The 879,713-nt window shown below is 44.0% G+C and overlaps 5 protein-coding genes and 5 long non-coding RNA genes across 21 annotated transcripts; 7 read left to right on the forward strand and 3 right to left on the reverse strand.

Annotated features, from left to right (window-relative positions):
- The first annotated feature begins 28,623 nt into the window (after positions 1-28,623).
- Positions 28,624-31,070, forward strand: FOXE3 (forkhead box E3). The gene has a single exon (XM_062623261.1). It carries the CDS (start codon positions 29,386-29,388, stop codon positions 30,532-30,534), a length of 1,149 nt encoding a protein of 382 aa, XP_062479245.1. The 5' UTR covers positions 28,624-29,385; the 3' UTR covers positions 30,535-31,070.
- A 14,868-nt stretch (positions 31,071-45,938) lies between these two features.
- Positions 45,939-48,705, forward strand: FOXD2 (forkhead box D2). Its single transcript, XM_062623045.1, is given in 3 exon segments — positions 45,939-47,033; positions 47,036-47,079; positions 47,081-48,705. Coding segments are annotated over 3 exon segments (1,347 nt in total). The 5' UTR covers positions 45,939-46,231; the 3' UTR covers positions 47,582-48,705.
- A 27,534-nt stretch (positions 48,706-76,239) lies between these two features.
- On the forward strand, positions 76,240-309,698 carry LOC134165872 (uncharacterized). 6 transcript variants are annotated; one of them, XR_009965667.1, is made up of 7 exons: positions 76,240-76,313; positions 77,795-77,991; positions 78,927-79,112; positions 109,885-109,966; positions 304,574-304,707; positions 307,858-307,950; positions 308,666-309,698. It is a non-coding gene; the product is annotated as an uncharacterized LOC134165872 (long non-coding RNA). The 6 variants fall into 6 exon arrangements; XR_009965669.1 differs by lacking the exons at positions 304,574-304,707; positions 307,858-307,950; positions 308,666-309,698 and adding an exon at positions 166,792-166,907; XR_009965666.1 differs by lacking the exons at positions 304,574-304,707; positions 307,858-307,950; positions 308,666-309,698 and adding an exon at positions 123,649-124,615.
- On the reverse strand, positions 301,532-592,258 carry TRABD2B (TraB domain containing 2B). 3 transcript variants are annotated; one of them, XM_062623046.1, is made up of 7 exons: positions 591,931-592,255; positions 590,949-591,509; positions 433,510-433,656; positions 418,034-418,208; positions 349,511-349,601; positions 322,915-323,184; positions 301,532-302,586 (listed from the first exon to the last, which is right to left on the reverse strand). In XM_062623046.1, exons 1-7 carry the CDS (start codon positions 592,036-592,038, stop codon positions 302,364-302,366), a joined length of 1,575 nt encoding a protein of 524 aa, XP_062479030.1. In that variant the 5' UTR covers positions 592,039-592,255; the 3' UTR covers positions 301,532-302,363. The 3 variants fall into 3 exon arrangements, with proteins under 3 accessions (XP_062479030.1, XP_062479031.1, XP_062479032.1); XM_062623047.1 differs by lacking the exon at positions 301,532-302,586 and adding an exon at positions 304,518-305,012 and having other exon boundaries at positions 591,931-592,258; XM_062623048.1 differs by lacking the exon at positions 301,532-302,586 and adding an exon at positions 305,806-305,948 and having other exon boundaries at positions 591,931-592,257.
- On the forward strand, positions 513,780-523,408 carry LOC134165869 (uncharacterized). Its single transcript, XR_009965665.1, has 2 exons — positions 513,780-514,127; positions 522,559-523,408. It is a non-coding gene; the product is annotated as an uncharacterized LOC134165869 (long non-coding RNA).
- Positions 592,259-611,915: 19,657 nt separating the features above from the next.
- Positions 611,916-674,728, forward strand: LOC134165982 (uncharacterized). The gene is made up of 3 exons (XR_009965719.1): positions 611,916-612,003; positions 640,217-640,304; positions 674,110-674,728. It is a non-coding gene; the product is annotated as an uncharacterized LOC134165982 (long non-coding RNA).
- A 48,511-nt stretch (positions 674,729-723,239) lies between these two features.
- LOC134165990 (uncharacterized) lies at positions 723,240-725,765 on the forward strand. The gene is made up of 3 exons (XR_009965723.1): positions 723,240-723,360; positions 724,024-724,164; positions 724,630-725,765. It is a non-coding gene; the product is annotated as an uncharacterized LOC134165990 (long non-coding RNA).
- Positions 725,766-770,556: 44,791 nt separating this feature from the next.
- Positions 770,557-796,147, forward strand: SLC5A9 (solute carrier family 5 member 9). Its single transcript, XM_062623201.1, has 15 exons — positions 770,557-770,725; positions 772,497-772,694; positions 774,015-774,086; positions 776,471-776,575; positions 778,410-778,574; positions 781,227-781,332; positions 781,901-781,981; positions 782,735-782,940; positions 783,692-783,827; positions 784,687-784,794; positions 784,975-785,125; positions 786,334-786,502; positions 787,048-787,263; positions 793,295-793,442; positions 795,376-796,147. Exons 2-15 carry the CDS (start codon positions 772,566-772,568, stop codon positions 795,579-795,581), a joined length of 1,998 nt encoding a protein of 665 aa, XP_062479185.1. The 5' UTR covers positions 770,557-770,725; positions 772,497-772,565; the 3' UTR covers positions 795,582-796,147.
- Positions 789,885-790,981, reverse strand: LOC134165981 (uncharacterized). Its single transcript, XR_009965718.1, has 2 exons — positions 790,619-790,981; positions 789,885-790,377 (listed from the first exon to the last, which is right to left on the reverse strand). It is a non-coding gene; the product is annotated as an uncharacterized LOC134165981 (long non-coding RNA).
- A 7,573-nt stretch (positions 796,148-803,720) lies between the features above and the next one.
- Positions 803,721-858,042, reverse strand: SPATA6 (spermatogenesis associated 6). 5 transcript variants are annotated; one of them, XM_062623220.1, is made up of 14 exons: positions 857,880-858,042; positions 851,922-852,059; positions 850,361-850,409; positions 849,450-849,491; positions 847,998-848,119; positions 843,412-843,492; positions 839,900-840,178; positions 838,154-838,241; positions 836,646-836,686; positions 834,735-834,910; positions 818,313-818,412; positions 814,527-814,615; positions 809,611-809,824; positions 803,721-805,315 (listed from the first exon to the last, which is right to left on the reverse strand). In XM_062623220.1, exons 1-13 carry the CDS (start codon positions 857,925-857,927, stop codon positions 809,644-809,646), a joined length of 1,434 nt encoding a protein of 477 aa, XP_062479204.1. In that variant the 5' UTR covers positions 857,928-858,042; the 3' UTR covers positions 803,721-805,315; positions 809,611-809,643. The 5 variants fall into 5 exon arrangements, 4 of the variants coding, with proteins under 4 accessions (XP_062479204.1, XP_062479203.1, XP_062479202.1 ...); XM_062623219.1 differs by having other exon boundaries at positions 803,721-804,362; positions 809,620-809,824; positions 847,998-848,122; XM_062623218.1 differs by having other exon boundaries at positions 847,998-848,122.
- Between the last annotated feature and the right edge of the window lie 21,671 nt (positions 858,043-879,713).

Raw genomic sequence — 879,713 nt, forward strand, 5'->3', positions numbered from 1 at the left:
CTCCAGTTTCTTTTGGCTATGATGGAAATGATTAGTGCCTTTGTTTCAGGGGAAGGACTGGCACAATCTCAAGCTGCTGCCCCACCTCATATTCCACATACATGAACTTCTGTGAGGGAGATGCTCTCTGAGAGCTGTAGCGGTTTCCTTACTTCCATTTTCCTTTCCAGGCCATGCATCTTGCATGGGCAAGATTTCCCAAGGTATCGTAGCATCTCCCTGTTCCAAGAAGGGAGATGGTAGCTGGATCTTGGGAGAAGCCCTTGGGCACACCAGGCAACAATGGCATCAAACATCCTGGATGCATTTTTCAAATGAAAGTATAATCCGGAGCCACATTTTTGTTGGATAATCAAAATGTCCGTGGAAAATAGGAACAGGGATAGTTTTACCATGTTCTTTCTAATTTAAAATTTTCTGCGGAAAGAAAGTGCATTTGACCACTTCCTTGTGACAGAGAGCTCAGGATTGTAAGTGCTGTTCCTGAAGCAAGCATTGCATTTGGATTACCATGTGTGACTTCTTGTGGAGCTTCCCTGGGCTCTTGGATGCTGTTCTTGCCAGCGAGAGCAGATTGCTTCCAGCAATAAACATCCCACAAAATTATGTATGTTCTTTAAGAAAAGTACCAGGATTTTCTGCTAATTGCAAAAATACATAATGGATGCCTCCAGCATCTGTTATTTATTCTCTAACCAGCTTTCATCCAAAAGTAACCTTTAAACAAACATTAACATTGGGTAGGGTAACGGTTCCAATGTGTCACACACGTCTACACCCTCCAGTTTAATTATGTTTGAAACTCGTGCTTACAGTTGACTTGAAGTGAGAGGGTGAAGTTGTTTATATCTCTGGCTGGGAGACGTTCACGACCTGACAGAGACGATGCTCAGTGCCAGAGCTAAAAGCGTGTCTTGGGCGTTTAGACGGGCTCTTCTTGGAAGCCGAAGCCCTGCAGGGCGAGGGTTTGCGCACACGTCAATTGCTTCCATCTACCACAAGGAGGGGTGCAAGGCTCGCAGAGAAGAGGGTGCCGCTTGGAAATGCCATTCATAGGCTGCACGCTAGTTCCCACACATTGAAAAACCTCGTTTTTACTTTAAAAGTCTGCATTTTTTTTTTAATGGTGTAACTTAAAAAAATAAAATTCCTCTTAAAGAAAAAGATATTTTGGGACTTTTTTTTTTCTTGCACTAATATCTGCTGTATTGGCGACTTGGCAACATAGTGCTTTTTTGTCAGTTTATTTAATTGCATCTAATGAGAACAACTAGATGGAGCCAACTGACTTACTATTGTGGCTGTTCTGTGCCACTACAGTCATGATGGGTTTGTCAGTCCCATCCTGGACCAACTAGGCAACTGAGATTGGCTTGGGTGAAAACTTTCCATTAGCAAAAGACTCACATACCTGGCACCACAGCAGAGAAGCATTCCATCTCAGAGCGCCTCAGAAGTGAGATCTGTCCTGTGCTAGCAGAGGGAGCACTAAAAGCAAAGCTGCTGGGAAAAGATGAGGGGTAAACACCCGATTCCCTTCCACAGGAATTTTAGAGGGAAACCACTGTAGCTACACAGTCAAAACCTATATTGCTTTGTCTGTTGATTGACGGTCTCTGACAAAATCTCCTAATTGCCCTACCATCCTATTATTCCTTCCAAAGGACTCTGATGGAAAAGTATGGACTTAGTTTACTCCTTCAGCCACAGCTGCGCAGATACTATCTGGACATCCTTCAGCAATGACAGCCCCATGCTTCCCAAGATGACTTCGTAGTAGGGGAATGGGAAGAAGCAGGAGGGGGTTGGCATCCCACCTCCAATCCCATGGTTGGAGAAATAGCCTTTGCTTGCAAAGAGCAGCTACTCATATTTGACCCAGCTAGACCCTAACTCAGTGCTGTTAACAGGACAAGGTGCCTTGGGAAGGACAGACTTAGGAGTATTCACCACATCAGTTCAATGAATCAAGAGTCATTTACCCCCAGAGTTATTCTAGGTGTTTAGGTCAGGGTGTTAAACGAGTTCTGTTGTCCAAAGTATTGAGAGGAGGTATTTCTTCAGGGAAATTCATCAGTGCAGTATTTTAGGGCACCCATAGAGAAGTGCTCAAAGAACAAGTTAACACAGTTGTGGGCAGAGCCTAAGAACCAAAAGCAGTTTGGGAGTCTGGACCTCTGTGAAGGATGTGGCATCTCTCAGCCGTCACGTCCAACCTGCTAATGTCCATCTCCGCTGCAGAATAAAAGAGTGGATAATTATGCTTCACATAATGTGTGTTTTTAAAAGTTAAGAAGTTCGGTTAATTAAAATGATAAAGCACAAGTGACCTTAATAAGAAGAATAATAATAAAAAGTGATAACCTTAATTTGGAAAATTAGTGAAAAAATTACTCTTCCATTAACTGACACTGTGATGGGGATTACTCTGGAGAAGGGAGATTTTGAGTCCCTTTGGGAGAGCAGGTAGATTTCTACTGTCTGAGGAGGCAGAGGGTCACCACAGTAGCTAATGACAGGAGGCATATGAAGAGCTTTAATTAGTTTGGTTGTTATTCTTCCATCACAAGCCATTCATTAACTCCTGCCTTATCTATGCTTCTGTCCCCAATCTGAACTGCACAGTCCCATGAAAACATGAGCTCTGGGGGGGAAAAGATAAATTTGGGGAGATCAGACCCCCCCCCCCCCAAACAGCCAAGGGGATGCTGAAGGTCACAGAAATGGGTGAGGTCCTTGGCAAACACCTACATGTGACAGTCCTTACTACAGACACAGAGTAACCCTCATGTGCTACTCATTGGTCTGATTAAGGAACCCAGCCCAGGCAGGTAAGAACAGGCACTTGTTAACTGGGCTTTTTCTGGTCCCCAGAAGCTGGTGCAGAATTGCTGATGGGAGTCCAGGCTGGGAAGCACTGGTCCTGCAGCCCCTGCTTTAGGATCCAGGGAAGGGACAGAGGTGAGAGTTTGGGGTGTAGTTATTATGGCAAAGCGAGGCTGTTTCCTTGGACTGTCTGAGAGGGACTGGGTGACTGGAAGTTGATGGAGGTGTTTTTGAGCAGTGCCAAGCACGTGTGGCTGAGTAATTTTCTTGTATTTCATCTGGTGTCACTGAGGAGAGCTGAATAAAAAACCTTGGGATACCTTGGGGGGAGGTCTCCATCAGGAACAGGTCTTTCCTGTGCTGCTGATACCTTTCACCATCAGCAATTGCCCAAAGCTTCCAAGCTGCCAAGGAGTTTGGTGTTACTAGGGGGGATTTTGGTACTCCAGAGCCTGTGTGACTCGAAAGCCTGATAGACACTCGGGGAGCTTTATCTGAAGCTTGTACTTTCTCCCTTCTGATTTCCCTTTCTTTGGTCTGTTTGTTTCTGTCCCAAAACCACAAAGAGGTGGGAAGTTGCTTTTACTTCTTAGAGCAGACTCGGATTTCTAGATCATCTCTTGGAATTTTATTTAAAGGAAAATAAAAAATCCTACCCAACACACTCTAACTCCCATACTGTGAGCCTTGAAGTGCTGCTAGCTCCACTCACTGTGTAGTACTGGGAAAACTTCCCATGCTGCTTGTGTACTGCAGACTTAAACTGGGAAATGAGGAAAGGATGAGAGGTGAAAGAGAAATGCTGACGGTTAAATGAGTTGTGTACACCCGTAGCACATCAGTGAGCCTCACTTGCTGGAGGAGCTGCCCTGGTTTGTCAGGCTGGGGGCAAGTTCTGCCTGCAGATCTGTATGTGTGATGCTGAGGAGCTGGGGTACTTGGTCTGGTTGTAAGTCAAAGCAAGCTCTAAGCAATGGGCAAGTGAGCTTTACAAGTAAACCCTGTTCCGTCCTCTGCAGGTGATGGAGGTGAGACAGAAAGCCCACCACCCCATATTGTCCCCTGCCCTTACAGCCCTTCTGTCTCATGCAGGTGATGTCATTATGGCTTTTTTTTTTTTTTGCTTAAAAAAGGTGTTTTTAACACCTGAGAGACATGATAAAAATGAGAACACTTTGCCACGGTGCTGAGCTGCTGCTGTGGACCTACTGGCTCCCTACCCTGCTGCTGCAGACCCTCTGTTCCCCAGCAAACTTGCAGTCCTGGGCTTGATCCTTTGTTCTTTTAAGCCTGCAATGGTGTGCGTGATGGAGACATGGGACCCCTGTCTAGGCTTTGCATACCCCATCTCCCCACACCTGGGCACTGGTAATCGCCAAACCCTGCTGCTTTAGGGGTGATGCTACCAGCATCTCATGAGGTCCCTGGGGGTGAAGCCACCATCAGCAGAGTGAAAAAGCCTTTCTGGAGGTAAAGAAAGCCCCAAGCTGTCCTATTATTTTAAAGAAGCTGCATTCCACGTGTGACCTCGGGGTTCGTGTTGATGGGTACCTGCCGCAAGGGTTTAGTCTGATTCCAAATCCCCTCTCCCTCTGCCTTTCTCCCCTGAAATGGGAGCTGTCATCATGCTGCTCAATCTTTCAAGTCAGCCTGAATGCCAATTGTCCCTCTCCTTCAGTAAAAATGAAGTCTCTGGGGCACTGCATGAGGCCATTGCTCTGTTTTAAGCTGTGCTTTCACTTGCTCTTTAGTGTTTGCCAGGTCTCCTCTGCCTTGTGACTTGAGTGAAGGTGAATTCCCAACGATAGGTTTGTTTTGGTGAAAGTGGGGGAGATAGCAGGGTCTGCAGGGCTGCGAATAGAGCTGCTGTTGAGGCTGCCTCTTGTTGAGCAACAGGAGCTATAGGCATCTAGGATGGCTGCAGGTCCCCCTTGCTCTGTGGGTGAAAGGAGCCCCTGATGGTTTCTCCTTACCTCCTGGGTAAGAACACAGCTGTGAGCTGGATGAGGCAGAAACCGGGCTCTTGATGCTTTCTATCAGAAAACATACCCATGAAACTGCTTGAAATACCCTTTGGAAGTAATACAAACCCACCAGCAGCTGCCAGGAAGCTGCTGGGGATGAACAGCAGTGGGACGCTCACTGCTGAGCCCTGGCTGAAGAGCATTGTACTGATCCAGTGGGGAGACTTGTATCTCAGATGTGGCATAATGCCTCTTCCAGGGATGAAATAGGCTCTCGCAACAGATACCTTTCCTGCTAACCTGTAGTCTTCTCCCTTTTTGGTCCCAGATCACGGTCTGCTTGATGGGAATGTCTTTAAGTCAGGTAAAGAGAAGGCAAACAGGAAGGGCATGGTGGAAGGGGAAGTTTCAGGGTGACCTGATGGTCACCCTGAAACTTCCTGATGACCATGGGGATATGAATCGCTAGAGCGTGCATGAAATGAATGGCTCCAGCAATGACAGCAGTGAACACAAGGAGGGGAAAACAGTCTGGCTCCAGGACAATACCTGGTGACTTGTGTAAAGGAAGAGCCCTGGCACCAACCAATGTGTGAGGCTGATGAGAAGTGATCTGGGCAGGTCAGTCAGAAAATCAGGTTTGCTGGCCCGGGGAGGACATAATCGCCCTGGCCTGATGTTATCTGGGAGGCTGCATGTAGAGGAGGAGGCAGTGAAATGGGAAGGCAAGCAGGAGCCTCTGGCTCAAAGTGAAGCCCTGGGGTCCTAAGGAGGGGTGGTGCCTGGTGGGAGAGGGGATGTGCTTTGCTGGTGCTGGAATGGGATGCAAGGGGTCAGAGGAGAGCTGGCATGAGGCTGAGTGCTGGTTTGGCTGAGTCTCGATGTGCTGATTAGGCATTATCTATGTCGTTTGCGACACTGGGTGTAACGATTTTCAGACTTATTTCTAAGCCTATTGTTTTAGTGGGGTTGGTACTTGAGTTTCCCTCTCCAAGAATGAAATTTCAGCAAAATCTTTAGTTTTTAAGAAAAGTGTCAGGTTTTATCCATAGGAGCACCTTTGACACTAGAGATTAACATGACGTGGATCCTACCTGGGCAAGGGTATCATTGCTATGTGATGGTCCCAAATCCCACAAGATTCCAAAATGTGTGTCTCTGGGAGTTATGCATCCAGCTCCTGATGAGCTGAGCTGAAGTGGCTTTCCCAAAAGTCCCGGGGCATGAAAGATAGAGGACCCAAAATCTCACAGCCACTGTTAGACTACCAAAGCACCTTGTCTCCCTCTTTAGTTTACATTAACAGGCAACACACTCATAGTACCTATAAGCATAAACCATTGTTTGTAATCATTGGTTTAGCACTGAAATTGGTGTATTTCTAGGATAATCACAAAAATGCACTGGTTTATTAATGTTTTCAATGACATTCTTATTTTTGGATGGCAACGTCCTGAATAGAAGGGACCTGCTGAATAAACAGCCATTGCCTTTCCTTGTGAAGAGATTATGTTTTGTTGAGCTTGCAGAAATGACTTCTACTGCCATGTGTTGCCCTTTAAAAGCAAGAGAATAATAAATAAGCAAGAAAAAGCATCTTGGTTAGATACAGTGCCTATTTGGAAGGAAAATCCAGGTTTGGTGTTGTGTGTGTCGTTCAATTTGTTTTGTATTAATTTGATCTCCAGTTTTTTTCAGTGTAGCCTGATTAGTTCCACATGTTTTCCCCCAAGGTTTTGGACAGTAAAACTGCTTGTCTGAGTCATCAACTAGATAAATAATTGGCAACTTCAAGGGCCCATCTCTTAAATCATCTCACAGTTGCTTGTGGCCCTGACAGAGCTTGGTTGCTTGTGCGTTTGAGTCAGCTGTAAAGTCTAATCTGGGCTTTCAATGGCCCCGGGAGACCTACAAACTGCTGATTACGGAGCCTCACGTTGGCTTGTTTTGGCATATCTGCTGGAAGAATGCAGCGAGCTGCTGGGGAACGTGTGGTTGGGGCTGGTATTTATAGCTGGGCTGGAGGAGCCTTCCTGAAATGGGCACCCCAGGGTGCACACCTGGAAGCTGTGCAACCCCTCCTGCAAGGAGCTGGCATGGTCGCATGTGTGGAGGCGGTGGGGCTTGTCCTTCCTGGTGGGTTTCCTGAGCCCAGGGCTCCGGAGGTGCTGACTCTGATGTAGGGGGATGCCATGCTCACCTCTGTGATTTAACATCCTGAAATGGGCCATCCAAGCATTCTTTATCTTCTCCAAATGTAGGTATTGGTCCCAGCTCCAGGTGACCTAAATATAATCCCCACTTTTGGGTCCTGCAGAGTAGTCCATGTGTTGGGAAATGAGAAGCACAGCACAAGGGCTGCATGAGTGCAGCCCCCTCTTTGCCAGGGTCCATCTGGGTATGAGTATCAGGAGATTTAAGATGGATATTTACCTGTTTCTTCATATGTGGTGGTTGTCTGGTTTCTGAGAGAGATATGAGTCACCCTACTTGAATAAGGGAGATTTTGGACTTAAGCTTTGCTGTCCCAGTGGCTTACTTCTGGCTTGGCTTAGGTTTTAGGGGTGCCACTTGGGTCTTGTGGAAATCTGATCCAAAGTGTAACCCCACCATGGCTGAAGTGGTACTGCTGTCCTGGGAATGTAAGAGGAGCTGAATTGGATGCTCCCTTGCCTGGATATGCTTGGTTTTGGGTTTGTTTGGGTTTTTTTGGGAAGTGGAAAGGGTGGAGGGGGTATGATTGCAGTTTAAAACGTAAAAAAGTGCCAAAAACAGGATGAGAGACAGCTCAGCGGCGACCTCTGAGCTTAAGGAAAAATAATGTAAATGTGGAACAGACCCATCATCTTCAGAGCTGGCTCCAGGCTTCTCAGCAGGAGAGGCACAGCTCCTGCTGGATTGGAAAAATAAAGCAGCCCAAATGTCTCTTGTGAGAGGTCCTGGCCCCTTGGCTTGTATCAGGCGTGTTTGGAGCAAGCCTGGTGCCTTGGGAAGGATGCCACTAAGCCTCAATGAGGTCTCTGGGGGTGGTGGGTATGAGGGAAGCAGAGCCCTCCCCTCTTTCAGATGGCGTTAAGGGTGGGTGAAGTTGAAGGTGAATGAATGGATTATGCTATGCTGGAAAAAAATGGTCACATTAACAGGCTGCAGTGTGTGACAGAGACATCTGCAAGTGTTAACTCAGTGAGCTGGTTTAAAGCTGAGCAAATCGGTGTGCTCGTGTGTACGTGTCCCTATCACGATTTGAGCTACCTTGGCTTCTGTGGTGGCAATTCTGGATACGGGCATCTGAAGCCTGCTCAAGTCCTAGTTTGTGACTGGTGCCAGCGTGGACACCAGCTTGGCTGGGGAGGTGACAGAGCTTGTGGTGATGCTAAGCAGGAGCCCTAGTGTAACCTTCCTGTTTAATGCATACGTTATCCCAACTAATACAATGATGAGAAACTTGATGGGCACCTTCCTGCAGGGACTAACCCCTGCTCTGCAACAGTCTGCCTTTGGTTGTCTCCATGCTTCCTCTGCTTCCCCAGGGACAGAACTGTGCAGCTGGGTGCTTTATTTTGGTAGGCATTGCTCACATTTTTCTTGACAAGATTTTCGTACACTAAGAATGGTTTCCAACAAGAGCACGCTGTGTGTCCATGTACAGCATGTACCATGGGGTGTTAGCACAGGGCTGGGAGGGGAGCTTCATCCCAGTCCCAGGAGCTCAACAGCCATTCTGTGTAAGCTGAGCCAGTCCTTTTGCTGAGGGGTATTTCCCATGCAAAGGGTGAATGAATTTCTCTGTCCAGCCAACTCGGAGGCAGCCATCAAATCTCTTCCCTAACCATCCTCTCTTACTTACTATAGGCTTTCTTCCCTCTTCCTGTCCTTTTAACATTAGGATCTGGGTTGAAGTCTAGCTTTTGCAGAGAACAGCTCTCTCCCCCACACCTGCTCCAGCCCCTTCTCCTCCTCATCTTGATTGTGGTGCTAGAGGATCCCTCCATGTGCACTGACCATTTGGTGGTGGAGAAGGGTAAAAGGAAGCAGGGGACTGGGACAAGCATTTTGGCAGTCAGTGCAGCAAGCCAACTCGAATTACACATTAACATTTGTCGGTTGTCGGTGTCTTAAGTATTTTGTACCATTATAAGATTTTTAGGAGCCCCGATGCAGATTTTATGTATTTTTTTGTTGAGATTTGTGTTTTCTTGTAGACAGAAACCTCACCCAGCAATTCACTGCTTGCATTTCTGCCTTCTTTTTTTTAAACATAAAGTGGAAACAAGCGTCTGAAATCATTCTTCTCATTCTGACAAGCAACATCTGTAAAACCTTAACGCTGGAAGGAGGCAGGAACCAAGAGATTTATAACCCCCCGCTGAAATATTGGAACGACCTTATTTCCCGGCAATTAGCTTTGCTCAAAACATTTTTGTTTCCTATTAGAAGCAATCTACTAACATTTACATTGACGTGTTTAATAGTTGTTGGTCATCTCTGAATTCGAGCAGGCAAGGCAGGAGGAGAGGGGAGGAACATCTTTTGCAAACTGTAAGAGCATGTGTGTTGTGTTTGTTGATAGTGGTGAAAACATCCATCAAGCTATGGTCCAGAAGGGGGAATGGCATCTATTGGGAAAAGGAAGGGAACTGGTGTTTGGCCAAAGTTTCTCTATCACTGTAATATACCAGGACTAGCTCCAGTGCTTTTGTTGGAGAGTGGATCTTGATTCAGCCGAAACTCATGAAGAGTGGAAAGGGGAGAAGATGGAGCAGCACCTACACGTAAGCTGCTTTAGGGCTGAGTAAGGGCTCTGATGATCAAGTGATGATGAGTTAGGCAAAAGAGTGGGTATTTGGGGGATTCATTCTCCTTCTCCAGTGGCTGCAGCTATCTCCAGCAGTGCAAGGAGCTGGTGGCAGCAGCTCATGAGACCTCTTTGGGGCAGTCTTGGGAGAGTTTCTCACAGCCCTCATCAAGAAGTGGATTGTTTGTGAAGTGGCTGGAGTTTTGGTCTATTTGTTGGGCTTTTGGTTTTCTCTTAGGATCTTGAGAGTATGATGTAATGGGATGAAACTGAGAATCAGATATTTTAGCCTGTGTTGCAACGTGAGGAAAGCCTAATGTCTGAATGTATGATAGCCTGGGTTGGAAGCGGCAATGAATGTTGCGACAGTATTGTCTCATAGGAGCAGGAGAAAGAAATGCCTATTTTCTCTTTGGCTTTGAGATCAGGAAATGTTGTATCTAGATAAGGTCCTGAGTGGATCTGAAAAAGATTAATGGTTTAATTGTTGAAAAAGGGCTGTTCTAAGATTGTTGAAACCAAGTAGAACTTGAAACAAAGTTGAACTTGAAATATTGGGGATGTTTCAGCACAGTGTCTTGTTTCTTTGTTTTCAAATTGTTAACATGCCTTCAAAGTTGAAAGAACAAAATGATGATTTTGGATATTGTCAGCTGGCTGTGGGATGTCCTCATGATGGACATAATGGAGGAGAAGCTTCCAGAGGAAATGCTGTAGCCCTGCAGGTGATAGATGGTGAGCATCCATAACATGCTACAGTCTGCTTGCTTTGTGGAGGTCTCTTTCAACATGAGATATTACTTTAGAAGTTTGCTGCAGGATGGGCAGCTGATGGTGTTGACTGAATTTTGGTGAAGTCGCAGATTTGGGCTGAAAATGAGCTTTTCCTGGCCAAACTGCTCTTCCAGCTATGCCACAGTTCCCAATCCCTTATGCTGTGCAGGTGTAACTGTTTTATAGGGCTGAGCAGTTAGCTGGATAACCAAGTGGTCCGGGTTAAAATTAATCCCTGCTGGAGGTGTGGCAGTGACCTGTCGCATGTAGCCTAGCATCAAGGATGTCAATCTCTTAACCTAGTTTTGCCTTGTGAGCCAAGGCTTTATATAGTTAACATGAATACTCATCCATTCATATGATCTCTCCCCATAAACCATCCTGGTGTCTGAGATGCTTTCCTCGGTCATGTGTGCACTGAAATAGCAGCTAACTAGCAAAACCTAGAGATACAGTGCCGGGTCTTTTGACAAGCTTGGAGAGTGAAGATGCTTACCCCAAAGAGGCAATCGTTACCTGTCCTCTCTACTGCCCTGGGGATGCTGACTGGGTTCTTGGTGGGGTTTTAGGCACCTCTGCTGTATCTGCTTAGCAGCAGGGTGAAGGATGGTATGTTCCTTTGAGGCGTCACAACAAACTCCACATAGTCCTTTAGCCTCCACAGGTAGCTGGAAATGACAACACAAGCTGAGGACTGGGACAGCAAGCTCCCACTGGTGTGTGGAGGCACCAGGGGCTGAGATGAATGTGCCTCTCCTGCTCTTTGCCCCAAGCTCACGGCATCACCTGCTGCAGAGGGAGGGTGCTGCTGTCAGTCGTCAGCCTGTCTCACTCCAGGCATTCCTGGCACAAGTCTCTTCAGGTTTGCCTCTTTGTGCGCAGTCTGGTAATTCCTCCTCCAAGGAGCTTGTTTGCCTTTTCTTTATCCTTCTGAGGGACTGGGGCAGGTCCCTGCTCCCCATCCTTCCCTCCTCAGACACAGGCTGAAAAGTTCCCTTCCTCTTCAGTTGCAGGCAGGCTCCCTGGCACATGCCTTGGGCTGCCCTGGCCAGCCCCCTGCACCAGCAGGAACACTACATCCAAGCACAGGCAGGAGCAGCACTGTGGCTGAGCGCCAAAGAAAAGGAGGAAGACGACTGCTTAAGGATGATGTTGGTTCACACGAAAGGGATAAACTGGCCATTGATAGACTTATGCTGCTTTTAGGCTCACACACTTCACTTTTAGCAGCCGAAGTGAAGCGTGGGGGCCAGTTAACATAGGAGCTGGCGGGAGGGCAAAAACTCAAGTAAGTTTTATGGTGGAAGTTGGTGCATTTCTGAAAGGGATTAACTGCCCTAAGAGGCCCTTTAATATATCTCTCCCTGTGTACTTATTTCCACAGTATCCACCCCAAACAGACTACATCCACCCTTAAACTGTTGTGGTTAGAGAAGCACTGTAAAGGCATTTTTCTTGAGGACAACATCTGTACGTTCCCTTTCATTGCCCAGACTGTGAATGTTATCCCTGTGATGTGCTGCTGTTATTGCAAGGGCAATAGAAGGACCAAGCCAAGGCTGGACTGGACTCTGTAGGGTTGTTTAGTTTGGTCCTTGCTCCCAAGTATCATCTGGTTGCAAGTGATGTGCATATAGGAGGAAGGAAGCAGAGAGGCAAACAAGTCCCAATGCTTAAATAGCTGGTGGGTTTTGGGGAAGACGATGCATTCATTTCACATGTGGAACCAAGGATCCATCTTTTGCAAACCTATTTTGCCCACAGCTAGCCCAGGACAGCTTCCACATGGCCCCCTTGAGATGGAGGGTGGACAAAGAGGCTTTTCAGCGGTGGATTATTCTGGGGGAGATATCGCAATTCAAGTGCATATTTTAACAGAGGGATGTTGCTTTCTGCTTTTGGGAGTTCTTTTGTGGCAGAAGCTGTCACACAGTGTGTGGGAACATCCCTTTTCTCTTTTCTTGAAGGGCAGGTTTCTTTTCACTTCCCAGCTGCAGGCAAGCTCAGTGCACAGGTTTATTCAGGGCCAGGGATGTGTGTGTGCACGTGTTTGTTTTACCTGGTTTTGAAAGAACAATGTTGTGGCGGCCGACAGCTAATCCTGAATTTGGGATACCTGACATTGTAATGAGAAAGCAAACCTTCCTGCACTTAAAATGAGTGACAGGCCAGGTTTGGCCCCAGCAACCTTCAGAACTGGTTTGACCTTGCAGCCAAGACCTCCTGGGCTGACTGACAGCTTTTTACAGCCGCATTAGAGCTGAGCTGACCTTGTTTATCTGGGGATTCACCTGGGAGACAGCAGATATGTCCAGGGATATTAAGTCTCAAGCTGAAAATGTTTGCTCAGGTATTAGGGGGAGAGTTAATTTAGACTGAATACCTCCTATGTGGCACCAGCCACTGCTCCAAGGGACAATGAGCCCCTTGGCTGATGACAGTTGGTTTAGACTTCCTTTAGAAACTGGAGTCTCCTTTGAGTGGAGCTCTGCAAAGTCCTTCAACTTGCTCTGAGTTTCCATTCACATGTAATGTTTTGGGGGGTTGGGTAAGAATAGAGCCTGGCTGAAGGGGCAGGTTGGTGTCCCTGCAGAGGGTTCTTGCTGCTGGCACCAGGAGGAATGTGTTGGACTGGATGGAATCACTTATAAAATGAGACACAGATGAGCTGACGTCTGCCCCAAGCAGTGGTGTGGCTGGTGTCCCCTTTCTCTGATACCCATCAAGCCCTTCATTCCCAGGTTGTGCTTCCCCTGCTGCAGTAACTCGGGAGAAGGCTAGGGAATAGCAGCTTTTCTTCTTCCCTTGTGTGGGTTCAGAACAAGAGGGCCAAGCCCCCGAGCTGCCCTCCTCCTGCACAGTGAGGATGGGCAAAGAAGGGCACCCAGCAGCCAGTGCTCTACCCCTATCCACACAACCAGGAGCTTCCAAAGGGTGCTGTCTGAAGCCTGATCCTTTCTGATGTCTCCCAGGGAATGAATTCATTTCAGCAGAACCATTTCATCTACAACCTCTGATTTACACCAGCATACGCGTGCTCTAGGCAGGTAGTGAAACTCTCCTACAGCTGCTCTGGGCTCCAGAGGAGACAATTCTGGATGCAGTAGTAAACCTTGGGATTACTACCATTTTTACCCTCTTTTTGGGCTGCCAGATAACAGCTCCCAATGTGTGTATGACTGCACGGGTGGTCCTGGCTGTATCCCATCACCAGGGAGGACCAAGTATTGCTGTTCTCTAGCATCAGGCAGGCGCCTTTGCTGCTGGTCTTCCCAAGGTTTTTCTCAGCTGCTTTTTGTGTTGAATTGTTACCAATCCCTCCCTTTCCAGATTCCTCCAAAACACCTCTTTTCACACCCTGGGACCGTCTTCACTCCGGAAAAATCATGGGCTGGGATCCTACATGTGGATGTCTGGTCTCTGCTGGATGGAGCTGGGCTCACGGAAGAGAGGAAGTGGGTGGCTTGATGGAAATCTGGAGCTGGTTCTTAGTAACAACATGTATGTCCGTGCTGTGGCACCTCTCGCAGATGGAAGCGCTTCCCTGATGTTGAAGGAAAGGTTTTATTTAGCTAATTCCTTCCCTTTCTATGCTGGTATTCCCTGGAATCGCACCCTTCATTTCCTTTTCTGCTCAGGTTTTGCCACTGTCCTCCCTCTCCCCTTGCATGTGCCTGTTTGGAAGTGTTGGGGTAATTGTTTGCTCTGTATTGTTCACTTTCACCTTGATACTGGGCTTTAGGGCCCCAGCCAAGGCGAGGTGTTAAAATGCTCTGGTCAGTGTGGGAGAGACAACCCTGTTAGGATCCTCACAGGAGCAGGAGAAGCTGAAATCTCCATGGGGGAAAGCCTGGAAGCAGCTTTCTCTGCGGTCTGTGGAGGCAATGGCAAGGTGCTTTTCTTTGATTGTCTCATACTTTCACTGGAATTTTGAGACCTGATGGGACAATTTGAAATCACTCACTACAGAGTTGACTTCATTCAAGTACCACATGTTGTACTTCAGGATGAAGTTAGCTGCTGCTCTGCAAAGGGGCAACCAGCAGGCAGATGCTGGTTGGATCTCCTGCCTGGGGTGCAGGATGAGAGCTGGGTTCCTTTCCCGTGCATTGCTTTGTCTGGCTCAGGGTCTCAGGTCTCCAGGGAGCCTCTCCTGGGACACCCAAAGACCCTCTCCTGAGGTCTCCAATGCCACCATGGTTACAGGCACTGCCCAAATGAAGGAGGGAGGAAGGAACAGATGGAAACTCCCAGGGAGGAGGAGGAGGTGGTGCTGCATCCCATAACTGCAGAAGCAGCAAAAAGCTCATTGGGTTACACAAGTGCCCCAAATCCTGAATGTCTATTTTTTTCCTAACCCACTGTTTTGCCTTCCTCTGCATCAAGATTTGGCAGGTCTCTAAAGGCAGTAAATTCCCGAGGGCAGGAAAAGCCCTCTGCAGCAGCTCAGGAAAGATGCCCATGCTAACTGATGTTCCTACACCTTCCTCCTGGGAGCTGGTGGGGAAACCTAAGCTGAAAGTGCCCTCTGGATGTGTGGATCATCCACATAGCATGAGCACCACTGTGGGTCCCTCCTGAGCTGGTTCACCTTCAGTAATGAGAACAGCAAAGAGGGGAAGCATTAAAGCAGTTTAGCCTGGAGGGCTGGAAATGTGGTTGCTGCAGCGTGAAGCCTGCCTGTGCAGGGGGAGGATGGGATCCTGTTGCTGAGCTATTTATTTAAGAAACAAAATATTATCATTTCAGGCGTTGGCAGCGTGGGGTGTATCAGCCATTGTATCAAAGATGTGGTTTTAATGCACTTTCCTCCGCTTAAACACTATTTGCCTTCTCCTTCAGGCAATTGAATTTAAGAAAACTCTGGTTGCCCAGGTTTTGTTCAGCAAATTGGCCCCTCTGCACACAATTCCCAGGAGGAGCCAGCTCTGCAGAAACTCTGGGAGCTGTCACTTCAGTGCATGGCTGGGATGGGCTGAATGGATTACCCAGCTCTGCATCGTCTGCTCTTTTATCTGTCTCAAAGCAATGGGAAGCCAGGAATAACCCCCCCGGGGTTCCTCTGAGCCCGGCAGATTCTGGAGCCTGGAGTCAGATGACTGTTATTGTAGCTAAAGGTGTTTAACCCCAATTGATTTTGACAAGCCCTATTAGCAGATCCCCCAATTACTTATCGGGTTTTGAGAGAACGTTGTCAATTTAAGACTGGATGCTCCAACCTGAGTGTTGCTGACAGGATGCAACAGGTACAAAGCTGCTTCTGCAGGAGTCGATAGGAAAAACTCCCCATTAATCTTCAGAGCCAAATTCTGACCCTTCCCCAGGCCCCAGCAGCTCTCAAGGGCATCAGAGGCAACCATGGAGAACAGCAGGCTGGAATGTGATGTATGAAGCCTCCTACCCTGCAAAGCACCAAGCATCCTCAGAACTGCTTCAGCTCGGGTTTAAAGACCAGGTGATTTGTTTGCAGTGTAACTGTCTCAATCCTGACCCTGGGGAATGACACAGGAGCCATAGGACCTGGTGCAAAGCGTAGGAGAATCCCCAGAAATCTGCCCAGAACAGGCTGAAGGTTGCTCCTGCTCCGCTTCAAAACTGATCTGGATCCTGACTGATAGAGAAGGGAGCGGAGCCAAGGGCATCTGGTACTAGTGGGAGATTGCTGTCCATCTTTGCATGCCCAAAACCAGTGTTTATCCCACAGGGTTGAACTTAGAGCCCTAAAGCCTGGCAGGCTGGAGCCGCTGCTGGGCAAGCAAATAAACTACATGGGGACTTGTGTCCCCAAGAAATATTGAGTGATGAGCTCTCTGAGGCTCATATCCCAAAGGCAGTTGAGCTCATTTGGACTTGAATGGGAGTTACGTGCTTTGAGTAATCTCAGAGGGTCTGGGTTCAACAACATTGCTGATACTTCTTTTTAATTAATTCTTTTTATAATGCGGCAACTGGGAAATAAAAGCATCATCTAAAGAAGAAAATCACTCCATTAGTCTAATATTTTAATGAAGTGCTGTGCTATACTGCGGTCAGATGTAGGTGTTCTTAGGAGGCAGGCAGCAGCTTGCTTGTCACCCATCCCAGCACAGAGAAATGTGTCCATTACACGTGCAAATACAGTTTAGCCTGAAAATTGCTTTCAGGCAGCAAAACAAACAGCCTCTTGGAAGCCCTGCAAGTTTCACACTTGCTTTTGCATCTTGGTTCCTTAGGGAAAGGAGTCACCCGCTTGGGGGAAACAAACAGCCAGCATCGCCTGCTTGGCTGGGGGCTCATGTGGGTTTTACTCCAGCCCAGCAAGCGCCTGGAGCTGCTCTGAGGCTATGCCAAGTCCTCTGGGAGGTTTTGTAACAAACACCTTGTAAAATGCAAGTATTTGAGTAGTAGCGTTCAGGAGCAATGTGCCACGCTGAGCAGCAACTGCTCAGGGTGTTTGCTATCTTGTTTGAAACTTAAGGATGCGCCAGAGACAAAAGCATTGAATACCCGTTCACAACCAATGCACTCATCCCTCAGTTAATGGTCAGGTTTATGAGCCATTTGTTTTAAAAAAAGCAGCGACCCTAGTTAATGAGCAGCCTATTTATTGTTTCTTAATCATTTGACAGCAGTTCATAACTGTGTCTTGTTTTCTATTATGGGCACAATAGCATTAAGTGTGCTCATTCCCCGTGTACTATCTCTGAAATTAATTTTCACTTTGAAAACCGCTCATATTCTTCCAAACACAGGATTATATTTAAATGGAAAAGTAGTTCTTTCAGATGATTGTTTTCAAAAGAACCCATTCCTTGCCCTGTTTTGGGTTATTAAAGCTTTTTTTGGGTTTATTGCAGGCATTTTTAGCTCCAGGAAGTTGGGCAATGGAGGAGGCTGCGATAAGTGTTGGAAAGTGCTTTGGGGAGACTTTGGGGATCAATATCGTGTGTAATCTTGGTCAAGTCACTGAACGCCTAATGGTAAGGAGACCCTTTATGTTTGTTTTGGGGGGATTATTAATTATCTGACAATGTCTCTCTGGTGTCTCTGCCTTTCTGTGGGGTTTCAATAAAGTCTTAAAGAGCTTTGAGCCTGCCTGAAGGGACTGGACAGTTTCATCTCCAGGTGAACCTCCATACTGGAGCTCCAGTACAGGAGGTATCATGCCCAGACCTGCTCATTTTGCATCATGCTTTTCACCTGGAGATACCAAACCATGGAGGTGCTTGCATCCCTCCAATGGTACAGAAGTTACCCCTCCTTCAAGTGCTTGCCTGACCTCAGGTCTCTTGATTTAGAGCTGTGAGAGAAGCCTACACCCACTGCCAACCAAGCAGCAGGGAGTTGAGGCAGCAGCATAGCCTGGGACTGCTTATGGGGTGCTCAGTAACACCCCATCAACTTATCAGGGGCTCAGCACCAGCTTGAATTGGGCCATTAAAGTGATCTGCAAAGTTTAAGTGTTCTTTCTTCTCCCACCAACTACAATATTCAGGGGAATGCTGATATAGAAGAGAGAACTCCTGGCGATGGATGGGGTAGGAACAAATTACTTTCCCACTAGGGAAAGGTCATCTGTGAAATTTCATGGACAGTCCCCCCCTGTTCACTAAACACCCCCTTCCTCTGGCTGCCTTTTTTTATGTTATTTTATTATTATTATGTTTTTGTGTGTGTAATTGCGTGTCAGACCAAGTGCACTCAGAATGTGAGCAGGGTCTGATACAAGGAGGGTGAAATGAGATAATCCATGTTTTCATCATCCATAGGCCTCTCTTTTCACGGGCCGTGGGCCGTACTTTATTAGGCTGAGCAGCTCTGGGCCTGCAAGAAAGAGGAGCCCTTTCTCATCCCGATGAGAATAGTGCTGTGAATGGATTCCAAGTGTTTACTCAGCATTTGTCTCGTGGTTTATCAAAGGAATGAGGAGGAGGTGCCGACAGACCTTTTGTCCCGCTGATGTGTTATGACAATGTTCCATGAATATGCAGAATGGCAGAAGGGATTAGAGCCAGTACAATTCCCCTCCGGCACTTTTTTTTTTCCCCCTTTTTTTTTTTCTTTTTTCTATTTTTTCTCTTTTGCCTGGGATGTTCAGGGCTTTAAGAGTGACCTGCTCACAGTCAGGGCACTAAACATCAGATTTCCCTGCAGATAGGGGTGTAAAAATCCCACACTTGTCCAAAGCTGTTAACATCTGACTTGAAGGTTGGGCTGCCTTAGTCACTAGCTGCTCTTTATGAAATTTTGGCTGGCAGGAACTGCCTGGCTGAATGCTTTGTGTTTGGGGAAATGTGGAGATATTGGGGCATAGTTAAAACTTGAGTCAATCAGTGACACGTGAAGCCCGGGCCAGTGACGATGTGACTGCTGCTCTCCGGTCTGCTGCTGGTGGTGTAGGCTGGCAGTGGTACCTCACTGTGTTTTTAATGTTGCTTCCCACAGTCCCGATCCAAGAGTTTGGGTGTGATTCAGTAAATGGTGCTGACATCAGGCACGGATGCTCTTCATGCTCTGTGTGCCATTTTGGATGGGCAGGTTAATGAGTTAACCCTTGCAATACACCTCTGAGGCAGGTGATGAATGTTGCCTCCGTTTTCAGTGTGGGGAGACTCCAGCAAGATGGTGTAAATCCAACCTTTCCTCTTGTGTTTCTTGACCCTTCTTCTCCAAGTAAGTCTGCTGAACAACGGTCAGCAGCTGTCAGCCTATTATTAAGGCTGGTGATGTGTTTCTCATATGTATTTGAGCAAAGATGTCCCATCTGAAAAATGACCCTCTGTTGGTTTCCTACATCTCAAAAACCTTTTCTGTCCTGGTCTCCTAATGGTGTGTGTGGGAGCTCTCCAGATACATGAGGGGAATGATGACTTTGTGCTCTGGTTGGGTCTCATCCTGGGAAGGAGGGTGTTGGGATGTTCTCAGCACTGGTCTGATTCTGCTCCCATCCAGATGTAAGCACTGCTGAGAACTGTTAAATCCACCCCCAATCTCCCACACCTCATCCAGAAAGGTGAAACTGGCCTGTTCCAGCCTTGCTGCATATGGTTAAACTGGTTTCCAGCATGTCCTGCCTTTCTGTTTGGGATTTTGGTTGCTCTGTGGAGGATCGGGAGGACATTTGGCCTGGATCAAATGAGATCCAGACACAGCCTGGATATGGGATATATGGGACATAGCCTGCTCTCATCAAGCTCATGGGAATCACCCTGACTGTGATGACCCCCTCTGATGGGACATCCTGGGAAAGCAGCTGTGAGAGGGGGGAAATTGCCATCAGCTCCTCCTTTGCAGGGACATTTGTGCAGCAATGCTCTGAAGGTGACCAAGGATATCAGGTTGCATGGAGCTGCTCTACTTCTGTCCCCATGGCATATGTGGCATGCAGGGCTCTGTTCTGGATCCTGTGTAGAGCATCCCATGGCAGACTTAGCCTGGGGTAACCATTGCCATTGGTTTTCCCCAGAGTGGGGGTGTCCCTCACAAGCATCAGCCTGAACAAGGTTTGTGAACCCCTCTGGGGCATCAAGTCTCTGTTTGCAGAACATGGTACTTGCTGAGTGTGGGGTTGCCAAGTTCATAACCTGAGCGTATGTATGGGGAATGGTGAAGGAAGAGGCAGAGCCTGCTCGCATGTCCTGGCCCTGGCCCTGCAGGGGTACCGCCTACCATTGTGACATGCTTATTCTGCTTGCTGAACTCCCTCTCTGCCCACCCGGGTACACAAGCAGTAATTAGGTTAATGAATTTTAATACAGTTATCCCAAGCCTAGCTCTTGTCTGGTGGCTCCATCAGAGCAGTTGGCAATGGCTCCTGCTGACAGAGGGTGTGTGCTGTGATTTGCTCTCTGGGGACATTCTGGGTTGGTCTTGCCTTTGGTGGAGAAGTGACTTCCTAACTCCAGAGACCAAGGGCTGGTGCTGACATCCTCTCTGTGGGGTTTGCTGAGCACTGGGATGTGTTCCTGGCAGCTGATGATGGGGGACCTGAAGCACTTTGGGCTTGGTGCTCAGGCCAGCCAAATTCTTGAGGCTGGCTTAAAAAGAAAAAGCCTTTTCCCCCGTCTACCTGCTTTCATCACGATCAGCAGTGCTGGATGTTTCTTTGCCCTCTGGTGATGTGCACAGTTTTAACATTGTCCTTTGCAACCGGGACTCCTCAGCTGTGGTGTAAGGAAAAACAAAACAATTCAATGGGAATAAATTCCTCCCACCCTGAGGAACCTGTGATGAAAACACAAGGGTTGGCAGCCCTGGGAAGGAGGCCAACCTCGGTCCCACGGGACGCTTGCAGCACAGACACCTGGCTGTTGAAAAGGCCTTCCGCCCTCCTTTGCTCATCTTTTATCCGCTGGGATTTTGTTGATGCTGGAGGCTGCATCTGCCCCCTTTTTCCTTAGGACTTGTTTACAACCAGATAATTCAGTAGTGGAAGCTGCTGACTCTCTGGTGGGTGCTGGGATGCTGCTGGCTGCTCGCTGGGGCTCCTCTTAACCCCTTCAGCCCTGTGGTTAAGTACGTATCTCTGTGTTGATGTGCCCTTCGCCTGGGACTCGAGGCAGTTCTTTTGGCTTCCGCTCTGCCTGAACATGTTTGTGCATCTTAGGATTGCTTTTTGTTGCTGTTGTCTTTTCTTTTCTTAAAACTTTATGGCAGGATGCAAATGCCAGTTCCCATTGGTTTGGATGGGAGCTGGGTTCCTAAATTGCTCTTACAAACCTTGCCCAGACAATTAATACCAGAAAAATTATGACCAGATCCTGACTTTTTTCTTTTTAGCCCCTCTCCCAGGCTTGCTACAGGTTTCCTGGGTGTTTCCCCCCTTGTGTGGTGGGGGACAAGCTGCCCATTTTTGGTCTTTTGTGTCTGAAGATATGCTATGCCTACTAAGAGAGATACAAGGCAGGAACATTTGTGTAAATCTTGTGCCCTCCAAGTTTGGTGGAAAGAAAATGGGTAATATTCAACCATCTGAGCATCTTCCAAAGAGTAGTATGTAATGCAATAAACTGACCAAGAAAATGGAAGGAGGCACTTGATGCTCAGTGTTGCTTTCTGACTTCTTCAGGAAGCAAAATCTGTATCAGGCCTGCCACTCTTATGTCCTGAAGATCTTCAACTCGTGTTTTCTAGTGAAGGATTTAATGCCATTTTGAAGAGGTTTTCTTCCCATAGCACTGGGGGACACCACCTCCCTCCCAGCCTGGCTCCCATCATGAAGCTCTGCTGAAGATCATTCAGTGTTTCTTCTGCAAGAGCAAAATATCCTCTTGGTCATTCCTGGGAGAGAAAACCCTCCCTTCCTTGGTGTCTTGGGTGTCAGCAGACCTGCCATGCAAGATGGCCTTCTTGCTACTGAGCCCTCTCCTTTCAAGTCCATCAGATGGAGCAGGTGGATGAAAAGTTGAGACAAATACTGATGTTCTGCCTGCAATGGAAAAAGAAGGGTCTTGTGCTCTTTTACCACAGGTTTTTCTTCCAGGAAACTCCATCATAGTCTGTTACTCACCCATTGCTGTTCAAAAGCTAAGTTCTGAAGGTTTAGAGGAAACTTAATGTAGTTAAGCTGTTAGCTCCATCCTATAGAGTCATGGTAAAAAATGTATTTAACACAAACAAAAACTAAATGCATGCGATATATACAGTGGAACTAAACGAACAAGATGTATGGGGAAAAGCTTTCAGAGATGCTGATTAGATGCATCTGCAAAGTCAACATGAATGAGATTCTTGGTTCCATCAGAGAGTATTCAGACTGTGGCCCTGATTATGCCACTGGCTTGCTGCTGTACTCCAGATGAGTCTTTTATGCTCTACTTGCTATCCCTGTTTGGAAATGGGCAAAATAATTTCTGACCTTTCCCCAAGAATATACTGTATTGGATCTTTTTAAAGAAGGGTGTTTGAGGTTGACATCGTGTGGTCTCCAGTCCATGCTCGTGGGCCTCCCTTGAGCCTGAGATGTAGTGCAAGCTGAGCTCTCTTCCACGCTCAGCTGGTAAGGGAGGTCAGTGTCCTGGTTTGCACTTATCCTTTTGGGTACCCAGGATCCAAGCCAGGTTTCGAGTCTAAAGCCATCTCCATCAGTGACCTGTGTCATAGTGCCTGGGTGAGGACCATGAGCAGGGCAGGACAGCCCTGTGAGCTGGCAAAAAGCCAACAGAAAGAGATGTGAGAGAGGCTTGGAGCCTCAGGAGAGAAACCAGAGTCCACTGCTTGGAGGGCTGGGAGGAATGAGTGCCGCTTTTGAGTGAACCAATCTCCTTAGGTCATAGATCTGTCCCAGATATGCTGGTGACTGGCATTAACTGTTTCTCATTCAGAAACAATTCGACAAAACCCACATCCTGAATAGCTAGGGTGCAGCTGGGATACCACTGCGGAAAGAGAAGTGATATGGTATGATCCTCCAGAACAGTTGCTCCAGAGCAAGCAGTGATGGATAAACCACAAATACTATCCCCAGGCACTTGGCTGTGGCAGATGCTGCCCAGGACCTGGATGCTGGTGCCAGCTGCCTACTTGCATCAAACACTCCTCTGATATGGAGTTTCCTATCTCAGCTGGAGGACCCCAGTGGCCACAGCTACTTCACAAATGGCAGATGGAAATGAATTGGCTAGATCTCTGTGGACCCCCAGGATAAAGAAATGTCTGGGATGATTTCCCCAGCCCAAAGTAGCACCAGGAAGGGATGGTTTGGCTGGGAGGAATGTGAGACAAACACTGTGATTCATATTTGTCCAGTCTGATTTGAGTCTGAATCATTTCTCTTGCCTTCTCACGAGGAAATGATATGATGAACCCTGGCCTGTCATGGATGGAGAACTTTTTCCTGCACCACATGCTCTTTGAAGTCATATCATGAAATGCAATTGATCATTTGTGGAGTGATCTCAAAGGCAGATGAGGTCTTCACAACCTTAGCTAAGTTGTCTCCCCTCCAGAAAGACAGCTTCTCCACCAGCATAGACATGTGGCGAGATGTCCCTTTTTGAGGTAGAAGGGCTAGGCAGTGGCTAGGCCACCATCTCTATGTGCCTTGCTCCTGAGCTTGCTGCTTCTCTCACCAGGCTTTAGGATGCCCAGCAGCGGTGCTGTGCTTGACTACCCGGCCTCCATCCATCTGGACCCACCAGCTCATGGGGTGCCCTGTACCTCCTGCTGGGGTTCGTGCTCCCCCTGCACTACCAGGAGGGGATTGCCAGAGATGCCTGCCTAGGCTGGGGGGATTAAAGAGCCTTTGTTTCAAAAGCATTTTAAGCAGTGAGGAAAAAAACAACCTGCCAGCCCGGCTGCAGGCAGATCAGGCTGAAGGTAGGAGACACAGGGAAATTTTCCATGACAGAGGTGTGCTCCTGGCCTAAGGGGAGGGAAAAAGGCTATTATGGTTGGAGTGAATTAAATTACTGCTGGCAGGAGCATTAAACAGAAGAAAAAGAGAGTGGGTAGCGAGCTAGGAAAGTGGGATTTTAACTGTCTGCCTGGCTTGCAGCTTGTTGGTCTGGGAGTTGTAAAAGAGTAGCAAATGGACCAGGAAAAGGGGAAATCCTCGTCTGGGAGCCTTGCTGTTCAGTTTCTGGCACTTGGACATCAGCTCCTTGATTTCATTGAAAACCACAAGCCTCTGGGGGTTTGGGGGCTAGCTGGAGCTGTGGTGTAGACAGGGTCTGTGTGGCAGAAATGCCTCTCTCTTGGCAGTATGGGCAGGGATTCCCGATGTGGAAGGCTCAGGTTAACCTGGTATAGAGTCAGGGAGAGGGAAATTGTGTGGAGTGCAGGAAACAGTCCTACTGCAGTGCTCATGTCCAGGCTGAGTTTTCCTACCTGTTCCTGTCCTGTTCTTATGAACCTCAGATTTGCAGCAGCTTTCAGCAGGATCAATAGGTCAGGTTGTCCCATGGACCTTGCTGCCAGTTTATATGGTGAAAGCATCAAAGTCTTCTGAGGAGAAGCCATGAATGAGTCTGGTAGAACAACCATGCAGGGCACCGAGCTTTAACCACCTGCCTCACGTCCTCCGAACAAAAACCTGGGAAACCTGGTCAGTGTGCATCAGCGTTTTGTTGGGGGAGTTTAAGGAGGATCTTTAAGCAGAGTTGGAGGCAGCTGGAAAGCAGAAGACAGGTTTATTGTGAAGATGTGGTCTTGCAAGGGTTGTCCTCGGTACTTGTGTGTGATGGTTTCTTCCATTTCCTCTGTGTGATGTGTAGCCTGAATCCTTCCAGGGTAGAAGGATGGTCAGAAGACACTCAAGACTGTCCCCTGCTCAGAGCAGTTTGTTGGCTGGCCAGGTGCACTGTGAGGGGTTTTTGGACCCCTGTTGTGGCTGTATTACAATGACATAACAGTGTCTTTGGGTTTCTAGGCTATTTAGTATTACCTTATAAAAATAGATATTTAAATGTTCTTTACTAACCCCATGCATGACCCACACTTCTCAGTGTATTGAAACCACTGGGTAGGACAGCTGAGCCAGCAGGGAGAGGGACCAGCTCAGCCTGGCTCTTGTGCTTTCTTTTAGGCTTGGGTTTTGGCCATGAGTTATGGACCTAGGGCAGGAATTTGGAGGTATTTTTGTTCCAGGAAAAGGGAAAATTAAATAATTATTCACGCTAAATATTGAGGTTTGTTTTGAACAAAAATAGCACCAAAGTTTATAGAGGCCAAGTCTCCAAAACTCCAAACCAAATTTTGCTCCTGAATCATGGCTTTCAGTAGCTCAAGTCCCTTAGAATTATCTTTTTATTTCCCTTCAAGCTTAACCAAATAAATATTTCTATTAAGAATATTATTTTTGGACAACAGAAAGAAAGGGTTGATTTTGCTCCCATGCCCTTTATTTCCACGGGAATAAAAGAAAACTTTACAGGGGGGGGAGAAAATCTGGACTGATTGTAGTGGGGGGGGATGACCCAACCAAACCCTTGCCTGCAAAGGTGAAGAGTAGTTTGCAAGATTTTCTGCAGGAATTTTTCCCTCATGTTCCCCAGTTTGGTATATGCTTTACCTATACTTTTCATGAGGAACTGATTTTACCTAGACCTTGCTGCACAATCGCCTACAAAGCCATTACTGACTCCAAGAATTAATTTTCAGGAATAATTTATTTGGTTTGATTATCCACTTCCTGCACCTTGAAGAAGTGCAATAGCTCAGGGAAGGGTGTTTAATTGTGGCTCCTTTGACCCCAGGTGTCATTGCCTGGTGTCCTGGGCTGGTTTTCGTATGGCTGTTGATCCTGTACCCAAGCACCATGGTGCCTCAGCTCCTGCATGTGTGCTAGCTGTGGTTACAAGCACAGAGTTGTCAGAGTCTACTGCTTCTGTTCTCCACCACATGTTCCTCCTCACGTGAGGAAATTCTCCCAGGATAAAAGGATTTCCTCCCCTGCAAGTGTTGTTGCCTCATCTTAAGGTACTGAGCTCTTATGTGAGTGACTCAATTCACCTTCTGGTGGTGAAGCTAAGTAGTTGTGATGGGAGGGTCTCTCAAGCTTCTTCTGACGGTCTCCACCTGGGACTTTGGAGCATGGAAGGGTTCAGACAGAGATGTGCTGATGGTGGGAATGAGTCCAACTGTTGCTATTTCAGGGCAGCAGTATACATACAGCATTTGGATGTCCCACATGTTTGGTTGTTAGTTGGGGTGTTTCAGGGTCACGCTAAGAGCACCATCAACAGGTCATCTATCATTGAGATATCCCTCAGAGGCCAGTGCTGGCTGGAGGATGCTCTGAACTGCTCAGTGGGACAGTCCTTGGGTGAGGAACCAGGACTCCCACCCCCTGTTCTTCCTTGCACATCCCAGAGGTGGCTGAGATACTGCTTCATGACTAAAGGGAGGGCTTTGCAAACAAGGATGCTCCAAATGCAACTCTGCCCAGTGTAGATACCTAGGCTACTGTTTCACCCAAGACAGGGCAAAAACACTGGTGTCTGAGCATGGCCTCGTTAAAGAATGTGAACATCCCACCAAGTTATCTTCATATTGCATGCAGTTCAATAGAAATATTTTCTAAACCATGTGGTTGCAAAGAGCAGCTTGGAAATGTGAGCTGGGTACCACTGGTGTACCCTGCTTGGGTGCATGGAGTGCTTGGAACAGCAGCTCTCTGAGGGTGCACAGCCCCTATTCCTCTGCAGTGAAGCAAGTTCACTCGTGCTGTAAAGTGATATTTCTAAAGGAGGGTGCAGCTCTACTGCAAATGGTTTGGGGGCTGAAGGTAAAAAAGCAGTGAAAATCATTCTGCATACTCTGTTAGGATGAACTGATTCAGAAGGCAGCAGATGCTGGCAAGACTTACACATACTTAGTATATGTGATTTATTTCTTCCTTGTCACCTCATTTTAAAGAGAGATCCAGATTGCATTTGTTTGGTAGCCGTCTTTATTATAGTCTTCTTTTTATAAAAGATCTGGGCCAGAAAAAGCACCCTGAGTGAGAAAACATATGTGGGAATCTGAGTCTGTCTGGTTTGGCTTTCCTTATTTGATGGTAAAACACAGTTTGTTTCCTGCCTGCCTCCGTCCCACTGTTTTATCCGCCTGTCAAAACTAGTTTGACATCTGGGTCCTAACCCGGTGAAGTTGAGAGTGATTTGAATGGTCCCATCAGCTTTAAAGTAACTACTCACCAGCTGGAGTCTCAGCCAGCCCGAGATGGGGCCTGGGCTTCTCCCACTGCGTATAAAATGACATAAGATCAGGGCCTTGGACTGTAAACACTTCACACAGTTGGGTCTTCATACTCCGTTGTCCAGCTGAGATGTCTTTGTGCTAGATGTGATCTCAGGTGCAGGCAGCTCTAGACCCAGCCATACTGTTGGGTTTTCATTTCCAACTCTTTTTCTAATGTTTAGACTAATAAAAAAAGGAGAAAGTGAGCGATAAGCAAGGGTTGTTTCATTTGACTGAATGAAAACAGCCGTTCCTCTTTCATACCCCATAACCCTTTTCCCTCCCCAACCCATTCTTGCAAGATCAGAATACATTAAAGTCCTTGTATTGACATGAAAATCTCACCAGCCACTGTCTGCAGAGCTGAAAGTTTCCATCTCCCCTTGAGGGGGGAATTTTCTTCATGCATCCCGGAGTGATCTTTAGTGACTCCCTTCTTGGGCATCTGTGCTGCTGCCCTCTGTAGTGAGTGGGAAAAGTCAGGTCCCCTGACTGAAACTAACTGGCCACATTCAGATACTTGCTCAATTTCTGTGTGAACTATGAATCCATTTCTCCCCTCAGCTTTCCCAAGGTGAAGAAATGGTCCCTGCTATGCCCTTGATATGCTTTTCTCCCTGAAGATTTGTGTCTCTAAGGCTTTGGTTCATCTTTTCTCACCTGCTCTCTGCCCTCCAATCAGTGCCTGCTCTCCCGTTGTTATCCTCACTTAGCAGAAGGGAATCTGAAGCAGTTTACTCCAACAGCAGACCAGGACTGGACCCAGCATGGCTTTGTTAGACCCACGATTCCCTGCCTGAGCCCTGGGGAATGGAAGAAGAGCCGCAAATATCAGCAGGCAAAATAAAGCAAGAACAAAACCACACGCAGACACAAACAGGAATGAGCGATGGTGGGAAACAACCTGGTTGGTGAATTCAAAACCACTAGGACATGCTTAAACAGCTGAAGAATCTTTTCCAAAAGGCTGGCTTGGTTTTTGGTTTAAAAAGGAAGGGAGGAGATGATACAACCTGGTGGGATCACCTCCTCACTCCAGTGAAAAAAGGCTTTTATCCCGCTCTGCTATTGGAAGTACTTTCAACCAAATTACAGGGGTAAAAGCTGTGATTTTTACTCCATATGGACGGATCTGCTACTGCATTAATGGTATAGACATTTCCATCTGTGCTTGCAGGACGCAGACACGTAGTTACATACAAAGTTGTGAGCTGGCTATGGAAGTCCCCCTGGCTGGTCCAGCCCACCCTCATGCGGTGGCTCCCCTACCTGCTCCAGGCCGGGCTGTCCATGGATGGACATCTGTCTCAGAGGTGATGCCATGCGCGGCAGCAATGGGTGAGGATGGTGTGAAAGCCCAAGGACTGTTTTGGTGCCAGTAAAGCAGCCAGCAGCACTCCAGTTCTGGTATTGGCTTATATTGTGGATGGGAGGCTGTGAGTCTGCCAGCCAGCTCTGGGATGTGGGATGAGATCCAAACAGGTTTTCCCTGAAACCCAGCAGGGCTTTCTGAGGCCGGTGTCTTCCTTCAGCTTCAGCCATGGGTTCAGCCCCTCTGCAGTGATAGAGAAATTCCTATTTCTGTCTGACCCTCAAATGCCACTTTCCTTGCTCAACCTGCAGGAGGTACTTGAGGGCACCCCCAAGCTCTGCGGACCATTCCTTTCTCCTAAGGGAAAAGAAAAACCAAACCAACCAACCTTTTCTCAGTCTTTCCTTACCTAAGAGGTCTCACCAGGCTGCGAAGTAACTAAACTGAGGGGCTTGGTTTTGGAGAGAAACCCCCGGCTGGGCCGGCCTCTGAGCGCTTCTCGCATGGTAAGAAAGACAACGAAATCCAAGCGGTGGGGAGATCCCGGCGGTGGGTTACCTGCTGTGCTGCTGGGGGCTGCCTGCCGCACCAGTCTCGCCCCGGTCTGGCTGTGGGGACTCGCTTTGTTCAGTTTTTCCCCTGGGAGGAAACACCCGTTAAAAATAAAGTAAAAGATGGCCCGGGAGCGGAGCCGGCAGCAGCGCTGGCACCCGGGAACCTCAGGGAGGGACCGCTCGGGGGCATGGCTGCGAGGTAGAGCCTTATGGAGAGGCTGGGGGATTTAGCCATGGGATTCAGGACCCCTCCCCAGGGGCCTCCTCCTCCCGCCGAGGAGAGGGGCCGGGGCGGGCCGGGCACAACACACCCCTCTGGGGGGGGCGGCCGCCCTATATATTGCCAAGCTGCTCAGGACGGACCTCCCTACCACCGGGAGCTGCCGCGGCGCCTGCCCCCCTCCCCGTCCCCTCCCTTTTCCCCCTTCCCTTCCCCTGGGGGGGGGCTTTTTCTCCCGCAGCCCCCCCGTCCTCCTCCGAGGAGGAAGGCGAGGGCCGTATATGAACGCGGCCGGCTTCCCCTGCCTCAGAGGCATGTGCACGCTGCCGGCGCCCAGCCCCGCCGCTGCGGCCAGCCCCGGCTCCCCCGGGCCGCCCCGGGGGTCTCCGTCGGTGAAGCCGGAGCCGCGGGGCGTTGGGAGCAGCCCTCCGCCGCCGCCCCCCGAGGAGCCGCCGCCTCCCGCCGGTGGCCGCCGCAGGAAGCGGCCGGTGCAGCGGGGCAAACCCCCCTACTCCTACATCGCCCTCATCGCCATGGCCATCGCCAACGCCGCCGAGAGGAAGCTCACCTTAGGGGGCATCTACAAGTTCATCACCGAGCGCTTCCCCTTCTACCGGGAAAACCCCAAGAAGTGGCAGAACAGCATCCGCCACAACCTCACCCTCAATGACTGCTTCGTCAAGATCCCCCGGGAGCCCGGCCACCCCGGTAAGGGCAACTACTGGACGCTGGACCCGGCCGCAGAGGACATGTTCGACAACGGGAGCTTCCTGCGCCGGAGGAAGCGCTTCAAGCGCACCGACATCACCACCTACCCCGGCTACATGCAAAACTCCAGTGCCTTCACACCCCCACCCGCCGGCCGCCCTGCAGCACCAGCAGCCCCCTACCCCAACACCCTCTGCTCGCCTGGCTATGGCCCCCAGCTCTCCAGCACTGTCTTCCACCCCTACGCTGCCGGAGCAGCACCTCCAGCACAGCATCCCAGAATGTTCAGCATCGACAGCCTCATCAGCGGGCAGCAGGCCCTGCAGCCCTCGCCGCCATCTGACCTGGGCCACCCATCACTGGGCTTGCCCGGGGCTGAGCTGGCTCCTACCTGCTCCACCAGCAGCTCCGAGCCTCCCTGCTTCCAGGCGCAGCCTGTCAGTCCCAGCTTGTTGGGCCGGGCTGGCCCTAACACCTTGGCTTACCCCTATGCTGCCTCACCCCCACATCTGCCCGTGGCACAGGGCAGCTACTCACCAGGCAGCCCGCAGCTCTATGGGGCTCCCAACAGACTGTCCCTGCCAGCCATGAGGCCCCCAGCCTGTGCTGAACATAGCGAGCAGCTCCTGGGGCTCTCTGCATCGTCCCTTGGCCAATTCAGCTCCAGCAACTCCTACATGAGGCAGCCCAATTTCCCCGCCAGCCTGGAGCGGTACATGTGATGGGGTCAGGGGAGGCTTGGATGGGTGTCCCAAAGCTCCCATAGGCAACTCTGGACATATGGACTTCTCCTTGCCATGGGGATTGGCTGGGGTGGGGTTGGAGGTCCTCAGGTTCTGGCTGTGTGCAGACACACACTTATGGGGTGACCTAACTCATCTCTTTCTCAGCCTATGTTTAGCTGAAGGAAAGGTGATCTATTTTCCTACCCCATCCTCTCTCGGAAAAGACGTTCTCCGGCTTTGTTTGCCAGGCAGGTCTCCCCATGCCCAGGGGGTGTCCATTCCCCACCGCCCAACCCCAGGGATACTGTCTGCAGCAGGGCACCTCGGGACAACTCTGGAGCAAGGAGGAGCACACCCAGGAGGTGGGTGCACGGTGTAACTGCAGGAACTGTCTCACAAATGGGCTTTCTTCCCTGGGTTCCTCCTGTATAGCTGGAATGAAAGTTACTAAAAAGACAAAAAACAACCACTAAACCAATTCACTGGATTTTAAATGAATATTTAAGATGTTTATATTTTTGTTTCCCTGTAGGAAAAAAAAAAAACAACACTGCTTCTTTTTGCTATTTTAACAAATAACTTCTACTGTTAGAAAAGACTTTATTAAAATAAAGCTTTTCCTTCCAACATGACCAGTGCGGCTGTTCCTCTGGCTCCGGCTGGACCTTGGAGAGCGGCAATGTTCAACCTTGTAACTGGTGGCAGACAGACTCATGCTGTTGTTGTAACACTTTATATGTCCTACATGGATAGCGATACTATTTTATTATGGGTTATTAAAAAGCGAACGGTAACTGACCACTGCTGAGCCATGCAAAGGCTGAAATAAGCTCCCCATCACCTGCAAGGCTCGCAAGCACAGCTCTTACTGGACTTGATGGTTTCCATTTGCATAGCAAGGAATGCATCTTCCCTTCAAGGAATCCCTTGCAGGTGAAATTCTGGTTTAGCACATCACATTAGGAGATTGCAGCTTTCCTTCCTGGCCACAAAATCAATTAGATTTCCAACCTGTTCAGTGGCCAGGCTGACGCTCTGTATTTACAGCACTGCCTGCCAGACTGTCTCGCCAGGTTTTGAAGGCAGAATTCACCATCCCTGGATTTAGCTTTTTCAAATTTAAACATCCTCTGGGTAAAAATGACAACTAGGAATTCTTTCTCATTTTTCAAAGGTGTTCTCTGAAGCGGAGGAGTTTGTGGTCTTTATTGCATCTTCCTCCTGCTTAAGGAGGAGCTGGACAACAGTTGAGCTTTGGGGCAAACTGCGCACCTCATTCCCTGTCTGCTGGTCATGACTGAAAGCAGGATGTACAGGCGGGTACCCAAGGAGTCAGCTTTACCCACAGCTTGGAAGCTTACGGTTTTCCATTCTTTTTTCCTATGTGGTCAGTAGAAACTGAGAGTGTTTGAGGCTAGTATGAGTGGGAAGGGAAGAAAATGCTTTTTTTCCTCTTTGCTTTCTTAAAATAGGGGCTTCATCTGTCTCTAAAACACTGATGTAGCCCTGGTCTGCTGCTTTCAGCTGAGCAATGGGCTCTGGGTCTCCTCTCTGGTCCTTCCAGCTTCACCTCAGCTTTCACACTGTTTCCAGTAGTAGCTTCTGTGCTTTTCCCTTTGTGACAGCCCTGCTTGGAATGGGTGTTGGGAAAAAACTTATCCTTTCAAATACTTTGGGTCTTTACAGAAGACATCCATAGAGATCTATGTAGTAAAAGTTTACCGCGTGCCATTCCTATCTGTAGCATACTGTCTGTATAGATGTTGGGGGGATGCTGAAATAGTCACTTGCAAGGTCAGTAGAAAGGACACTTGTCATAGCTCACATTCGTTTCCAGGACCTGATCCTGCAATGTTTTGCAAACTTAAGCACTTCTAAAGCCTTGTCTAAGTATCCAGGCAGTCAGAGCCAGACATACTCCCAAACCTCTGGGTTCGCCAGCTTCTCTTCAGCATCAGTGAGTGTTGGGCTGGGACTCTGATGGGTTTGCACCACAAGCAGGATGTTGCTGAGGTAGGAGAGAATCAAGCACTGGCATAAAAGGAAACCAATGTTGGTGGAAGGGGTGTGCAGGAGATGCTGCTGTTCTGCTGGGGTGAGATGCACTGTGAAGAGGCTGCTGAGCCGGGACATCTCAGACCAGGCTGAGCCTGCCCCAGTCACCCTGGAGCCTTGCTGGAGCAGGAAGCCGATGTCAGAAATGGCTTTCCAAGCTTCTGGCATCTCTGGGTGTTAAGTGCTAGTGGAGCCATGGGGATCAGGGTGCCTAAAGGGCTGGGCTGTGGCTTGCTCCTGTCCCTCACCCACCTGCGTCCTCTTGGCACAGGGCTCTCTGGAGAGCAGCACCCAGCTTCAGATGGGGAGGTTCTGCAGGAGACTTATTCCATACCCCAGTGCCTATGCAAGAGAGATCTCTTCAGCCAAGGGAGCTCTTGCATGAAGCAGGAGTCACTGCAGTGGACTGGATCCCTGGAAACCTGGTTTGGAGAGAGTGGATGAACATATCCTGGTGTGTCACAAACACTGGTGTGCAGTGTTGGGTTTGCATATCTCCCCAGAGCCCTATATCTCTCTTTCAGACAGCCTCAGCCCAAAGCCCCATGTGAGCAACAATAAACCACCCTCACCATGGCCTTATGCTGCCAAACAAGGTGGAAAGCACAGGGAATAGACCCCTTTTCTTCTTTTTCTTGTAGATATTAATCCTCACACGCACAAACCTCTGGCAACTTGTATTGTGATTGTCATTAAACTAATGCCTTAAGAGTGTCTTCTTGGTTAACTTAATGTATCCCAGCCAGGCTTTTAAGCTTTCATTTCAAAGCTTTGTTTACAGGTAGGGTGAATCTAGCAAATGAGTAGGATTAAAGTGTCATGTAAAGCATGAGCCTTGCTGGGACAGAGTAGTTTTAAGCTTTGTAAAGTTTATACCTGAACCCTCCATGTGTTTTAGCTTCTTTTCAATGTCCCTGTTTAGTGAATAAGAGGGATTTGAATGAAACGGGAGTAATTATCACCCAGATTTCAGTTGCGAAGCCAAGTCTCCTTTGAAATCCTCCCCTCTTTACCTGGGGAGTTTAGGGAGTAATGACAGTCCTAGTTCTCTCGATCTTACACAAAAGCCAAAAGCAAAATTTTCTTTACTCTCAGAGATTGTGGAATGAACATCACCCTTCAGAATGATGGCAAGGGGTCCCCTGGACATCCCGTGGTGGGGAGAGCCCCAACTTAGAATCATAGAATAGTTACGGTTGGAAAGGACCTTAAGATCATCCAGTTCCAACCCCTTGCCATGGGCAGGGACACCTCACACTAAACCATGTCACCCAAGGCTCTGTCCAACCTGGCCTTGAACACTACCAGGGATGGAGCAGTCACAACTTCCCTGGGCAACCCATTCCAGTGCCTCACCACCCTTACAGTAAAGGGCTTCTTCCTTATATCCAATCTAAACTTCCCCTGTTTAAGTTTTAACCTGTTACCCCTTGTCCTATCACTACAGTCCCTAATGAAGAGTCCCTCCCCAGCATCTCTATAGCCCCCCTTCAGATACTGCAAGGCTGCTATGAGGTCTCCCCACAGCCTTCCCTTCTCCAGGCTGAACAGCCCCAACTTCCTCAGCCTGTCTTCATACGGGAGGTGCTCCAGTCCCCTGATCATCCTTGTGGCCCTCCTCTGGACTTGTTCCAACAGTTCCATGTCCTTTTTATGTTGAGGGCACCAGAACCATACTATCGTATACCAGTACACAATACTCCAACTTGAGCCCATGAGATGCAGAAGCAGGGGTTGAAATAGATCCTGAACGCTGAAGAGATTTGGGTGGTGATCTGGGCTATTGCCAAGACAGTCTGACTACTCAGGGAAGATCAGGCTGAATTCAGATCTCTCAGCCTGCACATTCAGAAACAAATAACCAAAATGAGCTGCCACTTGGAAAAAGACTCCTCTTTTCCTCTGGGAAATACTGACTGTCCAGGGAGGACCAGCCAAGCTGCCACGTCTGTCTGCACATGACAGTGTTCTGTATGTCTCATGCTTGTACCACCTTTCTGCTGCTTCCCCACAGGTTAAAACAAACCGTAAGAAAGAGCCAATATTCCCAAGCCGTAAGTAGTATTTTCCATCCTGTTGCAAGCAAACACAGCATTAACTGGAGTTTTAGTCGAAACACATTTCCTGAAGAACTTGTCAGTCCCTCTGGTAGTGTTTGATTTTGCCTGGATGTTGGGAGCTGCCCACTAGCAGTCCCAGTGTTGGGAATTTTATACCATAAGTAGCTTCTATTCTATGCAATGCTTTACCCTTTGCAAATATGTGGCTTGAAGCCAGTCAGTGGTGTTTGTTTGAGGTCGAGATTGAGGCAGTGAAGTCAGGTGGTGATGGGGAGATGGGCAGTGGGTGCAGTGGAACTGGGTGAGATTTGCTTTCATAAACTAGCAGACAGGCATTAGCACTGCCCAAGCTCTGAGGTACATATCGGGCTGTAAGGGCTCTGTCCCCACCTCTGCCACACTATATTTGGGTCGTTTACATGTGGGTCCTTCATACTCGGGCAGGAGGTGGTGATGTTTGAACAGGGCCAGAGCAGCCCTGTGCTGGGAGAGGAATGAGAGGGCTCGATGGCCCGAGGGGGCACAGGCACCGTGCTCAGGCCAATACTGACCTCCAGTGGAAAGCCTTGGGAAGCCGCTCCAGCCCCCGCCATGGGCCCAGGCCCCCGGGGTGGATCTTAGTACGTACCGGCAGCATCGCGGCTTTTGAGGTCTGCTTGGAGGCAGGATATCGTGGAGGCTTGGGGTATGGTCAGGGTGAGGGTCTTTATTAAACACGGTGGGATGGTACAGCCTCCAGACTGGGGAATCCCTAAACCACCAATTCCTGACTCTGTGAAGGTTTCAGAAAGGAAGGATTTCTCTGGCTATACCTTCTTCTACCTTCTCCCTAAGCACCCACTGCGGGCTGTCACTGGAGACAGGATACAGGGCTGGGTGATTCTGGCTGTCCCCATGCAGTTATTCTCCCTAGAGTGAAAAATGTGGAAACAGGTGGAAGCACAGCAAGAATCTGAGCCTTTAATTCCTAGTGGGATGAGGGGACGGTAATGAAGGAGCACTTGTCTGCAGCTGCCAGCCTCATTGGCAGCCTGACTTTGTGTTTGAAACGTGCTGTGTATATGAATGGCAGAGCTGAGGGCTGGCCTGACTCTTACAGCACCCAAGAAGCAGGGCTGTGGTCAGGCATCAAAGTGGCAGAGCCTGAGCATTGGCTAAGTAACACCTACAAGGTCTTGGGAGAGCATCCAAGGTCCATGCATTTGCACTGGGAATGCTGGAATGGTTACACTGCAACAGTTGGTTTTATGCATGTATTGAACAAACTGTGCCATCCCAACACTAACAACCAGGCCTGCCTTGTAGCACCTTGGAGTGCTGCATGGAGGAGAGGTGTTACGTACGCACTTGGGAAAAGTCCATTTTCCACTTGCATCAGCTCTGCTGAGTCAAAAGAAGCAGTACAACATCTGCAAAGGATGGGCCCAGCTGTGTCAGGCATTTTGGGTGCTTTCCATCCGCACCACAGACATCTCAGTTCTAAATCTCCTTCTGCTAACCAGGTGTTAGAAACCAAACTGAGCTTGTAGATCCATCTCAGGAGGCTTCAAGTGGCTTAACCTGGCTGGAGAGAATGGATCCCAAAAAGCATAAAATTGTCCAAGCGCACTGTCTCTGGCCATCCTGGCTCTTTGCTCAGAGCAGGCCATGGGTTTCAGCAGAGGAATTAATCCACCAATGTAGGTCAGGTCTTGGTTATATCCTTTTCAGATGTTCCCTGATCGAAAGACAAGAGGCAGTTGCGTTAAGGAGACTGTGCTACACCACAAGATTTTCAGGTTCGAAAAGACGCCTACCTGGAGCTGTAACTCCTTAGAGCATGCCATCCAGCACTTGTCCATGAAAGCCTTTACCGTCAAGAAATATCAACTTTTGCATCCCAAAGACACAGTTAGGGAACGTTTTCCTGCCAGACCCCAAACACCTCCCAACACATCTACCCATTCCCTACATTGTCCAGCAATGGCAAAACCAGCCACCTGGCCAAGATGCTCCTTCAGGTCACCATGCAAGCGATGGAAGTATATCGTTTTGCCTCTTGCACTGTAGCCAGCACCCACGAGGTGGCAGCCAGGTGACACCCTGTCCAAGACCCCATAGCCCACCCTCGGCTCTCCTGCCCAGACCCCACCAGCCGCAGACCCCCTCCAAGCAACATTTACTCCTGGCTGGTTACTTATTGTTAGGTTTTCCGCAGTGTTGGTTTAAGCTCGTACCCGTCTTTCCCTGGCTCAAAGCCCTTTCTTTCCAGGCTGTCTGCTGCTTGGATTCTCCCCAAGCTGATGCTCACCCTCTAAGTATAAATGCAATACAAAGTAGTTTCAGAATAGCATGCAATAGTGGCTAATTATTTGGAACAATTATACATAACAAAGACAGAGCCAAGCAGCAAGAGGGCTTAATTGTCTGGCCAAGCATGAAATAGCACAGGATTATCACTAACAGGGGGAGGGGAGGCAACAGAGGAGAATTGCCCCACAGAATAGGCAAGAATCCAGGCTGCTCGGGAAGGCAAAGTTTATTGAAGAACTTGAAAATTCCCCTTTGAAGCATCTTCTGAGATGCCAGAGAAGACATGAAAAGGATAATGACCCAGAATATGGGCTTAAGGGACAAATCCCCACGCTGACAGACTCCAGGCCTACAGATGCTTAAGGACATGCTTAAATTTTAAGCACATGAATAGTCCCCTTTGACGGCTCACGTGCTTAGAGTTAAGCTCAGGCATAAGTGTTTGTAGGATCAGAGCCCAGATTTTTATTACAACTAGGCTCTTCTTGGTAATGACAGGAAATAAGAGACCTATAAAGTGGAGAAGCTCCTAAGGCAATGCTGCAAATCTCTTTGCAGCATTGGCAGCAAGCGGCTGTGATGAGCCATGGGGACATCCATGTCTTCCCTCCCTGCCATGGAGCAGGGGGAACAAAAACTGTGTGGGTGGTGAGAGCAAGAAATGAGTCAGGAATTGGGCCTGAGAGCCCATAAGTGTGGCGTAGAAGGTGACAAGGGTGCAGAATGGAAACAGGCTCATTATTAAAAGCAAAAAGGTGCTGCAGGTGTTGCTGGGGTTCAGCCTCTCTTAGGGGCCTCAGAGAGAAGCATCTTGGGGAGCTTCTGAAATGGTGGCAAAAGCAGAAACAATTTTCATTGTAAAAAAGGAGAGAAAATATTGAAAAATCCTCCATTACATGAGCAAATCAATGCAACTGCAGCTCCTCTCCAAACAGCCTTTGCTTAAGCACGCACCTGCTTTTGCTGCAGAATAAAGTTTCTGTCATGTGGGATCTTCCATGCTCCTTCTCCATCTCTGAAGGGTTTTTATTTGCAAGCATTCCCATTTTTACAAGAGAGCTCCCTGCTGGGCAGTAGTACTTGTCCCCCTGCTTGGACCTAGATCACTGTTTTTCAATTATCTTTAGGGCTGGAAGGATTTGTTTTTATTAGTGAGACAACAGCTTTGTGTTGGTGACTGCAGCTGTGCTATTCACTGGTGGTGGTAGAAATAGTGGGAGGTGGGAGGTATGGATGGTGTGGGCTTCAGTGGGCTGCCTCTGACCACAGGAGGGTATGAGGACTATGGTGTCCCGGACCTACAACCATGCCTGAAGGCTTGGATGGGGATGCCCATGACAGCAACAGTGTAAGAGAGCAGTCCAACCTGGGAAGGTAGGCATGAAGGAGATTTTTCCTTAGGAAAAATGAGTGGACACATGGATCTGCCCCATAGGAGGCTAGACCCCCATTGCCACTGCAGAGCCCCAGGACTCTGCAGGGCTGTGCTCCACAGAGTGGGAGCTGCTGGTTGAGGAGATGACGCTGTCACTGTTTCCCTTAATGCACCAGGGCCATCACCTATCTCAGGCATTGGCACCCATAGGTCCAGGACTGCTGCTAGCAGCCACTGGAGGGCATTATATAGTATATACAGCCATATCCTTATGTGCAGCCTCCTTACCTTTCTCAGAGGCAGACATGGCAAAGAACATGTGCTTTGGAAACACTCATATTCCCTTCTCCTTCTTTACATCCAAACGCCCATACCAGGAGGGCTGGACTGCTGATATCACCTATGGAGAAGGGACAGGTCAGCGTGTCCCAGTGTGGGCTGGCATGGCTTCCAAGTGCTTGGGACCTTCACAAGCCACCCCGATGCCTTGGTGCATCGTCAGCCCACTGCAGCGTGCCTGTGCGGCAGCCAGCAACAGCAGCGCACGGATGGAGGATTTTCCCTGGAGCCAGAGGTTAATTATGCTTTATTGGATAATTTTCAGCCGCCATTCCTGGCAATAAAGGGGATTTCCTCTAGATGGCACGCTTATCTCTGCGCTGGGAGGGAAGCCCACCAGCCTGCTTCCCCCACAGGACCCCAGCGATGTATTTTCGGGGAGCAGGTAACTTACAACCTCGTATAACACAATTTTAAGGCTCAATAGCTAAACTGTGCAGAAGCCTGGAAAATAGGAATAAGAAAAGAGGCATTTTGTAATGAGTGTTTGTGAGATGCAATTGGCTAGGTGATGCTGAGTATCTTCTCCTGCAGAAATCAGGTCTCTCCCAGTAATGTAAAGCAAGATGTGAAACATCAGCCTTTCCTTCAGCAGCCCTCAGTATTGTTTGTTCCATCCGAGTGACGCAGCTTCCCCTTCCAAGCAAGATTAAGCACAGGCTCACCTGCAGTAAGTGAAAGAAGAGGAGTTGTGTGTACACATGCAGCCTCAACACCCCCAGAGTGGCCAGATTAACCTTAATCTGTGTGCTGACAGGCTTTCCCTCTCTTGCTTCTGTGCAGCTCAGGGCAACTGTTTCTTCTGATGGTTTGTAGAAAGGGGCAGGAGAAGTTGACACCTGTCTGGAGAGGCTGGGGATGGGTTTCTTGTTGTGCTCCTTTTCCCTAGTGTGCACTGCAAAGCACCTATTTTATAGAGGTGGAGAACTGTCCCTTGCAGCCACACTGATGCTGCCACGAAGGCAGCCTGGACTGTGCCAGGGCTCTATGTCCAAGGGGCAAAGCAGGGATTAGATCCCTGTCCTGGAGCTGAAGAAAGGAGCTGCTGGGGTGTGGAAGTGTGGAAACCAAGCTGTGGGGTGAAGCTGTGACCCAGTGGCAATACAGTGGAGGAACTGGCATCACCAATGAAGCCAAGAGTCACCCTCCTGTGCAGATTCAGCTCCAGAATATGGCACTGATGCCTTATCTGATATTGTTCCTACCTGTCTGTCCTTCATTAGATAAAATGATAGAGTGAAGGGGTTTGATTCTGCCTCTGCTCTGCATGGGTGAGATACTTCACCTGCCCCCCTCGCACTTCAGGTTGCCTCTGTTTATTCAGCTCCTTCCCAAGATGGGAACAGAGAAAAGGAGCACTGTGATACATTCCTGTGCAGACTTATTTGAGGTCAAGAGTCAAAATATATCTAGGAACCTCTTTGCAAGGCAGATCTGTACGTATCAGCATGTATGTGCAGGGCTGATTTTTATAAGGATACAGCAGATTCACGCCAACCTGATCTCCAGCTGGAGATTGCTGCATACATCCAGATGCAAATACTCCTATCCCCAGCCATTTACTACATGCAGGAAAAGAATATAAAGGAGTCAAATCCTCAAAAGACTGGAAATTGTCTCAATGGAGTTCTATTCTGTTAATTTTCCACCTTCTCTGTAATTTATGTCTTTGAAAGCCCTTTCTCCTGTAGTCTGTATTTCTCCTATACTGCTCCCTGGCCCCCAAGCTGCGGGTGCTCAGGTGGTGTTTCTGGCAGAAGTGGACTTCTGCAAACTCAGTGGGTGAGCTGGGCATTCGGGCTGCTCAGCTGTCAAGTGCAGAGAACTCAGCAGCAGGGATTTCCCGGGCACGTTTGGCATGATCAGATGCTCACATGGAAAACTTGGACTCTGAAAGTTCATCACGAGTTTCTACACCCTTGTGAATCTGGCCATTTACTTGGGTTCTTGCACTGGTGCCCACACTTTTGGAAAATCTGATTCCCTCAGACAACTATCTCCCACCATCCCCCAAGGAAATCCTCTCTTTTAATTTCAGGGATTTAAGAGAGAAAGAAGTGACTTAGCAGGCTTGTTTTCACAGGGGTATTTTTTCCTTGTGTGGTAGGCACAGTTACCAGGCTGTTCTAAACACGTTGCCATGTGCCAGAGCATAATTGCCTTCCACAAGCATCAGCCTTTGGCTAATGTGTTTTTTATGGCAAGCAGGAGAGCTGGCTTTGGTGAGTCTCAAAAGTGCACCTGGTGGTTTATGGCTTGAAATCACTGTGTTCCCCTCACACGTGTAAGTGTGTGTATCCATCTCTTTTCATGTCACATGAAAAAAAAAGCTTATACCAAGCCAGAGTTAATCATTTGAGTATTATGCTGAGTATGAGCTTGCTGGGCTTCAAATCCATGTAGGATGGGATCAGTTACGAATGGAAAGCAGCAAATACAGATTTTAAATGAAGCAAGCTCAAACCCAAGGTCCTAAAGTCAGATCACAGCACTGAAATAAATGGATGTGTATAGGAGGAGAGGAGTTTGCCGCTCATCTGAAGAGCAGGAAAAACACAGGTACTTGCTCTCCAGAGCTTCATGGGGCTCAGCCATGCACATGGGGTGTCTGGGAAAAGACTCCCTTGAAATCCAGGCCTTTTTCTGGGGTGGGTTTTGAGACACCTGCATTGAAAATCCAGGTCAACCAAACCGAGCTGTCCAAAATCTGAGCGCTGCAGGGATGAATATAAGCACTTGGCTCCAGTGGTTTCCAGACAGGGAATTTCATACACCTGGCGCTATCTAGCACCATCTTTCCCAGTAACCTCCCTGTGCTGGGAGCTCTTGGTGTGCAGACTGCAAACTGATCTTTGCAAGTTGGAAGCTGGTGGCACGGGGCTGGAAAACAGGTTGAACTGCAGGGAGCACTGAAGGTCTAAGCCTTGGATATGGAAAGAAGAGAAATAATATCAAAGGAAATCACATAAGTGGAAAAAGAGCCCCCTGGGGCAGCCCAGGCAGCAGCAGGTCTGTCTTGTTCATGTTTTCAGAGAAGTTAGAGGTCAGCCAAGCTTGATAACGAGGTAATACAGAAAATCCATCACTGAGCCTTGGGGGACTTGTAGATGCGGTTCTCATCAGAATAAACGAATTTAGATGCTGCTCAGCAGAGGAAGCAAGAACGATTATGTATCACAAAACCAACAGATCATTTGGAAGCATCTGGGAGCAACGCCGGCTGGGCTGGAGCTAACCCCCCCGCATTGCCCAAGGCAAGGCTCGGAAACACCTCAGGGCCCGATGCTGGCCTTCCCCGAGCTTTGCCCCCGGTAAAGCCCAGCGACGGGTATGCTTCGGCCACGACCAGATGCATTAGACGGGGACATGGCCAGTGCCAGGGCGGGAGCAGCGATCGCACCTCGTCGTGCTCCGGAGTCGGTGTCCTGCCCTCCCTTCCACCATCACCCCGGCAATAACGGTCTCTGCGGACAGGCAGGGAGCAAGCTTTTCCCTGTGGATAAAGAATTGTGCCTGATCGTTGCGGCCGTTCTGCAGGTTGCAGGGGCTCCGAGTCGCTCCCACGTTGCTCCCAAGGAGCGGGAGCACAGGGACACTGGGGGATTCACCTGCTGTGGGCCGTCCAAACGCCGGTCCTACACGCCTGGATCAAACCCCTCATTAAGACAGGCGGGATAGACAGACAAAGTCAATTTAAAGGAGAGGGGGAAACAATCCTGATCGGCTGATGGCCTTTTATTTACGGCTTGTTTTTTTTCCCCCTACTTTTCAAACTTTTTGGAGACTCTCGGCACCCCGCCAGCTCTCAGCCCCACGCACGTTTGATACCGCAATTTAAAGTGAAATGTAAAGCAGGATCGTGTTAAAACGGGAGATGGAAAGCCAGGCTGTCTGTAATGAAACCCTTCAGAGAGGAAAGCATTAAAAATCTGCCTAAGGAAAAACGCTTCCCTCCCTGCCCTGGGCAATCCTTTCGGGCAGATCGATCGAGTTTCTTTTTCGGGACATCGCATCATTTCTCACACTGGCATACACACCCGTGATTTAAAACTCACCCCTCGCTCCGTGTGCGGGTGCACGGCCGGGAGTGCGTGTGTGTGTGTGAGTACGTGTCTGAGATCCGACCATCTGGTTTGCTTCAGCCCAAGGTTTCCCTTTTCTAAATCATTTCGGAATGGGTGTATTTTAGGTCCTTTTTCTCGTTTTGATTTGTTTCTACAGCCGCTCTTGAGCGGCAGAGCTCCGGATAACACCGCCTCGGAGAACGGGAGCCGCTCGCAGATGGAGGGACCGGACTCATTCCCTGTCGTTTCTTTTTGGATTGTTCCCGACTTTAACGGGGGCGATATTTTGCCTTGAAACAGGCAGGAATCCTGTTGATGGTGGCTGATCGGGACATACTATTTCTCGAGCTGCGGTGGCTTTGGATGCGCGATGCTGCGAGGCAGAGGGCGGGGGGGGAAGGTCCACGGGGGAGTGGGACAAGGCACCGACCGCACCCCATCAGTAGCTGCCTCGAATCGACCCCTTTCTCCCTCCTCCCCCCACCATTTTCGGGCTCATCGAGATCCCAATGCCCATGAATACAGCGGCAAACACACACAATCCCAAACCCTCAGTTGCCGGGGGCTCCCCCCGCGGGCTGCCCGGTGCTGCATTGCAGGCAGGGGGGGAGCAGGCAGCCGGGGCAGGGCAGGGTGGGGGAATCATACCCTAGGAGGCAGGGCAGGCACCTACATCTGTTTCACTTCGAGCAGTGAAGGACCAACCTCTAGGCAGAACGACAGAGAGGCAGCCGCCCTGCCCCCAGGGCGCGGAGGGGCTGCGGGGCATCCCCTAGGCGTTTGCTACCCTCCTGCCCTTCCCCTTCGCCGCCCTGCAGAGGCACAAGGCGCAGCTCCCGGCGGTTCCTCGCTGCCACGAAATGCACCAAGTGGAAATTCAATCGCCCCGTTGTGTGTGTGGTCGAAATCTCTGGCAGCTGCTTCGGAATTTTTTATGACACTTTCGTTTATGTAGGGGAGGCATAACTATTATTTTACTTAATAAAAATGGAAAGCGGTGCGGGTCTTTTCCCTCCGCGCTCTCTTCCGTTTGTTCTTCCCATCGCCCCTTCCGCGGGGCTGATGAACGGAGAGTTTCAAATGAAGTCGGTAGGAAAGATGCGGCGTCTCCGAAGCACTTATCTGTGTTTGCTTATTATATTTATATATATAAGAAAAATATATAAGAAATATACATAAATGCAAATATATATAGCTGAATACATATAGACACACATATGAGTGGGAGATGTATGTGCATGTGTTGCAAAAGTAGGTTATCAGCATCAGAAGAGTATAAAAGTGAAAGAGCTTAGGAAAGCTCCACCGGCCCTGCCACACGCCTGCAGGACAGAATTCCCACCTTCCCGAAAGATTCTCAGTCCCGTTATTCATCTATTCCCCCCCCTTCGGTAGAGAAATCCTCCCCGATTACAGCTTTGGTGGTGAGGGCAGAGGATGCGACTGGGACCGCGCAGAGGCTCTGAAATAGCTGCTTCAACGGGAGATGTGCTGGAGAAGCTCCGGCCGCTCCTGCCCGCTCCTCGGGGTCCCCCCGAGCTTGGCGAGCCTGTGGACCGAGTCGTTAGGGCTTGAGTAATTGTGACCGGCATTTGGAAGCGGGGCCGCGCAGCTGTTTGGCCCGGCTCCCCGGTATTAGTGCTGGAGATTTTATCACCAAATGCTCGCACCTGTTAACGGCAGCGACTGGCAATTCATCACCGCAGATTCTCACACTGCTGAACGCGGCCCTGGAGGGGCAGATCTGCCCCTGGCACTCACTTGGAGGAAGCCATCGCCTTCCTCCTTCCTCAGGCATCCTTCTTGGGGAAGGGGCTATGTGTTTGCTGAGCCTCAAAGGGAGGGGGAAACCCAAACGTACGAGCGTGGTTCTGTGTATCCGAGGCAGCGACAGTGACAACCGGCTGCCACAGACACCCCATGTGGTGTGGGGTGGGCGGCTGCAGCAGTGGCCGTGTCCCTCGCCTAGCACCGGCGTGGCCACCTCGGCCTTGCCTTGGGAAGGGGCGGCCGCAGGCGGGCAGCGGAGCTCCGCCACCAGCGGGGACGCTGCTGAGGCTCCGGGGGACCTGGGGTGGCTCTGGTCACAGGGAAATTCTCCCGCTTCGGCTGCATCCAGCGGCACAGCGGGTGCCCGCTGCCCGCCACCTCCCTCCCAGCCACCGGGGGATGCTGCACCTCAGGGGGAGCGATGGCAGGAGAGCGGCAGGCAGGAGATCCCGAGGCCGGGGCAGATTCCCCGTCCTTGGGGCCTGGCCGAGCTGCGGGTGGGCCACCTCAGAAAGTGGTACCCAGCCGAGCCAGCCCTGTCCAGGGATGCGGGACGCGGATGCCATCCCAGCACTCGCGGACACGCACAGCTTTAGCTATGCTTTATTCGTGAGGGGAGAGAGGCTTGGCCACGCGTTGCTCCCCGCACCTGCCAGGCGGCAGCATCCCTCCAGCGGGTGCGGGCCCGTGGGAGCCCTGGGGGAAGGCAAGTCTCCAGGATAGGTGCTCCGGACTCAGTGACATGTCGGTGACGTGAGCGGGTGGAGAAGGGGAGCAGGGATCCCCAAATTCACACGACCCCTCAAGGGTACCGAGGGGTAGGCCCTGGCGGATTGAGGGTCTCCCGCCCCGGGGTGGGCAGCCCTCAGGCGGGAAGGGGCCCTCCGCAGGCCCTGGGCGGAGGAAGGCGGCCGCCCCATCCCGCAGGAACGGGTTCTGCGAGCCTCCAGCCGCGGAGGGCGCTCGGGACAGGGAGGGGAAAGCTTTATCCAGCGCCGACCCCCTTGCAGCTGCAGCCGGCTCCAGGCGTAGCCGGAGCATCCGAAAGCCGGCGGAGCAGGCAGCGCCTTTCCTCGAAAGCATCCCTGCCCCGACGGGGGCCGCGCTCCCCGGGGATCCGGGTCGGGCCGGGCAGCCCCTCACCGGGACCCGCGGGGGCTGCGGCGGGCGCCACGTGATGCCGGGGCGGCCGTATAAAGGCCTGGGGAGCGCTGGCAGGAGGCGCAGAGTGGGAGCGTTTCCATCGGGTCCCAGCTCGGGAGGGGTGGGGAGGGGGGAGCCGCCTTCCCAACTTCTGCCCTCCCCCCTCCCTCTTCCCCCGCCCCTCCCTCCCTCTTTCCCTCCTTCCCCCTCCCTCCCTTCAGCCCAGCCAAGCAGCCGCCGCAACCCCGATTTTTTTTCCCCTTTTCCTTTCTTTTCCCCCCCCTTTTTCTCTCTTTATTATTATCATTTTACTATAATTTATTACCGCTCCTTCCAAGCTCCCTGCCCTGCCTCCGGGCGCCCCGTCCCTCCCCCCGCCCCGCGCCCCTTCGCTGCCCCTCCCTCCGTAGCCACCACCCCGCAGCCCGGCCGCGGCCCCGCCAGCAGCGGCGCGGCGAGCGGGGCGCGGAGCGGAGGCGCCGGGGCGCGGAGTCCCAGCGGCGGCCGCAGCCCTCCGGCACGGCCCCGGGCCCATCCCGGGAGCCGCCGCTAGGTGGGGGGGGGAGCCCGGCCCCGGCCGCCCCGGCCGCACAACAATGACTTTGGGCAGCAGCGGCGGCGGCGGCTGCGGGATCATGTCCGAGCGCTCCCCGGAGGAAGAGCCGCTCTCCGAGGTGGAGGACGCGGATATCGACGTGGTGGGCCCGCCCCAGGATGGGGGCAAGTACAGCGAGGACGAGGAGGAGGAGGACGAGGAGGAGGACGAGGACGAGGAGGACGGCGGCGATCCGCTGGGGCTCGCGCTGCCGCGGAGTGGGGCCGCCAAGGCGCGCATGGGGGGGTCCCCGGAGCGACTTTCCCCCGCCGGCGGCTCGGAGCCGGCGTGTGCCCGCGGCGCCGCGCCCGGGGAGAAGGCGCCCGCGGGCGGCGGCGGCGGTGGCGGAGGCGCGGGGGGAAAGAACCCGCTGGTGAAGCCGCCCTACTCGTACATCGCCCTCATCACCATGGCCATCCTGCAGAGCCCCAAGAAGCGGCTGACGCTGAGCGAGATCTGCGAGTTCATCAGCGGGCGCTTCCCCTACTACCGGGAGAAGTTCCCCGCCTGGCAGAACAGCATCCGCCACAACCTCTCCCTCAACGACTGCTTCGTCAAGATCCCCCGGGAGCCCGGCAACCCGGGCAAGGGCAACTACTGGACGCTGGACCCTGAGTCCGCCGACATGTTCGACAACGGGAGCTTCCTGCGCCGGAGGAAGCGCTTCAAGCGGCAGCAGCAGCTGCACCCGCCGCACCCCGAGCTGCTGCTGCGGGCCGGGGCCGCCGACCCTGCCGCCTTCCTGCCCAGCTTCGCCTACGGACCCTACGGCTACAACTACGGCCTGCAGCTCCAGGGCTATCCCCACCACCATCACCACCACCCCGGCGGCGGAGCCGGGGGCACCGCGGGCGCCTTCCCCTTCCCGGCGCCGCACTGCCCGTTACCGGCTCCGCCGCCTCCCGCCGCCGCCTCCGTCTTCTCCGCCGCCTCGGGGCTGCCCTCCTTCCTGGGCGGCGAGCTGAACTGCAGGAAGTCCTTCTACCACCCCCAGCTGAGCCCCACCGCCCTGCCCGCTGCCCTCCTCCAGACCCTGAAGCCGGACCCCACGCCCGCCGGTGGCGGTGGCAGCGGCGGCGGCACCGGCACCAACCACCCGTCCCGGCCCTCTTTTTCCATAGACAACATCATCGGGGGGGCCGTGCCCCCACCGCCCAGCACCAACCCCAGCGCCGCTCCCGCCGCGCCCTACCCGGCCGGCCAGGCTGGCCCCCCGGCGCAGGTCCTGGCCGTGCTCAGCCCCGCCTTGGCCCCTGCACAACCCCAGGTCAGCCTGGCACACGAGCCGCTCCTGCAGCCGGCCCAGAACTTCTCCAGTAAAATCACAACCCTGAGCAGCTGTCATTTTTAAAGTGTGCTGGGGACGGGGGGGACCGGGGAGGGGGCGAGAGTCGCGAAGCAAAAGGCCCCTTCCCAGCTCTCCCCCCTCCTCCGAAACTGGCTCCCTTTCCCTCTCCCCTTCTCCCCCATCTCCTCCTGTTGTGTTTTAAAGGTAGGAAATATTTCCTTTTTTTTTTTTTTTTTTTTAAATTTTTACTTTATTTCCAGGCTCTGCGGCATCCAAATCTATTTGTGTCTATTTGCTCGGGGAAAAAAAAAAAAAATCATTAAATAACTCGGGAGGGCGGGAGAAGGGAAAGAACAACACGGTTTGGTCCCGCAAGCGCCAAAGCGTATTTATAAAGTGGCCGTAACCTAAGCTGGGACCTGGGCTGGCTGAACACGCAACGTCTTGCGGGGGGGGGGGTGTGTGAAGCGGGGGGGGAATGTTAAGAAAGAAACGGTCTTAGGGTCGGAAATGTTTCCTTTGAGAGGTGCGGTTTTCCGAGGGGTCCCCTAAATCGCCTGGCAAAGCGCCCCGGGGAGTTGCAGACGCTCCCCGTAGCAGCGAGCCCTTTTTCGTCCCTGCAAGTCTCTCTCCCGGGCGGTTTTTGCCATGTGTTTCCGTGTCTCCCCTGCTCTCAAAGAAAATGTTTTAATGGTTCGATCTTATTTTTAGTTTCTTTGAAGCTTCGGGTTTGGTTTGAAAAGGCACTGTTTAGGGTTTCTTTATTTTTAAGAAGAAAAGTCAGTGAAACTCAGGACTGCGGTTTATTTTTGTTTTCCTTTTTTTTTTTATTTCCTTTTTTTCCCCCATTTTTTTTTTTCCAGTGAGGCATTCAAATGCACGTTTTAAAGAAAGTCCGATCCGTTTGATAAGTTCCCATCCTATTCTTTTTTTGACCCCAGTTTTCCCACCCCTTCCGTGCGTGGGTTTTTTGGTGTACTGGTAATTATTTGTATATAGATTATTCGGGAGCTAATGAGCGGAGTCCAGTTAACTCTTCACTGGTTGTGCATCCGTCATATCTATTTTATTGAGAGAATCTGTGAATAATTTGATGTGGAAAAGGCAACAGAATTTTGTCCACCGTTGGTGTAAATTAATAAATGTTTGTGACCTGGTTAAAAAAAATGATATTAATAATCCCAAAAGTTCTTTGCGATGTCCTTTGTCACGCTGAGAGCCCAGAGCCCCGCTCGGGCCTCGGGGAAGCGAGTGGCTCCCACCCTGGGGTTGGCGACACTCGCCCGGCCGCTGAGTTTCTGTGCCCGAAGCCGACGGCGCCGAGCGCTCCCCTCTGCTGCCGGGCGCGCAGCTTGCGCGGGGTGCTCCGCGCTACCTCCCTCCCTCTGCCTCTCCCGGCCGGGCCGGAGAGGGGGTCCCCACTTTGGCCGACAAGGGGAAGGACCCCTGCATATTTTTATTTTTTCTTCATTATGTTTTTTATCTACTTGCTTTTTGGTGTGTTCCCCCCCCCCCCGAAAATGCCTGTTTCTAGGGAGAGGGAGGTGGGGGTAGGGAGAAAGTTTCTCCTATCCCCCCTATCTCCTTTTATTTTGTTTGGAAAAGTTGACACATGAGAAAATCAGTTGGAGGGTTTCCCCCCCGCACACACGTCCCCCTTGGGCCTGCAGCATTTGAATGACCGAATGAAACTTGATCTCCGCCTAAATTTTGCAACAACTTACAAAGTAAATAAACATCTTTAAGCGCTCCCTTCTCCAAACTTCTCCCCCCCCCTTACCCATTTATTTATTTCAGGGACCAAACGTGGCTCTTTGGTTTGTTTGTTGGCAGGGACCCTGATCTAAAGAATCGAGGCCTTTCTCCCTGTGCAGCTGAAGGAGAAAAAGGAAAAGACAAAAAAGCAAGAGCTGAGACGTACGAGGCAGGGAGCGGGGGCCGGTCCCCGGGCGAGCGGGGCTTTGTGCGGGGCCCGCCGGGGCTCAGGCAGGAGCCGGGCGATGTGCGCCGATGGGGAGGGGGGTGTCGGCTTTTCTTTTCTCTGCCCCCCTTCCCCTTTCTTCTCCCCCCCTCCTCTGCCCCTGTCTGTGCCACCGCGAACCTCCGTGCAGTTTGTTGATGTTGTTCCTGAACGTGCCGCCTCCCCGCAGCGAGCGGTCTCACATCTCGCCTTCACACACATTTGCTTTTGAAAAGCGATCTTCGTGTCCGGCACTTGGTTGTCTCCCTTTCATGTCCAGCTCCTACAAAAGGGGCTACAAGACTCGACATGGGAGAAAAGAGGAGGCCAATGAATCTATTTTCCAGATTGCCAAGCACATGGTTGGAAATTGAAGGGGCTTTTGTAGCATTTCCCCTTCCTCCCTCCCTCCCGGCTCCTTTTCTTTTGCTTGTGTGCAAATTGTTCAATTGCTCTGGCAGGGGTGTTCCTGACAAGCTCATTACTAGAAGGTGCCAGACCCCTCCTCTCTCTCTCCCCCGAAGTCTTTGATGAAGTTAAAATGCGCTGATAACCGCTCTCGGGGCTATCTTTGTTCAGCCTTCTTTAATAACCGAGCATGCTTTGAGGAGAAGGGATCCGAAGGAAGAAAGCGATGTGCAGCGAGGCTGGGTGGTGGTTGTGGTGTGTCTGGAAGGGGGTGTGTGTGTATTTTAATATAAAGTAGCTATTTTTAATATTTTGGGGGCTTGTTTGTTTGCGAAGTGCGGGAGGAAAATCAGCCAAAGGGGCCAGGAGCGGATAAGAAACAGCAGCCGGTGTCCCTGCAGCCCCCGCTGGTGCAGGAGGTTCTCCAAGTTGGTGGTCCCAGGGTTTGGAGGGATGGAGGGGGGTCCTCTCTGCAGGGAAGCGGTGTTTCCCCAGAGAGACCCCTTTCTCCCCCCTCTCAAGGGAGGAGGCTCAGGGGGTTCTGTCACTGGGACACTTTCCTCCGACTCCATTCCCCTTCTTTTGCCTTGAGGAGTCATTGCGGGGTTTTAAGCCGCGGGCACCGGCCGGGATTGAAGTTGAGCTGACTTGGGAGCGGGGAAATTTTGCCTCGTTATCCAGGAGCCCTGGGTACCCCCCGGAGGACGGGCCGGAGCTGCGGGCTCGTCTCTCTGGGGCCTGCGGGGGCTGCGAACTCCTGCAGCGTTGGGTTTTGGGGTTAGTTTCTTTGGGGGGGGGAAGATCCCGAGAAGGCTCTAACTCTAGATTTTCCCCATCCCCTAAATTTCCCCCAGGCAGTCGAGCTCTTCCCTTGCCCCGGTCAAACTCACGCCGCCTGCAAATATCCGCGTCGCTCGGGGAACGGGGAGGGGGGACCATCGGGGACCCTCCGAGAACCAGCTCCCCATGGCCGCCGGTACTGGGGGCAGCAGGGAAGGACCCAGGGGGTTCCAACAGGGCCAGGAACCCCTAGTAGGGCTCAGCTCGGGGGGTTGAGGTGAAACCTCGCCTCGGCGAGGCAGGACGGATAATGGCTCCTAATTACGGGGCTGGCTGGCTCCGCAGCCCCGATCTTCACGGGACATTATTTTTAAGCGTTCAGCGAGGATCATTTTTCACGCCTCGCTGCCTAAAGGAGGGTTTTATTTATTTATTGGAGGGGAGGCGGGGAGGACACCGGCAATAACGGAGCACTGAAAGGAAAATAATTAGCTGTTGCAGTCGCTGCTTGGGAGTCCCTGGCCAAAAAGGCGACTCTGCATTTCTCTTCCCCCTCGTCCGCAGGCGAATTCTCCTGGTTCTCGGAGTTGCTGTCGGTGGTTGTTTTGCCGGTATTAAAGCCTCCCCCCGGCCGGCGGTGACCCCGCTCCCGCCGCGGGGCCCGATCCTTTGCTGTCGGTTTGGGCTGTTTTCCCTTCTCCTTTTTGCGCCGGGGCTCGGCGGCTGTTTGCGAGCGGGGCTGGGGGATGCAGGTTTCCTCTCCTTGCTCCGGCTTTGGTCAGGCAGCTGCGAAGCTGGGTTTTATTTATTTATGTTTTAAATGTGCTCCCACTCCTCTCCTTTCCATATGTCAAATGAACGGGTTGTAACAAAACCGCGTATTTACTCCGCGGCGGTTTTCCGTGTAAGCGCAGCCGGGGAGAAGCGGAAAACAGGGGGTTCTCCACGGGTTTATCGGAGCAGGATAAACCAATCCTGCCTCGGAATATCCCCGTCGGGACCTCAGAGGGGATGTGGGTTAATTTCTTTCTCTGCTTTCGCTTAACTAAACCCGCTTTAAGCAGAGCGGGTACCAAGGAAGGAAGCGAATGGCCCTTCTCTCGCCGGCCGGGCTGCAGGGTGCGGAACCCCGGCCCGCTCGGCCTCGCCTCCTGCCTCCTCCCCTGGCACCTTCTGCTTTCCATTACTGCCGATTTGGAGAATTAGGAAAGGTCAAGATCTTATTCTTTTCTCCGGTAGCTTTTTGGTTTTCTCTTTCTAGTTCCTCGCAGCCCCGAACAAAAATAAATCAACCTGGATTATAGAAACCCCCTTAAGACAGCGAAAGCATCTTTCCCAATAGCTCGGTCCTTCCTTCGGCATTGCTCTGGCCCTTCCTTGTGACTGCGCAGAAACTCCCCTCTTCACGGTAGATTTAGGATTTAATAATAACGCCCAAGTCTCCCTGTGCCCCAGTGCCCGACCTGAAAACATTTTTCTGCCTCCTAACTTTGGAAAATAGCTGCCTTCCAGCATCTTCTTTCTCTTCCTATCTCCCTTTCGTTTCTTTCCTTTCCCGGCACAGAAAGTAGAGGAAAAAAAAAAGGAATCCCATTTTCCGATCTGGAGAGGGCGGGAGGAGCTGTCGCAGCCGACTCAGCAGCAGGAAAATTGCCTTGGAAATTAAGTTGGTACTTTTGAAATCCTCCTCGAGATGTTCGCGGTAGGTCAGGGCACTGCTCTCGTCCCTTCGTTTGTCTGTTGGCCGAGGAGAGGGCCCGGTGCTCCGCGCTCTATCCTCGCCTCCCGGGCCACGGCTCATCTTTCCTTCCTCCTCTTCTTCATCGCCTTTTCTTTCTCGTCCGCTCTTCCTAATTTCTTTATTTTTTCCCCCGTCTTTTCTTATTCTCCCTCTCTTCTTTCTTCTTTCTTTCTTCACTTCTTTCCTTCTTTCTTGCTCTCTCTCTCATTCTCTTTCCTTCTCTCCATTTTCCCGTCTTTCTTCTATTCAATTTACCTGTTTCTTTTCCCTTTTCGCCCTCTTTTCTTCCTTCTTTTTATCTCTTCTTCTCTCTCCCCTCCCCTCTTTAGCTCTCTCCATTTAGCGTTTCCTCTCTTTCTACCTCTTTCTTTCTTTTTATCCCTTTTCCCCTTCTTTTAATCTCTCTCTCCTCTTATTATTTTCAAATAATTCTCTCGCTCCCTCTTTTCCTTCCCCTTCTCTCTCTCTCTCCCCCCCCCCCCCTTCCCGCTTTCCCTTCTCCTCTCTTGCTCTTCTTAGCTTTCTCTCTCTTCCCCTCTTCCTTCTTTCCTTCCTGTTTCTCTCCCTGTCTCTCCAGTCTCACCCGCTTCATCTTGGGTTCATCGAGGGCCACTTTCCCGTTCTCTCCAGGAATTTTCCAGCCCTGTCCACCCGGGGGAATCTCAAGCCCGACCGCAGCGGGGGGTCCCCCCCTCCTCCTTTGATCCTGGACCCCCCCCGCTGTCCATGCGGGAAGCGCCGTTGGCATTTAATTGTTTTATTAAGTAAGATTCAAGTTGGCAGCCCAAGCCCGTGGCAGCAACAGGTGACGCTGCGATCTGGGACAGGCATAAAACCCCAAACACTCGCGGCAAGTTCTGATCGCGCGTTTCCAGCCCTTCATCATTCAAACGCTGATGGTCTCGGGTGAACGGTACCAGGGCTTTCCAGCCCCGACGGGCAGTCGGTACCGGCATCCCAGAGGCCTTTCCCAGAGGTGGGCAGGAGGGATGCCCCGCTTCTTAACCGCCCTGGCTGCTGGGATCCGGATAAATCAGATATATGGGTATGGAGTGAACTATAGTCATTCATCTCCCCGTGTGCCAAGGCAGGTCTCGCAAACCGGAATGAGAAACTGCAAGGGAGATCGATTATCTCCCCGGTGAGAGGTCGGGTGTCATGAGTTTGTGTGGCTGTTCCTACAGGGAAGGTTTCATGTCGGTGCCTCGGGATCGTTCTAATTACCGGTTTGGTGATGTTTCCCCCCCTCTTCCTCCCGATCCTTTCGGAGTATCGAGGCTCGGGCTCCATGTCGCAGAGTGGCAAGGAAACACTTTTCGGTGCTGTCCTTGGCCGTTTCGATCAGATTTCGATCTCCGCGCTATAACTCGCCTTTTAAATTTAATTACAGCCCTCTTTCGTTAGCACCGGGCTTTTGAAATGAGTTTAATCAACACCCGCGATTCCTTTCATTCTCGCGCAAATTCCCAGATCCTCCACTTTTCGCTGACGATGGAGGCGAGCGGAGAGTCCTCGGAAAATCCGTGTAACCTGAAGGAGCCCCCATTCCTCTCCCTCCCCTCTTCCAAATCACTTCTCAGCAGTGAGAGCCACCAGCGGGCACACGATCGCTTTTAATTCCAGCTGGACTCCCTCTAAAATCCGTGGGAATTTTCCCCTCCACATGGAGGACATTCTCTGGGGTGCCCCCCATGGTCCTCCTCCATCAGCCCTGCTCAGAGGAGGGACACTCACACAGAGGACAAGACCAAGGTGTAGGAAACCTTGCAGCGGGGTTGGAGGGGAGCCGTGTTCGGGGCACCCCCGGCCCCCCGCAGGGCCGGAGGAGCCGCCGCTGTCGCTTTAAATTTAAACAAAGTAAGTGGAGAAGGAAGAACTTTCCCCGTATCAGGACGGGGCCCAAAAATGCCAGGGTCCATGGACGGACCCCCTGGCCTCGGACCCTGGTCCCCACCCGCTGCAGGTCCTGCGGGGTGCTTGGGGCGAGGGGGATGTGAAGCGGCCGGCGGGGCAGAGCTGCACCCCCGCCCCAGTCCCGCCTGCAGCGCTCCTCTGATCTCCACTTCCCAGGAGACAAACGTGGCCGCAAAATAGAAGCAACAAAAGAAGCGGGCAGGGCTCTTCTGGGACCCGCGGCCGGGAGGGAGACCCCCTCCGAGGGGTATAGCGCCGAGCACCCACGGCCAGCTCTGGAGGGTGAGGGGATCTGGGGGGCAACCCCTTCCCTAGGCCAGCAGGGTCTCTCAGTGATGCTCTCCTGTATCCCCCAGACGTGCCTTCCCACCGCTCCCTCCCTTCCCCCCCCCCCCCCCCCCGAGATTTTAACGGGGTTATTTTTGAAATCCCCCCACTTTGTTTTTTTTTTTCTTTCTTCCCCCCCCCCCCCCCATTTTCTCTCTGCTATTTAATGACTTCACTTGCAAAAACCGAGGCCGCTGCCACCTAACGCGGATCCCGGCACTGAAATCCACGTCTCCTGTGTGACTTACAGCCCAAATCCCAGTCCCATGACCTTTCTCTTCCCCCCTCCCGCCCCGGGTTCCCCACCCTCGGTCATGTGGGACACGAGTAAATTTATCCACCGTAGTGGAAAGGCCTCCCTTCTGAAGTGTCTCGGGGGAAGCCCAACACATTTCACATGGAAGATGATTTATTTTCCCCACCTTTTTCTCTCTCTTTCGTTCTTCTTTTAATTCTATTTTAATTTCATTTCCTCCTCTGCCCCACAACGCTCCCATCTCCTCTCGGGCATGCTCCTACACTGTGTATCTCTTTCAACAAGCCTCTACCAAGAGGATCACTTCAGAGGGACGTTTCTGACGGCTCTTGAGCTCAGGAGATCATCGAAAAGGGCATATTTGGCCTCCCGGCAGCGGAGAAGAGCTGAGCCCTGGCTGCTTCCCGTAACCCTGCAGCTTTCCCCCCCTCCACGGAACTGCGAAGGGTCCCAGAGCCCCAAGGACACGGAGTTGCTGCTGGTGGCTGAGACCTGCCCTGCGGAAGGGGAGAACCCCCCCCACCCGGCCGCAACTCCGTCTCTCCCGCGGCTCCGACCGGTCCTTCCCCCCCATCCCTGCCCCTCTCCCCGCTCCAGCTCATCGGGGTAAACCGCATCCCTGGGTCTCCGCGGGGAACTGCGGGGGGTGAAACAGCCCACCCCGGCTGTGTGTGTGTGTGTCCAGCCCAAGTGCGTTTTCCAGTTGCAGCCGGAGACGGGGAACCCTCGGCCAGTCTGCAGGGGGGTGCTCATGTCCTCCCTCCCCATCTCTGCTGGGAGGTGCGTGGCATTAGGAATAAGGTACCGCCCTCCTTGGGGCAGCACGGCAGCTACAGAGATTATGTGCAAGGGAGGCAGCTCCGGAGGGTCGTGAGCCCCTCAGGGAGGTTGGGGCCAAGCGGTGCTCCCCCATCCCCTCTGTCCCTGTCCCAGCGCTCCTCAGCTCCTTCCCCACCCTTGATGGGCGCTGCGAGCTGGGAGCCTGGAGCCATTCAGGGGCGCTTGTGGGATGCTTGGCGTGGACGGCCCGGAGCAGGAGCCGATGCCGCCTGCTCCGCCGTCGGGGCCGGCAGGAGGAAGCCGCTCCTCCGCCTCAAACAGCGTGTGAACCGGCTACGGGCGGCTCCGGTTCAGGTCCCGCCGAATTCCCCCACCCCTCCTTTTATGTTTTTCCTTTTTTCTCTTTATTTTTGGCGCTGCAACCGTTGGGCCGTTCTGGGCTTTATCCCATCCACAGGCAGGTGTCGGGCACAGTCTGGTGGAGGATATGACACCCCGGCTCTGAGCTGAGCTGTCTGGTCTTTTCCCCTCCGTCCTTGCCCGGCAAACCCCTGCCTCAAGGGCTCCCGCGGAAAACGCCATAAAAATGGCGAGAAATTGATGGAAACGACTCGTTTCTCGGACCCTCTTTGACATCGGGAGAGGTATTGGGAAAGCGTCACTGAAGTCCCGAAAAGCCGGATTTCAGGCGCTGCTTTCAGCTGCGAAAGTCGGGCAGTACATTCTCCCATATGGAAAATACACGTATTGGAGCCCCCCGCCCGATCCAGTTGATATTACGATCGATATTCCCAGAAATTTCCTTTTGCTTTTGCACATTATTCCCTGGTCGCGCTTTTTTTTTCTTAGGTGACAGAACAGAAGGGAAACATTCATGGAGAGGGAGGGTGCCTTGGGATAATAGGAATCATGGGTCCTTTTTCAAAAATGAAAATACCACATATTTTTTTTCACCCCAGATTTCAAGAGGAAAAATAAAATTGTGGGAAAACAGCAGCGCCGATGGGGGAAAAAAAACATAAAATAAAGGCAAACCAATCGGAATCCAACGTTTTCTCGAAAAGCGAGTAACTTAAAGTGGATTTCCAGCGCAGGGCCGAGCCAAGGGAGCAGATCCCACCACCCAAAATGCAGGTGCCTCTGCAGGGGCTCCTTATAACCCACCGGTTTGTACCATTTTCGCAGCTCCCGACGAGCACTCGGGCAGGGATGGACCCTTGCTCATTCCCCCTCCCAAATCCTGGTTATAGGCGCCCTTTCCCTCCTGGCCGCTTCCCGCGGGAGAGTTTAAATATACCAACCTCCCCCCAAACACTGTATTTGGGTATCGGTGTTATTTCCAGGGCTGCCCCAACGGGAAAGGTGCGGGATTTTTACCGCGGTTCTGCCGGTTTTCAAGGAGGCAGAAGCACGGGGGGGACGACGACGACGACGACGGCTGCCTCCTCTATTTTAATGTCATTATAGTTGCCGTGGCAACCCATTGGATCACTCCTCCTGGAATGAACCTTGTGACAATGGTTGGTTTGAGAGAAATCGGTAAATGTGCAACCGAGGGACACAGCTACATTACCGCGAACAACAGCGGGGGTTTAACATGTGACCCTTCCAATTACACTGATGATACCTCGGTGCAGCTGCCTCCGCCGCGCTGCCAAGATGTGGCTGTTTCGGGGGGTGTGTGTGTGTGTGTGTGTTTCGGGGTATAGCTTGATGGGGATGGGGCCACAGCCCCCCATGACTCTTCCCTCCCGATGAGCATTAAGAGGGGAATAGCATCTCTGCACCGGGATTGGGAATGTGGTCCCAATCCTTCCAAAAGAGAAACAGAAAAAAGGAAGGAAAGCTGCTCCTGGGAACGTGGAGGGAGCTGAACATGCGGAGGAGCTGGTGAATAATTACGTGCCTGGGGGGGGGGAGAAGGGACCCCCCCACCGCTGGGCACACAGTACCGGGGCACATCTGTAGCACGGCTGTAGGGAGGAATGAGCAGAATCCCCCCCCAAAACCCCACATAGTTTGAAGCCTTAAAATATGGTTCAGAGAATTACAAGTAATCAGAGCTGCGGGGGTCAGCAGTGCAAACTTTTTAAGACTAATGTTTATTTAGAAAAGTGAGTGGTGTCTGCGTTGCTTTTCTTGTGCCCCGGCACAAAAGTCCTAATGGCTTTTGCAGACTTTCCATCACAAACTCCTGCGCAGGGAGCGGGGACCACCGCCGAAAACAACCCTCTGTCAAAGGGAGCATCGGCACAGGGTTTTAAACGACCCCCCTCTTCTTTCCGTGAATCGGTGACAGTATTTTCGGCACCCCCTCCCCAGTTTTGCCCCGCTTTCTCGTGTATTTGATGTAACCAGAACCCTCGATAACGCTGGGAAGGAGAAATCGAGGAATGGGGACGGGGATTCCCCCCCCCCCCCCCCCCCCCGTTTAGTCCCAGTCCTCAAAGCAACGCGGGGGTTCAGCCGAGCTGGAAACCTCGTTAGGAGGAACCCGGGGGCAGAGGCAGGAACCGATCAGGCAGGCTGGCTGCTTGCTTTCGGGGAGGGGTCGCTGGCAAATCCATTCATTCCCCCGTGTCCCGTCCCCCCCCCGTTAGTTTTGGGGGTCTCTGTTGATCCCGCCCCCAAATTCTCATTCTCATCCTGGAGATCAAACGTGATCACCAGGTGGGATTTGACCTGCCCTTGGCGAGACTCAAGTCTCCGTCTCAGGATGCTACTTTTGTTCCTAGAAGGAATAAAACCAAGAACGCCCCAAAACCTCACTTGCTTTTTGGGGCAATCGCTGCTCAACTTTAAACAAGAGGAGAACCCAAGGGAAACACAGACCTGGGATCCCGTTGGAAACCGGTGGCACCAGCCCTAAGTGCCTCGCAGCGTGCCTGGGAGAACTCAGCTGTGCTTCATTCCTTCCTGCATCACCCTCCTGCCCTTGGCAGGTGGCAGGAGCAAGGAAGGGGCTCAGCTCCTTTTCCAACTAAGCACAGCAATAGCAGCCTAGATGTGGACCACAACCAGCAGCAAATCACACCTCCTTCCCAGGGTGCTGGCAGATTTGAGTGTGCCATGGCAGAGGGACAGGGTTAGCCTGGGTTAGTCAGGGTTAGCTTGTCCGCATCCTACCATGCGTCCCAGAGGATCCTTCTCAGAAAAGCATCCAGTAGGAAAGGGCTGGGTGATGGAGCCATAGGGAGTGGAGACCTGGAGGGAGCTCCATCTCTGGGCTTGGGCTATGAGGGTAGTGAGCTGCCCCCATGTTTTGGGTCCCTAGTGGCGATGGACTGGAAACCCCTTGGTGTGGCTCAGAGCTGGGGTCTGATGCCATTGTCCCCTCTCCCATCATTAGGGTTCACAGCTCACCATCAGGGGGCCTGGGAGGCTCTGCAGCGGGACAGTGCTCTCAGAAGTGGGATGTGAGGAGAGAAACACAGTGGGGGAGAGGAAAGGAGGAGAAGGAGGAAAGAAAGAAGCTGGATCCTGCTCCCTTTCCAGCCAAGTGACTGTCTTGTCCCACTCCCAGAAAGCCAAGCTCAGTTTAACCCCTTCTTTGGTCTGAAGGGGAAAAAAGATAACTCAAACCTGAGAAGGCTGAACCAAGCAATGGAAGCTGAAGGTGCCTCTGGGAACACAGGCATACCTGAGGCCTGACCCTGCCTTCCCCATGCCACATCAAGCTCAGATGCTCAGCTCCCTCAGGACCGGTTAAACAGAGGATGCAGCCAGTGCTCAGAGGCTGAGCAAGGACTTTGGTATTTATAAACTGCTGAAAAGTGCCTGACACTTGAGGGGAGATCTTCGCTCCCTCAAGGGCTTTTGTTTGAAGGGCTTGACTCTGCCTTCCAAGAAGTTGATAAGACCTTCTGGCTCCCATTATCTCCCTGAGGACTCTGCGTCACCCTTCTCACCATGTGCTGAAGGACACAGATCACATCGCTGTAATTGCTTGGGAAATGATGGGAGAGAGCACAATAACATCAGACCCCAGGGAAGGACCTGGCACCTCTCTTTAGGGTTTAGCCTCCTGGTGCAAAGCTGGGCTGTGGGACAGGGCCGGGTGGCACCAGTCCCTTGCTGTTCTGCGTCCTTCCATCCCTTTTACAATGCACAAATGCTGGGAATGTTGTTCAGCCCCAAATTGGGAACATTCGGGCTGAAATCTTTTGAATGCATTGAGGGTGGGGAGAGGAACATGGAAAGGGGAAAAAGCCTTGATGGCATAAAACTTATTTGTCTGGATCCTGTCCCTTTGTGGCTGTCATTTGTCACTGTACCAGGGAGATGCTGCAAACCGTGTGCAGCCGAGCCTCAGACATGCAAGAAGCATTCCCACATCAAGTGTCGTGACATTGCTGCCACCATAGCTTGCATCCCAATTTAAATCAAAGCTGCCTGGCAGGGAAAGGGTGGGAATCTCAACCAGCTCCTCCTGAATCTGTGTCATTTGACAGCATGGATGACATGGGTGACAGCGCAGGTGCTGATGGGTATCCCAGGGAGGCCAGGGGCCAGTGAAGCAAAGCCCCTCTTTCTCATGAGGGCTGGGGCCAGCCTGATGCTCCAGCAAGGTTTGTATCTGCCTCCACGATGTCAGCAGCACACAAAGGCAGGGGAGAGGTGAACCCCTCTGTTAATACACGTGTTTTAAATAACTGGTATTTTTATTTCTCCCCTTCGGTGCGGTGGGCTTGGCACACATCGTTGTTTGCACAATTATCCTGCCTGTACGTTCTGCTGCCCAAGTAAGGAGAAAAAGATCCCGTGCGTGATCTGGAGGTGTGCTCTGCTGGTTCTGACATACAAATATTAATCAAGAAACGATAAAGAGAGAAAAAAAAGCCCTCCTACCCTTGAACCCCTTCAGATCCCTTTATTGTCCTGGCAGTTGTTGCACTTGGACTGGCTTTTTGCTTTCTCTTTCCAGAGTGGCTGGCTCCAGCAACAGTCCCCAGATTCCTCAGCTATGTCCTACTGAGGGAAAACATTTATTGAAGTTTTCAGATTATTAGGGAAATACATATTTCTGCTTCTTCTCCAAGCTCCACCGACATCTTTTCTAAGCCAGCCCTGTGTGTCAGCATGGGGGCAGGAGAGGCATCCTCTCGCAGCTGGTGCCTCCCGCATGAACTTTGAGTACCCAGAAATGCCATGGAGGAGGATTCCTACCACTGCCACGTGCTTCAGTAGTGGGCAGTAGCAGTGAGTATGAGTGTGGTTTATTTTCCTCCATAAAGCTCACTCACACCTCTGCAGAAACAGAGGGTATGGACACACACATGCATCTCCTCAGATAACCACGTTTCACATTACCTTTGCTGAGGCAGTGTGGGAGGAAGCAGAGAGGTGAGGGCTCTCAAAAGAGAGGAGGTCAGAGAAGGAGGAAAGGAATGGCGTGAATCTGCCCTCACCTTGTTGGCACACATGCCTGTGACTGACCTGCAGGTATGCACGTGGGGTTGGGCCATGTGCTTGACTGGAGCATTCTTCATCGTTCCTCCCTTGTGATCATCGCCTGTAAACATCATACATGCCCAGCACTCACCTCCTGCCTCTCAGCACCCCGAACCAGGGCCAGGGTGCTCAGCACTCTTGCCAGCAAGGGATGAAGTGTTCTAAACCAGCAGCAGGATGCTTGCCCCAGTGTGTGTACTGCAGGCTCTGCTCCACGTGTGTGCTTGTGTGCAGGCACACGTGTGCAGGTGTGTATGTGTGTGTATGTGAGCATGTCTCCCTTGGCAGCACAATGGAAGAGCAAAGTGTAAAATGCTCCCGCTGTGGCTTCGTGGATGAATTGTCTACAAAGGGCTCTTCAAGCTGAACACACACCGCAAAGGCGCATGGCACTTCTCTGGGTGAACAATGGCTGGGGCTGAGAGATAGTGCTGCTGAAAAGCATCCCAACACTGCCTGTCAAGGGAAAGGGGCTTGTGTCTTACCCCTGAAACAGCATTTATAAATGAATTCCTGGGATCACTGTGGGATCAGGGGCACAGGAAAGAAGAGGAAAGGGAGGACAGGGATGAAATGCCCAGGCTCCATGTCTGTGGGATGGATGAAGTGCTTGCAGCAATAAGCAGATCTACAAGTGACACTGGTCCCTTTCCAGTTTCCACTGGCTGGGACCAGGGGAAGAAGGCACAGAGAGGTGTCCAGTTAAAGAACCCGGCAGCCTGTTTCACATGAAGAAGAGGAAATACCTTTCCCCAGGGCACCCCATAAAACTCCCTCTGCTATGGCTCTCACTCTGCTGGCAGCTTCTCAGATGGTAAGTGCTCAGTTTTGGATGTGGCCTTTAGCTTCAGATGTCCTTGAAGCTTCAGCTGCCAGAGATTGGCAGGGTGCAGCAGGGAGAGGATTGTTCTGTGCTCCTGCTTTCTGATATTTCTTTTAAGCGTTCATCTCCAGCCACTGCTGGAGAGGAGGTTATTGGAGCTTTGGATGAAATCCCACAAATTTTCATGGAAGCAGAACAGCAGGAAGGCAAACAGGAAAGAAGAGGAGTAATATACTATTCTCAGGGGCACTTGTTGCATTTCTCTGTTTGCTTTGCTATGTTGTTTCCTTTTCCTCCAGCCACATAGTGCAGGATTATGGCAAATGAATTAAGGGATTAAATCATAAGGGAGAATTAGGATCCTGGTGATTCTGAAGCAGAAACCCAGATGGATTTACTGAGCTCTAGATAATGCAAAAGCATCTTGGGTAGTGCTGTGGATGTTGGTCACAACATAATTTATGTTGGAAGGAACCTCTGAGGGTCTCTGGTCCAATTGCCCTCAAAGCAGAACCATGCTAAATCAGCTTGCCCAGGGCTCTGTCCAGCCAAGTTTTGATTGCCTCCAAGGACAGAGATTCCACCACCTCTCTATTCCACTGTGTTTAACCATCCTCATGATGAATTTTTCCCCTAATATCACAGCTTTCTCTCCTGTTTGTGTTCATTGCCTCTCCTATCATTGTGCACCTTGGGTGGATGTCCAGATGCATCAGGGACCTACTCAGGCTCTGTTGTGCCTGTCTTGTAAGCCAGATTGTTGGGCACAAGCTTCTGAGATAGTTCCATCTTAGACAGCAGGTTCTGGGCCTCCCTTGGACTCTCCTAATGGGAGCTCTGTGGGAGTTCTCACCTCTCCATACTGCATCAGTACTGTGTTGAATGTGTCACACCCATTCAACAGGGTGAGGATTTGCTATTGCTATGATTAAGACACCCCAAAGAGCACCCAAAGACCGCTCCCACAACCCATTTCTAGGGTTGTTCTGGAGATGGGTCTGGGGGAAAAGGACATACAGTGGCCTTGTTCTGCTGCATCCACCCGTGGAATCAAAGGCACCAATAAAAACGATCACCTGCCCACCTTCATTGCTGGCAACTGAGCCAAGCAGTTCCTTCTCCCCAGTGCCCTGAGCACTCCTCCACGCTGTCTGGGGTCACATAGCATGAGGCCATGCTGAGCCACAGCTTTTGGTGACAAGCTCACAGACAGGTGGACCTCTTCCTGTACATATGGGCAGCTGGGAACTGTCTCTGTGAAGGAGCTGTGACATGTTTAGCTGCACCTTGGAAAACAGAAAAGAAGGGAAAGGAAGGGAAACAAATGGAAGGGGAGCGGAGAAGAGAGGAGAGAAAGGGAAAGGGAACAGAAGGGAAGAGAGGAAGGGAAGGGAAATGAAATGGAGAGGAGAAGAGAGGAGAGAAGAGGAAAGGAGAAGAGAAAGGAGAGGAACAAAAAGAAAAGGAGTGAAAAGGAAAGAAAATGAAAATAAAAGAAATAAAAGAGAAGAAAATAAAAGAAAAAAGAAAAAAGAAAAGAAGAAAAGAAAAAAGAAAAAAGAAAAGAAAAGAAAAGAAAAGAAAAGAAAAGAAAAAAGAAAAGAAAAAAGAAAAGAAAAGAAAAGAAAAGAAAAGAAAAGAAAAGAAAAGAAAAGAAAAGAAAAGAAAAGAAAAGAAAAGAAAAGAAAAGAAAAGAAAAGAAAAGAAAAAGAAAAGTTGTCTGCAACATCCTGGCCTGTTTCTGCCACTAGGAATGGATGTGAGGGCTCGTTCAGGGAGAAGGCAGGCTGGCCCTGTGCAGTGAGGAAGGGAGAGGCAGAAGTCATGAAACAGGGCTCTGTTTGGCCCCAAATTTGATTTGCATGGTTAAAACTTGTTGATCCCATAGAAGGTTCTTCTGGCTGGGAGCTGAACTTGATTCCACAGCCAAGCTTTTTCCTTTTCCAGAGTGTTCAGCATAAATCAGACTTTCATAGCTGCCTTTGAGTGGAAGGAGCAAGAAATCTCGTTTTGTCTCCTGTCCAGGAGCTCTGGGAGAAAGGAGCTGTCAGGAACCAGCCCAGATCCTCTGATGTGTGCTCCATGCATCCTTGCTGCTTGGCTCTGCATTCCCCCATCTGATGTAACGGCCCCATCAGCTCCTGTGCCCTACCTTTCCCAGCTGAGATCCCAACAGGCTGCTGACATCCAAGTCAAGCTGTGCCCCAAGTGAGGGACACTCTAACACCTTTTAAGACCTTATGCTCTCCCCTGCCTCTCACCCAAGCCATTAAGTGGGTTCTAGCACAGATCCGGATATGGCGTGGTGTGCTGCTCTGAAGACTTGCACCCTGCTGGTGCTCTTTTTGACTCCAGGGAAGCCACCCTTCCATCTCCTTTCCTAGCTCTCTTGTCACTGCTCTCACTTGGAATTATTCTCCTAATATCTAGGTAGAATTTCCCTTGCTGTGCCTTGTGTCCATGGACTCCCATGCACCCCCAGGCAGAGTGCAGCTCTCTTTTCCCTATAACCACCTGTTATCCTTCTCCTGTGGCTGAGCAAGCCCAGCGCCCTCCACATCTTCTGTTTTGGCTAAGTACTGCTAATTTTCCTTGTACTGCTTCATAAGCATTTGAAGGAGATGGGTAAGTTCCCACAAACACTACATGGGGCACCTACACTCAAGCATCTCTTGGCAGGTAGGGAGTACTTTGGTGGAGATGGCTGTAGAAATCCTGTCAGCACCTGCATTGGAACCAAGCAAAGGACTCAGCTCCATTGCTGATCCTGTTAAAATAGAGGTTTAAAGCCTCTCTACTGGAGCCATTCCATGCTAGTGAGATCCATACAGTCTATTAAAATTAGGGATCTTATTATGGGCTATATAAAAAAGGTAAAGAGGAAATTAGAACCCTATGAAGTGTTTCATGCGTGCAGATGGTAAGGGCATCTGAGGCCAAGAAAGTCTCTACAAGAGGCTTATTCCAAATAGAGCTGCTAATTCTGCAGGGTTTCCCAGATGAAGGACTATGTTTTCTGCACAACTCACCCCTGCTGACCAGCCACACTGTCCTTGGGATGGAGAAACAGACCCTAAATACGTGTCGTGCTCTGTCCTGGTCTCATCTGGAATAGAGTTAATTTTCTTCTTAGCAGCTGGTACTGTGCTGTGTTTTGGATCTAGCATGAGAGTAATGCTGATAACACACTGATGTTTTAGTTGTTGCTAAGTAGTGCTTACCCTAAGTGAAGGACTTGCCAGTTTCCCATGCGCTGCAGGTGAGGAGTGGCACAAGAAGCTGGGAGGGAGCAGAGACAGGACAGCTGGCCCAAACTATCCAAAGGGGTATTCCATACCATACAGCAGCATGCTCAGTGTAGAAACTGGGGGGAGTTGGCTGGAAGGGGCCAGTTGCTGCTTGGGGACAGGCTGGAAATCAATCAGTGTGTGGTGGGCAGATATACTGCGCATCACTTGCTTTTCTTGGGTTTTATTCCTCTCACTCTTTTTGTTATATCCCTTTTCATTATTATTAATAATGTTTATATTGTTATTACTACTATTATTATTATTTTAATAATTAAACTGTTCTTATCTTCCTCTCAACCCACCAGGATGTGTGTGGAGTGAGTGAGCAGTGCATGGTACTTTGTTATTGGATGGGTTAAACTGTAACATGGTCTCAGGAGCAAGGTCTCCTCTTCTCCAAGCACCAAATTCAGCCTTCAAACGCACCTTTAAGTCATACTCAGGTCTATTCCAAGCCCAAAGGATCTGTGTTTGCCTCCCCTAGCTTAGTTGAGGACCAGTGAGACATTCTCTATCCATCAGCGTAGATGAGATGTTTGAGTCTATTGAGTAGCACCAGAAGCACTGAAAGCCAGTCAAAACTGGGAATTTAGCTGGCCAGCAGGGGCACCAGCCCACTGCTCTGCCCTTGTTTCAAGACAGCAGAAAACAGGGACCTCAAATATGGGATAGTCTTTGGGTCTGTAGCAGAACCAGAGACTTTAGGAGACTGCAGATCCATTTGTTTGCCAGGAAAACCTGCTGGAATGTTTTTCCCTTTCCCCTCCCATCCCCACCTGCTGTGTGTGGTGGTGCCAGAGTCAAGGAGGGTCCCAGAGCTGCTCTCTGAACCTGTTGCTGCAGGACCCCTTGCCCACCCCCTTGTGTCCTACCAGAGCCCCAAAGGGAATGCAGAGTCCCTGGAAAATGATCCCTACTTATACAGAAGTCTAATTCCTCTCTATACAGAAGTATAATTCCTCTCTAGAGCTGTCCCTCTGTGCAGTTTTTAGCCTGAAGCACAGTGAAGCTAGGTGACATGACCAAGGTTGTGTAGGCAACCTGTGGCAGAGCAAGCACGGCAGCTCGGCAGCGCTGTGAGCCCTCATCCCTGCTGCTTGTCACCACTGCTTGGTAGCAGAGCCCTGGCTGCCTCCTCCCTGCCCGCCCAGGCAGCCAGCCTGCTCCTTTCTCCTTCAGACTCTTAAAATAAGACTTGCAAAGGCTGGAGCGTGGTTTCGATTTCATTAATAAATCCCTGCTTGCACTTGAAGCTGCTGTGCCTTTTAAAACATTATCCGTGGCTCTGATTACACTCCTGATGAAAGCAGGCATGGCCCTATTAGTTTTCGCTGCAAACAGCACTGCCACCTCCTGCTATCCTTTATGCACTCAGTGTAACCCAAGTTCCACAGGAAGGGAAAGGGGCAAGAAAAGGTGTCTTGTAAAGGCAGTGTCTGTCTCCACCTTCACTTCAGACTGAGGACATTACACTTCAAATACCCCTCTAGAAACAGCTTGGATTAGTCCATACCAATTTTTTAAGCTATTTTCTTAATTGCTACCAACAATTAACTCCTGTTGTGCAGCTCCAACCCAATGCCTCTGCCCCTCCAGCCCCTGCAAGGGGCTGAACCAGTTGTAATGGGCAGGGAAAAGGGGAATGGGAGATGTTGAAGCAGCGATGGGCAATAGGTGCTCTGCAGCAGTATCTCCTCTTCACAGCTCAAAGAGGAGGTGGATTTTTGTGCCTACAGCCAACCAGTGGCAACACACCACTGGCAACAGGTCATTCATTCAGATATGCAGTTGCGTAAACTGAGGCATGAGGGAGTTAATGTTCTCTAGTGGGAGAGGATGGGGGGAGAAAGGAACCTCTGTTACAAAGCTGCCAAGGCAAGCTTTTCAAACTCCTTCTGCTTTGTTCTCCCCTTAGGCAATGCTCTGAGAGCTTTTTGGGAATGAGTTTGCAGTGAAAACAGGGAGTCTGTGCTCAAACAGGCCTGCAGGTACCAACATGGAGGCGTGGGACTGTGGCATCGAGGAAAGGAAATAGATATAGGGGAATAGAGGAATAGAGGAACAGAGGAAAAGAGAAATAAAGACTAGAGAAGAGGAGAGGAAAGGAAAAGGAAAAGGAAAGGTAATGAGAAAGGGGAAAAGGAAAGGAAAGAGAAAGGAAAAAGGAAAAGGAAGGAAAAAAGGGAAAGGGAAAGTAAAAGGAAAAAAGCAAAGGAAGGAAAAAAGGGAAAGGGAAAGAGAGGTAGAAAGAGGACAGTAAGAATTAGAAAAAAAGAAGGATAAAAAGAGAAAGAAGGTGAGAATGAGGAGGAAAGAGTGAAGAAGACAAAGAAGACCCTTTTGTGGCTCCTGGAGCAGCTGGGTGCTGGAGGGCCATGCTCCTCTTGTCCCGTGCTGCATCACACACCACCATCTGTGTTCGGGCACATTCCCTCCCCTGCAGAAGGGCTAGCTGCCCTGCCCACACCAAAACTGAGCCTGGCAGCAGCCGGAGGGGCCAGGCAGGATGGGCAAGTGCTGGCTGGGCTTGGCTGCTGCCCGGGAGAGGGTGGCAGGTGAGCAGGGCACAGTCATCACTACAACAGATGGGACAGGCATGACATTACATGGCAGAGCTATTATTTACTGAGTGCTCGTGTTTGTCATGGCTGAAGATGATATCTTATTAAGGAGTCATGACACTGGGTTATTTTCTGAAGCCTAGGGGCCAAGAAGACTAATGAACAAGGATAGCTCTAGGAATAGATGGAGGGCAGTGCTGTTTTCAGCTGACTAATGTTTTACTGACCCGACCTCTGGTTGATTTCCAGGCTGTGGCACATCTCCCTTTTGCGTATAGGGATGGACGTTCCATGCCATGGCCTGATTATGCTGGCTCAGGTGGAAGTGGCTGTCTTGAGGGACCCTGCTGCAAGGGAGGAAACTCTGAATTGTGTCACCATAAAGCTCTCACCTAATAAGCATGGGCAGCCAAGCACTGGTACTCCTGCAAACAAGTCTGTGTGGCAGGCACTGGCTTTTGTCGTTTACCCTAATCCCACCTTGCAGGGGGTTTGGAGGAGGGCTCTCAGGCTGCATATGCAATAGCTGGGGGTGACCCTGCTGTTAGTGTGTCACCCCTGTGTGATGCTTGTCAGGAGAGCTAGACCAAAAGCAGGGCTGCCTGGCCCATTTTGTCCCCCCCCCCCCTTCTGCCTTCCTCAACACCTTCTCTGCAAGCCTTCACCTGAAACAAGAGCCTTCTCCCTGCAGCTCCCATATGTTGGCTTCTTATCGCTGACCAGTTCTGTCAGCGTGGACGCTTGACTAATGTTCCCTTGTAAAATGTTGTGTTAAGCACATTCCAGCCTCTGACATTGAATACTTGGGCTGGGGCAGCTCTCGCCCTCCGGCGGACAGAGCGCTGAGACAGCCCCAGCCACACGCCTGATGTTGCCATAGCCAAAACATTTGCTCTTTTCTGCCCCATCTTCCCTGCTCTCCCTCCGGCACAGGCAGCACTGGGGGAAGCGAGGAGGCAGCGGGCAGGACCACGGCTATCTGGCAGATGAACTAATAATTACCCCGGCCTCCCCTGCATTCCTCTGTGCTAACAGCTCAGCTTATTTTGTTTTCGTCCACAAATATTGACTCGCTGGGTTCTTTTCACCTCGTGCCTATTAAAAAGGCATTGCTCATGGTATTGTTATTGAATTTGCTCTGCAGCTGTGAGAAGCATCCAGCGGCTTCAAGGAATTCATCGCTAGCACAGGCCCTGAGGGCTGTGTGCCCTCGATACCCTCTGAAACTGCTTTGCCTGCTGCTGTCCTAGGGATAGGACCCAGGGCTGACGCAGCAAGGATGTTACCCAGCCAGAGTGGTGCTGGGGATGCGGCTGCAGAGCTGTGGACTGCTCCTGGGTATGCTGCTTTGCTGCTCTGTGCCTCAGTTTCCCTCTTCAGCCTTGCTATTTCTGACCATTTTTGTAATGCAAATGAACAAAAAGACGTTTGATTTAACAGTGTGACTTTGTGCTGCTGCATTTTGTCCCTCTGTGCTCAGTTCAGCTTGAAAACGTGGGATTTGTTTCCAAATGCCTTAACCTGGGGCGATAACCAGAAAAACAACCTCCTTCATTTCACACTGAGTTGTATTATCTGGGTCATTACCGAGCGTGACAGCAACACTCACACAGACCCAGCCCTGAGAGTCTGGGATTGTGGCTGTGGCAGGGGGGCTGATGCTTCTCCCCCATGCAGAGGGGGGGTTGCCATCTCTCCTGCTTTCCTGGCAGTGTTCAGGGCAGGGGCAGCGGGACAGCAGCCTGCTCGTGAGGAAATCCCCTGTTTCGGCAGCTGTGCTCAGCTTTGGCATCTCTCCCAGAACAAAAATGACTGGCACCACATTCCCGGAGACTCCCCTCTGTCCCCAGCCACCTCTCCAGGGGAAATCCCAGGGATGCTGGCTCTTTGTCAGTGGATCTTACCTGATTCCCAAAAGCCAAGACAGAATGGGAATAGAGAATTGGGACAGGTGAGAAAGGCTGCAGCAGTGTCAGTGGGCATCCAGGGATAGGTCCTCACTGAAACCTTTCCCTGTCCACTGCGAAGTGTCCTGATGACCTCGTCTCCATTGGAGGTCTGACAGATGCCCATTCCTGGGGGTGGACTTGGGGTGGGCAGCCTTGGGATCCTCTGTACACACATCTCCTACATCATCTGGGGAAGGGAAGGAGCCAAGGCAGCAGCTCACCGGGGTGATGTCTGCACACATAACCAATGACAGGACTGCCTCTTCTCCTCCCAGCTGGTCTGGGGACCACAGAGCAGCAAATCTGAAGAACCACAGAATCATGAAATCATAGAATCAATTAAGTGGGAAAAGACCTTTAAGACCATCAAGTCCTACATTTACCCCAGGGCTACCACGTCTACCACTAAACTACGTCAAGGGCCTCATGGACTTTCCATGCTGGTCTTATGGACCAACCCTTTCCATCCTCTGGCTCAACTTCTTCACCCCTCTAACCTCCTTCCAGATGCCTTTTTAACCTCCCTCAGCATGAAAAGAACCAGCAGGTGAAATCCCAGCTCATCAACCCTGCCTAGACCCCAGCAACAGCCACCAGCCAAGCAAGGTGGCTGCTTTTGTCACTGACAGCAGGCAGAGCTGTGACCCCCTTGGTGGAGGGATGCTCTTTTGAAGGGAGGGATGGGCCATGTGTGGGCTGCCAAGGGCTGCCTGCCTCGTGCCTGATGGGGCCGTACATGTTGTTGTCTCCTACTCAAACATCCTGCTCATGGGGCTGCTGCCCTGGGGACGCCCGTAGATCCTTGCATGGGAACAGCAAAACATGGCAAGAGGTGTTTAACCCTGCAGAGACACCCAGGAGCACCACTAAGGCTTGGGACATGGCAGCAATCTTAGCAGGGGAAGAGGTCCATGTAGAGAGGGTATATTGAGGATGGCTGCAAAGTCATGGGGGCAGATGTGATCCCAAACTCCCTGTGCTGAGCAGGTTGTCTCTCACCTCGTGACCAGCCTGCAAAATATAACTCTGCTGCCTCCTCCTCGCAACGCCTGTTCAAGGAAGGCAAATGTCAGCGTTGCCGTGCCTGAGTGTTTATTTTGGCAACGACCAGAGGCTTGGCTAGTGGGCACGAGGAGCGGTATGCGGTGAGGAGGATTAGCCACCCCTAGCAGCTCCTGCCATACCCCACCGAGGATGCAGGGTGCGCTTTTCTCCTGGCTTCAGGCTTCACCACATCAGGTCTATTGTAAATAATGACTGGCTGCAGGGTGGGCATCATACCAGGCCCTGGCAGCAGCCAAAACCTGGAGGAGAATGGGACCTGCCTATGGGTACCACTGAACCCCAGTGTGACGCATCAGGGCACTGGTCTCAGCTAATGCCCAGGGTCATTCCAGGCATAGCAGCCCCATGTCCCTGCCGCGGGGGAAGGAAGAAAATGATTGCTGAGGAGTGTCCTGTTCTCCTGACCTTTGCTCTCCAAATATTTAGGATCCCACAGTTCATAGTCACAGGCCTTGTTGGGCTTCAGCGTGATGCCGTTTGCCTCCTGTCTCAGCTGTCCTCAGTAATTCATCTCTGGCTTGCTGAGCTGGGGTTGGGGAAGAGAGACACCTCACTTGGAGTATTGTGTGCAGTTCTGGTGTCCTCAGCATAAAAAGGACATGGAGCTGTTGGAGCAAGCCCAGAGGAGGCCACGAGGATGATCAGGGGACTGGAGCACCTCCTGTATGAAGACAGGCTGGGAAAGTTGGGGCTGTTCAGCCTGGAGAAGAGAAGGCTGCGTGGAGACCTCATAGCAGCCTTTCAGTATCTGAATGGGGGCTATAGGAATGCTGGGGAGGGACTCTTCATTAGAGTCTGTGGTAACAGGACAAGGGGTAATGGGTTAAAACTTAAATGGGGGAAATTTAGATTTGATGTAAGGAAGAAGTTCTTTACTATAGAGGTGGTGAGGCACTGGAATGGGTTGCCCAAAGAAGTGGTGAATGCTCCACCCCTGGTGGTGTTCATGGCCAGGTTGGACAGAGCCTTGGGTTACATGGTTTAGTGTGAGGTGTCCCTGCCCATAGCAGGGGGGTTGGAACTGGATGATCTTAAGGTCCTTTCCAACCTTAACTATTCTATGATACTATGATTCTAAGACACGCTTTCACCACCAGGTTCCTGTGGGGTGAATGCAGGTATCGAAGCACCTTACCAAGCCCCATCTGACCCCTGTTATCTGCCACCCCCTATCTTGTCACAGGTCCATGGTCACCAGGGATGGAGGGGAGCACCCATGGGAATCCCCTGTCCCTGTCTCTGCTCAATCCTTGCTCTCTGGTCTGCACGCATTGCCATCATGGTGGTGACCAAAGAGAGCCCAACCAGGCATGGTCAGTGACCAAACCTGGCAAAGAGCTGGACCTTGCAGTAGGGAAGGTGCTGGAGAGTGTGTCTGGGGGGGGTCAATGTAATAAGCAGGATGATAAGACTGGGGTATACATGAGCCACTGGTAAGCCAAGAGAAGCAATCCCAAACTCAATATAGCCTTGTGGTTTTTGGCCAAGGGCCTGGGCTGGTGGCCATATGAACTCGTACTGCATATGCTCTAATTCCCAGTCTGTGCACATGGCCTTGTGCAATATCTGAGGGGCCTGAGCTTGCTGTTAGGAGGTGGGATAAATTAAGAAGGATGCTCTTATCTCCTGGAGTAGCTGTGGATATACAACCCCTGCTTCTTGACTTCCTAGATGTGTCTCTGCCCTGAAGCTTCTTGGAAGAGATGCCTGGCTGGAGAGGTCTGGACAGAGGCTGGGATCTTTGGAAGAGACCCCAGGAGGAAGAACCTCATTTGGACCTCTTGGTGAAGGAGGAAGAGCGCTCAGGTGTCAGGTCTTTGGGGCATGGCACTGGCTGTCATTGAGACATTACTGAGCACTAGTGACCTGAGGGTGCAAAGGAAGAAGAGCCCAGGAGGAGGGTGCTGAAAACAGGAGTGAGACCTTGAAAGGGTCAGTAGTGGCTGTTGGAGTATCTCTGCTCTGACTGTAGGTACAGCTTGTGATATATGCTAAAATCCCATGGTTAGCCATGCTTTTACTCATTTTGGTTGAACATCCACTGCTTCCCCAGAGGAATTTCCCATCCACACCTGACCCAATGAAAGAAGAATAAGGATTACTTTAATGAAGACACCACATAAGAGTAAATCCTTTAAATAAGACAGAGCCAGAGGGGATGTGTCTATCAGGGACCATTAAGCCAGAAGCCCTGGATGGACCCTGCCATTCCAAAGTCCCTTTGGTGCTAGTTGCCAGGGGCTGAAGAGGGTAAAACCCCCAAACCACAGCAAGGTTTGATGATGAGCTAAAATTTATGATTTTTCACCATAAACAAATTATTTTATCTTTTACCCTCTTTCAAAAGAAACTTAATGAAACTGGTTTAGCACTAATTACGTTTTCACATTTTCTTAGGAAATTAGACCTGATTTTTCACTATGTTCTTTGAAATCCTGATAGCAATTCTTTTATTGGCCTGACACTACATTTTCTTACCAAAAGCCATATTTCGGTGGTTTCCAAAACCAATAATTTCAATAGAAAGCACTAATGAAAAATCATAGAAAAGGTGCAAGTTTCAAAGCATATGAAATGTGTAAAAAAATGTATGTGTTTATTTTTATTTTTTCTCCTCATATGGATTTATTTCCATGTCCAACCAAATTTTGATCATCTAATAATGATGTTTTCTTGAGAGGAAAGAAACCCCAAGCTGACCACAGCAACACAGCTTAGAGTTTTAGCTGATGCAAATCCGCCCATCTCCAGAGGGGCTACACTCTATGTAGCACAGAGGGATTATTTAGCTGTGTGTGTTTATGTAGCGTCTTCACACCCCTCCATTTGCTCCTGAAACCAGTAGCAGCACTCCTGCCCAAACCAACAGGGCTGCAATTGTATGGCGAAGAGCAAAAAACCCTGTGGAGATAGAGAGAATATCATAAGCAAATAAAAAATGGAAGTTGAAAGGTGAGGTTTGCGGAGAGGAAGTGACTCATGGGTTGGGAATGAGGGATGGGGTCTTGGGGAGCCTCAGCAGCTCGAGCTTCAGTGACCCCCGACTGTGAGGAGTCATGGGGAGGACAGAGGAGAGGCCAAGCATGGAGCAATGAAATGAACAGTTGGGTCCAGGGAGAGCTATGAAACCCTGGAAGACAAGCTCATGGCGGTCATGCAGAAAGGGGAGGAATATCCAGCCTTTCCAGGATATTGTCTCTGCTGTTTATTCTTCCTTGGCTTTGATCGGGGGCTGTGTGAGACATGACAAGGCAGAGACCTGAGGGAAACCAGTAAAGCTGGAGCATCTACAGCAATGGTTTAAAGCTGTGCTCAAGCTCCTGACTCCACATCTGCTGTGCTGTATGGGGAAAGGGCAGCAGTATTTCCCCAGCCACTGTAGCATAAAGGAATGTGGTAGTATATCTTAAATAGTTTGGATATCCTTGAATGAACCCCCCGACCTCCTCCTGCAAAAGCCACCAGAACCCAGCCAAGCCATCAAGTGTCTGCAACCAGTGTGTTTTGGGGAAGGATGCATGGATGACACAGCAGTGCACAAGTATTGCATCAGGACATGCAAGTGTGGGGGTGAGGCAGGGACCCGGTCCTCTTCCCACCACCCTCCAGTAAATCTGTGTCTGTGTGTAGAGACGCTTGGTGTATTGCATCTGGTTGTAAAAAAAGCTATTTGGACGCTGGCTGTGCCTTAGCAAATGGTGCCTGAAATAACACAAAGAAGACCTCAAGCCTGTAAAGTGGGGAGGCTTGTGAGCTGGAGAGCTTCTTGCCAAGGTGCTGCAGTGGCCGCTTGAAAAGAAGCTGTGCGCTCACTTCTCCACCTGCCCTAACCCCATATCCCGCTGTCTGCACCCTTCTCTCCTGCCCTACATGGGTTAATGCTCCCAGGGCATGTTCACAGCTCTGAGATCAGGCAGAGGGCGAGTGCCCACAGACATCCTTGGTCTCCCCTGACTTTGGTCTCCCCTGACTTTGGCAACACTGAGCTGTTCTTGGCTTCATTAGAGCCTGATTTGCATGGTATGGAAATAATTGGCTCTCAATAACTTAGTCTGGGCATGGTTTTCAGAGGTACGCAGTGCTTGCAAGGGAGTTGTGGAGCAAAGTGTTTTTTTCTACTGTTATAGGGGAAGGACAACACATATATATATATATATAAGTAGTAGACACCTGCTTTTGCAGGCAAAGTTTTTTATTTCACCTCATTGTAATGAAAACAGATTTTAGCTTTAGCACCACTTAGTGTCATTTAATTTCTGAACATCCCAGATACACCTTCGTCATTCATGGTTTGGCTGGAGTATTTCTATCGGCAAAGCAAGCTGGAGATGCTGCTTTCTCAGGAGAATGCAGCATTACCTGGAAACCCTGTTGGTGCCTGTGCTGCCTTGTACCAGGACACAAGAAAGATTTAATTCAAGGTCTGTTCCCCAGGGTTATGCAGCCTCAAGGAGGTAGAGCTGAAGAAGACCCCATTGATCTCTTGGTCCTTCTACCTTCATATGCGATCATTGTTTCTGAGGGCTGAAGAGGCAGAGCTCTGTTACTGGGAACATGAACTTATTTGGTGAGCTGTTGCTGCATGGAGATGCTCTATATCCCAGTTTCTAGCACAGACCCTGAAAAGCACAGTTTTTAATGATCCTTTCTAGGTGGAAAGCCCCAGCAATACCACACAGAGCCTACCAAAGCCCTGGCAGGGCTCCTGCCTCCATGGAGCAGTTTCCATGTTAGCATCCAGAAGGCTTATGGCCAACCTAGTTTAAACGCAGCATGTGGCAGAGCTCAGCTCAGTGGAGACGAGAGTCAATCAAGGTATGTTTGATGCTTCCCATCTCTTCTGATCAATCTTCAGCACACATGAACTAAAATTAAGCTTTTGAACTGTAACAGGGGAATTTCTCTCCTACTTTCATAGGCCAGCACTTGGATGAGGCTCAGCAACAGTTTTAGTGTGGATTCTACTGGGCATAATACTGGAGACTTTAATTGCAGGAGTTGGCTTGGAGTCCTCTATTTCTTGAACGCTATTGAGACAAACATCCTGGCCAAGGAATCAGTGCAGGCACCCTCTAACTTTGAGGCAGTAACATGGGCCAACTATTGCTGTGAAGCGCTGAACAACGTGCCGGCATCCAGCCTGGCTTTGCCTTTAATACGCATAAGGCAGTACATGACATTGGTGTGGGCCATGCACTTGAAGAAGAACACTTAAAGAGCCCAAACCCTACAGAGCAGTGCCGCTCTAGAGCCAGGGCAGGGATGCTCCTGATGCTGTCCATCATACATTGGTGACCACCTTCTGTGTATGTTTTAGCCCCATCTCTTCATAACAAACCCCTCCCTGTCCTGACAAGCTCCACCCAATGACACCTCTCCTATAAATCACCCTCCAGTTGGAGCAGGCTTTTCTCTACAGTTGAAGGTGCTGAGCATGGGGAGAGGATGGAAGAGTGTGCCTTGCTTGGAGAGGAAGAATAGGAAAGCTAGGTTAGTGGCCAGCTCTCTGCGAGTATTTCGTCTGCTTGTCCTCCAATTAGGCCAGCAATATCATTCTGCTGTTAGAAAATAATCTCTGTGACATTCACCAGCGATGGATTTGTTGGTTGTAAAGTTAAAGAGGCTTTGGGCTTAGGGAGCCTGACCTTGGATCTAGCTCTTCTGAGCTTGTGAGTGCAGGCTGGTGTTTTAGCTGGGAAGCAGAAACTTTTGAGCTAGTAAGTAACAATAAACAAGCTTAATGTTGGTTTGTTATGCATCTCTTAGAAGAGGTTTAAATGTGGAGCCCTGTTTTTGTAGAGAGAGACAGGTTAATACTGAGTAAAGGAAGCTGGTTGAATGCTTTTTTAATGTTATTTTGGAAAACCTGGAGTTTTTTTTGTGGGAGAGAAAAATGTTTCACTCACTTTCAGAAGCTATTTTTAATGGTTTGCTTTTTTTTTTAAGCATGAGCTGAATTTTTGGTGAATAACTGCTATTTCCTCTTTTGCCTTACTAAAATGGTAGGTGAAAGATAAAGGAGGTTGGAGAGGGGAAAAAAAATGTAAAAGGATTAGCCCCTCTCCCATAGTCTTTTTGATAAAAGTATTTGCAAAATACCTTTTAAAGAGTAAACATTGCTCCTTCTTGAAGTTTATGGGATGCAAACAGTGGTATTGTGGAAGAATGCGCCTTTCACTTTTTAAAACAAAGCTTAGCAAAATATCTGTAATACGACTGGAGGGTCTTAAACTGCGTTTACCTGCATGCTCAGAAGTCTTTCCATTGCATTCTAGAACCTCAGAAATATAGGGTTTTCTTTTTCTTCCTTTTTTTTTTCCCCCCAAACCTGTCTGTGCTGTATGTCAATGATGAAATAATTGCAGTCTGGATAAAGCTTTTTAGTGCTGAGCATGAAAAAATAAGCAATGGGAATGGAGCTACTCTGTTTCTCCCCTTGGAGGAGGAAGACTCTTGTGCCCCAGTTGCCATAGTGTCAGTCAGAACTGATTTGCAAATGAAGGGGCTGGAACTCCAGCATGAGCCTATTGCTGCTCCAGGAGTTCATCCCCTAATTTTCTCTGTTCTTTTGTCTACTTTCTTGCTCAGGGGTATGGCCAGGTGCCAGCAATGTGACAGCAAGGGGTGAGCACTGCCAGCAGATCCATTTTGGGCTTCGCTATGGGTATCCCCAGTGAAAAGTGTTAGCTAATAAAGTCTGCCTGGAGTGTCAGCCTCCATCTCCAGGAGGAGACTTCAGCTGGGATGTCATTTGAGAAAGGGAAGAACCTGCCCTGTATTATTCTACTTCTCTACAAGGTGATTTTAGCTGCAGCTTTTAAGCCTCTATTTCCATGGCAGTCCATGTTCCACGTATCCACCAGGGCTTGCTTTACAAAGATGCTGGTCACAAGCATCATTGAATGGTTGGGGTCTCTGGGGAGAAGGTCTTGGGCAGCTAGTGATGGGTCTCTGGTTTGTCTTCTGCCCAGATTCCCTGGGGTGTTGGCAGTTGGGATCAGTGATCAACAGGACAGCAGTGCCTAGCTGTAACCCAGCACCTGGATTGCAAGGTAAAGACACAGGGACACCTTTTATTCCAAAGGAAGAGAAGAAGCTCCACCAGCTATGCCAGGCAGCCAGCTTGATGTCTTGCCCTTGTGTGTCTCCATCCATCATGGGCTCAGAGGTGAGAAGTATTTACTGTACTTGGAGAGATAAATCTAAAGGTGAAGCTGATTGTTGTCATATATTTATTGCTATTGCTCTGTTGTACCCATGTGGAGCTTTATCCTCTTCATATCTTTCCTCAGTTCTCCTGTGGTGCTTTAAGAATTCATTCTGGCTAAGTTCTTTGCAGTGCTGTTGAAGGCAGCTTTGGTTGATGTACAGGGCTCTTCCTCTAGGTTTGAGGACTGAGATGTAACATGGATGGGGTTACTTTTATTTATATTGTCAAAGGGAAGGTTAAAAAGTTGTTTTGATATATGTTTTGTGTTAAAATGAAAATTTTTTTTCTATTCAAATGAAACATTATTGGAATGTGGATTTTTTGCTGCAAAGAAATGTTTGTTTTATTACATTGTGTGAACCTTTAGAAACAGTGTTTGGAGTCTCCTGAGGATAAAGGACTGGATGTATTTGTGTTGCCTGCTAAATTGTCTCATGTAGTAGTGCAGGCTGGTAGGATAGGAGAAGGTCACCTGCATTGAGATTTCATAGTGGGCAAACTTAGTGAGAAATATATGTGACTCTGTGATTTGCTTGTAAAGAGTCTGGAGTGGCAGTAGTACTGTGTAACTGTGTGAAACTGCTTTTGAGGTCTGATTTTTGTTTTGCTTATCCAGCCATATTATTTTAGGACAGATGTGGTGGTTTGCTACAGGTGCTACTGGGGTGGTGGATGAGTGGTGAAGGAGATCGGGTGTAGGCGGGGGTGTAATCAAACACTAATTCAGCAAACCAGGCCTTTTGGCTCTGTGAAACCATGTTGAAAATACTTATTTTCCTCTTGGGAAAGGATGTGTTTGCAACATCTGGGATTTCTGGGAATTCCCCCTTCTGGATGGGCTTAGGCACAAGTAGAGCAGGAGCTGTGCTCATCTAATGTGCCTGTCCATGCAGCATTAGCAGGAGACTTCACTGGGTAATCCTTGCATCTGGCACAAAGTCCTGGGGCTGAGCAGTGTCTAATGGCACAGGAAGAAAACCAGATTCAAACTGAAGCTACTAAATGATGGGGAATGCATCTTGTTAACTTCATGCTCTGATGAGGTTTCCTAGCATGTTCTCACTCAGCTGTTTGCCCAGGTTTGCGGGCATTGGGCATCTTGTTTGGTAAGGAATGGAGATGTCAGTGGGACTCAAGCAGGCCTTGAAGAAATCTGGGGATGGTTTCATTCCCACACCCCTTCTGGGTGATTTGCCTCTCTGACTGTGACAGCCTGGTTCAGCTTTAGATCCAGTTTTGGATGGTTTTGGGCCTTATTTAAGCCTGTGTAATATTTTATTCTACATATAAAATTATTCTTCATGTGTAAACATGTTTTATATTAGTACAGAGACACCAATCCTAACAAATCCCTTTTTCTTTAGCAATTAAAATACAGATTACAATCCTCACTGCTTGGGTGAAAAACTTTCTGCAGATAATTCTTGACCCTGCTTATGTGTTGATATCTGTTACCCATCTTTGTCACAATCAAAGACCTTCACTACAACAGCTGAAACCAGATTGTCAAAAATGTTAAGAGTGGTATGTTTGACCTGGTGTTAATTATATGTGTCAGTGATATTTAAGTGGTAGAGATGGGGAGATGTGTCAAAGATTGAGTTTTGCTGGGCAAAGATTCAGTAGCAAAACAGGACGTGGCTTTTATAAAGAGAATCCAGTCTCTGGCAACATCAGCTCCAGATCCTGGAAGCCAGAGCCCACAAATATGGGCACTACTCAAGCTTGCTTTGATGCAGGAAGGCAGCATTAGATCAGGTATTATAGGGGTAGTGAGGGCCACTGGTCACCAATCTGGTGTACTTGGCTTTGCAGCAGAAGAGCTGAGATCATGCCTTTTACTTGGGCAGGATGTCTTCTGTTGGGAATGAGAGCAGCTGCATCACAATCTCTTGACCAGGTCTCTGACATGTGAGCTCTGGATTGTATCCTGGTAATATGCAGCTTAAGTGGCAAGGCAGTTTTTGACCCATTTCCTGAAATGTAAGAAAATTCTGCTTTAATGAAGGAAAACAAGATTTTTCTGAGCAAAGAATCCAATGAAACCTGTGTTGCAATCTTCACTTTTCATATGTTTTTGTCCAAAATGGCTTCTCATTTCTCTGATCTAGTGCTTCTCTGGGCAGCAGCAGGCACAAGATTCATCCAGTTCTCAGCTGTTTGTGGTGTTTAGGTGGTTTACTTCCATGTTCATAGAGTAGTTTAACTGCCTTTGTTTCCTTTGCATTGAGAGACACAAGTGAGGCTTCCTTTATTTTACTCTTTTGTTTCTGCCCCTTCCTCAGCCAATTCACAGCAGTTTTGGTTTAAGCTCTGTAAAGACTGGCCAAGGGGCAGAAAAATTGGAAGAATGGGTTCAACATTTTTAGGAGAATGGAGAAATCAACACCATCATTGCATCAGTGTCTTTACAGTTAGCTCATGTTAAGAGAACAAAGTTAAGTATTGACATCTCAAAGAAGCTATGACTTTGTTAGTATTTAGGTTGCCATCACCAGGAGAAAATGTACTAATTCATATCCTTGGTGTGGGTGAACAAAAATAGTACCTGGATACCAGACCTGTATTCGAAGTAGGATTAGTGAGGAGTAAGCTGCAAAGAGAAATCATGTAATCTTAGTCTTTGGTCTTAAAACAAGAAGGAATGTTGTCTTAGATGTCCTGTTCAGTTGGAAATTACTGGGCTCAATGCAGGAGTAACTGGGTTAAGTTCTGTTCTAGATCTTTACTTTGGAGGGTCTTGCCTGCCCTGTCATGTCTCCAAGATGCAGCACACAAACCAGAAGACTTTACAGTAACTTCTCATGTGGGGCATGTTCCTGAAGTGGCTGATCTAATAATCTGCATGTGTTAGCAACCCAAAAAACAGACTTCAGGGAAATAACAGGGCTGTGCCTGTCTGGAAGAAGTGAATTTGTAGTTGCTGGGACCAGTACTGATTTATGTATGAGGGTCTCTTCCTGCTGGAGTAATGGCAGGTTTGAAACCAAGCTGGGTTAGAAGTCAGCTGCGATGAGTGTTTCCTTCTTGGGTTTCCTTTTAGATTACTTGTCTCAGATTTTGCCTCATTCTGTAGGCTCTTCACATCTGATTTTGTAAGTCAATAATGAAGCTTGCAAGAAAAGGCGTATCAGGAGAAGGACCAGGCTGTACAACCCTATTTCTTGCATTATTTCTAACTCTCCTGTGGTCCTCTGGCAATTGTTGGTCAACAGATAGACTTTGTAGCTGCTCCAGTGTCAAAGCTTGCTTATAGGTTGAGCTGGACCTTTCATTAAGCACACCATTGGTTTCAGTGAGGTAGGTGTTTACCCCATATTTCCTCTGCACACTAGATATAGCTTAAAGTTCTCCTAGCTGCCTTGTGACCACAAATTCCTCCAAAAAAATGGAACAGGACACCTTTCTGGCTGCCTGGAAACCTTGCTGAGATTTTCTGTAGAAGGGGGAACAATACAACCTCAACAGAGAAGTCAATTATAGCAATGGAAACTTCTTCTTTAAGACTTTGATGTGAGGCTGGTATTGCTTTTCACGAGGACAGAAGTGTCAGAAATGCCACTTTTAATGAAAAATGTTTTAATGGCAAATACTTTCCACAATGTAATGGTTATTCTTGGGTTTGTCTGGTGACTGTTGAACCTCTGTATTTCTTTGCAGAGTTATATGTAATATGGTTTGGCTCTGCCTTTTCACTCTTGCTCAAGCGCAGTCCTGGTCTAGGTAGGGAAGTCAGGGGAACTGAATATGATAATGTATTTTGTCTGTTACTTGTATTGAAGTTCTGTATGAAGTAAGATAGTTCTGAACCTTGGACTAATGGATATTTACTTCTGCTACCCTGATGCCTGTAAAATCATAGGCCTTATTCTAATATCTATCTTAAACTCCATCCAGCTTGAACTATTCCTGATCAATCTGGGTTTAAACATGTGAGAATTCTCCTAAGAACTGATCCTATAGGCTGATTATTAGGGAAGGACTGCTCTGGATGTCAGTGGTAAGTATCATCTCACACAGATACAATCCTAAAGCAGGTATCTGGCAGCAATTGTCTCTGTAATGACAGTTTTTTGAGGATGAGGAGACAGAAATTTTTATATAGCTGAGATTTCTCCATCTGTTCTTATCCTGTTCCATCTCTGGACAGTCTGAACTGTGCTTTAGCTTCTGTGGTGCCAAACTTGCTAAGCTCCCCCTCTTCTCTGGAAATCTCCACAACTAAGACAGTGCTATTGACATCTCTATGACTAAGGACAGCTTATGCTCACTGGGAAGGTGTGAAGCAAGTGGCCAGGCTGGGTTATGGCATCGGATTGCCACTGGCACTAATAAAAGGACTGGTAATCTAGTCATGTTTTTGACTACTGAAGCAATTTCTATGGCCTTAATGATACGGAGTGGAGGAGGGGATGGGAATGGAGTAGGGATTGGCCACAAATAAATTCACCTGTAAACCTGTGAAATAAAAGAAGCCATGAGCTTTGTAGGTCACTATGATCTTTTCTTTGGATCTCATGGAGTGGTACAGTCAGCATCTGGATACTGTGGCCAGAGCTGACACAACTCCTCCGGCACCATGCTGTGCCCTGGCAGAGACCTGCATTTACTATACCAGAGGTAATAACAAGTGGGGCTCTGCCATCTGATGCCATCATGGCCATGAGTACAAGTGGGCTACAAGGGGATTAGATATAGCCACAAATGACAAGCTCATCCATGGCTGTTGATCATGGAAATCTTTGCCTCATAGGAAATTGTTCAGAGAGAGGCTCTGTACTTGAGTGGACCTTTGCTCTTAAGTGCTGGGGCACCTGAAGTCTGGATCCTGCTACCGCACTGAGGCAGCTCCATTTTGGCAAAGCTGAGACCTCATCCTATATGTGGATAGCTAAATTTCTCGTGTCTGCATCTCCTGAAGATCCAGTAGATGTGTTTCAGGTGTGTCTAAGACCATTCTAATAGCATTGAGTTCAGCACTGAGTATGGTCTCTCAAGGAGGTTGAGCTGTTCTCTTCCAAGCATGTTCAAATGTGTGCGAGAGACTTGAGGTTTTGGTGGCCTAAGGCTTCTACTTCCAATGCTACTTTTCCATGTTATCTAGCCACTCTTGGATGCAAAATAAAACTTTAGAACCGGCGTTCAGCACTCTTCAGATCAAAGACCAAACCTGGTCCCTGCTTGCTTTTCTCTTTTGGACCATCTAAGTTGATTGTGGTAACATGGTTGAAGGGAATCCCTTCATCTCTGGAGGGTGTGGATGAAGAGTACAGGCTACAATATCTTCTGGGTTTGTTGCTTTCCAGGTGAGGGTGCTTGTCACCAAGTTCAAGATCCTTGGGATGCTTCCCTTTCTGCTGAGCCTTGGAAGGAAGAAGTTGAATATCTGTGTGCAAAGAATTATGTTAAGTACCTACCACAGGAACAAATTTCTGGTGAATCCCAGTTTCTGAAGCCCTAGTGGAGGCCTGTTGTGACAGAAGCCTCTGCTTACTGCCTGAAAAGTAACACTCAGCAACATGAGTTATGGAGCCTTTTCTAGCACCCATAAATCTTGGAAGAGAATCAGTCTTCAACCATGTACCCATTCAGGCTAATATCACTTCTTGCAGCTGGAATTAATCATGTCATTAGGCAAACAACAGGGGTTCATTAGGACCAAAGGTGACTTTAATTTAATTGAAATATAACTTGGCAAGTAAAGAGGTGATCCAGTTCACAACACCTAATGGGAGGTCTGGGTTATATATGGAAAAGTTAATGGCCGTAAAAATATCCAAACAACATATTTGTGCACGTGTTCCAGTAAAAGTCCGAGCCAGCTACTTTTTAATGGTTTGGGTTTTCAAATGTATATATTAATGTTCTTAAAATAAGAGTAAGTCTATATGCACACACAGCATAGAAATATGAGGTGGGTGGGGGTGTGAGGGAGGGGAACCTCATGGTCAGGACAGCATCAGTGGAAGCCACTGTTCTCCTTGTGCTGGAGAAGGCCACTGAACTCCTTTGTTCCCCAAAGCATGTGTCTGTGTAATGGCTGTTACAGTCTTGCCCTTAGCGGTTGAGGAATAAAGGTTCTTACCTGCTTCTTGTGGTATTATGGGTAATGGTGCTATACAAATGTACCTGAAAAGGATGTTTTTGGTTTTTGGCAGTTTCATGTATTTGGATTTCAGACAGCTAAATGACCATGTGAAATAAATGAAAAGCCTTCTAATAATGATATTGGCGTTCCCTTGTGAATGACCACCCACAGCCCCCCAAATCATATTCAAATACTAATTAAATTGGGCAGCCTGTAAATCAGTGCAGCAACACAGCCCTTTTAACCTCCCCTCTCTCCTGCAGAACAGGCACTCCCATTTCTGCATAAACACTGCCTTGTAAATGGACTCCTACATAAAATATTATTTATATTTTAGTAGGTAAATATATGACAGTATGCACACATCGGTGGGCTGTGACATCATAGGACCAGCCTGCAGAGTATGTAGCTTTATACCTATTTTATTCCCTAGGCTGTTTTTCATGGAGAAGGGGCCATCTACATGGGCATGCGATGTGTATATCCAGTGTTGAATGTGAATCTGTACTTTGAAGCAGACTGTTGGAAATAAAACTGCAAATCCACTTTATTTTTCCATCCCCTTAATTCCTTGTGCATCCTGGTGAAAGGGCTCATGGTGGAACATCATAGAATCATAGAATAGTTAGAGTTGGAAAGGACCTTAAGATCATCAAGTTCCAACCCCCCTGCCATGGGCAGGGACACCTCACACTAAACCATGTCACCCAAGGCCTCGTCCAACCTGGCCTTGAACACTGCCAGGGGTGGAGCATTCACAACCTCCCTGGGCAACCCATTCCAGTGCCTCAGCACCCTCACAGTAAAGAACTTCCTCCTTATATCCAATCTAAACTTCCCCTGTTTAAGTTTTAACCCGTTACCCCTTGTCCTATCACTACAGTCCCTAATGAAGAGTCCCTCTCCAGCATCCCTATAGCCCCCCTTCAGATACTGGAAGGCTGCTATGAGGTCTCCCCGCAGCCTTCTCTTCTCCAGGCTGAACAGCCCCAACTTTCTCAGCCTGTCTTCATACGGGAGGTGCTCCAGTCTCCTGATCATCCTCGTGGCCCTCCTCTGGACTTGTTCCAACAGTTCCATGTCCTTTTTATGTTGAGGACACCAGAACTGCACACAATACTCCAGGTGAGGTCTCACAAGAGCAGAGTAGAGGGGCAGGATCACCTCCTTCGACCTGCTGGTCATGCTCCTTTGATGCAGCCCAGGATACAGTTGGCTTTCTGGACTGCAAGCGCACACTGCAGCCAGCTCATGTTCATTTTCTCATCAACCAACACCCCCAAGTCCTTCTCCGCAGGGCTGCTCTGAATCTCTTCTCTGCCCAACCTGTAGCTGTGCCTGGGATTGCTCCAACCCAGGTGTAGGACCTTGCACTTGGCATGGTTAAACTTCATGAGTTGGCATCAGCCCACCTCACAAGCGTGTCAAGGTCCCTCTGGATGGCATTCCTTCCCTCCAGCATTATCAACCGAACCACACAGCTTGGTGTCATTGGCAAACTTGCTGAGGGAGCACTCAGTCTCACTGTCCATGTCACTGACACAGATGTTGAACAAGACCGGTCCCAACACTGATCCCTGAGGGACACCACTCGTTACTGGTCTCCAGCCGGACATTGAGCCATTGACCACAACTCTTTGTGTGTGGCCATCCAGCCAGTTCTTTATCCGCCGAGTGGTCCATCCATCAAATTGATGTCTCTCCAATTTAGAGACAAGGATGTTGTGTGGGACAGTGTCGAACGCTTTGCACAAGTCCAGGTAGATGACATCATCTTGAAATTGATTTCACAGGGAATTGGTCAGTGCCTGTAGCGTGATGTTTGTGAAAGCTTGAGTGCTTGATACTTCAGTGCTCAGATTGAGAGAGTAGGGGAAAGTAAAGAGCCTTGAGTAACAACAAATTATGAGTGAATAATGAAAGAACATTTATGTATTGAAAGTAAAGAAAATGGTGAGGAGGGCAGGGTGAAAAAAAGCAAGGTAGATTTCAAGTAAAGAAAAGGTTCATGTCGGAGACTCAGGAGGTCTTTTCTGAATGGCTTGCTTGGTGTTACCACTTTGTACAGGTCACTTGGGATGTTTCTGTGCTGAAAGAGAGACTTGTATGAGGCTCTTGGCGAGCACACTAGTGGGTGCCGGATAGGAATGTATCTCCTGAGACTGACATATGGTTTTGCTTAGACAGTGCCTCTTGGGGTTTGCTCTGTCTTTGTGGCCTGTGTGCCTGTTTCTCGTTTCAGCAGTTTCTCTGATGGTTTTATCTCTATGTCCTTTGGGTTTTGGACCACTGGAAAGAAGACATTATTTTCACCAACTGACTTAAGCCTTCAGCAGGGCTCACCTTGTAGTCAAGCTGGCTTTAAGCATTTCCTTTTTAGTAAAGCAGCTGTTTCGGAAGCTTGGTGAAACCCACAGCTTGGGAGGAGAAAAACTATAATGAGAGAGAGTGGCAAATGACAAACTGCTGCCGCAAACAAGGATGGTGGACTTCCAAGGCACAAGGGGAGGAGTGTGATTGAATGTTAATAGTGAACCCTTTTCATTAGCTCTACAGCAAATGAGAGATAAGAGCAGAAATGATTGCCAGTCTCTGGTTTCAGCACAGAAATATGACTGCCAGACACTACCTCCCTGTGTTGGAGATGTCTCCAAAGGGATCTCCCCAAAAGGGGGAGCTTTTAGCCCACCATATGGCATGTCCCCCACTGGCAGTCCTGTTTCACTGTGTTGGAGACCCTGTTGGACAGAAGGGATGCGTTGCACCTTGCAGTTACCCCTGAAACACAGCTGTCCTCTCTGTTATGTGGGGAAGTGAGGTGTGAAAGTAGCCACACTTCACCAAGGAAACCATGGCTTGAATTGTTTCTTATCAGAGCTTTCCCACCCCTAAGATGTGGAAAATCCCCCCCCCCCCCCCGAGGAGGTCCCTTGCCTTCTGTTTCTGCAGGGGAAGAGCAGCACAGGGAGGTGAAATGATTTTTTAGAGGTCCCTGTTGGGGCTTGCAGCAGATCCCACACTGACAGCTCTTCCCACTCCTCCTCCTCCTGACATCTGCTAATATCCCTGTCTGTATGGTGCTTCAAAAGGCCAGAATGCCAGAAGATGTGTTTGTTTTTAGCTGGTAATGGCATATTTGACCTTCCCCAGCACTTCTGGCACCTGGTGTCTTGACTAGTTTTGCATGTGTGATCCTGCATCTGCAAAGCCACCTTAAAGACTTGGCTTTAGATAGCTGTCAATCACTGCCTGGGAGCAGGGTGTTGTCACATATACTAGCCTCCTGCTGCCTATGCCAGCTCTGGCCCTTGTACCCCTCTGCTGGCTGATGCTCAGCATAACCCACCTTTGCAGCATGCTGACCCTATACTAAGGCCTTGTTGTATGGCAAAGGGGTGCAAGTAGAATAGCTGACCTGTGCAAAACCTCTGTGGTGGATATATCTAAGCACTGAGGTGGCCTGATGTTGGCTTGGTGCCCTTCAGGTTGGCCAAGAAGCCAGGCAGAATGGAATTGAAGCCAGCTGATCCTTTTTAGAAACTTCCTTGAAGAAATCTAGGCTGGGCTCAGCCCTATTCCCCTCCACCAGAGTTCCTTGGTGCCTTGCATGAAAGCATGGCTCTCTGCTGCCATTACTCTGATTCCCTGAAGCCTCCTGGGCTAAACTGCTGTGGCTTTTCCTGCTTTGTTGGGAACAGGAGGCTGTGAGAGGCACCACAGCCACAGGCAGGGATAGGGTGGGCAGTGGTTTGAACATGATGCTGGGATGACAAATGTACCCTGACTTCTCCATCCCTTCATCCTCAGCTTTCTCGCAAGTGATGGTGGTTGCTAACTTGCTATTGTCCAAACCTGGGGGCTTTCTGGGGATACTTAAGGGTATCGAGCTCAAGCTTAAGCTCTTACATGCTGGGGGCTGAACATGTCTCTCCTAACCCTTCTCTTGCTCCCTGGTGTAGACTTGCTAGTCAATGTGCAAAGCCAGCGGTGCAGGCGAAACACAAGGAGTTGATGGGGCTCAGTATACTCTTGTGAGCTTCTGTGCAAAGAAGCATTTGTCAGAAGGTAAATTAAGTAAACTAGCTCCTAATTAGTCTACACAAAGGATCTAATGCTATAAATGTGGAGTGAGCACTATAAATCCAGCCTGTAGCTCACTGCACAGTAATTTCCCTGCATAGACAAGCCTCAAGTCACAATTCATTATGGCTCTGCTACATAGACCCTCCGACATTGTGCCTCCCCTTTACTGAGGGCAGATTGTCAAGCTGTGACCCTGCCTTAGTTAATTAACCTTCAAATGGGATTTATTTTCCCTTAGTTACTTGTGCGTGCACACATTTGGTAATAATGACTGTCCGCTTCCCTCGCATTTGCTAAAAGGGGAGTAAGTCATTTGTTAGTATTTTACCAGGGGTAAAAAAATAAAATGAAATAAAAAGCAGGCCTCAACTTTCATGGAAAATTGATAGCTTTATGCCAGAAAGAGACAGTTCCATCAGCGCCACTTCTTCAGCTGTCTGCAAATATTCGAAACCCTGAGATATTTAATGTTTTTCAGATGGCGATAAATCTGCAATAGCGTGTCTTTGCTCGAGCTTAGTGAGAGATGAAGTGAGATAGGAGAAAACGCATGAGCCGCTATGGGAGAGGTATTGCTGCTGGTCACACTTCTGCTGATGTCCGGACAGGTTTTCAGGACCTTGCATGCACCAGCTGGCTTCTCTTCGCCAGGGAGAAGCGAGCTTCCAGTTCATTTCCCATCCAGTTGTGAGCTAAATGTTTGCTTTTTCTTTTTGCCTTCTCCCCTCCCTTTATATTATTTTTGCAATCTGACATTAAAAATATGAACCTACAGCTGGGGAAGGAGAAATGTCACTGGCTGAAAGCAATTCTATCTTGCATCTGGCAAGCCTGAGACCTCGCTCGGGGTTTGTTTGTTTAACCTTTTGTTTGCTGTGCAGAACCTCTGTGGCAAGTTGCAGAATGTGGTTTGGTTGCAGATGTGTTGGTGTTTTTCAGGAGGAAATAATAGCATCTCCATGTGTTTTGCTTGCAGCATTGCCTCTGCCTAGGGTAAGCTTTGGATATCTTTCCCTGTTACTCTGATGCACCTGATGTACCCTGGGGTTGGTCCATAGGGAGACGGGTGGTCTGGAGGGAAGGCTGTGGGATCAGCAGGGACCTTGAGGGCAGGTATGCTGGGCAGGAATGACGGCTCATCTGCACCATATGCATCACCTGGACAAGGACGAGTGGGAGCAGGAGGAGTTTCTGGTTGGCTTTCCCGGTGCTGGGGCTGTGGATGTCTCACAAGCAGAGCAGCAAGCTGACAAGCTGTGGTAATATGGGACAGGTGGTGTGAATGCAAGGTGCAGATGCTTAACTGAGTGGATTGCCATCATCCTACTGAAATATGTCTGCAGCATAGCCTGATAGCACTGGAACAGGAGGAGGCCTGAATGTTTTCTGATTTATTTTCATTTTGGAAGTATGGAGTAGAATGATTATTGCAGAAAGTGCTGTTTTAATCAAATCAAAGAGCAGTCTGGTTCTCTGAACACCAAGTGAAGAGGTGGTGGGTGATGTCAGTGTGGTTGTGTGGCTGTAAAACCCTTGCATGGAATGACAGAGGGATGAGGCTGTATCTCGGTTTGGGTTTCTTGCTTTCAGCCTGCCATGGCTAAATCAAATCCCCCTACCGCAGCTGCGATTCACTGATGGTTTTTGTCCAAGTGTCTGTTCATGAAGTTTTAAAGAGACAGAAACACCTCAGCAATTTGATTTTGGCAAACAGCTGTGAGCCAAGCGTGGAACAACAACAAAAAAAATCCCTGTAAAAATCGGGGAAAATGCCTGCGAATTTCCACACATTTCACAGAGGCGGTGTGGTCTCCAAGGCAGCAGGGTGGTCTGGATGCCTTAGCACTGGCGTAGAAAACAGGCACTCCTGTGCTTGAATGCCAGCTCTGCCACTGATGTGCCATTGAGCCTTGGCGCAGGCACTTGACCTTTCCATGTCTCGGTGGTTCTTCTTTTCCCTTTCCCCTTATTTTACTTAAACATGAGAATTGGTGGCCCCAAACCTGGGTGATGGCCAGCCTGGGCTTGGCACGGCCAGGGAAGGTGGGGCAAAGGTGGCTATGTTCCCAGGTTTCAAGGGCGGCCAGGGACTGGAGATGTTCCAGGAATAAAAAGTGTCTTTGACCTTGATGGAGGCCCTGATCCCGTAGCACAAGCTGTTATTGCTTAGCTGCCTCCCACCTCCCCTCTATTCTCAAGTACCCTGGAGAAGTGAAGATGTTTTTCCAGGAGTTCGGGATGTCAAATGGGACTTTATTAGCACCCGGGCAGTCTGGTTTTGGCAAAGCCCATGCAGTCTCCACACCCTGCTTTTACATATTCATGCTTATCCAAAATGTTCTCTTCTGGGCTGGGCTTTCCCAGGCTTCATCTCTGGTCTCTGAGCTTGTGGACTGGGGGAGGGGAGGGAAACCCTTTTGAAAGAGGGAAATTTGGGCAGAGCTGCAACAGCTAAAATGGCCAAATGCTGCCCTTAAAGATGTGGTGAAGAGGGAAGAGTTGTGGGGAGGTGCAGGGGCTTGTTGGGCTGTGAGTTTGGGGATAGGGATGGGAAAGGGACCCAGACATCCTGGCTGCCTCCTCTCCTGGGTAGCTGCCCTCCCCTGCCTGTCCTCTTACTGACCATCCTGATCCCTATGCTGTTGAATGAATGGAAAAGCTCCAATAGGAATTGATTCAGGCCTTAAATTTTGAGTGCTCTGAGGATGTCCAGAGCCTGCTGCCAAGATCAGTGAAGCTTGTAAAATGTTAAATTTAGTTACTGTCACTTTTTTATCTTCTGGCATTTCAAGAACAGGCTTAGGAGTTTAGGTGAAATGAACAGGGAGGAATAAGAATAATTGGTAGAGCAGGTGTGCCAAAGCTGAGGATATTCTCCAGCTGCCACTTGCTTTGATAAGCTTAATATTTGCTTCTCCTGTTCATTGTCTTGCTGGTGACCACGGATACAATCTGCAGGCTGCTAGCTGAGAGGGACCTTCTGTGCTTATCCTGTTTCAGCCTGTGAGCATCCCTGAGCAGAGAGCTGCTGAGCTCCTGAACCTGTGATTTCCCAGGGCTATTCTGGTCCTGCTCACCAGGTTGTAAGTGTGCTACCATCCCCTGTGCAACCTCCAGGTACTTCCTTACACCTCAGCAGGCTTTTCTCTGAGGAAGATTGTGCTAAGCATCTCTGTGAGAGGCAGTTGTAAATTGGAGCCCCTGCAGGGGAGCTCAAGCTTGCATCCAGAGTTGTCTTGGTGAAACAGGACCTAAGGGATGCGATATGCTCTCTGTCTTTCTCTCTTCTCCTGGGTTTACAGCCATTAATAACTACTGTAGAGCAAACAGGATGCCTAATGTTGTCAAGTTAACACTGTTCTTTTGACTGAGACCATCTGAAGTGGAAGCACTGGTATCATTTAAGGCTTCAGCCCTTTTTTTCTTGTATGGGTTTTATTCTAGACTTAAGCTGAATAACAAGGAGAGAAAATTAACAGGGACCTAGCCACAAGTCAGGCTTCTTTACTGCAGTGCTAGCTCCTGCCAGGTCTCTGCTAAATGTGAATAACTGGAGCTACCTAGAAGAATAGTCAATGAATGCTCCATGTAGTTCTTTTGGAAGCAAATACTATTTTCTTTCTTAGATCCACACAGGTATTGTTGTTTGTTCTGCATAATTGACTTAAGATGATACACAATTAATTCATCTTAATGTTAAGAAAGTGTTCTTAAGGTAACTATGGAAAGCTCTTGCTTGTTGGATTCGAAGTATAAGCTGCATGATTTGAATTTTAATAATCATTCTTGCTCAGCAAAAATGCCTTTCTCTGAGGAATCCAGCCTTGTGTTCCAACTAATGCACTTACTCCTGGCAATTGATGTTTTCTTGTAGCTGGCAGTTCTAGGGTAGTCAAGCAAAAAGCAGTAGTGAAGTATTCCTTTACTTGATGCTGTTTTCACAGGCTATCATACAATGCTTTTACTGGCATTTTATGATATATTATCAAAAGCAATGGGAATAGAAATATTTCTGCCCAGGGCTGAAATTATTCTAATATGTTTTGTAGTGTTGTCCATACTTTTTCTGTAATTCCTTTGCATCCAGATCCAGCAAAGCACTTAAACAAAGCACTACAAGAATTTTTTGACAATCCATTTCCCTCCTTCTATTCCCCTAACCCCTGTTTGGAAATCGCAGTTTTAGTAAAAAGAAAAATAAAAAAAAATTAAAATTTAAAGGAAACTTCCTGTGTTCCCTGTGATTCCTGTGAGGAATGACTCCTCCCAGCAGCTCTTTGGTTGAGACATGAAAATGGGACATAGTGGTGGCTACAGACTTTGCTGTAAGAGGTACAGGGTTTGGTCCAAAGGATCCTATACCACTGGGAGCAGAGCAGTCAGAAGGCTGTCCAGTGGGTAGGACTGGGGGAATCTGGCTCTTGCAAACCTTGTTTTGGGCTGTTCAGGTTTTCCTGAAGACCTCAGAAGTGGGTTGGGTGAGGTTATAATGCCAAGTCCTCTGCCCTTGTATGGGGTGTAAAAGGTGATGCTCCAGGTGTGCTTTGATAAGCATTGGGTTCTCCTCACACACAGCTATGGTGCCACCTTGGCTTTCTCAGCAGTGGTCCTGCTGCTCTTCACCATGGGATGCTCTACAGTGCCTATAGGCCAGTCCCTGAGACTTCCACGGGGCTAGGACCTGCTTGTTGGCCCCTTTGAAGAGCAGTCAAGGGCTGATGTGTCTTTCTTCCTGTAGCCTTGCTGCTCTACACTCTTTGTTGCAGAAAGAAATTCCAAAAGACAAAAAGCATTCTTGAGATGAGGAAATGACCAGAGCTTCAGCTCTTCTGCATAAGCACGTGTTTAGTTTTCATTCCTGGGAGTGCTCCTCCTGGGACCCACTGCTTTGGGGTCCAATTCACATCACCTTTTGCAGCAGTCTTTAATTCAATCAGTAGGTGTTTGCACCTCATCTTCACCATGCTTGAAACTGGTCGGTAAAAAATGTATTTGTGTACTTGTAGCACCTCTCATTTCCCTTGGGTATAGGGGAAACTCTGCTATCAGTCTGCTAGGCCCTTTGCCCATTTTTGCCTGATGTTAGTTGTTGAGCTACAGGAGCTCCCTTCCTACACAAGAGTCATCAAGTGCCAATGCTATGGGAAAATGGGTTGGGATGGGAAATACATGGGTTTGATTCTGGCTTTTAAATGAGTGACTGAGCCTGGTAGCACTGCTGAAGGACCAGGAGCCTTGTGCTGGAGAGCCAAAGACACAACTTCTACCTGAAAGCCTGTCCCACAGTGCTGGACAGCCTCTTCACTACCTCATGGAGCTGCAGTGATGTTTCCTTTGTTATAAATGAACTCCTTGGCTTCTTGCGCACATCCAAGTGAAGCAGAGGCAGGGCCATGCATATATTTTGACAAGTTTAATTAACATACCATAACTTCTTAAGTGCTATGACAATGTTCTGTGATCATAGGTCTTGAGAGACACGTTTAATGCTTTGGAGCAAACTAGTTTCTGGCCTGAAGTGTAAACTCAGAGGAGTCACACCATTGATGGATTTGGCCCCATGAGTTCAGCGGCTCCAGCAGGCTGTTTGCTAGAGTCAAGCTCTGGCAAATGATTGACTCTGAGCTCAGTTGGAAAAGCTTGTGAAATGAAATCACAGTGCTTTGCCCATTAGGCTTGGGATGAAAAGCGAGCCTTAGAGCTGCCAGTGGTTCATATTTCATGTGCAGAGATTTACTTGTATTAGTTAAGATTGCGATGAGTTTGAGAAAGAAAGAGAGAGAGACAATTTGTAAGCCAACGCAGAAATAATACTTCCCTGTAGTAAGTGTATAATGAGAACTGTTGCTTTTATTGGATTGAATAAGTTTAGATTGTTTAAGATAAACAGGTTCTGAATTGTGAACTGTATCACTGATAACTGACCTCCTATGTTATTTTTACATCACTTCTTATGTGTTAACATCCTGAGTTTGCTTCTGAGACTTTCTTTCCTATTCCTCTGCTCTTTTCCTTTCACACCTCTTTCCTTAATCTTTCCGGCTCTGGCTTTGGAAGCCTATTGGCTTTTAAAGACCATCTAATATTTGTCATAGACAGCATATGCTTTGCTGTCTCTAGATATAATTACAGTATACGCAAGCAAATCTGAGCTTTAATCAGAAAGCAATGTAACATCAAAGAGCCTTATAGAGATTTGCCCATGCTGTGGTTTGCGGCACCTACACTGGTCACTTTAGAAGTATCTTTCATTGCTTGTGTTTTCATGGTAGCTCAGGTCTCTTGCCAGTTAGATCCTGTAGAAAGAGCAAATTCATGTGCAATGCTGAGTCTGGCACAAGGACCTCACCGCAGTTGCATACCACAGTCCTGCCTATTTACTGACAGATTTCCCTGTAACTTGAAAGCTTTGGCTTTCAGATTCAGTGGTTGAGGTCAAGAATTTAGTTAAACTCTGAAGAAGGCTGCCCATCTTCTGGGTATGGAATCACTGCCCTTCCAGAGCAAGTGAGCTTTCTCACAGGAAGCAAGGGAGGATATTTCAGCTGATTTCATGTTCCTTGGCTTTGGGTCTTGCTTCCTCTTTGGTTTAGGATTCTTTTTTCCCATGCTCTGCATTTGGAGACTTCCAGAGCAAGCTACTGATCCTGCCAGTTTCTTTGGGAAACTGCCGATGTCTCAAAGCAGTGAAACAGATGCTGGGCTTGGGCAGGTGATTTAGGGTCCATTGCCCAAGACATCAGGGGCTGGGGACCTGATTGTTTAAATGGGAAGAGGAGCTATCTACTTTCTGAACATCTTCTAATGCTCCCCACAGAGCACCTTTTAGTACTGTTCACTCTTAACAGCTCTGGAAATGGTAATGCAGTATGGTTTACTATTTACCTATGCTTCCAGTGGACTTGGGAACAGATAAGAACAGGAAAAGCCTAATGAACAGGTCAGCCCTGCTCTATCACCCTTTCTATGTAGTTATGATCTGTCTTCCCCAGCTCACTGTATGTAAGCAGAAATGGCTAAGGAATGCCAAAGGCAATAAACAAATGTGGTGATCCAGAGGTTATATGGAATTTTAGAATAAGAGATAGATGTATTTATATCTACATAATGTATGTTCTTATTTTGAATTTCACTGGTGCTTTTGTTGTGTGTGGAAGAATTAATCTATATTTATAATGAATGTACTTGTGGTAGACACATACATGGAGCATTAAAAGACCAGATTTAATTTACAGCAGATACCAAACTGGTTCTTTAGAAAAAGATATACTGAAACTGTTGAAAGTCTGTTGGAGGCTTTCTGACAGAAATCTGGGATTTCAACCAAAGGGATTCTGTTTCCTGGGTAATTTCTGCTTTTCATCAGATTGTGATCATATAGTGTAGCTCTCCACAGACCTCCATTGTTCACCTACACTGGTCAAGCATGGAATATTTTTTGCCCCAATACTTTTTGCCAGAATGTCTGTTTATAGGTAAAGGAAAGGAAAGTTGATTATTTTTGCCACCTCTCCCTTTTCTCCATTTGTGTGTGTACAGCTTCTATAACACATCTTGTTAGGCTAGGGTGTCTCAAGGCAGGCTCATTCCTATGCTGAATAACCACATCAAGTGTGAGGAACACAGTAGTGTCCCTCTCGCATGTAACTCTAGGCCTCTCCAAGGCTTTTGGGAGCAGTTAAGAAGCAATCAGCTGTTGGATAAAGAGGCCAGGAAACATGGGAATAAAACTGGCTTTAATAGAGGTTGGAGGGGCAAAGACATGTACTGCCAGACCTGTTTCGCTGCGCTGCCTTGTGCCTGCTGTCAGCATGCACATCTGCACAGTGTGTACTGTGATGTTGTGTGGGGATAAGGCATCAGGTTCCTGCCACCTGCCTTCAACATAGTCCAGGTGGTAGGAGGCAGCAAGATGCCAGGCTTGATTTCAGCATTGTGGGATCATGGGGTGGCAGCAGGAAGCACTGTGCTGCTGACTGCTCATGTCCTGGGAGCACAGGAACAAGGAGTGTTGCCAGCCAGCAAGCTGCTGCTGATGGGTGAGGACAGCGGAGCTGCTGTCCTCAGACATGAGGGACCAGGGTGTTACAAGACAGAGACTGTGATCACTTGTGTTTGGGTCACACTTCTTAGGTCTGGGTGGCTCCTGAGCAGTTTGCATCCCATTGCTGGAGTTGCAGGTGCTTCCTGGGATGTGGGGAATATCCTTTGCTCAATCTGAATCTGGAGGTAGGATGGGCCCCTGAAGACATCCCTGGGGTGTTTTAGGTTTAGCTCCTCACTAGGAATATTTCATTCACATGTACTGCAGGCTATCTTCAGGAAAAGGCAGGAGTTTGTGGTGCAGGTTGCTCCAAACCCAGAGATGTTGCCTTTGCCCCTTGCTTTACAAATGTTTTTTTCACTTGTTCTGTTGTGACTGCTGAGCTGCCTCTATTTAAAGACTAAAATGAGGGAGATAAAATGTTCATAATTTTAATTAAAACAAAGTTTGTTTTATTTCATTAGCTAGCTGTGTTATTTCAGGGCTTGACAGTAAAGTTATATGTTACCCTGTGGGTACTTCTAATTGTGTTACAGGGTTTCTTGTTCGCCCTGTCCAAAACAGTTCAACTCCTGTGCTGAGCTCTATTCTCCTGTAGGCTGGAATCAGCACAGCTAATGAAAAACACTCCAGTAATAACAGGGGGCTCTCAAGGGCTCCAGATAATTGGGGAAAGGTACTATTAACTCTACTGGAAGGCAAGCCAGCAGAGCTTTAAGAGCCTACTGCTAAAGATACCAAGAAATACAGCCTTTGGAGGTAAGATAAGAATGTGGGAAGTGGTCAAAGTAAATCAACAGAACTGGGGAAAAGACCCAATAAATGTCAATGTAGGGACATGTCAGACCAAGGCAGCCCCAGGCATATGAGGTAAGGTCTTCTTCTGCCGCTCTGTCTAGAGAGGTGTATTCCCAGTGGTGCAGCTTGTCAGAGACCAGTGGGAAAATGTCATGCTCCAGGTGGGAACCTGGGACTGTTAATTTTCTAGGTGCAGGAATAGTTACTTCTCTATCCTGGGTCTATGTGGACCATTCCTGGACACATGGTCCCTCTGCCTCTGGCAGGATCAACACAATACACTTTGAAAAGAGAGATAGAAACCCAAAAGAAAGCTGCTGGGGGTCATGCTCCCTGCGCACAAAGTCTTCTCCCATTCGTTAGGAGTTACAGATTTGCTCAAATCCCCAGCTGTAAATCCTGGTATCTTGTGCAGCATGAGCCCAGGGTGGCTGTAAAATGCTTTTGCAGGGGAACCTGAATAGAGAATTACAGCGATTTAGAGGTGTTTTATCTGCTGTTCCTGGTATAACTGCAACTGCTGCTGCTGAAGTTTTGGTGTCTGGAATTTATTTGCTCCAGCAGAGAGGGTGCAAAGGGAGAGGTGTGACAGTTTAATTCTTCTCTTGTGTTGCTTGCATGGCTTTAATGTTTTCAAGAAAATATTTAATAGGCATTTAAGGCAAAATGAATCATGTGGAATGGAAAGGTGTTTTGAGGATAGTGGTGAAGCAGAATGGAGAACACTTAGATTCAGTTCCCTACTTTAACCCAGAGATCAGGCCTGCAGAAGGTAGAGAGGTGCCTGATTTCCAGTTATCCAGCTAAGTACCTCTGGCTGAACAGGTTCAACTTCTTTATGCCTCTTTTTCTCACCTATTGTGAGGTGTTATCTTAAGCTTGGGTATTATGTAAGCTGTTTTGCTAATTTTCCTCAGAGTTTCTCTTGTTGGTTGCATTATAGGCTTACATCATTTTGTAAAAATATGAACTTCTAATTTGTTTCATCCAGTGCTTGGGTTTCCAACAGGATTGTACTGTGCTTAACCTTCAGTATGTTATTGTTTTAGTAGTTTTGTCCAATATGAATAACACCTTATACCATAACATCCTCGGTGGATGTGGAAAGACGTTGTAGAAAGAACTGAAAAGGGTTCCAGGAAAGTCAAGCTGTACTGCTTGTTTGATTTCTGTTTAGCCTCTTAGAGTAGCCAGAGTAGGGGGAATAAAAACATTGCAAAGGATACATTGCTGGATAAAAGTTATTCTGTTTCCAAGTCCTGTCAACATTAATAACTCGCATCTCTTCAACAGTGCTCTGAGCTGTCAATAAGAAACAGGAATGAACCAAGATAAAACCGATCTGTCAGAAAGCAGATTGCATCGGAAAGATAATAGAATCAAATTAATTTATGGTGCGGAGTTTTCACAACAGACAACAAAGCGATGCTGGAAACCACAGTCCAATGTAATCCCTTTGAAGAAACATTGTACTTATTACAGCTGTGATAATTACAAATGTTTGGTTTAAAAAGCTGTGTTGCAGTCGGGGGGGGGGGGGGGGCGGGGAGAAAACCCTGGGCTATTTATGGCATCCAGTTTTTAAAGATGGGAGCTAAAGAAAATAAGCCTGTAGACATATGAGCTGAGGCTTAGTATTTCCATCTTCATTTAAGAAGGGGTGGTTAGAAAATAGACCTGTCAGCCTGAAGACAGCTTGTACGTGTCAACAGTTTGCTGGGCTCGTGAAAGTTTTGGTTCCTGTTTAAGATGGAATAGTCAAAATAACCTATTCCCATTGATAAGGAGTTCTGATTCAATAGTGCCAGGAAGTTTAACCCTGTCACTCTCCTCAAGGTTAAAGTGCATTAAAACAAATCCTTCCATTTGCAATGTCCATTTTGATTTGGAATAGCATGATTTCAAACTCTATTTGGTCTGGAATGCTTCACTTAAAACTGGAAAGTGAAACCTTACATTTGGACAAGATGCTTCTAGTTTTCCTGAAGTAGCTTTCCTTCCCAGAATTTGATGGTTTCTCTTGTTTGGAGAATGGGAGGAGGAAGAGACTCCCTGAATTTAAAAAAAAAAAAATCCTGGAAAGAACTTCTTATAATGCAAAATTAGGATTATACCTGTACTCCTAGTTTGGTTTTCCTATTAGATAATGCACACGAAGCTTCAAATCTCTCATGGTTTAAGATCTCCCTTTATTACTCCCTGTGATCCTGCTTTTCCTTTCCCAGTCTGTGACCCTGGATAGGGCACAGCCATAGGGCACACTTTGGAGTGGGGACAAGTTGGTGCTGCCCAGTATGACTGGGGGGAGAGGGGGAGGTGGGGTCTATGCCTCTCGCTTTTGTTAGTCCTGGTCTCACCTTCATAAACCTGACCTAAGAATGATCTATGTTATGTGGGTTGCAGAATGAACTTGGTAATATAGTCCTTTTCTCATCCCTGAACCAAAGCAAGTGAACAACTACATCAGGCTGGATGTGCCCTGTGTCTCTGCACATGTCCTGCATTACCCTATCCGGCAGAGGGTAAATATCCCCTTTGTATCTGGGGCCACCGAGTGCTCCAACAGCCCCATGGCCCTATTGGCTTTGAATCCTGTGAGATGCCAACACTGCCTCCTGCAAAAGGGAAGGGGTTGGTTGTTGTTCAGAGTTGTGGCAAGGGCTGTTTCCACCTCTGCATACCTGGAGACAGGTACAAAGAAGGCAGGAGGAGGGCTGTGTGAGGATAGGCAGCAGGCTGTGGGAGTGGGTGCTGTTTTGCCTCTGGTATCATGCCCCAAAGGAGCCTGAACCCATGGTTTAGGGAGTAGAAGGATGGAGGCCTGAAGCTGTCTTTCCCATGCCAGGAATTGTGTGTGTGTGGCTGTCTGAAGCCCTGATGGCTGTTTTGGAGTGGGTGCTGTGTGTGGGAGAGACACTGCTTCTTTCCCTTCCTCCACTGTCTTTCATGACCCCCAAAGGAACCTGTGCTCCAGCTGAATTAAACTTCCTCCAGTGGCTCCAGATGTCCCTGTCTCTCTTCACCACATCATCCCCTTTTTGCTGGAAGCTTCTGCCTTCGGTGCTGCTGGATGTGGAAACCTGTGGCTGCAATCAAACTGAGGGGGTGGGAACATCCAGCAGAGAAATTGGAAGGGATAAAGGCTCCCACCATCTGTCCTCCCTCTTCCTAGTCCCCTGTGTTACTTACATATCAAAACAAACAACCTGAATCTAAACTATGTGTGTTTTAAAGGGATGAATCCTTCAGGTCCTTTTTGCTGTCAGGGCTGCCTGTGCCTGCCAGCCCTGTGTGTGGGCATCGCTCGCAATGTGCTTAGCACTGACTCCCCCCCCCGGCTTAATGACAAGTTCTCACTTTGTTTGTTGTTGTTTGTTTTGTTTTGTTTTTTCCCCTTCCAGCCAAGCTGACATTTAATTCTGCTTCGGCCAGTTAAATATAACCCCGAAACCTGTGGGTGAGAAAATGTGGCTCTCTGTCACGCTCATTTCAGAGGAGCCAATTAGCAATGGTGATCCTTGGGACTTGGCAGCCTCTTCCCAGGCACCCGGCAGCCCTGGCCCTGCCTCTGCCTGTCATTCTCAGGATAACTGTGCTAGGAAATGGTCTTGTGGTTTACTAAGAAAAGCAAAACAAACAAACTGCCTCTCTCCAGCTCCCGCCTTTGCAGCCCAACAACCTGTGGGCATAACTGATTTGCGAGATTTGCAGTCAGGATGTGGCTTTGTTGCAGGTGAAGCTGGTGAAGAGCCTGCTCCTCTCTGGCTCTGTGCCCAGTGCACCCCCCAAGACCAGCAACTTTCCACATCTAAACATACCCAGTGTGGAGGCACTGGTGGGACACAGCTACCTCTTCAACCTCACCCTTTCGTTTAGCACCTCTGTTCCCCTTTCCTACTGCAGTGCTGGTACCACTCTTATTCCCACTTCCAGCCTGTGGTTTCCCCTCTGGAAGTGGGAGGCTGGCTGACCCAGCTGTGAGCTCACTGGAATGCCTCCTGTCCCTGAGACCAGCTTGAAGGCTGCATGCTGGAAACCACTAGGTGCAAAGGTATCATCCACCGCGCTGGGTCAGTCCTTGGTGTGCCTAACCCACTACTGTACCTGTGGCTAGGTGTGCTTGCTGATGACTGGGAAAAAATGAGATGAACGATGCTTCCATTGACACATGTTAAGGGAGTGCTGGGGTGGAGGCTCTATTCTCTTTGGGCTAGTGGTGGGTCTGGCACTGAATTTGTCTTGTCCTTTGTTCTTTTTTCTTATATTGGGAAACCCCTCATCCATGAAAGGCTTCTTGGTCTCCTCAAAGCCCTGGCAAAGGCTTCTACTGTTAATGTCTATTTGTAATCTCCTCCCTGATCTCTTCAGCAGTGATGCCCTTCTTGCAGTGGTGTGAGACATACTTGTTAATTTTGTTCTCTGGAGTCCTATTCAGTTTTTCCTCTGTGTGGAAAACATCAGAATCTGTTTCAGTGCAAAGGTACCTTACAGAGTCTGCAGGTGACGTGCTCCAACAATGCAGCAAACTCAGGCTAGTTTAAGACATTTATGGTTGGTTTATGCAGATCCCATCTGTCTCTGAGCCAGGGCTTCTACTTCCCAGAAATGCTCCTTCCTGTCTCCCTTGTGTCTTTAGTACCTGCATTTTTATTTGCCATGGGGCTCCTCATTCTGGCTTGGCTTCTGTTCCTCTCTCCCTTGTGCTAAACTGGTGTGATGCAAAGTGGTCCTCTAGAAGAACACCTATGTTGTCCAGTAGATATTGGTGAATGGGACCAGCTGGGACTGCCATCAACCCTCTGACTTGTGTGCAGTTAGCTCCTGGTGGGAGTAAGCCTCAATGATTGTAGAGCAGGCAACACAGCAAATCCAGCAAATAAATGGACATGATATTAATGAAAGAACAGGGGTGACTCCCTGTCTGCTGGAGCAGGAATCTGGGATTAACTCTATGCTAGTCTCTGGAGGTTAGTTGCTGTCTGTTATCACCTCTTATCTGCCAGTCCCATGTGCTGACATGTAGTGTCTGTTGTAACATTTGTACCTCTTTAGAGAGTGGTGCTGCCTGAATTCACCTGCGGGTGCAGGAGATGGAGATGCTGCCCAAAACCACCATGGCCATATGCTGCTTGGTGTGGACATACATGTGGGCGTACCCATGGGCACATTGGTATGGGGATGAAGTGATGGTTTTGTGAAGGCTGTGTGACCTTATCTCTAGTTATTAGATCACTTCTGGTGAATGGCCCAGCTTTGGTTTGCTCACTCAAAATCAAGCATGATAGATATTTGCGTGGTGCTCAGACATCATTGTCACTTCTGTATTTTACATCTGGCTGTAGCTTATTTTAAAACCATTTGAGGCAAAATAGCTCCTCAAAACAATGTTTCCTCTTAATGTTGAGACCTATTTTCCTTATGCTCCTTTGATTTTTATCTCCTCCACATTTTCTGTACATTGCCCTAACAAGTCGTAGAGGCTGGACAGCATCCATATCACATCAATACTAAATTTCATTATATACAAACATCAATCTGGCTCTGGGCTGCCTTTTTAAACTGTCATCCAACCTGGCAGTGTTCAGTTTCTGTTTAGGTCTGACCGTGAAAAAGCATTGGTTCAAAGCTTGTTCCCCATAATGTTCAGATCAAAACAGTTCCTCTGTGTGTTTATTATAAAAATATATTTTCACCAGCTCTTGGGAGCATTGACATTTTCATCAAGGCAATTTTCTATGGCCCCAATCCATCACAACACACGAGCTGTTCCATTGGTTCCAGTATGACTACTCATTGCTTAAAGTAAATTGTTTGCTTAAAAGCTTGTTGGATCAGGGCCTATAAGCGAGAAAAGATTGCTGATTAGAAAGTGCATTTGTTCCTGTTGTGGGAATTGATGGCAAATTAAGGACATTAGGAGGATTCCAAGATTAATGCCTCTGTATTTGGGGAAAGAAATATTTTAATACTTACACATTATCAAGAGACCCTATAATAAACAGAGCTTATGCAAATGGGACACTAAAGACCAAATACCAGACATTAATGGGGTTCAATGAGAGTAAACTGAAGGCAGAATTAGTTTCCAGAAGAACTAAATGGCTATTTTCATGCTTATGAACTTAACATACTTTCAACTCCACCTTAATGAAAGACACACTCAGTTCACTGTTAAAAGAGGCACTTAAAAGGTATTAGAGGCATAAGTCCAGCTGTTACAAACTCCAATAAATTTGGATTAGGTCTCCACTGTTTGAGTTGCGTGTGTGGGTGCCTGACCTCAAAGCGAGTTGTTGGTTTTTTTAACGTATTGATATATAGCATTACATCAGGTTAATTACATGTAGTTGTATTTCATGTCGTCTCGGCACAAACTCTCATGCATCATGGCATGGCAATGGAGAATAGGGCATCGGGAGCCTCTTGGAGGGCTGGGGCATGTTGGCCTCTGCCCCACCACCCAGCCCTCCCTGGAGATGAATGCTTTAAGCAGGGGCGGCTCTTCGGGTTTACAGTACACAGTCGGCTCTGTGCCTTTGCTTCTCCACCCCAACCCATCCCATTTTTTCATTCCCCGGAGTGAATTCTCATCCTTCACCTCGCTTTATAACAAAGCATATTTTTAAACATTTATTTTGGTGTGTTGGAGCAAAACGCCCAGTGTTGTAGGGCAGAATTAAGAGCCTGAATTGATGGGGCTTTGGTTTAAATTTTGTCTCTCTGATTGTGGAAAATATTTGGTCTGTGTGCTGTTTTGATAGGAATTCCTGGCCACCCGTGGAAGGGATCACACATGGGCAGGGCACGTCCAGATTTACAGCTGCATCTGGGTAGATGGGTCTAGATAACAGCAAATCTTTTGCTCTGAAGGCACTGCAGCCGCTACGACAAAAGAGATGGCTTAAAATTGCATTTCCATTTAAAGTAACGGCAAGCGCTGAGGCCAGCCCAGCCATGTGAGGGAAACATAAAGCTCTGTGATAGGGAGCAAAGGAGGAGAGGGGAAAAAATCTGGGTAGCAAGTAACTAAAATAGATGAAGTGGAACAGTTGGAAATCTCAACTTGAGTGACAAGGGAGAAGAGATCCAAAGTCAGCATCAGATGACTCCGGTCTCACGTCCCATCCCTCTTTCCTCCCCCTCCTCCTTCACCACCGTTGCTGCCGCTTTCCCAGCGAAAGGCAAGAGAAAACCAGAACGTCTTTTCCAGACTGGGGGCTGAGCGGCCTCACTTGTTGACACAGCAATAATTTTTAATGAGAAAGCTTTAGTATTTGTGTGGGAGAAGTTAGCGTTGTGTACACAGATGCCTCTCCGGCCACTGCGCTGTGGTCCAGGCTCGGCCGCGTCCCCCTCCGGCACGGCCCGCGGGGTCCCAAAGCAGATTCCTTTCAGGCAAAGGGAAACATTTAGGCTTGCTCACCTTTGAACTGCATGCGATGGTGTTTACCTTGGCAAGACAAAGTGGCAGTTTTACAGATATTAAAAACAGTCCTGAGGGGAATCTGGAGGCCTTCCTATATTTTAATCACCCAATTTACCCAGCCCGAGGAGTTGGCTGGAGGGAAAATGTGTGGCAGAGCATGTTTTGGTTTGTTTGGTTTTGTGTTTTATTTATTCTTACTATTATTTTTAAGGGGATTTAACAGAAAATAGCCCAGTGCTAAAACAAGCAGGGAGAAAAAGAATGTACGTTTTATTTTTGATGTCCTGCCCTCTGTAAAGAAAAATACAAAAATAGTAGGAATTTTCATATTAATCCATAGCACCTCCACGCTCCATATGGTTTCTTTTTCGGCACTTCCTGCTGGGCTGTGCTCTACCTCAGCTAACCCCGCTCCCCTCGCCCTCCCTGGGTGCGTTCCTCTTCTAATTTGATTTCTACCCATCAGGAAGGATGGGTGCAAACGGGTTTTGCTGATATCTTGAGGCAAGACCTCCCCTCCCTGCCAGCACTCCCTCTGGTGTGCACGATTAAACGGAAAGCTAGGTTTTTGTGGGGGAAGAGATTCAAAGTCGTGAGTGATGCCCAAAGTTATGCTGAGGTCAGGACCTTGCTTATTGATTTTCTAACGCAGCAGAGCCATGTACAAAAGGAAGAGACCTCCTCGCCTCCCTCTGATCCAAGATACTCCTTGAGCTTGTGGAAAGAAAAAGAAATCTGGCTGCAAGCAGTCAAGCTTCAACCAGGCTGTCAGATGGCTCTCTGCAGGAACACAATCCATGTTGATTTTACAGAGAAGGTTGTTATCCACATTTCACCACTGATTTATTGTTTTTTAACCAGCTCCTTATGCTAGACTTTTCTTTTTCTATTAAAAAAAGAAAGGGTCCTTTTGCACTTTGCTTGCTGAGAGACTCACTGATGGTGGGATGGTGGCAGAGGTGCCCTGCTCCTGCTGGGCTAGGGAGGAGCAGGGCCAAGCACTACCATCCTCCAGCTCCTGCCACCAGCCACCTGCGATGCTTTTCTTAATGCTTGTCAGGATTTATGAAGGCCACGGCTAAAGCCCGATAACACACTCATGCGTTCACTTTGCCCATGGGCCGCAGTGGGGCAACCCAGCTTTGAGAGCACCGAAACCTCTTCAGTCACTTCAAGAGTAAGATGGGTATGTTGGAGACAGGTCTGATGAAGCCCTGCAGAATTAAAACAGCCATACATGTCCCCTCTCTTCCAGCTGCAGAATTCATTAGGCGAGCTTGATTGGCCTTTGTTAAACAAAGATGGGATAAGGTTTCATACTTTTTCTGTGGGAGTCGAGCTAAAGTTTCAGGCTGATGATTTAGTCAGGTGTAAGCATGAAGTTTCCAATTTAGAGAAATAAATCTAAAGTGATTTTATTATCCTCTGTTTTACCCTGACACCCTGCTTCACCCCGACTCCCTGTCAGAGCACGCATGATGTGTTTATACAGGCTGCACCGTAATCGACTGGCAGGCAGTATAACATGAGACACAAAATGCATCTTCCACCTAACACTGCCTTTGGTATCTTCTATATTTCATCATCTTCCAGTTTCTTTGCTGGCAACTCTTCCTTTCTCAGAATCTCTCATATTCTGCCTGGTGGGAATGTGTATCCTGGCCCTGTAGAAACTGCTATTGGTGTGCTGAGACACTGATTTTCAGCTCCTGTTGTGCACTGCAGCTCTGTTTTACTTCATTCCATGCATCTTCCAGGGAGATCCTTGGATCAGACTAGGCATCCTTTGGCTGGAGTCATTTTAACAATTTTGTGTGCCTAAAACACCTACAAAACTTTATTTTGTGGGAATTGGCAAAATTTTAAATGCTTTAAATAGAAAAAAAATCTTATTTCGTAGTTTCTGCTTCAGGAATTAATATACAAAAACTGTATGTTAAGATTTTGACAATAGACTCATAAAATTATTATGTGATAAAATTGGCTGAAAATACCTGTTTTTCTAAACTTAAAGAGAAAACAATATGAAAGTACAGATAACAACACTGGGGGGAAGGAAGCGAGCTGCTTTGGCCAGGTTTTCAGATTCCATTGACTAGAAGTCTGAGCAATTTAGTTATTAGTTAGAACATAAGGACACAAAATGCAATAGGTCAAATTCATTTCTTCATCTCGGATATATCCCTGTTGACTTCAGCGAAGTTTCTTTAATGATGAATTTGTCCCACTGGCTCAAAGATAAAAAGAGAAGTTATTTTTGTTTAATATTTCAACAAGGGGAAGAGGTTAGTGAGGGAATTTGGTTTGCAGAAGTTGTGTTTTTCCATGAAGTTTAACAAGGGCAGCCACCATCTAGCCAGCCCTCTTGTATATTTGTCTTCTTGAGGGCTGAATGTTTTCTCTATAGACCGTCCCAAACCCTTTTTTGCCAGATGCAACCTCCAAAGGACGCTCACAGCCATGGTTGGTTTGTGTTCCTGCAAGCAGTGATGGGAGCTGCCCTCATTCAGGTGCCTGCTGATTTGGTTTCTTTTGAGGGTAGGCTTTTGGAGGTAGAGCTCTGTGCACTGTGTCTCTGCTGTCCCTGAGTGCCACCTGGTGCTCTCAGTAGCATGCCTACCCCTGTTCACATCTTTGTTATGCTTTTCTTGGGTGAGCCTCTTGCTGTTGGCCTCATGTTTGCCTTGGTGTGTGGTTTTGCCCAATGTGGTATCCCTTGCTTTCCCAGGCTTTCTTCCACTTCCATTAGGCCCTTCTGGATGATGGCAGAACAATGGGAGGTCAGGATCCCACAAAACCTGGAGAAGCTTTCTGAGACCTTGTGAGGCAAAAGTCAGCTCCATCTGCACTGTTTCCTCTTATATCTAGACTATGTGGAAGAGTGGGATTCAGCATTCCCAGTGTAAGCCATACCAGGGGTCAGAATGTGTGATGTGCAGCTGGCTGGGGAGGCTTAGTTTTCATGTGGAATCAAACTCTGGGTGAACTTGGTGTTGTGGGAATCCTCCATATGTGTTCCCTGGCATGGATAACCTGTGCTGTTTGGTTGTTCAGTTGTTGTCAGATGTCTGCACAGATGTTCTGCATGGCCTGGTTTTATGGGTGTTGTGCAGGTATGCATGGAGGGTTGTTTCACCATCTTATTCTTGCTTCAGAGCAAATGGCCTCTTGCCCAGGTAAGAAGCTGAAAGCTTCACTGGTTGCTTTCCATCCTGGAGTTCAAGGCATCTGGCAGGTTTCTGTAAGCCTTGGCTAAAAGCAGCCTTTCTGCTACGGGGAGTATTGCTTTTAAACCCAGGAGAAAGAAGTTTTGATGAAAGAAGAGGAAACATTTCCCGTGCTCTTCTCATCCTTGTATTCCTGGGTGCTTTCCAGAGTAATTCAAAACTATTGCAACTGGACAAACGGAGGCACCAAGCAGTTCAGTGTGTGGTTTGGCAAACTCCTCTTTATCTAGGGTAGCTTTTAGGGAGATTCCAGCTTTCTCAGAGGAAGAAGAGCCTTAAAATAGCTTTTTTTTTCTTTTTCCTGGAAAAGAACTGCCATGTTTTGAGATGCTAAACTGACTGTGGTTAGTGATACAGAGGTGTGCCTTTATACCCCTGTTGGCCTGATGTCCCCAGTGATGGGTATCATGATGTACTGTCTATGGCTACCTGCAAGAAGGCCCTCAGTGGTAAGGGAACTGGGAGAAACTGGAAGAAAGTGTTAATCAGCCTAATGGGAGAACAGCCCTTGGTCTCGGCTGCCTTTTCCCATACCACGTGGAAATCTGGAGCTAGGATGAGGGTCCCCATACATAGGGCTGGGATGTGCACAGGCACTGGTCCTGAGTGTGAGGTTTGGGAACCGTTCCTGGACGCTCTATTTGTAGGGACCCAGTCACTGTCTCTGCCCAAGTCATAAGTCTTCTGGGACAGAGACAGTAAGAAAGACTAGACAAAATTAATGTGGGGGATTGAATGAAAAGTTAGTCTAAAAACTTGACATACCCACACAGCTGTGAGGAGCAGGGCCGAGGCAGGAGTTGGCAGCATCTCCCTAGCATTAACCAAGTGCCATTGCCCTTAGCATCTCCTGGTATCCCACTTCCTCCTGGTTTACCCAGTAGCCCGTGTGCCAGCATGTCCCTGCTGCCACTCAAGTGGACAAGCATCGGCCTCGGAGATCACATGTGAACTTCTTGTGAGGTACAGATGTTGCAGAGTCAAAGCTTGGCCACCCTTGGTCTAGGAGGGACTTGGGTTTCCAGTGCCCTGGAGAAGCAGGAAGTGCAGGAGACATGGATATCATGAGAAAAGAATCAATAGTCCCTCCTTGGCCTGACCAAATATTGATTTTGCTGTTCGGTTCGTATCATTTTTCACCGCCTTGCTGGCCCTCGGGGTGGGAGCTCCCTCTTGTAGACCCCTCAGGGGTGCTTTGGAGAGGGAGGGAGGCAGAGAGACTGGACCTCTCATTGGGCAGCGTGAGGACAAGGATCAGTCACTTGCTAACCTGACCCTGGCCAAGGGGGATGGCAGTGGTAGGGTGGGGTGGGGGGGTCTTGGCTATCCAGTCCTCCCCAAAGCCGTCCTGTTAGCTAATACTGTTGAGAGCTTGTATTGGACAAGGTTTGCTGTCTTGTGTTCCCTGTCAGTGCCCTCCCCCGTGCTGTGATTCTACTTTAAGATTTGATATAAAATCCAGGGAATGCAAAAGATCTTCCTGGCTTTTGTCGGTTTTGGAGTGCGCACTTAATTTTTGGATCCAATCGTTAATAAATGCAGCGATCGGCAACCACAGTTCAGCCTTCCCCAGCAATTCCTGCTACCACAGCTTTGCAGGAGCGCTGCCATCCAAACATTCACAAATTTATGATTTTCGACTCAAAATTGTATCTGCTGCTGCTGGAGGTAAAAGTATTAATATATAAATAAAGGCTAATTCTGTCCTGGTTGTTTTTCTTCATGAGGTCACCAGTCCCTGAGGAATGATAAGCAAAACAGCAGAGTGCCTCACAAGAAATAGGAAAAAAATCATCTCTCATGGCATGAAAAAGAAAGATGTTTGGAATGTTTTTAAAGGATGTTCTCTAGCTTTCTTTGGTTGTAGTTTCTACCACATATACCATGTTTTTACTGGGATTGAAAAGGATGGTGCTTTCTACACGACACTGTTGCTAGAAGCTAGACTTGCTGGGAATTACGTGGCCAGTTCATTTTTACTTTGTGTAGCTGATTTATATATTGATATAGTGATGCAAAACCACTTTGAATCCCCATTAAACAATAATTTTCAGCAATTCTGTGGTCTCAAGGCAATACTGACATGCTGTCTTCACAAATCTTTGGCTTAATTATAAGTTATGCTACCTGATGGGAAAATACTCTTTAAAACAGGAAGAAATAGTGTATGGGGTTTTTCTTCCAGGCAATTTTGGGCAGTGTTTCTCAGCCTATGTAAACCAAAGGGCTAACCAGCCTTATAAAAACCCCAACAAACCACAACACCAGTAAGTATCAAAGAATTGCATGTTTGCGTGACATGACCCACCTATTGCAATGAAAAATCGGGTTAATCTTTAAATGCCTACTTGTACTTTGCACATCTGGATGTATCAGTCTTTTCTTACCAACGTTGCAAGTTAAGACAAAATGATTTGCTTGGAATGGTGTGGTGCTGGAACAGATAACCAGGAAAGATGCTAGGATCACCACAGCTAGGGGCTCGCAAGACTCAGCTAGTGGCTGACCTGCTCTGATGTTTGCAATAACCTTGCTGCAAGGGGGAGCTTGAGCTAGGCAATCTCCAAGCACCTTGCTTCTATGGTTTTTTGCATCTTTGCAAGTGAGGCATCTTCTGGTGCCTTGTGGGCTACAGGAATGGCTGTGTTGACCTGAAGCAGGTGCGGTCTGACATGCCACTTCAGGGACACTGGAGCTTCCCATGCAGAAGACTGGAAGTCATGAGCTTGCAGGCAAAGGTGTTTTTCTGTCTGATCCTGTGATTCAGGGCTAAAAGCCTGAATTTTCCCAATGTAGGTGTTTAAAGGTGGCATCTTAGTTGGAATAGCTTGGGTAAAGAGTAAAGAAAAAGCCCTCCAGAAAGCAGCTCAGTCCTCCAAAATTAGCTTCACCTAGACAATGGTAATCTTGAGCTGTTCTTGGGCACTGTCTCTCTGGCCATAGCTTAGAAAGCATCTACAATGGTTGTCACTGTATTTCATGGGAAATTGGAGTTTGAGTCCTGGCCCTGGATTGATTTTGCCATTCCTGTTTTGCTTGTAGACAGGCAGAGTAAGCAATGAAGTCCTAACCTACACTGCCTTTGGTGGCATGATGCTCATGACCAGGCATGGGGACAGCAGAACTGCCCCAAATCCTATGATATGACTGTATTTACCTGCCTGGGCTTTTAACCCAGTGCAGATAGAACCCATATTTCAGGATAATCCTCAACATCATAAATTTACCTGTGCAGATGGGACCCAAAGGGAATATTAGAACAATGAAGGGAAAAAGCAAGAAAGAAAAATGTACCTATTAGGCAATCTGAACCTTTGTGCAGCCTTCATTAGTACCAGCAGGGTTATAGTTACTTTTAATCATTCAGCTAACTGTACTAGCAAAAACTTTCAACTGTCAGCCATTTAAATTGGAAAGGTCTTTAAAACATTTATTATTACTGTAAATCACTCCATTTAAGGTCAAAGCAGAAGCATTTGTTGGATTCGAGCAAGATCCCAAGTTGTTTTCTTACCTGGAGGTTGAGTCCTGGTGGAAAGGTCTGTGTTTCTAATTTTGCTGTGCTATTTTGTTACTATGAGATGATGGGAACACCATTATGCTGAGCTATTTTCTGTTTTTTAATTGGTCGCTCATACACAGGTCTGGCTGGAGTTGAAAATCTCAGGGAAAAAGCCATTAACACCTGCATGTTTGACCTGCAGTTTATAAATCAGAACATATGTTTTCATATTTCTAACCCCTCAAAAACAGAAAAACGTGTTAGTGGATATTTGCAGCAAACTCAGATGTACATTGTCTTTCCAGTGTCAGCAGACCAGAGTGTCAAAAGGTATAAATCATTGCAATTACACAGATTTTTGCCTGAGGTCTGGCCTTGATGAATGTCTCTCCTAACCAAGATATTATTGGGGATGTGGAACATGCACATTACTTAACCTGCTGTATTAAGGTTGCAAAGTGCCACTCTTGCTCTCTTTGTGTAGGGCATCTAATAGTCTTGGTGGATTTCTTCATGTTGTTTGTGTGATGACCATCATCTTAGATGGTTTATTTAGCTTCCTATTGTGGAAAACACTTAAGCACATACTTGCAGCCTGTTGCAATCGCTGTTGAAACCAGCAAGACTGACTGTTGCACTTGCGGTTTATCCCAGTTTAGCTGATCATTAACAAAGTCTGTGTGGAGTGGCTTATACCGATGAAACAGTGCAAGTGTGGTGGTAAGAATGCTCTCTTCTCTTTCAGTCCCAAAGCAGACCTATCTAAGCATTGCTTTGAGCTGCCTAATTCATCCTGTCTTTCCCACTTTGATGAGCACACCTTCAGCAAATACAGTATCTGCACTACTTTTATACTCTATCAGCATTATCCTGTTGCTCACCTGGCATGGTAGGAAACCCAAACCTCCGTACAGGTTTTTGGTCTTAACATTTGTGTTTTGCTTTGCGATGACACAAGGAAAATGTAGTTGGAAGGCTGGCTGGATTTGAAAAACCACGGCAGCTACTGCTGCAATCTGGATCAGAGCTTGTGAATTGAGCTGAGTGTTTGAATGTGGTATCTTGAGATCTCACTGACTTCCACAGAAGAAAGATCAGGGCTAGTTACATCCCTGAGCTGAAAACTTTCATCTGCAAGCCAATATAAATTTGTTCTATATCCCAGTTTTGGTTGTGTATTTAGGCTGTACGTTAAAACCAAACCAAACAAAAAAACCCAACCCAAAATAAACACAAAACCACAAAAAAAAGAAACCCCCAAACAATCAAAAAAAACCCAAACCCAACACAAAACCCAAACCCAAAAGAGGGATCAGTGGGCTGTCATTAAAAAATGCATGTGAAAGAAATTAATGAATCTCTGTGGGTATATTCCATCTTTAAAATCTCTTACTCTTCCGGCCCTGTCATTTTAGGTAACAAAGATGTAACCATTTTCTGAGGGTAATGATTTAAGTAGAAGAAAGAAGGAGAAACTTTGGGTAGTTTTTGTTTTTCTTTTTTCTAGAGTAATGGCACTTATTTGGAAATCATTTTAAAGGTTACCATACCCTTTAAGACCAAAAGTTCTAACTTGAGTCAATGTACTTAGCTAAAAATCCCTGTAGAGATTCAAGTTTCTTGCTCGAGCTGCCTGGAGTGGCGAGTTCAGGCCTTTGCAGTGATTGTCAGCTAGGAGAACATTAATGGAGTATTAGAAAAATGAAGTCCCTGACCCCTCCTCCCTTCTGGCTGGTTGTTTCTACATGGTGGGAAGGAAAACATTTTCCCCGTCAGCCATTTACTGTGCAACAGGGGGAAACTGTCAGTTTGCTATGAGCAAACCCCTGCAAGATAAGTCAAAATGATTTACCCTGTAAATAAAGTGGGCTGTTTTCTTTACTTGGAAGAATTGCCCATGTGGCGAGACTTCCTATGGGAGGGGATGTGGTTGGCCCTTCACATTTATCCACTGTGTTTGTCTTTTTTGAAAAAGAAACATTGGAAAGATTAACAAGTCTGTCACAGAAGGAACTGATATATCAAAGCTGCGGAGACAAAGCAGACCATTCATTCCTTACGTCTCTGAAATCTCACTTCCAGTGCAAACCAGGTCTTCCCATTTAGGTCTAGATGAAAGGAGGGATTTCCCTCTTCCTCCTTCCAGCCAGAGTACTGGGGACTTTTATATGTATGTGTGTACATATACATAAAAATGTGTGTCCATATACTCACTCTATATGTTACAATTGGAGCCCTCCTAAGCTGGTGAGTTATTTGCCACTGGGGGAGAGGCCATGGGGGTGCAAGAAGATGGGAGCGATCTGAGCATAGTACTAGACACAAGGAATGGCGCTCCCATGGACACCCCCGGAGATTTAGGATGAGTCTCTCTGCATTTAAATTTTATCTCCTCATTGTAAAGCTGGAGGAAGCTTTGGTGTGGTGTTTTTGGTGGGTGTGGGTTTTTGTTCCTTTGTTGTGGTGTGTTTTGGGTATTTTTTTAATCTAATCATGGGAGGGCTTGGGGTAAAGAAGGGAGAAGATAGAGAGACTGCTGTAGGGGGGACTGGATGCCTTGAGATCCCTTCCAGCTGTGTGGCTGTGACTTAGTGATTGCTAAGGCTTCCATCCATGCAGAAAATCCTGTAGAGAAGTATGCATATGCATAGTATGTCTGGCAGGTACTGGCTATACAGGATTTATGGTGCACAAAACGTGTGCACATAGATCATATTGATGAGCACATATGCACTGGAGAAGAAATAAATCTTATCTCCTCAGGCTGAAGGATATTCTGAAATTTCTAATGTGCTATTTGGTCTGAGCTGCCATTTCTAGGGACAACCCAGAGATGCAGCAGCCCCAGCTTGCAGTCATTGCTTGGTAGACAGCGATGTTTTCTAGTCACATGTTTCACTTAGGTCTTTTAATTTTTCTGCTATAGCTGGTCATCTATGTGTAGAACTGTAGAATCATAGAATGGTTTGGGTTGCAAAGGATCTTAGGATCATCTAATTCCAAGCCCCTTGCCATGAGCAGGGATGCCTCACACTAGACCAAGCCCCATCCAAACTAGTCTTGAACACTGCCAGGTATGGAACATTCACCACTTCTTTGGGCAACCCATTCCAGTGCCTCACCACCCTCACAGTAAAGAACTTCTTTATAGAATCATAGAATAGTTTGGGTTGGAAAGGACCTTAAGATCATCCAGTTCCAACCCCCTTGCCATGGGCAGGGACATCTCATATTAAACCATGTCACCCAAAGCCTTGTCCAACCTGGGCTTGAACACCACTGGGGATGGAGCATTCACAACCTCCCTGGGCAACCCATTCCAGTGCCTCAACACCCTAACAGGAAAGAATTTCCTCCTTATATCCAATCTAAACTTCCCCTGTTTAAGTTTAACCCGTTACCCCTTGTCCTGTCACTACAGTCCCTAATGAAGAGTCCCTCCCCAACATCCCTATAGGCCCCCTTCAGATACTGGAAGGCTGCTATGAGGTCTCCATGCAGCCTTCTCTTCTCCAGGCTGAACAGCCCCAACTTCCTCAGAAGAGAAATTTAGAGACAAGGATGTCGTGTGGGACAGTGTCGAACGCTTTACACAAGTCCAGGTAGATGACATCAACTGCTCTACCCCTGTCCATCAGTTCTGTAGCCCCATCATAGAAGGCCACCAAATTGGTCAGGCAGGATTTCCCCTTAGTGAAGCCATGCTGGCTGTCACCAAGCACCTTGTTGATTTTCATGTGCCTTAGCATGCCTTCCAGGAGACCCTGCTCCAAGATTTTGCCAGGCACAGAGGTGAGACTGACTGCTCTGTAATTCCCCGGGTCATCCATTTTCCCCTTCTTGAAAATGGGGTTATATTTCCCTTTTTCCAGTCTTCGGGAACTTCACCTGACTGCCATGATCTATCAAATATGATGGCCAGTGGCTTAGCAACTTCATTCGCCAGCTCCTTCAGGACCTGTGGATGAATTTCATCAGGTCCCATGGACTTGTGCACGTTCAGGTTTTTAAGATGGTCTTGAACCAGATCCTCTCCTACAGTGGGCCCAATGTCTTCATTCTCACAGTCCCTGCATCTGCCTTCCAAGACTTGGGTGGTGCGGTCAGAACTTTGCCAGTGAAGACCGAGGCAAAGAAGTCATTCAGAACCTCAGCCTTCTCCAAATCCTGTGTAGCCAGTTCTCCCAGAGCTTCCTGAGGGGGCCTACGTTCTCTGCTTTTTATTTGCTACGTACCTGTAGAATCTCTTCCTGTTATCCTCAATATCCCTAGCCATGTTTAATTCTAACTGGGCCTTGGCTTTCCTAACCTGGTCCCTAGCTTCCCGGACAACATCCCTGTACTCTTCACATGCCACCTGTCCTTGCTTCCACATTTTATAAGCCTTTTTTTTCATTTGAATTTTCCTCAGCAGCTCCTTATCCATCCAAGGAGGTCTCCTGGCCCTCCTGCTGCACTTCCTTCTGGTTGGGATGCAACACTCCTGCGCTTGCAGCAGGTGATCCTTGAATATCAACCAAGAGTCTTGGGCCCCCCTGCCCTCTAGGCCTGTATCCCATGGAACCTTACTAAGCAGGTTCCTGAAGAGGCCAAAGTCTGCTCTCTTGAAGTCCAGGGCAGTGAGCTTGCTGCACGCTCTTCTCACTGTCCTGAGGATCTCAAATTCGACCATCTCGTGATCGCTGCATCCAAGGCTGCCCTGGAGCATCACATTTCCAACAAGCCCTTCCCTGTTGGTGAGCACGAGGTCAAGCATGGCACCTCTCCTTGTTGGCTCCTCTATTACTGAAATATATGTGTGTGTTCTTCCTTCTAAGGCAGAGAAACACGTAGTGCATTGTTGCTCCCGGTGCTAGAAATGCTGTTTTAAACCTTCAGGAGCATAAACAGCTGGTGTTCAGATAAGGATCCCAGCATTTAAAAAAAATACTATTTAAAACTGCCATTTGTGACATGCCATGTGCTTCATGGCATATTCAGCAGAGAGGCAGGAAGATGTGTGCAGCATGCTTTCCAGGGTGTCACTTCTGAAGCACTTCACATGGAGGAAAAGCCCTTTTGAGAAGAGGTCCTGCCTCCCTAGATGTGCTGGACTGCATCTGGAAAGCAAAGGCTTGCCTGAGACTCCTTGTCCCATTGGCCTGCGGATATTCAGCCACCTGCCACTACACCCTTGTTTATGCCTCAGGCAGGGCAATGCAGGTGTGTGTCCCAGGCTGTGGAGGTGTTTCCTTGCTGGCTGTTGCTGCTGGAGAAGCATGTTATCTGAGCAGGCACAGTGGTATGCTGTATAGGCACTGACATCCCTCTGTACTGGTGGAGTAGGAATGTCTTCCTTGCTTTCACAGGTGGCCAAGATCATGTGTTCTCAGCTGGTAGCATGCCAGCAAAGGGCTGAAGGGCATCCCTTGGGTGAGCATTGTGCGTATTTCAGCAGTGAAACCTGCTGCTCTGCTCCTGCCCATCATGTGTGTGCCCAGTGTGTGCTGGTGATGGAGGGTGGGAGCAGCAAGCCCAGCTGGCATCCTGCTTTCCTTTCCTTCCACAAGTCATTTACCAGAGGGAAGCAGCCCTCCTAGTGCTGTTACTTGAAAGATTTAGGAGTTGTCTCTTGTTTTTAGTTTCTCCTTCCCTGTATGTGTCTATCGCAAGGACCCTTGGAAAGAAGGGGTGCAAATAAGCGTATAATTCACTCAGCTGGCAAGAAAGTTCAGTGCCCAAATTGGAGCAGCAGTGTGAGGGGCAGTGAGGTGGTTAAAGGTATTTTCTTGAATGAAGAGGATTGAAAGTTTAAATCCTTGCTGTAGAAGAAGCAGGTTCTGCTTTTCTTGCATCCCAGGGGATTTGTGGTCTTGAGGTTCCCTCTTCTCTTTCCTTTCTTTTTCTCATGTAAAGATTTTGGGGTTAGTCTGGTATAGGGCACAACTTACTCAATGCTGTGTCAAACTAGACCTATATTTATTGCACTACAGTCAGTGCAAACTTCAGTGACAAGCTTTTTATATGACCTTGGGCTATATTCTTACCTGAATAAGTGGAAAGTGTTTCTCTTCTGAACACCTGGGTTGTATTTTGTATAAAATATATACATTCTGGAGAAAACAGTAACTATGGCCATGAACTCCTGAGCTCAAGTTTCTTCAAATATCCACCACTTCCCTAAAGTGTAAAAAAATAAAAAAGCCCAGAAAATGCTGAAGCTTCCCTGTACAAACGACAATAAAATACGATTGCCAGGCACAATTCCATCAAGTTTTACAACAATTGCTTTTGAGCAGTTAAGTATGCTGTGCTTTAGTCAAGGATCTTGTGCTTTTGTACACAAGCCTCATGTTTGGTGACATTGAACCTTCGTATGCAGATACCAATTATTCAAAAAGGGGGGGGGGGGGGAGGAAGGAAAACTCGGGAAAGCTATTTTACATTTGTACTGAGGATTGTTCCCTTTAATCTGCAATCAGAACAAAGACTCAGTTTTTATTACGGTCCTCTTGGAGGCTGCTAGCTACAGTGTGAACCCCTCTGGGGTTAAAGTGTAGAAAAATTGGGAGATGCTTGTGGTTTTGATGGAGAAGTGGAAGATTCCAGTGAGAGAAAGGTTGGTGCCTCTGCTGGAGAGAAACAGGAGGCAGTGTTAAGTGAAAGATGTTAGCTCATTTACAATCACTTTAGTTCAATTTACTCTCTGAGGTCACAGTCCTGCAGAGTTCTGTGCAGGCTTTATGCTTTCACATATTAATAGTTTCATTGAAGCCCTTAGCTTAACCAAGTCATTATCTATCAAGAGCAAGCCACAGGCAGAGTGATGGAGGTGATGCTATTGTTAGCCAGGTGTACATAATACATACCCTGCTTGCGCTGCCTAGAGCCATGGCTGAATATCGTGGTTTTCATTTGGAAGTACCTGTTTTCTTCCTCAGCTTTTTCACTAGATTTCTTGTATTTCCCTCCAAATTCAGCTTTTTGGAGTTTGCCTGTGGGAACAAGCTTCTGGGAAAGGCGACACTGGGATCACCATCCCTGGAAGCGTTCAACAGCTGTGCAGATGAGGCCTGCAGTGATACAGTTTAGTGGTGGTTTTGGTCCTGCAGGGGTAATGGTTGGACTTGATCTTAAAGGTCTTTTCCAACCTAGTTGATGTTCTGTGATTCTATGACACAGTTACTCAACGACAGTTGTTGTTTTGGCCAGACGCATCTGCTGGTGAGTCGGGAGAAAGGACACAACTGGTTTTTCATTTCTGGGTTTGCTTTGAATTTTCTGGCTCTGGGAAGTTTTTTCTCAAGGAATAAGACAATGAGAAGTCATTGATGGATGTTATTCCTGTCTAGAGGCAGCTGAGTTTTGTGTTACTCATCAGGGTGAGAGGGCACAGTATCATTGCACCTTCTTATGAAGCCTAGCGGTGTGGTGGAGAGAGGAGAACAGTCACTTTCCAGGTCGTGCTGCTCTTGCTATTATTTTTCTTACCGTGCCTCAGTTTCCCTTGATAATACCTTTACACATACTTTTCCTATCTGATGCTCAGGGTATGATGGTGTTGTTACTTAACCCCCCATTTTATGGTGCTGTTTCATGTACCATGTTTCAGAGAGGTCGCGAACTAGGGGTGGATGCTTGTTAATGAGCAGCGGTGTGTTGCAAGAAGGGGTTAAAACAAGCCAGGAAAAAGAATTGCCTCCTTTGTAACCTTTGTTTCAGAATCTTGACAACCCAAGGATGTTTGCTTTTCTCCCTGAAGGTTAAGTTGTCCTAACAGGTGCTAATTTTGTGTTTTCTTATGGAGATCTGTCCATATTAGAAGCAACTGTTAGCAAACAAAAAAGCCAATTAGAGTGCAAGGGTATTCTTCCTCCTCCTTGTCTCCATGTAGTCTAGCTATCTCTCAGTCACCTTAAGCCACAGACTTACCCTTTCAAACCTTGAGAATCAGTAGACTTGTGCCTTCTTTGGGAGAAATACCATCCTTTTAATGTCATGGGAAAAATACTGTCATGGGCAAGTAGATGATCCATGCTAACTGGGGTTTGTCATCAGCTTTGGCAATCTGTGTAACAGGGTTTGAGATTAATGGAGCCAAAGACTTTAAGCAAATATTGTTGGCGTGTACTTAAACTGTCAAGAGAGCAAGAAAAAGACTTGCACTGCAGCCACTAAATAAAGATTTGCATTCACCAAACACAGTGAACCTTTTATTAGCGATTATTTGCAGCTCACTACCTTCCAAAAAGGAAACAACTTGGTGTAACTTATTGTCAAGGGTTTATTTGCAGTCTGGGGCTTCCTCCCTCCACTCTCTTCCTCTCTATTTTGAAGGTTTAATTTGAGCAGGAATTAAGCTCTGCCATCTTCATTTCTTTCAGAACACTATGGGCCAAATGTTTGTGTCATAAATAGCTTCATTTGATTTCAAAGCGATTGAAGTCATTGGCCAAACTCGTACAGGCTGTTTAAACAATAAAATCCCCCCAAACCAACACACCCCCCAACAAACAAAACCCTTCACCAAAATACCCCAAATGCAAATAATGGCTGTTAATTATTACAATATGTTAACACAAGGTCCAAAATGTTTTCTTCTATGCAACCGACTATCTAGTTTGTGAGATGTAATAAACCAGAACAGCACATCAATTATAATATTTTATGATTATTTTATACTCCTGGCAAAATACATGCGCTGTTATCTCAAACCTTATTAAAGCTCAGCTGATTAGAGGTTGAAGTTTTTACATAAGTTATTGATGTTGCTTCTTTTATTCAAACATTTTCATAACAAGCTAGCTAGGAAAATATTTTTCTTGGCCACACTTTAAGATGAGAGACTTATGTTGTAGGTAAGAGTATGCAACTGCTTATTTGGATTAAGAGCGCTGAACAAACAGCTCTGTGCATCTGTCTTTGGAGCAGCTGTGTAGCACAACACATTTACATCTTCAAAAATGAGACTGATCTCTTGTGCTCAGAAGATGGGTTATTTAAGAATAACCTGTATAGATTACTTGTGACTACTAGGCTCCTTTTGGTCATTCAGTGGCTGCCCAGCTCTCTAGCTCCCCTTTCATAGAGTATTGATACATCTATTGCTTTAAAATCCAATAATGCTGGTCTTTTCCTGAAGAATTAAATGTTTCTGCCTGGTTTAAAAGGGAATTGTTTCTTTGTTTGTATAGTGGTGCAGGAAGGAGATGCATTCATGCATATTTATTGTTTAAATGCAGCAATGAATTTAAGTCAGTCAGATCCAGAGCAGCATGATGAAACTTCAGGGGTGAGATAAGAATCACATAAAAACATAGGGATTGTGACTTATTCCTCCTCCAGGCATCTCTTCTGTTCCTCTCCTCTGGCTCCCTCAGCAGCCTGGTGAGGCATCTGCATCTTAAGCAGGACAATACTGCAGGTAGCTGAGACAACTCATGCTGTGGTCTGAAAGACCAGAGTAGTCCAGGCACACCATTTCAGAGCTCTCAGTATATGTGAGACGAGTCCCATCTCCACCTGTGCACCTTGTATCACTGCAGGTTGGTTTATCTGCTTTTCTGCACGTCTCTGCATCTTGTACTGCTGCCTCCTTGTTCCCCTTACCTAGATGGGCATTTAGCCTACCTTATAGGTGATGGAGAAATGGGTGCTCAGAAATGCCCTGCAGCTTTCCTAAGGTGTTTCAAGCAGCTTGTGACAAAAGGGAACTGGACCCAGGTCTCCTGAACCATCTGGACCACCCTCAGGAGTGCTTGGGTAGTTGGCATCACAGAGGAAAACATAAGAAAACTATTGGAAAACCTCAGTGATTGGAGAGGTACAAGAGCTGGCATGAAGGCTGTGCAGGGAAAGATGCCCTTCATGTGAACAGCATTTAGAAAACTCTGTGTGCCCAAAGCTTGTTTTCTTTAGCTTTTTCAGCTGATCCAGGAAAAGATTATTGTCTAGAAACCTTGTTCCTCTATTTTTGGACCATCATAGCTGCAGCAACACTTGGAGAAAGTACACACTGGAAAATTCTTTTTGGGTCAGTATGTACATTTCTGCTTCTACCTTTGAATGGTTCTCCAGATTCTGGGAAGGAAGTCTAGAGGCAGTTTATTGCAGAAACGCCACTTAATTTTCCTTTGCCCTTTTGACATAGAAAATGCATATCTGATGGTGGTTATTTGTTTTCACTTGCCATGTGCTAAGAAAGTTTATACATTGCAAGTATTACCAATCTAAACAACGCAGGCTAACTGGTATCCTTGTAAAAACAAAACAACATGGTTGTTTGAAGGATTGTCATGTGTTCTGGAGTGGAAATGTTTAAATGTCAAAAAGATTCAGTGTCAGTGATTGAACTTTCATCCGTCTTCTGAGTTTATAGCTGCAGGAACCCCTTCATCTCTGTGCCATCTTCAAGCATGACTTCATGCAAAGAATTGGATTCTGCATATTTAAAGGTTTGGGGTGTTTTTTAAATAGACAAATGGTCTTTGTATAGAGGCATTAATGATCCCGGTCACATGTGTAGTGGTCTGTGCTTGACAAAGTGATGGGGATATCTGAAAAGTGTTTCTTAACACTTCAAAGGGAAGGCAAGACAGCAAAAGTGAAATAAGATGAATGGCTCTTGGGAACAGTCTCCTCCAACTTGTGATGTGCCGTGTATTGAACATGTCCTTGTTAGCTTAGTGCTGTGGAGTTACCACGTGTCAGCTTCTCCCCAGTAACATGCTTAACAGCTAATAGATCTGCTGTCAGTATCTTGATGGTGCACAGATTAATTCTGTAGTAGTCTAAGACGTTGACTATACCAATACATTATCTCTGCAGCTCTACTGAGTCTTTAATGTGGTGTAACACCCTGCTTATGGCTGTAATAACACTGAAATGAGTGTTCCTGTTGACATGGACTGTTGTCAGGCAGAAGCAGAGGTAGCTGTATTGCAGTGAGGTGTCACAAAGGTGACCAGTGACAGAGGCATGTTTTCAGTTGAGCTGTGCCCTAAACTTGTGTTATCTGCTGGGCATGAAAAAAGCATCTGAGCATAAATACTAGGTCATTTTGCTCCCCTCTGTGTCACTGGCCGCAGAAATCAGTATGCACAAATCCCATTAGCCAGAGGTTGAATCCTTACCATAGGAAAAAAGAGTTTCCTTACCCCAAGAGAAGCATCCTGGGTATGTTGAGCCCCTTGGAAACCCTGGGCAGTTAAGGTCCAATGCCATGAGCAAGCATAGCCCTGTTGTGCACGCACAATGTATTTGGAGATTTTGGTGTAATAGGCAACATTTATGGACTAGGCTTTCCTGAATATATGGCTTCCTAACCAGAGAAGTCCAAACAGTGCAGAAAACCCCATGCAACTGTATGAAGGCTTGGGCAACAGTGATGTCTCTGCAGCTAGTGCTCTGCTGGATTCTTTTCCTTTCTTATGGGATTTTCCTCTTCTCTGCGGAAGATGGCCATGATTATAGTCTTGCTGCCATCTTCCATAAGCTTTCTCCTAAGGAAGGAAGACCAGAAGCACAGAAATGTTTGGAAAATGTCTGAAGGTGCAACTGGATGTTTGGATTTTGTAAAAGGGTGGCTGGAATTGGAAAAATGGTTTATGCGAGTTTAACTTCCAGGAAAAGATGCTTCTGAGTGACTTGAGTCCTGACTGATGCAATTCAGGCAGTGAAATAAAGGATTCTGGTCTTGAACACTGACCAGAGCTCCTGGAGGACTCAAGCTCAGGTGCTGAACTCAGTTTTAAGAGCTCTAGACACCTTTGTGTGTGCTTATCAGCTTTTTCTGAAGCTCTTTTTGAGCTCAAGGCTGTGTGAAGCTACCTTTGAAAATGTCATCTGTAATGGCTGGGTTCAGGGAACCCCTCTGACAGTGCCTTTCTGTTTGTCAGTACATCAGCATCTGCAGAAAGGAGTGATCCAGGGTGGCAGGGGAGTGGGGGGAGAAGGCTGTGGTGATTCCCAGCAGAAGCTCACATCACATAAGCTATTTCCTTTCCGGCCCATCTCAGGACGCTCCTTGTTGACATACGTGTTTCCATTTACATTGCAGTATGTTTGCCAGAGGGCAATTGCTCCTTTAACCCGAACCCTTCTCTTTATGCCTTCTCTGTTTGCTCATTTTAACCCTGTTCCCTTTATCACTGCCCATCCCTCCCCTTCTCTCTCCTCTACCTCTGATTCCTATTTCCTAATCTGCCTTGTTTTTTTCACCCTCCTGGGTTTTTTTTGGTTTCAGTCTCCTCTCTCCCTCTGAATTTGCCACCATCTGTCCTTTCCATCTTGACTGGTTTCTTCCATATTTTACCCTTGTCCTTTCTTTTGTTCTTTTTATTTTGCTTACACTGATCTAAAGGTCATCCTCACATGGCAAAAGGTGCCCTTTTGGGGGTTGCATCTCTGATTTCATTTTCATATTTGAGGTCCCAGGAGCCTTGAATCTCCTTCTCCTTTTTTCCACAGCAGTTGAATGCCCTGCAAGACTGCCTGGAGACAGCAGGTAGCCTTCATCCAGGGATGTATTCACACCAATATACCATGGCTGAATTTGGTGGAGCTAAGCCAGTCACACCAGCTGAGGACCTAGTTAAGGGCTAACCTACTTCCACTGTTCAAAGAAGTGCTTTGCAACATTTTTCTGTATTATCTATATCTTTTGAGTTTGATTTTCAGCACTTCCCGTTTTCAATTACTTTGACATAGCTTGGAGCCAGACTCATACACCGATGCCTTCTGTATCACCCCTTTACCCCAAAGGAGATTTGGTATCATTTGCCTTTTCACTGCTAGACACATTTCAAAGGTTTATTCACATCAATGAGTTCTAGAGAATCATGTTTTTAAAGAGGTGGGAAATGTCTGTGTTCCCATGACTCCAGGATCTGAGGACTGGTGGAAAAGTTCCTCTTACCGCTGTGCAGAGAAGTCATCCTAGTGTAAGAATCACACCTCATGGGTTATGGCTGCAGAGGTCAAAGTCATCGTCCATTTTGGAAGGTGGGGTTTTAGATTGTGTGTGCCCTGGGTTTGCACTTTGGACCCCAATGTGCTTGTTGTTGTACCAAGGTTATGTAAAGCCCAAGTAAAAATAATTTGAGCCATGGCATACAAGCTTGCTCTGCCTTAATAAGGAGAACACCACCATTCACTCCTCACACTTTGAAATTAAAGTTGTAATGTCATAAAAAGGTATTTTTATTGTTTTCAGAGGACATAAAAGCCCTTGGTGCAAAGTCAGAAGGGTATTTTGATGAATAAGGTCAAAGTCTGGTGTACATAAAGCTATCATTGTACAGCGTTATAGGTTGTACTGAGTGTCAGCAAGTTACCAGAAGCCCTGATCCTGTCAACACTAGTATGTGTGCATGAGTTTACCCTTGTAAATACCCTCATTGAAATACAGCTGTAGTAAAGTTATGCTCAAACTTAAGTGTTGGAAGAATCAACATCTTTCTTAATGAAATGGTAAGGAATCAACATTTCAAAACTGCAAATTGGACCCAAAGATCAAAACTGTGGATTTTCCAATGAAACTTCATTTTCAAAACTGTGAAAGCTTTTGTTTTAGAGAGTTTGAAGCATTTTATTTGATGCTTATGTTTGGGTTTGTATAATATCCAATATTCTTTTAAAATAACATTGTAACTGTAAATCCCCAAAACATAAGGACAGTACAGAAATGCATACTCTCAATTTTTCCCCCTTTTGGTAAAATTTTCATGTAAATCACTAAGCCTCCAGAGAAAGATTCAGCTTTGACACAAGTGTCTTTTTCAACACTTTTATGATGAGCTCTAATATTAAAGTTAGGTAGAAATCTCTTCCTGACAAAGAACTGAAATAGCAAAATTTTTGAACACTTCCTTAGAGGAGCTAAAATTATTTTCTTTAAATACTTTAAAAACTGCTTTCTGTATTTTGCTAAAAGCAAAGCAACATGAAACTTGAGGTTTGGAGGGTGCAGAATCTCTCTGTAGCTATTCTGGTATCATTTCAAAAGGTATTTTGAAATAAAAACCAAACAGAAAGTAAAATTCTGCGAAAGAGGAGGCAATTCAGTCATGAGAAAATACTGTTTGATGGGGGGGGAGGGGGGGAAGTGCACTTAATCACCCAAATTTCAGGAAGGACCAATATTTGGGCCTTTGAATGTGTAAGACCCCAACATTGGTTTTAGCTAGTGGAGGGTGAGTTGTGTTTCTTTGTACATCTGTTGCACTGCGGTGGCTGGTCCTCTTCTTGCCCGATGCTGTGCAGCTCCATTCCCCCTGGCAGTTACAATTATTGCAGCCCTCTAAATATGCAGCAGTATTTAACTTCAGGCACCCCACCACAGCCCAGTTTTTCAGCCAAAAAAGGATGCCCCAGAGCAAAGATCTGAAAGCACCGAGAGGTGCGGCAGGAGGAGGAAGTCAAAGGGAGTGGATGAAACAGAGGTTGGCAGCCCTGCTCTTTGCCAGCCCCATCTCAGCTTGTTTGAAGCTGAATAATGGTTCTGAAGGGTGGAATAAAGCTTGTTGAGATAAATATGACTTTTATTTCCTCCACATGAGGAAAGGCACACTGACTTGCAGTCAATGGTGTGACTCACTGTGACAGAAAAAACCCACCAAGCCACAGCGTGTTTGCTCGTGCGATGGCTGTGTTGCTGCCCTCCTCCATCCCTTCCCTATTTTGCTCCTGAGCCCACGTGGCAGACATTAAGCTGATCTATTCTTAAACTGTTTCTGGTTTCTTTTTGGTACCAACCGCAGGGAAACGGCATCACACAAGAAAAGGCGGTATGGTATGTGGCTCTGACAGCCATGCCCAGGCTGGTCGCTCCGAAGTCTGGTGCAGAATGTGGGAGCAACCTCATCCACAAGTTTTCTCTGCTCCTCCCAAAGTGGGTGTCTGTATTTGTCCCTGGGTGGAAAAGAAAGAGACAAACCCCTAAAAAATAAGAGGAAAGAAAAAGAAAGGATCAAAGTGTTAATTATGAAACATCTTGTGGTGCCAGGTGGAAATGAAAGTGGAGTGATCAGTGAAATAACTGATGGGGATGGAACTGAAGTGCATTTTCCAGCAGCTCATTAGAATAATGAGGAACCCACAAAGGACATGGGAGATGCAAATAAGCTTTGTTGCTCTGTCATTATTTTTAGGAGCAATGTGGTACCACTGAGCACTTGGTTAATAGCAGATAATTGCCTGGCTTTACTCTTGTTTTTTTTTCTCTTCTCCCTCCCCCCCTTCCTTGAAAGGTTTTATGGGATGTGGACTTAGTAATGTTGTGGCAAAGTGTCATTTCCTGTTTTATTGGAATGACTCAAGTCTGCTCATTGTGGTGGAGGTCAGGAGCACGTTTATGAAGTTTGCACTGTGGTTAATCAGTAGGAGAGTAGAAGTTTCTCTGTTTCTTCTTTTCTGGGGGTTGGATGGAGCAAACTCTCCATAAATTTGCCTGGACCACATTGCTCTTGAGCTTGATCCTGAAATCATGTCCTTGAATCAGCCTATAGATCTTCCCAAGACTTCCTACATGCAAGTGCTGCTATGCTCAGCCTCTAGAAGGGTTGCAAATCTGTTTTCTTGAAGCTTGTTGAAGCCCTAAGATTTTGAACTAGAGAAGGGTCTGGGCTACCCTTTTTCTTGTTATTCCTCCTTTGCCCAGGCCCATTGAATGACTTTTAGCAAAAGCTTTTCTGCCTGTGGCCGGTTTCCCTTCCTGCTCAGGCTGCACTGAAAGCTGTCCCTGGACAGCCTCGGGTGTAAGGACCTTCTTCCTGTTGGTTGTGTTCTGATTGCTCATGCCCAATGCAGAGGCAGCAGTTGGGCAAACACAGATCCAGAGTAGGGCAAGTGGAAAGGAGAACTGCTTTTATGACTGATGATAATGCAATAAACCAAATAAAGTTGCTGTTTCTGACTAATTTAGGTCACTGTTTCAATAAACCCTCCCTATTATAATATTAGTTGATATAATTCATTTTTATTTTATTTTTTATTATTTTAAGGCCAGCTTTTGACTTTATTTTATGGCCTTGGTTTAACTGCCTGACTTTCTGGGTCTGCAGAGAGACTCCTAGCTGTCATCAAGAGCTCCCAGTTGTTCATGGGTTTGCACTTGTTGACCTATGTGAGGCTCAGGGACTGTATTTTCAAGGAGCTGTAGTCACAGTCAGGTGGCAAGCTCACCCCTAAGCCCATCATGCCCTTTTTGAACTGACACAGCCATGGTGAAGAACTCCATGAACAGATATGCATGGCCGCTGCGTAGACCTGTTAACAGTGATGTAGAGAGGAAAATATTCAGCAGCACAGCCAATTAGAGCATGAAGCCACTTGGAAAAGAACTAAAAATGCTGGAATTTGGTGGACATGAACAGGGGAAAATAGCAGAAGAATCAAGGCTCATTAGATGAGAAACTTTAACTTTTTTGGCTGTATTTCAAGAAACTTGTGTGCAGGGAAGCTGAGGCAGATTGTTTTAAGCTCTTTGACTTGATCTAGACCTGTATAAGTTAAAGCTGAAACTGAAAAAACCCCACAAATATCCTTGTAGTTCAATGCCCTGCTTCTTTGAGTAAAATTTGAAGTACAGGTAAACAAAAAGCCTCTGGAAATAAAGTTGTTCAAATCTGATCTGGGCTACACTCATGGAAAATCCAAAATATAGTGATGAAATGTGTTAATGCCTATCAAAAGAGTATTAGTGATTCGGTCTTTCTAATAGAAGACATCAAGTGGAAGAGGAAGTAAGCACCCAGTTTAACTTGATGCCTGTCTATGTGGTTTAAGAATTTATAGCCATAATATGGGACAGCAAAATGTGTAAATTAAGAGCAGGAGTTAATCCTTTATTTCCACCTGCTATGTAGTCAAATGGTGTTGGACAAAGCAGTTGTTTCACCTCAGTCCATGGGGTCAGAGATGTGGACACTGCATGTTTCAATGGGTAGTTGTGATGGGATATCCAACCTTCTGTTAGGCTTTCTCATACTCTTCAGAGAAGAGGCTGCAGGCAATGAAGATATCAGGACAACTGATGAGTCTGAGACTGCAGGTCTGAGAAGCAACAGATAGAGGTCACATGAAGGGCTGCAAATAGGGAGAGTGGTGTTGGAAATGCAAGGAGATACTTGGACCAGCAGAAGGGCAACGAAGATGTTGCTACCATGGCTGTGTTCAGAATCCTCTGAGATAAGCTGTTGGTGGAGCAGAGACAGTGATTGCCTGCTGCAACCCTACAGCTTGCTTCAACCTTTTATGCAGTATTTGGTTTATAGAAGCACTTAAGTGGCCAGATGTGAGGGTATAAGCAGCAGTGAGGGGGATGTTGATGTAGTCTCTTCTTGATCTGTTTCTAATGAATGCTCAACCATTTAGTCTCATTTTCTTAGCTGTATATTGTGAATGTGGGTTAAATAAATCAGTAACCAGTCAGCAAAGATGTCCAGAGGAAGCTTAAAAAACAAAAAAGCAACTCATGTTCAAGTCATGTTAAGAATGGGATGAAACCATCAAAAGGAAGGAAATTAAAATTGAAAGCAATCTTAACTCATGCAATTAGAGATGGGAGGGGACCTGGAAATATAATATGTCTGAAAGTGACCTCAAGGTGATAGCGCACAGCAGATGAAAACCAAGTTCTTAATACAGTGCCAAAGGCAGGGAACAAAATAGCTGTTTAAGACCTCCCATCACTGAGCTTAGAGTGGCAGTCTTCTGTACATGTGAGTACAAGCACATGTACAGAACGTGACATCTTGGTGCTGTACAAAGATACCAACAAGTCAGGTTTTAGAGAGCAGAGGATTGTGTTTAAAAAGCTCAAAGGGCTGAGCCGTGGGCAAAGCAGAGAGGCAGCGCTCAATGAAGAGAATTGAACGCTATTGAAGGACTATTACTGCTCTTGAAAAACATTGGATGAATTAAGAAAAGGAAGAAAAGGAATCATTAAAGGTGAATTTGGTGCAGGTTTAAGGGATGAAACTCCTATGGATGAAGCTATATGAAAAGATGAAGAGAAATCTTTTGGAGCAGGGAACAGCATAAGCACTAGATGAATTTGAACCAGGAAATAGTGCCAAAACCACTGGAGGCACTATGTGAGGCTTAAACTTGCATCAAGGGTCTAATTTGGGTGCTTCTCTCTGGTCATTGTGTACAATAGACCAGAAATGAGATGCCAGGCTTTGGGGAAACTCCAGATCACTTCCAGATTTGGGTGTGAGTGTTACAATTCTTGGATTATCTCTCTTTTTGAAAACAAGGAAAGTTTGCATGGAGTGACAATGGGGATGCTATGATGGCAGATGGGCACCAGAGTGGGAGCATTGGCATGGGAATTAAACACAGACTATGGACTATGTGCAATATGCTCTGACTACCCAGTTTATGGTAGGTGGTCCAGGTTTCTTCACTCTCCCAGCCATAGCTGAGTCTCCCAGAAAAAAGAAAGAAAGGGATTGTTTGTGCCTTTAACAACTGAGCCGCCCTTGGTTGTACATGAGGGAGAGCATGCAGTTTAAATTACCGGGGGGGGGGGGGGGCAAAGTGGTTCACAATCTTATCCTGGTTTTCAAACCCACCAAAGAATCTGAGAGCCTTGAAAAGCCTCCAGCACTACGAGGTTTGCCTATCCCAACTTTGTCTCATTATTTTCCTTTCCCTGCACCTCTGTGCGTCTGGAGCCCAGCTGAGAATGGAATGAGCAGTGCTGAAAGACTGTGAGAAAGACGATTTGTGTGGTAAACCCAGCACAGCCAGAAGCAGGAAGTACCAGATTTATCATGGGAAATCCTCTTGTTGTTAGATGTTTCTAGCCTACTTCTCCAGGCTTATGATATCTCGATGCCGTGTGTAGGCCCTGGTTCAACAGGGATGCTCAGCATTTGCCTGACCATGAAGTTAATTAGCACTGTGTTACATCAGGGATATGTCACTGTGCCAGACAATCCCCACTGACTCAGCTCCTTGAAAATGGCCCATGTCTCCTGGGACAGGCTATAGAGGGAGTTTAAGTTACTCAAGGTGGGGCTGGATTCCTTGTGTCATCCTTTGGAAATGCCTATTCCAGTCCCGCTCTAGTTATACGTTCATGTGGCTTTGTCTGCTTCTTGAGGAGCAGGTCCTCTGCCTGCTGTCTTTGTGGCAGCTCTGCAGTCAGCCATACCCTCCCTGAACCTGGTCCTCACTTCTCCCATCACATCCAGACTTGGGAGCCAATTTTCTTGCAGTCCTCATGCAGGTGATAGCGTAGGATCAATAGTGCCTTCAGGTACAGTGCCATGCCATGAATGGTATCTCTGTGTGCCCATTTTCTCTGCTGTTGTGGAGAAAGAGAGCCCAGCCCTTCATCCGCATCTTCTGCTCTGGCTGCCCTTGGACTTGGAGATTGACTTGAAGCCCTTAGGAACTTCCTTTCTGTGCAGCCCCTGGCAACAGGGAGTTGCACAGCTTTACTACACATTGTGTGAAAAATATTTGTCTGCTTTCTCTTCTGTTTCATGCTGGCTCTCTTTGACAATTAGTAAGTAGGATGAAATGGTTTGATCATTCCCTATGTGTCTTCTCTATGATACTCAGGATTTATGCACCTTTCATACCTTTGTGGCATCTCTCCCACTGTAGCCCGCCCATCTTTGTACTTCAGGGTACCTTCCTTTCTCTGGAGGAGCCTCCATTACTGCTGCAGTGGTCTGAGTTGTATGCAAATCAGCACTAATCAGGAAGAATAAGCCAACCAACAGCTAGGACATAGCAGGGTGACATGAATGATTTGTAATTATTTTCTCCTGAAACCACTTGACATTTGCCATTACTTGAAGTCTGTTTGCTGTGCTTGAATCAGGCAGAAACATATATCCCGTTGAACATAATGGGGGTCATTCCAGTAAGCAAAACTGTATGTACTGTTGATGGCTACAGTATAATTTTATTGATTTAAAGTGTTTTAAGTAAAGGCATGATTTCAAGCCTGGAGATAAAGGTGGCTCGTTGGTGTAATTGCACAGTAATCTTGTTCAGTGCCCCAAATAACACTGTCTCCTAATTTACGAACACTGTGTACATCAAGTGATTAGGGGTCTGAGATGATGAGGCTGCAGTATGGAGGGCATGAATGAGTGGGAGGAGATGACAGAGTCCTAGGCAGAGGCACTTCATGCAGGCAGGAAGCTCCATTTTGCACTTAGCTGGTGTTCTGCTTGTGTCCCCCGCATGTCACAGGGTATCAGAGGTCAGAAGAGAGGACTATAAGGTATACAGCTTGGATGCGAGTCTCTGGGGAGGTTTCACAAAAATTCTGGGAGTATCCAGAACTGGAGTTTTTGAGTCAGGCTTATTTCCAGGCCCTTCTGTTTATAATGCAGCAGTCTGTTTTAATTGTGGATGATGCGTATCTCCATTGTAACTGCCCTTCATAACAAAATAAAACCAAACGGAGGTACAAAGTTGTTGAAAACTTTAAGCTAGTGCCTAGGTTTCTTAAGCTTTGATGATTGTCTGTTTAAATTAAGAACTTTTGCAGCATTGCTTCTCAAACAATGCCTGGAGCTTCAGGGAAAGGATGTGCTGTCTTTTGGGAGCCAAGCAACTCGTCACACTTGCCTTAGGACTCTGATGGCTATAAGAAGCCAACTCTGGGAGAGAAGCTGAAGTTCTCATAGAAGCAGAGAAGTACTGAAGGGCAGGATTGCAGTCTTATTGAAGCCTTGTTAGGCCAAGAAATTTCCAACCACACGAGCTGAGTGTAAGCACAGCAAGTGAGGATGCTGAACAGGAGTAAGCTGGCCTGTGACCCTGACTTCCCATACTGCCGTGCTTTGCTTTGATGCTATAATGACTATAAAACCCTCCAAAAAAAAAAAAACCAGTGAGTAGTAATAGATTACAGCAGAATGCATGCAATCTTCCTTATAATTTTAACAAGTTAATATGTGCCTAGCACATCCCAGTGGGATGCCAGTGACTTCCATGAAATTTCACTGGGAATGAGCTGGGTACCTCTGGTCAGAGGGCAGCCTCAGGCTGTAGCAAACTTTTGCTCCCTCTGTGATTATTTTATTTAGATACATATATGTATGTATGTATATATAGTCATTTAAGGCTATGACTGTTGTATTGACTGTCACTTTTAACTGGCTTTGAAAGAAAGCAGGAGCTTTGCTGTCTAGCAACTGAGCTATGGAAGCCTTGCTGAGATTGAATCTTCTAGGCTGGCTTGAGAGAATACTCAGGGACTGATTATCATTATTTGTTAAACTTTCACACTACAGGTTGGGGGATCTTGAAGGCTCTGTTCTGGACTCATTGCTCCATAAGTCTTTCCTTACCACCTGGGATGACTGAAGGAGAACATACCTATTAATTCTGAAGGTATCTCTGAAGATCTGCTGAGGCCAGGTTTAAGATATAAGTGAGTTTGGCAAAGTATGATCCAAGAGGAGAATTTTTGGTAAAGAGCAGGGCAAGGTTTGGTATGAGAAAATCAGCTGTGAGAATACAAGAGACTGTAGGCAGCAGCTCTGCAGAAAAACTGGAATCAAGTGTCAAGCACAAGCTTAAGTTTGAGTCAGCTAAAGTGTGATGATGAGGGGGAAATAACCTGGTGGGATGTGCAAGTGTCATATGAGGTACATGAAGAGGTCCTTCGTTTGAGTTGTGTGCAGTGAAGACCTTTGAAGATGGTCCTGACTTACACCATTGGTTGGAGGTCAAGACCATAGGGCTTGTGTGGAAGGGTTGAAGGTTATTCAGTTTAGGGAGTTAAAAAAGTGAGACGTGATACAAGCATTCCAATATGTTAAGGTTGCTGTAGTGGCAAGAAATAACCTGTTGTTTACTTCCATTTGGGCTCAGACAGAGGATCATGGATTTAAGTGCAATCAGGGGAAACTAGTGGAATAGTTTATCAGGTTTTGATTGGTCATGTTACATCTGTGTGTGTATATATATAATATATATAGAGGATCCTTCTGGCTTCTGGGGTAGGAGGTTTCAAGGTATCTCTTTGTAAAGTCTGATTGTTACATGTTACATCATGGGTAAGGAAGCAAGGATCCTCTCTCTGCCAAGGGACTGGGAGGTAGGTGGTGGGATGGCTTTTGCCAGATTTCTAATGCCCAGTTTTCAGAGCTGAAAAGTGAAGCAGAACTGCAAGGTCTCACTAGCTGGTGATTTATACATAGATATCAGAGAGTTGGCTGAATGGGGAGGTCTTGTGCTCTATTACTAACTCAGCACCATATTGCAGAGCATTTCTTGGCATCAAGCGCAGGCAGAATATGCATCTATTTGTCTATAAATAACTGAGATGATACCATCTGAGATGATAGCTGATTGCATGTGCCACCCATGTGAAAGAAGGATGGCATGCCTTGGTGGGATTTGCCCCGCCATGGGATCAGAGCCCCACTTTACCAGTTGATTTAGGCCACAGGGCCATAATTTTCTCCTAATAACATCTTTGCTATGGATGACTAGGACCACTGCAGCCTTCTTCTTCTTGCTTCCTATGACAGTGATGAGGCTGTAAAAGCAAGCAATCCCTTCTTAGGGATTCGATTTTGTAACGTTTTGGTTTTAGAAGATTTTTGGAATCTGACTAGCCAGAAATAGAACGAGAAGCCTTTAGAATGGCATTCAGGGCATGTGAAAATGTCCATCAATTCCTCTCCACTTGGGTGTGTGCTTCAAGGGAAAAGATGGCTGTGGTAAAAGCACAATCAGTTACGAGGGCTTAATTGCCTTTGAAATGACCATGATCTTTTCATTACCATAGCAGAACGTGCTTTGGACTCCACAGTGGCCAGTGTTTAGATTGAGGCAGACCACAGGAGGAAAAGAGCATGACCCTGCTGCTCAGTTCCCCACGCTCCTGTCTAAAAACAGATAGGCAATAAAAAGGAAAAAGAACTTTTCCACGTATTCTGGTCCTCAGAGCTGTACAAGCTGCATCTAGCTGCAGGCTGTGGTGTTTGGGGTCCTGTGCTATTCATTTTGTGGAGCAGGGGACATGCATTTCTCCTCTCATCCATTCAGTCTGCAGGCTGCTCACTGGCTGGTCTCCATTCTCAGAGAATTTTCTTGGGCACATCTTCAAGAACAGGAAGCTCTTCAGCCTACTTCAGGCAGAGGCAGAACCAAAGCAAAGTCTTCACATGAAACATATGAGGTTGGAAAAGTCCCTCTGCAGATCATCTAGCCCAATGCCTTGCTCAGAGCAAAGTAAAGCAGAGCAGGTTACTCAAGAAAAATCAGTACTGAGCTCAGTAAACTAGAGCTCGTTGCCCAGCTGAGTGTTGGGTATCTCTAGCAATGGAGACTGCAATCTTTCTGGTCAACCTCTTCCAGTGCTTGACCACCCTCAATGTAAGAAAGCGTTTGGTTTCTCTTTGGCTTTGATTGGAGAAGGTGAAATGTGGACTCTTGTTTTCGGCTCGTGCAGTTCTGTGTGCTGTCCAGATTGCATACCTTGGCCTCTTTTTATGGAGGCCAAATTGAAAGTGACAGTCTTAGACTTCTGTGGCTGATGTTAGTGCCTGAAATCTGGCTCCCTGGGCCTCAGGTTTTGACTTACCCCTTGCATTCAGACATCTCATGTTCCTAATTCTCTGAGTGCTTGTAGCCCCAACTGGGCCAGTTTCACAGCCAGCTCCTTTATAGCAGAGAGGAATTGTTCCCACTTCACCTCACCTGAAGGGTGGGCTAGTTGTTTTATGAGATATACAATGAATCTCTATGGTAGAGAATGTTTGCAGGCCCTACCCAAGGCTTTCATGTTGCCTAGAAAGAATTTTCTCCTTCACTCACTCCCTTTTCTGTGTCACGCTTTAAGGAATTCAGTGAGACGTGTGTAAAGGGAACGGTGAGCAGAGCCTGGCTACAAAGGGTTGCACTTGTGAAATATCTCCATTTTAATCCACATGTTTGTTCCAGCTAGACTTATTTTCACAGCTGTCTGGGGGGGGGGGGGGGGGGGGAGGGAAGGGACACTAACAAATCTTGTGAGAGACTTCTCCAGTGCTTCAGTTTCTCATTTCCAAACATCCTTGGAAAAGAGATCACAACCACTTACTTACACAAATGCCCCAAATAGATTTATTTTTTGTAAACTGAGGGAGAAACAAAATATTCAGTCTCTACTTGGAATTTAATTCAACAAAGGGCTGAATCCTCCCAGCACTGGAGCTGTTCCACATTTGCATCCGTTGAGGATGTGACCCCCAGCCCTCAGCCCTAACTGAACTTTCTCAGTAGTTTTATACAGCAATAGGACACACACACTAAAAAATAAATGTAGATTTCAATGGGAAGCATTTACAAGCCTGTATTGTTTCCATAGTTTCACTGCAACTATAATTCTAGCCCTAATGATAAAAGCTATAGTATTACTAAGATACAGAACTTTTTTTTATTTCCCTTTTCTGGTCTTGGGTGGTCCAGAATGTGCAGTAATTCATGTTCTCAGCTGGGTTTCCACCACATTTCTGATTGACCTGATTACTTTCCCAATGACAGAATCCAAAATTGAAACCACATCAGAACTCACTGGAATTGGTTCTGTTTTTGATGTTCCTGGAGTTCTCTGGTGGCTCAGCAGGATGTATGTCTTCATGAGCTTTTTTTCCCCCTCTTTTTTTTTCTTCTCATGGTGGGCTTACACTTGGGACATTAACTGGTTAGGGAAGTCCTGGAGGGAGTGGAGAAAATTCAATAGAGATGTTATATTTCAAGGCCTAATTCTGGACATTAGCATGTATGGCTTGAGGGGACGGTGCAAAGGAAAGGGGTTTTCCTGCAAGAAAAAGTATCTCTCATGACAGTTTGTTGTTATACTGACCCCCTAACATTCTTCCTTCTCCCAGTCCTCTGAAGGATGGGCACATGTTAAGGGAGTAAAGAGCTTAATTTTTCCATCACCTTTGCTATAAAGGGGCAGATTGAGTCAAGCTGAGGTGAATTTGTTACAGGAAAGAGTGATTATGATAGCATTGGGAAGGTTCCTCTGAAAGCTCTGGTGCCTCATTGGAAGTCCTGAATCTTATTGTAATTGACTGGGGAGGTTTGTCTACTTTCTTTTCCTTCCTGCCTCAGATTCTTATAGCCATATCCTGGCAGAGCAAAGGAGCAGTGCAAGGAGTAATGGGCTCTCACTGTGACTGGGTCCACTCCTCTTTCTCTCCCAGTGAGAGACATAAAATCATTAGGGCAGTATGTGATGTGGGGTTGGAGCTACTCCAACTCGCACCGAGGACTTCCTTGTGCCCCTGCACCCACGTCTTTGAACAGTTAACATCCACATTTGTGTGACTTGGGTAGGGTTGCATCTGGGGGAATATGTGCCATATTAGGTAGTGTTAATAGTAGTGGCACCTTCTCCTATTTCCTCTGCTCCCTAAAAGAGTTTGGAGGTCGGAAAGTGAAGCTGTATGCACTGTATTTCCATGCAGTCATAGACAAACGGGTTCCAGAGAAGACATCAAGTTTGTGCTCAGCTCAGTAGCTCCTCCTAGCAGAAAATCTTCACTCTGAGGTGTATTGTTTTCAGAGTCCTTTTAAGAAGGTGGAAAAAGCGTTTTGCAAAACAATAGGAAGTGGAGAGTGTCGTGAAAACACACTCCAGCTGAGTCTTGGCACCAGCAATAGAAAGCTTAAAGAATCTTGTCCAACTCTTCATGGCTTTCAAAATGAACATCGCGATGCTGTAAGTCAAATAACATTGTCCAACCCTTTTCATCCTGTTTGTAATTCCACTAGGGACATCATTACAGTAACCAGCTGCTCTGGGATTCTCTAATGAAAACTTTGTTTCTGAATAGAATAATTAAAGCCTCATATTCAATTGTCAAACAGCTCCATCTTTGCTCGGTGCATGGATGTGATTAGCCACAGCAAACCATTCTGCAGCTTAAACACACAATTGCATCTAGTATAAAAATGATTAATTAGGCGACGTGCTGTTTGGGAAGTTTACAAGCAGATCAATGAATAATGTTTAAGTGAAAATTTTATAGGGACGTTACGGGCGCTGCAGGTTGTGTGAAAGCCTCTTGACGGCTTACGAATGCATGTGCTCGTGTCCTGTAAAGAAATTCTACATCATGAAGACAGATTCAGCAATTACACACGGGAAGGGAAAGCCTGAGGTTTTGGGGGTTTTCTTTCTATAAATGTTTTTGACAGAAAATGGTTTCTTCACCCTCCCCTCCAGACAAAGTTTAATAGGTAGTTTCTACTTTGAGCAAGACTTCCCCAATGTTGTTAAAAAACATCTATTTTCTTGTTTCTTTGCTTCATTTGTGTTCTGAATGGGGAAACAAAAGGGAGAGATTGTGTATGTCTGGGAAAATTACCAGCAAACTGGAAAAAATCCACTATCAGTAACTGAGGTATTAAAAAAGATACCCAGTCAATTCAAACGAAGTGACCTCTGCTCTTCATTTTTATGGCGGTTTTTGCATACGCAGAGAAAAGGGTAGCTGTATTTTGGTGTTGTAACAACTAATTTTATTGCATAATCCAGAAAATTCTCTAGCCTCTCCTGAAATGTATGCCTCCTGTGCTGTAATCCTGGTGGCTACTGTGACAAAGGTGAATCAGGGCTTTTAGCTGAATCTTACAAGCATCTATCATCTTGTATTGTTCTCTATAGCTGTTTCAGTAATTTCCTTAGAAAGTGTTAATGCCTTTAATTCAACAGAGCAGTCTGTTGTGGAGTAGGAGTATGTCAGTGTAGAACTTCTTTAGATGTCTTTGTCACTCTTTGTTTCTGGTTCCTGTCAGATGATTACAGTTGTCTTCTGCTCCTTGCAGAAGCTGCTCCCTCAGCTCTGGTCATGTGCATAGCTAGGTTTGGTGTTGGATTTCCTGAGCTCTTTTCCTAGGGGAAGCTTAGAGAGGACATAGTATGGAGGTAAAAATGAATTCTCAGAGAATGATTAATCCTGTTTTGCTGTGTGTGGCCCACAGATGGCTCTAGGAGAAGGCTTTTGATTTGCACCTGAACCGTCTTTACATTGACAGTCACAGGTTTTCTCTTAAGTTACTTCTAATACATCTTTCCCCCTGTTTGCAGCCTTGGGATGAAGACAAATAAATAAACGCGAGCAGGCACATTTCTATCTTGTACCGTATGTTGCCAAAAATAGTAGTCAGATGGAAAAGATTTTTCCAGAAGTCTTCTGCTGCATAATCTGTTTCAAATAAAGATAATAAAATAAACAACTGTTTATAAAGGGAATGTGAACGAGCAAGGCTCCCCTGCTGCCTGTTGCGAGGGCGCTCTGTGCAGGCACAGTCTGCGAGAGAATTCCTGATCTGGCATACAAAGTTCTGGTTTTTATCTCCAAGCCCCCCACTCTGAAGCACTAAGGACAGATTTCAGGAAACCTGTGTTAAATATAGCACCCCAGGAAACCCTCAGACTCTAGTGTGAGCAGAGAAAGTTTGGGATCCAACAGCCTTGGTCCTCATCTCCAGCAGCAGCAGGCAGGGTCCTTGAGTGGTCCCTGTCTCTTTGGTTCAGCAGTGGGTAACATGTTGCGTGAACTAGGAGACTTATCAGCTATCACTGTTAAAGGACATTGTGGAGCAAAAAGTGATCTGTATAAATACTGATCCAGCCAGAGAGATGTCACTTTGATGGAGCTGCTGCTCAGTTCCCCTTAACCGCAAATGTTCACAAGCTCCTGGAGATGTGAGTATGGCCATTTTCCAGAGCTCTTTATTTCCCCTCCAGCATTGCTGTGGAAGTCTTTGAGAATCAGCTCGATGAGGAGATTTCCAACTCATCTTGCACTGAGAGTGGTGGCCAGAAATCCTTCCAGAGCAGCCTTTCACACCACAGTCTGTTTAAGAAAGTCTGCCTCTGATCCTGGCCAGATAGCTTGAAATGCAGAAGAGCAACAAATGAACAAGAGCCAGGGAATGTGGGAAAGGAAAAAGTGACCCAAACTTGGGGTTGGTTTTTTTTTTCTTTGGTTATTTTTTTTTTTCTTCTGGGAAGATTTAATTCAAATTTTGGCCTTTTCTTTTGACTTATTCTCTTATTAAAAAAGGAAAAAAAGCTAAACCCCAAGCTTAAATACGCAGAGAAATAGATTTCCCATCACAGGAAAAGAGGAGTGGACCTACATGGCAAGCACAGGGGACAAGATTGCCAGAGGTGGAAATTTTCTGATATCTGCAAGTTGGGTTCAGCTGGTTACAAGTAAGAGGGGCTAGATGTGAATATTGTGAATCCCACTCTAATTTGATTCTTATGTCAGTGATTATATTCATATACAGCCTGCAGACTCCAACCAAGTGTGGTGTCTCCAGGGATGGCACAGCCACACGCAAAAGTGTGCCTACCCTAAATTGTCTGTAGTTGAAGCCAACAACAACTGAAAACGGAAATGGAAGAAGAGAAAAAGGGGTGGTCACCAGGAAGTTTAGATGTGAGGTTTTGATTCAGGCTCCCCTCCCACTGGAGAATCTGCCTCGATCTCTGCAGATCTCGTTTCTTTCACTTTTCCCTTGGCTCTTCTGCCTCCATGCTGATCCTGCTGCCTGGCATTCACCCTCCAAGCTCTTGCTGAGATTTGGGGTGACCAGTTCTTGATGGCACCCTGCAATGTCATAGGGTGGGGATGGTGCAGGAGCAGAGAGATAGGCAACTGTCTTTCCTCTTGGAAACCCACAACCTGGGCCTCTTGCCTGAATGAGGGCTTGAAAATGTGAATCTCTTTATAACTTGGGTTATCCAGTTTACAGTACAATTCCCTGGCAATGTATCTTTCCAATGGGCTTTTTTTTTCCTCTTCTGTTTATCACAACCTTTCCACTCTTCAGTGTATATTTCTGTTTTATTAGTGTAAGTTTACATGTTATGAGCAGCCTAAGGTTGGATGAGGCATATAAAAAGGGTGATGTTAGTTTAGAGCAATTACAAAAAATACTGCCTGAACTCACTGATCTGGTCAGACCAATATTTGCAGCTTGTGCCTGTTACTGGAGTCCTTTAAATTGTTAATTTTGGAATCAAGATAGGATTTGTCCTCTTTCCTCCCTCTCAACCATCTCACCAGCATGTGCTGTGTGCTCCTAAACACTGTATTTATCTGCAGAGCATCTTTGCAAACTGGTTCCCATCTCACCCTTCCACTTTTATTGCAGCCAAGGTTTCCTCTTAGGAATGAGGAGGGGAGGCAGGCTCGGCTTCTCCTTACTCATCCAGCCATTTCTGGGCTTTATTTAATTTTTAACTGTTTTATTTAAACGCTCATAAACTTGGGGCCTAAGCTGGGCTTAGGACTGCACCGGGAAAGTGTTAAAAACCCATGTCTCGAGCAAGGCTGAGAAGAATTCGTTGATGCCAGGGCAATGTGTGTTTGATAAACATATGGATTTAAAGGCAGATAGGAGCAAGGAGGCACTTTGCCTGCGTATAGCTGTATTATTTATGGATGTCTTTGCTGTGCAGTGAGAACCAGGTTCTGTTTAGCTCTCTCTTTGGGTGGTCCGCGAGAGATTCTGAGTAGCCTTCAGTAGCCTTCAGGCATAATTGCCAGGCATGCTCTTGTATCTGAGATAGCTTAATAAAGCATTACATATCTTACTGCTTCTATATTTTATTACCTAACCCAGTGCATGCGGTCAGCGGGTAATTAAATTCAGCTGTGTTTTTACTCTCTGTTTTAAGGTCGAAGTATGAATTTCTCCGTGAATTCTTTGAAACGGACTAATACGATGCATGCATGATAAAGGCAAGGCTAATCAGAGCCAGACTGTTAGTGCAATATAAGGTTGCCCCAGGTGTAATTTATTTTCGTATTATTGGTGGTTTTACTGTCGAACATATTAGAAGACGAAGAAGAAACAATAATTCTTTCCCGTGTATGGCCAGAAAGCTACAGGCCGGGTTGAGAAGCTGGGTTTTCTTTTCATTTCTATTTTATGCCACGTTTCGGCTCAACCACTTGTGCTCTCCATAGTGAAGTCTATTTCAATTAACCTATTCCTTCATTAACTCACTCTCTAAGTGCATGAGGATATTGCTAGATTGCTCAGTGCCATTATGAAAAGGATTGTGGTGCAGCCTTTATTAAAAGCAATGTCTGCAGTAAAACCTACGTTGGAAAAAGCTTAAACAAATCTTTTTCTTGGATTTGACCAGCTGGGGTTGGAGTGGCCGTATGGACTGCAGGAGGTGGAGTGTTTTAACTGGGGTGAGAGTGGGTTGGGATTTGAGGGTGACTGTGGGATGGGGAGGAGGAAAGGAGCAGTTGACCCATATCTTTCTGCCTCACACTGGTGAGTTTGGGCAAAGCCACTTGTGTTTGGGTCTTTGTGGTTGTCATGTCAGGAGTGAAGGTTGACCAGGCGAAATGAAGAAGTAACAAAGTCATGAATGTAGGACCCAACTCCACTGCTGTTGGGGTTCACCTATGGGGCTCATTGAAAAGGGAAAACAGGCATTTGGAATATCTGGAGTGTTTTTCTCTGCAGTCAAACCTATTTTACCAACCTCTCCCTTCAAAACTGGCCTTGCTTATCTCCTTAGACCACCATCTGTGCAATTTTGCTGTTCCTGCTGCATACCAGTTGTCAGTGCCAGAAAAGTTTTTCATGAGCAGCAAAATCAGTGAGACCTGAAGTCTTGGTGCCTCAGGGTCAGCGCCTGAGAGGCATCTCTGGTGCCTGTTGGTGGCTGAGCCTTAACCTTGCAGGGGCCCTCCCTTTCCTCCAACAGGACTTTTGGAAAACTTACAGGAACTTTAGGTGTGATTCATCTCTGAACTGAGTTGATTACAAGAAAAACACATGTCTGTGGAGCTAGTCAGCACCACCTTTTTTGCTGGGGGGGAGATGGGTACCTTCAGGATGAAACTCATCTGACTCAGTTCAGCATTTGTATAAAACATGTCCAATACTGTCTGTTTATGTTAACTGATTAAAAACAGTTGAGGAGAAGACATCATGTTTGTCCTGATGAACCTCTATGGTCTCCTTCCATGGATAAAGATGTGTTGGAGATCAGCCACTGGATTGAAATCCACAGGAGATAGCCCCGTGCAGGCACGTATGGCCAAACAGACCTCACAAAAGAAGGCTCTAAAAACGTTTGACTTTTGAGGGGGAGGACTCAAGTCACCCATGACCAAACATGGCAAAGCTGTGGTGAATTTTCCAGATGAAGTGCTGCAACTTACAGCAATGTTGCCCTTGTTCACACCTGCCTTATGGCCCAATGTGTTAGATTAAACTTTCCTTTGCTGAAGTCCTATTCCAGGACCATTTACCACTGTGCAGGTAAATGGTCCTAGACATGCCACTTCCAGGGCATTTCTTCTTGCATTGTCCTTTCAGACAGCTGACTCAACCCTGGTCAGTGGAAGGAGGCCAAACAGAGGTTGGCCATATGTAGCTGCTTGGTGAATCTGCCCCTGCATTTGCACAATGACTTACGCAAAGCTCTGCAACAGCAGAGCCCGGCTTTAGCACGCGTGAACTCAGGTTTTTTGACCCCTGTTTCTGCTTCCCCAGCAGAGAAGCAGTGAAAGAAGTGTCCCCTCTCTCACAGTTGACTTTGCCTCTGAATTTGTATTTGCAAAATACTCGGAGCTCCCTAGCTGATGGTGCTGCAAACCACACAGTTTGACTCTGCTGTCACCAATTGGAAAGAGCCATGCTGGGCTTGGGATTTAGTCCTATAGAAGCAACATAATTTTATTGTTCTAGGAACGATAGGGTGGTCTGGCTGCTAAATTACAGCACTCCCAGGGCTGGGCCAGTGCTTTCCCTGCCTGTTTGGGGTCAGGATTTGTCCCTTTCTGGTTTCATGTTTTCCTACTGAACTCATGAACTTGTATCGAATGTCGAAGCAGCAAGAACTTGATGGTGATGCTCTGCCAGGGAGAAGGGGCTTCCCAAAAGACAGAGCTATCCTTCTACTGAACTCAGTCCCTTTCTCCCTCCTTTCCTTGCTCTCCCCCCCACCCCATCACTGTTGCTACAGTAGAAAATGACCCCCTGAAGCTGGTGAAGCCAAGTACTGCCTGAAATCCAGGAAAACTTGATAGTGTGCAGATGCTGTTCTGTCTCGTGCAATATTTACTTTTCAGATAGGTCTTAAGTAAGCGTGAGGCCAGGAGACGCTGGAGCACTTCTTGACATGATGAAACAGCCATGGCCTCCTCCAGCCCTTCCCTGAATTTTCTCACCCTCCTTGTCCTTGCTTGGGGAGCGGGTGGAGCTGGACCAGCACCCCGTTCCCTGATCCCTGACTCACTCTGTGACCTGGGTGTGGAGGAGAAAAAAGGCCGTTTCTCCCTTCCACCCCCCCTCCCCAAACACTGTCTGGGATTATTTAGGCATTGTGATATTGGGAATAGTTTTGCTCCATCTCCTCTTTAGCCGGTGTTCTGCAGCCACTGCTGGGGGCATGGGAATGCCCACCCGCTGCTGGAGTGAGCAGAGAGGGATGCCCTCTGCCCAAAGGGAATGGGCTTGATGGGACAGGGAGCTGAAGGGCTGTATCCCTCCACTTCCCAGGCGTGGTTTTTGGGATGCATGCAGGCTTCACTGTGCAGAGGCCTGCCCCGGAGCCCCGGCAAGCTCTTGGGGGATTTGAGGTTTTCTCCAAGCCCATCTCTGATGTTGAGATCTGACTCGAACACATGCGGCAAGATAATCGCGTGCATCTGTGTCTTTTAAAAACGCGGTTGCCTGCTGATTGGGTTTAATTCTTTATCTTATTCCTGCTAATCCGTTTTCCAATCTGGTTCCCATTTGGAAACAAATTCCCCCAAAAGCCCAGCCACTGGTTGGATGGATATGTGGCAGCAGAGTAAGGAGGGGGAGAAGGGAACGGTGCTTTCTGTGGGGCAGTTACGGGCCAAGGAGAGGACATGCTACACTGTTAGATGCTGGATAACAAAACCCCACCCCGGCTTGTGCCACAAAAGTATAACAGCCTCATAACTGCCTCCACTTGGGATCCCACCTCCCACAGGCTGCTATTGCCATGAAAACGTGACAGCAGCACGCTGCCAAGCATCCGAGGAATAATGGCCTGAGGGTTTTATTGCGTGGAAAGATTCCCTTCAAACACACTATGGAGCTGGCCTGGTGGTCCAGGAGCAGTGTAACAAACCTGGGCTGCTTTGAATTTTGTGGCTGGAGTCGACTGGAAGGCAGCAGCACCCAGGAGTTTGCTGTAGGGCTGGTGAGCCCCTGATGGCTTTGCTGGACCATTGGAGGCAGACAGCACTTCTCAGCCAGGAAGATGCACTGGATGCATAAACTGTTCTCCTTCCTCCTCTGGTTCTCTCTCCTTGCCCAAGCCTATAGTGTTCTAATGTTCAGAAGCTGCCAACAAGGGGGAAAATATGCCCCGGCACTGTGTATTGTCTGCAGTGAGGGTGTTTTCCCTTCTACCAAGGGAGAAGAGGGAGATCAGTCCATCTGAAGGCTGGGAAACCCTCACCCTGGCACCCCTCTGGCTTTCAGGAAATCATTAACTGCTGTGCCTCTGTTTCTCCCCTTTTCCTCATGGTTATCCTCTATTTCACCTCAAATTTCCCCCTGTTTTGCTGCAGATTCTGGTTCTCCTCAACAGCAAATATTCATGGGGCAAAAGTCCCTGTGACGTGCTTCTGCTGTGGAGTGTTTCGTCAAAGGGCTGGTTTTCCCTTTGGAAAAGTGTATGCTGTTAATGTGAATGACTTGAAGCCAGGTGAAATCTGGGAGAAACCAGCATGAGCTGACTGTAAACACTCATGCCTCCTGAACTTCATCTTGTCCTGCCACCTTGACAAAAAAACCCACCATTTCCTGTCTTTTTTATGCTTTAGCTCAGGTGTGTAACCCTCAGGACGGTTTTTCAGTAAAGATCAAACCCAACAAACACTGCAGTAAAAGACCTAACCAACAGATAAAGTTCTTCCAGTTTCTGGGTGATAAAAGTCAGCAGCAAAAATTTAGATTCACTTAAAAATTAAGTTGTACAAACAAGGAGTCTGAATCCAGGACACTTGTTAAGAGGCATTTGGGGACCTGTGTTTCCCCAGGTGTATGCATTAGCCTTGGTTCCTTGCTGAGTGTTCAGGGCGTGGGTTCTGTCCTCCCAAGTCACCTTCCTCTGGGACCCCCAGCCCTTTCATTCTCCCCTAATCACCCATAGTACAAGAAGCAGTTTGTTGTTGTTTTCACCTGAAAAATACACCTTTCTATATAAATACATTGCAATTTACTGAAAGATTCAAGAGTCATGGGTGAGAATTAACAGGCAAGTGCAGAAGGCAACTGGAAACGGGTGATTTACTCTGCTGTGATAAAGGTCCAGAGGATGTGGCTCCTGTTCCCAGATTTATCACTGGTTTGCTTTGTGGCCTTGAGTGAGCCATTTCACTTCCTTCTGTGTCTCTACTTGTCCTCCTGCTCTTTGGCCCTTGAGCTTATTAGCTCTCCAAGGCATGCAGACTCTACCTTGTGCTCATGCAAAGGATCTGGTCCTACAGCTGTGAGCATCAGTTTGACCTATGTGTTGGTACAGCACCTTGTGTTGCAAAGAGCTGGGATCCTCAAGTGCTGGGTAATAAATAATGCATTGAAAAAAAAAATGCAGAAACATAGCTAAACTGGTGAAATGAAAGGAAATAACCATTTCTAAGCTCTCGGAGGACTAACAAAAAATATCAAACATATTTTTGTTTGATCCCACAACATTAGCAAATCGTAGCATTGAAGGACAATGAGCTTGAAAGAACTGTGCGTTTTTAATTTGTTCCCAATCGTGTGTGTGTGCACATGCATCAAATCCACAGTGCATTTTATAGGCTGGCCAGAAGGCACATGAGTGAAGCAGCACGTGGTGCAGCCGCCGCAAGAACCCATCACCCAACCCAGGAAAAAATTATGACTGTAGTTGTAACCATTTTTTATTGTTTCCATCTCTATTGACTGACATGTATTTTCTTCCTTCCCTGACCCAGAACACCAGGACTCTGAAACTACTGAAATGTTTGCACAATCTTGAAGCATTTATTTAAAAGTTGCTTTTCCCTGAAGGGTAGGTACTACAGCCAGATTCAAAGTCAGATCAAAAAAACCAAACAAATACTATCTTTACAAGCCCTTCATATCGGTATGTACCAAAGGACCTATCAGCTTCCTTTTCCTTTTGGCATGCTGACAACAGCCCAGCGCCTGAGGCAGAGAGCTGGAGTACGTGTTTACAACCCTTTCAAATTCACAGGCCAAACAGGAAAAGAAGGAAAATGTCAAAAATTACAAATAAAACAGTTGATCTTCAAAAGCAACGAGGCCTGCAAATGAATAATTTTTAGGCATGCTGTATCGGGTTTCTTAAATATTTGTCACAGCTGTGAGTTGCATAGTGCAGTGTTTGTTAACCTTAGAACTTGTCTTAAGTGCTCTCATGAATAAATTTATTTATACTGAAAAATCCAAGTGTCTCAACTAAAACCTTTTTTTTCAGAGGAGTTTTTCCTCCCCTTTTTTTTTCTTTTTCCTTGGTTAATGCTGCTGCAGAGGATCCTTCCCCATGTGCTCCACATGTTGCAGCTTTGCTTCAGCGCAGAGCAGGGGTGATGATGGAGATAATGAGAAGAGAAAAAGAATAATGGGAAAGAAAAAGGTGGAAAAATGGTGGGACTTGCCTATGTCTTAGGTTTTTGGCATGGACCTGCTGTTATGTGGGTTCTGGGTGCATCACTGTCTTGGATGTTTTGCTTTTCTAAACCTTCTGGTCTTCATAGAGATCTTGTCTGAGGAACTCAGGCACAGAAGGGTTTGCAGCGGGAATGGTCTCATGTACATTTAGGGACTTCTTGACTTCTTAGTTGGGGGCATAGAGTAGTTAAGGTTGGAAAAGACCTTAAGATTATCTAGTTCCAACCCCCTGCTGTGGACAGGGATGCCACACACTAAACCATGTCACCCCCAAGGCTCTGTCCAACCTGGCCTTGAACACTGCCATGGATGGAGCATTCACAACAACCTTGGGCATCTGGTCCTGGTTCGTCTAGGTTTTCCCTCCAGTGACTGGGGAGAGACTGCAGCTCCCCAGTGGAATCCTTCTTATCCCAAGAGAAGTTCTGAAGTTGCCGCAAGTGAAGCGTTTCTCTCCATGGCTATTGCAGGATCCTAAATTACTAGTCTGGAGTAAACCCAAACTGCTCTCACACATGGAGCCTTCAGGAACCCAGTACCTGATGAAACGCTTGTGCTCAGATCCATCCACTTTCTGTCATTTCCCTAAGAAAATGGGGAAAGTGGGATTCATCTCAACCAATTCCAACCATCCAAAACCAGAGGTGTCTAATCCAAAAATCCCTGAACACTGTTTGCAGAGATGAATCTGCAATTTGGCAATCTGCTCTGGGCAAAAGAAAGCACTGATGCTTTCTTCATGGCCTGGGCAGGCAGATGTGATTTGAACAAGACACTTTTTAGCTCCATGTATCTTTGTCATTTTGACGGGACGAGGAAACTGTTCCAGCCTATGTAGCCTATGATGTATGATTTGGTAAACCAGCATAGCTTGTTTACCCAAGAAAATGCAGAAAGAGGCTGAAAGCAGAGTGCGACTAGTACTGAATAGCTTGCCTGGGGAAGAGATGGAATTGCCATCACTGGAGGCCTTCAAGAATCAAGAAGGAAATAAGATTCCCCCCCCCTCCTTCTGGCAGTGAGGTGCATCCTAAGACATCTTCCCATTTACGTGTTGTGGAGCTGCAGATCTTTCTGTACCCCTCAGATGACAATTTCTGGTCCAGGTAAAGGATACAATGAAGGATCACATAAGTTATCTGTTGCTGTGGTGCTGCTGCACTGGCCTAGCACAGCTGCCAGCGTATTCATGCTAGCCAGCATGGTATTGATTAAGAAATCCCTACTGTGATGCGCAGGGTAAAAAGGGATGTATTTAAAACCACTATTTTGGCAGTACTCACAATCTTTTTTGTTTTGTTGAGAAAAGCAATTCAACGTGAATAATCTTTTCCTGTAAACACATAGAAAACCTTTAATCAAATACAAATTAGTTCTAGGCATGAGAAATAGGTGTTTGATGAAACGTATCTTAGTCATGGCACATAAATAGCTCTTCACAGTCAGTATATAATCTTGCATCATTATGAAAGGAAGTGATCATTAAAAATATAATTTGGAGAGCAATATTTTACCTCGTAGTTGTCACAAGACCCCCCTTTCTGCACACAGTTATGGGCAGGGTTAATCCCCAAATGACTTGCACCATTGTAAATCAGGAGTAACAAACCCTGATTTCAAGCAAAGGCTTTTGGTGTGAAACACAGGAGGATCTAATCCTGTTGCCCAAGAAAAAAATGAAAATGTCTTAGGAAAATACAACTGCTTTGGCACTGCAGAGAGAAAAAAAAATAGCAAATTACTTTAAACTTCGAAAGTAATATTTCTTTTCAGCTTCACCTGTGCTTTTAGTCCTGTAAATCAGTAAGCTGTTATAAAAGAAAATTATGTGTTCCAATCTCCTGATGAATTGTGTAGTGAGATTTTGCATTAGTAACCATGAGCATTTACGCTTTCCTAAGATTAAAGGCAGTTTTCCAAAGCTGTGTCTGCTTATTAATTAGTGTCTGATGAAGACAGATTGCAGACAGAAATAGTGGTAAGAAAATGGAGCTAACCTTTAAGACCAAATTAATCTCAGGTTTAATGGGTTTTAGTATGATTTACAGGTTTTGTACCTTTTCTGGTAAATTTCCAATAGAAATGAAAGTGGGTGCAAGCACAAAAAAGAAGGCTGAGTAAACATGGTGAGAGCAGATCCTTAAGAAGTGCAGATCCACCATCATTTGCTAGAATGGGTTTGTAAATCTTTGCAAGTGCACAATGAGGCGAGGCGTTGTGAGAGGCCAGATCCTCAGCTCAACACCACCAGGGGAAGGTCCGTTGCCCCTCTAGAGAGGTCCTAGCTGATGTCAGTATGGACTGAGCTCTCTCATGGCAAGTCCAAGAAGATGGGAACAGGACCAAGGCTGAATGCATGTGCTGCCTTAGGGGTACCCTCAGGGATATCTTCATAAGGGAAGGTTTCTTCCTTGTTACTAGCCACCTTTTGGGGGTGGTGCTGCTGCCTTACCACTTGAACACGTACCTAGAGGAGTTGGGCAGGTCTCCTTGGGTCTGGGATCAAGCTGAGTTAACAGCAGCGGGACCCCACTGCTGTGTCTTAAACAGAGGCCATGCATTTTATTTCAGAGTTCTCCTAAGATTAGCAGCTGGTTTATTTTCTGGCATTTATTTTTTGTATTGTGTTTTTGTATTGTGTTTTAATATGTGATGTTAAAAGCAGTGACAACAAAACGAGGGAGAATTGGCTTGGATGGAAACCTAGTCTTGTACAACCAGTTAACATGTGTTACCATAAATCTGCTAATCTGCTTCAGTGTGCTTTGAACATAATCTGGGCCTAGTAAAATTCAGTTAATTATATATCCATTTTAATTGTAAACCAAGTTTCAGAATGCTTGTATTGTTACGTAAGTGCTTATAATTCTCCTATTTCTATCATATTTCCCTGGCACCTCATTTGAATTTACATGTATCTGAGGTCATAACTGGAGTGGAAGTTCTGCTTTTGGTTAACTCTGAGGCATAGATCAGCTACCAAGAGTTTAATGAAAACGCTGTCATTTTAGTGACTTGTTAAAAAAAAAAAAAGCCTAGAAATGTAATGCCATGTTTGGTGACTGTTCCCTTCTGTCAGCACAGGGTGGCTGTGTCATAACACACCACGGAGCAATCACCACCACGGATAAGCGTACTTGCTACCCTAAATCCTTGTGATTTCATGAGTGCATAAGAAAGTGATCTCATTTATGTCCTTCAAAGGGTTTAGCCCACCAGAGATGGGCAGTTGGGGTTTGCTTTGAGTGGCAAGAAAAATAAAGGTGGTACAGCAATGAGGAGTGAGGTTAGAAATGTGTGTCAGCTCTGGGGTACCCAGCTTCATGAGCCCATTTGCACTTTGATTTAGACACTTCTGTTTGCATCAACATTGGTTATTTCTGATTTACAGTGAAGCTCTAGCTGAGCTTTCTATCTGGAAAGTGGGTGAATTCAACTCCAAATGATGGCACAGGTGATGGCTGGAAGCCTGATTTTCAGTCTGTGCCTTCCCAGCTTCTAACACCTCTAGTGATTGTGTGGACAGCAAAAACTGCAAATAAGGGCTTCAAATTGCACTGTATTTCCAGCCCTGAAAACACACTAAAAGGCAAACAGCTCTGGTCTTTTCCTTCACTTTGATTGATTTGATGTTGCTGCCAGAGAAAAAAAATGATTTTTTTTAAAAAATTCATTAAAATAAACTCTTCTTTAGATTATTTTAGAGTTCTGAGATAACAAACAGCAAGGCAAAGATCAGAGCTGAAGACTTTTATATCATCAGAATCGTTAGTCATTGTCTTTGAGCTTTGTATAAATAAATGATCGATGCCTCAAAACAAGACCCTTGAAGGTGTTTTTATAAGGCCACAAATGTGTCAAGCAGACTTATTAGATGTGAAGGGAATGATTATTTGTACAAAGTGAAATGAACATGTGCAATAATATTGTAAAATGTTTATTAGTCTAGAGTGTGCTGAATTTTCCTAAAATATATCAGGTTCTCAGTTTGCATTTAATGTAGTGTTAGGTATGACGCTATATCCTTCCTAGGCTATTTTCAGTTAGAGTTATGCCTTTTGCAGAGTAAATCATGGGTTTGTGTCCTTTATAACAACGGCATTATCAAATGTGAGGCAATGCTACCTGTCTAGAAATCCAGTGTGAAAGAAAACACACACTGATTCTTGGTTCAAAGGGTGATTGATTGGATCGTGTCTCTTGAGCAAATCTTTGCAGAGCAAATGGGATGAGAAGCTCTGTGAACACCTGGGCATCTCTGCTGTCTGGTGGCTGTCAGTGCACCCATGCACAAAGATATGAGTTCCTTGTCTGCTGGTAACTCTGTTCCCATATGGCACTAGCCAGTCAAAAGATGGAATTCTTCCCAGGGTGATGGTTTTGGGGTGAGCAGAGCTGTAAAAGAGACATTTAGTCACACATTTCTCCAGGTTGTGTCCTTCATGCTTGCACTCTACCATCAAAGCTTGCTCTGTTAGGATGGTAAGAGCAGCAATGCAGTGTTTTTGTTCAACCTGTTTCCCACTAATCTGTGGCCTCTTTTTCCCTGCAACTGCAGGGATGACAGTGTACCTGTGTGGTTTGTGGAGGTTTAGAATTAACCTTTGAGGACCTGGACTTAAACACTCAGTGATGCTCTGGAGCACATCTGAGCTATAAGTCTAGTGGAGGCATTGAGTGTGGGGCTTCAGAGCTCAGTTGCACCTGCTCCTAGGGTCAGTACATTTTGCTAGATTATTCTGCTCCTTCTTCACTCAAGATATTGCTCCAGGAGTTGAGTTTTTCCTTGGTTCAGTGCTGTCTATCCTCACTCATTTGGAGTCACACTCCAACACGTTTAAAGGCACATGTTGGGGCATAGCAAGTTAAGTCATGTTAGATCTATGTAGATCTATTTGTCTTCTCTTCAGAGATACACCTAGTTAATGGGCTTCAACTAGGCAGGACCTTTTAGTTCTCCTTCGGGAAGAACCCTAGGGAGTCTTTGCTAGCAGACAGTCTGAAATACAGCTTCTTGCATTAATGGCACACAGCCTACTCCAAACTTGAGTTTTCCTATATTATGGAAGCCCTTCTGCAGACCAGCACTGTCCTGGTGGGACTACCTTTCAAGACGATTGATGACTGCACTGCTGTTCTCGTCCCTTATTGTTCCCTGCCCAAGGATGCAACTCAGAGCTATTGGTTGTGGAAACCTTTACATGAAAGTCTAGCATAGATTTTATTCTTTTAATTTTTCTGAGGCACGTCTTGAAAATTCCTTAGGAAACTCTATGGAAGGCATTGACTTTGAGCTCATACTCTAACACAAAATTTAATGCATTTCAGGTAATTGTCACCAGGTTACTCTTTGGCTTTCCTGGTTCAAAAACCTGGTTGAATTTAACAAAGAAATTAGGGGATCACACCTAGGGAATAAAGCTTGCTGTGAAATGTTTTCTGTGAAAGCCAGAACCAGGTGAAAATCACTTAGTTTCAGGTTTCATTACAAATTTGAAAACCATATCTCAGGTTCACTGAAAGGTTGGTTAAGGGTCATGCTGCAGGGCCTGGATTGGAATGAATGTGGCTGATTTATATCATTTGCAGCAGAACTGGGTATCATTCATTGCTTTGACCCAGGTTCAGGGGTCTGCTCCTCTAAGCTCTCCTTGTGTGTTGAAGTCAATGGGAATTCCCTCCACAGAGGCCTTGGATGATCCATCTCCATGAAAAACTTAAGTTTTTGATTGCTTTAAATGCTAGCTTTATTTCAACCCCTCACCACCTCCTCTGGTGCAAGTTAACCTAATTTTATGTTAGCCAGATGAACTGCTCTGTTGCCTCCAGGTGAGGATCCAACCTGACTTGGAGAACCCAGGAGCCAAGCAATCTAACACGAAGTTTGCACAAATCCATCTGTGTTGAAATCACTAACTCCCGTACAGCCCTGTTGAGGGTCCCATTGCCATTTTGCAGGTAGTGAAACCCACAGGTTAAAATCCAGATCAGCATGTTATTGGTTGAATAATAGCCACATCTTTGACTAATGAGCATCTGGTTTCCCTTACCATTAAGAAGATCCATGCAACTCCAGGCAAGGTCTTGCAGACCTGGTTGTTGATACAGAAGAATCAGTCGCTTCATCTCCACCCCCTAGGGATGCTGTTCTTTCCCACTCATGCCTCCAGGCTGTTCGTCACATACATATTCTGGAAAAGGAAGCAAACAGTGATAAGAAGACTGAGTATCATCTTAACACTTCTGACACCCCAGGAGCATCCATTGGAGCACCACTGCCAACTGGAACCTTTTTGTCTTATTCTTTTCCAGTTATTAACCACTTGCAGATGCTCCCACAACAGCATTCCTGTGGGAGACTATCGACGTCAGCATGGATTCCTTGCTGCAGTGTTACAAGAGCAAGGAAAAAATCTGTCCTGAAGTTCTGGAGAGGGTATGATTAATCCCTCAGAAACAAGAACATTTACTCATGTAGCAAACCTGGGCTAACAATATGCCTTTCAAGTGGCTGAAGCAATGTGGAGCAATTCTTCTTGAAACCAGAGATAAGGCTCTCTGAACTCAGTGCCTGAGCTGGTATCTATAAACATTAAACTGGAAATAACCTGGAAAGCTGATTGATTTGCCCAGCCCACCTAGCAAAACTGAATTGCTTCACCTGATTTCTGCTTTTACCTGCTTCTGGGAAAATCTTTACTTCCCAAAACAGTAACATGGCCAAGACATGAGCCATTCAGAACCTTGTCAGCATCCACTGGGATATCTCTGTGACTTCTTGGCTGGAAGGTACAGCCCAAAGGTCAGATTGCGACTGAAACATTGTCAGTCTGGTGGGATCTGTGGGAGGTTGAAACAGATAAGCAAGTCTACAGACTGATTATCCTGCTGAGCTACAGTGAACTCTGTAATGTGCAGAGTCAATGGCCAGGGCCACAGGGCTTGGCCATACCTTGGCTCCTGGTGGCTAGGTTTGAGATAACTTTGTGTATGTGTGTTTTGGCCACTGGCAAATGTGAAAGGACTCAGCCTAGCTTAAACCTCCTTCTGGGTGGGTTAAATTAATCCAAATTACCTCATGTTTGCTGTGGGCTAGGAACACACACAGGCAATTGCTGTGGTGGTTCATATAATGTAACATCAGTTATAGCAGGTAGTGCCAAAGGTCTCTGCCATTGATAGTGGTCAATATGTATGCCAAAGGAAAACTACAACAGGGCAAGGATCTGGTGACATTTTTCAAGCATCACTCTTTTAACCTTCAGCATTTTATTCCTCAAACACATATCAGACAACGGTGGTGTTGTTTTTCCTGATGAAGTTGGCTGATCACTTTTTTGAACCCACATACATTTCATAGCATCCCAAGCAAGGAGTTCCTTAGCTTCAGGAGGTGCTGGGGGAAGAGCACTTTGGTTTAGTTTGTCCTCAGTCTGCTTACTTCTTGCCATTTTCCTGTCTCTTTCACAGGTATTGTGCTGAATAGGAGAGTAAACAGCTCATCCCTACTCACTGTGGCCAGAGTGCCACTGATCTCTACCACATACCATCTCAGTCATCTCTTCTAATTTGAGAAGCCCTTCTCTATTGAACCATGTCCTATGCAGCAGCCATTCAAGACCTTGGATCATTCTTGTCATGTTGCTGGTCCAAACGTGGACGCATGCAAAGACTATTTGATTCAGGTTTTTTTATTCAGAGCTCTTTTCACTCAAAACTTTGAGCAGCAAATCACATGAAAAAATGAAGGGGTAGATGTGTGAGACCAGCAGAATCTGCTTGGTTTCATACTGATGAACTCTTGATCCTTTCCTTTTCTCATGAGTCAGAGCACCATTAGTAACGCTCCTCATTACTGACCCCCTTTGTTTCCCCTGTATCTGAGCCTTGGGAATTAAAGATAGGGTGACAAAATATGTTGTTAAGAAGTTCTCTATATGGTCAAAGGAGTAAATGGGATTGTTCTAGAAAAGGCAGTTGGATTTTGCCTTTTATTGGAGATTATCCATATTCATTTGCTTAAAAGGCTAGGATTATTTGGCTCTTGAAGCTTTCAGGGTGGGGTAGGGAAGATGTTCAGTATATATGTACTGTGTTACTAAGACACATTGAACAGTAACCCAATGCCCAACCTCTGTGTGGCCTTTCTGTTTTACATGCTACGGACAAGTACATTACTGTTTTAACAGTCGACTTCCTGTGAAATAGAAGGCTGGATTTTTATTGATCTTACGCTGTTTCAAATCCACCTACTCTCAGCTGCATGGTGTTCACTTGGAAAGCATCTGACGGGATGTTCCTGGAAAAACCTCACTTTGCGGAACAATACAATGCTTCTTTGTTTGTCGTCTTCTCGCTGAGGCCAGCTAGCCCTATTGAATGAACCTCAGATGTTTTGATTTGCTCTTTAGTGAAAGTTTATATGACTTAAGCTGTCTTTTTACCCTTCCCGCCTTCCCCTTTAGGTTTCTTCTAAAGAACAAAGCCGCTTGAATTAAATTGCTCTGTATTGGGATTTCAAACATTAATGAATGTTGTTTCAAAGTGTTATCTCATTTGGAGCCTGAAATGACTAAGGGCCACCATTCTTGTGCCAATACAAGAGTCTGTGGCTTTAGAATTGTTTGCTATTTCTTTTAACAGATCGGCACGTTGAAAGGGTCATTTGTTTCCATACATTTGTTATTATAAAAACAAAAATAATGAACAGTTAGAAGGCCAACATAAAGCAGCTGTATTATACGTGCAGGGAGATGCAATGTGTAGTCTAGCTATTGAAATAGTAGACTGAGGATTATTAAAAAAGAACCCTTACTACTATTTTTGAGACCTACAGGCATTGGAACTGTTTATTTTATGTAGGTAGGAAGCCAAATTCTTTACAGTGCAGCGCCTCCACTTCCCTGGAATCACAGAGATGAAGATGGCCTTCTGACATGGTGTATTAAAGATTTTCATTAAATTAATGTGTCCCCAGATAACAACCTTGGACTGAGCCTTTCAGGCTTCCTCTGAAATCACAGCACAAAGGCTGTGTGTAAAAGCAGATGTTTGCAGTATGTGTATTTCCAGTAGAGTTCAACTAATATTACATTAAAAAAAGATCTTGTATTTTTTATTTTTTATTTTAATGGAAGCTGTTGAGTGGCATTCATGGTAATGGGTGACTATGGTCAAGTCAGATTCTTTATTGATAATAATCCCTGTGTCATTGAGAGCAGTTTCTATAGGTACAAATGAGCCAGTATAAAGGAAGCCAGTACAATACATCAGGGCTGGGTGGGAGGTTACTTCATTTAACTTCCGCCTTCCTTTCTTTGAGTTCCTATTAAGCTAAATAATGGCAGTCTACAAAATGAAGGAGCGATTGAAGTGTGCCTGCAAACCAATTATATCATTCTGGACATGGTTTCCAGGACTCTTTGTATATGCATGTGTTTGCGTGTCTTGTCTCTCTTCACTGGGACTCTAACTCTCTTGAAACTGCTGTTTTATGGGCATTGTGAGAGCCTTTGGTTTTCAGAATTGTTGCTTTTATTCTTTTCCCCTCCTTAGCTGTTGGTTGTATTTTGTGTCATAAAAAGTTTTGTGAAGGGCTGTGCTCTGAGTTTGGAGTTTAGAACCTGGGCTTGTATTTTGGTCCTCCAGCAAAATCTCTGCTAGTTCTAAAAAGTGGAAAAAGAGAAGATAAAAGACATTTTGACAAATGTGCATAAAACAGATCTTGCATCTATTCCCTCTCTGGGAATGTCATCGGAGAAAGGAATATCTGGGGTCAGGCCTGAAGGGTAAAACATGAAAAGATACATCACACCAAAGCCAAATACTGAGACGGTGGTTTGGTGGGACCCACCATATCAGGTCATGACCCATTTAGTCCTTTCTTTGAGACCAATAATTAGAGGTAAAGTTCAAAAATCCATAGCACATAATTTTGTATCAAGATGTCAGAGAAATAAATTTCTTACGTTAGATATTGCTTTACAGAAAACTGAAGGATAATATCTTTTGTGGTTTGTGCCTTCGCTGCATCATGGAGGTTTTTGTTATAACTACCATCAGAATGTTATCCTTTTTCATGTCCAGTGGGACTCTTGAGCCTTTTGATGTTGGGGAGAGGAAGTTCCATGGGTTAGTGGAGTAAGAATTTAAGAAATAAAGCTTATTGCAGACTTGTACATTAATCAGCTGCCTTTCTTCTAAGATGTGATGGAAAAGAGTAAATGCAATGCCAGCATTTCTTTTCCTTCTTCTATGAAGTCTCTCTCTGTTGGCCTAGGTGAGTTTAGGCTGGCTGTGCCAGTTTGATATGGGTGAAGCTGAGGGAGACCAGGTCCACACCAAACGACTTAGTCTCGTATCAGGCCCCTATGTCATTGTGATGAGGTTTAGATGACAGTGATATCCCTGTCCCTTCATGAAACATGGTTATACCTTAGTAAACCATTTCTAGCCATCTGAGTGCAAACAATGTATATAATATAATGGATTAAGCTAGAGCAACAAGGCTGTGTAAATCATTGGAGGCTTAGAAAATGTGACCAAACTGGGAATAAACTATCCAAATAGGTGCATTATGATGCCCATGATCAAATACAAAAATCAAGTGAAGCTACATAGCATGGACCTTGGCTCCTTGCTTGCTTTACACTGCCATCAATGACAGTCTCATACGAAATCATAAGATTATATGTGTATGTTGCTTCTAATGAAAAATCTGCTTAGAAGTGTTTGCTAAGGATTAGCAGGTGATTAATTGATGCTTTAAAAAAGATTATAAATTGTTATGGAAGCCAACAGGTTGCATAGAATCATGGCTTAGATCTACTAAGGACTTTGCAGTGGTCTGTACCTCATAGGGCTTGTGCTCACTACCATGTTACTACAGCTATTAATAATCTCTTGGCTCCTTTTAAAAAGCTTGTGAGTGTAACCTTTGCAGGAAGTGAAATAGACATGTCTGTATCTGTCTGTTTTATAACAGTAATGTTGTTGTAGCTGTGATGATATAAAAATATATTAGAGTTAAACCCACCTTGTTGTACTTTATAGCTTTGTATTATGGGAGTAGGGAGACTGTAGCTGAGATGAAGTGGGATCTTGTATTTAAACCTCTGTTTTGGCTCATTTAATACATGTGTTCATAATGGTCTTCAGAGGCCAAATTTCTCTTTTTTCTTTTTTTTTTTCTTTAACATCCAAGCTGGTTTCTTGTCCAGACATTCTTTTGGGCACAAGGAGGGTTAGGTCAGTTTTCAGTGGTCTTGTCATTTGGAAGAAGTCTAGTGAGTGGCAAAGATATCCTTAGGATGCTGAATATACGTGATTTCAAAGTAATTGCTGTTAGGGTCCATAGGTGCTGTCAGGCTGCTGGACTGGGATGCACAGATTTCTTTCCCTTTTTTATACCTTCTCCTCCATTACAGGTTATTTTCCCTTTGTATGTATAAAGATGCTTTTCATGTTTTCTAGAGTTTCTTTAACACCAAAGCATTTTGTACCCATCAACTTGAAAACACCATAGAAGAAAAGAGGATTCTCTTTACCAAAAAGGGTGCATGGAGCAGGGGGAGGAGAAAAAGTGTATTTTCTTTTTCTTTCACTTAATTCCAGAACTTTGTAGCTAGTAGTAACAACTTTCAGCAAAGCATTAATGTGCATGCATGCAAGAAAGCACATGCTGAAACTTACTCAGGAGCTTATGCCCATGAAAGAGTTGGCCAGAAATCTCCCCAGTCAGAGCCTTGCTTTGATTGCTTGCAATTTTCCTAAACTTATTCTTTTCAGCCTGAAATTTTCCATACCAATTAGAATTGTTCCCCAAGAAAATCATACCCAACTGATAATCATTTAGAGAGAGAAGGGAAAGTGATGCTCTAAGGGACATTACTGCACCCTAGGGAACACTCCAAACTGTTCCATTCTTGTTGAGAAGGTGGGAATGATTCTGCTGTGTCTGCAAGAGTCCATGGGGATTTGTTCAAGAAAAAGCCACTGAAAAGTAAAAAAATAAAAATAAAAATAATCCAATTGTACTGAGCTCAATAAAAATTTGATAAATGGGGAACGCTTTTTTTCCCTGTGTGCTTCCATTTATGAAAATCAGTCACCAAAAGGGAGTATGAACATCTTCCCCACCCAATGTCCAAGCTGGACCTTTTCTGTGGTTACCCTACTTGAGGGCTTAGGGACTGAGAGCACGAGGGTCTCCCCTGGCTGTTGATATCTCCACAGAGATATCAAGAAAGGAAGTGAAAAGGGAAGCAGCCATCCTAGTATGGAAAGGGGAAAGAAGCACAGGCAAGGAACCGAAAGGGGAGTCAGTTTAGAAGGTCCATTTTCCTGAGCATTTCCAGCCAGCTACTGGAAGAAACAGACTGGTGGGCTTTTGGCTCCTGAAGCACTCAGGATTTATTGATGGCTTTTACAATTTGTTTTTAGCTGTCTAAACTTACTGAGAAATGGTAGTGATAGTAATGTACTTTTGCTCTTGGGACAGCTTAGAAGGTGGTGGAGAAATTACAGTATTCCCATGTTTAACCTGGATGGTTGTCTTCCAAATATCATACAACTTGTTGTTCTTAGCAATTCATGTGTGCTAAGACATCCTCAGTCTCCTCTTCCCTGCTGTTGTGGTTTAACCCCAACCAGCAACTAAATACCAGCCAGCTGCAAGCTCCCCACTATGGAATGGGGAGGAGAGTAGGAAAAAGGTAAAACCTGTAGGTTGAGATAAGAACAGTTTAATAATTGAAATAAAGCAAAATATAGTAACAATAATAGAAATTAAAAGGAACATGAGAGAGAGAGGAATAAAACCTGAGAAAGACAAGTGATACACAACTGCTCGCTACCTGCTGATGGATGCCCAGCCTGTTCCCCAGCAGCCATTGGTGACTCCCAGTAAACTCCCCCAAGCTTCTATACTGAACATGATTTTCTGTAGTATGGAATATCCTTCTAGCTAGTTCAGGTCAGCTGTTCTGGCTGTGTTCCCTCCTGGCTTCTTGTGCCACTCCTCACTGGCAGAGCATGGGAAACTGAAAAGTCTTTGACTTAGGGTAAGCACTACTTAGCAACAGCTAAAACATCAGTGTGCTACCAACATTATTCTCATACTAAATCCAAAACACAGCACAGTACCAGCTGCTAGGAAGAAAATTAACTCTATCCCAGCCAAAACCAGGACAGCAGTGGTCCTGTACCTACCTTGTTTTCTTCATTGATGCCATATAGCCTTGTTCCTAGGTCACCCCATGCTTCTGCACCTCATTTGACATACATTGAAGCTAAAGCATTATCTCCACTTAGTGGTATTTTTAAGGTTTTCTAAAATGCAAGCTGAGCATGTGAAAAGCAGGCTTGCAGTCTCTCTTGAATGCAGGGTTTGGGAAGTACATTGTAAAGGAGGCTTGGGTCAAGCATCAACTCTATTTATAAAGACATGCTCAGTAATACTGTATCCAGTGAACACCATCCATCCTGCTCAGTGATCAAAGCATGGGTTGTATTAAAAGATACAGATAAGAGAGTGGTGCATTTAAAGACTTTTGCATAAGACAGACAGCCAGAAAGCTGTGCAAAACTCACACAGACATTCTCCATTCTGGTATTTCCAGACCTTTAGATCACTTGACCTGTGCAGGTTTGAAGTTCTCTCTATGCAAGTTATTTCAGAGTGCAATAGATTCTTATAGTCTTGATTGGTGCATAACTCATGAAAATTTCTATGCTGGTATCTGTATTTATATACAGAGATAGCTGTTGCTATGTTTATGTGGTGTCCTGAAAATGCTCAGTCTTTCTTTTCCTATTTGTGTTTCAAACAGGACTTGGTCAAGTAAAGTAAATATTTTGCCTTCATTTAGGTTTTATGTTTGCTGTAAAACTTGTTAAAAAAAAAAAATAAAATCTAGAAAGCAACATTAAGCATTTCACAGTAAAAACACAAAAATTTTACATTACCAGGCAAGTCGACTTTGGCATTTTTCCTTTCAGTCAGTTTGTTTTTCTAATATAAAACTAATATGACATAATGTATAATCTAATTTGGAAATTACAATTTACTTGGAAGGATTATGCTGCCAGCCAATACCAACAAAGAAAGAAATTATTCGAGAATGTTTCTTTCCTTCTTAACGTGGTCGATAATTTATTTTTCCTTCAGAAGATTACTTTCTTTCTTTACGACATTTCCTGCTGGTGTGATTTGCATTAGGATTAAATAATATGTTCCATGCTTCACTTATGCACCGAAGAAAGTGAATTTTTCCTCAAATTAAGAAGAAAAAGGTGCAAATTACTATCTTGTTATGGGCTTCACCCTGCTTACTAAGCAGCGAAGCGCGTTGATAATTTTCAGATGGCTTGACAATAATTACTCTATTTATACTAGCAGTATTTACACGAGCGGGCAAATTGGAATGCACAGATTAGGTCTTTTAGGAACCAAGGCCACTAAGAGACATTAGAACAGAAGAAGCTGAAAAACGGGTAATCCAACCGTGGTAATTCAGACTAACACCAAATTATCATGTTGACTCTCGTTAACCACCTAAGTTTAAGCGTTCACCCAACGTGTTGTGTAATAGGACTAGGACATTTGTTCGGGAGCTTGCCATTCACAGCAGCATGATGAGAGCATGTTAGTTGCATTAAATGTTCCCTTGCCTCCTGCAGATGTTGTGGAGGGAGTAGGAGGGGAACAGGATTGTTAGCCTTAAGCATGTAAAGGAGCATTAGGAAGAAGGGGGGTAGGCAGTTGCTGGAGCAAGTTTGTGTTTGGCATGACACCTAAAAATGCAGCCTGTAGGATAAGCTAAGGAAATTAGACACAAAGGACCCATTTTATGAAGAGTTTACAGTTCTGAGCAAATAAATAAGAGTGCTCTTGAAAAAAAGAAACGTGTATCCACTTCTGATTTCTTCAGTTAGATAATGAGGGAGATCCAACTGTAATGTTATTAGGGATGACTTAAAGGCAAGTTTGCTACTGGGTTTGGATAGTATTGGAGTTGGATTTGGAAAATCCGGGCTCTGTTATAGGTCTGCCACAGGCTTCTGATTGCAGCCTCTGGCAAGTCACTTATCCTTTGCATTCCTGTTTCCCATCTGTAAAAGCAGGGGTCATTTCATTTCCCTCTCTTCTTTCCCTCTTGCCTATTTAGTCTTGAGCTTCTTTAGGGGGTGGCTTCTTTCAGTATATTTCTTGGTTTTTACAAGCGTCCAGCACAATGAGACCTTAATCTCAGTTGGGATCTCTGCTGTAATACAGATAATGTTATTGTTGACAGTTGTTGTTGTATCTGTGTAATGTAGTAGCATAAAGCAATAAAGCTTCCTCCCCTCCTGGTATTTAAAACTTAGAGAGCAGTTTTGTTGACTCTTCTTCTTGCTTGTTCTTTAATGAAGCTAGCTCAAAGCTATTTTCCACAAGACTGATTGAAGGCTCATGGTAGTAAACCAGGACTTCGAATGAAATCAGGGTGCTGCCATCCTGCTGTAAAGATCTACCTTTTGTTGCAGTTCCTTATCTTGAAACCTTGAAGATATGCTGGTATCGTAGTAGGTCATCTACAGAGTAGGTAATTGGGATCATCATTTTAAACAGCTTGTTTGAGTTTTTAAAATGTTTCTTCCTGCTGTAAGTAATTCTGGTCTTAAGTTGAAAATTAAACTGTAGGAATTTTTAGTTTGTTTTCCTTATGCAAGTATGCAGTCTCTGTTTATCCTTATTTCCACTGACCTGTTAGATTTGTTGGAAAAACTGACACACAGCTGAAGGCCTGAAAAAGATTGCTTACTGGATTCATGAAAATCTGAAGGAAAGAGACTTTTAGCCTCCCATGGGAGATCTTCAGCTTAAGCTCAGCCTGAGCATTGGACACTGGAGAATTTAAAGTGCAAACCTCCCAGGACATCATATTTCATGTAACTTCCTAACATGAGAGGGTGTAAGTACAGCAAGACCTGGTGTATCTTCCCAAACAAAAAATGCTTTAGATTGTGTTGAAGGTGCCTTTTCCATTTAACCCCACACAGGTGTCTCTTCCACTGGCCTTTCATCTTAGGGGCTTGCAAGTAGGTGGAGGGTGCAGTTAGCACCAGGGTTTGGCTGTGCCAGCTCCCATGCAAACCTGCCCTCAGAGGACCTGGTGTGTAAATAGGTGTAGGAATGCCAAACCATCTTGGAATAACTTGAATTCCAGCTGCATTAAGCACAGAAACAAACTTTGGTTTGGACATAAATAATATCCTCCTTTTACTGCAGTTGCTGGTGTCAAGTTAGTGCCAAAGTCCAAGCAGTCATCAGTTTATATAACAGCAGTGAACGGCGAAGTTCAGGGGCAGGCTGTAAAGATCTGCATGTTGTCGCTGCTGTTTCCAGCCTTAATTGCCAGACTTGAAGACAGAAAGCAACATGGAGATAAGGCGAGTAATCTCACTTTTATTGAGTGAGTCTGGCCTTGAGGATTGTCCACTCCACGGCTTCATCTAAAAGTCGATCTTGGAGAGATTCTGAAAGGCTTAATAAAACCGTGCAATGTATTTGCAAAATGAGTATGGACGTGCTGAAACACCCTCCAGTATATCTCACCATAAAAGATACGTATCAGGTTCCTTGTGTGGCATTTGAGGACTATAAACATGTTGCCATGATTTGCTATGTTTCCTGAGGGTTTACAGAAAAAGTGGCTTTTTTTAGGGGACTGCCATATTGAGATTGACAATTTGATGTAAACCATGGCCCAGCATCCAATGTTCTGTTTAATGCAATTCTGTTTGTCAGCTGTAACCAATTATGCTTTTCATTGTGTTAAATGACACCAACATGGCTCCTTTCCACCAAGTTGTTGCTAATACCATTTTATGCACCTTCCGTGGCTGAGCCCTGTTGAAGGCAGTGTCATAGGTAGGAGCTGCTGCTCTTCTCCCAGGTGTGAGATATTGAGATCAACGTTGAATTTAGGATGTTAAGAAAACTTTTGCTGGGCTTAGAGAATGGGATCTTGAGGAAAGCACTGGGACCTGGAGCTGAATATCCATAGAATAATCCTGCGTAACTAAAAATGGTATCTGAGATGCTTCTGGAGGATTGTGCTGGTCTCCTGTATACCAGGACTGCTGATCCTGGTTCGTAATAGCAGTAGGAAACCTTAAACTGGAAACAGGTCAAAGCTTTAATCTCATCTGTTTCTCCATCCAACCCATATACACAAAGGCCATGAAAACCTTATTACTGATGGTCATTAGTGTGGTCCTGTATGGTTTCATAATGAAGTCCAGGACCTTAAAGGACCCTGGAGAGGGAGGGATGTGTATGCCTGTGGAGAGAGGTTTTTAACAGCGTGCACTCCTATGGGTTGGGTGTCATCTTCGCATCCAGGGCTGTTTTCTTGCTGCCACAAAAAGGAGCTGCTTTTACTATGGGGAAAGCTCAATATTTGGTTTGGTTCACTTCAAGTGGCTTGTTTGTGAAGCTGTTAGTCAAGAAATCAGTATCTGTTTCTCTGCAGGTCCATGTTTGCCAGAGAAGCAGGTCATGGCAGCTGTATGTCATCAACACAGTAGCTCCCACTGCCCTTTGTTTGCAGTAAGGCAGCTTCTTTGGAGGTGGTGGCAGGATCTCAGGTGTGAAGGCAGCTGAGGCCTGGGCATGCTTCCATGAAGCATTTCAGGACTTTGATCTCACAGCATAGAAGTAGCCACCATGAGGGTCCATCTCATCCAGCATTTTGTTGCTAACTGAGGCTACAAATGGGTATGAACATAAGAGGAAAGGGGAGCAGGGCAAGCATGTATGATGTTTCCGAATACTCTCCATCTTCTAAGTACTCTCCACGGACCTCCTGAACTAGAGGAGGTTTAATCTTTAACAACCCTCAGCGTTTGGGTGCTTTCCTTTTATTCTTTCTTGAACTTGTGCAGTTCTCCCTTTAACCTGCATTATCTGTTAATTATAAATCCTGTGACAGTCTCACAGCTGAAGTTCAGGTTGCATTTGAACCACCCAACCTATTCCCTTGTGCTTGCTTTGAACCTGCCACAGGTTGGTTTCGTTTGATGCTCCCACTCTACAAATGCAATTCCAGTGCTAGAAGAGGTCACGAACAACTGCTTGTCCAAGCCCAGGATTTTGTACACCCAGATCATATTCCCTCTTGTGCATCTCTTTTACCAGCCAGAAACCTGCTTAGTCGTTTCTTGCACCAAGACCATCAGCTCTTTCATATTCCTTTTCTTGGTCTTGGGTGAAACAGGCAGCAGGACCCCAGATCATGTCCATGGGGCTCAGAAGCTTTCCACGAGGCAGTGAGTTTGGAGAGTAGGGCCTAGGGATGCTGCAGCTGGAAATGGGATACAGTCTGGAAAATGCTTCTAATTTTTGACCTTCAGATCTACCTTGAACACTGAGTATAGATTTCCCCGAGGCAGCTGGATGGGTGTCTTCACCCTGACATTACTGCAGAGAGCCTGAGGCTATGGGACCAGACTTCTTCACTCTATCCAAGTAATCCTTGGGAAAGCTGGGGAGAAACCAAGTTACCTTCATTCTTGTCATTAGAGTAAGTGAAAGTACTTCCTCCTTCATATCATAAATAAACCACTAAATCCAACTCGGAGAGAGGAAGCAAAAGAGCACTCTACAAAAGTGGTGTTGTTTCCTGAGATCATCTATCAGATGGCTTCAAACCCAGGGTTTAGCTGCTGCTTGTTTAAAAACAAAGTCAGCCCTGCTACAGTGCCATAAAGTCATAGAAAATTGGAAAGAGCCTTTGTGGTATGAGTGAGAGTTTTATTTCTGCTGCATTTCCAGAAAATCTGTGAAAGGGTTGGGTGAGTGACAGCGCAGTGATTGTTTTTCATTTTTATCACTTTCCCAGTAGAAAGTTATTTTCCTGCAAAGTAAATAACAGGAGAAAAGAGTTTGCAAGGAAAATTTTCATTTTATTTTCCCATGAGGCTTTTGGTTTTATAAAGCTGAAAAACCACCCTTTGCTTCCATTTCTTTTGGCAACCAACACCTTAGAAGGGCTGGTTTCTAGGAACATAACATTTTTGGCAGTATGGCATAAAATGACAAGAATCTGAAAACAAGGAGCAATTTTCTTTCTATTTAGGCACAATCCCTCCCTTTTCTCATTTTATCCATATGTTTCACCAAGAAAGAGTCTTCAGCTGAGACCCAAACCCATGTGCTTGTGACAGGGAAGTTGCTGCATTCCCATCATGGACTGTGTTCTTTGAGCCACCTATTGCTGGCTGTGAAATGATGTTGCAAATCCATTGATACCAAAAAAGCATGATTGTCTCTACACACCAACAAATTAGTTTCCCAGGGAAGCAAACAGCCATGGGTTATGGTAGAGGTTGGCCTTTTGCTGCCCAGATTTCCTTGTAAGGAGGTGTCTGAGAGACCCTCGTCTCCATCTGGAGCCATGATGCAGTGTGTCTGGCCCTAGATGAGCCCTGCAGGCAAGGTGAGATGTGGGTGGGTGAGATCTCTGCCCTGTGGAGGCATCTTGAGTCATTCGTTTTGCACAGGTTGGAGGTTTGCCTGATGTGCAGTGGCTGCATGCTCCTCATTTCTCCCTGCCACTCCATGCCATCAACCAGCTGGGCTCCGTTGTTCCCCTCTGGCAGCTGTTGCAGGACTCCCAAGTGCTCTTACGGAAAAAAAGGAAGAAAACAAGTGGAATTTAGCCAATTGTGACTTGTTACAGACCGTTAGCTGAAAGCTGATTTTATGGATAATGGATGTTGCTTTAAAGATTACTGCTGGAAGCTGATGCTTGCCCGTAAAAACCATCAAGATTACACTTTATGATGATCATGCTTTGTTCCTCTGAAAGTGTCCTCCAGCTCATTTCTCCTAGAGCTTTGCAAATGTTCAGTTAAGCTTTGAACAATCCTGTGAAGGTGTTCTTTTTTTCTTTTAAACAGCAGATTGACCCAAACTGAGACATTCTGGTGTATGGATGCTGATTTTCAAGACCTGCAAGGGAGCTTATGGCAGAGTTGAGAGCTGAACTATCCCTTCTTCCACCTTCATCTCTTAACTGTGCCAGTTCCACCTTTGGAGGGTGTCATTTGTTGTGGGAAGGCAGTTGGGTATTACCCATATATGTGACCTGTGTTTCTCTCTTGTCATGGTTTACATTTCTCTCCTTCCTTTTCCCTTCTGCTTCTTTATTCCTCTTTTACTGTACGGAAAGGAAAATGGAGAAAATGGCATATAAGGGGCTTGTTATCTCACGGGAAAACTTGCTCTCTGCATCTTGACTGTACAATAGAGAGAATGAGAAGCTTGGGTGATTACTGGGGAGAAAAGCTTTCTGTTGGGAAGACAAGTGAAGCTGTGGCTTGTGTAGCTGGAGTCTCCAGTCTAGGAGGACCCTGAAAACAAATATCCATCATGTGCTGCTTGTCTGTACTCAAAGGGATAGATGAGACATGTTCTGAAGTGTCCAGACACATGGATATGAGGGATGTGAGGGTGTGTAAAATGTTACCGCTATTCTGCCAGCTGGGGATGCATTTTGAGGCTAGTAGTCTGGTTTTCAAGTGAAGGAAAAGTATCATTGATATAAGGGTTTCTAGAGGAGCTCTGCTTATTTGTGTTGCAGAACAACTGTTAAAATGGAAATGATTGCAGCCAGTGGACAAGAAGTAAAACCATCAACAAAGAACAACCTTCCTCCCAAATCTTAGCTCGTGTTGAACTTCTGATTCCTGGGAAGCAGTTTGGCTCTGCAAGGGATGGTAGGAATGCATGGACTCCCAGCTTGCTAGGTCTGTTCCCAGAGCTACAGCAGCCTGGCATGTCTTTGCACTTTGCCCATCACTGCATGTCATGATGTTAGTTTATGGTACAATTCTGGCCCACAAGTGCCAGTCTCCACGGGTTTACCATGTCCAATTTACCGTGGGGTAAATATCTCTCCCAGAGGAGAATGTCCAGCCCCTGCGTGTCTGTTTCCTAATGGCAATTGCTCTGCATCACCAAGTTAGAGGGGCAAATTCAAGCTAAGCAGATGGGTTAATCTGGCATAATCTCATATTTCCTTTAGAAGTGGTGGTCTTACCTTTTCCTCATGCTGAGTGCCTGCTCCAGTCCCTTCCCTTATATATGGAAACTTCTGTGCTTATTCGCGTTAGGGACCTGACCCAGCTGAATAATAATCCAAGATGAAAACAAATCCCACAGAAAAGTGAGTTTGAAGGGACTGCAGATCCAGTAGCATCCCATCTTCTGTCTGGCTCTCCCAGCAGTCCTAGCTCGAATGCCATGCTTGGTGCTAGGCACTTGAGCAAAACAGAACTCCAATGAGCTCAAGGAGACTTCAAAACATGGGGAACAGCAAACTACCACCCTCTCCACCTGCCTGCCACCATTCTTAGCACTGTGGATATCAAACAGTTGGCAAAAGGATTTAAATTACATGATCTCTGCCCAGAGCTTGGATTGCTGGGCTGGAATGTCCATATTCACCTAACAAGCTGGGGTTTCTTAGCCCTATTTCAACAAGTTAATCACTAAGATACACTTCATATACTTTTGGCCAAGCATTACACAGCCTAAATCCCATCTGTATCCTTCTGCCAGTTGATGTGACCCCTCTGAAGACCCAAAAGCAGCCTGCAAGAAACCTTGAGGTGCAGAGACATCAGTAGAGTTTAGTCTTTATCACCCTAGGCCTTTTACTCTTAGCCAAACAGACAGGAAAAACATAGGAAAAATAATATATGACTGATCACATCTACAACCCCTCAGTGACTCATAAGAGGAAATGGAAAAGCTCCAGCTACACTTTCAGAGCAGCTTCACCCCGTTCCAGCCTGAGCCCAGGAGAGCACTTAGCTTGGGGAGCAAAGGGGTGACATTGTTCTCTGAGCAAGTCTGGGGCCTGCGTTGGGATGCTTGTACCCATGACATGTTCCAGGGAAAGCTTCTACTTCATACATATAAAAGTGTGCCAGGCTGCTATCAGTAACTTGAGCTGATGGCCTGGAAAAATCATAGAATCATAGAATAGTTAGGGTTGGAAAGGACCTTAAGATCATCAAGTTCCAACCCCCCTGCCATGGGCAGGGACACCTCACACTAAACCATCTCACCCAAGGATTCATCCAACCTGGCCTTGAACACTACCAGGGATGGAGCATTCACAACCTCCCTGGGCAACCCATTCCAGTGCCTCACCACCCTAACAGGAAAGAATTTCCTCCTTATATCCAATCTAAACCTCCCCTGTTTAAGTTTTAACCCGTTACCCTTGTCCTATCACTACAGTCCCTAATGAAATCCACTGCAAGTGACTGGGCATGGCCATAATGCTAAGACTCAGGCAACCAGGCCAGCTGGGATGGTCCTACCATCAGCATCTTGTTCTCGAGATCATCCCCATTGATCCTGGACTTTCTTTTCTTTTCCTTCTCAAAGCAGCCTTAGAAAGGGAGGTCCCTGTGCTGTGGCAGGCAGTGCTGTGAAGCTCTCCTTGTCCTCTTTGGGTTTGAATTCTGTTTGTATTAGTTTTGCATAGCTGCACAGTGTACGAGTAAATATTCAGCGGTGTAGTTTGTGGGACTAATGAAGTAATGCGACACTCCATCCTCCCTCTCTGCTGTAAGCTTTGTACAGCAGGAGGCAGAGGGAGTGTGTGTGTAGTATGCCCTTATGAGCATAAATAATGAATGAGCAGGAGCGTATCTGCTGCGTTTTCATTGTATTTTGGTGGGTTTAAATTAGCATTGGTTGTCTTTTTCCTTGTTTTCTGTTCCGTCTTCTAGTAATGATTATATTCTTGGAAAAGGGTTTTCCATTTCCTCGATATCTTTTATCACCCACAGTGCACATGTAAGCAAAATAGCACTAATCAGAGGAACAACCAGTGAACAGCATAAGTCAGGCAATCAGGAAGAAACTTTGCTTATTTGTCAAAGGAGTCGCTTCTGTGCTTGCAAAGATGGAGCCTTGCTGGAGACCGTCTGAAAATAGGATCTGTTAATGAAGCATGGAAATACATGGCAAAGTTATAGGCTTTTCTGCAGCACCTGTGATCTGTAGAACGCATAGGAAAATCTTTGTGAGCCTCTTAAAACAAACTCCTTATTTGAGAGAAACTCTTCTTTGTTTTTAGTGAGATAAATGCTTTTCTTGTTCAGACACATGGTAGAAATGATTCTGAGCAATCTTCCCCCCCCCCCTTCTTTTTCTAAAAATAAGCTGTGACTCTCAAATCATCTGCCCCCAATTTACTCCTGTGTGACCCTAAGACCCTGATCTGTCAGATCTGTCCACATCTGTGCCCACCACCGAAGAATGTGGCAGATTCAACACAACATATGGCTGGAGCTGTGCATATGATATTCATGGGAAATGGAAGAAGCTTCACCATTTCCTTCGTACCAAACACCTCCTTGAGCTATTTGTACCCCATGCTCGCAGAGATTCCAGGGTTTTGCTCTGCCATGAATTATGTTCAGCAGCAATTGAAGTTTCAGTGCAACTGTTTGCAGATGCCTTTCTAGGGATTTCTTTAAGACATACTTTAGTTGCTGAGTTTTCCTAGGAAATAAATGAGCTTAGAAAACAAGGCATGTTTTCAAGCCGTGACACCATACTGAGGATGTGGCGAAACCCTTCTGGTTAGAGAATTCATTTTGCATGCTATGAGGTTTAACTTATTTCCCTTTAAATCCTCACTTTCTCTTCTCTGCTACTTTGGATCAGGGGTGGAAAATCCTAGAGACTTATGCTTTTGCAAGGCTACATTCAAGCTACGATTGAAAAGAAACTTAGTGTAGTGTGTTTCAAGCTTGGCTCTACCCGACCCTCGATGCTAGCTGTGACTTTCAGAATCTGGCATCATAGAAATGCCAACAAGCTTTGAAACCTGTAGGTGCTGCTCAGCTTCGCTGAATTGCCCCCTTTGGGGTATCTGAGCATAGTTTAAGCCTTTCTTAGGCTAGCACTGATTGGGGTGAGGCCCAAAGCAGGTCAGAGCATCATTACACCTCATTCACCACTGAGCCCAGGTAAAGGTGTGCAGGGTCCGTCTTGGACCCAAGCCAGACCACAGCTTCAACCTCAGTAAAAAGAGCTGAGAATAAGTCACTTTGGCTCATGCTCATCTCATTTGAAGGACACACATGTTGCTGTTTATTGTAATTCAGCTGACACAGGATAGTCTGTTAACATGTGAGAATTCAGATGTGTGTGTTAAACTTGGGGTGCAAGGGAGCTTTTTAGCAGTTTCCCAAGAAGGGTTGTAGTGTAACTGCATCCACACTGAGGGTTGTCATGAGTAGAAGCGTATTGGTTTAAGAAAGCCCCTTATCTCCAGTGGAAGCAGGTTTAATGATACAAAAGTTATGCAACCTAAACTCTACAAAGAAAGGATCAGGAGTGTGCAAGTTTGTAATCCCAGGACAGAGAACTGCTTTGCACTTTGCTTAGGTAAGTTTGGTGTAATTCACAGTTATCATTTATTCTCCCTGTGGGAAGAAAAAGCCTTGTGTAGTTACAACAAATGCCTTAACATAGAAAAGTATGACTTAACAATGCTTTTTTTAGTAAATGAGAAAGGTAACGCTGCCAGGGAAGTGGGATAAAACCATGTCAAACCATGTCTCAGTTCTGCAGGCTGCCTCTTAGGAAGAATGCAAATTGCTTCTTAGTTGTTGACAAAACAAATGGTTTTGTGGACTTTAGGTGGGAGGGAGGCTTCAAGTGTAACTCTTTCGGTCTCTCTTGGAATATGTAAAAGGTGCTACAGTGTCCAAACTGATGGTGTTTTATGGATAAAAGGAGACTCAGCCTGCAGTGTGGATGATTTACACAATGTAAGGCTGGATGTAGGTCGGGCTCTGAAGGTTTTATATGGCTGATAACAGCCCTGAACAGAGAAATCTGGGTATCAGGTCCAGACCCGGCATCTCCACCCAGGAGTGAGGGCTGAGGGATTTGATCATTGCAGCTCCCAAGTCTCACCTCCTTCCAGGAGGGCTCTGGGTGGATGTTTTAAGGAAGGTTCAGATGTGCCTCAATGCTGCTCCGTTCCTCAGATGAGATGGGCCTCTGGGCATAGGCTTACCATGTCCCAGCCTTTGCCTGCTTTGTTTGTATGCTGTTCTCTGAGCAGAGATAATGGGACTGATCCAAAGCCAGCTCCGAGGCAATCGCAAGTCTTTCTTTTGTCTTCACTGGGGTTTGGATCAGGCCCAAAGCTCATAAGCAGTTTTCCACCAAGAGTTCCCGGCACTTATGTCAGTCACTGGCAAAAAGGGAAGGGATAAATCCAGCATCGGCTGCTTCAGATGCCAGGCGCATTCTGCATGTGTGTGTGTGTCACAAGGGGTGCATATACTCAGAGAGTCCATCTTGATTCCTCTGAAATTACATGACAGCTTGCAAAGGGCAGGCTCTACCGGTCTGGTTCCAGGACCGCCTCATCTGTTTGAGAAGAGCTGAGATGTTTTGCATGGTGCCCAAGAAAGCCTATTTGGGAGCAGCTGCCTGGACATGGGGAAGGAGCTGGGGTGGCTGCCTGATTGGGCTGTATTTCATCAGCATCCAGAATGAGAAGGTAAGCCAGGCGAGATGATGCTTCTCCTCCCGTGGGGCTCCCTGTGCTCTTCCAAACCTAGTCTCTTTCTTTACAGGGCACTAAAACTGCTTTAGATCCTAGGGCTGGTGGTGCGTGTGGGGTACCCACATCGGTGGGAGTCTCTTGTCAGCCTCCTTTGGACAGCATCTCGGGTGTGTTTGAGGACCGGGTGTTCATTGAACACCAATCTTAGCCAGCTCCAGCTGTGTGCAGGGGGAAGAGCTGCGGGGGGGATGAAGATGGAGAAGGGAAGGTGTTTTTCTTAGGAAGAAGGCAAGCAGAAATAGACACCCCTTGTCATTTTCTTTGGCAGGCGAGGGGAGTTTTGGTAGGGCTAGACGTCAGAGGAGCTAGATCTTTGCCTGGGTCTTTCATTGTTGTTTTTGTCAATGCAATTGTTTTAATCCCCCCTTCTTGGGGGAAGAGGGGAGCCCTCCTGCCCCCTCGCTGTGCCGGGAGCAGGGCAGGAGCTCTGCTGTCACCTGCAGAGCTGATTTCGGAGCAAGGTGCGGGCAGCTGGGATTTCCTGATGCAAAATGCAGCAGGAAAGCTGGGCTCCACAGGCTAAGGAATTAATGACACTGTTAGGGGGGAATTTGAGTTTCCACATCAGTAAGAAAGGGAACTGGATACCCGAGGCAATAGACCAAAGTCAAGCTATAAAGTAATTACATTTCTCCCTGCGTTTCATGTGTTTGTTTAATTTTAGTGTTTAAAGGGAAAGGTTTCCTGTGAGCACTGTGCCAGCAACTCTAAAAAATAATTGTGTGTCTTTCTTTAACATATATTCTGGCAAGAATGTCCTGCCTGTATTTTTGGCAGAGGCTTTTGCTTTATCATTAGACTATGGTCTGAGTTGAGGCTGGTAGGATGGCAAAGTCACCACTTCTGGCGTGTCACCTCTTCTCTCATCCTTCAGCTGAAGGACTCTGGGGCAGTTTGGTAGCCTGTGCTGTGCTAATCCCAATTCCTCCATACAGAAGGCAAGGGGAGTTTGCACAGCCATCTTTTGGCATTGCTGCTTGCCTGGCTGGACTGAAAACTAAAAACTGCAGACCCTTAAAACAAAGCTTGTGAAGATGCTGGGCCACCACTTTCCATTCTCACCCTGTTTCTGGGTTGAGCCAGTGCTGCAGCTGGCTCGGAGTGCTGGGGGACAACCCCTCCTGAAATGTGCTGAATGTGCAGTGAGAACCCCTGATCCCACGCAGGAATTCCTGCTTCCAGCACCTGCATGGCAGGGGGTGACAGGAGGGAGCACGAAGAGGTGCTGATGTTCACTGGCATCGCCTTGGGGCACTTTGCAGGCTCCTCAGTGCCTGACCTGGAAACCGGCCCTGTGAAACTTCCCAGTTCCCCTCTTATGCTGTTTGCCAGCATAAGTAAGCTGTGCACTGCCCACACTGTAGCTCTGTGCTGCGATGCAAACCCACCATGCACCTTGAAGGGAGGATGAGGTTTTCTTTAAGTTCTGTATGGGTTTTTTTGTTACTTTCTATGAATGACTGTCTGTGAGGGGCTGCGATAGCAGGACAGCGACCCAACCCACTGCAGGACCTTGTCTTGCCAAAGCGACACCTTTGCAAGGGCGCTTTTCAGTGACACCCCTTTCTCCCTTGTCCTGCTGGAGCAGACCTTGCTGTGGTTGCGTGTGACACTGGGAGATATTTACTTTGCTGTTAAAGGCTCTATAAACCCTGTCATTCCGCCTTTTGGCAGAGCTTTTCTCCACTGCCTCTTCACAGGGTGGTGACAGCCACAGCCTGGTGCTCAAAGGCATCAGGTAAACCACCCCAAGCTGCCATTTGGTACTTTTGAATGAAGCTTCAGCCCCTGGTATAAGGAAGGAAACGTGCCTGGAGCAGGCTGTGGCTGGGAATGGGTCAGGTCATCTCTCAGCTTGTTGTAATGAGAAGCATGTCATCTGCATAGCTTGCAAGGTGAGCGATTCCTGTTCTCACATGCAAAGCTGTGCATAAATCCCAACACATTGGAAATACACTGACATGCTGCACATGCTAACACAACCTTCAGTGAGCTGGGTGGCAGAGGGAAAAGGACGTTAAATGGGGAAAAGGTCATAAAATGAGGAAAATAAAAGGAATATGGTAGAAAGTGCTCATACTTTAACGCAAGGGTCACTTGCTCTGTTGGTTTGAGGTGGTTTTGTTGGTTTTTGTTGTTTTGTTTTCTTTTTAGATTAGAACTACCTTTAATTTGGTGTAACAGCTAGGAAAACAGGAGAAAACATATGCAGGGTATAATGAAACGGAACCATTGCAAAAGCACGTGGCTGGGTAGAATGACATGGAAAAATGGCACAGCTGTTGTCACGCTCTCTGTTAGTGTTTGTAAAACAAGCTGAAGCTGTGAGTTACTGTGCAGAGCCCTGTGCGTAGAGTGATCCAGCCCACATCTTATTTACAGTAGTCTAATTCTTTGTAGCCCAGGAAGGAGCAAGTGGTTTTGTTTCATGGTCAATTCAGTATGGGTGGAGAGGCTTGTAGCAGCATCTTGGAAGATGGAAATCCTGTACTTGTAGAGCTGCATGGTTAATTGGGGATATTTGGGGATATAAGGAAGCTGCTTAATTCATGGAACTGAAATAATTTGATAAGATTTAGAGCCAGTTACTTCTCACAGCTAAACCCACACACCAGCAGCTCTGCGGGACCCCTGTGCAGCTGGGAGATGTGTAAAAGTCTTCCTTGAGAGTAAGAACGCTCATCTAAAACAGGGAGCAACAGAGATGCTGTGTAATGCAAAACTGGCTGTCACGCCTGCTTCTGCATAGAATTGCAGATCACCTCGAAGTGTTACTGCGATAACTGAACCAGAATGTATTGCTAACTGTATGGCTTCCTATTTCTGGAGTAGCTGTAGATACCTCTGTCAGACAGATCTGGAACCAAAGAGCACCTTGCAAGATTTCCAGACTTTGAGCACAGGCAACCAGTATTAATTAACCTGCTGCCTCCAGGATAAACTAGAGGTGCATTTATCCTGCCAAAAGGTTTTGTTACTGAATATTGACTTTGCTGAATATATTTAGTGACTATTGTGAATCTTGCTACTTTCTGTACCCTGCTCCTGATACTGTGGGTTTTTTTTTTCTACAAAAGCAGGATTTTTAGAGTTTTTGAAATATTATTTGCCAGAAGATGCAAATGAGAAGCTGGTTGAGCTGCCTGCTTGGTGTTTCAGCTGGCTTTGTGACAAACCATGCCCCAGCATCTTTGAGCTATGATTTTGGGGGAGGGTGAGGAGAGGAGGCAAAAGAGAGAAGATCCATGTCTCACAGCGTTGTTCCAACATCATTACAAGTGATGGGAGAGTAGAGAGGCTCAGATTCATGTAGACTTGTGCCAAAAAATCCTTTAGAAGTGAAACTAGGTATGTAAGGTGATTATGGTATATTGCTTTGGGAATTACTGGAAAGCTCTAATATCATGCAGAGATTTTTTTGTGTTAAAGTTTGCCCATAGAGAATTTGATTATTCATTAATGTGCTAGTTTTTTTCCCCACATAGCTACTCAGTCTATTCTGTTAGAAAGTCCATGGTGTAGTTGGTTTTGTGTGGTTGTGCTATAGAAGTTGGTTTCACCATCTCTCCTGGTTTGATAAGGGTAGAGAGAAATGGTTTTCTGAAGCTGTTGAGAGTATACAATAGCATTTTAATGCCTCTTGTATTTTAAGAGGATGTGCAGTTCCCTTAAATCATGTTTTAAGTAATGACTAGTGCAAATAGACGCAAAGCAGGTGTCTCATGCAGTAACAAGCCTGCCTCCTTTGAAAGCTTTGACACTAGGACTGTATATGAAAAAACACAGGGATTTGCCATGGTAGAAAAGTGCAAAGCTAGGAACAAAACCTGCTACTATGAGCCTTTAGCAGCACCGTGACAGTGAAATCGTAGTTTCCTCTTCTTGGTATGGTCCTTTATGTCAATAAAGCCCTTCTAATTTTTAGTTTCCTCTCTCCTTGGTCAATTATCACTCCTATGAATTTAAGATAATTCCTGATCTCTTGTCTAGACAGTGGGTTTTAATTTTCTGAAATGAAAGGGGTTTTCTGGCTGTTCGTCATGCTATTTTGCTGCAGTCATGAGCTTTGCTGTACTCACAGGGGAGGTACATTGTGCTTGCAGCTGGATTCCCTGAGGATGTGTCTGTGCTGGGTCATGCTGAAGGAGATATGGGAGACCAAGCCCATGGTTGTGTCAAATACATCCCAAAACCAGAAACCTAGAATTCCTGCTGCTCAAGGTTTCAAGGAACAGTGGTTCTTAAGGGCCAAAAATTTCCTTGATATCGTATTGTTACAATCACACAATGATATTTTGGGGAACTGATTTCTAGCCAGAGAGTCTCTGGATGACATTGGTGTGAAAGTTTTGAGAGCAAACTTTGATTTACCACTGCAGTTTGCTACACCTCATAAATACCATTGGCATACTGAAAATTATGGCATTTTCTAGTTTATCTCTGCCCTCTCACTACATCTTCCTGCTGTGTCTTTTTAGCCTGTCAGCTGTTTCAGTAGGTGGTTGATGTAGCAGTGAGATGTTTTGCTGTCTGATATCTTGGTCTGTTGGAGAGGTCTGGATTCTCCAGAAATGATAACAGATACAAACTGTTTTGCATGAGAAACTGAAGCCTTGAAATGTGAGAATTAAGGCCATATCTGTTGCCTTCATCGACTTCCTTGTGCATATGCTTTATCTGTGCTTTTGTTATATATCATTGCCAGATTGCCCTGCCTCATTTTTCTGCCTGCTCCCAACTCCCTGATGTCATAGCAAGGGTTTCCCCAATCTCAGTCTCTCCCCTAGATGCTTGCTCACGGCTTCTCCTTGTTCCTTGCCCCATTTCTCCTGCTTTACAGTTCTGCTTCATTTGGGCAGTAAGCGACTATGGGGGGACCTCATGGGCTGAGGTGGCAAGGATGGTTTTCTGGATCTCTTTTCTTGTGCCCAGACTCACAACCATGTCCAGCAGCCAAGAAGGGAATCGTAGCAAGAAAAGTCCTAAGTAAGCCCCAGAAGCCCCAAAATGGAGTAAGATCAAGGCAGGCAGAATCTGTAGAGGTTTTTTTCCCAGAGGCTAATAAATCTTCAGTGGGATGCTTTCAAAGGCTTTTCACTTTGCCAGATTTGGATGCAAAAGGCACATCCCTGTTCCCAGGGTGACACCAAATTTCCAGTCCCCTTTCCAGAGGATGGAGGCGTGAGAGTGTCTCCAAGAAAATAATTGTTAGAATTTGTTTTTACATCGACTAAGCACTTTTCTCTAATCTTGGGTTGGAAAACTGCCAGGCCTTCCCCCCCTCCACCCTCCTTGTAATTTCCTAGAAAATGCTGCTGGAGGCAGACACCTGGCAAGGGAGAATTTCAGCCCCAATCGTTTTAATGTGGTGACTATAACTGGGAACAGGAACTCCTGATGGCACATGTTAGGGTATCTCTGCTGAGTGCTAACAGCCTTCTGGCATCCCAGCATTATGCTGCACCGCACCTCCCACCAGCCTGAACTCAGGACCTTGTGCTAGAAAATGCATTACTTGTCATTTTGAGCAGAACAAATGGGAGATGTAAAAACCACTTTGCATGCTCAGGGAGCATCAGGCGTGAGCACAAATAGAAGGACCATGGCAAGGGCTCCCGGCTTGTGCTTCAAGGTAAACCCGCCAGCGTGCGCCTCCTTCTTGCAAATGCCATGCAGTGTTTTTTACTCTCTGCTGGAAGAAAAAGCTGCCCTAAGAAAAGCAGAATGAGGGCTGATGTTTTGAAAGGTGTCCAAGAGTAACAAAACTCAACTCTCCAGGGCTGAGTTTCGCCTCTTGTGTTTCTCAACCAGGGTGGTTGAATGTGTTACAGACCTATCAGAAATTTTGCTACAAATGCACAAATATTAATCTACTGCCATTTCCTTTGCTTTCTTAAACATGAATGAGGATTTTTGTCTCTTTCTCCCTCCATAAATTGTTCATGGTCAGAGGGGGCATGTTCCGTGTCAAAGTCTTGACCGCCAGGATCAAACAAAAAACCCTTGTGAACTCAAAAGTGGAGACAAATAAATGACTATTGCTTTTTTTTTTTCCCCTTTTGCCTGGAGTTAAACCTTTTCTCTGTCAACAATATTGACTTTGTTCACTTGGAAGGAAACAGAGCAAGAGAGAGAGAGGGAGATTTCTCTAGATGCTGCACAGAAAAAAACATTTTGGAAAGAGGAATGAAAAAAGACAGAGGTTACAGGAAATGGTAGACATTTTTTGTTGAATTAAACCATTAGGAGTGACCCAAAAACCAACGGGAAAGAAAGGAAACAACTGGATACATTTAGGTCACAAGAACCAGCCAAACGGGGAGCTGAAACCAATTATCATAAATGAATGTTTCTCTTTTATTCATGACCACCGTGTATGCTCCCATGATGCTCTTTGTCTTATTATAAAAACAGATGAAACTATTTCGTTTTGTTCTTATACTTATTAGCTAATGCAACTTTTGGGCAATTTATCAAACACTAACACATGTTGTGATTAATAAGCTCAGAGAATTAATCGCAGCTAAAGCCCCTTAAAAACCAGAGGATGTCAGGTCCTTCTTAAACGTGCGTTTGTGCAGGATTATGTAACTTAAGCGGTAACATCTAGTTATGATGCATATTCATGCATTTTACACGCCGAAAGATCCTTGTAACCATATGTTCAGGCAAGCTATAATTGTAGCATGGGCAGAGCAAGCCCTGATTACTGTAGACAGGAGGTGGTGCACAGAACCCATTCCCCCATCATCACAGGGGCAGGGGAGCAGTACTGGGGGTTTGGATTATTGCTTCTGGGCTTCAAAGGGGAGATGTTATAATTGCTGTGGACCCACCAGGGTTAAAAATCCTCGCTGCTCTTTCTTAGACTCCTTCCTAGGGGTCTTGCTGCCCCCTTGAATCTGGGTACCATCAGGGGGAGCAAAATGCCATTAAACCTGGCCACAACAGCTCAGCATCTTCCTTGCTCCCACTAACCCAGTGCAGCCTCTAATGAGCCATAACTGTCTCTTAAGTGCCCCTAACCACTTCACTGAGGTTAGAATAAATTTCTAAATGGGGATGAGGAAAGGCAGAGGCAGCCAGCACATCCTGCAGCTCACTGAGGTGCAGAGGAGCCGGCTCCGTGCGGTGGGAGGCAGCTCTGGGGCCTGGGGAGCATCCACAGGAGCGGTGGGACAAAAAGTTGGAGCTGTGCTTTAGGGTGGTCTGCTTGATAGGGAGACAACCACAGTTTGACATAGAGGGTACCAGGGGGGTTGTTTTCCACCAGAACAGTTTAGTGTTATGGAAGCAGATGTTGCTGGAGCTTGGGTGCATTTTGCCATAGCAGTTCTGTTTGTCTGTGGTGGGAAGGGATGGGGGGAGCGGTCACTTTGGTACTGACATGAGCTGCATTGCATTTAAAAGTCTCCCAACAGAAGCTGAACAGAAGCATTGAAAAGACTTGCTCTGGCCTGGCTATGGCACATTGTTAGGAGCAACATGAAATACTGGAGGACATTAGCACCTTGTTAAAAATGTATATACAAATACAGGTATATATTTATTCATTTATTCCTAAAAAATATACATATATAAATATATATGTTTATATTTGTAACCTCGTTTTCAGGCAAGACCAAATCCTAATATCCTTGAATGTCCATGGATGTCCATGAATATCCTTGGATGTCCATGAATTTTCCATGGATGGAAAACCCATTGTTTGATTGCTGAAAAAATGTAAACCTGCATCCCCAATTCTGAGCTCTGAAGTACAGTAATGCTGTTCATTGAGGCTCGTGTTAGCAGGCTGTTCTGCTCAGCCAGCTACTTGCTGCGTCAATATCCAGTTGACTTCAGCAGGAACAAAGTATGTGTTTAAGTGCTTTTATTGACTAGGGAGGGACTTAAGCATGTGTTTAAATGCTTTCTAGAATTGAGGCATAAATGCTTGTTTCTCAAAGCCCAGCAAAATAATGGGGCTGGTCTTCAGTCGAGCATAAATTCGAGGGCGTACTGTAGGGGCAGCTGAGTGAAATTCTATAACATGTGTCAGATCAAATTTTCATAATGATCCTAAAACCTCTGCATCTCTCCATAGACTTCAATGAGATTTAGATCTCACCTTTTAAAAAGGAAAATAAAATGAAAAGCAAAGCTTTTATCCTCTTTGGTTCCAGGCATTTGAATAAACTGTTGCTTGCTCATGAATAGCTGGGGAATGGAATTCGTGCAAGTTTATGCAGCTAATTTGTCAACTGTTCAACAAAATATGTAAAAGGATGCTGCCAGGACTGTGTCTGTGGAAAGACTGGCATTTAAATAGGAAAAAACCCATCCTTAGACAACACCTGCTGGCATTTTCCACAAGGACAAGATATTTTGCTGTGCCTCTCACATGTCAGCAAATATTTTCTCCCAACCCAATCCCAGTGATGTGTGTTTATTTTTCTCCTGAAATAGATGCATGCCACCAAAACCTTTTTGGTGTGTGTTAACAGTGTGTTGGCCCAACGGGCTGTGTTTCTTCTGGGGAAGATGGGCAAGCTTCTTTTCCTTTGAGTTTCCAACTCGGAGCGCCAGAAAAAGAAAATTAAAAAGCAGGCTTTTAGTTTTCGTCTTTCGGCGACCCTGATGTGGTTGCCAAGGCATTGCTTAGAAACACAAACATTACAGCACATATGGAAGTCTACTGTCGAGTGGAACCGAGTCCTAAAGCAACATGTTAAGTCGGAAAAATTTATGTTCATGCTAAAGCGGCAGTGTAGTAATCTGTTTCAATGGAAGTAAGAGGAATGCATCAGAGATGGAAATGGCTCACTCCCTTAGATGCAAGTGCAGGAATTCAGACCTACGGTCTGGGATGACTGAATGAAGAGGAAGTTGCTTTTAACAGTGAGAAAAAGTCAGGCTTGTGGAGACTGAACTTCTCTGTGTGTTTGTCTATCTCTTTGTGTAGAAGCAGCTTTATTTCATAGAACTGTTTAGGTGGGAAAGTGCCTTTAAGATCAAGTCTTATGTTCCCATTTATGTGCACACTCAAAATACCCATTTTTGCCCTTTGGCTGCATGTAAATGAGGAAGCTGTAGGCTTGCTGAGGGCAATAGAGGTACAAGTCCAATGGATTTGTCAAGACAAGCCATTCAGCTCTCTTCAGGTGACTTGTTGGGGTTGATTTACGGAGGTTCCCTCCGTAATCAGGAAAATAGAAAAGTATGTCCAGGCAGTGATTCATCTTTACTGTTTTTAGATGGTCTAATTCATCTCATGAAGGTGTCTTCTTCAATTGATTCAAGAGAGAGCCTAGGAAACTAACTCACTTTAGGCAAGGTATGTTACCTTATAGCAAATAAATCATCATTTTTTGGTTCCTCCCTTTGCATTCCAGTTCACAAAAAACTCACTTGGCATCTTGATTGCACATCTAGTTCAATATCTAAAAATCTTCAAAAGCCTGAAATACCCCCTAGTTCTTTAGTTTCTCATAATTATATGCCTCAGTTTCTCATTTGCGAACTCGGACATCCTTATCTAATGAGAACAGTGTAAGGCTAAATAATCAAGTCTGAATTTCTTAGATATTAGGAAAATTTGTGGTTTAAAAATATTTCAGAGAGAGAGTTTCTAGCACCGTCAGGGGAAAAAATAAAAAGAGGACAGAATTTTTATTGCTACCTTGGGTTTGTGTGCCTGCAATCTCAGCATCTGCTAGTCAGTGGACTAAAGTACTTTTGCAGATATAACTGCCTTGAAAATTGCTGTTTGCTTTTCTCCACCTCCAGGGAGGTTTCCCATCCACAGACTCTCATGCTATGGAGTCTAGAGGGATGCTGTGTGGGTTGTGGGCCCAGGACCAAGCATGTTGGTCAAACACAGGTTTGAGGGTGGAAGATGTTGGGGAAAGGCACAACCTGCCCCTCAGCTGGTCCCATCCCTGAAGCACCCATCACCATCACTCAATGCAATACCAATGGCAGGGTAAAATGCACAGCTCCCGCTACTCCTTATCCCTATGACATCATATCCCTGGCCTCAGTGGAGCTGAAAGCCTGTGGCACCTGGGTTAGACATGTCAGTGTAGCACAAGCACGGGCTTAAGCCCAAGACAGGGAAGTGGTGTGGAGCTGCTGGGGCAAAGGCAGCGAGTGTCTTGCAGGAGAGAAGGAGGTTTTGGAGACCTAGCATGCAAATCCTTTGAATCCTGGTTTTATCAGCTTGCCTGCTCAGGGAATAGCTTGCTTTTTAAGTTGCTTATTGTTTCAGGCCTACAGCTAATCCTCTAAGAAAGTAATTTCTGTTGCTCGTGGATAATACCCCCATCCTGCATTGAGAGTTATATCAAAACAGAATTGCTGCTTAGTCAGTGGCTGCTTTTCAGCCAAAGAAACATCATGGGTTCTGGATTATTGTGACTTCTATTTTTTTTCTGCATTTTTTAAATCCAGATGAATATTTAGATGTCGTTTTCTATGTCCAATTTCTTGATTTTGCCCAATTGAAAAAGCCGCCTATATATTTGCAAAATATTTTTGGAAGCCTGAAGATAACCACGTCGCTCCCATGGTTAAAATGTTTTATGTAAAACTTGTTATTACCATAGATCAATGGGATATGTACAGAATATGTTACAATGGGGCCTGTGTTAAGGATTTGTCAAGATTTCCATTATAAACCACTATTTTCGAGGGTTTATAACTCGGTCATAAAAATTCATTCCAAGCTAAAACTTGGCAAACACAATGTCAACCCAGGAGAGATTTTCTTTTACCAGATTTGCTTTAATGCTTTAAACTGATTTGTCTATTTTAAAATTATACGAGTGCCCTGTTTTATAGACTTTCTGTGTATACAGGGTGCGCGTGTGCATGTGTGCTAATATAACACGCATACCAGGGAAGAAACAATGTTAAAAGCACATTAACGCAGCAAAACAGAGCTCCCAAACCCCCCACGAGGTTAAAACTGGGGTTGGATTTGCATTTTGTGGAATCTTAAATTTTGGGATGACACCTTTGGGGCTTCAACTGGTGGCTTCAGCCAATCAGGGGTGATCTACACCAGCTGAGCTTCTGTCTCGTTGTAACAACACCCAATACACAACATCTGAATATTGGTGCAAATCTGGACACTGAGGTAAGGGGTGGTTAGAGAGGATCTAGGACCATCTCAGGGCACCTGGTAGTGAGACATGCAGCTTATCTCCCATAGCATGATCTTGGATCCTGGCTGCTCTTGATGGTCAATGAGAGAGGTAGGTGTAACAATGGAGGTGCCAGTATTAGATGACTGAAACATAGTACTCTGCATCTTCCCTATGGTTAATACGCGAGGATGTGGGGTAGTAGGTGGCCTGAGCTGCTCATCACTCTTGAACATAGATGTCATTGCTGATGCCCACATTTGCCCAAGGTGCTCTGAGAGGAGGTCCAAATATTCCTTCATTGGTGCACTGGCTTTGGTTGTGATAGAGGAAGTCTCATCTTACTCATAGCCCAAAGCCCTGCAATTGCAGCAGCGTCTGGAGGAGAGGAGGGATGCAGTCGGGCTTGCAAACACCCTACATGAATCCAGGCAGCCAAATAAGCAATGGAGAAGCAGAAAGACCTCCAGCAGATGTTTTAGGCATGGTCTAAGGCCATAAGCCTGCCCCTGAGGGAGCTAATTTCTGTCCTATGACCACAGAGGCAGTCTCAGGTGACCATGCTCCCAGCTTGTGTGCTTCAGTTGGCTGCCCAAAAGCTAGAGAAGATGAATCTAAGCTTGGCTTTTTGCAGGACCAAGCTTTAGACATAGAGGGTCAGAATAGCTTCTCTGTCTGTCTGAGGCAGATGCATGAGTCTTGAGTCTGGTGTCCTTCCCTGGTGCAGTGGCTACCCGTCTGCAATCCTAGGATGTGAACTCGTTATCCTGATATGATGAGGGAGTTTGTCATCTCCAAGTGTCACACTCTCCTCCAGCAGCTCCCTCCTGGCCCTTGAGTGGAGCTTGGTGTTTAGTCCTGCTTGCTCACAAGTTTCTTTAATTGAGGGCAGAAATAGTTTCCCCTTTCTGCTGTAAATCCAGTGTACACACAAACACACTTGTAAGATATTTAAGATACACAGAGTAGAGCTTTTCTAAATGTGTGTGTATGGTGGGGGGGGTGGGTGTATGTGTGTAAAGAAAAGCAATAAAGAACTTACGTTATACCACATGTGTGAGCAAAATGCTGTGGTTAGCTCCCTTCAGATAGATTTCAACCAGGGCCCCTCTGTAACAGCCCCCAGAAGACTACTGAAAAGTCGGCATCCATAGTTTTAAATAGGTTCATTTAAAAACTAAATTGTATTAGGGCCTTTTCCTCCCCCCTGCCCCTGCAAACCAATACACAAGTGACACAAATAAGGAAAACTGCAGCTGGTTGTGGCTTGTGCTAGGTAGACACCTTCTCCTGGCATTCTGGGGACATCAGTGGTGGAGCACGTCTGCTGTGATTTAAGGTGCTTGTGGAAGGGTTGCCATGGGTGTCTGCTTAGCAGCTCTGCTGTGCTGGGAGAAATGAATGGTGATTTTGTGGTCAGTGCACTGGAGAGGGATGATGTTGAGTAGACTGGTGAACAAGTCTTGGCTGGGTATGGAGTAAGTAAAGTCTTGACCTAGATAGGATAAAATAGGGTAGAGACTACTACAACCCCTGCACCCTTCTCCATCCCTGCCTCTTCCTCACCTTCCCTTTGGGTAGGACCTATGACAAGCTATTGCCTTCTGTGACCCTCACATTGCTGAAGATGATGGGGTCCTCTGGTCAATGGCCTTTTCTGTATCTCCTGATGTGTTTGTGCTGCATCCAGCCCCTTGTATCTCTGAGGTATGCCTGCAGACTGCTCTGCCACTGCTACGCACATTGCTGCAAGGAGTCCATCCAGCACACGGGAGATTAAGGGACATTAATAACAATCAGAGTGAGAATAAAGTGAGTTGACAACCGGGCTTTGATTTTTCCAAAGTGCTTTTTGGATGAAAACTGGCTTCTCCTTCCCCCCTGCCCCCCCCCCCCCCCCTTTTTTTTTTTTTTTTGGATGAAGTTTTGCACAAAGGATGACACTATTTGTATTGGCACCTTTTCCAGATCAGTCCGCAAAACACTTCGAGCCTAGAATTGTCAGTTTTTCACTTGTCAAAAACCCAAAACAAACCAGAGTAGAAATGACGGGTTTGGCTTTCACTTTGTGTGTTGTGAAAAACAAATAAACAAAACAAACATTTTTCTAACTTTTTAATGGAAAATCAAATTAACATTCTTCCTGCAGTTGCTAATTAAGCAAGCTAAGTGGAGGATGTTACACCCAGAGACATGCAGCCTTTCCTTGTAGCAGGACAGACTGTTTATGAGCATGAGAAATGTACCTCAAATGTGTCTCCGCATCGCTTTATTCTTTCTCGATGCCAAAGAATTAAACTATTGGAGCAGTGGAAGTAAGATCTCACTTTTCTGCTGAACTCAAAGCCAGAAATAAAACAGCTGTGCTGAGCCACAGTGGAGGGAGCCGGGTCACCTTTTGGTGAATTTAAATGAGTTCTTAATGAAAAGGGGAATAAATTTTTCACACATTCCTCTGCATTAAAGAGGGGTCAGAGACTAGCATCAAGGTGAGCCTAAACTCAGGAAAGACACAAAGGGAATTCCTGAGCTGCCGACAGAAATGTCTCTCTAGTCTGCCAGGAGCCAAAACACTACTGCTGGAAAAACAGCAGGCAGGGTGGAAATCTGGGTCCAATGAAGGCCAGCAAGGGAAGCTGCAGAGTTGGGGTCGTGGTGGGGGAAGATAAACAGCATCCCTGCGTTGGAGCGGTCAAGCTTATTACAGAGATGAGGCTGGTGGTGGGTGTGAATAGATTAAGGCAAATGGCATGGACCAGCAATCCTGTCCCCGTCACTGAAACATTGCAGCACCCAGTGATAAGACGTGATGCTTCTGAATGTTGGCTGTCAGGATTGAGGAAAAAATGTGTGACCTCAGGCAAGTTACCAAGTCCTCCATGTCTCAGTTTTGCTGTCTGTAAAATGGGCTCTTCCTCAAAGGGAATTGCTGTGAGGATTAGAAATGGGGTTGGACAGGGCAGCTTGTCTTATCTCAGAGCTAATTTTTATCTATCTGTCTGATGAAAACTTTAAATGCCAATGCAATGGATGTTTTTCTTTATACACTGGCCTTTGTTAAGGCAGTAATATAGAGCTGTCATTTGTAGAGCACTTTTCTGACCTGTAGTGCTCCTCAGAGATGTTGCTAGGCAGATTTAAGCAATGATCTTGTAAAACATGGACTTTGTTCATGTGGCTTTACTCAGGTGGGAGCTGCAGGAGAACCAGGGGCTTGCTGCAGTTCTCACCCCTGTATTACAACCCCTTCCCAGGGCACTTGCATTGAGAGCTGCTGGGCTGCCCTGGGGGGTCTGATACCTCTGCAGCCTCCAAATTCTCTGCTATGGGAACCAGTGCCCCCCCTGGGCAATCCTGGGATCTCTCTGCTCCTCTGCATGAGTGAAGGACTGAATTGCAATTTCATGGGTGGCCAGGAGCTGAAGTGCTGCTGTCAAGCAGCCTCATGCAGACTCTGGTTATATCTGTAGCATGATGATGTCCCTTCTGTCCAGACCTGATGCTTCTCAGGAGGACTGGTGATACCTTTGCCACTGTGGTGGGATGCTCAGCCCCACTGTATGACAGCAGGGATGTGGGCAGGGTATGGTGGGTACCAAGTAGGGAGGCATCTCCAGGAATAGAGCTTGGGTTTGTTTTGCATCTCATTCTTACATTAGGCATGTAATTATACTAGACTCTTTCCAGCATTAATAAAGGGCAGGCATGTCCAGAGGGCAATTCAGACCTGAGTTGTCTATGGCCCTCCTTTGGTGGGGAAAGGGGCCCTGTTAGGTTCCTAATTTAGGCTTCTCATTGGAGATGCTCACGTTTGGTGCAAAGACTCAGTCCTGAGATATGCGTAAGAAAACATGCTAAATCCTGCAGGTATCCCTCATTGCTGGTCGTGCCCAGGAGAATTATCTGCTCTGGGGTAGGCAACCGGCCTCTTTCTCTCCTGCCTTCTGGGGAGAAACTAGGGGTCTGTGGAAGAGCACGGTGCTGAGCTGTCTTTTCTGTCTGAGGACCTGGTTTCTGTTCTATTATAACATTATTTAAAATGGGGGGGGGGGCAGGGACCAGTGTGGAGACAAGGAAAATATTTGTGTAAGAAAACTACACTTTAAAAGGCGGCTTAAAACTGGGATTAATAAGTCTGCTTTTATGGAAGCATTTCTACATGTTGTAAAACATTTTTAAAAACATTGTAAAAACTACAGAGTTTCACGTTAAATATGGCTGATTTTCTTTATAGAGCTGACCTGCTTCCCAGAGGTGATGTATACACACCATATGACACAGGGGTTGCTAGGGTAGGCAGTGTTTTTACATTGATTACTGTAGTAAATAATAATGTAAAACCATGTATAAATAGGGAGTTCAATCCAGACCTGCCCCTGGGGTCTGCAGTTCTTTACACATGGCCCATTTTTCATCACTTGTGTGATTATTTTATTTTAGTTTTTTGGAGGAAGAGGGAAAGGGGGAGGGAACACGCTGGGTTCTACTTTTTTCCTCTCTCTTTTATTTTGTCTCAAAAGAACATCTCCTCTTGGGCCAGCTGTTGACCAGAGGCCAAAAATACTGCTTAATGCTACAGGGAATTTGTTCCCTCGGCAATTCAGGAGTGCAGAGGAAAACAACAAGGAGGAGTTGATGTTTCTAGAGGAGGCCAAAGGGGAGTGGACAGATAAAGTGCTTTCTCTAGTTTAAAGACTGGGAGAGACATGAGAATATTATTCAACTATCTCAAAGGAGTGGCAGCCAAGTGAATAATCTCTGCTCCTCACCTGCTCTGGGTAATGTATGGAGTGGCAGGGCTTTGACTGTGAGAAGGTGGCTTTGTATCCCTAAGTAAAACATCCTATGGATGGTGAAGTGCTGGGAGAAGGATCATGGGTCTCTGCTCAGGGGTGAGCCCCACCACTAGGATATGCCCATTGCCACAAGCATCTCTAAGCAGATGGTGATTTCAGCTCCTCTTAGATGGAGACACAACTCATCACCCCCTAAAAATATGCTCTATGTTGTCCCTTAGACAAGGCTTGTCCCAGCTGGAGGAGGCTGGAATGGAGAAAAAGGACCTTGTCTAATAGTGTCTGTCCCTGGTGAAATTATTGGTCACCACTTAACGCAATTTGTTTCATTTTGTAATTTTCTTCAGGGGAATTTTTATGAGCTCCTGTAATAAGTCACTTCTGCTGGGATCCAGAGAGGAAGTAAACCACATTAGAGGCAGAGGTATTACCTCCACGCTGGCTCTTAGCACGGTGTTTTCCATAGTCCTGCATATGTGTGCATGGAAGACTCCCTGGGTGTGCATGTGCATACTCCCATATGTGATTTCTTTATATGTAGACGTGTGTGTGCTGTATGTGGAAGCAGGGATCCTCAGGTTTTGGGGCTGAGGAGCACAAAATACAGCTGAGCTCACTGTCATTTCTGCTATGGAGATATGTGCCAGTTGCTTGCTGGCTCTCCTTGGCCATGACTGGATGCATAGCCTGGTGATGACCATCTAGTAAGCCTTTCGGAGGTGTAACCCTGTTCTGTGCTATGCTGCTGTTGCTCCATGCAGGACTGGAGGTGCTTAAGTGCAGGTGCTCATGTTTCCAAATCTATGGCTGTGTGCAGTCTGCATCTCTCAAGGTGCTGTGCTGAGAGCTGGCTTTCCCAGGGGAGGTTTTCAGGTTACTGTGGTGGAGCTGGTCCATACTTAGGGGATATTACAGTTGGCTGCTCTCTCTTACCGGCACAGATAGAAACGTCAGGCTCAGCTCTGCGTGGATGAAACACAGACACAGGCAACTCCCAGGCCACAGGCAACACCCCGCACCATTTCCACATGAGCAAAAACAACACGGGTGCACACACACAATAAACATGTCACCCTGTTTCCATACAAACACAATGTGCGCCTGTATAACCACACACACAGAGACGCACACACGCTCCTCTTCCAGATTCCAGCGGGGCTGCGAGTTTTAACTATCTAAATTAAAAACAGATACGATCCTCCAGTGGGGAGCTGCCAGGAACTACCCCCCCCCATCCCCAAATTTTCTCTCCCAAATGTATTGGGAGAAAAAGAAAATACGTGGTTCTGCAAAGGGGTAAATGGTTTCTCAGCATGCAGCGATGCTGGAGGCGGGGGTAGAGGGACACAGGGAGGAGGAAAAGGGAATGCACAGAATTAACTTTCTAGTGGCAGAAGAATAAACAGCTTAAGTTAATAAAGTTGAGGCCGAGGAGAACTATTTGGAGAGTGTGGAGGAAGTCAGGGATTAAGGAGAAAATGGGAGCCCAGCAGCAGGAAATAGTATGGCAGCGCAGAGGACCTGAAGGGAGAGTGGAGGATGCAGGGGAGACCTGGCCAGCGCGGTGGGGATAACAGCGAGAAAGGGGAGGGCTGTATGGCTCTAAATCACAGCCTTGCGGAAAGCAAGCCACCTCATGCTCATCAAAATTTGCCTTGGGAGCCAAAATCCCTTCCAAAAATGATGGGACCTATGTTTAGGACCTGGTTTACCAATGGAGATGCCCTCTTTGTTTTGAGGCATGTGTAGCAGAAATTGAAAGGGGAAAAAAAGGGAGGTGGGGGAGAAAGGGGATCTCTGGGGTGATGGCAGCCCTATGAGGGGCGCTGAATTCCCCCATCCCTGCAGTTCCTACCCTCATACAAGCCCCATCTATCAGTGCTTCCATCCAGCAGGAGCCATGGGTAGCCCCTTTGAGTGACAGCCCCGGGCGTGTTGCTGACTCGATGACTTTTTGCAACTGTCGAAGAAGCTTAGCAGATAAGCACACAACAGTTTTTATTATTCCAAGAGGCAGAAGACTCGCCTTAGCGAGCGGTAACAAATACGGACATTCACGACCAGGATTAGAACAAACTGCACTGGTGGGCAAGGGCCAAAGGCAGCACGGAGCTGCAGTGTAACCCAAAACCTCCACAGCTGTTTTCATTTTCCTCCCTTCAACACAGTCCCTGTGTGGTACTTCAGGGAGAATTATGAAAGTGGCGTGTAATTCAGAGAAGTAATGTCTTTTTTTTTTCCCCTTCCCTCCCTCCCTCCTCTCCCACTCGCTTTTTCTTGGAGTAATGAAAATTGCTGTGGTAGATCATTTTGGATTCAAGGGAAATATCGGACTCTATTTTCTGCGGGTGAGTTAGGTAACAATAGATTGGACCAGGCGCTCTGTTTGAAAGGCCCCGCTGCTCTTGCTGCCGCTCTCCATCGCTCCCCAGCCCCTGCGCGGTGACGGATGAGCAGCAGGGCAGCGTTTTCCCTCTCAACAATTTAAATCCAAATTTTAAGAAAGGAAATAAAGAGGAAGAAGGGAACAGCTTAGAACTGTGCAAACAAATGCAGTGACTTCAGGAACTTTGGTAATCTGAAAGGGACTTGTTGCTTTCGTTCCAGGACAAAGCCTGGTCTGTACAAATCACGGCACTGGAGAAGGGCTCTGCTGCTGCAAGGCCCTGCTGGTTTTGATGGGAATTGTTTAAAAAGTGTGAGGCCACATCCTCTGCTGTATCCTGGTGATTCACACCAGCCCAGAGCATGCTCTACCTACGAGGAAAAAAAGGACAATTTTCTTTCTGGAGGACAAACCCTATCTTGATCTAACACTCTTTGCTTGGATAGGATTATGCTAGATGGGAATTTAGTTTTGTTTTGAACAGAAGCAATTACATCGTGGTTCCTATGTCCTGTGAACATTGCTGGCACAGTTTTCCAAGTTGTTGTGCATTTTCTTATTAAAATATCTTAATTGCGCGTGTACCAAAAATCATTAAAAAAATTAAAATCCTCCATTCAGTAATGTAAATATTTTTCAAGCATTTTAAGGCCTTTCTTTTAAATTTTGCTGCTTGTTTAAAAAAAAATAAAAATTTTTAAATTGAAGATATTTTAAGCCAGAAAAAAAATACATCTTGTCAAATATTTTGCTCCAGCATCATTCAAGATCCTACTGAAAAACTGATAGAACAAACATTGAAATATTATCGTCTTCCCTTGATCTTATTTTGTAAAAAAAATCCCAAGATAATAGAGTAGCATTAAAAAGAAAACGAAACAACAAACAACAAACCAACCCCCCAAGAAGCCCTCGGTTCCACCAGAAATATTTCATCTCTACTGAATATTAGGAAGAAGTGCTGAAAAGTTATATTTCTGCCTGAAATTGTTGGGATTGTTCAAGAACCTTAGATAGCTGTTGCATCTTGTTATCAAATTCTGTTGGTCTTTGCTTTAATGGATTTCACATGATCTTTATCCAACAAGAAAATAACTCAGTGAGCGACTGGAAACACTTAACGTGTGTGCTCTGACACATCTGCACATACCATAATAGACACATGAATTTAATGCTCAGTTGATTCAATGCGGGGAGTGGAATTTAGTGTCAAGTCAATTAAAATATCCTGTTCCCACCCCCTCCTTTCCTCCCCCACCCGAAGTATTTATCAGGATTGCTGCATGGGAGGTATGTGGTGTGGAAGTTGTGGGAGTCCTCGGCGTGCTCCGATCATGACGTGGTGTTTGTGCAGCACAGCAGTAAATGTACTCGTTCTGCTGCGGTAACTGTATTAAAGTTACCACAATCGTGCTAACGCAACGAGGCTTAGACAGAGCTCTGCTGTGCTGTGGAAAAGAGAAATAGGGATGATAAAAGGATGACCACACGTGGCGGTCCCCATGCTATCCTGGCTGGGCTTTGGCTGGGAGGTGCAGCAGCAAACTTGACTCTGTGTGTGCATGGCAGACGTGTTCACTGCAAGCCCTGGATTGCTTCCCTGTTTAAGTCTGGAAGGCTACTGTAGCTAAACAAAAAAGCATTATAAAACAAACAGTTATGAGCGACAGATAAATATAGCATGATAAAGATGAATGGTTAAGCAGCTGGGGTGTAGAAACATGCGGCTTTCCATCTTGACATGAGTTATTTTGGTTTCCCTAGAAGTTTATCCGTAGGTCTGTTGTCACCTGTCTAGGGTTTTATACCCACGTCACAAGGACTTCAGGTTGAGGGCTGTGTGTATCTTACTGTCGATAGAGTGCCTACCACTGTCCTGGGGCTGGTAGGTTGTGAGAAATACACAGAACACACAAATAGTTTATTTGCCAGTGATAAGGGAGTTTAATGTTAGAGTCGTTACAAAGGCAACATCGTGGCTGGAGTACTTTTAAAATCAGTTTTGGTTTCAATTTGGAAGATCAGCAGGGCTGGTTTCCTGAGCTGCTACAACATCCCCTTCAAGTCAGTGGCTTTTCCTCTGCTGATGCTTGTGAATTTTGGGTACAGAAATTTATTATTAACATCTGCATCCAGTATAGCAGAAAAAAGTGGGGTAAAATCTAAGTATATTTATAAGGCAAATGTATTTGGATGCTTACATCGTATTTTTTAACCAAGAGGATAAACAGTTGTGATGTTTTCTATTGTTTTAGCATTTCTTCCAGTGTAGGCAACCTTTGCAGAACAAAGCGCTCTTTGTAAAAGTAAGTCCTTCGGCATGTGAATACTTACACATGTCTTTCGTTGTTTAACTGGAGGCAGGAGGCGCTTAAACCTTGGAGATAAGCTTGTATGCAAGCCTTTGCAGAACTGGATGTGATCCTGTACTCTGCCAGTACAGTGATCCCGGCACACCAAACCGTGTCTGGTTCACGTTTGGGGCCATTCCCAATGTATAATTCATACACGACATTTTATTAACTGGCAAATTTCCCCCTTAACCCACCCCCACAAGTTCTCTACACTATAAGGAAGGAATTTGTTGTGCGGTGGCCTCTTCCCCCTCTCCTTGCCCATTTCTTTACGACTGAGGAAACCCTTTTATTGTACGCAAAATAAAAGCTTGATGTGGTCTGCCATTTTTTAATTTACCGTGGCATTAAATACAGAATGTATCCGCTTACAGAAGGTGGGTCGAGGATTGTGGTCTGGGGTTGATCCAGTGCCTGCTGTGGCTGGGTGTAGGGGCGCGGAGAGAACGTAAGAGCTTCTCCAAGGTCTGAGCAGAAATTGGTAGGGTGAAGGTGTGAGAGCCCTTGTTCATCCCCCATTGCAGAGTTTATCACCCCTATAGTTTTTCTTGGCATGTACAATCACTGCGTTGTAGTGCCATTCTCCTGGGATAAGGTCGACAGTGATCCCGAGTACCAGCAAGAAGTGAAACCACCTGGTCAAATCCTCTTCCACTGGAATAAAGTGCAAAAAACCAAATCACTGGGAAGAAGATGCTGTGGATGACAGCAAGGAGATAGCATAACCAGCCTTTAGCTAATAAATCTTAGCTCCTCTGAGGGAGGAAGGCTATGCAAGTGGGTAGCAGGCTTGTGTGGGGTTTGTGAAGAGGCTCATTTTGATGTGGTACTGTTGTGCCTCTTCGACTTGGTTTCTCATTTGCTAAATGTGGGCATTCGCAGTACAGTGCTAACGAAAATCGGATGAAGGGGTCTGGAGAGCCTGAGTGCTGATAGGTCTGTCTCCATAAAGTGCTGTAAATAATGTCTGGGGCTTTGAATACGAAGATTTCTGACTCCAGAAAGCAGAATAGAAGAAATGAAAGTGTCTGAAATACAAAATTTTAAGGTTCTTGCTTTTGAATTATCTTAATTCCAGTCCACTGTCATGAGGAAACCCCTTTCTTACCATGGTTAGACAGTGTTAGAGATGGTGAAACTGTCTTTTCTGGGAAAAGAAGTTTTAATGAAGACAGATTGGGGCTTGTTTCTGCTACTGTTATTGCTGGAGTCTGATCTGCTTTCTGGCCAGAGAAAGCAGAACCAAGTCCCAAAGACAAGCAAGTATGAAAAGGAAAGAGAAGAGTAAAGCTGGGAAACAGCTTCTGGGGCTGAGTCATGCTGAGGCCTCTGTGCTGGAGAGGGTCAGCACCCTGCCTTATCAGTGCCAGGATTGCTCCGCCATGCAGGGGCAATATATTTAAGGCATTGCTTTTTGTTGCCTTTCTGGTTGCAGGCTCGCAAAAACACAGATACATAAATAAGTAGTAGTAGTAATATAATCTTGGCTGGCAAGAGCAGACTTTTATATATATGTATATATATGTACAAAATGCATAACAGGCTGGAGGGAGAGCAAAGAAATAAATTATAGAAGGAGCAGGAGACGTGAGAGAGAAAGAGGGAGCAGAAATGGGAATCAGAGCAGCACCTGGCATGAGCTTGGAGCTGCTGGAGGAGGTAATATCATCTGGTCCTTTCTAGGGTGGGTCTGGTCAGGATGGGGGGACTGAAGTGGTGGCAATCGCAGGAGGTCTTCAGGAAGCAATAGCACTTGTTCTGGGCAGACTGAGGGGTTGCCTTTGCATTAATGTTGAGCGACAGGTTCTGCAAAGGGAAGGGTAGACAAAGCAGTCATCTTACATTGTCCATAATGTAATCTCAATTACATTTACTTTTATCCGGCTCTGAAATTGGTTGTTTTTTCCAGAATAAGAGGATCCCACTACACAGTTTACCCTGACATAATAAAGTTACTAGCCCACAGTCATGATTTTCATTGCGTTCCTGTGTATGGACAATTTTCAAAATAGATATTCTATCAATGACATTAATAATTATAAAAAAAAAATCCCAGACGTCTTGTGTGAGTAATATATAAAGTTTAGCACTAAACCATTGTTTTGTTAGTTAAAAATGTGTTGCAGGCAGTACGGGAAGTCTCTAGTCTCTACCCAGGCAAAGTGCTCCAAAACTTACACCAAGGCACAGAGATAAATGGAGAGTGCTGAGGCCATCTCCTCTGTGCTGAAATACTTTGAAGCAACAATCGGATAAAGAAGATCAAGAGTTGATGGGAAATAATTATAAGCTGTTAAGCTGGCTGTTACCTGGCCCCACAGATGCTGTGCTGTTTGTATCATTTCACTTTGGAAGGGCAGACTCACCAAAATAATTGCAAGCCAATCTCAGGGGCAATTATTGCTGTAACAAAATATCAGGCCTGCAATTTTCTTCATGGAGAGAAAGGAAAAAATACCATTTTGACTTTTTGCTGGTAACAGCATTTAATGGCACACAGGGAGGTTTTGAGGCAGTTTCTCCCTCCCTTTCCATTCTTTCCCCCCTCAGTTTCACAGACTGTGAGGTTTCCAGGGCTTGCCCTCAGCTGGTTAAGGTGCAAGGCAGGGGCCAGCCAAAACCATAATTGTTCTGGTCATGAACTTGCCCACCTAAGATGAGATGGTCCAAACGCTCACCTATGTGGAAGGTTTAAATGTCTATCATCTGTGTTCTCTGTCCATGCTCCTGGAGGTTAGCCCAGCCGTGCCTTGGCAGGAGGTGCTGGTGCTGTCAGTGCCTGTGGTGAGGAGGGCATCTTCTCATTGACCAACGCATCCCAGGCTGTGAAATGGGGTCAGAGCTTGTTCTCTTCAGCTGGTGAAGGTTGGGCTGAGACAGGGGTTCGAGGTACCATTGTTCCTCCTTCTGGAGGTCCCTGGTATCTCATCCTCAGTGTCTTGTTTGGGAGCAACCCCTGTTCGGGGTGGCCTGTCCCCCAGAGGTGACGTGGGATTGTGAGGAGTGAGCTCAGGACATGGAAACAACTGCCTTGTCCATATAACTATTGTTGTATCCAGTTACACACATCATAGGGAATGTTTTCAAAGCTGAGCATACGCTGTGCATGTGCAGGAGCTGTTTGTAAAACATAAATAGCATGGCCATTAGCTGAGGCTTTTCCTTTTTTGCTGTTGTTGTTGCTTAAAGACAGTTCATATTATGTACTCAATGTTTTTTAAATTAAACCAGTATTTATCCAGAGGTAGCCAAAAATGTAGCCAAAAACCCACCTCTGATTATTTTTGACCTCTCTAAGGCTAATAATCTGCTAAAACGTCTTTAAACCATCTTAAAGAAAACAGAAACACCACTGCTGACAACTCACATACCTACTTTTTAATGCAATGTTATTTTAAATGGCTGTGTTTATAAACCTCTAAAGACTGAGGTTTGTAATAGAAATGCTGACAGATCCTTAACACTCCATCCCATAATAACAAAGTTTTGAGAAAGAATGGGGCTGTGGACATCACTGTCCCTGTTATGGCGCTGGGAATTTCTTTCCCTCTTATTGATTTAACTTGTGTAGCCAGAAAACTGGTATTTCTGTGAATTTGGGGAGAGGACAGAATTAAGATGGCAGGACCCAGATATTGCTAAAGGCTGGCAGAGAAGCTCAGCTCTGTCTCCACCATGGGCTGTCCCCACCAGCCTCTGATGCACACTGAAGAGAGAGGAATGCTTCAACCACAGGAGGTCTTAAGAAAAGAGGAACCAGGCAGAATTTTTCCTTCTACATCCATATAACAAAGAAAAACACCCCAAAAAGAAGCGAGTTGAAGTGACAGGCGGGTGGTTTGAGGGGCTCCACATAGAATGGAGCACATTTGCAGCTGGTGCACATCAACCTCCGTGGTCTTCTGGCAGCCTATAGGCTGGCATGGGAAGTTTAGGGAAGGGTAGGAAGCACGCAAAACTGCAGCATCTATCAGGAATGGGTGGCTTTACAGCCTCCTACCCACATAAGAAACTCCTTATGCACATCCGGGTGGATATCTTTTTCCTGTTCTCTGGTCTGTGGAACTCCCTGAAGGGGTAGAAATGCTAAATGAGATTTATGCCCTCAGAAAGCAACGTGATAATTTGTGCTGTGCAGTGGAGAGGGGATGCTGCCATCTCATCATTAAATTAAGATGTGGAGGCCAGATGTGAAATGTTGATAACGAGCTTTAGAGGGCAATGTGGCTTGGCTTGGGTTTAGCTTCACAGGCAGAGCAAGGAGAGCTACATGAGCTGCAGGCAACTCAAAATGCCTCTGTGTCCTCAAGCCATTCACCCAGCTCTGATCAAGGGTGTTTTTGACCTTTGCATCCTGTGATCTCACCCATGCTCATCCAGGTCTCCCATAAAGTGCACCCACGTACTTTGGAAAGTCCAGGCTGCTTAGAAACGCAGATGGTGTGTTTTTTGTCCATCCCACCATGTTGAGGCTCTGTTTCTGAGAGTAGTCCTTGGGAAAGAGAGCTTTTTGAATATGATTTCTCCTTAATTTTATTTTTAGATCTTTGTTGTCTCTTCCTGTCTCTTTTTGCTAGACTAAACTGATAAATGTATGCTGAATTTCTGTTGGTTTTACTGTCGTACTCTCTGTGTCACAGAAAATAAAGGCAGTGGCTCAGGAAGTGCAGGCAGGCATCTTCACAACCCTTGCCCAGGCTCCCTGTGCATTGCTGCACCGCTTTGCAGATTTTTGTATGCCAGGAAGGAGAGCCTCATACTTGCAGCACATCACCTTTTCTATGAAAAACCCCAGGAAAAGGGGCAAAGACCTTGGGCTGCTCTTCCTGCAGCTTGCCCACGTGTTTCCACTGTCGGCTTTTTGTTCTAGTCTGGATTTTGATGAGCAGTGTGACAGAGATCAGGACAGACCAAATGCCTTCGAAACTGAGGGGTTTTATGCCTCTGAAGATCACAGTCTCAGCTTTCCCCTCGTGTTTCCCCGTGAAATGTAAAGCAGCCCTAAAAGCTGCAAACAAGCCCTTAGGTTTGTTTGTTTTGGGCTTTACAATGCAGGGAGCAGCAAAAGATCAGGAATTAACTGCCAAAAAAAAGAAGAAAAAGAAAAAGGAGAGAGAAAGAAATAGGGTTAAGACACTTGAAGAGTTCATTCAGCTATTAACTCATGTCATTCTCCTACCTACGAGGAAAGTACAGCAGCGTCAGGGTATGCTTATAAAAACCACAACAGTGGACAAAATCAGGAGTAAATTCATATATCACCAGTATTTAAATGCAAGATCCTCCTTCACCCATAACCCTTTAGGCACCAAAGAGTAGGGAGCTGCTTTTAGCTTGTTTTCCTGTAAACAGCGTTATCAACATGGTTGCTGATGTGTGATGCCAAGCTACAATTTTAAGGGTCTTCTTTATAATTTTGCAAAGTTTTGAGCAGCAGGGCTGAGGTTTTGACTATGCCTTTGGCTTGGCTCACCACATTCAACCAGCTGGGATCCCTGTGTATGTGTGTGTGGTCAAATTTACTGTGAACCGATTAGGATATTAAACAAAATGAAATAAACATGTAAATCTTAAAACCCATCTCGGAGTTGAGGTTTACTTCTATAGAGAGAATACAGATGGAAAAAGTAACATAAAATTAAAGACATTCCTAATGGCAGGAATTTTTTTGTGTGCCACTATTTTATTATAAATAAAATAAATAGAAACTACTTTATAGAGAAGGTCCTGCATCTCTAAGGAAAATGTTGCACGGTAGAAAAGCTTGTTTTAAATAATTATATCTCTGTATGTGTTTCTGTTCTCCACTATGTGATTGAATATATTTAGGCAGAGAGCGAAAGAGAAGGAAGCTTCTATTGCTCTTTATTTTTTCATCTTTTTGGTAGCAAAATTCATCAGCTACAGTCTTGGCTGGCTGAGAGTAAAAGCACCCCATAGATTTCAGCAGACTGACAGGGATCTGATATGATCTAATCTAATTGATCTATGGATGAGAAAAGCTTTTCTTTTCATGCCAGTTTGTTTGCTTAGCAAAAATGTGACTCTAAGAATGGCAGAGACCACCAGGAATAAAGGAAATATCCTTGGAAGGTCAAGTCCAGTTTTCTTTTGCTTTTTTGGGTGGCCTGTTAGTGATTCAGATTTAATGAAGGGATTGGGTTTTAGTAGGACAGCTTTATCAGAACATTAATTGTCTGTGACTCTTGGTGTTTTTGTAGAGGACAAGTCTTCTGCCCAGCAAAAAACTGAAATTCAATCTGGCTGTTCTGCTTCTGAAAAAGAAGTCCTCAACTTTCAAATTTCTCCCTAAAGGAAGTTTCTAAATTCCTCTTGATCCAGTTGTCACTTTTTAGCTTGTTTTTAATATCCTTTTTTAAGAAAATTAAAATGTGTTGTTTGATTTTAATTGTTTTTAAATTATTTGGTGCATTACCTAAGGACAATATTGAAAGAGATATTAAAAAGGAGAAATAGAGTTTCTCCCTCAGGAAAAATCAAAGCATTTTATTAAAAGATGCTGAAATTAAAGTTTTTAATTTTCTCACAACTTTTATTGTTTTGGCTTCTCCAAAATAAAATTCCAGCTAGGTTTGGTAGCGGGCAGATACTCTCCAGTTCCATTCACTCCAGTTCCTATATCCATGGATTAAGATTTTCTGGAAATTGAAAAATGTTGAACCTTCTTTGGTAGCATCTTTTTCTCTCTCTGTTATGCCCCTCAGGATTCTCTATTTCTCCCAAGACGTGGCTTTTCAAAGGAAGCCAGTGCTTTCTGTTCTCCTCTGACACGTTTTTGGGATGTGGATTTTCCCAGTTACGTTATAGTCTGAAAAATCTCTGCCTCAGCTCTGCACCCAACTGCTCCTGCCAGATCTCCCACGTGCATCAGTGCTCTATGAAAGCTTACTGTATTATTTGCAAAATATGTTTATTGAGGTTTTTGAATGAGATCTTTTGTCCTAGAAATACCAATGATGGGTTCAGAAAGCAACTTGGGATCTAGTCTACTGCTTTTTTCTTTTACTCTGCATAGAAAGCTCTCCCTTGTTGCCACCCATTAAAAGCAGTGGCACCTTTATTAATATGAAAGTAGAATGGAATTAGGAAACACTAAATTATTTTTGTAATATATCGAGTAATGCATTGAAAATTTATAAGGGATTTTTTTGGTATGGATTTTCTTTTTAAGAATAGATTAATTTTCTTCATTTTTAACCGTTGTTAATGTTGGATCCTACAAAAGCCTGTAACAGAAGTGCAGAAAATAGGTAATCAATTCCATCTTACTGGATATGGGCTTGCTTATATGAGCTACCTTCTGCAAATGCTTTGAAGAGAATCTACTGATCTGGCTTCTAATCTGGCTCCTTTAATGTTCTTGCTGTATGCTATATTACATAGGTGGTTTTGGTCAAAAGGTCAACAATTCTGACAAATATGTGGTACTAAATAAGTTGCCCTGGGTTTTAAATTTCAGGTGAACAAAAACATGCTGCTCAATTTTTTGTTGCAATTTTGATATATATTTTTAATAAGAACACTTACAGAAATAAGGGAGAATATAAAATTTCTCCTGCTATTTTAGCCTGATGGAAAATAGCCTGATGTGTCAAATATGTGTATGAATCCTCTCTGAGTTATCTTGGATCTCGTACCCAGCCTTTGGTGGTTCTTTTGCCTTTCTCTTTTTTCTTTAAGAAAATATTTTAACACCTGACATTTCTGCTGCTTAGTAACTTTTGAACGTTTTGATATGTTAGACGAAGGGAATTCCTTAAATTTCTTTAGTCTTCCTACTGTCTGTCCGTCTCAGAAAGATCTTAGTTCTCAACTACAGCAGTCAGGATCCAGGAAGAAGAAAGAAGTGAAAGGCTGCACACTGACGTCTTGATAGGTCTGAATCCCATTTAGACTCTGGTATTGATCCAGGTTCATTTCCATAATGTCCCTCTCACTCATGCTTGTTCAAGAAGGGTAGTTTGAATACGAATATTTATATGTGCATGCTCAGTAACGCATGCAAATGAAAAATTCAGAATGGCATGCTATATAGAAAGGACTACATATTTTTTTTCTGGAGAAAATTAGCTCCCCCTTTCTTCAGCCTCTTATACGAATCCTGCGATCTTACAACAATTTGGGAGTTATTTAAAACAGTCTTATTCAGTTATTTGGTTTTGGTTTCTTTCCTTCTTTTTCATAGCGTCTGTGGTGCTTTGTTCTCCGAGAACCAATTGCACTACAGTGACTTTTCCATGAAAAATCAAATACGGGCTTTAACAGGAAAAAATGATAAAACATATTTTAACAACCAAGGGAATCTCTTGGGGAACCTGATCTCCTGAAATTTCTAGGTTAAATTGATATATGTACTTTTGTAGAAGTATCCATCCATCTCTCCAATGAGTCGCATCCCCCCGGGAAGTCTCAACAAGTGTAGAATGTACTCTGTGAGCCATTTTGAAGCCCAGTGATGCTAGTTTAGGATTTTGTTACAAACTCCAATGCAGGTGCACAGGTCAGCAGATGCTGACAAATGGGTTAATTTGGCCTCAGTCAATGTTATGGTTTTTCATGGGAATGCAACAAGCATTGCTCTAATGGTTGTGTGTGGACATGGTACAAGACATGAGGAACAAGGCTATTATATCTGAAATCAGCTTTCATATTTTAGGTTTGTTGGAAGCTAAAATTTATGCTGACATCCTGAGTATAAATCAAAAGAGGTGATTTCTTCCCCAGTGGCCAGGTTTGTGATCTGTGAATGCCCCAGTTTTATGTTGTTCTATCACAGGTTCCTCACTTATCAGGTATATTCTAGGAGAGAAATTTAATAATAATACCTTTGAAATCATAAGCATTAAGAGTTTTTTTTCATTCTGGAATAAACCAAGTGCTGTTGTCACTCTGGTTGTGTCAGTCAACAATGTAATTGGTATTCTCCATTATATATTCAGTATCTAATGGACCAACTGGTTCCCACAGGACTAGAGTTGAAATCAAACACTTGAAAGCTTTCCAATGAAATGTACTAGATATATAAACAATAATTCAATAACAGTAATTTCATGCAGAGATGAGCCATGTCAGTCATTTAGATCCAGGTCCAAGCAGATAATTTGTCTTCTTTTGTTGTTTATCTTCTGCCCTTCCATCTCCTAGATTTTTGTTCCTGCAGAAGATAATCCTAAAATAAACAGCAGACCTAAACATACATAAATACATATGTCCTTACCCCTAGAGAGGGTCTTTAATCTCAAACACATCTCTGTTTGCTCTTTCTCTCCCCAGCTTATCTATTCAGGTAGGTGGGTGTGAAAGAACTTAAAATGAATTTATTGTTCTGCAGGAATTGTTGAGAATTGCAAAAAAACCATTCTCCTTGTAATAAAAGAATAATGATTTTCTCAGCCATTCTTGTTATGAAAGTATGAGTCAGGTTATTTCAGGGAATGGCAAAATGGGTGAGCCAATGAGGAGAATACAAATTCCCACTTCTGTAAATCCAGACTCAGCCTTATGTGGTGTTGGTCAGACCCAAGATAGATTTGGTCTACGTCTATTAAGAATTTTATTAAAAGGAACGACAAAAGGTAATAACAATAACAGAAATGAGACCACATCTCTGCTTTCCCGTTTACCTTGTCACTCGTTTAATCCAGGAGGATGCCATGTCATTCTCTCCTGCAGCACAGAAGCAAAGCAGATCCACAGCAAAGGAAAATGCACTCTGGAAATATCTGTTTTACTGTTCTACTTTGTGCCTTGTGACCCTGCCATGTACCAGGCTCCCGTGGCCTCCATTGTCTCCTCTGCTCCCCATTGTTCTCTTGCAATCTGAGATGGTGCACACAGCATGGGTTGATACTGTTCACTGCATGACATAATTTAGGTTAATCAGCATCAGTTACACCATCTGGAAAGGGAATAGCTTCTTAATACTTCATCACTGGAGGTCTCAGCTGTCTGCACAAAGTGGTCTTCCTTCAGTGAGGTCTACTGGCAGCTTAGGAAATGTCTAGCAGGAAGCTGGTAGCTGTGCTTCAGGGTAGGTTTTGTGGGCTTATAGAAGTTCAGAAGCCCCAAGAACCAATGTCCTGATCAATGACCATCCTCTTCCCCAAGACTTTATATTTTCAGGGTGTTCCTGCTGCCCTGCCTCACCGAGCCCAAACCTTTAATTCCTCTACCACCCCCTTTGCAGAATTGATTTGACAGTCCTTGTATCACTGCATTTGATTAGTAGATCGGGATGGAAAGTTTATAACACAGCAATAAAAGCAAACAGATTATTACTTTCAGGCAGAACAGGACTTTAAGTGATTTACGTGAGGAGTGATCCAGGCTCTGGCGCATGCACATTATGCAGATGCTAAAAACATTATCACCATGTAAAAATATATCTGTAAGTTTCCACTTCTGCATTTCCTTGCTGCAGTGTACTGTGGGCCATGATGCCATTTTCCACCAATTAGGAAGTCCAGTGGCTGTTTCATCTCACCCCACACTCCCTCCCTAGTCCTTTCTATGGATTTTTTTTGCTGACTCTTGGGTGTCTGCAGGAGTGTCTGCAGGAGGCCAGGCTGGCCTTTCCTCTCCATCTCCATCAGCAATTCATCATGCTGATGAGAGTTCAGTTGTCCCCACTGAAACAGAATCACAGAATCATAGAATAGTTAGGGTTGGAAAGGACCTTAAGATCATCTAGTTCCAACCCCCCCCCGGCATTGAAATAAATCATCTCATCTCTGCTTTCCTCTCCCTATCTTCATGGTGATTTCTTAGCAGCGGTGCTGAACCAATAGATGAAGTTGAAGAGAGTTGGGCAGTGCAAGCATTGCTAGTTATGTCTATGGTGGTGTGACCTTGACAGGAGAGGGTTGTTCTGCCAGCTGGAACAGGCACAGCTGAGGGACCTGCGGGACTGATGAGGCCTTGAATAACTGGTTGGAAGATGATGACGCTTTGCACAGATAATTGTTCGCTTAGGGTTGCTTTTTTAGGGATGGGAGTATTAAAAATATTCTGCTGTTTCTCCCTGTTTTTTTCCTTCATTCAGTCTCTATATTTCTAAAATGATATAGGAGACAGGAGATTAAAGAAAAAGCATTCTCAGTTCTCTTCCCTCTTTTGTTTTTATTTTGCTGGGTACTTGGGGGTTGTTTTTCTTTTTAGTTTCTCCAAAAAGTATTTTTTTATTTTCTCAAAAATATAAAGAGAGAAAATAAAAGAACTTACTGAAAGAGGGAAAGGGGATTCAGTGAACAAAAAATTGGGATGAGAAATTCAAGCAGTTTATAGTAGTAATGCTTGGAACAGTAACATTAAACTGAATTGTCTCTGTAGTGCTCTTTAGCTCTGGCCTCATAATTCTGGGTATAAAACAAAAGGTGAAACTGCAGCTGACAAATCTACTTTTCTACAGGTAAAATCACCATAAGCTCAGTTTTCAACAATATTGCTCCTGTTTTAACTATAAAATAATATGTGCTGTTAGCCTCATAAGACACTTAGGTCAGGAACAAGCTGGTGGTACGCCTGAGGAACTGAAATATGTTAGGACTGTTTTGAATTGGAAAGGTTGACAGTACTTTAAAAACCTTTTGTGAAACAAAATATAAATGCAGTATTGCTTGGAGTGAGTTCGTTGCCTTGAGACAACTCATATTTTGTAGCTCTCTAATGAATCCTCCTACCATAGCCTGTCAAAATCTATGGTAAAATAAAAACCACATATAGGGAGTTATCTCTCTAGAGATAGAAATGATGCCTGGAAAGGAATTCTTCCATCATGATGTTAAAGACGGTTTTAATTACCTGGGCAAACATCCATTTAAAGTAGCTGTTTATCACCTAAAAGTATCATTGAAGAGCACACATCTGCAAAGTTGCTGGTGAAGCATCTTGTGAAGCAGAGATTTGTGATGTGCACTCATGCATGACTTGCAGGGACATTCCCTTATGAAGACGTGAAGAAAAACAAGAGTAATGTATTGTCGCACACGTTTGTGGCAGATGTATGATATGCCTCTTTGCCACACCTAAAATAGTACCTTAGGAGTTACTAAAATCAGATCAACTTTTATTTTTCATTTACCAACCCTGTATTTCATTGAACAGAAGCTTTCTGTTAAACTGAAACAGATGATGTTTTAAACTAATACTAATTGATTCCATTCCTGGAGTTCACAGTGGTAGCAAGTAAAATAGCTCCCTGACCCTGCCGGTAAATTCAGATTTCAGACTGTGCAGTGCAGTTTGGCTTCTCTTTTTCTTTTGCAGTGTCCACACGACCCTATGCTGGCTCCCAGCATCACTCACTGAAACACCATGCTGCTTAAAGCAGAGTGGGAAGCAGGAGGCACAGGTCAGGCTCCCAGCCCCACCTAGGAGTTACTTCATCACTGCTGGAGTTCTCCCTCAGCGTAGTAAGGATAAATATTCACTGCTTCATAGAAAGGTAGGATGAAATCCACCAGTAATTATGAGGGGCTTTGTTAGAGGGAGGCCTGTATAAGAGCCACCTCATATATCTCATTAATTACTGAGGTTCCCTGCTCTACAAGGAAAGGAATCAGGTGCTATTTCTTCTTTTCTCTGCTTCTGGTAATATACCCTATGGTCAGCAGTACAAAAAATACCACCCAAACCTTCTCAGAAGTATAAGTTTTGGGAATGCTTGCCTTGATCTACAGAAAAGAACTATAATTCTTTCAACCAATCATGTCATAAAAATGTGAACAATAATTCTGGGAACAAAATCTCCTGGTATTATTAAGGTAAGGAAGTTAAATATTTCATGCCCAGAGCAAGTGCTTTGCACTCTCTAGTGCTATGCAGTTATGATGCAGTCTTTAAACCAGCATTTAAACTGCACTAGTGTGAGGGGTGGGCAGTCTTCCACTCACCCCTCATTCCCAGTCTGGCTGTGGACTAGCAGGGTAAGACTGGCCTTATTCCTCTGCAGTGTATTTCAAGATGATACAGGGCCATACCGTGTCTAACAGTTTCTATTATAGAAGGTAGTCATGACCTAGGACTGCAAGAGATAATATAGAACTTCACACTGAAGAGGGTGATGGTTTACTGGGAGCTGTCTGGCTGTCTATGCATCCCTGTATCTTTCCATTTACATCCAAACTGGCAGTTACATGCCTCTTTCCACTGCATGCCACATGTTCTTGAAGATGTTGATACGTCCAGTTCTCCAAGCAGGACTTTTAATGGAAATGATGGCAGTTTACTAGGAGCTTTGACCAAAACCACGTCAAAACACGTCTCTATCATTGCTCTGGATATTTTTTTAACTATAGAGATTGTCACAGTTAAATGCCAGAATCAAGCACCATTGGCTATTTGTAGGAAGCAGACCTTAGCCAAGGACATCTCTTCAAAAAGCCCTGGTTGTTCCAAATGAATCCCCAAATCATTCTTGGCTCCAAAAAGGGGCAAACCCATCTTTCCTTCATGTCCCCCAATTCACTTCCACACACACTTTTTAACTCACAACTTCAGGATCTACTTGAATTAATTTCTTTATCAAAGACTGAAGGTTTCAACTAGAGATGTTCGATGAAAGAATTAAAAAGGCTGGCCTTTGTTTAACATGGGTTTGAAAGAGAGGCATGAAAATGTGGGGACTGTGATGGGAGCATCCGCTGTTGCCAGGCATCTGTGGTGATTTCTGCTACTTGAGGAGTGTTTGGGGGTAAGAAGATGCTTTGCCTCTTAGAAATGCGAAGTGGCTCACCATTGGCCATGAAGGGGTTATGTTCTGTATGTTAGAGGAACCAATCACCTTTCCCCAGGGAAATAAATGACTTCTGGGACTGACTTGCCCAAAGGACTGAATGGACTATTCCATCCCTGTGCATCCACAGGAGTGAGATGCTGCTGGGCAAGGTTTGGAAGCGAGCACCATGGGGATTAGGCAGGGAAGTGCCTTAACATGCTGTCGTGGCACAGAGTTGCTTGCTTTTGCACCACCCAGCATGAGCAACATGAGTCAGAGACCTCCCTTTAGCCTCATGGCTTCCTGAGCTCCCACCACAGAGAAGGGGAAGAGCCTTTCTGCTGGGTAATGAGGGAACTTGGGTGATTACAGCCCTGCCAGCCATGTCCACAGCTGAGTGGCACAAATTCTGTTGAAAGTGCCCTAATTCTATTATAAAGTTGCAGGCAATTAACTTCCCCTATTCCACACGCAGAGATGTCACTGAGAAGCCATTTCTATTTCTTTGATGCTCCCTTGGTGTTTGCTTTTGTTCTTTTTCCACGATAGGGCCTGGATCAGGCCCTTTGATATTAAATACTTCTGGCTAGAAAGTCCCTAAATGGATCAAACCAATCTTGATCAGTGGAAGGTTTTTGACATGGCGCTGGATTTTACAGTGTGCACGTGTGCCTGGAGTGTTTCTTCTGTGCAATGCTCAAATAGAGGGTTCATTTCACTTTAAGATCATAAAAAAAGGGAGTTATTTAATAGGGCCCTTGGTTGGGTAATTACGAAGCAAAGGAAAAGCAGACAATCCGCCCAGGGGGTGTGTGTGTTTTTTCTTCAGTGGTGTTAAATACTATTTGGATTATTCACTGAATAAACATTAAATAATGTAATTTGGAAACCAGGTCCCATTAGGGATTTAAATGTGTAGTCTGTCACTGGTAAAGGATTAAGATATTAGTATATTAATGTAATATTAAAAACTGTGGATTCCTTCTGTGTTGCTTAAGTGCTTTCTGATCAAACATGACTGAGTAGTTTGTTTTTTTAATTGCTTGTTTCATGCTGTAGTGAAAGAGAGGATGGATATAGCACGGTGTTTTAGTTTGCTTGCTTAGCTTGAAACTCTACAAAACAGAGCCTGTGGGTCTAATCCATCACAGTCTGAGATCAGAGGATCTTGGAAGACCCAGACCTTCACCTTTGTTTGCAAAGAGCCCATCACGCTTTGGCATTGTAAAATTCCCTTTTGCTGTGTCTCCCTCCTTCGCTCCTGCTCCTTCTCCAGTGCCACACAAATGATGCTTTATGCTTTTGACATTTCTGCTACGTTTCATCTTAGCGGTTTCTTGGGACAAGATGTTTCTACAGGGCACAAACAATGATGAGTAGATATGGCTTTTCAGAGATTCAAAGCCTTTTGAGTCTGACTCAATCCTATATCGAGGCCAAGACTGGAAGGGAAGTTGAGAGGCCCTGGATGACACTTCAGAAGTTTCAGGACCCTTTTCACCAACAGCCCATTTTAGAAAAGGGTCTTGTATGAGTTCAATGTGTAAGACTATTCCTACCCCTGTGCAGAAGCATACAGCAGGTTGACTGTCCTAATGCTATTAGACGTGGAAAACACTGCTTGATTTTGCAATCAATCCTAAAGTTTAGACTCTGGAGTGTTTGTAGATACTGATTTCCATTGAGCAGCAAGTCACAGGTGTATACGATAGAGCCACCAGAAACAAGCTCTGCTAAAATGACTACTGGGTTTAAAAATGTTTTCCTCTAATTTGCTTATTCAGTTCGTACGAAATGACCATTTATGTCCCTCAGGAAAGTGTCAACAGCAGATGTTTTGGAGAGAAGTCCAGAGGCAGGAGTGTATGAAGCCCCTCTGAAGCAATTCCTTAACAATTTGAGCGCTTTGGATTTCTTTTCAAGTGACAGACACTTTACAGCTGAAGGAGGGTAAAAGCATGGGTTTGGCAAGCTGGATTGGCTTTCATCCACTCAGGACTCAGGCTGAAGAGTGTGTTACCAGGGCAAATATAAAAGAGCATGTGAGAAGAGAAAATATAAAATTATACTAGAAAAAGGACCAAGACACAGATATCATTGAGGACTCTAAATGACTTGTAATGATGCTGTTTTGTGAGAGAAGATAACTGAGATTTATTCAGCTATGCTTTTTAGTAAAGACAGCTAAGCACAAAATGTGTCCATCACAGGAGCATTTCCTCATGAAATTGCTTTTGTTCTGAACTGAGCACATCCTATTGGCTTCTGAAGAAACACTAGGCTTAAAACAAAATGCATGTGTTTGTTTAAGCTGTGCCAGTGGTGAATCTAACTCAATAGTTCATCCAAGACAAAAAAATGTGTGCTCTAAATCTGCAGGCAATCAAGCATTTTATTTTTGATAACCAGTCACTGTTTATTGTAATACACAGTAATGTTTTAAAAGGAACAAGAGTGTTCCTGCCTACTGGGTCAGTTCTAAGTACTGCATTTCAGTAAATGAAGCAGGAACTCAAGTTGATGAAATTTGCAAACAAATCCCTGTGGAACCCTGTCCATTAAAAATTAGCTCTGAATTAGATATTACAACCAGTACTCAAAAATAGTCTCTGTAGCTATTGTCTTGAAAGCCCTTGGTGTAATAAAAATCTCACATTTTCTCTGAATGAGGGATAAAAACCAGAGTTGCTGGAAAACACTTCAGTTCACCTAATTGGAAAATATAATTCAAATATTCATAATGATTCCTCTTAAAAATGGACAAAAAGAACATTCTTGAATATTATTTTGGAACCACGCCAAAATATGCACTTGTCGTTACTATGGCGATAAGCAGAGGAAAAAAAACCCGCCAACAGCAAAAAAAACGCACCCCACCCCAAGTTTGAAAGCAACTTGCCATGTATGATTATTTTTATGATCACAAACCCCTCGCGACAACCAATTTACTGAGTATAAGTGACCTAATTGAGGGCAATCGTTGTCAGAGGGACCAAAAATATACTAGGCCTCCATTTTCATATTAAAATGCCATGCCTTGGTTTAACATTTCCAAGTGGTTATTTTAGTCCTTTTTTAAAAAACAAAAGCCTGTTGAGGATAGGGTAACTCTGTTGACCAGTATATTATTGAACTTGTTTATCTCTGGGAAATGGGACCACCTGATCTCAATAGAGTTTTTCTTTTTATGTTGTTTTTTTTTCTCCCTCCTACTCCCCTTAACCCCCCCTTCCCACCTCTTCCCCCCTTTCCAATTGCTTGAAACATTTCACAATTAAAGCAGAAGAGGCTTGTTCTGTGGTTCTCACCTTTTGTCCTGAATAGCCTGGAAACAGAGGGACACTTTTCCTTGTTGAAGTCTGGTGTAATTTCCCCTTGAATGGGCTCTCATGATAAGAACAGGGGTCACTGGATGGGATGGTATGCAATAAAGCTTGTGATTGCGTGGTTCTTCATCATCACAAAACAGCCCAACACTCTGCTTTATGATAGTACAATTGGTGCACACAATGGCTTGGGTAGAAAGCTAGAGAAACAGAGAGACGGGTATAGATACTAAGATGGAGATATCAGTCAAGCGATTGTCCCTCTTGGTGTGTTTCAAGTGCTGAAATGTACAAGTGGCTGAGAACAGGGTCCCCAAACATTACACTGAAAAGCAGTGAATGAATAAAAAGGGATGGCAGGAGTGGATGAATCTTGCCTATAGAATGCACCTTTGTGGTCAAATGTATAAGATAATATATAGCAGCTGTGTTATAAGCCAGCAAAGGGAATTGAACTTACAAAGCACAGGCTTTCAATAGCTTCCCTTGTGGGAACACCAAAAGTTTAAGAGGTGGAGGAGGGCTTATTGCTGACTAACGCCCATGCTTAATAATAGTTGTCTTGCATGCAGTGGAACCTATCCATTGGGTCTGTTCCTAAAGTCCTATTTACTGCTTCTAAGTGGGAGCTTTGATTGAGTAAAGGCTGAGTAAAACCTGGATAAAGACTTGGGAATTGGCTGTATATGAAGTTGCATACTGCAAGCTAGTATTTAGAGGGTCCAGTCCTGGAAGGGCTCACAGTTCCCATGGACTCAGAGGGGGAGCTGCAAGGGTTTAGTGTTAGAGATGGTTTTAATAAATACTGGAACTTTGTGATGTTAATACTAAAAAAAAACAGAAGCATTGGCCCTTATTTCTTCATTCAAATTTTCTTATTGAAAATGAATCAGAGCACCAAAAATCAGGCCTTCAGTTTTTCAGAAGTCTCTTCTTTCCTTCTCTCCCGAAGTTCCATAAATCAGTGAGAAATACTTCTTTATGAGCTCAGTCACTACTCTGTGCGTATTAGCCCACTAATAATAAGAAATTACCATCTAGTGATACAGAATGAAAATCTTAGACCATTTTTGCTTTGCAGATCTCTATTTCAACCTTCCTGGAAATCTGTAGGTGGTGAGGGTGGGAGTTGAGGTCAAGGGAAGGGTCTGTTAGAAAAGGAGTTACAGTAACTCCTGAAGGGAGCTAAAATACTCTGTCTTTGAGTCTGATAGTGAGATATTCATAAGGACCAGCTGCTTTTCAAGATAAAGAATAGAGAAGAAAAAATAGCAGTGGAGCATACTGCTTTCACACCAAAGTCATTGACAAAAGAAAAAGCTTTTAAGTAAGTATGGTATATTGGCATTTGTTCTGAGCAAATTTAACTACAATTGATTTCTACAAAGATTAGCTAAAAACTCCTTAGTTTGAGAAAGGAGTTGATAGAAAGGGCTTGCCCTGGACTAATCTTAAGACCAAAGATTCTGTACTTATTATCCCTTGCTTAGGTCTTGTACCTAAGCACGAGATAATAAAATTGCTACGTCCTACTAACTTCTGTACACAAAAAGGGATTGCAAATACTTAAAGGTGACACCTTCATGTAAAATCTGATAATAGTAAAGATGTTCTATGTTCAGTGATCTACCAACCTGCTGATATCTGATTGAATGTCCCAGTTTGTCTTACAGCACAGTAGAATCTGTAGCTCTTATATATATCTAATGATGGATACAGTTGTAACAACATATTTCTAGTTTTCAGTTCTCTTTTCTGGCCTTTGGGAGAAAATATCTTCCCTGGTATATGAGTTTTGAGCTACTGGTTTGCTATTATAATTTTTGATTGAGTGAATATTTCATGGATATACAGAAATTGTTGAAGGTTGTTCACTTTAAAGAGGTTGATTTCTCATTTGTTTCTGTGGGTGCTGAAGTCCTCCAGTAGCAACTTATCCTTGTGGAGAGCAATTTCATAGTCTAGATTTGGCTGCAGTGCCAAAGATTTGTTTCATTCATGGGTATCTCTGCTTTGCTCACCACCTTTTCCTTGAGTTGAATATGGCGAGACATCGTGGTAGGTAAAGCATTGCCTCAAGTACAAGAGTATTTCCACCATGAAATTATCATCAGACAGCCTGGAGTGAGGTAATAGATATCTGCAACAAACAAGCCATGAACTTCAAAACCTGCAAGTGCTTTTTGAGTAGAAGAGGCTTACTCTGTTCTTTGCCACATCTGTAGCAGGTTCTGCTTACAGTACAACTGCTAGTTTGCAGCTGCAGTGTAAGTTTTACGTAGTCCCTTCCAGGTATCAACAGTTCTTCTGTTGTGTTGAGCCAGAAAGAAATTCTCCATGTCCCTCTTCATGTCCTCATGGGAGCCTGGTAAGGTGGGGTAGACCTCAGTGGGCCTTTTGACTTCAGTGCATCAGTAACGGGGCAAAACGTGCCTCATTTGCCCTAATGGCATAAAACAGACCAGGCAACGTCTTTCTGTGGAGGTAGGTGCTAGCACAGGGGAAGTTTCCATGTGCCCATCATGCTAGAAAATTCTAAGAGAGATGCATGTGAATACCTGGGAGAACAAGGCAGTGGTTTTTTTAAGAGATGGTCATGTGGCCAAGTATCTTGCCAGTTTATTAATGCTTTTTTGCTTTATAATCATAGAGGGATGTATAAATTGCAGTAATTATAGAGTGTGTGTTTGGATTAATGTAATTGTGGGTTAATGTAAATATATATATGATGGATATATGCTGTAGTCTGTGTCTCCAAGAATAAATATCCCAGGCTGAAATTTGATAGGGCAGCTGTTATGCAACATAAAGGCAAATCACTTTTCTGGTTTCTTCTGTTTCCTTCTGGCAATGATTATATGACTAAAATAAATTAAATAAGTACTCAGACATACATAATTTCCAGGTTTCTCACTGTTTTGGAGGACTTCAAATAAAGGGAAATCATCTGTGATGTAAAGATTCCTACAAGTTCCTCTTGAAAGTCGTGGTTACCAATTTAAATGCAGGTTTTCAGGGAAAGTTATCCATTTATCTCAGTTGAGTTTATTTTAAAAACCCACCTTGATTTCCCTTGGTTGAGGAGGGAATTCTTAGACTGATCATTGCTGTTTACCTGCTGTGCTGCAGCTGGAGAAAAGTAATTAGTTCTGGCAAAAGGAAGAATTTCTTTTAATCTCGGTGAAAAGTGTTACAAAGAACACTTCTTTAGATGAAGGGAAAAATTTATATGATAGAATGTAATAATTTTCTTGGTACACATTTCATTGAGAAGCAGTCATCTGCAGCTGGGTTTTGTTTGCAACCGCGGTTGATTAAAACAGATTTCTGAAAACATATTTAAGCGAAAAGAAACAATAATGCTCCGCAGCATATATAATGTCTTAGGCATTGAAAAATACTGAGGTCTGGATAACTTGTGTTCTTACCTCTTCCCATACATTTATTCTCTGTGGACCTGGTCCAGAGCTGACAGGGCAAAGCTGACTCCCACTGCCCTGATTGTGTTTGCAGCATCTTGTGAAGTCAGAGCACATTACAGTGATCTCTGTACCTCAGAGGGGTGTTGTCAGAGCAAATTTTTACCAGTGCAACATTCTGAAAATGAACAGTTCTGTAGATTTAGTTTTCCAAAGCAGTCTGCGGCCAACCCAAGACAGAAAAGCTTCCTCAAAACACAGAAGGACTTTGGACCAGAGTCTGAGTATGATTCAGTGGAGAAATTGCTACTGGACATAAACTACTGCTCATTTGTGTGCTCTAGAGACAAGTTTGAACTGTGAAAGTTGGCTTCAGAGTTCGAAACTTTCAAAAAAGGAGAGCATTTATATGCATCCCAAATCAGTGTCTCATTATTCTCATTTTTTTTGACCATTTTTATCATGGTAAAAAATTATTAAGATAGGAGGGCTTTGATCTTTTGGAAGACAAGCCTTAACATCAGTGTGATGATAAATGTAATCAATGACCATACTGCAAAATAATACATACAGATGCACATATACGCATGCAAACAGCCTATTTTGTTTCATTCAGAATATTTATTCCACTCAGAATATGTGCCTAAACTTGAATCTGAAATCATAGAACCATAGAATTATTTAGTTTAGAAAGGACCTTAAGATGATCCAGTTCAACCCCCCCCCCCACCATGGACAGGGACACCACACACTAAACCATGTCACCCAGGACTCCATCCAACCTGGCCTTGAACACTGCCAGGGATTGCGCATTCACAACTTCTTTGGGCCTATGATGGAAAAATACAAATAATACAAAAAGCCATAAAAATGAGTTTCTTAAAAATATTTGGTTTTAACAGACCCATTTGTCCAAAGCTATTAGGACAAAAAACAAAAAAGGTACTTTGACCTACATGGACTGAATGCAAGAGGAGCCATGGCTGGAGAAAGCAATTTGAATGGAAGATTTTGGGGAAAGATATGAAAGAAGAGCAGAGGAAGAAAATATGGAACAAACCAAATGAAAACGTCCGCTTGGGAGAGCAGAGTGCTGCCAGCCAGACCACACTGCTGGCCAGACATCGTCTATTTTAAATAGATTATTCAAACAAATATTAATTCGAGTTGCTAGGATGGAATATCTGGTTTAACTGTTAGAAAGCACACTACTAATGCGCAAGCCAGTGATTAATAACAAATGTACTCCCGCAGAACAAAATGTAAAATAAAGGAATGTCGTATGAAACGCTTGCAAGGAGTAGGATATACTTGCTCCAAAGGGTTTCAAAGCCAGCCCAGGACTTGCAGACTGTGTGGTCACACTGGGTTTGCCTTGGTGCTGGCAGCCCCCCTGAGGCTGGGAGCATCACCAAAATAGCCATTTCAACAGGCTCAGTGATGAGGAAATGCAGTCTCCTGCCTCCCTACCTTGTCAGAATCTCAGACTGAAGTGGGGAGAAAAGGGAAACAAGAGAAGAAGACATGGAAGGGGGGAGAAGGATGCTTCATGATAAAAGGAGAGTGTGAAGGATAAAACTAGTGCCCTTTTAGGTAAATATTTCACTAAAGTTCCAGGCACTGGGTTTTGAATACCAATTTACGGCCAGAGGACACAAAATTAGCTTAAGCCAAGAGACAAGGTTAGATGGTTGGTAGCATTAGAGGCTTCACTCAGCCCTCATTCTCTAGGTATCAAAAGTTGCTGCTGAAACACCTAGAGATGACTTTTTTAGTTCTCACGAGTGATGTGGCCTTCTTGGAGAAACTAAGGTCTCCAGGGAGATGATAGAAGTTACTATGTCATGTCTGCTTTTGACTACTTACTCTAAATCACGAGATATTCTTTCCCACTAGGGTTAATTCAGGACAGTTTATAGCATAAAATCCAAGTGATGCTCTAGTTGGCACCTTTGGACCTGTAGGAAACCCCCTCAGCCACTCTGCCACTCCTTTTCCTTGCTGAGGATGAGGAAAAGTACCACTAGGTTATTCAGACCTACTCCAGAGACCTAAGACTGGCTGGCAGGAGCTAACAGAGACCCTTCAAATCCTCACCCAGCCTTATGATATAGACCTCTTCTCCCTCCTGCTTCAGCCTTGGAACCTCCTGTGTGTTTTCTGAGGCAGATCATATTAGTCACTAAAGTGGATTCATCAAGCAAGCTGGGTCAAGGAAAATAAAGCACCACCCAAATTACCAAATCTGCGTGCATCAGCAAAGCAAACCTTCTTTCCAAAGAGAAGAGCAAAATCCCTCAGCAGGGGCATTCAGTATGAAAAGAACATTTTAGGTAATGGTCCTTGGAGGAAAAAGTGTCTGGTTTAAAGCTGAGCATCCTCCCTGGGGTTACCTGATGCTTCCAGTTTTTCTCGCTCCCAATATAAGGTCTGAGCAGTTTCACATGTGAGCTTAAAAGAAAGGAGCTGGTGGAATAAGCTCAAAAGACACCATGTTTTTCTATGTGATGTTTTAGCTGAAGAGTCCAAAAAAGATATAAAAGATATCCAAGTATTTTTTTTATTTTATTTTTCTAATTTTTTTTTTAAGCTGGAAAGAAACCTCGATTGTATTTCGGTTCCTTTAATTATTTTGTCTAGCAGTGAGATCAAAGGCCTAAGTCTCAAAAGGAATCAGTCCTGGGCCAAGCACTCCAAAGTGGGTGCTCCAAGCTCATAAAAAATTACCATATTTAGTCATCTAACTTAGCCTTCTATTCAGAAATGCTTGGGCCTGCTGCTCCCTAGGCAGACATTGTAAGCTGCCCCAAGATTAGAAGATGACATGTGCTGAATGAGTACCAAGCACTTATGAGCCTCCTTTTCTGTGATTTATTTGGGGTAGTCCTAGATAATCCTGTGGGGTTGCTGTTTTCTCTTATTCCGTAACAGTTTAGTCTCTTCCAGCTCAGATCTCTGTAGAGGTGGATGTGAGTGAAGAATTGGAGGGAGGTAGGGAAAACAACAATTTCCTCTGCCCCCTCTGATACAGCTCTCTTGATGATGTAGTGATGTTGCTGCTGTTATCTGGTTTGCTTTTCCATACCTCCTATGTCCCTGCATTTGTTATTCTTTGTGGGCATGAACAAACAGAGCCTCTGGAAGGACCTTGCAGAAGGGTAATACCATTAGCAAGAGTTTAGGAAACAGGCTCAAGGAATCGAGGCCACCATCTCAATTTACAAAGTGGGCCTTATAGGTCAAAGGAAGATTTGCTGTGGGGCTGACCATGGGGTTGTGCATCAAACATCAGGCTGCCAAGCTTGAAAAAGTGGGTCTGTATGACTTGCTAAGGCTATTCAGGAAATTGATACGAGAGTTGAGGTACAAGAATCCAGGTCTCCAGGCTCCCATTCCTGTAAAACAGGCTATAAATCTAATGCCAAAATCACCAACATCCATCACAAGGAACTTGTCTCTTGAGCTGCACAGGTTATAAGGAGGACTGTCTTAGAAAGGAAGCAAAGGAGCTGAACAACTCTTATTTGGGATTCCTGTCTCCACCCCATCTCAGATCTCTTTCAACTAGGCTGGGTATTTCCCAGCTTCCTATTCTTCCTGTGCCATCACTGGCCTCAGTAATTTCCATTTCATATCTGTCCCTCTGGAATGTCATGGTTTTTGCAGCCTGTACTGCTTCTTCACCACATATTTCATGTCAAGTTCCTTCTGGAAACCCCATGGGTTTTGCAATATTTAAGCATCAGCCGTCAGCTTGTAGTGTAATGAATCCCCCGCAGCACTTCATTTCCTAAGCAACTGTCTACAAATCCATCATATTTAACCCATATTTTAAGGCTTAATTTATAGTGGAGACAGGAGGGCTCTAGTCTGTGCACCAGGATTGATACTGGTAATGCCCAATAGGGGCTGAAAGGAGTCTCTGCACATCATCTGTGGACTTGTGTGGGGGCTAGATGAAACCTAAATGATGAGCATGATCATCAAAATGGTCTCCGCTGGGGATGCCTGTTTGGCTGTGGGGAGGGGAACCATCTTTACCTTGTCACCTACCCAGAGCTGAGTTTGCCCCCACGCTCTGGCTGTACAGAGCCATAGGGGAAACCCATTCCATAAGCTCCAAGCTTTCTTCAACTTCTTCTTGTGTGCCTCAGAAAACACTGGGGTGTATGGGCTTGATCTCCAGGGTCTGAAAGACTGTGATCTCCAGCATCTGTAGCAGCATGAGTTATTGCCAGCAGCCCCACAGCCCCCTGAGGAGACATGGACACAGGCTGGGACTGATTTGGGCTCCCTGTTGAAAGTAGCTACAGTGGCAGATGCAGTTACTGCCCTCACAGCTAAGAGCAGCTGTGGCATCCAGTAGCAGATCTGTCTTGCTGCAGCTCCCAGCCTGTTTGAAATCAGCTTTTGACATTGCAGTGCTGAGTGGCAAGCTCTGGTGGTGTAAAAACAAACAGGTCTCCTGTCCATCAACCTCTGGTGGAAGGAGCATAGCTTCCAGGGGAGGGCTGGGACCAGAGCTTGGCTCTAGGTACCTAGGCAGGTACCAAAGCCCTTAGCCTGGTCTAGCAGTGGGGTCAGAAGCCTTTTCTTCGACCACAAAGAAAGCAGGTTTTGCTGGTGTAGAACTTCCCAGTTTTCACTAAAGCATTCATTGAATCAGTGACCATGATCCAGCCAGGTGGTTGTAGTTCCTTGAGCCATGCTGATTAAACACTGTCCTAGTATATATTAGCTATTTGACATTGGAATGACTCTCTTAGAGTGCTTTCTTCTCAGACACCCTTCCTACCTTACACTGTGCTATCTGCAAACATTGTCCTTGTAGTTTTGACTTTAGGCTGGGGCACTGGGGATGTGTTGTATCTGAGCGACTTTGGGGAATGATTCCACCAGGCCATGCTCTGCTAGCTCAGTGATGAAGTTTCTTACCTCCTGTTTTGTGAGACTGAATCAGTATTTTCCTCTCTCTCTTCTTATCCCATCTGTGCTGAATCTATTTAGTCTCCAAGCTGTTCAGGTCAGGTCTGCTTCTCACTAAGACACAGGGGTGTTTTGAGCTTGCCTGGGTCACCTCAGGTCTCCTGTGGCACATCTTGATGATGATGGACTGGGTTTTGATGGAATCTGTGATAATCCAGCTCCTGTGCTAAGCAACTATTTCTTTTCTCTGTTCCCTTGAGCGCAACAGTAAATTAGAAGCTCTTTGAGGCAAGGACAGTCTTTTAAATGAACATCAGTAAAATACCTGGCACATAGGCCTCTGATAAGCATTCTTAGGCTTTAGTGGATACAAGTATTTTATTAATATTGGCAATACCAAGAGCATAACAGTAATAGGAAAAATAATAACAACCTCAACCTAATACAAACTCACTTTCTGTCATTTTGAAGCCAAATGACTTAAAATAATATCCCCTTTCAATGTTTATTTTGTTAAACTGCAGTTTATTTAGATTTCAAGATTCTCAGTTTTTTCATTTCAACATTTGGTAGAGTGATAGCTTGGAAAAATACAGAGAAATGTGAACACTTTATTTTCAAAATCTAAAATTTCACTAAAATCTGGAAAGAGGATGTCCACCTCTGTTCTCTGCTTGAACTTTCTTATGTGTAGGATTTGAATGCTGTGTGTGAGAGCTAATGTTCTGAATACTAAAAAATTTCCATTTATTACAGAATGTACATTCTTGGTCCATTTCTTTCTATGAGAACTGCACCCCAGGGTTTCTTTTTATGCAGCTGAGACCCCCACACCCACACACATTTCACTTACTAGCAAGAGGAGAGCATGGTCATGTGTATGTGACTTTTTCAGGTCTGCTGTGATTGAGTATGTGTGCTATAACACATTAAGCAATGCAAGAGTTAGTGTCTGTCCAGTTGCTTTTGTTCAGACACTAGAGCTGTGCTCTGTATCTCAATTGGTACCGTGGTAGTGGCTTATGTTATTGCCTTGCTATTTTATCCTGAGCTGTAACTCATGCCTAAACTGGCCCAGACTTCTGCTTCTTGGGTGTTTTAATCAAAGCTTACGCAACATAGACGCAGTTGACTGAAGACTCTCATTACATTAAAGCAATACTGTAGTAGCTAACACAAGAGGAAGGAACTATCACAAAAAGGTTGGGAATGTTTACAACAACCTACAACATTCAATGGCTAGTTGCATGGAAGTATTAAATACTGGTGCCTTCTGAACCACTCATGTAAATGCTACTAAAGAGATTAGATATAACCTAGTAAAGAGATATTGCTCTTGTGCTACAACAACTGAAACTTCAATGTTTCCTAGAAAATATTCTTTCTTCTTCTTGGTTTATTATGAACACATGAAGCTAAGACTTCATGCTTACAGAAGCATAAACGTTGTGCTTCTACATTTGAGGATATCTTTTACTCCTTTTTTGCATTCTTGGGGGAGCTTTAATGATCTGTTCTCTCTGCCTTTCTCTTCTTTTTGAATAATAATTATAAAGTAAATCACCTACTGCAAGTAAATAAATTCCTCTCAAGATCCTCAGCTGCAATTTTCTCTTGCAGAGGGCAGGGGGTTTCCACATTCTCAAAGTGAGAGTACTTCTAATTCAAGTCTGTGATGCTCTGTGTTCATCTTCCTTCAGCACCCATTGACTGAAACTTGTTGAAATTAATTGTGCCGCACTGATTTCACACCACTGAAATATGAAGGAGAAATATTAATCAGTTTATTAAAAATCCAGCAAATGTCAGGGTATTGCAAGCTCTAATTAATATGTGTTTAAATTCTCTGCCCTGGGCCCTCCAGTCTTTTATTATGTTTAAACTGAAGCTTGACATTTTCAGTCAGCGCATTATTGTCTAACAGCGGGAGAGTGAAAGCTATACCCCTTTCCTTAAACACACCAGGCTGTGGAATGTGCTCTGTCTTGCTCCCATTCCCTTACCATTCATTAAGTACTGGACTGGAGACCCTGACTGAGCGATTGCTTTCATTTGGACTAAAAGGAAAGAGTCAAGCCTCAAACCTTCTCTGTAGCCAGAACCCAAAAGTTGTATTTCAGGGATTCAGGAACAGCAATGGGTAAAAAATCCTTTAGTGCTGTCAGGAAGGAATTTTTTTCTGTACCAGAACACCCATATCATGTATTTATTAGTTCTGAGTTTTTTAAATGTACCCCATAAATCATAACTAAAAAAATGAACAGAATTTCCCAAGTGATAGAAACTGATGGTTCTATGAATAAAAATAGGCACAAGCCAGCAGGAAAATTTTCATGCCACCCACAAAATATTTTTGTTAGAAGCAATTTGACCTCTAAAATTGTCCCAGCTGCACTGTTGTGCACTCCTCACCTAGTGTCTCCATTATCACTTGCTTTGTTTTTCACTTCAGTTCTTCTAAGTAGTCTCAAAACTGTGGAACAGTGGCCTCAGTTCTGACATCAGGCACTGGTTCTCCATGAGGACATATGCTTTTTGTCCTAAATCTGCTCTCAAAACGGTGTGGCTTAATCCTGCTTTGGAAATGGGTTAACGTAAACCAGAATAGAGAACATTCTGCCTGGGGCACCGATGTGGAGTTGTTACTGAGCCTGCTGCACTCATACGCTAACTCTGGCATTAACATCTAGTGATATTTCTGCAGAGATATATGTGTGTGTACTATTTGCCAAGGTGAAACACAGGACATATATTGAATATAGGAAATATATTGAATATAGGGCGCAGGCAAGCGGGTGCATTGTGGCTGTTACTTGATACACTTCTCATTTGGCCAGTCCTCATTTTTGTCAGCTGCTTTATTTACTCTCACCAGTTTGGCAACTTTGATTTTTCCTTGAGGAACCATAGGTTAATCTTGCCAAACCTCCAAAGCAGCATCCTATAGCTTGGCTCCACCATCGCCATTCTTCAGTTGTGCATTCAGACTTGTTCCAGCTGGCATAAACCATTATAACAGCTGTATATGGATAGTTGATCGTTATCCTAGGTCTGTGTATGGAGGTAGCTTAGTCCTTTCTGGTCAGCTTTTCCATCAGAACTACACCTGGCTCTCCAAGCATCTGTTGAACCTGCTGTTGTTCACCTCTTTTTCTGCTGCAGTACCACCTGGGTTTAGTGTGTCAAGTGCCCTCTTCCTCTTCTCCTCACCACATGTGCATACTTGGCCACAGAAGACCCTGCTTCCATCTTTACCTTCCAACCCCAGTTTTTCCTGGTTTCTCTTCCTGCCCTGGATGATGTTGAAAGAAGTCTCCACTGCTTCCAGCTAAGTGGAGATGTTTCCAGTAACTAAAACAGGTTCAAGCTCCTTCCCCTCCGGACACCTTTGATCCAGTGCTACTAAACCTCCCCAGATGTCTTCCAGCTTTGCTGTAATTTTCCATAATCTGTCCTCTTTTCTTTAACCTGGCTCTAACACAGTGAAATCTGATGAGATTGTAATTGTTCCTCTGTCCATGTGCCTGTTTCCCCAAGCATCACACCTATATGATCCCACCAGCACTACACTGAACTGCCTCATGCTCTCAGTGCCCTACAGCCACATTAAAGGGTTTGCTTCCAACAAAGCAAAAATGTTATGATGGAGACTGATTTTCTGGGCCGTGGGCGAACCACATAACCACAAAACCACCCTTCCTGACACTATGTTGTGTCTCTGCTTATCATCACACAGACAAGCATGGATCACATCCACTGTGGACCCACATGCTCTTCCTAGCATGCTTAACCCCACATCAAGGACTCTGCAGTGTCAGGGGTGGCAGCAGACAGAAAGGAAGTCTGGACCATGTAGCATGAGCCTGTTCAGTGAGCAGTGAGGCTTCAAGAGTCATATGCCCTGCAGCATTGTGTCTTGTGGTTGGATTCACTGTTGTCCAGGGCTGGGGCACTGTGGGCTTCTTGTTTTTGCCACAGTTTCTCTTCAGAATCTCAGTACTTTGGTGGAGTCGGAAAGGTTGAAAACCTTACTGTGTCCATCTGGTCATTTTGCATTTCATAGAATCATAGAATAGGCAAACTGGTAAATGTGGCAGAATGCAACACCTAGCAGTGTTCAAATAACAGTCAGCTGAAAGGTTCACTGCTGGTTTAAAGAGTGGGACATAGCTCCCCTCCCACTCTTAGATAGCTTTGTGGATTTCTTATTTCATAGGAAAGAAGCATTTTTCCTATGTTAATAGTCTCATCTACATAGTTTACTTGTGTTCTGTGGTTCCTGGAAGCCATAGAGTTTATGTTTCCCTGGCAATGTAAGGCACTAAACTAAACAAACAAAACCCAAAACCTCAGAATCTGAAACCCCTGAATTTTGGGGTGCTTGAAATCCAGATATGAATTTATCACCTTGTGTTCCTTTCTAGGAATGAAACAGAAGTGCTAAAAATTACCTTCAAGGTTAAAGTCATCCCTCTGTCAGTTCTGCCTTTGTGCATTGCTTCATTGGACGGCTGGCTCTTTGAGGGTGACAAGAAATCAGCTCCTCTATTTATGCTTAGCAGTGCTCAGCAGAATGAGGCTCCCAACCTGAAAGCAGCCTCTAAGCCCACCCATAAAGGGATATGCAGTTTAAATATTCCTCTTCTTTAGAGGGTTTGATTCAGCCAGCACCAGGAAAACCCAGTTTGTTCCCTTCTCTCTGATAATTGATTGGGTTATCTCCCTTTCTCTTCTCTTCTCTTGGATGAGAAATGACCTCGTTTATCCCAGAAACTAGGATCTCCCCAGTCTTGTTTTCCCAGTCAATGTGAAGCCCATGACACCAGGAAAGTGCTGCTTCTTGCATAGCATTGTTGAGGGACAAAAAAAAGGAAAATAAAGTATCCAACTGTCAATCCTGCCTTCTCCGTCACCCTGTACACAGCCTAATAAATGCTCTCAGGAGACACAGAGTCCTTGTTTAAATCTGCTGCTTCTCTGAGTAATTAATTCAGGGCTTTTAACCAAGCATCACCAATGGTTTCACTGCAAAACCATCTTGAGAAACCCACTTAACATTTGGTTAACGTGGCAGAGAGAAACTCTCCCCCAGGCTTACCCGAGATGAGTCATTTCCACCAGTGCCTGGGACAGAAGGAGAGTTTACTTTAGCGTAGCCCCATTTGATGGTTTTCTGCTTTGTGAGTCATCGGGCTTTCTTTTCAGATGGTCACCAACAGAGAGTGGCTTTGCTGACAAGTGGCCTGCGTGCAAGGGAGAGATGGCCCTTGCTATGAGTGGCTGGCTTTCTCCTCTGCTCCCTCAGAGCAAGGGAGCCCAAGCTAGAAAGCCCTGTGCAATAGTCTTGTCACACATCTGGTGGTAGATGTGGGATTTATGGAGGGATGGCAACTTGCTTATTTAAGTTAACCATGGTTTTAAGACATGTAATCCCTCTGCGCTGTGATTGGTCTCCCTCCAGCTCCATCTGGTTCTACAGCATGCGGACCTGAATGGCACATGGGAATAGCCTGCAAACCAGATGCTTAACATTTATTTTTAGTGATGAATAAACTTTGTGAGCATCTCATTATATAGTCGCCTGGCCTAATTAGTAACATTCAGACAAACATTAATCTGCAAAACTGCTTAGCGGTGCTGGGAGTGCTCTGTGGAGCTCTGAGGAGGCATCTTCTTTGTGGAGGGAGGACATTAGTGGAAACGAATAGCTGGGGTTTTGGTGGGGTCTAGATAGGTGTTCCTAGAGTTTTCAATGAAATGGGTCCTCCTGAGTCATTTAAGTGCAACTTTTTGCTGAACTGTATGACTTTACAAGTGGATTCACTTACAAAAGTGGATTTGATTTTGGCCTTATGATTTACTTGGTCGTGTGAAAAGAACAGACCTTCAAACAATTCATATTCATCTACAGTGACATTTGTCCCTCCCTCTGCTGCCTTCATCCTGCTGCTTTGAAAGTCTGTACAGGGAGCAAAGGCATAGACTGAATTGCCAAGCATTTGGGCTTTTGTCCTATCCCAAGCTCAGCGAGCCCAACAGTCCCTTACACCTAGGTCTCGTTGCATCCTATCTTGTATCTGTGAATGAAATCTACACCTAGGAGGAGCTTCATGATGACAAAACCCTGGTGTCACCATAAAACAACTTTCTGGATGGTGTCCCTCTTGAATATCCTTCAAACCAAAAGTTTTCTGTGCTCTTGGATAGAAGATGAACACACTGTTATCTTTTGCTGGAGGAAAGCCCGTATTACAGTAGATCCACAATCCCACAATGTACCCAGCCAGAGTTATTCTGAGAGGTAAAGCAATAACTCTAATACAAGACAGAAGACATAACAAGCAAGTGGAAATTTTTACATAAAAGAAAATATCTGAGATTACAACAGATATTAATGAACTGAGAAAACAGACAGATGTACATTAGGGATTTGAGTGATACCTGGGAGCATATTTTTATTCTATTTTGTTCATATTTTTACATCTGGCACTTTCACCATATTAATGATTTAAGGAATAATTATTGTAAGGTTGAGTTTCCTTCTAAAAACTTTCAGTGTTCCATCCTGGAATTCATTCCAGATGCTGGTAACTAAAACTGAAGAAACATGCTTCAAAATGATAGTGTTTTCCAAGTCAGGATGACAGCAAAATATGTAAATGACCAATGGCTCTTCTAGCCGCCTGGTTCTTTACGGGCTATCTGATTCCCTTCGAGTTTGTTTAAAATTTTTACCATGCAGATGTTCCTTTGGGTGACCAATTTTTATAGTTTTGAGAAGATTATATCAGTTTTCCATGGTATTGTGTTACTGTATTTCTTGGATTTTTTATAGCACTTGAAAGGCTAATTTCTTAATCAGACATTACTAATGGAATGTAGAAAGAGAGGTTAAAAAGCCAAACTGGCACTGAGAATTAAACACAGGTTCGTAATAATATGAAAGGAAAACAAAAAGCATCAACTTGAGGATGTTGTTATTGCATGAAAGTTGAGAAAACTGCTAGGAACATGCATTTTTTATTATTATCAAAGGTGTTAAAATATATACATAGCATATGTTTGGCACCGAATTGTTGTTACACAGTTCTGTAGTATTCAGCTGTCTTGGATAAAAACTATCACTTTGATACTGGAAAATTATTATGAAAATGTTAGTTTTGGGCCTACTAGTAAAAAGCAAAGATTGTCTTGCATGCCAGTAAGGTTTCTGTGGAGGGTTTGCAATGTTTCCAGAAACCATCTTTGGCAACCACTGAGTTTCACCTCCGTCAACAAGTCTGCATAACATTTTGTCTGTCTTCATCCTTGTCAGGAGAGCAGATGGGGAGACAAGAGATTCAAGTTGGCTTCACACCCTGAAATTCAAAGACAGATTTCAAACACCACTTCAGGATTATAAGTAGCAGCTGAAAGAGGATTTAAGAAATGCTGGTACAAGCATTAAGAAATAGAAAGAAAGGGAAAAAAAAAAGAATTCCTATTATAGGATTATTCTGTTTTGTTTCATAGTAAGGATGAATTCTGTTTTATTGACACACGACTTACATGAGTGTCTGGAGAAGAGAAGGCTGTGTGGAGACCTCATAGCAGCCTTCTAATGTCTGAAGGGGGCCTACAAGGATGCTGGAGAGGGACTCTTCATCAGGGACTGTAGTGATAGGACCAGGGGCAATGGGTTCAAACTTAAATGGGAAGTTCAGGTTAGATATAAGAAAGAAGTTCTTTACTGTGAGGGTGGTGAGGCACTGGAATGGGTTGCCCAGGGAAGTGGTGAATGCTCCATCCCTGGCAGTGTTCAAGGCCAGGTGGGACGGAGCCTTGGGCAACATGGTTTAGTGTGGGGAGTCCCTGCCCATGGCAAGGGGGCTGGAACTGGATGATCTTAATTAAGATCCTTTCCAATCCAAACAATTCTATGATTCTGTTATTCTATGGCTTGGGTTTGGTCCTGTGCTACCGTGATGGCAACAGTCAGACCAGAGGCAGGTTTGGGTTTTTTCTTTCAACTGTTCCCAGACTCCAGGTTTCTTCAACAAGAGGTTTTGAGCTCATCCTTCCAACAGGTGCACTGTTTCCAAATTCTCTTTGAATGATATCTTATTTCTGGAAGCTGAAGATTCAAAATGTGCCACCTATTTCCCGCAGAGTAGTTTCCATTGAGTCGTATCATGTTCAAGAGAACAGAAAAACAAACCAGAGTTGTGTTAGTTTATAATATTGTGTAAATGTTACGTAACTTGGCTTCTGAACGTTTTCTTTGCCTTCTTCTGGAGTACTGGAAATTGGCCACAGCTAGAGGCAAGATGGAGAGCTGGCTGTGTTGGTGCTCCAACTGGTGTTAGCAATTCCTCTGGAGCCTAGTTGGAGTCCTGCTCACACGACCGACAGTAAATCATCAAGCTTAGGGTCAGGCATAAGTTTTTCATCAGATGACAGAGGCAGGGACTTGTCACCTCTTCTTTGTCTTGAGCTGCAGCACAGAGCACAGCCTGCTGCTGAGGATCACCTGGGAATTAGCACCTCACAAATTCCCTTGCTGTTTGCAGGACCCCTAGGCATCTCAGTGCCTGTAATCTTTCCTGCTCTCCTCCTGTTTTGTGTTGTAATTTGTGGCTTTTGGTCTTTTCTGCAGCTTGTTTTAAGCTTGTTGCAAGTTTGGGGGAAATGTTTTGCAGCTTCTTCTGTTTATGAGTGGATAAACAGGAGCAGAAGTGCTGTATATCCTACATTTCTAGCATTTTTGTGATTACATGAGGCTTGATCTCATTTTGGTCCTCTGTTCCTAAATAGAGATGTACTTTGCAGCAGGAAATGAATCAATGTGGTACAGAAATATTGATCTTTGCTGTGCTGGGGGATTAGTGCCTGATGCATGTTTAAAAACAAGTGCACACTCTGCTCATTGGATTAGGGATGAGTGCAAGTGCTCAGACATGAGGGTTTTTCTAAACCAGTGGGAAAGAGCTTTAGCATCTTATTTCTGTCCCCTGATTTTCAAACCACTCCTTGGTGTTGAATAGTTGTGTTGTTGCCCAAAGACCTCTGCCTGCAATACCATGCAAAGGATTTTGGATCAGAGGTGGTATTTGGACCAAGGAGAGGTGAGACTTCCTGTGGAGTGTCTGCCCAGAGCAGGGCTAGCACTAGCCATGGTTACTAAATGCCTCATTTCCACTGCTATAAAATCCGTGCACACAAAACACTGGGAGCTGAAACACAGGTTGCAAATCAGATTTTCCTCTAAAAATCATCAGCAACCCAAGCTGATGTTTTCTTTTTGATGCATTTTATTTCTCAAACTCTTTGGGAGGTGGCTAGCCCAACTTCAGCTCAGTAGCCTTTGTAGTGAGAGCAGCTGCCCTGACCTCAGAAGCACATCCCAAAGGCTGTATCTGCACAGACCCGTGTGCTGAGGAGGAGTAATGCTATGAAGGCTGTTAAGAGCTGAACTATATCCAATGCAATTAGGAGTAAACCAAGCACTTCCGAGTGCTGATCACAACATAATGCATCTCTTTCCTCAGCTGTTGTCTTCCACTCCTTTTCCTCCCCCTCAGCCTGAATTAAGTGAAGCCATCCAGCGCTTCACATGAGGAGCAGGGCTGTGCAGTTTCCATGCCAGACATATGGTGTCTCAATAGATTTACCTGGAAGTGGCTTGTTTCGTATGATTGGTATTAAGTAAAATATATACACAGTAAAGAACCCCAAACCTGGGACCTTTGCCACTGGGGGAGGAGGATGGTCCACCCAGACATACTGTAGTAGAAGGGCAACAAGGGCATGTTTCCCCTGGTATCTTTGAATTTGAGGGGTGGTAGCTTTGTGGATTAGGGGTAGGTCTAAGTCTCTGGCAAGTATTTGCCAAGTACCAGAACTGGTATTTCTAGTTGCTGGGACTATATCTTAGAGGTGGCACTTCCATTCTGTTCTCTGCATTTACACTGGGGTAGAACTGACCTTTTGCTGTGCTCATCTGTATTGCAAGCATGTTGCTCTTTGAAGTAATCAAAATGGAGATGGTTTGTGGCATTTACTTTCCTACACAATGGTCATTTAAGTGAGAAATCAAGGAGCTGATTTAGGAAAAGACAGTAAAGAATAATAGGGATATTTATATAAATGTGAAATATCTTGCAAGGAAAAAAATAAAAAGGAATTAATGTAATTTTCTCAAAAATCCAGAATAATTTGTGTTGTGAAAGGGTTATTAGGGTTGGGAAAATAAACATTTCCTGTTGTGGTTTCTGCAAAATATCTCCAGTGGCAGTTTTAGAGTCATCTATAATTTGTGTTCTCTAGGGAAATATTTCTGTGATTACATATAGGTCTGGAAGTTACAGTAAGAATGTCTCTCCTGGATCAATGCGCCCTGGAAATCTTTATCTTCATTAGTTATAGCCTCCATCATTTCAGGGCTCTGAAGGATATGTTTAAAGTATCAAGCATAGTCATTATAATGCAATAGGAAATAGTCTAATAAATTATCTGTCCTTTTATTTTTTCTAGGACAAATATTGGATGTAGGAAAGATTTATTAGATAGATATATTTGTGAATTTATCTTATAAATTAATTTTTTTGGAAACTTGGTCTATTCTTCACACCAAGACCCCACAAGGATTTAATTAAAGGCCTATTAGTCAAACTAATTCCTGACATGACATAGGTTTATATTACACAAACATATTTGACTTTCCAAACAGGCTTGCAGGATTTGGCATTTTGCTGAAAGATACTTATTGATAAACATAATGGGGAGAAATTACTGAAAATAAATGCTGGTTTCCACTGGACATATAAATTACTTCTACTACTGGTGCCTGAGAAAAACCTAACATATTGTAGAATAATCTACTGGTATCAAATCACTTCTACTAAGATGCAGAATATTGGAAATGGCCAATTTGTTTAATGAGCAGAAAGATAAGGCCCACACACACTTTTAACCAGACCCAAATTTTGAAGATATACTATGAACATGAAAAGTAAGTCTGTGTAACATAGCTAAAACAAAAAGGCAGCAGAACTGTGGCACCATCAGCAGCAGTGTGGACCTTGGAGTCAGGACATCAGAGCTTCCCTCCTGTCTCTGTCACATATTCTCATGCGATACTGGAATTTAAGCCAGGGTCCTATTTGGACCTTGCTTAGGACCTTGTGATTGTGTAGGTCTGTAGACAAATCAGGCTTAGTCTGAATCCTTCATCACTCAAATACAGAGAGCATTGGTTATCATATCTCTACAGGACAATGACAATTGTGCCGTTTCACCCTCACCTGTAAATAGGTACTACAGCATTTCCAGCTGCTTCTCTCTTTGTGGTTTTCAGAACAGGGAAAGGTGAAGTCATAATGGTGTTTAGGTCTCAGCTTTGCATCTGTACCAACAACAGCACCAGTGGCTGCAGTTAGTGATGGGTAACTGCGCTGTGAATGAGCCCACTGTTGGAAGTCAGACCTGGCAGAAGTTAATAAGAACAAATGTAATGTTAGCTCTTTCAGCCAGGGGGTTTGTTTAGTATGAGTGGACATTGCTGAGCCTGGTTTAGGTTTAGGCATTGCTGATCTGCCTTGGGGTCTATTCTAGTGTTGGTTTCTTTGACTCTATTAGATGTTTTCACACTGAGGTTTTATAGTGACTGCTGCTGTATCGTATCTCAGCTAATTCAGCAAACACCTTGGTGCAATTAGAAAGCAGATATTCCCCTATCACATCTAAAATGAAGCTTATTTTAGAGCTTCTTGGCACAGAAAGTATTTTGCTAATCTCTTACTCCAGAGCCATAGAGGTAGAATTCATCAGATTAACATTTTAGCTTTGTGGCCTCATCAGAAGTGTCTTTTGCTGTCTGCATCTCGTGAAAGGACAGTGATCCCCTTCTAACACCTATGTATTAGCTCACGAGCACATCAGCCAAATTTTAAAGGCTAAATAAGGAAGGTTTACTGCATTGGTTCCCATCTACAACTCAAGGCCATATCTAAGCCAGTCAGCTCCTCTGGGTTTAAATCATGCTGACTCAATTTTGGCCAATACAACACAAGAAGAAGCAATCCTTGCCCTCCCACTGCTGGCACACAGAATGTGCTGATGATGGGTGAAGGTGCCACGTCACCCATGGTGTGGCTCAGGCTTGCCCTACTAACAAATTGCTTGTGGAGCACAATGGGTCTGAGCCAGGACATTTGGCTGGGTGGTTTTTGGTGAAAGCTTAATTACTGAAAAAGCTGTCTGCAACCGTTCTCCACATTCAGTAAGAGTATGGCTTCAGTTTTTAAAAGTTTGGCTAAAGACATTTTCAAAAAATCCCACTTTTTATCCAAACCAATCTTTTTTCCTAAAATCTACATTTTTTTTTTAAAACTAAACATTGTAATTTTGAGATTTGTGATGGACAAAGAAATCAAAGCCCTGCTCTCGTCCTGTACCCCTAAAAACCCCAATCCGAGCATCTATTAAATTTGGTCTTTGTTTTGTTTATTTTTGTTCATGTTACTTGGAACAGGACTGACCTTTAAAAACATCAAAACAAACCAAAAAATATAGGCTGAACTCTTGCTTGTACTGCAAAACCTGTTGTAGAGCCTTCAGTATGGAAAATGTATAGGAAGGGGAGTGGAAACTGGGAGAAAGTATCATCCCTTTAGATAGCTATAGGGATGAATAAAGTCATTGACTATAGTCTTAGCCCTTCCCTGGACAAAATAATCCCAGTTAACTCCCCTCATCAGTAAAGATTAGCCTCCTCCTCAGTAGGGCCAAGTGTATGAGGCCCTCACTTCGACATAGTGAGGACTGGAACATGATTATCATGAGTAGCCTGGGACAGAGAGAAGTAAAAGGACAACTAAGCACTGAAACTGGAACTCAGTGTTTTATTTCAGACCTGATTTAAGGCAGAAGAGGGAAGCAAAAGATGTTGGCTCTTGTCCTGACACTGGTGGTGAAAGTGAAGGCTGTTTTAAGCCCTGCAGTCCTCTGTGAGAAATGAAAGGAAATTTCTCTGCAGACTTTAATGGAAAATGTTCTCTGCTTTTCAGTCTCATTCTTGCTGAAAATGGAAAATTATTCTAGAAATTAAACTTCAATGGAAAACAGGATTTTTTAAACTTTGAACTCATCTGTTTTCCAGGAAACCCTACATTAATAGCCAACATTATTAGAGAGGCCAGATGAGTCATGAAAACCTCAAGGCATTTTGAGCATGAACTAGCAGAAAATGAAAAAGAAATAAATTGTGTTAGAAAATTTTTTAATTTGCTCTGTAAATGGCAATAATATGGAAGATTTAAGTGAGTGCATATCACCCAGTCCAACCCAGAAACTAAGACTAAATTCTCCCCCTAGCCCTCTGGGTGACACGCTGTTGCAGTCACCTGTGCTGAGCCAGTTCACACCAGCCTGCCATTTGGCCCTAAATCTCATGATGATGTGGGGTTTGACCATGATCTTTCCCTGTGCCCCAGCCAGTTTAAGAGCAGGACTTCTGAAGTGTATAGTGATCACAAAGTCAAGGCAGAATTCATACAGTGTAATTGCAATGCAACTTAGTTTATACTGTACTGCAAAGAAATGATACCTTACTAAAGCTAATAAAAGCAAAAGAGCTTATCCATTTCTTTATTTTCACCTAGCTTCAGCTCAGGGACTAGAATTAATCTGTGGCAAATGCATGTAAGTCTCAGACTTAAATACAATTCATCCTCTTAATCTTTCTGAAGGGTTACAGAATCCTCAATGAAAAGCCTCAGAAGAACACTAATTGTCATTACTCATGCAGTCGTAGGTGCTACCATCTTGTCCATCAGTTGTCAGCTCTTCATCTCAAGACTTGTAGGGGTTAACGTGCTGTTGAAAAATGTGAGGTGTCTTCACACCAGCAGTCCTGGTGACTAAAAATGCTAAGGGAAATGCACTGATTTCAGAAAGCACTCAAGCATCTTTAAGATCTCAGTAATTTTTCATCTTCAGTTGTCTTCATCGCTTCTTGGGGATTGATTTTTGGGATTAAAATATTTCTTTGTCCTTTGCCAGATAGTTGTGTCGCAAACATTAATGTTTCTTTTTCCTGGGAACAATCTGCTGTATCCAAAGGTTGTGTACTAACTTCCACTTTTCCTACTCATTTTTACTGTCATGAATATTGTCAAAGATATTGCCTTTTCCTGCCACAGCCCAGAATCTTGAGGGCAGTGCTATTACAAGTCTGTGTCAAAGATCCGGGTATCCCAGAGAAAGATTGCTCCTTCCAAACTCCTTTAGAAATACCAATCAATGTTGCCATCTGGAGGACACACGGCTTTACAGTAGACCCTGTTTCCATTTCATACGGCTGCTGGGATACCCCCAGTATGAAAGCCCAGCTCACCGCAAACAGTTGTTATTCTGCTTTTCATGTCACAGATTTTCTTCAGTTACTTCTGCAACTGATTAAATTTGTTAGTCTTTTTTTTTTTTTTGCATGTTCCGTGAAGCCTATCATTATTGTATTATTTTTACATCTGAGAAATTGGTACTATTATCATTATTAAATAATAACAACCATATCTGATATCTTGATTTGACAGAAACACACACACACACACACAAAAACAACAGCCCAAACCCTGTGTTTTCTTTACCAAAGATTTCTGGTGTCTTGGAAAAAGGGATTTTCTCTCAAAGCAAGGACTATGCAGCACTGCAGACTTGGAGCAGGCAGAAAAAGCAGAGCTCTGGCTTGTTCTCGTTAGGAAAGACAAATAGCAAATTTCTCATGAAACTGGATCATGGAAGTAAAGTATGGAGATAGAAAGAGTTTTCACTCGCATAAATTTAACCCATTCATTTGAAATATTCCTAAAGGAATATCACCTCCTGTCAGAGGTACAGATATTAAATGTCTAATATAATCGAGGCTGTTTCTATAGCCTGTATGGCGAGTGTGGTCTCTCTACAGGAGGGTTCATACAACTGAGATAGACATTTGATGTAGGAAAGAATGAAGACCTCTCCAGAGGTGTGAACACTTCTCCACTGACTTTAAAAGAGAGGGTCTAAGAGAAGGCTTTCAAGGGTAACAAATTGCTGCCAAAGTTGGGTTAAAACATTTAGATATCTTAAGATGCTGTCATCACTAATATAGATCGAGGCAAGTCCTGCCTGTTCTGGGCTGAGATAGCAAATCCTTTGCAATATAAAGATAATATTAACCATTGCAATTCTAGAACTTCTGTAGTTGGTTTTGTAATGATTTTATAAACAGCATCAAGTATGAAAGAGGTGGTCCTGGCATGCCTGTGTTTCATGCCAGGTAAAGAAATTCACTAATGTGGTTCACCAGTAATTATCATACCTTTTATCACAGAAGTAGTTTTGCAGCTCTTCGCCAACAGGTACCTGAAACTTAATGCAATAACCAGAAATAACCCATCTGGATTTTCTGCTTCTGAACTGCTTTCTCTTCACTCAGGCTATTTCATGTCTGATATAAAGTCTGTTAATCCAAGAGATTTCTCCTGACTTCCATGAATCCTGGATGTAGGCGTGTTTCCATTCTTGTGCTTCAGTTGAGATTGAGTGGAGGAGATGTGGTTGATGTGACCATTCCAGCCCCTTGTATCTGAATTAAGTAATTCTGGACAGCATTCTGAATAAGAAGCTTTTAAGAAAGACGCTCAGCATAAAGCACCACAAGTTACCTGAGCATTAATAGGAACAGATAATAGTGCTGGAAATGACCATCAGAGGTCATCTTTTCCACTTCCTGCCCTCAGCATGGTCCAGCTCTGCCTAAGCATCTTGGTCAGATGTTTGTTTAACCTGTTCTCAATGGCCTCTATTTTCAGAGATCCATCCACCTCCCCAGACAACCTCTTCCAGGCTTTTGCAGTTCTTCCTGTTTAAAAGAGCTGTTCTTTCCCCCTAATATTTTATCCAAACCTTTTTTCTGCAGTATCAGCCTATCACTCCTCATCTTATCCTCCACTGACACAAAGATAGAAGTTTCAGAGTCAAGAAAACAGAGACAGTTTGAGACAGAGACATCAAACACAGTTGTCAGTGTCAATTTGGGCAGCACAGATGGCCCCTCTTCAAACACCAGTCAGTTCAGAAAGTGATTTCTGGTTCTCAGTGGAAACAACATCCCCAAGCTGTTGTATCCTGTGAGCTCCCTGGGATAATAGTTTCCAGCGATGTACACTACCATGTGCATACTTCAGTGTGCCAAAGCTCCCATGACCTGAAATAATAACTCGAGCAGACAGTGGCAGAGGATGGATATTGCAAGGTTCAGTGGGAGTGGTTCTTGTAAAAATTAATTGATTTTAGAACAGATTGCATCCCAGAAGATCTTGACAGTAGGATCCCAGGAGGAAATGGGCAACCATCCATTCCATAACCTCCACAGCTTTTGTCAGCTGGCAAGTTAGGTTCTCTGCTCCATAGGGTGTTTATAAATCGTACGTAGAAGCCTTTCTGGACGCATATAGAGACATATGGAGACCTCGTGTTCCCTGGACTAGGCTCTCCTATACTCCTTCTTATTTGAAGGAATGCCTCTGTTCCTAGCTGACCTTTTAGTGATTCATGGAGTATTCCTTCAGTATTCTTGTTTTAAATTTGGAATGCAAGTTTAACAGGGACAGTTCTGTAAACAGAATGACATTAACCTCACAGAACTGAAGAATTTATTTTAAAGGCAATATAATTTCTTATTTGTTTTCTTTCCAAGTGGTCTTGTAAATGTTTTTATTCTCTACTTGCTATAATGGTGTTGAGTACAGTTCTAATTAAGTGCTTCAGTTTCTACTTTTATGTATTAGTAGCCTTCTTAGTAATACCAGTTTGTAAATAGTGTGAAGTTGGAAACCTTGGTGTACCCACACGCTTTCAGCCACATTGTGGTATAATGTCACTCATAAATCTCAAAACACACTAGAAAAGGTTTATCCCATGGCTTGCCTCAGAACACTGATGGAAACAGAGGCACAGGGCAATAATGTGATTTGGTCCACCAGGACTCTTCAAGCCATGGCAGAGCCAGGAACACCCTCTAAGAGCCCTCCAGTACTTCTGTCTGTGCTAGCATCGTTTGCCTGTGGTACTCAGGGATTTAATGATGTTTGTAGCAATTCTGTGCCTTTGTTTCTGCCACTAAACCGTATGTTAAATTCAGCTGAAATTCTCCAGTTCTTTGAAGGGCATGGAGAGGGCCTTTGTGCATCTCTAGGTAGATGTCTGGAGATGCTCGCACACATTGTGCCCACATCAACAAAACCCTCGATGGAACTACTTTCAGCTGCCTTGGCAATTGCAATATTTAAGGGAATAATTTTGCTATCACCACTGTTTTCTTTTGCATCCCTACCCCCAAGCAGAGCAATATTTCACCCCAAATGAAACGGGTTGTCGCTTTCAGAACAGCACATTTGCCTCCTCTGTGTGTGACTTGCCGTTTTTGTCTTGTTGAATACTCTCTGTCGGAGGATGATGAATGATTGCAGAGCAAAGTAAAAAAAAGAAGAAAAAAAATAAGCTGAAATCAAAATGTTTCAGCTTTGTTGAAAAAACACATTCCAATTGAGCCAAAGAGGGGTTTTCAAGGAAGTTTCCTAATGGCGAAATTGTAATTGTGAGCAGAGGGAATTGTAAGCTGCTCCAGGGATTTAGTGAAAATATTTATCTTTGGAAAGGATCTTGCAGGAACCTTTTCCATAAACAACCCCCAACAGAGGTGCACTAACCCCTCCCCTCATCCCTATGAGGATCAGAACGTTTCTCAAGACTTCTGGGACTGGGTTTGGGAGTCTTTGGAGAGAAGTGTGCAGTTCTCACTATGTTTTACCACAAAATATTGCATTTATCCCACTTCAATGTGAAAAGTGTGTCTTTAATTTCCAGTGAACAAAGATTTGGTTTCTGATTCTGCCTTGTTTTCACCATATATTTTCCAAACACACTCTTTCTTTTTCATTAATGTTCACCTTTAACCTATTGATTTGCTATAAAAATAAGCCCTTTTATAAAGGAAAGGTAAAAGGAAATGAGGGAAAACATAAACTCATTGCAAAACTAAGGATTTCCCAGAATAAACCCACATATAACACAAATATATGATGTAGATTCTTTTATTAGCACTGTAAAAAAGAAGGCGGGGAAAAATGTGAAAATACATTAGGGATTTTAAAGCCAAGCAAATCAATTAGTCATTACTGACATAAATTTCCCTTTCTTGGGGACGTTCAACCTTCTCATATCCCGTGGATGAACTCTAAAGCACCTGTAGTAGATCTGTTTTCAGTAAAGAGATTTAAACTACTGTAGATGTTTTTCCAAGGAAAATACAATGTTGACAGAATAATGTGTGGAAGAAGAGGCTACCAAGGCAGCTGCTATAAATTGCCAGCATTGTAACCCCTCTTGCAACACGCCCAGCTTCACAGGATGTGCATTTGTTGATGCTCTACATATGGTTTTGAGTAAAAGTAATTCCCCCCTTTTAACATGACGAAAACTAAACATGCCCTGCAATTGAAAAGGGAGGGTCCTCCCCTCCCTGAACATTGGAACAATGATGCTCATTTTGAAAAGCAGCATCACATTTTGACAAGTATCTCCATAACATGGACAGATGGCTGCAGCGCAGGCATGGGTTAGACATGAGTGTTCCCAGCTGCCCTGGCAGGTCCTGGCCATGTGCTATGTTTAAGGCTCAGGTGGTGTCCCCAGGATGCCCAGCTTTGCTTTTCCTTCAGTCACAGGTGGGTCTCTGGTAGTGTCCCCTATCATGGGCACATAGTGCTTTCCATGGCCCCCCATGTCTGCCAGGGCAGGGGAGCAGCCACCTGGTTATGGGAACGTCTTCCTCCACACTGGTGTAGTTTGGCTGTTGTTTTCCACCCCTACATCCTTTTCCCCAAAGCAATTTTAGCATTTTAACCTTGGACACAGTAAGGTACTTGTAAACCTTTCTCTGTAGACAAAGCTGATGCTGTGCTATTAGGCTGGGTTTTTTTTAAGCAAAGATTCTAATTTAAGCATTCCCAACCCTTTCTCCTGGTGGATGCACCCTAAACCCCACTCTTCATAGCTGGATTAATTTTCTGACAGATAATTTTCCCTGTCATCTTCACCATGTGGCTGCAGAAACAACTGCCCGTGGCTGGTTCAGCCCAACTGCTTCCGCCTGGGAAATCACTGCCCAGGGCCTCTTGAGTGAGTTTTGGATCCCTCAGAGGGAATCTGTGCATGCTGATCCCAAGCACATGAATGCTCTGGATCCCTGAGCTCACAAAATATCCCCGGAGCAGAAGTGTAAAACAGGCAGGGGAGAGAATATTATGGCAGACCCTATTTTTTGTGTGCCCAGTGCGCGCCATGGCAGCGCCTGTTGCTGGGAGAGTGAGAGTTAGGAGCATGAAAAGGCAACTGCCATGCTCCCTTTCCCAACTGTTTCCCTTTGCAGGAATATTGCTTGTCTCCTTCTCAGCTATTCTGCTCTCAGCGCCAAGGATTGTTTCTACTATGGCTTGTAATCCAGTGACTTTCCCATGTAAAATGCTTTAGCAACTGCAGCGGTAGTCAGCACCCAGATCTCTCCAACACCTTTGAGCAGATGCAGCCAAGCCAAACTCCTTGTTTGATCCCTTACCCCAGCAGCTCTTGATCTTGCTCTTACATGACCACATGAGATGGGCTGTGGATGCTCCCTGTCCCTGCTGGTGTTTCCTTTGCGGACTACGAGTCTGGGCCTCTCCAGGATGAGGTGGGAACTGCTAATCCATCTTTCTTCAGTGCGAGTGCCCAAAATATGAGGCTGGGGCGAGGGATCTGTGCTGTGCAGTTTGTGCACACTGTTCAGAAGCAGTTCCCACAACAGTGCTGCTGCATGGGGGAAGCCAAATCCTGGCCGTGGCAGGAAGTGAGCAGCCAGGGTTCTGCAGCGAGCGGTGCCCCAGCACTGCTGGATCCATCTGCACACCAGCATTATGCACTGCACAACACTGCTGCACCCCAGGAGAGGAGTGAGAATAAGGGGGATGAGCAAACTGCCTCTGGCGTCAAGCATTAAGAGGGTTTCACAGCTTGGCAGGGGAATTTTTTAGCCAAGCAATAATATTTTTTTCTATTTGTGTTTGTTTTTTTTTTAATTTTAATTTTATTTCTCAAAATGAATAAGGATTATTTCCTCTAGAAAATAATTCCTATAGGAAAAAAAAAAGACGTATTTCACACACACATATACACACCATGCAGTTAGTGTGTATCCCAATTGTCTACGGAAAAACAATGCAGATGGATGTTTCTGGCTGTTTGCAATGAGTCCCCAAGCCAGTGGCTCTGATCTGGTCCTCCCCAGCATGAAAGTCTCAGGAGGCAAAGTCTCCCCACATGTTTCCACTTTCGAGGTTCTGCTACCTCCATAGGGTAGGGATGCCCATGAGGAGGGACAGAAAGCTGGCAGGACCTGGGTGTGGTAGCTGGGAAATCAAATGTTCTTCAGATGGACAAACTATGTGTGGCCAGGCTGTGTAGGGCTGTAAGGTTCCCGCTTGATGCCGTTTATCCCAAGGTTTGATATTTACCGGTTCGCACTTGCTGTATGGGTCTGTGACCTTTGTTTGAAACTTTTTCTTTACGAGTTTATTTTGGCTGGGCTCAGGCATTCATAAAATTCCTGGGGAATGGGAGGTTTGAAGCATGGCTTGTAAAAGGAGGAGAGGGGAGGTGGGAGAATCAATTGAGGAGGAGAGTTTTCCATTACCCTGTCATAGCCTCCCTAATGCGGGTCTTACGCCGCTGAGATCCTCTCCAAACCTACAGGCTCCTGAAAAGAGAGGAGAGAAAGGGAGGAGGGAGGGGGAAAGCTTCCTTTCCCATTTGGGAGGCAGGATCCGACCCTAAGTAGATAGGTCTTTCTCCAGTTTCCCTTGTCAGTCATCCTTCTGCAGCTTTTGGTCTTCGCAGCAGGTCAGCGGAGTTGGTGAATAGCTCGGCAAGCACAAGGCATCTGAAACAAATTAGATCTCTTATAGCCACCCAGAGACTGATGATGGATGGAGGTCTGTATTTACAGCAAAACTAATTGGCAACATACACAGACATCCAAAAAAGTATATTATTTTGCCAGACTTTGGAGTCACTAGGCCCTTTATTTTTTATTGCAGAACATTATACAGCTAGAGATAAAAAAGAACAGTGAAAGTTTTAAATCTAATAAAAGCATTTGACTGCAGAGTAAAAATAACATACACAGAGAAGTTTGATTTGGAATCGAATTTTATTAATGGTCTTTTCTCTGCAAAATGTTTCCAATTAAAAAACAATTCTGAAGTGATGCACTAATAAACTGCTTTTCCCCCCTCCTTTGGAAGGACTAAGGACTTTTAAAGGCTGAGGTGGATAAAAAAATCCATTGGATGTTATTAAAACATAATTTAATATAACCTAAATATAGTGCTTGCATACCACAGAGAGAAAGCCGGCTGGATAATTGAATTCGAAACAATGATAGTATGTTGACTTTTCAAAGAGAAATATTATCAGACTGCTAGCTGCTGTTCAAAAGACGGGTCTTCTTTAAACACCGAGGCATGTAAGAAGCAATAAAGAGCAAAATCAGCCAGGTTTCCCTGGACACCATGTGGCAGATTTAGATTTCTTAAAGGCATGAAGAGATGTGAAATTGGGAGCACGCGGTAGATGAACAGCCCGGATTCCAAGTCATTTGTTTGATCGTTAGATGAACGGCATCTTTGCTTCAAAAAAGAAATTAAAAAGAGAAGGGAGCATATAGAGAGAGACAGATAAAATGGATATTTGCAGATACAGTCTCCAAAAAGTGTTTGACAGAACTGTGCATTTCTGTCTGTCCATCTCATTTGGCAGAGCCTGGCTATGAGTGATGAAAGCTTGTGTAAAGTGTTTTCCCCTGGCTGACAGCTTTGTTCCTGATATACATATTTGCATGAGAAACAGGTGAGCTCTAGAGAAGGTCAAACACACGATGAGAAAGGAGGGGGCTTTGGGGTGAGGAGGAGACTCTGAGTCCCCTGACCACCTATGCTTCCATCCCTTTCCTTGTGGATGGGATGGAGCAGGGATGAGCAGAGACCGACTGGATCATCTGTGTTATCATCTTTCTGTGCTAAAAATTTAACTTTCTCTTTACTCACCCAAAGGACAAAAGAGCAGGTTCCCTGCCCTGCCCTAAACATAAGCATCACCAAAGTCCCCATCATAAGGAATTCTCCTCCCCAAGCCCAGACAAAGCCAGGTGCTGCATCAGGCACAGTGGGATCGGGGAGCACTCACACCCTGTGGCACCTCTACCAGCACGGAGAAGGAGAAAGGGGTTGTCCTTGTCCCCAGGGCCTCATCCCACCCCGGCAGGGCGAAAACCTCCCTATGCACAACCGTATAATTTGCATCCACTTCAACGCCCCTTTCCCCAGTGTGGAGGGATCTTAGTGCAAATAAGAATTAGACTGATGGTCTTCCTTCAAAGGATTATTCCTGATCACTCATTATTACTATTATTACAGTGTTTGCCAGGGTGGGTTTTCTTATTCTAAGCTTTTTCCTTTTCTTCTTTTCTTTTTTTTGCTGCATCTGGGAAGCTGTCCTTTGTGTAAACAGCTATCAGAGTGAGCAGGGGTATGTGATCCATTAGCTCTGCTGAAAACACAATCATTGTGTTATTCCAAGCTGATGAAAATGTCCTCTGTAGTTTTCTCTCCCAATGTCCACATGCCAATCAGTGTTTGTCAGTGATACAATTTTCTCACATAAACACATCCGTTGTGCAACTTCCACCCTGGGTAAATAGATATAATTCCAAAACCAAATAATGCACTTGGAGGGGAACAGGAGATTAGACAGGCAAGGAGGTGGAGGGGGAGCGGAGGGAAATGAAGCTGCAAGGAAAGACCAGCTTTAATTGCAAGGAGGGTAGACAGAAAATTCTTGGGAACAGGCAACAAGGCTGGTTTATTTCTTCATATGACAAAAAAAAAAAGCCTGGGAAGGCGAATAGTTGGGGCGATTCTTTTAATGAACATTTAGTGAAGGAAGACCACCATGAATTGCTGAAAGAAGGATGGCTGTTGTTTATAGTATTGGGAAAACATTTTTTTCCCCCAATTTGAAACAGAATGGACAATGCTCTGTAAGTGGGGAGGTGCCATTTCCCCTTTTTCACCAGAAGGCCTGTTCGGACATGCTGCATTTTTCCCCCCTCCGTGTTCAAAGCTTACATAACCTCTGGGTAATTGTATCTTTGAATCCAATATTGCAGATTTATGCAGAAAAATGTTTTCCATCCCATATGTTTCCAGCGTGTTTGTGTGTCTGTGTTTGTGTGTAAGGTCATGCATAAAATATATCCTTTATTTACATGAGTCCCCAGACTTGGCAGAGCACGGTTGTGCCATCTGCATTCATGCGGTATTGGCCCATGACTTTATGTAGTGTATATTTAAATGTATACCCTGCCTACACGCTCTACAAAAGGCATGTTTGTACATCAGAGCATATTATATGACTGTAGAAAATGTGTATTTCCTTTAGAGGAATGCATTAGGTGTGATGCTATAGGAGAATTATGATTATAGGCTGGTGTGGAAGGAGGTAAAAGTCTATGGGTATGTGTGTTTGTGTGTGTATACATACACTATGTGTGTTTATACATACGCCCCGTGTGTCTCTCCAGGTCACAGCCCTTGCAAAACCGAAGCCTAAAAGGGCTGGTACATAAACCAGGATCTACCTCTTGTCCTGAGACAGAGTAAGACCTATTAACCATTTCCTGAACCAATTCACAGTGCCAAAAACATGCTTCTCCATTCATATCCGTGTGTCCACTTCCCTCCAAACACATGAATTTTAACCTCTCTGCCTTAGAAAATCCAGCTTGTGTGATTTCAGAGGCAACCCAAACCCGGTGGGCCAGCAGCACAGTCCCATGCCTTCCTCCTTGGGCAGGCAGATTGCAGGCAGCTGCCTGCACGCACAAACCATGCAGACCAGAGATGCTTTCTGCCTCTTTCCATCTGCATGCCACCCTCTCCTCCTGCTGGGGAGATGCTGCTGGGTTAGCCTGTGCAGCCAGGGTGTTTGCTGCAGGACAGCAGTGCCACAGTACACAGGCTGAACATCACCCCATGTGGGAGAGGGGCTGAATCAGGGTCCCAGCAAGGTTTTGCGAAGCTCTTCTGCTCACTGGGAGGCAGTAACATTCATAAATGCCTCCTGGCTGCTGTGTTCTCAACTGTGATCATTGCTCCAGCCAAGAGCAATGGCTGTCGCCCTTCTTGCCCAGCATACTGGCCATCCAAACCCTGCCTGCACTGTGGGGGGGTCTTTTATGTGATCCCATGGGAACTGATCTGGTTTCAAACACAAATGCTGGATCACCTGATTTGCATTTTTCCCTATTTGAGGGAGCCGGGCTAGGGGAGGGGGGAGCTGAAACTCTAAACCTCTTTGTGCTTATTTGCTTTATGATCCTGTTGGGTGCAGTGTTTACTCAAATCCGGCAAGCATCTGGATTAGATAATTTGTTGGAAATTAGCGGCGTTTGATGGTTATCGGCCCTTGCGTGATTAAAACCCGGCTGTCAGCATCGTGTTTGGGTTTCAGGAGAGCGGGGACACCGGCTGCATCAATCCCCATGCTCAGGGCTGTGGAGAGCAACAGGGCTCACAGCACCTGGGGGGGCAGCCATCCAAGAGCCCCCTGCACTGATGTGGGGCTTTCAAGGAGAGACAGAGGTACCAAAGTGCTGAGAAAAATCCTCTCAGCCTTCAAGTGACATGGATAAGGAGGGAGGGAGGGGGTGCAGGCTGCTGGGGGCTGCCTTTTCCATCTCACAAACTGCTCAGGTGCTTCTCCCAGGTCTGTGCTTTGCTCCTCATATTTACAGCAAAGGCGGGCACAGCGGGAATGCAGAGGAGCCTTGCTCACTTCCTACACTTCACTTTTCAGTTCTCATTTAACGGAGAATTTGGGCATCCCTTCCCATCCCTACAACCCCGCATCCAAGCACAAAGAGCTTCACCTTCTTTCCTCCTCTTGCCCCACTTCTCCTTCGCTTTTGCTCACTTTAACTGGGGTTTTGAAGCTGGATTAAATGGTGACACGCCCAAACACTTCAGGAGGGGTTTCACCATCACTGTATTAATAGCACATTCTTGTACCAGGCTGTACTGAGTTGTTCAGCAAATCACCCACGGCACAGCAGATGTTTTGCTAGTCACAGTATTAAAGACAGTGCTTCATCCACTCTTGGCCAGTGAGGGTCAGTGAGTGAAGTGTCCAAGTGTTTTTGTAGAAGAGGGTCAGATACGTTTATACCCCGTGCTGGAGGAGAGCCGGGACTGCTCTCTGCCAGGATCAGCCCCATGGGTTCCTCACATGTATGCTCTGCCTGCTCAGATATCCGACAGCAGGAGAAGTGGAAGGTTAGGAAATTGTATAATTGCAGTGTCCCTTTCTCAGATGTACCAGGCAGAAAAGAGCAAACTGTGTGTACATTTTGCAGGATAGGGAGAGATGTGCATTTATAAATATATATTCTGCATAATATATAGGCTTTTAAAGTATGCTTCCTCACACAGACTCTCAAGAATTAGTATTTCGGCTGTGCACGTATAGATATATTTAGTGTATACTATACAACAACATAAGATTGACTCTGCGCTATATACGTTTGTAGGAGGGAGTTAGATCATTCTTAAAGCTGTAAGAGAATGGCTTTGAAAGTATAAAGGTACTACAGTGTGTTACCTTATATGATAATATATACTATAGTACTTTGAAGGTTTTTGGTACACTGTAACAGTTATAGTAAATGAGTAGAGCTGAAATATAAAAGATTATTTTTCTTTTTAATATGGTGTAATGAGGTCTCCTGAGAAATAACTCAAAATAATGGATGATCTCTGTGGTTAAGTTTTGAAAGCTTGTTTTTTGTATGTAAGGACACAGCTGCGTTTATGTCAGGGGTACGGGAAGCTCATACAGCCTTCCAAATGCCCTATTATGATACTGGCAACAGCATTTGTTTAGGATTTACCAGTCTCTTCTAAATGCCAGTATTTCAGTCCGGTGGTATATGTTGCCAATAGATAGAATCATCGGGTAAGAAAACATGTAAAGACTCTTAGAATCATAGAATAGTTAGGGTTGGAAAGGACCTTAAGATCATCTAGTTCCAACCCCCCTTTTTCTTAATATAAAAAATATTTTGTCTCTCCTTCTGAAGGAAATTTTTGTATCAGGATGAATTTTGAGCTCATTCAGCTTCAGTCTGGATTGCGGCAGGACGTCCTTGAAATTCCTATGTGCTGTGCACATCCTATGCAAGAAGAGTAAAACACAGCTTCGAGCTATAAACTCAGGCCAGTCAGCTAGAGGTTGAGCAGGTTGAGCTTTGGGGATGGTTTGGAGGCAGGAGGTGAGATAAGATTTCCATCCATCCTCTATGGGAGAGTTGGGGGAGTACTACTGGCTCCACCGCTTGCTCCCAACAGTGTCTGCTGCAGCAGTGCCTGCCAGGTCTCCCTTGCACAAGGAGGGTGATAGGTTATTCAGTTGTCTGTGCATCAGCATAGCAGCCCTGCCAAGGATGTGCCAGTGCTGTGATGGAGAAGCCACAGTGGTGAGCTTCCTGGTCCCACCTTGGCTGCCAGTGCTGTCCAAGCAGGATCTGAGCATTACACATTTATCAAGGCAAACCCAGAAGGAAATGCATTATCATCTAAGTGATGACAATGGTCTTTCATCCCCTTGTTTTCAAACTGCTGTTGTGCATTTAAGAGCTATTTTTCAAGTTTTCAGTAGCCAGCTATGGGATCTCCATAGCCCATGGGCCAAACATTACCTAGGTCTGCCTGTAGATATCCCTGTCTGGGATACCCCTAGGTAGGTCAGTTGTACACCAGTATGTCTATACAGACCAGTGCCTTGCCATACAATACTTCCATCAGGGCAGTTGGGATATGGGGCAGCCCTAGACCAGACTTTCTATGTGTGTGTTCTCTGCAGGCTTCTGGACTAGGGAAATTATCAAGTCATCACCCTCTAAACCTTTCCAATCACTACCCACCCACAGTTTGATTTCTGGGGCCTTCAGATCTCCGGGCAAGTTTGCTGCCTCTCACTAATGAATACCGCACGCTGAGTGAAAACTCTATCTGCACATCTTTAAATTAGACCGAACCACACACATGCACACACAAAAATCATTTCAGCCTACCCAGTGGGTTTGTGCCTTGCTGCATATGCAGAATTCCTTATTGATGTGGGATCCGTGCAGCAGAAGAAACTCCTTAAATGTGTATCAGGAGCAGTAATTTCACCCCGTCGCCTGCAGCATGGGTTCAGACGATATGATCATGAAAAAGGGAATTATTTCCTGCCCCATGGAATTTAATTTTATGAATGGAGCCATGTAACATGGCATAGTAGCTTTAAAAATACAAAGCACCATAAAAGACATGACAGGAGAAACCAAGTTGCACACTATTCCACCGTATGGAAAACAAAGCAGACTTACATGTTTTGGCTTCCCTGTTTGCCCTCTCATTGTTCCTTAATGGTAAAACTCTCATGTTATGATTTTCAGAAGCACATAGCACAGAACAGTTTATGATGTTTACTTAGCATACGGGACAATAGATGGAAAAGTGCCATAATTTGTGATGCTGACTGCAAAATAAACCCATCATCATCCACACAGAGGATGATGTTGTTCCTGTGGATAAACAGCCATGTTTCTGGTTGGCAGGAACAGGCCATTGCCTCCTGGGTCCTACTCCTGGGCAAGAGCTGTGCATCTTTGGGCCTTGAGCCACTGGTGTTTGAACAAAGATGCCTTTTGACTCCAGTGGGGCAGTGCTGGCACTGCACAAGACCTTTGTCCTTATTTAGGTAAAATAAAGATCCCTGAAAGGCTTCCCAGCACTAGGAAAACCCTCAGGTGGCTCTTCACAATAGCGGCCAACATGGGAAAGTTGCAGAGTGGCCCCCAACCAACAGCTTACATATAAACATCTTGGGGCAGTTCAGATGTGGAGCCAGGTCCGTGTTGTACTCCTTGTCCCAAGTCTCCTAGGCCTTCCTGGAACCCCAGCTATCAGCATGCCCATGTCTGATTTCCCAGGATAAGAAATCTGCTCATCCAGACTTTGATTCATGAATCCGTCTTCAGTGCATCAAGGTGGGGTGGAGTCCAAAGTGACCTAACTGCGTGGTGCTTTTTCTGCAAGACTTTGGGTAAGGCTTTCTCTGAAGAAGAGATTGTGGTTAAACTGAATTGTAAGTGTGTCTGAGGAAGCCTATCCAGGCAATTTTACGTATACTTGAATCATCAGATGCTGGAAGAGAGTAGCAAGGGACCTTGCGAAGGTATTGATTTGTCCTCCTCAACCGGGACCTAACCAGACCTAATCCATTCCTGGCACACGCACTTCGAATCTCATCTTAAAACTCCCTAATGATGCAGGTACCATAAACTCCACCAGCAACCTCTTCCAGTGCTCCCCTCTCTTCACCTTGAACAGCTTTTCCTGTAAAGTCTAACAGCATCCACCTTTGCTGCAGCTTAAGGACAGGACTCTGTCTCCTTCCTGTAGGAGACACACAGGTCTAGAACCTTCTTTCCATTCATGGGTTTGTGGACTGTTAGGCTGTGCTCTCTTTGCATTTTCTAGACTGAACAAACCCACTCATTTTCGATCATATAGTGTATTTTCTGAATTTCTGACCCATTTTTTGCAGCTATTGCACTTCTCTATTCAAGCTGCTCCATGCCTTTCCCAAGGACCTCCCTCAAGTCTGACTATCCCTGGATTTGATCAGCTCTGATCAAAACTTGGTTATGGACCATCTTCGTGGTTTTGACTTGAACTAGATCCAAAGCAAATAAATGCCATGCCATTTTTTTTCTCATTGGTCCCTTGGGAAGTGACAGTTTTAAAGCAGTTGCAGAAGTTAAACACAGTGGAGACCTTCCTGGTAGTGAACAGTGGGACAGGGTTAGCTCATGTGTCTTGCATAAGATGCCCTGGTTTATTAATTTCAGCGTGAAGCTGAGTTTTACTCTCTGACATGTTACAGTGGCTTTTGATCAGCCAGGAGCAGTGATGTGGAGGAGAGGGAGGGACTCCACAAGTGTTGAACTTTGCCCACAGCCTTACTGGAATAGCAGCCCTCCTGGTTTGCTTTGTCACGCATCATCCAGCTCACGAGAAGCAATTTGCCAGACTCCAGAAAGACATTATAAAACCCCATTCATTATGTCCTGTTTGACATGGGTCTGCCAGCGTCCACTCTACAAGTGGTTTTTAGGTGGTTGTAGCAGGTTATCAGCCAAACTGCTTGCACACACATGGTTGATAAGGACCAGACAACATACATTTATCCGGTCTCATGTCAAATCAGCCTAGATTTTTTTTCCTGACATGATAATAAGTTCTTGCGGGCAGGGAAGCTACAGTTGGGGTCTTTTATCTTGACTTTATCATCAGCCCATGTGATGTTCCCACAAACATAACAGTTCATTCAACACTAGTTAGGCTGTACTGTTCTACCGGGTGTGGAGAGAGGTGCAGATAAGCTCACTGAATTATAAAAGCCGTTCTGAGAAAAACAGACATTGTTTGCCTTTTCTAGGTTATTTTGTTATTATTATTATTCAAAAAGCCTGTCTCCTGAGGGTAAGAACTTTCTGGTTGCACTTCAGTAAAAAAAAAAAAGAAAAAGAAAAAAAAGGATAACCACATCTCTAATTGAATAAGCAGGAAAGTTTCCTCTAAGAGCATGTCATTATGTCAACTCTGCTCGGCGGAGAAGCATTGCATTCGGTAAATATATATTCGGGAGCTACTTTGTGATCATTGACATTTGACATTGTTCTTACATCTCTCCCTATTAGCATGTTTCTGTTTGGAGTGTACTTGACCTCTTTCAGAAATATTCCTCATCTTTTCCCATTATTTACTGAGCAGCAATAACCCTGCAAAGAACTACTGCATTTTACAGGCTGCAAAGTTTCATGGAAACAAGAGGCCTCTCTTGTGTCACTTAAGTAGCTCATCTGTGAAGGTAAATATATTCCTGGATTTAATTAGGAGTTGCAGTATTAATATTTATGCAGATAAAGCTAGGTGGGGAGAGAGGAGAAAGTAGAGGGAGCAGTGGCGCAGTTGTCATTTATAAGTTCTTCCACAATATAGTTTTCAGACACCTTTTCATCTCCTAAATGTTAAGCTGGAACATATAGCCCATTCTCAAATTCTCACACATTTAATTCTGCACCAACCCTTGAAACCCAGAGACAATTCAGGTTTTTCTGATCTTACGTTTTTTTGCACCCAGAAGAGATAGCAGGAACCTCCTGGCTTGGACCTGACCTGTTTTATCGCTCTGACTTTGTACCCCTCAGTACAAAACTTGGCTAGGAAAGGTTTGGGCAGTACATAAAACAAGGGCACTCAGCATCCATCCTCATAAGTGGTGTCATGATGAGATTAAATATGAGCATGAAGAGTTCAAAAGCGGCATCTCCCATGTTCATATAATACATGATGGAGAGTCCTGGCACATCAGAAGTTAGAGATCACTTGAGAACATAAAGCTGTGTTAAAGGCAACAGGCAAAATGTGCTCTTTCTTGCTCAAAGAGCAGCTCACCTCTTTGTTCTCCCTTTTGTACCCAGGCTGCACCTGGCCCTCTTTGATTTTAATTATCAGGTACGCTGCTCAGGGGGAGCTCGGGGCCGACGGTGTTAGAAAACTTCACCTTCTCTTCAGGCACAGCTTCAGCTCTTTGTTCTGCTCTCATAGGGTAATTGGATGCTAATATATCAGCTCTCTGGTTCACCATATTTAAAATGCTTCTAGTGACTGGGAAAAAAAAAATAAATATACTGTCTCTTTATTCCCTTTTTCTGGGTTTGCTGTACGCTTTTCTTCCATTCTTTCTCTTAAGACCAGTGCCTTGTTGCATTCATTCTGCAGATCAGCTTTTGCTGCTGTACAATTCAGCTACTTTGTCGGAATGAAAGGGAGAAAGATGTTTCAGCCCTAGCCCTTCGTTTCTGCTTTATGTTCCTCTGGGGAAATTGCTTGCATTCAGCATGGTGCCACAAGTCTTCCTCACTCCAAGGTCCTACATGGCAGATGTACAAAGCTGGAGATAACCACCAGCTCTGCACAAGCCTGAAAGTAGTCCCATGCCCTGTGTCTGCCAAGTGACATGGGATGTCCTTCCATCACATGGCAGGACACGGGGTATGTTGCACAATCGTTTGTCCCCTCCACCCACCAACTTAGAGGCTGTAACCTCTAAGTTGCAATACAATAGACAGTCATCTTATCCTACCACTCTGCAGAATCTGATGTCAACAGCATTACCTGCCTCAGGCAGTGACTGTAGCTGGGGGGAAATGAAGTTATTTCTATCCTTAAGAATAGACCAAGCTAGGATGATCCAGATCTCAGAGGGGGCAGCCTTGACTCCATGGGAATGGCAGAATCTAGCCATAAATAGTGTGCACCACAAAGACATGTAGGGAAAAAAACCCCACTTAGCAACAACAGTAACAGTTGCCACTGCAATTATTCTACCAAATGACAGTAATTTGTGCTGACCACACTGTGGTCTGCCTGTACCTTGCCAACTTGTTCATGCTCCAGCCATTAATATCAGTTTATTTTGCACAAAGAAAATAGCTCTCATTTAAATCTCCCTGCGTACTTTGTGAGTCCTTAATGAAGTCTCATGATATCTATGACCCAAAAAGAGCACTGTGAGCTACTTTTTCTTGAGCAAGAAGCATGATCTGCTGGCTGTCAGAGGAACCCATTTATCACTTCTTGTCCCTCTTATTTGTGTCCCCTTTCTTTACAATAATAAGAGCTTGGCTTTAGGAAAGGGCATGAAATGTGGTTGTGTTTAAAATTTGTTTATTTTCATTGTTTTTCTTTAGCTTTGTTCTTGGAGCTTGTACAATAAAGGCAAATAATTTAAAGGACACAGAGGGCCGAAGTTTGGTTTTATACAGAGTGTGGGAGGCTGGCAGAAAAGCTATAGCCAAGTGAAGGGACCACATCCAGGGAGGCTGAGGTGAACTGAAGTATTTAAAGACTCTGGAGGACTTGGAGTTGGAATAACTTCCATCTTCCCTCTCAGCTTGTAACTCACACCCTGCTCACACCCAGGCTGAACTCACACCCGGCTACTGCCGGGGAAATTACACCTCTTAAGTCATCGGCTGCAAAACTGGCTCAAGCAGCCAAAACTGAGCTCGAGTTGGGCAAACTCACCTGCCAGAAAGCAACAAGGAAGAGGCACTAAGCCGGTATGAATCACTGCTAATCACTCTCTCCAGCTAATTGACACATTCCTAAAATTCCTCTCGAGGTTCTTGGCAGTCTGAGCTCCACGGCTTTCTTCAGCCGTCAGCAAAGGGAAAGGCACATAGCTGTGTCAGAAAGTCTTATTTTAATGTAAATAAACAGACAACACTGCTGCATGTGAGGGCTCCAAGAGCTGCATGACAGTAGCTTTACCCCCAGTTGCATTTGTGACACCTGGGGGTGATCCTCCACTCCCTCCCAGCTCCTCTTTCCCAACCCACTTGTTTCTGTGCCACTGTGGCTGCTTCGATGGACTTAAATTCCCCTCCCCACCCCCAGTTCCCAAGGAGAATCCCAGAGACGCATCAGTCTTGCTCAACGCCCAAGTGACAACACAGTGAGGAAGACACAGGTTGTCTTTTGCTTTGTAAAGCTGGTCCCCTAAAGCCCAGAGACCTCTCAGATGGCTTCTGCTGAATCCTTGGCATGGTACTTCCTTAACCACAGGCTGTTTCAAAGCTTCTTATTGATATGGACTTTGTAACACTGCTGACATTCAGCTCATCTCATCTCACCTGCAGAGCTGGCTAACAGAAAGATGACAGCCAACAAGTGCAATGAGTGTCGATGGCTCAGGTGAGCACTTTGACTGCTGTACAGCTAGAACAGACCATGTCTTCTGTGAAAGGAATCATCTTTCTCTTGTGGTTCTCAGCCCACAGTGTGAAGATTGCAGATTCTGCCTTCAAATGCCATCTGAGAGAGGCTGGTTCATCCTCAGGAGGCTTGAAATTATAGTCTTGTCAATCTGCAAGTTCAAAATGCATCAGAAACTGCTTGATTAGTGTCAGATAGTTTGATTCCCTCTGTAGTCAGTGAAAGGGGAGACAAGTTGACTTTGGAGACAATGACTTAAGTACTCATTCACATGGCAGAGTCCCATGATTGGTGTCACAATCTCCACTGCAACACTTAAAATACTGTTTCCTGTAAGGCAGCCCACTGAACAGTGGGTCACAAAATGAGCATGCAGACAATGCTGATATTAGAATCGTACCTGTAATCCTGTGTTGTTTTCTGCCATGGGGTCTTAGGCGCTGCTTCTAGGAGGGATGTTTCTCTGGGAAGCAGACTGAGACCTGTTTTTGACTGTAGATGGTAATTAAAAGTCTGTTTTCTGTGGCCAAGCAGAGGATCAGTTCTTGCTATTAAAGCACATGCAGAGAATAGGGTGGAAGTAAGCCTCCATCCTCTGTTTATATGTGGTATCTGGGTAGTGACTGTGTTTGCCAGTGATGGGGAAGGCTGGCATTCAGACCCTGATGTTGTTGATGTGTGCCTGAAGTGTTCTAACCACTAACCAGGGGCAGCTTGGAGGCACACACCAAAACAACTGAACCTGCAGTAGCTTCGGAGGAATGCCTGCATCGCTCTCCTCCTGCTGCCTTCCAGCATGGCTTTTGGAGCTGCAAGTTGCATCTTCATTTTTGTGTTGACAATGACTTATTTTCTTCCAGTATTTGCTCCAATTGTTTTCTGAATGCCTGTTTTTGAATTTGTGTCAGGGAGCTCCACAGTTGGAGCTTGTGAAAACGCACCTTGTGAAAAGCTTCTCTTGTTTGTCTTAAATCTGCTTTGTCATGGATTTTTGGGTTAGTCCCTAATTCTTGTGAACTGTGAAAAAATTCAGTGTTCCCTGTCCACCTTCTCTGTGAGCTCTGAGGATGTGTACTAGTGTAAGCACACGGCAAAAATAATTGCTACTAAACTGGTATTCTTCTTCCCCTTCCATCACAGATGCTTCCCACAAACATATGTGTAGATTGATCCTTTTCTATCTTCACTGGCATATTTCTTTATGAATTCATATTGGTTATTTTATTAAGACAAACTAATTAGGAGAGATAGGATAGCAAGCTTTTAAGAAACCTCTGTTTTTAAGTTCTACCTACATTTATGATATGGGAATCAAACTATTTGTAACTCGTAATACAAGCTGAAAAACTGGGTTGCATCAGGTGCCCTCCTTCTAAAGCAATGGGCAAATTAAAGCTGATATATTCCTTCAGTTTTTCCAACAACGTATTTCTCTCAGTGAAACAATTGTTCTGACTGCACTTCAGCTGAACGAGTTCCGTAATGTGCCTGTTAAAAAGTGCTGAGCTCAGCACGGGGTGCTGCAGAGTTGCTTGGTTTGTTTTTGTCTCATTTCAGTTTAGACATATGGCTAATCATGCTTGAAAACCATGTAATCTTATCCAGGGCAAAATTCCTATCATTAGGTAGGGAGAGTTCAAGTGTTTCCCTCTCATTTTAAAATAATGCTAAACTGGGATTACGCTGTATTATGTTCCTTTTGGACCTTAAATGTCCATGTGCATTCATATCAGCCGTCTGGCTGTCACATCCGTACTTACTGCCTCAGTGAGTAACCGTGAAGGAAAACCAGCATATTAGCTCCTGGAACAAATGAGGTCTTTTCTTTATAAGAAGATAGCTGAGACATAACTTAATATAACTGCTCCCTGTTCTTCCTAATGGAAAGCTAAGTGACATGACAGATGTCATGTCAGGTGACAGATAAATGAGTATTAATGATCTCCCAGGCTGCTGGAGTTTTAGAGTATAAAAACACATCCTGCCCTCTTCAGACAACTCTCATTGTAGAGTTTTGAGTAAAGAGATAATGCCTTTAAGGAGCATGTAAGGGTGATTTTTTTCTTAGATGTAAAACTAGCCGTTTACCACAATAATAAACGCTTGGCCATCTGTGCCAGCTACATCCAGATTGTACATCTTTGCAACTGAAATATATGCACAGAACTATATGAATATATAACATGGATATCTAAGAGCATAGATTTTTTTTGACAGACATGCAGAACTATATATGATGTGCACACATATTTTGTGTATTCAGCACTGTTACTGTGCCCAGAAACTCACACATCTCTGCAGGTACTTGTAGGCAAAGTTGTGTAATTATCTGCATCAAGGTCTCATGGCAGAGCTCTGAATTTTTTGATCTAGTCCTCTGTGGAGAGAATTACTTGCATGTATCTTTGTGGTGCATATCTATTTATACACGGTGTGGCACATGATGTGAATGGCAGATTGATGTGCTGTACTTTGCCCGTTTTACCTATGTTTGCTTTACCTATGTGTGCCAGGAGTGGTACGGCAGGTACGGGAATATCTATATAATTTACATATCTGTGCATTATGAACAGCTCATTGAGTTTAGCACAGTACTCCTTCTGCTGCTTTTGTGCAGTTCATTATAGAAACATACTTGAGTTTGCTCAGTTGCTTATCCCAAAGACCAACTTTTGATCTTCTCTTGGGAACCTGTCGCACTGCCTTGGTTTCTAGGTACCACAGCCAATGTGTTTACCAACTCTTTTTCTCTTTCTCGCCCTTTCTATTATGTGTCCCCTTTTCTCTGCCACACAAAAGCTCTGTGCGGTGCTTGTGTGTGGTCCCCAAGAGATGCGGGCCCGGCGAGGAGCCGGTTTTCAGCGATGCGCTGGGCTGGAGGATCTGTGAACCCGTGCAATTAGCAGTTTAGATCCGGGACCCCACGTGTGGGAGCGGGGCCCGCGGTTGTACTGGAACGATGGGGACAGCCGCCCTCCGGGCGAGTGCACCGACCCCTGGCAGAAGGGTCACACCGAGCCGCAGACAGCCCCCGAGCTCAGGAAAAACCCAGAGATCAGAGCTGCAATCTGTAGCGGGGTGTCCTCCTCCCCCTCCCCGCCACCCCGTGCACAGCACATGGATTCAGAAAGGGATCATTTGGAAAGCATTTGCAAACATATGGGTCGTTTTTAAGTCAAGACTTTTTTAATTCACTGTGTTTCCTAAGGGGTTTTGGGAGGGAGGAGTTTGGTGGAGGTTTTGGGGTGCAGGCTCTCACTGCAAAAAGCCTGGCTGGGAAGGAAAAAAAACAGGAGGGCTGAGTGGTGGAATAAAGAGCTCAGCAAGGCTACCCCAAAGCAGCTTGTTCCCAACTCATGTCCCTTGCACAGAGATTAAAAGAACAAACACTCCGCTCTTCTTAATGATGGCATTACCAAGTATAATTAATTAGAAGGGTAGCAAAAGGAATCAGATCCCTGATGCTAATTACCTTCCTAAAAGGATAATATGCTCTTATGTTACCAGACTAGATCTGACAGAAATATGTCTATTGTTTCTGCCACTGCTAATAATCAAGTGGTAAAATAAAATACCCAAGGGACGTATGTGCCTGGGTTTATGTATATGTATGTATGCATACATACCCTTGAATATAAAGAAACACTCACTATGTATAAGCATGGTGTGTACAAATGCACATTCTTATCACTTCATGTTTATGTATTTGTAGTTAGAGTGGAGTTTCAGACATGTTTGTTGACAGACAGGCAGAAAGACAAATATTTATGACACCACTTCTCTGCAGTGCTACCGCCAAAGGAGGGGAGCCATAAACAAAAGCTCCCCCAACCTTTGCCACCCTTGGCCTGTGCACTTGGGTCTGGCTTAGGAGCAGGGCTGTGTTTTCCTAGGTGGAGATATCATGGCCCATTAGGGTGGATAGTGAAGAACTAATGACTGGATGGCACTGATTTGCAGAGGAATTTTAGCTGCAGAAAATGATCGATGTGCTTTAGCCAAAGATTTGTTTCAGCGGGAACGACATATTTGGCATAGCCTGCTCTGGTTACTGTGCAGGATTGCTAAATAAATGGTGAGCTAGCAGCTAAAACACACAGGCTTTGGGTATTCAGTAGGAAACCTGTGTTGCAGAGTTCTTATTATTGTCACTTTAAGAAGCTGGAAGGGATGTATAATGGAGCTTGAGTAAAATCCTGGCTCTTAAATGACTTTATCACATACACATACAGTGCAGGCAACTATGGTTGTTACTGCAAGCGTGTCGACCTGTTTATCTACATCCTCCCCCCACCTTCTTGTGTAGTATGAGCACATAGATGTGATGGACCTGTGGATGTGCATATCCACATGTGGCACATGCCTGTGTGCACACTTTTATTCTTATATGTATGTATAATACCTGTGTGCATAGACACGTTTCAGTCTGGCAGCATATTTGTGCACAAGCACTGCATATATATGTGTGTAGGTGCATATATATATATATATATATATCCCTACGCATTTTACCAGCAGCGAAAAAAAACCCACATATGTAGATCTCTGTGTGTGTACGCATAAGCATAGACTCAACATGTTGTTTTCAGTTGTTTCCCATCCTTCCAGGCAGCTCCCCAAAATATCACTCTTTCTCCCCATTCCTGCATCCCAATCCTGCCACTCCCCCAGACTGTGAATTTCTTCAGGACTCGAGGCCTTTGCCCAGTGCTCCTCGGTGAGCAGAAAGCAGTAAGCGCAATTTAATGTATTATTTATGAGTGGTGGGAAAGTCTAAGGGAGTTTTAATCTCTGCTTCTCCACTTCCTTCCCAGCTGAAAACCATTTCACCTCCCTTCCCAGATATTCAGCTCCAGTGCGCTCCCCCACCCCACTCCCATCTGCGCCTTATTTGTACAAATGTTCCCGTGTCTTTAGAAATCATCTTCAAGGAAAAAAAAAAAGAGGAAAAAAAAAGAAAAAGAGGGAAAAAAAAAAAAAAAGAAAAGAAAACCCTTGGCCAAACCCATATTGTACTTAAACATTTGTGAAGATTGTGTTTCCCTCAATATGGAAGCGAGAGGGGGCTCTGGGAGGGGCTCTCGTGGAGAAATGTCTCATTCAGTTCGCTGAGCCCCCTCCTTGAAGTTTCTTTTCAAGGCTGTTGGAAAGTTGGGCAAACTGAAAAGCAAAACAATAATTAGAGATAATTGCTTGTGTCCAAACACAGGCATCAAAGCCTCGGGGGTCTCATTTGTGATGGGCCTTGGTGTGTGATCCACAAGAAAAAAAAAGAAAAAGGTGACCCTTATTTTATTTATTGAGTGGGGGAACAGAGAGAAAGTGCCAGATGGAAGGACCTCAGAGCAGTCTCCAACGGCTCAGCCCTGCCTGCTTGGGCGAACAGGCACTGAGGCCAGGATAAAAGGGATAGAAAGCAGGGTCAGGAGAGGTTGCATAATTACCAGGGTGGAGGTAAAAGGGGTGAGGGGGGAGACAAGGGTCTCTCTGGCCCCACCATGGGGATCTGTGCAGCTCTCCCAGCTCTGTGTAGCTGGTGATGTCCCTGGTACCCAGGATAGGTACCAAGGATGCTGTATCGGGGTGGTGCAGGAGTCCTAATTTTCAGCGGGCTGAGTAGCCCCCTTCCCATTCCTCCTAGTGTGGATCCAAGTGGATGCAGACCCAAGAGACTCTGCCCCCGGCTCCTCCCTGATAGGATGCACTGCCAGTGTGAACACATGTGGCAAACCTCTGGTACTCACAGCACGGGCAGCACTGAATCCCTGGTGTTTTTACTGCAAACATGTCAGCGAGGGGTACTGGGAAATAAACACAGGGAAAAGGTTGTAAAAGGCAGTAGCGGTATAAAATAATCCATCAAAACCAGTGAAATAGTCTCATCCCCTAGGCCTTACTGTGAAGATGCATTGCCCTGGCAGCAGATAATGCAGGAGGGGGTCCGGACAAGGATGAGGGAGTCAGATTTAGGGGGACGGGGCCCATTTTGAGGAAACACACAAGAGGCTGAAGGAAAGCAGCAAATGAGAACAAACGAGTAGGGGACATCCCTGTAGAAGGATGAGGGGTCCAAGGGTTCTCCAGGGAACCCTTCTCTCTTCTCCAGTTTTCAAAGGCACTGGTTCAAACGGTTAAGACGTCTCCAAGGTTTCTACTCGCCCCTCCTGTCCCTCGGTAATGGGCTTGTAATGATCTAAACGATTTGCTGATTAGGCACAATAAATCTGCCTTTACTGAGGGGTGTCCCTCACCGGGGTCGCAGAGGGAGGGCTGGAGCCAGCGGGACTTGCCTGAGCAGGAGGGTGACAGCGGTTGATGATTCGGGCTGCTGGGAATTTGGCTGCAGAGATGGAGATATTAATCGCAGCATCTGTACCCCATCTTTCCAAGGGGCCAAGAACGGGGCTCAGATGTAGCAGCAGAGGCGATGATGGCTGGGGTGGGATTCCCGGTTTATTTTTGGGTGGAGTGGGGGAAATGCATGGGGCAGCTTTGCTCGGCAGGGACAGGTTATAAAGAAAAAGGGGGAAAAAAAGGAAAGAATCCAGCATCCAGCCCCGTCGCTCCCCCCATCCCAGATCCGGCCGCACGGTCCCGCTGCACCCCCTGCGCCCCGCCGGGGGAAATGCACCGGGCAGCTCTCGGGGGACCGACCAAGACCGCGCTGCTGCCGGAGGTGGAAAGTAGATAAGAATAATACAGTTTATATAATAGGGGAACCAGGCACCTCAATGCGCTAGCCCAAAACGCCGGGTCCCGCAGGACCTGCTCAAGCGCAATGCCCCGTTCATGGGGGATGCAGTCTGTTTGGAACGAAGGGGAAGGAGAGGGTTGGTGGGCCTGTGTGTGTCCCCCCGATGCAGGTGCATGCGGGAAGGCGGCTCCTGCCATGGCACCTCAGTTTGGACACACCAAACGCGGTGTCTCCCGCCCGTGCGCTAAGGCGCCGGCACCTCCAGGCGTTTCTCATTAACAAATGAAGATGTTGAGCATTAGCGAGCAACAAACCTCCAAGGCAGGCGGGCTCTCCGCGGGGAGCCTCGAGCTGGGCTGCATCCTGCCCGCCGCCCGTGGCTCCAGCCACCATCCCCGGGCGCACCGCTACAGCTCTCTGTTTCTTATCGCTGTTTTTCTCCCCCTTCCCACAGCGTTGCTATGGTTGACTCGAAATCACCTCATCCCTGAGCCCCTCAGTGCCCCGACCCTTTCCCCCGCACATCCCCTAACTGCGGTTCTCGCACTTCACCATCCTCCCCTCCCATTTTAACACTTCTCAGTCTTCCTCCATCCATCATTCAGCAGCCTCCCAGCACACCTTTAGTATTTTTTTTTCTATTCTCTCTCCACCGATCCCTCCTCTGTGGCTCCTGCCCTCTCTGGGCTGGAGCCTGGAATGTTTTTCATACAATCCCATCGCCTGATGCAAAATCGTTTTACAAAAACGTCGAAAAACGTTTGTCCCAAAATCAAACCTAAATCAGTTTCCCCCCTCACTTCCGACTGATTTTTGCTACAAACAACAGTGGCTTTGGACCGGGTTTGCTCTGTCAGAAATCTTGGCGTCTGTTTCGCTAGGATTTATGTCTTATGTTTTAATTTTATGTTAATTCCTCTGCAGAAATTTGTTGCAGACATACACGCTTCCTCCTCCCGAGAACAAGCGTGTGCAAACGCATCGTTCCGCAGTCCCGCAGCCATCATTCCCCGCCCAGGACAATTGCCCCAGGGGCTGGCAGGGACCGCAGAGGTCTGACTGCCTCACCCCGTCCCCATCCCAATGCCCGGGGGCTGCTCCGCCGGCGGGACCGGCTCGGCTGCCCCGGGGTTTCTCAATGACATGTCTACGGGTGAGCCGAGCCAGGCTTCGAAACAAAATCAGCGTGTTTATGTCCCTAGGGATGGGTTTGCTTTGATAGATGTCTGACCGGGGCTTCTGCCTCCTACTTCGTCCTGTTCGTTTCCCGAGAATTTACAAGTTCAATGCGCACACACACACAATTATACCTGTGTATATACATAAATATATGTATATGGCACATGACAGATCCATAATTCAGTACACATTTGTGAGCCTCGCGATGAAATATGCCTCATGCGTACGAAGCACATTATACACACATCGCTAGTCATTCGAAATTGTTGTATATACAGTTCTACGTACTAGAGAAAATACTGCAAAGTAAACTTGCGCATAGCCTTAATTTAAGTATAACCTTCAACTGATGTTAGTACATGTATTTTGATGAGTTATATTCTCACATGAGAATTAGATTTATAAATTATAAAGCGGCATATTCGTATCATGCAATTACAGATATCTTAGGCTTACAGCACGGGTGACTACATACACACGGTATTTGCAGGAAAACTTTATCAAACACACTGCCGTTTACACGTGGATATAGAAATTGCCTCTCTGTATATATATGTGTATATTTTTAACACTAAACGACCTTTGAGAGATACGTATCTACCGAAACGACCATTTAGATACAGATGAGCATACATCCTTAAATGACCCGTACGAGGAAGTGCCTGCACACGCCTGAAGCCCAGGGACACGCACTGTAGGCAGCCAAGGGAGGGGCGAAGGCGGACGGGATACCGGTCACCGACTCCCCCACACCCGTTCCCCTCTGATTCCCGACCTCCCCGCACCGAAACGAGCCTCTTCTTCCTTCGCCTCCTCTTCCACCTCCTCCTGCTGCTTCCCTTCCGCCTGGGGAAGGGTGGGCTGCCCGGGGCTCTGGGCTCCCGGTCCCCCGGTCCTCTATCCCATTCCCTCCTTTCAGTGGTGAGGGTGGGGAGGTGCGACCGGGACCCCAGTTTGTGCGTACCCCTCCCGGTACCTACCCCCGCAAGGGAGCGCTGGGCCGGAGGAAGGAAGGATGAGGGGAAGGCGAGTAAAGCAAAGCTCCAAGGCTAAATACAGCCAGCGATGCGTGTTAAGCAAACGTTATTCTAGGGAAAGGGGTCTGCTCCAAACCCAGAGGCACCGGCTCGCCATAAGGCTTGCGGTCAGAAATGCGAGAGCATGGGTGGGCTGTGGGCTTGCTGCGGCTGTTGCTTGGTCCCCAAAGATCCCTGTGAAAATCATGAAGTCGTCAGAAATTCCATGCCCTCTCCTTTTCTCCTTCCCCAAGGACTTAAACGCGATTTACACCTCGTTCAGGTGCTGTAGTGGCAATCAGAGAGGCAGAAAGTTCCCAGTAAGCTGCCAGCCGGGTTGCCTGATGGTGGTTTTCTCGGCCAACAAAGCTGTTTGGCGGGGGAGAGGCAAAACAGTTTTTCTGCTGCTAAATGCGCTTCAAGCCGAGGCCGGAGAAGGCAGGCTCTGCTGCAGGGGATGGGGGGGCAAAACCTGTTCAAGTGAGGACACACAAACACTTTGGTGGTACCTGCCCACCTTATGTCTCGCCACTCTGATCTCCAACTCATAACTCTCCACCTCTGACTGAGATCCTGTAGCAGAGGAGAGCTGAAAGCCACCATCCAGTCATTGCTTAGGTACCAAATTGCACAATATATAATATAACGTAGAATAATGTATCACATTATATGTTGTATATATATAAGAAACACTACACAGCATAAACCATGCACTGTATTCCGTATAATATTGAATCTGCAATAATGGGAAGCATAGAGTAACACGTGGCATATTACAAGATGCTGTGTCTTGTACGTGTCTTGTACGTAAAGCTCATATTACAAGCTATTAGTTAGGTTGTTTGGTGATCTTAAGATCATTCATAGTCAATTAACCCTTGGGACTAAATTATCCCACACTACTGCTGCTTCAGATCGATCTCTCCATAATCTTTCAGCCCTAATACATCAGCTGTTTCTGGGCCTGAGGCATGCAAAAAACCTGTGTCTTCTCTCTAAGTCATATATACGTGTGTATGTGTGTAGTCACAGTATATAGTGACTATTTCTTTGCAAAGCTGTATTGTGTGTATGTAGTCATCGTGTGTGTATATGGACATAATTTCTTTGTAAAACTGTAAAAATTGAAGGTTGGCAAGGTCTTTTTGTTAGGAATGAGCATGATTTTGACATATTCCCAAAGCTGCCCAAGATAAAAGCCCAGGCAGGAAAAGGAAATTGTTGTGGAGATGAGCTACACAAGCCTGAGGAAGGCTGCCTTGCTGGTTGCACTTCTGGGTTGTGATGCCCATGCTAGGACTCAGCAAAAACCTTCAGGCTTCATTTTCCAGCTTCTTTAGTGACCTAGCACACATGGAGAAGAAAGCTGTGGGAGCTAAGCCACTGAAGAGAAGAGCTAATGTGTCTTTTGGTATGTTGCTAAAGCAACTGTGATCTAAAACCAGGGATGAATGTTATAGTTGTCCTTAGGAGTTCAGTTTTCTCTGTTGTAGCTGTTTAGGGCTGTAGGAAGAAAAAGTCTTTTAACTATCATAATGGGGTGCTGCTTTAGAGAACTATTTTCTTTCCATCTCTGCTAGTGTTTCTTATGAGATTTTTGAAGAAGGCATTTAAACCTAGCATTTCCAATAGCAGTAATACTAAGTGCATGTGAGCCCACATATGCGTGTTTGTCAGTCACAAACACCCACACGGATCCCACAGCCATCAATAGGAAACACGTGTACACCCACAGAAAACCAGTTTGCATTTTGGGGAGGATATCTGTGTGTGAGAGAAATACAGAAAAAATAGAATAGGGGAAGACACAGATGCACTAACTGGTCACAGCTATAAAACATGTACTTTAAGAAGACAGCAAGGGGGATCTTTCTCAAAGGCTAATCTATGCAAATTGACAGAAACCTCTGTTAATGTTAATGGGGTATCAAGCTGTAAAAACACATGTGGAGTGGAGTTTATTCTCTGCATTAGTTACAGGGTATAATATTTCGATTTCAAACTCTGTAATTACTTGGTCACTAAAGAGCTCTGTTTATTGCTTGGCCATGGCTCCGAGGTTACGTTACAATCTCTGATGCTGGAAGATTATTGTTCTCTTCTGATCACTGGTAATACTGCATAGTTTTTTCTAAAAAAAAAAGCATGAATTATTTAATAGTCTTTTATTTTCTGCCTTCTCCTCTAAATTTAAAACCAGATTTCCAGCTTTGGTGGTTAGTTTGTACTGAAAATGACTCGTACTCATCAGAGCAGGCCTATTAATTTACTTAGATTGTTGTTTTTGAAAGGAAAGAAAAGAAGTTTCTCTAAAGTGCCATTAAGTGTGTTTCTTTTCCCCTCCCTAGTGAAATAAGACACAGGTTTTTTGCCTGTGATCTGTGTGCAAAATAATCAGAGACAAACTGAGGGGGGGAAAGGGGAGGAAACCAAAGAGTTGTTCCAACCTTTGACTTTGACTTGTCTGTCTTACAAAGTGGGTTTGTGAGGGGGGTTGTGCAGCACCTTGCCTGCAGATTTACAGACTTTCTGGGTTATTTTCTGCTATGTAGTGATTCTCCAAGAGGCTACAGTTCAGATAGATGTGTAAAGTATTCAGTGTTTCTCTATCTCATTGACTTAAGAGCAATGGATTTATGATAAAAACATTTGTTGGATCACCACCTTCCAGTCATTCAAGGCCTTAAATAGTAGGATCAGGAAGCCTGATTTATCCTCTAATCTGTTGTCATCTAAGTAACTAGAGACATCCTCTTTGCCAAGTGCAAGCCATAGCCTCTGCCCTACAGTGATTTCTGTCTGCTTCTGGTTTCTAGCACCGTGTAGTGGGGAAACTGCTGCTTTGACCTTAAGCTTGCTAGAGGAAAATGTGTATAATTAGTTTGTATTAATTACCTCTTATTTGTGCCCACTCTTTCTGAGGAGGAAAACACCTTTGGCCATAGCAGGCAGAATTAAAGAACCTTTACTTGCATTCAGGCTGAAGCACCAGGGCTCAGCTCTTTCTGGAGAGGCTCAAGGTTTTGCTCTATGGGGGTGGGGGATCTCTGTAAAGGCAAGATGACGTAGTGGCCACATTAAAATTACATCATTAATATCTCAGCATGATGTAGTCTCATTTAAGATCGGAAGATTGCTTTAACCATGTAACCATCAGATATCATGCTGCAGTTTAGTGATGCTGTTAAAAAACACAGACTTGACATGATTCAGTCCCCTCTGGTCTTGACGTACTGGTCATCAGGTCATTGGATAAGGCTGGAGTCTACCTTGGCACCAGAAGAAGAGTCCCCATGTCATGGCTCTTTCTAACAATGTTAATCACTGCTAGGGGCCAGTCAATACCACAAAAATATCCTAAGGCGCTGAGTCTTGCTCAAGGGTTGTGGCACTTTCTCTGGCTGGAGTTTGGCTCCCATCTCCCTCCAGCCCTAGGAGCATTGCTATTGAGCCTCATCTGGCATTGAAGTGCCACCAACCAGTCTCTTAAGCAGTTGCCCAGGGAAATGCCCTTCACCTCCACCCTGGCTGTTCAACCCCCATCTCTGCAGGTTTATTTCCTAAATCACAGCTAAGCAGTGCAGCCGGATAAAGCAGCAGCTACTCACCCAGCTGGTAGCTGAGCAGAGCCATGGGGAAGCCAATAATACGTCAGTGAGAGCTGGACTTCTGGGCTTTGCTGCTCATTTCTCAGGAAATGGGTTTTATTTCTGCACCTGGTATGTGGCTTCCCTCAACCTTTTCTTCCTTCACTGGTACTGCCACTAGTGAAAGCGCAGTCAACAAATGTATCTGCTTGGTCCTGGCAGCTCCATGTTCTGCTTTAGCGTAAGGTACTGCAAAGGGTGTCTGTGCACCCTGGACTGGGATGTCATTGGTTTAAAACCTTCCCAGGTTTCCAGCAGAGGCATGACAAAGCAGCTCACTGACTTTAGTGAAAGTATGGGACTAGTTCCCAAGAAACTTTAGGGCCCTGCATTGCCCTGGGGCTTCTGGGAGGGATTTGAACCAATGACTGAAATTAGAAAGCCGCCTGGAGTGAGTTGGTTTCACTCCCATCCCCATCCCAATTTTAGATTTCCATCTAAAATCTCATTTTCATTGGGATTATATGTTACATATAATCATCATCTATTTGACAAGCTAGGGCTCTGACTTCAAGCTCTGCTGCCAAAGAGCCATGGATGGAAATAACCAAATAATCTTACGTACCTCCAGCACAATGTAGCATGCAAACAGAGCACAAACACCCCAGATCTGTTGTTCTGTCTTTGATTTTGATTGTCTTAGAAGAAACAGTAAGGATAATAACAAGAAGTTGATGACATTGTGGCCTGAGGAATGCACCACTGCTAGAGAACAGATGGAGCAATGATATTTTTTTGGAAACTTGCTTTAAAAATTAATTTGGCACCTGGGCCTATCTTGGGATAAGTGCTCCAACTTGGAGCAACCACAGTGCTTGGTGGCTGGGATCCATTGAAAACCATCAATTTTGCTGCAAAGGAATGCAGCTCGAGCAAGATACAGTGTTTTTTTCTCAGTGATCAGTAATATCTCTCCTTTCATGTTAGAGAGGACTCGTCTCTTTTGCTATATTATGGTTGGAAGGAAATTAACAGAGTTTAGTTTCACTTTTTTAGCTCTAAAATTGCTGTGATTTCAGAGATAACTGATGGGGCTTTAAAGTGAATAAATTATTGTGAAGAGAAGGGATCATTAGTTTGTCCTTCAGTTCTGTATTTTATCAGGTTCGGTGGTTTATGCTTTAATTTTTTGCATAGCAGTCCCACTAAGCATTTTATAGTGGAAATTAAATCAATCTGTAGTTAATTTAATCCTATCAATAGTACAGTGGCTTTTCTCAATCTTAATTCACTAGCTTGTTATAGACACAGCCTCTTAGATCACTTCAGGTTCAACGACTGATGTCATTACTGTTATATCAAACCCAACAAGTTATTCTAGACAAAATAATCTTGTGAAGAAAAGCATTTGACCTTGGTCTGAAGACTTTCCATGATGGACTCCACCTTATCCTTTGCTCAATGATTCTGTGTTAAAAAAAATCTATGCTTCATCGCTTATTCAAATTTGTCTGGCATTTACTTCCAAGCAATGAATCTCACTTGGTGTTTCTCATCTAGATTAAAGAACTGTTCCGTACCTGGTATTTTCTTTTTCTAGCTGTACTTAGATATCCTGGTGAAGTCACCTCTTCATCTTTGTGATAGACTAATCAGATTGAGCTGTTTGAGTCTCTCACTAGAAAGCATGGTTGGTTTATTTTATTCTTTGTTTTTTACAGCCCTCAAATCATATGGATTTCCATATGGCTTGACATCAGTGGAGATTTATGCTAGCTTGGAATTTGGCTGTATACTTCAATTACTGAGAACATTTTGTGGCCTGGGGTGGAACGCGCCTAAGAGCATGACAAATTATTTGTAACATGCATATCTGTAGAACTTGGTTTAGCAATCAAGTGGAGTAAAATTCAGCTGCTTGCAGATGATCAGCAGAAAGCCCATGTCCCATTAAACTGTTTTCATGGGTTTATGTTCATCTTAAGTGCAATTGAGGCCATGGGAGCAAAGATAAACATCAGCCATTGAGACAGATGCTTAACTTATGCACCTCATTTTTCATGGCCTCGGTGGAGTTGTGCTGATTTGCACCAGCTGAAGACCTTGGCCCACAGTAAGCAGCACAAACTGATAAAAGAGTCCAATCCTCATCTGGCCGCTTATATGAGAGCTTGAATGCAACCTCAGTGCTTGGTAGTATCTCATTAGAGCCTGAGTCAATATGGCAAGAAGACATAGTTAAAATAGAGCAAAGCTGCAACAAGTTCACAGAATCCTAATTGCTGTACAGCTTCTGAGAAGGAATCTGGTCCATCATTTTGGTTATTAGCTCCAGGCAGCAGTTTTCCCCTTAAAACTGATACAGAGATGAGTGAAATCCAAGTGTTCCACTGCTGGAAGCTGTTTGGATCCAATCCAGACACTTTCCCTTGGTTATGGAAGCCACCCAGCAAGGTCCTGAGCAGCCATAGGACTCGGTTTCATGTGTTACTGCCCTTTGCAGTCCTGGTTTTCGACATGTGTACATTTTCACACAAACATTTGAGATGTACACATGCATTGAATAGATAGATGCACACAGAAATCATAGCCATTTATGTTCATATATGAGTTGTAAATAGGTACATCTACATACAGGAATGTGCTCATTTATATTTAACGCAGAGGGCTATAGACAAGACTGATGCTATGGATAGAAGTGTGTGTTTGTGTTAAGCTGATGCCTGGTTGTGTACATCAGTCTGATCAAGAGAATGTGAATAGAAGCGTGTGTGTTTATGTATGTGTGTGTGGAGGTGGTGTGGGAAAGGGCCACTGGGAAATAAATGATATGAAACGTCTGTACATTCCAGGGAAGTGTTCGGATCCCTGAGGTTAAGGGATACACTCTAGTCATAAAAATAAACACACTGGTATAGCATGCCATTGATACGTGAGCAAACTCACTAAGGACGGGTAAAGTTTCAGCTTTCACCTCCTTCTGATGGTGAGCTAGCCGCTTCCCTTGCTGCCTCTTTTGACAGTTCAAAGTAAAATGGCATTTTAAAGAAGAGGTTAAAGAGCAGAGGAAAACAGAGGTTTTCTGCTTGAACCAGGGGAAATTTGATAAACCAGTCTTCCATAGATGCCAGTGATTTTAAAAGCCTCCATTTCCTTTTGATAAGGTTTTGAGAGAGTAATTCAGAGAAAGTTCTGTTACCCAGTGCTCTTGGCTGCTAAAATGTCAGATCAGAGGCTGAGCTATTTCCCCAAGACTAATGGCTAGTTATTGCAATGTATAGCCTATTGTGCTAGGCCCTCTACAAAATCTTTTCACCACCACTTCTGTCCTGCCTTTAAAATCGCACTTAGATTTGCAGTGGTCTGCGGGTTTTAATTAGGCAAGACCTGAAGAAGGGCTCATGTGCTTTAAAGCTTAACCTAGTTTATCCAACTGTGTGTGTTCTAATAAGATACTACCTCTTGCAGACATTGCCTTTTTCATACTCCCAGACCATGATAGCTTAACCAACAGTCAGTCCCTCAAGAAACACACGAAGCACAGGAGCACCCAGAATTGTAGGGAGTGTAAGATACGACCTGTCACCATTGGTTGTGTTGGAAGTTCAACTGCTCATTACTTACCAAGTTGCCATTGACAGGAGTGGCTACTTAGTGGTAGAGAGGTGCTATAATCCTGTTCAGATATGAGTAATGATTCATTAGTGGCTCTAATCACATTTGTACATGTATCAGCTCAAATTCTGCCTTTAGGTTCACTGCAAGAATATTTGGCAGTATGGGGCTGACTCACTTTGAATTTCAGTCTAACTATTATGTAGATACAACCAGTTCAAGCCATCTGTGCTCTGACACCTACAGCTCCAATCCCATGCTGGCAGTGTGAGCAGAACTTAAACTTCCAAATCAGCAGTGGGCAAACTGATTACTGTTCAATTGCACCATGGCTTAAAAATTACCTTTCCTAATAACTTCAGAACTTGGCAGCACCTATGAACTGATTAGCTCTAAGTCACAAAGCCAAGTTCTACAGCTGAATCAGTAGGGGCTTTGTAGCCACGTGATTACTTTGCTTTGAAAGCTGGGGATAGGTGTTCTCTTCCAGGGATAACTCTGTAACTCCATGAGGCTTGGGGAACTCTTCTGCGTTGCAGGTAGGAATTGCTGGTTATGTGTGAATATCCTACAGGCACATGTGTAGATGTTGTTGCCATCAGAATTCTAATGCAAAACTTCTTGGACTTAACTCCAGACACACAGGAGCAGTAGGACTGTAGACCTCCCCATATAGTCAACTCTGTGGAAAATCACTGTTGTGAAAGAAAGAACAAATGTGTTGGAAGCCGCTTTCATTGATCTTCTTTTGGTCTTTAGAAAAAGGAGAACAGCAGTGGGAATTTGAAGAGAGTGAGATTTGTTGTAGGTTTGGGGAAGGAGGAAAGCTGGCCTTCTCATGCTGTGAAGCTAACTTGAGGTCACTGTTTTGGCAGCGTAGAAAGAAGTGGCAAGTTACATTACTGCATGCTTTTATGCACTTTCCCTGGGATCAGAGGGTGATGGAGTTTTCAGTACACCAGTGTGTCATTCTGAGTGATAGAGCAGTTATAGCATGACTGCGAGAGCCACACTTTTACCAGGATGGTCTAGCTCACTCCATCTGAAGGTAGTGGAAGACCAGATGCACCAATTCTTCAGTCAGGTGCATGGAACTGTGAACAAACATGTGAGCAGACTTCAGGCATCTCCATCATCTGATGGGATTAGAAGAGGTCCCTAGCAGATTGTTCTGCACTACCTGAGGTGCACGCCAGTTCTCAGCTTCTGCCTGGGTTCACATGTGACCCACAAGGAGACACTGCTCTGTTTTGGCCATGTTCTGAAGGAAGGAGTGCAGGACCTCTAGGAGAGGCAGCAGTGGAGAGAGGTTGATGAAGTACTCCATGGAGTGGTAGGTCTAGCCTTGGCCATACCTAAGGACCTGCCTTGGAAGGTCCATCATGGCCCATTGTGTTTTCTGGTGGAGCATACCTGGGCTGAAGGACAGAATTTGGACAGCTTTGCTGTCAGGTAAAGAACTGGGTTTGGAGGATGGAGAATGCATGTCCTATTGTCTCTCTGTTCCAATTTCTCCTGGTACACAACTTTACTAAGCCATTGGGTACTTTAGTGATGACTGAGAAACTCAAATGTGTGTGAAAGCAGGGAGAGTACAACCAGGACATCTAAAATGCTGCCAAGTGAGAGACAATCCAACACATAGGTAAAAAACCCATCACCCTGCAAACACCAGGTCTATCACTGTTTAGTGTGACTTGCTAAAAACATTACTAAGTCTATCCTGATTCTAAAAAATTTGGCCCACCACTCAGTTGTATGAACTGTGTGGAGTAAGAGATGCTCAGGCTATATAGACATGCATCCTATAGATGTGCATGTGTGAGATAAGTGTAGACAGAAAACAGAAACGGGTATCTGGCTATAAATAAACGCATAGCATCTTTCTGTACCAGACTGGAGTGTGACAGACTCAAGATCCCTGTTATGGGTGCAACGTACAGCAAACCCCTGATTTTCATTCAGGTTTTCACAATCACTGCTATCTTAACTCCAAGCCTCATTAAATCAACCTTGGCTGAACTGTGGTACAATGTTACAGTGCAGATCCTCCCGTTCCCTGATGGGAAACTAACTTGGACTTAGAAGTCATCATTTAACCTTGGAGTCTCTGAATCAACAAGGCAGTTTCTGCAGAGACACCTGGCAGCACACGCATTTTATGCTTTAACATGGCTGGTAAATCCTGTGTGGTTAAGTAAACTTAACCTTCATTTATGAAACTTGCGAACCAAAGGGTAAAATGTGCCTTGTGCAAGTAATTACGTAAAGGTCTTAGAGAGTGGAGTTATCACTTAAAGACGCCGGGCATTGCTAATGAGTTGACTGAGAATCGATCTCCCTGTAATTTAGTTATTTATATGCAGTTCCTGTTTTCCATGCTCAGCTATAGGTCAAGCCCACTTTGAACTGCTCAGGGACCCCCAAGTTTGTCAAGCAAAGTCCCAAAGCCATGGCACAATGATATTTTAGAAAAGTAAATATTGTCCTGAGGGGCTTTAAAAAGGAGGCAAAGCTGTTTGCTTTCTAGCTGGCTCTTTAAACCGGACAACTGCTTCCTGTTACTAAGGGCTCTCTCGGTAATGTGACTTTGCTTCTGTTAAATAGAAAAGAGCTTCAGGAGAAATGTCAGTATCACCTTCCAGGTATTTTCATATCCCAGTGAGCTGGGTAGGAACAGCCTCGGGTTCCTTTATAGAAACAGATTTGCATTATTCTGCAAAAGATGGACTATGGGGTATAATGGATCCTGGGGTGGAGGAAGCAATGAAAACACTGAGGCTGCTAAACATAACCTTCAGGGTTAACTTTGCACCAAATAGCTCTGAGCAATATTCAAAGACCTGTTTGCTACTGTATATATTCATGTCTGGGCATATAATGACACATCACTTGGTGAGTGTGTTATCCCATGTTTGTCGGCTCAGGTGGACTTACTGGTGCTGCAGCTGAGAGGTTCATGCAGATGAGCTTTCATTTTCATGAGGGATAACATCTCATGGGGAAGCATAGGTGGTGCTCTCTATGTAAAGGTACATTTCAGATGCCTGAGCTGGCATCTGTGCACCATGAACATCTCATGCTGGAACTGGGCACCTGTGAGAGCGTAGCCAAGACCTGTACGATGCTGCTTATGCCTAAATGTGGCTGTTTGGGAACTGAGCTGCAGACTGGCCATGGCCAAAATAAAGCCAGCAGTGCAGATAGGGAGCCTGGAAATTATAGAGCTGAGCTTGTTTCAATCAGTTCTTCACCTGACATCTAGCAGAGGCTTTTCTTTGTCCTTGAACTGGTGTTACTGAAAATACTGGCACTTGTGGACAAGGAGCTGTTTGCAAATAGCTGAGACTGTGTAAGGGATTCCGGCTACAATGGCACAAACTTGCCTTGTAAACACTGGTGACTTGCCAAGAGCAGGACATTCCTGGGAGCCAGCTGCTGCTGGAAATGGGGCTGAAATTACCCTCCTCTAACTCACTTCCATAGCTGCTGTGTTGGTCTATGACTCACTACTGCAGATGAAGACTTTCAAAACAGTGTTTCTTGGCTCACAGCTACATCTTCCTTGATTTTTTATGTTTATGTATATGTTGTTGGGGTGTTTTTTTTTTGTTTGTTTGCTTTTGTTTTGTTTTGAGAATGACATCTTTGGCTTGTAGACAAGTACCCAAGACAGAGCATCATCATTACTTATGCTTCCGTAGCGATGGTTGAGAGACTGAAGGTACCTAGGGCTGCCAAGTGCCCCAGCCTGGCAAATCATGAGGTTTGTTAAGCTTTAACAAGGAAGAGACTCTGTGGAAGGACTTAAATGAGGCTCTGCTATGCTGCTGTCTCTGCCACTGCAATCCTGTACCTGCTGAACACCACTAGGACAGCAGAGGAAAGGTGCTGTGAAGGTGGCACACAGCTTTCTACATGGGCAGGGCTCAGCCCATGGCAGCAGCAGCAGCCTTACACTGAGACTTCTTGTGGCTGATGGATGTTATCATGAAGCATCACTGTTAGCTGTCAACTCTGAAAGGTGTTTTTTTTTTGCCCCAGGAGAACTTCAGGGATTCAGTATAAACTAAACCCTATGTCCTCCCTAGGTAGATTTGAGGGACAAATGTGGATCACATCAGCTTGATCCTACTGGTGAGAAGACAGGGAGACTCCTGAAGGTTGGAAGAAATCTGCAGAAGAAACCCACTGGGATATCTCTTTCCTCACCAGTTCTCGGTAGCTTGCCTAAGGTCCATTTCAAATCAGGTGAAGAGGGAGATTCTGAAACATGTGCTACCACCTCTTCAAAGAGAACCTTACCGCCGTTTAAACCTTAATAACCTCCCTTCTCAAGAGCCTTTAGCAGGCCTCAAATGTCTCCTTTAAATCTCCCCTCAGCGATCCAAGCCCTTTCCTTCCACCGCCAGCATCATCCCTCGTTGCTTCTGCCGGCGCTTCGCTGGGCGGCCGGGCTGCAGGGAGGAAGGCAGCCTTCGCCATCTAGTGAGCACAAGGCTCACCATCACCAGCAGCGGCAGCTGGTGCGGGGCTCTGATGAAAATCCCTTTTCCTCACCTCTGGAATAACGTGCTAACATACCAAGCCTATACTCTACCTTCCCACCCACCAGCATTAACATCTTGCTGACAAGCTTTTGGAGACAGCAAATTACTCCTACCTAGAATTTAAGCGTTTCACCTCCTGGGAGGACCACTGCTGCTAAAGCATGCGTTTTCTCTCCTGCTCTGCTTGGGATTGCAGTCAGAGCCAATGGTAGCACCAAGGGAATGGGGAGACAGATTGGTGTGACATGGTCGTTTAGTTATATGCATAGTACAGGGTCCACAGGTGGTCTGTGGCTGCATTGAGAACATAAAGAAAATTCTCTGTGATATACAATGCATGCACTCAGAAAAAATATTTCCCCCCCTTTTCTTTCCTGCTTCCTTTTCTTTTTAATGGGGTGCCCATAAATATACAGGGTCCAAATTCCCTCTATCTCAATTTAAGAAAGGTCTGATAAATGAAAGCTTCTTTGGAGGGTTTTTAGAGGTTACCTGACATCTGCTGAGAGACGCTAATGAGCAGGAAACAGGGCAGGAGCTATTGATAGATCCATTCCTGCCTTCCTGTCTGGTTTTCTACTGCCTGTCCTTTATTTTTAGCCTGGGTTCCAAAGGAAACAGCGGCTGTGTGATTGCTTTGCCCACATTGGTCTATCAGTCCCTGCCTAATCACTCAAACAGGCAGGTTTCAGCCAGGTTTGTGTATGGAGTAGAGTCCTAGTAGGCCCCTTAGTGTTTTGTGGAAATAAATAGCCAGGGGAGAGGGAAGGACCACAGACCACTGCTCTGGCTGAAGGGAAGTTGTTAAATGAGCTCAGCACTTTATTAAATCCCAGTGAAACCACATACAAATGGGATTCAGATAATGGAGCTTCATAAATTCAACTCTAAAGTTGCTTGTTATTATCATGGATAATTAGTACATTAAATATATAAAGCATTTTATATAATGTTATATTATTAATTGTGTTGAAACAACCACCTCTGATGAGGAAGCAGATTTAGCCTCTCAGGTGCTGTACAAGCATGTAACCCGCAGATGATCCCAGCACCTCCAGCTTGGTGTTTCTTCAGGCATCACGAGCAATAACCACCGCACTGGTTTATGATGCTGTCAAATGCAGGAGCTGGATGCTATTTTAGAATGCCTATTTTTGAAAAATAGGGAAGTATTTTCTTCAGTTTTTATTAAACGTGAGGGGCAGCATGAACTGGAGCCTTGGCAGGGCAGCTCATTTCATCTGAGGATGATGACACAATACTGATCCAAATGTCTGTCACTCGCTGGTGCCAAGATCCTTCATAGAATCATGGAACTATGCAATGGTTTGGGTTGGAAGGGACCTTGAAGCTCATCCAGCTCCAACTCCCCGGCACAGGCAGGGACACCTTCCACTAGAGCAGGTTGCTCCAAGCCCCTGTGTCCAACCTGGCCTTGAACACTGCCAGGGATAGGGCAGCCACAGCTTCTCTGGGCATCCTGTGCCAGCGCTTCAGCACCCTCACAGGGAAGAATTTCTTCCTAATGTCTACTCTAAATCTCCCCAGAGGCCCCAGAGTGTAAGAAGATGTGTGTGGTATCATGGAAGTCTTCTGTGTTCCTCCAGTTGAGCTGGATTTCCACATCTCTAGCACTAACAAGGCTGGAAGCCTTAATCTGAACTAGGATGTGCTCCTCAAGCAAATGCTTGCAAATCTTTTTGAGGTGAGCAATACCTGTTCAGTTCCCAAGGATTTGGTTTTATTTCCTTTTACTCTTTTTAGAAATGCCTGAGCTGTTTCCCTTGGAAAAACATACTGAGACACAAGAACCTAAGAAGAACAGTACTGCATCAGATAGAAGGTCCATATGCCCAGTACCTGGTCTCCAAAGAGGCTAGGTCTAAATCAGTGTCTAAAGGACAGCCTATGAGCAGAGCAGGTCTACTTCTGCCAGGGTACTGGGGGTGCTCAAAGGCCTCAGTGGCTGGGACCCAACTCTGGTGGAACCCCCATGACACCCAAGGGCCCAGGGGATGTGTCTCAGCTCAACCTGGGGCCTTCAGTCCCTGCCTGAGCTGTGTTGTAGCTGAGCCTGTCCCTGTCTCTTGGATGGGTCTGGGACCTGCACTGCAGCGAGCTGCTCTCCTGCATGGACCCCTGCAGTTCTCATGCAGACTTGTAGGCATCACACAACATAACCCATTCCATTCCATTCCATTCCTTTCCATTCCCTGGCACTGTCTGGCTGCATTGCTCAGAGCAAGCTCAGAGCAGGAGCAAGCTCTGCTCTTCCCTTGGCTCCATCTCCCCAGGGGTTCTGGCTTGTGCAAAGCAGCCTGTGCTTGGAAGGTGTTGATGCTTGTGAGCATTAGCTCTGAATCTGAATGAAAATAGCAACCAACTCAAAACTAAACCTCATAACATAAAATAATGTAAAATAACATGAAAATAAGATAAAATATATGAAACCAAACCAAAATCAAAATCAAATGGAATCATAAAATCCTGTTTCCACTTCTAAGCTTTGTGATTTGTGTCCTTAAAAGTGTTTTTGGAGCTGAAAAGCCCTGGCATTGCAGGGGAATAACAGCACCATTGTTATTCAGCTCAGGGTAAGCTTGGGGAATGGGATGGGATGGAGTGGAGTGGGGAGTGGTTGAATGAGGAGTCGTTGAATGGAAAATCGTAGAATGGAGTGGAATGGAATGGAACAGAATGGAATGGAATAGAATAGAAATGGAACACCAGTTTTCCAAAGAAGACAAATGGTCCCCATGCCTTCTGCTTTTGCTTGGCTTTGGTGACACAAGCAGGAATCATTTTTACATCCCTTCCCTTTGCCAAATTCCAGCTTCCCTTTCTCTTTCTTCCCATTGGAGTCAGAGGGAGATTGTGATGCCTCCTAAGAGCCTGTGCCTTCCCTGCCTCTGCCCGCACTCACTGCTTGATTCCCCATCTCCTCCTTCAGGTGACCAACAAGAAGGGTGTCACACTTGAAGAACAGCAGCTCCTACACAAAAGCAGGTGAACTGCAGGTCCCAGTCTGCACAGTTATTCTCTAAGCTTTCCTGCTGCTCCAGGCAAACTTGGGCTGTGTCTTCAGTCAAAGCAGCTACAGAAACTCCTCCCTGTCCAGCTTCACGCTCAGCTCCCCCCTACATCAAAGTCACATCTCGGTTCTGGTTTGCATTAAGAAGCCTTTGCTATGGTGCTGAAGGGATCTTGGAGCAAGTGTCAGTGGTTAGGAAGGGATAGAAGAAAGTTCTGTTTCACCTCTGATGGCACTCCTGCCAAGTAGAAGTCATGTGCTGGGTTTAGCCCTCCAACTGCTGCAAACCAGCATTTAAGTGAGTCACTGTGGCCCTTTCCTGCATTTATCCTATGCATTTCAGGGATCAGGAGAGAGGTCAAGGGCTATCTAGAAGGTTAAAGGATGTGCTCATAGCCAAGGGCCATTCCTGAACAGTGTCAATATTTGCTCTTACACAGAAGATAGGAGCAGGAGATAAGAAGGGACTGAGACATAACTGTTGGGAAGGTGAGGCCAGGCATCTGATGAGGAGGATAGTGGGGTAGAGGATTGCCCATAGCCCCATGTCACAGTGGGGGCATTGCTTTGCAGCTCACTGGTGGTTTTCTTTGCCAGGTCACTTGTAGGTGGAGGAGCCTTGTCGCCCCTTCCTTAAAGGAAGGAATAAGCAGCTTGGTCAAGGTCAAAGAACAGATCCTTGTTAAAACCCAGAGTCCCTGAACTTCAAACCCAAGTGCAACCCATTTCCTCCCAGTCTTATGAATAGGGAACCCATGTATCTAGCTGCAAAGCACAGTGCTCTTTGGGGTGCAGTGTGGCAGCTGGTTGCCCATGTACTCTGCAAAGCAGAGTCATCTGATGGCTTGGGACCTAATAGATTCTATATTCGGTGGACACTGAGAGGAAGGTTCACTTCCCATAGTTTGAGCCACCTCAGGACCGCTGCTTTGGGAGCAGGAGGAGAACTCAGAGGGCATGGAGGACAGGATGTAACCTTGAGTGTTAATATGGGCTTAAAATTCTGATCATTTTTAACTCAAGGGGAGAAATCTCTCTTGGCTCTTTCTTTATCCAGCAGACTCACCCTGATGCCTATTAAATACCTAGTATATAACTGCAGTATATATTGCCTACTGAAATGCCTTCTGTCACCTGATTTACACGATTGGGCTATTCATTCTTCCTTATTCCACCTGTTTCTTTACACTCCAGAGCACCACTAAACTGCCTGTGAGGTTCACTGGAGGAATGACTGCAGCCCATGGTAAAACAGCCCCATAGTCTGCATGTATCAAGCAGTTTTAAGGTGCTCAGTGGCTTGCAGGGAAACCTGGGCTTGGGGAAGCCAAGGTTCAATGTACTGGAAAACTTTGCTAAGGTGTGTTGACAAAGAAATCTTGTCCCTGCATCTTGGCTGTGACTCAGGAGGTACTGAAGTCCGATGGGCAATGGCTTAGTCTGTTGCACAGAGAAGCAAGCAGGCTGGAAAGCTCCTTTTACTGTTCAAACGGATGTTTCCCCAGGCTCGTAAAATACACAGTTTAAGTAGTAGCTATATTTCTAAGGCTGGTCCCACACCTGCAACAACCTTGTAAACGATGCTGGGATATATGGCTTTAAGACTCCTTGTAAAAGGTAAGATCAACACAAGATTTACACAGTTTTATGGAATTGTTTTATAAGCTATTCTGACAATGAATCCTGCTATCAAAATCACCTCTGGTGTTAATCATGGAGGAAGCATTTAGCAGGAGTCAACAAAGATTAATTTAACCCCCTTTCCTAGCTAGCTATGGGACTGAGCTGTGTACCTTGAAACCTGGGGCATCATTTGTGCAGCAGTGCATAGAAGCTTTGGGGTGGTGGGCCAGGTCCTCAAACCCTACGGTGTGGAGGTGTTTTGGGATGTTTCACTGTGCTCAGAAGGGGATGGGATTGGGCAAGGAATAAGGGAGGTAAACCAGAGCTGACTCAGCTTCCCATCCTGCCCTGCCCAGAGATGGGGGATGCCTGGATAGGGGTCCATGCAGGCAAGGGAGCAGGAAGGATACTTCATAGCAGGCCAAGACCAAACAGCATGTTATTGGGGTAGGTGGGGACCAGTGTTGGTGCATCAGTTTACATCAGGAATGTTTCCTTTACACGAGTACAGTGGCATGCCAGCTCCTACCTATGTATACACTGCTTGCTGCAGGAGGGGGTGGCCACAGAAGACATCCAAGAGATGGTAGTTTTCCTGAAGCACACACAGCCATAGCAATGAAGCCACAGGGAGCAGCTCTACCTCACTAGTAGCTGCAGAGCTGGAGATGTGCACAAAAGTCTCCTGGTGTCCAGCTACCTCCTCTTGCCTCAATTGGTGATATTTGTTCTCTTAAAATCATGCTTCGTTCTCATGTTTAAGGGTGTCCTGGCAATGGCAGAAGCTTTTCCATGTGGCATATTGACTGAAAGTCTCTGGGAGGGATGGGGGTATTTCAGGTAGTCAATCCTCCTCACCTTAGTGCTGGGTTTTGGTGTGCTGGTTCTCACTGTCAAAGGTCTCGGCAGAGAAAGGGTTCTTATCAGAGTTCTGCCATACATTTTGAAACCAAAGAAACCAAAGGGGGAGAGTCGGGGAATGGGGATAAATGAGACTTATTTCAAGCTGTTCCAGTGGCTGGGAGCGGGCAGTGGGTCCCACTCCCAGCACAGGAGTGCAGCAGACCTGCAGTGTTTCACCCTTTCTGGGTCACTGCGGAGGGCTGTGTGGTGCAGGACAGCAAGAGGTTGCCAGCTGAGAGGAGAGCAGTAGTTCTGGAAGCTGGAACCAGTGAAGGCATCTCCTTCGCAGTGAGATGGGAAGCTCCGTCTGTCCCATGCACAGCAGCATCTCAGATGTACACTGGCAAGTGTCCCTCAGAGCCCCAGGCACAGGATGCAGCCCTGACTGGCCACCAGCACTCTTGCATGGAGCAATGTGCAGTGTGGTTTCATTGCACAACTGTCACAAGCCACAGACTAACCAGAGCCTCACCACTCACTGCTGATGAGTTAGAGCATCCTCACAGTTGGTCTTGGCTGCCCCTTGGCTTCCTTCTTTTGAGAGACTCTTCCCTCAGTTCACTTGAAAATCCTGGTGCTGAGCCTGACCTTACTGTACCACATTAAACCAAGGGCTGCCAATGTGCTCTCACCACTCACTTTCCATATCAGCTCTCAAAGAGATCAAGTCAGGATCAAACTGGCTGTTGCTCCATGCTCCCAGGATGTTCCCAGTTTTGTGTGACTTCATATTGAGTGTAAAACCAGCTGTGCTGGTCATATCCAGGTCTGCCTAGTGCTTTATTCAGGGTTCCTGCAGCAGCCATGGGCAGATGCCTCGGAAACAGTGACAGCAAGGCAAGGACATCTTCTTTCCACCAAGTGCTTTCTCAGAGTGACTGTGCAGCACAGGGGATTTCCACACAGTGCTGTGGTTTGGCTGCTAATTGCCTTCAGTGGAACTCTGTTTTTCTTATGTTTGTCCAATCTTTCCTTTAACCCTTGCGGATTTTCCCCAGCATCCTTCAGCAAGGACTTCTTTGAATCCTCTGCCTCTCAGGAGGAACAACCTCTTCCTCCTCTTGCTTGAATGTGGCTTCCAAAAGCTTCACCTGGTGGCTCCGAGTCCTGTGCTGGAAGAGGGTGAGCATCTGCTTCCTTTCTGGTTCCTCTTGGTGACTTGGGATTGTGTTGCTTTCTGCCATCTTTCTTACTTATTTGTGAGTTCCAACTAAATGCACAGTGTCATAATATATCTGTATTTCCAATTTCTTCATGTTCTTAAAGACCCAGAGAGAACGGATGGATGCTGAATTTGGTGCGTGGTATTTTGGCATCCTCTGTTATATGGGCCAACGTAGCTCATCCTTAACTTGGGCAGTTCTTGGCCCTCTGTGTGCAAGCAAAGTTTCATGCACAAAAATCACTCCTTTGCAGTATGTAATATGGCCACGAGATGTCTCTCCGAGCCGTATGTGACTGCAGCCTGGTAAAGAGGAGCCCACGCTGGACCACAAGCTATGCAGAAGCTCCTGGTGGCACCATCCCTGGTAAACACCCTCTTGCTGCAGTTGACAGGATTGGAGAGCAAAGCCGTATGTGTAGGCAGAGGTGATACCTTTTATCAGACCTGCAGGTATAGGTGAGAGAGAAATCCCCCCCCCCAAACCCAAACAGATAAGCTTAAACACACAAGGTCTTTCTCACTCCAAAAATAAGAACTGCCATCTTCAAACTAAATCTTAGGCGAGAACAATTGCTCTGGGTCTAATTGGATTTTGTTAGTTACCCAGATTCATGGGGAGAAAAGTCTGATTGATACCTGTGGAGAAAAGGCAATGGCGTTAGCAAGGAGAGAAGTGATAAGATTGTTGGCTAAAGACAGAGAGAAAGGGGGGAGAAAAGAGAGATGAATGGTTACTGGCTGTGAGATAATGAAGGCTTTATGATGCTGGGTTTAGGGAAATAATATGTGCCATAAAAACCAGTGACCTGATGAGTTTGAACATGCAGCAGATCTGCGAATTTAAACTTTTAATGGCATCTTGTAGGTTTCCCATGAGGCTCTGGACCAGAAAGGCAGAAATGGTGTATTTGTTTTGTAAATAACGTTCTCCAATTGACAACAGAGTGCATCAGATGTGTGAACACTATGTCACGTTTCAATAGTAATTTCCAGTAGGTTATCTCCAGCACCATAAATGGGCAACAACTTCCCAGCACAAAACAGTCCTCGTCTAAAACTTGCCTGTTGCTCTGAACACTCTCAAATGACCATTTTCCAACTCCAAAGGTGCCGATGGCCATGCCAGGAAAAAGTACTCATCTGCCAGTCTTTAGCCAGTTATCATCCCAACTCGGGCCCAGAACCATTCCTGCAAGTAAGTGGCAAAATGTTTGCTTGATCTGATAGCTGGAGCCCTTTGTCGGGAGCTCACAATGTGTGAAAAAATAAGAGAAGAAAAGCTCTGGCTGTAATGCAGCTGGAATGAATGCTTTCCTTGCCTGCCGATCAGGGCAGATTATAGTTCACCTGCTGTGAACTAATCTCTTGGGGAGAAGGTCAGTTGTTTGGATAGTGTTGCTAATGGAAGGCAAAACCTTTCTCCACATTCCCTCCTTCAGGGCTCCTCTGTTCAGGAGATGAGTCAGTCCTGGGTTATTCATCAACTTAGGAGCTATCCACCCAAGTTCACAAGTACCTCTAAAGCGCTTTACAATTACAGGAAATTATACTTAGGAGCTAATGTTAAAACACAGCTATCTGCTCACTTCTCCAACACAAGAGGAAGGGTGTCAGATTCGTGGCCCACATTATTTCATTGTGCTGGAGAAGATATGTGGGATGAATTTATTCCCTACCACAACACTCCTTTTTGTGGATCTGAGCCCTGCTAGCACTGGGGGGAACGTTTTCCCAAGGGATGCTGGGGAGGAGGTGATGCAGTGTTGTGGGGAGCCTTTCTATGGCTGCATCAGGTCCTTGGCTTGCTGCAGAAGACCATATTGGAGCAGTGCTGTGGGCACTGGGGTACAGTGTGACACGTCTCATTGTCAGGGCTCAGCTCCACATCAGGAGAGAGATGGTGACAAGTGCCTCTCTGGGTCTGCTGTGTTCTCCGCACCTCCACGTCCCTCATCTTCAGTTCTGGGCTCTTTACCCCAGATGATTTAATGGGCAAGTACCTTTTGCTTGTTTAATTCATGTAGGACTGATGAGTATACAGGGTTCAACCCCAAAAGTCCCTGTTTCAGGGCAGAAGGCTCTATTCATACCCCATCACTCCCATCTCAGACTCACGCTTTTGGACTCTTCTTGAGGGCCAGATCCTCAGCCCCACCTCTCCTTCAATTTAGAGTCGATTCAGCACCAGGATATAGGTTTGTTGCATAGGAATTGTTCTCTGTGGATCACCTGTCAGCATGTGGGGAAGGGCTGTTTGGTTGGTTTCTTATTTTTGTGTCATTTGCAGTGGAGGTTTTGGATCAAAGTCAGTAAATGCACTCACGAATGTCAATGACTCGTAATTTAGTCTTGGAGACAGACCCTTTGTTTAGACAGTGATTTTTAACCACACTTTAACCCACACAGTCACAAGTAAATGGTAATTTAAAGTCTTCTGTATGGTCTTTGTAACTGCTTAGTGGATGGTTTGTAGTACCAGATTTTAGTGAGAGGTGTTTGAAAAAGGAGTATTTGTACAACAATGACTTGCAAGATGAGTTAAAGTGACCAAAATGTGGACCTGCTTTTGTTAGACAAGATACCAGCTCTATAGCAATGAAGCTTTTCCACAGCAAAATGAGCCCATCAGTGTGATTTCGATCATGATGTTACTGTCTTTTCTTTCCAAGTGACCAAAAAGGTACTTTCCATTCAAACCCCTGTTACAGGAAAATTTGTAACCATGGCTAATGAGAAATCTTTTAGGGATGTACAGAAGATGCCTATTTTGCTCTTGTGCATTCACTGAGTGAGAGCTGTATTTTATTGCCTTCGGTTTCATCCACCTTCCTCCTCAGAACACCCAGCTGCAGTGGAACATAGGTATTTTGCCATCTGAGGCCATTTGCCTTATGATTTTCTGTACTTGCAAGATGATCATCAATTTTATCTGCTGTAATTTCTCTGTCCTTAACTTTACGTAGTTTCCATAACTTGCCTTTGACTTGGTAGCTTAAACTTGTCTGTAAATCTGTTCTCCTGGCAGTGTAAGAAAACATCTTCTTTAAATCATTATTCTGTGGAGAGACATTTGCAATATTTTTTACTAATACTATTCATTACTTTTATCACAGTGCAAGCCATAGCTGAGGTACTGAAGAACCACACAGAGGTCTAAGGAGAAAGGGCTGGGGGAAGAGATAACGACAGAGTGGAGGAGTCATTGTCAGTCAGTCATTGTCAGTTTGCTGTACAAGGAACAGGGAAACGAACACACAAATGCCTGCAGTTTCTGTGATGCAGCTGGAAATATGGAATTAAACCTATATCCTCTTTCCAGGCCAGAGTTTTAAATAGCCAGTGCTACTTTTTCATTCAATGTGACTAAATGTTTAATTTTCATCTCTGTGAAATCCCTCTTTTTACCCTTCAAAGTACTTGCTTTTCTTCAGGTTGTCACAGGGACATGAGGATGGTACAATACCAGAACAAGCAGCAAGTGCTTGAACTCTCTGTCTGCACTGGGTTTTTACAGGAAGATAGTAGTAAATCCAAGAGGGTGATGTTATTTTTATGGTTCGGGTACCACTGTCCCTGGAGTCATGCACACAAGTGTCCAAAGCTGCTTGCTGTGGTGGGTTCTCTCGTAGCACTTTTATGTTAATAAAGAGCTAGTCATGATGAGATTCCCCATCCTGTGGAAGCAGGGCAAGACTAATCCTGACAGTCCTGAGCCCAACAGAACTCTCTGCATTGGCCTCAGTGAGGCTTGGTATCAGACTACTGGAACACAGTGTTAAAATTAAAGGCTTCTGGGCTAGCAAACAGTAATCATTGCTGGGATATGACCATGTAATCCCTCCAACACTTAAAGGCGTCCTTCCCAGCTACAACAAACCCCCTTTCATTTCTTTAACTGTCTCTAGATGGCACTATGGCAGTAGAAGTTTTACAAGGAGAAATTTGGAGGCTGCCGGCTCCAGCCCTCTGCTACAATGCTCTTGGGGTGGAGGGAAAAGAGATCGTATCATTTGGGTTTTTGAGTGCACCACAAGACATCAATCAAAACAAGTCTACTTATTTCTTCCTTAGGGATTAAAACGCGTTTTATGATCCGGAGGAGATTCATTTCTCGCAACATCTCTGTGCTTCATAGGTGGTAGTGGGGCTGAGGTGAATCCGTTTCACCTTCATCATTCTTTACAAATCTTCCATGACCTGTTCCCCAGAGGGAAGGATTCATTTCTGTATACCTCCCACATTACATCAGGTTTTCAGGTGCTGTTTTTCTGCTGCATTGGGTTCTTCTCTATGAGTTCCTCACTTAAACTGCCAAGAGCATGGACACATCACCAAAGCCTGAATTTCCCACATTAAAATTGGGCTTAATTAGAGTCCTGGTGGGAGAAAACATTGTTCTTCAAGACAAAAAGGCTGGTGGCAAGTCATGCTAATGAAGTATTTTAAAACCTAAAAGAAACAATACTTAAGGGGCTAACAATAAGAGGATGACAGTGAAAAAGGGAGTGTACAAATAGCAGGGTGGTATTTCATTTTCAGTTTACATATTGGTTTATGCAATTGCAGCATTTTTATTGCATCTATCAGAAAATCACTTGGGCTTCTGCCAGAGCAATTCTAATGCTCCATGGGTCCAAGCCAGCCTTATTGTCTTGCTTTTCAAATGCTGTTTGATTTTTCAGTAGTGAGATTCAAGGGATATTTTCTTCCGAAAACAATGAATTGTTTCACTTCTTTCCTAATAATTAAAAAGAAAAAAAAAAGGAAGCAATCTTCCTTCACAACTGCTAACATCAGTGCTGGATAAGGCAAGAAGCTGAGGCACAGCACTGCCTTTGGGCAGATGAGCAGACCTGTCGCAGTGTGTTTGTTGCCTTGGGCCCTTTCATTGCAGAGGGAAAAATAGCATCATGGGCTCAGCAGCTTCAGGGCTCACCACTGCAGCAGCAAAGCTGGGTTTAGTTTCAGTGTCCTATGGTGAGCTTTGGGATGCTGAAATTTTCACAAGGTGTTCTCACAGCCCAGTTTTAGGAACCTAGTTGAAGTATGTACATCAATGTCTGCAGGCAGGTGTTTCACCCAGATACTGGGTGAAAGCATCCACATTCAGTGTTTTAAGGTAGAAATGGCTTGTCCTTCTTCCTAAGTTTAGATCTTCCCAAATTACTTCAACACCTTCTCTCCCTTGCTCTTCAGTGGGAGCTATGGACTTAGATCCATCTAAAGAGGCGAGCCTTGGTCAGGGAAGGGTTGTGCCCATGAATTTAATTTCAGCTGGGCCATCAATCTGCCTGAAGAGGTCAACAAGCAAATACTGAAGCGGGCATGAAAGCCATGACTAGTGGAGCAGAGAAGCAGGAACATCTCTTTATAGGGAACATTAATGGCAGATACGAACTCAGTTAACTTCCAGGACTTTTCTGTCCACAAACTTCTTTAATTTTAGATTTTAAAAGTCATTTTCTTTCCATAGTGAAACACGTCCAATATGCAGCTTCCCTTTCCAGATGTGTTTCTTGAATTTCCTGAGGAGAATGCTGTTCTCCGTTCCCCACCTTCAGTGGTGTTGTGCTTCTCCCATTCAACTGCCCCTTCAGAGCAATGATGCTTCTGCTACAATAGGGGCAGCCAAGGACAATTAAGATGGCCCCAAACATTTGCAGAGCATGTGCATAGCATGAGTGGAAGTGGTTGATGCTGTGGGATGTTGTGTCCTTGTAAGCCCCCAAGCTGTTCCCAGCACTGCCCTGCTTAAGTCGGTCCTAGGAGCTGTGTTGATGCACTGCATGCTGTCCCTATAGCATCTCTTGGTGCACGAGTTAAGATTTGAGGTGTCTTCAAGTTTGTGCTAGAGCACCCAAATCCTTTCGCTCTCTTTACTTTCATACCCTACTGCTGCTGTTCCTCAGCCTTTGGAGGCCATCACCCCAGGGCAAAGCTCAGGCCCATTTAGGGTTTGTGCTGCTCTTCACCCTCACTATGGCCTCAATGCATCAATGCTCTCCATGCCTAAAGCTACATGTGTTTTTCTTGGCAGAATCAGTCTGCTAGGAGCATCATCCAGGTCCTGGGCATCACAAGTGTCTAACGTAAAGCAAGAAGGCAATTTCTCAAGAGGTTACAATGTGCCTTCACTGTCAGGTCATCTTCAGCAATGCCACTGCATAGTGCAGTGAGAATCACTGGTCTTTAGCTAAACTTTGGGGAGCTGGGATGCTGTGCCTTCCTTTAGCAAAATGTGAGGGGAGGAGAACCGTGTACCATGCAAAAATTAATGGTGCTTTCTGACCGCTGGTCTTTGGAAGCTGCCTGCGCAGTGTGAGTGTGGAGCAGATCCAGGCAGCCAGCTGCAATACACTATTATTATTATTATTGTTATTATTATTATTATTATTATTATTATGCAGCACTATAAGACAATCTGTTCACTTCCTCTGAGCAGCCACTGTTTGGGATGTAAGCAGAATGTTATGGCAATCAATATTATTAGGGTTTTTTTCCATTAAGTGATGACTGAAACCAAAGGAGGAAATTATGCTTTGTACTAAAAATCCATTTAGCCATTAGATCACAGTATTGAAAACATAAAGGAAGGGTTATTTTAGCTTTCAGCTGGCCAGAAAATGCCAGTTGGAAGACAACAGGAGGCTCCCTTTCACAATGTAAGAGCTCTTCTCTGGATGAATGGAAAGCTTCTGGCTGTGTCCTCCTGCTGCTTGTGTGTGTTTCACTCTTCTTACTCTGGACTGAAACGCTCCTTTCAAAAGGTGGAAACAAATCTAATTGCACATGACATAAATAAAATCTCCCTGTATATCAGCACAGTATTTATCTGAAATAATTTTGGAGTTATAACTGTGTTGCTTTTGCAATTTCCTTACAACAGCCAAGTCTCATCCCTAGCACAAAGCACACTATTTACAGGGAAAATTAGTATCATACTGATCTCTCATAAGCAAAAGGATAAATAATGTGTCACAGATCATGGTACAGATCATGACCTGCTCCAGACCAGGGCATTAGACCTGAGCATGTGGGAATGCAGATGCTGATATCTGCTGTCTGCAGTTTGCTCTATTCTATTGCAAATGAAAAATGAGAGATGCAGAGGTTAAAGGCTACCTGCAGGGCAGTGCACTGGGGATTCAGCCTTATTACCTGGGCTGGGGATCTGTGTGCTTTGCTATCCCTGTCATCTCCCTTTGTGCCTGGAGGATCCAAATTACCTGGCATCCCCTGGGGCAACACCTCTGCTGCTCCTGTGCCACAGCCCAGCAGCAGTTCTTGGCCTGCATTTGAGCCACAAGTGCTTGAAGAGCAGCACTTAGCCTGCCCTCTGGAATTAAGCTTGAGGAACGCTGTGGTTTTTGGGTGGAGAACCATCAGTTTTCTTCTCACAGTCTTTGGCTCTGGACTTAGCATGAATTCGTCTCCAAACCATCCACCTACACAAATGACTGATGCCAGAATGAATTTACACAAGGATAGTTAGTCAAAGGACAGAGCTGCACATTGTAAACCTTAATCTAGAACTGAGGGCTAATTACATTTCTTTTGGATTTGCAATACCTGACAGCAATAGTGGACCCAGTGTAAGGCTTCCCAGTATATTCCCTGTGCTGTTCCTGAAGGCTGTGTTGGTTGTGTGAGGTTTTCTTCCCTCGCTAATCTCATAATGGATGCCTAGTTCATGAGTTTGCCCTGAAAATATCCAAGAGCTGATCGGTGCCAGCGCAAGGATTTCAACAGAGGCTAAGGTGACTCATGTCAGAGCCTTCTTAGTCACTAATGTGTTTCCTAACATAAAGGTATTATATATGAAGTATTCCATGCACATTGGCACACTAGATCTGGGTTTAAACTGCAACCATTTGTACTCAGCATATTGCACTGTTCGCTTTGTTGTCCCCAGTGTCCTTCAGGTGAAAGAAGGGACCATCAATTTCCTCTCCAGGGAGATGGTCCACAGGGTAGAAGCAAAACAGCAGATCCCCATACACCTAATCTCATGTGCCTGAGGTACCTCCAGCCCCTGAAATCCACGGGAAGGATCCACCAGGATCTTTCACACCTCCACCACACTTTTCAGGTTTGCTGTCCATTGTGTCAGGAGCTCATCCCATTTCACACACTCATGAGGGTTCTCCTTCACAGGAGTGCCACTACGACTAATTGGCTAATGATGCTGCCGAAGTGCGTTTCCCTTCTCCCAAAAGAGCTGAACAATCATTGCTTTTCACTGCCACAGTCTGGAACCACCACCACGTCCCTCCACTAACTGTGGGTTTGGCAGTTGAGAGACTTTTTGCTTGTTTTTAAACATAGCACCTCTTTTTCTTATACCTCTCTTCCTTCACCGTGTTCTAGCTGCCAGCATCAATGAGTTAATTCAGCCATTTAATTCAGAGAGCTGTTTGCATGATGAAGCTTTCAGTCATCATTCATGGAAAAAAAAAGGATTCCCATTGCACGGAAACAGAAAAACTTGGGGTCTGGTGATGTAGCTCCAGACAGGAATCAGGTTGTTTGTGTGTTTGTTTGCATTTAATAAAATCCCTTTCCTCTTCCTTGCATAGACCAATAAGACAATAATCAGGTTTTGCAGTAACACATGCCCATCATTTGATTGTTGCAGTTTTGGGTGCAGCTCCAGTGTCACAGAGTGCTGCCTTACAACTGTCTGAACAAGTTGGGCATCCTCTGTGTCTTTGAAGACCTCCAAGCCTAGTGTGTATGAGCTTTGCACACGCTCATCCTGTACCAACTGGCATCAAAAGGTTTTCCCAGGGGCAGCAGGTAGCATGAAACAGCTGAGCTGTGTCTGGTCATGCTTCAACTCCCCCTATCCCCAGAAACCACACTGGCTTTGCAAAAGATCCAGTTATTTAAGGGAATTTTTCACTCGTGAGTTCACTCACGTTAATAGAAACTACTCCGCTGAGCTGGGCACTGGGTTTTATCTGTCCTTTGAGCCCGCCAGAAATGCACACAATAACTCCCAAAGCAAACACATTCCAGCATGGCTACCAGCAGATGAAATAGCAGACTGTTGGCATGGACGAGGTTATTGCTTGATTAAAAATTGCAGGAGGGAAAGCCAAGTAGAAATGGAGCTGACAAGATGTTATGTGTACTCTCCAATTCCACTGTGTCCATTACCTGCTCCATGGCCCTCTAACATCTCACCCTTGCTTTTCTATGAAATAATCTGTATGTTTTCAGCTCAGAAACAGATATCTTTTGAAGTTTAAAAGCAGTTATGTCACAGCTGAAACAGCTGTTCAGCAACTACAAAAGCAAGAGGCAGTTCACTGCGCTGCTGTTTCAGTGCTGAGCTGGCTTTGCGCATCTCTTTCCCAGGGCAGAGGAGAAGCATGAGGAAGCATGGCTAGCTAAAATGGGATCCACAGAGATCCACAGCCTGTGGATGGGTTTAAGCTCCACAACGTGTCATTGTCTGAAAGCTGGTGCATAGAGAATGTTGCCTCCATTGTGGTCAGTGGAGACAGATCAGATGTGGGCTTTCCCCTCCTGCTTAGAGGCCTCTTTTAAGGTTGGAATAACTAGCACACTTGCCCATTCCATGGATTCCAGACCATTGTTTCAACACAAGCATGGAATCCTCAAGCCTCAGCACCTGTGCATTCAGGGAATTTAGGATGAGTTTTCTGCTATTTCCCCACCACTTTTGGCCTGAGGCTCTTGCCTCACTGGTGTTAGCCATGGCATGGGCTGAGCAACCCTAATGAGGACAGCATGACAGAGTGGTCCTCCACAGCTCTTCACACGGCTCCCCAGAGAGCTCAGTCCCGATGCACAGAGACCTCAGAGTGAAACAAGACCATTGTGAGATCATCTACAGCTTGTAGATCCTCCTTGCAGCTCACCACCCACTGGTGCCATGCCAGGCTTCATTTCCTGATGAGAGGCTGGTAGCTGGTCTGCCTTGGCATAAATCAGGGCTGTTGTTTTGGTACCTGTAGCACGTATTAGCAGCATGTGGTAAATTCACCTGATGTCATGAAGCATCACTTCAGACTACTGCCATGGAAGAAATCATGGGCAAAGGAGAGTACAATTTATGGAAATGAATCTCATTTCTCCTAATAAATAGAACAGAGGGCTGCAGACATTTTCATCTTCAAACACTGGGTCTTACTCATGAACCCTGTTTTTCAAAACAAACCACAAGCCAATGACCTCTGGCATGTGGTGTGCCTGCCACAAGATGTGAATAACAGCATAAATACATTCCTGTCAGCCTGCTTATGGCCATTTCTCATAATATCTTGGAACAGCACAGGAGACCACACTGAATATGAAGTTTCCATGATTAACCAATGGTTTCCAGTGCTGTGATTATGGTTTAACCAAAGATTATTACTTTGTGCAGCCCAGCACTTCAGCATCATCATCATCAAATTATCACGTTGCAATGACATTTTGCGCCACACAGTGACTGCATTCAGGGCAGTGTTTGCTAAGAAAGAGAACTGAGTGGAGGTCTTCAGCAGTCTCAAGTATGAGAGGATTACAAGAAGTTTGATTTAGATAGAGCCCTTCCATTAGCAATTATGCTTAATAAACTCAGAAGGAAGTACTTCAAAGGCCCTAGCTATAGAGGCCCTTAAAAAAGCTAAGCAAAGTCAATTTCCTGGCCTCAAAACCATGAAAAGGGAATGATGCTGTAGGATAGAGGGGAGATGCAAGTCAACAGTGAACCTATAACATCTACAGTGCTTTCACGTAGAGTAGAGATGTTGATTTCCATTCATTGACATTTAAACACTTCTGTTTATCAATGACAGATGTATTGCTATTTTGGTACTTTAAGATGAAAAACAAAACTGAAAATTGGGTTGGTTCATGTAAGGCTATTTATTTAGTACAAAGTCAAACCATGTTGCTTTTTTTCACTCTTAACTTACAGTGTGAAAGTGCATTGTAACAAGAAGTCATTCCAAGTCAAAGTTAAAATCTACAGATTTATATCTTGGGCTATTTTGATTTGACCTTATATATATGTGTGTGTGTGTATATATATATATATATAATAAAAACGTCAGCCAAGGTTAGGGGCATTCACTGAATGTCTCAGCATCACCCAGTCCTGCAATTCTAACTCAGATATATTATGTGGACGATGACGGTGGGATCTAACTCTAGGAAACAGTAAGTTTTGACATGGTCAAGCTCTGGGCAGATCCTGCAGTGGAAGTGTTTCAGGTGGAGGATACAGCTCATACTGCACCTTGTCCTTGCCTGGCAAGTTGTGCCCTAATACATCCCTGCCACATCAGAGATACTTTGTGTGGTCACAGCAAACAGTGGAGCTGCACAAACATTGAATAAGCCATTGTTGAGATTTAGTTTTGATTTGGTTTAGGGTTTTTTTTACGGTTTTGAAGTTAGTTACCCTTCATAGGGGACAAACTGAAATACCTTTGCAAACATTACTCCTGTAACTGCATTTTCAGGGCAGAAGCTGGCTGGAACCAAGCACAACAGCATCTGTTAAAATAGCTGACAACAAATCACATAAACAAGGGATATTTCTCTAAGGGAAGAGAGTCTGGGCTGCACCACTGAAAGAAGCAAGCTTGGGTGACAGCTTTCAGACAGTGCATGGTACATTAACTGCATCCCACTTTGCATGTTTTTGGAGAGGGAAAATGAGGAGGCAGTGGACTACATGCATTAGTTTTATGCTTTTTAAAGAATTTAATCTCATGTGGTTGGGGAAACCCATAATCCTGCAGCGCTTGAGTGAATGTTGTGACAGGAACCGGTCCCTGGTTGAACTACTTGACTGGTATTATACAGAAAGACTACTCCAAGGCACAGCTGTCAGGTCAGTCTTGTGTTAGAAAGGATTTTAAAGACGTTTATGTTTTTGTTCTAATCCTTTAGGTTATTCCTAAATTTAGTCTTCTGGGCAAGTTTCACATACTCTGCTTTTATGGGAAGAGCTTCTTTAAACACTAAATGAAAATGATGCCCTTTGGTGCTTTTAATTCACTGTCTTTGCAGTAATTCGTGCCAGAAAAAGGAGGCAAGGGAGCCCTTATAAAGCTCTATTAATTGAAATAAATGAGCCATGCTTCTGAGAACAGTGTACCACAGAGGAAGGGCTGCCTTTCGAATCCTGCTCCCATAGCTGTCCCTTGTGATTTCAGGCATGCCATAAAATCCTCTGTCCACCTCGTTTTCCCACCTTATTAAGATGGGGCTGAGGTTGTTCTTTACGTGACACCTCTGGGTGCTGTGAAGTCTAACTCGGTGCTTCAGAAGTAGTTGGAAGAACTGGAGTTTTGTTTTGAAAACCATAGCAAGCGCTAGCCTTTCCCAAAGAATGGCATTTATGAGCATACTTTCATTAGTCCCTTAGTTTTTTCTTTTCCATTTTGAGTCTGGAAAAATGTGTTGAAAAGCATTTAACTGGGACCTCTGGGAGAAATCAAGCTTCTTGCAGAGTAGGAGCCCTTAGGAGATCACAGAGCAGTGAGGTCAGTGCCCTGAACCCAGAAGGCAGCAATGGAAAGCTCCCCACTGGTGTTAGGTAGGACCCAAACACTTGTCTTTTCCATTTGGCTCTTAATTTTCCACTTGACTCTTTCATTTGTACAGTCAGGCTCAGTGAAAGGGGAAGGTGAGAACAGCACATGGAGTAGTATGTGTCTGCTCCCTTCCTCCTCTCCTTCTCCCCAGAGATCATTCCATCCATCCAACTTTTTTCACAGATATGGTATCATTTGTGTCTGTGACTAATCTCTGGGCAGGAGAAAAAGATTATTTTGAAAGTTCAAGAGAAACATAATCCAGCACATTTATGAGTGTTTTTCTCCTCTTCCCTGCCTCTGAATGACTGGAGTTTTATTATTCCTCTTGACCTCATGCTGAGATAGGTACTTTCCTTTCAAGCAGAGCCTGTTGCTGGCAGCAGGCTACAGAGACTCTAAACCTGGTATACACTTTTCTCTTCATGTCTGAGTCTTCCATTAACACCAATACTTTATCCTTTTTTTCCCCTCCCTTTGTGTCAATGCTTTTGGATAAAGGTGGCCCTGGAAGGTTGAGGTTTCAAGGAAAGTTAAGGTAAGGATTATGTTGAGAAACCAGCCAGATCTCAGAATTTTACTCTCTCCACATGCACCATGATCTCACTTCACGTATCTTTTGACAAGGCCTGCTGAGCCACAGGGAAAAACCCAGCTGCTGGTGCATCATCATTAAGCCCACAGCAATGGGGAACCAAGCCTAACCTCTAGCCTCAGTCTCTGCATAGAGATCTCTATCTGCCTTCCCTCATGGGCTCAGTAGGGGCAGATCATACTCAGTGCACATTGCCACAAACAGGGTCAAAAAACCCCAAACAAATGCTTGGCTCTTCATGAGCTGCTTGCATTTCCCTTGGAGGGAAAGGCAGCAGCAGGATAAAGTCATTGTGTGGGTTGGGTCCTGCCCTGAGGCTCATGCACAGCCAGGGAACACAAACAGCATTGTCCAGCACATAACCACACAACCACCACCATTGTGTTTGCAGTGCAAATATTATCTGAACTAATGTGCCTTCAAGAGGATCCTTCTGGTTGAGAGATGATATCACAAGGCTCTGTGTCTACTTTTGGTCTCAATCGCTGCTAAGAGAAAAACAATTGTTGGCAAATTCCTTGAATTTGCTTACTTCCTACAGTTTGGATGAAGAGAGTTTGTCCAAGGAAGATGGGTAGGTGTGAGTTTCTGTCTCTTCCCCTTGTGAGAATTATTTTTGCCAGTGCAAAATAGAAAATAATAATGCTTCCATTAAAAATGAGGTGAATGCTCATGAAAGCTTTGCTTGAGTGGGTGGAAAGGACTTTGCACAGGATGGAGCTTGGGACAGACCTGTTCTTGCCAAGACAAACAGCTGCAGAGATCTCTGGAAAGAAAAAGGGCCCTACTGCACTGCTGTTCAAATAATTCAGCCACATAGAGCTAGTTGGGTTGGGTATCCAACATGTTATAATTAAAACCAATGGCTTTCATATGAAGAAAGAAAACGTGAATCGTAAGTCACACATAAGGACTGGAGATCTGATATTGTTGGGACAACAAACTGATGCTCCTTAGGACAATAAAGATATGGGACCTGTGCAAATCAAAGCAGAAAGCTCCCACTTTCCTTCCTACATGTGTCTTTCATTTGCTTTGCCTCTATCTGCCTGTTGTTGATGTTTTAGCGCATTATCTTGGTCCCTTTGCTCAAAATGCATTTCATTCCAAGAAGGAAGGGAGCTCCAGGTGTGAATGAGAGCTGTGAGCATGAACTCGCTGTTGCAGTTATTGTTGTTATCATTCCTCTGGAAATCAGCTCGATGGAGGTTTGGCTCTGTGCAATTTGTTCTGCCATTTTAACCGTATCCTTGTTAAACGTGGAAAATGGAATGAAGTGCAGTGCTTTGGATGATGGCTTGCATCCAAAGGTGCAGCCCAACCTAATGAAGAGCTGGCATGCTGAGGAGCAAGGTATTTGAGACTGCAGGATGGGGACCTGCTGCTCAAATGAATCAGTTGATCAGGACATAACGCAAAGCTCAGGGCAGTTAGTGGAAGGCTTTTGACTGGATGTTGGCTAAAACTCTCACCAAACCTGCACTCATAGTGCAGTTTACAAGGTTTTAAACCTATGGATAGGGCAGAGTGGTTTGTTGGGTGTACAGACTGTTGTATAGGCACAGGTTAAATCAAAGATGTACCTGATTTTGGGGCCCGACTCATGTTTTTACAGCTGTAAAAGTATGGCTGTAATGCCAGGACACTGGCCTTGAGGTCTGTCTCATCATCCTGAAGTCCTGACACTTGAGTCTCATACAGCAGTGCTCTTGAGACATTCTAGTGCTGACACAAAGAGCACCCTTGGGTGCATGAGATGCCATGGGCTAGTGTAGATGTAGCACAATGTGGCTGCTGGGCACCTTTTTATCCAAGCCTGTGCATATTGGCCCTCCAAAACCCAGTACCTGAAACTACCTCACTAAATGTACAGGGAGATATTAAAAAGCTCTTCTTTGTAGTGGGAGAAAGAGTACATTAAGAAGACTAATACAGAGTTTGTAATGCTCAATAAAGTCTCAGTGTTTTATAGTTTAAGACCCCAGTGAAATTAAGTAATCGTATTTCCACCATCCAGCTATTTAGCAATCTAAACACATACTATGTTTTCCATTACTATTGTTTCCATTACTGGCAGTAGACTTGTGGGTGTCTGGTTATGTTTGCCTTTGGACATCCCCTGTGATTTTTGGAGTTCCTGTGGCTCCATCTGCACATCCATCTGGGCCCTGATCTTTTAATATATTTCTCAGTGGTCCGCTTTGCTCCAGTTGAGCCCCTGGAGATGCTGCGGAGCTCTTTTTTTGTGGCTACGTTAGACGGGCACATCTTTGAGATGAGTCTGGAGCACAGACTGCCGTAACGTTAAGCTAAACTCCAGCTTTCCCCCAGCTTGGTATGACATGTTCAGTCCCTCCACAAATCAGGTGCAGTAGGAACAGCTCTGCCCTGATTCAGTGGTGATTAAGTTCACAAGCGATGATGTGTTTTCCTTCAGATGTGCTGCCTCATATACATTTGCCTGTAAGTCACACTATAACCTCGTTTCTAAACCAGTGATGGTTATGTGATCACCGTGCTCGAACTGCCCCTTCGCTAGCAAGGTTTGGAACTGCTCACATGGGGTTGAAGGTCTCAAATATAATAATTTCTAGGAGTTCCATGAGAATAGGCAGCAGGCACTAGATAACGGGGAAGCTTTATTAGTACCTCTGCTCAGGGAGAGGTAGTAAGTTCAGTCATTAATAAATACTGGCAAATCATCTGCAGTGGGGTGAAGGAGAGCCATGTGCTAAAAACCCCCAAAGTCTTCATTAGGTGTGTTGCTCACAGCACAACGTGCTCGAGAAAATAGAATATGAGACTTGCCAAAAGAGGAAGACACGCAGGCATTTTATGCTTGAATTCTCTGCTATAGACCAAAGGCAGAAGGTCTCTCGAGTGTTTTCCTCCCATTTAAATACTCATTAGGAAGAGAGGACCAACAGCAATCTGTGTTTTAATTTAAGCTCAAACTGGTTAAAATAAAAATAAATGAAGAAACAAAGAAATAAGGCAGCAGACTGTGGGTGGGTGTTTCTGTACCGAGATGCTGTGCCGAAGCCATCCATCGTTAGCCTAGATCAAAGAAGGGTGCAGGGCAGCGGTGCAAACCTCTGCTCAGGGACATCTGGCTGTGGTCCACAAGCCCTTGGGGATCCCTGGCCTAATGCTACACTGCAATAGACTGAGAAAAGGTGTTATATGCATTACGAGTACAGCCAGAGGTCTGCACTCTCAGTGGAAAACACTAGAAGGTCACAAGCTGAAACAATTGGAAACTACTGAGCAGACAGAAACACAGAGAGCACACAGAGGCCTTCATTTAGCGAAATACTCCTTCCAGCCCGCTCAGTGTGGGGAGCAATTATGGGTGGCACTCAGGTGGTTTGGGAACTGGAAAGCACAGATCCAAAAAGGAGATAGGCTGCTATGCGGCAGTGCGGACACTAAGCTATTCAACAAGAAACCCTATCTTCTGCCCTGAACTTTTCTCATCACAGTTTCCCCTCTTTCCGGTGCAAATCTATAAACAGGAAAATCTCAAGTTAGAGTAAAAAGCTGCAATTACAGTCTAGGAGTACAGAAAGAGGTCAAGGGAAGGAGAAGCTTAAGCAAACGGCACCACTGAGCCAGTATCTGGCTCTGCTGGCTGAAGGTCTGTATTGTTTTCAGACCTGCGACTGAACATGACCCTTAAGAGCAATGGGATGTGGCAGCCTGAGGCTGGCCAGGAGCAGGGATAGCTGGCAGTGCAAAAGTGGACAGGGCAGGGTTAAGATGATGGTTGGACCACACATTGCAAGCTGCAAGTCCCAGAATAGAGATGGCAAGCAGCTTTGACTGCTTGGTATGGCAATAGATGGGCTCTTTTTAAACTATGCTTTTAGAGAGGTTCCCCTCTGCTTTGCAACAGCAATTCCTTCCCATGCCGTGGTTAGCTCAGTTCAAGTGTTTATACTTCCCACTGCATTTCCTACAGTGGATATTTCTGAAACAGCTTCGCTGGTGGAGTCCTCTCAAAATGGTGTGTTAAAGACTAAATGACTTACTTAGCACATAATTAAGAAGCAAATGATGCTGCGATCAGCAAGAAGTCTGCAATGTCAGCTGTAAGGCAGGATTTGGATGCAAGAAAGAGGAATATGCCAAGAAACATGAGTAAATCCCTGTATCTCGGTGTGGAGCGGTACCTTCTGCTTCAGCCCCAGTGGAGACACAGCTCCAGTATTAATTTGCCAGCAGAAGCAGCAACAGCGATTCAAAGGACACCAATTGTTTGCACTGGAGAAAAGCACTTCCTGCAGCCATCAGGACTGAATGCAGATGCTTCAGCCGGGCTTTTCCCCACACTCCAGCTACTCCGTGCCAAAGGGATGGCTTCCTACCTCTGCTGCCCCTTACCCAATGTGAGAGCCGATTCTGTGCTTCCCAAGGGCAGCGCTAGAGGTGACAGTAACTAACGTCCCGCTGTAGCTCCATAGCGTTCAATGATGTTTTACAACCATAAGAAGTATCCTGGCAAATGGATTTAGTAGTGAGAGAAGGGAGTCGTTAAAAGGGAAGAGCTTGGTTCTGCTTTCACTCCGGCTGACAAAGGTCCTCTTACTACTGAAAATAACTGTCTTGCAGAGCTTGCCAGGGCAAGCCTGTCTTGCCTGTCCTTCACTGCCTGGGAAGGGGAGGTGAATCTGCTTGTGCACAGTACGGGATACTGGTGTTAATGCCCTGTGTCTGGCCCAAAGGCTGCAGGACTCACCCAGGGCAGCGTGGAAATGAGCAGATATCACAGTGAAACATCCCAAACCTTTCCCTCTGCCTCAGTGCCATCCATATATCAGTTTTCCCCCCAAATTCAGGTCAGTGCTCTTCAAGATCCCTGCTCTTGCACTCCCCCACCCCCAAAAGGCCTTTGTATTTGGGTTTTTGTGCTTTCCCACTGAGCCTTTGAAATGGTGGAGGCAAGCACATCTCCCAGGTCCTGTATCTGCCATTTGGAGCCTTTCCCTCCGCCCAAGCCCCACTCAGAGCATGCCATGAGGTTAACCAGTGGCTTCGTTTGAGCAACACACATCCAAGCCTGAGGCTGCTCTAGGTTTGTTACATGCCAGGGGCAGCAAATGCTCCCCAATAAAAAGAGTTTCCACATCTCTGCAGGAAGGGACTTGACAAAATCACATAATTTTATAAGGAACCTTCCCCAGAGGCTGATTTCCTCCATCCCATGGTGGTCCTGGGCAAAAGAGAAGCAGCATGCACAAGCTCTACAAACTGAATGTTGCCCTTTGATGATTCCCTGTCTTTTAGTGCAAAGAAAAGAACCTAGACATACAAGATTCTTTTGCTATGGATTTATAATAACATTTTATTAATATATTATGCTACAAAAATATTTTGATAAAATAATATTAGAAAGCATCTTTTTATTACACTCTTCAAAACAGTTCACAAAAGCAGGAGGCAGAACAGGGAAAAAATATCTGAAATGTATTTGAATGGAAAACTGACAAAACATGCCATTTAAAATTCAGTGTGAGCATGAACCTGCGGGATGGTTAATCCTTCCTATAGAAGAACAGTATTGACTACTTACTGGAAAGACCTCTCTGCCTTTAGCTAGATTAAGGTGCCTCCTGAAAAGCCAGTCAGAGGAAAGGGTGCATTTGGGGTGGGATAAAACACACGCATACAACACGCTTATGCGCACATACACATGCATGCATGTGCATGAGCACGCACACACACACACATATACCCTATGATCTCAAAATTAGGCAATTAACTTTCTGCTTCAGTTAAGCTGAAACAAGCTTAAATTGAAGCTGAACTCTAGCACTCCATGGGACATTGATCACTTCAGAGATATGACAAGCCCATATACTTTTTGGATATAATATAGGAATATGGTACTAAGCAAAGTTTGGAATGCTAACATTTATGCTGAGATAATAACTTTGGCACTTTGGTTTCTCTAACATAAATATATGATGGGAAATTCCTCCCTAACAGTGGTATATGGTAATGACTGGGTCATATCATTCAACTAATCAATGCACTAAACACAGATTAAGTTCTCCCTCTTTCCATCTCTCTCTCCACAACTGTATATTGAAGAACTTAAATAAACATACAGCTCTGTACCTTGGGTGTTCCTAAATTACACTGGATCTTGGAGGAATGGGAAGGGAAGTTCAACAAAGCAGATTTTGACACCTGTATAAAGCATAGTTATCATAAATCATGTTATCATTTATTGCCAGAAGAGGTATTGCATTATTCAACAGCCCGAGGGATTGCAGAGGAACTACATCAGTCATAAAATATAAAATACCTTCTGTCCCAGCTTACTAACTGGTTCTCCAAGTGGCAGTGCATGTTAATATAGCATCTGTACTTAAACATAAGCAAGAAAAGCATTAAAACAACGGAAGAGTGGAAGTTAGATCTGTTGCTGGTGGTATGGAATATTTATTCCATCAGGGCAAGAGCTTGGCAGATAATTAGTACTCGTTTATAATGTTACAGTTACATATAAAGTGAATTGTATTGGTGTCAGTTGTAGCTGAGTTAAAAAGATGAATCATATGAACATTCAGCTTTGGACTCATCCAAAATCATGTCTTGATTGTTAGACATTGCGTGAGTCTCTTGATTGTGCTTCTCAGAGGTAAATCCTATCAATCAATCACTGATGTTTACCATTATATATACTGGGCATATATATATACATATATATATATAAAATGTGTATTTTGTTAAATCTCCTGCTCCTGGAATCTTGTGATTACATGGAATCTGAGCTGTCCTTTGGAAGAAAGGAAGCAGTTGGTTCCTCGTTTTCCAAGGAACCCATAGAGAAAACCGAAGTCCCAAGAAGCCAGTAGTCAGAGTTACTTCAAGAGCATCTATCAAATCTGATGCACTTGTTTTATAAACTCATGGTGAATATAATCATGATCCACGGCAATGGATGTGCAGAGATCTGTGCTACCCAGCATTAGGGTATTTTAGTTAAAACTGGGCTGCTGTAGCTGATTAATAAATAATCCATTTTATCAATCACAGTGAGGGTCTCATTTTCCAGCATTGCTATGCTTACATGCTATGTATTGAAAAAGAAATTTTACCCTAAGTTGTGCTTTAGGGTAGAGACAACAGAATAAATGTTTGCTTAGAGAGCTGTGCTGAACCCATTCACGTGGGGTTCCTGAGCTGGGATCTAAGGGGAGCTACTTACTTAAGCTTGTATTTATTGCAAGTCTTCTCCTCAAAGAAGACCATCATAAGACCAAGTAACCTAAATGCTTTCAGGTGGCAGAAGTCAGGTGTGTGCACCCCAAAAGCCAGGAGACACCTTGCTTTGATACCTGCACTGCAGTATGACAAACTCAGGGAGCTTGGTGCACCCCAGCACATTCATTCATGTCATGGAATTATGGACAAAATGCCAGGAAATGTATATAAGTTAAAACATACTTTGATATCCAAGCTATTTACATACTGTGATAGCCAAACATACCATGATAGCTGAGCTACTGAATATTGAAGATTACTGTCCAGTCGAGGAGCGACACAGAGAAAAAGCCCCATTGGTGACAAACAGTGACTATTCTGTGCAGTGTAACTACAGCTGTGAGTGTGGAGATATCTGTGTGCTCCTAATATTAAGAAAGCCCCAGAGGCTTATGGAGAAAGTCACAGTTTGGGAAACGACAGAATTGTAATTTCTAGTCTTGGTGCTGTTGGTGGTTTTCTGCTCTTTTTTCTCTCCCTTATCTTTATGTGGTCTTTTCTATTTACATTGTAAAAGTTTTCCAACAACTGGAATTATTTCTGGGATGGTACCACAGAATCATTTCTGGATTCGATCCAATGGGTTTTGGTTTGTTGGCTGTTCACTTTTACTCTGTAACTTATCACCCTTAAGACTGGCCTACCTTATTTCCATTTCAATTTTTGCAAATAAGACATTATAATTCAGTACTGATCTCTGTCTTGAATACATCAGGAGAACCAGTCACCTTTATAAATGCATTAATGTTGAATTTCAAGGTCTGTTAAGCCATTATATTCAAATGAAGGCATTTCTAGGGTAATAGCTCAAATAAAACCAAAATGAAAGTTCTCAAAATATGTTTTCAATATCCAGCCCTGTGCAATAAATATTATGCAAGGTGAATGGCTTCTGTCCAAAACTAACATCTCTACTCTTCTGCTAGCCAAAATACACAATATAAAAGTATGCACAGGGTGTGCTTGAAGCTCACGTTTGGGGCAAAGCTCAAAGTTTTCCGTTCACCCTTATCAATAGTTGTGCTTGAAATAAAATAAGGGTAGCTTATAGCACTGTCTGCTGTATTCACTTAGATTGACCACAAACCTGCACAACTTTCTGTGAGAAGCAGAGCAAAGGCTGGAGGTCATGAAAGTCAGAAAGAAGTTATCTGTATTCTCCCAGCCTTTGCAAGACAGTGAGTTTGGATGAAGGATGGAAAAGCTCAGTATTTCATCATGGATTTGAATAAAACTATGTGCTTTTTGTTGTCTAATTATTTTTTAACCTACTTACATGAATTAACTGGTATGACAACAAACAAACTGTGACTCCTAAGCTATGTCTCACTGCAGGCTTGAAGATTGCATGGAACCATCTGCAATCCTGGAGCCCAGGCTGTAGGGCTGGTGGGAAACTGACATGATGGTTTTCAGTCAGCCTTTAATGGGTATTATTGTAACCATTATAATCTGATTGTTTTTTCCAAGGTGAAAAAGCACTGCTTTTTCGTAAGGAAAATGTTGCCTTGTATTTTTTCTGTTTTTCGAGTCTTTTTTAACGCCGATGTTTTCATCACATATTTGGGATTGTTGGTTTGTAGATGACCTAGAAAGAAAAACACTATTTCAAGCAAAATTACTTCTCTGGTTGAAACTGTTGCATCCAAAGGGATTTTTTCATAAGGCTTTGTTGGGGGAAAAGAAAAAATCAACCTTATTAAACAGCATAATGGGTTTTTTAAGATGGACATGGGTTTCTTCCCATATTCATCACATTCATGAAAAGTAGCTGCTTTCAGTGAGCGCAAGGTGTTGTAACTTTTCCATCTAAGTCAGTAGAGGTACCATAGGCTACAAAACGGAGGAATGTTCTAGATGTCTCCATACAGACACAGGGCTCATTGGACTCCTGTGCTCTTGAACAGATTTTGGACAAGTCATAATTCAGCATGGAAATACCAACTCTAAGCATCACAACGGCAAGATGAAGAGGAATCTAGATTTTTTTTTGCCCTCTGGGTTGTCCATCTGCATTAATACAAGTGGTTCAAAGTTCTACAGATAAACAGGGCACTACATCTTTATACCCTACAAACAGACCAAGTTCTATCCTCATTTACGCTGGGAAAGGTTCTAGGTTTGTGTTTATATAAAAAGAGGGAGAGAAGAACATAATTCCAGTGGGAATATTACAGACTTCAAAAGCAATTTTTTATTAAGAAAAAAGGTGTCTTCATTTGTGTTAGCTAATGAATTAATCCCAGGGCAAAGAGGGAAATTGGTAATTTCTAAAGACGTTAAATAGTTTAGTTAAGGATAACAGCAGAATTTAGAGGGTTATCTTGACTAATGACTTATTAAGTCATATAAAAACAACTGGTATTTTAGGTTGTAGCAGCTAACGAGTTAGGAATGCACCTATTTTTCTAATGGGCATAGGCCACAGAGAGCAGGACCTTCTTTACTCAGTGTAAACTATGCTAATGAGATAAAAGAAAGTAAAATAAAGAAGTTTAGCAGAAATGTACTTATTGAACAGCTGCTGTAAAAGGTAATGGTTAAAGAAAGAAAGAAGGCATTCACCTGGTGTCAGTTCAGACATTTGCAGAGTTGTCAGAAAACAAATATAGAAAATATTAATTTATCTGTTTCACCATCACTACTGATTAATAGGGATGTTATTAACATATACAACAAGAAAAATAAGTTTACCAGTCGAATAAATACATTTTTTCTTTTTCTTTTTTGTGTTTTTTTTTCTTTATATGAACATGTGTATTTTACAAAACCCCATAGCACTATGGGAAATAAAGATCCTTCTACAAAAAGAAGATGTAAGTCAGTGTTACAATAAAGCTTTAGAGTTTCAAAATGTATCTGGGCAAAGAGACAAAATCAGCTAGAAGGCACTACTGAGTCACTGAGAAGGTCCAGATTGTAACTGTTGTCTTAACCTCCAATTCGTTCATAAATTATCTCTCTTCTCTATTCCAAGGGACTGCAAGTAATACTAATGTGGTCAGGAAGGCTGCAGTAGATTCAGGAGTAAAGAAGCTATGGCCACGCAGAGCAGAGAAGTTATTGATGGCCATAAAAGGCTGGCTGAAGCTGAGCTTGTAGGCTGAGGCTGGGATGGGTGATCTGAACGTGGTCTCTGATCCAGCTGGTTTGAAATCCAAATGGGAGGTTTGACTGTGATGTAGCCATTGGTTATCCTGATATAGGAAGGCAACGTGGTGGTGCTAAGAGAAAACACAAGAGAAGGAAATTAAACTCTGTGAGCTGTCACTCTATGTAGTATTAACAACAATGACAATCACCATTATTATTATTGTTTGCACACATTAGACATGCAGGGAGAGCCCCAGGGGCTAGTAAGTGTGATGATTTAGAAACAGCTGATTCAGCTTCTGCCTGTTGGTAGAATACAGCCAAAGGAGGCATCACTCTTGGTATGTCTAACATATTGCATTCATTTTTTTCAGCATTACTGGTCAACATCAGAGACTGTGATAAACATATCTTTATGCTGACCCAGGATGACATCATTCTTATGTTCTTAGGTACCTTCTTGCCACCAACGGTCTGAAAATTAGTCAAGTCTCAGAGACATGACTGTCTGACCATGGACTGGATACTAAGTACAGGAGGGGATACAGAACATGTCCTTTCCCTGTTTCACAAGCCATAAAGAACTTCTCAGGATCCCCTTCCACAACTGATAAGCTTGAGCACAGGAGACAAAGCAGCTTCATTTCTTTTCTCCTGGCTTTAAAACATTTTGAATTAAATCACAATGCCAAAACCAGACTCAATGTGAGGTTTCCCTGTGCATCTGCTTCAACAGTGGTGCGATTGCTTATTGATTGTAGCTTGAGTTAGTACTTTGATCTGAATTTGCAGGCTGGAATTCATCATGATTCCCATGACGCTGCAGGTCAAAAAGGCCCATTTACAATTGATTTGAAAGTTTTAAGCCGTAATCTCCATTTCATAAAATGCTTCCATTGCATCCATTACTGGATGATCCGTAATCCGCTGGTTGTCACAGAGCAGCACAACCATACATGCAAAATGTGCAAGGTACATTCTGGACTTAAAAACAAGGCATTCTGCTGGGGAGCAAGGACAGAAAAGACAGGTTCCCCTCAAAACAAGATGCGACACTAATACCTGCAGATTGTCTTATGTTACTTTATGAATGCTCCATAAAAAGGATTTGGAGGCACTAAAAATGACTGCCAAATAATTTCTTATGGGATAAGAAGCTATGCAGTTTTCTAAATAATTAGCTCTGGTATCTGAGATGCTGACCTTGGAAGAAAAGGCTGCATCTTGCCTAGTATCAGATAAAAGGAACAATACCTTGCTCTAGAATCACACACAGTAATAGGATTTAGTAGCATTGAAAGCTTTTGTTTTTTTTTCTGTCTAAGCAACACCAGAGAGGGCTTTTAGCTCAGATGCTTCAAATGTGTTCAGTCAACCACAAACTGTGAAGAGATCCGAGTCCATCCAGGACAGTAAATACTGGTAAATACACACACACGTGGGTCTACATCAAATCCAATAGTCAATCACTGCACCTTACACTTCACACTGGGTTTGGGGATAATTAAATTCATTTCTTCCCTCAACCTTTATACTGTCACCACATTTTCTGGGTGGGATAGTTGTTCTGCAGCTAGAAGTGATCTTAACTAATGTGCAATGAATAAGAGTAAAAAAACCAGGCAGCCTTGAATTAAAGACATGGGAATTACTTCATGCGAGTAGATAATCCATCTAACTAGTATTAGAACTTTGACAGTAAGAAGTGGTGCTTGTTCCAGAGGAACAAATTTTTGTAAAGAGAGAATTCTGAAAGCAAGCCTTGCTTGAGACAGCTCTTATCTAAACTCCTGTGGTGAGCTGTTGGTTTATGTCTTGAACTGATGATGCAAGACACATAGCTTTAGAGCTTCTTCTGTACTGCATCAAAACTACTGCAGTCACTTAATACAAAGAGTTGATTTGGGATAAGCTGATGCTGCTGTTTAAAACTGGTCCAGCTTTTTTGAGCAGCTAATTCAGTGCTGTCAAGAATGACACCAGATTAGGCACTCTGTATCCAAGCACCAGTGGTATATGTAATGTAAGTATGAATGGTCTTCCTACAGTGAATACAAAGCATCATTAAAGCATATTTCTAAGAAAACTAGGTACTAAATGCTCTGTGTAATTCAACAGAAATGCAGTCATGCTCCAACTTCTGATCCAGATCTCATTTATCCTGTTGAGTGATGCTGTGGTACACAGACCTGCCAACACCGACTGTGGGATCACAGTTTCGGGGGATATTCCCTGTACCAGTTTTCCCTAAGGTAAGTGTGGGTACGTGCTTGTACTCATCTTTTCGTTACTGTTTGTCATTTTTACAGAACTACATCATTTAACCCTAAATTACGTTTTAAACAGCAAGAAGGGTCTGTTTTCCAATGTCAATTTAAAAAACACTTCCAAAATGCTGTTCAGAATTGCAGTTGGAATACCCTGCTTCTGACACATTCTCTAGGCTTGATCCTCCAGTGAGATGACTGAGATGTCCCTAGTGCAAACTGCCTTTCTGCACCTAAGGGATGCACTGTGTGAGATGCTCAGTGGGGGACACAAGCTGGCCAGGGAAACCCTGGAAGAATCACGAGCCCATTTATCAGCCAACTGCATCTAAGCGCTTCCTAAAGCAGCCTTAAATCAACATTTCACATTTCACACTTCAATATGATGTTTCCATTTTCTAGTCAACTGCCAGAACCATATTATTATTATTATTATTATTATTATTATTATTATTATTATTATTATTATTATTATTATTTCTTCCTTGAAAACATGTACTTTTGGGGGGAACAACCACCCCACTCCCAATTTACTTACAAGACCTGAAAGACCTGAGAATTTTTGACCACCTTTCTTCTCAGTCAGTGAGGTAATTTTCTGTTTTCAAGACATTTGATTTCTATAAGGTGTCTTTGTCAAGGTAAAATGCTGTTAGGTGGGGGTGTTTGTTTTTAAGAAATCCTTAAGTGCTTTATAAGAGAAGAACAGTGTGTTTCCATTAACACGTACAAAGCATGCTAATAGCAAATGAATCACAGTTTATCCATGTAAGGCATTTTCTCAAATGCAACTCTCCTTCTAGCCAACTTTCAGCGTGGTTTAGAGGTGTTTCAAGAGAATGATCCCTTTTACCAAATGCTACGAGATTCCTTATAAACCCTTTGGTCTAAGTTTGTGACTAGGCTGTTTCTATACTGAATGGGAAGAGAAACCTCTCCAGAAGGTGGTCCACCTCATTCCAGTCCAGGTCTCTAGGGGGGACTTACTCTTGCTTAGGGTCCTTATCTTCCTAGGGTTACAGAGACAGCCAGGTTAGATTTCAACCTAATCTTAGAGGTGGTTCTGGTGTTAGGAGACAACTTCTTCCCCAAACTCCCTCTGAGCATGTCTGGTTGTGCATATAGGATCTCACTGACCCCCATTCCTCCCTAAGGACTAAAGCAGCAGCAGCCCCCTGAACTCAACTGGAAACCTTCCGCTGTCCTCAAGGAAGTTTTGAGCATTCCTGAAATGAACATCAAGAGTAATATAAATCACTCACAGATCTGAGGGATAATAGTCTAAATTATTATCACGCCTTCCCTCGCCAGCTCAGGATATTCTGCATTTCAGTCTTTCGTGTCTGATAAAAATACCTTTAACAAAACATTCCACACGATCCGTGGTGAACAGGCAACCACTGGTTCCTCTGTTCATACCTCTCTTTTTCGCTTCTGTGTATGGGATCGTTTTAAGAATTTGGAAGGCTCCAGGTATCTTTTAGCCAAATGACCTGCGGTATCATATTCATGAGCTCGTACTTTTGATCAGATTTTCAAATCAGCGCATTAGTCATACATTGTCTTACTATCATTAGGACGTGTAAAACTTTCCCCAGAAACGGGGCCTCAGGCACACGCTTTGTCAACAGACCCCACTGAATCCAATTACATGATTCAAGTTCTCTATGCTGGGGGCATGCTGGAGCACCTCCATGATTTGGGAGCACTTTAAAACTGGAAAATAAAACGAACGTACATGCAACCCTTTGGGGGAATTTCTGCTCTGGTTTAGCTTGTGAGGACTTTGCAAGGAGCTCACAAACTAATTTTTAGCATGACTTGGTTTATTCATATAAGCAAAGCTCATCTGACCACATGTGGTGGAACAGTAGAAGATAGGACCAAGAGGGGCTTTCTGGCCCATCTGCCCCAAAGACAGGAGCAAGAGCTAAACCTCCTCACATTTACGTCTAATCCAGTCTCGAAGAAATCCTATGTGGAAATGATAGCAATTCCAGAGTCTCTGCAGACATCTATCCCAGCATTTCCCCATTCCTGACGTCCAGAATTACTGCCTGATGTTTCACCAATCATCTCCCTTGCTACAGTGCAAGTCTGTGACTTCTCCTGTCCCCATGGACAGCGTTATTCCTTTCCTCCTCTCAGCATCCTTCCATGTGCTTTGAAGACTTAACCATGTTTCACCTCAGTTTTCTCTCCTTTAAACAGTTTCCTCTGCTTTTCTTTGCAAGTCCTCAGGTTCCTTCCCTCATTCTTTCATCTGCTCTCCTCTGGCTCTGCCTAATTGCTCAGTATTCACTGGAGTGAGATAGATGCCCTCAAATGGGAACAGTAGGTCTAGCTGAGATATTGCCAGCCCAATGCTTTGTGCAGTAGGTACCACTGGTTCTTTATTTGCAGAGCAGAAGAAAGTGCATGAAAAACATGCAATCTGAAGGAAGATGGTCTTTTCACAACTCTTTACCCTTAAAGTCCAAGCTGCCTTTATGGTTAACTGTTCTGAAGCTCCTGGAAAACTGATGGTGCTCCGAGGCAGTGAGGACTGACCGAATAATGGTGGTATTTCCATGCATTTTTAATCTGGTGCCTCGCCTCAGTCCAAACATGGGTTTCTGTTCAGGGAGGAGGAAGTGACCCCTTCAAGCAGAACTTACAAAGTGTTTGGGGATTTTTCTGGATCAAAGGACCTACATAAACACATGACAACTATTTTTAATAAACGTAAACAAATGTGGACTGAGACAGCCCTTCTTACAACAGCATCTGATGAAAGAAGCTTATCAAGACAACGTGCCAGCAGAGATTGAACCCTGAAAAAATGCATGTTTCAACTGAATGCCTACAGAGCTAGTAAACCGAAAGAAAACTTTTGAGTAAATACAATAATGGCTGTTTTGCATTTGTGATTTGATGTTAACCTTATGATGGTTAGGGGTTTCTTAAGTGATATTAAGCATATGCTTCCTGTTTCTTTTCAAACAAATTTTGCCCTATTCTCCACCCCCCCCCCCCGCCTTCATTTAATGAACAGATGTGAGAGTTGATCACATTATTTTTCTGGTGATCAAAACTAATGTTCTGTTAGTGAAGACAATTATTCCTGGAACTAACCAGACCTATTTATGTCACCAGAAATTATCCATCAAGACTTGAAAAATACATCTGCTCTGGAACCAACCCGTTGCAGTACGTAAACAAGCTGGCTGGAAACAAGCCTGACCACAGGTATGAGAGAAAAGAATAGGTGCTCGACCAAGAGGAAAAGGAGTATGAAGGGGACAGAGGGGGAATCACACTAGAAATAACTCACAAGGATTTAACCTTAAGAGCAACTTCTTACAGAGAATGTGAAGTCTCTATGTCCTGAAATTTTCATGTTATTATTTAATGTGCCTGTTACATAATGGACATATTTATATGAAATAAATATGAAATTTTCAGGTTATTATTTAATATGTCCATATGGACATCCCATAAAGGTATTCTTTAGATCAGCATAGGCTCCATTCCCCCCAGGCTCCATCACTGATTTCTTTATGGACACTGTTCTTGCAGCCTGAGGGATAAATCCTGCAGGATGCTGAGTCTCTGGGTCTCAAACTAGCAGGATGCTAAGCACTGCAAGCACATGAGTTCTTCCAGCAAGGCTAGTTTTCACATACCTACAACTCAGCATGTCCTGAAGTCCTTTGTGGGAACAAGGCCAAGAGGCTCATGGTCTCGCAAGGTTCAGTTCATTAAAAAAGAAACAATAATCCAATCTGGATCCGATTAAGGAATCCAGTTTTGGACCAGAGGAGGCCACTGCTTATTTGCAGTAGTGTAGTAAACTGCCTTTGCATGTCTGAACAAGTAACCAATATCACACTCTGGTTTGTGGCTGATGGGATGAGCCACAAAAAAGAAGAGCCTTATCTCTGCTAGTTTCCCTTTACCCCAGGGTTATTGGGAGCCCAGATCTTTGGCCATTTCCCACACTGCAAGCATCCACTCTCTGTGAGGCAGCTGCAGCCACGCTGTCAATAGAGGGATCAGGTAACCACACCAGGAGCATTTCAACAACCCGTCGCTGTTGATCTGAGCTTTCCCTCTCATGAGATTCAAATAGGAACCATCTTTCCACCTGAGAGGAATGTCAAGCTCTGATCCAGCCTTATTTCAATGCTTTGGTTCTTCTGGAGACTGACAGCAAGCAGTTCCCCTCCTTAAAGTGGGCATCAGTGAACCTCTGACCCCAAAAGGGGCAAAGGGCAGTGCATGTTTGCAGATACAGGTCTGCTCCTCCAGCCCTGCTCCTTGTTAGGACCATGTCTGCCATGGCTTATCTCTAGGAAAAAGGAGAGGATATGGAAGGAAAAGAGGGAAAGGGAAGCACAAGGTTCACCAGGCATTGGCTTTGAAAGGGCAGAAAGCCGTGAACTATCACGCCAGGACCCTCAGCCACACTGTCACTGTGTACTGAAGTGCAGGAAGGGTGGTGGTGGTGGTGAGCGGGACACTGCACACAAGGATGGAATGCTTGGGGGGTTGAAGGGAAGCGATGTGAGGCACCTTCACCTCCTGAACATGCAGGACCCAGGCTGTCAGCAGCACCTGCAGAGGGTGCCATCAGAGTCAAGGGCTGTCCTTTAAATGCCCTGGTCTATAGCAGGATTTAAAGGATGAGATCACTGTAGCTATGTCAAATGCAGGCTTGTAGTCAGAGCTATTCTGTTGTATTCATGAAGAACAAAATGTCTCCAGAGGACAATCCTTTCCCCCCAAAGGCATGTCCCTAAGGTGGGTGAGATGAGCTGCTTCTGAAGATCTCTATCTCTGGAATTCAGGTCTCCTGAACCCCAGCCAAGCTCTTGCCCCAGTGAGAGCTTTGACTGGTAAGGATCGGTTCCTAAACTGGGACGGGGCCACAAGGTGGGGAAGAGGAAAACTGCTGATTCTGCAATGAAGAAAAGCAGTAGCTGGTGGGGATGCAGCTCACCTCTGTGGTTGTGGAGTAGCCCCCCAATCACAGGCATGGCAGGACAGCAGCCTGCTGTCCCCTCTATGGGGTCTTGGCTCTGAGTGACATGAAGGAGGAGAAGGTGGCTCACTTGGATCAGGGTCTCGAGGGGGGCCATAATGGTGTAAGCAGGAGGAGGCTCAACACTGAAATGCAGCTGGGAGATTTGATTTTCACCCCTGTGTCACCCACCGAGCCACCATCAAAACCGTGTTAAATCACTTCACTTCTATCACTCCCCTGACTGATTTGAGTCAAGACCCTGAAGTGTTAGCGTGACACCAGCAGCATTAACCCAAAGTGAAGTGTTTTGCAGGCTCTCGTTGTGATTTGCAGCTCCCGATTGCCTGGGCCACCTGCAAAAGACCTCCATGATGTCAAATTCAGCCCCCCATGACAACAACCTGCAGTGAGGCTGAGCACTACAGGAACATCCCAAAGGTGCGTTGTTATGGCAAAGCGTGTTATTTGCTGTGGGGACAGAGGAAGAAATGGGGATGGGGATGGGATGGAAGGGAAGGTATGGGATGGGGGCAATGGAGACTGCTGCATCAGAGACAGGAGTAAGAGCAACAGTTTGCTGTTACAGCAATGCAGCCTGAAGGTCCCCCAGGCATGGGGATATAGTGACGTGAAGGTGGACATAAGGATGCACCTAGCAGGTAGGGAAGGAGCAGGTGAGAAACAACTCCAGCACAGCCCAAGGGCCATTTTCTGAAGTGAAATTCCAACATGCAGGAATGTTTACTGCACCTCACAGTCAGGCTCAGCTTTCCCCCATCCCCAGAGGAGGTTGTGTATGGCCCTTTTCAGCCTCCTGCCCTGAAGTCCTTCAGGAAACCTTGCAAATACAAGTCCTGCACCCAACCATGTGGCAGTGGCAGAATCAGGCCCTCCACTCCTTTCCAGACAACTGCAGAATGGTGTAAAAACACAGAGCGTTGTAAAAACCAATAACCTTTGAAGCACACCCTCTGAGTAATTACCCCATTCCCATTTAATGACTTAAAGATGTTATATTCCTCTCTGATTTGGCAACAACAAAGATTTCGACCTTATTAAAACCAGCCCATCAGGAAACTACATGTCATCCTTTTAAAAAAGGAAAAAAAGAGGGAAAAAAAATTCTTTCAAATCCCTGTGAACAGTAATTCAAGATACTGTAGCTGAAGACCCATGATTTGTTGCAGAGTGTCTGGGTGGTCCTGAGGCAGGAGATGACAACATTAGCTCTTTCCTTTGCCCTTCTAAGAAATGCTTTGATGATTCTCTAATATCCTAAGAATATCCCCCTGCGATTCTGCACTGGGACGAGGCAATCACAGAGCCGGGATAATGCATCCCAGTTTTACCCAGGGCCTGGCCCTTGCTAAGATGGGATAGCTCAGAGCCCTTTGTTTCACCAGTTCTGCACTGACATCTGAGCCAGGATGTGTCCATGATAGTCTAAATAGTGATGTGGGCTCAAAAACATCCACAAACCCCCCACCCACCGCACACATCTGGCTGTGTACCTGATTTCTATGTGCAATTAAGGCACTCATCATCACGGCTCAAGTAACCAAGTGCTTGTTTCACTGGTCCTTGGACAGATAATGACTGCAGTTCTTACAGCCAAAGTAAGCAAGAACATCAAGGGTGCATACACAGATGGGCTTTGTATTGTAAAAGTCTTGCCAGTGATGCAAGATGTGAAGATTTTTGAGTAACCTGTTGATATACAACATGTAAAGAGTTCACTTGATGGTGCTGCAATCAGGTGGTTTTGAACCAGATCCCAAGCATGAGCAGAATATCTACCTTTTATCTGTATTATGCAAACAGCCTGCTCTCCCCAGTACAGCCCCACACGCATTTTTGGAGTGGTCAAAATCATAACCCATATTTTATGTCTTGGGCTCAACCTTTCGATTAATTAGAACCAGAGTGATTCGATCTGCCCTCTCCTACGTGCACTCAAGTGTTTGTTTGGCATTGTGTGGGCCCTATGGCCCAAATACTTTTTGCAGATGCATGGAATTAACCATGCATGTTTAGATGTGCTTGGGGAACACATATATTCATAGGGACGTATATAGCTGACCCTGTCACCTTCTTGTTAAACACTGTAAAAGGTATCAACTTTCCCCTCTAGATTTTAAAATTTAGAATAGGCAATAGTGGGGCAATACCTAAAACATCCTGTCAAATTAAGTGTTTTCTCCAAGACACAATTATTTCAACTAAGAAGATGCTTGTGCAATGTATTAAAGAACAGAAAGAACAACGAAAACATAAACTGGCTTAAATGGATGTCCAATATGCTGCATTTTTCCATTTGATTTTAATTTTCTTTTCCCTTCTCCCTGTTCTTTTTTCCATCCCCATGTAACAGTTTTTCTCTCCGCTTAGTCTGTATCACATTTTTCTCTCTAATGCACTGGGCTCACTTTCCTGCTTGTATTTTTCCACAGTCTCTCTTAGTAGGAATAATTAAGATAGGGTCAGATCTTTGAACCTGTTATTTGGAGCAGGATTAAGTTCAAGCTTGTTCCACTGAATAAAAGCATTGGCTTCTTTTCCTTTCCAACAGACTCAGTTGCAAAATGTAGGAAGGCTCATAGGGCACATCTACCATGCAGAAATGCCAAGGACATCAAGCTGCTTCATTGCCTACAAGGTTTGCGTTCCTCCTGCTGCTCGCAAAGCAACTACAGCGATACCAGCCACAGCACAAACTCCTTCTGCCCAAGCACTTCCAAACCATCTGACAGCCTGGCCATGAAAAGCTGCTTGCTGTCCTGTGGCACTGGGAAGGCTGCAAAACCTGGATGTCAGAACCTCATTCTGAAGTGTCTCTGCAGAACTGAGCTTCTGTGAAGACCATTTGCACCATGTCCCTCCACGGTACTGCTAACGTGAGGCATCCCTGACACCCAGCAGCTAACAGGCAATAGGCTTGGCTCCCTCGCTTTCCCCTATCATGGGCCCAAGCCGCAAGGTATAATGCTTACTTTGTTCAGTTAAGTTATTCAGGAATTGTAAGGAGGAGATGTGAGTGAAGTCGGAATTTGGCCTGGCATTTTCATAATTGCAGGAACCCAGCTTTTATAGCATTAAAACCATATGAATTTAAATAAATCCTACTTCTCCCTCATCCCAGTGAGTAACTGGACTTGGACCACTGCCGCCCTTTGGAGTCCTGCTGGGTTTTCAGCACACAGCGCAGCCTGTCCTGCTGGGGCTGTCAGAGAATCAGATTTCCTCCCATTTCACTCTACAATGAATCTGACTTCTTAGATAAACCCACTACCACAAAATAACTGTGGGTAAATCCCTCTTATAAACTAACTGCCCACCACAACAATAATGTCATCTTCCTCCCTCTCATACTCTTCTTCACTTAATTTCACAGGGTGTGACACTCACTAGTCAGAAGGGGAATGGCAGAACCCGAAGTAAATCCTACATCCCTTATCCTATTCCTCTGGGCTGGCATTGACATTGTTGTGTGTTTGCATTCCCACTGAATTTTAAAGGCATTTATTTTTCGTTATGGTAACTCACTGGAGGAGGAAGTTTTCAACATTTTCGTGGATTTTATGTAGCTCTGGTAAGTCTACAGCTTTACCTTGGGGAACAGCAGGTCTGCAATCTTTCAGTGCTTAGATACTGCTGGATATGAATATCACTCAAATATACAGTAAGTCCAGCTTAAGGTTGTAGTGTTTGAGAAGAAGGTTTGTTCTGGCTTTTAGATGGTAACTGATCTCCTACCACATCTGTGTATCCCTAGGGTAGAGAGGCAGACAGCCATCAACAGAGCTAGCAGTGTCCTTTCAGAGGTCCCATCTTCAACCCAAACCCAGCTTTTCTGCTGACTCTATCAACTCTTCTCCCTGAGAGGTGGAGTGCAAGGAGAAGCCATGGCACGGATGGACCTCTGCCGCTTCCATAGCCTGAGCAGTGAGGGAATGACTTGCTCCTGCCTTAACAGCTCCAGACCTTGGAGAGGGACTTTTTACAAGGACATGTAGTAACAGGACAAGGGGGAATGGCTTTAAATGGAAAGAGGGTAGATTTTAGATTTAGAGTAGAAAGAAATTCTTCACTATGATGGTGCTGAGGCGCTGGCACAGAGTGCCCAGAGATGCTGTGGCTGCCCCATCCCTGGCAGTGTCCAAGGCCAGGTTGGATGGGGCTTGGAGCAACCTGCTCTAGTGGAAGGTGTCCCTGCCCGTGGCAGGGGGTTGGAACTGCGTGAGCTTTAAGGCCCCTTCCAACCCAAACCACTCTATGATTCTATGAAACCTCATGTGCACAAGGGTCCAACCTCCCTAAGGGGTCAGTGCTGGCTGTACCAATGTAGGGAGAAATTCAGTTCACTCTGAAGATGGAAACAGCTACATTTTGTCAGCTGAGTAGTGCTGTGAGTTGGGAGTCTGAATGTGGAGCTGGCCACCACCCTGCTCGATAGGGAAAACACACTTGCTGAAGGTAAAAATCTGCATCAAGAACAGCAATTTAGGGAGCACAGGTGCTTTACTATCCACTGCTGTGTTTACGGAATACAGCTCACCCTGGGCATGAGCCCACTCAGCGCTTTTTACACTGTCTGCAAGTACAGTCAGCCTTGCAAGTATAACACAAACCATGCTCTTCACCCACCCCAAACAGCAGGGTAGAAGTGCTACTGTGTATTGAATTTTCTCTGCCTGTTGAACCAGACAACTTATTTTTCAGCTGAGTGAACATAAAGAGTTTTGTAGAGCTGTGTTAAAGTGCATTTTCAGATGTGGAGGAACTCCCTTTACCTGCTGGTACTCAGTGCATTTTCCCTTATCTATTTGATGGGAGCCAGAAATAGATTTTTTTTTGCTGTGCGATAGACAATATGCCATGAGGAGTCATAGCTAAAGGCTCCAAGGAGCCAATCCTCGCAACATCTGGCTAGGATAACCCTGGATATGGAAAATATAAATGTCAAGGCTTATATTCAGAAATTGGAAGGGCCATGACGACATCTGCTAACAAGCTTTCTTCCAGAGCCCATTTGCTGTACATGGTTATTCACAGGCAACAATAAACATGTGCACGGATCACATGCACGGTCTGCCCTTCCTTTTAGTCGCCGAAGGAACACACGCTCCAGTAACACACAAATGGTCTGTTCTCACAACACAGGAATACAAGTGTTTGCAAACCTCACAGCAAAGCTCTTGTATACCAGACCACAGTGGGACACACTGCTGGAACAGACTAAAAATAGCTGGAGAAAAAGCCTTACATTAACACAGAAGATAGTCAAACCTACTTAGTGTTAACTGTTTCGGTGGAATAAGTGCCCTCCTTTCTTGCCTCGCTCCACAGGGGACACTTTGTACTATAGGTCCGGTCCTGAAACCTTGTTTTTATGACCAACTAGTTATGGATGAGAATCTCAAAGCTTACACAGAGTCTAACCTATTCAATCATGGTAGCTTAATAATGGACATTAAAACAAGCTATAAGTAAAATAAACTTGCTTCAACATTTATATCCACAGGAACCTTTTCTCCAGCTTATATGACAACTCTAAGTGCAGTTCTGAGAAATAAATGAGAAATATAAAGTGATCCAATGCATAAACATAAAGGTTTTGCTAACAACTTATTGTAGGTTTCTTTGCCCCTATTAGGCCCCCAAAACTCCTGGCACTGGCCACCATCACAGAGACTGCCCGTGATGCTGCCAAGTTGTCAAGAGAAGGAAAAGCATCAGCAGAAAGAGCCTGGGCTGCTTTATGATGTTCATGAACTTAGCAAAGAATAAATGGAGTAAATTCTGTCTTGCCCAGTCTGCAGTGCCCTCGGTTACACATGCATCTGTGTTGAAAATGGCAGGAAAAGCAAAGAAGATGAAATAACATGGAGGAGATCCACCTCCTGGTTAAAAAAACGAAGAACAATGCCTAGCTATGCTGCCTACCTGCTGCAGTCTGCGGCAACACCAGATGACAATGATATGGTAGCTACAAGTGCGACATGCCCCATCTTAAAAAGGTTCTGCTGGAGGCTGCTCTAAGCTCCAAAAGCCCACGCTTTCATTGGCATGGACTGACTGCAAAGTGAAGTGCAGTGTTTGTAGGATCACCACTTCCTGCAAGGTGAACTCAGAGAGACAGAGGTGAGTGCAGAGGTCTGGGGATGAAGACGGAGATGCTGGAGCGGTCCTTTCCTACTCCTTGCTCCAGGGCTCATGCCAAGTTCATGCAGCCAGAGTTAAAAAGGGCAGATCAAATGAGTATTGGAGAAAGAGAAAAATGAAGCAGAAAATAGAGAATCATGGAACTGAAAACTTAACAGGTTATCCAAAATAAAGAGGAGTCCTGGCACTGCATGTGGAAATGAGACTGCACTGGCTAAGAAACAGTGGAACAAGTGGGGATGTGCGTCGCAGAGAAAGATATTATCATAATTCAGCAGCTGCTCCTTCTTGAAATTGAATCCTAAGCAAACATTTTGTTTGTGCTGCATCAGACAGATCTTAGGCTGCTTAAAAAGCTAGCAATGGTAGGGCTATGTTCAGCCCAAGTCAGAAATACAGCAAACTGGGGCGGCTATAAATATATAATACAGATTATCTTTACTCAACACATCCCAAATGAAAAGTAAAAAACAAGAAAGGAAGAGAAAGCTCTTAATAGGTTCCATAAAACATCTTGCACCGTATTTTCAATCTTAATCAGCATTGAGGAGGAAGGAGCAGAAAGCGCTCTTGGATAACCAGTGCTGAAAAATACCTCACTGTTCAAAAATCCAGGCTTTTGTGTGCTCCAATTTTGTTACTTGCTTGCCTTCAAAAATATGGATTTAATATCCATGATGGATTTAAATGTCATGAAAACAAAATGCCTAATGCATTACCAATAATTTAGCTTTACGAAATAAACCTAAAATCTATACACAAATCATGCCTCTATTTCCAAGAGACTCCTGTGTTGTTTCATCTCTAACGATTTTATTTTCAGGTATTTATAGCTTTCATTAAAATAGGGTTTGCATACTGCTTTATATTAATTGTTCATACTGACGGTGAGACACTGAAGCAATAGTGAAGATAAATATGCAAGGCTTCTGCTTATTTTGTTGTAAGTTTATCTGTGCTCCTTTCATCACACATTACAGAGAACAACCACAGAACAAAGTAAAACATACCGATCTTTTTGTGTGTCTAGCAGGTGAAAGCGTGGCTGCACATCTTTTCAGCCCCATCTGGAGGATAACAAATGAACTCCTTGACTTTACAAGGGGAAAAAAGTTATCTCTCACAGCCAGCTGACAGGGAGGGTCTATTAGAATGGAGATGCTAGAGTTTTAGACATGAACGTCAGGACTTCCCGTCCATTACTGCGATGCATGAGAGAGTTGTGTGCTGAGCCCAGGCTTCACAGCTTTAATTAATACATTCTGTGCACTCTGACCAACCTGATAATCCAAGAAGCCTCAATAAAAACCATCTAGGGAGGGAGGATATGTCATCACTGTATCGTATGTTACTGTCAGGAGATTTACCTCATTTATACTGCACTAAGTTATATCGTGCGGTTATTTTTCTTCAACTAGAGGGCTTGTGTACTTGGGGCTGTGCAAAGGGCATGATGAAAGAGTTGCCAATGTCAGTGCTCGTTTAAAGGAGGCATCAAGCCATCTGCTCATTTTAAAGGGGGATCAAATGGAAACAGTAAGAAACTCTGAAGGGGAAAATGCAGTATTTCCCACGCTTTGCTCTCTGCTCAGGAGTAGCTGAGGACACCTTCACAGAAGTAAGAGAAGCATGCAGCGCTGGGAGAAAAGGACCAACTGAACCACTGCTTCACTGCCTAAAATATCCTTTTCTGGCCACTATACTCACTAGAGTTTATAAAAAAATGGGCAACCTAGGAACAGATTTTATGCCAGTTCACAATACCAAGGTTCAGCTTCCACTGAGCAACCAAGAGGGAGCATTTGTCCAGGAGGTGTTTTGAGACCACTCAGCATGACAGAAGGGTCTTGTACCAAAGCTGTCAAACCATGAGACTTTTCTGATGAGCAGATATTTGCATGCATGCCCTAGAGATTGGGGGGAGTCACTGACAGGGACTGCAATGATGAAAGTTTCCCCAGAAGGAAATCCTGCCAGGAGAACAGCAAAGGAAATGGTACACAGAAGTGAGGGAGGAAGGGGGCCACAAAACACAACTGAGTCCCAAACAGCAGCAAGGCGTGACAAGGGAGGGAAGGTGGGCTCCAGCACATCTATGCTCCCACTGTTCCTGGCTGCTGGCGGGGCTGCTTTGGAAGCCAGGTTCATTATAATACATTAGAAACATCCTGAAGCTGCATCCTAATCCTTGATTGAACACAGGGTAAATAATGCAATGGTGGCAACTGCTTACTGAGCTCCCCATGAGCATCAGTAGGCATGCACTCTCCGAGCAGTATCCTTACCAGGGAGGCAGATAGAGTAATTTAAACAAACAAGGCCCCAGTGATGGAAATATCAAGCTCAAAGCTACCATATGGAGGGAAATCATCTGACCACAATTTACCTGTTAGACTTCAAAAGTGTCTAGGTCTCCTCTAAAGAAAAGCAGTCTTTCCTTTAATGAAGTTAAGTACTGTATTTCAGCACCGTGTGTTGTGAAAAGGAAGCAATTTGGATTCATTTACTGAAATTTACCTTTCAGATGCAGTTAAGTGAAATTAAAAGTTTGTCTGAGTTGACAGAGTTCTGTTTTCCATCACTGCATTGTCTTGAAAGAAAGGATAACAGGCTAAGTGCTTAAATTCCATCCAAACTGATAAGGTTCACTCTGTACAGACACACTTAGTGCAGTTTATTACACATTGTCTCCCTTCATCCATCACTGGTATAACTTTTTTAACCTAAAATAACTGTTGCTTCCAAAAGAAATTAATATTTGTGATGTTACTGCATTCCTCTGGGGTTGAATAGTCAGCACTGGGCTATCAGAGAAATGCCATTTCCAATGACAGAGGGAATTCATTTTGCTTCTTACTAATGGTAGGTTTTGCAGGGCTAAGCTTACCTCTGGGACAAGAATTTCTTTTCTCTTCAGATAACAATTCTTTTCCTTTAATTTCTTTCCCATGTAAGTGAAGCATCTGTGTGTCCTCACTGTCTTTCCAAACACCATCTTCACACAAATCTCTTCCTCAGAAGCAGGAATGCACCTCTGAATTTGCCCGTTATATCCTCTCTAATTCTTTATTCCCACCACTGTATTTCTCTCTTTTCTATCTCCTAGATGTCATTGCTCATTCCAAACCTCACACCACCTGAGACACCCTCCCAGTTACTAACTTCTCTCCCTCCCTAATGGCCCCATAAGCTGTAATGCTCTACCCCAGCTGTTCTTCTGGTCTGGTTTTGCTTGGAGCCTTAGACCGTTTGCCTGGTAGAACAAAGGTGCAATCCTGATCCTTTCCTCACAGACTACTCTGAAGCATCACAGACATTTCTCTATTCTTTCAATTAACTGAGCAGCTCATCCTAAAAAGACAGTGAATGATTTGTAATTAATTATTTATATTACAAGGGGAAGCTCAGCTAACACAGAGTCAACAGGAACAGTAACACACTGTGTATGCCAAACTGCAGCCTTTTAGCCCAAGGGTTTTGCCTCCCCTCCCTGCTGCCCCAGCTGGCTTTTGGCTACAGGAGCTACCTTGGGTTTAAGTTTTGTCTAAGTTCAAATTCCTCCCAAAGACAGACTTCAGATCTGCATATTTCTGCAAAACCAAGTAGTTAAAGAAAAAAGTCCCACTCCTTGGAACCTCCCATTTAATTCTGATTCTTGAAAAACTATTTCAAACACAAACTGCAGCCAGGCAGGACTTACTTGTTCATTTTGTTTAGATTTTGGGGGAAGGAGGCAGAAGGGAGAGGAAACCACACATTTCATCAGCATTTTTTATTTTCTAATAGCCTTCAGTGTAGCCGATTACCCAAGAGATCAGCAAATCGTAGCTCTGTCAAAGACGGGGAGAAGACAGAGCAGAGGCTTTCTCATCCTCCGCAGCAGTACTAACCCTCCAACACACAAATCTAAACACCAAGCACTCGGGGGTGCCAACTCAAATGCCTCAGCTGTTAAGACAGAACAAAAAGGAAAGGACAATCTCCAAGGTATAGCTGAAAGTAAATACTAATAATGATGTGTGACATTAAATGATGACTCATTTTTCACGAGGCCATTTCAGATTGTAGCTATAACCTCAGATCAGACCCGAACAACTCTGTGAGCTGAAGTCTTAGTGGAACCATTAATTATGGATTTCCTGCCTTTTATAGGTTGGAGTCAGACCTTTGATGTTCCTTTAAAATTGTTCTCCCGTGTTCATTTCCTTTGTTTCTGTGTTGGTAGCTTGAAAAAACACCCCAAGATTTCCATGGAAGTGTATGAGATAGCCCAGAAATGCAGAGTCTATAAAAGCCCTGCAATTCATGGCTCATAAAGTCCTCTAATCCACGGTCAATAAAGCTTTGGAAAAGAGCTGTATGAACCACAGTTCTTTCACAGCTCAATGAGGTTCATAGAAGAATCAATAATCTGGTTTAAATTCACCTGGATTTGTCCTCCACCTGTATATTTCTCTTTGACTTTTCAGATTGAAAGGCAGTTCAAACAGATGAATTCCGGAGACCTCACATAGAAACTAAGCTGCAGCTTTCACACAAAAGCCATACAATGACCTAAATCTCTCCCTTTTGTCTCAAAGGTGAGTAAGTTTCAAGTGACAACAAGTGAGTTTAGGAAACTCAACCTGGAAGAAGAACCATTTGAGAATATGGGACCATAGCTCAAGGTAATACTATATGCAGAGACCTCAGTCCATCTACCACATGGGGGACCCCAATTTAAATGTATGCAAATGCACAATGGATCTATGGACAGGCCAGAGAGTGAACTTCTAGTACACCAATTACCCATCAAGGGTCTCACTGTTGAGTGCTGGTGAGCATTGTTGAGGCAACACAACACAAGTTCACATGCGCAGGTATCACTCCATTGCCCATATTATTAGCCGTCCTGGCTGTTTCCTCCTCAGAATGATCACGCTACAAAGCCTGGTGACAGGCTCACATTTCTGCTCTTTTCTTGCCAATCAGAAAGGAACCAGTTAGAGAGAGCTCACTGTTTATTGTCTTGTGCAAGGTCCAGCTTGCAATTAATGCTGATGAAACCCAACTGCCAAAAGCACAATATGCGGCAGCTGGTTTATGAAAGTTGAGACCCCATCCAATTTATGGGGAAACCAGAGCTGGTTGTGAGCATCTGATTTAGCTGAACAGTTTGTATTTTTTGTTTTGTTTTGTTTTGTTTCCAGGAAAACACCAGAAGTTACTCCAGAACTGTAGAATCACTAAAACCATCTGAAAGCACTAAGGCAGACTTCCCTTCTTCCAGCCTTTCCTCATTTCTAGGCCTGTGATCTTGTACTAATATCTCCCTGGGATCTTTCAGCAAGGCAGGCGACACACAGTGTCTGGTTCATCACCCGCGATGTGGGAGCAGAAACTTACATTTCCTTATCCCAGTCTCCACCCTTGTGAAATGGAAGTAGAGGGATTAAAGGTTTTGATTCAGATGAAATCTCACAGGAGCACAGCACATAATTTAACTCTAACTGGGGAACTACTCTTTCACATACTTTTCCTAGGGACATTTCTTACTGAACTAAAACCAGCATAAGGCATAAAAGTCCACCAAAGCTATACAAGCACCACTGCTTTAAGCCCCCGGCTGCACATTTCCACAGCTATATCAGGCACAATATCCAGTATCATCTCTGGCTGGATAGGACAGGTGCAAGAGGATTGCCCCTAACTGCCAGGCTTCCACCAGATCTACTTAAGCATCACACTTGCATGACATGTATGGTGAGCTGGACCAGACACCCATGTGAAATGCGGGGACATCGTGGGACACCACGACTTAGCAGACCCCAGGCAGAAGCAAGGTAGAGAAGTCCCTCAAGGCAATCAACTACGTTGAACTAAATTCATTCATACTTAAACATCCTCTGCGGAGAGGATTCAACCACTGAACACAATCTGGGAACAAAACACACAAATCCTTCTTACCAAGGCTGGCGTTAGCCTCAGAAATTGCCTTACTATGTTAAGATAGTAACTTACCTCAACCCTTACCTCACTCATCCTGAGAATACAAAAATCTCTCTCAAAAAAAGTGAGGCAACTTCTCCATTAAAAAGAATGAATTAAAAAAAAAAAATAAAAATCCCCAAACACAATAATGTGGAATTTTTTCCTTAGCAAAGGGAGATGCCTTTGAGATATGCCTTCCTTTCACTAGCAAGGAATTTAGGTGCTGTGAAAATGGGAATAACAGCAATGCTCAAAGACAATCATTGCATATACAGGCAAGCAGCCAGTTCCCAATAGATTATTTATTCCTTTAACCTGTTAGGCTGTTTATCTGCCCATGACTCAGCCTGAATAAAGGCACTAAGAGCTTCCCCAGTTTTAGAGGTGGGAGAATAAGTTGCCCAGGAATCCTAAAAGCACACATCGAGAATCCCTGGTCAAACATGAAGGCTTTTATTCAAACACTGAATGGGAATTTTTAACCTTGCACCAAGATTGGAATGGCCATGGAAACATGCCTACCTCCATTCTCTTCACACAGAAGCCCGAGAGAAGTACTTAATTTTGCCTCAGTTTCCTGTTTTCAATGCAGTTTGAGATGTTAAAACATTTCAGCCCCAGATCACAGTTAATATTGAAAGTCAGGTATGTCAACAGAATGTTAAAGAATCCCAGGTTGGAAAATGGGCAAATTTTTGGGCTGAAAGCTGACAGCAAAGATTGCAAAATAATTACTGTAAGAAAGAGGCGAGCACAGAATATTTTCCATTGCAATTTTTTTCCTGTTTTTACTCTGACAAATCTTTGTTTCTGTATATTTTAAATATTCTAAGCAATAGCTTTTTTTTTTCTTTTACTTTTAGACCAAATGTGCCCAGCAGCCTTCTACTTAGGTCTTCATTAGGCTCCAAAACCATCACCTCACTCCCTGTCTTTCCCATTCAGCCTTTTGCCAATCCTCCTTATGATCTAATCACCAAGAGCTGGGATCTGTAAAGAGCAACCAGTTAGGAGACAGCAGGAAGAGGACAGGGTCCATAAAGATTATAACTCACCTGTCTTCTATCCGAACCCAGAGGTCATTGAACTGCCTCTGGCGATGGTGTTTGTGCTGCTTCTTGTGCCATTTCTTCTGTCTGCCAAACTCTTCCAGCTGACTGATGCTATCTGGCAACAGGAGGTGAGGAGACAGGCTGTCTTCTTCATCCATCTGCAGCGGCTTCAGGGAAGGAGATGTCAGTGGGACCTGCTCAGATAGCTGGACAGCGGGCAGGGCTGTTGCTGAGGACCCTTCCAAGGCTGGGCTTGTCTTTGTCATCCTGGAACTGCAAAAGACAACATTTAAACATTTGATGAGTGAAGCATCATGCTAAGAAAAATGGAAAGCAGAGGACTACACTCCTTGGTGAGTGCTAAGAAGGTATACAAGGAGAAAGGCTTTTGCTTTGGGCATCAACTAAAGACAACAGTGGCATTTCCTAGCAAGCTTTCAAGCAAACACTAAACTGAAAAAAAGAGGGGAAAAGCAGTTGATATGCTATTGTTTTCTGACATTTTCATTACTTCTTACAGGCTTGAGAGCCTGTGTTAGGCATCAATGTTACCTCCCTCACTGGGCTGAAGGCTAAATGGCAGAACTGTGACTCTGAGGGGAACAGGTACCTTAACAGAAGCAGATCTTATAGAATCATTGAATAGTTAGGGTTGGAAAGGACCTTAAGATCATTGAGTTCCAACCCCCCCACCATAGGCAGGTACACCTCACACTAAAACACATCACACAAGGCTCTGGTCAAACCAGCCCTGAACATCTCAAACTGATGAGATAATATTAGTTCCTTTTTCTTTTTCAACTTTGGATATCATCTGTGGAAAACAAGTAATTGTTTTGACTGCAGCAATAATTATGCTTGTTCATCTGAATTAGGAGTGGTGACAGGGAAGCTCAGGCTGATGACAGAAGTATGGTCTAGTAGCTAGGCTGCCAGGATAGGATATGTGAAATCTGAACTCTAGCATATTTTGTACAATGAAGAAATGAAGCAGAAAAGATGGTCAATGACTTGTCCACAGACACCTTGAAGCAATACTGCCAGAGCCATTCACTCCTGTCTGAAACACTACCATACCGCCTCTTGCATCTGACTGGGACTATGCAGAAAAAGCCCTTTACATTGTTTTAATCTTCTAGAGTTTCACTAGTTTTAGAAAAAGCCAGCACAAACACTCTCCTTTGATATGGGGTCATGTGATATATGTGACATGTACCATAGATACATATATACATAGATACAGAGATCCATGTTACATTTGTGAGCTAAGATATCTGAAACAAGACTATATCAAACCACTACTGACACAGTGATTCCTTCCCAAACTTCAACAGACGTTCCTGTTTGGTCTTTATTCCAAGAGAGAAACTTCTTCTGTCCCTGGCATGGCCCAGGGAGTTGTAGGAACAGAAAATGGAAGAGAATTAATAGGTAAAATGAAGCTGTGGTCTGCAGAACTATTTCTATTACATGGATGCTATGACTTTAATGACAGAAAACAATTAAAAGACACGTGAAAAGTTTTGCCTCCTGAGTGAAACCAGGAAGACATTTTAATGAAAAAGTAATAAAAAACCTAAACTTCACTGGTGACAATGTACAAAATGTGCTACAAGTGAAACCACATGTTTCACTTATGGAACATTTTGTTCTCTTCCAAAAAAATCACATCTAGTACTAACAGCAGCTTTTCTTCTTTTTCATTGTTTCTGAAGTCCACTACAATAGCAGTTAAGATGGTCATCTCTAGTTCCACTGCATCATGTTTCACCCAAAGCTCCTGCCAATAGCTACTGATAATTAATCGTTGCTACTATGAGAATTACTGGCAAAAACTACAGTAACTTCGTTATTTGTAGCCAACATTAGTGAAATTCTTCAGAGATTGTATGACAGATAGAGAAAAGAAAGATGCTTATTCAAACGAATTCTAAGTTCTCCAAGGTTGCATATGTTAATAAAAGACACGAGAAAATCCCATATTTTTCCTCTTTTCCCAAGCTTTCAGACTCTCTGTGTGTCCTTTTCAAATTCCTTCATACTCCATGCTCTATTTTACACCACAGAGATCTGCTGTTTCTAGTTTTCTTAATCCATTAAGACTTTCTTCCATGATTGATGTCAAGGATGAGTTTTCACCACTGCAGCAACCTTGAGAGATCTTGGTAGTCTCCAAAGCCTTCAAGACAACTTAGGCTGAGACACAGGCTCCTGGCTGAAGCAAAGCCAACTCCAGACTCATGTAAAAGGAAAGGCCCCCATAGCTTTGCACTGGGTGGGTCCCTCAGGCCACAGCAGACAGTTCTTAATCCTTACCCAGCCAGTTTAGCGGTGCACTTAGCAGTCCTGGGGTAACAGTGGGACTTGATGATCTTAAAGGTCTTTTCCAACCCCATCGATTCTATGATTCCATGATGGTGGATCAGTGAAGTCCCAACATGCATATGCTGCCATTTAGCAGCTTGGGAGGTAACACAGTGGGAATTTGGAGAGGGCAGGTTAGGCAGGTAGGAAGGACCTGAACAAACATCTACAAACTCCATGTGGGTAACTGCAATGGCAGCAGGCAGCGACGCATGGCAAGAAGGTGTCAGCCTGATCGCCTGCTGCACTTATGCCAAAGCAAAGGGAATACAAGCTGGTTGATGCTGCCCAAAGGCAGCTTGTTCTGGTATTCAGATCCTCCTGCAACCCAGCATCCATCTGCCAGCTGGGGAGATGAGCACTATCCTGGCCACAAGGCTGTGGTGGGCAGAAACATGTTAAGAAAGCAAGAGAATGAAGCAGACGTGAGAGCTCAAAGTAGACAAACAATGTGATCCACACAGATAAAACCATGCTGTTATGAAGATTTCTGTTTCTAGTGACTTTCTTCTCTTGCCACCGAAAGTGTGCCTCATATTCTGAGCAGTCAGTAACTCCCTGAGACACTGAAGGTAGGAGCAGCCCCTAGGTCAGTCCACATCTGCCAGCTCAACACTGGGGCCACCATTTGGTTGAATGGTCTTAGAGACATCTGAACACGTACTTTCCCCCTTTAACACCTACTATTTTGTTACATGTGTTTACCTTGCTCTCAGCTCCCAGTAAACTAGAACCAGTAGAAAGGTGTTTTTATGGGTTGAGATTTTAGAAACCACTTAAGACAACTGGCAGCTCACTTCTTATTAAAATTAATGAGTTTGGGCATCAAAATCCCAGTGGTGGCTTTGAGAGCTTCTAGCTTAATTGTTTCCACTACCATCACATGAGCCACAGGTTGTAAACTCGATATTTCAGAACATTCTTTGGGAAGAGAATAAATAAACACTGCAGAAACGTTAAAATGTTGTAACCTAAAGAGGGTTATAAACTAACCACTTGTACTTTAGAACCGATGCATTGGGAATAGCTCCACTGTGGCAACTGCATATTACATTTAGTTGATACTTGTTCCATTATTCCTGTACTACTAGTAATTACCCCAAGACCTAGGAGGGACTGTTGAAGTCTGTAAGCTGATGTGTGCTTACTTCTTTCAAGGAAAAAAAAAAGCAAATTTAATGAAAACCGATTTAATATATCTGTGGACATGGTTGTTTTCGAATCTGATCATCATCCTGCAGATATTCAACCAGAAGTGAACCCGAAACTCTTAATCTCACAGAATACTGGTATTTAGTCAAAAAATATTCTAAGAACACTTAAAGATTTTAACTCAAAGTAGAGTAACTCAAAGTAAAGTTTCTACCAGAAGACAACTTTCTCATTGATTTCAATACAAATATTATTACTGTAAAGGGCTTGAATTTATTAATATCCTAGATTTCTTCCACCCAAAGAAAAAGACAGAACCCTCCTATCTACAATAGAATACCTGGAGAAAAGATCTCCTTTTGTGTTAAGCTTTACTGTGAGATTCAATTGATCATTTCATGGACTATTTCGTGCCTTTCCTTCAGACTCGCTCTCAATGCACTCTGTTATTAGCACAGCTGCACTGTACGAAACCATGGGGATATAATACACTTTTTTTTTCCCACTCCTTCAATATTGCTGAGACAGCTTTTCAAGAGACATAGTTATTTTGAAAGCCAGAGAAAAAGTAGGGCTAGTTTTCAGTTTGCGAGGCCACAGTGCTGAAGAAAGAGTGAGAACGTACCACCTAGGTATCTTGGTCCAAGCAAAGATGTTGGAGATTTTTCATGAATAACTTGAAACAACTCCAGGCTTAGAGGTTCCACCCATTTTGAAATCTGTCATTCTCACACAGGGTGGTCTTTGAGAAACTAAAAGTATTTCAGGCCCTTAGGTAGGCTTTTCTCACTTCTGACCTTTATTTCCTTCCCTGGGATGCAGAGTTCTGCAAAACAGGTTCTCTAAAATAACAGAGTCCACATGAGAAAACTTGGGAGTCTTAGCAAATACCCTATGTGGCTTGGTCCTAAGGTACAGAAAACAGTGAAAACAGGAAAACATTTATTCTTGCTAGTTCCTGAAAACACTTAATCCACAAAGACACATGTGGTTTTGTTTCACTTCTGGTGAAATTTGCCATCCTTTTCTAAATCTTTTCAAGAACTAAAAGAACAAAACAAAACAAAACAGGCGAGAAGTTTAGGCTGAGCTCTATGCTCCATTAGGCTGTCTCCGCGTTTCTCTCTTTGCTTTGTGGTCTCTAGTGTTGCCCTGCGCTGACACTGACAATAGAAAATTGACTCATCATCAGGATTTGCTAGGGTTATTGAGTGGATCTGGTCAGGAAAAAAGACATTAACATCATAAAGTCCTGTAATAGCTTCTTTTCATAATTCTCAGGCTTAAAATTGTACAGGTCCCACTTTCCTTCAACCCCAAGCCACGTGGCAGCCTGGCCATGCCTTTTGCCCATGCCCAGGCAAACATCTCCCTACCCCTCTCATCAGGTACCCAATTTCTGCAGCTTGGAGGGCTGTGACCATCTCTGGGCTTGACAACTTCCTCTGTAGCATGAATCAGGGCATCCATATTTCATTCCTGCTCTGAACAGCCCTTGCAAATCGCCTATCCTTCCACACCAATGGAGGCTAATGTGGTATTAACACTGCCTTGCACCACACCTTGTTCCCACCAACAGGGATTTTCCCAAACATTGGGAAAACAGTTCATTGACCATTATCTTAGGTGAGCATCAGGAAGGGCAGACCCCACTAACACCTCAGCTCACTGGCCCTACCGGAGTAATGCTAGTAACATTTGAGGTGAGAGCCAAATGGGCTTCAGGATGGCCAGGAATTTGCCCTTGCTTTAGCTCATGAGACAGGATGTGCCTTTGCTGACCATACACATCTTCCACACAGCTAAATCATCAATTTAGTCCTTTCTTTTAGCACTCTTGCGGTAACGTTTCTGTTCCCTCAGATATGTGCAGAATCTTCTAAAATGCAACTTTGCCAATTTGTTATTTGCATCTTGCCTTTGTAGCGTGAGCAATGGAAAAGTTTAGCTCAGAAGACTGCCATGTTTTGAACGTGCTTCCAAGTACAGCAACATCACTGAGGTTTTTCTCTCTTCAGTTTTCAGAGCTGTCAGACAAGGAAGGATTTTGTTTCATCAAGAGAGAAGCTGTGGTGATAGTGAGGAATGTGTGATGTGGCAGCTTTATCCTCATGCCACTGTTCTTGGGATGCACCCGGATGACAGCCAGACACTAAGTTAGGAGCATCTTATTATAAACGGGTTTTCATAAATTCCAGTTTGGGAGTCTTTGTCAAGGCAGGAATTTGTCAGGCCGTTGCATGCATCCTTGCTTGCCTTGCCACAGGCCACAGAGACATCTGCTTCTTGCTTTTTTTCCCTTACACATCCCTCAGAGAGAGCAGTCATGCACACCCACAAAACGGGCACCAGAATGTCCTGTCTCACATGAAGTTTTACTTGTTTTTCCTCTTCTATGATAGGATGAAACTCACATTTTCAAAGCTCTTGGGAGAGCAGCAAACAAAGGGAGAACAGAAATCCAGGCAGGAATCCTAACCCACCCCAGAATAGCTTATAAGGCCTCTTGGATTTAGACCATGGTCTCCCACATAAGTAGGCGACACCAGTGCATACCACCAAGGAGTTCATCTCCTTCAAGATTAAAATGTATCTATGTATCTATATATAAATAAAAATATGTATATCTATATATAATATATATACACACACGCACATAATTTCTTTCCTACCAGAAAGATAGTAACTCCAAAGAAAAGACTAGAGAATTAGATTCTTCCCATACCTAACTTATCTGAGCTGCTTCAGGTAACAGCTGCAAATTACTGAGGATGAATTTGGGCTCTAGAGGCAGCAAAAGAGATTACCTGTGAAATGCCTGATTATTCACTCACCTGATTGGTTTAATTATCATGAGGTTACTTTATTTAAGATGCAGTTGCCTTCAGCCTGCGCACTGAAGTTAAAGCATTTCCATGTCTTAACAGAATTTGGAAACAACGTTGTTTTCTTGCATTTTTGCACCAGAGTCAACTACATCTCATGAGCAGTTAAATTAGGTTAAGTGATTAAATTAGATTACAGTCCACCAAACTTGGATGATATCGCTGGACTCAGAATCCATGTCAGACTATTTATTTGGGAAGAATCACTGATCAAGAACAAACTAACAATCACTGCTGTTAGTTTGGACGGGAATTTAGTCCTCAGTACATGCAAACCCTCAACTCTGTGCGTGAAGTGAAAAGCTTGTGAAGTCAAGATATTCCCATGGGTGGCGATGTTCTCCTTCCCAGTTTGAGAAACTATAAAATAAGAGAAGTTAAACTTTCATTGTCTATTCCAGTTCGTTAGAAGTGGAGCAGATCTAGGGCAAAGGATAAAAATGCAAGCTTTCTGCAACTGGAGCAGTTGAATTTGGTGAAAAAAAAAAATAGGGCAGCAGTAACATTTATAACTTGGCATTTCCACATTTTCATATGAGTTCTTTGATGTCAGAAAACTCAAAATGCTTCATTTCAGCATTTGCTGAGCAAAGCTTCCAATTTCTTTTTCAGTGTTCTGTTTTCAAAGACTTAAATGCTACAAAGTGGCCTTTTTTGTTTAAAAACTGATCCCCTGCCTTCAAAAATGTCCTAAAAACGTTCCACTTCAGATTAGTCTGAAGTTATTTCCCCTTCTCGACTTTCTGGTTCAATTCCTGATCTGAATAATCCATTGTTCATGCACCTTTAGTGTAAACTGTGTAAGCTGCACACTCCAGGCTCAGAAGATGGGCTGTACCACCAGAGGAATGATGGATCAACCCTCTAAGTCTTGCTTCCATCTCCCATGTTAGTAGCAAATAAGATCCTTCTCTGCTCATGTCACACAAAGCCTCACCTCAGACTCTCTTCTGTCTTACTATCACCATACCAATTTAGTGATAACCTATTTCCACTTAGGTAGCTTGATTTAAGCAGAATATTCATAATACAGCTGCCTTTGGTGCCTCACTGTCATATGAAAGTTGTACTTAAAGTTCCTTGGACAGAATACCTATTGTATAAATCAAGATGGGCTCTTTTCTGCTCACGTCTCCTGGTTCAACATGGGAGCATGTAGCTATGCAGCATGGGTTTTGTTCTGCAAGTCTACCTCACAGAGGAAAGGGTTTCACATTCAAATTACAACTCCTGACTCCTGTACCACTGAAAGACCTGCCACATAATGCTAACTGAAATGTTTCAGTGACTTCTCATAAAGGTTTGAGTGCTGACTTTGCAATGAATTGGTAATATTTCTGCTTTTCCTCCTTGATTTTGGACAGAAACAAATATTGGAGTATCAGCATTACCTCTGGATTGGAAATCCTGACTTCTGTCCAAATTTGACAAGAACACTTAGGCTTTGTGATGAATATAAAGTGATGGCACTTCACCACAAAAGAAGATTTTAGGGTCGAATTTTCATTGAAATGGAGTATTTTCAAGCTTTATTCCACAGATTTTTTTTTTCTGTTATTGCTTGAAAAGCATCAGTAACAGAGTAAATATATTACTCTTTCCTTTTAATAACTTTTTAATAAATGCATATATACTGCTTTAATAAAGAACATTGGTGGACTTATTACTGGGCAGTGTAATCTCCTTCCTCTTTCTAAGCTCTCAGATCTATGTTTCTTCGAGGTGATGTCATATTAATTATACACAGCAGATTTTTCAGGGGCTGGAAATTAACTTCCATCATCCAACAGGTTCTGTGAAGCATAAAATTCTTCTCCAGTTTGGCCCAATCTGCAACACTAAGTTTTTCAGGTCTAATTGGATGCTGGGGAGGGACTCTTCATTAGGGACTGTAGTGATAGGACAAGGGGTAATGGGTTAAAACTTAAACAGGGGATGTTTAGATTGTATATAAGGAAGAAGTTCTTTACTGTAAGGGTGGTGAGGCACTGGAATGGATTGCCCAGGGAGGTTGTGAATGCTCCATCCCTTGCGGTGTTCAAGGCCAGGTTGGACAGAGCCTTGGGTGACATGGTTTAGTGTGAGGTGTCCCTGCCCATGGCAGGGGGGCTGGAACTGGATGATCTTAAGGTCCTTTCCAACCCTAACTATTCTATGATTCTAATTGTGACATCTCCAAAGTTTTGGTCTGGCCTTAGGTTTTGGGCCACTTCTGATTCAACAGCGTATTTACAGTGGTTTGGGCAGTATCTGAGAAGCTGGACAATGGTGATAAAATGCCACCATCTCATCTCAGCAGTTACGATCTCAGACTCCAGAGACCAGAAAGCACGTGCGGGGCTGATCAAATCCTTCTTTTGCCTCAAGCTGCTACAATCAAACTAGAAATAATTATCAAAACTCGTTTCTCTCCTACTTTCCTTTTAAGTCGATGAAGCTTCTGATGTCTACAGCTCTCTGCTCCTCTCTAAGCACTGTCAGGTTTTGGGACACTGAGCTGCACAGCCATGTGTAAAGGCAGGCCTGCTAACTCAGCTGAAAACTATTCTTATCTCAGGGGTTGTTTTTCCCAAACCATTCCTGATCTCAGTATCAGCACTGAAAAGAAAGTGAGGATTCATTTGTTCCATCGTAATAGTTGTCATCCAGACAGGATTCAAGATTAAGAAGCTGACCGACAACTCCTTCCATCCCCCAAGCTGGCTGCTCAGTTTTGATTCCACAGTAGAAGTACAGCTAATACACAACTGTTGTCTGTATCTCACTTGTTTGCAATCCAAATTGAATTGTGCTCCCAGTGTGCCTCCTTTGGGATCTGGTTTCTCTGCTGGATCCTCTGGAGAGAGAAACAACTGGAAGAGTCCATATTTTACATCACATCTTAAAAGTAAACTCTCACCACTCTGGTGAGCAAGGTACCAAACGCCTAACTTGAGGGACTAAAACCTTTTCACTGACTTACAGATTTAAGCCAAGGGCAGATTTACCCAGTGATGCCTGGTACTGTTTCCTTTGCTTCCCTCTGATGCTCTTGGAGCCAGGTCCTGGCAGAGATGAGATACTGGGTGGATCACAAATCTGTACAAGCATGGCAACTTGTCCTCCCTAAGTACCTCATTCAGTCCAGGCTCTTGCAATTGCAAGATGACAGATAATGTAGGCACATAAGTATCCGCTATCACTAGAATGAGAGAGACACGGACCACTTAAACTCAGCAGCAGGCAGAAGTGTGGAACCAAAGAGCCATAAGAAGACCATGCCTGCAAGAGATCCCACATCTCTGTTACACCGAATCCACTTTTCCTCTGTGTAGCTGACACTGTAAAACATCTGATCTGCTTAGCCATTGATGGCTGCTGAGCTAAAATAAGGAACACAAAGCCTGCCTGCCTTTCTCCAAAATACTGTTATAGTCCATTGGCATTGTTTTTATCACAGAGCCTGAGTGTTTCCAAGTAAAGAACAAAACAGTTGTCAGAAACCCTATTCAGACAACACTTCAGCCTGTCTGTGGGCATTTTTTTACTGTGTGGTAGTGGACAAAGCCCTTAAAACATGATGAAGGCAGACGAGTTCTTCCTCCAGACTCCGCTTGCTTTAATATCTAATGCTGTTCTACCAACTCTAATGTTAATGGACTTTACATAATGTCTCTACATATTAGCCTGGTTTCACCTCAGTTCCCTCTCTGTACTAACTCATACTGATGAAACTGTATCAAATACTTATTTCTGTCTGACAAATCCATCCTTCATTAAAATTCTTCATTAATGAAACATGCACATTGTTACTGAAACCTTAAGGAAGAAAAGACAGGTTTTATATTCTCTTTTTTGGTTGTTAATTGAACCCTCTGAGATTAGACCTTGAACTACAGCTTGAATACCTAAGAGGCATCTGTGGCCACAAGAAAGATTGATTTTTAATGAACTCAGGCAAATCTCACTGACTAGTTACAAACAAGAAGGCCAAGGTCTGCTCCACAGGAAATATTTCTCCTTCATTGCAATGTCTATTGTTGTTATTGGTACATTTAAGAATCCCAGAAATAAACTATACACACATTAAAGAACTCTGTCTCAGCTGCCTGATAAGTGAAGGGTATGAGCCGATGACAGATACATCTAGAGCATCATGAGGACACAAGGACACAGCACAAAGTGAGAGCCTTTGCAGCCTCCCTCCCTGGAGTCTGCTTTAGAGATCATTGCAAAGGAACTTTGGGGGTTCACCTGCTCCAACGAGTTACCAACACAGCTAAAAACACAGGAGGAAGAGGAGGGTCTGCAAAAAGGCAGTGTTTCCTTCCTCCTGCATCTAACTGGTTAGAACTGGCCAAGAGGAGTCATGGAGGTCCCCTTAGGTCCCCTACCAACAGCCTCTGCTGAGAAAAGGGGGAGGAGAATGATGGGCCTTTGGAGCAATTCTGGTGCCAGTCATGCTCCAATGGAAGAAAGGGAGGGCATATCTGTGCACAGCTACCAAGGGCTTTCTGCCAGCCTAGCACAAGAATTAGGCCAACTGCCTTCCTTGATCAGAGAGGTATCAAGACCCTCAGGTGCCCTTTGTGTAACTTCTGCAGATTTAATTTGTCAAGGGAAAATAATAAATCAGACTGGGGACTGGCAATGATGGAAACCTTCACTGTGGGTGCTTTGTGAACAAGAACGACAAATGTCTCTTGTCACAAGCTTGAGCAGAGCCAACTTCTACATAAACTGTTTAGACAGACACACACACATGTACACAAACCCAGTGATTAAGCCCACAGCTCTCCTCCCATGAAGAGAGCCCCGCATGGCAGTGAGTGAAACACCAGGAAAATGAAAACCACTTGTTCTGCTGCTCCCCAGAGCACAGTAAGTCACTTAGGAAGCCTCCACTTCCTCCACTGTATGTGCATGTGTGTTTTCTTAGTCTGTGTTTTGTTTGTTGCTTGCCTGGAAATGCTTTATCCAAGCGCCGGTTGTTTGAGAGGGTATCACAGCCTAGTACTTGTAGCACTACCTAGGTACTGAAAAGCATTTAATATCACAAGTCTAACAGACGTCAGAGACTCATCAAAACTATGCCTGGCATCTGGCAGGGATCCTAGCAGTCACGTTAGCTTCTTATCGCTGCACAAAGCTGGAAACACCTTGAGAGTGACCAAACTAGGACTTCTGCTGAGGCAGTGCTGTAATGCAGCTCAAACTACAGAAAAGCCAGTATTTCTCTGCTAGCAGAGGGCTTTTGATGTCAAAATCATCCAATTCTCAGCATAATTGGGTAATTTAAAGTTGGGTTTTTTTAGCATACATTATTACAGTCAAGCGTCTTCTCTATTCACTGAGAGTGTGCCCTTCTACCAACCTCATGGGACCAGACTGTCTCTCCAACATGGCCCTGCACTGGAATACACACTTCATTTTCAAAGGGTCTGCAAGAGCAAGGGCTCAACATCTATGCTTGCAACCTTCAGTCAGCTTTTGCCACTGCTTCTTAATCCACATTAAGTATCATTCCTTGCTGGTTCTCTTGAAAAGACTCCATCTTTCAGTAAGTACGGGTTCCTCTCCGTCTCAGTCCACCTTCGACTGTAAGGGACAGGTTCACAGCACAGGTCAGGGGTTCTGCCATAGCCAAAAGGGCCCCTAGAACCCCATTTTCTGCTATGATTTCTGCACAGTAGAGCTGAATTCATGTTAGGGTCAAGACATAGAAAGCTCTTGACTTTCGTTTCTGCTGCTGCGGTCTAGCCTGGCAGCTAAGATCAACCCTGGATAGGTGATATCTCCATACCGCAAGCATGAGATTGACAGGCATGTACCAGGAGACACCAAGCCCAGAAACAGAAAGCCGATACAAATCTGGGCTTTCACTGGAAGCCGTTCCACACAGGAAACATCTGTACAAGAAAGTGCTGAAAGGAGTGGGTGAGCCTCAGGCACTGCAAAGGAGACTCAGATGACCTCTGCGTCATGCTCTGCGGTGGCTGAGATGCATCTTGTGTTTATTGAGAGCGGAGCATTGCCAGTGCTTTCACAGCTACCCAGGCCTGAACGCTGCCCATCAAATCCCTACAGGGAAGGGATCACGCGGTGGTTTAGGGGTTAGTAATTTAAATAACACTAAAGTAGCTGTGCTGTCATAGTTTCCCCCAGGGAGTTAAAAGCTCTTTATGCCATAGTTTTCCATCCACCCGCAGAGATAACTCCCCTCCTTACATGAAGACAGTGAGAAGAAATACAGCAAAGACTCAGAGATGCTGTGCTGGGGTAGGGCCACATAAGCACTGTGGACAGATAAGCGTGGTCCGGAGTGCAGAACTGCCACCCTATGCTGTTGAAACGCTGCCCATGTGAGATGTTTTAATTAAAACTGCAGAATGGTTCATCTGACTCATCTCTCTGCAATGAGAATGAACACTTGGGGCTGCCCCAGTAGGTCCACTGAGATTGAGATGTTAATTCTGAACAGAAGCACAAGATACTGAAGCAATGCTCTTTTCCTTAGCAAATGATGACATCCTGCATGCATGCCTGTCTGTCTCTCGGTTTTCTCCCTTCTCTAGTAAGACTTAATCTGACAGCCTCTTGTAACTGAGTTATCCTAAGCAACACAGAGCTCAAAAAAGAGTGCATGTCCTTATTTATATGAAAGTAAGCAGGAAGGAGTCAGGCTTTACGAGGAAACACTCATGTATGAGCTCAGCCTGTTCCTAGATACCAGTGCAACAAATAGAACGCCCATAGGATCCCTAGACCTCATCAGGTCTGCTGTTCACAGACTGCCCAGGGGCTTCTTGGAAAGGCAGGGGAGGTAGAGAGGGAGAGAAATGGGACAATGCACCCCAACAGAGAAAAGAGAAGAAAATGAGTTCCCAGATCCACCATCTCATTTCAAACACTTCTGGTTGCCTGTGCATTTCATTTGCTGCCTTTCACTGACTTCAGTGGGAACTGCTGACCATTCAGCTATGGTTGCTATCTGTATGAATGCTTGAATACATAGAAATTGCCCTAAATTCATGGCTGCATTTGTAAAACAAACAAGCAAACAAACCCCCAGTTAATTCTGCTTTCTTTCAAGTCTATGTTGTTTCTCCTTGAGGGGGATGTTTCTAAAATTGCCTCTGGGATTTAAAACCTCAGTGCCTGCTAAATGTCAGTGGAAGTTGTGCTTCCCAGTTTCATTTGCAATGTAAAACCTAATCTACATATGAGTTTGATACACATACAAAATTCTCATTTAACATTAGCAAGAAACCACATGTTTCTAGGGAAGAAACATGTCACAAACACAGAGGAAGGTTTGCTTTGACAAAATGGTAGCAAAAAACCAGTATGTGCATGTATTGACTACCTGTCGACGAGCGGAATGACCTGCTCCTCCTGGAAAGAGGTATTCAGCCTAGGTAGCATTATGGAGGGAGAAAAGAGGCACCCAACAAAACCATGTGTGCACACAAATGGGAATCAGAAGTGAGGACACAACAAGGCCCTTCAGATCTGCATCTACTAGGATGGGAGAAGCATAGGAAGAGTCACCAACTGACCTGGACCAAAACACCACCAGTATTACCCTGGTTTTAGAGAGCCTTGATTCTTAGCACTGCTTATTTTAGAAAACAGCTTTTTCTCTCCAAAGTTCATGCAGGGACTTCTGGATCTTCCTTGTGCTGGAATGTGATGCCTTTACTCTGTGGGTTTTACGAATAATTCCTTTAAAATGGCTTAAAATGATGTAAAATGCAACAAATGCCAGCAATGTTACAACCTAAACCCACTACAGCAGCAGAGGTTTACTGCTCTCCTTGTAGAATCATAGAATTGCTTAGGTTGGAAAAGACCTTTAAGACCATCAAGTCCAACTGTTAACCTGGCACTGCCAAGTCTACCGCTAAATCGTGTCCGCCAAGTGCCACATCTACATGTATTCTAAATACATCCATGGATGGCAACTCAACCACCTCCATGGGCAGCCTGTTCCAATGCTTTGCAACCTTTTGGCGAAGGAATTTTTCCTAATATCCAATCTAGACCTCTCCTGGAGCAACTTGAGGCTGTTTCGTCTTATCCTATCCCCTGTTACTTGGTAGAAGAGACCAACCACACCTTGCTCCATCTTCCTTTCCAGTAGTGGTATACAGCAACAAGGTCTCCCCTGAGTCTCCTTTTCTCCAGACTAAACACCCCCAGGTTCCTCAGCTGCTCCTCAATAACACTTGTGCTCCAGACCCTTTACCACCTTTGCTTCCCTTTTCTGGCCCCACTCCGGCACCTCAACGTCTTTCCTGTAGTGAGGGGCCCAGGACTGAATGCAGGATTTGAGGTGTGATCTCACCAGTGCCCAGTACAGGTGGATGATCACTGCCCTGGCCCTGCTGCCACACTATGTCTGACACAGGCCAGGATGCTGTTGGCTTTCTTGACTGCCTGGGCACAAGCTGGCTCATGTTCAGCTCCATCAATCAGCACCCTCAGGTCCTTTTCCATCAGGCAGCTTTCCAGCCACTCTTCCCCAAGCCTGCAGCATTGTGTGGGGCTTTTGTGGCCCAACTACAGCAGCTGGCACTCAGCCGTGCAGAACCTCATACCCCTGGCCACAGACCCATTGATCCTGCCTGTCCAGATCCCTCTGCAGAGCCTTCCTACCCTTCACCAGATCCAACGCTCCCACCCAGCTTGGTGTCATCTGGAAACTTACTGAGGGTGCACTCAATCCTCTCATCCACATCATTGATAAAGATATTAAACAGAGCTGGCCCCAATCCTAGCCTTGGAGAACACCCCTTGTGACCAGCTGCCAATTGGATTTAACTCCATTCACCACCACTCTTTGGGCTCAGCCATCCAGGCGTTTTTTTACCCAGCAAAGAGTACACCTGTCCAAGCCATGAGCAGCCACGTAAGTTTGTTTCAGCTAGCGATGTTTTCTTTCCCCTCCCGAAATCAGAAGGAGACAATACCACAAAAGTATTTGAGATCCATGTGAACCTTGTTTAGCCACCGTGGATTGGGATTTACATTCCAGGGGTATAATGAACCCAAGAGATGCAAAGATGTGGGCACAAGCTGTTATTAAACCCTTGCAGATTATCCCAGTCTCACTCAATAATTTAGCCTTTTCTTAACGATGCTGGCATGTACATGAACTCTATCCTTTTGCAAAGCTCAATGCCAAGAGAATCCAACAACTTTGCAGAGGCTGAGCAGCAGCCCAGTGTAGTCCCTTGTGTTAGAGCTCTGGACAAGCCGTATCGTTTTTCTTCAATGGAGGGGGAAAGTGTTTATATGGGATGCATTTCACATCAAGGACAACAGGGAACTGTTAAGCTTTCTGCAAATAGGCTGGTATGCAACTTCCGAGCACTCTCCAAGGAAAACTTTGGAACACTGGCCACATCTTTCCAGCAGGGATTTCATGTAAAGTAATGTTAATGCTCCATATCCTTCATCCTGATTTATTCCTGCTTCATCCTTGTTTCAAAGTGCTGCCTTCCCTTCAAACACAACATGGAGCTCATCTCTCTGAATATGCACTTTGAATGCTGGGGACTCCAGATTCATATCGGCCGTTCAAACATAAACAGGGATGTGCCGTCTCGACAGAGGTATTTCTGGGACTGCTTTTGCTTTCACAAGAGTCATTTGGAAATGTGAAGCTGGGGTTGGAAATGTGAAGCTGGGGTCTGACGACAGGAGATTCAAATCTAGCAGCCAGATAGGGCACCAGATACTAAAGCACTCAGAGGCCGTCTACGACTTTACTGCTGAGTTGCTACAGGTTAGCATGAAAATCTTAGTATCCCTGCTTTGACATGTGTCTTGGAAGTCCGTGCAGACAGGCTTCAGCATGCTCTTACCCACAAATGAGAGCATAAAATCAGGTATCTCTTCCTCTGCAAGCTGCCACCAGCAGAGAGTGGCACTGCAGAGCTGTGAGCTAGTCTGGCTTCCCATACAGCAGTAGAAAGGACCCTAAATCTATCCTTCTGTCACCTTTTGCTCCCTGTGGGACCACCTGCTTTCTTGCTGAAGTCAACAGGAGTTATCACCATGCTGGGTGTATTAGGCTAATTCTTGGTGCTTCTCCTGACCAGCTGGAAAGTCAGAAATCTGTGACAGTGGTAAAGAATCCTCTGGTAAGGTTGTTCTGCCCTTACAAAGGCAGAACAAATGTTGTCTATGTGGCCACCTGGCTGAACAAGAGGTCGAGGCGGAGGCTCAAACAGATGATTCAGTTTCTGTCACATTCCCTGTGTCCCCATCTTTCTCTCTAAATTTGCATGCATTAATTCTGAAATTGGATTACTGTAGTAGTGTATTTGTAGCATTCACGACTGCAGGAAATTGTCTTCAATCAGGATGTTCTTCCACTGTACCAACTGACAGCCACTGCATCTAGATCCATATACAACTTCTAATCCATTTTTCCTCCCTCCTGTTTTCTATTCACAGGTCCATTCTTCATTCTCCCTGGAACATGGAGCATTTGGGAGTGTAGGTGGAAAGCCAAAGTCTTTCAACACCCACTAATAGAAATTTGTTTTATTAATTAACTTTGTGAGAAGGAAAAGAAAGAAGGGAAAAAAAGAGAGAGCTGATCCTCTGCTCTGAAACCATGAATCACTGCGCAAGAGAAGACACGTCCTCTGAGACACCAGAGGCTGCTCCATACAGAGGCAGTGACTGAGTTGCTTTCTCGGGAAGTCCTGAGTCATCAAACACAGCAGTTTAATCCCCAGGAAATGGGAAACATATTGGCATGATGTTTTCTTGCATGGAGCATGAAGGTGAACCTCCAAAGGTTCTGGAGATTGGTTTAGCTTGGGGAAGGATTTTAAAGCCCTGAAGCTTCTCTAAAGTATTATCTGATCTGGAGCTGGGTACGGTATTCCCAACACATGATTTACTGGATGAATTAAAGTCTTTACATACTTTACAGATTACATATGATTTTACTTTGACTTCTCATAAAAATGATTCACTGATTATGACATGAAAATGTATTCTGGCTTCAAAGTTATTTACTGTGACAAGTGCTTCATATATTCACCATTCGTGATTTACTAGTGCTGTAAGAACTTATCCTTTTTTGGCATTCCTGCTCCTACTACTGGCACTTAACTAGGTGGAGCAGCTGATACTCATGCTTCTCAGTCTGACTTTTCACCATGGTTCTCCTAAAGGGACATCCACACAGCCATTTCAGACCAAAAGTTGGGCTGCAGCCAGTGTGAAGACACCTGGCTTGGATACTAGGAGTTGTTAAAAGTGAGACTACTTTGCACCAAAGTGTACAAGACATGGCAGAGGATCACATCACATATGTATGTTAGAATGACCACCGACGTGTGGGAGCAGTTCTGGAAGGTTTCAGTAAATTTCACCAGCTTGCCACAAGATCCATCCACAAGGAATCATATGGCCATGCCACCAGTCGCACAATGCTGTTTTGGAGGGTTTCTAACACCATTTAAACTGTGAAGAATGTCCCTATGAACAACTGATCCCTCATGAAAGATGGAAAATGTAACTGTCAGTGTATTCCTATGCAGAAAACTGTATCTCCAACTGTTCTCTTTTAAGGCACTGTTCTTGAAGGAATTTTAAGTGAAAGTGTCAATGAAAAATGTCACTGACTCCCTTTCTTCCCATTCCTTTTTTTAGGAACTTGTGCATGTTAAAGAGCTCCCTGCAAGCCAAATTACTAGCAATTACACTCATGCTGAATCAAGCAGCTCTATTGATTGCAACGCAACCCCACAGACCTCCTGCTGAAGGAAAAGAAGTCAGCTCTGGAAGTGGAAAAGCTATCTGTTCTAACGTGTGAGGTCTCTCTGCCTGTCAATGTGATAGTGAAGGTAAGGGAAGTTGGTGCTGCAAAGACAGAGTGACAGCAAACAGACCACAAGCTTCCTTAGATAAACGATGTCTTTCAAACCACACAATACCACTTGATACCTTTGTGCCCCTTGAGCTATTACAAAGTGCAGCTGCACTTCAGCCCAGATTGATATCACTTGGGATGGAGGCCATCAATCCACAGGACAAGTGCAGGCTGAATACACAAACACAACGCTCACACAATTCTCACTGTTTCGATACAACGCTGGAGAGCGGATGGTGCAATTTTTCCAAGGGCTTAAATGAGTCTAATGACAAGGTCTGACTTGAGCAGGGGGCCCAAGTCCTTCAAATAGGGGGGAATCCATCTCACAAAATGTTAAGTCAACTGAAACTAGCCAGATATCTCCAGCAATCAATGTGGGACAGCTATCTGAGACACCCCTCTGGGAAAGCCAGTCTATTTTACATTGACTATAGCAAGCGTCTACACAACCGTGTGAACACACTCTTAGTTTTCTACCAGATCCCTCATGGCTCCTCACAAAGACAGGAGAGAATCAGCAACAATCTCATAGTAACGATGACCTCTAAAAACTACTTGTACTGATGGAAGCCTTGTTGTTGACTTCACTGCAGTTCGGATCAACTTTATCTCTAGGTACTACAGACAAGGATTTTTATCTTATACTAATGTCCTTAGGTGAAAAGATCTGCATTAGAGTTGGCTGGAAGCAGGGAAATGATGAAAAATCAGCTTCTCCTGTGGAAACAAGAACTGAAAAGTTTGGCTAAGAAATAAAGAACTAGTTCTGAACTTCTAAAGTCTCCAAGGCTCTGCAAGTTGACTATGAGATAGTTTATGGAGTATGAGATACAGATCTCCTAAAACTGATGGGCTGCAGAACAGCAGAAAACCTAGAAACCTCAGCATTGGCTGCAGGACAGCTCAGTGATGAAACTGCCCTTGAGCAAAAAGAAGCAAGTCCAGGTTCCCTAGTGGCCCTGCATGCAAGTTCCCAAGGAGTGGAATGATACGGAATATGAAATGATTTTTTTCCAAAGAAACCAGAAATTATGCCAAGGATAAAATCTGATTATAGAGAAAAGTGGGTGTCCCACAGGGAGAACTAGTCAAGCACAAAATTCCTGAGAAGTTTTATTATTCCATATTCTTTAACCAACACCATGAATTATCTTGCTCTTTCCCAGGTTTCTTTAAGCAAGTTGCTAAATTCCATTCTTTCAGAAGGTGTTCAGTGTTTAAAGGGGTCCTAAAGAACATCCACTGCCCCTAAGTAAGGTGCTGCTCAGGAAGTGACAGGATAATTAAGTTTCTATGGCTGAGAACTTGTACATTGACTTTGCTTCTGTACCACACCTTGGAGATTTTCTTACAGTCCTTTTCCCCTAAGAGTTACTTCAGCTGGCTCAGACTTTGTGGCTGTCAGGTAATTATAGACACAAAGACAATTCAATTGCAAAGGGGACATCTCAAAGGCATGTGGGAATCCCTTGAAAATGTAACGTGCATATTTCCATGACAAAATATTTTAAGTGCTAAGTAGTCATGTTCCCCAACGTTAGACGAGACAATACATTTGCCAATGTATGCAGATGAACCCCATTTAATTCCTATACACCTCTTACTGCAAATTATGCTGTTAGAGACCCCCCCCAAATAATGGGTTTGCCTTTCTTCTGAGGGAAGGAAGCTATTGAAGGGAATATGATCCTCAGACTCAGACCAAGTGAAAGATCCAAAGGTTTATGATAGGATTCAGAAGAACTACAGCATCTCAATGGGGAGATTATTCCACCACCAAGAAAACCCCCAAACAAACAAACAAAAAACCACCCAAAAAAAGCATTTTTCCATGTCTCAGAAGAGATGGGATCCTGAATGGGCTAACATCTCCCAGCTCTTCTATTTTTTCCTCAATTAACTCGGTTGTTTCCAATGCAAGTGTCACAGCGCTCAGAATTCTCTCTTTTCTGAACAAATTTGTACGTATTTCATTGCAACTATAACATTTTTCCCAAACACATCCTGAACATTAACAGCTAAGCAGAGAGGAGTAACCCTGCCAGGCTGGCACCAGAAAGTTGCTTGGGCATTCCTAGGAACCTGGCAACCCCTTGGCATCCATAAGTTTCTGGGATGCAATCTACTGAACTGGCACTTCTATCAGTCTGGGGCTGTGGGGAACGTTATGTTAAACATTTTCCTATCTCTGCATATCACCTTGTGAAGGTTAGGGATCCTGATGGAGTGAAATGGCTTCATCACTGCATGTATTTTGGGTGTGCTTTCATCCCATGTGGAAGAAGAAAGCATTCATCGTGGAGTGAAGACTTCCACTATGAGACAATGCTGAGCAGGAGAGCCACGGTCACACAAGGTAGGGTGCTACAGGAAAAGATGAAGAAGCAAGCTTTTTGCTGCAGAAAGAAGGAAAGGAATAAGCTACAAAAGCAAAGACATGTTGCTTTGCTTGGGTCAGGAAGTTCTAACATAAAGAGGAAGGCAATTAATTTCTACAGCAGAGCTCTGAGAGCTTATAATAAGCTCTCGGATGGTCAGAAATAAAAGCTTGTCCTGATTACTCCCATTCTGAAAGAAGGTATCATTGAGCATAGTATCAGAGAGAGCAGTCTGATGGAAACGAGCAGTGCTGCATGTTTTTCTGGCCAAGAGAACGGCGTGCAGTACGTCAGGGCTTGGCATGTGGCAGACGGTCAGAGCCAGTCTGAGAACCCAGCAACAATAGAGTCATCATGGACACAGGTGCTTCCGGGATTGATCTGGCAATTTGGCTGTTTCCAATTAAATATGAAGCAGCTGTGGCCCTTTATCTGCTCAACTCACTGGAATCCATCTGAGGGGAAACTTTCTCCCCTCTCCTCACCCAAAGCATGGAGCTCTGCTTTCTGAAGACAGAGAGAGGCAGGGACAGCCAGTTGGCAGGAGCCCCACAAAAAACAAGTTGTCTTTTTTATGTCAGGGCAAAGCACTGAGATACTGATTCAGCCATTCAGTTTCCAATGCCTTTATCTGGGGACAAGGAGAAGAGCCAACAAAATAAGAAGCAAATCTGAACGCCATTGAAGGTTGTCAGGCAAACAGATGCGAGTCGCTTTCCCTCAGGCAACAAAATAAACAGATGAAGCCAACGTGAGGATAAGTTCTCAAGCACTTATGGCAGCGTTCTGCATGCTGAATACAGCAAGGTTTCTTTTACAGAACGGGATCGAGCTTTCAAGAAGGTGTTTTCATCAATCAGCCAGTGGGATTTTAGAAGAGGCTGAGGAAGGTCAACACTGGGCCACCAGGCAGATCAATGGGAGCTAGGGGATTTCAGAAATCCAGTCAGTGAGAGCTCCCAAACAGCTCCACAACAGCTAAATGTACTTTAGGTGAACTTCTCTTTGCCAGTTCATTGATTCTGGAGCCATCAACCCCCTCCATGCCTTGCCTATCTCTTCTACCCTGCCAAGCTCTCACTCTACTTTTCCCCAGTACCTTAAGAAAGGGAGAACTTGGCTCAAACGTGCGCTTGTCACTAGACGACAGAAATGTGAGACTCTAGGTATTCATTTTAGTCGGCTTACAGAGGAGCCATTTCACGACCCATGCTTAGCATTTTGGACACAGAAAGCCAACAAACTTCTGGCTTTATCCAGCCTGTTGTAACTGAAAAAATAAACAGCTTTGGTCTTTGACCTGTTTCACTCTTCCCAAGGCTTTTCTGATACTCAGGAACAGTACTAGTTATTTCTTACTGAAGCTGAAATGGATGTGGCAGAGCTTAAGCATCATACCACACTACCCCACCTATTTATGGTACCACTGCTTCATTATGATTGAACAATGAAGATCAGGCTACTAATAATTTCAATAATAAAACATAAGAACAGAGATATTAAAGAAAAATAGTATTTGCTTTTTTGGCAAGGCAACATTTGTAGTAAGCAGGATGTAGTATGAGTGTTTTGCTACAGTTGCTTTCATCATTTCAAATAAGGGGGCTTCTGACATAACCTGAGAAGACTGTCCTGCAAATTACTGTCAAGAAATCACTGATATTCAGCCAAACCCACCCTCAGTTTCAGTATAATATACCTCCAAACAGCCCTATGTGCCTATGTGCCCAAATCGTTCCTCTTCATCCTCCTCTGCACAATCCATCCACAACTTTTTGGATTCCCTCGGCCAAAACATAAGCATGCAGCTGCTTCAGGGGTTTCTAACCCTTGCATTTTTCTCCACTCCCACCAATCTCTACATTAGAGTCCAGCTGATCTTCCCTGAACACAATCCAATTTTTCAGTTGTCAGTGCCAGAATGCAATGCAGTGAGCTTCACTCCCTTATACAAGTTACTTGGAAGCAAAGCAGAAATGTCTCTCTTGGGTTTCAGCAGAGGAGAAAAATACCTCTTATTTCATGTACAGCTTCACAAGAATCAAGATGAAAACACCTGCATCTCTCCAATCCAAACCATGAAACAATTTCTCCTTGCAAGCAGTTCAAAATTGGTTGAGCTCCTACTTGTTTATTCTGTGTTATACATGGGGTTAGTAGAGCCACTCTCCCAAAATGGTTCCTCTTCTGGGCCTTTATAACTGTTTTCAAATGTCTTTATTTCATCTTTTACAAAGGAAAGAGGAGAGCAAAAAAAGAAGGCTAGACAAAAATGCAAGGTTCCTTAAGACTCAGTTACAGCAACACAGAATCCCGGACTGGTTTGGTTTTGGGGGGACCTTAGAGATCACCCAGTTCCAACCCCCTGCCATGGCCAAGGACACCTTTCACCAGACCAGGCTGCTCCAAGCCCCATCCAACCTGGCCTTGAACACTGCCAGGGATGGGGCAGCCACAGCTTCTCTGGGTAACCTGTGCCAGTGCCTCACCACACTCAAGGTATCTAATCTAAATCTACCCTCTTTTGGTTTAAAGCCATTCCCCCTCTTCCTATCACTACGTGAACTAGTAAGAGGACCCTCTCCAGCTTTCCTGCAGGCCCCCTTTAAGCACTGGAAGCTGCTCTAAGATCTCCCTGGAGCCTTCTCTTTTCCAGGATGAACAAGCCCAGCTCTCTCATCCTGGCTCCAGAGCAGAGCTGCTCCAGCCCTCGGAGCATCTTTGTGGCCTCTTCTGGACTCTCTCAGGTCCACACCCTTCTTATGCTGTGGGCCCCAGAGCTGAATGCAATTCTCCAGGTGGGGTCTCATGAAAGCATAAGATAACCCCAACATCCCAATGGTTAACTGGCTGTGCTTTCTGAATATGCCATCAACTTTTATCATACCTGTGTCTGACTAGACTGTCTTCTGCAGCTTGCCTAGAAATCATAAAACACAAGCTATTCCAAAAAAACTGAGGCAAAATGGTTTGCAGCAGCCTCTTTGTTTCTAAGAGGGAGCCCCAGCACTTCTGATGGCTATAGCTGTAGGACAATGAAAACACAATACCTGATCTCTCAGGTCTGGGAGTCTCTTTTTTATCTAAAGGCAGAAAGCTATTTCCTGCAAATACATTTAAATTGTCTTTTATTTAAACTTTCCATAATTTACTATTTTCTGCACCTTCATTAATGCAATTTAGTGGCCACTCTGGACTTCTTTACCATGCCATTTATTCTTCTTTCTGTATTCTCATCTATGTCTCTCCATTTCTTCCTTACCAACAGGCCGGTAAGATCTTGGGAGGGGACACAGCCAGGACAGCTGACCCAGACTGACCAAAGGGATAGTCCATACCATGGGATGTCTGCTCAGCAATACAAGGTAAGAGAAAAAAGGAGAGGTAAAGGGGGCGGTGAGGGGGGACACACACACACAACATATACTGAAGCCCTGCTTCCTGGGAAGTGGACACACATTTCCTACTGATGTGAAGTAGAGAATAAAATCTTTTGTTTTCATTTGCTTCTGAGCATGACCTTTGCTTTTGCTTTATTAGACTGCTTTTGTTTTAACCCCAAAGGGTTTTTTTCATCTTATTTCCCCCTCGCCCCATCCTGCTGAGGAGGGAAGTGACAGAGTGGCTTGGTGAGCACCTAGTGTCCACCCAACGTCATAGAATCAACTTGGAAAAGACCTTTAAGGTCATAGAGTCCAACCTTTACCCCAGGACTGTCAAGTCCACCACTTAACTGTGTCACTGTGGGCCTCATCTCCATGGTTTTTGAACGCTTCCAGGGATGGTGATTCCATGCTTCCCTGGGCAGCCTGTTCCAATGCCTGACTACTATTTCAGTGAAGAACTTTCTCCTAATATCCAATCTAAACATCTCCTTGTGCAGCTTGAGGCCATTACCTCTTGTCCTACCCCTTGTTCCTTGGGGAAAGAGATGAGCCACCTCCTCTCTCCATCCTCCTTTCAGCTAGTTGTAGGGAGTGATAAGGTCCTCACCTTGAGCTCTTTCAACCCACCACAACCCTTTAAGAAAGTTTTCTACGTTCAGTGTTCAGAACAGACCCCACAGGAACAGGGCACTAGTCCAGACAAAGGGACCAGCCTACCCAGTGTTCTGGTCTGGAGCTAGGAACAGAAGCTACCAAGTGTAGGATAACTCAACTAGAAAACATTGTTCCAGGCAGCAGTCCAAGTCCACTTGCTTTCAAGTAGGTTTCCCCCAAGGACTGACAGTTTTAGGGAAGACATCAAATGAATAAGACACGCTGCTGCCAAGGCAAGGGAATGCACAGACAGAGGTGCCCCACATTGCAAATAAGTCAACACTAAGCATTGGCTTTGTTTCAAGTTTCCTGCCCCATAACATTATTTCAAGTCTTCAGTGATGTGTGTAGACATATCCCAAGGCCGTATGGAGCACTGCATCTTTCTTTCTTCTCAAGGGCTTGCAAACAGCCAATAAATTAATAGTTTCACAATTTCCAAGTAGAAATACTTTTCATGGGAAGATGATACTTTCAGCTAAATGAAAATTGCTGAGGAAAGTGCCTGCCTCCCTGAGCGGAAAGTTTCTTTGTCAGAAACCTAGGAATGGTATACCTCAGCTGTTTTGGTATAGTTTGCTTGTTTTTTCTATTTCTCTGTATTTTAAGACACAGGCATTTTTTGTTGATTTTAGCCCAAATTTCTAATTCCAGTCAGTCACAGCCTTTACTGCTCTTCCCTCTGCCATGTTGACTTTTCTCCCTCTGCCAAAGTGCTTCTTAAACCTCCTCTGAGTAATTCTGTTTGATAGCTTTTTCTTCCCCTTTTCCCCCATTGTTATTTAAGACTGTGCTCTTATTGCTCAACATACTCCAAGAAGCATTTAGGATAAATGCTCTGTCAAAGACACTTATGTACAGTTGAGCCATATTATACTTTAAATGAATAACTGTGCATGTTTCACAAACAAGGTTAGATAAGTAAGATTTTCCAACTATATTAAACATAGCTGTTTCAGACATGGTCTACTAGCCCTCAGTAATCCTCCATGTTGAAACTCGCCTCATATTTGGGCCATGTCATGTCTGCCCACCAGGGACAGAAGCATGCTGCTAACACTTTTCTCCTAATGAAGATAACAATCCTATGACAGAGCAATCTCGGCCAATTTTTATCTGCAGAATGCAAGGGAAAGGCTAACTTTGCAAAGCTAGCTGGTCTCTCACCATCCCTCCCACAGTTTTATCGCCTTTGATATCTTTAGACAGAGATTTCATCTAAATGGCCATTAAAAAGAGAAGTCTATGGGGGGAAGGAAGTCTGTTTCACCAACTAAGGAAGATTTTGTACCATGTTTTATCTGGTACTAATGAGTATCGCCAAGAACCTGGTTATTGATCCTTCCTGCCGGCTTTACTTGATCAGATAGATGAAGCAGCTCAGTGAATACTGAATCTGTTTTTACCTGCCCACCACACTTTCCAAGGTGCTACATTAAATGTGGTCCTTCAGACAAAACTGAAATCCACCTGAAGAAGAGCCACCTGACAGAACGGCCTGCAAACATGAAGTTGGTGGCATTCTACTGCTCTGCAATGGAGAAGTGACTAAAACTCCATGGGGATTAAAAAGACAAAACAGTTATTGGGAGATACGAGCTGAATGAGATGTTTCTTGAAAACAGAAACTGTGGCACTATGGATCTGATATAGTGAAGCAGCTGTGATACAAATAATGTCTCCAAGTGAAATAGAACAGCCACTGAAGCTCCATATGTTTCCAAACTCACAACAGATGCTTTACAATGCACTTTTTGTCTGGAACTGCAACTGGAAAGGGAGGTTCTTCACCCCCTCACACACTTCCCATACTAATGCAATGAACTTGCTTAGTCACAGAAAAAGGGACAGAAAAAGAGAAAAGGAGAGAAAGTGATCAATAATCTGTGGGCAGCTGCTTACTTTCCAATTGGTTGTCCAGGAGGGGTGTGCTCCACTTCAAATCCTGCTTGTCTCAGTACATCAATCACAGTGTTGTTACCGAGGAAGTGACCTAAAATACAGGTAGAAAATAGCACTGTCAATCACACTGCTCCTCTCACTTGAGCTCCTCCTGTTGGAACAACAGGTTTGGGAAGCAAGGTTACCAGAACCTAGACCAGCTCCAAAATCAAGAAAGGCACATTATGCAGTCTATTGCAATTCAGACTCAGCTATTCACCACACAGCTTACTGCAATGGCAATGGCCAAGGGAAGAGACCATGTACAGCCTGACAATGGCAATGGCCAAGGGACTGGGCGGATAAAAGAAAACCTAGATGAATTGCTAGTCTTGTCTTCCACTGTGGCCATTCTTAGTATGTGCACAGAGTAAATAAAGTTCTAACATGGATATCAAAATGACCCTGCAGTGGCAAAAATATCACTAGAGCTTTGAGTCTTGAATTAGAACAACTTGCAATGCCAGATGTCCACCCTGCCCATCATCGTTCGTTGACATCTGCTTATGAAGAAGCTCTGAAGCTGCTGTACTACACACGTAGTGCTTTATCTAAACCAGCAGTGATTCAGGAAATGCTTCATCAACTGCTCAGCCACCTGCACAGCTGGTTTGGGAGGAGCTGGGATGGTAACCTTATCTCTCCCAAAACGTGAAGATTTAGGCCTGTAAATCACGGTTCTCTGCTAGAAGTGTAAAGGTCGCATTCCTATTCACAGCAGTAACAAAGAGCCCAGTAAGTATTGCAGCATGTACGGGCCTTGAAAGAGTTTACTTAAGAGAGTCCTATATACTTGAGGTCTGAACCAAATCCCACTGGAGTCAATGGGAGCCCTCAAAGGGCTTTAGGTACAGACTCAATAAGGCAGTGTAATCCCTCCAAAGCTTTCAACTTATTGTCAGAGTCCCACATTGTTTTCGGGGTGGGTTAGATGTATAAAGCAAAGAGGCAAGAAGCCTACTAACAGGTTTATTAAAATCCATGTAACCCAGTAACCTGTCTCCAACTGTAGCCTGTGGTGAATATTAAAGGCATATACATATCTACATGAACGACACTAAGAGAGGACAGAACAATCCCCCTCCACTATGTCCATTAGCTTCCAGCTCTGTACGGCTGGGTGACCCCCATTTATACCCAGGTCACTGCACCTCACTGCCAGCTCTGAATAGACCAATTCACCATGAATGTGCTCAAGCCTCTGCTTCTGTGTACTTTTTGCCCTGTGACATCTTGTAGCAGGGAGTTCCACCACATGCCATGTGTAAAAAAACCACTTCTCTGGTTTGCTGCTGCTTGCCTTAAGCACAATGTGTTTGCAGGAGATGTTTTTAACTGCCTGGCTCCATAGCAGAGCCAAATGCTTTGTGCAGTGAAAACAAGGAGACAGGACATGCCGGAGTCTCTCTCCATGGATGCCACTGTATAAGGAGCTGGTGTAACTGTCAGCAGAGTCACCCCTAGGGCACTTCACCCATACTGCACAAAGTTGCTATGGCTTTAGGAGTAATTCAGTTCCTAGTACTCACTAAGCCTGCATCTCTCCACTCACGCTGCCAACAAGGGTGCTAATTCACATCAGTTGTGGGAATGATGTAGCTGTATGGCTTTCAGTGCAACTTGCAAGCACTGCTAAGAGCTTTTAGCCAAAGGACATTTCTTTAAATGATTAAACATACATTTGCAGACCCCTAGTGTTTTCCAGGATTCCTCCGCTTCCTTTTAAGAAAGCTCAAAATTTGATTTTCCCCTAACTTATTTATAACAAAAGCCAAAGGAGCAGAGCAGTCCCAAAAATGTGTTACACACCCTCAGAGATTCAAGAAATGAGACATTTGTGAGTGATTAACTGGGTTTGATCACATCCTGGCTTTTTATGCAATGGCCAAAGCAAATAACGGTCCCCATTCTGTCGCTGGCAAAGTGACACTGAGCAACCAAATGCAAAGGTGTCGAAGTCAGAGATGTTTCTGAGTCCATAGGACAGCGTTCTACTTTCCCTGAACCAGAGTCTCAAACGCCAAGAGATTTCTTAATGTAAACAGTTGTCCTGAATCCAGCAAATCTTTGACATCGTGACAGTTCAAAAGAACACAATTTTAACCACTTTAAGCCCAGGGAAGAAAGTAACTATGCAACAGCTCTGAGTCCTCCTCCTCCTCCAAATGGCAGGATCGTCAACAATGTCAGCTACTCAGCAAAGTTTGCAAGTTGCTTCAGGAGATGCCTGAAGACCAAAAGGTGATACTGTAGATCCCACTCCTGCCCTCTGTGTGGAGACTACGATGAAAGCTGCTAACTCATTGGACTGGTGATCTGCTGTGCAGGATAAGCATAGTGAGATACGTGTTTCCACAGGGTAAGTCATCCCCAGCCCTTCAAGTCTTCTGCCATTCCCCTTTCTCTTGGGAGCTGTCCTCCAGCTATCCAGGAGTTTGCGTCAGATTTTGACTGCAATTACAGTCAACAAAGGAGGTTCCTGACAAGGTAAAACCCACACACATGGGGAATGTGCATCTCCAGGACCTCTTCTGAGACCAGGGACTGAACTTCAGCATCACACATCTCCTTACCCTCTGCTCCAAGCTTAAGGCTCATTCCTTTAACTCTGCCTTTCCTAGCATGAAGGAATACCAGCTTCCATTAAGAAAACCCTACCAAACTTCCAATCTCTGAATAAATCAAAATTGTCATTACAAACTTTTAGGTCAACATTTTAAGTGTACGATTCAACACACAGTGAAACATTTTCAATGCCCCAGTTCAACCAAGGTAAAAGAAATCAAAACAACAAAAAAATCAAACCCAATCCCCAACTTCAACTATCCCCAAATAATTCTCCATTCCACATGCATAAACAGAGCCCGAAGCTTTAACAACCACTAGGAAATGGCATGAGCACGTCTGTGCAAAGCTTTACATTTAGACTCAGCTTAAAATGTTCCTGTTTGCATTATCCCATGTGCATCTGGGACAATCACTACCTATCCCACCGTCAGCTTACCCTGTTCATGCATCCTGTCCACCTACTTGCAATATTTCTATATAGATCAGGTCTGACTCCTTTTCTTCACTTCTCTGCTCAGTCAGAATTCACATATTGCAACTGGCTTTGTATTTGCTATTTTCCATCAGAGCAATGCTGTTGTGGCCGACTCATTGCCTGCTTATGCACACTACACGCAGCTTGAAGTCATGCTCTACCTCAGCAATGGAAAACCTGGAAATACACATGCTCAAAGTCCAAGCCTTCCCACCCAATACACATCTTCCCAAGAGTAATCCATGGTATCCCATGACAAGGAGCTCCTCAGGATCAGAAAAATGTGGAAAAGGAGGGTTTAAGGCAAAAGGTGGCACTTGAGAAGTCCAATGCAGGTGAGTAAAGTGAACGATGAAAACATGCTCGTGTCATTGCTGTACTTTCATGGTTAAGTAATTCCTGGAAGAGATGTCTTGGCTGGCCTTCAGCTGCTAAGGCCACCACAATTATCCTTCCCAGTTTTAAAATCCAGGTACATTTTCTATATGAGAAATTTCTTACATAGAACCACTCTTCTTGGTGACATATATATACTGTGATAAGCATTCGCTGATTAGATATTGACAACAACATAATACTTTCGACAGCTTATGGCATGAATGAAAACGAATTTAACCTGTATATTAGAGACAATTAAGCTCAACATCAATGAAAAACATTGAGTCCTGGCCTCTGACTACCCATATGTGCAAACAGAACATGTTTAACATTGCCAGATTTTTTATAACATCAGTGGATTTTTTTTTATTTATAGATATAAAACCCATGCTTTTTATACATATGTGTGTGTGTGCATGCTTCTGCTAAAACCTCTAAAAATTTCTCTGCCTGGCTTGCAAATTTTCATGAAAATAACAAAATCAAGAAAGTATAACTATTGAAAAGTTACTGCGTTTAGATACTTATGAGACAGATGAGAGACAGGGGAACCCTCTTGCCTCTCCATCATTATTCCCTCTTCAGTCTAAACCTCAGTAAACTATTTCTGCAGTATTAACCAAATTTACCTTGGCAGCTGATGAAGACTGGATCCAAGGGGTCAGAACACAACTGCCTCGGGAAATCCATGCAAGTATGGGAAAAGGAGAGAAAACAGACGTAAAAAGACTTTCTAGGTAGGGACTTGAAGTGGAAGAATGTACTTGAGCAATGGAGATATGAAGTACAGCCTCTCCTAACAGTTTAAGATAAAGAAGTGTGGATGCAGTCCTTCCATCCTTTAAGGATAAAGAGATACTCATGGGATTTGCTTGAGGACAAGACCCAGTGCTAAACACTGAGTCACTTCATAGTTTGCACACAAACACAGTCGAGTGGCTGAGTGGCTTGGGTGTTTCTTCGTTAAATTTAATGAGGTCAAGATGATTCTCCTTCCATTCGTGTCTTGTTTTATCAAGACAGAGGTTCCGGAGACACTGGAGGAACACGTTATACAGCACGGTTGCTACCATTAATCAAACTCTCTTCATCCCTGGGTTGCTTTTTTACTTTTAATTAAGATCTGTGCTTTGGACTACACAAAGCAGACACATGTAATGCATTTCCTTATCTCCACAAGGTTTCATTTTTCACTGTTATAAAGAAAGAATAAACCACTTTATTTTTTCTACTACAAGGTGAAAAATACATGGTTTCCTTAAAGCATGTGCATGCACAAACACACTGCTGAAATAAAGGCATTTTCTTCCTTTCTTTGTGGAATATCCTGAGGCGGTGAGAAATACGCTTATCAGCCAACTCTAACAGTAACAGCCACATATTTTCTAATTGACCACAGAAACTAAAGATCTCCTTTACCATTTCAGACATTGTGGTGACCCCCATCAACAGCATACCTAAGCATAAGGTTGCATCCCTCAAAAGTTAAATGAACTTGGGTGTTCCAACACAGAAAAACATAACTTTGTTTTGATGGCAGAAGCTGAAAAAGTGTTTTTAAGCAAATGTTATGTACTTTATCTGGGTCTAGAGATCTACTACAAATTACTTTGTCTCTTCCCTTCGCAAGTCTTTGTTCCACGGCTTAGAAGGATAAAGGGGTACAAAGAAGCAGGAGATAATTCCCTCACAAAGGACCTCCATTGCCAGATCCTTTGAAGTTGTGCTAAAAAAGCCTTGCTAGCCCATTAGCTGACACACAGCAGAAACCTGAACTGTTTCCATGCACACTACAAGCAGAGCTATTTTCTGCACAATTAGTCATAAAAAGGGCCAATGTAAACTGTGTCGGGAGGTCTCAGTTCTTTACATTCTCCACGCAGTGAATCAGACGTTATGTATAACGTTTTGTTGCCATTTAGACCTCGGGCTGCTTTGCAATCAGGAGGCGGCAGTCTCTATTCCTCCTTCTCTCTCAACACTGATTTTCAAGCCCCTTGGCAGCACCAGTGTTTATGGTAGTTAGGCTTCACAAGAATGAGTGCAGGTAAAAATGCATACGCTGAAAGCTCCACGTTCACAGTTGGGGCAAATAGAGGTTCTTTTGCTTGCTGTCTCCAAAAGTATGCCTCCAGTTCTCTTGTTCTGAGACTAGTCACACTGAGCATTTGGAAGCTGCGTGATGAATGTGTCAAGAAGAGGCTGTAGTAAGGAGTTACAGCAAACACTTCAGGCAGTGAATTTTATCTGAATTTTATAATTTCTCCATTATAACATTCCACCCTAACAGTCTTTAGGCAACAGCATGAATTTACTGGAGGGAAGCACATGACATCTCACATTGTTCTTTCCTGCCATAGCAGGTGTCCCAGATCCATGATGGGGAATCAGTCTTGTGGATAAACCCTCCAAATTTTTAATTCCATTCCTTATCCAGCATCATAGCTGCTTCTATTGCTGCATCCAGTCATTCTTTGCTAATGTCATCCTTTAAAAACTGCAGCCTCTTTTAACCTTTCTCATGCAAACTCAGATTTAGATTCCTATTGCTAGCATAGGATTGCTCCTTTTTCTTCCTAAACCACTTACTTTCCTAAAATCTCACTTGGGATTGCCTTGAATCAGTATCTTGAGTGCACTTTGACAAGGAGCAAACATTAGATTTGCTCACAGATCTTGCTTTTATGAGTTGGATCTAGATGCATCTGGAAGTTTCCTCCAGCCTGAGTACCCTTCTAATGTGAAGTGTCTTATCAGAGCCTAAAGAAACACACCAGGTAAGCAAATAGGCAGGTGATAAACAGCATCTAGTGATGAGTATGATGTTACGACTACCTGAAAATACTGATTTTTAGATTTTACTGATAACATGAAAAAAAATAATGCTTCTGGGGATTCAGCAGGGGAATTTTCTGGGAATGGCTGGAAGGATCCCAGTGCTCCCCACTTACACAGTTAGTATGAAACATAAGCCTTACTCCATGTCAGAGGATGAGACATGCAGTGTATGTATCATCTCATCAGCATCCCAAATGCATCCCTACCCATATCGCAGATAGACCAGCTATGACAAAAGCTTCCTAGAGGCTGGTATTCACAAGCTGCATATGGGCTGTCCAAGATACAGCACAGAACTGAGAGTGCCCTGGGGCAGCTCCTGGGTAGGAACAGCACCAAAATACTATGGACAGTAGATGCAATGAGAGACAAGTGGAACCCACAGAAACTCAGCAGCCTCAGAGACAATCCCTACTAGGTCTGTTGATGCTACCTTAAGCAGCTGTACTGGATTTGTGCGGCAAGGTTTTGGTAGTGGGGTGGCTTCTGTGAGAAGCTGCGATAAGCTTTCCCTGTGTTCAACAGAGTTAATGCCAGCCAGCTGCAAGATGGAGCCACCACTGGCCAAGGCTGAGCACATCAGAAGGGAGGGATAGGGGAAAGGTGCTTTATGATTTAGTTTTTATTTCTGATTATCCTACTCTGATTTGATTGTTAATAAATTAAGCTAATTTCCCCAAGTCTAGCTTGTTTTGCTTGTGACAATAATGGGTGAATGATCTCTCCCTGTCCTTATCCCGATCCATGAGCCTTTAACTGTATTTTCTCTCCCCTGACCAGTTGAGGAGGGGGAGTGACACAGCAGCTCTGATGGGCACAGCAGCACCTAAAGGATCATAAAGGAGAGTGCCCAGTGCTCAAAGCTGGGCAGTCTGTCCCCCAAAGTTGCTGGCTTTTTGCTCTGCTGCAGGGCACAGTTTGGCACTTGGAAACTTCAGCATTGTAACAAAAAGCTGGGGAGGGGAGCAGGGATGCAGGGAATGAGCTTTCTTCCTCCCCTGTTTGGCAGGAGTATCCAAGCCCAAAGCATGCCTTAAAATATACTTTGTACAAGCCACATGCAATGGTCTTGTAAAGCAGGCTGTCATCATAGCTTCCTTACATCATGCCACCCCTTCTCCAAGGCAGATGGAGAAATCATTTTCCCTCTTGTTTGATGTTGTTATTTTCTGCAGTTGTGAGGAACTGACTCATAGCCACTTCGGACAGTCACGGGAAGCAAAGCAGTAACACATAAAAGGCAAAGCGTGCAGCACTTTGAATGTCCAGCAATCCTCCCATGGCTCTCCTTCATTCCTTCCTTGCATGTAATCGCCTCTCTCCCGTCTCACCCATGAGCACTTACAGAATATGCTCTGGAGAGCAGAACTCTGGGGCCAGAACTCGAGGCGGTTATTCCAGACCGATGTCAGGGTAATGGAGCACACATCTGTGTTTCCCTGGGGTGTCTCTGCGATCTGCAGTGCAATACTGTACTTGGAGCATCTCAGCCTGAAGAACAGACAGATTCCCAGAGCCAGTTTCTACTTTCTTGCTGGCCCTTGGTACATTAAACTCTCAAGTCTCTGTCATTCTGTTCTTCCTTTGCTTATCCCTCTGAGTATCCCTTCTGTTCAGGGCAAAGAGCTATTTCAGAGGCATCCAAATGTGGCACACTAGAAATCCTTCTCTGGAAGTGGCCTGGAATGCAGTACACAGATCCTTAATAGACTTAGCATAAGATGGGGCTGGTCTTATCATCTTGGGACTAGTGCCCATGTTGGCACAGCTCTCTGCTTTCAGGTCCAGTACAGTACCAACCACATGGGCTCCACTCAGCTCTGTGCTGTCTTTGCACACCTTCTCTAGCACACTTGCCCTAAATATATGACAAAGAAAACAGTGATTTTTTTATTTGTATTATTTACCAAAAGGTCATTTGTTCTTCAAGTCTAAACCAGCTGCTTCACTTAGGTTAAGAATAACACCACAAGTGAGAAGAGAAGTGAGGTCACTCCCCAAGCATCTCCTCTGGCCTCTGTGCCAGACCACAGCAACAACTGAGCTGTGACAGACCAACCCAACAACAGGGTTCAAAGCTTCTTCTGACATTTCCAAATGACGTGACTAGTCTAAGCTGGTCAGTCTCACTGGAGAGCATGGGCACCTCCACACAACAATTCATTCCAACATCTCAAATACCAGGTTTGGGAAGAACGTAAGCCTTGTGCGCGATTCTCTCTCTCCATCGACCATGTGAGTTTAAATAGCAACTTTAGCCTCAGCATCTATTAGACATGGCATAATGGCCCATCTAGCTACCCTACCACTGCCCAGAAGCTCCCAAACATAGCACAGAGCCTATCCTTCTGCCCTGTCCCCCACCTTTCTTGCATGCCACAGTTTGCAAGGGAGGGCGAGCTGTGTTGATCTGTGCTGGACAACGTGCTTTGGTTGGTTATGGGGCCTTTTGGGCTATTTAATAATTTATCTTTACTTACATTGCAACAGGAGTTTTCCATAGAGAGAATGTCCAACAGAAGATGACCCTTTCAGTATACAGTCTTAAAGAAATAACTCAGTGGATATCAAGGATCCAATTTTAAAGGGCAGAGGGAGGTGGATGAGTAGCTCATAATAACCTATTACTTCAAGACTACTGTGTTTGAGATATGATGAATTCAATCCCTTCCTGACTATGCTAAGGAAAAGGTCCTTGGGGCGATAAACAACAAAGCCTACAGGCTGAAAGTGTTTCTTTTCTAAAATGTATTTGTGCTGTTTGCTGGTATAAGCTGGAAGAACTTAGCAGGACAAGAAACCTGTAGGAAAAAAGATTACATGGGTAGGGCTGAAGTGAAGACAGGGCTTGCACAGTCCGCTATACTGCATGGAGGATAGCTGTTGGTATTTTCGCCTGTAGCAGAATGCATGTTTCTCACTCTACCGTGTTTTTGGGAACACACCTTTCTACGCAAAACCATGATGTAAGGTGTGACTAGAGGTGTGTGCCAGCCATGCAGCTGTATGGCAGTGAACGCGTCTCTGTGACTCTCATGTGATCCCCTTCAGTGAACACGGCCAATATACAAAACCTTGGGAACTTCACCCATTGCCAGTACTGCAGCCAGAGACAAGGAGATGAGCCTGAGGTAACCCCAGCATCTCTAAGAGTCTTCTCAGGTTGCTGAGACGTCTCTGAGACTGGCCCAACCAGCTGGGACCATCAGATCATCTAAGTGTGGACAGTCTGGTATGAATGTACTGTCTTTATTGTTTGCCAACTGTCATCAACATCTCAAGTAGTGAGGAAATCCATAGGGAAACACAGTCCCCTTTTTTGCCCAAGGTACCTCATTAGTCTGCTTGCAGCCTTCCTGGAGCAGACAACATGCTCCCATCTGAACCAAAGCTATCAGCTCGTTCCATGTCAGCCATGCCGGCCCTCACAGACAGCAGCCATGCTAAAGTCCCAACAGCTGTCAGCAGGCAGGTAGCCTCAGAGCAAAGTGTTTCATATCCCATCGCAAATCCCTTGAGCCATCCTAAACTAGTCTGGAATGCACATGGACCTGCTTGCCAAAGCCAGGCAAGCACTGGGGCAGGGGGGAAGAAAACTTGTTTCCATACCTCCATTCCACACTTGTACTTTGCAAAGAAGGTAAGTGTGAACATGGTACTACAACACCTACAATGACTTGATGGAGTCCGAGCTCAGGGCAGCTGCTAGCCTTGGAAAGCTCCTTGGTCAGCAAAACAGGGTTTTGTATGTAGAGCATCTCACTGAACTTGTGGAGACATTTCTGAGGCAAGGACCAGATCTTGTGGTAACTCAGATTTGCTTTGGATACAGCCAGTACTATGAAATGCAGAATCTTTGCCTGCTTTAGGCAAAGGCTTCTGGCAGGTAATAATGATGTACCTAGTAGCTAGCTGTAGGAAATAAATAGTGGTTACCACCATGGCATATTATTGCAGGCTCTGGCAATCAGAAATTTAGTGATTTCCAGAGCTGGACTATTGATTTTGTCTAATCAGTTTTGGTCTCATGGATGCACTTGGCTTCCACAACATCCTGTGGCCACTATGTAATTATACACAGTGTAAAACAGCACTTCCCTGGCATTTATTTGGAACCTGCCCACTGATCATTTCACTGGGATTCTCTCAGTTCCCCCAGTTTACATAAGCACAGCTCTAAACTGAATGTAAAAGAATGGTGCTCTTGCTCTAGTGTGAAATTAAACCACGCCAGGAAAGTGAGTTGGGGGCAATGTCTGTCAAAGCTGTGAAATTACTTCAAAAGACTACAAGACAGGCTGTCATTTTCTGTTTGAAAACAAGTTTGAAAACCACAAATCAAAGCTCCCAGTTGACAGGAGACGGATCCTTGCTTATTCTTTCTGCTTTTGACCTCCCACTCAACTACTTTACAGACCGGTTTCTATTTTATACTAGTTTCCTCATCTTTTCCAGGAGCCCCTTTCTGATGGTTTATTTGGATTGTGAATGCCTCATAAGTGAAAAACGTGGTGATGCCATAGCACAAGACACAGTGATTCCTCAGCAACTTGCTGGCTCCCTGAAGTTTAAGGGCACAGGATGAATTCTGCGCTGGAGCAGAGTACTGATGCTTTCCAGCCTGCTTCTCAAGCAGCGCCCTGCTGGCACAGGAAAACGAAAACCATTTGACTAGACTTCTTTAACAAGAAAACTCTTCAAGAAACCCAAACCCTTGCCTCCTTAGTCAGTATCTTTTCATATTTGAAAGCTTCACGTTAAGACCATTGACGGTTCATGCTTTTCCCAGTAAAATCCAGCTGGCCACTGGATGTCACTGTTGTTGCAGAATAACACACCAGAAAGTTCCCAAATCAGGCTGTGAATAAGGTGCGCTGAAGTCACTCAAACTTGGAAGTGGCTTTTTCCTTTGAGCTAATCAGCACAGTGCCGGTGGCACTTGGAGGCTGCCCCACCAGTGCGAACAACTGGAGGCAAGGCTCACTCAATGGCATTGAGGTCTCCATCAACATCTGAGGGCAAGTCCTCCATAGAGCTCATGGACCCTGACTCACCTGTGCAGAGATGTGCGTCCCCTCTTCTTGCTAGCTCCACTCTGTTTTTGATGAGACATGTTCCCCCTGAGCCTCCCACATCCAACCCTGCCTTCCGTTTTGACTCAACCCTTTCTCTTCTGCCATAGAGCGGTGCACACTGCAGCAAGCACGTTTCCAAGCTTGTCCTTGGTCATGGATTAAAAGCAATTACATGTAGTTTTGCTCTGTGGTTTTAGCTGGCCCTGCTGAAAGGGCAGTTTAGCATAGCTGTATGACTTTCAAGGTTTGAGCTAACATCTCAATTGAAACCAGCTTTTGTGTTGGACAGATCATTTGCTTCCTTTGAATTACACCAGCAATCTCCAAATTCACTCAAGCACACAGAGGAAACCTAAAAGACCTTCCTGACCCTTTTAATTCAGCTTTGCATCCTCATGGTGAGCCTCACCCACCAGTGCAGACTTTCAAGGAGAGCTTTGAGGCTGTAGGCTGAGGCTCTTTCCTATGTGAAAGCAGGAGAAACAAGCCTCAGGACTCCACAAACCCCTTTCAGACTGGGGTCATGAGGTGCAGATGGTGCTGCTGTGGCATTTCAGGAGGTGTAAATCAGGTTTTCCTTCCCACCTTACACTCCAAGCTTGCTGCTTGATTCATGCCTACTGTAACACCAGGAAGCAAACCCACAAAACAAGGCAGATGAAGACAACAAGCTATTGTTTCTGAGGAGAGAAGGAAAGCAGGAACACATCACTGATATTTATTAAGCTGCTTGTGTTGCAGGGCCTTCAGACAGAGGAAAAGATGGGAAAAGATCTAGAACACCTGTGCCTGGAGAGCCATCTCTTTTAAAGTACAAAGAGTGCCCAAGGCTGTGAAATAATAGAAAACTGGGCTAGAGAGTACCCATTTTAGTCCCTTTAAACACCATAGATCAGGATCAATTCTGCCTGGGCATGATGGAACAGACCAGCTTTGACCTACAACTTCGAAAAAGAATCTCCATAGGACACTTTGCCCACAATATTTTTAAAGCATTGGGAGATCCCTTGGCTGTGTCTTTATTAATTTCTTTGAAAGCAAAACAGAAGAAGGAAATGATTTGGGAAGGACAGACAATCCTTTGGCTAAAGGTCTTGTGGTGGAAGGAGCAGGACTTCTAGCCATCAATAGCAAAGACTCTACTAGGAGGGTCAGTAAATCTTAACTCTCAAATAGACCATCTGCATAGTAGGAAAAGAACAGAGAATAGTCCTGCAGTACTTCTCAGTTGTAGAGGTGCTGTGTGAGTACAAACACTGCTCACTCCAAATATCACGTGCAACTTCTCTTGGACACTGCCCGACACAAACCAACAGTGATGAGTTCCATCCTCCAAGTACTTCCAGTCATAAGCTACTCAGTGCATGCAAACAGTTGTACTAAGCCTCCACATCCCTGTACATAAAGGATACCTTGACTGCAGATGTTAAACTTCATCAACCAAAAGTCATGGAAAGTTGTATTTCTGAAGTATTAATTTGTACATGCTATGCCTGCAGAGAATTTCTTTTATTACAATTTATCCCTAATTAGACTATCAAGTGTGTATCTACATTCTACTCATTACTATTTATCTTTGTGAATTCCACCCATACAGATCTATTCTCAGCCACATGGCCAAACATCCTGACTAATTTCAATTTTTTCTTGTATATATATACATATGTATATATATATATATATATATATACACACACATGTATAAATGTATAAACACATTCTCTAGATACATCCATGCTTTGAGCAAGCAGAAATACTTGATTTGAATCACCACTGCATTACTCTGGCTTTACACTGGTATAAAACACTAGTAGTTGTCAGTGTTATCTCCTGCTGCCCAGCTGTGAACACTGGGGAAAAGGAGCAGCTATGAAGACAAGCACAATTTATCTGAATACCCCTCTTATAATACTGGAGACAACAGTAGAGAGATTCTAGTGAGATCGTGATCCTGTTAGTTTTCCATGACCCAGCTGTCCACTCTGACACACAGTCACATCCCAAACTCGAGTTATTATGGAAGTTTAGAAACCTCAAAACATACACAACAGATTGTGAGAAACGTTGTGGTTAGGTGGGTTCAAGCATGCTTGAGGAATATGTTAAAATCCAAGCAAACAATCTACACCCTTGCCCCCTTTCTGTTAACACATGAGTGTGTGCACACATCACCAAGCTTGCAGTGCAATTTGTAGCTCTGTTATTCATAGCCTTCATTAAAGAATAACAGCCCCTGTTTGAGTATCATGAAGCAAAATTGTTCACACATGTGGACCGAACAGACACACCAAAGCTGCACCCTTATGGTTTCTGAGTGACAAGCTTAATAAGATTACACTTGATCTTTCTCTTAATAAAGCTGGATGACATTCAAGCAAAGCCTGGGTTTTGTTTTAATGGTACATTAAGGGAACCCAGAGTTTGGCACAGCTGGAGGCCTGAACCATCGAACAAAACTTGGCACTGCCAGCATTCCATTACGATCTCAGACCTCACATAATGAATATTTATATCTATATATACACACACGCATATGTATTAAATACCTATCATTAGCTGGTCAAGGTCAATGCTCTGGCTAACAGAGCTGGATGTAATACCAAGAATGATGATGGTTCTTTTTTTCTTGTGTTATGAATCACACAAATTAAGCAACCCACAGTTTATAGAGTCTGCAACATGATGGACTGCCTTTAAACCGCACATACCAAGAGGAAGGAGAACAACTCCAAGAAATAACAAAAGCAAGTGTCATCACCTTACTGTTTAAACCTGAACACAGCAGAACACAAGAGGCTCCTGCTTAACTTTAATAACACCAGCAGCCTTAGCTGACTCTAGGGGAAGCAGTCATTTGTTTGAGGTAAGTCAGGACCCATGTGTTTTGAAGCGTTATGGGTTAGAAGCTAAATAGTGTTAACGGAGTCACACTGATTTAAACCACCATTGCAACTGGCCCAAAGATCACAAAAGACAGAACACAAAAAAAAGTCACTCTGAGGAACAGGGAAGATAGAATACTGAATATTCTATCTGATAGAATACAGAATATTCTATCTGATATAATAAGATAGAATACTGAATATGAATAAAAATTCTGAACAAAGTAACCCCTCTGCAACTAACCTATACTTTTGGAAAAGGAAAGCTTCCTTCAGGACAAACTGAGCAGTACATCCTTCCTTCATCTCCCTCAGCTATTACACTAAAGGTACAGCTATGCTTCTGTGCGTGGTCAGGCTGCGTGTCTGTGTCTACGTACCAGTCCTACACATCAGTCAATGGGTCTTAGTCTTAAACAGAGAGTTCATGATGGAGCTGGAAACTGGATGAATGCTGGATGTGGATGGTTTAGACTGTGTAACATATCTGCCAAGAAATTCATTTTTGGGATAACCAAAACAGTTCCCAAATTACATTTGCTGAGGATTACTGACGAGGAATTTAAGGGCACTGAAATACTGCCTTTTGCTTTTTCCAAACTAAACAAACAAACAAAAACTTCTCAGTTTTATTTCAAAGCACTGAGAAACAATTTACTGAAATGGAACAAGTACATTTCATTTCAAACAGAACACAAACACAGACATTAAACAATTAAACACTTTGCACAGCCTGAATTTTCTTCCAGGCTTTTCTTTGGTGAGAAAATGAAAACAGTTTTGTTCAGCATTGACCCAACAGAACTCTTCCTTCAGTCATCTGGTTCAGCCAACAAAACAAGCATGAATCATTCCCACTGCTCCAGACTGAGCCCAAGGCTCTGTTAACGCAGATGAATTCCCAATCCTCTGCCTCTCTCTCTTCCTTGAAATCTATTACCTTAAAGCTTGAGCATGGTGATGGGACCTTTCCTGGCTGTTAAGCACATATCCATGGATATGTAGATCATGCTAACTCAATGTCTGATCATGGAGAAGTGGGCCAGGATGGGTGCTTGGCAGAGTCAAAATATCTCTTTACAAAGTTCTATCTTCTTCCCTTAAAGTCAATAACAAGATTTCCATAGAATTCAAGGGAGCTGATCAGAGCTTTAGGCTACAGAAAGTACAGGAGGAAACTGTCTTCCTTCCGTCTTCAACTCAAAGCGCTTCAATTCATTTCTGCGGCTACATACCTGCCCACCCTAGCTCTTCATTCTTATTTACAATGCTTAAAAGTTTTCCCTTGCGTCCAAATTCACTGTCCTATTGGCACTTTTGTGTCCAAACCCCGCAGTACTTTTCATCCCCACCGAACTCCACCTATAAAGCTCTTATACTGTATTTTTGGCTGACTATACTGGGCTATTATATAAGCCCTTTGGCACTGTCCTGCCCCAGACTTCTCCCAACCTCCACACTTTTTCTCACAGCCAAGTTTCTGCAGGAAACAAAACACTTTCCACTCAGGCCAATTAGCTGAGGAACGTCAAAAGAAAGGGAAAAAAAAAAATCAAAATGTTTTGGGTCAGTAGCAAGAGCAATAGAGAGGCCAAGAAAATGAAAGGGACTTGTTCTGAAAATGTTTCTGACTATGGCAGAGCCAATTCCCAATGGAGTGAGACAAGAAAAACATTCCTAGAGAGATTCAAGATCTGTCGTGAATTCCTGAGGCACATTAAGAAGTCTCACTTTCCCCTCCGTCTCCCATTCCTTTCTGAGGTACATCACAGGGCTCCAGAAAGAGGATGGCAAGTCAAGAGATCTGTGCGGTGGTCCCAGGTATTCAGAGTCACAATGAACCAGGGGCTGGTGAATCATACAGTAACGTTCCAAAGTTTCTCTCTCTCAACAAGAAGGACCAAAACTCTATTTGAGATATTGGGACTGCCTGCTTCAAGAAACACTTGATTTCCTTGCAAAGTAACTGGCCTGTGCCCCTGCTGCCCCATCTTTCAAAGCAGCATAACCCACTTCCCTCCCAGGAGGATGTATTTGTCCCATTACATGCCTGTACATTGACAAAGTTACTGACAACTGAACTTTGGAATGAACTTCAGGATACCATGACTGCTGCTTTTCCCACCATCGCCACAATGCTTATCACTGACTCCACATCCAGGATGAGAAGCCCCAGCAGAGCAGCAAACACCTCTTTTTCCTGTGCTTGCAGACATCAGACCCACAGACTTGTCAGTGTAAGAACCAAAGCTCACCTTTCAAAGTGTTTGAAGTATTAATTCAAAGGGTTACTAAATATCATTCTTAGAGGGCCCAAGGCTGCTACAGGGGGGAAAATGGAAGATCACTGTTTTCCAGCTGAGCTTTATTTAATGACTTTGCACTTCCTAATCTCTTTGGAAAATAAATGCCACATGGCATCCTAACATACTATGCAAGGGATAGTCAAGACTCCCAGCAAATAATTCATAACGACATCTTCTGGTTTAGTTTTTATGATGCTCTTTGTAGGACGATGCTGCAAGTTGGCCTTGAGTATTTCACCGTGAGAATGAAATATTCCTCCTGACATCCAGCTCTGTGTTCACGGGTTCATTTTTTCTGATGATTAATTCTGAGTTCATGCAGAGTGTGCTCAAGATTACATGGATTCATACTCAGTTGACCATATCTGAGAGGATTATTTTAGTGTGCCCCAGTTTATGGTCCATGAAACATGATCCCTCTTGTGTCTCTGTTTCTCTCACTCTGCCAGAAGTATTATTCTAACAACCAGTACTAGGAACTCATTATCAGCATAAGAGTGGAAAACAGCTATGTTTCTCTATGAAAACCAGCTCTCGTTCAGTGCCTTACACTTGCTCTGCTCTCAGTGTCAACAGCTAAACAGAACCCATCAAAATGTTAAAATATGTTGAAGGAAATGCCCTTTAGACTAAATGGACGTTTCAGGTTTGCCACAGACCTGATCATTTTTGGTGCATCTAGCACATACTACTGCCGTTACTAGTGATACTAACCTCAACAAGACAAAACACTGGGAAAACACTCTGATGCTGACTGAACCCATTGTTTATGTCCCTCTGAAGATCTGTGACCCCCTATTTCCTACACTGAAGGATGTTTCTATCTCAGCCCAAGTGACTGGTACGGGCAAGTGCAGCGCTGATTCTGGCATACAGCAGGTAGATGTGCTAATACCTTTGGCAATGTCTGACCATATTTCCTATCATGGTATCACTATCTTGAGCCAACTGCCAGCTGGCCTGAAGGGTGCCTGATGCATGAAACACAGAGGAGCTTTCAACTGACAACACCCTATAAATTATACATAGCAATATAATTCCATGTGCAGCCCCCAAAGATCTCAAAGCAGTTTAAGGACCGAAACCAGGGTCTAATGCTGTGACCCTTACTTAACAAGTATGAGCTAATTAGAAAGCTGTCCCATTGAAATAAGCAGAGTCGATCACAGAAGTCTGTTTAATGTGCAGCCACGCTATTTAAGACAAATTATTCATACTGTGGTTGTTTCTCAAAGCCACAGTCCAACCATGTCTCCTGTTGCTGTGCTAAACTAACTGAAACATGGAGATTTCCTATTCCAGAAAGCCCCATTGCTGGCAAGTTACTTTGGAACCAACAAACAACCATTTTTGCAGATTTGCAGGCAACCTACAATATACTTAGACTTTGTTATGTACCCTGAATTCACACACATCAATAACTGAAGCAGAGCTTCTGCTGCACACAGTCTTGCCTGAACCAACAGGCAATGCAACTTGCTCACAGAGAGAGAAGGATTCGAACTATAACCTTTGAAGTAAAACCCCTATATCAATGAACTGTATCAAGCTACTCTTTTTCACTATCATTACTGCTGTGACCAGAGTTGCTGGGATTTTCCTCTGGTATTCCCATGCATCCCTTCACCCCGTGTCTCTGTGCACGCAGAAAGCAGAGGTTATATACACCATTTGATTCCAACAGAGACAGCCTTTCACAACCCCTCAAAAATTTTATTTTCCTTTGACTGATGCTGTCAACGCGTTATCTGAAGTCCACCTCCGAGTGCAAGAGCTCGGTGAGAGTGTTTGCATTGCACTTGTGCGTTACGCTACACCCATGCTCGGGCACCCTCTGCCCCATCACTCACCGAGCCCACTCTCTGATCACTTGACTGCCATTTGGATGAAGCCCAACTCCAACCTTCTCTGAGCACAGAACACAGTCAAAGAAGGAAAGACAGCTCCTTCAGCTCAGTTTTCAGCTGAGATTCCGAGTTGTGTGTTCAGTGCTTCTTTCTTGGAAACGGAGCTTTCCTCTAAGTACTGTGGTTATGGGAAAGATCGGATCCCACATTTTGTTCACTCACTATAGGGAAATGCAACATGCTGTCTGCAGCATGCTTTAGTTGTAAGTGAAGGTAGGAGCAAGACTATCGTGCAGTAATTACTACAACACATTCTTTATCAAAAGATGCAGAGTACTTCTACAATGCAGTAGCAAACCAAGATTCCCTTGCATTATTGTCCCCAAACATTATTATTACAGCTGACATATTCAAGGAATCCTTTAGCTGGTCACAGAAAAGACGGCATACCTCAACCTTCACTAGCTGTCAGTCTATGCTAGTGAGCAGCAATGAATACCCTGTGCATCTGGAACTGCAAGGGAAAAATATCCCATCCAATTTTCCAGGAAAGAATTTGGCCAGGACATCAGAGCAGAAGTGCCTCTTTGCAAAGCGTGCTACTGAACCATTAGTCACTGCAACCCCTGCCCAAGGCTCCTGAGTCACTGCAAGGGAGTGGACCTCACCGTCCCCTGACAGAGTATAAAGGAACAGCCAGAAGTGATGCACAAGGTAGGGAATTTCTCCTGAGCTGCCAACAGCTGCCCCAGCACCTGGATTTCTCTGCCATGGCCTTCTTCCATCTGTGGCTTGCATCAACCAACAGCAGTTAACGAACATTAAAGACCACTTGCCCTGGCACTGGAGCAGCAGAAGTAAGATGTGAGGACACAGGGATAGTTTACTTCTCATTATCGACCTCTTTTTCCCTATCACTGTTTCACTGTGTTCAGCATCCAATACCTGGATCCTGAAAACCTGTTATATTAACAATTCCACATCCACACAAATGCAGATGTACATAGATACACAAGTACGTATTTTCCTACAGAGGAAATACGATATTTATGCTTTGTAAGATGAACAAGGAGAACAGAAACCCAAGAATTCTGGGCTATTGCCCAAACCACACAGCTTTGAAATCAGTGGTGCGTTGAAAAAAAATAACAACCACACAACAAAAAAAAACCACCCTAATCTTCCTTCCAAGAAAAGTGTCTAAGTTTTCCAGTCTGTTTATGACTGATGTCCACCCACAAGAGACTGAAATCTGGGTTGGATGAGACAGGACTGGCATACAACATCAAAAACCTTTCCTTCCTGAACCAGGGAACAATACCGTAAGTGTCTGTACACAGAGGCAGACCTGATGCTGCAGAACTTTTTCCCCAAACTGTTATATCTGCTTTTAATTTCCAAGGAATCAGTGAACACATCTGCAGGCTACTTCTCTTCCAGACCAATCCTCTCTGTTGTTTTATTCTCAGAACTCATCTCTCTTCTCCTGACACCTGCTCACTGCTCCCTCTGAAATACAGTTCAGAAGCATTCAACTACTCAGAGGTATTCACATTTCTTCCTCTGGAAGAGGTTCTCCCTAGCTCTGGCTTTAATTAAGTTGTGTTATATGTGATGTAGAAACAGGTGGATTAAAAAATACAGTAACTAAGGCAACTATGACTCTAACAGAGAAAGGTAGGATGCACAGTGATTCCCAAAGGCTGGAGGTAGCTGAGGGATGTCATAAATACAGTTCTGCACAGAAACAATACCCAGACTATGCAACTGCAATGTATCTGAAACTGCCCCACTCTTATATAAGTAGTATCTAAGAGTCTCTACTAGTATTAGTGTCTTTTCTCTAGAAAGCTCAGTTACTGCCTACCACAATCAAAATACTCCTCAGTATCAGCTAGAACTTTTTGTACCTTTCGCTTTGAGTCAAGGAATTGGTTATATGAATCCTACCCAAAACACAGATCCGAGGAGGCGTTAAAAACAGACCTCAATTGCAAACACCATCACTTCCCACTTCCAAACTACAGGTGCCAGTCCAGAAGCCAGATTTGGAGCAAGCCTGGTCTGTACCACAGGAACTCTAAGGGAATATTATCTGTTTCTCGCATCCCACTACTGTTTCTAGACTTAATGATAAAGCCACCTGGGGCTGTTTTTCCTTTGTGGTAACACAGAGCTGCTGCTGCAGGTGTGCTGGGTGTCTGTGTAGGGACCAAGTCCTGTTGATAGCTTGCTCTTTCACCTGGTGCTTGACTGAGGATGCTACTTCAAGCATTTCTTTGCTCAGGTACAAGGCTGGGTATGCATGAAGACATGAAATGCTGTTTCACCTACCACTGAGGTGATTGGCCAAGACCTTGCAGCCTCCAGGTCAGAGCTAGGTGGCAAGATCTCCAAAGGACAGCATTCCTGCCACCCTCCTTAATGCAGTATCCAGACATTAGTGTGGCATTTGTGTTTTTTACAGCAGAGGATAGAATTGTACCTTCACTATCTACCAGTAGGACTCCAAAAGCATTAAGAAACTAAACACTTGTCCCAAGACCAGCAGATGGCCAGTGGCAGAGCAGGAATATGAATACAGACCTCCCAAGCCTGATGGTCATGTCTTGAGCTCTCAGAGCATGCTTTCCATTCTCAGATGAAGCATGGCCTGATAATGTTATGTATGACCATTTTCCCTACTTATGCAGGGGCCTTTCATCTCTGAGACTTCACAGCTTTCGCTGTCCTGTGTTTAACCTTGTGCTAAGCAGATAATTTATGACCATACCCATTCCAAAAAAAGAAAAGGGAAAGTTTCAGTAATATATTTGAAGTGAAGTCTGGCAAGACATCCTGCTCTCTCTCCACAAGTACTTTATGGCAAAGCCTGTAATGGCTTCCCGGGATGTAGAGTATCTGGCATGAATCCCTGCCAGGCAAAATCTTGTCTCGTTTAATTAGCTCTCACAAATTTTCACCATCCTGCTTTCTTATTGAGGTCTGAACCACAGCTCCTGCTGTCCAGACACTGTGGGGAGCAAGACACCACGTCCAAGGCCACTGCTGGTGGCCTGGTTGTGAAAGCGCCTAATGGAAACTCATCTCATTAAACTTTCGGAAGATGGATGCTCTGGCATTGGAGCAGCTCCGGGCTCTCAGCTGGAGTTTCTGTTGGCCTCCAACCCTCTCTTTGTGATATTTTAGGTTTTGCCTGCTGGAAAACGACTTGTAAGAATGCTCTTGAGCGCCAGCGTTTGGAACCAGATCCGCTTCCAGCGTTCCCAAATCCTGGGATGCTCAGAGCTGATGTGCTGACTCAGATCACTTGAGACATGTGAGTTAGTGAAAAGTTCAATCCGGTGGTAATGAGATCTGGTGGAATTAGACCTCTGTATGATTTATTCAGTGCTCTGTAATCAGTGTAGAGTGTTAATGTCATTCATTTGCTCCCAAATCTCTGCTTGGAAAAGAGCAAGGCTAGTCAAAGCAAATGCCTCCCAACCTTGCAACGTCAGCCTCTATCCTTTATGAAATGAGTGGATCCAGATCTCTGCAGAGGTGCCTGGTAGTTCAGCTCAATCCTCTGAATTAGCATCTTTACTCCTGTCAATTATTAATTGGCCCAGGTATGTGATACTTCCCAGCTCCCTGCTAGAGAGCCTGTAATTTTAATACAGCCTAACAACAAAACTCACCCAACAAGTGTTGAGATGGAAGCTGTTATCATGACATACAGGCATTTTATGAAAAACTCATCATTTCATACAATTTTGAAGATTCACTGACAATACATGATAGGATTTGGTCGATCCAAATTATGGCAAGCTATCAGGGTTTCTTAGAGCTCACACCCCTCAACTACCTTCTGTACAGCACAGAGTTTTCAGCAGTAATTCCTGGAAAACACATTCTTATCTCGTAAGCCCTGTGGTCTCCATTATACAGCTTTTTCAGGGCCTAGTCTGTCATGTTTAAAATCCACAGAGAATACACTGTGGAGCAACAAAGCTTATGGTTGTGGTTACCGGGAAAACCCTCTGGCACACAGCAAAATAGCAGGGGCCGCAAGGGAGAACCAGAGCTGGCTGCAGTGTACAAGGAGCTGGACATGTTTGCAGAGCAGAGAGTTCAGGCTTTGCCTTGCAGCCTGCAACTCAATTGGAAGAAGAGCTCTTCAAGGGACATCATCTTTGTCTGCAGCTTTCATAGGAAGGCAAAGGTAACACTGAACAACAATCCCTCTTACTATTCAACAGGCTTGTCTCCTCCATTAAGTCAAAGATTTGGGGCTTCTGAGGTGAGCTATCTTCTTTCTTTAATTAAACCCTACATTTCACACCCCAGTTTCTGAAACACAAGCTTCCCTCCCACCCCTGCTTTTCAGTTTTGCCCCATTTTTTTTATTAGTTTTAAAACTGTGTCCTTCGCTTTCCTATGAAAGGAAGAACTGCTAAAAATCCATTAACATGTCTTGGCTAGAGTCCAAAATTTCAGCTACCAAGAATGTTAAATCCTCCATCTGTTTGCTAGTTAGATAATGTTACCTTTGAGCTTTCCTTTGGCTGCTAAAGATACTTTATCTGCCTTAAATGTTGCAGAAAATTACACTTTAGGTCAAAGCCTGTGTGCCATTAAATAAGGGAAGGGGGAAGGGAAAGGCTCTTGCTATAAATTTCCACCTTTAGTTCCTCCTAGCTCTTGGTATGCTCAGACACAGAGAAGTCCCGAGCTGAGCATAATCATATTAATGACCTGGATAATTGATGGTGAATGATGGATATGTTGAGCTCGACTCTAATCCACTCTTAAATATTTGCTTGACTCTTTAAAAATCAAGGGAATACCCCAAAGGGAAGGAAGTTCTTTCACACAGGAGAAGCTAAGCAGCTATGGTGTGCTCAAGCGCACATTTGGCTAAGACATTACTTCGTGCCTCAGCTGGGGATGCAGGCTGGGCAGAGAGGCCCAACTCACTCTTTAGTGCCAAGATCTGGCTGTAACATCCATCAGACAGCTCCAGGGAGAGGTGACTCAACTGCTTTCATCAACATGATCCCATAGAGGACAGGACAGGAGGCGATCTTGCATAGTCCGCCCCATTTATCTGCTTTCTTCTCACTAAAGAAGGCAGTCGGCCACCTTCTCCCCAAGGAATGTGTAGGATATGGAGCTAGCACGACCGGCATTCATGGGAGCTTTCCTTATGCCTTCAACCACAACTTCCTTACATGTGGGATTTCAGAGAACGCCGTTTGCTCCCAAACACATCACAACTTTCTATTTGCCCATGGTGCAGCAGGTGCCTTCCAGATGAGTGCTGGAGATGAAAACCTACAGCCACTTGAGCTGTTTCCTGCACTCCTTGAGGAGGGTGCAGCCCCTGCTGCGAAAACCTAACAAGGAACCACTAAGCACAGCTGCACAGGACACTGACAGCTACCTATCAGGAAGGATTAAAACAAGGCCCCAAACCCACAGAAATTCTGGCATTGCTGTTAGCAGAGCGAACTCGCCTCTACCTCTACTTAGGTCCAGTATATATTCTCCTGGGGTGGGTAGCTGGACAGGATTGGTCAGAAATGGCAACAAACAACTGGCCAGAACACAAAAACCTGACATGAGACTAGTCAAGATCAGAAACAACTTGTTTTAGGTCAGCACACCGATCCTTGTGTCACACCATCAGGACTGCAGTGCAAAGTCTTGCCAGCTGACCTTGGCTGGGAGAGGAACAAGCATCCTCCTGGGCAGTGAGAGATATGGGGATGGGGCTCTGAGTCTGAAACAAGAGGCACAGACCAGCCTGCTCGCACTCTTGCTGCAGCGGGGAGGAAGGTTTCATTCCAGCCCTGTTATGATAGTTTCCCATCATCCAGCCAAGTTTCCTTAGCAGCAGCTGAGGGACTTGATTTTTAAGGCTAGGAAGAGATTTCTAGGCACAGAGCCCCATCTGCAGCAAAGTCAAACTGAACTTGACAGACACTGTGGGAGGTCAAGAGTAGAATGACTATAAAAATCGATGGAGTTGTCACTGCATCTTCCCCACCAAAAGATGAGCTGGTGGGGAAGAAGACTGTCTGAATAGAGAGCTTTGGCTGGAACTCAGCGCTAAAAAGGAGAGTTTATGACCTTTGGAAGAAGGGACAGGCAACTCAGGAGGACTACAAGGATGCTGTGAGATTATGCAGGGAGAAAATCAGAAGGACCAAAGTCCAACTAGAAATCAATCTGGCTACTGCCATAAAGGGACAATTAAAAGTGTTTCTACATTAGCAACAAAAGGAGAGCTAAGGAGAATCTCCATCCTTTATTGGATGTTGGAGGAAACAGAATGACAAAGGATGAGGAAAAGGCTGAAGTACTTAATGCCTTCTTTGTTCAGTCTTTAATAGTAAGAACAGCTTTCTGGGGGTACCAAGCCCCATGGCTAGAAAAAAGGGACAGGGAGCAGAATAAAGCCCCCATCATCCAAGGGAAAATGATCAGCTATCTGCTACACCACTTAATGGTCTGGATGGGATCCACTCAAGGGTACTGAGAGAGCTGGTGGAAGTGCTCACTGAGCCACTATCCATCATCTACCGGCAGTCCTGGCTAACCAGGGAAGTCCCAATTGGCTGGAGGTTAGCAAACGTGACACCCATCTACAGGAAGGGTCAAAAGGAGGATCCAGGGAATGGCAAACCTGTCAGTCTGATTTCAGTGCTGTGGAGCAGATCTTCTTGAGTGCCATTGTGCAGCCCATTTAGGACAACCAGGTGATCAGGCCCAGTAAGCATGGGTTTATGAAAGGCAGGCTCTCCTTGATTAACCTGATCTCCTTCTACAACAAAGTGACTTGCACAGTAGATGAAGAAAATGCTGTGAGTACTTCCCCCAGCATTCTCCTGAAGAAACTGGTTGCCCACAGATAGGATGGGCGTACCTTTTGCTGGGACAAAAAAAAAAATGGATTGAGTTCTGTTTCAATATCTTTATCAGTGATCTGGATGAGGGGATTGAGTGCACCCTCATTAAATTTGCAGGTGACACCAAGTTGGGAGGGGGCATTGATCTGGTGGAGGTAAATGGTTGGACTCAGTTTTAAAGGTCTTACCCAACCTAAGCAATTCTATGATTCACTAAGGAACAGAGAAAGTGCCAATGTAAGCATGAAAGGCATAGAGGTGGGAAAACTGGAGGGACACTAAAAAAGTCATCTTTCAGCTCAAAGTCACAGGTCCAAATCTGCCTTGTAGAGGGCAACTAGAATTCATTAGCCATAGCTGTAGCTTGTGACTACCTTAGGGAGAAGTCCATGAATAACTTCTAAAAGGAGAAATACCTGCAGAAGAACAGTCATACAAGGAAGATAGGTGCCCCGTCTGCCTGATTCCAGGATAAACATAGAGTCTCAATTACCAGCCCACCTGAGTATATCAAATATATAAAAAGAAAAGGAAAGAGAACATATGCCTTGATTGTGCAAATCCTTTCCTTAATAATAGACCCGCATCATGTAAATGACCATGATGGGTCCTACTCATTCCACAGAGAAACCAAGCACAGTTGCTACCATTGACCTAGGAAGTGTGAATGAACCGTTTGTTTGGAGAGAGATGAAAGGAAGCGTGCAAATGAAGCTTGTCTCCATCACCAAGACAGATTTACTTCTTCAAGCGGCCTCAAGTAGCCTTGGAAAGGAAATCTGGAATGTTGTAACATTCATAAATATTTGACTGTTCTGTCTTACCTTGAAAACAGGCAGAAACCCTATCCTAAAGAAAGCACTCCCAGATTGAACAGTCATTTTGTTAAACAGGCCATGACCTGGGGAACTAGGTATTGGTGACATTCAATCTGTATCTATATCTATGCACATGTACAAACACACACGATAAAATGCAGTGGCTGTCCCAAAGAAAGCCTGGGAAATATTCAAAAACAGTTAAATCTAAGCTTCATTGCTTAGATTTACAAATGAAGCGTTGTAAGGTTTAGAAGTGAATCAGAAGTATTTTAACATGTCAGAGGAGACAAATCATTATTTCTCCTTTCTTTTAGTTACCCCCAGAAAGCTGCAATATATTTTCATTAGAGCACAATGTCTAGTGTCTTATGTTTCTGCTATCCTATCTAATACCAATCAGCTATGGCAAACTCCCACTTTTCATTCAGGCTTTCCACCTAGCTGCCACAGTTGAATTTGAGAAGAAACAAACAAGAAGTGCTTGTGGAGAGTGAACAGGTATTTTAATATGCACCATGTAATGGGATCTACAACTTAAAATTTGCACCACTCTGCAGATCCAACACAAAACCCTTTGTGCTTCTGTTGAGATGGAGTAATTCTGTACCTGTGGTGCTGCTGGCAGCTGCAGAAAAGGAGAACAGAAAAAAAACAAATCAAAGAAAACCAAAGAGTTTTCTTCTTTAGGTACTGAAGCATCTGAACATGCCAAATAGGAAACTCCCTGCTTTCGGTGGGTATGAACTGCATGTAAAACTGTCACAGTTTAGTTGCTCAGCTAATGAAAGATGCTTATTCTTTATCTGAAGAAAGGGGTAATTTGGATCCACAGGAGATTTCCCCTACCAGCTGGTTTTAAATGCTGTGGTACTCTCTCCTCTGGGTATAATTAGATTGCTATAACCTAAACAGCCCTTCCAGTCCCATCGTTTTAATGTCCCCCAAGGTGGTAAACAGCATTAAGGACTCATTCCTGTAGCCTCTAGGTCAAGAAATACATACGTATGATTATGTGTATATATTAAATGCTTTTCCTTGTGACCACAGAATCAGCAACGATCAGTTTACTGAATTGACTTGTAAAACATGGCACACTCTGGCTTACGTCTTTCAAAACAGTGTTAGCACAGGATCCACATCTTGCTCTGCAGGGTAAGGCACCAAGTTCAATGGAGCCATGAACTAATTTAGCCTTCATGTCAAGCAATGAGAATAACAAAGAGGAATGACAAAAAATAAAATCATTTGTTGTATCTTAATTGCTTCTTTTATGAGGAAATACGTGGTGCAATGAGCATGCAGATATACGTGCATAGATATTGATTCTTCTTCACAAACTATTCAGTAAATTCAATTAAAGAAAGATAAAATACTGGTTTGGTTTCTCCAGGAAAAATGTTTTAAAATGTATTTGCAAAATTATTTTGGATCAGCCAACTGTTCTGTGAAATATTTTGTTCCTGGTATTCTTCTTGCAATATAGCCAGAAATTTTGTGTTGAAAAATCCTAAAATCAAGGTGCCTCACTTTGAATACATCATAAATCTTTGGATCTCCTGAGATACAGAAAATGTTGGAGAAGTGATGTATTTCCATTATTTATTTGTCACCCTTGACCCAAGTTACTACGTAGTTTCCACTGCATCAAAACAAGGTTTTCAGGCAAAAGAACTAGTTTTACTTTTAGCATAATTAGGCTGCTTGAATAGCACTGGTTACTTTTAGAATAAAGGGAAAACATAAGTTATTTAAAATACAGACTTTGAGTAACAAGAAAAAATATGAGCACTTCAAATCTGCAACTGATGGGAATAATTTAAAAACGCTATGCAATAAAACCCCCCATGAACATTAAAAATTGGACAGGCACACTCTTATATTAGGAATTTGAAAAGCCTGCCCTGAAAATTTCAGGATTACATTTTGCTGGTCTGTGGAAAGGCTTTGTTACTGCTTTCCACTTGAGAGCAAAGCAGCAAAGCTTTTCATATGCTTTTGAAAAGGAGCAAATTTGCAAAGGAGCAATAAGCAGGAAATAACGCTTTTCTCATGGAGGTTTTCCTTTTTGGGTGCGAGATAATTCACAAGGTCACAATACATGAATGTGGGAAAACGCATGTCCTGCAACTGGTTTTGCACGTATATATCATTTACGGACAATTTACAAATGGGTGTAGACATATACATGCACATACATATTTTATAACATGTATGTATGCCCACAGTTTATAGAAAAGGTCAAGCAATGTGAAGGCCATGCCTCTGAATTTTAACAGCTATTTTTCAGACATTTTCCTCTGTCTCTGACATTTTATCAACCAGTTCTTCTTTTCTGTTACTTCTGAGATACACAGGCATCAAAGGCAGATAGAGGAGACTGATGAAGAAGTAGAAAAGCTTCAGCTGAAGACTGGAGAATACTATACAGATTTTTCCATCTAGACAGCAAAACCTTTCAAAAATTGGCTGTACTTCAGGTAGAAAAGGCCCTCCAGATTAGCAGATCTGTTTTTTTACCAAAGACATGGCCTCATATAATATTTTCCCTCATTAAGCCAATATCCACCTGGTTTTGCCTAGGGCTTCTCCCACAGGCATCTGTTCTTACTGCTAAGCCAACTAATGCTGAAGAAGCATCCTGTCTGTCTTCATTCCTGGCCAGCCTACATCCTTTGTTTCTTCCGTTAACACTGGCTTTGAGGTTAAGTATGTTCTCCTGTCTTCAGAAGCCTCCCTTCTGTAGCAAACATATTCCTTGCCTGTCATCTCTGCTTACAGGGATCTTTAATATTAGTCATCTTCTAGGCCTTCAGTTTGGTATTGAGCAGAAGATGCTCATGGACTAAGCATCTGAATCCTCCGCAAACATAGGACTGCGCTCCTGCTCATGCTGCATAGGCTGCAGGGTTAGAGACGGAGTGCATCTCTTCCATGAAGCTGCAAAGGCTATTTTGAGGAAGAGCGACATGGGGAAGATGCTTTCCCACCAAGAAAAAACAAACAATAAAAAAAATGCAAAACAACCATAGCAGTGCCCAAGCATTAAACTGAGGAAAAACAGCAATAGGTCTAAATAAGGAACACAGTGCTAGGCTAGGATGCATCCGATGATGAAAATTCTCCAATTTAACAAAATAAATTAGAAATGTAGAAATGTCAGTGCCTGAAGGTGCACACCACGTTGTGATACTGTTTTTTTACTAACAGTAGCCTGTTCTCTAGTGAAACCTAAAAGTAATTTACTTTCATACATGTTTCAGATGAAGGCTGAGGTTTGATCTTCTGTATTTCTAACCTCAGCCTCATTAATAAGACCAATCTGCTTGGAGATGCCGAGATGACACAATCTGTCCTCTTTCCGCTGTTCAAACTCGCTTAGCTCCAGCACAGAGTGGAGATGATGAACAATATCTGAACTGTTGTTTCTTATTAGCTACAGGGGAACACAAGATTTATGAATAACGCTATTGATGGGACATACAGTGAATTTCACATGGGATTAAAGAAAGTTGGTTCATTAACTAGATTGAAAGAGAGGGAAAAACCAAAATGATTAATCAATGGAAGAAAAAAAGGAAATTATACTTATCCCAGGAAACATGCATGTATCCTGAAGGCGTATGTTCTCTCACTTAAGTAATACTGCTAACCACTCAAAATTTAACCGCATATGAGAGATTATGCAAAAAATTAGGTACAGACTCAGAAATAAATATTAAATCTGGATCTGAGAAAAGGAAACGCATTGAAGTTAAACTTCTTGATACTGCAAACTGTCTCGTTTCCTCCCCAGTGCCACCTACGGCATTATAAAGTTCAGACAAGCCAACAAACGGTACTCAGGATACAGGGGAATCAAAAAAAACAAATTCCATTTTAAGTCAGTTTTTGTATCAGCTCAGTTGGCTTTGGTTGAACGAATTATTCTGGAATAAATCCTCAAAGAAGAACAGGGATATGGGACAGACGGTTCACTAAGCAGAGAAGATCCTTTGGGACAAAGTAGGATCATCTGTGGTGGCTGATAGGACATTAGAGAATATAGTCATGTCAAAAAAATATCCTTTCCTTTCGGCGATTACTCAGTGTTAGTTGGTAAAATTGCATCAGTTTACAGTAGTATGCCAAAGGAGATTAATTTTATGCTTATAGTACTAAAACTACGTAATATTAATAGAAAACTCCTCAAAAGAGTTTGAACACTGATTGTACCAAAAGATTTCAAAAAGCAGCTGTAAAAATGGAGAATCATCTGTGATGGGAGCTTTTTCTAGCAAAAAATTTATAGGGATTGGTAACAAGCCCAACACCAGTCAACATTTTCATCCGTGATTTGGAATGTCTTCTCAAAACACTGCCAATAATATCCACACGCACGAGACAGTCTGTCAGTGTGGGGAATTAGGAAGGCACAGAGCCATCTGAACAGATTTGCCTCTTGAAACAAGGCAGGCATAAGCACAACCAATGCCCAGAGGGAATTTTTCAGACATGGGATAATGGCTAGAGGTCTTGGATGATGAGCCTGGATGGTCATTATCGATCACAGAGCCCAGTTCTTGGCACACTGCTCTCCTGGGCTGGATATCCAAGATACCTGGTTTGGTATCCAAGTGCGATGAGATTAAATCATGACAATCACACATAGCTCCAGTGATGAGCCTTCAAAAAGCACTTTTAGGAAAGTGTAACGCAAGAAAACTAGTTTGGGCAGGTTGCTCCAGCATGGATTTTCAGACGTCTAACAGTGGCTGAGCACACACGCTCCAGCTTTTCCCTCATTAGGACACTAATAGGATTCTCCCTCCTCTTTCTGGCTGTGTATCTTCAGGTAGCATGCACAGCCTAAACACCTTTAAGACTCTTCTTGCCTTTGTGAAACTAGTGAACGGTTAACAGGGAGGGGGAAGGAGGGGAGCAAGCAGACTTATAAATCCACTTTCAGTATACCAACATAAGCCTTGTTTTCTTAAGAAACCACAAATAGAAAGAAGATCAACAGAATAATTCAAGGACCAGGAAACAGGCCTCACAGTAGGAGATTTAAGTAGCTTGGTCATTTTTGCATGAGACGGAGATGTACTGACTGCATGTAATACACCTCTGCTAGGAAAACTCATGAACATGGAAAGACTCATCAGTTTAGCAGAGAAAGACATGAGGCACATTCAAAAGAGAAAGAAGGTACTTATTTATTTTGCCAGTTTCAAGTAAAAACCACTGGAAGAGTTTCTCAAAGGGAAGAGACACATCCCTCCATGTCCTAAAAATGACTCCAGATGCCATGAAGCTACAGTTTAATGGATTCCACATTACTGACTATATGCAAAGCAATAATAAGGGACAGTGCCCCATCTGGTTCTGGTATGTTTTGTGGCATCTGTAGGCCTTAGGGCCACACTGACTCACACAGGGGACTCTCATTGACTTTGTAGTTCTCCTTGTGGGCTTAGATAGGGGTGGTGCCATGTATGTTCAAAAAGCAAAGACAGGACAAGTTCCACAACTGTTCTCAGAACAGGGTAGTTCTGAAAGTTGGATTTTCTATGGACCTGAATATTCAGCATCCTCTAAGATTTGGTCTTTGACCCTTTGCTAAGTCTTTCTATCCTCCCCACTTCATCCTCAAACCAACCCAATCAGTGAAGCTACAGCTTGGGGATGGAAGACAGCTGGAAAACAGCCCCATTCCCATACATGAAGCTTTGTTAGTAGTGCTCCTATAGATATCATAAGCTCTTCATTGTTTCAGTGGGAGGAAGATAAGGTCTGCATCATTTTCCCAGGGTACCACTGCAGAAACACTACTCTGCTAAAGAATGGCCTTGATTTCTCACCAAAAAGGCCTCACAAACTGACAGCTTTCATCTGATTTTTGCTGGGCAGTGGGGGAAGGAACATATTTTCTCCTCCAAAAGCATTCAGCAAATTTGTACTGCGGTCAGCTAATTTTATTACTTCTCATAAATGTCTGTTCCTGTAATGCTCTCAAGGTATTTTCATAATTCTACCTTGGGAATTACAAATCAACTTTCTCTTTGATAAAGTAACCTGCAGTATTTTATTTTATTTTTTATGTTATGAACAGCTGAAAATGTATGACATCCCATAAAATGTCTGGGTTAGGCCTTTGAATATTGCTTCTTTTAAGAAGTCATTTAGCATTGAAGCAGAGAAATACAATCCTAGGATTGGAGTCTATTAGGCAAAAAGAGAGGGAAGGAAATCCTTAAAGCCAATGTCTAGAGTGTCTTTAAAGCTGCTTTTCTTTATTCCAAAGGGATCTAACTTGCATTTAATTAAATTTTTGTTTAAGAAAAAAGAACCTGGATTATTTTATTTATTTATACATTTTTGCAGAACTTTAAGATGAAGTATTAGGGAGGGGAGAGGGGAGAAGAGGTGCTCCCCAAAGACAGCGCATAGTTAAGTAGTGAAGTATTTCACAAGGGCGCCTAAAAATCGGCTTTATGGCCTCAGAGGTAGAGGCACAGCTCCTCTCACATAGCAACAACAGCATACAGAGGAAAGAGTCTTCTGCACTTAAACAAGCCATATTCTTTTAGTCACCTCTCCAAATCACAGGCTGGGGAGCACCGCCTAAGTACTTGGCCAGTTTTCTATCATGGAATCATTGTGGGGATTTTAAAAGGCTAATTTTGATACTTTATAGTTTTTGATCACTTTATACCAAATCCTGAGTTTAGGCAGTAACACATCTGTTTGCAAACACCAGAGGCTACAGTACAGAGATAGCCAGTAATTCTTTTATTACATTTAGGGGTATAAATGATACAAATGACACTCAGAGGATTTTCTAGTTGAAGACAAGCAAGCTATTTTCCCCCGCAGCCACTCTAGTCCAGGATCTACACAGTATCTCTGTGCTTAGAGAAATACTAGAAAGAATACGTACGACACAGCTGAGCATTTCTCAGCATATCCTTCCACTCTCTCTGCTTCAGGGAATTGCTGAACCAGAGGTTACACCTCAGTCATAACTTTAACGAGCCACTGGTGAACGTGCCTTCTACAAATGTGTCAAAACTTTCTGTGTATCCACTAAAAGAGATAAATTAATAGAAAACCTTCCGTTCCTTGACACAGCTATCCCAAAGCAGTGATGTTCTGTGACCACACGTCCTCCTCTTTTGCTGAGGTTTGCATTAATAGCACAGGAGGTAAAAACTTCAAGCTCCCTTAAAAGACTATTCTTCTGTTTAGGAGTACAGACATTTCACAGTATCAGATCTAGCAATTGGTCCCTCTTTTTGTCACCTATATTTGGGGGGGATGGTGGTCTGATGTAATTAGTTGGTTTCCACCTGCATAGACCCAGCTCTCTAAGCAAGGTCCAAGGATGCTCCATCACCCATGACCCCTTGCCCATCCCTTATGAATGCAAAGTACAAACAGTTTATCAAACATAAATATCTCGATATCAGCATTTCTGGTGCAGGACCTACATTATTTAAGGGCTCACAACTTCATAACAATTATTACCTTAAAAAATGCCAGATCCACCTAAGCCTCCTTTGTTTAGCATCACTAAACACACCAGTCTGGACTGGGGAATGGAATGATGACTCTGCTATTGCACCTAGCTGCAAGGGATCTGCACACTTAACAGCTGGACCAAATGGCGATAGCCTTTAATACATGTCCAGAGCAAGTGTTAAAAACAGATCTTGAGGTTAACAACAAAACAGCATAACCACTCATCCATCTTGTCCTGGAAATCATTGCCAACACGCTTAAATAATTTCAAGCCCGCATAAGATGCCTGAAGCCTCCACCTAACCCATGAATCAGTGGTACAGGAAGGCTTTGTGATCACACAAATCTTCTGGGTTAGAGCATGCCATGCTTCCCACAACACACACACACCATGCCAAGCACAACACTTGTGTTTCAGTAGAGTCAACAGGATTCCTCACACACTGAGTCAGGTACAGCAGGATTTGCTGAATCAAATCCTCATCAATTATATGTTAAAATCAGACAGCACAAAAGACAGGCAAATACCAAGTTGTAGGGTTTTGTTTTTCAATCCTTTTTTATCCTAAATTCCAAGCAGTGTTTTGAGAATTATTGCCGATTACTGTGCTTTTGCTAAAGATATGAATATTGCATCGAACTTCTGATGCTCCTTTCTAAATACAGCTATCCCCTGGGAAGCTATAATGTTACAAGATGGGATGTGCAGTGTCTGCTCTGCTTGTGCTTGCCAAATTCAAATACTTGAAGGTGCCACTTTAGTGCTGCATGCAGGGGGTGAGGTAGGCTGTGAGTTGATGCTTCCAACCCTCAACGAGGACAAGTCCAACTGCAGGGCCATTCTTCAGTATGACTTCCCGTGGAAATGAAGCTTCTGTGCGTTTTACCTTAGTTTTTGTTAAAGACCTTCAAGTGATTTGGTTGCTTCAGCAGTTTAAAAGCAGAGCAGAAGTCTCAGTTTTTACCTAAGGAGGCATATGGATAAGAGAAAACAGGACTGATCTGCTCTCCCTGCAGCCAATGGGACAACCTAAGTCATCTTAGGCACCCGAGAAATCACTACAGCTGCAAATAGATCTCCATTAACTGCTCTCTTCACAGTGAGATTGTAGCTTATAGATTACATTTGAAATCAGACTCAGAAATGCTGCCAAATGCGGATTTACTTAACCTGAAGTCCCTGGCCACATTTTTCCTGCTTCGTGCATTAGTCCACTGTAAAGTGTATCTAAAAAATAGCTGCAAGACAATGATGAAACTGCTGACACATTCCTTGATGATATACAAAATAGTGACTTCCTATTCACTTGGGAATAGTTGCATTGACCATATTAGAGAAAAAATTGCTCAATAGTAAAATGCTGAGAACAGACACTGGCATCAAGCAAATCTTTGATCAAGAGATGATCGGAAAATTTCTGAAAGCAAATTTTTGCCACATTCCAAGAATTTTGTTAGCACAGAAGAGAGATCTAAACCAGAGTGACTACCTCGAGGGCAAACTAGATAGGATCTATGTGGGATAAAGGATAACTCCATGCTCATGGAGTTAGGCCAGTAATTTGGAACAGAAAGCCATGCAAGAGCTGAGGGTTACAAACTGCTGCAGGTGACTTCTCACTCTGGATGGCCCTGAAGGCTTGCAAAGGGTAGCACCACTCATCTCATTCACACCACCTACTACAGGTCTAAGTGAGAAAGCCAGCCTCCTCCCAATGGAGGAGGGAGGCTTCTCTGAAGGTAACTCAGAGTATCTAAGGCCATCCAAACATTTCTGTCCTATCTAATAAAGCAGCCTATGCCTCCTCCTTAGTCTTTGGACTGAAAGGGCAAATTAAGCATACACACATGTTGCGTTTTGAGAAGAGGCAGTTTGAATGCTTTCAACACCTCTGTTTTGAGACTTCCTATCAGAGGATGCAGACACACGCCCGCATATGCCAGGCAGGTTAACAGAGCAGTTAACATGACATCAGGTACTCAGCACCAAGACACACGGTCAGGGAGGCCTCAGCGTAGATGAGAAGCTTATGGAGTAGAGAAGCCAACATGCTCTCCGCTGCTCTCAAGCTTGCTTTTTAAGAGTGATGCAGACATATCCTATAAATCTCAGTTAACCCTATAAGCCTAGGGAGTCAGAGTCCCAGACTCAGCTCAGGACTAAGAAGGGCTTTGGAGCATTAACTCATTCTAAACAATCAAACCTGTTTCTTGAAGCATTTGTGTAGATTTACGAGGCTCTGGTGAGTGGGAACCTGAAATAGATACCGTGCTCTTCTCTTCAGTGCAAGAATGATTTATGCTGCCAGGCAGCTCTTCGGCACGAAGCCAGAACAGATCTCTCAGATGCAACTAACAAACGCTGTAAAACTGAGTAAACCAACTGCAATGTGAGCATCGGTTCTCCAAGCATTTGGGCCCCAATGGGGAACAACAGGTGCATAACAATTACAAGCAAGAAAAACAAGAGGTATGTACAGAGACAAACCTCACAAAGTCGCATTCATTCCCATAAATCACTGTGACAACTACAACACCGTGAGAAAAAAAGGAAAGAAAAAGGGGGGAAAAAGGGAGGGAATGAGAAAAGGGGAGATATGTGTGTGGAAAAAATGTCGCAGCACATCGAACAACAGAGCAACAGAATTGGAAGCAGCCATGTTAATCCCTCGTGGACCATCTCACCATAATGATTATTTATTCCTTACAAATGGGAATTCTAATCTGCTGATTTTGCGGTTGCATTTTTGTGGCTTAACATTCCACATGTCACAAGAAATATCGGCCTCCCCACCCTGACTAAATCCTCCCCTGGTTAAATTGATCACATGTGTGGCACACAAACTGAATGGCCACAGGCAAATATCTCCTCTCCGATGGGCTGAATCCTGCTTATCCTTAAAATAAAAGGGAGCCGTGCAGTCACATTTTCACTTCTACAATGTGAATATCTTCGTAAAGTGGCACTGGAATCATTTTATCCACCACAAAACACCCAACCACACAACAACAACAAAAAGATGAAAAAAACCCAGAACAAAACAAACAAAAAAACATAAGAAAAACACAGAAACCCCAAGGAAAACACCACAGTATTATCCTGGATCCCAGCAGCTATTTACTAAACATTCCTTTATCTAACCAAATAAAAAACAACCCACCACCACTGCCACCACCTCCCCAAGAGATTTGGATGTGATTTGAGTTGGAGTGCTCCACTGCCCACTGGCTCATAACCAAGAGAGCACCCACAAATACTGAGGAGCTCAATCTGCTTCAGTGAATCCAGAATTTGCCTGCCTACAATGAGACTAGTGGTTTACTAGACTCCAAAATGATGAGAACCAGGAGGTCAACACTGTTCAAAACCTTTCCAGCAACTCATGATACCAAGCTACAAACCCTATCAACCTCAGCAAGTCCTACAATGTCACAGATTATTCCATGGCAATTTATCCTACCAGCAGTAGCCAGGATTGTCTCTGCATGGGCTGGATGATGCTCAGTGCCCTGAGAGGGACTTACACGTAAATCATCCTTCTGTGAAGCTTGCTTGGCAGAGGGAAGTTTCCATGTGATTTGCCCTTGAAGATGCACTTAGATATCCTGATGCTGGAGATGCAACTTGCCCTTCTGGGATGAATAGTGCAATGCCTGGCTCTGCTTTCTCACGCCTTCTAAAGAAGGAAAATCTCTCTATTGCTCTCAGGTTTGGCAAACTAGCATAATAAAAAACAGTTTAATAAAGAGCAGTCCTCCAGAATCACAGGAGATCCATGAACCGACTTCCCCACACGTGCTGCTTGCGCTTCTGGTCTTTACCGCGCAGTCTGGTGGCTTTTCCTCAGCTTTGAGTCACCCTGGCTGCACAAAACTCTGAAGCCCCAGAAAAGCTACAGCTCTGCGCTTCCCAGCAGGGCTCTTTTCTCATAGGGTATGTGCGCATGGAAACCGGACAAGCAGCTCTCCCAAGCACCACGGACTTGGTCATCCCTGCGAGGTACCAGTCAGCTCACTCCCTGCCCTGCTTCATAATGCCCAAGTGTGACTGGTGGGCAGGGGTCTGAGGAGGTCTGTGCTGCTCTTGGTGGACACTTGGCTCTGCTGTCCACCAATGATACCTGCAGCAGGCATTGCACGAAGATTCCCTCCTGGATAACCAGAAAACCAGTGCAGATGCAGCTCACCACCACGCAACCAGAGGTCCCCATAGACACAAACCCATTCGGTAACCTCCATGCACCAAGCACCAGACACTTGTCTCCCTGGCACAGCATGTGGTTATCTGCTGTACCTGCCTTCCCACGAACAAAAGACTGTGATGAAGAGACAAAATTGACACCAGATGTATCCTCCACCCAAGTCAGCTAGGACAAGCTGATGAGATTGTTATCCCATGATGTCTTACAGCTGGAGGCTCCATCAGCATGTGATATGAAAGTACATGTGATAAGAGGGCTGTGCCAAATAGCTAAATTGTAGCCATCCTCTAACACACCAAATAACAAGGCAAACTCAAGCTAAATTAGAAGGCAAACAGTGGATTAAGTAATATAACAATCATCATATGTATTAAATTTGATCTTTTACTACAGCAGGATGTTAGTAATGAAAACAATCCTTTAGCCACTCAACCTTGTAAACCCACAAAAGAAAGTGCGCTTGTCAGATCTCTCTGTCCTACCATCTAGGGGATGGTTTGTAGCAGGAGGCCACTTGAAAATCAGAGTAAAGATAAAGACAAGCACAAAGTAAGCTAAAACACTATCAAATTAGCTTTCTGCATTCAGTTATAGCCAACCCAGCTGGTGCTCAGCTGCTAGAGGAGGTGAAGAAAGAGAACCAGAATCATTAATTCCCTGATTAAAAGGTGCACTTCATCAGAACATTCTGCTATTAAATTCCACATTGCTTTTCTCTTACAAACTGTGCTGGTTTTGGCTGGAATAGAGTTAATGCTCTGTATAGTAGCTTGCACAGGCTATGTTTTAGATTTGTGCTGGAAGCAATGCTGGTAACAAGGATGTTTTAGTTGTTGCTGAGCAGTGCTTACAGAGTCAAAGACCTTTCTGCTCTTCATCCCACTCCACCAGTGAGTGGGCTGGGGGTGCACAAGGAGCTGGGAAGGGACACACAGCCAGGACACGTGTCCACAGCTGACCAAAGGGATATCCCATACCATACAGTGTCATGCTCAGCGTATAAAGCTGGGGGAAGAAGAAAGAAAGGAGGGATGTTTCAGATGATGGTGTTGGTCTCCCCAGGTAATGGCTATCTGTGATGGAGCCCTGCTCTCCTGGAGATGGCTGAACACCTGCCCATGGGAAGTGGTGACTTAACTCCTTGTTTTGCTTTGCTTTTGCTTGTGGCTTTTGCTTCACCTATTTAGAATCACAGAATTGTTTAGGTTGGAAAAAGACCTTTACGATCATTGAGTCCAACTGTTCACTTAACGCTGCCAAGTCCACCACTAAACCATATCCCTAAGTGCCACAACTATATGTCTTTTAAATACCTCCAGGGATGGTGACTCCACCACTACTTAAGCTGCCTTTATCTCAACCCATGAGTTTTCTGACTTTTATGCTTCCAGTTCTCTCCCTCACCCCAGTGCGGGGGGTGTAGAGGGAGTGAGTGAATGGCTGCGTGGGGCTGGGGTTAAACCATGACACAAACCTAAACAACTATTAATTTTCATTATGTGCATTAAATCTGCTTAATTAAATAATTCTTTTAAGCAATGCTTTTCTCCTGGGAAATGCTGCCTCAGCTCCAAATCATTTTACAGAAGATGTTTGTTTTGACAAAACTACTGAAAAGGAAAATCCAGTTTCAATAATTGAGATATTGTAGTACCATTGTTAGAATTTTCATCATTTCTTTATACCAGCATTCATTTACTTTTTGAATAGCTTTAGCTTTTGACTGTCACGTTATTTTGAAATATTAATATCAATGTTAAAATGATGCCACAGATCAGACCTTTGTATGATGGCTAATCTGCTGACCAAACACTGCCACGCAGTGAAGGTATCCTCAAGAGGTGAACACAGTAGGTTTTCCACTGAGGTTCATTTTGGGGCAAGCTGGAATTTCTGTTCCAAAACCTCTTGAATAGTGCTTTTTGGTTCAACTTAGAGTACAAACACATTTCCTTCCCTAGAAGAGAAATCCTGCTTTTCAACATCCCACGTGTGCAGTGATGATACCGGCATTCATTTACACTGATTTTCAATGACTGTCTTGGAAGGAGTTCAGAAAAACACCAGGAGAGTTTTCCCCTGGTGGCACAGCCACAAAGATTCCCCCAGAATACACACCAAACCTAATGAATACCTGCGGTTTTAAGCCCTTTAATAAAGCTGCTTAAAAGGGTGCAGCACATCTTCTGTACTGGGAACTTAATGATAAAATAAAGACATTGCAGCCTTTTAATTATTATTATTACTCTGTTCAGATCCCAAGGCCAAGGCAGAAAGAAAGTATTTCAGCCCTTCTGACAAGAGGAGCAGCACAGGGTGCTTGCACAAGGCCTGTGGCCAACACAGGAACCTTCCCCACATCTCCTGTTAACTAAACCAGCTCTCCATGGAAGAGCATCCTCTTTAAGGTCATAATTCTCCAGCTGGGCACAGGGATCCCAGCACCAGACACATAAGAACTATAGTGGCTTATCCAGGTTATTCACTTGGAGGTTTTGCAACAAGTTAGATGCTTCTCAGATGTTTGGAAGAGAGGCTCCTAAAGCTTCATAATCAATGAAGAAGGGTTCAACCATGGGCAGCCCAGCTAGACAGGTCCAGATACAAGTAGTGAAGAACATATAGAAGAATGAAAGCTTTTCCTCTCGTGATGCGGTTTCCCTTCATGTCCTGCTGATAGTCATCCAGGTCATGAAGCTTCTTCAGCTGAGGACAGTATAGAATAAATAAAGATAGGCAGCATTTACTCAGTCTTAAGTCAGAGAAGGATGGAACCACTCAACTAGCCAAGCTGGAAAATTAAGTGAGAGAGAGCTTAACAACTTCTTTATTTGCCATGACATGCATTTCTACCATTCCACGTGGTAGGGCTGCCTTATAAATGCAAAGAAAGGCTCTGTGGTGAATCTGAAAGCTGCTGCCCCGATAGTCAGCAGATGAGTAACCTCCAGACAAGCTCCAAGAGATCCTTCTATGGTAATACTGCCTTCACACTACAAATGCATCAATTGCAGTAATTATGCTTTGTTACCTGCTTTATTCTCTTTATATTGCTTCTTTTTCAATAATTTGCATCACTAGTGGGAAAGAAATATCCCTTGGAAAATCTACCCACTGCAAGAACACACTGCTTGATTATGCAGGAGGAAAATATCTGTACAGAACATAGGAAAAGTAAGAACCAATATACAAATAGCCCCTTTGAAAGGTGAAACAGTGATAAAATTTATTACCAACCATATCATCATGAAAAAAATACCCCTCAGTAACAGGCCTATGTTTCAAAATGGGAACTGTGGGAGAGGGATGGGGTGCAGAATCAGTACGGAGCAAATTATAAAGGCTGAGTTACAAATGAAGACTAGATACTTGCACAGCGTAATTCAATACCAATACAGTCAGCTATCTGCCAGAGACTGAAAGCTCAATAAACAAGTCAATCTGGATTATTACTATTATTATCTTATTTTCATTTTCTTTAGCCCAGATGTTTTTGTTCACCCATTCAGCCTCCAGCAATCGGGCAAGAAAACCCTCTGGAAAAAACAGCTCATCCAAACCCCTTCCAAACCTATGAAGAAGGGTCCAGGGAGTTCAGTTGGCTCATGGGAAAAAGGTGAAACAAATGCAGAGTCACCATGCAGATCTGCAGGAGCAAACTGTGCACCACTCTACAATATTAGGTCCAGGCAGTTCCCACTGCAGGACCTTTTGTCTGAATTAGGAGTAGATGATGGGAGGAACCCAGTTGATGTGGTGCAGCAATGACAGAGCAGCTGCCACAGAGAAGCAAGGCTATGAGGAAAAAACCCAAACTACCCACAACTAAACCCCAAAACCCCAACCTTTAATTTGTAGCTGGCCTGAAAATGAACTTTCCAAATGTTCCTTTAAACAAAGGTTTTTCAGTTGTAGGCACAGGTGTTACAAAGATTGTAAAGATACTCCCTTTCTCCCCAGGAAAGCTTCCACAAGAATCTTCCCCTGAGTTTCTGGACCTTCTATTGTCAGAAAGAAGTGTCTGTGTGTGTGAATGTAAAATAACTGGAGAACAGCTTTTTGTTACTCATTTAGAAAAATAATCCCAATTCTTTTGAGAAGAAAAAACAGATTTCTTTTTTCCTTTCCTGACTAGGTCCTAAACTTCAGCTGACAGGAGAGGAAAGCTGCTGTGCTTTCCAGAGAAACTATGGGTTTATATTAATTGGCTACAGCATCCAGAGGAACAGAAACAGGTATCGCAGAGTGAGATAAAATATCTCTGTTCAGTGTCTCATTCCCATAACAAGCTGCCTGGCAGGTAAGTGACTTCTTTAAATAAATCATGTGCAAACACCTGTTGGTAGTGGGGAAAAAAAACAATCACAGCAAACAGATGTTCACGAGGCCTGAGAAAACTGCTGTACAGCTCTTATTTTACAAGATTTCCAAGCACTTATCTATTGTATATTAGATTGTGAGAAGCTGAAGTCAGTCACAGCACACTGCACTAAAGACCACTAAGGTAGACTAACTGGATTTGGGCCAGTGACTATCAGTATAAGGGCGATAACACAAGGCTGGATGTTTATGGTCAAGTCATGCGGTTTAAAATGTAACTGCTACTGAGGATGCAGCAGTCTGTGGCGATGGGCATTCAGAGGTCCTTGGCTGCAGCAAACCCTGACAAACCCAGTACATGCTGCTGTCATCACTACATTTCTTCCTGCTCTCCTCCATGAGGAGCTGTCAAACGCTGCCCAAGAAGCCCCCCTTTGAATCCAGAACATATGCATGTAGGGGCTTGTGGTTAGTCCCTCCATCACACTACGACCTGCTGAAAAGGGAGCCCACTAACTCTGCTGCCAGAGATAAGAGTATAATCCGTGTTCAAGTATGGTTAAGACATTTGTTCCTGGCAGGATCAACTGGATTTTCACACAGCAGGACAGAAACTCAGTCACCAGTGCCTCAAATATACAGGTAAAAAGACAGATGTGATGCATGCTACATGTCCTTGCAGTGCAACTGGGACTTCTTCCCCTTCTTTTCCCTCAGCAGGGCTGAGGGAGGCAATGGCACCCCTGTGTCCTTGCAGGAGGACTCTTCCGTCCATGGGAAAAGGAAGCATCTTCCCGCATCAGTGTGTGTGGGGTCAGGGGTCCACAAGCAGAAGATGGCACAGGGAGTCCAAAATAAAGTCTAGGAAGTTTTCAGCCCTCCAGCCCAACTCCATTTGCAATGGTAAGGAAAGAATAGAGGAGAGTTACCCAGAAAAGCTGTGTCTGCCCCATCCCTGGCAGTGTTCAAGGCCAGGTCGGACAGGGCTTGGAGCAACCTGGTCTGGTGGAAGATGCTCCTGCTTGTAGCAGGGGGTCAGAACTGGATGAGCTTTAAGGTTCCTTTCAACCCAAACCATTCTATGATTTCATGAAAAACAAGCAAGAACTCTATTAACACATGCAAATGTCGGTAAACTAATGCGATTCCAGAACTACCTGGCTCTCGGAAAGAAATTACCCAAATCAGGTCAATCTGAATAATAATGAGATGACATTTTCTCCTTACGGGAGGCCACAGCTGAAGCATGCGAAGCTGCTTACAGCCCCTCTCGTCTGGATAAACCTAATAAACTTCTGTTACATCAATATTGTTCCTGTCACTGCACTTTGCATAATTAATTCAGATGCAATCAGGATGAAGAGCAAAACACTCCCTGCAAGCGCCTCCCCAGCCCCCCAGTGCTGCAGTCATGCTGGCATTTTAAAAGTGGATTTAATCAAATGTTAATCAGGAGAGAGAAAGTTCATGCAGGTGCAGCCACAAATATTCCAACAAGATTAAGGATGCCTCGGTGGCTGATTATCCTGCAGCACAGGAAATGCGCATCGTGAGGAGGAGGGTGACAATATGTTCCATCTCCTCCTTTAACAAGGGCCATTGTAATTGCTTGAATATTTATTTTGCCAACTGGAAGCATCTGAAACAGTTTGCAACACCCGACCTACCACCTCTCTTCTCCTTCTCTGTGCAAAACAACCTGAAGTTATAGTGACCCAGTCAAAATGAATTTGTATGAGCATTTTTTCCTGCAATAGCCTATTTGTATTATCATTTAATGAAATTCTATTAATAATTATATGTTATTTTCCCCTTCGGGAACTTACTATCAATAACTTTAAGGTACAGCCACATCAAGAGTTTCCATGCAAGACTGGTGTTCCACTGAGGATACTGCCATACTTTTGCTAGCACCAAGGGAAGAGTTTTTAAGAAGTCTGATCCCCGACAGACCAGGACAAGTGGAATGGTACCTATAGCGCACGACATGCACGTTTTGGACAGCCCTGGGTCCCTGCCCCACATTTATCTGCTTCACAAACCAGGGCTCAGGGACCTTTTAGCTCTTGGACATTATTAGTGCTGGTATATGTCACCAGCTTTACAGCCTGCTCCTTCAGCTTGTTATCATTCCAAGAGGGAAATACCAATGGAATAACTCTAGGTTGAGCTGAGGCTGAGCAAGAAAAGCTTATTTAGCAAAAGCACCAAGGGAGGGAAGGCACAGGGCTGGTGGGTGCACGGACAAGTGTTTCCATTCAGATGCCAAAACACATGTGAACAGACGATTTATTTACATTAGCCATTTTCTGGAACAAGAAATGGGAAAGGGGAGAGGCTGATTCCACTGTGGATTCTCATGTTCTGTCTCAGCAGATGTAAGCTGTTGGGCCCCACACTGCATCCCCTTGGAGCCATGCCACTGCCTGCTGGTGTGGGGCCAATGCATCCCGAATGCAACATCACAACCCCATGGAGCCCTTACTTCTCCCCAGGCCACTCTGCTGTTGGTCCATCCAGTTTGATCCATCTCCTTTCATTCCAAGTCCCACCACTGGCCTCTTCAAGTGGTGTTCCTCTAGGAGAACACCACCACCTTCAGCTCAGATGGAGCTGGCTTGCAGTCTCTGGTGCAAAGGCTGTGGGATGTAGAGCTACCAAGCTTCATGCCAAAGGGGTTTTAAATGCTCTCAATGCATCTCTCCAGGCCATTGACAAGCGGAGCAGAGATGAAAGCAAGCGTAGCAATTGGAGCCTACAGCACATTTACTGAATGGGAAGCCACAGGCCTGAAGAGGTATCAGCAACCCCACCAGTCATACAACCTGCACCCAAATGAGCATCTGCAAATGGCCCCAAACTCACACCTGGGCTTCAGTTTCAGACACTTCCCTTGCTGCAGGGCAATGAGACACTGTACAATGCAGTTATGAACTGGAATACCCATTGCAGCCCTCAGACCACCTATGAAAATAGGACCTGTTTCTAGATAGCAGTTTTAAGCTTCTCTCAGCTTAAGTGCTCAAGTTCACAGGTCTGAGGTTTGGATTGTCTGGGCTAAAGAAAGCAAAGCTAAGTCACAGATCACTCTAGCAGAGCTCATCCAGCTGGGATGAAGATGACTCTTCCAAAGGGAAGGAAAGCCATGAAGTGCTTCTTCAGTAGCTACATTTATTGGAAAGACTCCTTATGCTAACTCCAAGGACATTGCCCAGTGCACCCAAGGCAGGTCCAGCTGGGAAGAACAAGCTGCATTTCAAAGATGGTGGGAATTAGTGCAATTCTGCCTCTCCAAGCCATAGGCTTATCTTGGATGTATCACAGGAGGGAGCAGCTGACTAAACAGTGCCATGTGTCTGATAATGAAGAGCCAAGAAACCAGGCTGACGTCTAGATGCCAAAGGCATCTCATGGGCCCACAAGAATGAAAATAGCTTTTGATGTGCACTTGTGAACTGATTATTTTTATATGTGATGTTGTAAAAATCAAAGTTCAAGATGAAAGATCATTCTACAACTACAAACTAGAGCTGCTCATGTTGGTGTGCCAGGAAAGGAATGTCAAACCTCCAACTGAACTTCCTTTACAAAATACCATTTTGCCAGATTACACCTATGAATAATTTCAATTTTAAGCAAATGACATTTTCTGAGAGAGAATGATTACGTGGGACTTTATGCACCAGCTCTTGTTTTCAGTTTGCAAAAAACCCTAAAACTTCAGCAGGAAGATAAATAAATAAATAAATAGAAATCCCCAACTTCCCCATCAGACTTTAAATTTAGTACCTGAAACAAATTCAGGACTTAGTGCTCCCTGTTTGATCTCACAAACTGCTGAACTCAGCCCCATAAAAACCAGGATGTCTATTCTTGGGAGAGCTCCTTGTAAATCCCTGGACCTACAGGGGACCAGACAGGTGAGGTAAGTAATGAGTATGCTCTTCCATATGTTCTTCCCCATGTTTCCCCAATTCAAAATACCTTAGGGCTCAGAGTCTTCTTAGTCAGCTCAGACACACACTACAATTGTAGAAACGGCTGACTAGAGCCAAAGGGCACCAGAACTAAATGAACTGGAAAGCAGTGCTGTGAGGAGTCCCATCACCCATCATGGCGGTGAACCCTGCAAGCATTCCCATTGACTAATGGCCTGAGGCAAATACAGGCTCACTCTACACCAAGCTGCCCACTATTGCCAGCTATACATGTATCGGCTAAGAACTTGATTGCTGGCAGTAATGCATATCATAAACATGACATGTTCACCAGGGTGACCAGGCTGAGAAGGGTCTATGATTCCAGCACCTCCAAGCACACTGAGCCCCTTATAAAATCAAGATCAGCAACTCTGACAGCAGAAGATCCCTCTTGCCACTCCTAAAAGAAACTGTTTAGAAGGGTTTCAATTTAAGGGAAGTTTCAGGCACACACCTAAGTCCGTCTTCATCCAGCAAAGCCCATGAGCACATGTTAACTTTAAGCACTGCTTATGTTGAAGTGAAGTCAAGCTGAAGGTAAGCATATGTCTAAAGTGCAGCAGGTGTCGAGGAGAATCAGCAATGGGGAAAGGCCATCTGTCCTGGGAATGGAACATGTTTCTCATTTTACAGGCCTCCCCAACCTCAAGACCAGCAGGTCTTGCCTCTGCTTCTAGCTACTCCTCTGCTGAAGTTTATAAATGAAGAATTGCTATTCAAATAGAACTGATGATCTTTTTACACCGTCTTTTAGCCACAGCTGCATCTATTACCCCAGTGTACAAATACTGCATTAACAAGATCACCTGACATGGTTCTGTTTTTTATTACAGCAAACATGTTACACATCTATAATCAGAACCATGCTTCCCAACGTGATTTAACTGTTTATGCTAAAAATAGTCTTTTAAATTTAGCAGCATCACAACATCCCGTGAGATCGTCAGTGTTGGAGTCGTGAGTATTCATGGCACCGCGGTTATTGGAAAGCTGAACAAAAGGTTGAATTCATGCTTTGTGCTCCTTAATATGCTGTGAAGCCCACCCAGGCTCTTCTCCCTGTTTCTGGGACAAGTTTTGCTGTCGACTTCCCATGTTCTGGACATGGAAAGGTGCACCGGGATTAAGCTAAGCCCACCAGACCATATATATTTTCTACCACAATCACCTAAGAGCAGAGGTGCTTCACACTAAAGGTCGGTGTAACCCGTCATCCCACCACTGCCAACGGCCAACGCAGATGTCCACTGAGGAGGACAAACACTAGGGCAGCTCCATAGGGATCCTTTGCCTCCAGCCTTTTGCAGCTCAGGGGGCTCCCAAACCAGGTGAGGTCTTTGGATTCAGTAATTCTCAGTGGATGCATTTCCAATCCAGCATCAGTCAAAGCTCTGTTGGACCGAGCAGGCATTTTGTGAAATAAAGGTACATTTCAGCAACACCTGGTTAACTATGGCATCAGGAAACTGAGGTGTATCTTAACAGCTACTTATATATATTTACACACAGAGAAAGAGATCTTAACAATACCTTAGAAATATGTATTTTGCTTGGAGCGATGTAAAACACCAACTGTGTGCAGCGGCAATAGCATGAAAACAGTCAAGGTCATAACAACCACAATCAGTTCCTAAATCTACCACAGACTTTCTGTTTTGCTTTGGGCATATTAGTCCAGTCTCTTATCTGTCAACTAGGAAGAATTACACTGGTTTGTTCCCCTTATAAGGTCCTTGGGATGTACCAGTTCCCAGCCCAGATTTTACCTAACTTTAAATATTAAACCACAGCATTTTACTTATGCTCCATTAGAGTCGATGCAAAGAGACAGATGCTTTGAGAGTGAAATTAATCTAAGAGAGTTGCAGCTTTCCCTGGAGAGGTACACTTCTTACTCTTGATATATACATGAGAAAATCTATAATGTCTGAATAACTAATGTAATTCCCTCACTCAAGTACCTGGAGTCAGCTTCCACGAATATCCAGGTCTTTGTACTTAAAACAATGAGGTAATACAAAGAACACCTCTAATAACAGCACGAATAACTAACAAGGGTAACTATAACTCAAATATGCATTCATGGCAAGTCTAAAGATAGCAGATGTGAAACCCAAAGGCCAAATGCATCTGGATCCAAAGCACTGGCCTTTTTCACATTACATCGAGTATCCCGTCGATACCAACATTTGCTCTGCACGCAGCTTACAGCCCACAGTTACATTTATATTACAGTAACTCAACTTTGGAAAGATTTAATTTGTTTAATAGTACCTATCAATAAGCACTTTGGTGTAGTTTAGGTTCATTCCAGTCTGTGTATACAGTCAAATGCTTTACATATGCTCTTGGTGTTTGTTTTCTTTTAAATTAACCCTTTTTTGGGGGGGTGCGGGTTTGAAGGCACAAACGAGATGAGGGCAAGGAAGGCACTAATGGGAAAGGGAGGAGAATGATGGGATCTAAAATTAGTTATTTCAACATTCTCTATGTAATTGCATAGAGGTTTGATAGGGCTGTCAAACCAGACTTCCCCCTGAACCTTGAACAAATAAATAAGCACATAAAGGAAATAGAGGAAGCCCCAGAGCAGCTTGCCGGCACAGCAGTTCTGTCACAGCAAGAACGTATCATAAGAAGTCCCGAGACAGTATGAGTGACACTGTAGCTACGACACTGCCAGGAGAATTAGGCATTTGGCTAATTGCCTTTGATTTAAATTCAGACTGCACACAGACAGGAAAGTCAGGGGCAAGTACGGGTACAGAAGAAACACAGATTAGAGGGTATTCTCAGAGAGATTAATCCCACCCATCTAAACATCAGATGTCTAATTTAAGAGAGTTGCATTGGCTTCCTCCACAAAGGAAGCAGCAAAATGCAGATAAATTCAGTTTTGGCATATTAAAGAACTGTATAGGATGGATGAAGTAACTTTGGAGGTGCCTATTTCTGCTACGGATGAAACACCCGCATTTTAGGTAGCTAGCTTGAGAAATCCATTGCAGAAACAGTTTTCGCAGCTGTGTACATGAGATCCTGACCAAAGCAGAATAAAACATCTCACTTGCAATGGACAGGGTGGGTGGACCAATTCTCCACTGCAGAGTTTCCGTGACTCAGCTATATTATGTATGCTGAAGAGATACTGAAACCTACAGCACCTCTGCTCTTGTAGTTTAAATTTGTAAATGCTATGGCATTCACTCCAGAGCAGACCAGAGAACCACTTCTGCACTAGCTCAGCCACGTGGTCATAGCAAAGTGAATCATCTCACACAGGGATCTGTTCAGAAGCCAGTCAAGTTGTCAGTTCAAGAGCCAACCCAATCTCTCAGGCCTCCCACGCTAAGGGTGGAGCCAACACACAGCTATTGCCAAAAGTCATGACTACACAACAGAGACATGTCCCTGTTTGCTTGGACTAATGCCCTGGACATAATTCCATCTCAGACCTGGACCCTGGAATTACACAGGGAAGCTACGTAACGAGCAGAGCATGGAAGTGATTTGTTCATGAGTGGGATGAGGCATTTTGACTGGTAAAAGTTTTCAGTAAGGTTGATATTTGAGTACATCATTCTCACTCCCAAAACTGAGCTGCAGCAGAGACACCTGGGATATCACAGTGCTCCACTTGCAGTGGCCAGTTCTGTGCCAGACTGGAGAATGTGCAGAGTTGAAAATGGAAGGACAAAGAGTCCTATCCAGCTAATATTTACTCACACCAGTTCTTAATGCAATGAGGAAATAGCAATGAACCAGTAGCGCTTCAGTCCTTTGCACATACTGAATCCATGACGTTTTGATTTCTTCCCCCATGTGCAAGATATTTTGTGCACCTCCTCCATGGCTAGAAGCACTGAAATAAGGGGTGGCCAGATCCTAATCTCAAAGAGGAGAAAATTAGGAATGATCCCTTTAATACAAGTGAACAACTCCAGGATGCAGCTGGTAAAAGACACTAGAAACAAGACATCCACCACTTTTACCACGAGATGAATATTCATTGCCATACTCAGCCTTGATCTATGTTGCTCTGGGAAGAGCCCAAGTACTTTCAGCAAAGACCACGGCAAAGGCACAGATTTATTTTATGTTCTCAGCCCTCCTGTTCATCTGTAGCATAGCTTGTTTATCTCTCAGGATATGTTTTGCTACAGCCATAAACCTTACCTCAGCAAGAGGCATGAGAGCAGTGCTTGGATGGGGAATCATAAGCAGGCATGGCAAACAGCAGCCACCTGGCTCACGTCCCAGTACTATTCCATCCGAGCAGCTCTGTTCTTTGGTGGCCACTTAGAGTTGTATTTTATTTATTTAGTGCTGCTAAACCTCATCTTTATTTGTTCATCTAAATTGCCTGAGTGCCCTAGACTTGGAAGGGAAACAAGTTTTCTTCCCTAACAAAGAAACAGATGATCTCACTGGCAAAGGAGACACATACAGCATTGTGTTTACTTTAGAGTAAGTTCACTTATGAATCAAACCACTTGACTTATCAAGCTTCCCCCCCTTTTCCATTATGGGAAAATCTCCATCAATGAGAAGAGGATGTCCCTTCTTCACCTCATGCCATTTCCCATTCCCAGGCTGTTGGGGTTGCTGCCCTTGTTGCCATGGCAGTGCTTTTAAGTATGGTGCTGACAGGTCACACGCTGAAGGGTCTGATCCTGCCGTAACGCATACTGAAATCAACAGGATTCAGTTTCTCTTAATGAAGGTACTAACTCACAAGACACTCAGTCTTTTTGTGCTCAATGAAGATATAAAAGGTTTCTAAAGCCATTCTTGTACTGAAATTCAGCCAGGTTTTCAAAACTGCTGCCTAAGAGCTCAGCCCTTTTGAAAACCCAGCCCTCAGCAGAGGCTCTACTTACTGAGCACCTAACTTCCATTTGATTGAAGAGCCAAATTTTCCTAAGGTTTTGGGTACTTGGATATCTAGCCCTTGGATCTGCATGTACTGAATCCTAAGGAGAGCAATGCCACCCAATTAAATCAGCCACAGGTAGCATGCAATAGGCTGCTATGCAGTAATGCTTCTGGAATAGCTCTTCTTGGGGATGCTCCACCCATTGCTGTCCTCCTCCTGCAGCAATCACTCTTAAGAGCAAACCAAACACTCAAATCCTTGTGCTATCTCAAGAACCAGGAGAGGACATGAACCCGTTTCCTTGTCCTAGATGAATCTAGCAAACACCAGGCAAACAGCTATTTGCAAAGGAAAAAGTAGAAAGTCTCAGGGCATAAAATACTGATCCTATTGTGCTGTGGTTTTCCCTCCCTCCAAGAACCTGTCCCTTAGATTCCTGCAACAAGCCATGGTGAATTGGCATTCTGGGCTGAAGGATCATTTTGTCACAAGGTTGTCATCCAGCTCTTCCTAGGAGACTCTGCCCCATTTCTGGACAACAAACAAGCAGCCACTCACCACTTCCCATCCCGTGAAAGGCTCATCCAGCAGTTTAATTCCACAACTTTTCCAAGAAACTCTGTGCAAAGTTCAGACAATCTTTCCAGCCCACAAACAAGGTAAATTTCCAAGTCCTTTTTCCTACATTTCTTCTGTTACAGATGATACTCCTCTGACATACAGGCAAAGGACTGGGAATAAATCAGTTGAATGACAGAATGGAAGAAATTAAAAGACTCATCCCTAGATTGTGCATTAAACAGCTGATTTTCCAAAATGCGTGAGCACAGTTACATAGGGAATTGTTTCAAAGATAATTCTCTGCATACAGAAGATGAGACCAAAAATGCTCCTCTCCTAATTCATGTCCTGTCACTATCACACTCCCTATAACCTCTCTTCCTAGCTGTTATCAATTAGCAGGACAGTTTTCAGCCTGGGGACTGCTGCCATGAGTGTTACCACAGCTATGAGCCAATCGCACATTTGTAGACTCATAGTTAAATGAATTGCACATGCTACCTAGCAGTGCCATTAGAGTTCAGGGCTCTTTACAGCCCTTTTCCCCCCCTTTTTCTTTTCAAGAAGAATCTTTCTGGCAATTGCAGACCTGCTGATAAGTCCATGTGAAATCTGCTCATGTGGAGGGGTGCAGAAAAGCACCCTTTTATAGGAGTTTACACAGTTGTGTACACGTTGTTATCTCAAACAAGTGAATCAGCACATAGATAATCTGGGCAATCTCCCAGGCATAAAAATCTCCAAGCACATAGAAATCTCACATTTGTTTGCAAGGCAGCACAAGAAACCAGCTAGCAGAGGGGACAGGACCCACGGCTCCCCAAAGCACGCAGGGCAGGCCAGATCTCTTGAGGGTATCGAAAAGAAGTCTGCAGATTTAAACAGACCTTGACACAAAATCTCCCCTTGCAGCTGTTCTGCAGTGCTGGGGGACATTCTTTATCCCCCTCTAATATCTGTCTGGCATGCAATGTTATCGTCACTGCAATTCATCTCTCTGTCCTTTAATACATCGCAGTAGTCAATAGAAAACCTAGAGCAAAACTCCCTGCTCTTCTGCGGATGAGTTATTGTACAATGTCTTGAAAGCAGAGCTCATAACATTCCTTTTATACATACTCCTCAGCTTAAAAACCTATTTCTGGGGTTACCTGTGCATTGCAGGGAGGAGCAGTGTGAAAACAGCCATGAGATACAGTTGGATGCACGGAGGTGATGGGTGCCTTTCCATAGCATCATAACCAATTGTACTGTAAGTGTGCATGAGCCCTGGTCAAAGCTAATTAAACCCAACAGCCAAGTCTTCTCAAGCACACAGTTCACCTGCAAAATCAAAGAGCAATCAACTGGGAACGCATTCTGATGCATTATTTCAGTTGCACGCTCCAAAAATCCTGACTGATCTTCCACTCAGGGGAAAAAGGAAAAAAAACCCCAAGGAATAAGAAATTCCTACAACATCTGAACTGAATATATAGCTATTGGCAGCTTTTGGTTTTGTGTTTCACCCTGAGCTTTCACTGGCAGGAGAAGGCAAATTCACAAGCTTTTTCCAAGGAACCCAAGAGAGGAGGGAGTCTGCTTGACAGAGTTATATCTCTGGCGAGGAGCAGTGCTGATAATCACTTTCACTGGAGATGCTGTAAAGTGGCTCATAATTCATTCCTTTAGTACAATAAACGCAGGACAATTAAATCCAGCTCTCCTCCATACTATGCACTGAACTCCGGGACAATCCATCATTGCCTGCTTATGCACAACAGCGCAGAATTAACAAAATAAAGGAATATGTGCTTGGGTACACATTTTCCCACAGTTACAGTGATCCAAGGCTGTAACCAGACTGCACTTAACAAAGCCCTTTCCCTTTTAAGACTCAAGTTTTATTTTCCTGTATTCATTTCCTTTTCTCACCCAGCAGGGAGAGATTTTCAACACAACTGTGTTTGTAGTTTGTTAATACTAGACTGGTGCCTGTGCCACACTGGACTGGTACCCAGCCTCCTCTCTGCTGGCCCCTTGGTGAGACTCAATCAAGTACCTCCTTCATGGCAGTCGAGTTTTGGCAAAGCCTTCTAATTTCATTATCTGGATCCAATGGGAGCAGCTGAGGAGGTGAGAGCCTGAACACTTTAGTGGAAAATAGCACAAAATACAAGTGTTTGCTTGATCAATGGAACCAGCAAAGTATGTTTTCCTACAGATCCATGTTGGGAGAATGAGTTCCTTTTCCAATACCTAGTAAGGAGTGAATTTGAGTTTACACCACAGCCTCTTCCTGAATGGGAATATTAACAGAAACTTCCTCCTCTTGCCCAAGCCACCTCTTTCCAAATAGAAACGTAACCACATGAACATCTACTTTCCATCAAATTCAAGGGAAATTAGCCTATGGGATCAAATGTTCCTAGCAGAGATGTGTAGAGCTAGGCTACTCCATCTGGGATACGACTAGTTTCCTCCTTTACTACACACTGCCACCAAGTTTCCGAGTTTTCACCTCCCTGTTGTTACACTTCTCAGCTTGTCATCACTGGCCTCCTGTGAAGCTGGCCAGAGCACTTTGGTATCCAGATCTGTACGAGAAAGCTCTGAATGTTAACATGCAGTCTCTTAATGGCTCTTTGAGGAAATGAAAGAGTTTAACAAGAAGTCAGTCCAAGGCAGTAGTCCTTGTCCTTGAGAAGAGCCCGTCAGGGCCTTGGTTAACACTGCCAAAGCCAACAGCCTTCAAAAAGATCTCAAACCTCACCTTTTTAAGTGAGATATTTTGGATCTTTGGATCTGACCAAATAAATACATCTACCTGACCAAATAAATAAATATAGATATATGATCATATAAATGCATCAGGGTCATGTAAGGCTCCATGCCACACGTCTGAAGCCAGGCTGGTAGGACTCTGCAATCTGGGGATGAGAAGCAGTAACGGGAAACTTGCAGTATTCCCCCTTGCAAGCATTTAAAACAAACCCCAAAGTTTATGCAAACATATTTCAGTCTATGACTTGTTTGCAAGCTGTCAGCTCTATGCTGTTTCCCATTCCTGCGATGTAATGAGTCATCAGCATCACTTGGCTTCTTGATACAGTGACTGAGATTAAAAACAAAACCAGGAAGAATAACAAATACGGCAGCAACTAATGAGCAATAAAAGCACGTCCACAAGCCAGTATCTTTGCACTCATTAGAACACTAATATTGAACATATTGCTATCCTCCAAACTGATATTATCATACTGCTTTTATGGATGCCAAGCAGCAAAAGAAAAAAAAAAGGCTATTTTTAAATGGTATTTCTTACACATAAGCAATTCTTCAAGATGCATTTCCTAACCTATAAAAAGGTACTTACAGATCATTTGAGAAAGCTGGATTTGTTTAAGTATTCCACAGGAAGAAATGATCAAACCCATTTGGTGTCCTCAAGTTGTGCAGTATTTACACTGCCTAAATACGGCAATCTCATGTTAGCCTTGCTTCCAAAGAACGTCATGCTTACAGGATCCTGCTGTCCCTTTGTGCATATACTTTGGTTTTTATGATCTCCCCTGAAATATTCTGAAGCCCTGGGCAAATGGCAAATCTATTAGACAGAAGAGTAGCTGTCTCCAAGGCAGTCTTTTCTTACATGTATTTTATGGAAACAGGCGGCTGGATAGACTCACCAACCTCTCATGTGGAAAGAAAAGTTGCAGGGACAGCCTTATTGGGAACATCAAGAGACCCATAAAGACACTACAAATGCCCTAATTAATAGAAACGCCTCCGTTACAGTTCAAACCTTATTAGACTGCTGGGAATCTGAGCAGATGACCTAAACCCATAGGAAATCAAATTCACTAGTGTCATTACTCACGGTATGTGTAAGTGTTTGAGGATCAGAGCTTAAAGTCCAAACGGCTCCACGGGGACAGACCTTTAGGCTGTTAATTCCGCCAGCCTAAGGAGAAGGCTCTCACTCTGTGGGTTTCCTGCATCCAACACAACTAAGCCCTACCTGGGGATCCCTCCTGGGACTCCCTCCACGTGATGCGTCACCATCCCAACACAGTGCAACCTTGGCTGAACGATATTGGAGTTCTCATGGGCAGCTCATGAGCACTTATTTATAAAGGCCATTCTGCAAACTGAGCTTTCTTTGAAGAGCTCAACACAGAACTGGTGACTTTTCTGGAAAGGAAGAAGTGGATTCCTCCAGCCACCTTCAAACTTCAGTAAAACCCAACCTAAACAGTAAAAGAACAGCTTTTGCTAGTGTAACTTTTTAGCATTTCATGTTTTAGTACTTTATTTCCCATGCCCACACACAACACTGAAGGAGCTTAAAGAAAATAGTAAAAGTGCTGCACATGGCCCATGGTTTGAAGCTCAGAGTTAAACACATGCAATTAGGGTCCGCAGAAGAACAGGATGGAATTCCAGGAGATCATATTGGTCAATCTAATGGTCTCTTCTGCCATTAAAAGCTTTGAGGGTATCTCCTGAGATTTTTTTTTTTCCAATTGATTGAAACAATCTTCCAAATATTCCAAACCGGCTCATTTTTCTCCTTTTTTATAGAAGAGGAGAAAGGAAATTAACCCTGGGTCCTACCAAAATATCAAGGGGAATTTTACCAAACGTCAGTCTCCTTCTCAAGCTGTGTGTATTTATTTAAACCATTTTGGTTAGCAGCAGACTGAGGGGGCAACTTTCAGGCTAGAAGTTTCACAAATATTTTAAGTAGGGCTTTAATTGACCCAGTTTGACATTGAAAGCACTTTTTAAACTCTTGATATTGTTAGCCATTTAAGATAAGTGGCAATAAATACAGATTAATTGTAACACATGAAATGGAATCTTCGAGCTGCTGTGGGCCCGTGAAAAGGCCCTTTGTGTGCTGGGGAGGTGGAAGATCGTGTGTTAGGGTTAGGCTAACAGAACACCCTGTCAAGCTCAGCGAGGTTTTTGGTAGCTCACGCTGCTACCAACTGCAAAGACAACAAACTTTGGGCAATGGCAAGCGGGGTGATTGGCAGGTATTAAGCAAAACAAAAAGGCCAGGAAGAAGGGCTCCCTTTTGACATGAGCACTGTGCAGCACTGAAGTCAAAGGCAAGCCAACACTGGAGCTTTTATTGTGTGGGAGATGATTGAACTGGGAATGTAAATTCAGGAAGACAACTTCTAAGATGCTGGTGTTAGAGGGAGATGCTGAATAAATACTACAGACTTAGTGAGTGGCCCCACAGGGGAGGCTATCTTCTGAGGCTATCCATAATACTGAAAACCCCAAAACAAAAAACCCACCCACACACCTTCATGTTTTTCTCTATGTCTTGCATGCAAAAAGGCAAGTTCTATCAGAAGGCTGTTTCAGAGGGTCTCCAGGACTGAATCACTCCTCACTGACAGCACTTAAACAGATTTGGCTGCATTGCTGCTTTAAGAGAACGGTGAAAAATCAGACACGTGGTATGTCAAAGTATTTTTTGTTGTTTTAACTGCTTGCTTATTCCCTTGCAAAGGGGCTAACCATCACTGATGAACAGAAAGGAGAGCCTTCTCTCTTGTCAGCAGTTCTATCTCCTTTGCACAGCTCCAGGCAGACCAAGCTTATGAATGAATGTGCTAATACCTACATAGCTTTCTCTCCTTTCAGCCAAGATATGAGGAAGGATGGAAACGCTTTACACATCTCTCCTATGCAATCAGTGCATTGTGCAGTGGGCCTCACAGGGGGATCTGAACAATGAACAAAACAGTTGGCCAACTTTGGGCTTCAACCTTATCATACAATAGGATGCAAGAATTGGGCACTGCTACAGCAGGTTGCAGCTCCCACTCCCACAACACTGAAACCTAGCCCTGGATGAGTTTTCCAGATGTGGTGGCAGAGGGCTCTCTTAGAATCCATGCCAAGATGCTCTCCAAAGCATGATGGAAAGCAATCCTGTGTCAGTCTTCTGCTTGTAAGTTCTCCTCAGGACTAGTAAGGCTCTGTCATTGGAAGCAATGCAAAACATTGCTCAGGGAGCTCTTACTACACTAAGCAGCTTGCTCAAGGTCAGGTAGAGGTAAGGACAAACCACCCTGAATTCTTCACTCCTACTCTCAGGGTTCAATTAATCCTACTCATCTGAAAGTCAGGCATCTGTTGGAGGCCAGTTTTCTAGGTTTCCTCTGTAGTCAGTGGAAAGATGTCTCCAGAGGGCGATTCCTTCCATCTTAAAACATGCATCTGAGATAAGTGGGAGGATTTGTCCTGTGGGGGTTTGAAATGATCTTACACAGAAGATGCACTGAATTTTCAGGCACCTACAGTTCAAGGGGGGAGAGCTCCACTCCCAAGTTATCACTGTTACCAAGATACTAGATACATAATCTTCATTTTCAAGGAAAAAGAAAATTAATAAAAATTAAGAACTAACTCTGTCTTGGCTTTTCTGATCCCCGTTTGTGTTTTGCTCTGGAAAGGTTTCAAGTACTCTCCTCATCACTATGCTTTCTGAGCATCTTCGCCAACGGCTAATGGACAACCATCCCCTCGTGATAAGCTGATGTTGCAAAACCATCTTCCTCCATGTAATGCTTTACTCTTTCCTTCGTTTCTTATTTTTGCTCCCAGTGCCAGTGGGGCTGTTCTAGCTTTCAAGGGAATGACCTTCATCCTGGGAAAAGCGTTCCTGAACTCTGCACACAGGAATGCTGCCCCAGGCTGCCTCCTGGACTCCTAGGGGTTTCTGATGCTCTTTTCACCCCTTGGCTACTTAAGAACATTTTGGTGCACGGTTAATGGCACACTTGGCCAATTAGCAATAGTGAGGCTGCACAGTTTGAGTGCCCACGACTCATTAGGTTTATAGAGGGTCCTGGAGCCATGCCTCGGTCACATTTACAAACCTGCCCCGATATTGCTCTGGCCTCAGGAATGAACACCTCATTAGAGGGCAGTCCAGAGGTAGCACGTGGCTCCCGAGACACTCTGGTTAATAGCTATTAATTCTAAAAATCACTGTTCTGCTCAAACCATGCCATGACTTATACATGTATATATGACTTATATGACCGATATATGTACTATGCGTTCCATCCTCCCACACACAGAGGAACCCATAAAATGCAGTGTCCACAGAGATGTGTCTTGCCTTCTTCTCCCATAGGGATTTTCTCAGATCTAATAGAAGTTGAGCTACGCTGTGCTCTGTCAGTGCATGTGAAACAGGATTTCCTTTTTTCTCCTATTCAATCGGTTATTGTCATGAAGCATGCAAGACCTTATTATCTTGGAGGCTCTATGAAGTTGAAAAATTTACGAGCGGGAAAAGACATACCCACACACACCTATACACACACACACGCATACTCACAAATACTGTGATTGCTTAAGCCTCATTTCCTTAGGAAACCAGATTAAAAATAGCATTGGTGTCAATAATGAAGTCTTTATTTCTTTGGCAGATTTCTGCTCCTTTTAAACCAATCCTCCCAGTGAGAGGTACCGCAACGTTTTCAACTGGAACCAGACCAGATCGCTAAGTGATAAGAACCTCACAGCAGTTTCACTGTACCTCAAACACCTCAAGGAAAAACGCAAAGTGAATGTGAATTCTGTGTAAATACTGAAAACTGGTGCCGAATTTCAGACCGAGTTAACCCAGTGGTGGCATTCAATTTTTCTCTCCATTTACCTTCAGTGTATAAATACTAGCTTTAAAAGTTTGCAAACCTCAGTATTTCAGGTATTTCCCATAATAAAGTGAAGAAAAATACTAAAAATCCTCAGGTTATTTATTTCAGATACAAGTTTCAGGCCTGCAACAGTATTCTGGGAAAATGGTGGAGACTTCACTTTTCTGCCAGGGATAGATCCGAAGCGGAACTCCACCAAAATGTTGTGTTTAGATTGAAAATGTATTTGAAAGTTATCTGGAAGAATAATTTTCAGTTTATGGATAACAGCTTAATCGAGACCAAATCATTTGGTGGGTTTTACTGAATATCTCTTGAAAAACAAAGTTCTAAGACAGATTCATTCAGATTTCTGCTTATTCACCTGCCTCCTCTCTCCCCTGCCTGCCTGGAAGTCGGCAAAAGCGAAGCCTGGTAGAGCTCTGAAATCCAATTTTGCCAGTTCTCAGTTCACAACTCTCTAGCAAACTTGTCTACCAAGAGCCAGACCTACGGGACTCCCTACCTCCAAGCCAGTCACCTATGGGCTTCCAGCAGTCATAGCTCTGGAGCTTTTATCAAAAGCAGCACCCCAGTACCAGCACATTGGTATTCTCTTTTTTTTTCCTAAGAATTCACATATTTTCAAGTTTTGTTAATAATCTTCTTAAAAAATAATTTGAAACAGCAGTGTTTTCCATGGATTGGAGTTACTTCTCACTCCCCATCAGTCAAGACCAGACTCATGGTTTCATTAGGTCTACTGCACAGAGCAGAAAGGGAGCAGAGATTCAGGCTTCATGAACCCAAACTTTTTCCAACTTCAGATGGCAGCTCAGCTATTGGACTTGGGTTTGAGCCCAGTTTTAGTTACTACCAGAGCAATTTTGTCCAACAGACCTATGTTGCTTTCTACAGGTCTCTATAAAATAGCTGAACAGTGGCAGAGTTTGTGTTTTGAATGTCTAAGAGAGGTGAATAACTAAAGTTTACGACATCTCTTCTTGCTGGCTGGAGCACTAATTATTTCCCTTCTGCCTCTCTAAGTAATTCTACCTTCACTTTACATTTCTGATATTTAAATATTGGTTTTGGGCAGAGGTATACTGCACACACGTTTCTTTTCCTTGACACGTCCCTTCTGATCTACCAGAGAAAACAACAATGGAACTAGGATTTAATAGGCTTATAAAGAGGGCATTGATGTTTCTCAGTAATGTGAAAGCAGCAGTGCAGATTAAAGGACTGGACTGACAAATAAATGTCTCATTCAGGTGCACATGCCAGCCACCTTGATGTCAGTTGCAGAACTACCATTAATTCAGTGAGAACAGGATCCGATTCCAAATCCATAAATCCTTTCTCAGTGAGTTTGCTCTGATGGTATTCCTGGCATAACCATGACCAAGAAAACCTGGAACCCTCACAAGAATGCCCAGTTTAATGAGATTTCCAGTCCCAGTTTCCATACCAGTAAAAATCCTCAAGAAATCCACATAAATTACAGCCAGGCTTTTAGAAGCTTTCAGTTTTACATCTATTTTTGCAAAACAACTAACTCTAGCCAGCAGTCATGCCCTGACTTCCAGAGCATCAAGAAGATCACTGGTTCTTCTCCATATGCAGTCCTCCTGCAACTTGGCCCCAAGACTGGTTAGAAATAGCTTGAACCTGTAGGAGACCAACACAACCAGCAGTGCAAACTGGTTCCTTACCCTACTAAGTTCCCTTCCCAGCTCCTGCTCTGATAGCCTGAGGTTCTGGAAGGGCATACAGCTATGGTGGTCTGGGATGCCTTGGGACATCCATGCTCCTTCACTGGTGTAAGCACACAGGCAGGAGGGGCAGCAGAAAGGAACACGAACACGCACTGATGTGAAAGACTACTGAAGGATTTATACTAGCATAACAGGCTCTGAATTTAAGGAAATCCACTAGCCATATTTCCTTCTCTTCTGGGATACCACCACACAGCAGGGTTACTGGAAGTACACTGGGTTTGGAGACACCTAAATCATTGCAGGTAGCACATAAAGATATCCTAGCCGAGACAGGATCCTTGGATCTTTTGCAATCTGCATCCTGTTTGCTTTCCACACTAGCATCCCACAGAAACCTCAGTAGAAAAGGAACACTGCCAGTCTTTGGGCTCTCCACATTGCCCTTATAAAAGCTTCCCAATAGCACTGTTAAAGCTAGTTGAGAATCTTTTGATGAGACAGTTTTGGGATGGAAAGTGATGATGGATGTCTGGCATCCATATATTAATTTCAACACTCCTGTTATGAAATCTAGAGTCATATGGAAGCTCTGCCTCATCTCCTGAGAGCTTACAGGGTGGCCTGCAGATCCACAGCAAGTTCTTGCATATGTGTGTGGGTGAATGAGTATTTCATCCCACGTTTAAGCCCATTCCTGTTCAGCAGAGTGCTTAAGCCTGGGTGTAAATCTCTTGTGATTCTTTGCAGTTCTGAAAGAGAAAATTTCCTGAATTATGCCTACATTTTTACATCTTAAATATTGAAGAGAAATACAACAAGGGCATAGCCAAATTCTCTATGTTATAGGACAGAAGGGGCCAATATAGCTTTCTTTTCTTTGAGAACAGGCAGGCAGAATTAGACTTACACAGTAGAACTTGGCACGGGCGTAATAATAAATACAATATGAAAATGTCAGGGACCCAGAGGAGCTGACATTAATGTTTCTTTAAACCAAAAATCCTACTACACACAGGCAACTTTCCCCATTCATCACGGGAAGAATTACACCAGAGATGGTAAATGCACACACTGTGGTTTGCAAGGCCCATTTTATTTGCTTTTAACGTTTACCTGAATACCTGCAACTAGCAGACGTAAAGGCCTGGATGCAGGCGTGTATCCGCCTTCAGTGGAGCAATGATGAAAGCAAGGGTGAGAAGTGGCCAGGCAGGACTCCTGTTGAACACAGTGACTTCTTCACCAGGCCACCAAGGAGAGCCCAGAGCCCGTCCAGCTTCCCTCAACAGTTTAGGTCGTGACACAGAAGGAGAAAAGTGAAATGCATATCCAGTTACACAAATCTGTTCTTTCACTTGCAGTGTCTCTCGTTTTCTCGGTTGACAGAGGTGACAGCAGGCTCAAGATAGCCCTCACCATTGCATTATGCTGTACTGTGCTTCTACAACTAACATCAGGAGTCTTTCTTAAATTAGAATTACAGGAATCGGCGTTCAGAACAGTAGATCCCTTTTCACAATAGGGTAGCCCAGTCAGGTTTATTTTGGCCTCCCTAACTCAGGCGTCATTGTCCGTTTAAGCTCCAGGTGAAAAGCAAATATTCAGGGCCTTCCAAACCACCACACAATACAAGACCAATGTAAATTTAAAAAGTTCCCTTTTGATTTTTTTTCTGTTTTGTTTTGTTCTGAAAGGCTACAGACTGGATTTGTACTTGGAATGAGCTTTTCCCCAGTGAAGTATCTCCTGATTTACTACAGAATGTCTGAAAAGAGAATCAGGCATTGCCTGTTAAATGCAGGCTTTTAAATGAATGAATTACATGGTTTTGGTCAAAATTAGCATGCAAGTTTATTTCTCAAAGCAAAGTGATACTTTGCCTTAAAAACTAATGGTAAAAGTTGTCCATATGCAAAACCAGGCCAACCTCACTATAAGCATCTGGATGCCCAAATAAACACAAGCAGAAGGAATTCTAGCATCTGCAAACTGTTACTTCACCCTGTTCTTCTCTTTTGTAGGCTTGCCAAGTTCAATCTCCTGGTTGCCAACTTCTTGCTCCACCGAGACAATTCACCAATGAACTGTGCTAGTGATGTCAGTAGCAGCACTAATCAGTGCTGTACCAGGACGCCTGTCCTAGGGGATAAAGTCTCTTTATATTCCAGCCTGCAAGCGCCTTCTTTTTGCTTCCTTCCCCCACGCCCCCATCTTCTATTTCTTTTAGGTCCTACAGAGAATCCAAGATGAAGAATGGCAATGGGAAAGAGCTACACAACCCTGGAAGATGGAGGAACGGACTTCTGATGCTAGGCTGAATCAATTCCTAGCAGTCTAACAGTGGGTTTATCTTTGTGCCTGATTTGCACACAACATTGCACCTTTTGGGAGTGCAAACCAGCTATTTGCATATTGAACATCTGTAAATCCCCAGCCCTCAGTGCGCCCTTGGATGGTGGCTCAAGGCACTTCCTTTTTGAAAAAACACTTTCAAGTAACCATATATGAACCTGAGTGCCTAATCTGGTGGAAAGTACTAGTGGCTTTCACAAAGGCTCTCTGGATTTTAATTACTCAGGTTTAAGCTGCACATACTAGCCATCACTTCCTTTCCTTGCACAAACTGGGTAGAAAAAGTAGTTTCCAGCAACAAAAAAATCCCACCTCCACCTCTCCTCATCCACCCAAATTCAACAGCCATCATGTCCCATCTCAACTGTGATCACCTTCTAACCATGGAAGAAGCACATTCAAGACAGCTGCATCATCTGGGTATCTATCTCCACAATGCTCTTTAGTTCTTGGAGAGACAAAAAAATAAGCATGTCTCAGTGGTGATTCACCACTGAACACACAAGACTGAAGTCATCTTGGAGACGTCTCTCAGTTTCTAGTCACTCTAGAAAGTGAAGGGCAAGTCTGTTCCAATCTTTGGTATCTGCAGTATCTAAAATGATGGGTGCTGAAATTCCCCCAGGCAGTCCTTTGAGGAAAGAGCAAAAGGGAAAGAGCTGGAGCTGAGGACTAAGAGGAGATCTTATATTCTCACTGTGCTACCACACCAACTCCACCCTATGGAGTAGCTGTGCAGTTCTCTCCTTCCCTAGTGAAAACACAGTGCAAGCCACTTCCGAGTCCCGTTATGAAGAACCACCAGATAACACTCAAGCAAGACTTTGGAAACAATACATATTATTGTTAGAGAGGTTGGAAAGGTTACTTTCCAACCCATGATTCTATTATTACTGTTAACAGTCTAATTTCTTATAATCGGAATCATTACTGATGAGGATGCTGCCTGCCCAACGCTGGCTGAGAAAACTCTGCAGGCTGGGGAGAGAATTCATCTGTTCAGAGCACAGAAATGATCAAAATCTACTTCTGCTATTTCTACTCTGGGATGAATTCCTCTGCTTTCACAGAATCATAGGATGGTTTGGGTTGGAGTTAAAGATCATCAAGTTCCAACCCCTATGCCACAGGCAGGGACACCTTCCATTAGATCAGGTTGCTCCAAACTCCACCCAACCTGGCCTTGAACACCTGCAGGGAGGGGGCATGGGATAACACAGACATCTACAACAGAGCCTTTATCTTATTTTTCCTTGCCAATCATGTCAGAAACTTAACCCATCAACAAGCAGGTACCCAATCTCAGCCACCTAAGCCCACAGCTGAGGGAGAGAGGTCTGACTCTCACACTCATCAATGCCTGTTAACACACACTGACTTCATCAGGAGATGCAGTCACCAGCCCCCTCTGGCTTCTACTGCATCATGGACAACAGCCTGGGTCTCTTCTGACCTCTCAGATACAAGGGGTTGCCTGGATCTGGTGGAGCAGGAAAACGTGATTTCCTTCACTGCACAACTGTGGTTCAGAGACAGTTTGATTTCCCTTTTCCTGTGGGAGATGCTATGGTACTTGGATTCCAAGTCAATTCTCCATGATGTCTTTATTATTTCAAATAACCAAACCCACTGCCGTAAAGCCTACTGATTTGGCTGCTAATAAACATCACAAACTGGAGTAGCATCCGAATTTCTGAAGTAGTAAATTCAGCTCTCAGCTACAAAACTGACAGGAAAGCAAGCAAGCAAGCAATGCAAGCAAGTAAAACATCCTAAGGAAATTATCGTTGAAATTAACTGCAGACATAAATTTATCCATCTGTTATCATAAGTGTTACTTGAAAATTATTTGCCCATAAAAATGAAATAAGCCAGAGTGATTTTTTTTTTCTTAAACACTGACTTCATGTGTATAGTCTTAGTTGCCAAAATATTAACTCTTATTAACAGCCCATGTGCTCTTGGCTGCGTCTCTCTTTCTTAACTGTAAATGGACCTTTATAAATTGCCTGTATATATCAAGTCTAATGTGTTTCACTGTTATTATGGATCAACAATTCCCAGCAATCCAGGATGGTTTTTCAAAACCCAAAACCCAAGCAACCCCCCAAATTTCTCTTGGAAGTACTCTATTTAACTACCTTTATTCATCCAAAGGGAAAAACTGCCATGAAGTACCTGAAGAATATCATTTAACTACACAAACAATAAATGCTGTTTCATTACTAGTGTATAGTTACTGTGACTATAGGGATGGTGAGATTTTCACGTTAAGTCTGAATACTGTAAACCCTGGCAGGAGAAGAATGAAGTGCACAGAGCTGGGTCCCATTTTACCCAAAGCCTGTTATTTTTCTTGGAGAGAAGAAAGAAATGAAAGTGGAAAGAATAAATGGCCATTTTTGCTTCTATATGTTTTATAAAGGAATAAATTAAAAGTCTGAACTGCTCCAATGCATTTAAATTGTGAGCAATGCCCCAGATGGTGAGGAAGGGGAAAAGCTATTGAAAAGACTACTTTTTATATTTAAAAACGACAGAAAACTGAAAAGCTCCTTTTAGAATTGTGTAATTTTTGTTTTAATGCTTCTGACTGGAACAACAACAACAAAATCTTTCAACAGTGTAAAAATGCTTTGCTTCACTTTGAGGATCTAAAAGTTTTACCCCAGCTTGCTTAAATATTCAGATACCCGTCCCCTTATAGTCTTGTGCTCAGCTACAGACCAGACTCTCAACCTCCCATGCAATGCACCACAGGGCCTTTGCAGCTCAGTTCTAAATGGCACATAGCAAAACAATTTAACCAGGACCACCACTTTAGAGAGGAGAACGACACCCAATCACTTGGGATTTTGACCAACATCTGCAAGAAGTGGACTTGCTTTTTCAGAAGCAAACAGAAAAATTCCACTTTCCCCAAATGCCCAATTTTCTACCAAAAAAAACCCAAACCAAAAAACAACCCTACCAGCTGAAAGATATTGGTTTGCCTTCGTTTGCTAACAAAGCAGGATGAAGAAGGCAGAAATTCTATGCATAATATCACTAGTAACCAGGCTGTAAACACGTAGAGCTGCACAGGCACCTAAATTAACTGCCTGCCACATTCCAATCAAAAGAGTAATCATGCAAGTAGGAATCTCTCCTACAGCAGCCCCAGCCCATAGCACTGGGTTTAGGAAAGCTTTTCCAAGGTGCTTTCCTCAAACAGGCTAATTCAAGTAGTAGATATAAGAACGCAAAACACGAATGGATCAATAAAAGCCAGTCTTACAATTTAATGTGTGGGAAAAAACACACAAACAAAACCCAACAAAAACCTTCAGGAGAAAAACTCCACTTGAATCCTAAGAGAAAAATCAAGAACTTTGCACTTTGGCCACACAAAAAAGTTTTGCCATTGAAAAATTAATCATTTTCTCACTATTTCATGCATGAAGAAAATAAAAAAAAACCAACAAAACATCCCAGAAAAGAAAGGAGGAATTAATTGTACTTAAAGTGATATGGCCTGCAGGGATTGCCTGCCTCAGTGAGAAACACCAACGGGATGCTGGAACAAAGAACCCAACCAAAAAGTTTTCCTTGGTGTCTCCTGCGCCCTGGTTTTCCATAAACCCAGCTGCATGCATCTGTTCTGTCCTGCTACAGTCAGTGCTGGGAAAGAGGAATAATCCAGCAACACAGAAAGTTTTCAGCATCACCAAAAATGGCTGATGGGGAATGAAATCTCAAACCTACCACAACTTAAATGTCACTTCCTAGGGAATTAGTATCCATTTGCTTAATTTCATTTCTGTTACTAGCAGAAACAAACAGCTGCAATGGGTTGGATTTGTGACCCACCTACTCCAAGATCCTGTCTCAAGCCACAATCTGTAACTGACGCCTAGGAAAAAGCGTACAGAGCAGGACAAGTGGGCAGCGATGTCCAGTTTACCCTCTGTGCTCCATCATATACTGACTAAGGGGCTTTCAAAACTGAAGACTAAATCAAAACCATTGTGCTCAATAATCTCTGATAAACTTCGCTTCAATCTGCTTTTTATGAATCCCTGTCCAGTTATGAACCGCCATGATGTATCTTCCTACTGTAAAAACAGTTAAACAAACTCCTCAGACAGAAACATCAGGCAAGTTTGAGATTAAATAAGCTTAGAAAAACTCAGTCTGGATACACTCAAAAAACAAATACATCAAAACGCATGTGTCTCTGCTAAACCTTGCGGCTTTTAATCAAAATTCCCACTGAAGTGAGTAGCAAAAAGTGAGTTGTTGCCAAAGTTCATAGCGAGAGACATGGGACGAGAAGCAAAGTTCTGTCAAAGAATGAGAAACTGTCAAGGAGAGGGAACAGGAAGAGCAGATCAGTTCCCAGTGCAAGTCTCAGGCTTCCTTGAAGTTGAGGGAGCTCAAAGAGCCACTTAAGCTGGTGCTCAGGACTCTCACTGAATAGTTATTATTTATACTTTAATGACACAGAAAAGTGAATTACACTGGAAAGGGGAGAGAAAGGAGAGTAGCACGTACTGTCCCAGATTCACATTAGTACTACAGACATCTTTGTTCTGCAGACTTCATGGAGAGAATTTAAACAGGCAAGGACACATTGGATTTCTCCTTAATGATTTAACATTCTGGTATTTAGCTACAAACATAACTCACACACTTGTGCGAGGTCCAAAACCACCAGTCTGTACAGACCCATCACTAAAGCAGCTGAGTCGGCCATCAAGAAACAGGAACCACAGCAACACCAGAAGGTTTGAAACCCCAGGCCAGCACCATGAACCACACACATGCGAATGCCATAGCAAGGTTTACACTCCCACAGTCACCACATTTAGTACCCAGGCTTGCAAATTCAAAGGCACTTCAACTACCTCCTACACTGTAGCTACAAACACAAACATGGTGTGAGCACACCTGGAGCAGCCCATAGCTTGGGCTGCAAAGGGAACAAACAGAGCAGTGAGAAAAGCATCAACAGCTTCACGTTTCTACAACTGGATGAAAAGCAAAGGAGTAGGGCCTGTCCACAGCATGGCTGGACCCACACCTACCTCCTGCACCAACTCACTGTGTTTTAAAAGCAGGTTTAAGCAAGCAAAAACCTTTCTGCTTCAAAGGGAAGCCCCCAAATTAACCCCTCCACAGGGCCAGAGACAAAACCCCTGAAATATTCAAAGCACTTCCAATCACAATAACCACACAACATAGAAAAAGTCGTGCTTTACCTGCTCCAAAGGCAAAGAAGAAGCTCTTATCTGTATTCTCCCTTAAAAGCGCCATCACTCTCTTCCCCATCCTCTCATTCCTCTTGTAGATGAGCTCCTGTCTGAAGTAGCTGTCTATCTCCTGAGCAGTCACCTGCTCATGTGGTGGGAGTGTTGTATTGATGAAGTTAGGTACCTGAAATGGAGAGGGAATGCAGGTCAGGTGACAGTGGTTAAGTAATCCCCAAAACGCTGGTGCTTTTAATCCAGCCTTATTTAAACCACCTGAGCATCACTATCATACAAAAAAACCCAACCACTAGAGCCTGTGAGAAACAAAAAAACAAATCATTGCTAAGAACCTGTTTTCTTCTCTATTCCTTCAGCAGGATGTAGTCTTAGGTGTTACATTTGGATGGGTTACTAAACCCTTTATTTGGATATTGCTGAATATTACACCTTGTTCAGCACAGTTCATGGGCTATTTAATATCAGAACAAATTCTGTTATCTGTCCTCAGCCAAGGTCACTATGATCTTGAGTAAGGGCTGCAATATTTGGCTTGTACATGCTCCATTTTAACAACATAACAGTTAAACTAGGGAAGGTTAGCAAATCCATATATATGAAGATGTAAACAGGGTAAACGCCTCAGTTTTCTTGCAGCTTTAGATACTATTACATCATGCCAGAGAAAACCACGTACTGCAACACAGAAATCCCAGGAACATTCCAAAGAAGGGATTTCCACAAGAACCGTTCCTTCAGTCCCAGTTTTTGTGAGGAGGAACGTTCATAGGCACAGAAGAAAGGTTGAAACCCCAGGGACAGCTTGAGTCAGGGGAGCAGACCCAGGAATGAGCCAAGACCCAAGCTATAACAGAGAGACAAGCAAGAGCTCTGATTAAGAGGACAGGAGTGAGGGCAGCCTTCAGAGATGGAAATGGAAGGTGAAAGTTTTGGGGAACATCAACACCCACATAAGAGAAGTCTTTTCCTCCCTGCTTTTGGCTGAAGGGAAGTGAAGGCTGGGAACTGATGGGACCTGGCCTTAAATCACCTGAGATGCTCTGGGGAAAGTATGGCACTGCCAGTGGGGACAACCTGCTCTTACCCAAAGCAGGAGTAGCAATGCTGGGGGATTGAATGACTTTGTGCATCCCATTTTAACCAGGGGAAAGCTCTGATGCTTTGGGTCTAGATACACCGAGGATAGAAGTTGTGATCAGACTCTGACCAAGAGGGTCTTTGCCAAGCTTGTGCAACTTCATCACTTGCAATAATATATCCACATCCAATGTGTTAACTCATCTTTATCTAACCTAAAATACACCAAATGGAGCCATTTGCTTGCCTTTTTTTCCCCTCCCTTTTCTTCTTCCCCTTCTGTGAGAGTTTCCCAGTGTCTGAGAGATAAATTTAAAACCAAGGACTGGGTTTTGTCAGCATTTCACAAGCTTGTCCAAGAAACAAGACAAAGCAAGGCATCACCTCTAGAGGCACAATATCAGCTACAGGTCCCAATGCACCTTGTGCATTCCTGTATTCCTATGATTGTCAAAAATAAAACATACATGTATGTTTCTGCATGTGTGTGGCAGAGGACAGAAGATAAATGACCGAAGTAAGTATGCCCTTACACAGTAGTGCAACCACATTCTGAGCTACGACACTGGCCCCATTAATCACCTCCCTCCTCCCTGTATTGCAGTTCCTTTCCACAGTCAGTGACATACACCATGCCTGGCTTCAAGGAGGCAGCTGCTCCTGTTGATTTAAGAAACCCTTTGGATTCCTAACCACCAGACAGGGATCAGGAAGTCAAGAAACAGTTACACACAATTAGGAAGCCATTAACTGCAGCCAGAATTTAAGTTTGTTGTTTTTTTGTCTGAAAAAAGAAAACCGGTTCTTTTAAAAGGATGGGCTAAAGAATGCACCAGAGGGATGCGCCTTCCCTTTAGCAAGTATTTTTGTTTCCATTCACTTTAAAAATTAATTTAAACACTTTAATTATAGCTATTTGTTGTTTTGAACTGAGAGTGAATTGATGAGACATTTGCTGTGCCAATGGGTGAGATACTGACCTGATAATAGCTGAATACTGCCACTGGTATTTAATTGTACAGTGGGGTGGTGATGTGACTGTTGAATATTCTAACGTCTAATTTTGCTGTTCATGTAGAAGAGCAGCAGTTGGATCAGTAGTATAACACAGTGCAACCCATCACCTGGAGTGTGTGCTCAGTGTGTAGTAGATACACATGACAAGAGAGAAATGATCCTTTCTGTCCAATCTCTGCAAGCTATTCAGTTTAATGAGAATCCAACCAACTCATATATATACACACATATACACATATATACATATAAAATACACACACATGCTACAGATTTCCCATGGAAACTCAGTAATATATTTCATTCAGAGGTATTCAAAGGAAAGAATATTTTGACTCAATCAGTTAGAACTCTGTCTTTTTTCTATTCCTATTTACTTTGGGTTACAGTTCTCCTGTGGACAGTACAGATGGACCTCAAACTCAGACCTTAGGTACAGTCTGCATTTCTTATTTAAGACTTTGAGGGTAAAGGAAGAGCATATGAGAACAAAAAAGAAGTCCCAGCCTTGCAGAAATTTCTCTCCCTCCACACTGCCTGTGTAATTTTACTTGAGTCAGTATCCCTGATGGAGTATGTGTGGCTAAAGCTCCGTGCACACATCCGAGCTCACAGTGCTGTGGGATGCAGGCTGTAATTCTTCACCTTTGAAGTCAGTTGGAGCTTTAGGAAGAAGAAAGAGAAAGGATCGTGAAGTGGTTATGACACTACCCGGAAAAAATGGTTGTGCTCCCATGGGCGATACAAATCTCTTGCATGATCACAAGCATATCATTTGGGTTTAGACCTTCAAAGGAAACTTGGCACTTAACCTCCACTAAGTATCTTTGAAGCATTTGGCTTTATTCCTCCTGTCCCTCAAAAGTCCATCTGTAAAATGGGCACAGCAATACTTTCCAACCTGATGTTACATACAAGGCACTGGCTGAATTTTGCTGTTGAAGGACCCAAAGGAAGATCCGAAGTCCAAGATGTTCAGTGGCAGCCTGTCTTCCCACAAATACTTTGTGGAAGGAGGCTGGGAATCTGCTGCAATCTTTAGCAGAAGAGCTAACAACATACTTTAGCTTAGAAAAATGCATCAGCTGTATCTCAAGATCTCTGCTGTGCTGTCAGCTTTGTCTATAGAGACAAATGAAAAAAAGGCAAGCAGAGAAAAGCCAAATATATTGGTGCAGAGTCTTTTATCACATTTAGGGCTTACTGCCAAAGCTAGCTGAAAATTCATGAACACAGGACTGCGTTTAAGTACATTTTCTTATTTACTAGTTTTTAATATTTGGACAAATATTCTGGGCAGAGGCACAGTGCCAGGGTTGTGAATATCTATCTGCAAACAATTTTTTGAGACACATAAAAGAACCATCAAATTTGGTTATCTCTTTTTTTTTCCCTTGCTTTGGATTTATTGGCTGCAGTGGAACTGCTCTAGATTCAGTCCAGCATCAAATCACAATCAGATGTGGAGGGATAGCGTTATCGTTCCTACTCCTGTACACTACATTTCCCGATCCTCTGACAACCTCTTCTATCCTTGTTCTGTTCCAGTGATGATAGCCTACTTCTGGAATGTGCATTCAAATCGTAAGATTATGTCAATGGAAAACTAACGCTACCAACACGTGAACAAAGGCTGTGTGCCCTTTCTTGCCTGCATGCAGGCAGTGGTGGTCTTCAATCATGAGTCTATCTGCAGGTGGAGAAGAGGAAGCTTAGACAGGGAAATGGAATGCCAACCCCTGCCATGGAAAATACAGTGATCCTAAAATCATTCCTGCCATTATCTTCCTATGCCTTGGTCAACCGTCTTGGCTTCTGAGGCTCCTCTCTCCCACTGTCTCCTAATCAGCAGCTACCTAACTGCTTTCCAGCCTCACTCCTGTGCAATGTCCAAACTCCAGACTGCTGCAAGTACAGTACCATCACTAATCCTTGCAACGGAATCTCAATAATAAAAAATGCCTTATTTCTCCTCAGAGCATTCCCAGGCTAAATAGAGAAAATAGGAGGAGGCACTCCCAGATTCACAAGGGACATCTATGACAATGTGGAGAGCTGGCCACCAGCTTTGTGAGTTCCAGTCTAGCGCCTCAATACGAAACTATCCATCTTTCCTTGACAGGAGGGCTCAGTCTCCATGCTAGTAATCCTTATATCCAGTTGTTTGCAGGGAGTTGTTCCCACATCATGCCAAATACATTTATTTCTGTTCCTAAACATGATAAAGATTGGGTTCTCTTTATTACTCTTCTGGTTTATGAGCTTTATGTGGGCAGGGCCTGAGGACAAGTAAAGGATCCTGCTTTGAAGGATTTTCCCTGTACCACACAGGTCAGGAACTTTCATATGGTTGACTGCATTATGCAAGATAAGGATCTCAAGAGCTGACAGCACAGCTTAGGGGGGCTGCCAGGGAGCCAGAGCAGCATCCTGAAACCTGCTGGCTCCTCCAACAAACTGAACAGCCCTAAATTCACACCAGCCCTTCTTGGGTCAGAGGCTGACATCTGAGCTCCAGTTATCATTTGCTTATGAAGGGAGGATACCCTCCCGTTAACCAGCCTTGACAGGGCACTGTGATTTTTACTGCACTGCTGCAAAATATACTGCTCGGCACTTGAAGACACCTGTTTTTCTCTGATTTATGGACCCTTCTGGCATCCTGGAGAGCCGTATCCACTTACTGCAGTGCCTGATATGAAGGATTCAAATAGTGCAAAGTGAACGGGCTGCAAGAGCAAGCATCTCCACAAGGCGGATGTGGCTGCTGCTGACTCGACTGGTTTTCCTCCAGCACTCCTGAGCTTCCATCCTGATGGAGACTTCAACAGTTAAGGGGCTGCTGGGTTAACATGATTTAGCCCAAAGCCCAAAGTTGTCAGCTGCCAAGTAGATGAGCTTCCAGCTCCAGGGAAAAGGAGACCAGGAAGGAGCTCCGCAAAACAGTGTCCAGTCAAAGCATGTTGTGATTAATCCATGATGGCTTTCTTTAAGCATCAAAATTTGAAGTAATACATTAGAAGCCTTAATGGACTGTAAAAGGAGTCTTCAGTCTTCTGGGTAAGTCAGTTCCATCGCTCCTTTCCCTTTCCCAGGGCAAACACCGACCAAAGATGGAGCTTGACAATATATTAGAAGCACAACCAGCACATCACACTCAGGATATGCAGGTCAATTTGGTGGATTCTGGGCTGCTAAAATGGATTATTAGAACCATACCCTGACACCAAACTCAGGTATGGACTCAGACTGATTTGAATTCACGGAAAGCTTCACATCACCAGTCTGTGCTCATGCAGCTGCCCAGGGACAGCTCTCCATGCAGCTGGAGGCCAGTTTTGAGCACTGATTTTCCATTACACCCCTTTGTCTTAGCAGGAGTCAGTAATGTCCCAAACCTCCGAAACCAAGGAACAGCCCTGAAAAACTGCAAGGCAAAAGGACAGGCAGCTCTCCCGTGGTGAAGAGTGTGGTCTTGCAAACTGGGAGTTCACCAGAGTGGGGCTGCATGAACGTAAACTTACTCCCTGGGGGCCTACAAGGATGCTGGGGAGGGACTCTTCATTAGGGACTGTAGTGATAGGACAAGGGGTAACGGGTTAAAACTTAAACAGGGGAAGTTTAGATTGGATATAAGGAGGAAATTCTTTACTGTGAGGGCAGTGAGGCACTGGAATGGTTTGCCCAAGGAAGTTGTGAATGCTTCATCCCTGGCAGTGTTCAAGACCAAGTTGGACAGAGCCTTGGGTGAGATGTCAGGGGGGTTGGAACTGGATGACCTTAAGGCCCTTTCCAACTCTATTCTGTGATTCTATGATTCTAAGTCATTGCAACTGGGATGTGTTACTGCAGCTTCCAGCATTTCTGTTCTGCTTAGGTACATCTAATCCTGCCTGAGCTAAAAGCTGAGGACTCCTTTCATGGAGACAGGCTGCTAAAGACTGAGAGTACCAAGACAGCCAACCTAAGAACAAGCAGATTTCTTAGGACCAGCTCTAGAGAACCACTTCTGGCTAATCCCTGCTCACCCACATTACTGTTCAGGATCCATCTATGCAGCAAATACATTGCAAATACAGTTCATGCCACCAACCTTTCTGTAATTGGCCTGCCTGATCTAAAACTAGCTTGGGTACCAACTCAGCATGGCATAGTAACTTCAATGTGAAGGCTGAGGTCCCTGAAACTGAGTTTCAAATTGGCTAACTCAGGTCGACAAGCATCTAAATGTGTAAATAGAGCAAAATGACAAGAGAAGGTGTGGAGGGGGGAAAAGGGCTGAGAGCTTAGTGAAGTCTCTATGGGTAGAGCACAACACTTCCAAGGAACAACTCTGCAAGGTGGTTCAAAACCTCTAGGATCATTGCTGGCTTGAGCGTAAACTTGCCTACAGGGAGGGTGGGCTGCAACCCCTAGAGCCCTGTGTCTCTGCAGCTTCACTCCCCACCACACCTGCACGGATGCCCTTCAGGGGAACCCCAAACCCACCCTGCTGCTGCAGCACCCAGACAAATGACAGACGCGTGCCCTGCCTGATTTTACCTTCTTGTACATTTGGGTTGAAGGAAAGCATGTTTGAAACAAGAAAAAGGTGAGGGAAGAGAAGCAGAAGGGCCACAGGGATGGGCTGTGCATCTCCAACAGCTTGGGGGGTGATGCTTCTATCCCTGTTAAAAAGACTTCCACCAAATCCCTGAGAAGTCACAACCTGCATGTATGGTTTTTATTTGTTTTCCCACACCAGGTAAATCCCTGCTTTCCAAGCACATAGAATAAAAGAAACAAAAGAAGAAGCAAGCAACACCAACCCCTCCCCCAAGGCCTCCCTCCTTCCTTACTCCAACCCCGTCCCTGCTCCCCTTGGTAGCGATGCCAAAATATGCAGCCGGCCTCTCTATCTGAATGAATGTTTTGATTAAAGAAGTCTTAACAAAACACAGTCAGAACAATGATCCCGGCCCCCTTTCTGCAAGCTTCCCCCAACTATGCAGTGTATATTTAGGACCACATTACAGAGACCTGTTCATTAATTGAATAAGGATGACAAGCCTGCAGTGTATGCAAATAGAGGTTTTGGTTTCAGTGGGGAGGGTGAATCTTAACTACCTAATGACACTCCTGCTTCATTTAAAACTCCTTTAACTTTGGGATATTTTTTTTCCAGCTTTCACAAGCTTGCAAACATATGGAAAAGTTCAAGTTTTTCTATTTCCCTTCCAAATGCTTTGTTTCCTTTGACAAAGAATATTCTTTTTTTCTGTCCTGACACTAAAACCATCACCTATTATATTGCCATGACACCCGAGTAAAGATACTGATCAAAGGGCAAAGCAGGGCAATAAAGTGAAAAAAATGGGGCCAGAAGGTTTGGTTTTGGGGCTGGTTTATTAAAGCATTGCAATTCTTTCTCCAAAGGTATTTTTCATTTTGTCTTCTGTTACACTGTGAGAGAACAGCTGGTCAGTAGCGGGTACAGGCTCAGGTTTGGCTGCCTTGAGTATATATTGTTCAGGGCTTTTCAATGAGCTTCTTCCCATCCCTGTTTAGAAAGATTCTAGTGAAAGCCTGAATGTTTATGTAAAGACTGCAGTACGATTTTAACCCAAGGCAAGTGTGATCCAAGAGATACGGTTTGCAAAATATCACATAGCTTAGCAAGGAGCAAAAAGCTGGTTAATAACACAACAGCAGCTGGGCTGGAGATAGACCTCCGGAGCTGACACCACAAGGCACTGCTGTGTAGAGATGGCCCTGCTCTCTCATTCGGCCCTAGCAAAACTCCAGGCTACTCCCAATCCAACCAGCCTAAGCTTCCTACGTATGCTGGCATCTAGAACTGGCATCTGGCATGATGACTTTCAGTTCTGTTTAAGGTGGTGAGGTTTGAGAGGTCTAGTATAGGACATAAAGATGCAGAACATCTCCATGAAAGCTTCTAGAAGTGGAAGAGGGACCAGCCAGGAGAAAACTAAGGAATAACTCAAATGAAGTCGGTGAAGTAAAGTTATCTTTGAAACTGCTTTCTTTGCATCTAAGCTGGTGGAACTGTATAAACCTTGACTTTATCAGTAATGCACTCCTCCAGAGAAGAGAAGATCCAGGTCTGAAATCACCATCAGAGAGCACAAAGAGTTTACACTGGAGAACCTGATCTACGGTGTTTGCTATTCAGTAATGCAAAACAATAGTGCCAGACCAAGAAATGTTGTGTCAAGGAGTACCCAAGAACACAGTCTTTTCAGATAATGTCTAATACTAATCTTGCCAAGTCAGCTGGGACAAGCGAAGTGCCCCCTTGTTCCACATTTCCCCCCCCTCCCTGTCACAATGAGGTGTCAAACACATCTTCTGGATAAAACAAAGGGAGGAAAAGCACTTTGTGCACTGAACCCACAAGATATTGTTTAAAAAACTAACAAGTCTTTTTCATTTCTCTTGAACAAGTCTTTCCAAGAAACACTTCATAAACCAGCTCTTTAAAAAAGAAGGGATAGTAAATGCTTTACAACAAACATACAGCAATGCACAGAAAGCAGCATGCTACTACCCTGAACTCCAAATGTTTTTACCAATCACTCCTTCATACTCTTTTATAGTTTATTCCCTTAGTAATAAATACAGGTAGTCAACAATCCTTCAATGTTTTTAATGTAAATCATCCCTTTTCTGAAGGTGAACATGTTCCTTTTCTAATAACACAGCAGTCTCTGAAAGAAAAATCTCTGCCTTTAAATGCCTTGTTCCAATTTCTCTTTTCCTCCTCTTCCATTGCTTTCTCCATGGAAACTGGGAAAGAGGAAGGAAGGAACTTCCAAGGTAAGACAACTCTAAATGAAAACATGCAATAACAAGTTTCAAGCAAGAACCTATTTTCAAAACCTGTAGCATTGAAATTATCTGGGCATGTTCCAGATTATTAATAAAAAAACAATCTCTGCAGTGCTTTCCCCGGCACTGTCATCAACAAGTAGACTTAACTCTCCCAATATGGATCTGTAACCAATTTTCTGAAACACATAAGCCAAAATATAATATTGCTCCAATCTGGAATCCTGTTCTGACATAATATGAAAATTAGACTCTGAAAATTTTGGCTGCACTTCTGTTTTTTTCCTTCCAAATGCTCACAGTACACCAAGGCACAAAGATGTAACTCAAGTGCAAGTAGAAAGAAAGTATGACCCCACCGCAGCAGATCAGGAGCTCTTGTGAACTATGGGAAGGCAACAGCAGGATCCTGTACTACAGCCCAAAGAAGAGAAGGTGGGAGACAAGGGGGCACAAGCGGTGGTGAGCAAACGTGTCACCAAACACCCAGGCAGCATCAGGACTGCCATCAATGTCATGTTAACAGACACTTCTGGGAGCCTTAATGACCCCTTCCCTGGATCCAGAATGAGAAACTCATGGGACTGGCTCCCTTGGCGCCTGCGACAACCTTGCACTTGCTTCACTGGAAAGCCTACAATCATTTTCCCTGGAAGAACGAGAGGCTGTGCCAGCTCGCCTGCACTTTGTTAGAGCTGAAGACGATAAGATGCTTCCAAAGCGTTGTGTTACAATAGCTGTGCCTTCAGTTTATGGATTTATCTTTCTTTGCCCTAGATAAAACTCCATTCCTTGGACAAATTAGGTCTGGTTGTCATTCAACACTCTACCTAATGGTCTCAGCTGTGTGTTTCTGCAGTTACTGAAGCTGAGGCATTCCACAGATAGTTTTGATTGATTTGAAAAGTGAGCTAGAAATTCAGACGTATTTTATCCAGAATGAGAACAGGGCAAGTTAAAGATGTAATTAGATTTATCAGGACCCTTAAATCTTAAAGAACTTGTTTAAATGCAGGGTGATACAACAAAACTTGGCGATTTACTAACAGCAAGTGCATTGTGAAGTGAGGCACTAACCCTTTTCTTCTTTAGTTCAGAGAGGCTGACTACTGACATGGGGTTAGCATATGGATCTTCAATGCTGTGTTATGAGGACTATCATAGCTTTTGAGAAGGCAACAGGCACTACCTAAACACTGTATGTCTACATGAATCCATGGGATTTTGAACTGCAGAGGCAACTCAAGATATGGGTGATATTGTTCTTCCAAGTTATGTAAGAAGCTCAGTTGCTTCTAATGAACAGAGGTTGAAGAAGGAAGCACAGTAATCCCTGAGTATCTGAAAGGGTTTGAGACATGTCTGCAGGCTGTGGTGATCACCAAGCAACTTCACTGAATACCTTGCTTTTCTGTGCAGGATGAAGCCAAGACTCTACCTCTCCTGGCAACAAGAAGATGGTTACACTCAGGTGAGCATAAATCCCATAAACTAGTTCAGTAACTGGCCTCACTTGATATCTTCATTTTGATATCCAATGATAGCTGGGCCCATTCAAACTCATACAAAGCCTGTGGAGAATAATATTCTCCAGTATTTCAATGGGCTTTCAATACAGTCTAACACACAAGCCATAAGGGCTCTCTAGATGAAAGATGCTTTCAAAGTGGCAGGTATGACTCTTGCACCATACTGTTTACCCTCTGTGGGACAGGTAAATAACAAGTACGCAACCAGGAGAAACTGTCTTGAAGAAACCTACTTGTAAAGGAAGCAGTGTAGCTGCAAGCCTCTGATATGGCAGATAAGTAATGAGAGAGGAGAAACCATCTTCTCCTGGGATAGGAACCTCTCCTCAAGGCAGGAGCATGGCTGATGACAGAAGAGTAGAAACAATAGCTGGAGACAACAGGTATAGTTTTTGGGAGAGGTTGAAGTAGAAGAGTCTCAGCCTTGGCTTTTTGATCTTCCTCTTAATAAAGCATATATAGGAATACAAGGGAACACAGAACAGGGTAATTCTATGCTGGCAAAGATGAGTCTGCTTTACAGAATTGTCCTTAAACAAATGAACAACTCTAAACCAACCACAAGATTGCAACTGGTGCGAGGAACCGCTGAACCCAAACCTCAGACGTTTAAGTTTGGAGAAATACCTTTATCCTTTATATCAGATTTAGGGAACATGATCTGCACCCTACTTTTCTTCCACCAAGGCTTCAGGTCATGCAGCAATGTCTCAGGTAAGAAAAAGTATCCTCTAGAGGTAGATAATTTACTAAGTTTGCACTAAAAGATCATTTACATTTTAACGCATCTGGACATGCTGACCTCAATTCCCTCGCGAGAACGTCACACAGAAGTTAAAGCTAGTGATCGAATCCAATGGGGTTTTGCTTGTAAGGAACTTGTTTCAAAAGGACACAAAGAATCTGACTTCTTTGAGGGGAAAATAGTTTGAAGAAAGAGCAGAAAATACGCCTGTCCTATCTTTAACTTGGAATACTTTTCTTCTATATCATTTTGACTCTTTGCCCAGAAACTCCAACATAAGCCTCTTGATTACAAAAGTCACAAGAGAATGAAGTGTTTGCAGAAAGCTGTAGAAGGAGAGATGTTTCCTATTCCCCTTTTGGGTCATGGTCTAACTGAATAAACTCAGCCCCTTAAAACTTTACTGAGTTTAAATAAGGATTTATGCATTTGGGAAAACTGGTGCTTGGAAACAAGATTTAAGAAGAAATAGAAAGGAATGAGGAATGTCATAGAACCACGGTAAAGCAGAGGTGTTGCCTCCTTTCACTGTTCTTAATTAAGACTTAAAAAACCCTAAAACACCACTGAAACTGAGAAGGATTTGTTTAGTCCTCACTGTCACCAATGCTGATGGCTCCAGGACAGGAAAACATCAGGGATTTGGGGCCCTGCTCACACCCCTCCATTTCAGGCACCTTACCCTGGCTAAGCTGGGCTTCCCAACCCCAAGGCAGCAGCATCTGCCTGGGGAGCTCCTGTCCCTGTCCCTGGGTGCCAAAGGAGCTCTTCTCTGATCAAGCTCCTGCTTTGGTCTTAGAAATAACCTTCCCTGAACTTTTCCTCCCAGTGCACAGGGAAAAGACTGCGCACTGGGAGCCTTGGTTCCAGAAGGATTCTGTCCTCTTCTCCCAAACACTGCAGGAGTCAAGAAGACTGGTGCTGACAAACTGCGCATTTCCCAAATTCCCTTGGGGAGGAGTAAGAGGCTCAAGAAACTCATCCATAACTCCTTGAGTCTACAGCTTCAGTATGTCTGCTTCTGGTCCTTTTTTTCCACTCCACGATGAGTTTTGCTCTAAAGGCATCTCACTATCTTGTAGACAACTACTGAAGATGCTAAGTCTCCCAAGATTCACAGTAGAGGAATTTAGGAAGTTATTGCACCGAGATAAATACTCCCTACCACTACTATCCCTGCAGTAATGTTAGACTTTCTCAGTTGCTTTGCAGTTTCTTACAGTGACCTAAAACAATGGCTCAGAACTGAGGCAACTGATGGGCAAGTTCACCTTTATTCTGCAGCTCCTGTTTGATCTTCCAGGGATAAGCAGGCGCTAATGACCTTATAAACAGCCCCCAAATGAATCTTCAAAGAGTGAGAGCCGCAGCCTTCTCCAGATCTCCCTGGATACATCGGACAGAGCTGAATTCCTGCCCTCCACTGTTCACATTAAGCGCTGAGTCCAACAACTCCAGTCCCAATCTTCTGTTCCTTCCTATGTGGTATTTCAAAGTTGCATTAATGGTACCAGCTCCAAGGACTTATTACCAGACCCTCTGAAGAGCTGGGCCAGCAGATGGGTATCACAGAAGAATGGGCACACCTTCTAAAAACACTGTGACACTCTTCTCTCCCAAGACTGGATGGGCATGGGTACCTGCCCTGAAGTATAAGTGATGATGCACTTCATTTGGGATATTTATAGTTTTTCTGCACTTGTAGGCCCATCATTCGTTGTCACCTGATGAGACATTCAGTACACTCTCAACGCATGCCAAATCTCTATGCCTACATTTAATGTCTCAAGAGAAAGATCCCATGGGGGATGCTGCATGTGTAATCTTTAAGCCATGCTAATCTAATTTGGTAACCAAAAGGCAAAGACTTTCTATGGCAGAGAGAGTCTATTATCCTTGCAAAACCACGCAGAATAAACTTTGGAATTATCACAACTGGCAAAAGTTGACCTGAATAGGGAGTTTATTTAGGGTTTAATTTTCTATTTTGTTCTGCTTGCAATTAAAATAAATGGTGTAAAGCTGGTTTATAAAAATACTACCAAACAAAAACCCTCTTTACCCAAATTAAAAACAACAACCTATGAAAGGAAGTACTCCACAACATTTAGAGTTCTGCAGGGACTAGTATACATATAGGGATTTTAATTTTCCATGGCCTGCAAGTGTTACAATCTCTATCAACTGCGTGCACTCTGGGACTGTGAGTAACACCAGTGCTTGAACTCCGGTTGTTGGCTGCTTGCTTCTTTCTTTAACACTGATTTTAAACTCGCATTTGATCCAACAATTTGCAGGGATAAAGAAGTTTTTACAGCACTCTGTTCCTCTCAAGTCTAACCCACAGGTCTGTTACAGGACATTGTGTCAACAAATCACAGATGTCTGTGAGTCAATGCAACCAGTGTGAACGGCCACAACTTGTCTTAGGGACAAAGGCTTTACTGTGGGAGAAAATACACTAACAGATTAGAAGATGACACAGAACATCCAGATGCCAGGGACCTTAAAGCTTATCCAGTTCCAATCCCCTGCCATGGGCAGCGACACCTTCCACTAGATCAGGCTGCTCAAAGGTGCGTCCAACCTGGCCTTGAACACTGCCAGGGATGGGACAGCCACAGCTCCTCTGGGCAACCTGTGCCAGTATGCCACTGCATTCAAAGTAAAGAACTTCTTCCTTATATCTGATCTCCTTAAATCTACCCAGTTTAAGGCTATTTCCCCTTGTCCTGTCACTACATGCCCTTGTAAAAGGTCTCTCTCCAGATTTCTTGTACCTTCCTTCAAGTACTGAAAGCTGCTCTAAGGTATCCCCAGAGCCTTCTCTTCTCCAGGCTGAACAACCCCAGCTCTCTCAGCTTGTCTCCATACATAGGGGGAGGTGCTTCAGTCTGTCATTATGTTTACCTTGTGCGCTGTGCCTCAGCATTGCAGGGATAGCTAAAACCATTGATTTCTCCAGGATCCCCCAGTTCTCTAAAGACGGAACTTGCACCCCCCATCTTCAGAGATGTATTCCTACCTGAGTCACTTTCTCCCTTTACTTTTCAGTGCAAGGCTGTCCAGAATGAACAGCTCTGGTAGCTTTAGTATTGCACAGACTTCTGTTTCAGCACTGCCACATTAACCACTCCGTTATGCCCTGATCAGTCATGCTAAAACAATGCTTCCTTTTCTAAGATTGGATTAACTGGGATAGCAAAAGGTTTTTATTCCATCCATTATCATCAACCACACTTTCTACTATTTGAAAATGATAACCAGATAGGGAAAAGAAGGATAGATGACCATTTGTCCAGAATTTAAGGACTTCTGATTGTCCAAGTTCATACAGGTCCTCTCCAAGTAAGCCACTGCACCTGAGCAGGAACATGGGAAAACACAACAAAAAATGAGAGAGGAGACATCCAAGGACCAAGTTTCTCCAACAGGAAAGGAGAAAGAGTAACCTATGTATTAAATGAGGATCTCAGAGTTTGCTATGAACTATCAAACTGGTCTGGAAAGCAGATTCCTGCTCCATTGAGAGTTTTTAATAGCACTGGATAACTAAGATAAACAGAGACTGAAGGGTTGCCTTAGACACATACAAAATCATTGAATTATGACATGTTTGAGAAGTTATTTACTTTATAGACTATTTACATTAAGTTCACTTCCTCTTCATATATAAGCTCAAATATTACAAAGTCTTTTTTTTTCTTTATGCCCTGAATGAGGAGACTACATTCAACAGCCCCACAAACATCCATACTAACTTATTGTCAAGCACATTCCTCAGAAAGCTTTCCAGGCAGTCCCTTCCTCGTTCCAAGTTACAAATGACAGGACAAGAGGAAATAGCCTCAAGTTGCACCAGTGGAGGTTTAGACTGGATATTAGGAACAATTTCTTCACCAGATGGGTTGTCAAGCATTGGAACAGGCTGCCCAGAGTGGTGGCTGAATCACCATCCCTGGAAGTATTTAAAAGACATGTAGATGTGGTGCTTAGGGATGCAGTTTGGTGGTGGACCTGGCAGTGCCAGGTTAATGGTTGGAGTTGACGATCTTAAAGGCCTTTTGTAACCTAAATGATTCTATGATTCCCCAGAGCCCAAGCAATAGAAAGGAAACCTCACTCTCCCACCAGGTAAATGAGGATGAAAAGAAAACACAGGGCATCAAACTGAAGAGGTGAAGTGGAGATGGAGCATAAGATGTTAACAGGGACATCACTCTTTGCTGATTTGTTGTCAATTAACTGGGGCCCATCTGCAAAACTTTGCCTACCTGAGAAGTGTCATGGTTGAATATGACAGCATTCAGGTCTCCACAGTTATAATGCTTGATGAGATCTTCGGTGGTATATGGGGCCTGCAAACTACCTGCTCGGAGGCTTTCATGTTGCAGCAGAGTTTGGTTTAGAGCGAACAGCACCTGTAGAAACACAGTCAATAAAACGGGAGAAGTTAAATATTGGGAATCAAAGCAGCAAAGCCTAAAATGACAAACTGGAAAACTCTCCTGCACCTGAAGTCTATTAACCTATTAACGAATCCATTCTGGCCCACAGTAACAAGGGCTGGTCTTCAGGCATCCCCAACTGGAAGTGGAGTCAGATTCAACATCCCCTACTAGCAGAAGACCTTATCATAAGCTCCTTGGTTTTACACATAAAGTATAACTTGACCACGCATATATGACTCAGAGGTCATGGTCTGAGAACTTTTAGGCTATCTATGCTGACTAGTAGGCTACATGAGAGACACTGGAATGAAAAAGGAAACTGTCTCTGACTGCTTCCAGACTGCTAGCTTAAATCCAAAGCCCAAACTCAGTTGGAAGGTTTTTAATGAAAATCAAATCTTCTGAACTTCTGTAGTCACAGCTGTTGCATACTTTCTGCGTAGTTTTAGTAGCAGAACTTTAGCAAATTCATTATTAGTGTCCCTCCTTTAGTCTTTCCCCCTTCATCAACCCTTTTACAAAGTGAACAGAAACGCTGAATCGTTAACGCTATCCCAGCAGACTAGTCAAGTGTCCCCATCTCAAGCCTGAAAATAGCAGAAAGGCACAAGCACTCTTCACTACGTAAATTTTGGTAACAACAAAAAATAGATGTCCTTAGAGATGGTATTTCTTTTCCTTGCGTTACCAAAAAGGTTACTAAATTTCACATGAATTACCACAAACCTTTTCATATTTGTGACAGACTGTGGGAGTAATTTATACCTGTTACTGAAACACCAAGCCTGGGCTTTTCACGTTCAGCTTTCTAAGAACCCCTTCCAAGGAAACTCGGTAAAAAGTAGATGAATAAGTGAGAAGAACAGCAGTTAAGACAGGTTGTCACAAATTATATAAATAAGCAAACACACTTTTCCTAAAAGAAAGTGATCCATCGTGACTGCAAATTGAGACTCCTAAAAACTATATTGGTGTGTCATTTTTCATAAGAGACTCCTGCATCCCTTAGCCTCGCATTTCACCACGTTTTCAGATTCTCTTATAACAGCAGTGCCCTATGCATCCCAAAGAATAACCATCATCTCAAGAGCTGGGTAAAGTAACCCATGCCAAGCTCCAGCTGGCCCAGCGAAGCTGCAGTTTGTGACACAGATTCTTACCTACATTCTTAACTTTAAGCTACTGAACCTCTTTAAGGAGTGAACCCCAAGGGAGTTTAAAATTAACAATGTACGTGTGTATGTGCAGGACGAAAGCACCTATTAGTTTAAAATTACGATTCCTATTTAAGTTTACCTGAAGAAAAGGAAACAGTCACTTGGATTTGCTCCTGCAAAACCTCAGGTATACTATTATTATGTTTTAATTATTATTATGTTTTAATTATATTACTATTATTATTATTAACAACAACAGCAATAAAAGTATCTCCATGGCATTAACAGCCTCTTAATAGAAAGCTGTTACATGATAAAACACACAATTGGTTGAGAACAAGTGAATGTTACTTTTTAATTTACTATTAAAAAATATAAGGATGGTCTTCCAACTGAACCTGTTATACCTCAATTCTGCAATCGGTTCCCATTAACATCCAAGCCTAAAAGATTTCCTTGCCCAAATCTAAGGGTCTCTTAAGGCTTTTCTATAAAGAGAACAATCTTTCTCAGGACCACAGCCTCAAGTTAAGCATCTTCCTACCTCAGTTTTTCTCTAATTTAAAAAATCTACAGAAAACACAGTTTGAAAAATGTCTAACCTTTGAAAGAAGCTGAGATTTTTCTTTTTCCCCTAAGGGCTACAGCTCGAAGAGGAAATGGTTCATCCCAGGATTTCCTGGGGATTCTAAACATTTTGGCTAATAAAAAATGAAAGCTTAGAAAAACATTGACAGGGAAACTGAGAGCAGAGGTTTTCCCAAAATGCTTTTAATAAAATCCTTCTCATTTGTGACTTTTTAAACAAGGGATGTTGCTGGATATTTATATACAAAACTATGTATACACACAGGCACACACATATACAAACCACCAGCAAACCCTGAGGGGGAGACTCTGCTTTATGATAGAATATTAAGAAGGTGATAAACAAATCCTTACTTCACTCCCAATCCCTTTTTCTTTCTTTTTGTTATTCTGGCTTACTGGGGAAAACAGCCCTGTGCATTAATGATCTGGGTCCGTCTGCCTGTCTCCTCCTAATAAATTCAAAACCTATTAGCTGACTTCAGTCACATTTGCAGAGGGTCAGAGGTCTTAATGAAAATGTTCCTTGAAAGTAAGTGCCAGGCTGCAGAAAAGCCCACAGTACAAGTTCACGACTTACAACAATTAATATTCTTATGAGAATTAATAGTCTATGATTCTATGATTCCTAGACTACACACAAGAGAGAATGAATTATTTGAGTGTACAACAGTAGATGGACCCACACACGTCGGACCCCAGACTTCACTAGTGTCAGGATGCTCATGTGCCTTAACTCTGCCTCTTGAGCAGCTTTGGGACCTAGAAGTGATGCTGCTATGACTGCAGGGAGCATATTGCTGGGTTCAAACTGCTGCCCAAAAAGCAACTAAAGAGATTTTATTTTAGTAAGGAAGTTAAAGCTAGAAACAAAAATACGCAAAAGAAAAACTGGAACCACTTAAAACAGATTCCTAGAGAAGTCTTGCTTAATCAAACCATAACCACTACGGGTTTTGGTCAGGCGGCTCAAAACAATCTTGAAGAGAAGTGGGGTCTCGTCGCAGTTGCCTGCTCGTTGGCTGGATTTGTAGGCCATTTCCTTCAGAGTCAGGTTAAAGCCATCTTAAAACCTGAATTTATTTTTACTTACTGTTCAGATAATGCCACAAAAACAATGCTGTTTCCTTTCCTTCACTCTATCTTAGTATCAGTGACCCCACGACCTCCAGCCTAAACCTCTATCGGAGTTAAATCTCCCAGAGGTGCCTGAGATTACTGAACAACTGATGACTTCAAAATAAACACCCTTAGAGCGACTGCCTATACACAGTCCCACCTAATAAATACAGCAGACAGTATTTGCTCTGGGAAGTGATGGGAAGTTATGACTTTGGCTCTGGGAAAGGGCATTTTTGTTCACACAATTTATGGTCCCCCCATCGGCACGCTTTGAAAGCCTTTTTTGCACGGCTGTCTCTGGCCCCCGTTTGTGACCAATCAACCATGGACAACAGAAAGGGGGTTTTCACCCTGCCAGGAGGAAGCTCTTTTATCTGAGCAGTGTCATTCCCCTCTGCAAAGCAGCAACCCAACACACAGATTTAATCTGGGTGTTTGGAGACACCAGCTTAGCACTTAGGGCGGACCTATGGGTGCTGTTTTACTGCCTAAGAGAGTGGGTACCACCAGTTCTACACAGCACCAGGAATCAGTGGTCCATACTTTTTAGGAGCTCATCTGCACACACTATGGCCATCTCCAGGATAAGGGGGCTGGACCAGTTATTTCTGCCATGGGAAGGTCAGAGCTGATTCGACAGAGAAGAGCTCTTGCATCACTGGTGACTTTAACTGAGGGATCCCCAGCTGCGGGGACATCAGCAGGGACCCCAAGTTTCATTTACTGGTGAACAAGAATGGGCTGTTCACTTATGTTTGTGCCAACTGTTCTCACCATCACCCAACAGTACCCATGCTGCTGCCTCACTTTAACCTTTGCTCTTTTGCCTCTATCATCTTGGGCACTTCAGTTGCAACCAAATCTGCAGAGACCAGACTTTGCCACTTGTGCAAGCTCACTACAGGCATCAATTAAAGACCAAACGAGCCCAGTGAAGACTATAGCTATAACAGCTTTACTGATTACCTTGATAGTCAAACAGTATTTCCCTCTCTCCACAACAGCATTGAGTCTCAAGGGCAGCAGTGCATAAAAGTGTTGGTATCAACAGTTGTGCAAATTGCTTTGTGACAGTTTGAACTTTGTTTTGTGAGCCCATGGGAGAGGCTGGAGGTTTGATTTTATGTGAGACTTTAATGAGATTTGGCTTTCAGGCAAATAAACCCGATTCACAGAAAGTGATCTAAAATAGCATTGCCTCCTTTTCAAATAGGGAGGGGAAGTGAACAGACATGTACCTAGACTGGGCTTAGGAACACTTGTGCTTTGCACCAGACATCACACTTTTCGTTGTATTTGGTTTTGTTGTATTTGGGTTTGGGAGCAAAGCTGGATAAAAATACATCTTTTTCCAATCTACTCTCACAAACATTCATGTATCATGTTTAATTGTGACACAAGTCTGCAGCTTCAGACTGGACATTTGAAGGCTCCTGAAGGCCAGCAATATATTAATGCTGTGATAGCTAAAGAGGAGAAATCATGTCCTTTGTACAGGACAGATTTCTCCATATACATCTTATGTGCATTTGTGCCAAGATGAAGAGAATTAAAAAGGCCCAGAAAACAAAACTCAGCCTTCATCGAATACAGCATCGTGCCTGACTTGTGTCATCTGCTTGTAAGGTCTTTTGACACTAAAGTCCTGAATGGCATGCAAGAAGAAATAAGATGCTTACTCTTTTAAAAGATGCTATTCAGTACCTGGACTCCTTGTCATGATCATTACTGAAATTCAGCTCAAGGATGCAGTTAGCCGTATCCTTTCAGCTCTACATTCTTAATACTTTTGCATAGGTGAGTGAGTTGACTTTGATTATCCTTAATGCTCACATGCTTTTCCAGAAATCGATTTCTGACAAACTCTGGTACCAGCCCAACTCTATGCCTGTCACCTTGTCTAGGAGGCCACACTATGGCTTCCCAATCAAGTGGAAAGGCTGCCAGGTCCACCTCTTCAATTTCTCTGGCTAAGGTTACAAAAGATGCCTCAATGGAAGAACAACTTTGTGTGGGGCCATTGTAAAATAAGACAAGGAAACCTATTACCAGATAAAGTATCTTACTAAATATATTGCTATTAAAATAGATTACAAATTCAGGAATTACAATAGAAGAAACAAATGTTGTGTTAGAGGTGAACACAAATGGACCCACGTTCTTCTGGTGTGTTTACTGTACAGCAGACATGAGATTGAAAGGCAGCCCTGAGAAAACTCTTAAGGCCAAACTTCGATGCTCAGACAAATTCCACTCTTACATGATGGGGCAGAATTGACTTTCCAGTCCTAAACTTACTGAGGCTGAACTACAAACATTGCATCCACAGGACTCCAGTAGCTGGAGTTACAGGATGACCCGTGCATAGAACCATGATTAATAACAATACCACAAAAACAAGTACTTAAATTTCATCGTATGATGTCAGCTCTTGAGCAGGCAACTGTTGTTTTCCTTTGCTCTCTCTTCTGGACATGTGCCACCACAATGCAAATATTAAATAAGCATTAGGAAATGTTTGAGTGACTATATCCTGTCAGTGCCCAAACTGCAATTCTGGAAGAGAAATGCCCTGCTTGGTTTAAAGCAAACTGTAATATAAATATTGAGTTATATGGTTTTTCAGGGGTTCTTCTTTTCTTGTTATCCTTTTTTGTACTCAAACAGAAAATCAAATATACAGTTTCAGGTCAAAACAGTGACTTAGGGGTGAAAAAAAAGAAGAAAGAAAAGCAAAGAAATAAACCCCCAGTCTGAGATTTCTCCAGATTAATGAAAAGCAATAAAAGTGTTTGCCCAAATCTGTTCAGTTCCATTGGTTTTCAGAAGACGGGTTTCCCCTTTCCTTGAATCTCTTGTGCAGTTGCTAGGAATTAGTGAGCTGTGAAACTCACCTAATGAGGTCAGCATCAGGAAATAGCTCTGAAAAAACAGGTCCTGGGGGATCTACTAAAGGACTCCCCCAGTGTCCAAATGAAATCCTGGATGCATCGGCACATTGTACAGTCAGGGCTGTGAGAGGAACGTGCCTGACTTTGTTGTTGTTGTTCGTATAAAGGGACAGCTAAGGAAAGTGAAACTATTAACTCATCCACTGGAATTTCTGCTCACAAACTGTGCCCCCTGTTAAAGCTCCTCATAAAAGCCTTTCGTCTAGTTGGTTCCATATGTTCCCCAAACCCACAGTTATTGCTTCTGAAAGGCAGGAGTAGTTAACAGTCTGCGGCTTGGCACTGACCAGGGAGACCTAAGGACCTTGCTTTTCTCCCCTCCCTTTCAAACTACCAATTAACCAGTTTAATAAAACAGTTTGAATCTGACCAAGGTGCTTGGAGAACCCCCTAACCACCACCTATCCTACCGGCTTGGCCATGACGGTGACACATGGACATGGCCTGGTGCAAAGCAGTCATGCGACTAATGTGCAGCTCCAGGACTGAAATTGGTTTTCTTGATGCTGAGAAAGCTGAGGAGAGATTGGGGCTCCAGCCTTCAGCCTGGCTGAAGCATACCCAGAGCTCCTGCTAAAGCTTATTTCAAACAGCTTGCCTTCAGCCCCGTCTTTTCACATAACGCAAAGCTTCGATGATGAGCTTGCATGTGCAAAGGTAATTATGGTTTATTATTGTCTGTGTTTTGGTTGAATTGAGGCATTCAAAAACAACAGAAACAATTTGTAGACAGAAAACACCACAATGCACATGAGATCCCCATTCCGTCAGTCCCAAGGTCCTCAAGCCAGAGCAGGACTCTCCCAGTTGACAGCAGCTCTTGTGCATTCCTTGGGCTGACACTACTATCCTATTACCTCTGCACAACATTCCAGAATTCAGAAGGGCAATCGCATCGTTACCTCAGAGCCTGGAGAGTAGTTGTTTGGTGGGTTACCTGATAGAACAGGTGAGCTAGCGATAGTTTGTGCTCTCAGATACAAGCCTTCCCCTGCACAAGGTCATTAAGAGAACAAAGACCATGGGGTTAATTTCTGTCTTGACAGCAGTTCAGAAAAATGGTGTCATTCCTGATATATATATATATACTATAAGTACCATGCACACCTTAAATAGGTTAAAACATCCCCAGACTAGGTCCCTAAATACATTAACTGAAGTCAGCAGAAACACCATCACAAACATTATTGGAAGAAGTGTAAGATCCAAAACCCCTTCTGCTAAACGCAGTGAACTGTGTTATTTTCTAAAGGTAATGAAAGTCCAGATTAAGTTAGAAGAAAAGGAGTGGGGGAAGAGCTTTGATATGGAATTTCCATTATTTCCCTTTCTGTGAACCACCACACTGGGGTGGATGTTTTCATTTCAATGCCCTCAGCACATCATCAGCAGTCTCTTTTGCCAATAACTCAGCTTGAGTTATTGAGTAATTGTGTGAGCAGTAACTGTAGGATAACTCCCTGCTTTGGTCAATGCTCAAAGCTTAAGCAAATAAATTAAGAAATAACAGAAGGAAGAATTTGCAACTTAATGAGAACTGAAACAGTGGAGGGGGCAGAATTACCTCTGTTAAATCTGCTGCCTAAAGGTATGGCTTTTGTGTAGTTTGTATTTTGGGGATTTACTTGCATCCAGTACTCTTGCATAGGTCCAGTTTCTCAGTTGTACTGAGTTCAGCAGATTAAATTTGATGACTAAAACCTACCAAAAAGGCTAAATATTTGCACCAAAAGAGTTGCACTCTGAGCAGTCTGATTCTGAGAGTGTTTTTCTGGCTGAAGAGCAACAAGTTCCACCCAGTTACCCCTGTCCCAAGGGTATCTCATGACCTACTAGGCAATAGCAAACTCCTGTACTCAGAAACCTCAATGCTGCCTCAATGTCACCGAAATCCCCCCATGCAACTTAAAGAGTTCTGCGGGCATGATAAGTCTGTGAGAAGGTTTGCAGAGAAAAGCAGTGCTCCAGGAGCGGTGCCACGGTGGCTGTAGCACGTTGCTCCAAAGGTGTCATTGAAACAAGAGCAGTCATCCCAGATAAGTCCAACACCCCCAATAGTGTCTGGTAACGGATACTTTGGGAAAGAATGTAAGACATGAGATGAGCAGAGGGTGAGCTTTTCTCAGACAACACTTCCCATCTTTTGGAAATCTGCCAGTTGGAAGCTTGTGGTTGAAAATACCTCTTCTCCCATCACTCCTTCCCACCCACCTCCCTGCTCCCTAAGCTTTTACCTCTGAATTATCACTGTGCTTGGTTGCACCACTCTATTTAAGAGTAGCCAGCCCCTTGATCTATGCACAGAGCAGGTCACAGCTTCTTACTTTGCTCAGCAATTCCATTACCCAAATTGATGCCTGGCAGGGTGCCTGAAGGGCAGTGCCCACGATCGCTTTCCTCCACCTTAAATGGGCACATTGTCCCTGCTTTCGGGACCATCACCTTCAAAGGGGGCACATGAACTCCTTCCCAAGAACCTGAAACCACATTTGCTCTCTTGACTCAGAAGTAAAATGGTTACCGGGCCCATCTGGGGTTTCAGTTTTACTTTTGTGCCTCCACCGTAACAGAAGGAATGTGGGAACATGCCCCAAGCAGAGCGTACCGAGTTGGCCTAAGCGACGAGTGAGCTGCGATGAAAGGGGCACCCTCATGGGAAAAACTTATAGCTCTGGTGGGGTCTGGGGAACTCCCTGTTTTAGGCAACCAGCCTGAGATTATCCAAAGAGAAAGCCTGGGTTCATGATATGCTAAGCATCCACCCATTGAGAAACGCAACCTACCCTGGGTGTGTTTAATTTGGGGTTTTATTCATGTTACTGCTTCATTTTGAACTGTTTCTCTTTAATTACCAGCTGAAGCTACACAGTAAAATGGACTAGCCCCACAGGCATGTTTTTCTTTCTATTATATTACATTGAGGCAGCAGATTAACTCCTTCAGCCATCCCAGCTTAACACCTCGCGATGCCAGCACGGCCCCTTTCCAGACCGCTGCTCCTGCAGCAAGAACAGCTGAAGGGGACATAGAGATCGATGTCCTGAATTTCCAGCTCCCAGCCCAGGGTATCAGCACAAAGAGGTGCCAATTTGAAAGAGGTGCCAATACATCAGCACACTGGAGCATAAATCATAGGGAAGAGGAGCACTTTCCAGTGAGCCAGATGGAGCCTCTGGCCAAGGACAAACACTTTGGGGCAGCAACTGTTTCAGTTTTCTAGTGTCTATGTGGATGCAGCCAAGTTGGCAGCTGTAGAAAAGGGAACATTTCCTAAGCCTGAAGGTGATTATGTCCTCATGAGGTCAGCAGGGAAAGAAAAAGGAAAAAAAGGAAAGAGAAAAAAGGTCAAGATTTGGAACAGCATGAGAAAAGGAGACCTTCAAGAGGAAGCAGAACAAGTCTGAATTAATTTCATTGTGCAAAATGTTCTTGCCATTATGGGAAATGGTGAACAAACATGGGGGACCCCATGTCTGCTAATAAACAAAGGGCTTGATCTTGAAACCTGCTCACTTCAGGTCTTCCTCACCTAGAGAAAACCCTGTACCATTAATCAGGGCATCTGATGGGATCCTATCTGTTGCTGTGCACAGTGATCCCCAAGTGGCCTCACCAGTACAGCCCCTCTTTTGTCCTAGAAATTCACAGTTACATCCTCAGGATCAGCTTCAGGGTTGCACTGCAAACCTCGTAAAGCATGTAATATGGGGAGCACCAGCAGTAGCTCAAGTCCTCTGTGCTTTGATGCAGCAGCTCCGAGAGGAAACCAGCACAAGGGTACATAGTGCACTGCCCACCACACTGGTAGCTGGAGCAAAAGGCTCATTTCCTTAGAAGTTTAAGAGGAAAGAGCCCAGCACAAAGAGCATGGTATTTGTGAATAAAGATCATCCCAAGAGTCCCTGGGTCCAAAAGGAAGGGCTCACCCCAAACCTCCCACTGAGAGCAGGAGGGGTTTTGGATACAGAAGCAGCGTGTGAATGAATAGCCCATGCTATACGCCACCTCCTCCTCTAGCAAAAAGCCAGCACAATTAGGCAGTGACATTACAGTCCTGAGTAACAAATGGCCACAAAAAACCCTACAAACAACTGGAGATGTTTTTCATCAAAGCCTGGGAAAGGACACCGAAGATGATCAATCATAACTCACTGGGATGACAAGCCAGGCGCTCTGCAGGAGGGTGGGTAAGGCTGGAGCTACACTATGGTGCTCCTCAAATGCAGTCTGATGTGGTCCCTTTGCGGGGCAGCAGCCTGCAGCCAAATATGACCCCTTGCAAATCTCTCATCATACACAGAGATGCCCAAGACAAAATAAAAGACACTTTGAAGCTCAGAGTACATGAGCAAGAAAAGAAGGCATCAGATCTACATGCTGCTGCCCTTATCACCTGAGGAGCGCTGTACACTCCTTCTATAGTGTTACAGCCCTGTAACTCTACAGGAGTTTTACCTGGAAGGAACAAGTTACATAAAAATGATTCAAAAATCAGTTAACCAGGGAGAGAAGGTGACCTACCCATCCAATCACAGCAGCTCAAATTTCTAATACCATCTACTTGTAGCAAAGCACTTGCCTTCAAACTAAGTGGAAATCAAAACTGATTACTTACTATTCACTGAGTTATTTACATCAATTATTCAGCAAATAAATTCAGCTAACAAATAGCTTCAAGGGAACTGCAATCTATTCACTGTCAAGTTGCCAAGATAGAAGAAATTTATAAAATTAATTATTTCTATATAACGACCCTTTTAGGTCAGAATGACAAATTCAGACACTGTATTTTCTGCTATGTATTAGGCTCCCTCAGTCTAATTCTGTTGATTATGAATTATGGGAGGTTATCTTTCAAGAAATGGCTATAATTGCTATATTTTCATTATCATTGGGACTAAAAGATCATGTTGCTTGAAGCTTTCTTAGTCTAAACAGTCTTTACTCCAGTCAGAGGATGCCTATGCAAACAGCTACTGGAGAGAATATACTTCTGAGGCATCAAGAAGAGCATTCACAGATTTTTGCTTTCCTGGCTAGAGCCAAGAATCAGTTGCTGCTGTGAAACACATATATTGGTGAATTCTAAAGAATCCATTCAAGTAACATTTTGGTTTTCCATTTGGGTTTCTTTTTTCTTCTAACTACGAAGAAAGGATCTAGAGAAGAATACTTTTTGCACAGCTTCAAATATTCCTGAAGGTGGGATATTTCCCCATATAAATAAATAATAAGAAGAAAGGTGATTAACAGTGTTTTCAGGCATCATTCTGGTCCGCACTCACAAACAGCAGAGAAAATACCTGAAAAAGAAATAAGCCCCAGGTTCACCTTCTGCCCCTTTAGCCACATCTCCCCACTCCTCAGATGCACTCCCAGACGTAGAGCTAAAAGCAACCTTTCCCCCTCCCCTCTTTTTCCTTGCCTGTTTAATACTGATGCTCTGTATGTATGCCCATGTGTAAGAAAGCACACGCTGCCATCCCTGAAACACTCCATAAATGTTCAGCAGGTTGCTCCCTCCACAGCTGTGCTTCACCAGGAAGACTTCCAGCAATCCTACAGCCATTGAAGACATTGAACATGAGGGCACAGCTCACACAGCCCGGGAGACCCCAAGGCAGGAAAAAGCAATTCACAGAATCATAGAACAGTTAGGGCTGGAAAGGACCTTAAGATCATCCAGTTCCAACCCCCCTGCCATGGGCAGGGACACCTCACACTAAACCATGTCACCCAAGGCTCTGTCCAGCCTCGCCTTGAACACTGCCAGGGATGGAGCATTCACAACCTCCCTGGGCAACCCATTCCAGTGCCTCACCACCCTCACAGTGAAGAACTTCTTCCTTACATCTAACCTGAACTTCCCCTGTTTAAGTTTGAACCCGCTCCCCCTTGTCCTATCGCTACAGTCCTTGATGAAGAGTCCTTCTCCTGCATTCAAATTCCCCAAAGCAAATCTCTTTGCTGTTGCCATAGAATAATATAGATGAAGCTAGCTCTGTGTCTTGCTGCCTTTTGTACAATTGTAACTGTGAGGCTAGAGCTCAGAGGCTTCAACCCACTCTTCTACCTCAGGATAGTAGGGAAGACATCCAACAAGAAATCCCAAAGCACTGGTGTGGGTATTAAGCAGAGCACAGAGGATCACTTCCAGTTAATCCTAACTCCTAGGAGTTAGAAATTTCAGAGCCAATCTCATCTTGTGTAATTTAGCACCATTCTGATGATTTACACCCACTGACATCCTGCCTGCACGCCCTGGAGGAGGAGAAGGGGATGATGCAGGGGGTAGGAAATGACATCCTCCACAAACCTGTGGGGGATCAGCTCATTTTGAAGATAACATCTGTTCTGCATCTCTTCCCTGATCTTCTTACCTTCCCTAAAGGACGTAAGATGGGGGAGAATGTTCAGGTGGTTTTAGCTGGTTTCTTTGCAGATGGAAGGTGGTCAGCTTAGTTTGCCCCAGCCATGCTTTGCTAATCCACTTCACAGGGAATTTTGCCCCATGTTTATATTTTACATAAGGACAGTTATTGCTTGCCATTAATTGTTCCTCGAATTTTGAGGTTTAATTATTAAATTCTAAGAAACTTAGTTTGGATTTTGAATAGCAAATGCTCAGTACAACTTAGAAATGAGCTGCAGGTCTAGAATTACTCAGTAAATGCCTTCAAAGCATGAATACATCTGAGAAAAATGTCTGACAGTTAATACAGAGATGCAAAAAATCATAGAATCATAGAATAGTTAGGGTTGGAAAGGACCTTAAGATCATCTAATTCCAGCCCCCCTGCCATGGGCAGGGACACCTCACACTAATAGACTGCAAAAGGTATTTTATTCTTCATTAATTCTTTATTGAGCTTTAGTAACTAGAAACACTCTTTATTGAGCTCTAGTAACTAGAAACATTCTTTATTGAGCTCTAGTAACTAGAAGTTACTGGATTCAAAGCATTAGGATACAAATATTACTAGGACAAAGATTTCATGGAGTCTTCTTTAAACTGCAAATCCTGACTTCTTTTCTTCTGATGGCGTGGCCCCTCCTCTTTGCTTTTAGGAAGCTAAATCACATTTTAGCTTGTCTGTTTTCATCGCATTTTGCTTTGAGCACAAATGACTGAGAGAAAAAGCTCTGCTCTTTCTTTGCTGATAGAAACTGAAAGGGGATTAACCAAAAAGCAATAAACTATTCCCTCTGAATTGCTAGCCCTACATTTTCTTATTAGTGTCTACCCACACTAATTGGGAACTTAGCAATGCTGGTTTTCTCCAAAGTCGTCAGCTGAAATAAGCTTGTTCTGTTCCTTGCAGGCTGCGCTTGCCAAACATCTTTTGGCTTTCAAAACACACCCCCTCCACCAAATATATCAAGATTGTTGCCCTTTGCAGAATTTCCCATAGGGACATCGTGACGTTAAAGAGGGAGCAAACCTAGCATGGTATTTTTCAAGTTATTGTCATGGGACGGTTTTGTACACAAGAATGTCCAAGCAAAGTTAAGCCCTGTGCACAGGTTTAAGGTAGAGAGATAAGTGTAAGAGTCTGTTACTTGCAAAGATTGCAAGTAACTAAGCCATGAAAGGGAGTCTTGGGAGAAGGGGAAAGATCCCTGTTGCAAGAAGATAGTAGTTCTGTGAAATATCCACACAATCTCTTTAATGACAATGGGAGTTGCTCAAGAAAAGCAATCCACATTGTCTTCTCTCTGGACTTGTCACAAGAGCATTGGGAATGGCAGAGAAGTTCCTGTAGCATTGTATGAAGTCTCCAGTCCATCCAATGTCACCTAAGGCACTTTTGCCAGTCTCTTCTCTAATAATTTCAGAAGCTCTGCAAGTTTTCAGATGATATTGCAAACCACCTATTCAGGACTAACCCGAGTCCCCTTCCCTCAGTCATACTGCATGACTGGGGGACCCAATTCTCCTCTGGCACCGGTGTTTCTCAGAACTGGTCCTGCTGCCTACCATGCAGTCTTGGGCACAGTTTGACCCTCTGTATTCACAACTAAATGCTACCAGATGGATGCATCAGTTCAAAGACTGGTGGAAACAATTAAGACTACAGGAAGCCACGCTTATCTCTCCACCTATAGCACAGAATTAATCATGGCTGATAGGGATCTAAACAGAGCAATGAGGTCTTGCCTTGGCATCCCACTCAAGCCCCTGATTTATATCACTACCTGTCAAGAGATGGCAGAAGACTGCCCAGTAGCTGCTGAATGCTTCTCTTCCAACCTCTCCCTCTCCTGGGGAGACAAATATAAGCCAGGACATTCCTGCTCCGCTCAGGATGCCATGAAACCTAACCTCCTGTTGACACAAGCATTAGACCCCAGGACTGCGTAACAGGTCACTGACAGAAAGATATAAGATAGAGCTTCCAAATTTGGCTGGCCACACACAGGCAGGCACGGGAGTGTGGGGACTGCTGGCTCCAAAAGCCTGCATACTTGTGAAGAAGACTCAGTAGCTAATGGACATGCACAGACAAGGCATTCATCAGCTGTGTCTTCTGGTAGGTTCAGTGGCTGATGCTGCTTGAGATTTTTATGGGGTTTATACTAGTTATTTCCTTACTGGTCTTCAAAGGCTGGATTTTGTTGTAAACAGAGGGAAAACCCAGGGACCACTGGACAGCTATATCCCTATAGTTCCTATTCAAAGCTTGATAAAGGAGGGAGTGCCAGAACCCATCCTGGATGGGACAGGGAGTTTGGATGCCCACACGTGAATTTGAATATTTGTGCTCAAATAAGTTAATCCTTCAGTGCTCATCTGCTATCAAAATCCTATGTCTAGGACCCAAAGGGGAGCCTCAGTAGCTGCAATCTCAGTGCTTTCTTTGGAAGCAGATCTCCTGAGGTCTGCTTCCTCCCTCTTCCAGCGACACACAGATGCCTACATTTCATGTCGATCATGAAATGGGAATGGATTTGTTGCCATATGCTAAGCATTTCTCCATCCATAGGAGGCAAAGCAAAGACAAACAAGGAGGCTTGAGTCAACATAAGGGTTAATTTAAGAATTGAGCTCACTTAAAATAAAAGTTGTCACCAACCAAAAAGAACAAGTAGCCATTGACGAGAAAACTGTTGAGATTTATGGGCCCCATTCTAGAGATATAAAAGGGGAGTCAATCATCATTTGAAGTTTATTTTTTTAATAAGAGCTCCCCAAACATTCCCTCCACTTTTCATTGCCAGAAACGTAAGCTTGTGGCTGTTAAGAAGTTAAAAATTAGGGGTTTCCTAAGTGGGAGCAGAATGCATGGTTGCTCTGTGTGACCCCAGCTACTCTAACAGCTACTGCTAATTCCCAGTGGAAGCATCAATGGCTTGTGAAATAGACTCCTTTCTTTTCTTGTACAAATTATTCCTTTATATTTTTGAACTTCTGAACCTCTGGGCTTAATAACAACTCCACAAGAAAGAAGGAAAATGACTGAGTGTTTATAACAACACGTATCTCTTTTGATTATCATTCCAGGCCATGGCACTTTCAGTTTAGCGCAGCCCCAGTCATAGTTCGCTCTGCGAAACCATTCAGGAATGGGAGGAGGAGAGGGATGGGAAGGAGATACTGTCCTACATAGGAACTGTGGTCACTGGACACTTTGAAAAGCTCCCAAACATTTAGTTTTACTGTCTTCCTCTCACTCCTTAAACTACAACCTACCCACTTACTACCTGTTTGAGTTACAAGCAGAAACTAAACACTGCCCACCCTCGTGCTCTCCAGCCTCGCACTCTGCAAATGAGCTGCAACACATCAAAATGTGGGCCATGAAAACACTGCAAAACAAGGCAAGGCAAAAACTTTAACAACACACCCACACATGCAAAGAAACAAACAAATGAAGGGAAAATAATGGGAATAAACAGCCTTTAGCCTCTTTTTGTTTTCATTTGTAAATGGAAAACAGTGTGACAGTGCTGCAACAGATGACAGTCTATTTATTTTCTCTGAAAGATCTACAGCTGTTGGATTCCTCACTATGTCTCAAAAGGCTTAAACAGCTTCCAATTAAAAAAGGCCAACACTAGAAAATGTGCTTCACTCAATAGAAAACGGCAATGTCAGCCTGGGAAGCAATCATCTTCCTCCAACAGTCGATTTAACACGCATTAAATCACCAATTATTACATTCTAGATCCTTTGCTGCCCAGTACAATCGCTTCGTTGATTAATATCATGCTAAGTCATAACAATAATTGATTCACAATAGTAAGCTTGGCAACCCATATTCTGAACTAGATCCCCAGCCACAGCGCATTCCTGTACCCTCTCAGGTCAGTGCTGCAGCAAACCCCAACCCTTTTGAAGGAAGATTATGATAAACCTTAGTATCAGAACAGCTTCATAAAGAAGTCCATATAACCCAGCATTGCTCAGTATTTCCTTGAAGAGATTCAAGTAATAAATGCCACCACTTAACACTTTAGCAAAGCCTACTGCTCAGGGACACGTTCCCATCACTGTCAGCAAGGAGAAACGAACCCTGATTCACTGGAGCTACTTCATATCAATAAAACTTATCTCAGACCAATACTGCCTTGGCTGAAATTGGGCTGTGCTAAATCAGAACTCAGCATCCTTAAGGTTTGCAAACATTTGCCTTTACATCAGTTAATTACAGGTGATATTTTTTCAGGTTCTCACTGGTATAATCTCGCAGTCACTCTTTTATGCTGATGGAATTCCACCAAGCACCACCACTCCATTGATTACACCATGAAAGTGAAGGACTCTGACCTTCTTTGCCTATATAGTAAAGAAACTGACTGATGGGACAAATTGAGAAGGACCAATTTTACCAGTTTCTTATGGGTGATGGAGCTATTTCCTTCAGAGTCACATTTACTTAAGAATGCAGCTTCAGAAATCACAGAGACTAGGCTAAAATCCTACTAAATTTGGCCCATTACATGCAGTCCACTGTGGCTGGAACACATAGATGCTGTAGGATTCGAGTGGCAGCCACTGCATGCCTCTATACCAACCACTGGCATTTAAACTGAAGCCCATTCATCACATGCCTATGGTCAGAGCTAACCCTAATTGAGCTGCTCCAACTTTGTTCTAAAGTATTTATTGTTTCTGAGTTATTATATTAAGATGGAAAATAAAAATCCAAACCCTAAACACAAAACATGAAACACAACACTTGCTTTCCCACAGAATGCTGAGCAGAAGGGTGTTGGGCTACCATTCATGTATGTACAATGTAAAGGATCCCTCTCATTTCCATCAGCGGACATTTATCTTACAGGCTGTACCAAGTTCATAGTACAAGCTGTCAAAAAAGTGATGCTAACTATAAGCTTCATTAATTAAACAAGGCTTAGAGGGGAGAAAAAAGATTAAACACTCCTGAATTTGAGTTTGATATTTGCTGAAGGAAGTGGATGATTTCCATCATATTTCTCCACCCTTGAAAATAAAGTGCATATAGCATTGGAAGCCTGAAGGGATGAGAATGCATTTGTCCCTGCATTAGTTTTTCAGACTTCTTGTTCAAGGCACCCAAATATATTGCTTGTTCTCACAACAGGTGATGGACAGGGTACAGATCTCCAAGCAGTTCTGTTCCTACAAGCCCTGCAGAAAAAGGTGCCAAGGAAGGGATGATGTGAAAGGAAGGCTGAGCAGTAAAATCAGCCATCAAGGAATCCATGCAGGACTTCATTCTAGAGATCGAAGCCCTTGAGAGATGATGCTTCTCTGCACAGGCAGTGTTTGGCCTTCACAGCTGGAGCTGAATTTGAAGCATGGTCAGGCAGGCTGCTAGCACAACCACTCAGACATTTTTTCTGCTGTTCCAGGCCTAACTCATGCAAGAGCTCTGCCAGTGTGGGTCAGTACTGATTTGCAGTGGAGCTAGAAAGAAAGTTTGTGCCCAGTGGTAAAGTTCAGAAGATGTGGGTTAGCTTTCCTCGTGTGAGTCTGGATGAATCCCCTTTGGTAAGAGGAGAGTGACACACAATGGATTTCCTTCTTGTGAAGGGGTGACAGGAAGACAGAGATGAGTCACTTGGTATAGCCTCATGAACCCGTGTCCCAAAGGACCGTGATGCACGGAGATGGGAAGAGCCAGTCACTGAGAGGAGCTGTCTTCAATTAGCACGGTATTTTTGCGATGGCATTGCTGCTTTCCAGGCTAAAGCCTCAGACACTGCACAGTAATTGGTCATCAAGTGGTGGACATCTCATTTCTTCTGAGTACTCAAGTGGGACATCATTCACACCAACCTCTCCACTTTCAAGCTGAAACTTCCTTTAGCAAGTATTTGAATCACTTTTCCTCCTCATGCCCCATTAAAACAATACAAAAAGTCACAGCCGTCGTTTCTCAGACAGTAACAGTAAGGAAAGAACATTAACTAAAAAACTAACACAGAAAAACACAACTAAAGTGGTTTGTTTCTCATGTAATTTTTAAAAATTGCTCTTTTAAACTGAGTGGGCGAAAATCCACAGAAATGGGCCACAGGAATAGGAAACTTCTGCAATTTGCTCTAATTTCTATTAAAGTATATGGCGAGCCTAAGATTGATTTCCATGGATCTTGGATCAGGCCCACACAGAGAGAATTCAGCACTTTCCAGGTTAGAACAGAAGCTCTACAAAACCACCTTCCCCATTGTTCATACCAGGTTTTGGTTTCAGAGACGTGATTGAGAAGGTTTCAAACAATGTCGAAATTCCCATCCTGAAGCCCAAAGGGGAAAATGAAAAGAGGCTCAAGCAATTCCAAGTGAACAAGCCAGCAAAGTCGCTGAATCAGCCGTCTATATGCTTCATCCATGCACTCCAACCCAGATTTGTGAGTTGCGTCCATAAAACCAAATGCTATTTGCCATAGCCCTGCTGAAGTCCAAGGGTCATGCTTGAAACAGGAACTGAGATCCATCATTTATTTTCAATATTGCCTTCTCTCCAGTGTTTGCTCCCCCTAGACCTCATCTTTCTCTCTTACTCTCTTTTTCTAGCTCCCTTTGGGCAACTAAATACAATCCTCATTCTTGTGACTCAAGGCTACCTCCTGCCTCCTGAGGCTTCATTCATGGAGTGCTCTAATTCTTTCAGACCTCACATCTGTGCAAGTTTTTATTCCCCTTCTTGTGTGCTGGCTTGTGGGCTATGACTGAATGCTTCAAGAGACTGACCCACAGGCTGTCTGTGCAACACTGATTTCTGTCTCTTTTGCGTGGGATTTTTGAGGAGCACTCAAGAGCTGGCCTCACAGGGAGCTGAAGTCATTGAGAGTTTAGGTGAGCAGAAGAGTTTGGGACACTACTCAATTCTATGGCATGCTTATATAAAAGATAGGATCAAAAAACCCCAATGCACACCCAGTTGGGATTATCACTAACACCACTCATGAAGAGCATGAAGATAAAACTTTGAAGGCAGCTTCCAAAAAAAACTTGTTAGGGGCTTTGCCTGCTGTTTTCCTACTTTCAAACTCAACTCCACAAAAGCCTCCAACCGCGGGCTTTCAAACACCACAAGACATCCCTTAACTCCTTTGTTTCAGTCTATATCCTTGCCGTAACCCTGGCTGTTATCAGAGCCACAGTGTCTGGCTACGAACAGTGCAGTATTAAGCAACACATCACTGGCTGCTTGCAACACCCTCCTTCCCTCCTCTCCACCTCCTGTTCCTTCAAGTGCCACTTCTGTTTGACCCTGCTCACTCTGTCACAAGCCAAGGGAGACCAGCTCCAGCCTGCTGTACACGCTGGGGTTTTCCTGCCTTCCCGACACTTCTGATCTGATGGATTTTGTAGTGGTCTTGTAAATGGGAATTAGTCATGCCTGGAGGGTCAAGGTTGTCAGACCTCATGCTGAAGTGCACATGTATTCCTGAAAGGAAAACTAACAAAAGCGGATTCTGTGCCAGGTTAGGAGACGAAAAACATATCAACAAATTGATGGAAAACAGCTTCTGTGACTTTCCAGCCCAGGGAGGGCCAGGGCTGAGGGGGAGGGAAAAGGAAGGAAAAAGGAAAAAGGGGAAAAGGGTGTAAGGAGAAGTGGGAGGAGAAAGGGAAGGAGAAAAGGAGGAAGGGAAAGAGGAAGAAAAGAAGGAAGGGAAAGGAGGTGGAGAGAGGGAGAGACAGGCAGGGAGGAAGAAGAGAAAGAAAAAGCTTTACCACTATTCAGTGTATTCAATAATGGCAGAGAAAGAAATCTTACTCTGGCTATGGCAATCACATAGTAGCTAATCACTCAGGATCCTTTACTAATAAGGATTTAAAAGCACTGCAAGACTTGATGAGCTCTGACAGTCTGAATAATATAATCCTCTGGCCTTGCAATAATGCTGTTAGCACAAAACATATTGATAGATAAATAGGAATGAACATGAAAAGAGAGCTAACGAAGTAACAGTAGACTTGGTGCAAGTCAGCCTAGGTCAGCTAAGAACAGTCAAAAGACTCAACAATGACAATTTTCCATAGCTCAGAGTCCAACTTCACAGCCTCCACTCCAGTGGGTAAATGCTGCTGCTGTGAATTGCACCGATTCACACCCACCACAGTGAAACTGTGTGAAAAGGGTTTCTTGTAACGTGTGAGATGGAGGAGGGACTGGGGGAAGCTATTAAAAAATCAAAGTCCGAATTGGCTACACTGGCAAGTAGTGTGGCCTGACAGGAATGGATCAGGGGAGAGGTGGGGCCTGACTTAAGCATTATATGTATTTGGGGAGGTTTATTTTGGCTTAGCACGAGGCTGGTCCCACAGACTGAATCCACAATAAGCACCAAGGTGCAACAGGGGTAAGACTGAGGGATTTTGATTCAAAAGCAAGCTCCTAATCCAAACTAAATGCTGATGTGAACAACCCCAAGTTTATTTTCACGTGCAGATTAGCTGAAGTCCGTCTATGGTTTATAAGCATTTTTGGGAGGGATGGGGTAGGAAGGAGTCTCATGTGCTAAGCATGCAAACCACAGCTGAAGTTACTGCAATGCAGCACGTTAGATTGTTAGATAAATAGCTGTCCATATGCCAACCCTTAGCCTGTCACAACTGCACAGGAAGGTAACTTGACTTAATCATCATTTAAGAGTGCTAGCGCAGCCTGTTAGGGAGCTCTGCAGGCAGGCACCAACTTACTGAGCTCCCAAAGGTCCCATATACCTGAACTCTGAGATGTTATTTTCGGGTGGGTTGCCAGTACTGAAAGGAAAGATTAATAAGAGAGTTCCTGACCCTGCCATAAACGCTCAACAATACTTCTTCCTACTATGACTTACTTAAGCCTACACTGGTTTGTCGGCTAAACCACCACATTTGGTGGGTGCCCTCTGAATGAGAAGTTCGAGTTTGCTACGATACAAGACACGAGAAGGTTTTCCAGGTGGATGCCAGTTACTCACTCATGGATAGTAAGCTGGAGAAACTGCTAAACCTGGAGGGTGGCCTGCTCCACCTGGAGATCTCCTCCTGCCTTCGGGGATAGCTGCAATGCCCTCTCTATGCACATGGTGCAGCAGAACCACAGGGCTGACGTACAGCCCCCGAGATGCACTAACAGGACATGAGCTCTTATCTAGTAAAAATACAGAATAAAACCACCACTGCAGAAGCTCAGGCTGTCAAGCTTTGTTTGTCTTTGGTGCTTACATGACCTTCACTATCAGTGTTTCTGCTCAATGCCCCAGCTTGTACTGCTGAGAGGACCTCGAGGGCTTTTGCTGGCCTGTGTCCAGAGCATCAGCCCATTGCAATGTGCAAACTTCATCCATCCCATCTACTCTTCTAGTGACAATAGGAGGATAAAAAGATGATCTGAGGTCCCTTCTCAGAGAAGAGAGACATGATTTAACCTTTTTTACCCAGAACCATATAGGAAGTCTGTGGCAGACCATAACTTCTCTAGGACAGAACTGGCAAATCTTTATTTTTGGTATATAAATACCATTTATTTATGGTATAGTAAACTGCAACCTCAATGCATCTGATTATTTATTTACTGTTGGTTTTCCTTGTGCAAAATGATTTACAAGCTTAATCCTGGGAGAGAGAGTACCACTTCACTGTGAGAGATGCTGCAGACTATCTATATAATGGGAGGACGAGGCCAATCCTGGACACAAAGGATTTTCAAGGAGGAAGCAAAGCTATGGAGGGGCTTGATGCTTCAGTGATAACTGCCAGGTACTCAGCTGTCTGAGGTTGCTTTAAACGCCTTCCCAGTCCTGAACCACCCAAAGAGCTGTCAGAAAAACAGTGTTATGTCCTGAGAGAAATCCCAGTCCTCTGAATCCCAGCTTTCATGTTGATATGAGCCCAAAAAGTTGAAAGAGCAAACTTTCCCACTCCTAAGGTGTGACAATACAGAGAACATCAGCTTCTGTGGTGGTAACAAAAGGGGGGAATTCAAAAGAGTCTCCTGACAGCTTCCATGAAGATGTGCCCTGGGAAAGCAGCATCACTGTGTTTCCTGAAGCATTATTTTATCCTGGAAAAAGTCCAACCTGATCTAAAATCAGCCCCAACGAGCAGAGCACAACACACTGAAAGAGGGATACCAAGGTACACATGGAACACTTGCAATCAGAGTAATAACCAGCTACACCAGAAAGCACCAACCTGCCCCACTGCGATGCCACACTCCCCTCTGCTCACAACCAGCCCAAAAGGCCTCACTGAGCCAAGCAATAATCCCAAGCAGAGAGATCTTAAAAGCAAGAGGGCCCACCTGTGCCTATAAACTATATTGATGCAAAGTCGCTTGTGCTTATCAGCGGTGATAGTCAGAAGTGCAAGCGAGGCCCCTGAATGGCGCAAGTGTTCCTGTTTTGGTCACAAAGACATCATTTCCCTGACTTTTATTTTATTTATAGGTATGCTTTTATTTTAATAGCCTTTTTTTTTTTCCTTAAGACTGGAGGCTGAGATGGCCGTGCTTCCCCAGGGGTCTCACTAAAGCCGAACTGCACCCGACTCACCAGTGGAACTTAAAAACTTAAGCAGTGGTTAGGGACAAGCCACCTCATTCTTTCCAGCCCTGGAATCTTAGTGCATATGAATTTTGGATGCTGCTGCAAAAGTGGCACATTACAAATTAGCAACGGTTTAGTTTATTAGTCCCCAAGTGGGTTTATTTATGGCACAGAAAATATTGCTGTAGGTTCCCTGAGACTGGGGCTGTGATGTCACTGAAATTAAAAGGGATTTCATGTGGAAGGCTGTGCCAAAATGGACTCGCTCCTATTGTGCTTTCAACATGTGGTATTGTTTTACCATATACTCCTTCAGCTTGATGCCTTCACACCTTACAAAGATCTCCTGTTGCAGCAGCTGATGGTGCATTCTGCTGACGTTACTGCAACAGGCACGGAAGGAGGCAAATATAATGAGAACCTGGACCCTGCAGCCCTCCTTCCACTTCTCCAGGGAATAGGCCAATATATGCTTCACCTAGTTCTTCCTCAAGGCAAAGGAGTAGACTCCTTCTTAAGTCATGTGGGTACACACAGGAATTATCCCCCACTTAGTTCCCCACTTGAGACCTCCATCCTTACAGATCCATGAGTACTGTCTGCTATTCCCAGCAAGCATTCAGGACTTAGATGCCCTTGTATACTCAGAAATAATAGGATCACATAGGTTTGTTAGTGGTGGGGCAGATGGAAAGAGGTTTCCATCCAGGGATTTAGCTTAGGCAATATCTAAGCTACAGTAATTCATGCCCTCTTATTACAGCAATGAAAATATCCCTTCCCCTTTACAGCTGGGGAAACTGAGGCACACAACTCTGCATACACAGATCTATTCATTGTATCAATGACACCATGCTGTCACTGATTAAGCAGTATATTCAGAGGCTGTCTCAACAAAGTTTAGTTTCCCTGAGCTTTCTAAGCGAGGGAGCAGCCACATTCTGATAGCATTTTCTACCACACTATAGTGGGCAGCTCCAACATCCAAGAGTCTGAACAGGGTCCTTCACCATCACGAGATATGCACCCAGTAACAGAACAATCTTGGACAGAGTGAGGGGGCCACTCAAGTGGATTAACCTCCAAGCATAGCTCCTGAGCACGCAGAGAGAGGAAAGTAGAACCAAGGAGCTGCATCCTCCTTTGTTCCCACACCACCATGGACCGTCCCATTACTGATACAATTCTTTTCTATCAGTTAGATCATCCCCACACTTGCCTTGAAAGAAATAAGCCAATATATGAACATTCAGTAGCTGGTGCCGTTTGATTATATACCTTCTTTTCAAAGAATTGGCAAAGAAGGACTCATGAACTCAGCATCTTCATGTCTGGGATAGGATGTAACCACCGCAGGACTCACATGCAATACTCTTTATTTTCATAGCTCATAGCTGCTCATAGAAGAGGTTACACTCATTAGCAAGACACTACTGTTTATCCCAGCTGTGGCTTGGCCCTTCAAGCAACGCAGGTGTCACTTCCCCATCCAACAGAAGGGAAATGTGCTGTGCTGCAGAGCTGAGTGAGTCTTCCAAGGCCACACACCGAGCAAACGGCAGCGCCAGGACTGCCGAGCGCCCGACCACAAACACAATCAGCGGAGACCACAGCGCCTGACACAGCCAATGCCCGCTCTCACCGACTGTAATAAAAGCAGTAGAAAAGCAGAGTCTGGGTTTAGTGCTGGCTGGCCTCGCTGGACCAGCTCCCGGCTCCCAGGGAGGGAGGGAAGAGGACATCAGTGCTCGCAGGGGACAGAGGGAAAGTGCCATCCCTGTGTAATGGCAGCCCCGATTTGCCCCATACCCATTGATACCTATGGGTGCACCTGTGCGAGGACCCACGGCAGGAGAAATGCAGGGATGGGTTATGATGGGACACTGTAGAATTTGGGTCCCTTTTGTAGGCTTTATTGAAGGGGTGATACGTGTATGAGGCTGGCTGGTGTGAATTTGCATTGCTGAAGATGTTTTGCTCTGTTCGTCTCCATGGATAGACTTCAGGGATGTGATCTTGATCTGCATCACAAGATGTTACTCATAAGATTTCAGGCCAAGCTGAGGAAACTTCACACAACCTATTACCTGGGATGGCAGATGACAAGACATGAGTTGTCATTGGGCTTCATCCTCTCTCCCATGTGTCAACTGGATGCACTGAATTCAACAGAGCTGCCTCACTACAGGTCCTCACCATCAGTCTCGTCTGGTTTTGAAACAACTATTGGCATTATTTAGTACATCTGTTTCTAGTGCCCAAGGCAAAGATGCTGATTACCAAATTGCTAATTTTAATTACTACCTGGCATGTAGAAAACAAAGCCAGCTACATGTGCCATTACCACAAGGAGGAAAAGAAAAATAAATCAAAACTAAACAACAAACCCGAGAATGCTGCGTTGGAAGAGAACTCAAACCTCCCTCTAACAAAACAGTTTCTGCGGCATTCCTCCCTTCCTGTGTTTGTCTTTCTCTCTTTCCTAAGGGCTATAAAATTCAGCACACTAGGAATTGTGGATTGCTTTATAGAGCAAACAGTTGGGTTTGCTAGAAGAATTTGGCTTGAAAGGGGTACTTCTTTCTGATGGCTACCTGGCTACCCTGACTAGTTTGACACCTGCAAGTCATTCAGCTGTTTCTTCCCAGAACACATGCAGGTCAAAAGCAGCAAACTTTGTGCCTGAACATGCAGTTCTCTCTGTTGAGAAAAACACAAAAATAAAGCTATGCAACCCACAGCACCTGCCAAGGAACATCAACTCTTGACTTCTTCTGAATTATTTTGAACCAACACTCTCTGTCCCTCCTTCACCTCTACATCCTGACTCCTTCATTGCTTCAGAAATTGGAATCTGGCCTCTACTTCCCAGCTTTTCATCAACTGAGCAGAAGAAGTGAAGTGGGTAGATTCACACACCCTGGAAAATCAGACATTTCTCACAACCTGATAAACGACATGTTACTGGGAGCCTGCCTTCAGCCGACCTGTTTCTGGCCATGTCTTCCACTTGCACAATCCTTTCCATTCTCTCTTGGTTATGAACTGACCTAAAAAAATCAGTGCTGTTTGCTCTCCCCGTCACCGAAACTGCAGAGCTGTAACATCTGCCTCCTCGGCTCTGCTCTTCCCTTCTTGTGGCACCAAGTGGAGCAAAAAGAGTGGGCAACAGCACGTAATTGCTTCAAAACATTGGAGATTTGGGTGGTTTTTTGTAACCAGACATGGACCAAACAGCTTTGAATTCCAATTCCTGCTCCAGGCATGTTGTTTTTTCCAGATTTTAAAATCTGTTCACCTGGAGGGCTTTTTCTTCAGAGATGTCAGCATCATTTTATTGTTTGTTCTGCCTCCACAATACAAGGAAGCCGCATTTCTGCAGAGCCGGAGACCAAGCCCAAAGCCTGTCTTCATTTCAAATTGAGAACAAAAAAAAAAAAACCCCAAGTTTTCAAAATTTCTCCTGGAGCAAAAATTGGGGAATAAAAACAAACACGACATCAAACAATGCCTTTTGAACCTGTTGAAGCATTTCATTTCAGTAACAGCAAAACTGTTTCCTTTTCCACTGACAGACTAACAGCATCTAATTATAATTCTCAAGTATAACAGATGAAGCTATTTTATGTCAAAAGGAAAAAAATCAAGCCAATAAAGCAAAGCGATATCAAAGCATTAGTGAAATGAAATATGAAGACATTCATTTGCCATCAAAATCAACACAGGCCAGTGAATCATCTCAATGTCAATGAATGTGCCTTATTTAAAATAAACAGTATTTAGTCAGGATTTAATTAGAATCATAGAATCATAGAATAGTTAGGGTTGGAAAGGACCTTAAGATCATCAAGTTCCAACCCTCCCCTGCCATGGGAAGGGACACCTCACAGAATCAAGTAGGTTGGAAAAGACATTTAAGATTATCAGGGCCAACCACTACCCCAGCACTGCCAAGTCCACCACTAAACCATGTCACTTGGTAGTGTAGACGAGTGTATTCCACCAGTGCCCTGGGCAGCCTGTTCCAATGCCTGATCACCCTCTTGTTCTTATCACTTTCAGATTCCGCTGGTGTTGACCTATTTGTGGCTTAATGAAAAAATGCTAGCACAAATCTTCTTTAGCACTGCAAAACAACAAAGAGTATTTATCAGCAGGACAAGCTTTGTTGGAAGAGGCAGTATCTTTTCCTTACAACAGCTGCAGGCCCTTGGAAAAATAAGCAAATCATTTGGGTACCCGAGCTCTTCCTTGGCAATCATCCCTCCTTCCTCTCAGACTCACAGATTTAAGGCCAGAAGTAATTATCAGATTATTTTATCTGACCTCCCCTCAGATGCTTAAAGCTGAAATAACCTAAACATACAATATAACGATTTCTCTGATTGCATTGTTTCAATACAGTCCTGAGGCCAGACCCCTTCCCCAAGAATACAGACGATGTCTCTTCCAGAAGGCATTGGCTGAACATGAGAATCACATCCAGTCTAAAACTCATCAGGAGACTGAGAACCCAGCACCGCCTTTGGGGACTTAGAGCAGGTAACGACACAGGCTGTTAGAGCCCTGTTCTTAATAACAGTTTCACCAGCAACTGTTTCCTCCCATTGGTGATGGTTACATCATACACCATACACAAATGTCACTTGGTACCTGGTACTTGTACCTGGTCAAGGTATCTCCTCACCTCCAACCCAGCATGCTAAACAGATAGAACTCTTCACATCTACCAGTGTAAGAAATTCTGCCAAGTTTCAGTTCTTTTCTCTTCTTTTTTTCAATAGGGATGAAGGATGTCGCAAAATCCTTCAAATTCAATTCACATCTCTAAGTAAGGCCACTGACCAGTGCACGTCTTGGGCTAGACCTCAGCATAAAGGGCAGTTTCATCTCTAGAGCAGGACTTTAACAACCCTGTGGTGAAAACGTCCCATAGGACCTTCTGCACCTATTCCATTGAGATTATGAATTGATTATTCCTCTGAACTGGAAGACACAATTAGTTACATCTCAAGTAGCACATAAGCTTTCTGGTTCAAACCTTGCTATTCTAACCAAGGTGGTGACTGAGGTTCATCACAGCGCAGTGGGTCAACAACACTGCTAATTATGTACAATATTAGGCTTCATTTCACCTCCTTCCCCAGCCACGAGTTTCACTAGCAAGCAGACTGGGGATGTTAGCTAAGTTGATGTATTGAGTTGAAAGGGTCTACCCAGATGATGTAGGAATGACAGAATCAGTCATCAAACAGGCGAAATTCCCACTGGCAGCATAAAAATGTCAGGACTATATCAGCCTGTAAATGTCACTCGTTTCTGCCAATGTATTTTTATTTGCATTGTTTCTAGTATAAATATTCCTTTCTAAAAATGTCAGAGAGAAATGCCAGTTAAGTTTCTGACAATGATGACAAAGAGAAGATACATGGGAAGCTAAGTACCAGAGTTTCCCAGAAAATCAGAGGGGATTTTTCTAATGGAAAATATTGCACTTTTGTTGAAAAAAATCCCTAAATCCTTTGGCCACCCACCAAAGCCTCTTGGAACGAACAATATGAGGTTTGGCCAATGGGCTTTCAATATGGATACAACTGCTCACAGAAAACAGACACATTTGGGTAAAAAGAGAAAACCCCAACAACTTAAACTGTCAAGAACTCAGCCACCATGAAAGTTTTGATCGTGTTTTTTTAAATGGGCTATATCAAATATATCACCAGTATTGACACTAGAGTCAATGGCCTCACCCCACCATACATCTACCACAGGCAACACCAGGGATCTTCTCTGATGAGGATTTTCCAGGGAAAGCTGCAACCTACACTGCTTTGCTCTAGTTTTGCTGATTTTTATATACATGTCTGTATATACACATTACATATTTATATATATCTGAAGTGTTTGATTTCCATTATTTTTATAAAGAAGTTTTTCATAAAGGAATTGTTTAATGTGGTTATAAATTTTCATTGAGGATTTCCTTGCTTTTATAAGCAACTACATAGGAGATTAGCACTTTAGAGAATAAAAGGAAGCTTTATGAAGAGCTGGATCATCCCTGGTCACTGTAAAGTCTGAACTATGAAGCTTCCAGTATTTCCCACCAGTTGTAATAAAGGTGTAAGCCTGTATTTACATAACTTAAAGGAATTATTTTATCCTTGTCTTGTATCGTCTTATTTTGACAAAAATAAGCATGTTTCTGGTGATTTTTAAAATGCAAAGCCTGATTTTCTACATCTATTGACCACAAATGAGTGCAGCATTAGCCACCTATCACAGATTCACACCCCTAAAAGAGAGCTGTGCTATTTTGTGCTGTTACATAGTTTTCACACAACATGAAGTAAATGTTCTATCAAGTCCTACAATGGTGTACATGTCATATGACGCCTGTGGCATGTAGTATGCCAACCTAAAACAGAGTTTACATAAATTGAATATTGCATGTCATATTTATGGAAATCCAAATGTAGAAAGCAGATTCTTTGGGACATAACTTTTTGTTTCAGGGATATACTCTAAAACTGCACAGAAAGGAAAAAAGTTTAAACTGTATTTACACAGTACTTGATCCCTAAGATCTTTCTTTTTGCCTTTTTCCATTAGGGCTGACAGTAGTTGACAGTAATATAGCCTAAAGATCAGGTGGGCAGAAGCAGAGACAGAACAAGCCCTTCATGGCCCCAGAAACCCCATATAACTCATCCTTACAAGTTCTGGCATCATATAAGGAGCCATTCTGGAAACAAGCTCTCGCAAGGTATAATCCGATGTGTGAATGTATCTCAACCCCTAAGAGGAAAACAACTGCTCCCAGATTTTATTCAGGCATACATCTGAAAGCCAACAGACAGGGATTATACTCAAAAACCTCTCTCTACTTCTCAAAATCCCCAGTGTTGTCTTTGAAATTTCGCCATTTCTTTGGAAAAAAGGCACAAACTCTGTCCAGCTCAGTCTCAGTAGCACCTCCTAAAGTACCCTTGCTCTTAGGGAAAGCATGCTTTGCTTTCCAAAAACACCATACTGACTTTATTTCAGGCTCCGGGTCTGGCAAATAAAGGATGCTTATGCTTCTTAGGGCGAGGTGGTGGCGCTGCACCCTCACTGCTGCATTGCCGGGGAAGAGAGAAGCCTCCAGCATATGGGATCACTCCCCGTGTTGAGGCTCCTCTCCCTCCGTGCTGACCCCACGTGAAACCTAAACAGAACTGAACTTCCCACTGAGGAAAGGTAACTGACAAGGTGAGAGCTTAAATTCCCCGTCCCGGTAAGGCTGTGCTGTCCACACCTGCCGATTAGGCTGAAGGCACGTTGTGATGCCATATTCCCTCGACCTGCACGCCTGCCAGGCTTTGACACAACCATGCTCCAAAACCAACTCTTCATCAAAGATGTCTTACATTCAGCTGAAATCAAAGAGCCTGAAACAGATGGCTCTACATATATTTCCTCCTTGTAATGATGGCAAATAAAAACAGTGTCCTCTAACACGTTCTGTACAGCATCTGTAACGCTAGTGCCGCAAAGGGAAATCAAAAGAAACGGGGTAGGATGTTATGTGTGCTGTGTGCTCGGAGAGTATTTTAAACTCCCTTAGCCTCTGTAATGAAAACCACACTGTCTGAAAGTGAAACACTGCTGATTGTTAACTGTTAGGTCTGTTGGAAATAAAGTGAGAGACACAAGGAAAGGGAATTTCACGTAAATCTAATTTCTTCTGTGTCAAACAGCGCTACTGTATTTCCTTCCATCTGCAAGGGCACCCTGTGAAATGTGGATGAATGTTATTACAGTCTGCAATAAGCAGAGTTCAAAGGGGGGAAAATTTGGTTCAGATTTGGATTCGGCAGTTCAGAAGTTCCTTCACACTTTCTTCAAATGAACCAGGGAAAAAAAGAAATCTCAAGCTTTGACTTGTCAATCTTGTGTAACAAAAACTTCGCCATGAATCAGGTTGCTATGCAAAGTAGCCGGGATTTAAGCAACTATTTCTAAATATTGCTTTGTCAGCAGTACTAAACTGGATTATTTTGCTGGTCGGATACTCACTGGGATGAAAGGGAGCAACATCACAGTTCCCAGTTCTGTCCATGACTCCCTGGGTGACTTTGGGCAAGTTATCGCTTCTCTTTGTGCTCCATCCCCCTTCTGTAAAACAAAGAGCCCACTTTTCCTCCACCCTTTGTTTTCCTTAACTAGATAGCAACAGCCCGTGCTATGTGGTGAGCCACAGAAACCACATGGGGACAATGGGCTGGGATGCTCTGATGTCTGCTGGGACATCTTGGTGCTACTGTGACAGACATAAGTAACAGAAGCAGCCTAATATATCCTTGTAACAACTGTCACCCAATTCTGACTCTCCTAGGGAATAAGTGAAGGGGAGAGCCAATGTTCACTATGCCTAACTGAACTCAAATTAGAGTTACTGAAATACAGGCTTTTCTGCCCATCTCTAACACACAATGCTCCAGTTCACCCACGATGCTGTCGGATGATGTGGACACAAGGCTGCTTCCACACCTCATGACTGAGTTCCTTGTCCTTGTCTCATCTCTGTCCTGGATACCCAGTGGCAAAGTCCAAACAAACACCCCAAAACGTGCGTTAACAAAACTCAAAGCCAAACCCTGATGCACCTCCTGGAGCTCCCTTCCTCTTAACATCCCCTTCAGCTTTCCAGGCTCCTACCCACACACAGTTCCAGCACCAGAAGTAAAACAAGCTGATAGACCATCCAGAAGAAACTGCCTGCTCCTCTGTCTCCCTGCACAACCTTGGCTGACAGGAGAGGGGGTTTTGGAACCAGCCTCCTGTCCTTGCTCCCAGACTCACAAGTCCCAACAGCCCTCACTGTGGACTCTGGACCTACTCACTGCTCGAGTTCCCTCCAGGGACCATTAACTTTGCTTGCAGTTATTATTTTCTGTGTCAGACGGGTGGAATAAAGACTCCTCCCCAACACACACATACAGGTCTGTTCAGTCCTGAAGGGACTTGGAGCTCCCTGCTCAGTCTTGAAGGGACTACCATATCCCGTTAAAAAGTCCCAGACTAAATTCACTCCCAACAAAAAGTCATCTCCCTTTGGACAGGTAAACTCTACCTTTTGAAATGTCCACATGTTGTCTCAGCAACTCTCCTTTATGGCTGTTTACATTGGATAAGAAATGGAACACAAAGCAACATTCAGACGAAGAAAGTAGTAAAATACGTGTGTTATCTATTTTTTTAGCTGAATAAATTGAGCTTGCTTTGCATTATTGCTGGCTGTCTTAGCCCAGCTCTGAAAGTGAGAAAGAGAAAGGGAATCTTGAAAGGCAACTCCCAAGAGGACACTAATATTTTTAATAGTTTGTGGGTTATGAAACAAATCTGTGTTAGCAGTATTATATATCTCAGCCTGAACCACTGGGGTGTTTCCAGGCTCTTTAATGAAACTAAAGCACTAACACAGCATTGCCAAGAAAGTAGATTTATTCACAAAGAAATGTTTGCTAGCAGAAATGAAAGCGTAGGCATGAGCGGGGCTATAGAACACTAATGCATGGTCTTGTCACTCACATTGCCCCTTATCACATCAGCCGAACTCTGCTGTCATTGCTGGATCACAGATCGCACCTTTTCCCTTTTTCCCTGACACCCGATCTTGCCTTCTCCCTGGTTTTGGGAGCCCATGGCATAGCAACGCATCAACATGGGCCGAAACCCATGCTAACAGCAAAACTTGATCTATAGCCGAGGAGAGCTGAACATAAAAAGGAAAAACAAACACTAGGGACTTCTTTTTTTCTCTTCATTTTACAGTGTGAAATAGGACCCAAACTAATCAATGGAACTCAGTGGGAGTGCATAATTATTAATAGACCCTACACGGGGCCTCAGAAAACACACAGATCTCTTGGAAGTTTAAAAGGTCAGTGTGAATAACTAAAACATACTTTTCTTGGTAGTTATTATGCAGTAAAAAATAATTCATAAGGAAATCAGTTTAGGGGAAAAAAAAATCTCATGCTCTAGCAGGGTGGTTTAGGAGTTGTTCCTATGTCTTCCATGTATCTTTTCTGGCAGGTTAATGGACCATTCTCTGCCTTACTTCCTAAAGCTCACAAAGCCCAGTCCTTCTTCACTGGTTGTTACTACAGACCTTGACTGTATGCTGCCTGGCTGAGAGGGGAATGAAAACACTGGTGGAGAACAAGGCCAGGCAATGCACCGTGCTACTGGTTAGCTTTGGTCACTAGTTACAGAGCAGCGCGATGGGTCTAGTTATGTACTTGCAACTCTTCATACTGATTTCTGGTGATGTGCAAAACAGAGGACACAATGGGCACCATCAAGGGGGCAGACCTTTGAAGGAGCTCTACATCGTGACTAGGCATCTAAAGATATTTCAATGAAAAATGCTGAACAAACCCCAAGTCCTCCTCACTAAATTCTGTTTAATGCTGAAACCAAAGAAATTATGCTCTTTCAAGAGGGAGGTTGTGATGAAGCAGAAGGAGGCTCTGGCAGCACTTGTGGCATACATACCAGGCACACAAGGTGACCTCTATGAGAAAAGCATCCTTGTGAAATGGATGATGACACATCAGGAGAGATCCTGCAATGAACAGTTTGAACATGCAGTGAAGCACTACAGCAAAGATCCTGCTGGAAGCAATAGCTGCCTGGCATGAGGCAGAGCCCAGGCAAGAATTACTCACACCCAAGCCAACACAGCAGGATATTCTCCATGATTATACATCCCAGGTGAGAACCACGCCTGGGAGAAAGACTGGCATGGATCTTGCTGACAGGGCATGGAGGTCAGGGCCAGCTTTCTTGCTTGCTTCTCAATGAATTACGTTCAGGCATCCTCAAAGCCCTTCTCCGGATTCAGTGCCAACCTATGTGAGTGATGTTGGAGTACAACACACATTGTTCAGCACAAGTGAATTCTGAACTGGCACAAATTTCAAACAGCAGAAGAAACTGCTGAGAGGACTGCAGATGACGTTGTATATGAGGGACAGAACAAGTTTACCCTTACCTCACACCAGGCTGGGTTGTGCGATGTGTCAGAAGGCTGCCCGCACACATGGACATGAACACATGGAGAGCTGAATGCAGTGCCCCAATGCAGCGGCAGAGCACAGTGCCAGCATGGGCTGGGAGGCTGAGCAAATACATATCTTAACACTTAGGGAAAAAGCCATCAAGTGGTATTTAACACAAGCATGACCTTCATCTGAGGTGACCTGCACACCATCAGAAGGCAGGTGGGGATGGGGACGATGTCTGCCTGTCTGCCTATAAATGAGCTTTTGGCCACTGAAGCCAAACTAGCCAACTCCTTGCCCAGACCTGGTTTGATAATTGTTATCTCTTATTTATGCTGTCACCAGCTTCGCAGTGCATTGTCCAGAGGTGCACACACAAACGCTGTGACTCAGTACAGAAACACCCATGAACTGGCCAGGTTTCAATCTGAGCGTTTTTCTCAGGAGTGAAGTCATTTTATTACTATGCTCTCTACCCAGGCATGTGCAGCATCTGGTTAATATATTCCTGGGTAGTTCCTAGCTCTCCAAACACTCAGCCCTGCCATACTGCAACCCACACAAAAGGTAAACTTTCCAACACTTTGCTTGGGCACCTGCTCCAGGCACTTACAGACCTGGTTAGGAGGATTTTCCAAGGAGCTAGCCTGCATTTTCCCATGCTTAATTTAGTTATTGCAATGTCTGCCATATATATGTGTTCTCCTTGGCTTCTGCACAGGTCAGCTACTATAAATCAGCCTCATATCACTGTAATGGAGCTACAGTAACTTACAACAGCTGAGTATCTGGTTTATGAATGCAGTTCCCAGAGCTTCATGTTAAGTACAGCCCAAGGCTGGGGCATTTAAAGAAAATGAAGAGGTTATGAAAGGTAGGTACATGCCTTCCAGTTCAATATTGTTTGTCCTAGATACTTACTAGGTGACGAAAGGATAAATAAACAGACCCCAGGCACCGTGATGTCAGACTCTGTTTTTGCCAGTGATGTTTTCTCTGTAAAAGGAGTGCATGTGAAACAAATGAAGAAACAGGTGAGAGCGTTTGGCTGCCAAACTTGGCCATAGATAAAACATGATGAAGATATTAACCCTGCAGACTGGAATGTGAGCAGAAGAATACCTGGGGAGGGAAAGGAAATGGCCATTGCAAGCCCTGCCTAAGTACCTGACGGCAGCTAATGAGGAGGTGCAGGAGGAAATTCACTTCTAAAGCCGTATCAGGCATGATCCTTAAAGCCCCGATCCCATATGGTGAGGCAAGGAGTTTACTTCTCAAGCTTAGTTTTTGCTATGCTCTTCCCCAGTCCTGCTTTCCTCCAATTCTGTGTAGACACGGAACTGCATTAAAGTCAGGCTGCACACTACTGGAGTTTCATATTGTCCATTGAAAACCTTTTTCTTTCAGCAGCAACAAAATGGAAACGGACAATGTCTCCATCTGATGGAGTTTTGGTAGGGTTTGGTTTTGCTTTGGGGGTTCAGTTGTTTATGGAACACTGGAAACAAGCAGTTTGGATTTCTTGCAACTAAGTAATTCTGCCCAAACTAAACCACTTGAAACCTGGGGCAGGAATAACCCATTGTACTTGCTGAATCTTTTTACCCTTTCTCCAGCCACAAGTGCAAAGGGCTGAGCTTTCACAACCTGGATCACAAGCGCAGCATTGGCCACTACATGCATGAGTGGAGCCATCAATGCCAGCCAGAGCAGGGAGACACCTGGCACAGGAAGGTAACTCCAGCCACATCTGGTATAAGGCTCCACTGTATCTGTGTGCCAGTTCTGCTCCCTGTGCTGGGAAAGCACTCCCTCCATCTGCCAGACCTTCACAACCCCACCAAGGCGACCTGTCATCACCTTTAAGGCAACGTTGTCCTGAAGACAAGATAAAAGCATAAACCCCACGCCCTGTGACAGCATGATCTGAAATCAGCCTCAGGATTTAACACTTGAGCTAGGAGAGACCCCAGCTGGCAGCTCTGCCCATCCTTGCATTGCAGTGAGCTTTCTGCTCCAGGTGCCTCTCTCTGTCCGTGGATTAGAGAATGAAACCAAATGACTGGCTTAGACCTGATGTCTCACAGCAGCAAGCAGGGCAGCTCCCATGGGAACTGAAAACACTGTGCTGACTTTCATCAACTGATGCAGCACGAAGCGGTCTCTTCCCACAGAGTTTACTATAGATGAGACAGCAAGTTGACACATCGCTGGCTAGCACATGTTAAAACAACTCCACAAGCATCTACCAGCTGAGGTTTAGGAAGACAGGGACCAGAAACAAACCTAAAAGATTAAAAACAAAATCAGCTAAGTGGGGCTGTGGCAAATTGCCCTGCCAAGCACAGCTACCCTGAGCAGAAAAGCTCTGTCTCTCTTCTCCCTCGTGCAGGGTTTCCCACCACTAACAAGTATGCGCAAAGGGCAAACTGTGCCAACTGATCCCAGCCTAGAATAATGCCAAATAGGGAAAAGAGTCCCTTAGGCTTGTGAGCAAGATGGAAAATGTTGATATGCGTGGTTGAAATACCTTCAGTCTTGCAACTATTTGGTTATCCCAGTACCTGATGCTTTGGGGAGTAGGACAGCATTCCTCACTGGAATCAAACAAAAACAACATCAGCTGTTTCTTGCCTATTAAAGTAGTATCAGCAGTGATTTCACTTTCTAAGTTACTGTTTCTGTCTTTGTCATAACATACAGAGATGATCTGGCAAACTTTGCTTATGAATTTCCATGAGAAGAAAATGCCAAAGCTACTTTGTCAAATGCAACCATAAACATTCTCCTATGTTTTAATAAGGATAAGAATAAAGAATGTTTTAATAAGGATAAGAATATAGTCATCTAAATGAGATGACTTTGCTTTAAAAGGCAAGTGAGAGTCTAATTTAGAGCTACTTATTTTCAGGCATCAGACAAAACTCCTAAAATAACCTTTTCAGTTTAGAGTCTCATCTCTCCCCTTTCTTTTTCTTTTGAGATTTCAAAAGGGCTTTACTGATGGTGAAAAAAATTAGAGTATTGACAGATCAAGCTTAAGCAATACAAGCTTTGTATTTAATCCTTGTCAAAGGAACTGGGTTTCTGTGTGGCCTGGACACATCACCTAGGGGCAGATTTTCTGTTGGGGTTTCTCTACCATACTGGAGTCACCAACCTGATTTACAGCACAGCAGGATGAGATAGGAACAATGCTCCCGCGGTGCAGACAGAGAGGGCAGGGATGCTCCCAGTGGGCACACGGTCACAGCCTGGCCTCCATCATATCCTAAACATTGTCATTCCCAGGATATTTAAAAGCTTTGTCCCTCAATATATTTGAACACTTCAGAATTACTTTTGCAGAGAGAGTGATAAATTACAAAGGCTGACTGATTCACTACATCAAGGTAGCAGCAAGTGATCTTCCCCAGAGCAGCTGCTCTGCTGAAACACCAGCAGAGCCAGAAGAAAGGCACACATCTTCAGAAGGCTCCTTTTCCAGAGCTATTTCAGTCTCCTGATGACTGTATAATAGAGGTAGAACCGAAGTCATCTGCTTTCCTATTTTATGCAAGGTGACTAAGAAAGTCTTATTTGGTTTGAATAGATTTCAAAAGCATTCATATATATATATTTATATATATAGATGAATAAGCCTCTTTCATAAGAAAGTCTTCATGAATATTTCATGGCTTTCCCCTCGGGTTTGGAAGTATCTGGTTCGCATGCTTTACTAAGTACCATTTACTGCCACCTGGGCTCAGGAACTGAAGATTTCCACTGGATTCTGCTGTGTCCATCAGTAGCCGCAATGTAAGGGATACAACATGCCAACAGCTCCATCATCCTCTCCGATGACATCAGAGTCATCTTCAGATTTAGTTGGAAAAACCAGGTGACAAAACGACCTCCCAAAATTGTGCAGCCCCCTTAGCCACAAATCTGTGTTGCCCAGTGGGTCTTTCTTTCCCTGGTTGGATTTTAATGAATGTTTTCCTTACCCCTGGTTCTCCCAAGATGCTGTTCAAAGGGAAAGAAAAGCGCAGGGTGACCCATGGAATTCATCTCTCATCGCATCCCTCAATTTTCCACATATTTTTTAGAAGTGTAAGTTTGGATAGGCAGGCCAGGTTGCTGTCACATCTCCCACTTGCAACTGCTGACAGTCAGATGTTCTTGCTTACTTTAGGGTTTGATTTATTGCCTGCAATTAGGCTAAACATGGATATTTTAAGAAATACAAAGGGAATCTATGATTATTGTAAATTGGAAGCAAAAACAGAGACAGGAGAAATTATTTCTTTATCCAACTTGCCAGGCATGAACTCACTTGCTTTTTCATCTCTGTGAATGTGTTGGAGGGCCCTCTCTACTCATGTAAAGGGTGCTCATCTTCCTGAGCATCACAGTGAATGAATTTCAGCTCAAACCACCATGAACTGAAGTTTCTGCAAATCACTGCCCACACAGGAAGCACCCTCAACTCCAACTGCTTTATTCAAAGCACTGGCAGAAGTTTGGTGGCTTTGATGGGGCTTGAAATCTGCTGAAATCCAGGTCTTGATTGTGATGCTGATGAGACCAACCCAAAAAGTGTGGCATGGACCACTGTGAAAATGACAACTCAGCATCATAGAGCTGTCTGCTATAAAATGCCATGACCAAATGATGCGGCCAGCCCTTGAGGAATATGAATCCAAGCGAAAAGCTGGGATGGGTCCAGCTCCATTAACTGTACCTCAATCGCCACTTGAACTATTCAGCCCACTCCACTCTCTCCCAGAAGTACAGGACATCAGATGTGAACAAAAAACTGCCTTTGTGCAATCAGCCCTGGATTTATTTCAAGGGAGCCAACAAATCCAACGTAACCACCTTCTTGGGGGGAATTCAGAGCACATTCCAGCAGAGCAACAATGAGTACAAGCATCATCTCATGTAATGCAGCTCATGGCCTTAACATCCTCCACCTGCCTAAGTGCTTGGCAAAGGCTGAGGCTGAAACACCAAAAGGTTTCAGTGCATAAAGGCCTTCTAAAAATGAGGTTGGGTTTAAGTAGCCAGGCAGAACCCTTGCTTATAATAAGGGGCATGAGAAAGGTTATGCCTACTTCACGGAGCAGATTCCAGCACACAGATCCCTTTTCTTGGCCACCAAAGATGCAGAACTCTGTGCAATTTGGTGTTTATTTATACGAAAATAGCCTTCATTTTTGCTCCATGCCTTGGGGCTGTGCAAACTGCGATAGGAGAGGCATGTTTCCAGCAGTGATAAGCACCAGACAAGGGGCAGTATTCTGTCCAGCATCTGTTATCACACACCTCCCAGCCTAAACAGAGCAAATTAAAAGACATTAAAGAATTAACACTATAAGCATTTATGAACAGTGTCAATCATTCACTCTCTCCTGGAGCATGCAGTAAGGTGAACAAGTAATGCTGTGCTCCAGGGATTAATGGTACATGACTGAAGTCCTGATTGCTGTGGGCTATTTAGTGGTGGAGCACATTTGCCCTCAGCCAGGCAAAAGGAAGTAATGAGCTCAAATAAAGAAATGGGAAATATGAGTTGGGTAGGAGAAGAAAACATCCTAACAAGCTGCCAGGGGAAGTGCTGGTTCACTGCTTGGGTCATTTCGAATTGGACTGGATAATGCACTGGAAAGCATCCTAGTTTCTGGGAGACTGTGTGCTGAAATGTGAAGGATGAAGGGGTAGAGCACATTTCTGCCTCTTTCACTTGGTGTCTTCCATGACCTGCTCTCCAAATAGCTCATGGTTCAAGTCAAGCCCAGGCTTATCTTCCACCTGAAGCACATGGTAACTACCAAGGAAAATAATGAGTACCCTCACCATTCACACCTAGTATTAACTTCCATGGGTAGCCTGCACCTCCCTCCCTCAGCTGCAGCATCTCATAGTCCACTGCAGTTCCAAATAACCCATTTTAATCCCACAGACTGGCAATGCCAAAGAGCAGTAACAAGCTCTCAGTCACTGATGTCCATGTGAACAGTCTTGAGACAACACAAAAGACCTACTCTGGCCTTCTCCACAGGCTCAGCTGCCTCTGAGATTTTCCCCTCCAAACTGCTCAACCTATTCTTTAGGTCAGCAATACCCAAACTACAGCTGTGACCCCATGGGGCACTAGCACAGTTATTAATGGTGTTACGAGCCTTGCAGAAATGCAATTCCTTGGACATGTATTCAAGGATCACACATATTTTCTACTTGGAGGTCATTTGGCAATCAGAAAACAAAATGCTGGGGGGTCTGCTATTTTACATCCCTTTTTCCCCACAGAGAACAAGGAGGTAATATCCAGGCAAGGTAAGGCCTCCACAGGCAACGAGGACTCATTTATTTCTATGCTGATAGAGGGAACGGTGGTGATTTGGGAATGAAACTCAGCCAGCTTGTTACACTACATGCCCTTTTCAAACAGGAGCAATACTGCTTTCACATCTGACATGCATCATTAAAAAGCAATCACTTCAAGCAAGGCTCATTTTATTTATCACAAAAAGAAACGGAATGGGAAAAAGCGAGAGATAATCATCACTCAACCCTTTCCCTGCTGAAAAGCAAAAGCCTGTGTCCAACAAGCAAGACCACCCATCTTGAAGGGGTTTTGTAAGACTTGCACTTGGCCAGCGTTTTAAGAAGCAGCCATTCCTATGCCTTGCACATACATTCAGGGCGATAGTCCTCAGAGCCCGATATCCTATCTCAGAGAGTAATAAAAATCAGATGCTCCTACATAATAGACAATGATACAACAATATGTCTACTGAGAGTGCTCTGTCCAACCTGTGGACAGTTCAGATTTGGTTTATGTCCTGCACAAAGAGTGTTTAGACCACTTACAAACGTTTATGCAATGTCATGTAAGTGAACAGAGCTCACTTTCCTGCCCAACCTTCTTGGCATTTTCCTGCATTCCCGAAATACGCTTTTAACAGTACAGTCTTGCAGACATAGCCTGGAAAGGTCAAAGCCATCAGCAATGGCAATGCTTTGCACTTTTGGCTGGAGAGGGAAGCCTGGAGATTTGTAGTGTGGTGGCATTTGTGGGAGGAAATAATCTTGGCTATCTCAGAAAGTGATCTTTATGTTAATTTGATATGTGGAGTGTATTTCTGCTCATGTGAAGGGGGTAAATTAATGTGCTATAAGGGAAGAACTCCCTAATATAAGAGCCTGAAGATAGCTTTTCCAAGATCAGTTTGGACACTTGGTCTAATCTGCCTCTGCACTCTGTACAGATACCTTTACAGAACCTACACAGCGTAAGCACTGCAAATCTGGGTGAAGGGAATGAAAAGATTCAGCCCATTTCCAGTGCTTTTCCCTCCCTTTTGCTGCCCGAAGCCTGGGACCTGAGTCCTGTGAGCCCCAAAGCATCTACCCCCCCATGCTTATATGCCTATGGAAAGCAGCACCACAGTGCCTAGAGGTGACTGACAGGCACTTCCCAAGGAGTTCAGCAATGTCCCATTGATTTCCATTTGCTCCCAGATGTAAAGCTAGAGATTTAAAGACAGGAACTGATTTTCTAGGTGCTGTCTAACCCAACTTTGCAAGCAAGGGAACTTCTTTTTATCAGAGATAAAACCGAACAAATTGGAAGATCCCAGCAAAAGGACCAATCCTGACTAAGAGACTGAAAACATCCTCCTTAGTATTGTTCCCATAAAAGCTCCAATCCTGCCTTGCACATTGAATTAACCCTGAAGTAAGCCCACCACTTCCACCAGAGAGATTCTCTGCCTAAAGGTGAAAGCAAACTGTCAAACAGGAGGGTAACACTGAGGTCTGGTGCTGCTCTCAGCTGTAACAGTAGCTGGGTCCTAAATTCAATGGCTTAGTCTGACCTATTCAAACAGTATTTTCTCTGCCCAAATAACTGATCCTTAATGAAGCTATTTATGTAAGGAAATTGAATTAAAAAGGAATGTTAGTCACCTGGGTGTTGCCACACGGCTGTAATGTGTGTCTGGGAGACCCGAGACTCATAAATTGTATACAACACACTGAATGGAGGTCTTGAGCCTGTATAATTAAGTGGCAACTAGTTTCATATTAAAGATATTACACATACACAGAGGCACAAACAAAATGTCATATTCTCCATTTCCTGTGCATAAATCTCTGCTCACAGCAAAGCCAAAGAGTGCGGGGTAGGAGGGAGGGGGTTATGATATCAAGGGAAAAGGTTTGGGACTGAAAAGTGACCTACAACTTTGCACCCACAGCTTTCGGGGCTGGAGGCAAGAGGCAGGCATCAACTCAGAGGCACAACCCACTGTGGCCACTGTTACATCTGGAGTCTGCACAGACTCAGGGAGAAGTCGGGTGCTCAGCATCTCTGAAAAACTAGTCATCAATTGCCCAATGCCAAACACTACAGACCATCATACTCTCAGAGAGGATGGAGCTCAAGACCAGGTTACACTCTCTTTCAAAAACCTGTGGCCAAAGATGCAGCAACTGCAGGATAAGAGAAGACAAAGAGCCACTGATGTCAAGTCAGCATTGACACCAAGCTGGCTGCTACAGCCAGGGCTCAAGGTACACATGGCTTCCCTGGGAAACACATACACCATTCTCCCCAAAATACAGAAGGCAAATCTGCATATGAGAGCAGCTCAGATACCTCAAAAACCTGGCTGTGGGCGACAGAGCTTCATCATGGCTCTTCAAATGCATCCCTGACTTCAGGTTGGGCTAGAAATACCTAAACCCACACTGCCAATTTCTGAGCACACCAGCACTGCCAGGTAGGAATAGTTTTATATCACAGGTAGATGACCTGAGCCTGACTCTGTATAAACACAACATGGACACACAGGATTAGCTACCCAGGCCCTACCTCCATGCAGCAAAAAGCAAAGGCACCCTCAGCATGCCTTAGATATACGGACTATACATTCTCCTCCTGTTCACTGCCCCTTGAGAATGCCGTTTCAACTCTATTAGCTCATAAACAGCTGATGTCAGGCAAAATACAGTCCCTTTCCTCCCCATCTTTAAGCCTAAACTACATCAAGGCTTCCAGGCATCTCTGTGACCAGCAAACTTTGAGCCCAGGGCTGGCCCTCCTTCAGCACACTGAAGGACCTGCTCTCCATCCTGCAAACAGCCACAGCTACTGCTAACTCCCAGGAGGAGTCACCCTCACTTGGGAGCCAGCCACCAGCTCACACATGACCACATTTTAACCCCAACAAACAGCATTGCAAGCAGCCCAAAAAAAGATAGTTCTGGTGTGAAAAGCTTTGTAAGTCACAGGACTGCATCAACCCATGTGCCTTCCCCAGCACTCTGCTGGCACGTGGAGCTAAAGCTTAATTATTGTGATTTATTAACTTATAAAGTCAGATTAAATGGGTATTTGCAGCTGAGCGGCTTTGAAAGGGGAAAGCGATTCATGCAATTTATCCAGCTAAGACAAAACTCACGTGGTGTGAGCCCACAATACTAATTTCTCCAGATTAAGAGATTTCTAGGAAAAGGATGCCATTAGCATCTGGCAGATACATCAATTAGGAGGAATGCCCAATTCATACAGGCACACCATCAACATCGGTTTCTAAACACAGCAGAGATTACTTAAAACCCTGCATTTTCTCTAATTTAGGCTTTTTATTCACCCATCACACAGCATCTATAGGGGCTTCAGACCTGCTCAAGCAGAACTGAAGCTCCAACGGCTTCCAGAGCAGATTGCACTGTGTGGTCCCATCCATGCTCAGAACAGAGTTCTTATCAACATGTAATTTATCCCTAACTGAATAAAAAAACCAATAGACAGAACCTGGATAAAAGTATTCTCTCTTCAAAAATCAAACTTTGAAAATGAAAAATGGGGACAGCAATACGAAGCAATATATACATGTTCTTCTCTATCACCTGGTTATTTTGTTATCTGAGATGCTGGTTAAGAGTGCGCAGAACTTGCATCATCTGATGTGTTAAACGGACAGTTTCTTCTACCTGTGACAAGATTAGATTGCAGTACTGGCAGGATACACCTTGGACGTATAGTCACCAGGACCTGGGGAATTGTATAGAAAAATAAATGGTGCCTTAAGCTTAACTATAGGTAGGGAAACTTATGAAATAAATAGAGAGAGAAAAAAGTAAACTCTTCATCTGACCTTGTGCCCATGGTGGAAGTGATGCTGCACAGATATGAAGAACAGAAGGATTCAATGTCATGGATAGATGAAATGGTGTTTCTCAGGCCAGGTGTTCCCTATTCCCCACCTGCCTCTCCCCCTTCCACTTGATCCCTCAGCATCCTCCTGCACCAGGAAGGAGGGACTGGGTGAAAGACCTACACCAGTTAATGAAGCACCTGATTCTAACTAACCTCATCCCAGCGGGGTGGGGAGAAAGGAAGTGTGTAGCTATAAAAGGTTTCCCTTGGCATTAGTAAAGGTTAGGTTTTTGACAGAGGCAGGACTATGGTCCAGGTGGGATTGTGGTCCTAAATTTGTGAGTAGCTGTGCTTTGGAAGTTGCTTTTGCAGGTATTTTGCTATACTGCGGTAAGATGGAGTAAGACAGCTCACTTGCAGTGCTTGAAAAGTCTTGGTATGCAGGGTCTAGAGGTGCACAGCAGTGAGCAAGGATGGTGGATATATAGCATCATTTCAGGAGCAGGGGTGGAAGATACTGAGACTCACAGATAAAGCACTGCTCTTTCAATTTGCAGGTAGAAATGAATAGAGCGTTTTGGTTCAACCTAGGCTGGCTTTGCGGGAGGTTGACAGTGGAGCCTCAATGAACTTGAAACGTAAGCAAAGCTTTCATTTGAGTCAAACTGTACTTTTTGTTCAAGCCTAAAATGAAGTACTTAAATGGTGAAAGTTTCCATTTGCTTAACTTGCTTAAATTAAAGCTCTTCCTAAATGCCTTGATTTTCAACTGGAAATAAAAGCTGGAAGGATTTTTGTCTTGAAATGGCTGAAACAAGCATTTGAGGTTTTCCCCTCCTTTTCTGTATTTTTCTGTAGAACAAAGGATGTACTTTGAGTACCAGGTGAACTGTTATAGCCAAACTGCCTCACCTGTCTAAAAAAGGTGGGTTTGTATCCACTAACTCCAAGTTGCTCACAAAGTGATGCCAAACAAAGAAAAGACTTTGCTCCCCTAGAGCTCAATTCCCACCCCATCATCCACCTGCCCAGCACAATTAAGACAGTCTGGCTCCTGCATTAACAGTACCCAGCGAAGCAACACAGCAAACAACATACCCAACCCCCTCTTAATACTCAGTTGCTTTTATAGCTTGTTTTATCTTTGATGGGAGACAGAGTCCATCTTAAGACCAGGGCATGTACTCAGGCTTCTGGCCCTGCCCTGAGCCTTTCTAACCACTTCATCAACACGCCTTCAGATTGGCTTAAACCAGGAGTAAACTTCTAATCCTCCCTGTTGGCCAGTGAATGAGCACAGGTACCCAAGCTCCCCCTTTCCTCCTAGCCCAGTGATTCCCACTTTCCCATCTCCCGCCAGCAAGCAGCAACACCGCAAGCCTGGTGTGAAAGGACCATGGTGTGAAGGCGGTTGGAAACACAGGCTGTTGGTTCCTGGCATGGTCCAAACTCAAGGCACAATCAAACCCATAGAGAGCCAGTAGCAAATCGCCTGAGCTTGTTTTTTATGAGACACGTTAGCCAGCCCTCTTTTCATATCCTTTATGAGTCTGCCTTCAGCCCTACTCACAGTAAAAACTCCCGAGTTATGGAAATCATAAGAAAGAAATTATGTATGGAAAAATCATTACATTATAAATTGGTTCCACTGTTCAAAACATGTAGGAAACGGGGCATATAAAACTCAGATGGTGTTGCAGACTTTGATACAAGGTTTATTATTACACAAGTGAAATATGTGCTAACGTCCTGCCGCCTAATTTGCCTTTATTTACAGAGCAGACCCATCACTGGGCAACTTCATAAATTTCACCAACCTGGGTGATTTCTCTGATTGAATGTGGCAGCTCCCATAGAAACACACACAGAGACAAAGGCTGATCTTGTATCTTCGGGGCTGTGCAGTTCTGAATGTGTCCCCCCAGCTCATTCAAAAATCACAGCCATCCCCCCGTTTCTTCCTCATTTTCAGATTCCATCCCCTTACTGTAGACTATTGAGGTGCTGTTATCCTGTTACACACGTGTTGTTTGTGTCTGTGTTTTTTAAAGACCTAATTGAGGAAGGAGGCAGGAAAACTGGACAGGAATGGTTTTGACAAACTGTTCTTTGTTAGGAAATACCGGTTGGTTAAAATTGGAAGATTTCCATGGAAATGCAACAGTTTTCATTAAACTTCCATCATAAAACAGTCTGAAGCCAACAAGAGAATTTCAACAGTCACAGGCCAATGCCTGATGCTGTGCACTGGGAAAAGGGACATTTAGGGAGAGTCCCTTAACTGTGGTGGCTATGCAGGATGCTTCCCTTGGGAGAAAAAAGGAAAACAAAGGGATTATACTCAGGAACAGTTGTGAATTAGATCTGGCTGGGAAGGGGACATCCTGGGAAGACAAGAAGCAGGCCAGAGCTGACACATGGTATCAACTGCATGTCTAGTTTTCTTTAGAAAAACTCTTGTTTTAATTAAATGGATTAAAAATAAAATCAGAGTCATTATGAAAATATTTCTTTTCTGGAAAAAATCAGGGAAATCTTTTTTTTACGATTCAAATGGTCTGTTTCCATACTTCCACTGAGAAGTTCGGTTTCTTCCTGCAAAATTGCTTTCTTTAAAATAGTCTCCACTTTCTATTAAATTATAAGGGGTTGAAATCTGAATGAAGTGCTTTGAATATATTGAAATGGCTCAACTGACCCAAAACCAATCCTGCCTTTTTTTTTGTTCCGACATGGAACAAAATTTCTTTTGCTTGCTTCCCGAAACCTCAACAAATTGGAAAATCCATTTGCTATGTAGTTCTGCTCACAGCAAGGATGTCAGGAGGTCTCATTTATTAATGTCTAGTTGGTGTCTGAATTGAAGAAGTGCTGTCAAACTGTAAAGCATTATGAACCTCTTTGGATTTCCAGTTTGGTTTTGCAGAGTGAAGGAGCCTGGTTCTTGGTCGGGGCCAAGATCTCAGCGCTGCCATCACCAGGGAGCACTCCCATTAATAAAACCTTGGACCACCGTCTGAACTCCTCTTTGCCTACCAAAGCTAACCCCTTAGTGTTGAAGATACTGAATTTGTCAAGTCTTAGGTTACAATACTCCTGCCTGTAAGGGTCTTTTTTCTTCCCTTCCTTGAGGCATGCTGACAGATTGGAGGGCTTTACATCTTGCTGTGTGTATCTTCTTTCACATCTTTCACCGTTGTCCTAAATGAAATCACGTACAGAGTGAAAGAGAGGAGGGGAGGCAGTGCAGGGAGGTTGAGGAAACCCTGCTAGCCTCAGACCACACTTGGGGCATACAATAGACCTGGATGTGAAATGATTTTTCACTGAGGTCCTATAGCGAAGAGCTGACAAAACCATTACTTACAGACTGCAGACTGGTGGGGAAAGTCTTTTAAGACCCATGGGCTCACATGGGCTAAAGGGCCTCAGTGTCAGATTAAAAACACCAAAAAAAGCAGCTGAAGGCATTATTATTTGGGGATTTTTGCTCACCAGGGAACTTGAGCCCCACTCACGCTTAAAGAAGCCAATGGCTAATACGGAAGTTAAAGCATCCTGCACTGCTAACAGTACACCAAGGACTCGCCTAAAGGCGAGGTGTTTCTCACCAGCTCTGCTCATCTGCTTACTGTCTCCCTTGCTATGGCCAGAGGTTTGAATTCAGCTCACTCATGAAGCCAGAGACCAGCCTGCCTGAATTCAGTGTGGGATGGAGAGCTGCTTGTTGGCCTGTCCTTACAGACCGAGTTTGTACCTCCTGAGGACAACCTGCCAAGCAAAACAGCTCCCTTGCCATTCTGAGTCAGTGCTCAGCACACTCCCACCTCAGGTCCCACCACTCTGCTCCCAAACCCATACTGGTACCCAGGTGCTGCTGCCAGGAATACTTGAAGGTATTTTTCATAGGTATTTCTCATCAAATGGGCAATTGTCTGTAAAGAACTGATCAGTTCACTGCAATTCGGGCAGTTTCTAAGGCCCTGCAGCAGATGTCCATGCTCCATGCTCTGAAGTGATGGTCAGGAGCGGGTGAGATCTGTTAGCTGCTACAGCACTTCCACTCGTACAGGGGCTTCCTCGGACAGCCTGTCCAGGCATGCCTGAGAAGGTACTAAACCACTTCATATCACACAAACACAGCGCAGGACCACAGAGAGGATGCTGCAGCAGACTGAAGGCTGGGCTCACAGCCCAGCTTGCCAGCGGAGAGCCTGCAGCCCCCATCACACCCAGAGCTACTCTGCTCAGCCCCACCACATCACCTTGATTCGAAGGCTGATGGCTGGCTTCCACGGGTTTCAAGACATTAAGCGCATCGTTTGCACCATATCCTGAGCAGACAAAGGTCTTGTGCTGTCACCTCGCTTGCTTGCTTTGGAATGCTACAACCCTAGCAAGTTTTGCAGTGAGCACATAGTCCTGAATTCATCTGATTCCCCTTTTATTTGTAACTTAGCTTTTACAGCACCATTTAAATTATATATATTTTTTTTTAAATGAGGAAACTGCATCTTTAAGGGAAATCAATCTCCCAATCCCCCTCAATAAAGCTTTTGAAGCTCTCTACGACTATGACAGAGGTAGGCATTTTTAGAAGGACTTTGTGGTAATTTTCTCTGCAGCATTCAATAATTTACAGTATCATAGCCAAAGGTAAAGATTTCCCTTAAGTATAATTTGGCATTAATCGGGCTTTCACAGGCATATTCACTGCAGACAGGGCACCAGCCTAGAACACAACTTTACCCTAAGGATCGCTGGGGAACTGCTGAGCTGAATAATACAGCCCTATGCAAATTAACAGTGAAGCAAAGCCTGGACAAAGTCCCCCCATCTCAGACAGTGAGCTCTCACCACGGGCCAACATCTCCCTCCAGGTATTCCCAAGCAACACAGGGAGATGGGTGCAAGCAAGAAGAGCCACATGCTCACCCTGAGCTGGCATCATCACTTAAAGCATCCTCCCTGCTAGAGAGGCATGGCAAGGAACGGGTCCACGGCAACAGCAAATGCAGCAGGGGTAAAGCAAACCGAAATGATCTGCAATACACAGATTTATGAGGATCTTTAACGATGCCTTCTGGACCCTTCCTTCTTTTCCCATATTATTAAAGGATGATATTTTGCAATAAGATCGAGACAGCTTAAACATAAGCATTTCAAGGCTGTGTACTGGACCACAGTAAGAACAAAATCATATATAGGGTATGAAAGAAATGCAATGCAGAAGTTGTCTCATTTACAGACTGCCCCTAAAATGTGTGTGCTACAGACTATAAAACAGACTTCTTTACCAGAATGTCTCTCTCTCTAGGTGAATGATCCCCAGCACTTTAAGGAAAAGCCACCTCAATCACAACATTACACTCGCAAGGGAATATCTCACTTTTTTATTGTCTGGCCGTTATTAATTCAATATAGATGTATACAAGCAATGTATACATCTTTTTCCTGTGTGTCAGTTCTTGGCTATGGTATCTGGAGTTACTCTTTTGAATTATAAAGAAATCATTTGTTTACAAGTTAAAGAACACATTTTAACCAGCACCAGAAAGTCAGACAAAGAGACAAAGAAGTCCAGCAAAACTCCTTATTTAATAAATCAGTAGAGATCACTGTAAAGCGAAGAGGCTGAAGCTGGCTCTTAGCACCTGATCCCTTATTCCCATGTACCCCATTAGCAGATCTGCACGCAGTGGCGGCTATCACTAGAACTGCCAGAACAGCAAATTGTGTGGGAAATGTCAACATCCCAGAGCTTGCGTTCCCAGGAATTGAAACTTCCCAAGAACAGCAGTTCTGGAAGTTGTGTTACAAACGTGGATGAAATTACAGGCTGTTACAGCGTACAATAAAATATTAATAGTAGAGATATGCTCTTTACTAGAATACTAGTAAATATTAGTAATTTACTAAAAGACTAGTAATATTTTACTACGCACTTTATTATGCTCTGTGTAGAAAAACATAGAAAATAATCTACAAAAAGAAAAGTTCGTTAATCTTGATATTTTAAAATGAACTTTTTTCAGATCCCAAGGTCAAAATTGCACTGCAACAGAATTTTCCCAACTGGCTTTTCTCCTGCTGAGAAATCTTGTCAAAATGGGCATGGCGTGGAGGAAAAAACTTTGATTTAGTCAAATCAAAAAAGCAGATAAACATGGAATAATATTTAGTGTTTGGCTCTGTCTGAACTGCCGGGAGACACGTTATTATGGACACACACAGACCTGAAGAGCTGTGATCCCATATCCCCCTGTGAGCAGCCAGCCCTTTTCCAACCACAGAGAGGATCTTAAACCAGCCAATATCCTCCTGCTTTCATTTTACACATGTAATCTAATACATGATTACACCAGGGTTTAAACTAACGACTTCTGAACCCAGATGATGTTGGATGGTGACTGGCAAGAGTCCAGCCAGAAAACATGGAATAGAGGACTCCTAAACCTGTGTCAGCAGGCACATGTGTGGTGGAAACGCTCCCACCTCTCCTGCCCCCTCCTGCTCAGGATCTCGTCACAAAGCCTGCTCCTATAATAACTTTATTATGGACTGTCTGAGGAAAGCGAGCTCTCAGCAAGGGTTTTGCTACAGCAGACAGGAAACTCATTTGCTCCCCGCTATAGTAAAGCCCTTTATAATTAATGCTCAGTAAATAAAGCGCTCATCTGTAAACACTTTTAATTAGAAATTGGTTAAAGCTAAACCCGCACGACCACACTGGCCGGGGGGATTAGACACACGTCAAGCTTTGCCCAGTCAGCAAATAAGAGCCCCTTTAGCCTCCTCAATTCCTGTGCTGTGGGACCTCTTTCAGCTCCTATCACACACCACTGCGCTGCTCAACAGAGGATCAATATTTGCCTGTACTTTCTGAGCAAAAAGCCTCCTTGACACAGGCAGCATCTGTGTTTGAACAGCCACTTGCTAACACATAGCAGACTTTCACCAAAGAGATCTCGAGCCCAGTGGGTCAAGCCAGAGCGAGGGTCACTGAGCACCGACGGTGATATCTGTGTTTGCTTAGTGTGATGCTCAGAGCGCAGCTATCAGAAAGGGCTCAGTGCTCCCAGGGCACAATATACATTTCACAATAACAGCCCATGGATAGGAAAAAAATAAATAAAACCCCCTAACCACCTCTATTACCATTGTCTGTCCCCACAGATGACCTGTGCTGACGTCTCTAGTCTCCTGGTAGTACTAAAGGTTTTCTATCAGCGTGCCTGATAATTTGCTATCACATTTCAGGGGCTTTCTCACCTGACTGCAGCCACCCCACATATTCCCAGGTGTCAGTTGTGTTCAGGTGCAACACGAAGCATGCAGGGACAAGCAACATGAAGTTCTTTCAGCAGAGATGGTTCTTGCTCTGATCAGACAGTGACAGCTTGACAAAACGTGTGCATTGCAATTGTTTGTCTCCATTATGAAGAAGAAACACGTGGGCTCTGCTGGAAACAGCCAGCACAGCACTGACCAGCAGAAACATGTCCTCTCCTCTCTACTTGCAGGAACACTGAGCATCCCTGTTGTACCCTCTCTTCTTCATGTCCTATCCCCTAGCCCAAAGTCGTTTCTCATGGAGGAGAGCTCCCATCCATGCCTTTATTCAGCTGTATGGCTGCTAACTCTTAAGTCAACACCAAGTGTAAGTCAACACCAAGCATAAGTCAACACCAAACATTATCAGATCCTCCTCTTGCCTCTGCTGCCCAGGGCCTGACAGTGATTTGAAGTGTAGGAGACCCAAAATGTCCTGAATGCCATGAAATGTGAGGCCCCAGCATGGTGTGAGAGAGCATGCATGGGAATTACGCCAGTGTGTTACTTTTAGAGATGGGGAAACTGAGGCACAGGAGATCAAGGCAATATCCCCAACACCGGCAGCACGAGAACTCACTTCTGTTGAGCCCCATCCCAGTGCTCTCCCATGCTTCCCATCTTCTTTCTTCAACCTTCGTAGCCTCCTCCTTAAAAAATGGAAGAACTTTTCTGAGCATAAGATGGGATTTCTTCAGCAGAAACACGTCCTCTTTTCCTGGGGGCCCACTGACTGAAGCCATCCATCAGCTATGCATGGGTAAGCAGGACACTAGGGCAGCACCCACGGAGAAGAGCATGGCCAGACCAGAGAGACGGCCTCACCTACAGGATAATTCCTGGCTCATGACTCCCCAGACTTGTTCTGTTTCTATTCCCAGCTCTCTCACGGACTTTGTGCATTTTAACTTGACTTCTCTTTTTCGCTTCCCTTTTGTTTCTGTGTTGGCAGTTTAACTCCATGGAGGGCAGGGGTGATCCCGAGGGCTGTGCTCACTTATTCCCTTCCAGCTGCTCCAGTCCAGAGATGACCTCCTTAGAGATGCACAGCCACACTGGAGATGATGCTGGGAGCAGCCAGCTCATCTGTGCCTCAGAGCGCTCCCAAACCCATTGCTCTCACAAGTGCAGAGCCAGCACACATACGTTACTTGAAAGAGAACACAGCTTGCTTGGACTGAGATGAACCCAGATGCTCATGGGAGCACACAGAGGGGTTGTAACTTCAAAGCTGGCTCTGCTTTCACTGATGGATTGGACCAGAGACCTCTGGAGATGCCTTCCAAGCTGAACCATGCTGCGGCACTGAGGGGTTTTCCACCTCTGTCTTACACCTGGATCATCTCCAGCCAGCCTGGCTGCAGCAAGCAAGACTCAGGCTCAAGCCTTTGAGCCTTCAGACAGACAATTTGCTCCAAGGGAAGTCTGTCCTGAAATAACTTCTGTCTTGCCACCACTGTCACCTGTGTGTTTGCTTCCTCCCACGTCCAGCTGGAGGCCAGGTCCAGCTCTAGCAAAAGCCAGACTTGTTAATGATGCCTTAGAAAATAAAGCCAAAACTACTTTATAGATTCCCAGCTGGCTTCTGATCAGAATGCACTCAGTGGCAGCATACCAAATACACCCACGTGCAGTATAGCTGCCTGGACAAGCATCCCTCCCACCCGGAGATCCATTAGGAGTTGGGAAGTGGTGTTGGCTACATGTACCTCATGGGATGGAAAGATTTTTGGAGATGTGGAACAAGCCAATCTTCCATCAGATACCTCATCACAGCTCCCAAGAAATTTTTGCAATACAAGAAGCCTGGCCACCAATGCAAAGCAGCCTGAAATGTCAATCCAACCTCACTCCCCATCAGCACTGAGGTTAGATCCCACCTTGGGTCTAAGCCTCTTCTTTGGAACAACCAAACTTCCTGCAGCATTAGCTTCAGACATTCCCAAATTCAGCCTAACATCATCTGTCCTTTCCAAATGGCCTGCATATAAACGGGCATGTGTGGCATGCAGCTGCTGGAGCGATGCTCATCTGGGAACTGGAGCATACCACCATGTGTAGGACCAGTAGTCCATCCAAGCACAATGCCCCCAGTTTCCTATGGAGCTCCATTAATACCAGATTATGTTTTTCATTTGGAAATGCCCTAAATCAACCCCTTAAGTGAGGGTGGCAGCATGGACATGGCCTTCTCCAGGGTTGGTTTCAAGTCCTCCTCCCAAGCCAGAAGTGAGATTCGAGTTCTTCACAGACAACCACCCATTGCTGCAGTAAAGGGAAGGGCAAGTCACTGGGATGCTTGTGGTTTGTGCACTCCTCTTTCCTAGCAGGAAGTATTTTCATTTCTATTTCGAAGGCATAAACTATCCTCCCATTAGGAAAGGCAACAGAGGACTTCTCACATGGTCCAGCACAGCACTCCAAAGATTTGGTCCCTTAATTTATGACATATTCCCCAGATGTATTATTAATATAGCTATTATTTGTTCTTTTGAAAATCTTTTTGTATCCCTAGTCCAGTAAACTAATTGAGCATTGGCCCCCTCAGGCCTGTTGGTGACCAGAAGGGAATGGTGCCCATTTGGATTACCTAAACCCAGCAAGAACGGTTTGATTTAATGCCCCAGGCCTGAAACTCTCAGCTGCCGCTCCGCTGCCCTGGGATACAGTGGCATCACTGCTCTCTGCTACAGGGATCAGGGGCTTAAATGGGATTTAGGGTGGAAAATCCAAGACCAGCCCAAGGTGTCTGCAACACAGGACTTTGTAGAGGAAGAAAGCCAGGTTTCTTCTCTCCCTCCTCTCATCTGGGACCTGCTTCATTTCTCTTGCCAAGGTGTGGGAGGGGAGAAGCCAGTGCTATAGTGACTGTTCTTAGTGTCAGTATTATCCTAATTGCATAATTATATATCCTACATGCTTAAATTATAGTAACACCTTCAATAACAGTTAGGAAAAAACAATTAGCCTGCTTGCTAAAGAAAGCAGGAGCCTGGATACAGTGGTGGAGGAATTCTCTGCCAGTCCTTGTATGGCACAGTCCTGCTTGGACTTCCCCCAGGAAGGGGAACCATAGAAAAGTAGGTAAATGGGTGGAAGAAGGAGGATGTGGTCACTCACAGTGGGAATTGAGCACCTCCAAGGACTAGACCTACATGCACAGGGATTTTAAACCCTGTAACTGCTGAGCCATCACTCCCAGCACTGCTGCAATGCTGGGACTCAGCAAGTTCTGGCTGTGTCATGTCATAAATCAGCAGGGTGCAAGGGGCAGATTGCTCCCCAGACCTTCAAACCCAGCCATGCTCACTGTTGCCTTTCCAATGTGCATGTTAACCCGGTCCAGCATGGACTCCAACATGGGAGTAAAATCCAGAGGGAGAAGCCATGCCTTTACTACTCAGTATTCAAGATGCATCCTATACAAGGTGCAAAGACTGCACACAGCACATCCAACATTCAGTTTTCCCTAAAGTGCTGGCTTCAGCATTCATCCAAAGGCAAAATCTAATGCTTTTGATCTGACCATATTTCTACAGCTCTGCAAATACACAGGGGTGCTTGCATTAAAATTAATTACCATGAAAGCCACACAGGTTCACGGGATTATTCCCAGGCAATCCTCCCTTATAAAACAGACGTTCAGGATGTCAGGCATCCTTCCCAACAACACGGAATAGAGGTTTGGGTAGAGGAGAGCTGAAGCTTTAAGACCTCTGCTGGCAACACTTTCAAAACCCAGTGATTGCCCTGTGCTGCAGAAACCTGTTCCCATTTGTGTTACTCAAAGCAGAAGCTCAATGTGAGCGTGACAAGCACCAAAGTCAGGGCCAGATTCTTCACAGGAGCAATCACAGGAGTCATTTTGGATTATTCCAGTCAAAAACAGTATAGATGCACAGACTATACAGGCTAACACTTTGGGAGAAAAGCCTCAAGTCTGCATTCTTCATGAAACATGCAGCTAATCTGAACAACCAGGGAGCCAGTGTCTTGTGTATTTAACATCAAAACATAAATCCAGGGAGCAGATACCTTCTTGAGAAAGCACATTTTAAACTGGCTTCAGTGCATCAGGATGGATGATCATCATGGTCCCTCTTGCAACTGAAATGATTGGCTGTGTTTTCCTTCTCATCTTTGATGAGGCTGAGAACGGGGTTACTTGCACTCATCTGACATACTCCTGCCCTTAATCCTGTCTTAATCCTGCCTTTGCTTGCAGGGAATGAATATAACAAACCCTTCTGTTTCAGATGTCTTCAGGAGCAGGAAGGATTTCCGCCCCCATACACATGCACTCAATTGTCTAGAGGTCATTTGTGCTCTAGACTTTCTGTAGTGTGTAACAGTGGAAGAGAAGTTTGAGCAGCCTCGATCAGTGCTGCAGGATGGGTACAGATAATCGATGCCTGACTGGTACACACTATTTAAGTGCTCAGTCACAATCAGTTCAACCAAATCATCTGGAACAGGGAAGAACGGTCTGTCAGGGTTATCTAGGTGTGTATCACCTAAGCAGTCCTCTGCTGTTGTGGGAGCTATCACCATGACATCTGCCAACAGCCTATAGTTTAGTCTCCTGGGATGAGCCAGCTCTTGACAGATGCATTCCTTATCTCCCCTGAAAAATCTGTGGTGGAAGCTCAACATCAAGCCCAATCTATGCCTCCTCTCCTGCTAGGAAAGACCTCACCAAGGCCAAACATGACTTCTTGGCTGTACCTAAAGCAACTGGCTTGACTGTACAAGTGTCAACAATCTGCCTCCTGCTTTGGGAGGTTTTTTGTTGGTTTTGTTTTTTTTTCCCCAAAGACTTCCACATTTGAAAATGGAGATGCTCATAAAGAGTGGCCGTGATTTGCTGTCTTCTCCCTGCTCTGTGCTTCTCTCCCCAGCTCAGGGCATGAATCGGAGGCTCGAAGGAGCTCATCTGTACACCACACCTACACATCGCCATGTTCCCTCATGGTATATTCCTCCTGACCTGAAACATTTCTTGGTTCTCCCAAATTCCCATCTTCTTTTGAGCTTTGCTCCCTGGCCAGACCTGTGCTGCAGTATTACAGAAGTACTGTGATGAGCTGCCAAGAGAAGTACCAAGGGACTCATAAACTTTCCCTCTCAGCCAGGAATAATACCCCAGGACTAGGAGTCCACCTGAACTGCAGACAGAAGGAGGGAAAGAATGGGGAGGAGGAGGGAAGGAATGGGGAACTTATTCACTTGTTTTGCTGTTTAAATATAAACATGTTCTCCCAGCTATATGCACGCACTGCTTGGCAAGCACAGGAATATTAACCAGCTTTGTTGGAATCTCTGACAGCACGACCCTGCGAGACATTCCTGAGCATGTGAAGTGTGCAAGACAGGGATCTGGAAATGCACGTGTGTCTTTGTGCCTGTATGTGAAGAGATGCCCTTTGGGAACTTCCGTGAAGACACAAGCACAACTTTGGATTCCCTCCCATTTCCTCTTGAGAACAGCTCAAGGCGGCTCAGCAGCATCCGGAGAGCAAAAGAAGGTCGTGCCTGTCTTGGAGTCTTATGACATTTCCATCTTGCCTTCCCTGTTTGTGCTCCCTTCTCTCCTTTGCCTGTCCCCCTCTCCAGGATGGATCATTTCAGAGGCTCTGTTCCAGCTGGAACAATGTTCATCTGAGCTCCATGGTTTCTCGACCAGGCAGCAACCAGGTCCAAGAGGACTTAGTGCTTTCCTCTAAGCCATTACCAAAGTGTTAATATTACCACCCAGAAACTCTTAGATCCACTTTTGACTGCTGGATGCTCATTAGGCCTGAAACCTTCTCTCCTTGGGAAAGCAATGGCTTCACACCAGCACAAACAGCTGGCTGCTCCTTTAAGTTCAGGTTCCTTGCACTCTCTCCCCAGAGGAGAAGATGGAGGGCATCAGCATCTTGCTCAGGTGGTTTAATGTATCAACATTTCATGGTGGTCACAAGAGCAGGGACTTTGCAGGATCATTACTACTCCACAGAGGGGGAGACATGTGGAAACAGAGAACCATACAGACATATACAAGTAAATATATGCACACTCAAACCCCAAATCTCAAGTGCCCTAGAGCCTTGGCATTCCTTTAAAGAGATTAATTTCATCCATAAAATTCCCTACAGATCTCAATTTGCTGAGCCAAAAAAAGGGAAAGACCATCAGATTTATATTAGGTGGGGAAACCGAGGCACAAATATGCACAAAGCTTCACAAAAGCGAACAAAAGCAATAGGGAATCCTCACTTCTGGGCTTTATGGTCCAGGAATTCTGTGCACTGAGACATATTGAGTCATTCATCTGCCACCCATGCAAACCCCTCCGGGCTGCCTGCATTAAAATGGCTCTTTTTGTTTGAGCCACTGAAGGCTGGGCTTGGCTCTTTTGCCTATGACTGGGGAAAGGCAGCTGGGCTTTTACTTCTGGCTCTGCCACACATGTCTTGTGTGACCTACTCTTGCTACAACTGCCCCCAACACAGCCAAGAATTAAAAGTAATCGCTGGCAATCATGTAGGCTTAGTTTCACGAGGGAGCAAAACAAAGTGGAAAGTACAACAATACTCTGCAGTGGAAAAGCCTCATAAAGACCTGCTCTTGATCAGAGCAGGATTTGACCCAGCAGGGCCGTTGCCCTGCTTCCAGCAGCTGCTGCTTCCAGATGCTACAGGAGAAGGTGTCAAAGCCTCAATCTGCTAAGAGCAGAGTAATTTCTTCCTGACCTCAACCCTTGTGAGCTTATGCCTGAAGCATGGGAACTGATGGCCCATGTGATTTTGTTCTCACTAGTATAACTGCGGATGGTATTTGTCTTCTAAAAAACAACTGACCACAATATGAGAGATCCGTTAAAAGCCAAAGGTTAGCGTGGCTAAAATGTGCCCAATTCAATTACCTGGGACAGGAAGAACATTGCCACAGGAAGAAAAGGTGAACTGCTTATGAAAGCGATGGATAGTGTGGTATTCTGCTCTCTCTCCATTCTTTCCTTTTGGGTTTCATTGCTTTCAGGTGGTGTTAACTTGACTAGCAGCTGCTGGGAAAGCCAGGATGAAGCTGTCTAGTATTTTTCACTGTTGGGAGTGATCTGACCTTTCTATTTCAGATATAGCCTCCAACTCAGGAAGTTTCAAAATCTCTGTCTGCCCCAAACTGGCCAGAAAACATGGGAAAAGATCACTGCATTTACATGATGAATATTTACCATCAACTCCTGTCTGACCCAGTTCTTATGAACTAACACCATGATAGTGGCAACAAATCCATTTCTGAGAACCACGTCTGGATTAAAGAGACACGGGCTGCTCAAGGGGCAGGATGGACCCAAGGCTAGAGAAGACGTGAGGCTGAATAATGAATGTACACAACATTGTGTTTTGTGGCAAACAGTTTCACCTGCTTCTCTGCTGGACCCTCAGAAGGGTGCTCTGAGACACAGAATGCAGCAGAAAACCCATCATGCTCACTGGAACAGGCTGCACATCGCTCTCGAACCAGTTCTCAGGGTGATGAATGTTCAAAGAGGGAAAAGGGAATGTTGCAGGAACTGACCAAGGAAATGAAGGAATTAAAGAGGGAAAAAAACTCAGATAGGAAAACACACTCCACGCAAACTTCAGAGGAATATATAATGCACTGTCAAAGCCAAATTTAGCCTGAGCTGGTTCACTGCCATTGAGGATTTGTATGGCCCTATAACAGTGCCTGTGATCAATCCATCTCACCATAAAATTCATCCCAAATGCAGCAAAATACCTTGTGTTTTTCCCTTTAAGTTCTTTTATCTGTCACTTCATCACAGAGGAACAGGGCTTCCCTTCAAACCCATTAGCCGTGTGGTGAGGATGCCTGGGCTGCGTCTGCGCTGAGGCACTTTTGTATGTATTGGCTGCTGTGGAGGGACTGTATTTCTGTTTCTTCAGCTATATGAACCATACCCAGAATCTAATGCTCCATCAGAATCCTAAACTCACTTCGATCCATTAGGAAATTTCTTTCCTGGCCTTGTTAGTGGTGGCCTTGTTTCAACCCAAAAAGGACATTTCTGATGGAAACAAAGACGGCACTTATGCAACTTCAGCATTGTGGGGAGCATTCCTCAGCAAATACCAGCACTCGGGTTTGTTCCCATTTTGTTTCCAGTTCAAACGTGTCTTTCTCCTTCCTTCTCACTTCCCACAGGAGAGGCTCACAAGGCCTACGGAGATGAAGCACGCTGGAAACCACTGCAGCCCTCCTGGTTACAAAACAAAAATAACAATACCAATAAAAGAGAATAAAGTAAACCCTGGAATGGCTGTGGCTAACCAGCCACTGAAACCTGAGGTTGCGCTTCACTGAGCCATGGTAGAAAAAAAACCCAGCTACTGCAAGTGCTAAACAACTCCATATCCACCCTGCCTTCCTCCAGCATCCTTGTCCCACATCCCCATTCACAAAAGAGGAGCAGCAGATTATTAGCCCTGGGGATGTTTGTTTTCATTGGGGTTTTCTTTTGCTTGTAAAGCCCTAGCCCACTGTGTTATGAGGTTCTGTGCAGTGTTGTGGTTACTCCCCTCAAAGCCATCTGTGGATGGAGCAATGCTTTTCCAGCCTGCACACACACATATGCTCACAGAGATTGTCAACATGCTCCCATCCTGGCTGTAGATGATCACAGAATCATAGAATAGTTAGGGTTGGAAAGCACCTTAAGATCATCAAGTTCCAACCCCCCTGCCATGGGGAGGGACACCTCACACTAAACCATGATGCTCATATACTACTGGTTTCAAGATGAAAGTCTGTATCAACTCCTAAAGGATACACTGGGTATGGACAAGCATTGCCCAAACCTCCAAAGGGCCACTCCAGTGACTGTACCTGGAGGGATAAATCCACTATAAGCAACTATGTCCCCATCCAGGATCCAAATACGAACACTTTGTCTTGTGGAGTAGTAATTCCTTGACACCAGTTAAATTGCAAATAACTGAAGTGCAATTTTGGGCACCTGAAGGCACTCATACGTCAGAAGAGGAGACTTCAAGGTTAAAGTCTCAGCTTAGGGAAGCACTGAACATCCTCACCTCCTGCAGACTCACTGCACAAGTGAATCCTACTTAGAAGAAGCAATGGCCACAGAATAAGGCCATAGGAAAGTTAAGCTATCATGATTTAATAGATGGTTTTTGGTTGCGCACTTGCATGTATGGCCAGGATCTCTCCAGTGGAAGATGGTCTGAGGCTTTATTAGAGTTACTGATGTGTGTGAGAAAACCTGGCTCTCTCAGCAGCAGTGCCACCTGCACGATACTGTCACAGCATCACCTCTTTCTCCATTTCACTTGGGTTTCATGAGCTTTTGCACCATTTCCATTAACTATGCACATCTGTTCTCCTGGGGAGACTTCGGTATTCCAGACTTCCCTGACTTTAATATTTATTACCAAGGACAGCAAAGCACTGATCCTGCCATAGCGATGAGATTCATCTTGGGACTTGGTGCAATTCCCACCAGCACACAGGAGACCCTCTCAACACCCTTCAGTGCTCCAGACAAGCACACCTCTTGTTCATCTTCCCTCACAAGGGCCTGCAGCTCCCATGGTGGCTTGTTTCAGGTACTAACCTCCAGTCATACCCACTCTTGCCCATATCATTGTATACTGGGATAAAGACTATAGCAGCAGCCTCTTCCTCCCCACCCAAGACAGGTTTTGTAAGAGTCCTTCTACTGGCCGCAGGTCTTGCAAGACCCTCTGAACTATAAAAAAAGAGATGTTTCAACAGACAGTAAGCGAAAGTGAACCAGATCTGGAGAGGAAAATGCATTCTTCAGGAGTGCAATAAAACATACATTGACTAGGGAACTATTTTGCCTTGGGTTGGAAGACTTGCGAACACTTACACAGCCTACAGGGCATTGCTTACATATCATAAACCTTAGTGGTTCTCTATAAACAGCATGTGCACGTATGTAACCCTGTAAATAACTATGCACAACTGAGTACAGACTGTAGGTTAGATACTTAAATACAGTCTTAGAAGTCCTTAGAACAACAGGTTGAACCAGATGGTGGTGTAGTCCCCAGGAGAACCTAATGCAGTAATGTACAACTTCTGGCAGAAGAAGCAAGTTCTAAGAGAAGGATAAATCTCTTGTATTTAGGCATAATGACTTGGCCTTAACTTTCCTTTCTCAAGTGAACAGCCTAAGTAATATTTATTTTGTGAGGTAACCTTCTTGTTTCCTCTCACAAACCTAGGTTTAGGACTGCTATTTTCACTACATTCTCCCGGATTGCCTTCTCCAGTGGGTCATCCTCCTTCATTTAGAAGCCCCGGTCCTGGTGGTGGCTGCATATCCCTATGATCACCCATAAAATATGCATCATTTAGCCTCACAGTTGTCCCTTCGAGCCACAACATCCATTTGTTGTCTTCTTGCTAACTCCTATTGAGAGTTTGTGAGAAGAAACTCAAGTCCCTTCCCACCCAGCTTGAGATGGTTCTGTATCCCAAGAACATTTCCTTCTGTATTGGTTTGGGCAGTCCTGTCATCACCTTATTTATGCCTTTCCTTTGATTCCTGGTATGAGGGGAAAGACCCAGCCTATTTTATGTTGTCTCCTGCCCAAATCTACTCAATGAATTTTGTCATTCTAAGGAAAAATTACAAGTGACATGTTGGAAGGAGTTCCTGCAAATGCAGTCTCTACATCTAAGCTTTCACATATCTAGCAAATAAGAAACAATTTGTGCTTCTATGTCTGCTATCTAGAAACTTGAGAAACTTGGAACATGTCATATGTTGTATGGATCTATGTAAATGATCTTTAAATTACTAACACTTCAAAATTTAAATAAATATAGACTATTTACTGAAGCGTTTCAATGGAAGAAGTAAAATTATTTCAAACACTTCACTGTGAAGGTCTCAGAAAAAATTATTGAACATTTTTATTGCTCAGACTGAGACATCTTAATCACATGTTGAGTTTTCAAAATTCTCCACAATTACTTTTGTCAGAAGAAAAGGAGAATCTAGCGTTCCAAAAATCATGTTTGAATTAAAGCTATTCTTCTTCCATTTCACCCAGGATATGAAAAGAACTTTTCCTTTGGAGTTCACCCCCAGATTATTTGATTTTCAGTGCTCGCAGCAATCCAGCAACAAATTACTTGCCTTAGTTCCAACTAACTCAATTCATTGGAAGCAATATTAAAGAGATATAATTCTAGTTCTAAATTCAAACTAACTTTCTCCAAAACTTCAAAGACCACAGGAAAAAAATGTTATGCATTGTAAACACAAAGATTTTAATCTCTGCCGTCACCCCTGTTTGCGTGGCTAAACAGACACAGAGATGCTTAGAGAATCTCAGTATCTGTTTAAAAGTCATAAAGCTAAAGCAAACTAAAAACCCCACATTTTTTTTACCTTCTTATGCATCTCTGTAGCCAGGCTCTAGGACCAGGGGCATGCCCTTGAAAGCTTTTACTGCTCATACTAATCACATCAAAAGCCAGTATATCACAAAGTAGCAAGAGATGCAGTACAATGAAGGTGTTGCACATACATTAAAACTGCTAAGCCTTTTTCCCAAAGTATTTTATTAAGTGTATCCTATGACATAATTGATGAGGTAATAATAAAAAGTGGCAAGTTCTGGACAGTGTTTTACACAGCAAGATGTGTTTTCAAGTGATGGATGCCCCACTGAGGATGATCAAGGGCACCACTGGGCTGTGGTACCACTGCAGTCTCACCAAGCTCACTTTCTAAGGACCGCAGTGCTGTTTTACTAGGTTTTAGGGATCCCTAGCTCAGACTTACACTGATCAAACTGAAATCTGTAAACTTCCCTTCTGGTGCAGCTCAGTGCTACAGCATGCACTCAAGAAAAATGAATGCCTTCTTCTTCGATCCACAGCTACTGGGAGGTATTTCGACATGGGTAAAGTTTGGAAACACATGTGCCCTAATAGACTCTCTGCGGCCCTGTTCAACAGCCACAAAGCTGCTGAATTTCACATCACGTTATTTGCAAACATGGAAAAAAGGTCTCCTGCCAACCTTCCTAGTGTTCCTTGTAAAACACGTCTGATTTCCACTGACAGCATCGCAGCCTGCTGACAATAATCAACACCTCCACCACAGTCCAAGGGAGCACTTGTGTGAATGCGCATCATGCCCCCAGGCTTTGCTGCATCAAACTGAGAAGCCATCTAGACCTTCCAGACATGGTGCTGTCCTAACTTCCCTCCCAGCAGCAAACTGTGGCTGGACTTGATCCAGCCCTGCAGAACAGCACAAGACCCTTAGCTCATTCTTTGCTGCTTAAAACACCTAAATCCACTGCAGTTCTTTAACAAAAATTAACTGTAGGTTTCCAGTTCTTAAATCCTTGGAACCTCCAGACTGCCCCACACCTTCTCCCAGTGCTATACTGAAATATGTGACTAAACACATCTATGTAGAAAGAAACTGAAGAAAGGAAAGTTCACAATGCAGTCAAACTCTGGGACGTCTTATTTCACCTGTTCAGATTCCTTTCCCAGTACTGCATACACCAGTAACTCCTGATGACTCCTATGGACATGGAAGTGATTTCCAGCATTTGAGAAGAAGGCATAAAGGTAACCTCTCTGCACTTGCTCCTGGCGCCACTTCCTTCTACTTGGGATATCCCTCAGCCACTGATGGCACCTGCTCAGAACCAAGTCCCCAGCCAGTGTTCTCAGGGCTAGCAGAAATAAGGCTGGTGCGTTATGCCAACCAATACAGAGGATCTGACACTTCTTTGAACTTTATTTCAATTCCATATTGGAAGTACAAAGTGATTTAAAAGAAAATCAAAGTTGAGCTTTGGAAGCAGCTGGTACATACGCCATGAACAATCTCATACCCCATAGTCACCTACATGGCATCTCTTCGCAGGCAGTGTAGTAAAATTTAGCAAGCTCTCCATCTTCACTCTGCCTCTGAATGCAAGAGCAATTCATAATGCCTATGCACGCTTCAGGTTTTGTTTAGGCCCTTGACATCTGCTTGCTCAAAACCAGCTTTGGCACAGACCTCCTCTACAGCGAATCTATTTACACTTATGAAAACATGTTGTTTGTTGTTATGGTGCATTGCAAGTATAATTCAGAAATATTCACAGGGAAAAAAGAGAGTGAGTTAGGTCTGGTTTTCTGGCATCCAGTCCATCCAGGCTCTCTCTTGTCCCCTTTTTTTAACCACAAGGTTTTCCTAAGCAGGTTTATCTTGATGGAGAATTGTACAGGCACATACACACACACAGAGCCTGCAGACATGCAAAAATACTCAGTAACTGCAGCATCTTTAGAAGGTCTCTTTTCTTTAACCACAGCACAAAAAGCATACATCAGCAAACAAGGAAAGTTAACATCAAGGAGTAAAACAAGAAAGGCCAGGCAAACTCCGCAGTAATTTTCTTTTGACATTTATGCTCTAATAGATTCCAGAGCCTCATAATTTCTAGGCAGACTGAAATGGCCATTTGACAGATTTGCACCCTGATGAAAAAGACATCTACTTCAGAGGAAAAACGCAAAATAAAAGCAAACAACCTTCTCCACACACAACATGCAAAATAAAGACTGAATACACCAAACCCCACTCACAACCACCTACAGCTCTCCCCAGGCTACAGGGTTGTTAACTGAAGAGGAGAATTTTGCCAGGAGGTTGGCTCCTTTTCTTTTCATAGCATTAATTCCTGGGCTCCCTTTGACTTGGAGGTGAGAGGCTGCCCATACACCAAATCCATGCCTGTTACAGGTGCAAACACATCACCTAGTTCATGCTGGACCAAAGCAATGGCACACTCCAGCACACAGTCAGGTGGCATCTGCACAGTGCATTAATTCACATGCTTCAGGTCAGATATAAACTTCAGTGGTTTGTGCATGTATGCCAAGACTTACATACTCATGCTAGACTCATGCATTAGGCTATGCTGCCTTGCTTCTGGTCAGGGAAACCTCATATGTGTGTAAATCAGCTCTTAACTGGAGAGGTGTTGAGCTCCCAAGCCTGGAAGCACAGATTTCCAAACTCTCAGGATTTCAGGTCAGAACTCAGCTTCCTCCTGCTCAAGGCAGAATCGTCTCTACAGAAACCGGAATTGATGCCAACCCTCTCAAGACAGTTTCACTGTGGATCCCCATCAACTTCTGCTGCAGTAAACTGCTGACAGCCCATTCAGTGACTGAAATGACTTCTTAATGAGCATAAACCTCCCCAGGTTGGCCTTCTTCCCCTCTCCCTTAGTGCATGCTCCCCTTGGCAGAGCAGCTCAGCAACAGGAGTGGCACAGAGAAATGCAAAGGCACAACTGACTTTTAAGCCTTTGAGCACTGGCTGGCACTTGTGCCCTCTGAAACACCCCTGGATAAGTACCAGGGCAGGGTGCCTGTCCTCTGCCAAACGACTTGCAGTGATTTCTTTGGATCTCAGGCAGGCATTCTGTATTAATCCTGACTGTGCCACATCAGCACTCTGCATCAGGAGAAGCTTTTATTTTCCAGAGCTGCCAATCTGGTATTTTTCCATTCTTTATAAATTCATTTTTTTTTCCATAAACAAAAAAATAACAAAGGAAAGAAGATGACGAACTATAAGGAGATTTAGTCCTGAAACTTCTGGCTGCTCTTCCCTTCCTAGTGAGGGATCAAGACATACTGCTACAGCTTCATTCAGCAAGGTCTTATGGAAATCTCATTTTGATACTAAAACGATGTTTCCAAATGTATGTTTTGCTCATTGAAGAATTCACCCTCATTTATCTCTCCTATTGGACAGAAAAGGAATGATAAATTATTCCAGCCCAGAAAGCAAATAGCCAGTGACAAAAAATAGTAAAATAAAAGGAGCAGATAACCACTTGCTTTTCACTTATCTGGCTAAACACTTCAAAATAGCTTCTTATTGCGTAAAAGATGCGTGGCTCAGCTTTGGATGGCTGCATCTCCATGGCAATAGTCAAGAGAGATGGCAGCCGGAACTGTACAGCCTCCTTCTGTACTCACAGTTTCACTGCAGACTTGATAACCAAGTGGTGTTAGGTGGCCCTTCTGTTTTTCAAGTGCTGGTTAAAGCTGGAATTGTCTTTCCTTTGGATGAAGCCAGTAACCAAGGATACAAATACAAATCCAGGAAGTACTTCAAAACTTCATTAGAATAAAACTGGCATAAGCAATGCCAACTGGGGGCTAAAGAGCTTTTTCAGGCTATTGGCCAGACAAATGGACTTGCAGAAGGTGGTGCAAGCACCTCCAAAAGCAAATCCGTGCTTTTTGTTTTGCAAATAACTTTCCAGCAAGCACAGAGAATACTCTTCACGTCTGAGCGCTGGCTGACATATCCTGTGAGGGGGTATGATGTGATTTGGCAGTGTAGATGAAAAAAGATACCAGCAGAAGGGAAATCAGGACAAGGGATTTATAATGGAGACTGGCAAGTTCCAGGGACTCAGTTTTTAATGACATGATTTTAAAGAAATTCCATACTGGATATCATAAGATCACAGAAATGCTGGTTGGAAGCAATCTCTAAAAGCCTTCAGTCCAAACTTCCACTCATAGCAAGACTATTTCTGACAGTAGTTCAGGTCAACCAACGCTTTGTCTAGCCAAGAATGGAAAGCCTCCAAGGACAGAGATACCATTATGGTTTGGGTAACCAGGAGTGCTTCCAGTGCTGTTCCCCCCTCCTCCTTTCCTTATGTCCAGTGTAAACCTCCCAAGCTGTGATTTGTTATTGCTCACTGTTCTGTCATGTGGCATTCTATAGTTTGACACTGACATCTTTGTAACTGCCCTTCAAATAGCAATAGGAGGCTATCTGATCACCCCTGCAGCTCCACTGCACCAGTCTAAACCAATCTCCATCCCTCACCCCTCTCCAAATAGCCTGCTGAAGGCTCTTGAATATCTTAGCTGCAAATGCAGATAGTACTGAGCAGCACCCCATGTAACAGCCCTTGGGTAGAGCTTGGTATGGCCACATGCATCTTCTCTTCAAACCCCCTTTCAACCTAGCTAATTTCATGCCCCAGGGACCTTCCTAAAGCTACGGCTCTACTGCTTAATGAATAACATCTTACATGGAAAAGGAAGTTCTCTTTGTTATTTTTTCAGTCCAGTCTTGTTTTCCTTGAATATTCCTAGGGCTTGGAGCAAGGAGGCTGAGCAGACCTTTGCTACACTTCACCTTTTACTTTACTTCACCCCAGCATATATATTTCACTGCATTTCATCATCGCTTCCCTCGCTCATCTACGATAAGCATCAGTAAAATAAACATTTATTTAATGCAAATGTCTGAAACATTTTGGCTTTTGGGGTTTTGGTTTTTTTTTCTTTGTTTTTAATTCATTGCATCCTTTTGATATTAAGCAGAAACAGCAGATTACTCATGACTGCTGGAAAGGGGACGTGCCACCCTGAAAACCAGGCTGACTTAGTGGCTCAGAGCTGACTCAGGGAGAAAACCCACCTCAGAAACCTCACCGTTTGTTCCTCTGGCATTCTTCCTGGCAATCCCCCCACTCAGAGACTGATCACGCCTTTGCTTGAATAGCTGGTGACATAAGGCAAGCACACAGCCCAGGCGGTGGTGGCTCTAGGCCAGGAGAAGTCACACATGCAGGCAAAACCAACTCAAGTGATTTCAAGAGAAAAGAAGGGGTAGCAGAATGCGTTACCCCTTAAGAATAGCACAAGTGTCTGCTTCAAAACAAGTCAAGGCTCCTCCTTAAAGGTGCATAATGATTTCAAGTAATAATTTTATTTAGGATGAGATCTCTGTTCCTTACTTAGGGTGGGAGAACGGAGCAGCAAGCAGAAGAAAGGAATGTGGGATTCTGGTCTGGGCTCTCTCACTAACAGAGCCAATTTTTGCAAGTCACTAACTTTGGTTTCTTCTAAAACTAACTCTTTATTCAGCAGTCTTGATGCTCCTTAGAGGACATCCCTTAATATTGTACCCTCTACAGGAAGTCTCAATTCAGAACGTGATACTGCTGCTAATCAAGGTAATTCTGAGGATGGCAATATCTTCACTGTTTGTAAATGCTGAAGATCTGCCCCTGTCCTGTCCTACTTATGAGTTTGAGGCTAATTGCTTTTGGATGAAGAGAGAAAGTACTGCCTTCATTATCACTTTTAGTTATGCTTGCAATTATTCACATTCAAGTTCTGGGTTTGATTCTCTATGATATGATGACTTAAAGTATCAAGTAATTTATCTGCATCTTTCATGCACTAAGAATACCATAAGTTAGCTGCACAGGGATCATCAGAGGTGGGACTGATTTTATCTGATTTCAGCTATCTGACAATTAACTGCCTTATCTCTCCAGTTTAGCTCTTTCCATCATACTGAGCCAGAAGAGATGGGAGCATCCAGAGAAAGATGGCCAGAGACATCTGAGACAGCTGAGCTGCCCTCCAAATGTGTTCGTGTTGTCCCCTGGTGAAAAAGTGAGCCTGCATGTTGAGATACCAAATCCTGAGATCGGTAACATAGGATGAGATGACTATCACATTAGTCTGATTCAAAGCCTAATGATATAGATGAGGAAATTCCTGTCGAATGCCAGGGATCAGGCTCCACCCTGCAACAGGATTATTAACTAGTACGTGGAGCTGTTCCTGGGTCTGCTCCAAAGCCCACTGGAGTCAACAATGTCTCACTAACCAATATTAACAGGCTTTGGACTAGGCTTTGCTGGCGTATCAACAGCATACTAGTGCAGTATCTTTTACATTAAACATGTCTGGGTTTGTTCCAAGCTCAAGACGCAGCGAACAAAATAACTTTACCCCTTAGAAAATGAACCCAAATGAGCCCCCCAGCCCGAGCAGGGTCTGGCTCTTGTTTTCTCTTCTCTCTTACCAAATAACCACCACCAGTGCTGTGGAATGGAATTTATTTGGAAGACAACTGCTCAAAATCAAATTAATTACTCCCACTCTCTTCACTTACAAACGCATACCCTTAATAGTTACTCCAAGCAGTTTGGATTTCACTATGATAGAGAGCCACTGGCAAATGAGGACTCTTTTCTGCTATATTGTTACATAGCAAATGTGATCTATTCCTTTAGCATCATTTCTTATTTTAATGTAGCATTATTTTTCCTAGGGAGATGTCTTTTTCTTTTCATTGAGAGGTAATGAAAACCACTGTGTTTAATGTGGTGTAGAATTGTTTGATTTAAACAATAGACCCAGTTCTACATTCACTAAATATTTATTGGGAAAATGATAGTAAGTGAGTTAGAGAAGCCATACGTGAACTGAAGATGAGTTGACTGATTTTCCTATTGGCTAAACCCAAGTGGACAATGTTGCTTTTGTTACACTGCTTTCCCAATCCCCATGTTTATCTTACACATGGTCCCACATTCAGAAACAAATGGGCTTTCTTAATGGAAGCAATTACAGGCTGTCAGCTGAGCTGCCATAGAAGGCTGCATACATTCTCTTAGCACAATTGGGAAGCAGGCTGTGGTGCTTCAAAAGCATTTCTGGCAGTCAGACCTTCCTGGCGGTAAAGTGGGTACCACAGCTCAGTGTACTGGTGGCTAGTGGCTCCTTTTAGCTGCATGCCATGGATTGCTGCCTCCTCCAAAGCAGCAGTCTCCAGTAGATAACCCAGCATCTCCCGCTAATGTGTAGCATGACCAGCCTACCAAAGACTCATGAAAGTGCTGTCTCAGGAGGTGGCTGAGAGAGACTGGACTTGTTTTTAGGGCCGTGGGGAAAAGACTCTGTTGAGCATCACTATTGTGTCTTTTTAATCCATTGAGAGTCTTTAAAATACAGAAAGCAAAGCAGCAGTATTTTAGAAGAAGAGGTATAGCATACATGCTGGGCTGCATCAAAAGGAGCAGGGCCAGCCGGTGATTCTCCCCTTCACCCCACCTGCAGTACTGCCTCCGGCTCTGGGGCACCCAACACAAGAGGGACATGGACATGCTCGCGTGGGTCCAGAGGAGGCCACGAAGATGCTCACAGGGCTGGAGCACCTCTGCTATGGAGACAAGCTGAGAGAGCTAGGCTTGTGCAGCCTGGAGAAGAGATGACTCCCTAGGAGACCTTGTAAGAGTCTTCTAGTGCCTAAATGGGGTCTACAAGACATCTGGAGAGGTGATTTTGACAAGGGCCTGTAGTGAGAGGACAAGAGGGAATGGCTTAAAACTGACAGAGGGGAGATTTAGATTAGATATTAGGCAGAAGTTCTTCCCTCTGAGGGTGCTGAGGTGCTGGCACAGGTTGCCCAGAGAAGCTGTGGCTGCCCCATCCCTGGCAGTGTTCAAGGCCAGGTTGGATGGGGCTTGGAGCAGCCTGCTCTAGTGGAAGGTGTCCCTGCCCATGGCAGGGGGTTGGAGCTGGATGAGCTTTAAGGTCCCTTCCAACCCAAACCATTCTATGACTCAATGATTCTACGACTCTCTCAGCTTCCCAGCAGTCAATGAACCTGTCATGTACAGCAACATAAACCTGCCGTGATCCTCCCACCACCAAGAACCAGGAGAGGTCGGTGCTGGAGGAGAAGCGTCCGTCAGGTTTGAGTTTGCGCAGCACCACTCACTCCATACACCCTTCCTCACTGCGTCCAGCAGCAAAATGTGCAAAGAAAACTGCCACCCCTCCCACACAGAGGGATGTGAGGGAATTTAATGGCTGTCACTGGCTGATCAAAGGCTCTCAGTGAGACTGACTCGGTGCCGAGTGAAGTCAATGCAAAGCCCTCCCATAGACTCCAGTGGGCTGTGGATGAGACGCTATATTCACAGGCTATTATTATTCTAATTGATTTATATGAATGCCATGTGTGCTAAAACAATACAAAAGAGCAGAGCATTCTGAAAATAAATAAATCTTAATTACATCTTTTCCAAGTAACACATCACAAATTTCTGGTAATCTGAAAAACTGCTGGTCCAGATGGCCGCTCACTCCCTCTCCCTTGTGTCAGTCTCACTCCACACAATATTTGGGGTGCAACTAGAGGGGAATTACTGCATTATTCACTGTCCCGCTCCACAAATATATCTGTTTTTGCTTTACTTCCCTTTTCTCCCAGTGCTTTTCCCCCCTCCCTGAATCACTGGAATAATTTAATCAAGACAGCAAAGAAGCCAGATGTTTCTGTTGTAAAGACAAGCTCAGTACCTGTAAGCCATGGAGGGGGCTTAATAAACATGAAGTGCCTATCCTTTAAAACGTTCCAGAGTTTTGTATTCACTTTTCATTTTGAAATGCATCAGACCTCGTCAAAGATGTTGTTACCTTTCATCATCATAATGCTCCTATCAAAGCAGGAACTCATCAAATCTATTCAGTAACAAAGCTACTAATCCCAACCTTTTCTTCCAAGACTTCTTTTTTTATCCATGTAATTTCATAGCATCAGGATGTCCTGCCACAGTTTAAGCAAGCAAGCGAGCCAAAAATTCCAAGGGATATAGCTTTTTCTAAGTATGCTTTACACCGGCTTGCCAGTTACAAAAAGATCAATTGATTTCTAGCCATTGAAAAATAAAATAAAATTAAAGGAAAAGAAACCAGAAACAACACATAATTCCAAAACCAGTCACCGTTTTAGGGATCTGTAAGAACTTTGCCAGACCAACATTCTCATAGAATAGCAAAAACACATGGAACTTTAGTATAATAAAGATGAATAAATAGCAGCTTCACGACAGACACTGTTGAATGGCTTGAACCTTCCCCTGCATTGCTGGCCAGCCAGCAGATACTAAGAATATTTTGCTGTCTGCACTGCTTTGGATGTGTATTACCCAACTAAAGAATCCAGTTGCTGCTTCCAAACCAAGTCGTGCTTCCTAGGACAAACATCTGTATTTTTCATTGCAGGCACCGCAAGGTCTATCTCCAACCTCACCCCATATCCTTACATACAGGATGAAAGTTAAGATGGAAAGACTTCAGAGCATTTAACTTCATACACCTGTGCATTACATGTGCATTAAAAAGGTAATCCCACGCTGACTGCTGCCCAGAAGGACATCCCCAGCTTTAGTTTTCTGCCATCTAAAACAAAACTGACCCTATCCGACCACCCTCACCAAATTCCTGAACAAGAGCCTACACTCTCCCTGTAAATAAGATACCTGTAAGAGTTGTCATTCAACCTACAGATACAAGTTCCACCACACCACCCTTCAGGGAGACATCCTTGGTCCTCTAGGTTGGACTGATTCGCATGCACAGGCTAGCCTGGGTGGGTGTCCTCATCTACTGGGTCTCCCTATAGGTCTACACACCCAGTGTAGGACCAAGCCTTCCACATTTCTCCAACAAAGCATTCACATGACATAGCCTTCCCTTTCGTCCTAACACTCTTCAATCTCATGTTTGAGTCCTGATGGTACCTTCTTTTCCGAGCTTGACATACACAGTTATTCTGGCACGCATCCCTCCTGACTGTTACAAATCCCATCATTTAGATGATCTCGCACCTATCTCTATTTTGTTATCTTTTTCTCTTTGGTTACTGAACCCAAACTATTTGTCTTCACCTCCAGGATTCTTTAAGGACAACGTCTTTCTATAGATAATCTCTCATTTGATATCAAAGGGTTAACTTACATTTCCAGTTGATCTAGGATGCCTTCCTCACCCTTGGCTACATGTTCAAAGAAAGTCACCCACTCAATCTCCTGTTCCAAGAGCCTACACCTCATTGCCTTTGGTGACTCTGCCTTAAACTCTCCGTCACCTAAATAAAACTGGTGAGAGGTTTGGCTGCCAGGATACCAAAAGCAGTGGCAAAGTCCACTTTCCTGCCCTTTTTCTGCATGCACTCATCACCTTGGGGGACACTCAGATAGAAGACATACATGGTGAGGACTGCCTTTTTCATTTACAAATACTTCTACGTATTTGTGATGGATGCTGCTGACTTCTAAATCTGAATTTACAATTCTTCTTCTATTCATCACACTTCTGTTGTCCAATCAAAACACAAGGTTGGCATCAGATGATTGAAGTAACTAATTACAAATTAATAAAGAATGAAAAGTGTGTGCTAACAGTTTATAAATTAACCTGCGGCATGGCCTGCAGTGCCATAAATTGCCCACTGAATAGTTATGAGGAGAATTAATGTCATTACAATAAAGGATTTTTCGTAATAAATAATTTGACCAGATTAAGACAAGTTATGTCTGGGCATTTATTACATCAAATACACTCATTTAGAAAGCAGACATCCAAAACCGCTTCATAATTTGCAGTGTGGCAGAGAGGAGTTAGTGATTATCCATCCAAACAAAACAATTTCCTCTAGCAAAAGAGGGAATTTATTAGACAGGAGAATTTGGAGAGCTCTTGTGCATTGATAACATGTATTAGTTTCATCTTTCCTAAACACACAAAGTCTCAAAAATCAGTCTTATGCAGTAAATTTCAGAGGATGAGATATCTGGTTTTTAAAGACACATTCTGGGTATTCAAGGATTTCATTTACTTAGACTGTCAACTCTAATGCTCGATTATGGACAAGATACGTTTGACAGGACCCCTGTAAACTTCAATATATTCTTTAATTCTTTTTTGAGGTACATGAAAAAATATATATCTTTAAGCATATTACAATGATCTTAAGAGGATGCGAACAACAAAAGAAGACTGTTTACTGCCTGTCTGTACCATTGTGTTTTCCAAACGAAAAACACAAAACGTGGAGCAAAAAGCAGTATGAAAATACTACTAGAGAGTGATAAACGCCTGTGTTTAAACTTGCTTGCCTGTGAGGGGTGACTGAACACAGCGAGATAAAAGCAAGAGGGGACCAGCTGGAAAGAAACCCAATGAGAGTAGAATGAAATTGAATGAGATAGAATAGAACTAGCTTTTGTAGACTCGATCTGAGAAACACGGCATGGGTGAGAAGATAAATACGCGAAAAGGCTGCCAATTTTCTAAGCAGCAGAACTAGCAAAATTGTTTAAAATATTAACATCCTGTGTGTTGTATTTTTAAAATCAGGCATTATCAGTTCTAAGAAACCAGAGTAAATAAAAATGTTTGCTTGATTCATTCCAGGAATTTTAAACCCCCAGTTTTGAGAAAACTCGCTAGCAAGGCAGGAAAGAGACCATACAACAACTGCCCTATCAGTGATGTAATCATCTTTCTGTATTCCCAGACTGCCATAAAATGTTATGAGAAAATACACAGAATCATAGAACAGTTCGGGTTGGAAAGGACCTTAAGATCATCCAGTTCCAACCCCCCTGCCATGGGCAGGGACACCTCACACCAAACCATGTCACCCAAGGCCCTGTCCAACCTGGTCTTGAGCACTGCCAGGGATGGAGCATTCACAGCTTCCTTGGACATCCTAAATTTTTGGGTGGATCTAGGTGGTAACACGAAGGTGGGCTCCGTCAGTGGGAATACATGCTTAGGATCCTAAAAGCACTCATATTACTAACCCAAACCTTCCCTGCAAATGTTAGACACGAGGTTGTCCTATCCTCATGGTAGCTTTAGTGAAACACCAAGTAAGATAAGACAGCGCTCATGGGCAATAAGGCTGGGAACCTTCCTCAGAGACCATGCACTTCCCTTGGCAGGGCTTATTTTAGCTTGAATGGCAGCTAAGCCATTATGATCTCGGCCCATAATTGCCTCAGCAATTCATTAACACAAATGAATAATAAGAACAAGGTATGTAGCAATTAAAATCAGCATCTTGTGAGCTTGGTGGCAGTACCCCAGATTTTAGAAATACTGGTGATGCGACTTCCTATTTAATGTAATTTCTATAAGCATGGTAACCTCCCCTTCTCTTCTTTCAAATATACACCATCCTTTAGATCTTTGCCTTGTGAAAGTCCAGGGGAGTTTCTTCCCTTCATCTTCTTTAGGCCCTCAACTTGGCAAGGGAAAACACTCTGAGCACACACCAAAAAAGTGCATTTGGGAAGAATCCCGAGTTATTTTCTTAAAAGAAGAAAACTGCAAAGCACAGGACAGGAAATCATGTGCTCATGGGTGGTTTCCTCCTCCAAAGCAGCTTATATGCTGCAGCTGAGACAACAGAGGCACTGGAGTTTCCCCAGATCCCTCAAATAGGGTTTCACAGCACCAAGAGAGCTGAAGCTGGAGGTAAAGATGTTTTTTCAAGGTGTGTCCACTGAAGGTGGAAGAATTCAGGGCTCTTCCCCATAAGCCAGAGCTGGTTTTCTCCATGGGATGTGCTACTGCTTGCTCTCAGCTTTCAGAAGTGATAAGTCTGCTTTCAGTAGGCCATTTGACGTGTTTTCATTCTCTGTGGTTTCCTCACAGAAACCAGACACAAAGCCAGTGATGGATAGCCCCATACCAGAAGGCTATTTCAGCAGCCTACACGGTGATGCCGTACAGAGAGGAGGACACTCGGCCCATGAAGTCAAACACAGCGCTCAAGATTGATCTCTTCTGGAACTCCTGTCTGATGCACTGACCATTAAGTTATGCAAACATGTTAATTCGCAACACAGAATAAAGAAACTGCCACCTAACTCTCCAGGAATGTTTAATTTGGGGCCCAGCAGGGAAAAGACTTTCTGTTAACATGAACATTTTGTTAGTTTTAGCAACAGGGAATGTAAACTACAATGGAAAAAGTAACGTATGACTATTGAGAAGGAAGCTCACGGTTAAAATTTGTGTCCCCCAATAAATCAAAATGTCTCTGAAGGGTTTGCCACGTAGGCACACAGACTTTAAGACCTATTTTATTTTTCTGCAAAGGTCTGAAGTGTGCCAGGAGGATTATTTGTGGTCTGCTGTGCTCTAAGCCCACATCTCCAAAGTAAGCAGGAGCTCTTACTGAACAGGAATTTGGCACCTAAGTATCTTGGTTAGATGGGGGCCCCTGCTCACAACCCACTATGGTGTTGTACCTATTGGCAGGTAGTCCAGAAGCCCAGGCAGAAAACAATACCTGCTCAGAAGAGCTGGTAATTTAAAGAGTGGATGAAAGGAAGCGTTTGCAGTTCCTTGGGGCTGCACTCAGACTGCTAAAGGTGGGCCAAGATGATGCAGGAATTCCCAAAGGTCATATGGAGAGTCTGTGGCAGACCTTGGAAATACTCAGAGATGTTTCGTCACCTTTTTCCTTACATTCCTTCCTTTCTCTGGCTCAATGACTGGGAACACTTGCCACTTATAAAGTTCTTATCCCTAAAAACAGTGGCTGTATCGTATGATCACAGCTCTTAACCTGGCATCTAATTGGAGCCTCCAAGAGGAGCAGCAACAGAGGGAACACAGAGACAGGAGGGATGCTAAGTCCACACAGCAGAGCTACCAGGACATCCATCACACCTTTACCTTTCAGTGAGGACAACCCACTGCCCACCATGTGCTTCTCAAATCACACGCAACGACTTCTGCAGTCACAGAATGATTTGCCAGTGTGCCTCCAGTGCCCCAGTGCCTCCTTTCACTTCCCAGAATCAAGTGGCAACAAAGAGCTCATCCATCCCACTCTCTGGATTAGCACCCTGTTGCAGAGGCCAAGTGCTGATCCCTGCCCAGGCTGGACTCAGTCCCATTCTCAGGTCTCTTTGCCCCACCTCAGAAGCACACTGCCAGCACAGCCCTCAGCATTCCCCTTACACAACCAACTGAGGTGAGAGGGGCTTTCCCTTCTCTCTTCCAAAATTGCCAAGTGCTAGATCAAAGGAGAAGCAAATTAGTCAATCACACTGCTAATGGAGCAGCAGTATGTCAGCTTCCCAGCACAACCGTGTGCACGCTGCCAGCTAACCGCAGGTGTAACCTACTTCTACAAGCAGAGCTATCCATCATCCCTGACATAAACCATTGAGCTGGGACAAAAAGGCCCCCTCTACCTAGCTCGGAGTTTCTAGAGCAGCCTGTTGTGATAGATTCAGGCTGGATGTGAGGAAGAAATTCTTTACAATGAGGGTGGTGAGACACTGGCACAGATTGCCCAGGGAGGTGGTGGTGGATGTGCCATCCCTGGAGACATTCAAGGCCAGGCTGGATGTGGTTCTGGGCAACCTGGTCTTGTTGAGCATGTCCCTGCTCATTGCAGGGGCGTGGGCTAGATGAGCTTTGAAGGTCCTTTCCAACCCAAACTATCTTATGATTCTATGATTTAGACATGATGCCGAACACCACGTTTGTTGGCTCAGTCCTGACTGGGCCCTGGAGAGGAAGGTGGAGCACGCAGCAGTCACCGGTGTGTGCCCAGCACAGTTCAGATACCCCATGGTGCAGCAACATGGGCAGACAGCATGGCAATCCCACTGCTCGATGTTATCACATATATACTATGAACAGTGCTTGGCATCCTTGCCCCATTTCCCATATTACCTGGATTTCTGGCTTTATTAGGAGCGATGACAACCATGCTGTCATGTGGGGCAGTTGCTCCAGGCAGCGGTGCAGCAGATGAGTCCTGGCACTGCCACTGCTGCTCAAGCCCCATGACCATGTATCAATCAGGGTGTGAATTCCACATGCCTGTGCATACCTCTCCAGCCAAAAATACCCTCCTCCCTCTCCTGTTGTCTCCTTCTAAAGCTTGATGAGTTGGTTTTGGTCAAAATCATTTTGTTATTTCTCTTCCCTGCGTGCGAACATAGAAATGAAGTGATGTGAAGGGGCAGGAAATTCTTCTGGTTTACGTCTTCGGTGTTCGGCTGGATGTGCAAAGTGGGTGAGAAGGAAGTTAATCGCAGTGGTTTTGAGGTTTTGAGACTATGGGGAACAGACTAAACTGCTTCCTGACCCCGATTTACATTAGGAGTTGAATCTAATGGTACAAATCTCTGTAGTGACGAACCACTTTTGCAGCTACACCAACAATCAATTTGGCATCTCCTTTCTTCAGCTGCTTTTGTAGCAAAGACAGTAACAAAACAGACATCTTCTTTTAATAAACAGATCCAACTCCTTGTTATTACACCATAGCCAGCCCCAGGATGCTATCAAAACAGTGCAAAATGTGTTGCTAGCAGCAGGCACACCATCTCCAGCCCTGCGCTGTCAAACACCCTTCTTCAGAGGCAGCAAAGAGCACAAAACCACTTTTGATCAGTCCCACTGTCCCCAGCTCACATTGGCATGCCTAAAAATAAGCATGTTGCAGCCTGACATGTAATTCTAGCTCTTTGGCACCCAGCACTGTTTTCACAGGGTGGAGGCAGGAGGCCAAGGCGACAGGATCTGCTACCAGTCCATCCTCCTGCAGCTTCCTAGCAGTGGGATGAGCTTCCTAGGTCGTCTTTCACTACACAAAGATGAGCAGTAATTTCTAGCTCTCTGCTTGCACTCAGCATGAGTTAAAACAACCCTTCCTAATCTTCACTCACTGTTGGAAGAGCAGCACAGTTGTGCTGAGGCTAAGCAAGCCCCTTGGAATTGCTCTCTGGTGAGGATGTGCCCCTGCTCCTCCTGAACCTCATGCTTCGCTGGGCACTTAGAGAACAGCTCCCAGTGCCTGAAACAGGTATGCAAGAAACAGAATCCCCTGTGGCCCCTCGTTCTTTTACAAGCCAGTGCTGCTGATGGATGCTCAGGTAGTTGCTTCCTGCAGAGCACAGCTCGGGTGGCAGAGTTCATGTCTCGAGAGCAGAGCAGCATAAAAAATGAGAAGTCTCCTACAAACAGGCCTCTGCTGCGTGACACCAATTGCTCTCGGCCAAGAATTATTGTGAGTGGAAAGCTCAAGTGGAGTTTGGTTCAAGCTTAATGAATGATGTTCATTTTCCAGCACATTGTTTTGGCTGATAAATCACAGCTTCATGCACCATTAGCATGTAACGATTGGAATATTTAATCAAAGGCCAGCTTTTTGTATCGTTTACCTTTGAGAAACCAGATTTGCTCTCTGGAACAGTTTTGAACCATTACGCATGCTTATCAGCAAAAACATCTTTGTTTTATGTCAAGTGAAGCAATATTTAAAGCCCTTACAGCCAAGCAAGGTTTGGGAAAAAACGAGAGGCTCACTTAGCTTGACAAATGCAAAAGGATTTGTGATGTTATTTGAAAGGATTGCAGGAAACTCAAAGAAAAATAAGAAGAATACACAATTACGCATTTACAATTGATTATTATAAATGCTCGTTTGTTTGGGGCTTGGGGCTTGGATAGAGTAGAATCAAGATCCTTTTGTTGTAGACGGTGTTGTGTTGTATTGAGAAGGGGGTTGTTTGCTTGCTTGTTTTGCTCAGAGGATGCCTCTCTGACACTGGCCACCCCGTCTGAGTGATCAGGTTGGATCAGATGTGGATGGGTTCACCCAGTCTGTACCATCATCCTTCAGCATGGACCCTAAACTCAGCCTTGCCCAAGATCAGCAGTGGACAGAGAGCAGCATCTGCTTGTGCCCTTTTAACTCACGGTGCAGGCAGCCATGAAGCAGTTGGCAAGAAGGCTCTCTGCACTTGAATATACTTTCCTCTTGTATCTACTGACACTTGAAAAAAGGGAGGAAAAACCCTTGCTTATTTCTGCCTCATGCTCTCGTAACCCTGAGGAAAAACTGTTGGGAAATGGTTTGCCCACACCAGTATAGAGCTATCAAAGGCTAAAAATTAAAAACACCTCCTACAGAAGGGTGAATCAAAGGTATGTAAAGCTGAATACAAATCTGAACTTAAACAGGGTTTCATAACTCCCTCCTGAGTACAATTTGTGCTCCTGGATAGGAATGAAGTCTCATATTTCCAGAGAAGTGGGTGCTTTTGCTTGCTTCTTGAAATGCTTGGTTGAACAGCAGTGCAGAGCTGTAAAAATTGGTTTATTTTAATGCGCTTTATGGGTCTGATTGTTAACAGAAAAGGCCCGAGGGCTGTGTGAGTCTGTGCTTGTGCACTTCTGCACTAAACTTTTATGTGTGTGCTCTCCCACACTGTGTAAATGGTATATGTGACCACATGAACCACTTGTGCCCTAAGCAAGCTTCTGTTCAGGCACAATAGCAGCTCCAGTGTCAGTGTGGTGGCCACTGGCATCCAGAAGGATCTCCACCTTGTGAAACCCAGACACTAGGGATCTAGAAGCAATGGAGAGATTGTACACATGCAGAATATGTAAGTACAATCGAAAGAACATTGGACAATCAAAGGGTAAATGTTTCTACCTGTCATTCCCCTTGTAATTCCTATTTTCCTTGTTCTTGTCTTCCCCCAGTTGCTGACCAGCCCTTTCTTTCCGATTCTTCCTGCCTTTAAACCAATGTCAGGAACCCCAGATGTGAACTCTCAAACTCTGGGGTTTACAGATCTGTGCACAGATCCAGGCTGGATACAATTCAGTCAGAGTTTCTGCTGTGAGTCAGAACAAGAAAGCCAGGACTCAGCTTTTTCACGACAGCACTGCTGTTAATCTGGCCTTGGACCTGATTTGCCTGCTTCAGTCCCCTCTGCTTATGAACATTTGCCTTCCAAGACGGATGCAAAGAGCCTTCTTCCCAAATGAAGAAAAGGAGATGAAGCCCACTTGAAACAGCAGAAATCACAATATCAGACCGTACACCTTCAGCCAACTGCAGCATGTTGCAACTTGCAAATGTGTCACTAAAGGGCTGTCATTCCCAGTGGGTCTGTAGGTCTGCACACGTCTCCAAACTACAATATGTGGCTCCAGAGACATCAACAGAATAATCAAAAGCTAGTATCCATCTCATGCTTTCTTGATACTTCTCATCAACATTACTATGCTTAGCACAGTAAATAGATTTGTTTGAAATGAATGGTGCTTGGCACACAGAGGAGAAATAAAAACACAATCAACTTCATTTTTCCATGGTGACTGTTCTCCAGCTCACCCAAGTTGAGTTTTCCTGAAAGCTAAGTACTTTCTACCATAAGTGTTCCTGTTGGACTAGAAGATGGCAATGTCTTTCTTATTCAAAGAAAAAAGAATGGAATTAGTTCGTTAAGTGCTTCCAGTTCCTAAAGGGCAGGAATGATGATACGCTTTCCAGAACTTGGCACAGCCTCCTTATACTTTCCCTGGAAAAATCTGGTTTTGAACCACTGTAGTAGGGCTTGACTGGAGCCCAGAAGCCACCTACAGACAAGAGACCTCTGGCTTGTCCTCCATACTCAAAGAGCTGTAGAAATCCACAAACATCCATGTCCTACATCTTCAGAGGTGCTCATCAGTCTAGTGGATGTTCTCTAAATCGTCCTCCCTGTCCTCTTAAGGGGCCAAACAGCATCTGTGCCTGTCTTATCAGTTGGTTCTTTCTTCCAAATGCCTTATTAAGGATACCACAGGCAGAAGCTACATAGGAAGCAAATGATGACACAGCCTCACATGTAAGATATTAAACGTGGTAGGCAAAATGAAGTTCACATTTTACTGAATCTGACAATTTCTCTCATTACTGGTTTTGACAACAGTTTTATTGGGAAGGCTCCTCAGGGCCAGGACAAAGGTTTTCCTCACAGTCAGAGGTGGGGGAGCCCATCCTTCAGGATAACCTAGGAATCAAGAGAGAGTTCAAATCTGCCTGGCTCAAAGGAGGTATCAAAAAAGCCCTACAAGTGTGTTCCCCTCTGAACTTGTGCAGGATGGACAGGTCTCTCCTTCCAACTCACTTTTCTTATAAGCCAATATACTTCTTCCAAAAACTTCCATGTCAAAGAATGAGAGTTTTCAACATCACTGAAACCATTTTTCAGCAAGATCCTTCCCGTTTCTCTGACACACCTTTCACTCTCACATTGCTATGCCAAAAGCAAATGAGGCTTGTGTCCCATTGTGCGGGTGGGATGCAGAGCTCGGGCAGATTGCTCTGTGACCTGCTTGGTGGCAATGGCAAAGAATTCCTGTCCTGACTACACATCACATCCGAGTCCTTAGACGTACTCAGGCTCAAGGGAACTTCAGCCTGAAATGCTTAACCACAGACCTGGAAATGATTTTAAATACATTATAACAAATGTTGTTAATCACACCCACTCTCTTATAGTTTGGCCTGTAAAACAAGAATAGAGAGTGAAGAAGACTTCCTACTTCCCATATACTGGCAGCAAATGCATTTCCTGTGTTACAGAGCTATACATTTCACTAGGAAGGGATGCTCTCTAGTGGTTAGAGTATGAGATGGGAAAAGGAGACCTTAAGAATCTCACTTCCTGTCTCTCCTATCTGTATGCTGTGTATGAGGAGGCAACTCATCCCATCTCACTGTGCCCTGGTTTCCCTACACGTCTGGCTCACAGAAATTCCTCTTCTATATGGAGAAGGCTTAAATGATGTTTGCAAGTGTTTGGAGTGGAGGTTTTAGGCTAAAGTTAAGCGCTATTACTGAGTTGCATTAGGTCAGAAAGAAGATGGGAAAAAGAGAAAGCTGGTACTAAGAAAGAAAGAAGGGTCTGAAGTGCTCCTGTCAGCTCTTCCCCTGCTTGTTATTTTAAGTCACGGAAACTGTTCTTTAAATTGATTGCTCCTTATCTTTACCTAAGGCATCACAGATTTTTATATAATTAAAATTTCTTTGACAATTGCCCAGGATTTACAATGTAAAATGTTTCAATTCTTCTTATATTATGTCTTGGCATCAAAGAATCTGCACTCGTTTCCTAAGTATGGGATAAAGATGATTTCTAGTGGGAGACAAATGAATCAAGACCTTGACACCCCTATTTTTTTCTTTCTCTTTTTCTTTTCCTTTCCTTTTTTTTTTTAATACATCTGGTTATTATTGAACAGAGGCTTTCATGTTTTAATGATAAATTGTCTTCTCCTGCTGTAACAATGTCCCCAGACGGCTCGTCTTGGCTGAAATGTCTTCTAAGAGCATCTGCTTTTGATCTATAGGGGTTTTAAATCTTTGGATCTAATCTCTAGCCTGACTGACTTGAAAGCTGATTTCCACAAAAGCAGAGTGTGAAACTTGTAGAAACCCTTTAGTGGAATCACTTGAAATTGTTTAAAAGACTGTACTGACAATACTCAGTATGTCCTTGTGACTGTTTTCTGCATATTTACATATATACATGATATAAAAAAAAGTATAAGAAAGAGACATAAGAAAGGAATTTCTTTTAACAAACGCTTCAGTGGTATTTCCATGTAATCTGCATATGTTATGGCTTAATACTCTAATAGAGAAGGACTGGAAGCTTTCCAGAGCACAGTATTTATGCCATGTATATCAATTAAGATAATTGCCAATTATATTGATATGTCAATTAAAGTCAAGTGACTTTTAAAAGAGTTATGCCTGCTATTAATTTAGTTACATGCCTATACTGTAAGTATATTTTTAAGGGCTGATCTCCAATTTCTCAGTATCATTCACATCCAGCACATCCAGCACATAAGCACCATGTTCATTTTCCTCTCCCTGATCCACTTTAGGCTGCAGCTCTATAAAGACAGAGAAGAGAAAACAGCAAGAAGACAAGACAGAGAGCAGAGCTCCTTCCCTTGGTGGCATGGTGCTGGCACAATGTCTGCCTTCATTTGAAGCACGCTCAGTAGATTTTGATTTCACCCCAGCACAAACGAAAATCGGGGCTGGCTCGTATACGCATGAGATTTCTGTGGCTAAGTAGAAACCACTGTGGTCAAACGAAATAGAACTTCATAATACTGCAATAGATACACTTATTTGTGTGTGTTTGTGTATGTGTGTGATAAATATCCTCCAAGAGTTCATTTGTCTATCAAACTCTACACAGCATATTGCAGTGCATTAACAACAGTGACAGACAGACCCTAAAGGGCTGAGAGTTTAGGTTTTGCTGGGATTAAACTGGACAAATTCAGGATAGTTTGAGCAGAAAAGCCCTTCTGCATGAACCTTCTGGTTAGAATATAATGGAAGCCAGACCCCAACCTCCCCAGCTTGAGGTTTGCAAAACCAAATCATAACAGCTGATGAGGCTTTGCTAAATCAAAGCACCCCCTGTTTTCTCAGCACAAAGATGAGATAAAAGGGGAATCTATTAAACCTTTTACTCCTCGCACCTTAGCAGCAGTGCTGAAATAACAACCAAATGGAGATATATCTCCATTACCTTTCATTTACAGCCTGCATTTCCAAAGAAATAATCTTGCTAGTGAGCTTTGAAAGCCTCAGAATGCAGCCTCTCCCAAACCATCCATAGATTTCCCCATAGTTCATGGCTCAAAATGAATTTTCAGAGGCTCCACCAAAACTTCTAACTATTTCTGTGGCTGAGTGGGCCAGAGACATGACGGAAACAACCATTTCATAACCTTTCAGAACTGCTGCTTCTATCCAAACCCAAACTCCAAAGCAGGGATGGGATGTGAGAAGCAATCAAAAACAACACTGGAGAAACATGAATCCATCCTAGTAGGAAGGCTCAGCTTGGCTTTGGGTTTGGTCCCAGGCATGAGGAAATACTCAGGGAAAGTAGAGTTATTTCCTTAGATTCATTTGCCCATTTCTCATTAACAAAGCATTTTGATACTCTGCAGTGCAATACCTTGCCATGGTTTCTGACTCTTTGAATGGAAATCAAGTGAATTATTTCTAGGATGCTATAAATCTGGAGTGAAAGAACAAATAGCTGGGATGGAAATAGGCAAGAAGCCTCAGACTGAGCCAAGAGGCTCACTTACTCTAGGAAATGAGCACTGTGGAGCACAGATTTTTTTCTCTCTCTTGCAAGATGACCACCAAGTGATAAGATTCCCCCTGGACTTAGTGTTAACTGAAGCATCATGCATTAAGTGAGTATTTTATGGGGAACTTACCAAACTGTGCCATTATGCACATTATATATTACCAACTTGTGCCATTATGCACAAGTTCTTCTGTTACCACAACTGTGATTGCTTTGACCCAAAGAGATGTCATGCTCCATCCCTGGCAGTGTTCAAGACCAGGCTGGACGAGGCCTTGAGTGACATGGTTTAGTGTGAGGTGTGCCTGCCCATGGCAGGGGGGTTGGAACTAGATGACCTTAAGGTCCTTTCCAACCCTAACTATTCTATGATTCTATGAGCTAACCGGGGAGCCAAGAGCTCAGTTGAACATCCCCTCCCCAGACACTTTCTCCCGTATCTATGAGAGCTGTTACTAAAGGGCTTGGTTTGTGGGGTGATGAAGGAACCAAGATGAAGTAACTCCAGCTGCCAAGCAGAAAAGACAATTCAACACAGCTTTCCCAAGCTAGTTTCTGGCAGGGACATTAGGAACTGTTACTGCCAACCGCAATCAAAGGGGAGATTTGACTGCACATGACCCCAAACTTCCTCTAAATTCAAATTTGAGCTACTCAGTTGTCAGTTTGATTGCTTTGCTGTGGATGCCACTACTTCTATCTGATTGTAAATCCCCCTGTCACTTAGGGTATCATGTAGAACATTTCTGATGGTGCATGCAGAGTGTTTGTTCTTAAATACTACAGCAGAGAAGAGGCCCAAGCATCTAAGATTACCCCGGTGACAGCGCACACAGAGATAAAGAACAAGCAGACAGGATGCAAGGGGGCTCCCAGGGACAGAGAGGATGAAACACTTGGTGCTCCCCCTGGACAAAACCACTGCAAGGAGATGGCAGTGGCATCAGGGAGGAAGAGCCCAGTGCCTGCCTTACTCTGCCACATGAGTTTAGGACCATCTCTGCCCCTTCTACCATACGGACAGGTCAAGCAGAGTGGGCATCCACTGCCATGAAGCACAAGAGGTCTTTGTGGAGAGTCAGCATGGGGCACCCATCGCTTCAGCAGGGAGTGTAAAGCCAAACAGCTGGCCACAGCTGGCAGCACACTTATCCCTTCCATGCTGCGGTATCACTCTGCAGATTTGCTAACTCTCCTGTTGAGTGCAGTTACGCATTAGAACTGCTAATACACAGTGATTTTGCCTTAAGCTTGAAAGCACCAGAGGTTAAACAGATTTTGATATAAGAGCCTACAAGGAACACTCTATTTAAAAAGCCTATGCATCACTGGCTACAACTGAAAGGATGATGAGTGGTAGGAGGAGATGAAAGGTGGTTCAGACATGGGTATGATGACAACAGTAAAGCGAAATTAAATACACTGCAGGGAAATAGAAGTCATAATCATCTTGGGTTTGCAGCTCATGAACAGTGAAAAGCTTATGTGATGAAACAGCAGGTAGAAGTGCCTTGAGACTCAGGTTTTAAGGCCCCAAGAGTTTAAACTTGACATTCAAGCCTTTTAAAGTTTTATGAGGGCATCCAATAATTCCTCCTGCTCGGCCCCCACACACCCTCCCCCCTGCCTGATGTGCCGGTTGTTTGATTTACACACCTTCCTGAACGCACAATGAATTCCAGGGAAAGCATGCAGAAACCATTGTAGGTCTGTAATTAAATAGCCTTCATGCAGCTTAACCTCTCCGATAATGAATGTCCAGATGCAATTCAAAAGGCCACTGCACCTTTGGCTGGTGAAAACTGATGCAACCTCGCCGAAGACTACAGATTCCAGGACAGATTTTATCCAGACAAGTACAGTCCCAAACAGCTGTCTGCTGGATGCAGGCAGGAAAATCTTGCTAATCCACATAGGGCTAATTTATACGCTTGAGCATCCTCCCATGAAAATTATTAGCTCAACAACACACGCTCCGCTAGCAAAGGCTTCACAGCACAGAACTACAGCTATGTGTCTTCCACTGCCACCCTTCACTAGTTCCTCTGCTGTGCAAGGATGTGAGCTATTCACCAGAAAGGCAAAATGACAACAGCAGCTTCATTGACCATGTCAGATTAACCAACAGGACAGCAGAACCTCTACTTAAAATACTCCTGTGCTAATTTTGTATGTGTTCTAATTATACTAATGGCTTTTTTAATTAGAGCATGCTAATTATACTGAAATTAGACACGATTATGTTAATTACCTAGCTCCGCACTAATGCCACTTTTATTAGATACACATCTCTTATTTTAGTCTTTAATAAAACTGATGATTCTTTTAAAAGTATTGAAAGCCATGAGTGCCCTTTCTCCCTTTCTTTCTTTCTTCCCACCTTGCCCATTGCTTCCTTTGGTGTAACAGAAAATACAGATGGTCAGTGCTGTCAGCCATAGCCACCCTGTGCTCACCAGCTCATCAGCCATCCTGAGATCCTCAGTCTGATGAGCACAGTTTGAGAGACCTAGCAGCTATTAAAGCAGCTTCAGGACTGGCAATAAAAACGCAGCACACACGTCCTGGTCCTTCCCTACTGCCATCACTCACAGGGCCAGGACTCATAGACTCTACGAGATGACTGCAATCTATACAAACATTTGAAAGCTGGTAACACACAGCCTAGAGTGCCACAGAACACAAGCAATTGTGAGCTCTGGAGAATGCACCCACAGTCACAAAAGGCAAAATCCAGTCTTCTAAGAAGACACAGGAGAGCTGCCGTGCCTCAAATTGTGAACACAGACTCACAAGCCAGTATTGTGCTTGAGGCATAATGAAAAAGAGAAGTTTTCTATCATAGAATCATAGAATGGTTTGGGTTGGAAAGGAACTTAAGATCATCCAGTTCCTACCCCTGCCATGGACAGCGACACTCACACCAGACCATGTCACCCAAGGCTCTGTCCAACCTGGCCTTGAATACGCCAAGACTCCATTCATTCAGCAAAACTCAAGGGAAGGTTGCTTTGCTCCTCATGTGAAAAAGCATAGCTCAGGACTAAACATCCCTTGGAGCATGCTTGATATTAAGATGAACACAAAGATGGGTAGCACATCTCATCCATGATGGGTTACTAGCACATGGGGTTAGGGACAGAAAGCTGAGCTCCAGAAAGGGACAGAGTGCTTTGTGACAGATGATTATTGAAAAATGGGTGTGTTTGCAACAGTACATATAGATTATTAGGTAGAAAGAGAGGTGAAGTGCACCTTGGACCTGAACTCCTAACACACTTACACAGATGTTGCATCATCTGTGGTCAACAGTCAATAGCTTTGGCCACGCTTTGGCAACTTCTAACCAATCATACTGGAATGTTTTTGTGCAAGTGTTTTTCAGGACAACTCAAACTTCTCTTTCAATGCTCCTTATAGCCTAATTTCCTTTGTCCTATCTAACTGTGCTTCCTTTGGATCTACCTGTCTCAGTAGCTCTCTAGTAACTTTAAATGCCCTAGGCCAGTTTCCATCAAAATGATGGGAGAGTAAAGCCGCTAACTCCTACACCTTTCATGAACAGAAATAACCAAACACAGGAGGAACAAAAGGGGGGAGGAAAAGCTAAAATTCACTACAGAAACAGCATGGCTGCAGCACAAAATCAACCCTTTCTAGACACTAAGAATCCTGCCAAAAATAATTTCCACTGGTCACAGTGGGTCAAAGAACAACAATGACTTGATACAGAACAAAAAGGTGATAAGGATTCTGCTCAGCATCTACAAACATAGTTGTGTAAGTCTGTGTATAGATACACTGTGCCCAGGGGAGAGATCTTAACAACTTACAATAGCCACATGGCTCCAAATATCAGGTCTGATTCTGTATGATCCACTGAAACAACACTTCTCTCTTTTTTTTGCAGATGTATCCTTGCCACAGCTCCAGTTACTCAGGATGTCCCTATAAACCTACTTCGGATATCTCAGCTGCCTAACAGGCTTGCTGCACCCATGAGACACGGGTTTTGCCTTCCAGTGTCAACACACCATTAAACATGCCCACAAGCTCAAGTGCTTCAAGCACGCAAACTGGGAGAAAGTCAACAAACAATAAGGACCAAGCTTCTGCTCTACAAAGTGTGAGCCAGCTCTGCCTTTGATGCTATGCACAAAGTTTCCTTGTTCTTGTTTTCCTAATTCCTGCCCATCTGATCCCAACATAAGGCCAGTTTCAGCCATTGACAAAATATTTCCGTGTCTATTCTATCTATGTCACAGCTTTCTAGAACCACAGATAGCTTCAACCTAGCAAACGACAACTGAGAGGCAGTGACATGCCCTCTGCGTTTGAAAATAAAACACAAGAGCAATCAGCTTCTCTCACCCACAGATATCTATCACTTCATGCTGGATGGCTGCTGTGTTGTTTTATTCTGCTTTTGATGATCCCCTCTTCGCTCGTGATCTGGCCAAGACGTAGAAATACTGGGAGCATCTGAAAGAGATTACCACTCTGCTGCTCTAAAAGAGGCTTCAGATAGCTGATAGGGCAGAGGAAAGGGATGGAATACCCTTAGAAACCACCATGATCTCATTGAACTTAATCATGTATTTCATGTCCCTCCCAACAACAGGCAAAACACAGTTGTAGTGGTCTGGGGATCACACAGAGGAAGAGAATGTTAATTCCATTAGAGTCAATTGGGGGAGAAAAATAATCTTCCTGCAAAATTAACAAAGAAAATGAAAAGAAATAAATCTTAGTGCAGTGTTTGTCTGGGCATGTTGTGTGTTGTGTTCCCTTCTTCTCCAGAGACTAAATTCCCTGCTTAAATCTTCCACAAAGCACCAGGGTGGTGGTTGTTTCCTGAGGCTCTCTGGCCAGCGAGCCTGAGGAGAGGTTTCTGTAGCTGGGCACTTGACCCACAGAGGTTAACCAAACTACAGCTCCAAAGGGGATATTATAGAAATGTACCCAAATTGAAACATTACCCTTTTTTTTTCCCTGAAACATCCTCCTTTTCAGGATTTTTAAGACAAAACAAACAGTTCCCCCCCTTGCTTTCCAGAAGCAGACCCTTTCCCACAATAAGAACAGCAACCCAGAGCATGTTTAGTTTTGCCATTTCACGGTCCCTGGCTGGCTCCGGGTCCAGCCTGGCCGTGTGCAGCCTCCAGAGCACCAGCCACAGCTATGCTGGCCTGTGCCCAGGCTGTGGAAGCCAAAGCTGCTGCTCCTCCAAGCTTCCCGGCCCATCCAGCGCTGCCCACGTGCGCGGGGTGAGGAATGCGGCAGCTCTGTGGACTCTCAGTGTGGGTTGCCCGCACTAGCTTGGCACAGCATTCGGGCAGCATACTTAACACGAATCCTTTTAATTTTCCCCTTTCTTCATAATTCAGGGAAAATACAGAAGATTTTATTTGACACAGCAGCAAACTTTAACATTGCGGGAGCTCTTATTCTCCTTATTCCCACAATCTTCCCCTGCTGTGGCACTAGGCAGGGGGGAAAGGAAGGAGAAAGTCACTTTTTGAACTGCAGAGAGATCCTTCCAGATTCCAGTCACTCCATTTACGCCCCTCAAAAGAAGACAGTGTGCAGAGGGCGTTTTGCCTTGAAGGAAGGACTTCAATTGGGTTTGCTAATAAAAATTATGGAAGTTGCTTAGATGGGGATAAAAAGTGATTTTTCAATTGGCCTTTTTCTTTCCTCTGTAGGCTGGAATAGGAAAACCTTACTCATCCTCAAGAAATCCACTGGGACTTCCTGAGGTATAAAAGACTTTACAATAAGCATTATGCCTCTGTTCATAAAGTATAAAACCAAATGAAGAGCAGTTTGCTATTTGGATAATCATTTCTCATCCCAATCTCTTGGGGATGGTTTTCTCCAAGGGGTAACGCCTGTGGTTTTGTTTTCTCTTTAAAAAGCACCATGTCCAGGGATTTTCCAGATCCATTTCCAGGGAAGCAGATTTTCCTGGGGAGGTCTAGAATTCAGTGGAATTTTAGGAGCTGCCAATGATTCCTAGCCAGAATCTTTAAAAGATTTTGAGATTTTTATTTTTTTTGCTTACTTTTGTACCAGATGGAATTTCCTAATTTTCCCTCCCACTATTTTTTCCTTGTCACCTAAAAAGACAGATGTGTTATTTCACAATGTTTTATTTGAAATGTCTCTCTCCTGAAGAAAGAGCAATAGTCTGGATTTTTCTACCAGCTGCAGGAAGGAGAGCCCACATTAAGCCTTTAGAGTTCAAATGTCAGCTCACATGGTTGAAATCCAAAGCCATTTGTCAACAGGATACATCTTCACTAATTTTATATGTGCAACAATAAGTCAGGTATAAAGCTGTATTGAGAAACTTGCTGGCTTTAAGGACTTGTTGCTCAGGAACAGTAGTTCTACACCACTGAAAATTGAAGAAACTACCTTCTCTATTATTCCATTGGGATTTTTTCACAGTCAGCTCATCAATCTGCATTACATAAAGTGTCACTATTCCCTTCACCTTGGAAAACTCTGTATTTGGCTGAGACCCATTCCAGGTAAATACCACTGCCTAGTAAGTAGGTCTTAAATCTAAGGGGAACATCTATGTTCTTCCCAGGTTCACTGGAGAAAGATAGACCTTGCCAGAAACGATTCAGGCCAAGGGTGGCCTCAGCCAGCAAAATTCCTACCCCTGGAGATTTAGATCAGATATTAGGAAGTTCTTCACTATGAGGGTGCTGAGGTGCTGGCACAGGGTGCCCAGAGGAGCTGTGGCTGCCCCATCCCTGGCAGGGTTCAAGGCCAGGTTGGACGGGGCTTGGAGGAACCTGATCTAGTGGAAGGTGTCCCTGCCCGAGGCAGGGGGGTTGGAACGGGATGAGCTTTAAAGTCCCTTCCAACCCAAACCATTTGGTGATCCTGTGATTTTCAGAGCTTGAACAAGGTCTTGAGCAACCTGACCTGACTTTGAAGTCAGTCCTGGCTGGAGTGGAATGCTGGACTGGAGATCTGCAGATCTCCCTGCCAACCTAAAATACTCCATGCATTAATGAAAGAAGCTTTGCAGGAGCTGGCATTACAGAAAGATGTGCACAAAGTGCCCCATCAAAACAGTTTCCAAACCACATAAGGCAGGTATCATCAGAGAATTCACAGAAGAGAGCCTGAGTTGCCAGATCAGGCCCTTCCAGGTAGTCAATCAAATTCATTATCCTCTTCCTGCAGTGGCCAGCAGCAGAGGCTTCAGAGAGAAGTGTGTGGAGCCCCACAATAAATGTCGTTAGAATAACACAACCAAGAGAGAAATTCCTTCCTAATCCCAGGCAGCCAGTAATGGGTTGATGCCCTGAAGCACATGGGTTATTATCCTCATTAGATTTACACCTATGCAGCGTCACTGGGGATGTTCTCATTGCCCATGCCAAGGATGTGTTTTCTTGGCAGACATCTGAGGTGATACAGAGATTGCTCAGGCCTTTCCTACTCAAGCTAAGCTACTGCATGCCAATAAAACCTTTACACCACACCATCCTGCGTTAGGCAATATATATTTATACAGTCTGTGTGGTAACAGTAAGGTGTTTTTTTTTAAGAGGCAGAAGTATGTAATAAATGACATCCCTTCAAACACACACAGACTTTACATTTCAGCACCTTCTGCCTTACAGTCCTCCTACAACCTCAGCTCCTATATTCTGTTATGAAATTTATGGGTTTATGCATACCAAAATTGTGTGTGTGTGGACTGTTACCGTCAGGGTGGTCTTGGAGAAAAGAAGCAAATAAGATGCTCAAATTTGATTACAGGATATAATAAAAGTCAAGACTTCTTCAAGCTCATTCTCATATAGTCCCTTGGAAGATGAAGAAAAAAAGTCTTTCCTTCTTTCCCTCCCCCCCCCCCCCCCCGCCTCCTTTTTCTATAAAGGAACTGCTTTCTCCCCACCCAACAGAGCTGGCAGTGATAGCCAATTTTCCTGTGTTTGAACCTTTGAGTATGCACTTCAGAACCTCACGTGGTGAAAACTAACCCCAGAATACCCAGGAGACAGCTGAAAAACCCATTTCAAGGGCAATGCTTTGATTTCTTCACATACACAAAATTGGACTTCTTTTTTTTTTTCACAGTCAGGGAAAATCTCCAGTCTCTGAGTGAAGGGAAAACTGCAGCGATTACTCCTGCCTTTAGATGGCTGGATAAATATTTACCCTATAAGACCATATATTAAGGAATGAGCTTTTTCTTTTTTTCCCTCCCCAAAATACTGTTTCAGTGTCTCGGCAGCTGTGAATGGTCCTGGTGTCTCTCCCAGTGTGGGCGTCCATTTTGCTGATGCATCATCTCGCCTTTGCTGGAAAGGGATTAGAGACCAACACCATTAGCATCAGTGGCAAAATTCCCAGGCGTTGCTTCACTGTGCCCTACATCTTGTGTTGTCGCTTATGCCTGAGCAAAATAAACACAAGAGTGGTCAAAACACGCCACTGAGACAGAATGAGAACTTTCTGCACCCACCTTGCCCTTATTTTTCATGGTTATAAATGATTAACCAAGGGGCCAGGCTGTGATGGTTGAGACTTGACAAGTTCTGGTTGTGTAGCACCTAACACGCAAGGGGCTTCCCATATGAGCTACCGAGCAGGTCCATCACCCTCCCTCCTTCACATTAGCTTCAGAGTTAGTCCAGGAAATTCCTCTCCCCATTCAAAACAAGTACACATATATAGCATTTCAGAGCTGTTATTTAGCAGATTCTCTAATTTTCATAGTCCCTGCAGAAATGGACTTTTAATCTCTCTTTGCAAAGGGAGGACCAGATTGCTGTAACTCCACTGATGTTATATAGTATTTTACCCCACAAGAAGTCCCATTGGAACCTGTGAGCAAGAAAGCCATCTGGTCCAAGGAGAACAAAAGCAGTAAGAATGGAGCTGCCAAATGGCACTGGTTGGCTTCCCTCAAGATACTTCTCAAACCCAAAAGAAGCCCTTCATCATGACAGAACCCTTTTGCGATAGTATGATCTGGCCACTGCTGCAATGAATAATGAGATGGAATAAGTGCAATATTTGTAAGAAAAATGCAAAGCAGTGAATTAAACATTGTTTTCTTTGTTTTCTTGGGGAAGATTGCTGTGTGGAAAGAAAATGACAAAAAGCTTATGCATTGGTGACAGCTTGAACTAATTTAGATAAAAATACAAACTTTTGAAACGCAAAACCCAAAGACGAAATGAAAATTTGCAAGGAAAAGAAAAATGGAGTAGATTTCTGCCATTTCTGCAAGCTCTTGAAAAGGAAACTGAAGTTTAACTAAATGTTGTACAACTAATTGATCGTATTTACTTCTTCCGTAAGAAATTCCCTGATGCTAGTGGATACAACATCATACAACACTGTTCTAAGAGGTCATTTCCACAGCAATTTTTACTGGTAAGAGCTATTGTTGGTACATAATACATAATGAATCACAATAAAAACCCCACAACACCGAAGTCTGAAAGAAATAACAAATTGTTTTATCACAGAACTGTTTCTACAATGCTAAAGTAGTGCCAACAACAGCATTTGCTGATGATGAAATTACTATTTCTGTTACAAGAGAAGTTATATGATGTGCATGAAAAAGCAGATTCTTCCATTTCTAGGCTATTTACCCTGGGAATTAAATTATGTTTTCCTATATGACAAGCTTTATTTAGAAAGCACTATGGATTTCAGCACAGCCTCTCTCTTTTACATTCATTCAAGCAGCAGTGATGCTGGATGACTGAATGGCATGTATGTAGGCTACTGGAATGACAGAGAGGGAATTTTACCTAAGCTTGCTTTCAGTTTTCTTCTCACCAATACACTTTGCATTCTTGCATAGAGCAGGATGGTTGTAAGCATTGTGAGACAGACAGAGCATTCTTCCTCTTTTTGGCCAACAAAGTTTTCCTGCAATGTTTTGTCCTCAACGTAACATCTTTTGCTCATTAAGGAAACCTGGGTTTTCTCAAGGTGGATTTTCCTTCTCTCCTTGCTTCCACTCCCCCTACCCACCTCAACCCCAACTTCATTCATCAAATGAGGGGAAAATGAAGCAACTCTGGTTCACCATTAAGTGCCACAGGTCTCCAGTAAGAATATAGTATAGCTACTATGTTCAGCAAGAGGGAGTGAGAGAGAGAGACGACAGAGCGATCCAGCTCCTTCCAAGCACAACAAACATGACGTTGAGAAATGCGGTTGGAATAACTCTGGATAAGCCTCACCTCTGCTCGGCAGCCAGCTCCCCATAATTTCTGGATAACAAATACAGCATTGGATTAATAGATAAGGCAGGAAGCTTCTCATCCCTTTCATCTGAACTCTTCCCTCCAGCTGCTAAGCCAGTATCTTGGCCTCTAGACCTTACATCAGAAATAGTCATTGATCAGCCCAAAGTACACACGATGTCCAAAAAGAAATCAAAGACACAGACTGCAACCATCTTGAAAAGGCACAGTCACACACAACATGCTGGGGGCACGAAATCGTCAAACTGAGGGAAGCTAAAACAGGCATTCTGGGGGGCAATCCACCATCTCTGACTCCTGTGTGCTTGGGATGGGACAGATGGTGACACAAATTGCTGAGTGTAACAAGAATTAGGAATTCCATTAATCTGCACTCTGTTATGCCAACAGAAATGCTATCCCCATAAACTGGTCATGCGTAAGCTCACTACAACTATATGTAGAGAAGATGATGTACTTACCTAGGGACCCTTCTCCATTTGCTATCAGCACCCTTCCACATAATACCATGCTTCTCACTGCATTCTATGGCATTCATGCATGGCATTTAAAAGTAAAACAAAATTATTAGGTGGCTACAGTTATACCACAGAATTAGTTCTCAGGGAAGACATCTAAAAGCCTCATGCACTATAATGCAGGGAACACAGAAAAGCTTTATAGGCCTTCCCCTGCCCCCACAGGAGCTGAGGATCTTTGAGCGTCCCTGCATCTGTCAAGTGTGATGTTTATTTCCTCCATGGAACAAGCTATCTTTATGAAATGAAATGACTGCCCTTCATATATTAAAATAACACCTCCTTAGGAGAGGCTTCCATGGGCACTGGCTAGAGCCTACTTCATAAAGGGAACATTTACACTGCAGAAAACTTAGCAAGTCAGCTCAGGATTGGAGCAAGACCAATTGGGAAGCATAGGACCTGGACGTTTCGTCTTTGCCATGAAATTATGTCCCAGGCAAAGGCTGGGGTTTGGTTGTTTATTGTCGGGCATTTTTTAACTGACTTTTCCGTGTTTCAGAGCCTCATTCCTAAAAACAAAGAAAGCTTAAATGTGGATTTTTAATAGTACTGTTAAATTTAACAGGCATTTTGTGCAGCTTTGCGCTGAAATTGTTTAATGGTTTATATACATGGCTGGTTTCATACCACGGTGCTTTTACTTCATGCTAAACTATGTAAACCTTCTGCTGGGAACACAACTACTTTTGTATCCAGGAAGCAGGGCTTTGAAGCATAATGTGTAAAAGTGAGTGGGATTTCAACACACGATACTTAAATGCCATTCTTCACCCCATATGGACAATGTATTTCTTGTCGGTGCAATGAGGTTTGCAGAGAAAACAAGCAGAAAACGTCTTTAGATATTAGTCAGTTAATAAAAGCCTGAACTTCAGAGCACTGCATGAGGTAATCAGCTGTATAAAATAAAAGCATTTGGGTGCCCTTCTTAAACCTTCAGTGTACATCACGAATTTTTTCCCCAATGCATTCATAGTTAAACACCTATTTTGTCATAAGTCCCCCTCTCTGCTCACTCTTTCATCTTAGTGTCCTATTATTGAATGTTCCCTTTGTCCATGTATAGATGATGCTATCAACTCATAAACTACACTAGATCAGCTTGGTTTTAAAACTCTTTTCTTAAACCAGTTATAAAATGTGGATTAGAGGTGTAATTGAGGGGATACACGCTAGGATACAAGAAACATCAGTTTAATTATTGGCTTTGCCAATAACTCCTTGGTAACCTGAGCGACCCGAACTTCAATGCTGAACTTGACTTTGAAGTTTACCACTTCATTTACGTGGTAAACTGGACTAGATGACCTCCAGAGGTGCCTCCCAACCTAAATTATTCTATCATCTTGTGACTGGATGGTGCCTATTGGGATACAATGAGGATTACACTTCCCTGCTGCCATGAATATGGCTGAGGAAAAATCATAGAGTGATTGAGAAGTCTGTACTTCGTGAACATGGAAATAGATGTCCAAATTTCTCACTCTTCCCGTCTGGATTTTCATTGTGCATGAAACTTCAAACAGCACACAGCTTTTGCTAAAACATTTTGAAAGCTAAAGCATTTCTGAGCTCAGTGAAGCAACAAAACCTGAACATCTCATGAGCAATATAATCTGAAAGTAAAGAGCACCCTATGAGCATTTGGGCTTTTTCTAAGACAGTCTCAAAACACGACCTAAGAGCACTGATCAACTCTGAAAATGTTTGAATGTGAAAAAAATGAATGTTCCACAAAATTTTCCCATCTTCTTTTGCAGAATCAAAGAGGTTTGATACAGCAGGGCCTAGCTGTGGTCTCACAAACATTCCTCTCCACTGCTTGTGAGTATTTGCTGGGCCAGAACTGGTGAGCACATCAGGAATACAAAAACACAGCAGAGAATTCTGAATTTCTTCAGTGCAGCTCCAGTAATCAGTGCAAAAGAGCACTTTCTCATGGTAGTGATCCATTCAAGAACTATTACTATTATTTGAGAACAATGCATAATCTCTTTAAAAGACAACAGTCTCCACCTTTAGTGAGAAACTGGGGATCAGTAGATCCTTCCATAGCTACAGGCATGAATGCATGAAGTTAAGGAGTCCTAAGCCCCCTAAATCGAAACTGCTAACTCACAGGTTATTTACACACACAGCCAGAACAAAAACGGATGCGATAAGATGAAGAGTACAGCTGGGTGCTAAAAAACCTTATGCCTCATACCAATCATCCACTTGCAAAGCACCCTCTTGATGTGATGAGAGCTTTGTGCTCTACACACACTGCTGGGATTGCCCATGCTGTTTCTAAAATATCTGTTATTAAATCACTCTTAATACTCTTGGTATCATCACAGCATCTCAGACATCTTCCTCCACTTCCATCAAGTGACAAGACAAACACTCAGTCACTCTTGCTTCCCTCCATGAATGGGCTAGTAGTAGTTTTAGATACTAACACATACACATTCATAAAGTGAATATATACTCTTCACAAGTGTACCTTCTCCCATCCAGAACAGGATATATCAAAGGATTTACATCTTTAGTCTGCTTTTGGAAAAAAAGAGGAACCAAACAAACCAAAACCAAAACCATTTCCCAAGCAATTTCTTAGCATAGTTTCTGAAGGACAGAAAGATTAAATCCTGTATGTGAGAGCTGTTACCATATTTGGGTTCCTCCACATGCAAGGGAAACTCAGGCAAAGAGTTCTTGTAGGTACAAGTATCTCATCAGAGTCATGAATTCACAAGGAGTGCACTAAGCACTTTGCTATTGCTTTCATACAGCATTCAGCTCCTTTAATGACAGCCAGCAGCACCACGCTGACCCATCAGCAGACACATAGGACAGAGGTCTAGTTCTTCAGACTTGCTTCAAGAGACGTGATGGACTATTGCCATACCATGAGATTGCAGAACCCCATCACCTACCTGCTCTCCATCCATTCCGTTAAAATCATATTAACATTCCTACCTACCTACCCACACTTTAATCTTTCCTTATTGCCATAGGACCACATACACACTATCAATACAAGCACAGGGTAAGAGCTTGTAAGATACTTCTTCATTTCCTGGTATGAAATGTGGTGAAAAAAAAACAAAACAGTAATATAATGCTGTGGCTTATAGAGAACATTTTATCTAAGAAGTTCGAAGAGCACTGAACGTGCAGACCCATAAATCAGAGCTTTTTAGTTCAAGAGTTCCCAGAAATTCCAAAAGCAAGTGTAGGATAAAAAGAAGTATCCAAGAAAGGGCTTTCAGGAAAATTCACTTTGGCAGAATGTAAAGCATCTGGCATGGATTCTGACCAAGCCAAAGCAGCCCACCGTAGCTCTTAGGAAACGCAGAGATGTTGAACTAGTCCATATCCTTCTTCTCAGCTCTCCCAGCCATGATGCTCACTCCCCATTCCACCTGGCCCATGATGCCAGCATGCACTCCTTTTATATTTTACTTAATGTGGAAACTTAAGCCTAAGAATCACCTCTTCACTGAATTCCATGAAGCCTATGTCTTGCCTAGAAACTTCTGCATTCCCATCCCTAAAAGAATTAAACATTCCCTCGTGATTCCTATCTTACACTCAGATGTCCACCTGTTTCCATCCATTAAACAGAACATATCATTCTTCTAATTCAGTGTTGGAAAGTTGATTTCTTTCTGAAATCCATTACAACCAGTTGGCAAGAAGAATCAAAGCTCGATTTCATGGCTGACCATGTGTGCTGAAGGATTTCAAAGCTTCAGTTTCCTGTTCATAGAAGAAACATTTTCTTTTTAACTCCCTCTCAAGAATGCTAGAGAAAGCCAGGGGTATCTGACATATTTTGGCTTGCTGTAACTAATACTTCATGGTCTGATGATAAGCATAACAGGCCGTAAACTGGGTATTGTGCCGAAATTGTGTGTAAGGCATTAATTGTTGGGAGCTGGAACTGAAATCAGACGGCCCACCTTAGATTGACATAATCCAATGGGTTGTTCTTCACACCTGAGTGGCAAATAAATCACTGTTGACCTGAAAGCATGTGATGTTGTGCTGCTTACTACAGCACTGGCTCAAAGGGGTAGGGAAAAAAATACACACACGTGTGGGCACACACACACACGTACATAAATACATGGAAATTATTCAGGCTCCATGTCGCTGCAGCAAATACATGGAAATTATTCAGGCTCTGTGTTGCTGCAGCTGCTTAGCTTTTACATTAGGGACTATTTTAAAGCTCTTTAAAAAAGAAGTATTTTGCCTCAGCTTTAATGTGACAGAGCAACTGCACTATGCTAGTGAGCCAACTCCTTTTTCCTTTCTTGGGACACCTCCCTGAGCTAAGAAGAGCATTTCCAAACCCTGTGGGACAACCCAGAAGCTTTACTAACACAACCAGAACAATACTACCCTGTCAAACATCAGAGCCTTTATGCAAGTGCTTCACTAGGACAACTAGAAATGAGTACTGGCTGGAGCCAACTTGTCTGTGCATAGCTTGGGGATGAAGGAAGGACAAGTTGAAGGGCTGAAAGGGAGCAGGAGGAGAGAGAATTGTTGCTGAAAATTATTTTCAGTAGAAACAGGATTGCTACAACAGACTTCCAGTGTTAGAAAAGGCATCATTAAGTGGAACACACTTTCGAAAGCAAAGAAACTTGGGCAATTAAGATCGTTGTATTAGTTGAAATGGTGTGTGGGAGGAGGTATCACTTGATTGACATTAATTGCTTCTATTAGGGCTGTGTGTACTATACTTCAGCCAGGCACCGAAGAGACATACAATCCACAGATTAAGCAGAGGACAGTGGCTCTTTTGTAGCTCTTGGAGCACATTTGGGGCTGAATGACAGTCCTTGAAGCATGGAGCTGGACTGCAAAGAAATCCCAGTGGAGCTTGACACCACAGGTGGAAATACTCTCCTGAAAGGTCTTGCCACCTGCTCTAATTGCTGGGTTTAAATGTTTCAAGGCTTTTGCATCTGTATGCAACCTCTCTCTTCGAGGCAGTCATAAAGAAAGGTCCATCTGAGCCTCCCTGGCCTATTGGTCACCTTAGCAAATGTCTCCCAGCCAAAGATTCATGAAGACGGTAACTGGTTACTTCCCTTCCAGCACTCATGACTTCCCAGCCTCATTAACCATATATCCACTGAAAGCAGATGGCCAGAGGAGCAGCACTGCTTCACAGCTGCAGCATGAAATTTGAATTCACATCTCAAACGACACTTGGAGCCACCACAGAAGAAATAAATCAATTCCTGCCTTTTCTTCCTCCCCCGATAATACAGCTCAGAAATTTCCTAAAGGCAGGAACAGCCTCCCTGCCCACATTCCACAACCCAGATGAGAAGATCCAGCAGTGGGAGAAAATCAACAACAATGTGGCTTTAGACAAGCAGCTTAGACAAAATGTCTAATTTTTAGATAACTAAAATTAGATGAGATAAACCAGTCTCTCACCATTTTCCCATCGAAACAATAGAGATATTAGCACTTCACTGTGAGCGCATTCTGAGGAAAACACATTGTGAAATGCTCAGATGCACTGGCACAGCAAGGCATGAAAGCATCTTCGGAACAGTTCTTCAGGGAACAGGTCTGTAATTGTAGGAGTTGAAGAAAGACCTTGACAACGATGCCCCACAGCTCATCCCAAGGTGGGTGAAGAGTTGACTTTCTTCCTTTTAAACTCCTTGTGAGCAGTAACGGGAGGGATTGTTTCAGGTTGCCTTGGGAAGACTTTTTTCCTTCCAGTTTTCCTAGTCTTAGTCAAGTGAAAGTTTTTGTTTCAGGATACTCAAATTCAAGTGTCTCCCTTCATCTGTCAGAGATTTTCCATCCCATAAACAAAACCCTTTACAGACAAGTAGGTATACACAACTTTTCAACAAATTTCAGAATGAATTTTATGTTGAAATAAGAAATCTAAATGTTTCTTTCCCAAGAGATTAAACCAGCACCTTTTCCCAGGAATGGAGCATGCAAGGGGAGGGCAAGGATGTCACCACTTGGCACAGATTTCCAAACACTCTCAACTAACTCAAAAAAGGTCTTTTCCCAGCCAAACAATCTATTTGCCCCTGTACCTCTGACCTCTGTCAAGGAGCAGGGGAATCCCAGGCCTGATCCTGCTTCTCTGTGGGGGAAAAGCCCTGTGATGGATGTAACATCCTTCCATCACAGGGATGGTTTTAAGTGCCTGTCCCATAATATTTGCAAACAATCATAAAAAGGGAAGTGTAATTCTTGCAATTACATCTGAGGAGCAGTTTTAATGAATATTAAACAGCTTTAAACATCAAAGTATTGACTGAAGTAGAAAAACAGTATCTTTATTACGAGCCCTTTCCCCTTGCAAAAAGAAAACTGAGGGAGGAAGGGAGAGAATGGGTTTTATCGGGAATGTCAGGAACAATTTATAGGAGCTCAGTGACTTGCACTTTGAACTGGTCTCTCCATCGATAGTCTGTAGCATCCTATAAAAAGATATGCTGTTATCTCCTTCACTGCAGCCAGCCATCCTGACAGGAAGGACAGGCTGCCTGCAACGCCTGAGGAAACACTTGGGCTATTAAAGGCAGACAAAGGTCCTCCTTTTTACTTTCTATTTTACGTGCACTGTTTGCTGCATGGGGTTTCTTTATGGTACCACAGGAACAGCAATTTGGGCCTTTTGACAGTTATCTCTAGCTGTAAAAGCAATCCAGAAGAAAATTTGAACAGGACTGTCTGCACCTTTCAATACTTAAAGGGAGCTTATAGGAAAGATGGGGGCAAACTTTTTAGCAGCGCCTGTTGTTATAGGACAAATAGATTTAAACTGAAGGAAGGCAGATTTAGAACAGAAATTTTTTAAAACAAGGGTAGTGAAACACTGGCACAGGTTGCCCAGAGAAGGTAGATACCCCATCCCAGGAAACACTGAAGGTCAGGTTGGATGGGGCTTTTGGCAACCTGATCTAGTTGAAGATGTCCCTGCCCGTTGCAGAGTGGATGGACAGATGACCTTTAAAGGTCCCTTCCAACCCAAACCATTCTCATTCTATGATTCTATGACTGATGCAGTGATTTATTTCAGTCTTTGTAGACGAGAGCAGAAAGACACCATAGTCTTCACAGCTGTATCTTGCCTGAGGTACTGAACCACAGACAACATTTAACCCATATGTCCCAAAAGCCTTTAAACGCGAGGACTGCTTTAAGCATGTGAATCACTGGAAAGGACCCAGCATGGAAGCAAGGACCATTGCATCCAAACCACAGTGGGATCCCAGGGCACCTGCATCCCTTCCCCAGTGCTCTCCACCTCAGGGGGACGCTTAGAGAAATGCTGCCTCTGATGCTGCTGAGCCAGCCCAGCAGTTACTCCTCCCTTCAGCTCTCTGAGCTACACAGTACATCCTGTGGATCATGGCCACATACACAATTTGGGGATCCTGCAGGAAGGCTGGCCACTCGTACGTGCACAATGGCAATAAGTCAGTCAGTAACAGGGTCATCAGTTCAACTGGCAATACGTCATCATTATGGCTAACTCATGACACATCCCTGTGAGATCCCTTCCGTGCATTATTACTACTTATTTATAGCACGTGATAAAAATTTACAGTAACACAGGGAGGCTGCAGCTGAGAGCAGATAGGAACTGTAAAAAGATCTTATCACTGAGTTTGCATAAGGAACTGTTTTATATGGGAAAATACTGATACAAGAGCGCTTCTCAGAAGTATGCTGATATTGGCCAACATTTCTAGCAAGAAAGATTACCAAAACCTTTGATTTCAGCAAAGCCAAAGTGCTTTATTTCAACCGCCTTATGGACAAGAAGAGAGCGGGACAGCGAAGAGGTGAGTCAGTCTTCAACAATTTGATGTCACGGAAATGGACCTGACAAGTTCACTTCTCAATTTCCTGAATGCATTCTTGCCATTTTTTTGTTTCACTGGAAATTCAGACATTTCAGTGTTCACTCTGACTAGTGAGGAAAAGCCTGGCTCTGCCGTGCTCCCAATGGGAGAGCGGTCAGACCCCTTGACAAGCTTCATCTGCAACGCCCACAGGCAAGTAAGACTGACAGCAGGGAGTCCACGCAAGTCCAGCCTTTCCTCCAAGCCCCAGCTTCTCTCCAGGGACTGATGGCAACCTCTAGATGAAGAGGGACATGCCAGGGGAGCTCAGCAACCAGCTACACCTCTCTGTTGGCAGGAGCTGAAGCACCGGCCACAGGCTGGATGCTCTGCACTGCGCACATTGCTCTCATCGGCTTCTCTTTGCCTACAGTAAATGTATGTTTGGCTCAAGGAGGAAATCATTCAGCATGTTTCATATGTTTTTTGCTGTTTAGTTCCCCATTCCCACTATAAAATCCATGATAAAAGAACATAAATAACCAAACTGGAAACAGCTTCTCCAGAAATCATCCGGAATATTTCTGAGCCATAAATATTCTGTCACTGCTGATTTAATTTCTAGTACTCAGGAAAATACAATTACGAGAGACAAATGGTGATGAATGCTGAAACCAAGGGTATGTTTTCAACAATGGGGGACAGGTCTGGCCCTCTGTGAGTTGTCATCAGAGGCAAGCCAACAGCCATCCATGTTCTAGCACTGCCAGCTTTTAAAATGCCACAATTGCACTGAATGCTATAGTCACCTACAAGAAATAAACCACTGCAACTGCTCTACTCAGCCACTGCATTGTCCACATGAAATAGCAAATGTCAGAAGCCTAAGTGCTGCGACAACATTTACAAAGAATCTCATCAATTAATTTTGTATGAATAAAAAGCATCAGGATAGCCCCCATTCACAAAAGCACCCCAAGTTTGGGTTTCCCTTTGAACTCAGCACATGCTTAAATACTGAACTGGATGAAGACAATCAGAGAATCACAGAATCATAAAACAGTTCGGGTTGGACGGGACCTTAAACATCATCTAATTCCATGGCAGAGACACCCTCCACTTGACCAGCTTGCTCAGAGCCCCATCCAGCCTGGCCTTGAACACCGCCAGGGATGGAGTACCAACAACTTCCTTGGGCAGCCTGTTCCAGTGCCTCACCACCCTAACAGGAAAGAACTTCTTCCTTATATCTAACCTGAACTTACCCTGTTTAACTTCAAATCCACCACCCCTTGTCCTATCACTACAGTCCCTAATGAAGAGTCCCTCTCCAGCATCCTTGTAGGCCCCCTTCAGGTACTGGAGCCATGCAGCCTTCTCTTCTCAGAGCCTTCTTCAGTCGGGGCTGAACAGCCCCAGCTTTCTCAGTCTGTCTTCATATGGGAGGTGCTCCAGTCCCCTGATCATCCTGGTGCCCTCCTCTGGACTTGCTCCAACACCTCCACATCCTTATGTTGAGGACACAAGAACTGCACACAGTGCTCCAAGTCAGGTCTCACGAGAGCAGAGTAGAGGGGCAGGATCACCTCCCTTGACCTGCTGGTCACGCTTCTTCTGATACATCCAGGATACGGTTGGTTTTCCTGGTTTTTAGATCAGCAAACTGACTCTCTAATGAATATATGAAAGGATGGGAAAAAAATGGTGACATTTCAAACCAACTCTAAGTTAAAAGATTCCTCTTAGCGTTTCTCCCAGGGAGACATCTCACTGAATATTTATCATGTCACTTCTTTCTTGTCAGATAGCTTCTGTTCTGTACTCAGGCCATGCAAAACACCTTACCATGTTAAACGGAAACCCAGAGCTCTGCATTTGCCCAAGCACATTCCTTGCTTCCCATAAAGCCTAGAACCAGTGTAGCACACCGAAATCTTACTGCACAGTAAATACTCATTAATGGTGCACAGCGCTGATAAAATCCCTTCTTCCCGCAAGACCTGGCTGCTGCACAGTAGCTGCAGGGGAACTTCAAGCACTTCGGTTAAAGACTCATCCCAGCACTGACTCTACCTGCCCATAGGGGACAGAGCTGCTAATTATTGTTCAAATAACCAGATTCCACTCTTTTGTGTTCCTGTGCACTGAAATACAATAAAAACCCCTTACGGGGTCTGATCCCAAACCAATCTGATTTTGTGGGCTGTGAATCAAGCCCATCAAAAACCACTTCCCAGGAACCTCCAAGAAGACGTCTGTATGAAGGGAAGGTAACTACAGGGAGAGCCTCCTTGCACACCTTCAGAGAAGTGAGAACCTGGAGAGAAACCCTCCCCATGCGGGTTTCAACCTTGCAGGTGTCTTCTCTCCAATGCAGTGCCATGGCTTTTACCTCATGACCTGCCTGATGCACCACAGGTGGGACAAGGGGGGACAAGGGCTGCTCTTGAAGAATCTGACTTTTAGCTGTCTTCTACTGAGTGACGACCACCCAGAGGAAGAACCTCTATTTCGCCTCCTAATCCCAGTTTCTTCTGAGAAACCAAAGCTGCGAGAGAGCCAAGGAGCTTGTGAGGGAACTTGAGGTGGGAGAGTGTTGGGAATCATCGTGTTTGGTGGGTGGATCATGTCCAGCCTTCGGCAGAGGAGCTGGCTGAGATTGCAGCATCAGGGCCACCGCAGAAGGATGGAGCCCATCTTCTGGTCCCTCAGGAGGATTCACTCTCACTGTGGCTGTCCTTGCTGTGTGGCAGAGGTGGGACCAGCAACATGCAGCACCAGGAACCCATAAACCCCCTTTTCTTCTGCCTTCACTGTGACAGTCCTCAGGCTGGTGGCCCACAACAGAAACCCCAGGGAGGTCAGAAGACCTCAGGAAACTTGGGGGAAAATGTTCTGCCCGGACCCCACACACTCCGTCTTTCCCCTAGATTAATTCAATCTGCCTCAGCTTCCAGCCAAATCAAGATATGGGCTCATCTTGCTAAATATAGCTCTCAAATAATTTCCTGCACATTGGGACCGAGCTGTTTGGCAACTGCTAGATAATGTGTAACGAAAACACAGGGCAGTGGCGGACGCCTGTGGCTGCCCATAAACCATTAGCGGCAAGGTCAGCAGCCTACGACCCTGATTGTGTAACCCTGAGCATTACCATTCCTCGGTTTATTTTCTCTTGCTCTCATGAGAAATTTTAGGCACAGGGAAAGGGCATACAGCACGATCCGCCTGCCATTTCCCAGCAATCCTCTTAATCCTAGTCCTTTCCGCAAGACTGCTCTTTTCCCAAGCCCCTCCTCAAGAGAGAGATGGAGGTGTCCCTTGAACTCAGAACGTATCGCCTTAAAGTATCATCTTAAAGTCTTAGTATAATGTCTTTACATTGCTTGCCATTCCCCAGTAACTTATTCCATATGCTTAAGTACTCTTTGAGCATAATATGTCTGCTTATTCCCATCTAGCTCCCTAGGATTTTCAGGCTATCCTCCGATTTCTGAACCCCTTGCCAATGTGATTCACCTGCCCTTCAGGAACTCTGAAGTCCTCTTATGTACATAAAGATCAAAACAAAAGAAGAATCAGAATCTACATCTGTCTGGTCAACTACTTTGTCTTCCACGGTGATGGAAGGAGTATGAAAGAAAACATCACATAGAAAATGGTTGCTTTCCACGGCATGTCCTCCTGGTGTCTGGAAATGATCACTTCAAGGGCTGCCCAAAATAGAGGTCGCATCAGGACTAGGAGCTACTCACAGACCTACCTTCCATGAGCATGTCTATTCCCCTCTCAGATTCATCTGTACTCTTGGCCTCCACAATATCCTGCAGCAATGACCTATTTAACTACGTGATATGTGCCACAGTTCTGCAGGCCCTTCTCACTAGGTGAGATTAACATCCTTTAAACATTCCTCATGGAGACTGTCTATCACCTCATTATCCCAGACAACCGCTTCCAAAAGCAATAATGTTTGTCTGTGGTCCAGCAGGCCCCGGTCGGCACAATGTTCCTTACGAGGACAGACTGAAAGCCAGACGCCTTAAAAGCATCACCCAGGGATACTGCATCACATCAGTAGTCAGCCTAGTCCCCTGTTTTGTGCCTGACTCCTGGTGATGCCAGCACTTCCAGAGAAAAACTGCGAGCAGTAAGCAGTTTGAGTATCCTTCTCAGAGGAACAGAGTATTAACCCTGATGAGCCAGAGGTGAGTTTATGCAGTGACGCAGAACTGTTGATGACACTGGATATTCTTCTTATTCATAGAGATATTGAAATATCGCAGGTTTGGGGGGGTTGTGTTTGTTTATTTTTAATTCCTCCTAAGATCCTGATCTCAAAGACACCTTGAAGCAATGAGCTCCCCTTTTTAGTTAGGTACCCTGCAAAGAAGTCCTCTTTTATTAGCACTTCTTTCATCACCTTTCTATGTCAATCAGATGTCCTCTTCTCTTTGCATTGTAAGGCAGAGCGAATACAAGTTCCTGATCTCTAAACTATGTATTTTCTTCTGCTTACTCATTCCAGCTCTTACAATTTACCCTAGGAGGTCAGCAGCCATTTCTGTTCTGCAGCTTTGCCCTGGGCTGTTTCAACAATAATTTCCAGATTCATTTCCTGAAGACTGCTGCTTTTAGCCCACATTTCCTACACTGGCTCCCACATAGCTTTAGTCCTGCCGCCATAACACTGCATGTTTGCCACCTGCAGCTTCACTTATCTCAGTGGTCTGCAACACTTCAAACATGGTCTCACTTAACTATTTGCCCTGTCTCCACTTGAGGATGAGGATGGGATTTTGTTCCATTCACAGGCAGTGCAGATATTGGTATAAATATTATGCACAGGACCAGAAGGGATCCAGCAATGCAACACAGTATAAATGCACTCATTGACTTCTACCATGGGCAAATCAGGTTTACCCACTCCCACCTTCCTGAGCTGGGGATCTTGACGTATGACCCTGTTCTTCTGATTTATCACTGCAACCTCCAAGGGAGGTTAACTCTGGCTGGGATTGGAACTATATGATCTTAAGGTCCTTTCCAACCCAAACCACTCTGTGATTCTATAAATTCAGTCAAATTAATCAAACTGACTTGTACCAACTGAAATGTTACCAAACGATATCAAGCTGAATCTCTGTTCTTCATTAAGGTCACTAATTTACCACATTAAGAGCTCTCACACCTAATCAGTGATGGATGAGCTTCAGGAAGGTGGCTTGGAGGAAACATTCCCATCTTCAGTTGCTGATTTCAGCCTAGGCAATCCTGCTGGGATTAGGGTCATATCTAGCCATATGAAACCATCACACTTTGCATGAACTGGAGACATAACTTGTTCCAGGCCAACTGCAGGTCACGCTCATTCCAGCATTCGTGAGTCCAAATGGACTCTGGTTTGCTGAGAGGTTCATGGCACCCTCAGGAACCCCACCTGAAATACATGTTTGCAAGATGATTTCCCTGCTGCAATACAGCTAAAATATCGTTATTAGCTAGTGAAATGATAAATGAATGTCTCATTTCCTGACCAAGCAGATTTTTCTTGTCCTACAGTTGTTTTGGCTATTCTTGTCCAATTTTGGATTGGGAAGCCCTCTTTGTGCAACATAGCAGCTTTGCAGTAGAAGTGAATGAAGACTACAGCCCTCCCACCAAGTGTCAAAAGAAAGTGCAGGGAAGCTGTTGTTTGTGCTTTTCAAAGTCCATATTTTTCTCATTAATTTAGAGAAGTTGAGCAACAAACTCCCCTAGTAGCTTTAACAGAAAAATCACATCCTGCTTATCTTAGCTATCTAGCAATCTTACAACCACTAAATTACACCTGGCACACACACAGATGAGCCAAGGAGGAGCCAAGAAATATATTGGATTTATTTCAGTGGAGAGGGGCATTTCTCATCAAAACCTTACACACTGTGAAAAAGCTACTGTGACAATTAAAACCAGTAATGAAAAACCCATTTTCTAATAAAAAAATCGTTCAGGTTTTCATCTTTAGAAATCAACCTATTTTAAAAGGAGAGAAAGTAGAAGTCCCTTTTTTAACTGAAAAGATAAACCCAAACAATTTAACTAGCAACATTTCAGAGCAAATAAATTGATACAACAACTTCCAGAGTAAAAATTAACATCTTTTTGGTCATCTGTATTCCCAGGAAAGATGGCATCAACTTTTGCCATTTTCAAGATGAAGTACAGAAGTTCTCCCTTCTGCTTCCCTCTGACTGCTTCTTCGCAAGTACATGATACATTTTCACATGTGATTTTCAAGTGTAAGTGATGTGATTTTTTACTGTGAGGGTGGTGAGGCGCTGGAATGGGCTGCCCAGGGAGGTTGTGAATGCTCCATTCCTGGCGGTGTTCAAGGCCAGGTTGGACAGAGCCTTGGGTGAGATGGTTTAGTGTGAGGTGTCCGTGCCCATGGCAGGGGGGTTGGAACTGGATGATCTTAAGGTCCTTTCCAACCCTGACTATTCTATGATTCTAAGTGCTGTATAGCAACTAAGGCTTTCCCCACAATATGAGATAACAGTGATAAAAACATTTTAGCCTTCAACATATTGTGATACTGTATTAAGCTACTCTGAGATTTTTAATAGACAACACATATCTCTGAAAAAACCTAACCTAAGAGCAGGCTTTTTGCCACTCGAGTGTCCCTGTCTGATCTTAGAAGTTACACTGCTGCAATGCACTGGTGCATTTTCATTGCACATAATAATGTGTGAATTAACCACTGGATAAAAACACACCCCATTATAGCAGTGAAGACACAGCAAAACCACACTTTTAGGGTGTGAAACTAGAAAGGGCCTGAGAAGACCAAGTTTGCAACCCCACCTCAAGACCTTGGGAAGAGTTCAGATACTACAAAGATAAGTCCAGACAGACTTTCCTTCCATATTTCAATAAACAAAATTCCCAGCCAAATCCCTGGTCTTAAATAAATGAAGAGAATAAAATTTCCCCTTCAGTGTTCTGGTGACCATTGTTTGTCAATGAACACTGTGTTTCAGTAAATGGCAAAACTGCTTCAGTAAAACTGGAGGGATTCCTCTCCAGACACACAGCCTAGCCCAGACCTTGAGCCTGGCTTGAAACTACTTCTTATACTCTTTCTGCAGGGACTGAATGAGGAGTTTGACAGTACTAGTGCAGGACCAGAAGGTCTGAGGATATTGAGGACATGAAGACCACCTTAAGCAGAAAAGGACTATGGAAAGGTATTGCTAAACAGTTCTGGGGTATTATAAAACTTCCATATGAATTCAACAGAGATTACTCACAGGCTTCTCTGCTGAATTCCTTTTTGTTGCTTAAGTCAATGTGAAGCTACCAGGCACTGCTTTTCACCTCCAGCAGCACTGTGAACCCCTCCTTCTCTAGCACTTGGTAGGGCTGCTCTTCAGGAACTTCTATCACTGTTCACGTAGCAGTTTGAGATAGGAGACTGCAGGACACAAGAGCAAAAGGAAAAAGGGGCAAGGCAAGGCAGTGGCTGCAAATAAAACAACAAAGTCATGAAGGCAAAGCAGATAAATGTCTTTCTCCCAATGTCCAAAGAGAGCCTACAAACGTGGGGACTGGTCCTCCAGGATCCCCTTGGGATGCCTAAAATAAATGCCCAGTTTGTGGAACTGCTGGTGCAACCACCCTAATGCAGAGATTACATGGCAGCCCGTCTATCTCAATGACTGGCAGAGACCCATCAGAGGCAGCAGAAGTCAATTATGTCTCTGCTTACACACAGCCTTTCTGAGCCAAGCTAGATTTTTATAACCCCAAATGTTCTGTTTCAAATTCTAAAGTCACACTTTCACATCCCTTCCAGTAGAAAATATGTGAATTAAACACATGTGTAACAGACAGGCAGGCACACACACTCACTCAGAGCACCTTAGGAGACCACGACAGTTACGAGGGTGGAGGGTGCATGGTGGGTTGGGTTTTTCAGGGGGGAAGAAGAAGTGTGTTACTGCTTTCTACAAGGGGCAAGTAGAAGGACTTGATGTGATGGGCTGCATTGTGCAGCAAAAAGCCCAATGGGAAAGGAAGAAGCCGCTGCCCTTTAAAAAAGCCAGTGGTCAAATCAATGCAAGGACTCCTCTGATCTCCAAGAGCCAAGCAGAGTTGCAACCATCCCATTGTGGTTCTCCAGGGCCCCATCCTGAGCCTTAGCCCCATTTCCCCTTCTCTAGGCATTGCATTTCTTCCTATTAACTACTCGTGCTTGGCGCCAGCACAGAAATGTGGGGATCCTCCTGGTAACAGCTACCCTCAGGAAAGTTCAGGCTTCAGCCTCTTTTTCCATAATCAGGCAAATGTTCAAGTACTTATCCAAAAATACAGGTACAATCTGGCAGTACAGCTCACAGGAAACATCCCTCATGTGGGAGTTTCAGCACTTGCCGTTTCTAGAGGTGCCAGAAATACTAGGGGCGGAGGGAGTGCTTTCCTAATAGTATTTGGAATATTTCTCACATCATTATGAATGTAGCTGGGAGAATAATTTATAACGAATCATTTGATTTTAATTAATTTCCCTGTTCAGGTGACTAACACACACCTTCAACTGCCTTATGTGTACTTACAGTTTCTTCCTTAGTAATTAGGACCAGGAATAATGGGGGGAGAGGCCTGGTTACAGTCAGTTTGGGGGTTCATTTTACCTTTGCAAGTTGAGATTTTTCAGGGGGCACATCCTGTGACTCACACTGTGCACCGGGATGAGATGATTGTCACATTTTGGCTTGAGTTTCAACACCAGCGGGTGTCACTTCAAATACGCATGTGGTTAGCCAAAAAGCATCTTGCAACTGTCACAAATTTTGCTGTTCTAACAAAGAGACTTGCTGGTAATCAGTGAGCCCCAAAGTGGTTCACACACTTAGAAGAGGTTATCATCAGCTATACTGAGAGGACATTATATTGCTTTTTAAAGGCTCACAAAAGCAATGAATAGAAAGGATATTTTGTCACAGATGTGGTTTATTTTGCTGCATGTGTTTATAAGAAAGCAGTTTTACAACAGGAATCTGAAGACATCCACAGACAGCTCTGCCTTCACAGATAGATTTCAGTGAGCTGAAATACCTGCCCCATTATCTGTGCAACAGAAGGACAAATCCTTTATGGGTGAGGGGCTTAAGGCCTCTGATTACAAGCTGTTATCCTTAGAGAAACCACATCAGATCGGTTCATCTGTTGTCATCAGAGTGCTTGGCTCTGCTTTCTGCTTGAAGAGAGCAGACTCAGCCCTGCTGCAGCCTTCTGGATGTTTCACCGGGGTGGTGACAAGCCTTTGTGCTGTTTCCTCAGAAGAGGACCATGATACTTGAACCATATGTCATCACTTGAAGCTCACATGAGTTGTAGGACTTCCTCTCTGCGTTAAGTGGAAGATATATTCTTTAGCAAAGTCTTTTATCTGCCTGAACGCAATTCAGTCAGCCTGAATTTCTTCTAAATGCCTTCCATCTGCTTTCGATTTGACTCTAGCAGGCTTTCAAGGTAGATACATTCTTCTGTTTTGTTTAATTATTTCATCCACACATAGATAGCTTGCTATGCCATGTTTACTCTACCTGTCTTCATTTTGGGTACAAGCTGAGTCCCCGCTTTTCTGAGTTTCATGATTTTGACTAACGATGACATTGAACTCATCTTACTGTGTTCAACACATGCTAATGTGCAGTGCATACATTGTCTATATGAAGCTGACTCCCAGAAGACAGCATTTCAGCAAGCTACAAAGAACAATTTGGAGGCACCACAATTTGCCAGAAGGTAATTGTTTCTGAGTCTGCATACACTGCTAAGAGAGGACTGGGGGAGGGTTTCCTAACTCGTGGAAACACAGGAATTGACAGACAGTACCACAACAGTGGTGCCTCTAAGTCCAGTACCTTGTCACAGGCACCATCAGCAGCTTCAGAGCAAAAACTGAGGTGCTCAGTTAAGAGAGGGTATGATCTGATTCAAAACTATAACTCTCCAAGTCTACTGATTACCTCTGTCCAAACCCAGGTCACAAGTGTGATGCCACAAAAGGCAACGGATGCTCTAGTCTAGCAGAAGGAGGAGATACACTTTTTTCCCAAAAAATTTTAAATCAAAGGTTGATGCCTTGATCTTATCCTTCAAACCCTAACCTGTGAATTTAAAGGGGTTTCATGAAATAAGACACTCTTTTAGTTAAAGCTCCCTGCACGTCTTCCATATGCAACAAATCCATCCCTCTTCTCCACCATGTTAGTCCTACCTATGAGTTTGCTGTGCTGGGCATTTGGCTCAATTTCTCACTTTTTCAACTCACTAAATGAGAACTGCCAACTGGTATAATGGAAAACACACTGGAACCTTTGGGTCTATGCCCATATACATTGGTAAAGTGGGGAGGGAGTAATCTGGGAGGAAAACTGGATGAGACCTTAACATCATAAAGGGTACGCTGCATGGAAGAGATTCTCAAAACAGATACAAAGATTTTCCAGGAAAAAAAGGGATGAGAACATTTGATGTGGAGGAGAAAGGTTGAGAGATTTCCTACATAATAGAAAGGCTCCTGTGAGGTCGAGGCTCAAGAGAGATGGAGAACAGTTCTAATGGATGACGAGTGATCGCTAAAGAAAAATACTCTTTGCCCACAGGTGTTTATGGGCAACTTCTGTTCATAGGCATCTTAGGAAAAGAGCTAGCAAAAAAAGGAGGTGCCCCAAAGACAGCTACAGCTGAAGATTATCACTAAACCACACAGGCATCAGAAATCCAGCCTGGCAAGTTGGACTGAATATAAACCAACAGTCCCAGCCACAAAGCATAAACCAGTCTATTTAGTTAGAAAAACATGGCCTATTGCAACCTAAGTGATTTTTATTTCTTTATATACCACAAGATGTAAATTAATCTAGTTAGAGAAACATGATTTCACTGCATTCTGAGTAAGAGCCCCTGCTTTTCTATACTCTGATGTTTATGTGATGTTTTTACCACTTTCTCTGCAGGCCTTACAGATTTCTCATTGCCTCTAAACCTTTTGGCCACTCTCTTCTGGAGACCACTTGGATCTCAGAGCGTGTGCTGGGGGTGTCATGAAAAACCCTCAATGCTCTGCAGTGGAAATACAATTTGCAACAACATTTCCTGAAGCAATAGGTTCCAACCCATTGAAACCCTATTTACCATATGCTTGAAAGACTCCAGGAACAACAGAAAGGCGTGCATGGATGCCTCTGTGCAAACGCAAGTCAAGTAAAAATAGATCCTTATGAGCACCATCCAGCTGCACTCGAGGAGTCCATTTTTAGCTTTTCTGAGTACCTAAGCACTCCTCAATGCTCATAATTTTATACCTCGGAAAGAGCTGCTCTTACCCTGTGGAAAGACAACGGAAAATATTAGGTCAAGTTCCCAGCTATTTCCTTGGGGCTTGCAGGCACATACACCACCAGAGGAACCACTCCTGAGCGCTCAGGGCAGAAGGGATGCCTGCACAGGGAAGATACACACATGAAAACGCAGACATACTGCAGTACCATATGCCAAGCAGGTAAACATCCCCACCTACCAACCTCCCACATCTATGGAAGTGTCTGGCTGGGCTGGTTAGGTTCCACTTGCTGAAGCAATCTCACAAGTGCTGGAGTGCCACACATACTTTCCATACACAGACCCAAGTGTGTGCTTGGTTTCTGCAAGTTTGTCCCCAGAAGAAGGGGGAGGTTGACTTCCAAATGCTCTGATTTTGGTGTCACTTGTTAACCAGCAACTCGAGCAAGTTTCCTGAAACCAAAACTGTCTAAAAGAGAGAGATGTAGCCAATGTCTGCACAGCCAACTCACCACTAACGTTTACCAACACCTAGCATCTCTGGTCAGGCAGTTTTGTTTTGCAAATATTTCCCTTAGAGGTCACAGCTTAGAGAGGTGAAACTTCTGTTTGGTTAGGATGAGTATTAGGGAGCGTTTAACCTTTTTTTGGGTTTGGAAAGTGCATTAAAAACATGAAGGAATGGACTCATGAAAGGATTTACTATTGGGCTAACTCCGCGACCCTGGAAATCACTGATAAACCTGCCAGTGCTGTTTAATAAATTGTGTTTGGTTTCTGGGGTTTTTTGTTGATCTTTTTTCCTTTTTTTTTTTTTTAACCAATACAAGGTACTTCAGTGAGATTTTTTATAATATTTCTTAGTTGAGAAGAATTATTTTCTTACCCAGAAGCAAAGGTAAAGGGAGAGAGCAAACCACTGCCTAGAAAGGGCTTATAGAGAAGCACAAGGTTGGTTGTAACTGGGTATCAGAAAACAAATACATTTACAGGGAGAGCAGTCCAGCACTGAAACAGGGATCCAGAGAGGTCCTTGTCAGATCCAAAACTCAACCAGACCAAGCTCTGAGCAACCGGACCTGACTTTGAAGTTATCTCTGCTTTGAGCAACAAGTTGGATTGGAGACCTACAGAGTGTTCCTCCAATCCAGCCAAGACTAGGAGAAAACAAGGGGTAACGGGTTAAAACTTAAACAGGGGAAGTTTAGATTGGATATAAGGAAGAAGTTCTTCACTGTAAGGGTGGTGAGGCACTGGAATGGGTTGCCCAGGGAGGTTGTGAATGCTCCATCCCTGGCAGTGTTCAAGGCCAGGTTGGACGAGGACTTGGGTGACATGGTTTAGTGTGAGGTGTCCCTGCCCATGGCAGGGGGGTTGGAACTTGATGATCTTGAGGTCCTTTCCAACCCTAACTATTCTATGATTCTATATTTTGTCTATTTACTGTCATTGTAAATGTTCTTTGTACCTTCCCTCTTTAACCCCTCAGAGTGCACCTCATCTTGTTTCTGAGGAAAACAAAACATGTAATTGCATTTTAAATTATGATTTTTAAACTGTATGTCCAGGATTCAAATTTTCATATGTATTTCAGCACATTCTGCCAGTGAGAGGCTTCATTCACTCAGAACACTATTTCAGTATTTTAAAAGTAAATACAGTCAAATTTTCGTAACTCATAGGATATGGACCCACAGGTTATAGGTACCATGGTCAAATGCAGGTCACGTAACTAGTGCTGGAAGGTTTTTCCATCTGCTGCCCATCTAAAGGGTTCCAGGAAGTAAGCTGCTGTGCATACACATTCACAGAATCATAGAACAGTTAGGGTCTGAAAGGACCTTCAGATCATCCAGTTCGAGCCCCCCTGCCATGGGCAGGGACACCTCACACTAAACCATCTCACCCAAGGCCTCGTCCAACCTGGCCTTGAACACTGCCAGGGATGGAGCATTCACAATCTCCCTGAGCAAACCATTCCAGTGCCTCACCACCCTTACAGGAAAGAACTTCTCCCCTGCATCCAATCTAAACTTCCCCTGTTTAAGTTTTAACCTGTCACCTCTTGTCCTATCACTACAGTCCCTAATGAAGAGTCCCTCCCCAGCATCCCTATAGGCCCCCTTCAGATACTGGAAGGCTGCTATGAGGTCTCCACGCAGCCTTCTCTTCTCCAGGCTGAACAGCCCCAACTTTCTCAGCCTGTCTTCATATGGGAGGTGCTCCAGTCCCCTGATCATCCTTGTGGCCCTGCTCTGGACTTGCTCCAACAGGAGGGCCATAATTCATGCCACAATTTATACCAATTAGCATCCATGCTTGGAGTCTTGTAGTAGGGATAGCAGGAAAAATGTCTTCATCAAAAGGGTTGTCAAGCACTGGAACAGGCTGCCCAGGAAAGTGGTGGAGTCACCATCCCTTGAGGTATTTAAAAGACACATAGATGCAATGCTTGGGGACATGGTTTAGTGATGGACTTGGCATTGCCAGGTTAACGGCTGGACGCGATGGTCTTAAAGGTGTTTTTGAACATAAACAATTCTATGATTCTGTGGTTGATGAAAAATGGGAGTTTCATTAAAAATTAACACTTCATGGGATTAAAATAAATTGTTTGCATCAGGATTGTCCAGTCCATCAAAGAACGGGACTGAACCCAGAACATTCATTGTAAAGGAAAAGGGGAAAGGAGCATTTACCATATGTATACACAGAACTCATCCAACAGCTATTTTCTATCCTTTTCTATAATTATTTTTATTTAAGTTTTCTGTGAAAAAAATTGTGTTCTTGGCCCAGGCCTCCCTAACAGAAAGGCAAAGTGGAGAGATACGTGGGGAAAGAAAGGCCTCTTTTCAGAGGTGACCTTCTAGGTAAGAACTGAAGCTTCTTATACCGTTGCCAATGAGTTGCTTGATCTATGAATAATGAATGAGAGAACACGAATGTCTAAGGCTGCCTGGTGAGCTAGCACCTCTGGACAGTTTGAATTCCCCATAAATATAAAGATTAGGGCAGTTTTTAAAAGAAAGTGCAGTAACATTTACTTGCATGTACCCAAATGAATGAAGACATGAAGAATTCCTGGGCTCAAACACAGGAATCCCCTGGTTCATCGCAGGCAGCCCCTCGCAGCTGATGTATAACAACATTTATTCAGATAGGTCCACCAAACTTGACTCCACATAACTCTCCACACCACAAGCCACAAAACACTTCCACATAATCTATAACAACTTAAAATCTTTAATTTGAAAAACCAAAAGCCACAAAAAAATACAATGCACTACAGGCAGAAAGAAGAAACCCTAACTCCCTGCTAGAACAGGTAATTTGTTAGGCGATAATGCCTACTGGTCAGAGAAAGTGGCCTATACCCCATGCTACTTAGGAAACACACAAAAACAGAAGGAGAAGAATGGCTTGTGTCAGTCTAACTTAGGTAGAAATTCTTCCTGACCCTCAGCCAAATACTGGGTTTACCTTGAGCACATGAGTGAGACACAGACGCAAGGTACCTGAGCATTTATATGACACTAAAGGGAGCAAATTATAAGGTCGCTTCTCTTATCTCCAGGGGTTCAAAAGAAAGAGGAGAAAAAAACACAAGACCAACAAAACATTGAAGGTTAGAAGAGAAGATTAAAAATAACAAATTAAATCCTCCCCTTTGCAGGCAGCAAATAGAATCAATGCACATCGGACAGGGGCAGGTTTCATGAGCCTACAGTCTTATCCCCAAGAGTAACTGTTAACTGATGCTGATGAAAGTGAGACAGACCCACATGCCCTGGCCTACCCACCTGCTCTAGTAGAGCTAGGGAGCAGTTGCCTTTACAATAAACTGCTTAGCACCCTTACCTGAATTTGTGGTTTCCCAAGTAGTGACTACAATGAGAAATGAATACATAATCACACACCTTTCTGGAAAAAAAAAAAGGTAGAAAGGTGTGGGAACATAAAAGCCTAAGGTGTTTTCCTTGTCTTCAAGTAGGTTCTTGCTCCTTTGCTGGAAGTGGAGAAGAAAAAAGTGGGTGTAATCTCCATTGCTAGGGGCAAAGTCATGTACAGTCAAGGTGGATGTATGTTGAAAGGTTTGGTTTGGATAAGCACTCACGAGTTGGGCTGATTATCTACATCTTAGCTTATCTGAAGCACTTCGATCAGCAGCACTGAGCCAGGAATCATGCCACGGTGTGATCTTTGGGCTCTTCCCAGAAGGTTACCAGCACCAGCTCTCACCATGCCAGCCAAGCCAGGGATGCCCAGAGATGAGACGCTCTGAGAACAACCCAACACTCCTGCATCCTCATCCCTGTGTTAAGCAAGGAGAAGGTTGCTTGTGAGCAGAACAAGAGATAGATATATTTGGAGAGCGAAGGGGATTTTCATCAAAACCAAGAGAAAATTCTATTCAAGTTTGGGCAGGAGATTCAGAAATGTTCAGATTTTTATCTAATTGATTTGCATGCCCCTATTTATAAGGAGATTCCAGACGTGGAACTACAGACTGTTTATTATTGCTTGCACAACTGTCATTTTCAGACAAATTCCATCCAAAGTTCCTGGAGGTGAAATTCGCCACCCATACCATTAGCTGCCTAAAACTCAGGCGCCTAGTCTGAGCTCTTTGGCTGGGCTCCATTGACAGGTAGTAGAGAGAAGCTGGCACTTCCATGTAGTGATTCATCCCACATATCTCAGACACCTATCTTCTGCGGAGATGAATCGCCCACCAGAAGTGCCTGTCCCTCCCCAGAGACCATACAATGATCGTGGATGACTTGCTAAGACTAGCCCCACTGTCTGGAGCCCCAGACAAATGCCCTCATGCTCCCACCAAACGTTGTACTCAGTTTCCCAATAAGTCAAGGGAAGAATGAAGTGGGAAGTGCTTTATCATACAGGCCTTTAGATGTTTAACTCCAAAGGGAAAGCAGAGCACCTAAGCAGGAATAAGAGGCTTAAATCACTTGTGCATTTGGGCCTAAGTGACTTCCCCCAAGCTTTCATACTAATTTAAAACACTACTTTTCCACTCATGCTTCTGATTTTCCCCTGGCTGTGGTCGCCTTTGAAGATCCTCTCATGAATCCTTTACTGAAAATACCTCTAAACTCCTGGATAACCAGGGAAAAAAAAAGATACGTATAAAGACAGAAACAGAAATGAGCATGAAGAAAAGTCTCCAGCAGCCCTCGCAAGGCATCCTGCTGCACAACAGTTTGCCAACAAAGCAAACAAAAGCTGTGAGGCCTTTTCTCAGCCGCAGGCTGCAGAAGTGATTGCTCGCACCAACTTTCTCTCCACTGTGCTCTGAGTCCATGAGTCCCACCTACTGACCCCATAGGAGAAAGCCACCCTGCCCATCACGCCGAGCCCCCTGCAGCGCTCCTCCCCATCACATCCTATTTAACTCAGCACAGTAGCCCGTAAGAATTGCTGGGTTTATTCTTATGTTTCTTGCTGAGAATGAAACGTTTTTATTGACATGGAAAGATTGTGCCATGTGCATAATTGCTGCATACAACAAGATGGAAACCACAAGCAATAAAACACTCCACGGGCGATGACTCGTGTTTACAGTAAATAGGAACGATGCTGCCAGATGTCAGCAGCACCAAATCATGTGTTGCTTATCCCAGGTCTCCAAAAGAAGGAAATAAAACCCCACCATGGATATTTTTATTTCTGGCGAGGAGATGACTGCTGGGTTGATTGCATCCCTAAAGCTCTGGGTAAGTGGCAGAGACAGGAACTTGTTTTTGTTTCAAGAATTCTCGTATATTAGAGTGGGGAAAATGACTTTTAATGGTTTTTTTTTCAAATCCCAAAATTCAGAAATACCCTATTTCTTTGTCTAGATCTGTGAGTGTGCTGAGCCGGCACTGAAGCCCAGGGGAGCAATTGAATGCAGAACATTTGTTCCATATGCCACCCCTCCCCCCCGCCACAAAGCAGCTCCCAAAAACCTATAGTTTGAGACTGTGGTGAGACACCAAATGTCACAACTGTAACTTGCCAGGAGAAGGAAGTAGAGATCAAAGGCGTCACTGCTGTCCCTAGAACCAGGGAGCATCCTCTGTCTAGCAAAGTCTTTCAAATCAAAACTGCAGTCATTCCAAACACTCTGCTACAGCTCAAGAAGAAGCTATGGGCTTAAATCCCAAGGTGTGAGGAAGGCTTGATCAGAGCACTCTGAATGGATTATAAAACCAATGAATTTGTGTGGCTCTAGATACTCATTTAGGACCCACAGGATGGATTTTAGGACTATACTCCTGAAAAGACTAGCCATGCTCAAGGGTTCCCTTTAGGATGCCTCAGAAGTCCCAGTTTGAAGGAAATGCTGAGAATGAGCCTGAATAACAAAAAATTCAGGATTTCTCTTTTTAATCCTTTTAGGATCCAACTTGTCCATTACAGCTGAAACAGCCAGTACCATTGGTATGTTTTGCTTCAACTGCCTAAGCTTGGGCACTCAATTTTCAGTCGCCTTGCTCCAGTCTGCTATCTTCTGTATGCCTGGTAGAAAGAATAAATCCCAAACCCTACTTGTCAGACTGCAGTGTCACAATCTGCAAAATACAATTGTCTCTGGGTATGTCTAGATGGAATTTGCCAGAAGATGTGGTCTTGTGCTTCCTTTATGCTCCAAGTTGGCTAGAAATGAGCCAGCTCCAGAACAAACGCTGGCTGTGAGTATACTGCTGTGTGTACCATGCTGAAAGCCACCGCACATGGTACACGTGCCTCACTCATGTCTCAAGCTCAGACTGGAGTTAATATGCCTATACAATGTCTGGCCAGGATGAATGCAGGCAGAAGAGCCTGCATCTGTTGAGCAGAGTGACAAAGTGAGTTTGCCTGTATCTATCTAGACATACCCTAGTGACACCAAATAGCTGAGTGGAAATGTTAAAACATGACATTCTCTCAGGACCAAAACTTCTTGTCTTAAATGAACAGCAGCCAATTAAACCAGTTGGATTTGATCCTTGATGTCAGTATCAGAGATAGCTGCATTTGGAAATCAGGCAATTAAGGAACAAAAAAGATACAGCAAACACACCAGAATTGGAATGTCTGTAGGCTATCATTTTTTAACTAGAGTGATAGCCTCCTGACTGCAAAATCTATGTCTGTCCATCACAGGGTTCAAACTGTCCTCTGAGCCTTCCCTGTCAATTCACGTAACTCCTGGTAATGGTCTCTTGGCAGCTTCACTCTGGAAAATAATAAGCAGGCAAATTACACACTCTTGGACTTATTTCAGGAACACAAGTACCTGATCTCATTCAGTAATGCATGACGCTAAGGGTCCTTCTTGCAGATGTGATTATCCTGCTAATGATGTATTGTGGAGACCACAATCTGGTGTATGACCTCACCCTTATCTGCAGCTGCAAAGCACTACTGGATTCGAGGTTTAGGCTACAAGTGGCCTCAATTCAAATATGTCCCGTACCCTGAGACTCTCAGTCCTAAATCCCCCATAAGATGGTAAGCTGCTGGCTGAGCCAGATTCTCACCTAGTTTAAGCAAGCAGGAAAAACATGAATTTCCAAGTTGCCTTTTATTCCCTTTTTAATTTAATTTATTTTCCTATCCACAGCACTGGAACTAAAACACTCCCACATCCACCAACCCCAACAGTTCATTAGGAACTGTTGTCTGCTTAAGAATAACGTTACCCTGTCAAATATAACTTTGGTCAAACACACCGAGTGTAACTTTTCTAACTCAAAAATCTCCCAAAACGTTCATTTCATTGCATCTTCCACCTCCCCGGCAAGAATACTGATTTCCTGCTCTTATTGGGAAAGTTATTTAGAAATACTGATATTCCCTATGCAAGGAAAAGGTCTCTCTGTGAAGCAGCGCAGCATGAGCACCTGTAACTAGCCAAACTTTGGTGGGTAGGATTCTATGAACTGGAAGAGTCATGACCCTGATGCTCACACCCAGAGAAACCCTTCTAAACATCCTTAATCTGCAGCTTCATTTTTGGCTCAAGGTAAGCCTTGCATCCATTAGACATCTCCCTGTGCACATGGTCCCACTGCACAACCCCACATCACGTGGCTCACAGTTTTGACTTATTCCAGTGCAATAAACTGTTTTTCTGCTACTTGCTACAGACCTAGAAACTTGTTTGTCTTCTGTTGGTTCACAGTGTTCAGAAAAACATGTCTTTCTGAGCTGCTTTCTTCACTCAGATCTGAGGAGCACCTGCCATGCATCAGAAAGCTTCTCGTATCTCTGGCAGCCTTTCCCTGTTTGCAAATGTCTCTCTCCGTAAACAAACACCCTGGTCTCGGTTTCGTACTGCCAGAAAACATGTTGCTTTTTTTCCTCCTGTGCACAGTATTTGCCTTGTATTCCAGTGACTGCCCTGTCTGACCACAGCTGGGATACAATGGGGTTTTCTCCTCATGTCTGTGGCTTCAGGGTGACGTTTTAGCACACTCATGACCTCCAAGTTGGTTACAGGAAAACCTCAGTTACCCTGGATCTCAAATACCTATAGCACTCTGCTACTCTAAAGAGACTTGTGTTCCCTCTAGGTCAGCTAACAACACTGCGCATTCCCTTGGCAGAGCAACATATTTATTGGTCCTCATTCACACAGCTGAAGTTCACAGGGATGGCAGTACCTAAGTTTACCTCTAGCAAAGGAACATTTCTCCTTCAAAGCCAACTGCTTGTATTTTTCCACCTTTGGAGAAATTCTCCCTGCCATCAGATGCTCGCAACCCACCTCTGCAAGCCTTAGGTCCCCTTTAGAAGCCACCCCATAGTTTCTAATGCCTGCAAAATCTGGACAAGCATGTAGGTGCAAATGTGACAAGGAGGGTGCAAGTAACAATTTGGCTCCTGAGATAAACGGTGGCTCATCTTTTCATCTCTTCAAAATCAAGATTTGCCAGCCCTCTGGAAGATATGCTTGGGCCACCCAACCATTACAGGTTTCTCCATTGGAATGGAACTGCCATTCTCAATGACCTGTGATAAACAAGGGATTGGACTTGTTGATTAATGGCCCTTTGAGCTGAATGTAGAAACCTTCCCACACACAAAGACTGGTAATCACAGCTCCTCACACCTCCAGATATCCCTGCCCAGCCAAAAGAGTGCCTAACAGCAAAAGACTACTTAATGGCAAAACTTTTCCTTAAGTTCCAGCTCATCTACATCTCATTCATCTGCATCCCCATCACTACCTCTTAGCACTAGCTAATTAATACACCCCTGAACACCAGTCAGTGACACAGCAAGTGCTTTCTCCTACATCTTTTCCCCTTTATCTTGCTTTCCTTAACTCCCCATCTTTCTCTGACTCACAAAATATTTTATGCCTGCTCATCCATATATAAATGCTCCCTCTTTTCCCTTACTCCCATCAAGACATATGTGCAAGGGCCTCTACAGCCAAACCAGTCCGATTTGGTCTTCCAACCATTCAGCAGGAGCCATTTACTCAAGGGAAACAAACTTAAACAGTAACTCAAGAGGTGACTCCTGTAGTGGCTTGATTTCTCCAAATTAGTCAACCACAGTAAGGTTTTCATACTTCCTCCTCAATTTGTAACAGCATGTTTATTGTTCACGATGGGAAAGATAAATTGCCAGGACACACAGGGCTCTTCTGGGGGCTTTTCTGAGAATAAAATACAAACCCTTACCTAAATTACAACTAAATGAACAACAGCACTCTCTGGCTGGATTTCCAGGGCACAGCATGCACCGAGGATATGCTGCACCCATGGCTCAGGTCCAGGTCCCATGAACAGGCTCAGCCTTCAAGGGCAGCCTGCACAGGACCAGCCCACAGATCAAGACAGCACATAGTGGGTGATCCACAATCTGCCTTACCTGCTCTGCTTGCAAATCCACTCCTGTCAGGAACAGCGTGTCCAGCCTGGACACTGGGGATACTGGTCATGGACATGAGCTTGAGGCTGGATGTATCCCATGTGGTCATCCCAGACAGAAATAACTCCTAATTCTGGGCACAGGAACCGCCGGCTTTGAGAAGAATTCAAAGATGGCTCCTTGGAGAGGATGCCCCTGATTTAATGGGGCAATGTGTGTCCCCTGAAGGCAGGCTATCAGCCAAAGGATCCTGTATTTCTGTCCTCTTGCCAGCTTCCCAAGGAGGATCCACGCATCCACAAGAAGTCTGTCTGCACAAGATCCCCCCGAACAAGGCAGCGGCCTGTTCTGCCCATCACTCACAGCCGGCAGGGAAGCCTGGAGTCGCTGCGAGGCTTGTGTCAATAAGCACCGGCAGAATGTCCTCTCTGTTTCCCTTTAGCACAATAAACTATGCCTCCCCTCTCCCCTCATCTCCTTCCTCCGCATCCAGACGCACGCTCCACAGGGACGGACCCCTGCTCCCCCTCACCACCCTCCCCCATTTTCCTGTCTCCCCTCCTGAGGAAGTGTCTCTTATACACAAGGGCAGCACGCAAGTAGCTTTGACTAATTCTGCATGGGCAGCAGATAACAATGGTACGAAACTCCAGCAACATCCCGGTGAGGGCCAGTGAAGGACCCCTGAAGGACTGCTGAAGTGGAAGGTGGTGTGAGTCCTGCTCAGAGACCACAAAGCTAACAAAAGAAATAGGCATGGGACAACACATTAACCCAGAAATACTGATTTCACATCCAGGGAAACATCTGATAAAAGAAGGGAAATGACAGGGAGAAGGCATGGAGTGCTAATACAGGAAATTAGCCTTACTGCTCCTAAAATACTACTGGGGGGGGAAGAGCTTTCTTGAGTCCTACACTGCATTAGGTATATAAATGAGCCAACAGGAGTCTATAGGACCACAGCAAAAAAACTAAGGCAGGAACTAAGACTTTCCTTCTGAGCTCTGACGTTCTCCTGTTCTCAAGGACATGGAGGAAGCAGCTGTAAGAAGTCACTGTGGAGCCCTCCCTTTGGCTCCTTCTTCCTTGTCCGACATGTAATCCTGTTAGGCTCAAAAGCAAGATACAAAGCTCGCTTCCTACTGGGCTTTAAGATTAAGCTGTGTAGATGAAAGGTGGGGGGAAAATCCATAGCAGATGAAGCCTGCCAAGGCTGCTGCTTGCCTTGAGCTCAAAGCAAATGGAACTGAGATATTTCTTTTTCTGTAGCAAACAAGCAGCTTGTTATAATGTGCAACAAACAGTGATGGTCAGGGCTTTCCCTGCCTAAGTGACAGGGTCGCTATACTTGTCCTACTCTTGGAGTACAAAACTGCCTCTTACTCTGAGTAGCAACTCCGTGTTCTACAGCATTCTTCTGAATGGGAAAATGGGATGAGAAAGGGACTTGACCCTTGGTCCTGACTTTCTTTATACAAACCTGTAGTGAACTTTCCCCCAACATGTTCAGCATATTTAAGTCCCTTTCTTGCCTAAATGAAAGGCAACTTACAGTAGGATGTTAGCTCTTTGGCTTAAGAGTTGTGAACTGAGGGGGCTGGTAGTGGCGAATAGGGCCACACAGTGGCCACATCCCAGCAGAAAGGAAGGCTATAGCCCCCTTGGCTTCCCTAGCAGTCATTCCCTTCCCAACTCTTCCCCAATACATTAATGAGGAATCATATGACTTGCCTCAGCTTGTTTTCTCAGGACTGCTGGATTCGCTGTGGCTCAAGGCAACCTCAGCTGGACCATGACTCTTCCTCCCCAGCTCTGGGCTTGTTTAACCACTACAGGCTCAGAAGAGGTCACTATGCGAAGGCCCTCTGAGACAGGCTGGCCTGCTTACTGGGTAGCTCAGTGGTCTCATCACACACAGTAAAACACTTACTGCTCTTAAGGCATGGCTGGAAGAAGAGCTTAGCTGATGGAGCTACTCCACTGTTACTGGGGGCAAAGGGCTTGCTCTACACCACAACCCTGTGAAGCTGTTTAAATTAGAATCACAGAATCACAGAATAGTTAGGGTTGGAAAGGACTTCAAGATCATCAAGTTCCAACCCCCCCTGCCATGGGCAGGGACACCCCACACTAAACCATGTCACCCAAGGCTTCGTCCAACCTGGCCTTGAACATTGCCAGGGATGGAGCATTCACAACCTCCCTGGGCAACCCATTCCAGTGCCTCACCACCCTAACAGGAAAGAATTTCCTTCTTATATCCAATATCTAAACTTCCCCTGTTCAAGGTTTAACCCATTACCCCTTGTCCTATCACTACAGTCCCTAATGAAGAGTCCCTCCCCAGCATCCCTATAGGCCCCCTTCAGATACTGGAAGGCTGCTATGAGGTCTCCACGCAGCCTTCTCTTCTCCAGGCTGAACAGCTCCAGCTTTCCCAGCCTGTCTTCATACGGGAGGTGCTCCAGTCCCCTGATCATCCTCGTGGCCCTCCTCTGGACTTGTTCCAACAGTTCCATGTCCTTTTTATGTTGAGGACACCAGAACTGCACACGATGCTCCAAGTGAGGTCTCACGAGAGCAGAGTAGAGGCTCTTGTGGAAGCTACAGCCTTCCTAATGACCTCAGCCTATTCTAAAGTGTCTTTCAATATACTTTCATACACTAAATAGACTTTATACCTTTTATACAATAGGAAGTCTCCTGAATAAAACCATAGTCTGTAGCTGACCTCAAGTGACAGACAGCTTGAGATCAGATAGGATCAGTGAAATGAGGCTTGCACCTTCTTTGGTGTGTTCCTTAAAGGATTTTTCAGTGGGCTAGTGAAGCCTGTAACAAAATAAAACTCTAAAGAAAAAAAGATCTTAAGCTCCTTCCAAATTTCAGCTGATTAATGAGCACAGGATTAATTTAGTTCTCTAAAGCCAAGGGAGATGTAATGTAAAACTTGAAATACCAAACATGGAAGCAAATGGTACTGGACAGTGGATATCTAACACTAACAAACTCTAACACTAACAAACTCAAAGGAGCCTTTTGCCAGTAAATAGAAAAGTAACATGAAAAATAGCTTTGGAAACTAGAACATACGTAAAGCTTAAAAATGAAACTAGTTTTCAGTTGGGCTGTCCAAACCTTGCACTTGTGTTCTGAAGTGCACCAGTATGCCCACTGGATGTTTTATAACCCTCTACAGTGAGAAATAAAAGGAGATATTTTGATTTGTGACAGTGTCTCGAACTCAACTCTCGAGTAACAGCCCTGACCATTTACACTGCACTTTTTTGTTAAATCCATGGATCACAAAGCATTTTAATGTTCCTAACTAACACCATGTGCATCAACATGGAGTAGCACAACTTGCCTCTGATGTAGGCGGTATTATTCCCATCAGACAGGTGAGTAAACAAAGTCACAAAGAATGAAGTGTTACGGTCCAAAAGGAAGTCTGTGGCTGAGCTGGGAACAGAACTTGTCCCTTGATACCATCCTCATCCTCAACCGCAGGGTAATCCTTCCCTGACCCATACATACAACAGCAGATCACAACTGGGATATTTTTTCCTATCCAAAACATGAGGATTTCCAACATTTCCTCTGCTCTCTCATCTGCCCACGATGGAAGGCTGAGCCCCTTCCTTCAATAGGCAACTGTCTTGCGGCACATGGTTAAAGCCTAACAAGGTGAAAAGGGAAACAGAGCACAACTGGCCCAAGGTTACATGGCCTATTCATGGCAGACAGCAGCTGGATTTCTTCCCTCAGAACAATATTGCTGGCTTGCACAGCACTCACTGTCCCAGGACAGATGGATTTAGACAGTCCCAAACTGCAGCAGGAATCCATAATGGTTTTCCATAACGGTATAGCTCTGTAACATGCAAGGGAAAAAGACCCAAATGTCTAAACAATCCTAGTGCAGAAATGCCTTTCAGGCTTTCTATGACCTTAGGAATAATAGCATGACATTGTCACTTCAGCTTATATGTGACACCACCTTTTACTTGCTGTGGCTTCCTCTCTGGAAAGTGGAGGAAGCATTTGTGACACCAATGCACACAAGAAATAAAGCTCAAAGCCTTTGATTACTGATGAAGCTCTTAGTCAACCTCTGTTTTTACTGCAGATTACCCAGAGAACAAGACCCATCCTATTATTTTTGGCAGCTGTTATGCATGGTTGTGAGCCACACACTGCATTTCAGATTTTGTTTTTCTCTTTCCCATCACTCCAACCTCCAAACCAGCTCAACCCATGGTACAAAAAACCACCACCAAATTCCCTTGATGTTTTTTTTGAGCTATGAAAGAAGAGGAAGGATCAGTCCTGCTTACCTGCCTGGAGGACAGCTTTTCAGTACAAAGCTGCTTCCATGCTTCTCTGAGGACTATTTGCTTCCTCTGAGACTTTCCCAAACAAAGGCTCTGCAGCCCTAACAGTATCAACAAGGGGATGCTAAGACCAGGTCACCATGGTTAGTATAACAGGAGATGGGAAGGATGGAGGCTTTTAGCTCTCTAGTAAAGCCACACCTGCACCCAGCTGTACTATACAAGCTGATTCGCAAGCTGAGCCAAGTCACCACTGGCAGATACAGGGTACTGGATTTATAAGGATAAGTGCTCTGATCCATTAGGACAAACCTTTATGTTCTTTGGCAAATCTTGTGAAAAGACTTTCTTTAAAAAAAAGAAGATTGTAATAAATATGGGTATTAAAAACAAACCCAGTCAACTGCACTTAGGAGCACTTCTCAGCTATGAAGCTCATTCATCCCTCAGATTACCGGGAGATTTAAGAAAGTGAAACAGTTATTATCACTTGGTCTGTGGGATTTTGTTGGCTTTTGCAGGCTGATGGCAGTATTTAAGGTAGAGCTGCTGTGTCAGACTCCCTGTGGGCCAAGAACAATATATTCTAATTACTGACATCCCAAATGTATCTTATTTGCAGGACAGGATATCTCAAACAGATTCAAAGAGAGAAGGGGCATGGTACCCTGAAGATCTTAGTGAATCCTGAAAGCACTGTACTGCAGAGCACTTGAATGGAAGTATGTGATGGAAAGATGAAGATTCGATGCCCTTGCCCACAATCTCCCCACATAGTGGGGATGTAACTACCATCCACCACAATTCAGAGTGTTCCTCAGTAAGCAAACAAAGTGTGGAAGAGTTGAAATGACTTGCGAGTTTCCCTGGGTGAGCCAGCACACCAAGGACAACAATGAACCACTGCTGAAATGGTGAAGTCCCAAGGCAGCAGACCCAAAGTACCTCCATCCAAGGCAGTATTCCATAAAAAGTAAGGTCATCCTTGCTTCAATGTCGGGATCTCTGAAGAAAAAACTAAGCTTCTCTTACCCAAATCAAACTTATTTAAAGGATCTCACTTCCATTTTGCACTGAACCTTGAATCACCAGAAAACTCATTTTTATGCGGTTTGAGAAACACATTCTTCTTCCTCTTTCCTCAGCATGGACTGTACACACTTTCTTCTGGAGATATTATCTTAGCTCGTTCTGAGGGCCAGCCTGGTCCCATTCCCCATACATTTATTAAGCTTATTGAGGGAGTCACAGTTTCTTGGATGCAGACACATTCTGAGTCATCTCAGAGCATAATCCACAGACCTTTTAACTATAACTCATTAAGGTTTTGTACACTCACCACATTTTCGGAAGCGTTTCTTTCCAAATCGGAACATTATTCCTAATGCTTACAGAAATTCTCTGTGATAACAAAATAGCTTCTTATTTTGTTTGGTTTAAGAAGCTACCCTCCTACAACTGGCTTGCCTAACAGGCTCCCTACAACAACTGCTCTTCCTCAGTGCTTAACAGCTGGCAGTGACCTTTCTTCTTAATGCAGAAACATTAAGCCCCAAAATACTTCAGAAAACAAACATCAGCCCCAAACTCATCCTGGTACTGCCCAGAAGCTCTTGAAATACATCTCAGAACATGAAGCCAAGTTAAATACTGGGCTCCCCATCCCAGACATGCTTTTAAAATTGCACAGAACAAAAGCCTTTCATTTATATTTGAGTTTAAAAGTCTAAAAGCAACAATAAATTAGGCGAATAAACCTGTTGCCCAGGATCAAATAAGCTCTGAGAATGCCTAACTGGGAACATGACCGGCAGTTAATCTAATGATCAATAGAAAACAGGCCACTGAAACATCCCCCTCTCAGAAGCTTGCTTTAGTTTCTTTTCTCCTGCCATTTCTCCTAGCCAAATCGCTTCTTGAGCCTCATTTTCTCCTGTTGTGAGGTCAGCTCAGCTCTGCTCCTCACACTGAGAAACCTCTGTGGAGGAGGCTTGATCCGAACTCGCAGCTCGCCTCCAGCAGAAGGCTTTGCATGAACCATGTGCCCCCTTGCAAACACCCAGCAGAGCAGGATTCCCAGCTGTGCTCACATGCAGGAGGAGGAGAACAAAGAACGAGATAAATAGCTTCTTCTGTAGGTCTGTTTTTCTAGTTTCCCTCAGTGTGTGTGTTTTTGTGTGTACATACGCAACTGAGCTGGAGCTGGTAGGAACTGACTTCTGCATTTCATACCATCCAAAGCTGAAACCTGGCAGAGCCTGATGTACCTTAGGGATACGAAATGCACAGTGTTGAAAGAGCTTGCATATTTGAAGCAATGCACCTACCTTGTAAACTACTTCTTAAATACAACACTTGCAATCCCTGAGACAAGATTATACTTTTACTCATGTACCTGTGATACCCTCCTAGAAGTAGAATCTATGAGTATAGATGAAGTACTATGTACTGCCTGTGCCATGGAGTCCAGTGACTCTGCAGTCTTACACAGCAACTGCCATGTAGAGATAAACCTACTCTTACACAGAGCTCTTTAAATACTAGGGTAAAATGTTAAGTACTAGTACATGGTGTACCATATAAGAGAATGAGAGCAGCCCCTAATTTGTCCAAGTTGTTTGAAACCCTTTGGAGCTCAGCGTCAGGGAGGTGGGTTCACACAGGTGTTAAGTGTAAGGAAAGGTATCTCTAGAGCATATGGAGAAACCAGTTTAGCCCAGGCACATACATACAAGATCTTTCACCAAAGAAATTCCTTTCTGAACCATCTGTGCCTTGTAATTAGTCTCCCTTATTAATTTTGCAATACCATGGCTAAGCGTTGACAGCACTTGGGAAAGATGGGCAGCTTCTTCTGGTCTAAGTGGCGCCATTTACACCCCTTGATAACTCCTCCGTACACACAGGATGGGGATAGCCAGTAGCTAAAATGCAGAGAAACACCTGCTCAGTGCCACAACCAGCTCTGTTCCCCAAAGGGAAATCACCTTCAAATGTACAGTAAAAAAAGCAGAGGGACAGCCAGTATTGAGCTAAGGAAGTAGGTTTTCCATGGAAAGACTTGGAGTAACTAACTGCTTTTTCATGTTCAGATGCTGATCTGAGGTTACATCAGAGGTTAAGAGGGTACAAATGAGAAGAGACCCAAGAGCAGCAATAATCCCTGACCTATAGGAGGATTTAGATAGTGGAAGCACTGTTCAAGCACATGCAAAAAATATCTGTCATTCACAGCTGGTCTTTCTGCCCCTTTCCGAAGAATGGCTCACTAATCAGATTAGAGGTGTCCCCACTGGGATTGGTTACCAATTACACACCACTAATAATGGGAGAAATTAAGCATTTCCTGAATCAGCTCCAAAAGCAAAACAAGTTCTCCTAAACACAGCTCACAAGTCACAGAAATCAGATTTAGTTTGTATTTTAGATCTTGAATAGGGCTGAAGCCCCCCCCCCCCCCAACCACTCTTTTTATGTTTTCTGAGCTTTTATAAGCACAGCAATGCCCTGGTTCAGACTGAGCCCTGCTCTTAAGAGCTTGTGCAGTGTTTCCCAAGGAGGACAATGCATGGTCAGAGGCTTGAATCTCACACTTCCCACTGGAACCCATAAAATTCTCATGGGCATGAAATCCCTCTGTGCCTTTGCCATAGAGCTGCCACTAAAACCTACTACTTTGACCAAAGAGATTAAGGCTACCGTATGTCTAGACATGGTGTGTTTTCCTCCTCTTCAGGCACACCTGAAACCAAAATCCCAGGCCAGCGTCTTGGGAGGGAGCAGAGGACATGAACCTGGGAAAGAGCCAGTTACCAGCTATACACTGTTGGTTTCTTTTGTAGACTATGACAACTTCTGGAGCATTTTTAGGCTTTGGCTGCTCTTTCACCACACTAATAATGGAATCACAGAATCACAGAACAGTTAGGGTTGGAAAAGATGTTAAGATCCTCTAGTTCCCACCCCCCATTTGTAGGGGATGCACAGTACTGTCACCCCTCACTGTGATCACATCTTATTTAGTAGCAGGGATTAAGAAAAAGGCAGAGGGGTACTTGCTTCATAAGAAACACATACAAGAAGTATTTCTCTCCTGCCTACATGTGCATATTCACAGTTTAATCAGGTTAACGAACTATTCACCCCCTCTGTCTCCGACTATTAGTGCAACGGTATTACCTATATTTCTCTGTATCTAACCCAGAAGCTTAAAAACCCAGACAAACAGAATTACAGAAGCCACACATCATTCCTGCATATATGAGGCAGAGTTTAACCCAAATCTCTTTCACTCCATGTAATAACCTTCTGCCTTGGATTTTTGTTTGGGTAACCCAACGCTGGGGATTACAGATGGGAGCTTATACCAGGACTGGAGAAGAGACACAGAAGCATGTGGCATTACAAGCTCTTTCCCAGTGGTGTAAGGGGAACAAAGCAAGGCTAAGAGCACACAACCCATAATGAGAACAGACAAATCCTAGTCCTGAAAAGGACACCTAGACCACTTGGCTGCTCCTTTTGAGGAGAGGTATGCTCTCTCCTTCACAACCTCTGTCCTGTCCAATACCAAGCAAAGACTGGTCTCAAAGCAGTCCTCCATAACAGCATATAGAAACAGCACCATCATTAGATGACAGCAGTTTATGTGCTCCTTGAATGTATCTCTCCATGATGTGTCCTGATGGGACCAGACATCTCAACCAGTCAAGTGCAGGGAAGACCAAATCACAGCTCTGCTATGTTGCCTATTCTCTGCTTCAGGCCTGTATGAGTATGGGGCAGTACCTGAACTAGAGCATCCCTGCAGGAGCTCTAAGCAACAACAGGTCCCTCTCAAGAACCAAGGCAGCCAGAGACTACACAAAAATGAAAGCATTGTTCCATTTTACACAATTAACCTATAAATTAAATGGGTTTGCCCCCTTTCTCTCTCTAGCCTGGGCAGCACAGGCTGTCTCTGTGTCTGCACAAGCAGGCCACTGTCAGTAGGCGCCTTCTGTTCTACATACAGCACTCTGGTAGTTACAAGGGATGGTGGTTCCTGCCTCATACAAATGAGGTGGAACCAGCACCTCTCTTGTTTACCTGAAGTCAAGCATCCATGCAAACCCAACAGTTTGTCTTTATCATTATATGAATCTCACCCAGAGCAGTATTATTCAAAACCTTCTGAAATGATTCATGGAAATGGAAAGGGGTAGATTAACTCTTCCATAGCTCATCTCTAGGCTCCTCCTTACCCCTGTAGGTTGCTCTCAGCAGAAAGGGGCAATCAAGAAGCACCTCAGGTCACTCTGTTACTCCTCTGTCAGTTCCACAGGCACAACCTGAGGACCTCTCAGTGGTCCGGCTGCTGGCTAACTCCAGCTCCAGTCAAAGGACACGCAAACACATACAGGAGCTCTTAACATCCTCAGCAACATCCTGGTTTTGGAAGGCTCAGTGACTTGAAAAATTCTGCCCAGGTGCACACATTGAAATGCCAACAGGGTTTAGGCTTCGTTTTGCTTTCCAAGCCTAGGTGAGTCTTCCTGAATGACTAAATGGAATAATCCTGTCTCGATTTTGAGACCACTGGCCAGGTGATAGGAGAGCCAGGAGTGACTTTTGGGAGAGTATCAACATTTCTTTACCTGATGACTGCGAACTCCAAGTTGCTTTAAGACACCTGCTGTCAGTGGGTACTGAGGGATACACCAAGCTCCATCCCTCATGTCTCCTTAGGAAAACCCAAACCTACAGCTGGTTTGCATGCACTGCGTGGGTACAGGGACCCGAGAGCACTGGTGGTGTGCACAGCTCTGCTCTGTTTGCAGGAGAGGGGCTGTGTTCAAGGCACTTATCTAGGCAATGACTTTCTGCAATCCCAACACACCATAAGTTTTCTTTTCATGCTACCAACACCAAGTCAAGACAGAGCTGAGCTGTATTGCCCCTGTCCTGAGAGAGAAAGAAAATAACCCAGAAGTTAAATCTGATCTCGTTGCTGATGGACTAAAGAATTGGTCCTTGCTGCCCCAAGTCCCACGTTAAAGCCCCCAACCACTACACCATTCTTTCTCTGGTGTGCCTGTTTTTCAGCTAGCTAGAAAGAAGGGGGTTTTTGTCCTGCACAACTCCAAGAAGCCCCTCTGAGCCCCCACTCCACCTTCCCCCTGTGTAGTCAGTGTACTCAAGCCTTGCAGGTCGGCTCCTGAATTTGGCCCTCTATGAATAGATCACTATGCTGGCTGCTCCCAGATGTACTCAGCCAGTTGTATGTGGGGGAGAATCATAAGCAAGGGCAGGAATGCTTGGCTGGCAGTCTTTCCCAGCCTCCAAGTGTCTGCTGACTTCTCCGTGGGTTTTTTCTCTACTTTTTTGTCTTTGCCACCTAATTTCTAAGCAGGGTTTTGATCTTCTCTGCCAGTTTAAATCAAGAGAGTCACTCCAGACTGACATCAAGTGGGCACGTGCATGCTTCAGAGAGCTCCCATCTAACTCTCTGGACATCTTGCAGCACACAAGAGTTGGAATAGGTGACTGTACATTTCAACCTGCTGTCTTATCCCCTCTCTGGATCAGCTAGGTCCTGGTTGGTATCTGTTTAGTCAGCAGTCAGCTGAGAGAAGACAGGTCAGTGGTGAAGAAAGGAAAAGTTAAGCCCTGCTATTCATATACAATCTTCATGCTCTCACCCACTTTTTCCATACATATTACATCTTGCTTCTGCAATTAAAACGCATTACTTAAGTAGAAGATAATATTTCAAGCTGAAGAGTAAATTGGAAAGCTGTGTTTTTCATTTATGTGAGTTAAACACACAAGGGACAGCTGGAATGGCAGTTACAATTAGACTACCCATTAGGATGCATTAGATGACATTAACCCAAGACCTCTCAGGTCCACCGCAAAGCTGTTGGGCTGCAAAGCAGCTTTAAAAGTAACTTAGAGCTTTAAAGTGACACTCATGTTCAGTGCAAACACTTAAAGGGATTTTTCTTCCTCTTCGTGACATGGCACACGATCAGTGTTGCTGCTTCCAGACTACAGGGGCTTGGCACTTCTTTTATAGCCTTTATAAGGTTGAAGTCAAATGCTGCAATAACTCTTTCACTACTGCAAAAGTATGCCAGAAATGCTATGCAAAATGCACCAGCAAGCACAGCCAGACAAGGGTGTGACCCGTCAGACACCCTTCCCAAATGCTGCTTATTCATCTTTCCCATGTGTGGTCGCTGAGATTGGAAATTATCCATCTTCCTGGTAAAGAAAGGAAAAACAACAAGCAAGGCATTAAGCCACTGAAGAGCTACAGAAGCACTACTGCTTTTGCAATACCTACCATGGCTACTTATCTAGGCTGTGATGTTTCTCTTGGGATCCAACTTCATGAGTCACCAAAGACAGACCATGAAACACCATTCAAATATTAAGAGACTCACACGAAGCCCGAAATGAACTTAAACTGCAGAGAGCCTGCAGCTCCGAGTACCTCCTGAGATGTCACTCACATAATAACTGAATTATTAACTACAAAAAGAAGGGGTGTGGAAAAATAAAGCCACTAGCTTGTATGTGCCTAGAGATCTACAGGGATTAAGAAGACATTTGAAAATACCAACCTTTTCCCAAGTGTCTCCTTAGTTATGAGAGGAGACTTGCCAATGGGAGATCACAAATGCTTTAAGGGAAAGAAATCATTCACAATCAGATGCACTGCTGAGATGTCTTTGAAGTCCAGAGACCCTACCCAACCTCGCTTGCATCAAACTACCTGATCCTCCTGCAATCACGAGCAAGCTCCTGTTTGTAAAGCTGCAGAAAATCAGTCATAGCTATTCACAAAAATGCTGAGTTGTCCATGTCAAGAAAATTATAGCAAGTCAGGCTATGGGCAGGAGGGGGAGAGGGTTAGAAAAAGAGAGCATTGTTTATGGAACATGAAAAGCTCCAGCGACACAATATATGGAATTCGGAGGGGAACAGGCTCTCCTTTCTTTCTGTACAATTCAAATAATTCCAATGGCAGACGGGATATTCCCTGAAATGAGTTAGAAAAGCACAGGGCTGTCAAAGCAATTTAGAAAGGGAAAGTTGAAGTAAACATGATGACTTCTTTTTTTTAAGCCTTAATACTTGGAAGACCTGAATGTTACCCTACATAGTGTGTGCTTTTCACAGCATAGAAAGAGGTATTAGCTGGACATCCAGCCCAACACAAGGAGACTGCGTGGAAGTACCCTTAGATACGGTCTCAGCTCCAGCATGATACTCAACACACATACCTAGCTCTAACCTTGTTTAGGTGGTCTTAGGTTCTGATTAAGGCAAAAAAGTCCTTATGAATTTCTGCTGCTAACTTGGAGTTGTCACCTTCTGTAATGACACTCTCCTGCTCCAACAAGATGCTCTAGAAATAGGAAAGGCAGTTTTTATTGCACCCGTGTTTATGTGTTCATGAAGATGGGGACTGACCATTAAGAGCAAAATACCCTGAACTCATACTTGCCATAACTCTGTCCTTCTTGCTACTGTTTTGCCTCCTTATTCCTGCTGTAAACAGGAACCAACTCCTGAATTTGAGGGAGTCTTTGACCTTTGACTGACTTCTCTAGGAAAAGCCTTTTTCAGCCTTATGCAAAGCACATGAAGGACTTTATTCTCCTTTGTTACGGAAAGAAGGTTTCCAGCACTTTGCATGATTCAGTTTTCTTTGAGAAAAGGAGAGGTAACAGAAATGATAAATAGCTCATAATTATTTCCACTCCCCTAACTGTCCTTTATATTTATATATATGCACAAAATTGTGATTTGATTATGATATGATATGGTTTTGAATAATTGCATCTAAACATTTAAGACTAACAAAATTACAAGGCCTCTATTCAGCTGGGTCTAGAGCAACTACATCCAGCAAAACGGCTTTATTTCTCTAAGGGCTTGTGTTCCTAAAAATACCACTTTTGTGGAAGAGTTTCTATCGCACACAAGAAAAGCTGCACACTTTGCCAATTCAGGGAGATAGTGGATTCAAAGTCCTGCTCGCTTGCCATTTGAAAGACTTATGGCCTGGTGAGCAATCTTACCAGCACTGACTTGTTTAAATTATCTACATTAATGGATGACCTGAAACCTAAAGAAGTCAGTCTGGCTTTCTCTTGCACAAAGCTTACTGTCTAACCCACTCTTGACTTGTGTGTTTGAAGGGAATGGCTCTTGGTTTTTTGCTTTTCTGACACTGACTAGTACACCTTTTGACTGAGGGGAAGAATGACACCAACAAACTGCATTCATGCAGTCTGAGCTGCCTGCATTACTTCTACATTTAAAGAATAGGGAGAGTGGGAGTATAAACTGGAGCATGGAATCTAGGGACTAACCAACGTTTTTTTTTTCACTTTAAATAGAAGATTTCCTTTGATGGTTTTAATTACACTCAGGCAGACATCATGATGCTGTTGTTTTGGGGAGGGGTAATTCCACTTTCCAACAGATTTGCTTACTTATTTCATCAGAACAGAACTTAAAAGTAATTCTAGCTTTTAATTACCAGGTTGGCAGCCTCCCTCATAACTCTTCCACAAATGACTCTGAATGTTAAGGCTTTGTATAAATCAATCTGACGTGATTGCGATGCGCTCTGTAGAGCTCCTGACAGCCACGAGGTGTCTCTATGAACTGTCCCAGAAAGGGTAGGACTCTTGGTTAACAAACAAGACAAAACTGAAATTCAGTCCCTGCAGAAGCCTATTTGTTTGTCTGCAGTTGTAAAAATTTCCTCTAATAAATGGTTCCTCAAAGAGAAAACATGATCTTGTGTACCATGACAGCTCCATCCAAACATCTGAGCAGTACTAATACAACGGAAAGTATATTTACAGAGTCAAAGAACGGTAAAACAAGGGACTACATCTGGAAGTAGTAAAGGAAAACCTTAAATATGTTAGGAAAAAGTTCCAACAGTGGAAGTCACTTAGACAAAGGAATACGTTGCTAGTTGAGAATGCATGAGGCAACGCTAGAAAGAGGTGCTTCAGAGATGAATTTAGAATTTTATCATAACAACACTATTTGGCTGTGTCGTCGAGAGCATTAAAACCCATTCTGATCCTCAGAACTTGAAATCTCATAATCCAAAACCTACATCTGCATTTGTGCAGCACCAAAGCATCCAGTACATGCTTTCTGCACGGAGCATGTGATTGGGACATAGAATAGTCTTGAAACATACGAAATGGAACAAACTTATGTCAGGGGGATGTCACTGTCCCAATAGCCACTGTGCCAAGTAATTAGCCAACATGGATTTTCATGGACTGACTCTTTTAAACCTTACTCTGCACTTATCAGTCAAATAAAACTATGCATAACTGAAACAGAATGGGGAACAGATATAGAAATTGCTTTAAACCAAGCAGCAAAGACAAACGAGCATTGCAAGCAGAAGGCTAAACTTTTGACTCAGAAGCAGCTTTTGACTAGGCAGCTAATCTCCTTAGTGATAGAAAGGAGACACTTCTTGGGGGGAAAAAAGAGATGAAGGAATGACAGTCCAAACCATGACCCCCTCTTCAATCTATCTCTTTAAGTGAAAGGATAAGTTGGTTGCCTGTGGTCAAAGGGTAAAGCCAAGAGAGCTGGGTCATCTGAGCTGCAAAGAATGAAGCCCTGGAGCTGCAAGAGATGCAAGATCTGTATTTATACTACAGCCTATGTGGCTTTCATGCACATGACTTTTATTTCTGAAATGAACTGCAAGCTAAGACAATCTGAGAGAGCTCCCTGATGAACTGTTGAGGTGACACTGCCATGTCCTGCTCCCTTTTTTGAGCCAAACCTACCTAAAGAACAATGACTGCTCACACCATGACATTACTAAATGTGAGCGTAGATTTGACCCATTCAAAATCAGATGAAAATACACATTAAGTCTCCTATGGGCAAGAGTAACTTGTAAGCTGTAAAGCACTGTAACTTTCCTAAAGTCTATAAAGAACATATTCTGTCTGTCTAAACATCTCAAACAACCTGCTAGTCAGGCATCCTGGAGTTGTGTTAGAGAGCTCCCATGAACAAAGCACCTGAGGATTTCTTCCTCTATTAACATATTCATCCAAAGCTACTACAAAACTTCTATCTCTTGTTTCCTACAGTTCAGCAGGGAACAACAATTGCATCTCAAGGGAAAAAAAAAGTTAAGAATTGAGTCTTTTCTATCCTCAATGTGTCGTTATGAGCTAACAGCACAAAAATGTCCATTTGGGTCAGCCACCAGACTTTTGTTTTGCTGATGAGACTCCTGGGTTTTTTCTTACTTCACTTTTGAAATTGAGAGGTTTCAAAGAACTTTTTTCCTCAAATACAGAAAATTACACGAGCACTGTTTCTGTTCAAAAAAAAAAAGGGCATCTTCCAAAAACAAACAGCTCTAACATCTTGCCCATCTTGCATGCAGAGAACTCAAACACAAAGGGCCACGTCAGTATTGTCTCTGAGGCTCCAGATATGCTCCTTTTCTTGCCTCCTGCTAATACAGCTCACCTGCAAGCACAGCCCTCAATAATCTTGGAGCAGTGCATGTAGAGCTCATGGGATCCAGGTGGTCTAGTATGCTTCACGGATCATCTGAGGTAAATCCTACATATGGAGAATGAGCAAGAGAAGAAAAAGTGATGACCTATTGTTCTTTCAAAGCCTCATACACCAAGTCTTTGACTCATCCCACAACATTCTTAGACACTTCAAGTGTAATTTTACCACTCCTAAATCTTGGGTTGTCACAAAAGCCCCTGCCTTGAGCTTGAAGCTCACCACTGCAGCACACTCCAGTCTCCACAGTCTTGCTGTAGACTGAGTGGAGGCACCACTGGATGACTGTATTGTGTAGATGTCTAGATACCAGCATTGTGTAAAGCATAGGTAACAGAGACCATAAGGGAACCGTGGGGCCTTAGCGGGATGCACTGGCCACAATAAACACCAATCTCCCTGTACTGCTGAAGGCTCCCAAGGAGGGGCTAAAGTTTGAAGCAAACAGCTTTTCTTTATAGGATATTAAAAGTGACAACAGGTAAACTGAATCACTGCTGGCTATTTCTTTACAGCCTTTAGCCTAAACTAAGTGTGAATCAGTGGCATCTCTTGCATTTGGATCAGCTGAGGTAACCTATGTTAACTTAAAACACCTCGTTGATTTCAATCCTTTGTGTCTTATACTTGAACAATCCTTTTGTCTTCATAGACTCCTTGTAAAGTGCCATAACGTACACTACAAATGCACATGGCAGATGGTGGTCAACATCATCCTCTCCTTACAAACCATGGGTCCTGTTCAGGGATGCTTGCCAAACTGGTAGATGAGCCTGGTCAATCCTGAGGCAGATGATCTCTCGCAAAGAGGAGAACTACACAAACAAGATCAAGAACATAGTCTTTCCATTGATCCCAAATGCGGTGGGGAATTCGAAGGGCTTCAGACAAGAGGAAAGGCACATTTGCTGAACTAGAAACAGTATTTTTACTGTTCTGATAAGCACGATGGATGCTAAAAGCTCCTGGAAGGCATTTACTCCACATCACAGCGCAGCTAAAGCCAGCATGGCAAGAGACTATAACCCTGTAAACATATGTTGTGTATTAGATTCTGATCTGGCAGCTTGCCTTAATTTTGTTTTTTTAAGGCTCCAGCGAGTTCCAAATACACTTCCATGTTTGTGTTCCAGCAAACGAGCAAAAGGCAGAATGCTTGAGCGACGGGGACCCTGGAACCCACTGGACTATAAATCAGCAGAAAAAAATAAAGCCTCCATTAGTGTTGGCGCATCAGGCAGAGGATGACAAAAGTATCAGCAAATTCTTTTTTCTATCCCTTTCTCCCAGCTTTTTCTTTTCCCAGTGTCCACTTCCCAGCCACTGAGAACTGTAACAAGTTTAGTCTCCACTCTCTTAACTATCAGCATGGACAGAGGTGACAAGAAAACACCTTTCTAGATTATTTTGTTACCCCCAGCTCCCCACTGAAAAGCACCCCACAAAGCATCCTCTCAATAGCAATTAGTCTGGTTCCCTGTAAATGCAGATGAAGAAATTCTTCTTAGAGGCATTTTAGACTGCTCAGGACTGAGAGTTCCGGCTCATATAAACAAATACTGTTACAAGAGGCAAAGTTGATACAGATATATGCAAGGAATGCATAGCCTGAATAAGCAATTTGATAATTAATGGAGTTGACAGGCACTTTCTAATAGTACATAAGTATGTGCAGTCTGAATGGTTTCATATACATGCTGACCCAAAGACAGTATTAATTTTTAACCCGTTTTATACCTCATCACTCAGATGAAGGGAACACACGCATTTTTTCCTCTTGGGTATTAATCCTGACCTCCCAAAGCCTGATTATCGGGAAATAAATCCTTTGCACTTACTACTATTGCAGACAACAAACCCACAGACATCTTGTACAGGGTGATTTTTAACTTAAAGATAATCTAAAGAATGAACTTTTGATTACTTTCTAGGCATTGATTACTTCTTTTATGTCCCACAGCTTAAACGCAGCAGTTTTGCTCTTAACAAAGAACTGAGAGGTTAGCTGCATGAGTTTTGGGAATTTCTGAAGACACCCTCTTGGCTAATATGGAGTTTCTTTTATTACTGGCTTCCAAGCAAGCCAAATCACTGCTCCTAAGAGTCCAGCTGCAGAAACTAAAGACGCTTAGCAAAGTTTGAGCAAAGCAGATCCTACCTGGCAGGAGATGATAATTCATTGTGCATGGAAGAAACTGTGACATTCTGAACTGCACGTGGAGAAAGGAGCAGTAGTGTAACTGCTCCCACACAGGAATGAGATACTCAATGTTTTCTCAGTCTGGAGCAGGTTGAAAGATGAAGCCTTGATACGCTTCACAACTTCACCCCTCTTACGATCAGGAAACATGCATCTAACGTGTTTGTTTTATGGCTTCATACCTAGACAATATAAACATATTCCAAAGGCTGCACTCACAGTAACCACCAATGGAAACAAGATTTGGTGAGTCTTTCCTTACCCATACTCCCCCTCCTTTAGCAAGGAAATCAAAAGCCAGACTAAGCTGCCCGCTTTCTGGGCCTCTATGTCCTCCATAAAGGCATTGAGAGAATGGAAGGGGCTACATACAAGCACGCTCTCTTCAGCCATATTCAAGCTGTAGGCAATTGCAAAATACCTATTACAAGGCCTCAATTCTCCAGCAAAAGGGAGATGAATAGCCATATGGAGTTAGATCAGGCCCATTAGGGTCATTAGTGCTTCAGACCCATTATTCTGTCCAGCCAATAGCCAAAAGCAGATGCCTAGGGAAGAATATATTAAGTACACCTCCTATTAAAAGCCTTGTAGATGAGGCACGATTCTACCATCCCGTTGGGAACCCAGCAGCAGGTCAACTTGCTAGGACTAATCAAGCACCAAATGACATGCTGCTGTGTGCTAACTGCCCCTTACCCCAACCCCAGCTGCAGCTGCCTTTGAAGAGAGGTGCAATGCCTTCTGCATGGATGTACACGCCGAATGAAGTCTTTTAAAGCACGTGAGAACGAAAGTTGTCATCAAAATGTACTGAGCAATTACGGGTTGAAGGTTGAACTATTATTACTTCATGCCCTCCCATTCCCCTCCCATCCAGGGTGGGAAGAAGGGGGGAGGATTATTCATTTGTATTCAAGCACTTCATTAATGTTTATACGAGAATCCAAACACGCAAGCAAAACAAGGACGAAATGCTGCGCCAGACGTGTGATGCGATAAATGTCACTGGAGCAAATATTTAGATCTGTTTACAAAGAGGCCTATTAAGTCCTTTTTGAAAAGCTGTGCAGTGTTGTGGCTTGGTCTGTGCCTAGCAGCTCCAGTGTAAACACATGGAAGATGGCTAAGTCTCTCTCTCTCATTTTGTTATGACATCTGGAAACCTAAGGAGGTTGGGAGAAGCCAACTGGCTGCCCTACTGCGATGTCTAGCAACAGGGTCTGTCTGTTGAATGATGGCAGGACATGCAAAGTGGAAGTGCTGAGTTCTCCAGCCTGTGCCAAAATGAGTGGATTTTCAACACGATAATCCCTCAACAAAAGCTGTTGCAACACAAAAGACTTTGGGTCATTGCTAATGATGTAAGTCTATGCTCTCTGCCATTTTTAAAGATCATCTGGGATTGAGAAAATCAGTTTCATTAGGGACTAAAACAGAGTGCAAAGATGGGTGGAGCTCCTCTATTCAGCAAGGGATGAAGATGAGTCTCATAATCCCTTGCCCGAAGAACTGTAGGTTCTGGAGTCTGCAATCAGCCTAGACTTCTGTAGATGTTCCCTTCTCACCACCATCTCATTGGCTGCAGTCCCTCCACATACAAATATTTCTTTGACTAAGAGAATTAAATAAGTTGAAAGAGGTAAGAGAAATTTATAGATGGATAGAGACTGCAGTGGTAGGACAAAGGGTAATGGGTAGAAACTTAAATGGGGGAGGTTTAGGTTAGTTATAAGGAAGAAGTTCTTTACTGTGAAGGTGGTGAGGCACTGGAATGGGTTGCCCAAGGAAGCTGTGAATGCTCCATCCCTGGCGGTGTTCATGGCCAGGTTGGACAGAGCCTCAGGTGACTTGGTTTAGTGTGAGGTGTCCCTGCCCACGGCAGGGGGTTGGAACTGGATGAGCTTAAGGTCCTTTCCAACCCTAACTATTCTGTGATTCTATATTTGGGCTATTTCAGCTTCTGGAATCATGCCTCGGTTCCTAATGTGTTATGTAAGGCCTACAGGCACAAAATTGTCCTATATGCATATATTAAAGATCAGGCTTCCTTATCCAGATGCCCAGCTTCCTTTCTGTCCAGAAGGACTGGTGCTCAGACCACAGAGATGTAAGAGGCACTGGGACAGATTGGTCAATTAAGTTCTGGCTGCCCCATCCCTGGCAGTGTTCAAGGCCAGTCTGGATGGGCTCTGAGCAACCTGGTCTAGTGGAAGGTGTTCCTGCCCATGGGAGGGGGTTGGAACTGGATGATCTTAAGGTACTTTCCAACCCAAACCATTCAATGACTCTATGATTTTATGTACAGGACTCTGTATACTGATCCCCAGCAGTGCTGGCTGAACTAGGAAAGGGAAACCTGAATCAAAACACTTTCAATTTCAAACTCTCCACTGCCTTGGTGAGTTTAGTTCACTTCTTAATGGCTTCAAGAATTCAACATGAAACTACAAGTAATTCCATTCAGTCTGCTTTTTAAGCCTATTAAAATCACAAATAAATTAGAAGAATATTGACTTTTTTCTTCCTAATTCTTTTAATGGATTATTTGGCTCCACGAAACTCCTTTCTACTTAAACCAGTGGGAAGAATACTTTGCCCAGCTTCACGGACCACAGAGATACACTTCTGGGTTCAAGAACTGCATACTTGTTTAATTTAACAGGAACTCCGCTGAGCTTTAGCCAAGAGAATGGAAGAATGGGTGCCAAGTCTTTTGGGATTCTCCCACTGGTACCTTCAAAGCTGTACTCGGGTTTAAGTGATCTCAGCAAAACACACCCTTTCCTTCCCTGACTGATAGGGATGATGGATTGCTGAACATGACAGCTGCTGAGCTTGTTATTCTCTTAAAAAATGTAAGAAAGCTCTGATGCTTTGGCATGTTGGAAGAATGGGAAAACGCATGCGACCACCCAATCAAACATTGGCCATCCCTACTACATAACAGGGATATATATATATATACATATTTATAACAGGGATCAATCTTTTCAGACTTCAGCTTCCAAAAGCAAAATTTTTACAGCTGACTTTTCATATTTAAATAGTCTCTCTGACTAATTCTTGCACATGACAGCTTAGTGGCTTGGCCTCAAACTGGTCCATTCTATGATGCAATGTTCAGCTGTGCTTCCTGCTCTTGGTGTGTTTTACTACCCTTAATATAGCAGACCCATTAGGAGTGCCAGCCCTTGAAACCTTGTCAGTAGCATGCCGAACATCCGCAGGGGAGAGAGAGGAATCTGTTCCCCTATTTTTGTTTAGCTACCTCCTGCTCCTCTGCTTCAGAGCTAACTCTTGGGGTTATTTATGTTGCATGACCTTGAGATAAATGGCATTTGGCAGGCTGCCGGATGACTTTGTGTTTCAAATCAAACGTTCTCAGTTTCTCCCAACAGCACTTTTTGGGGGTGTTTCTTCCCATCCCATTGCCTACCATGAAATTGTTGGGCAACTACGTCAGGGTTGGTGAACTTTAGCTTGACTTTCTTGTTAGATGCAAGTACCAAGTGGTGTGTGTGGTTTTCTTCTGTGGTTTGGTGTGTGTGTGTGTGTGTGTGTTTTTTCTTTGTCCCAGAGTGTCTGCACTGCTGGTATTAGAGCTACAATTGTTCTATATAAAGCAAAGATCCCTTGAATGATCTGCCAAAGCCTTTATCTCTGAACAATCTTTGTCTGTACTTGCTTTGCCGTTAACCAGTTTTGACTCTGTAATGGCTGGAGTTGCTTTGCCTTAACTGATATATATCAAAGAGAACTGCTAAAATTAACTGCTCATGAACTGTGTCCAGGATGTTAGATTAACTCATCTAGAATCCTTCAGTGAATAAACTGATTTACGATGTGTTATGACATTGTTACTTGATGTGTTGCACAACAACTCCGTTTTAAAAAATGAAGAGTGCTCCATTAATAAGAGATAAATCTTTCCAGTATAATTCAAATGAATCTGCAACAGCTTTAGAGAGAGCATGATAAGGGATCTTGTGTGGGTTTTGGTAATTGTGTTTTGCATTCCTAGGGATATCTTCCTCTGGGATCTCTTCATCAGTAATGACAAAATTCATTCCAAATACACCAAAATATGACACCTTTTGGGAGATTACAGCTCTTTGTACTTCCCAAGACACAAAAGGGTACTACTATGAGTGATTTTCAACAATTAACACATTCAGGCTTAAGAATGTACACCAAGCACACCAACTACACTTTCTTCCAACTTCAGAGCCATAATTTGCTGAAGTCGCCACACTATGTTCCTTACAAGCTGATCCAGACATAGTTAACACACAGCAAGTGCTCAAAGCAGTCAGTTTCTTTCTCAGAAAAAAACCACACCTTTATACATTAAGATATAAATATTTTTTTAAAGCAAGCACTATTGCATTACTGGAACATGAACCAGTGTAAATGCAGACCTTAAATTACGAAGTTTCTAGAGCGTGTTTCAGATGACTACATGTTAAAGGTTCAGGTCTCTCTGGATACCCAGCTTCAACAAAAATGCCTTTGAAAGTGAGCTTGAATTATATAGTGTACAGTATGTCTCATTTCACAGCCAAGCCACTTGGGTTAATAAAGAAAACCCTCCCTGGCCTCACACAATTAGCTGGGTAGAAAGCTACTCAGTGCAAGTCTGCATACAGTGGACAAGCCAATCCATAAAGTCCAATAGTGTTTCATGCCTACGAATGCCTGCTGCCTTGACCCACTGAACTTCATCTCACCACCAAGACACCTGGATTATTTCAAGATGGTATAACCTGGTTTCTGCAAATGGAAAAGAGACAGGCTGAAGGAACTGAGCTTCAGTTTGCTTGTAACTGTCTACCAACAGGGCATCCCAGCTGTCTGAAGGTCAGCCCATACTAGAATTGTTTCAGCAGTATCTTGCTACTAGAAACTTGACTTTGAGTCTATGTCTCAGTGAGTTATCTTCTTTCTTCAGCAAGGAAATCATGAGGTTTTTTTCCCATACTAATCAGGAAAAAGAGTCATCATGGAAAAGAAGGGCTTTCTGTATAATTAACTCTTATAAAACCAGTCATTTGGAGGCTGTTTAACATACTTGTGCCTCTCTTGCTCCTGTGATATCCCCAAACTAAAGAATTACCTTAGCTTGAAAGGAAACTACAAGTTAGCATCCTTAGCTCCTAGTATGTCAGGATGAGTTCTTCACACAGTGTAAGGCTTAGCTCTTTTGTATTTAATAGCATTATGATGATATGATGATTTTTCCAGTGCCTTAGAAACAATGGGACACTCTGGGACATGCACCATCACAGTTCACTGCTGGAATAACATTAATCTCGATGATCATTTCTGAAATTGCAAACCAATCACATGCCAGAAATACAAAGACCTTCACAAAGTTGGGCATGTTTCTCAAATCACTCTCCCCTTCTGCTGACTGCAAACTCCTAGACTGCGAGCATTTTGTCTCACATTAAAATAAATATTCCCCATCACTATTAGGCTGTCACCTGTAATAGGAAAAGGCTGCAAGAAATCAAAGGAAAGCAAAATTTGTGCAGTGGCAGAAAGTGTACAGAGAATAATCAGTCTTCATTGTGATTGTTAACAAAAGTGAGGGAGCCTAATGGAGACCTTGGATTTAATACAGTCTCTAAAACACTGAGGGGATACTTTCAAGACATAGAATCACCTACTTTAAAGAAATATTTTCCCTGTGTTCCTCATAAATTGACTTTTATTAAAATGGAAAGAGGTTTCAAAATAACTTCTAGATTTTTATCCTTTTTCTCGTTCCTTGGCTCACGAAGGGAGCCTGATGAGTATTGCTTTGCTCTGTGAAGGCAGCTTCTTCTCTGTTTTATGTACTGGGGATATCTCCCAACAGGTGCCTCAATACAAGAGTTAAAAGAAGCAAGTTTGCTGCAATTTGAGGAAAACATAAAGCATTAAGTGTTATCCCTTTAGTTGTGTTGTTACAGCTACCATGTTGGCTATAAATGAATTGCTTGCTTTCCTCCATGCCCATCTCAAAGAACGCTGTGATTTTGCAGGGATACCCAAGCATGAACCTCTGCGCTGGAATTCATTTGAGAGGTTTTGTAACGTTCACATTAACTGAGCCTAGGAAAAGAAGAAATCAAAACACTTTCTTTTTTACAGTCTTTTCTCTATGTGCCAATAGGAGTTTCTGGGAATGGTTCAGTGTTATCCCTGGCTTCAAGGAACACTCTGGAATGAGTACAACACACAGGTTTTGATTCGTAATGATGGTCTTTCACATCTAACATCACTACCCACTGGCATGGGCTGCAATCCCATGCCATGGGATTTTGAGGAAGTCAGTAATAAAGCTCCCTTTTGACATCTGCAAGACTTCAACCCTCAGTATTGTTGCAGTGCCTGGATGAGGTGATCAGCAGTGGTCTACTGATAATAAATCTAATTACAGTATCTCAGGGATGATGATTTCTTCAGGCATAACTGACCTATGGGAGTCTATGTACGATGAGAAATGGGGTGTCTAAGCCTCTGTTAAATGACCCTCAGAATGGAAAACCTAGGGCCTTTGATCTCATTCAAACTAAAAATACTTTTGCTAATGAGCCTCCTCAAGTCATACAACATCCATCCCAAAATGCTGAACACATGGTTTTCATTTACAGTTTTTAGCAACTTTCATTTATATTGTGCTAGAAGACCTGAAATGACTTGCAGCAGAAGCTCTAAAAATTGGAAACCCAAATGGTATGGGCTGCTATCGAAATAACTAGTGATAAAAGCAGCAGTCACCTGTGCTAATTCCTGCTTAAGCTTCTGACACAGGTATTAACCATGTCATTTGAATTCTCCGTGCATTTAAATGACTAGATACAATAAACAGTAACACAAGGCAGCTATGCTGTTCTCTAGAACACCAGAAAAAGCAAACCTATGGAGATGAATAAGGCACCATCATTACAGCTCTGGGCCCCTCATTACAAGAGAGAGATTGAGGCGCTGGAGTGGGGCCACAGAAGGGCAATGGAGCTGGTGCTGGGTCTGGAGCACAAGTGTGATGAGGAATGGCTGAGAGACCTGGGGGATTCAGTGTGGAGAAGAGAAGGCTCAGGGGGGACCTCATCGCTCCCTACAACTGCCTGACAGGAGGATGGAGCCAGGAGGGGGCTGGGCTCTGCTCCCAAGGAACAAGGGACCGGACAAAAGGAAACAGCCTCAAGCTGCACCAGGGGAGGTTTAGATGGAGATGAGGAACAATTCCTTTCCCAAAGGGTGCTCAGGCATTGGAACAGGCTGCCCAGGGCAGTGCTGGAGGCACTATCCCTGCAAGTATTCACATACCATGTAGAGGAGGCCCTCAGTGCCATGGATTAGTGGTGGTCTTGGCAGTGCTGGGGAACGGTTGGACTGGATGAGCTTAAAGGTCTTTTCCAACCTGGTTGTTCTATGATTCTACGATTACTAGCTGTTGTGACAGATACAACCAGCCATGCTGTTTAGTTTCATGTCTGTTCCCACTCTGCAGAGAGTATAGCCCTGCTCCAATTCCAGTCCAAGGACCAAGATATTAAGTACACATACTGATATCTGCAGTTTTAAGCTCTGCAGGCACCAGTTGAATTTCTGCTGTCTCAAGCGAGCTGGAAACTGTAATGCTTTATGGGTTACAGAAAGAGTATTAGGTTCACAAATTGTTGCAATGCTCAGAAAAATGTCTTTTACTGCAACCTACAAACAATTTGAGAGGTTCAGAAAGATACTTAAGTTTTGTGATCCACCCATGGTGCTTTCTGCAGATTTTAAGCCTAGTAGCATCTAGGATCTGAATTGCTTGTGAGCTTGAAAGAAGGATTTGGGAAAGTGTGTGGATATCAGGCAGATGTGTTTCTCTGAAAAACAGGGCTCTTCAAATGCTGACTCTTTGAAGTTAAAACAATGAAGTTCCCCAAACGCTGGTTGTTGCTGAAAAATCTCCATTTCTGTGCTATCCTAAACACTGTGCTCTGGGGAAGTCATTTTCCAGTCCCTCACCCAAGCATGCAGGGAACCCCTCTAACAGCACCAGAAGATCAAGGAAATCACACCAATTTCACATGGCTCAAGCAGTAATTCTGTGATTTCTTCTGCCTTTTACCTGTCTCATCAACTCCTAATGACAGTGAAGAGACTAATAAGGGTTCGCAGTGTCAAGAATAGCACAGGAGAAACCTGTTATTTTACAGTACGTCCCTCTGAAGTTCCCAAATATGCTTTTCCAGGAGTCCTGCCACAGATCTCTATCTCCACAGGAGTGCAAGGGCAGTGAGTGCCCTGGCTTAAGAGCATTTCTGGCCTTTCCAATACAGGAACCTCTGACTAACCTGAATGATGTGGGCTGGCTTTATAATGTGGATTGCTACTCACTAGGGAACTGAGGGGAGGCTGTTAAAGACTTCCTGAGGACTGTAGGTTGCACTATACTTGAAGTTGAGGTTTTTAAGGTCAATGGTTCATTCTGTTTATAAGCAAAGCACTCTGGGCCCGGGGCAGGATCCTGACTGCTGTTGCAACAGCATCAGAAACTGACAGTGGACAACAAACAGAGAGAAATTCATCACTGGAAAGATCATGTACTGGAGAGGGGAGCATTTTGCACTTACTGGGTGAGCAGCTCAGAGGTGGCAAAATGCTCCAGGGGATATCCCACAGTGATCTGAAAGCAGCATTACTGCCTAAGAATTGATAGATTTGGGTCATCTGTCCCTCTTCTTATCCGCTTCCCCAAAGCATTGCTCAAGAGCTGCATCTCTACAGAGAGCAAAGCACATTCCTGGATGCTCCCCACGCCTCTCATGCTGCAGTGGTACCAGGGCTCCCTACTGCTGGGACCAGGCATTGTGGAGCCAAAGAGATTGACACTCTGACCTCATCCCTCACCACACACACAGAAATAATGGCACAATCCTGCTATTGTACACACTGATAACCTTCACCTGCCTCAAATACAGTAGGAGCTCACACTGTTTTCCTGGTTTCTTCTCCTTTCAAAGTCCACCTTATAAAGATGCAATTCCTCCCTAAATTTTGCAAACAGATCAACCAACAGAATCCTCTTCAGGTCCATTCATGGGAGGCAGGTTACACCTGCCTTGGGCTTGGATCTAACCAAGGGAGGTGTGAAGGATCAGAGAGAAAGGAAGGGCTCACATCTAGCCTGTTCTACAAATGCTTCCTGCAGTTATATACACAATAAATACAATAGATGAATTGCCAGCTGCCCCTTGAGCCATCAGTAACTGACTGGCCCTCTTCTTAACAGGCATCAAACGTGGGCCTTTCAAGGGGGCTGTGGTGAAGAAGCACACAGTAACTGGCTGTGAAGAGCAACACGTACAGTTAGCTACAGCTATAAGGCGTCAGCTGCTGATCCTTTCAGGTGTTACTGTGACTACTGTAGTTTTAATACCTGCATAGTTTCACCCTCAGCAGTTCCCCTGGTAAAGACATAAAGCAGCTCCACGAGTATTCAAAGGGAGTTACATGGAAAGATTTCTATTTCTGCTGTATGAATTTCTACCTCAGGTTTTATTTTACTAGGGGAATTTTTTCACCCTGAGGTGTGGGGGGGGTGAAGGGGGTGATAGTTGAATTAAAGCCAGCAAGCTGAAAACTATGTGTGCTGCAACTGTGGATAATCAAACCTCTTAACATTACTTTCAACAATATTCAGCAATCAAAACAGATGACAGCAAGCTATTTTTGATGATTCTTGGCATTTTCCTGAAGCCTGAATTTGCTCTGAAAGCAAAAGGTGCTACTTCTATTAGGCAAAAAAAAAAAACACTTTTCTTTAAAAAGATAAAAAAGTAATACATGAAAAAAAAACACAATATTCCCCTGAATAAACTACAGAGACTGTCAAAAGCCAACTAGCTCTGAAAGTGAGCCCTTTAGTCTGGTTCAGAAAACTTTGAGCCTGGATCTTTCATTAGTACAATCAGTTAAATTTCCCTTGATGTCAGTTACATTGGCCCCTGCTCAGCTCTGAGAACCCCATCTTTGTGATCACACATATATTTAGTTTTCCAAGGGGACAGAGGAGATGGAATAGCAAGTCTAGGCCGTGGCCCTGTCTATGTATTACTGTATCATGCTGCTTTGCCACTGAAGGTCCAGCTTCAAGACTGCAGATCTGTCAGCGACCAAACATGATGGACCACCCATCGGCCTTTTATTAACCAGCACTTGTTCCCCCTCTAATCCTATCACTAGAGTAATCAAAGCTGCCATGTCCCAGGGTTTGATGGAACAGCAGGACCTGGGAAATGAAGACTGATTTTGTTAACAAAGTCATTCCTGTCCCTTGAATGCTGTCTCATTGGTAGAAAGCACAGAGACGGGGTTTATTTGTGCAGAGAATGAGGCGGCAGAGAAATGAAAGGGGAAGAATGGTGAAGTGTGAAGTTTAATCTGGCACGGTCTAAGGTTTCTTTCTTTGAGGCTGTTCTCTGATCCAATCAACACCGGTTTGATATTTAACATCTCCCCCTGCAGTTGGAAATGATACAGGACGGAGAAGACTGGAGTCAGGGCTTCGCAAGCCCTGGCCAGCGAAGGGAGAGGAAAGAGGATGTCGAAGGCTCCCCTCCAGCCTGATGGCTTCCCCACCAAGGGGACCAGATGAAATCGGCCCTGACACAAAATTCCACTCACAAACCTTGGGATTCAGGGCATCTGGCATGAGCTGGATGCAGATTCCCCCTGAAGAGAACCAGCTTGGATGGGCTAGGAGAGGGATTTTATTTCTAACTTGGAGAAAGGGGTATCAACACTGTGTCAGTGTGAGGATCCTGCTGAGAAAGAGGAACAAGCACAACCGAGAGCCACCATCCACCTCCCTAGGGCAGAGGGTTTTGGGTAGAGGAGTAAGGCCTTCCCCTTGCTGATCATACATGGTGACAAAGTGATACCTGGGGCTGAGTGGGGGTCCCACCACAGCCCTGGGCCATCAGGGCAGACACAGACAGACCTGAGCATCAGTAGGAGTCACCATCAACATCCTTCATGCTCTAATGACTGTATATGTCTGTGTGGGGAGAGCCTTCCACCACAGACCCAAGGGTCCCAAAGAGAAGGGAAAATTTAACCCTCTCCCAAGCAGGCCCTCAGAGGACACATGGACAAGTCCTCACTGCTTGTCATGGTGCTGGCTGTAATGCCTCTGCCAATACCCCACTGAGCGAAGCCTTGAATGCCACCTGCCCCTCACCAGCATTTCTCAGTTCTGGCCCTCTTCATCTTGCACTTTCCTGGCCACTCCGTTCACAAACATCTGCACTGTCAGGCAGCGGAGCTGTCTGCTTCCTCCTCTCTGCATGCCTCTCAGCTCTTTCTGTCCCACCTCAGTGAAACCCTGAAACTCTGTACACCACGAAGTGGTGAAATTTCAACCGGACCCAAACCTGATCTGAATTCCCCCGTCCCCAGGCTCCCAACGCAGCCTTTTGCCGTGATTCAGACACCTTGCCACCAGCTATACAACACTCAGGGCCTGGACTGTGTGTGACCAGCAGCTGCTGGAGTCCCAGGGGGTATAAGGATGCTCCCTCCACAAACCATGCAGGAAAGCAGCTGGTTAGCGAGAAAACAGGGCAATCAGAGTGATGCCAGTTTGGGAGAGCAGCTTGAAACACTGAGCTGGGATTACAGGGGGAGCAGAGCATCAAACTACAAAGTTAGTGGGTTTACAATAGAAAACAATGCGCCCTGCTCTACCTGCAAGAGCTGGCTCTCCAGGAAGCAGCTAATTATATGAGCCACCTTAATCTTTTTATCCAGCTAAAACAATCAACATTTCAAAGCTACGCACAGAACAGTTTCAAAGATCGTTCCTGGTCAAAAATGCAAGTGTATCCGCTTTCTTTCAGAGCAGATCAAAACCAAGTACCACACCGGGACCACTCCTAGATTTCCTCCTCCTCATGGTATCAGATTAACAGATTTGGTGTAGTCAGATTAAATATTTGCAGTAGCACAAAGCTGCCTTTGAGGGGAAGGAGTGAAAAAAAAGGAAGAAAAAAAGCTTTTTTAATTCTTTTTGCTTAGGGCAAAAACACTGGACTTTGGGGACGTGGGAAACAAAAGCATTGACATGATTCAGCAAGGCACAGTTTTAAAACCTGAATTCTGAATGCAGAAATTATGCGCGCTATTCCTGTAACAGTAATGCTGAAAACAGGTAAAAACTGCTGATGCCCTTAGCAGATTTGGGACTGTAATTTATCACAGATGTTCCCATCAAACTGTGCAAACACCCTGCAAGACAAAAGCTGCTCCATTTCTGATTTCCATTTTAGCATGTTTTAATTATGTGTTGCTTAAGGAAGGCTCCAAGACCTGAAATTGGGAGGCGAAACCTAGCAATAGTAATCCACTCCACTAAATTAGCACAGTAATACACCAAGCAGTGGGACTGCCAGACGGTGTGATAACATTACAAATTACTATTGTTAAACAAGGAGCCAGGTGTCAGGATGCATGAAATCTAGAGGAAGCAAGAAAATATCTGGTTTGTTTTGTTTAATTTTGTCTCATGTTGTTCTGGTGGCCTTATTCCCAGAAAAAGCTTCAATCTAGGAAAAATCTTCCTGAACACCCATCCATTTTAGCAGCAATGTCAATTCTCTGAAATAATTAAAATGCAACGTATGTTTTTTAATCAGCAAAAATGATCTGCATAAATGATTGTCCTTTACTTGCCAATAGCAGTAATACCTTTGCTGTTCTTTTTTAGGTTATTACTGTAGCAAAACTAAAGGGAAAGCTTTGTTTAAAAGTTGGAAAATGAGAGAAAACCAGACTAGGGCAAGAGCAGCAGTGAGTTTTGTTTCCTGTCCCTTTGCCTTTCTCTGTCACTCACACTCTTCCCCTCTCATAAGAAAATGTAATATGATTCACATTTAAAAGGCTTCCAAGTGGTACATTTTTAACCAAGTGCTTTCATGTGCCTGATTCTGACTGCCATTTTTGACCTAATACAACCAAATGCTATTGGATGTCTGGTATGGGTAATCATTTTTACCTTACCTTAAAGAAGGGGCTCAACAGAGAGGACAGGCACTTAAACCTTTCAAACAGAACAGGGGAAAACGAATTCCTTGTTTTGCTTGTGTGTTAATTAATGCAAAGGTCCTGAGGGGCTTTCTTTTAATTATTTGTGTTGATAAACAAGAAAATCCCTCCAAAAGCATATGCAACCAATCTTCTCCTCTGAAGGCTGTATGCAGAGTTAGTCGAAATATCGGATGAACCAAACGTTAGTGAAAGCCAGACTTTTTTCCCCTTAAAAGAGTTCCCACTAGACTTCAGGGGAGAAGGGGGTGCAGGCACTCCAAGGATGTTTTAATCACACCAAAGATCTGCACTTTAATCCCTATTCCCACATCACCAAGAATTTTTGTGCTCAAACTGGAACAGTAAGATACAGCTGGAAATAGGCTGATCCAAAACTAATGACGAAAAGCAGGTTAAAAACGAAATATCATAGCAGTAACTGACACCATCTTAAATTTCCCTGGATTATTTGTTTTCTTCCACACACATTCATTTCCTGAATTTCTAGTAAATCTGATTTCATATAAACAGTTTCACAAAGCAAAGTCAATAGCTGTGACTGTGTTCCTGATTAATCCACTGAAATGAAATAGATCGCATGGCTTAGTATTTGGTTGTTTAAAGCTAACTCCGCTGAAAGAATTCTGGAGTCCAGTTACACCAATAACGTTAGTTTCTTAATCTACATCCTGTCCTTTCTGCTGAACTTTACCTGTTCTAAAATGAAAAAGAAAACCCATGCAGACTGCACACTTAATTTAGCTCAGGACATGAGGGCAACATGAGTCAGTTTGTTTTGACCTGAGGTGACTACTAAAGAGACAACCGACAGTTTGCACATACTTAAATCTATTTGAACAATGTTGAAATTTCTTCTTTCATTGTTCATGCTTCATCCTCTTCCTGGCAAGTACCACAGAGCTGCTTCACTTGAAAACAAACAAACAAACAAGAAAAAGCACTTTTTGCCCAGCTCCAGGTCAGGACGGGCAACATGGGAGTTTCCCTCACAAGTGGCAAGCCAATAGACACACATTCATACCCTGGCCATTTGCTTCCCAAATAAATAATACAAATGATGAACACTCAGCACTGACACATCACAGGGTTTTTCACAGGCAGCATGGATCGGCGCAACAGGGAATGGGCAGCCCGATGCAAAGACTGCTGAGGCCCACGAGCAATGCACCCCACTGCAAAAGTGTTGGGGTTCACTCCCATAAACCAACCGAAACACAAGGGGAATGACCCCCAACTCCTGTAATAAGCCATGAGGCCCAGGAGCCTCCTTACCTGGGAGAAGTTGAGCCCATTCAGCGGGTGACACTGCTCCTCCACCCTCTCCACCGCTCCCGTTGTCTTCTTCATCCTCTCGGCCTCCTGGGCAAGGTAGAGATCGAGCACCGGTACCCCTCGGGAGCGGATGTCCGTCTCCGTCAAGGAGTTCACCATGAGCATCACCCAGACAGGCCTCTTGCGCTCCCAGTTGCCGGCGATGGCGTTGAAGAGGTAGTCAGCATAGAGCCCTTTGCCCCGCTGGTCCGGGGTCATCCAGTGGGGCAGCATCAGCTTGATGTAGTCCAGGTGGCGTTTGAGGCGGCGGTACAGCTCCCGGGGCAGCACGTCCTGCAGGTTCTCCCCGTGGGGCAGCATCTGGCAGCTGGCCAGCCCCGAGATGGTGTAGGGGTCGGTGAGGTCCAGCTCAAAGTAGACGCTGGAGCTGGCGTGGAAAGCGGCCTTGGAGTTGTCAGGGATGAAGTCCCACACGCGCGTGTAGGGCACGTGAATGGTGCCGAAGAGATAGGCGGGGGGGTCACGGCGGATGGTCCAGAGGAAGGAGTTGAGCTCTCCTTGCTGTGGGGAGGACAGAGGGGCTGCTCAGCGGCCCACGGTGGTCACGCTGCCCCCGGGCCGCGGGGGTCCCTCTCCCCCCCACCCCATCTCCCTGCACGAGCCCCGTCTTGGCACGGAGCGAGCAAAGCCCCGAGGGGCCGCGTCCCGCCGTGACCCCGCTCTCCCCACGGGCGCCCACCCGCATCCCCCCGGCGCGGTCCCGCTCCCACCGCAGGTCTCCCCCCCACACACACTCCGAGCCGGGGGACACGCGGGGCAGCGCCACACCTGCGGGGCCACGCACGGAGCTGGGGCTGGGGGCCCGTCCCGCGCCTCGTCCCGTTTGCCCCCCCCACCCTTCCCCGCGCACCGCGGCGCAGTCCCGCGCAGCGCCGCGGCCAGCCGCGCATCCCCGAGCGGGCGCGGCTCCGGCCCGGCTCACCGAGCGGGGCAGGTCGCACTGCCCCGTGTCCATCTGCTCCCGCCGGGCCGCGGCGTCGGGCAGGAACCCCCCGAAGACGAAGCAGATCAGCGTCAGGTTGAGTTGCATCCCGCTTCCTCTCGCTCTCCTCTCTCTCCTTCCCAGATGAGCCTTTTTGGATTTCTAGGATCTTTTTTTTTTTTTTTTTCCCTCCCCCTCCTCCTGCTCTTCCCCTTTTTTTTTTTCTTTTTTTTTTTCTTTTTTTTTGGCTTTTTTTTTTTTATTCAAACAAACTTTGCCAGTCCCATCTGCATCTGACAAGTGCAGGGGGAAGGACTGGCCACCCCCTCCCTCCCTCCCATAGTCTCCCCCCTCCCGCCCTTTCCCACCCCCACCCCCTCTGGCTCCGCGCTTGTCAGAGGCGCTGGATGCTGCGGGGAGGACGGTTCTCATCGCCAGCCTCCGCCATGCTTTGGTTGTGCAGACCGGAGAAGCTCCCTTTCCGCTGTACGGGAGGAGGCAGGAGGGGGAAGTAATACCCACGAAATAAAAAGTTAAAAAGGACGGGGTTTTGTCTCGTTTGTGCTTTATCTGGCGCCGCAGCACCCCCGCTCCGGGACCCGGCGCACACTGCACCGCGAGGGCCGGGCTCCGCGCCGGAGCAAAGTTTCGCGCAGCCGCCCCGGCCCGCCCGTGCCTCCCGCAGGGGGGCCGCCGCCAGGGGGCGATCGCGCCCCAGCGCAACGGCCGCGCTGGAGGGGAGGTGGCGGCGTTCCCGCCTCGCCCGGCGCCCCTCAGCCCCCGCGGCACCTGCGCGGCGCTTCCCTCGGTTTAAACGCTGAAAGCAGAGCGTTCCCGCGCTCACAGAACGATGGCAGAGTCACTCAGGCGCGGCTTGCCACGGGGAGCAGCCGGCTTTGGAAGGGGTGCCCTGAGGCGCCCCCTTCTTCAGCCCTCCGCCGGCCGCTCTGACCCCCGCTCGGCTGCCAGGCGTGAGGCGACATGTCCTCACAGGCACCGCCTTCCCATGGCCCCTCCGACACCAGAGGCAGCGAGGCCTCGCTGAGCGCCGGAGTGGAGGGCAGGTCAAGGACGTGGGTTCTGTGCCCTGTGCCTCAAACACCCTCAGCGGCACGGCCCCGACAGCGGGGTCCCCTGCCTCCTCAGCCTCACAGGAGGACGGAAGGAAGCCTCTCCCCGTGTGTTTTCAAACCTGTCCCGCTCGTGTTGTTGGCTATCCAGCTTCCACCTGAACCAGAAAGCCTTAGGAGGAAGCACCCTCCTCCAGCAAGATATGAGCTGGCTCTTGCTGATGGGACACGTTCAGGATCCCTGGAGCTTTCTTTGGAGGTTGCTGCAGCAGGCGCTCTCTTCCAGCAGCTGCAACTCAAGCGTCCTCCCAAGTGTCCATCTCTGTTTAAGCTGTAAGGTTTCAGAGCAGAGGACAGGCTGACAATGCCCCTCACAGCCACTCTGCAGGAACTCCTCCTGCCTGTGGATCTGTTCGGGGCACGAGCAGGGGTTGGGATGCTGCACATAGTCCTTTCTCACTGCAGGACAGCTCTGTGGTGTTGGTGGCCCGGTGTATCTCCACCACCCAACCTGCTGTATGCAGTGCACATGGCCAGGCAGATCTGGATCCTGATCTTCCCACCACCTGCATGCTTGTGAACCCTTTCCGAAATTGGGAAGCTCCTCACTGTATTGAGAAGGATCAGAATTACTGATGCTTGCTTGATGAAATACACTCATTACTATAATGAGCCGGGGTCCTTGCTCTCTCAAGGTGTTTTGCCAAGCATGGTGGCAGACTCAGGCCTAGCTGGCTATAAATGTGGCTTCCCCACAGCCCTGTGAGACTGAGAGGAGCACGACTTGCTGTGGTTATGGACGAGCGAATGTAGCTATGCAGGCTACTGAAGGGACTTCAGAACCGCTGTGTGCAGCCTATGGACTCTGTTCGTGGCAGGAGAGTGTTCTCCTTACCACAGTGTCAGGACCGCTGCCTCCTTTCTAAGTGAAGACCTTCATCCTCTTCTCTCTTCTCCCAGATCTTCCAGCCAGGTAAAACTAATGCAAAGGAGCAGGGGATTGTTTTTCCTCATGGTGTTTTTCTAGCTCTTGCAAAGAAATACCCAATTTTCTGGGCCTACTCTGAGGACTAAAGTTCAGATAAGGAAAAGTCACAGAGGGACAGAAAGAAGCAGAAAGTTTATTAGCCCATAGGGTGTCCCATCACTGCAGCACAGGATGGTCCAGTGAGACACCGAGTCATGGCTGTGCCAGGTCAGGCCGTGCTGTTTCCCAGAGTCACCCATGGCCCAGTGCTGTTGGGATGTGGGGTGGCAGCAGGCAGGTGCGTGCCCTCCCCACCCCATCTGCCTTTGGGGTACATGGCACTGGTGCCTCTCAACTTGCCTCCCCAGCATTGCCAGTGTGATGACATAGCCCTGCAAGGACGGGAGGGCAGGGCCTGGCTGCATGTGCCTACGCCATCTCTTGCTCGAGCAGCCCCACCTTTCTCCCCAGCGTGCCTCCACAGGCGTGCAGGGTCCTGGATGGTCACCGTAAGTGGCTGTGCTCCCATCTGAGATGAAGTCCAGAGCAGGAAGGCCTGTGCAGTCCGTGTCCCAGCAGATGTGATGCCACAAGGGTTGATTCCAGTCACGCCAAATAATCCTGTTGTTTTTCCTTAAGCTGCCACAAGCCATTTAAAAGCTACATGCCTGAAACTGTTGTGACACTGTAGCATGGAAGTCTGCTGCATTTGCTCACAGCTGGACTAAACTGCATCCTTGTGTTCAGCAAGTGCCACTTCAAAAGTGACATGGCTGTGCTTGCCTGGCTTAGTGGCTTTGACTCAGTCCACCCTTTTTCTAGCTCATTCCCAAATCACTTCCAAAGTAGTAAAAGAACAGAGGGGCCTTGTTAGAAGGCTGGTAGGTACATCTCCAGTGATATGACCCAACATCTCATCTCATGTGCTGGAGAAGATGCCTGGGAGGTCTATAAGGAGATGTGAGGCCCTATTCACTCATTGGTGCCGTGTTTTGAGGTAGAGTGATTACCCTCATCGATGACATACCTATCAAAGTACCCAGGGCAAGAATAAACAAACACCTTTGGCACTGTGCTCGTCTTCCATTAGCCAAAAGGCAGGTGTGTGTGTGTGGGTATAGCAAGTTTTCCAGCCATTTCCCTGAACTCAGCCCTGATGTTGCAAGAACTGCCTAGCTGTGAAAACACAGCCTCGCCTTGATTTATGCCGCTTGTGGGTAAGATGACTAAGAAGAAGAAGGGGGAAAGAAAAAAGAGCAGAACAGGAACAGAAATCCCAGTGGGAGCTTGATGCGGGTGTGTACTGATCTGGTGGGACAGTCAGGTTGGGGAAACTGCAGCCAGAGCTTCAGGCAGTAGGAAGAGGAGACCACAAACCGCATGATCTGTATCACAATGTTCCACCTAAGATACAAAAGCATGCCACAAGCTTTTATGAAGACATCTCTTTGGTAACAGCAAGGGAAATTAATTCTTTTGTGTAATTGTAACTTTTTTTTTTCTCCTTCAGATGAGTTCCATATGTCCCAGTGATTTTTTTTCCTTTAAACAGAGCAGTTTAGACCAAATCTTAAGTAACATTTAGCCTGCTTCTAAAGTAAATATTTACAAAAACATTAAATAATGGTTCTGATCTTTGGAAAATGTATATTGCTCCCTACCTGCTACTGTTTTGTGCTGATCTGGAGTAACAGAGAAGCTTTGTAATAAAGCCCAAGGCTGTAAAAGCAGTGTAATAATGTGATTAGCTGTAATCAGATGGGAATACTTACTATTAAAAACCGTGAAGAGATAAGAGGGATAAACTGCAAAGGGAATGTTACTTTGTTTTAATAAATTTCAATAAATCTAATGGGGGAATAGGCTTCTAATCTTAACAAAAGCTGTATTGTTTTTTTGGAAGCACAACAGTGTTAGCTGGTATTTATGTCATGTATCATCTTCAAAGTGCTTTACTAAATAAATACAAGTCATTTCACCAACCACTTAAAGGCAACCGCTTCAGGGGTGCGGTGAGGCAACAACTTAAGTAAGTTGTCCTAAGACAAGGCAGTGAAGACAGCCAGACTCAATAAGGAGTCCATGTGGGTACAAAAAATATTTGTGGAAGCTTTAACAATATCTTTAATCAGGCAAAACAAAACCCCGTGGAATAGAGGGCAGATTCTTTGTTAACGAGAAGCTGGCATTGGAACTTGTAATTACAGGGCATTTCCACAGGTAAAGGAGATTATTAGATCTAAGAGGAAACTGCTTGTGAGGGAGCAGTATTTGCATGCAGGGAAGCATAACTTTTTCAGCAGCACATGCTCCTAACAGGGCTAACTACCTTTTTGTCTCTTCTTCTTCTCTCACCTTCCTCGCAGGAAAAATGCTGTATTGTTGGCCTGTGCTATATCAGTATTTCCCTGTCTCTGCAATGGTGTGCTTTCTTTTGAAGAATTTCAAAGCACCCAGTGGATTTCAGTCTCTGCACTTCTTAAGCCTCTCCTGTAACGAGGAACTCTGGCTGACCCACCAACTCACCCAAAAGCAGTCCTATGTCAAACCTCAGCTTTTCCCTTTTCCATGAATGAAACTGAAGGTGTCTACTGCTCTTGCTAGAGATGCCAGATGAGATTCAATCTGCTTGTGTGCTACAGATCATAGAATAATTTAGTTTGGAAGGGACTTCATGAAGTCTCCACCACCTTCACTCTGAGCAGGGTTCATTTCAATGTTACACCATGTTGCTCAGGTCTGATTAAGGATCCTAATTAGATTTCTCTGCTAGCTTATGCACAGGTGGCATTATCTGTGGCTGTCCTGGGCTTGAAAAGCAATAAACCTAAAGCAGTTGCACTGCTAGCTGTCATGCCATGACTTGTTATTTGCCATGACACTTGTGCTGTGCCTAACAAATACAAGTTTTTCCTGCAGAAGATTGGTTTTGATGTTAGCAGTTGTATTCACATAAAACATCACTGTTCAATCGTGCAGTTCATGATTTGAAACATGCAGTTGTCAGAAGAGCAAGCCTCTACTACTTAAGGCTGTCACACTGGAACTGCTGAGTTATCACAACAGTTTTAACATTTCACATCTTTCTTTCCTGTGTGTTGAAACCGATACAATGTAGTCACTGTAGTCAGTCTTCTTTTTCCTTGCCTTTTTGTCCTCCTGTGTCCAATTCAGTGTATTTTGTCTCAGCATTCCAGCAACAACTGATCTAGTTCTTGAAGAAAATCCCCTCTCAATCCCAACATCCTCCTTTCTAAGGACTAGGTATGAATTTTGCAGACCAACCAGCATTAATAGCTTGTATTACATTTTGCAAAGTCTCACCTTGTGCTGTGGCCTCTGCAATGACAGACCACATCCTGCCTGAGACTGAGCGTGTAAATACGCTGAAGAAAACCTTTCCCAGTGTCAGGCTCTGTAATGCATTCTCCCTCTGTATAAAGTTTAGTCTACGCTTGTGTATGTATATAATACTGCATATGCACACACCTAGGAAGGTGTGTGTATCTGTGTGTGTGTTTATATATATTAGTGTGTTTATATATATATATACACACGAAATGATGGGATAGGTGAGTGCTATTAATGCTCAATTATATGCTTTTCAGTTCTTTTTCCTATACTCTCAAAGATATTCTGGGTTTGAGCCCATGGAGCCTGTCCTCTACTGTCCCACTACACGTGTGATGGATTCTGTCTTTTCAAGATCTTCTGTCTCAAACAAAACATTACTATTCCATTCCTAAAACATGTCAAATCAGAGACATTGGGAAACAAAAGGTCTGAAAGCAACTCATCCACCTGAACAGGAGTCATCTCCCTGCTGCATAGCAAACGCTGTAATGGTTTCTGTAGCACAAAGATTATCTCCTTGAGGCCTAATAACCAAAGAGATTTCTTCCTGTTCAGCATAGTTCAGTTTGCAGTTCCAGAAGCTCCACTTAATTTCATAAGCAGTTCAAACATCTTTCATGTTTGGAAAATGATTGTGAGTTCAGCTGCTCGAGAGTCCTGTACATGTTCCACTCTTTCTTGTTACTCACAATGTTTTCTTTTCCTGGTTTCTAAATTGCTGTTGGTTTCCACAACTTTGGTGTCATATTATGTTCATTGGTATTTATTCATGAAAAGCCTGAGAGGGGTTTTATAAGTGGGATGAATCTTTATTATAAAACAACAGAACCAGCCCTTCACAACACTTCAGAAAGAAGAGTATATGTGTGACTGTCTTTCTCCTAACCTGGAATAAAATCAAATACAATAGCATGGTACACATCTCTGAAGTAGCTGATTTACCAACAGCATTCTTATTCCAGGGGCTTTGAACACACATAATGGTTGTCCAAATTGTGCCAGTATTTTGGTAATTTTGTGTAAAAACTGCTGCTTTTTTTTTCTTTTGGAGCGGGTGGAATATGGCTCACATTTGGGGTGTGTGTGTGGGCCTGTGCCTTATTAAACTTACAGTCCTTTTTTCCAGTAACCACTTCAGTGCTGTGAATCAACATAACCGGTTCAGAAAAGCACCATCTGTCGATTGGATAAACAAAAGTCTAGTTAGTTGGAAGTTTAATAGATCACAAAGTCTCACCAAGTCCATTTTTATGTTAATAAATTCCACCATGGAATATTTTCTGATGTCACATGGCAAAAGTGCCCTAAATAAATAGCAGCTGAAGCATTTTCCATTATTTATCTTAGTATTTTGTGAGCTTAACAATAGAAATTGGCCAGGATCTGAACTTCCATAATATATAAGTGCCTTATGGGTCTGGATGTTGGGTTTCATGAATCTCAGGCAAGTAGGTTTAGAAAGGATCTCATCTAGCCTGGCCAGGGTTGGATCAGATGGGCCTCAACTATCCCAACCAGATATCCTTCTCACTTAGGAGTTGGGGGCTGGGGCTACCACTCAGTAATAGCCACTGACCTCATTCCATCCATCCTGTGCCCAAATTACTCTTTCCCATATTATTCCTGGATAGTGCTACGGTGTGAGGTGTCTCACCTACCACCTGTGCTTGAAAAGACCTCCTCTGAAAGTCGGCTATTTCTTTCACTGCCAATCTAGTGTGTTTCTAGATATTTCCTGTAGTAGTGATCAAAGCATCAGCAACTGTAGCTCAGATGATTCCTTCATGTCCTATCCCCATTTTCCTGAGTGGAAGATTGGGCCTACAGGTGGATTCTGGGAATGTTCTTCCAGCAGTAGATGTTTTACCTTTTGAGCCATGGAGTTTGTCAGAGATGGTCTAGGTGATCTCCCCATGAAGGTAATTTCAGCTGCCAAGTTTCACTAGGAAGCTTTCATGTCTTCAGAGAAGGGTCATTCAGACTCCCCACTGTTTCAAACCAAGCACAGGCAACACTTTCAAGAGTGTATTCAAGTCCGAGGTCCTTCCTGAGTAAGAGTATGGTGAAGACTGTACCAGTTTACCAGTTAGTATAGAAAGGAGTGATACTGCCTGTCTGCCTTTTGCATAGTCACCAGATGCCTTTTTGGTTCTGCTCATCTGCATACTGGTTTTTAATAGTAGTTCAGAGCAAAGCGTACTTTTGCTCTTCTGGACCTGTATGTAAGTACTTGATGAGACTTTCCAGGTTATCCTAAGTCCATTAAAAAGGGTGAATAACAGATTTGCCTGCAAAGTTATAAAATCAGAGAGGAGGTCACTAGACTAAGGAGGAGGATTCTGCTTTAGGCAGAACTACTAGTGGTGCTTAGAGACCCTGAGGCTGGAAGTTTATAACGCTTCAGCAGGGTCATCATCATTACCTTGTCCATACACAATCGTTCTAGGGCACCACAGGAGGAAAGTGATAGGGAACCTTTTCAACTGCTGAAATTTTCTTGTAATACTGCCAGATCTGTGTCCACATCACCAAATATGAATTTGATTTTGCTCTGTTTTTAGGAAGCAGGTGAGGAGCAGGACACCTGTATGTTGTACACCCACACACATAGTGTGGAGTCCTTGTTTCTTTCTGTTCCCTGGAAACATCTTCTGTGGTTTGACTAAAACATTTAAATGTAGTTAATCATGTGAAAGAAGCTTTTACATTTCAGATCATAGTAATCTTCCCCTTTCCTTTCTCCTGTGTAACGCAAAATGGCTTATATATTTGAGATCCAGCTGTGCATGCTTGGATCTGTGCTACTCAGATTGTACTTTGAAGCTACTCCTGCCCTGAAATCACACTGTGTATATCCATTACAAGCTGTAGGGAAGAATTAATCAAATAAAACCTGATGGTTATGCTGTGTTAAAGCACATCACAACTTACCTATCTCTTCTTACATTTCTCTGATGATTGCAGAACTGTAAAGCTCTTCTCTTGTTTCTTTGAAGCGAATTTACAATAGCCCCAGTAATCCCTTTGCACTTGAGAAAAAGTAAACCTTTCACACTATTGCAAGTCCTAAAATGCCTACAAGGGCTCCTCTACTGAGCCTTATGGGTATCAAATGTTAGCTGTGAACTGGAAAACTGTGGCCAGGTCATCTTTTATCTATGTGGTAGGGGTCCCAGTATCAGTTTATCACAGAAGTTACTGTTTTCAGGATTTTTTTTTTCAGTGTACTCTCTTTTTCCAAAACATTTTGAGCAGACAAAGAGAAAATACTCTGTTTTGAAAGTGTGTTTATAGTGTACTGTTGGTCCCAATTTGTGTCTAACCACTTTTACTTTGCCTGCATGAGGAGTTAGGCCAGTCTCTCCTGTTGTTTGGATTCATCATGTGTAGAGCACCAAGAGAGCAGGGGAAAAAGAACAGGCGAAGAAAAATGCAATTTGGCAAGAAGAATGAGCTCTCCCCACTTTTTCCAAAACTCACTTTGTTTTCACATGGAAGTAGATCTTGCAAGTGATGCAAAATCTGTTCTGTGCTTTCTGAGTACATCCTTTTGTTGAATCTCTTATCTCTAAATGCCTAGCCCTATGATGATAGCTCTTCTATAAACATGAAACAAAAGGATGGATTATATGCGTTTTTTTGTCAAGAGCAGAGAAATATAGCCACAATAAACCCAAAAGTTTGCAGAGTGAGGTAAAAAAGGGACTTTCTTTTCAGAAGCAAAAAGTTACGACTGTTTGAATCTCCCTGGGATGATGTTCATTGGGACCATCAGTCACACTTTTTGTTGTTGCTAACTTCCACATGCAGGCAGAAACTGCCTTTCACGGATGAAAAATGTCTTGCTTATTCACAAGCCCTGTAGAAATAAACATTATTTTATATATATGTACTGCTGGCAGTGAGGATTTTATTTTTCATGCCATGTGCCAAGCTTTCATTAGTCAAAGTGTGAAAAATCCCATTTGCTGTATTTTGGAGAGTTCATGTTGGAAGCATTCAGAGAGCAACTCACTGACGTTTCAGTCACTGGAGAAGGGATTACCCTGGGAGCTGCCTAGCCACCTGGGACCTGGGGGTTCTGCTCTAATTCCTAGCTTTGCAACCCACCCTTTTCTTGACTTTGGGCAAATTGCTTCATCTGTCCACGTTTTGGATCCCCTATGACACAAGGATCAGGCTTTCAACTCATAAATTTACTCAGTAGCATAAACTTAATATTAATGTGGTGGTAATAACATGGTCAGACTCTTCAAGCTAAATAAACTTGATAAATGGAGGCAAGTCTGGGTCTGAACATAAGTTTTGGAGAAGCTCCAAAGCACAGACAGTGTGGATGTTGATTTCACTGTACACCAACAGACAAAGCCATGCACTTTTCTGCACACTTGGATCTCTCTTCCTAGAAGTCTAGATCCTGGTCTCTTCATCCCAAGCCTACCTCATTACCTTAGGGAGGCAAGATCCCTGCAGGGTCCTTTCTAAATGAGGTCACTGTGGAAACAGTAAAGGATCATGGAATAAGTGCAGCTGCCCAGGGAATGGCTTTAGCTTGATGGATTAACTGTATGAAGCTGTGTATGTACCCATGAATGCAGAAACTGAACACGAGTTTGAGGTCCTGTGTAGTGAACTGTCTCCACTGCCCATGTTCCTTTGTGTGGAATAGGAAGAGCATAAGTGCCAGCATGAGTAAGATCAAACCCTCTGCTTATTCAGATGGAAAGTATTGCCTAAGTCCCCAGGGTTACATGAGCTAAACCTATGAGTTTGCTTGCTTTCTTAGAGATGGTGTTGCCAAATTCTGGACAGAATTTACAGAACAAATCTCTTGGCATTGTAATTCATTGCAAAAGAGACTTAATTTTATCAACTAAATTATAGGTGATGGAGCCTTATCTCAATTTTTTAAGTGTCCTTTTTGACTTCTTCCTGTACTCCTGCTTTTCCCTCATCAAGATGCCCAATGAAAGACTTAAGTCCATTTTCACCCTCTTTAGAGGCACCAACAATAAAGCAAATAAAATATTATTCTTTCTGAGTAGTAAATTTATAGCAGGCAGTAACAAATCCATGAGAATTTATATGGCCCTTTGCCAAAGAAACCAAGGATTTGAATCCATATGCTGAAAAATATACATGTATCTATTCCGGTGTTTAAGGAGCTGTGGGAAATCCTTCTTTTTTTAAAATTGAAATAAGAGAAAAGTATCCAAAATCACCTATGACCCTCCTTTTAAAGCCAGTGTCATCAGAAGGTTAAAACTTTATTAAGACTTTCTCATGCCTTTAGCTCCCTGACATATCTAAGGGAATGAAGGTATGAGAAGAATGAAGGCATCATGCCATCAACCAGCTGAGCTGCCCCCACCCATGCATGGGACAATGTGACTTGAGGCTTAGCGTCAGTGTCTGCCCACTGAGATAAGGATGAAAGGCCTTACCAGATCCTCCCTTGAAGGAGCCATGGAAGATGGTAAGATTATCCCTTTCAACTGAAGAAGCATATATCAGTGTTCCTAAAACCAAACTGCACCTGGTCTTCTGCAACCTCCGTTCATTATCTTTTGATAGTTGTCAGCTTGCTGCTGTTCTCTTAGTAAGTGCCCACAAAAGGGTATTTGTTACTCTTCCAGTTATGTATGTTCACTGCCTGACCACTCTGCTGATTTAATTTACTTTTCCCATTCTCCTCAGTTGCTTTTTCTGTGCTTTGGTCATGTTGATAAGAGGATAAATGAGATATCTGTATCAAACCAACCTGTAGCCCACTTAGATTTCCTTCTTCAATCTGGGATTTGAACTTCCTGGTCTGAGAAACCTCTTGAGAATGACTGGCTACCACAGTGTCTTGTTTGCTCAGACAACTTAGGTCTCTGTGGCTTAGTGGTTAAGGGAATCTACCAGATCTCTAGATGGACGTTTCCCAGTCTGCCTACTACTAGTGCACAGTTGTGAATCGTGTCTCCTGCAGAGCTTGCTTTAATAATTTTGGCAAATCTCAGCATGTCCTCACCAGTCCTCATTTGGCTATGCATGTGGAAGTCTTCAGACATGTCTGCAGTTAAATGCTAGCCGTGTTTTCAATCAACACGATTCAGTTTTAAATTAAAGCTGGGAGAGCTTTGCAGGCTGCTGACAAGCCTGGTCCTTCAAAAAAGAGAAAAATCAAAAACCAACCACCAAGCATCAAACCAGTGTGCTTTGGGGAGAAGAAGGGAGGGAAAGTGACATCCGTTCTGGGAAGGAAGAAGCAAGAATAACAAAATCTGGCACCCTGGTCTGTGTTTGCTCTAATGAGGCATCTCCATGTGCTTTGTGTCCTTTGGTAACACTGCCCTTTCCGTGCCACGTTGTGGATCGTCAGATGAAGCTTGGCCCAAAATAAACGCCAGGCTGCTTTTCATCTCAGGGCTTTGTTTGTGCCAAGCGAACAGAGTGACTTCTCTGTGGCTGTTTGCATTTGTCGTTCCAAGTTGTCTGAGCACTAGGTTATAAATACACAGCACCGATTGATAGCCTCAGTATGTCCAGTCGGACAAGCTTTGAGTGCTGGCAAGAGAAGGATTTGGCTTGCCTTAATTATTTTTGTTATAATACTTTTTCAAATATTTGGCATAAATCAAAGATACTGTAAATACAACTCAGGAGCAGAGGGTTCCTTCTTTACCCATTCTGTAGGCTGTGGCTATGAGCAATAATTTTAGGTAAATTTTCCGTTGCCCATATTTATATTCTTTACAGTCACACGTGCAAAGGGATGCTGTCAAGTTAGGGATGTAATTTAATGTCACCGATATTTTTAGGTTGTTTTTAATGCAGAAGTCAAATGAAGTCGGGATTTTATCCACTTACCTCCTTTTAGAGGAGATGTAGGGTGTGAGAAGAACATGAAAGGCTGAGTTGTTCTGAGCTCTGCCTTCAGATTGCTAATGTTAATCCAAGCCCATGCTGTCCTGGTCTGTGACAAGAAGGCCCATTAATGAGTGGTGACTCTGAGCAGTCTGAGCTAAACCCTGAGTCCTGGGGACTCTTCGCCAAATCTTTACTATTTCACTGGGGAATGTTCAACCTCCTAAACTTCATTTTTCTCTTGTGCCCACCCCCAGCCCCCATCACTGAAAAACAATGCTGGTGAGAAATGGGAATTTAGTTTCGATGGAAAGCATTTTATTTTTGTATCCAGCTCTTCCAGTCTGTGTAGGGTTTTCCATTTGCTTTCAGCAAAGACTGTCACTGTTTTTCTCATCCAAAATTCCTCTTAAGAAACTGAATGCTTTTACCAAAAATGGGTATCTTTTCCTTCCCCTTCACCCCTTCTCCATTCACAGCATACCCCAGACCCCTGAAAATGGGCTAACTGAAGGAAAGCACATTTCTCTTAAAAATTTCCCATGGAAATGATTTTGTTGTGGTTAATGCCTGCCTTGTCTTTCTTCTGTCTGGGGCTGGAAGACAATTCCTCAAAAACATTATCAGCCAGTGCATCTCTACAGCACAAGTGAGGTTCTAAACATCTCATTTATTCCTTTATACAATAATCCAGGAACCATAATTGTGATTATTTGCAATTTGTGTGCTGGAACACTTCTGCAGAGTCATTTGGAAACCAGATCACTGTTCAAATGTCTCACAGCTTCAGACATGTTTCAGAAAGAATGAGTTTACAGAATGCAGCAATATGCTGTGTGTTATTTTGTATATATCCATTCTTATATGCATATACATATATGCATATCTAGATATAGATACATGAAATATGTTCATATGGTTGGAAGTGGAAGACCAAGCAATGAGTTTTTTGTGCCTGACTTTAGTCCTGCTTTGAAACAAGCTTTTCTGGGATGAGCTGGAGACAATGTCCATTCAGAGCAGGAGGCAAATAGATCCAGGTCAGTTTTAGACAGCAGCAAATCAGTTTCTCTTCCCAGTTCTGGTGCCAAATAGGATATTGTGCCCTGCACATGTATGACAGCATGGGAAGGTATGTGCTGTATCTATGTGTACAGAACTGGCCAGCTTCGCTCTGCTCCAGGTGTTCTAATACCAAGGGAATGAGCCTTCATAGAACAGTTAGGGTTGGAAAGGACCTTAAGATCATCCAGTTCCAACCCCCCTGCCATGGGGAGGGACACCTCACATTAAACCATGTCACCCAAGTCCTCGTCCAACCTGGCCTTGAACACTGCCAGGGATGGAGCATTCACAACCTCCCTGGGCAACCCATTCCAGTGCCTCACCACCCTAACAGGAAAGAATTTCCTCCTTATATCTAATCTAAACTTCCCCTGTTTAAGTTTTAACCTGTTAGCCCTTGTCCTATCACTACAGTCCCTAATGAAGAGTCCCTCCCCAGCATCCCTATAGGCCCCCTTCAGATACTGGAAGGCTGCTATGAGGTCTCCATGCAGCCTTCTCTTCTCCACATTGAAAAAGCACAAAAGAAAACAGGTGGGTGGATCTGTGTCTCTTTGTAAATCCAGTTTGCAGGAATGGGCTTCTTACTCGCACTTATTCCTCTGTGTGTGTGCAGGCGTGTAATATAAATTGAAGCCTAATTTTTTCCTTTGAAGTGATTAACACCCACCCACAAGCAACAGGAAACAGACTTCAGCTTTAATTAGTACCAACACATTGGAAATTCACCCTATATTTGCCTTCAAGTGCAGCAAAATAGCTTCAAAGCTAAAAGCTTCTTCACTTTCTAAGTAATAATGAGGTATTAATGAGGCAATTAGGGGCTTGTAAACATGGTGTCAAAGAGATATGAACTAATCACCAGCAACAGGAAAAAGACAGATCCCTCTGACTCCAGTGCTCCAGCTCTCCCGACCCCCCTGAGGCATTCTGTGCTTGTAAACTAATCCGCAAAAATGTTCTAGATTAATTCAAAACACTATCCTCTTTTTAATTCCCTCACTGTCTTCGGGCTTGTTGCTGAATAGATGCTCTGTGTGAAGGCTTTTAAATACGCACTTTTGTTATTGCAATAAAACCCAGACTGAAGTTCTCTTGCGCTAAGCTGTCAATTTATATTTGGCTCCCTTCTAACATACATATGAAATACTTCTAAATCATTTGTTGGAATATTTCTTCCAGTTTATTTCGTTTTAGGCTATTTAATGAAAAAAATAAAGCGTGTCATTTAATTACAACTGATGAACACCACGTTGCTTTTTTTTTCCTTGAATGTAAAATGTTAGTGTTGAGTATGAAAGATTAAATACACCAGTTAAATCTTGGAATGATGCAGATAGAGCAGGGATAAACATTTCCCCTTACAGATCTGTTAGCTGGAGCATTGGACTAGGATTAGTGCGATCCCATCACACTAATTTGGTGCATGACTTTATGAGAGCTGCTTTTATGGTTCTCATTTCCTTGTAGCAATACAGTTCAGATCTGATGTAGCTCAGACATCAACCTGTCATGCTGCTTTCTGTTGCTAAAGGAAAAGTCACAGCAGATTTATCTGCACTGAGATACTGCATGTGGTCCTGTCTTGACGTTGTTCCTATTAGAAAATATGATTCCAAACAACTTTTTGTTTCCTAAATGAAAGTTGGGGGGGGAAAAGAAAGGATCAATAGAAAAAATGTCTCAGATATTCATGAAGCTCTACTTGGAGAGGGTTTAGGAAAAGCATAGACTAAAGAATTTCCTAGGCTGGGAGCAAACATCTCCCTACAGCATCCCTGATATGGACACTTTAGATCTTCATGTGACAGCTGAAATCCTGACATCTCTGCTTCCTTCAAATTACCTCCACAGATGGTATTGCTCTGCAGCTGAAAGTACTACTGCTTTGAGAGAGGGCTTTTGGATATGGCCTGTTGTCTCCTGGAGATTAGGGTGAAACTCCATATCCTTTCTCCGTGTGATCTCATTACAGTCAGCTCTCTAGGGGTGAAAAGTGAGTTCACTGAACCAACTTATTGTGAAAAAATATTTTGAAACATAACACATTGTGGTTTGATCCTGTGTTCTCACAGGTATATGTTGGAAATCACTTGGTGGAAGTCAGTAACATGTGTGTTAAGCTCTCCGAAGTGAAAACAGAATGGAGGCCCTAATAGTTTTTCCTGCATCAGGAAATTTGATCTAATCCACAAGAAAATTATACATAAGTTCAAGAGTCCAGCATTTGGCCTAGTAGTGTGCAGTTGATTATAACTCTGGAATTGCCCCTTGACAGACCAGTTCAAAATGGTCTCCAAACATTTCTGAGAGGAATCCATATAGACATGATGGTAGCAAATGATGTCTGCAACTGTAAAAGCCAGTACTGACCTCTCCAGAACATTGGCCTGTTTGAATCTTTAGCAGTATTTTATCCTGGGCATGAATAACGTCTCATAGTGGCTGATTATGCAGGTTGTGCATAACTTTTTTGTGCTGCAGTAGAGATTCGTGAGTGTTCAGTACTATCACAAATGGCTCTCTTGTAGAGGTTATCTGGTGGAACTTCATTGAGTGTCTCCTTCACCTAAGACCATTTAATTTATGGCTGATTTAGAAAATGCCAGTATTTATTAAAACCTCTCCATAATGAAAATTTCTCACACCCTGTGGTGCTGTGCAGTCTAATAATGTAATAATAATATCCAGCCTGTAGCTGGATCAGTTCTTTTTATTCTGGACATGAGGTTTGGTTACAGCATCACTGGCCAAAAGAAGCAGCTCTTGGGTATCCCATTGTGTTTGTAGTGTCAGGCACTGGGGAAGATACCACCCATTCCATGTTCCTTGTAAATTCCCAGACCACAAGCACGCACACTCCCAGCTTTCACCCAGAGCTTTGTTTCTTGGGAGCTCATAGCCCTAAGATTTTGGTGTGTGGTTGTAAGGCCAGGGAGGTTGACGCTGGGGTGAAGATTTCACTAGCTCTCATTAAGCAAACACACATAGGCCCATGGGATGACCTTTCCAGTATTTCTTTTCCCAAGTATAAAAGCCAGTATCTCTGATCATGTTAGGCGGATACCACAAGTACAGGCATCAGCTGCAAACACAGCTTGGGTGGTTCCTTCTGAGCAGAAAAAGTCCCTGAAACCTGTGACTCCTACTGGGAATTTAAAGGAGTTTGGGACTGGTGACCCTAAACACAGCTGCTCAATAAACCACAGTCTGGTCCACAGAGTCCCAGAGAGGAGGGGAGCTCTGGTGTCCTGCCATGAGGGTCAGGGAGGGGGGCAGCCAGAGCATCCCCATTTTGATGTGTGAGACACAACAGGCCTGCTTTGTTAGCTCAGAGCTCTAGTGCTTGGGACATTGCCTTCCCTTCAGCCCTTTCCTTCCTCTCTCCTTGTGTTAATCCTACATAACTCTCTGCTCTTTCCATCTGGGTGGGGATCTTAAAAGACCCCTACAGTTCTGCAGGGCCTCTCCTGTTTGTGTGTAATAATACAGGATGGCTGGACCATTAACACCTTCTCTGAGCACAGCATGTTGGAGTTGCAACACTTTCCGGCCTGGGCTCCTTTGCCAAAGGGTATTGTGTGAGTGCACTCAACTTTTGTTTTAAAATCCCAAATAGGGTTTTCTTTTCTCTTTTCCTTCCAGGTTGTGTGTGTTTTTGCCATTGGTATCCATGGGACTTTTCCTCCTGTGGTTCCTATAGAGGTAACAGAGTCTGAGGCTGTTTTTATTTGTTGCTCTCCCTCTTTCTCCCTCCCCACCATAGCACGGTTTCTGGGAGGCTGGTAACTGAGAAGGAGAGGTTGAATGAGCCTGCAGAGCAGGAGGTGAACGTGGACCCTTTTGCTTTGAGGTCACTAGTTCAAACACAGCTGAGGTAAGTAACATCTGCAGGGTTTTGCCATCTGAGAGCTGGTAGCTGGATTTCCATCACAAAACCATAATGCAGGCAGGTTACTAGGGATTTATGACTGAGCTGGATTCTCTGGGATATAATAAGGTGAGTCACCACTGAAACCTTTTTCAAGATTGAGAAATTCCTACTGTTTCTGTCAGGTATATACTATTGGGGATCCAATAGGGGCCAGCTCAAATCACAGCTGTGCCTCCTGGGTTGTCCCACAGCTGCCTTTTGGCAACTCTCAAGGCAAAGGTGCGATAGCTTTGCAGAGGTCTGAGGCAAGTAAAGAAAATGATGTTTCTTCTGTTTTACCTCAAGAACACAGCTTCATGCAGCCACACACAGCTCTGTGATGTTATGGAAATGGAGACATAGAGATAGATATCAAAGAATGACCTATAGGTGCATGTGAAGTCTAGGTAAGCAGTGAGCAAATAGCATTCTGAGAGGAAGGTATCTCTACAAGAACAGAGGTGTCTGCTACCTCCCTTCATGTAATCCCCTGCATTTAGTCACAGCAAAACCGGGGGGAGGAACTCTTTGTATTGACAAAGGTGTGCTTTGTGGTTAGTGACAACACAGCTTTGTTTCTAAGTAGACGGGGACATCTTTGTAAGAATCAAGATTTGACTGCATGCTTTCTGAGCTGAAATCTTGTTCCATCAAAACTCAGTCTTCCTCTTCACTTGGCTGGGTACAGGAGTTCTGTCTCCTTACATAAGGGAGATGATACAAGTTGCCATCTGGGATAGGTCAAAAATATTAGTAGCATAACACTAGCAAGACAGAGCAGTTGCCATGAGTGATCTTATCACCTGCAACACAGAATGGTGATGAGGTGCCCAGGAAGAGGTTAAAATCTCATTAGTAACTAAGGAGCAGAAGCTTAGTCTTCTGTTGAAAGGCAGCATATGCTGTCCTGATGCACAGGAGTGACAGTTCCCAGCAGTTCTTCCCTGTATGTGTCAGGCCAGTAACCCTCCACCTGAACTAGGGCCTACCCTGAATCACACATACAGCTATTTGGGCTGCAGACCTGGAGCACTGTTGGGCTATGAGGGTAGCAATGAGCCAAAGTGCAGAATACCACTGATGACTCTTCTGTGCATGAAGAGTCTCTCAAGGATCTCTTGTTGCAGAATGGTCTCCTGAAACACAGTGAGAAATGACCAGGCTGATCTCTTTAGTATCAGTTAAGAGCTTTGCTCCCTCTCTGACCGAGGCTCCTGCACTGGATGTCACTGGAATTGTTTTAGCTTTCTATGCTGCAATTCCCTGGCTTGGGAACACCTTAACAATCTGTTTAGCTGGTCTTTTTAGGTAGCAAGCTTTGTGTATGCATATGCTGTGAGAGATTTGTCAGAGGGATTCCTGGAATGGGGTGCTGATTAGCCAGGGCCTCTTGAGAACTCGTCATGGTAGTCAGTATAATAGTTGTAATAACTAATAATAACAAAGTCAAGAATGGGAACAAAAAGCATCAGAGTACAGTGTCCTTTGATTTTGAGGCTTTTGAAGGGGAGCATAAAAGAAGGATTTGGGGACATAATAAATGAACCCCCTCCCTTTCATAGATTTCCTCCTGGGAAAAATATTTTATTGAGAGAGGTTATGTTAGCTGAAACAAGATGCAAATATTTTACTTATTAGAGCACAAGCTGTTTCTCGTCTCGTTGGCTCCGTTGCCAAGGCTGGCCTCAGACAGAAATCTGGAGTGTCCATTTCTGTAGTGTGTAGTGAGGGAGTCAGGGGGCACAGTGACCCAGGCCATAGATTGAAAACCTGCCAGAAAAAAGAAAAAAGCCCTTCTTACATCAATTGTTTTGCCATAAAACGTGACATTTGCATGGCAGCTGCCAAGTCTCTGGCTTTGTCTTCATAAATAGGGCTTTGGAACAAAGATGTGGAAAGTCCAGTGTGGATTGAACTGGGCAAATGGACTGGGTCTCAGCAGCCAACTTGACAAAAACTCTAATTACCCTGGGAGGGCAGAATACATACTGCCACCTTTCCAGTATGCACCCCTCTGTGTGAGTTCTCTGATGTCTCATAGGGCTAAGAGTGTTTTCTCTCCCTGGGAGAGCTAATAAGATTTAATTCCTCTCTACCTGACTGTTTCCAGAACATGTGGAGAAATGTGGCATCACTGAGCTCTTCGTCTCCATTGTGCTTTATTGAATCAGACAATGCTTCAGAAAGGAGATAGGAAGGCAGAGATGCTCAGGAAGATGAACTCATGTAAAGACTGAAATCATAGATGGATATCCTTCCCATTAGAGTTGTTCAATCACAATTTAAATCTATTGAGGTAAATAAACATCCATAAGTCTCTGGCTGAGAATTTCCTTACACTGCAGACTGTGAGAACCTGAGTGGCACAGGAGAGTTGCTGGGAGAAGCAGGGCTGTATTTCTTTCTTATGCTCCCTCCTTTAGCATAAGCAAGTGTCTGGTTCTGAGCACAGGCCCGATCCAGAGTGACAGCTTATATGGTTTTATACCAAGTTTCTTAAGGAACCTGTCTGCACTAGTAGTTTATAGCAGATGTCCAGTGAACAGTGTAAACACAAGGCATATCATATCACTAGTTCCCCAAGTGTTTTCTCTCGGCCTCTGGAAAATTCTGGTTTGAACACTTAGAGCCAGAAGTGTTATCTACATGTTGTGTTTTAGTACCTCTGCGGTTGATTTTTCTGTCATGCTTTTGTCTGACTAACTTTTGAGCCCGTGTAAATGACTGGCACATGGCAGAGCATTAGCTCCATAGTTTTAACTGTGCAACTGTGTAAAGACCTATCTCCCCTCTTCTGCCCTGTACCTCCAGCTGACTCCAGTTGATCTCCTGCATCTCTCGGAACTTGCAAGGTACTGTCCATCATCCCTCATCACTCACTCATGTTCCTTGTGGTTTTATAGATCTTGACCATATCTGTCTTCTACCTTCAAACATCTTAGTCTGTTCTCACAACAGCCATTCTCTTCCATACCTGTTCCAGTTTTACGATGTCCTTTGATGTGCCGTGAAAAAAGCTGGATGAAAACTGCCTATTTCCCTGCCTGAGCCAAGGATTGTTTGGCTTCTAATATCACTTAGAGCAATTTAGGGTTTGTTCTATGCTTAAAATCCTACTGGTGAGCTGAGAGGGCAAGAAAAGGTGATCCAGAACCAGATATGGCTGGTTCCTGCTCTGTTCTATCAGGTTAACTCCAGCTGCATTGTCTGGAATGAGAGCAGGTTCAATTGAATTAGAAGTGGAGAAAGTTTGTCAGTGAGTTGGCAGATGTATTTTGCTTTACACCATGGAAACGGATATGGTAGTAGGAATCATTGCCAGTCAGTTTGCATTCTCTCTGGCTCTATTTGCCAACAAGAAGATACAGCAAAAGCCAACTGTTCTTGCCTAGTATCCCATTCTGAATCTGCTTAACCATGTATTCATTCCCTGATCTGTAAATACTGTTCACGTTGAATATCTGTTGTGAAAATAGTTCAGAGGTGACTGGTTTCTTTTTGACCCCTGGAAACTGCTTTCAAAAAGATTTTTGCAGATGCTGCATTTTGCAGCCTCCTTTCTTCCCACTCAAGGAATTCAATGTGGGCAAAAAGGATATCTTCTAAGGGCTTGCAAAATGTTATGCTCCAAGGCTGAGCATGTGTTTTTATGAAATGCATGAATAGCTTCAACCACACTGAGGGAAAATGCATTCTATAAAACTTAAGCCGTTGCAGGGCAAGCTGCAAAACTGGATATGTCATGCTGTCAAGAAAAGACAGTTCCTTCAGTCTTCCAAGGTGAAATCCTAGCCTTCATCTAACTATATGAAGCTGGTGGCAAATTTCCCAGATTTCAACAGGCCAGGGTTTCATGTACAGTTGCGAAGGGGCTGTAATGGACTGGACAGAGTTAACTCTGATGTCACCCAGGCAGTGAGATTTTTCCCAGTGTTTTCTTCATGTGGGTCCAGGAACTTGCTATTGAATTAGAATCTGTCTAGGAGGAGTGCTGGTAATTGCAGAAACAAATCCCAGGGGTTGCCATTTAATCTACAAGTTCGGTTTTGTTTCAATTAGCTGTAAAGTTGGCAATGAGCACAAATGGAGAACCATGAAATGAAAGCTCCTCCAGTGAACACTGTGTCCACAAACTCTTCAAATTGCTGATTCTCATTAGGGAGCCAAGGGAGGGGAGAAAATGAAACCACAAAGAGTGAGATCCAATTAGGATCTTTCTTCTTTGTTCTTCCACCATCTGGAAATGGCTGGTTTATGTTCTAGAAAAGGGGCACGTTCTAGACCTAGTTGTGCAGTCACTTTGCAGGGAAGTTGTCTGTCTGAACTGAGAGATTGCTAAGGTTTCGTTTACATGGGATGAAGGTGCCCTTCCATTTCTTTTCCCAGGATTTCTGCTTCCACTCAGGTATAAAGACAGGTCGTGCTGTTTCCACACGTAGAATCAGCTTCAAAACAGAACTTAAGCCAGTTAATATTGTGTCCAGATTCCTCCAAAGAGCAGAGTCTAACCTCAGCATGTTCGAATATGTAGGATCTGAGAGCTTTTCCCCAGTGGCATTTACTTGCTGAGCCAAACTGAATGTTTAATAAAAAAGGAAACTTATCACCTGGTTTCTCTGCTCATAACTCCTTCTGTGCTGTCACATGCTGCTTGTCCCTAATAGCAGTGTGATCCTGGCAGACAGAGCACAGTCAGGCTTTGGATTGTTTGTGATCATCCTTGCTATAGTCCAGCTTTCAAGAGTTATCTCTGTTTTGCAAATAGCAGGGGCAACTTGCTTACTTGACCAAGCCCTGAACTCAGGCTTCATTAAGCCTAGAACTTTTCAAGTTAAGTATGATTCAGGTAAATACCAACTGAAAGCTAAAAAAGCTGCTTCTCTGGCAGTTTTCGCCTGACTGTGTTTCAAGAAAAAGTGATGTTTTCCCTGCTTTTTCTACCAAACAGACAGTCACTCAAGCAGGACTAAATATTCTCCCAATTAATATAATAACTTGTATTTTCAAAGTTCACTCATAGACATTTTCATCAGCACCTCTCAAAGGGGAAAAAGAGTGCACAGAACTGAAATTGTCTGAGGTGACAGAGCAAGCCACGGTCAGAGCTGGAATCAGGATTCCTGACTTCTGGGAAATGTTTATCTGCTAGACACAGATCTCTCTTACTGCTGCTGAAGATGATGACAGCATTTTCATTAGGCAATTCAAAAAGAACAATTGTTCTGTTCAGTGTTATACAACAAGAAAATGTATATTCAAAACAGAGCCAACGCTGTTAATTCTTTGTTTCCAACCTGCTGGATGTTGCTGCCTTATGAAGACACCTTTATTAATTTCCCTAGCAGGAAAAGCAATAAAACCATGCTAATCATCAAAGATGTTGCTATTACAGTTCCCAAAGCTACCTCCGTCATATAATCGTTCTTAGTGGAACCCTTAGAAGTCTTGTTACATGAGTTGGACTGGAGAACTCCAAAGGTGCCATACAGTCTAACTTATTCTATGATTTTACAGGCTATAGGGCATCATTCAGCCCCTCTGAGAAAGGTCCTGTGCCAGCAAATTCTTGTTTGGGAATACTGAAGTCTGCAGGGATAAGGTTCTTCGAACGTTGTGACTGCCAGAAACTTGGCTAGAAACAGTTCACCACTATGGCTTTTATAAAGGTTTTCCCAGGATCCTTTGCAATCATAAGCACTTTTTTCTTATTATTATTCCATTTGCAGACTGTTTACCCAGTGCAGAAGTGGTGGGTGAGCTCATGTCATTCCCACACCAGGTTTTCAGAATGAGAAAGCTGTGTGTTACCTCATGCTCTGTGGCTTTGACCAAAGCAGCGGTCTCTGACAGGTGTTAGGTCAGAGATCACAGGGTAAAGGGTGACTAAAAAGTCGTGGTTAGGGGTAGATTTACCATGTAGTATCTCAGCTGTAGGAGTAAGACTTTGGGGTAAAGAACAAGTAGCAAGAGTAGAGAGACTGTTAAAAAATAGTACACCTTTCATGTACCCTCACATATTAATCAAGAGAATGCTCAGAGAGAAACAAGGAAACAGAAAATTCTTAGAGCTTTGTTTCAATTGATTATAACTCCTATGGCTCCCATGGTATCTTATCTTCACCAGGACATTAAAGACAACCCAGTCTCTAACACTTTCTCCTTACTGCATTCCTGTGTAGGAAGGCTGTGATACCCTGCCCATGTTATAAATGAAACACTGCAGGGTTGAGGGACTGCCCCAGGGTCATGCAGGCAACCAGTCTTAGAGCAGAGAATTATACAATGATCTCCCAGATTCTGATCAGTGCCTTAACTGCCTTTGCCTCCCTACCTAGCATGCTTCAGAACACACAGGAAATCTTACTTTGATGCTGAGATAGACATTGCACCTCAGGCACTAGAAAGAGTGGAGCATGGGAGTCCTTTCAGAAAAGTCTTTCTCTCTGAGTAGTTACTCTTTCAATCCCACTGAACATCCAAGAGACTCTGGTGTCAAGGATAGCTCAGCGTTGGCCTTAAGGCCATAAAGCAGTCTCATCAGTCAAGAGGACTATTGAAGTAAAAATGATCTGGACAGTAAATCGCGGGATCAGAATCTGGCCCAAGGAAAGAGAAAAAGAGTGACATTGCTTGCCAGGGAAACTCATCTGAACACCTCTAGAAATTTAAGGAAAACCCTACAGGCACACCAGCAAAGCATTGCACTGGTTTCCATTAAATGGTTGTCACAGATTCTGCTTGCAAGCAGATCCATTTCTTACTAAATAAAGCAGTTTAGCCATTATGTATTAAAAATAAAATCTGTGATTTCAGAAAGCAATAAATTCTACTTTGAACCATTAACATTTTTGTTAGGCAACATAATAGTGTGAACATCGCTTTGTCTTCTGACAGTGGATTAGTCCCCCAAGCCCCCTTCTGCTCTTCAGGTCACTAATGAGCTATTCAGCCCTCAGTAAGCGAACTGTGTGGCAGTCATCACCCAGGATCCTCCCCACCCCTTTCAGACACATAAACACCTTTATGACCATTTTATAAGTGCGATAACACAGGTCAAGCTGGAAGTAGGGTTCTAGTTTCATTAATCTAATTGGACAGCAAGGTGGATTAAAGGATTAAACTAATAAATGGAGATAACAGACTTTTCAGCTGTTTCAGTCTGGCAGAGCAAGTTCATTCTAACAAAGCTTAACCCCATAAACCACATTTTTACCACCTTGAAGCTCTCCGAGGTGATGGTTCTCTGACATCCCGCAATGCTCTTCTAATTCCCATGCCAAAATATTAGCTGCCACCCTTCACCCTCTGCGAATTACTGGGCCAGAGCCAAGAACCTGTCAGCATAAGAGAAGCAAAATCAGATGGTACAAGCCTGATTACAGTCCGTTGCTGTCTCACTCAGCCCTCCCACTGGTCGTTTCTCAGCAGACTCACTGCTCTGCCACATTGTTCTCCTGCCAGGTCATCAGTCGACAACGTTAATAAATGGTTATAAAGATAAGTTCCATCTTATCCTGAAGGCCTGCAGGAGATGGAAAAGATTCCTACAGAAAGAAAAAGATGCAAGAGGTAGTCTCAGCCTGGGGCTTTTTTGGTACAGCAAAGGAAGGCAAGACCTCACTGGGAAGCAGTGTGCTCCACAGAGTGAAAAGCAGTGAGTGAGACTGTGATGTGCGAGCTCAGTAAAATCCTTCCATCTCTGATTTTTCTCTAATCCCAGTCCTTGCATCCAGTAAAAGAAGACTGTCACACATTGCACAGTTTCTCATTTCCCTTCTGAAGTCTTTGCAACAGCAGAAAGCGGGGCCTGGAGCAGATCCAGGTACTTTTTCACTTTGCCACGTACAAGTGCTCTTGGTAAATATGGCTTTGCCAAAACCCAACCGAAGTTACTTACATGCTATCACATTTTCACAGGATTTTAAGGTCTTCATCCTTTGAGTGGGCTCCGTGTGTGTTAAAGTTTCTGAGATGCTCCCGGGCTAAAAGGTAGTGGGATTCATGGATTACACAAGCATCATCACACAGTTCCCCTCTAAAACAGGACTGTGCTTACCTTTCCTTGTGTCTGAGACAAAAAGGGTAAATAATGTCACTGACGACCTGGCTTTTCATCACAAGTTTTTGGTATATTTATGGTCTTTTTATAGGACACAAGTTGCAGTAAGTTAACCATACAATTTCCACAGAACCCCTTCCTTATCCTACCCTGTCTAATTTGTTATAGATAAAATTAATTTCATCTGCACTGTCCTTTCTCTCCTCTTTCTAGGTTCACACTCCACTTCCTGACTGGATGGTCATCCTTATACATAGGGGTCAGCATTTTGGCCCATAGACCAATTTCTTCTAGGCCGTTGCAACACAGTGCGCCTTGCAGCATCTCCCTTTCTGCATATCCAGCCATTGGAGTTGGGAATGTGAGAGGAAAGATGGTGCGCCTGCACCACATGTTATACAGCTCCACATTCACTCTGCTCTTATGCTGGGCCTGTGGCCAATCCTCCTCATAACTGACTGACTTTGTAAGCCAGAGTCTTGGATCTCTCATTTCTTGGTGGGACCAGCTATTGAAGATACCAGCCAAGGTGTCATGTCCTAACTCCAGACCACAGGCACAGAGTAAGGCTTAATTTAGGTTGATTGTCATCACAGACCTGACAGACTAGGAATAGCTCTGCTTACAGGCAACATATGGGAAGCTTCCTTTAAATCCATAACGGGAAACACTCTCCCAGGCAGGACCAATTTCAGCCAAGACTTTATTAAACGCGTGCCTCAGGACAAGGCTGTGGTCAAATACAGAATGTCCTCTTGCTCACCATCAGACTGGGGAGGTCTGGACAGAGACAGCAGAAAGACTTTTCCCCTCCCAGCCAGCAGACACCACCACAAGTTTCTTATAGCTCCTGGAGCAGAGTCGAGAATGGGAGCCAGAGTATGGCGGATGTGAACTCTTTCTGTGACCTTGACAGAAAAGACATGATACTTTGTCAACTTATCAGAACTTGTGGTGGAAATGACCTATTAAACCTCTTCGCTCTTCCCGCTGTCGTCACCCTGGGTTCTTCTTTTCCTAGATGTGTTAATGCTTTGTCAAAAGGCAGAAACACAGCTTTGACATAAAAAGCTGCTGTTTACAGTTGATGGAAAGCTTACATTAGACTGGGTCACCTGAACCTCCTCACCGAACATAAACAGAATCTATCAACACTGCTTAAGCCATTAACCCTGACAATTGAGGCTTTCCAGGGAAAGTCCTTATCAAAAGGGGGCTGCAAATGAAACCCAATGAGAAAAATCCTCATTGCCCCAAAATGTACTTAAATAACTTCCATGAGAAGATGCGGATGAGCCTTGTTAGGCTCACCCTAATCCTTTTGACAAGCCAGGGATTCCTTCAGGTTGGAACACAAATCCTGCAGGAATTTGAGTCCTCAGCTTCCTCTGTTCTCCATTGCGGTGGCAGTTGCAATTTTTTAAGGCTCATTATCTATCACCATGGGATGGGAATGTTTGGAGTTGAGCATCTAAGCCATTAGTTGAGAGGCCCTTCCATACCCAGTGAAGTCTGTCCAGAGAAAGCATCTCTTGAGAGCTCCCTACAAGGTTTGTGACCCCTCTCTTGCATGTGCCCAGACACCAATAATTTTGTGGCGATGGCTTGAGAAAGGGCTGTCAGTGGGAACCACATGAAGCATATTTCCCCTCCCAAAACTCTTCCTTCTCATGAGGTAAGGAGAAGGAGCCTGTAAAGAAAGCTTCCCATGGGTCTTCCAGATGTGATCAGACTCCAACATTTGTCCCTTGTTTGTAAGACAGAATGCATTTGGAAAAAAAAAGCATTTCCCAGCACACAGCTGACTTTCCATCTCCAAATTGAAACTCTGGAAAAAGCTGAAAATTAGAGAAAAACAAATAAGAGCAAAAGGAACTTTTTCAACTTGGTGATGAGTTTTTAATTGTATCCACACAGGATTTCTCAAGGATTCAAGGAGACATATTGTCACATTCCAAATGCAGAGATCTTTTTCCTCTTCATTCCCTCAGCTGTGTTGAAACAAAACTGAGTTGCAAATAAAGGAGAACAGTAGATCGTACAGCAAATATTGCAAACAGTTGTTTAAGTGCATGTAGAATTACTTTCTGAGCTATTGATCTTGCTTGCTTTCCCAAAGGAAAATCCAGCACACGTCTACCTCCACCTGCTGGAAGAAGATTTAAAATGTTAACGATTAGAACTCCGATTACAGCCAGAAGATCTACAGATCTTAGGAGGCTCAAGGGAGGAAAAGGTAGCTTCTTCTAGTGAAGGGAAACTGTACCAAGGCCAGTTTCTGGATTCAGCAAGTCTTCAGTACATGGTAATAGTTAAATGTTTAACATTGTAGGGCAGGAGGCAACTTGGTTTTGTACTGAGTACATTTTTGACAGACGTTGAATAGATATTTAGGGAACAGTATTGGCCTCACTGGACAGTGGTGGAAATCCAATGGAATTTAGCTCAAGGCAGAACCAAGCCATTGGTATGTGAACTGAGCAAAGCAACTGAGCCTTTTCCTCTCTGCAGATGGTAAATTCACAGACAATCAGGACAGAAATATTCTCATTTTACTGCTTTCACTGCCTGCAAAACTGTGTTTTATGTTGTTAAATCACAGAGTAATCTGCATCTAGCTCTGAGAACCAAAAATTTGCCTTTTGTGGTTTTAAAGAAGGTTGGATTTTTCCTGCTTTTTTTTTATGGTAGTTGTAAAGAATTTCATATTGGTCATGAGGGATTCCTCATGATAGTATGCTAGCCTGGGCTTTGTAGGATTCAGTTTTAAGTCTTTATTTCACCATTGATTTCCCTTGTGATGGGAGCATTTTGTGAGATCAGTGACACTTTCAGCAGAATTATCTGGTTTTCTCACAGATTTTCCATAGGTATTTGAGCTAAAGATGCAGAATGCAAAGAGGGATTATCCAGATCATTAATAAAATAGTCTAAAAAGATATTTGCTTCCTCTGTCCCCCAGATTAGGGTTTTATAACTCCAAGAACATCTTTTTAACCTTCTGGACTTGTTTGGAACTAGGCAAGGAAGGCGAGCAGGCTGGAATGCCTAACTTGGTAGTTATGGGCACAACCACTGGACTCCTTGACTCTATGTCTTTTACCTTGACAATAAACCTTTGTTGGTAACCCCAGCAATAAGAAAATATGGACCCTGAGGGAAAAGGGGAAGGGGCTGGCAGTATAACAGAGATTCCACGTATCGTTTTCCATTCTTATCTCTGCCCTCTGCTAGATGTTTCCATGCGCATTACTAATGGCATGCTACATTTTTGCACAAAACATCCATGGGTCATTAACGTCTTTCCTCATCCCAGGAGGACGCATGGAGAAACCAGAAATCTGACAGATCCTCCTAAATCTGAGGACTCTCCCACCAGATGGCTGATCCACGCAGCGCAGTGTCCCACCACAGGCACTGAGCAATTCAGAAGGCGTGACAATGGAATGCTGATATTTTATTGCTGCCACATCCCGCCCTGCTGTTTTCTTCCCAATTAGTTAAACATCGCATCCGCCGCAGCTCAGCTTAGGTGACCCTGAGCATCCATTTGGAACTGAGGCTTAAAAATAGTAGAGAGAAAGTGTGTGCATACTTTAGGTTTTTTTCTTTTTAGGTTCAAGTCTCCAGAGAATCTTCCGCAAACTGAAGTGTGTTTTCTATTAAGGTTTACATCAACAAGCCGATCTTAGGGACTTCTGTCTGTGTGTGTTTCTGTTACTCATTTTGTGTGTGTGTGTGTGTGTGTGTGTGTGTGTGTGTGTGTGTGTATGTGTGTGTCTATCATGGCCCTTGTTTCCTCTGGAGAAAGGAGACAGTAAAACCCACTTGAAAATTTATACACACAGTGTCAGGAGCCCAGTTCATTCATCTGAAGACGCTCCTGCTGTGTTGGGTAAAATGCCCAGAAATATTCAGAGCTGTGTTAACCACAACTCTCCTCTTCCACGTTGTGTCTGATGCCATATTTGGAAGCTGTGATTCCTTTGCTCCATGCAGCTGACTCAGAATTTGCATTGACTTGGTACCGGCATTGATTTCCTGTCCCTCTGGGTAGCTGTAATGGATGGAGTGGCCACAAACAGTTCAGCAGGACAAGTAGAGAGAGTTAGTAAGCTCAGTGGAGCAGTATCAGATGTCGGCCAGTGGCTGCTCAGATGTCAGTGATGCGGATTTAAATGCTGGAGTCTGGCAGACACATGACCCATGGGTTGCAATGCGTTGTTAAAGACATGAAACCTACCCAAGTTATTCGTACTTACTGTGACATATTGCTATTGGCAGCCTCATGCTGGCTCTACCCTAATCACTTGCCAGCATAAGTTAAGAATGTGATTTCACATTTAATGATACTTCTAGACTAGCAAAAGACTTCTTTGAGGGAGTGGCCTACTTCTCCAGCCCTCTCTGCCTCACAGCAACATCCTCTTCTAGCCAAGAGCTACAAGACTCAAGGTAGATCTCTCAGAAAACAGGGTTGCTTCTCAGTGAGAGGCAGTGGCTCCCTTCAGAGTCCCACTGGGTAGTGTATTGAAGTAACCCATCTTTTTCAGACTCAGTGTCCCCACTGGCTCATTTCCTGCCACAGCTAGGAATTTGGATTAGCCAGCAGCTCTCACATGCAAAGCTGCACTTGGACTGCTTATTCCCTAGAAGAATCTCAAGCCATAGGATACCATCCTTGTCCTGTCACAGGACCAGCAGAAAGCTGTTTGCCATTCCGGGTAGAAGTTATAAGACGTGCTGGTACTGAAGATAGTTTTGGTAATTCTTGTGACTACATTAAAAACGTTTTCCAGGGTAGGCTGAGTGAATATCAGAGATTAAACCTGTGACTTTGGGTGCCATTGAAGCCCTGGTGCTTGCTGGCTGTGACTGTGTAGCTCATACCATTCTGTCTGCTTTCAGCACTTCTAAGGGCTTCTGTGTGCTAGTGGGTGCAGGATGTAATACAGAGCCAGAGGTGCTGGGTGAGAGAGGTCACATGTAGCTTTTGTTTGCATTACTAGAACTCTCAGAAGCCCCTGCCCTGGAGAAAAGCTGGTGCTATGTGATAAAGGTAGTGTACATAAAGGCAGTCCCTGCTCAAGAGTGAGATGAGAGGCAACAGCAGATACAGCTGATGAAATAATCTTTCATTGTTTCCTCATCATAAGAGGCACCAGCCTCAGTCTGTCAGTCTATTATCAAAGCTTTTATAAGGATTGCAGCTTTGAAGGAAAGCAACAAGTTGCCTCTATGGCTTCATGGGAATGCCCTCCCTAGCATGATGGCAACACACTGGAAAGACAGAGTCCATATTTGGTGGGTTATAAAGGCAAAGACCTGTGCCAGTGAATACAGAGAAAGGTGCAGATGGGATGTTAAAAGCCAGAAAACTGTGTTTAAAGTAGCAAGACAAAAGAGGGCATTAAGGAAACATAAAGAGAAGGGCTACATGTTTAAAAAGCTTGTGCTAAGAAAGTGGTTGTGTCTGTCAGACTGCTACCTGAAGGGCTGGTAGTTCTCCCTCACTCTAGGACATGTTTGAAGGTTCAATTTCAAGCCATGTTTTTCCTGCTGCCTTTTTATACCACAAAATTATATCTAAGTTGCACTCTTCACCCAGGTGTCTCCCCCTCAACATCCACAGGCTATATTCCATTTAGTAAAATTTGATACAGGTTGCCATGGAAATATGCCTCCGGATCCCATCCTGGGTCTCAAAATAAAGCGGAAAAACTAGGAACATGTCGTGAAATTTTCAGGCTTGCCCAAGATTGAAAAGAACCTGTGGGAAAGAAATCCTGAAACAAAGGGAAAAGCAACATTTTATCACCCTTGGCAGGGAGACTTCCAGTTGTACAATAGCCTGTTGGGTTTTGGTTGGGGTTGGTTTGGTTTTATCTTTCCCAAAGTGGCAGTGTGACAAAGAAGAGAGAAGGACATGAGGGAACTGGCTTGTATGCCACAAACACATCTGCTGGAGTTGCAGAAAACCTCCTGGAGCAGATGGTCCTGAAAGCTTCTTTACTGCATTTTGCATAAGCCTCAAAACTGTCAGCTGCTCTGCTTCATTCACCTCTTCTGTATAAAATATGCAACAATTTTATTCTAATTAATGAAAGCATCTTGCATTATCTATCACTTAAAGAAACCTAAGCAGCCATCCTATAAGGTGTGGTAAAATTCAGGCTCTGCTGCACTATGCAGATGCAATGTTTGCAGCCATGCTGACGAATGTCTCTCCAGAGCAGTGTCTAGACTTGAAGAATGAGCACAGTGCACTTCTGACTCTGTTGGAGTAATTGTAGCATTTCATAGAGACTGTCTTCTCCCTGCAAGGGGACAGCAGGACAGTCAGCAAATATCCTGCCTTCTTCTGTAACTCTGCACAGCGCTTTAAGTCAAGGGTTGTACAGGAAATAAAGGGGTATAGGAAGAAGTAACCATCAGAAGAGGGAGGAAAGTGTCTGAAAGCTGCTGGGAACTGCTTCTTCCATCCAGTTGTCAAATTTCCAGCGTTTTGTAGCATTTTGTCTTTGCAATTAAGTAAGTTCAATTAATTCTTTCCCTTTTTTTACTATTCCTATAGGACAAAGCTAAGCTGAGTCACTGACAACTAACACAAGAAATTGTATTTCTATCAATATCCATAAAGGTCATAAGGCATAAAAATTAATGTGTGTTTCTTGAGAATAGTCAGGACTTTCAAGGAATCTGCATTATAGATCCTTCAAAACCTGAGCACACTGATCTGCGTCAAATATAAGCCAAGCTTTGAAACACCGTAAAGAAATAGCTCTTCCCTGAGAGGGAAAACTTTGTCTTCATGTGAAGAGCAAAGATAAAGCATGCCACACTGGTAACCCTCATATGGTTTAAGAATTCAGCTTCAATAGCAGATAAATGACTCAGTGCTTCTGAAAAAATCACTGAACTGAGAGAGAAATAGGTCTTTTCAGAATACACTTTATTCCATCCTTAGAGAGACATCCAAAATAGCTCAGGGAAGTCAAAGCTATAAGTGCTCATTTCACCTTGTGGAAAAAGTGCAGTTAAGTGTCTTCCAATTTTGGTATTCTGTAGGTCTCTCTGCACCTGGGAGAGACAGATCTGATTCTTGGTGTTCATCGTCATTATGTATTTAAATACCACTAGAAGTCTGATTCAACTTTTTAGGTGAACAGAGCGAAAGGATGTTTTGACAACCTGACTGCTGAGTAATCACAATCTTTGTTTCAGTCTTTAACATAAATAACAAAAAATAGGGCATTCATCAAATGACATTCATCAAAAAGGAACAAAGTTTGTATGTGAAGACTTGTACACCCCGATCTCAGGCAGCCACATCCTGACTCTGCAGGAACGTAGCTTCCTGGTCTCCAAATCAAAGAGATTGCTCTACTGTAATTAGGGGCAGCTGGGATGAGAGAATGATGTTGGTGGTTTGTGCAGCAATGCAAGTCTTCAGTCCTTGTTCTTCTATTCCCTGTGGGAGTCTGGACAGTCTTCAACAGGGCTGAGGTGTCTGTATGCCACCTGAGCTTTCTAGCTTGTAGCAAACTTGAAATCAACATGTCTGTGCCATTTAAACCAGCTACCATTCTCGCCCAAGCAGTTTATAAGCAAAATATTCTCTTAGTTTCTCTTACAATGTATTTACTAATGTATTCTTTGTGGTTGATTCACTGTCATGGCTAAACTGCACAAGGCAGAGCTGTAGACAGTAGACCTGCTTTTTTCAGCCATGCCCCATAAAGGAAAGCCTGGGTGATCCTTTCCAAATTGCAGCTGAGAAAGCAGGGCCAGAAAATGGCTGTCAGGTTCCTGCTAGCTGAGAGCAGGGCTTGTCCTCTCTGACTCCTTAATTCCAGTCTGCCAGAGTAATACTACAGAGAAACGTCTTATTCCAGAAGCTGTTCGTGCATTTAATGAGAGGCAACCACAGTCCCGGTAGCCAGGGCTGCCTTTCTAAAGGTGATACCCTGGCAGGTTTCCCACGGTAGTTCAGTAGCTTGGCAATTTCTTTTCTAAATTTACAAGCAATCTCCTGTTACACAGTGGGGCCTGCTTCTGGGATATCAAGTGGTTTTTCAGGTGTTGTATTACAGGGGGCTGGAAGCTTTTATTCACCAGGCTATGCATATAACCAGTGTATGTTCAAATGACTGTGTGTCTCCAGTGTTTCTTTCTGCTCTAATTCATGGCTGAGCTTTGCATCTTCCATTGCCCCTGTCTCTATTTCAGGTTCTTGTCTAAAAACAAAAAGCATGTGTGTGTAAAAATAAGGCTTAGCTCAAAGAAGTGACGTCCCACTTAATCATACATCCCATGAGCTCCTCAAAGGGACAGTGTTGCAGAGGGTTTTAAAACTGGCGGCACATCCAAGTTACAATTTATGACAAGGAAACTCGCAGTGTAAATGTAGTTCACAGGACTGCGGTTCACTGAGTTGTCCAGGGTGATGAAGAGATTCTGACTCTAAAACATTTAGGACTGTTCTTGTGTTGTTAGTATCTGTCTAACTGCTTAGTTGAATTAAACAAAACATCTGAAAATGATCAGTCCCCGTCCCCCCCCCCATAAACGTCACTGTTTCACCAAAGAAGATACTGACTTACCAAAGATCATGATATATACACATGTTTTATCTCTGCAAGATGTTTTCAAGAGGTTGGATAAGCCAGTCTATGTGCTGACGGGAACTGTAAGCAGAAGATCAGCTTGAAATATTAGGCTAATAATATGGATAATATACATCCAGTTGCACTGCAATCCATCTCACTAGGTGACTCAGGTCATGGTTTTGCCAACTGAAGTTAAACTGCACCATCTGGGATAATCCCACATTTCACATGGTCTTGCTTTGTTTTCTCAGTGCTTTGGAGTTCTTTGTAGCCCCAAACTTTAGCAAAGCTGCACCAGCACCATATTTGAGAGGAAGACATTAAATGGGCTTTATCCCAGCTTGGTCTTTCCAGTGTTATCTAAGGGTCAAGAACAGCCACAGAATGCAAGTTCTCCCTGGAGCTCTGTCTCTGCACGGTGGCTGAGATTTCTCTGCTGTGAGGGTCAGCTTGCTATGTCAGTGTGTGGTGTGTATTTAGCAAGTCATTGGGCAGAAGAAGACAATTTGTTTCAAAGGCCACTTCAGGTAAGACATGTAAAGGTTCCACTCTGCAGGGGTTCCACCATTCCTGTCATCCTGCTTTCATTCTGCCACAATCACACAGGGTGGATACTGTGCTCCCACACTATCCTCATTCTAGTTTACAAGAAAGATCAGATAAAGCCCTGTAGACTGGACTTCATCCTTGGGAACTCTTGAAGATAAGGCTAATTGTGCATTACAGGGTTTTTTTTTTTCACTTGAGTTCGTGACAGCAGGCCTGTGAAATGGTTCATGAACTGGCATCCTCTTTCAGCATATCTGTGGTACAGAGAAAAATGAAGTGTTATACCCATGACCTCTAACATGGTAGATAATTCAGATAAAACTTGTAGTGAGCAGAAAAATCTCATTTGTCATAATTTTGGCACAGTACAGAGGCTGATGGTACAACATGAACACATTTAAAGTCTAATAAGTTATAGCAAGGAAATAGTTGAGTCATGTGTAATTCTCCCCTCCCTGCACCCTCCTTCCCCCTTTAATGTTGAGAACAATCTTTATTTCTCAAGCATATCTTCTTAATGTGATGTTCATCAACCAGTTGCAGAAGGGACTTTTAGTTTGACCAGAAAAGCAGGGAGCTTTGTAGCATCTTTCTTTGGGTTACCATTGCTCAAGCTTTCAAGCTACTCTTTTCCAGCAAAGCTCACTAGAGAACTGGGCAAGGTATTTTTGACAAAACTATAGGCTGTTTGCAGCCACTTAATGGTCTTTGGTCTGCAATCAACACCAAGCTGATTGAATTAAAGGTATGATTATTCTCCTAATGGATTTAATGTAAAGCTTGTGTGGACAGTCTTACCTAAATATATTTCTGGTAATACCAATTTAAAATGGTTAGGAAAAGGTTTAAGATCAACAAAAGTAGTTTTAAATTTAATTCAACTAAGTACTCATTATGTGTGGTTTTCTGCTCTCTTAATAAGTCAGCTTGAGAACTCAAATGAAACTCAAGTGATTTCTGTGTGGACAAGTTCCTCTTGAAGCAGGGAGGGAGCATTAGCTGCCGGACAATCTACAAAATCACTTTCCTTTGATGTCCCCGCAAAGGAAAGATTTGGAAAAGACAAGATATGTTCTAGCATCATCGGTGTAAAATATTTATCTCATTTAAATGTACTGCTCCTTCTACTAAGATCTCTGTCCAGAATGTTTTGGGACACTTGCAACCAGAGCAGCTCCTGGGAAGGTCACTCTGCAGTAACTGAACAAGCTGCTCCAGCTTCTCAGTCAGGACTTTTCCTGGATTGTTTGTCCATATGAAGGTTTAATAGTCAAATTGAGAGGTGATCTCTCTTCAGCTTGGACTATAGTGAGCATCTTTAAAGATCTTTAGAAGAGATCTTTAGATCTTTAGGATCCTTTCTTGCTGAGACAGTTGCATTTCAATATTTTACATTACTAGACTGGAAAGCTAAACAGTCCTCATACTATGCCACTGGCAATTCCAGCTGGAACTCTGTGGGAAGATAGTGTATTTGAAGGAGTTTCCTAGCTCACTTTTGGAAATGCAGGTGAAGCTATAGGTTGAACCTTACCAGTTTTATAACTTTGAGGTGAAGAATAACCACTGGTGCCAACTATGTTACTGCAGGACCAGGAAGACTTGAGCAGCATCAAGTCTTTATTGTGCTGTGCATTATGTACAGTGACTGAGCACAGACCCCAACCAGCCACTTCTTTTTAGCTACTGTGATAGGTACCTTGTAAGTACCATGGGAGACATGCCTGAGTAAGCCACACATACACAAATACAGGAAGAAAATACATCTGTTCAAAGCCACAGAGGAGGCCAGTTATAGAAGTAGGGTTAGAATCCTGTCACCAAATTCCCATCTCAGTGTAGAGTCCCTAGGAGTGACCCCTTCATTCCCAACCAGCATGAAATGGTGTATACCTTCTGTGACTTGTTATAGGCAGATAGGGATAAGGAATAAACATACCAAAGGTTTGTATGTATTATATCTGACTTAAGATAAAAGTATGTTAAAAGGGCATGTGTTATTTTTGTTGATATATTTCAGCACTGGTGTCATCCATGGTTGGCAGAAGGAATCCTTTTCTCCTTTGGACACAGCAATGTTTGTGGGTCCTGTGTGAGCATGAAGCAGTCATTAGTGTTGCTGTCAAAAGTAAATGAAGACTGCAGTAGGTATTATTTGGATGGGCTAGAGGATGTTCTTTAGCAGATGTTTATGAAGCCCATCTCCAATAGCAGTGGTGAGGGCAGGAGAGCTCTAAGCCTGTTCATCTCTATCATTCAGAGTTAACGGCAATGCAGACAGCGAATCATTAGCATGGGCTGAGCAACTCTTTCCCTTGCAGACCCTTCCAGCAGAGGCTGAGAGCAGAGGTCACTTTTTGGTTAATAGCTGCAGATGGATTCCTCTTCTCTGAATTTGTCCTGTCACTTCCTGAGCCTGCCAGTTTTATGGTCAGATCCTTTCTGCTCAAGCCTGGCAGTCCGTCCTGGGCCCTGATGGTGAATGTTCTGATGCTGCTATTCTACAGGGACACAAAGTTTTGTTTCCCAGAGCTGCCACAGTAGCATTAACCTGGAAGGAAGGAAAAAACCACCCCATTTTTAAATAGGGAGGAGGAGGAGTAGTAAGAAACTTGGAGAAGGAACAAGATGATTTAACAACCAGCGGCTTTTTCCTATTTGATGTCCCAGCGTTTTTAGAAGCAGATGAAAACCACAGCATGCAGGTGATCAAATGGAGTGCTCGGCCTCCTAAATCAGCGCTGGCAAGAGGGACTAGCTGGCATTTGTCACGCCCGCCAATTTGGTTGCAGTGGAATCTGAACCACGCTGCTGGAGATATTAGACAATTTTCTTTCATCTGGTTGTGGGTCGTGTCACATGGCCACCATATGTGTTGTTCCCCGGCACGCACACACACACACACCTCTCACTCCACGCAGCTGTCAAAACAAACATCAGCTGCCTTTCTTCAGTCCAGGAGGGTTTCGGCTCTGGAAGCAGTGGAGACCCAAAGGCTTTCCTAACAGGATTTCACATCGCAGATTATCTTTAATCCAATTCATCTCTGACTGATACAGCTTTTGGAAGCCTGTGGCCCATCTGCAGAGTTTGCTAGATGGAAACTTCTGTCAGCTGCGCTGAAACCGCTTTCTCTGCTGGGCTGTAATAACAAGGAAAATCCTGTAATGATCTTCCTCAACCATGGAAGGGCTTTGTTGTGGTCGTGAACAAATCTGAATTTACAGCAAGAGCATTAGATTGTATACAAGGAATAGATTTTACTTGACCTCTGGAAGTCTTGCATATTAAATTGGGCTCTTCTCAGTTCTTCTAGAAATGAATGCCAGAAAACCAGATCTTCTGTTTTAAAGGTAGCGCTTAGCCTCAGGATTGCACCAAAGACCTGGAAAGCCCAAGGGAAAATGTCCTGTCACAATGCAAAATGCTTAAAAATAATGTAAATCTTTCTAATCCCTCAGGACAAAGCTGGTTGCAAACTGCTGTCCTGTCCTAATTGCACTAGAAAACCACCACTGCCACAGTACAGCACTGAGAGAAGGCGTGGGATGCTGGAAGATGTTGTTCTGATTCAGGCCACTATGGGGTGTAAAATGCAACAAACACTTTCTTTTCCTTTCTTCTTTTTTCTTCTTCTCTCTCTCCTTTTTTCTTGTGAGGTAACAACCAGCTACCTCAAGAAGAAACCTGACCCACAAAGTAAAACTACGCTGATTGGAAGTTTCCAGTCATGTAGATGAGGCCCTTAAGTGACATGGTTTAGTGGTGGACTTGGCAGTGCTGGGGTAAAGGTTGACTGGATGTTCTTTTCCAACCCCATTAATTCTGTGATTTGATGTTGCAGTCAAAGCAAGATGAGTAAGCTGGGCTGATGGACAAGGTAAGATACTGCTGGGCAGAAACAAAAGTGATGTGTCCTTTAGTGTGGTGGCCACAGCACCTCTGGTTTTAATGCACTGGCTGATTTCAGGAGTAGGTTTTCTTTGGGGTTTTCTTCACTCCTTACTGGTGTTTCCAGACTGGGTACTGGATTCCTCCTACCAACAGTGGACCTGTGAGCAGAATCACAGCAGTTGCAGGAGTGGGGGAAAGGAGATTTAAACAGCACCAGTAAATGACACATTCCCCTTTGCCTGAAGCCCCACCTCCTGTTTTCCAGCAGGGTATTTAGGGAGGAGGCAGGAAAGACAGAAGCATTTATCCTGAGATGCTACAGTCTCTTTCAGATCCAATAATGGCCAGAATTTTACTTGTTTTTTATCTCTGTTGCCATTGAACATTGCCTGTTCCTTCTTTAACCACAATCCCCATGAAAACACCCATGCTTCCAAAAGCTTCTTGTACCTTTATAGCCATGTTTCCATGCCACCCTTGTCACCATAAAATTTTAGGCTTCTGGTAAAATAGAGAAGAGTTATGACTATGATATGTTTGTTCTCTTCACCTTCTTATGTGGGTAAATCATCCAAGAGCAGTGAACTGCTTGTTTTGAAAGGGATTTATTATACAAATGATGTATGTGGTTTGTGTGTGCGAGAGGGTGTATATATATGTGCTGATCTAAGTTTGTTTTAGAAGAGGCCCCCACTTCAAAACAGCCTGAAACTGCTGACCTCCAAGATACGGTGAGTAATCGATGGATTTCCTTGGGGTTCTGAAGTGATGAGGAATAGCTGGCCCTATGAAGCCTTTTCCTTGGCAGCAGGGCTGAACTCATGCTGCTGTATTTTGTATTACTACTGGTGTTGGCCTAAAAGTAAAGCGCACAAACCTTAGTCAAGCTGTAGCACTAGCTATAGCACTTAGGCAAGCTCTAGTAGTGTGGAAGGTGCTATACAAATCCATCCTAACTGGAAATAACTGCCCAAATGAGCTTCTGGAGAAGCTGCTTGGAGACCTCATAGCAGCCTTCCAGTATCTGAAGGGGGCCTATAGGGATGCTGGGGAGGGACTGTTCATTAGGGACTGTAGTGACAGGACAAGGGGTAACGGGTTAAAACTTGAACAGGAAGTTTAGATTGGATATAAGGAAGAAATTCTTTCCTGTTAGGATGGTGAGGCACTGGAATGGGTTGCCCAGGGAGGTTGCGAATGCAGTGTTCAAGGCCAGGTTGGATGAAGCCTTGGGTGAGATGGTTTAGTGTGAGGTGTCCCTGCCCATGTCAGGGGGGTTGGAACTGGATGATCTTAAGGTCCTTTCCAACCCTAACTATGCTATGATTCTATGATTCTATGAAAAATACAATAGCAACATCTGCCTTTCGGTTCATTCATTATATTTTGACTTCAGAGATTTTCCTGCAAGCCATTATATTTCTACTTGAATCTTAGTTTTCATTAGAATGAAATAACATAGAAACAGGTAAAGCTAGGTAACATTTTAAAATTAAAATGTGGGGTTTTTAACAAAAATAATTCAGCCATAGCAAACAAATATTGGAAAATCAGAACAGTCACAAGGCAAGGAGAGAATAGTAGCATAAGTGAATTGTGCTAAGAATGTAAGAATTCCGTTTCTAACAACCACAACATTTAGACCGCAAGAAAAACTTTTGGTGTGATTATTCATCCTGCTCCTTACAATCCCAGGGACTATGGGAGCCTTCCAGAGGGTAAAAGTTTTCATTAGATGGTAAATCACATTCAAGGTAGGCAATTACACTGGTACAGGAGGAGCAGAAGTTCAGAGACATTAAAGGTGAGACATCTGAAAGTGCTCAAACAATGCCCCCTTTGAAAGATTCTTTGACACCATCAGACTTAGGACATACCCTTTGAAGATACCACTTAAAAAGATTTCCAAAATCTGTCAGTAATTTGAATCCCTTCTGCCCTATCTCAGACCACAGAATCCCCCCATTCCCTCTAGGGCAGTGTCAGCAATGTACAAGCTACTTTCTCCCTCCTGTTCATATGGCCATGACCCACAGCACCACGGTCAGTGTGCAGTTACTGCACTCTAACAAGCCCAGTAAGGGCTTTTTCAGAGCAAGGTTTAGGATTCTGAGCCCAGGTCGGATGATGTCTCATCCAGCACTGGGCAGCGGGAGAGGCCAAGGTGGTGGCTGGAGGATGGTGGGGCTGGTCCCTGCTGGCACAGAGGCCACTGGCTGACAGCAATTCAGAACCAACATCGTTGGCTTTGTGTAATTACCCCTTTCTTTCCAGGGATATCTCCAAGCTGGAATGGCATGAGAAGCCTTCTGCCCCCAGCTGCCTCCCTCCCCCAGCCCATCAGAGGAGGGTTCTGCATTCTTTGGTTGCTAAAGTGGTGTGGGTCTGCATGTGTGCGGATATTCCTGTGCTAACAGATAGGTTGAGAAAGGAACCTCCTGTTAAGTTAAAATGCAACCAGGAGAGGCTTCCCTGCAAGATCGCATATGTTTTCCTTAAGATAAGACTTTAGAGGGATAATATCATTCCCCACAAAAAGATTTTTCAGCTCCCATGACACCTGAAGCAAACAAACGTCTTGTGGCCCAGCATTGATAGATGCAACGTTAAAAGGAATCTGATATCCTCTCCAAGGCTAAAAAGAAAGAGCCTTCTCACATGCTCTACCAGGGGACTTGTGGTGAAGGAGTTTTGTTCTTCCAGCCCTGGGATTCATTCTGCTCCCTTCCATTAATGTAAGTTTGCTGATATGAAGAGAGATGCACCACTGAGAACATGAAGAGAATGGAGCTTTCTGTTGTGACAAGACCTGAAGAATGGGAGATGAAAAATGTTCCCTGAAAGAATTGAAAATCTCCTTTAGACACAGAGAAATCACTTCCATGTCAGCCTTCTGCTCCTGTTCCCCTCACTGGATGATATTAGTTCCCCACATCCATTTATCTCATGTCTTCATCTTAGCCTCTCAGTCACTCTCTGCTACCAAGCTTGACTTGTTGCTCCTCTATGGGAGGAATGACTCAGGCATAGATTCTTCTCTAGCTTCAGCTCATATCACTACTGCCTTTATAGATGTGGCCTCATGCCAATTCATGTTTCCTTCTATATATGATGTGCCTGAAAATGGCCTTCAACTCCTAAAGCTTTGCTTGTACACTCTGCTCCCTGGACTGCTGTTGTTCCTATCACCACAAAGGTTCTTCTGCTTCCCTGAGCTCTGCAATACCTGAAGTCTCTGTGACCCTCTTTTATTGGTTATCCAGACTCAAAGGACCATTGCATGATCAGTGCTCTCAGACAACCTCCACAACTCTTCCTTTGTCTGATCAAAGCACCATTCCTTGGAGAATCAGTACCTCTCTGGAAGGGTGATGTGTTACATGTTGAATTAAATGATGAACTCCTCACCATGTGAAGCCATAAAAGTGAAAAGTTTATATGGGGGTCAAAAAATGAGGCAAATTCATGGAAGAAAAATCCATCAGGTCATTTTAAACCCAAATCACTGCTCCAGAATTGCCTGAATTTATTATTTCTGAACTTTGGAGAAATGTTTTAGAGAAGCAGGACTATCTTTGCTTTGCTCCCAGCCAACTTTGTAGCTCCCTGGACTTTGGTGCCCTGGGAGGGAGCCTGCACTGGTAGATAGGCATTAGGCCTGCCTGGCTCCGGATGTTCTATCCACCTGGAGTTTCCTTTCCATAATCCTGCCTGAATCCATCTTTCGCTCTTTTTACTCCACTGACTTTCATCCTCCTTTACCAGTCTGTTGCAAGAACCTTCTTCCCTACAGCCTCCTTCTAGCTCTCCACTTTCCTTCTCTCCCCCCCCCACATCGTGCTAGTAGCTGGGGGACAAAACAGTTACTTATCATGTAGATCTGCAAAACCTCTTAGGGTTCGAGACGATTTACATAACAGAGGCCGTGCACCTTAAAGCAATACCAGTCCCTCCGGGGGAGCTCAGGGAGGAAGTTACTCATTTTGCGGTTCACTCCGTTTGCCCGATGATTTCACGTTTCATTCCACAGTTTGCTAACCGCTCCTTTGGAAATGGTGATGAAAATCTCATGGAGTTCACTTTAAGGTTCCTGGATCGTACTCCCTGCAGGTGACTTTTACTTTTCGGTCTGTTTGGCTCCTCCTTTTCCCCGGGGCTTGTGTTCCTCCCTCCCCACCAGGCAGTTGTGCAACCCAGGCTGCACTTATTGACAGTCTCCTTGCTCTGACTCACTCAGCGGCTGGATCCAGGGCTGAGGGGCAGGACACCCCTCGTTGTTTGCCAGGGAAGCCTCTCCTTTCCTACAGTTGCAATGCCGCCGACGGAGGGCTGATAAAATCACTGCATTGTTCTTCCTTTGGATCCCTGAGGACAGTGTTTTGGGGACGAGTTCCTGAAGGTGTCTTTTACTAGCAAGCAAAGCAACTTAAATAAAAGACCTATAGAAGCTTCAGCATAAAACTCAAATTCAAACTTGCTCTCCCACACGCTTTAGTTTGGAGGCAATTGAACATTTCTTGCTGTTCATGATGCTGGGGGTACAAGGAGAGGGGGTCCATCAGTTAAATATACACTTGAGCCCTTTTTATTCCCTTTTCTTTTTTGCTTTCCATTTTTTTTTTTTTTTTTGCCTAACTTGGTTCAGAAACTTTCTGGAACTGGGTTTCTCCTCTTTTCTCAGTCTACAGACTGGACCTCTAAGGTTTTCTCAGTGCAGCTAATACCTGTTGATATATATATCAAGAGGTATATATATAGTCAACCATACAAACTTTCAAAAGCTCACCAGTTCGTAGCAGATATTCAGTTATATTTCTTCTTACAAATACAGTTCCTTTCATTCAGATAATCTAAAATAAATCATACTAATACAGATTTCACTAACTATATTTAGGTCATCTTTCACCTGACAAATCTTGCAGCCAGAGGTATCTGCTGATTGTGTGCATGTTAGATCTATCAGAAAGTCTGCCAGAAATTCAGCTACTATAGTGATGCTAAACATTTAAGAAGTGCAATAGAGCATTAGGTGATCATTTTGACAGTAGCCAGTTCATAGTGAAGATTGCTGGGGAAAGTTATGCTTGCTAAACACCTACAGGGGTTCCAAGGATGATTGGAGAAGTCTATGGGGAAAAAAAGTCTATCAAGGGCTATTAAATACAAAGCATCCAAGTCTGGCTCAGGAAGCCCTTGGAGGCTGTGGGGTTTCCAAATTGTTGCTGTGTATTTTCTCTACTCTTATTCTTTTCACAAGACATTCACTGTTCCCATTTCTCTTCCCCTTAGAAATGTCATCAGACCATCCCTAAAAATAACTAAGAGCAATATTTTACAAAAGGGGTTTGAAGAAGAATAAACTGAGGAGAAACTTAACAGTTATGGATATAATAAATGAGAGAATGGTGCAAAATGTAACAGAAAAAAAACCTCAACTCTAAGAATGGAGCTGCAGAGAGGGACACTGAAGGGGACACTTCATGCAGCACCAAGACACTCCCTGAAGTTCAGGGAGCCACGGTAGCAACCTAGGACTGGAGACGGGTGGGACTTGTCACAAAACACTGGTCTGACAAGGCAGCTTTTCTCATACCCATCTTGCTGACCTTATCTTCCCGGGTATTTAATGAGACTCCAAACTTCAAACCCATTTGAGTGGAGGGGAAATGCATCTGTAGGACACTGTGATTGAATAACCTGCTTCAACCTGATAACTCCTAGGTCGGGTTTGCCTTTTTATTTCTTTTCCTTTCTGCTTTTCCTAGAAGATCAGATACGTGGAAAACATCTTTTCATCTGATCTGAACATCTTTTCAAATGCAATTTGATTTTAGTTTTGTTAAGACTGACCTCATCCCATACTTGTCCAGCACTAGTTGTTGATTTCAAGCCCCGTTATCCTGAACACATCCATATATGATTGCACTACAGAAATCTCTCAGCCTAGAGCAGGAACCTCATTAATGGCAGGAAAAGCCTATAAGCTTCCAGGGAGCCATTTTTCTCAAGAGATATTTACCTAAAACTCATTATCTGCTTAATGTCTTTTTTGTCCATAGGTTTTTCCCCTGGGTTTGAAAACATTAGCCCTGAATGTGTGTCTTTATGTGGCCCTTTTGATGTGTGCTGGTGCCCTGTGAGCCTCACCTCTTGCAAATGAAGGGGTCTCTGCACCTGCACACCTAGCAGACCTGCTCAGTAGGTGAGACAAGTCAAAAGGAAAGCATTAGACCTTGTAAATGCAGCTGGTTTATCCAGGCACTGTTTCAGTGGTGTGGCTTTGCAGGCAGCAGGGAGATGACTTAGCTGAAGAGACCTACATTTCTGCTGCAAAGATGGGAGAAGGACGTAACATTGGTTGTTGCATTCTACTGAGTGCATGAGAGGAGCTGCATGTGTGAGAGCACTGAGGGATGCAGTTGGGTTACATTGGCTTGAAGGCAGTGGTGGACTGCAAGGTTGACAAGCATGTGCTGAAGATGGGTAAATCAGAAAAGCAAGTCTTTCTGCTTTCCCTTTCCATGCTTAAGGATCTGCAGCTGAGGCAAAGTGTGAAAACTCTCGATTGAGGCCAAAACAGAAAGAGTGGTATCAGGGACGGTGATGGAAGAAGGAAGAGGCATCTCTTTTGAGGGATGTCACAGCACAGTGGTTCCCAACATGGAGTCCCTGCAGTGAGCTAAATTGGGATAAGTCTCCCGAGCCATAAATCTGAGTTTTGAATAGCTATAAATTGTCTCTGGGTGTACCTGCTGCAGGAGAGGGTGATGTCCAAATCCTTGTACTCACTTCCTCTCTGGGTACCTAAGTGGTGCTAAGAGGAGATGTAGTGCCAGTTCACTACTGCTTTAAAAGTAGGATTCCTGTGCTGTTTCCCATTGTCCTTAGCCAACCCTTTAAGCAAAAAGAGATTAAGCTATTGAAGGGGACATGTAGGGACTGCCTACATGGAAAAGAAGTAGAAGAAGCCAAGTGAGAAATAGAGAGCTTTGGAAATTCAGCCAAGTTCCAGAGAAATCCCTGGCAGAAGGTTTGATAGTGACTCTATTGGAAAAGCCTGAACATCCTGAAGAGTCTGAAAAAGTCATCGAGAATATCTTGGTACAGAGCAAGGTGGCAAAATGAAAGATGCATCACTCTGTGATCACCTCATCGAAGAGCTTTCAAAGGCCTGTAGCCTTAGTTGCACTTCCAAACCCGAGGCAGAGATTGGGGCCTCTGTGTATTTGGAGTTTGTGCAAGAGGGAGAGTCTCTGCCTTGCAAATCCATTATATGGAGACTGAACTTTGGTATGAGGGCTGAGGAAAGGTCAGCCCAGTGCCAGGAAAGACTCAACCCACAAGCAGGAGCAGAATCAAACACTCTCCTGGGATGAGCTAGATGATGCAACAGGGACCTCTGAGAGGATCTTGAATCCCAGGGACCTTAGCTCATCAGCTTTAGAAGAAATACTTCTGTTGGAAGGCTCCGCATTTAATTGCTGGGGAAACTTGATCAGAGCAGAAAGAAGATTCCCAGCCTCTGGCTAAGCTGTTGGCTTTACTCAGTGGTTTCTATCAACCACTGTGCTTCTCAGAAAGTTCCTTTCAGGTGCATCTTCCCTGAAAGATTAAATGCCTCTGTGCAGATTACAGTGCTGTGAATTAACTGCCCCCTGAGGCTGAACAACTGATCCCTTAGGCCACGTGCACAGGATGCAAACCATTGTATAAAGCAGGAAGCAGAGAAGATTTGCCACACAAAACAGTTGGGAAACATATTATTTAAGGAATAATCTAATCTCTTAAGGAACAGAAATAGGAGAGTAGTACAGAAATATTCAGTCCTAGAAAGACACCCAAATTCCAGTTACTGCAGGAATCTGGGGCTTAATCCAACTCCGCTAAAGATGATGACAAATTTGTGAAGGTTGCATCCTCTGTGCTGCAAGAAGCAAAGAGACATTTGAAAGATGGGAGACAAGGGGGAGTAAAGGTTGCTGGAACTAAGACAAGCCTGAACTGAGAGATTCACAGGAGGAGGCAGTTTGAAACCCGGGGAGACTTGGAGGGATTGGAATTGAGGATACTAGTTTGGACAGTTACCAAAAGAGAGGAACTGCCTCAATATTTTGATCCTAATCTTGCTTCTGAGTGTGGTGTTCCTGCCCTCCCTTTCCCAAATTTATTTAAGTTTACTGAGAATGACTTCCTAGATCCTATCTGTTTAACTAGCTACATCCATGTTTGTGCAATGGTAATTCCCTATGCAGCAATCTCTGTCATAGTTCAGTCTTGGTAGGTACTTCAGATGCCCTGCATCGTGGGGTGCAACAGTGCTGGTGTGGGACTGCCTGAGCTCCTGTTGACCCTGTCAGATGTGGAAATGAGTTCTGAAAAGGACATGGGCTGGAAGATGGGAGCAGATGTGTTAGATGATATCTAGAGTTCACTCCCAGATTACATAAACCATTGTGATAATATACCAGGACTAGTGGTTATGGCAGAAAGCACACTGCTCACATGACAGTGAGTCACGCAGTGGGTTTGTTTTCTTCCCCTTCATTTACGTGCCATTTATCACTGGTGGTGGGTAAATAGTGAAATGGGTTTCTCAGAGTGTGATCTTCACAGAAGCAACTGTAACACTTCCCCTGGAGAGCACTGATTTGAGACAATTCAGTCTAGAAGGGAAGAAAATACCCTTTTAGAACTTCTTTTGGTGAAAATTGTAGATTCAATGAAACCAAACTGTAAATTAATTTAATTCCGTGATGTAGACGGGGAAGACAAAGAAGTTAGAACAGTTGTTTTTGATGGCTTCCAAATTGGACTTTCCCATGTGAAGAGACTTTTCGTGTCACGGATTATGTTTTGTTTCTTGTTTGAACTCTTGGAATGGAAAAGAAAATGTTTTAGTTGATTTTTTCCCCATTTCATGTGATATTTGAGAAAGAAATTTCAGCTCCAATCAGCATTTTAATTTAACATTTAAGTTGGAACTGGCAGGAAATTGAAACATCATTCTAACAGTTCACATTAGAATTCAAACTGTATATTCCCATGGAGCGCCCACTCCTCATCCCAGGAGTCCCCAGCCCTCTGCAGTTTTTGGGGAGGACAGATGAAGCACCTGGCCAGTGCACTGAAAAATGAGTGTCTGGTGCCCTCTATGGGTCCACACAAAACGATGGGCCCGAGTCTGACCCCCCTATTTCATCTTTCATGCCTAAAAGCCAGATATAGGACATTCTGAAATGAGCAGGTTTCCCTTCTGGCCAAGACAATGGCGATGGATAACTTGGAAGTTATTAAAAATTTGAGCTTTAAAGATGTAATGTGTTTTTTTTTTGCCCAGAAAGCAGGAGTATGGGGCTGGGGCTTTTTGGGAAGACAACAGCTGAAACAAAAGAAAGAGAAAAGATTACTGGTTCTTTGTCACATCTAGTATGGGAATGCTATAGGTCACTCCCAGGGAAACAATGCACAAAAGATACTTCCCTTAAACTGACCTGCATTGCAATTGAAGGTGCAAAGTCTCTATATCTGCATACCTAAACTGGCTTGACGTACTCAGTTGGGGCAGTACTAGGGACAAAGCTGCATGTTTGCACAGCCTCTTCCCAGCCTTTCTTAGTTAGCAGCTGGAGTCAATGTGTCTAAGCTGGCTGCAGTGTTGCTACCTCCCCAAGAGATGCTTCAACCTGACAGTTCAGGAACAGCCCTCATGTTCAGTGAAATGCTGGAGGTGGAGAGGTGCTAAGGGACTCCTAGGGGCTTTTTGCAAGCCAATTTATGAAGGTGCCAGGAATAACATGCAATGCTGGCTGGGATGAGAGCAGTTTTTTGTACTGAGACTTCCCGGGTAGTGCTGATAAAATAAACTCTACTTACCTTTCTCTGCTTCTCCACACTTATGTGGCTTGTTGCAAAGTTCATCTCTCTCACCCGTTCTTTCTCATTTATTTCCTCCAGTGAATATGAAGCTGGCACAGGAAACTGCATTGACACACTGGAAAACTGAAGGTCTCTATGCTCAAACCTGGCAAAGCCCAAATTTCAAGTAAGTCTAAAACCTCTCTTCAGCTTTTGAGTTGTGCTCAGAGAAGTCTCTCAATGGAGATCTAAAACCTGTGCATCTCAGTGGTACCCGGACAACCAGGTTATTCCAAGATGCGGCTGTGGAAAGATACAATGAGTAGGAGGCCAAGGGCTGAGCATGGGCTTGAACTCTGGCAGGAGAAGGGACAAGACAGCAGTGGTGGTGGGACCAGTGTCCCTGGAAGGCAGAGGGTTCCCATGGTGGCTGCTGAGTGAGTTGTAATAACCTGACTGCTGCACCCTGCCTCTCAGAGCAGGGTGAGGGACCCAGATTCCCCAGCTCTTGATGACATCTAAGCTCTGTCAGCCTGTGACAATTGTGCTGAATTTCAGTGGCTGCAGCCCATCTCCATGTTGCCAGCATCAACTTCCCATCATCCTGTGCTTTGCCAGTGCCAGTCCTGAATGGAAGAGATTGTATATTCACCTAGAATTGATTTTTTTTCTTTGACAGAAAGCAAGAGAGGTGCATACAGAGTCAAATTTACAGGGTCTGATTGATTTGAAAAGAGAGGGAAGGAAAAAAGTCTTAGGTGCGGTTTACCTTGTAAAGTATGTGTTTCCCTGCTGGTAAGGTATGTATATGAGTTTCTCTCCAATTCAAAGCAAGCTCTGTTCGTTTCTTAAGCTCCTGTGTAGCCAAGATGGGCACTTTATGAGGGAGCAATCTATTCTGCAAGTGGGAGCAAGGAAGAGTGAGGTTGCAACGTGCAGCTGACCAGAGACATTTCCCTGCCGCAGGTTTTTGGGTCAGATGGTGTGGCTTATTGCTACTTTTCTTTAGTCCTTAATGCCAGAAATGATTTGCAAATGGTTTAATCAGATCCCTTGTGTGCCACTGACTGATGGATCCCACTCTGTGCTGACCTGAGTCATATGAGAATTCAGCACTTCCCCTGGTAGTTTGTCCTAAAATTAATCATCCTGTCCATTCAAAATGTGTCTTTATTTCTCAGCTTCTGGCTCTGCCTTTCAGGCACAGACTATAACTCTGCCTTTCTCTGCTGGCTGAAAGAGTCCATTCACCTGTGGTGTTTTCACTCAGCGAAGTATTTCTATTTCTTCTCATCAACTTGTCTCTATCCATTTTGATAGCCAAGCAAGCTCAAAGCCAATTGCTAAGAAGTGTTTTGTATGTCACTTTACTTCTTGTATTGTGTCTGTCCCCCCAGAAAAAAATCCCTCTCCAAACTTGGTATGTATTTGAATTATTCACACAAGAACTGGTCTTGGTGTTGTACCAAGAAAACCACCTGCATATATGGCTGCCTGTTCCTCTGCTGATCTAGTCGAGTGAAGGTCATATATTTAGTTCTTTTCCATTCTATCAGTGTGTCCTCTCTACCATCTTCTGCAGGTCTAAAATAACCAAGCTTCGCCTAAAACGTTCCTTTATCGATATGTTATGTCAGTTTGCACGTAGGATGTTGTATTCAGTATTCAGTTAGATACAGTCAAATTCAGATTACATTTGCATTTACAGTCAGATTTTTCACATTACATTTTCCAGCCATCTCTCCAGCTGATATCAGGTTTGCATATCAAACTCTATTTTCCATAACACTTTCTTGCTGGAATTAGTTTTATTTTCAGATTTCCATTCTTTCTTTGCCTTTCAGCTGAATTGTCTGTCAACTTTTCCATTTGTTTTTTGCCTGTGCTGGTTTCAGGCTCCCTGGTTTCAAATTGGCAGGGTAAAAATGCTCTTTCTTTTTGAAACTCACCTTGTATTTCCCATGTATCAGTCCTCTAGTATTTTCCAGGTTTTTGGGACATGCTAATCATCTACTGACATTTGCATAAGCGTTTGGGAGTTTGTATGTGCACACAGACCAGACTCTCTAAGGTGAAACATCCTATCCTATTGCTATCCTCCATTATAAGTATTCCAAACCCAGAGCTAAACTACTTGCTGAATGGTTTTGCTTTTCTGAGTTGTCTCTTCTCAGCAACTTTACACTCTCCAGTTAGTAACAGACAGCTGTAGTTGCTAGAATTTCTGTTATTACATTCTTTCTTGACCACTTGTCTTTGGCTTTCACGCTGCCAGCAGTGATTTTCCTGGTATCTTTTGCCTCCTTTATCTGTTACCTGTAGTTCATAGCTTCTAACTGACCTGTAATGCTATCTATTCCTTCTTTACAAAAATGGTTTTGTGTAGCTTTTCCTACTGCTGTTGTCTTTGTGTCTGGGTTCGGCTTGTAGCCAAAGCTGTCCTTGTTCCTTGATTGGGAAATTAGTGGCTTATTAAAACAGAAATAAATAAAGAGGAGGTGATTAATGATGCAAAAGTTGGCTGAAATTGTGATCCCCTTGAAAACAAATCCATTTCCAAGAAAAATATGTGAAGTCAGGTCAGAAAGACCAAGCCTCAATAACTGTAGTGGGGGAACATGAACCTACAGAGATAACAAGTTATTATGCGTCCCAGGTTGTTTAGGGAATAGCGTCATAAACTTCAGTCTTTGACGGGAGGTAATGAAAGAGCAGAGGAAAGCAGCACAGACCATGTTGAAGATCAGAAAACCATTTGTTGATGCTGCAATTGCTTTTCTTTTCTAGTGATGTAGTCTGGGGCTGCCATACCTGAAGTGGATCTTCTTGTCAGACTGGATTTTTACTTCCATTTTAATAATGAAAATCAGCAGTATAGGGTTATAAAAAGTTAATGTCGCCTGGAAAACCTTTATTTTATTAACACATTACTTCTATTTTAGGGAAATATATAATCACAGTGTCCTGTAATGAAACCTACTTAGGTGATCAAAGCAAAGTTTCTATAGCACTGGCCCAGAGCAGGTAGGAACAGCCAAATGGGCCTACAGATGTCTTCTGCACATGAAACTATAGAAGGTTCATGCAAAGAGGAGAGCCCCAAGCTCTGGTCCCACTCACTCTGATGTGAATGCACAGTAACTCCACTGGACTCAGCACGGGCTATTAGTCATGCAAACAACAAAGTTAACTCAATTAATCTTTAATTCTTTTCTTGCTCTTCTCTGAGCTACCTCCAGTTTGTCAATATTCAGTGTCTGGCTCCATGGGTTGGGTACAGCCACAACAGAGGAGCTTTACCTCTTTGCTCTGTAAGGTGATGCCTTTCACATGTGCAGCCTCAAAACTTTAGTCATGGAGGGTTTTTTTTTGCATCCCATTTTATGTGCCAGAATGATGTATCCAGAAACATCCCTGTTTCCACCAGCCTTGCTGCTGCATAAGCTTCCTTTTCCTAGTAAATAGGTTGGTTTCACATTTAGTTTCTCCACAATCTTCTTGCTTACTTGCTTCTCTCCCTTTTGTGTTATCTGTTTTAGTAACCTGTTTCTAACTCTATCAGCCATCACCCTGTCTCCCAGTTAAAGATTGTCTTCTGTCCTAGCCGAGGTTGTCAGCGTTGTGACCCATGGCTAATGGTCTGCCCTAAGCAGGGGTTGGTAGTGTTTTTTCAGAGTCCTTTGACTCTTTACCTGGTCAGAGTGGGCCATCAGAGATGGCTTTGAACTTGCAGAACAGAGGAGGGTTTGGCAATACTCCAAGATCTCAGTTGTGGAAGTCTCCTCATGCCCTTCTGTACCAGCCAAAACTGAGAGGCATTGCTTGAAGAACTGACTAGAGCGCTTGCCATGACAACTATAAATTGTCCCATCTTTTCAGGCATACAAAGGAGTAATGACAACTGTGTTGTAGACATTTGCTTTTGTGCGAAGTCTGGTGTTGCCTTCATTCAGACACACTGCATTAATCTCCCCAGGGCTACCCTGGCCTGTGCTCAGCAGTCATGCCTTTCCAAGACTGCACATTGCCAGGATAGCCAAGTTTCTTTACCAATGTCACTACTGCATTGTCAACTGCCTTTATATGCAAGGCATTTTTCTTTCCTAATGCTGACATCTGGCCTACCTAAGCAGCTAGCAATGATCAGAGTATTTCTGAGCATCTGTATAACCAACAAATAATTGCTAGAAAATGACAGATTGCAGGCCAGCAGCTCTGTGGGGTGTTGCCTTGACAGCCCCATGCGAATGGCCATAATGGACCAGACCACAGTTCCATCAAACTCAGAATCCTATTTCCAGTCATGGCTGAGAGTAAGGAATTAGCAAAGGGTATGAGAAAAGGCAAAGTGCATACTATAGCTCTCCCTCATGCATTGCTGACCTCTAACTGTTACAATTTTGAACATGCTAAGGCAGTCACAGGCTTGTGGCATCCTCAGTGGATTTCTATTCCATGAACTTGTTCACTCTCCCCTTAAAACTGTGTAAATTCCTAGTGTCCACAGTGCCTTGTAGCCATGGATTTAGCAGCAGAGACACTTTTATTTTTCATTTTTGTCTTTGTTGACATTTACTATCCTTTCGTGTTTGTAGTGTTGTACTCCACTGGGTAGCAAGTTAGACTGACACACCAATGATGCGGAACTGCAGAAATCTACTCTGGAGTGACAGTGTTTACCTCCCAGCTCACTCACACAGTATAAAAGACACTGACTTCATATCTGCTAATTGAGATTTGCCAGCGATAGCAGTACTGCAACAAACTTGTGTAGCACTGCTCTAGTGACCACAATAGTAATGTAGGAGTTATCTAATTCTCAGGTCTGAGGTATTCCTCAGATGATATTCACACCGCTTTCTTGGCTGATTCTCTGCAATGTGCATACCGTCATTCTGCAAGGGAATAGATCTGAAGTGTTCCTTAGGGTTGTGCTGAAACAACTGAACGGGGCATCATCTTCTTTGTTTTATGTAATCTTAGAATAGAATCATAGAATCATAGAATAATTAGGGTTGGAAAGGACCTTAAGATCATCTAGTTCCAACCCCCCTGCCGTGGGCAGTGTAGCATTCACAACCTCCCTGGGCAACCCATTCCAGTGCCTCACCACCCTAACAGGAAAGAACTTCCTTCTTATATCCAATCTAAACTTCCCCTGTTTAAGTTTTAACCTGTTACTCTTTGTCCTATCACTACAGTCTCTAATGAAGAGCCCCTCCCCAGCATCCCTATAGGCCCCCTTCAGATACTGGAAGGCTGCTATGAGGTCTTCACGCAGCCTTCTCTTCTCCAGGCTGAACAGCCCCAACTTTCCCAGCCTGTCTTCATATGGGAGGTGCTCCAGTCTCCTGATCATCCTTGTGGCCCTCCTCTGGACTTGTTCCAACAGTTCCATGTCCTTTTTGTGTTGAGGGCACCAGAACTGCACACGATGCTCCAAGTGAGGTCTCACGAGAGCAGAGTAGAGGCTCTTGTGGAAGCTACAGCCTTCCTAATGACCTCAGCCTATTCTCAAGTGTCTTTCAATATACTTTCATACACTAAATAGACTTTATACCTTTTATACAATAGGAAGTCACCTGAATAAAACCATAGTCTGTAGCTGACCTCAAGTGACAGACAGCTTGAGATCAGATAGGATCAGTGAAATGAGGCTTGCACCTTCTTTGGTGTGTTCCTTAAAGGATTTTTCAGTGGGTTAGTGAAGCCTGTAACAAAATAAGACTCTAAAATAAAACAGATCTTGAGCTCCTTGAATGGGAATTGTGCATATTCTGTTAAGTATTTCCTTGGTTGAAGTGTTCATGGCAGGAGGTGTGAGTTGTAGGCGCCATCCTGTTTGCAGAAGATTTTTGCTAGCAGTTCACTGAATCAGTTTCCCGAGTTATTTTTAAAGAAAGTAGCAGATCTTTACCTTCTCTGTGTGTACACTAGTGGATCTCTGCCAAGCTATATCAACTGGGACTCTAGGCTAACTCTTCTTACCTTTAGGTACCACTCCCTTATGTCCTTGAATGGATAAATAGGTCAATCTAGAAACAGGCCTCTTTGCAAGAAGAAAACATGAACTTTTGTTATGTAGCCCACAGAGATGATATATTGGTCCATTTAATGAGCCTTCAGAAATGGTTTGAAGAAGCAGGAGGACTGACATGTATCTCCAGATTCTATCAAATGACAATGAAGATAAACCTGTATGGGGGTCATGGAACCATAGCTTCTTCTAGTCTAGCTAAATATATCTACTGATAATCAAGTTGTGGACCATGAAGCTCAGCCCATGGTACATTAACTATCTATCTCATTGACTTTCATGATCACAGTGTAGATATGTGTGTGTGCAAAACAGCTCTTTATAATTATTTTGGAAAGAAATAGTTCATTTACTGAATCATCTTCTTCATAGGCAGAATCCTCATGGTTTGCTCAGATGTCATCTTCAGTCCTGAAGATTTTATTTGTTCACTCAGCTGGATTGACTCTAGCAGTGCAATATTTGAAATGTGAGCTGTGTTGTGATAAGCACATGATGTCACTTCTCTTCCCTGATTAAAGGACTGTAACTCTCAAGGTCTGGTTCCTGACTGCATAATACTCTTAAAATTCACTTTTAGGGTCAAAGCCTGAGCTGGTATAAACTGACGAGGCCATGTTATCTTAAATATATAATAGACAGGGTATACTGGATAAATACAGCACTGTCAACTAAAATAACAATAGTTCCATGAGTTTTAGGCCTCCTTTTAATCCACAACACCAGTCCAACATTTGCTGTGATTTTTTCCAAGCCCATATGGGTCTCATTTTCTTCTCACATATACTGCTAACCTAGAGATGCAGCACCACTGAGTTCAGTGGAGTCATGTTTTGATTTAAACAGGTGTCAGATCTCAGTCTAGCAAAACACTTAAGCATGTGCTTAAGTTGAAAGCAGGAATGTGCTAGTACAACTGATTCTGACCTTGAAAACATTCACTATCTACCTGAATGCTTACTATCATAAATGAGAATCAGGAAAATAATCACTTTGTTTCAGCCACTGGAGAAATTGCTCTAAAATCATTGCCATCAATCCACAAGGAAAACAACTGTTTCACAAAACAATGGTAATATTTGGGGTTAATATAAACTGGTTTAGTTTGGTTTGGTTTGGTTTTTTAATTCTCTTCAGGAAGCAGGAAAAGGGCTCAACCTGGACCATTATTTGAATGACATGTTTCAACTTTTCTGATCTTTTGGAAATGACATTTCAGTTTGAATTTTAATGAATCTCATAATTTTAAAAATTGTGTTTCTCTCCCTCTCTAGCAAATTAATTTGCTGTTTGCTACCAGAAATGACCGATTGTCATAGTAAGATTTGAAACGTAGCTTTGTAGTGCAATATGACGCAGCTAGAACAGAGTACTACTAATATGGGTTCCCTTCTGGTTGTCTCTGGAAAGGTCAGAAATACCTACCCAATACCTACCCAAAGCCTGCAGTGTGTCATAAATTAGCCATGCAAATTATGTCTTCCTTTTAGTTTATTCATGAGCTTCCTATGTGCAGAGTGCAGGCTAAAGGTATTTGGTGATTCGGTCTCCCCATACCATTGGCAAAACCTTTGAGCCAATATAAGTGTAATGTACTGAATAAATATGAAATAGAGTAATTACATAAATCCATAAAACATAGTTGAATCCCAGTGTCAAATTCAGGACTGAGGTGGATCTGCTTGCCATATTGGACAGAAGATCTGTTAGACAGTAAAAAAAAAAAATAATTTTTAGCTTCTCCTTTTCCCGGAAAATATGCTTAAGAAAAAAAAAATCCTAAAAAATGCTTTTGATGTATCTAAAATTTAAACATGAATGGTTTTATGAGGTGGGCTTTTTAAAATCTGTTATTTGTGGACTTCCTCTGTGGAGAAAGATGAGATAGTTTCATTAAGTTTGCCATTCTTTTGAGTGGAGAAGGTTGGGTTCAAGCTAGTGACAGCAGCCTGATGTTCTACAAAGCTCTCCATGAAGGTCAGCTTTCTCAGTTGTCTCCCCACTGGAAAGCTGTTTTGCTCCTTGCTCATTTCCAAGCTCTTTCCTGCCCAGTCACACTGCATACACATTAGCTTGCACCCAGACCCACACCCAGAAGGATCTGAGTGGTACCCTTGTTGAAGAAAGCCAAACAAGCAATAGAGACTAATTCACTTAAGAGCCATGTACTTGCACTTGTATTGGTAGGAGACATTTGTACCAACAGTTTATGCTCATACCAACAGGGAGGATAAATTGTCCAAATTCTTCATCTATCTTAGCTTAGGCTGCCTTATTGCTCGTTTTAGAAACTTCTATAGGCTGTATACCACAATGTTCAGGGATCCTTCTTTCAAACCAGTAGTTGACAGGCACTGGCATTTGCATATGCAAATCCTGTTCATGTGGAAACGCAGGGATTTCTACATGTGATATATAGGTACAGGAATATCAAATTGTCTCTGCAAATCCTTGTTTCAGCTGGTCTGCTGGCAGCTATTTTACTGCACTGAGCAATACTTCCTGCTATTCTGTCTAACAAAACTGCTTAGGCTGAGCCCTTTTGATAAAGGTGTTGATAAAAGTGTTTTGATAAAAGTGTTAGAAGCATGTTCTGTCCCCAAGTTCATCACCAGAAATCTCATAACATTGATCTGCCGGTTTGCACTCATGACCATAAATCTATAGAGAAAGCAAAATGAAAGCCCCTGCTCTGGAAGAAGCTGAACACCCCCAAATCATGACCATCACTAAGGTTTCACCTTGAGCTCTCAGGGAGAGGAAGCTCCTAGTGTCCCATAGCATTTTGGTGTGGGATGAATTATAAGGAAAGTCAATTCACATGGCTCAAATGGGTCACCACGTTTAGAGGGCTGTCTTTAACCACTGAAGACAGAAGAGTTAAAGTTTAAATGTTTACCACTGCTTGCCAGAGCTCTGTACTAGGAGTATAAGAAGGGAAACTGTAGAGCTTAGAGCATTAGGGATCACCTTTTGCTGATGGGAATATCCCCTGCAGTTAAAAAGGTTCCCCCAAATTGCTAATGTGAAGACTTTCTGTTTTACTGTGGCAGGTGTGTTTTTATGCTTCTAGAAGACAATTCGCTAAGTGGGGGATGGAGAATGGATGCCTGACAGTCACTGGCATGCTGTAGGAGCCAGGTCTGGTGTGTCCTTGAAGCAGGACATCCTGATGCAATACTAACCCCTGTGCTCCATAGGCTGGGGAGCAGTCTCTGGCTGGCAATCCATGGGTGGGCACAGAAGCAACCCCAAGCATCACTGTCTATGTAGACTTCTTTGTCACCTCCTGTGAACACAGCTGTGCTCATTTGGCCTCAGAAGTCCTCTTTTACATGTGGCAATTCAGATCATAGGAGGTGGGAAAGGAGTGGATATTGTATTTGTATAGTTTGTGTACAGTCACAAGGCAGGATGGGTTTTGGTTTTCATACGGCCGCCCTTGTTGTATAGGCATCTACCAACAGACATGTCCCTGCTTCCATCTCTTATAATCCAAATAAGACAAGACAAAGAATATTTCCAGGGGTGGCTTGATGCTGCGAACATCTTTGAGACCTGATTGCTTTCCGCCACCCTTGACTTGTTGGCAAGCCCGCGGTGTCTGCTCTTTACCTTTGGTCTCCTCCCCAAGAAAGGTGAGAAGGCAGCTCCATATGCCAGGCATTAACCTGAGAACCTGACCTGGGGAAAACATGTCCCATTTGTGCAGTTCAGTGTAAGAGAAAAACATCTGTCTGTCATGTCACGCAAGATAAGGTGATTTGTGAGCCCATTTACCTCAGGTGGATTCAATTTTTGATCTTGGAAGGAACCCAAGCCAGAGAAAGCTGTCTGCATACTGTGCTGTCCAGCCTGCAGAGCACGCATGGAGCAACTGGCTGCTGGAGAGATCCTGTCTCCTGGATGCTTTCTGTAGCTGCTTTGAGACCCCCACCTTCCTCTCATCACTAACAATAACCAGATACCTCTGTTTGCCTGAAGTATCTAAAAGAGGAGACCTCAATTAGACGGAATGCTTCCCATTATTTAGGCTGATATGGAAGTTTATGTTGTTTCAACCTCCTGATTAATCTGTGTAGTATGTTGTTTCTCATTATGGGTTTGTTTGTTTGTTGTTTTGTTTCTTTTTAATCTGCAAAACTTCTGGTAATTCTGTGATAGTGCTCTGTTTTAAGGGAAGCTATATGGAAAAAGTGAGTCAGAGTAAAACCACTTCCAACCCCAGCCTCACACAAGGCAACCAGACAGGGATGAAGTGCTGCCATATACTGTTGATGGCCAGAAGACCTTGCAGGTGAAGTTTTCAAGTGCGCCTTGCTCTCTGCTTTGGCCTGACTTAGCTTCTGTGGAAGCCAATGATAGTTTTATCACTGACTTCATGCCAGCAGTGTTAGGCAGCTCTGTGGAATAGCTCAGGCTCGTAATCTCAAAATGTGAGTTTCTGGACTGTGGTAGACAGTGAAACACTTGCGTTCTCTCACATCCTGACCCAGGGTTTCTTGAAGGGTAATAGAAATACAAGGGGGCAAGGGGAAATGTGGTGTTGCTGGAGGCAGCCAAATAATCTCCTCTGGAGGATGTACTTTAGCTCTGAGATGTGCTGGGGGCTCACTGTGAAGGGCACTGAGAGGCAGAAGCAGGAATAAATGTCTGTGACTGTACATAAAATCTGAATTCCTCTACCCAGAAAGGAGTTCTTAAAACAGGAACCTGTAACCCTCAGCACCTGAATTCATGTAGACGGCTTTTCTTCCATTCCTTAGTGGCCTGGCTTGCCATGGTGAAAGAAGACAAGTGAAAGAGGAGTACAGAATATGGTATTTATGATTTTAGAAACTTTAAATATCAATATTTTAGGCAATCAAAACAAAACAATGTGGGAAGAAACATACCCAAAGACTGTTCCAGTTGAAGGTACATCTCCAAAGACAAATAAGACTGGAGCTGTAATTTGGTGCAGCCTTCCCCAGGCACAACCAGGTAGTAAAAAAGGACAGGCTACACTTTCACAGGAGTAATATCCTCTATTTAATTAACCCTTTTTAGTAAGAACATATATTCAAGCCTTCAGCCTGCCTTACTCACTGGGGTGCTCAAGATGTCCTTATTCATTCATAGTTGTTATGAATACAAGGTGAGATGAGAATAAAGCGAGAGCATAGCTGGGGGAAAAAGGAGGCAAAATATGGAAATGAAGAAATACAAGAGTGCTGCATCTCTCTCAAGCTGGTGGAAAAATAGGAAATCTGGGAAAATGCCACCTTTAGCAGGATCTTTCAGACCAAAGAAAGAGCAAGAGCAATCTTTCTCCATTTCCACCTACGTATCATTTGCAGACAGAGTTGCTGCAACAAGGACAGAAAGCAGCCTTAGGTTAAGTGGACATTAGCTTCTTCTGCTTTACATGGGATTTTGGCCAGGGCTGAAGTCATTCCCTCCAAATCAAAGGCAGGTATGAGGTCAACCTCAGTCTCAGGCTAAAACTCCACTGGAATCCCTTAGAGACACTGTTACTAATGGGAACTCCCTGCAGTAAGAACTGTTCATGCAGGCTTGCGCAGGCTCAGATTGTCAGCACAAGGTGCAAGGAAGAAGGGAATTTGGCCATAATTTCCTACTCTTATTTCTACAGCAATAATGACTTCAATTACATGTGATCATGGTAATGCTTTAATATCATTAATGGGTGAAGATCTGTGATTATGTAAGATTTGCATTGTTAATTAAAGTAAGATGTTATAGTGCCAATGAGACATTTTACCAAAGGGCCTTTTATTTTTCCTTGTTATTACACAGAGGAAAAGGAAAGCCCCGTTTTCTAGCTTAGAGAATAGAGATGTAGAAAGAAGGGTTAGCAAAAAGGCATTTGAAAGTTTATTTCAAGTGCAGGCTCAGTTATCATCCCTCCATCAAAGGATCTCAGAACTTCTTTAAACTGCTGGCAACTACCCCATGACTTACCTTTGCTGTAGGCATTATTAAGCCCTTGAGAAGCTAAGGTGCAGGCAGTGGGTGAGTTTTCACTCAAGGTTATTCTGAGCGGCAGGAGCAGGGATAGGCAGACTATTCTGTACAGGCTACATGCTTTGGAGAAGCATTTGGCTGCCATGGTAATGCATCTGAGAGGAGAGAGAGGCAGGATATGTGTGAGCTTCATCACAAGGATCCCAGCATCATGGGACCACAGGCAACACAAAACAAATTCCCAGTCCAACATAAAAAGCAATAAATACTGAATCATGAGGTTGTCTTGCATTAATATGACATTGTTGCCTTCCATGTGTTCACCCCTTGTATCATTCATTCTGATTTGTCTGAGCTTATCATTATTTGGTTTGATTTTTAATGATATTTTCCCCCTGTATTTCTCAAACATGATTGAGCATATTTGTGCAATGATAACAGGTGTTACAGTGGGAAACCACTATGGTCACAGTGGTACTACGAAACACAGGCAAGTTCAGATAGACATCGATGGCTTTGATTTCAGGTCATTAACATCAGCTGTCCTGATTTCTATGGAACTGGGCAGCCTGGAAATCAGACACCACAGCTTCTAGTGGCTGGGAAATTTACTTGGCATTTACTTTTTATGAGAAAGCATGAGAAAATGTTCATTTCTGTCCAGATCCCCTGTAAAAATCTCAGAGGTAAAGGAAGCGGTGCCAGAGCTGAAACATCTTCAAAGCTGAAATGTATGTTTGAAGTTTTAAAAAAAATCACAAAGCCCTGAATTCAGACACTGGTTTTCAATAAAAACACTTACTAAAGTATTTTCTTCTTTTTGCAAGTATTTAAAGAAAAACTGTGGGTTTGCAGTGAAAAATGACAGCAAGTTCTAGGCAAAATTAGAAGCCACTTCTGATAGCTGGGAGATGGGAATCTTTGCAAGGTCAACAGAAGATCATGTGGCCACTGCTGGAAGAGATTTGGGCTACCCTAGTTCCCAAGCATACAATGCCTTCATCAGAAGAGAGTAGTTTGTCACACGGGAAGATGTAGGGTGAATATCCCATTGCACTAGCATAATATTACCTCTCGTCCCCAAGTATGTGTTGTTTTGTTAACAACGTACCTGAAATAACATTTTCAATGTAGGAAGTGCTTATATGTGCATCCAATCCAGCAAAAGCAGCTTTTCTGGGAATAAATAATAATAATAAAAAAAATCTGTTTTTTAGAAGGGTTTCATATTTTGGGTTATGCATGTAACTTGCATTAAACCCCTCCCAAACACTAACATGGAGAAAACAGTTGCTTTACAGCCCTCTCCCATGTCTTCATTGCCCACATAACACCATTCTTTGTGAGCTGTGCAAACGCTTCAGCACTCAGGGCAGCAGCACAGATCCAGCCCTGTGGTGTTTTGTGTTCACCTGCAGACCACGGAGCACCCTGTACTTACTTTCAGAGGTATCAACCTGCTAACGAACAGCTTTCCCTCAGCACATTCTGAATGGCGGAGGCTGAGACCTGCCCACAACATGTGGAGGGTGAAGTAAGTTGTCTCAGAGTAATCCAGCTCTTTGGCTGCCTTCAGGGGGTGTTGAGAATGGGAATTATTCTTGCTTTGCCTCCACATGGGCTCCCCACCCATGCTCCTAACTGACAGCTCAACTTGAAAGAGTTCACCCGCAGGAAGCTATTAAACTGATGATCATTCTTGTGGCTTATGCACTGATACAAAAATGTTTTGTTTCAAAAAGGAGGAAAAAAAAAAAGCTGTGGTAATTTCTGTAATCACTTTTTCTTCCTCTTAAATAAACTTGGGCAGGATCCCAGCGAAGGTGGTTGACTGTGTTGGATAATTAAAGGATAGATCTTTTTCAGCACAACAGATTTGTGAGCATTGTGTAAATATGTGTTTAGGCAACTGAAGGCTTGTGCTTCCCAGCGAATTCATGGACAGCTGCTTTAGGATAAACCCTGGCTCAGCCAAAACAAGTGTTAGAAGTCAATGCAGAATGCTTTCTGCCTGGGCTTTACTGATGTCAAACACAGCTACGGAATTTTGTTGAAATCTCCCTGGAACCCAAGTTACCTCACCTCATCAGAAGGCTGTGCATGGTTTCTGCTTTCCTGAGCTCTTTCCAGGGGAATAGGAAAACAGCAAGGTCGAGCTGAACAATTGGGAACTTCTCCCAGGAGGACAGGAGATAGGTGAATATTTGGGAATGCGTTCAATAGTATTTGGAGTGTGGCAGTGGCATGGAGCCATGGGCAGGATGCTCTGTGAGAGATTAGATAAGGTCCTTTCACCAAACATATTTGGCTTAATGTGATTCCAAATCGGACCTCTTTGGTCTAAGAAATGAGCTGGGCAGCTCCCAGGAATTCCCCTGGAAGACTCCCACCTACCTCTGAGCCACAGCCAGGTCAGAGAGAGTGAATGTCTTTCCTTATCAGTAAGGATAAGGAATTATTTCCTTATCCTTATTTCTTTCACTCTTATTTCCTTCTCCATCTTCCCGTGGCTGTTTTTTGTCTTTTCTTTCTGTAAGGAAGTGAATTGGCTCTGAGACTTGACCCAAACTGGTTCAGGTGATAGCTGAAAGGGCACTTAACAGCATTAGAATGGAGGTGCAACACTCACAGGCAGACTGAAAATCTCTGATTTGACCAACAAGTTTCCAGAAGCTTCCCATGGCCTCGTTTTCCCTTTGGTTTTTCCTGTTGGTTCTTTTCCTCTCCCACCTGCAAAAACAGGGCTCTGACCATTTATGTCGTTTTTCCCTAATGATCTGGGAGTGGATTGGGCATACTGCTCAGGAATAATGTTGTTAGATTGGAAAAAGTGTGCAACACACAGATTCTGAATACTGTCCACAGCTGTTGACTTCAACACTGAACTGCTTTACTTCTGCTGTTCTTGCTGTACAGACCCTCCAGGTGCTGGCACCAAGACGCCACTGGCAGAAGTGATCCACTACTGTCCTGGTTTTGGCTGGGATAGAGTTAATTTTCTTCCTAGTAGCTGGTACTGTGCTGTGTTTTGGATCTAGTATGAGAGTAATGTTGGTAGCACACTGATGTTTTAGTTGTTGCTAAGTAGTGCTTACCCTAATCCAAGACTTCTCAGTTTCCCATGCTCTGCCAGTGAGAGGGGAGCACAAGAAGCTGGAAGGGAACAGAGACAGGGCACTGGTACTGAACTAAGGATTTACTGGGGGGAACTGGCTGGCAGGGGGGACAATTGCTGCTCAGGGATGGGATAGGCACTGGTCAGTGGGTGAGCAATTGCATTGTGTATCACTTGTCTTTCTTGAATTTTAATCCTCCCTCTCTTTTTCCTATTATTATTAATAATAGCGTTATTATATTTTTTGTTTAAATTATTAAACTGTTCTGATCTTGGCCTCATGGGTTTTACTTTTTTCTGATTCTTTTCATCCCACTAGGGGATATGGGGTTGTGTGAGTTAGTGGCTGCATGGTACTTAGCTCCCAGCTAAGTACTTACCACAGTAACTACTGACACCAAATAGTGGGAGTGATACCACAGAGATGAACTGGCACTGCCAAGGAGAGCTGGGTGACATGGGAATTAGAAATGATGGTTTCTGTGGGAATGAAATCTCCTGGCAGGAGTCTGTGTTTCCTGCAGAGGCTGATCAAAGCATCATTTGGGGCATAAATAAGAAAAGGCAGGAGCACATCTGTATTGTGGCCAGCCCTGTCCCCTTGCACACTGGCTAACTGTTCCAAGTACATCCAAAGAAAGGATGAAACAGTGTGGTGGTATGCCTTTCTAATAATATGTAATCTTATTTGTGTTTTGAGGTTAAAATTCCAATGTGTAGAAAGTCCATGTGAAACCTTTCTGTGTTGTTTTGCTCTTTCCAGTGCCAAGCCTCCTCCCTTGATTAGGGAAAGAAAATGCTTAAGATGTTTCAGGGTCAGGGCTGACCTTGAGGATAAGCAGTTGAACCTTGAGGAGGCAGTGCAAGACAAGCACATCTGCATCATAAGAGGGCTCAAAAGAGGCCCTGAGATTTAATGACTCACTCAGACTGAAGTCTTTAAAGAAAAGAGACTTTAAAATCAGTCAGAACCCTACAGCAAGGTGTCCTAAATGTCATGTGAATGTGCAGCATTCACAGGCAGATGCCATGAAATATTAAAGAATCAAATACTGTCAACGATTACGGAGCCCTTGTTGTGCTTGACCAATTAATACTTGGCAATCCACAGCTCACATCAAACTTAGAAGTGTTTTGAAGTCATAGAATCATAGAATAGTTTGGGTTGGAAGTGGCCTACAAAGGTCATGTAGTCCAACCCCCTGCAATGAGCAGGAACATCTTCAACTAGCTCAGGTTGCTCAGAACCACATCCAGCCTGGCCTTGAATGTCTCCGGGGATGGCACATCCACCAGCTCTTTGGGCAACCTGGGCCAGTATTTTACCACCCTCATTGTAAAGAATTTCGTCCTCACATCCAGCCTGAATCTCCCTCTTTCAGTTTAAAACCATTACCATTCATCCTATAGCAACGGGCACAGCTAAAAAGTCTCTCATCTTTCTTACAGGCTCCTTTTAAGTACTGAAAGGCAACAATAAGGTTTCTCCAAAGTCAGCATTTTTGCTCCTGATGCCTTTTTTTGCTTTAGTTGGGAAAATTCACTCCTGGAGAAATATATGCAAATTCAGCCTGGTCTGTAAGTCATCCCCTAATTTCCCTCAGCTAGTTTGCAAACCTCTGATATATAACTCACTGTTAACTTATTGATAAAATCTTACTGTTTGAGGGTGTGGGTTTTTTTTTTTTTTGTTTTTTGGGTTGTTTTTTCACCTTCAAAACAAAGTGCTCCATAGGAAAGTGTTGCCAAGTAAATTACTGATGTATGCGTTGTGGTGAAATACCAGCAATGTTCCAGCTCCTTCATTTCTTTACTGTATTTTCAGCAGGTTACTCGAAAGATGACTTGAAGAGGTGGAGCCTGAGATAAAAGAGAACATAAATCAGATTCTGAAAGTACACTCAAGGGCCTTTCATTAACTGTTCCAATTCTCTGATATGTTTTAACCCCAGGAAGTAACATGGTGGGTAAACCTTAGATCATGCTCAGAAACACTAATATTGCCTGAATCCGGTGTTGAAAAGGGGAATTATCCACTCTAAAACTTTATCCTCATCATCTGACTTGCATTTTAAGAAGTAATTCATCTCTTCCTTCGTCGACCTCCAACAAAGGTGTTAGTTGTTGTGTGGTTTAAGGGGCTGGATAGAGATGACTCATGATAGAGCAATAAGTTGTTTCTTTGGTGAGGGGATTTTCTTGACACACGGCTCACCAATTAAAACTCCGCTCCAGCAGAATGTGGTAGGGCTCTGCCATCTTTAAAGACTGGTTTCCTAAGGAAGTGAGAAACATGCTATTACATGCTCCATATGTCTGCTTCTCTCTGTCATCCCCTCCCACTCCCCCCCCCACCTGCCCCAAGAGTGTTAAAATCTGCTGATTTATTTTAACCACAAGTATAACAGAGGGGTGCAGTTTCCAAAAATACCAAGCTGTTGGAAAAGTCTTGGAAATCAGAGGCTGGGTAACGTGAGACAATTTACAGCACAAGCTTACTCTTGTTAGACAGCAAAGAAATCTAGCCTGTAGGAAACAAAGCTTCAGTAGTCCTGCTACTCCTAGAAATACATGTTTATTTCTTTAATTCTGAAGAACGTTTTTATCCAGAGATCACATTTTGATAGCATGCATGTGTTTAAATGTTAATTCTCACTGTTGATGTTTCAATCTGCAGCCAGAGACCAGGGTGCTAAGCCCTCCTCTCAACAGCAATCTACCCAAATTCCTGGTGTGTGTTCCTTCTTCATTTTTGGCTACATCACTGTGCAAGTTTTCATACAGCTTTTGTCATTCACAACTTCAGACTAGTTCTGAAGAGCCATTTTGCCTTGTCAACCCCCCAACTAACTGTCTTCAAGAAAGGTTTTCAATGCCTTCACAATAAGGGCAGAGGAATTGTGCACGTTGTATTGGGTTATTTGGCTCATTGGTCCTAGAAAAGCTGCAGAAATGTAGACTTATATTGCTCAAGCACTTGAGCTGAATACTGAGTTTTAAAAGTAAGTTCTTTCAGCTGTGTCTCAGAAAGACACTGGAAGGGGCTTTTGAATGCTAAATTCGAGTTCAGAAACATCATTATCTCTTACTGTTGTGTAGACACGGAAATGATTCAGGTTCTCCCTGTTAATTCAAAGAAATTCAGAGAAGTGATTTTGTCCAGGCAGATAATATGATGAAATGGAGCAGAGAAATCGTGTTAGACACTATCTAACAGCATTCAGATTCAGGCTTTGTCTGTCTTCTTGCAGCTGGTGTACTGCCAGGTTAAACATCATCTGGCATGCCCATGCAACAGCGAGCTGGTATCTGTTCTCTGTCAGAAGTGTTGTTTCTGGAAAATCTCGTAGTAGGCACCAAGACTGGTGGAATCATGATGCTACTAGGCTTTTTGTCAGCTACATCTCTGCTTCTAAAAGCCCCTACTCCAAAGAGTGACTCCTGGCTCTACAGAGAGATAAAGTGGTTTGCATCCACAACTTTCAAAGCTAACCTTTGAAGTGAGTGGCCCTTGTCCAGTGCTTCACATTTCTTGGTCCCTTCTGAGCCATTTGTAACATCTCTGTGGCTCTGAGATCTAAAAATTTATTTGTATGCTTATTTCAGGTAGTTTTGCATGGAAAAAGCTGCAGACAGTGTCATAGCCTCTAACATCAGCTGCGTTTTTGCATTAAGGATGCGTTTCATATCATGGGGCTTGAAATGAGGGGTATGTTTCACTGTGACAGTGTTCAAGGAGCTGGACAGCATGCTTCTACCTTCTTAATAGCAGGGGTTGCTGGAATAAGCTGCTTCTAGGGATGCACTGAGATTTCTCTGAAGGAATTAGCTAGTCCACTCCTAAGGGAAAGCACCATAGACAGCTGAGGAATTGTGATGTGACATTAAAGGAGGGAGCTCAGCTATTTGGCAGAGTACATGTTCTTGCTGCTGTTATTTTCAAATCAGATCTCTGTTCTTTGTTGTGAAGCAGTGGGAGCTGACTCTGGGCATGCTGCTCCTGTTCACAGCAGGGCTGTCTCGTAAGAACAGTGAGGGGAATTTTAAGTGATCTCCTGCAGGTTGCTCAGTTAATGGCTAGTGAGGACAGCTGGGCAACTTAGGTCCTCTTAGCAGGGAGCAATGTATGGTTTCACTGTGCTAGTAAGCCAAGTACTTTGCACTGTCCTCATTGTGAGAGTATGCAGTGATACTGTCACTATTTTCCAAGAGACTCTGGAAAATGGTAGGAAAGACAAGATTTCCTGCAATAATGCAGGGACTTTAAGTGAGATCTGGGCAGAATATGCCTTGGGACCTCAACCCAAATCAGATGCCACCATGGAGAGGTCTCGATCAAATGCCTCTAAACTTCAGTCTTGAGCTTTAGTGGCTGTGTGGTCCTAAGTGTGCTGTTTCACAAAGGAATTGTACAGGGAGTATCTTAAACACAATCAGGTGGTTGTCTCTTGAAGCCACAATAAGTGAACTTGTACTCTGCATGCTTCTTAGCCTCTCATACAAGGGCTTGCCCTCTCTACCTAATCTTATGTGAGATTGATTGGCAGTTGAATTCAGTTGAATTTGGTTGAATGTGTAATGGACCAAATGACTGTTCTGAAGTTAGGGCTAGAATTAGGTTTTAGGACATTTGAATGCTCAGAACCAGCACGATTCAGTGGCAGATTCAAATGCAGCTTCATGGCTCCTGCAGTCCAAGTCATGTCATAACATAGGGAATGCCCTTATCTTTTATTTGGAAGGGCAGGGGTGAAAAAACATACCCTGCTGTCTCAAACAGCAATACGAATGTCATGAAAGCTTACTGAACCCTGATGCTGAACATTAAAGCTATCATAAACCTCACAGAAGAATTCCAGCCTCATGGGAAATATTATACACAAGGATGTTTGAGAACTAGGGCTGAAGGGTTTAGTTTGATGTCTTAATTGGGACCTGATGCACAGCTGCCACTGGGTCTCTTTGCTCCCTAATCTTCATTTCTTTTGCTTGGCAGACACCCTGCAGACAAGTAAACCTTCAAAAGCTAAAGAAATATGTTCTAGGTGAGCATCTAACAGGTTATTTCCCAGAAACCTCTGCAAGATGTGCACAATTAAACAGATTTTCTCACTGAACTATTAGCAGTGTAAAGCCAGGCAGAGTTTTCTTTGGATGAGGTATGCATTTCTGTCCCTCTCTTGATCTCTGTGCCCAGGCCAAGAACACTTGGGTAATTTTTTTCCTTTTACAGAGTCCAGTGACTTGCAGTAGGTTTATAGCTGCTGCAGAGAAACAAGTGCCAGAATGACCATGGTATATTGGGAAATTCCATTCCACTGAGAGAGAGATGGTCAGAGCTGGTCCAGGACTTTGAAGAGAGCACAGTCAACTTGAATGCCAAGTTCTTTATTTCTTTTTTCCTTTCTCTTTTTTTTCCAGAAAGCCTAGGAATTGATTTGCTGAGTTCCTTATGTCTAAGTGATGATGATATGAGAAGGAAGACAGAGGACCCCCTTTTTCAGCCAATTGTGAAAAATTCTTTGCATCAGGAATGATCAATAACTGTCTTGTAAGTGAGGTTTTTTCCAAGGCCAGTTTTCAGTCTTCCTTCAAAACGCTTGCCCTTGCCAGATTCATCACTGGATGTCTGAATGATAAATACGGAACAGGGAAATTCACCTGTTCCAAAGTCACTGTGTCTAGGTGCAACATAAGTGCAAAGAGAGAGGTTGTCAGACAGAATAAACCTCCAAAATGGAAAAGCAAAGCAAGAAGTTCAGAGGAAAGATTCTCTGCCTATGATCTAGGCTTATCCTAGAGAAATTCTCTGCTTGCAGACTCAACATCTTGTGGCTCTAAAATGTTGGGCTTGGGCTGGTTTAGAAGTTGTCATTGTCACACTGTGTATTCCTAATCTCCCCAGAAACATTCTTCTGCTTTGACTATTTTGGTTTTACCACTTCTTGGGATCATATTTCCCACATGACTTGTGGCCTGCTCTTCTCCTCATTCCCCAATGTTAAAAAGGTTAAAAAGGTGTCCTCCTAGTTCCCCAATGTTAAAAAGGAGATTTTTAAAAGGAGATGCCCTGCATCTTCTACAGTACTGTTGGCTTTGTGTCCCTTGGAGGTGTTTCATTCATCCAAGAGGTAGTGATACTTGCTTTTGCCTTTCCTGCCACAAAGAAATGACCACCCCAGAGTCAGCTTCTTCTCCAAACCAACCAGACTGCTTTATGAAGTCCTAGAAATGTGGGCCAGAAAATACCAGCTGGCTCAATAAGCTGGTTTGTCTCTAAATCTAATTTGTTCTTCTGTGCCATTATCTACAGTAGTGTGTCTGCCTTCAGTTCTCTATTCATTGGCCTGCTGCTATACTGGGAAACAGAAATTAGAGCAGAACGCACTCTCTGATGGACTGAATTCCTCTTTAATTTATTCTTTTAGTAAAGCTGCAGATGAAAATTTGGGGAAACAATGGTGAAACGTGTCCAAAATGTCAAGCCATGGAGCAGAATGAGATGCTGAGATCCAGCTGTGAAATTCCACAATGGATCTCCTCTCAGAGATCTGCTAGAGAGGAGCTGGGCTGTACTACTTGCAGCTTCAAGTTAACTCTGCTCTGAAAGTTGGCACAAAGAGCAAAAATGTCCCTTTTTCTTGCACTTCTAGCATTTTCCCAGCAAGGACCAGTGGCCAGTAGCCAGGTTTCAAAGAGAACTATGATTGATGGGTGAGTATGTAATGAGGAAAATATCTTGCTGCTTCCTTATGTCTAATTCCCACTGCTTTTGCAGGCTGTATCCCAAAGAACTGCTGGGAATATACAAATGAGTTTCCTTTCTTGGACATCTTGGTGCTTATGAGATGGACAGTTCAAAGTGAAATCAGTTCATGCTCATTAAGTGATGATTTGTCATTTGTATACAAATGTACACAGTCACAGCTTCCCAAATAATCCCCAAGAATTAATAAAGTCTCATTGTTAATGGGGGAAAACATAGCTTCCAGAGGTCAGATCTACTGTGGGTGGAGTAAGTCCTATACAGTCCTCCTAATGTCACTGGAAGTGGGTCTTCTTTCATTCCTGTGGTAGCTAGCTCCACAATGAGGTCACTAACATCCTCCTTGCAGAATGCCAGGTGGGCTATTAAAAAATCTTTTGCCAATGATAGAAATTCACTAATATAGGGTAGCTTTGTTGCATTTTGAATGTTTTTTTGTGTGTGGTTAAGACTTTGGTCATGCTGGAAAGTATTTTCTACATTGGGTTTTAGGAAAACCTATTCTGAATTGTAGGAGTGGACATTTTAGGACCAAAAGGGCTTGCAATAAATTGCTAAGCACAGACTGTTTCTAACTTGGAAAAGTGGTTTTTCCATGTACTTGCATGGTGCCTGTCCCACTGGAATGCTTGTCTGTGTGCATCTTCTACAGGGGATGGCATCAGAAAGAATGAGAGTGAAGTGTCTAAATAGCTGACTGAGTGGTAAAAGACAGAACCTGGAAGTAGAGTCATCACACAAATGAAAACTTTATTGATGTTCACGTGTTGGGAATTTTTTGATTGGTTCTCTCTTGCTAAAAGGAACAAATTCTGATGAATTCCCCCCAAATCATTACATCTGTCATTGCTTGGAAAGAAATGTCAAACCCCCATGAATAAGTGAAAAAATACTCCAGTGGCAGGAAGAATCTATTACGGGTTTTTTCCCTCTCCACGTTCTAATGTCACTGTTTCTCCCGTGAGTATTTGGCCATGCAATTTCTTTTTAACCTTCAGATTCATTGAGTGCCAATGATTAGATGTAAAGCAAAAAAGCTTCAGATGGCTAGATAGTGTTCTGCAGATGTTATCCATTGGAGGTGATGCTGTCTTGAGGTTAACTACAAAATAATAAAAGACCTAACCTCAGAGAGAGTCAAAGAGCTCCTGGGAGTGGTAATGCAGTACAGAGCCTTTCACCCTGGGGTCAGCAGGTCAAACCCATTGCAGACCAGGAGTGACCAGCAGCTATTACATGTCTGCTTTTGGATTCCCAGAGTGTTTCTTTTATTAGTGCTACTGGAAGGCCGTTCACGCACACCTATGTTGCAAAACCTGCTATTCTATGTGCTAGAGGACATGGGAATTAATCCTTTATAAATGTCCAGAAACATGGGTTTATTTACAGTACAAAAATCATCAGATTTGTCATAATTGCCCTTTTGTGGGCCAGCACAGTAGAAAGATCAAAGATGCAATTGACCGCAATTACAGATTTTATTCTCTTACCTCTAGATGTGGCCTCTGGGGTCAAACTCAGAGCACTAATAGCTCCAACCACAAAGCCAAGTCATTCTTCATGGGTATTTCACTCGAGATATTTATCATCTAGAAGTGTCTGAGAATCTTGAACCAGTGCAAATAAAACTGCACCCAGATCGAAAGAGCAAATGCAATAAATGGATTAAAAGAGAACAGCGAGAAAGAGCAATTACAAAAAGAAAAAAGAAAAAGCTGAGGACATAAGAAAAACTCATCATAAGTCTGTTAAGGGCAGCGCTGACACACACACTCACCTTCCACAAGAAACATAGCTGCAGGCAGTACATTAGACATGTGGAAGGAGTACTGCATAAAGTCAAAGAAAATCTAAGCTTCTTTTCCTCTGCCATAAATCATAGTGCATGGAGGTTTTTTCCAAGGCAAGGTGAAAGATTGATTTTTGCACAGTGTAGGGCTGCATATATTAGCTTCTGATTTGCAAGGAAATGGCACCATTGCTGAATTATGTGACACGCATTATGTTGTCAGTTTCAACATGTGCAGTAATAGCTAAACCTCCTCCGTCCTGTAACCCTGTTCTCTTCTCTTGTGCACCATCCCTTCTCCCTGATTACTGCTTTTCAAGCAATTTCTCCTAAGCAGCTTTCCTTTTCTCTTTTCAAATGAAATTTGAGGCTGTGGAAGATATTAAGTTCTCTGAGGCTGCAGATTAATGAAATCCACTCCCACCACAGATTTAGGAGGCCAAATGCTTCGGCTTTAGAGTATAGCCACACCTACAAAGCAACATTATAGAGAGGTACTCTATATGTCAGATGGCAATGGCTTTTTAATATGCAGTGTAACCGGATCAGGGTAATTAATCTGTGAGGCTGGTGAGACACTGGCACAGGCTGCCCAAAGAAGCTGTGGCTGCCCCATCCTTGGCAGTGTTCGAGGCCACGTCAGATGGGGCTTGGAGCAACCTGCTCTAGTGGAAGGTGTCCCTGCCCATGTCAGGGGTTTAGAACTGGAAGAGCTTTGAGGTCCCTTCCAACCCAAATCATTCTGTGATTCTGTGATTCTATGGTGCCACCTAGAAGCTAAGCATGACAGCAACTTTGCATCACAGCGGAATCTGGTTTTGGAGGAAACAAAGCAGAAGGATAAAGGAGAATCAGGTCTGGAAGAACAAAACTGAAAAGGAATGACTGTAGAAGTGAGGATGTGAGTTTTAGGAGGAAAAGTAGTGAGACTGAAGGAGCATAGAGGATGTGTAAATCCTAAGCTTCATTAAAACTTGAACAGGGAAGTCTTTTGGGCTTTATTGGCATAAAACTGGTGGTGATGATGGACCACACTGTACAGTCAATTCCCTCTTTGTCAGTATTAATGTGGGGGCCCAGAACTGTAGTAACGTTGGTGGCGTTACAACAACTTATACACTGGTGTTTGTGAGCTCTTCCTAGAGCATATCTTGCCCAAATATTGAGCACAAGGTTTCAATTGTTACAGCAGGAGAACAATGATGGAATTGCTTTCTAAAGTAATTTTCATTGGAAAGTAAATAGAAACCATCTTTCTCCGTCTCAAGGGTTAAAGTAATTCCCTTGAAGACAGTGCTGCTCTAACAGTAGGGGCCTTGAGCTGATGCCTAAACCACCTGCCTTTATTAATTGTTATCATGTATTGCATCTATGAGGATAGTCTCTACAGGCAAACTTTTTATGTTGGGTACAGACTGATATGATTAATGGGAATCTCCAACTCAAGCGGTGGAACTCTCCCAAGTTAATTTCATCTGTTTTTCCACTTCTGCATAAACCCTGCTTTAAGCCAAGCTTTGTTACTACCCTGTGAAAGCTGCCCCTTCTTGTGAGCTCTGCAAGCCAGTGCTGCCTCTCAAAGTCTGGCAGAATGAAGTGGATATGCTCGTACACCCCTTTTGCTGCTCCAGCCTCAGTTTTTCTTACCCTTATTCTTTGTGCTGCAGAATGGCCAGCTGTCTAAAGAGCATTTAAAGAAACACAGACAAGGTAGAAACAAGATTACGAGGTCACAGGGGTGAGAGGAACTGACCCAATCTGAGAATGAAGGAAATGTGAGCGCAGAGAAGGTGCTCTCTGTGCTGTGGAGCAATGACCCTGCCCTGTGAGGAGTCTGACAAGAGGCTGCCCAAGAGCACACTGTTTTAGCTGGTTGCATTTCCCAGCTCTTGGGTGCCAGTGCTATGATGAAGTACAGAGTTTTCCTCTGGAAAGAAATCAGATAGAAATTGTTCAAGAAGTCTGGAGAGGGGCTTTTTACAAGGGCCTGTAGTGACAGGACAAGGGGGAATGGCTTTAACCTGAGAGAGGGGAGACTGAGGTTAGATGTTAGAAATAAGTTATTCCCTGTGAGGGTGCTGAGGTGCTGGCACAGGGTGCCCAGGGAAGCTGTGGCTGCCCCATCCCTGGCAGTGTTCAAGGCCAGGTTGGATAGCAACCTGAAGCAACATGCTCTAGTGAAAGATGTCCCTGCCCATGCCAGGGGATTGGAACTGGAAGAGCTTTAAGGTCTCTTCCAACCCAAACCATTCTGTGATTCTATGAGTCTCACCACACATTACTCAACCACTAGGTTCCCTGCTTTCTGATAGAGGGCTCCTATGGGCTCTAGTAAATGTAGGAAGCAAAATACATGTGAGACCTGCTTGTTTGTGGCTCTTTACTGCAATAAGTGTTTTCTGTTTAGAACTGGATTGTTACAGTGTGGCTATGGTTGTGTTTATTTGTGTTGTTTTTCCTGTGAAGCTTGGAAGCAGAGCAAGGAGTATTTAAATACCCTTAAGCAGGAAAACCTGACCTGCTTGGGTGAAAATCCCATGAAAACATTTCTGTTTACTCAGAGCAGGGGGCAAGGGTAAGCCTTCATTTTCATCTCAGCTAATGATGAAATTCATCTGAACTGAGAATTACATGTTGAGTGATGACGAGTTGCTGTGGTGACCTTCTTCAAAGTAGTAAATTCTCTCCTAAGTACCCATTGGATTAAACTCTTCACAAGGAGACAAAGTTAATTTAGGAGAACTGCTTCATGAGATCTGCAGAAAGAAGTCCCTCTGAGAAAGGAAGAAGATCTTGGAGAAGATAATAAAGAAGATACCATTAAAGACATTAAAATTAGTAGCAGTGCCACAATAAAACTACATTATATGGAGATAGATAGACTACAATGCTGCCATGTCTGTTCAAAGACTTGCTCCCTATCACAGGACTCTTTAAAAAGAAACATATTCAGTTAAATGAAGGTTACTGCTCTTATTCCAGCTATGCACTACTCTTCCCACTCATTACATTAATCTTGCTTCAGAAGGGGGTTAGCGAATTAATTCTTGATATACTGTAAGAGAGGAAATCTTGTGCTTTAGCTGAGGGCAGGGTGACCCGCAGAGTTCCTTCCCCCACACAATAAACCTGCTTCTTATGGTCCAAGGGAACTAAGTCTTGGGTGGATCCCAAACATGCAAATGGAAAAGAACCCCCCAGCTCCTCAGGCTGAGCCCTGAGTATCTTTTGCGGTTTAAAACGACAGAACTTGCTTACCAGCTGCAGGCTTTGAGAGAGAATATCTGTTTGTGATGGTTTCCTCTGGACAACCCAAGATCTCTACTACTTAATTTATGTCATGGATGGATACAGCTGGCATCTACTGAGTGTATTTCAAGACTGTAAACTAACTATTTTACTGATACAGGTGTCCTTTTCAAAGCTTACCAGTTGTTTAAAAGACTTTCTTGGCTGTGGACTTGCATAAGCAATATTATGTTCTTCTTTACTGCTCTAATTTATCTGGTAGTGACAGCTCAATTCCTGCTCACTGCAAATTCGTATACATCCTCTCCTTTGCAAGGAAACTATCTGAGATAGTCCATTTGGTGGCTTTGGGTGATAAGCTCCCATCCTTCTCCCTTTCTTCAAGTAAATATTTCTCATACTTAAACTCTGAGTTACTGTTTCTCTGCTCTACACTGATATTGAGGGACAAGCCTTTTCAACTTGTTTTTTCAACCTTTTTCCTCTCCCCACCAAATATTTGGCTAAATTGGACCAGAAACTATTTTCCTTTTTATTCTTAATATATCAGAAGTTCTCCAGGCCCTACAAGTGCTCTGGGAAATTATCATCTTTTTAGGGTCGGAGCAAATGGCAGCAGCATTGCTGAGAGGAGTATCATTTTACTGAGCAGCTGCTTTGGGACTTTTCTGGTCTGTTTTCTGAAGGACAGACCCATTAACAGAAGTGCTACAGCCAAGGATCAGCACATCGAAGGTCTTCAGCCTCAGCAGAGACCCCCAGGAATCTCGGCAGATTTCCATTGGAAGCTTGCCTTGGAATCAATAACATTTCATTAAAACCCTGCTGGGCCAAACGTAGCATATAAGGCTCAATGAAATAAAATTTTGCTGGCTCTCATAATTTTCCCAATACAATTCTCTGGCCCATACTTCATGTTTCTAGTGCCTCCTTGCCCTTCATAGTAAAACTAGCTATTGCAAGCAACAGCCATAAACAAAAGGAGAGCTAAACTATCAGCTAAAGGCCACTAACTACTGCAGTGAAACAAATAACTCTGAAAAATGTATCGCTCATACACATCTTACCATAGTTGTCAGTTATCTGGTATGGACTTCTCTGTACTACTGGTTTTAGGGTGTCGTGGTTTAAACCCTAGCCAGACAGCTTGTTCACTCACTCCCAGTGAGTGGTGCCGGGCTGAGAGCAATCAAGGAACAAGGAGGAGGACTGGGGAGGAGGATTGAAAGAGTGCAAATCCCACGGGTTGAGACAAGAACAGTCCAGCAACCAATGTACAACACAAATCACCACCGCTACCACCAATGACAACAATGGTAAGAGAAAATAACAAGGGAAGAGAATACGATACCACCGGCCAAGAAACGAGTCTCACCCGGAAGCCTGTGTCCTTCCGGGTAACTCCCAGTTACCCCCCACCCCGGCCACAATGTGCTGTGGTATGGAATACCTCCTTGGCTAGCCTGGGTCAGGCTCCCCGTCTCTGCTTCCTCACAGCTTCCCCTCCTCCCTGGCAGAGCATGAGCCTCACAAAGTCCTTGGTCAGGGTAAACATCACTTAGCAACAACCGAAAACACCGGCTTCACCAACCCTGTTCCCAGGCTGGAAGTCAAAACACCGCACTGCAACAGCTACCACGAAGGAGAAACATGACTGCTACTGCTGAACCCAGGACATAGCCTATACCAGTCTTCTTTTTGTGACTTTTAGTGTTAGAAGGGGTTGTGGAATATGCTATCTTCAAAATATGGTTCCTACTTCAGGAGATCCCATCACAGTCCCTATTTTTGTCAGCAACCTTGGTCAAACCAATGGAGCCACAAATAGTAATAGCAGAAATACAATTATGGAAGGGTGGAAAAGGAAAGAGCAATGTTGTTCTGAATCGAGAGAACATTCTTTACAAAGGAGAGAGAAAGGGTGAGCTCTTCTCTGAAATAAGGTATCTAAACTTTCCTTTTTGTTAGCTACATGGAATAACTGCTTTATTCTACACCACTACCATCTCCAAAACCCCTTGCTAGATCCCAGAATTGGAAGCTGCAGCTTGTCCAATTCAGCCTACAGATAAAATACAGAACTTCAGTTTTGCACGTAACTGCAGAACTGGAATAATAATGTACCTGGAAGCATTGGGAATTGTCTCTCGTTTGCTGTCTGGATGTCAGGATTTGTATCTTGCAATGTCTTAGGGTTTTTTTCCCAGCTCAGATAGAAATTGTAATTGTAGTGCAAAAACTCTTGAGTGCCATGGGACTTCTGTTTGGCTGATGCTTTGCAGAAGAGGCAGATTAGAACAGTCTCTTCTAAGTTAAAGATTTAAAGTCTATGAAATGTTTGCAGCACCCATGTTAAGCCAGCTATTTCATGCTTACATACATCAAGGCACTGGGGAAACTCAGCCCTAACATTTCTTATTTACTTAGAGGAGCATCCTAATCACACCAAGAGAGATATACAGGCATAAAATCTTGAAGAAGGTACAATGCATAAAAAGAAGCTGTGATTATTATCCCTTTGAGTTTAACTAAATAAAAGCAGTGAATAATTTTATTTTTATCAGTAGATTTTTTACAAATAGATTTAAAACATTTCTCTCTAGATTTGTGGCTCCAACAGCTGCAGCTGAAACCAGCAATCAGCAAAACCCCTTGTTTTTATTGGAGCTGAAGTGGCTTGTTGAAAATGGATTGGATTACAGGGATCAATCAGCAGCAGGTCGAGGATGCAGAGGGAAGTCTGCCAATGCAGCGGGCTGCCAGGAGCAGTGAAAATCCTTGGGCTAGTGGCAAGTCCTAATGCACTGGAAAATCCATTGTTTTACAAAGGGCTTTGGAGATGGGAAGTAGATGGAGTTGCAAAAGAATGCAAAAATAACAGTAATTCTCTCCCAAGTCCCTTTTGTTCCTTTTGCATATGACTGAAAGGAAAACAAACTCTATGTAGATGCTGCCCGAACATATGTCTAGTGAGTGCCAGGAGATGATCAGAACTAGGACAGATGCTAAAGCAATGATCTTCCCTGAGTCATAACTGAGGAAACAGAGCATTTCTGAATTTCAATAGCAGTTGTATTAGCAGTTTGAAAGCTGCTCTATGGTTCTGCCCTGAGTAGTCCTGAATTCTCTCAGAATGGTTATGATTGCTGTTGCTTTCCATTAAATTAGAAATGAATAATCTTGTCATGGTTCTGGAGATGGTCAGTTCTCCTAGTATTAAGCCTTGGTCAGTGTAAGGATGTGCTGACACCCCACTGGGCTCCCAGTTACGCAGCAGCTTCACTACATGACTTTCTGGGCATATTACTAAATAGACTAAAACCACAGTAATTAATAATTTTTGCATTCAACTCATTTAGACTTAAGTCTTTAGATGGTTCTCTACTTGTCATGTATGAATTAGCCCCCTCATTCACTTGGAGCTGTGGCATAGCCATCTGAAGTCTGAAACCGCAGATGGCAGAGAAACCTGCCTGGCCTTGTTGACACAGGAATCAGAGTTTCTAGATGAAAGACAGGCATTTGCTGATCTACACTCACGAGTATTTGTGGATATCGGCCTCCAGCTGGATGTTGAATAGAACAGTAGTTCACAATTCCAAGAAATGCTTGCAGCGTGTGGCTCATTCTCTTGAACTCCAGTCACATGGCGAGGCAACACAGATGTTTTCCTTGCCATTATTAAAACCAGGTAGCTCAGTTAGAAGTGTGGCAGAGGAATGGATCTGTCTGATGACATCTATTCCTGTGTCAGTGGCAGGATATGGTTCCCACAAGGCCGTGTGTCAGATATTAAACTGATACTACACTTAGCCAAACGTCTGGTATGAAAGGGTCAGAAAATCCGCTTCAGGAGCAGAGTTTATAGCAATAATAAAAATTCTCCATACTTGGGAGCCTAATGAAAATCCACATAACAATCTAAGAAAAGCTGGGCAGTGGAAAAAGTGAGGCATTTGAATAGTCTCCCTCTTTCTGTGTTGGGCTCTGGTAGCCTTGGTGGGACTTCTAGGTGTTGAAGTGCTACAGTTCACCTCAGAGGAATGTTCTCCTCATCTGCTTGCAAGAGACCAGGTTTTACACTGTAAAATCATGCACAGAAGTGGAAGTTTCAGAGATTTGTTAATTGTGATTTGAAATAGCAAATCGTTTGTGAAAGAATTTGTGCAGTAAGTTTTTAGGGGACAAATGGATGTATTTCATTCAGAGGAATATTTCAGTGGTGACTCTTAAAACCTTGTGGGATGCAAGGTTTTTTAAAGTGCCAAAACAACATGGTATGAAATGTTTCTTTCTCAAACTTGAAGGCTTCTGAGCATACCCCTCTCCAAAATGAAGTGCCAGCAAAATTGAAGACATTTTTTCCTGCTTTTCCTTATTTTTTTCTCCCACTTTACTGCTTGTTCTTCTATATTTGGGACATAGATGTTAGAGGATTTGGGAAAGGAATGTCTGTTTCTAGTTGCTCAGTGGAATGCCTGAAACACTTTTAAACATTTTTGGACAGTACAATAATATAATGAAGTTCAGAGATCTTGGGATATAAGGTTTGAAGTGGAGAGGATTACTTTTGTTTCGTGTAATGTCAGTTTTCCAAGGCTGTGATAGCAGTGTCGCTCCCAAAGCATAAAATATACGTGAATAGGTAAGAGGGTTATGTTCTGTTGCTTGTTAAGCTGAGGATAACCAGAAAAATTCTTCTATTCCAAATTTTTGTGGTAATGCTGCCAGAAAGAAGGGCGTTATAACGGAGCTGCATTCCCTTTTTTGGAGGGCTGTCTCTCAGACCATATTTCAGTTGAACTGCTTTCTTATCCCAAATGCTCAGGGACATCTTCTGGAAGGAGGCAAACTTCCAAACAACGAAGCACCTCTCATACCCTCCTACAAAGTACAGTGCACAAACAGGGAACTTCTGCCTGCTGCCAGGACTGGCTGTTCATTTGTTTTTCACATTGATAATCCACTGTGGGCATCACTGGCTGTCAGAGAATACATCAGGACCTCCCAGGTCGAAGCAAACATCTCTGCTACTTGAGCTGGCAAAAGTGATAACTTGTTAAGGAGACAGGAATACAAAGCTTATTCTATTTTAGGCTCTGAGTGAGCCTTCTGTAAATATGCATGTAAACTGCTAAACCCTGTTTACACCTGCTGATGCAAAAGCATCATGAACCTGCATCCCGTTCAGAAAGCTGTAACCCGTGTATGTGGGTTTCCTCACTCAATATTCCCTTTGTGTTTCATTCCCGAGCAGCTGAACAGCAGAGTGATTTAGCCATCCTTCTGCAAGGGTCTGTGGACATGTAGAATACGTGTACATATTACTTTAATTTTGCAAACAAAGCCCACTTTGTGTTGAAAGATTTAATTCATGCAGCAAGGTTTCGAATGGAAACACTGCTTGCCTATGTGTGGTAGGACAAATAGCATTTTAAGTGACTCTTCAATAGCTCCCATGACATCCCCTTAAACAATCAGAGGCACAATAAACCAGTGATTTAGATGAAGAAGCTTCTTGGTGGAGAAATAGATCAATAGGATTTAATGGAAAAAGTCACTAATTTTTACTCCAGAGTAAACACTGATGATGTGAATGGAAACTCTATAGTTCCTAGGTTGGATTCTCAAGCATCTGACATGTTCACATGCAAGATATTATTCATCTTTGCTCTGACAAGGATCTTCCTTTCTGCATTTCCCCCATCTCTCCCAGGAGTCAGGTCTGACTAGCAGCCATCCACCTAACTTGCATTTCATATTTATCTTGCTCCAAAGCAGGACTCAGCTTTGTTTACAGTGGCCAATTGATAAAACATGTTTACCAGTGCCACTGCCAAAGAATAGAGACCATGGAGATTTCATGTTGGTGGAAACCTGCTGTGATAATGAGGGGTCTGCCTACTCTTTTCCACATTTTTCCCTAAGTGATGGGAGCCTCTGAGTTTTCAAAGAGAATGAAAATAAATGGAGACAATTATGTCAATGTCTTTGCACTACTCAGTCCTATTGCTGCATATCCTGCCAGCTCTCCAGAGCTCCTGATGCTTTCCCTTTCATCTGCACAAGCTCTGGGGATTTTCTGGGGCTGTTTGTTAGTTACATCATTTGGAGGTATGCACTTTACACCAGAAAGATGTAAATCCCTTGTGCTCTTCCATAGATAGCAATGTTCTTTGCAGCTACTTTGAACAGTAAACCAGCGACAGCACAAGCAAAGCCTCAGCTGGCTGCCTGTGTCTGTGCCAGACCTGGCTTGTGCATCTGTACAGTCATACTGGTGCACGTGGGGCTTTGCTGAGCCTCGGACTCCTCCATCCACTTCCTGTGCTCTGCCCAGTGCCAATAAAGCAGTCACTTGCTTTGGGATCACCTCCTTCTTGTTGCAAATCTACATGACAGATGGGAGGAGATCTTTGTGTCCCACAGGACAAGATGCTGCACCACTTCTTGCAGCAGTTGCTGGAGGGGAGAACAGCCTCTGCTATTTGCCCTTTGAGATTTAACAGATGTATCAGCCAACTATTTATGTTTTAGGAGTTCAGCCCAGCATGAATTTGGCTGCTGAGTTGCTGTAGAAGCCACAAACAAGCACATGGGAAATCTGCATGTTGCTCTGGATCAGGGTGATATTCCACATGTGTAAGGAACTCAGAGACCCTGCGTCCTTAGCAGGACTTTCTACATGACAGGCTGAAACATGAGAAAAGTAGGTTGTCTATGTCTGCCCTGCAAGGCTCAAAGAGAGCTCAAGAGGGGGGATAAAGATGCTCAGCTGTGATCTGTGTGCTCTCCCTTGTGCTGCTGAGTGCTCGTCTGGCTGCAGCATGGGCTCAAAGCAGCCACAGCTGTGTGAAAGCTGCTGAGTCTGGGCTCTTTCCTTCAAGACTGCTTTAAGGCACTTAAAGGTGTTCAGGTCTTTTCTGGAGAGCTTTGCAGCTCTGTCCCCTGAGTTTATGGTTAGTGAGAACTGGTCTGAGTCTGTTTGCAGATTCTGGGTGCACCTCCATGTGTGTCACATGGAGGATGTGAAAATGTTTTGATATTTTTATGTTTTTTATATTTCTAGATAAACCTGCTCTGTTCATCAAGGCTATGCTGGGCATTTTGGATATTAAGAGAAAGCTGAGATCCTCACAGGCTAGTGGAGTCCTTGGGAGTGCAGTCCTAGGCAATGCATACTGGAAATATTGGGAAGGCCAGTGCAGAAAGCTAGAGCTCGTAACAGGAGCTGGGAAATGTCACTGCAGCACAGAAGAGTTGTGAGAGAAACAGGTGACTTGAAGGTCAGTAATAAATAGTGTCCAGGCCTCTCCAGGTAGTAAGGCTGTGTATACAGCCAGGCATCAACTTGCAGCTAAGCAGAAAATTGCTTCCATTTTATGGCATGAAAATCAGACTGGGGCACAGAGAAGTTATGAAACTGGGTCTGGTTAAAGGCTCAGTCCTTTTACATTTTGTTCCCTTGAAGAATTAAAGGCATTCAGTTACTAAGGACAGCATTTGGATGGTCTCACAGGAGCAGAAGATCAGAACAGTTCAGTTTGCAGCCCTACCCTGAAGCGAGCATCTCCAGCAGGAATGACAAGACTTCTTTTACTGTTCCCTGCAAATGAACTTTGCTGGTTCCGTTTTGCTCGGCAGCTAAGGGACCTCTGAGCTTCCAGGATTTTACATTGTAAGATGTATGCTTTTTAACTGCTCACTCATAAAAAGCACAAACCTGGCTGGAAAGAAAAACACTGTGATCTATTATTTGTTTTGTTAATTGATTCAGATGGCCAGGAGAGAACTCATGTATGGGGAGAACCAATCTAAATCACTTTTATGGCAGGGATAGTCGGTAGGGAGTTTTGGTTTTGCTGTGCTCCAGTTGGATATTTGGGATCATGCTTCTTAAATGGACTTAATCTCGAGATTATAGTTCTCTGTGGAGCCGTTGGGGTCACTTTGTAATTATGCAGCTTTCCACACTTCAGGTGATGAGAAGGACATGCATGGGAGCAGCATTCTTGTACTTATTTCATTATAGGAGGGACCTTCCCAGAAATGGAGGAGGTGCCAGTCTGCAAGGACTGGAGTGAAGAAGAAAGACCAAAACACACATCCGTGTGTTTTTAGAAGTCCTCATAATTATGTCTGGGAATAATATATATGCTCTCTGAAGTTGTGTTCCTTGTGGATATATGGCTGTGATCTGGTTGAATTAATTACAACTGTAACTTCATCATTTCAAACCATTACTGCTAAGCCGCAGACAGTAGGGCTAGAACAGAGAGCAAATTTTCAGCTGACTGTGATCAGCTAACCTCAGGATTTAACCCTGGGAAAGGATGCCAGCAAGTTAGACTGCACCCAGATGGAACATCTAGACATCAGCTTTGCAATCTAGCTTTATTTCTGTGGCTTTGCTGCATCATGAAGCAGTCTTTAGGAAAGTAAACAACAACAACAACAAAATAGAAAGGCAAAATACAAACCTGAAGTAACAGTGGGGAAACAAAGCAGACTTTGGATCGTAGTTCCTAGTAAAACATGGTCCCAGGGTGAGGTGTCCTTCCCTGTGGCAGGGGTTGGAACTGGATGATCTTAAGGTCTGTTCCACCCGAAACCATTTTATGATTCTATGAAACAACATTGAAGTTCAGTGATACAGGCAGAAGTTAACAAGCTATAAACCCTTTTACTCCCACAAGTCAGATGGAAGCTGCATAGGGAGTAATTTTAAGGATCTAGCTCTCTAAATGTTCAGGCTTCCTTTCCTTATCCTTTTCTTATGTCCCATGATGTTCATGGATGTGAGAGATGGTTAGGGAGGCTGTAAGCTACAGAACCAGTGATCTTGGATTTGCTTTCCAAGGAAAAGAACTAAACAAACTCACCCTTCCCAGAAGTTTTGTTAGCAGTGTGTATGGGCATCACACAACTGAACTGCCTGGGAGTTTAACCGAATGAAGAATGAAGCAGAGGAGGCCTGCTCCTGCTCGTATCATTCACCTGGCTGTAAGCACAGTTCTCAAGGATAAACATCTTAAAAAGGGTTTGGGCACATTAACAGAGCAGAAGTTCAGCACAGACTGTTTAACATGATTTATCCAAAGGCAGCTCTTGCTTATGGTAGTGAACTTCTGCTTCCTGAGAGATTGAAGTGTAGAGGGGACACTTCACAGTAGTTGTCCTTTTCTGCTTCTTTGCACTCTGGCTACTGGCTGCTATAAAAGGCAGAGTACTGGATCAAAGGACCTCTTTTTGTGATTCACTGTAGCTGCTCATGTCCTCTGTTATTTGGCCTTTGTAAGGTGTTCTAGCAGATGTAGGTTGATCTTTAGAGGAAAATAGCATATATGGGTATGTTGCTGCTTGTTTAACAAGGCATTTGTGTCAGGAAGAAGAAATCTCGATTTCATTGTGGTGTTTTCTCAGTGAAACTTTTCTGTTGTTGGCTCTGAAGACTTTTAAATTTGTCTGACTGAATATTAGGAAAATTAATATGGAAGAGAATTGATGTCTGAAATGGATTAAATCTATTGTTCATTGTGAGCCTTCTTAACAAAATTAAAGCTAGCACTCTCTCCTATGTGCATATGTATTATTTAGGTAGCATATGCAATATAATTAAACATAATCACCAAAGTCTGTATTTTAATAAATAGAAAACCGTATTACATGTGTTAAAAATATATGTATTTTTATGATTAGGTAAATCAAAATGCTAACTGCATGTTTCAGTCCTGTGTAAAGAGTGCCCTCAGACTAGACAGAACCTCACTCTCAGTTTTCAGAGGGGTGGTGCTCAAGTTGGTGTGTAGCTGGTGTATTCTCATCCACTTAAGGAGGAGAGCTCCACAGAAGGCTATTAAATGTGAAGGTTAAAATGCAACCTATAAACCTGTAAACCAAGAACTGAGAGGCAATGCAAGTTGAAGGATTACTCTACACTTGCCCTACTACACTCTTTGCTAAACATGCACTGCTGACTACTACCAGATGCATCTTGATGGACCTTTGGTTTGACCTAGTATGGTTGTCTCTGTGTTCTGCTAGGATCTGTGAAAAGCATGCTCACAAGTGAGGTAGTGATGGTACTAAAAAGTCCTTGGAATGGCAAACCTGTCAGCAATTTTTGGAGCAAAATTTTTACAGAAACCTTTTGAGTTTTGTTCTGTTTTGGAAGAAAATGAGTCCCCAGGTCAGTGTGTGAGGTCACTCAATCACTCAGCACTTGGATGCAGATAGCCTTCCAGAACACATTGCGAAAAGCACTAGCAGAAAGCTGGCTATTCGTTCGTGTTTCACACCTCCTTAATTACCCACCTGTGTTCCTTTTATTATCAAAGCTTGAATAGGATCGCTCATAAAACAGAGGCCGAAAGGAAATTGCTGGTTTGCTCAGATTGCATCAGCAGTGTAAAATGGAATCATTTAATATTTGAACACTCTGCCCCTTTCATTTTCATTTTCCTTTGTTCCTTCCATGCCACTATGAATCCTGCCCACCCACCACCTACCATACCTTGAGCAGCACATGCCTGTTAGGGAAAGGGAGACATGATTTTACAGTTGTATACCTGTTTTTTTTTCCCCAGTTGAACACCTAGATTTCACACAAATTACTGTTTTAGTCCAACAAGTTACTGGAAAAGTAGTGTCAGGTCTCCTGGGATACAAGAAACTGCTCCATTTCCAGTCAAGCTGCCCTGTGAGAGGTCTTTGAAACTAAAGCTTGGGTTAGGAGGTGTGTAGTGTCCAGTCTGTCCTGGTAACAAGTGGCTTCATTCATACCAGTTCCTTTCTAGAAGTGGAAGAATTGGTAAGACATGTAGAGTTCTTAACCAGTATGTAGTGTATCTGTAACCTGGTTGTGTGAGTAACTGAAATCCAATCCTATATGGCTTCTTACATTACAAAACCTGGACCAGTTTTGTAACCCAAGTATGTAGGAATGAAATCATGGATATTTTCACACTGTGCATGTTTTACTCTGTTCAGGGGTATTTCTGTTCCTGTCTTCACTGATCTGGAGGATTCACTTTATGTTGCTTCCACCATGTTTGCTATTTACATTTATCTGGAACTGGATTTGGTTAGTCTGACCTTTTGGTTTCTTCACTAAGGGCAAAACCCTGACACTGTGGAGAGCTTGTTTCATGACCTAAGTCTGTGTTAGTTTAAAGCAGACTGTGCCATGAGCATCACTTCCAATGGCATCTTATGAATTTCTGCTTCAAGAGTGGCAAACTAATGTGGATTTTCCAGTGGTTAATGTGGGAAAATCCATGCAGTTCTTCAGTGAGTGATTTGCCTCTGCTGTGACCTCTGTTCAAGAAATAGGCAAGAACATTTTGTTTTATTCTTCCATATCTGTCTTTTCAAGAAACAGACAGCTATAAAAATCATTGGGAAATACTACCATGTATTTCATGTCATGTACGGAGACACAAAGAGGACAAGCTCACAAGTTTCATTTCCTTGTGTAACTAATTTAAAAGTAAATCCTTCTGTCATTTTTGTTGGATTTTCCTTTACCTGACAGCTCCCTTTCTGGAGGTAGTGCTTCAGTTATTCCATGTGTCGTGGTTTACGTGCAGTCAGTAACTCAGGCACACGTAACCCACTCTCTCACTCCCCAGTTCCTCCCCCCGGCTCCTGGAGGGACAGGGAGAAGAATCGAAAGAATGTAACTCCCATGGGTTGAGATAAGAGCAGTCCAGTAACTAAGGTATAACACAAATCACTGCTGCTGCCACCAATAATAATGATGATACAGGAAATAGCAAGGGAAGGGAATACAACTGCTCACCACCCGCCGACCGATACCCAGCCCGACTGAGCAGTGATCTCGCCCTTCCGGTTAACTCCCCCAGTTTATATAGCGGGCATGACGTGCTGTGGTATGGAATACCTCTTTGGTTAGTTTGGGTCAGGTGTCCTGTCTCTGCTTCCTCCCGGCTTCCCCTCCTCCCTGGCAGAGCATGAGACTCACAAAGTCCTTGGTCAGACTAAACATGACTGATCAGCAACTAAAAACATCGGTGTTATCAGCACTGTTCCCAGGCCGAGAGTCAAAAACACAGCACTGCACCAGCTACTAAGAAGGAGAAAAATGACTGCTACTGCTGAACCCAGGACACCATGCTAGTTTGGATTTGCAGTCAGTTACACCTTCTTATTTGCTGACCTCAGTTTCCACCAAGGTGAGCTCCTAGTTCTGTGGGACCTGTATGTTGACTGCACACTTGACCCACCTCATCCAGACCCTTTTATCGTGCCGTTCTCCTTCTTCACACCAGAATGTTGCTCTCATTCCCATTTTCCCCAGGAGCTACGGGTCCTAACTTTCACATGTCTTCCAAGTGGTAGAACATACATGGTTTCTGTACAATGAAGGGAGATACAAAAGGTACTAGAGATACAAAAATATCTTTTTAGATATTATTAATCCATGCCTCTGCCAACCACAGAGCAGTAGGAACAGAAGCATAGACACCATCGGTGTCTATGAGAGGACAGCAACATACCTTTAGGGTATAACAGTAGTTATACCCTGAGGTATAACAGGCTCAGGATGTCAAACTGGGGTCAGCTGCAATGCCACATAGTTCTTTTTACTATGGTTTATCCAACAATGGGCCTTGGAGAAATTTTCCCCAGAGGCATGGGAAATATGAGGTTTTCTTAAAAAAAGGAAGAAGAAGACAAAAGACAAATTAGTGATGCTTTACTGGCACAGTAAGGGATGAGCTTGAAGCTAGTCTGTGGCAGTGACCTTAGGGCTTTGTCTACTTTGCTTTTTGCTCCTGTTCTTCTTGCCCAGGCCGTTGCATCTAGTGCTAGGTCAGGAAGGGAATGTAGAGGTTCAGGCTGTACCTTTACTAGAGGAAAACATTGTGTTCCTCTTTGGGTTTCACTGTCATGAGGCACCTGGCCTGAGGTGAAAACCTAGTGGAGACAAGTTTGTTGTGTGAACAAGTGTGGGCAGGCTGCAATAAAGGTTATGGGGAGAAGCCAGCATTTACCTCTCACCACACACTTTATGACTGCTGCTCCATCTTCACCACGCTGTCATTTTACTTCCCATACTGGCAAACTCAGAATGACATATTCCTCTTTGCTCAGTGAAAAAAAGCTCCATGGCTTTGAGAAAACACTTGTGCAACATAAATCCTTGCAATTCTGCCTTTTGCTATTACTTTTGTTATGGGTAAAGCCAATGCTTTTCCTTCTCGGCCTCATAAAATTTCTTGAGGTGCAACCTAAGAGCCAAAAATGGTGACTGTTTTCCAGCACAATGACATAAATGCTTACTTACATCTCTATAGGTAGCAGCAGATCCAAAAGAGGCCATGATTTTTAACTGTATGGTTGAACAGATTCCTTGCACCTAGCTCATACATTGAGCATCCTCCAGTCCCTTCTGTGAATGGTTGGACTTGATGATCTCAAAGGTCTGTTCTGACTTAAATGATAGTATGATTCCATGAAAGTCAGAGCGTGGTGTCTGGCAAACTGTGAAGGACAAAGCTCTGGTAATGGAGGGTGGAGATAAGAATCTGACTCTGTGCACATTTTGGCAGGTTTGTGTCATTTTATCCATGCAAAACAAAGGAAGAAAATCACAAAGGGGACTTGCAGCAATAAGGAAAAATTGTTTTCTCTTTCAGACTCTTCCTGTGCTATTCTTGTCCATTTTAACCTCCCTCTTTCAGGAAACAAAAATGATGGAAACAGATAAGAAGTGACTCCAATTAAGGCTGATTCTTTCTTCCCCTTGAAAAAGAAACCAGGAAGCTCTCCACAGCCTTCTTTCTCTCTTTGAAGTGTTGACTTATCATCCTCCTCCTATTAAAATATAATGGGCTAGCAGTGGGTGTGCTGGGATTTGACACCCAGTGGGGAACTGCATGATCATCTGATCCAGTCTGCCTTATTTTTGCAAGTCATTCACCCCATCTTCACCATTCAAAGCAGAGGAGGGGTAGGACCAGACAATTATTGTAAAGGACTTAACCCCAGCCAGCCAGTCCCTGCATAGGTGTCACAAAAGAGAGTTTCAGACATGGTCATGTATGCAGAAGTCTGCAGGAGGGACTGCGTACAGACCCTCCAAGAGAAGGAGAGAGGGAGGGAGGATTTTATCAGGTGTCTGGGTGCATTTGATCACACAGTGCTCCAGATACTACCTTTATCTTCCCAACACAGTGGGTTGTGGTGATTTGCCAGTCACTTAGTGGGGTAGAAACAGCTTACAGGTCACAGCAACAAACAAACAAGGAAGGGAGCCAGGGAGACAGAAGACATCTGCTCTAACACCACCAGCAATATCTCTGTCACTGGGTGGTTTGCAGAGTGCCTTGGGTCTGTCCACGTCAGCCCTGTAGGTAATAGAGATACGGCAGAGTTGCCATGAAGCTGGGAGTGTGGAAAGGAAGGATATGGAAGGAAGATAGGATTTATGCTTTCAGGAATAGCTGCAGCTTCCTTTAGCAGGCAGACAGCTGTTACTGCCTCTAGAAACCTTGCTCTTTCCCTAAGAGAGTCATCTTGTCTGATTGTTTTTCATCTGAGCTATGAAAAACACCTGAGCGGGGACTCGCATTTGGTTTCAATCTTCTCTGTCTTCACTGGTGGAAAGGCAAGACGAACTGGGGTTGTCATACCATACACAAATGCCTTCTGGCATGGCAAAACTAACTATATCGCAGTGCTCACAGTGTACTCCTATAAGTGTCTCCTGTAGAAAGGAAGCTCCTCCTTTTTACCTGCTATGTGGTGGGCAATGTATTTTACAGCCCCATCTAGGGGAGCAAATCTCAGATATTACATGGGAGATAATCTGTAGAAGAACACATCTGCTTCACCCCTCCCAACCTTGTCACATCATCCAGGTGTTCTGGTGGCTACCGAAGGTTCAGATAAGGCTGGGACTGAAGCTGTTGCCTGGAAGGGTGAAAGAATGAAGAAGAGAGGAGGATTTTCTGAGCAATGGCTGTTTCCCCCTCTTCCCTCTTCTCCTGCTTTTCCTTAATTTTGCTGGCCTAGCCCTGGATGTTTGGGAACATTTTTTTCCACCTAAAATGAAATTAATTCATCTGAGCTGTCGATTAATAACTCCAGTCATTGCAGTCACTCGTCACTACTTGTTCACAGGTGGCGAAAGGAAGGGCAGAGGCAGGTAATTGCAGGCATTTGGCATACCTTGGCTTTTCCCAGGCCTGTTTCTTCTCTCTCCTTTTCTGTCTGTGTCCAGTCAAAACCAAGGCCGTGCTGTTCACTCAACACGGCCTCGATTTTATGATTATGAAAACAGCAGCAGGCAGAAGGTTTCCAAGAAGAGCACAGTCGTGTGTACGCCTGTCTCATATGTGGGATCATCTGCAATGATTTTGGCTTCTGACAGTGGCTGTCTGCAGTTGCAGAGATCAAAGTCCATAAAGAAACTATGCCTAACTGCACAAGACTGACTGGGAAGTAGCACCAACACCTCATGAAAATCAAAGTAAAATATTTGGATTCTTCATTTTTCTGCAGGACTTTTCATTTCAGAGTCAAACTTCAGAAAGCCAGCAGACAAAACATCATGTATACTTTGTGCTGGATCATAAGACTTGGTCAAAAAATGCAGCTGAATTGAGGGAAGAAATTCCAACTGGTTCCAGCTAGCATGATTAAGGTGCACCAGCCTCCCTGGCCAGCCATAAACAAAGCAAAACTAGCATTTGCAGTGGGCTGCCTCAACAGCAACGACCCAATATCCCCCACACCTCTGTTAACGGGAGAAAGCTTTTTGTAGCAGTCCAGAGCAAGGAGCAAACTCGTATCTCTTGAGATATGGCAAGATATTGGGATGACCCTTTCTCAGGCGTGTTTTGGCTCCATGTCTGGGGTTTATTGTTGCTGCTCACCTCAGTGTCTGAAGCACAGCATCCCAAGCTCCTCTTTACCTTTTTTTTCACCAAAACTGGGAGGAACTCAAGTCCAAGCACCACAACTTAGGCACATCAGTAGCCAGAACTGAGCTGGAAAATCAGATCCAAACACCATTTCTGTCAGGCTGACCTTTGCTATTTTTCTCTTTTGTGGTTTCAGGGAATTGCTGCCACTAACATGTTTCTTGTTTGTTTGTTAGTTGTGTTTTCCCCCTAATGAGTTGACCAAAGGTTTCTAAATGGAAGACTGACTATGAGTGACTATGAATTTCATAACAAATTTCTACTAAGTAACAGTTTATGCAAGAGTCTTTAAAGCTTTCAGGAATTATTAATTTTTACGCAAATAACTTCAGCTAACATGACATGATAAATAACAGGGAACTGAAATCATCGAGGAAGTAAATCTTCTATGGACTCAAAGCAGTCATTCTTTCATTTGAGTTCTGCAGAGAAAGTTTTGATCTGTTGGCTGGGGTTTTTTTGAAGTCCCACATAGTCTTCAAAGTAAGAGTGTAGGTTCAGTTCTGGGTTTGAAAAGAAATAACAATTCAAATCAGTTTTCAATTTGGGTTTGGGTTTCATTCAAAACTGTCAAGTATAGTCACAGAATGATTAAAACTGTTCTAACAGCTCTGGCCATGAGGAAGCTAAGGCAAACCCAGAGGACATGCAGATTTGGACAAGTACTCTTGTTATTAGCTAAATTTTTCTGTTAACTAAATGTTCACACAGACCAAAGCCCCATTGTTTTAGGCAGGGCAAGAAACAAGTAGTAAAAAATTACCCTGGCCTAAATAAATCTTCCGGTCTAGAGACACAAAGCTGGTACAAGATGAGAAAGAAGCAGCGATACCTTCTTTCTGAGACAAGGTACTGAGGCATGGAGAGGTGAAGTGACTTGGCAAAGAGAGTGCAGGAAGGCTGTAGCAGAGGTGGGAGGTGCATCCCAGTGCTGTGAGCCCCTCACCGCAACTGCAGGCTGTCCTTCCTGCCTCACCCTCCGTGCCGGCTCATACGGCACCCGGTCACATCTCCATAAAACAAGACAGAACAGTGACCCAAGTGGCCAGGGAAAGAGGGGAGAAAGAAAGACAGTTTATTTTTCTTTCTGCTACTTTATCTCACTTCAATGGGAGCAGTTGAAAATGTCGAGGATAAATGAAAACAACTGTTGGGCATCAGTCCAAGTGGTTAACAAAGAACCCCAAACTCTTTAAAGTCCTGCAACTAAAAGGTGCTGGCATACAAAGAATAGCATTTTTCTTTGTAGAAATCATTTGCTGAACTCTCTAGTTCTGCATAGGGCTCCTTGTCTCCTCTCCCTTCATTTCCCCACACTTCAAAACCAAATCACATTCCCCCTATATGCTATATTAAATGTTTCCGGAGAAGCACTGTGTTGTCATCCACATGTGAAATCAGTCTAAGATGTCCTGACTTAGATGACATCCTTTAAAACCAAGTATGAGGGTTCGCCTCCCAAAACCACGTGTAACTCTGGAGCTGGGGTCAAATGCCAGGTAACTATTTTCATCCTTGACTCGATAGAAGATTTCCTGCTGTTTGTGGGGCTGTAGTATGTCCAAAAGCACCTGTCCTTCTCCGACAAGAGTGGAATGCAGTACCAGAGAGGGAAAACGGGTGCGTTCAGTATGAAGGTTTTCCTGATAGCATGGTGAAAATGCTTTGGAAAATTACATAGGAAGCCAAGGGAAAAGGCAATTGCTGATGAACTAAAGCAGAACAGACAACCAGAACAGGTTTAGTAATCCAGTAAAGAGGCTGACCTGTAAAACTTGGGCTGTAGAAGAGGTTTGGCTGGGGAGGGAGACTGTGCTTTCTGCAGGTTGAAATCTATCAAGGTGGGTGCCAACACTGACCTTATTGCTCTAAAAGAAAATAAGAAAAAATTCCCAGAATGTGTGTAGAGGGGAAAAGTACATTATTTTGCTTGTGTAAAACCCACAAATATTCATGTCATAAAATCTCGGGGGCAGTTGTTTGGTGGTGGCACATTATGGCATGTGAATACCTCTCCCATCTCCTCCCTCCTTCTGAAGCTTCCCCCTTCTAGTTACAGCATGGTGAAAGAAATAGCTAATTTGACATTTCCAATTCCTCTTGTTCTCAATATCTGTCAGGAACAGAATGAAGAAAATGGAGATCTCTGGAAAGAATGGGAAGAGGAGACCATTTACAACAGCTCATTTGTATACAAGCTTAGAACAAGGCCTCTAGACCTACCTTTTCCCATTCCTCAGTTGTCAGCAGAGACCTCAGGCCCTTTATTAATGGCAACTTGTGGAGCTGACTGATCTAGCCTTTGTTTAGACGGCTGAAGTCCATCCCATCCACATAATGCAATCTCTCTATTTCTTTTGTTAGCTGTTTAATAATGCAAATGCCCCTGAAAGCATTAATTCAACCTCTTTTTATGTCAGTCTTTACTGTTGCAGATGATTATATGCATGATCCTCCAAACACCAAAATCTAGTATATTTTTAGTGCATAGAAATATCTCACTCTGCAGACTGAAATAAGTTGCCTTCTGGACACATCTGTCTCTGCTGCCAACAAAGCTTGAACTGGAAAGGTCAAAACCCCCTCCAAAACCACAGTTTTGTTCCCTACACGATGCCAGTCACCACTTGCATTAGAAAGAAGCAGTAGTAAAAGAGAAAAAAAACTCTAAAATGTTCATTAGGTCAGAGATTTAGAGTGGGATTTCCATAGTGTGGAACCTGGACCACATCCAGTATTCCCCAGGAGGCTCCAGGGAACCAATGGATGCCACCTGTAAAGCAGGCATCAACTGTCTTCTGTACAGACTTAGAAATGCCTGGTTTTGGCCATGTCTATACAGAGGTCTTGCAAGCCTGGAGGTGCAAATGTGAGAAGAGGGTGAGGAAAGTGCAGCCAGAAGCTCAGCCTGAGGTTCTGGAGGAGGCTGAACATGCAACCATGTTTTGATCTGGGGTTGAACAAATCTTTATACCAGTTTCCCATAAGGAGTTATGTATATGAATCCTGGCTTTGCAAAGCTTGGGTTTATGGAAGTTCTGAGCTTTCACAGTTTTGTCTGTGGTAAAAGGTGGTCAGAACGCATACAGTGACCCAGGATGCACTATCAGCTGAAAAATCAAATCACAGCCCGTTTTCATTTTTCAGTCTTGGAAGAAACATGGATCTTAATACATCTGTGAACCCATTACCCATCCATAAACAGCCAAACTAACTCCTCACCAGTAAGCTGTGAAAATAAACCCATTATCATCATCATTTATGAAACGCGTGGATTCCTCTGTGATAAATGACATAGAAGAGGCCACAAGGAAATGAATAATCTCGACTTCAGAGCAGAGTTTGAGTAGTGTGCTGAAAAGAGATGATCTGGGAGCACATGTTGATCCTAGATGTTAAAGTAAAATATTCAGCATCTGCATATTAGTCTAGAACTCTTTGGAGGCTGTTAACTGAGGCAATGATGCTACCAAAACCAAAACAAAGCAAGAGCAAATGCAAAAAGGGTATCTCACATCCACTGGTAATTCCATAGCTACAAGAATACCCTTCTTCAATGTTTCTGGACTGGCATAGGTCTAAGCAGGGAATAGCTAATGGAGTCAGAAAACTAAGTGGCTGAGGAAACAGGCTCAAACAGGGATTTATGTGATAACTGTGTCAGAGTAGTAAAGCCAGGCCTTTCAGTCACATCTCTCTTGCTCCCTTCTGTATTCACATCTAGGCAATCTCATCCCTTCATTGATCCGAGCGGTTCTTTCCACTGTGCTGTGCAGGAGGAAAAAGCAGCAAAATCATCTGGCCTGATTTCCCTTTCTGATTTCTCTTTCTGATTCCTCTTTCTGATTCCTCAGACCAGAGTAATTCCACTAAAGTGAAATGAATTCATAAAAACACTGGGCTAGATCAGAATTAGTCTCTAAACATCTATTTATAATTCCCTGAGGATGACAGAAAGGAAAAACTGGGGATGTGCTGAAACACTGCCCCAGGCACATTCAGCTGTTATTAAAAAGAATTCACTTCCATGCAAATTGTATTTCATCAGCTAATTAAAGAGGTATTTACCCTCTGCTTTAATTAATATCTTGTATCTTCCTTCCGAAATACTTAATCATGGAATGAAATCATCATAGAAATATTGCCCTGAAGTTAGCATCAGCATTTTATATCTCAGCAAATCTCTGCGTGTGTGTGTGTGCATATATATATATATGCGTGTGTGTATATTTTAATAGCAGTAATTATAAACTACTCTGCCAGCTTATAGGGCTGCTTTACACTTGTGGCTTGCTGCCAGGCTTTTTTTCTCCCGGTGCCTGATGAATAGCAACTGTTGTGCATGCTGGATCTGTGCTCCATTTAAGCAATATCCCTGAAGAAATTGGTCTTCTTAGCCGTTAAGCACAACTTTGTTAGGCAGTGCCTGGGGCAATTGACAAAACCCATTTGTTAACTAGAAACTGTAATCAGTGGTTTGTGTATCAGCAGCGTAGGCTTTCAGTAAGGACACATTATAATAGATGGAAAATCAGTTATTTCCTGAGCATCAACAACCAATTTTCTACCAGTTAGGCTGGAGATGTATATCCCAGAGGTATGTAGGAGACACAATTCACTGGTGTTAGCTTAAGCATGGAAAAGATAGTAGCAGAACACGTGGCAGCAGACTTTATAAACACATTAAATAAACCATGCTGGAATATTGCCACCTGTAATTCAAGTGCAAGTTGTGAATCTTGCTAAACTATTAATGTTCCATTGAAATGGAATAAACTGCAGTCTCTGTCATTTGGAATATCTCAAGCTGGCCTCCTTACAGTCCTGAGAGGTGTTAAAACTCAAAACAGAAGTTACGGGCTTGGGGCAGGTGCTGCTGAACCTTTGCCATACTGGAGACTGGTCCAAGGCTAATAATCCCATCTGGGTTTAAAAGTAAATCTGTGAATTTACAAGATGAAGCCTAACTTCCTGAAGCAAGTCTTACTCTTGCCATTAAATCAATAGGCAATGTTCAGTCTGTTCTTACATGGTTGGACTTGATGATCTTAAAGGTCATTTCCAGCCTAGTTGGTTCTATGATTCTGTTAGTGGAGCATCACTCACATGAACCTTTTCTTCCCATTCATCTTGGAGACATTCCTCACCCAGAATCCTTGATTCAGCTCAGCTAATCCGTTACTATAAATAAAACCAAACATCAGCAGGATGTAGCTTATCAGTTATTTCTGAAATGTTCTTATCTCTTTTAGTGTTTCTCACTGGGAAATAATGTGCAGACTTGTTCTTCTCCTTCCCTTTCTCTCGATTATATGGCTGGAGTGCTCTACAATTGGTATGCAGCAAACCAACAGTCATAACCTAATTGGAACAATTCACTCACTTCAGTAGTCTTAGAGATTTGGGAAGGGTTGAAGTTTCCCTTTTGATTCAAGAGCTGGAAAACCAGGTCCCAGATGCAAGCGATTACATGTGGTATCAGCCAATGGCACTGACAGGTCGCAGCACCCTTTTTTAAGGGTTTTTAAGCACTTAACTTTGAAGTGTTAACTGTGTTAACAATTTCCTTTTTCATTTCTGTCCTTAACATGATGAATTATTAGAACATTATTAAGTCAACCCTTTGTTAGAGAGCATGACAAATCCCTAACTAAGTGAAAATGAGATGCCATTGGACTGAGTGGCCTGTGGATCTTGGTGTTATAAACAGAATGATTGCAATTCCTTGCGACTGTTTTTCACTGGAAAGATGGATTAGTAGGCAAGCATGTGCTGGAGCTGTACATTACAACTTATCTCAGAAAGTTTTAACTTTATGCCTTTGCATGCCTAAGAAGTCATTTTTAAAGGCAGCTTTAGCCTTTACGAGTCCCTGTGGATAGCTGTGCAAATCTGTAGCTGCAAAGACTGTCCAGGCTTTTTGATGGGGGCCTGGGAGTTCAGACAGGACAAAAGGAATCATGACCCAGTTTCTGTTCCTGAGAGTGTCACCAACTCTGGCTGTGTCACGAAAGTTCTCCAGGCTCCAGCTTTCCATATAAGACAGGCTAAGTAGGATCTGCAGTATTTTAATGTTTTGCTAATACTTAGAGTTGGCTAAATGGTACCACTGAGAAGTATGAAGAAGTGTTTCAGGTCAGTGCTGAGTTATGGGGTGTCTGATATCCACACCTTTGGCTTGTTGCTGAAGGCAACACTGAAGACTGCTCACAGTTGTGGTGCGATTGGTGTGAGGCCTGATGTGAGGAAACTTAGGGGCCCACTGACTAATCCTTACACATCTCTGCTCCTCTTCTTCCTCCCCTTCAGAGCTCAGTCCTCTGCTCAGTGGGTACCACACCTTTTATGCTGACTGTTTATATTTTACTGCTGACTAATTATGTTAAGAAATTCATGCCTCTATTCTGTGCCCGTTAATTCAATTATTGATCAACGTGATCAGGTGCACTTTAACGCCAGTATCTAGGAATTGGTATGTATTACATAGGAACAGCCCGAACAACCAGAGATTCATCTCCTTGTCTAGGACAGATGGGAACTATCCAAATATTTTCATCTGCCAAGCTTAGTAAAAGAATGATAAGACCAAAATAAGAATTCTTGGGATTTATTCTGGGGAAAGACATATTGACAGATCACCAGGATAAGCCCACCACCTCCCAACCCTGGCACAATGGAGTACTTTAGACATTTTAAAGGCTTTCTTGATTTGTTCAGGAGTCTTTTCAGATTTGTCTGTTCTTTTATTATCTGATCTGCTTCACCCATCAGTCCCCTCATTAAGCAACAGAGATTCTGGGAATTTTAGTAGGAATTTAGGATGTGGCAGACATTGATTGTTTTGCTTTTCCATTTTCAATCACAAAAATGACATTCAAGTACCAAGCAAGACAAGTCATGGACATTCAGCTGTGTTAAGGAGGGCTGAAGCAGAATATGCATGTGTATACAGAATACATCTACAAACCAGGCTGTGATTTACTGCTAGGCTTAAAAATGCTTTAAAGACTTCTAAGCACAGGAAGAAATATGCTGTTAGTAAAGCTTCCATGTTATCAGCCCAGCTAAATAATGATGTGCAATGTGTCATGTGTAAAGAATATATTAATGCTTGGATAAATATTTTCCTAATGTCTGCTTGGTTGATATCTCCTTGGCATATAACCAGCGGATAGTAAATAACACTCACCACTCTGTTTACTTAAGGTCTATTTTCTTTCTTGTCTTTTACACTGGCAATAATTTTGGGGGCTACAGGGGAGGAAAAGGCTGAGGGAACTGGAGCCTTATAAAATGGTTGTTTTCCTTACAAATTTAAAGAGAAATAAACTGTTTATGCTTTAGTGTTTCACTGCCATGGAAATGTTAGATGATTTTGTGCGGCTGTCAAAGTGTTTCATGTGTAGCCAAGCAGTAGCATGGTAGAGAGAATGGGAGGGGAGAAAAACAAGAAACTTAAGGAACACAATGATAAAAAACCAAATGAGTCCACTTTACCTCATAGTTCCTAGTATGTTATTTTCCCTTGCTTGTGGGCATGACTTAATGCCGGTTACTTCCCTTGGCTTCAAACTGCATTTGTTTTCATCGTCTGTTTTGACAACCTCTTTCCCCCTCAGGCTCATCGCTAATGGAATTTGTCATGCAATCCTCACCTCCCTGAAATGGTTTGTGCAGGAGGGAGGCTGGGAGGCAGCTGGACACAGGTTGGTTTCTGTTGTGTTACCTCCAGAAATCAGGCTATTCCTGTCCTACCTTGGGAGCTGAGAGGCTTTGCATTGTCTGGTACCCCACAAATGTGGCTGTCGTACTTCCAGGCCTAATCTGATACCTTCACACAGCTCTCAGTGGACTTCCAGTTCGGATCCCTGCCAACTCCTGCCCTTTTCTGCTGTCATCTATGTCACAGGGTAGACATGCTCTTAAAGAGCTGTTTATTTTGAGATTATATTTCTCCCTGCACTCCCAAAATTGCAGCTTTCCAGCTAAATTCTGTCCTTTATGACTTCCTTGTATATCGAGGGATGTCAGTAGGGTGCACAGAGTGGACTGTAGAGCTCCTCAAGCAAGGAGGCAGACCTGAAATAGTGTAGTTTATTCAGGTATACAGGCATGACAGAACTTGGCACGTGATGTTTAGGGAGGCCCCAGCTGTGATTTGTCCAAGTGGTCAAGAAGGAACTTAAGAATGTTATTTCTTTATTTTTCTCACTTCAGATGTCCTCAAGCCTGTCAGCCTCAAATACTGTGCTTTTATTCTCAACAAAGCAAAAGAACACTTAAAAAAACAACCTGAAGGCAAGTTCCCATGCAGGTACATGTTTTCTGTATTAAAGAACTGGCTACCCTTTTCTCTCCAATTCCACATTAACAAAATGAAGTTCTTCTCACACCTAAAATAAGGTTTGTTTGGTTTTTAACGTTTCTATTGCTGAATTCAGCTGAGGAGTTCCACCCTGCAAGCTCAGGCTGATAGTGTTAGGCATGGGGGAGGGATATTAACATAAGAACACTCATCTTGTTCTTTAGCATAAGTGGAGCCATCATGTTGTCTTCATCTACTCCAAAGCACTGTGTCAACATGTCCCTGTAACAAAAGTGTTCACGGTATCTAGATAACACGTCACACATTTGACACACCACTGTGTTATCTCAACTGGCCAAACACTAAAGATAAACAGTGTCATGGAAGTGCACACGTGCTTTAGACAGGGTTTGTGATCAACTCTAGTTTACAACCTTTGTATCTGACTGCAGCATAAACAAAAATATGACAGACTTGTATTGTCTGCTTTTGAAAGATAGCCTGTAGGAAATGTTGCACTACAAAATCAGAAGTGTTGCACTTCAGAAGTCAGAACATTTCCTACCTCTCCCTTCCAGGTGCCTAAGTGCAAAAGATATAGATAGATACTTTATAGTATTTTAACTAATTGATAGTTGAGTATTTTCCTAAATGCACACGCCTTCGAAAATGTATGTCTAAAAATCATCAAAGTCAAATTATTCCATTGTTTTCAATAGATTCTTTTCCTTTGAACAGCAAATCTCTCCCTCCCCCCTTTAGTCCCTCCTCAGAAACAAATCCTTTTTTGCTTTGTGTTGTCAGACTAGAAAGGAAATACTTTGAACCCTCCAAAACCCTGTTGTTTCACTGATGAATCACAGCATACAGTAGTGGGCTAAAGGGGTTACTTTTCCTACAGCAGTGCAATCTGGAGTAGATGAGAAATCAAACTACTTATGGCAATGCCATTTTTAAGTGGATAAATATTTCCAGATAGAGGATTCCAATTTGGTATACTATTTTCTTTCTCTTCTACGCAGATGATGTGAGAGCCTTGCAAATAAAGGATATAATGTCAGGGGGATGGAGGTAGGAAATGAAGATCAGTTTCCTTTTCTTCTATCTTCACCTCCCAGGGAGAAGTTAATTTTGGCTGTGTTCAGTCTCAGTTCACAGGAGGAGGAATGCTAAAAAGCTTTATTCTTGCAAAAGTCAATTGCCAAATTAAATGGAAAGAGGAAGCAAAAATAATAATAGTAAAGATAGAATTTGAATCAGGGGGGAAAAGCCAACATCCTCTCCAGAGTTCAGCTCTCACCCCTTTGGCACCTTTATTTGCCAGCTCATTAGGAAACATCTCCTCAATATTTTGCTCTAATTGAAGTGGACAGATGCTGTTTCTCCACAAAAGGAAGTGGTATGAAGAAAGCCCGTCAGTCAGTTTGGCGTTTTCTTTGTTGCATTTTGTGTTTATTGACATTTTGTGGGGTTTTTTTGCTTCCCACAAATAAACTCAATGAGATAGACACGAGTCCCCTGGCAACAAGGAAACAGAAATCATGCCTGTAGGCATATGCCCTGGTCTGCAGTCTCAGAAAGCTTTGCCAGGCCCAGGTTTGACAAATCAATTTTACATATATCTTTCACATGCTGTCAACAGCCCTTTTTATTTAGAATAAACTAAGTACTGAATAGGCAGAAATATCTGGGCTTAACCAAGGTACAGGATGGAAAGGCATGGCCAAAGGATATTCTATGTACACCATGGTGTAAAACATCTGAAGCCCATGGGGTCTCATTGTTGTAACTGGCAGGAAGTCCAGCAGAAAGCCAGCCAGCCCTGCTCTGAAGTCCCAGCCTCATTCCCCACATCTTCTTGGCCCATTTGAAGGAAACTCTGGGTGAGGTTTAAGGACTGAGTTTTGCAGGAGGTCAATTGAGAGGCTTTTAAGTCCCCAGTGGCCTCCAAATCCAGCAGAGCAGGACTGGATTTGGTTCCCATGGCTCTGCTTACTGGCTGTTCTGAAAATTAAGTCCAGAGGTATCCACAGCAGTGTAAGCAGTGTCTTTTAGCTTGTGTCTAGCCTGGATAAATATTCGCCCTGAGGCTTGCATTCCTTCCATCCCCCAGCAGAACCTGGATACACCTGCATCCAGGTGGAAGCTAAACAGAGCTTCCCCATGTGGAGGAGCAGGTAGGGTTTCCAGTGTACACTGAATATTGGTCTGAATCCCACATCATTGATGTATCTGATTACCCCCAAAGTCACTCCCCGTCTATCTATTCTTTGTCGCTTTGGTTCAGCCTCTTCACTAATACTGCCTCATGTTCCTGAGCACAGCCTGCTGAAGTCACTGTTCTGCATTAGCAGGCTGCTGGAGCATAAAGGTCCAGTCTAAAACACATCAAAAGCAGCATAAGGTTTCCCATGGGCTTACTGGGGCTTTGCAGTGACTTCTAAACATATGGCCCACTTCTCCCTCAGCACCAAGCTCATGTGGGATGAGGGAGCTGGTTTGGAAACTGCAGCTATTGCAATAACTGACATTAGCTCACCTTAGTCACAGGTCAAGGTAATTGCCAGAATCACTGCTGCAAACTCCATCAACTGATCCCTGCCAAGGCTAGCTGAGCTGTTAACCTAAAACATCCCCCTGTGCCTTCATATAGTCTGTTTTATTGTGCTGTGTATACCGGTGGTTAAATAAGCAGTCCTCATCTGCACAATGTAAAGGAAGAGCAGTGCTTATCAGGAGAGGAGAGCCATGGGTTTGCTGCCTACAAGGTTATGCTTGCTCTCAAAAATGTGCATGCATCATCTGGGAAATCACAGCCCCCAAAGGCATTGAAGCCAGGCATTTCTTTCTAGGACAGACACGAGGTGGTGCTCGTATGTGCACAAGTGGTGGCCGGAGGGGTGAGGAGCAGAGCCTGCAGCATGGCTGGGAGCAGTCCTCTGCAGAGCAGACAGAGCATCATTACAGCAGTTCTCTCTGTGTGTGCCCAGAACTGGCTGTGTGGAGCTGAAGTTAAGACAGTGCACACAGGCTGTGGGAGTGATGAGGTGATTTGGAGCAAATAAAGCTTAATTAGTGCACAGTGACCCTTTAACAGTAGTTTCCAGTGTGATGAAACACCCACCACCAGTGATCAAAACTTATAAATTAATCACACAGCATTTTTCTTGGAAATACGCATTTCCTTCAAGCTTTCATGTTTTTCTCTTTTTAGTTCAGGGAAAGGATAAAACATACCTCTAACACAGACTTGAAGCCATTATTCCCCTCTCTGCTGTTACTTCTCATGGCCAGCTCTGTTTTTTTCCCTCTCTGATTTGCAGGCTTGCCAAGTTTTCCAATGTTGTAGGGAGAGAGCAGGACCCAGCTCTGGTTCAAGTGACCCATTGATAAGGACTGATTGGGCATCAGGAGAATGTGCTTCAGCTTCTCCATCTGAGGGACCATGTGGGACTCCTACAGCTCCACAAGGAAAGGAATCTAGTGACCCTGGGTAGGTGATTCCCAAAGGGGCACCCCACTGTGGTGATCACAAATCAGGCATGACAGTAACACAGGGGAATTGCTTCCGGCCTTCATACCTTTCCTAGTCCACTTTCTACCTTCATAAGACACTGACCTAACAGGCCCAGGATCCATGTTGCAGAGTATGTGGAGATGGACCAAAAATGTGGCTGTTTCTCCCTTTCTGTCTGTTCTGTGAAGTGGGATGACAAGCTAAGATGGGAGAAAAGGGAAAGGACAAAATATGTCAGTGGGACAGTAAAAATCACTGGTTAAAGCAAGATAGCCACAGGGGTCAATGACAGAGCGGGAAGAGGAGACATCCTAAAGAGTTTTGATAGCAGGCCTTGATGGCATTTGGCATGGAGAAGCTGCTGGAAGAGGAACTCAGGCAAGGAGTGCAGTGAGGTCCACCGGGTATTGTGGTCAGACAAGCAGACCTTACCTGGAGGTAAGGTATTAAGTTTGGGGTGAAGAGAGTTATCTGGAGAAACCTGGGATTGGTTTCACAAGAAGAGGTGGGCAGGAGGATGGTGCTCAGTATAGTCCAGATGACCCCATGTTTAATTGGTAAGGCAAATATTTGGGGAGAGTCTGGGAATGGAGCTGTGCCTAGCTGTGGGAGCAGGCATGAACTACTGAGAACATGAAGCAAGCATATGACTGGATCACAGTATTTTCAAGTGCTTCTATGCTGGATTGTCCCAGAGCAAACCTGCATGGTGACAGTCTTGTCAAACATCACATCTTCCTTTCATCACTAGGGCTGATTAGTGAAACACACATATTGTCTCAGCATGTCCTCAGCCTTTTTCACTCCCCCTCAGTTGCTGGTGTGCTTTGGCCCACATCTCCTTTCAGACTGTAACTGTGGAGCAGAGACTGCTTTTCAGTGCAGAGACTCATGTTGTTGATCTGGGTTCAGCCCCAAGCGATACTCAAATGCAAAACCATAGCTGTCCTAGCACACCAGGAGCCTGGGACAATGAGTCCTGACACTGGGTTTTCTGATGTCTCTAATAAGATGCAAACTTGACTTTTCTTTTTACAGTTGGGGCACTTGGTCTCCTCTCAGGAGACAGATGTTGTCTCAGGTACATAACAGCTGAGATTGCACTGAAAGTATCCTTCCATCTGCCCTGGTTTGGTGACACGTAGGAACATAATATGCATGAGACTTCCCTCATGTGTCTAGTTCTGCTGAAATTGGCCCATATGTTCAGAAGCTGTTAAGGGTAGGGTGGGGTAACAGAAAAAAGATGGATTCCTCAGAAGTCCAGCTGCAAAATACTGCTAATTGCATGGTACTTTACTGCTCGAATGGAGGTTTCCGTTAGCAAGTTAAGCCCACTCCAGATGAGACACACCACAGATGAGAGTCAGCCACAGTTCTGCTCGCCCTCTTGAAAGCTTTTGGAATATTGCTCTTTTCATTTCCCTTGCTGAGAGGGCCTCAAAGGACAAGGGCTGCAATTGCAGAAGACGCTGCAAGAGCCTGCTGACAGGTGATTAACAGCTCCTGGATGCTGGGAGCCTGACCACACTTCTGACCACGGGAGCAGTTAAACAAATTATCAGCAGGGTGGTTTTGTGGTTAACTAACCCTTTTTCTCTAAACACGTCTGCTAATGACATTCCTGGGCCTGGCACCCCATGCACTTGAGAGGCAGGCGCTGTGTGCTGAGACCTACTAACAGACTGCTTTAAAACACAACAATAACAACAACAAAGACCAGACTGGAAGGCAGAAAGAAATCTGGACTGTCAGTTACATGCACAGCAGAAATGGAATAAAGGAGTGAAGTTTAATAGAGTAGTTTTCTGGGGAGAGTTTCAGGCAGGTGAGGAAGCTAGAATAGTTTTGGTGCCATTTATTTCAGGGCAGTCTTTACCCAGAGCTTTCTGGCAGAGCCAATACTCTGCTCTCCATCCTAGACGAAGCCTGAAATTGGGATAAGTCCCTGACATAGAATCATAGAATAGTTAGGGTTGGAAAGGACCTTAAGATCATCCAGTTCCAACCCCCCTGCCATGGGCAGGGACACCTCACACTAAACCATCTCACCCAAGGCTCTGTCCAACCTGGCCTTGAACACTGCCAGGGATGGAGCATTCGCAACCTCCTTGGGCAACCCATGCCAGTGCCTCACCACCCTAACAGGAAAGAGCTTCCTCCTTATGTCCAATCTAAACTTCCCCTGTTTAAGTTTTAACCCGTTACCTCTTGTCCTGTCACTGCAGTCCCTAATGAAGAGTTCCTCCCCAGCATCCCTATAGGCCCCCTTCAGATACTGGAAGGCTGCTATGAGGTCTCCACGCAGCCTTCTCTTCTTCAGGCTGAACAGCCCCAACTTTCTCAGCCTGTCTCCATACAGGAGGTGCTCCAGTCCCCTGATCATCCTCGTGGCCTCCTCTGGACTTGTTCCAACAGTTCCATGTCCTTTTTATGTTGAGGACACAGAACTGCACACAATACTCCAGGTGAGGTCTCACAAGAGGGCAGGATCACCTCCTTTTACCTGCTGGTCACGCTCCTTTTGATGCAGCCCAGGATACAGTTGGCTTTCTGTGCTGCGAGCGCCCACTGCAGCCAGCTCATGTTCATTTTCTCATCAACCAACACCCCCAAGTCCTTCTCCACAGGGCTGCTCTGAATCTCTTCTCTGCCCAACCTGTAGCTGTGCCTGGGATTGCTCCGACCCAGGTGTAGGACCTTGCACTTGGCATGGTTAAACTTCATGAGTTGGCATCAGCCCACCTCACAAGTGTGTCAAGGTCCCTCTGGATGGCATTCCTTCCCTCCAGCGTATCAACTGAACCACACAGCTTGGTGTCATCGGCAAACTTGCTGAGGGCGCACTCAATCCCACTGTCCATGTCACCAACAAAGATGTTGAACAAGACCGGTCCCAACGCCGATCCCTGAGGGACACCACTCGTTACTGGTCTCCAGACAGACATTGAGCCGTTGACCACAACTCTTTGTGTGCGGCCATCCAGCCAGTTCTTTATCCACCAAATGGTCCATCCATCAAATTGATGTCTCTCCAATTTAGAGACAAGGATGTCGTGTGGGACAGTGTGGAACGCTTTTTTTCATTTGAATTTTCCTCAGCAGCTCCTTATCCATCCAAGGAGGTCTCCAGGCCCTCCTGCTGCACTTCCTTCTGGTTGGGATGCAACACTCCTGAGCTTGTAGCAGGTGATCCTTGAATATCAACCAAGAGTCTTGGGCTCCTCTGCCCTCTAGGGCTGTATTCCATGGAACCTTCCGAAGCAGGTTCCTGAAGAGGCCAAAGTCTGCTCTCTTGAAGTCCAGGGCAGTGAGCTTGCTGCACGCTCTTCTCACTGTCCTGAGAATCTCAAATTCAACCATCTCGTGATCGCTGCATCCAAGGCTGCCCTGGAGCGTCACATTTCCAACAAGCCCTTCCCTGTTGGTGAGCACGAGGTCAAGCACGGCACCTCTCCTTGTTGGCTCCTCTATTACTTGCAGAAGGAAGTTGTCTTCCACACAATCGAGGAACCTCCTGGATTGCTTGTGCCGGACCATACCGTTGTTCCAACAGATGTCAGGGTGGTTGAAGTCACCCATGAGAACAAGGGCCTGCGAGCGTGAGGCTTTTCCTATCTGTCTATGGATTGCTTCATCCGCAGGTTCTCCTTGATCAGGCGGTCTGTAACAGATCCCCACAGTAATGTCTCCCATAGCTATATTCCCTTTAACCCTGACCCACAAACTCTCTGTGGACTGCTCACCTGTCCCCAGACAGAGTTCCATACTCTCCAGCCTATCCCTAACATAAAGGGCAACTCCCCCTCCCCGCCTGCCAGGCCTGTCCTTCCTAAAGAGCCTGTAACCTTCCATTCCAACACTCCAGTCATAGGAGCCGTCCCACCATGTTTCTGTGATGTCTATTATATCATACCCCCATAGACGTGCACACATCTCTAATTCCTCTTGTTCATTCCCCATGCTACAGGCGTTCCCCATGCTAGAGGCATCTGAGCCGAGCTCCAAATGAAGCTGGCTCATTGGCTGGAGCGGCTGGGATATCTCTGCATTGCTCCAAGCATTTATTATAGGTGGTGGCAACTGACTGGGTGTGTTGGAATGGAATGATGCCCCCCTCCCCCAACACATCTAGTTTAAAGCCTCCTTGACCAGTCTGGCAAGCCTCCTACCAAAACTGCTCTTTCCTTTCTTTATCAGACCAGCTCCACCAGCCCCACTAGACCTGGCCTACAAGCTTGGGTCCCGTGTTCAAGACACCCAAACCCCTGACTGTGACACCACCCTTTTAACCATTTATTAACCTGGCCAATCCTCCTAGCTTTTTTTAGGTCCTTCCCTGTACCCTAGAGAATTGATGAAAAGACCACCTGAGCTCCAGAGCCCCTAACCACCTCTCCCAGGGCTCTGTAGTCCTTCTTTACATTCTCTAGGCTGCTGCTATCTATATCCCTAGCATCCACATGTATCACTAGAAGAAGGAGGATTCAGGAATAAGAATGTGAGATGTTGGCTGAGATCCTGAACATGGGCAGCAACTGAGCAAACACTTCCCCTTGCTACTTGTCTAAACCCCTCACTGGACCCACTCCAAAGGGTGAAGGAATGCTGGTGTCACACCATGGGACACGATGGAGAGGAATCCCCAGGGAATCTCCTGTCAGCCCTGTGAGGTGTTGGCTGTATGTGAGAGAGGAGGAGGGATCCACTTAACACCCTCTAGGATCATTGTGGGTTTTGTAGCATGGTGAATGCAGAAAACTTCACAATAAGTCACTCAGATGGGATTTGATCACAAATAAAAGTTACTGCTCTGGTATGTAAAGGAGGTTTGTGAAGATGGGCGGTTACATATATAGGCATATGGTCTGACAGCTCTCTGAGAGGAGGATTTCCCCTGGAGTAGCAGGGTGCTCCAGAGCTGCTTCAGCCTGCTGCTTGACCTATACTCATGATTTGGCATGAAGGCACACTTTTATTGATGTTCAAAAGCCTTCTCCAGGTTGGTTGAGCTGAGGGATGTACTACCAAGATGCTCTTGGCTCCATATGCTGGGTGTTTGTCTGCCATTCCCCAGATAATTACTGAGCTCTTTATGTCACAGGGGTTTATTCTATCACCTCACCTTCCCTTCATACAGGAGAGTTCCCTTAAACCTGAAGGCTTGTTTTTGAGTCTCTGGCACCATTTCATAGCAGTATGGAGACTGCTGTCTAGCTTTAATGCCTCCCTCATGTCTCTTAATAGATCAAAGTTGCATTTGATCGGTGGAGCTAAAGGTGGAAGGGAGCTGAGGAGATTCACCTTATCATGTGGACATCATCTTCATGACTTTGCAGGGGCTTTGGGTTCTTGGCACCTGGGTATCTATGACAGAGTTTAGTTTCCTCAGAAGAGGAGTGCTTAGGGCTATTCTTAGTCTTCACTTCATTTAGAAGTGTCAGGGTGGAATTGAAAACATGAGCATGGAAGACACAAGAATGCCCTTCTGGCTTTGTACTTTTAGTGAAAACCATAGGGTGATGTTTTGGGAAATTCCAAAATCGTACAGTCATACAGTGAGCCTTAGAACCAGTTCTTAGGAAGCTGTAGTGATTGAAGGTATAGAAACAGCACTTACCCTTGCTCTACTGAATATCCATGTAGTTTCCAAGAAGCCAGGAGCTCCATTTGAACTCCTCCCCATGCTTCCTGGGCTTGTCTTTCCTTGAGACTGATGCAGGAAAAGGATGCTCCAGAGGTCACCAGATCATGTCATGGATAGTGAGGAACACGCAGAGTTCTACCCTGATTGCTTTGGGTTTGAGGAGTGAGGAGTTACCAGGAGAGATGGAAAGTTGTAATAACTTAGGTAGTGTATCCATTTTAATTGTAGCCTCTCCTCTTTGCCTTTCTTCCTCTTTTGTTACAATGTAGGCAAGGAATCTTTGTCATGACAATGCCTTCAATAGCTCTCCAGGGAAAGCAAGCAGATGGTTTCACACCCTTACACAGTGAATTAGGTGAGAGAGGAGTCATTAAGTGCAACCATGAGAGTTTTTCAGCTCCAGTACTCATTGAGGTGTGTGCAGAGAGCACAGAGAGTGAGTACTTGCCATGTTTAAGTGGATAGTGTTTATAGTGAAAAATATTGTGGCAACCTATCTTTTTACCTTACAGCTAATAGAAGCAGGTGGCTATGCAAAGTCCAAGCTGAAGTGCTTTTTCACTTGGGAGGCTTCAAGATACAACATTTTCTTTCTCTCCTTGATGCATGAATAAGAAGTTAGGTCTGCTTGCAACCTAGCCTAGCCTCTGCATACTTAACCCTGTTGAAAATACTGGCTGTATTTGTTCAGAATTGAGAGGAAGAAAGCAAAGCTGGTGTTATATTCAGGCTCTTCTGAGCCTCTTCTGCTGTGTCCTGCTATTTTTATTTCAAAGAAAGAGTGTTATGCCTTCAACTAATGTGAATAATAGGATTTTTAAATACTGCAGTGGCTTGTGCAGTTTATATAACAGCTCAAATAGCTTTTTCTTGAAGCAGCAGTTATTAATATTTCTGTAAATAGCTTCTTTTTTGTTCTGAAAAAAAAAGGGATGAAAAGTAAGTAAATTCATCCTGGGGAGAAGCTGCTGCTTCTGTTGCTTTATCTTAAACAGTAGCTGATCCTACTTCAGAAGTTCAGAATAAGCTGGAACAGTTGTAATGTCTTCCCTACCAGAAAGAACACATTGGAAACCTCTTATTTACGTAGGTCACATGCTGACATGGAGAGCAAGTGTAGCATTTTTTTCTTCAGGTATTTGAAAGACAAAAACTTCACTGTCTTGCCAGTGTGAATGAATATTTGCATTGTTCTTCTCTACCTTCTTACTCCGGCAGTCTTCTGAACTACCTTCTCTCTGCCAGTCTCTCCTCCCATCGAGGAACACAGGTTCATGCCCAGAAACTGAGTGAGACAGTAGCAAACGAACTCCTGCCATGCAACTGAGAGGAGTCCTTCTAAATCTGAAGGCTGATTCTCAGTTTCCTGCAGTGTGCTGGCGTCACTGAAGTCCTTGTAGACCCACCTACTTTTCTAATGCCTTCAGAGAATTCAACACTCCAGGGGTAAAAAGTCCTCTAATCTACCCCCAGATCTACTTTCTAAGCAGGGTGCTACTAGTTAAGAGTATTTGATTTTCTGCCCCACTCCAAAACCTGGCTGTGGGACAGATGGGTCTCAGGATCTCCTCATAAGAAGAGATATTAATTTCTGTTCTTCCGCAGATCTTATCTGGGCCCTCTGTTTTTTATCTTAGAAGAAAACACCAGAACAAGAAGTAACCTCCGCAGGACACCTCCAGCCTGGCTGTGGGCACCCTTCTGCTGAAAATTCTGCCTATTTAGGTGCCTGTTGAGTTTCTGGACTGCAGTTTTGGTCTTGGCACCTAAATCTTGTTTAGCTGCTTCAGCTCTGTTTTTGTCGCATTGTAACTGGTGCTGAGCCCTACAGCTAGAAGCTGGATGAAGCTAAAATTTACAATGTGAGCAAGCCACTGTCAGGGGGAACAAAGCTGTTTCTACAGTATGGCCTAGGCCAATGTCATTAAATAACAAAACCATAACTGAACAGCAGCTGCCATATTACGTGATTTGTAACAGCTCTATAGTCTCTCAGAAAGTCTCATTTCTTTCCAGTGCTCCCAGAACTTGTCTTCCTTTCCCACTTCCCTGTGCAGGGCGTCTTGTTCCATGAAGGCCTCCGTGATGTTTCCCTGCCCCACAAAGGTGTTTTAGATGCTATGGGAACTCTAAAATGTCTTTTCAACTGAATTATTCAAAACTTGTTTGGTTCTTTGTCTTCCCATCACAACATTGTTTCAAAGTGTCCCTTAGTTTTGGAATGAGCCCTAGTATTTACACACGAATTATCCCGAAAGATGCCAAATGTGTCCTCCTGCAGGATCCACTGAAAAGGGCACTGCTGGAGGATGAGGTAGCTTTTGAACAGAGAGAAATTTTATGCGGGCCCTTGGTTTCTGAAATGAAAGCTTGACCAACCTGAGGGTTCCATTCCTGGGATAGGAAGGGGAGCAACCCTTCATTTGTATAGCCCCTAATGTGAAACGTTTGCTTTCTCTAAGACAAAGCCAATGCAAAAGTCCCTGAAGATTGGTGGTAATTTTAGGTAATGGATGTGCTCGTTTCTGTGGGTTGACGGTGGCTTTTTTTTAAGGTTATTAAATGAAGAATAACATGCAAATGCATAATTACTAGCATGCTTTCTGAGGGACGCTTTTAAAAGCAAAAAATCATGTGAAGGAGTGTAAGATTTCCCCCCCCTGTGTTTTCGGGCCCTCTCACATGTTGTTACGACTTTTGTTTTCACTATGTCGAGCCATGGATAAGTTTTGCCAAGAAAAATCTACATGTTCCTGTCGATGCAGCAGTCAGAGCAAGTTTCTGGGATTTTCCTTGCTTTTGCAGAGAGATTTGGTAGCAAAGTCTATCTCTGTAGAAGGACCATGAACAGACAGCATTTCTGCATTAAACACGTATTGCTTTCAAATGAGCCACAGGAAGATGAGGCCACTGCAGGTGAGCCTATCAGCCAGACCTGCACGAAGAATGGATTTCTTTTCCCCCCAGCGGTCACAAGGAGAAATTAGCAGATGGAGAGAGAGCATTGTATTTTGTCAGACCAAATCATAGTGCACTGGGTCATTTGGTGAAAAAGGAATATAAAAATCAGCCAATTTGGGCCACTTCAATACACTTACAGGTTATTTAACTCTGAAGCTAGTGACCACAGTGTTCAAAGAATGGTATCAGAGGGTTGGAACCTGATGATCTTAAGGTCCTTTCCAACCCTAACAATTCTATGATTCTGTGATTCTATATCAGAACTAGCAGAGCAGACTTCAGACATGCTCAGATACAGAGGAAAAAGCCCAACCTGCATGGTGCTGGGGAGGGAGCAGCATTTAAGGACTAAGTTTTTCTCAAAGTTTTGAAAGCCAAACCTCATTCAAAATAAGGTGAAAGCACTCTGCCTTCTGCCTGAATATGGGAATTCAGCAAAGCCTTGGACAGCTGCTTTTGTAGCACTTCATGATAAGCTTCTTTTTGTGTTGTAAGAGGTGAAAGCAATAAAAAGCAAGCCCTAAGGGCATGTTTGGAGCTACCATTTCAGGCTCTCTGCAAACTCAAAGTGTCATTGATGCCTTGTTATTGCTACATCTATTATAGGTTTTTCCTAGTTTATATACTTCAATAGTGTTTAAACTCTATAGGATAGAGATAAGCAAATATGCGATATATGCAGCATCATAGATTATGCCTTCCTTTATCAAGAATATCTTCATAAAGTTATTAGCCTTGGATACTATTTTGACAGTCATTTATTTCTGAGCATCTGAGACTATATGAGGCTGTAAAGGAGCTCTTCTTAAAAGGCCTTTCTGTTTTCACCCATTCCTCTCACTTCCCCACACCTAGAATCATGGAGTATTTTGGGGAACACTGAATTATGTTTTTTATGTCAGGTGCTTGTGCTCCAGATCCAGCACTGCTTTTGATCTCCTTGTGACCTGGGGCTCTTCACTGCTCAGCACCTGAGTTTCCCCATTGTTGGATAACTAATAATGAAGCTCTCCCCCCACACTTGCCATCGTAGCAGCTGACTGCTGGTGCGGTGCTTAGACCTGTGGCAATGGAAATCCCTGCTGAGAGAAAAGGCTTATTTGACCAGTACAGAGCTGTGACATCTGTGTGTGGCACAGAAGCCATATGATTCATAAACGTCTAAAGGAAATTTTTCTTGGAGAGAAACTCCCAAATAATCTATTGAGCCTCTGCATTTTGTATTTGTAGTTCCACAGACTGTTCCTTGAATTTTCTGGTTTACAATTGCTCGTAAAATGAACGACATGCCTTACAGGCAGCCATCAAATGTGTTTGAATTCCACTACTTGCTCCTAGGCAGTGCTGGTGGTGCTTTTGCAAGCAGCATGAATCTATTTGCAGTGATGAGGGGATATCTCACAGGGACCAGTTGCAGCAGTACTCGCTCCCATCTCCTCTGAGAGGGCAAGGGCAAGACTTTAATATCACCCTCGGTTAGCCTGAGAAAGGCTTATGAGCCTGGGAAGGAATAAAAAGACCTTGCTGGCACTGTGGGACATGGAGGGTTCATACTGATGTGCTTTCCAAAGGGTGCTCTCTAGTGCCATGGTCCTTTCCCAGTTCTTTTACTTCAACATCAAACCAAGTTTTTTTTCTGGAGTGTTGATTCTTTATGATAGAAGCTCCTGAATGCGATACCAGAAAACAGAAACTACATCAGGGGAGTTTGCCTCCCCCACATAATTCAGGCTCATCCATATTACATGCTCAATTGCATTTTACACACAATACCACCATGAGCAACTCTTCCTCCACTTGGCCACTGTCTCTGTCCAGAAAGCCACAGCCCTGGGAACCTACTCGTTTATGCTTGACTGAGGCAGATTAAGCTCTTGTTACAAATCAGTGGCCAATCTGTTTTTCCAGCTATGTTTTCTAGGAATTTTCTTGCTCTCCCCAGTCCCAACATCCCTCAAACCTTTGCAAAATATTCCTTTTTGGCTTTTGTCAATCTCGGTTTCAGATTCCTTTTGCCGGCTAAAGGATTTCTGGGCAGGTTGACAGACATAACATCTCCTTCTTTTAAAAACAGTCCGTATACCGGAGCAATGGTCTGGGAGCTGTGTTTGTCTTAACTCAGATTGCAGAGCTATCCTTCAAGCTGGGAAGATCCCCTTCTCTCAGCTCTCTCTGAAATTAAAGACCACCTGCCTTCATCTCTGTCCAGGTCACATTAAAGTTGCTTCCCCATATGTCAGGAGTTCATTTGGGTGTATAAGAGAGCCTTGCCACAAAGAGTGGCTTTTATATAACATATTGATGTCAAAGAAGTAAAAAAGTCACAAAGAGAGAGTCTTTATAGGCCTTGAGTGACCAACTCTGTCTTTCTGTGTTACTTGATCTGAGCTAACATGTGTGTTATTTTGCAATGGCAAAAAGACTTTTGTTACTTTCTGGTCAGGTGAAAGCCTGGTAGATACTTGCATGTGATTGTGTATGAAGCATTTCATAGGAGCCTTAATGCTTTAAGCAAAATAGCTAGCACCAGGGATGGGATACCAGAGGCGCTTTCTTTCCACTTACTGTAAACCATAAATTCTACTGCTACTTTATTGTGGTGGTTGTAGTTCTTGAAAGAGCAAAAGGGGTGGGGAACCAGTTCCCAGTCAGTCTTATAAAGTACATGATTGCTTGTACTGGTACCAAGTCCAAAGTGCAATATTTCAACTATGAATGATTGGATGTTTTCCCAGATTCCCATAAAGTCATTAAATACAGTGTAAAGGGTCAACCATAAAATAACCAAAAGATCAGTGCATGCAGAACTAGAGCAGATTGTCAAAAGAGCCCTCATTTTCAAGGAGGTGAATACACACTTTCAACTGCATAGCCTTGGAGGTGGCCTTCTCTGTGACAATGGGCCTTGTAAAGCATACTCTGGTAAGGTCTCTTAAAATTTGCTGTGGCCTCTACAGATATGTCTTCTAAAGTCAACAGCCAAGAGCCAAGAGCTACTCCATCACTAGAGAACTCATCTCCTGTGGAATTTCCCTTTGGAAGTATCTTCTCTTAAGTAAGATCCAATCTCGGACCATGTCATCTAGGATAGACATGAAGAGATGATAGAATTTTCTTCCTGGTAGTTGGCACCATGCCGGTTTCTGATTTAGTATGAGAATAATGTTGGTAGCACACTGGTGTTTTATTTGTTGCTAAGTAGGGTTTACCCTAAGTCAGGGGCTTTTCAGTCTCTCATGCTCTGTGGTGAGGAGTGGCACAAGAAGCTGGGAGGGAGCAGAGACAGGACAGCTGACCCAAACTAGCCAAAGGGGTATTCCATACCATAAAGCATCAAGCTCAGTTTGGAAACTGGGAGGAGATGATTTCTCCTGGGGGACAGGCTGGGTATTGGTCAGTGGGTGATGAGCAGTTATAGTGTGCAACACTTGTATTTCTTGGGTTTTATTCCTCTGTCTCCTTTTGTTGTCCCCCATTTCATAGGTATTATTTTGAATGCTTTTGTGGCAAAGATTAATCCAAAAGAATAAGGATGATTTCCAGAGGATCTACATATGTTATTTAGGCCTCTCCATAGAAGTAACAGGGAATTGGGTTGTCACCTATGTTTACTGAACCATGCTGCAGAATTTGATAGCTCTACTAAGATGTTTCTATTAAACTGTATGACTGCTCAGCAAAGTAGTGCCTCACCACCCCAACAGGAAAGATATATCCAATCTAAACCTCCCCTGTTTAAGTTTTAACTCATTACGCCTTGTCCTGTCACTACAGTCCCTAATGAAGAGTCCCTCTTCAGCATCCCTATAGCCCCCCTTCAGATACTGGAAGGCTGCTATGAGGTCTCCACGCAGCCTTCTCTTCTCCAGGCTGAACAGCCCCAACTTCCTCAGCCTGTCTTCATACGAGAGATGCTCCAGTCCCCTGATCATCCTCGTGGCCCTCCTCTGGACTTGTTCCAACAGTTCCATGTCCTTTTTATGTTGAGGGCACCAGAACTGCACACAATACTGCAAGTGACAGCAGAGTAGAGGGGCAGGGTCACCTCCTTTGAGGTGATCGAATTTGGCTTTTGCTGTCTGCTATAGAGACAGCTCATTATAAAGCTGCAACAAGAGGCATTTCCAAATTGAAGCTGAAAATATTAGCCCATTTGTGGCACATGGAAAGCCTAAACAGCACATTTCATGCTTGTTTATGGCAGCAACAGGCATGGAAGCAGAGACAGGATGCGGGGTTGAACTTTTCAGTCCTGGGTGTGTTTAGGTAGAGGCTTTGCTTCAGTTTCTTGTGCCAAAATACAAGCAGGCCATGAATCTGAATTTTCCCCAAGTTCAAATGCTGCCGTATTCAGACTCCTCAGACCCTTGTTTATTTGGCATGTTGTGACATTTACACAGACACACAGGGACTCATTTAAGCCATCCAACTCAAATCCTCCTACAGCCACAAACACATAAAATTTGAATGCTTTTTTTTCAGATATTTTGGCTGAAATGAAGCTTTTTTTACAGTAATAAATAACAGAATAATTATTTTTACTTCCTACACAGGAACTCAAATGTTTGATTGATTTTTCTCTTTTTGGCAGAGCTGATAGGTCTGAAATAGTTTTCCCTGGCATCTCAGCAATAACGGTTTCCATTAACCCTGAAGACTCCTGATGACCTAAACTCAACTTTAGGATATTTGATTTCTCCTTCTCCCTCCTGCCCACGTGGGAATGTGAGAGGAAACAGCACAGCATAGTAGTGATTAGAGCCTAACTTTTTGCTGTCCCTGGCATCTGTGCAACAGGTCAAGGTAAATTCACATCTGCCTTTCCATAGACTTTCTACTTGACAGTTATTTTTGGTGGAATCTGAGGATTTTTGGTATTTGCCTAGGATTTCCTTACCCAACAGGAAGAGCAGAGAACTTCTGTGCAGAGCTTAAGAGAAATAAACTGATCATTGTACCTGAAAATCACAACACTTTCTGGTGCCTACAACTGAGTGCTTCCTGGAAACTCTGGACCAGCTGTGCCCACATTGTACAGAAGATTCTTCAGTGTGCAATAAGCCCTGTGCAAACCAAAGATGTTGCTCTTAGGGCCTACAGTGAGTAGCTGTATGGCTAAAAGCTTCCCAGAAACCTCAGGCTGAGTATGTGTGTCCGCACACATCTGTCTGGGAAATGCCAGGTTCCACTCACCATTGGCAAATGCTCATGTTTAATGAGAACTACTGTGCTGACAGGTCTTTGGCTGCTTCAATTACATGTGAATGGTAAAGACATTATTGTTCTCACTAGTGTGACTAGACACACATGCTTGCCTGCCCTGGCTTGTTCTAAGCCACTCAAGTTTTGGTAGCCTGTGTGGCACACATTTGTCTCATCATTCATCTGAGCTGATTCAACTACCACCATGCAAACCCTAGCCAGTTTAGTCTTTCAAGCACTGTCCAGTTTTATTGTTCATGCACCCAAAATGATACAATAATCTCCTTTAGCCTTCTGTGTATATCTATATATGGGAGAAAGAACTATAAGAGTAGACTGCTATTAACCTCATTGAAATGATTTGTGAGGAGCTCAGAAATCAGGGAGGTCCACATGGAAGAAACAGTGGGGTGAATCACTGGAGGCTTTTCCTTATGAGCACAATTGTGATGATGCGATCTTAGAACGGCAGAAAGCAACAGGAAGCAGACTAACATGCTGGGATAATGTTTGGAATATGTTTAGCGTCTCTACATTACTGACAGTGTACTCTTGGATCTGTTTGACCGTCATTCTACTAGGAAATTGTTCCAGTTTCTGTGGTCTGGAATGGTTAAGAAGCAAAGGATCTTTGTGTTGGAGAACATCACTCTTCCCACTGCACTGAAACGTACAGCAGAGTACAGTACAGTAAGTATTAAGCTAAATTATTGTTCCTCCAATGGCTGTGTTTCCGCAGCCCCATTCTGTCAGCCAACACAGTGCCTCTCCTACATTAACCTTTCCAGTCTGAACCTTTTCTTTTTAATTTTATTTTTTTTTTAACTGTAGACACCATTCACTTGTCTTCCCAAACACACTAGAAAAGTTGTATGAAGTGAGGCCAGTGTAGGCCCATGTTGCCTGGTACAAATAAGACTTGTAGATGGGGATCTTTGCAGATAAGACTAAGACACAAGGAAGTCTGGAAAATCCAATTCACTTATAGTGGTGACTTTAACTTTGTCTGGACGTAGCTATGTGAATATCAACTGCTGCAGCTTTTGTGCTTTACTGCTTCTGCAGAGAACTGGTAAAGATTACTGGAAGTTTCTGCCTTCAAAAGGCAGCCGAGTCTTTGGTAGGCTTAGATACCTTCTGGACATACCAGTTTGTCTTCAATAACCACAAGGTCCCCAGGAGACACTTAACTGTAGGCACTGTCTGCCTCTAGGTCAATGTATCTGTGTATCAATCTGTCACGGGCTTACCCATATGGTGGCTGTGAGGATAAACATGTTACCAGAGATATTTAGAAGTGGAGGGCTGGAGAAGCCTACATGATGGAGTGGCTGCTGTGTACGAGTAAGATATTGTCTCTGTGTGTGTGCATAATCTCATTCAAATTATGGAGTTAGAATCCAGCATCTGAGAATCATTTTCTCTAAGGATCATAATTGTAAATTTTAATCAAATAAATATTGAAAGACATTATATAAAACTCCCACACAGGGCCCTGCCCTGCAACCTGAAACATAAAATATACATACAGCAGATTCTGTTCACCACAAAACTATGCCAGGAATATAAAAGTATCTTTTTATACAGATTGGCTTGCATCCCATTCCGGGGTCAGAGACATGACATCCCAATAAACATTCATGGATGGCTTGGAAAGCACAGGCATCTATGAGCTGTCTTGCCTTCTCTCCCTTTTTCAGCTGAGTTGATAAACCCCTCACTCCTTCCTCATCATTCTCATCTCCTTAATTCCACAGTAATTCATACAGCAGACTTTCACCAGCTAAATCATTTGTTAAATGGTTAAGCCCTTTTTGAGGCTTTTAAAGCAGCTGGCTGTAGGACTGACTCAAAGTCTAATCTGTACCTCTCCTGAGAGAGTGCTTTTTTTCTGCCTCTTGCTTTCCTGATGACTACAGAACCCAATGAATAAAATACTTTCTAAAGTTATAGTTGCTTGCTTGCCTTCCTTCTCACAGAGGGAGCCACTATGCTGAGAAAACACCAATAAGAAAAGTCTATAAATTCAGTCTTACACATTCAGAGCATCATAAAACCATCCAAGGCGTGATTCCCACAGGCACTGTGTTCCTCTGCAGCAGTGTGAAGAACAAAGCCCCCACCATCTGAACCCTCATGCCATGTGATGTGTGCTGGCAGGCTCCTAGTAGCACCCAGAAGTAGCTTTGGCCTTTTTTGGCTTGGGAATTAATGTGAATTTCTATTCTGCACCAGGTAGTGAGCAAAGAAGAGGGACAACAGACACACCTAGTTGTCCACCCCTTTCATGATGATAGTTGGTTGGCCCTTGCACAGGCCAGGCATTAGGCAGCAAGCACCCAGTCTTTAGGCCTGCTATCTCTGTGGTAGCTGGTTGACTTTCTAAATCACAAATAGATTAAATGCATATCTGTCAAGTTTCTCCCACTTGAATACAGAAACTGAAGTCTTTGTTAATTTATCTCCAGTGTGTGGATACTGACATTTACCATGGAGAAAACAAGTTCTAAAGACTAAGCTAGCTGTAAAAGACAGATGTTCAGACTCTTCTTCTACTTAATGTCCTTATTCTAGTATAGAATATCTATATATATTCTAGAATATTTAGGGTTGGAAGGACCTTAAGATCATCAAATTCCACCCTCTTGCCATGGGCAGGGACACCTCACACTAAACCATGTCACCCAAGGCTTTGTCCAGCCTGGCCTTGAACACTGCCAGAAATGGAGCGTTCACAACTTCCCTGGGCAACCCATTCCAGTGCCTCACCACCCTAACAGGAAAGAACTTCTTCCTTATATCCAAAATTCCCCTGTTTAAGTTTTAACTCATTACCCCTTGTCCTATCACTACAGTCCCTAATGAAGAGTCTCTCCCCAGCATCCCTATAGGCCCCCTTCAGATACTGGAAGGCTGCTATGAGGTCTCCATGCAGCCTTCTCTTCTCCAGGCTGAACAGCCCCAACTTCCTCAGCCTGTCTTCATACGGGAGGTGCTCCAGTCCCCTGATCATCCTCTGGACTTGTTCCAACAGTTCCATGTCCTTTTTATGTTGAGGACACCAGAACTGCACACAATACTCCAGGTGAGGTCTCACAAGAGCAGAGTAGAGGGGCAGGATCACCTCCTTTTACCTGCTGGTCACGTTCCTTTTGATGCAGCCCAGGATACAGTTGGCTTTCTTGTTAGAGAAACCGCTCATGTTAAGTTTCTCATCCTGAATTCAATGGCTGTGGTCAGGTTTGGTTAAAGATCCATGATGTGCTTAGATCTGCCGCCTTCTGCCTTAACCATGTGCAGATATGGGCCTGTCTGTTGGAGCACCTGGGGACCGAGAGAAGATGGTCACACAAACCCAGCAGTAGCCCAGCCAGTGCAAAGCAGCTCAAAGAGTCACAGGCTTTGCGGCATACAGAGGCTGCAGATGGAGATTTATGTTCACACCGAGAATTGTAGGCTCTTTCTGTACTCTCTGCCATCTGGAGACAGAGAAATCAAATGCAACTGGCATGTGTTAAAAGCCCTCCACCCTTTTGTATGGTTTAAGCTTGCAAATTGCATTTGTTTAGCAAAGGAAAAATGTATTAATTGTTCAGCACAAATAACTGTGACTAATGGTGGTTAGTCCTGCTGTCAGGGCTACAGTTGAGTGTATTTAACTTCTGCTTGAAGCTGCCTTGTTTTATGCAAAGTTTTCAGACTTTTGCCAGCTTCAAAGCTAGCATTGCCCATCAAAAGCTCTCTGGGGTTAGCAGAAAGACCCACTGGGACATACTGCAGCAGACCTCTAGAACTTGGAGGAACTCAAGAGTTCTGAACACAAAACAGTTCCCTTCTAAACAGAAAGACCTGTGTTTCTTATCCAGCCTGTTGAGGCTGACTGCTGACTTCTGTTAGCATTGTGACCTTCAATGATGGGAGTCTTGGTCATTTCTGGATTGTAGGACACTAATGAGGCCTTTATATGCCATCTGAAGACATATGACATTTGAGGCTTAGAGGTTTCAGAACTGAAAGTCTAAGTTGTACATATTATGTTGGGATCCCCCTCATTGGCCAAACTAACCCCTTTTTCAATGCAGTGAGTTTGGAAAAGGCATTTTTTCTGTGTTGCTGGAAATGTGCATATAATAAATGCATCTGCTGAGGGATAAGGAAATGTTGGGATGTCAAATCTATCTACAGCTCCCTTTCTCATTTATTTTTTTAATCTTTCAGCTTCCATCTCTGTCTATGTCTTACAATGCATTCACCACTGCAATTGCATGGTGTGTGGCCAAGAGCACATGAATGTGTCTAAGAAATGACACATAGAAATACAATGGTATCGGCATTAATGTTTTCTGGGTATGGCTGAAAAACCCCACACAACGTAGATAGGAGAGTGCATGCATGCAACTCCTTCTCCTCCTTATATGAGATGTAAAATAAAAATCCTATATGAAAGGAATTATTTCACACAGCCTGAGAGAGTAGGATCAGTGTAGATAAAGGAAACTATAGCGACATGGAATAGCTTAATAGAGAGATCTCTTAGTGGGGAAGTCTGAAAGAAGTGGAGGACTTCTCTCTGCAGCCTTTGAAATTGAGATCATCAAAGCACTGAAGAATATTCACCAGGGCACAAGCATCTGTGATGAGAACAGAGGTGCATGGGAAGAAAGAGCTCTTTTTCTCCAACAGTCTTTGTACAGACAGAAAGGTGCATAAACACAAATTCCTTCTTTTTCTAGGAATTCCTCTATCAAGAAGTCAGATTGACTGCTGCATGTGGAATGTGATCTCATCCTGAAGCCACTGTCAGCTTCACTGTATTTTTGCTACTATGTTTATTGCTGCTCCCTTTGCTTATAGAAATGAACCGAGAGCATAGAACTGGTAAATCAGAACTGACAGCCTAGGAAGCCAAGTAGTCATATTTCAGCATCAGTCAAGTGCTTTCTCAGTAAAGAATTTGCAAAGTAACAAGTTCCATGTCTTTTTTTGGCATAATCCAGAAGGAATAAGCAAACAAAAGGAGCAGCATGTCTTCTGTCTGCTCGGCAGCAATATACACAGATTTCCTCAGTATCTCTTTCAGGAAAAGAAAGCTGCCAAGGTGGAAGAAAAATAAGACATGAAACAAATTTTGGCCTGCTTTACCAGTGTCATGGAACGTAGGATCTCTTTGCAACTGTCCTCTCAGGACTGCCTGTGAGTAACTCTCTGCTGTTCTTTCAATGAAACACCTACGAAACTTAGGCAGTGTTGTGGTCCTTGTGGGTATGCCACAGGCCTTCCTTTATTTTCTCCTCAACTTGCCTTTGCACCACATGGACTCAAACCATAAAGGCAGCAGGGCCTGAAATGATGCATCTCAAGGGTGCAGCTTCTTTGCCATGAGCAGCAAAAGCATTTTGCCAACTTTACTGCATTTTCCAGTGATATTATTAAGAAATAGCAAGTTAGGGACTGATGTGAGTCAAATCAGATCATTGGATTTCTTCAGATCTGTGTTGCTCCCACCATTTTAAATTGTGTTCCCTATACACTAAGGAATGTGCTGAGTTCAGACCTACCTGTATTTTGTCAACCACACAGTTAGCCTGGAGTCTAGTCCAGGCCTGACCAGAATCAACTGTTCTCTTTGTTTCGCCTTCATGACCATTGCTCTGTAGACTCTGCCATTCACTCATTCTGCATTTTCTCTTGCTGTAAAGGGATTAAATTAAGGGAGAAGTGATTAGAAACAGAAGGGAACTTGGCTTTAATGATCTGTACTTTGTTCACAAAATAGTTCACAAACCATTCACTGATACCTTTTCATTTGCAGACCTTTCTTGCAGGCTCTGAGTCAAATCAGTGATCCAGAAGAGCCCAGAAAAGAGACATTTCCCCCCCCCCTTAAAGCAGTGATATTGGAAAAAGATGTGGCCCTCTGCAGCTGTCATGGCCTTTGATATCCAGCTACATGTTGTTTCCATATTGCATAGTGAACTGTGAGACCAGATGATCTCCATAAATAATGCAGTCTTGTGGTTCCCTCAAGTACTGTTCCAACAGAAATTTCCAAAGGGTTGATGCACCAGGGAGCACTCATGAGCCTATGGGGACATTAGAGAGTACATTTAGAGTACTTGTGAGCATGGATGAGAGATTTCCCCACATAAAAGGCAATCTAGACATAAGCATCTAATTCTGTACAGTGCTCTGACATTTTGAAATCAACCTAGAACAGTTTGGATTGTGAAAGAGTGTAGTGCTGGGCATTGAGAGTTCTTGATGACTAGTGCTGTTAAGATGGTTCCTTTTTCTCATCTGAGGCTGTTTTGCATGTGAGATTTCATTCTCAACATGACAAATTGTGGATACTGATTATGAATATTCTTTTATGACCTCCTTCTAGGAGGTCCTTCAAACCTCTTTACAGAAAATTCCCAGGTGAAGCTTCTTTTCTACTGTAATGTCCCTGCAGCTGTAACAAAAACTTGTTAGGTATTTTTCCACTACATTAGAAAGCTGCTAAGAAGTCCCTTTCCCAACGAGCAATCAATAAGAAGTCTTCCTCCATCGAAAACATTCACAACAGGAGCAAGGAGCACGTATGACTTACTAACCTGCTTAAACAAACCACATTAACATATAGTAAGTTTCCCTTCCCCCATCAAAAATTATCACCATTGTGCCTCCTCTACCAGCAGCTATAAATTCATTTCCAATGGGCAGACTTGTCTGGTCTCCAAAAGTTCCTCTTTTCAACGACAGAATACATCATCTCTAAGCAGAGTCTTTACCAGGTGAACTGAAGGCATCCTTGAAAGACTGCTCCTTCTGAAAGGAGCTAACATGGTACACTGAATGGCCATGTTTTTAGAGAAACAGCAGAGCAGGATGTCAGGGCAGACAGCACTGGCAGAGCGGAGCAGATGGAAAGGTAAGCTGAAACAGGTCAGTTATTCACTCAGGCCCCAGCTGCAAATTGATTATACAGAAAGTTGTGTGTAAAGTATTTACAGTCCAGCCTCAAAACTCAGAATCTATTCCAAGTGGGATCGTTTACATAGTCAAATAATTACCTGTATTTTCATACTAAGATGCTTTGATTAGGTTGGCAGGGATGGTGGGTTTGGTTTTGTTTTTTTTAAACCTGCTAATTACTCTTAAACAATATCATCCTGTGAAATGTTCTTACTGAAAGATTCAGCCTAAAAGGAATGAGAATTCCCACCTAACTGGGAAGAGATTTATGTCTGAATTCAGCCTCCAGTTTTGCCTCCCACAGGCAGTTCCCAGCAAAAGAAGTGGTCGTGTCTCCTTTCTCTTTCTGAACATTAGATGCCACATGCATGTGGGTGCTTGTTAGTTATGCCTTTAATTTGATGCATGGCATGAGGGCATATGGTATCATAAAACCCACCAAACATAGAACCCAAATATTGGCTGCAAAAATCACAAAGGGCCTGGAAAGCTCAGTGAGGACAATGGTGAGAATGTGGCATCTTACTGAAGGATGGGTAGATCTTCTCAGAACAAGAACTAACATACACACTTCCTAACGTTTGTGTGTACATGCATGTGCTCAAAATAGACACTGTGTTCAAAATTGCCTTTTGTAGTCTGGTATTCACGCTGCATTTAAAGCAGCCTGGGAAGATGATAAAAGAGTGACGCATCAGATCTGTCTGTCATACCCTTTCTGTATGGTTTTGACTTTAATACTTTTCAGTCATGTTTTGGCTGATATATATATTCACGCACAGGCATATCTGTGTGTGCATACAAATATTTCTTTAAAAGGGACTCATTTCTTCTATATTTTGTTTCTGTCTAACACTATGATCTCCAGAGCCCTGGGCCATACCTTCCCATGTTTGGTTCTTAGATACAGATAAACACATTGCAGTAATTCCCCTAATTTCCCACATGCTTAGAGCCTAATTTATAATGGCTTAAAATCAGGGGAGAATGTCTTTTTCTTAGTATGGGTTTTGTTGAACTTTCAGGAGGAACTTTGCTGCCATGTGACCTGAGACACAGAAAATGTTGATACCAATAAAATCTTAGCAGAGCATGCCAAGAAAAATCAGCATCTAGTTTACCTAGGATATCCCAGAGGAAACATATTCAGTTAATACTGAAGTTTAAAATATCTTAGCCTTGGAATCTTAAAACCCCATCAGCACTTGGAAGAGGGGGGAAGAAAGAGCAACAAAAAATCCCGTAGCAGCAAGGAGGTTAAATACACACATATGCAAAATGTAGCGCAACTCAATGGATCGCTTTGAGCGGATTTTGTCTGACACGGGTTTTGCTCTTGATCTCCTCATATTTGTAGCATTGCAGGGAAAAAAAATTAATAAAACCTTCCCCTTTCTGAGAGTACCTTATAATGAAAACAAGAATATTTTGAGAAGAAAGAATAGGAAATGTTGACTGGGGTGTCCTGCTGCTTTCTAAGTAGCCCAGCTCCCAAGATTTATGTCAAAAGCAACGGAAGGTTGGAAATGAAAGAATGCCCTTGAAGTTATGCTCTGTAACTCAGCCAAGCAAGATGGCTTTTGCATTTACCTTGTCGAAACCCCAACGTGAAAAAAAAGGTCAGAGATAAAAATCTTACGCCATTACTAGAGATTTACAAATGATGTGACAAAATAAACGTGTTCCACTCATGAGCAAAGTGCTCTATTCAGTGATATAACAGCTCTCCTGCTCAAAATAGTTGGTACTTAGTTTTACATCTGCAGAGCATTGGCTTGAGTTGCTCAAGTTCAGAGAAGCATAGAATGGTTTGGGTTGGAAGGGACCTTAAAACTATCCAGTTACAACCCCCCTGCCATGATCAGGGACACCTTCCACTAGACCAGGTTGCTTAAAGCCCCATTTGTACCCTTTTGGTCTGAAGCAATCCTCATACATGGGCTCTCAATCAGGCTGGGGAGCTGGCACATTCCTGTCAGCCTACAGACACAAGGAAGCTCTTCCTTTGCTGCCGCTGGTACTCACAGATCTAATAGCATAATTCCATGTCTGAATTCAATGTGGTTCTTGGAATAATCTAGAAAACCATGTCAGGGGCAAGACATTGTCCCACACTTCCCACTGTCCCTGCCAGGGTAAGTATTTCTGAGTGTGAGAGCAGGCATTGGTAGGGTTGATGCTCTGGGATTAAACAGCCTGTAAGAGACAGCAATAGAAGTTAAGTAAGTAAAAGGGAGCAAGGCAGCTGTGTGAAGAGTGTGCTACTGCCTGAGACAAGTCTCATTTGTGTACAAGTGTGAAGATGTCCCCACTGCATATTTCACATTTTGAAACATGCCACTTTAAAGACAATGGTGTGAAAGGGCTCCCACCAGCTTCAGATGATTTTGGACTTACAGCATTGGTGTGAGTTGATTTTGGACTTGCATTGGTTTTTATTAACAACAGCAGGGTCCAAAAGTCATTGTGCTGAGGTGATAATGATTTCTTGTTATCCAATTAGTTCAGCAAACCCACTAAAACCTGGAACCAGCTCTCTTTGCTTGGGAACCCAGGCCTCCAAACGTAGATCAGGCATGTAAGGAAGCCCACATTTCAGATGCAGTATGAGGCAGGTTGTGCTAATACCTGAAATAAGAAGCACGTGATCTGAATAGATCAATAATAGGTTTGAAATCATCTATTAAGTGAAAGCTACATGCATAACATGGGTATTTTAAGCAGGCTGAAGTGTGGAGTGCATCATTCAGGCAGCCCATCCTCATCATGAGTAATCATACTCATGATTATTTTTGCTCTTTCCTAACATATCTGTTTCTCAGCCTACTTGTGTATGATAACCATACCTAGATAGTACCAACAGAAAGGGCTGCCATGCTTGTACAGACTTTTGGCAGAGTACAGGTGAGGGAACAGCACATGGTTTATACCTTTAACTTCACTTTGAGCTGTGCCATGTGTAAGAGATCACTTTGTTTTCCAAGAAGTAACTCCTGTACTGGCTTATCGCATATGTAATTGCCTACAGAATATTATATACATGTTAATGTAGGACAGTATCTAATGTACCTAATTTATATACCTAGAACTCAGCATTTCAGCTATATTGAAACTTTCATCTTCTGTTTATAGTGTAATTCAAGCCTTGAGAATAAACACTCAAGCATCCTTTGTCAGTGCAGGATGGAAGATCCCTCTGGGTGCCTGCAGACATCCTTCCCCCAACACTAAGTGTCCACCTCCTTCCTTGCATGTTCTTTTACAGTAGAAGAGCAATATGCTATAAAGATACATGTCCATTCAGGATACAGTTTGTTAAGTCTTCTTTTCCATAAAGATTTCAAAACAGGGATGGTTCTTGTTAAAAAACAAAGTAGTGGTAATGATCTTGTGGCTGGAACGTTTGTCCCAGAGGATGGCTACAGGTCTAGGGTTACCTCCAGGAAATAGCTACCACTGCAGGAAAGGTCTTTAACCAATACACATCATCATATTAAAATGAGTTTGCTGTGCTTAAGACTAGTATTAATGGCCCAGGAGTCTTGAAGGCTTCAGGTAGCTGTGGCTGCCAGATCATAGCAGAGTTCTAGATGGGAGGAAAGTATATCTCCATAGGCAAAATATTTCTGAGTTCTGTTGTGATCTAATTCCAGAATCTCAGGCAGCAAAGATGGTAGATAAGGGTTAGCCACTATTGGATTTGTAAATTCTGATGAGGAGGTGAATTACACAGTGGATTTTACTGCATATAATTTACATTGCCAAATCCCAGTTTTAGAGGATTTGAGGCTGAATGATGCTTAGCTTCACATCTTTCTTCTCAGCTAACTCTTCAGCATTTTGTGGTCTTCAGTGTCACAGATCCTAAATGCTTGTTACTTCAAACAGATTCAATCAACGTAGCTGTTTCACATGTAATATGACTTCAGTGCTTCATAAGAATAGAGAAACGAGAATGGGCTAAACACTGTCCTGAAAACATACCCAACCATGTAAAAGGCAGAGAATAGATATGAATTCCAGTTTCCTTCCTCACTTCTCCCTCTGTAATGGGCCAAGCAAAAGCCTTCAATCCAAACAGCCCTGAACTGTGAGGAAATTCAGATCCAAACTCTTAGAAGCTAGGCCATTTCTAATTATTTTTATTGCCTCATTAAATTTATTATGTTGAACCATTTCTAGTGACCTCATTAACTCTCTGCAAAGAGTTTGTCACGTACAGTCCTTAACAGATGTCTGATTTCAGGCATTGAGAAGTCAGTCATCTGGCCCTTTCCCCAGCATGCATAGACCCTTAATTCTCCAATCCTATGCTCCACTTTCTTTCAAGAAGGATTTCATTTTGACGATGCTGTATTACTGGGAAGTTTGCTGCTGTCCTGTTTGGGCCAGTTTTTATGCCTTCATCCTCTAGCTATTTTCCACATACTTCTTCTCATCTGCCTTGTTTCCTTCTGCATTAATCCAGATGGGTTGTATAACAGAATTGTGCTCTCTCCTGTGGAGAATATCTTCTGGCTTCTTAAGTCAACCAGGGTTTCCAATGCCCTGTTGGGGTTAGGCTGTAAAAAACCCTCTATTATGTGTGCAGCTGGGCTCAGAGAGATTTCACTTTGTTCTTTCTTTACCCATGATTTAAATGGCTTGGATAGCATGACTATTAAATGCTGGGGTTCTGGACCACAGCCTTGAAGGATTGTCAGAGGTATTTTGAGTCACTTTGCAGCTGAGAGCAGGATGTGGGACTGACAGGATCAACAAAGAAGGAAGGAAGCTACCATGTGAACCTGAGACTCAGCCAGGTCTCCTACAACTGGCTTGCTGGGTAGGCAACATTCAGTGCCAGACATCTGGGGATGAACTGAAGTCAAGAGTCAGTTTTGGAAGAGCATGTGGATTCTGCAGCCATTCCTGTTCCCAGATAAAGAGACTCAGACATTGCCCCATCAGGTTACATCCCGTACATTGCTGTAAGAACAGCTATGCACAGGCAGACCAATGGTTCATCCCTCTGTTCAAAGTCGGTGTACACTGAATGGTCTAAGGAGCATATGTAGGGAAATTCCCACAGAATACCCCTCAGGTTTTGGCATGATATAGTTCAGGGGACTTCCTATATTGGAGTACTTAACATTTCTTGATAGATTTGAGCTTTTTCCCCTCAAAACCCCACTTCTTGAGCTCTTGTAAACCTTTACTTTCCATAAGTTCCTGTGGCAAGCATTTCCACAGCTTAACTACATGCTTTATGGGGGTTGGAATTAGATGATCTTAAGGTCTTTTCCAATGCAAACCATTCTGAGATTTTATCAAGAGCCACCTTTTTTTCACTTTTTCAAACTTTGTCTTCAGCTTTCCAGTTCGTTCTGTTCTGTTCTTATGTTGGAAGAGAGTGCATAATCATTTTGGTTTTACCTTCTGCAGGCCAGTCATGATTTGACAGACATCTAGTCCCCTTCTCAGTCATCTCTTTTCATGTTGCTCCTGTATCAATTCGACATCTTCTGGTAGGCTGAGAACTGTAACAGGCTGGATGAAGATCAGGAAGATTCTTCTGCAGTTTCAGAGGGGAAGGAGAAACAGGAGTTGGGGAGGAACATGGACAGCAGTGATTAGATTACATGTTTTGTTGTGACGCTGGTACAGCTTCTTCCTGAAAGAATACCTAGTTTTGTAACTTAGATTTGCTACATTTCAGAAGCTGTAAGCATATAAGAAGGGGAGGACAGGAATTTACACAAACCCTCAATTTCCACATGAAACTTAACCCCATTTCTCCTATTGCCTTTCATAAAATTTATCTGTTGCGTGGTGTTAACTTGAATTACTGTAGGGATTAGAAGGTAATATGGGTCCGGTTCTTAGTTCATCTCACTTCTTTGGTTTATAGAGGTGCAGCTCTCCTGGATTTATATCTGATTTACACCAGGGCAGATGGGAGCAAAGTCAGGCCTATTGTTTTTACACTCTGCTTTTGACAGTGCTGAGAATCTTCATGCTATAAAAGTGTCCACACTGCGCCGTCTTCCATCTGCATTGCATATATTGTAACTGTCATGCTGGTTAGGAAAAGCTGATATTTTTGGCAAGCTTTCCTTCTTGTACAACTCCACATAGAGCATCACAGCATAAAAAATAGCAATGGATGGGAAAAAAATATCTGACTCATGGGAAATTCACATACTTGTTTTATCCCATGTCAGAGCGGAAGAGGAGAGTACCAATTTCTCCCCCAGTAGAAAAAAAGGTGTTATCAGATTTCAATTAGTTCTCATCCAAATGTAAGGAGTATCCTGAGGCACTGGGACACTTCAGTCACAGGAGGCTCAGATTAATTTCTTATAACTATAGTTGTCAAAAGGTTGTCTTCTGAAATGAGTAAAGAGAAGGATGAGCCTGTCTAAAGTGCAAGTCATTTCATTCTAAACACCACAGCTCAGATACAACAGATCACTGCATGTTTGGAGATATTTTGCTCTCTGGACTGACTAGATAAGGAACCCAGACATGCCATTTGACTAACTGCTTGCCCTCCAAATTTTTTCTTGGAGATAGTGTTCAGCTGAGGAGAAGACGAGGTCACAACAGACTCAGAACTGCAGCTTCCATGAGATACACCCTGGGCAGCCCAGAGTGCAGAGCTGATGGGAAGTATTTTATCCTCATTTTCCTGGCAAAAAGGTCTTCTAAACCCAACCATTTCCCAAGGAAGACTTTTGAAAGAGATGACTCCTTGCCTTCTCATGGGAAAATTTTTCACTCAGAAATTAAGAAACAGCCTCAAGAAGTTAAAAAAATATAGCAGCAAGTTGTTTGCTAATGAAGCATGCAAGTGGAAGCTGATAGATTGAAAGCTGTAATAGTCTCAGCTTCCATAGCCGAGATTTATGAGGGCCTTTTCTTTCACACTGGCACTGACTTTACCCATGCAAAATTTAGACAACCAATCTAAGCAATATTTGAGCTTCTTCCATCTTCAGTGTAGAGACACAGGCACCACTACAGAGATACTCATCTCATTGCTCTTACAACTGTTAAAATCTGAGGAATTTAGATGGCTGTAAGGGAGATAGATACAGCTAATGTATTTGCACCATTTTAATTCCACTTAAATACTTGAGTCATTCCCACCATCAGTTTAGAAAATGGTGTGAATGGATAAGCTACCCAGCACAAGCTGAGTTTCCCAGCCCCAGAAGAGGCAGAGAACAGCTCTTTATTCCCAAAGATTTTCCCACAAATGAAGAGGGTCAGGGAGAAATGGAATGAGAGGGACATAGAAATGTTCTTGATAAGATCCACTAACTACAGCTGAGAAAAGTCCTTGATTACAATACATCAACGTTACTATGTTAAGAAAACCTTCTAGTTCCAGACATGGTGTAGTCTTCGATTTCAGTGGATCAGATTTGGGTAGATTTTCATATGACAGCTAAAGGCTACACGTGAAGACATTTTCCAGCCAATTTTAAAGCCTTTGTTTCAAAAGAACAGATTCACTAGGAATATGGAGAAAGAACAGCTTCAGTTCAAATAATGAAAGTCTGGCTAGTGAGTACTGTGATGGGAAGCACCCAGGGATTTCCATAGCAGCACTGGTGCCAGTCTCCTCATGGTAGCAGTCTAGAGGCTGGGCAATGCTTCTTGGTGGCTGTAAAGTTTTACTGAGCCTGCAAACCAACCTCTGCATTTAAAGCATGCTAACATGGGGTGCAGGGAGATGGCAGGAGGGGATCTTGTCAACACATCTGTAGTATGCCCAAGGGGAGAACAGCAGTAAGGTAGGAATTTGGGAAAATACGCAGTAAGGCAGTCTGGGTTTTGCCCCAAAACACTGTGCCTGCTTCATGGTGTCAAAAGTAGAAAGAGATAAAGACAGACCTGTAGATCACTGTTGATTCTTTAAAAGGGTTTGTGTGCCATGCCACGTGCTCCCATTTTATTAGCACGCTAAGGAGGGACACGTGGGAGCTCGCGTCCTTGCAAGATGGGTTTTCAGTAAACACTGATTGCTGCCCTCTGACTGAGACTAAGAGTTTTCACCCTCAGTGACCCATAAACACATGCCCTGGGACCCTTCCCCAGGGAATTCCAAATGACTTTACCGACTGACTGAAGTGAAAAAGCAAAGAGGCCTTATGGCTTCAAAGCCTGTGAATATAATTTCTACGCACAGCAGAAAGTTCAGGCACTGTTTATCCTGCTCTGCCCAGGGCTTGCTCTTTTTGTTTTGCACTGAATTTCTTTCCTGTTAGACATTGTTCACAAAGCCGAAGTTTTCTTTGGAACGGCAAATGGGAAAGGACCACCTGGGTTAGGAATTCCTGTCTTCTGGAATTGCAGGCTGCTGTGCCAGTTTCATCTTTTTTTTTTTCTTGGAAAAGAAGAACATGGTGCTGCCTGGAATGTGTAGAAATGCTCTTCCTTTTTGCTGCTACTTGCAGATGGACCCAGAGGGTAACCTCCTTCCAGAACAAGATGTATTGTACTGCAATGGCCAAGGCCTCTTCCTATTCCTACCAGGATCAGGAGGTGGCAAAAAATAAGTTACCAGTAGATGCACCTAATCATGGCAAGGCTAGGAGGTAAGTCCTACCAAAGGCAACAGTCAGTCTGGTATTCAACCACAGACCTCTGTAATCCCAGGGAAAGAAGGTAGGTATGAGGGAGGAGGAGGATTAAATCTGTGGCACTTGTGTAACCCTACGGGCAACTCCTGGTGAGCATATGGAGAAGTAGAGAGATGCCCATGTAAGCTGCCATGGTCATGTCTGTGTCTTGTCACAGCCAAGGAGTGAGGCCACAGCACAGGCATGTCAAACACATTGTCAGAAGGCGCTGAAGTGGCTGGGTTTATTTTAATCTGGAAATGTGGCCCTCGCTGCCTTTTATGATGTGCCAGTCTAAGCTGCCTCTGGCAGCTGTGAGAATATTGGTTTTGGCAGACAGCTGCAAGGAGCAGCAGACTGGAAGGAGTCAGCAGCAAATGTGATAAAAGGGGAAAGTTGCTGACGCCAGGAGGAAAAGCACAAGGTCCTGCTGATTCCCAGAAACCCTTCAGGAGCTGTGAAGAAGAGGAGGTCTCCTCTGACACTGGGATGAACGGGCAGAAAATGACTAACCCCCTCCGTTGACTTAAGTTGAATTGCGCCACAACACACGCAAGATGTCCCACTAGCTGGAGAAGAAGTATGTTCCAAAGGAGAAGGTCAGAACTGATTGGAGATGCCAGGGAAAGATTTCTCTCCTTACCTGGCATTGGTATGAATTGATCCTCTTTAATACAAAGGTCTGTGTCCTGGCCACCAGTAAAACATAGACATTTGTGGGACCTGAAGGTGTCCAAACTAAAGGTTAAAACCATGTGTGCAATCCAGTCAGTGCTATATTAACAGGTCCAGCATTTCCCAGCACTAGAGTTTTATTGCAACCCTCCCCCATCTTACAATTACAATCCTCCTCCTCTCTGGTTTAGGGGATGGGTTTTCTTTTGCCAACTAGATAAAAAGCTCTTTGGGACCATGATTTTTTAGTGTGTTTTGTGCTCACAAGGAGGGTGGGATCTGCAAAAGATCCCAAGCTCTTGTGTCTTTTAAACAGTGATGATGATAATATAAATGTCAGAGGCATTCCCAAAGTTCCTTTTTTAACCATCTGGCTGTAACGGGAAGGCTCAGAGGTGGTCTCAGAGAGTAGATCCCTGGAAGGAGAAAAAGCTGAGATGCCAACTTGAGGGTCCAAGCTGCATTTTATTTTATCATTACAGTTTCCAGTTATATTCAGAAATGAGAGGAACTGGTTTTTCAGTCAACCTGCAGCTCAGATCACCTCAGAACAGGAGGTTTTGATGCAGCAGGTGAAGTGCACAAGGCTGCTAGCTGGAAACAAATATTCCTGGGCAGTATTGCAATGATGCAATTAAAGGGAACACAACATCCATGACGCAGGGCAGGATTCTTCAGAAAACAAATTGAAAGAGCTGAGTTGGTTGTTTGGCCTTTTCTCAAGGCCCAAGATGATTTTTTTTCAACAGAATTTATCTTTAGTATGAATATGGAAGACTTCTGTTTAAGAGAGTCATATCCAGCACAGCAAAATCCTTGGCCAAAGGACTGCTTCCCCTGTGACTGCCTGGGTTGCACTCGAGTGCCCAGCACCTGGATGGACACAGCAACCAAGTGTAGGATCTACCCATAAGCTCACTGTAGCCTGCCCTGGGCACATCAGTGCTCTGGCCTCTTTTGAGCTACAGTTATCACTTGAACTAGTTACCATGGTGAACTAGTCAATGTTTCAGCTTTATTAATAAATAAACAAAAGGCAGAATCTACTTTGCTGTCAACATGCCCTGCAGAGGAGCAAGGAAATGCAGGGATTGCTCTGCATGATCCCCTGCACAAGAACGAGACTTAAGTTTCTCCTGGATAGACCCTGATCATTTGGGTTTGACTAAATCAGTTCCACTGGAATATTTTGCCCGTAACTCTGTGTGTTCCCTTTTAATACCCAGTAGCTCAAATTTGTTTTCTATTGCATTTCCTATACCTAATCAGGGCCAGCCAAAGAGAGTGCTGGAGGGATCATCTCAGATGCTGTTCTTTTAATTTCAGTGGAAGGAAAAGTCAAAACCAATGTGGTGTAAAAGCTTTTAGTCGCAATACTACTACCTTAACTTTGCAAACTGAAGACCTTTAGGGGAGAGCCAGATAAGTCTCTGAAGCATATATAGCTTATCTAAAACAAAAGTGCACTCTGAACCTATCTGAGATATGCCTGTGACTAGCTTTCAGAGAGGAATTTACAAGCCTGAACAGTTTATAGCCAAAACAATTTTCCAAGAAATAAATGGAGGAACAAAAATTTGCCTCCTTTCTTCAAAACTCTGCACCAAGACTTGTGCTGAAATAATTATCTTCCCTTTAAAGTTGCATTTACTCAGAGACGTACAGGTTGTGAAAAAGCATCCCAGATTTATATAATAGACACCTTGTATAGAGAGGAACACCATAAAATTAGCCACCTCCAGTGTGTTATATCTGTCACTTCATGGTGATTCTGGGAAGTATATTTAGGAATATAATAGATGTGGTAAAGTTTGTTGCTTATGTTATAATATCAGAGTACTTTGCTGAAATGTTCGCTAATGCACAGATGGAAATAACATTCATACCACAAGTTAAAGACTTGCTTGGTGGTTTTCATATAGTTAGGCACACTTGCCAAGCATCCTTTTTTCCCAACAATTTCTGATTTTTGAACAGTTGATTTTAATAAAATAAAAATCCCTATTTTGACCTGACAGGAAAACTATGTCCCCACATATTTTTCAAAGGCAACCAGCTTCCTGAGGGATTTTGCTTATAGGTCTCATTCTAATATTTTTTTATTAGAATTCTACTTTAAAAATTGAAGAATAAAAGAAAAAAAAAAAGCAACACAAGCAGAGCAAAGAAAAGGAAATAAAAACATTTCATGCCATTGACCAGCTTGAGCTGACTGTTGTTACCTAATCTCTCCATATTTCAACGTTGAGTCCTGATGTCTGTGGCTGAGTTGATGTTATGTCAGTAAACTTCAGGTGATCTGGTCCATGACATGCTGTCGCCACTTACTAGTGGTGTAACAGCAATGCCACACCACTGGAAGTCTGAATTGTGCCTGGTGGTACATGTGCACCTTGAGATAAAAAGTTCTTCCAGCTACAAAGGTAGGTGGCAGGAAGAAGACAGTATGATGGTGGCTCCGTAAAAGAGATGACAAAGATGATGAGAAGGCCAGAAAATTGAACTTGTGTGAAAAAGATTGACAGAACTTGGATTGTTTAGTCTAGAAAAAAGACAACTGTGAAACAGTCATGATAACAGGCTTCAAATATTTCTAAGACTGCCACAAAGAGGGGGGTAATGAACTCTTCTCTATATCCGCTGGGGATAAGGCAAGAAGTAATGGACTTAAATTGCAGTAGTGGTGGTTTGGGTTAGACAGGAAGAAAACCTTAAGAGGAAGGAAAAAGCCACAGGAATTGATTGCCTGGGAAGGATTTCAATTCTCTACCACTATAGGTCTTTAAAAGCAGGATGGAGGAAGATACAGCTGGTGACATCTCTCAAGATGTTCAGCTCTATAGCAGGCTTTCTGATTTTCCTGGTAGAGAACACAAACTGACGGCACAATGGGTAACCGAGAGCAGGAGTAGAAGTCCAGTATCGCAAGTTTATCAGCTTACTGAGGGAACAAAGAAGCGTCAGGGAATAATATTAAAAATAAATAATTACCCCACTGCATGATATCAAATAGAAAACAAACCAAAATTGATCCAAATCTTTACATTTTTACTATTTAGGAGTTGTGCTCCTATGTGCTCTTAATGAAAGCAGGCCGAACCCCCAAAATCTACAATCGCAAAGAATTCCATTATTTTGAAGTACCTTTATTCAGAATCAGCATCAAGGTAATGTATTCCATTCAATGCTGAAACATAATGTCAAGTATGAATGGATGCACATATTAATGTACTGTAATAACTGATGTGAACTATATGTTTGTCCTGGCTTCAGCTGGCATAGAGTTAATTTTCTTCCTACTAGCTGGTACTGTGCTGTGTTTTGGATTTAGTATGAGAGTAATGCTGATAACACACTGATGTTTTAGTTGTTACTAAGTAGTGCTTACCGTAAGTCAAGGGCTTTTCAGTCTCTCATGCTCTGCCAGTGAGGAGGGGCACAGAAAGCTGGGAGGGGGCAGAAACAGGACAGCTGACCTAAACTAGCCAAAGCGGTATTCCATGCCATAGAGCATCATGCTCAGTATAGAAACTGGAGGCAGTTGGCCAGAAGGGGCTGATCGCTTCTCAGGGACAGGCTGGGCATTGGGCTGTGACCGATTGTACTATGCATCATTTGTCTTTCTTGGGGTTTATTCTTCTATTATTATACTATTTATCATTAATATTATTGTTATTATTATTATCATTACTACTACTATTATTATTATTATTATATTTTACTTTATTTCAGTATTGCAGCTGCATGGTACTTGGTTGCCAGCTGGGGTTAAACCACGACAATGTTCAAACAAGAAATCGGAACATTATCACTGACACAAAACATTTAAACATTTAAAGAACAAAGGGAAAGAAATCAAAATGATTAGTTGCTATTCCTCTCATGCCAAAAATGTAGTTGTTACAATCAGAATGCTTTGCTGAGCCAAGCTGGCTTCAAAGTTGGCTGTTTCAAACATGAAACTTTGCACTGATGTTTTTTGAGCAGCTCTATTCATGTATTTTCCATTATTCCCATTCTCTTCCTCTCTAGAACAAAATCAGAAGGGCCAGAAAAAAAATCCCACGAGGAAAAGCTTCTCTAACTGGAAGCTGGGTTACCTGATATAACCCCAAAGGACCTGCTCCTTTCACATTTCCAATCAGTGAAATTACTGAGTGGTCATGTGTTTATTTTTGTATCAACCTCTTCAATACAATGAAGTCAGCTTACCCCTCTGAAAAGGCAAAGAACTGTGGTGATATCCATTAAACATTCTTCGTTTAAAACATATGCGGGAAACATGATGAGCAGAAATGTCTGCATGTGGAAGCCTCACTCACATTTGTCTGTCTATGTCTGTGGTATCTTGTCCTTCACAGACAACCCCAGAAAAGCTAATGCACTATAGGAGCAGCATTTTATCTTAATGTCTTTTATCTGTCCACCTCTTCAACTAGATGCGACAGCTGGCCATTAAAAGCCTGATTTAAGAGAGATGGTTTGAGTCATGTATCAAGGAGTGATAAATGCTGGCGTTAGTAAAAAAGATCCAGAGCTTCCCAGAGTGAGCATGGCCAAGCACTCAGCATAAAGAGTAGTAGTGGGAGAGCCTGAGGACTAAAACTAGAGGTCCTGCCCGGATAGTGCCTGGAGGAATCCCTCACTGGCTTTGCTAATGGAGTAGCTATTCTGCAAAATAATTGCATTGCTCAACCACACCTTCCACAGCCATTAAATGCACTTCAGAATGATTCCATTGAAGACATACCTCGCATGTAGCACAGAATGTACAACACAACTCTTAAGTTGCTGCTATTGCTCCAAGGGTCTGATTGGCATAATGTCAAAACATTTTATAACCTAACAGGTTGCCAAATACTTTCCAATTAAACTGTTCCTTGCATAACACCAAACAATCAGGTTTATAGTTTTTAATCTAACACTGCATCTGGTTTAAAGGTCTGTTTAAATATCAAAATCTTCTGATCATGCAATGGCAGCTGAAAGCTGATGATGGGACCCTTCACCCATCCTTACTGCAGTGTCTGGAGAATTCATGCTGCTTCTGTATATTCCCACCCTCAGTGAATTCATGACATTTGTGCACAAAATTTGTGCACTACTGATCCATAGTGATCAGTAAAATTTGATCAGTCTATTGGAACTATAATTTATAGCAAATTTCAAACAACCAGTGGAGGAACTGAAACAAGTTACATCTATGGCAACCAAAGGGTCAGGTTCAGCAGCGTATTTATTCAGTGAAACTTCTCTTTTCTGTTCTAAATTGCTCCAAAAAGGTCTTTGCAGCAAAAAGGTCTTTCTATTGTTACTTGTCTGTCTTTTCACAAAGGTAATCATGCAGGTAGAGGTTTAAGTCAATGTGGAAGGCAAGCCAGCACACCAAACCATAAAGAAAACAATGGTTGGTAGAACAGCTCGGCATGTAACTGGAAGAGACAATGCCTCTACAACCAGCCAGGCCCAGCTCTATTTATGCAGGTGTAAAAGGTCTCTTGCCATTGGAAATAGTGTGCAGTCATTGTATTACACATTCTTTCCTCTGTCGGCATCCTGTTTAAACAGGCTGAGTGCAAAGGGGTGTCTGCTATTCATTTGCAGATGCCTTGTGATGATATGAAACATAATTGTATAATTTATGCCGAATAAACCAAGAAATGGCTGCTGTTCAAGGGAAGGAGCAAGGCCCCAAAGTACTTGAAATATTGGAGCAGGAAGAAAAGATAACACAGCCTGATCTTTTTGTTGCCTCTTTCGTTAAGGCTGCTTTTGTACAGGGGGAGAGGAAACGGTTAGCAAAAGAATGTGATTCAGATGTGCTTGGATATTGCTGGAAGTGAGAGAAGCACAATGGCTTTGTAAACCTATTGAGTAACTCCACCAAAGCCAACGTAGTTGCTCTGGGAATGAATATTGGCCCTTGGACTCTTCTTTCCATGCAGTGCAGCTCTTCAGATGTTTTTCAAGATGAGTGTGCAATTGTTTTGTTTAGAGCCAGCAGTGTCAGGCTGCACATTATGGCCCTGCTGTGTTTAGCTTGTTCATGACTTCTCGGCCTGAAGTAATTTCATTTTTCTTTAGCTGGAGGAGGGAAGGAGGATGTTGGGGACTTTGTTTTATCTTGTAACGCATGATTCAAGCCTTGAATGCAAAATCTGGGGCTTGGCTCAGAGGCAAGAGGGAAAATATTATTAAGAGAGAATAACTTGGAATAAACTGCTGATGTAGAGCCTTGCTTTCTACGTAATGGCAGGATGTTTTCATGCTATGAAGCTATGAACAACTCCTCTAGAATTACTACAATCTTACCTTCCAAAGAGATTTTCTGGCTTAAAACTAAGACCTCCTGATTTTGACTTCCTGTGCAGGAATGCTATCGCTACATCGAGGTCATAAACTCCCAGGCTTCTCATGTCAGTATTCTGATGCAGTTTACAAGAAATTTTAAGCTTGGAGAAAATAGTCAGAAATGAACGTGAAAAGCAAAGTGTTTCAAACTGCACTTGATGTGCTGCTGCACTCCTTTCACTCTGGCTGCCCTCTTGTGAGATAAAACTCACTTTTTCTTGTTGTTCTAGGAAGCAGCAGCTTCCTTTAGAAAACCTGGTTCATTCAGTGTTTTCCCACTAATTGATTTCAACATAATCAGTGTTTGATTTCTGTAACAACACAATGCTTGTTCAAGATGCAACTCAGAGCCTAGCAGAACATTAGGTCTTTAAGGAAGGTGCACCCAGCATTCTCATTAGTGAAGGGCAAAGGCAGGTGTGTGAAAGTGCACCCAAGCCCACCATTTACCTAGCTGGTTCACTAAGGTTCCAGTCTGGTCTCAGGATAAAGCAGCCACAGCTTTGCTGGGCAACCTGTGCCAGTGCCGTGCCACCTTCACAGTAAAGAACTTCTTCCTTTTATCTAATCTAACTCTACCATTGTTCAGTTTCAGGGCATTTCCCCTTTGTCCTGTCACTACATCCCCTTGTAAAAAGTCCCTCTCCAGATTTCTTGTAGCCCCCTTCAGACACTGGAAGACTGTTACAAGGTCTCCCCAGAGCCTTCTCTTCTCCAGGCTGAACAAGCCCAGCTTTCGCAGCCTTTCTTCATAGCAGAGGTGCTCCAGCCCTCTGATCATCTTCATGGTCTCCTCTGGACTTGCACAAATAGGTCCACATCCTTCTTATGTTGGGGGCCACAGAACTGAACACAGTGCTCCAGATGGGGGAGCAAAAGGGGACACTCATCTCCCTCAACCATCTTCTTTTGATGCAGCTTGTGCAGTATCTTCTGTGTGTGAAGGAGATTCTGAGGATATTCAAAGCAAGAATTTAGTTTGCTGTTTTGAAATTTGTGGGTTTTTAGGAGAAGGTAAATGGCTGCTTTGTACAGAGCTCCCTTGGTTACTTTCTAGGAAATCTGAAACTGGCCGTGCACGATAGGATTTGTTCTGATACATGAACAAAAAGAAAAAAAAAAACCCTTTCTTTTTTAGTATGTGGCTCCTATAATAGCTTAGATATCTTTCCCCCCTCTTTGACCCTCATGGAGGCTGAAGTCCAAAAGTCAAACTAATGTCATTTATCACAGGGACAGAGATGGGCTTTTCCAATCAGCTGTATTAATAAATGAACCTCATCAGAGTGTGGTGTTACTTGGCAAATTAAAACCCCATGTCCTTGCTCTGAGAAATGTATACATACTGAGGTTTAATCAAAACCTGACATTTTCAGAACACCATAAAAAGGGCATTTGGACTGTTTTGCAATTGTCAGGAGTACTGACACTAAAAATGCCCCAAGTTTTTATTATGAAAATATGGTCACACTATACAATAAAGTTCTTTTGCCCATTGGCTCAGAAGGACCTCAAAAACAGTTCTCAAAACAGTCTTCTAAACCTCTCAACATCCCAGGGAGATGGAAAATGTCTTGCTGGGTGAAATCTGTTGCATTAGCAGCATTCCCAAACATGCCCACACTCACGCAATGTATTGAGGATGAAGGCAGAGAACAGCGTGAACACTATGGATCTGTCTGTCCTGACTGATCTAAACATTGTTTCTCTCTTTAAATTGGACAGTTCAAATAAACTTAGTTTGAGTGACTTGTCTTTGCAAGTGTGGTTAGAACAGAGAGTAGCAGAGAACAGAACCACATATTCCTTAGATTGCCATAGTGCAGTTTAGCTTGGAAGAGAAATCTGGAGCTTCTGGTTCAAAGCCCCTTTCAAAGGCTGCTCACGGTCCTGTTGCTTAAGGTGTCTACCAGCTCCAAGAATGGGGATTTCCAGCCCTCTTCAGCCCTTTTTAATTCTTTGCCTACACTCATCATTACTTTTTTCTCATTCTTATCATACCAGAATTTCCATTCTTGCAGCTTGCACCAATTGTCTCTTGCCCTGTTTTGCACCTCTGGAGTTTGTCTCTTTCTTCCCTATACATCAACCAGCAGGTAGTTGAAGACAGAAAGAAATCCCTCAATAGCTTACTCTTCCTAAGACTCCACCAATTTCTTTCCACCCTAAGCCCTTGCCCTGCATTTATTTCCTTTCCCAGAAACCTAATGTCAGGTCTGCTGGGGAAGGAATGCCAGGCTATGCAGACCATTGGCTTTACTCACTATTGCATTCATGTATCCTTAGCAAGGACATGCATACCTTGTCTCAAATCCTTGAATGCTTTCTGTGAGCCACAAGTTTGTGATTGCAAGTAAGCAAGAACACTTCTAGTGGTTGTTTTAGATGTTTAGAATTTCCTCATTTTCGAAAGCCAGCGCAGTGCAGATGCTTTTAAGATCGCGTTCCTTGTGGATTGAATTGCCCTGACATCTGCAAAGTGATTTGCCTCTCAGTGTGTGTTTCAAATTCAATAAAATTTACAGTAGCCATATCTGACCACAAAGTGCTCCTATCAACTGCTGTGCAGTCCGGAAGCAAAACCCACACTTCCATATTTTCACTTTAACACAAAAGAAGTCAGTGTATGACACGAGGCTATGGAACAGTATTGTAAGATGACAGAAAACAAACGCAACACAAAGAGAGAAAACTCATGGCATGCTTTTTCTGTTACCAGATTTTTCCACTCTGCTGCTGAGAGAAGCATTGCAAAGAGGTCTCCATTATAGCAGTTCCTTAGATATTCTGGAGGGGGTTGACTTGGTGCAACACTACACTCGGCTTAAAATGCTGAAACACGAGTCCTGCAAGGCTTCTGGCTGTTCAATGGATTAAACAGCAGCAGGGCACTTCTCCGCTTCAACAAGCCAAGCCTTCTCCTCCTTTCCTCTTTCCCTTCCTTTCCTCTCCTCTTTCCTCTCCTCTTCCCTTTCCTCTTTCCTTTCTTCTTTCCTTTCCCTTTCCTTTCCCCTTGCCTTTTCCCTTTCCTTTCCCCTATCCTTTCTCCTTTCCCCTACCCTTTCCCCTATTCTAAGAATAGGAAATTCTTAGCAGGCTGCATGGATTAAAATAAACAAAGTACCTGTAAAAAGGATGTATTTGTTTAGTAAATTCCAGAGCATTTCAGCCGTACTTTTGTATAGTTAAGCTGGTTTCAGGCATGTTAATCTCCAGAAACTTCCCAACAGGAAACACTATGAAAACTCTTTGGATTTGGGGTTTGACTTTTAGCATTCAATGATGAGGTAAGATCACAAAGGCAGCAGGAAGAAAGAGGTCAAGAGGGAGGTGGAACAAGGGTATGAGTTGCTTCATCATGTTGCCCATTGGACTGCAAAAGTTGGGGCTGCTTTTGGAAGACATTTTGCCAAATGCCCATTTGCAGCACTGTTATGAAATGTCACATACAATATTGACCCTGTTATCCATGTATAGATGTATGTGTGCTTATGGAACATTTATTGACAGGTAGCGTTTCTTCTGAGCTGTGCCACTGAATCAGGTCACAAGAGATCTGCCTGTATGTCACTGGGATTCTGGGTGATGCTGGGCAAGCCACTGCTTTTCCCAGTCCTTCATCTTCATCCTCTGTAAAGAAAGACACTGATTTTATTTGCAAAGTACAGATAGGAATTACTGCTTATCAGTCTGATGGTTATTATTAGAGATTAGAAATAAGAAATGGTAGCAGCAAGTGAAACAGGGAAAGGGTAAATGTCCCAAATGATTTCCACTGGCAGCTGCTCCCACTAAGCCTGGGGAGAAGTTGTTGCTCTGCAGCATTTCTCCATAACACCAGTACCAATAAGCAGGTGCTTTCTGTGACAGCAGCCCTGAAACTGGAGGAGAAAAGTTATTGTTGTTACCTCCATAAGAAGGTGTATCACGCTCAGGGTGAAAACTCCTGCCAATAGCAGGAAAGACTTGATTAAAGGTGCCAAACGTTGCGGCTTCACCTCCAAACCTCTCGGTAATTGGGCAGGAAACTGGAGAACCTGTTATTGCCGTTGAATTTCTGCCTGATCACCAAACAGCCCAGCAATTTGGTGAAAATTGCCCAGCCCTCCCACATGAAAAACAACAACCCTCTCCCAGCATTAACAATTGTAAAGGGTCAGCAATTTTTAATATCCGGTAATTCCTTTTCTCTCTCTTCCTGCACTTTTCTCTGTCTACCATGCATCTCTTTGCATGCTGCAGTGCTGGATAGGAGCAGGAATGGCTGCTGAGGACACTTGACACCATATAATCCAGAACAAAAGGGAGGGACAGCTGGAGAAAAGCCCTTTTTAAGGAGATGCTCAAACACTTAGAATTGTCTTCTCTTGGAGGAGGGGGAAGTGGGAAAGAGAAAAGGAAAATCCTTCTCAGTTCTGGGCTCTCACACATGAATTTTGTGACAGAGATGAACAGAAAGCAGGTGAAGGAATAGACGTAGTGAGAACAGAAAGCATATGGGTAAGGAGAGCTCAGCACCTTTCTCACAAATCTTTTCCCCAGGGGAATGAGCTGCTGATGATTTTTGCTGTCAGCAGTGTTGGGATTTACAAGGTGCTGCTGGGTTTTCTCATCCTAAGTCAAAGTGCGGGAGGCAACAGCATGCCATCATCCTTGTCATGGCTTAATGAAAAGACAAGCTAATTGCCTGATGCAGGTATGTGTGAAAAAGTGTTTGCCTGCTTTATGGTTTGCATTTAAAGAAGCAAAAGGTTCACCTGACTTTCTTAGGGGTGGAGAATGGAGAAACTTGCATCAAATTTTTTGTCTTCAGAAAAAATAGTGCCTGATAGAGTCGGGCCAGACTTGGCTTATTGGGGTTTCCATTCAGCACTGGTATTTCTGTTCCTCTTGAAGCTGGCTAGTTAGCAAAATGCCTACAGTGCTCTTTTCACTGGCACAGAAGTGGGTGTTATGTTTGTTTATTTATGAAGAATGACTGTATTGCTGTGTTTGCCCGAGCATGGCTGAAAACAAGCAGATGAAAACAAGCAGCAGGAGACACCTGCTTTGCACTTGGTCCTGAGCCTCTTTTGGCTTGTAAAGCCTCTGCTTTTTCTTCCCCGGGATGATACTACTATCCCCTCACAGTATCGGATGCTTCTCTCATGTCTCTTCTGAGAGTGCCTGGGTCTGTTCTGCCACTTCTCTCTCAGAACCATCACCTTCCTTTGAAATGCCTCCTGTCCCTCTGTGCCCCAGCCTGTACACAGGTGCATGCTTGGGAGGTGGTTTGCCCTTGTCTCAGTTATCACTAAGCACAGATTATTTAAGATTGAATACTTTTAGCCAGGATGGAAGGTGGCTTTCCTGTTCCACAGCCTCACTCAGGCGATACGTAGCAGGAAACCGACTAATGGGGTTCATCTCTATTGGGTGATTTTAGGAGCTGAAAATAGGAAGAGGTCTGCTGCTTACAGAATTTCACCCACCTCCTGCACTGTCATGATCAGTGTATTTCCCTGGCTAAGAATACCCTGAATTAATGGCATGTGAGTGTCCTGCTCACTCACAAGTCCAACTCCACAGCAGGAACTTCCTCCCTTCCACTTTCAAGAAGTCATATGGATGCAGACGTAAGCTGGGCAGGTTGGTACTGTAGGCAGGGATCAGGAGTTGGAAATCAGCTGCCCAGCCTCAGTCTACACTGCTGGACATCTTGGTGTAGCAATAATCAAGGCCCCTCCTGAGATGAAGCCCCTTTTCCAGGTCCTTGCTTCAGTCCATCAGACCATGCTTCTCAGGGGTGAAGGGCTCAGTCATGCATTTTGTGCCAAGTCTCTGTTGTACCTTGTCTTATGTGTCAGTGTATTCCTTTATGACACTGAGGCAGCTTTGTTGCCCCGTAGCTGTTCCACTAGCCCAATCTTGTGTGCTAAAGTCTACTTAAGAAGAACAAAGACAAAGGGAAAAGGACAGAGGAGACATCAGTGATAGAAGTCATCAGAGAGGGCGGGATGCAAGGAAAGACAAAGTAGTTCAAAGTGCTTTGAGATGCTGAGGTGCCATGAAGAGGAGAGAATAGGAGGCAACACGCCAGACTCAGGCAACAGGAAAGATGTAAAGTGTTTTGAGTGCATTGGAGCAGAAATGATGTGCCAGTTGTTTTCAGTTTCCCAGATGTGAGAGGCTTCATGAATTAATTTAGAGAATATACAAGCAAAAGATGTGAGTGTACTCCGTGTTCTTGACCGCATCATGCCTCTTCTCTCTTCCTGCCTTTGTTCAGCTAAATCCTGAACTTGCTGGGCTAGGTATGCACATTCTTTTCAGTATGTGCATACCCTCCTTCTCACACACCAGCATCCTCCACAACACACTGGTGAGAGAAATAACAGCTTGTGTTAAAGGGAAAATGAGGAATGGCTGGGGCACAGCCACAGGGGTAGCTGTGATGTCCGGTGAGGGATGTAACAATATGTACCAATTCTTTCACTGCCTCCATTTCCTTGAAAAGGAGAAGGGGGAAAAAAAATCCCTTCAAAACCCAGGAGGCACAAACGTGTTATTTTTCCTCTTTTGAAAACAAGCGGTCTTTTCAATTAGACTGGTTTGTCCCTGAGACAATCAATCTGGGGTTTATAAAAGCAAACACTTGAGTAATTAGTTCTATCCAGGAAGAATATTAACTCTGTTTATCTTTGTGTAATTAATCACTGACCCTGCCAGCTCTACAAAGCCTCCTTTGCACAAATGGGGCAGTGGAGGAGGCGAGCAGAGGGCAGGAGCAGAGGTGAGTAACATGTGACATACAAGGAGAGCAAGTCAGGATGCTATAACATACATATTCCCCCCAACACCTCAACAAGTGCCTATGTAAATTCTGTGAAACCGTATTCCAGCCATGTGGGGCTGTGAAGGGCTGCTACTTGAAGAAACAATACATAACACTGTTTAATACAATTATTTCTATTAACCTAGTAGCTATGCGGACATTCAGCTCTTCACCGTGGTTCATTTCCCCAGCTGATAAAGCAGTTGCAGTGTTTTCTATGCAGCACTGCTGGAACCAGGGCCTCAGAAGCTGGCAGGTGAACTGGCACTGAATGCCTCCGGCCGGGGGAATCCCAGCCTGGTTTGAACATTTCCAAGTGCCATCCCACAGCTGGCTGTGTGTCAGTGGCTAGTGTTATAAGCTAGCTGTGGTTTAGTCTGATCTCCATCTACAGGGAATGAAGTAACTGTGAGTCTCTTCCTCTATCCCTGACCTCCAGTTTAACTGAGGAAATGTTTGGATTTATTCAAGTGTTTTTTGACAGCATGAAACAAGATCAAGGTCTATTTCCTTCTCCTCTTGCAGCTGGTATGACTGCACAGACCACCTCTCCAATGCTGCTTCAGGAAGGTTTTCTTACTGATTTCACAGTAGTAGCTGAGAACAATAGAATGAAATAAAAGGTGACAAATATAAAACATACTGTGTTTAGCAGCCTTCCAGTACCTAAAAGGGCCTATGAGAAAGATGGAGAGGACTTTTTATAACAGCGCCTAATGACAGGGTAAGGAGGAATGGCTTTAAACTGAAACAGGGGAGGTTTAGATTAGCTATAAGGAAGAAATTCTTCACTGCTAGGGTGGTGAGGCACTGGCACAGGTTGCCCAGAGAAGCTGTGGATGTGTTCAAGGCCAGGTTGGATGTGGCTTAGAGCAACCTGGTCTAGTGAAAGGCGTCCCTGCCTGTGGCAGGGGGTTGTAACCAGGTGATCTCAAAGGTCCCTTCCAACCCAAAGTATTCTATGATTCTATGTAACTAAACAAAATCAGGCGGAATTCATCAGGCAGATGGGAAGATTAGCAATAAAAAGTGAACAGAACTGATGGGCATCTTGTCTTGACTCAGGTTAGGGAAGACCATACCCCTTACAGTAAGAAACAGCCTCAATTTCTGCCCACAGTCCTTTAGCACTTCTGTGTGTCCTGAATATAAAACGAGAAGATGAGATGCAGCTCTCCAGACTCTTGATGGAGCCCAAGATGATAGGGGACTTGCTTTGTCTGCCAAGACCTTGGTGTTCCTGCTCTTGGCCACTGCTGTGGCTGATCACATGCGTATAAAATGTATGTGCAAGGCTGGCTGGTGGGAGTGGTGGGTCTTCCTCCTCCACCCCTCCAAAATGGTCTTATATGAGTTGACTCATACCTGACTCTTTCAGTAGCAGGGATTTACCAAAGGGCTGATTTCAAAAGAAATTAAGTCTGATGGACAAAACACAGCATTAGCCACTTCTCCCATGAACACAGAGCATGTTTCAGCCCCCGTTTTCATCTCTTTGAGGACCTACAGTTTGTCTTTTTGGCCCTAGCAGAGCTGGCTGTGTGTGTGCTCCTGTATCTCTCTCCTCATGTCCATTTGTATGGAAGCAGGGGGCATTCTTGCACAGATCCCAGTGCTTTTGCTGGTATTATTTTGCTGTGACACACAAAGCACAGTGTTTTGCATGCAGATCACTGCTGCTGCTGTGAGTTTGTGAATGGCCCCAGGCCAAGCTTTTCCAGAAAGGGATTTAAAAGGGTCCCCCTTTTCTCATCCCCTTTATGATGAGTTACTTTGCTATCTCAGCCACTCTTGTTGCATCCAAAGAAGTTGAACTCCAGGTCAGAGGAAATCTGATCATCCTCTCCCACCTCCTACCCGCGTTGCTGCTCATTAAGGTGAGGTATAGCTTTACCTTCACGGGACACTCCTTTTGCTCTTTACCAGCCCTGCTGAACACTGAGCAGGTCACATATGGCCTCTGTCAGCTACACTGCAAATCTTTTGTACCTTTTAATGAAAACATTGCCAGTGTTTTCCTTCTGTCGCTGCTGGAACCCACCTGCATCTTGGTGATAAATGGTGCCCATTGATGAAGGAATGCTTCAGCCAGAGCCACAGCTCTACAAGGACACTGTGCCTATCTGAAACTGCAGCCAGGGGTTGTCTCCACCAGCCCTGGGGTGCAATAGGGGTTTCAGTCCCTCCCTGCAGGTGGGGCAATAAAACCCCCTCTGCCACTTCTTTTTCCACCAGGTATTGGGAAGGATGGATTTCTATATGAACTCACATTATTGTGATAGCCATGAAGTGGTGAGGTTGTCTGTCATCAACTCCAGCACACAAGCTGAACAACTTTTTATTACAAAAATCTCTCAGTTTTCAAATGCCAGGGAGCTTGTTCCAGATTGAGAATGGGCTGTACTTCAAAGATTCAGTGGAAGAGTGAGGATTTATGGAAGCTCCTACCTGGGTCAAATAGGTGGTGTGAGTGCCATTCCTTGGCTTGGTAGTTTCTGTGCAGTGTAGATAATGACCTGATTTGAGACTCACATCTCTCCAGTATTTTCCTGGGGTCCATCCCTGGGGTCCATGAGGAGACACTGGTTCTCTTACAGTTCACCAGGGCTTTGTTAATGCCAGAGCAGGAATTTACTCGTCTGTTCCTTCTTGTGGTGACATCTGTGGTTGTGGAAGACCCTGACCTCTTTGATCCAGCTTACAACCACCCTAACAAGAAGAAATATGCATATTTTTTAATTATTTTAATTTATTTTTTAGCCAGATCACCAAACAGATTCAACTCCCCGTGCAGCTATGTGATTGCTGCATTGACTGGAGATCAGTGATGGCTGATGTCAAGACAAAAGACGAAACAGGTCCCAGGAGCTGTAGAAAAGTGAGTGCTTGTAGCTTTCTTCAATGATCTTAGATCACTTTAAAGCAGCCATTAATCCTCTCCCTTTAAAGAGTCATGGATTCAGTGTTGGATAATCTCAGGTCAAGCCCAAGTGGCTGTCAAGATGGGTGGTCATCACAATAAAATATAGGATATCAGGATGCAGCTCAATTTAGCAAGTAATCTGCCAAAGTCAGTGACCCTGTAATTAATGTCTTAAGAGAAGGAAAAGAAAATCTTTACTTGCAGGAAGGGAAAGACGTTTTAATGTCTTCAGAGGATCACACTACAGAGCACTGTTGTCTAAGGATGGTAGCTGGGGAAAGGAATCGCTCTCAGTTTCTGATTTCAATACCTCATTCACAGATGGATGAGATTTGAGAAGTCAATGAGTGCTTCCTCCAAGCCAGCCTAACAACTGTGGGTTCAAGCATATTTTCTATCTATTTAGTCTGAATGTGCTTCTCTGGTCCTTACTGAGAATATCACAAGAGATTATATGGAGATACATCATCAGCCCTTGTTATTTCTCTTTTTGGTTTCCTCCTTTTGTTTCAAATGTACGATGACTTTTCCAAAGCCATTGTGGCTGTAAATCAGAATTCCAGTTGGACACTGCCTTGGACACCCAGCACTTCAATGCTTGTGCCTGCAGCCTTCAATGTAAAGGGTTTCTGGGACACTCAGGGAAAGCAGTGAAATAATGAAGCTGTGTTTCTCCTCAAAGCCAGGCAGCTGAATAGGGGTCAGATTAACCTGACAATTACATTTATGCCTCTGGTTTGAAACAGCTCTTGCATTGCTTGAGGTACACACAGCAGACTTTCGGCCTGGGACAGTTTGAAAGCATTCACTGGTGGCGAAAAACAGTTTCCTTAGCTTGAGAGTGTCCTGCTCAACTGGCTCCAGGCTTTTCCATTATATGGGCAGAGCTGCATTGCAGTGGTCTGTGGATGAGAACTAGGCCCAAGGGGAGGAGAGGAGGTGGCAGGAGCAGGATGAGAGGGTGAGTAGGACAGAGAAGCAGATGGAGGTCCCTGGGGCTGTGCGTTGTTGCTTCTGCTGCCAAAAGGGGAGGAGAGGATGGAAAGGGGAAATAAGGATGAACAATGTGCTTGTCTTCTCCATAAACCTCCCCTCCAGGGCAGCAGGCCATTTCTTAGAAGCATCTGGTTATTCCCTGCTCAACTGCAATTAAAGTTCCCTTGTACCCAACACCACTGATGGGGTAGAGCACACACAAGGAGTTTGTACAATCTACTGATTTTCCCTTATGTCCATTAGATGCAAGACATCAGTTTTGTAGACTTCTGTATTTGTTAAGGTTTTTCACAAGGCTGGGGAGAAACTTCCATGGTTCTTTGAACTCTCCTGCACACAATCAGCATGGGGCTAGGTATGAGTTTTTCACCAGTCCTTGAAACTTCAGTGCAGAAGTACAGTAGAGATCTCCTTCAGGTGTCCCAGGTATCTGATTACCAGCCCTATCACCTGCCCAGCATATAATCTCTGCAAATTATGGCAAAATTTGCCAGCACTTTGGCAGTCCAAAAGCAGGAAGCACCCAGGATCAGAGCTGGGTGTTTGTCCAGTGCTGGACTTCGAGGACACAATGACTCTGTGCTGAGATGAGCTATTTCTCTTTGCTAGTGAATTTTGGAAGTTGAATAAAAATGGGCTTTATCGAGTGATTTAAGGAGATTTGGAGTCACGTTACGAGGAGATAGTGCACGCTTATGTGAGGAGCCATGGCAGTTCCCACGGAACAGAGATGAGAAAAACCACTTGTTCCCCCAACCTGCTGTCCCATTACCCCTCTGCCTGCACATGAACTGCTGTGTGACTGAAATCTGACCTTAAGAAAGAAGAAAAAAAAAATTACTTTTTCTTCTACACACAGCCTTTGGGTAAATGCCTTGGTGGTCTGATACACACTGGCACAAAGGAGCCATTAATGGCACGGGGTGCCTCAAGGAAGCCGCGATGCCACCTAGGAAGGCAGCACAGTCGTAATTCTCCCAGAGGCTTTTTGCTTTCTTCCCCACCTGCTCCAGATCAAAGGCCTCAAGGAAAATGGATTTCAGGAGGTGGAGGGGTTAGCTGTTGTGAGTGTATGCTTGTGTGTTTTCCTGCCATATCCCAGCGGTTGTGCAGCCCCAGTGAAGACCGGAGCTCTATTATTAATTCTCTTGTATCAGTAGAAAGGAGCAGGGCAGCGGGGTCAAGGGAACTCAAAGAGGCCTTGCAAGGAAAGCAAAAGAAGGTATTGAGGGGAAAGTAGCACTATCAGCTCTTGTGATGTGATAGCAACTTTCACCATCCTTGACCTCTTTCTGTGCCTACCAGAGGTAAATGACTGTGCTGGGAATGCCTAGAAATTGGATTGGAGAGCAGTTCAAAAGGTTTTTTAAAAGCACTGAGGGGAAAAGGGTAACTATATGTTTTATATGAAAAGTGTACGTAGGTTATAATGTCAGTTATATTTTTGAAGCAAGAAATTAGAGCTATGGTCATTAATGGTATTAAAATGAGATTGTATAAAGTGAAATAGAACAGTCTAAGGATTCATAAAATCAGTCAAAGATGTTTGTGCACATAGGTTATCATGAGAAATAACAAAAAATATATATAACTATTGTCTGTAGAATTATTTAGGTTTTGTCTTGGATATTATGCTATATCTAAGACAAAACCTAATGTAATGTTATCTAATGTAATCTAAGCAGAAGTGTACTCTTTTATAAAACACAGTGTTTAAGGCCATGCCCCATGAGAAAAACAGAGGAGTTCTAATAGGGATTGAAGCACACAGGTGGTGGCCAGCATGAAGCTCTGCTGCCTGTGGTGTGGAGCACGGGGACCAACAGTGCTCCCAGGACACACCACCTTGTTTTCGCTTTTAAATGCTAAAGAAAGGAGATGATGACTCAAAGTCATGATTGCAGTAGAGAAGAAGAAAGAAGCACATTGTGGCTTCAAACATGTCCAGAGCGGCCTTGCCTGGAGCCACAACCCCTTCCCTGTGGAAAGCAGCAAAGTGGTGTTTGTTTCATGTTTTCCTACAAAAAAGCCAAATACAGAGCTAGCACAGTTTGGATGCTGGTTTGTATCCAAAGAGATTCCCATCTCCTGGACTTGCTTGCACAGACACTTGAGCAAACACTGACATCTTCACTACAGAAGGTCACCTGTGCAAGTGTTTTGCAACTGTGAAAAGCTTCATTCCCTACACAGGCTTTTAGGATCACTGTTAGACTCGGTGCTTACTCTGGGGGAGGAAGGGAGAGAGGAAGCTATCTGTTTATCCAGGTTTCAGTGAAATTGCTATTAACCTGTGACACGATGCAAGGCTTGCTGGCTCTACCTGCTGGCTAGAGGGGAAACCACACTCCCCTCGCTAGGATGTCCTTAAAGCATTAACAAACCATTCCATGAGACAATGGATTAAAGATAATAGAGGAAATCAAAAAGCAGCTGCTACCTGATCATTTTCAGGCTGTCAAGTATGCCAGCACAGCAAGAGCGATGGTTTGGAGCAGTGATAACATTTCTCTGCTTCCTGTCAGGCTCTCAATAACTGAGAGATGAGAAACATCAGCCCAGAAACCAGTCCCGCTGCAGCAGTTTCATCTGTGTGAAGATTAAAGCTCAGACCATTGTATGTCCCACTTTGGAGAATTGGGGATCGACTCCGTTTCACCTCAATCTCACTCTGTTCTAGGGCACTGCAAAGCCATGGGCTGCAAGGAAGGTTTTCATTACTGACTTTTAGCTCCATGGTCTCAATTCTGATGGAAAAAATGAACAGTTACAAAAGCAAAAAGGGGCTTGTCTGTGGTTTAGCTGATCCCTTTTTATTTGGTGTATCAGCAGGAATGAAGCGAATGGCCTCTTCTCTCAGCTTTTCTCCAAATAATGATTGCCTCAAACAGTGTCTCTTACGCAACCAGTATTACAATCTTGACATTATAATCCTTTCCTGAACACATTTTCAAAGTTGACAGTAAAACATAGAATGGCTTTTCCTTCCTAACTGCCATCGGAGCCTGGCTCCTCATGTCAGCTTGAGCTTTCCTGTTCATATCTTGTCACAGGCAATCCAACGTATGCCTCTCCAGGAGCCTTAGGGAGCTTGCATGCCAAACCCGGAGATGAAAATCAGTGGGTTTCCTGTGGAAAAAATGCTCAGAAATCTTATCAGCCCAATAATGTTCATTTCCAGACATGTCTAATCCTGAGGGACTTGCCACTGGATTTACATCTGGATTGTATAAGTTTCACTGAAACACCTGCATTAGGCTCCCGCTCCAGCCAGCGGGAAAGATCAGCGGGATTGACGGAGTCCTCCTGGAGGTACTCTGCTCTGCTGGAGGGTACGTCAGGGTGATGAGTCTCCTAGCCTGGACACCACAACAAAGGGCAGAAAATGTCAAGGGTATGCTGGAGCCATAGATAATACCTTGGAGTTATCAGACTGAACCCAGCCTGCTCCAGTCTTTCCGGAGCAAACCCCTCATAGTCTGGTTTTATCCCTCAGAGGAGTGGCTGATCATTCGCATACTGTGAATGTCTCTCTGGAAGAAGAAGAGGTCATTTTTACAGCAGAACCACTCAGAAAGGGAAGAATTTCCCCCCCCCCCCCCGCCCCATATTTGCCCAGCTTTGCTCCTACTTGGATCAGGACTCAGCAGTTAGATCACCCTTGGTGGCCATTGAAAACGTCTGCTGTTCAGGAGATGCACATATGGAATTTGCCTAGTACAGATCACAAAGTCTTGTTTTTCTCTCTTAATCCCTCAAACTTTTGTCCCATGGACACTGACAGCAGCTTGGAGAGCTGATGTCCTGCTGAGAAACAAGTTCTCCCATAAGCAAGAAACTAGAAATGGGCGTGCTCAGCTGGATGTTTATGGTTCCCTCTGGGTAAAAACTGTATAGAGATATTGCAGCTGCGCTGTCCAACTACGAAGAGTTTGGATCCTAAATTGCTTGCTCAAAATTTACTATCACCACCAAGTGCAAAAAACAAGCACATCCAAACCTCACTGATTGAGAACGATCTGCCCACTGTTCCGGTGGACATGGTCCTTTTGTCATTATGGAAGGTGAATTCTGAGCAACTTTCTACTGGGAGATGAAATCTTTCTGTGAGGTATCTAAAAGATCTGAAACTTGGCTTTTAGCTTTGCTAAAAAGAGATGACTGTAACTCAATGTTTCCACCTTAATGCATGCCTACCATACTAATTGCACAATATGTGGCCAGAAAAGTGTCAAAACACCCATAGAATCTCTGAAAAGTCTGATTATATGCATAAGGAAAAAAACACCCAAACAAACAAACAATCCTTCCATAAGCTGATTCGGACAAAGAGATGTCAAGATGCTCTAAATAAATATTATATTCACAATAGTTCTGTTAGCACAAGGACCCCATTTTGTACTGTCACAACACAACACAAGCTAATATTACCCTTACCCCCCAGAATTTATGTTCTTATGCTGAGAAAATAGGAAAATTCATTTTCTTCACTTTACAGGTGGAAGAGAGTAAGTGATTCACCCAAGGTCACACAGGAAGTCTATAAAGGAGGCAGAAGCACGACCTGGTTTTGCTGAGCTTTATTCTGGATCTGTAACCACAAGGCCATTTCTCCTCTCCCAGAGCAGAAATTGGTTGTGGCTGCAGCAATTTCTCAGTGAGGGGATTTAACCATCATTTGGGTCTCCATCATGGGTGGGCGGAGCTGAGACAAACCTCACCATTAAGCCCATGATGGTGTACATAGAATTGACTGTGTGGATGTCCCTGATGCCCGGAAGAAATTCATTATGCAAATGACCCTCAAAATCAGCCCATCATTTCAAGCTGCTAATGGAAAACAACTCTCCCTAAACTGCCTATCTAAAACATTTCCTCCATGCAGCAGGCTCTAAAATATATATAGGCACAGTTATATTTTTTATTTAATCGGTGTTGCATTTCTCTGACAGATTGGTCCAGGATGCAGAGGGAAGGGAGAAGCCACTGGAATGTGCTCTAAATTAATAGCGAATTGTGACACAATCCAGAGCACTCATAATAATCAAGTTAGTATGTTTTGCGTTTTCTCTCAATGTGTTTTGCATTTTTGCTGCATTGGGAAGGAGGCTTTAGGTATTGAAACAACAAAATGTTAAACTTAAAAATGACAATTCAAACACAGGCTGCTTTAAATAGTTGATAACTTGATAGTCTATTGCTCTGTGCAATGTACACATGGCTTTGTTAGGGACACCTCAAATAAATATAGGTCATTTATAGTTAATGGATGGGTGCTATTATAGATTGAAAAACCTTCTGACTGCTGCCTGGCTAGCCACTCAGCAATGTTTTTTTCACACACGGGCAGTAACAAAACTATACTAAGGAAATGAATGAGCATTTGCTTCTATTATTCCTGACCTTTACCTAGGACTTCTCCCAAGGCATGGAGGATGTGTTTCCATGGTCCCTGCAATCCTGTTTAGTGGTACCAGAGAGAGAATGTGCTTTCCCAACACCACATCCTGCTTCCCATCTATGTTAAACATTACTTTACCTTCATCTTATGACCTTGAGGAAAGGCTGTCACAGGGGTTTAGGCAACCCTTAGGTTTAGGGTTATTCAGTGGGCCTGCTTTAGAAGTCAGGTAATTTTGCTTTTAATTCTGCAGTGACAGGGTGAAATTTTTATCCTGTAATGTCCAGTCTTTTAAACAATAGGTATCTCATTTAAGGTCATCGCGCATTATCTCTTCAATCTATCTCATCTATCTTGGACATGATAGATGAATCATAACTGAAGATGCCAATCTCTCTCTGTTCCTGCAATGGAATTAGCCAGATGTGGTGTGGTTCAGAAGCCAAACTTCTAAATTATTACAATTAGGTTAGAGGAATACTGCCATGAACTATTCCATAATGAGACAGTCACATCTTAGGCATCATGGCTCGCTTACTGTGAAATTCAGCTCAACAACAGGCACTCAGGCTGACTGATGTGGGAGACAGCCCAACCCAGGGTCCTTGGGCAAGAAATGGAGAGCAGCAGCCATCGTCCTAAAGGTAACAACCCACAGCTCAAGGTTAGTGCATGACTCTAGTTCCTTCTCCACTTTGGCTTGAAAATTCCTGGTACTTGTCTTCTTTCATGTATCCAGTTTGGAAGTTCTCCATGGCAGCAGGATTCAGCTTGGGGTTTGCATGGTTACTTGGACCGCACACTTAGGTGGGCTTCAATAAGGGTGGTTTCTCCTGTAACAGAGTCCATCTCTTCCTTAATCCAAAAACCAGGCATGAATGGCACAGGAGGCAGAACAACTTGCTTTCTAGTTTGATTATGCACCAACAGGTACATAAAGTCTAATCAAGTCAGTTTGACTATTGATTGACCTAAGCAAGTCTTGGGAAACTACTGCCTACTTTTACTCTCCTCTCCTTTTGCAGAGGTAAACCAGTACCTCACAACAACAGTGTCTTGAGAAAAACAAGAGAAGTATATGAATTCTTATTTTATTTAGGAAAAGCAGCATTTAAAAGACTATTTAAAAGACTATTGAGGGACATAAAAGACTATTAATTCTGTGCCATTCTGTAATATGTATTTCCCTTTCTAGGACTGAGAAATAGAAGTGATTCCTGTTGGGCTGATACTTAATTGCTTATTTTAATGGTAAAACCAAAAGGCACTTTTTAGTATTCCTCTGTGTGTTGCTGGCTGGCTAATCAGGTTAAACCAGTCTAATCATTGGCAATAAGTATATTAATTATGTCTCCTATCCTATTGATTGCTAAGTCAGAATTCAAGACCACATTGACTGTCTAAATGACAGACGACTTAAGTCAATAAATGGTTCTTGGAGAAAGGAAGAATATTGAAACAAATTGACACAAAAATGCCTCAGCATGTTCATGACTTGGATTAAAAGAATTAAAAATTGTCTTGTGTCATCTTTACTTAATTTTGGAAGACTATTTACATCCTGTGGTGATGGCTTTGATGCCTAAATGAGATTCTCAGAATGAGACTGACACAGTTAAGCTGGTCCATTATGTGCAATAAACAGCCTTATTGTAAATTTGTTTTTTTGTACTAGAATTGTGTATTTTGAGGTCCCCCATCCCCATGCTGGATGCTAGCCCTGCTACAGCCAGATTCAAACCTCAGTGCCAAAGAACTTCAAGATAAACAGAGCAAACTGGATGAGCAAGAAGACTTGCCCAATGTCACACAGCCAGTCTCTGGAGGAGAGGAGAATAGAGCAGTCAACAATGGGTACCCATATGATGATCCCCAGCTGGTCAAACCAACACACAAACAAGTTCACACCCTCATCATTCAGTTCAAAGACACTTGAGAAGAATATTTAGGCAACCCTATTCTTAGTTTAGCACAAATAATTCAACACATCAACAGGAAGGAAAACAAAAGAAACACATGAAAAATACAAGGTGATAGAAATTCTGACCATGATTCCCATCATCTTCTCTAGCGTGCCAAAAGAAAAATAACCCCCAAAACCTAAGAAGTGATGCCACTACTCTCTTATGGAAGAAAGAAGTCACTGTCTAGAGTTCTTCTAGTCAAAGACTGGAATATTTGAAAGCCTTTTTTCCTAGGAACACCCTGACATCAGTCTTCCCAATAAAGAAGGAAGGACATCTCATTGATACCTGTGACCCACTGACCTGGGTTTTCCTAGACTCACTGTTCCTCTGCTCTTCGCAAATCAGCTTGCTTAGCAACGGACCAGCATCTCTTCTGGCTGTAAAGGATACTGTCGGTCTACCAAAAATTACCTAAAAGGACATAAACCAGGGATTTTTACAAACATGCAGTGTTTGTAACTCAAACTACTGCATGCCTTCCAGATGCAGATTTATCTGTACGCACATCAAGCAAACGTAACCTTCTTGTGTCCCAGAGAGCTGATTTACAATCTGGATTTACTTAATCCCTTTTAGTTTGATTCTGTAAGAAGTTCAGCATATACAAAGAGCTTGGCTATCCATAGCCTAGTAGCAGGTTATCACCAAGAACAAGAAGTGGGTTCTTGCGATGGAAAGAAAACTGAGAAAAGACACAAATACATGGAATGCATCTTCATTAGCTTTGCCACTACAGAAATACAGGATTTCATTGAATACTCCCACAAATTCATTTCTTACTTGCATCTAGTTACCAGCTATTAAATTTTGACAATATTTGTTACCTTCAATCTGCTGATACCAACTATTCACCGATCCTTGCACTCGGTTACTTATTTTGAACAGTATCCCTTTTTGTTTTCTTATTCAATTCCTAATGCTTTCTGACTTCGTAATGGCATAATATGACTCATAAGAAGAAAATAATGAAAAGCAATTAACTATTGAAGTCCTAGCAACACAGTCATTACCTGCAGTCTGGGCTTCATGGTTCATCAATAAGTCTCCAGACACTTTCAGCAGACTGGTAATATGATGCTACCTCTCAGAACAAATACATTTGCCGCTTGCATTCACAAAATACTGTCTCCAAATCAAACTATTATGGGACGATATTTTGTAACCCCCTTTTTTTTTCAGCACTAACAGTGCTGGTGATGTTGCTCCCTGATGAATGCGTTAGCAAAAGAGGTAGCTGCAGCTTTGTAAGTAGAAAGTGTGTGCTACTGATGCTGCTCTAGGATATATACCATTATAAGACCAATCCAAATTGTTTTATGTGACAAATGGTTTCTTTTGAGAGAAGATACTATTGACTGACGTGAACCAAAATGATAATTTTTATGTCTGAAAGAAGTGAAATACAAATTGTTCAAGTTCTGCATCATGCTGTGTTACAGGGGTTATGTGTTCTGTCGTCTACGACATGATGAAAATCCAAGCTAGAAACATATCCACTGGTAAAGATATGTGGGAGAGAGAAGTTAATTAAACCAAAGAACACTGTTGGAATAGGAAAGCAGATATGAAGAACAGGATAAAATCTGACTGTCAGTATAAACTGGCCATGAATAAGTTCAGGCTGAAAACTGGGAAGAAGAGAAATGCACTCTTGTAACACTCTACAAGAGGAGGGAAGACAAAGAAGGAAACATCAGAAGAAAAGACCTATAGTGAATTTCAAGAAGGAGCTTGATGAAATTGGATGTAGGTTCAAGAGGTCATTCCCAACCTATGTCATTTTTCAAAGGAATACTCCACCAGCACGAAAAAGAGGTCAATAATGTGACACTAACCTTTAACTAGAGAAATTTGGGGACCATAGAAAGCCATTCCCAGTTTACAGTGCTGTGCTTCTGGTATCTGTCATTGTTACATTAAAATCACGGTCTACTTTCTGTTAGAGTGTATGTATGTAAGCTATCTTGATGTGAAAACAGTCCCAGCAGCAGATCTGGACAGTGGCAAGTTACTCCCATGTATATAAAATATGGCTGGAAAACTGTGCGTACACTTTGTTACTTGTCATAGCAGTTTATTTCTTTTCTTTCTTTTTTTAATCAATCATTTGACTCCCCTCAAATATTAGCCTTTAGACGCAGAAGGCATTTATGCAGGCAGGCTGTTACTGTACCCACCCAGACCTCCACACTGATTGTGCAGATTATATAAACCTTTTGGTTACATTAGCACCTGAATATGATTTATGAGGGCAGACGGGAGATGGTGATTGACCCGCTTTCATGAAAGCAGCCTGTTTGCTGTGAAACAGCTTCCAGCATAAATCATTTTAGACATGCTTTTACACCAGGACTAAATAAACACTCACTTACCCCTGGTACCTGCTAATATGTTAACAAGTAATGTCCTCAAACAGCCTCATTATTTGATTACATCCGAGATTGGGGCCTTTGTGCTGTTGCTTTCTCCGCCTGCCAGGATCTCACGAGCCCAGACACATTAGCTCACTTGAACACAGAGAGAAAGTGGGAGTTTTATCAGCCTCCATTATCAACCCAGCATAACAAAATAGAGCATAAGGGCATTTATGATCTCATGGCTGAGGCATTATAACGCAAATGTCTTAATCCCTGCAGTTCTCAACAGAGCTGTTGCCATGACTTTGGGTCAGTAACATGGTGCAGGGTTAATTAAGAAAGACAAACACAGTGGAAACAAGGGAAGCTGGAGGGGTGCCTGCATCCCATTCCTGCCTTTACTTCTGACCAGTGTACTCTTGGCATGTGGAAGATGTGCTCTGTTGCTGCAATCTGCATTATATACTCTTCTTCAGCAGCAGTTACAGAAGTGGATCATGGCCGTGGGTGATCCTGTGTCCCTCCAGGCAGAGGAAGGCAATCACCCGACATAGAGAACCAAAGACACACAACATACAAAAGGCAGTTTCTATCTAGTTTCAGACTTCATTTACTAGCTTCACTGCCAAAGTAATGCTGACCACCAGCTCAAGATGAACTCACCTAAACTACTGCTTATCTGCAGGTAACCACCCCATGTGCATGCAAATACAAAGTCAGACAACAAAACTGGGCCTGCACAAGCCACAGCTATTCTAAGTTATATCACTTTTCATGGCTCAAGAGTGTCAACATCGACAGCTGGACTCACTTATTCTATATAATGTCATTATTTTGATACGACTCTGATGTGTTTACAGGCCTCGCAAGCCACTTTGGAACCAGACCTTTTGCTAGTGTGAGGCCCTTTCCAGCATCTCCTTGCTTTTCTAGGCAGTGCAAGATGTTGTAGAAAGTGCTTGAACTCGGCTTATGTAGAGCAGAAAGAGAGAAAAAGATGCCCATGAAATAGGAGAGGGAAACAGCACTCTGGGAGGTACATGTACTTTATGTCCAAAATATGGTGGCAACCACTTGTTCCCATCAACCACCAGAAGCTCCTTCATTGATTTCAACCATAAATGACTCCCCCTGGAGATAGTTTTTCAGCTCACCACCACAGCAGATGTGACCTTACAAGTTGTTCACTACCCTTCCAGGGGAAACCAATACAGTTCTGTAGTCCATTAAACTTCTGTTATCTTGGGCAACTGAGAATTCAGGCCTCCATATGGCACATTTGGGAGCCATCAGTAGAGGGGAGAGGGTGATTGAGAGGGTGACTCCGTATCATTCAGGAGTGCAAGTGAGGAGCCAGGCTTCACCTGGAAGCTCTATCTCCTACTGCTATGGACCTAAAGCTAACCCTATGGCTTTGGGGACATCGTGGTACCACAGAACCTGGCTTCTTATGACACAGGACAGAATCCATCTTGACATTCATACCTGGGCAGGTAACAATGAGGATAGACACACAAGCAGATAGACACACAAGGATACAGCATTGCTATGAGAAGAAAATCAGGCCTGGAATGACAGGAAATTGTTCTCATTTTCAACACAGTTATCTGAGCTCAGAAGTTTAAGAAACCCATTTAAATTATCAATAACCAAAAGCTTTAAATTTTTGTTTCCTTAACTCTGATGGAGCCATGCCATGCTCTACAACGTTATTCTTTGTGAAACCTACATTAGATTTAACAGACTTTAGACTCTAACTCAGGAGAGCTTCCCACCATAGGAAAATGTCAGTTCATATCAGTCTCTGTAGTGAAAGGGGCATAAACACATCCTGAAGTCAAACACAGGTTTGAATGTTTTACTGACTCATGCTCTAAATGCAAGCTTCATGAATACATTGAACTCCAAATACTCCTTTCCCTAGGACTACGTTTCCCCCCATCTTTGCTAAGAAAGGTTAGCAAAACTGATGAAGGTGAACACTGAACAGAGACTAGTTTGATTTTATTAGATTTACTTTGCACCTCACATTTATCGTGGCTGTCCTAGCAGTGATGCTGTCCTAGCCATGATGTAATCTGCAATTAACTAGTCTCCTTTTGTCAGCCTGCATCATCAAAGCCTGTTTTTATGGAGTGTTAAGTCTAATATTTACAGTGTTAAATACTTGGACAATATTTAAATTGGTTTCATCACATACTATATTTAGTTGGAGTGATATTGTCTGGTTAACAGCAATGAAAACAATTCTGTTCTTTTGGGTTTTATATTTTGAGTGGGTATTAGGTAACTGGAAAATATGGTCATTATATTTGTCTAACATTTCTACAAGTTGTAACACGGCATTTCAATTTGGGCTTTAACTCATGAATTATCCGTACGCAAAACTCTTGAGAAGTTTCCAGGTTCAACATCCAAACAAGCACAGAGTTCAGTGGCGTGTCTGAGAGGAAAGCAGCTCAATATTTATACACATACAGAGAGAAGTATGAAGACATTTTTCAGGGCCTTTTCTTTCCAGAAATGCTGCTGTTACACAAAGTCTGCTCCAAAGGTATTCTTAATGTCAAACAAAAATCGCTATTAACGTGTGATCTAATCCCAGTCTCGCAGAGACAGACATCACTGCATTTCTGGGTACTTGCCTGTGTGATTTGTAGTTTATGTGGGTGATTGTGCCCACACTCTCCTGAGTAATTTTGTCCTTCAGACCAAAGGGCATTGCTGCTATGCCAACTTCTCTCATCGCCAGCAGCAAGGAACTCCTTCTTCAGATGATGAAGACGTCTCCTTTCCTCGAAGTAGAGATCTTTTCTAGAGGTTTTTGTGAATGTTTATGCATTAAAACAACTGCTATAAGGATTCTTCTTTCAGCTGCAGGGAATACTTTTTCCCTTCTTTTATGCCTTTAGCTTTTCTTTCTTTTCCTAGTGTTGGTGTTAAGGCATCTTTCCATCTCAGCTAAGTGATTTTTAGCTATCCCACTGAGTTAGTCATTCTTGATGATCACAGCCATGGTCTCTGGGCCAGAACAATGCCTGTGCCATGTCCACCAGACATTTCTGCTCCGGCGTTGTCTATAGTTCTGTGCAGCAGTGAGAACCATGAAGGAGCATGGCATGGAGAAGGGTTTTCTCCTACTCTTAGAAAGGATTGCTCACAAAACTGTGACTCTGACTCAGCTTTGTCGAGGTAGGCTTCTGCGCAGAGGATCCCACTGACAAGAAAGAGCTTTAATCCCTTCAGACAGCCCTTTGAACTGCCCAGGAGCTATTTGGCAAAGCCTGATGTAACTTCTGAAACACTGGAAACTTTTAGTCATCCATTCTATTTGTTTTTAGTGGAGAGAAATAAGAGACTCTGCAGAAATCTACAGTCAGGCTACAGAAAACTAAGCACAAACCAAGGAATTTTGTCAGTTATTGTATGAAATTAAAATTTGTGTGTTTCTTCTTTTGAGAAGTCATATGCTTTTGAGATTTGAAATCTGCCTGGTTTGAGAGATTCCTTTTAAAAGGAATCCAATGAAGTCTGTTTCTCTCTGTGGATTGCAGTTTCTCCTTAGCTTTGCAATGTGAGTTTGTTCGCTGGACTTTAAATCTGTAGTATGGAAGCAGTTCTACTTCCCCTTCTGCTTATACCAAAGCCTTCACAGATGTCATAAAATTGTTGTTTGTGAATAGTTGGCTGGAAGAGGAATGGGGATGGGAAAGGAAGATCCCATTTATGTGTAGTGTTACCATGACTTGGTGACAAAAGTCCCCAGTGTGTGCTTTTAAAATAGCTTTGGTTTCTCCTGCTGAAGCTACAGCTTTCAGAGTATCTCACTAAAAGGAAAACTGACTCATCCAATAAATAAACTATCAAAGTAATCACCAAATAAAACATGCTTGAATTCACCATTCCTGGTAGATCACTTGGATAAGGTTGCAGTCTACCTTTGGCTCCCTCCCATTCTCTCACTAGCTAAATATTCCTGAAGGAAGCACATCAAACAAGCAAGCTTTGCTTTGGCTTCGATGCCAATGTCAAGTTGTCCAGAGCTAATAGAGCAACCTAGGGAGCACCAGAGCCCCTGAACAGTCACATCCAGAATGTAGAAGCCTCAACAGTATTTATCTGTTTTCTTTTCTACATGCTTATGAACCATCCACTCTTACAGAAGTGGACACCTTTCCTCCGAAGGAAATAACATGCTGAGCACTTCATCCACAGACATTGATCTTGTTCTTTAAAACATTCTTGAGACTCTTAGAAAGGGTTTGAGTGGCCAAAGCTGAGATTTTTAATCGTTTTCCATTCTGTCCTTGCTTTTGCAGGTTGGACATCAGTACCCAGTGCCAAGCAAATCCACTTTTCAAGTATGGTATGGAAATGCCTGGTGAAGAAGTCACAGAATGCTATAGGTATTGGAAGGATAAAGGCCTGGGAACCTATGTCTTTTGCATCTTATTTACTGTTTTTCCACATGGTCCTATATCATTTTTGTATGAATTGTTTTACATAAAATAAAGCATTTTGTCGCTCTCACTTAGTCAGAGAGTCTATTGCATATTATTTTTTAGGGAAAAACTCCTTCCCCAGTAATCTTCGGGACAATTTTTGATCCTTTCAAAACATTGTTTGTACAGAAAGAGTTTATTTCAGGCTTTTCTGAAGCATTGAGCCAGTTTGGGAAAATGAAAGGGAAAGGTTTAGTCATATTCCTTCACGAAACTGTGCTTTAATTTAAAGATGTCACAAGTTTTATGGCAGTCTTCATTTACTTTCACTTAGCCCCCACAAAGCAAGTATGACTCCCAGATTTGCTACAAAGCGAGTGAAAAAGCAGGAAATATAAACCAAACTTTGATTAAGATCCTGATTCTGCTGATTAAAATCAGTGGCCAAACACCCTCTGACTCCAGAGATCTGATTTGAACCTTTACTGCGCTGGACCTGCTCCAAACACCACTAAAGTCAATAGGAGTTTTTCTTCTGAGCGCAGTCACTGGGTGTCTGTCTGCCTTTTTCTCTTTTGAATTATAAATCACCAGGAGGAGTTTAATCTTGCAGTTTTCAATGCCAGTGTGACATTTATTTTAGCTTTGGCTGTTGACAAAGCACCCCGCATCCTGCATTTCCCTGCTGGCAATCACATGTCTATTCTAACTCACATGTTACTTTCCGTCAGGGGGTTCATTTTATTTGTTCTCTACTTATTGCCATCCACTTCTCCAACTCTCCCTTTTCATCTGTCCATCACATTTGGCAGCAAGAAAAATGGATCCATTTTGCAATACCAATTTCAGTGCCACTTGCCAGTCCAAATAAGAGTTGTGTATCTAACACACCATACAGGGGCTCGGTTTCTGGATTTTGTCACAAGAGCTGTATTTTCTCAGCAGCTTATTAACAGCGTGTGTTTGGGGTGAAAATTAAGCAAATGGAAAAAGGATGTCACAGCAAGGAGCTGTGTTGCAACACTTAAGATTATTATATTGCATTAAGTTAAACAAAGACTGTTTAGCCGTGTTATGACTATGATTCTCATTCATTCCAGTCCCTTAAGGAAATGCATTTGAAAAGAGGCAACTTTGCTCAGTCAATTTCCCTTTGGTCCAAATGCTCCCAGGTGCCACTCTTGTGAATCTGACAGGGAAAAGAAAAATGAGGGGGAGTAGAGCTTAAGGGGGAGGGCAAGGGGGGAGATTGCCATAACTCTGCTGATGCCAAGAATAAGAAGAATAATGGGAACCGCTACAGATCGGAAACTTTCTTTTGGTCATTTATCAAGGCCATATTATTTTCTCATCTTTCACTGTCTTTGGAGCACATGTGTCAGGTGAATAAAAAAAAGGCTACAAGGCATCTTGGATTGCACTCCACTTTCCCATCAAAACGTGCTGACCATCTCTTGTGGGCCTGAGGTCACCCGTGCGGTGTTTAAACTGGCTCTGGATCCATAAATAGCCCCTGGACAAGGCTTTGAATTGCTCAGTCAAGGAAGGGGTGACGTACAATTGCTCAGCACCAACTGGCTCTTTCCCACATCTGGCCAATGACTTTGTTGCCTAAGTGGGAGCTGAGCAATCCTGGAAATTGGACTCTAAGTAGAAAACATTCCCACTTCTGCTCCGTCAGTTCTGCTGGTGGGGAAATAAGGTGCTGTGACCACATGTGGGTTTCAGAATCATTTCTAAATCCCCCATACCTGAGCCATAGCTTGTGGAATAGTTCCCATTATTCCACATTCCTGATAAGGGTGGAAATGATGCAGGTGACTTTGATAAGATGAGCATCTTGGGTGACCTGCTTTAAACACAGTTATTCTACCTTGCAAATGCCTGGCTGCTTGGTGGGCTTTAGCTGGAAAACTGACAGTTCTCAAATGAAAGGCACAACCACTGACCTCCATGGAGAAATCAGCCCTTTCTATTGTTGCAGTGGTGTGTGCTGTATCCTTTTTCCCTGTGGGGTTTCCCACTTTAAGGTCTTCCTTCAACGTCTTCACTTACACAATGCCTGCCCCTCTTACTTACCTGGACTGGGCATAAATCTGTTTGATTAGATGTTTAAGTAGATGATCTCCAAAGGTCCCTTCCAACCCTAAAAACTCTGTGATTCTGTGAACACTACTTCCACTTTCCTGACAAGGGATGCTGCCTGCAGTCACACCATTCTCTATCAATCTGACGAACACATTTTGTTCCACGCTGTCCTTAATTCACTACCTATATTATGCCCATTTTCTCCTGTTCCTGTTCACTCTTGAAAACTCACTTTTTCCATAATGGATACACATAATATGTGAGTTGTTAACAACCAGGCAGGTGAGGAGCTGTGTCTTGGCTCCTAAAGCACACCCTGCTTGTGGCCTGCTGATGATTGCACATCTGACCACAACAGCCACATTACTTCAGACTCCATCCACTCGTCCATCCATTTCTTACGTGTGAGCTGGATCCAGGGCTGATCTTGAATGGCATCCAACAGAGAAAACTCACCCAGCCTCAGGGCATGAAAAAATGGGCAACACTAAACAATACGTGTTCTTAAGCTGTGAAACTGCTTGCCACAGGAAACCGTGGATACAAAGAGATTTAGAATTAGCTGGATAAATTCCTGGAAGCAAAATTCACCAGGGGCTATTAAATACAAAGACACTATGTCTGGCTCCGGAAATCCCAGCACCACAGATCACTGGCCCTGAGCCACGATCTGCATGCCTTGTTCTGACAGCCTTCCTCAAGTACCTACTGCGGCTGACTGCCATAGACAGGCTATTGGGCTGGATGGACCTTTGGTCTTTACCAGTTCAGCCATTCCTCTGCTTTCTGTATTAATAGATGAGCTGGAACTTGAATATCACATTTGGCACTGGTGGCATTCTATCAGCAGCACTCTCCAAGCTGCTTCTGCCACGACATCTGGCTATTGCATAGCACCTGAAGCACATTAAGCTTTTTCAGCAGGTAATAAACCCCTGGATAGTGTACGGCAGGCGAGCCACAGTCTCTAAATACCCACCATGGACATTGCTTTCCCCAGCAATTGCCGGAGCCTGGTTTAGATTAAACTACTTCAGACCAGCAACTGCAGAAGAGCAAGGCTGGAAAAGGAAGTCTCTCTTGTTTTGTTTGGGCTCTTTTTTTCCTGCTGATTGGTTGTTTTGGGCTTGTTTGTTTTTTGACAAGTTATTTAAAGGACAAATATAAGGCTAGACAGATGAATGCATCAAGGAGGTCAGCCAACTTCTCAGGCTACTGTCTTTTTCCAGCTGTTCCAGATGAGAAAAGGGATCAGGCAGGGCTGTATCTCCCTGGTTGCTTTCCACAATGTAAAGTAGACTTCTTTGATATAAAGCAAGGGGTTAGAGAGGTTAGAGGATGCTGGGGTGATGACGCCATACAGGCCACCAGACAGACTCCTCTCCCTGTTGGGCAATTGCTGTTTCCAGAGCCATTCCCAGTGTCATATATCGAGGACCACTGTCTGTCAGAGACCTGAAACAGAGCCGAACCGTTCAGCTCTGGGTCTGGGAACAATATGGACCTGGAATGTTCCTTCAGCACATGGCTTCCCAAACTCCATGTATTTATGGGGAAGTCTGGGATACAGCAGTGGAAAACTGGGTCATGCCAGACTGTCCACTGCAGTCCTCTCTCTGGAGGGCACCATGCACAGGTTGCCCAGTCCCATCAATGCGCAGCCAAGGCTATGAGCACAAATACACCAGATGACCACAAACAGGGGAAGGTGAAGCACAGCACTCTTTTCACACATTAGATAGGGAGGAACAGGGTTAGCCTCAGTGGAAGGTGACACCTCCACTTCATCTGAGATCCCATGGGAATTATTCCCCTTTTGTTCTGTTTCTTCTCTGTAAGTGGGGTAGCTTACATATACCACGTAAGTTGATATATGAAAGACAGAAGGCAGGAAGAGAAGTGAAAAAGGGAGGAATGAAAGCAGGAAGGGAGATGGAAGGAAGGAGAAATAAGGAAAAAAGGAAAGAAAAGAAGGGAAAAAAAGAAAACAAGGAAGAAGAACGAGAAGGAAAAGAAAAAGAAGAAAAAGGAAAAGAACAAGAAAAGAACAAGAAAAAGGAAAAAGAAAAAAGAAAAAGAAAAAGAAAAAGAAAAAAAAAGAAAAAGAAAAGAAAAAGGAAAAAGAAATAGAATGCGCAGCCACACATTTCTGATGACAGCTGCACAAATGTGCCTTATTCTGGCAGATCTCTCAATTAAAATCAAGCCACCCTAATTTAAGGGGAAAATAAACACAGGCCTGATGTTATGTGCTTTGCTTTCAAAAGGAATCAGCCTGAGGAGAGGCAGCAGGGCCCTTAGCTCGGGAGGGCTCGTTGGGAGGGAGAGGCAGATCTTGCTGCATCAGCTGCTGCCCCCTGATGCAGCACCTTGTACCCGCAGCAATGCGGGGCCCCGGGGCAGAGGAGCCCGGGGCTATGGGGATGGGGGGAATGGGGAGGACGGTTCAGTGCAGTGGCTCACTGTTCCTTTCAGACTGAGTCCATATCAGCCAGAGACCACAAGAGAGAGCTCAGTCTCTGCCCAGCACTGTCCCTCGCAGTGAAGAATGAGGAAGTTGAAGACGCATGTGTTCACATGTTTTTGTCCTCCCACGTTTTTAGTTAAAAATGAGGGCACTTTGCACACAGCTGTTCCAAAACTACTGGTGAATAGGCTAAGGGGCTGCTTTTTGAGTGAGCAAGCTGAGTGTCATTCCCATGGAATTCACAGGGTTACTGCAGTGCTCTGGCTCTACTGCAGTGCTCCTGCACTCTCCAGGATGGGAAAGATGAGTGCTTCCATGGCTGCCTGATGGCTACAGCCCTACCTAATAGCAAAACTTTCTTAAAAGCCCCTGTTCATCTTTCTGCTGTTGCCTTTCTTGCTCTTCTCAATGTATTCATGGAGGAGAAAAGAGCTGAAATCAAATGAGTTACCTCACAAACTGAGCTCCAACTGCCTCCTATGCTGATGAAACTATTCATGGAACAGTAGACACTCTCCGTGCTCCTTAGGGACCAGATAACATGGCATAGGCAAACCTCTATGGTTAACCCTGGGGGTCTTGCAGAGCTGCCCAAGCCAAGTACAACCACACCAGAAACCAGCAGCACAGGAATGCAGAGGTCCAAGGGCATGGGGAACCCTAAAAGGGTCACTTACCCAGGCTGGGCATTTAAATGCCCATTGGCTGCACAGAATGAATCCACCTGAAGTTTCAAAGGAGGAAAAAGATGAAAGAATGTAAAGAAAAACAAAAGGATAAACGTGCAAACCCATCAGCATGTGCTATCGTGGCTTGGGCTCAGCATTACAGAGGTTCAGGAGATCAAAGCAGTAGCGACCAGAAGGGGCAAACCAGAGACAACACACAGATAAAAGATGAAAGCCAAAGGAAGCTTGGATAGAGGGCTGACATTTGTAAATGAGGAACTGGGGCTGCATTAAACTGATAACGCTTGATGTGTTGTCTAGTCCCTTTTTTGGCTCCATTGGTTTCTGCAGAGCTGAAGCTCTGGGTGTCAGGGGTGAGGGGATGGATGTTGATGAGCAACACGCAATATTCCCATTTCTTTAGCTTGCTGAGACATGCTTCTGTGTCTGAGTTACCTCTGTGCTGCCTGCAGAAGGCTGCAAGGAGCCGGGATGGGAAGTACTCTCCTGGGTGTAAAACTCTGCTCAGGGGGACAGTGCACCCAGATTGAGCTGTGCTGCAGGCTCCCCAGAGACAACCTGGTGGGATGCACTACCTACTTGGCCTTACACCTTTGTGAAGGGGTCCAGCTGGTGCACAGTGCTCCCTTACACCCTGGAGCAGGTGTGGATCTGGTCCTTGGGCAATAAGGGACTGTTTTAAGCTGATGGGGCGTCTTTGCGAATGCTATGTACTGATATAAAATGTTCCTATTGCCTGGCCTGAGAGGACAACCAGTTGCATTAGCAGAACTAATCCCAGCCTCTTGACAGAGGATCAATTAATCAGTCAGTGCATCTGGGAATGGATGGATCCCCTCATTTGCGCCGCTCCTTAAAGAAAGCTCCTCTGGAAGCTCCCTATGGCTGCCCTGTAAGAGCTGGGATTTGCATCTTTCTGTGAGACAGCCCACAGAGGCCATCAGCTGGGAGGAGGAGGAAGAAGGAAAACAGCGAAAAGAAGGACAAGAATATTTCAGACGAGGATGTGGAGATGGAGTTGTGGTGTGGCACAGCGAGATGGTTCTGTTGCAGGACTGACTGGGAGGGAGGGAGGAAGGGGTCTTTCTGAGCAGTGGGGACTGATAACGAAAAGCAAGAGATACTGGCAGGTTAATTCTTGCTTCTGCATCTGGTGGTGTAGGGAGTTGCTGCAGCCCAGCAGTGTGATGGGTTGTGGGGGAGGCTTTGGTGTGGAGAGGGAGCAGGGGTTGCTCCCTGTACTCTGAGCTGCTCTGCCTAAAATATGTTTGGGACTGGGAACTGCATGAGCGAGACTGAAGTCATTTTCTAATGCGATTCCACATCTAAATCATAGAATGGTTTGGGTTGGAAGGGACCTTAAAGCTCATCCAGTTCCAACCCCCAGGCACAGGCAGCGACACCTTCCACTGGACCAGCTTGCTCCAAGCCCCTGTGTCCAGCCTGGCCTTGAACACTGCCAGGGATGGGGCAGGCTCAGCTTCTCTGGGTGACCTGTGCCAGCGCCTCAGCACCCTCCCTTCTGTCAGTTTAAATCCATTGCCCCTTGTCCTATCACTCCATGCCCTTGCAAAAACCCTCTCCAGCTTTCTTATAGGTCCCCTTTAAGTACTGGAGGCTGCTCTAAGGTCTCTGCAAAGCCTTCTCTTTTGAATTACATCGTGGTTTGAGAGGTCAGGCGTGTGGTGGGGGGAGGAGAGATGTGGCCTGTGAATTGCTCGAGATCCTTTCTCCTACGCATGGAAGGACAAGCACGGTGTCCTCCCCATCCAGTTCCCTCTGCCCTTGCTGGGGCACCGAGTGCATTCACCCCCTGCTCGTGGTGAAGAGCAGGGAGCTCCCATCCCTGCGCGGTGGTGAGGCCGTGCCAAGGTCACCCGGTGTTTGCAGGCTGCCCTCGCAAGGCCAGAGGAACCCCGAATTCCCCCCATGTGCCGCTGGGAAGCGGCACCTCCGCGATCTCCAGCTGCCATCTGGTGGTAGCTGCGCCGTGCCGGAGCCGGACAGCGAGCGCTGGGCACCTTCCCCTGTGCCGAGCGGGGCATCCCTGGGGACCAGGGACCTGCCGGTCCCACACGAGTGCATGGGAGATGGCAAAGAGCTGTCTGAGCCGAAGGGACCTCGTCTCAAGGTGCTTTGGGGTGAATCAATCCTGTTCCATCGGAGCACTGAAGGGCAAGAAGGGTCTGAGTGCAGCAGTAAATGTAATGATTTATTGGAGGCTAACTTGTTCCTGGAGAGCTGTTAAACCTGCTTTGGGGAGGTGGGGAAAAGGTGGGAAACTCTCTGTTAAAGTGTGTTTCTGCTGCTTTCTGGTCACTTAGGTGCAGAAAAGCAAGTAGGCAAGAAGTGGTTATTGAGAGCATGGGTCTTTAAAGGGTTTGGGGTTTAGGGTGATTTTGTTTGTCTTTAATTGAATTGTGCAACTTCAGAGCTGTTCTGCTGCATATTTGCTGAAGAGGACACAAGTCAGATGTGTCCCGGGTCTATCACATGAATACAGGCTGTGTGTCACAATGTGAACAGTGGGTTCACTGCTGTTTGCAGCACTGGTTGGGCAGGAAACACCTTCTCCCTGCCCGCAGGCCCACAGTGCAGCTGCCCCTCTTATCTTGGACCTTGTCAGTACATCACGTAACACGGTGGCCAGGCATGGCCTGTTGTGTGACCTGCAGCAGTCACCCATCCCTCCACATGCAGCTCAACACATCATCCCTTCTGCTTTGGGTTAGTGGATAGAGCTAATGGCTATGCAAATGTCCCAGACAGCCAGGCCCTGTTCCTGCATGCAGGACACTTGTAGGTGGGAAGAGAAAAGCCACAGATGCTGCCAGAGGTGATCTGAGCAATTTCTTTCCCTGGATTTGGAAGGGAGGTTTCCTGGGGTGATCACAGGGAGGAGGTGGCAAAGACCCCTTGGTGCTTCTGAGCATCGCATCCTAGGGGATGCATTGATTAACACCAACTAAACATGATAGAGGACTAGTAGTTTTGAATATATGAAGGCCTTACAAGGTTCATGGAAATAACTGATGGAGCAGAGGAGAAAGACCCTTTCAGTCCTACCAGCAAAGATAAAGTGAGCTTTAACCCTCATTAGCTAAGGGAGAATCCACAGCAGCAGTGTACTCTGACCACTAGAATGGGTGTGTGAGATCTCACCCCTTCCTCTGACACCAGACCCTCCCATCATAGGGCATACATCCAAAGGAAAGCAAGTTTCATCAGTTTAGTTGCTCACAGAAGAGCTTGTTTCTTGGGGTTTTCCTGGGGACCTGTACTTGGAGCTGCAGCTTGGAAGGCTGCACATTGAAGAATAGAGATTGTGTCAGGAGAGCAGGGGAGTGTAAGAGCGGAGCCTCACCTGAGCACCCGCAACATTCCTGTAGACCTGGTGAGGCTTATTGTTTCCCCTAGAGTCCTAGTTTCTGGAGCGATGGGACTGCTGTAAGCATCCCATCCTGGATTTCATGCCAGTGTGAGACTTGCTGCTAGAGCTCCTTGTGGTGCAGAGAAGTGTAAAAAATGCATCCTCTGGGAAGAGAAACCAGAAGGAATAAAAAACCCTTCACTGCTAAAAAAGAGAAGAAATCTCATGATATCCAAGCCAATATCATCCTGTTCTGGCCCCCAGCTCAAGCATTTTTAAGGCTTGGAGTTGGCAGTAATGAAACTCCACTGACGCTTTGGCCAAGAATAAGGGCATTATTTCTTGTGTCCTGGCCATTGTCCCAAACCAGATGATTCCCTTTCCATGTACTCCAAACCCTCCCCTGGAAATGCAGCTCCACATGGGGCTCTTTAATACATTTTGTCCTCAGCTTCTCCAGGGCATCACGAAGCAGCAGCTTCCTCCCACGCGAGCTCTCATCACACTGTGCGAGTTGATGGCAGTAGTTCATCAAGTCTGGTGTGTTCCTCAGGACACAAGCTGCTAGACTCAGGTACAAGAGTGGTATAAGTTATTGTTGTAGTTGTTATTTTCATGGTGAACGTTAGCACTGGGGCTGTTGCTGGGGAATGTCATAGTCTTTCTATCTCATTCCAACCTCTTTTATTGTAGGGCAGCTACAAAACACGATTTGAAACTGGACCAGAGACTTCTTACTTTCATTTTAGTTTTGTTTTAAGGAATCTCATCCCTGGGGGGAGCTGTCATTTTGGGATGCTGATCAGCTTTTGCAAGTTGACAGGGAGCAAGGCAGCTTTCTCTGTAGCGGTCCCAAGTTCTTTCGCCTAATCAAGCCGACACTGCAGGCTGTGTGTGGAGGAAGTGTAACCCTATCTGACTGCCTGACAACTCCTGCAGTTCCAGACTTTGTTTCCTCAGTCCCCACAAACTGTAACAAACCATTAACTTTGATTTTATTTTTCTCCCCCACTTCTCTTCCCCTTCCTTCATTCTGTCAGCAACCATTCTGGCTCAGCCTTCCTCTCTGGTTCTTTTCCTTAGGGATAGTAGCTCTGAAGACGGTACTCACTTCATATATATCCTTCATCCATAGAGCTTTTTGACATCTGTTTTATCAATGAGTCAAAGGAAATGCAGCATCCTCCAAAAATTATTCTTTCTACAAGAAAATTGTATCTTATCTGTCCAGTTTGCTTTGAAAAGTGTTCCAACTAGAAATGAACAGACAGACTTTGTGGGAAGCTCTTGCTGAAGCTAAAAAGAGGGTCTTGGAGCTATAGGGTTTGACTTGAAACCCATGGATTTCATTTCCAGTTCCTTGAGTCCATAACAAAGCGGTTACAGGGAAATGACAATGAAGGATAATTGTCTTTGAGTGAGCCTGGATGCGGAAAGATATTAGCTGTGTTCATAGACAGCTCACTGGAGCAAGAGGAGCTGCTGCCCCAGACCTCAAGGCTGCATTCAAGGGAGAGTCAGCAGCCAAATCATGCTGGCGAAGATATTTTCCCTGGGGCCCTGATGCAGACATGGGGAACAGACACTGAGAGAGAAGCTGCACATGGGGTAGGGAATGAAGGAGTACTGAAGATCATGGGGAAGAACTTGTAGCTTTAATAAATGCTCTGCAGAGCTCTGAGGCAAAATGCCAGCTGGGAAGGAACTTTTCCTTGGTTCCTTCTGTTGGACTTCAGTATTTCCAAACAAGGAGGTGAAGTCTGGTACAAACCTGCTGGTGAGAACAGCCACCAGCCTCCTAACACTGACTAGTCTGTCACAAGGGTGAGTGTCCTTATCCTGCCTCCTGACTCTGAAATGAAGCATCATGTTCTCCCTTGCCGTTTTGCCCTCACATAAATGAGATGGATTTTCTACATAGACACCAAGTGGTGATGGATCAAGCTGCTGGTATCTGCCTGAATCCGCAGTTCCAAAGCATCCAGACTGTTGATGCCTGTCGTTTTGTCATGGGGTATTTTCTCTTGAAATGGACCACAGTGAAAGCTCAAATGCATTGGATCAATTTAGTTTTGTGTAGGGAGTGCTGTTTCACATCAAAATCGTTCAGTAAATACACTTTTCCCCACTGTGTGATCTGTAAAACATTTGTGCAAGGTCATACTGGGAAGCGCTCTGTTCCCTACCCCACAGGAGCTTTCCAGCTCATTGTGCACCACCTCCACTTTACCAGTGTTGTTCTAAGTTCCTTGTGATTCTCAGACAATGGATTGCAGGAGAACATAAAAGGAAACTGGCTGTTCCTGTGGTACATGCCAAACATGCACTTTGCAGGGGCTATGAAACATTACTTTATGCACTTTCCCAAGCATGTCTTTTGCTTCAGAGGCACCCAGAGAGGTAAAATGATTTGTTATCTCTTTTGCTTGTTAATTCGTTATTACTGCATCTTCATCTTGCTGGCAGTGCATAATTGTCACAGCTCACAACAGACTCCATCGTGGAGCATCACCATGAACACAGCGATTCACAGCTTGGATCTTGGGGCTTATGTGGCTTTCTTTTCCTTGGTGTTTCTCACATTTGTCCTCCAAGCCTGAGCTATTGCATTTTCCAGAAAAGCAATACCCAGGCTCCTAATACAAACCACGAGTGGATCTCTTCATGTCTTAAATGCATTAAAAGTAGTCTTAGAAACAGATTTATTCCCGGGGCTCCCAGACTACTGCATGGAGTTGGTAGAGACATTATGTAATAGCTAAATCTTCGTTAGTTCTATCTGTTTGCTTTGTGCCTTCGTGACAATGATGAAAGCTGTAAATAAGTATGTTGTCCTGTCTTAACAAGGATAGCGTATCCATCAATAAGGACACTTACTCTGCTGAGATCTTTCCAAGGCTGTACAGGGGAGTAAATTAAAGAAAGAACAACATCCTTCATCTAAAGCGTCCTTGTTCTGTCACTTAATGTTTCACCCTTGCTAATATCTTTCAAAGTCTGGCTGTTACTCAGAAAAGTCACTCAGTAAATGTGACATATTTTATCCATCCTGAGTCTATTTGGTCCTGGAATGATTTTTCTAGGCAGCTGCGGCTGGAAGTGCGGGATGACACTCCTGTGGTTTCTCACCTTCACCCAGCCATCATGGAAGTTTCCCAGTGGGATGCAAGGGGAGTTATGGCAGCTCAGCTGAACAGGGAGGTGCAAGCCCATGTTTGAGGTGGCAGGTGAGTCACCTGGATGAAGGCACATGGGATGAGACTCCACTCTCTGTAGTGCTCACTTCAGCCTAGACTGACTGGTTGGTAGCACCATGCTTAGCACAAGGCTAAGCCGTCTCACTTAAGTGTCCCTGTTAAGTGCAGCAAAACCTATATGCTAGCTTTAAACTGCCCTGAATGTCAAGATGATCATAGAATCATAGAATAGTTAGGGTTGGAAAGGACCCTAAGATCATCTAGTTCTGACCCCCCCTGCCATGGGCAGGGACATCTCACACTAAACCATGCCACCCAAATGATCCTTAATATACACACAGATGACAAGGTCATGGGTCCATAGTGCTCACGAAGGAGCTGTAAGTGATCTGTGGGATAGAGTGGGAGGGAGGAAGCACTGGTCAGTGCTTGCAGCTCCCTGCTGAGGAGAAAACCCAAACCAAGCACATCCCATGTGAGCACACCTGCCTGTGCACCAGCATTGCATGGCTGGAACTGAATAAAAGCATCCTCAGTGTGACTCTTCCCTCACCCCAGGAGCGGACAGGAGTAGCCTGCAGCACACAGAGCTGTGAGCTTTCTCCCTGGTGTGATGGATGCATAAAGGAGCCTGCTGTGGTACCGAGGTTCCCGTCACAGTCAGCTCTTCTGCGAGGCATTTACACCACTGCCTTCATCACAGGTACCCCTGACTCACCCCAAGGTTAAAGCAAAAGAAATAATGCAAGGAGTTCTGCAGTGATGGACTCGCTCCAGGCTTATGGGACAGTCCAGGAGTGAAAATCAGGATGTGGCCTGCAGAGGGAAGAAAAGAGCTGCAGTAGCATCGCCACAGCTTCCCGGGGGTCTGCTCTTGTGCTGTTCCTCGGGAGCAGGCTCTGAGCTGAATAGCTTACCTTTAAACATTAAATACATTTAAAGCCCATTCATATCAAAGCAAAATTAAACTGCTGGATTTCATTCAGGAGTCTTTCCCTCTGAGAAAGGGCTGAGAAGAAATAATGGTTTAGCTGAATGCATCACCCATCCAGCATGCAGCAAAAATCCCCCCAGGGGTTAAGGTGAGAAGTGAGGCTTGGCTCTCGCCGTGCCTCATTGCATTGTTATCTGTATAGAAGCCAATTTCTCAATCCATTTAGAAATGCACTAATTGTCATTGGAGCTATTTGCTGACACCTGTGAAGCAGCTCCGTAATGAAGAGGAAGTCCATTTATTCGTTAACATTTGCGGAAATAATTGCCTGCCACTTAACTGAGCATCCTTTGCCCCACAAACACTTGCTCTCCAGCACACCGTAGGGATGGGGTTTTGAGCTGCACGCTTTGAAACGCCACTTACAATCTCCATTCGCTGAAGGGCTCATTCTCAGCCGCTGTGACATGAGCGAGGGGGCACAAGAGAACACCAAACGTGCCGTTGCTTCTGCTGCAGGGAGAGGGGAGTGTGTTAACTGTGCTGCGGGAGGCCTCGGGCAGCTCTAAGGGACTGCTGGAACTGTGATGTTTAACAGGGCTGCTGCTCCTCTGCAGCCTGCCCTGTGCCTCTGCTGCGCATCACGATGGTGCTGGGAGAGGTGGCTGCAGGGCTTGGTGCTGATGGAACCATCTCTGGCCAAGGAGATGACACACGAGGTAGCCCCAGTCCCGCTGTGTGAGCTGCAGAGGCTGTCTCTGATCTCTTTGCTAGCCTTGCTCTCAAGCCACCATAAAGGCAAAAGAAAGGCCACATGAAGCCAGGCGTGCACCAAAGAGTGGTGGAGGAAGGAGTTTTTTGGGAGGTAGATGAGGGATGGGGAGAGGATGGAGATTTGTATTCCCCAGTTTAGCCTTCTGTGCCCATTGCCTCCATGAGCCAACACCTCCACCAGCGCTTGCTCATGCCCTGCAACCTCTTTGTGCCCTAGCTCACTCCTCCCCACCATGCCCAGCACTTCTTCTGCCATCACCACTGCTCCCACCAGCACAGATAACATAAGCCAACCCATCCCTTAGCTTTGTGGAAGCAACATTCAGCTTTGCCTACATAACCGAGAGGCTTTGAGGTGCTCTGCTGCAGGGGAAGATGGGTTTGCTGTAGCAGTTAACAAGAGCATTCAAGGTGGCTTGCCAGGCCCCTGCAGATAAGCAGGAGCAAAGGAGTTGCCTCCCCCAGAATCAATAGTGATCTGCCCATGGGCACCTACTGGGCTTATATTGCTGCAATATCCTTCACTCCAATGGCTGCCTGCTTGTTTGTCAGCTGTGTTGAATGTGTATTGTTTCCTGAGCACATGAATTCCCCCATCAGTTCCCAGGGCAAGGAGTGCCACCTCTCCCAGGGCTGGAATAGCTGCCAATATTGACTTCAAAGTGCATGGAGTGGGAGATAAGCACTGCCCTGCTGTTGGCACACACCATGCACCTCGCACTGTGCACCCCACTTCTCATCCAGGGCTCCTGCTGGGAGCCAGGGTGAGTGTCACACAACACTGGCATGCATCATCCCTGCGGCTGTGGGCAGGGACAGCAGCCACATCCCATGGGAAGTGTGGGAGGAGCACCCCTTTGCAGCCAGCCCCAAGGAGTGGAGCAACTCCAGCCACAACAGGATTGAAGACACCACAAGACCACTGAGCAGCGAAGAGGGGACTGATGCAGATGCACTTGAGGTATGGTCCGCGTTCGAAGTGCAGCCACTGCGATCCTACCCTAGCTCACCAGCAATGGGGCTGGCCACTATGGCTTGGGACGATCCAGTTGCTGTGATAACACCCAACAGCACCATGCCAACATCATTCTGGTGAGTCCATGGACCTGTGATAGCCCACAGCTGCTGGGAATGGCTTATGAGACGTATCTACTTTCCAGGGGTGCAAGCTTTCGAGTGTTTGCAGACAGTAATTGCTGCTGGTACAGCACCTTGGGAAGGGTGCACAAGTGCTTTGGGTTGGGCTCCCCGCAGGGAGCAGGATTCCTCATTTGGAAAGACTCGATATACCGGCTCTGTTTGCTTCCTGCTCAGGAATTCAATGTGTTTCAGGATTAGGTGACTGTCCTTTTGGTTTCGGGTGCTGTGGTGTGACGAGGGAAAAGCGTGTGGGTGAGTGTAAATCAGCAGGGAGAGCTGTCTGTTTGCACCTGGGGATTTAGGCTTCCAGAGCGTTAATTTCAGGTAACCGTACTCCAGTGTGTTGGAGCATTTCAGTCTTGAAAAGCCTCTTGTGGATAACGAGGCTGAGGGAAGATGCTGCTCTCAGGGATCCTTAGGCTGGAGAGCAGGGATGGACAAGGGCCTTGCTTTAGCATTGCAGTTAATGAGCGAGTAGGTAGCCAGCACTTGCAAGAAAACACTGGGAGAGAGGAGGATAAAGACAAATGAGAGGTTCTGTTGCCTTTCTTGTAACAAACAAAGCTCACCTAAGTCTAAACCGTTCCAACTGATATGTTATGCTGGGGTGGGTGACCATGAATGGTGGAGGGTGGATGAGATAGGAGATGGTTCTGCTTGGAGGATCAGGGGACTGCCTGCAGAAGGCTTGGGTCCTGCAGCCACCTCTGTAATGGCTCTGCAGACCCTTCGCCATCCTCTCAAAGACATCCCAAAACAGGAACAGAGAGATGGTGTGTTTCACCAGTGCTGACAGTGCCAAGGAGAGCTGGGCTGGTGCTGGAAGGTCCCCACATTGCCTCCAAATTGGGCTTGTGCCCTCAGCTGAGGTGTCCTGTCATACAAGACATGCTGCACCACTGAGAAATGACTCTGCTGCACCCAGCAGTTGGTGGGATGGGGAGGAGGAGCTGTGGTTTGCAGCTTGCTGCTGTGACAGTGGATGGCCACCTTCTACCAGCTCAAGCCTGCTGCTCCTGATGCCACTGCTGCTTTCAACCCACGTAGGTGACCTGGCACTGGCTCAGCTTGTCCCACAAGCAGCTTAACCCCTTCCTGCTGGCCAAGTGGATGCTGCAGGGCCTGCCAAGAAAACTCAGCAGTCTCCTCGTGCACTTCCCCCTGTTGCTACCTGCAAAGTGAACGTGCAGAATAACATGTGCTCCTGTCTGCTGGCCATCCATCGGGGATGTGGGTCTTGCTGCAGCATGGAGTATCCCAGCACATGCTGGACCAAGTGAGGAAAAGGGCACAGTGCCCTTGCATGTGGCTGGTCCTGCACCGGGGGTTGAGTGCGGGTGCTGCATCCATCCTGCACAGATCAGTATCCTTACCACCTGCACCAGGAAGAAAGAGCAGCTCCCTCTATGGCAGCTCCTATAGGAGGAACTTTCTTCTGTAGGATGCTGTAGAGAAAGTGGTGTAAGAGAGGGGTGGGGGAAAGGCAATGTGACACTTCTCCATTTGACATCCCAATGGCTGTCACCGATGGATAAGCAGGCAGGAGAGGGGACCATTGGTGAAGAACACAGGAGCATCTGGGAGGGATGCTCACACCACAATGTTATGGGGGGAAGTCCTCACTGATGAACCATGGAGCCAAAACTCCTGCTAGGAAAACATTAGCCACTGTCTTGCCTGGGTCCTGCTCCCACTCACACCTTCTCCTGTTAATTATTACAAGGGAAGCGACGAAGACCAACGTGCACCAAAGTCCAGTGTGAGAGGGAAAATCAGCAGTTCACTTGTAGCCATGAGCCAGCAGACCCCGACCACCACAGAGCTGCCCGTGCTGCTGGGGGACACAACAGCAGCCTTTGGGGTGGCAGACTTCATCGTCGTGGTTTGCTACTTCGCCTTTGTCCTCACCGTTGGGATATGGGTGAGTCCCCAAAGTGACTGGATTTAGGTCTGCCTGAAGTGCAGAGCTTCTGATCCTCCTGGGTACAAAGGTGTTTGCCTGCAGAAGGCATCCTCTGTGCATGCTGTTATCCTGTTGAGCAAGTCTGGGGGTGACAGTGAACCTGCACATGGGAATAACCGGGGGTCACTCCCCGGAGTTCTGGGGATGAGATGATATCTACTTCCCATGCTGCAAAGTAGTCTCACACCAGGATTGAGGTGGAGAAGACTGAAATGGGACTTTAAACAGCTTTGGGAAGATTGCTGCTAGTTATTCATGTTGCTTTGCAAAAGCCTCTTTCCCAGAGGCTTGTATTGTTCTGGTTGTCTCAGGTGTTTTATCTTTCCCAGTTGGCTCATTCAAGGGAAGTCATTAAATAGGTACAAGCAGCTTCTTTCCAAAGCTGGGCTACTATAAACCTGAACAAAGGGGGATAAAAATAATGGGTGAAGCCTGGCACTCTTTACAGGTACACAGTAAAGTGTTTGGAGCTGATACTGAGACCAGACATTCGGGCTTCTCCTGGCCTGGTGGCAGTGCTGCTCACCACTCTGGCTGCTGCCATGTGCAGCAAACCATGGTGTTGTGGTGACTGACTGCAAGTTCCTGCTTGCTGCAAACAGCAGGCACAGGCAGCATCAGCCACATCGGAGGGGCTCGCTGGCCTATGGACATCCTATCACCCTCGGAATCCCTGCAGTTCTCATGCAGTTCCCAGATGGGGCTGTATGATGTGGCCATACAAGTGTGGGGCTGCTGGAAACCCTGAATCCACAGCAATGGGAAGAAGCAAGGCAGCAGGAGCTGCAGCAGGCATTGCTAGTGATCCTAGAGTGCCTTTGCATGTCATGCCCAATTGCAGTACTTTATGGCATCCCATGGTTTATAAGGTTGTCCTCTGATTCTCACCCATGTGTCCTGAAGGTATTGCCAGGGGTGCTGGACAGCAAAGAGGGAAATGCTTCCTCTTAATGCACACCATCATCAGAAGGTGAGCAGCTTCTCTTGGAGCTGAAAACACTTATATTCACATGGCTGAGAGCAGACGAAGCCCTAGGTCTCTCAAAATCAGACTTCTTTCACAGGGGCCCTGCTTCAGCCTGTGTCAGAGCCACGCACTACCTGTGCTGCTGTGAGTAGGGCAAGCCAGCTGACTGCAGTAGCACCCAAGGGAATAGGGCTAGGGTGGTGCAAGAGGTTGCTGATGGGGTGTTTTAAGGATACTGGGATGGGCATTGGATCTGACTTGAGGAGGGGGGTGAATGGAGGAAAAAGCTTTTCTTTCTCCTGTGCTTGCAGTCATCAATACGAGCAAGCCGGAGCACTGTTGGAGGCTATTTCCTAGCTGGACGATCCATGACTTGGTGGCCTGTGAGTAAAATGCATCCCTCTGTTTTACGTGGTTTGAAAGCAATTTTGGATGTAAGCAGGGCAGGTCTTGTAAGGGGCCCCAGTCCACGCATATTTTGACTGTAGTGTTTAGATGAAGAGGATCCCCCAGGAATCACCCCATGCAGCTTTGCTAATGGGCTACTGCATGGAGCTGCTGGGCTAAAAAGGATAGTTCAGAATCCTCACGTTTTCTCAACTTGATTTCTCTGCTAAAATCAGCAGTAAAAATGTTCACACTGATGGAAGTGAGGAGCACTGACTGCCTAGCTGGGTTTGAAACCCTTTGGCCCCAACTAAGCAAAGATGCTGTTGTCCCCAAGCCAAGAGAGCAGCAGGTAACCTAGGAATGTGCTATCCATTAAGCAGCATTTAGAGACTGGAGAAAAAATAATCCCAAAGCCCAGGACTTTCTGAGCCCTTGCTATTTAGAGTGAAGTTGAGATTATTGACTAACGATGTAAAGGGTATAAACTTCAAACCACCAAAGTATAAATCTTCACTACGAAGAACAAAGAAATCTATTGGAGATGCCTTTTCTTAGGTGTGAATTGTACATATAAAGACAGTTTAAAGTTTGAAAGGAATAAAAACGCCACAGGAATAGAGATGCTTCTCAGCCAATGCCAGACACCAGCACCATATATCTCTCCAGTGAGTCATGTGTAACAGAATGCACTTCTCAACCAAAACACTGTATTTTTGTCTTTTTTAACCTGGGATGTACATTGCCCATAAATTCATTAGGTTAGATTGTCAACCTCTTCCATCAGAGACACAGACACCTCTCTAAAATCCGTTATTTCGTTAATGTTCTCTATACTTCTGTCTCAGCCAAGTGACATTTAATGGAAAAGCTTAGATTGATGCTTTTCTCTAATTTGGAGGAGGGAAATTAAAAGAAACTAAAATGGAACATTTTTCCCCCAGTATTGCTCTTTTTTTTTCTAAAACAAAACAAAAAAACCAAACCCCAAAACATTCTCATTGCTTTCGGCTCCATCCACAGGTGGTCACAGGGTCTGTTTGGTACGGGTCAGCTCTTGGCCCTCCTGACTTACCGTTCTAGGTTCAAAGCCACCTCTAGTGCTGTTCACTTCTCAGTTGTGTTTGTCAGAGCTGATTCTCCCTCTGCAGCAGTCCTGCAGGCTCAGCTCCTTGTGGCCTCCCCCTTGAGTACATGACTGGCTTACATGTGTTTTGTTAGTGGGGTGACAGATTTCTGCTGTGTGTTAGACACCCTCCACTAAGCCCTGGTATTGCATTGCTGCTCCTGTGCAACGTAGCTTCTGTATTTCTGTGTCTGATAGAGATAGCAGGAAAACTGCTCACCTTTCCTGAGAGCACCACCTCCGCTGCAAATTCACGTTGTGGCAGCCCGCTCTCTAATCCAGGGTTTTCTTAGACAAGAAGGCAAAGCCGTTGGCAGGAATCAGTGTTGATGCCATATTAATGTTTTACCTTTCTCAAAGGTGAGAAGCAGATCTCATTCCTTGTTTCTCGTGAAGCAGTACTAAGGAGAGAAAAGCTCCTTGTTGTTAATGTGTCTAAAAACAATCTAGAGACAAAAAGGCCGGACTTGTCCTTCGGGTGACTCTTCATTTGACCCTGCCAGAGATTTGCTCTTGGCACACAGAAAGGTGAGGCTTTGTGCCAAATAAACGTGCTAATCAAGTCACATAGCCTTTGCCCTGTTTAAAGTGCCTTGGTGCTTGCTTTCTTCCAATTAGGGTGTCAATGAGCCATGCTGGGGGCACCCTACCATGCCCACAGCCTACAGTTAAAGTTAACTTTAGGCACTAGCATTTTCCAGCTTACTGCAGAGCTGAGCATCTTTGAACCTGTGTGTAGGCACGAAAGGCCTTCATGTCTCTAACATCATCCCTGCTATGGTTCAGGAATGCCCTCCCTTAGGAGGAACTCCAAGGGAGTGCTCCTGTCACCATGGGCGTGTAAAACACCACACACAAGTTCAATGCAAGAGGTACAGCAAGGGTCAGCAAGGTTAGAGAAAGCACGTTGCTGGCTGAGTAACAAGGCAATGGAAAAATCCTTCATGTTTCATGGACACTGAGGTGTTTGTGGCTGTCAGCAGACTTTCCTTACCCCACTGTATGCTCCATAACAGGCACGTAACTCAGGACAACTGACAAAGTGAGCCCAGATTCTGAGATTAGGCTTCGCATTGGAGTGGGGTGGTGGAATGGAGCAGGTACACCCTCTGTAAGATACAGAAACAGAGAAGGAAAGGAGAAGGAAAACCCACCTCTCCATAGCACCCAGCTACAAGGAGATGAGGCCCCTGCGAAAATGATACAGAAGCTCCTCAAGGTGATTTTCTGTTGTGCCTGTGCCATGTGTTTCAGATTGGAGCATCCCTGATGTCAAGCAATGTGGGCAGTGGATTATTCATCGGCCTGGCAGGCACTGGAGCAGCTGGGGGCCTTGCTGTTGGGGGCTTCGAGTGGAATGTAAGAGTTATTTACGTTGTCAACTAAGGTGTCACTGTTTACAGAGGGATGGGGGGTTTGTCTCCAAAATCAGATGTTAACATTATCAGCGACTGCAAGCTCTCATGCCTCAGGAGAGAAGCCTCCAGACATTCAGACAGCCTTAAAAACATGAGATCTTTATTTTACTTTAAGGGGAACCCACTAAAACTGTTAGCTCTTTGAACTTCGCAGAAGCACATGGCCATATGTTTAAGCTTTAGTCTGCACTCATGAAGATAAATAAAAGAGAATGAATGCTGAAAAGGTGCCTGGATCATCACAGGATTCTGGGTGTAGGGGATTTGCAGAACAGCAGAATGTGCTCCTACATTCAGTGTAAAGCCACAAGAATCAGCAACACTGCATTCCCCTGTCTCTGGGTGAACATCTGGGTGTGAAGGCAGGTCTCATTCTGGCTTGTTGAAGTGGCCTAGAAAACAGCCACTGTCACCACAGAGAGCATGAAAACCAGGCCCTTTGTGTGTGATGCTAATGGAATTTCTCAGCTGCAGTGATGAGGAGTGAGATTAGTGCCAGCCTCACAATAAACATCACTCACCTAACTCTAAATCTCTTGTCTATAGCAGCAGAGACCATTAATAGGGCCGGATGCTTGCCAAGCACAGGCAGAGCCCACAAAAAGCTCTTTCCTGGGATATCTATTCACTGCATTGGGTTTTATTCTTAACCATGAAGATCACCTTTAAGTCCTTTGTGAAGAAAACAGAGCCTATGTTAAGCCTGGTGCATGTAGGACATACACACCAATATCACTGTGCTTTAAGTAAATCTATTCAAGTCATTTTCGAAGCCCATGAAAACAAGATTGTATGTCAGGGCAAATCTAACTTCATGAGTTTAGATTCATTTCTTCCAGATTGGAAAGGGACCTTAGGTATGTCATTATTCTCTCCTTTTGTTGTGGGACATTACTTAGCTGCAGGGATCATATGAGCACCTTTTACCTAAGCCAGTTTCTGCCGCTGCAGGAACCACGGCCCTTCTCCTCGATCCCTCACAATCTCTGCTCACAGAGATCAGTTTCATTTCTGATAACTTAAATAACTGATCAGAGTAAAATCTGGACAAATGTAAGGTACTTGGATGAAAGGTAATGGCCTGAGACAGCTGGAAGGTAAGGTTTGATAATCCAACAAGCTTTTATTTATGTTCAAGAACTCCTGTTGGCCTTTTGCTGGTTTTCAGAGAAGAAATACGTGATGGGAGATGCCTTTACACCTTCCAAAAGGCCCTTCACCTGTGGCAAAGCACCTGAACTGCCCCTTTATCTGTCAGTGACAGAGGCACATCAGCGTCAGCTTGCAAGAACACCCCAGCAGAGTCTTGCTGTTGCTTATTTTTATGCCTCGCAGGGACAGCCTGCTGCCTCAGCCTCATCACTTGCTAATCAAGCAACAAACAGATGCTCCCATCCTCCTCTGAATCACTTAACTCTTCACAGGCACAGCATCAGTGGTTTCAAAGGCCACCAAATACAATGCCACCTTTCAGAGATCCAGAGTAATAGAATACACCATCTTCCGCAAAGAGACCAGTAGATGGAATAGGATGTGACACACCGAGACACACACGATTTAGGAGGATAACTTCAAAGGCTTCTAACTATATTGTAATAATTCCTCCATTTGTCCTCTCATCTCCTGAGCAGGGAGAAAAAGACAGCCTGCTTCCCAAATGCATTGCATGGCGCTATACCTTTTTGTTTTCTTACAATGTCCTGTGAAACGACAGAGGAGAGGGATGTTCCCATGTGTTGAATCACGTGCCTTTAATTTCCCTGTCTCCTTAACAGGCTACCTGGACACTTCTGGCCCTCGGCTGGATCTTTGTACCTGTTTACATCGCAGCAGGAGTGGTCACCATGCCCGAGTACCTGCAGAAGAGATTTGGAGGGCAGAGGATACAAATCTACATGTCCGTGCTGTCCCTCATCCTCTATATGTTCACCAGGATATCGGTATGTACCCAACTGAACAGCACCCTTGTGTCTAGGGCAGGGCTGGGTCATGCTGGTACCCTGCAGGGCTTCTCAGAGATAACTCCAATGTCCTTGAAAGGACCAGCTCAGCTATCAGAAACAGTAGCAGTGTGTCAGCATGCGGCTTTGCTCAAGTAAATACCTGCCTCTGTACTGATCATGGAGACCTCTCCTAAGAGAGAACCCTCATTAAACAGCAATGCACAATGAGAACTTTACAGGGACATGGCAGCTAATTATTAGACAGTGCAAGTTCCATAAGCTGTCTGCCTGCTTTTCCTCTTCTATCAGATCAAAGCTTAGGCAATAGAAACAGGGGAACTGCAGCATTACCCCATCTGAAGATTTGCCTGTGTCTTGTAGATCTGAAATTATCCTAAGTGATCGTAAATCTGTGGTTATTCTTGAGGCTGAGTGCAATCAGCAAACTTGCTGAGGGTGCATCAATCCCACTGTCCATGTTGCAGAGAAAGATGTTGAACAAGATTGGTCCCAGCACTGACCCTGGAGGGACACCACTCATGACCCATCTCCAGTTAGACACTGAGACATCCATATGTCTCTTTCTGTCACTTCTGTTGCATAAAAAAGGCATGGGGAAAGGGAGGTAGGTTCTAGCTTAAGAAAAAACTCAGCATCTTCCCTGCATTGCTTGTAGGATTGTACCCTACTGGTAGCCAAAAAAAGCAGTGTAAGCTGCTGGGTATTTATCTTCATTTAAATGCCATTAGTAAACAGGCAGAACTTACACATAAGAGATTTGTTAAGAACTACCTGTGCCCTTGGAGGAAGAGGACTGTATTTCAGACTCCATTACAGGGACTGAAAATGTCAGTCCTTTGTCTCCAGCTCACTGTCCCATGGCCAGTACAAGTCAGTTTTCCCTTGATCCTACTGAAGTGTTTAGATGTCAAATTGCCTTGGAAGACATTGACTGGAGATGAGGGACACATGCGTAGCTCTTTTCAGGGTTCTTCTCACAGGGTTATTATATCTCAGGTCCTGGGAGGTGAATTAAGAGGATTTCCAGGATGGGAGTATGGACTAAATCTCCTCCTCTAGTCGCCAGCTCTTGGTTATGTCACCTATTGCTGTCACCGCTGCCTCCAGGAGCTTTGCTCTGCAGGATTGAAGTATGGCCCAGGATGAAGTCTTGCAAAGAGGCACTTGAAGCCTCTTTACCCATGAGGGGTACAGGGAAGCTCTCTCCAGCATCACGATGTGCACAGCTACAGTCAATTTATGTGGTGAAAGCAGACCAGTCTTTCAAAATGACCTTCAGCAGAGCAGTCTTTGACAGTGCCTCACAGAGCAGGACCCTGGCCGCGGTCGCTGCTGTCTCATCTCAGTGCTTTCTCCTCTGTGCAGCTAATTCAGGCGTGGCTGATGGATGTGGCTGGTGCAGTTTGTGGGCATGGCAGGTGCTTTCTGTTAGGCAGTGCTTTTGTTTGTAGAGAGCTCATTTAGCGGCTGGCTGGACAGCAGGCAGGAGCTACAAGAAGGATCTTTCTCCCTATGCCTTTTGCCCAAACATAGATTAGCAAGTAGGGCACTGCAGAGAAAACCAGAGATCTCATTAAAGTGTTGTCAAAGGACTGATCCTGCGTGGCTACAGAGGTGTTTGTATGTCCTGCTGGGAAGTCAAATCACAGAAGACACTGTGGTTCCTGTGGTGTACTGACAGTGTTTGTCCTGTCGCAGGGTCAGGAGCTGCACTGGGTGCTTGCTTTTAAGGTGTTTATTTCAGGGACAGCAAATAGAGATCTTGCCCCATCCCTTCTGTCTCCCTTGGCAAATGTATTTACCTGTAGCTCACTCCACACCAGATTTGCAGGTGTCCTTCAAATTGGTTTCCCAACATAAGTATCTCCCATATCACTTTCAGTGATGCTATCTGTATAACTCCGGGTTTCACCCGGTTTCTGGTTTCACTTTCTCTGCCAGTAGGTTCAAAAAAAGCAAAGCTGATGAGGGCTTGTGTATTTCTAGTAAGGTCCTCAGCAGGTATAACCTGTTCTGGAGTCATTCTGGTATGCTGAACCGCATGGATAGAAAAGTGAGGCGTTGACCTGTTCAGATAAATAAATCATGGCACAAGACATCAGTGATTCTTTAGGGCCCTTCAAGCAGTAGTGTCTCCTGGCCACTTGGTCACCAAGATATAGTCTTGGGAAGAACCTGGTCTCTGCTATTTGCTCCCATTTCCCTCCTGTGTCTGCCTGTGGATTCCTGGACTCCTGCTCCCCATGGACGTCTTCACAGTCAGCAAAAGGAATGGCAGTTTCTGCCAGTACCTCTCTCTGACAGTGAAGGATGAATGCCATAAAGGCTGCTTGTAAGAGTCTTTATTTTGATGGGTTTTTAGACCCTTGGCATAGGACCTTGATCTTTTCACCCCCCTGCTCCCCCAGCTTCCAGATGCTGAGAACTGGAGGGATGATTTTCCTTACTCTGAGAACAAGAAGGCTCCCAGCCAACAGCCCCATCCTTTCTCCTCCTCTTCACCTTCGTGATGTCCTCCCTGGTCAGTGCTTTCAGCCGCAGAGGGCTGCAGGCTGCTTTATTATATATCCCTTGCACGAAGCACTACTAACGCCCGACTGCCCTTGGGCTTGTTCTGTTCTATTCCAGACAGACATTTTTTCCGGAGCACTGTTCATCCAAATGTCTTTGGGCTGGAACCTCTACTTGTCCACTGTGGTCCTGCTAGCAGTGACTGCTGTCTACACCATAGCTGGTAAATAGCTGATTCTAAAGGAAACACTATAAACTGGAACCTAGGATGGAAGTTTCTCCTTTCCTACATAGGGGAAGTTATTTGGGTCCTGGTCTGAGGGAGAGATTCCCCTGGTTGCTGGAAGTACCTGCCCTGTCACTCCCAGCTATTGGAAACCTATTCCTCTCTCTCTTCCTCACCCAAGGGAAACTGGTATGAGGGAACATCACTGTTTCCTAGGGGATTTTCTATCACTACAGAAGGCTCCCAACTCCCCTTGTGCAGATAGTTACCACCACCCATATTTGTTGTTATCTTCTCTTTCTGCAACATTAGCAACTTCAGATATTAAGATGCTGAACTGCCTCCAAGTCCTGTCATGAGAATGGAAAAGCCCTTCAGGCCGTTCCTCATGGGAGGGCTTATGACACCTATAGGCTCCTGGGGACCAGCTCAATGCCAGCTTCTCCCAGTGGGTCTGTCCTGAAATCACAGTCCTGGGGCCAAGGAAATCCTTTTCCCAGGTGAGGTACCTGTTGCATTGTGCATGGTGATGCATTCTGCCGGTTGTCTTTGGTTCTCCTGACAGGTGGTTTAACAGCAGTGATATACACAGATGTGCTGCAGACCCTCATCATGGTTCTGGGAGCTTTCGTCCTCATGTTCATAGGTAAGAGGAACCTACAGTGGCATCATACACTAGTTTAATGGTCCCAAGGTCATTAGGCCTTAGCAGGGTACCTCACCCTTTCATGTCTGGTGCCAAGGTACTTCACCCTTTCATGTACGCTGCAGAAATGAGTTTTAACAGCCCTTATTTACCCGGTCATCAGACTTGCTTCATCCTTTTTAGTAACTGTGGAGGAGAGGTTCGGGTTAAATTCACCTTGACAGTTTGGCTTTACTAAGAGTGGTAAAGAGCTTGAAACACTGCACTCCCAGAGCCAAATTCAACTCTCACTGTGCTCATGTAAATCTGGAGTTATTCTGCTCACTTTACTGGGAGTTACTGTGGAATCTTCTGAACATCATAAAAAATCAACAGGGAACTGACCAGCATCAGTCTCTGCTTTGAGCCTTCTTGGCAAACAGAGATACAGGCATGTCTTTTTTCGTGTCATATCTTCCTGCTTTAGCTCTTGGAGGGATATGAGCAAAGACTAGAAGCTGAGGACATTGTGGTGGTTAGGATCATGGAGTTTTCCTGCACTGATGCTCTTCCAGGATGCACTGTTAAGCGCACAAGGACTCTGGGCAAAATCCAACTGACTCCTGTAGAAATCTCGACTGCCAAAAGTGAGGGTGGAATGAAAAGCAAGGAGATAAGAGGAAGACGGGAGAAAATAAAAGTAATTATGAGTCTCAGATAAGGAAACAACAGCAGGATGAACCAGGCCTTAAATCACTGCCTTTTGATTTTCAGGATTTGAGAAAGTTGGCTGGTATGAAGGACTTCAGGAGAAATACAGCACAGCAACACCAAAGGTCATAGTCCCAAACACGACCTGTCACCTCCCACGTGCGGATGCCTTTCACTTGTTCAGGGATCCACTCACAGGAGACATTCCTTGGCCTGGCCTTATATTTGGACTCTCTGTGCTGGCTCTTTGGACCTGGTGCACTGACCAGGTAAAGAAAGTCTTTCCCTCTGCAGGCAAACTGCCACATGTTTATTTCCAGTCCAATCCTCAGCTGGTGGATCTGTGAGCTAAAACAAGACTGTGTCTCACTGTGCAGGAGTTACTGCCTTCCTGCTGGTCTAGACCGGAGTATCTTGTGCAATTCTTAGTGCAGAAAGAAAAGGTGGGTTTCTTCCATCTTTATCCCACTGTGGGCTGGTGCATACTGGGAAGTCTTCATGCAGTTAGTGTGACAAGGGTATGAAAATGTGGAGCTGGAGCTGGCTCTGCAGTGACCTTGTGCAGAGCTCCAGACAAGGCATTCATGTTCTTAGAGGTCTTATGTTTCTTATTCAATTCCAAAGTGGCAAACAAGGAAAACTCCTGTTTCTCGAGACACGGTGCTTTTGTGCAATGGAAACTTTAACCACAGCACCTACAGCCTGCTCCATTCCTTGTCTCTTGCTGCTGTGCAGCTGCCGTCTCCAGTCCTCAAGGTGGCTTCATTTCAGTCAAGGCTGAAATGCTTTCTATAAAGGAAATTTCCACGCTGCCCTCTCCTACAGCCTGTGCACCGAGCTCTGAGCAGTGGCAGCAGGCTGCAGCCAACTGAGATGGGAAAGTTGCCATTGGCACGAAAAACATGGTGATTCTGATGGATGAAAGTCATCCATGAGAACAGGAGACAGAGAGAGAATGGATCCTGCTCTCTCTTTAGTGCTTTTGGTTTACTCTTTGCTCCCTCTCTGCACTGTTTGCAGGTGATAGTCCAGAGGTCTCTCTCTGCCAAGAACCTCTCCCATGCAAAAGGTGGATCGGTGCTGGGAGGATATCTGAAAATCCTCCCTATGTTTTTCATTGTCATGCCAGGAATGATCAGCAGAGCTCTTTACCCAGGTAAGCTTCCGCAGGGCTTTATACCTGCCATGACTACTAAGTTCACCAGCACTTTTGCACCTCAGAAACTGCTGTCCTGCAGGCACACTCGTACAGATTCTTGTAGGACAATGGTGTTCCCGTGCCCTTCCTCTCCACCTCCAGTGCTTCCACAGTGTGGAAGTCACTGAAAGTATCTATACGGGGCATTTTTTTGCCATTAGAGGCATATAGCTCCCTGCTGTGGACATTGTATGCATCTAACTGGAGGAAGTCACTGAGATGGAATACAGAGTGTAATGCGGCTGTTCTTCAGGTCCTATAGGCTACTTTCATTAGGTGTTTGGTGGGGGTTTTAGCAACCTACCACACAGATTCATTCAATTCCTGGGGGACTACGGAAAACAGCCCCGTTTTCCTATTGTCTCCTCCTGTTTTCTCCCAAGGAGGTCTCATTGCTGGATTCTCCAGAGCATGCCACTTCCCGGGAAGAATACCTCTGTTAAGAAGATTGCTCCTGGAGGGAAATGCCTCTCTCCCAGTCTCCTCAAACAGGAGCAAGCCTGCAACATCCTTGGTAACAGGTTCATGGAAACAGTCCAGTTCCCACAAACAACAAACCACCAAGGGCTACAAGTATGCAACATCCAGGAGAGTTATATCTGTCCCCTGAACAGGTTGCAGGATGCCACCTCAAAGTTTCACCTTTATTTGATGATAGAAGGCATTCTTCAGCTCCACTCATTCTCGCTGTATTCCAGCTGCACCTCTGAATTTATACAAAACCACACAAGGCATCAACATCTGTTCCCTTGAATTAAACTGCCTATGGCTCCACGGGGTTTGCACTGACCTCTTGTTCCTTTCCTGTCTTCTACAGATGAAGTGGGCTGTGTGGACCCAGACATCTGTAAAAGGGTCTGTGGAGCTGCTGTGGGCTGTTCCAACATCGCCTACCCCAAACTTGTGATAGAACTCATGCCTGATGGTGAGAAACCTTTATACAGGTGGAGGTGGGGCTGAGCCATGTGCTGCTGGGGGGGGGGATCAGACTGCCCTTATCCATCCTAAGGATGAGGATGCAGCTGCCAGACATAAGGATGAAAAGACAGCGCTGAGAGGCCGAAGGTCTAATCCTGGTTTTCCCTTCCCTTTTTTGCTCCCCCAGGGCTCCGGGGTTTGATGATTGCTGTGATGATGGCAGCCTTGATGAGCTCCCTCACGTCCATTTTCAACAGCAGCAGCACTCTCTTCGTTATAGACATCTGGCAGCGGATCCGCAGAAAGGCTTCAGAGCAGGAGCTGATGATTGTGGGCAGGTCCTTACGTTTCTTTATGTCTCATTGCTCTCATCATGTGTTTCGAGGGCAGCATTTACATTCTCCAGTCTGGGCTCACTGAGGAAAATCTGGTGCCTAAAATATAGAGTGGAAACACAGCCTGGGAAAGAGCATTACGTTTTCCAGCTTCATCTCGGACAGACCTGGTCAAAGAGAAACACTGAGTGTACCACTGAGCTATGTAGATCATTGCCTCTCTCTTCTCTAAACTTAACATAAATACTGAGTGCAATGCAACTTTTAGAGAAGCCAAAGGAGCTCCGGAGCCACTGGCACCAGAGGTCTTTAAGAACATGTTATTTTTGCATCAGACAGGAGTGATGCATTGCAATTACTCCTTTCTTTTTCAGGGAAAAGTGCAGAGCTGGGCCTCCCAGCTCTCTGTCGCTGTGGTAAGTTATAGTGCCCTTTGCGAGCAAGCTTTGGTGCTGCATTATATCAGGGGCATATAAATTCTCCTCCTGATAGCAGAATTTAAGCTGTTTTCTGAACGTTTGTGGTGCTTTTGCTCTCCAGTCATGAGCATTAAGTTCTAAACTTTGCTGTGGGGTGGCTGAGGGGTGCAGGCAGTCTCATACTCCACCACCATACAGTAGTGAGAGGGGAAGAACCTCCTTCTTGTTCAGCAATACGGAGAAACCTCTGTAACATACAGGGCAAAGATGAAGGAGGGTTACAGTATGCACCTGAGACCACAGAAGCAATTCTAATAAGCAGTAAATGAGTTAGAATTTGGCAATGGCGCTAGACTGAGCATCCTATCTGCTTGGAAAGGTAGCAGAAGGACTGCTTCCATGCTTCCACAAGCTTTCAGCTCCCTCTATCTGTTACATCAAAGAGCTAGTCCTTCGAAGAACATGTCACTCTCTAGGACATACCAGGCTGAAAGGCTTGCACTGATCCAGCCCACGGTGGGAGCCACCATGCCCTGTGGATCTCTCATGCATGTTGACTGGCAAGCCCTAGCTCAGCTCACTCTGAAATCTGTGAAGTTCACTTTGGGAATTGGTTGAACTGACTTTCTAGAAGGGAACACTCTCTCTGCACAGGGAAAGGTTCTTCTTGGGAGTCTTATGCGGAGTTTTCTCAGGAAATTCTGAGAGCAATTGGAAATTTTCCTGAAAAACTCATTTTCAAGTGTGCTCCAACACCTGCAGAGCTAATACAGTTTTATCCTCATCTTCCAGAGTCATTATCCTCATCCTTATAGCCATCAGTATTCTCTGGATCCCCATCATTCAATCGGCCAACAGCGGCCAGCTCTTCGACTACATTCAGTCCATAACCAGCTATCTGGCCCCACCGATCACAGCTCTCTTCATCCTGGCAATCTTCTGCAAGAGGATTAATGAGCCTGTAAGTAGAGTGTCAACAACCAATTAATATACATATTTAGTTTGATGTGATAAAAGAAATAACTCTCCCCTCAGTGTCTGAGACTCCAAACTCAAAGTCAGTCCAGCTAATGTGTGACAATTAGACTTTCCCTGGCATGCATTAGTGGACGTTAGCCCAGTCTCTAGTGTTGTATGTGTTTGTTTGCTTCCAAGCAGCCACTGCAAGTGGTACTTCTTGGCAGTCTTATTTGAAGGCATGGAAGGCAAAGATGTTCTGCACTTTGGGGATGATGTGTCATTCTAGCTGGGGGCATGTTGTTAGGAGGAGACTCTTGCATTGTGTGTGCTCTATCTGTTCCATGTTCAAGGGCAGAAAGAGAAAATAAGGATTTTTAAACTGAAGATACCCTCCTTTGATGCATGTCAGTGTGGGTTTCCATCAGGCATAAAAGGTCTTGGGAAAGGGAAGAGAGAGGAAAGGAAGGGAAAGGGAAGGAAAGGGGAGGATAATTTCAACCAAAGGTAACATGCAGTGACCTTTCCTTTATGCTTGCCTTTTCTCAGGGTGCTTTCTGGGGCCTCATGTTTGGGCTAGCTGTTGGTCTTGTTCGGATGATCATGGAGTTTATTTATAGCGCACCGTCCTGTGGTGAGGAGGACAGAAGGCCAGCTGTGTTAAAGGACATGCACTACCTCTACTTTGCTTTCGTCCTCTGTGTCCTCACTGCGATTGTCATTGTCCTTATCAGTCTCTGCACCCCACCGATCCCTGAGGAAAAGGTGAGTGATGTGCAGTGGCACCTTTCCTCAGAGCCCCCGTTTGGTTTCCAAAAGATGTCTGAAATCTGTCCTTTCCTTTTCCTCCCATGGTTAAGAAATGGTGTGTAATGCATATGCTGTGAAGAAGCCCTGGCTCCTCAGCTTTCTATTCCCCAGGTTGCATAGTGTTAATGCTTCCTGAGGCACTGTGTGCTCCAAATTGAGTGTGAGTTCCCATGCTGTGCCTAGAGCTGGGCAGACACCACAGCCCATCATAGCTGGAAGAGAAAGGAAAGGAGAAGGGGAAGGAGATGAAATCGCATTACAGAGCACTGCTGAGGAGGAATTAAATATATCTAATTGTAGCATCTACCCAGTTTCAGCAGAGCCAGCATCAATCTTGCAGGCAAACAAGATTAATATCTTCTGCAACATGGGCATTTAGGAAAACAACATTTTGTCCCAATATGATCTCAATTACATTTAATAACTTTGAGTCAGGCACAACTTTCTTTTACTTAACACATTAAAGTGGTGCAGAGTTGGGAGGCTTTATATAATAAGACCTTAGAGCAGCTATTCCCAGTCCCAAGTTTTAAAGCAGCTGTCAATATAACAAATCCTGCCATCTACCTCCAAACAAAGGTTACTGGAAAGGTTTAAAAGACCTATTTTTTTCCTGTCTAACTGCATGAGGAAACGCAGGTGATGCCATCAGAGCATTTTCTATCTGTTGCTTCCTCATAACTTGTAAAGCATTAACCAGTTACATCAATGTTTGATTGAATGTTACCCAGCTCCTAAAGATTACATGAAAGCAGGTGCTCAGATAGAGAAGAAGGAGGGAGAGGGAGACTGTCTTTGTGTCTGCTTTGAGATAAAGTATCAGCTTTTATTAGCTATCAGAGGATCCACATGGGAGAGAGAAATACTGACAAGGAGGCACCATTAGTTCTGCTGCTTACGTTGTTCACTACTGCTCAGGGGTGGCCAGATGGTTGCCAGCAATTAATTACTGTGGTTTAATGAGTTCCCACTCATCATCTGACCTGTGATAACTAAACATGTGCAGTGCTCCCTGCCCACAGCAATAGCAAGATAAGATGCATTAACACAGCACTGGCAAATAGCGAACATCACACCAGCAGCTTAAGAAATGAAGAAGTTGGCCACAGCACCTACACACTTTGTAGTCTGACCTTGGAGGTAGAACATCTAAGTCATATTTTAAAAGGGAGAGTTCTGATGAAGAGGTACTGTAATAGCATCAGGGAAAGAGAGGTTATGAGCATAAGAGATTCCTTGGAGGAGATTTTCAGTAGCGATAGGTGAGTTTATAGGTGTGGGGCTTAAGGGACATTATTTGACATAGTCTTCATAAAGCCAGTGCTCAGAAAAGGTGGATTTGGACTGGAAGCGGTCCAGGAAGGAAAGCCAATGGAATGGTCAGGGAGGATAGGATTTTGTCTAAAACTGTGTGCAGTTATCCCAGAGAAGCAAAGTGTGAGTTGGTGGAGGTGGTGACTGCCCTACCAGGTACATCTAGAGATCCAGGGAGGGAGGAGAGCTTGCTAAAGGGGCAGAGCTTGCCATGAACAAACATAGGCTGGGCGTTTTTGGGGAAGTTTTCTAAAGAGGGCTGTTCAGGATAACCTTTCAGTAGGCAATGGACCCCACGTACTGCTGAGCTCAGTGCTTGACCTCTGCATTAATGGTTCTGCGGAAGACATTTAATGAGAATTAATGATATTGCCTGTGGCAGTGAGAGGCTGGACACAGAGACCCAGATAAATTAATCATCGGATGATAGTGATGACCATCCATGTTCCATGTGCCCCCCTGCCTTCAATACCTTCTTACCACAAAGACAATGATACGGGGTGACAGGTAATTTGTGCCACACAGTGGTAGCCAATTCCCTCTTCCCATAGCTCGGTGGCATGGGAAAGCCTGCTCCTCTTTGTTTTTACTCTGATTTCCATTCAGGTTCTACTGTTTATCCTCAATTTCAACAGCAAAGTTCTGACCTTGTTCCTCAGAGAACAGCCAAAGTGAAGGTGTGGGCCTTAAGCTGAGGTAGGTGCCAACATTACTGGGTTATTGCCTACGTGGCACGAGTCAGAGTGGGCAGCATTAAAACCAGCAGTGTTCATTTTCCCCTCAGTCAAACTCACCCCAACTTTTGCATTAAACGTGAGTGCAGATGTAGGTTTGGACCACGGTTTCTCGTGGTGTCCTGCAAGCAGGGCTTGTCTCCTCATCTCAAGCTAGTCTGTGGCTGTGCTGAGATGGCTCAAGGACACAAAGGTTTTGGGAAACCAGGATGGATGTGTCAGGCTCTAACACTGGGTAGAAACAAGCACTTGAACTTTGTGTTTGGCCATTAGTGACCTCTAGCTGCTGGGGTTTGGCATGCAAGCAGGCAAACCTGTGGTGAAGAGCCACTGTCACCCATGATAGTGGCTGAGAGGGGAAAGCTGGTATTGGGTGTCCTGGTTGAGGATACCTGAAGCTCTGGTGCTTCTCAGTCCCATGTGCTGGTCAATTCACTTTATGAGCCCTGGACATTTCCCCTCTAAAGATTGCATGGAAGTAGTTCTGCCAGTGCAGTGCTTTGAGGTGTAATGATGAAAGACACCACATAAAAGCTAGGAATTACACCATTTATTTTGTCAAGGAAAAGGAAAAGAAAAACAAGCCACCAAAGAAAAAGCCAAGCAAATAGAGTGATAGATCTTCCTGCAGCAGATGTAAATCAGCATAGCTCCATTGTCTTCAAAGACCAGGAGCAGCTGTTGAGCACAGTTATGCCACTTTACACCAGCTGAGGATCTACACTGGACAACTTTAAATATCGAATCTCAATGTTTTTAGATAGTAGATGCGCTTAAAAGGAGGACAGAGATTTGTATCTGATGTTAGTGGTACAGCTAATGTGTCTGGCTTTAAATGAATTACAATCCAAGAACTGCAAGCTGTAGCATTTTCTCCTGCTGTTTTGGACACTCTCCCATCCCTGTGGTGATTGATGCTTTGCTGGAAAACAAGTATGCAAGGAATTTGTTTGGTATGCTCCCGAGTTCATATGTCTTCATTGTAGGTAGTCCATATTGTGTCACACCGTCCTTGAAAGCCCTGAAAAAGAGCTTACAATTAGATTTGAGACTGTGAAGCTGAAACACAACTGTCAGGTGCCAGATGGCATTTTGGAACAGAAGGATTTATTCTAGTTTACAAACAACAAAAGGAAAACTTTGCTGAGCTCTTGCAAACTCCCCTGTGCAAGGAGAATGGGAGGTGGGGAAAGGGAGAGGAGCAGCCTGCAAAACACAAGTGCTACACAAGTTAGGTGACATCCCCGGGGGTTAGGGCTCACTCAGACAGGCTGATGGATTGGCAGTTCCACACGATGTACTTTGGGATCGGAGATGTTTTCCCTGTGTCTTGAGCTCTGGCTTCAGTGACTCCTTTAGGTGTACAGCCCAGCACTGCTTTGGCTGGCCTGAACCCACACCATGCACCCTGAGGTGCCGCAGCTGAAGGTCTCACATCATATTTAGTGCTATAATAGCAAAGCACACTCAGCTCCTATGGGAACCAGGCACGAAGAGAGGAGCAAACTAAAGTGGGGGGGACACAGGGCTCTCCGAGCAGTGCCCATACATAGCTCTGCAGTGGGGAGCAGGGACACAGGGCTCTAGAGGACCAGACAAGCAGCTACCCCCTGTTCTCCTGCTCAAGGTCAAAGTCAATTATACCAACGCAGCTCCCCTGTCAGCAGTTCTTATTTATGTATTTGCTTGCTTTCTCCAGGCATGCAGAACAAGTGCCATCATCTGCTTCTCCTATCCCTGTCCCTCTGTGGATCTGTGCCAGGGAACTGTACCCATCTCCGTGGTGGCCTCTATGGCCACCCAGTGCTGCATTCTGCCTCAGCATGCATCCTTCTGGCAATGGCAAAGAGGAGAAAAGGGGACTCACTCAGGGAATTCAGCCACCCAAAACCCACATGGGGAGCTTGAAGTTTGAGTGTTGCTGTGATGCTTCACCAAGGAGCCCTCTAGGGTGATGGTTTGCTTTATCTGGCCATGGTCAAAGTACCAGCACCTGGCTGGGTCAATGAGCTAATGCATATGAGGTTACCTGTACGTCTATGCTGCTTTCAATTGGGAATTGCTCCTGTCTGGCAGAGTCTGAGCCGCAGGTAAACATCAGCCCTTGCAGATTTTGCTGCAATATAAAGAGTCGGTCATTCAGAGACGCATAGAAAGAAGAGGGAAAAGAAAGGAAAGTTCTGGAAATCCTCTAGTAGCCTGAAACTTTGCTGTGTGCCAGTGACATTTCCTAAGTGATTAAAAAGAAAAAAAAATCCCTGAGAAAGATGAGGATCATCAAATCAAAGCAATTTAGCACATCGTGACAAGAAAGATTAGCCCTGCCCAATGCTCATCTTGGTTGAAAATGATTTAAATAAAGCTATAAATCTTCTGGAAATTATGCAACATTTTGTGTCAGCTGGAAACTCCTGCCTAGATCTGTGTGTGTAGAAGTCAGGAATTAAACTCACGTGTCAGGGACATCACTTTACTTTGTAAGTGACCCATTTGAGATGTTCATTTCCATACGGGCAGAGCAGGGAAGCAGCCGCTTGTCAGACTTCACCTGGCCTGTTGTCACCGCTGCAGCTTTGCTGCCCTGGTCCCATCCTGTGGCTCCTCTGATGGGCTGGAGCTGGGGGACAGTCCATGGCCCTGGGTAGCAGCATTCCAATGGGACCGATGAGCATCATCCTTGGCCAGAGCACACAGGGGTTAGGATGTCCTGGTGTGCCATAATCAGTCAGAGCAGCAGCAGGCCTGGCTTAAATTCACACTGGAGCCCCTGGGATGATTAACTCCATCCTGCAGCTGCAAAAAGACCACTGTGAGGTTTGCAAGATTAACACCTCCTGTGCACTCTCCGCATCCCAGGGAGGAGAAGAGTTTCAGACCTGCTTTTGTAAAGCAGATTGCAGCCACAGCAGCCTGCTCATCATCTTCCATCACCTTCATTGACAGACTGCAGACAGAGGTAATGTCTTGGCTTGGCTCAATAGAGAAAAAAAAGAGGAAAGGCTTTTGGACAGCCAAGTCTTACTGTGTATGTCCAGAGCTCATTTTTTAATACTTTTAACTATCTCTCTTGCTCTAATGTATGGTGTAATCCTGCATGTGAATTGTAACTTGATATTCACCACATCATGGCTCTGTCTGTCCCATAGTTGCACTTCTTGAACACATACACACAGTCATAGAACAGAGACACAATACTGCTGCTTTTCCCACTCAGAGCCCTGACATAAGCTCATTTGGAAGTCCACTTGTCCCAGCTGTGGGGTTTAGTGTTCCCATTGGGTTTTCCTTTCCTATAAAACGACAATTGAAACAGAAGATCCTCCAGACCCTCCGCGTGTCCCAGAGAAGGAGCTGCTCAAACACCAGTGTTCCCATGGCCATATAACTGCGTCATGCTCCTATAGCCATACACCTGCATGCTAACACCTGACTGCTCTTTCTCTGCTGAGGGTACAGTGGCTGGCTGTGATTGACTGTAGCCAGAGAGGGTTATTTTGGCTGCTGCTTCCTTTTTTTGTAATTGATTTTTTTGCCCTTCCCTGTTGGAGAGCTGCCATTCTGGATGCAGATCATCATTATTTCATGTCAATCAAGTGACCCTAGCAAATGGGAAACCGCTTCTTCATTGGCTACTAAAAGGTTACTCCTGGTGAAGACAGGGATGGAACAGGTTAATTATAAAAATACAAGGAAGGAAACTAGATTAACTCACATTTTTTTCTCAGCTTTTCAGCTCCAACTGCGTGGTACCAGTCTTCTGGTCCAGAGTGTGGGGACCTGTGCAGACGGGAGGTGAGATGACGTGGGAGAATAACTGTCACCCCAGAACAGGTCTCTCAGCACCATCTTGGATCTGCACCCTCAGAAAGGAAGACAAGAGGCATGCCAGTTTGGATGTGACAGGCAATAACCTGTTTGTTCTCTGTCCCACTTTGCAGCTCGCTTCCCTGACGTGGTGGACAAGGCACAGAAAAGCACCTGCCATCGACCTGAAGGATTACAAGAGTGGAGGAGCACAGATCAACACAGCAAACAGAGAGAGAGACTTGGTTGAAAGCACAGATTCCGGCGATAAGCAGGAGGCAGGTAGGAACACTCTGAACAAGCACAGTTATGCACCTGCGAGTGCACAGCCAAGATCTCATGCAAGTCCCTCTAAAGCTCATGACATTCACTGGAATTGGGGCACAGCTTTATGGTATGCCAGTTATAAGGATGTGACAAATGTAAGTATTGTGGTTCTTGGTCCTCCCAGTGTCTCTCCTAGCATTTACCCCCATGTTGCAATCCTCTGAATGGCTCAGAAGAGCTACCATTCCTAGAAAGTAACCATTCAGTAAAATGATTTTTCTTTCCTCCTCTCCAGAATAAATTATTTGCTTATGCAAACTACCCCATTCCAGTTATGCCCAAGTTACACTTAAGGCCTTCACACTTAATGGTGTGCTGGACTTCTTAAATGCAAGTCAGTGGCCACTTACTTATGAACACCCCTTGGGAGGGTGGAGGTCTGTGCTGCTGGGACACTGCTCCTTGCTCCATTGACACTGGAGCTTTGTGCCATGGTACTGCATCTATCTGTCTGTCCCACCAACATGCTCTTGAGGAGGTTCACAGCACTACTGCAGGCATAACCAAAGCTACCACTAGCACTACAAAAGTTGTGGCAGGCTCTGTAATTTCAGCTTTCTGCACATAAAAGTGCCATTTCTTACTGTCCTCATCATTGATAGGAGACAACCCCCTTGTGTATGTGCTAGAGATGCCTCCTCCTTACCCGTGTGTGGGCTCCATGGGCCAAGCTCACCCAGTGTTGCTGTAATGTACTGTATCAAAATAGCATCGTGCCCCAAAGGGACAATGAGACACTAGGAGCAGACGCGCACTTCGTGGATGTCCTAGGATAAATCCACAAGCCCCAGCTTTCTCATTTACATTAAGCCAATAATATCTTTTATCTTCCTTTAGGATACAAGCCATGGTTAAAACTCAGACCCAAATTGCTTAAATAGCTGTGTGTCCTAGCAAGGGTACTTAGTAAAAAGGCAAAGAGTCAAATGAACTCAAAGAGGTGTCACGAGACAGAACGGTAGCAGGAGATGCTACATAGGCAAGTTCTTTTCAGAGTGGACAGAGGTTTATTCTGCAAATCCATTCAAAAATGCAGCTTTCTGGTTTTGAGCTTAACCTTCCAAGGTTACAGAGCAGAAATATCAGAAGAAAGGTATATACACAAGATGTCTTCACTCCTTCCTTTTGCTGGTCAGCCCAAATGACACTGGTACCAATCACAGCCAGTCCAAACAGAAACGAACAACTAAAGAAATCTCTTAGTATTTTTTTTGACCCAGCAGAGTGAGTTTGGGTTTAAGATGAATGCAGCCATTCAGTGTTATTTATTATTTCTTATCAATTCCTAGCTCACTTAACTAGCTCGGATTCTTATAAACAAGTGTCTTGGTATTTTGGTAATTAGTACTGATGGGAAAGGAAATGTGAAACACAGCAGCTGACAGTTTAATGAGGTTTCTTTTCCCAGGTAACACCTTTTACAAGGCCTTCTGACATTCTGCATCTCACAAAAAGTTTATATTTGGAAAGAACAGGCAGTGAAATACACACGGCGCAGGGCTGACAATTAAAGCGCGTACTTCACCCGGCGTGTCACGTGTAATGAATGAGCCAGGGTGTCTCTAAATGGACCATCATGCTGTCAGGAGTTCATGAAAGTGGATGGAAGCTGGGTCAGGGAGGAGGGGGAAGAGGTCTGTTAATTAACTAATGAATGATTGGTGTTGCAATCAACAGAGTGTAATCAGGCTGCGCTGTACATGGTTCAGCCAGAGAGCTCTTTACCCTTCCCTTCCCCATCTCCTGTCATCATCTGGCATCTCCCATGCAAGGTGCATTTCAAACCCACTCCAGATTGGTCGATGCACCTCCAAACTAGTGGAAGGAGGGAGGGAAGAGTCCCAGCTAGATGATAACACCCAGTGTTTTGGTCCATCTCTCACAACAGACAAGCCTCCCTGCTGGAAAATGCTGTACCTGTGGTTCTGCGGTCTGTCCACCGGCCCCAAGCCCACCCTGTCCCAGGAGGAGAAAGCTGCCCTGGAGCAGAAACTCACCAGCATCGAGGAAAAGCACCCGTGGAAGACTGTTTGCGATGTGAATGCTATTCTCCTGCTGACCATTAATGTCTTTCTATGGGCATATTTTGGCTGAGGTAGGGTCAGGCAGTGTGTGGCTTTGGTTTCTCTCGGGGGCCCTCATGTTCTTGTCTAAACTGGAACCACGCAGTGACAGAGACCCTTGTGATGGTTCCCAGATGTGCCTGAACACCTTGGTGCAGCCCTTCCTTGGAGGCACTGATTTCTGGAAATGACTGCAGGGCTCGGTTTCTCTGTAACATAAGATGTGACCAAGACTCAACACATGCAGGATGCAGGGGGTCTGTGAGGCAACATGTGGTGAAATCAGGAGACTTGGGGTCAATTTTAAAGGTCTAAGCCAAACAAGGAACAAAGGCTTTGGAAAGCCCAGCTGTGGCATGGCTGAGTCCTCACTCCCTTTGTGCACCAGTTCAGGGCTGATTTTGCACTGCTGTATTTAGGGGAAGGACTTCTGTTTTACACCAGTGTGGGGAGGCTTCCCACCCTCCCCGAGCCCCATCATCCTGCCCACTTTGCCATGCGGTTGGTCTTACAACAGCCTGAGCCTGTTTACTTGTCAGGCTGCTCCTGCCCCTTAACAGCATTGCCATCAATAAAGGTGCCTTAGTAACAAAGCCAGTTCTGACTTTGGGTTATTGTGGTTATGTATACTGCACTGATGCACAAAGGTCTCCCTGGGACCACAGTGACCTGGCTGTGGTAGGGAAAGGAAATACCCAGCAAGGCTGGACCTTGTTTCCAAGAGTAAGTCCAGGCTTCTCTGACCCATCTTGTTACTATCACATAATGTGGTATGGCCATAACTTTTAAAACCATCTCCAGAAGAACAGAGAGCAGTACCCACTGTTAATATCTTTGGTGGTTAGGATGCTCACCTGGAGATGGCTAAAAATGCCCATAGGGATGTAACCCTCCACTCCAGCATCCAAGGGGCACGTTCAAGCCATCCAGCATGGGCTCTGCAGGGAGGTAAGGGCATGCAGTGAAGCACAGCTATAAAGACGAAGAAAATGAGTCATGATCCAGCAAGGAGAAGAGAAACACAGCTCTGTGCCCACCTGGATACATGGTTCCTTTGTTCATCATCAATTTGGATGGCGGCAACTGAATCAGCCGTGCGGGATGGGGTCTGTGCTGTGCTCGTGCAGGTCAATGCAAGCATTTTCTAAGGGGAAAAAATAGATTTCCTTTGAATAAGGGAGATCTCAGCCCCATCAGTCACCTGTGCACCCCCATGGGAAGAGGCATATGACACAGAGCTTGCCTTGCCTTTCCACTACTCAGTATTGAGCAGGTGGTGCCCAGATCAGAGGGTGCCTCAACACATTTAGAGGAAATCAAGTTACCAGCTGTGATTAATAGCTGGTAAATGTCTAATCATAACGGACACGTTTCTAATGCATTTAGCAATACCAGGGCTCCTGCCTCCTTGCCTGGAGCAGCGAGGTGCTGAGTGCTCCTGAGCCACAGAGCCCCTTAGCAGCACTTAGCTCAATGGCTTTCTTGCCTCTTTATGGACCACACATCCGCTAAGGCCATGTGGAAAGCAACACAGAACAGGATGAGGAATATCAGGGCAGGGTTTAAAAGGTTTGAGGTTATTCTTTTCCCCCAAGAAAACTTCAGGTTTGTGGGGAATAGAACTGAAAGTTACTAAGCCTTTTCTTTCCTTTTTAATGACACAAATAGCTTTGATCTGTGGTTATATGACCCTGACCCATCTCACAGCATGGACCCTGGAAGATGATGTTTCTTTTAAAGTGATGGTGTCTGTGTCAGTTAAACAAAGTAATGCACTTTGAGAGATGTGACTGCATCTCTGAGCTTGGCCCACAGAAGGAATGGAGACATCCGCATTGCCAGATGCAGCCAGCTGTGTGCCTACAGGAGAAACACATTTCAGTGGGAGTTTTATTTGACTTACTACTCTGCTTGAAACCACTAAATTGAAATGAAAGATAAAAGAATGGTTGGGGAGGAGGAGGCTGAAATGGTTTATTGAAATAAGCCAAAGTTCTCTCAAAACATCTTGACCTTTGCTTGTATTATCTAGGAAAGCACCATATTTAGCTGGAAAAAAAATCAAACAGAAAAAAAAAAGGTTATATTTTTCCTTCTGGTTGAAGATTGGGGATGGGGGGGGTTGCCTTTTCATGTTTTTTTTTCTCATTTTAATGCCTCTGCTCCTTCCTTTTCTTCTTCTACCCCCATTCCTTCTGCCTACATCCATGTGCAGCTCTTCCCCTGCATCTCCCAGCCACTCCTCTGCAGCCTTGATAAATTCCAGTTTATGCTACATCTCCCCATGGGGTCCCTCCTGCAGCAAGCAGACCCATGCTCACCCCAGCAGCTCCCCATTAGCACGCCTATGTGCTAAGGAGCTGCAGGGACAAGGACAGGGACTGGATGGGATGGTGCGGGATGATTCTTGACTCCCTACCAGCGCAGGGTGATGCTGTGGCAGAGAGCAGTACTGTGAGCATACAGCTCTTTGCACTGATATGCTCTGAGGGTTTTAAGAGAGGAAACCCCAACAGAGGCTCTGCAGGTGAAGTGATTATAAGCTCCAAATAAAGCACTCTTTTCCTAACAGCGACAATCAAGGCCGAAAAAACACAGGCCCATGACAGTCACATTCAGCACCTGTGAAGAGCTTTATCTCTAATGCACTGTGCACCCAGTGATGCGGGGGTACTTTCTAAAGCTGTCAGAAGACATACAAGTGCTGAAATGCCTCTGGCAGGCTTTGGAGGAACCTTTATAGAGATACATGAGGTGGGACAAGCGCAGACCCTGAGCAAAAGCACACATCAAACACCCGGTGCTGCAGGTGGTGTGCTGCGCTAGAAGCAGCTTTGCACTGGCACTGCTCAGCCCACACCACGAGAACAGAACAAGGATCCAAGCCAGCCATACCCCCACAAGCAAGGAATGAGCAAATTCATGGGGTCTGGGAGGGTTTTTAGCACTGCCATGAGGAAATACAAGTGAGAAGGAAGTCAGAGCCCAGCGGATCCGGGGCTATGGCGATGACAGACTTACCCAACAGTGGATGTGTCGGGCTGCGGTGCAGCCTTGGTGCTGGGCTCCTCACTGGGGAGTAGCTTGTCATCGCCCCAGGAGCATGACACAGCCTCGCTCCTCACAGCACGGGATGAATTGCAATATCCTAGCAAGAACACCGCTTTCAGAGCTGTAACCAATATACAAGTCCATTGGCAGCAGATGTTATTAATGATGCCAATACATATTTTCTTATTAATCTTCCATACTAGGCTTGTGTCTATGTGCAAATGATTATCATTCATTTTCCTGACAAATCTATCAAGATCATTTATTACTGTTCAGCAAAGGATCTTCTTTTAAACAGAGATTAATAACGTTGCATTTTATCTGGCTGGCTGAGCCAAAGGAAATGAAATTAACAATGAGCCCTCCAAACATGTCATCACTTTAATTTACCGGAAAATACTTAAAAATGTTATTTAAAAGAATATACGCTGCGGTGGGCACAGCTTATTACAAAGGAAAGAAGTGAAACCGCATGCATTTTAGCAGGGTGGAGAGTAAGTAAGCAAACAGGGCACCGTGTTTCCTCTGGTTCCTTGCACTTGCTTTCTGAGACAAGGAGAAGCAGCTCCTACAGCCTCCGTTGGGCAGACGGGCACCTGCCTAGGTGAATCGCAGCTGATTGTCACTGTTCCTGGGTTAAAGCAGACCCTTTAAAACATGGGATCACAAGGATCTGCATGCAGAGAAACAGGGCTTTATAACCATGGAAAGGCAAAAGAAGGGATAAAGCCAAAAGGAAATGATAAAAGACAAAATACAGAGGGAAATGTCACTGGGGTAAAGCTCATGGAAAGGAGGACATGTAGGCTATAAAGGCCCAGGATCTGCTGCACTTTTGGTCCCAAGGAAGAAAACAAACAAACTCAGTAAATGTACACTGTTTAGATTCCTTTCTTCTGCATTTTCTCTTCCCTTCCTTTCCCTTCTCTTCCCTTCCCAAGTAAAATAACAACAAATATACACACAAGAACATATCAGAAACCCCCTCCTACTTTTACTGCCAGTAGTAATGCAAAACCTTAAAACCAGCTTTGCCTTTGCATTGCTTTGTTCATACTCATGAACTTACATTTTGAGACCCATATTTGTGCGGGTACCCACCACTGTGCCTTCACAGGACTTTCCCCACATGCCTGGCTCTGGGCTGTGACATCTCCAGCAATGGGAATCCCACCACTCCCCTCCACAGCCTTGTGCCTGGGGGATGCTTCCCCCCATCCCAGATAATGCAGCTCACTTCTCCATTTCTCAGTGCACAGTGCTTCCAACACCAGCACATCACACTTCTCTTCCTTGCCAGGGGGGGAAAGGAGAAGGTTGCTTGAAACAATTTTGCCTGACATAGTCAAGAAGCATCTCTCCTACAAATACTAAGGTCAACTTCTTACCTGCGGTGGATTCATCTTATCTTACCCGGATGCTAGGTTGGGAGCAATGTTTTAAGCCCCAGACTAAAGACAATAACCCTGGTAACCTCAAGCTGTAGCAGTTTCAAAATGCTGACATATCAGCAAGAGGATTTCCAGGTGTGCGTTTCTGTATCTATCTCTGCAGAGCAGCAAAAGCACGCTCCCTGAACTGGTGGGTGTTTAGCTGTACATTGTATTGCTACCTAAGTCTTCTTTCTAATTAAAAAGTCATCAATGTAGCATAGGTCTTGAAAAGTTTATGACAAATAAGAAAAGCCTGAATATACCCCAAAGCAGGGTTTGGCTTCTCCTCAGATTAAAAGGTAATGAGTTAGTAAGTGAAGCAAGCTGCCCATCTATTTAAGCTAGAGCCGTATCTCCAGTTACCTCGGGGACACTCTGTGGTTTGGTAAGTGGCAAGAGCCCAGCTGCACATGTCCAGGCCATATGCACTGAAGTAGGACCAGACTCAGAGCTTCTGAAAGGTCTAATCTTCTACTTTGACCTAGCATTTACTGGTAGAACTTGTGATCTTTGACTGAGCAATAACCAAAGTGCTTATGGCAGAATGTCCCTGCCTATTTCCTTACCAAACTGACATATTTCTTTTAGTGTAATTATCAATTTTGGCATAAAGACTGCAAGCTAAGAAACCAGTTTCTATTTAAGGTGCTCTAAAGAGTCAATACTCATTATGTATACACACACACACATATATATGTATATATATATAAAGCATACGCTCCTTACTTCTAGTGTGACTGCATCTTGCTCTGGCTTTCAACTGCTGGATTTGATCAAGCCTTTTCTGCTACATTAAGCAGTTGTCTGTTATGAACTTACACCACATACATAAAAATCACAGACAGTGCATGCAGAGAAACAGTACTTGATAACCTTGGGAAGACAGAAAAGAGACAAGGCCAAAAGGAAATGGCAAAGGACAAAATAGAGTGGATGGTGGTGAAAACCACATTCAAGGCCCTCATCTCATGGCCCTGTATATACATTTACTGGGGTACGTTTACTTTCCCCATTTCAGACTAGAAAAATGCTCAAGGAGGAGTCCTTGTTGGTGCTGCCCATCGTTGCCCCAGGTTCCACCACACATGATGCTGCTTCTTCCCACGTGTACTGTGACCCTCAGAGTTGTGCATTTTCTCCACCTTTCTGTAATCAAATGAGTCTTGAAACTCCTACAGGAGAGGTGGTGAACGCTTCTGCCCCAGAACAGCCCCTCAGCCTAAGTACTGGGTACTCTTCAAAGTCTGCTATGAAGTCCTTCGAGGGAAGCAGGGAAGTCTGTGGCCATCCTTTGGCTCTTTAATTCCTGACTTTAGATCCCATTTAATACCTGAAGCCATCTTCATGCCTTCCCTCCCTTTGTCTCAAACACCTCTGTGAATCAACCTTCACCACAGTACACAGGGGGATGTTATTTAAGCATGTGCCATCTGGTCAAAGGCTGGCATCAAGGTATCGCTGTGCCATTCAAACACAGCCCAAGATTTCATAAGCAAAAACTGATATACCATGCAGTGCAGTATTACAGATAAGCTGTCCAAGCAAGACCAGATGGCACCACCATGCCAAGGACAACAGACAGATATTAAGTTGTCAGAGTACAAACCAAAGTCAGCCTGAGCTGCTGAGCTCATGCCATCTCTGTGCCTGGTTCCCAGGATTGACAAAGAAGCTGTCCCCTAGGACACTGCAGAAACAGACTCCTGCAAAGGGCACTTGAGCCACTCTCTGTGAGCCACAGGATGTCCCCTGAGGAGGTCAGTGCCATGCAAGGGGATGTGTGAACAGTACATGTGTTAAACAGTACACACATGTGTACAAAACATAAGACCAACTGCACGTGCAACACTCAGCTACGGCTCCATGGTGTGGTTTCTTTACTAGAGTACTATCAGGTTGGGTTGATGGCACCCCTGATTCAGTATTGGGCTGGAGATCATTGAGGACAATTCCTCTGCCTGCTTTCTGGTTTATACTGGTTTATTACTGTGTGTGTGCATGTGTGAGGGGGAAGGACCATGGCAACCATTTTAAGAAACCCCTGATTTTTGCTGCATTCGGTCAAAACAGGAAAGTTGTCCAAAACATTCAGCTGTGACTCGCTGCTGTAGCTTCCACAACGCAACATCCAATTTAATATGTGAGCCTCATAACCAACACATCCAGTGCAATAGTTCACATCAGGTTGAAGAAAAGAAATCCTGCTGGAAGCACAGGCAAGGAGCAGTGTCAATTTTTCATTAACCTACAGCCACTGTCTCTGTAGACTTATAGCTATAAGTAAGATTACTGTTAGAATTTCTTCTGGTCCCCAAGGGGAGGGAAAAAAAAACTTCCCAAAACTTTTAAGGTCATTAAACCCCCTCCTCCTCCCTTTAAATTGGAGGTAGTTTCAGTTTACATTCATATTTCAAAATCAGATCTCAGCTTCAGCTTCACATCAAAGCAGAAATGTCACTTGCTTTGTTTCTACATCTTCCATGAAAGAAGTTCCAGCTTATACATGAGCTGAATGCCAAGTAAATAGATTTTCCTGAGGAACAAAGGCAGCTTTTTTGTTTGTTTTAAACATATGTAAATAGAGTCCCAGGAGCTGAGCTGCCTGTCACTTCAACCAGGTTTACACTCATGTCACTCCACCTGGTTATTTCTGACTGACCTTAGGTCAGCACTGCAGAAGTTCCCCTCCCTTCTCCTCCACACACTTGGTATCAAGGAGCCACTCCAGCCCTTTCCCTCCACTCTCATACCTCAGCAAAGGGGAAACAGCTTCGTATGTATCTCTTTTTCTTTGCTAGTTTCTTCTTTCCTTTTTCAGCTCTAGTTACAGAATCACAATAATGCTCTGGTCCTCTGTCACAGTCACCAACATGGTTCTGAAAAGCTTTCGACAGATCAGATCAGTATCTGACAATATATGGCTACCATCAGTAAGGCATCAGTGCTGTGTTCCTACACACTAGTGTATTAAAGACTGATGTACCTACTGGTTCATGGTAGGGAGAGGCACGGAAGAAACAGGAATGGATTGGTAAGAAAAATGGCATGAGGGCACCATCAGTCTTGAGTTTTCTCTTTCTAGTATCAGGCATTTCAACAGTGAAGAGTTATTTTCCACAGAGCAAGAAGACAACAGACAGGAGCACAATCCCCTCAACCTCATCTTCCAGTACTTGCTTTTCTTTGCAAATCAATGCAAAATTAAGAGCACATAATGCTTGTCGTTTCCAAATGGCTTGGGTTATATCTCAATCTTCAGCACTTGTTTGGGGTGTAATACCAGGTAGCACTGAGGAATGCATCATTTCACAGGCTCCGCATAAGCCACAATTAAGGAAAATCCTCAAGTACACGAGAAACCTCAATTTTGATTGGTCAAGTCACCATAACTTATTGATAATTCAAATCACTCCAGTATTATTCAGTGTTTTCTTCTCTCTGCTTTTTTCATCTCTTGACAAGTTTACAAAGAAAAGAATGGAGCAGAGCTTAGCTGCATTACATCCAATATGCTGCCTACACAAACGCCAGAGAAGCTAAATGAACCTCAGAACATATGGCACTCTGCTGACAGGGCTCAGAAACTGGTTCTGCATGAGCAACAGGGAACATCTTGAAACACACAAGACATATGTGTTTTAGGAAGAAGATTGAAGTGTTTCATAATAAAACAGGACAAAGTGAAATACAAGTGCTGTATAAAATTTTAATTAAAAACTGGTTTTACCCCTCAACATGAATATACAATATGTTCCCCAGATGGATTTCATATTTAAGTATTATCCAAACCAAAAACGTAAATGAGACAAATAAAGCCTTCAAAAATGGCACAGAGGCTAAAATGTATGTAAACACTAGATGACTGTGGTGAAAACAAGGCAGGCAGGGAAAGCAACCTCTTAGCAAATGTTTACTACTGGAGTACTGAATGAACCAGTTCATACGACTATAGTAACAACACAATTAGCTAACCGCTCAAAAATTCAAGTCAGTGTAACAATACAAATATAAGCATTAGAATTCACCCCCACTCAGCAATGTAAATAGTGCTTTTGTTACTTCAAAGTTTCACAGGTTATTTTACACACTGATTATTCACGGTATACAAATGCATAATTCGCGGCATGCCACGAGAAGCCACTCTCAAACCACTCTCCAAGCCTTCAGCCTCCCACCCCACCTCTGTGTGAAGCTCTGTCAATGGCATCAGCTCTGCAGGGTTACATAAATGCCTGATCACAGGACAGGGTTTTTGTGCTGTATTCTCAGGATCGGTCAATTCTTATGAACCAAGAGGGATGTTGTTGTGTAACAGCAAACTCCTTTCCCTGAAGGGCTGAGAAGAAGGCTCAGATCACCACTTCTCAGACTGCTAGGTCGGAAGCAATCACCCAGAGCTGAATGGAAATACACATGAAGAAAGAGCACAATCTCCAAACTGATCAAGCAAAGAAAAAGATTACAGTTCCTTTATGTTGTCATCCTGACAAATTATCACTGCACTTCACAGAATTTCTCACTCAAGACAAACAGGGAACAAACTGCAAGTCTTTGGCAAGCCAACACTGGTAACAAAAAGAGCTACAGCTTCATCTTTTAAGGGCTTTGGTTGATGACATTTTGTATTCCATGGAGAAAGCGGTAGAAACCAATGCACAAGTGGGGCTTGTGCTTAGTAGTTCACTAAGTAATAGAAATACTACCTGTTCTTGGTCACTTCCCACCACACTGGTTTATTCATTGAAACCGAAGGGAATTGGGCAAAGACTGGTTCTCTGCTGCTGCCAGAGACCCTCACCTATACCAGACATCATTTGTCAGTGAGGTAGCTTGTCAAGATCATCCACAGAAATATTCCAGCTTCAATTACTTTCACCAGAATCAAGCAGCTAAGTTTCATTGATTTGAAAGTTCCCCCAAATTCCTTTACTACTAACCAAATCTCTTGAGATACTCTCAGCATCCTGATAATGATCACTCCATAACCACTGAAGAAATGAACATCATGGTAGGTCTTCCCATGACCCAGAGATTCTACATTACAAGATTTATACAGTTATGTGACCACTGCTGAAAGGTGAAGAATTTTGTTGCATAGTTCAGCATTTCAGCAAAGACTTTGAAGCTTGAATATCAGGAAGAGTAGATTTAATAAGCTATTCTGTGCACATGGACTGAAAAGGCAGAGATTCCTTCCAACTTACTTTCTCTGACAACCCCATGGCACACCACAACAACCTTTTCCACTGTCAAGTTGCACACATCATTGCACCCCTTGCTCCTGGGGAGAAGATGAGAACAAATGATGTGATAGATGTTAATAGCGCTGATTAGTACACACAGCAGACAGCACTGAGACATCAGGATGACAAAAATGATTTGTATTAGAAAAGAAAAGATATCATGAGAACAATCAGTCTGAGTATGATGAACCCAACTTATGCAGGAGACAGAAGCTGAGCAGGATACCAACTGCAAAAATTAGTGCCTAAAAGCACACGTAGTAAAGTACTTCATTATCTTTTTCAGCCGTCTCTTAGACTTAATAGATTTCTATCTTGATAAGATTAACACTTGCTTAATAACTGTCTAATTAAAACATAATAAAACTGGGAAAATTAAAATAAAGCCTCTTTAATAACCTGGAGATGAGATGGGACTTTTCAGCCAGGCTTCCACAAAATAATTTCTGCAACAGTCACCTCAGGATCCCAAAGCACTTCACAGTCATTTAATTAAACTTCAACAGAGCACAAACTCCCCATTTTACAGCTGAGGTAACAATGAGAGAGAGTTTGGAAGACTCTTTAATACTGAGCAGAGCTAAAAGTTCTGTTACTTTACCAAAAATATAGATTCCCAACAACTCTAGGTAGATTTCTTTCTCCCCTCACCATTTTGGCAGCCTCTAAAGTAATAGAAAAATACAAGCATGTGGTGCACAATCTAAAGAACAGCTCTCAGCATCTTCCAAGCTGCTCAGATTTGAAGTATAAACACTGCTGCCCATCTACAGAATCACAGAATCAACTAGATTGGAAAAGACCTTTAAGATCCGTCACTTCAGGACTGCCGAGATGCTCCTATGTGTCCCCATTACTCATCTTCTCCTGTGCCTAGTGGACCAATTTAAGCTTCTCCTAGTGGAAAACTTAGATAAGGCAAATCATTAGAGTCTGACATTTTTGTCTTTAATCCACAATAGGTCAATGACCAAGTGATTTCCAAAGCAACTACCACTCACCACCAAAGGATTTGCATTTCTACCGAACACAAGTAGATAGTTTGTGTAAAGCCACCCCAATATCCTAAACTGTAACAAGTTATTTGTAGGAATGAGGGGAGGGACTAAGTAGGAAGCAGACTGACTTAATTAAAATGAAAGTGATTAAAATACTGCACTGAGTGCATACTGCAAGCAACACTGGATGCTGAATAGCATTTGGTGAGAATACTTATGGGTTATAATAACTTGGGGAGGGCAAGAGAAAGAGACAGACTCTACAGAAAAACACTAATTCCTTCTTAATCTAGCCCATTATTTCTAGATTTGAGTAGGCAGCTTTCCTTTAGGAGGTAAAATGACGGGGGTGGAATTATGCCATCCCACTGTCACTAACAGACCACTTTGTGGATGGCAAAAGATAAGGAATGAGCATAGAAAAATGCTATTTAAAGATCCACTCAGGAACCTGGAAATTTGCATTTGATAGAAGGGATTTAAATTGTATTAGAAGGCAAGGTGCACTAAACAATTACAGTTTATTACTACGTTGGTTCGCTGCCTGAACCTATACTTATCACATACTGCAGCAGCAAAGGAGCAGCAGTGCTCTGTGCACTTGAGCTGCACGCATATTAATAAGAGGGTTAGCTGAGCAAACAGGGAAGGGGCCAAATGCTTCTGAAAACAAAGTGGCTTGCAGATTTTATGGACAGATCGGAGTAATTTGGGTTTTAAGTCACATTTCAGAGAAAAGTTTTCCATTAACCAAACCAGATTTCCAGCACAGTGCTTGGAAAAGAACACTCTCTGCTGTATCACAGCATACAAGCTGTAGAATGACTCTGACCCAAGAGAGAAGCACATATCCTGCAGCAGCTGATTCAGAAAGACATTATACACACCATCTCCCCTCGCAGCTGGAGAAGGGCCAACGACACTCACAGTCTATCTGCTTCATTTGTTGTTATGCTGCATACGAATGCTACACTGAGAATATTCACGCTGGTCAACAACTTCTTTTTTAATTCCCATCTAGTTTTCAACTTTGATGAAAAATTTTTCATCTTTGCTGAAAAACTGAAGGTTGCCATATTACCGTATGTTTCCTTTCTTTAGCTAGGAGAATCAAACAGGCATACCCTAGCCATTCCTCTGGAGCTCTCAAAAACACTACACTGTTTTTTCACCATGGCCTCCAACTTCCTTCATCTCCTCTTTTTGTCTTGAATACATGGCAACTTGTGTCCTGACTCATCCATTTAAAAAACCCCAAAGCCTCAGCAGTCAGGCCTTCTAATGCATAGAATGGGGACTGAAATCTGCTGGATTGCCAGGAATGGAAAAGTCATTCTGTCATAGAAGCAGATTATGCCAAAGGCGAGCAGCCAATCTTCAGAAGACTGGAGCTTCTACTAAGCTATGACACTGGGGAGGGAAAACACAGAGAATATTGAACGAAAACTGGGCTACCACAAGAAGAAGAATAAATCCTATGGCTCAAACTTAGGTAACTGCAACAACCTTCATATTTCAGTAGATTCATTTAAGCCAAAAGCTTGGAAAGTATCTCTTAGAATGTGCCCTGCCTATTTAGGATCCATTTGAATATACCTACTCTCCTGAGCAGCAAGGAGAAAGAAACTGTTCCTTTATGGACAAACATGGGGTCACAGGAACAGGCTGATGAATCAATACCAGGCACTGGCAGCACAATACTCCATGGCCACCATGCCTTCAGTGGCACAGCTTGAGTATGTTTTACTTTTCACTTCTGCAAAAAAAGTGCACTACTACTTCATAGAGTGACTCAACACTTATCCATAGCATAGGACTGTGCAACTAATGCCCTTTGAAAGCACTAATGTGCTAAATGGCATCAGGGACAGGAAGTTATCAGTGCTAATCCACTTCAACTGGTTTAACAGTTCCAAAGAATAGAAATGTCTATATGCAAGACACTTCCTCTGAGAGTCCCCATTCCTGAAACAGAAGCACAAAGCCTTTCAACATGCTTTCCCACTAGCGTAATTGCTCACCAACTGCTTTCTCAATTCAATTACGTTGTCTCAGCACTAAAGGATGGAAGGCAGAGTAGACCAACTTCTTGTTTATCTAGGCATGCTGGCAGGTTACAGTCATATGTTCTGCCATCTGTGCTGCTAGCTTTATCCTTTATCCAATCATAACAGGTAAAATGGCATTGGTGTAACTGAATCTGTTCTTTCAGACAGAGAAGGAGCCAGAACAGGCATTTGTTTTTTCCCCCCATTCTGAAAGGAAGCGGGAGATGGACACTCTTGCCCTTTTAAAACATTCTGCTTTTCAATACATGGGCAATTTGCCCTGGTCTGCTAATGTGGGATCTGTTCAATGCGAAGCTGTAAAGGTTCCATCTCTGGGGAAAGCATCGAACTGCTGATGAACATTTGGTGGCCTTTAGCAAAAACGATGCTATTTCTGCCAACAGGATCCCAGCAGACTGGGAAGGACAGGCTCCAGATTAGGTGGGACTGTGATGCAGGAACTTCAGAAGGTCTGCACAGAGTATATGAGGAGTTTGCTGACTAGTTGCAGTCTTCCCCCCTCCACACTCTTTTGTTATTCATATTGGTTAAAATTACAAGTATATTGGCAAATACTGTGGCTGCATTCAAGAGAAGCTGGAAGCTCTCAAATGCACAAGGTGTGTGAAGATGACCTTTCTTTGGATACAAAGGCTGCTGGGCTGTGTGAGTTTCTTTTAAAATTCGACAGTATTAGGAAATTTGTGACTAAAGGTGCTTGAGATCACTTTGAAAACAGGTCTACAGGTCAGTATCAGAGTTCCCAAAACTAAATAATCCAAAGCCAATATTCTAGAAAACAATTTCCTTTGTCCCACATGGGATGCTTTTAAGACAACGCTCACATTCACCTTCCTTTTTAGACCCCCTCTCTGAAAACTACGATACCCTGCTTTGTCAGTCAAGCCTGTTTATGTCACTAAATAGCTTTAATTATTAAGTAAGAATTGGCTGCAGCAAAAACCTGAGTTAATATCAGACAGCAAGGGCCAGCAGACATATTACTCTTCAAATGTTTTCAAATGAGCCTTCTTTTCATAGTCCCACAGGAGTAACACCATCTTGCTTAACTGTGGATGGGCTTAGTTGCTGTTGTTTTTGTCTGATTTGTTGTTTGGAGGGGGAGGAAGAGAAGGAAGAGCAAGGTGAGGAGCAGAGTTAATAGTTTCCTTTGGCAACCCAGACCAAAACCCCACTTCTTGAAAACCCTGCTCAACCGTAATTACACCTTAAAAATAGAGTACAAATATTTGTTACATAAAAATAGATCTCATAACAAATAAGAACACTACATGCTGTGCATTTCCAGGTGAATTGTTATTAGGAGTGTGGGTTTTTGTCTGAAGCAGTGCCAGCAGCTTTTTGGTACATGTTTCTGTATATTTTCTCAAGACTCTCTTCAAAGATGGCTCTGTGAGGCTTCCCTTTGTATACAGATGCACGATTAGACCAATATTCACCATTATCCAAATGAACAGTAGTGTTCTGCAGCACTGGTGAACTGTCAAAAGAAAGGAGAGAAGAAATAATGAACAAATCAAGACAAGGAATAGGAATCAGAAGCACAAAATCATCAGAAATCACAATGTAGAGCTGCTAAACACAGATTACCTTTCACAAATTGAAATGAAAACTGCACTGCAGCTACTTCTAAGAAATGGGAGCCTCATGTTATTCATACACACAAATTCTCCCCCACTTATCTGAGTGCACTTGATAATACCTCCCAAATAGAAAGCAAATTAATTTTCAAAGAGCATGCAGTAATCTTGCTGTATATTGATAGCGTGCTAGGTACTAAGCCTATGCAAGAGCAACACAGTAGGATTTTTGTGTCCTTTCAAGGTTAAAATGTAACCACAAGCAGCTATTTCAATATGAAGACAATCTATCAGAGGTATACTAAATTACTGTGGTTGCAGCTGCAAAGTGCTCTATCGGAAGCATCTTGGATTAAGTATTCTCCCAAATACATTATGATATAGTGGCAATCGAATGTTCCTTCCCCACCCCATCTTCTGTGTCACTGTTTTAATATTAAACACAAATAACAGCCTCATATTTCAGCTGCTTTGAGAAAGTATTTCCTAGATCTACAAAGTGAAATTTATCTCTGAAAATCATTACAAAACACTGACAGAGCTGAAGCATGTATATTGAAACTTCATGACTATTTAACTTCTCTTAAAACTTCCAAAACAAAGGCTTGTGTCATGTAATGAAACGAGCATTTTCCTGTAATAAAGCATGAAACAAGTAGTTAAAAAAACCATAAGCAGAAAATGGCTACTGAGGTGGTATTTTTCACATTTGCCCAAAGGTTCAGACACTTAAGACATGTAAAAAGTAGGACAGGGTTATCTTCAGCCTTACGTGAATGTTCTCAGTCTGTGAAATGAAACCAGAAATACGAAGCTTACAGTGTCCATCTTTAAGAAATGGATTACATATTGCAGGGAAGCTTTACATTTTCTTACACACATGTAACTTATTAATCTACTACGGTCAAAACAGTACTTAAAACATTGTCCTCAAGTGACATGGTGACACGGACAGTGAGACTGAGTGCGCCCTCAGCAAGTTTGCCGATGACACCAAGCTGTGTGGTTCGGTTGATACCCTGGAGGGAAGGAATGCCATCCAGAGGGACCTTGACACACTTGTGAGATGGGCTGATGCCAACCTCATGAAGTTTAACCATGCCAAGTGCAAGGTCCTACACCTGGGTCGGAGCAATCCCAGGCACAGCTACAGGTTGGGCAGAGAAGAGATTCAGAGCAGCCCTGTGGAGAAGGACTTGGGGGTGTTGGTCGATGAGAAAATGAACATGAGCTGGCTGCAGTGTGCGCTCGCAGCCCAGAAAGCCAACCATATCCTGGGCTACATCAAAAGGAGCGTGACCAGCAGGTCGAAGGAGGTGATCCTGCCCCTCTACTCTGCTCTTGTGAGACCTCACCTGGAGTATTGTGTGCAATTCTGGTGTCCTCAACATAAAAAAGGACATGGAACTGTTGAAACAAGTCCAGAGGAGGCCACGAGGATGATCAGGGGACTGGAGCACCTCCCGTATGAAGACAGGCTGAGGAAGTTGGGGCTGTTCAGCCTGGAGAAGAGAAGGCTGCGTGGAGACCTCATAGCAAGGGGGTCTATAAAGATGCTGGGGAGGGACTCTTCATTAGGGACTATAGTGATAGGACAAGGGGTAACAGGTTCAAACTTAAACAGGGGAAGTTTAGATTGTATATAAGGAAGAAGTTCTTTGCTGTAAGGGTGGTGAGGCACTGGAATGGGTTGTCCAGAGAAGTGGTAAATGCGCCATCCCTGGCAGTGTTCAAGGCCAGGTTGGACAGAGCCCTGGGTGACATGGTTTAGTGTGAGGTGTCCCTGCCCATGGCAGGGTGGTTGGAACTAGATGATCTTAAGGTCCTTTCCAACCCTAACTATTCTATGATTCTATGATTCTAAGTTAACATCAGTAAACACCTGTGACACAACTGAAAGAAACCTTTTGTCAAAGGACTCACAAATATACTTCTATCTAGCTGCATCAAAACACAAAGTTTTCACTTTAAGAAAGGAAAATGGTGAGGGAAGAAGAGGAAGATGTAGGATCAGTTTTCTAAATTCCCATTTCTAAGTTTCCACTGTCCCATGAAAACAAAAGAAGGAATAGCTTTTGCTTTTAGATTTCTAACATTCAAATATTAGGGTGATGCCAACCTATACCATGTAAAACAACAAGATCTCTATGTGGCTCCAATATCATAAAGGAAGGCAGGCCTCTTCCACACTTTTTCAAAAGAGCTCCAACATTTAAAGTCAGTCAACAGCATGAAGCAAACTTAAACCTGTTCATCATCCCGGAGAGGGTGAACTCTACTCACAGTCTGGACACGAAGAACCGACCTACTAAACAGCAAAACTGATAGAAAAGTTATACAGGCCTGTATTAAATGTAGACAAGTCAATACCCACGGGACCCACCAACAACTGAAGTTTCACCTCCTCTTTTCTTCAGTTAGTGTTACCTCACTTGTGATGAGAGCATTCTCAGGCCAACAAATAAGCACAGTGCTAGAAGTGGCACTTGTAACTATACAAGAAATAACTCTGATACTCTTTTCCCCCGTATTCATTTCCTGAAGGCAGCCTTGTGCTTGACTTTGACTAAAAGCTTGATCTACATGTAGAGACACTCAAAATTCAACTACTTTAACTGCAGTAAAGGAAAGACTCAAAAACCCAACAGTAACTTTCACAGATTCCTTATTCTGGTACTGACAAAGACTTAGAAAAAAAACATAAGCTTCAGTTTACCTTCCTTTTTTGGAGGGCGGGAGTGCGAGCATTTCCACTAGCCAGACCTTGCACATGAGATACTTAGCACTGGTGTGCAAAAGGATACAGCCAAGCTAGAGAAGAGTCCCTCTGTTGCCTCAACTGGAAACCAGCTGACAACCCAAGCTAAGCAATCTGGGAATTACACTCACAAATTGTATTAACAGCAAGACTTCTTCACGCAACTCCCTGCTCTGAAATACCTGTCATAGGGTTTTGTTCCCTCATACATATCCTTTAAATGTCACAGTTCTTTTCTGAGTGAATCATGTACTAAATATTTCACAAAACACGGACCTTTTCCTTACTCCCAGTGGTTTTCAATCATCTATCTACTTTACTGCCAACATTTGGTCTACAGTACCGTGTCCTTCTATGAACTTTGTCTCTGTCCTTGTATCCTGTTTATGAGCACTGTGGCAAACACTCAGCAGCCACTTTCCTCGAGTCCTTTCATGTCTCGCCCTTAGTGCTGCTGGCCTCTAAACCCAAGGAGCAGTCTTTTCCCAATCTGAGTGCCACATTTCATATCTCATCACTTCAAGATTCTGCAGTATTAAGGTTTGGGTTTTCTTTTTTCATGGTCTGCAGTTTCAGCATCAACCACAAAATCCCAAAGCTGCCTCAAAACAAAAACTTGCACTTTCTTTCTCACAAACACATCCTACAAAATGTAATTGCAGCAGCTGTCAGGGCCAAGGTTAAGGGAGCAGAAAGGCTACACACAAATTAAAGGAGTGAGCACAGGAATACCAACAACTTCAACGGCAACTTCACATACATGTGGAAATCTGACTAACTAGATCCCTTGCACAGAGGTGACTACAATTTATAGGAATTGAAAAAAAAGAAGCCAAGAAATCATAAATGAACATCTTAGATCTAACTGATTGCAAGTTGAAGTTTGCTACAATACCCCTATTGACTTACTTACCCTCTTTTCAAGTACGATTCAGGAAGCCTTTGTTACAAAATATTGCATCACACTGAATTATCAAAATAAACCCTGTTTATTCATATGTCAGGACCTCTCAAATTTAGCACCACAGTTCCAGGACTTCTCTCTTTATATAATCAGAAAATCCAAACTCCAAACAATCCAAATCCATACAATCCAAAAAACGTTTTACATTACTTGGTATTTTTCCTTCAACAGGTACCCAAAACGTTGTACAAAATACTGTGTGTATGCATGGAGAACAGCAATATTGATAACTTCTACTAAAGACGTTGTCAAAGTCAATTCAACTGGTGCTTTTAAGTAAAATATTCAAGCAAAACCCTAGTCATAAATGTGAGGAGTACACAGAATAATTAACCTACAAAACTAGGCTTTCAAGATCTCAGGTTTTCAAGATGTCTTCTGAAACATGGCAAGCTGAATCACAAAACCATAGTATATATATTTGCTGTATATTTTGAAGCTGCTTCTCTTTTCCAAATGTGTTTTGGAAAAAAAAGAAGAAAACAACCAAACAGCCCGAAGCCATATCACTAAATAAACTCCAATTTATTTTTGTACTCCCATAGGTTTAAGAAAAAATAACTAATTAGTTATTTTTAAAGTGACATTTGCTCTCTGGCTGATGAAATCTAAAACATGCTGCCCAAGGATCATTTTTATGACCAAGTCCAGTTCCAAAATGAGTGTTTTATGAAGACTATACTGACACACTGCCAAACAGCATGAAAGGCATAATTATAGTTAACTGCATTCTGCTTTTGGTAGGAGTAACTCCTATGGAAGCTTTTCCCCAGTGCAATATATTACACAGCTCAAAATAGGAAGAGAATTTTTTAGCTAAATTTAAAGGGCAATGTCAGGATTATGACTGTTCTGTCTTGGTCAGAGAAAAACTCCATACCCGTTCTGTTGTTGCCTCATGGATAAGGGTGCTTTAAGTGCAGATTCTCTTGTCTTAGTCAAGGCTCCTTTAGATGAGTTACTCTCATCCTGAAAAAAAAAAGGAAGAAATCAAATTCTCATTACCTTGGTTTCTGGTTACAATGATCTCATTTCAAAAATTCTTTCCATTTAGTAGAAGACTATTAAAGTGCTTACATTTCTTGGGGGAGAAAGGGACAAAGTGTAATGAGCCAAATGCCATTTATGAACACTTTTAATTAAGTTCAGTACAATTCAGCTAATAATTTTAAGGTAATAAACTGAAAAGAATTTTTAGACAATATAGATCTAGAGAACTATGCAGACAGCACAACCTTCAGTAATCCCCAACAAACACATGGGTAAAATGTTATGAAACTGCTCACTGCCTTACTTTTGTTTCTTGCAGAAAAGGGGGGGAAGGAACCTAAAACTTATCATTTATTAGCTTTTCTAATGAGCCGTCGTTATCCATTCAATGCATTTTACAGACGGAAGCATTCCACACATCTGAATACTTCGATTCCATATACAAGGTTGAGAACACACTTAGCCAATTAAAAAAAATATCTATGATACACTTAATGACCCTTCAGTGGTATTCTTAGTAGTCACTAGAAAGCAGTCTGATCTTCTAAATGCTACCTAGACATTAATTAAGCCATATTTGCCTTCTTATGTAAGTAAGGAAGACAACATTTCATGTGAAGGGAGCCAGTTGCTCACCTGAGGCAGGATGGTAGAAATTCCACCACACAAACACGTTCACTCTACTCTGAAGAGCACTGCTTAGGAGGTGATACTAAGTGTGGCTTTCAGAAGAAGCCAGTTGTTGTAAGGATTAATAAACAAAATCATCTTTCATGCTATAGAAGAAATAACTGGAAACAAAGACTGTGCAGTAAAAATCATCACACAAAACTGAGAGAAAAGAGAATGAATATAGTGGAAGATGGCAGTAAGAAGCAGAGCAAACTGAACGGCAGGTGTATGGATGAGGAAAAACCTAACACAGTTTATTGTGGTATAATACGAGGTAATAAGTGTATTTGTAAACAGGAAAGCTCTCTTCCTTCAACAGTCACAGACTATAGAGCACTGAAGAGGAAATGGGGTACAGTGGTAAATAAAACTGCAGCATTTGCCAGAGGCAACTTATGTTGTGGAAAGCAAAAAAAGATGGAAACATTATGGATACTGTCAGAATGTCACAGCAGAAAGCTACAGTGCGGACCCTAAGGAATCTGCAGTAGAGCTCTAGTCACACTAGTTTTATAGAACATTATGGAAACAAAATTTTGGAAAACACAGCTGAATGCTTCTGGGAATAGTTATTTAGCAGAATGAAACAAAATAAGAGGTATTTTTTAACCTTTCAAAGTTTGAAGGAGAATGCAGACGGGAGCCAAAATCTACTTGCCATGCTGCCAGTGCACTTCCTTTACTATTCCTTCACTTTCAACATGACTCATTTACTTCATCCATTAACTGTGCAACAACTCAGCCTAGATTTTGTGCAGTCTGGGGAAGAACAAACCAATCCTGGTGTACTTTCCAGTACTCATTGCAAGTAGGCCTGATTTTCATTTTGTTTTAAGCTGCTCAGCTGCTGTTAACACAGCTTTCACAAGTTAGCCGTACACAGTCACCAAACACCATGAGACTTCTCTGTAACATCCTCCCGTTCCTTTTGGTTGGTGGAAGAAAATGGAGTAAGAAAAATGGTCCTTTCTCAACACCTTTCTGACCATATTGCTAATTAAAGAATCAAAAATCTTATCCAGTACCCTGATATCTGGATTTTCTTGGGCACAAACACGTTGAGATTTTTCAACAGGAAAGGAAACAGAAAAGCATCATCTCTGATTTTTAATCCCTGTGAGTATTCAGCAAGGGTTTGATTCTGGAAGTGACAAGTTGTGCTAACAGAAAGCCAACAGAAAGTACCATGCTTCAAGAACCTAACAACATGCTTGAAAAATTGTGTGCATCTGTGCAATGTTGCAGTAACAAGTGAATATCTGTATGTTTTAATCATTCTAAAGTAAAATGTTTTAAACTATATAAGTAAGTAAATAGGAAGAAAATGATGGAATTCTCATTTACCCATTATTGTACTTAATGGTCTTTATGACTGTCTGAAGAAACCATGTAATCAGCCATCCAGCTGTCCTAATAAACTAGTAAATCTTTCACCAAAAAGTCATGGTCTGCTGCTCAAGGAAAGTAGTCAAGGACCAGTTGAGATAGTTCAGGCTGTGCAAACTTTCATTACATGTAGGTGCTAGACCATAATGAAATCCAATTTGTTATCTTAAGTTCATTGAAACATCAGAGAAGCATTTGACATGATTTGTACCTATTTTGGAGTAGCTGAGAAACAGAAAAGTGTGATGGGCATCTTCTATTTGAAAGGCAGCAGCTCACAAGATCACAATGTTGGTAGACAATACCAGGGAGGTAAAGCATGAACTAAATCAGTCTTAGCATGCATGAGAGAAGGGTTTTTGAGTTTAAAACAAAAAGCACAACAACTAAGCTTAAAATGAAGATTGAACAGAAAGAGAAAACAGATTAAGAAAGCATGCAGGCAACACAAAGAGCTGCCTAGGATGGCTGAATTTGGGGAAATAAATAAATAGAGACTTCAGAGCTAAGACTTTTTTCAGTACATCTTGAAGCAGTGGATTGAGACAACATCCTTCACTCTGCCACGGGTTTACTGTAGTAGGTGGAGTCACTGTGTCCCAGCCAGCAAAGCTCATGTGCCAGTGTGTTACATCTGCTGTTCCTGTGTTGAAGTGTGAGGTGGTGGGGAAGGCTCCCACACTTCTCACTGATAGTAAACTACATCAGAGGGGAAAGGTGGAGAGCTGGGGACAGTAGTAACTTAAAGTTGCAGGACCATTCAAAAGCAGATTTCTATCAACAATCCCTATTTTCTAAGAGGAGAAATTGAAGCAAAAAAAGATGTCTTTCTCCACTTTGGGAGACTCGTATGTCTTCTAACCCATCAATAATATTTGTGTCTTAAGACTGTCAGACAAAACCAGTCATTTCATCAGAGCTCCTAATCTTAATCTTACCTAATCTCACCCTTATATCTTTTTATCTTACCTTTCTTCTACCTCACCTCACACTTAAGACCCTGAGTCCTTTGCAGATGAGCACTACTGTTATTCAGTTTGTACAATGCTTTGGGATTGTGCTGGGTCACAACTGGGTTCCTCAAAATCACAATAGCAAAAATTTTTATCTGTCTAAAACCACACTTCAAAATTCCATCAGTCTCAAGGACAAAATATTCTGATCCCGGGCATAATCTTATTAGATAAAGAGCTCTGCTCACCGAAAGTCATGTAATTAAAGGGAAAAAAGCACACATCTGAAGAATAACATTAGCCCTATAGACAGCTGGATACAAGCAGCTGCTGATGTGCAGCTGCACAACATGTTAAGCCTTGATGTTCTACAGATCTGTAACATATTTTTTTCTTGACTTGGAAGTGGAGAACTATATATATATATATATATATAAGAAAGTTTTTGTTCTTAATAACCCATGAGAGGGTTACCTATAGCAACTACACATAAGCAGGCTACTCAAAATAGTGTGAAACAGTTCAGCTTAGGAACTAGATCCATATTTCTACAATCAAGGCTGCCTCAAAAGGACAATATTAAAATAAAACCAGGACTGCAGGTACAGTTCTCTTCCTCAGCCATCTTGGAGAAAAGAAAGGATTTAGTTTGCAGTCAAACTCACAAATATTAGGCGCTGTCTAGCACTGTGTGTCCTCAAAATATTTTTCACTCTCATGTGGATCTCCTCTCCATTTGCTGGTAAAGGCCAACCAGAGCTAAATCTGGAAGACGAAAAACAAAGGGAAGAAACATTTCCTTGTTGAAAGCTCAAACATGCTTTTGACTCAGGTTTGTTTGTGGTTTTTTATTCTGCTGTTGTTTTAAATCATGAAGCATGCATTACTTCTTTCTATTTGCAACATATACAATGTTTAGGTTTGTTTCTTTTGCTCCTCTGGGGTACAAGTAAAGAGTGATTTCAAAGCAGTGCACAATACCAACAAAAGATGCGAAACAGAAAATGTTGATGATTTTGTAACTTCAGTAATATTTCTGTAATGTTTGCATTGTCTCTATGGGATAGAAAAGCTATACAGTTATTCGGTTCTCAGTGATCAGGTTTTATTTTCCTCTCTTTAAAGGAAGTATAATACACATCAAATTCTTTTTGCTGGAATAAATCAACAGGAAGATAACCCCAACGAGTGCAAATTGGAAAGCCTATGGAGTAAAAAAAATTGCAAATTCAGAGTCTTTATTTCACAAGATAGAACTGCATTTTAAGTTGCTTTTTTAAATTAAAAACCAGGTAGCTTGCTTGATATGAGTAACTTCAAGCTAACAGCTACTTTGGGATTTTATCCTTCTATGTTTTGCAGCACTTTTTTTCACTTTTCTAAAACCCAAACCCCTCATAGAATCATAGAATAGTTAGGGTTGGAAAGGACCTTAAGATCATCAAGTTCCAACCCCCACTGCCATAGGCAGGGACACCTCACACTAAACCATGTCATCCAAGGCTCTGTCCAACCTGGCCTTGAACACTGCCAGGAATGGAGCATTCACAACTTCCCTGGGGAACCCATTCCAGTGCCTCACCACCCTCATCTGTTTCAGCAAGTTCAGAAGCTGGCTGAAATTATCCTGGGCTGCATCAAAAGAAGCCTGACCAGCAGATCAAAGGAGATGATCCTGCCCCTCTACTCTACCCCTGTGAGAACCCACTTGGAGTAAGGAAGAAGTTGTTTATTGTGAGGGTGGTGAGGCACTGGAATGGGCTGCCCAGAGAACTGGTAAATGCTCCGTCCCCAGAAGTATTCAAGGCCAGGTTGGACAGAGCCTTGGGTGACATGGTTTAGTGTGAGGTGTCCCTGCCCATGGCAAGGGTTTCGAACTAGATGATTTGAAGTTGCTTTCCAACCCAAACCATTCTATGGTTCTATAAAGTTCATAGCAATAGTTATTTTCAGACTGTTAAGGGAGGCAAGTAGGATTTTAAGAATAGGATCATTTACACACTGAGAACCTGACTTTGCACCAGGAAAATAAAAGCTCAGTGTGGTATCACGTTATTACGAATGTGGGTCACCACGTAAGCTGTGAGCTGGCAAGACATATCAGTGCAGTCCGAGTTGGTGGAACAACAGCCAACAGCAGTACTGGGCTGCCATACTCTGGGTGGATTAGGAGAACAAGAAACAGTGATATGCTTTGATAGCTGGCTTCACAAATTTGATGCAGTGGAGAATCATCATAACTCTAAACCCTGAGATCCTACAGTGGGTTCTGGATGGGTTTGTGGGACTGAGACTGCAAGCCCCTCTGCTCTCTTCTCTCCAGTTTATCATATTCCCTGCATTATCCATCATGTCACTCTGAAATCCCCAATCTGATCATGCCTGGCTTAGTTTACCTTCATCAGACTTCCAGAAATTTCAACGCAGCTAAAGAACTGCGCAGCTCTTTCTAAAAAGGGCAAACCGAGTACACACAGAAAGCTTTAGTACAAAACAGGTAACTTGTCAATGTTAAAATTAACAGAAGCAGGATCCTGAAAATAGGAAGTGCCAGTCTGCCTTGAAGGTTAAGGCAGGGCAGGGAGTTCTTTGCAGTCTTTTGAATCATTCCTTCTATTACCAGAGAGAAAAAGAAATGTAAGTAGAAAGCGACCATTTCTCTGCTTTTAAGTAACTTTATTCTATTTTCTCGTACCTTATCAACTTATTTGGACTTACTTATTACTGCTTACCTTTATGAAACATACATCTCTGTTCTAAATAGCCCCAGTATTTTCAGACTATTTCTGAGTTTCTCTAAATTAAATTGCCTTTTTCTGAATGCTGAGAAATGACACAATATTGGAAGCATGAATCATATATCTATAGGGGGATGTATCCTCCACATTTCTAATGTTGTTTAACATTGTTTATTATTGGATCATTAAAGGCAAGAATTTTTATAAAGCTGGTTATAACAATTGCATTAGCATCCTGAACACTTACAAATAATTTCAAACCCTACAGCATGTATGGCAAATCCATACTGTTCAATTCCTTTGCATACTAGAATCTAACGATCTGTTGCATTGAAAGATCTCACATAACTTTTTCTAAGAGAAAGCAAAATGGTTAGTGAATTTTGTTAGTGGAGGAAAGCATTGCCTTTAAAGAAATAAAAGTCTAAGTCCCTTAAGCAGGCAGGAACATTCATTTCCCTAACACAGTCAAACCCAGTTTGATGTACTGCATTATAATGCATGTGCTCTATCACTGGCAGTGGTTTGAAAGAAAACCCCATCCTTTTTTTCTTCTTTTTATAAAGAAGAGAGGTAAACAAAAGGGAAGGAGAGGTAAACTGAAAGAGACTATCATCTTACGACTTCCCATTAGCATTTCCAAACATTTACTAATATTAAAGAACCCCCAAAATGCATGTTTAAATATCTGCATCCTAGATATGGTAAGAGTGAGTCATTTCCCATTTGACAAATAAAAGATAGACCCATGAAGTCATGGCATTTTCTTTTATTTATACAGCAGCTGCTGCTGTTCTTCCAGCATCCAGGTTGCTGCCACAGAGAAGTTGGAATAGATTGCCTTTGGGAAATAAATGTTATGAAATTCATATGTAAGATTTCAGATCATCGTTATTAATCTTAAATTTACAAATATCCTTGGAGAGAAATGTATTTACTTTTGGAAAAAAGAAAACCCAACTTGCTATTGTATTCATTTAAAAAATAGTGGCTGTGTCTGCAGAAGAAGGAAAAGATTTAAGTACTTCATTCAAGAACTATTAAATTTCTTTCTTCGGGTGATTTTATGGATCAATCCACTAGTGTGCGCTGCGGTATAAGAAACGTTAGGCACTCACACATCCCCCCCAACTTCATTTACTCCCCCTAAAACAAAAACGAAAATCAAAACCTGGAGTGTGATTAAAACAGTACCAGCTTCTTTTTAATTAGCTCTTCTAGTATTGTTATTGTCTAATTTAAGTAATAACTACAGAGTCTAATTCACATTTAAAGTCACAATGTTAATATTTACATCAACTAAAACTCAAGCTAAAATAAAATCATGCCCGAAATCTAGCAGCCCTACTCTAAAGTGAAACCTTTTCATGATGCTCTAACTCTCCTGTTGGAAATATTTTATAAAACAAGCTTTATAGCACAGCCTCTTAAGAGTATAAATAAAGAGATTCTATTTGCCCAAAATCACCAATAACAAATTTTTAAAATGACTAGCTACTTATTTATGTGATTAAGGTGTCGCTATCATATTGCAATGCTGAAAGGAAAGTCATTTCATTTCAATGACAGTTTGTCCTGATAAACGAAATAAACTTCTACAGCTGTATTCTTTGTCATACTTTCAATTTTCCTTGGGACTTGCAAACATTCTGCAGTTACATCAGTTTAAATTGTTTATTGATTCCAATAGATTGTATAAACACTTTGGAAATATAGCTCAGCGACCTAGAAAGAGCCAGATCAATCAGACAACTTCTCAAGATTAATTTCAAAGGTGTTGTGTCGAGTCCAATCGAGGAAACAGAACCATTTTCCCTGTAATGTGACTAAAGGCATTTATTTTCTTCTGTGAGATAAGGAATTTTTTTTTAAGGTCATACTGAAAATATCTACCTTGATGAAAAATAAAACCCGAAGAAAACAAACAAACAAACAAAGAAGCCAAGCAGACAGTCTAGATCCTCTGCTAAAGATTAAAGTTGTTTTCATGTATAATTTTATCCATTAAGATGAAATACTCCATTAGAAGTACAAACAGGATACATCCCATGTACTGTAGTCAAACAGCAGCTTGCAAACTTGAGAGCTGTAATAAATAGGAATTTTCAAATGTCAGACAATCCAGTCATCCTCTTGCACATAGCCAAAATGTTAATATCACATTTCAGCAGGAGGTACTAATACATTTCATATCAGTAGAATTAATGCAGAAGCCTACTGCAGAATATTTGCAAAGCCTAGCATGACCCCTTCCCCCACCATTACACCTTCTAGCCTCTGAATAACTCAGTGCATGGGGCCTCCATGAAGAATTCATCAGCTTCAAAGATACAGACTTCATGCTGAGCAAATACACATACAAGGACAAACTAGCAGACGACGGAAATCAATTAAGTCCTGTAGTACCAGATTCTCAATTGGAAAGAACGCTACTGTAATTGGAGGAAAGAGGGAGAAAGAACTCTTAAAGCTAACTATAACCTGAAGAAAACACAATCTGCAAGAACTTAAACACGGAAGAAGAGATTCTCGAGAAAGCCCAATATATTTTATTCTGAAAGAGAAGAGAAACCTCACAGATTTTATATCCAAGTAGGTACTTATGCAGCATTCGCTGTAAGTGGAGGAGTTGCTTTATTCTCATTTAAGAGCATGTGAAGTGGTAATTCAGTACAATGAACTTGGTTCTCAGTGTATACTGGTCTGTATAGAGGCACAATAGAAAGGTTGGGCTACACTTAAGAGTTTTACTGGTCTACTTAGTAAAGGATGCAATTTTGTTTTGCTTTCTCTTAAAATGACTGATGGCTATAAACCTTAGCGTAGATGCCGCACAGAAGTGGTTTAGAGACTATGTTGGTACATACCAGTTCCTGAATTGTAATGAAAATATGCCAACATATAAAAATCCTTACATTCTCACGGTATTTGAAGTGGAAGAAGTAGGCTGGTTTCACAATATCAGAATACTACTATGAGGCTGAAACAATTACACACAGACAAGGCCTTAAATCAAAGCACAGAAGCTTAAATATTTGGAAGCAGAAGCTGACAGCTTAGCTGTATACCTCTTCAGTAAGAAATGGGAAAAAAAAAAGAGTAAACAGTTCTCATCCTTTCTATATAGTTCCTCTTATTTTCACAAGCCCTGTTGTCCTGGGTTCCGCAGTAGCAGTCATGTTTTTCCTTTGTGTTAACTGGTACAGTGCTGTGTTTTGACTTCCAGTTTGAGAACAGTGTTGGTGAAGCCGATGTTCTCGGTTGTTGCTAAGTGATGTTTACCCTGACCAAGGACTCTGTGAGGCTCATGCTCTGCCAGGGAGGAGGGGAGGCTGTGAGGAAGCAGAGACGGGGCGCCTGACCCGGGCTAGCCGGGGAGGTATTCCATACCACAGCACGTCATGCCCGGGGTGAGGGGTAACTGGGAGTTACCCGGAAGGACAGGGGCTTCCGGGTGGAGCTCGTTTCTCTTGGCCGGTGGTATCGTATTCTCTTCCCTTGTTATTTTCCCTTATCATTGTTGTAGCTGATAGTAGCGGTGGTGATTTGTTGCTGGACTGTTTTTGTCTCAACCCGTAGGAGTTGCACTCTCTCGATCCTCCTCCCCGTTCCTCCGGGAGCGGGGAAGGGGAGAGCCCCGGTGCGGGGAGGCGGGGGGGGAGACGGACACGGACCTCGATTGTTGTCAGCTCGGCACCACTCACTGGGAGTGAGTGAACAAGCTACCTGACTGGGTTTAAACCACGACAGTTCTTTTTGGCGCCCAACGTGGGGCACGAAGGGTTGAGATAAGAACAGATCTGACTGGATTGATAGTCACTCGTCACAATGCTGATTTATTGGCTCTCAAGGTTGTTCCTCTTGATCTCACAGTTTCAATATATGATATCTTACGTCCATCCGGTACTTGCTGTATTAGTGTTTTTCAAGTATGGGGCTTGGGCTAAGGTTTTTATCCCATTGTACTTTATGGTAATGACTTGTAATACAATAGAATCATTGATCATGAAATTGATCTGGCTTATGTTCCCAGTGTGGTCACCACCTTTATACTTTGGGAGGTATATGATGGAGGTGCTTAGCAATTACACATCTTTTTTCTCCTTCTCAGGTGCTCAACCTGGGAAGGAGACATCCTTTTACCCTCCTAGTCGTCCCCCCAGACCATTTACATTTGAGAGTTTTGAATTTTTTGAATGGCCTTTTAATGCTGTTGAGACTTGTTTGCTGATGGTGATGGGAATCACCATGCTAACACGCATACAGAGTGTGTTTTACCCACTACTGATTTCAAGAGTTAAGCAGATTCAGGTTTGGGTCTTGTCTGGGGTCAAACGACGATGTAGGAGGACCGAGAGATTTTCCCTGAGGCTGGACAGCCATGAGTGGCAGGGTGTGTGGGATAGTATGGGCAAGTATCTAGGTCAGTGGGCCCCTCCAGTACTTTGGAATTTCACTACTGAACAACTGCAAAATCCAGAAGAATTAGTAAAACACTTAAATGAGGTGTGTGGTCATTCTGGCCATACCAGAGATGGACAAATCATGGCAACGTGCTGGGGCTTGGCCTATGCTTACAGGGCCTTGTTCAACACTATCCAGCACCTTCAAAAGGAAAAGAATGTCGGCGGATCTGAGGGCAAAGCAACAGTCGCTACTCAAACTTTGGCTGCAATGAACAGCACAGCTGTCCCAGTGGCAAGTACAGCAGCTGCTCAAACTTCAACTGCAACAGACAGCGCGGTTACCCCAGCTCCAAGCACAGTAGCTACACCACCCCCAGTAACAAGTACAGTTGCTACTCAAACCACAGTGATAATCACTGCAGCCAAACCAGAGGACCAATTCGTACCAATATCAGTTGCCCCTGTACGCAAGAGAACAAGCAAAAAGGAGGCAAAAAGGGTGAAGCGAGATGAAGAACCAATGAATTCACCACCCGGTCCAGAATCTGATCAGGAGTCATCATCACATGACGAAGAAGAAGAAGAAGAGGTAACTTCTCGACCTCGGACCTCAACCGAGCTGCGGAATATGCGAAAAGATTTTACCCGTCAACCAGGGGAGCACATCATCACCTGGTTACTCCGATGCTGGGACAATGGGGCTGATGGTCACGAACTAGAAGGTACAGAAGCCAAGCAGCTGGGATCACTTGCTAGAGAAGGGGGAATTGACAAAGCAATTGCAAGAGAGAAAAAGTCCCTCAGCCTTTGGAGGAGGCTCTTGGCAGCTGTGAAAGAAAGGTTTCCGTACAAGGACGATGTTACGAGTCGTTCGGCCAAGTGGAATACTATAGACAAAGGCATCCAGTCTCTGAGGGAATCGGCCATCGTAGAGATGATCTATCACATCAAGCCGAATAACGGGGATACACCTATAGATCCAGATGAAGTTGAATGTACACGACCCATGTGGCGAAAACTTACACGGAATGCACCGTCATCATATGCCCATTCATTGGCAACAGTAACCTGGAATGACATAGTACCACTAACAGTGGATGAAATGGTTCATAAACTCCGAGAGTTCGAAGACAATCTCACCCCTTCCATCATCTCAGCTGTGAAAAAACTGTCCCAGGACATCGAACAATTGAAGGACAATCTATCTGATTTATCCGGCTCCTCACGTGTACCAACACACGTCTCAGCTATTAACAAAAGGCGTCCTATTGTTCAAGAGAGGAGATACAGGAGGTATACGCCACGGGGTACCCTATGGTTTTACCTGCTGGATCACGGAGAAGACATGACAAAGTGGGATGGAAAACCTACTTCAGCTTTGGAGGAACGGGTGAGTGAACTGAAGAGGGGAGCAAGGGCCAAGACTGATCGTCCCATGAGAGCTACGGCTTCAGTCTCTGGTGATCAGTTTCCCAGATGGAGTGGAAGAGCTGATTTTACTCCAGCTCCTGTGATAAAGAAGAATAATCCCTTTCAACACGACTTAAGTGTCCAATGCTGTGACGACTGTTAGAGGGGCCCTGCCTCCAGCCAGGTGGAGGTAGGGGACAATCGGATTTACTGGACTGTGTGGATCAGATGGCCTGGCACATCAGTCCCACAGAAGTATAAGGCTCTAGTAGATACCGGTGCACAGTGTACCCTGATGCCATCAAGCTGTCAAGGGGTGGAACCCATCTATATTTCTGGAGTAACAGGAGGATCCCAAGAGTTGACTGTGCTGGAGGCTGAAATCAGCCTGACTGGGAGGGAATGGCAAAAGCACCCTATTGTGACTGGTCCAGAGGCTCCATGCATTCTCGGCATAGACTACCTCAAGAGAGGGTACTTCAAAGACCCAAAAGGGTACCGGTGGGCTTTTGGTATTGCTGCTTTGGAGACTGAGGAAATTGAGCAGCTGTCCACCTTGCCTGGTCTCTCAGAAGATCCCTCTGCTGTGGGGTTGCTGAAAGTTGAAGAACAACAAGTGCCAATTGCGACCACAACAGTGCACCGGCGGCAATATCGCACCAACCGAGACTCCCTGATTCCCATCCATCAGCTGATCCGTAGACTGGAGAGTCAGGGGGTGATCAGCAGGACCCGCTCACCCTTCAATAGCCCCATATGGCCAGTGCGAAAGTCTAATGGAGAATGGAAACTAACAGTAGACTATCGTGGCCTGAATGAAGTCACACCACCATTGAGTGCTGCCGTACCGGACATGCTAGAACTTCAGTATGAACTAGAGTCAAAGGCAGCCAAGTGGTATGCCACGATTGATATTGCCAATGCATTTTTCTCAATCCCTTTGGCAGCAGAGTGCAGGCCACAGTTTGCTTTTACTTGGAGGGGTGTCCAGTTCACTTGGAACCGACTGCCCCAGGGGTGGAAACACAGCCCTACCATCTGCCATGGACTGATCCAGACTGCACTGGAACAGGGGCAAGCTCCAGAACACCTGCAATACATTGATGACATTATTGTGTGGGGCGATACAGCGGAAGAAGTCTTTGAGAAAGGGAGGAAAATAATCCAAATCCTGCTGAAAGCCGGTTTTGCCATAAAACGGAGTAAGGTCAAGGGACCTGCACAGGAGATTCAATTTTTGGGAATAAAATGGCAAGATGGACGTAGACAGATCCCCACAGATGTGATCAACAAGATAACAGCAATGTCTCCGCCAACTAATAAGAAAGAAACGCAAGCTTTCTTGGGTGCAGTGGGGTTCTGGAGAATGCACATCCCAAATTACAGTTCGATTGTAAGCCCTCTCTATCATGTGACCCGGAAGAAGAATGATTTTAAATGGGGCCCTGAGCAGCAACAAGCCTTTGAGCAAATTAAACGCGAGATAGTTCATGCAGTAGCCCTTGGACCAGTCCGGACCGGACCAGATGTAAAAAATGTACTGTACACTGCAGCTGGGGAGAACGGTCCTACCTGGAGCCTCTGGCAGAAAGCTCCAGGGGAGACTCGAGGTCGACCCCTCGGCTTTTGGAGTCGGGGATATAAAGGATCTGAGGCCAGCTATACCCCAACTGAGAAAGAAATACTGGCAGCCTATGAAGGGGTTCGAGCTGCTTCGGAAGTGATTGGCACTGAAGCACAGCTCCTTCTGGCACCCCGGCTGCCCGTGCTGGGCTGGATGTTCAAAGGCAGGGTCTCCTCTACACATCATGCAACCGATGCTACATGGAGTAAATGGGCTGCACTAATTACACAACGAACTCGAATAGGAAATCCCAGTCGTCCAGGCATTCTAGAAGTCATCATGGACTGGCCAGAGGGCAAAGATTTCGGAATGTCACCAGAGGAGGAGGTGATGCGCGCTGAAGAGGCCCCACCATATAATAAACTGTCAGAAAGTGAAAAGCAGTATGCCTTGTTTACTGATGGCTCTTGCCGTATTGTGGGAAAACATCGGAGATGGAAGGCAGCTGTATGGAGTCCTGGACGACAAGTTGCAGAAACTGCTGACGGAGAGGGTGAATCGAGTCAGTTTGCCGAGGTGAAAGCCATCCAGCTGGCCCTGGACATTGCTGAACGAGAAAAGTGGCCAGTACTTTATCTCTATACTGACTCATGGATGGTGGCAAATGCCCTGTGGGGGTGGTTGAAGCAGTGGAAGCAGAGCAACTGGCAACGCAGAGGTAAACCCATCTGGGCTGCTGCACTGTGGAAAGATATTGCTGCCAGGGTGCAGAACCTGGTGGTGAAGGTACGTCATGTAGATGCCCATGTACCCAAGAGTCGGGCCACTGAGGAACACCAGAACAACCAACAAGTGGATAAAGCGGCTAAGATTGAAGTGGCTCAGATGGACTTAGATTGGCAACGTAAAGGTGAATTATTTTTGGCCCGGTGGGCCCATGACACTTCAGGCCATCAGGGCAGAGATGCAACATATAGATGGGCCCGTGACCGAGGGGTGGACTTAACAATGGACACTATTGCCCAGGTTATTCATGAGTGTGAAACATGTGCTGCAATTAAACAAGCCAAGCGGTTAAAGCCTCTTTGGTATGGAGGACGATGGTTGAAGTATAAATATGGGGAGGCCTGGCAGATTGACTATATCACACTGCCACCAACCCGCCAAGGCAAGCGCCATGTGCTTACCATGGTGGAAGCAACCACCGGGTGGCTGGAAACATACGCCGTGCCCCATGCCACTGCCCGGAACACCATCCTGGGCCTTGAGAAACAAATTTTGTGGCGACACGGCACCCCAGAGAGAATTGAGTCAGACAATGGGACTCATTTCCGGAATAACCTTATAGATATTTGGGCCAAAGAGCATGGCATTGAGTGGGTATATCACATCCCCTACCATGCACCAGCCTCTGGGAAAATCGAACGGTACAATGGACTGTTAAAAACTACACTGAGAGCGATGGGTGGGGGAACTTTCAAGCATTGGGATACACACTTACCAAAGGCCACCTGGTTGGTCAACACCAGAGGATCTGCCAACAGGGCTGGCCCAGCCCAGTCAGAACTGTTACATATTGTAGAGGGGGACAAAGTTCCCGTGGTGCATATGAAGAATTTGCTGGGAAAGACAGTCTGGGTAATTCCTGCTTCAGATAAAGGCAAACCCACTCGTGGGATTGCTTTTGCTCAGGGACCTGGATATACTTGGTGGGTAATGCGGGAAGATGGGGAAGTCCGATGTATACCTCAAGGGGATTTGATTTTAGGGGAAAACAGCCAGTGAACTCAATTGTATGCTGTTGCCTGCTGTGTAATGCTTTTATAGCCCATCAACTAGATGTCTCCAGGTCACCAGCGACTGGCCCTGACTTCCCTCCAGCCATCATCCCAACAGAGAATGAACTTTGAACATCATGGACCGAATGGACTCGGCAGCATTATAGGGATTGGTCCATGCACTAAGAAAATGATTTTTCCTCTTGGTCTGTATGTATATGGATGTATATATGTGGGAGAGCGATGGTGTATTGAAAAATGTGGGATCTGAGCACGACGTGAATGGTATGGAATAAGGGGTGGATAATGTCCTGGGTTCCGCAGTAGCAGTCATGTTTTTCCTTTGTGTTAACTGGTACAGTGCTGTGTTTTGACTTCCAGTTTGAGAACAGTGTTGGTGAAGCCGATGTTCTCGGTTGTTGCTAAGTGATGTTTACCCTGACCAAGGACTCTGTGAGGCTCATGCTCTGCCAGGGAGGAGGGGAGGCTGTGAGGAAGCAGAGACGGGGCGCCTGACCCGGGCTAGCCGGGGAGGTATTCCATACCACAGCACGTCATGCCCGGGGTGAGGGGTAACTGGGAGTTACCCGGAAGGACAGGGGCTTCCGGGTGGAGCTCGTTTCTCTTGGCCGGTGGTATCGTATTCTCTTCCCTTGTTATTTTCCCTTATCATTGTTGTAGCTGATAGTAGCGGTGGTGATTTGTTGCTGGACTGTTTTTGTCTCAACCCGTAGGAGTTGCACTCTCTCGATCCTCCTCCCCGTTCCTCCGGGAGCGGGGAAGGGGAGAGCCCCGGTGCGGGGAGGCAGGGGGGGAGACGGACACGGACCTCGATTGTTGTCAGCTCGGCACCACTCACTGGGAGTGAGTGAACAAGCTACCTGACTGGGTTTAAACCACGACACCTGTTTACAGTTAGGCCTTCAAGCAGTAAAGATGCATTCAGTGTTGAGTTTTCACATCAGTAAAGGCTTTCTTTTCCCTTCTAAGTTTCAGATCTAGCCCTTAAAACTGTGATAGGATGAATCACCCTCATGTAAAAAGTGAAGCTTCTGAGATTTTAAGGAAGGCCAATACCCTAGCTGAGCAGTTGCCCCCCAAAAGGTTGAAGTTATGCTGGTACTAAATCATTAGTATGTCATAAATGGGCTGCACCTCCTTATTCTCTTTGGAAGCTTTTCCATTACTTTCTATCTTCTCTGAATTTATTAATTTATACACAAAACAGCTTTGACAGCAATCGATTTCAAATTTACTTACCACTGCAGCAAAATCAACCAATGAAGATGACAAATCGTGCAGATGTTGCCCAAAAATACGAAACAAGGCTTAGGCACTGCTCAGTTTTGCAAACTATAGTATGAAATAACTGATCTTCAAGTGCTGATTCCAGAAGTTAACTTAAAGAATGCAAAATAAGTACATTTCCCCAAAGAGGTAAGAGTGATAAACCCAAAAGATTCAAGAACAACCTCACTACCAAACTAAATTCAAAATAAAATCGGATATGATTACTTATAAATGACCAGAGACAGACAGGAAACCAAGTTGCATCCTCTCCCTATAGCAAGCTTTTTTTTTCCAAGAAAGCTAATTTTTTCAGTGTTCTATTTGTAGTGGAAACTTGTCAGAACTTAAATATATACTTTCACAGAAGTAAACCCTGTCTTAGCATGTATGCCACAGTCAAAAATACCAGGTGAACTACCTGTGTCTGGATTTTACTCTGCAACAAAATTAGTACCCTAGATCCTGGGGTGACACATTTCAAAATCACTGAAGCCAAAGCTTCTGAAAACTGGAGTTTTCAAGGCCTTCATGTAGGATCTAGTATTTCATTAATATTTAACTATTAGGATCTATCATTATATCTATCATCAGTAACATCTAACAATGCTGGTATTTCCGTAGCACTTGGAAAAAGATAACATAAAAAGATGGTAGTAAAACAATAGAGGAATATTACAGAAGGGCATCTGATCCAGACAGTTAACCTCTGTCTTACTTCAAAGAGAACTTAGGTTTCTGTTAAATTTTATAGTGGATAAGATCACATATCTGAAGTGTAACCAGCAGAACATAAAAAAAAGACATTGAGCTACACTTCACTCTGGAAACAAAAGCAAAAGCCTGCCATTTCCAGAGTAAGAAAAAGAATCCTTTGATCCAAATGCATGAGAAGTAGCTTTGCCTCTCAACATAACAGAAATGGTCAAATACTTCTATGATTGCTATAGTCTCTTCAGAAAAGGATTTCTCTTGTGCCAGCACGTAGCTCCATTCACAGGGCTTCTTGACCTTACAGAATCCATTTCACTACTTCTCCTTTTCTTTATAAAAGGTACTTTGCTGCAGGTTTCAGTGCTGCAAGGTAGGCTTAGCTTGTAAGTCCCCAGGAAAAATACCGTCTTCTAGGAGCGCATGAGGATGTATATACACCATGGATTTTGCTTTCCTGGAGCAGCACTGAGAGAATATAGTACTAATGCTCTTTTGCAAAGCATACAGGATACCTATCTATACACAAAAGGATACTTATGTATGCTCAAACAACCAGACCATGGGGACAAGTCGACTGTATTCATATACTGCTGGCCACACATCATGGGCAGGGACTGAAGAGTGTGTATGTAGAACTGGTCTGTACACCAGCTAGAATCAAAGTGGGAAGTGGAGTTGTACAGCCACACTCTACTGAGAGTCAGTTTGCAACACCAGCAAATGTTAGGTGACCTAAATAATGAAAAATGTAAAACTAAAATATGAAAAATAAATATTCAAAACTTTGCTGCCCTGATTCAGCAGTAAATCTATTTACAGTTCTGCTTCTGGCTCAAACCCAGGGGAAAAGGGGAGAGGACTGTCCTTGTGGTCCCTCAAGCAAAGGGACTGGAAACTGCTAGAAAGGATACAAAAGGGCTCAGAGGACCTTATGCAAGACCCCATTTTCTGTACCTCGGAAAAGTATTTCAGTGACTTCACAGCAGCTGGCTCTGGCAAATACTCCCAAGAAGACACATATTCACTTCACACTACTCTTTTTAAAGAGAAAAAAAGGAAAAAAGGGAACTAAAGGTCAAGGTGGGGAGTCAAGTTCCATATTCACCCTGGGTTGACTAACATTAAAAATATAAGCCTGGATACGCTAAGCTCTTTGTCTTTGTAATTCAAAATAAAATTGAGGAAATAAACATCAAATACTGTGAGATAAGACTCTATATTCTTGCGAATACACTAACACTGATGTACTTTCAGTAGTACTCATTTTCTCTGTATTTCTATGATCTGAACAACAGCGTTTGCATGCATTTCCAAACATTGACCTCTGCTCCATGTTTGTCATTCCAAGTATAACTCTCAGTATACAGTCAGCTAAAACTGTTCTCTCAGCAGCATGAAATAAATTTTTTTGAGCCTATGCCCTTTACCTTCTCATTTTGATAATTTCCTGATGACAAAATTAAGTGCTTACATCTTTAACATAAAGAGTAACATAAAGAGATCTTACATCTCTAAAAAGCTGAGAACATTTGTTCTAATCAGAAGAAAAAATATACTTTCACAACATCACAAATCTCTTCTGAAGAGGGGCTCATAAAGAGAAAAAGCAAGAACATTCAGACAAATTCAAGATTAAGTGACCATGCATGTAACAGCAGCTCACAACATACAAGACTTTTCTGCTATCAATATAAAAGACACTTCCAGCTTTAAATATAATGCATTTTAAAATGTACTCCCCTTCCCAAACGAAGTCCAGCTGGAAAAAGGATTAAAGAAGTCCCCATTACTATATCTCTTCCCCAGACATGGGGAACTAATGCACTGACATTATCAGAAGAGAGTGGGGAGGTAGACAAGATGACAAAGAAGCTTCCTCCAAACCCCAGCTGCATCCTAATCTCTGTATAACAGTTCTCAAGAAATACTATTACACAGATCAACAGACAAGCAAGTTTTCAAGCAGAGGAAGATGTTAAAACACCAACTTGATCTTTATGAATATTAAAAATTCAATCCCCACCTGCCATCTGTCATTTTTCTTTTTAGAGAAAAAATCTGAGACAAAAAAGAACTAGGCTGTGTGTAGGCTATAAAAGGCACCTTGTGAGCATTGACTAACTGAGGTACAACCGGTAACATGGGTGAAACAGTCTGGAACGAGTGTGAACTAGCCACCAAAGTACATCTCCAAGTAGGGCCTCAGAACACACTTCAGCATTTAGGACAGGACATCAGTTTGATCCTCAACTTCTCCCAATTATTTTATGTATTTGCTTATTCAGGTCCAGCTTTGTATAAAGATTTTCTGCTCCCAGAAAGCCATCTAGTTACTTGCTAAACTGAATGTACAGTAGAGGCATTGTGCACCAAATACACTCAGCAGGAGGTAGGGAATACTTGCCTTGAAGGACTGGAGGAATTAAGCAAGAAAAAATTGGTTGCTTTTTGACATTTCTTCTATCTCACTCTCATGAGACTGAAGCTGTAAGGATTGCCCAAAATACTAACCCAGGGACTGAAATCCACTGAACTAAGGAATACTGGAAACTGTCTCCACCCCAACCTCACTGTGGTCAGTGGAGACTAATAAAACTAATTTAAATATAGCAATGAATAGATACACAACTCCTGCAGAGACCCACACTTCAACTCAAACAAAACAAAATCTTAAGCTGTCAATTAATCAGAAAGATTGGAAAATAATACACTTACTAGATTAATGCTAGCCCAAGCATGTTTCACACACTAGTCATGCATCTGACTACAGCATAGCCACAAGTATGTGCTTACAAAAGGTTTCCAGGTACCTCCCATTAAGCCTATTTGACATGTAGCTATAGTCACATTCCTGAGATTCTAATTGTCTGTGAGACAATGATTATTTAAGTATTCTCTGTTTTAGATGGACATTTGGCGGCCTGAAATCTAGAGCTTCATTATTTCAGAGAAGGTTAGCAGCAGAGATGTCAAAGATCCTTTTCATTGCCGCATTATTCATTAAGCAGAGAGGGGATGGCAAACACTGCACCTGAAGAGAAGTCAAACAACAATACAGTTGTTGGGGAAAGACTTTTCGGTCTCTTCAGCCTGCATACCTCCAAACATGCAAGCTACAGTCATGCAAGCACTGTTATAATCTGCTCATGTTAGTAACTCCAGAATTTCACAAACAAAACTAGGACATTACCTTTCCCTTAGAGAGGATCGATTTAGCACAGAACTTAGAGAATGCTTATGAAGTGCTGGAGATGCTGAATGCTCTAATGAACCAGCAGAATGGGACCGTCTGTTGTCTGGAATTGAGATCACATCCTCATTGCAAACATCAGAGCTGCCAAAGTATTTTCCATGAGGAGATTTTGCCTGTAAAAAACCCCACCAAACCTTGCTAAATTTTATTATGAATATCAAGATGTAAACATTTCATATTTCTGTTTTTCAAACCAAAAGGCTAAAGGTTGCACACACATGCAGGAATATCTGCCTGCTGCAGAAAGAACAAGGACCCTCATTTCATAGAAAGAGCCCTGGTCTAAATTAAATCAGCAAGTGTCAGAGGATTTTGCTGGTATCTTACACACCATCTTACGACAAAGGCTACTGTAACAGCCCTTTTATCACCTTGTCTCATTGCACAGTTTAAAGGCTTACCCTTCCCAGAAATCTCACAGATTCAGAATGATGCCAGAGAGTTTAAAAAACACAAACCTTAGTCTTCTCCTCCATCTGATACCCCTTGTTTTTAGACTTTTTGCTCTCTCATGATTTGATGTTCCTCAAGGGAAAACTCAGGCCCATCTACTCATCATCTACTCACTCTTCATTACACTCATTACTCCTTTCATGATTCCTCTTAACATGTAACACACCACTAAAAAGTCTCTGTGGGTTACCACCTTTTATCTGGCATGGAGACTTTTACAGGAGCTGTTTCCCAAACCTAAGGAAAACAAAAACCCACAACAAAACCAGACCAATAGTAATCAGGTTATTCATAAGCTCTTTCCAGGCTGCTGGGTTATTTCCTCTCAGCTTTGGGAAACAGCTCCTTTTAAACAAAGCTGTATTATATTTCTGGCAAGAAAGAGATACATTCTCTTCAGCCCTAATTTTGTGAGAATCACAAGTAATTAGTGGCATCAAGAACATGATGACTTAACCTGCAGCTATCTGCATAAAATCTACTGCTTCTAAAATCTGCTTTCCCACTGGGGGAGAGCAGAGGGATGTGGGAAACGATACGACTTTAAAATAGCAATCTTAAAGAAACAAAACCAAAAATACATATTTAGTATATTTAGTAGAATTTCCCTGTTTTCTTTACAGTATCTCATTTACAGACATGGAACAAGCTAGAAGTGGCACAATATATTAGAATTACATGGTAGGCAAAACTGCAATCCTTGGTAATAAAAGCTTAGAATCTGACAAAAGTGCACTTAATATATGGCAAGGTTTATCCTTATAATTCACCTTCTTTCTTCCTCCCCGTCATCATCAGTTTTCCCAGCCATTAGGAAATCCAAGAGGGCATACATAATTAAATGCCTAAACCCATGATTCCTACAGTACTTCAAGAAGACAGGCAAAACAACTAAAGGAGGATGGAAAGAATAAAACCCAACAAAACTAAGGGAACCCTGACATCATTCTTTAGATTCATGGAATATACAAAGCAGCTAAGATCTGAAAAAGGAAGGATGTGAAATAACAGAACAGTGACTTCCCAGTTGCACAAGTGCTACCCTTCTATATAATTCTAGAGTGGAGTTTGCTCTGAGAAGGACTGGGAAGGCAAACTGCCTTTAAAAGCTCTTCTATAGCCTTGTCACAAGCCTTAATGCCAAGGAGAAGCAAGGCCTGTACCTACAAGCACAAATATAGAGTGTTAAGTTTCATTTTTCTATGTGTAAATAAGCTGTCAGCAGGCCTAAACTGGGTTAGATCAGATTTAACAAACATATCCCTTTGCTTGCTTTTGCTACTACAGTAGATAAAGTTTCAAAAATACCTATGCAAGAAAATATGCAAGACAATCCTTCTCACTCACAGCTTCCCAAAAAACAGTGTGTAAACAGTAGTATTTCAGAGTACTCACTTTGGCTTTCCTGGGTCTGTAGCTGCCAAGAAGAGAAGAATCTGGAGAAAGAAAAAAGATGTATCCCAGAAGAAATTTAAAAAAAAAAAAAAAAATAATCCAAATGTCCTCAATTTTATGAAATCTACAAAATAGCTTACCTCTCCTCCCAAACAATATTAAAGTTGTTGTTATTATTACTATTATTATTGTTGTTATTATACCCTCTGAATTTCTAAACAGTCTCAGAATATTTCAGGATATCACCTTCTTTAGCTGAAAACAATTCCCACATTTAATGGAATATAATATTTATAATAATTAACTGGTGTATGCAAGTGTCCTGGATTCTGTTAATCTATTAATTGCCTAAATAAGTATAAAATCAGGCTCCACCATTCCCAAAAATTCTCATGCACATTACACTACCTTACTAATCTTCTCTGGACAAGCTTCCTTATGGCTCCTTTTCCCTCCTCTTATAATCTCTTAATTTCATCCCTCACAACTGATGCACAAACATGAGTATGAAGGCCATGGAAACATATGTGAGGAAACTATTAGGTCAATATTGGGTGAGGATGTTTCACCAATGTCAATACAAGACTCATCTCTGTGAGACTGACATTAAGTTGTATCTGCTTTATTGATTATTTCTACCAGTCTGTAGCAACCTAAGCTCAAAGAGGTACTTCTATGCTGCACCACAATGTAAAGACACCCCTCTATAAGCTACCTGCACAAAAGCCAAAAGGACTAAACTGTACTGTCAGTATTAAGGTTTTTAATCCTAGGAATCTGTTTTGTTCAGAAGTTACAGTTAAGCTTCAAGACACAAGCAGGTAACCAGTGAATCCTCTCGAGGTAGATTCAGTGTTACTACAAAGAACAAATGTAAAATAACAAATTCACAATAATTTCCTACATAAAAACTTGTAATTAGTGAGGAGGCACAATAAGAATGAGGCAGAGCACACATAATGAACAAATATTGATGAGACGTGAAATACGTTGCCAGACATATGCAATAAAATCACGTTTTAGGGTACTTCTTTAAATTTCTGGTCTGACACTTCTTATTAAACTCTCACTTACTGACACTAGTGAATGATGAAGCAGATATTGGAGCACATCCTGGATGCTCATTAATAATGGTAAGTCACTGATCCACTACTTACAAATACTGCTGAAATAAATACTCTTTTCTGAAGCAAAACAGCCCTTAAACTTCAAAATGATCAATACTCCAAGCCTGATCAACACACCTAGAGGCTGAGGTGCAGATTTGCTGCACTATGCAACTCATTAAAACAAGTGGAGTGAAAGAGTCCTCACCTGAGCTTTGCTATGTTCTACTCCTACTTTCATACTACATAGGACTACGTTTCAAGTTTCATGAAGTAAAGTAGTATTCAAAACCACCTTTTGCAGCAGTAGCTTATGCAGTATTCTTCCTTTTTCTCCATTATAGACCAACATTTCTGCAGAAAATAAAAGCATTACTGAGATATATAGTAGAAAATACTGACCATGGTCTGCCTTGTTCCAGGCTTCTGCTGCACTTTCTCGTGTATGACAACAGGTATGGAGTTTAGCACCGGGACTTGGCTGTTCAACCTGAAGCAAAGATACTGTTAAAATGATCAGTATAAGATGTACAAGTTCCTAATTTTTTTTTGGTTTTGTTCATAAGATCACATCCAGTCCTGTCTGAAATATACTATTTTTATTTAAATACTATTTGAAACTGATTTTACTACACTTTGCTTACATTATATATATTATTAACATTACTGAGCACAAACAGAAACAGTGCTAGGAAGGTCTAGAAAAGCTCTGAATATCATATTGTTCAAAGAAAAAAATGCAAATAGCTTCTCCTTCATCTATCATGTCTGCAGTTTTTGAACCAATTCTTGCATCTCACACTTAATCCAAAGAGTTCAGATGTCACAAAGTGAGATCTGAATCCCTTCCTAATTAAAAAAGTTACATTTAACATAATCTAATTTTAACCTTCATGTAAAACAAAATCTCCAGGCCAAAAGAGTCCTCGGCAGTAAAGCTGCCCTAAAAGGAGCATTCTCAATCTAGAAAGGCCATGAAAGTCAGGATACGGTACATTAAGAGAAAAGGTTTTTCCTTTTTTGTACAAATATAACCAAGCAATTGAATCAATAATCAGTGTTTAAAGATGCTATAATTAAACTAAACTTCACCTATAGATCAAAAAAATGAAGAATTGATTAAAAGGAGATAAAAGTAAAATATCTGAGAGAGAAATAAAGGGAGAGAATATGTTATGAATGCTTAATGGTTTATTAAGGCTAATCTGAATTTCTGAAGGTACCCATATGTAGAACAAAACTTGGAAAAGAGTTCTGAAATTTGACAAGATATTATTAATTCATTTGTACATAAACTAAAAAAAAAAACATAAATAAAGTGAGAAGCAAACTAATTAAACACTAAATTCTCAATGGCTTTGAGAAGCTTCCAGAATTGCAGGCAAATCATAATGTCACAGCAGAGAATCAGAACAATGCCATGTCTGCCCCTACACAGTCAAAGTGGTTTTCTAAAAAGAAAGGGCTGTTGCAATTATATGTAATACTAAAAGGGGGAAAAAAAATATGAGAATATCATCCTCCAAGAGGATGTGAAATCTGCCCCCTTCATATTAAAGCACTTAAACACAGTTTCTTTAAATAAGTACCTAATTTCAGAGCAATTTTTCACATACGGTTAACAAAGTCCTTATGCGGGTGCTAAAGTCAGTTTGATTATGAACCAAAGTGTTAGTGTTATGAGTCAAAGTGTTAGAGATGTAGCTCTGAGCAGAGGAAGTGTTTCAAAGATCACAGGATGCCAACATAAAAAAAGTTGAAAGAGAGGAAGTGCAAATGTTCAGAATGTGACTAGACACTCTTTCTTTAAAGTCTTATTCAGGAATTTTTAATACCGATATCAATTACTTCCAAGCTGAATTTATACACCTATTATCCTGTCTAGTGCGCTGGAAGAAAAGAAATGGAGCCTTGGAGAATTTAACCAAGATATTCATGAAAGAATTTGATCTTTGTCTGTTACTAACGCGGATAAAAGAAATTTTATTTTAGTTAATTTTACATTTAAATCACTATGTGACAGACTGTTAAGGAGAGAAAAATTATTCATCTAAACTAAGAGCTGAATGAAATTTTGGAGCTATATTTAGTGAAAGAACAATATTTGATCTGAGCTTAAGCTTTAAGCACTTTGGAGAGAATACAAACCCGTCTAACTACAAATGGAGGTTTATCGGTATCTCTTCTGAATTCATAAGGACCAAGTTTTAAATGGGCCAGTCGTTGCCTGGCGTCTTGTGATAGCTCACACATTCGTCTTTTTGTGTATGGAGATGGAGAACGTGATTTAGAAGCTATTGTAGGCTGCTCGTAGCTCTTTGTTGCTAAGCTGTTCCTGTTTTTCTCAGGTGAAAGAGTATTTTTCTTTGGCAACTTTGTTTGCAATTTTCCATTTGGGGTTGAGTGATGTACCAAATTCAAATCATCCTAAAGTGAAAAAGAGAAATTATCTGCTTTGACAGCACGCAGAACAAAGATCACTGAAAATAATGTAAAGAGGGAACTGATTTCCCCTCATACAATTACAATCAAACAGCAATTTAAAATGCAACAACGTATTTTCCATTTTCTCTGAAACCAAAAGAAGGTTAAACCACACGTTACTAGATGCTAGTTAAGGTAGAGTGTCTGATACTCACCCAATTAGCTTTCTCACACAGTTAGTGTACAGAGACTGTGAAAAAGTAAATTGAGTTTTGTCACAACTTCATTTCACACAAAGTTTACCTGGGTTGCACAGACACAGATTTGAAGCATTTTTTCATCTGTTTAAGCTCTTTTTAACCCTTTAGAACTCTCTCCCTTTACAATAAAATATATAAATTGAACTAGAAGCCTGTTTAATATTTTAATTTATATGCATTTAGAGTTGCCCAAAGCCTTACAAGAAGTCTCTGCATTCTCTGAAATCTATATTTTCTTGGATCATAGTGAAGTTACTAGTTTTTCAAGGAGTTATAATAAAGAAGCTATGTTTAGTAAAAAGACAGCCAAACAAATAAAAAACATCCTCCCCAAAAAAATACCAACAAAAAATGTTTAAAGACCATCTTCCAAAGATCCTCTCAAATTGTGTGAATGCTTCTTCAAAAGGAGAGGTAAAGCAGCTGTTTATTTTACAGCTGGCACTTGACACCCACAATATGGATTTTGAAGCTAAAACTTATAAAAATCCCACTACTATCAAATATTGCCTTAAAAGTCTATCTCTGAGTTGGCATTGCTTTTAAAACACCTACATACAGCAGAAACAAGGACCGTGGAGGAACAACCAACCTAACCACCTCCCTTCCCACAACCAGCAAAGCCTATCTAGCAACCAGGGCTGACACCCCCTCCAAGTAACTCTTAACGTCTTCAGTGACTGATTTCATATTCTGGGAAGCTGTTTCCAACACTGGAGTTTTGTTGGAAATACATTATAATTCCTTTGTAAACCCTAGCATTAAACGAGCAATCAATTAATCTACAAGCTTTATAGGTCAAGGTACTCTAGATTCTACAATTCTTACTAGGCTACTTAATCAGCAGCATTTTATCTTTGAATACCACAGTACAGATATAATTAACTTTTTGTTCAAATTTGGCCCAAATTCACAAATTATAAAAGACAAAAAATAATCGTATAGCAAAACTCTTCTTCCTGTTGGAAATTCCTCTTCAAGCTTGAGGAAACTGACATTAGTCATAAATCTGAATGTTGCACAAACTGCTTCAGAAGAACTCAGAAATGAAATGTCCAGCTTGACTTCAAGCCTTTTTCTCTATACAGAATCACAGAATGGTTTGGGTTGGAAAGGACCCGAAGATCACCTAGTCCCATGTCCTGCCATGGGCAAAGACACCTCACACTAGACCGTGTCACCCAAGGCTCTGTCCAACCTGGCCTTGAACACTGCCAGGGATGGAGCAGTTACCACTTCTTTGGGCAGCCTATTCCAGTGCCTCACAGGGAAGAACTTCTGCCTAATGTCTAACCTAAATCTCTCCTGCTCAAGTTTAAACCCACTGTCCCTTGTCCTATCCTCTGTCCTTGATGAAGAGTCCCTCCCCAACATCTTTATAGGCCCCCTTTAGATACTGGAAGGCTGCTATGAGGTCTCCACGCAGCCTTCTCTTCTCCAGGCTGAACAGCCCCAAGTTCTTCAGCCTGTCTTCATACGGGAGGTGCTCCAGTCCCCTGATCATCCTCGTGGCCCTTCTCTGGACTTGTTCCAACAGTTCCATGTCCTTTTTATGTTGAGGACACAAGAACTGCACACAATACTCCAGGTGAGGTCTCACAAGAGCAGAGTAGAGGGGCAGGATCACCTCCTTTGACCTGCTGGTCACGCTTCTTTTGATGTAGCCAGTATACGAGTGGCTTCCTGGCCTGCAAGTGCACATTGCTGGCTCACATTCAGTTTCTCATCAACCAACACCCCTAAGTCCTTCTCTGCAGGACTGCTCTGAATCACTTCTCTGCCCAACAACAAAAGAGGCTGAGGTTGTGCGTTTGTTTTGCACCAACACAGTGTGAATCTGGCATCACTCGGACTATTCATGCCAGTATCTTTCTCACTCCTGCACTAGCACTTGTGCACCTGTAGTGAGCTGGAGTATGGAACTGGCCCAAACAAACCCAGACCTAATTCTCTAAGCTTAATTTCAATTTAATCAGAAGTAAACTGTGCTTCTTCTGGCTTGCACCAATTGTGAAACTAGACCTTCACTGCAACACATACAAATTTTATATGTCATTCATAACATATTAAATATTTTTAAGGACATTTTAAATTTTAAATCAAACTGAAGTTAGTTTTCTGACAATTACTGTTTTATTATTTTTTTAATTCTTTATCTAAGTGTCTCAATACATTTTGTTTGCTGAATTTGGAAGAAACTTCTCAATAACTAATTAGAAATGCCACAAACACTTCCTTAACCTTCTCTGCATGCAAGCCTTCCCGACAACCATTCCATTTTAATGAGGCTGAACAATTTTTCCAGTACTACAGCAAAAAACAGGAGGACATACAAATAACTTTACATGACAACCTGTGCCAGGAAACCCAACCAAAATTCCAATCCATGAGACCAGAGTAAAGTGCTACCAAATGACTGAACACATAGGAGATCCTTTTTCCCCCTAGTCTCTTCAGCTAGTTCAACTTTGCTTGTTGCAAAAGCAGCATTTCCAGATTAATACTGGTGACAGCCATTTCAACAAAAAAATCTTCATTTTTTTCATCTTCATTACTGTTACTGATACTGTTACAGAAAACAATTAAATTAATTGGGTTGGTTTTTATAAGATACCTTTTCTGACTTCACCTGGCTTTCATTGTCCTTAATTTTAAGTGTCAGTAAGAAATGGTGAGAAGGCATCTTCCCACCTATAAATACACCGGGGATTGACACTTCAGCTGATCATAGAACACAGCAGCTGATAATTGTTTCAGATTCAAGGAACTCTCAGCGTTTGCTGTCATGCACCGAGCCCACTCTTTACTCATACTTGATTAAAAATTTAATCAAGTTGTCAAGCACCCATGATAACTGCTTTAACCACAACAAAAGAATGAGAAAAGTTTGAAGTGAGCAGCACATGCAAAAATTGGACGCAAGGCTATCAATATTAAATCTAAAAATTAAATTGCAAACAATTAAATTATGCTAACCTGTATGTGACTCCTTCCTGAGCTTAACAGGCTTTCTGTAATAAGGGAGCTTGTAGAAAATCTCAGTTTTGGTGCAATTCCCTAGAAGAGAGACAATAATTGAACATCAAGCTCCAACTCAAGATAAAGGGTATCAAAGAGGTAAATGTCACCTAATGTAACAAACCATTCCTAATTTTCAGCCATTTCCTTTGTTAATTTCAGCCTTTAATAAAGATAATTAGAAAAGACAGAACAGCAATGGTAAATGTCAAGATGCTAACATTTGCATTTCTGACAATTCAATTACAGATGATTATATTGCTTTCGTACAACAATTAAGGTCTGACTTTTATTTCAACACATATCTTAGTCAAAAGCACTTTCAAAGATTTTTCATGCCATGCTATATAGCATCAATAAAAATTCCAGTCATGCTCTGGAAGTTTCATTAACTCTAACTTTGGAAACTTATTTATAAACAGTCTCAATTGTGCAATCTTTTTTGGTAAAAACATATTGAAAATTGGTCAGTTACACTGCAAATTACCATCAATTTGTAACAGTATGATTAAGAATACTCTTTATTCTGTAACCATTAGATCAAAGTCTGATTTCTATGGATCGTCTCCCATGTTCTGTAACCACGTTTCACTTTCAATCCCCTCTTACACATGTGGCTGGCAAGAGGCAGCTTACCAATTTAGAATCAGTGAGGTCCAACTGGACCTCCTGGACAAGCAGCACACTTGTACTAACGGCTAGCAGATTTATCTGTCTTTATGTGGCTAACAGTTTCTGTTCAACTCATCTTTCTTTACTGCAGCCACGTCTAGAAACATAATACCTCCAAGAGCTGTCTGCTGTGAAATTTATCTAGAATTGACCAACATATACAAATGTACTGGGTGTAAATGGCAGAGATTCCAACACACAAGTTGAGTGACATTAAAAAAGTCATAAAAGAACTAAAGGCCACATATGCTATAAAAAGTGGGGATCACCTATGTGCATCTTATACAGCTCTGCAGAAGCAAAGACAGAATCAATCATCCCTAGAACTTTCTCCCCTCTCTCCTTTCAACACAGAGAGAGTTTGCTGCTCTGAGGCATCTGTGTGCATCGGCATTTGTGCACATGAATGCACAAAATCACCAAGAAACAAAAAGGAGCTGGTCTGTTTGTGACTCTGCCCTCTGTTCTTAAGAATTAGCAGGAACTTCGTAAGTGAAGTCTACTGCTGAACCAAACTGTCCTCTACTACCAGACTGAACACACACTGATTTCCCACAAGGGAATATGATCTGACTCCAGGTTAGATTACAGAAATGAAATGACAAAAATGCCACGAAAGCTCAGTCATAACAATTAACTGAGCCCAGGATTCAATCAAGTCAAGTTATGGCACATAAAAGAGACTTTAAAGCTGACCATCTTTAATCAACTAATTTTATTACAAATGAATTGTCAAGTGCTATCAACAATTTAAAAAAGGACATAACACAATTAGAAAGTCTTCTATAAAAAGCAACAACTGAGCACCTACTGCTCTTACAGAGACTGGAAATGATTACAGGATTGTTAAACGCTCCTACCTAAAATGAAATAAATCACACAAAACTATGTCCTCTTCAAAGAAATGGTGTGTGGACAGAGGATACAGGATGGCATTGGCATACACAGGCAAGGAGATGTCAAAAGTAACTTATAGGCCAAAAGCAATCAGAGAACTTCCATTTTCTGCAGTTCCCAAACTAGGGATTGCTGAAGGGTATTCAATATAGCATTATGAAAAGACTGCCATATAGCCCCAAAGATATCTGTAAATGAAAATCCAGCCAGAAGGTTTTTGGGATCTGTTCTTCTGCCTCTGGCTTAGTGGTGTCTACAGCCCTGATCAGGCTTGTCAATCCTTCTGTATCAGCCATTAAACAGAAGTGATAAGGATTTAATAATAATTTGCTCATAGAAAAAAAAATTAAAGGTGGTTCATATTTAGAAGAACACAAGTTAGAAAACAAGTCTAATATGTACTTTGATTGCCAGGAGAATAAGTACAAGTCTGTAGCACAAAAAGGTATATATGAATATAATAGAACGCCTTGCATTGGTTTGCTAATGAAAGCATAGCTAAAAAGAAACTGCTTTAAGTAACATGGCAAATACTGCACGAGGGTGGGAATGGAGATAAGACCATCTGTAAGAAGTCATCAGCAGTCAAGGCTTAAACATATTCTGAAAGGCAAAGGTTACAGAGAAATACAGAAGAGCCAGCAAAACCTCAGCTGGGCAACACTGGACCAGGAGAGATAACTCGAGGCATGTCCTGTATGTGTATTGTGTTTGTAAGCCTCGTAAGACATTTAGCCAGAGACATTATCAGACAAGTGCCAGATTTCTGGAGGAGTTCTGATCCTCTAAACTCGGGATTCCTTCCAACTGGCAGATTAGCAGTGTTAATCAGACACTGCTTGTCACTGCCTATCTGAACTCCACAACCGTAACCCTGCTGTTGCTACCTTTATTTTCTTTTAATAAAAGACAAATTTATTGGCAATCAAAGTGCTGCCGAAGCACAGCTGTCAGTCAAAAATACTCAACATCTCAGCTAGCTATAAATAACTTTTCATGAGGGAAGAACATGGCTTTGACTGGCATAGGAATAATGTGAGGGTTCTCATGACCTTGTTTAACACTTTTGCCTTTTGCTTAGCATTCACATTCAGTGCTTGGTGTGGACAGAGTTAGCAGGAGACACTTGCCAGTAAAGATTAAGGAACATTAGAAGATGGAGGCATTTGAGACTGCACTTCTACTGGAGGTAAAAATTCTTTCACAGCTATCCCATTTGGCAAGCAAGGAGAGGAACCACAAGTTCTTTTTGGGAGCATCCCTCCAATTCCATCTAACACAGATTCTTTATTATTCAGAAAACTGGGGTCAGTGTGCCAAATTCCTTTCTTAAACTGTTTCTGTGATGGAGATGGTATGGAGCAACAGCTGCTGCAGTCCTCGTTCCAGGGCAGAGATGGATTTCATTTACACTGTTCCCAAGGACATGGAAGCACATTTCTCTCTTACATCTGTCTTACACTTCTTAAAGCTACTACAGTGTCATCATTCAGCTACACATCCAAATGACTCTGATCACATATTCTAGAGCTCACAAATTACAGCACCTTCTCTTTATCAGAAAGTACCTAATTTTTGTATTCAAGACCTCAGTCCAACAAACTTCTTTATTGGTTCTGCTTCTGCAAAGATTCCTCGTATTGCATTTACAAAAAATCTGAAACCATTTTGCTAATACCATCTCATATATTACTGCCTCCCTATCTGTGCTTTTCCAATATTAGGAAAGTACCTATTCTACAAGTAATATGAAAGCAATACAGTCCCATCCCCTCTCTTGAGACACCAGTAACACGCATAGGATAAGCCATATCAAAGAATGCTACGGTCAAAACCCAATTTTGCTATTTTTGCAGGGACAGTTTAAACTGCTGCAGAACCATACATTTTGTATCACAAAATCACGGCTTTAATTCATTTAAATGTAACACAGCATTAGACAACAAATTAGCACTTCTAATTGCAAGTGACTGGGCAATTTCCAAGTTGCCCTTGTAGGGGAAAGATTATACCAGCTAAAAGGTACCAATGACCTTTAGTCATAATTTTCCAACAGACATGAGTTTTCAATCCAATCACAATGGACAGGGTAAGTAAGCCCCTATTTTCCCAATTCAAATCTCCTGCCAATCCACCAGTAAAACCTAATGAAAATAGGATAAAACAAGCCACAAAACACACCTCCCACATCATCATCTTCAAAGTGCCTTCCTGAGTTATTCCACCGACGCCCAAGATTCAACAGTCAAACTCTATGAAAGGGCAGTGTGATATGAATTCATTTTCATTTACTACGTACTTCAGCTGTTATCTCCAGAAAATTAACATTAATTCATTGCACTCATTCTGCCAATTAGTTGTCATTTATCACAGTTTTTTTGAAACTGTAGAAAAGGCAAGTCACTAAACTAGTGTGAATGGCCCAAACTTAAGAAACAGGCTTTGGAACTGAAAAATAATCATGCAGCACTAAGCTAAATTTCAGTTCCTTACTGTTTTCATGGTAACGTTGCACCTCAGAGAAGCCCACAAGTCAGATGACATAGCACTATACATTTGTGCTGTCATTGTCTTAAACAGTACCAGAAATGGTCCAAAAAAAAATCCTACAAAGGCAGACTGAGGAGGAGGGTTACATGGTTTTAGTGTTGAGAACTGTGAAGTTGGTGTGGTATTTCCCTCTTCTCTTGCACCCCTTCCACTCCCAGCTGCATCATGGATTAAATTGTATGGAAGCCATGTCATGATGCCACACTGCAAACCAAGTGGAAACTAACTTTTTCTCATTGAATAATTTCTTGAAGCATTTTGAAAAGGGATTATACCTTCATCAAAGTTCAACTGTGAATTTGTACATTCAACACCTGAAATGGCAAAATCTGTCAGAAGTAATCACTTTTCATTTGAAGTAGTTCAAGGGGCTTCTTCAGTGGAACACACTGTATCATAAATACAATTCACAGATATTCACTCACTGTAAAAGAAGAGGACCTCTTCATTAAAATCTCACGATCAAAACCATGGTGCCCATGGGTAAGCTTAGGGTCAGGAAACAGGAAATCTCTTGTATTTTCTTCATATGTAGCTAGAACATTTCCTACTAAAAAGAAAAATATGTACCTTAATTGGAAAATAGACAAAGTGACATAGTACAGACACCATGCACAAGACCATACTGAAACTCAGCAAGTTTTGTTCTCTACAAATTAACAGCAAGGCTCTAAAACTCATATCACACTGGGAAATAACCTTATCAAGTTAAATCAGCAGCAGTGTGCAGAATCTACTCTGAAAGTATGATTCATAATTACTGGAAAAAATTAAGATTGTCTTAACTGTTCTGTAAGAGAAGTCTTCTATAGGCAATTCTTAAGTAGTTTTCCCCTTTTTTTCACTTCCATGCCACAGAAGAAATCAGTATTCTTTTTTTTATGGCAGCAAATCCCTTATCAAAAGCTGCATCATTCCATATTACAGAATAGTAGTAATAGCGGGCATAGTAATAAGAAAGAAATGCAAGCAACATCAAAATAATTATCCCAAGATTTTGTCACTATCCTGGTTTACTACTTCTCTTAAAAAACTATTTTCTTTAGGGGAAAACCTTGAACTTATAGTACAAAAAAAATTAAAAACTGTGCTATTGCAGTCATCTTATCAGCTTATGTTGGGCTGACCCCTGAAATTTAACTCCTTATGAAAGATCTTTTACCCTCCCACAATAAAAATCTGTGTTTAGTACATTTCTTCATGTAAAGAGCCTGGTGAGTCACCCAAGAGAAGAAACTGCTTCCTTGAAAGTACTAAGGACAGGAGACAGCGAGCGCTTTTAATACCAGTTTCCAAATGAGTCCTCTTTAAAACTTGACTTTATTTCCAATAAAATGCAGATTTACATTATTCATGGGAACACTTGAATTTCATTAAAATGGATTTTTATAATCACACAAACCAATAACAGAAGTATGACAAATCGCTATTTATTATCTTCATATATCCCAAGAGACCTGTAATACTTATAGTGAGGATAAGAGTTTTCCCAATGGTCACCATTAAAATGGAAGGAAAAAAAAGTGTCATTCTGAGAACAAGATTATGCACTCTGAAATTTCATAGACAGCCACTTTGCAAGTGAATTGTGATGCAGTTAATTAGTGTGCACTGGATGAGTTCAGTTTATTTTCCATTTTTAAAATATTATCACTTTCCTAAGCTTGAGTATGGTACATTTCAATATTCAGTTATTATTCTCTTTCAAGAATGAGATCCTCTTGATCTATTAACATTTTATATTCAGAGGACTATTTGTTGAAGAGCCTTCTATGTTGTTTGCATCTTGGAAGAAGTGATTGTGCTGTAATGGGGCAATGTCCTCATGGAAATTCACCTACTAAACTGCATAATTTATGAAGAGACTGATACAATACCTGGAGGAACAAGCTGTATTAGTTCAAGTAGTGTTGTGTCAACTAGAAAGGGAAAAAGTTTTTTCATGAGTTAAAAAATACAAAATGGAAAGTAATTCTCCCAGTCAAACCCCAAGAAAACTGGCTGATTTAAGCTCCACAGCACTGTACATAGCTGAACTACCTCCACTACACCAATAAGAGGAAATTAAGAACAGTTTGCATAATACCACAGATGAACACAATGGCATTAGCAGTGTACAAATGACAACTCTAAATTTGACTTAGAACTTGGTAAGTCCTATCTGCTGCCAAGTTTGTCCTTCCTTTTAAAGATGAAGCAAACTTTGCTGCCTTTTCATATAACTCCCAATATGAAGGCACATATTTGTGGAGTCTGAGTTCAGTGTTGTCTCATTACAATTCATTACGCTCCACATGTGGCAAGAGATAATTTTCTTAGGAAGCAAAATGAGCAATTTTACAAAAAACAAAGGTTTATGCTTATTTGAAAATTAATAATAATAATAATAATAAAAAAGATCAGATACAGAAATCTGTTATCTATCTGGATAACCCGCTGGATTTTCCATTAATTATGACTTTTTACCCTTTTCCTGTTCTAAAGCATGTAGCACACATTTCTTGAGGCATTTTGTTAGATAACAGTATTTTGGGTAAGTCACTAGTATTCAAAGACAGCAAAAAAACTCTACCTGCACTGGCCAGGAATCTTCTGTTCTGAAAACCCACTGTTACCATTCTACTTACTTAGTACATGATATATTACATTGGTTACCCACTAGCTTTTCAGAGAACAGGCTCTTGACAGAAAAATTATCACATACTTTAATCCCCAAAAAAGTCTTTGGAGCCTATAAATGCATGACATTAATGCATACAACATAGTAAAGATAAAAAGCAGAACCTACGTTCCAGTAACTCCACAAGGTCTCCAGGATCAACTATATCAGCAAATGTCTGGAAAAGAAATTAATAAAAAGTAATAATGCACCAAAGTAATCAGATAGACCTCTAGGGAAAAAGAAGTTAAAAAAAAACCTCTAAAAGACAATATTCTCCCTTGCCAAGATGGTTGCCAAGAGTCCTATCCCCACTGGTAAAAGAAAGGAAACTGAAATTATCATTTGGCATGTGATCAAATTCATTGAAAGCTAGCAGCTCTTGTCATATGCTTTCTAGCCATTCAGGGTTAGCTCTCCATATTTTAATTAGGAGGTATTGTGAAGAGCTGAACACATAGAGAGAAGTATTGTCTGAGAAAATTTTGAAAGAGAAATTGCTGAATGTACTAGAATTCTGATAGATAAAAAATATGTTCTTTAATATATTTACACCTTGAGCTTTATTTCCATGGAAGTGACTATTCATGTACAGAGTACTGTTCAGTGCTTTTTAAGCTGTACCCCATGTGAAATAGGTGGCAAGGAATAAGGGAGGATGATGCACTGGATATTCAGTAGGTAACAGATTTTCCTCTAATTCAGTACAAAAGTCCCAGCAGAGTGGTGTAGATCACTTTCAAGGTACCAGCCACTAAAAAACACAAAGTACTGGTGCTGCACAAGTATCTAGACCTGAGCAATAGCTATTTGTCAGAAGGCAGATATTCTCAGCTTTCTTGTTCACCTCTTTTGTAAGCAGATGGATCCTGGTGTCCTCCCCTAAATTAAACTGAAAACAGTATTCAGTACATCTCCCTTAAGCAGTTTGTGGTATGTTTGCCTTTAAAGAACTATGGTCTTTTCTACACTTCAGTAGCTGGTGAAATTATCATTGTTTGTATCTTACCCACATCACCAGAGCACCACTGATGTTTACTCAGTCTGGTTTTCAAAGTGCTGGGGGATGCTTAAAGGAAAAGAACTAGAAAGGGCAAAGTATTATTATTCATAGGTGGTCCAGAAGCCAGATCATATCTGCAAGATACTGTGTTTCATTATCCCTGTGGTACTAATAATGAAGCTAGCAGGGACTCAGAATAAGTAATAAACAACTATAAATTAGAAGGCCAGAGTACCAACCTGGGAATTCTGGTGACAAACCATGAGAAAAGTATCTCAAAGGGAGAAAGATGTCACCAAAAAGGCTTGAGCTGCTATTCTGTCTTTCTACTAAATTAAATTAACTTGTAGCCTTTGTTCTTCAACTTGCCATAATTTTTAAAACAACATTCAGTTCCTTCCAAGCCAGGAAAACAGGCACTGAGAAAGGACAGTTCACAGAAGAATGAACAAACATCTAAAAAGTCTCAACATACATTATAATCTCTAGCATGCAAAAATCTTGAGTAAAACATGTGGATAATATACACACACACCTCCTGTGTGCTGAAAAAAAGCAGGCATTATAATACTGTGTGTGACTCCTATCCTCAGTGTGACTGCTTGTGCCCAGCGGTTTTGCAGTGAGTTTCTGTGGAGTTTGGGATAGATTTTACCTGGCTTGTACTAGCTATTGACACTATCTTACCTTCTCAAATACTAGTTTTTCTTGAAAGAAGAGTGGAAACGCTGCTGGGACACACTGAGTTTTTTTGTGCTGCCCAAATACAGAGACACTGAGATAAAGTTCCTCTTTGTCTTTCAGCAGTACTCCGGGACAAGTTATCTGTAAGAGTAACACATTCATTAAACAACCTGAACTTCAGAAGTAATGGCTGTTTCCAAGACAAAAATGAAATGGTCAAGTCTGAAATGGTTGATTTCCAAGAGTCAGATTATAACAGACTAGAGTGAAAAAAAATCCTTTCTGAAGCAATTCTGTTTTTACAGAAAAATTACTAGGAAAAATGATCACCATTTTAAAATAATCAGGACCAAATTCTTCTCACTGTAAGTAAACATACTCCAACCTTCAACCACAAGCGAAACCCGGCATCCCAATCTCAGGTTAATACATTTAAGGCATAGACTAACTATACCAGAGTTAACCATCAAGGGTCACATGAGGTTCTATATGGAGTCATGTTGAATAAGGTCTATGTGATGCCAAGACACAAAGAACCTTTCAAATTTTAGTCTCGCTACAGAGAGAATGACACTGGTAAATGTACATATTTAGACATTTGTACTCTGTCCAGTCACCAAAAAAGGCAAGTCTGTTTGCAAACATTTTATTAACTTTGTCTTCTAATGAGTAAATAAGAAAAAACAACTGTTCTGTTACTGTAGTGATAGGACAAGGGGTAATGGGTTAAAACTTAAATAGGGTAAGTTTAGATTGGATATAAGGAAGAAGTTCTTTACTGTGAGGGTGGTGAGGCACTGGAATGGGTTGCACAGGGAAGCTGCGAATGCTCCATCCCTGGCAGTGTTCAAGGCCAGGCTGGACAAAGCCTTGGGTGACAGAGTTTAGTGTGAGGTGTCCCAGCCCATGGCAGGGGTGTTGGAACTAGATGATCTTAAGGTCCTTTCCAACCCTAACTATTCCATGATTCTATCAGACACTTACTTAGCACACAAAGTTTCACCTGAGAAGTTTGGCCACCATGCAGGGTATTCAAGGCAGGGAAGGGTCCTCATTAGGCTCCCTGATACTGCCACTTAACTTTCCCTGGACAATTCTTATTCTTTAAGCAAGAAGAAGTTGGTGTGTTTTCAAAGCTCTGATGAACATTAGATCTTCTTTTTTGAGTTTTCACTGCAAGGATGTACAGAACTTACTGTAAAACTATCTGCTGTTTTCTTCCCAGCCATGTGATTTTATTCTATTAGCCAGCCAGAGAACTGTCACCTTTCAGTTCAGTTCTACTGTTCACTTTTTATCGCAATACAATAAATATGAGGTTATCTCTTCCAACATAAGGTTGCTGGTGAAAGTGCTCAGACTTTCAATTGCCAGGTAGAAAGACAAAGGAGGAGAGTGACAGGAATGAAAATAAATTCTTTGCTTACAGTTTCCTACTCCCAAATGAATGTTTTACTTGAGAAATCCTAACCAGATTTAAAAGAAAACTGTATAAATAGCAGAAGAACAGCCTCAGGTGAAAGAAATAAGAGAAATCAATGTGTGATGGATTATTATAGATATAGTGTAAGAAAAAAAAAAAAAGTGCTTCTACTCATAAAAATCCGAGGAGGAAAAAAAAAGGGTTTCCACTCTATGTAAATGAGGGCTTCGAATCTGCAAAAGAACTGCCAGAGTAATAGATATCCCAGTTGAAACAGACTGTCAAGCATGAAACAGCTTGTATGACACTCATGCAGTTGCAAGCGTGAATAGCAGAGAGTGAAAGAGACAGATTTCATTCATAGAAAGCAAGATCCTCCAAACTACATACTACATGTCATGTTAGCTTAGTTCTTGCTTTTCATCTTGACACTTCTGTAGAATTGACTATCATTTTTAGCTGTGGTTTCGTGCCTTTCACCTTAGAGAATGCAACCAATATTTGCCTATTTATTGAAATGAAAGGTTTGAAGACATCAGAGAGGACAAAACTGCAAATAACAGGTGCCATTTATTCTGGCTATCCTGCAAAAGAAGAATAATCCTTACAAATTGTCATATGGGGCAAGATAAAACATGTGGAAACTTGTGCTTTTACTACCTTTGAGATAAACTGCACAATTTGCTGCCTTGGCTGGAACAACAGATCTACATGTTCATGTGACTTTAAAACAGCTCCAAAAAACGAATGACACATGTATTCCTGCAGTTCATGAAATCTATTTTGTAATATGTGATGCATGGAGCTTCACAACACTTAGGAGATAAATTGAAGCTCTTATCTGAGTGCAAACTGTTCAGGCGGGGAACATTTTAAAAACTGCCATAGTATTATCTATGGATTAGCTAAGGAAGAGGGATATCAATGCTGCAATTAACTGATCTTACTACTAGCCAGGAGGTCTATGATGAATGCCTAGGACAGCATTACTCTGGACTTCCCTGCAGCAGTTTCCAGGAGGATGGAAAACGTGTACTAGCCTTATTGTTGGGACATCACAAATAGCCATAAAGAAATCACTGAATTCACAGAAAGCTCAACCTGAACAGGAGGAAGAAATTTACTGTGAGGGTGACTCAGCAATGGGAATATGTTGCCCAGAGAGGGTGAGGAGTCTCCTTCCCTAGAGATATTCAAGAGCCATCCAGAGACAATCCTGAGTAGTGTGCGCTAGGTGACCCTTCTAGCCTCAACCATTTTGTGATCTCATGGAAAGGAACAGAATTCTACTGATCCACAACTCCCTATGGCATCCATTCGTCACATGCAGTTCTAAAACTGTAGCTGCCTATGTAACCAATGACAAAGGCAGGCCTGGAAAAATACCTTTAATTGTCCATTACCATCAAAACAAAGAGCTCCCTGTGAAGGCCCATGGCTTGCTGATTGCAAGCTTCCAGAAAGAATAGCATTTTGGACTTAGAGTTGCAAAAATAATCTTCTCCATGTGAAGATATTTTAGTCTCCTTACCTGACAGTAATCCACAATGCTATTAATTCACCTCAGTGCTTAAGCTTTACCTACCTTCCCTGCTGCATTTGTGAATTCTCCATGTAGCAATGACATGAAGAATAATGTGAATTTCATTCTGTTCCTACATGAGCAATCTAAATGCCAGCAGCAGAGGAGGGCACCAAAATTAGTCTCAAAAAAACAAATAACAATGAAATCTCAGTCTGAGCAATCATGAATTATTCAACTTTAATTAATGCCAGGGTAAACCAAATAAGGCCTTTAACTGAAGTTTTCCATTTTAGAAGAGCAGCCTTTCAGAAATGAAGAAAACTAGCAGTAAGATAAACCAAAGAGCTGCCGGACTCAAGTTGGAAAAGATCTTGGAATTTCAGTAAGTTAAAAGGAGCAAAATCCATCTGTATCCTAAAGCAAGGGAAAACCACAGAGGACAGAACATCTGACACAAGTGGACAGGTTTCAAAGAGGGTTAAGAAATATGCAGAATGTTGTAAAAGAATAGGAAAGGTAATCATAAATTTGGACAAGACTTTAGTCACAAATAAAATAAACAAGGAGAAAGCAATGGAAGTAGCATAAACAACCGAGATGTGAAAACTAACAAACCTACGTCCCAGAAACAACTGAATCATTTACCCTGGTTTTAATAATACTTAACACAGGAGCAAAAAACCAAACAACTTAAAGAACGAAATGGTGGCAACAGAAGTTACCCAATATGCCATAGGCCTGGACCAAGCAGCCACAAGGAGGCTGAATCATATTCAGCCTAAGCTCTGAAAGCATGTAATTTTTCTTGTGGAGTCTATACATAAATAAAGCCTATGTTATGAAAACAAGGATAGCACCATCTGTTGAAAAATAACAAACGCAAGGACCACGTGAGGCAGAAAAAGACATCTGAAAAAACCCAACCCCATCAACCAGAATATTTAAATATATAAAAGAATAAAGATGTGGCAGAAAACATGACTAGAAAAAAGCCCAGCAGTGCATTTCATAAAAATAGATCAATCAAGCAAAACCTGACAGCTTCTTGAAAAATCTGTTTTCTGGACAAAGGATATTATATGGTGCCACACAAGAAAATTTTACTTATGATGCAGAAGATGGGAGTTAGTATGAAATTCCTAAGGTGCTACAGAACTGCCCAAAGGACAGCATCACAGAATCACAGAATGGTTTGGGTCGGAAGGGACCTTAAAGATCATCTGGTTCCAACCCCCTGCCATGGGCAGGCACACCTTCCACATCAATTACGTGCAAATCTGGCAGGCATCAATCTGAGGGTTACTATTAAAAATGTTGCTCTGTATATGCTGGGATCCATGCCTTTCAATATCTTTAATGACCCTGACACAAAAAGTCAGAGTATTCTCATGACATTTTCCAATTAAAATTCAGAAATCACCAAAGGTCAACAAAATGTTACAGAAAAACCTGTTTTGTGGGACCACAGTGACAGGCATGAGATGTACTTACTGTGTATCAACAATAGGTTTTGTTTTCACTGTGGGGGAACTAACCTTCAAACGGGCTGAGGGAAAGATGTGTGTGTTAACAAAGAAATGACAGCATAACAGCAGCTCAGCTGTGAGGAGACTATCAGATTAAGACATACAGGATGAATGTTGGACTTTTTTCCCTGATATAACCTAAAACAACAGTGAGACCCCATCTGGAATGCTGAATTCAATTCTGATCCTGATCAATGCAGTTTTAAAGAGGAAAAGTGGCACCCATCCCTAAGATGATCAGAAGACTGCTGAGTCAATCACATAAAACACTACCAAAAGAACCAGGTCTTTCTAGCTAACAAAGATTGCTTGTTAAATGACAGAACTGCTGTCCAAAGATATATCAAGAAAGCAAACACCAAGGAAGGAAGAAAATTATTTAAGTGAAAGATCAGTGTTGATATTTGCATAAGAGTAGGGTGTCAACTAACCAGAAGGAAATTCAGGCTGGAAAGCTTTCAAACCGTCACAGGAGTGAAATGCCAAATTGGCTCTGTAGCTTTCCAGGAATCAAGTGGGCCTCTGCATTATGAACACTAACTGCTGGGACAGCAAAACAACACCATTAGAGTGATACCCTCACAGTCGATGTGTAGAAATTCACAGCGCTGTTTCAGAGCAGCCACACAAGTTTGGGAACAAAGGTGGCTCAGCAATCAGGGTCCATTTCCCAGTAGATACTTTCTGGACCTGCACTTAAATGTTTTGGATGGCACCTTGGGTTTTCCTTTCAGCAGCAAGTATTCTGGCAGCTCTTACCCTATGAGGAGGCCAAACCTCTGGGTTACAGCAACCAGGGTGTATGAAGCCAACAACTCCAGAGTGACAGTGCACTGATTACTCCAGTTGCTCCTTAAAAGTTATCAGGAAAATGATAGTTGTATTTATTCCTATGTTGTATATAAGCAAAAAACTTTGCAAAGTGCACAGGGAACGGTCCTAACGCGATTAATGGGAAAACTTTCCACTTTCACACCTACTGACCTCACAATCTCCTTCAGGCACTTCATAGCTGCCCAGTACCATATCCTGCACTCACAGGGACCTCACCACTCACAGAGATGTATATGCCATGTGTAAGATGCTGTTTCGTGGGATTTCTTTTACTTTGTTCGGTTCAGGAGTGCTCTTCCCACACCGTACAGCTCCCCAGGTATCAGTGTCTCTTAAAAAAGGCCTTTAACACGGGGAAGTGAGGACGGTGAAGGCGCACGGCTGGTGCTAACATCACCGGGGAGCCTGAGGACCGGCTGCCGGGGGATGCACACACAAAAGAGCACAAGTTGCCCAGCAGCCAGCCGGAGCTCAGCTACAAAGCCCAGACCGGTCTCCCAGCAGCACCACCGGGCAGGCGGAACAGGCGGCGGCAGAGAGAGGTGAAGCGGCGCGGGAAGCGCCGCCGGAAGGGCAAACCGCGGCTTCTCCTCCAGCCTGCGGGCCGCCGAACCCCGGCTGAGCACGGCGGGTCCCACGAACCGGGCACTCACCGAGCGGACGTCCAGCTGCAGGACGCAGAGCAGCGCCTTCCGCGGCATGGGCGGCGGGGCCCGCGGGGTCCCGGCCCGCTCCGGCTCGCCCGCGCCGCGGGGCCGACGCCGTCGTCACGGCAACCGCAGCACTTCCGGCGCCTACCCCACCCTCCGGCGCCGCTCCCGCCTTCCCACAATGCCCTGCGCGGCTGCGCCTGTCCTTCCCACAGTGCCCCGCGGTAATGGCCGCTGTTGTGGCGGCCATGTTAAGATGTGTGTGGTGATTTTGGCCTTCCCACCCTCGCTCTGCTCGCCGCGGAGCTCTTTGCCTTTGTACGCACAGTATGCGCTGGTTCTTACAGAACAGCAGTTCTGGGACTTCCCTCAGGGCCGCTGGGGTGCTGCTGATGTGTATGGGCAGCAGAGTACCAACCCCTCAGCGTTGGGAGGGACAGTCACACTCATGGGTGCTGGGTCGGGGATGGATTGCTGGTGCAAAAGCTGAAGTGGGCAGCGAATCAGGCCACACATGAGCAGTGGTATTGTGGGGCATCCAGAAGGAGCTTGTGATGTGTCTAATACTTCTAGTTTTTTGGTCCTACTGCACAAAGGTGCCAAAGAGCCTTCCCTTCAAATGAAGGGAAAACCCAAGTTCTACACAGTTCCTGGGCTGAACAGCCAAAAGCAGTGAATTTCAATGTATCTAGTCCTGTGGGGCGCAGAGTGAGCATGGTGTATTGTGACCAGTCCCATCTTCAGAGTCTCCTCTCCACACTCCATATCTGACACTGTCTTTTCAGGCCTGCTTTTCTGTTATCATTACTAGATTCAAATTTATGCTGCTGATCTTGAGCACCATTGTGTTCGTACTAAGGCTATTCACCAAAGGCTTTGCTGCTACGTCGTTCTCAGAGTATTTGCAGTGACGTGTAACACCAAGTCAGTCTGACTTTATGTTTTGGCAGCTTCTGTTCATCTCGGTCGCAGGCTGTGAGGGAGTTTAAGCCTTGAAATACTCTTCAAATTCACAAGTACAGCTGTACAGAAGGGAGGAAACTGAGCCTCAAATTTTGATTGCCTCCAAAAGAGAGCAGTGGCTCAAATGTATCCCATGGATTGCTTTATTTTAATGTTACCATGTCAAAGAAGAATCATGCTGTGTGATGTAGAAAGCTACTGCTGCAATCTGGAAAGAAACAACATTCTCAAAATGATTTAATTTTGATCATTTTTCTTGAAAGGAAACTAAGCAAAGAACATAATATGCCAGTGCAGCCAAAAGTGAACTCTGTAGATGGATTAAATATCACTGCTAATACCTGATACCAGTCTTTTAACATAAATAAATGACTGGAAATGCAGGCTTTATTTTTATTAATGGGACTTCTTATTTTCTTATCTAAGCAAAGAACAGGATTCTGGAAAAGACCTGGAAAAGACTCACTTCTGAATCACAGACCTGTAATAGATATATTAGGGAGGGGTTGCCACTTGGACGTAATAATTTTCTATGTATTATCAGCCTCAAGGTTATGAATAGCATTCCAGAGTTAACAAGAAAAAAAAATCTCAAAGATCCATAGCCTCAGATGGGAACAGTATTAATATGGTTTATTTTTTATTTTTGGTTACCTTTCACATGCATGCTTTTTGAAGGGATAAGTAATGTGTTAAGGATTGTAAAGTATGAGGTATTATGGTAAGTGTGGCCATATAAGAACAGAAGATGGATAAATGCTGAAATCAAAAATGGCATCATGTTTGTGATGAAAGTTTAATATCCATGTGCAGTGCCCTGGAACAGAGGTACTTTATAACCCTTGAAAAAGGAGCGCAAGTTGGGACAGAAAGCTCCTCTGAAGTGATAAGGCAGCGATGAATTTCAGTGCGTTTCCTTGGTAAGTCAGGGAAAATTTGAGGTAGACTGGAGAGCAATGCAGTCTGCAGAGACACTTCTCCATCCCTCTGTTTGCAGAGCTTCTGCCACTTCACCCCACTGGGTCTTGGAAAGAAAGGCTGCTGCTGCTGCAGTGCTTTTCCTGTCCAGCCCTTTCTGCAGCAGGGGGAGATCCATCTGGACCTTCTCATTCTGTTGAAATGCACAATTTATTTTTACATTTGCACTGCAGGAATTTGGGGGACCACGAGGGAAACTCTGGCTTTCAGCATAAATCCATTTGCTAATAGGCAAAACTGATAAGCAAATCCACAGAAAGTGCATGCTACTTTAATAGACCTGAGGTTTTAACTGCTGTAAAGTTCCCTGCTGTGAAAGCACATGAATTCCTTTGCTTTGAGAAAAGTAAATCTGCTTGTAACGCTACTTATGCTTAGTTCCATGTAATAAAAAAGCCTGGATGACAGCTTTGCATTATGCTAAGGTTTTTGCAATCTCCTCCGTTTGAAAGCTTCATCCTTTTCTGTCCTCCAGGCCCACCAGTGTGCCTGCTATGGAAGAGCCCTGTTGTCATCAAGATAATTCAATTCTGCTCCTGTTTCTATCATTACAGATGAAGAGCAACTGTCAGTGAGGTTGCACTGATTTAATACAATTATCACAAGATTTGTACCTTATTGTTGCAGTGCTGATGACTGTCAGGCCTCAGGAGTTTCAATGTATGAAAATTTGCTTTGAAATAAGTAAAGTGGGGAAAACTGGGAAGAGTGAGGTTTGCAGTGGATATTCTGAAGTGCAGGATCTGTAAAATAATGTGAATTAGACTGAACTAGTTCACGTAAGATGGGAGGTTAGTGAGCAAATCGTAACATTTGTCAGGAGAGGTGCTTTTGACTAAGAAGCCAGGAATGATTTTCTCCTTAAACTTAGGAGGTGTTCTGCTGGGTGCAAAGTGGCATTGCAGAATCATTCTGGCAATAAGAGTAAAGGAAATAAGGGAGCTTTCCACAGTTTTCCACACTCTCCTGCAGTTCATATGGGTGTTGTCAGAGAGCCATTTCTGCCTACATCAAACCCCTGATGTTGACAGAGCTGCCAGAAGAGACCTCTGTCTTACTGCACATCCTTTATTTAGATATCATCACCAAGTATGATTGTCTTGTCATTAATAACTGGAGAATTCCAGGAAGACATCTGCTCAAATAACAGCAATGAATTATGAAATATGGAAAGATTTCCATATTAGAAAAGGCAAACAAACCATTAAGACTATTTTACTTTGGAGAGGAGAAAAATAAGATGTAATACGAAAGAGGTACATAAGGGATTAAATAATATGTAGAAATGGGTTCTTCTATTTACCCATGCCTGTTTATCCTTTCAGAGGACACATGCAATGAAATTAAAAGACAACACAATCAAGACTGATAGAAGAAAGTACTTTAGATAGTGGAACCCATTATAACAAGATACATTCAGCAGTGTTTAAAGCAGAATCAGAGCACTGTAGGGAATGCCATAGGAGAATACCCACATGCATTACTTATTTTGATCTCACTCTCTGGCTGGGTTAAATGTGCAGTTTGCAAAAGTCAGTTCCTGTGCAGAGAAGTGTAGTGGAGGAAAACAGGCAGCAGAAGTTAAGACTAAACAATCCCAGTTTGCTATAAAGTAGAGCTGGAAGAATTCTGTAATACGAGAGGTTCTAATAGGATCTAAGAGGACCAAAGTGATTTGCATTACTGCATACGGTTATGTAACCGGGAAGCTAGAGTGTTAGACTATTGGTAAGGACAGAGGATGGAGATTACCTGCTGGTGTCAGCACACTCTTCACAAAATACGTTTTCATCTAATCTTTCTACTTTAAAGCAGGAAAAAGTTGCCCAGAAGTTACCATTCATTAATATCTATTGCTTTAGAAAAAACACACAATGATTTTGTTGATCCTATTTTATTGAGCATCTGGCTCTTAATGTGCAAGGACACAGCTGGGCAGAGCTCTAGGCTTCCTTGATGAACCTACAAGTTGCTACAGGCAAAAGGCCACCTGCTGAAAGCGTTATATAGGTGAAGCAGTGACCTTTCTTCCCTGTGCCCTCCCAGTCTCACTAGTGCCTATTGAAGGGCATTTTTCACTACACATCTGGAGAAACACTGTGCCTCTCTAACATTTCGGTTCTGGCTGAGCCATGAAAGAGAAATTCCTCTGCTAAGCCAATATGCTCTTTAGTGGATGTGACCATTAACTTCACTGATTCTTGATGTAGGTCATGCCTGCAATAACAAGAAGAAGAAAAAGGCAAGCTAAAGGCACTGAAGTTTATTTAACATTTAAGCTGTTTTCCAGTTCTGCTAAAATCTTTCTTGGCTGGCCTCAGGTAAAAAAGAAATCAAATCTGATTTGATTACAGCCACTAGAGGAATATTCCAGACCTTGAATTCAGTTGTACTAATTGGAAACTTGCATTTTAAAGGAATGGCCTAAATTAATCTTTGAGATAACTTCTGTGAATACAGTCTTAAGAATTCACAAATGGTACAGGTACAGTCAGCCAAGACAGCTTTAGCTTTGTACCCCTAGATGGTTCCTGGGCTCTCCCTTATTCAGTTCAAAAGAGCTAACACTTTCCTTTGTGTTTTACATTGAAAAAAATAAAAATGTCTTAGATAAAGACATTGCCCCAGTGAAGTTTTTGCTTGAAACAAAATTCTTCTAACCAAGTTATAAACCCCTGAAAATAGGGGTTTATAATGGGACTGCTGATAGACCCTTAACAATAGCGTTGTGAATGGCGCTGCTATAATTAATGGTACTTCAGAAAGATTTATGGTCCTTAGACAGAGATAAAACAGAAATATCTCTGCTTCTTTGCCTCCCATCATTTTATCCTCTATGAAATTTTATGTGAAATAAGTCAAATGAAAAATGTAAGCTCTTAATCTTTTCCCAGAGTCCTGTCTCTCACTTGATGAACACTTTTGCAGAATAAATTAGAGCTTTTATTCCTTACGCCTGTACAGCTTTGTATTTAAAAAGCAAAGAAAAGAACATTGTTGGGTTGGCAAAGCAACTCAAGATGATGGTCATGGAGGAAGCCGAAATCACCAACTACTCTAATCCATTCTTCTGCCATCCCAGAGACAACAACTCTGATCCTGCAGTAATTCAGAGCAGCTGGCTCGGAAGTGTACGAAAAGGCACCTGCATTCTGCATTGAAGACCCGTTGCTTGCAAAAGGTTAGCTGTGATGGCTCCAGCTGCAGCAGCCATAATACAGTGGCCTTAACAGAAAGCCAAAAGCTGTGGCTTGAGTACAGTTGATAATACCTTTGTGTTGAAAAATGCAGGGTGCTGTATGAATCTTTAATATAACTGGAAAAAGCATAACAAAAGGCAATTGCTAGAAGATGAAGCTAAAAATATTTAATTAGATTTTGGGCCCTGTATCCTAACAGAGAAAGTGAGTAACCTCTGGAAGAAGCTATCAAAAGGAAAATGAAGTTTTCATTTTCTGACAATACCAAAGGAAAACAAGGGACTGACTAAAGAAAGACTTCTGTCAAAACAGAACATACTATAGTTGAAGAGTGACAACAGTATTTAATGGTCTGTGATGTATAGGAGACTACCTTAATAACTGTACATTCTGTCTGTAAACATTGTGACTCTAAAAGATACTAAAAAAAAGTAAATGATAAAGTATTGCTTACTGAGCAGAGAACAGAGAAGAGGGCTCTGAAGAATTTGCTTTGGAGCCTATGCGTTGCAGCACCTGGCGTGGCCAAAGGGAATGCTGGAGGGTAGCAGGGAATGCTGACTTCTGAGGCCTTGAGAGCAAAGGCACAATGTGGCTCCAAGCTTGTCAGAGTTGTCTTACTGACTACTTCTTATCAGGGCCAGGAGGCGAGCATCAGACCCCAGTTTTCAGAGGGAAAATCTTCACTTCTGGGCTTCCAGGCTGAGGCAGCAGCTAAGTAAGGGGCTGAGAAATCACAGTTTTGGCATAGGCCACCTGAATGGCAGTTAAAGCTCAAAATCCATGACATCCCATGATAGTCCCAGGCTCTGGTTTCTCTTAGCCTCATCCAGCTCAGATGGCATCTAGGCACTTGTTTTTCAAAAACCTCTCTGCAGTGTGTCAGGAGTTTTGTCCCTTTGCCCATTAAAGCAGCAGTGTTTTAGCATCTTCATGTTAATTTGATTGACAACAGTGAAGTCACTAGAGAACCTCAAGGATTTTCTGGCTGGCTTGTTTTCCTGTTATAAACTGTAGCTTGCTGTTGTATTAGAGAAGAAAACTGAAATGTTTTCTTTAAGTAATAGCTGAAGTTACTCTGTCTAATAGGGAGCTCTGAGATCTATGCTCGAATTCCCTGTGAATTACAACATTGCTCCTTTAAAATTTCTCCAATCCATCAGGAACAGAGAGGGAGATGTTATTTTTTAACAAGAACTTTTGGTTTTCAATGGAATTCACTCTAGAGGAAGGAACTTTTTTCATTCTGAGGAAGATTTGTAAAGGGGCAGGATTGTGGCTATTATTAGAGTTCTTCCTAAAGAAAATCGTCAAACCCTTTACAGCAGTAGGCAGATCTGAGCTAGAAAGTATAACAGGATGGCATAGAGCAGCCCAGATAGCAACAGAGAGAAAATGGAGCAGGAAGAAAGGGAAAAAATGGAAACCCAAAAAGAAGAGCAGATGACAGTTAGAATTCTTGCAGGCTGCAGCAAGGGGCGAATATAAGAAGCTGTAGGAAAAGAAAGGGTAGAGTGGCTTAGTGTTAATCAGAGACACAGGAAAGTAGGAGAGGTTTTAAATGAGCTTTAAAAAGCAAAAATTCAGTTAGCAGCTCAGAAGAGAATTCCAGATCATCAAGTATAGGAGCAAGAGTAAAATGCAGAATACTAGGAGATACCTCTGAGTCCTAAGCAATTAACTTCTGAAGGTAAGAAGAAATTTTTTGGGAAGTGGAACCTTTTCTTTCTGTTTAAAGACATCTCTGTTTTCCTTATCCCACTGAAAGGGTGCATTTAGTACTAGAAGAAAGTGACTCCCTCCTGATTTCTTTTTTACTGTTCTAATGGTATATTCATACAGCTCTCTGTTACAGGAGAATTAACCACTGAGGAACTAGAGCTTGCCTGGTCTGGCAATAAATTTGCCCAAGCACATAGTCCAGATGAATTACCTCTGAAGTTGAGTGAGTTATACCAGGTACCAAGGAGCAGTGTTTGCACCACACTCTTTAGTTGTCTGAAGACACTGGGGTTGAAGATGAGTTCCAAAATCCACTAAAGCCATCATTTACTTCAGTAGACATGAGAGCAGGATGGCTGGACCGTGAAGTTAGGGGGTCTCCTTTACAGCTCTGAGATATGAAATATCACTTTTTGTGCTGCCAGTTTAACTACCTGTGAAATGAAGACAGCAACAGTCACTAAAAAAAAAAAAAAAAAAAGAAAAGAAAAAAGATTAAAAAAAAACCCAACACAGATTATTTATTCTTAGAAGCTGCACAACACTATCATAAAAAAATCCTATTGCTATCTTTGGCTTTATCTGCAATATAAGGAAGAGTAGCATGGTGTTTGGGTTTCTTTTACATATGAATCATGATTAAAGGTTAATGAGGAAACTAACACTATATGAAAAGGTTGTTTTCTCATGAGTTAAATACTTTCTTTTTAAAAACTGTATCTATTCCTACAAAATTATGAATTCAGTTTTTGCTAAACAAAACCTTAATCAGTCCCTTTCTCTTTCCATAGAAGACATAATTTTAAGCAAATGCAATCAGTGCCTTAGTTCCAGTCATCAGTTCTGGATCTTTGCACCACTGGATCGCCAGCAGAGAAGACTTCACCCAAACAAAACTCACAGATGTAAATCAAATCAGGCAGAGCTCCTGACACAGAGTTTGTGCCAGCTTAGTGCTTTAGTATTGGCTTTGCACTGGCTGCTGAAGGACAGACGATGCTGGATCCAGTGTAATGTTAGACTAGCACAGAGAGTCAATGCCTAATGGAGCATAAAACCTGCCAGCACCATGCCAAACCTTCTGTGGGTTTTTGAACAAATTAAACAGCAGAGTGAGCATAGATGAGATCAGTGGTTTACATCGCATTGCCACAGTGGCTTGAATCCAATACTGAGAGCCTTAAAGTCACAGTCTGGTCACACCCAAGCCTGCAGTCAGTTTTTGCTCTCTAGTTACAGACAAGGAGTGCTGTGATAAAGTATCATTGAATTTAAACAAATCCTAAAAGACATGCCCATTTTCTATGCTCTGGGTGATGAAAGCAACCCTTCTGGCATGGTGGAAAAAGAGGAATCCTGTGTTTCACCATGCTTGTGGCCACATGGGGGAAACAAGAGCTCTCAGGGAACAGGAAACCAATACTTTGCTCAAGCTTCTTGCTTCATGCCAGGGGTGCACATGACAACTTTTCCAGTTGGATGTGACTCTCTTAATGACCAAAGTTACACAAAAAACGTGCTCTGAAAATAGGGCTTCGTGACAGAAGTGCCTGCACAGCTGTAACAGCCACGTCTCAAAACACGCTGCTGCTTATGAACCACAAGAATAATATCGTGAAATGTGCCGACTTCTGCAGTTTTCCCCCTCTTTTGTGGAAACTAATGAGTCACGATTAGAGTAATGCTTTTCTGTGACTCCAAAAGCATTTTGCTTAATGAGGTACTAAGTCTTTATAATTAGACCCAGAAGGGAGCTGGGACATGGCCCCTTAACAGCAATAATTATTTAGGTTATTTATGGTAATAAAAAATTGAAAATAGGAATTCTCCCTCAGAATGTGACTATTTATTCTTTTACATATTGCCTAACAGGCAATTACCCTATTAAGGCAACGTTTTGTTGCTAAAGACATTAATTGAAATGTAAATTAAATGTAAATCAGCTAATTAAATTGATATGTAATGAACTTGTCATGCAGGCCTTTGAGATCAGATGCATTTTTCTAATAAACAAGTGTTACAGTGGTGCCATTGCTCACTGGAGTTAAGGTTGTTTAACGTGTTGCATTGATAAGACTCTACCTCCTCAAATTCAAAGGTTTGGATTATGTCTTTAGGGCCCAGAATGCAGCTGATGCTGGGAGTTTCCAGATTTATCCCCTCCAGTTACTTCCTGATTGACTTCATTGCAAGACAGGGTGGTGAGTGCCGCACATCTCATCAGGGTGCAGTCCAAGCTCTGTCTCTTCCTTCTGCTCCCCAGAAATGATAAAGCAGTTTGTAAAATCCCTCGCCAAGACTGACGCTGCTGTGTTAGATGGCTTCTAGAGGGTTTAGTGTCATTTCTTTCTCCGTGTGCTGTGGCCAGTTCAGTAGGGGTAGTGAACCCCCATGGCAGTGAGAGGATAATGCTAGATATTCCTGAAATACAAAGAAAATGAGAAGTGAAGCAATCAGAATTCACTTGGCGATTATGTTGACAACATTCAAGGTAAACATCAAAGCCAAGATCAAGTCAATACAGCACAAGAGATTGAGCCAGAATAACCTTCTGCGCTGTCTGTAACACACGAATAACCTTAATCATCAAAGTGTGGGCTTGTGTCAAACTGTAAATTAAAGGAAAGGAACATGAAGCTATCAATTCTGCTATGAAATGATCAGTTTTCCTGCTACATTTTGAGCCAGACCTGCTATAGTTTCTGGTATAAATTCAGGTCCTGTATTGAAGGTATCTTGGAGGACAGAAGCCTCTCCCTGCCACATAATGGACAAAACTCACTGTCTACAATTGTACAAGTGAGGCAGACATCACTTGTTTTACTTCTGAAAAAGCTCAGGTTGGCACCTTAAAAAATCAACTGTCCACTCCCACTGAAACCATGAAGACATTATGTGTGCACGGGCATTAAACTCTAGCCAGTGTGGCAGAAAGGGCTGCAGAAGTCAGAGAACAGGCACTCTGTTTGAAATTGTGGAAATGCTTTTGCAGGAAGTTTTCCTGGATCCATCGTGCCATAGTTTCACCTGAGCATTCATGCGTAATTGTTCTGTCTTGAATAAATCTGATGCTGCATTTATAACTTCTACCCAGAGAACCTTCCACCCTGCAGTTCTTTGGAGCCTGGGGGTATTTAATAAACATGTCAACTACCGCTCTTTTTTAGCTTGAATGCAGCATCTCGTTCTTCCCTACTGAAAAACACTCCAGTTTGAAGTTTACAGAGCAATTAAAGACCCTCATGGGGCCCCTGATATGTAGAGATTGTCAGCATATGTAGATTAGTAATTGTCAAGTTTCTCCCTAAGGCCGAAGAGCTCTTAGTCAAATTCCAAAGATCATCAAGTATCCAGATTTCAGTGGGCTTTGTGTTGTACACAACATAGTGGCATAATTAAACTACAATGCTTACTTTCTAATAAACTTTTGGATCTGGCTATGTTTCTATTAATTTCTTATAATTAGCTATGATCACAGAATGAAGAACATCAATCTAAAGCTACAGCTTTGCTGCTTCCAAAAGGATGCCCAGGGAATAGCTTTCCCTTCTAAACTGTTGGGGCTTGGAGGCCGCACTTACTCCTATGACTTGCAAAGGCCTTATGGAGGACTAAGACAAGCAGACTGAAGTCACAAACCTTCTGTGACTCCTTTTCAGCTGACGCATGGGCACAGGTGGGTGAATGATGCCATCTTAAACTATGTCTCATTGACCTGTCAGCTTGGACTCTAGCTCAAATCTTAGTGTATTTTAGTCTGTTTTTCACTAGTTTTGGTGCCTTTAAACATTGATTTAGATAGAAGCTGGAAAAAAGTACAGGTCAGAGAAGAAAATTAGTATAAGGATCCTCACAAACCAGGCTGATGCCATAATGACTGTCTCCAGCATCCCCCATTGTTAAGCCCTGGTAATATTAATTTGCATGAGTGTAGAAGAGGAACTGTGCTGGCTGGCTTTGCATCTTGCATGATCCAGCCCTTGAAGATCAAATCACTGCTCTAATATTGTATTCCTTGGAAGCCACAGGGTAACAAGAGCTACTGGATAAAGCCTTCATGCAGTATGGTCTGTGCATGTTCTGCCAGCTGGATTCTCTTTTGTGCTTCCCACATACACTGTGTTGTACTCCCAGGGCTTGGAAGGTACAAAGCCTTGGTTATTTGTCTGCATCCATCATTTGAGTCCCACTCCATCGATATGTGACTCTGGACAAAGCCTATGGCAAGGAGTAGGTTATTACAAATTTCTTTGGTGTTTCTGACCTACAAACTGAGATTTTCAAAGGCATACATGGGATCTGAAAGTTTAATTCTTAATAAAAAAATAATTGGACTTGGAAATTGTGAAGGCATCTTTAATAATATTAATTTCATCATGTAATATAAAAGAGCTAAATGATTACTAATGAAGAGTAGATCTGCATTTCCATGCTATGGCTACCATGTGTAGCAGAGGACAAACTTGGAATTGACAGAAACCTTTTGTTAACCCCAGCCTGTCCATGCACACATCGGCATGCTCTTCCACACATATGTGTCCAGATAAGTAATATTCTTCTCAAACTGGGCTAGCGAGTAAAACCCTGAAGAACCCCTACACCATTTATGCATCCAGGAGGAAACACTTCATTGCCTCCATCGCTCTTCTTGCACAGCACTTACTCCTCTGTAAATCCCATCTTATTTGTCACAATTTACACGTACCTTCAGTGCTGGAATATTGGCAGCTCTGGACCCTGAGATCTCTCACTAGCCCCAGAAAACACAACTGAAGCACCCCCTTCCCATGACAAAGGATAACCTGAAGCCAATGGGGTGATTTCAGAATGGTTTTGTTCAGTCTCAGGCTGACTTTGAAGCAAAGCTCTATCATTTAGCCCCCCAAATCGCTGAAGTCTCCATGTCCCAAGCCCCTTTGTGAGCTAAATCCTCATTTCATAAAAATCACTTAAATACTTCCTGTCATTGAATTAACATCCATCGGTGAAGTGGCTCTTCTCCACTTGGCCCAGTGCACACAGCAGAATATAGTGCTGCATTCCTTCCAGAGGTTTGTTTTCATGTTAGGATATAAAAACTGAATCCAAGCAGCACGAAAAAGTTGGGCTTTAAATAGTAGCCCTTGAGGAGAATCTTCTCAAGAATCCCAATAAAAAGAAAAAAAAACTTCCTCACATTATTCCTATGATGTTGTATCTCAAAATTATTAATTTTGCTTGTCCTGTATCATATCTTTGGGCAAGCTGCTTTCCCTGCCTGAACTGCAATGTGGTGCTTGGTTCAGCGGGTTTAACTGAAGCATGGCTATCTGGAAAAGGCAGTGTTATCTGTAATAAAGTAACTCCCTCAAATTTACTTTCTTGATCTTGTACTTTGGCTGGGCTGTCAGAGCCTTAATGCCTGGAAAAGTATCTGTCACTCAGGACCCTCATTTTAAAGGACTGTAGGTTTTTAGGGGCTGGACAGCATCATCTGCCTGCATTGATTTTGTCAATGTATTCCTGCGAGCGAGCCAGCCTGAGCCACGTCCTAATTTCCCATCTCCTCTTCAGCTGACGCTAGTCCCTGCCTCACCGAGATTTCAGTTTAGCTCACTGGACTCTTCTTTCCCTACCCTCCCTGAGCTGTATTTTCTAAGCACCAATTTCACTCCAAAATTAAAGATGAAATTTAAAGATTAGGGACTGCAGGGTTGGTTTTTTTCCAAAGGCATTTCGATGTCTCATACTCACTGATTGAGTTAGGTATCTAAATCATCCCGAGCAATCTGGCCTCCATCCCAAATTATGTGATGTAAAAGGCCAATTTGACTTTTAAAGTGCTCTCCATTTTAATCGCCTGCTGTGCTATTAGTACCATGCGTAATAAATACATTGTGTGTGGCACACAGAGGGCAGGTGTGGGTGATGGAATGGATCCCACTGACTGCCTTGAATAAAAATGCCAGGAATACCAAATACGGCATGCACCAGTCTTAGTCCCAGTCAGTTCTAGTTACTCTAGTGGTCTGACTCCAAATTCAGGCTTACTGTGGCGTAACTGAGGTCAGGATACAGTACATGATTCTTATCTTAATACCACTTTAGTACTGTAAAGTTCAAATTGAGCATCATTCAATGCTTACCAAAGAGGTAAGGGCTCTGTTCATTATTCTTCACTCTGTGAACAAAGGGATGAATATTGTGTCTCTGCTGAAGAGTGTTCTGCCATGCTGCATGTTTTAAGTTAAGAACAAGAAAGAATTAAGGAGCCATAATCCTTAAATGAGCCTTCCTGAGCTCTACCCGAGATCTTACAGCACTTGTTCTGCCAGTCTTTCAAGCTACAACTGTACCAGAGTCAGAGGCCATGGAGGGCAGCATTCCCCCTCCAGTCAGGGGTAGGTCCCAGTTCTGACCATAAGGAAAAGCCAGCTTCATCTGCTGAGTAACAAGAACAGAAAACTTTAAATCCCTATTTTAGACATATCTACTGTCAAAGGCATCACTGATTCAGTGGGGCATGAGGTTGGAGTCTCCCCTTTCCCACTTAATTGTGGCTATGCCACTTGAATGGCTGTGAAGCACCCTCAAATAGGAATGTTGTCTGCATGCCAGTGGTAGCATTTCGTTCCCTCTTCTGCATTAGTTTTCATAAGTGTATTAGGTAGAGACAGTGGAAATCTGGGTTCATAGCTGGTTTTAGTTGAACTAGGCTCACTGTTCTACTGACTGTTATGTGATGTTATCATAACTGCACTCATTTCCAAATTACCTTCCCAGAAGCCCACACTCATGAGACATTTTGTTCCTTCTCTGAAGGCAGTAAGCAAAGTCATCACTAAACCCAGAGTGCCATCCCAACCCACAGCCGTTCTACTCATTTTGTTTCCTGATATCTCTGAAGTGTTAACTACTGAAAGCAGGAACATGAAAACCTACCAACCCTGAGAGCTGATTAAAATTCAGCCCACTGTATCACCCATAAATAGGAAATAAAGAATACATGACTGTGATTAATCACCCATAAATGGCCACTGCTTCCTTCCTCTAGTCCATACAAACACAAGCCACATATTTATTCAGCTCACCAAAAGAGTAAGAAGCAGATCATTCCTATTTGTCAGGATCTGGGATTTAAGCAAGTACTTTAAGTGGGGGCTCTGTGTGTGTGTCTGTAGACATGCACGCACATCTGCTTCTCTCTCTGATTTTCAATATTCATGAGAAAGAAATCATGTTACTTTTTTTATAAAGGTGTACTTGTCAATAGATCAAAATACATTGAGATGCAAAATCACAGCAGCGTGAGCTTTAGTTAAGGAATTTTTATGATGTTAGAAACATCAGTTGTGAAGAATTGGTAATAATAGTGCTGTTAAGGATTAGTATTTCTGTTGCTATGCATTGCAACTTGGCCAAATCTGAGACCCATAGTAGAAGCACTGTGGAAAAAAAAGCAAATATGATGTGATATACAGAAACTAGACCTGTAGTTTGAAGCACTGGTGGATAAAGACTGTTTTTACTGGTGGCAAATATGCCTTCATTAAAGCACCAGCTTGCTTGTTTGTGGTTCAGCTGAGCTCACCGGAGCACAGCTGCCTGCACCATTGTCTCCCTGGCAAAGCACAGAAGCATTACTCCTTTGCTGTGATTTACAATCCAAGGGCTGCATCCATGGATAGAGTGGTGCACCCAACGCTTTCGGCCTCTGCTGTCACTGGGTGCTAGATACATGGGGCATCTCTCTCGAAATACCCCTTACACAGGCATTGCAGTTCTGATCCAGGAGCAGGAGGTGACACTCAGGAAATCTGGTCCCTCTGTCCCTATCTTCCTGAATGTCTTTAAGCAAATTGGTTGTTTTCTGACTGCCCCAGTTCCCCTAGCTGTTAAAAAAACCTCATTAACAGCATTGCAGATGAAGGAGAGAAAAAAGCTGCAAAAGAGCTAAATATTGATATTACACTGCTGGCTGCAAAATGAGCAGTAAAATTGTCAGAAATGGGTAGAAGAAACAGGAAAAACAGCATCACAGGGTGGATGGTGTTAGAAAACATCTTGCGATCATCTCATCCATCCCCTCTGCTCAGGCTGGGTCAGCCAGAGCAGGTTGCCCAGGGCTGTGCCCATCTGGGTTTTGAATATCTGCAGGGATGGAGACTGCAGGACTACCCTGGTCCAGTATTTGGCCACCCTCACAGTCAGAAAGTGTTTTCTTGTGTTCAGACAGGATTTCATATGTTTGTTACAATCTGTGGCCATTGTATAACATGTGGGCTCATACACCCTTGCGCAACCAGCAAGTCCCCTGTGGAGACTGCATGTGACCAGGCTCAATCAGAATCCATCCTGTCACCTTTGAAATCCTCCTATGTATTCCCTTTACCCCCATTGATCTCCCTGAACATCGTATTTGGCCACTTTTGCAGTGTCAGCTTGTTGAACCAGTGGGTTAACAGCATCACACCTCCTGGAGATGCTCTGGCACCATCCTAGGGCCCGGTACAACTAGGAAGTGAGCAGAGATTGTGCAGCAATAGGGAGCCTTCCCTGGGCTAGCCTCACAAATTGTAAAACACAGTGATTACCGCCGCCACCACCACCACCAGACAGCTCTTTCAGGAGAGAAAATAAAGCTCATGCCTAAAGATGTTATCATGCATAATTCAGGGAAGAAATCCATACTGCATTTAAAAGATTAAATCTTATCATCCAGGGTACTTATTAGCTTGATGATTTAAAAGTACATGGGGATAGAAACTTTCCTGCTATTCTGCACTGGCATCAGTGCAGTTGTGCTGATGAATGGTTAGCCTTGTGGCTTGGTTTGGGACTGAACTGCTTTTCTGATGCCAGAGCTGCCCCAGATGAGATTGGCATGTACCCAGTTCAGTGACCAGCCCTGTCCCTGCCTGGGTATGTGGTCCCCATGGGTTACACCAGAGTGCCTTTGATGGTTACACCAGGGACCACTTCCTTCTCTCCGTTAGGTTTGGTTAAGTTTGTGGCAGGTAGAACAAGGGGTTAGTGGTGTTCAGCTCCACCGATTAATCCGCTCTCCAGTAACACACAGCACTCTAATCTTCCCAACAGCACAAGAAAATGCTTTGGGGCAGCCAAGGGCTGAATATGTTGGTTGTGCTTTTTCTCAAGTATGGAAACACAAGGCTCGTCTGTGCCACTGCTAATACACGTACTTGCAGCCATCATTATGGTTTGTGTTAACTCGCCTGTAGCTGTTCACCCAGAGGACTCACAATAACAAAGGCTTTTGGCCTAAATGCATTTGAAAGTGTGGGATTAAAAAAATGTCTGAGGGTTGTTGGTACCCCCAGACACTCCCTCTGTATTGTGGAAGCATGCAGACAGGATACTGACCACAGACGTGCTGGTAAACACACGTCAAAGACACAGCAACGTGCATCTCTTTGTCTCTCTCAGTTGTGCCTTCAGTTTTGAACTTAAAAGCTGGGTACAAACATGTTTTTATGTAAACTGCAGGCATTTGGATACTGAAACAGTGAGGAGGCTGGAACCAAATTCAAGTAAATTTACCCTGGACAGCACTAGTTACACTGATGGTCTTTGATGATTCCTGAATACAAGTTCCCCTCCCCAGAATGTTCCCTCCTTTTAACCTGGCATGTTCCATGCGACGTGGCACAAACCAAGGCTTGGGTTTCCACTCTGGCCCCACACCATGCAGACTGCCACCATTTGTCTAGGTCAATGAAAACCATGAGATGTTTTTCCCTTTCAGCCCACACACAGACTGCTCTAAACCCAGTTACAGATCTGAAACCTAAGTTGTTTAAGACTGGCATTGGCACTAGGGAACAGTTTCACTCGGACACCACACGCCTCAGGTCGAAGGGAGACCTTGGCTGTGACCATTTATCTTTGCACCATCATACTGTCTCTATTATGCCTTGCACCTCCCCTGTATCAGGAGGCAGGACAGTTGGCATTCACAGCAGAACAACTCCAGCTATCTCTGTATCTACCTGCAATGCCTAAATGAAGTACATTCCTTTTAGCTTTTTGTTTATGGGCTACATGGATGCAGTAAGTGTGTAATTATGATGAAGTTGGGCAAGGAAGCTTGGGAAGTCTTGATTGGCCATCAAAGATACCTGGAGGTTGTCCTGGGCAAACAAGAATAACCCCAAAAGGTGGCACCTACACTGATTATATCAAGTGGCATAGGGGTTTATGGGGTTCTTCTCTGTGTGGCTTTCCACGGATCCCTCAATCATATTGTATGCATGGAACTAACTAATAACTTGGGGATTGTGATGTTTACATCTGTTTCAGTCAGAAATCCTCAGATGAATGGTTTGGGATGTCTCAGGATGGCTGAATGACAGCTTGGTTCAGGGAGAGGGTGTAACAAACATGCAGTGCGAGCATGACAGAAAAGGAAGTACTTTGCAAGAATCTTTCTCTCTGTTTTTTGCAAGGATGAGAGGTATGAAATACCTGCATTTAACAGCCATTCTTAGTTACTGCTTGCTCTCTGCCAGCACTGCCTTGGGAGCCTCTGTGATGATTTAGCCAAGCACCCGCTGCTATCACTCAGCTGGCTGCTGTGGCTCAGTCTCATTCGCTTCCCTCGCTGGTTCTGTGACCCACTTCTGTTCTGCTTCAGTTCACTTCAGCTGCCTGAGTCTTGGGCCATCATGTGAGGAATGGGTGTTTCCTCGCATGAAAAAAGGTATATGAAGCGGCATTGGTATGAGATAGAAATATCATGGCGTTTGAGATAAATCACACAAATTAATATTCCTTACCTTCTCCTGAACCTTGCAACATCCAATCCATAGAAGAGCTGTGAATTGCAGTCAAGATTTCCAGGGTAAAGTGCTAGCTTTGTTTAGAAAGATAGCAAAACTCTTCTTCACCTAAAAGGACCAAAGGTTTCACCCAGCCGTCAGTGTTGAACAAGCCGCTCCTATGCTAAAGAGCAGCTCTATGCTCTAACCAGTTTCTTATCTAAAGTTAAATCCTGCTTCTCCATCTTCCTCCCCTCTTCCTCCTGACTTCTTAGTGAAGTCTCCCTGGACATGCTGTGTATTTTTCATCTGGTGACTCAGGATCAGCTGCTCAAACTCTTTGGGAATGTGACAGGGCTGTGACAGACCGAGGGGGAAAAGAAATCTGCCTTAGGGGATAAAGAAATGAAAGTGCTGGTGTACAACATGGATTTGCCAGAAAACAACTTCCCACCAAGAGCTGGCTGTCTCCCCTCAGGACTGCGCTCTGCATTCTGCACAGCAAACACCAGTGAGTGGCCTTGTTTATGGCAGCCCAGCTCTGTAAAGGGGCATAAAATAGCTGCATGGGTAACACTTAGGGTCTAAAAACATTACACCTCTATAAACATATTAACCCAGCCTTAAAATGGGTTATAAATGCGGCAGAACCATCCTCATTAACCTTAGTGGCAGACACATGGAGCAAAACCAAGAAAGCCCCCACCGAAGGGAATTGTGTCCAAATCCTCAGTGTTTGTTCAGGCTGCTTTGGCTGAACGTACCAGGGGTAAGAGCCCTAAATGTGCAAAATGAACAGGGGACTCTTTATACTCAGTATAATTTTGTGCATGTAACAGGCGATCACAGTAGGATATTGGCTCCCTTATGACTGTGAGAAAGACTTTGTCCCCAGTGGCATAACGTGCTGTAGTTGGTAAGATCTTCCTTCGTATACCCAGGCTATTGATGCTGCAACTGAAGGTAGATGGTTTCTGTTCCCACTGCTTCCAGACTGTAAATTTCAAACCTTTCAGGAAAAGCAGCATTTTTATATTTTGCCAAATTGGATTTTTTAAACATTTTCAATTATAAAGAACTTTTCCAATGAATGACTTCATGAAAAAAAGAGGGGCGAGGGAGGAGGCAACACACAACACTGATTTCAAAGTTCTATTTACCATCCCCATCAGCACTCATGGTCTCAGCCTCCTCTGTGTTCCTTCCATGGGAGGATTCAGACCTCTCCAGACTCCCTCTCTCGAGAGCATATCTTCCTTCCATGTGCAGTAGGCTGCTGTGGGGAGGTGCATGAAACACGAAATAAATCACTGCTCCCTTATATTGGCCATCTATGACAGCCCCTGACAGCCATGCTGCTGCAGTGCAGTTCATGTCAGGTGCCTGTGGACCTCCGCTCAGAGCAACCAGATGGGGAAGAACATGAGTAATGAGAGGTGCTCCTCTGTTCCTAGGCAGAGCCACAGGAAGATGTATTGTGTCTGATCCGATCTGAAATCCCCTCTCACAGAATCACAATATCGATTGGGGTGAAACTTCTTGTGTTTCAGTTCATGGCCACTGCTCTTCATCCTCTCACTGGGTACCACTGAAAAGAGTCTGGCACCATCCTCCTGGCACCCACCTTTGAGATATTGATATGCATTAATGAAGTCCCCTTTCAGTCTCCTCTAGGGTAAAAAGGCCCAGCTCCTGCAGTTTCTCCTCACAAGAGAGATGCTCCAAACACCTGATCACCCCTGTGGCCTCTGCTGGACCCTCTCCAGTTTCTCATCTTTCTTGTACTGAGGAGCCCACAACTGGACACAGTACTCCAGATGTGGCCTCACCAGGGTTGAGTAAAGGAGAGCTATTACCTCCCTGGACCTGCTGGCCACACTCATCCTGATGCACACTAATATGCTGTCTCTCTCCTAGCTGCAAGGGCACGCTGCCAGCTCATAGTCAACTTGTCATCCACACGCCACAGAAAGCCTGGTCCATAGCACACTTACCTCCAGAGGGTGGATGAGGTGAGGGTTGGTGAGCTCTGCTGGGTCTGGAGCGTGTGGCTCTTCCCTGCCTGCAGGTGACATGGTTGTCCATCAGGGCAATGCTGTGGGCCATCCTCCCCTCTGAAGGGCGCACAGACCTTCTGCAGCACAATGACTGCATCAGTATGCATCTTCCTCAGACCTGGGCTGCAGCAAACCCAGTGAAGTTGCTCTCTGCTATTAAGCTGTGGCTATGGACCACTGAATAGTGATACTAAAGCACAGGGAAAACCTGAGTCAACTCTTGCAGAGTACTTTGGAATCGTTTTCTGCACAGGGACAGAGAGACTTTAAGGGGACAAAAATCAGTTCCTTTGCAAGCCATGGCAAATGTTTTTAGCAGCCTTTAGTACAAAAGCAAGCTCAGTGTGCTCTGCTTATGAATTGTTACCATCCAGCACCATGCCTCTGGCTGCTGGGGAAATGGGTTTAGCTTATTTTTATGTGAAAAGAGGTAGACAGACAGACACACACACACATAAAGCACACACATACATATAGTCTTGGAGGCAAAAAGAGAATCTCTATCTGCATTTGCGATATCTTCCTGCACCAGGTAAGGAAGGCATCTTTTTCTTTTTAACTGGGTGCTGTACCTACATTGTTTCCTTGCACTCTATCTTTAGGTTATAGCAGTTCACAAGGCTTTTTTCAGCAGATGTGTTATTCAATTACTTCAGGGCTTTTCCATTTGTAATATTATGAAGCAATGATAGCCAGCAGACTTCACCTGTCTTTTAGAGATAGCCAGCCTGGTAATTTTAACTCTGCCCATTTTATCCACACCAGTAAATCTCATAACATGGTTATAGAGAGATTCCAATTTTTGTAGAACCTTCTCCCGGGAATTCCTGTATACAATATTGGCATAGTCTGTAATGGACATAACCTGTGATTGGATTAATGTTTCCCTAGTGAAGAAGTCAAAGCATTTCATGTTCCTATAACTGGTTTGCAGCTCTACAGTAAAGGTCTTTGGTGTGGCAGAGAAAATAATTGCAAACGCAGCCCCAATCAGAATATATAAGCCCCTCACAGCGAGGGTCCGATTCAGCGCAGTTACACTGCCTGCACAGGGGTTTGAAGCAGGATTTTCTTGTCAGGAGAGCAGAATGCCCAGAAAACAAGTTAATTTCACCATTTTAATAGTTGTCACCCAGTCCCATGCAAAGGGATGTAAATACGTTGCTGCAGCTCCAAGGGAGGGCCCTCCAGCTCACTGAGCAGAGTGGAAACAAGCAGGGCGATGCAATGGGGCTGTGGTCTCCCTGCAAGAAGAGCCCTCCACTTGTGCTCAGATAAACACATGCCTTGGTTCTTAAGGGTAAATATTGTTCTGTCAAATTGACTCCCAGCTTCAGACCCCATCTTTGCTTCTGAACCTTTCACAATCCCTGCTGTTGCCTTACCTTGGAATCAACACAAGCGACTAGTAGAGAATTACTGTGGAGCATACAATGTGCATTACTTACGTCCGAGACACAGGTCATATTCTCCAAAAGAAGAGGCTCATGGCAGGCCTTCAGAGGTGCAAGGCTCATCTGAAGCAGGATCTGGCTGCTCAGGTAGAGGGGAACTTCTTCAGCACTCGTGGGAGGAAAGTGAAGTGGAGACTGGCAGAAAAAGGTTGCGTATATTTCAGTTCACTTGGTGGTCTCCCCAAGAGCTTGTGCAATGGTGTGTGCACATCGTGCACGCTGCCACACCAAAGCGTAAGCCCTCATCATGCTTATGTGATGCTAGCAAAGACCCATGGTGAAGGGCTCAGGCTCCCATCCCCAGCTGGTCAGGGATAGCTTTTGAGAGACATGGTTTATTGGTGGACCCCAAAAGCAGAGGTGGGTCTCTGAAGACATTACTAGACTCAACTCTGCCTATAGGGTTCAGAAGAGATGTGATCAGGATCCCAAGGTGGAAAAGCAGGTAAAGGCAGCTGTGGGTGGAACAGAAGGTGCCAGAGATAAATTGAGACAGGAGTGAAAGGAGAGGCAAGAGCAAAGAGTTTGAATGTGCAGTGCTGGAACAAACATGGGGAGGGTGGGATCCAGAATGGGCATGCTGCCTGACTGAGGAGCAAGGCAGATGCTCTTGGCAGATAAGCTTATGTTTGGATGTTGTGGTATTGCTGGGCAGGTGGAGAGGATGGGAAGAAGGTTACCAGCATGGGAGCTGACAAATGGGATG

The sequence above is a fragment of the Pezoporus occidentalis genome, unplaced genomic scaffold, assembly GCF_034315485.1.
Source record: "Pezoporus occidentalis ecotype Australia unplaced genomic scaffold, CSIRO_AGI_Poc_V1 ctg25, whole genome shotgun sequence".
Lineage (NCBI taxonomy): Eukaryota > Metazoa > Chordata > Aves > Psittaciformes > Psittacidae > Pezoporus > Pezoporus occidentalis.

Coding starts and splice junctions, on each gene's coding strand:
- FOXE3 (XM_062623261.1), top strand. CDS start 29,386: ATGAACGCGGCCGGCTTCCCCTGCCTCAGAGGCATGTGCACGCTGCCG.
- TRABD2B (XM_062623046.1), bottom strand. CDS start 592,038: ATGCAACTCAACCTGACGCTGATCTGCTTCGTCTTCGGGGGGTTCCTG. Junction 591,510..591,930: donor AGTGCGACCTGCCCCGCTCG/GTGAGCCGGGCC, acceptor TCCTCCCCACAG/CAAGGAGAGCTCAACTCCTT. Junction 433,657..590,948: donor ATGGGCTCAACTTCTCCCAG/GTAAGGAGGCTC, acceptor GTGTTTCTACAG/GTGCTGTTCGCTCTAAACCA.
- SLC5A9 (XM_062623201.1), top strand. CDS start 772,566: ATGAGCCAGCAGACCCCGACCACCACAGAGCTGCCCGTGCTGCTGGGG. Junction 772,695..774,014: donor TCCTCACCGTTGGGATATGG/GTGAGTCCCCAA, acceptor CTGTGCTTGCAG/TCATCAATACGAGCAAGCCG. Junction 787,264..793,294: donor CACCGATCCCTGAGGAAAAG/GTGAGTGATGTG, acceptor CCCACTTTGCAG/CTCGCTTCCCTGACGTGGTG.
- SPATA6 (XM_062623219.1), bottom strand. CDS start 857,927: ATGCCGCGGAAGGCGCTGCTCTGCGTCCTGCAGCTGGACGTCCGCTCG. Junction 849,492..850,360: donor CCTTGTGGAGTTACTGGAAC/GTAGGTTCTGCT, acceptor TTCCCTTTCTAG/TTGACACAACACTACTTGAA. Junction 848,123..849,449: donor AATACAGCTTGTTCCTCCAG/GTATTGTATCAG, acceptor TTTTCTTTTTAG/TAGGAAATGTTCTAGCTACA.